This window comes from Lissotriton vulgaris, chromosome 2_1 (genome assembly GCF_964263255.1).
Source record: "Lissotriton vulgaris chromosome 2_1, aLisVul1.2, whole genome shotgun sequence".
Lineage (NCBI taxonomy): Eukaryota > Metazoa > Chordata > Amphibia > Caudata > Salamandridae > Lissotriton > Lissotriton vulgaris.
The window spans coordinates 1,956,199,883-1,957,353,315 of NC_141687.1; the positions used below are offsets into that span (position 1 = coordinate 1,956,199,883).

General features: G+C 44.8%; 2 protein-coding genes and 1 pseudogene across 4 annotated transcripts; 1 reads left to right on the forward strand and 2 right to left on the reverse strand.

Annotated features, from left to right (window-relative positions):
• Positions 1-114,282: 114,282 nt before the first annotated feature.
• On the reverse strand, positions 114,283-233,317 carry PEX11A (peroxisomal biogenesis factor 11 alpha). 2 transcript variants are annotated; one of them, XM_086958143.1, is made up of 4 exons: positions 232,981-233,317; positions 219,135-219,280; positions 150,554-150,669; positions 114,924-117,270 (listed from the first exon to the last, which is right to left on the reverse strand). In XM_086958143.1, exons 3-4 carry the CDS (start codon positions 150,648-150,650, stop codon positions 116,708-116,710), a joined length of 660 nt encoding a protein of 219 aa, XP_086814269.1. In that variant the 5' UTR covers positions 150,651-150,669; positions 219,135-219,280; positions 232,981-233,317; the 3' UTR covers positions 114,924-116,707. The 2 variants fall into 2 exon arrangements, with proteins under 2 accessions (XP_086814268.1, XP_086814269.1); XM_086958142.1 differs by lacking the exon at positions 219,135-219,280 and having other exon boundaries at positions 114,283-117,270.
• An 832-nt stretch (positions 233,318-234,149) lies between these two features.
• WDR93 (WD repeat domain 93) lies at positions 234,150-927,568 on the forward strand. 2 transcript variants are annotated; one of them, XM_086958144.1, is made up of 17 exons: positions 234,150-234,249; positions 265,346-265,725; positions 328,824-329,019; positions 335,883-335,947; positions 382,089-382,171; positions 396,462-396,600; positions 404,185-404,223; positions 449,765-449,849; positions 502,854-503,037; positions 535,188-535,258; positions 606,455-606,541; positions 618,493-618,627; positions 656,281-656,491; positions 710,267-710,327; positions 774,954-775,110; positions 854,061-854,226; positions 927,071-927,568. In XM_086958144.1, exons 2-17 carry the CDS (start codon positions 265,462-265,464, stop codon positions 927,198-927,200), a joined length of 2,073 nt encoding a protein of 690 aa, XP_086814270.1. In that variant the 5' UTR covers positions 234,150-234,249; positions 265,346-265,461; the 3' UTR covers positions 927,201-927,568. The 2 variants fall into 2 exon arrangements, with proteins under 2 accessions (XP_086814270.1, XP_086814271.1); XM_086958145.1 differs by having other exon boundaries at positions 382,089-382,167; positions 396,458-396,600.
• Positions 730,508-735,048, reverse strand: LOC147733550 (large ribosomal subunit protein eL31-like; annotated as a pseudogene).
• Positions 927,569-1,153,433: the final 225,865 nt, after the last annotated feature.

A 1,153,433-nucleotide genomic window follows, 5' to 3' on the forward strand; every position in this document is an offset into this window, starting at 1 on the left:
CTTGCAGGTGACTTCTTCCAGCTCTGTTGAACCTGCTGCTGATCAGGTAGTCTACTCCTTTACCTTTGAGTCAGGTACTGTCCTCTGTGGAGCCTTTCAAGTGTAGCTTGTGCAGTCCTTGTCAGTGCAAGCTTTCTCTGGTGCAGTCCATGGGTCCTGCAAGGCAGTCCTTATTTTTCTTTTATTCCAGGCAGTGCTCCGAGAAGCTCCCGCAGCTCTTCCATATTTATCCTCTATTCTGGGCTTGCAAGGGGGGGGCACCCTAACCAATATGGGTAAAGTTACTTCCTTCTGCTATGACCACTTGCTGTGAAGTGTGGCATATTTTTGACCCAGGATGTACTCTTTGCCAAAAACCTCTCCTTGGTGTGTGTCTGTGTAACCCAATGAAAAGGCGTGGCTACCATCTGACTACACTCCCCTTCCAGGACCTCTCCTTATCTAATTAGGAAGGCTCCCATCTGGCTGGGGATCAAGGAAGTGGCAGTTGGCCTGGGTCTTGTGACATCTGTTCTCCTGTCCTGGAAGTCTAGCTTGTCTTTCCAGCCCCCTTCCTCTCGCTGCCTTCTGCAGGAAGTAAATCTCCTCCCACCAAATAGCTGTATTCTTTCAGCCCCAGGCCTGTTCAAACTTACTCAGGGAGCAGCTTGGCTCAGGCTATAAAGGCTGGTCAATCAGAAGAGTCTGCTATGGGACTGTATTAGGTAATTTCAAGATAGAATCTTCTAAATCTACTTCCCTGTATTAGTTACCTAAAATGCAATTTTGGCAAGCTGTTAGATTGAAAATTAATTTAATACTTTGAATAATATTGCTAGCCAATTGAAAACAAAAGTTAGATTTTATTACTTTTAATAAAGCCTTCCCATGTTAGCCCAAGGGGCTAGCAGCACCATAATAGAGAAAACACCCTTGGCTGTTTTTCCTTACCAGAGCATATAAAGCATATTTTTTTGTCCCTGCTTTTCATGACAATGCACCCTACCCTTGGGGCTCCTAGAGCACACCTTAGGGGGTGACACATAAGTTATAAAAAGCTAGTTTTGGAAGTACTTTTAATTCCAAAGTTGAATTTGGACTTTTTATTGAAAACCAGCCTGCAATGCACGTCTGGCTTCAAAAGGACACCAGATACCATAGCAATGCACACTTAAGTGCCTTAACTCCAAAGGGGTCTCTAAAACTTCATGCCCTACCATATAATTAGGAATTACAGGTAGGTTGTTTTGGTCAATTAGAATTATACCAATTACCATCTTCCTTTGGAAGAAAGAGCACTGGCCCTGGTTAGCAGAGCCCAGGGCACTTTCAAAGTCAGAAATCACAAGTATCAGCCCAAAATTCATGATGATCAGCTCAAAAGGAGGACTTTCTACAGGGATGAAACTCTTCTCAAGCAGTAACCACAATCCTTGTCAGGTTGAGGTACAAATAAATCCCAAATTACCCTGAGGTCATCCCTTTAGTAGCTTGGCACAGAGCAGTCAGGCTTAACTTAGAGGCAATGTGTGAGGTATTTGTGCAACACTTCTAACAGTGGCACAGCAAAAACATACCAGACAAATGATCCCACATTGGAATATTATAGTACATTTTAACAATTAAAACAAGACCAAAATGACAAAAATCTAATCAGTAGACCCAAAGATTTAAGTAAAAATAGTGCCATAAACAATGCGCCAACTGCGGTTATCACGTCATGTCGGACTGGGACAAAGTCACAAGTTCAGGCCGACCACATTGGAGCGCGGGCCGGCTAGAAGGTCTTAGTTAGGGTCATTTTACAAGAGTGCCTTAAATACTGGTTGTGTAGAGTTATGAAGTCCAATGTGGAAGATCGGTTGCAATGCCAAAGCTATGCGAGGTCCGGGATGGATTCGAGGAGCAGCGAAGATGCGATGCGAGGTCCTGCATTATCCTCGAGGATGCTTTCAATGAGGGAAGCTTGTGATGCGAAGTCCTGCATTGAGGATGCATCGTGGGCAACTGGATCCGAAGAGACTGCAGGGCTTGCAATGTGTCGACCTATGTCTGCATCGAGGCTGCCATTGACAAGAGGTTTGGATGCATTGCGTAGAGCAGGTTCCAATGAGGCTACAGGGTCGATGCAGAGTCCTTGCAATAGAAGTATCCTCGCAGCAGAAGCGATGTGTTAGTTCTGCTTGGGGTTGCACTGAGCAGCACAGGTGATGAGTTGACTATGCTGGATCCACTGATGCAAAAGACACACAATTGATGGACGGAATGCAGAACAAATCAAAACATTCACCCCCAGTCAAGAGATCTGGGTTAAATCCATCATTCTTTTGCTCACCATTCCACCGCAGTTTAGACCTGGCCTTATGCAAATCAGTCTTGACCCTGTGCCTCATGGGAACAGTCCAGCCGGAACTGCGAAACCAGGTCCTCCCTGGACCGAAAATAAGCATCCTAGGACCGGTGTTGGGGTTTCACCCCCTCTTCAGCCAGGATAGCTTAAATCCAGTGGTACAGTGAGAATGGGAGCCACATCTGGGCATACCTGACGCACGTAGGCCGATGAAACAAAAGACACACAATTGATGGACGGAATGCCGAACAAATCAAAACATTCCCCCCCCCCCTTTCCCCCCCCCCCAGTCAAGCGATCTAGGATAAATCCATCATGATTTTGCTCACCATGCCACCCCAGTTTAGACCTGGCCATATGCAAATCAGTCTTGACCTTGTGCCTTATGGCAACAGTCTAGCCCGGACTGCTAAGCCAGGTCCTCCCTGGACCGGAAACAAGCATCATAGGACCGGTATCTGGGTTTCACCCCTCTTCAGCAAGGATAGCTTGAATCCAGTGGCACACTGAGCCCGGGACCCATGTCTGGGAATACCCAGCGCACTTAGGGTGAGGAAGCAAAAGACACACAATTGATGGACGGAATGCAGAACAAATTAAAACATTCACCCCCAGTCAAGAGATCTGGGTTACATTCATCATTCTTTTGCTCACCATGCAAACTCAGCTGAAAGCCTGAAACAGGTCCTAGGATGTTTTTTTCCAGTCCAGGGAGGACCTGGCCTGGCAGTGCGGGCTGGACTGTTCCCATTGAGCGCAGGGTCAAGACTGATTTGCATATGGCTGGGACCAAACTGGAATGGCATGGTGAGCAAAAAAAGATGGATTTAGGCCCATATCTGTGTATCGGGGTGACTGTATGACATTGTTCTGCATTCTGTCCATCAATTGTTCTTTTTGCATTTGTCACCACGAGTGGGACGGGTATGCCCAGACGTGGGTCCCGTGCTCTCCATGCCACTGGAGTCAAGCTATCCTGGCTGATGAGAGCTGAAAGCCTGAAACCGGTCCTAGGATGCTTGTTTCCAGTCTAGGGAGAACCTACCCTGGAAGTTCGGGCTGCACTGTTCCCATTGGGCGCAGGGTCAAGACTGATTTGCATATGGATGGGTCCAAACTGGAATGGCAAGGTGAGCAAAACAACGATGGATTTAGGCCAAGATATGTGTACAGGGGTGAATGTATGACATTTTTCTGCATTCTGTCCATCAATTGTTCTTTTTGCATTTGTCACCCGAGTGAGATGGGTATGCCCAGACGTGGGTCCTGTGCTTTCCATGACACTGGAGTCAAGCTATCCTGAGTGATGAGGGCTGAAAGCCCGAAACCGGTCCTAGGATGCTTGTTTGCAGTCCAGGGAGAACCTGGCCTGGAAGTTCGGACTGCACTGTTCCCATTGGGTGCAGGGTCAAGACTGATTTGCCTATGGATGGGTCCACACTGGCATGGCAAGGTGAGCAAAAAAACAATGGATTTAGGCCAAGATCCGTGTACTGGGGTGAATGTATGACATTTTTCTGCATTCTGTCCATGAATTTTTCTTTTTGCATTTGTCACCCGAGTGAGATGGGTATGCCCAGACATGGGTCCTGTGCTTTCCATGCCATTGGAGTCAAGCTATCCTGGCTGATGAGGGCTGAAAGCCCAAAACCGGTACTAGGATGCTTGTTTCCAGTCCAGGGAGGACCTGGCATGGCAGTTCAGGCTGGACTGTTCCCATTGGGTGCAGGCTCAACTCTGCTTTGCTTCGGCTGTGCCCCTGTTTCTCTTTCTATTTGCAGCCATTTTGTTGTTGTGACCACTACCGTCTCTCCTCCCCGCTCCGGCCTTCCAGCTGACCCCCCCTCCCATGGATAGAAGGCTCGCCCCATCCTAAGTAGCGTTGTGACCATCTGGGCTTGCCCCGAGACGGTCGCTCCCCACGCTCCCTGACTCAGCGCTTCTCCTCCTAGCGCCTGGTATCGTAGCCTGCTCATTCAAAAACTGTGCTCATTAGCGCTGCATTGCTGGGATATTTGCTGCCTGATAAATAATTGCCAATTGTGCTCATTTGCGCTGCATTGCTGGAATAGTATTGTTGCGTGAGAATTAATTTTTATCTGCTCATTGGTGTTAATTTATCACTGATCGCATCGCCTGCAATAGAATTTATTTGTGCCGCTTGTGATGCTACCACTGCCCAGATCTCTGCTTTGCTTCGGCTGTGCCCCTGTTTCGCTTTCTATTTGAAGCCATTTTGTTGTTGTGACCACTCCCGTCTCTCCTCCCTGCTCCCGCCTCCCAGCTGACCCCCCTCCCACGGATAGAAGGCTCGCCCCGTCCTAAGTAGCGCTGTGACCATCTGGGCTTGCCCCCGAGACGGTCGCTCCCCACACTCCCTGACTCAGCGCTTCTCCTCCTAGCGCCTGGTATCGTAGCCTGCTCATTCAAAAATTGTGCTCATTAGCGCTGCATTGCTGGGATATTTGCTGCCTGATAAACAATTGCCAATTGTGCTCATTTGCGCTGCATTGCTGGAATAGTATTGTTGCGTGAGAATTAATTTTTATCTGCTCATTGGTGTTAATTTATCACTGATCGCATCGCCTGCAATAGAATTTATTTGTGCCGCTTGTGACGCTACCACTGCCCAGATCTCTGCTTTGCTTCGGCTGTGCCCCTGTTTCGCTTTCTATTTGCAGCCATTTTGTTGTTGTGACCACTCCCGTCTCTCCTCCCCGCTCCCACCTCCCAGCTGACCCCCCTCGCCCCCGCCCCTCCACTATCCATTTATGACAGATGCTTTTCCGCGCAGCGTTTACGTGCAGCGGTCACGCCCCATGTGCGCCAAAGGTGCACCAAAGGTAAGCCTGTCTACGCCCGTCCGCGCCTGGCCTGCGCCCAGCGCCAGACCCCTTGGCCCCCGCAAACCGCACTCCTCCCGCATAACGCATGATGCCGCCACCCTCTTAACCCTTAACCCCGGACACAAACCACAATGCTGCAAGTAGGCCCCAGGACACACCCATGGTTCCTTCGCCTGCCACTCCTGCAAGTTCGCCTGCATCAAGACCCACACCAAATCCACTTCCTCCAAACACAGCTCCGACTCTAACCACCTGAAGTGCATCCTGCTTAACACCCGCTCGGTCCATAGACACGCCACTGAACTCTGGGACCTACTCGACACTGCGTCACCGGACATCGCCTTCCTCACAGAAACCTGGATGAACGCATCATCAGCACCCGACATCGCCATAGCCATCCCGGACGCTTACAAGATCATCCGAAAAGACCGCACCAACCACACAGGAGGAGGCATCGCCATCGTCCATAAGAACACCATCAAAATCAAGACCAGCTCCGACGATAACCTTGCAACCGCCGAACACCTCCACTTCCAGATCCACACCGACCCCAGGACCACACTTAGAGGCACCCTCATCTACAGACCACCAGGAACGCGTAAACAATTCAGCGAAGACATCACTGACTTCACCAGCCCACATGCCCTCCCCTCCGAGAACTACATTCTACTGGGAGACTTCAACTTCCACCTAGAAAAGAAAAACGACAGCAACACTACCACCCTTCTGGACAACCTGGCCAATCTTGGACTCAAACATCTTGTTGACACCCCACCCATGTAGCCGGACATACGCTCGACTCTGTCTTCCCCTCCTGCAAACACATCTCCTTCGATCATACCACAGCTCTCCATTGGACGGACCACAGCTGTGTTCACTTCAGCTACAAAACTACCACGATTCACAACCCCCCACAACCTATTCCTCGAAGAAACTGGAACAAAATCACCACCGACCAACTCCTCACATCGCTCAACCAAAACCCTCCCGCCCTCTCATCGGACCCAAACGAAGCTGCCACCAAACTCAAACAATGGATCACTCACAGCGTTGACAAATTAGCACCCTTGAAAAACCACCAGATCAAACAAGGTAGCAAAAAGCCCCCCTGGTTCAACGATGACCTTAAGAAATCCAAGAAACTATGCCGTATTCTCAAAAAAACATGGAGAAAAAACCCAACCACTGACAACCTGACCACCTTCAAGGCAGCCACCCGCAAACACCACCAATTGATCCGATCCACCAAAAAATCAGCATTCAAGGATCGACTCAACAACAACGCCCATAACAGCAAGGAACTTTTCAACACCGTCAAAGAATTTACCAACCCAACCGCAGCTTCAAACGACATTACTCCCTCCCAAGACCTCTGCGACTCGTTATCCTCTTTCTTCTACAACAAAATCGCCGACATACATAACAGCTTTAAGAACATTTCCAAAGAACAGTCCACTCCACCCACCTCCGAACCCGAACCGCTCTCTAACAACCTTAGCACCTGGAACACAATCACCACTGAAGACACCATCCGCCTAATGAACTCCATCCATTCAGGTTCGCCAACCGACCCCTGTCCCCACCACATCTTCAACAAAGCAGACTCCATCATCGCACCCCATCTCCGTGATGTCATCAACTGCTCCTTCAACTCCGCTACCTTCCCAGAAAGCTGGAAACACGCCGAACTCAGCGCCCTCCTGAAGAAACCCACAGCAGACCCCTCTGAACTCAAGAACTGCCGGCCCATTTCCCTCCTCCCATTCCCTGCCAAAGTCATTGAGAAAGCCGTCAATAGCCAGCTCGCCGCCTTCCTTTAATCCAACAACTCCCTCGACTCCTCACAGTCCGGCTTTCGAGCCAAACACAGCAGCGAAACCGCCCTCATTGCAGCGACAGACGACATCCGAACGCTACTGGACAACGGAGAAACAGTTGCCCTCATCCTACTCGACCTCTCCGCCGCCTTCAACACAGTCCGTCATAGCACCCTTATGCAACACCTCAGCAACGTCGGAATACAAGGAAAAGCCTTGGACTGGATCATCTCGTTCCTCGCCGGAAGAACCCAGAGAGTCCGCCTCCCCCCATTCAAATCAGAGGCCACCGAAATCATCTCGGGAGTACCACAAGGATCATCACTCAGTCCCACCCTCTTCAACATTTACATGAGTCCCCTCGCATCCATCGCGCGACAACACAACCTCAACATCATCTCCTACGCTGACGACACCCAGCTGATCCTTTCCCTCACCAAAGACCCTAACACCGCCAAAACCAATCTTCATGAAGGCATGAAAGAAGTAGCGGAATGGATGAAAAACAGCCGCCTAAAACTTAACTCAGACAAAACGGAAGTTCTCATCCTAGGATCTTCCCCCTCTGCCTGGGACGACTCATGGTGGCCATCGACCCAGAGCACAGCACCCATACCCACAGACCACGCACGTAACCTAGGCTTCATCCTAGACTCCTCCCTCTCGATGACCAGACAAGTTAACGCCGTCTCATCCTCTTGCTTCAACGTACTTCGTATGCTCAAAAAAATCTTCCGTTGGATCCCCACCGAAACAAGAAAGACGGTCACCCACGCTCTGGTCACTAGCCGACTGGACTATGGAAACACCCTCTACGCCGGAACCACGGCCAAATTACAGAAAAAACTCCAACGCATCCAAAATGCATCAGCCAGACTCATATTGGACATTCCTCGCCAAGCTTACATTACCGGCCACCTGAAAGACCTCCACTGGCTGCCCGTCAACAAGAGAATAACGTTCCGTCTCCTCACCCACGCACACAAAGCCCTCTACAAACTAGGACCCGAATGCCTCAACACACGACTGTCCTTCTACATACCCACCCGCCAACTAAGATCCTCCAATCAAGCGCTCGCCGCAGTTCCGCGCATCCACAGATCCACCATGGGAGGAAGATCCTTCTCCTACCTGGCGGCCAAGACATGGAATTCTCTCCCCACTCACCTCCGCCTCACACAGAACCACATTTCCGTCAGAAAGGAACTTAAAACCTGGCTATTCGATAAATAATGCACCCCCTCCCACAAGCGCCTTGAGACCCTCTGGGTGAGTAGTGCGCTATACAAATTCCTGAACTTGAAATTGAACTTATTTGCATATGGCTGGGTCCAAACTGAACTGGCATGGTGAGCAAAAAACACAATGGATTTAGGCCCAGATCTCTGGACTGGGGTGAATGTATGACATTGTTCTGCATTCTGTCCATCAATTGTTCATTTTGCATTTGTCACCCGAGTGGGAGCAGTATGCCCAGACGTGGGTCCCGTGCTCTCCATGCCACTTGAGTCAAGTTATCCTGGCTGCCGGTCCTAGGATGCTTGTTTCCAGTCCAAGGAGGACCTTGCATTGCAGTTCGGGCTGGACTGTTCCCATTGGGTGCAGGGTCAAGACTGATTTGCATATGGCTTGGTCCAAACTGGAATGGCATGGTGAGCAAAAAAACAATGGATTTAGGCCCATATCTGTGTGCTTGGGTGAATGTATGACATTGTTCTGCCTTCTGTCCATCAATTGTTCTTTTTGCATGGATCCACAGATGGGCTGCCCCATTTCTAAGGGTCCAGGACTTGGGCGGCACCAATTGACAGGGTAGGACTCACAGTTGCAGAGTCCAAGTTCTTGTTGCAAGAGACTAGCCCTTTGAGTTACTCTGGTGGTCCTGGATTCAGGTTATAGGTAAGGTCCTTCTAATCCCAGAAAAAAGGACAGCAGGCAGAAAATCAGCATAGCAGGCAGAAGTCCTTCAGGGCAGCAATTCAGCAGAGTGGTAGTCCTTTCAGCAGCACATCAGTTCTTCTTCCTGGCAGAGTCTTCCACAGGTCCGGAAGTACACTGAAGGTTTGGGGTCTGAGGTCCAATAGTTATACTTGGTTCCCACTTTGAAGTAGGAGAAGATTGTAGAGGTTTCCACTCCCAGAGGTGCTTGGAATTTCCTGCCTCCCTGCCCTGAGCCCCAGATTGTCTGGGGTCACAATAGACTACTGTCAAACTCCTTTGTGAAAGTGCTCAGACAGGGCGTTTGTGATGTGCAAGTGTGTTAGGTGATAGCTCCTTAACTCAGAGTGGCCCATACTGCCAACACCCTTCTTCCATTTGTCTCACTGTCTGGGAGCAATACACAAAGACCCACTGCCAGCGACACCTAGTCATGTTAACCAGGACCAGGCTGCAGGCACTAAATGAGTAGGACAAGAATATTGCACCTTTCTAAAAGTGGCATTTTCAGCTTTGTGAATAAAGACCCATCTTTAGCACTAAATAGAGCTTTTACTTATCCTTCTTTAGACACCAAACCTGAGTTGTCTACCTGCTCTCAATTGTAATTTACAGCTTCTTAAGTGTAATAAGGTCCCTCCAATGTAGTCCTATGGGAGAGGTAGGTCTTGCAGTAGTGAAAAACGACTTTAGGAGTATTTCACTATCAAGACATGTAAAACTTAAAAGTACATGCCCAACCTTTTAAATATACTGCACCCTGCCCTCAGGGCTGTGTAGGGATTAACTTAATGGTGACTTAGATGTATTAAAAAGGAAGGCTTAGCAAAAGGTGTATTTTGCTGGGTCGAAATGGCAGTTTAAAACTGCATACCAAAGCCGCAATTGCAGGCCTAAGTCAGGTTTAATGAGCTACTTAAGTGGGTGGCACAATGAGTACAGCAGGCCCACTAGTAGCATTTAATTTACAAGCCCTGGGAACATGTAGTACCACTTTAGTAGGGATGTGCAAGTAAATTAAATATGTCAATTGGATGTAAGCCATTCTACAGTTTTTGGAGGAGAGAGCACAAGCACTTTAACACCGGTTAGCCATGGTAAAGTGCACAGAGTCTTAAAGGTCAACAAAAAAGGGTTCACGGGATATCTGTCACGTTTGACAGAGCAGCCCATACGCCAAACTCTAAATCAGGCCCTCAGTGCTCAAAAAAATTCTAAAAGTAAAAAAAAGTGGCATAATTAATATGTAAACGAGAAATCAAATGCTCTTACTGTACTCTATACAAAAGTTCAAAGTATGTTACATAATCAGGAGATTCAGTCTAGAACCTAAGGTTGTCAACGTTTTAACTTCAAATGTCTGGAATTGGATGAGTTTACAATCAGGACTGTAGTTTGAACAAATAGCCACCATTCATGACGCCACCCAAAAGGGTCATCAGTTCAAGGCAATAAGAATGAGAAAACGAATCCATTATTATAAAATTAGACAATAAGTGACAATTGCTTTCCCTGAAGCAGAATTTGCTTGGGCTGCTAGAGACAAACTGGATAAAAGGGTCTAATAGGTTCTAGTAGGTCACATCGCAAAGGTCGTTCTAATGAACATTAATTGGTCAGGTTGCTTTTAATGACCACCAGTGATTGGCTACATACACAGTTATTGTGGATTGCACGTATTAGCAGATCACCATGATTATGTTTTCATTCCTAACCGGGAAACTTTTTTATTACAAGTAGTCGCTGCTGTGGTTATTTTTCCCCTGTGCTGGAAATTGCCATTTTGCTGGTGTCATGACGAGCTCAGCTCGTCATCAGCACAGCTCAACTGTGCCTCATGACGAGCTGAGCTCGTCATGAGCATGGAAGGGGTTAAAGGAACTAGTGCTGCTTAAAAAAGGTTGCTCTTTTGGATAGATATTGGGGGCAGTTAGTGGTCTCCTGGACTACTGCCTACTCTACTGAGGCTCTCCGCTTGATTCACCTTCCCTGCTGCGAATCAGTTACAACCTCAACTGGGGGGGGGCGGTCAATAGCTCATCAATGCATTGTGACAGCAACGGCAGTCACAAACCTTTAACACATTCCTCTCTGAACAGGAAATCGGAGGGGGGGGCGTCCCTTTCAAGATCCCTCCTTTTACGATTAGTAATGCATTTCAAAAGCCCTTTTCTGAATCAGAAAGAATATTGTGACTCTTCAAAGGGCTTTGTGGATTCTGAAAATCCCTCATGCAGTCGCAAACCCTGTGATTTTGAGAATCGTGGGGTTTGCAAATGCATAAAGGCTTTGTATATCTGGGATAATGTACTTTGTGGCTTACCTTGATGAAACTGTAAGATTCATTATCTGCCTCTGCAACCATTTTTGTCCCTCTACTTCCTTGGCAGAAATGTATGATTCCAGCAGATGGACTCACAATTTCATGAACAGGGCAATTACTCAGTTGCCTACTTTGTTACTTTTTTTAAGACAGCAGTGATTAACCGTTAGCCATTCATGCTAGCTTTCCATATATTCCTTATGAGTATCTATTTGTTATTTCATTACATTGCAGTTTAATGGTATCAGTTTCATACTGTCAGTTGTATCTGCATGTTTCCTTAGTCTCATGCAGCCAGATTACTACTTGCTTACCTTTTGTTCTCAAGTTCTCCATCTAGTCAGAGGTTTATTTTTCCCTATCCAGTTACGTTTCTTGATTGGCCATTGTCTACATGACTCCCACTTGCATCTGTCAAAGCTGTATCTACCAGGAACTGCATCTCTGTTAGAAATGGGGGTCTCTAGTTGGCAATGGCTTGCAACTTTGTCCAGGTGGGGACCCATCCTTCTAGTCAGAATAAGGGGGATACACTCCTAAAATAACCTGTGCTCTCCCCCGTGAAAGCTCGGCAGGAGCAGTGAGGCTTACCTCAGGGCCAGTGTGTAAAACATTTGCACATAACCAACAGTAGTACACTGAAAACACTACAAAAGGACACCACACCTGTTTTAGAAAAATATTTAATATTTTATCTGTGCAAACAAGTCCAAAAACGAAATAAATCCACCATACAGTTCTCAGAAATTGCAATAATCTAAAATACTTAAAATATAGTTCCTTTAAGTCGATAGCTCCGTCCGGGACTATTACGGTGTCGTGAACAACATATCCAAGCAGTTCTGGCTGACCGCGGAATCGCGGGCCAACTATGGTGTTGGAAATACTCACAAAACAGTACCTTTTAGAAATGCAGGGCATCACCGACCTCTCGCTGAACCCCGAAGAGCCAGTGTCCACAGGCGTTGGTTTCGTAGGTTGGTGTAGGAGTTGGCGGGCCATTGAAGTCACATGCATTGCAGATTGAACTCTTCGCCACTGAAGTCTTGAGCGCCGGCGTCGCCGTTGAGGAAGCTCTGTCTTCAGCTGACAAACTGGAATCCATGGCACCGGCGCCAGTAGGCCAAGGCTGCAGTGTGGTGCGGGATTAGGGTGGTGAGTCGTGTAACTTATGAGCGGTGCCCCTGAGTCACGGTACAAGCAGTGGCATCGATTTTAGCGTGGAGCATCATCGTCAGTGATACCAGGGCGGCGGAGTGAAGCAAGGAGGTGCGGAGTGCGGTGCCCACAGGTCACGGTGGATGAAGCAGCTCGGTGGCGGCGCCAGATGGCGTCGTGGGTGAGACCAGGGTAGCGGTGCCCTCTGCGGTGCCTACAGGACATGGAATCTGCAGCAGCATCATTGACCGCGTTGGTTTTCTTTTTCTTCTGTTGTACCACAAAATACAAAGTCCATAGTGCTGGTAGCAGATGAATTTGAAGTCTTTGCTGTTCCTGCAACTTCTTGTAAAGGGGGCACGCTCTACCTCAAGTCCTTGGAGAAACTCACACAAAGAAGTTGCAGAAAATGTAGTCCAGTCCTTTCACTGCCCAAGACAGAAACAGCCACTGCAGGACAACACCTCAAAGCACACAGCAAATTGGTAGTTTCTCATCACCGCTTCTCCAGCTCTTCTTCTTGGCAGTCATCTTAGTCCCTAAAGAGTTTTAAAGTTCTGGGCTCTGGGCCCCAATATTTATACTTAAAATTCCTTTGTTCTCTTGTGCCAGAAAGTGTTGGAGCTCAGCAAAAACCAGGTGTGTCCTTTCTGGCCCAGCTTCCCGGCAGGAGGTGGAGACAGCATTTCCCAAGGAAGACCAGGCCCATTCAAGTGCAAGGAAATCTCCTTCCACTACTCTAAATGCAGCCCAGGTCTATTCAGCCCATCCCAGGTCTATTCTTACTCATCCGAGAGAGGCAGGCCACATCTCATCCCCCCCCACCCCCCAGTGGCTGTCTGAAGAGAATGCACATCCCCAGCTCCTGTCACCCCAAATCCAGACAGTCAATCCACAAACCAGCAGAGGCACACAGGATGGCTAAGCAAGAAAACACCTACTTTCTAAAAGTGGTATTTTCAAAAACACATTATAAAAATCATCTTTACTAAAAGATGCATTTTCATATTCTGAGTTCAGGCATACTACACTCCATCTTTCCATCTTGTCCCAATGAGAAGGTATTCTTGTAGGATGTTACAAAGTATTCCAGATTCTATCCTAAGGGACGGATAGCCTTTCAAAATGCACTGTATTTCACTATCTGTATATGTCACTCACACCAGTGCATGTCCTACATTTCACATACACTGCACTCTACAAATAGGGGTATTTTGGGCCTACCTTAGAGGTGACTCACATACAATGAAAGGGAAGGTTAGGGTTTGGCAAGTCGGTGTACTTGCTAAGTCGACATGGCAGTAACAAACTGCATGAAGACACTGCAGTGGCAGGTCTGAGAACCCTTTACAGGCCTGCCTGTGTGTTTGGCACAACTAATGCTGCAGGCCCAATAGCAGCATTTGATTTACAGGCCCTGGCATACTCTGTGAACTTTACTAGGGACTTACTAGTAAATCAAATTTGCCCATCAAGAAAACACCAATCCATAACTCAATTTACAACAGGAGCACGTGCACTTTAACACTGAACAGCAGTGAGAAAGTGCGCAGAGACACTAAACCAGCAAAAACAGAGTTAAAACCGGGAGGTCAGAAAGCGAAAAGACAGGGGAAACATGCCAGGTCTAACAGCCTCTGAAAGTACAATTAGTTCATTTTCATATGGCGTTGCTTGTGTGCTAGATAGGATATTTAATTTGGGAACTCTGCCTCCAACAGAATTGTGGAGGTGGTGCCACAAAGTAAAACCCCAGGAAACATTTTAACTGTGTCACACTACAGTAACATTAAAGAAACAAGCCCAGTGCTTGGAGTTACATTCTGCCTGTTTCAACCTCATTCAATAATCTACATGGTTGGTTCTGACAATAACAGAACCAGGGGCGGATTGGCAAGGCGGGCATTCAGGAATGGGCTGAAGGGCCGGTGCCTCAGTGCCCTCTGTGGGCCGTTTTTTTCTCCCCTGTCCCAGTCCACAGAGAGTGGACTAGGAAAGGGCAGAAAAAACAAGCATTTACAATGCAACGGTTTCGCCTTCGGAAAAGTTTGAGCTATTGGCATTGTAAATGACAAACTTTTTATTTATGTGTTGGTTTTGAAAACAGATAAATAAATGGCATTCTCATTTACAATGCCAATAGCTTACTCTGTCGCAAATGCAAGACGTATTGCATTTGCACACACACACCCACACAAGAGCCCCCCACACACACACACACAAGAGCCCCCCACACACACCACACAAGAGCCCCCCTTGGTCTTGGTTGGAATCAGACCCTGGCCTTGGGAGTCACTTGATGCTTCATCTTATAGAGATGTGAACCCTGACCTTGGGGCCTGAGTCCTGGCTCTGTGAAGGAGCTGCTGCTTCACCTTGATAAGGATTTGTGCCCTGTTATTAATCAATATTCCAGACAATACATTTTAATTAAAGACAAGTATCGCATACATTAATACAAAATGCAGTGTACCCAAAATTACGTAAAAGGGAAATAAATGCAAAGATTGAACAATAATTGGAGAACAAAAGGACTACATAACAAAAGATTTATAATAATGCTGTTTGTATTACAAGTTCGATACAAAAGGGGATGATGGACAGAGCGTTTGAGCAAATCAAACACTCACCCCCCAGTCAAATGATCTGGGTTTAATCCATCACCGTTCTTTAGCTCACTCCGCCACCCCAGTTCAGACATGGCTATATGCAAATCAGTCTGACCCTGTGCCTCATGGAAACAGTCCAGCCCGAACTGCCAAGCCATGTCTTCCCTGGACTAGAAACAAGCATCCTGGGACCAGTTTCTGGCATTCCAGCCGTCCTCAACCAGGCTAGCTTGAATCCAGTGGCAAAGTGGGCAAGGGACTCACATCTGCGCATACCCTGCCAATTTAGGGCGAACAAAGCATTACAAAAGGGGATGTATTACAAGTTCAGTATGTTTTATATGTCAAACATATATACAAGGTGTATAAAGTATCATTTATATATTACAAATAGAGCAAGTATGGAAGGTCTATATCAAAGAGGCTAATGTAAGTTTATACAATTTACAAAAGCTGCAGTGGGGGCATCAGCTATCAGGCACAATGATTTTATAGTCTTAATCCTCAGTATGGTTGACAGCGTTTCGACTGAATCAAAATTCTGGGGTCATCATCAGGATAAAGATGAAGACTGAGCACAGGAATGAAAACGTAGATATAATGATTCGTCCAGCAGCGCAATTGTACTTGGTATTCTTCATGTGGGATTGTAGTGTAAAGTTCCATACAGTAGTTCAGAACATATATTGGCAGTACATTGTGGTTCAGCAGCCCCTGGGAGTTATTTTCTGAAGTGCTGTCAGTGCTGCCAAAGATGATGAAGCTTGAGACCAATCAAAGTCCATGTTTCCCACTCAAGAATTCCAAGTGGCCCTACAATTCCTGAACTACAACACAGAACTCCCTGTTCCACTCCACAGGTCTCCCTTTATCCACTACCTCCTCATTTTTGGCTGACTTTCTCTCCCTTGCCCCTTCCTACCTTCGCATAGGCCTCTTTCCTTCTACATAGTTCTCTTTTGTTCTCTTTTCTTTCGCTTGCCCCCTTTCTTTCCTTCTCTTGCTTCTTTCCTCGTCTCTCCCTTTACCTCACTCCCTCTGTCTCCTTCTCTTTCACTCGCTCCCTCCCTTCCCCGCTCCCTCCCTCTCTCTCTGCCTGGCTCCAACACCCTCCGTCTATCGGTAGTGGCGTGTGGCGCAACTCCCTTCTTCCCTTTCTAGTGTTCTGAAGACTTTTCTTCTCTCCCGCAACCAAACGTGGCTCTGAAGCCGCGTTTTGTGTAGGGGGAAACAGGCGCTTGGTTTCCCGTCCTGTCGAATGTTTGTATCCCCAACAGCTGTTAACGAAACCAGAGATAAAGAGACCCGCGTCCCTTCTTGGCTTTCAGTGTTTCTCCATCTGCCCCCGCTTCCGCCCCCCCTTCCCAGCCTACTGTGCTTTGTTCTGCTATAACACCACACCTTTCACACTGCAGGCTTAATTAAAGTGTGCCTGCAGTTTATTTTAAAACAACTAATTACCCCGTGCTACACTGCGAGTCTCCATTAACTCCTCCGAGCTAAACCACGTACGCGGCAATTACAGGCGAAAGATTACAGAGGCCGGCCTGCCACAGAACCGGCGCCATTATTAGATTACTTTTGTGGCTGCAGCTAGAGGGAGCTGGGGGAGAGCCGGGGACAGGGGAGGGAAGGGAAGAGAGGTGGGAATGCGGAAGGAGAGAGGGGAAGAGAGCCCGGGAAAGGGAAAGGAAAGGAAGAGAAGAGAGTAAGGAAACGGAAGGAGAGCCGGGAAAAGGGAAGGAAGAGAAGAGAGGTGGGAGTACGGAATGAGAGAGGGCAAGAGAACTGGGGAAGCAAGAGAAGAGAGTTGGGAAACGGAAGGCGAGCGAGCGCACAGCCCCCCAGCGCTTCCTCTCTTCAGCCGGTGTCAATACCGGGTGCGGGGTGGAAGGCGATCTCCCCCAGCTTCTGGGCCGAAGACTCACCCTCGCAGGCACGGCCCCCGTCGCAGATCCCACTGGCCTCCGCTGACGTCGAGGGTTCCCCCGGAGTCAGCCACTCACAGCGCGGCTCCCGGGGCAGATCCTGATGACGCGGCGAGGCTCCAACCAACGGCGGCGCAGCTCACGGGGACAGGCCCACTGCAGCGGCCAATCAGAGCGCGCCTCTGCCGACGAGCCTCCGAAAAGCCACCAATGCGGTCGCAGCCCCTTCGTGCCTCGGCCAAGGTGCCGAGCAGCTGCCGGTTGACCCCCGGGCGGGACGGGATACCACTATTTGTGAGGACACGGGGGGGGGGGCGGGAGAGGACGAGGGGGGCGGGCGGGAGAGGACGAGGGGGGCGGGAAAGGACACGGACGTCGGGAGGGAGGCGGGAAACGTGGGGACGGCGGGAGGAGGGACACAAGGCAGGACAGCAGCAAGCACGGCCCGGCCGGACCAGACTCGGGGGCGTTCCCGGCGTCGCGTGACGTCGCCAAAGCCAAAGAATCTCGGGAACGCCCCCGTGTCTGGTCCGGCATTGATGGACAGGCCCCTCGTCCAATGGCTAGGCTCCATTTATGGAGCTAGCCAATGGGACGGGGGGGCGTGTTCCATAGTGCTTACTGTACTCAATAGATTTCTCTGGAGGAGGAGCCTAACGGCTCCGCCCCCCAGCGAAACCTAAAAATGGCCCACGGAGGGCACGAGACAGACAGAGAAAATGAAAGCAGCCTCGCTGTGCGGCCGGACAGCGATTGTCAGCTGTGGCCTCTCCTTCACCCCTGCCCTGCCAAGCAATCAAGCTGAGGCTGGGCTGGGGAGGGGTGATTGTTTGCAAGAATCGGCCTTGCTGGGGGCCAGGTGTTTCTCAGGCCTTTGAGCCATTTTCACCACGGCCCCCCTGGGGCCCATGCAGCCCAGAAACGGTGTTAGTCTTAGCACCTCGCCCACAGCCCTTCACATTCAGGGCATAGTGGGTGAGGAAGAATGGGTCTTGCTGTGGGGGCCAGGTGATGTTTGGAATTTTTTTCTTTTATTTATTTATTATATTCAATTTTATATAGCGCAGACTTTACCCGAAGGTGTCAGAGCGCTTCACTCAAGGAGCAGCAATAATACATGAGGAGAAAAATTACAAGTGGACAAATTACAAAAGGAAACGCTACGTTACATGAATCAAAAGTGACAAGAGTGAGCAACCAAAATACATGAGGTAGCAATCGGTACATTACAGGAGGAAAAAGTGATATGTGTGCAGGTTACAAAAGCGTACAAAGTACAAGTAGAGGTATAATACTGCAATAAATGGCAGACACTCCAGCACAAGGACAAACGTTACATAGGCAATGGTGGCACTTGTGCAAGTATCTAAAGCAAACAAAAGTGAGAGGTAGCATACAGTGCGATACCAGAGAAAAGTGACGTGTGCAAGTTACAAAAGAGTACCATATACAGGTACAAGGGTAATTCTACAGTAAATGGTAAACACTCAAACTGCCAGAACACACTGGGAAGGCATTTCCCATGCACCATCTTCACCTCAGCCTCCCCCCTGGATACCTTGGATGACCCAGAAAGCTGTGCTTTGTGCTCCCCTGCCAGGACATTTTCCCAAGGCCTGGAGGGCTGATTAATTTTAACAATTGCAGGGGCCTTACCTCTGTTCATGTGCTCCTGAGCTGAAGGTCTGGGGAGGGCTAAGTAGGTTAGTAATAGCAGGGACTTTGCTGCTTTTCAGGTGCTCCTGAGGGCTGGAATAATTTTGTGACAGAAAGGGGCCTTGCTATTTTTTTTAGTTGCTCAGCATGTAGGCCATTGGCACATTTGCCCTGTGTCCTGTGCAAGAACAGTATCCTCCCACTTTCATTCCTTGTCTGTGCAAATAGTGTTTCATGAAAGGGCACGCCCCTTGAATGTGGGCCATGCCCCTTAAATATGGGCCACGCCTCTTGAATGTGGGCCACTTTTTTCGTCAGTGCCCGGGCCGAATTGTGATCCCAATCCGACCCTGAACAGAACTACATGGTTAGCAGTATTAGTTCTTAAATTGTTTATAGCTTCAGCGCGAAAATGTACCAAATGTAGCATAAATCAGCAGCAAAACTCCCCAAATGTATGCCACACCATTGCTTACCTCTTAGACCAAGAGGCAATGCACTACCCATTAGTGCCAAGAATCAGCGGGGTTATGCACTTGTCACGTAACTCAGGGCAGCCTAAGTAAACCACAATTGTAAGAGGCAGATTCACACTTACAAGAAATAGATTCTTCTTGCAATCAGGATGGTAATTTTGAACACATTCAAAATAAAATGATCCTCATAACCAGCATATGATGGATGAATTTCTTCACGCACTCCAAACTTCCAGGTTTATTCTCCTGCAGGCGCAGTAAAGGGGCTCCAGTCAGACGGATTGCCACTTTGTGGTTGACTAGGATAATTGCGCTTCCAGTGTTTTAGTCGGGGGTGACAGAAAACGACGAAGAGTGAGTCAGTCTATTCTATTCGAGCATCCCGCCTCCCACAGCAAAGGGGGGTTACTGTGGCCTCTTTTCTGGAGTAGCCAAGTGTTTGGGGGAGATGGGGCAGCTTAAAAAGGGAGAAGGCTCAGCCCCTATTACCTATCCACAAATGCCCAATAACCGGTTAGATTAGCTCATGCTAGGGGTAAGTGAAACAGTGACGACACCTTTAGTTTGAACCCCACACAATACCTGGGTCAGTGTCAATGTAGTGTTGGCAATTTATATGATGAAGACACAGGCACCCGTTATAGGCTTGGGTGTGCTTGAAAGTTTCTCAGCCCTCGTAGAATATGTACGTATGAAGCATTGCCCATATGTGTCCCCCTGATTGTTCATGTATGTATGTATGCATGCATATATATGGTATTGCAATAGCAATTGTTCACGTGTGTATGTATATGGTATTTCTAAAGCGTGAACCTATCAAAAAGGCAGCAGAATGCTGTACATGGTAAGACATACTTGAAGTCAATGAGTGATGGGAGAGGATGCAGAGTTGTTGATGGTTATATGTATCTATGTCATCACTAGCACACAAACAATAAATGCTGTTAATGGTGGGCACTTACCATGACTCACAGACCTCTGGAAAGTCAATGCAACATTAAAGACCAGGGATAGTGAATACTCATGTGCCCTGGTCATCTCTTGAAAAGGTTCGCTGTGGCACCCTGTCCCCTCTTATTCTTCACCAGGAGCATCAGCATTGAACCTGCAGAACTGTGTGCAGTAAAGTATTGCGCTCAGTCAGCTGTGCCTTTTTCCTCAAGTTGTAAAGAACATCACTTTTTAGGTCTCGGCCTAGAGATGCGCGAAGCGCGTTCTCGGCAGAGAACTATTGTAATCGTGTCAGCCGCCAAATCCGGCAAAAAGGAGACAAGAGCTGGGCACGCGCCCAGAATTCCTAATGGGAGAGGGAGTGACAAGTGCTGGCCACGCGCGGATTCAGTCGCGCGCACGCTCACGGGCGCCAGCATCCCCGCCGTGCGCCGATCACTGCTCTCTTCCTGGCCAGCATCGAGAAGTTTCGCAACGCAGTGAGGGCACTGAGAGGTAGGTGCTTGTTTAATTAGACTTTGCTATCTATTTATTGGTGTGCTGCGTTTTCTCTACAGTACTGTGCAGCGTAGTTTCTATGGTGATGTATACGCCAGAAGAAGCATTTCCTGATTTCCGGCGCAGTTTTCAATGTGTAAGTTGCTCTAATGGTGAGGCACATTTTGTGCTTGTGAAGCCAACATAAAGTACTTTCAGTGGTGTTTGTTAACTAACATAAAAAGATAAAATACACTGACGCTAGTTATGGAATTGACGAGCTGTGGTTACTACCTCCACCGAAAGCACAGAGTTGTATGCATTTTTCCATTATAGCTGGGAAACGGGTGTGTGGTGGCCCTGATGGTGTCGATGAATATTGTGTTCGGTAAATGTCTCCTAAAATTACTTTTACAGTTACCTAGCAGTCTAGCAGTGCGTCAACTGCAAGTGATTAATTATGTTTTTAGTTCATGAAACACATTTTCTGGTTTGTATAGCACTAGTGATAATCATAGCTATGGTGTTAATAACATAATGTGTATGTCATGGGACCTAATGCAAGCAAGGGTAGTAGGACGTTTAGTACCTCCACTGCCTGGGATAGAATTGCAGTACAGACATAATTGGTATGCAGTTCGCTGACCACACCAAGGACTTCAGTGTCACTGCACCTGCTGCAATATCGATTGCTTTACCCCTATTGTTTTTCTTTCTCTTCTCTCTTTCCTTCCCTCTTTCTGCTCAGTTCTCTCCTCTTGGTTCTCACTCTTTTCCTCTTCAGTCTCGCATGTCCATATCCTCTTCCTTCTCTCCCGGACATCCCTAATTGTGATGCCTTTCTTTTCCTTTCCCTTGCTATGTTCTCCTAAGTATCCTCTTCTCCATCCTGCCAACTTCTCATCTCCTTTTTATCTTTCACCTTCTCCATTCCTCACTCTTCTTAATTTTTCTTATCCTTTACAATTTCATACACAACCCAACTTTCCTAAAGGGTAAACGTTGGGCTAGACACCAGGCATCATTTGTGTTTAAAAACAATGTGAGCAGGCGGACTCTAAAAGAACTGAGGACAGTATAGGGCCGCGTTGCCTCCACCAGCCTCTTGTCCCCGGTACCACTGCGCCGGCTTTGCTACTGATACCTACACCCCGTATGGTGCTGGTTTGTCATCCACATCTTGAACCTTATAGAATTGTAATCAGAATTTCGTTTGTTAACCATCATATTCTAGACCTTTAACTGTTTGGATGGGTTGCTTTTGATGGACTTCATTGTTTCGGGTCTCTCGTTCCCTCCCGGTGTTGTTCTTTGACTACCTTCCCCTACATGGACTCTTAGATGCTTGCGGTGCATGAACCGCAGATCCCTATTCATGGGCACGTGGTTTGTGAAGCAGAAGTCTTCTCCGCCTATCAAATATTTACTCTTTTTTCCCTCCAAAGCAAAGCTTGCAAATGAGTTGACGAGTCGAAATATACAGATTTACAAAAGATTAACACTTTCAGGGTTGTACCCAAGCCTGGTTAAATCTGTCCTGTAGTGTTTGCTGTTACAAAGAACACATATTAAAATGGATTTTGCATCCTTCTTTCTAAAAATGATTTCCTTTGATAAATAAATGTTTGACTTGTGTGCCAAATCAGAACAAATGACCAAAACATAAATAAGACGCTCAACCTGATCACCGGCGGTTCCGTAATCTGGCATCTCTGCTCCAATGCCTATTGGTCCACAGAACTTGACCAACGTGATCAAGGGTGTTGTCCAGCTGAAACTCGTAGATGTGAGACACCTAGAGACACGCGAAGCGCGTTCTCTGCAGAGAACTATTGCAATCGTTTCAGCCGGAAAATGAGACAAGAGCTGGGCACGCGGCCAGCATTCTCAATGGGAGAGGGAGCGACAAGACCTGGCCATGCGCGGATTAGGTCGCGCGCACGCTCACAGCGCCAGCATCTCCACCGCGCTCTTCCTGTTTTTTTTTATTATTATTATTATTTTTCTCCGCGTACTTTTCCAGTGTGAAGATATAGACGCACTGTTTTTTTAAATAAATAATTGACAGTCCTGCGATCCTGTAGAGGAGGACTCCAGGGGGTTTGAGGTACGGTACTGCTTGGCTGAGTCGGTCCCCAGCCGCAATGGAGACCGAGCCGCTGCTCCCGCCGACCGTGGAGCGCAGCTGGTGCGCCAACCCGGACTTTGAGGCACCTGAGCGGGACGCCAAAACCAGGACTTGCTCCTACTCCTCGTCGGGCTGCTGGGTGACGTGCGTGCTGGGGCCAGGTAATGTTCTGTGCGAGTATGGTGCATATGGGTAAGGAGTTCATAGCGCCTAGTTGTGCCTAAGTTGTTCCATGGCGCTTAATGAGAGCACTTGGGATACCACACTTCCGAACTTGCAGAGTTGCCTTACCCAAGGTCTCAAGCTGTCTGCACCACGTGTGAGTAGTTTCTCCAGTATATATCTTTCTTTCATACTATTTGCATTTTTACTTTCCAAAATGTCGCATTTGTGTAATTAAGTATAAGGCACACTCTCCTAATATGTTGTGACTTTAATTCCTCTGCTGCGTCTCCTCTGCCGGCCCGTGGGCAGAGGCTCCTACTCCGAAGAAGTATTCACCCTCATCGCATCTTCAGTGGTTCTTTACTCCCGCCCTGTGAGCTCTACCACATCGCTTTACTTTCCCATGGAGCAAGAGGGGAGGAAAACGTACAAAAGGAGTAAAGTGGGGGAAGATATATGCAGAAATACATCAAAAGGGAGACATTAGGCACTGGGAAGAGTGAGTTAAAGGGGCAGGGAGTGATGATAGTGGAGTAAAGAGGCACCGAATACGCATCTTTACTTTTAGGCGGGTGGACATTTAAACACGCTCGTATGCCTCTTCACTGGCTACCCATGAAGAAACACAATGTTTCCAGGACCCTCTGCATCGCCTCCACTGCTCCACTTAATCTTATGCACATGTTTAGTTGGTGTATGCCGCAAAGAAACCTTCCCTCTGCAAAGCCAGTTTGGTGGAGACTCCTAGATTTAGGCTTTCAAGGTGGGGAGGTAGGACTTTTTTTCTTACACAACGGCTGTGAGAAGTTGGCCTGGTATGTGATGCTCACTAATTCTAGTGATCACCTTGTACCATGCCAAGCAACCCTTATGATGATTGGTTGTAAGTCAACCTTCTAGACCAGCTATCCTAGTGGTAGCGTGGACAAAGCAGTCTTAGGCTAAACTCTGAAAGGCATGTGAAGCAAGCTGTTTTACCATATACAACCCCCTTGAATACCAAATGAAAGGACACCACACAGATATATATTGAAAATATATATATATTTATTAACTACAAATATCCCCTATACTCTTTATGAGCACAGAAGCACAAGCGTTAAAACAAAACACAGTTGAAATATACAAAAGTTGCACAATATGGATGAGCCCTAGGGGCCACCTAAACCATATACTAAAAAAGTGGTATAAGAGATACCAATCGAAAAGGAAACAGGCCGAGGGCCATGGGAATTGCTGGAGCTGATCGGGACTAGCAGTGACTAAGTCGGCAAAAGGCCCGCGGGACTCGGGTGCAGTGTTTAAAGTGCACGCACTCACCAATGCAATGTCTATGGTGCGTAAAAGTTATAAAGTTAGTTAGTCAGTAACCTTCCGAGATACCTAAACGAGTGAAACTTAAGACACAGACACTAGAGGTGTGTACCAGTGTGGGAACACCGGCGTTGCTGAGTTACCTCACCCACAGGACGTGGGTGCATAGGGTCGAAGTAGTGTCGGGTTTCGTCACGCTGGCCGATGGTGCTTGGAGCTGAAGATGCTGCAGGCGGCTTGATGTGAAGAGTTCCGGTGGATCCAAGGGTGGATCTGATGTTGTGAAGACCTGAAAGCAGAGGGGACAATGTTCAAAGTCACTAGCCAGTGACTACCGTGGAACCAGATTGGAACCAGGCGATGTCGGGTGCAAACAGGTGATGAGGTGTAGCTTCTCTCTGCAGCCACGTGGACACGAAGGTCGAGGACGTCCAGGAGTCGATCTCAAGCTGTCCCATGCAGGCTTCTCACTGTTGGCGGTGTCGACAACTTGATTGGAGCAAACAGGCCTTGGCTAATGCAAGCCACGCAGGAATCGAAAAAGGCTTATCACTCGGACCAGCAAGGTCAGAGCGGATGATCCCTTTTACAGGAGCGAGGGCAGTCTGGAGCAACCAGACCTGCAGTGTAGTTTGAAGGTTTCGTCGCCAAGATGGCCGCTGACCACGTGGCAAGTGGCCGGGATGGCGCATCGAGTGGCACAATGAAAAGGGCCCCACACAGATCGTGGAGATGCTGGGGGGCTGATCTTCAGTGCAACGGCTGCTCGGTGGTGAGGCTTCTCAATCCCCAAAGCACAACGTTGAGGGTGCCTCGGATGCTGCGCAGTCAGCTTCTCGGGGGTCTTTCAATAGGTCCGGTCCCACGTCTCTCGATGCCTCCACGGGTTCCTTCTTTGCAGGGACTGTGGATCGGGTTGTGAAAAGTCTGGGAGTCTGGGTCTTGTCAGTCTCTGGGCTCGGGCTCCGGCGGGAGGCGGCGGCAAAGCAGACGTTGAGTTGCTGGATGGTGCCTGTGTTCACAGGGTGGCCACTCCTAGGCCACAAGGGAGATACTCTTCAGTCTTCTGTGCAGCAGAATGTCGAAGTCTAGTCGTCTTCTTAGTTTCAAGTTGATTCAGGATGATCTGAGGTGCTATGGCACTGCTCCCACTCTTATTCCCAATCTGAGGGGTGGATCACCTGCTAGGTCCCTCCTCTGGGTGGGACCAGGAAGGGGGGCGGTTACACCCCCTTTCCTTTGTCCAGCTCCTCGCCAGGCCTGGGTCTGGAAAGTCCCCGGACCGGTTTGGACTGGCTTATGCACGGGGACACCTTGTGTGCCCCGGGCATGTCTCAATCTATTCAGCCCTGTCCTACCCAATACACAAAATCCTGTCTGGGGTGGTGCTCGCACCTCCCAAGGCAGGAAACCCTTTGTCCAAGCCTCCCTCGCTGGAAGGACTCCCAGCAGCAGGAGGTCAGACTTGTGTCTGTGGTGGCAGCATCCATTTTGTGATGCTGAGGCACTGGTTAACTTTAACCGGGGTTAAGGCTATGTACATGTCGTGTCCCTCTAGAAGGGTGGAATGCTATCCCCGTTGACAGAACTGTTGAGGGGATAGTATTCCAAATCGTATGACACCTTACTCGACATGTTTTGATAAAGCCAAACCAAATTTAGCATATAACCGCGAGGATTATAATGCACTTAAGAGTATATGGTATGGCAATATCCCGGAATTGCTAAGGGAGTTGTTCCCGACAGCTGCAGACAGGATCAGCTCATGCTAGAGCACCATCTCACATGTAACCACGCACTCTGCCCCCAGGATTGCAGGGGCCTTCCATAGGAATGGCTTATAGGTTAACATGTGTCCAGTTAAGGTTAGATATAGGGATACTATATCTAAGCAAGAGGTGATTACACCAACTTACCCCAGCTGAGTGATCAGCCAGTTGTGTCAAATATGGAGGCCAGGCCAGGGGTGGCACAATACATGCTGCAGCCCCTGGTAGGCCTTGGAAACACCTATGCCCTGGGTACCTAGGGTACACTGTTACAGGGGCCAATAAGGTGAACCAGTTCCAATTCATAATGCACCTAGAGTGCATTGGCAGTAATTTAGAGAGAGAACAGCAGGCTGTGGGTCTGATTAGCAGGCCCACAGCCACATTAAGTCATAAACCAGTGAAGCAAAAAGCAAAAATTTGGGGTGACCATAGGATAGCAGACCCTACTCTCCTACACAACCCCCCCCCCCCCAAACACAGGGACATTAGACTAACCTTGACCAGTTGTGTCTTCATGTTCTAAGTGGAAGTACCTGGAGAGACCATCTGCGTTGCCATGGTCAGTCCCTGGGCGGTGCTCCACTGTAAAGTCAATCCCCTGTAGGGAAATGGACCACCTGAGTAGTTTGGGGTTTTCACCCTTCATCTGATTAAGCCATAAGAGGGGCGTATGATCGGTCTGAATCTTGAAGTGAGTGCCAAACAAGTATGGTCTCAACTTCTTCAGGGCCCACACCACAGCAAAGGCCTCCCTCTCAATGGCTGACCAACGTTTTTCTCTGGGGGTCAGCCTTCTGCTAATGAAAGCAATGGGCTGGTCTTGACCATCTACATTAAGCTGTGAAAGCACTGCTCCCACTCCCAACTCAGAAGCATCTGTTTGGACAATGAACTCTCTTGAGTAGTCAGGACTCTTCAGGATAGGTGCAGAGCACATGGCCTTCTTCAGGTCATCAAATGCCTTTTATTTTATTTTATTTTATTTTATTTATTTTAGCTGTTTTATAACGCGCTCCGTTACTAGCAGAGTGTCCTGGCGCGGTAGGAAAAAACAGGCATGTGGTCAGATAAAAGAGATTGAGAGTTAAACTAATAAGCAAACCTAAAAAGATGGGTTTTCAGGGCCTTCTTGAAAGGGACAAAATTCTGTATAGATCTCAAAGAAAGTGGTAAAGTATTCCAGGCGGAAGCGGCAAGAACGCCAATAGACCGACCACCAAGTCGTACCCGCTGAAAGCGCGGAACCTCCAGCAGACTCAGATCAGCCGATCAAAGAGCGCGATTGGGGACATAGCGTCTAAATCTTTTCTTCAGATACGAAGGCCCCAGCTCATTAACTGCCTTAAATGCCAATGTCAATATTTTAAAAGTGATTCGTTGAGAGACTGGTAGTCAGTGTAGTTGTTTCAGATGGATTCTAGCACTTTCCCTGCTAGGCACATCACAAAGTAGTCTCGCTGTAGCGTTTTGAATGACCTGCAAACGGGAAACCAAAAAAGCTGGAGTCCCACTGAAGAGAGAATTGGCATAGTCGAGCCGCGAGAGTATAAGAGCTCTCGCGACAGACTCTCTAGCTTCGGAAGGAAGATACGGAAAGAACTTCCTCATAGCCTTAAGAGACCCAAAGCACATGCCCGTAAGTTTCTTTATATGTGCTTCGAACCTCAGATCCTCCCCAAACCATACACCTAGGTTCTTTGCAGGGATGTTCACTGAGCAAGGTTGGGGAAAATCCACAGGCCACAGGAGTTCTCTAAAGTTTGGGGGGAATTGCCCATTTAGCAGGATTTCAGTTTTATCTTCGTTACACTTCAGTTGCGCCGCCGCTAACCAACTGAAAACTGAAGACAAGCAAGAGCGGAAGACCTTTGTGCCAAGGGCCGCACTGGGCCAGGTAAATAATAATTGCGTATCATCCGCATACGCCATAATTTTGGCCCCAAGTTGTTCTGCCAACACTATAAGCGGAGTAAGATAGACGTTAAAAAGCAGGGGGCTCAGCGTGGATCCCTGGGGTACCCCTGTCGTGAGTGGTTTGGCCAAAGAAGAGAATGGAGGAAGCCAAACCTGCTGAGATCTATCAGACAAAAAGGATCCTACCCATTTCAATGCCGGACCCACCACGACTATCTCAGCCAAACGTGCCAGAAGAAGAGAGTGCGGGACAGTATCAAACGCGGCAGAGAGGTCCAATAATATTAGCGCCGCTCTGCCGCCACTGTCCAAACACTCTCTGATGGCCTCTGAGATCTCAACGAGGGCTATCTCCGTGCTATGGGCTGCACGAAAGCCCGACTGGGCAGGGTGAAGGGCCTCTGAGGACTCAACAAAGGCGTTCAACTGGCGAAACGCAAGTTTCTCTCCAACTTTCGCCATTGCTGACAGCAGGGAAATAGGGCGATAGTTGCCCGGTGTAGTTGGATCAGCACCCACTTTTTTCAGCAGGGGAAGCAGCTTTGCCTGTTTCCATTCATCGGGAACCTTGGATGTTTTAAAGGACAGATCCATTATTTGCGTAATTTCCTTCGCCACTGATTCTGCCACTGCTGCCAACACACGAGCAGGGCAGGTATCCCCGGGAGCACCGGATCTCAGTGACTTAATCGCTCCCAGAGTGTCTTCAAATGAAGGGGGAGTGAATGTCTCCATCAAATGTGTGGGAGGGTTTTTTGACAGTTTACTGTCCACTGAACCTTTTTGGGCATCTTCTTGGATGTCAGATCATTAAGAGGAGTCACAATGGACCCATAGTTCTTAACAAACTTCCTGTAGTACCCAGTCAGGCCCAAGAAAGCTCTGACCTGAGTCTGAGTAGTTGGAGGGGACCAGTCCTTGATGGTCTGGATCTTACTCTCCAGTGGTTGAACTTGGCCTCCACCTACAAGGTGGCCCAGGTATACAACCTTACTCTGCACTATCTGGCACTTTGTTGCCTTGATAGTGAGACGTGCCTTCTGCAGAGCCTCGAGCACTTCCTTCAGGTGGACCAGGTGATCCTCCCAGGTGGAGCTGAAGACAGCAATATCATCCAGATATGCTGCGCAAAAGTCATCCAACCCAGTAAGGACTTGATTCACCAACCTTTGGAAGGTGGCAGGTGCATTTTTCAAACCAAAGGGCATCACCACAAATTGATAATGCCCACCTGGGGTAGAAAATGCCGTCTTGGCTTTAGACTCCTCAGCTAACCTGAATTGCCAGTAGCCAGCTGTCAAGTCAAATGTGCTCAAATATTTGGCAGAAGCCAACTTGTCAATGAGGTCATCTGCCCTTGGAATAGGGTGTGCATCTGTCCTGGTGACAGCATTGAGTCCTCTGTAATCCACACAGAACCTCATCTCTCTCTTGCCATCTTTGGTGTGAGGTTTGGGGACCAGAACCACTGGACTAGCCCAGGGGCTCTCTGAAGGCTCAATGACACCTAATTCCAGCATCTTTTGCACCTCAGTCTTTATACAGTCCCTGACGTGGTCAGGTTGCCTGTAAATCTTTCTTTTTACAGGAAGACTGTCACCAGTGTCCACCACATGGGTACACCAGTTAGTCTGACTGGGTGTCAAGGAGAACATATGCCTGTATGACTGCAAAACTTGTCTACAGTCATGTTGCTGATGTCCAGTGAGGCTGCCATCTAAGGCCACACCATCAACTGGGCCATTCTCAGGGTTCTGAGTGAGCAGGTCTGGGAGAGGGTCACTCTCTTCCTCCTGTCCCTCATCTGTAGCCATGAGCAAGCCCATTTCTTCCCTGTTGACATATGCCTTCAGTCTGTTGACATGGAGCACCCTGTGGGGGGCTCCTGGGAGTTCCTAGGTCCACCAAGTAGGTAACCTCTCCCTTTTTCTCAAGAATTGTATAGGGTCCAGACCATTTGTCTTGGAGTGCTGCTGGGGCCACTGGCTCCAACACCCATACCTTCTGTCCTGGCTGATACTCAATCAAGACAGCCTTTTGGTCATGCCAAGCTTTCTGTAATTCCTGGCTAGCCTCAAGGTTTTTGGATGCCTTTTCCATATACTCAGCCATCCTGGAGCGGAGACCAAGTACATAGTCCACTATGTCTTGTTTAGGCTTTTTGAGAGGTAACTCCCATCCTTCCTTCACCAGACATAGGGGTCCTCTTACAGGGTGCCTAAACAACAATTCAAAGGGGCTGAAGCCAACCCCCTTTTGAGGGACCTCTCTGTAAGCAAGCAAAAGGCAGGGTAGAAGGATGTCCCATCTCCGCCTGAGCTTTTCTGGTAATCCTTTGATCATACCCTTTAGGGTCTTGTTAAACCTTCCAACAAGCCCATTACACTGTGGATGATAAGGGGTGGTGAACTTGTAGTTGACACCACATTCCTTCCACATAGCTGTCAAGTATCCTGACATGAAGTTGGCACCTCTATCAGATACTACCTCCTTAGGAAACCCCACTCTGGAGAAAACTCCAAGTAAGGCCCTGGCCACAACAGGAGCTGTTGTGGTCCTAAGTGGAATTGCCTCTGGGTACCTGGTGGCATGGTCCACCACCACCAGTATGAATCTGTGCCCAGATGCTGTAGGGGGATCCATTGGACCTACAATATAAATCCCCACTCTTTCAAAGGGAACCCCCACCACAGGTAGTGGTATCAGGGGGGCCTTTGTGGTACTACCTGCTTTACCACTGGCTTGGCAGGTTACACATGAGCGACAAAACTCCTTGGTGTCTTCAGACATGTGAGGCCAGTGAAAGTGAGAGACAAGCCTGTCCCAAGTCTTATTCTGGCCTAGGTGTTCTGCTAAAGGAATATCATGGGCCAAGGTAAGTAGGAAGCCCCTAAATTGCAGAGGTATAACCAACCTCCTGGTTGTACCAGGCTTGGGGTCTCTACCCTCTGAATAAAGGAGTCCATCATCCCAATATACTTTATGGGCACCTTGAGCATTCCCAGCAGCCTCAGCAGCAGCCTGCTGTCTGAGGGGCTCAAGAGAAGGACAGGTTAACTGAGCCTGCCCCAAGTCTGCCCTAGAAGGTCCCCCTGTCCCCAGAAACTCAACCTGGTCAGGTTCAAGTTATTCAGAGACAGTTCCTTCAGGGGTCTTAAGACCAGCTTCCTGTGAAGGCTGATCCTCACTTGTAGGCAGTTGGGAAGGCACAGCCTTTACCCTCCTGTTCTTCTTCTTGGAAGGTGCTTGGTCTATTGTTCCAGGATCCAAGACCTGAGGTTCAGAGAGGCACTTTTTGGCCTGTGACCTGGTCACAGCAAGGACATGTGATGATATCCCTAACATCTCTGCATGAGTCCTGTACTCAACTTCTGACCATAGAGAGCTCTCCAGGTCATTGCCCAACAAACATTCAACTGGGAGATCAGCACTAACCACAACTCTTTTTAGGCCAGTTACCCCTCCCCAGGAAAAGTTAACAATTGCCACACTATGGGTAGTGGTGACATTGCTGGCATTGGTCACCAGGTAATTATCACCTGGCATGTATTGTCCAGGGTCCACAAAGTTAGGTGTCACCATAGTGACACTGGCACATGTGTCCCTGTATGCTTGAGCCACTTTGTCATTAATCAAAGGTGTCTGTCTGTATTTGCCCAGATTACTGGGACTTATGGCAGGGGTCAAATCTATGTCCCCCTCACAAATCAGAACAGCCTGTGTAAGGGTTCTGACTAGGTCAGAATCTCCTTCAGTTCCCAAGGTGATACCCACTACCCCCTTAGTTTGTGAACCAACACTGCCAGCTGTACTAGTGGGTGCAGGTGCCTTAGGGGCTGCAGTGTTGGGGGTTCCACCCTTTTTACACTCACTTGTCCAGTGAGAGGTGTTTTTACAAGTACTACACCAGGGTTTTCTTTGACCTTCTTTCTTCTTCTTCTTGGAAGTTTGGGACCCCCCCTCTGTATTAGTTTAGAGCCCTGTTGAAGACTTCTGGTCTTTAGCTTTCTGCTCCCCACCCTTCTAGTCTGTTTTCGTCTGGTCACCACCCTGGTTCTGGTTCTGGTTCTTTTGCTTAACTCTGGTTCTAACCCATTTATCTGCCCTCTTTGCCAATTCTTGGGGAGAGGTCAAATCTGAGTCAACTAAATGTTGATGCAACTGCTGGTTCTGACAATTATTTAAAATGTGTTCTCTCATAAGCAAATTGTACAATCCTTCATAGTCTGTAACCTTGCTCCCAGCAACCATCCCTCCAGAGCCTTAGTGGCACACTCAACAAATTCAGACCAGTCCTGAGTCTGTATCTTGTGGGTGTCTTTGAACATTAACCTGTACTGTTCAGTGGTTAAGCCTAACCCATCAATCAGAGCACTCTTCAGGACCAGGTAGTTTCTAGAATCCCCATCACTAACTGTGAGGAGTCTGTCTCGGCCTCTACCTTCAAAGGAGAGCCACAAGATTGCTGCCCACTGCTCCTGAGGGATCTGCTGTACTTTGCAGGCTCTCTCAAGTGCAGTCATCCATTTGTGGATATCATGCCCAGCTTTGTAGGGGGGCACAATCTTACTCAGGTTTCTGTTATCAAAAGACCTGTCTTTATCCTTGTGGATAATGCTGCCACCAGTGGGTTCTATTACCCCACTCTCTCTAGGCTGTCTTGCTCTAGCAAGTTTCTCTTGGGCCAGGGCAACTTCTAATTCTTGTCTCTGGATCCTAAGCTCAGCCTCTCTCATTTTGGCCTCATGTTCCCTTCTCTGAGGGCTAGTCATCTCCCTTCTGGAGTGACCATGAGAACCTCTAGAAGCCTGGGAGGTATTGGAGTCACCTGAGTGATTCCTCCTCCTCCTACGCTCCTGGTTAAGTCCACCTGGGTGTCTGGGCAAGGTCATCCTTGCTTCAGTCCCAAATACACTTAAGTTAGCCTGGTTAAGCCTGCTGACTAGCACCTGGCTATTTCTGCCATCATCAGAATCACTGCTCCCCCTTCTGTCTCCTCTTCTTCTTCCTCCTCCTCATCTACCTGAGGAGCTCCAGTGACTTGGTCATCCTCATCTACCAGGACTATGGGGACAGGGGTTTCAGTATTGTCATCTTCAGTGGGAGAGCCTCCCTCAGCATTCCCTGTGGGGTCTGCTTTAGAGGTCTTTAGAGTCTCAGACTGGTCTACGAGCTCTCTAAGGTGGTCTGTAGTAGGGGATGGCCCTGTCTTCAGACCACTTAAGGCACAAAGCTGCCTTAGTTCCTTAAAGGCCCGGTCCCCCCTAAAATTATGAGTGAGCTGTCTACCCTACTGTTAGAGCCTCTTATTTCCATCTGGAACGCCTCTTTACAACTAGGCCAGTTCCCTTTAGCCTGGAAGGAAGCTCTGCTTGTACCCATCTTGAAGAAAGCTGATGCCGACCCTACACAATTTAGTAATTATCGGCCTATCTCTCTGCTTCCCAAACCTGCGAAGGTTTTGGAAAAGGCAGTCCAACTACAACTAGCGGAATACCTGGAGACCAACTCTCTTCTGCATGATTCCCAGTCAGGTTTCCGTGCTGGGTTCAGCACTGAGACCGCACTGCTTGAAGTGTCAGAGACTGTGCGAGAGTGTGTGGACAAGGGCGAGGAGGCCATGTTGGTCCTCCTCGACCTGTCCGCCGCTTTCGATACGGTGTCCCATAAAATCCTCCTTGACCGTATGAAGCAGATTGGAGTTAGCGGCGTTGCCTTATCATGGCTGGGTTCCTTCCTCCAAGGACGATCACAGAGGGTTCTTCTCAGACCTTTTGAATCAGAATCCAAACCTCTTGTTCGCGGAGTCCCACAGGGTTCAGCGTTAAGCCCCCTGTTCTTCAATGTTTATTTAGCCCCGTTGGCCAAGGTAGTAGAGGCTTGTGGAGTCAGAGTGATCTCGTATGCTGATGATACTCAGCTTATATTCTCTTTCAGCGATCACTCTGACTCCAGCCTCTCCAGTTTTCGCCACTGTCTTGGTGAAATCTGCTCCTGGATGTCCACCAACCATCTGCAACTAAACACCGATAAAACGGAGGTTTTGTTTTTTAATCAAAAAATGACCATTCCACCTTCCTTATGGTGGCCTACGATTCTCAACCCTCCACCGACCCCGGTTCACTCTGCCCGCAACCTGGGGTTCATTTTCGATGATACACTATCTTGCAGCCCCCAAATCAATAAGGTCACGTCGATTTGCTATGGTAAATTAAAAATGATGAGGAAGATTTTTCCTTTTCTACCTATGGATGCACGTAGAACTGTCACCCAGGCCTTAATTATTTCCCACCTGGATTACGCGAATAGTCTATATGTAGGGGCCCCTCTGTACCAAATTGAACGTCTCCAGGTGGTGCAGAACACGGCCGCAAGATTGATTGGTAACATCCCCTACAGACATTCAATCTCAGCGTTTCGCAAAGAGCTCCATTGGTTGCCTATAGTCAATCGAATTAAGTTCAAAACGCTCATTCTCGCCTTTCGAGCGTTGAATGGAACGGGCCCAGACTATTTAAGAAAAAGACTGAGGTTGTCCTACTCAGTCAGGGATCTCCGCTCCAACAATCTGCGCCTCATGTGTGTGCCTAGATTCCGTCGCACAAGAATGGGTGGCAGAGCCTTTGCCGTCCTTGCAGCCAAATACTGGAACAGTCTACCTATTGATCTTAGATTTGCCCCATCTGAAGTGATTTTCCGTAAACGCCTGAAGACTTGGCTTTTTGTATCTGTGTAGTCTACTTCCTCTCTTCTCTGCCAATCAGTTTTTTAGCGCCGGGACACCCCCATTGGGGGTAGCCGTGCGCTTTACAAAATCCATAAATAAATAAATAAATAAATAAATAAATATAGCAAATTTGGATGGTGCCTTTGGAGGGTCACTCTCAACAGAGACATTCCCAGTGGAACCCTCTGCTCCAGACATTGCTCTAGTGTGGGTGGATATGTTGCAATCTACCTACACTGGTGTTTACCTACTAAACCTATCTAGTAGTTGTAGTCAGGGTGTGCTACTCCCTATCCTCTACAACAACTAAGTTCAGTAGAACTTAAGTATACTAGTCTTGTTTTATATGTACCTAGCAGGTACCTGTATGATCTTTCAAATGATACTCTCAAAGATTGTAATGGTAAAACAAACAGCAAGCTCAGATCCCAATCCGCTGCTCACCAATGTGAGAAGTTGGCCTGGTATGTGATGCTCACTAATTCTAGTGATCACCTTGTACCATGCCAAGCAACCCTTATGATGATTGGCTGTAAGTCAACCTTCTAGACCAGCTATCCTAGTGGTAGCGTGGACAAAGCAGTCTTAGGCTAAACTCTGAAAGGCATGTGAAGCAAGCTGTTTTACCATATACAACCCCCTTGAATACCAAATGAAAGGACACCACACAGATATATATTGAAAATATATATATATTTATTAACTACAAATATCCCCTATACTCTTTATGAGCACAGAAGCACAAGCGTTAAAACAAAACACAGTTGAAATATATAAAAGTTGCACAATATGGATGAGGCCTAGGGGCCACCTAAACCATATACTAAGAAAGTGGTATAAGAGATACCAATCGAAAAGGAAACAGGCCTAGGGCCTTGGGAATCGCTGGAGCTGATCGGGACTAGCAGTGACTAAGTCGGGAAAGGCCCGCGGGACTCGGTGCAGTGTTTAAAGTGCACGCACTCACCAATGCAATGTCTATGGTGCGTAAAAGTTATAAAGTTAGTTAGTTAGGAACCTTCCGAGTGACCTAAAGGAGTGAAACTTAAGACACAGACACTAGAGGTGTGTACCAGTGTGGGAACACCGGCGTTGCTGAGTTACCTCACCCACAGGACGCGGGTGCATAGGGTCGAAGTAGTGTCGGGTTTCGTCACGCTGGTCGATGGTGCTTGGAGCTGAAGATGCTGCAGGCGGATCGATGTGAAGAGTTCCGGTGGATACAAGGGTGGATCTGATGTTGTGAAGACCTGAAAGCAGAGGGGACAATGTTCAAAGTCACTAGCCAGTTACTACAGTGGAACCAGATTGGAACCAGGCGATGTTGGGTGCAAACAGGTGATGAGGTGTAGCTTATCTTTGCAGCCACGTGGACACAAAGAGGTTGAGGACGTCCAGGAGTCAATCACGAGCTGTCTCACACAAGCTTCTCGCTGTTGGCGGTGTTGGCAACTTGATTGGAGCAAACAGGCCTTGGCTAATGCAAGCCATGCAGGAATCAAAAAAGGCTTATCACTCGGACCAGCAAGGTCAGAGCGGGTGCTCCCTTTTACAGAAGCGAGGGCAAGTCTGGAGAAACCAGACCCGCAGTGTAGTTTGAAGGTTTCTTTGCCAAGATGGCCGCTGACCACGTGGCAAGTGGCCGGGATGGCGCGTCGAGTGGCACAATGCAAAAGGGCCCCACGCAGATCGTGGAGATGCTGGGGGCTGATCTTCGCTGCAAGGGCTGCTCGGTGGTGGGGCTTCTCTGTCCCCAAAGCACAACGTCGAGGGTGCCTCGGATGCTGTGCAGTCAGCTTCTCGGGGGTCTTTCAAGAGGTCCGGTCTCACGTCTCTCGATGCCTCCAAGGGTCCCTTCTTTGCAGGGACTGTGGATCGGGCTGTGAGAAATCTGGGAGTCTGGGTCTTGTCAGCCTCTGGGCTTGGGCTCCGGCGGGAGGCGGCGGCAAAGCAGACGTCGAGTTGCTGGATGGTGCCTGTGTTCACAGGGTGGCCACTCCTAGGCCACAAGGGAGATGCTCTTCAGTCGTCTGTGCAGCAGAATGTCGAAGTCCAGTCGTCTTCTTAGTTTCAAGATGATTCAGGATGATCTGAGGTGCTATGGCACTGCTCCCACTCTTATTCCCAATCTGAGGGGTGGATCACCTGCTAGGTCCCTCCTCTGGGTGGGACCAGGAAGGGGGTGGTTACACCCCCTTTCCTTTGTCCAGCTCCTCGCCAGGCCTGGGTCTGGAAAGTCCCAGGACCGGTTTTGATCTGGCTTATGCACGGGGACACCTTGTGTGCCCCGGGCATGTCTCAATCTATTCAGCCCTGTCCTACCCAATACACAAAATCCTGTCTGGGGTGGTGCTCGCACCTCCCAAGGCAGGAAACCCTTTTTCCAAGCCTCCCTCGCTGGAGGTCAGACTTGTGTCTGTGGTGGCAGCAACCATTTTGTGATGCTGAGGCTCTGGTTAACTTTAACCGGGGTTAAAGCTATGTACATGTCGTGTCCCTCTAGAAGGGTGGAATGCTATCCCCGTCGACAGAACTGTCGAGGGGATAGTTTTCCAAATCATATGACACCTTACTCGACATGTTTTGATAAAGCCAAACCAAAGTTAGCATATAACCGCGAGGATTATAATGCACTTAAGAGTATATGGTATGGCAATATCCCGGAACAGCTAAGGGAGTTGTTCCCGACAGCTGCAGACAGGCTCAGCTCATGCTAGAGCACCATCTCACATGTAACCACGCACTCTGCCCCCAGGATTGCAGGGGCCTTCCATAGGAATGGCTTATAGGTTAACATGTGTCCAGTTAAGGTTAGATATAGAGAAACTATATCTAAGCAAGAGGTGATTACACCAACTTACCCCAGCTGAGTGATCAGCCAGTTGTGTCAAATATGGAGGCCAGGCCAGGGGTGGCACAATACATGCTGCAGCCCCTGGTAGGCCTTGGAAACACCTATGCTCTGGGTACCTAGGGTACACTGTTACAGGGGCCAATAAGGTGAACCAGTTCCAATTCGTAATGCACCTAGAGTGCATTGGCAGTAATTTAGAGAGAGAACAGCAGGCTGTGGGTCTGATTAGCAGGCCCACAGCCTCGTTAAGTCATAAACCAGTGAAGCAAAAAGCAAAAATTTGGGGTGACCATAGGATAGCAGACCCTACTCTCCTACAACGGCCAAATTGTGGAACACCTTACCCATCCACCTGAAACTCATTGGAACTGCTCCTGTTCAGAAAGGCCCTTCAGACCTGGCTTTTAATGCCATTTATTTAACGATTAAGCTATTGGCAATGTAAATGACAATGCCATTTATTGATGATTTAAAAAAAAAATGTCATGAGCAATGCTAAAAGCTCTACCTTTAAAGATGCCGAGACCATTGCATTGTAAATGCTTGTCTTTGCTATTGGGACATCATCAATTTCTTGAAGTGGTCTTAAGGAAGTTGCTATTTGCATCACAGCCTACTATGTTGTCCAGGTTTCCAGACATGGATGCTTACCTTGACAAACGTATTCTGAGATGGTTGATATACCTTCTCTGTCATGGCAAAGCATCAGTCTGTAAAGATGAAAGCAGAGAGTCAGGGTACTTTCTGTGCACAGAGTCTATAATTGGCGCATATTGGAAAGTGAAGGTCTTTTCCAGTCCTCACATCACTGTTATTCTCGCTTGATATTTGTAGAGAGCAGTGTTGACATAAGCGGCCTGTAATGTAGAAGCTGCAGAAGAGGTAATTGATTCATGTGGTTTTATCACCTTCATAAGGCGACCTTATATAAACCGCTTTTAAGGTCAAACATCCTATTAAATCTAATCTTTCAAATTCACATTCAAAGACGTCAGTCAAGATAAGTGATTCAGCTCTGGATATTTGATGCAGTTAAGGCGCATACATTATTGTAATGTGTATAATGAGCAGAGCTTGCTTCCATTCTAATGAACTCTTACCCTTATTTTCAAGCTTGTCTGTTGATTCCACAGTCTCCATTCTGCCGAAGAGCTCAGGCTTCTCTACCTTCTCATTCTGTCTTCTCCCTGCTCAGTCTTTTTCCTCCCTCCACCCTGCCTTCAACCCTCCCACCCATTCACAGCAGGAACACATTTCTGTAGGCATGGGTCCACTATACACATTTAAACATTTTAATAAAGCATTAATCAGGAGCGTTCACTTGGCCAATGTTTTCTTGATCATTATTAGGTCGAGCCTGGGCAGTGCATGCGCTGCTCTGTGAGGCATGCTGTATTTAGAGTATCCACTTGAAACTTCGCCCACTCTCTGCTGATATTTTTCATTGGCTTGTGTCTTTGTCCTTTGTAAATACTGGCTTCTGATTCGGTAATCTAGCTTGTTAGTCCCTCCTTAGTACTGCCTGGTCTTCATTTGTAACCTCCCCATGAGGACTGGCCCTTTTACTTTGGTTGTTGTTACACTGTCCGTGTTATTTACTCTGTAATCACTATTTTCTTTAATTGGTGTTTCCCTACTGCAGACACGACGTGCTTTCCTTATATTCAGCGCGCCATGCATGCTTTTACCATCCAACCAGCTGAAACAATGGCAGCTGCTTGTTTGCAATAACCTAGGTCTCGCACTTAGGGGAGTTTGAGCTATTGGCATTGTAAATGACAATAGCTTAAACTCTCACAAATACGACACCTATTACTTTACAAATATTTTTTTGTGGGTTGATTCCAAGCACCCATGCTGCGCTTGCACTTTATAGAGGCCACACCCCTTTCTTTGGACGCGGGTCATCTAATGAAAGGGGTGTGGCTTCTATTAAGTTCAAGAGAGGCATGGAGCGATTGGAAACAAAAAATATTTAAAATTCAATGGGTCTTGCATTTGAGAGATTTTAAGCGGGTGATCTATTGCATTGTAAATGCTAGTTATGTTAGTTGATTATTACAAAATGTTTCAATTTTAGCATTAATAAATACAAATAGGCCATGCTTCACCCTATTTCATTTTAGATACAACAATTATCCGGCGGTCTGATCACACACTACATATCAAGTGCACCACTAAGGTTCCTTCGCTCTTCACAGTGCACCCTTGAACATGAATCCATGACCTTGAGGATCTCTCTGTTGTATTGTGTTAGCTCTTTCTCTCCTCCTGTTCCAACCGTCAGCACACACTACAGTTAGTCTGCTTTGCCAGAGGATGGTTGAATGGCAGAAGTCGATGATTTTGAAGATGTAGCACCTCATCGTCAAAAACACATGCACCTTGCTATTTGAAGTCGTCACACACTCTTTGCATGTTTACCACACACTAATTAGCTGGACTGATTAAATACTGTCTCCTTTTCAAGAATGTTTTAATCTACCATCATCGGGAGGGCTGTGGACTTGATTATTTAGAGAACTATTCTCAACTGACTGTGGCCATCATAAAAGTAAGTCATCAATTTTAAACATTCTTCAGCAACTTCCTTTAAATAAATACAATTTGCACACCAGCTAATTTCCCTTACATCAGGTACGACATGAACCATATTACATTTTTTACTTTATTTATTTCATTTTTCAGTATTGCTTTGTCAGTTAAATAAAGGACACATTGTACTAGATCATTCACCTCATTGAAAGCAGGCACAGATATAAACCTCAAATTACGATCCTTTCGACCCAAGTCACAGTAATCCAATGCGGTTCACGAGAAGGGTGTTCGGTTGTTACATGGTACATGTTATTTACAGCCCGATTCATCAAGCGAAATTGTGCTTGCAAAGGGCCAGATTCTGAGAATCTGGCCCTTTGCGAGTGCAATTTTTGCATTATGGATTCATCATCTCAAATGCAAAAATCACTATTAGCGAAATCGCATATTTGCGAGGAATTGGATTTAAGGAATCTCTAATAGAGATTCCTTAAATGCAATTCATCAACCAATTTGAAATTGCGAATTCGCAATATTTGGTCGCAATTTACCACGCAGTCTGACTTCGTGGTAAATTGCGAAAAAAGAGTAAAAAGCACTTTAGTGCATTTTTTTCTTTAGCATGTTACACACACATGTCCTTTGGACATGTGTGTGCGCAACACCTGTTTAAATTTGCATTTAAGGGGTGCTACTGGGTGTCCTTTGGACACCCCTGGCACCCTTTAAATCGCTATCTTATTTGCGATTAGCAAATTGCTAATCGCAAATAAGGAATACTCCCCATTCATTCCTATGGGCCTTTTGGCCCATAGGAATGAATGGGGAGTTATTCCTTATTTGCGATTAGCAATTTGATAATCGCAAATAAGGAATGTGTAGGAATCGCATTTTATTTTGAGATTCCTACATGAATCCCGTTTTGCGAGTCTGTAATAGCGATTCCTTATGAATCGCTATTAAAGACTCGCAAAACGGGTCTTTGATGAATCTGGCTGTTAGTCTTTGAAGCACTATTTTCTTTATTGAGTTTCTCTTACTGCAGGCAAGTGCTTTGCTTACATTCAGCGTGCCAAGCACTCTTTTCCTTTTAATGCAGCCTGGAATGGAGGCCACTTCTTTTCAATGCCATAGGTCTCGCATTTAAATGCGATCCCTATTGCATTGCAAATATTTTTTGATTTGTCATAAGTATTATGCCGCCACTTCATCCCCTTTGAAATCACACAAAGGCAACAATGAATAGCAGGGTTTCTCTATTGTTTTACTAAACTTTTAATTCTTGACATGTCTGCATTTTATTTTTGGAAGGCACAGAGAGCTTAGCGGAGACTTGAACCACGTTCCCAAGTTACAAAGTCCCCAGCTTTGCATGTTATGTCACATCGTCTCTCCATATATATCAATTATGTTTATGGGGGTTTATCTCCATATTCCTCAGTCACCCTCCCACCACACACCCATCCTTAACCCCTTCCTCTCTATTGTTTTCCTGAGCACTGCACCAGCATAGGGCAAGCACATTCACTTAACCCCTTCACTGCTAGGCCTTTCCCCCCACTGTGCTAAGCCTTTTTTTGTGGCTATTTGGGGTAGTTCGAGATTAAGCCCCTGTAATTTTTTGACCACATAAGGTAGCCACACCGAATTTGAGTCCTTTTCTTCCAACATCAGGAGAATTTTAATGGTACCCAGGGTGTGTTGACTCCCCTGCAGGAGAGCCCAAAATTAGCCAAAATACAGCTACATTTTGTTTTTTTTGGGGGGGGGGGGAATGGGAAAAAAGTGCAGCAGATAAAAACATCTGTTTTTTTCCCCTGCAAATGGTATCAACAAAGGGTTTGTGGTTCTGAAATCACAATCTTCCCAGTTTTCAGAGTCCAACAGACTTTTGTCAGAAAACCAAAATCTTTTACACAGTTTTGGCATTTAGCTGGGACATTGCCTATTTTTGCTATGTTTTATGCTTTCAACCTTCTTCCAGTTAAAGGTAGAAAAGGGTGTGAAAGCAATAATGGATCCTACAAAGCTATACATTTCTGAAAAGTAGACACAATTCCAAATTCTGAAAGGGGTCAATTGTGTAGAAGGAATAACTGAAGAAAAAAACAGCCAATTGTACCAATGTTTTCCCCTGTAACTTCTTCTATGTATGACAACATTTTGAAAGCAATATACTGTTACATCCGCTGGACCCTTATTGTTGTGGGGATACATTGGACTTGTAGGTTCACCAAGAACCCGGTGAACCCAGAGCCAATAACTGAGCAGCGTCTTACAATGGTTTTTTATTGTGTACAGTGTATGTGGCAATTCATTGGGGAAAATATAAATAGTGAAAAATCGGTATGAAAGACACCTATATATTTCTGAAAAGGGAACAGTAGCTATTTTCACAATGCTGAAATTGTGGGTACCCATACTAGCATGTGAATTATAGGACATTTTTCAAAGTGACTTCTTTTTTATGCATTGTCCTTACATGCAGAAATACATTGAAAGTCAATAGGTAACAGTTGCTCTACAGTTCCGTGCTACCCTAAGTCTCCTGATAAAAATGGCACCTCTGTTATGTGGGTAGGCCTAATGCTCGCAGCAGGAAACGGACAAAAACGCAACATGGACACACCACATTTTTATAGTAAAAACTGTTATGTTGTTATGTTATTTTATTTGCAAAGTGCCTAGCTGTAGATCTTGAACCTAACTCTGCCGGCACCAAAGGAAACCTAGCAAACCTATACATTTTTGAAAACTAGACACCCAGGGGAATCCAGTACGGGGTAACTTATCTGGCCCTCACCAGGTTCTGTTACCCAGAATTCCTTGCAAACCTCAAACTTTGTAAAAAAAGAAAAAACATATTTTCCTCATATTTCTGTAATGGAAAGTTCTGGAATCTGTGTAGATTCACACAATTCCACCCTCCCCACATTCCCCAAAGTCTTCTGATAAAAATGGTACCTCACTTGTGTGGGTAGGCTTAGTGCCCGCGACATGAATCGGCCCAAAACGCAACATGGACACACCACATTTTTATAGTGAAAACATTTTCCTCACATTTCTGTGATGGAAAGTTCTGAAATCTGTGTAGATTCACAAAATTCCACTCACCCAGCATTCTCCAATAAAAATGGTACCTCACTCGTGTGAATGGGCCAAGTGCCCGCGGCAGGTAAGGGCCCAAAACCTATTGTGGAGACATCACAGTTACCTATCACAAAACGACCTGGTTTTGCAACGGGGTCAACTGGAAAGGGGCGACCACTCGGTCCCCCCGAACGTATGGCAGAGTGCCTCGATCCCCCCGGGAAGCCATTTTGGGCGGGAGGCGCGTCTCGGCTGGTATGCCCGAAGCGGCGTAGCCGGGGCGCGCTTTTTCCCGCCCTAGAGTGGGCTGGCCTAGACACTGACGCGGCCGGCCACGCCCTCGGGGCAGGCAGGGGCGGGTTTACGCCCGCCCTGAAGATGGATAAAAAGGGACGCAAGACCAGAAGACATCCTCTTGTTCCTGTGCTCTGAAGCTGCACCTCCTCGCTGCACGTGAGCTCGAGACGGAACGAAGAGCCAATTTTGAGCGTTTTAATCGTTCTTGTTTGTCTTGCAGTTACTTTGTTGGAGAATGCCGAAGAAGGTGGGAAAGCGCATGACTACCGACCAGATGCTGCGTGTTCTCATGAAGGAGATGTCCGAGCTAAAGAAGCGGGTGGACAAGAATGAGGAAAGGGGTCCAAAACGTCCTTTGGCGGGAGCAGCCCCGGGAGGGAAAAACAAGAGGCCCAGGAGGGGGGCAGCGGGTGAAGACATCCCGGGTCCCAGTGCCCCGCTCGAGGCTCCAACTCCCGTGCCGGAGGAGGGGAATCCGATTCCCGTTGTGGTCACCCCCGTGTCCGAGGATGATATGCCGCCCGAGCTGGCAGCACAATTGGCAGCGTGGTTGGGTAAAGGTAACGAGGGCGCCACGGCTGTCGATGCGCAGGCGCTGATAAAGCAATTGCGTGAGAAACGGGAAGCAGCCAAGGTGCCCGTGCCGGCTGCAGTAGGGGACAAGACACCAGGGACGATTGCGACCACAGAGGCAGCGTCAGGTGCAGGTAAGCGGCCATTGCTGATCGCGAGGGATGAGTCAACACCCTCTCGGAGAGAAAAGTTGGGGCAACACGTTCCTTTGGCAATTAAGGAAAAGATTTGGGCGGGGGAGTATGTGAACATTTTTTCATTGCTTGTTGATCATTATGAGGTAGAGCATGTAAAGAGTCAGAAGGATCTCATGCATCCGAGTGTTTGGCGCGCAAAAATGGCCGCCTTTAAAGTGAATGAGAATATCGGCAATTGGGGCAATGCTTGGGGAATCTTTACATCAATCTTGGGGGAACGTAGACCTGAGTTGCTTTCCGAGTTCCCAATCTATCAATCACGAATCATGGGGTACTCGACATCGCACCAGGGTAATCATTGGTTCTGTTACGATAATCTGTTCAGAAAGGAAAAGGAGCATAATAAAAGTTTAACCTGGGATTGTTATGATGCCTTGACTTGGGATAAAATGAAGGAGTCAGGAATGTTGAAAATGCCGTTGGTGGGAAGTAATGTTGGCGAATCCTCCCGGCAATATGCGGGGACGCTCTTTCGATCAGGTACGGGTGCCGACGATCACTCGAAACCTACCGGCAATACCGGAAAAAGGGGTTTCTGCTTTAATTACAACAGAGGTAAATGTACTAGACCCCAGGGATCGTGTAAATTCAAACATGAATGTAGTGGTTGTGGGTCGTCCCATCCTGAGTCCTCGTGCAGAGCCAGAACGGGTGATAACGGGGGGAGAGGAGGTGCCAAACAGGTCTAATATAGTCCGAGGGGCGCCTTTACCCACTCCGATTGATACCCTGGCGATGATTCCTTGGCTCAGTGAATACCCGGATCGTACTTCTGCTGGGGTGCTGCGGAACGGTTTTTCGTATGGTTTCCGAATCCCGGTAGGGGACTTTCAGGGTGTGGAAAAGTGTAAAAATCAACTTTCCGTCCTGCAGCATACGACCGTAGTACAGGATAAGATCCGGAAAGAGGTGACTCGAGGTCGGGTCGCCGGCCCGTTTAGTGTACCCCCGGTCCAGAATTTTGTTTGTTCTCCCTTAGGGGTAGTCCCCAAGAAAGACCCCGGTGAGTTCCGACTGATTCATAATTTATCAGCTCCACGAGGTCTTTCCGTAAATGATGCAATCGATCCAGAAGTGTGTTCGGTGCGGTACGCATCCTTCGATGAGGTCGTAGCCATTTTGAATCGCCTGGGGCCCGGGGCGCTGATGGCGAAGTCAGATATCGAGTCAGCGTTCCGATTGCTCCCGGTACACCCAGACGACCAGCGTCTCCTAGGATTCATGTTTCAGGGTTGTTATTACATGGATAGGTGTATGCCAATGGGGTGCTCTATATCCTGTGCTTATTTCGAGAAATTCAGTAGTTTTCTACAATGGGTCTTCACAAAGAAAACAGGTTTCCAAGATGTAATGCACTACCTTGATGATTTTCTGTTTCTTGGGGCAGCCGGGGATCTTGAATGTGGCCGGGCCTTGGCCGAATTTTGTGTGTTAATGAAACAGTTTGGTGTGCCATTGGCGCCGGGTAAAACAGTGGGTCCTACGACTTGCCTCGAGTTTCTGGGGATCGAGTTGGACTCCATTGAGGGGTGTTTCCGTTTGCCAGCTGAAAAAGTGTTGAAGTTCAGGGCTGCGCTGCAAATGTGTATAAATGCATCAAAAGTTACGCTGCAACAATTACAGCAGGTGGTGGGACAGTTGAATTTTGCCTTGAGGGTAATACCAATGGCCCGCCCCTTTTCCCGTTCAATTGCCCAAGCGATGGTCGGCCTTAAAGAGGGCCATCATCGCACGAGACTATCGGCCGAGATCCGCCAGGACATGCGTATTTGGTTAGCATTTTTGGCGGACTTCAATGGTAGAATCGTCTGGAATGAACCAGCCGTGTCTTCTGAAGAGCTGGGGCTATGGACAGATTCAGCAGGGAGCATAGGTTTTGGCGCCATCTTCGGCACGAAATGGTCGGCACAAAGATGGCCGACATGGTGGCATGAGAATGGTCTGACGAGTAATATTGCTTTCCTGGAACTGTTTCCCATCTTGGTGGCCTTGAGAACATGGCCCGATGGGTTCAAAGATCACTCTGTCATATTTTGGTCTGACAATATGACCGTGGTCGAGTGCATCAATAGTCAGGCAGCACGTTGTAAACGGATTTTAAGACTGCTTAAAGAAATTGTTTTACTATGTATGCAATTGAACGTGCTATTCAGAGCAAAGCATGTTCCAGGGGTGATGAATCAGGCGGCTGACGCACTGTCTCGTTTTCAAATGCAGGCTTTTTCGGGTTTCCTCCCCTCAGCGGACCCAGAGCCGGCACCCTTTCCCGAAGCTCTCTGGTCTCTCGGTGCCCCGAACTTCGTCACCTCGTGGGAGAGAGTCTAGCACCAAGGACGAGGAAGGCATACGAAGGGGCGTTTCGGGCCTATTTAGCCTTTTTGGGGAGTGATAGAGAGAGACTTTGGGGTCACGAGGAATGGGTAGTGAATTTCCTGATGTCCTTACGTAGGGCTGGGAAATCGGTGGCTACGGCCCAGAGGCATCGTGCTGCCATTTCCTTTGTTGCCAGAGCACACGCTATCCAGGACCCAACAGCGTCTTTCGTTGTACAGAAAGCGCTGCGTGGGTGGCAACGCCTTGAGGGTCGCAGAGTAGATGAAAGGCGCCCGATAGGTTTGGATAGATTGTCCCAGTTGTTGGCCACACTCCCGGCCACATGTTCATCTCAATTTGAGGCGGTGCTGTTCCGAGCCGCTTTTACGCTGGCATTTCACGGAGCGATGCGGGTAAGCGAACTAGTTGCAAGGAACAAACTGGATGTGGCGGGGGGTTTGTGCCAGGAACACGTTCAGATCAGGGGAGAAACAATGACTGTCTCCTTTGTAAAGTCCAAGACTGATCAAGATGGGATGGGTGACTGCGTCATCATACGCAGGATTCCTGGGTCCTCCATATGTCCGGTAAAGTGTTTAGAGGATTACCTAGCACGAAGGGTGGCATCATGGGGGGGGACTTTGTTAAGACACGCTGACGCCACCCCACTGACGAAATTTCAGTTTCAGCGGGTGCTTGCGATGTCAATTGCCGCTGCGGGCTTGAACCCGGGCGAATTTGGGACCCATTCCTTTCGGATAGGGGCTGCTACGGAAGCTACAGCCAGGGGTCTTAATGTTGAGCAAGTGAAACGAGTGGGGCGTTGGTCCTCCAATTGTTATAAAAGATACGTGCGGTTGCACATGTTGTGAAGCTGTAATAATGTACTCACGCTTCTTGTTTTTGTTTGGTTTTCAGTTACGCAAGCCTACGAGGCGGGGCGGACTATCCAGTCGACCCTACACCGGGCCAGCGGTCAGACATCACCGGCTGTGAAAAAGGAGGTGTGGGTCGTGGGCCACTCATACGTGAGGCGTGCCGCAGACGTATTCAAAGCAGGTGACATGATTCACATAGCTGGGGAATACGGGTACAGGATGTCCTTCTACGGAAGGGGCGGTCTCTGTATTGACCAGTTTCAAACATTTTTCGAGGGTTTGTTAGGGCGGACAAGGTCACCGCCGTCTATAGTTATAGTGCATGTTGGGGGCAATGATTTGGTCACCCTCGGTAGACGACTACTCCTGGAGGCAATGCTTTCCACTGTAAGTTGGTTGGCGAGGAGAGTTCCGGGGTGCACGATTGCATGGTCCCATTTGATTCCACGAAAGGTGTGGCGGGGGGCTATCTCTATTCCTGCTTTGAACCATTCTGTTAGAAAGCTTAACAATAAGGTGAGTAGGTTGTTCCGTTCCAGGACATTGCATTCTATTTCTCATAGCTGTATTAATGATGACAGTATGTATTTGGGGGATGGTGTGCATTTGTCTTGGGTGGGGAATGAGTTACTCTTAGGAGACTTCTTAGCATGGTTAAAATCGTTGAAACATGACCTTTAGGTAGGAGTTGTGTGGGGGGTCCGGATAGCCGGTCAACTATCCGGCCTGTGGCGGTAAGGTCATGATCGGTGAGCACTAATTGGAAGATCCCTATGAGTGGGCGTCACCCAACACGGATGGGAGCGCTCGGGGGAGGTGGCCTTTGGCCCCTCAACGGGGAGGCGGTCCCTTCTAAGGATGGGTCGCCGAAAGAAGAGGAAAGGCGGTCAAGGCCCCTTCCTGTGTAGGAGGGGTTACAGCCCCCTCCTGGGGAATTTCCCGGGGCCAGTGACATCTGCGACGGCAGATGCGGTAAGTTGTGTGGGGTTGGGGGGAGGTCTTCGATACCTTCTAGATACCTCACACGAGTCTTCGAACGACCTTTAACTGGCGTCGAGTTGATAAGTGCCCCCGTCAAGTCAAGGGAAATTGGTAGTAGTTGCACTTGAGTACGCCTCAGTGCTGTCGCCCCTCCCAAGTGGGGGGGGTATGTCTGGTTAGGGATCTTGACACCGGTTACGACCTTGCCGTTGGCCCTTAAACGTTAGGATGTACAATTTCAATATTTCAAGTAAATGTTTTGTAGGATGTTAGTTCGGCTAGGAGAACCTCTGTATTAGAGAATCTGTTAAGGTTAGCCAAACATCGCAATGTGGTATGAAATTGTACATTAATGTTTAAATGTTTTAAATTTTTTGTTTTAATAAATACGGCCGGGAGGGTCACTCCCTCCCACTTCCAAAAACTTCAAGAACTGTTTCCGGTTTTCCTCCTTTGGGGATTGTGTTGAGAGGGGGTGGCGGGTATCTCAGCCATATGGGTTTTTGGCCTCAGAATCGGCAGCCAACTAGGGAAACCTACCAAACCCATGCATTTCTGAAAACTAGACACCTGAGGAAGTCCAGGGAGGTATGGCTTGCATGGACCCACCAAAGTTTTCCTACCCAGAATCCCCTGCAAACCACAAATTTAGCTAAAAAAAATCTATTTTTTGTGTGGGAAAGTGTAGGATCACTGGGCTGACACAAATTTCCTATCACCCAGCGTTCCCCCAGTCTCCCGATAAAAATGGTACCTCATTTGTGTGGGTGGCCGAAGTACCCACGACAGGCAAGGGCCCAAAACGTATTGAGGAGACATCAAAATTACCTATCACAAAACGACCTGGTTTTGCAAAGGGGGCGTGGGTCTCCTGGGTTTTTGGCCCGGCGCTCAGCAGCCATCTAGAGAAACTTACCAAACCCACTCATTTCTAAAAACTAGACACCCGGGGAGTCCAGGGAGGTATGGCTCCCTTGGACCCCCCCAACGTTTTCCTACCCAGAATCCCAAAAAAACCTCAAATTTAGCTGACAAAATAGCTTTTTTCTCAAATTTTTGTGTGGGATCACCGTGCCGGCACAAATGTCCAACCGCACAGTGTTCCCCTCAGTCTCCCAAGTAAAATTATACCTCACTTGTGTTTCTGTCCATTGCAGAATTGGCTAAAAACATATTTTTTAAAAATGTAGCGCTTAGAATTTGCTATGCTAAACCCTTAATCCCTATGTTTTTGGCTCTTCTCAGTCACGGGCCCATGCCCTAACACACAAGCGAGGTATGCTGTGTGGTAGGACATTTGTGCCGGCACAGTGATCCCACACAAAAATATGTGGAAAATGTGTTTTTCAGTTAAATTTGAGGTTTGCAGGGGATTCTGGGTTGAAAAATATTGGGGGATCTACGCAAGCCATACCACGCTGAAGTCCCCCAGGTGTCTAGTTTTCAGAAATGTATGGGTTTGGTAGGTTTCCCTAGATGGCTGCCGAGCCCGGGGCCAAAACCCCTGGTGACACCCCTTGCAAAACCAGGTCTTTTTCTGGTAGGTAATTTTCATGTCTCCTCAATGCGTTTTGGGCCCTTGCCTCTCGCGGTTACTTGGGTCACCCACACAGGTGAGGTAGCATTTTTATTGGGAGACTTGGATGAACATCGCATGGTGGGATATTTTTGTCAGCCCAGTGATCCCACAACTTTCCCGCACAGAAATTTGAGAAAAAAGTGCTTATTTCAGCTAAACATGAGGTTTGCAGGGGATTCTGGGTAGGAAAATGTTGAGGGTCCACGCAAGCCATACCTCACCGGACTCCCCAGGGTGTCTAGTTTTAGAAATGTGTGGGTTTGGTATGTTTCCCTAGATGGCCGCTGAGTTCAGGGCCAAAAAACGAGGTTTCCCCCCTTGCAAAACCAGGTCGTTTTATGATAGGTAATTTTGATGTCTCCACAATAAGTTTTGGGCCCTTGCCGGTGGTGGGTACTTGACCCCAAACATGTGAGGTACCACTTTTATCAGGAGACTTTGGAAAGTGCAGGGTGGGTGGAAATTTGTGGACCAATGTAAATTCCAGAACTTTCCATTCCCGGAAATGTGGGGGAAATGTGTTTGCAAGGGATTCTGGGTAACAGAAACCACACAAGTCACCCCATCCTAGATTCCCCTCGGGGTCTAGTTTTCAAAAATATATAGGTTTTCTAGGTTTCCCTCGGTACCAGCAGAGCTAAGGTTCAAAATCTACGGCTAGGCGCTTTGCCAAGAAAGGGTCAGTTTTCACTGTAAAAATGTGGTGTGTGCACGTTGCGTTTTGGGCTGTTTCCTGTCGCGGGCACTATGCCTACCCACACAAGTGAGGTATAATTTTTATCGAAAGACTTTGGGGAATGCAGGCTGGGTGGAATTTTGTGGATCAACGCAGATTCCAGATTGTGGGGAAAATGTGTTGTTTTTTTTACAAAGTTTGAGGTTTGCAAGGGATTCAGGGTGACAGAACCTGGTGCGAGCCACACAAGTCACCCCATCCTAGATTCCACTGGATGTCTAGTTTTATAAAATGTATAGGTTTGTTAGGTTTCCCACGGTGCCCGCAGAGCTAGGACTCTAAATCTACAGCTAGGCACTTTGCAAATAATGGGTCCGTTTTCACTGTAAAAAATGTGGTGTGTCCAAGTTGCGTTTTGGGTCGTTTCCTGTCACATTTAGTAGATCTGCCCAAACAAGTGAGGTACTATTTTTATCAAGAGACTTTGGGGAATGCTAGGTGAGTGGAAGTTTGTGGATCTGCGCAGATTCCAGAACTTTGCATCACAGAAATTATGAAAAGTTTGAGGTTTGCCAGGGATTCTGGGTAACAGAACCTAGTGAGAGCCACACAAGTCACCACATCCTGAATTCTCCTGGATGTCTAGTTTTAAAAATGTATAGGTTTGCTAGGTTTCCTTGGGTGCCAGCTGTGCTAGGACCACAGGTAGGCACATTCCGAAAAAAAGCCAGTGCCTATTGGGCTGTCTGCCACTCTTTGGAGGGGGGAATCAGGGGCTATTGACCCGATATGCCCTTGAAGAGGCCAGAAAGTCTTTGGCTATTTTCTTGGGGGGGGTGGGGAGGGCATTGGGATGCACATTCTGGGCAGCCCCCACCCATACATTTTAAAGCCAGCATAATCACTGGTACCTAGTGGACTTTCTGCCCCTGGGGGGGCAGATAAGGGCTATTGCCCCTATCTGCCTACCGGGGGGCAGAAAGGCTGTGGCAATTTTTTGGGGGTGGGGGCATTGGCATGCCCATTCTGGGCAGCCCCCACCCCTACGTATAAAAAAATTATTCCCCTCTCTACTGGGCTTTCTGCCCCCCAACCCCTCCCGAGTCTCTCTTTTGGGGCCCCTCCCTGCCACACCTCACAACATCCCCAAACCAGGCATAGCTTATCTCCCTCATCGGGCAATACATCTTATCAGGCTGCTCATTTGGTTTGCTCTCACATCCTCTCTCCGTTGTCCGTGGGGACAAGTATAACAATTACAAATGCTTGTGATTTCAAATATAAAATAAATATTTGTTTTTAATTTACCCGGGAGTATTCCTACAGCCTTTTTCATTTAAAAGGGCGTGCTTTGGGCCAAGAGCCTGAATGCTGTTCCTGGTGAAGTGCTCTTGGGGGGTAAGGTGGCAACTCGGTTCAGTCTTCTCGCAGGGGAGAAGTAGAAGCAGTGTTAGGTGTAGCAGTTGTGTGATTGCCATGACATCCTTACACTTCAGCTCAGTTGTGCCCATTTACCTTTTTCAGCCACTGGCCTCAACTCATAGATGACAGGAGGGATAGCCACACGGGTAGATTGGCAGAAGACTGGTATGGTAATTATTAGGGGGGTGCCCAGGGGTCTTTGCCAGAAGTTATCTGAAGGTCAGTACTCGTGCCACACTATGGGGATTGCACACAGCAGGGGAGAGGGCCTATCCAAAGGCACCGACCCTCAATTGTCACTAAATTGCACTGTCTGGCTTTCAGGGAAGACCGCTAAAACAGCCACGGGGTAAGTCAGATCATTGGTGACTGTTGCCTTTGGTTTTATTGGTTTGTTGTAAATTCTGGTGCCCAGAAGATTTAGATACTTATTGGCACATTACGGCCAGATAGGGTTGTGTCTTAGCAGGAGGGCCTGCGATTGATTTGGCTGGGTTTCACTTGGAGGGTCCAGATGTAGGCTGGTATTAACCACAGTCTTAAAACGAACTGCTGGGGTTCACTTGCAGTGGAGGGCCCTTGGCTAGGTGCACTAGTAATCGCTCGGCCTTAGTCAGGTTTATTTAGTCGTTTTTCAGGACCTAAGGTGGGGAGATCGTAGGCAGTATCTCCACGCCGGGAAGTACACAATGAGAAAGTAGTAGTGTCCCTAGTTGCCCAACTTGATATATACATTTTTTAATAGCCACCTTGGGTCCAACGAGTGCCCAATCGGGGTGACTGGGCAAGAGACAGACATTAACAGTTACTCGGCACGGTGTACTAGAAGGGAGATTGCCTAAGAAGGTCCCAACTAGCCTTAGACGCATGATGGAGACAATTAGTGACAAGCCTAAGAGGTAAGCCTGTTTTGTAGGGACGGAATGCCAAGGGAGGTAGCTTGGTCGGCCTACACAGGCAGGTGATTTCCGCAGGGGCTTAGCTAAGCTTGCGGCCAGGCAGGGGTTTGCACATCCAAGGTGATTACATTAAGGGCAAGCCCGCACCAAGTGATGGATGCTCAAGTCCATTCAAGACAGACAATAACACCTGCGCAAGAGCCAGGGAGCTAGGCAGTGGTGGTAGCTGCCAGTTAAATTGTGGGTTGCGGTGCAATAACCTGAGGAGAACGTGGGGTCAACATAATTTGGCTACAATGATTAAAGAAGGTTGTTTTGGCGGTCCGACTGCCCAAAAAGGGTCAAGTGTTTTGCGTGCATGTGTTTCCCCCTTTTATACGACAAAGACACATGGACACCCGTTTCTATGTCTCTTTTCCTAGGGCAGGTTTGTTCCTAAGATGGGAAATGGCCTTTGATATGCCTCGCCAGGACAGGGATAGCCGCTCACACGAGCTGAAGCCTGCAAGGGAGAGAAAGGTTAGAAACTTAGACGGGAAGCGCTGGGCCCAAAGCCCCAAGACAGCGGGGGGTAACAGGCTGTAGGTGTTTTTGAGAGACGGGCTAGGGCATTATAGGGCTGAAGTGGGTGACACAGTGTTGGCAGGGACACAGATGGGTCCCAGCAAATCCACTAAAAAGGATTATAACTAAACATGTGAAACACTATCTGGTAGTTGGTCATCATTACTGGTAGAAGTATCAAGGGTCACAGGTGGGTAACAGGGTCCGGGCACCTGTATGTTGGCACTTCACAATATGGTGCAGTGTCTAATGATGGACACCACACCCTTATTCCCTCAAACCTGTGTGACACCATTGCCATGGGCACAAGGGATAATTTGAAGATAACTTTGAAGTTGTCTGGTTTATGTGGCAAAGTAAGAACCAAGGATGAAGACCACAATGACCACACGGTGCAAATTAGCAACCAGTGAGGGACAGGTAAGCGTCAGTCGTCGGAAATCACCCCTGGCTCCTGTGGCAGGGAGCTTGGCAGGTGAGGCGTTGGAGCCTGCGCACAAGAAGTTCTGCGTTTTGTCTAAATTCACTGGGCAGAGGAGACTTGGCCTCATTAGACCTGGGTGCTACACGCCAAATTCACAGGGTGTGTTGAGAACGAGGGGTACATCTGCCCAGTATAAGCATGGACCGATTCTTGCTGGTTAGGGGAGAGGCCCTAGAAATAACAGGATGTAGTAGGAATGCCGGCCTTGGTGGGGGGGCCCTGGCTGCAACGGTAGCCACACCCAGGACTGTGGCGGAGTTACAGGGCAATCCAGAGGAGCACAAAAGGTGCTGTGCCTAATATCTGCAGGAAGTCTGGGCGGTGGACCCTGGGGTGTGACGGCGCCCCGATATCCTACGGGCGGTTGGAAACCTGTAAAACCGGAGGTCGCTTGAACGCTCCGCCCCTCGTGGGGGGGGGGGGGTGTGAGCAAGTGGGTGGACCAATGGTTCACCGGAAGTGGGAGTGGCTATCCTTCACTACAACCGCTAAGCAACGATTGGCTAAGGCTACGATGCAAGTTGGCCCTTCAGGTGGTAGGCCGCGAGGGACGGCTTGCCTTTGGATCGCCTGTAAAATAACCCACCATGTTGGCATATGTGTATTCTAATAAATCTGCAGCTACTTTTCTCCAACAAAAAAGTTGTCTTGTCTGTTTATTTATGCTTTATGTATGTTGCTGCAAGAGGGCTGGTGAGTGGGCCGATATTGGCACTATGCGGGCCGACGGCACGTCCCCGCAGGGGACCCTCATAAGAGGGCGGCCCCCTTAGTGCCACAAGATGGCACACGGGGCAGCCCAGTGTTCCGCGACCCCCTTTGGGTCCCGTCGTTACTTCCGGCCGTGTTGGGGGGCCGGGGAGAGTTATAAATTCCTCCCCCGCCCACCTGGCGGCCTCTTTGTCCCCTCACCCTGTCGCTGTTTCCCTCCCTACTGCATACCCGGCGCTTTCAGGGTGGGGGGAACTGTCTTCTAATCTTTTTATTTGTGTTGCAGGCGGAGTTACAGGGCGATCCAGGGGCGGAAAGGTACTCAGGGGTACCCTCTTCAGGAGAACAAAGGGTGCTGAGGCCTAATATCCCCGGGAAGTCTGGGCGGTGGACCCTGCGGTGTGACGGCACCCCGCTATCCTACGGGCGGTTAGAAACCTGTACAACCGGGGGTCGCTTGAACGCTCTGCCCCTCGTAGGGGGGGGCGTGAGCAAGAGGGTGGACCAATGGTTCACCGGAAGTGGGAGTGGCTATCCCTCACCACAACCGCTAGGCAACGACTGGCTAAGGCCACGATGCAAGTTGGCCCTTCTGTTGTATATCTATCTAGGACCCTAATTCGATATTTCCGATTCATGCCCTTATGTGGTTATAACAAATTTTATTTTAAATCTTATATATTTATTTTAAAATCTTATATAGCGCGCAGCTACCCTAGGGCATCCCGGCGCTTCAAGACAACATCGGATGGTAAAAGGAGACAGCATCGAGGCGTTATGCTGGGAACAGGAAGGTTTTAAGACCCTTGCGGAAACGCAGTGTGCAGGGCTCAGCTCGGAGTTTTAGGGGAAGCGAGTTCCAGAGCTTTGCCGTGTTAAATGAAAATCTTCTCCCACCAGTGCGGGCCTTTTTGACTCTGGGCACCATCAAGAGATGTTTTGTGTCTGACCGCAACGTTCTGCCAGCTTTGTAGGGAGTCACTAGATTTTTTAAAATAAGGGGACCTTTGCCTGCAAGAATTTTATGAGCGGTACAGAGTGCTTTAAAAGTCACTCTCTCCCGCACGGGGAGCCAATGCAGTGCCTTCAATGCTGGTTTCGCGGATTGTTTCCTCGGAATGTCCGTGAGCAGCCTTGCCGCTGCATTTTGGACCTGTTGAAGAGTCTTAAAGGTTGATTCAGGGGCGCCTAAAAAGATGGCGTTGCAATAATCGAGTCTAGATGTTATGAGACCCTGAATCAACAACTTCCTCGATGTTACCGGAAGTAGGGGGAAGATTTTCCGAGCCGACCTGAGCAGGGCATAACATACTCCTGCTGTTTTCTTGGCTTGGGTGCGGAAAGACAAGTCTGGTTCCAGCCAGACTCCAAGGCTTTTGATCGCATCCTTGGGGGCCGGGGGATCGCCCATACATCCCGGCCAACTAAGCGGCGTGAGAAGGGTAGTTTTACTCCCCAGCAGCAGTATTTCCGTTTTTGAGCCGTTTAACTTAAGGGAGGAATCTCCCATCCAAGTATGAACATCTGCCAGGCAGGAGTTCAAGATGTCAGGATTGTCAGCCAGATGTGATAAGGAAACCACTAGCTGCGTATCGTCAGCGTAGCTGACGATTTTGATGTCATATGGGGATACTACGTCCTCCAGGGGGGCCATATATACATTAAATAATGTAGGGCTCAATGACGAGCCCTGTGGCACTCCACACTGGAGGGGAATGGATTTGGATCTCTCGGGGCCATCCCACACCTGGTAGGTACGATTCGAAAGAAAAGATCTCAGCCACTGCAGGGCCGCCCCGGAGACCCCTACCTCAGCCAGCCGTCGGATCAACACCTGATGGTTCACAGTGTCGAACGCCGCGCTTAGGTCCAGGAGGATCACCGCCACTGACCCTCCTGAGTCAAGGATGCATCTTGTCTCTTCGACTACTGCCAAGAGGGCCGTGTCTGTGCCCTGCCCTGGGCGGAATCCAGTTTGTGATGGTCGAAGGCGTCCATTCGACTCCAGAAAGGCTGACAACTGCCTGTTGACCAATCGTTCAGCAACTTTGCCGAGGCCCGGCAAGAGCGAGATCGGTCTAAAATTCGCCAGATCTTTGGGGTCCAAATTGGCCTTTTTTAAAAGAGCCTTAACAACAGCCATTTTCCAAGTGGGTGGCACCACACCCTGAGCGAAAGAAGCGTTCATAAGGTCTGTTATGGGAGCTGCAATGGACGCTATTGCCTGCTTGAGAAACTTCATGGGGACCGGGTCCATGGGAGAACCACTTTTAATCGACGATAAAGTTTTGGCAACGTCGCTCACTAATACTGGACCAAAGGTGTCAATGTGGAAAGCGTTCTCTCTGGCCCGAAGTCCCACATCCTGCTTGGAAATGTCCTGAGATGGATTCGGCTGGGGCAGAGAGATTAAGATCTTCTCAATTTTTGTGTGGAAGAACTCAGCCAGTTGTGTGCTTTTTTGTTTATCATGCAACACATCCGGCTCCGGAACTTTGAGCAGTTCTTTGACCACTTTGAAACTCTCCCTGGAAGAGCTTGAAGCAGTTTTAATGCGCTCATCGAAGAATAGGGCTTTTGCGCTTCGCAGGGCGGACTTATAGCCCCTGATTGCAGCCCTATATTCTTCTCTCCTAGAAACTTCCCAATTCATCCTCCATAACCTCTCCAACCTTTTACATCCCTTCCTGAGGGTGCGAAGTTCTCCGGAGTACCACGGAGCCGAGCCAACTCGTTTGTCCCTCTTAGGAACTCTCTTTTTAGGGATTAGAGCGTCCAAAGAGGCGGAGAACCAGCTGTTGATATTGGCATCGGCCTTAACGGGATCCGATTCAGGAGGGGGAGGCGAATTTTCCAATATAGAGGTCCAGTTATCGACTGATAGTCTGGCCCAGGCTCTATCCACTAGGAAGGCCTGTTTGGTCCTTGTGGGAGGAAGGTCAATTTGCCACAAAGCTGATACCAAAAAATGGTCTGACCATGGGAGGGGGAGAGACGGCTTAGCTGTGAAGCGGGGAATGTTAGAAAACATCGGGTCAAGTAGGTGTCCCTTTTCGTGGGTGGGGCCGGTGTTAATTAAGACCAACTCGCGCTCCTGTAAGTCGCTCTGAAGGTCCTGCGCCGTATGGTCAGTGGGCTCGTTGAAGTGAAGATTGAGATCACCCAACACCATGAAGTTGGCCGTTACTGCGGCCAGGGCCGTCACTGATTCTACCAGGGAGCTCACAAAATTACCCAGTGCTCCCGGAGGCCGGTAAATCAGCAGACCCGATATTGATGTTGTCGGGGATATCCTGAGGGCGAAGTGACAACTCTCACAATCCGAGAGTTGGCCACTATACGTCCTGCAACTAAACAGGCTCCTGTATACAATGGCGAGGCCGCCCCCTCGTCCCTCTGGTCTGTCCACCTGACAGATAAGGTAGCCCGGTGGAAGAGCTTCCACGATATCCGCATCGGAACTGGGAGTTAGCCATGTTTCCGTTAGAAACAAGATATCTAATGCCAGATCCTGGATGAGTAGGTTGATTTCTATAGCATGGCGTGGGAGGGATCTACAATTCAGTAGCCCTACAACCAGGTCATTCTTCCCTTTAGTAGCGGAGTGAATCCTCTCAGCTCCCTCAGCTAGGAGGGGGGAATGGGAATGTATAGGCGGATCGGCTCTCTGAGGCAAGGCGTGCCGAAGGGCCAAGAGTTCGTCGCGCTCATAAGCGTGCCTCAGGGTAGTAGATTTTGGCAGAGTGTCACGCCCTGGGCCCGTCTGGGCCCGGACGGGCACGTCTTTGGCGGGTCTTCGGCGCGGGATCGGCGCGCTCGCTGCGCGTCAACGCTGCGCGTGTTATGCATCTGAGAGTTTTGTAGGGGCCGTGCTAGCATTCAGCAGCGCCTCCCTCCCCTCTAACCAATCCCTGTCCAGCACCGGCAAAGGAACCCGGAAGTAGGAAGCGCCCTGCACCCTCCACGTCAATCAAGCAGAGTGCTTGCGGTGGACCGGGGTAGCAGGAGCGCCAGTTAACACCACAGACAGCGAGGTACAAATACAGACGTGCTTTTAAGTCAATTTAAAAAGACAGTGTCAATGTCAAGATTCAATTTTTTAAAATAAGATCGGGCGTCGTGTAATTTAAAATCAGTACACAGCGATCAGTTTCCTCACCCCGGTCGCGCTAGGAGCTGTGGCATGCGCGTGTCTTAGGACGAGTGTCTGGATTCTCTGGGGCTTTGTAGGGGCCGCGCTAGCATTCAGCAGCGCCTCCCTCCCCTCTAACCAATCCCTGTCCAGCACCGGCAAAGGAACCCGGAAGTAGGAAGCGCCCTGCACCCTCCACGTCAATCAAGCAGAGTGCTTGCGGTGGACCGGGGTAGCAGGAGCGCCAGTTAACACCACAGACAGCGAGGTACAAATACAGACGTGCTTTTAAGTCAATTTAAAAAGACAGTGTCAATGTCAAGATTCAATTTTTTAAAATAAGATCGGGCGTCGTGTAATTTAAAATCAGTACACAGCGATCAGTTTCCTCCTTTCCTTATAAAGGCATAGGAATCATATCCATATTTAGTAATAGCCCATGCAGTCCAAAACACAGCAAGGCTACTCCCATAGACTCCTAGAATTCGCTTCCTTTGGCACTGCGTAGTACCCCAAACCTGCTTCATTTTAGGAAGAATTTGAAGACATGGCTTTTTAACTCTTCTGTTTAGGTGGTTTTTCTTTCTTTCTTTTCTATTGGGGTCTGTTTTTATCTGTTATGTTGATCAAACACTGCAAGTTGCCTGTGGAAAGCGCCGGGACACTCTTTCCGAGTAGCCGAGCGCTATAAAAATGCAATCTAACATAACATAACATAACAAAGCACAATGCGTTCTTTAAACAAACCAAGCCTCCAGCAGCCCGGGAATTCCCCCTGCTTTTGTTTTGATTTGCACAAGAACTCCTGGAGTCCAGAAAGAACTGTTAGTTCTTAGTGACGTCTTATGTCCAACCTTACGTCAAACCCGGCACCTTTCAGGTATAAATATACCAACGTTGCCTTAAGCAAACACACAGTGGTGGGGAGCAGAGCGACGTTCTACTTGCCCGGGAGCCCAGCTGTTGCTAGAGCCTAAGGAAAACGCCCCTCCATTTGACGCACTAAGAGAGATGCTGTCTTTTTCTCCAGCCGAGGAAATCCATCTCCGGTGTTCCCAAGTCACCCTCGCGGGTTGCTGGGAGATCGAGTTTTGAGAAGCGAGATACAAGACCTCCTTCATTCTATAACCAAGGTACGGAGCTGATTAAAACCTTAGAGAGAATTCTTGATTCCGATTCTTGGCAAAAACCTAACTTAACTTAAAACTGCAACTTACTTACTCCTTCCCACGTATTAGGCTTAGGTCAGGTACACTGGGGTAGGCGTATTTTAGAAGCACAAGTTGAGTTTGTTAGTCAATGTTTTATGTATGTATATACTTTATCCATTTTAAAGTATCATATGGCTAAGAAACCATATCAATGCTTTTACAGTATTATTTCATAATACTACTTTTACTGTACGCACTTTACTTTATGATAAGTATTGCAATTGTGGCAATTCATTTCTCTTGCATGAGAAAGAAGACTGCTCAATAAAATAACACCTTTTATTGAAAAAACCCGTCTCTCTATTTCTCTGCACTCTGGTGAAATTAAGCATGCACGATTGACTGAGTGAAATAGCTGTCTATTGTTTTCACACGACTCTAGAGATACACTCTTTATTCTGAGGGAGCAAAGTTGTAATGTTTATGCGGTTGTCAGAATCAGGACGGTTAACCCCTCATGAACATTTGAGAAAGTTTCTAGTGACCTCTGAGCTAGCTGGCAAAACTAATTAAGTCTAACATAGTCAGTAGAGACCTAGATGACCTCAGTCCTACGTCTACACTGCTGTTTATGTTATTCCAATGCGCAGAGTCTATTGGGAATATAGGAACTACACTACATGGCGCCCAATGTTTGGTAAGGCGATAATCTAACGCAAGACACTAAAGTAACTCAGTCGTGCCTTTCACACAGATCCCTTTTTCCCATAAAAACTCCACTAGACGTCTGGAGTGGGTGAAAGGTTAATATCCGCCGGAACTTAGTAGGATGAGAATCCTATGTATTAGTTTTTGGTTTAGTCAACGTTGAAGGATACAGTGTTCAAAATATTGTGCATCTAATCTTTGTTTCCTTAAAATGGGGGAAAGTGACGATGAAAGGGAGAAAGATAGATTAGCAGCTCAACTCCTAGCGGATGACACAACCATCCAAGAAAATGACCCGAATGCTATAATAATTCCAGTCAATATAAAAAGAACTATAACTCTTAAACTTATAGAAAAGGGACTATCACCAAGAGGTGGTACGGTACTTATTCGAGGCACATGAGTATCGGCAGACAGAGGTGTTCTATTCATGGATACATTTTCCAGCACCACACGCTGTGACAAAAGATTTCCACTATTACAAAATAGAGGAACCTCCGGATGTATACACTCCTTTCAAGGACGTTGAAATCCCACTAACTTACCAAGAGCACCTGCTCTGGTTTAATGGCGCCCTAGAACATCAAAATCACATCATCAGGCACGGTCCACTAGGTAGACCAGGAGCCACGTGGCCGGTTTTAGCCAGCTACACAACACACCCAGACATTGAAACAATATCAAGCGAAGAACTCCTAGTTAAACTAAAAGAATTAACAAAGGCATATAGAGAATTAGTTCAATTGGCAAGAGACGATATAAAGTACCTGCAGAAATTGAAGGAGACAGATATAACAGACCAACCATTTGAACTTGCCAGAATCATAGAAAAATCCTATGAAGAGCTAGGAAGAGATAGTTTGGGTGGGAAACCAATAAAACCCCAATTAACTGAAAATCCTGAAAAAAAACATTTATTAAAAATAATCTAAATACTCCAAAAAAGAGTTGGGATGGTAATAAACAATCCACTCCCAAGGAAAAACGATTCCAGTCCAGAGGAAGGTCTCCTCAACGGAGAGAAAGATCTCCTGGCCGAGGAGGCAAGTCTCTCCAAAGGGAACTCTCTGAGAAAAGATACAGCCTTAGAGATTGGGATAAATTGAGAAAACCTGATAGATATAAAGATATTGATACACGTCCCTCTTGATGTTTTCAGACTTCCTCACAGAAATCGGAAAGAAGAGGACGGTCAGAACACAAGGAAGAGCACATCAAGTCCAAAGACAAAGAACCTGCTCATCAAAGTAAAAATCACAATTTCCCAGAAAGAAGGTAGCAAGTATTAAAATTAAACATGCAGAGGATTCTGAGGACACAACTGAAAAACGAAGAGTGGGCCCTGAAAATGCTAGACAGCGCAGCAGAAGTGACCATAGCTCGCAAGATCCTGAAGAATCTTCTGGAGACAGTGGACAAGAATTAATACATTCAGGTGGAAACTGCAGACACGCGAGTTAGCGTGCCCCATAAACTATATTAAATAACATTACGTATAGAGGGAGATAAAACTAGGAAAATAAAAGGTCTCTTTTGGGAGAACCTTTCTAAAGGCTATGACATCCTGTTAGCTGAAAAAGACTGGCCACAGGAGTTTGTCAGGGAGTGCCCTCATGGCAAAGAAATGATTATGCCTGCCTTCTCAAATCATATCCCGATTCATAAAAAATACACATTCGCAAGAAAATGGGCAGTGGCCCAAGCCCGTGCATTATACAAAATTTCATGTAGGATGGGATGAGGACTCTCCTCCCCACAAAATCCAGTTAAAAAATCAACCCACTGCACAAAGGCAGTACCCAGTTAAACAAGAAGCTAAAAAGCAAGTCAGGGAGATCTTAGATCAACTTGAATATCAAGGGGTGATTGAAACATGCACCTCACAAATGAACAATCCTTTGTTTCCTGTCTCCAAGCCAGATGATTCATATTGCCTAGTTTTGGACTACAGACAAATAAACTCCTGCTGCAATACGTTTGCAGTACAAAACTCACACAGTGCAGCACTAATGAACAACATCGTGCGTAAAAATATAAAACGACATTAGATATCTCTAATGGATTCTTCTGTCAAAACATTGCACCTGAAAGCAGGTATTTGACCGCTTTCTCAATAATGGGGTTCAAGAATAGCCCAGGATTATTCTCAGCAAGGGTAACAGAGTTACTACAAATATATGATGATGAGGCATTATCCTATGTCGATGACATCTATCTTACAGACGATGACCTGGAGACTCACTTAAAAAGAGTGAACACCATAATACTTGGGTTCGCATCAGAGGGTTACAAATTCGACTTAAAAAAGTAATGAATTGCCCATCTCACAGTCATATTTTTAGGATATGAATTATCAAGTGAAGGCAAAAGCCTGGCAGACAACTTCCTAGAGAAGTGTGCAGTACTCCAAGCACCAAAGACGCTGAAAAATTTACAATCAATACTAGATTTCCTGAATTTCGGAAGAACATACATTCTAAATTATGCAGAGAGGGTTAAACCTCTCTACGAATTAATAAAACCTGATTTCAAACCAATACATTGGACTCAGAAACACACAGAAATTTTAAGATCATTACAAACAGACATGTTAGCTAAAACAAATTTGCAAACTCGCGAAAACGTACCCAACCTTGTAATCCGAGTCATCCCAGAAAGATGCAGATTCACATACTGACCTCTAATGAGGGAGAAACGGTACCTATAGCTTACAAATCACATTTGTACACTCAAGCTGAAATGAAATTCAGTTTCACAGAAAAAATTCTGACAGCGGTTCAAACTGCTGTAGCAAGAGAAATAGCCCTAGCCCAAGGCAAGAGAATAACTGTTTATACAGCAGAATCAGCCCTTGAGGCATTAACAAGTCCACGCAATCTGAATGCAGTGGCATTAGATCCAAAATGGATACAATGGCAAAATTCTCTTGCTGCAGAAGACGTGAAATACTATTTTGACCCGAAAATGAAAAAACTAGATGATCTAAAACACGAACAAGAATATCCTCTGCCAATCGAAATTCTGCCTCTCGAACAATACACCTGTGTAATCTATATGGACAGATTTGCACACCATTACGATGTAGAGAAAAAATCCTACAATGCAGCGTGCGCGATTGTTAAAGGTCGCTGGTCGCTGGCGCTCAGGTAAATTCAAACCGATGATTACCAAAACTGAATCACTCAGAAACTGTTCAGCTCTGCGAGCTGAAATAAGATCTTTAAAGATGGTGCTTGAAAATGCCGATCGCGAATTCCCCACACTGATAGTGTGCGATTCGCATTACTGCGTCAAGTCAGTACAATAGTGAAATACAGACATGGAGCATAAAACGCTTTGGGAACAAGTAGTTCTTTTGCAGAAAGAACTACAAAAGACTTACTTGATACATACACTGAGTCATCAACGTGATTGCGTTCACGTTGCAGGGAATTCATTGGCTAACAGAGCCACAGCGGGAGCGGTTCAACCGGCTTCCGTAGCCACAAACAAGTGTTCTAAAAAACAAATAGATGGAGAAACAATGCTGGTGGTAAAAGCGTAATTAAAAGGCGATTATGCAGCATTACCTCTCAACTATCCACTCAGTAATACATACATAATTGATGCAAACTCCGTTCATTTTGCTCAAATCCCTGGAGTGGGGGATAGAGTAATTCCAAAAACACGAACCGGAGAGTTTTCTTGATTGAAGACGCACACATGGGATTGGGTCTAAGGCACCAAGAGATCTTGAAATCTCTAATAGAATTACAATCAGAATACTGTTGGCCGGGGATGAGCTTGCAAATTTACAAATTTGCTATGGATTGTCCAGACTGCAACAGAGATCGCAGTTGTGAACCGGACCAGACTATTGCCAGGGCACCTTTATTAGAAAGCATCAGGTGATCTATACGCAGAAATCCAGCCGGAGGAATGCGTCCCCATAATTATTAAGACCAGATTCACTTGAAAATGTGACGCCAGAACTGTTATAAAAGATTTGCGAGTCTTTAACGGCACATACGCAATTGGCATGCTACATTATGACTAGGGTCCTAGTTTAGCTCTCGAGCTTACAAAGAGGCCATGACCAGCATGGGCATTGCATTGCGGTACTCTTCTCCCTTCCATCCTGAGGGAAATGCGGTAGTAGAAAGAAAAAAACGTGACATAAAGAAATTTATTAAGGCGAGGGTATTATGTTCGGCTGACAGGTGGGTCAAACATCTAATAAGTGTCCAACGTAGTCTTAATAACATGCCAAGAATTTCTCTAGGAGGTATCAGTCCATATGAACTTTTGTTTGGTACTAGAAGGATTAGGAGAAGTGGAGAAGTGTGGCTCAATGGTTAGAGCGGCAGACCCTGATGCAGAGGTCTAGCCCGGGACTAGGGTTTAATTCCCCGCCTCAGTGGGTCTTGGGCTAAAAAATTCCACGGACCTGATAATTCTCGCCTCTGTGCCTATTCCAATCATGGAGTCCCACTCTGGGCAATAGCTTGCTTAATCTCCACAACGGCCCCCACAACGCTAAGGATGCCTGGTCTCCACCTTGGGGGTGCCCAGGAGTGGACGCCTCACAGGGAAAGCCAGGATGGGTTCCACAGCGGTATTCGTACAAGTGCCTTGAGACCCTTGCGGGTGAGTAGTGCACTGTACAAGTATCAATTTATTATCCAGGATTTGGATCGTCAAACTTCAGTGGTAGAAGAAAAAACTTTTGATATCAAAGATAGTTTGGCTGTTTTACAGGACTTGAATGAAACAAGAAAGAGTCTAAGTAACATAACGTTTAGGCCAACAACCACTGAAGAACCACCTGTCCCAGCAAGACCTGTCTGGATTCCAAAGATTGGGGATCTAGTCAGAGAAAAAAATCGCGGTGAAGAAGGAATTTGGGCCTTCTTACAGAAAAGCAGTACCTGTCTTAGCTGTCAGCGGAACAAGATCAGTAGTACTACTGCCACTTGCAGGTAAAAAGGAAAACAGAATTGTTTCCATCAACCTGGTGAAACCACAAACATGTGGCTGATAATAAATAGCAGGCCCAGTGGACTACCAAGAAATAGCAGAAGACCAAACTTTGCTACAATCCAAGTGGTTCAAACTGAGAGACTAATCACATTCGATAAACAAGCAGTAAATAAAAAAGGAACATGCAACAAAGCCATGGAACTTGTGCCTCTTGAAACCCAAATTGCAACAATTCAAGATGATACACCAATCTACAACGATGTAGCCTCAGACTATACAAATGTAACAAAAGAAAATGCAAAGATCAATAGAAATCCGGAAGCAATCCCACCAATTCACAGAACTGCATCTGGCTACTTTATCAACTTTGATGACTTTTCCGATGATCCAAGTGAACATGGAGACAAGCCAGCAACAAAAACTTTCAAAGAAAAAATAACTGAGATTTTTCATCAACTTAAAGAAACATATCTGATTTCACCATGGATTGAATTTTGGACTGTGTTAGATGTACTTTTCCTCCTGCTTTGGCTCATCATGGTTTTATGCTTGGGTAAATTCATTGATGGAAAATATAGTACAATGGACACAGCAAGTCGGGACATCAACTTGGTCCTAAAGTCTCACAGATCCTCTCACATCGAGAAAAGAGAACTATCATCAGTGAACATCACAGCCAACCCAATACCTGGTGGTATAGCATGGGACAGAACTGACTATGAAATCTATGGCCCAGTTGAGCTCTTGAAGTATCCAGTTTAAGGTTTCCTAAGTGATTTTGTGATACCAAGTTCTTTCTCTGATGATTGGGATTTTGAAAATATTAATAGTATGATGTCAGATTTAGTAATGTCAGCTAAATTCACAGAACATGATTATTTGCAGGGTTCATCAAATTATGAAGAATTATACTGTTACAATCACTATGGTCATCACTATTTGCATAAATCTGCTCAACCTAGAAATGTCTTTACTTATAATCAATGGGAATATTGTCCAACTCCACCAAAAGGAAGTTCGAAGACATTTTATGAGAAATTTCCATACTTCTCAGGGTTTAACAACAGTGATACTAAATTGATTTATTCTGAAAAATTTTATGACAAAATGTCTACATTTGGTTTTGAATTTGGAAAAATAACATTGAAACAAAAACCATCTGGGGAACAAAAGACTGGCAGGTACAATGTCTAGAGTCATTATTTAGAGCCTGCATGATCCCAGAACAAATAATATTCCTGAATTATACCATTCAACAAACTACTTGTCTTGGTTTAGCTAAGATAAAAGACCTAAATAAAGCGTCTATTCCGAAGCCCATACCTGATAGCAATAGTACTATGAATGTGGAAATAGACGTATCCCATATTTTTCACCAAAACAGAACAAATCCTGATTGGAAAAAATTGTTGATCTGGCCCACAGACACAAATAACTGTCAAGATAGATTCCTGAACAAAAAACAGGGTTTCAAACTGACCAGGCCAGACCCAAGATATTCCCAGAGACAACATCCAGGGATAGTACAACATACAGTGTAGGGAAATTATGCCTTGGGTGGCTACAGCAATCCACACTGGCTGAAATTAAGCAACACTTGACTTTACTTAAAGAAGGTGCTGACTTGCGAGATTTCATACTCGGACCTCACAAACAGCGTCAAAAACGTTTCATAGCGGCCCGTATATACGCTGCATACAACGAAGCTTGGAAAGTAATGCAAATTGAAACAGAAGAAAAAATACGAGAAATTGATCGAAATAATTTGGAAAAATCACTTTCTGTAGTGGACAATGGGTTAACGACCCTGTCTTCCAGAATATATTCACTGGACGGTATTGCATTATCTGCCTTTGATATAATAGAGCAAGACTTGCTAATGTTACAACATGGTCAGTCCCAATTGCGTTCTATTGTACTGCGAGGCTGGACGTTGCAAAACCTACGTTCAGGCTACGTGCCATGGCGTCTAATCAACATAACGTCATTATTTTCTATCTTTAACCTTACTGATAAACAAATCCGTTTGGCACAAAAAGGAGCAGACTTTACGATTCTGAGAATTGAAAAACTTGAGAGATTACCATTGACAATGTCAGAGAGACCTGTCATTGAATGGATAATACACGGAACAATTACAATTACGATAACAACTTTCCAGTTTAAATATTGCCAAGAATATATACCAGCAGGCCAGTATGAAAAGATGGGTAAAGGATACATCAAATCAACCTGGGATTTACCTTACACACACAAATGTTATAGTGAAGGGAAAAAGGAGGTATTCCTTAGTGGTAATAATTGTAAAAAATCACTAAGCGGTACACTTCTGTGTCAAGGTATTAACTTGCATGGAGCCTGCGAAGGGTCTTCAAATAACCTTTTATGTCACCTGCAAGGCACTCCTGCAACACAGATAGAGCCATTTTTCAGACAGCTATCCAACGGCAGCTACGTTCTAATAAATGACCACAGCTGTTGTGGAATGGTGCCAGGAGAATGCTATCTTGTAACTGTTACTTCCAGGGTCGTTTGCTGTATGCAAGTATTGTATCCAAACAGCAATCCAGACATGGAGGCGGCAATATGGCCTTATGTGAATATCTCTTCTATTCGAATTGATACTTTAAGCAGAATGAAGTCTATTCTTTTACAGACTACTGTGCCTCTGACCTCGTCCAAAGAAATGTATGATCTGCAAGTTTCAAGGACAGCATCGGAGATACATACCCTTTTATTGACAAATTGCCCCATGCATTTCGTAGAAATGTTAAGTCAAATTTTAAACATGTTTGATGCCAGTGGCATCGCACATGTATTTAAGACAATTTTTTCGGGACTGTTAACACCATTTGAAACAGTTCTTGGCATCTTCCCGAATTTTGTCCATTCTCTCTTTGGCGGCCTACCTTTAATTTTGGGACTCGTAGCAGGAATTTTATTTTTGTTCCTTCTGCTCCGATATGGCAAGCCAAGCCACAGACAAAACTCAGACAACGATGGAAGGAAGGATCTTAGCAATACGCTACCGAGAAAAAATCACTAAGGTCCTTGGATTAGCCCAGCTAAGAGATCTGAGTGCAACTTGGTTTCTTTCATTCAGACCAATCTGACAGGATTGCATCTTACCTGTGCTTCGCTGTCTGCTATGCGGAGAAGAATGGAAAGGGGCGACCACTCGGTCCCCCCGAACGTATGGCGGAGTGCCTCGATCCCCCCGGGAAGCCATTTTTGGGCGGGAGGCGCGTCTCGGCTGGTATGCCCGAAGCGGCGTAGCCGGGGCGCGTCTTTTCCCGCCCTAGAGTGGGCTGGCCTAGACACCGACGTAGCCAGCCCCGCCCTAGGGGCAGGCAGGGGCGGGTTTACGCCCGCCCTGAAGACGGATAAAAGAGACGCAAGACCAGAAGACGTCCTCTTGTTCTTGTGCTCCGAAGTTGCACCTCCTCGCTACACGTGAGCTCGGGACAGAACGAAGAGCCAATTTTGAGCGTTTTGATCTTTTTCTTTGTCTTCTAGATACTTCGTCTGAGAGATGCCCAAGAAAATCGCAAAGAGAATGACGACTGAGCAGATGGTTCGGGCCCTCTGTAAGGATATGTCCGACATAAAGAAACGGTTGGCGGAGCGAGACGGGGAGGAGGGATCGGGCCAACCACCGGCTGGAGGAAGACCTAAGAGGCCGAGAAGGGTTCCAGCCGGGGGAAGTGTCCCGGCTCCCTCTGCCCCGCTCGAAGTGCCGACCCCGCTACCGATGGAGGGGAATCCAATCCCCGTTGTCATCACCCCGACATCCAACGAGGATATGCCCCCCGAGCTGGCAGCACAGCTAGCAGCGTGGTTGGGCGATAGTACTGAGGGCGCCACGGCTGCCGAGGCACAGGCGCTGATAAGAAAGCTGCGTAAGGAAAAAGAAGCAGCCAAGGTGACCGCACCGGTGGCGGTGATAGAAAAGCCGCAAGTGGTAGACGCAGCATCCGGTTCAGGTAAGCGGCCATTGCCGATCGCAAGGGACGAGTCAGCACCCTCTCGTAGAGAAAGATTGGGGCAGCATGTTCCCTTAGCAATAAAAGAAAAGATTTGGGCGGGGGAATACGTGAATATATTCTCCTTGCTTGTCGATCATTATGAGGTAGAGCATGTCAAGAGTCAGAAGGACCTAATGCATCCAAGTGTTTGGCGCGCAAAAATGGCCGCCTTTAAGGTAAATGAGAATATTGGCAACTGGGGCAATGCGTGGGGTATTTTTACATCGATTTTGGGGGAACGTAGGCCCGAGTTGCTTTCTGAGTTTCCCATTTATCAATCACGAATTATGGGTTACTCGACAGCGTATCAAGGTAACCATTGGTTCTGTTATGACAATCTGTTCAGGAAAGAAAAGGAGCATAACAAGAGTTTGACTTGGGACTGTTACGATTCTGTGACATGGGATAAAATGAAAGAATCAGGAATGTTAAAAATGCCATTGGTGGGGAGCAATGTTGTTGATTACTCCCGCCAAAATGTGGGGACGCCCTTTCGACCATGTACGAGCACCGACGATTATTCGAGACCCGCAGGCAATACAGGGAAAAAGGGTTTCTGCTTTAATTTCAACAAAGGGAAATGTACCAGGCCTCCGGGTTCGTGTAAATTCAAACATGAATGTAGCACTTGTGGGTCGTCCCATCCTGAGTCATCGTGCAGAGCCAGAACGAGTGAGAATGGGGGTAAGGGAGGCGCCAAACAGGTCTAGGATAGTCCGAGGGGCGCCTTTACCAACCCCGATTGATACCTTGGCAATGATTCCCTGGCTCAGCGAATACCCGGATCGTACTTCTGCTGGGGTGCTGCGGAACGGTTTTACACATGGTTTCCGCATCCCGGTAGGGGACTTTCAGGGTGTAGGGACGTGCAAAAATCAACTTTCCGTTTTACAACATACATCTGTAGTACAAGAGAAGATTCAGAAAGAGGTTAGCCGGGGGCGGGTCGCCGGCCCGTTTAGTGTACCCCCGGTACCGTATTTTGTCTGTTCTCCGTTAGGGGTGGTCCCCAAGAAGGACCCAGGTGAGTTTCGTTTGATCCATAATTTGTCTGCTCCACATGGTCTTTCGGTGAACGATGCAATTGATCCAGAGGTTTGTTCGGTGCGATACGCATCGTTTGATGAGGCAGTAGCCATCTTGAATCGCCTGGGGCCCGGGACGTTGATGGCGAAATCAGATATCGAGTCAGCGTTCCGGTTGCTCCCGGTACACCCAGACGACCAGCGTCTTCTGGGATTCAGGTTTCAGGGGTCATTTTACATGGATAGGTGTATGCCAATGGGATGCTCTATATCATGTGCTTATTTTGAAACATTCAGTACTTTCCTGCAATGGGTGTTCACTAAGAAAACGGGTTTCCGAAATGTAATGCACTACCTTGACGACTTTCTGTTCCTTGGCCCCGCCGGAAATACCGAATGTGCCCAGGCCTTAGCTGAATTCTGTGTGTTGATGGGTCATTTTGGCGTGCCATTGGCACCAGGTAAAACTATGGGTCCCACGACTTGCCTCGAGTTTTTGGGGATCGAGTTGGACTCTAGGGAGGGGTGTTTCCGTTTACCAGCTAGCAAAGTGTTGAAATTCAGGGCAGCCCTCCAAGTATGTTTAACTGCATCTAAGGTTACACTGCATCAGTTGCAACAATTGGTGGGGAAGTTGAACTTTGCATTGAGAGTGATCCCAATGGCCCGCCCCTTTTCCCGCTCAATCGCCCAAGCGATGGTTGGCCTAAAGGAGGGTCATCATCGCACGAGGTTATCGGCCGAGGTCCGCCAGGACATGCGTATTTGGTTAGCATTTTTGGCGGACTTCAATGGTCGAGTCGTCTGGAACAAGCCAGCCGTATCCTCTGAAGAGCTTGGGCTATGGACAGATTCAGCGGGAAGCATAGGCTTTGGCGCCATCTTCGGCACAAAATGGTCTGCACAAAGGTGGCCCCTATGGTGGCACGAGAAGGGGCTGACGAGTAATATTGCTTTCCTTGAACTGTTTCCCATTCTGGTGGCCCTGAGAACCTGGCCCGAAGGGTTCAGAGATCATTTTGTCGTGTTCTGGTCTGACAATATGACCGTCGTAGAATGCATCAATAGTCAGGCAGCCCGTTGTAAACTGATTTTGAGGCTGCTCAAAGAAATTGTACTACTGTGTATGCAACTGAACGTGATATTCAGAGCAAAACATGTCCCGGGGGTGATGAATCAGGCGGCTGATGCACTGTCTCGTTTTCACATGCAGGCTTTCTCGGGTTTCCTTCCTTCAGCGGACCCAGAGCCGGCACCCTTCCCCGAAGCTCTCTGGTCTCTCGGTGCCCCGAACTTCGTCACCTCGTGGGAGAGAGTCTAGCACCCAGGACAAGGAAGGCATATGAAGGGGCGTTTCAGGCCTATTTAGCCTTTTTGGGGACTGAGAGAGGGGGACTCTGGGGTCAGGAAGAGTGGGTTGTACATTTTCTGATGTCCTTACGTAGGGCTGGGAAATCGGTGGCTACGGCCCAAAGGCATCGTGCCGCCATTTCCTTTGTTGCCAGGGCCCATAATATCCAGGACCCGACAGCGTCTTTTGCAGTACAAAAGGCGCTGCGTGGGTGGCAACGCCTTGAGGGTCGCAGAGTAGATGTGAGACGACCGATAGGTCTGGATAGGTTGTCCCAGTTGCTGGCCACACTCCCTACCACATGCTCGTCTCCTTTCGAGACATGTTTGTTCCGGACTGCATTTACGCTGGCATTTCACGGGGCTATGAGGATAAGTGAGCTGGTTGCAAGAAACAAACAGGATGTGGCGGGGGGGTTGTGCCGGGAACACGTTCAGATCAGGGGCGATGCGATGATTGTCTCCTTTCTCAGGTCCAAGACCGACCAAGATGGGAGGGGGGACTGCACGATCATTCGCAGGACCCCCGGGTCCTCCATGTGTCCGGTACAGTGTTTAGAAGATTACCTAGCACGAAGGGTGGCATCATGGGGGGGGACATTGTTGAGGCATGCTGACGCCACCCCGCTGACGAGGTTTCAGTTTCAGCGGGTGCTTGCAATGGCCATTGCCGCAGCGGGCTTGGACCCGGGCGAATTCGGGACCCATTCCTTTCGAATAGGGGCTGCCACTGAAGCTACAGCCAGGGGTCTCAACGTAGAGCAAGTGAAACGAGTGGGGCGTTGGTCCTCCAATTGTTATAAGAGATACGTGCGATTGCACATGATGTGAAGCTGTAATCATATACTCACGCTTCTTGTCTTTTGTTTGTTTTCAGTTGCGCAAGCCTACGCGGCAGGGCGGACTATGCAGTCGACCCAACACCAGGCCAGCGGTCAGACATCACCGGCTGTGAGAAAGGAGGTGTGGGTCGTGGGCCACTCATACGTGAGACGGGCCGCAGACGTATTCAAAGCAGGTGACATGATTCACGTACCTGGGGAATACGGGTACAGAGTGTCCTTCTACGGAAGAGGCGGTCTCTGTATTGACCAGTTTCAAGCATTCTTTGAGGGTTTGTTAGGGCGGATGAGGTCACCGCCGTCCATAATCATAGTGCATTTAGGGGGCAATGATTTGGTCACCACCGGTAGACGACTTCTCCTGGAGGCTATGCTTTCCACGGTAAGTTGGTTAGCGAGGAGAGTTCCGGGGTGCATAATTGCGTGGTCTCATATGATCCCACGAAAAGTGTGGCGGGGGGCTATATCGATCCCTGCTTTGAATCATTCTGTTAGAAAATTGAATAACAAAGTGAGTAGGTTGTTCCGTTCCAAGACATTGCATTCGATCTCGCATAGTTGTATTAATGATGACAGTATGTATTTGGGGGATGGTGTGCATTTGTCAAGGGTGGGGAATGAGTTACTCATAGGAGACTTCTTAGCTTGGTTAAAAACGTTAAAACATGACCTTTAGGTAGGAGCCTTGTGGGGGGTCCGGATAGCCGGTCAACTATCCGGACCTGTGGCGGTAAGGTCATGATCGGTGAGCACTAATTAGAAGATCCCTATGAGTGGGCGTCACCCAACACGGATGGGAGCGCTCGGGAGAGGTGGCCATTGGCCCCTCAGTGGGGAGGCGGTCCCGTCTAAGGGTGGGTCGCCGGAAGTAAAGGAAAGGCGGTCAAGGCCCCTTCCTTTGTAGGAGGGGTTACAGCCCCCTCCTGGGGAATTTCCCGGGGCCAGTGTCATCTGCGACGGCAGATGCGGTAAGTTGTGTGGGGTGGGGGGAGGTCCACGATACCTTCTAGATACCTCACACGAGTCTTCGAACGACCTTTAAATGGCGTTGAGTCTTAAGTGCCCCCGTCAAGTCAAGGGAAATTGTTAGTAGTTGCACTTGAGGTAAGCCTCTGTGCTGTCGCCCCTCCCAAGTGGGAGGGGTAAGTCTGGTTAGGGATCTTGACACCGGTTATGACCTTGCCGTTGGCCCTTAAACGTTAGGATGTACAATTTCAGTATTTATAGAGAATGTTTTGTAGGATGCTAGTTCGGCTAGGAGAACCTCTGTATTAGAGAATATGTTAAGGTTAGCCAAACATCGCAATGTGTTAATGAAATTGTACATAACATGAAACGTTTAATGTTTTAATTTTGTTTTAATAAATACGGCCGGGAGGGTCACTCCCTCCCACTTCCAAAAACTTTAAGAACTGTTTCCGGTTTCCCTCCTTTTGGGGATTGTGTTGAGAGGGGGTGGCGGGTATCTCAGCCATATGGAAAGGGGCGACCACTCGGTCCCCCCGAACGTATGGCGGAGTGCCTCGATCCCCCCGGGAAGCCATTTTTGGGCGGGAGGCGCGTCTCGGCTGGTATGCCCGAAGCGGCGTAGCCGGGGCGCGTCTTTTCCCGCCCTAGAGTGGGCTGGCCTAGACACCGACGTAGCCAGCCCCGCCCTAGGGGCAGGCAGGGGCGGGTTTACGCCCGCCCTGAAGACGGATAAAAGAGACGCAAGACCAGAAGACGTCCTCTTGTTCTTGTGCTCCGAAGTTGCACCTCCTCGCTACACGTGAGCTCGGGACAGAACGAAGAGCCAATTTTGACCCACCCACCAGCCCCTGAGGACAGCCAGTTGTTTTGTAATAAAGTAAATTATAAATATGTTTTCCGTTTCGTTTACAGGCTGTGAAGGTATCAGTTTGATGTTGAGCCTAATAAAGAATGGTGAATGTCGTGTAGGTTTTTACGATTAAAAGGATTTGATATAGTGTTGTATCTTTAAGCATGCTCTTTCGGTCGTAGCGACCAATGTTTACATAGGTTTGAGTAAGAATTGTCGTATTTATTTTTTGGTAGGCGGTAAGGTCATGATCGGTGAGCACTAATTAGAAGATCCCTATGAGTGGGCGTCACCCAACACGGATGGGAGCGCTCGGGAGAGGTGGCCATTGGCCCCTCAGTGGGGAGGCGGTCCCGTCTAAGGGTGGGTCGCCGGAAGTAAAGGAAAGGCGGTCAAGGCCCCTTTCTTTGTAGGAGGGGTTACAGCCCCCTCCTGGGGAATTTCCCGGGGCCAGTGTCATCTGCGACGGCAGATGCGGTAAGTTGTGTGGGGTGGGGGGAGGTCCACGATACCTTCTAGATACCTCACACGAGTCTTCGAACGACCTTTAAATGGCGTCGAGTCTTAAGTGCCCCCGTCAAGTCAAGGGAAATTGTTAGTAGTTGCACTTGAGGTAAGCCTCTGTGCTGTCGCCCCTCCCAAGTGGGAGGGGTAAGTCTGGTTAGGGATCTTGACACCGGTTATGACCTTGCCGTTGGCCCTTAAACGTTAGGATGTACAATTTCAGTATTTATAGAGAATGTTTTGTAGGATGCTAGTTCGGCTAGGAGAACCTCTGTATTAGAGAATATGTTAAGGTTAGCCAAACATCGCAATGTGTTAATGAAATTGTACATAACATGAAACGTTTAATGTTTTAATTTTGTTTTAATAAATACGGCCGGGAGGGTCACTCCCTCCCACTTCCAAAAACTTTAAGAACTGTTTCCGGTTTCCCTCCTTTTGGGGATTGTGTTGAGAGGGGGTGGCGGGTATCTCAGCCATATGCGTGTCGGACGTCTGTCTTACACTACCATCAGCAGTACCAATGGATATCGATACTTTGCTTTGTTCAGTAACTACTCATGCAATGTGTTGTCCCCAGCGGCTACCTATTCTGATGACTGCATTTGTTGAGACTTCACCATTACGAGTAGGTGGCGGTGAAATACGAGAGGAAAGCAGCACCAAACAGGTACAACCTTCCGTGAGCATTGCTGATCCAAAGATCGATGATAGCAATCACGCTCACAACTGCACAGTTACAGCATTTTCAAACTTGGTCGAACTTTCACCTGATGTTGTAGACCAATTTTTTGCAAGCCCGTCTGATAGGATGTTCTCCCCTGAACAACGAGAATAACTTTTAAAAACAACAAGTACACAGCGTTCCCTGAACTCTGAATTCGGCCTTCTGTTTTGTTACACAAAGCTGCTGAAAACATTTGGAACTATTTTTTCCCCTGAAAGCGAAATTATTTTTCTTTCACATCTAAAATATTTACCCATTTTTCTGGCACATGGTACTCTGCTTAAAGTAGAACTATTCTTAGAGAACAGAGCTTATATTTTTAGAGACATTAGAGAAAATATTTACCTCAGCCTCTAGCACATGTACAGTATCGTATAAATATGTGATGAAATGGTCTCGACCTTCTTTTCTGAATACAGAGCCATTTCATGTGTAATTTTCGCAATTCATTCAGCTGATATATATATGCATTTTAACTGAATGATAACCCCTGCTTGAAAAAACGTACAGTACCAATACTCATTTTCGTGCATAAACCATGCACCATTTCAAAAGCAATTTATGTATTTTGGGGTGGGTTGGAAAACACACATGCATCGTATGTTTAATATTGCTTATTTTTTAGTAATGACGGACATTAATACGTGGAGTGGGTGTTGTATTTCTATCTAGGACCCTAATTCGATATTCCTGATTCATGCCCTTATGTGGTTATAACAAATAATATCCTTATAAAGGCATAGGAATCATATCCATATTTAGTAATAGCCCATGAAGTCCAAAACACGGCAAGGCTACTCCCATAGACTCCTAGAAAGCACAACGCGTTCTTTAAACAAACCAAGCCTCCAGCAGCCCGGGAATTCCCCCTGCTTTTGTTTTGATTTGCACAAGAACTCCTGGAGACCAGAAAGAACTGTTAGCTCTTAGTGACGTCTTATGTCCAACCATACGTCAAACCCGGTACCTTTCAGGTATAAATATACCAACGTTGCCTTAAGCAAACACAGGAGCAGAGCGACGTTCTACTTGCCCGGGAGCCCAGCTGTTGCTAGAGCCGAAGGAAAACGCCCCTCCCTTTGACGCACTGAGAGGGACGCTGTCTTTTTCTCCAGCCGAGGAAATCCAGCTTCGGTGGTCCCAAGTCACCCTTGCTGGTTGCTGGGAGATCGAGTCCTGAGAAGCGAGATACAAGACCTCCTTCATTCTATAACCAAGGTACGGAGCTGATTAAAACCTTAGAGAGAATTCTTGATTCCGATTCTTGGCAAAAACCTAACTTAACTTAAAACTGCAACTTACTTACTCCTTCCCACGTATTAGGCTTAGGTCAGGTACACCGGGGTAGGCGTATCTTAGAAGCACCAGTTGAGTTCGTTAGTCAATGTTTTTATGTATGTACATATTTTATCCATTTTAAAGTATCATATGGCTAAGAAACCATATCAATGCTTTTACAGTATTATTTCATAATACTACTTTTACTGTACGCACTTTACTTTATGATAAGTATTGCAATTGTGGCAATTCATTTCTCTTGCATGAGAAAGAAGACTGCTCAATAAAATAACACCTTTTATTGAAAACACCTGTCTCTCTATTTCTCTGCACTCTGGTGAAATTAAGCATGCACGATTGGCTGAGTGAAATAGCTGTCTATTGTTTTCACACGACTCTAGAGATACAGTCTTTATTCTGAGGGAGCAAAGTTGTCATGTTTATGCGGTTGTCAGAAACTAATCCCTTCTTGTCTAAATCAGGACGGTTAACCCTTTCCTGAACATTCAAGAAAGTTTCTAGTGACCTCTGAGCTAGCTGGCAAAACTAATTAAGTCTAACATAGTCAGTAGAGACCTAGATTACCTCAGTCCTACGTCTACACTGCTGTTTATGTTATTCCAATGCGCAGAGTCTATTGGGAATATAGGAACTACACTACACTTCAGGTGGTAGGCCGCGAGGGGCGGCTTGCCTTTGGATCGCCTGTCAGATAACCCACCATGTTGGCATATGTGTATGCTAATAAACCTGCAGCTACTTTTCTCCAACAAAAAAGTTGTCTTGACTGTTTATTTATGCTTCATGTATGTTGCTGCAAGAGGGCTGGTGACTGGGCCAATGTTGGCATTATGCACCCGCAGCCTCCTCTACTTCTGACCACCTCCACAAACAGCCCAGCAAGCATGCAGGGCCCAAACAGAACAGGTTTTGCTGCAGGGAGTGGGGTAGAGCTGGAGCCCCTCAGTGGCTTCTTTTGCAACTACCAATCTCAGCTATTTCGACCAAATGGCATTACTTATTTCTACCCTTTATATGCTTGATTCCAGCGGTGTGTGAAGCAGTCACTACCTGGTGTCCTGTCTGACCAACCCCTTTTCATGGAACCCCGAGTAATCTAATCACAGAGTATATTTTCCATCAGCAAACAAGGCTCTCCATGCGGTGGGAGCCAAACATCTGCGAAAGAGACTCACTTTCTACCACCCTACTCGCGCGTTGAGATCGGAATCTTTACTTCTCGCGGCTGTTCCGCGTGTGAAGAGGGCCCGCCTAGGTGGCCGCTCCTTCAGTCTTTTGGCCCCACAGATGTGGAATTCCTTACCGCTCCCTTTGCGAGGGGCGCCCAGTCTTCTTGAATTTAGGAAAGGCCTCAAAACTTGGCTGTTCTCTCAATAGCCTTGCCGGTTGCCCTGTTTCTTTTGTGGACTTTTAACTTGTTTTTATCTGTGTTGTGTTATTCTGTAACCAGTTTCACCTTACCTAAAGCGCCGGGATTCTCTTTTGAGTAACCGTTGCGCTATATTAAATAAAAAAATAACATAACATAACATAACATAACAATAGTAAGGTATTTGCAAGTACACAAATCCTCCATATGCTCTCATTCATCTTCTAAATGCTGAAAGAAGCAGTCCAGACAGCAACAAGCTGTGTGTGGTTTTTTTCATCTTTTGATTATACTTGTTTCCAAAGCAATAAATAACATGGGGGCAATCATCGCGCTTTCCTAGATGACTTGATGTTGCAGTTAATGTGTTTTTTTCTTGCTAGCGTAACTGCATCACAGGGCCTGAAATTAACCAGGAAATCAAATTGTAGTTTGGGAGGGCCATGTGGCAATCACGACCCCCAGGGACCTCTTAGGGAAGGCGAAATGACAAACGCACCCCAACATGCACTGTCAGACTCACCTGGAAGGAGCGAGGGGACGCTAAGTCCCCCTTCTGCCATTTAACGTTCTCTGGGGCACTCTGTGAGCAGTCCCTTCTAGGCTTTTTCAGATGCGGTTTCATAGGTGGCTGTTGTGCACCTTAAAGCTTTCAAAAATGGATGTGCTGGGCGGAAAATTTGGTAATTAAGCGAAAGGTACAATGCTTTCTTCTTTAACGTGGCACTCTGCTATCTTCTGTTTTGAAGCTGTTTGTTTTGAGCGTTCAAATGACGAAGATTCTTTTCTTCTGATTTACTTAATTGGGAAAATGAGCCTTCTGTTGGTGTAGTGATGTGTTGTTTATCGGCACTGCTTCTGTCGCTGTGATCTGTTCTAAGGGTGGGCGTAAAATCCGTTTCGCGAGCGAATTTGCGGATTTTCCGCGAATTCGCCATCCGCGAATCTCGCGAAATCGCGGTAAAATCCGTGAATCAGCGGGGGCGAATTTTCAGCCAAGCAAGGGTTACAGCAGCAGGTGCAAAAGTTGAACCTAATTTCTTTGTAACCTTTTACAAAAGGGTTACAAACAAATTAACTTCAACTTGGACACCTGCTGCTAATTGCTTCCTGGCGCCTCGTTGCCTACTTGCAACTATTCTCTGACCCTGCTCTGACCCTTGAAGCAGGGTCAGAGAATAGTTACAAGTAGGCAACGAGGCACCTGCCCAAGGAATTAAACCTCATCAGGAAGCACTTACAGATATAAAAAACAGGAAGAAGGGAGAGGATGGCAAATACACCCATTTTGAGTTGTCAGGAGGGGTTAAACTAAAAGAGACCTTTACAGCACAATTTTCATATGCATTTTGCTAAAAATAAAAAGCTGTATGTTCTGTAGGGGCAACTCAGGAATCTGGCCCTTCAGAGATCCGGCCTCTCTTTCTTTCTCTCGTTCTCTCTCTCCCTCTCTCTTTCCTTCTCTTTCTCTCTATCTATCTATCTATCTATCTATCTATCTATCTATCTATCTATCTATCTATCTATCTCTCTCTCCCTCTCCCATAAACGACTGCATGCGTAACTTCGCTATGCAAGCGGCTCGCGAAGACGCAAAAAGCCCCGCGAACACACAAAAAACCCAGCGAACACGCAAAAAACCCTGTGAACACACAAAAAACAAAAAATCTGCAAATTCGCGAAATTTTGCGGATCGCGAATTCGCAAATCCGCAAATTCACGGATCGCGAATTCGCAAAATTCGCCCATGCTTAATCTGTTCACACTGCACTCGCCGTTCTTAAAGGTACATACAATTCTTCTAAACCTAGTGCACGCATTGAGAGGTGCAACACCATGGCCTCATACCTCGGGGGAAGTGTGATGTTTTTTCCAAAGCCCTCATTTAGTTCTATGTAAAACTTTGCTACATCACTAATTTACTAATTTGTATACTTTGCAACTACAAGCCATATTGCTACTTGTATTAGCATTTCACCAGTACCTGAGCAGAGCTCTGCTGCCATGCTTCTGAAGGTAAGCTCACAGCATTTTTTAGCTGGCTTGCCCTTTCTTAATGGACAGTACATGTCACAAGTCTCTGCTGTATTTTTAATAGCACTGCCCCACCCGTTTTTCCAATTTCAGCACGAAGCCAAAAACGTAGCATTAAGTGACATTCTCTCACCTTCTAGACATGCACACTGTTTGATACAGCGAGGCTTCACACCACTATAAGAATCAACATATGTCGTGCAGTGCCTTGTAGTACGCTCTTCAATGTCACTTTTCTGCTGTGCATAGGATTTACAAAACATGGCCTAATACCGTTAGATAAGGGTGTGACAAACAAGAGCACTGACACCTAACATGTCAAAACATACTTATGTTACTAACGTTGTATCCCTTTCTCATGAGCAAAGAAACATATATATATATTATTGTTCACTGTTCCAGGAGTTCAACCTGTTCAATAGCTCTCTCAGTTGTAACATAAAAGGCATCTGACGGATAGTGAGACAAAGTCATTTGCCCAAGATTTGCTAATTTCTGTTCAGATGGGGAAGGCAACATTTAAACCCAGTTGTGTGCTTCGCGAGTACACAACTTGGGCAGTAAACCATATATTAACCTTGTTTTATGTCTCTATTCTCCTAATGTACACATTATTAATAGCCTTCGCCTCTTCAAACGTGGTATTTTATTATCGTATTTATATACTACCTTTTAAGACATTGAAGCAGTTTAAAAATGTGTTGCTTCAGTGTATTGCTTGCGAGTTCCAAATAGATTTTCACGAGCAGGGACTTGTGTAAGGCTAAATGAGAACAGTAGATATAACACCCAGGATAATCTGCTGCATGGCTAAATACTTTAAGGTCCTAAAGGCGAGACCGATTGCATTGCAAATGCTTGTTCGTTGGGGTGCGTCCTCTCCCACAGAGCTTCAAAACCAGCCGCTTGGCCAGCAGCAGGGCCACAGCCACAACTTTCCTACCAGATACAGGTATGTCCTTCACCCAGCCCATCAGCGACACCGGTGGTGATATAACAATGGGCAACTCTAAAATCCGTTGTATTGTAGTCACTACTTCCAACCAGAATCTTTCAATGCCTCTGCACTCCCTGGCTAAGTGGAAAAATCCAGCTTCAAACGCCACACATCTCTCAAAATTATTGTAGTTTCTCATTACCCATTTACATAGGACCCCTGGGGTGTAATACACCTGGTGTAGGAATTGGTAGTGTATTAGTCTAAGATGGCTGTTCGGTAAGAGCTCACCCATCTAGGCACACCAGTACTCACATACCAAGTCTGGAACCAGGGCTCCAAGATCCATCTCCCTAGCAAGGGATGACCATCTTGGCATCGGTGAATAGCGTGTACTTCGCATGCATTACTTCGCATGCCATTACAAAGAGGTCGTTATAACGACCGCGTTGTTAGTTTGCTTACCTTTACTACTCAAGTTGGAACAACGACTTGTGTTAGGGGGGAGAAGGTGTTGGATTTAAAATCCAACACCTTCCCTAGTGTCCACACAGACTGGAGTTGGAATAGTAAATTATACTATTTCAACATCCAGCGCCACCTAATGCAATTCGTTGTTCCGAATTGCGTAATAAAGGTATGAGAACTATCAACGCGGTCGTACTAACGACCGCGTTGTAATGCCATGCGTACTAAACGCATGATAAGTAACGAGTGCTATTCCTTGGCATCGCCTCTTGTGTCTTGTGTTTTGCCTGCCGCCACCACTTTTCTGACCTTATTTCTGCTGGTATTAGGACTCTGTGCACTTTAACATCACTAACCAGTGCTAAAAGGCTTGTGTTCTCTCGCTAAACATGGTGACACTGGTTCATCCCCAGCTTATTTTATTTACTTATAAGTCACTAGCAAAGTGGTACACCATGTACATAGGGCCTCTAAATTAAATGCTACTAGTGGGCCTTCAAGCACTGATTGTGCCACCCACTTAAGTAGTCCTTTAACCATGTCTCAGGCCTGCCACCGCAGAGCCTGTGAGTGCAGGTTTACACTGCCATGTCAACCTGGCAAAACAATTGTTTGCCAGGCTCACACCTTCCCTTTTTATACATATAAGTCACCCGTACGGTAGGCGCACCTTAATCCAGAGGGCAGGGTGCAATGTATTTAAAGGGTAGGACAAATACTTTATAGTTTTGCATGTCCTGGTAGTGAAAAACATTTAAATCGTTTTTCACTACTGCAAGGCCATAGGATAACATTGGGGTTACCTTATTACATTTTAAAAGTTGAATTCCCAATTGTGAAGAGATGGACTATTCGGGGTTGGTGTTTCTGAAATGGCAATTTAAAATTAAAACTTATGGTGAGGTCGGATTTGAAATTGCAATTCTTAAAATGCCACTTTTAGAAAGTTTGCATTTTCTTATTTTTAAGTTTAAACAAGGGTAAGAGATGCACACCTTTTTAATCACATTTTGTCCAAGTTTACACCGATTCAAACTTTATTGGCGTGCAAACTTCCTCCGCGCTTCCTCTAATTGCACTTCAATTTTACAAACCGCAAAGGAATCAACATTGGTTCCACCAAGCTGCACAGCCACGAGGCCATATGAATCCAATCAATTAAATTAAAAAAAAGAAATTTCACAGTTTTGTCCTTCCTTTTCGCCATTATAATTCACCCTTTATTCTTGACTGTTCATTCAATTCATTTTATTCATATCAATGCTGTACGTTGATGTTCACAAAGGCTCAGGAGCAAAAGATAGGTTCCGCATGACATGATTTTAATACAACAACCCAATGCATTTCGGGAAAAGATTCCCTTCGTCAGGGACATCTAAAAAATACAAACACATGTATATTTTACCCATCTTTGTCAACATAAAAATGCACACGAAATCCTTAATAAAACCAACCCTTTTGTCTTGTGACATAGTATCGCCTGTTTATAACCACAGAACTTACTTTGCGAAATTGGCCTATATGTGGTGGAAAATAATATCAATCAAATGCTTGCTAATCGGTGTGCCTTAAAGTCTTTATGAACTAGATGGGCATGTATTGTTACAAATGTGGCAGCAGGAGGTTGACTTTTTAATGACTATACCGACATGAGTTAGATAGATACATCTTGTGGTTCGACTTTACAATCAGGAGTGGCAATGTGACCAATGATGACAAATGATATATTTAATGCAGTGATGACAGATGATATGTTTGATGTGTCCTACAGCTTTCACCAAATTTGCTGCCTTTGAGGGACGCAAATGAGTGTGATCTAAAAATAGTACTAATATCTAATAGTCTATGTAATTAAAAATGTATAGCACTAAAATGTTTTTTCCCAAAATTCGCACAAACATGGTATATATGTATCTTTTTAACTATGTGATGATTTTTTGCTACAATTTTTTACTACAGGTTGTGTTTTTTATGTGGGCACTGTATGTTTTATTTTTATATTTAGTGTGTTGTCTTGTCTAGCACTTATATTGTTATTTTGTATGTTTTTAAACTTACTGCCCTGAAGAAGTCCTGGTTTCAGAACGAAACGCGTTGGCTGGCGTTTTTCCTAAAATGGATTATTAAATGAGTATTACAACCATACATCACGACTCAGCGTTTACATAAGAGGACACTAGAAAAGTTGTATAGTCTCTTACAACTGAAAGAGACCAACTTGTAGTGCGGTGCTTTTCCATATTGGACAAAAAACATGTATATTTTACCCATCTTTGTCAACATAAAAATGCACACGAAATCCTTAATAAAACCAACCCTTTTGTCTTGTGACATAGTATCGCCTGTTTATAACCACAGAACTTACTTTGCACTTATTCATGCTTACCATGACATCGATCCTGTTAGTTAAAACTCCAACTCATTTAAAACAATTTGCAGAGTTCTATCAGGTCATATTTCTATTTGCTGGCGTATTTGCTGGTGTGCCGAGGCACGTCTATCCCATTTGAATGCAAACAGAATCTATCAATAAAATCACCTCTTATGCATTTTCCACCCTCATTAACTGCCACCAGGTGGTTGATTACGTGGACCAAGAGTCTAGGCTGAACATTAATAATTGACTTTACTCCTTTCCTTTTACCCCTCCCCCTTTGTTTAAGGTTGTTTTCCGTTTCTATTGATGCAACTACATATCCCACAGTGCAATATGCTTCGTCCCTCTCAACATGATATATTATACAGACCCCAAATCTCATCAAATTGGTATTCTAACACAACTCAAAACCGCCTCATATCAACGTGTATAAAATCTCATGTGTAATTAGAACTATTCATCTTTGTAGCAATGATGATTGTGTCCTTCAATAACTTGCTTGAGGATTTTGCATGTCCGTACTAGTCCGTCATGACAGGAAACCAAACTCCTGTGCCAACCGTCATCTTTTACGTACACTTTTCCAACAACCTTTTCTTGTCATTCTTGTGTTATCTTCTTTCTTTTTTATCATGGGTGCAATCTCTCGATTCGAGATGAACATTACATACTGTTAAGTTTAAACAAGGGTGAGAGATGCACACCTTTTTAATCACATTTTGTCCATGTTTACAAGCGCGCTTCGTCTCATTGCGCTGCAATTGCACAAACCACGAAGGAACCAACATTGGCTCCACCAAGCTGCACAGCCACAAGGCTATATGAATCGTATCAGTTAAATTTAAAAAATGTTTTCAGTGTTTTGTCCTTCTTTTTCGTCATTATAATTCACCCTTTAATCTTGACTGTTCATTCAATTCATTTTATTCATATTAATGCTGTACGTTGATGTTCACAAAGGCTCAGGAGCAAAAGATAGGTTCCGCATGTCATGATTTTAATACAACAACCCAATGCATTTTGGGAAAATATTCTTTTCGTCAGGGGCATTTTGCACTTATTCACGCTCACCATGACATCGATCCTGTTATTTAAATCTCCAACTCATTTAAAACAACTTGCTGAGTTCTATCAGCTCATATTTCATTTCCTGGTGTGACGAGGCGCGTATATCCCATCTAAAGGCAATACTTAACCATTTGGAGCTGAATGCCTGTCTCTGACCACGTATGGAATGGGTGACAGTTGGGCCTTGTGCATTCCCCCTAGACAGCCACACGCAATGGGAGCTTAGTTGTAAAGCAAAATATCCGCTTCCATCATGTTTCCAGTGTGAGTTGAAGTGTGCTGACTAGGTTGTGGAAGTTCAGCAGCCAGGCAATGATGGGCCGAGGTGGCACCCCTGGTGTCGGAAGCACTGCCAGCCAACAGTGGGCTCTTTCCACTACGAACAATGCAGAGACGTTTTCCGTCCCCAGCAGCGTGGTCAGCAGGTTCTCCACTTATGCTAACATCTTCTCGATGTTTGTTATTTTTGCCACACCTAAAACCTGAAGTTATTCCTTCAGGATCTGACCTTTAGATCTTCATTTTTACTTTTGATGAGCACCAGAACTTTTTCCATGTTGAACAGCTTTTCTTTGTCCATGTGCTAGGAGTCTTTGACGTGGGAAACTCTCTGCTTCACCTCTGTCAGCTGAGTTTACTGCTTGTCTAATTGTCTGATCATTCTGTCAATTTGGCGTGCCTATTTTCTGATTTATGGACAGGAGGCTCTGTTGCATGTAATTCACAACAAAAAGGTGGGGGGTCTGAGGGGATGTTTTAAGACCTAGGAGGGTTGGCTCCCCAGTCTAAATACATATCACAAGAAAAAGAATCCTCAGGACATTAAAGAAACAATGTCCAGACGAATGACCCAGCGAAAATGGAGTGTACGTTTATTAGGACGAAATCCCTCACACACTAATGATGGCAGGCTTCATCATTGGGATTCTCCTTGTGCTGTGATTCCTAGTCATGGCACGGCACAGGCTTCACCCCCTTCACTGAGAGGGAAGAGCTCACAAATGTTTTGATTCTAACTGGGAGATATGCTAAATACCACAATAATGAGCTTGAGAGTTGGTGGGGGACTCAGTGCGAAGAAAAAATGTGTGAATGTGTGTGAAGGAGTAAAACTAGCTCCAGGGTACGTAATGTATCTTTATTAGATCGCCCCTGGGCCAGGATTCAAAACAGGGCACTAGTAGAGAATACATATACCTGCAGTTAGTGACAGAGGTGGTCAACATGTTTCAGCCTGATGACCCTCATTAGAGGTGTCATGGCTTTCGTCAGGACCAACTTGTGCTGCTGCTTGACAGTCCAAGTATTTATGAAACAATCCAGCGTTAAGTGACACAAATGATCTAATTGGATTTCAATGTAAAATGTTCAACAATACAAAGATACAAAACCAGTGATCAGAAATCCATTTTAATTTTGTTTTTGGAGAGATTCACTGGTGGTACCCATAAAATGCCAGAAACAGACCGCACCTCAACCTGGATGCAGCTCAGGGGGTCACCACTCTAAAAGTTGGTGATTCAAGTGCTCAAATCTGTAGCCAATATGGGGCTCTGTTGCATGCCCAGGAGTAGTGCTTTGTCGGCATAGTAGCTGTGTCTGTGGGCACTCCCGCTGTCTCTGTGAGTTGGCCTTAGTCCTGGCTCTGCACCCAACTGGCCCGCTTTGCCTAAAAATGCAAGCCTTTGTTGTGTTGTTTGGGGCCATTTGTTTTCCTCACGACACCCAGAGGAGTCTCGATCGCCCTGGGGTCGCAACTCTCTGAGTGATTTATGCTGCTCTGTGCATGCTATTCAGTTTGCAGTGGCCAGGCCGGGCTATCTGATGCATTGCTATGGGGCCTTAACCAACTGGTCAAGGGTGTCACTGTCCACTGCATTGTATTTCATGAAGTTCCCAGAAACATTGACAGCACTAAATACTCTCTACCTACGGGGCATGACAAGTCTCTAGGCACAAATTACTGTGGGAGCAAGTTTGGTGCTGGCTTGGTCTCCAGCTGTCGAAGTGTGGCGTTCTCCTCTTCTCATCATGTTGGTTGCCCAATCTGTCTCCCCCTCAGTGGACTTGCATCTCTCTACGCCACTTCTTGCGTGTGTTTGGGGCGGAGGTCTTGGTTCATGTTGGCGACTGCAAAAGGCCACACCTCCATTGTGCAGTCTCAACCCAGGTCCACTACGCTTGTAGTGCCCTGATCTTGCAGCTGTGACCCTGGGCAGCGTCTATCTTCACAGGGTCCACTGCTTCTCAGTGCAGTCCAGCCGGTTTGGCCCCCTAGTCTCAGTGTATCGCTTCTTCCCCAGGATCACTTCATCTCCAAGGCCTCAACCACTATGTTGTGTGCTACAAGTGCATTCGAGCTTGGCGTTCACAGATGAGGGAAGCCTTCCTCTAAACTTACCCGTTACCTCAGTGCAGGCGCGCCATTGCCCCTACAGTATCTCAGCGAACCTGCGCCACTGGCCCATCTGGACAGTGTTTCTTTGCAACTTTCGCCATCCCTCGGCCGGAGGAGCTCCACACCTATGCAGCCATGTTTGCTGCTTGTCAAGACATGCCCCCACCCAACCTACCCTATATTCTCCTTTCATACTGATATACTTGAAATCTGTGTAATTTGCATCACAACAATGTTGGCATACTTCTGCAAGAACCTATTGTGTAAATAAACCCTGGAAGAAGAAGTAACTATTTATGGCTATCATTTTAGTGCATGTATTGTTTAGAAAATAGCAAGGGGAAGGGAGAAAATGAAATTACCTTTAATTATAACCGATAATGTAATGATAAATGTCGTTTGCTATTTGCCATGCACTTTCCAAACACAATCTTGTACAGCCACATTATGTCACTAGCCCTACCTCCCCAGAAGTGCACTCTCTTTGACAAGACCTAAAAAGCACATCTGCCAAAAATGACTTGAATTCCAATTACCATGTACCTCCAATTCAGCTGCTTGGTCAACCAAAGAAGGACATACCTCGAAAGGGGTTCTTCAATTCTTAATACAGAGAATAGGTTTGACGTGAAAAAAATGAAAAATTACACAGGAACAAGAAATTCGGGTACAGGTTCCCCTGGGTATTCTTCATTTCCTTTGTATTTTCACCCGGAGACTGCCTGCTATTAGCAGCTGGTTCCTGACGACTAAAGGCACAAGATCCATGGTGTTACCCCAAATTTGGGCGATCAAATGAATAGCTCTTTCGTAAGGAGGGTCGTTGTGTATCTTATAGTTTATATTAACCATTTAAATTTACCCAAAGAAGAAAGATAAAATACCACTTTTCATTGTCTTTATTCCTTAATGGCAGCTGCATTTCAAAAGTGCAATATAACAATATAACAATATGCTCTTTTCATAATCACTACAATCTAAAATCACTCCAAGCCACATTTCTTGTATTGGATGCTACTGCAGTATGCTCAAAGTCATTTGTACGCAGGATAATCATACATAGAAACTGTAGTGCATGGGTGCTCCACCGTTTAAGTATTGCAACTAAAGCACTTATTTTTTGCTTATCAAAGGAGGGGCATGAGTGGTTATAAGGAATTTGTATTAAGACACCACCAACTACAGCTGTGCAAGGATCTCTATATCTGTACATTCCCGAGCGCCAATATACCACTATCACAATGCTCGAAGCAACTCATGTCGGTATTTTCCCCAGCACACAGCCCAACAAATAAAGCTAGCTCAAAAGCAGTAGTTTCACAAAATCCTCAAGAGAGAGTATGGCCCCTGAAATTTCATTAGGGCGACTTAAGGGTGACTTAAGAGGTAAAAAAATAATAATAATAAGGTACTACTCACAGGACAAATCCTAATGTGTCATGTCTCCTTATTTTGGAGGAAGACCATTTCCTTAAACTTTTCTGATGTTCTCGCCTCATGAGGATTTCAAAATGACGGTCTGGATGGACTATGGGCTCAAACGTAATGGAACATAAAGCACAAGTTACTTTCCTTCGGTAACAATATATCTGTAAGAAACAATAGTTAGTATTAGATTCCTTACCTTAGAATATCCCTAGGCGTCAGACTGGATCCGGAAACTTCTGCGTAGCAGTACCCTTGCGCGTCGGTAGGCGTCGTCTGCGGCTTCGTGTCCGTTGTCGGCGCTGGGATGACGTCCCTCACGCGCTGACGTCAGTTCTTATACACAGCTTTTCCGCGCCAGAAACGCAGAGCCATGATAAAAACCAACACTGGTGCCATGAAACTAGGCCCCTAAATGGAGATGACCTTAACCCTAGATATCGGTACGCAGAACGGGGAGGATGGGTGGGGCGGTAAAGAATCTAATACTAACTACTGTTTCTTACAGATATATTGTTACCGAAGGTAAGTAACTTGTGCATCTGAAAGAAACAGGTTAGTATTAGATTACTTACCTTAGAATAGATACCCAGCAATACCAACCCCGGTGGTGGGTCTGCAAACCAATGATCACACCAGAAAGTCCTGTAGGACGGAACGGCCAAAGAAGCCATCCCTCCTGACTTGGCTGACCAGGCAGTAGTGTCTTGCGAACGTGTGCAGCGAGGCTCACGTAGCTGACTGACAGATGTCCTGCAAGGGGACTCCCGGGCCCAGGGCAGTAGTAGCTGCATTGGCCGGAGTGGAATGGGCCCTCAGCCCAACAGGAGGCTCCTTCTTTTCGTTTGTGCACCGCCCGTCCAGAGCTCACGTAACCAACAAAGAGTTGGTCATCCACCCGGAACTGGCGTGTGCGATCCAAATAGAAAGAGAGCGCACGTTTTTGGTCCAGACGGTGGAGCCGCTCTTCCTCTTTAGAGGGATGCGGAGGCGGAAAGAAGGTGGGCAAGGTGATGGACTGCCCGATGTGGAAGGCCGTGACTACCTTGGGCAGTGAAGAGGGTCTTGTCCGCAACACAACCTTGTACGGATGGACAGAAAGGAAGGGAGGCTTGGATGAAAGAGCCTGGATCTCACTCACTCTCCTGGCAGAGGTGATGGCTACCAGGAAAGCAGTCTTAAGGGTAAGAAGACGGATTTTCGGCTTTTGGACCCACGGGCAAGATGGCGGTCTGCCCTTAGACCGTGTAAGCAGCATAGTGTCTGAGCTCCGCTCCGCTCCCTTTGGAAAACCGGCATACGGAAGGATTCATGGATTGCTTAATGGTTTGAACTAATGGACTGATGCTAATCGTCCTGCCTAGTACGGACGAGCCTTGCGGTTGAAATTCTGCTGGAATTGTGTGATTTGAGAGGGAAAAAGACCTTATGCTTACTTTTGAAATCTACGGTCACCCTGAGCGGTTTTCGTCTCCCTCAGCACCGGAGCCTTCACTCGGCTCTGCAGCTCTGGCTCACCCTGCCACAGCTGCTGTATATTCTTCGAACGCGGAGCTGCAGGGCGGGGCTCCGGCTCAGGGATCGAGCTCGACCACAGCGCGGCAATAGTGTTTCAGATGATGCGGTAACATTGTAGCATCAAGCCCCGCTACACACGGCGACTGCAGAACGGAAAAAGCTGAACTTGGAGGGCTTTCTTCAGTGCAATTTATTAAAGTACAGAGTGAGAAGGAAATAATTGTTCTTGACCAACGTTCATTAAAAAAAATGCCAGCAAAGTCTTCTGCGTCAGCTGCAGCAACCAGAGCAAGGGTAGCCAAGGCGGCTAGGATTTTACGCAAAGAGGCTGAGCGACAACAGCATGAACAGCATGAACAGCTAGAGGAACCTGACAGAAGAACACGCTTACTGTCTAACATGGATAAGACTAAGACACGAAGCCAACAGGCACTATTGAATTCTACAGCAAGACAGGAGCTCCATGCTGCCCGCAGGAAACTAAACTCGACTGGGGGGACAGTTCTCGATATATTTCTCAAGAAGGGACTTCCCAGCGGCTCCAACAAACAAATCTCAGTGAATGAGATCCCCACTCTGCCTCCTACTACCACCAATAACACTGATGTTGAATCAGGACAGCCAACTACAGAAATTTGTACTACTCCTGAGCTGCAACATTCTACTGTAAACATCGAAACTGTAAGTAATATCAATGAATCTATCCAGACCCCTGTCCTACATATATCTGAGGTCCTGACTAGCGCAAGCCATGCTTCAGAGCCTGCACAACAAACTATGTCTTTTTCTGGAATAGGGGGAAACATTTTGGGGGTGCAACTAGACTCAACCTCACCTTCACCAGGGACAGCTCAATCTAGCCAGGTGACCCCTAGTAGACTCTCAACTACTCTAGCTGAGTCCTCAAATACAGCTACACCCCCTATACAACAAACAGTTGTTTCAGAGGATTCAGATTTGCTAGAGGGGGGCCAAACACTGACTCAAGCAACAGCAGGGGAAGGCATATTAAAGAATCAGGCTCTTGAGGAGAAGGAGAAAGAATCTAGTGAGTTTTATTCATTCTCTGATGAAAATGGCTTAAATGTACCGGCGGAGTGGTCAGACGATACTGACTCGCTGGAGGGTCTTGAAGATTCTGAATTACAGCTTAGCTCGTATGATGAAAGTACAGATGAGCAAGATTCTAATATTAACACGATTAGAGCCAAATCTAAAACTACTACCAGAATACAGGAAAAGGGCGCCAAGGATATACAGACAGCTCCTGATCCGCCTCCGCAGCCAGCTACAACATCAAATATCCCAGCAATCTCAGAGATTTCTCATTCAGCTGTAGAGACTATTTTACAAGCCATAGCGGCTCACAGAGAAGAGGCTGCACAAGACAGTAAAAAATCAAGAGCTGCACTTAGGAAAATGCAAGGAGTAGTCAGAAAACTTTCCAAATCCTGTAACCTAATAGGTGAAAGAGTCACCGAGATGGAAGCTAGGGTTATGTCCAATGAAAAAGAAACTACGTTGAATGCTGAACGCGTTAAGCTTCAAGATGCTGAATTAGTTGATATTAAATGGAAGCTAGAGGAATTTGAAAACCGGCAACGTCGGAACAATCTCCGCATTTTAGGTGTCCCAGAGAAACTTGAAGGGGGTGACACCAGAGCATTCGTGGTTAAACTATTAGAAGATTCTATCCCTGCACTCAAAGACTAGAACTTGAATGTAGAGGTTCAACGGGCTCACCGGATGCCATTTAATATTCCAACAAAACCTGGCATATACCCTAGAGCCATTTTGGTTAATTTTGGCAATTTCTTAGTGAGACAGGATTGTAGCTGAGAAAGCTAGGCCTGATCATAAGGTACAATATAATGATTTTGCATATTTTTCCAGACCAGATTTCTGCCATGTAACGGTGGAAAGACGTTGGCAACTGAGATCTCTGATCAAACCGTTTCAAGACAAAGGTGCACAAGCATATCTTAAGAACCCCGCAAAGTTAAAAATTGTACATGGCGGTCTTACAAAATTTTTCGTTTCAGAGATCAAAGCAAAAGCGTATTTAGATCAGATTTCGTAATATGCTTATTAGAATGTGAATGAAATTGAAAAACTGTTTTGTTTAATCAATGGATTTACGCTCCTATACACGTTTAAATGATACGTCATCTGTTATTGTGTGTATTATCATTATCATGGGAGTATCTCAAGTTCTATACACCATATTGCACTGTTATTGATTATAGGTTCTCTCTATTCTTGACTTTCCCTTTATTAATCCTTCTTTCTTACCCTTTAGTTTCTTTCTTTTATTTTCATTCCTTCTTATCTAATGTTTTTTTTTCTTTGAAGCGGTTGCTCAGACACATTGCTGTAACCACATCTCTCAGACTCTGGTTGAGTCTGTTTGCCCACTGAATTGGGAGGGGGGTTCAAGAGGAAGGGGGGTTGGGTTGTTAGGGGGGGTCACCTAGGGAGGTGAAAACTAAAAAGGAAAAAAATGAACCAGCTTTCTTTGCAGAGGAAATACGTAAAAAGAGATAAAACAGTATAGTAACAGAACTAGAATATTATTTGCTTGAGGCACTGCGACAATCATTTTCTATTAATAATGGGTAGGTTAAATGTTCAGACTTGGAATGTTGGAGGTTTATTAACAGGAGATAAACGAAGACGAATGGCTGAATTGCTTAAATTAACTCCAGTAGACATACTTTGTCTTCAAGAAACGCATCTGCCATGGGATAAAAAATCATGGTTAAATATTAATGGGTACAATTTATTGGCTGTCTCCACACAGACCTCAAATATAAGGGAGGTCGCAATACTTGGGAAAAAAAATCTGGGTCTAAGTGTACGACACTTATCAGATCCCCATGGCAGATGGGCTATTTCAAAACTTGCCTGTGGTATAAACATCTGTACAGTTTATGGTTCAAATCTAGACGATTCCACAATTTTTGAAGAACTAGAGATCGAGTTGCCTACATGGCAGGGCCCGCTAATCATATGCGGAGATTATAACATCTCATTAATAGCACCGGTGTCTAATGTCCCCTCAAAATCAATATACCAAAGATGCAAACCCAGAGTATACAAAACCATCAGTAGACTTATCATTAATCTTGGATTAATAGATATGTGGCTACATAACAACCCATATGATCAAGGCTCTACCTACTTCTCTCATCCCCATCAAAAGCAGGTTCGAATTGATTACATATTTGCAACTGTAGACCTTATTCCACTCTCAACTATTAAAAAAATTCCAAGAATAATCTCAGACCATAATGCATTAATCTGTGCAATTACATTTAATCCTTTTACTACTCAACTTAGGTCTTGGTCATTTGACCGGAAACTACTTTCCAATACTGAATTTATTCTACATATTAAAAAATGGACTGAGGAGTTTTTCAACATAAATCGTTTTAGTGCTTCCAGAAATATAGTCTGGGATTCATATAAATCTGCTTTAAGAGGTGAGATCTCTAGTTTTCAACATGCAGCACGAATCAAAGCTAGAAAACTTTACGAAATAAAGTTAAAGGATTTAACGAAAGCCGAAATAGAACACACTTGTTTAATAGAACAGAACAAAGAATCCAATAATCAATGGCTTCGGGTGGCGGTCTTGAAAGCTGAGCTTAATACTGAATTAAGGCAAAAAGCTGCTCAAACTTACAGAGCTTTTAGAAAGAAGGTCTACGAGACGGGGGAAAAAATAGGTAAACAACTGGCTCTGCGTACACGTCAAAAAAATGTGTATAATAATATTACTTCTATTGTAGATGGTGGACGCACTTACGTTCAGCCTATAGATATTACTACTCAATTCCAACAGTATTATCAAAATCTATACTCCGAGGAAGGGAATAATTCTGAAAAAGATATTGACATGTTTTGGCTGGTTTTCTTAATAATACGGCAGCTACTAACCCGCTGGATGATGGGATGAGAGAAGTACTTGAAGCTGAGATTACTCTTGATGAAGTTGTAGAAGCCTTATCACTTTTATCTTCGGGCAAAGCAGCAGGCCCGGATAAATTGGCAATCAAGATTTATAAAATTCTTAGCTCCCTACTCAGCTCGGGTAGTGTTCCTAAAGCTTGGAAACAGGCGACGGTTATTCCAATTCTCAAAAAACCCGCCCTCGATCCTACCAAGCCTGAACACTACCGACCTATATCTCTTCTTCCTTGGCCAGCTAAACTGGCAGAAGCTCATGCTAATGCTATTTTATCTTCTCATTTGCAGGAAGCAAATATATTAGATATTTCCCAAAATGGGTTTCGTGCAGGCCACAGCACAGAAACTGCCCTTCTGGCTGTGGTGGAACACATCAGGCATCTGTTAGATCTGGGTCAGACGGCGGCACTGATCCTTCTGGATCTTAGTGCCGCATTCGATACTGTGTCTCACCAGATTCTGCTACATCGCCTGATGGAAGCGGGAGTCGGAGAGGTGGCACTCGAGTGGTTTCGCTCCTTTCTTAAGGATCGTGCCTTTAGGGTTTCCACTCCCCCTTTTGTTTCTGCATCTCGTCCCATACTCCAGGGTGTCCCCCAAGGGTCGGCCCTAAGCCCTACCTTGTTCAATTTATATGTTCAGCCATTAGCGGAGGTAGCCCACAGTTTTGGTCTCTCCTTAGTGTCGTACGCCGATGACACGCAGCTGGCGGTGGCACTTAATGGCGACTCCAATATGGATGCCCCCACTTTTCAGTCAGCTCTAAAAGCTGTGGCAGGCTGGATGGCGAACAATCGGCTCCAACTTAATGCCTCTAAGACCGAGGTCATTATTTTTGGTAGGGAAAGTGAATTATGGGGAGATCAGTGGTGGCCTTCTGATCTTGGCCCTGTCCCCTCCCCTGTGACAGAGGTCAGAAACCTCGGGGTGCGGTTTGACAATAAGCTTTCTTTCACCTCCCACACAAAACGTGTGGCTGGCACTTGTTTTGGTACTCTGCAGTGTCTCCGACCAATCTTTAAGTTCTTCGATGCGGAGACCAGACAGATTATTGTTCAAGCCCTGGTTCTCACCAGACTGGATTATGCTAGCTCCCTGTTTTTGGGCCTAAACCAGGCTGAGCTATCTCGCCTTCAGAGGGTTCAGAATGCGGCGGCTAGGATGCTTGTTGGCCTTCCAAAGTTTGTCTCGGCCCGTCGGACCATTCAGGATCTCCATCGGCTGCCGGTGGGGCAGAGAATTAAATTTAAAGCTCTGTGCTTAACTTTTAAAATTCTTAAAACAGCCTCCCCTCCTATCCTTGCACAAACTATCCAGCACTATGTTCCTGCCAGAGCTCTGCGCTCTGCCGGTTCTAATTTGGCTATTGTGCCACGTTTTAAAAAATCTAGGATGGGCGGTCGCTCCTTTTCAGTGTTGGCAGCATCCCTTTGGAACTCTCTGCCTGCTTCATTGCGCTCCATTCCTGAGTTGCTTCCGTTTAGGAAGGCACTTAAAACCTTCCTTTTTGTCACAATTTAGGCCCAGTTCTTCTTCACTGTTCTTCCTTACTTTCTTTTCTGTCGTGTTGTGTTATTATTCTCCAAAGCGCCGGGACACCACTTTGCTGCGGCATCCGTGCGCTATACAAAAACCATATAACATAACATAACATTTATTTCTCGGTGTACAGTATAATGGCATTCCCCCACCTTCTTGGGATGAGGCTAGCATTATAGTATTTCCTAAGAAGGGAAAATCACCCGAACAGTTGACTTCTTATCGACCCATTTCATTGATAAATTCGGACTCCAAATTATATGCCAAAGTGATGGCTCTCAGACTCAGCAAGGTCATTGGACATCTGGTTTCTCCGTGGCAGCATGGCTTTGTTCCGGGCAAGGGGACAACTGATCATGTTCGCCGTACTATCGCTTTATTCGATGCCATGTCGGTCACGGGGGATCAGATGTCTATGATCCTGCTTGACGCTGAGAAAGCCTTTGACCGTGTCTCATGGAGCTTTTTGTGGGTTGCCATGGCGCGTCTTAATTTCGGCCCCAAATTTCTTAAATCTATAAAATCTATGTATCATCAACCCAAAGCAAAAGTCTCAATTTTAGGACTGGAATCAAGTTTCATCAATATAACGAGAGGTACAAGACAAGGTTGACTTGCTCTCCTTTACTCTTCGCCCTTTATATTAATCCCCTTATCTTAAAACTAATAGAAAATAATATTATAAAGCCGATTTTATATAACCATTATGAAACCAAAGTTCTAGCATATGCTGATGACATCGCGGTATTAACATCTCACCCGATCGAAGCGCTACATGAAATCGAACTGCTCTCTCTCCAATATGGTAAATATTCGGGTTATTCTCTGAATAGGGGAAAGACCATTGTACTGTGCACAGACAATACTATATGCTCAGATATAAGAAGAGCAAAAACTGCGACATATCTTGGTGTGATTCCATTCGCCGATATAAAGACGTTAGCTAAAAACAATTTTGACCCACTAATAGATAAAATTAAGATTGACTTGGATAAGGTAAATGGTTTACATCTTTCCATTATAGGCAGAGTGAATTATTTAAAGATGAATATACTACCGAAATGTCTGTACCTCTTTCGCTCTATCCCTTTAATTATAGACTCTAAGATAATTAACTCAATTAATAAACTCACCTCCAAATTTGTGTGGCAACATGGGAAGATCAGACGATCTTTACCTTACTTATCCATTCCGCTCAACAGAGGTGGGCTTACTGCACCGAATATTATTCTGTACCATTGGGCAGCCTTTTTAAAACATTTAAAACCAATGATTCTTGAAACACCACCAGCCATGGATGCTATTAACACCACTATTCCCACAATTTATCAACTAATGCTTGGGCATGAAGCTAACGGTATGTTATTAAGAAAAACTGAAAACGCCCATTATAAGCAAATCAAGGGTGAGATTATTAAAAGTGCCTGGCTGATCTGGAATCAGATACTTAAACATATGCAGATCTGCAAACTCAACCGATATACGCCCTTATTTCATTCGACCATTACCTCTGATCTCGACTTTGAACATACAGCCAAGAAATGGTATAGCCTGGGCATAAGAACAATTAATGAGGTTTGGATAAATGGCCCACAGACTACATTTCAAGATGTTAAAACAAAATTTGGTCTCCCAGAAGGGGACTTTCTCAAATTTGCTCAACTGCATGCAAAATTAAAAGCTAAATAAGATTTAAATAATCTCCAGAAGAACGACCTAATAGAAGCATGCTACCTCGCAAAAACCAGGATAGGAACACTATACAATATTCTATTAACAAATGTTAATGATGATATCGAGAAAACAGAAACTAAATGGACAGTAAAATTAAATAATCCCGATATCGGCATAGATAAAACACTCGAAATGAGCAATAAATTATTTATGGATAGCAATTTAAGGGCACAACTGTACAAAACCATTTATGATTTATATTTTACCCCTGCCAAACTTTTTGCATGGGGTAAAAGGGAAAACGACCTATGCCCACGTTGCTCACAAGGTCCAGCGACGCTAATTCACCTGTTCAGCAGTTGCCCCGAGGTACGTCTATTAAAAAATATGATTGCCTCATTTTGAGAGAAAGTCTTTCATCATAAACTTCCAGAGTCCGATACCTTGTATGTGTTGGGATATGACAGCTCGTTAAAATTAAGTAAATCTGAACAAAGACTATTATTTATAGGTACAGCTGTACTGAGATTAATCTTGTCTGCACGGTGGAAGGATAGCCTTCCTTCTAGCTTCCAAATGTGGCTAGTTCGCTTTCTCGCAGTGTTTAATTTTGAATCTGCAATATATGTGACCAGGGGAATCGAAACAAAACTCTGTGGTAAAGAACTATGGCACTATATCCATCTGGAAAGAAGGTCTTTGTCCTAGCGGAATTGGTTAAATTAAATTGGAAGCCCTATCAGTATTTTCTGTTAATGGTTCCTCTTTCTGAATTTAAATGTAAATACTGAATGTATTGTATCTCACTGAATGTGTATTATCCTCTGTCAACGCTGGTTCTAATAAAAATTAAAAAAAAAAAAAAAAAAGGGTAAGAAGACGGAGAGGACAGTTATGAAGGGGCTCGAAGGGAGCGCACATCAGAAAAGTAAGTACAAGGTTCAAGTCCCACTGAGGCATCACGAAAGGAAAAGGGGGGAACATATGAGTGACGCCCTTTAAGAACCTATTAACAACCGAGGACTTGAACAAAGAAGGCTGATCAGATAGCCTTTAGAAGGCGGAAAGGGCAGAAAGGTAGCCCTTGATAGTGCCTAGAGCAGAGCCCTGCTGGGTAAGAGCCTTTGCTGTGCACCATGCCACAAATTTGTTCCACTTGCAGGCGTATACCGACTTTGTGGAGGGATGCCTGGCTGCCAGAATCACATCACAAACTTCAGGAGGCAAGTCAAATGGCCTCAACTATTGCCGCTCAATCTCCAAGCATGGAGGTGGAGACTGGACAGGTTTGGGTGGAGGACTGTCCCCTGCTGCTGCGACAGAAGGTCCTCCTGAAGGGGCAGAAGAATCGGGCGATCGACAGACATGCTGAGTAGCTCGGGATACCAATATCTTCGTGCCCAGTCTGGAGCCACAAGGATAACTTGGGCCCGGTTGCGTCGGATCTTCTTCAGCACTCTGGGCAGAAGTGGTATAGGCGGAAAGGCGTACAACAGACCGCAGCTCCACTCTCAACGAAAAGCGTCTCCGAGCAAGTGCCGCCTTGGAAATTCCAACGCGCAGAACTGATGACATTGCGCGTTCTCTTCTGTGGCGAATAGATCGAACCAAGGCTCCTCCCACTGCTGAAAGAGGCCTTGCGCCACGTCCGAATTCAGACGCCATTCGTGATCCATCATGTACCGACGGATGAGTTAGTCTGCCCTGGCCTTCAGGGAACCTGCCAGGTGTTAAACCTCTAGGGTCATGCCCTGATGTTCCAGCCACTGCCAGAGGCGCAGAGCCTCCTGGCATAGGGTCCACGACCCCATCCCGTTTGTTGCAGTACCACATGGCGGTGGTGTTGTCCGTAAACACCTGCACTACACCCCCCCGGACAGAGGGGAGGAATGCCTTCAGTGCAAGCCGGATCGCCCACAACTCCAGAAGGTTGATGTGGAGCCGGGACTCCGCCGGAGACCTGAGGGTTCTGATCTCCGCCTCTCCCATGCGGCCCCCCCAGCCCTGGAGGGACGCGTCCATCATAAATACGTGCTCCGGTTGGGGTAGGGAGAGAGATCTGCCGCTGACTCAATCGCGGTTCGTGAGCCACCACTGCAACTGTCTTGCAGTGCCCTCCGAGATCAAGACATGGTCGGACAAGTTGCCCTGATGCTAGGCCCACTGAAACTTCAGGTCCCACTGCACAGCCCGCATCCGCCACCTGGCGTGATGAACCAGAAGGATACACGAGGCCATCAGCCCCAGAAGCTGCAGCGTCAACCTGACAGAGACTCGGGATAACGGCTGAAAGATCGGAATCAGAGCCTGAATATCCCGAACCCATTGCTCGGGAGGATAAATCCGAAACTGCGCTGCGTCTAGAACTGCTCTGATGAAGAGGAGCTTCTGAGAGGGACACAGGTGTGACTTCGGCACATTGATGGAGAACCCCCGCAGGTGCAGGCGGTCGGCCATAGTCTGGAGGTGGCTGACGACTGTGTGGGGCGAGCCCGCCTTCAACAACCAGTCATCGAGGTAGGGGAAGACTGAAACCCCTAACCTGCGCAGATGAGCTGCGACCACCGCCATCACTTTCGTGAACACCCGTGGGGCGCTGGTAAGGCCGAAGGGGAGCACGGTAAACTGAAAGTGCTCGTGGCCTACTGTAAACCGCAGGTAACGCTGGTGGGCCGGCAGCACGGGGATATGAAAATAAGCGTCCTGCAAGTCCAACGCTACCATAAAGTCTCCTGGGTCCAGGGTAGCTAAGACCTGAGCCAATGTCAGCATCTTGAACTTCTCCTTCCGGAGGAAGCCGTTGACGTTCCGCAGGTCCAAGATAGGGCATAGGCCCCCTTTGCCCTTCTTGGGAACCAGAAAGTAGTGGGAGTAACAACCACACCCTACTTCTGGCCCAGGAATGCGCTCGATGGTGCCTTTGGCCAAGAGGGCCGTAACTTCCCCTTGTAGAAGTTGCAAGTGATCCCCCGACATGCGGTGGTACTGCGGTGGCATGGCTGGAGGGGTTGCCTTGAAGGGGAGGAAGTAGCCCCTTCGGACGATTTGCAGCACCCACTTGTCTGACGTGACAGTGCGCCAGTGGAGGTGGTTATGGCGAACCCTGCCCCCCACTGGCGTCACATGGGCCTGAAACCTCGGACTAGGAGGGTTTTGAGGCGGATGCTGCAGGGGCAGGCGTGGACTGGCCTCGCCGTTGTCCCCAAACGCCGCCACGGCGGTTTCCACGTCCGCCACCGCGCTGGACGGTAGTCTGCGGCCCATGGCTGGCAGCACGTGTGGGGGCGCCCCTGCCTTGGCCACGAAAGGAGCGAAAGGAAGCCGTTTTGCTGGCGCAGGGCCGAGAGGCCCAAGGACTTGGCCATAGCCCTGGAGTCCTTAAAGCGCTCAAGTGCATGGTCTGCCTTGTCGCCAAAGAGGCGGCGGCCATCAAACGGCATGTCCAAAAGGGTGTTTTGGACATCAGCCGAAAAGTTGGTGGACCTCAACCATGCGTGGTGACGAATCGCCACCCTCGTTGCCATCGCTCTGCCCAGTGAGTCTGTGGTATCCAGCCCACACCGGATGGAATACTGTGCCGCACCTCGACCCTCCGCAAGGGCTTGGGCGAGTGTAGTCCGGACTCCCTCCGGACATTGTGGCAGCACATCCACGACCGTGTCCCACAGAGAGTGGGTATAACGGCCCAAGAGGCACGTGGTGTTGACTGACCGCAACCCTAAACTCAAGGAGGAGAATACCCTTTTCCCGTATTACTCATACCTCTTGGATTCCCGATCGGTGGGAGCCGCCAGGAATGCGGTCTGGGAGTTAGAGGTCTGGATGACCAGGCAGGCTCTTGGGGGTGGGGTGGGTGGACAGGAAGCAAGGGTCACCCAGTGCCTAGCGGTGGCGTCTGGCCACATTCCTATTTACAAGCTGACCTGTAGCGGGCTTGGACCAAGTGCCTAGAAGAAGGTCAGACAAGGCCTCATTAAACGGCAGCAGAGGGTAGGCTGAGCTTGCCTGCGGTTTAAGGACCTCAGTGAGGAGATTATTCCTCACGGCCGCGACGGGGAGCTCGAGGCCCAAGGCCTTGGCCGCCCGCGTCAGTACCACACTATAGGCAGCCCCCTCCTCCATAGCCACGGTAGGAGGGGAGACAAAACCAGAGTCTGGCGAGGTGTCTACACCACTGGCCTCCCCTAGCTCACCTGTCCAGTCCTGATAAGACTGGCACTCCTGTGCCACCCATATTGTGAAACTCAGGACCAAAGGATGGGGCCGGGTCATAGAAGTAGAAATCTCCCATTGGCGTCGAGAGCTGCGCAGGTCTGGCGCAGGACCCGAATCGAGGGAGGGATCGGGGACGCACCGCCGGAGGCAACACCCTGGGGGCTGGCGTCGGCGAGGTCGTAAGGTCGACCGGTGACGACCCGGATCCGGAACCGGATCCTACGGGGGCCAGCGGCGCCGGGACTGAAGTCACCAGCGGCGTCGGGACCGAAGCACCCGACGGCATCTGGGCCGAAGCACCTGACCCGCTGGAGCCCCCAGTCGGGCCACGGAGCCTGACGTAGGAGTGGGCGACCTCATGGCCGTGAGGAAGGCCTCGATCTCCTCCAGCGTCGCGTCCTGCCCAGGGACTGACGGGTTTGAAGCAGGCCGCTACGCCTGCGGCTCCAGGGGAGTCACGAGGGGGGTGTCGCCCGAACCCCCTGCCGCGTCATGCCAGCGTCGGGGGGAGTCGGAAGAGCGATGACGTCTCTTCAACTTCTTGTGCTTACCTGAGGACTTCAAGACCGAGGACGACTCCCGGAGCTATGGTGGCTCCGACCCTGCGACCGTTCCTTTGACCTCCTTTCGGACCGGGACCTCGAGCGGTGCAGGGCCGACTGCCGGAACTCGAGTCGCTTGATCGTGGTCGAGGCCCAGGCAATGAAGACACCGGCGATGGGGGTCGGTAACCGACATCAGTCGGTCGCAGTCAGCGCAGGGTTTGAACCCGGACATCCATACCGGCACCGTCGGAGTCGTTAGACTTCGAAAAAGGATCAAAAATGATTGAAAAAGTTTCATCAAAAATTTACTACGGGTACTACTTTTTCCAGATCGGCGCTTGCTGACGCGGAAAAAAGAACTGACGTCAGCGCGCAAAGGCGGCGTCTAAGTACTCCGGCGACGGCATCCCGGCGCCAACGACGCCAACGACGGACGCGGAGCCACAGACGATGCCTACCGACGCGCAAGGGTACTACTACGCAAAAGTTTCCGGATCCAGTCTGACGCCTGGGGATATTCTAAGGTAAGGAATGTAATACTAACCTGTTTCTTTCAGATAGGAGGTTTGGCTAATCAGTAAGATGCCACCTCCATTCATAGCTTTAATTACACATTTGCTCCAGTTCTGGACTCTTGAGTGATAGCATAAAGCATTTTGGGCGTAGAAAACTTACTTTAACATGTCATGAGTGATGTAATAGTTATTTCACTATTCATTTTAGTGTTATTTCAACACATACCCTAAGATAAGATCTTATTACCATACCAAACAATAACTTCACTTCAACCTTTGATTTTTCAGTTGGTTTCTGTTTTTTTAATCACATTCAGCAATCTTCCCTGCTGAGCTTGGCTTTTAGCCATGCACAATGAGGGTGTATGGGGTTCAGGGGGTGTTCAATGTGCTCAACTGACCACAGGCACACAAAATCCTTGGACAATAATTCTACCCAGTAATCAAAAAGCTCCCTTGGCGTCCAAGGTTGAGCCTGTCCAGATACACTAGGTATCTGGATGAGGACTCTAAGATGAAGCATGCCACTTTGAATCCCAAACTCTCAATTGCCCCCTCCTCTACGCTCCGAGCTGACATTACCATTACCCTCTACAAAAATGGCATCATTCTGATCCAAGCCTCATCCAATAACCTCAATAAATTTGCCGATCTTTTCTCCCTGCTTAGAAACCATGTACACGACACGGATATGGTATCCAACTCCCGCACTATAGGCCCTATGTCCTACCAGTCTTCTTTGCCTACCCAGTCGCCTACGGCTTCCATCACTGTTTATCCTACCCCCCCACCATATCCACTGACCCTGGCCTGAGATCCTCCCCTACACCTCAGATCCCCTCACCTAACGCACCCCATCAACCGTGAGACTGGCTCTCCCCCAAAAACACAGTTCTCAGCTTTAACTTGCCCCTCGCCGGCCACCCATACGGGTCACCTAACCATGACAGCTTGCCCTCTAACCTTTGAATCGGCTCAAGTAAACCCTTTTCCTCTGTCACCTCCATGTGCTACCGACACTGCTCCTGAACCTTCGCACCCCGCCACTCTAGCACCCCCAGCATTTATGGATCTCAAAACTCTACACTCCAGAGCGACTAATCCAACCCAGAGCATTCATAGATCAGTTCCGGATCTTATAAACCTTCTTAGCCTCGCCAAACTCACCCTTGCTAACCTCAAAACACCCCAATCCTCCCCTCCTAAGAACGCCCTCGCCAACCTCAAGTCCTCTCAATCCTCCCCCCTAAGATCGCCAACCCTCTCATGCACCCTCTTTCGCTACCTCTAAGACATCTTCGTCAGTGCAAACATCCCTGCCTCCTATCTGAGGTAGAATTCAGAGCTCTTGCACTCACTTACAACTCCACCTCTGCCACCTCCTCTCACTCGGATCTCACGGGTGAGGAAATCCTAGCTATCCTCCAAGACCACCACCTGCCCAAGACTCCCCCTGCCCTCAAGATACGAGTCCTAAACAGCACATCTGCACAGTGCCCATCAACCCCAACAGACCAGCTACGCTTCACAACAGAAATGTGGTTAAAAGCAACCTCGCGCCTGTGCTTTTATCCGCCCTGACCCCTGACACTTCCCCAGACTCCCCACTATGGGCCTCTTAATTAATTGCCGCTCGGCAGTTAAACATGCCTCGGATATTGCTGATCTCATCCTGAATAAAAACATAGGCCTAACTATACTAACCGAATCCTGGCTCAATGAATACTCTTCCCCTTGCCTCGACTTATTAGTCCCCTCAACTACATCATTGCTAGACTAGACAGGCTCTCCAAAAAAAAGGTGGAGGCATCGCCTGCATCTACCGATCGTCCCTCTCGGTCACAGAACTCCTAGCGACTCCACTGACTCCTGCGAATACCTCGCCCTCTCCATTTCCATTTGAAACTTGCACATCTTTTACCATCCCCCTGGCTCGAACGACTCTTTCACTGACCTCCTCTTGGATAGTATCACAACCAAGATTCCCTCCATTACTAAGAAAATCTTCCTTGTTGACTTTAACCTGCATTGGAATGACCTTAAAGACCCCCACGTCAACGCTGATCAAGCCCTGTCCAAGCCTGCTCTCTGCCTACTCACTCAAAAGGGGCCACCCTGGACTGGATCATCTCTAACGAATCCGCAGTCAAACTTGTCTCCATAGACCCATGCGACTAGTCCGAACACCACACCAAGACACTGCAATCGGTGATCCCCAAGCGCTGGATCAGAGACATTAAAAACCTTGACCTTATCGAACTGGAAGCACGCTGCAATTCCGATCTCCCCCACCACCCCCCCTCGCATATTACTGCAGTCAGCGACCTCAATAATCATTACTCAGCATCCATATTGAACATCCTGGATGACCTGGCCCCTCCAAAACTAAAAAGGTCACAAAACAAAGACAGAAACCCCTGGTTCTCTGATTCCCTCATCATAGAGAGGAGATCCCTAAGACAAGCTGAAGGAATCTGGAGACAGCACCCCTCCGCTGAGCACCTTAAACTTCTCCACCAGGCAAGAAACTCATACAACAAACAAATCCTGAACTCTAAAAAAGAATACTTCAGATCGGAATTGGGGAATGCCAGGAACAGACCCCTCAAACTCTTTGAGCTGATCAAACACCAATCTAATAAACTGGCTAAATCTCAGAAAGAATCCCCTAAATCTCTAATATCCTCTGAGGAATTCTCCTCTTTCTTTACTGATAAAACCATGGCACTAGAAATTGAACTCAATACTGCTGATTACTCTCATCCCCTCTCTGACCTCCCCCCCTTCTCTGCACTACCCACACTGGCCCCACCTAAAAACCAAGCTCACTGGACCGACTACGACGAAGACTCCATCTCCAAAATCCTCTCTACTTTGAACCCCAATAACCACTTCAATGACCCTCTACCATCTAACTGCCTCACCGCAGTCACCCAAGCCATTATTCCCTGCTGAACTACAATAATCAACGCCTTACTTCAGCAGGGCTCTATCCCTTGAAAGCCAGTCAAGTCCTTCCTATCCTAAAAAAGCCATCTCTGGACCCCTCTTCCCCCGAAAACTTCAGACCTATCTCCAAAATCCCTCTGTTAGCTAAAGTGTTAAAAAATGTGTCCAACAGCAACTAGTCAGCACATCAATAACTTCCACCTATTGGATAACTTTCAATCTGGCTTCAGACCGGGGCACAGCACGGCAACCACTATGCTCCACATCGTGGATGATGCTCTCAAAGCCCTTGACCAAGGCAAAACCTGCCTTCTAATCCTCCTAGATCTATCCTCCGCCTTCGATACGGCCAACCATGATAAACTACTCGAACGTCTTAATCTCAGGATGGGGCTCAATGGCGTTATCCTAGAATGGTTTAGGTCCTTTCTACATAACCGATCTCAGAGATTCCTCATTAACGGCAACCTATCAGCTCCCACCCCAGTCACAGTCGGTGTCCCCCAAGGTTCAACCTATCACCCACCCTCTTTAACCTTTACTTAGAGCCACTCAATGAAGTTCTTCGTGCCGCCAACATCTCCTGCCACATGTACACGGACGACACCAGAATATACATCAATATTAAAACACTTGAGGAGATCCTTACCCTGAAAGAGACTCTGAAACTAACTGTCCAATGGCTTGCTGCTAACCAACTGAAACTCAATGCAAAGAAAACTGAATTCTTCCTGATCTCCCCCTCTAAAGCCAACCCTGAGATCGAGACTTGGATCAAAGCCATCACAGCCCTAAACTGCCCGCCGACCATTGTGAACTCTGCCAAATCCTTGGGCATACTCCTCAACAGTAACTTGAACATGAATGACTACATCAACTCAATGGCTAAATCAGCCAGATTCCACCTGAGCTACTTGTGGAAGCTAAAACTCTTCACAGATGCTCTAGACTTAAAAATGGTAGTCCAAGCACTAGTCATATTGAGACTGGATATGGGTGTTCCACCCTCATTGGTTTACCCAAAATTTCTCTGGCTCCTCTAAAAGCCTGCCTCAATGCGGCCGCAAGATTACTCACAGACACCAGGAAATTTGACAACATTTCTCCACGTTTGAAAGTACTAGACTGGCTCCCGATGGAGGCCAGAATACAACTGAAAATTGCCTGCATTACTCACAAGGCCCTCTACACAAACTCCCCTGCCTATCTGACGCAGAAACTGGTGATGTCTGGAAGAACTAGGAACTCCCGGTCCGCTAGAAACCTCCTGCTCCAACCTGCTCGCTTTCCGAAAAAAAGAACCTACAATAGGGCATTCTCCTGAGCAGCACCAAGAATTTGGAACTCTCTCCCGCCTGACATCCGAAAAATCCCCTCTCTATCAAGCTTCAAGAAGGAGACCAAAACCTTCCTCATGGGCAAATTCCTAGGCCAATTACATTCTTTCACGTACCAGTGTGTCTATCGAATCCATAACTATTGCCTCTTTCGCAGTACACCAACTCGCCCTGATATGTAATCGTGTGGCTTCTGTTTCTGCTTTTACTGTTCCCACTATAACTGTATCCTATGCCCCTCAGCTACCCTACCCCTCCCCAAACTTTGTATATTTCTGCACTTGAGTTTATGTTGCTTTGTTGCTATGTTACCCGTCTAACTGTGAAAAGCGCTATGATACCCTCACGGGTAAAGTGTGCGCTCTATAAAACATTAAATAAATAAGTGAGGGTCCTTTTAACATCGTAGGGTGATGCCCCCTGGATGGGTACAGGAAGATAGGCTAAGCATGCATGGATTCCCTCCTGTTGCTTCTGAATGGCTAGATGTTTGGGAAGGTGAGCAAACCCGTTATCACTTCTCACTCCTTCCTTCTTGAAATATAAGATATCGGAACATCAATAAGAATTAGTTTATGACAGTAAGAGTAAGGTATGCCCAGATTCTGAAATATATTCAGATCTAAAACTACTGCTCATCTTACGTTTCTCAAAATAAAACAAATCACATTTTAAAATATTTTAATAAACTTGTATGTGCAAAATACAATAGAGTAGTTCAAATAGTCTTACAATTAAGAAAGTTGTGCAAAAAGTATATTTTATACACTGCTTCTGTTACAAAAAAGGATTTTAATAAACATTTTAAAAAACAATTGAAAGTAAATTCAATGCTTAGCTAATAAGATTTCTTATAATGTCCATGTAATACAGATGTGCAGTAGTCACGTTGGAAATTTGAATACGAAGGTTAGTTTTCATAGGACACTCATTCACAGGTCATGGTCATCTTGCAGCAGTGTTTCCACGTTTGTGCTCATTTTAGGCCACATTCCAGCCCCGTTTTCTTATACAAACCAACCAAAACAAATAACATAGGTTTCTCTAAACGCCAGAAGTTGCCATGTAAACAGTTCGGCATCAATCAATTTTGATAAATTATCCTTAAATACAATTCAAAAAAGAAAACCCTGCTGAAGAACACAAACGTATTTTGTAATCCACACATACAAATATGCAACATAAAGTTAGGCCAGTTTTCAGTAGATTATTAAACAATCCGAATTAATTAAACCAAATGGATAAAATGTATTTATTTACAATAGCTACTTTGCAAAAATATATTTGTAAGATATGACACACAAACATTGCTGGAGGTAAAACTGTCCAGTATACACAGAAAAATCCTGAGCAGAGGTTTATTGGTTATATTCTAAGGATATTTGTGCAACTAAAGATAGCTTCCAACTTTGCCCGACTCACCAGGGCAAACTTTAAAGCCCAGGCTGTGGTGATTTCCTTCTCCATGATTTCCAGGCTGCGATATTCTAGAGACAGAAATGGAAGTGGGGCACAGCACCAGAAACCCTGAGGGAAATCCTTGGCAGGTCCCCAGACTTTGCAGGTGGTGGAAGGAGATCTGAGCAGAGGACTACTGACAAGTGGCCCTGAACCACTGCTTTCCCTGTGAGGCAACTCGTGGCAACAAGTTTCCTATTGCTGTGAAAAATCATGGAAGCTGTAATCTTTTTTTTTTCTTAAGCCTCGCATTCTTATAGCATTTAGAAAAGCTGGGTGAATTTGCACTTTCACAGATAATAAAGTAAACAAGTTACTGTAGACCAGAACATGGCAAAATATTCGCTATCTCTTCAAGAAGTTATTTGACTGCCTTATTTGATCTTACTTAATAAATCACAGAACCTCTGTTTAGGCAGGACTCTATTTGTGTCATGCGAGGGACCAGAAGCATTCAAATACACTGCTGCAGTGCAGCCCTCAGAGTGAACAGTACGTCAACCCTGCCTCAACATAGCCCATGGCACATTGAGTATTCGTGAGAAAGCAGAGCCAATAAACCAAAGGGTGATAACTGCTTGCAGTTTTACAGCAAAAGAGAATATTTCATTCTTTCACCTGTTACATGTAGGGATGGGTCTGCTGAGCTGTTGAAAAGTAAAAATTGATTCCGGATTTCAAGATTACCAATCAATTTGCAAAATCGTTCCACGCAAATTCATTATATGTCAATTTTCCACATACATATGATTCTGTTCACAAAAAAAATATTTTTACTTGTGCAGAAGACAGTTACTGTGTGGTCAGTGCTGACGACTTGCTTATTTTGAGCCTGAGTAGTATAAAGAATATTTTGAAAAATATAGTATAATTTGTAAGCAATTCAAGTAAGGTTTTTTATTACTGTAAACGGTGTTGTTAGAGGATCACCAATTTCGATTGTGTAAAAAAGATTGTATATAAAAATGCTCCATGTAAGCATGTACACAAAGCGTATGTATAAAGCAAAACATATTTTTCAAAACAGTGCCCAACGCCTTGCTTTGCACAAGTAATGACTTGTGAACAGAATTGAGTCAACATTTTTCCCTTTCAGCAGATGCCAGTGTGAAATTTGTGGCATCTTGACAAAACTACAAGATCAGGCAGTGCACTCGATTATAATGAAATAATTGTTATTTGCCATGAAAGGAGCAGTTCACCGCATTGCGGTAAGGCCCAAAGTATGCTCCATTACTCCTTTATAACTTGCCTCACATGGGCAAAACATCATCTCTTATATAATTTCCTGAAACATATTTTCAATTTGACTCTACGTTTCATATGTCGTCTTGCAACTCGAAAATATACTGCATAGTAATTCTGGATTGAAAGCAAGCTTCCATGATGAGATATTATAAAAAGTTAAAGGGACAAATCACTTAGGCCTTTTCAAACTAAAAATCAACGAGACCTCATAATTACTTATACATTGACTATGGTGAGCATCTATTTAGTAATCAATAACAATATGGTAAAAGACAGAATGTTTGGTTTGAAAATAATTAGTAACATAGGTATTGATGCTTTTTTAAATACAGTATAGATGATATATTACAGTGCCACACATTTATTCACCAAGGAGTGCAGCATTAATTTAATTATTGTACTTAATTGACTGCTGATGGCAAGGTAGCTCTGACTCCAAAGTGCTGACAGCGAACATCTGTGTGCAACTTCTGTTGCAGTTTGAATCTTAGTGGACCTACTCAGTCATTCATCCTTATTTGATAAGTAAAACTTTGAAAAGTAAAGCTAGTACAATTGGGTAGAGTAAATTTAACACTGATAAGGTTTTTGCTATGGTGCAATGTGCTGTATAATAGTTATAGAGGTTGAGAATTCAGGATAGGCTGTTGCAATTAAGCAGAGTAAATATACTTTAAGTTAGGGTGACTGTTGTACCTAGCCCTTTCTACAGAGTCACCCCAGAGGAGTGACTACAAAGGTCAGATGGCTGACCTCCTGTTTGACCTACAAACTTCCAAAGACCTCTCCTACTTCCCAGCTGACCAGACCCAAATGGACCTGACCCGGGTCCCTCTGCAGGCGTCTGCGGGAGTGAGATCTGAAACTTCAGATGCTGTCCTTCAGGTCCTGGACCTTTGGCTGGAGTCAAGAGTGTAACTGAAGGTTTCATTGGATCCGATGCAAAGATGTGGAGACTGTTGCAGGACCTCACATCAGAACATCACATAGCTCCTTATCCAGCACAATGTTTACCACCACAGAACCATGTAGCGCAGCTCCTTACAGCTCCGGATTGGCAGGTTCAGCTGATTTGATGCAGCGAGATACAAAGCCACGCATCGCAGCACCTCACAGCCCCCACACCAAGGATCCAAGTTACAACTACCAGCAGGCTACTCCTGGTGCCGTCCACGACCGATGCTCCAACGTGGTCGACCTGAACTTGTGAATGTGGCCCACTCCGGTGTAGCCAGATACAACCAGTTGGCACTTTGTGCTATTTTGCCTTGAATTTTGAAAAGTAAAAACTACGGTTCTACTGATTGAATTTGTATTGTTTTGGTGTTAATTTATTCATTGAAATGTCTTCTATTTTTCTAATTTTGTTTGGGATTAGTTTTGTGTTGCGTTTCTTTATTTAGTGGCTTTGTGGTTTACTATGACAAGCATGGTGCTTATTTCTGAAGTGCAGCTCATACACCTCTCAACTAATAACCCAATTTGTTACAAATTTCTTGCAGTGACCACCTCCTTTTAGGTCATTATGGACATGGATTCCAGTCCTGGACGTTGTGTGAGAACCTAAAGCATTTTGCTGTTTTAGTCTGGTTTCGCTTTCATCAAACTAATTAGACTAACACATATGAAAACGATGATTTGTAGAAGAAAACCTGAGGCCTGGAGAATGAGCCTGTAATGGCTTGGAGTGAGGTGGGAATCCTAGTTTCAATGCACATAATCTGTGCAACTCGTTTACTACAAAGTGACAAAACCTAAAAGCCAAAAACTGGAGTTCGACTCCAATGAAGTCCGTAAACGTTATTTAAAGAATGAAAACTCCTAAAAGTAGCCTAACATTAAACAGCAAACCAACTTTATTTACAAAAAATATTCAGAGCTTCATCCATTCGCAGCTGGTGTTGCTCCTTGAGACGCTCTGAAGATACCGTGTTAGTTTCCAAACTAACTATGGGGATTATTCTTTGGATTATGCTGTGCGAACATCTAACCACAATAATGGACTTGGACTCAAAAACATAAAGTTATTACAATGTTTGTCCATTACAAAACTATGCCCTGTGGATCTAATTACCCAGCCACGTGCAAATTTCTGTATGTCCACTAAGGTTATACAGGGATGATGTCCTGCCGTTCTCGAAGAGAAAGCGAGCTTAAAAACAGTAAAAATTGGTTTGCAGAGCATGGTCCTTCGACAGAGAAAAACTTGCTCCTTATGCATTTTTATAGGTGGATACAACATCACAAACAGGAAAGAGAAAGGGGAACATTTTTGCTAAACAATGCTGTTGATTTTGTTCCTGAGACAAAAAGGGAGGGCAGATGAACCATATTATTGCAGTAGGAGGAGACACGAACATCTGGCACAGTGTGACTCGGAGGCAGTAGCGGTGGCACGGCGGCTGTTAAAATCTACAGTTTTTAGGACTGGTTTCTCAGCCAGCTGCCAAATCATATGGCCATCAAGAAAACCAGTCAAGTTCCATGATGTCTCTTTGATTTAGAGCATTTTAAATGACTAGACTTCTGTTTTCAAATAGAGGATTCGAGTGGTGAACTGGTGCTTTGCTTTTGCTCCTGGTCCCTTTGAAACTATGAAGAAGCAAGGCTTGGACTGGTTCGACGTTAACTGTACAAGATATGGTATTTTCAGCAACTGCAAATAAGAACTATCTAATGTTGTGGACTAGCCTTGTTCAGTTTTCCAATGAGGTGACAGTGGACAATTCATACAAAAAAAACAACAACATAAAATGTTTTAGCAAACTAAGATGCAGTTAAACCGTTTGTGATTTTCCAAAACAAAACGGCCCTAGCAATTGACACAAAGAATCCGGGTCTCTCATGGTTCCGAAAGATATTATTGCAGTTCAGGTGACTTCTTGCAAACATCTGTGAGATTGGTGGTCTGGGCTCAAGAATCAGTCAAATATTGCAGGAGAAATGGAAAAGAAGTAAAGGGTTGCACTTACAGAAAACAGAATGTCATAGTTCGATCCAGTTTGTGCTCTGCCCAATCTACTCTAGATGCACAGAAATAACACTGTCCCCAGCTGCAGCATAGCTCTGTTTGCAATACTACCCACAGTCAAGTACAAGCCCCTTTGAATAGATCTATACATTTAAATAAGTGGGATGCATATGCTTTCTGAGGTTGGTCACTAGTTGTGAGATTAAAACATTTAAAGAAAAAGCTCCTACACTGAGTACAGTGATGAGAAATACTGTCTTTGCTTACTGTCAAATTTACTCCAAGAAAATCTCTGTTACACATGAGCAACAGAATATAGCCTGTTCTGCAGTATGTCATAGTGCTTGACACTGGTAATAGAATGCTAATGATTTAAACACTGTTGAATCCGGCATATATGAAACTTGAGTGACTTCCTGGCAGTTCTGTGATTCTAATGATATATGGTATAAAACATTTGGGGCACGATGAAGGTACCAAATACCGGTCGGAAACGGCCGATTTCGGCCGTTTCCGACCGGTATTTGGCCTACTGAGATGTAGGGGACCTTTTCTTGTCCGATTCGGTATTTTACCGATTCGGTAAAATTACCGAATCGCAAAAATACCGAATCAGTAATTTTACCGATTTTTTACATTTGGGATGTAGGTGGGGCTACTTTCAGTCCCACAGGCCCTTCAGATTCGGTATTTTAACACCCAATCCAATTGGGTGTTAAAATACCGAATCCAGGTGTGCATGCACATGTGTACATAAACACCTATGCCATGTGACAGACAGACATGCCCTTAGGGCATGTCTGTGTGCCACATGGCTCACATGCCTTTTTTTGGGGTGCTGGAGGGTGTCAAAGTGACACCCCCTGCACCCTTGCACAAATCGGTAATTACCGAATCGGTAATTACCGATTCGGTAATGCCCATTGATTGCTATGGGCTTCAAGGCCCATAGGAAGCAATTGGGGATACCGATTCGGTATTTACAGAATCGGTAAATACCGAATCTTACAGATTCGGTTTTTACCGAATCTGAAATACCTACATCTCCCCCCCTCTAATTTACCACTTCATAAATACCGATTCGGTATGATTCGGTATTTATGAAGTGGAAAATGTAGATTTACCTACATCGGGCCCTTGGTATGGGCCTGACTTCATCCCAGCCTTCGAGGACTTCACAAATGCCCACATTTGAGGACATTTCGGGCCCGATGTAGGTCGCCAATTACCGGTCGGTAACGGCCGAATTCGGCCGTTACCGACCGGTATTTGGGAATTGACATGCAGGCGGCATTTAATTTACAGAATCAGTATATTTACCGATTCGGTAAATTTACCGATTCTGTAAAATACCGAATCGGTAAATTTACCGAATCGGTAAATACAGATGTAGGTGGCACTGGAAACAGTGCCACAGGCCATTACCGATTTGTTATTTACCATGTAATACTATTACATGGAAAATAACCACTTCACCATGTAATACTATTACATGGTAAATAACGAATTCCAGTGTACATGCAAATCTGTGCATGTACACCTGTGCCATGTGGCACACAGACACGCCCTAAGGGCATGTATGTGTGTCACATGGCACACAAGCCTGTAACAGGGGTGCAACAGGGTGTCAAAGTGACACCTTGTCCCCCTTGTAAAATCGGTAATTCGGTAATTCCCGAATCGGTATTTGCTATTGAATCCTATGGGCTTCAAGGCCCATAGGAATCAATGGCAAATACCGATTCGGTAATTACCGAATCGGTAATTACCAAATCTTACCGATTCGGTATTTTTACCGATTTTTTTTACCTACATAGCAATTACCGAATAGTAAATACCGAATCGGTAAAATTCGGTATTTACCATTCGGTAATTTGCTATTACCTACATCTAGGCCTTCATCACTAAAACATATTATTTCATCTTACATTAGGATGTTCCTTCTACAACTGCCCACAGTACAGCATGTTAAGCTAAAGGAAAATCACGTTTTGCCATTTTAGGTGGTGCATTAGTCGATATAAGAATTGTGCTGTTACCCAACACTGTACAGTCAAAAGCTAACCAGTGTATTTATATGTATTTAGAAGCTTAGCTTAAGAACTTGGACTGGAACGCAAGTGTAATGCAAGCTCTTACCTGATTTTACAGCTCTTCAAATAAATAGTGCATTTCCAATTTCCACAAAATACAGCAATATTCAAGGGAGAGAAAAGGAAAAAGTTAAGAGGCAATAAATTGACTGATGAAGGTACCACAAAAGGGGTATGGTGTGATATAAACATTTACTGGAATATACCTTTAACTAGTTATTCTACTTGTTCTCATGACCAGTTGTGGGTAAGAGACCAGGGATACTGCATTGCATTGATTTGAAGACAAGTTCAACATACTTGAACTTGCAAACAACCTTTTGCAGTGGCCCTTGGCCATTGGACAGTGCCATCTGTTTTACCCGGAACTTCTTGTCTGATGTATTATATTATACATTACGTTTCAGCCTGCATTCTAAAATACAGTCCATATACAAGGAGGGTTGTGTTCAGCATCAAGGAATTTCAACGTTAGACAGGAAGTCCTGGCTTATAGATTGGACCTCCTTAACACTGGTTTAAACATTTTAAAAATATAGTTTTCTTCTCCCAGTGGATTGCTATCTGTTTAATCTTGGGAGACGATTCATTTAGAGGGATGCTATATATAAAAGCTCACCATCTCCCTTGAGTTATCCCATAACCAGATGAAGAGCATTGAATAAATCTGATTTACTATGTAAACTCTTTACACATTTTCAGATGTTGGAGGAAAGGGCTGTACTTTTAAAAAAAAGTTTTATATAGCGTTAACTAGACCCGAAGATATCAGGTATCAGAGCGCTTTACATGAGCACCAGTTGCATTACAGACGGACACACTAATTTTTGTTGGGCACGGGGAGGTTAAGTGATTTGTCCAGGGTCACAGGATGTTGAAGGGCTTTGCTGAGACTTGAACCCAGTTCCGTTGCTGAGACTCAAATCCGGTTCCTCAACATCAAGGTCGACCACTCTAACTGTAAGGCTACATCCTCTCCCCGACATGAGCAGCAACACAACTTAAGAGAAATGTATACTAAATCACAACAGATAAAAACTTTAAACTATTTCTGAAACTACCCAAATGTTGTTTGAGTGAACATTATAGAACAATACAAAAGACATATTACATAAGACCTCCCGGTGGGCATCAATTGATTAAATCAGTTTGGGAGACAAGCTGTTTCCCATGTATCCACATTATTACTTAGCCAAATTACTTGAATACCATTTCAAGTGTAAAAGGACACTTGCTCCCCCCCAAAAAAGTATTTTAAGCAGTTTATGACCGTGAGACTAACCTGCACTGATCTACTGATACATAGTAGTTCATAGTCCATGATCTTTTTAGAGACAAAGCCCATAAGTTGTAATTCATAAAATAAACTTGCCACTCTAAAACTTAGTTCACTTTCCTAGGCACTTTATTTCTAGTGTTAGATATTTCCTTAAATATGTCCTCTGCTCTGCTTGTGGTTTCCTTATGTTGAACTGCTAGTTGATCTTTAAATGGGGTCTTGCAAGCGTAAGAATGCCCACAACAGAAGAAATGAGACCACAAAAGCCAAGAATTCCAGGGTTTGTCTTGTAAATACCCAGTTGGTCCAAAGGGCTAAATAAATCACAGATATTCCTGGTAGTGTCCAACAGGACAGATGGATGGTTTATCAGGCTGCAGAAGAGCATCGTAAATATAGGATCAAATCCAACAACCCCAGGATGGGAAGAGTGTTGGCTAAGATGAGGATCAGTGCATTCCTCAGCATTCTTTTTGTGAGAGGATTTTTGTTCCATCCTACGAACTATCTCATACATATCTCTACCCAGGTGCAGCAGGAGAGAGAAATAATAAAACCTGGTTGCTCGATGGCGCCACTTTTCTTTGTTGATATCAGTGATGAGGCCGACACTCCTCAACCAGAGAATGCTATCACAGACGAAATAGAGGGCACGATTCAGGTTGGCAATGGTCAGGAAGACGCGAGGAATGAAGTCTGGGAGCCGAACTGTTCTCCTGGATGCGTCAAGGGCATGTACCACGTTGCCAAGTCTGAAAACTGAAAAACAAATTGAAGAATTAAAACGTGTTGCCAAAAGCACTGACTGCAACTGAGTCTTAACAATACATCAGCACACCACTGATTGCGGCACCATGAAAGGTTGAGAAAATGGAATCCTCTTGTAACTGCTTCTCTAATGCGGGGTACAGTATTGAGTTATATAAGACTCGGGGTAAAATGGAGGTAGTTGACAGATTAAACCAATTAGCTGATATAAGCTGTAAATGGATTTAGACTAAACTTTTACTTGTTATGCATGAATATACATATCTCACCAATTTCTAAAATCACTAGATCTAATGAAAATGTGGATACTATAAACGTTATATTAGCCAATATAACCTTCTGAAGCCTAATGTAAGATTTCCGTCACTTCCTATGTACTGACATTCATGCAATTCTTTTTGGTGAAAGTACTGTGCACTTGTTAACTACCACACGATGGTCTTAGGAGGTGAGAACTATGTGTTCAATATTATGCATTCATATTTATGGATAATGGTCTAGTGATTATATATACAGGGTTGAACATTCATGAAGGATTAATGTATGTGTATTTGTTCAAGAGCTTGAAGCTAAATAATCAGTAAATGTTAGTACAAGATAAATAACATCAACCTATGTTTAACAAAATCAATACTTTACAAATTCTAAAAGACAAAAAAACAATATTGCATAGTAAACCCCACAGACTAAATGATAAAAATCATTAATACATAAGCTAGAATATTTAAACATGATAGGTGAAAGATAAAAGCAGCAAAGTTACATGGGGAACAGAAGACAACAGCACCAGACTTAAATTGAACCTAACTACCTAATATGATAAAAGAGCATAAAGCCCTAAAACATTTTTTTTTACTGATAATATCGAAGCAGGTGAGAACTCCACTAAGGAACTCTTTAAAACAGTTAAGTCATAATCTACTTTTGGCAATAAAAACGTGGCTACCCCCATTCAGCAGCTGTGCAATAAAATAGCTGATTACTTTTTCACTAGGGTAAAAACGTATATTTTTGGATTTTAAAACAAAACCGAATAATACAAATTTGCCTTTAAGGACAGTAATGAAAGAGGAACACATGATTGATAAACTAACTGACTTCCCCAGGTACTAAGTGCATCTACCCCACTCACTAAAGAGAAAGTTGCTACCCTCATTACAACCACTAAGGCCCTGATTAAGAGTCTGATGGTCGGAGGACCGCCAGACTCACAGGGGCCACCGCCACACCGGCGGTCCGACAGCCCTTTTACGACTTTGATGGTTGGACCACCATTAGACAGCCACAACCGCATTCCCTGGTGGTCCCGCAGAGATCTGAGAGCCCCAATATGCTTGGTGGTGCCCTGAGTGATCAGAGCTATCATTGAGAGAGGTGACAATGCAGCCTTGAGCCTGTTGGATCTGTTGGCCGCATTTGATACAGGCGACCACTCTTCTTTGGTGAACCGTCTTGAAAGGATAGGTATTAAAGATGCAGCCCTAAAATTGATCAGGTCCTTTCTATCTAAAATGGAGCTAGTAGTGGCCTTGGAGGACTTTACCTCTGCCCCATTCATGCTTCCTTGCAGAGTCCCTTAGGGATCTTCATTAAGCGGGACCCTATTTAATGCCTACATAACTCCTCTAATTGAACAAATTCAATCATGTGGGTTCTCGGTTTCCTTGTATGATGAGGACACCCAGATAGTGGTGTTTGTCTTTTCAGCACCAGACAAAAAAGTGGACAAACAATTTAACATCTGTATGGGTAGCATTGCAAATTAAATGCAGAAGAACTGTTTGAAGCTTAACACACAAAAAACAGAGTTATTGCTAATTGGTAACAACACCTCCTATTGGAAAACCTCCTTGGTGGCCACTCAATCTTGGGCCCCCTCCACTTCCAGTGCAGAAGGCAAGAAATGTGGGGGTCACAATTGATATCAAATTACCCTTCATAGACCACTCAATGCAGATAACATCTTCCTGTATTCTCATATGAAGAATTCTAAAAAATCATTCTCCCGTTCCTCCTGTTGGAGTTAAGGAAAACAGTCATCTTGGCTTGTGTCATTTCTAAATTAGACTATTGCAATGCTTTATTTGTAGGCTCTCAAATTCGCCTTCCTGATACATTGCAGACATATAGGCAGACATTTTCATAAGTAGAAAGGGTACATGAAGTGCTGAAAGGGAACCTGACCTGAAGTGTACCAAAATGGATTAAAGTCAAAACCTCACTAAGCTCAAATCTCGCTCCTTGCCTGCTAAACACAAAAAGATCAGAACTATACAATGGCTTGCTTCCTAATTCCAGCCAGATTAACAGATCGCCAACAGACGGTGTGTCGGATATGCTACTAACATGTTCAGGGCTGTGAGGTATTGCTTGCTACTGCCAAACACCATCCTACACATCCGCTAAAGCAGTCTGAGCTCCCAAGCATGACCACAGTTTCAAAAGGATGTGTCAGGAAGCTTTTCATCTCCTGCACATAACTTTAACTGGGTTGCAATGTTTTTTTCTAGAATTGTTTAGACCACTAAAAAACAATATATATTGGTTGATGAAGGAACCACAAAATGTCTGCCCACAATGCTACCAATGTCACTGGACATAGGTTGCTGTCTTCCCCCGAAGGCGAGGACATCTTTAAAAGCTTCCTCTACTGATGCTGTTCTAATCTGATAAAATGGAAAATGTTTGTTATTTCACTGAGGTGCACAAACTTTAGGTGAGCTGCTACTACAAAAAATGTCTTGGTTCTTATTCACTTCGTATTTAAAAAATAGACCTTAGTTTTTGCACATATCTTGCTAATTTTTACCTTTGAATGTATACAACCAGGTGCTGCATGGTATACGTCGCATTCATTTTATTTTTCAGTTCATTAGTACAAACACTATGCCCAAAGAAACATATACACAATACAGCACAAATTATTGAAAATCGACGCGTCAATCTCATTTATTGTAAACAACCAGATAAAAACACTAAAAAGAACATTTGTCCATCATTCACTTTAAAAAACACCCCACTAAAAAAGCAACAGAGTAAGAGCTAAAAACCAACGTTTTTTTTAAGTGCTTTTGACTGTTTTGACTTTGGCATATGTTAGATATCTAGGTAAGATTAACTTTAAAAAGCACAATACCAGTCAGCATCGATCTCATACTTACTCAGTATCTTCGACAATCTAAGAATTTTGAAGCATGCACACATTTTGTACTCAAACCAACTTCAAAAATCACAAGCCTGCAATATAGGGGAGAATTCTGTTGCATGACAGCTAAAACTGTTAACTAGCCGCTTCTAAGCTTAAAATTCTATGTCAAGACCGGAGGTGCATATTATGCTTTGTCTTTCTTTACTAACTTCACAGCAGCCAAGACAAACTCAAAAAATCCCATCATTCCAATATGCATGTCACAGTAACACATGACACCAACAACCAATGACAGTGACCCTGTGCAGAAGCATCATATGGATGTAGGTGTGGTCCTCAGTGGAGAGCTGGGCTATAAAGAGCCCAGTAACCAGGAGGAATATTTTGAGGAACTGAAAATTCTTTTGGGTATCACATTTAGACCTTTCCGATGAAGATGCAGGACCTAGCAGCCGGCATAACCAGGGCAACAAACTTAATACTGATTTGTGTTCCGACCCAGACCAAGAGGATACAGCTCCAAGACAACAAAAGACTCGGACAAGGACTCTCAGGTAGCAAGGACTTGGCTGAGCATCATGGATGGTTTTTGCTGTAGCACGAAGAGCAGGTGAACATCACGGACAGTCAGTGTTGTAGCTTCATGTTGGCAGCCGTTATGGGCTGTCGTTGCTGTAGAGCCAAGTGCCGGACTTGCATAGCTGGTCGTCTATGGTAGTAGAGTCTTGTCGGTGGAGGAGGCTTAAAGAAGCAGGTAAAGCATTGCAGATGGTCATTGCTGTAGCGCTGAGAGCAGGTCTGGTGACGCAGGTGGTCATTGCTGTAGCTTTGCATTGTTGATCCCCACACAATGCCATTGCAGTAGCATTAAGTCCATCTCTCGCATTGCCGGCAGTCACTGGCGGTCGCTGTAACGTGAGGTCTCACCAGAGCTTTGCATTGGCTGTTGTCATGGGTTGCAGGCGAGGTTAAAAACAGATTAAGGGGTCAAGGGCAAAGTCACTGCAACCCTGAAGCTTGTTTCCATTATGGTGAGCATCTATGGCAAACTGATCAAGGTCCCTAAGTGGTGTATTGATTGGTCTTCGTTGTCATCAAGGAGATGCTACTAGACACAGCTGAACCTCTCACTAAAATCAAGGAGGTGGCTGAAGAAGCCAAAAGGTCAAGTGACAAAAACTGACTGTCAATTTCTCTTGTGTTTGGCTCAATGAGCGAGCTTTGCCTGTTGGGCAATGCCAACTATGCTCTATAAATGGAGCGCAGGTGTTCGATATTACTTAGGTTAGATCCCAAGAAGCCCTTTAACCTCAGAATCAGTACTTTTCATGCCAGAATTTCTAAGCCACACTTCTCTATAGGAAGTAGCTATGTTACCAAATGGGGAGTAATTCCCAGGGGCACTCAAATTCTGCAATTCTGCAGACAAGATTTTTTTTTTATAATTAGGTATTTGTAGAGTAATCCATCATCTGCAGCACAATATGCAGATTTTAATCCCAACATTTTTTTCTAGAGCAAACGGATCAAAAGTTACCAAAAACGTCAGAATGTGTTGGCACGCAGTGGAAGGCCCTACGAAAAGGCTAACTGGCCATCTTTCCGTTGATTATTTCTGCTTTCGGTTGCTAAACCAGTACTAATGAGCTGAAATATTTACCCAGACAATATTTCCATGTATAAAAATTACAAAACAATGAAGTAATACAATCACAAAATGTGTTGCATTAAGTTGCATAATTTGCTTTTTCTTGCCATATAATTTAGTCAACCATGGGGGGTGTGGCTTGCACGCTAGGTGGAATGGCAGACCCGGCGTGAGCTCCGCTATATTGCGGAACTTCGAATCCTTTTTCGAGCCTCTTCTCCCGTCATTTTAAGAGCGGAGTGACGGGCATCTTCGGCTAAACCTACTATTTCCTGGACTTTTGAATACCTCAATTTTACTCCAGTCTTTTGGTGAGTTCTTTGCATATTACAATGGCTAATGATATCCACTCTGCTAGATCCTCCATATCTGGTACAAAACCAAAGAGACATAAAAATGATCGGCCTTCTCCCATCTCAGAATCTGGTTTTGGACTCTATTTTAGATGAAGTCTGTGGTCTTCAACCCTTTATGTATGCGACAAATGAAAAGCTACAACAGATTGAGGAGAAATAGATTGTTATGGAAGGTAAGGTAATGGAACTGGAACAACGTATTAGTGACATACAGGATGTATCTACCAAGATTCCTCTACTCGAACAGGAAATTCACAAATTAAAACTCTACACTGAGGACCTTGAAAATCGAAATCGTAGTAACAACCTACGCCTGTATGGCTTTCCGGAAAATATCGAAGGTTCGAATATGGTATTGTTTATACAGAAATTCCTTCCAGAACTCCTAGATCTTGAAGCTTCAACAAGTCCCTTTAACATGTCATTTGAGATGTCATCAGTGATGTTACTGACCATGTCATGAATGATCTAATATGTGACATCATCAGCAGTGCATTGCGGGTGCGCGAAATATAGTTAGTCCAACTAAGATCCAAGATCCAAGTCCAAGATCATAACTGGGAGATTGTGTCTTTTCTCGACACAGAGCATTGCGATTTTTGTTAATGACTAAGGACAACAATGGCAGCTCGATTTTACTGATTACAGTTTAATTTATTGCAGTTTTATTTTTTGTTGTATCACAAGTAGGGCAGCATGCTTTCACTAAGACATGCTTCCACCTAGGGTAGACAATACATACATTTTCTGTGAATATATTCATTTGGAGATTGATCTTCTTTAATCCTCAAGCAAAATAAGTTGATTGCGCACCAAGCCGTTATTTGTGTACATACTTTTTTGCATTTGTATCGATTATATGTGTTGGGACAAGCAGGATTTACCAGCGAAGTTTTTAAATGCACAGTCTATTCTCTATTTCTATCCATGCTTTCAGGAGGGGGAGTGCTATATAAACCTAATAATTAATGGCGCCAATTAGATTGATAAAGCCTGCTGCGCAGGCGAAACGCGTCTCTCTCATGTTGCGGGGTCGTGGAGACCTGAGAAACATTAAATAAACCCTATACCTGGTGTACGTGCTCTTCTTTGTGGGAGGAGGAGTGTTCTTTTTGAAATATATATATATATATATATATATATATTTATGCACAAACACACACACACATATATATACACGTATATGTTATTCTATGCTTAACATGTACATAACTCTGCATAGTTTTTATACAAATTATTTGATTAGATACTTATGAGTCTCTTTTTTATTTATCTATCAGAATATGTAAATATTATCATAACTATTTTATCTTGAAAGTCTGAGTTTATAAATACAACGTACATCTTGATATATTATCATTATACAAGTATACCCTAACTATGTACTTATGTATCTATATCTGTATTACTTTACTCCTACTGCAGAAGAAAAAAGAACCCAAAGAAAACCTTTGACTCTCTCAAATGCACTATCCTGTCTCACGCTATACCTCCCTCAATATATCATCTACCTCCACTCTCTGACTCATTACAAATTCTACTACTAAGATCTAAAAAATAACCCCTTCTAGAATCTTCCCTCGTCTATCCCTTCTTTGACTCATCGCAAGCCGCATTTTACTACGATCTCCCTAAACCATTTCTATAGACACTTCCCTGCACCATCTCTCCTTTTACTCAACCCAAACCTCATCTTACTATTATGATCTCCTAAAAAGCACTTTCTAGAATCTTCCCTCTTCTATCTCTCCATTATCCTATTCAATGTAACTAACTGACTAAAATGTCCACCGCTCAAATTAAATCATATTTCCCTATAATAATCCACCACTAATCCTTTTTGGGTTCCAGTGTAGCGTGCTACTTGCAAAAAAGCGCTTCAACACCTCGTCAGGGGTAGTACACACTATGGGAGTCATTTGCATTGCGGGTGGATCGCCATCGCCGGTTCGGCGGAGGCGCGGTCCACCCGCCAAATGCCCCTGTTGGACCCCCCGCCATATTAGCATGGGGACGGGCACAGCGGCGGACGTAAAGACCATCCGTCGCTTTTCCACCAGTCGGATTGCCGACCGGGCGGAAAAGGGAGCTAATATGGTGGCGGTGCTATGCAGGCACCGCCATCCATATTATCATGGGCAACCTGAAAGACCTTTCCATGGCGGCGATGCCGCCATGGAAAAGCTGGCTGAGATTGCTTTGGGGGCCAGTTACGGGTCCCCGGGGAAGTGGGGGGTTGCACTTGGGGGTGGGGGGGTACCTATGGTACCCCCCTACATTGGCATACACAAGGTGGCAGGTACCATGCAGTGCCTGTCACGTTGTGCATGCCAATGCACATGTATCTCGAACATTGTGGCGGGTGCTGCTTGAAACACTGCCTGCCACAATGTTTTATATGTGGGATGCGACCGCCAGGGTGGCGGTCGCATCCTAATAGGCACAGCAGGACCGCCGCACCTCTGTCAAGCGGGCCCGCATACCATTACGGTGGCAGGCGGACTTTGTTCGCCCGCCATCGTAATTGTGCCCTCTATAAATACAACTAAAATGTATATATTGGCGGTATGTATACTTTGTCACAAGGGAGTATATATACTGCCAACAAAATGGCCCACCCTGCCAATTTAGAAGCGGCTGGACTACAGGTTTCATCCCACCAATGACTACTACTACTCCACCGGGATTAAAACCCTCAGACAGCCCTGCAGAGTAAGGGCCGTATGATGAAGACCTATAATTCCGCCAACCTGATTCAGATGGCAATGCTTCATAAACAACAACCAGCGTGGTGGTTATTTATAAATCTGGCGGTTGGTCCCTCCTTCAGGGCAACTGAGTAATTTACTACGTCACCCTGGTGGATCATCGGGCTGCTGTGAGGATTAAAATCTGGCCCCTAGACATTGCAGTCTGTTATAGTTGTCTATCTCCCTGATGCTGCACTCGGTGTGATATGTGACGGTATTGGTGTTGAGTACTACCATTCACCACTGGGTCGTAGGGACAAATATAGGGGTGCAATCAAGTTACCACCTTTGGGTACAAGCCTCTTCAAAGGTAGCAAGATGAGCAGACATGCCTTACGCAAGAAGCTGAGTAAGTGCATGGATGAGGATCAGGGGGACAGCAGTCTCTAGCCATCAGCAGGACTACAGCAACAGTAGGGCCCAGGACCCTGTCATCTGTGCACACAGTCTTCATGTCCATCTATCTGTGCACTCAATCACTCAGCTATGCATTCATCAATGTACTCATCCATCCATTCAACCATCGCACGGTCTGGAATTTACCCACTCACCAATTTGCACAACCACACATACAAAACTGCCAAATCAATGAGGAAGTACTTTCACTTGACAAAGCCAATGTTGTTATTATTATTATTAGTAGTAGTAGTAGTAGCAGTAGTAGTATCATTACTCAGGATTTTTTTTATATTTCATGCTTTGAATTTTGAGCAAGCACACACACACAATTTACAGCATTAAATACAATTAACCATTTATCTAGAAGAAGAAAATGTTTTATAACAGTATGTTTTGTTCTTCTCCTTAACCCTTGCATGTTCATGACGAGCTCAGCTCGTCATGAGCTACAGTGCTCCGGTGCTCATGACGAGCTGAGCTCGTAATGGCCTTTAGAACGCTCGCACGCTGGTCTAATTCCCCTGCTGTGCAGAACGTTCTAAAGAAACGGGTGTGGCTGTGACGAGCTCAGCTCGTCATGAGCACAGGAGCACTGTAGCTCATGACGAGCTGAGCTCGTCATGAGCATGGGGGCCCAGCACAGCGGGGGAATGTACCCAGCAGGGAAGGGGTTAAAAAGGCGATGATTTGTAAGCAAAAAGTCTAGAATATGCTATAACTATCAGGCTAAATCTCACATTACCCACCATAACTTTCCTCACCTTGCCCACTGCCTGTAGACTCCCCAGTCCACCACAAGCGTTGCGATTGATGTGGAGGGAGCCTACAGGGCTGCAGGCCATCTTCTCTTTACACACACTTCCGGGAGGAGGAGGTCAGCGTTCTAGCGCTCAGACCTTCCTCCCCTTAGAACCGGATGCTGGGGACAAGGCGCAGTGGATGCGCGCAGTGGATGCGCGCAGCGGCGCGCCGAAGGCAAGCCCGTCTGCGCCCGTCCGTGCCAGGCCGGGACCAGGAGCCACATACCCTGCCCCTCTGACTACAGCTTATACTACTAAGGAGCTTCTCTCACTGTACGCAAACTGGCCTATCACTAATAAGCTCCACAACATGCTTGTGCACAATGGAATACTGCTGTCTGAGCATCCCTCCCCGCCTCTCTCTTTAGGCCTACCTTCCCTAAACCCTCCCCCGAGCCCCAAGGCTGCACAATCTGTAATTCCCCTTCGTGGCAATAGTTCCAGTGATAACCATCTATCTATTTGGTACTTGAATACCAGATCCCTAGCTAAACATCAGCTTGAGATCTTTTACCACCTAGACTCCATGAAGCCTGACATCCTGCTCATATCTGAAACTTGGCTCACACCTGACTCCACCCCAGACATACTGGCCGCAATCCCGGATAACTATTACATTCTTCAGGCAAATAGGCCCCAGGGGAAAGCAGGCGGCGGATTTGCTGCCATTATATCTAAAAGTCACAAGGTTGCTTCTATCACGATGTCCTCCATCCCCTCAGTCGATGTCCTATTATTAAAACTCAACTCTAACAGGCTCCCTTTAACCTTTGCCCTGTTTTATATACCACCTGCTCATTCACCGAATTTTCTGCAGCTTTTCGGTAGCATGGTCGCCGAGTTGGCAATTAATCACGCCAAAACTTTGATCATAGGCGACTTCAATTATTGGCCCCTCGATCAGTGTGAAAGTTCCTACTCAAAGGACTTCACGGACCTGTTAATCGGTCTTAATTTCTCACAGCACATCAATGCAGCTACCCACATTAAGGGTCATATTTTGGACCAGGTCTGGTCCTCTAATCTGGATATCTCAAATCTCCAGATTTCCCCATGTGCCTGGTCGGACCATTTCTTCAATTCTTTTGTTCTCCCTATAACTGCCACCCCCCCCCCCAAAACCTGGTTCCCTTGACCCGCCCACAATCAGGAACTGGAGTCAGGTTGACATTCCCTCTCTCTTGCCTACTCTGTACCTAGCTCCCCTCAGACTCTTGGACCATCCCTCTCAGTGCACACCCAGGCCGAAGAAATCAATACTTGGCTGGCCAAGGCCAGGGACACCTTTGCCCCTTTGACAACTCTCAAAACCAAACGGTCACATGACGCCCAGCTCTGGTTTACTAAGGATCTAAGAGAGAGGAAACTTTTCCTCCGCCAGACCGAGCACAAGTGGAGATTGGACTACTGCCCCCATAAGAAAACGAATTTCCTCACTGCTTTAAAAGACTACAAATCCGCCATCCTTGCAGCCAAAACTGAATATTTCTCTGCAAAAATCATCAACTCGTCAAACAAAGCCACAGAAATTTTCTCCATAGTGGACGAATTAGCCAAACCGGATCGTGTATCGATTAAACCTTCTTTATCACAGTCTTTCTGTCATTCTCTTAATAGTTATTTTATTGAGAAAATCATCAAGATAAAAAACAGTATTCCCAAAACGGTCTTAATCTCCAATCTGGGTATTACACCTGGGAACCCTTCGTCCCTCTTAGAATTCCTCCTGATAACCAAGGAGGTTTTCTCTTCCCTCCTCTGTAAAGTCCGCTCTGGTTCTCCATGACACAGCTGCCCTGCCCACATCGCTCGTAAGATCTTTCTCCAACTTCCTGATCCACCAATATCCCTTTTAAATAATTCTCTTACTTCTGGGGTGGTCCCCCTCTCTTTCAAATCTGCAGCTGTCTCTCCCATCCTCAAAAAACCGGGAGCTGACCCTGAGGTACTGAGTAACTTTTGTCCCATCTCGCTGCTCCCCTTTTTGGGTAAAGTCCTGGAGGCTTTTGTTACAAACCATCTCAGCACCTTTGTGGAATCCACTCAGTTCCTAGACCCCATCAAGCGGGGTTTAGGCCTCAACACTCGACTGAGTCTATTGCCCTGGCGGTTCATGATGAACTTACAAAGGGGGCCGATCAGAACATCTCACAGGCTTTGGTGCTCCTGGATTTGTCGGTGGCGTTAGATACCGTCGACCATACCATCCTTCTCGACAGGGTTGAGAACGCCGGCATCCGGGGCACCCCACTCAGGTAGCTGACATCATTTCTCCAGGACCGCAATCAAGCAGTCCGCCTCTCCACCTTTAGCTCAGACAAAAAAAGTCTCACCTGCGGAGTCCCACAGGGTTCCACTCTCTCCCATTTATTATTTAACTTTTTGTACATTTTTCCTTTGATTTCCGAACTTCAGAAGAGACCAGTAGTCATCTTCAATTATGCAGATGACCTACAGCTCATTTTTAATATTGACTCCTCCCCTACTTCCATTGAAAACGTTCAAACCACGATGACTTTTATCAGTAGTTGGATGAGTGCGAACCAGCTCAAGCTCAATCCCGATAAGACCGAGCTGGTCCTGACAGGACCCCCAGGAAACCCTTGGAACACCAACTTTTGGCCATGCTCCCTGGGCTGTCCTCCATCTCCCGTCAACTCCGTAAAAAGTCTCGGAGTAACCATTAGCAGCAACCTGTCTATGAGGGCCCAAATCAAATCAGTAGTATCAGTTTGCATATTTCATCTACGTCGCATTAGGAAAATTAGCAGATTTCTTTCCCGAGACGCTCCTATTCAACTCATTCTGGGATTTTTCATATCTCAGATTGACTACACGAATGCATTGTATGTTGGAATACCTGCCTACCAAATGCATCAACTCCAACTTATCCAAAATCAAGCTGTTAGACTCGTTTTTGGCCAAACCAGTTCCAGTCACACCACACCTCTCCTTAGGAGCCTTCACTGGTTCCCTGTGGCCCAGCACAGCTTTTTCAAACTAGGCTGCCTGATCCACAGGGCCCTCTCCTTGCAAGGCCCTGCCTTCATCGCCTCTCGGGTTCACCGTTATGTTCCCTCTCGCGCTCTTCGATCCTCTGGCTCTAACCTATTGTCTACATGAATCTTCAGACGCAAGAAACACGGTGGCTTCAAATTTTCCTCGCAGGCTCCACTCTTTTGGAACTCACTTCCCCCAAGTCTTCGTCTTACCCCATCCAATCCCCATTTTAGGAGGGCCTTGAAGACCTTGCTCTTCTCTCAAGCCTACAGTTAACTGCCCAGCTCTTGTCGTATGCTCCCAGTGTGTCCTCCAAAGCGCCAAGAAACTGTTGGTGAACGTGCGCTGTATAAATGTATGTTATCATATCATACCTAACCAACCATTCCTTAACTTACCTACCATACATAACTGCCAAATCTGACATAACTAACGCACCCACAATAAGTACTATACTTACTAAACATATCTAGCATATATATCCACCATGTGTGACCTCTCAAACTTACCTACTCTACCTACCAAACGTATGTGCAGTACCAATGCACCGAATATACATAACCACCTCCTGTACCTACCAGCCCTGAACACACAACTAAGATACCTACTTTCCATAACTAATATAGTTAACTCCACACCTATCTACTATTCCTAAAATACCACACTTAATTACCTGTCCTACCCAAAAACCGTACCAACTACAAGTATCTGCTTAAGACAGTGTGGACTGCATCAGGACAGTTCCCATTGCAGCTTTTGGAGGGCATGCAAATATAGAAGCCATTGCATCATTAACAATTTCGTGACCGATTGGCTTTGGCAATGCTTGTTTCCCAAAAGGACCGAATTGAGACTTCAAGGTGTATGTGTGTAATGCGGTTAGCTGACAAGGAAAACCTATGGGAGGTCTGTCCGATAAGACAATAAGACCAGATCATCAGCGTAAAGCAAGAGGTTAATGTACTCATCAATAACTTTAGATGGAAACTCTCACACATGTGGTAGTACTTTATATAGACTGGCTAGTTAAAGTTCAAAGAGCAGGAGTGCAATCACTCACCTTTACTTTGAACTATGTAAGATGTCAATAATATTGGATAAAAGTGAACTTAAGGAGTTACACAAAAACTTCAGTTTTGCTCATAATCTCTGCCGGCAAAAGGAGTTGAAAGCTGCATGAAAGACTACTGTGGGTGCACAAATTGCCTGCTAAGGTGAACTTCCACAAGAGAAACGACACAACAAATAGGGGATTAGAAATACTTAGACATCGAGGCACTGGAAGAGCAAACGCCCCAAAATTCTGTTGCTGAGACAAGCAAAGATACCAAACTACATGATACTAGAGGAGGGGTGGGGGGATGAAAACCTTTTTTCCTTCCTTATAAACTTAACTACAGATGACTGAATTTTCCTTGAGTGTGCCAGCCCTGGGGAATTGTTTTATGACTAAATTTGGAAGGCCATTACAGCTTTATAGCCTGCCGTAGTGGGTTATACCGGCCACTAAAAGGCCCTCTCCAGTCGGAGAAGGCCTTTAACAAGGAAGCAGACCTTTAATGGCCAGTACAGCACTGCGGGATATAAAGCTATTGGAACATTCCATCGCAAGAGGCTAGAATGTCCTAATATAGCCTTATAGCCCGACGTAGTGGGCTATACCAGCTATTAAACGCCCGCTGCAGAGTTAAAGGCCTGAGCCGAAGGTGAGGGACTTTAACAAGGCAGCGGGACTTTAATAGCCGGTATAGCCCTGCTAAGAAGGGCTATAAGGCTATTAGAGCATTCTGCTACTAGAGGGCCGAAGGTTCTAACAAATTAAACAAAGGCTTCAGGGAGCGCGAGGGGATTGAAATCCCCTCAGGCTCCCTGAAGCCTTTGTTCACAGCCACAAAGAAGCATTGGAATGTTGGCGCTCCAGGCTTATACCAGGCATTATAAGCCCAGAGCACTCTATTGTTTTAAATGGAGGTTCCAACGTTCCAATGGTCTAATAGAGGAAACAAAAGCATTGGCGACAGAACGGCTGGAAATTCCCCTCTGCCCGAGGCCTTTGTTTCACAGCTTTTGCTCTGAATGTTCAACTGTTAATAGTGCACGCAGGCCCATGACTGTTAACTGTTGATCATTTACAGGAGTCAGCCCCTGGTTCTCCTCGGCTTTGCTAAACTAGTTTTCGTAGTTCACCTAAGCCAGGGAGTTCCAGGAGCTGAGAGCTTTCACCCCTCCCTCCTTCTGAAGCCCCAGTTAATCTGAGCTACTGAAGCAGGGAAGGGTGAAGACTCTGTGGGTCCTGCTGCACAGCCTCTGACTTTCTCTTTCCCCTGCCCAACCCATGCATTTGGGAGAGGTGGTGGAGGCAGAGTCTGTGTATTAGAACATTGTAATCAGTGGTTAATTTGTAAAAGAAATAAGTGCTGGGACTCTTGCAAGGAGTCAAATTGCACCAGCCCATTTCTCCTAACACGTGGCTTAATTCAGAGCCAAATACTAACCAGGAAGTGGGAAAGGATGTGGCATAATGGCCAGAGCAGCTGACATCAGAGTCTTGGCACAACATCCTGTGATTCAGGGCAAATCACTTACTCTGCCTGTACCTACCAAAAATTTGTGTGACCTTAAATCAGTGATTCCCAAACTGTGCGCCGCGGCTCCCTGGTGAGCCGTTAGGAGTAGCCAGGGGCGCCGCCGGCGCACGACGTGGGAAAGAGCTTGTGCCCAGGAAGAATGTAATCAGGTGAGAATGTAAGCAATTAATAAAAAATGATGCGCCTTTTGACACCCTAGGTTACCATCGGAAAGAAGGCAGCAACCAAAGCTTATTTAAATTACACACAGGGGTGATACAAATGCCACCTGTATGATCATGATGAATGGTTTGACTCAAGAGCGCACAGCCGCGGTTACTTGCTTTCGCGTTGCCTTGCCTATATTTGCAGAAATTAATGTTGATCGTTACTGCTGCTGGTGTTCAATCGTGCCTCTGGGGACCCTCTTCTCAAGAGACAAATAGGTTGATTTCAAAATACTCCTTGCTTTAAGTTACTTGTTACTTTAATCATTAATGTCAAGAAGAGGAACATGTCAAACTCGTGACCCCCAAGCAGCCCGTGTATTTCCATGCTGGCTGCTTTTCCTGCACTTTGTTCATGTGAGGAAAAACTGTACCGAATTTTACAAGTCAGAAATTTCAGTGGGCAAACTCGCTTTGGAAGTAGGCTGCATTGCAGACAGAATTAGTTTCCCAGCCCCAGTCTGCCCCTCAGCAAGGCCTGGCAGGAACCATGTAATAACCCAGTCACTGTAATAACCTTTCCTTCTCAGCCTCCGTGAAAGTTTCTCATTCTTCCCTCCGAATGTTTCTCCATGTTAGTGACAAGAAGAGGAAGGCCTCTCAAATTAAACGAGTAAGTATAATAAAACCTTTAATAAAGTATCTTGCATTGCAATTACATGGAAAAAACGCTTACTACCTCAGACAAAACATCGCAGCTCAGACTGAAACAACCTGGGCATAGGAGAGGCTGTTAAATCACATGAGACTGGGCCGCCCACGTGTGTTTTATTTCTGGGATGAGAGAAATATAGGAAACTAAAAGTGACACCAAGACTTTCAGCCTGAGAAAATAAGGGCAAGCAGGTGGAAGAAGGAATACACAAGGGTAGAACAACGTGTGAAAGAATCAAAGGGAAAGAGAAGGAAAGCAGGACAGGGCAGAGAAAGGGGATAAAAGAATGTCTGAAGAGGAAAGAAGAGGTTGAGAAACGAAAAGGCTGAGAGGATAGAAGATGTTTTAGCTTTTTCATAAATGAAAGTTTCTCAAAGCATTATTAACAGACCATAAACAGATACAGCTGGGTTTGCAACAATGCAAGCTTCCTTTAATGCACAGAACAGGCACGCCTACAGCTGCTCTTTGGCTCTTTTTAGCGTTTAAGACAGTGCATTCTGGGGCTTGTAGTTTGTCTTTTTTCACACTATGAAGAGTATAATCTCACAACTCATTGTAAGCAAGAGCTTTGTATTATTTCTCACTTAACCAGTTATAGTACTGGAAGTACTCCCAAGGTCGGGCTTACACCCCCCCCCCCCCCACCGGTAAAAAAAAGTTTCATGATGGGGAGCCACGGCCAACTGCCAATTAGGTCAAGGGAGCCACAGGTCGAAAAAGTTTGGGAACCACTGCCTTAAATGATGCTCATGAAACTATGGCACTGGTGTTGAAAATTAAGTGTCGGTGCTGAGCACCGGAAACCACTGGCTCAAATGAACCACTGATTGCAATGTTGAGAGCTGCGGCATATACCTGGACTTACAGATCGCCGCTGTTTCTTTTTATTTAACCATAGACAAGAGTTTTTCGAGTCTCCAGTGCCTTTTGGAGCTTTGCTAACAGTACATTCCAGGCATCTTTCCTGCTATTCAGTGAAAATTTGCAAGAGAGTATCAGATTCAGTTCTACCTGCATCTTAGTTAGATTCAACAGATCTCCAGTCTATACTTTCTACACATTTTAATTTGTGTGTCACATGTTAAAGAAAAAAGAATGACACACCTTAATGAGGCTTTAAATGTTAAAAGGTTGGGTCAGATATCGAAGTCAACAGACATAGTGGTAAAGGTCTACCTCGGGTATTATTTAGTTTATACTGGAGTCCAGTGGAAATAGTAAAATTACCACTGAGTAACTCAGACAAATTAAGGGGCTGTGGTAGGATACCACCTGAATCCTTTTTAATACGTTATAGGAATGTGTTACATTTGAAACCTTTTTTGGACATGTGTTTTCGACTGGCTGAGTTTAGTAATTGGTAAATGTATTCCTCCAGCACTTGTTATTGCAATATTAAATTATGCACCTGACAAATGTACCCTCGAATTTGTTTAGAATCATTGCGTTTACTGTGTTTTTTGTGGCAGCAAACAATCTGAGTTTCAGAATTCGGAAATAAATGAAAATTCTCTTGGTCGAGGATTATCTAGTTGATGTAGCGCAGTGATCTAAATACATGTTCATACGGGGTACGGAACTGAAGAATTTAAGGCATTATGAGAAAATATAGTTGGTGTCCAATGACTTTTAAGAGAACTGGTTTACGAGTGAAAGTGTTTTCATGTCAAGGTGCCATAATCTAGCCAATAATTTCCGCTGTTATCTATAGATTTTACATTGCTGATGGCAAGTCTAGTATTAGTTGTTTAGGTTGTATTCATATTACATGCTTAAACACTCTCTGGGGTTGCACTATGTTTAATAAAACCTGTTTCTTAAACAAGCATATTGATCTAAATTGTTGACTTAAGCATAAGCCACCAGGGCAAGATGGCTTCTCCATTCTTACTTATCTTAAAGCAAGGACGCTGTCTACCTGTGAAATACTTACAGGTTACTGCAAATGAAGACATACAATATTTGTTTTTTAGAGTTATTTAAAGCTTTTATTGCTTTCTTCATCACCTATAAATGCACTTGTCAGTAATCCTGCTTTCCTGAGTTGTACTCCAAATACAATGTTTAACCTATTTTAACATGCTGAATTTTAATTCAAATAAATATACTTAAACGCTTAAAAAAGTATCCACCACGATGTTTGGAACCTTTCTTGAAATTGAGGAAATAAAATGAAATATACTGTAAATCGTAATTGAAATCCAAAACGGATGAAGTGCAATACAAGAAACTGATGTACGGCACAGGTTGATTCCAGAGATACTAATCTCAACTTATTTGCGCCAAGTTTTCCATCTTCTAATATTTCTATGATAAACCCTGACTTCATCTATTCCTAGAATATACTGTAATTTAATCGAGAAACTGGCCTAAGTAAAGGGGTGTTAACAGTCCCTCCTTCCTGTCCAACACTGTATAGTTGTATATAGGTTTCACACATTTCCCTAGAAGATAATTTCCACCCTTGGGAAAAACCTATTAGTTTTCTCTACCTGTTCTTTCCAGCATCCATACGTGCTCACACATTCCTCTTAGCTGTTAGCACTGGTCAGTTTTGTCAATCAGAAAGCTGTTGGTATGACTACAGATGTACTATTCTTTGCATCACATATTATTATTATTCTATCATCACATTGCATTGCTATGGTCTATCGAGGAAGGGCAACCTTCTTCTATTGATCCATAGTTCAACAATAGGGAACCTGACACCGTTAACAGAGATTGAAGTTAGCTAACATGGGAATGCTTTATAGCTCAACCATGAAAGAAACAGCCAGGGTCTTGCTCCTCGTCCTTCAGAGATGTGCTTCATTCACAGATATGTTGAGTCAGTAGATAGAGTGATGAAAGCGGGGACATGGGTGTAACACCCATGTGTGCTGCAAAACACAAAGAAGGGTGAGGATATCCTACACACCTGAACCCTCTCTTCACTCACTGACCAGCTGGTTCCAATGTGGAAGCCTGTTTTATTTTTTTGTAGAGTGCATTCTGTTCTTATAGACTTAGCCTGTGATACTCAAGGATGATAAGGCATGCCCTGTGGAAAGTTCACAAGAAGTAATATGCCCTAAAGTTGAACTTATATCCTTTTAGCTTAAACAATGAAATATCACAAGATGCACACTTCCCATAACAAGTTGCGGTCATACTTTCTGAGCAAGGAATGTGTCAATCTATGTCCATATACAGCAAAGACCAAATGTCGAAAGTTGACTGCACAGGTATTGGTTAAAGCCCTGTCAGGAAACCTTTAATGATCCCAGCCACCAGGATATGTAGACACCATTACCTGTCGCCTTCTGCATCACGCTTGTACCACAAGTTGTTATTTCACTATGATTGGCTAGACACTTAATGCTTGTGTAATTACTGCATCAAAACTACAAAGTATTCTTAATGACAATGAAGAGATACCCTTGTTACTGTATTCTGATTGGATGTGTGTTTAACCCACCTTTTGTGATTTTCGGGCATAAAAGACCTGGTAACATTGTGTAATTTGGGCATCTTGCTATTTTAGCTTGGGCCTACTAGATCAAGTGTGTTTCTTTTATTTATCTTCCATATCAATGTTCAAGGTGCTTCGTGCAGGGGTCAGTTTAGGAGGCGCTTTTGATCGGGTCACAAAGTGCAAGTGCACAGTACAGTTAATGTCACGGTTTCAAAAGTGCACAGTGCAGCAAGGTGACAATCACAGGTTCCGCCTCTCACCGTACAAGTTACTGTATTCTAAAGGTAAGATATGATGAGGTGAGATGTGATATAACCACTGAGCTGCAGAAGGGATGGCACCTTTCCGTTGCTCAAGAGTACCTCTGGGAAAATCAAAAAAGAGTGTAACACTATCAAGATTTGAAATTACTTTGTCTTGCGTAGCCTAGCGAAAGTCAGTGCCTGAGATAGATGGCTTGATTATGACATTTGTTTCTTACTACATGCAGTTGTAACGAGTATACTAGGCACCTAAGCTCTGAGTGCCTGCATGGTCAGGTATGAATTAATTGTGAAGTATAGCGTTGTAGAAGATGGGATAGGTTGGGGAGATAGAGGACATCCAGCCATTAGTGGAGACCTGTGGTACTTTGCAGGAGTGCAAGAGTGGTGACTCTGTTTTTCTGGTGTGCTGTTGTCAGGACTCTATTCAGTCCGTTCAGAACCCTAGGTTGGAAAGAAAAGTTTTTAGATCTTAATTCTCATTTACACCTGAAACCTTGAGGTACACCTTTTGTGGATATCAACTGCAGTGCCTTGCCCTGTACTGTGATGTTGTGTCCTCAAGGTTTCAAAATAAATGCACAATATTGTGAGGGATAGCAACGATTTGGGAAGTAAAACACAAACTAGCGATACAACTGGAGTTTGATGTAGTGTATTTAAATGTAACCTCTCTGTTGCTCGCACCTCGTACAAATGTTTCAAATGTAACTTCTGTTGTGCAATGCAAAGCTTGCAAATGTGTGCAACAGTGAGATAGAATACATGTTTAAGAATGTGAATGAGTCACTTGTAGTAAATAATATTGAAAGCAGCTGAAAGTCCTGCAAAATTAGAAAGCAGATGTCTTTGCATCAGTGATCTGTAGTGCAAAATTCCAGACCTGCAAGGATGAAGATCCAGTACTGCACTTCAGGAAGAATCTGTATTGGAAGTTACAAAATAGATACTACTTAATAAAAATGTTTGAAGTTAGTTGATGTTGGAAAGTGGGTTATTAGCAGTGGTAAATGTGCACCTACCACTTGCAATAAGTCCACTAGCAATACATTAATCCCTTGCTCAGCCCTTGGTAGCTGTAACTGAGCAGTCAGGCCTAACTTAGGAGACAGGTATGAAAAGAATTAAAAAAACAATACATCAAATAAGTAAGAAACAGCATACAATAATAATCCCACACCAATTTATGAAAATTGGAAATATTTTTATGAACAAATAGACACTAAAACGACAAAAATCCAATTAGGGAACCAGGGATATGAATTTTTAAAGATTAACCACTAGATAATGTTTAAAAACCTATTGCGCCACTCTGGGACATCTGGTCATGCTTGACTGGGACAAAGGCAAAGTTTCAGGCCGACCGCGATGGAGGCCTGCTCGAATACACTAAGCGAGAGGTCCAGGACAAAATCTTACCTTCACACTTAAAAACTTTTCTGGAGCTTTTTCTTCTGATGGCCCTCACTGCTCTTCACCAGGCCAGATTTGGTGAGGATACGCCAGCTTGATTTTTAGGGAGCTCCCGATCAAATACTGGAAGTCGGAGCTCTGGAACTTTTCAGAGGAACGAACCTGAAAATGCTAACTGGGTCGTGGTTGAAAATAGCTTGCTTGACTCCCGCGGTCGGGTTGGTCACCTTATGGAGCTTTATCCAAAATGTTCAAGAGATGGTTACTGAAGTGCTCCTTGTAGGTCTAGGTGTCCAAAACAGACATCCAAAGAGATGGAATCTCCTGGGTGGCCTCTGGAAGGTTTATACAGAATTTCCACAATGCACCTGGCCAAATCCTTAAAAGTACACTTGACGCACTACAGACTGGGGACGCTTGGTGGAGCTCTGTTAACCTGTAGCTGCAAGGACTTCACTCCTAAATCTTTCTTGAAGCAAGGTACAGTCCCCAGGGCTGTGTTACCAAATTATGCAGCTGGCGCAGTCATTCAGAGTGCAGGCATTTGGGTGCAAATTCAGATTCCAGCAGGACCGTGCTTCTTTTCCTTGTATTATTGTTGCAGCAGAACTAAGAGGCTATGCACCTCTCACATATTTATTCCCAGTTTCTGGGAATTTAAGTGGGGGGCACCATTGATCAATGGGATGCAGGGTGCCACCTAGTTGCACAACCACTTTCTCCAAATTGTGGAATCTTCTTGTCCCAAAATCCATGATGGTTGAAATTTAAGCAGAGCAGTAAGAACTAACTAAACCAAGCCTCAGGGCAGCTCACTTCCATAGCTCTCCTCCCAATAACATCTTAATACTCCTTTCTTAAGCCTGCTATCTGGCTGGGGCACAGGGGAGTGGAGGTAAATAGAAGTAGCCTTCCCTGACTGTCCTGTCCACCTTTGAAGCCTCATGCTTTACAAATATGATTTAGGATTGACGATTTGTAATGTATTGTCACAACTGAAGTCACAACGTGGGAATTTAAACAATACATGAGTACCACATCCCATGTTACAGTGGACTTTCATGTCTATACTTTTTTTAGCCCAGAGGAAGTCGTGGGTCAATTCTCCCATTAGTGTGATGGAACATGTGTTGGCTTGGTAAGGCTAAGGAGTGAAAAAGTGAACAAAAGAACAATAAAGAACAGAAAAAGGAGAAGACTACTCTTAATTCTTGACTGATATCTGATATTGGTTGATATGCGTGTGCTGGGGACATCATGTATTGGTGTAACACACACACATATAGAAACTCAATGAAAACACCACAAAAATACTCCACACTGGTTTAGAACTATAGACAATAATTTAAAAAATAAATCAAGACGAAAAAAACGACAAAATTCCACTAAGTATAAGTTGCGATAAGAATTTAAAAAAAAAAAAAAGATTTCTAGTGCTTAGAAGCAATAAGCGCCAATGGGGGTATCTGGTTGCGTTGGACCAGGGCAAAGTCCACAGTTCAGGCCGACTGCAATGGAGCGCAGGCCGGAGGCATGAACTACACAGGTCCGGTGAACAGAGTACCTTGATCCTGGTCACAACAGCAAGATGTGTGGTGCAGAGGAGTGATGCGTCTATGTGGAGACTGCAATCGAGGTGATTCGCTGGTTCCAAAGACGAAGTGCCAAGACCAGATGCATTGGTTCCGAAGTGTGATGCCATGGGTTTCTTCATACACTCGAGGGGATGCTTTGATATCTCCACATTGCTGCGACGACAATGCGCGGTTCTGATGCATCAGGCTCTAAAGGCGAAGCCTTGGTGCTGAGAGCGATGTGCCAGTTCTAACCCCGCAACAGGGTCGATGCACCGGTTCTGCTACACGCAGACTGGAAATGTGGTGATTTCTCTGGTACAAGTATCTGGGTCCACTTCCAGTGAACCAGGCAAATGAGCAGGTGTAGATTCTTTGTTAGTCCGGAGTGTAAAACAACAGGAGGCAAGCCAACAAGTCCCTGGAGATCACTTTGGCTGTAAGGCAGAGTTCAGCTCTCCCTCAGCAGGGTCAGAGGGCAGCAGGGAAAGCAGATCTTCTAGATCAGTAGTCCAGCAGAGTGTGAGTCCTTGGTGCAGCACAGCAGCTCTTCTGACACCTAACCTTCCTGTGTTTTTGGGTGTCTAGAGGGAATGCACAAAGCTGTCACCCACCTAAGATGTATTGGACACAGGCTGCAGGCAACCAGAGCTGTAAGAGCAGAGAAATGTCCACTTTCTGAAAGGAGCATTTCTAAACTAGTCGTGTTAAATCCAACTTTACCAATAAAACTTTAGCTTTACTATTCCAAAGATATAAAACATGACAAAATTCCTCTTTCTAATCAGGAATTAAACTTAAACGTGTCTTAAGAAAGTCCCAATGTTAACCATTGTGAGGAATAGGCCTAACAGTAGTGAAGAATGAATGTAGCTCTTTGTCACTACTAGGACATACAAAATTTTAAAGTAAATGTCCTACCTTTTACTTCCACAGCGCCCTTCCCTATGTGCTACCTAGGACCTACCATATGGGTGATTTATGTGTAATAAAAGGGGGGTTTAATGCTTGGCAAAGGGTTTTACATGCCAAGTTGAAGTGGCAGTGGAAGTGCACAAATAGGCTCTGCAGTGGCAGGTCTGAGACAGGTTTGAAAGGCTACTTGTGTGGGAAGCACAATCAGTGCTGCAGGCCCACTAGTAGCACCTAATTTAAACGCTTGGGAATATGGTATATCACTTACAAGTAAACTAAATATGGAAATTGTATTTACACTAATATTACCATATTTAGGGGAGAAGCACATGCATTTTGGCACTAGTCAGCAGTAGTAAAGTGCTCAGAGTACTAAGGCCAACAATAAGAATCAGAAAAAAGAGGAGGTAAGCAGGTAAAAGGTTTGGAGGAAGACCACTTAATGGATGACGGGTCTAACAGAAAGGCATTCAGAAGTTTTTGAATAATTGGGATGCAGCCCAGGGGCATTCCTTAAACAGTGTTGTGGGTATTGCAGTCAGAAAATCCATTCAGTAAGGTGTTCTGGACAATTTCTTTGAAAAGTTTATTGCGTCACTGAACAGGGTACTGGTCATGTTAGCATATAGTTTGTTAGGTTTCAGGTTTGATGTAGGCAATTTAGGAATAAAATAATTTCCAAATACTCATGACCATAGAGTGGGAGTGTGTGATGGGCTGGGCAGGGAGAGGATTCTGCAGTGGTCATTACTAGTAAAGAGTGTAAATGTGTCATTTGTTGGGACAGAAATGTCGGATTTAAGGTAGTTGAGATATGAGTTTAGCGGAGATATCCCGGTTTTGTGGTTTCACCAGTGCTCTTTCACTGAGCTCTGAGTACCTGACTTCAAAGGTTTGAGAGATTTGGCCTAAACTAATAGAAGATCCAAAGAGTCAAGAAAGCAGTTGAAATGCTCCTGAACTGAATTCAGGAATGATTTGTTTCTATGGGATAGTGAACTGTATGAGGCTAACCCCCACAGATACACCGTTATTAGCAGGCAAAAAGTCCCCATATTAATGTTTGAGGATGACACGTTGATCCTTTCCAAAACACCAAGTGGTCTCCAGAGGGCACTAACAATCTTGGAAAAGTTTTGTGCTAGTCGAGGAATCGAGGTCAACGTGTCCAAAACAAAACTGATGGCCTTTAACCCCTTGCATGCTGCCACGATTCTACGCCTGTGCTGCAAAATCGTGTGTTGGCGGGTTTATGACAGCCCCCAGCCGTCATCAGCACACGAGCGCCGTAGTGCATGATGGATGGTGGCCATCATTAGCATGCAAGGGGTTAATCCACACAGGGACTTTAAGGGGGGCATTAGATTAGATAACACAGTGTTAGATCAGGTCAAGCAGTTTACATATCTAGGGGTCAATATCCAGGAGGAAATAAATTGGTCACACCAGGTCGATATAGCTTCCCTAAAACATCGACAACTGGCAGGGGTGCTACAAAAAGAATACAATACTTCCTATACTAAGATAATTAGCCCCGCTATGGAGATCTACAACTTGAAAGTCATCAGCTCTGCCTTATATGGTGCAGAACTCTGGGGTTATGAGAACTTATCTAAACTTACTATCTCAAAAAATAAGTTCCTTAGAAACATAACCAGCCTGCCCCAGAGTACCCCGACACGACCATTATTGAATGACCTTGGGACTACGTCCCCTCTTATACTGCCGTAGACTCTGGTCTTCTCCAGAACTCGCATAGTATAGGGCTGGCTTCCAAGATGTAATAAGGGTGGATTCATTGCACCAAATACAATGGCTTAGACAACTTAGAACAACCCTAACAAACATGGGCATGAGTTCTCACAAAAATGTCTTGAAAGTCAAATATTGGGAAATGGCCCAGACCAACATAGTGAGAAGCTGTGAGACCTCTACCCTTACAGGGCTTTTCCTGGATTGTAAACCGACTCCGGGGCTAGAGCAATATTGGGACTTCATCACAAAACCCTTCGAGCTGAACTTATATTTCCAGTTCAGGGTGGGCACCCTGCCCCTAAGAGTGTTTACTAGCAAATGGTCTATACCTAGAAATGACATGTGTCCGTTGTGTGGGTTTGGAAAAGAGTCATCTGCCCATGTATTGTTCGAATGCATTGGGTATAAAGCTCCTCGCCGTGCCTGTTTGACTCCCATTTGCAAGCTCTTAGGAACAAGAAGGGCGCATGAGGCGGAAACAATCTTAAGAAGTGACCCCACTGAAGCAACCGCTATAGCCATGGCTAAAAATCTGGGGTGGGTGTAGGCGATAAGAGCAAGGTCCCTTGACGAGCTTTCTGTCCATTAGCGTTTTCTTCAGGTTTATATGCATTTTTTGTATACCCATCTGCTTCCCTCATACTTAGTTGGTATTATTGGTAGCAAGTACTGTAGTATGTTTATAAAGTTTTTAGTATATTAACTTTTAACAAAATTTTAGCTTTGTAAATAGATTTTTGGTTTTTATATTTCCCATAAGTAAGGGGCTATGTATTGAATTCGACTAGAGTGTATATATGTTTTGTTCATAGATATCATGCGAAATGTATGTTTGTGCTTTTATGACCTTTTATGCCGAATAAAGCTTTTTGTAATTAGATTTGTTTCTGGTAATTGGAGCAGTGGCGTAGATAGGGAGGGGGCCTGGGGGGGGCGGTCCGCCCCAGGCGGCACCATTTTTGAGGCGGCCACGCGGCACTGGAGGCCCGTTGCGGCCGCGGCGGCCTTTATAATTTATTTGGGAACGTCACGAACGAAGTTGAACACAGTCAGTGTCCCAAATAAATTATTACGGCGGCTGCAACGGGCCTCCAGTGCCGAAGCCGCCCAGACAGTAAAAGTGCACTGTGCAAAGCCATGCTCGCCTCCAGCCTGCACTCCTTCAGCACAGTGCACACAAACGCGGGACTTACTTTTGGGAATTTAATTGCAAGTCCCGCGTTTGCACTGTGCCTGCCTGCTGCAGTTACCGAAAGCAGATCAGGAGCGCAGGCTGCAGCGCGGCCTTAGCCTAAGTCCCGCCCGTTTGATATAACCTTCTGCTGCACACATTTGCTGGGAGCATCAACAAAATGGAAATTCTGTTACTTTGCCACTGCTGTAGAGTGACACTTCAGATGCCTTCGTTTCCCTTTGTACGGGCTGCTGGAATAATCACAAAAACTACATTGGCAGGAGATTAGAAAAACACAGAAGAGGAGAAATCACATTTCATCATCTGAAGCAGTGGAACTATTAAGAGGAATAAGCTGCCATTTTACAACCTGATTACGTGCTTTTTTCGGACGAACAGGAATAGAGATAGGGGTCAAAATGGACAGGGTGCTCTCCTCTAATAAGAGTTTGTCAATCTCGTTTTTCTATTTATTGCCAGTGGTATGATTTACTCCCATGTTTACTTCATTTTTTAAACAGAGGCGCCACGTTAGTGACGTCCTCCTAGTTGTCCTCCATTTCTTGCTCCAAGTCCAGCCAGGGTCGTCAATCAGTTGTAGCGTGCGCAACGCGCGCTACCAATGATGGCCCTGTAATGGACATTTTTGGCCAGCCCTCGCCTTGCAATCAGAACGTAGCAGTGACGCGTTACGCGCTCACCGCTACGCTCTAGTCGTGTCCAGGAGTCAATTCTGGCCTGGGGCGCCGACAGGCAGTGCTGAGTGCTTTAACTTGTAGGCACAGTGTGACAGGGAGCTTTCAGACTCAGACAATTGAAAGAAGAGGTGAGAGAAACATACCTACATTGTTTTAGGTTTAGATTGTAAATATATCAACTAAAAATTCTAAGATAAGCATCAATATTTCATCGTGCAAAGAGCTGCCAGCCCAGGCCTGCAGTGCGTCATTGCACAGACTCCATGCATTGCGTCCTTGACTTTCCTTTGTTGTTAGGTGTGTTACTGGGAACCTATAGAAAAGAGACTGTCGGATAAACCATTTTATGTCATAAGTTAATATAAATGATTATTTTTTTGTTTTTGGTTTCTGTTTTATTTTCTTTATGGTTTTGTAAAGGGGAAAGTAGGTTGGGTATTCTAGTGGAGGTGAGAGGTAATAAGGGGATTTAATGTGAAGGAACAGAAAGTGACAGCAGTCTTTGAATTGAGGCAATTGCAGTAGTGGCTGTGCCCTACCTGTTGTACGTTGTATGGAAAAAAAAGCAACCTTGAAGCTTGCCTGGAGACCAGTGCATGTTTCTGAAAGGCAACAGTGTTGAGCAGCCATGCATATGGTGCCACAAATAGAATAGATACTATCCATTTACTCAATACAGTGAAGTACAAAAACATGCACCACAAATCTTACCTACACATTTTCCACACAAATATAGATGAGTGATTTCTGTTGGACTAGATGGGCATGTTCAGGAGAGGTCCTTTTAGGCATTGTTTTTGTAAAAATGCCTGAACCTATATGCACTATAATTGCTACCACTCCTGTCATTCACCTCTTTTTTTATATGATCTTTATTAATTTTGACAAAGTGACAACATTAGCATTGGCATGACGATACAATCCAACATTGACATTGCAAAATGACAGTGATTTGAATGACTCCTGTCATTCACCTCTTAACCTGGGAATAGGAGGCTGGGCCTGTCCTCAGTCAGCTGGAGGTGAACGTTTTGAGTATATTGAAATCAGCAAAGCTTAGCTCTGCTGATAAACAGCACAGTAAATACTGACCACGTTCAGTTGTTTTACAGATTTTTTAGTTCACTGTAGGAAAACATATGGCTGGCCAGATTGAGTTAAGCGGGAAGCATTGCCCAGCTTTTTCACGCCATGCAGAGGACCTCTGATCCAACATCTTGGCACTAAAGGTCAGGAATGTGCTGGGGCATTTGGGTCTTATATACAACCTTTTAGGGATTCATAAGGGTTGCCTGCAGTACTCCGGAAAATGTATGACCGTCATGGGTGACATTGAGTATTCCAATGCATATAATGTAGCAAAGTGGGAACTCACTCACTCTTGCCTTTGGCATAATCAAATGTAAATGCATGCCCTGGGTGTTAAACTACCCATAAGGGGTAGGGAACACCTGTCTCTCGGACATCTTTCAAGTGCTCACAGTCCTTTTTCCCCAGCATCCCCACCCCCCCAAGGGGCGGCAATCTGAGGGATAGCCCCGGGCGCCTCAAGCTCTAGCTACGCCCCTGAATTGGAGATGAAGATGCTGTATACTTGCCATGTTGTTATCTGCATCTAAGTAGTACAGTCTTTCTATGTGTAATGTAACATTGGAAGAGGACAACATTTCCACAATCTGAATTAGAACCCTCAGAGATAGAGTCCTTCCTACGCACTGCACAGGTTTGCATCTTTACCCATTTCAGTTTCTCTCTGTACAACCTCTCAAATGACTTGCTGCAATCGATCATAAAAATCAGAAAATGAGTTAGCTAGGACAGCAATAATTTTGATGTATTTAAATTCAAAACATTCACAACTGGGAGAGTTCCATTACTATTTGTTTGGATACCAAGACCCTTCCCCTAGCCTTAAACAACATGTTTTTAAGTAATCCAGCATTCTCCCCTCAACTACAGCCAGTCTGCCCTCAACCTTGGTGAAGTACCAGGGCCAGCAGCTGGATGAAGGTGAAATAAGTAAACATCCATTATTTCTCTTCAACACAAATTGCAAGCAATCTTAGCATTGCAGCTGAATTATAACGATGAGATAACAGTACCTCAGAGCAGGTCTAGCCAATCAGGTCCATGATTATACAGTATATCTTTGGAAGTGGACACCTTCCATCTTTAAATGGCAGCAGTAGACCTACCTCTTCCGCCATTTTACTTAACATGTTCCTGAAGCTGCAAAGTAGCCGCTTTTCCAAGGATCTTAAAAAGCTCTGGAATATTAAAAATGTGGCAATAGCTGGAGGAGTCTAACACTTTCATACCGGTTTATTTTAGAAGTAGAGTAACCCATGGCACAGTTAAGAAAGATTGTAATTTTTTTCACATGAACCATTTGCAATATCTTAGACGCATACAGGTAGTCCTTTGCAACATTCTTTAATGGACATAGAAAGTCAAGGTTCATTCAAGGTTGCCACACTAAAACCTAAAAGCATATGATGCTCACTAACAAAGGGAGAATTTACCACTGATCCAGACCTCCCATTACAGATCGGAATCCCATCTCCACAACTTATGACTACATATTTTAGTCGTTATCACAAGAGGAGCCAACGGATATTTGCACTTTTTGCAGGGTCACCCTGGTTTTCTTTTCTTCTTTCTTTTTTTTGTTTTTGTTGCTGAATCCGTGTTTTGCTACCTATAGAAATGTGAACGTAACCCCTGCTAACCAGAGGTAAAGTGCTTAAGCTCCTCATTTGAACATGATGAAATTGGTATACACGGGATTGGCATATTTAACTTATCTATATGTCCCTAGTATTTGGTACCAAGGTGAACCCAGGGCCTGTAAATTAAATGTTAAAAGTGGACTGCAGCACCCACTGTGCCACCCACCACAGTGAGAATGTACACATGATTGCATGCCTGCAGCCAGTAGCCTGGCTGTACAGGGTTTAACTCCAAATCCAACCAGTCAAAATAACCCCAATGGCCGGCTTAAACCTTTCTTTTGAACATTTATAAGTATCCCCTAATTTGGCCTTACTGTCCATAAAGGCATGGTGCAAGTTATTTAACATTAAGACATGTGAATGTTTAATATTAAACATGTCATTACAGTGAAAACATCATAAAATCCATATTCACTGTAGCAGGGTTTGCTGTTCCACAGAAAAACATTGGGAGATAATATTAAAATTAAATAATGCTACTTCCGCCAAGGAAACCACTATAAATGTAATTCTTGGGCTTCTAAAATATTTAAATTCATTGGTAAACTCAGATTTGTAATAAATATTTTAGTACAAACCACTTTTAGAAGGTTGTCACTTTCCTGCCTGGAGCCTGTAAGGCATTCCAACTGCTACCTTGCAGCAGAGGGCTCCCCTGTGGGGAGGTGTGAACTGCTTCTACGACAGGGACAAAGGTCCTTGGATGTGGAAAGGTGTTGTGGGTTTGGCAAAGACTTTTGGTTTGCTATCAGTACTATCACCTGGCTGGGCCTGACCCCTCTGTTTTCTTCCTAGTCAGGCTGGCGCCAATCTCAGTCGGCAAGTGTGCTGCCTCAGAACTGGCTTAGAGTGACCACAGGTGAGGGGTGCCCATTTCCATAGCAACGCCTCTGGGCAGGATCTGACCAGGGGAAGAAAGACTCTACCATCTTGGATTTTGAGAGAGAGGGTGACTGTGGAATAGGTTACAGTAAACCCTGGAGGAATTTATGCTTAAACAGGTAGGGTTCTACGAGGGAACATTTACTCCATTGGTTAGGGAGTGATCAGAAGTTTCCCTTATCCACAGACTGGCACTGTGCATACATGTGGCATTTCCAGTAGCATCCTCAGAGTACTCTCTTGACTTGTGGAAGAACAGAAGAGTACTGGACTTGCTACCTGTGTTCTGAGAAGAGCCAAGAAGATCGGGCCTGCTTTACCTCTTGCACCTAGGACAAAGAAGTGCACTCCATTCGTCATGCGCCCGGCCTCCTGTTTGAGCTACAGGGACACCAGTTGCATGAGGCCTTGTTTCTGCATTTGCAGCGGACTAGTTCCAACTGGATCTGCCCTGGATCCTGCTTGATTGAGTCTTGACCCGTGGGTGCCACCCACAAGGTCCAGGACCCCTGGCCAGTGTCAAAGTGTAGTCCTCCTAACAAATCCTGAAACCTGAGACTTAGAAACTTTTTGCCAACTTTGTGCTCTGAGAACCAGCGGAGGACCGGGTCCAACCTGTCAAGCCAAACCAGCGAAGGTGTGTTGCCACTGGGCTAATGATCCCAGTAGCTCCTGCTTTGCTCTTCTCCGCACCATCTCATCTGATCCAGCTGGACCCTGTGGAGGAGGCTTCGGACTGCATGGGTCCCTCTTGACTTGCCCCGTTGGAAGAATCTGAGCTCCAAAACAAAATGATTTTGAAGGTAGAACTTCCAACTGGGTGGAATCTGATTTCGGCATCGGATACGCACTCCATTGTGGTCTGCCTCAACTTGCAACAGATGACCGCAGTTTGCTTTTCATGCTTTCTGGAGCTATGTCTGGCTTTAAACTTTAAAAATTCATAACTCCGGAATTACTGATTGGATTTTTGTCGTTTTGGTGTGATTTTATTTATTTAAATATTATTAAAATATTCTCTATTTTAAAAAAAAGATATATATTTTTTGGTATTGTGTTTCTACTTGATTGCTAGTTGAGAAGTACTGCATACATACTTTACATGTTGCCTCTAAGTTAACCTAGTCTGCACTGTGCCATTGCTATCAAAGGGTTGAGATTAGGATTAGTCACCCTACCAAGGACTGCCCTTATGAATTTGGTTGGGTTCTTACCCTTCTCAAGTTATAACCCATTCTCTTGCAGGAAACTATAAGATTATCTGAATTCCTCTTGGATGGCACTTCTTGTTTATCCTTTCCACATCCAGAAGTGATACTGTAGCTTTTTTCTGGACTGCTTATGACTGACTGACCAGCAATTACCCTGTACATTATTGTTTACATCCACTATGACTCAAACAAAACTGCTCCAGAATGCTGCTCTGCTAGGCTAGACCCGAATATGAACAAACATTTTAGCCACAGACATTCTCATTCTACCACCCACAGTCCTTTTCTTTTCTACAACACAGACAAAAACTATAAACATTCCTCATTAAACACAACTTATTACCTGCTCACTGGGGGTCAAATCAATAATTCCCATTGGAACTACTACACAAATAAATATTAAAGAGAGTACTTGTAGCAAACCAAAAGTCTTTGCCAAACTCACAACTAAAGGAAATATGTATAACGGGGTTTTAAACATTAACCTCCTTTTAAAATGGACCAAGCCCATTTAACTATTTGGAAAAGGTTTTACAACCTGTTAAACTAGTTTAGGAAACCAAACCACATCAGTATTTAGAAAGTGGGTGTTTAGGGCATCCTTTCCAAATATTGATTCCTTAAGGTATCTATATAATAATGCTGATATTTTAATGTTACTCCTACACCTCAAAGAAGGTGGTAACTCATTGTGAATGGTTAAAAAACATTTTTTAGGAGTAGACAGTAAGAAAATGAAAAAGACATTTATAGAGTGCATGGGGGCTAAGCCAGATTGCATTTAGATCAAGGGGAGAGTGATTGCCTAGAATCATGATTTCACTTTTTTCCCTGTTAAACTTCAGGAAGGATTCATTCATCTAGCTAGCAATTTCTTCCAAGCATGGACGCAGTGGTCCATTGGACCAATGCTTACGCATAAAAAATGTTTGTAAAAGTTTAATTACATTTTTTTTTTTAATGCATCCCGTTTTTGTTTTAGGTAAATGGGCAGCAGTTCAAAAAAAATAAAACACAAGATTGCTTTATTGAAACCAAATCACAGACATGGTGGTCTGTTGACCCCAGTCGTCTGCCATCCCTGTGCCTGTAGCCAATTCTAGTGGGCTGCAGTTTGCCACCTACAACATGCATATTAATGGGTAGGTGATTTTGAGGTAGGTTGGATTCCAACCCACAACGAATGGTGATTTTGCGAATCGACCTATTAGATTAGTACAAAGATCGGCTTGCAAAAGCAGAATCGATTCAGTAGAAGTAAGTGCACAATTTGCAACCACTTATACCAATTCGATTTTAGTACATGATGCCCTAAATATCTAAAATGACAAGGCTTTGTACCGCACTTCAAAAATACGTGCTAAGTGCTGATTTTGTACAGGGCCAAATCTATTTATTTGCTTTCCCTTTTCATTTAACATTTTTGTGAATTTGTACAAATACAAAAAATGCCTTTTTTCAATCGCCACTAGCTTAGATTGGAAAAACTCTTCTTTGAATAGGACTCCATGACAACCACCCAAGTCTATACACATTTATCATACTAAGAGAGACTATGTGGGCAAACATTTATATTGAAGAGCAAATATACAAAGGAGAACTAAATCTAAAAATAAAAACACAAGGCGAGGCAGAAGAATTAGTACTTACGTTTACGTCCGGAGCTTATCTTAGATTCCATCTGTTTGAGCTTCATTACCACCTTCTGTTTGTCATTTTTATTCTCTAATAAATACCTAAGCAACATACATGCATACTGAGTGGCTCTGAAATGGAAAATGAGGAAGACAATGGTTTATATGGAGGGCAAAATGGAAAAAGGCAAAGCAAATCAATTGTGCTTTTCGGCAGCACCGCTAGGTTTAGCAGCTTTCCGCACCTTTAATTATTGTTTTAGTTGGCTCCAAACAAGCAACCTTTCAGCTAAACCGTTGACAAACAAGATCAACTGAGTAAGCCTGCTGGCTATATGACTTCTACATAGAAAATGAATATCTGACACTGCAAAATGTTCGGTGCGTAAGATTCTTACACAGAGACTCTACCACTACCACCAAAGGAAAACCGAAATTGCTAGCAGGTGACATGAGAGTGTGCAGTAAGCAAAGATGTCGCCAAGAAGAGAGAGAAAACCAGATAGGCAGCTGGGAACCTGAATTAAAGATGGGGTGGGTTTGAAAGATACAAATATAGACAGATAAACCTTAGAATTATTGGCTGTTAAATAGAGGAAAGGTAGGGCGAGAGCGGAACCACTGAACAGCAAAGATAGGCTACAATCCAGGAGCAAAAGTACCTTATGCGTTCCATTTGTTTTATGGAGCTCTTGCTATTTTAGTACAGGGCATAAAGTTAACACAACAGCGCGTTTTTGACCCCTAGAACGTATTCACAGCGTCAAAGGGTTACTTAAAAATGGCATGTTTTGTCATTTCATTTTCTTAATCCCATTTCATTAAACAATTGTTTATACTACATTACCTTAGTATTTTAACTTTTGCACCAATTAAAGTATATTCTTTGAATACAATAGCAAACTATGATAAGTGTCAATACCAATGTATTAGATTTCAGGTGGTGTGTACTGTGTTAGCCAACAGCATCACAAAAAAATGCAATAGGACACATGGTTCATTGCATTCAAATGCCATGCTAGTATCTTTGAAACGATGGAGCACCTAAGACAGTCACTCACCTACAAGCGTGAGGTCCCTTATATATGTTACTGCAAGGAGCAGTTTGTTTAATTTTACAGATGTACTTTAGGGTCATGTGGACAGTAAGCGATTAGTTGTAATGCTGCATTATGACCTGGAATATTAAGGTGGAACCTTGGAAGGAATGCTCTGGGGTGTTCCAGACGTTGCCAGTTGCTTACTTGCTGAGGATGGCAGACTTGTGTATATTCAATCTCTTTACACATTCCTATTGGAGATGCCTCTATATTTCACTGGCAAGGAGGATTGGCTTTTTGCAGGCCCTCCATCCAACATGAAAAACTCCTGTTATTCCACAGCGTTGTCATGGATTGGCAGTGGGTTGCCCCCGCCATGACGAGTTGCTCAACGAAAACAAGCACAACAAGTGTCCATGCTGAACAACCTATTACCATTCGCTGCATCCAAGATCAACCAAGCTTCGGATCTCCGGAGTCAGAGAAGCGCCAATTTTTTATTTTGATCGGCCACAAAATCTTCTCACTGCGGAGAATTGTGTAGGTGAAGCTCGACTACGCAGTGAAAGGTGGCATGCTGATGTGCCATGATTATCAATTTAATGACTGTATGCCATGAAGCTGCGGCCATATAATTGCAATGTCAATTGACAGCTTGCTGTGCGGTGAATGCTAGAGGCTCGAGTAGCGGTATACTTGACTGCAGCGCAAGCCAGTGTAACAGTGTAGAGATTGATATTCTTTACAGGAGATACATACTAGATTTGAAATTGAAATCATAACATGTACCTTACACACATTGATGAAAAACATCATAGAAACAGAGAAAACGTTGAATTATCAGCACAGTAAAAATGTGTTTGATTAGCTAGATGCAGTAGTATTAATCAAATAATAACAAGATGTTATAAAGATTAATGAGAATGCATCAACTGCAGTGGGCATTAGATAGGTATGCGGAGCTCAATTGACAGTCACCCACAAGTATTTCTAGGTGTAGGCATTTAAATCCCATGGTGCTCTCAAAACGAGGGAAGAGATGACCTACTCCCCCAAAATTAGTCTAGTTCTAAGATTAGACAAACCAATATTTTCAGTCAGAGGCACTCAAAAATATCTCAGCATTTACTGTAAACAACAGTGTATGCAATAAAGAGAAGAACGTTTTTTGAAGATATTGATTTATTGTCCGACCTCATCTTTTTTTGACAACCTTTTGAGCTTTAGCCAACACGTATTACGTCGTATAGGCGCAGTCTCCCCACCACTTTCTCAAGGCTTTTGTGTTATTGGCTTCTTGTAGGACATCCTTATAATCAGCTGCGCTTGCAGCGCCTAATAAGATATATAGTGTATTTTGCCATCCTGTATCCCAAATGTGGTGTGCTTAACGCTGTTTCTTCAATAGTCACAAAAAAAGGGGAGCAAACTTGCCTAAGGGGCCACTCTCTGACATACCCATAAACATATTTACAGTGCCTAGTGGGCTTTCTGTCTTCCAGGGGCAGATCAGGGGGGAAAAACAACTGCCTCCCAGGGGGGCATAAAGACTGTCCCTTTTATTTTGGGTGAGGGGGGGGGGTGGAGGAGAGGCATTGGTATGCCCATTGTGGACAGCTCCCACCCCTCTTTTATATAAAAAAAACACAATCATCCCTGGTGCCTAGTGGCCTTTCGTCTCCCCTTCCCGGGGAAGCAGATCGGGGGCAATAACACCATCAGCCTCCGGGAGAGGGGGGGGGGGGCAGAAAGACAGTCCCTTTTGAATTTTGGGGTGGGGACTTAGGTATTCCCATTTTCAGCAGCCATGAATCAAAGAGAGGGGGACTAGGAGCCAGATTAAGGTCCAGTAGCCGTGCTCCTCACGATAATTGGCAGGTCTAATCAGTGTGGGTACTTGTTCCTAGGTGAGGAGGGTATAGAAAATGTTAAAGAAAAGGTGTGGTTGGAATATATGGTTCCAGGGGGATCTTCCTTATTTGGAAGTGTTGCCTTCACACACCCTTTTGGGTGTCATGCTCATCATCAGGAGTTTTGCTCCTCTTGGGTCTGGCGCTGCAGTGACCTAAGGGCCCAGCGAGAGAGCTCTTTGTCAGAGATCTTTACTTGTATCAGACGTGATGGTGCATGCAGGTGTGTGGGGTATGATGTGTAAGGTGGAGAGTGTAATCTTAAAATTACCTAAAGGAAGTCACATTTTATTCAGAGACCCTTCGGTAAGGTTAAAAACTAAGATGCAGTAGTGTCCGCAAGGTTATGATACACCACTACTCAGTGAGTGTGTTATAATGAAGTATTGTGGTTTCACTATTCAGGTCGACATGTTTCACCCTATGTTGGTCTAGTACTGAATCCCTAGCGTTTCTTCAGGACCAAAAATTATGTTCTCTACCCCTGAATTAGGGTGCGTATCTAGAGTCTTATTATACTCAATCCCTAGTAGTGATATAGTAGACCCTCTGCTTCTATGTCATTCTCACCCCAGTACGAATCTATAAATCAACCATTACTCATGGGCCATAATGTGCCCTAGGTCAAGGCAGGGGACTGCAAGATTATTGCGGTTTAGTTCCATGCGCGGTCAGAAGTCCATCACCTACCCCTCATTCTGCCTGCCACCACCCCTTTCATAACAAATAAAACACCCATCCCTGATGCCTAGTGGGGTTATACCCCCAGGAAGGGAAGATCGGGGGCAATAGCCCCCATGTGAACCCCAGGGAGCAAAAAGACGGTGGCACATGTTTGGGAGGGATGGGGGCATTATAGTGCCCATTTAGGGCAGCCCCCACCCCAAAGTATTAAAGAAAAAAGAATTCCTGGTATCTAATGTGCCTTCACCCCCGCTGAGGGGCAGATTAAGGGCTACTGCCCCCATCTCCCTCTAGGGGGGCAGAAAGACTGAATACAGGCCATATAGCAATGGGGGAGCAAAGGCCCTTGCCCAAGGGGCCGCTGCCCTATCCCTGGTGTCTAGTGGTGGAACCCTGCATGGGGAAAGCCCACGAGGGAAGGGTACCACTGGAAAGGGGAGATTTTCCCCTTTCCAATGATACCTCTCTTGTGTGTTTTGGTGCTCAGGGGGCTGAAATAGCCCCACGAGCACTGAAGCAGTGAAACTGAAACAAGCAGATCGGACCATTTCAGCTTCACTTTAAATGCAATGACGTCGGCGCACCATACGCGATCGTTATTACATTGAAAAAAAAAGACCTCAAGAGTTTGGGGAAGCTCTTTCCCACCTCCCAAGGTAAAAAAAAAATGAAAAAAGAAACTCCCTCTGCTGTTTTCTGCAGAGGGATTAGGCAGTGGTGTACCTTGGATATAACCGTTAAGTCCATGGCACCGAAGAGGTTAAGTGTTCACGAACACTACGGACACAAATAATAAACACTACCGACTACCCTCTTGCAGGAGGCATGTGATCATTAATCTTGCAGGGCATTAATGGCAGTCAAGTAGTTTTTGCGATTATTAGCAGCTTGCAATCATTCTTAACTTTCTTAACTGCATTGTTGTGTTATTGTGCTTACTGCAGGATTGTGCCAATGTTCATGACCATCTATTGATTGCAAGCAGTAGTTAGTGTGAACAGCCTGGGGCCTCGGTATTACTACAAAGTTGTGCTGAAGTCATTGTTCATTGTTTATTGTGTTTTGGACTTCCTACCATTTTAGTTACTATTTGTACCGTAAATATCCTTCTGAATTATTCTTAAAGTGTAGTATACTCACAACGCTGGCTAGATATTGACTTCTTCAACCATGGTACTTGAGTCTTACAGTACCCAAATTCACCATGTACTACATTTTCTAAGCAAGACCGCGACTGCTTGTTGTCCTGGAGAGCCTGAGAGGCTTATTGAAGCTTATATCCCACCACATAAGAAGTGTTGTATGCCATTGAGAAACACCATAACAATTGTATCTAACAGAATTTGCTACCGGGAGACTGACAGATTCCAACTACAACACACAGAACATGTCAAAATGTTCACTCAAGCTTTTCAATGCAACCGAATATGCTCAGAAATAACAGCTCTGACTTCTCAGGCTATAAACCCTGGAAGTAACCAAATAGTTGTGGACAACCAAAATCATGGAGCAAGAAGGATCACTAAGAACAATCTATCATCATACAGAGCAAAAAAGACCAAAGATTGGTTTCCCACTGGTGGTCGCGCAAAATGCAGTCAGCCTACAATACACAGCCAAGGTTTGTATCCTATTCTGTAACAAAAAGAAATGGTAGCGAGATAAAGTCCCCTTTAGTCCCCTCCTGCCGTGTGACAACCACCCAGCCTCAAAGGAATTATTATAAGAGGCATGTCACTTGCCCAATTCATGAAGAATAGGATGATGTTATCCAAAAACAAGAGGTGTCTTACCTTCCAGCACATCCACACCCCTGATAAAATAACCAGATGCAGTGCAGGATTATAAAAACACACAGCAGATTTGCATGAGCCTCAAACAATGTGGTTTACTTGATCATGTGAGTTTAATGCCTCAACAGCAGCTTTTACATAAGGGAAATTGGCCAAGGATTACACAAGTGAATGAATCATCACCGCGTTGAGAAACCAAGTGGGTGAAACACAGCTTCCATGATCTACGTACATAAAGGTAACTTCAAGAAAGGAAGGGGCAGGAAGACTCAGGAACTTTGCTGCCTGACTATGAGGGGAAGATTGAACAGGTATTGCAGCCTAATGTGTAACTACCTGTACTGCAACAGAGGTGATGTTTTTCAGGAAGGGGCCGCCTCCAGCACCAGATATCTTGTGGCCGATAGAAATGGGACCACCCACTACTTCTGCAGCTACTATACAAAATCAAAGAGTAGATGATTCTTCTCTAGTGCTAGATTTTAGTAGTTGCTATAAACAATGTTTTTATCAAGAAAAGTAGTAAAAATGGTTCTGTAACTACTGAAAACTGAAAGACCTAAGCAAGTTATTTCAGTAAGAGGATTCCTGAAGCAATCTTTTTTTTTTTATTGATCGTAGAAAACATACATGAAGCAGACAAATTTGCTGACTCTCCAATCACATATAATAAATAGACAATAAGTATAACAAATGTCATAATCCATTAGTACATAATGAATATGATACACAAAATATACTGAGAAGCAAAGAAGATAAAACCTATTGCATATTGAGTCTCACATTTAAAATGTTCAAAAAAGAAAGCGCAAATTCATATCCCATTTTACATGATTTCCAATACCAGCATTCTAAACAACAAATCTGTGATAACATATGACCACTAGCTTGATGACCTGTATGATTACAGTCTTCACCTGGAGATTCCCCATAGATAAGTCACATAGTATCATTTATGTGCGTGGTTGCAACATAGCCCTCTCATGTCATCCCAAATATCTGCACCATCCCTCTCCTCTTCACGTAGGCCTCCTCAAATTTGTAAGTCTTCTCCATCTTGTGTAACCACTGGGCCATTGTAGGTATTTTCTGAGATCTCCAATTCTGTAAAATTAAAGATCTGGATACTGCTGTGGCTAGGGAAACTAAAAATTGCACATATAATGAGAGCTGATCAACTACGTAAGAGAAATCGAATAGCTCCAACGATGCACATGGAAAGATATCTACTGACACACATTTACTAATAAACCTACAAACCACTTCCCAAAAGTATTGTAATCTCAGACAAGTGAAAAATATATGTGTCCAATCCCCTGCCTCTGGCAGATTACATCTAAAACAATAATTCGGTAACATAGGAAACCATTTATGGAGCCTGGAGGGAGTGTAGTAATCCACCCATCTAGAAAGGAAGGACATTCTTTGAAAATTGGCCGCCCTCAATGCCCTGTGGACAACCTCACAGACTCGTAGCCATTCCGGTCTACTGAACCAACAGTTAGTTTCCTGAGCGAAATTTGGGAGCATTATTTCAATAAGGTTCTTATTCTTCTCCTGAAGTTGTAACTTATACCAATGGCCAATGCCTGATAATTGTGACTCAAAGGCAGCTTTTAAACTTACTCTAGCTCTCTCGCTGATTCCTCTGAAGTTAGTCCGGAGAAAGCATGAAAATCTACCTAAAGCTTAGCCAGAGATCACAGCTCTGTGCTTCAAATTGTGTTACAAAAGCCTCCCACGTCATCTGATTAGTACCATTATAAAAGTCGCCCAATTTACAAAAACCCAACTGAAATGCACCCCCTTTTGTAGGAGTTTAAGGCCCCATACCTCACAGTCCTAAAGAGAGGAATATGCATGACATGATGGAATATTAGAATTTTTATTGAATCGCTGGATACGGCTTAATATTATATTCATAACCTTGTATCTTGTTCTTTTTGGTAGCTTTGCAGTGTGTAAGAATGCTGGTAACTTAATAGCACTCTCCCTTAACATAAGATTAAATAGAAAATGATCAAACTTCGAAATAGGGGCCAGAAGCCGAGTTGCTAAGTAATGCAGCTTGTTAATAAGTAGCTAACTGAGGTACTGCAAGGCCTCCATGTTCTACATCCAATTGTAAAATAGATAGCTTAATTTGAGATTTTTTTCTAAGCCCAGATAAACTCCCGAAACACCTTCACAACTTCATTAAAGTACAAGATTGGAATCTTTAAGAGAATATTTAAGAATAAAAACAACAACAAAGGGAAAATCGACATTTTTATCAGAGAGACTCAACCAATTATTGACAGGGGCAATAGTGCCCAGCTTTCTAACAGACTTTTTATTTTGTGAAGTGTTCTACCTTAATTCAGGTGCAAGAGTTGAAGGAAGTTCACTGTCACATACTGGTTCAGATATCTAATAGGTTTGATAGGCAAAAATGTCACATCTTCCGTCAGCTCAATTCCTGGTGCATTAAATAGAAGATGCTCTGTTTTAGATTGATTGACTCTATAACCCTTTAATTATGTAAAAGCCTGGATTTCTCCCAATGCTCTCTGAATGTTTGATTTCTCTGGGTTCAAGTACAAGGTCAAACCATCAGCAAACAACTTTATTTTGGCAATTTCTAATAGGGGGGCTTGGATTAGTATGTTGGAACGGATTTTTAGCGCTATTACTACATCTCCAGTCTCCTCAGAATTCGTAATTATTTTTGCGATGGCTCCCCTATAAATTCTCTCTAGCATCTCAATCAGATGGCGAAGAAAGCCAAACTCTCCCAAAATAAAGAAGAGGGCCTGCCAATCAACCGGGTCAAATGCTTTTTCTGCTTCCATCATTAAAATGGCTGCAGCCTCCTTACTGGCAGAAAAATTGTTGATGGCTTGAATCAGATAGAAAGTATTTGCAGCCATAGATCTCCCAGGCAAAAACCCTGTTTGATCTGCATGTACCAAGCAATGCGCGCATCCCGCCATTCTGTTTGCCAAGATTTTGATGAGAAGCTTCTTATTCAGTGATAACATCTTGGATTTTTATTGTCCTTATCCTTCTTTAAAATTGGGATCATGACTTGTTCCTTAAATCTGTCTGAGACCACCATTTCGTGCTCGAGCACTAATAATCTTTTCACTCTATTCTATGCACGTTACTAGTTGGTAACCCCGCTTTCTGCTTTTCATAAACTTGTGTTTGTATATATTGTATAATGATGAGGAATTTTATAAAATAAATGGTAGAGTTTCTTTTCCTCTACTTTTAAGACCTTTACAAGAAAATTGTGTGGTTTGGACATCTGAATATTTTTGGGCTATTTGTTTTCTCTTCTTTTTTCTTCATGACAGGATTCAATCGCATGTGGAATGAAAACTGAGTTGAATTGTGTAACAAAGTACTAATAAGCGTATTTGGAGCTAGCTTCTAAGACCATTTTTTTACTGTAACACTTGATACCCAGGTCCTAGGACTTTTGTTGGGTTACCCCATATATAATAACGGTTTATCATTCACCAGGCACGTAGTACTAGGATTTCTAATTTGTGGAAAAGACTGCTTGCTCTGTTGGATTTTTGTGGACCAGGCTAAAAATTTCCCGATATGCTGGCTTTCCTCATACGCCTTTTGACGAGGAGCTTTACTTCCAGCAATTTCCTCGAGCATAAAAAAACTTTTCAGCTCCTCCTTTGCCCTTAATAGTTCCTGCTGAAGTACCACTTCCTCCGGTTCCCTAGTTAACCTCCCTGAAAGTTCTCTCCGCACCACCGCCTCCTGGAATCCAGCAATATTAAGTTTCCTTAACTTGTGAAGATTAGCCCTGCATGCCACCACCCGTCCCCTAAACGTGGCCTTAAAAGCCTCCCACCCCATAAAACCTGGTGCCGTATTCAGGTTTTCCTTGAAAAACCACCCTATAAAATCACAGGTTCCATCAATCCATTTTTGATCTAATAACAGTGCTTTATCAAAATGCCACCTGTTACTTTTTCTCCTGGGGGCGGGCAAGTGTACTATCAAGGATACCAAAGAGTGATCCGAGAATGGGTTAGAGAGAATCAAGGATTCAGCCCTTTGGATTTCTTCTTGATAAGTAATCTGTTAACGACAGGATACTGTTTTATATCTCGCTGACTAACACGCAAACTCAGTGGCGCCTACATGATCTACCCACCATGGGTCCAATAAGGCGAAATCTTCTTTAATAATTTTTAAGAGTCGGTCTGTTTTAGGTTTTAATTGCTTTTTTCCCTTGTTGGAGGTATCAAAACGTAAATCTTGTATGAAGTTAAAATCTCTCCCCATAATTATAAACCCATGCACATTCACCAGCAGGTCAAATACCTGTTCCAGGGCCGCACAGTTGTCACCTATTGGTCCATAATAATTAAGCAGAACGACAGCTGTTACACTAAGACTTCTATCCACAACCATCTAACTGCCTCATCCTGAATCACCTTACCCACCTCCCAATCCAACTCCGAAGATGAAAGAATACCCACCCCTTGCACTGCCGCCTTGGGCGAGGCAATGTTTGCTTGGGCATATTTCTTGGGGAGAGTAAAGTTGGGGGAGTTAGATTTATGATGCGTCTCCTGCAAAAAAATCACCTGAGAGGAGTAAGATTCTAGCCATTTTAACATTGCTCCTCTTTTTTGTGCGCTCAAAAAGCCATTCAAATTACATGAAATTACCTTCAACAATTGTATCATTCCTTACATTCCAAACATTGCACTTTACAAAAAAGTCTAGGCAATCTTAAGAGCATCATATGAAATCCATCTTTAAAGAATCGCAGATACCAACAATACAATATTCTTTTTATTTAAAATTGCGATAAAATGCCACCTTTGCTTCAAGATACATGCAATTTAGCCACAGTCCAATCAACTTGGGGCCTGATGTACTGTTGCAACGTGTGACCAGTATTTTTGTGACCAGTAAATGTTTTTATGAACAAACCTAGGTACCATTAGTTTGGTTCAGATAAAATGAAATCAGATTGCGTCACAATCTGACCTATGTTGAGATTCATAAATATGATAGCAATGTACACCCTGATGTATGTGTGCATAGCAGCGGCAGTACCAATAAATGCAATATCGATATACGCTGTAATCTATGCACGCCCAATGAGGTCAATACCATTAATTGCAATGCCAAAGCACGCTGTAACCTAACAATGCACACTGATGTCAATGTCAATAAATCCAATGTCGATGTACACAGTAACGTATGCCTGCATAATGACATCAATCACAGTGAATTCAATGTTGATGTACGATGTAACAACTGTACGTGTAATAATGAGAAAATCGGTAAACATGATATCAATGATCAGCATGTGCACAAGCTCATATCATTGCTGTCGGATATATGCGAGATGACCTCTACATCAACCCCAAGTCAGAAATACTTGGCCTGACAGGTCCTGCGACCCGAACACAAGCCTACCAATGTACAGGTCACAGGTGGCATACACTTAGCCCAAAGAAAAACGCGCACCCAGGGAAAACATTGACCAATCCCACAGATAGGTAGTCACACCACAAACAGGCCCCAGGAGATTGGCCCCAAGAAAACAAGGTTGGCTAAATGCACGCATTCCCTAAATATGATAATGTGAGATGCCACAAATAGTTAGGAACACTTAGCCAATCAGGACACGACATGAACACTGCACGAGGTGATCACGCGCTCGCCATACTGGGCATCTGGATACACACACACTGGCCCACACTAGCTCACCCCGAGGTCGAGAGCCATCTGTGTCCTCTTATCAGATGTTTTTTCTTGTTATTTATGACTATGACGTTTTTCAAGGAATTGCAAAGTGTTTTATTATACCCACAATATATATATATATATGTGTGTGGCCGAAACTTCGGTACATTGAGAAGGTCTTCAGACGTGCCTCTGTCGATACTCTCCTGGCTGCTGCTTTTAATTAAACAAACCTGTTTCTCTTTTGCCAAACTCCTCTTGTCTTTTCATTCATTTAGTCAAAATCATATTCGAGCAACATCTGATTATTATCCAATAGGAAGGTTGCAAATTGCACCTCAATCGATTGAGGTCAGTCTCAGGAAGACCACCTCGTCTGTGATTTTCACAGACATGGAAAAAGGTTTCCTTCATTGAAAAACATATACAAAAACCTTTTTTCCTTTTAATGCAGACTATTTTCCTTAAGGAAAACAGGGCTGCATTCAAATAAATTATTTGATTGTTTTAAGCTTGTTTAAGAGTTGTCAGCAATCCTGTAGCCCACTAAAATACTCTTCAACAAAATGTGTTTTACATTTACCCACTAAAATACTCTTCAACAAAATGTGTTTAACATTTACCAAGGGGAAGGGTCCTCAAGTGTCCCCTCCCCTTTGTTAATAGGTAACTACCTCCTTAGAGGTGTGGGTAGATTGTCAATGATTTGTGACTGGATTTCGGTCACAAAACATTGACACATATGGCACAGATTAAGTAGGAACGCCTACAACATGCCCCATCCCGATACCGAATCAGCATCTATTCGTAATAACATATTAGGAGTTAAGAAAATAAGTATGACTAGTAAAATGAGAGTCAAGCATAGGAAAAAGCATTTTAACTTTTGAAAATGCTGAATGTTAACGTCTGTGACTATTAAAATGCTAGTACATCCTATCCAAAATGTTGATGTTGCAGAAACTAGTATTGATCAATAAAGCAGAGTCTCCACGATTGAACTATCACTCAGGCTCAATCATAGTCCTTAATTTAGCAATCTTCTACTAAAATTAAATTAACTCAGAGACTCACGGAATTCCTAGGAGACAGAACATACAGGGATTTTGCTATTGGCTGAAATGGCTAGCTTTCTGCATATTTTCAATAATTCTTAATTAGAAATTGCAGTTCAACACAGGCAGTATCATGATTAAGTTTAGTAAACAAATATCCATTTTTTTTTAGGAAAGAATTAATTTACACTGCACTTTATTAGATTTAAGTATTCTTTTCCACCACTTTCTTTCTAATGCCACATTTACTCTAGACCAATTTAATCACTAGAGGACAAAGAACGAGATCTCTTTTTTCCGAAGCGGACTTTCTTTATTCTTACTAGTGTAAGACTATCTTATTTCAACTTAATTCAAAATACTAGTGGGATAACAAATTAGGAGCTCTAGTCTGCACATTTATACAAGTACTTGTAGGTACATATTTAAGACAGTAACTCCATCGTATTGATACAGTACGTCTAGCTATTACCTAGACTTTAAGGAATAAGGGGAGAGGCCTGCACACACGGTCCAATATTAAACAAATTATTTTGGATAGAACGTTTTCTTATATTTTACAGGACTCATAGAGTAGAACTAAAACTTAGAGCATCATAAGTTGTATGTATGTATATGCTATCTCCATAGTGTGAACCTAGCCAAAAGACAGCAGAGCGATGCTGTACCTCATCAGACAAGCATAAAGTCAATGAGTAATAGGAATAGAAGCTAGATTGTGGGTGGTTAATGAAATATGATATTCAGTGTTCTTTAAAGAGGAGAGTCTTCAATTATTTCCTAAATTGGAGCAGCCCTCACAGATACAGGGATATTGTTCCACATCCTGGGTGCATTTAAGGAAAAGGCCTGTTGACTTCTTTTTTTCTTTTTTTACACTTCTTAGTTTGCAGTCAGTTGGTGCACTGGCTGCGAGTGTGCTGAGGATCACCAATGATTGATGAGCTGATCAGCAAGATAAGCAGAGGTGCTGGTCACAAGGGATTTGTAAATGATGGAGCTGCTTTTGAAAATGGTGTGGGCAGGCAAGGGGAGACAATAGAGTTTCCATCAAGATACACACTGCGATTCCATTACAACGCGGTCGGTACAAAGACTGCATTGTTACCACGCAAAGCCATTACTACGCAAGTCATTACATCAACTTGCAGTAGATGGCGCGCTGACATTAGGAGTAGTATAGTTTACTATTCCAACACCTTCCCTACTTTTACGTAGGTTGGAGTTGTACTAGTAAATTATACATTTCTAATGTCAGCACGCTTTCTACTGCAAGTCGATGTAATGACTTGTGTAGTAATGGCATTGTGTGGTAAGAACGCAGTCGTTCCAACAATTGCGTTGGAATGCCACGCGATTTGATGACTCGCGTTGTAACAAGTCATATTCATGAGCAGAGCACCAAGGGCTCCATGTAAAGGTTGAAGCTGGAAAGAGACAAAGTGGAACCTTGGGGGGCGCCACAGGTGATAAGGATCTTTTATGACTCGGAGGTGTGCATGTAAACAAACTGGTGAAGGTTGCAAATATAGGTGGAGAATCAGTAGAGGACATTGATAGTAAACCACATTTGAGAATGCAGAGTGCATATGAGGATGGGAGGGTTGACTGTGTCGAAGGCAGTTCAGAGATCCAGCACTACAGGCAGCAGGGGTCACCTTCATCTGAGGTCAAGAGAACATGGTCTACATTGTGTAAAGTAATGGTCTTTTTTCTGCAGAGTTATCTGAAGCCAGACTAGTAGTCTTAGAGGCGATGGTAAGCATTGATATGATCTTGGAATTGAACATAGAATGGTAGATGAGTGATGGGTCGGTAGTTGGTGAAGTTATCGGGTATAGTATAGGTTCCTTTGGGAGAGGGAGGATCTGGCCTGTTTTGAAAATTTCTGGGAAGATGCCTTGAGTGGTGAAGGCATTTTCAATGGTAATTAGAGATATGGGAGAATTTCCAAGAGAGAGCTTTATCGAAGGATGATGGAAAGAAATCATCTTCATAACAAGTGGTTTGAGGGCGTTGAGTATTTGTATTTGTATTTTTGGCATTTATAAAGCGCGTAGCTACCCGAAGGCGCCCCAGCGCTGAAGGAGTACGAAGGGCGAAATGAGGGGAAGTCTATGTGAACAGACAGGTCTTCAGTTGTTTGCGGAATTTAAGATGGTCATGTTCACTCTGTAGGTGTAGTGGGAGGGCGTTCCATAGTTTGGAGACGTTGAGTGAAAAGAGCCTACCTCCCCTTCTGGCCTTTTTTATTCTGGGAGTACCGAGATATAGGGGAGTCGTAGCTTTGAATGCCAACCATTGCGGGATGCTTCAGGAAAGGTTGGGTGTCCTGTTGCATCATGGTACTTTTTTCACTGAAGAAGAGGTTAGTGGCATTGTACTTTTCTGTGGAGTGAGGAATACGTGGGTTTTGAACAAACTTTTTCAAAGCCTCAATGGCACAATGCCTCAAGAAGTGATCTTTGATCACTAAAAGTACATACATGATTTCTACATCTGAATTAACCTGTTGCAATGAAAATCTATCCATCTATAGCCTGCTCTATACAGAAACCTTTCCTTTTCATAATCTTTACCATCTTGAGTTCCATTGACCAGTGTTCAAGTGGTATGAAGCACTAAACAAAGACTAATGTGAATTATGTGGCTAATTTTTAAGGAAAGATAACATTCTACTGTATTTGTTAGAAAGTGGATTAATAAATGAAGTAGATGGTAGTCTTCTTCAAGTAATAATGCCACTATTCCTTATTAGGTCCGGTTAGGTCTCGATAATTTAAACCGGAGTTCAATCCAGGCTTGACTTAGGAGAATTGCTCAGAGCATTTCACAACAGTTAAAAAGCATAACAAACAACACAATAAATATCCCACTCCAGTTTATAAACATAGATAAAATTTCAATGAGCAAATAGACACTAGAATGACAACAAGCATTGGCATAGCCAATAGGTATCTCCTGTTTAGTCATGCAGCATATTATCCTGGGTCTCTTGCTTCCCTCAACGAATAGCATCTGCTACCATGCATGCCAAAACTATGCATAGCTTAACAACGCAGTCAATACCATGACTGTGTGGTTACCGCGAGTTTCATTACAATGCAAGTCATTACAACTACTTCCTTTAGGGATGCACTGGACTTTGAAATATTTTAAATTACTATTCCAACTCCAGTTGGTGTATTAGTAAGAAAGGTGTTGGACATAAAATGCAACACCAGTCCAACACCGCATTCCCTAAAACAAGTTGTTGTAATGACTTGCGTTGTAACGGAACTCATGGTAACATTGCAGTCCTGCTACTGACTGCGTTGTAAAGACACTAGGATTTAATGCCTGTGTTATAATAGAAGTTTCACTCCCTCAACTAACTCATGCTGGATGATGCAGGCAGATAGAAACATGTAATATCAAATGACGCTAAAAGGGTTGGAATTTACCTATGAAAGGTTGCCTACTTTCAATAATTATTGTTCGTGATAGCACGGGCCAGGTTGAAGGACTGCACTGTTTACTGACATCTCATAATGAGGCACCATCATGTTAATGTGTCAGAAAATGGAAAAAAAGAACTTATGCTCATTGGGATGTTGCAAAAACTTTCTTTAGCATCTAGGAGGAGCAGAGCCCGGCAGAATCTCACAGTCCAAGCGGGCTCAGAATGCAAAATGCCCACCATAAAGCATAACGCACAGATGGCACTTCTCATGACACCAGCTGTGCAGCACATGATGTTTGTGTAAAGATTGGTGCTGGAAGCAAAGACGACAGGGGAAGCAAAAAAATTGAACAAAATGCCTGGAAAACAGGTTCAAGTCTCGGCATCGGCTCAATAGCCCGTGATTCTGGGCAAAGCACTTAAACTCACTCTGCTTTAAAACATGAATGTGACCATGTGTAATGTAACCACTGTTCAAGTGTAGCACTCGAATCTCCTTGGTCGAGTTTGCGCTATATAAAACTGAAAAAAAACTGAAGTGTTAAAGTGAGATTCTCTAATCAAGATACAGCACCCTGCAAATCCAAATTATTGACAAATGTGTTTTTAGACATGCTTTAACTAAATACAAAACCGTTATGATTCAGTCAGCATTGACAGTGTCATGGCGCTGTTTTGAAATATGCACTGCTGTGGAATATTGTAAAATAGCTAGGTTGGGGCACATGCTGATGAACACATGGCAAACATGAGCAGGAAACAAAGGATGAGCATGCAGCAATGTGGGAGGAAGTTGGAGAGACGAATGCTGCAATACACTGCTCCGACTATGGGGACATATCCGCACAGAGACGCAGAACTGATCCAGGGGGCCGGCCAGTTCAAAACACTGATAAGAACGATTCACGGGAAATCAAAGGTCAATTGGGGTACGAAAAGGCAAAAAAAAACAAAAAGCAGGATCCAGCTTAGCCAATCCTGCTTTTAGAAACGCGGTGTATATGCCTTTCAAAGGTAGACGCTTGTTTTCAAAAAGTGAGCTCAATGTACTAAAAATTCAGAAATCGCCCTAATCTGTTCTAGTCTGGGACACATCTTCAGGTAAAGTGAAAACCTATGACGAGTATACTACTATCACCATTAATAGCATATTTTCATCCACATACTGCCTCATCCCTGCTTATAACAACATTAATTTCCTGCAAAAATATATTTAAAGTCAATCCACGTATTGTGAATGCATTTGTATTTAAATGCATTTTACAACAAACAAGCATGTCAATGGGTTGGGCTACTATAAGTCCGATCCCTATATTTATCCCAGAACGGACTGGGCACCAACGGCCAAAGCAGCACAAACACACTTATAATAGCCTGTAGTAGTGTTCCTTAAAAACCTGAGGTTAAATCCCATACTTGCAAAGCTAAATGCAAATCTACAAGACCAAGAATGCAATGTGCTGCTACCCACAAGATCAGGACTGGTATAAGGTGCCACCTAATGCCAATTACCCACTTGGCAGCTAACCTCAGGTTGTGCTGTGGGTTAATGATGGGTGTATTGATCAATCAATCAATCAATCAATCAATAAATCAATCACTCCATTTGTAAAGCGCGCTACATACCTGTGAGGGTCTCAAGGCGCTGGGGGAAGGGGGGCCCTACTGATCGAAGAGCCAGGTTTTGAGGAGTCTTCTGAAGGCCAGCAGGTCCTGAGTCTGTCGTAAGCTGGTGGGAAGAGCGTTCCAGGTCTTGGCGGAGAGGTAGGAGAAGGATCTGCCGCCGCCGGTGGTTTTCCGGATACGAGGAACTGTGGCGAGGGCGAGGTTGGCTGAGCGGAGGCTTCGAGTGGAGGTGTGGAAGCTGAGTCGGTTGTTGAGGTATGTAGGTCCGGCGTTGTGTAGGGCTTTGTGTGCATGGGTGAGGAGTTTGAAGGTGATCCTCTTGTTGAAGGGGAGCCAGTGCAGGCCTCTCAGGTGGGGTGTGATGTGGCTGCGTCGGGGAACGTCGAGAATCAGGCGTGCCGAGGCGTTCTAGATTCGTTGTAGTCGTCTCAGGAGCTTGGTTGTTGTTCCTGAGTAGAGGGCATTGCCGTAGTCGAGTCTGCTGGTCATGAGGGCCTGGGTGATGGTTTTTCTCGTGTCGGGAGGGATCCATTTGAAGATCCTGCGGAGCATGCGGAGGTTGTTGAAGCAGGACGCAGCGTTGTCTTGTCTGGTCATGGAGAGGGTGAAATCAATGATGACCCCCGGGTTGCGTGAGTGGTCTGTGGGTTCCGGGGCTGTGCCTAGCGATGTGGGCCACCAAGAGTCGTCCCAGGCTGATGGGGCGGTTCCGAGAATGAGGACCTCCGTCTTGTCTGAATTCAGCTTCAGTCTGCTGTCTTTCATCCAGTCGGCTACGGCCTTCATTCCTCTGTGGAGGTTGGCTTTGGCAGTCTTCGGTGAGGGATATGATCAGCTGGGTGTCATCGGCGTAGGAGATGATGTTGAGGTTATGTTGTCGTGCGACGTGGGCGAGCGGTGCCATGTAGATATTGAATAGCGTCGGGCTGAGGGAGGATCCCTGTGGGACGCCGCAGATGATCTCCGTGGATTTCGAGCAGAAGGGTGGGAGGCGGACGCTCTGGTTTCTGCCGGAGAGAAAGGGTGTGGTCCAGGCCAGGGCCTTCTCTTGAATTCCGGCGTCATGGAGGCGTGCTGATAGGGTGCGGTAACAGACTGTGTCAAAGGCTGCTGATAGGTCCAGGAGGATGAGGGCGGCTGTTTCTCCTTTGTCCATCAGGATCCTGATGTCGTCAGTGACGGCGATGAGGGCGGTCTCGGTGCTGTAGCTGCTGTGAAAACCGGATTGGGAAGGGTCCAGGATGTTGTTGTCTTCGAGGTAGCGTATTAGCTGTTTGTTGACAATCTTCTCTGTCACTTTTGCCGGGAACGGGAGCAGGGAGATGGGCCGGAAGTTCTTGAGGTCCTTCGGGTACGCCTTGGGCTTCTTCAGCAGGGCGTTGATCTCGGCGTGCTTCCAGCCTTCCGGGAAGGTTGCTGTCTCAAAGGAATTGTTGATTGTTTTCCGGAGGTGGGGCGCGATGGTTGTGCTGGCTTTGTTGAAGATGTGGTGAGGGCAAGGGTCAGATGGGGATCCGGAGGGGATGGAGTTCATGGTTTTGATGGTGTCTTCGTCGCTGACGTTGGACCAGGCGGTCAGGCGGCTGGTGCAGGTGGTGGTCGCAGGGGTGGTGGATTCGGTGGTGGGTGCGGGGTGTCGGAGTTGAAGCTGTCGTGGATGTCTGAGATCTTGCGGTGAAAGAAGGCGGCCAAGGAGTCTCACAGGTCTTGTGATGGTGGGATGTCGTTGGTGTTGGAGCTGGGGTTGGAGAGTTCTTTCACAATGCTGAAGAGCTCTTTGGTGTTGTGTGCGTTGTTGTCTAAGCGGTCCTTGAAGGCGGTCCTCTTAGCGGCCCTGAGGAGTTGGTGGTGTCTGCGGGTGGCGCTCTTGTGGGATGTGTGGCTGTCAGATGTTTGGTCGTGGAGCCATTTCTTCTCCAGCTTCCGAAAGGTGCGCTTGGAGGTCAGGAGGTCTTCGGTGAACCAGGCGGCTTTCTTGTTGGTGTGGTTAGTCGTGGAGGTCTTGAGAGGGGTGAGGGTGTTGGCGCAGTCGTTGATCCATTGTTTGAGGTTGGTCGTGGTGGTGTCTGGGTCGGTGGGGTCGGCGGGTGGTTTCAGGGCGAGGGTGGTAGTCAGTTGGTCCTTGGTGACCTTGCCCCAGCAGCGGCGTGGCAGGTGTTCGGTGCGGTGGTGTGTGGTGGATTTCCTGAAGGTGAAGTGGACGCATCTGTGGTCGGTCCAGTGGGGTTTGGTGGTGTGGTTGAAGGAGACGTGGGGGCTTGTGGAGAAGATGGGGTCCAGCGTGTGTCCAGCTGCGTGGGTGGGTGTTTTCACGAGCTGTTTGAGTCCGAGGTTCTCGATCAGGGCGGTGGAGTTGGCGTCGTTGTTGTTCTCGAGGTGGAAGTTCAGGTCCCGAGGAGGATGTAGTCCGTGGAGGCGAGGGTGTGGGTGCTGACGAGGTTGGCAATGGTTTTGCTTAACTGTGGTCGTGGTCCGGGAGGTCTGTAGATGAATGTTCCTCTGAGGGTGGTGTTGGGGTCAGTATGGATCTGGAAGTGCATGTGCTTGGCGGTGGTGAGGGTGTCGTCGGTGTTGATCGAGACTCTGAGGGTGTCTTTGTGGACGATGGCCATTCCCCCTCCCACTCCGTTGGTGCAGTCTCTGCGGGAGATCTTGTAGCCTTCTGGGATGGCTATGGCGATGTCTGGTGCTGAGGTGGTGTTCAGCCATGTCTCCATCAGGAAGGCGATGTCGGGGGCGGTGGAGTCTAGGAGGTCCCAGAGTTCGATGGCGTGTTTGCGGGCGGAGCGGGTGTTGAAGAGGATGCAGCGGAGGTGGTTGGGTTCTCTGGTAGGTGGATTGGTGGGCTTGATGCTGGTGAATCTGCAGTAATGGCAGGCGAATGGCCCTTGGGTGTGCTTCGGGGTGGCCCGGTAGCAGGGTTGGTCTCGTCCGGTGTTGAGTCCGTGGAGGGTGCTGGAGTCGTAGTGCAGTCTGGCGTTGCGGGGGGCACGGGGTCCAGTGGTTCTGGCGCTGGGTGCAGTCCAGGCGCGGACTGGCGCAGACGGGCTTGCCTTCATCACGCCAGCGCTGCACGGTCTCCATAGGAGGCGAAGTGGGAGGGAGGAGCAGCTGCGAGGCGGGAGCAGTGCGGCCAATGGGCGAGGGCAAGGGGTACAGAAGAGAAAAGAGGGCTGGGCCACGGGGGAGCAGCATCGGGGAGCGGGGTTGGCACAGAGGGCAGGGACGTAAAAAAGGAGCGCCTCAAAATACAGTAGAGACAGTAAACAAGCTACAATTACTAAAACAATAACACAGTTGGGGAAGGAAAAAAGGTTGGCACACAGAGGGGACAAAAACAGTTACCAGGGCACACCAGCGGCGAACCCTTGGCAGCGGCGGCACAGTGGGGAAGGCTCGTTCACTCAGGAAGAGTTGTGCGGTGTGGGTAGTGACCTGGGGTCAGGTCACACTCACGTTCGCCGCGCGGTCTCCTTAAGAGGGCAAGTGGGAGGGAGGAGCAGCTGGTAGGTAGGAGCGGGGCGGCCAATGGGCGAGGGCAAAGGGTACAAAAAAGAAAAGGAGGCGGCCGGGGGGAGCAGCGGCGGGAAGCGGGGGAGCAGCGGCGGGAAGTGGGGATGGCACAGAGGGCAGGGACACAAAAAAGGAGCGCCTCAAAATACAGTAGAGACAGTAAACAAGCTACAATTACAAAAACAATAACACAGTTGGGGAAGGAAAAAAAATTGGCACAGCAGAGGGGACAGAAACAGTTACCGGGGCCCACCAGCGGCGAACACTCGGCAGAGGCGGCACAGTGAGGAAGGCTCGATCACTCGGGAAGAGCCGTGCGGCGTGGGGAGTGAACTGGGGTCAGGTCACACTCACCTTTGCCGCGCGGTTTCCTTAAGAGGCCAAGTGGGAGGGAGGAGCAGCTGGGAGGCGGGAGCGGGGCGGCCAATGGGCGAGGGCAAGGGGTACAGAAAAGAAAAGGGGGCGGCCGCGGGGGAGCAGCCGCGGGAAGCGGAGATGGCACAGAGGGCAGGGACACAAAAAAGAAGCGCCTCAAAATACAGTAGAGGCAGTAAACAAGCTACAATTACTCAAATAATAACACAGTTGCGGAAGGAAAAAAGGTTGGCACAACAGAGGGGACAGAAACAGTTACCGGGGCACACCAGCGGCGAACCCTCAGTAGCGGCGGCACAGTGGGGAAGGCTCGATCACTTAGGAAGAGCCGTGCGGAGTGACCTGGGGTCAGGTCACACTCACCTTCGCGGGGGAGCAGCGGCGGGAAGCGGAGATGGCACAGAGGGCAGGGACACAAAAAAGGAGCGCCTCAAAATACAGTAGAGACAGTAAACAAGCTACAATTACTAAAACAATAACATAGTTGGGGAAGGAAAAAAGGTTGGCACAGCAGAGGGGAAAGAAACAGTTACCAGGGCACACCAGCGGCGAGCACTCGGCAGAGGCGGCACAGTGGGGAAGGCTCGATCACTCAGGAAGAGTTGTGCGGTGTGGGTAGTGACCTGGGGTCAGGTCACACTCATGTTCGCCGCGCGGTCTCCTTAGAAGGCCAAGTGGGAGGGAGGAGCAGCTGGGAGGCGGGAGCAGGGTGGCCAATGGGCGAGGGCAAGGGGTACAGAAGAGGAAAGGGACGGGCCGCGGGGGAGCGGGGTTGGCACAGAGGGCAGGGACGCAAAAAAGGAGCGCCTCAAAATACAGTAGAGACAGTAAACAAGCTACAATTACTAAAACAATAACACAGTTGGGGAAGGAAAAAAGGTTGGCACACAGAGGGGACAAAAACAGTTACCAGGGCACACCAGCGGCGAACCCTTGGCAGCGGCGGCACAGTGGGGAAGGCTCGTTCACTCAGGAAGAGTTGTGCGGTGTGGGTAGTGACCTGGGGTCAGGTCACACTCACGTTCGCCGCGCGGTCTCCTTAGGAGGCCAAGTGGGAGGGAGGAGCAGCTGGGAGGCGGGAGCAGGGTGGCCAATGGGCGAGGGCAAGGGGTACAGAAGAGGAAAGGGACGGGCCGCGGGGGAGCGGGGTTGGCACAGAGGGCAGGGACGCAAAAAAGGAGCGCCTCAAAATATAGTAGAGACAGTAAACAAGCTACAATTACAAAAACAATAACACAGTTGGGGAAGGAAAAAAAATTGGCACAGCAGAGGGGACAGAAAAAGTTACCGGGGCACACCAGCAGCGAACACTCGGCAGAGGCGGCACAGTGAGGAAGGCTCGATCACTCGGGAAGAGCCGTGCGGCGTGGGGAGTGAACTGGGGTCAGGTCACACTCACCTTTGTCGCGCGGTTTCCTTAAGAGGCCAAGTGGGAGGGAGGAGCAGCTGGGAGGCGGGAGCGGGGCGGCCAATGGGCGAGGGCAAGGGGTACAGAAAAGAAAAGGGGGCGGCCGCGGGGGAGCAGCCGCGGGAAGCGGAGATGGCACAGAGGGCAGGGACACAAAAAAGAAGCGCCTCAAAATACAGTAGAGGCAGTAAACAAGCTACAATTACTCAAATAATAACACAGTTGCGGAAGGAAAAAAGGTTGGCACAACAGAGGGGACAGAAACAGTTACCGGGGCACACCAGCGGCGAACCCTCAATAGCGGCGGCACAGTGGGGAAGGCTCGATCACTTAGGAAGAGCCGTGCGGAGTGACCTGGGGTCAGGTCACACTCACCTTCGCGGGGGAGCAGCGGCGGGAAGCGGAGATGGCACAGAGGGCAGGGACGCAAAAAAGGAGCGCCTCAAAATACAGTAGAGACAGTAAACAAGCTACAATTACTAAAACAATAACATAGTTGGGGAAGGAAAAAAGGTTGGCACAGCAGAGGGGACAGAAACAGTTACCAGGGCACACCAGCGGCGAACACTCGGCAGAGGCGGCACAGTGGGGAAGGCTCGATCACTCGGGAAGAGCCGTGCGGCGTGGGGAGTGAACTGGGGTCAGGTCACACTCACGTTCGCCGCGCGGTCTCCTTAGGAGGCCAAGTGGGAGGGAGGAGCAGCTGGGAGGCGGGAGCAGGGTGGCCAATGGGCGAGGGCAAGGGGTACAGAAGAGGAAAGGGACGGGCCGCGGGGGAGCGGGGTTGGCACAGAGGGCAGGGACGCAAAAAAGGAGCGCCTCAAAATACAGTAGAGACAGTAAACAAGCTACAATTACTAAAACAATAACACAGTTGGGGAAGGAAAAAAGGTTGGCACAGCAGAGGGGACAGAAACAGTTACCGGGGCACACCAGCGGCGAACCCTCAGTAGCGGCGGCACAGTGGGGAAGGCTCGATCACTTAGGAAGAGCCGTGCGGCATGGGGAGTGACCTGGGGTCAGGTCACACTCACCTTCGCTGTGCGGTCTCCTTAAGAGGGCAAGTGGGAGGGAGGAGCAGCTGGTAGGTAGGAGCGGGGCGGCCAATGGGCGAGGGCAAAGGGTACAAAAAAGAAAAGGAGGCGGCCGGGGGGAGCAGCGGCGGGAAGCGGGGATGGCACAGAGGGCAGGGACACAAAAAAGGAGCGCCTCAAAATACAGTAGAGACAGTAAACAAGCTACAATTACAAAAACAATAACACAGTTGGGGAAGGAAATAAAATTGGCACAGCAGAGGGGACAGAAACAGTTACCGGGGCACACCAGCGGCGAACACTCGGCAGAGGCGGCACAGTGAGGAAGGCTCGATCACTCGGGAAGAGCCGTGCGGCGTGGGGAGTGAACTGGGGTCAGGTCACACTCACCTTTGCCGTGCGGTTTCCTTAAGAGGCCAAGTGGGAGGGAGGAGCAGCTGGGAGGCGGGAGCGGGGCGGCCAATGGGCGAGGGCAAGGGGTACAGAGAAGAAAAGGGGGCGGCCGCGGGGGAGCAGCCGCGGGAAGCGGAGATGGCACAGAGGGCAGGGACACAAAAAAGAAGCGCCTCAAAATACAGTAGAGGCAGTAAACAAGCTACAATTACTCAAATAATAACAGTTGCGGAAGGAAAAAAGGTTGGCACAACAGAGGGGACAGAAACAGTTACCCGGGCACACCAGCGGCGAACCCTCAGTAGCGGCGGCACAGTGGGGAAGGCTCGATCACTTAGGAAGAGCCGTGCGGCGTGGGGAGTGACCTGGGGTCAGGTCACACTCACCTTCGCGGGGGAGCAGCGGCGGGAAGCGGAGATGGCACAGAGGGCAGGGACGCAAAAAAGGAGCGCCTCAAAATACAGTAGAGACAGTAAACAAGCTACAATTACTAAATCAATAACATAGTTGGGGAAGGAAAAAAGGTTGGCACAGCAGAGGGGACAGAAACAGTTACCAGGGCACACCAGCGGCGAACACTCGGCAGAGGCGGCACAGTGGGGAAGGCTCGATCACTCGGAAAGGGCTGTGCGGCGTAGGGAGTGACCTGGGGTCAGGTCACCTTGATGTGCATTTGGGCTGTGATACAAATGTAGTGGCATTAAGAGCCCTATAGGATAGCACAGAGCGTACTCCCTTTCAGTGTGTGATGTCACAGTGTAAGACCCCCACCTCATTATGTTGTGAACGCCCACCCCCTGCTTGTCGCCAGATGTTCGAAGCGAAGATGAGGAGACAATTGTTTGTTGAAATTTTTTCAGTGTTTTCAAGTGATTTCAATACCTTATAAAAACAGTGGTTATCAGTGATTACACATTTTCGCAGCATTAAAATAACAGAAAGAGTGTTTTTCCGGTGTTTATGGAAAGTGTTGCTTTTATTATTGCTTGCTTTCTGCACTGATTGTGCATGGTATATAGAAAGTCTACGTACACTGTATATGAGTTCCCAAAAACTTTTTGCAAATCAAATTTATTACAGTACACCATACAATACTTCTTCAGTGAGTATGTGCACTTGAGAAGGCAACGCCAAAATAGCCAGTACACAATTTGCTAACTCTGGCCACTGACATAGCTTTCCATGCCAATACTGGTGCACTTGAAGATTGCGATTCTCTGGGCAGGTTCTGCAACATTTACGTTGAACTGGGCACTTAGGCCCTCAGAGTTATTGAAGCAGTCAAAAATGAAGCACCACTTTTGAAACTACGGAGAAAATTCCCCTTAATGGAAGGGATCTAGAACTTGTAAGAATACCACAGTGAGGTTTTATTGACTTCAAATGCCATGGTTGGAGAAGGGACATTTCTATGCATCATTGAAAGCCATTTCTCAGACATTGTTAAATAATAATTTCTGAATTGCTCTTCAACATTGCTTTGCTCACCAAGTGGCAAGCACTCTAACAAGGAACATTTTGCATATCCAAAGTCACTAAAAGTGTCACCTAGCCTACTCTCAAGAAGATGTTTCAAAGATACACCAATTATGCCGAACACTTGACAGACAAGGGTGTTTTCAAACTCTAGTTTTTTTTATTATGACCACTACAGCAGTTACGTTTCCCTGTAAAAATGTAGGAATGTCCTATTTTTCACATCACTATCAGAACAAGCTTTATTCGATTTTTCTATATAAAATCATAAAAGCAAACAACAAAAAAGTTAAAAGCACCATTTTTTGTTAAAAATACATTTCATATCACAAGTAATGATCAGTACAATACATCAAGAATTCAAATTCATCGTGGAGTTTCCGAAAGATATACCTCTATACATTTTTAGATCAGAATAGTTTTTCTAGCTTTCACAATACTTTTAAAAAACAGGCAATTGTATTTGTAAAACACTCATTATCTAAAAATTGCAAAACTAGAAACGCTGGTTGACATTGTGTCCATCCCCCTAATCTTAAAATTGGTCAAATCCACCTCTTTATTTGTGTTAAATAAAACCATATGAATTGATGATTGCTGGGACTGATTATCACATGGGCAACTGCATAGCTCGTTCGACCACTTGTTTGTTTCAGGGAAACTTATCAGGCGATGGAAAATCCTAAATCTGAAAAGAGTCAGTACAAATCTGTCATACCCGCTCAAAGTATACTGTAAATACACCTTTATGGTAAAAGAGGTTCAAATCAATTGATGCGATTATACTGATGGTTTGCTTGTTTCTAGCGTAAACCTATTTGCCTCCAGGTGTGTCATACAGATTCTCTTGAACTCTTTCCTGGAGACAGAATTTATGGAGTCTGGAAATTATAGTTCTCTGGGTGACCGAGATCATGGATACATTTTTTTATATATCTTAACCATGGAATCTCGGTGGCCCGATCCGATTTCATACTATTGCGGAGGATATCGGGGTTGAGGTCAGTTCTAGGGGAGATCCAGATCCTATGCCACAAAAGAGCGGGTTGGGTTTTAATGATTATTTTAAAAATAAATTTCTTTATTAAGTTTTCTCTAACACGGAAGCTCACATTCAGAACAATATGAATACATTTCGTCCACATGACTTGGCAGTTCGGGCTGGACTGTTCCCATGAGGCACAGGGTCAGGACTGATTTGAATATGGCCATGTCTGAACTGGGGTGGCTTGGTGAGCAAAATAACGATGGATTAAACCCAGCTCTGTGACTGGGGGTGAATGTTTTGCCATTGTGCAACATTCCGCCCATCATCTTGTGTGTTTTGCTGTTCACCCTATGTGGGAAGGGTATGTCCAGACGTGGGTCCCGTGCGCACTAAGCCACTGGAGTCAAGCTATCCTAGCTGAAGATGGCTGATAGCCAGACACCGGTCCTAGGATGCTTGATTCCGATCCAGGGAAGGCATGGCTTGGCAGTTCGGGCTGGACTGTTCCCATGAGGCACAGGGTCAAGACTGATTTGCATATGGCCATGTCTGAACTGGAGTGGCTTGGTGAGCAAAATAACGATGGATTAAACCCAGATCTGTGACTGGGGCTGAATGTTTTGCCATTGTGCAACATTCCGTCCATCATCTTGTGTGTTTTACATTTCGTCCACCTCAGCCGAGGTGGGGAACATCACAATTCAAATATATGTTAGCATTAATATCTGGGTTCACAACCATAGAGCATCCGCTATCTTCCACAGCATCTTTTGGTGTACCCTTTTGTATGCATAAACAACCCAACTATAGGAAACTATCTCCCTATCCCAACACCCCCCCTCCCCTGAACTTACCCCTCCTCTGCCGGGACTATGTAACTCAAGGTCCATGTATCAAAGTAATCATGTGGGGTCATCCTGAGTTTCCACCCCCTGTCCTGGGGGCTCTCCCTCCACGGAGGGCGTCATATCTGTGCTGTCTATGGTGGCCTGGGAGGTCTGTCCCGTAATCTCCTGCATCATCGCTCCCCATGCCATTAACACCTCGGGAAATTTGCCATCCCTCCTGGTGCACCTACTGTGCCCCTCCTCTGCTAGGGCCCACTCCCGAAGATCCGTCCTCCATTTCCCCAGTTGCGGTCCCTGCTGAGTTAACCAGTGGATCGCAATTCGCCTCTTGGCTATAACTAGACCCAGGATCAGGAACCGCCTGCTTATCTTGCATTTCGGGTCTCGAGGAATCAAGCCCAGAAGACAAGCGCATGGATCCAAATCTATTGTCCATCCCGTTATACCGGTCAGATCCCCGAGAACCGCCCTCCAATACGTCTGGATCGTTGGGCACGTCCATACCATAGCAACATATGGGGCAGTGAGGGTCTCTGGAGCCATCAATGGCGTGCAGTCTCTTAAGTGAGAGGTACGTCATATGTATTATGTTATACTGGATTTGCTTAAAGTGATTGCTAACCGACACCTTCCGCACACTCCTGTGTATCTTTTCCCAATCTCGCGTCGTGACCTGCTGCCATTTTCTTCTATTTTTTCGGGGGGCGCCCTATAAAAGGTGAGTAACACACTTTCGCCCTCCCGCCACAGCAATCATAGTGACAAGGGTTCGGGCGTGCCCCGGGGCCTCCGGAAATGTGGGCCATATTTGCTGTGCTGTTGCCGCTATTTTGGCATATTGCAAGAACTGCCCTGCTCCCAGCTCAAAGGCGGTCACAGCTTTCTGATAAGTGATAAATTTATCGTCCGGGTAGAGGTCCGACAACATCAGGCAGCCCCCTGCCTTCCAGGCCTCTGTCGACATCACCTGGTCAATATGAGCAAAGTGCGGCATCTGCCAGAACTCCGCCTCTGAGGCAAACGGTCTTCCCTGAATTATTCTATGGACCACTTGATTCCAAATTGCTGTCCCAAGTCGCACCAAGGGCGGACCGAGCACCGTGAGCCCCCCAGCCCGCCATAGCAGTGCCCCGAGCTGTTGGTCCCCGTACATACCTGCCAGCAGGGACCTCTCCCAGGAGGGATCCGCATCCAACCAGGCTATGGCATGTTGCAATTGCGATGCAAAGTAATAAAGCTCCAAGTCTGGGATCTCCAAACCGCCCATACCCCAACTACGTTTCATGACTTCTAAGCTAACCCAGCATCGTTTTCCATTCCATAGTAGTTGGACCAGCAGTGTATCCATTCCCTGAATACCCGGTGCAGAGTTTCAAAGAAGGAGCCTTGCATAGTATAGAGACATCGGGGCAGGATCACCATCTTTATCAGTGCAATTTTTCCCATCAAGGAAAGGTTAAGAGTGTTCCAGAAGGTAATACTACCATGTAGCCCCCGGATTATCCTCCCCATGTTGCATTGATAAAACTCTGCCTCAGACCGAGCAACCCATATCCCTAGGTATCGGACCGTGACCTCTGCCCATGGAAGCTCCAGCACCGGTCGTTGGTCCTCCCCCAATCGACCTCCGTTCCAAGCGCATAGAGCTGAGACTTTGTTCTGTTAATATAAAGCCCGGAGGCATCAGCGAATTGGGCCAGCGCTGTTATCAATGTCGGCAATGACTGGGTCGGTCGCCTAAGGTAGATTAGCTTGTCGTCGGCGTACATTGACACCACATGCTCCGAGTCCCCCACAAGTATCCCCTTTCCTACCAGTATCTTGCGCAGATGACCAGCCAATGGCTCCATTGCCAAGGCAAATAGCAAGGGGGAGAGCGGACAACCCTGCCGCGTCCCCCTTGCTTTAGAAAATGAATCTGACATGAATGGGCCTGTACGGACCCTTGCCTGCGGACGAGCGTATAATAGTTTAATCCAGTTGACAAACCCCTCCCCCGGGCCCATTTTAAGCAGAACCTGCCATAAATAATCCTATCTGATCGAATCGAACGCCTGTTCGATATCGAGGAACACCAAGGAGCTCCGGTGAGCCCATCCCTCCAAAAGATTGCATAATGTGCGCCAGGGGTGGATATTCCGTAATGTATTTCTGCCCAGTATAAACCTGGACTGGTCGTAGTTGACCAGCGGCCAAAGGTAGGGGAGGAGCCTGGAGGCCAACCCCTAGCTGATAATTTTAAGATCAACATTCAGCAGACAGATGGGCCTATATGAGCCGAGGAGGGGGATCCTTCCCAGGTTTGGGGATCATCACGATTAGTGCTTCCCTCATGGAGTCCGGGAGCATGCTGCATTTCCAGCCTCCACTGAGATCTCAAGTAGTTTGGGGACCAGCACTTCGCCGAACTCCTTATAGAGCTTTGCGGCTATACCATCCATTCCCGGGGACTTCGCCGTCTTTAAGTGGGAGATAGCCGCCCTTATTTCCTCCGCAGTAAAGGGGCCCCCCCAGAGCTTCCTGACTGTCCGCGTCTATACTAGGCAGATCCACCTCTGTCAGGTAGGCCTCCACAGCCTCAAGGGTCATGGGTGACTGTGTCTCAGAATATATTTTACTTAAGTGAGCCAAGAATACGTTATTTATTTTATCTTGGGCATACACCATCTGTCCTAAGTCGTTTTGTAGTGCCAGGATTGGGTGAGGTTGAGTCTCCGCCCTTATCAGGTGCGCCAGCAGCACCCTGCCATATCCCCTTCGATATACCAGCGACGCCTACTCGCAGTTCTGATATATTTACAGAGGGAGTTCTATAAGTCCCCAATCTGCCGCGGCATGCCCTCCCATTCAGCCGAACTCTCTATTCTTGGGAAGTTCCCTTTCCAATGCCGCCAATTGTTCCTCCTGCCATCCCAGATCACGCTCCAACACTTTTTTAACCCCGACATCCGTGGACATACAGATCCCCCACCACCTTCATTGCATCCCACTCAGTCGCCCTCGTGCTAGAGGAGCCCCAGTTGACCTCCATATAACCATTCAGCCCCTTCGATATGGCGTCCTTATAGATTGGGTCACCGAAGGCTTCAACATTTAGCCTCCAGAGAGGTAACTTAGATCACGGTGGGGCCAGCGAATAAGCAATTTGGAGCGGGGAATGATCAGCCAAATAACGGGTCTTTTGAATGAAGGAGTAATCTAATCTACTATAAGTATTGGCAGCAGGTGTGTGACAAGAGTACACTCTACGACTAGGGTTACGATGGCGCCACACGTCACGTTAGATCACGGTGGGGCCAGCGAATAAGCAATTTGGAGCGGGGAATGATCAGCCAAATAACGGGCTAGGTATTGCGCCTCCGCTACCGGTTATATCACCGTCTTTTGAATGAAGGAGTAATCTAATCTACTATAAGTATTGGCAGCAGGTGTGTGACAAGAGTACACTCTACGACTAGGGTTACGATGGCGCCACACGTCCAGTAAGCCACAATTATGAAGCATTTGGCTCATCGCTTCTCTGACTCTAGGCTTGGCTTCCAATTTTGGGGGGAATCAGTCAAGCTCACAATCCAGGGCACAATTAAAATCGCCTGCCACTACCAATTCTGTATCCGGGCCCAAGTCCAGCTGTCCCATAAGTAGACTCTAAAACCCACCATCACCACTATTCGGGGCATAAACATTTACAAGGCATATACTGCATCCATCTAGTGTCCCCTCTACCACCACAAACCTCCCATCAGGATCCTGTTTAACCTGCCCAGGCTTAAAGGGGACTCCTGGTGCCATCTAGATAAGCGCTCCCCTAGCAAACCCAGAGTAGGAAGTAGCAAACAACTGTCCCCTCCACCTGCGCTGGAAGAATGTAAGACAGTCTCCCCATAGGAGGGTTTCCTGGAGTAGAGCTATACTGACCCCATAGCGTCTAAGGTACGAGGCCACTCGAATCCGTTTCACCTTGGTATTGAGCCCTCGAACATTACATGTAATCAGTTTGTAATTCTGGTTATCCCCTGGCATGAATGTACAATTGTCGGTATCACAGTCCCCTGCCCGTGGCGTGGAGAACCCCCTATAGTGCCATAGCTTGCCCCCATAAGAGGATGACGTCTTTGATCTCCTGTGTGCCAACATAGACCAGACCAGGCAGCAACCCCAACAAACTACTAGCTGGAAACCCCAACTTCCCCCACCCACAGGCGGTAGCCCTTCATTCTCGCAACCAGTCCTGGTTTGAGGACTCGGAACCTCACCCCAAAGCTCCACCCACCACCTAGAATACTCTTCTCAATGTGAACTAATGAATACAACCCCGTTTACCCAACCAAGTCCGTTTAAACCTCCCTCCCCCCTTGACTCCGTAAATCAGCCGACTGACTGGCACCATGCAGACCCGCCCGACCGAGGTCTAGCCAGTCTGCCTCGGAGCACCACAGCCGGCGAACCGAACCAGCAGATAGGCGAAATAGTGTGCCCTCCTTCAACCAGTATCAACCCCCCCTGCCGGCCATCAGGCTCAAAACCCGTACGCATGAGTTCCTTGGTAAAGTCAAATGCCCCATGGGTCAAACCCAGTACTCACAGTGCCCGTGACTAAACATCTCCCAAATTTAGCATCCGGCCCCCCCGCTCACTCGTTTCCAGAGGCCTCTCCAGCCGGGCCAGTGGCACCATCCACTTCTGACTGTGTTTCCTGTACCAGACAGAGCGGAGAGAACTGGTTCTGCGTCGGGATCGCCTCTTGCTTCGTAAGGAGAGTGCCATCTGGCCCCACCACGATGCGTACCCCGTCCACCCGGTCCCGCCACTGCTGTCCGTCTTCCCTACGTTGCTGGTTCCTCTGGCGATTGCTTCGGTGTCTCTGCTCCTGCCATCCCTGGTTCTGGTCCGGTCTGGCCAGGCCCAGTGTGTCCATCCAATCTGCGGCCTCCGACGGGGTCCCAAAGAAGTGAACTTCATCTGCGTATTGCACACGGAGCTGAGCCGGTAACATCAGGCTGTATTTTATATTGTGGCTACGCATCCGGCGTTTGACGCTCAAGAAGTCATTCGGCAGGTCTTGCACTTTTTAGTATAGTCGGGATATATGTGAATGTCTTGATTCTCAAATCTAGGCGGGCCGTTGGCACTAATGTGCTGTAAGGTCATGTCCCGGTCCCTGAAATTGAACATCCGGGCTATCAAGGCTCTCGACGGGGATCCCGGTTTCGGTGGCGGCACCAGCGATCTATGTGCCCATTCCATCACAAACATTTTGGACAATCTAAGGTGGGGGAACGCTCTGCCAATCCAGTCTTCCAGAAATAGGTCTGCTGCCGGCCCCTCCGCCTTTTCAGGAAATCCCAAAAAGTGGAGATTGTTCCTTCGAGAGAGTCCTTATGCGTCTTCCGCCATCTCTTCTAGCCGGGCCGCATGGTCCTAGAGCACCGTCACCGTCTCCTGCAGCTGCCTGACCTCCGTCTGCAGAGTGTTTAGATCTCCTTCCGTAACAGTAACCCTGTCTGCCACCTTCCTGAGATCCAGACGCAGGTGATTGATGTTGATGGCCATCCCATCCATTCTGGTTTCTAACCCCACTCTGGAGTCTCGGATTGCTTCTAATATGTCAGCTTTATCTCGAGTCTTGGTGAGCCCTCAGCTCCATGTTTGCATGGGGGTGGTCTGTCGCAGCCAGCTCTGGGACCGTGTATTGTACGATTTTGTTCGTTTGGGCTGAAGGACCGGGTTTTTCTAAGACCCAGCGGTGCCAGGGATAACACCTAAAACCTTCGTGGGTAACCTGTTCCGGCGTACAAATGACAGAGACACGGGACACTTCCTTCGGCGTCAAAGATTCGAGGTTTATAACTGCAGGGAACACAGAAGTCACGGGAAGTACAACACGTGTAGGTTCGAGGAGTCTGCTTCAACTTGTATCTGTGGATCGCTCCTCTTATACAGTTTTCGTGCATAGGATAGCATGGTACACAAAGGTTTACAACTTGGTTCCCATCTGTTATGGCTGTCTTTTTGCCAGCTCTCTGGAGAAGGAGAATGATGGAGAGTGACTCCAGCCTATCACCCTCATAGCATAGGGATTAGGCCGATAGACAGGGACCCTGTCTTACAGATATAAGGGCATTTTCGTGCCATTTCCCTTAGAGTAAGGCTTATGAATTTAAGTGAGGGGTTAGATATATAAGTATTAGTCATGATTTACTCATTTGCTAACATGCCGATCTGTTTCTCATGGAGCTATGCATATTATGGGCTCCGTAGGCCTTAAGCGAGACAGACTCCATTTTGCTTTCTGCCTGGTAGCTCGAGAAGGCTTTCTAGGTTAAGAGTGATGTTTTAGTTTCAAGCTGTTGTTCGCTTGGAGAGAACCGGTTCAGGCTGACCCTTATCGAAGGAATGTATTTTTCTCCACTCCGAAGACACAACTTCAGGCCGGCCGGCTGGGAAAGTGTCCTTGGTACGGGGAGGTACAAGAATTTGGTGGGCGGCAGGTTACTGGCCGTGAATTTCCATGAAGGAACGGGCTTTGATATTAGCGAAGGTGTTAGTCTTTTAGTCAGTCAGTCCGTAGGCGGCATCTAGCCGTTAGCATCTCTACCATTATTCATTTTCATGGTGGACAAGTCGCCATCTTTGAAGTCGGAGAAAGATTTAAGACCGAAACTCTCTGAAAATAGACTGAACGAGAAGTGGCGCGGAGCGCACTAATGCAGAGAGAGAGAGAGAGACGGTAGCTAATTAACAGCAAGGTTCCGAGGTCCTGAGGGAGAGCAGACGAGTTTGAGCCTAGCGGTGCAGACGTGTACTTGTGACGGCTGAGGGTGACTGCAAGGCGAGCCAGGACCCAGAGACGAGACAGGAGCCTAGATGACTGCCGAGTCCCGATTTCCCATTAACCAGGTGAAGTCCGACCGATTCTTATAGTATGTGCACCCTAACTTTTATCTTTTATTCCCTTTGCAAATGTAATGCTGCATAGTAATGTGATTTATGTTTATTGTCAATAAATACCCTAATTCATATAGAATTATCGTGTACCTGGTGCTTGTGTTCGATCTTGGTAAATGGCACTCCTAGTTGAGCATTGTTTAGACGAACGGATGAGAAATCCCGATCAGACAAATAGTAACCAAATAAAGAGGGAGTGAGTGGACCTTTGATGTTATGAGCACGGAGTACATTATACAATCTGAATCCATATCCAAAGTTATTATTTTAGTTTTATCCTAAGTAGACTGTTGAGATATCATCCCAATAATGTTTCATAGGAATGTGGTCGTCGTTGATATGCGGCGTTAATGAGAGCGACGGGAGGGACACCGCCGTGTAAATCCACCAGATTGTGGCATAAGACTAAATGAGAGCGTCAGGGGGGATACTGACGTTTAGGTTTCGCAGGATCGCGAACGCTTTGGAAAAGGGAGCATTGGGTTCTGCAGGCCCGTGTGTAGACACGCCGGATTGTGTGTCAGATCTGCCCTGGGGTAGAACGGTCTGGGTCAGAGTGACCGCGAGGCCAACCGATGTGAATAAGATATTGTAGAAAATCCATATATGTATATTGTTATTCCCCATTCTTAGGTGCAATCTGTATATTTATCTGTATAGCTACTTATTGTGAATACGATCTAAGAAGGGAAGGTGAGTACGTTTTGGCTGGGTCACAGGGGCCCCTGGGGGCTGATCCCATCTAGACAGAAAATCCAGCCATTACATCTGGCGTCACGAACTGTTTACGAAGCCTGTGTGCATTGTGTTGTTTTAATCTAGTTGGTTTGCGCTCGGCTTGTACGTATAAAATTTTGTTTATAATTGTGTATATAATTTTTTGCGTGTGATTATGTTTCCGAAAAAATCATCGTCGGTTTTTAAATTACCGATTCAGATTCCTGGCTGGGAGTCTACGCCTTACGAGGCCTTAGCCCGTGAGTGGGCTGATTCTACTGGTTTGAGTGAAAATTGGTCTTCATGCTTGGAGCAGGCGGAGCCTGCCGATGTGATCTCGTGCTTACAGAAAGCGCCAATAGTGAAGGGCGATGAACTTCCTATTTTAGGACGCAGAGGGTGGATTATTCTTAATGCATACAGAATATTGCATGAGAAGTTTGTTCAACTACAGAAACAATTTAAAGATACGGAAGGACAGTGTGTTGAGTTGCAAAATGCGCATACTCTTTTGCGTTGTCAAAATAAACTGCTTGCCGATAAACTTGAAACATATCAGACCATTGCCGAAAGAGCTGCGGTCCGTATTGCACGATATAAGTATAAACATCGTCGTGGATGTGTGTCTTCACGCAAAGTGCGTATGCTTGTAGCAAAAGCTGGAATGGATTGGAACCCCGATGAGTGGGACGGTAATATCTGGGATTCTCATACTTCTGACTCCTCGGCAGAGGAGGGTGACAAGCGCGAGGCTTCTCGCTCCGGACGTGATTGTAAATCTGCTTCATGCATTGATTTGACTCCCGATTGTGACCGTGCTCGTTCTTCCCGTGCGGATGACGTGGCTTGCCCTGATTGTTCTGTTAAATCTAAGATGCGGGCTTCCTCGGAAGCTCTTCCCGCAGTTTCTGCTCACCCGATCTTTCGACGGAAATTACAACAAGCCCCTGGTAATCCGGGTGGTATCCCTCTTGACTGTATTGAAGATTTTACTCAGCAGGAGATTAGTGACATCCTGCAACGATTTAAACAACGGCCTGGTGAGGCCTTGCTTACCTGGATGGTGCGTCTTTATGAGCTTGGCGCTTCCGGTATTATGCTCGATGCTGTTGATTGCTTACGATTTTGCTCTTTGAGTTCTGATTCTACTATTCAGGACCATTTTCGGAATTTTAATGGTAATGTCCAAACTTCTTTGCTCCAGCTTGCGTCTGATGGCTGTAATCATAAATATCCAACAGAGTCTGATTGGCCCTCTGATGAAAAGCCGTGGTACACTCTGCGCGATGCGTCGCAACGTTTAAAGGAAGAAGTCATGAAAACGTGTATCTTTCTTAGTACTGCTGACAGGTTATTGGATGGTTTGTTAACATCTTCCGTGCGTAACCGCATTATACGTACTTCTCCTGTTGCTTACAAGCAGGTCATGATGACATTATTGATTAACCAAACTGGCAATCCTTTGTCTGCTGTGCTTGAGTCTGTTCGTCAGCTTGGTGAGCTGGGTGAATGGTTTAAACCTGAAAGACAATCCCGACCTGAGGGTCGTACTGGTGGGGACTATAAGTTCTCTAGACGTGACATGTTTCTTGCTCTCATTGCTGATGGTGTCAAAAGGGAAGAGATCGATGGTGAACCTAATAATATCCTATGGGATATGTTTCGTAAGCGTAGTTTGGATCGGAAGGAAGGTGCCCGTCGTGTGCGAAAGAATGATTATGATCGTGGTTCGGATGACAGTGGTGATGAGAGACGACGTGTGAATTTTGATCGCCGTGATGATCGGCGCCAAGAACATGGTGATTCCCCCCGTCGTAGTGATGGGAGGGGGAGAGAGGATGATCATGAAAGGGGAAGAGATGATCGTGGTTCTAACAGACGTAGAGATGCAAGGAGTTTTTCCCCTGATGTACGAAGGAGGGAGGATCGTAACAGACTCTCTGACCGTAACTCACAACTTTTTGAACCTGACACTAATCCGTTTCGTACTGGAGACGGATATGAACAAGAAATTCTGATACCGAAGAAAACTGAAAACATTTACCCTGATCTGTCTTGGTTGACGGAACGCAGGAAAAATGACTAGGAAATAGGTCAAGCTCCGGTACGCAGGTGGGCCCACAGAGATTACAGACCATATGTAGATATTGAGATTTTTTGGAAACATCGTAATATTCAAAGGGCCCGAGCGTTAGTTGATACTGGGGCGGAGGCCACTTTAATTCATGGCAAGTCAAGAAAATTTCATGGACAGTCTTTCACAATTACCGGGTTGGGTGGTAAGGAAACACCCGCAGTTCAAACTGCACTTGAAATTAAAATTGGTAGGATTCCTCGTAGAGAATACTCTGTGTTGGTTGTGCCACTTTTGGAATACATTATTGGAATTGACATCTTGAAAGGTATGACCTTGCATTTGGATGATGGTTACTATCAGTTTGGTACTAGGCAGTACATTTCGACCAGACCCGTACGGGTTGGCCGTTTACGCATGCCGCCTATTAAGATCCCTTTAGCAACGAAAGTGATTTCTCAGAAACAATATCGCATCCCAGGTGGTCATGAAGAAATTACAGCTACGATTCAGGATTTGGTTGACGCAGGAGTCATTACTCCGGTCACATCCGCTTGGAATAATCCTGTTTGGCCCGTGCGCAAAAGTGACAACTCTTGGCGCATGACTGTTGATTATCGAGAATTGAATAAACATACTCCTAAATTGACTGTGGCAGTGCCTGACATTGTTACACTGATTGAGAGAATTCAAAAGCATCCTGGTACATGGTATGCTTCTATCGATATTGCTAATGCATTCTTTTCGATTCCAATTGCCCCCGAATGCCAAGAACAATTCAGTTTTACATGGAATGGACGTCAAATGACGTTCCGGAGTCTTCCTCAAGGCTATGTACATAGCCCTACGATCTGTCACCGGCTGGTGGCGGAACATTTATCTGAAGTGCCTACGATTCCACAAGTTCAGATTTGTCATTATATTGACGACATTTTGATTCAAGGTGAAACGCAAGACCAGGTACAATCTCATTTAGATCAGATTATTGACTGTTTGCGAGCAAAAGGTTGGGAAATCAATCCTGACAAATTACAAACTCCATCCCAAGCTGTAAAATTTTTAGGAATTAACTGGCATGAGGGTCACAGAGAGGTGATCCCACAAGTTAAACGTAAAATACTTGATTTTGCTGTTCCCAGAAATAGGAAAGAGGCGCAATCCTTCATTGGGTTGTTTGGATTTTGGCGTCAACATATTCCACATTTGAGTCAAATCTTGGCTCCACTGTATCGAGTCACTCGTAAAAAGAATGCGTTTGAGTGGGGTGAACCTCAACAGACTGCTTTTGATTTGGCTAAAGAAGCTATTCAGTATGCTTTGGATTTGTGGCCCGTGAGTGAAGGTAATGTGGATTTGAATGTGTCCGTGGAAGGTCTGTATGCCAATTGGAGTTTGTGGCAAAAGCAAGGCAGACAAAAAGTGCCATTAGGTTTTTGGACCAAAAAGTTACCAGAGGCTGGTGAGCGTTACTCACCTTTTGAAAAACAGTTGCTTGCTTGTTATTGGGCTCTGGTGGATACCGAGCAATTGACTTTAGGCCATGCTGTGATTTTGAGGCCTGAGATTCCCATCATGCAGTGGGTTTTGAGTTCACCGAAGTCCCATCGAATTGGACATGCTCAGGAGGCTAGTGTGATTAAATGGAAATGGTACATTCAGGACAGGGCACGTGTGGGTCCGAAAGGTGTGGCGGTTTTACATGAGCGAGTGGCGCAGGCGCCCTCCAATGAGGCTGAAAGTGAGTGTTCGGTTCCCGTAGTGCAGGAGTCTCCCGTGAAGTGGGGTAAATCATTTGATGATCTGTCCGCGGAGGATAGAAAACATGTGTGGTTTACGGATGGTTCTGCGAAGTTCATTGGTGACAAGAGACATTGGAAAGCTGTCTCCTATAACCCGATTACTCAGAAATTATTGAGTACAACTGGAGACGGTAAGAGTAGTCAATATGCTGAACTCTATGCGATTTACCAAGTTTTGAAACAGGAGTTACCAGGTACATGTCATATTTTCACTGATTCTTGGTCCACTGCAAATGGACTGGCGGTGTGGTTGCCTACATGGCACTCGCACAATTGGGAATTGCACTCCAAAGAGTTGTGGGGTAAAGAATTGTGGCAAGAAATTTGGGAACTGCTTCCGCAGAGTACTGTAACAATCTTTCACGTGGATGCTCATACTCCAATCGACTCCCTTGACAAATTTTTCCATAACATTGCAGATGAACAGTCTAAAATTTCTGAGGCAGTGGTTGATATGCAAGATTCTGATTTGGCGGGATTGGCGAAATGGGCCCATCAGAAAGCAGGACATTTTGGAGAGAAAGCCACTAACAGGTGGGCTGCTGATAGAGGAATTCATATTCCCTTTTCTTTAATTAAAGATGCCATTCTACATTGTCCCATTTGTCAGCATTCTAGAAAGAAAGAGGTGCCTCAAATTGTTCGAGGCCACTTACATCGAGGTAAATTGCCCGCCCAAATTTGGCAGATTGATTATATTGGTCCGCTTCCCATGAGCAGAAATTGTCAATACATTTGTACAGTGGTTGATACTTATAGTGGCCTTTTGGTCGCTTTCCCTTGCAAGAATGCTACCCAAGTGAATACAATTAAAACCCTGGAACTAATTATTTTATATTATGGTATCCCATTCCAAATTCAATCAGACAATGCATCCCACTTTCGTGGAAGATTGGTGCAGGAATTCTGTATGGAGAACAATATTGATTGGGTGTTTCATATTCCATATTATCCACAAGCTTCAGGACTGATTGAGAGAATGAATTGCTTGTTGAAAGAACAGTTGCGCAAGTTGACTGATGATCGTTACAGCCAGTGGAGAGATGTCCTACTTCAAGCTTTACTTATTTTAAATAATCGTCCCTTGTTACATGCTGAATCTCCTTTGATGCGTTTGTTTCCTCCACATGTTGATGCGAAACCTAATTCTGTTGGAACTACTGTCACATATTGGGAAATTACCCCCGGTGCTATGGCTCCATGTAGAGCAACCCCTGGTTCCGCAGGCCTTGACCTGCATGCTTTAAATGATGCACACTTCCCAGGAAAAGATCGAATCATTGTTGAAACTGGCATTGGTGTCTCTATACCTGCCGGTAGTTTTGGATTAATTGCCCCTAGATCTGGCCTGGCCCTAAAAGGTGTTCAAGTACTTGGAGGAGTGATCGACAGCGATTATCAGGGAGAGATTAAGGTTCTCTTGCTTAATAGCAGTGAGACGGATTTGTTGATCAAAAAGTCTGACCGTGTTGCTCAGTTATTGATTATGCCTGTCTTCAGTGGTGAGATCAAAAAAGGCTCTGCCCCAACGTTGCTAACTGTGCGAGGACAAAAAGGCTTCGGTTCATCTGATCTTCCTGGAGCTAAAATATGGGTGCAATCGCCTAAAAATCCCCCTGAACAGGCTGATATTATTGCGACCGGTCATGACAACACCGTGTTGGTGATGAAGCCAGGGCAAGATGGCTGGGAGGCTGTCCCAGCTGATAAATGTTACTTACGAGAATGATTAAGGCCTGTGTTTGTATTCTTTTAGATCATTCTCTGGACTGCTGCTGCAGGATGTGTCGGCGTTGGACTCCTTTTGGCCTGCTACGCCGGGAGAGGAGAGGATCTACCGACGCCGAGTGATGGGATAACAAGAGCTGCGCGATCTGCGTGGCGGTCATCGTCTAATTTTTGGATCACACTCGCTAAACGAGTGACGAACTCTCCGCATTTTTGCCTTACCCCCATGAAATCTGTCACTGACATTCTATCGACCTGTTTGGTTGCTGTTCCTGCATCTACTGAAACTCTACACCATATATTTAATGTATCCAATGCCCGACCTAATGTTATTCTGGGCGACTTCTTGGCCCATGAATTTTGTCCTTCATGTACTCTTCTTCCAGACCAGGATGTCCTTATTGATTCCAGAATTACTACTTTTAATATTACCCCTGGTGACCTTTGTTTCATGATGACCTGTAATCCTAAGGCCATCTCTGAATGTCTGCGGTTGAAACTCCAAGCCGCTACTACTTTTTCGTTCAATGTCGTTACCAGCTGGATGGCTCTTTTCTTGCGGGAATTCATCTTGGCCCTATATTCCTGCGAATATTTCTGGTGGCCCATGTGCCATCACTAGATTAAGTTTGCTAATGTTCTCTTCACATCCTCCTTCCCATTCCCGTATTGTTCGAGATTCCATGTCATTGCATGAAGATTGTGATTCCTCTGTTCATCTTTATTCCAGATCAGAATATCTTGGTTTAGCTTTTTCTATTATTGGTGTTCCTGCATTGGCCGTTTATAATGCCAAAACAATCGGCAAGATGGCCTGCTGGATGGTCAAATCGATCAACCATACTTCTACTGTTTTGTCAGATTTATTATTAGATTCCCAAGGTGAACGTAGAGCTATTTTGCAGAATCGTGCTGCTATTGATTATTTGTTGCTGAAACACGGGCATGAATGCTCTGAATTTGAAGGTCTGTGCTGTTTTAATTTATCTGACCATTCTAAAGATATCCAATCCCATATTAATAAACTCCACGACTTGACTGCAGAAATTAGAGAACACATAGATCAGGGTTTCTTTAACTGGCTTTTTAATTGGCTCCCTGACATGCATTTTTTACGACAAATTTTGGGAGGGGTTATTATTATTGTCTGCATCCTTATAGCGATTTGCTGCTTTATTCAGTGTATCCCTTCCCTGCTACAATTTTTTAGACTTACGAAGAGTCGTAGATCAGTTAGTTTTGTTTCATATTATTCGTCTACTGACGTTAGTTCCATTTAGTTATTGGTAAATAGACTGGAGTCAAGGGGTGTAATGTTATGGCTGTCTTTTTGCCAGCTCTCTGGAGAAGGAGAATGATGGAGAGTGACTCCAGCCTATCACCCTCATAGCATAGGGATTAGGCCGATAGACAGGGACCCTGTCTTACAGATATAAGGGCATTTTCGTGCCATTTCCCTTAGAGTAAGGCTTATGAATTTAAGTGAGGGGTTAGATATATAAGTATTAGTCATGATTTACTCATTTGCTAACATGCCGATCTGTTTCTCATGGAGCTATGCATATTATGGGCTCCGTAGGCCTTAAGCGAGACAGACTCCATTTTGCTTTCTGCCTGGTAGCTCGAGAAGGCTTTCTAGGTTAAGAGTGATGTTTTAGTTTCAAGCTGTTGTTCGCTTGGAGAGAACCGGTTCAGGCTGACCCTTATCGAAGGAATGTATTTTTCTCCACTCCGAAGACACAACTTCAGGACGGCCGGCTGGGAAAGTGTCCTTGGTACGGGGAGGTACAAGAATTTGGTGGGCGGCAGGTTACTGGCCGTGAATTTCCATGAAGGAACGGGCTTTGATATTAGCGAAGGTGTTAGTCTTTTAGTCAGTCAGTCCGTAGGCGGCATCTAGCCGTTAGCATCTCTACCATTATTCATTTTCATGGTGGACAAGTCGCCATCTTTGAAGTCGGAGAAAGATTTAAGACCGAAACTCTCTGAAAATAGACTGAACGAGAAGTGGCGCGGAGCGCACTAATGCAGAGAGAGAGAGAGAGACGGTAGCTAATTAACAGCAAGGTTCCGAGGTCCTGAGGGAGAGCAGACGAGTTTGAGCCTAGCGGTGCAGACGTGTACTTGTGACGGCTGAGGGTGACTGCAAGGCGAGCCAGGACCCAGAGACGAGACAGGAGCCTAGATGACTGCCGAGTCCCGATTTCCCATTAACCAGGTGAAGTCCGACCGATTCTTATAGTATGTGCACCCTAACTTTTATCTTTTATTCCCTTTGCAAATGTAATGCTGCATAGTAATGTGATTTATGTTTATTGTCAATAAATACCCTAATTCATATAGAATTATCGTGTACCTGGTGCTTGTGTTCGATCTTGGTAAATGGCACTCCTAGTTGAGCATTGTTTAGACGAACGGATGAGAAATCCCGATCAGACAAATAGTAACCAAATAAAGAGGGAGTGAGTGGACCTTTGATGTTATGAGCACGGAGTACATTATACAATCTGAATCCATATCCAAAGTTATTATTTTAGTTTTATCCTAAGTAGACTGTTGAGATATCATCCCAATAATGTTTCATAGGAATGTGGTCGTCGTTGATATGCGGCGTTAATGAGAGCGACGGGAGGGACACCGCCGTGTAAATCCACCAGATTGTGGCATAAGACTAAATGAGAGCGTCAGGGGGGATACTGACGTTTAGGTTTCGCAGGATCGCGAACGCTTTGGAAAAGGGAGCATTGGGTTCTGCAGGCCCGTGTGTAGACACGCCGGATTGTGTGTCAGATCTGCCCTGGGGTAGAACGGTCTGGGTCAGAGTGACCGCGAGGCCAACCGATGTGAATAAGATATTGTAGAAAATCCATATATGTATATTGTTATTCCCCATTCTTAGGTGCAATCTGTATATTTATCTGTATAGCTACTTATTGTGAATACGATCTAAGAAGGGAAGGTGAGTACGTTTTGGCTGGGTCACAGGGGCCCCTGGGGGCTGATCCCATCTAGACAGAAAATCCAGCCATTACACCATCGTAAAGACCATAAGGGGTCGCTTTCATGTATTCAGGGCCCGGAACATAAGTACAGTAACGTTTGGTAGTCCCCAACTGTAAAAGTACATCTTCCCACCATTAGTACATTCCAATCAGCAGTAAACAAGCAGAGGAAGAGACAGAAACAGGTGCAGAGGAAGACAAGAACAGTGAGCAGATCGAAAAGGGTGTAAAAGGGGAGGTATCAGGAAACACGAGATGCAGGCATCAAAAGGGGACGTGCCTAATGAATGCACAACTGAGACAATAGACCGGCACGGCAAGATGAGTCTCGAGCGGGGCCATCTGCCTTACAGTATCATCCCCTCATCATAAAGACACCTTCAAAGGAAACGTGTCTTCCGCAAGAGTCTGGGAATCCCAGGGTCGCGAGGCGGACTGCGTCCGTTCGCTGGCTACTTGAGGGCAAGAAACAAAATGGATGCCGTATCTAAGATGGAACCCGTGGGTTCAGAAGAAGAAACCCACAAAACAAACGAACGGTTTAGGCTAGCACAGCGAAAACGCGTACACCCAATAAACTCGTCATTTGCGGTTCATAGATACCAGACTCGATCATATTCGTGCGAGTCAAAAAACACCACTTACAATTGTCACGGAACCTCAGACGCTCCTTTTGCCCTCATGTAGGCAAGCACTAGTCGGAATCATAATCGATCTCGATATTCATCAGACCATCCAGATGCTGCTGCAACATAATTCTATCCATCAGTGCTTCCTTGGTAACAGGTGGCCGCCTTATACACGTCGTAGCACAAAGGCCACATAAGGCAGGACCACACTGCACACAAAGACAACATGTGAACAGGAATGCTACAACAGCCCCAATGATCATCAGAATTTTCCAACCCCAAGTCGACATTAGACCCCAAAACCATCCGAGTAGCGTCCAATCCCCTACGTCCACGTGTATGGACTCAGAGATCTTATGCAACTTCGAGATGGCTTGATAGACAGTCGGAGCGTTGTCAGGAATGAAAATACAACAGCTCGAATGGATCACCTTACATACTCCACCTCGATCTGCTAAAACAACGTCTAAAACCATACGATTTTGTAACGTCATAAGCCTATCCGCCTGAAGCTCTGCTGTGATATTACCAAGGGCACTGGCAGTGATATTAGCTGTCGATTCCACCACTCGAGTCAACTGTCTTTATTATTATTATTGGGCATTTATTAAGCGCCTGGTTACGCCACTGGCGTGTCCCCGCGCTATGACAAGTGAAGTGGCTGTCCCCCCTCCTCCCACACAAGCTATCTGCTAAAAAGGTGCATTTTGAGTTTTTTTCTAAACTGGACTTCGGAAGGTTCGAATCGAAGTTCCAGCGGGGGATTGTTCCAGCACTTAGGAGCAAGGTATCTGAAGGATCTACCTCCCATACGAGCTTTGAATATTCTTGGGAATTTTAACAGCCCGGTTTGAGAAGATCGAAGACTGCGTGCAGGCTCATAGTGCGAAACAAGGCTCTGGAGCGGAAGAGGTGCTTTGCCGCTCAGGATGCGATGACATGTGGTAAGGGCCTTAAACTCCACTCTCCTCTCAATGGGGAGCCAATGGAGGGCCCGTAGAGCTGGTTTGGCGGAAGACCTCCTAGGGAGTCTGAGAACCAGCCGCGCTGCAGCATTTTGAAGGACCTGCAGGCGGCCCATGACCCTACCTGTGGCCCCCAAATAGAGCAGGTTCCCATAATCAAGTCGGGAGGTGACCAGGGCATGCACCAGCGTCTTTCGAGCGGAGATGGGAAGCAGATCTAGCACTTTCCTGAGAGCTCTCAGAACACTGAAGCATATCCCCGCCACCCGACCGACCTGTGGGCCAAAGGTGAGATCCTTATCCAGCCACACGCCAAGGTTTCTGGCCTCTCGGCAGGGAGCAGGAACCTCCCCCAGGCAGGGTGGCCACCACGCCGATGACCACGCAGACGGCACACCCCGCACCACGAGCACCTCGGTCTTGCTACCGTTCAGCTTTAAACAGTTAGCGGACATCCAGGCAGCAAGGTCTTTCATGCAATTCCTGAAGATGTCTGCTGCAAGGCCGGGCGCACGCGATAGGGAGATGACCAACTGCGTGTCATCGGCGTAGGACACCAGGCGAAGACCATGTCCATCCACGATGGCCGCCAGGGGGGAGACGTAGATGTTAAATAGGGTTGGGCTCAGGGACGAACCCTGAGGTACGCCCTGGCCCAACTCAATCTCCCTGGAGTAGCAGTCACCCAATCTAACTTGAAAGCACCTATCAGACAGGAAGGACTTGATCCAGCCATGCGCAGCTCCTGTCACCCCTCCTCCATTCAGACACTGTAGCAAGGTGGAATGTGCTACAGTGTCGAATGCTGCGCTTAAGTCAAGCAGGATCAATGCCACCGTATGGCCCTCGTCCACTCCCTGTCTAAGTGCTTCCACCGCCACGAGAAGAGCAGACTCCGTCGAGTGACGGGGGCGGAAGCCAAATTGCGAGTCGTGGAGTAGCGAAGCCGTCTCCACGAACTGCATAAGCTGTATGTTGGCTATTTTTTCCGCCACCTTCGCCATATAGGGCAGGAGGGAAATGGGACGGAGGTTGTCCAATTTTTCAAAGCTAACATTGGTCTTCTTTTGCAAAGGAAGTACCACTGCCTGCTTCCAAGCCTTCGGAACCACCTGAGACTCAAAGGAGGTGTCCAGTAGCTGACGCACATAGGGCTCTAGTACTGGCAAGCTGTCCTTTAGCCGACTAGGAGTGGTCGGATCTCTGGGGGAACCGGATTTTATAGATCCACAGATACGGAGAAGTTCCGTAGTGGAAGGAGTAACAAAAGTGGTTAGTCGTTGCTCCCCTCTCAATCTGGAGGATTCCGAGGGGTAAGAGCCACTGTCTGTCCTCTGGGGGAAGGAGTTATAGATGTTGGTGACCTTTGTTGCGAAGAACTCAGCAATTCGGTTGCAGCCCTCCGTGGTGCAGAGTTTCTTAGGCACCACGGCGGGTTTTCCTATCGCAATAGACTTATAAATAGAGAAAAGCTCCTTGGTGGACTGCTCTGCTTCCTCTATCTTATTGCAGTAGTACAATGATTTGGCCTTCCTAATCATCGTGTGATAGGCACGTCTGCAGTCAATGTAAACAGTTTTGGCCTGAGTAGAATAGGCAATCCTCCATTGCCTTTCGGCACGTTTACAACTGTCTCAGGTTCCTACTATTGACCATAGGTCCCCAAAACGGAAAGAAACCCTTGAAAAAGTCTCCTGCCTCTTGACCGGCAGTGTCCTCTTTGCTAATCACGCCCCTCACAACTCTGGTCTTGTGATAATCTGCGGCAACCGTAAAGGTTGGTGGCAACAAGTTTGCAATATAACAGGTGCCCGCGAAGTCAAGGGGCAACCATGTATACGCACGGTCTTAGCAGACAAAGTACGTACCCTTGGCAGTCAGAAGAACAGGGAAAGAGAGCATTGGTAGGACATACGTCTCAGAGCAAGCACTCTCCCCAAGGTGAGCTCTCGGGCTTCGGCCACGAACTTTTAGACAGAAATTACCAAGGTGGGGTACGATCCATATTGGAGACGAGCTTCTAAGCTGTCTATCGCCCACAAGCACACTATATTCAGCCTCACTCAGATCCCTATAGGCTCGCACCTCTTCTTCTGGGATGAGCGATGGTTCATAGATATCCCTATCTAAGTCAGCAATCGCTATCGCCAAAGACTTATGGTACGGACCGGGACCAAAGTGTGGAGAACGTGGCTCTCGATTGGGGTAAGAATCTAGTGCGCTTCGAAACATTGTTTGGAATGCTCGAGCTGAACCCTGGGAACTGTAAGGAAGGACCAGATACGGAATTCCCCTATCAGTGGTATGTGGCATTAACCCACACACCCAACAATTGGTAGTGTTCATCACCAACTGATGCTGATGAAGGAGCTGAACGAAGGAATTGTTCATAAATTCCGCACGTCTAACCTGCTCGTGTTGGGGTAAGATGTGAAAGGAATGAGGAGAAACAGTGGAGGTAAGTTTAGGTTCAGAAAAAGGGGTAGGTGAGGCAGAAGGCGAGAATAACTGTATCATGTAATACACCCCACCCACCAATAACAAAGAAACAGTTAAGAACAGAAAGAACACCTGGAACATGAAGCATTTTGTATGTGCAATTTTCCGCAATTCGAATCTTTGGGATTGAGTCTTTTCCCATTCCGACAGCTTCGAGAAAGCCATCCTCTAAAACCGTCCGCTACGTTCTTGACGCACTTCGTTCTGTGTAGCAGTAGTCAATCCCGAGGAGTTCCTAGGAATCGACGGTCTCCAACCTAGTGTCAAGACCTACTAACCAGAAGGAAGTACCCGCGCGGCCCTACGGTCCACCCGGATGTAAGGTATCTTTAATTTACAAATATGTACAAAATCTCCTAGCTGTGGAAACAAAACACATATATTGAAAAAACTCAAAAATTACAAAAATCACAATTATACGAATGTATTCAGGCTGAATGGTGACAATGGAGTAACGTGAATGTCAGGGGAGAAAGCGAAAATATTTATTAGTCTCTGATATTAGATCGAAGAAAATATCGGCTTCTCCCAGGACGTGTCTTCTCCCAGGACGTGTCTGGTCGTCAAACAGCTGATCCAATGATGAGACAGAGTTCTGCTGATCAGTCAATTGTTCAGATCTTGAGTTTTGTGGTGACAAATGTTCAACAATGTCGTTCTGCGGCACTGAGGTCTCTCCGACAGGCTGAGCGTCACTAAAAGGAACGAAAGTCGGTGCAGTTTCTGCCTCAGACGAGGCAATGCCAATGCCCTTTCTCACCCACGAGTCTGCTGGTAAAGGTATAGGTACCTTCTTGGTATGGGTGGCATGCACCCAATTCTTGCGTCCTTCCAAACGAACAGCAGTCTTCGTGGCAAGGAGCGCTTGGTAGGGTCCGGTAAAACGAGGTTCAAGGTTGCGTTTCCTGGCGAAATTCCTCGTCACCACCCAGTCTCCGGGCTGGAGCTGGTGGCCTGGACCCTCCGTCTGCGTCGGCAGTGCTTCAAAGACCTGTTGGTGAATTAACCTCAGTTTAGCAGTCAGATCATGAAGATAATCGATCAACATTGGGTACTCAAGATCAGAAAACACGCTGGGTCTAGGGACCCCCGAAACATTGGCAGGGCGGCCGAACACAATCTCATAGGGACTAAGCCCTACTCGGGAGTGTACAGTCGCCCTAGTTGACAGAAGAGCTAGAGGCAAAGCGTCAGGCCACGAAAGACCAGTCGTAGCCTGAATCTTCGCTAACTTCAATTTAAGGGTTCCATTATACCCTTCAACCAAACCTGCTGACTGGGGATGATTGGCGCTGTGGAATTTCTGTGTAATTCCAAGGCCCTTACACACACTCTTCATCACACTTCCCACAAACTCACTTCCGTTATCAGACCATACAATCCGTGGCATTCCATACCGAGGAAAGTATTCCTTCAGTAGGATCTTTGCAGTGGACAGAGCAGTGTTATCTTTGAGAGGGTAGGCTTCGATCCATCGGGAGAATGCGCAGACCACAACTAAAACGTACTTCAGGTTATTGCATCGCTCCATATGGATGAAGTCTAGCTGGATCACCTCAAAGGGACATGAAGGGGGAGCAAAATGGCCAGGGGGTGTAGGAGTTCCCTTACCAGGATTGTACATCATACATATCATACAATTCTTAACCAATCTCTCAGCACACTTAGCAATACCATCATTCTTCCATACAGGGGACAACAACTTGCAAATACCTTTCGCACTAATATGTGCCAAGCCGTGTGCCATCGTCACAACAGCTAGTACATACGCATCCGGCAACATCCACCTCTTATTTTCCGACAAATCGATCCAACAACCATTCGCATCCAGCTTTCCCGTGCTTTCTTTCCACTTTGTCTTTTCAGTCTCGGTGGCCTTGTTCTGAATCGCTTTCACACTCTCGATAGTGTCCTCACACATACCAGTGTCTGGAGGCCACCTTACCGAACTGGTCACATACATTTTAGTGCTAAGGTTCCGGGCAGTCTCTTTAGCAATCTCATCAGCAAACGCATTGCCACGACCAACATCATCTGTCACCTTACGGTGTGCACTACATTTAATAATCGCCACCTGCTCAGGCAATGTAAGTGCATCCAAAAGATCATTCACAAGCTGTCCATGCTGAATCTTCGTGCCATGCGATGTCATAAAACCTCTCTCTCTCCACAAACGTCCAAAACTATGCGCAACACCGAATGCATACTGGCTGTCCGTAAACACATTCACCCGTTTACCTTTCGATAACACGCATGCTCTAGTCAAAGCAATCAGCTCTGCCGCCTGAGCAGAATTTTGATTCAATCTCGCAGTCTCCACAACCGTACTCAATGTCACCACAGCAAACGCAGTCGTCACATCACCATTCGGCAACTTAAAACATGAACCATCCACAAACAAGGTACCATCAGGGTCTTCCAAAGGAGTGTTTTTCAGGTCCACATGACCTTTTGTTTCTTCCTCAGTACGTAAATAGCAGTCATGAGGTGCTGCTTCGTCTGATTCCATACTGATTGGCAACAGAGTCGCCGGATTCAGGACATTACAACGTTTTATTTGAATATGACTTGCCAAAAGCGTCAACTCATACCCAGACAACCTTGCGCTCGTCAGGTGTTGGGTTTTAGTACGATTCAAAAGAGTGTCAACTGCATGCGGAACCATCACCGTAAGCATATTATCCATGACCAATCCTGCAGATTGTCGGATAGACACCGCAGCTGCCGCTGTTGCTCTCAAACAACTCGGCAATGCTCTAGCTACTGGGTCCAAGGTCGAGGAAAAATATGCACATGGACGTTGCTTACCGCCGAATTGTTGCGTCAAAACACTCAACGCACAACCTTCTCTCTCGTGAACGTATAGTGTAAACGGCTTACTGTAGTCAGGAGTACCTAACACAGGGGCCGAACACAACGCATCACGCAGTTCAGAAAAACTTTTCTGACATTCGTCCGTCCATGGTAAAGGAGTTGGAACATCCTTGCACGTGAGGGCTACCAATGGTTTTGCTAGCAATGAAAAATTTGGGATCCATTGCCTGCAGTATGACGTGATACCTAAAAAGGCACGCACATCTCTCTGAGTTGTTGGCACAGTCATTCGAGCAATCGCTGCAATTCTCTCTGGGGTCAACCGTCTTCCCTCCTTTGACAATAAGTGACCTAGATAGGTTACTTCTTGACAACAATATTGCAACTTAGAAGGCGACACCTTGTGATGTAAGTCACAAAGATGCTGGAACAACGACACCGTAGCAGTTTTGCAAATGTCCTGAGTATCCGCAGCCACCAATAAGTCATCGACATATCGGATCAAGGCCGCACCGGCCGGCAACACAAACGCATCAAGTTGGCCCTTCAAGGCTTGGCTGTATATCGATGGACTCTCACAGTAGCCCTGAGGGGCGCGTTTAAACCTAAAGCTGCGGCCACCAAGAGAGAAACCGAAAAGGTCCCTACTCTCCTCAGCGATCGGAATGCTGAAGAAAGCATTCTTCAGATCGATCACCGAGAACCAAGATGCAGAGGCTGGAATCAGAGTCAGTAGAGCCGTGATGTCAGGCACCACAGGGAACTGAGGAATCACAATTTTATTCACCTCCCGTAAATCGATGACAAAACGATAAACAGGGGGCTTTGATGGATCAGTGCACTTTAGAATAGGCAGCACAGGGCTATTGCACACGTTTCCCCGAGTCTCCTCAATAACATCTTTCTCAATCAAATCGTAGATGATCGCTAACAGCGCTCGCTCTCCATCAAGGGAGATACGATACTGGGGAATACGTGGCAATCGCACATTAGATTTCAAATGAACAACATAAGGGGAGATATCAAGCAGGCCCACGTCATTGGGACCCGTTGCCCACAAAGATGCAGGAAGAGAATTCAATTCCGGTGGAAGCTTATCGAGGGACAAGTACATAGGAGAGATGACTCTCTCACCCAAAGTAAGCTTTACTCCCGCAGGAGAACAATACAAAGTCGCATATAGTCGTTTCAGCAAATCCAACCCCAAAAGATTTTCACCACAACCAGTAGTCAAAATCAAAGGAGCTTTCAGCTCACGTGGCCTAATTGTAAGGGGCAAAGGGAGCGAAACCGGATTGCTAACAGGGGCGCCAAAGAATCCAATGGAAACATTTGTTAAGCCAGACAAAGGTGCGCCAGGGAGTTTCGAATGCATGATGGAACTTTTCGCTGCACCAGTGTCCAACAGAAAAGGCTCAACGACGCCCGAGGTGGCAACTGCGACGTAAGGCCCTCTCTGATCAACCGGAACTGATACTACTCCCTCTCCTTGTCTATGGCTGTCCTAGTAATTACCGTCGTCAGCGTCCTGATCGACGTAATAATCGTCCACATTGTACTGCGCAGATCTTCCATGCGACGATCCATGCTGATCGAAACAATTATTAGAATCAGAAGAATTGTTACAACGACCATTTTGAGCACCGCGACCTCTACCACGTGTGGCCTGTTGAGGACCACTACGACCTCCTCTAGATGAATTACCACTGTTTCGATCACGCAAAACAGGACAATCGAATTTCAAATGACCCTCACCCCTACAATAGGCACACTGATTGTATCCCAATGTAGATCTCTGCGAAGAGGAGTCATTGCGTGATTGCGACCTATTCGACTGAGACTGCGATCGATTCCGCTGTTGCGAGTCATTCTGATTCGAACGTGGAGGATACGCTTGCTGCAACAACACCTTAGTTTTGAGTTCTTTTGTCTTTTTATCGGCACGATCATTTTCCTCTTTCTCTCCATTCTCATAATATTGGGCCGTGGCCAATATTTGAGCAGACGTGGAAACAGCCCACGCACTTTCTGAATTTCGTAATTTGTTGCTTGGGTCCGGCAACAAATTTGAGACAAACTTGTCCACAAACAATCGCTGACCTCCCTCGGTACCCATATCTTGACCACTATGATCAATGAATGCCTCCTCAAATCTCGTAAAGAAATCAGAGACACTCTCATCCTTCTTTTGCTTGCAAGCGGACAGTTTGTCCCAATTTACCTTCATAGCTGGCATAAGCGTTTTCATAAGAGTAATAATTCTCTGGGGCAAAGCGTAATTAGCTGTTCAGGCTTGGCCCCACCAACTTGTCGTGTATCCGCCGCTACAAGAGCAGCCCAATCACCACCTAAATCTGCTACATGATTTTCCTGACGAATTTTCGCCCAAACCGGTTGCGGAACTACGTTACCAAACAACATGTCGATGTCAGCAAGATTCATTATCGTAGCGTCTACTAACTGAGATAATTCTTTATAATACCCTGCAGGATTTTTGCGAGGGTCAGGCAAAGATTGCTTCACCTGCAAAACTTCCGATTGTTTTAATGGGAGGTGTATCCACACTCTCTGGAAATGTGGCAGGATCGGTGGAGCAGCACCAGGGTTACCTGGCATCCACACTGGTGGAACTTCGCGCATGGGATACTGACCAGGCGCTGCTAGCGGTTCCTCAATGTCTTCTAAAAACAATGCCCGAGGCATTATAGAATGACGAAAAGACAACAACTGCTCAACAGCACGTCGAACATTGCTACCCACCAGTATTCCGCTCGCAAACTGAAGCTGAAGATTAGTCAGAGCAGTCAATGCATCCTCAGTCGCATCAGCTGATATTTGATCCCGTAAAAGTTTGCACATTTTCTCAAACACGAACCTCTGTGTTGGTTCATTGAATTGAGAAAACGTATCAAGCACTATACGTGGAGGATTCCTAAGGGGGTATCTAATCCAACCCATCGCCATGTTATACAGCGAGTCACGTTCCCTACTACCGGGAAGCTGACTTCGCCTTTGAGGACCATCAGAACCAGCGGACTCAAGAACGGGTCCGAGAGAATTAAAGAAGTTAGCAGCAACAGAAGGGGTACGACGTCAAACAGATAGAGAAGAAGAGTAACACAACGGGGTAACAAGAGAAGTGTCAGGAATAGAAGAGACAGCAGGAGTAACCAGAACAGTAGGAGCAGCGGAAACAGGAGTATGAGGAAGTACGAGCGGGGGAGCAGTAGGGACGGAAGCAGGTAGAGGAGCAGGGACAGGTTGAAGAACAGGAACAGGTTGGGGTACAGGAACAGGAGCAGGTGGAGGAACAGGGACAGGGGGAACCACAGGAACTGCGGTACCCTGTGCATACGGAGGTGGTGACTTCAAGAGATAGGACAACAAAGGGTCCTCTACCGCTTCCTCTTCCTTCTTATCCGTACCCGTCGGTAAAGCGGGGTAACACTTGTCCACTGACATGCGCTGTAACCTATCAAAAACTTCCTTTTCCTTCTCCTCCTTATCTCGTTGGAACTGCTCTGCGTTTCTTACCGTTGTAACAATACCTTCTCTCTTATTACGTTTAATCTGTTTGATTTCTCTCTGCTTGGCTTCTTTACGCCACAACCGAAAGGAATCAAACATGGCCAGCCTTGCTTTTCTTTGGAACAATTTAGCTTCAAGGTTATCTAAAATCGGGGTCTCAAAACTACCATGAGGTGGCCAACTAAGGACACCGTCTTTTTTAGTGTAACGAACCCAACACTCATTAAATGTAATTGGACCCAAACCGTGTCGACTGTACAACTCGTAAGTTGGAGTTCCAACCGGAGGTATCGGACACGAGTCCTCCAGTCGGGAATCCGCACCACAACTTCGAAAACAACTAAACAAAGTACTACGGCCAGGCATCATGCACACTAACCGAGTTTCACAAACGTCAAGGGTTATAGGATTTACAATGTCCCTGCAAAGAGCAAAAACCCTCGGTTTTTGGCGACTGCAGACGTCAAATAGTACAACTAAGAACAAAATACCAAGAACCACAAATGCAATGGAACCATGCAACAACTAAGCACCCACAACAACAAAGGACTCTGGGAGCGACCCACAAATACTTAACTCAAAGATCGATGGCGTCACCAGGAAGGCCCGTCAATCGTCTCGCTGTACCAAGGTCTACGCCAGGCGCCAAAACAGGTCTACAGTCAGGGCAGCAGTCCGTCGCAGCCGTCAGGAGGCGGGAATCTTCGCGGGAAAAGTCATTGGGCCACTTGTTTCGACAACAGGATCGATGAAGCGGGGTGCACCTTCCCTCGGAGATTTCACACGAAGTTCCTCACGATCGTCGGGCTTTGGACCGGTACCACTGATGTAGCCCCACGTGGGCGCCAACTGAAGGACCGGGTTTTTCTAAGACCCAGCGGTGCCAGGGATAACACCTAAAACCTTCGTGGGTAACCTGTTCCGGCGTACAAATGACAGAGACACGGGACACTTCCTTCGGCGTCAAAGATTCGAGGTTTATTACTGCAGGGAACACAGAAGTCACGGGAAGTACAACACGTGTAGGTTCGAGGAGTCTGCTTCAACTTGTATCTGTGGATCGCTCCTCTTATACAGTTTTCGTGCATAGGATAGCATGGTACACAAAGGTTTACAACTTGGTTCCCATCGTAAAGACCATAAGGGGTCGCTTTCATGTATTCAGGGCCCGGAACATAAGTACAGTAACGTTTGGTAGTCCCCAACTGTAAAAGTACATCTTCCCACCATTAGTACATTCCAATCAGCAGTAAACAAGCCGAGGAAGAGACAGAAACAGGTGCAGAGGAAGACAAGAACAGTGAGCAGATCGAAAAGGGTGTAAAAGGGGAGGTATCAGGAAACACGAGATGCAGGCATCAAAAGGGGACGTGCCTAATGAATGCACAACTGAGACAATAGACCGGCACGACAAGATGAGCCTCGAGCGGGGCCATCTGCCTTACAGTATCATCCCCTCATCATAAAGACATCTTCAAAGGAAACGTGTCTTCCGCAAGAGTCTGGGAATCCCAGGGTCGCGAGGCGGACTGCGTCCGTTCGCTGGCTACTTGAGGGCAAGAAACAAAATGGATGCCGTATCTAAGATGGAACCCGTGGGTTCAGACGAAGAAACCCACGAAACAAACGAACGGTTTAGGCTAGCACAGCAAAAACGCGTACACCCACTAAACTCATTTGCGGTTCATAGATACCAGACTCGATCATATTCGTGCGAGTCAAAAAACACCACTTACAATTGTCACGGAACCTCAGGGCGCCTCTTAGGGGTCGGTCCTTCCCCATTATCAGCGAGGCCGTCCTAGGGAAAGGTGCAGTGGCCTAGTCTAGTCTAGGAAAGTGATTCCGTCTGACAGTCCACCTCCCCTCAGGGGCTGCAGCGTTGTCTGTGTCAAGCAGGCCCCTCTTCCGCCGCACAAAGCAGATACCTGGCTGTCCGTCACTTTCCTCCAGCTTCTTCCCCGGGTGCGGTACCCCAACGAGCCAGGCCTTTCGCCCAATCGCAAAATGAATGCCACCTGCCAGCTCCCACACTCTAGGGGGTAACTTTAATCGGAGGGGGGGACCCACTGGGGTACGTCCCCAGGTCCCCGGCGCTATGCACCACTGACTAGCCCCCAGGCAATCGTCCAGTCTCATTCCCGACCCACCTGCTGGAGTGCAGGTAGGCCTCACCTCGCATCCTCAGCCTCCGTTAAGGCCTATCTCTGGCCTCCCAATTCAGTCATGTAAAGGATCCAAGGGGGCAAGGCAGTCACTGGGCGTGTGGGGCTTCACACCGCTGCAACCAGGATCTATAGGCAGCCTCCCGGTTGGGCTTTAATGATATCCGAAATATACGAAACACCCAATTCTGTATGGCAGTTGTAAGTTGGGGTACTGCCAGGGACTGCCAAAAGAGATCTTAAAAAGGCTTTTCGACCTGCTGGATAAGTTGGGTATTTCGGAAACCCCACACACCAGCCCCATAAGTGGGTATGCTAACACATTCTACTTGATAAATTTGCATAGCTTGTGGACCTTCTGCCCAGCTTCTTTGCAAAGTTGGCCAGAGCTGCCGTAGATTTCATAAAAAGTAGGCTCCTTCTTTTACCTGCCCAAAACCACGCCCCCATGTAGTCAAATAAGATTCCTAGATATGGGAAAGTATGGTTACTTCCACCTTACTGTCCCCTATAAACAAACTCCTACTGTTAGAAATACCCTTCCCACACTTAGAGACCCCTGGGTGATAAGCGCTATATAAATCCAATATACAATACTTCATGATGTAGGTTTTTGAAACATTGAGTCTCAGACCCAGATTGTCCATGCACACGGTGTAAGTTAGAAGTGCCTTTTGACGACCCAGTTGCATCCGGGCCATCAGCACTGCATAGTCTGTGTACAAAAGGTTGGCTATAGGGAGTTTATTTATTTGCGGCATATCATTAGTCTTTGCTACCATCGCTTGTTCCAGGCCATTTGTATACAATGTAAATAAAAACGGTGCCAGGACACAGACCTGTCTAACCCCCCTTTCCACGCTAAACGGTGCAGTGCATTCCCCCAGGGTTCCAAAGCGGACCCTTGCTGTTGTTCCACAATACAACTGCCTCAAAAACTGGATCTATGGGGGGTCCACCCCATATCTGTTAAAACGCCCCAAAGTTTGCCGTGTATGACACAGTCAAATGCAGCTGCAAGGTTGGCAAATGCTAGATAGTCTACCTTTTTGGGTCTGCCGATATTTCCCTATCAAGATGTTAAGATGAAGGCCTTGCTTCATAGTACCCAGCCCCTATCTAAAACCAAATTATACATCTGACAGAATGTTTTCTCTTCTGCCCAGTCTTGGAGCCGATTTAGGACGATTCACCCTGCTACCTTTACCAAAGAATCCAACAAGGAAATTGGGCGATAGCAAGTTTGATTATGCCAGTTGCCCTTCTTGAATATGGGAACTGTTATTGACTCTGAACATGTCTTAATGAATCTAGCCAAGCAACAAGCATGCAAAACTTACATCAGTAATGGGGCCCAAAGTGTCAAGTTTGATTTAAAGAAGTCAATTGGCACACCATCTGGGCCGGGAGCCTTACCGACCTTACTCGCATTAATTGCACTAATGACATCGTCAATAGTAAAGAAAAGATCAATTTGAGACCAAAGATCCTCACATTTCTTGCCTTTGGCATCATCACTCAGGAAAAATTCTGTAAACGTTTGCCACATAGATACTATTGCATTCACATCCCCTTGGACTGAGAACCATCAGCTTCGTGACACAGCTGGGATGACTCTTTCTTTGATGCCACACAAATCACAAAATGAGAAATATTTGCGTTTTAGTACCCGTGCATTACAAAACAGTGCACCAGAATGGACTAAAAAGTTAATAGAATTCTTCATTAACTCTGAAGATTGTTAAGTTGCTTTAAGCATACCATCTAACAAGTGGCAAGAATCTCTTACAGGGAAACACTTCAGCTCAGGTATCGATTTCGTCAGGTCATCACACAACTTTTCATATACGTAGCTGAATCACTGCAAATACAAACAATATCACTCCAATCTTTGTTGAACTTGGAAAAAAACTTATAGCAGCAGCATTCCAAGTGAAACTGCGCTCCATGTTTTCCTAAAGTCTGGTGTCAAGTTTTCACCACCATCCCATAAGCTTGGTGATAGCACTCTTTTCACATATACTTGTCACAATACCTTGCATTGAATTTTGAAGCCTGAGGTGTTGGCAATTCACCTACTATCAATACAGACTCACTAGAAACTGAGGGCTGATATATCAAGAGTTTTACACATTTTCTGTGAGTAAACATGATGGTACATATTGGGAAAGATTCTTATGAAACCAGTCATATTACCTATCAGTGAAAAACTCAAAAACAGCCAACATATCATATACAATATTGATATTTCCCGATTTCTACAGTTTAAAAAATAATTAAACAAGACATAAAACATCGTTCTGAAGACCAAAGGCCACAAAACCAAAAAAAGAAAAGGGATGAAGAAACAATATTTTAGTGGCCTCCCTAAACAAAGCTCAAGCAGAATAATGTTAGCCCAGTCTTTCTTGCTGCTAGCTTGTATAACAAAGTTATATTGTATTGGCCCATTCAGGAAGAAAAAAAAATGACTCTTTCACTTTTCTTTTCCTTTCTTTGAATGGCATTTATTTTGTGATTGTGATGTGTTTTTTCAGTGTTTATATTCTTATACTGGTGAAGGCTATTTCCCTTTTGGTGGGGTTTTATCAAATATTATAGGTGTAAACCTAAAACCGGACAGCACAAATATAATATGAAAAACAATTGGTCCTAGACTGACTTTAGGGAAAAACGCGAAATGAGGAAAATTCTATCATATGGGGGTTGCCTAGTTGGTCAACCGCTAGAAATGAATACTAATAAAAATACAATTTGTTTGACAAATTCATACCCTGAATGGAAGGAGAAAAAATATATACAAATACCAAATGTGTATACAGACTACGCCCACAATTTTCTGTTGAATGAATTCATTTTTTATATTTTCACAATTCTTTATCTAATCCACTATCGCGCAGTTCTTTTCAATGATTCATTTGACTTTTTCACAGACTATTCACCGCTTGGGAATAGGGACCTGGGACGCCCCTCCTTGGCACAAGGATTAGGTCAGTACCTACACCCACTTTCCCACACTCCTCCACGTTTGGAGTTTGCGCCATTCATTTTAGATTTACTTCCTAGGTTGCTCCTCCTCCCCTCTGTCCTGAAGAAGACCCACAAGCAGAGGCTATAAGTTACCCTCTCCACACAAGTCAGGTCGAAACATCAATATATTCCCCTAAGCAAGGGCCTGTACCACTTTTGACCATGCTTCAACAAAAATAGTGGACGACGTAGGGTGTAATCGGGTGCACTCTGAGGGTTTTTATCAATTAATATTATTTGAGTTGCACTCCTACCAGCTACTAGGGCACCGTCCAACCCCAAATTATCCCAATAAGTACTCAAAGAATGAGCTGGGAGTGCTAAGTTTTCTCAAGAAAGTACAATTATTTAATCACAATTGACACAACAAAATCAATGATTAAGCAACACTTCATCAAGAAAGCAATATAATTCTTGTATTCCAAGTAAATTTCTTTGTATTGCCAGCAGCCGACGAGTTTCGTCCTAAAGGTAGGACATCATCAGGGCTGCAAATACAAACACAAAATGCATATACATGAGTCAAATAACAAATATTATTGTTTCTGTAGAAAGATCAAACAATTATTTTACATTTTGTTTTTACAACACCTTCCTACCGGGTGCCAATGGGGTAACAACATTACACAACCGTTCTTATAGCATTTGCTCATAAACTCAGAGATTCTGCAGGAACTATATAAACAAAAACATCTGTGCATTTGTTTTATTACATATATTAGACATACCGGGATAGTATGGGCAACCTGTTCGAAATTTGGCTCTAATGGCAAGTATAATGTCATGTGGGTTACATTCACTAATGTTCAACTCTATTAGGTTCTCTTAAAAATGGCAAATATGATGCCATGTGCGCAACATTTCAGGAATAATCGAGCTCACCTTGAAAATTACTATTTCGACGCTTCAAAATCTGCAATATTTCTATGCCTTGAGTCTAGGGGGCTCCCAACATAAGTCACGCACCTTCATCGATCTGAAAGTGTGATACCATATTTAGATTAGAAATAGAAAAAAGGTTCAGTCAATCTAAATCTATCATGTTCCTGGCTCCTAATAATTGTATAAACATGTTCTTTCAAAAGGAGATTTCCAATTGTAAAACCCCTTATTCGAATACATTCTCCACTGTCTTTTGTTCCATGCCCAGTAGTTTTATGTCAACTCATATAGCCCGTGCCGCATTATAGTATTCTTTGACATTTGCATCGCTGTCGCTGGATTCTATATCAACATAAGTAAATGTACCTTTAAGTCAATCAGCTAATAGAATCCACACCGGATCTGCCCCTTCTTTCAACGTTTCAATTCCTCAAGTAAACTTCTCCAATTATCTCACCTATTGTGATGTAAGCAGACCGTACTTTAGACTCATCGTGCATTCAAACATGAGGAGTCTAACATCCATGCAACATCTACTCTATAAGAAAAATATATAACGCTGATAATCACTCACCCAAAATAAGGTTTCTAGTAAGTGAATATTTTGACAATTCTCATTTCAGACCTCATTACTTCACTGCACAAGGCACAATCTACAGAGGTAGAGAAAGATAAGCACGTCGCACTATTAATATCATCTGACTTAATTCTGTCTAGTTAATGCGTTCCTCGTTTGCTATGCACTTACCGACGCACTGGGAGCCTCATTTTACTCCAACTCCGCCCGGGTTCGATAAATCCCGATAGCAGTCATCCAAAAACTCCCGAGCACTATAAGGAGCCCCGTATCCAATCACGACCCGCTAAATTTCCCGGGCAAACTTAAACAAGACACACCTGTGTACTCCCACTAGTTTCCACCAAGGTCCGACACCTCTATTATATCCGGGCTGCTCCCGGCGACTTCCGTTAAGCGCACACCCTACCTACTATTCCAACTACAGCTTTCAACGTGGTCCATCTACGGATAACATCCGGTGTACGCCCATTCGTTTCCGTTGTCAACAACATGCCGAGATCGAGCCAATGTTATGAACACAATTTTGTAAAAAGCAACGTCATTCGCTGTTTTGATATGTATGTTCCTATCTGATTGGGCCCTGGTCTTACTACCATTCATGTTTACCTTTCAGGATTCCGAAAGGTAAACGAAGACACAAATATTATAAAGCCTTCTGTCTGTCGGATTCGTAACTCCCAATCCCCACCTCTAACATGTTGAGATTCTTTCTGTATCCCTTGAAATTTAAAGTTTTTATTGGAACTGTGTTCCTTTTCCATGTGTACATATAGTGGGGATTTTACATCACCATTAATGATCGCCCGCCTATGTTCTTGTATCCTAGTTTTAAGGGGCCTCTTAGTACTCCCTATGTATACTTTCGTACAACTACATAAAATGGCATAAATGACTCCTGTACTGTTACAATTTATAAATTCATTGATCCAGAATTGTCTATTGCTATTGTATTTAAAAGTTTTGGTTTTATTCATGCCATGTGCACATGTTATGCAAGAACCACAGACGTAAAAACCTTTAGGCTGTGGTGGAAACCAGTCCTGTGTCATTACAGTCACCGGACGAATGAAATTAGCAAAAATCTTGTCTTTAATCGTTGGGCATTTTTTGAAAATTAATCGTGGTTTGTCATCCAACTCAGTCGCCAAACCTGGCACACCTTTAAGTAATGCCCAATTTCTGCTTAAGGCTTGTCTAATCTTGTCTTTTTGTATGCAATATGTCGTAACAAAACAGAAAGTATCTCAACATGTTAGTGGTGGAGATTGGGAGTTACGAATCCGACAGACAGAAGCACGATGGATAATTAAATGCAGAACTATGAAACATGGTCTTAATATCGACTCTGAGTTACATCATTTTTTGGCATAATCTGATATATCATGCAAATTAGTTGAGTTTCAATGTAAATATTGATGAAATAATTTTAAAATGCATTATCAACATGTACTAAGCTCTGTACACATACTGGGATAAATATTAGGCAACCGGTTGTATATACAAAGCATACTTATTATTAAGGTAATACTATTTCTTTTGACCCGCTAATAATCCGAATCATTAATGTAAGGTCGGATCCATTATCAACATTAAAAGGATCGATTTATTTGAACGCAATCTATTCGATGCGGCTTAGTATAATATATGTCATTCATCACATAAACTACGTGGCTTTATAATATTCGTGTCTTCGTTTACCTTTCGGAATCCTGAAAGGTAAACATGAATGGTAGTAAGACCAGGGCCCAATCAGATAGGGACATACATATCAAAACAGCGAATGACATGCTTTTTACAAAATTGTGTTCATAACATTGACGCGATCTCGGCATGTTGTTGACAACGGAAACGAATGGGCGTACACTGGATGTTATCCATAGACGGACCACGTTGAAAGCTGTAGTTGGAATAGTAGGTAGGGTGTGCGCTTAACGGAAGTCGCCGGGAGCAGACCGGATATAATAGAGGTGTCGGACCTTGGTGGAAACTAGTGGGAGTACACAGGTGTGTCTTGTTTAAGTTTGTCCGGGAAGTTTAGCGGGTCGTGATTGGATACGGAGCTCCTTACAGTGCGCAGGAGTTTTTGGATGACTGCTATCGGGACCCCCCCTGTAGATTGTGCCTTGTGCAGTGAAGAAATGAGGTCTGAAATGAGAATTGTCAAAATATTCAATTACTAGAAACCTTATTTTGGGTGAGTGATTATCAGCGTTATATATTTTTCTTATAGAGTAGATGTTGCATAGATGTTAGATTCCTCGTGTTTGAATGCACAATGAGTCTAAAGTACGGTCTGCTTACATCACAATAGGTGAGATATGAGGCTCCCAGTGCGTTGGTAAGTGCATAGCAAACGAGGAACGCATTAACTAGACAGAATTAAGTCAGATGATATTAATAGTGGGACGTGCTTATCTTTCTCTACCTCTGTATATTGTGCCTTGTGCAGTGAAGAAATGAGGTCTGAAATGAGAATTGTCAAAATATTCACTTACTAGAAACCTTATTTTGGGTGAGTGATTATCAGCGTTATATATTTTTCTTATAGAGTAGATGTTGCATAGATGTTAGATTCCTCGTGTTTGAATGCACAATGAGTCTAAAGTACGGTCTGCTTACATCACAATAGGTGAGATAATTGGAGAAGTTTACTTGAAGAATTTAAACGTTGAAAGAAGGGGCAGATCCGGTGTGGATTCTATTAGCTGATTGACTTAAAGGTACATTTACTTATGTTGATATAGAATCCAGCAACAGCGATGCAAATGTCAAAGAATACTATAATGCGGCACGGGCTACATGAGTTGATATAAAACTACTGGGCATGGAACAAAAGACAGTGGAGAATGTATTCGAATAAGGGGTTTCACAATTGGAAATCTCCTTTTGAAAGAACATGTTTATACAATTATTAGGAGCCAGGAACATGATAGATTTAGATTGACTGAACCTTTTTTCTATTTCTAATCTAAATATGGTATCACACTTTCAGATCGACGAAGGTGCGTGACTTATGTTGGGAGCCCCCTAGATTCAAGGCATAGAAATATTGCAGATTTTGAAGCGTCGAAATAGCAATTTTCAAGGTGAGCTCGATTATTCCAGAAATGTTGCGCACATGGCATCATATTTGCCATTTTTAAGAGAACCTAATAGAGTTGAATATTAGTGAATGTAACCCACATGACATTATACTTGCCATTCGAGCCAAATTTCGAACAGGTTGCCCATACTATCCCGGTATGTCTAATATATGTAATAAAACATATGCACAGACGTTTTTGTTTATATAGTTCCCGCAGAATCTCTGAGTTTATGAGCAAATGCTATAAGAACGTTTTTGTAATAATGTTACCCCATTGGCACCAGGTTGGAAGGTGTTGTAAAAACAAAATGTAAAATAATTGTTTGATCTTTCTACAGAAACAATAATATTTGTTATTTGACTCATGTATATGCATTTTGTGTTTGTATTTGCAACTCTGATGACGTCCTACCTTTAGGACGAAACGCGTCGGCTGCTGGCAATACGAAGAAATTTACTTGAATACAAGAATTATATTGCTTTCTTGATGAAGTGTTGCTTAGTCATTGATTTTGTTGTGTCAATTGTGATTAAATAATCGTACTTTCTTGAGAAAACTTAGCACTCCCAGCTCATTCTTTGACCACTTTAGACCATCCCTGCCCTATCATCGAATGTTGGATTTATGCACATATAAAACAATGAAAATGTACTTTAAAAAATTATATTGTGGACAGGTCATATTGTACTGGTTCTTCTCTATAACCAGCATCAACCTGAAATAAGAAATATCTTGATACTTTAAAGCTTGTGATTTTCACCCTTTTCCTCTTAACACGAGCACTACTTCCCCCAACTTTTTTGTCTCAAATTTGTGTGGTAATGTCTTTAACGTTTTACTTGCTTTCAATTTTGAAAATATAAAGAAATTAATTAATTCAACAGAAAATTGTGGGAGTAGTTTGTATACACGTTGTGTATTTTTATATATTTTGTATACTTTCAAGGGTGTGAATTTGTCAAATAATTTGTGTTTCATTAGTATTCATTGCTAGCGGTTGACCAACTAGGCAACCCCCATATGATAGAATTTACCTCATTTCGTGTTTTTCCCTAAAGTCAGTCTAGGACCAATTGTTTTTCAAATTGATTTAAACAATACCGCATGCCCGCCAACTTGAAGCACAATCTCAGAGTATGAGGAGCGGTGGGGTCTCGTGCCAATCAATTAATCTCCCAGTGCCTACCAATATGTGACCTTGGTTAACGTAACTGGTGCTCATGTGAAGCCCACCAGTACCTTCGGGTCCGGTTCGCACTATATAAAACGACAAAAAACGATTTAAAAAAAACATGCCTGACCTGCAATTGTCAGATGGGAGGACGGAAGAGGGAAGAGAGGCCATCACATCCTGTACTGTGTGAGGGTCAACAAAAAATGCTTTCTGAGTGAAATTGCCGGAAAGAGAGCTAAACACACGAAGGAGTGACTTTAACAGAAATACACCAATAAAAAGGCAGCATTTCTGAATGCCACAGATAGTAACCAATGGCAATCAGTGGGTATGCCAAACGCAACAGAAGAGATTGTGGTAAGTGGGTAGTTATATGCTGTTCCTTTAAAAGTATTTAGAATGTTGTTTCTGTAGAATCCAATTATTCAATGGTTCTGTTCTACCCTGTGTGAAGCCGTTGTACTGCTTATTCCTGCTGTGCAGTTGTCTCTTGCCGTGGGCCCCTGTACTATTGATTCATGCACTAATTAAACGTCTTTCAGACCAGCGACGACTCCATGAGTGTTTTAATCCAACCCTTCCACATTTTTGTATCATGTCGGCCTCGAATTCCTGACGTGCTGTGTTCTCAGGAAAACAACGGAAGGAGCCCACCGGCTGTCACCCTACCCCACGCTCGTTGAGAGAAAATGGGGATATTTGCTGATTTACTACGGCCTTCCCTGGAGGTGGGTCACCCGTTTTTATTGCGCACCTAACATTGCCTATCCATCTTGCTTGGTTGCCATTGGCCGTGCGAGCCAACATATTTGAAAGTCAGTTGTCCTCGCGCTCCTCCTGCCAGTGCTCGCATTCACCATTCCAAGAAGAATTCTCAATGAGGGTTCCACCTTTCCTGCCAGATCTTCCTCTTCGGTACGTTTCTACGGCGCTCAGCTCTTCCTGTGCAGCACAAAGAATTCTGGCAAGTGTCATGACGTCGGACGCACGGTGGCCATCTTAGGTCGCATAAAGTTTTCTACGAACGTCATTCTCCTCAACAGCCAGTTGTTTTTCTGCGATACCCGGATTGATGATTTGCATACCTTGGACCTTGTCATTATCTCTACTGGCCTTCATTCTTCAGTGCGACACTCACATCGGCGATTCACACACCGTTTCTTTTCTCTTCATTTTGAGGCTGTTTCTCAGTGTGAAACCGGCATGGTGATTCACACACCTTCTCCTCTAGTTTGTTTTTCAGAGGGATTCTCTCAAAGACCATTCTACATATTTTAACCTGGTAATACATCTTGGAGGTAGTATTTATTTATTTCTTTTTTCTTTATCAATAATTTATTTTTTGTGATTTTGCTCCATATACTTTATTGGTGTTCTTGGAGTTACGTTCTTACTGATAAGAGACTGCAACACGGACAGCAGTCAAGGAGTTATTCAACCAGCACCGTTCTTGCAGAGAGCAGGAAAACCAGACTTGGGTGCTCAGAGTGGCTAAGGGATTTTGAGAACTATCTATCAGCTATTGACGCTGATGGCTATTCTCCTTCAAGGAAATTAGCTTTACTTATAAACCACTTGGGGGTAGCTGGACGTAACGTTTTTGATAATCTTCTGTGTTTTCCTGCCCCAACATCAGAGGATACTCCCTGGAATGTGTTTATTGAGGCTAAAGAACTCATGAGAAAGCATTACTCCGATGCTTCTAGTGTTGTTTTGGAGAGGTTAAATTTTGCAATGTGTAAGCAATCTAGTGAAGAATCAGTTAAAGACTATGTTGCAACTTTAAGGGTATTAGCCAAAAAAAAATTATTTGGCGCCAGTGTTGACACTTATATTAGGGATCAGTTTGTTTTCTATTGTTTTTCAATAAAAATTCAAGAGTGTCTGCTGGCTTCTCGCAATCCCACTTTAGCAAAAACTACAGAAATGACCTAGAGTATTGAAAGATCAATGTCCTGCTATTGCAAAAAGAGTATTCGTTGTTGTAAACTCGATCACTTTCATGTTGTGTGCAGGGGAGCATTCAAATGGCAAAACAACTCTTAGTAGAGTAAAAGTCTCCAATATTTGCTTGGATAGTCCTGAGTTTGATGTGCAAGAGTGCACCTCTAAATTTGCTAATGTTTTACTCACTGTTGACATTCCTGATTCAAATGCTTGTGCTCAGAAGCAAATTAAATGGCCGTTAATGGGTGTGGGAACTTTATTTTAGTTTTGGCTGATTCTGGAACCTGAGTTACTATTCCTGGGATCGAGCTTTTTACAAGTTTTGGGCAGAGGATAACCCTCTTATAGCTCCTGATATCAGTCCCAAAGCATTTTGGGAACAGGACATTGACCAAAGTTTATGTGGCAGTCAACGGAAGAGATATTGTTGGTTGGAAATATCTTGCGTGCTGTTGGGAATCATATTATGTCAAGGGCAGGATCCTCCAATCATTTTAGGAACTCTTCCTACTAACATGTTATCATTAGAACAAGAATGTGCAGTAGATAAAATAGTTGTTTTATCCAGAAGTTTTCAAGAATTCTGTAGGATCTGTAAAGGGTTTTGAGCATGGTATAAAGCTCAAGAAGAACGCTGTACCTAATTGTGCATAAAGTTAGACTGGTACCACTTAGCATTGGAGATTATCTGAAATTGTTATTGTCAACCTTACAATCCTAAGGGATTATTTCACCAATTTATGCCTCAGAGTTTATTTCTCCAGTAGTTCTGACCAAGAAAAAGACTGGGGGTCTCAGGCTATGTGTAAATTGAAATATTTGTGTTGATTGTCACCCTCTTCCCCACATCCAAGAGATGATAGCTCACATTGGTAAACCTAAGTATTTTTCAACAATTGACTTCCATTGTGCCTACCACCAGATTCAACTTTCTAAAGATTCTAAAACTCTCACTGCATTTGTGACACCTTTTGGTGCCTTTAAGTATTTGAGATTACCATTTGGTATTGCCTCTGCAGCAAGCGTTTTCAAAAAGTTAATGGAAAGTTTGTTTGGTGAAATCCGCCAGGTGCAAGCTTTCTAATATGACATATTGATTCATACAGAGATCAAAGATGAGCACTTGCAAGTCTTGGATAAAGTTTTAAACATTTTACAAGAAAAGGGCATGACTGTCAAAGCTAGTAAATGAAAGCTGCTTGTAAGAGAGGTGGAATATCTCGGACATCTCATTTCTAGTGGAGGAATTAACCTAAATTTTGCAAAGTTGAAGCAAAATGAAATGCTCCACCTCCTGTAGACAAAGATGCATTAAGCTCATTTCTTGGCCTATGCGAGTACTATGCCAGATTTGTTCCTGGATATGCTCATTTAGTCCAACCCTTAAGATGTCTTATTAAAAAAGGGAATTAAATTCTTATGGAATGATACCATACATGAGGTTTTTGAGAAATTGAAACAACTGGTAATTAACGCACCTGCATTGCATCCATATGTACCTAATTGGAATTCATTTATAACAGTGGATGCCAGTCAAAAGGGTCTTGGTGCTGTTTTCGGACAATGGGTGGATGGTAAAGAGAACACTATAGCTTTTGCTTCACGTGCTTTAACTTCTGCTGAGTGCAGTTATTGAACTATTGAAAGGGAGGCCCTTGCCATTGTTTGGGCAGTTTAAAAATTCAAAACATACATTTGGGGCATTCATTGTGAGATCTTTACTGATCACAAACCTTTAGTTTTTCTGTTGTCTGGCAATAGGTTAGGAAAGTCTTCTGCATGCCTAGTGAGATTATTATCCAAATTACAAGAATGTAATCTCGTGGTCAAATACATTCAATCCAAGCAGATTGTCTTTCTCGCATCCCTCTTCCTGATTCTAGTGAGGAAGAGGATGATTTTCACAAAGATTGTGTTGTGGGACTGGTGGATGCAGTTTCCACTTGCAATGGAAGTATAACACAAGAGAAATGGTCCAATGCCATGGTGCAAGATGAGACACAAGTCTGACCTCCTGCTGCTGGGAGTCCTTCCAGCAAGGAGAGCTTGGACAAAGGGTTTCCTGTCAAGGGCGGTGTTCGCATCGTCCCAGACAGGGTTTGTGTATTCTGGGTAGGTAGGGCTTTGCAAGAAGGTGACTGCGGAGTGACACCCCGGTGCTCACTACGCATCTGCCGGCTAGAACCAGTTCCAGGGGCGCGCTGCCCCTGACCTGGGGAAAGTCCAGCAGGGGAAGAGGGGTGTAACTACCCCCCTTCCTGGTCCCACCCTTAGGGCAGGACCTAGTCATGTACCCACCCCTTTCTTTAGGATAAAGGCCGGAGCGGGGACCCTTCCAAATCAGATCATCTTTGAATCAAGAATACTTTCTACGAAAGGACTTAGAGACTCTTCTCAAGATTTCTCCCTTGTGGCTAAGGAGTAGTCACCCTGCATCCGCAGGCACCATCTAAGAACTCTGCGGTTTGCTGCAAGTCCTTCCTCAAGGATCCGACGGCCCAGCTCGACGAGAACCGGCTTCCCTGGCACCTCTGACCTCTACCCACGTCTTCAGCTCAGCTGAGATCTGTGGGTGCGACGAGACCTCGAGGGACCGGCCATCATCAAAACCTGCACGCTTTCTTAATCAGCACGACCATCGAAGCAATTCTCTGGTGAGTGCTCTGGGGTCCGAGAAGCCCCGACCCTGAGTAGCTCCAGCACCGAAGTGCAGTCTCCCAGCATCTCCACGATCTGCGTGGGGCCCTTCTGCTCGCTGCTCAGCACTTCGTCTGGTCACTAGCCGCTGGCTTGTGCCCTTCTTTGACGACATCCGACAACCAACGCTGCTGGTCTGGTTGCTCCAGACCGGCCCTTGCTCCCTTTTTAGAGAGGAGCACCCCGGACCCTCCTGGTCCACTCCAGACGCCATCTTAGGCCCACCACGTGGCCCTGAGATCTGCCAAGGCTTGTTGCCCCAATCCTGGGCCCAGCGACGCCGACAGCATCAACCTTCGTGGGACAGCTCGCACCTCCATCCTGGTCGCCGACAACGCCTCCTGGTCCGGAGACTGCAGAGCCTAGCGTCGCCCACTCACCTAGTCGAGGTGACGGCCATCCGGTGCCTTCCTGGTACCCTCTGACTACTGGCTAGTAGTACGAACTTGGTCCCCTCTGCTTTCAGGTATCAACGAACACTGATCCAGGCTTGGATCTCTACGAACTATTCATCACTGGACGCCGGCCAGCAACTCCTTTTCTTCCGGCTCCTGGCTCGTCAGCGAAGACCCCCGACGCCTGTAAGACTTGTGCAGCCGCAGCCCTCGTGGCTAGGTAACTTCGGCATTTCGGTGCCTGCATAGCCTCCTTACTCTAGGGTCCCGAGTCCCTCGCTTCCGACTTGCCTTATCGGGTCCGCCCAAGACCACTAAACTTTCCGTGCCCTCGGGCACTTGTTTTAATTGTGCACTTGAAGTATTTTCTAAGAGCTTTGGTTCTGTGCTTAGTACCCTGTCCTCATAAAGAGTACAGGGCTGTTGTGATTCTAATAAATATACTGTTTATTTTCATAACACTTGTGTGGTGTCCTTTCACTTGGTGTTCAAGGGGTATGTGATGGTATAACAGCTGGCTTAACACGCCCTCTAGAGTTTAGCCCGAAGACTGCTCGTATCCACGCTACTAGGATAGCTGGTCTAAGGTTGACTTACAACCAATCACCATAAGGGTCGTTTGGAACGATACATAGTGGTCGCTAGAATAGCGAACGCTGCATATCGGGCCAACTTCGCACATTGGTGAGCAGCGGGTGGGATTTGAGCTTGCTGTTGTTTTACCACGCGTATCCTAAGAATATCTTGTGAAAGATCACATAAGTACTCCAGGTACATATAACTTAGCTTAGAATACTCTGAGTTCTACTGAACCAGCTGTTGTAGCTCCTCAAGGCTTAGCACACCTTGGCTACAACTCTTAGCAAGGGATCAGTAGGTAAACCCATAGTGTAGGTAGGTGCATCACTTACACCACATTAGAAGCAGCATGTCGGACAAAGGAGGAAACTCTGAGTCTCCCCTTGTGTCAGTCGACCCTCCACAGGTCACCTCCAGATATGCTGCACTTAGCTTCCACGAGATGAGACAGATCTGTACATCTCGGAAGTTAAAACAGGGTGCAAACCCTACCATTCCGTTTCTGATTGGTCTCTTGGAGACTTATGATGCTAGGAGGGCGGGTAACACCGACCCTTCTCATCCAGAAATGGAGATGCCTCCCCTCGAGGGAACCCGAGGTGACCCTGACCTTATCCATCTCTCCGCCGAGGATGAAGAGGAGGACGAGGAACCAGAGACATCTGGGGACGAGGCAGACAAAGGTCCAGTCATAGTTAGTCAGCTAACTCAGGACAACTTAAGCCGGCACGAGATTGGTACTAGGGGACCCCTGGGCCCTCTCTCGGGCCAGCTTAACATTGGGAACGGACGAGTTAGGTCTCTGTCGAGAGGCTCTAACAGATCCGCTCGAACCAATGGCTCTCGAGGTTCTGCTCGAAGAGGGATGACATCACCTCAGAGGAGAATGTATGAAGCAAAGGAGAGGGAAGTCAATCTGCGGATCGAGAGGGAAGAACTTGCCCTAGCCAAAGAGAGACTCGCCTTTGCTCGAGAGCAAGAGTTGAGTGGGACAATTCCCACTGGTGGCAGCATTCCCCCACGGGAACCCAGGAGTTTAGACACTAAGCACCTGAATAAGATAGTGCCCCCTTTAAGCAAGGGGACGACATCCACAAATGGATTACTGCTTTGGAGCGGGCCTGCACTGTACAGTGCATACCCCAGAGACAGTGGGCAGCTATCTTGTGGCTCTCCTTTGACGGTAAAGGTAGAGATAAGCTCCTCACTACTAGAGTCGAGGACGCTAACAATTACCAGATCCTGAAGAACACACTGATTGATGGGTTCGGCCTAACCACTGAGCAGTACAGGTTGCTGTTCAGGGATACCCAGAAAACTCAGTCTCAGGACTGGTCTGATTTCGTTGATTGTGCCACTAAGGCTTTGGAGGGCTGGTTGCTGGGCAGTAAGGTTACTGATTACACAGGATTGTATAATTTGATCATGCGAGAACAGATTTTAAACAATTGTCAGAACCAGTTGTTGCATCAGCACCTTGTCGACTCGGATCTGACCTCTCCCCAAGAATTGGGAATGAAGGAAGACAGATGGGTCAGAACAAGGGTTAAGCAAAACCAGGGCCAGAACCAGGGTGGTCAGAAGAAAGCAGACCAGAAGGGTAAAGATTCGAAAGGGGAACAAACTGACCAGAAGTCTTCGACAGGTCCCCAACAACCCACAGAGGGGGGGTGGGTCAGGCTTCCCAGGAAAAGAAGAATCAAGAAGGCCAATCGAAAAGGTGGTGCCAATACTGTAAAAGTAAAACTCACTGGTTTAGTGAGTGCACCAAGAAAGGAGGGCAGGCTCCTGCTACTGCAGCCCCTAAGGCACCTGTGCCCCCTAGTACAGCCAGCAGTAGTAGTGCGCCTCCCAAGGGACTATTTGGGTTAACCTTGGGTCCTGAGGGGTGTGACAGCCTAGCTGGTACACTCACTCAGGCTGTCCTTGTCTGTACAGGGGATGTGGATATATCCCCTGATGTCAGTCCCAATACTTTGGGCAAATACCGACAGACGCCTTTAATAAATGGCAGAATGGCTCAGGCCTATAGGGACACTTGTGCCAGCGTCACCATGGTGACGCCTAACTTTGTGGACCCTGGACAGATCATGCCAGGTACAGATTTCCTGGTGACCAATGCCAGCAACGTCACTACCAGTCATAGTATGGCGATTGTTGCTTTCTCCTGGGGAGGGGTAAATGGCCAGAAAAAGGTTGTTGTTAGTTCAGACCTCCCAGTGGATTGTTTGTTGGGCAATGATTTGGAGTCATCACAATGGTCAGAAGTGGAGCAACGGACTCACATGGAGATGTTAGGCTTGCCAGCACACGCGTTTGCTGTGATCAGGTCACAGGTCAGACAATGCCCCACTGAACAGGTGCTGGATCCTGGAACAACGGACCAGACACCACCCAAGAAGAAGAGCAGTCGGGTTAAGGCTTCGCCTTCCCCCTTGCCCCAGGTCGAGGATCAGGTCTCAGAGGAGGCTGACCTCCAGGAATTGCGGGAAACTGAACCTAAAGAACTCGAACTTGATCAAGTTGAGTTTCTGGGCTCAGGGGGACCCACACGCGAGGACCTGGGGAAGGACCAGTTAGACTGCCCTTCTCTTGAACCCCTCAGACAGCAGGCTGCTGCTGAGGCTGCTGGGAACGCCACAGGTACCCACAAGGTATACTGGGAAGATGGACTCCTGTACACTGAGGCAAGAGACCCCAAGCCTGGCATGACCAGGAGGCTGGTCGTCCCCTTGTCTCAGCGTGGTTTCCTCCTTACCTTGGCCCACGAGATTCCCTTAGCAGGACACTTAGGCCAGACGAAGACGTGGGACAGGCTTGTCTCACACTTTCACTGGCCTCACATGAACGAAGATACCAAGGAGTTTTGCCGCTCCTGTGTCACTTGCCAAGCCAGTGGTAAGTCAGGTGGCACGACAAAGGCCCCCCCTTATACCAATGCCTGTGGTGGGGGTGCCCTTTGAACGGGTGGGGATTGACATCGTCGGTCCCATGGAACCACCAACAGCATCAGGGCACAAGTTTATACTGGTGGTAGTGGATCATGCCACCAGGTATCCTGAAGCTATTCCCCTTAGGACCACTACAGCGCCTGTTGTGGCAAGAGCCCTAGTTGGAGTATTCTCCAGAGTGGGCTTCCCTAAGGAGGTCGTCTCCGACAGAGGTGCAAACTTTATGTCGAGCTACTTAACTGCTATGTGGAAGGAATGTGGTGTCAACTACAAGTTCACTACGCCCTATCATCCGCAATGCAATGGGCTTGTTGAGAGATTCAACAGGACCCTGAAAGGGATGATTCATGGACTACCTGAAAAGCTTCGGCGTAGATGGGACGTCCTGATCCCCTGCCTTTTATTCGCTTACAGAGAAGTCCCACAGAAGGGGGTTGGCTACAGCCCTTTTGAACTTTTGTACGGGCATCCTGTAAGAGGACCCCTGTGTTTGGTGAAGGAAGGATGGGAGAGACCTCTCAAAAAGCCTTCAACCAACATAGTGGACTATGTGCTTGGTCTCCGCTCGCGGATGGCTGAATACATGGAGAAGGCATCCGAAAACCTTAAGGCCAGCCAAGAACTCCAAAAAGCTTGGCATGACCAAAAGGCTGTCTTGACTGTTTACCAGCCCGGACAGAAGGTGTGGGTGTTGGAGCCAGTGGCCCCAGCAGCACTCAAGGACAAGTGGTCCGGGCCCTACACCATCCTGGAGAAAAAGGGAGAGGTCACCTACCTGGTAGACCTGGGAACTCCCCGGAGCCTCCACAGGGTGCTCCATGTCAACAGGCTCAAGGCATATGTCGACAGGAAGGACATGAGTTTGCTCATGGCCATAGATGAGGGACAGGAGGAGGAGAGTGACCCTCCCCCCGACCTGCTCACTCAGAATCCTGACGATGGATCGGTAGATGGTGTTGTCTTTTGTGGCAGCCTCTCCGAACATCAACAGGAGGATTGTAAACAGGTTCTTCAATCCTTCCGGCATATGTTCTCTCTAACACCCAGTCAGACTAATTGGTGCACCCATGAGGTTGACACTGGTGACAGCTTGCCCGTCAAGAGTAAAATCTACCGGCAGCCTGATCACGTTAGAGTCTGCATCAAGAGTGAAGTGCAGAAAATGTTGGAGCTGGGAGTCATTGAACCCTCGGATAGCCCTTGGGCTAGTCCCGTAGTTCTAGTGCCGAAACCTCACACCCCGGGCGGTAAGAAAGAGATGAGGTTCTGCGTAGACTACAGGGGTCTCAATGCAGTCACTAAGACTGACGCCCACCCAATACCAAGGGCAGACGAGCTTATCGATAGATTGGCTTCGGCCAACTACTTAAGTACGTTTGACCCGACAGCTGGGTATTGGCAAATCAGGTTAGCTGAGGACGCCAAGCCTAAGACCGCATTTTCTACCCCTGGTGGGCATTATCAGTTCGTGGTGATGCCCTTTGGTTTGAAAAATGCACCTGCCACCTTCCAACGGTTGGTGAATCACGTTCTCACCGGGCTGGATGACTTCTGTGCGGCGTATCTTGACGATATTGCTGTCTTTAGCTCCACCTGGGAGGATCACCTGGTCCACCTGCGGAAAGTGTTAGAGGCTCTGCAAGCAGCAGGTCTCACTATCAAGGCTACTAAGTGCCAGATAGGGCAGACACAGGTTGTATACTTGGGCCACCTCGTCGGTGGAGGCCAAGTTCAACCACTGGAGAGCAAGATACAGTCAATCAGGGACTGGGCTCCTCCAACCACCCAGACTCAGGTTCGAGCTTTCTTGGGCCTGACTGGTTACTACCGGAAGTTTGTCAGGAATTACGGATCGATTGTGACTCCGCTCAATGAACTGACGAGTAAAAAAATGCCAAAAAAGGTTCAGTGGACAGCGAGCTGTCAAAAAGCATTCGATGACCTAAAACAGGCCATGTGCACGGCACCTATCCTCAAGAGTCCAGACTACTCCAAACCATTCATTGTCCAAACAGATGCTTCTGAGTTGGGTGTGGGAGCTGTTCTATCTCAACTGAATTTTGATGGTAATGACCAGCCCATTGCTTTTATAAGCAGACGGCTGACCCCCAGAGAGAAAAATTGGTCAGCTATAGAGAGGGAGGCCTTCGCTGTGGTGTGGGCCCTGAAGAAACTGAGGCCATACTTGTTTGGCACTCATTTCAAGATTCAGACCGACCATAAGCCCCTCCTATGGCTAAATCAGATGAAGGGTGAAAACCCCAAACTGCTTAGGTGGTCCATTTCCCTACAGGGGATGGACTTCACAGTGGAGCATAGACCTGGCACTGATCATGGCAATGCAGATGGGCTCTCCAGGTATTTCCACTTAGAACAAGAAGACTCACCTGGTCAAGGTTAGCTTATTGTCCCAACGTTTGGGGGGGGTCATGTAGGAGAGTAGGGTCTGCAATCCTATGATCACCCGGACTTTTTGCTTTTGTTTCACTGGTTTACGACTTTCTCGGGCTGTGGGCCTGCCAATCAGACCCACAGCCTAGCTGTTCTCTCGCTAAATTGATGTGTACCTTAGGTGCATTACCCAATTGGAACTGGGCCACCCTGTCAGACCCTGTAACTCAGGGCATCGGTGTACCCAGGGCCTACCAGGGGCTGAAGCATGTATTATGCCACCCCTGGATGGCCATCTAAATCTGACACAACTGGCTGCACGACAGCTGGGGCCACGTGGCGTACTCGCCCGTTGCTGTAGGTGTAGTATCCCTATACCTAACCTTAAAATGGACACCCGAGTTCCTCTCAGTCACTCCTATGGCAGGCCTTGACAATCCTGAAGGCAGAGTGCATGGAACCGTGTGAATTGGGCTCTGGCACGAGCCGAGCCCGGTTGCAGCTTGCGGAACCAAGACCCAATGGCTGTTCCATGATAACGCGTATCATATCGGTAACTTCGGTATCGCGTTATCAAGACATGTCGAGTAAGGTGTCATACGAATCGGGATGCTGCCCCCTCATCAATACTGGCGACGAGGTTAGCATTCCGCCCTTCTAGAGGGACACGACATGTGCGTAACTGTGAACCCCGGTTAAAGTTAACTGAAGCCTCAGCTCCACAAAATGGACGCTGCCACCACAGACACAAGTCTGACCTCCTGCTGCTGGGAGTCCTTCCAGCGAGGAGAGCTTGGACAAAGGGTTTCCTGTCAAGGGCGGTGTTCGCACCGTCCCAGATAGGGTTTGTGTATTCTGGGTAGGTAGGGCTTTGCAAGAAGGTGACTGCGGAGTGGCACCCCGGTGCTCACTACGCATCTGCCGGCTAGAACCAGTTCCAGGGGCGCGCAGCCCCTGACCTGGGGAAAGTCCAGCAGGGGGAGAGGGGTGTAACTACCCCCCTTCCTGGTCCCACCCTTAGGGCAGGACCTAGTCATGTACCCACCCCTTTCTTTAGGATAAAGGCCGGAGCGGGGACCCTTCCAAATCAGATCATCTTTGAATCAAGAATACTTTCTACGAAAGGACTTTGAGACTCTTCTCAAGATTTCTCCCTTGTGGCTAAGGAGTAGTCACCCTGCATCCGCAGGCACCATCTAAGAACTCTGCGGTTTGCTGCAAGTCCTTCCTCAAAGATCCGACGGCCCAGCTCGACGAGAACCGGCTTCCCTGGCACCTCTGACCTCTACCCACGTCGTCAGCTCAGCTGAGATCTGTGGGTGCGACGAGACCTCGAGGGACCGGCCATCATCAAAACCGGCACGCTTTCTTAATCAGCACGACCATCGAAGCAATTCTCTGGTGAGTGCTCTGGGGTCCGAGAAGCCCCGACCCTGAGTAGCTCCAGCACCGAAGTGCAGTCTCCCAGCATCTCCACGATCTGCGTGGGGCCCTTCTGCTCGCTGCTCAGCACGTCGTCTGGTCACTAGCCGCTGGCTTGTGCCCTTCTTTGACGACATCCGACAACCAACGCTGCTGGTCTGGTTGCTCCAGACCGGCCCTTGCTCCCTTTTTAGAGAGGAGCACCCCGGACCCTCCTGGTCCACTCCAGACGCCATCTTAGGCCCACCACGTGGCCCTGAGATCTGCCAAGGCTTGTTGCCCCAATCCTGGGCCCAGCGACGCCGACAGCATCAACCTTCGTGGGACAGCTCGCACCTCCATCCTGGTCGCCGACAACGCCTCCTGGTCCGTGAGACTGCAGAGCCTAGCGTCGCCCACTCACCTAGTCGAGGTGCCTTCCTGGTACCCTCTGACTACTGGCTAGTAGTACGAACTTGGTCCCCTCTGCTTTCAGGTATCAACGAACACTGATCCAGGCTTGGATCTCTACGAACTATTCATCACTGGACGCCGGCCAGCAACTCCTTTTCTTCCGGCTCCTGGCTCGTCAGCGAAGACCCCCGACGCCTGTAAGACTTGTGCAGCCGCAGCCCTCGTGGCTAGGTAACTTCGGCATTTCGGTGCCTGCATAGCCTCCTTACTCTAGGGTCCCGAGTCCCTCGCTTCCGACTTGCCTTATCGGGTCCGCATTTTCTAAGAGCTTTGATTCTGTGCTTAGTACCCTGTCCTCATAAAGAGTACAGGGCTGTTGTGATTCTAATAAATATACTGTTTATTTTCATAACACTTGTGTGGTGTCCTTTCACTTGGTGTTCAAGGGGTATGTGATGGTATAACAGCTGGCTTAACACGCCCTCTAGAGTTTAGCCCGAAGACTGCTCGTATCCACGCTACTAGGATAGCTGGTCTAAGGTTGACTTACAACCAATCACCATAAGGGTCGTTTGAAACGGTATGTTACACCTACAACGCAACTTTTACGTAGCATTCCGTTACAACGCAGATTTTACAACGCGGGATCCATTACATCGGATGTCATTACAATGCATGGCATTACATCGCAGATGCTATTACAACGCATACTATTACATCGTAAGTATTGGTAAGTATTTAATTTTTTTAAATTTTATTTAATATTATTTAATTGATTTAATTATTATTAATAATAAAAAAAAATATTTTTGTTTTTAAATATTATAAATTAAATATATTAATTTAAGTGATTTTTTAAATAAGTATGAGTATAGGAGTATATGTTTTGGGGTACTGAGGTATATGTTTTGGGGTGTTTGGGTATTTATAGGTTTTAGGGCAGGGTTTGGGTTTTGGGGTACAGGGGTGTTTTTAGGTTTTAGGGCAGGATTTGGGTTTTGGGGTACAGGGGTGTTTTTAGGTTTTAGGGCAGGATTTGGGTTTTGGGGTACAGGGGTGTTTTTAGGTTTTAGGGCAGGGTTTGGGTTTTGGGGTACAGGGGTGTTTTTAGGTTTTAGGGTAGGGTTTGGGTTTTGGGGTACAGGGGTGTTTTTAGGTTTTAGGGTAGGGTTTGGGTTTTGGGGTACAGGGGTGTTTTTAGGTTTTAGGGTAGGGTTTGGGTTTTGGGGTACAGGGGTGTTTTTAGGTTTTAGGGCAGGGTTTGGGTTTTGGGGTACAGGGGTGTTTTTAGGTTTTAGCGTAGGGTTTGGGTTTTGGGGTACAGGGGTGTTTTTAGGTTTTAGGGTAGGGTTTGGGTTTTGGGGTACAGGGGTGTTTTTAGGTTTCAGGGTAGGGTTTGGGTTTTGGGGTAGAGGGGTGTTTTTAGATTTTAGGGCAGGGTTTGGGTTTTGGGGTAGAGGGGTGTTTTTAGGTTTTAGGGCAGGGTTTGGGTTTTGGGGTACAGGGGTGTTTTTAGGTTTTAGGGTAGGGTTTGGGTTTTGGGGTACAAGGGTGTTTTTAGGTTTTAGGGCAGGGTTTGGGTTTAGGGATAATTAAATTATATTTACCATTTTAAAATATATTTAATAAATTAAATTAATTATTTTACATTAATTACATTTTTTAATTAAATTAATTATTTAAATAAATTAATATTTTTAATTTAATTTCATTTCATTATAAAAAATATGTACATTAAACTAATTACTTTTTTTTAATTAAATTAATTACAATTTTTAATAAAATTACATTTATTAAATAGATATTATTTTATTAAATTAATGACAATTTTTAAATGTCTTTTAATTAAATTATTTAAAAAAAATTAATTACAATAAACTAAATAACATTTTTAAAAAAAGGTATACTTACCTATACTTACGATGTAATGCCATGCGTTGTAATAGCATCTGCGATGTAATGCCATGCATTGTATTGACATCCGTTGTAATGGATCCCGCGTTGTAAAATCTGCGATGTAACGGAATGCGTTGTAACACAACGCGTTGTACTGACACCAATCCGTTTGAAACGATACATAGTGGTCGCTAGAATACCGAACGCTGCATATCGGGCCAACTTCTCACAGTGCCCCGGTCTACATAAAACCAATGTGGCAGAACCATTCTTCCCTGGTGCAGGGTCCTGGGCACATCCATGAGGAGTGTCTTAGGGAAATGATACCCCCAACCTCCTCCAACCAGTTCTGGAACAGGTTTTCGCCTCCCTGGGATTGGTACCACTCTGGCAACAAGGACAATGGCAGGGGCAAGCCTATGTGTGAATTACAACTCTCTTTGACAGGGATGCCCCTTTGAAGCCTGTGCATTTGGTGGGCACAACCCCCAGGCTATCCTGTCAGGAAGAGGTCATACCTCCTCCCAGCCAGAGCCCTTTTGTTCCACTTCCTGTGAGCCATTCACACCTCCTTGCAAGAGGCCAGCTGGCTGCCAAGTGATAGCTGGATATTAACTCCGAAAAGGCTAGAAGTTATTTAGACAGAAAAATACCAACTCTATAAAAGTGACATTTGTATTTAAAATACAACAGGGCATTAGACTGGATTTAGAATTACTATTAATGTGAGTGCTTTGTTCTAGCTATTTCTAAAATGAAGTTGTACATTTGTGGGTGTTAAAGTGTTTTTCTATGGGAGAGCCAGCCTTGCCATAGTGAAAAACAAATTTGGAGATTTTTCGCTGCTGGGACATGTAGAACGTAATTATACAACTTATTAAACACCATGCACCCTGCCCTGTGGGCATTTAGGGCCTACCTTAAGGGTGACAACTATTAAAAAGGTAGGTTTAGGCCGGTCAGAAGGTTTACTTGGCCAGGTCGAATTTGCATTTTTAAAACCACACAAAAAGGCTGCAGGGGTAGGCCTGAAGACATGCCTGCATTGTCACTTTTCTGGCTTGTAGAGGCCGCCGCTCCCCCCCGAAGGGGGGGGGGGGGGAGGGGGGAGGCTCAGGGGCCGGCGCCATAACCCACGCCGAGCCCCAGTGGGAGAACCAGTTCTGGGCGCCCAAAAGCAGGAAGTGATGCACACCACCCCTCACAGGAGCACCACGGTCGCGCCATAAAACCCCGGCCAATGGGGGGGCCTCGCTAGGTACAAACCCCCTAATGGGGGAACAGCACATGGGTGGTGGGAAGAGCGAGGTGGGGGATATAAGCATCCGCTCCCCCAGATAGCTCCTAACTTCGTGGAGCGGGGAAGCGGCGCACCTTCATTTTCTGGACCCACACCTAGGAACCAGCAAATGTCGCAGTGCTGGACAGCAACACAAGCGTTGGGGGAAATTGGTACAATGGTGGGCTAAGGAGACACACCGACAGGGCGGTGTGTAGTAAGTAGGCCACTCATTTTGGGATGCCGCACGGCAGGGTGAGGTGGCCGGGACAAGGAGGGGAGTAGCAAACGGAGACGGCACTCGCGGCCCAGACCCAGCCAGACAGCAGGGCACAAAAAGGTAGCGAGTTGGGGGCCTAACTCCTTGGAGAAGCTACCCCTCCCTAAACGCAGAGGGCGTAGGTGACCCAAATGGTGGTCCCAGAAGTAACACGACAAAGAGGACTATCAAGGACTAACAAAAGAACTGTTTTTTTGGAGTGGCATTTACGAACTGAATGTACCACAATATGATCTGCACAGTATGATGATGACATGTATGATTTATGACCCACAATATGATCTGCACATTATGATAATGACATGTATGATTTATGACCCATGCATGATTTCTGACCCAAAGATGGCAGTTCGCAAATGATACAATGTGACCAAGGTTTATGCTAACGATGACCAGAAGAACCAGTCTGTGTATAATCCTAATAAAACTGCGGCCAACAACAACCACAACAACTACAACTCCCTGTTGGCTAATTTTATTGGGATACCAGGGCGATGGTTTTGGGGAAGTTATTTCCCACGGTATGGGCACAGTGCGGGGGTTATGCAAAACAGGTTGTGCAGTCCACTAGTGACATTTAATTTACATATCCTGGGTACACTGGGTCCCATATACTAGGGATTTACATTTAAGTTAAATGTGCCAATCAGGGTTTCAAACCAATTTGATAAGTTTTTAAGGGACATGCACTGAGGCCTGGTTAGCAGGATCCAAGTGTACACAGTGTTAACATCAACATATCAAAAAAAATGAGCGTGACGATGCAAAACCAGCCATTTTATTACAGTATTATTTTGCACTTACATATCATGTTATACTACTGACGAGATCCTATAGACTCATGGCTTTATTGAAGTTTTTGTTTTGTAGAAAATTAGCTCAAATCCTAATTATATAACTAGCCTTATACTTACATAGTCATTAAGTCGTACCATTCGTCCAAAATGTTTGTAGAGAGAGAAAATTACGAGTTACCTAGTGATTTGTATGTACTGTAAGAATGACGTTTTTCTTAGACAGAATAAGAAAACATAACATTTTGATTAAAAAATTGAAAACATTAAAGTGAGCGCATAAAAAAGAAATAATGCCGTTGGGAAAAATGGTTGGTTTTCAATGTACACATACATTCTTAGATCGGGCGTTCTACCAGCGGTTGCAATTTTCATGGATCAAATTACGATGTTGCCTTTAGTTCTTTCATTTTAGAGCCGTTATCTACAAACGTTTCGTCTACTTGATTTTTAAACCCCAGAGTAATAAACATAGGAAAAGTACCCTGCAAAAATGACTGACCTGAAGATCCTGTCCCTGCCTTGGCTTTGATTAGTTAAAGTGATATAGGACTCCATGGCGAACACCAAATCGAGCACGGACGACACTAGGGATCTGCAGCTCTAGCCGAGACAGAAACCAGAAATAAAAATATCTTTGGATCTGCACGAGAAATATTACAGATCCGCGTTGCAGCATTGACTCAGTCACTCTTTGCCCCCAGGACCCAGGTAATAGTGCTAACATGCCAAATCTAGAGCAGCAAAATGCCTCAGCCTGACAGGTGCTCTCATAAACATCGACAGAGGACAAATAGGAACTGCCCTTAAAACCAGCAGAAGAAAACGCCATCTCCAAAGGATAAAAAGCTAATGTCCAAATGTGGCGTAACAGTCAGAGCTGCTGTCCATGGTCCCGGTTTGAGTGTCGGCGTCGGCTCAACATCCAGTGACTCTAGGAAAATAATTTAATCCTCCCCGTGCCCACCAATAAATGGATGTATCCTTGTGTGACGTAAATGGTGCTTCTATAAAGCGCTCCAATACCTTCGGGTCGAGTTCGCGCAGTATAAAACTAGAAAAAAAATCATACGGAAAACACGCTAATTCTGGTTCGGGGTCCCTATAAAATACCATCATAGTGTGCTCGTCCTCCAACATCATGGCGTCCATTACTAGATGTCTCAATTCAAATTAGCGCTCTAGTTGTATAGCAGAACTCTGCTGCTCAAGAAAGAAGGTAGCATCCTGTTGACTAGTCGTAAGCGAACTTGACGGCCATGTTGAAATAGCTGTGCTTTCAAGTCGTGAATCAGAGATGCTCTGCAGGTTAACCCAATAACCATATTTTCCGAGTAGTTAACATCTACTTAAAAACCGCATATTACGTTTTGTAGAAATGACAGTTTTGCGAGAAAACATATAGACGTGTCAATTTAATTTTACATAGCTATTATATTTTGCTTATAAAGGTAATTGGTTTCATGACTTTTCAAGAACTTTTTAAGATAGCACAACAAAACGAGGCGCTATCAGAACCCTCGCCTGTGTAAAACCCGACCGGCTTGTACCCGGCGAATGAGGTTTAATAACAATACTGCTATTTTCATTCCCGTTATGGCTGCGTTATCGAAAACACCTTGAGTGATATATCGGTCTCTTTTTTTTACATGTAAAGGTTAGGCTATACGAGAGCCATACTACTCTGCAAATAACCATCGTATTCTGATAAAAGAAAACGACTTCCGGTAACTGTCACCATAGTAACTTGACAACAATCAGACAGACACTGGTGAGTCGCTGAATCGAAGTGAAGTAATATAAATCTCTTCGAAGAATCTTGTTCTGTGTGTTCGTGAGTGGGATATTATGGTAATGTTGTGTTGGTTCACACACTGTCCCAATTTCACAGGTTCAGTCCATGGTTTTCCGTCGATTATTGCGACCCTGTCTCCCTTTTCCCGTTTCGTTAACCATTTTCAATGTATTTCGCACCATCCCCGAGATATTTGCGCCAACGTTTAATTTTAGACTTTCGCTGGAATAGATAGATAGTTAAACCCACAGGTTTGCCGTTCGTATTAGCAATCAGGGCGGGCTAGCCAAGAGTAGGACCCAGCTCTGTTCCCAGACGATTGAACGATTCACGACTCAGTTTAAGCTGGTCAGTAGAATTCGTCTAATATGCCCCGGTGTCATGTGACTACATCCAGCATAGCTGCCAAGTTTCCCAGGTCCAAGCGTGATTATTTAGGGCAGAACCGTTTTTAAGTCGAAGGTTTCCAGTGCAGCTGTCTGGTTTGCTAACATCATCTTGGCGACAGTCGGAAAGCATCGATGGGAATGCATTCTACACTGGCCTTACCATTGGCTTTGTAACCCACATTTGCTTGAGTTCGATTTGCTGGCTTTATTTGTTTTCAGGCCGTCCAGCTTGAGTTTGTCTTTTCCCTTGCTCAAACTCTATGTACTATATTCTTCCACCAGTACTGAATTTCTGTAAACATGCCTTTAAATCTTGGTCCTATCTTTGTCACATTTGCTGTGCATTCAAAGACAGAGGTCAAATGCCAGGCTCTGTCTTCCAGAGAGCCTAGTGTTTACTTTTATTTCCCTGACCTCAAAGAGAGAGGAATTATGGACAATGCTGCTGAGTAGGTACCTCCTCACGTGAGAGACCTAGTTCCCACGCAGGCTACAACCCCCTCGCTGCGAAGAAGGAGCCCAGGGCCAGTGCCAGGCATGGACAGTGTAGGAGCAACCCGGGACCCCACACTCAGCCCATGAACTTGGGGCCCCACACCAGTGACACAGGTTCTTTAATCATTATTATTACAGCCCCTATGTAGAATAATATAGCTACTTTAAACCGAGCTGCTTTTACAACGATCATCACTTGTGAGAATGTTTGTCCTACTTTGGTCAACAGGCTCTAGTGTAAAGGTTCCTGAGCCTACATTCTATGTATACAAAACATTGTGCTTCCGGGTGCAGCAGGCAAAGGTGTAAGGCTCACACCCAAGAAGAATTTTTACCGGAAAATAATTTGAGATGAAGGTACTCACTTTAGTTTTATTGACTATGCTGCTAAACTTGTACAGTGTTCCTCATTGTCAATCCTAGTAAAGTAGGGCCCAATAGAGGCATTGTTACCCCATAGATTGCTAAACTACAAATCTAAGAGCAAATCCTTCACTACAAATCTAAGAGCAAATCCTTCACGTGTCTTGCATAGTGAGCACCAACAACTCCTTTCAGAATGATCGCTTCTAGCAGCGATCTTAAGTATGAGCTGGCAAGATGGTTTCTGTTCAGTCATATGCAATATACTACAGTGTATAGAGAAAGTTTTTCTGTAAAAAGGTTTAATACCCAGCTCTAAATACAAGGGGTTAAGCTTGCACTGGGACCGAGTATTAGCAGAGAGCATAAAAAGTTGTTATTTATTACCGGTAATAGTTCTGCTTTAGCTTAACACAAATCTCAGCGCCTTACAATGATGCCACAACTACTTTTTGTCATTATACTTGGAAAATTACACTAACTGTTGGCTGCCAAATTTGTTTACAAACCCAAAACTTCGTCAGAGAATTATTTAAGTGTAATTGCAGCTTTTTAGGTCTTGCCTGCAACAGCACAAGGGGCTTTGATCCCTCCCATTACTTACCATGTATGGGCTTCATTGTCACTCTCGTTTGCTGCCTTCTAATTGGAGAGTGCAAGTCTGCTTCACTTCATAGTTATTCTGCTGAAGCACGTGTGGAAATCTGAAATAATTTCCGTTAGCATAAGCTGAAGCCATTTTGATTGTGGCATCCATTTTGTTAGCTATGCAATTCTTCTGTCTTCACTGTTGCTTGCCCTTCTATTCTGCTTGAGTCATCAGCTTTAGTTATCTCCTTCTGTACTGGGCCAAATTAATGTATGTGCTGAGCAAAGGCCTGTAGCTGCTGAAATGCACCTGGTTAAAGATGTAACTGTCAACTATTTTCTGCTGTTGTATACAGTTCTGTTCCCCCTCCCACTTTGCTGACTAAGTGATCTCCCATCTGCCCATATTTGTCGGTAACTATTCCTGTGTAGGCCTGTACCTTCTATTTGTAACTACTTGCTTACTCTGCAACAAAGTGTGTATATAAGTCCCATGGTCTGTGTATTCAATGTACTACCTTCTGGAACACTTGAGGGTGTTGTATGGACGTGGCCCCACTCATGAGTGATTAATAAACTTGTTATTTGAATTCCAGCTTCAGTGCCAATCTCTTTTTGTTGGTCTACGGACCCGTGGACAGAGAAGGGTGACCCCTGCACCTGTGTGTGCATTAAAAAAGCACATTTCCTCACACAGACCAAGTGCTGATTGCTTTTTCTGAACCGGGCTCCTTCAGCTGCTGGCACTGTGATTGAGGGACTATGTTTTTCTTGTCTTTCTTCTTTCTCTGTAGTCCTTATCCATGTTGCTTTCCCCCACCTCCTTCGTTCGTATTGCTTCTTCCCCAACTGACCCCACCCCTTTCTGTGTTGCTTATTAATACCCTGGCCGTGTTGCTCATTCCCCTTCCAACCTCCTGCCATGTTGCTTATTCCTGCCCACGCCACACCCTTTTTGCTTATTCCATTCCCCTTCCTTCCCCATCCGTGATGCTTCCACCCCGTCTGTGGTGCTTATTCCCATCCTACTCCCCATCCGTGTTGCCTATTCCCTTCCCACACCATCCATGTTTTGTATATTCCCCTCCTACCCTGTCCATGTTGCTTATTCCCCTTCCAATGTCCTGTCTGTGTTGCTTATTCTCCTCACACCTCCTAGACATGTTTCTTATTTGCCTCCCACTCCCTCGTTGCCTCTGTTGCCTATTCTCCACCCCAACTTCCCTAAGGGGGAAAAAGTGATATGACATGGCCAGTACTGCTGCTTTATAGTGCTTTAAAACATTTTTTATTACTTTCCTGTTTCCTACCACTGTTGTTTAATTCCTACTTATCTTAGGATCTGCGCATTGTTTAGACAACATAAACTAAGGGCTTGGTGCCTAGACTGGTTCTAGACGCCCCGCAGAATATATTGGCCTATAGACCAGCTAGCTCACAGTGCCACAGTAGCATCCCTAACCTACCAAGGAGCAAACAGTTTCTGGCAACCACGGAACATGACAATCTTGATCACTCAGGGATCGTGGAAACAGCCCAGAATCTTTTGCTTAGTCACTTGTGCTTACCTTCTCTCAGAGAAGTATACAGAATATACAGTGGGACGTTTCCAATATATTTATTGAACCAATGTTAGTTATTCTTGTATAAAATATATGTGCTGCAATGATTAAGAGACAGAAGCAAATAAAGGAGATTACAAGCACAAAAGAGTAAACAGGTGACACATTTCTACATTATTGCTGAAGCACTGAGTATATGAGTATATGCCGGTATATATGTAATGTGGTAATCTAACATACTCCTACGATGAGGACCCTACTTTGAGTGTAGAGCCAAGAATCCCCACTATGGACTATCCAACCCCATTACCTGATGGGAGCAAGTGAAGGACCCCATCTTCGTCTTGAGTTGGACACCCCTCACGGAATGGTGATTTCTCTCCATGCAGGGACCTTCGGTGTCAGCAGAAGTTCCTCCTCTACCAATCGATCGGGATGCCTATTATTTATAATAACAAGTAGCATTTACAATGTGCGCACTAGATTAGTGATGTTATTGATATGTAGATAGCGCTGTCGCCACGTGGATGAAAATAGGACTTTTGTACCTGGTGTATAGAGAGGCCTAGTACATGAGGTTCAAGGCATCATGATAATGTGCGAAGCTGAGTGTAGGTCATTTACTGGAAAACGGTGGCTGTAGAGGGTGGCAGCCTCTACATGATCTTTGTTGTCATTTGTTGTCTGCAGTCGGCATTCGAGTGTATAAACAAAGTCGTTTCAGAGAAACTAATCCAACTTTGTTGTGCATGCAAATGTATACAAAAGTTCACAGCTGAAATGTTATTTTCTTGGACAATGTAAGGAAAAAACTGTCTCGCTACATGGGGCAAACTCAGGAATATAACACCACCCACCCTCCTGTTGTCAACCCCACCGATTGGAAAAGCCAATTTGTTGCCCATAAGTGAGACCTGTTGGCGTTGCCAAAGCTTGTTCTGCATGAGAGTGCCAGTCAAGGTTACGCTGAAACCAAATACCTCAGTAATCAAAGATGCTCACTGTCTTGAGTAGCAGCCTGTTCGCACAGAAGGTACTTCTAAGGGGAAGAGCAGATTTCCTAAGTATGTCTTTTGTTATTGAAACATTGATAGCTCCTGTTCCCTGCAGAAGCTAACACTTTTACCAATCAGCTAAGGACTTACTTCACAATCCGCAAGTGGGCTTCTGCCCCTCCTATAGTACGGAGTATTCCCTGTTGCTTGCCTCCGAAGCCATCCGCCAAATCTTTGACAGGGGCGATAACGCAGCACTGCTTATGTTGGACCTCAGTGCAGCTTTCAACTCCATGTTCCACAAACTCTTAATGGAACATCTGTGGAGATGCGGTGTTGGCCAGAAAGCTCTATAGTGGGTTGCCTCTTTCCGACACGAATACACCTTTCAGGTGGTTCAAAAACTTTTCTACTCTCAGGTTTTCCCGCTGCAGCAGGGAGTGCCCCAGAGCTCAACCCTATTTAATCTATACATGTGCCCCGTCTGAGATCAGCGAGCACAACAGCTTTAACGTTATATCGTATGCCAATGATACTCAGCTGATCATCACCCTGTCACAGAATTCTTGTTGAGGACAAGCCTGATAGAGGTCGCTCAGTAGAAGGATCACAACTGTCTTAAACTGAATGCATGTAAGACGGAGGTCCTCATTCTAGGCAAACAATCCTCTTATCTGGTCCTCTGCATGGTGGCCAGACTCTCTTGGTCCTTTACCTCCACTTAAGCCCAGGGTTAAGAACCTAGGTTCACATTTGACTGTCAAATCGCAGGCTTGGCAGAGAAATGTTTTGGAATTTCGAAAACCCTTAAAAAATCCTTTGTTTTATGCCTGAATCTTCCCCAAAAAAACAGTAGTCCATCTGGTTACATCCAGGCTGGACTACTTTAATGTTACTGTATTTAGGATTGTCACAATCCCTCCTGATGATACTTCAGCATGTGCAGAAGTTGGCGGCCCGCCTTCTGTTGAATCTCTCCAGATGGGCACCCTGGGGGACTGCGCTTTTGTAAGCTGCTTTGGTTTCCTCTGAAGAAGAGACTTTTCCTTAAAGCCATGTGCTGTTGTTACAGGGCTTTTACGAACAAGGGTCCTCACTGTCTGCAACTCTTTATCAAGCTGTACTTTTTTGCAAGGATCCTCAGATCCTCGCGGGCCATGCTGGCATGTGTCCTCACAGTAAAGAGAGTATGCGTGGGAGGCAGCTCCTTCAGCTTCTTAGCCTCAAAACTAAGGAACTCTCGTCCTCTTAGAATATGACAGGCTCAGACGGAATTACTGTTCTGTAAAAATAAAAAAAACTGGTTATTCTGCTTCGACTGATTCTACAATTTATCTGCCGTGCATAAGACCTCTGGGAGCTGGACTGTTGGCACTGACACACTTCATCTGCAGTAGGTATGTGCTACACAAATTACACTATTATTGTTATTACCTAGTTTCGGCATATAGTTTTTTCTTGCTTAGTATTTTCTTGTAACCTTTCCTTAATTTTATTTGAGAGTAGAATTCAAGCTAGATTAGGGTCTGTTCGTTGTATATAAAGGGTAGTTTTTAATGTCAGAGACAGTATGACATATAATACACTTAGTAACCATGATCTATTTAGACTATTGGATGAGTGAGCATCTAGGAAAAGATCTATGAAACCAAAGAGTAGTTTATCCAGAGAATTGCTAGCCTCCGACAAGCTTGTTTTAGTCTAGGGTGCCCTTTCAACAGGAAATTCAGGTTTTTCAATAATAAAGGCAACTGCTAATAGATTAAGGAGCAATCCAGATTGCCCTATTGCCACAGGGGCAGAGCCGTGTTGGTTTCATGTACTTTGATCTTCTGATTTAGAGTTGCACATATCCAAGGTGGAGTGATGTTTTCTGGCTTCATGTATAATTTAGATTTTTGGTTTAGAAACCCTTGCCTAATGAGAAGTTTGGATTATTTCCCCATTTTCCTCATATTTGTATGAGCAATGATCTCCTGCCCTTCTGTGTGTGTGTTGTTGTCATATGTTGTTTTTCCCTTTTGTGCAAATATGGGGCAAAAGTCAGAGCCCTACAAATTGCCCCGTGCCATCAGATTAGGGAGTTTCTAAACGGAACATTGTCCAATTTAGCACATACTTCACAATCTACTTTTCATGCTTTCACCAATTTTCATTATACTGCTTGATTCTGTAGCATGCCCTTGACCTCTTAGCTTGTCACATTGCTTGGTATCAGATTCAGTATTCTTTGTATAATGGTCTTTAGAGGTGAGATCATTTGAATGCTATTTATGTTATGTTATGTTAATGGGGGTCTTATAGAGCGCTCGGCTCCTCGCGCAGAGTGTCCCGGCGCTATACAGATCTGTAGAGGTATGGCCAAGAAAAACACAGGATAACTACTGTCCAAACAGCCAAGTCTTGAGCCCCTTCCTAAAGGACAACAGGTTGTCTAATTTCCTGAGGGAAAGGGGTAGTTTGTTCCAAAGTTGTGAGAGGCGGATCGTAAAGATCTAGAAGGAAAATAGAACCGCACTCTTCTCCTTAAGTAGACAGCGCCGGTGCCGTGCAGAGATTTAAAGGCTGTGATAAGAATCTTGAAATAAATGCGTTTACGCACCGGCAGCCAGTGAAGTGAATTCAGAAGAGCCGAGGTGTGAGCCCTATGGCTAAGGCCAAAAATGGCCCTTGCCGCCGAATTCTGTATAGATTGGAGGCGTGTAAGGAGATATTCCGGGAGGCCTAAATAAAGTATGTTGGCGTAGTCCAGCCTAGAGCCGATCAGCGCCTGTACCGTAATCCTCCTGTGAGCATGAGAAAGAAAGGGAAGAAATTTCCTGAGAGTTCGTAGAAGGCCAAAACACTGGCCGACTACACTAAGAATCTGGGATTTAAGGGTTAGACCATTATCAATTTTTACACCTACATTTTTCGCCATAGAAGTAGCAGATGATGGAGGGTACATATCGGTAGGCCACCACGATTTCCAGTGGGCATCAGGGGAACAGCCAAAGAAAAGAATCTCTGACTTATCAGAGTTGCATCTTAGCTGGTTCAGTTGGAACCATGAAAAAAAATCAAGGCAGCTCCTGATGGTATCACCGGCAAAGTCTGTGTTCTTATCGCAGGTAAAAAGAAGCTGCGTATCGTCGGCGTAGGATACAATCCGGGCTCCATGAGATTCCACCAGATCAGCCAAGGGAGACAAATAAATATTAAAAAGAGTGGGGCTCAACACCAAACCCTGTGGGACTCCCACATCCAGCGTAGGAACTGGAGCAGAGAAAGGGGGGGCCCAAATCGATTGTTGGCGACCAGATAAGAAAGACTCAAACTAGTTGAATACCGTCCCTCTCAGACCAATCTCCTGTAGTCTTGAAAGAAGACGGCTGTGAGGGACGGTATCAAAGGCCGCAGAGAGATCGAGTAGAACCAACATCGCCTTCCCTCCATTGTCCAGAACCTCTTTTATTGACTCTGTAACTTCCAATAATGCAGTCTCTGTGCTTAAGTTCGAGTGAAACCCGGATTGAGTGTGATGGAGAATATCTCGGGTTTCAAGGAAGTTCGAGAGAGTTGAGTGGACATGTTTTTCCACTATTTTAGCAAAGGCAGGGAGTAGCGAAATCGGTCTGTAATTAGAGTGTACGAGGGGGTCCAAATTAGGTTTTTCAATAACGGAAGGATGTGCGCCATTTTCCATGGACTGGGGACAATGCCGGTTTCAAGAGAGACATTGAGGACCGGATTGATGATGGGATTGATAATATGTGCCATCTTGGTCAAGAATTTTGCGGAGCAAGGATCTGACGGAGAACCGGACTTTAATTTAGATAATGGATCCAGTGACATTTGTGGGGATAAAGGAGGAAAAAGTGAGAGCGTATGGCTCTCCGGAAGGGAATGAATCATGGAGAAATTTGAGCCAAAATCTCTTACAGAATCAGTTGCGCGAAAGAAGCCTGAATACTTGTGATCTTATTAGCAAAAAAACTAGCCAGTTGTTTGATCCATAGCTCTGTAGGTGAGAATTTAGAAATTAAAGAAGCAGGGGAGGTGAATTCCTTGACTATTGTAAAAATGTCTTTGCTTATATTAGCTGCAGATTCAATTCTTTTAGAGAAGTGAGACTTTTTCTCCATGACAATAGCCTTATGATATCCTTTGATAAGTTCCTTATATATCTCTTTTGATGGGACAACGTAGCTTTTGTGCCACGTTCTTTTGGCTTTCTTACAGAGCCTTCTGCTCTCATGGAGCGCTGGGGTGAACCAAGGTGCCGAAGCACGGGAGTTTCTTTTAGACTGGGTAGAGAGGGGCTCTATATCTTCTAGACGCTGTGTGAGCCAAGACTGGAAAAGAACTAAATCGCTAGCCAGCTCGCCAGTGAGCTGGCAAGGGTGCATAGCAAAAGATTGCTCCAGCATGTCAGCCGTGACACGATGATAGGGACGAGAGGCCGTAGACTGCAAACCTGCGCCGACACTGGCCGCTTTAGAAATACGTAAAATGTAAAAATTCAACAAATAATGACCGGTCCAAGTCAGGGGTAGGAGAAGGGAAGAGATAATGGGAATTGAAGAAAAAATTTGATCAAGGATATGTCTTTTATTGTGAGTAGCTGAGAAAATATAAGGAGACAAACCGAATGGACTAGTCACGTCCTGAAGTTTCATGGTATCAGTTGCGTCTGCATCATCCATATGGATGTTAAAATCCCCTAAAAGTAGACAGTGCTTAAACTTCATGATTAATGGGGAAATGGCAGTATGAAGTTCATCATAGAAGGAGCTAGAATGGCCAGGTGGTCTGTACAGCAGCAAACCAGCACATGAGTGATGAGGGGAAAAAGACAGACAAAAACTAAGTGACTCCACCCCAGGGATATCCTCCGTCATGACAACTGAACAAGAGTAGCGCCTATCCACCACAATTGCAACTCCCCCTCCCCTACCCATAGCTCAGTCTTTCCTCACCATATAGTAATTTAGAGGAAGAGCATTAGATATATCCGGGCTTGAAGAATCACCGAGCCAGGTCTTTGTTAGAAAGAGGCACGCAGGCTTAGACTCGGTTAGTAGATTAAAAAGATCTAGGGCATGTTTACCCAGGGACCGTGTATTGAGTAGCATGCAGAAGTAGTTATTTTGATGGTTTCCCATGTTCGTCACCAAGTCAGAGGGGTCTGCGGAGCACGCAATGTCCTTAGTAGCTGATATGTTCTGAAATATCCAGACGCAACTTGCGCAGCGTGAAAAGTCCTTGGGGTTAATAGGGAGCACGAGACAATCGCATCCCATATTTCCCCTCAAGCTTTTTAGAAAGCTGGATACATATCTATGCATGATACCTGACATTTGGACTTGAGATCCATCTGTAGGGCTGGACCCTGGCGCCTCCGGGACACGGACGGGCGCAGACAGGCTTACCTTTGGCGCACCTTCGGCGCGCCCGCTGCACTCGTCCGCTGCACGTCCTCAGAGGCATTCTGATTAAATAGGGAAGAGGAGGTGAGTCAGAGAGGGCTAAAGACTAGCGTGCTGACCTTAGTTCCACCCAAGATGGCGGCCGCGCTGCAAGCAGCGTGGAAACCAAAGTGCAGAGTCAGGTAGGGCTACAAAATACTCGCTGTAGTGTCAGCGCACAAAGATATTGAGGCAGTAGCTTTTTGTGACACACTGTCCCCCAAAGTAAAAATTTAAACAGTAGTTGCAAAACACACTGTCACAGAACACATTAAAAATAATTCCAGCTCGCAAGCGTTTTTAAACTAATTGGCACATGTGTTCCCGGCTGAGCCTCAGGAACGGATCCGGAAGCGGCGCTTAGAAACCCGGTCTTTTATGGTCAGAGGGCGCTAAAGACTAGCGTGCTGACCTTAGTTCCACCCAAGATGGCGGTCGCGCTGCAAGCAGTGTGGAAACCAAAGTGCAGAGTCAGGTAGGGCTGCAAAACACTTGTTGTAGTGTCAGCGCACAAAGAGATTGAGGCAGTAGCTTTTTGTGACACAGTGACCCCCAAAGTAAAAATTTAAACAGTAGTTGCAAATCACACTGTCACAGAACACATTAAAAATAATTCCAGCTCGCAAGTGTTTTTAAACTATTTGGCGCGCGTGTTCCCGGCTGAGCCTCAGGAACAAATCTGGAAGAAGAACCTGAAAAAACTCCCAACATCTATTTTGAGTAGGGGGTAAAGTTATCAGTCTAAATTGCAGTTTTAGCTTCGAGCAAAATGGGTACGTCATCAGCTTGAGTTGTGCTATTTACTAGCATAGATTGATTTAGGACATATAGTCTTGTGGACAACAATGATGAGATGTGATCTGATCCACTGAATGACTTATTGAAGAAAGACTGTATTGATTTCAGAATTCTTTGGAGCAACTGCATATTTTCTAAGATGACAGTGTCATGGTGTACCAAAGTACAGGATACATTTGTAGTACCTTTATTTCCTATTAAAACACTGAGGAAATCAAAGTCTGAGGAGATAATATCCACAGTTGGATTTTTAAGTCTTCTCTTTGATTTAGCTCTATTGCCAGCTACTCCGTTGATTTGATGATGTGGGGCTGGGGTCTTAGCAAGATTGTTACACTGGGAAGGGAGGAATCATACACAGATACGAGCTTGCTAGGGGAGTGGTCCCAATGTATTTGTTTGGAGGATTATTTGGTAAAGGCCCATTTGGTGGGTTCACAGAATACACTGTTAGAGCTTTAGATGCGCCTTTGGCCTCCGCTACCCCTTGTTTAGGATACCCTGGCCTTCATCAAGGATAACTACCCCTACTTGGCAGCTTTAGTTAGAGAGACCAACATCTTACCATAACCCTTTAGTGTCTTCTTAGTACTAATATCCTAAAGCATAATTAATAAATTGTATAATTTATGAATTGCCCGACTCAGTGCTTCTCTTGAAAAAATAGAAGTACTTTAATAGCACAATAAAGTGAAATTTTGCACATAGTAATGGGGTTTAGCTACAGGCTGTAACCAATTTCAATAGTTCCCACATCCACCACAGAGTCCCATGGCAATGGCGACAGTTCCTGCTCGCTACAGCTGACTGCAGCGCTCAAACTACTACAGTGACCTTAGCAGTGAAGTAAAACTCTTGGGTGCAAATCAGCATAGATGCAAGTTCGCTGCTTGGCTTATGCAAGAAATCACTAAATGCAGGGACGTGTAGGTCATCATACTTCATATCTTTAAAAAGAGTTTGCATTGGCAGTTCTAGCTCAAGACATAGTCTCTCAATCTCTCAACATGACCTTGTGCTTACCTGTTCATGAGAATGTTGCTTGGTGCTGCGTTTGTTGAGGTGGACCCTGTGCACTGACACTGGTGATGTTTCTGTCCGTGGGCACATATTCGCAACGGTGACCCGCCTCTCTTATTTTGTTTCTGAAACAAGCAGCCCAGCAAGCATTTGCCAGCGGTTGCCTATCTTTGGCATTTGCAAACTCCAGGCCATCGGGGGTGTTAGTTCGGTGATGATGATATCTATGTCGCAACACAGCAGCAGTGGTAGAACACGTTCCTTGGGTTGCTCAGAAATGCTGGATGGCAAGCTGGTACTTAGTGGGTTGTTGTCATTCACGCAGTTCGCCCTATGAACCATGCAGGAAGTGTGAGTGACCTCTGTTAGCTCAGGTTGGTGATGGTCACACTCCCAAACACAAATCAGCCTCTTCTACACCAGGGCAAGATGTTACCCTTGATGAGAAGGCAGGCATGAAGTCTTCTAGATGATAGCTGTTAGACCTGGGGGTCTCCAGTTGACTGAGGTAGGTACCTTAGTCCAAATAGGGACCCTTGCTTCTAGTCAGGGAAACCCCTGCTCACCATCCGGTAGCTTGGCACGAGCAGCCATGCTTATCTCCAAGGCAATGTGTAAAGTATTTGTAACCACACTCCAAGTAACACAGTGATAACACCACAAATGGACACCACACTGATTTAGGACAATAGCAGTATCTTTATCAAGAAGAAATACGATGAGACCAAACGATAAAAATATCAAGCATATGCGTATTCATAATGTTTCACGGGGCTGATTATTAGGCCAACAAACACTTGTAGGTTTCTGCGGTATTAATAAGCAGTTCACGATGATCTAATGCAGTCCCAATGCAATGCTATGCAGTTCGTAATGTTGAAATAAGACAGTCCTGAATGCAAGTACTAATGCAGTTCGTAACACAGTAACGCAGGAGCTATCCTTTTGTGGTAGCAACACAGCCCTCTTCACATCCAAGGGGCTACTCTTCCCCAACATAAAATTCATTCAGGCCAGCCTGTTGTTGTCTCCCTACTCCTCCCGGGGGTCAGGACACCTCCCAGACCCTGTGTCATCCATACCCAGGCAGTCAATACACAACCAGGCAGAGGCACTCAGCATGGGTTACGACAAGAAAACAGCCACTTCTAAAAGCATGGTTTCTAAACACACAATTCAAAATCCATCTTCACAAAAAGATGTGTTATTAAATTCTGAGGTCATGCACACTAAACTCCATCTCTCCATCTTATGACTATGGGAAGATATGCTGGAAACATGTGACACAGCATTCCCCATTCTGTCCTATGGGCAAGATGGCAACAGTGAAAAATTTTTTGTCAGGATTTCACTGTCAGGACATGGTAGACACCTCAGTACATGTCCTACCTTTCACACACACTGCACCCTGCCCAGGGGGGTACCTTGGGCCTACTATAGGGGTGTCTGGTGTACATAAAAAGGGAAGGGTAAGGCCTGGCAAGTGGGTGCACTTGTCAGAACAATAAGGCAGTTAAACTGAGCGCAGGCACTGTAGTGGCAGGCCTGAGATCTCTTTTTAGGGCTACGTTTGTGGGTGGCACAACTAGTGCTGCAGGCCCACCAGTATCATTTGCATTACCAGCCCTGGCACACATATTGCACTTTAATAGGGACTTTACTAGTAAGACAAACATACCAATTATGGACAACCAATTACCATAACACTTTATACAGGGAGCACTTGGACTTTGACACTGATCAGCAGTGGCAAAGTGCCCAAAGCATCTAAGTCAGAAACAGCATGCCAGAAAAAGGGCTAGGAGGAAGGCAAAACATTTAAGGAACTTTAGCCAAAAAGGGCCAAGTTCAACAATAGCCATAGCCACATGTTCTCCAGTAAGTTGCACAGACTACAGATGACATCCCCTTACCTCTGGGAGGTCATACAGACACCAGCCCTGGATCACAACAGCTCTTAGAGGACAATGAAGTACACTCCCTTCCTTGGACGAAAAGAACATGGAAATAGAACAAAGTGTGGTGGTCTGGGTCCCACCTTTATACTCCTTTTCCAGACAGGGGATGTCCCCTTGGGAACAGCCCATCTCAAACTGCCAGGTGATGCCCCCTCTTGAAGCGAACACATGCATCCCCAGACTGGATGTGGCCATGTTAGGCTCCATCAGGAAGGTCTAGCTTATATCCCATAGCACAATAAGCAAGGGACCCATGTCTCTGCATACCCTTGTCCACCTCATCCTCAAAAGGTATTGGGAGCAAAGCTTGCAAAAAGTCCAACCACTGGCAATCACTCAGGGTAACATTCCAACTATCGCTTTTCACCCACTGATGTGCTCTAGGCAAAGGCCCACCTTATGCAAATCAGTGCTGTCCTTGCGCCTCATGGGCACCCTGAAGTGACGGGTCTAAGTAGGCCGAAACCGGTCTGGGGTTTCTTGTGCTCCCTTCTGGAGGAGACCTTGCCTGGCAGCTCGGGATGGACTGTTCAGGAAGAAAATTCCAATATTCATGTAGACATGTTCTTTATAGCAATATTGTCAGTTTACTTTTTAAACTATGTGGAGATAATTACAGTGTGGGCCACTTGGAGCATATCAGGAATAATTCAGTTACAAACCTCAAAACTGAATAAACCGTTTATTTCCAGGTAAAGCAACCCCAACATTTACACTTTCAGAATAGGCATATTTTAATGGACAGTGGTACACATATTATCAAAGGCCTTACTTGTTTCATGGTATAATTTTTGCTGTTTATCTCTAGGAATCTAACTGAATTCCTCACCACTGTTCCACATTGAAAAATAAAAAGAGAAATTAACAGCATAACCAAATGCATTAGTGACGGGCTCGAAAAACAATCAAAATTTCAATTACACATGCCTATTTAGAGTTTTACTTTAAATAGATACACTATCAAAACAGTTGTGGAAATATAGCATAAAACAACAGTAAAAACACAAAAAAACACAGCCAGGGCATTTGTTTAGCGCAACTTCCCCAGTGTTGGACAAAATAGGTATAGCATCTGTCAAGGCAATACAGTTCCCTACACTTCCCTACAGAAAGTTGTCATGGCTAGGGCATTATTTGTAATTACAAGGTTCTCTTGTGAAGGCAAAAATAATTGAAACTGCTTTTTTAATTTGAAAATTATGCCTTTGCTTTGGATGAAGCAATACAAGATATAGTTTTTAGTTGTTTAAAACAAATGAGAAAGGAAAAAATGGCACACATATTACCGAATGATGTGCCCTGTATATATATGAAATTCAGATGGAATGATTTTGGTTGGACGTTAGAGTTGATTACTGGAAAAAGAATCCCTCTTTCTTGAGGAAACCAGACCATGGTGAACGCCGCTGTGTGTGTTTACTATGCGCTTCCCTTTTCATACCTTAATCCATCTCTCACAGCCAAGCCTTTCCATGCTTGAATCTAGGCTATCGTTCAAGTTTGTGTGACACATACAAGTAGGAATTAGATCTATTACCCCTCGCTGTTTTAAAATTATGGGCTCCCCTTCCTGATCTAGAGTGCTGTCCGCCATCATCTCTGTCTGTCTCCTCCCTGAAGGAGGTAACTTCTCTCCAATACAGATGGAACAAGCATTTACAATGCAATGGTTTCGCCTTTGGAAAAGTTTGAGCTATTGGCATTGTAAATGACAAAATTTGTATTTATGTGTTGGTTTTGAAAACAGATAAATAAATGGCATTGTCATTTACATTGCCATTAGCTTAATCTCTCGCAAATGTGAGACCTATAGCATTTCATTTCGCTGCCTGTGCAAGAAAAGTGTGGGGTGCAGGACGAGATACAACAGGATGCTTGAATCCAGTGGGGTGGTGAACACTGGTCAGGGCTGAGGTGCATTGACGGAGCTGTGTGCAGTGGTGAGCACTGGTCAGGGCTGAGGTGCACTGACTGAGCTGTGTGCAGTGGTGAGCGCTTGATGCTTGTGGTCAGGTCTGAGGTGCACTGACAGCTGTGTGCAGTGGTGAGCACTGGTCAGGGCTAAGGTGCATAGACAGAGCTGTGTGCAGGGGTGAGCACTGGTCAAGGCTGAGGTGCACTGACAGCGCTCTCTGTTTTAAACACAGGCCACTACCTGAAAAACATGGCTACAAAAGACGACTTATGCTTTTCCCAAAAGGTGGTATTGACAGACCGGGGTTGAAACATTACAGCCACCTGCTGCTGATAAGTATCACGTGACCAAGGGCCACCAGGATGCAGTGCTAAGTGAAAGATGTTTGTTTACCAGTACTGTGCATTCTGGGAGTTATGGTCCTGCTGACTTCGGGTTGACCAATGGAGCCACTGAAAGAAAAACACGGATCGTGAGCATCCCGCCCTTGGTGACATGGAGTTACTTTATTGCTTTGCCCGTCAGGGGAGGAGGGTCGTGTGTGTGGGGGGGGTTGAGGGGGAGGGGAGTATCTAACCCAGCTGCAATCCATCTCTCACCCCCGAGTGTGTGAAACTGGCAAATAAACAATAGACTGCCCGCCGAGACGTGATTGGACCCTCGGAGCTGGCGGCTGCCCTGCACAACCCCGGGCACGTGAAGCAGGAGCCCCGTACAGCACAGTCCACATGGCAGCGCTTTGACACCCGCACTCTTCCCCCCGGAGCCCCGTGTGCCCAGCCCTTATGCCTCCCGTGTGGAGGGAGTGGCCCTTTGCCCTGGGCCAGGCCTGGGAAGGAGCCAGTCCTGAGCCACCCTAGCTGCTTGTACCTGCCCACTGTGAGTGTGCGGCGGTTCGGCGCCCGCTGCAGACATCTGCGGTCAGCAGGTCACCGCAGGTCACACTTCAGGATCCATGCAGGGCCAATTACCAGCCCTCATCCTTCCGGGGTTGGTCTCTTAAGCACCATCGCTCTGGGCCATAGTAACGCCTGTGGATTTTGGGAGTTATGGTCCTGCTGACTTGGGGTTGACCAATGGATCCAATGAAAGAAAAGCCCGGATCTGGTGCATCCCGCCCTTGCTGACCTGGAGTTACTTTATTGCTTTGCCCCTTAGGGGAGGAGGGCAGTGTGTGTGCGCGTGTGTGGGGAGGGGAGTATCTAACCCAGCTGCAATCCATCTCTCACCCCTGAGTGTGTGAAACTAGCAAAGAAATAACAGACTGCCCGCCGAGACGTGATGGACCCTTGGAGCCGGTGTGGTCTGTCCTTAATTGTCCCAGGAAATGGAGGAATGACCACTTCCATGGAGATCGACCCGCCCGCCCCATGTCCATGAAAAAATGGCGGCTGCATTGCAGAGAAAAAATAAAAAATAAACAACCGCCCACCGCCCCATGACGATCGCAAAGCAGTGGGATGAGTAAAAATCGCCGGAACGCCCACGAATCTGCTCCGGCAATGACGGACAGATCTCTCTTCCAATGGCTAGCCTCCATTTATGGAGCTAGCCAATGGAAGAGAAGGCGGGACAAAGCCCCACACTGGTAAAAACATAAGATTCCGCCTGCGCGAACGCTGCTGCGCAGCGGACGCCAGGCGAAACCTAACAACGTGTGCTACCTCAACTGTCCCAACGGAAGCGAAACATTATTAGTTTGCAACCCTCACAATACAGTGATGTGTTACAGGTCAGTTCAAGAATGAAAATATGACTTAATATGGCCACCCATCCTTTTGGGAATGGGTCAGATTTCAAGAAAAAGTTTACCAGCAATGTGCATATTGAAAAAAGGTGTCGTTTGGGAACTTTTACAACATAAGCAGCGATAGACGTAAAACACACATAAAGGGCGTGTCAATCTGTCATTGTAAATGGAGCCTGTAGACCGCTTTAGAATAGTTGGATCTGTCCTCCAAAGATAGGCGTTTCCCTCTTGGAGTTCATTACCCCAACAACAGAACCCTCTAACACCCCCACACTCCCCCCTCACCCGGCGTCCAATTCTGAGAACATTGGGAATATTTGGGTCTTGACCTTACGTTCAAAGTAGCATAAACTGCATCCGACTTCATGCTTCAACATTCTTAATCAGATATGTAATCTTCACACGACTTAAAAAAAAAAAAAGCATTCAACTCATTAATGTTTGTTCCAGCATTTAGTTAGAGGTTAACAAGTATTTTAAATGAGTGAAGGCATGCACAGGCTGATCAGTCTTTCCCAGGTCCATCGCTTCATTTAAAGTTTATGCTAAGCTTATCAAACATGCAAGTCGTTGATAAACACCAAGCGCCTAGTTAAGTAACAATTTCACAAGTTAAGGCGCTGAAAGGCAGAACACCGTCTCTATCAAATGGTTTAAATCCTGTATAAAACGGGAAGAACATATCTAGGGAAAAAGAGTGCCGTTTGAGTTAGATTTTCTAACCAGTCTATCAAGACTGGGACTTCAAGGGACATTTTTTTTTTTGTAAATCTTTGAACATATGTTTTTTACAGGCTGAGTTAAATTAATCATAAGCAAGTCGGGAACCCTGATCTGATCAGTTTTCGAGGACAGGGATTAGCATACATTTTTAAAGGTGACAAATATCTGACACGAAAGGCAGCGTCATCTCTCAGGTGCCGCACAAAGTGCAGCATGCAGCGTTTCCTCGCTATGCAGCAGTGAAATATATAGGAAGGAAAAAACCGAGGCAGGGCTATGGCGGCGGCTGCTGCATCGACTCGAAAAAGTGCTAGCAACGCGGGATAAACACCAAGCGCATAGTTAAGTAACAATTTCACAAGATAAGGCGCTGAAAGGCAGTACACTGTCTCTATCAAATGGTTTAAATCCTGTATAAAACGGGAAGAACATATCTAGGGAAAAAGAGTGCCGTTTGAGTTAGATTTTCTACGCAATCTATTAAGACTGGGACTTCAAAGGACATTTAAAAAATTTTTTTGAACATATGTTTTTTACAGGCTGAGTTAATTAAATCATAAGCAAGTCGGGACACCTGATCCGATTAGTTTTCGAGGACAGGGATTAGCATACATTTTTAAAGGTGACAATTATCTGACACGAAAGGCAGCGTCATCTCTCAGGTGCCGCACAAAGTGCAGCATGCACCGTTTCCTCGCTATGCAGCAGTTAAAATATATAGGAAGGAAAAAACGAGGCAGGGCTCTGGCGGCGGCTGCTGCATCGACTCGAAAAAGCGCTAGCAACGCGTGAACGCACTGCGCTGCATAACCTGAGCACAGAAACGGCCCCGTTTAAAAAACCTAGCATTTCGGAAGGAACGTGTTCTGTCTCGATCCAAAATGCACTGTGCGTTATTTGGGCATATTTAGGGGGTGAAATAAAGCGTCGCCACAGCTGACGGAGGCGCATAATGACGACTCGTGAACAGACAGCAATGCACCTACCTCTGGATTCCGGCGAGCAGTGTAGAAGCGGCAGTCAAAGTTGGCACGGGTGTGCCCAGCATGGATACCTTAAACAGAAAAGAGACAGCCGGTCAGAGGGGCAGCAAGGTGAATATAGGAACAGACTGTGCACGAGCAATGAAAATACGCACTGACGACGGGAGCCCACGAAAAAATGGCGGCTGCATTACCGAGAAAAAATAAATAAATAAACAACCGCCCACCACCGCATGACGATCGCAAAGGGGCGAGATGAACAAAAATCGCCGGAACGCCCACGAATCTGCTCCGGCAGTGACGGACAGATCTCTCTTCCAATGGCTAGCCTTCATTTATGGAGCTAGCCAATGGAAGAGAAGGCGGGACAAAGCCCCACACTGGTAAAAACATAAGATTCCGCCTGCGCGAACGCTGCTGCGCAGCGGACGCCAGGCGAAACCTAAAAACCATGAAGTGGTTCAAGAAGACTTTGAATTTTTAATGACTGCTACTGGTGCTGCTAGTGTTGACGAAAGCTGGTGTCTTCTAACTCTTCTAGTACTCCAGTGCAAAGGCATTTTATTCACATCGCAGCACCTTCCCTACTCCTGAATAGATCCCATCTGATCAAAATGTCTAAAATATTTAGTCACCTGTATGTTACGCAATCTCAATCGTTCAACAAAATCTTGTACAGACAACACCCTCTGCATAAAGAAAATGTTGAGGTGCACTTGAAAAACGTTTATTATTGTTTTTTTTGTAATGTGTTCAAGAAATACAGCATAATGCCAAGCAGTGCTGTGTACATTAGGCGGTGCACATTATCTGTGCAATAATGCACTTGAAAAATGTAAGTTCAGTTCACATAATCATATTTTATAATGTGAACCATCCCAGACATCATTTTTTTTTAAGAAACAGATTTTATTGAATTCTGAGCGTACCAGATGGGCGGAGCCCAACAAGAAAAGTTCAAAGAAAGTGCATAAAATAATGTCTCTGGGTACATATAAACCCCGCCCCAATAGTCTGCAGAACATCAGACCGAGAAAAACATGAAACCCCTCAAAACCCCTAAGGCGCACAGTACATACTTAGGAAACATTGCATGTAGAAGCCAAGGAAATTCCCAGCCACGTCCTACTGACATCAATACACTAAACAGGTAAGTTATTCACCACCAATTGTTCAATGGGATCACAAGCTGCACTGCGACATTGTAGGCAAATCTCTGAGCGCCGCCCACTGAGACCAAATCTTTCCATGCTTCTGAGGACACCCTCTCGCCTGAAACACCACAATCTCCGCAGACATGCACCTGTCCAGTGCCCTTTTTCAGTTAGTGATGCTGGGTGGGGATGCGTTCTTCCAATGCTGCGCTATGTCGCGCTTAGCTATGGTGAGGCCCAAAAATAAGAGGTGTCTCTTGTACCGGCTACCCCCAATGTACTCCCTGCTATGTAAGAGCGCCAGTCTGGGGTCCAACGGAATATCCCACGCCAGGACACGACCTAAGCAAGACCAGAATCGTTGAATCGCCCACAGACCCACACCATATGTAAAAACGACCCCTCGTCCGCACTGCAGCAAAGACAGATCGGGGACTGGATTGCTTCCATTTTCCAAAGTGTAAGACAAGTGTAATATACCCTGTGAAGGTATTTAAACTGGATTAGTCTATATCTGGTAGATATGGCGGCATACCGAGGGCTAGCCAACGCCTCGGCCCAATTGTCATCCGTTAGGGCCGGCAGATCAGCGGCCCACACCTCCCGGGTTTTGTGGATAGTGGTCTTGGAATGTGTATTGAGCGTCTGGTAAATTTGCCGAAGTTTGTGAGCCTCAAGATCCCCAATCAGTAGGCGGCCCTCCAGCGGGTGGAACTCTGGTAAAGACTCTAACTGCCGAATATGGGAGGTCAAGGCATGATAGAGCTGAAGATAGCGATGAAACTGCGATTTGTGAAGGTCAAAATCAGATTGCTGCCTTTGAAAGAATTTAAGAGTGGTCCCCTGCATGATGTCCCCTGGCGTAGATATACAGATGAGGTCCAACCTACGGAATCCCGCGAGCAACGAAACCGGCTGTAAATGAGTACCCTGCCAGAGGGGAGTGGCTTACCCCAGCTGCCCGTGGACCAAACCACCCGCCTCCATGTCTAGATGACTATCTGACAAGCCGAAGGGAGTGCAACAAGTGAAGTGCTGCTATATAAAAAATGGGGCAAGAGGGTACCCGCCATGGCAATCTGTTCCAAGACGTAGGCCGGGACAGTCTGGGATCTGTACCACCACTTGTTAATCAACAGGAGGTGAGAGGCAGAGTAGTACAAGCGAACGTCTGCAGCTGCGATACCCCCGCAATGCGTGGACTGTGTACACATTGAGAACGCCATGCAAACTGCGCCCCCCTGCCAAAGGAATCAATTCAAAAGTGCGTTGAGTTGGGTGAACCACGACAGGGGATTGGGTGTGGTTAATTCTGAAGCCTATAGAGTAAGCATGGTAGGGACACCATCTTAAAAATCGCAGATCTGCCGTACACCGATAGGATTCAGAAAAGGGGGTGGTGATGAACAGAGTGTCTGAATTAAGCAGACCACTCTTACCCAGTCCAAAGATCAGGGCTTGATCCATCACCGTTTTTTAGCTCACTGCACCATCCCAGCTCAGAACCTGGCTATATGCAAATTAGTCTGTCCCTGGCCCAGTGCATCATGGGAACAGGGCAGACCAAACTACCAAGCCAATTCTTATACTGGGAAGGAAACAAGCTACCGGGGACCGGTTTCTGGCATTTCAGCCGTCTTCGGCCCGGCTTGCTTGAATCCTGATGGTGCAATGAGCAAGGGACTCACATCTGAGTATACCCTCCCACACATAGTGTGGACAAAATCGATTTTGGAAAAGGGGGTGGTGATGGACAGAGTTTCTGAATGATGCCCTGTTCCCATGATGCACTGGGCCAGGGACAGACTAATTTGCATAGAGTCCCTTGCTCACTGCTCCATCAGGATTCAAGCAAACCGGGCCGACGACGGCTGAAATGCCAGAAACCGGTCCCCGGAAGCTTGTCTCCTTTCTGGTGAAGAATTGGCTTGGTAGTTTGGTCTGCCCTGTTCCCATGATGCACTGGGCCAGGGACAGACTAATTTGCATATAGCCAGGTTCTGAGCTGGGATGGGGCAGTGAGCTAAATAACGGTGATGGATCAAGCCCTGATCTTTGGACTGGGTAAGAGTGGTCTGCTTAATTCAGACACTCTGTTCATCACCACCCCCTTTTCTGAATCGTTTTTGGCCACTATAGGTGTGGCAGGGTATACTCAGACATGAGTCCCTTGCTCACTGCTCCATCAGGATTCAAGCAAGCCGGGCCGACGACGGCTGAAATGCCAGAAACCGGTCCCCGGAAGCTTGTCTCCTTTCTGGTGAAGAATTGGCTTGGTAGTTTGGTCTGCCCTGTTCCCATGATGCACTGGGCCAGGGACAGACTAATTTGCATATAGCCAGGTTCTGAGCTGGGATGGGGCAGTGAGCTAAATAACGGTGATGGATCAAACCCTGATCTTTGGACTGGGTAAGAGTGGTCTGCTTAATTCAGACACTCTGTTCATCACCACCCCCTTTTCTGAATCGTTTTTGGCCACTATAGGTGTGGCAGGGTATACTCAGACATGAGTCCCTTGCTCACTGCTCCATCAGGATTCAAGCAAGCCGGGCCGACGACGGCTGAAATGCCAGAAACCGGTCCCCGGAAGCTTGTCTCCTTTCTGGTGAAGAATTGGCTTGGTAGTTTGGTCTGCCCTGTTCCCATGATGCACTGGGCCAGGGACAGACTAATTTGCATATAGCCAGGTTCTGAACTGGGATGGGGCAATGAGCTAAATAACGGTGATGGATCAAGCCCTGATCTTTGGACTGGGTAAGAGTGGTCTGCTTAATTCAGACACTCTGTTCATCATCACCCCCTTTTCTGAATCGTTTTTGGCCACTATAGGTGTGGCAGGGTATACTCAGACATGAGTCCCTTGCTCACTGCTCCATCAGGATTCAAGCAAGCCGGGCCGACGACGGCTGAAATGCCAGAAACCGGTCCCCGGAAGCTTGTCTCCTTTCTGGTGAAGAATTGGCTTGGTAGTTTGGTCTGCCCTGTTCCCGTGATGCACTGGGCCAGGGACAGACTAACTTGCATATAGCCAGGTTCTGAGCTAGGATGGGGCAGTGAGCTAAATAACGGTGATGGATCAAACCCTGATCTTTGGACTGGGTAAGAGTGGTCTGCTTAATTCAGACACTCTGTTCATCACCACCCCCTTTTCTGAATCGTTTTTGGCCACTATAGGTGTGGCAGGGTATACTCAGACATGAGTCCCTTGCTCACTGCTCCATCAGGATTCAAGCAAGCCGGGCCGACGACGGCTGAAATGCCAGAAACCGGTCCCCGGAAGCTTGTCTCCTTTCTGGTGAAGAATTGGCTTGGTAGTTTGGTCTGCCCTGTTCCCATGATGCACTGGGCCAGGGACAGACTACTTTGCATATAGCCAGGTTCTGAGCTGGGATGGGGCAGTGAGCTAAATAACGGTGATGGATCAAACCCTGATCTTTGGACTGGGTAAGAGAGGTCTGCTTAATTCAGACACTCTGTTCATCACCACCCCCTTTTCTGAATCGTTTTTGGCCACTATAGGTGTGGCAGGGTATACTCAGACATGAGTCCCTTGCTCACTGCTCCATCAGGATTCAAGCAAGCCGGTCCAACGACGGCTGAAATGCCAGAAACCGGTCCCCGGAAGCTTGTCTCCTTTCTGGTGAAGAATTGGCTTGGTAGTTTGGTCTGCCCTGTTCCCATGATGCACTGGGCCAGGGACAGACTAATTTGCATATAGCCAGGTTCTGAGCTGGGATGGGGCAATGAGCTAAATAACGGTGATGGATCAAGCCCTGATCTTTGGACTGGGTAAGAGTGGTCTGCTTAATTCAGACACTCTGTTCATCACCACCCCCTTTTCTGAATCGTTTTTTGCCACTATAGGTGTGGCAGGGTATACTCAGACATGAGTCCCTTGCTCACTGCTCCATCAGGATTCAAGCAAGCCGGGCCGACGACGGCTGAAATGCCAGAAACCGGTCCCCGGAAGCTTTTCTCCTTTCTGGTGAAGAATTGGCTTGGTAGTTTGGTCTGCCCTGTTCCCATGATGCACTGGGCCAGGGACAGACTAATTTGCATATAGCCAGGTTCTGAGCTGGGATGGGGCAGTGAGCTAAATAACGGTGATGGATCAAACCCTGATCTTTGGACTGGGTAAGAGTGGTCTGCTTAATTCAGACACTCTGTTCATCACTACCCCCTTTTCTGAATCGTTTTTGGCCACTATAGGTGTGGCAGGGTATACTCAGACATGAGTCCCTTGCTCACTGCTCCATCAGGATTCAAGCAAGCCGGGCAGACGACGGCTGAAATGCCAGAAACCGGTCCCCGGAAGCTTGTCTCCTTTCTGGTGAAGAATTGGCTTGGTAGTTTGGTCTGCCCTGTTCCCATGATGCACTGGGCCAGGGACAGACTAATTTGCATATAGCCAGGTTCTGAGCTGGGATGGGGCAGTGAGCTAAATAACGGTGATGGATCAAGCCCTGATCTTTGGACTGGGTAAGAGTGGTCTGCTTAATTCAGACACTCTGTTCATCACCACCCCCTTTTCTGAATCGTTTTTGGCCACTATAGGTGTGGCAGGGTATACTCAGACATGAGTCCCTTGCTCACTGCTCCATCAGGATTCAAGCAAGCCGGGCCGACGACGGCTGAAATGCCAGAAACTGGTCCCCGGAAGCTTGTCTCCTTTCTGGTGAAGAATTGGCTTGGTAGTTTGGTCTGCCCTGTTCCCATGATGCACTGGGCCAGGGACAGACTAATTTGCATATAGCCAGGTTCTGAGCTGGGATGGGGCAGTGAGCTAAATAACGGTGATGGATCAAGCCCTGATCTTTGGACTGGGTAAGAGTGGTCTGCTTAATTCAGACACTCTGTTCATCACCACCCCCTTTTCTGAATCGTTTTTGGCCACTATAGATGTGGCAGGGTATACTCAGACATGAGTCCCTTGCTCACTGCTCCATCAGGATTCAAGCAAGCCGGGCCGACGACGGCTGAAATGCCAGAAACCGGTCCCCGGAAGCTTGTCTCCTTTCTGGTGAAGAATTGGCTTGGTAGTTTGGTCTGCCCTGTTCCCATGATGCACTGGGCCAGGGACAGACTAATTTGCATATAGCCAGGTTCTGAGCTGGGATGGGGCAGTGAGCTAAATAACGGTGATGGATCAAGCCCTGATCTTTGGACTGGGTAAGAGTGGTCTGCTTAATTCAGACACTCTGTTCATCACCACCCCCTTTTCTGAATCGTACACCGATAGGGGTAGTTGGGACCAAATTGTCGGGCAGGAGTAGGGGAGCAATGTTGTGCGTCCAGGCAACGGTGGGACACCGCAAGATATAGACCCCTAGGTAATTGAAGCCTGTTTCTGCGATAATCAACTCCGAAACCCAGGCCTGGCTCCTCTGATTGCCGTGAATAGGAAACAGTGTCGATTTTGACGGATCGACGAAGAGACCAGATGTCTCCCCAAAGATACAGAGAACTTGGAGGACACAGGGACCGACGCCTATGGGTCGGACATGAAGAACAGGGCGTCATCTGCGTTAAGTGAAATTCTGTCGGAAGGCTCTTGTGACCAGTCTAGTCCCCTAATTAGGGGTCTCTGCGCACCCATGCAGCCAGAGGCACTATTGCCAAGGCGAACAGGACTAGAGATGAGGGGCATCCTTGGCGTGTACCCCTACGGATGGGAAAGGGGGCTGAGCAGCATCCAGCCGCACGAACTGAGGCGGTGAGGTCCGTGGATATCAGCTTTGCAGACGCTATGAACCGTGGACCCAGATTAACGGCCTCCAGGAGTTTATAAAGGTAAGTCCAGCTCAGCGAGTCTAACGCCTTGTAAATATCAGCCAGTGGCACCGCCGCGGAACGACCCAGCCTGGAGACCCCCGCGATAGCATTGTGGGCTCGCCTGATATTGTGTCTGTTGGAGCGCTGTGGCATAAAGCCTGACTGATCTGGGTGTACCAGGTCTTGAATACCGGTACGAAGGAGGTCGGCCAAAACTTTCTCCAGAAGCTTGAGTTCGAAATTCAACAGTGAAATGGGACCCAAGGAGCCTGGGTCCTCTAGGGGGCAACCCAGTTTAAGGAAAACAATAATTTCAGCGTGCCGTCAGTAAGATGGCAGAATGCTCTGTTCCCGGGCTTCGTACAGTACCCCAAGTAAGTGGGAACCCAGGGTCACCATGTATGGGCACAGAAAGTCGCAGGGTAACCCGTTCGGACCCGAAGCCTGGCCCGGAATGAATATTACCCTTCGCCTCCTGCAGGTCGTCTGTCGTGATAGGGTCATCCAGAAGATCACGTACTTCATCAGACAACCAGCGAGGGGGGATGTCAGAGAGGAATTTGTCTATAAAGGGCTCAGCTATCACCTCTCACTCCTCGTACAGAGTGGCGTAGAAGGAAGCAAAGGCTTGGACCATGGCCCCCGGGGAGGTACACATAGGGCCGTCCGGGTCCTTCAAAAGGGGAACCTGCACCGGGGTTGACCGGACCTGGCACAGCCTGTGGAGCATTTGACTGGACTTGTTGCCCCATTGATAAATTATGTGCTGGGTCGCCAGCCACACCTTTTTAGCGCTGTCAGTATGGAGCTGGTGGAGCTGCTGTTGAACATGTAAGAGATTCCAGCGAGAACTGGGGTCAGAGCCCTCCAGCATTTGGGACTGCACTCGGCCCTGGTGGTCCTCCAGTTCCCTCACCTGGGCTAAGCGCTGCCGTTTTACCCCTGTATGAAAACTAATGTCTGCCCCCCTAATTGTTGATTTAAGAGCCGCCCATATGGTGATACGCGACGTATAGGTGCACACGTTGAGCCCAAGGTAATAAGCAATAGCACGATGCAGGGTCTCCTGATAATTGGCGTCCCAGAGAAGCCATGGGGACATACGCCACGGGCTCCAGTAGGTTCGGAGGCGCAATTTGAGTTGGACAGGCGAGTAATCGGAGAGGCCTCTTGGCAGAAGGGAGGTGTGTGCAACTCTGTGTGTATATAGCTGAGTGGAAGGAAAATATAATCGAGATGTGAGAGTGTTGGGTGGACCTGCCGATTCATAGGAGAACCCTGACTCGGTGGGGTGAAATGCATGCCAAGAATCAGGCCAACCCAGTGTATGTGCGAGTACGTTCAGTTTGGAAATGGGCAGGGTCTATCGAGCGGTACAGCACGCCATCTGTCATGCGGAGCCATAGTGTCGTTCCAGTCTCCACCCAGTATTGTCAGGCTACCAGGAAGGTCCCACCAGAGCTGTGTGATTTTGTCTAGGAATGTTTGTCCCAGTGGGGGAGGGGCATAAACGCTCCCAAGTGTTATCTGTTTGCTGGCCACTATGCCTGAAACTACGGTGAAGTGCCCGCCCGGGTCTAGCCACTGGTGTGTAATGTGGTTCGGTACTCGGTGGTGGATAAGAATTGCTGTGCCCCATGCGCTCCTCGTCAAGCCTGAGTGATAGAGAGTGGTGAACCCAAACCTAGTAAGACACTGGGCTTTATTACCGAGGAGATGAGTCTTCCGCAGCAATAGAATTTTGGTGGAATAACGCATCGCCAAGCGCAGTACTGCGCCCCGTTTGTTCTTATTTAATAGTCCTCATACATTCCAGGAAAAAATATGAAGTTCTTCCAGTGCATAGTTACCTGTATTGTGTGTCATTCCCCCAAATGAAAGTGTATGTCAGTTGGAGCAGAAGCTGTGGCATAGTTTGTGACTGTGTGTTTGGTGCGCAGAACATAAAACTAACAATGTAAAACCCAACAACCCCTAATCCCCACCCTCCCCACCCCCTTACTTCCAATTGCGGTGGAATCGTGTCTCAGGCCCCTAACGTGACGACCCAAGCAGTTCCCCCAATGGAGCCCACCCAACCCAACATTACCCAAAGTGTCAAAGGCCTTGGAACCTCCGACATCACCTAGAACCAATGCACATGACCCCAGAGCATTAAGTTCCAACACACTCCAAACGGCCACAGCATTAAACCTAGAAAGTGGCGGGAACTGCTTCACTGAGCGGTTTCAGACTGGCCATGGGCTTGCCAGTTTGATCAAGATCTGTGCCACCTGTTTGATGTGTCTCCGCATTGCCGGCCGCTCCTATGGGAACCCTGCGAGGAGTCAGAGTCCAGCGGCGGCGGTTAGTGCGGTTTGAGGCTTTGCCTCTCGTCTGTCCAGGCGAATACCTCCTCCGGAGAGTCAAAGAAGTAGGTCTTGGCGTTAAAGATCACTTTCATTCTGGCGGGGAATAGTAATGCATAGGATAAGTTCAGCTCCCGGAGCCGTCGCTTGGCCGCAACAAAGGATTGGCTCTGCTGCTGCCCCAGACTGGTATAATCGGGGAAGACCAAGATTATATGAGAATTAAATGTCAGTTTGTCCTTGTGGAGCCGAGCAAAGTGAAGGATGGCATCGCCATCGGCGTAATTGAAGAGCCGGGCGATCACGGGCCTTAGGTGCTCCCCGGGAGGCGGCTTCTTAGTCAAGGCACAGTGAGCCCTCTCAATCACAAAACAGGGGGACATGGTGACAGCAGCGCTTTGAGCCAACCAGAGAGGAAGAGGTCCATGGATGCGCCCTCGCAACCCTCTGAAAAGCCCACCAGTCGGATGTTGTTCCGCCGCACTCTACCTTATGCATCCTCGGCCCGCGAGGCCAGGTTCCTCTTGACCATGGTGAGTTCTCCGCCTCCGTGATCCGATCCACAGCTTTCCGAAGATTCTAGCAGAGGAACAACACCTCAGATCTTACCGCCCGATCTGGGCCTTGAGCACAGTCCGCGATTGATTGATTGCTGCAAGCAGAGTTGCATTGCATGGGGACAGGCCCTCGGCAACCTCCTTCCCCAAGGGCACGGTGGTTTAATGGTCCGTTGTGTTCTGTTTGAGGGCAGCCGCCCCATGTTTTCTTTGCCCATTATGAAGAGGAGAGGTAGGCAAAGTTGTGAAACAAAAACTGAGAACAAGGGCAAGTACGTCGAACAGAACGAAGCTCTCCTCTGCTGCGTTGTCAGCACGTATCAGACGGAGGGACTCCTCAGTGCCAGATCCACTCAGCCATGGGCAGTGACTCAGACGAAACCAAGGCAGGTCGCCATGCCGGGCCTCACGGAATCGGACCCTTCCGACAGCAAGCCGCAACAGGCCTAGCCCAGCCGCTTATGCCACCAAGGAGGGACAGCCAAGTAGGCCCCCTACAGGGACCAGACTCGCCGGCCCCCGACCCAGTCCTCCTCCAGGCCCACTGCTACCAGGATCCCCAATAGCAGGCCTACCAAGGTTACCCCATATCTCAGATTGTCGTTGACTGAGCTAGAGCGACAGCAAACTATGAGAGCGAGGGGCACCAAGTAATGTCCAAGGCGACGCGGCGCACCCACTGGGGCCCGCTTCTTGCAGGCCCTCTGTGCCTCCAGGGGTACTTCAGGTCCTCAGTTAGCAACACAGAGGGAGACCCCGGTAAATCTTTTTGCCCAGGATGGACGGGCCCCAGGGTCAGCACATGTGTCCACAGTTGTTCTCTTCCCCTTATGTGAGGTTAACTTCTGCCTGAGAGAGCCCAGGCCCCCAGCGCCACCACATCCACGCTGAGGCAGGCCGGCCCGACTCCCCCAGGACCGATGCTGCAGCTATCCGAATGACTTCCCCACTGGTCGCTCCGGGGCCCAGTCGAGCAAATGCCACCTATGCCAGCATTGCACACATGGCATAGGGCGCCGTGGGGTCCCGGCCAACGATCGGTTCAAAGATGGAGACAGGCTGGGGGATCAATGACACCGCGCTCAAGGCCCTCTCCAGGGGCAATGACCCCCAAGACCCTCAGCCCCAGCCGGGCACCACGCTGGTACGGAGGACTCCCAGAGGCCCAGGGACACTGCCTCAGCACCTCGTGGCAGATTGAAGGAGGGGGAGAGGCGCCACAGGGAAGGCCAGGACCCGGTAGCCAACCCTGACCGCCGGCCGCCCCCCCCCGTCCCGAGATCCTACCGTCACCACAAACTGCAATCCCAGGAGATTGATGACGATCTGCGGGCAGGACCCCCATGTCAGGATTCGTCAATCACCGACCTCTGCTCCGCAGTGTGCGTAGCGCGTCCCGTGCTCGACCGCCATCTCCACCAGGCTGCAAACGCGTCAGCTCTGGGCCCAGGCAATCGCCGCTCACGGCTCACCTCCGCCGAAGTCAAGCTGCAGAGGGGGCACCGATGTCCGCCCTGATCACTCCAGGATTCCTGCTGTGTCTGGGGTCAGGATTAGTGGCAGATGGTGGTTAGAACGGGCTCAGGCTAGCAGAGCTCTACTGAAGCATGTCCGCCATATGAGGCTCCCAAGCCACGCCCCCCCAGACATCATTTTTAAAGATTTAACATACTGATGGATTTAATTAGTGGAAATTCTAACTATTATGCTTCTTCTTATTCCAGCATGTAAACTTTCTATCTGTAACTGAATACAGAGGTAAAAAATGTCAACTTTTATTTAGTAGCAAGTCATGGTGCCTATTTGCTATACATTGGGTTGGAACGCTCAGCGTCCTTTGCCTACTTACTAATTCACCCCTACTCCTGTGTGGGTTCTGGAGTAGTGTGCTTTTTGCCTAAGAAGCGCTTCAACACCCCATCAGGGTTAGGAAGAGCTAAATAAATGCAAACCTTTTTCCCTCATCTATCCCTCCACTATCCTTCTCAATCCAAATAACTGAGTAACATATCTACCACTCATATTACTTTCATATTTCACTATACTCATTCACCACTAATCCTTTATAGGTTCCAGAGTAGCGTGCTACTCTCCGAAAAAGCACTTCGATGCCTCATTAGGGGTAGTAAGCGCTATATAAATGCAATTGCAATAAAATTACAATACTTTACACTGACTTAAAATAAATAAATTAGGACAAAAATCTGATGAAACTTTAACTAACACAAACACTCTTTTTTGTTGTTATTTCAAAGGTTTTTCAGACTTTAAAGAGGATTACACTTGGGAACCTGTTGAATAATCCCATCGTACTGAAGTAAGATCTCCCCAGAACATCAACGCCACACACTTAACTTTGGAAGTTGGAAGAATGCCTGTATACCTCAGGAAAGACCCTTTGCAAATCCCAGACCCTTCTGAAACTAACTGGAGTAGAGACGACGAAGATGACTACTATCTCATGGACCCAGAACAAGCACATGATCGCTTGCCTCAGCCTTTTAGGATGATTGGGAGACTCGTAGAAGAGGTTTTGGAAGAAGCATGGGAGATTGTCAAAAGAAGTGAGGAAATCAGAGAGGCTGAGAAAATGGGTGCAAAACAGGCGGTGTACCAACCGTCAACTGAAATGCAGGTAACGTACTAGTTGACTTATTAAGCAATCACGACTGAAGTGTTTCTATAGCCTATATTGTAACATGATTATATTTAATTGTGCAGCATTCATCATAACAATTCATGAAAATATACTAAATTGTTAAAAAGCATATTAATATATTTATAATATATAATATATTTATTGTAACCATTCAGTTTACTTATACCAGCGTTCAAGTAAAGGAAAGCATCTACCTTCTATCGGCTAGTAAACATACTATTGATATGAGACTCTGGACAGTGCTAATATTTCAGAAACGAGAGAGATGCAATACAGAAGAAAAAACATTATATGACAAATCAGGTTTTTATGTGAGAATAATTTGTGGAACTGTCTCTCCTTAAAAAGATTTCAAACCTAGTCTTGTGATTTGGCATTTGAAAAGGTTTGAATTTGGAGCTTGTTTAATTTTCTATATAGAGAATCGGGATTGATTTGAGCCTTAAGTCACTGAGCTATATATCAGAGGAATCCTATGAACGTAAATATGTCTACACACAATTGACGAAGGCATTTTTTTTCACTTAATTGAAGCTGTTGACATACAACAGTGCCAAGACTATCAGCACTGCTGCAATTGATTACTATTAACTGATGGAACCTCCCACCCCCTATTCTGATACAGAATGACAATTCCCCATTGCTCCCTAACCCTTTACACGTCTTAAACATCTGACTACTCCTTCTCCTTTCCTGGAGTAGATTCTTTGAAATCCTATTCACTGGGCAGGGAGTAGGTGTCTTTGGCACTATTTAATGTCTACACTGGCACTTATGAATGATCGTGTGTTTGTTCAAGGCTTCAATCAGTCTCGGGCGAGTTTGAAGTACCTTTGCATTGGATGTACGGCTTTACGACGCGCACTTTTACAACGCGTGTCGTTATAATGCGGTTTTTTCAACGCAAGTCGTTACCATGACTTGCGTTGGAGGGGGTGCGGACTTAGGAATTTTTTAATTTACTATTCCAACACCAACCTACGTACAGTAGGGAAGGTGTTGGATAGTAAATTAAAACATTCCTTGTCCTGCAGCGCCTTCCAGCGCAAGTCGTGGTAACGACTTGCGTTGAAAAGACCGCATTGTAACGGCATGACGGTGTAACAGCCAAGTCGTAAAGGCTGTTCCCCTTTGCATTGTCATACCAGCTCTTTCTATATTCTGGGTGTGTGCTACTTTGTTCTTTCATTGATGGTGTGGGAAAAGGTCTTCATATTCTTTGTTCGGTCCTTCCGTTTTGAAGTGATGGATGGTTTTTCCCAATTCTATTCCTTCACTATACTAACAACATTGACGTTGCTATGTGATAGGTTGGTTAGCATCTTTTGGGCTGTATAGTTCATCATTCTCTTATATTATTCTGTTCCCAATAGTCATAACATTTTGCAAGTGTCCTGTTGAGTTGGTAAGTTTTTGGCATCCAAACATTTGACTTTGTGGCACATTTATTGCTGGCACTAGCTTGTTGCTTGGTGACTCGTGCTCCTCCCTAACCAAGGGGGTAAAAGTTTCCAGGGGCAACCCCATGGTCATCATTTAGGAGTCTTCAGGAGTCGCACCTGTGGCCCCTGGCTTGGCCCTGGCGATCCCAGGCACTGTGCTTGCGACCCCTGGCCTCGGAGGTGGCAAAATCTGTGCCAAGAACACAGGGGCGTCTCCGTAAGACTTAATTTCTGTCTGTTTGTTATTATACTAATAATCTGTTATTCACTTTTAGTGTAATAAACAATGTAACACACTTTTGCTGGCATGGGATAATCGGTGGCAGATATGGTAAGTAAAAATGGTCTTAAATGTATGTTTTGTGCATGCTTGCGTGTTGAGAGTGTGTTTATGTGAGAGAGAGTGTATGGGTGAGCATGCATGTCTGTATGTGTAAGCCTGTGCAGGGATGTGGAATTCCTATAGCACAACGCCGGGGATATATTGTTTGGGGTCAAGGGCAACAAGTTTTCATGTGTGTTCTGTCCTTGGGACAAGTAGGCAGCACAAACCCTTTGGCTTCCAGTTTGCAGTACCACATTATAGATCAGGGAAGGTCACTGTCTTTAACCACATGGCTGCTGCGGGGATTTTTGCGCTGTGCTGTGGTAGTTTGGTCTGCCCTGTTCCCATGATGCACTGGGCCAGGGACAGACTAATTTGCATGTAGCCAGGTTCTGAGCTGGGAGGGTGCAGTGAGCTAAAAAACGGTAATGGATCAAGCCCTGATCTGTTGACTGGGTAGGAGTGTTCTGCTTAATTCAGATACTCTGTCGATCACGACCCCCTTTTCTGAATCATTTTGTCCACCATAAGCATGGAAGGGCATACTCAGACAGGAGTCCCTTGCTCACTGCACCATCAGGATTCAAGCAAGCCTGGCCGAAGACGGCTGTAATGCCAGAAACCGGTCCCCGGAAGCCTGTTTCCTTTCCAGTATAAGAATTGGCTTGGTAGTTTGGTCTGCCCTGTTCCCATGATGCACTGGGCCAGGGACAGACTAATTTGCATGTAGCCAGGTTCTGAGCTGGGATGGTGCAGTGAGCTAAAAAACGGTGATGGATCAAGCCCTGATCTGTTGACTGTGTAGGAGTGTTCTGCTTAATTCAGATACTCTGTCCATCACCACCCCCTTTTCTGACTCGTTTTGTCCACCATAAGCGTGGAAGGGTATACTCAGACATGAGTCCCTTGCTCACTGCACCATCAGGATTCAAGCAAGCCGGGCCGAAGACGGCTGTAATGCCAGAAACCCGTCCCCGGAAGCTTGTTTCCTTTCCAGTATAAGAATTAGCTTGGTAGTTTGGTCTGCCCTGTTCCCATGATGCACTGGGTCAGGGACAGACTAATTTGCATGTAGCCAGGTTCTGAGCTGGTATGGTGCAGTGAGCTAAAAAACGGTGATGGATCAAGCCCTGATCTGTTGACTGGGTCGGAGTGTTCTGCTTAATTCAGCTACTCTGTCCATCACCACCCCCTTTTCTGAATCGTTTTGTCCACCATAAGCGTGGAAGGGTATACACAGACATGAGTCCCTTGCTCACTGCACCATCAGGATTCAAGCAAGCCGGGCCGAAGACGGCTGTAATGCCAGAAACCGGTCCCCGGAAGCTTGTTTCCTTTCCAGTATTAGAATTGGCTTGGTAGTTTGGTCTGCCCTGTTCCCATGATGCACTGGGCCAGGGACAGACTAATTTGCATGTAGCCAGGTTCTGAGCTGGGATGGTGCAGTGAGCAAAAAAACGGTGATGGATCAAGCCCTGATTTGTTGACTGGGTAGGAGTGTTCTGCTTAATTCAGATACTCTGTCCATCACCACCCCCTTTTCTGAATCGTTTTGTCCACCATAAGCGTGGAAGGGTATACTCAGACATGAGTCCCTTGCTCACTGCACCATCAGGATTCAAGCAAGCCGGGCCAAAGACGGCTGTAATGCCAATAACCGGTCCCCGGAAGCGTGTTTCCTTTCCAGTATAAGAATTGGCTTGGTAGTTTGGTCTGCCCTGTTCCCATGATGCACTGGGCCAGGGACAGACTAATTTGCATGTAGCCAGGTTCTGAGCTGGGATGGTGCAGTGAGCTAAAAAACGGTGATGGATCAAGCCCTGATCTGTTGACTGGGTAGGAGTGTTCTGCTTAATTCAGATACTCTGTCCATCACCACCCCCTTTTCTGAATCGTTTTGTCCACCATAAGTGTGGAAGGGTATACTCAGACATGAGTTCCTTGCTCACTGCACCATCAAGATTCAAGCAAGCTGGGCCGAAGACGGCTGTAATGCCAGAAACCGGTCCCCGGAAGCTTGTTTCCTTTCCAGTATAAGAATTGGCTTGGTAGTTTGGTCTGCCCTGTTCCCATGATGCACTGGGCCAGGGACAGACTAATTTGCATGTAGCCAGGTTCTGAGCTGGGATGGTGCAGTGAGCTAAAAAACGGTGATGGATCAAGCCCTGATCTGTTTACTGGGTAGGAGTGTTCTGCTTAATTCAGATACTCTGTCCATCACCACCCCCTTTTCTGAATCGTTTTGTCCACCATAAGCGTGGAAGGGTATACTCAGACATGAGTCCCTTGCTCACAGCACCATCAGGATTCAAGCAAGCTGGGCCGAATACGGCTGTAATGCCATAAACCGGTCCCCAGAAGCTTGTTTCCTTTCCAGTATAAGAATTGGCTTGGTAGTTTGGTCTGCCCTGTTCCCATGATGCACTGGGCCAGGGACAGACTAATTTGCATGTAGCCAGGTTCTGAGCTGGGATGGTGCAGTGAGCTAAAAAACGGTGATGGATCAAGCCCTGATCTGTTGACTGGGTAGTAGTGTTCTGCTTAATTCAGATACTCTGCCCATCACCACCCCCTTTTCTGAATCGTTTTGTCCACCATAAGCGTGGAAGGGTATACTCAGACATGAGTCCCTTGCTCACTGCACCATCAGGATTCAAGCAAGCCGGGCCGAAGACGGCTGTAATGCCAGAAACCGGTCCCCGGAAGCTTGTTTCCTTTCCAGTATAAGAATTGGCTTGGTAGTTTGGTCTGCCCTGTTCCCATGATGCACTGGGCCAGGGACAGACTAATTTGCATGTAGCCAGGTTCTGAGCTGGTATGGTGCAGTGAGCTAAAAAACGGTGATGGATCAAGCCCTGATCTGTTGACTGGGTCGGAGTGTTCTGCTTAATTCAGCTACTCTGTCCATCACCACCCCCTTTTCTGAATCGTTTTGTCCACCATAAGCGTGGAAGGGTATACACAGACATGAGTCCCTTGCTCACTGCACCATCAGGATTCAAGCAAGCCGGGCCGAAGACGGCTGTAATGCCAGAAACCGGTCCCCGGAAGCTTGTTTCCTTTCCAGTATAAGAATTGGCTTGGTAGTTTGGTCTGCCCTGTTCCCATGATGCACTGGGCCAGGGACAGACTAATTTGCATGTAGCCAGGTTCTGAGCTGGGATGGTGCAGTGAGCTAAAAAACGGTGATGGATCAAGCCCTGATCTGTTTACTGGGTAGGAGTGTTCTGTCCATCACCACCCCCTTTTCTGAATCCTAAGATATTGGAGTGCTTTGGAAAAGTGGCAGTTACATTATACAAGGTCAGGTTAAATTTTCTTGTTTTTAGATGTGTGGAGATTAAGTGATGCTGACACTGTCCCTTTTTAGGTCTCGCCTGCCAATGCGCTTGTGCATTGCTGGCGAGATTATAGTAAGGGAGAAAGAACAGTCTGCCAAAACGGCGGATTATACACAGTTCATGTGAGACAGGCGCATGCACGAGGCCAGCCACTTCACACCACCATTTGTCTGTGCCTCGCATCAGACTTCAAAGGCTGCCGCTCCCTCCCCCCAATCATACTTCAAAGGCTGCCGCTCCCCTGCCCCAGCGTGCACATCGCACACCATCACTCTCCTACTTCCCTCCCACTTCCCACGGCCACTCTTCCCATTCACGCGCTCTGCAGGTCACCATTTGCCAGCATGTGGCTGCTAGCACTTTCATCCACTCCCCCTCTCCTACTTTCCCTCCCACCTCCTAAACAGCATTGAGCCGCGAAGACTTGTTTTTATTGCATTTCGCGGCCGCACTTCAGCCTATGTTGGGTATTTCAATGCGGCGCCGATTTTACAAGAAGTGCGATGCTTTAATATTATTTGCAGCCTGACCCCGTCACAACACTACAGCTCGCCCCACCACTCTCTTTCGCTCCGAGGTTGCTGCTCAATGTTCCTTCCATTTGAAAAAACAGCAGCAACTGCGTACGTGAGCGATATGATGAACCTTCTTTGCAGTATTCTGGAAATGTATAATGTGCCCAGGCTCACAGGATGTTCAACCACGCCAAGATTCAACCATCACTCCCCTGCTCCAAAGTCTGCAGGTCCGAGCCTCGGGCCCCCCGGTATAACCTGCCATATCTGCTCTGGTCTTCCGTAACAACCTTGCGTTCCTACACTCCACTTAGTACTGCACCCCTCTTAAAATGTACCTTCGGCATCCCCCCTTGCTGCTTCCATTCCGGTCCAAAGAACTCACGCATTGTTTTACATATCAGAGATACTTCAGACGTAATAGCCACATGCCTCCCAACATTTGCTTCCTGTCCTTTTGGCGAGTCTTACAATGTCGTCTCTGTCAGCAGCTTTTGTCAGGGCAAGATTAACGCCCTAAAGCAAAGTCTTCTCTCCTTTTTGCCACATGCAGTCACTTTTATCACACCAGAAATTTCTTCTTATCAACTGCTCCATCTACTTCACACTCACTTTAACATACAGTTTTAAACACAAGTTAAAGATGCCCTCTGACCTTTCCTTTCACTCACTCTTACACACACCCTTTGATCCTCACAGTAGAATGCTCGCACCCACTTCACAATCAACTAAACCTCAACACACCATCTTTAGCTCACCTACGTATTTTACACAAGCCAACTGCTATACTTTTGTTATTCAAATTAGGGTCCCCTTTTTCATTACCTGTTCATGTACTTAAATGGGACAGAACAAGTTTTTGCAAACATTTCTTGAGCCAAAGCCTTACCTATACATCGCCAAAGCTGGAAGCTTCAATACTTCTGTTGCTAACATATACCGTAAAACGTAAATTACTATAAAATACAAAGCTACATCTAGTACTTTAGCCGTATTCATGCTTGCTTCAATACATTTTAAAATAAACCAAAACATGCTCTTTTTGCTAGAATTTATTATGCAGCTTTTAAAAAGCATTGCTATTATACCAAACACTTTTCGGAGCACAGTATATTATTGCTTATATTATCACGCTTGCCTAATAGTTGCTCAGCACCACTAGTAAAATGATGACGTATGGTTTTATAGGATTATGTGTAGCTGGATGTCCGGCGTTTTCTCTTATATGTTTATGAGTACCTACATGTTCTGTTTTTAACTTTCCAATTCACGCTTATTATTGTGGGCTTTTTTACAGCCAAAATGGTAACACAGCAACACATGTATGGAAACAGAAAAGTACACTTTTACCGATGTTAATTTGCTTTATTAATTGGGGTATTTAATGTTGTTATGCATGGGAGTTTCACATTGCCGTGCCTTTAATATTTATTTTCCGGGCCAATAGCAATTTGGCGCTGGAGTTCTGGACTTTTTGGTTCCGTCCAGAGGTGTCAGGGAACAACACCCGAAGACCCCGGAGTTCCACCTGTCTTGGTGCACAAATAAACAGAAACACGGGCTTCTCGATGGTGGCGTCAAAGACCAAAGGTTTATTACTGCAGGGATACAGAAGTCACAGAAACTACGCATGGGCAGTGTCTAGGAGCCTGTTCGATTTGTACAAAGAGGGTTGTTCCTTATATACTAAAATTTGAGCTTGAAGCAAATTCTTTACATGTAATACATTCCCAGAACCTTTGTGTCCTAAACAATAAATATTTGGCGTTACACAGGAACCGTCGATAATATCTGATGCCAAACATTACGAAGAGGGGTTCCCACTAGTTCATCACAATCCCTTGTCAATATTGCATTCAAGAGCCGGACCGCCTCATCGTAAATTTCGTTACCTCCCCCTAATAAAGATTCAGAAAGAAAGGAACGGAGCCAGGTGTGGAAGATAGGAAAGTAGGATAAGGGATGTTTGTGGGTTGTAAATGGGCAAGGCTACCGGCTTCGGCCGCCTAATCGTGATCAGGCCAACGGACACGAGAACCAGTTCAGCAGGACTGGCCTCGGGCAGAGGAGGCAGCCTTTGTCGAGTCATGCAGCTACAGCGTGTTCTGGTCTAAGTTGCACGTGTCACTAGAGAGGTGAATCTCCGGCTAAGGCTACGTGTCCTTAATTGAAATGAAGTGATCAGAGGTTATTGCGTATGTGAGGGCAAGAAACACAAAATGGCCGCCATGATCTAAGATGGATGCCATGGGTAGATCAGAAATGTGTTTGTTACAGGAGTACTCTTGCTCGTAGCGTAGCGAAAACACCAGGATATGCTAAACGGATCATTTGCGGTTCGCTGATACCAATATTATGTATTTCCGACAATATTGAAAACACGGGTTCAAATCGTCACGGAACCTCAGACCCTCCTTTTGCCCTTACATAGGCAATTACTCAGTCTATGTCAGAGTCTAATTCTATGCTCATCAGGTCAGTGACATGTTGTTGTATCATCATCCTTTCTCGCGCCTTTTCTCCAAACGCAGGTGGTTTCCTAAAACAGGTTGCAGCACAAAGACTACACAGAGCTGGACCACACTGGATAATCAGGCAGCATGAGAATATGAATACTAAGATGACACCAATGACCATCAAAACCTTCCATCCCCACGCTGATATCAGAGTCCAAAACCACTCCATGAAGGACCAGTTTCCCTTGTCTACGTGTATAGAGTCGGAAATCTTGTGTAGCTTAGAGATCGCCTCATAGACTGTTGGAGCATTATTGGGAATAAAGACACAGCAGCTCGATTGGATCATTCTGCATACCCCACCTCGATCTGCAAGTATTACGTCTAGAACCATACGGTTCTGCAACGTCATGAGTCTATCCGCCTGAAGCTCAACTGTCAAATTGCTAAGGGCACCAGCAGTTTCGGTAATAGTAGATTCAACTACCCGTGTTAGCTGACGTATGTTTCTACTATTGGCCATAGGCCCCCAGAACGGAAGGAAGCCTTTGAAGAAGTCTCCAGCTTCCTGACCAGCGGTGTCTTCCTTGCTGAAAACACCTCTTGCTACTCTGGTCTTGTGATAATCAGATGAAGCAGTGTATGTTGGAGGCAATAGTCGAGCAATATAACATGATCCTGAAAAGTCAGCAGGCAATCATGTATACGCTCTGTCTTGACAGATGAAGTAGGTACCCCTAGCAGTAAGAAAAGCAGGGGAAGAGTTAGACGGAAACACATAAGTCTCGACGCACTCACTCCTCCCTAGCTGAGCTCTCGGATTTCTCCCATTTCCTTGCAAACAGACCTGACCTCGGTGAGGTACGAGCCAGATTGGAGTGGAGCTTTTCCGTTTGCTTTCTCCCAAACTAAGGCGATACTCTGAAGAGTTCCAACTCAAATATACTCGTAATTCGTCTCTAGGGTAAGATGGAGTATTATTGACGTCCTTGATCATGTCAATAATTCCCTGGACTAAAGCTTTGTTGGCAGAGTTATATTTAGTGGAACGTGGTGGACGTGGAGGATAGGTTTCAAGGGCATAAGCAAAGATGGTTTGAAGGGCCTGAAATGATCCATTATAGCTGAAAGGCAAAACCAGATAGGGAATACCTTTATCCATAGTGTGGGGTATCAAGCCACACACCCAGCAGTCTGTAGTGTTAACTACCAGTTGGTGTTGGTGCAAGAGCTGTACAAAAGTGTTATTGATAAATTCTGAGCGTCGAGCTTGCTCATGTTCAGGAAACGAGTGAAAAGAGTGTATAGAAGAAACAGTAGAGGTAGCAGGATCAAGGGGAGGTACTGTAGTTACTGGCATAAAAATCAAACTCATACCAAAGACGATTCCACCCACCAACGTTATCAAAACAATCAAAAATGTAATGGCACATTGCATCAGAAAGCATTTGCTGTGAAGAATTCTGTAAAGTCTATTTCTGAGAACATAGATCACATTTTCTCGTTGCAGCCCAGGAAGCTCCATCTTCTACAATCCGCTCGCGACCACTGATGATGTGTACGTAGATGAAAATGCCTCTATCAGCCCTGGGAGTTCCCAGAACTAACAGAAAGATCGACCTTGTGTCTGACCCCCGCAGATTCAACTAGGCACACAGCCACGACCCTACGGCTACCCAGACGGCAAGGCAATTATTAAAAACAATAAAATAATAGCAAACTTCCTGGCTGAAGGCAAAAGTTCAAAATTTCAAATATCACAATAGGCAGTTTCCTGCTTTATTTGTCCATATTACGAGATCGTAAGTTGTATTTTAGTTTTGCAGGAACCGTTTGATCGGAAAATAATGTATCCTTAGTAGCTGTCGCAGTGTTCAGGTTCGCAGATGACTGAGTTTTTTCTGATGTAGAGGACAAATGTTCAGAGTTCAAAGGAGTCTTTTCAGGAGGAGAGTCAGAGTTCGGAGTGTCAGTTACCAATTCGGCATCGCTGAAAGGGATAAACTTGGGTGTTTGCTCGCATTCAGAGGCACCAATTCCCTTCTTCACCCAGTCGTCGTAAGGAAGTGGCAAAGGTACACGTTTGACATGAGTTGCGTGTATCCAGTGCTTACGTCCAGCCACACGAACGGCAGTTCTCGTTGCAAGCAGCACCTGGAAGGGGCCGACAAACTTGGGTTGAAGGTTCTTTGTCCTCGCGAAATTTCGGACCACAACGTGGTCGCCGGGTTTCAGCTGATGACCTGGATTCTCCGGAGGCTTTGGCAATGCTTCGAAAACCTGTTGGTGAATAAGACTCAATTTAGCAGTCAAGTCGTAAAGGTAATCGATCAACATAGGATATTCTAGAGAACAAAACTCTTTCGGCCTAGGCACTCCCCAAACATTCGCAGGGCGACCAAAAACTATTTCGTAAGGACTAAGCCCTACCCTAGAATGCACAGTCGCTCTCGTCGATAACAAAGCCAAAGGTAGTGCGTCTGGCCAGGATAAACCCGTGGATGCCTGTATTTTAGCAAGTTTTAGTTTGAGGGTGCCATTGTAACCCTCAACTAAACCAGCAGACTGGGGATGGTTTGCACTGTGAAATTTCTGTTTGATGCCCAAACCGGCACACACACTCTGCATAACTTTCCCTATAAACTCACTTCCGTTATCTGACCATACAATCCGTGGCATTCCATACCTAGGGAAATATTCTTTGAGAAGAATTTTGGCAGTTGATAGGGCAGTATTGTCCTTTAGTGGATATGCTTCGATCCATCTGGAGAATGCACAGACTACCACCAGGACGTATTTCAGATTATTACAGCGATCCATGTGTATGAAATCTAGCTGAATTACCTCAAAGGGGCAGGAAGGAGGAGCGAAGTGACCAGCAGGAGTTGGGGTTCCCTTGCCAGGATTATGCATCAGGCATACCATACAATTTTTCACCACTCTCTCTGCACATTTACTGATCCCATCATTCTTCCAGACCGGAGCTAACATCTTACAGATTCCTTTAGAACTTATATGCGCTACTCCATGCGCCATTGTCACCACTGCAAGCACATACGCATCAGGCAACATCCAACGCTGTTGCTCCGACAAATCAATCCAACACCCACTCGAATCCAACTTACCCGTACTTTCTTTCCATGCACGTTTTTCCTCCTCAGTTGCCTCTTTCTGAATCTCTTTCACACTTTCCACTGTATCCTCACACATTCCAGACTCGGAAATCCATCTTGCAGATGTTGCAACATACATTCTACTCATCATATTCCTAGCTGTCTGTTTAGCGGTCTCATCAGCAAAAGCATTCCCACGACCAACATCATCCGTGATTGCTTTATGAGCACTGCATTTCACAATCGCAACTGCAGTCGGTAAGGTTAGAGATTACAACAAGTCGTTAACTAACTGACCATGTTGAATCTTAGTCCCATGGGACGTAATGAAACCTCTTTCTTTCCACAAACGGCCAAAACTATGGGCCACGCCAAATGCGTACTGACTATCTGTAAACACATTCACTCTCTTTTCCTTAGCTAAGACACACGCTCTTGTTAGAGCTATTAATTCCGCAGCTTGGGCAGAATTCTGACTCACTCTTGCAGTCTCCACAATCGTACTCAAAGTCGTTACCGCATAGGCAGCAGTCACATCACCATTTTCCAATTTAAAACATGACCCATCAACATACAACGTGCCATCTGGATCTGACAATGGGGTGTCTTTTAAATCAATTCGTCCTTTTGTCTCTTCCTCAGTTCTAAAACAGCAATCATGGGGCTCGGAATCACTCGACTCTTGATTAGCCGGCAACAATGTTGCTGGATTCAATACATTGCATCTTTTGATCTGAATATGACTCGCTAGCAGTGTCAGCTCGTAGCCAGATAATCTCGCACTGGTAAGGTGTTGTGTCTTGGTTCTGTTCATGAGTGTATCCACAGCATGAGGAACCATGACCACTAGCATATTGTTCATCACCAAACCAGCAGATTGTCGAATGGAAGCCGCAGCTGCCGCTGTAGCTCTCAAACAACTAGGCAACGCTCTAGCTACCGGATCTAATGTTGATGAAAAATACGCACAAGGGCGTTGTTTATCACCAAATTTCTGTGTCAGAACACTCAACGCGCAGCCTTCTCTCTCGTGAACATAGAGCGTGAATGGCTTGCTGTAGTCGGGTGTACCCAATACAGGAGCTGAACACAATGCTTTTCGTAACTCAGAAAAACTCTCCTGACATTCAGCAGACCATGGCACCGGGCTCGGAACATTTTTCCCAGTCAAAGCTACCAACGGTTTTGCTAAAAGAGAAAAATTTGGGATCCACTGTCTACAGTAAGAGGTAATACCTAAAAAGGCACGTACTTCTCTCTGCGTGCGAGGAACACTCATCTGTGTAATTGCTTTTATTCTCTCTGGGGTCAACTTCCTTCCCTCCTTTGACAAGAGATGACCTAGGTAGGTCACTTCTTGGCAGCAATATTGCATTTTCGAAGGTGATACCTTGTGATTCAAATTGGACAAATGATGCAATAACGAAATCGTAGCTGCTTTGCAAGTTTCCATGTCATCGGCAGCCACTAGAAGATCGTCTACATACTGCACTAGGGCAGAACCTGGAGGAAGTACAAAGGAATCTAACTGACTTTTTAATGCCTGACTGTAAATGGATGGGCTCTCACAATAGCCTTGTGGAGCGCGTTTAAATCTGAAGCTTCGACCTCCTAGACAGCAGCCGAAAATATCTCTGCTTTCCTCGGCTATCGGAATGCTGAAAAAGGCATTTTTCAAGTCGATGACTGAAAACCATGTGGCTGTAGCAGGAATCAATGTTAACAAGGCAGTAATATCTGGAACTACAGGGAACTGCGGTACCACAATCTTATTAACTTCTCTGAGATCAATGACAAACCTATACACTGGAGGCTTTGTAGGATCAGTTCTTTTCAAAATCGGTAATACAGGACTGTTACAGACATTTCCTCTAGTTTCTTCAACCACACCTTTCTTAATCAAATCTTGTACAATCAATAAAAGTGCACGTTCACCTTCACTAGATATTTTGTATTGAGGAATTCGTGGGAATTTTACATTTGCTTTCAAAGTGACTACATATGGTGGTATTTCCAAAAGGCCTACATTGTTAGGACCAGTCGCCCAAAGAGTATCAGGGAGTGAACGCAGCTCTGGCGGGAGTACATCCATTGACAAATACATCGGAGAGGTGATTCTTTTACCCAACGTAAGCTGTACTCCTTCCGGAGAACAGTACAATGTCGCATATAGTCGTTTTAATAAGTCTAAACCAAGCAGATTTTCATTACAACCTGTCGTCAAAATCAGGGGTGCTTTCAATTGACACGGTCCAACAGAAATAGACAAAGGACCAGATATGGGGTTGTAAACAGGGGCGCCTGAAAAACCTACAGAAACATTTGTTAAGCCGGACAAAGGTGCGCCAGGGAGTTTCGCATGAATGATAGAACTTTTTGCTGCACTAGTATCCAACAGAAACGGTTCGACTACACCTGATGTTGCTACTGCGACATAAGGCCCACTCTGATCCACTGGAACTGATACTACTCCCTCTCTCTGTCCATGGCTGTCCTAGTACCCATTTTGCTGAAATCCCTCATCATTTTCACAATAATCTTCAACATGATACTGTTGAGATCTATTTTGTTGGGCAGACTGTCCATTTCGTTGATCAAAGTGATTGGAAGGGCGGTCATTCGTCTGTGGAGGCATAGCACCAGGCGCGGTGCGTCCATTGGGGCGTAGGGGCGAAGCCCTACTAAGCCCCATGGACCCACCACGTCGTCACTAGAAGCCAAACACAATTATTTTAAAAAATCGCGCTATCTGCCAGCCGGGAAACCGGGAGACACCCGACCTTCCCGCAGTGCGAAAGGGGGGTGGGGTGGGGGGGGGGAGGATCGGGCTGCTGCAGCTGCGCAAGTGTATGTTTGGGCACAAACATGCCCGCGCATGCGCAGATCGTTTTCTTGTGAATTCCCCCTTAGAGAGAGGACCAGGGGGCGGGCCGCAGCCCCCGGGGTTACACAGGGCGACTGGGCGAGGAGTCATGGTGCCCCCCCAGCCAATCCTGGCGCAGGATTGGCTGGTCACTACATAGCCCTGTTACATAACCCCGGACGGATAGCACGGCCGACTTTGGTGATGGGAAACCAGGTTCGAGCCTCTTATCGAACCATAAAAATGTATACATGACTTACACTGGTGTTAAATAAATAGATATTTTAAAAAACAAATAAAAATGATGTTCCGACTAAGGTGTGAAATTGGTGTCGAATAAATACATGTTTTTAAAAACAATTAATATTAATCATGTATCATTGGTGCTGGAGTACAAGGTTCGAGACTGGTATTAAACACTGACAAGCTGTGTGCAAGTTATAGGGTCATAAAATACATGAATGATGGATGGATGCAGGATGAATGATGGGTGGATGAATGGATGGGTGGATGCATGAATGAATGATGGATGCAGGATGGATGCAGGATGGGTGGATGAATGAATGATGGATGCAGGATGGATGCAGGGTGGATGGATGGGTGCATGAATGAATGATGGATGGATGGATGGGTGGATGCAGGAATGGATGCAGGAATGGATGGATGATGGATGGATGGATGGATGGATGGATGGGTGGATGGATGCATGAATGAATGAATGATGGATGCTGGATGGGTGGATGGATGGATGGGTGGATGAATGAATGATGGATGCAGGATGGATGGGTGGATGGATGGATGGGTGCATGAATGAATGATGGATGGATGGGTGCATGAATGATGGATGCAGGATGGGTGGACACATGAATGGATGAATGATGGGTGGATGAATGGATGGGTGGATGCATGAATGAATGATGGATGCAGGATGGGTGGATGAATGAATGATGGGTGCAGGATGGATGCAGAGTGGATGGATGGGTGCATGAATGAATGATGATGCTGGATGGATGGATGGATGGATGCATGAATGGATGCAGGAATGGATGCAGGAATGGATGATGGATGGGTGGATGGATGGATGCATGAATGATGGATGGATGCTGGATGGGTGGATGGGTGGATGGATGGATGGATGGGTGGATGAATGAATGATGGATGCAGGATGGATGGATGGATGGATGGGTGCATGAATGAATGATGGATGCAGGATGGATGGATGGGTGGACACATGAATGGATGCAGGATGGATGATGGATGGGTGGAAGGGTGGATGGATGGGTGGATGGATGGATGCATAAATGAATGATGGATGGATGGATGCAGGATGGATGGGTGGATGGATGGATGGGTGGATGCATGAATGAATGATGGATGCAGGATGGATGGGTGGATGGATGGATGGATGGGTGGATGCATGAATGAATGATGGATGCAGGATGGATGGATGGGTGAATGCATGAATGAATGATGGATGCTGGATGGATGGGTGGATGCATGAATGAATGATGGATGCAGGATGGATGCAGAATTGGTGGATGGATGGATGGGTGGGTGGATGGATGGATGGATGGGTGGATGCATGAATGATGTATGGATGGATGCAAGGTGGTTCGGGCTCGCTCGCTCGCTGTGCTCGCTCGCTGCGGTGCAATATGCAAATTAGTTTACGCCCCACCACTTTCAAATGTCACCAGCCGCCCCTGCATAGCACCTCGTCCTCGACCTCTAGAATTTTGCACAAAACCACCACGACCTCTCTGAGCTGCTGCTGCATTATTTTGCGCTAGGACTGGACACTCATTTTTATAATGACCTTCTTTCTTACAATACGCGCACTGATTCCACTGATATTGTGGTCTCGGTGAACTATAATCTGTTCTTTGATACGATCCTTGCTGCGTATTAGTCTGATTCATGCGAGGCGGATACGCCTGCTGCAGAAGAACTTTAGTCTTTAAGTCTTTCGTCTTTTTATCTGATTTCTCTTTCTCTTCTTTATCCCTATTTTCATAATACTGTGCAGTTGCAAGTATTTGCGCAGTTGTAGAGACAGCCCACGCACTCTCGGAATCTTTTAATTTATTGCATAGCTCAGGTAACAAATTATGTACAAATTTATCGACAAACAGTCTCTGTCCTCCCTCTGTGCACATATCCTGACCACTATGATCTACAAAAGTCTCTTCGAACCTCGTGAAAAAGTCGGAGACACTTTCGTCTTTCTTCTGCCTGCATGCGGACAGCTTGTCCCAATTAACACGCAATGCGGGCATCAGAGTCTTCATTAAGTCGATTATCCTACCTGGAAGATTAGCAATTAGAGGTTCGGGTTTGGAACCACCTATTTGCTGGCCGTCTGCTGCAATGATAGCTGCCCAATCACCACCTAGGGCAACTGGATGATTCTCTTTACGTATCTTAGCCCAAATTGGTTGCGGAACTACATTGCCAAATAACATGTCAATGTCCGCTAGATTCATTACACAGGCCTCAACTGTTTGCGCTAATTCCTTATAGTATCCAGCAGGATTCTTACGCGGGTCTGGCAAGGCCTGCTTTACTGCTAACACTTCGGCTCGCTTCCACGGAATGTGTATCCACACTCTCTGGAATTGCGCTGGAGCGGCTGGAATACCATTAATAGCATCAGCTTGCACAGCTTCGCGCCAAATTGGAGGAACCTCTCTCATTGGATATTGGCGATTCAGCTTCATACTACTTTTCTCTAAATCTCTCGGTGAACGAAGTGATGGATCATTTCTGTAACTTAAAATCAATTCCATCGCTTCTTTTATATTTTGACCTACTATCATTCCTGCAGCAAACTCTTTCTGAACCTTAATTAATTCTTCTAAATTCGATTCAGAGTCATCTTCTTCTAATTCCTCACGTAAAAGAGAGCACATCTCGTCAAAAACATATCGTTGCGTTGGTTCATTCCATTGCATAAATGTATCTAGTACATCTCTCGTGCTATATCTCCTACTTTTCGAAATCCATCTGAGAGCCGTGGAATCTAATATTCCCCGTTCCTCAGTACTTGGAAGCTGACTACGTCTTTGTACAGAGTCAGAAGTAGGAGTCTTAATTAAAGTTTTATAGAAAGGAGACAGAATGCTAGAGACAGAATCAGTGATTCTTCGACGAACAGAAAGTGGAGTCAACATACTGGCAGATGCAGAGAACACAGTAGCAGTTGGAACAGATAGCGGGACAGTAGGAGTATCAAGGAAGATAGCTTGTGAAACAGTAGGTGTAAGTGATACAGGTATAGGTAAAGAAGTCGGCAACCCAGGAAGAGGAGGTGCCGTAGGAACATTCACATTGACCACAGGAGGTACAGGAGCTTGATTCTGAGGGGCAGGAGCAGGAATACCAGGTTGTCCAGCAACCGGCAATTGAACATTCGGTACAGGTGGAGCCGTAGCACCTTGTGCATACGGTGGAGGTGACCGTAACAAGTAAGACAACAGAGGATCGTTTTCGGGGTCCTCCAGTATCTTAGTTGTTTTCGATGGCAAGGCAGGATAGCACTTGTCAATCGCTAAATTATGCTCTCTAATGGCCACCTCTATGGCTTTCTCAGACTCGTTGACTTGCAGCTGCTTAGCCGCTTGTTCTAAAGTCAACTCTTGCTCTTTCTGTTCTTTCTGCAACCTTTTAATCTCTCTCTGTTTAGATTCTTTTCGCCAGTAACGGAAAGAATCAAACATTGCCGGCCGGGCTTTCTTCCTAAACAATTTCGCTTCTAAATTATCAAGGATTTCGGGTTCAAAACTACCATGCAGTGGCCAACTAAGGACACCGTCCTTTTCAGTGTATCGGACCCAAACCTCATTATAAGATATGGGACCCACACCATGCCTACAGTAAAGATCATACAGGGGAGTCCCAATCGGAGGAACCAGACATGAGTCCTCCAATCGTGAATCACTGTTGCAACCAAAACAAGACAACATACAATTTCTCCGACTTACCATTTTGCAATCCGGAACACAGAACGAACAAAACAAGAAACAAATATGTGCACCTGAACCAAGAACTTAGGCCTACCAAAAACGAACTGATGTATCGATACCCAAACCAAACCAAATAGATTATCGTAACCAGAACAACCAGTGATAATCTTACGAGACCAAACCAAACCAAGAACCAAAAAGGATTTTAACAACCCTCACGAAATAACCAGCTAGCAACCACTAAATACTTAACTGAGGCACTGAAGACGTCACCAAGGAGAAACCCGTCTCGTTTCGCCGTACTAAGGACTGCACCTCGGGTCCAAGACAGGGCGACGGTCAAGGCAACGGCCCACTGCAGCCGTCCTGAACGGGAACCCTCGTGGAAGAGAACGTCGGGCCACTTTTGCGATATGCCGGGATCGATGAAGTGGGGCGCCTCCCTCAGGAATCTTCACACGAAGCTTCTGGAACTCTTCAGGCTTTTGGACCGGTACCGAATGACGTCGCCCCACATTGGGCGCCAATTGGAGTTCTGGACTTTTTGGTTCCGTCCAGAGGTGTCAGGGAACAACACCCGAAGACCCCGGAGTTCCACCTGTCTTGGTGCACAAATAAACAGAAACACGGGCTTCTCGATGGTGGCGTCAAAGACCAAAGGTTTATTACTGCAGGGATACAGAAGTCACAGAAACTACGCATGGGCAGTGTCTAGGAGCCTGTTCGATTTGTACAAAGAGGGTTGCTCCTTATATACTAAAATTTGAGCTTGAGGCAAATTCTTTACATGTAATACATTCCCAGAACCTTTGTGTCCTAAACAATAAATATTTGGCGTTACACAGGAACCGTCGATAATATCTGATGCCAAACATTACGAAGAGGGGTTCCCACTAGTTCATCACAATCCCTTGTCAATATTGCATTCAAGAGCCGGACCGCCTCATCGTAAATTTCGTTACCTCCCCCTAATAAAGATTCAGAAAGAAAGGAACGGAGCCAGGTGTGGAAGATAGGAAAGTAGGATAAGGGATGTTTGTGGGTTGTAAATGGGCAAGGCTACCGGCTTCGGCCGCCTAATCGTGATCAGGCCAACGGACACGAGAACCAGTTCAGCAGGACTGGCCTCGGGCAGAGGAGGCAGCCTTTGTCGAGTCATGCAGCTACAGCGTGTTCTGGTCTAAGGTGCACGTGTCACTAGAGAGGTGAATCTCCGGCTAAGGCTACGTGTCCTTAATTGAAATGAAGTGATCAGAGGTTATTGCGTATGTGAGGGCAAGAAACACAAAATGGCCGCCATGATCTAAGATGGATGCCATGGGTAGATCAGAAATGTGTTTGTTACAGGAGTACTCTTGCTCGTAGCGTAGCGAAAACACCAGGTTATGCTAAATGGATCATTTGCGGTTCGCTGATACCAATATTATGTATTTCCGACAATATTGAAAACACGGGTTCAAATCGTCACGGAACCTCAGAGCACTTAGCTGCACGTACAGGTCTGGGTTTTATGTTACAAACCTGCACCTTTATTGTGAGCTTTTTATGGTGGGCCTCAACAGTAGCAAAACACAGGCGGTACAGAAATGGAAAGGTCGGCTTTCACATTAGGTGAATTTCTTTTATTATTTTTTTTTTATTGGTATCCCAACCAGAGGCAGGATCCAGTCAGGAAGCATGCCGCCCATCTGCCGTCAATCCGCCCTCCTCTGCTCGGTGCAATTATAAGCGACAGTGAGGAGACGGCGGGCCGTGTCCCGAACAGACAAGCAAAGAACTCCTTGCTCCTTATGGCACACGTGCCCATTTATGACTCTATGTTAAATATAATGTACTGTTTTAATTGTCTCTTCCACCGGATGTGGCCCAGAGGCCAGAGCTGCCGACTTTGGAGCTGTGAAATATTTTCGAGTCTCTGATTTTGGGCAAATCACTTAATCTCCCTCTGCCTACCAAAAAATGAATGTCTCCTTGCATAATTTAAGTGGTGCTCATTTAAAGTGCTCCAATACCTTCGGGTTGATTTTGCGCTGTAAAAAAATGTAAAGATTTTTTTTTAGCACAGAATTTACGTAAGTATCCGTTACCTCGAGCGCCCTACCTAGCACTCCCATTTATAGTTGATTCCAAGTACACAGGTTATATATTTTTCCAGTCCTAGGCTTTCATTGCACTAATTACTCCTTTCTGCGAGTGTCACTTCGGCTTCACTTAAACTGAACCAATCGGACTAATGCTTCTAATTATAATACTAGCTTCTTAAAGGAAAGGCCATGACTGAAAACATGGTATCCTGGTCTAACAACCATACCTCTCTATCCACCATGGCCCTTTCATTTAATATGCAACCATATAGAAGGTCAAATGTCCTCTACCCCCGTTACCGCACCTATAGCAATTATGTGTTTGGTGACAATCGATATTAGTCGGAGAAAAACATATTCCAGCATTGGAAAGCCTGTGCCTTTATAGTTATCAATTGAGAACAGGCGGGTAAGATGCAAATTACTGGCAGAATCTATCAAGGGTGCACTCAATGCAACATACACTTCAAATACCACTCAGTGCCACATAATTACACGCCACATAATTACACTGCACTCAATGCGATATACACTCCAAAGCCCACTCAGATCCACATAATTACATGCCACATAATTACACAGTACTCAATGCAACATACACTCCAAAGCCCACTCAGTGCCACATAATTAAAAGCCACATAATTACACTGCACTCAATGCAACATACACTCCAAATACCACGCAGTGCCACATAATTACATGCCACATAACTACACTGCACTCAATGCAACATACACTCCAAATACCACTCAGTGCCACATAATTACTCGTCACATAGTTACACTGCACTCAATGCAACATACACTCCAAATAGCACTCAGTGCCACATAATTACACTGCACTGAATGCAACATACACTACAAACAATACCACTCAGTGCCACATAATTACACGCCACACAATTACACTCTACTGAATACAACATACACTCCTCATAATACCACTCAGTGCCACATAATTACACGCCACATAATTACACTGCACTCAATGCAACATACACTCCAAATACCACCCAGTGCCACATAATTACATGCCACATAATTACACTGCACTCAATGCAACATACACTCCAAATACCACTCAGTGCCACATAATTACACACCACCTAATTACACTGCACTCAATGCAACATACACTCAAAACAATACCACTCAGTGCCACATAATTACCCGCCACACAATTAAACTCTACTGAATACAGCATACACTCCTCATAATACCACTCAGTGCCACATAATTACACGCAATATAATTACACTGCACTCAATGCAACATACACTCCAAATGCCACCCAGTGCCACATAATTACATGCCACACAATTACACTCTACTGAATACAACATAACCTCCCCATAATATCACTCAGTGCCACATAATTATATGCAACATAATTACACTGCACTCAATGCAACATACACTCCAAATACCACTCAGTGCCAGATAATTACACGCCACACAATTACACTCTACTGAATACAGCATACACTCCTCATAATACCACTCAGTGCCACATAATTACACGCAATATAATTACACTCTACTCAAATCAACATAAATACACTCCACATAATACCACACAGTGCCACATAATTATATGCTACACAATTACACTGCACTCAATGCAACATACACTCCAAATACCACTCAGTGCCAGATAATTACACGCCACACAATTACACTCTACTGAATACAACATAACCTCCCCATAATATCACTCAATGCCACATAATTATATGCAACATAATTACACTGCACTCAATGCAACATACACTCCAAATGCCACCCAGTGCCACATAATTACATGCCACATAATTACACTGCACTCAATGCAACATACACTCCAAATACCACTCAGTGCCACATAATTACATGCCACATAATTACACTGCACTCAATGCAACATACACTCCAAATACCACTCAGGGCCAGATAATTACACACCACATAATTACACTCTACTGATTGCAACACACTCCACACAATACCACTCAGTGCCACATAAGTATATGCTACATAAATACAATACACTCAATGCAACATACACTCCAAACAATACCACTTAGTGCCATATATTTATATGCTACATAATTACACTGCACTCAATGCAACATACACTCCAAATACCACTCAGTGCCACATAATTACACGCCACAAAATTACACTCTAATGAATACAACGTACACTCTCCTTATTACAACTCAGTGCCACATAATTACACGCCACATAATTACACTCTTCTCAATGCAACGTAAATACACTCCACATAATACCACTCAGTGCCATATAATTACACACCTCATACTTACGCTCTACTCAATGCAACATAAATACACTTTATCTATCTGTCTATCTATCGCCCTCACTCTGTCTATCTATCGCACTCTCTATCTATCGCCATCACTCTATCTATCGATCGCCCTCAATCTATCTATCTGTCTATCGCCCTCACTCTATCTATCACCCTCACTCTATCTATCGCCCTCCCTCTATCAATCTATCGCCCTCCCTTTATCTATCTATCGCCCTCACTATATCTATCTATCGCATCACCACAGCATCACTCAGCACAACCACAGCATCACTCAGGGGCAGCACAACATCACTATGCGCTACCACAGCATCACTGAACACCACAGCATCACTCGTCGCCACCACAACATCACTCAGCGCCACCACAACATCACTCAGCGCCACTACTGCGTCAATCTATGCAACCATTCAACAACAACTCGTTCAAATATGTTCTCTCAATGTTTCAAGCTTTATTAAAAATGTCACAAAAAGATGTTAATATTTCACTTCTGTTCTTGGATGAACTTGGATGATTCTAAAATGAACATAATCTTCACAAAAGTTATTTACAAAAGCTATTGCCATTATAAATTACAATAACTTTTATTTAAGTATTAATTATTAAAAAAATTAAGCCATTTTTATTTGTAATATCAATACATCTAAGTCACGTAAATACAACACATATTGCACTATTGGCATGGTAAATGACAAAGCTATTAATTTCGCTATTTTCAAAACCAACACATAAATAAAAAATGTGTCATTTACAATACCAATAGCTCAAACGTTCCTAACGCGAGACCTATTGCATTGCAAATGTTTGTTATTCATTGCTGCCGGGAAACCAATAGTAGTAGAGTGGTTCTAAAAGTTGAGTTTATAATTAACCAAAAGCATCCAGAAACTCTTTATTCTCAATGGTTGCTTTTGTAAACAGTTAAAAACTGAGAAGAACTGATACGGTAAAAATTATCCTCATAGTTCATTAATGGGTTGACATGTTTCTTGCTGCATGTGCCCACTGTGGAATTAATGACAATTCATCAGGACCATACAATAGAGCCCAATCTCTTGAGGTGGGCACCCCAAGCATGTGGTAGTAGGACCTACCAAAGGTGTTTGTAATAAGGTATGTCACCTCTATTATCTTCCTGTATCGGGAAGTAGATTATTAAAGGAGAATTGTAAAAAATAGAGACAATCAAGTTTAAGAAATAGTGTATATGTGTTGTTTAAAATACAGTATATGTGTTGTAGTGCATAAACACACCATTACATGCATAAACGGTGTCATTGAAGGCATTTTGCTTCACAGCACACTCCATGCCATGACAGATGCAAAATCATCAGTCCGCATTTGCCGGTGGGAAGATGTAAGGAAATAGCTCTTTTTGGATGGTCACCCCCAAATTCTGGACAAATGTGGCTGGTTTTTTCGCTCAGAGTGTACTGAGGCCTGGTAACCAGACTTTAGTGCCAGGGCCCAGACCCTTCAACGTGTATGTTTGATTGGCCTCCAGGCTAGGCTAACTTACTTCTGAACCCCTAGTATATTGTAGCATGAGTACCCAGGGCTTGAAAGGTAGAGTGTTTCCTCAGGGACTGCAGCGCTGGTGCTATCCTGAAGGAGACAAGGCAAAACATGGCTCCCAGTCTGCCGCTGCAGATTGGAAGGGCAGTTTCAAACTGCAATCTCAAGTTTGCCAGTTTAAGCTATGGCAAAGCCAATCCTCTCTTTTTAATGTTTGTAGGTCACCCCTACATCAGGCCTATTGAGTCATAAGGTAGTTTGCAACATATTCTAAAAGTAGAACATGTGTTTAACATGTTCTATCAGCAAGAACTCGAAATTGTTGTTTTTGCTGTGAGAGATATTGGTAGCCTCATTGGTGAGCTCAGAGTTACACACTGACATCTCAGCTGCGCTAACTTCTGAATTTGTCTACCAAAGTTGGTACTTAAAGGTATCAAACCTTGATGCCTAATTCGATATTAATGTAGCTTGTTGCTATATGCAACTTTTAGAAAGTTGCTACTCTGTTGCCCAAGTTTTCTAGTGGCCATTTACTGTGGCTGTCCACGCGATAGCCTTTGCCGACCTGGGAGGGTCATGTAAATGGCTCCCAGGACAATAGAGGCCTGCCATTGAAGGAGTTGTTTCTCCATGTGGTGTCTTTGAAGGAGGAGGTATTAGCCCAGAAGGCGAGCTTCAAAGGGGAAGCCGCCGTTGAAGTACAAATGGTAACCACCCTTGAGAGGAGCTGCTATTTTGTTCAAGTAGACATGTTGGCACAACTCATTTTCCTATGTGCATGTTGCACACAGGTAGCCACACCTCTAGGGCAAACTACTGAGCTCTTGAGGACAAGATAGGGTTCTGTCAACTTGAGAGTAGGCACAATGGAGTCTTCTGAGATAGCTAGATGCCACACGTCACAGGAGGTTGTCATCAGGAGCATGGAGACCTAGTATCCCATTGGCTAGTGATGGCGACCTCCCCCAAGGGCACTTTCTGGAATTAAAAAGGTCACGCCTGGCACCTAGACCATAGATCTTGCTTGACTGGAAAAAGAGGACCGAACAATGTCTGCCCTTTTGACTCTGGAACCGGCAAATAAGAGGCTGCACCAAAGTTGGACTGCACCTGCTGCTCCTTGGGTTAGCAGAGGAAAAGACAGTACCTGCTGTGTCCTGCTGACTGAGAAATGCTCTCCCGAGCCCAGCTTGAAGGAGAGACTCCAAGAGTCAGTTGGCTAACCTCTTGTTCAAATAACTGGGCCACAAAAGCTGAAAAAAGTCTGCTAGGGTGAGCCCAGACTGCCGGATCGCCGCTCCTCACGACCGTGCAGCCCAAGAGACCAGGTCTCCAGCTGCCCAGGGTTGAGATAAGGTTTAACAAACAAAACCTGACTGGCCCTAAAGGGTATGATACACCCTATTTCCTCACAAAAGACCATACTAATGATTGTTGATTCCTAAAAATGAAAAGCTAACCCAGGCAAAATTTTGATTAGGCCTCATGAGATGTCATGGGGAAAGACTTCTAACCCATACTATAGGGAAGAGTTTGTGAAAATACATACATAAACCAAAAGATATTTCCGACCTCGGTGGGAGGAAATCCGCCTACTGACATGTCTATTACTTACAGATTTGCCAATAAAATCTCAGCGGCCCACCTATATGCCTCAATGTTCCTGAAATTGGGAGGCAAGGATTCATCAGCTCATTTATAATGAATGGGCTCATCCAGTAAGGAATGCATCCTTGCGTGTGTATGATCATATGATGGGCACTCAAAGGAGCATTGGCCATAGGTCCGTTAGACCATAAAATACTGGTGCCATATTGGGATCCTTTGGTCTTTCTTCACACCAAGCCATGTTGTTCTGTGGATGACACAAGAGGTGCTGCAATCCAGAGGTGGCATGTAAATTCCAGGCTCTTAGGAATTGTTTTGTTGTTTGACTGGGATGTGAGTCCTGTTCAAGTAGCAAACAGAATCCTAGTCAGGGTAAGGCACATGCAAACCCCAAATTTCCTGTGCTCACCCTCTGGTAGATTGGCACAGAGCAGTCAAACTTAACTTGAAGGCAATGTATAAAGTAGTTGTGCAACACTTCAAACAGTAAAAACAGTGAAAACACCACACAAGAAGATACCGCACTAGGTTTAGAATAATAGAGTAGATGTTCATAAAACAACAAGATTAAAACAACAAAAGTCCAATCAGGAAAACCAGAGATATTGATTTTTAAATATTTAGGTTGAAAGAGTGTAAAAAAGCACAAATTGCCAAAAATGCATATCTGGTCGTGCCGTACCTCGACAATGTAACAAGTTCAGGCCACCGCGATGGAGTATGTGCCGGCACAGGAACCAAGTTAGGCCCTGCTGAACAAAGTACCTTAAATCCTGGTTGCATAGTTTTGCTTGGATCTGAGTCATGGAAGCGTCACGCAGCCGTAGTGATCCGTCAGTTCCGAGATATAGGGAGGCTGCAGTGTGAGGTCCTGTTGCATCGTCGTCAGGTTCCCCTCGACAGGGCTTGTGGTGCGAAGTCCGGACGTCGAGAATGCGGCATTCACCAGAGGCAGTGCATTGGTTGTGATGAGCTGCATGACTGCGATGCAGAGGCCGGCGTCGTTATTGAGTTGCTGTGGCTGAGAGATGCTTGGACCTGGGTCAGAGATGCTCAGCACTGGCGGTGATGCGTTGGTTCCAAAGATGAGAGGGTGATGGGGACCTTCTGCGCTGGGCCCAATCCATGCAAAAGTGGTGATGCATAATTTCTGCTAGAGGGAGCGCCGCTCAGCCGAGGAGATTCGTCTGTTAGGCTAGAGGATGCATCCCTCAGCAGAGAAGATGCGTTGGTTGTGCTGGAAGCACCTTTAGGCCCACTTTCAAGGGTCCAGAATTGGAGTGGCACTTCCTGTCAGGGTAGACTCACAGGTGGCAGAGTCCAGGTGCAGATGCAAGGTTGTTGGAAGCCTGTATTGCCCCTGAGGCTTCAGATCAGAAGGCCAGCCAACTAGCCCTTGGAGGTACTCTGTTCCGGGTTCATGTTTTGTTTTGTTCCTGCATCCCACATTCCATAGAATTTGTAGCCTCTTTGTGGAGATCAGGGGCAGCAGCACTGATTCATGAGCTCATGTTGCCCCTCTTCCTTATAGATTAATGACATGAGATTCACAGAGCGGCAGTGGCATTGATGCATGAGTTCTTGGTTCCCCCCTCATTTCTGGATTAGCAAGGTAGGAACAATAAGGGAACTGCAGCGTTTTTCTGTTGATTTAAAAACTTTTTTTTTTTTGGCACCAGCTATTGCACACAAGAGTATATATGCAATTTTAAATCCAGATGCTCCTGGATATACTATTCCCCTACCCACACATTAGGGTGAGGTGGCCCGAACTTCCCCTGGACATGCTCGCCTGTTGTACTCTCTGGTACTGCCTCGCCCATTGATCCACCCTTATTGTTGCTGAGTCTGTAATGAGTATGACATTTTCTTTGGGGGTTGTGCCTGATCCCACCTCTTGGCCTCGTCCCTCTTTGCTACAATAAATACCAACATGCAAATTATAATTGCGTCTGGGAAGGTCCACATCTTTGGGGATATACAAATTAACTAGATGGGAAGTCCTAGGGACATTCTCTACCAACACTGCTTCCAGTTCTCCAATGTCTCCTCAGTATTCCTGCACCTTGGGCCAGCTCTAATGTGAGTGCAGGGGTGTTCTTTCTCCTGTGACACATTGTAAGCAATTGAGGTAGGATGCCCTTGCCATTTTTAACAAATTGGTCCTATGGTACTATGCTCGATGCAGGTTATTACACTGTATCAGACTCAACATGGTCTTAATGGCGACTACCCTAGAGTGCACCTCTGCCGCCTCCCAATCAATGTCTTTAAAGACCCCCAGATCTGCCTCACATCTATCTCATAGACCTTTCAGGCCTTTGGGGGTATTGTTTATTATAACCTGGTATAACTGGGATATCAGCTTAAACATCATCTCACCCCCCATCACCTTGCTTTCCAGTGGGCCGTGTTCAGGATATTGTGCCCTGAGAGTGTGGGCCAGCTAGAGATCTTTGAATTTTTGGGTAGATGCAACATTGTGTTTTTGCTGCATACCCTCATATCACTTTACCTGCCCCTGTCCATTATGTGTCCCAAGGTTTCTAACCAATCCGTTCCCATTATCACAAACCTGTCAGTTTGCCTACTTTTAATGCTGTCTCCTTCCATAATAGTTTTGCTAAGGTAGGTGTCTCCTACCAATCCAAAGCCTTTGTCACATTGTCTAAAGTGTTTAGGGTTGCTTGAGTCGGAGTAAGCAGGTTTGTCCTATTTTTTCTCCCATATACATAGTTGGTGCATGTTCACGGCATCATCTCAGCTCATTCTATTCTGAATGCCTGTCAATCGCCCTTCATTATTAATTTGAGTTGCCCGTTTATGTAGTAGGGCCTTATGCCTGGGAGTGCAAGGCCCCCTTTAAGACCCAATGGTACTGCGTTTTTAAGGCTATTCTTGGGGTGCTTCCATCCCAAAGCAGGCTGTGCAGTGGCTTCAGTGGCTTATCTATTTTCTTAAAGTTGGCCTCTTGCATTGGGAAGGGGTTATTTTGCAACACATTGAGCAGTTTTGGCAGTGTATTAATTTTGATAAATATGCTGCCTGGCCCAGAAGCAAAATTGGAAATTTGCATCATTGCGCCATGTCTTCCCGGAATTCCGCAACTACTTTGTCCAGGTTAAGCCCCAGAAACCTTCTTAACCCATTGTTATATCAATTCCTTTTTAAAAAAATTTTTTTTATTGATTTTTTATTGACAGCACAAGCAAACTTGCATTTCAAAAATATTACAACGATAGTAAAAATAAAAAAAAGAAAGTTAAGGTACATGAATTCCTTGAAAGCTTAATCAAAATAAAAGATAGGCAAAAAAAATCTGCAGTATAAGAAGAAAAGAATACATCAGGAGCTATTCACAAATCGTAAATAGGGAACAAATTGCCCCAAATTTTATCAACTTTCTTCAAAGAACCAATCCCTCGAGTTTTTGCAGTTGAAAGTTCCATATCATATATCTCGTTTACCAGTAGCCACCATTCGGCTACCACTGGTGGTTTATCAGAAATCCAAGCCCTAGCAATTATCAATCTTGCACAAGAAATTAGAATAAACATTAGGTCCTTATAAGTAACAGTGTTTGGTTGTATTCCCAAAATTATCATCTCGGCGGATATTTTACCAGAAAACAATTTGTACAGTTTAAACACTTTTTCTATTTCATCCCATAATGTTTGTAGAGCAGGGCATGAAAAAATTATGTGTACTATATCTGCTGCTACTAGGTCGCATTTTGGGCATATTGTGCGTTCGGGTAATGAATTGTTCCCTGACCATTTAGAGAAGTGAAGCGGCGTATAGTATAGCTGGCATACAGTCTTGTAGGATTGAAGTTTTAAACTAGAAGAATTAGTTAAAAAGTTACTCTTATAAAAAAAAGTGGAGATATTATTTGAAGAGATGGGAAGTCCTAAAGTAGTTGTCCACTTCTGTGCGATTTTAGCACAGTCATCAGGTTTAGATAGACAGAGACATTTGTACCCCAAGCTAATTAATTCGCTGTTTGTTTCCCCGTAAATGTAAGTCCTTATTTCGGAGTCTAAAATTTCCCTTAGTTTCATTTTATTCATGAAGAAGTCACGTATCTGTGTGTATTTAAAGAGAGCATTTACAGGTAGTTTGTAAAGTGTTCTTAAGGTGTCAAATGTTAAAAAGCCTGATGATCCGTATAAATCGGAGAGGTGGTTTATACCGTGATTAGCCTATACTCTAGCTATCGAATCACTAAAAATTTCAGGTAAGCCCGGATTATACCATATGCTTAAATTTGGGTGGAAGAGCGTAGTTTTATTAATATCCATAATAGTATACCAAATATGTACTATATCTTTCGCGGTCTTGAACTTCACTCGTTTGAAATAGTTTGGGTCGTTGCTTCTAGCTAAAAATTGTACAGAATTTGCGCCTAACATGAACTGGTGATAAAAATAAGGATAGTTAGAAGAAAAAAGGCTGCGTATCCGACCCAGGAAAGAAGCGTAAAAATAAAATTTAAATTCGGGGAAATCTAGGCCACCTTTAGTAGCAGTCAATTTGAGAAGAGACAGAGCTCTGCAATTTTTCTTATAGCCCCATATTTAGCTTCCTAGAATACTATCCAGTTTTTTTAAAAATAGGTTGTTGACGTATAGCGGGATGGACCTGAACAAATACAAAAATTTTGGCAAAATATTCATTTTTATAAGGTTGATTCGTCCTATTAAATTTAAGGGAACCTTATGCCATTTTGTGAGGGTCCTTATTGTCTCATTCAATAGAGTATCGTAGTTTAGGGTCATAATTTCTTTTAAGTTGGATGTTATTTTAATGCCCAAGTAGTTTGCAGTGTGGCAAACCCCCAAAACTGGAGCCGGTAGCTTATGGTTAACAACGATTTGGGTTTTGTTTAAATTTAGTTTGTACCCCGAGACCAAGCCGAAATCATTAGCTTCCTTGATGATCCCAGCTATGGCTTTAGGCACATCGGTAGTATAGATTGCAAGATCGTCTGCGTAAGCAGTGATTTTGAGGGAGTTATTGCCATGCGTGAATGGAATAATGAGTTCTTGGGTCAGTATTGAGTTGATAAAAGGCTCCATTGTGAGAGCAAACAAGAGGGGCGACAAGGGGCACCCTTGACGTGTGCCTCTTAAAACCGGGAAACTATTGGAGATTAAATTAGCATAACCTATTTTTGCATTAGGTGAGTCGTACAGGGCTTGCATGCTGGTAAGAAACCGTTTCCCAAAGCCCATCCTCCTTAGTAAAACCCAAAGATAATCCCACCCCACTCGATCAAAGGCTTTTTCTGCATCTAATAGCACCATACCGAGTGGAGAGGTGTTAGTATTGGAAACGTCGAATGCAGTAATGGCAGTGTTGATATGTGCTGTTGTGTCTCTACCCATCACAAAGCCGTGCTGGTGTTGGCTAACTAATTTAGGCATTAGCGGGGCTAATCTCATAGCTAGTAGTTTTGAATAAACCTTGGCGTCAGCGTTTATCAGGGAGATGGGCCGGTAAGATCCACACTCCACAGGTGATTTACCCTTCTTTAAAAAAAAGATTATTTTAGTGGTTTTCCAGGATTTAGGGATTTTGCCTGAGTTTCCAATTTGGTTGATCATTAAGCAAAGTGTAGGTAGAAGTTCCTCGCTGCAGCATTTATAAATTTCCATTGGAAGTGTATCATCCCCAGTGGATTTCCCCTGTGGGAGAGAAGAAATAGCCATTTGTATTTCAGATAGTGAAAAGTGTCCTTCAAGTTGTTCCATCAGGACAAGTTCCCTATCTAGTGGCCAGTTCTTAGTTAAGTATCTTTGCATGTTCTCTTCTGTAGGGGTAATTTCAGGTGTGTATAGTTTGCTGTAGTATGTTACAAACTGTTGTAGTATCTGTTCTGGTTGATTGTAGCTAATCCCATCCGCCCCGGTAATGTTTTTTATCGTAGAATTAGCCCTGTCTTCAGCAACTTTATAAGCTATAATTTTGCCAACTCTATCGCCACTTTCGTATTGAGATTGTTTGTATTTGTGTAGTTTCAAACTCGCTTTTCCTCTTAAAAAAGTTTTAATTTTAGAGCGAAGGGTGGTTAGTTTTAATTCCAATAAAGGTTTATTTTTCGAAATACGCCCCCCTGAGTTCTCTTGTATAATAGCCTCAGCCAGGTATTCTTCCAGTGCACGTATTCTAGAGGTCATTTCCAAAGTCTCATCTTTTCGTTCTTTGTTTTGCCTCATAATAAATTGCTGTGCGAACCCTCTGATACTCGCTTTGCATGCATCCCATACGTAGATAAGGTGTGCTGAGTCTAAATTAAGTTCTAAGAATTCTTTAATATGTTTCTTCAATTGAGAAACAAAGAAAGTATCTATTAGCAGGTACCTTGGAAAAGAAAATAGCCTGGCAGCCGGTTTAGGAGATAGTACGTTAAACCGTAGTATGATGGGGTTATGGTCCGACGTTACTTTTGGGCAGATCTCCATTTTACTGCCCTCTAGAACCTGTCTGTCGTCCAGGCCATATCAATGCGGGAACACATTTGGTGAGGGGCAGAATACTATGTATAACCAGCAAGTGTCGGGTGTAAGTTCCTCCATACATCTTTTAAGTTATGAATGCGCGATAGCTCTAAAATAGCTGCCCTGGTTTTACGCATACGCTGTGATGGATTCGTCTTGGTAGTGTCCCTTTTGTAGTTCATTACGCAGTTAAAGTCTCCCATCATTATTATGTCTCCTTCCCAATCTAAAAGTTCAATATTGAGACGATCAAAAACCCCCGCATCGTCAGTGTTTGATCCATACAAGGCACATAGTACATATTTTACATTCATTAAGTTAAATTGTGCTAGTGCCCATCGACCGGCTTTATCAGCAGCAGTTCTAAGTAGTTCTATCTTCAAAGTTTTCTTTTTGAGTATAGCAACACCCCTTATTAGTACATTCAAATAAGTACAAGTAATCAGTTCATATCCCCCTTGCTCCATCATCTTACGATCCTGAAATCGAATATGAGTCTCGTTTAAGAGGGCAAAGTGAGGGTTATACATCTTCAGTTCTTCGAAGACTAACTGTCTTTTAATTCTATTGTTGAGACCGGAGACGTTCCATGCTAGACAGTTTATTTGATACATTTATCCGTTTTTAACCTTTGTAAGCAGTGCCTGTTACATTTATTATTCAGGTCTATACATGTAATTGTGCTTGTGCTGTCATTTTCACCCTTGTTACCCCTACCCGTTCCCCCCTCTTCCCTCTCCCCTTGAGCTTCTCTCCCGGCTCTAGAGGTCCCACCCCAAGTACCTACCCGGAAGCCTCCCTCTATCTTCTACTGCCGTTGAAAGGGCAGCTCATCTGAGAGGTCTCCCCGCAATCTCCCCCTCCATATTAAACTTATGTACCAGACCTCAGCCCATCCCCAACCCCTGTCCCTTTTTTAATAGATAAAAGTGGTCATTCATAACTTTCAGATTCTAGTTTTCTTTGGAGTTAACTACCTAGATTTGAGTAGCCATTTTTGCCAAAAGTTGCTCTGCGTCTTTAACATTATTAAGAAAATGAGTGTGCCCTGCTTTTATAACTTTGAGACGTGCAGGTTCCGGAAGATATACTGTAGCACCCCTAGACTTGAAAGGATCTATCAGTTTCCGCAGCACCCATCTCTTGTCCATAGTAGCCTTGCTAAGGTCTGATTTAGCAAAGAAAGTTATATTGTCGCAAGTCACCGGTGTATTCTGTCTTGCTTTCAAGGAAATTGCCTGTCTTAGTAGGTAGTTGCCGAAATAAACCAGAATTGGTCGCGGGTATTTGCTCTCTTTATTCTTGGAAACAATCGTCAATCTGTGTACCCGTTGAAGTTGGCAATCCCAGTCCCAGTCGCCCAGGTCTGGGAATGCATTTTGAAAAAGTCGGATCAGGTAGGCCCTTGCGTCAGAGCCTTCAGTCCCTTCAGGGATTCAAAAAATTATCAGATTCTGGGGCCTCTGACGGTTCTCAAGATCCTCGACCTTGTTCTTCAAGGTCTGTATGTCTTCCTTATGTTCTGAGGTGGAGGCGGTGTTAGTGGCCAGTGTTTCCTCGACGTCAACTACTCTCTGCTGTAGTTCTTCAATATTTTTGGTAACTCCACTTAGCTTGTTAGTGACTTCCTGTAGGCAGTTATGTATCTTACAATTGTCTTCCTTTAGTTGGCGAAAGTGTAGTTGAGACTCTTCGTGATGGACCATTAATGTTTTTAAGATTAAATCCAGAGATGAAGATGTAGTCTCAGTTTGAGAGGTGGTAGGAGAGAATGTGAGAGATGTGACAGGAGATTTAGTGGGTGTAGCCAAAGTAGCTGGTATGACCGGTATTACAGTTGTCTGGTTGCTAGAACTTGTATTAAGCGCGGGCGCTACAGGTGTGGTGTCCATCAATGCCATAGTAACATGAGCTGATTTGGAAATTGAGTTTAGAGCTATTTCTGAGCTTAGCAAAGCCCCTTGGCGAGGAGGGGTGTCAAAAGTATTGTCTTGTATGTTGTCGGTTTCTATGGGATAGTCTCCTGGTAGTGTAATAGACAGCTTTTGAGGACCCCCTTTGACCTGCATCCACTTAAGCAAGGGGCTCTGATCTTTAATTATATTCCCTCCTATAATCCCTCCTATAGCGCCTGTAGCAGTTGTGAGTAGATTTGTAAGCAATGTTGCTGTTACTTTGCTCTTCCTTTTCCCTTCCCCTTTCTTTTAGAAACAGTAGAGTTCTCTTTTCTTGTTTGGGCTCGGGCATTCTCAGTTCGCCTGCCGGTCCCTTCTTCCATTCCCTCCATCACATCCTTTCCTTCAATATATTCCTCATACTCTTCGTCGCTAAACATAAGTTCTTGTATTGAATTATCCTCAGTGCTCCCTGTATCGTTATCGGTTTTGGAATTTTTATGTTCTATAGTTATAATAGATGATGGTGCCAATATCTGTGCAGATGGATGCACATGAGCCGGTTCAAGATTTGGCAGAGTGGTTGTGGGAGGCGTGTCGGTTTGTAAAGGCACGTTGGTATCGGGTACATCAGTGTCGGCGTAAGTACTCCGCTCTAATTCAGCTCCCCCGTTGGTGACATCAGTGACCCGAAGGGGTCCAGTTGTAATGTTCAGCTTAGATTGCGTAAGTTGAGCGGGTTGCGCAGGTATTACCTTGTTTGGGTTACTCTCCGCTGTTGAGCTGCAATCTGGCTCTCCCCCTGACGGTATATCATGATTTAGCCCCCCTTGTTGGGTAGCCTTGCCATTGATTTTGCCAGTCTTTTTGGACTTATTATTGTCCTTATCTGCAGATATATCTTCTTCTTTTGTTTTAGTTTTTGATTTGGAGAGACTCTCTTTCTCTTTTACATTCAAAGTAGTAGGGGGGAGGTTAAACAGTAGTTTTCCAGCTTGGGGCTCCTGTTGATTAAGGCAAGATGCATGTGCCACTACTGCAGGTGAGATGGGTCTGAGCGTTTGTGCTCTTCCTTCTTCTGTTCCTCTCCTTGACTCCTCTGATCCCTTCAGGGGAGTACCTTTCATCAGAGCTTTATTCTGCCTTGTGATTTTTGGAGCCATGAGAGCCATAAATAGTGTGTGCAAAGTCAGTTTGTAGAGTCCGTTTAGCAGTCAACCCGGACCTCGTTGAGAGTCCTTTTGCTCCTTTGCTCCTTTGCTCCTTGCTGGTGCTGGTGCTAATACTGGCGCAGAAGCTAGTGCAAGAACTAGCGCCAGTGCTGTTACCGTTATCAGTGCAGGTGCAGGGTGAAGGTGAGGCTGAGTGAGGTTAGAGTGGTTAGAATGGTTAGATTGAACAATACTGCGTTCTTTGAAATCAGTCCTTGAGTCCTTGAGTCCTTGAGTCAGTTGGATCGCTTGACTCGCGAGAACACAGATCTCTGCTGCAGTAGCTTGTAACCAATCGATATCCAATTACCAGTAACCCACCGGTAGCCAACCGGTAACCAGTGTCCCCCTGATATACACTGACGGTTTTTAAGCAGTTTAGATAATTTAGATAATTGTTTTTTTCTTTTTCAAATCTCTTCAGGAGCTTATTGACAAACACAGAGGCTCAGAGCTGTAGCTTTAAACATATTTAAACCTGCATCATATAACGCTCAGAGCACCCCCTGCAGCAATACTATTTCTCTGCTCCTCACCTCGCTTTCAGTTTTAGAGCCCGACTTCAGTCTCAACCTCAGTAACTCAGTTCTCGATCTGGCACGCCAACTTCTCAGATCTGTAATTCCTCTATCTCGCCGCAGCCGGTTGCAATAAGCTGAAAAAGCTGCAGCAGCCGCAGCCCGTTACCTGGAGTCAGCAGCCCGCAGTCCGCCCTGCCGAGCGCAGCTGAGATGAGCAGGAGCGTCAGTTACGGTAATTACGGTAACTGTAGCAGGTAGCAGTAGCTGACGCCAAGCGGAGCAGAACGCTGTAAAGAACGTCAGAAGAACCCCCGAGCAGGATCCCGGTAAGCTGGAGACTCGCTGGGTCGTTCAATCGCTGCATCGCTGAGCTCCTTGGGCGGCCGTTATTTTGCTTCGCATCGCATCAGTCGGGTCGGGTGGAGTAGGTATGAGGTTAATCACACGGGAGGGAGGGAGATCGATTTGCGGGAGGACCTCACAGCGGCGGCTTCAGTCCGCCATCTTGGAAATCAATTCCTAGATTCTTTGACTAGCATCAGTCATAATTATGGTCTGATTCATAGTATTGAAAGGCTTCAGCAGTATGGCATGTGCAACTTCCTTCTTGATTTGCTTGAACTCCTTCCACATACCATACACCATGTGAATCTGGAATTCTTTTTCAAAAGACGGTTCATATTGAACGTCTTCTCTGCACAATTGGGAACAGATCTTGGTTAAAATTCAGTTAAGATCGTAACTGATTCTTATTTTCAGGTGGACAAAACTCTTCTATGGCCTTCACTGAACTGGTTTTTGGTTCAATACCATTAGCAGATAATTTGTACCCTAAATTTTCTGTAGTGGGAGTGTTCATTTCAAACTTTTCAGGACTCGATGTTACACCCTTGCTCCTTAATATTGATAATACCTGATGCAATCTTTTGTCGTGCTGTTTATGATTGTCCCCGTATGCCAACACATCGTCCTCAAAGGGTTTTACACCAACCATGTTCTTGAAAATGCTCTCCATTGTTCTTTGAATACAGCAGATGCTAAAGCCAATCCAAAGGGCATGCGTTTAAATTGAAATGACCCTTCCGGAGTAATGAAGGCCGTATAGTAACTAGACTCCGGGTGCAGATTAATTTGGTGATATGCCGATGTCATATCCAGCAAACTAAACATCTTACCACCCTTGAGCGTGGACATTGATATTTGGTAAGGGGTACTGATCCACTCATGTGCTCATTCAGATCACGCAAGTCAACACACATACAAAGAGAACCATTGACCCTGCAGGCCAAAACAGGCGCAACCCAATCAGAAGTCTCAACGGGTTCTATCACATAATTCTTGCACAATTTGTCAAGTTCCTTCTTCAACTCCTTTATTGACTCTTATCTTGTGCATGAACCCCTAAACCAATCTAGCTGCTCTTTGAAAACCTCAGGATATGACACTTCCCAAACATTTTTCTTAATCACTAGTAGTTATACATAATCCTTCTTAAATATGACTTGATCAGGATTATTGGGGTTCAATCGAATGCACAAATTCCCTTGGTTGTACCATCCTAAAAGACACATATCATCCCTTACTACATACACAATTCCTTGTTTTATGTTATTCCTGAAGCTTAATTCCGCATCAAATTCTCCGAATACTTCAATGGGTTTACTCCCATAATACACTGGACGGATATTAGAACTCTAATCAAATTTCTTGTTCACAAAATAGTTATTTTCACTTCCTTTCACTCATAAAAGGAAATGGAGACTCTTAGTCCACCATTACTCTGAATTGCACCCCATTTTTGTTCAATAAACAGAAAGGTGTTTTAGTTCCTTTTAATGTCACACCACATACCTGCTACTTGTGTGAATTCAAATTTGTCTCTGTAATGCTAAAGGCTTCCTCTTCTTCACTAGACAATGTCTCCCACTCATTGGGCTTGTTAGGTTCGATTCTATGTGCCTTGCCTGTAGACGTAGATGCTCTGCCAGATAACCGGCACACCCTTGCAAAATTACCATTGTTCATTCATTTCGTGCATGATCTATCTACTGCCGACACACTTTTGCATTACCAAGGTGAGATGTTCTTCCACACCTGTAACATTCTAATAGCTTTTTATAACGGCCAACACGTTCTGCGGTTGTGACTGTAACTTGGCATCAGATACAGACATCTGTTCCATGTATGACGTAGTGCTCTCTATTCCAGTTGCTATTTATAAGGCTTTTTTGATGTTCAGCTGGGTGTCGACAATAAAGTTTCTTTCACTTTTTTGTTGGTAGTCTTTTCCACTAACTGGTCTCTAATCGCCTCCTCCTCAAAGGCTATGTACTCACAAGACAAAGCTAGAATCCTTAAAGCATCCACATAACTTGACGCCGATTCACCCGCTACTTGTACTCTCTTGTGGAACTTATGTCTTTCTAAAGTAACATTAGTGCATGCTTTGAATCGCTCATCCACCAATTTAATGGCAGAAGCATATTCATCCGCTGCACCATCTCCTTCACCATCCGTCACTAATACTACTTCTTTGGCAATGTGTTTTAGAATTTTGCGACCTTCAGTACCCAAACAGTGTTTTTATATAGTACACTTCTTTTTATGTGTAAACGACTCCCCATCAAGAGCATCAAGATACGCTTTGAAGCCCTCCTTCCACTGCTCCCAATCCATCTCGGGTAACAATGGATTTGGTGAAAATGCAAGAGGTGGTGCAGTTGACTGTTGCATGGAGGTAGGGAAATGTTTAGCACTTGTAAAAACGGCGAAATATGCTGTTCAAGTAAAAATTCAGCTATAAAAAGATAGTGTGCTAATCAGCATTACAAAGTTTGCAAGGCACAAGTTGTTACTAGGTGTGCGTACCACCGCTTGATTCACACTGCTGCACTATAATTGCTCTATATTAAATGTCAAGTGTGCGTATCAAAGATGGCGTACCACACCCTACATGTATGCCCATAAAAAATTGCACTAAGCAATAAAGTGCTTTCACTATGGAGTGCACTGACTATAGCGCAGTGTGCACATCACTGAAAATGCGCTGTAATGCTCACTATATTTGCTGTGATACTTTTCCCCCAAAATTATTTTTTTTGTTTAAAATGATGTAGGGCCAGGTGTGCGCGTCACTGTCAACAATGCATAACAATGTATATGGTGTGCGTATCACCGCTTGACACAGGCGTCAAGTTACCTGCGGCTGCAGAAGAAATCCGGAATGGTGTGCGTTTCACCTAAAGTGTGCACATACAATTGCAGTTGGTACTGCCAGGTGTAAGCGGCCCAATTAAAGATGGCTTCTATTTATGCGTGGAGGCACACGCTTAGGACAGGCAGCACATTAGAACGCCACCAGCACACAGCAGTAGTCAGCGCACAAAGACTGGAGAAGTATAACTTTATTCTTCAACAGCAGTCCATGAAACAGATGTCTCTCCATCTGCACAATTTGGCTTACCGCCCTCCTCGTTCCTTCCATTCCAGAACCTCCTTCCTCTCACATTCCACAGCGAACTCTTAATGGCAGCACATAATTAACCCTACATTACATCCCAGCAGGAGTCTCTATTCATGTAGTCTAATGCGGGCTTGAATGTGTCCCAGTGCGCTGGTGTTTTATGTGGTATATCCCTCATAATCTTTAGTCAAAGATTTTCAGTCTTCGATCTCAACAATCTAAGCAGGGACTGATTGCTCGCAGGGGCTGTCTGCTATGGAGACAGAGCTATTCAATCAATTATTTCTTTCTTTATTCGACCATCCGAAGAAAGGTCATAAAGGATACACATAATGACAAACGACAATAAAATCAAACACATAGAAGAAATTACAACCACATTACCATTTGAAATAAATAAAACTATAGGCAAAGACAATAATTTGATCATAGCTAAAGTGGCAGTGCAACTAAACTGGATCTATAAATAGCAGCGAGTATTAGCCAATATCATAATAAAATCAGTCTTATAAAAAGTAGTGAAAAAGTTAGCAGCAATAATAAGCATTTTAGCAGCAATATAAATACAGTAAAAACAGGAGCTACTAAAGTGCATTGGTATTAAAACAACATGCTCCTTCTCTTTGCTAAAGTGCACTTCAAAATGTTTGTGACAGTGAAGCAGACATCAGTCAAGTTGCAGGAGAAAATACAGGATCACTTTGCACTTAAAGAATTTATATCTGCGCAAAAGTGGTAATAACAATTTCCTAGTAAATAGAAGATAAATAAAATGTAAAATGGTTTGGCTCGAATGTTCATCTCAAGGGAAAATACTAATAGATTCATTCGAATACCTGCCCAATGGGAAACATATCAACCAGCGAAATGACCCCAACCTAAATCTAGTCAGCAATTTCCTTTCGTAGATATTAGTTACATATAAAAGATACGGAGCAATTGAGGGAGGTACTTAAATAAGGCAGTAATCTCTGACAGTGGGTTTGGATACTTCTGACAATTCTCTAGAGGATTCTTTGTGCTTTCGGAAGCTATCCATAACCCTCTTTTTGTCCCCTTTGCCAATTGGTTCTGGGTGCTCGAACAGTGAAGCACAACCTAGTTCCGTAAGGCAGGTTTTAATATATTGGAGCCAGGGAATAAAAAGGCCACGGGTACAACTTAGACAGTCTCTAATAATTGCCAGATTAAAATCAGCTTCTTCATTTGCCCAAACAGAACACCAGGTGGCTAGAGGGGCTGCATTGTTAGTATCTTGGATGTAATCAAGGTCTAACTCCAAATTGAGGGAAAAGTGCGGCGATGAGGGGGGACTCCTAAAACTCTATGACAGAATCTATTCTCCTCAATCTGCATAGCGAGCACATCCCTGCATCCCCAAATACCCATGCCATATGTTAAAATTTGTATACATTTGCGATTATAAATCCCTAAAATTGGTGCAATGGGCTTTTTACCTATGGTACAAGAGAAAGAGTGGTCCCAACAGCATGCTTGTATCTTGTTATTCTTTTTTTATGCAAATGTTCCACGTGCAACCTTCATCGAATTCCAAGCATAGATAAGGAAAGGAACTGACCTTCTCCAACTTTTTGCTCTCTATGTCCAAGCTGCAGGATTTAGTGTGTTTGGTGCCACATATCCTTGTAAAGGTTTTCTTGTTGTTTGGCTCCAAACCAAGTTCCTTCATAAAACTAACATAGCTGTCAATGAGTTTTTGTAAGCCATTTGCAGTCCTCGTCCGCGTAAAGCAGCACTGGCACACCCTTTTTCTCCATTTTCGGGACATCAGCCCCAGCCAAAGCTCAAATGTTCTCCAAATTGTTAGTATAAAGGAGAAATAGGATTAGGGCAAGGACGCAACATTGGTGCACCCAGCGCTTGATGCTAAACAACTCTGAACATTCCCCTGCCTTTCCATACCTCACTGCGGTGGAAAGATCATGAGGGAGGAGCCTCAGAAAGGTTACCAGACCCGTGTTGACTCAGATATTTACAAAGATATCCCACAACTTAGAGCATGAAACATAGTCAAACGCACTGGTCAGATCCATAAATGCCAGATGAGTGGAAGCGCCCTTCGCGTATTTATATTTATCCAAAATAAGATGGAGATTGAGGCACTGTTCGATTGTGCCGAGCCCCTTCCTAAACCCATACTGACTGGCGGCCAAGATATGGCTGGCGTTAATCCAGTCCAATAGGCGGTCTAGCACAACTCTCCTAATTACTTTGACGGAGGAATCCAAAAGGAAAATCAGACAATAGCATTTGGGAATAAGAATATGTGCAAAGGTTATTTTTAAGAAAATAAAACTAATTTTCGTTAACTTGAAACTGGCTGTTCCTTCCGTTGTTGTGAACGCGTGATTGGCGTTGTGTGTTTTAAACTCGGCTGTATGTTTGAAGAGTTCTTTAACTGTGATTGGCATGACACATCAGACAGAAAGACTAAAGGTGGGGCAGTTTGTGTATCTTAGTAGAAAGAGAAGTATTTTTGATGAAAGTATTCATGACACGAACAGACGCACAGATAAAACAAGCATTGGCATAGCCAATAGGTCTCGTCTTTGGGACTTATACGTTTTTAGCCATGCAACAGTTGCTGTTGTTGCACCAAGGATATTGTTCTGCATTACTAAATACTTATAAGGTCCCAAATGCAAAATGCTTATTATAGACAGGGCACTTTGAAAGATGAACTCCACAATTTTGGCACTCCCTCACTACGAACTGAGTTAAAAACTGCAGTGAGCACCGGGGTCCAGAATACTGGGTCTTCCTTGAATAGATCTAATGGAATTCCATCTGGCCGTAGAGCCTTCTTACCTTTTCATGTTGCCGATTGCTTTACGGAGTTCCCCTTTTTTAAAAACAAGATTTAGATACACTGAATTCAACTGTACAGGACTATTCCTACAAGCAGTCCGGTTTGAACTCCAGCCCCCAGGCAGCCCGGGGAAACCGCCACAGCCGCGTCATCGATTTCGTGCCAGGAGGTGCTTACTGACAGCACAGGAGCCCCGCTGAGTGGGGCTCTTTCCTACCAGCAGCCCAGTTTGAACTCCAGTCCCCAGGCAGCCCGGGGAAACGGCCGCAGCCGCGTCATCGATTTCGCACCAGGAGGCGCTTATTGATAGCACAGGAGCCCCGCTACGCAGGCCGGGCGCCGGCCACACCTTGGCGAAGCCCGGGCCAAGGGCTGGCTCGTCCTTGCCCATCACTGACTGGATAAGGCCAGGCTGGGCGACCCCTCTGATATTTTGGCCAATATTTACTGAAAGGTACTGTTTGCCTGTCTGACCCCAAAGTACTGTATGCTGTTATTTGCTTTTATTTTACAGGTTTATGGTAGTATGGATGGTAGTATGGTGATTGTGGCAATTAAGCTGTGTTTCACTACTAGTATATGTGGGACACATCCACCTCTGTGCAATTAATTGCTGGTCTTTTTTATATGGACTTTCTTGGCTATTATTTTCTAATATCCGGACCCCCTATCTTCCTTTCAGTTTGATATAGGTGCTTGGTATTTAGGTAGCCATGGGCCAACGCAAAGCAGGTAATGCCCTGATAGTAACCGCAAGGGGCCGGTCAACTATTGACTCCATTTTGGTGAGGGCAGTTGATGTGATCTCCCAGAAGATAGATATCGTGCAACAACTGCTCTCTATAGGGGGAGAGCCTGGGAGTGTGTCTCCTAGGGATGCCACAGCCATACCCCCATTAATAAGATTCCAACTACGGAGGTTATTGGCCCTAGAGTCACAGATAGCTATGCAGCCTCTGTAACTAATGAGGCTATTCAACCCCTCAGTACCAGCACCTCTCTTTGTAATCCCCCTACCCCGAAAAGGAAAAGGAAATGCAAAAAGATCACAGCCCATACTAGCACAGAGGCTGGGAGCATATCATGCGATTTGGGGAATTCACAATGGGCCTCACTACTGGCAGAGATTTCCACTATACTAGAAGTCCTGATAGCACCATTACTAGAAAAGTTAGAGACTTTGTCTACCGTAGTTAAACAGATTAAGACACTCTACTCTACCATGCCGCCATCCAATTGAGGATGAATCCGATAGGGCTGATAGGACACTAGCTCCATCCACAACACTAACAACTAACTCATTAAGGGATACCATAATGAGTATAAGTACTCATACAATTAAGTCAGGGAATACAGGCACTTTACCTGAAGCTACCCTCAGGGATCACACTGGATTACCTGTACCTAATTCTCAAACACAGACCCTACCCCGGTTAACTAATGCTGCTGCCATGCATTCAGTACATAGTGAAAGCAAACAAGCCATGCTATTAGCAGAGAATAGTACTGCTAATACAACGGAAACCAATGTTGTAGATGCCAAGATCACTATTAAATTACCCCCAGGTGATGGAGATTGTATTATAATTAATTTTAGGAAACCTAGGTGTGCTAAGGGTGTCCTTATGGGGGAGGTACGTCATGCCCAATTGGATCATAACATGTCACTTCAGCCTCTGGGTTTCTTTTACAGGCACCTACAGTCCTCTATACCTAATACAATTAGATCAGGCCCACTAGTTTACTACCCTGTTCAAACATACCCCCCATCCCAGTCACTGATGGTTTCTAATAGATATCAGGTATTGACTGACCTTCTGGATATTGATTGACATGAAATGGGGCATATGTCAATCGACCGAAACATACCGCCATCATCTTACCTCCCCCTCCATCGTCTCCTTGTAAGGGCGTAGTAGATCTTACACATTTAGTAACTGCCCAGCCAATTTTGTACTACCAAGTAGCAGTGGTCAACGGATGGCTGGTGGGTACAGAATTGCGACTTGGAATATAGGGGGTTAAGCTAAAAAATGGGGTACCCCAGAATGGATGGAGTTTAAAGGCTACTCGGATATATTGTGCATCCAAGAAACCTGGTGTATTGAGCCTGTTTATTTCGAGGGCTTCACAACACATTGGTTGGAGGCTGAGCCAGAGCCAAAAGGGGGCTTATGATTTTATTATGAAATGAACTCCCTGTATGTCTAAAGAGGAAAATTTCAATTGGCCCCCACTAAATAATCAAGTGGTTGACATTTAGGGGAGGTCAGGAAATGGTTCTGGTCAACTTCTATAATAATGTTTTCAATAATACCCGGGAGAGGGTAGCTCTATCTTTAGAAGGAGGTGTGGAGACCCTTGTCCAGTCTATTACAAATAGCTTTATACCACTATGGCTCGGAAATTTTAACACTCACACATTCCCTCATTCTGCTATACGGGTATGTGGGTTGACCGATGAAGCTGGGCTTGGTTACTCACATTTTCCTCATAATGAATATGGTAACTTATTAAATTATATGATCACTAAGTTCGATGTACAATTACTAGAAAATGCCCCAGATAGTGATGGTAATCATATCCCAACCTTCATTGGGAGAAACTCCACATCTGTAATTGAGCACATTTTAATTTCAGCTAACGCATGTGAATGGTGCAACCCACCAAGGGTTGTTTGTCCGGGTACGAGTGACCATAATTGTGTAATCTTGTCAGTTTTATTCTGGGACAGGCCTACTGCTATTATACCTAGCTGTGTTACTGACATCACCCCATTCAGACCCAACAGGATCCGTATTAAGTGGAATGGAGTGGATGTCTGTATTAAAGTCCATAACTTCATTATGTGTTGCTTGGAAGACGTGGTTACCCCATATCAGATACTTTTTAACTATACTGGCATTGTCACTATAATTGATGCCCTTCTGACTCGCCCTATTAAATCTGGTCCAACTAAACGCAAAGGCTGGTTTGACCATGCCTGTACTACTGTCACTAGGGACCTGAAATTGGCTCGCGGTAAATGACATAGGGACACGTTATTGATCAAATCCCTGAGGCATGGTTGAAACTGTCCCAAGCAGCGGACACAGGGGACTGTAAACTCTTCTGTGATACAGTTAATTCCCCTTTTTTAAAGGATGATTCCTTTTCGGAGTTGCTGTCACATGTCGCTTGTGACGCATGGGTTGCCCACTTTATTGGTATTTTTAGCCCAGCCATGGCACCAACTGTAACCATTAAAAATGAGAAACAATTGTTAAATTCACTTGCGTCTCTAAAAATTACGTTACAAGAAGGGTTGGGGGCTCTGAAAGAAAGCAAATACAGTAAAGCCCCAGGACCGGACGGGGTTCCCGCAGATGTTTTTAAATATAATGCTGAGTTATGGGCACCAATTTTAAAAAAGGTTTTTAATACGGCTACGGAGACAAAAATTCCGCCGACATAGGGCACATTTATTATAGTTCCTATTTTTAAGAAGGGCATCAAGTCAGACTCTAAAAATTACAGACCTATATCACTCTTAGACTCATCAGTGAAAGTGGTAAGAAAAGTCTTGTTCAAAAGACTGGAAGAATGGGCATGGGAATACTCTATACTTTCACCTGCCCAGTTTGGCATCAGGAAAGCCAGGGGTACCATAAAGCAAAGTGTGAACCTTGATCTACTCATAGGCAAACATACCTGTGCCAAAGGCGGCAGATTATACCTCTGCTTTGCTGACTTGAGCAGGGCCTTTGATTTAGTAGATCATACCATTCTCTGGTCCACTTTGCTTGTTATGGGGGGCACCTAGGCCTATCGTCTATTTCTTGGCCAGACTACACGAGGATTTAACAAGTAAAGTTCGGTATGGCCCCAGGAGGGAATGCACTGACACCTTTGCAGTTAAGAAAGACATTCGGCAAGGCTGTGTATTAGCGCCTCTGTTGTTTTCTTTATTTATTAATGGGGTAGATGAGACCTTACAAGCAGTGCCTTCCGATGCCCCCCATGTGGCTGGGCACCCCGTACCTGTGCTTTAATATGCCGATGACGCTGTTCTGCTTGCCAGGACTCCAGTGGGACTGCATAGCTTAATGGATGGCTTTAGAGATTTTATCACTGCTAGAAAATTAATTATTAATAAAAGCAAAACTTATACTATGGCTTGTAGGCCACAGAACAAACAAAAACAGAATATTATATATGGATAAATTGTCCTTGACCCAGGTTGATACTTTCTGTTACCTGGGCATTAACTTTTAAGGTAATGGGGCGTGGACTCGCAAAATTACTAATGTCAGGAGCAAAATGGCCAGAAGCACCCTTGGTATTTTTAGGTTTTCTGCAAAGTTGGGATCCAGGTCTGTTAAGGAGATGACAACAATATATAGGGCAAGGGTTTTATTGATTGCAACATTTGGGGCCAGTATTTGGGGTTATCATGACAGCTGTACATTGCAGACCGAGGAAAATGATTTCATCAAACGCCTCCTCAGCTTACCCCCCTCGGCTTTTTCAGAGATTATACACAAATAAGTGGGGCTACAGTATTTCACAGATATAGTTGCACCTCGCCCAATATTGCTCAGGCACTCCATATGGTCTAAGGAGGAAACTAATTTTACTAAATCAATCATTTTAAATTGTTTTACTCTGGATAATGCCATGAACATCCCTTGGCTAAGTTATATTGGTTCACAGTACAGCAAATGATTTAGGATCTCAGTATGGACTAATCCCCTCCAGGTATCATTAATAAGGAAGTTATTCATTAAAGACATTTTTATGAACAACAGGAGGGATACTCGGCTTGTCTGCAAACACAGGAAACCAAGTATAACATTTTATTTAACACTTAACTCTAACGTAGGCTATCAAGATTATTTAATATATATTCCCAATCTTATGCATCGTTTTGTATAAGTTAGATTTAGATTGGGAATTGTCCACCATTTAGTGGCTTTTTCTAACATGAAAATGTGCCTTTCAGCCACAAACCCCTGCCCATGTGATGGACTGAGCAGTCAGAGCACTGTGCAGTTTATGCTGTTGTGCTGGTTTTATTCAGGTTTGAGACATTTTTACTCAAAACCACTTTTGATGGTAGCGGTTCACAATTTGCTGCAATAAAATATCTGTCCGAACTCAACGACGCCAGGGTTTGTCTTAACGTGGCACTTTTTATTGTAAACGCTTTTAATGTAAGGAAAAGTATTATTGTATCAATATAGTGACGACCCTCTGAAGTCTTTTATGAATTTGTGTTGCCTTTTTTTATTACATTATATGTGTCTTAATTGTGATTAATTTTGGTCCCATGTCACAGATCATGCGCCATCTGGTCCGTCTTACTTGATCTTTCTATATGTAATGCATTTAGTAATAATGTATGTGATCAATTTTGTACCTATGTTGTACAACAGATGTTATCTGTTTTTAGTTTCGATGTATGTATACTTATATGGTTGTTTTATGCATATCGAATTAAGTTTTCTAATCGAATTGAACTGTACAGGAGCATTAAAAGCACTAAGATCAGTAAAATAGAGACCGGCATAATGTGTCACACACATCTCAGCTGATATATGGACGGTTACTTTATCGGCTGGTAGGGTGGGAGATAAGACTGACTGTACTGCTTTCCAGAAGGCTTGGGGATCTTTAGAGCGACAAGCACTTACTATTGATTCCCATTTCTCCTCCTTCAGAGCTAACTTTCTTTTTTTAGTAGGAAGCTTATACAATTTCCTGCTTTCGTTAATCACAGTCTGGTCTCTAGGATTTTGCTTTAAAGCTCTACGTAAGGTATCATTAGCTTCCCTGCAAGCATTGTCAAACCATAAATGAGTCTGTTGATGTGACTGAGTGTTGGGTCTTGAGAGTAGAATTTTGATCTTATCTAATAAAGTTAAAAAACTGGAGAAGATACAGGCTGGAACACGTGGGATGACATTGCAGCTATGCACCAGGGCAGAGCTAATAGGTATCACCTGGAACATTATGCTGTTCATGTTCGCTGTACGCCATACCACCCTAAGCCTGCATCCTTAGTAGATAATACCTGGGTAGGTGGAGGCTTGGGCTTTTGTCCCATATATGGTAGCACTATCTTTGCAGAGATAGGGTTATGATTGCTGTAGGGACCACACAGTCCTTAATAAGGGGAACTATGCTCCAGGTGACAAATATATAGTCAATAGTGCTTCGTGCCCCTCGTCCTATAAAGGTAGGAATATGTTGGTCAGTAAATTTGGGAACCTTATTAATCATACCCCGTTCTAGCAAATAAGAATAAGACCCACACCCTAGCATCCAACACGTTATGATCCTACTCATGGGAAATTGGATCAAAGGTATTTGGGGAAAAGGCTGAAGGATGCCCTAATTAGGCATTAAAATCCCCCACCACCAGCAGCTTAAGGGGGCAATCCACACAAGCCTCTCTCTCTCCACAAGCATGTCAATTAGCACAAATAGGCCCTGAAAGTCACCTTTGGGTGTAAAGTTGTTATTATAAAAATTTACCAAACGCTTCCCTGTTCCTGGAATAACTGTACAATCAGACCAGCAATTTCCACTTTGAACCAGGCCGACAATCCCCCTTTAGCTCTTTCCGCTGTAGAGGGAGTAGCAGTCAAGCTAAAACCTGTAAACCCATCAAATACTATGTCCTGCTCTCCCAAGTTTCTTGCATAAAAACTACATCATAAGTCATAATGAAGGATCGCCATTCCTACAGTAAAATCTTTGAAGCTACACCAGCAATATTCCAGCTTAAACTTTTCAAGAGTCATAACATCGAGACACTTAATTTATGCCCACCATTTGATTTGCCCATTTTGCAAACTGTAGCAAAAAATCGCTCCTTTCAGCTTCCTATACAAAATTTTTCCCAAATGTTTAACTTTAGGAATAATCAGACCGGGTTATTTTCCTGAGTTCTGCTTTTTCCTCTGTGACGCTGCTCCTCCGTGAGCTTCGTCCGCCCAGCAGTTGTCCTGACAACCGCAAACACAAAAACCCACGTGACCGTAGCGTCAGACGTAGCGTCAGCGGGTTCCGCCCCTGAGCTTCGCCCTGATTGGTCCGCCGGGAGCCTCTGATTGGAGCCACGCCTAGTCAAGAAGTAGCGAAGAGTTTACTTCTCGGCGTTGCTACCACATCGGAACACTCCACGGGGCATTCACGAGTAAGAACCAAGTAGGTTTGTACGCCAGACGAGCAGAAGCCGCAAGTAAGTGCCCTGTGATTAGACGTAAGACGCATACTATACGTCTCTGACCTAAATGCATCTAAGAGAGGCGACATTTTAATTGGATGCGCGCCTTTCATTTTTCGCAATTTACAGGTGACGGATACTTGCCGTCTTGGACAACTCGATGCCCATGAAGTGCTAATTACCGCTTCAAGTGTAAGCAATACAACAACTCTGTGTATTATGTTTTCAACAAATAACGACCAGCTTTTCTGCGGCACAAGTCTATAGTTGCCGTTCACTTCCAGTAGTGCCTGGGCGTGTTGTGACGCCGCACTAGTAGTGGCGATTGCTCTCCCACACCTTCCCCTCCCTTTTCACGTGTCCCAACAACTAGTATACGAACTAGATGCTGGACTGGGTATGTAGCGCGCTATATAAATTTACTGACTTAACTTGACCTGACTGTCTTGTACCATAGACCGACCACGGGTACGACCTGATATATTAGGTGTTTTACTACCACCTGAGTTCTGGTGAACCCACCTAGCACATTATTTGTTAAGTGTGTACCCTTGTATTGTCCTCCCCAGTACGTAAACCCAACCCTTTTGTTTTTCTTTTACAGGTTTTTCTCCTGACCCAGGAAGAAACACATTTTTACACCAGATCATAATTTGTGGTCTGTATTTGAACGAGGGTTGGACGCGCCTTAGCGTGTGCGGACCACCCCGTTCAAGACACACGGTCCTGACGAAAACCAAAAATTTTTAACAGATGGTTGAAACATGTAGACCTACTTTTAACTAATTCACATAGCACACTTCGCTATTTTTAGAATTATCACACTTCTCGAGACACCAAAGCCTTCCTAAATAGGCACTGGTGCCACATATATTTTTAATAGGGATCAAGCACTCAAGAATAAAGTCTTGGTGTGAGTAGTCTTGGCCCCTTTTTAACACACGTATCACAATTATCTTTTGCACATATAAAAAAACAAAGAAACGCGCTCCACTGTAACCAGGTGTCGCAGCACACCCTATGGGCATTCGGCCTATGGGGTGGGACCCCAATGATGAAGCATGTCACCAACCAGGTTGGTGAGTGAGGGGTCTTCTCTAAGGACTACAACTGTCCTGTAAAGGGTTGGGGCAATTTTTGCCAACCAGAGCCTTAAGCTCCAGATACAGAAGAAATTTCTTCTGTGTACTTTTCGCCTATAGGGGGTACTCCTCCATTGTTGTTTAAAAAAAAAAAAAAAATGTTCCATATTGCTCCCTGTAAGCCTGGGCGCATGTTTGTCAGTACAACGACGTACGGGGCAGATGCAGGAGGAAGGTCTGTCATAGGTGAAGTGGCCTGGTTTGGGGCACGGGCTGCCCATTGGTGACTGGTTGGGTTACTGGTAAATGGTCGTGTGGATGTAAAATAACCTCGCTCTGAGCCGGGATAGTAGAGGTGAAATCCGAAACCAGATACTGGGTACAAGTGGAAGTCCTGGGATCCTGAGTCTTTGTCAAATTGGATTCAATTTTTGCTAAACGTTCAAGAATGCGACGTAACTTGGAATCCAAGAGGTCACCTAGGCACTTGCTCAGGCCACACCAGGTATTCTCATTAACCTCAACCAATCCGCTAACAAATCTCTATCTACAGCCTTATTACGTGAAGAGATTTTGCTAATTGTGGCAGAATTTCTATGCTTAGTGGATTTAACAGTTTTCCTCCTCCGCTGAGCTCTTGGACCACTCTCCCCTTTGGAATCACAAAACTGGTCTCTGCCGTCTATGCTGGTTGCACCAGACACTGGCCCCCTCCTGTTACAACGCCCCCTGCAGACTGGATCATCACCCACATTTTGGATCTGTGTTACAGAGCAAACTTCGCTCCTTAGTGCCCCAATTGGGCATTTTTCCACTGGTACTGGTACATTCTGTGATGGTAGCAGATCACAACATCTTTGGTCAATGAGTGGAGGAGTGATCTCTTCAGTTGTAAGGGAAAGGCGACGCTTTACCAACCGTATCTCATTTGAGACCTTGTCCATGGCTTGGGTTAGGTAATTATCAATAGTTGATCGGGTGCAGGAGGGGAGGTATCATACTGGAGACACTTAAAGCACCCTTTCTCTTACCCATTTTAAGGGCCTAACCCAAACAATTAATGTATACTAAACACAAAAATAAGGTATACATAGTGGGCAGATGTTCTTTAAACCAGGCAGACAAGACCAGCCACTGCTCTCATAGCATCTGTAAAAAATAGAAAACTCTGTATCTTGGGTCGTAGTCCATTGTGGCAACCGAAGGAATCTACTGCAGTCCTTAGGAAGTTGGCCCGGCCCAGCGCATCCTTATATGGGCTTTGCTTTGGCGCAGCCCAGGCACGCCTGTGCATGTCCAGTGCTGCGGGAGCCCTTGAAGGATTTTATTGCGCCTCCTTACGCTACACACGACATCCACCGTGAACTGGACCCAAATGATGCTGGATGTCGTGGTCCTTGTCTCCTGCCCCCTCGGCTTCCGGCACAGAGCAAGAGCAACACTGGCAACAGGCGTCCTGCACTGCGGGAGTCCACAAAGAATTTTATCACGCCTCCTGGCGCCACAGATGACGTCCGCGGCGAACTGGCCGCAAAGGAGGCTGGATGTCGTGGTCCTTGTCTCCTGCCCCCTCGGCTCACAGCACAGAGCAAGAGCAGCACTGGCAACGGGCGACAGAGCTATTCATATCACAATTTAACTTCGATGAGCTCAAGGTAGTTACAGTGGTCAGGTGATTGCAACCCAGCAACTTTCTTTTTATGGACCTAGTACATTGTTGGGGCTCAATTATCCTCCCTGTTGAAGGTACCTTTCCAAGGTGGGGTCTGTTCTGGGGTAGAGGGCGTTCTTCTTTGATCCTCTAACAATTTGAAACAATCATAGCCCTTTCCGCAAAAGTAGCAGTCCTCTGAGAGAGGCAAGACACTATCTAATAGGGTTCTCTCCCAGTCTTATAAGCTTCTCTGGCCTGGTTTTTATGTTTGTGGTCAGCAGAGGCGTCCCCCAAAGCTCAATGCTCTCCGCTCAACTTTATATATGGAACCCCTCACCTCCCTATTCAAAAAAGCCAACATCCCCTTTCACCTATATGCAGACGATACCCAGATGTATCTGGAAACCTCCTCCATTGAAGACATTGAGAGACTCAATGACACTCTTACAAAAGTCCAAGATTGGCTATCAATAAACCACCTCAAATCGTGGAATGGCTAAAAGTAATCTCATACCAGCCAACTCTGTAAAATCATTTGGAATCACCCTAGACCGACATGGCCAAACACATCAAGAACTCCGCTAAGAGTGACTTCCTCAATCGGAAGCCACTCAACAAAATAAAACCCTTCATCCCGACAGAGGACCGCAAACAAGTCACTCAATCACTGGTGATATTTAGACTCGACTATGCAAATGCAATCCTCACCGGATGTCCCTGTGGGTTAATATATATCGGTAAAACTGATAGAAAGATGAAGACTCGCTTAACAGAACACAAAAGCCGAATCATAAATAAGAACACTACCTCAAGCTACACATTGGGAAGAAGCCCGACATACTATAGCACAGGTCAAATTTCAAATAATAGAACAGACACCTCCACGAGAAGGGATTGACAACTCCAAATTACTATTACAAAGATAAGTTTACTGGATTAAAAGAGTTAACACCCTCATGCCTTTCGGACTGTACGACAAATTCGAAATGTCATGTTTCTTATAAACACCACAAAATACACTGACTTACACCATTGCTTAATTGATAAACTACAATATCTGTACTAGACAGCATAGAGTTTCATAATAGATATGACAGCTTATAGGTGAGGAATTTTTTTTAACCAAGAGTAATGCCATGTTTAAACAATTTATAGCCTATGAATTTGTCTATAATTTGTAGAGAGCATAATAAACCCCTTGCAGTTGAAAGTTGTCAAAATATGTAATGACCAATGTGAAATTACAAACAAGAACATATGATGTATAACTACAAAGATGATTACGCTGGAAGATCTCGAAATAACTTCTATTATTGGGAATACTATGGTTCATGTGAAACAAAGATATAGACCATGTATAACAGAAATGATGTGTTTACTTTTAAGCCTCATAATGAACCTCTAGAATTAAAAATATCTTGATGCATTAATCATCCAATAAGAACTTTAGTACGCTCTCATGAGGAACATCACTTTATTTTAGGAACATCTATTAGAAAGTTGGTCTGTAGTGGAACTCACTTAGAATCGAGTTGCACTGATATGCACTATTGATTTTTGCTAAACATTAGGGCTAATCGATTAGATCTTCAGCATTTTTGGTTTTATAAATTGAGCAGAGATATCTTTGTACAAACACAATTTACCCTTTAATATTTGTGAAAATACAGATTTTCATTGCTTCATTATACCTGATACCATTGTGTACAATGAGTATCCATTCTAATATGTCGCCTGCGATCGTCGCGCTGACATTTACAAAATCTCGCCAGTGTATGCGATTTAGTATACATGGAAGTAGAGTGCTATGAGAGATCGAACGAGTCGACATTGCGACTGGGAGGAATTGGATAATTAATCGGGAAACTGGCGCTTCAGTTGAAGACACTATTGTGGTAAGAAGCGTTATGAAAATCGGGCGTTTGAAGAATAGACAGCTCCGGTGTATATATGATCGGTCATTGTGATTCTTTATACTCTTTGCAGCCTTAGCAGAGTATGTAGTTAATAAACAGGAGTCTAATGAAACAGAGGATCTGTTGTTGACGGTAAGCAAAATGTGTAGTTAGAGCTGAACGCGTTCACAATTACGGAGACAACTAGAGTAATTGCACTTCGTTGTTTATACAATTCACAGCAAGAAGTTGTCATCGGTCTTTTAGAATTCGTGAAGGCACGAAACTTCAAACAGTAAGAAGATATGGGCAGTCATGCACATTATCTTTATAACGTCACATATAGAATGATTTAGGTGAGGGCCAAAGGTAATGATGATCATGAAGATTAAGAAGATTGGTTGGTTCCTTCTGTGCTTGAGTAATACTAAGGTTATGAGCTAAACGATAAAGGTCTGCATCATGAACGCATTCTAATATAACAACCATGAGTTGCTCTTTAGAGGATAGGTGATAATAGCTAACGCAGAGTCCACAGCTGCTCAGCTAATGGTGTATATAAAGTACATTGAAAGAGTTTTCACCAATCGTTCTTAACCCCTTGTGTGCTCATGACGAGCTGAGCTCGTCATGGCACACAGTGCTCAGGTGCTCCCCCTGGTGCAAGCACCAGAGGGATCCCCTTTTCTCCCCCAAAGCCTCGGGAGCTGAGGAAGAGCTTCCCCAGCTCCGGAGGCCACTCCCAGGTTTCCCTGAAATGACGATCAGCGTGCACGCCGCGCTGACGTCATTTCAGTGAAACCGAAACTGAAAGGAGCCAAGAGGCACATTTCAGTTTCAGTTTCTACGTGCTCAGGGGGCTATCTCAGCCCCCTGAGCACGTAGAAACTCAGGAGAGGTATCATTGGAAAGGGGAGAATCTCTGGTGGATCCCTGCTTGGGGTTCGTCCCAGAAGGGTTATCTCCAAGCAGGGATCCACCCACTAGGCACCTTGGGCAAGAGCCTTTGCTCCCCCCATGTAAATATTGGCATAATTAGTCTTTCTACCTCCCCTGGGGGGTAGATGGGGGCAGTAGCCCCCAATCTGCCCCCGGGGGTTTGAAAGCCCACTAGACACCAGGGATTTTTTACAGGCTATTTATTAGGCATGGGGGCTGCCTAGAACAGGCATGCCAATGCCCCCACCCTGTGGCCACAACATTACAGTCTTTCTGCCCCCCCCCTGGGGGCAGATGGGACAGTAGCCCCCAATCTGCCCCCCTGGGGTGGGGGGCAGAAAGCCCAGTAAACGCCATGGATTTTGTTTATTCACCATTTTTTTAGGGTGGGGGCTGCCCCAAACGGGCCGCCAATGCCCCCACCCCTGCCACCATTACAGCCTTTCTACCCACCTGTGGGGCAGATAGGGGCAGTAGCCCCCAATCTGCTCCACCCGGGGCGGCAGAAAGCCCACTAAACACCAGGGAGATTTTATGGGATATTTATTAAGGGTGGGGGCTGACCAAAATGGGCATGCTGATGCCCCACCCCCGGCCACAAAATGACAGTGTTTCTGCCCCCCTGGGGGGCAGGTGGGGCAGTAGAAAGGGTAGAAAGACCACTTAACCCCAGGGATCTTTTTTTGCATTATTTTTTTTAGGGTGGGCGCCGCCCGAAACGGGCACGCCAATTCCCCCACCCCGCCACCATTACAGCCTTTCTGCCCTCCCCTGGGGAGCAGATGGGGGCAGTAGCCCCAAATCTGCCCCCCCGGGGTGGTAAAAAGCACACTAGGCGCCAGGGTTATTTTGTTGCAAATCTGAATTAGGGTGGAGGCTGCCCAAAATGGGCATGCCCCACCCCCTCCGCCCCGTAAATTACAGCCTTCCTGCCCCCCTAGACGCCAGGGATTGTTTTGTGCAAATTTTTATTAGGGTGGGGGCATCGGCATGCCTGATTTTGGCAACTCCCACCCTAATTAAAATTTGCTTTAAAAAATCCCTGCATCTAGTAGGCTTTCTGCTCCCCATGTGTGGCAGATGGAGGCATTAGGCCCCAATCTGCACCCCGGGGGGGGGGGGGCAAAAAGCCCACTAGTTGCCAGGGATTTTTTTAGGCAAATGTGAATTAGGGTGGGGGCTGCCCAAAACAGACATGCCCATGCCCCCTCCCCCACAAAAATTACATTCTGGGCAGATGGGGCAGTCGCGGGTACTTGGGCCTCCCACACAAGTGAGGCACCATTGTAATCGGGAGACCTGGGGGAATGCTGGGTGGTAGGAACTTTGTGTGAGCACAGTGATGCCACACTTTCCCACACAAAAATGTCTGAAAAAAGTGAATTTTTCAGCTAAAATTGAGGTTTGCACAGAATTCTGGGTAAGGAAAGGTTGGGGGATCCATGCAAGCCATATTTCCCTGGAAGCGCCCTGATGTCTACTTTTCAGAAATGTTTGGGCTTGGTAGGTTTCCCGAGGTGCCAGCAGAGCTAGGGTTCACAAACTACTGCTAGGCACTTTGCCAAAAAAGGGTAATTTTTCACTGCGAAATTGAGGTATGACCACGTTGCGTTTTGCACCGTTTCCTGTCGCAGGCACTAGTCCGACCCACTCAAGTGAGGTACCATTGTTTTGTGAAGACTTTGAGTAAAGCGGGGTGAGTGGAAATTTGTGGATCCACCCAGATTCCAGAAGTTTACACCACAGAAATGTGGGGAAAATTTGTTTTTTGGGCAATTTTTTAGGTTTGCAAGTGATTCTGGGTAACAGAACCTGGTGGGAGGCAGTCAAGTCACCCCATACTGGATTCCCCTAGGTGTCTAGTTTTCATAAATGTATAGGTTTGCAAAGTTTCCCTAGGTGCCAGCAGAGCTAGGGTTCAAAAACTACAGCTAGGCACTTTGCAAAAATAGGGTCATTTTTCACTGCGAAATTGAAGTATGACCATGTTGCTTTTTTCACCCTTTCCTGTTGCAGGCACCAGGCCGACCCACACAAGTGAGGTTCCATTTTTCTTGGAAGACTTTGAGGAACGTGGGGTGGGTGGAAATTTGTAGATCCACGCAGATTCCAGAACTTTCCACCACAGTAATATGGGGAAAATGTGTTTTTAAAAAAGAAAAATTAATTTAGGTTTGCAAGGGATTCTGGGTAATAGAACCTGGTGAGAGGCAGTCACGTCACCCCATCCGGGATTCCCCTGGGAGTCTAGTTTTCTAAAATGTGTAGGTTTGCTAGGTTTCCCAGGGTGCCGGCCGAGCTAGGGTTAAAAAACTACAGCTAGGCACTTTGCCAAAAAAGGGTAATTTTTCACTTCGAAATTGAGGTGAGACCATGTTGTATTTTGCACCGTTTCCTGTTGCGGGCACTAGGCCGACCCACACAAGTGAGGTACCATTTTTCTTGTAAGACTTTGGTGGGTGGAAATTTGTCGATCCACGAAGATTCCAGAACTTTCACCACAGAAATGTGGGGAAAATGAGGTTTTTTTTTTACAATATTTTAGGTTTGCAAGGGATTCTGAGTAACAGAACCTGGTGGGAGGCAGTCAAGTCACCCCATCCTGGATTTCCCTGGGTGTCTAGTTTTCAAAAATGTATAGGTTTTCTAGGTTTCCCTTGATGCCGGCAGAACTAGGGTTCAAAAACTACAGCTAGGCACTTTGCCAACTAAGGGTAATTTTTCACTGTGAAATCGAGGTGAGACCACGTTGCGTTTTGTGCCGTTTCCTGTCGCGGGCACTAGGCTGACCCACACAATTGAGGTGCCATTTTTCTTGGAAGACTTTGGGGAACGCGGGGTGTGTGGAAATTTGTGGATCCACGCAGATTCCAGAACTTTCCACCTCAGAAATGTGGGGTAAATGTGTTTTTTTGGATAATATTTTAGGTTTGCAAGGCATTCTGGGTAACAGAACCTGGTGGGAGGCAGTCAAATCACCCCATCCTGGATCCCCCTGGGTGTCTAGTTTTCTAAAATGTATGAGTTTGCTAGGTTTCCCTAAGTCCCGCAGAGCTAGGGTTCAAAAACTAAAGCTAGGCACTTTGCCAAAAAAGGGTCATTTTTCACTGCGAAATTGAGGTGTGACCACGGTTAATGTTGCGCCGTTTCCTGTTGCGGGCACTAGGCCGACCCACACAAGTGAGCTACCATTTTTCTTGTAAGACTTTGGTGGGTGGAAATTTGTGGATCCACGAAGATTCCAGAACTTTCCACCACAGAAATGTGGGGAAAATGAGTTTTTTTTTTTTACAATATTTTAGGTTTGCAAGGGATTCTGAGTAACAAAACCTGGTGGGAGGCAGTCAAGGCAACCCATCCTGGATTTCCCTGGGTGTCTAGTTTTCAAAAATGTATAGGTTTTCTAGGTTTCCCTTGATGCCGGCAGAACTAGGGTTCAAAAACTATAGCTAGACACTTCACAAAAAAAGGGGAAATTTTCATTGTGAAAATGTGGTGTGTTCACGTTGGGTTTTGAGCCATTTCCTGTCATGGGCACTATGCCTACACACACAAGTGAGGTACCATTTTTATCGGGAGACTCTGGATAATTCATATTTGTAAAGCCACTGTTATTACCTATTGATTTATGATGCATTTCTGCCTTCCAAATGAAAGACATTATGTAAAAGAGAAGTCATTTTGAAAAATTACCTATAATTCTCATGCTAGTATGAGTATTCCCAATTTCGAAAATGTGCAAATATGTACTGTTTCTAAACTCTATAATTTGTTTCCATTTCAGAAATACATAGGTGTCTTTCATACCGATTTTTCCATGTATACATTTTCCCACAATAATTGCTATATTCCTGTACATAATAAAAAGCCATTGGAAATTGCTGCTCAGTTTTTGACTCTGGGTTCGTCTGGTTTGACCGGTTCTTGGTGAACCTACAACTCATATATATCCCCACAACCAGGAAGGTCCGACGGTATATTGCTTTCAAAGAGCTGTCATAATTACAAGAAGTTACAGGTGAAAACGTTGACACAAAAGACGGTTTTTCTCAACTAATTTTCAATATTTACAATATTTAACTGTTAGTTTCTATGAACCTTGATGAATCTACACAAATGACCCCTTGCTGAAGTCATAATCTTGTCTACTTTACTAAAATGTATAGCTTGCCAGTATCCATTATTGCTTTCATACTCATTTTTACCATTAACTGGAAGGAGGTTGAAAGCACAAAAAATAGCAAAAATAGGCTATGTCCCAGAAAAATGCCAAAACTGTGTAAATAATATTGGTTTTCTGACAAAAGTCTGTCATTCCCTAAATGCTGGGAAATGGTGACTTCAGCCCCACAGACCCTTTTTTGATAACATTTGCAGGGAAAAACCTAGACGCTTTCATTTGTAGCCCGTTTTTCCCATTTTTCCGAAAAACCCAACATTTTGCTGTATTTTGGCTAATTTCTGAGGCCCCGCCAAGGGAATCCACAAACCCTGGGTACCTTTAGAATCCCCATGAAGTTGGAAGAAAAGGACGCAACATTGGTGTGGATACCTTATGTGGTCAAAAAGTTACAGGGGCCTAAGTGCGCACTACCCCAAATAGCCAAAAAAAGCCTTAGCACAGGAGGGGAAAATGCCTAGCAGTGAAGGGGTTAAAGTGATACTTACAGTTTCACACTTTAAAAAAAAGTCAAATGATAAATGAAAGTGCTTTGTAAAATTAAGATATTTGATTGTTTAATATGCTTGAACATTGATACCACAAAATGCAAAAAATTGCTATTATATATATTTTTTTACAGGTCATTGGACCCTAATGAAGGGACAGGTCATCCCGAAATTCATTGGGCTGTGACACAACTGGATTTTGTTTTCCCTTTTTTGTAATGCATGTATAATTATAATGTAATGACTTGACATGATTGTTAAACCAATGGAAATATTATTTTTTATGATGATTAAATGAAATATATGGATTTTAAAAACCAATGATGAATTTGAGTAATTGAAATTAAATCAGATTAGAGAGTAGTATTTATCCCCAAATGCTGTGCACTAGTGAGTCCAGGTGGCCCAAGAGGTCCTTGGCCCCCTTTTGGTGTTCCTGAACCGATAGCCATCGCTGAAGCGCATAAACCAGCACTCAGCAGCTCCCCGACACTTTGTCACTAAGACCTACCTCCTCCAAGCTCCCGCTCCCCTCCTCATTCCCCACTCCCTGAAAGTGGTTCAGCCCAAGACAACGTACACTCATTGAAGTTTCTCAGGACTTCCATGCCTTAATGTTGCACTGCACGCTGGGACTTCCGAACTAACATGTATACATATGCCTTATTATGTGATTCTTGCACTATAACTGTTGTAAAGCGCTCCGATACCCTCGGGTCTGCCCAGCACTATATAAACCTCCTCAAATAAAAATAAAATTAAAAAAGTGATGCTCTGAACGGGTTGGTGATGCATTACTACTGTTTGCGTGTATATCTTTTTTACAGGTTTTTGGATCGTACCAAAGATATACCAGTAGAGTCTTTCCTCCTAGGCTAAGGAACAGGATAAGGCAGAGGGTGAGGAAGTAATGACTTGATAATTTACCAGGGATCTTCATCACTCTAGTTCGCCTTTCCTCAGCTCTGTATTTTCATTCCTGTCATCTCACCCAGAGGTCTTTCATCTGTGGTCTTAAGGCATTGGCTTGGTATATGCACTGTCCTGTCAATGTAGGATGCCATTATGGATCCAGTAGAGGGCATCATGCTGTAAAGGAGGTCAAAGTTGGATATTTTTAGGAACCTCTACTCATGGCGCAAGTACAACTGCCAGTAAGTAATTAAAAGATTTTTCATCGAGAGCTCAGAGACATATGCCCACAGTAGGAGGAAGATAAACTTTCTGTTGACCAGGGGAATGTGCAACATCATAAAAAAACTATTATTGACATTAGGAGGTGAGTCAGACTGAGTGAGGTGATTGGTGTTAACTGGAACGAAGGGAAGAAGGAGTGTGATTGAACATATTAACTAGAGAACATCAATAGAGATAAGTTAAGGACTTGCTTCTAACACCAGAGTATGACAATTACAAAAGATTGAAAGACCACTGAAGCTAGAAATGAGGCTGACATTTGCATAATCTGGAAATACAACTGGAAAGGGCGTAGAAGAGACTTTCAATTCTGACGGCGAGACTGTGGTTAAAAGTATGCTATTTAAATCATCTAAAGGAAACTCCTTTGATATAAATATGTGAATCGCCGCCGGCAATAGTTCTAATTTTAAGAATGCAGCATATGCCCTGATTTACCAACATGACTTCTTACCCAGTTTCCTAACGTTTGCAGGAAGTGTGCCTCTTACGGCTAGATTCCTTGAGGAGCATTGTTTCAGTAAGAGATTAGTGTTCATATTTCATCATTGTGTTAAGTGCCCCTTGCTCATGCTTATCGATGGAACATCAGGGCTCGAGTTGGGGGTACATGCGGGTGGACGGCGTCCACCCACTCTTTTCACAGGTTGGACGCCGTCCACGCCAGAAGTTGAGCCCCACTCTAAAATATGTTGAACTCGTCCCGATTCATTCAGCAGCGCCTGCTCGTTATCTGCTTTCCTTCTGAGCAGCAATGATCAGAAGGAGAGGGGGATTTTGTCTTTTAAAACTCCAGCTGGGCCATAACAAAGGCCGAATTTAAGGGCTCATTTGGCCTTCTTTGTCTAAGTACTCAGGCTGGGGGCTGCCTATAGCCTAGTTGTAAATACAGAGGAATGGAAACAAAAGCATCAGCCTGTTAACACTTCAAAGGCGCATAAGATGCACAATTTTGACTTTGTTCGGACCCCCATATATAATAGATATTAATGTACTGTAAGAATGTCAGATGCGTTACTCTGTCCCGGTGTAAAATAAGAATTTAAATACCAGTATATTTGTCTTTATGTTTTACAGCGCAATTCATCCCAATGTAGGGTGCCAGATCACTTTACAGCAAACATACATATTAAATTGTCAATAAATTACGCAAGTTTGTAAATCATTGTACATGATGTGTTACATAAGACAGTGAGGGTTAGTGGGTGTAGGAATCACATATCATCCTTCATAGCTCACTGTGCTATGCTAGAAGGATTACAATGCAACTGCATGTAGCAAAAGGGTCTCTGTGTTCAAAGCAGTAACCTACTTACCTATCACCATAAAATAACATTTGCCAACTGCATGTTACATGATGTGCTTTGCAGGAGGGGCATTTACACTGTATGCTGCTTTAAGTCAAAACTAGGACTAGACAAAAACAGATCTTTCCATCAAATGTGCTAACCACCAGGCAACTAAAGCAATCACATCAACATGGAAATGTGCTGCACATGGAATATTATGCCTGGCTGGGTAGGCTGGCAGCAGAGTTAGTTTGTCAATCTTTGGGTAAAGGAACCTGTCATGCGCCATGATGTCACTTCCTGTGATGTCACTTCCTGCGATTTCCTTTCCTGCAATGCAACATGCCGTTATGTCACTTCCTGTGATACTACCTAACTTGGAGAGTCCCCCCCACTTCTTGTTTTAGGACTTGTGCCCTGTAGAGCATGGTAGAGCAGCAAATAGTTTTTAATGTATTCTCATTATGGAATTGGATACCATCTGTGCCTGCTTGTCTAGGAAGCTAGTTACATATCCATGACATGGTGGACAACGGATATTTTCCACTAATATTTTGGAGCAATTTCGGCGTGAGTCGTTTAGAACCACGCAACATAAAATGGTGTTTGCTCACTTGTAAAAGTCCCTCTATGTTTTTGTTCATCATAAGTTTAACCAGGTTATCACTGACACTAGAGAAGCTGATATTTGTTTTAAGACTGACTACTTGCGCATAACCAATTGACCAGATGCCAACACAGAGGTGCCAGTTCTAAACATATGATTAATTTCTGTTTGCTCATGTTTGCTGTTATATATGCATCTCATATATATTGTATTGTGTATAATTTTCATGGCTTCATACGCGATGCGTGTATAATGTACCTTATTCCAACAAATTTCTTCTGGGTGGGTCCTTGTAATCACCGACTCATAACTCCACACGTGCTGACCTATGTAACCTTTGTACCTTCTTACATGTAGTTTAATATAACTTTTGCCACTGTGTAACATGAACTGAACTGTGTTAGTACCTAGCACTATGATGCAAGCGCGCCCAGAAACAATTACCCTGTGTAGCGAACAGTAAACACAAGCTATATTGGCCTTGTAAGTAAGACACCAAACTAACCACATACATTTGCAATTGAGTGTAGATTTAAATGCCACTGTTTAATCTTTACACTCTGTTTTATTCAATAGCTGTCGGGCAAAGTGAGCTGTGTTGCAGCAGGTGGAAGTTGCGTCTTTGTTGGACTCTCTGTAGGGGTGGCAGTCTTCAGCGTACCTGATTACGCATGGATTTGTGGATGGGAAACCGCCAGTATTGAAATTTGTACCATCCATGCCACTTACCTGGGAAACCAGTCTGTCGTTCTTGACACGGTTGATGACATGGGTAATTTTAAATAACTTTTTTCAGAAATTTGGGCAATGGGTCTTTTGGAATCGTATGTTTTGTCAGACACTAATTAAGAACATAAATGTAACTTAAAGTTAAATTCAATGATACACTGTACCAAGTGATGAATTTAGATAATTTATAAGTTAGAATGAAAGTAATATTTTTTTAAGATGGGTCTGAATTGTTTTTGAACATTGTGTATGTATTATGATGTTTTCTCTTGTAAAACAGTTTTTAAATATTGCTGTAAGGTTTTTTAACAACTAAAAACAAAAAATAAAGTTCCTCTATTTGTGTTGATTATAATATTTAAGGAGGTTATTTTTCACTTAACTGAATGCAAGATTATTGTTGGAAGGTCATTACTCTGTGTTAAGCCCTAATAAAAACTGGAGATTACTGAAACTATATTTTTTCCACTACTTCAAGTACTTCGATGTGGAGTACCTTTGCAAGGTGTTCCTCAGTGTAGAAGAATGCAGAGAACTGAAAGACTTTAAAAATGGATGGACACTCCTAATATCAGTTCAAAGTTCAGACACATAGATATCCAGAAATATTGCTAAAATCAGACGAAATGGAAAATGGCAAAGGACAATGTGAATTCATAACACATGAATCAATATCTAACACAATTACAATAAAAAGATACTCCCAGAAATCCTATTTGAAATGCACCTTTTCTGCGTGGTCCTTTTGATGGACCTTATATTTTTACCTGCTTTAAAACTGTGTGCTCCTGCTAACCAGGAATTAAACATGTGTGTGCTCCCCTCTTTTAAATAATTGCACTTCTGTATATCGACATAAAGAGTATCATGGTACTAGAATATTGCGGACAGAATATTGACGGCCAAAAGTTCGGTAATGTGCATATAGGAAGGTGAAAATTCCTAGTCGTAACTCCACATCTGAGTAACTTAAAGATATATAAATCCATGTAGGTACATAAATGTGAAGTTTGGTATAGAAAAACTAGACATACTTATATTTAGTGGCCTCAATATTGTGACTTCGCTATTTAGTATGCACATTCTTTAAAAACATATTAATTGGATTATTCTCAATTGGCACATTTACCTTGCCTAAAAGTCTCTAGAATATGGTGGCCTGGCAATAATGCCTGGCATACTGTGAGTCTCAAAATGCCTCCCTCGTGTTCCTGGGTGCGCTAGAAGTGTGGTTAATTGAAACTTAAAAGGCTAAGTCGTAGGTTAAAATCTTTGACTGATATGAACCTGGTTGATGTATCCGACTCTTGCTCCATCACCCTCAGCCTGAAATTGTACGCAACCATAGACTATCTTACTATTATTGGAACTTATGTGCTTTTTGACACTGTTTTGCCGTAATATTTGAAAACTCATATCTCCAGTTCTCCCAATGACATTTTTCTAATTTTGGTGTCATTTTGTTTATTATATATTAGACTATTTTTCAAATTTGGTTTGGTATATTTTGTTTCCATTTGCCATTTTGACTTTATTACTGTTTGGTACTGTACACATTGCCCTTAATTAAGCTTGTCTGCTTTGTATCACAGCTACCATAGGATTGAGCTAAGGTTGATTTAGTAACTTTGAGAGTTCACCTGGACAATAGTTTGCTATTATTCTTTAAGTGGAAAGCCACCCACCCTAAATAATAAACCATTTAGAATCCCCTCTGCCTGCCCTATTATTTTCAGCATCTATTCATCTGTTTTCTCAATTGGGCGAGCCCCACCCATGTCCCAGACAGGAGGAGGTTATTCCTGGTTTAGATGCTAAGGGGTCTCTAAACGTTATTGATTTGACAATGCACTCTCAGAATGCCACATCAACTGTGCCAAGGCTTCAGCAGACCCCTAAAATATTATCTTCTCTCCATCTTATTTCCTGGACTATTGTTGGGATTCAGACTAAAATGGATGATGGGGACTGGGGGTTGTTTATTTAAAAATTTGATTAATGTGTTTTTGAAGAGATTTTGGAACTTTCTAAAGTCCATAGGCAGGGCTTCTTAACCCATAGCATTGCAGCGCAAGGGGCATATTATATGGTCTAAAATATCGCTTGAATATGTTATTAGGAAAATCAACATTGATTCCTGTGATTTATTATTTCTAAGTTTGACTACTAAGTCTGGGACGTCGTATTTGCTAATTAATATTTATAATAGGGCAATATCTTTTTCTACATCTTTCCCAGACCTTAAGAATTTTGAATGCATATTTGCTATATTTTAACTCCAGCCATAATGAAATTATTGCAGGAGATTATAATTTATATTTTGAACCATATATCCCCTTTCTGGAACTAATTAAGGAATAAGATGATTGTGCTGGGATACCCTCTCTCAGTGTCCATAGGAAATCATCTAAAATGAGTCTGGCTGCTCTCCAGATAATTGACAGAATGGTCACTTTCGGCTTCAGGCCTGTTAATTGTCGTTTCCGTTCAGACTTGGCTGTTGAGCCTACGTTTACAAGGGTCAATTGTTAAAGCCATATTGATTTTATTTTTTAGGTGTACGGGCATGGCATGAAATGAAAGACATGGCAGCATAGACCACAATGAAAGTGACAAAGACAAGAAAATGGGAATCAAAGCATAAGGTGCCAGCACTAGTCTTAAAGTCCCTATCAATTTTAATGAAGAAAAAGGTGCAAACAACGGGCTGGAAGCACAATTCCCTATACTCCCTCAAATTATAGGCTGATTCAAAGAACCTAACCTTCAACAATTTAATAGCACATGATAGCCCAGCACACTTTAAACACAACTTATAACAATCTTGGAAAATGGTTCAAAAAGGATCTAGTTCCACGAGCAAGTCGATGTTCAATTTTCAGTTTATTCTTTATTATTCATTCTATAAAAACTTTTGAAAGCATCACTTTTGGAACCTTCAATGCCTTTCGTCCCAACCAGGGACTTCTTCAGGGCTTGAAAAGTGAATATAGGCTATTTAGGTTGACAATTTCTTATTATTTCATAACTGGTAATTATTAGATCTCAGAGAAAGGAGTATTCTATTTGGTAACCTTTTAATTATTCGCAACTGATGATTATATGATCTCACTTTAGAGCCTTTCTTTGTGTATTAGGCATAATTTTAGCAGATGGAAAGTCTGTTTTACGAAGCAGTGCCCCGGATATAATAGTTCGGGTCCCGCAAAGAAAATCCTCGGTCGTGTCCGCTTCACAGAGTTCACCATGAAATGAAAGACATGGCAGCATAGACCACCATGAAAGTGATCATTTTCCCATTTTTTTATACTGGGCTAAATCACCGATAGGGAATAAGGATGGCCTGATCCCCACGTTATATCTAGTCCTATGTTTATATGTAACAATAAACGTAAAGTGAAATGGGAGGTACATTGTATCTGGTAATTATAGGATTGTATTACATCAACTCCAATATTTTGAGCATCACGACTTGTCTCCTATCCAGACCATGACAGTACTTGAAAATCTTTATCTAAAGATAGGTCATTTGTTTGTGAAAGATTGTAAAAGTGGAAGGGGTCCTTGGCAAATGAGGGTGAATTAGTGGTTTAATGATTCATGTAGGACTGCTAAGAAGGACCTGATAACTGTCCTAAAGAGCAATCAATGAGCATTGATCACTGAAGCCCGAGGGACGTACTCCAGGGCTATCAAAACTAGTAAGGCCCATTGGGAGGCTGGTATATGGGATAATCTACTAGAAACAGTAAGGCATAAAGTTAACATAGAGATAACAAGAACGTTTGCCATTTGGTTTCACATAGTGGGTGTCAAAATCTCAAGCGCCCCAACTGCTATTTGCCCCTGAAGTCTGGGTGAATCACTTCTCAACATTTTACGGGGAAATACATTTTCATCAGAGTTCCTAACAGCTCGCACTATAGAACTAAGTGGTAATGAGGTAAAGCCATTTTCTCTGAAAGAAACCTTTTAGATGCAATCCAGGCTTATAAGCCCAGCAAAGCCCCTGTCTTGGATAGAATTCTTGCAGACTTATTCCGTAGTGAACCCCAGATATGTTGCCCCTATATAAACTCCGTGCCAAATGCTTTGATGGTTGAAGCTCCAATTCTGAGTTCTTGGAAAGACGCAGTAATAAGAAGGGAGACAAATCTATACCTGGAAATTACAGACCCATAAGTCTGATTGACAAGATACAAAAAGTCTATAGTATGCAAATCTTGTCCAGACTATGAGACTGGATATCCAAAGCCAAGATGCTATCCCATTTTCAAGCGGGATTAAAATCAAACATAAGTACAATAGATCAGGTTGTGCGGTTCCTGTCTTTCAAGTGGATGACAGTTGACACTGAGAACGAGTTGATGTATGTTGCCTCAGTGGACCTTTGAGCCGCGTTCGATCTTTTCTCCAGGACAAAAGTTAGGGAGGTTTCATTCAAGATCGGGATCCCAGGGGAACTATTATCATAATTCAGGCTTCATATACGGAAAGATTTGGAAGGGTTAAGTGGGGCCCACCTCGGCAACTGACAGAGAACATCCCAAAAAGGAGAGGAGTGAGGCAGGGGTATGTTTTTGCCTCCACACTTTTTCCTTTGTATATAAATGGTTGCATCCCTTACCTTTTAATCACTGTAAATGACTCCCTAAAGGTGAAAGATTACACAATACCATTGCTTCTCTTTGCAGAAGACACCCTGCTTATATTGAAAACTCCTCGTGGTCTGTCCATTCTTTTGGATACATTTAACACTTATTGTTTAGAAAAGGGCTTGGAAATCAACAGTAATAAAACACAATAAATTGTCTTTGGTGCCCAGATGAAGATCACCAAAAGCAAAGTATTTTTAGGGAGTGAGACGTTGGATAAGGTTGATGAGTTCAACTATTTGGAGCTAGAATAGAAGATTCTCATAGATGGGATGCTGAGGTAGAGAAAAGTGTTTTGTCCTTAAAAGAAAGAGCAGGGTCCATTATTAGGTTTGCCAATAGGTAATTTACTTGTGGCATTTCTCCCACCCATTGAGGTATATAGGAACCAAGCCTTTGGGGGAGCCTTGTATGGGACAGACTTGTGGGGCCATTGTAACCTTGGCGCACTCGAAAAAGCAGAAAATGCCTGTATAAAAAACTTTCTGGCACTCCCTACTAGTGCCCCTATGCTCCCTATTAGATTAGATTAAAATCTTAGACCTATTTCTTCTATTGCTAAAGTGAGACCTATTTTGTATTGGATAAGGCTTTGGGCTAATGAGGATTTAGGGCCCTATAGGGATTGTATTAGAGTTATTTTAGGTGATCACCATGTTGGGAAGAAACCTTGGCTTGTTCATATAAAAACGTGGTTATTTAAGTTGGGGTTAGTAGTTGTTTTTTGGTTGCAGCCCACTGGGATAAACTGAAAAAGTCATTTTGGGAGTTTGGGCCTCATTATGATGGTGGCCACCATAACGGTAATGGGACGGCTGCCATACGTGCGGCGGTCCCACCGGCCCAATTAGGATGCACCCGTCATACTGGTGGCTCATCCTGGCCTTTTTCCATTGCAGACGGAGCTGCTGGCAGGGAACTGTAGTTGGGTACTATGGATACCCCCCAAGTGCACCTCCTCACCCTGTCCCCCAAAGCCAATCCCCGTCAGCCTTCCCATGGCGGCATCGCCGCCGTGGAAAGGCCTTTAGACCACCCACATCATAATTTGGCTGGCGGTGCCTGCTAGACACCGCCACCATATGAGTGGCCCAGCTGCGCCCGGCCGGCAATTGCAACGATTGCCGACCAGCGGAAAAGCGGCAGACGGACTTTGCGTGCGCTGCGATACCCACCGCCATCATAATATGGCAAGGGGATTTCACATGAGGATGGCGTAACGAACGCCACCAATCGTTACGCCATCCTAATGAGCCCATTTGTTCTTTGAGGTAAGATTTTTGCAACATCCCAACGCACCCTGGTAGATGCCTTCTGGTTGTTTGTGTGTGTTTGAGTACATGTCTTATTTGAATATGGTGATATATCCCCCTACACATGCACTTTATTTAAAATTTAGATTTGATACTGGCTACATTTACTTGCTGCTGGACGAAAAAGGGAGACACATGTACTGTGTGCAAGATGGGCAGTTTGGTTGATGAGAACATTGAGCATGTGTTATTTTTATATAAGGCTTATGCTAAACCCCAATCACGTTGGCTCATCTCTCTTTGCAAACTTATTAGATTTAAGGACCGTCACATAGTTCTTATGATATGTAAAACCAACACCAGAGACTGTATGGTGTACTCAATTTCGAGATATTTGTCAGCAGCATGGCATATTAGGTCGAAGGTACCTTTTAATACTTAGAATTACCTTTTGCATATTTGTGATCCCGTGAGGTTATTGTATTTATGATAGTCCTTGATCTGATCTTTTTTGATACTACATTTTTAACTCTTTAAAATGATTTCATCTATTTTTATGATTGTTCCCTTTAAGTAAGGATGTTTCATTTTAAGAACGTTCATCATAATATTTATGGTCTTAAAAATATGATGTTCCTTGGTTGTTGAACTGTAATTGTTACATTAGCTTGCCAATTAATGATAAACGTTACTTTATAAAAATGAATTTGTACTTTCTTTGTATTTATTTCAAATGTTTTATAGTGTACCTTTTATGGTTCTATGGAGCCGAAATAAATAAAGCATTATGAATAATCTAATTTCTTACATGGTGTTTTTGTGGTCAGTGCCATATTGCTTTTAAAGTTCACAATAGTACAGGAAATATGAATTGCATGATCATGTTCAAATGAACATAAAATTACCATTTATAGACTAAAGCTTACTATGCTGTTCGAACGTTTGGTTTGAAAATATATGCCACCTTAGTTTCTTCTAACTCCTTATTTCTCTTTTAGGAGTCGTTCGACTGTTTTATTTTTACAAGGATGCTCTTCACTTAATTAAAGCTTTGAATGAAACGGTAAGCTTTATCTCAGCTTGTTGTACTGGCCCTTAAAGGTAAGTTGCCTAATAGTGGCCTTATTTGATTAGGGTTTACAGCTTCATTATGGTTATGTTTTGATTTCTTACATCCAGATGCTTAAAAGGGAACTCCCAAGAATAAAAGAAAAATGATTTCTTATGTACAAGACCTTGTATATATACAGGACTTTGAATACATACCAGATATTAATGTTGTTAATCTGGGTTCAGAGTAGACATATTCCCTGACTCTGAAGATCCTGAGACCCCTCATTAATGTAACATTGCACTGCCTGTTCATTCCTTGGAGGACACCCACTTACTCCTCTACTGTCATCAAACATCACTATACCACTTTGGATAGACCCCAGCTTTATGTATATCATCCTTGTTCAGGCTCCAATAGGAAACACTCTTTTCTAAACGATTTAAGCCTCAACACTGAGGTGTAGCTCGATTCCTGTGGCACAGAGACTGCGGAACCCAGGTCTGGGTATACCTGTGGCACTTAGGGATTCTACTGCAACAAATTATTAAGTAATGGAAGGAATGCTTGAATTGAGAGAATTTCAGCCACCACCATCCCTTGGGCTGCATTGTAGTCCACTGCTTTTTGCACACCATGCCAATCCAGACAAGGAGCAGCCATGTGCTAGTCAGTCTTGGCCCTGCTTCAACAAGAAATTACATAGTCTTTCTATAATTACACTTTGTAGTGTGATGCATCATCCTGTTAAAAATGTTCTAAATGGTAAAACTTCCTGAACGAACAGATTCTTTCTTGTGAAACATTGTTTTTTATATATATTTTTAAAACTCTTTCACATAGGTATTGGGCCTGATTGAACAGAAAAGGAGGAGAACAATGATGGCATTTTTACAATAATGGATAGTGATTAACTATAACCGACTAAAAACATTAAACCATTAATTGGAATGATGATTGGACTCATGGCGATTCCCTCCGAAACTTTGCTGTCTGTCATTTGATTATGGACGCAAACATAATGCAACTAGGGTGAATTTGGATACATGATTCTTTGTCTGATGATGTTTGTAGCCCACAGGGGCATGGTTAGCTTGATGTGAATCTTACAGCGAAGCCATACAATTGAGGATGGCAATTAAAACATGGGTGTATATTATAGACATAATTTCAAGGATGGCTGTTTTCCCATTGCGGTGTAATTAATGCCCCTATGTTGTGTTCTGGTGATGTTGGATGGCCATTATCAATTTGTCTGTGGAATGAGAAAGTTCGGCCTGTTTTGAGGAACAGAATCTTGTCCTCGTCACAGTAAACTTTCAAATGAAGGAATCTGTTCGTTCAGACTTTTTTTTACACATTTAGCACATTTTGTAACAGAATGACTGATCATGCTACAAATTGTGATTATAAAAGTACTGTGTAATTTCTTCAATGTATTCCTCATAGGGTGATAACTATAGTACTGAAAACTAGTGGCTCCATTTACATAGTCATCTGTAGCACGCACGGGGAATGGAATTATGAGATCAATTGATAAACAATGAGCACAATCATGAGAGATTGCCTACAAAACATTATTCGGTAAAAGTAAGACTTAATGATACATGAAAATGAGATGTTTAGTCTTACCTCTGTTACCATGGTTTGGAATAGACATCGCTGAGAAAGGTTTCAGATTGCTATGTGTGACATTTCCATAAATTCAGTGTAATCATGAGTGACATGTCGACAACTGTGAGGGATACTTTCTCGCGAGCAAAATCAACAAAGACAATTGAAACATATAAATATCAGAAGTAACACCCATTGGAGCAACAAGAAACTCTAAAAAGATCTTAGTACTGCTGAAAAGCACTAATATTTCAAAAAGACTTAGCTCAGTCACCTTTGGGACCTTATATATATATGTAGCACTTTAGCCTGGGTGCTGAAACATCTACTGGTCTTTAACATGGAGGGAAATTAAGCACCAAACTGTGTCACGCCAGGTATGGGAACACATGGAGGGAAATATTGCGTTTCAGCAGGAAATGGTATAGTCCAATGCTCTGTTTTTAATATAAAATCATGGACTTTGGTGGTCATAGCACAGAAAATACAAGATTTGAAAAAAATATTATTGTCTACTGGTGCTCGTCGAAGACTATTTCTATGGACTGGAATCTAGAGAATGCTAAAGTGATTCTGGTATTTTACTGACCTCTGCTGGTCGTTATCTATCAAGAAAGTTAAATAGAGGCAGTTGCAAGAAAAATTAAAAAAAGAAAGTCCCTCAGCTGAAAGCAATTCTGGTATTTTACTGACCTCTACTGGTCGTTTTCTATCAAGACAGGTAAATAGAGGCAGTTGAACACACAGAAAGGAATTCTGGTATTTTACTGACCTCTACTGGTTGTTTTCTATCAAGACAGCTAAATAGAGGCAGTTGAACCCCCAAAAAAGTCCCTAAGCGGAAGCAGACAAGTCCTAGGGCTGATCTCCAGAGCCCACAAAGTACATACACATGTAAGTATATACTAAAGTATATACAAGAAGTCTCGAAAGCTCGACCTAAAAATGATCATTAATAGCTGAGTGAGCGACCGCCACAGGGTGGGTGCACCACAGCGCACACTACATGCAAGTTCACACTTCAGTTCAGTAACATTTGCAATGCACCACATTGGCTTTCAGTCTGGAGTCAGCCCCGTCCCGTGTACTACCTTTTGTTCTGTGGTACGTAAACAATAAAAAGAGGTAAAAACATTATTTCCATTAACTCCTTCCATGCCACGGCGCTCCGGTGCTCATGACGAGCTCAGCTCCTCATGAGCCGTGGAACGCTCGCATGCAGGGAAAATTCCCCTGCTGTGCTGAGCTTTCCACGGGAACGGTTGTGGTCACAGGAGCGCCGTGCATGAGCATGCGGGCGCCGTGCGCGCCCCCTCCCCCCCAGCACACCTGGAAAATACCCCCCGCAGCGAAGGGGTTAAAATCTCTCCGCAGATAGATGTTTATTTACATTTCAGCACGCTGTAATCAGAAAATTAAGGTTTGACAGTGGCCAATAGTGTAGTGTAGTTCCTATATTCCCAATAGGCTCTGCGCATTAGAATAACATAAACAGCAGTGTAGACGTAGGACTGAGGTCATCTAGGTCTCTACTGACTGTGTTAGACTTAATTAGTTTTTGCCAGCTAGCTCAGAGGTCTCTAGAAACTTTCTCGAATGAATAGGGAGGGGTTAACTTCCCTGATTTAGACAAGAAGGGATTAGCTTCTGACAACCATATAACATGCCAACTTTGCTCCTCCAGAATAAGGAGTGTATCTCCAGAGTCGTGTGAAAACAATAGACAGTTATTTCACTCAGTCAATCGTGCATGCTTAATTTCACCAGGTTGCAGAGAAATAGAGAGATGGGCGTTTTCAATAAAAGGTGTTATTTTATTGAGCAGTCTTCTTTCTCATGCAAGAGAAATGAATTGCCACAATTGCAATACTTATCATGAAGTAAAGTGCGTACAGTAAAAGGAGTATTATGAAATAATACTGTAAAAGCATTGATATGGTTTCTTAGCCATTTGATACTTTAAAATGGATAAAATATTTACATACATAAAAACATTGACTAACAAACTCAACTGGTGCTTCTAAGATACGCCTACCCCGGTTTACCTGACCTAAACCTAATACGTGGGAAGGAGTAAGTAAGTTGCAGCTTTAAGTTAAGTTGGGTTTTTGCCAAGAATCTGAATCAAGAATTCTCTTTAACGTTTGAATCAGCTCCATACCTTGGTTATAGAATGAAGGAGGTCTTGTATCTCGTTTCTCAGGACTCGATCTCCCAGTAACCCGCAAAGGTGACTGGAAACACCGGAGCTGGATTTCTCTGCGTGAGAAAAGGCAGCTTCTCCAGTGTGTCAAAGGGGAGGGACGGCTCCGCACCACCGTGTGTTTGCTTAAGGCAAGTGTTGGTATATTTATACCAGGAAGGTGCCGTGTTTGACGTAAGGTTGGACATAAGACGTCAATAAAAGATGTCACTAAGAACTGACTGTTCCTTTAGTGCTCGCAGGAGTTCAATGACAAATCAAAACAAAGTTATGGGGAATTCCCAGGTTGCTGAAGGTTTGGTGTGTCGAAAGAACTCGTTGTGATCTCTAGGAATCTAAGGAAATAGCCTTGCCGTATTTGGGCTGCGTGGGCTATTACTGAATATGGGCAAGATTCGTATGTCTTTATTAGGACATGATATATCATAACCGCATGAAGGCATGAATTAGGACTATTTAATTAGGGTCCTAGATACATTCACAACACGCACTCCACATATAATGTCCTTCATTACTAAATACTAAGCAATATATAAACATATAGGTATGCATGTGTTTTCCAACCCACCCCAAAATACAATAAATGCATTTGAAATGGTATAGATACACGAAATGAGTATTAAACTGTACGCTTTCAAGCAGAGTTATCATTCAGGAAATGCAAATATGAATATACGCTGAATGAATTCCAAAAATTACATTTTTGAAATGGCTCTGAATACAGAAAAAAAAAGTCGAGACCATTTCATCACAAAGTTATATAACATAGTACATATGCTAGAGGCTGATTCAAAATATTGTCTTAGAGTCTCTAAAAATAGAACTTCTGTTCTCTAAGAACAGTTCTACTTTAAGCAGAGTTCCATGTACCAAAAAATTGTAAATATTTTGGAAATTAGGGGAAAATAATTTTGTTCTCGGGAAGGTAGAAAAAAAAAATAGTGTCACTGTCTTTTTGGAGTTCTGTTTACCAAAAACTGAAGGCCAAATTCAGAGTTCAGGGAACGCTGTGAGCTCGGTTTTTCAAATATTATTCTCGTTGTTAGGGGAGAACATTACTTCTGATAGGCCGGTAAAAAATTTGTCTACAACAGTAGGTGAAAGTTGGGCCAACTCCGAAAAGGTGGAAATAGGGCATATGTGGCAATATTGGTGCTCGTTTTTGGTTTTTCAGTATCATATAGTCTGCTCCTTTCTTTGCCAAACTGATTTGTTTATCAGTAAGGTTAAAGATAGAAAACAATGACGTTGTGTTGATTAAACTCCATGGCACCTAGCCTGAACGCAGCTTTTGTAACATCCAACCTATCTGTACAATAGAACGTAATTGGGACTGGCCATGTTGTAAAATTAGCATGTCCTGCTCTATTATATCAATAGCAGATGATACAATGCTGTCCAGTGAATAGATTCTGGAGGACAGAGTCGTTAACCCATTGTCCACTACAGAAAATGATTTCTCCAAATTGATACCGTCAATTTCCCGCATTTTTTCCGCAGTTTCAATTTGTTTCAATTTCCAAGCTTCATTGTAAGCTGCGTATATACCAGCGTATATGAAACGTTTTTGACGCTGTTTGCGAGGTCCCATTATGAAATCTCGCAAGTCAGCACCTTCTTTAAGTAAAGTTAAGTGTTGCTTTATTTCGGGAAGTGTGGATTTCTGTAGCCACTCAAGGCATAGTTTTCCTACACTATATGTTGTTACTATCCCTGGATGTTGTCTCTGGAAATATCTAGGGTCTGGCCTGGTCTGTTTGAACCCTTGTATTTTGTTCAGGAATCTATTTTGACAGTTATTTGTGTCTATGGGCCAGATCAACCATTTTTTCCAATCAGGATTTGTTCTGTTCTGTTTAAAAATATGGGACACGTCTAACCCCTCATCTGTAGTGGTACTTCTATCAGGCATAGGTTTTGGTATAGACGGGTTGTTTAAATCTTTTATCTTGGCTAAGCCAAAACAGGTTGTTTGCTGAATTGTGTCATTCAGGAAGAATATTTGTTCTGGGATCATGCAGGCTAGAGATAATGCTTCTAGACCTTGTACCTGCCATTCTTTTGTTCCCCAAATGGTTTTTGTTTCAATGTTGTTTTTCCAAAACTCAAAACTAAATGTTCACATTTCGTCATAAACATTTTCAGAATAAATCAATTTAGTATTTGTCAGCATGTTTTTCATTCCTGTCTTATTTAACACCTTGAAATAAAACATTTCTGGATCAGTGTGATTAAACCCTGAAAAGTATGGGAATTTTTCATAAAACGTTTTAGAACTGCCTATTGGTGGATTTGGACAATGTTCCCACTGATTATAAGTAAAAACATTTCTAGGATTCGCCGACTTATGCAGATACTGATGACCATAGTGGTCGAAAGTGATTAGTCTTTCAGTTTGAACCTCTTAGATTGTAGCAAGATTTGGTCTTCTGCTGTTTCGTGGGAGTCCACTGGGCCTACTACTTATTATTGGCCACATGATTGTGGCTTCACCAGGTCGATGGAAACAACTCTGTTTTCCTTTTTACCAGCAAGTGGCGGTAGTACTACTGATCTTGTTCCGCTGACAGCTAAGACAGGTACTGCTTTTCTGTAAGAAGGCCCACATTCCTTCTTCACCGCGATCTTTTCTCTGACCAGAACCCCAATCTTTGGAATCCAGAGAGGTCTTGCTGGGACAGGTGGTTCTTCAGTGGTTGTTGGCTTAGACTTTATGTTACTTAGACTTTTTCTTGTTTCATTCAAGTCCTGTAAAACAGCCACATAATCTTTGATATCACAGGTTTTTTCTTCTACCACTGAAGTATGACTATCTAAGTCCTGGATTTTCATTCTAGTGCCGCACAATAGTTCGTATGGAGTGAAACCTTTTAGAGAATTTCTTGGCAGATTGTTAAGACTACGTTGGACACTTGTTAGATGTTTGACCCACCCATCACCCGAACCTAATACCCTCGCCGTTATAGATTGCTTTATGTCACGGTTTATTCTTTCCACAACCGCATTTCCCTCAGGATGGAAGGGAGAAGAGTACCACAATGCAAGGCCCATGCTGCTCATGGCCTCTTTGTAAGCTCAAGAGCTAAACGCAGGACCCTGATCAGAATGTAGCATGCCAATTGCGTATGTGCTGATAAAGACTCGCAAATCTTTTATAACAGTTCTGGCGTCAGCCGAGCGCTGGGGCCACATCTTTAGTGAATCCTAGTCTTAATAATTATGGGACCGCATTTGTCCAGTCGGACATCTGCGCATAGATAGCCTGATGCTGTCTAATAGTGGTGTCTGGGCTGGTGCCTTGTCCGGTTCACAACTGCGATCTCTGTTGCAGTCCTCACAATTTATAGCAAAATTGTAAATTTCTTCGCTCATCCCCAGCCACCAGTATTGTGATTGTAATTCTATGAGAGATTTCAAGATCTCTTGGTGCCTCAGACCCAATTCCATGTGTGCTTCTTGTATCAAGAAGATTCTCCGGTTCGTGTTTGGAATTATTCTATCCCCCACTTCAGGGATTCGAGCAAACGGAACGGAGTTTGCATCAATTATGTATGTATTTTTGAGTGGATAGTTGAGAGGTAATGCCGCATAGTCGCCTTTTAATGAGGCTTTTACTGCCAGCATGGTTTCTCCATCTATTTGTTTTTCTGAACGCTTTTTAGTGGCTTCGGAAGCCGGTTGACCAGCCGCCGCTGTGGCTCTATCAGCCAATGAATTCCCTGCAACGTGAACGCCATCACGTCGATAACTCAGTGTGTGTATCACATGAGTCTTTTGTAGTTCTTTCTGCAAAAGAACTACTTGTTCCCAAAGTTTTTTATGCTTTATTGTGACACCTTTGTAACCGTTTTGAATCCAAGTCTGCAGGTTCTTATTGTAAGATTGGACACAGTAATGTGAATCGCACACTATTAGTGTGGGGAATTCACGATCGGCATTTTCAAGCGCCATCTTTAGGGATCTTATTTCAGCTCGCTGAGCTGTACAGTTTCTGAATGATTCTGTTTTAGTGACCATTGGTCTGAATTTACCTAAGCGCCAACGACTTTTAACAATCGCGCACGCGTTGTTGTAAATTTGCTTTTTCACAACAAAATGTTGTGCAAATCTGTCTGTGTAGATTACACAGGTGTATTGTTCTAGAGGCAGTATTTCGGTCGGCAGAGGATATTCATATTCGAATTCCAGATTTTCTAGCTTTTTCATATTCGGATCAAAATAGTGTTTCACGTCTTCTGCAGCAAGAGAATTTTCCCATTGTATCCATTTCGGATCTAATGCCACAGCATTTAGATTGCGTGGGCTTCTCAATGCCTCAATGGCTGATTCTGCTGTAAAAACCGTTATCCTCTTGCCTTGGGCTAGGGCTCTTTCTCTTGCTACAGCAGTTTGAACCGCTGTCAGAATTTTTTCTGTCGAGCAGAATTTCATTTCAGCTTGAGTATACAAATGTGATTTGTAAGCTATTGGTACCGTTTCTCCCTCATTAGAGGTCAGGTATGTGAATCCGCATCTTCCTGGGATGACTCGGATTACCAGATTGCGTTCGTTTGCGCGTATTTGCAGTTTGGTTTTAGTTAACATGTCTGTCTGTAATGATCTCAAAATTTCTGTGTGTTTTTGAGTCCAATTATTTGGTTTGAAGTCAGGTTTTATTAATTCGTAGAGAGGTTTAACCCTCTCTGCATAATTTAGAATGTATGTTCTTCCGAAATCCAGGAAACCTAGTATTGATTGTAAATTCTTCAGCGTTTTAGGTGCTTGGAGTACTGCACATTTCTCGAGGAAATTGTCTGCTAGGCTTTTGCCTTCACTTGATAATTCATATCCTAAAAATAGGACAGTTAGATGGGCTATTCTTGACTTTTTAAAGTTGAATTTGTAACCTTCGAGTGCAAACCCAAGTATTATGGTGTTCACTCTTTTCAAGTGAGTCTCCAGGTCATCGTCTGTAAGATAGAGGTCATCGACATAGGACAATGCCTCGTCATCATACATTTGTAGTAATTCTGTTACCCTTGCTGAGAATAATCCTGGGCTATTCTTGAATCCCTGTGGGAGTCAGCAAAATTGTTTTTGTGACCCCGTTATTGAGAAAGCGGTCAAATACCTGCTTTCAGGTGCAATGTTTTGACAGAAGAATTCATTAGAGATATCTAATGTTGTTTTATATTTATTGCGCACAATGTTATTCATAAGTGCTGCACTGTGAGAGTTTTGGACTGCAAAAGTTTTACAGTAGGAGTTTAAATGTCTGTAGTCCAAAACTAGACGATATGAATCGTCTGGCTTGGAGACAGGAAACAAAGGATTGTACATTTGTGAGGTGCATGTTTCAATCACCCCCTGATATTCAAGTTCATCTAAGATCTCCCTGACTTGCTTTTTAGCTTCTTGTTTTACTGGGTCCTGCCTTTGTGCAGTAGGTTGTTTTTTTTTGGGGTGAGGAGAGTCCTCATCCCATCCTACATGATTTTTATATAAAGCAGGAGCTTGGGCCACTGCCCATTTTCTTGCAAGTGTGTATTTTTTATGAATCGGGATATGATTTGAGAAGGCAGGCATAATCAGTTCTTCGCCATGAGGGCACTCCCTGACAAACTCTGGTGGGCAGTCTTTTTCAGCTAACAGGATGTCATAGCCTTTAGAAAGATTCTCCCAAAAGAGACCTTTTATTTTCCTAGTTTTATCTCCCTCTATAGGTAATGTTATTTCATATAGTTTATGGGGCACGCTAACTTGCGTGTCTGCAGTTTCCACCTGAATGTATTCATTCGTGTCCACTGTCTCCAGAAGATTCATCAGGTTCTTGCGAGCTATGGTCACTCCTGCTGCGCTGTCTAGCATTGTCTGGGCCCACTCTCCGTTTTTCAGTTGTGTCCTCAGGATTCTCGGCATGTTTAATTTTAATACTTGCTACCTTCTTTCTGTGAAATTGTGATTTTTTACTTTGATAAGCAGGTTCTTTGTCTTTGGACTTGACGTGCTCTTCCTTGTGTTCTGACCGTCCTCTTCTTTCCGATTTCTGTGAGGAAATCTGAAAAGATCGAGAGGGACGTGTATCAATATCTTGATATCTTTCAGGTTTTCTTAATTTATCCCTATCTCTAAGGCAGGACTCGAAAAATCATTTAATTTTTACTAGACCTGCAGGTCTAGTAACCTAAAATATGTATTCGACCTAACTGAAATGCACTTGACCTCAGTTTCTGGAAGGAGCAAATGTGACAAGTTAACAAGATCTATAGGCATTTTTTTTAGTGCGCTTTCACTTTGTGAGCAATAAAGATGCCTTTAAATCTTGCTATCTTGTCACATTTCCTCTGCTTTCGGAGCAAGAAGTCAAAAGTCAGTTTTTCTTACTCACCAGAAAGGGCGAGTAGGACCCAAAAATAGCTCACCCTAATTGAATCAGGCTCGCAAATGCGAGCGGGCGAGTGGATTTTTCGACCCCTGCTCTAAGGTTATATCTTTTTTCAGAGTGCTCCCTTTGGGGAGACTTGTCTCCTCCTCCTGGAGATTTATTTCTACGTTGGGGAGACCTTCCTCTGGACTGAAATTGTTTTTCTCGAGGAGTAGTTTGTTTATTACCCTCCTATTTCTTCTTTTGAGAATTGATATTTTTTTTTAATAAAGGTTTTTTCAGGATTTTCAATTGGTTGGGTTTTTACTCGTTTACCACCCAAACTATCTCTGCCTAATCCTTCATAGCATTTTCAATTATTTTAGCAAGCTCAAAAGGTTGGTCTGTTATATCTGTTTCCTTCAATTTTTGTCGGATTGCCACACATGCTGCTTCTCCTTTTATGTTGGCTAATAATATAGCCGAGACCTGCTTGAAGTCTTTCAGTAATTTCATACCCAGAGTTAAAGCAGGTTCTGGACCGTATTTGTTTTGAATCTGTCTTAGTACATCTGGTATAACTGCCATTGACGGAACACCATGTGTTTTTGTGTAGATAGAAGCAAAGACCGTGCCCCAAGTGTCACAGTCCTCCACATGTGGTGCGATCCCCATCAGGAGACAGATAGTCAGAATTCTGTGCTTTTCGTGAGGGGTACAATCAGGAAAAACGGACTCTATCTGAGTGATTTTTTGAGCTAACCAAAAAGGAATTTGTTCCCGTTTTGCAGGTGTTTTCCCAAGACATGATTGAATATTCTGTGGTTATTTGTATTCCCCTGATGAGGGGTGTTTTGAGGAATTTTAATTGCAGGTTGGACTATTGAAGTCCGCATGACATATTGGACCAATTGTCTATGTATTTTAATTAGTTGTTTTAACTGAACTAAAAGTTCTCTGTCTGACATTTCTTCAATGTCTGGGTGAGGTGTGTAGCTAGCTAGAACCGGCCACGTGGCTCCTGGTCTACCTAGTGGACCGAGCCTGGTGATGTGATTTTGATGTTTTAGGGCGCCATTAAATAAGAGCAGGTGCTCTTGGTATGTTAGTGGAATTTCAATTTCCTCGAAAGGAGAGTATTCCTCTGGAGATTCTGCTACTTTATAGTAGTGGAACTCACGTGTCACAGTATGTGCTGCTGGAAAAGTTATCCAGGAATAGAATACCTCTGTCTGCCGATACTCATGTGCCCCTACCACAAATACAACTGTACCACCTCTTGGTGATACCCCATTTTCTATAAGTTTTTTAGTTATGGTTTTTCTTATATTGGCCGGAATGAGTATTGCATCCGGGTCGTTATCTTCATTAAACCCTGAAAGGTCGACACCCGGTTGATTCGCATTTAATGCGGCTTCATCGGTGTCGTTATTGTCGCCGTGATTTGACATTGTTTAATGAAAGTTTCTTGCAGAGCAAGTTTTGAGGAAACAAAGATTAGGTGCACAATATTTTGGAACACTGTATCCTTTAACGTTGACCGTAAACTAATACATAGGATTCTCATCCTACTAAGTTTCGGCGGATATTAACCTTTCACCCACTCCAGACGTCTATTGGAGTTTTTACGAGAGAAAGGGGTCTGTGTGAAAAGCACGACTGAGTTACTCTAGTATCTTGCGTTAGATTATCGCCTTACCAAACTTTGGGCGCCATGTAGTGTAGTTCCTATATTCCCAATAGGCTCTGTGCATTGAAATAACATAAACAGCAGTGTAGACGTAGGACTGAGGTCATCTAGGTCTCTACTGACTATGTTAGACTTAATTAGTTTTTGCCAGCTAGCTCAGAGGTCACTAGAAACTTTCTCGAATGAATAGGGAGGGGTTAACTTCCCTGATTTAGACAAGTTCAAGTTCAAGTTCAGGTATTTGTATAGCGCACTGCTCACCCAGAGGGTCACAAGGCGCTTGGGTAAGGGGTTCATTATTTGTCGAAAAGACAGGTTTTAAGTTCTTTTCTGAAGAAGATGTGGTTTTGAGTAAGGCGGAGGTGAGTGGGGAGTGAGTTCCAGGTCTTGGCGGCAAGGAAGGAGAAGGATCTGCCACCCATGTTGGATTTATGGATGCGCGGGACAGCGGCGAGGGCTTGATTGGACGATCTTAGTTGGCGGTGGGTTTGTAGAAGGACAGTCGAGTGTTGAGGCATTCGGGTCCTAGATTGTAGAGGGCCTTGTGTGCGTGGGTGAGAAGGCGGAATGTAATTCTTTTGTTGACGGGAAGCCAGTGGAGGTCTTTTAGGTGTCCGGTGATGTGATTTTGGCGAGGGATGTCTAATATTAGTCTCGCTGATGCGTTTTGGATGTGTTGGAGTTTTTTCAGTGATTTTGCTGTTATTCCGGCGTATAGTGTGTTACCATAATCCAGTCGACTCGTGACCAGTGCGTGGGTGACAGTCTTTCTTGTCTCGAGGGGGATCCAACGGAAGATCTTTTAGAGAATGCGGAGTAAGTTGAAGCAGGAGGATGAGACTGCGTTGACTTGTCTGGACATTGAAAGAGAGGAGTCTAGGATGAAGCCAAGGTTACGTGCATGGTCTGTGGGTGTGGGTGCTGTGCCCAGAGCGGAATGCCACCAAGAATCGTCCCAGGCTGAGGGGGAGGATCCTAGGATGAGCACCTCCGTTTTGTCTGAGTTGAGTTTTAGGCGGCTAAGTTTCATCCATTCGGCTACTTCTTTCATGCCTTCTTGAAGATTGGTTTTGGCGGTGTTAGGGACTTTGGTGAGGGAGAAGATTAGCTGGGTGTCGTCTGCGTAAGAAATGATGTTAAGGTTGTGTTGACGCGTGATGGAGGCAAGTGGTCTCATGTAGACGTTGAAGAGGGTGGGACTGAGTGAAGATCCTTGTGGTACTCCGCAGATGACTTCGGTGGCCTCTGATTTGAAGGGGGAAGGCGGACTCGCTGGGTTCTTCCAGCGAGGAATGAGGTGATCCAGTCCAAGGCTTTTCCATGTATTCCGATGTTGCTGAGGCGTTGTATAAGGGTGCTGTGGCAGACTGTGTCGAAAGCGGCGGAGAGGTCGAGTAGAATGAGGGCCACTGTTTCACCGTTGTCCAGTAGTGTTCGGATGTCGTCAGTCGCTGCAATGAGGGCGGTTTCGGTGCTGTGTTTGGCTCGAAATCCGGATTGAGATGGATCGAGGGAGTTGTTGGATTCAAGGAAGGCGGCGAGTTGGTTGTTGATGGCTTTCTCGATGACTTTGGCCGGGAATGGGAGGAGGGATATGGGTCGGTAGTTTTTAAGGTCAGAGGGGTCTGCTGTGGGTTTCTTTAGAAGGGCGCTGAGTTCGGCGTGTTTCCAGCTTTCTGGAAAGGTGGCAGAGTTGAACGAGCAGTTGATAACATCACGGAGATGGGGTGCGATGATGGAGTCAGCTTTGTTGAAGATGTGGTGGGGGCAGGGGTCAGTTGGCGAGCCAGAGTGGATGGAGTTCATTAGGCGGATGGTGTCTTCAGTGGTGATTGGGTTCCAGGCGGTAAGGTTGTTAGTTGGCGGAGTGGGATCTGATGGGGGTGGGGGGGGTTGATTGCTGGGAGTATTTTCAAGCTGTTGTGGATGTCAGCAATTTTGTTGTAGAAGAAGGAAGATAACGCATCAGCAGAGGTCTTGGGAGGGAGTGATGTCGTTGGATGCTGCGGTGGGGTTGGTGAATTCTTTGACCATGTTGAAAAGTTCCTTGCTGTTGTGAGTGTTGTTGTCGATACAATCCTTGAATGCTGATTTCTTGGTGGATCGAATCAGTTGGTGGTGTTTGCGGGTGGCTGCTTTGAGGGTGGACATGTTGTCGGTGGTTGGGTTTTTTCTCCATGTTTTCTCCAGGGTGCGGCATAGCTTCTTGGATTTTTTAAGGTCATCATTGAACCAGGGAGCCTTTTTGCTGGCTGATTTGAACTGGTGTTTTTTCAGGGGTGCTAATTCGTCAGCACTGTGGGTGATCCATTGCTTGAGATTGGTGGCCGCTTGGTTTGGGTCCCAATGAGAGGGTTGGAGGGTTATGGTTTAGTGATGTGAGGAGTTGGTCGGAGGTGATTTTGTTCCAGTTTCTCCGAGGAATAGGTTGTGGGCGGTTGTGGGTCAGGGTGGTGTTGTAGCTGAAGTGAACACAACTGTGGTCCGTCCAGTGGAGAGCTGTGGTGCGATCGAAGGAGATGTGCTTGCAGGAGGTGAAGATAGGGTCGAGCGTGTGTCCGGCTACATGGGTGGGGGTGTCAACAAGTTGTTTGAGTCCGAGATTGGCCAGGTTGCCCAGAAGGGTGGTGGTGTTGCTGTCGTGTTTGTTTTCAAGGTGGTAGTTGAAGTCTCCTAAAAGAATGTAGTTCTCGGAGGCGAGGGCATGTGGGCTGACGAAGTCGGTGATGTCATCGCTGAATTGACTGCGGGTACCTGGAGGCCTGTAGATGAGGGTGCCTCTAAGTGTGGTCCTAGGGTCGGTGTGAATCTGAAAGTGGAGATGTTCGGCGGTTGCAAAAATATCAGTAGAGCTGGTCGTGATTTTGATGGTGTTCTTATGGATGATGGCGATGCCTCCTCCTGTTTGATTGGTGCGGTCTTTACGGGTAATCTTGTAAGCGTCCGGTATGGCTATGGCGATGTCGGGTGCTGATGATGTGTTCATCCATGTTTCAGAGATGAAGGCGATGTCCGGTGACGCAGTGTCGAGAAGGTCCCAGAGTTCTGTTGCGTGTTTGTGGACCGAGCGGGTGTTGAGCAGAAGGGGTTAGCTTCTGACAACCATATAACATGACAACTTTGCTCCCCAAAATAAGGAGTGTATCTCCAGAGTCGTGTGAAAACAATAGACAGCTATTTCACTCAGTCAATCGTGCATGCTTAATTTCACCAGGGTGCAGAGAAATAGAGAGACAGGCGTTTTCAATAAAAGGTGTTATTTTATTGAGCAGTCTTCTTTCTCATGCAAGAGAAACGAATTGCCACAATTGCAATACTTATCATGAAGTTAGGTGGTACAGTAAAAGGAGTATTATGAAATAATACTGTAAAAGCATTGATATGGTTGCTTAGCCATATGATACTTTAAAATGGATAAAATATTTACATACATAAAAACATTGACTAACAAACTCAACTGGATACGCCTACCCCGGTGTACCTGACCTAAGCCTTATACGTGGGAAGGAGTAAGTAAGTTGCAGCTTTAAGTTAAGTGGGTTTTGCCAAGAATCTGAATCAAGAATTCTCTTTAAGGTTTGAATCATCTCCGTACCTTGGTTATAGAGTGAAGGAGGTCTTGTATCTCGTTTCTCAGGACTTGATCTCCCAGTAACCTGCAAAGGTGACTGGAAACACCAGAGCTGGATTTCTCGGCGTGAGAAAAGGCAGCTTCTCCAGTGTGTCAAAGGGGAGGGACGGCTTCCTTCGGCTTTCGCATCAGCTGGGCTTCGGATAAGTAGATAGCCGCTCTGCTCCACACCACTGTGTGTTTGCTTAAGGCAAGTGTTGGTATATTTATACCTGGAAGGTGCCGTGTTTGACGTAAGGTTGGACATAAGACGTCAATAAAAGATGTCACTAAGACTGTTCCTTTAGTGCTCGCAGGAGTTCAGTGACAAATCAAAACAAAGTTATGGGGAATTCCCAGGTTGCTGAAGGTTTGTTGTGTCGAAAGAACTCGTTGTGCTCTCTAGGAATCTAAGGAAGTAGCCTTGCCGTATTTGGGCTGCGTGGGCTATTACTGAATATGGGCAAGATTCGTATGTCTTCATTAGGACATGATTTATCATAACCGCATGAAGACGTGAATCAGGAATATTTAATTAGGGTCCTAGATGCATTCACAACAATAGATGGTGTTGTGGATGTAACTTTGCTATCATTGGATTGAAACAGATGTGAATGTATTTCTCCGTGAAATCTGTAGAGCGGCAATGTATGGGAAGCACCTTGTGCGGGTGGCTTAGCACCTAATATTGGTAATAAAATCAGAAGAGCAAAATGATCCACACAGAGCTGAGTGAGCCTGGGCCGTCACAAAATTCCTGTGGACGCACCAACAGAGGTAGTCCGATCCGGTTGTATATTCACCTCACATGCCGATCCTGCCTCTGTGATGAGACTGTGCGACCACCTCTCTGCGACCAATGATTGTGCATACTGGCGTCGCGCTCCGCATGCATAGGCAGCAATTCCTGTGGCACAGCAGGAAACACTTGCTTGTGTCTGCATGTCAGCGCCAGTAGTGTGAGGTGCTATAAATGTGTGACTTTGTGTTTTAGTGCAGTGTATCACGCTAAGATGCGTTAGCCTCACTCCTGATGCACAGTACTTGGCAGGGCTGGATCGAGAGTGAAACCAGTATAGATCACGTAATATTTTTATAATGCTCATATCACGTGTTGAATTTTCGCATTTTGAACACCATGATTATGATGTATGCTTTATAGATTTGTAAACCTCCCTTTGTATGCTGAATGTCCTTCTTTGGTATTTTACGGGAAGCTTTAGACCTATTTCTACCACCATGTTTGTGATAGACATTGAGATCTACAAGGATTATGGAATGTATTTTAAAATCTTTACATCAAACGAAGAAATATTTTCAGAATGGTGTAATAACGTAACATTTTTTTTTTAAACTTGGAAACAACCAGTGTTTATTAAACATCCTGGTTCTTCGAGTATACACTGTAATGATGAATCTGCTTTCACGTTCGATTATGGGTGTATCTCAGTGACTATGATGGAAATGACAAACTTGGTAGTGAGCAAGGCAAGTGGACCAGAACGAGTGGAACGTTCGTTAACTTGGAGGAATAAAGTACTGAATTGGAACGGGTTGTATGCCTGCCTTTTTAGGGTTCGCCCCTCATGATGCACTGCGCAGCAGTGCTCGCTCAGGCGAGCCGTTTTGTAGGGGTTTTCAAAATGGACCTGGAAATTCCACACGCTCGTGCGTGTTCAATTCCTATGGTCTATTTTGATTGGGCTTTGTATGCGTGTTGTTTTTTAACAGAACACGCATTAGGCCATAGGCGGTCGCGTAGCTCCACCCATGGCCTATTGGTGTCTGTTACGCGCACCAAAGCCCATACGTTTTCAATTATTGTGCCCATACACAGGAGCGATAATTGAAAACATATGGTTCGCTTTTTTTACAATAGCGATCGCGAAAGTGATTGCTTTCAGCGCTGCTTGTTTGGAATTTACCGGGGCTCCCACCATACATCTTCCCCCACCCCATCAGATAGATTGATACCAGTTTGTACATGTTCGTATACCTGATTGTACTGATGGTAAACATAGATTTGAATACATGTATGTATTCCTGTGAAGGTGCAGACAAGTTTGTTTGTATGTGCATATAGTAAAATACAAGACTAACGCATCTACATAAGAATGCGCATTTGCGTGCGATGCATATGTGACTGTATACGAATGTACAAGGGTGTGTGCTTGTGCATGTTTGACTCTGTGCGTGTGCCCATAGACTGTGGACGGTCGTGTGACGGGTGTGTCACGCAGCGCCTCCCTCGCGTGGCGGAGGCTGTATACGCGGTGCCTGCCGTGTTCACTAGGCCTGGGCGATATATTCCGTTCCGCTCTCGGAATTTGCAGAATTTGGGTAATTTCGCGTTCCACAGAGAACGCAAAATTGTAAGTTCCGCGACTTCGCACATTTTTTGATTGCTCGGGTTCTCAGAGGTAGTCCGATCCGGTTGTATATTCACCTCACATGCCGATCCTGCCTCTGTGATGAGACTGTGCGACCACCTCTCTGCGACCAATGATTGTGCATACTAGCGTCGCGCTCCGCATGCATAGGCAGCAATTCCTGTGGCACAGCAGGAAACAGCAAACTAAAAAGAAACATAACTGCCGCAACCTGCACTCAACAGAGAGAGTGTCAGTCTGGGAAATGGACATGCAATTTGTTGCAGTATATGACACCATGTCACATGATTGCTGCAGCGGACACCTGGGGCTGGGTCTTGCAGTAGCTTTGATAGTTGCTGCCAGTGTAGCTGTCTGAGCCCCCACCACCCCTGAGTCGACGCATGAAAGGTTACTTTTCTGTCCCAGTGTGCAGTACTAGTGCTGCAATCGCACACTCTGCAAAAGCAGTGTGTGGTGCTCATCATGAAGTGCTTGGCCAGTGCTCTCACTTGCTTGTGTCTGCATGTCAGCGCCGGTTGTGTGAGGTGCTATAAATGTGTGACTTTGTGTTTTAGTGCAGTGTATCACGCTAAGATGTGTTAGCCTCACTCCTGATGCACAGTACTTGGCAGGGCTGGATCGAGAGTGAAACCAGTATAGATCACGTTATAATTTTATAATGCTCATATCATGTGTTGAATTTTCGCATTTTGAACACCATGATTATGATGTATGCTTTATAAATTTGTAAACCTCCCTTTGTATGCTGAATGTCCTTCTTTGGTATTGTACTGGAAGCTTTAGACCTATTTCTACCACCATGTTTGTGATAGACATTGAGATCTACAAGGATTATGGAATGTATTTTAAAATCTTTACATCAAACGAAGAAATATTTTCAGAATGGTGTAATAACGTAACATTTTTTTCTTGAAACTTGGAAACAACCAGTGTTTATTAAACATCCTGGTTCTTCGATTATACACTGTAATGATGAATCTGTTTTCACGTTCGATTATGGGTGTATCCCAGTGACTATGATGGAAATGACAGACTTGGTAGTGAGCAAGGCAAGTGGACCAGAACGCGTGGAACGTTCGTTAACTTGGAGGAATAAAGTACTGAATTGGAACGGGTTGTATGCCTGCCTTTTTAGGGTTCGCCGCCCGTGATGCACTGCGCAGCAGTGCTCGCTCAGGCGAGCCGTTTTGTAGGGGTTTTCAAAATGGACCTGGAAATTCCACACGCTCGTGCGTGTTCAATTCCTATGGTCTATTTTGATTGGGCTTTGTATGCGTGTTGTTTTTTAACAGAACACGCATTAGGCCATAGGCGGTCGCGTAGCTCCACCCATGGCCTATTGGTGTCTGTTACGCGCACCAAAGCCCATACGTTTTCAATTATTTTGCCCATACACAGGAGCGATAATTGAAAACATATGGTTCGCTTTTTTACAATAGCGATCGCGAAAGTGATTGCTTTCAGTGCTGCTTGTTTGGAATTCACCGGGGCTCCCACCATACATCTTCCCCCACCCCATCAGATAGATTGATACCAGTTTGTGCATGTTCGTATACCTGATTGTACTGATGGTAAACATAGATTTGAATACATGTATGTATTCCTGTGAAGGTGCAGACAAGTTTGTTTGTATGTGCATATAGTAAAATACAAGACTAACGCATCTACATAAGAATGCGCATTTGCTTGCGATGCATATGTGACTGTATACGAATGTACAAGGGTGTGTGCTTGTGCATGTTTGACTCTGTGCGTGTGCCCATAGACTGTGGACGGTCGTGTGACGGGTGTGTCACGCAGCGCCTCCCTCGCGTGGCGGAGGCTGTATACGCGGTGCCTGCCGTGTTCACTAGGCCTGGGCGATATATTCTGTTCCGCTCTCGGAATTTGCAGAATTTGGGTAATTTCACGTTCCACAGAGAACGCAAAATTGTAAGTTCTGCGACTTCGCACATTTTTTGATTGCTCTGGTTCTCAAAATGCGTGTTTGCTAGATATTTCCCCCCAAGCAAGCAAACAGCAATTGCGAACAGGAAAAAAGCATAGCGAACAAGCAATTCCGTGTGTTTGCAGAATTTCTGCGTGTTCGCAGAGATTTTTTACCGTTTTGCGGACATTTGCGTTAAGCGATTACGCAAATTCTGCCCACCCCTAGTTTTCAATGAATGTCAGGCTGGAGACGCCTCACAATACCACTCTGAGCCCAGGTGTGCAGGGGCCCATGGAGCTACCCATGGGCACTTACCTCACAGGTCAGGCTAGCAGCGAAGACGGCGTCTCGGCGGGCAGCACTCCCAGGTCTAGCGCTTTGTGCACCTTCATCCGCCGCAGGTTCTTCCTTGAGGCGCCCTGGTGTCTCGGCTTTAACTCACTCTTAATCGCCTGGTCCCTCGGGGAGCTCTGCTGGGGGCACACCAGCTTGGAGGTCTTAACCCCCTTCATCCTTTGCGAGTATGAATGGATGGGTCTCGCCGCACGTGATTACCTCCTCTGAACTTTATTCATAAAATGTGTGGCACCTGGTATGTCTTTGCTGTGGACTTACTTCGGCATCCGTGTGCAGGTTTAATTTAACGCTTTTAGCATTTGGGTTCTCTTGATTCCAAACACTCCCAATCTGCTAGCGAAGGGAGCTGAAGTACAGAAAAATTAAAGTGAATTGACCAAGATCAAATGGCGTGCTATTGGGGAAGCAGAGATTAGAAGTGATTGTCTTATTCTGCAATCGATGTCTCACTCTCAACCCCTAGCGCACCTTCGCATCTCTAAGGCTGGAACGTGTTCCTTGGCATTACCAAAATCCATGTACACAAAACAGCTCAATCTAGGTGCCAGGAGCCCCCCTCCCAGCTGCTACTGAAGTTATCCTCCCCAGCAGGATGATGGGTGCGTTGAGCCCCCATGTCACCGAAGAAAAGGACCCCCTCCTTGTGGAAGACTAGGAGCTTGTGGTCTGTTACTAGAGTGCACGCCTAGGACTCAAGTCTGCTACTTCCCACTGCCCAAGCGCCCTAATGCCCGCTGGAAGAGCGAGGCGCACAGGAGATGCGTCCGTGGAGCTCGACAGCGAGGAATGAAACGTGCGAGGATGCTGCCGTGGTCCCTTCAGGTGCGATGGGTAGGGTTTGTGTGACAGCAGCGCGCTGCTGCCGCCTGTGCGTGGAACCTGGGGCTCCCAGAGCTATGCCTTCTGCAGCCTCTGCGTAGTGTCTTCAGGCAGACCAGTGAGGTGCGCAGACCTCAGGGGTCCCCTGGGGCTTGGTGTGAGAGTGGTGACCCCCAGATCTCCTGTCTTCTACAGCATCTGCATACTAGTCCAGTGTGAGGTGTGCAGACCTGGGGTCCCCTGGAGGCTGGTGTGAGAGATAGGTGACTCCCAGACCCTTCTACTGCCTCAGTGTAGTGTCTTCAGGCAGTGTAGGCTGATGAGAGAGGTGACCTCCAGAACTTCTGCCTTCTACAGCCTCTGCATAGTGTCTTCAGGCAGTCCAGTGAGGTGTGTAGACATCTGTGTTCCTCTGGAGGCTGGTGAGAGATAAGTGGCTCCCAGATCCTTCTACAGCCTCTGTATAGTGTCTTCTGACAGTCCAGTGTGAGGGTCGCATACCTGGGGGTCCCCTGGAGGCTGGTGTGAGAGAGAGGTGACTCCCAGATCCTTTTACAGCCTCTGCATAGTGTGTTCTGGCAGTCCAGATTGAGGGGCGCAGACCTGGGGGTCCCCTGGTTTTCTACAGTACTTCCAGATGTATTCATGGTATGATTATTGAGATGTGGGGTAAGTTCTTGTGAGTGACACTTCATTTGGAAATATATGTATGTATATAATCAATGGACTAACTATAACTTGCACTCCTGTCATCCACTGCTTATCATCGTACATATTACATTACTCATTACATGTTAAAGGGCATCATTAATGACATCATTAATGACCTCGCTGAAGGCATCATCCATGATACTGCTATGCACATTACTCCATAAACCTTTGTCATTTTAAAATAGCAAGTTGTTAGTAACTGGCCTACAATCTTACAGAACTTTGAATTACTGTGTGTACTTAGGTATGTGTGTAAAGAATAGAAATATTGTACCCATAGAGCCAAGTCTTGTTCAGTGTGCTAAAAGTTATGTAGTGCACAGTTTACCTACCAGGAAAGCTCCCAGTGCAAGCAGTACTCATGTTAACAAGGGTAGAGACTGAGTTCAACTGGTGCGGGCTGCAGAGGCACATTGTAAACAGGTTTTGGCTGAAATCAAAAACTTCTTGTAAAAAATGTGAGAACATTTAAAGCTTATGTGTACAATAGATTATCCTAACATGAAAGTTGGGACCCCCTCTAATGTTACTTTAATGGTCGGGGAAAGAGGGGAAAAGCAAAAAAACTAACAAGAGATAAGTTCCCCCTTGACCTCAGAAATTTACAATGGTATATATCCAACACTGTGACTCTAATACTTTAGTACAATAGGGCAAACAACAAGAAACTTTTTTTTTTTTTTACTTCAATTCCTAAATAAAACCTGTCCGATTACACCTACTATGTATGGTCTTCCAAAGACCCACAAAAATGAAACCAACCCTCCCCTACGTCCCATCGTATCTACAATCGGATCTAATACCGAACCGTTATCAAAATACGTAGACACCTTTTTATGCCCCCTCACCCAGAAATATGAGTCTTTTGTGAAAGACACAGGTGATATGATTAACAAAATTGAGGGCCTGGCTTTTGACCCCAACTTAGACATTCTGGTAACGCTTGACATTGAGGCGTTATACACTAACATACCTCAATGTCAAGCGTTACAGGCAGTCTCTGAATTACTGCAGAGATATCCCCAAAACAGACCGGATGAATTCATCATTCAATGCCTAGAAATTGTACTCATGAACAATTTTTTTGAATTTGATGGCACCCTCTTTAAACAAGTAAAGGGTACAAGTATGGGTGCTTCTTGTGCGCCTTCGGTGGCGAATACCTACATGGGCGAGTGGGAGATAAAAAATATCTTTAATCCCATTGCCCCTTTTTTCGAGAACGTCTCTGTTTGGAGACGTTTCATCGATGATATCTTCTTTATATGGCATGGTGAACTCACAGAACTACAAGAATTCATTCTCTGGCTTAATGCCAGTGACGGAAATCTTAAATTTACCTCTAACTTTAGCCATGATAAAGTTGAATACTTGGATATAACAATAGAAGGTAAAGATGGAGAACTAATGGTAAGCCTTTTTCGCAAACCAACGGCTAAGAATACCATTTTGCAATTTGAAAGTTTTCATCCTCATTGCCAGAAGGATTCTATCCCTTTCGGAGAATTTCTTCGCATTCGGCGAAATTGCACCTCCCTTTCGAATTATGACTATCACAGTAAACAGCTAAGTAGAAGACTAATAGAAAGAGGATATCCCCATCGTTTAGTCCGCCAAGCTTTCAAAAGGGCGAGATTCTATGATCGAGACGCCCTACTAAAAAACAAAAGAATCAAGAGCCAGGACAAAATTGTGTGTGTCATAAATCACTCCACACTCAATTATAAAATCAAAAATATTATCAACAAAAACTGGAAAATACTGGAAGTTGAAGGTGAAACAAACTTAGAAAAACCATTGGTGACATATCGGCGCAACCAAAATCTCAGAGATCGTTTGGTCCACACAAGGAACAAAACGGTCACAATAGAGAAACAAATGACCCTGACAAGTGGGGACACGATTCGTGGCAACCACAAATGTGGCAATTGCCATGCGTGTGATGCTGCAATCATAGGTAACTCTCTGTCCCACAATGACAAAACTATCATTCTTAGGTCATTCACAAACTGTCGCAGTAAAAACATCATATACTATATTGTATGTCCTTGCGGATTACCATATATAGGAGAGACTGGACGGGAATTTAGGCTAAGATTCAGCGAGCACAAATCCTCGGTGCGAACCAACAAATTGACATCACCGCTAACTCAACATTGTATGGATCATAACCACAATGAGTTAGAACTTAAGTGGTGTATCTTGGAGAAAATCCAATGTAAGAAAGGAGAATCACCAGAGATAACAAGGAAAAAACGAGAATGTTTCTGGATTTTTTATTTTGACAGTGTCAAAAGAGGCCTAAATGAAAATATCTCGTGGTATGTGACACAATAATCTCTGATATTTCAACTCATGGAAAAGATATTATCTTCCGTATATTGCGTTACTTTCCAACTATATCACCGTGCCTATATTTATACACATGCCCAACATACTTATATACTAAGATGGGCTTATTTCTCTCCTTTCTAGGGGCCATTGCCTATAAAATACAAGTTCTGCGATGATGATAATGTTTGGTAAAAACTGACACGTTTTTTGCAAATATGTGTCCTTGTCCTATGCATGCCCGTATGTCAAATAAACTCTATTTCCCTGTTTCCCCTCCTAAATATGGGCATCTGACAAAATTACGGAAGCATTGATGTCACACTCTTAGCTCTCTCAGCAATCCATGATACAAGTTTTTGGACACATTAAACCGGCAGCCCATTTCATCACCACTTACAAATGGCCGCCAACGTTTTTATTTACGTGATCCCAACAAATCTTTTTGAACTCACACACCGGTCGGGTCCATTGTGTATCATACTGTGAGATCTTATGTAGAGATTCCGAAACTTGGTTCAGTCAGAAAATAGGTTAGAATACATCTCTCAGCAATATTATCCTTATACCACTGAGAAATGGCCGCCGTGTTTTCCCGATCACGTGTCCGCCAATAACTCGTTTACCGGTTGGCCTGTCAAATCTGTGTCATCTGATTGGGTAATTTGAGCATCAGGCGCCAAAATTTCGTATATATATCACACACATCAGACCCTAATTTGTAGGCGTCCTTGGCAGCGGAAGTAGGAAGGTCGGGACCGGACGACAGTGGACCCAAAGTAAGTACCAAGCGCAACGTAGTTAGGAGCTCACATGTTAGAGTACAGCAAACAACTATGCTTTAATTTTGACAAGGGAACCTCTTCCTCTTCTTTTCACTTGTCCCTAGAACATTTAAACAAAGTCTCCCTGAAACTTGCAAAGGAGGAGCCCTGCCTCGCATCGCTGGTGTCTCCTCAGCATCGAATACCGTTCCCAAGTGTTAGACTTAGGAAAAAAGGTAAATCTGACTATGTTCCCAATACCTCTATACATATATAGCACTAACAAAATTAGATTCTTGTACTCTAAATTTTTTTACATCCTCACAGACTTTGATCGGTTCCACTAAAACAACATTACGAACATTAGCGCTTGCATCCATCAAAAGAATAATCCTACAATCCAAGTCCCAGAGTTTGGGATAATAAGGTCAGTAATACAGAGATTCCGCTAGTTTAGCATCCATACTTAGCACTAGCTAATATGTGTCTTTTTCTTAGTGCACCTGTTTTTGTGATCCTTACAGTCAATAGCCGGATCCAAAATAAACCCAAAAAACAAGCCTTTGCACATACAAGAGGACAAAAAGACAATTTCTGATAAGATAGGTAAGCTACTGGCTCACAATCTCTTAATAAACTTCGTCTACATATATATACCAGCAGAGAATATTGATAGTATCTGTCCTTACTTTCACTTAGGCTTTTCTACAAATATAAAGGCCTGACGACCTTTGCTGCTAACCTAATAAGGAATCCACTTCTATGCTGCTAATCTGATAAGGAATCCTCCTCTCCAAATAAAAGGTAGCTAGGTGGTGACATTAGTTATAACAGTGTCACTCAGTTATGTGCCTAACAGCAATCCTAGTTACAACTTTCAAATCGTTGGCTTCTTTATAACCTTGTTACAAAAAATTCTTTCTTACAAAATATGCTTCCAAAACTGTAAGATATTCTATAAGTCTATAGTTCTGTGTTTACTATGAAAGTTATGTGAATGTTATGCCTTCAGTCTGGACCATGTCTAACCACAAGAGAATTAGAGCAACTAAAATAAACACTGCACAAAGCAATATGTTTTCATGTACATAGGGCAGCGTAACTGAGGATAATGATAAGAAGTAAAGGAATAAATAAAACAATGTATGTTGTTTTTCTTTTCAGATATCTAATTATGCAGGGGCCATAGAAATATTGTTTTTGTCTGAGTATTCTGCAATACAGGTCCTGAGGAAGGCGGTCCAACTGCCGAAACGCGTCGACCTTGCGTATCAATTGCACGTCCATCTGCGATCCCTCAGACGCAGAATCCAAGAATGAATGTAGCATGTATGATGAATAAGGAATGGTTGTTTTTGTGAGAGTGTTGATTGTTTTGTATATTGTTTCCCTGCATAAAACTAGTTTTTTATAGATGAGATTACAAAATGATATGTTCTACATTATGTGTTTTTTTGATAAAGTATACGAATTAATGTGATAAATCGATATATGGAAAAACTATTTTTGTACTAAGAAATACAACTAAAAAGATAAAAAATAAAATGACAAAGTTTTAAAAAAAAATTTTCTTGTTGTTTGCCCTATTGTACTAAAGTATTAGAGTCACAGTGTTGGATATATACCATTGTAAATTTCTGAGGTCAAGGGGGAACTTATCTCTTGTTAGTTTTTTTACAATAGATTATCCACCTGTGGATGGCTGGGCAATCCCCATGTTAAGTAGTTATCATACAGAGCTATAGACCATTTCTATATAAACTGGGGTTTTTACATTGTAAATATTAATTTAACAATCTTTACTGAATATTGTGAGGGACACTCTTGTTGAGTAGCTGTGTGCTAAATGTCTTCATTCATATGCATTGTTAAAGAATATACAACGTATGGGTAGCCCACTAAGACATGGTTTAACTCACAGTGTGTTTGTAAGCGTGATTTTAAGGTTGTTCACTACTCTGCGTATTTCAGAAATGCGTGTAATGTATTTTAACAAAATGTGGAGGATTGTCCATAGAGCATGGCGGAGCATATCTTCTCAGCGTCTAATCCTTAGATATGAAGCTCTTGACTTAAAATTGTGGTCCAGGTAATTTGTTCAACAGGATGGTCATATTAAGGTAAACAATTAACAAGCACTTTTGTTTGGAGGGTATTTAAGGCTTAATAAGTTGGTGACACCATTAATAAAACATTTTGGACCTTATCGCAGTTTCAAAAACTGACAGACTATTTATAATGGACCCTCGACAGAGCAGTTGGTAGCTTCTCTGCTCACATCTCTTAACTGAAAATTGCTTTTTTGCACACAACTTTTGTGATCTCTGTGGTGATATTGTTTTAAATGTTTTTAGGGCATTTTTAAAACTGTTGTAACGTGTTGTGGAGAAATTTAACTTTTGACTCTCTGGGGCTTGCGGGATTCGATCCCGGTTTCTAGACCCGACACTCACTGGCCGCCATTTTCCTGAGGGGTGCGGTCTAGTGGTTGAACTAGGAGAGATAAAAAGGGACGCTGCGCGAGCGCCCCCTACAGAGCAGTTGGTAGCTTCTCTGCTCACGTCTCTCAACTGAAAAACGCTTTTTTGTTCAAAACTTGTGGGATTCGATCCCGGTTTCTAGACCCGACACTCCCTGGCCGACATTTTTTCTAGTGGTGCGGTCTAGTGGTTGAACCAAAGGCTTCGCTAAGGCAAAGCCCGTCTGTGCCCGTTAGCGTCCCGGATGCTCCCGGTGCCCGAAATGCTGCTGGTAACCAGGTAATGCTTGTTCATATAACCATCGATTAAACTACGGCAGGGATAGCCTATTAAAGATAGGTAGGGTTGCGAGTTGCCGCTCCAACTTTACCCTTTCAGTAAACAAAGACTGTGTCTCCTGCAATAATTGTAACTGGAACGTCTATCCCCAATCTGACGCATGTTCTATTATAAGAGGAAGGAGACTCCGCCGTGTACACTCACCCCTATAAGAATGTTGTGATAGGTGACAATCTGAAGGCAGTTCTTTTGAATATGACATCCATAAAAAACACGAGTTCCAGCTCTTTGACCCCCTCATTGAGATTAAGCCAGACATTATGTTTGTCACCGAGACATGGCTTAATGAGGGCTCCAACCCGACCATCGCTAATGCGATCCCTCTGGGGTATATGATAATTAGAAAGGATAGACCAGGCGGTAGGGGCTATTATACATAAGAACTCCCTCTCTTGCCTACCATTACCCAATGCAGAGTTAGAGGGGGCTGAGGGCCTCTGTTTCTATCTGATGGTTTCTGCTCACCAGTCAATTGTAGGTGTGGTAATCTACCGAACACTAGGGCTGGCAGGGCGATTTCTGGAGTCCCTTGGCCATGCTATCTCCCCTATTCCGTCCAAATACAGCCAGTGTTTGGTTCTTGGGGATTTTAACATACATTTAGACCAATTGGCTGACCCAGAGTCTGTGAAGCTGTGTGAATCCCTTAGCATCTTCAACCTGAATCCCTACGTCTCGCTCCCCACTCACGAAAAGGGCCATATCCTGGACCAGCCTTTTCAACAACTGGGATTGATACAGACATTCCCCTTCCTATTTTCTGGTCTGATCATTTCCTGCTCACTTCTAAGGTACAAAAGGGGGTGGCGATGGACGGAGCATCTGAACCAATCAAACACTCGCACCCAGTCAACAGATCTGGGTTTAATCCATCACCGTTCTTTAGCCCACTCTGCCACCCCAGTTCAGACATGGCCATATGCAAATCAGTCTGACCCTGTGCCTCATAGGAACAGTCCAACCCGAACTGCCAAGCCATGCCTTCCCTGGACCGCAAACAAGCTTCCTAGGACCGGTTTCTGGCATCACAGCCATCTTCAGCCAGGCTTGCTTGAACCCAGTGACAAAGTGAGCAAGGGACTCACGTCTGAGCATACCCTGCAAACCTATGGCGAACAAAGCGGTACGGAGCATCTGAACCAATCAAACACTCGCACCCAGTTCATTGGATGATGACACGCCATGAGTGATGTAATAAGTGAGGTCATAAGCAGAGCATGGTGAGGGTGCAAGGTATAGTTAGCTCACTGAAAAATAGCTGGTGAATTTCAGTGGTTTTTCATTTTTTAAACATAAGCTCTAGTTTACTTTCAACATCTAAATATGTCACTTAAATCTCTGTGTTCTTTCAGTGAATTTCTGTTTTTTTGCATCCTACCTAAAAATAACATCACTTTAACCTTTGTTTTCTTTAGTAAAGTTCTGCTTTTTTTATCGTAGTCTAGATTTAGCATATTCAGCACCTTCCATTGATTGCCAATCTCCATATACATTGCCTACAGCCATCTACAGTAGGAGTTGGGCGGTGATACTTGGTCCAAAATTAGTGAAATAGGGGTATAATAAATTACAGCACAGGAGGAACACCAAACAGGCCATACTACTACTCGGTTTCCTCCAACTGCCATTCCACCCACGAACATTCTGCCCCAGAAACTTAATGACATAGTGAACAATCTATTACATAGTAAATGAAACCCTGTTAAAGTAATCATAACATACAGCTTGTAGGTGCTTTCACATCCTGCTTGTACCAATAAAGTACTGGCCAGGTTGTCCTTCATAGAGCACCTGATTGCACAAGGTGCATGTAACCTCTCGAGCATTCATGTTTTTCCAGGCCTAGTTAGTTGTGTTGCTGCATTTGTTGGTAGCAGCACAATGATGTCATCATCCTATGATGTTCTACCCGTAGAAGGGATTGTGGATGGTGTGGTAGGTAGCTTTTGTTCTGAAGTTTCTTATGAAGGCATAATGGACTTCAATTCAATTTTATTTTATGATTTAGAACTCTAATGGAGATCCTCATAAAAATAATATTTTTTTAAAACTACAGGGAACAATCAACTATTCCGGCGTACAGTTTTTCGAAAGGAAAGGTTTAGCACATTCCTTTACATTCAGAAGGAAAAAGTGACGTCATGCAAAGTGCTATCATAGATTCAACATATATTTTATCTGCAGATTAATGCCACGCAAATTGTCAATACAAATATAAAAAAGTTGAAAAAAATATTACATCGAAAGAAATTCCAATACCTCATGTCTATTACCTCACAAGCACAGCTTAGGGAAAGAGGACATTTTACCCAAAATACTGATAATACATCTGCACAGTGTCTTTTCTCACAAACTTTATATAACTATTAATATTACTAGCTTGCGGTATCGCCTTACACATACAGTGTTTTATATGACCATGTTCTCCACAACAGCTAGAATTATTTATTTTTTTGCTTACCTAAATAGGGTTATAGTTGTACAATCTCCATATTTTGATGTCCTAAAAAACAACTGACCCTCCCTCCCAGGCTTGAGCCCCTCTTCTGGAAAGACAGACTCTTACTCTTCGTGATATTAGTTTTTAAGTAATGTTCTTCTGCATAAAGTTCTATTGCGCCAAGGTGTCTTTGGAGCCCAACAGAAGTTAAATCCATGGAAACAACATTGTCTGCATACAGGAGACAGCATATATTCATATTGCCAACTTACGGAAAATCCCCATTTACCATTCGTACCCGCAGTGGGATATCATCAATATATAATGAAAACCACAAGGAGGCCAACAGGCAGCCTTGTTTCAGCCTATTATGCACCAAACATTTTGTGATAAACCATGATTCCCACCCTTCAACACTTGACTTCAAGTTGACTTATGAAGTGCAATTACTAACGTCAACAAATGAGAGGGCATGCCCAATTGAAACAGCTTTCTCCATAGAATCCCACAGTCAACTCTATTGAACGCCATGGAGAAGTTGATAAAGGACGTGTCCACAGACATTCTCTATGACTGGGGATGCTTTTCTACGATTTCCTGAGGTACTGCAATGTTATCTAAAGTACTCCAGTTCCCACTTCTGACTTGTAATATACTTTTGGCAAAAAGTTTGCCTACTGTGTCTGGTAACAATATTTGTCCATAGCTTACAAGAGACCATTTTGGACCTTTTTTGTATGAAGTGATAATAAGGCTACTTTTCCAGAACAAGGGGATATTTCCTGAAAAATAGCAATAATCAAATAATTGATGCAAAAAAGCTACCCAGAGTGTATCAGCCTGTTTAATATTTGAAATTGGGATTTCATCGGGCCCATTGCACCTGATGCACTAGCGCTTCCTGATAAACCCCACGATCTCCAGAGCTGAAGGAGGCCCATATCATTCATACAGTTCTGCATCTACGCTTAGATCAAATTGGTCACTGACACTTTGATTATTAGCGTAAAGATTGGAAATATAATTTGTCCAGTCAGCTTCAGAGATGGACATTGCTTGAATGCTCACTTTGTAATCCGAATACAGTGCTGCTAGACGCCTGTACTTTCTGAGATAATTTGAAGTTGCAGCTTCTCTTAAATTTGTCAGTTTATTTACAGTTTCCCTTCTTTGATCTTTGGGCGTCAATCTAGTTCTTTTTCATTTATCAATAGATTTCACTTTGTTTAAAGATAGAAAAGAGAGCGAATGTTACCTTACCAGGTGATTTATTTCCTGATTTACCGTCTTTAAGTTCCTAGTGACTTTTTTCTGTGATATAGGATTACTACCTTTACTCGCCTGAAAATAAATGTTCATAGCAAATTATTGGATCACCACGAGCTTTCACCTCTATACCCTTAATACCCTCCAATAGTTTAGAGCTTAAGGCCTTTATACTGCTGGAGGACCTGAAGGTGTACCTGTTGGATTTATTAAATCCTCAGGACCGCCCCATCGCTCCTGGAATTCAGGAAAGGACACAATACCTGGCTGACTAATCACCACAAAGTAGTTAGCTACTTCAGTGTCTTGAAACCCTCACAAGCGATTTGCCGCGCTCAATAAATCCCTGATTAATTGATTGATTGATTAAACACAACAATCACTCCTCAATTGATTCCATGGCTTTGAGTCCTGCATTGTTAATTCGACCTTCGTACTCAAAACTCAATCATCACTTGGAGCACATGGCTGGACATCTTTATTAGAACAAGCCCCATACATCTGATACGAAGCAATAATTTAATAGATCAAGGACAGGCCATAAGGAGAAAGAAAAATGAATGACGCAGGCATGTCATTTGGGATTCGCCCATTCAGAAATACAAATTCTAACTCCAGCAATAAAAAACCCCACCTGTCAGTCCTCCTTTGGGGGGGGAAGCTCAAGCTTTATCATTTTCCAAATTTGCTAAGGACAAACATGCAGAGTTGGATATTTTTGCATTCTGGTCACCTACAATTATTAACATAGGGCAATCTTCCGAAATACTAATATCACGGATAAACATGCAGATTGAACGTACTAGATAATCAGAATTTTTGACCTGCTGGCTATATGTTAGCCATCAGAAAAAAGAGGAACACCCTGAACCTTTATTTGTAGCCAGTTTTAGTTTTAGACACAGGCATAAATTGGACGGGTAGATAAACAACTCATGATTCCAGTTGACACTTTTCTTTTTTCAAAATTGCTATTCCTCTACTTGCATTCCCCTTGGAGGCATGTTCTATCTCACAAGCGAAAACATAAAAATGTTTGTACTTAAACTCAGCTCAGGCCCACATTGCCAGCATACTTATTATTGCTGGATTTAAGGACTCTAGAGAATTCAGTGTTGCATTGTGTTTGCCCAAACCTGCCAGTTTCCAATGTATAATTGTTTTAAGTGAGCTACCTTCATTACTCCATCAGTTCTGGACGAATGTAGTTCAAAGTTCCCATCACCCAACTTAATTTTGCTAGCACGTCCCCCTGCTATAATGCCTCAATACGATGCTAGACAGGCTCTAAGTTTTTTTATAACTTCGCCTCCCTGGCCTATTGATACTATGACATTGTTGGGTTTTCCTTACATCATGACCTTATCAAGCCCCAGGGACAACAATTTCCTATTCCTATTCTGACTTCACTGGATTTACATCAATACCCCTCTTAAGGAAGTAATCACAGTGCTGCGTTATTAGATTTAAAATAGTCATTGACCCAAAGGTAATGCTTGTGCTGGGCACAGGGCCCTAGGAATTTATATGTATATTTTCAATATCACTGCTTTTCATTAACTTCAGAGCCTCAATTTTCGAAAGAGAATGCAAAATCTATTAACATGATACATTTCTTGCCATTCAGGAAAAAGCTTAAAATCATCCTGTCTACTGAGGCATTCGGCTAAATCCACTCAGTGCGTTGACTACACTTGGGACCAATGGACCTCGTTCCACGCTACCAGCGCCTAGAGACCTATGGTGATTGACGCTCTACAAATATAAACTAACAATAACAATGATCAAACAATAAAACCAAGTCCAACAGAATCGTTTTAAGATCAAATCCCAGATGATCAGTAGTTGAGATACATGAGACATTCCAGAAGCTGATCGATGCCCTCATCGACAAAACATTTGCCCCATGATTTAATAGACCTGAATCCTAGAATCTTTCCAGGCTGATGCGCCTTGTTGGACTATGCCCACAGTATTTGGGACCTTATTACCAGTGTTTCACATTGAATATTCTCATGCTCCAGCCATACTTTGCGACCCACTTCTTGACTAACTAGTGCATCAACAGGATCTAAACATTTCAGGTTATCCCCAACACCAGGCTGCACATTCGAAGTAAAACCCACAACATTAGAAGGTGCTAAACCATTATTTGACTGTGACTTTGAACTTTTCTGGATGTCGATAGACAGTTTAGCCATGTCCACCTCAGGCTTAGCATTGGATTTTAACTGTGAACAATGTGAGATGCCACAATCTGAATATTAGCCAGTGCAGGCAGGGGTGTACGCAACTATGCATTCTCAATTTTCTTCGCTTTTTTTTTTGTAATGCGACTTTTCTTCTTACTTCTCCCTTTATTTTTCTTGTCTTTTTGAGTTACAATCCATACTTTGATCACCCTTTGGAAAATCAATAGTATCCATTAGTGTAGCTGGACACTTTACAGATGCAATTAACTTCGGCCCTTTCCCAAAGATTGTAAACCACTCTGCTTCTGATGGCTGTAAAGGTGCCTCTTGCTTTGGCTCTTCAAATAATGATTTTAAACAGTTTACTTGCTCCCGAATTGATTTCGAGTTATTAGAGTCTGCCCTGCTTAAGAAGCCCACTACCATACTTGGTTTGCCCACTTGAACAGCGGCATTATTAACCTCACTTTTAACATAATTAACTATTGATTTTGACTCCTTGATGATTTGTGGGAGCGTTCTAGTGACTCTTGGGAGAGTTAGGTTTTAAACCCCTATTAGTATGGAAGACAACATATTGAATATATCGCCCAAATTTGGCACTAATTTTTCCAAGTTAGATAAAACTTTCTCAATAAAAAACGAATACCTCTTAAGGCATCCCTTCCTCACTAAGGGGCTTCGGTTTCCACTGTAAACTGGAACAGCTGAAGGGTTTGCAATCCATAGAATCACCTGTGGTAGGAGTGCTAATAAATACAATAGGTAAAGCGGGCCGACTCTATGAGCATAAAACTGTGTACGGGGATTTAAGCTAATATTTGTCGCCAACAGACCTCTCCTAGCAAGCTTTATATCTGGCAATGTAAAATCCTCCATCTTGCTTGGGTCGGACAGGGCCACCTCCAGATGAAAGGAAGAACTTATGGAAGCTATTACACCAGAGCTACCCCCAGATCTTTTTCTTGGGCACTATCCTGGTGTAGCACCAGTGATTTCAAAGCAAGGGCAGATTCCATCAATCCCGCCAGCTTTTCCTCCTTTTAGGCTGGTATTAGTTAAGAAACAGAAAGGGGGTATCGTCACTCCTGTTATTGACCATTAGCTATCGATGACATAATCATGTCCATACTCAAATCCAAGTGAGGATTTAACTGGCCTGAAGGCCTAACGAGAACTAAGGCAGAATCAATAACTTCTTTGACTTCTTTATTGGACTTAGCAAAGAAATCTGAAATTGCTGAATACGATTTAAAATGTAGCAATTGAGATATTTTATTGTGAGTAAATGAGTTTTTACTTCCATTGAATAATCTGACACAATAGTACACCTAGTGCGCAACTTCTTCATTATTATCTTATCCACAGCACCCAAGGAGAGCTGTTAGGGCCTGCACTCATTTTGTCCTCTGTCAAAAGGCACAGTGTTCATTCATCCGTGTCTGAGGACGCACTTCATATTTTTGTGATCGGTCCTTATGATGCGGCAAGGAAGTCCTAGCTGGGGAGGCCGATTTAGCCGCAGGCTTTGACGAGACAAAGCAGAAGAAGGTAGGGGGAGGCTAAGCAGAGTGCAAGCCGCACCAGAACCTAGTCTGGCCGCCTCTGTGCATGCAACCCTCTACCCTATAGTGCCATGCCTACTGTGCTGCAGCCTAGCCTCTTCACTGCGTGAGGTGCCTGCCACGCGGTGCAGGGATTAACAGGAGCTCCCATTTCTCCATGGGAGCTTGTGTTGCATCTGGTTTCCAACCGCATCACAAGCTCCCATAGAGAAATAGAGAAATGGGAGCTTGCAACCACACCATGTGCAGTCACATTGTAGTTGCGGTGTCAGGACTGCAGACCAGATGTTTAAAAAAATGCTGTTTTTTTTTGCTTTGAAGAGGTCATTGTTTTCAAGTTTGAGCCCATGGTTTTCCTGACATGCCCAAATACCTACACAGTTTTGTAGTTTTTCTTGAAATGTCCAAAAAATTGTATAGCTATGTCAATGACTTATAATAATAAACTATATCTGATTAGTTTGTGCGACTGTATTCATGTAATTTAATTTAATTCCACTCCCACTTCCTGCATTAGGCATATGGATATCACTTGGTTCACACTTGGTTCTCACTTTGTGCTACCTGCCTTTTTTTTAGTTTGGACATTCATCTTTTTGGTAGAGTTTATACAAAAAATAATTTATATAAGACTAGACCGTCCTGAACCTCAGGTCCCTTAAAGAAGTGGAGGAGCGAAGCAGAGGCACCATGGAATCCATATTATCGGAGTTCTCAGAATTCTACCCGGCAAGAAGAGGCAAGAAAGCCATGCACAAAATATATGACAAGGAATTCAGCTGAGGAACAGGGAAAATGTACTCAGATAGTTCCATGATGCATTTTTATGCATGGCATTCCTGGCAGTTCAGTGCTGCAAAAAGAAGGCAGGAAGAGCAGAGGGCAGTTACATCTTCCACTGCCCTACAGCACGTGCTGGCTCCAGGAGACACGTTTCCCTTGGATGTTCTTGCAGCCCAGCAGCAGGACTGTAATCCTTGCCTGCCCAGAACTGATCTTTTGTATGGGCTCTTGCAAAGTAATATCTGTTGGTGTGCTGAGTGGCACCGCTTGGAAGAACCGAGTGGTAGCCAGTGCTTAATTTGTAAAAAACTTAAGTGCCGGGGCTCTCATCAAGATGCAACTGCAGCCTGTGCCACGCCATTGCTCCTGCGGCACTGCCAATAACCGCACCACCGCAGCTACTAACCATATCACACTCCTTCAAATGTGACAATTCAGACTATTTCACACCCCTTTAGCTATAAGAATGGCTTGGATGACAGACTTAATCATTTTAATTGTTTACAAAATTAATAAATAATATTTATTGTGCCACCATGTGGCAGACTATCATAAGCATGAGCAAAACAGGGAGAGACCCCACTGGCCAAAAGACAGGTTACCACTGGTAAGTATTAAGAGAGAACTCTTTTGGACATGCACAGAAATCTACCCATAACCAAGTATACAATCAACCAAGTTCATCACCAAATATATTCCACAGACGAGATGCTAGAAGACGATTGATCGACATGCGGTTATCTGTTTTGGTGTGAAGCCCTTGTGCCATTTTTGGAATACAGTAACGGATACCATACATTAAGCTCCGTTTTGAATTTCCTTTGAAAGTCTGACCTACAGTGATATATATGTGTATACACACGAACCAACTGAGGATTATACTCACCGATAATGTGAAGTAACGGTGGATTTCAACAGACCACGTGTAAATTTTAAAATCATTTTGGAAGGATCGGTTATGTAACCATCACCCCCTTTTCATACACGATTAGCGGTGAATCTAATTTTAAACCTGTTGAGAGAGAGACAAGCTTTATACATGTCCTGATGAAGGTGGTACTTCAATAATTCACTAGCATGTAAACTCGTCAACGCCTGCACTTTTACGTTGGGTTATATCCAGGAACAGCCTCATGTCTAATGCAACTAATGAGTGAATAGACTGATGGTGTTTATGTATTTGATTCCTGTTGGGAAATACCTTTGTCTGATTAATTTAAGCATTTCACATATATTTCTTTGTCTCTCATGATGTTTTTGAAGGCTTTTTAATGTGTAAATTTATGTATTTCTCAATTGCCATTTTAAATTATTTTTAATTAACCATGATTGTTATACATTTGAGCGCTTTATCTTTGTGTAATATATGGTTGCTTTTTGGGTTCAGATTTGTGTTTTTATCCATGTGGATGTATTTGTATGTGTTATATAACAGTGTGCATTTGGTAATGAACTTGGTTGATTGTATACTTGGTTATAGATAGATTTCTGTGCATGTCCAAGAAAGATCTATCTCACTTGATACTAGACTGTCATAAGCACTAGTGTTGACATTTAAGTGCTGGTGCAGAGCACCGGAAACCACAGGCTCAAATTAAGCAGTGGTGGTAGTCCATCAGGCAAGTTGAAGCAAGTGATTTAAAAAATATATATATATTTTGTTATTTCTATTCCCAAGTTCAGATGCTTTTCTGTTTTTTTTCTTTAATCCACAAATTGAAAAGTTACAAAAACAATAAAAAAAATGTTTAAAAAAGATCAAAAAAGTTTGTTTTTTAAGAACTTCCTTTGTTGGTCAAACAATAGATAACTACATGATGCTGTTTGTCATGCCTGTCCCTAACTGCCAAAGTGTGTTATTATGGACCTGCATCTCAAAAAAATAATGTTAGGTTTGCAAAAAGGAGTTGCAATATTTGTACACATTTTTTCGCAAATCCAGTTATATTTTGTGAACTCAACCTACTTGGTTCACAAAATACAGATTTGTAGTTGCTCGCAATCCTACCTTCCTCATGAATATTCATGAGGGGCCAGATGTACAACTTGCCAATTAGCGAGTCGCAAATGCAACGCAATTTGCGACTCGCTAATTGGAATGCACAACAATGTCTCAGACACTGGTAACGGTTCCTAATGGGGTCACAAATTGCATGCTTCATTAATATTAATGAGGCAGGCGCAATTTGCGACCCCATTAGGAATGGCTAGCACTCATTGGGATGGTGGCCTGCTGGGGTCAGCAGACCACCATGTCTGTGACACTTTTTTTAATAACGCAGTATTTTTTTAAATGCATCCTGTTTTCCTTAAAGGAAAATGGGATGCATTTAAAAAAGAAAAATTTTAATTTTCACTTTCATTTCTTTACGAGCAGGCAGTGGTCTCTGGGACCACTGCCTGCTCTTAAAAAACATATTTTCCCACATACTCACAAAAGGGAAGGGGTCCCCTGTTGACCCCTTCCCCTTTGTGAGTGGTTTACCACCTACTTTAAGTAGGTGGTCAACTGTGAGTGTTTCGCGACCGCAAATGCGGTTGCAAAACATTAGTGCTTAGTATATTGACACACTATTAGAAAGGGATGCCCCTTCCTAATAGCCAGCGTCACAAATGCCACTTTGCGAGTCGGTGACTCGTTAAAATAGCATTTGTACATGCTATTACCCTTTTTTTGCATCCGCAAACAGGAGGATCTCCTGTTTTCAGACGCAAAAATGGGTCGTACATCTGGCCTGAGATATATTGCAAATTGCAACCTTCTATGATTTACTCTCATCACACAGATGGTTCAGTAGACCACCATATTTCTGATCACTTGTACCCACCCTGCTTCTTGAGGAGCTGTCAAGCCCTGGTGTGCAATTTTGAAAACTTTTTTCCGTAGCTGGGATTTGATATAGGGCACACTAATGTTTCCCATTGTTAACGTATGCTCAGTTGCAGAGATAAAGCACTTTCTAATTTTTAAGTGCAATGACATTTATATAATTTGGTTATTCAATTTTTTTAAACTTATATTATTCTAGTGTAATTTTCAATTTATTTGGTTTTCCCTTGAGATTATCTTTCCTTCAAACATGTTTTGTTTTTATTTTTAATGTATTTGTCTTTCCTTAACCCCTTGCATGCTGATGACGAACCCCAGCCGTCATGCACTACGGTGCTCGTGTGCTGATGACGGCTGGGGTTCGTCATGGCCCGCCCCTGTTCATTTGTTTACAGCACAGGGGCGGAAACGGGCCAGCAGTGAAGGGGTTAATGTTGGTTTTGCATGATTGGATTTCCTCCAATGTGTTTTCTCAGTTTTCGTTTTTTCATTAATTTCCATGCATCACGTCCAGTGTTTTCCATCATAGGTTTCCCACAGGTTATATCAAGCCTTTTCTATCCTGGTATTTTGCATTCAATGTTCAAAAGCCAGTATCTGATGGGGAGAGATCATCTTCTAAACTTTATTACTTTGTTACTGTCAAAACATTTGAGGCCCTACAAAAGAGCAGTGGTGTCGTTGATTTCCTAGGCTCTACACAGAATGCCTAAAGAGTCCTGCTTCCCCAGGTCTTTTCACATATTAATTTGAACTTCTAGGAACACAAGGCAGTTTGTGACTTTATTAATCTCTTAGGGCTTGATTAGGATAGCGGTGGGATCGCCACCGCCAGGCTGTTGCTCCCGGACCCACAGACATCAGCCCCTGCATGTCTGCCCGGCGCATTACGATGTGGCGGGCGGAGGTATCTAGCGGAGGGACCGTCCGCTGCGGTTTCCACAGGCTCAAGGAGCTTGTCGGACCGTAGGAGGGACAGTAATCCCTACAATAGGGGCGGTGCTTGCTCAGGCACCGCCGTAGGGATTACAATGTCCATTTCCACCTGCCCTTTCATGGCAGTTAACCCGCACCTATGGTGCCCCTCTAAGCATCCCTTCACCATGTGGCAGACAAAGCAGAGTGCATGCTACACAGTGCAGGGATGTTTTAAATGTGTTTTATTTTTTTATTGCTGCATGTGCTGCAGCCTGCTGATTTTGATTCAGCCAGTCAGAATTGAAACTGACCGCTCATTTAGGCTGGCTTCCGATGGGCTCAAGGAGCACGTTTGCCAGCCGGAACCGGCCCGTAATCCAAATAGACGGCAGTTTACGCCATCCGGATTACAATGAACGGTTTCGGCAGGTTTTCCATGCCGGCCTTTCCGACATGGAAACCCTGGTGGAAAGCATGCATGTCCGGTTGGTGGGCGAGGGGGTACCTTGAGATGCTGCCATAAGGTGCAGGGATTAACACCACCTCACATTTGCCTATGGGAGCATATACTATGGCAGGTTTACGGCTGTATCACATGCTCCCATTGGGCAATGTCGGAATGCGACCAAACAGTGTTCAGTCGCATCATAATAAGGTTGGTCGGTCCCGTTTCCGAGATGGTGGCATCTGCCTGACATCGTAATAGACCCCATAGAGGTATTGTAAATCTCCACCTGTCCATCATTATGATTTTTAATTTAAATTAAGAGTTGTGTTTCCCAGTACTTCTTCAGGAAATTCTTGCTTCTAGGACAAAGCAGATGCTATATCTTCTGCATGTGCTCTTGCGTGATTGTAAGAAGTTTAGGTTTACTGGTACTTATTAGAAAAAGTGTCTAAATCAGCATCAGAGCTTAGAAAAACATGACATCATTCTCATTTAGCATTTGGAATATCCTTATGCAGTCACTATTTTACTGTTTAGACTTGTGCACTTAACATGTTTTGTGCCTGTAAAGAAAGTAGAACTCACTTGATAAACTCCGAGATCCAAAGATACTTTTGAGTTTATATCTATGTGGATTAAATCAATTCTGTATTAATATGCTTGTTTTTAATACCTTGAAGTAGGGTTATAAACTCCAAACTGGGGATAAAGTCACTGACTGGCAGTTAGGAAGTTTGATTTCTGAAAAAGAAGTTTTTAACAAGTTATTTGACAAACATAATAATGATGGTGCATTTCCAGTTTATGATGTTGTCTATATGCTCTGTGGTTGCTGCGGGTAATAATAAAGGGTTGATATACATTGATTTATTTGTTCTCTTGTTTTTTCTTTGTCTTTTTTGTGTATATGTGTGTTCAGCCTTTTGTGATTTTTATTAATTATTATTCATGCTGTATTAATAATATGAATCCTGTTTGATGACTACTGCTATAACATTCAAACAGCCCTGAAGAAGCGTGATTCTGAACACAGCGTAACATGTGTTGGTTGTTAAGGATACTATATTTGTTCTTTCCAAGAACAGGAACTGTCCAATATGATTGTGCTTTGTGATGAATTCAGCTTTGAGACGAGAAAAGCATTAAATGTGAATTTTATAATCAACGGTGATGTGCAATTCTCTTTTGGAGGAAAAAAACATGTTGGTTGCTAGCAATTTTCTATTCATTTAATGAAGATTAGTATGAAATAATTTGCTAATCTGTGTTATTTCCAGTGTCAGGGATATTATTGTTCTAATAGTATGTTGCTCTCCACTACAAGAATCACCTTGAGCTATATTAGTTGTAGTTAATGTTGAGGTTTTTTGGGCTTCCTGTTATCATTATTTACTTTGTTGGACCGACCCTCTCTGCAGGGTCACCCCCGAATCTTTTGCCTTTACCCTTTTTCATTTTTGCTGAATATTTTTTTTGTTGGCCTTAGGACTCTGTGCACTTTACCACTGCTAGCCAATGCTAATTTGCTTGTGTTCTCGTCTCTAAACATGGTTAAATTGGCCAACACCCAAATGGCATAATTCAGTTACTTATAAGTTGCTAGTAAAGTAGTACTACATGTAAACCAGGGTCTACTAGTGGGCGTGAAGCACTTGTAGTGCTACCTCTTTAAGTAGCTTTGCACACCTGTCTCAGGCCTCTCATTGCAGCCTGTCTGCGCAGTTTAAAACTGCTATTTCGACCTGGCAAAGTAAACCTTTTCCCAGGGTGTTAGCTCCCTTTTTAGGTCTCGTCTGACGAAAGCAGTGCATACGCTACTCTAGCCATGGAGAGGGCCCTTTGGAATCAATTCAGCCAAAGCTGAATTCTCGCACATCCAAATGGACAAAGATGGCTGCTCTCGCCATCGCAAAGCGAAACATGCATGTGTAGAGACAAAAAAACGCACGTGCATGTGGACAGCCCAACGCCATCTTTGTGCACGCGCGTGCATTTTTTGGTCCCTACGCATGCGTGCTTTCGCTTTCCCAGACAGGCTGAAGGGCCCGGCGGCAGTGCTGAGGAATCCGCTGCAGCCTCAGGAGCTGGCGCGAGGCTTCCCCCAGTATTGCTTGTTCTATATGTAATGCACCGTAAACCTGACTGCAAGAAAGCAATCAACAAGCTAACAACTGCTCTAATTATAAACACTAGACCGCGCGTGTTGGATGAAAGCAGCCTCATGTGTAGGTAAGCCATTTACTGTGTGTTTCTTTGGTGGCTCCCCTAGGAGGAGCAATTGCCACTTCTGCGAGAGGCATAGATTTCTGCGCGCAGTATTTGGTTTGTAACTTCTGCCTCTCAGCCTGTCGTTCTCACTCCCTTGAAACTACCGCCACCCTCACGCTGGTTATCTACACCCCAACGCTCCCATTTAAAGGCAACAAAATTAGAATGCCTTGGTTGGTCACCAACTTCACGAGGCCATGTCAGAGGCAACCGTGGTGAGTGGCGTTCCCATAGACATGAGGTTCTCTGGAAATATGATATGCTTCACTTAAAATTGCTTGTTATAACAAGAAAAATTAGCTTCATCTTCTGAACTGGCTATTAATACGTTGTACTTTGCCATATTCCTCTACTTGCCTTTCTTTTATTTTTTTATGTTTCAATTCTTTATTGTATTTTTCAGAAAGTTATACATGTAGCGTATACAAAAAGTGTTTTTAAAATAGTTCAGCGATCTTTATGCCACTTGCCGTTGCTCGACAACCTGCCTTTTGTTTCACATTTGTTTTCTTTGAGAGCAGTTGAAACTTAATTTCAACAATCATTTGCAATGAAATAGGTCTCACAGTTGCGAGAGTTTCAGCTATTGGCATTGTAAATAACAATGCCTTTTATTTATGTTTTTAAAAATAAAAAATAATAAAAGGCATTATTATTTGCAATGTCAATAGCTCAAACTCGCGTAAATGCGAGACCTATTGCGTTACAAATGCTTTTTAATACGTATCAGGAATCCCTAGGATAGGCCTTGAACAGCCCAGAAGGCAAGGTGCACTGTATTTACAAAGTACGACATGTTCTTTTAAGTTTTACATGTCTTGCTAGTGAAAAACTCTTAAATTAGTTTCTCACTGTTGCAGGGCCTACCTCTCCCATAGGATAACATTTGCATTACCTTATTACATTTAATACGGCTATCGTCCAAATGGGAACATGCACAGTTCATGTTTTTGAAATTGTAATAAGAAATACTCTTTTATGGTAAATTCAGATTTTAGATTACAGTTTTTAAAATGCCACTTTTAAGAAAGTTTGAAAACCTAAGGAGTTAGGCCCATATGGACATGTGGATAGGCTGGACCCTATTTAGATAAGAAAAACACAAAAATGCCTAACCACCATCATTTGTACACAAAATTCAAAAGGTCAAAAACACTGCTTGTCTAATTCGACCAAGTATTTGTATTTATACAACTTGCTTATATCTGTTTTAAATTTTTTAAAGGAAACATTTTATCAGCAAATAAGACACCTGTACATCCACATATTTACACTAATATACAATGGAATTTACAAACAAATGATGACATTACAAGAAAACTTTAAATCAAATGAGTATCAACATCCTACATAAAACACAAGACCATTAGACAAGACCACACATCATGTAGTCATGTGCCTTGAAAAATAACACTTCAATCAATACAAAATCAAAGGAGTTAAGTCAATAAATAACGACTATTTGGACCAGCATTTGCTGGTTTAGTACTTTGAATGACCAAAAGTCCTCCTTATTAAATGCCAGAGTGTTTCGATTCCACGACAAAGTTCCTGGGATCTCTTCAGGGCGTTGTCATTGTATCAGATCATTTCAGAAGGAATGGGAGTTGAGGCATTCATTCTATTGCTTCCACAAGCTTTGTCACTTGGAAGTGCAACCTTTTAAGTCTTCCTTGTCTATTTCATGATTGCCTATGATCTGTATGGTCTTGTCAAATGGTCTTGTGTTTTATGGAGGATGTTGCATGCCTTTAAATATTTAAGGATCACACTAAAAGAGCAGCTCGACTGGCACACCCACATTGACAGAGAAATGGTGAAAATGCATTGAGGCACTCAATTACGCCCTATTTCCCTAGCACTTCAAATTTACAACCATCAGGCAATAGGAGCAGCTCCATGTGGTGCAGAGCAATGGGGCCATGGGGATGTGACTGCCCAGGTGAAAACCGATGACTGCACCAACTGACAGGTCTCCCTATGAGTACTCCCTGGCTCCTTCTCAGGCTAGAATTAGGTCTCAGACAAATATCTGATGGGATTGGAGTGAGACATTTCCTGTATTGAAGATTGATCTAGGCCACCCCTGAGTTATGCTATTAAAAACAGGGCCTATAAGAAGTTCTCCGAACCTCGGGATCAGATAACATACCCTAGATTAAGTATGTAGAAGAGACACTCATAATGATAGGGAATGTAAGATTATGGGCCGCCCCCAGGGAGGCCTGTGTGACCATTGAACTATTCATTAAGAATAATTACTTGCAGTACAAAAAGAGAATCCTGCTGGGGCAGTCTACAGTAGGTTTTCTAAGTGACTCCTTTGTTATGATGAAGGATGAATTTAAAGAACAGTTTTTAGATGAGATTGAACCTGTAGCTGCCAGGGAGCTTTTTTTTCAGTTTCAATATGGGACCCTCCCACTTCTATCATTTACGGCTAAGTGGGCGAAAAAATTAAGGAGAGTAGATTGGCTGTGCCCTTGCTGTAGAGTGTCCATGGAAACAGTTGAGGACGCCTTATTTGTCTGTCCACCATATGTGAGTGGCAGGAAAAAATGTATTACACCAGTGTGCCGAAACTTAGGTGATGGGGAACATAAGGAGATATTAAGAATTTTGAAATCTAATACCAGGCAATGCATAGCCTTTGCAGTCTCTTGGTATTTGGTCTTGGTGTGGGGAATAAGGCAGGAGCGTTTACACTAGACATTTTATTTTATTAAAGATGATATATTTTATTAGAATGAGGGAAGAAACCAAGATTCTAACAGTCTTATTATGATATCTACACAAATCCTATATTTGTCATAATGAAATTAAACATTTAATATATGTATTTTATCGAAAATATTAATTGTATTTCTGCTTTATTAGTTGTACAGAATTGATCAATTTAGGCTGTGTTATTACTTTGTACAATTGTGGCAACTTGCCAAAATAAAGATTTTATGCATTGATTTTGCTTTTGCTTTGGTATAAAACTCACACTACTGGTTGTTATACACAGTGGGGCCACTAAAAAATAAAAAAAATACGAATACGTAAACTGGTAGTTCCCATACTCATAATTGCCTTTGTGAATCAGCCTCAGCAATGTCCAGCTCCCTTTAATTAAATGTGCAGAGAGCAGCAGTGGCCGGCACAGGTAAACACGGTGGGGCGGGGGGAGAGCGGAAGGAAGTTGACAGACAATAGAATATGTATAATTAAATAAATAAATAACACCTATTCTGTCATCTGTCGGCTCCCCCCAAACTCCTGCTGCACCCTGCCCAGCCCCACCGTTCTTAACTGTGCCGGCCACTGCTGACAGGGAGGTCACTGTGCTTTCTATATACTCGAATTATATATGGATATTCCACAAATATTTCTAATGTGCTGCCATTTAAGATGTTTTGGCAACAATGCACAAAGACTTTAAAGGGAATGTGAAGCAATACTATGGGAGTAATACTTCCCACATTCATAAATGCATTTATGAATCGTCCCTAGTGTTGGCCATTGATAAGCAGGAAGGTCCACTTGCAAGATAACTGACCGAGGTATCACAAGATTTTATGTGGGAACTCCATTCTATGGTTATTGTTGCAGCATTGTTCAGTGGTTGGGCTATTCGAACAGCATTAGCTATTATTTTGGAGTTGGTGGAGACCTTGTTAAAGTTTCCGAAAGCCATTAGGGGACAATGGTGTGTTGTTTCTGCTCCACATACGCTACTTTCGGGCACATAGTGACGACATGGCCTCTTTGATTCACATATCATTGGACACAAGTCTTCATTGTGCAAAAAGTGTGCAGTGTATTTTGTTTGGTATATATTTTGCCGAGTGTAACCATAATGTGTTCTTATGTACAGGATGATATAAGCAAGAGGACTATTTGCACAAATGTCCAGATCTCTGAAGGAGGAGATTATGCAGGAGTCCATCTGGAAGGCAAGTTTTGAAAAGACTAATCGAATTCAAGTAAAAATTAGGTCCTTTATTCACCGCATTTTTTAAAAGACAGCCTTGCAACTTTTGCAGTTCTTGTTAACTGTGTCTACATAGAACAGTCTGCTTTCCTACGCTTTATACATTCCAAGTTTGACCAGAGTCCAAGCCCAATGCTCAGAGAGTAAAACACCTCCTCTCTTCTGTTTACGTGAGGAAAATACAAATAAGGACAAGCGAAAGCTGAGATTGAGAAAATGCTAGTAATGCTATAAAACATTGAATTATAGATAATTGCCTGTAATTAAGGGTTGTTATTTACCGAGGGTCCTTTTTTTTTACTGCACATTGATGGCCTGATTACGATGTCGGGCAGACTTATGTCTGCCCTACACCGTTGTGGTCTCGGGACTGACTGAACTCTGGCTGGCGGTCCCGACACCCGGATTACAATGTGACCACACATGGTACGGTTGCATACTCCCCTTTGTCTATGGGAGCTTGTGCTACGGCCTTAACCCGGCTGTAGAATCTGTTCATCCTTGCACCGTGTGGCAAGCATCTCAAGGTGCCTGCCACACGGTGCAGGGAATAACAGTGGGGCACCATATTTTATTTAAAAGATTTATAGAGCGCGCAGCTACCAAACAGGGTTTTCCTGCACTGAGAGCAGAGCCAATGAGAGTGGAGCTCAGTTGGTCATTAGGTCCGACTAAACAGAAAGGTCTTTAGCTTTTTTTGGAAAATGAGGGGCAAGATGGCGGCCGCAACTGTGGCCGTGTGAGGTGCTGTTCCTGTGCTCCCGTTCGGCTTCCCTACCTACCTCAGGTGTCCACACACTGGCTTTTCATCTGACCGCATCGGATTTCAGGCGCTCCGTATCCGCGCTCCATGGTGTGCGAGGCGGTAATTCTACGCTGCTGATTGTGGTCCGTGGGAGCCGGTTTCGCCCGGAGGTGAAGGTGAAGGCGGAGGTGATCAGGTCGCGGCCCCTGGACCGACCCGCAGTGTGCTCCAGCAGTCACCAACACAGACGCCACACAGCGGATCATAAAACGGCACTTACTTGCAAGCTGTGTCAAACGGGTACGGGAGGAAATATAAGAGCCTTGTATTATTGCATTACTTTACTCTTTACCCCGCCGATACTGAAGCTCCACGCTTTCTTTTTTGTTTTTTTGGTTTTTTTTCTCTCTCGATCCCGAGATTGAGACGTACATTGCTTGTTCTCTTAAAACTCCGCAGACTTTCCTAAAGTGTCTTCCTGACTATAAATTGTACTGGACTGGCGAGGGAAAAAAAAGGACATAATACTGCTTTACAACAGACGACGCTGAGAGTCAGCGAAAACAAGTAAGCTAGTCTGGTGCATTCTGGGACCAGTAGTTTTTTTTTTCATCTAAAGCGTCTCATTATCTAACAAAAGTACTGTTGCTTAAGGGAGTGGCATATCAGAGATTTGGCAACAAGTTTAAGGAGGGAACACTTTGCTTTGATTTGCTTTGATTTAACGCTTAGCTATAAAATGGCGCCAAAGGGAAGGGGCTCTGCCAGGAACAAGGGAGTGGCAGCAGTTGAAATGCCAGTTGGGGCATTAGCGTCTAGAGAACTGAATCTGGCTTCTACAAGTGCTACAAGTGCTACTAGCATTGATCCTAAGGCTAAGGGGAGTGCTACAAAGATTAAGACTGGAGGGGCCACCAGCAAGCAAGTGGAGAGTACAGCGCCTGAAGATGCAGTGCTAGCCTCAGGTAACCAATCATTGGCGGCGCAAGGTGCCTTAGGAGACATTCAAAGTCAATATCGCGACTCAGCGGCACACCAGCCTCTGGTTCAAGAGACACCTATCAAACAGAAGATGGTTGCAGCTATATTTGATAAAAGGCGAACGGTGAAGACCAAAGAGACCACAGTGGCTGCAGCAGTGCCACCAAACAAAACAAATGATCCTCTGCAGAAAGAATCTGAAACGATGCTAGATTCAGTTTACGAAACTGTCGAACTGGAATCTGATACAAAATTCTATTCTATGTCAGATTTAACGAATTTGTCAGATAAGGAGCATGAGTTAGATAGCTCCAGTAATCTGGGGGACTGGGGGGACTTACCAGATGACTTTGAAGGAGAAGAGCTTGACCAGCCTGACCGGTCAGCCTCACCGACTACAGTGAAGAAAATAACTGATTCTACGGATGGAGTACAGCAAGATCGAATCCAGCAGGTTACGCAGTTGAACCTGGAGGAGGAGCTGAAAGAGGAGCTGGAAGAGGGCTCAATTACCCTCTGCTTAATCTATAAGACTATCATGGCTCATCGAACCGAGACAAAATCTGAAGGCTTACGCACACAAGGAGCAGTAAGGAAACTACAGAACACCGTGAGACGGCTGGTCAAAACTTGTGCTGAAGTAACCACGCGGGTGGTTGAAGTTGAAGAGAGAGTCTCATCGGTCGAAGATACACTAGTGAAGCAACAGAGGGTTGTGGAGTCCCTACAAAGATCTGAGTCCGACGTCGAATGGAAGCTTACTGACCTCGAGAATCGGGCACGCCGTAAAAACCTGCGGGTGCTAGAATTGAAGAATCGAAGGAGGGAGCAGACCCACGCAAATTTGTTGTACAGCTATTCAAGCAAGCTTTTCCCGAATTAACTGCCTGGAACTGGGATGTTGAAATAATCCGTGCTCATAGATTCCCTTTTGTGTTGAGAAATCGGGGCAAGGAAGGTCAAAGTGGTCAGAATCTCTACCCAAGGGCTATTCTAATTTGCCTGAATAACTACTTGCTACGTGAGGCCATATATGACTTAGCAAGGCCGGAGAAGAAAAGAGCCGCCATGGGTTGTGAGTTTTTTGTTCGCCCAGACTTTTGCCCAATGACTGTCAAAGAACGTTGGCAAATGCGAAAATTAATTGCTCCTTTTCAAGAAGCAGGAGCACAGGTTTTCTTGCTTAATCCTTCTAAGTTAAAAGTTATTGTGAATGGGAAAGCGAGGTTCTTGACATCGTGCAATTAAGCACGGGATTACTTAAAGGAGATAGCTGAGCATACTAAAAGATAGATATTACATTATATAGTGATCACCTTGTTCTGAGGGAATTTTCTGTGTTGAGTGGGCCTGATTTGCCAGCAGAGTGGTTCACCGCTTCTTTTTTTTTTTTTTCTCATGTTTATAAGTGCCTATCTTTTTTCCAGTGAACTCTGCTTCTAAACTTTGTTATGCAATTGTTTAGTTTTGACGTAATGGGGTACCTTGGAATTTCCATCTCTATGACTAAGACATTAGGTTGGATACAGAGGTTGATCGCAATGATCAGGCTATGAAGGCTATGAAGGTTAATAGCCTATAACTGTGTGGTGGGTTTCCACTTGGTCTTGACTCTGGAAAACCCATTTTCTTTTTTTGTGGTACCTAAAACTATTTGGGAATTCTTAGATAAGGAAATATGGTGTAAGGAGCAGAGGGGAAAAGGAATGGCACAGGTGTCGGTAGGGAGGCTGCCGGGGGGGGGCACGGTTATAGCATCTCAACATCACTGAGGACTTCGTCCTTAAGCCTCACTTTGGGTGGTGGGGGTGTGGGGGGGGAAGAAATGGGGGTGGGGGGGAGGAGGGCCCAAGGGGGGGAGGGGACTGGGGGAAAAAAACAAAAAAAGTGTTTGCTTGCATTGCAGAAATGGTATTACAGCTTGAGTATATGCACATCATGTTCTGGCTTTTGATTATTTCTTATTCTGATGGGGCAGGATAAATTGGTTGTTTGTACATGGAATGTATGCGGCCTTAATGATGGGAAAAAGCGAGCTCTCTTTGCTAAAATTGTTCATTTGATGCGGACAGATATCTTTTGTATACAGGAAACGCATGTACCATGGGGGAAGCGGGATCTTCTCAGATTGGCTGGCTATGAGCTTCTTATTTGCTCCAAACAGACTTCTATGATTAGAGGGGTCGCTATATTTATGAAACGGGGATTAGGTTCCTGTAAAAGGACATTGGGGGACAGAATGGGCAGGTGGACCATAGCTGAAGTCTGTATATCTGGTAAACTATTAACGATTTGCAATGTTTATGGGTCGAATTTAGATGATCCGGAGGTGGTGCAACAGCTAGATGTGGAATTGGCAGCTTGGCCTACTCCACTCTTAGTATGTGGGGATATGAATATTAATGCTCTAAGTGACTTCGATTTAGCTACAGATTCAAAATATGTGGGTAGAAAGCCAAAAGTGTTCAAAGCGCTTCAGTCCTTCCTCCAGGAGCATGGTTTGGTTGACCTATGGTACTTGCATAATAGAATAGAAGATGGGTTCACATATCATTCTATTCCCCATAACAAAAATGTTAGGCTAGACTATGTTTTTCTTACAGAGCAGATGGCAATTGCTTCTACTATTTCCTGTTTCCCACGACTTATATCAGATCATAACCCATTAATAGCAGAGTGTGGATGGCCTCGAACTAGGAAACCCCCTAGAGAGTGGACGTTCGAAAGAAAGTTGTTTTATGATGACGAATATCGGGTCCATATTAAAAAGTGGATAGCACAGTTCCTAGGGATAAATATTGGGTCGGCATCTGATCAAATAGTATGGGACACACTGAAGGCTGGACTACGGGGGGAGACTAAAAGCTTCACCTCATATAGATGGAAGTCTGAGCAAGAGCAGATGCGTAGGCGTGTCGAGGAGTTAAGAGAGGCAGAGATTCAACTAACTCTGAATATCAAGAATGGTAATGAAACCCAGCTGAGTCAACAAAAAGTAGCAATTTTGAAAGCCCAACTATTAGAGTCATTTGGAAAAGAACTAGCTTTGAAGTACTTACAATATCGTACAGAGATGTTTGAGTTTGGGGAGAATTCTGGTAGGGTCTAAGCTAAGAGACTCCGCCAGCGTACTATACAGAGTCAGGTAGTAAAAATCCAGGATCAACATGGAATAATATATGATACCCAAGAGGAAGTTAATAGAGTCTTCCTGGATTTTTACTCCTCCTTGTATACGGAAGATAGGGAGGATATTCCTGGGTTGGATGCTGAGAGGGCTATGGAGGAGTTCTTTAATGGTGTTGAGACAGTTAAAATTTCCCAAGAACAGGCTGAAGTTTTGGGTTCCCCTATCCAAATGGAAGAATTGGAGTTAGCGGTTAAATCTTTAGCTAATGGTAAGGCCTGCGGCCCAGATGCTGTCCCATTGGAATTTTATAAAATTTACTTTGATGATATTAAACTGTTTTTTCTCGAGGTCCTTAGAGCAGCGCAGAAGGGCATAGTGCCGGAATCATGGCAAAATACAACTATAGTTCTGTTCAAGAAAAAAGGGAAACCAGAGCTGCTCCCGGCATCATTTAGGCCGATATCATTAATCAATGGAGATTCGAAAGTTTATTCTAAAATCCTGGCTTGTCGACTGGCGCAAGTGATCACTCCATTGGTCTCCATGTTTCAGCATGGATTCATTCCGGGCAGAGACACAGCGGACCATGTTAGGCGCTCCATTGCATTGTTAGACTGGGCTCATGTTCCAAAATCGCCCCTCGGGTTGATCCTGTTGGACGCCGAGAAGGCGTTCGACAGGGTCTCTTGGAGGTTTTTATGGGCAGTACTTAGATGGAAGGGGTTTCCAGATGGATTTATACATGCAGTTTCTGCTATGTATCTTTCCCCAAGGGCCCAACTTCGCATTTCAGGGCAACAGACTAGTTTTTTTTCTATCACTAGGGGCACAAGGCAGGGGTGTCCTTGTTCACCCCTGTTGTTCGCCCTATATATAGATCCGTTTCTTTCTAAGATCCTGGCTAATCAGGCTATAGTCCCAATTAGGGCTGGTGACATCTCTTATAACCTGTTAGCTTATGTAGACAACATAGTTGTGATAACATCTGACGTCCAATCTGCATTTCTGGCATTGAAGGAATTAGCCAAACAATTTGGAGCAGTGTCGGGCTATAAGCTTAATGTTTCAAAAACGCAGGTGGTTCAGACTCCCGATATGCCTATATCCGATGCCCCAGTGGTTCCCGAAGCTATGCACTTAGGGGTGCGGATAAGTTCTACAGTTGACAGGATTCCGGAACTAAATATCCTTCCAATGATAGAAGCAGTCAACACCAAACTGGAGAGACTTGACAACCTACATCTATCTTTATATGGCCGCTGTAGTGTCCTGAAAATGATAGTCCTCCCGAAATTTTTATATTTGTTTAGAACCGTTCCTTTGTTATTTCCTCAAAACAGCTTGGTTAAGGCAGAGAGGGTTTGTTGTAGGTTTTTGTGGGGATATAGACGACCATGAGGAGCAGCTAAGTGGATGTATCTTCCTCGAGATCGAGGGGGCTGGGCGGTCCCCAGCCTAGTTATCTATTATTGGGCAGCAATGTTACAAACTATGGGAGTGTTGATTTGTGGCGATAGGGCGCATGTACCTATATCCAACCAACCTTCTATATATGAGATAGGGCTAGGTGAAGCTGCTAAGGGTATACTTTTGGAAATTTTGGAGCCTAGCTACTACAAAAGGACACGCTTCAAAGTATTGATTGCTGCGTGCTCTATCTGGCGGAAGATTAGGAAGAAATTAGATATTCCGAATTTGAATTTTTATACGCCATTTAAAAGTAGTAGAGTGTTTCCTAGTATATTTCAAGACCATGTAATGTTTGGCTGGCGAAGGAAATGTAAATGTAAATGTACATGTATTTATATAGCGCAAATCGCCCACATCGCAGGCATCTATGCGCTTGCTTAGGGAACCCGTCCTGGTATTCCCCTGTGAGATAGGCGTGTGGCTATACGCTCTCTTGTCAATCTCTCCCTAGAGACTGGGGTCGTTCCCATCAGCTGGAAGCAGGCGGTGGTGTCTCCGATTATTAAAAAGAAATCTCTTGACCCGTCTAAGCCGGAAAGCTACCGTCCCATCTCGCTGCTGCCCTGGCCAGCTAAGTTGACAGAGGCCCATGTCAATCTGGCCCTGTCTGAACACTTAGCCCGGTCCAATGCCCTCGATCCCACACAGAATGGCTTCCGTGCTGGCCACAGCACGGAGACTGCCCTTCTGGTGATGGTGGAACATCTCCGTGCAAGGCTGGATGCTGGACAGACTTCGGCGCTGATCTTGTTAGATCTCAGCGCCGCATTCGATACTGTATCGCACAGCATCCTCCTTGGGCGGCTCGAGGAGACTGGTATCGGCGGCCAGGCGCTGCAATGGTTCCGCTCCTTCCTAGACAACCGCTCCTTCTGTGTTGCCATCCCTCCCTTCAAGTCCAGGTTCCAGCCTCTGGCCATGGGGGTTCCGCAGGGATCCTCGCTGAGCCCCACGCTGTTCAATCTCTATGTGAGACCGCTGGCTGATGTCGCAAGGCAGTGGGGCCTAACCATGGTCTCATATGCCGACGACACACAGCTGGCGGTTACTCTCAGCGGGGATGCGGAACAGGATGCCCCCAGGTTTCAGTCCGGACTGAAGGCGGTGGCCAGCTGGCTGACAGGTAACTGTCTCCAGCTTAATGCCACAAAAACAGAGGTGATGGTTGTCGGGAAGGGAGTGGAGCTCTGGGGCGATCAGTGGTGGCCTTCGGAGCTTGGCCCCACTCCGACCCCAGTGTCGGAGGTGAAGAACCTTGGGGTCTGGCTAGACGCTGGTCTCACATTTATAGGGCACACCAAAAAAATCGCAGCCTGTTGCTTCGGTCTCCTAAGAGGGTTAAGGCCGGTGCTTAAGTTCTTCGACGCCCCGACCAGACAGCTTGTGGTCCAGGCAACCATCATCTCTTGTCTGGACTACGCCAGCTCTTTGCTGGCGGGGGCTAACCAGGCTGAGTTAACACGTCTGCAGCGGGTGCAGAACGCCGCGGCGAGAGCCATTGTTGGACTTCCTAAGTTCTCCCCGGTGTCTCATGTCATCCGCTCCCTGCACTGGCTCCCGGTTAGGAAGCGTATTCTCTTCAAGGTCCTGTGTCTGACCTTCAAAATCCTTAGAGGCATAGGCCCTGAGATCTTGGCCAACTCTATTTCTTTCTATGTCCCTACCCGCAACCTTCGATCGCAAGGTCAGGCCCTTGCTGTTGTCCCCAGATTTAGGCTCAGCAGGATGGGGGGCCGTTCCTTCAGGGTGAGAGCTGCGTCTATCTGGAACACCCTCCCTGTTGAAATTGGGCTGATAGAGGACTTGCTGTCGTTTCGTAGAGCCATAAAAACTTTCCTATTTTAGCCCCCCTGTTTTAGCACTTTTTTGTAGCATTTCGCCATGTTGTGTTATGACTGCTCCGTGTCTCTGCGCCGGGATGCTCCTTCGCTGGAGTCGCTGTGCGCATAATAAATTGTTATAACATAACATAACAGATACCCCGGCAGGGTATCCACAAGGTGAAAGCCAGGCATCCCGCTGCGAGGGGCCGTTGTGGAGATTAAGCAAGCTATTGCCCAGAGTCGCAGAGTGTGAACCCGTGAGTCGAGTAGGCACCGGAGTGAGAATTATGGAGTCCGTAGAATTATTGAGCCCAACCCCCGTCGGGGCGGGGAATTGAACCCTGGTCCAGGGCCGATTGGGAGTCTATATGCTGGGCGACTTGGTAGAAGATGGGCAAATCTTAGTATACAGTGATATAAGGAACAAATATAATCTACCCCCACGCGATTTCTTTAAATATTTACAAATACAAAGCTTTGTGCACAAACAACTGAAGACCTCATCAGCTATACTTGATAAGTAACAATTATAGAGATGATTCTGAAAAGAAGTAGAATAGGGGCACTTTATCAATATATAGTGTCAACTTTTCCGGACGACTTATTAGTACAAAGTGCCAAGTGGGAAACCAAATTAGGTCGGACAGGTATTGACTTAGCCCTGGTAATGGAATTAGCTAGTAAGGTCATCGCATCTGGTTCAATAAAGACACAAAGCTATATGGCCATGCTAGACCTGTACTATACACCAATGAAGATCGCAAAATGGGGTGCTAGTAAGGGCACCACTTGTGCTCGCTGCCATTCATCGACTGCAGACATAATACATATGTTCTATGCCTGCCCCGTACTTGCAGGGTTTTTTGATGATATTGAGCATTTTATCAATTCCATACTTAAGATAAGCTGTGTAGTGACTCCTGCATTAGTAATATTCGGGGTCGATGTGGGCAATAGCTTAGCTGGTACCCATTCATTCTACAAATTAGCCTTGCTATTCATTGCTATGTCCCAGGCACGTCTGTGTATCACCTCTCAGTGGTTATCTGCTGAAGCCCCGACTTTTGCACAATGGCGAGCAAGACTGCTAGCCCTCCATCGGCTAGAATTTTCTGTGTTTTCGGGCAAAGGGGGGAGGAGCCGGTTATTGGCAACTAGAATCTGGGCACCGGTGGCTGAATGGGCTGGCTAAAGATGTATTGCGTTACTGGGTATTGATTGATGTGTGTCTTTTTCCTTTAGGAATATTGTTTATCCCCTTGTCGATATCTAATTTTTATGTTCTAAAACCGCCACTTTAGTGCTTATCATCTGACCATTTATATGGATGTGCAAAGCTATCTTTCAGTAATGTTTCTTTTTTTTTCACTTTATGTCTAAAACCTACTCTGCAATGTGTATTGTAATGTGTTTCTTTTTTTTCCGTTTAATAAAAAAAAATTAAAAAAAAAAAAAGAATTATAGATAATTGCCTGTAATTAAGGGTTGTTATTTACCGAGGGCCCTTTTTTTTACTGCACATTGATGGCCTAATTACGATGTCGGGCAGACTTATGTCTGCCCTACACCGTTGTGGTCTCGGGACTGACTGAACTCTGGCTGGCGGTCCCGACACCCCAATTACAATGTGACCACACATGGTACGGTTGCATACTCCCATTTGTCTATGGGAGCTTGTGCTACGGCCTTAACCCGGCTGTAGAATCTGTTCATCCTTGCACCGTGTGGCAAGCATCTCAAGGTGCCTGCCACACGGTGCAGGGAATAACAGTGGGGCACCATATTTTATTTAAAAGATTTATAGCGCGCGCAGCTACCAAACAGGGTTTTCCTGCACTGAGAGCAGAGCCAATGAGAGTGGAGCTCAGTTGGCCATTAGGTCCGACTAAACAGAAAGGTCTTTAGCTTTTTTTGGAAAATGAGGGGAGGTTGACAATTACTAAGATCGAGCGAGAGGGAATTCCATAGTTTATGTCCCAGGAAGGAAAACAAGCGGCCTCCCATGTGAGCCAAACGTACTCTAGGGACAGAGAAAAGAGAGGGATTGGCTGATCTTAGGTTGCGAGAGGGTTGATAAGGCTTGAAAAGATTGAGCATGTGCATGAGGGCCCGGCCGTGTGGAGCTCGAAACATATAACAGAGGGCCTTAAACTCAATACGCTTGCTGACCTTGAGCCAATGAAGTTGATGGAGCAGACGGGAATTGGAGGCGAGCCGATGCAACTTAAAAAGTAGGCGGCTGCTGCTTTCTGAATAAGCTGAAGACGTTGAACAGAGGTCTTGTCCACACCAAGATACAGCACATTACCGTAATCAAGCCTAGAGATCACCAGGGCCTGCAGGACAGTCCTCTAAGCAGCTGGTGGAATTAGCCAAATAATTTTCTTTAACCTCTTGAGGACCGCAAAGCAGGCCGAGGTGACTCCTGAGATCTGGGCAGTGAGAGAAAGCTTTCTATCATTGTAAAAACCCAGGTTCTTAACCTTAGGAACCGGGGCGGTCTCCCTAAAGCTCAGGATTGTTCCCCAGGATGAGAACCTCGGTCTTAGAGCCATTCAGCCTCAAGGCACCATAGGTGCTCCCTCGGACCCCAACCAGAGGTCGCAGGATAAAGGAGGCCCTGCTAGGGGCCCCCAATGTCGGCTTTCCAACCCTCATCGTAATGAAGGCCTAAATGTTATACTTGGTGTCCTGCCACTGACTGCAAAGGCAATCTGGTGATTCCTCCTCACACAAATTGCAAACGAAACAGGCACCCTCCCACTTTCACTCCACTTCAACATTATGCTCCCTTTTCAAAATATTTTTAACAATGAAGTAACTGGCGTCCTGCCACTTAGTCCTACCACTTTCAGCATCACCTTCACCTCTCTTGTCCAAATATCAAAAGTGAAAATACCTAGCATCCTACCACACACACCCAGCACACTTTGTGCCATACCTCTCCATCAATCCCTCAAACTAGCACTCTCAAGTAGAGAGCCACTGCTGCGCTTACAGTAGGTCAATGAGTGACGATACCAGCACGGACAACAGTTCCTTGTCAGCACGGATCTGTACAGGTCTGTGGCTAACAGAGAAAATGATGGTTAGCAGCACCACTTACCATTCACATTATCTGCCATCTAAGAGAGGCATGAGATGGTGAGCGAGATACTTTCCTCGCATTTTTGGAGACCTAGATGAGGATTGGTAAAGACCAGGGAGGTGAGCACTTTCCAGTGAAGTCATACTAGTTGAAATTAACTTTTTGCTCCACTGCTGTGATGTCAACAGTGAATAACCAGATTTTGAATCTGGTATTCATGATAATGGTTTCAAGTGGAAGTCCTACATAGCAAGAAGATGAACCACAAACAAAAAACGGTGGAATTGAATAGGATAGAGGAGACATTTTGGAGCTGATAACGATGGTGGTCGGAAAGCCTCCGACCGCTAGTCAGAAGCTGTCTGACAGCGGTCGGCGACTTTCCGACCGACACGGTCGGTTTGTTGTCTGATCGTCCGAAAAGAAAGTCGCCGGTCTGAATTTAAACCGGCCAGTCATTCTGACGAGGTCCCGTAATCCCCTATGGATGGCGTTTCTGCCGTCTGGATTACGATGACGGTTTCAGGCAGCCTTTCCTGCTGGCCTTTCTGATACGGAAAGGCTATGAAAAAGTGACTTTGGAGGCCCCTAGCATGGCCCCCTTCACCCTGCGGCCTACGGTTGGTGAACGAGGGGTTTCCTTGAGTACCCTCCTGTAAATCCCTGCACTCTTTGGTAAGTACCATAGGGTGGCTGCCGCAGGGTGCAGGGTTATACACACACACCTTCATTACCCTATGGGAGCCTGTATTAGGGCCGGTTGTCGGCCGTAACATAAGCTTCCATAGAAAAAAGAGAGTCTTTGAGACTGAGAGTCCCAAGGCCGCAGCGGTGTTGGTCGGAGGCAACTCCAACCGACATTGTGATAAGCCCCATTAGTGACTGAAGTCCAACAGCATTCAGAATGTCATTGAATTCTGTCACAGTTATTTGAAGGAAACATTTAAGGTATGTTTTTGCAACTTTGACCTACTATCACATGCACCATCCTTTTACTTTGAGTATGCAATGTCATGATGCTTACTAACGCCATCTTCCACTGTTCTTCACCACTGCATTTCCACTAATGCCTACTCACTCCTCTCATGTCACGGTTAACCACCATAGTCTGTTTCAGAAAGGGGTGCGCCAGGATGTGTTGCTGGGCAACTAATTAACAAACCTTGGTAAAGCCAATAGGCCAACCTTTAATGTGCCACTGCAATTAAATGAGGGCATTCACAAATGCTGTTTTCATGCATTGCATACTTCTGTTTCTCACTTTAAAGCCTGCCTTATTGACTTTACCTGTGCAGGGAGGAAAGTAGCACAGGACCAGCTTTCTGTATATAATACAAATAGGAGATAAAGAATTGAATGTGACAAAACAGTCTGATGACTGAGTATTCTTTTAATTTTTAAATAGTATTTATACATTCCAATGAATGCATTTTCTGGAAGACTGAATGATACACCAAACAGCCAATAGCATCAGATGAGAGAGTATTACTCCTCTGGTTGAAGCCTATATATTTTAAAAACTGGTAATGATAGGTCTTTCAAGCAGTTTTACCATCAAGCCAGGCCTAAAAAGCGGATTTGGAATGACTTGTGAGCTGAGCTGGAATTGGCTACCCAGGTTTCGGTCAATAAGGGGCCTTGACAACATTTCACTGTGAAGCAATGACAGATATGTTAGAACTTGCGCTTGAGGATCTGTGGCATTCACTGTGCTGGAAACGGAGTTGCCTTATGGAACTTTTTTTGCAGACGGTACACACATGGCATAATTCATAGGAGTTTATTTGGGGTTGGTGGACGCGAATATCCCCAAGATCTTTCTTTATCATCAGCAAGGCGTTTTAGTGAGTCAAAAGGGTAGACAGTTCATCTGTTATTTAATCACTCCATTCGGTTTTACTTTGCAATAAGAAGGAAGCTACATAGGTAGTCTTTAAGGATCTTTGCAAAACATAGTCCCTCCATTCCCTTATTCATTTTCCACAGGGGAAGGGGTCAGAGAGAGGGCTACGGCCCAACTCCTTAGCTTTGGTTTGCCCAACCCTTTTTTTTGTTTTTTAACCCTTTCTGTTCCATTTTTTTTGTTCTCCGTTTTTTAGGTTTGATTTTGTTTGTTTGCCTACTCCCACCCCCTCCCCCCCCCTAACACTATCTAAGGATCTGTACTGTCTCTGTACTTCTTTTTTGCTCCCTGCTCTAGCTTTTGTTGGCTTTTTTCTTTCATGTATGAGTCACTTGAATAAAGAGACTGGACTACTACACTTTGGCCTTTATTATGAGTGGTCTGGTAAAATACTCATTATTTCCCTTCCGATGAATTACTGACACTCGAGTAATTCTGGGAAGGGGCAATAACGTGAATTACATTTTTTGGGACATAACTTGGAAATCTGTAATTCTGCACCGATTCTCACATGGTTTGCCTTGATGTTTCACATGGAGATGTTGACTGCATTTGGCATCCGAAATCCCTGTGTGAAAAAACACAAACTTGCAATCAATTGGGTCTGGTAACTCATGTTACTGAGTCCACTGGAATTTACCGGCTACTCTTAACGAGGGCCTTCGACTATTGTCAAACCCTCTGGATATGTTCGTTGTTTTACTTACATCCTTTTGGGTATATTTCTATGCAAGTAGAAATTCTATAAATATACATTTTTTATTTTTATCTATTGGGTTTGGTACCAGATTCAGTGAAATCTGAAAAAATCCCTGAGTGTGGCAAAAATCTTTTTTTTCATAATAAAGTGTTTCGCAGGTATTTCTTGACTTATGAACCAAAGTCCTGAGCGATTTCATTTCAATGTTATAAGCAGCCAGACATCAGTTTCTTTTTCACTTCAACTGATTTGCTCAATATTGCTAGTCATTGCTACACTTACAATTGAGAATATGATTCGGATGTCCTTCTGCTTGATGTAAGCCATGAAAATGAACAATTTTCCACTCCGTTTTTCTGAGATCTTAATTCTTCTTGTTTCAATCTCACTGGGTCGTGGTAACCAAACCCAGGCAGTGGAGAGTCTTGCGTGGAGATTTATCGACTCCCCAAGGATTCCTGGTTAAAGGAGCTGGAACGTTCAAAGGCAACATCAGGAGCTGGATCCACCCCAGGAGCAGCAACGCTTCCCTTGAAACCAGGAATGCCCACTGAGGTACATTTTGGTTATTCAATATGTCGTTTAAAAATAACTCAAGAACTTCTATAATGGTATATGTTGCCAGGATTTCCTAGAGGAGTGTAGTCGTACCACCCATGTACGCCCATGCCTAAGAACACACGCTTGCTGGGGTGCGTCTTGGTAGATTATATATTCATTTTTCACTGCACAGATATGCTTACAGCAAAGAATTATAAATAAAAGGGTGACACACAGCTTTCCATTTTAAGCATACCACAGGGCACAAGTTTAGGGTAGACGGTGTCTATCCACTCTTTTCACAGGGTGGGCGCTCTCCACCCTGCCATGAAGTTGAATATGCTGAACTCGTCCTGGTGTAATTTTCAGGCATCAGGAGTCATTCAACAGCACCTTCACATTGTCTGTTTTAGTTCCGAGCAACAACGTGCAGGCCATGGTGTTCCCTGTTTTAAATTCCAACAGGGCCCAAAACAAACGCCATTTAAGGGGCTATTCGGTCTCCTTTTTTTGGAGTATCCTGGCTCGGAGTTATCAGGAGTCTCACACCTAGATGCAAAAGCAATGGAGGGGGAGACACAGGCCCACAGCTTATTATTACTTCACAATTACTTAAGAATGGCATGCTTTTGACTTTTTTCAGTGCATTGTTAGAATGTCAGATGTGTTGGTCTGTCCCAGTGTTTACACAAATAATTTACCATAATTTTGTTTTATTTCTTTTATAGCGCTACTCATCCCATTGCATGGTTCCAGAGCGCTTTACATCACAAGTACACATTATACATTGACCATAAACCATACGTGTGTAAATCAATGTACAGGATGTGTTACATAAGACAGGGAGGGTCACAGGTGTAGGAGTCACATAACCTTCATAGCTCACTGTGCTGTATTAGAAGGATTACAATTTATGAACTGCAAGTAACAAAAGGATCTCTGTGTTAAAAGCAGTAACCCACTTACCCAGTTACATAAAATAAAATCTACATGTTACATTATTTGCTTCACTGGAGAAACATTAACCCTCTATGCTACTTTGATTCAAAACTGGGACTAGACAAAACACAGATCACTCCAGCAAATAAGTTAACCTTCAGAGTTATCTCACCATTATAATTATTCACTGAAATTTACTGGACATTAAAAAAAAAGCGGGTCCCTTAACCTCATAAAATATTTCAAAATGCAGACTTTGTAACCAATTAAGCAGAACAGATGTATTGCCATGTTTATCCTTGTTTCCAATTTCTTTGTGGCAGAGTTAAAAAAAAATGTATAAATTGAGGCCCAGATTTCGCATCTCATTTGTTAAATATTGTGATGTACTCAAATGTACTCATGATAGACCTGCTAAACATATGTGTAATGTCGTGTTAGAAATGGGGGTCTCTAGTTGGCAGAGGTAGGTACCTTTGTCCAGGTAGGGATCCTTCTTCCTAGTTAGGGTAAGGGAGATACACTTCTACAATAACCCCTGCTCACCCCTTTGGTAACTTGACATGAGCAGATAGGCTTATCTCAGAGGCAGTGTGTAAAGCATTTGTGAACACATAGAGTAAAACAGCGAAAACACTACAAAGAGACACCACACCAGTTTAGAAAAATAAGCTAAACTTTATATAAAACAACAAGACCAAAAATGATAAAAATCCAAAATACAATACTTGTACAAATAGTTACTGTGCAAACTAACCTTTAATTTGTAGGAAAAATGTGAAAACACAGTTCCTCTGACTTGGTAGCTCCGTTTGGAGCTACAGCGAAACTGAACATTACAGAGTCTAACAATTCCAGCCAATCGCGTCTGAACAGGTTAGCTAAAGTGTCGACAGATTCAGAAGCAGTACCTTTCTTGTTGCTGCCAACGCGCGGATGGGAGTCGGTTGGGGCAACCGTCGCAGTAGCGATGTGAGATGGAAGCGTTGCAGCGTGCAGTGTCCTCACGGCTCAGTGCAGGCAACAACTTATTGACAGAGTTGGTGAGACCAAGGCTTGCATTGCAGGGTGAGCTGGTGCTCGATGTGGTGCTGGCAGGTCACGGTGCGCCGACTAGGCCGGATGATGTTTGAGTCGGGAAGTGACGGAGTTGGTGACGTCTGCGCCTCGTGTAGTGAAGCGGTGTATAGTGCGGTGCCCACAGGACGCGGTGCAAGCAGCGGCTCGTTGACGGAGTCGGTGAGACCAGGGTTGCATGGCGAAGCGAGGCGGTGCTCTCTGCTGTGCCTTTAGGACACGGAGTCTGCAACGGACTTGGTGACAGAGTCGGCTGCTCTTTTCTTCTGTGCCGACTGGAACCAGCGGAACCAGAGACGATGCCCAGAAGCATAGTGAGGTCTTTGCTGTTCCTGAGATCTCTTTAACAGGGGACAAGCTCCAATTCAAGCCCTTGGAGATACTTTCTCAAGCACGATGCACATACAGTTCCTCTCCTTGGCAGAAACAGCCACAGCAGGCCAACCCCAGATAGCAGAAAGCAAAGGGGCTGTACTACTCCTCCAGTTTCTCCAGCTCATCTCCTTGGCATAGGTTCCTTTTGAAGTCCCAAAAGTGTAGGATGATGAAAGCACAGTCCTAAACTTTCCCTGCCCAAGACAGAAGCAACCACTGCAGGCCAACCCCAACAGCACACAGCACAGGGCAGTACTGCTCTTTCAGCATTCCCGGTTCTTATTCCTGGCAGGTTCTTTAGTGCAGCAGTAATCTAAAGTTCAGGGTTCTGGGCCCCACTTTTTTCCTTTATGGCAGAGAAGCTCTTTGCCCAGCCAAAACCAGTTCTGTCCTCTCTGGTTCAGCTGCCCGGCAGGAGGTGGAGACAACATTGTGTAAGGCTGACCGGGCCCATGCAGGTGCAAGGGAAATCTCCTCCCACCTCTCTAAATGCAGACCGGGCCTATTCAGGTGCTAGTGAGAACTCCTCCCCTACACTGAATGCAGCCTAGGTCCATTCAGCCCAGCCCTGACTCATTCAGGAAAGGCAGGACACACATCAATCCCCCCCTGTGGCTGTCTGAGAGAATGCATCTCCCTGGCCCCTGTCACTCCAAAGCCAGACAGTCAATATACAAACCAGCAGAGCTACACAGGATGGCTAAGCAAGAAAATACCCACCTTCTAAAAGTGGTATTTTCAAACACACAATCTAAAAATCATCTTTACTAAAAGATGCATTTTTATATTACGAGTTCAGGCATATTAAACTCCATCTTTCTATCTTGTCCCAATGCGAAGTTATATTTATAGGATGTAATATTTATAGGATGTAATAAATAAACTCCCATCCTATCCTTTGGGCCAGATAGTCTTTCAATAGTGAAAAAAGAAATTGGCAGTATTTCACTATCAGGACATGCCACACAAGCCAACCAGGACATGTCCTACCGCTCACAAACTCTGCGCCCTGCCCACAGTGGTACCTTAGGCCTACCTTAGGGGTGTCTTACATGTAAGAAAAGGGAAGGTTAGGGCCTGGCAAGTAGGTGCACTTGCCAGGTTAACATGACAGTACCAAACTGCGCAGACACTGCAGTGGCAGGTCTGAGCTACATTTACAGGCTGCTTATGTGGGTGGCACAATCAGTGCTGCAGGCCCACTAGCAGCATTTGATTTACAGGCCCTGGGCACACACAGTGCCCTGTACGAAGGGCTAACTATATGGCAATCATGGAATCATCAATCCATAACAACAATTGACAGGGAGAGCATATGCACTTTAGCACTGATCAGCAGTGGTATAGTATCCAGAGTCATAAAACCACCAACAACAGGTCAGAAAAAATACAGGAGGATGTTGCTATGTTTAAAGGGTAGTATGAAAGATCTCTTGTTGTCCTTTCCTCTGCTTCTCTGTTTACTATTTTAATTTTCTCAAGGCCTGTCTCTTTTCATACTGTTCCGGTTGGTTGGTGTGTCTGGAGTAGTTCTTGGGTTTATCTGTGTATTCTCTTTTTCATGAGAAAGTACATAAGAGAGGACAACAGGGGGATGGTGACACTCAACAAGATGGACCATCCAGAATTTGGGAGCTCACCCAGACCGGAATGGAAGACGAAGGCAGGGAGCCAAATGAAGTCAAGGGTAGATTCATCAATGAATCTATATAAATAAATATAGGAAGTGGTTAACAACATGAAAATACATTAGGATACATATAACAAACCAACAATATTTATGGAAAAAAGAAGAGGGGAAACAAGACATAACATCCTCAAATCGGAAGCCTTAAAACCAAAGAAAATCGAGAAAACATTTTAATAAAACTAGTTAAGGAACATCAAAACAGAATCAAAACCGCAATAAACAGGTATATGCTGAACAGACAGCAAAAATCCTGTAAGAAAGAAGAAGGTTAGACAATCAACCATTGGAAGAAGTAGAAGTATCCATGTGACTATTGGTTTGAATATGAATAATGTTGCTGAGTTCTGCAGGATCTTGAAAGGTCCTTGTTTGATTATGGTAAGTAACTTTGAAAATGCATGGTTGGAATAAACCAAATCTAGCTCCCAGAGTGCGCAAAAGACCACGAAGATTCAAAAATGTGTTTCGTCGAGCCGCAGTAGCATTGGATACATCTTGAGATAAAAATACCTAGCCAGGAAATTTGACGTTTAGATCTAGCTGCAGATAGAACTGAAAGGAGATTGGTAAATTAAAAAAAAAAGAATGATGACACCTCATGGTTTAGTTGAAGAAGATAAACGAGGACCAAGCCTGTGGGCTCTTTGAATGGTGAGGGAAGTTGACGCTGGCATTTCCAAGAGTTTTGGAAGAAAAGAGGTGAAGAAAGTTATGGGATCGTCACCTTCCAAAGCTTCCAGTAGTCCGTATATGCGTAGATTATTCCTCCTATTCCTGTTTTATAAGTTCTCAGTATGTTGTTGGAGAGCAAGAACCAATTTTTCCAAAGAGGCAATGCGTTGTGAATTAACTTGTATTTCTGAAGCTTGCTGCGCCATAGATGATACTCTATTATCCATAGTAGACCACTTCTCCTCAAGAAACTGCATTTTACTGTTGGTTTCTTCTACAAACGGGCGCAAAGCGCGAATCTCCTCTAAAATTAGTTCCATAGATATAGACGATGATGGTTTGTCAGGAGAAGGAGGATCTTGTTTTAGACGTTTAGAAGACGTATTAGGTGGAGAAGATTTATTGGAAGTGGATTGCATCGAGGAAGAACGATTAGAGGATACACCTGACATTTGATCGGCGTGAGATGAGGGGTCTGACGCTGAGGACAATGAAGATGTTGCTGAAGAGACGCCTTTGAAAGGAACAAAAACAAACTTTGGATTGCGTAACTTGCTCATATATATCAACCTTCAGTGCATAGAGTGTGCAAAACAAATATGATGAAGGCTAACAATATAAGGAGATATTATTAGGTCAGGGAAGTTTGTTTATAGAAAAACAAATGCGCCAATATAAGAAAGTCAATGAAAGGAGCAGTGAAAATGTAACATCCAGAAGGCAAACTGTTTTTCAAGCAAGGCAAAATAATTCAAAGCTATTCACGGCAGGGGGCCTGTCCTGTTACAATCCCTCATTTCCCCATATTTCCCCAGGAGGTCCCTCAGGTCATCATCTGACTTCCTCATGAGCTCAACGAGGATGAAAAGAGCCCGATGGGGAGGCAGATCATTTTCCCACTTGGCCAGAAAACTCTGGAACGCAATGTCCACGGAATTGAGACTCCTAAAGGACATACACAGCTTCAGGAAGAATATCAAAACCTGGCTCTTCCCATGAGTGCTCCTCCACAACACTCCGTCCTCCTCTCTGCAGCACTGGAAAGCCCTTGGGCAGCTATCCGCTTTACAAATCACATAAACATATGTTTTTGTGTTGATATATGGTTAGGCAAACGTGCCACTGTGAGGAACTATAGATGGATGTGCGCAGTAAGGAAGAGTAATGGCCCGATTACGATACCTGGTGGTCGGACCGCTGGCCGATATTGCATCGCTCAGGAGACCACTGAGAATCATGTGGCGGTGCAACCGCTGTATTTCGATTTTACCTCCCGGCTGGTGGTCAGAAGTGATTGGTACCATGGTGGGGGCATGCTGTGGCCACAGGAATATTCTACAGCAGATGCCTCTGCTGTTGAGTGCTTTCAGCACGTGTGTCCACCGTGTGCCATGCACCATTTCGTGCATGGCACACGGTGCTCACACAACAATGCTCAGGTAGGGAGACACTACATGTGCCCCAGGCACATGTTGCCACAGGCTGCAATGCCTGGGGGCCTGTTGGGGGCCCCCTCATTTCCTTCCGACAACCTTTTCATGGCTAGGCCAGGCCAGCTTTTCCAACCGCCGCACAGTCAGGACCTATGATCCTGGGAGAGGTGACGCCTTTATGTCATACAGCTGTGGGTCCAACCGCCAGTAACGTTATACAGTGGTCAGACCGAAGGGCTGTCCTAATGTGGTTCGACCGACATAATGATCAGGCCCTAAGTATTTAATAGACCTGACATGTTGTTGAGGCGGGATCCTAATACAATGGTATGGCTTGAAGCTAATCACAGTTTCTTTAAATACAAGGATTTTTTGGGCCCCATTTGGAAGCAATTTGTTAATATCCTATGCATAGCCTTCAAATCCCTGCATGGTAAGGGACCAAGTCGGCTACCCCACTACATTAGACAATACATTCCTCCGTGATCCCTCAGGTCAGCCGCCAGTGGTAATTTAGTTACCCCGAGGTTCAAAAAGGTGAGATGGGACGGCAGGAGCTTTGTTCCTACCACAGTCAAGATCTGGAATTCTCTTCCCTTAACTCTCTAGAGAGAATCACACCTGGTCAGGTTTAGGAGAGGCCTGAAAACCTGACTATTCAGCCACTAGCTCATGCCCTCTTTGTTCATTGGAAAGGTAGTGCCTAGACACCACAGGGTATTAGTAACGCTTTATAAATTATCATTTCATTTCATCCTGGACTCTCTACTTTGTTAATGCATATCCAGAAATCTGTTTAGCAGCCACACCAGTCTGTCAGTTTTCTATTGACACCAAAAGGCCTATACTGTAGTTGGGAGGGCTAAAATGGAGGCCAAGACAACTAACACGTTTCAGAACATGTATCCTCTTCAAGGTAGGCCTCTGACACTATTGTTGTATTGTGCGTCAATGTCTGTTCGATTGATTTAATATTGAATCACTGAAAGTATCCACAGAAGTCATTATTACACTTAAACTCGTAGCTGTTTCAAGGAGACCTTCCCTGCTAACATGGAATGGAAATGGTAGGTTCCACCCATCAGAGCTAATTTTAGAGGTATTTAAGCTGCAATGTTTTTCTATTTTGAATCTGCCAGTTCAGTTCAACCCTTTCCATGAAGTGACAGCTTAACTCTCAAAGCCGTAGTAGACCATGTCTCCTGGCAGACATTTAAAGGCTCTATATAGACTCAAACATGCTCTAGTTGACTTCCAGCAATAGAAGGCGACTAGCAGAGCTGCTGTTCTGTAAGTGGAAGGTGGAGCGTGAGTGCTAGAAGTTGCGATGCATACCCTTAGTAGAAATAAAGATTGCTGTGCTTGCAGTTAGCTCCTTAGTGAGAAGTCTTATGTTTTTTCTTTCACCTACAGACATTGCCGGGAGCACAAGAAACAGAGGTCCCCGAAATGGTAACTTTTCTTTCACAGTAGGCATGAATAATGTATTTAATGATGTGCTTGTGAGTGCTGAAATCATATCCAGAGTTGCATTCTTTGCTGGCTTTATTTAAAATACACTTTAAATTTACTATGCTTGTCAATGTTTCGAGAAGTGTATGCTTGTTTTGGCGAATAATGTGCTAATATTCAAACTGTGTTTTATGCAACAATGTGTATTATAAATCAAATTTAAGGAAATTAAAAACATTCATTCTAAATTATACTCTGACCTGACTCTGACCTGACCTGCCTCTGGTCGGTGACGTTCGCTCCACCCGCCGCGCAGCTCTCCTGAAGTGTGCCCGGTCTCCCTGCCTGCTGTTTCTGCCCGCTTTCTTTGCTTGTTGCTTCTCTTGTTCCCGTTCTTGCCCGGTCTCCATGCCTGCCGTTTCTGCTGCCGTCTTCACGCCCTCCCCGCTCCCTGCCTCTGCTCCCCTGCGGCCCGCCCCCCTTTTGCCTTCTCTACCTGTTCCCCTCCCCGCGTCACCCCGCTCCCGCCTCCCAGCTGCTCCTCCCTCCCTCCGGACTCTTAAGAACTGGTAGCGCGACGGGGAGCTGTGACCTGACCTGACTCTGGTCGGTGACGGTCGCTTCACCCGCCGCGCAGCTCTCCTGAAGTGTGCCCGGTCTCCATGCCTGCCGTTTCTGCCCGCTTTCATTGCTTGTTGCTTCTCTTGTTCCCGTTCTTGCCCGGTCTCCCTTCCTGCTGTTTCTTCCGCCGTCTTCTCGCCCTCCCCGCTCCCTGCCGCTGCTCCCCTGCGGCCAGCCCCCCCTTTTGCCTTCTCTACCTGTTCCCCTCCCCGCGCCACCCCGCTCCCGCCTCCCAGCTGCTCCTCTCTCCCACTCCGCCCCTCCCACTACGCCATTTATGGCGGAGTTCACACGTACGCGCAGCGGGCGCGCCAAAGGCAAGCCCGTCAACACCTGGACCGCGCCCAGCGCCAGACCCCCTGGCCCCCGCAGGTGCCACCCCACCCGCCGGACGTATGACTCCGCCACCCTCAGCGCACTCAACACCGGCGGCCTTTCCTGGCTGCCACCGAGCCACCCCAGGACACACCCACGGACCCTTCACCTGCCAATCCTGCAAGTTCGCCTGCATCCGGACCTGCAACTCACCCGCACCCGCCAAGCCGAGCACCAACAGCAACCACCTGAAGTGCGTCCTGCTCAACACCCGCTCCGTCCACAGACACGCCGTGGAACTATGGAACCTGCTCGACACCACTTCTCCAGATGTCGCCTTTCTCTGGAGACCTGGATGAACGCCTCCTCAGCACCAGACATCGCCATAGCCATCCCGGACTGATACAAGTTCATCCGGAGGGACCGCGTCAACCAGGCTGGAGGAGGCATCGCCATCGTCCACAAGAACACCATCCGCATCACGACCAACTCCGACAACACCCTCACAGCCGCCGAACATCTCCACTTCCAGATACACACCGACCCCAAGACCACACTCAGAGGCACCCTCATCTACAGACCCCAAGGACCCCGCACACAATTCAGCGAAGACATCACAGACTTTATCAGCCCACATGCCCTCCCCTCCGCTGACTACATCCTCCTAGGGGACCTCAAGTTCCACCTGGAGAACAACAACGACAACAAAACCACCACCCTGCTGGACAACCTCGCCAACCTCGGACTCAAGCAACTGGCGAACACCCCCACCCACTACGCCGGACACACGCTTGACCCAATCTTCTCCTCCAGCAAACACATCTCCTTCAGCCACTCCACCGGACGCCACTGGACAGACCACAGCTGCGTCCACTTCAGCTTCAGAAAGACCATGACTCACCACTTCCCGCAACAGGTTCCCCGCAGGAACTGGAACAAGATCACCACCGACCAGCTCACCACATCACTGAACCAGAACCCTCCCGCCAGATCAACGGACCCAAACCAAGCAGCCCTCAACCTCGCACAGTGGATCACCAACTGCGCCGACGACCTCGCACCCCTGAAAACCCATCCCAACAGGCCCGGAAGCAAGAAATCCCCGTGGTTCAACGACGACCTCAAGAACTCCAAGAACAACTGCCGCACCCTCGAGAAAGCCTGGCGAAAGAACCCAACCACAAACAACATGACCGCCCTCAAGCACCCCACCCGCAAACGCCACCAGCTGATCCACACCACCAAGAAGTCAGCATTCAAGGAATGACTAGACAACAACGCACACAACAGCAAGGAGCTCTTCAGCATCGCCAAAGAGCTCTCCAACCCCAGCGCCGGAAACAACAACATCACTCCCTCACAAGACCTCTGCGACTCACTCGCCACGTTCTTCCACAACAAGATCGCAGACATACACAACAGCTTCGGCGATCAGTCCACGCACCCAACCACAGAAGAAATGCCCCCCACCACCACCCTCTGCGCCTGAACCCCAGTCAACACCGAAGACACCATCCACACGATGAACAGCATCCACTCCGGTTCGCCGACCGACCCGTGCCCCCACCACGTCTTCAACAAGGCCGACTCCGTCATCACACCCCAACTACGGGACATCATCAACTGCTCCTTCAACACCGACACCTTCCCGGAGAGCTGGAAGCATGCCGAACTCAGCGCCCTCCTGAAGAAACCATCAGCAGAGCCCACTGACCTCAAGAACTACCGCCCCATCTCGCTCCTCCCGTTTCCTGCCAAAGTCATCGAGAAGACCGTCAACAGACAGCTTGCCGCCTTCCTCGAGACGAATGGATCCCTCGACCACTCACAGTCCGGATTTTGAGCCAACCACAGCACCGAAACCGCCCTCATCGCAGCCACTGACGACATCCGAACCCTGCTCGACAACGGGGAAACAGCGGCCCTCATCCTCCTGGACCTCTCCGCAGCATTCGATACTGTCTGCCACCGCACCCTAGTACAACACCTCAGCAACGTCGGAATCCAAGAGAAGGCGCTGGAGTGGATCATCTCGTTCCTCGCCGGAAGAACCTAGAGAGTCCGCCTCCCCCCATTCAGATCCGCGGCCACGAAGTCATCTGCGGCGTACCACAAGGATCATCACTCAGCCCCACCCTCTTCAATGTCTACATGAGCCCCCTCGCAGCCATCGCACACCAACACAACCTCAACATCATCTCCTACGCCGACGACACCCAGCTGATCCTCTCCCTCACCAACGACCCCGCCACCGCCAGAACCAACCTACACGAAGGGATGAAAGAAGTAGCCGAGTGGATGAAGAACAGCCGCTTGAAACTGAACTCAGACAAGACGGTAGTCCTCATCCTTGGATCATCACCATCTCTCTGGGACGACTCCTGGTGGCCTCCGGCCCTAGGCAGCGCACCCAAACCAACGGACCACGCGCGCAACCTGAGCTTCATCCTGGACTCCTCCCTATCGATGACCAGACAAGTCAACGCCGTCTCGTCATCGTGTTTCAACATCCTACGCATGCTCCGAAAGATATTCCGATGGATCCCCACCGAGACCAGAAAGACGGTCATCCAGGCACTTGTCACCAGCCGACTGGATTACGGAAACACCCTCTACACCGGAACCAGAGCCAAACTGCAGAAAAGACTCCAACGCATCCAGAACGCCTCCGCACGACTCATCCTGGACATCCCCCGTCACAACCACATCTCCGGACACCTGAAAGACCTGCACTGGCTCCCCGTCAACAAAAGAATCACGTTCCGCCTCCTCACCCACGCACACAAAGCCCTCCACGACCTAGGCCACAGGTACCTCAACAACCGCCTGACCTTCTACACTCCCACCCGCCTTCTAAGATCGACCAGCTACGCCCTCGCCGCCGTTCCACGCATTTGAAGAGCCACCATGGGAGGAAGATCCTTCTCCTACCTGGCAGCCAAGACCTGGAATTCCCTCCCCATCCACCTTCGTGTTACCCAAGACAACCTCTCCTTCAGGAAGCAACTCAAGACCTGGCTGTTCGAGCAGTAGCGGACCCCCCATCCCCAAGCGTCTTGATACCCTCCGGGTGAGTAGCGCACTATACAAATTTCTTGATTGATTGATTGATTTTGTAATATTTTGCACTACAGAGTAGGTTTAACAAGACATATATAAAGAGACAAAATGAAGTACGATTTGGAACAGTGGAATTTTTACCTTATATGGTTCTCTGTTTGAAATCTTTATTTTAACATAGTGAGACGAATTCATTGGTAGATGCTTACATCATGAATGGGCCTGCAATGGGTGAGCTTGTTTCATGTGCTGATTAATGGTCTAAAAGCACCATTGCCATCATGAAATCTTTTTTAGTTTTAAAACAGACCTAAAAGAATTATGAAATACTGTTTTTAACGTTTTTAATTGTTTAGGGATCCTAAATATCCTTGAAATGAATTCAGCACTGTGAATTAGGGGAAATAATTCCCTTTTTGACCTCTTTTCTATGGAATATGAACTTTCACAACCACTGCCAAACATTCAATATGATGGCTCACCCAAAATGTATATATTTATTATATTGTATTATGTCATCAATGATGCCATTTAACATGTCATGGTGATGTAATATGTGAAGTTAAAAGCAGTGCATGGCAGGGCACAAGTTATAGGTATATATAACTATAACTATATATCACAGACCCTTCTTCCACAACTCATTACTTGGTGGCACAAACTTACTCGTAGCCAATAGGATGGTTCAAAAAGGTAATACATTTATTGTTGAGCACCAACTATTAGTTGTTAGTGCAAACAAAAAGATTGACACTATTAAATCAGCCGATGCATTTCGGCTCCATGCCTTCAACTGGACCTCACTAACTTTTATGGTGGGCATTATTATATCACATAGTCCCTTCTCCATTTCATTGGCACCACAAGCACTAGAACTTTCAACATTACATGTCTGAGTTACATTTCAGGCTCCTTCCGCCCTTCATTTTCACTCATATGGCCTTTTCATTTCCAATAATTATACAATAAACACTGCCTTCTTTAAAAGATACATTTGAATCTCAATCCATCTCGTTTCTCATTCGTTTGCCCAACACATTAAAAGGCGATGTTTTCAAAGTTATACTATCCCCCTTTATCGAGTTAATGCCTTTTCTAATGTACACATCTTGCGCTTATTTCCCGATTTAGGTCACATGATTATATCTTAACAAAGTAAAATTCCCATTGCACATATCTCAAATTAACATTTCCACTAGTTTTCCATATATCCTTGCACATATATGACCAATAAAATAAGTATACTTGTTTCCATAAGTATTTCTTAAATGCAATCACTTAAAGTCAATGTATGTACTCAAGTTTGAAGTGACATGTGCCAATATTCCAGATAAAATGTAATCACTTATATTAAATAGGTGTACTCAAATTAAAGTAATGTGGCAATAATCTGCATATGTTAAATGTGTGTACTTAAATTAAAGTGACATGTACCAATGTTCCTGGTGCATGATGGACATTTCATGCTAAGATATATATTCCCCAATATCCAAGGCAGATATGTTAAATTTACACAGTAAATGACATATATTGCACAGTTCCCAATTCAATATACAAATTTCAGATCAAATCGGGGACTCTAGAGCATATATTGTAGGCATAAGTCATCCTCTAAGATCTCAATGACCTTGCTTCTAAAGTGATAATGCGTACGTGCAATATATTATATTTCAAAAAGACACATGCTGCTACGGTTTCTTCCTTTTGGAATTCAGTTTGGAAGGTTTGCTTGTCAATTTTTAAGTTTAACAATGCTTTATCTTTTATGCATGTTTTTGTAGGATCCCTTTCGCCTGATATTGATATAACCTCATCTGAATCTAAATTGTTTGACCTTTTTATTGCTCTAGCCCTTAAGGTTATTCTATTGTCATGGAAAGATGATTCCAAAATATCTTTATTCATGTGGTGGAACTTTATTTGTGATGAACATAGAATTGCTGCTGTATCCTCTTCTTCCATTTCTCAAAAAATAAAATCTGATCTTCCATGGCTCCCCTTTGCTTCCTATCTTTCCTCCGCTACTCTATCTCACTGACTTTTATCTACCTTTTCCTCTTCTCTTCTTTCTTCTTCCTCTTTTCTCCTCTCTCTTCTTTCTTTCCTTTCTTTCCTTCTTCCTTTCTCTCCTTTTATCTTATTCTCCCCTTCCTCTGCATCTCCCTTTTTGCTGTATTTAATCATATAATATTATGCCTGATTGTATCTCCCTATTCCTGTTCATATATTTCCATTTTTTGGCATGTACCTTGTTCTATTTGCAAAAATTTCCTATAAAAATGTATTAAACAAAAAAAAAAGACATATGTTGGTATTCGAGAGATCTAATGGACTATATTCAGCCAGCTAATGGACAGTCCAACCAAGCACATATATTATAGGCATATTTTATTCCCCAATATCTCATTGACTCTCGGTCTAAAGTGCTAATGCTTATACGCAATTAACTTGTTTCAAAAAGGGCTTCTACCAGTGTTTAAAAAGATCCAACAAAAATCTGTAGCCATATAGTGGAGCCACTAATCAGTAACGGTTCATGGTCACAGAGTACACCATACTTGTCTTTGTTTAGTCATACTGATGTTATTCCACATGTTAAGTGTAATACATCAGGAACATTATATTAACAATGCCACTGGTCTTAAAGTGCTAATGCATATTTGCAGTGTTAGACTTGGCATCCTTGGCGTGGTTTGCTCTGACTTTTTGCCTCTACCTCCTGCATTTTTGAATGTGTGATGGTTTTAGTTTTTGCTGGCTTATGCCTTAGATGCTTTGGGCACTTTGCCACTGCTGATCAGTGTCAAAGTTCAAGTGCTCCTGGTGTAAATTGTAATTATGATTGGTTATCCATGATTGTCATATTTGATTAACTGTTAAGTCCCTGGTAAAGTGCTCTGAATTTGCCAGGGCATGTAAATCAAATGCTATAAATGGCTTGCAGCACTGGTTGTGCCACCACATATGTAGCCCTGTAATTGTGTTTCTGATAGATATATCTGCTAGTGGATTCCTCACCTTGTGAATATCCCCTTTGCGTCAGCAACATTCGGAAATTCATTTTGTAGCTTTGCGCCGACGTGGACGACGTCATAGAGGCACGGCATCGCTCGCGACTCCGCTGACGTCACCAACACCATAATAGGCCCACGCCGGCGTGATGATATCAGTTCCCTTTTTTCCACGTTGTCGACGCTAACGGTTTTGGGGAATCTCTGTAGCTGTTGGTAACTTTGTTACTGTTTTCTCGATTTTCCTGCTTCTTTGTGTCTCTAGCGATGTCGACTTAGAAGACCAGGTTCAAGCCTTGTAGAGAGTGCGGCAAGATGATGTCAATCACGGACCCGCACGAGGATTGTATCTGGTGCCTGAGTTCGGACCATGATGTCGACGGCTGCTCTTTGTGTAGAAAAATGAACCCGAAGACGCTTCGTGAGAGGGAGACCAAGCTTCTGATGGCGAAGTTGAGAGGTAGTAAAGAAAAGAAGTCTTCGAGATCACGTTCGAGAAGGGCGAGGTCGAAGTCGAGGTCAAGGTCCTGTACGGCATCGCCTTCGAAGTCTCCATCTGATCATGCTTTGAAGTCGAAGAAAAAACATAAGAAACGAAGGCATGGGTCTCGATATCACTCCGGTAAGGATTCGGACTCGAGACCGAAGTCGTCTAAGAGGAAGCATGGTTAGGATTTTGTGTCTCCATCGCCGGAAGTCTTGGATCCAGAAGGTGAGGCTTCGCCTTTGGAGTCGCGAGCTCATTCACCGACTCCGGTTCCAAATCCATCTCCGGTGCCGTCCCCGGATCGAGAGGATGAAGAGGTCCCTTTGCATGAGGGTTCAATGCCTTTGGAAGAAGAGGCGAATCCGGAGCCTCTAAAGGGTCAGTCTGAGGGTTCTCACCCTCCTTTCTCGGCCCCAAGTGAAGACCCTTCGGCATTTTTAAATGCTATCTATGGTGTATTTTCCAAAGCATGGTACCCCTCTGGTGCACCTTCAGGTCCAATGGGTCCTCTGGCTTTTAATTTAGGAGTTCCCCACTCCTATTCTCCAGCTCCATTTATGCCTTTCAGGCCGGCTCCGATGCCGCCTTGGAAGTACTCGGCTCCGCTGAGGTCGTCAACGCTGATACCGACGTCGCCTGCCCGAGTCGACCTCGTGAACAGCGCCCTGGGCCTTCGGATTCGATCCCGACGTCGATCCCGGCTCCGTTGGAGTCGTTCACGGATCCGAAGGCGTGGCTGTTGAAGGAGAGATCTAGGAGGGATGCTCAGCGCCTCTTGGAAGAACAAAGATATAGGGAGGCTGAGGGTGAGATGGAGGAAGGTGAGCTTCAAGATGATTGTTTTGAAGATCTAGCAGATGCTAGTGGTCTGGAGCTTTCTCCTGAATGGGAGCTGCCATCTGTATCTGATGCCCTATCAAAGGATGTTAAGCCATGCCACATGGTCATGAGGAAGGCTGCAGAACTTTTGAATTTAACTTTGCCTACGGTTGAATTTAAATCTAATCTTCTGACTGAGGTTCTCCATTCCCCAAGTTCTGTAATTGAGCCGTTGCTTCCTTTTAACTGAACCTGTTTTGGGGGTTTGGAACAAGCCTCTAACAGCTCCTGCAGTGTCTAAAAGTGTTGCAAGGAGGTATAGAGTTGCACCTGGGGACCCTGAATTTTTAACGTCACATTCTTTGCCTGAAAGTCTTGTTATTCAGGCAGCCTGTTCTAAAAAGACTGTGGGTGCATTTCCTCAATTGCCTGGGGATAAGGATGCCAAGAAACAGGACCAGACTGCAAAGAAGTCCTTCTTTTCATCAAGTATGGCTTTAAAGTCAACCAATGCCACTTGCATTATACATTCATGCCCTTATGGATTTGCTACGTCTGTTGGCTCCTAAAATTCCTGATGACAACAGGAAGGATTTTGAGGAAGTGTTGACTGATGCACAGGCGGCTGCACGCCAGGTGATCCAGAGTGGGCTGGACACTGCTGATTCGGTTGCTCGCATCATGAGAACCGCTGTTGCCTTTAGGAGAGCTGCCTGGCTGAAGTCATCGGACTTTTCGGCAGACGTTCAGGCCGCATTATTGGATCTGCCTTTTGACGATGTTGGACTTTTTGGAAAAAAAGCTGACACAGCCTCAGAGAGATTTCAGGACAGTAGGGCTACCACCAAATCTTTGGGGCTGCAGACCAGGGGTTCATCTACCAAAAGGTATAGAGGATTTGGACGTTCTTCCTTTCGCCCATACCGGCAAGGTCAACAGCAGCAGCAGCAAAATCCCCTGTACAGGTCTTACAGGGGTAAGCTAAGAGCTCATCCTCGAGGACGTCAGGCCTCCTCCTCCTCCGCCTCTTTCAACCCCCAGCCACAGAAAAGCAGCCCTAGATCTGCCATTCAGGATCATGCGGGTCCTGTAGGGGGTCGGCTTACCTATTTTCTACGGGATTGGGAATCGGTTACATCAAATCTTTGGGTTCTCAATCTCATAGAAAATGGGTATGCTCTTCCCTTTCGGGAATTCCCTCCAAATTACCCTCCTCGCCAAGGTTTTTGCACGGAGGAACACCTGTTACTCCTGCAGGAGGAAGTCCAGACACTGTTAAGAAAGGGTGCAATAGAGTTGGTTCCAGAGCAGGAAAGGGGTCAGGGATGCTACTCCTGGTATTTCCTGATACCCAAGAAGGATGGCAGGTTTCGTCCAATCCTGCATCTCAGGATCTTGAACCTTTACCTGAAACAGGAGAAGTTCAAGATGCTCACCCTTGCACAGGTTTTTCAGGCGGCGATGGAAGAAGACTGGATGGTGTCAATAGACTTGCAGGATGCATATTTTCACATCCCTATCCTGCAGTCGCACTGGAAGTATCTCCGTTTTACGGTGGGTTCACAGCACTACCAGTTTGTGGTCCTACCATTTGGTCTTACTACTGCGCCTCGAGTTTTCACCAAGGTGATGGCTGTGGTAGCGGGACATCTCAGAAGATCGGGGATACCGGTATTCCCGTATCTGGATGATTGGCTGATCAAAGCCGAATCCCCAGAGATAGTGCTCCATCATCTGCAAGAAACAACTCAGTTGTTACACAGGTTGGGTTTTTCGATAAATGTACCCAAATCTCACCTGGTGCCCTCCCAGCGCAGCCTGTTCATAGGTGCGGTACTGGACACAACTGTGTGTTGTGCATTCCCTCCACCTCAAAGGATTCGCGACAAACAGGAGTTGATTCCTTTATTTCACAATGGAGTGGTCGTTCCAGTCCTTAAGGTCCTTCGCCTGCTCGGTCTGATGTCTTCCTGCATTCTGTTGGTCAACCATGCACGCTGGGGCATGAGGGCGCTCCAGTGGTGCCTCCGCAGGCAGTGGTATCAGCACAATGGAGATCTCAGGGAGTCTGTGAAGTTCTCCAGAGAAACTGCGGCGGATCTGACTTAGTGGGGAGTGGAAGGCAACCTGTCTCAAGGAAAGCCTTTTCAACTGCCTCCATCGGTGGCCACAGTGATAACGGATGCATCCACTCTAGGGTGGGGTGCTCATCTGGGGGATCTGGAGGTCAAGGGTCTTTGGTCTCCAGAGGAAAGGTTGCTTCACATCAACCTTCTGGAATTGCGGGCGATACGTTTGGCACTCAAGGCTTTCCTTCCTTTCGCGGTCGGTCGGTTCAAGTCCTGATGGACAACACCACCGCGATGTGGTATGTCAACAAGCAGGGAGGAGTAGGGTCGCAGTGTCTCTGCAGAGAGGCTCTGCGTCTCTGGTCCTGGGTTCAGGACCATCAGATTTGACAGACCTGAAACACACTCCGCAGGCAGTCACGCCGGAAGCGTTTTAGAACCTTTTTTAAAATGTATTGTATTGCTCATAATCTCTTCTGTGTTGTACATGATACTAGTCTCTTAGCTCACCTTAAACAGCCGAGACCGCTCCTTAGCGCCGGCTGCAACGAACGGGCAGACAGACGCCATTCGGTGACTTCTTGGGCCACGCCCACCTCACAGGCCACGCCCCCTTTTACCCGCGATCGCTTAAAAGCGCCAAACAATCGAGCGCCACACAGACCTGAAACACACTCCGCAGGCAGTCACGCCGGGAGCGTTTTAGAACCTTTTTTAAAATGTATTGTATTGCTCATAATCTCTTCTGTGTTGTACATGATACTAGCCTCTTAGCTCACCTTAAACAGCCGAGACCGCTCCTTAGCGCCGGCTGCAACGAACGGGCAGACAGACGCCATTCGGCGACTTCTTGGGCCACGCCCACCTCGCAGGCCACGCCCCCTTTTACCCGCGATCGCTTAAAAGCGCCAAACAATCGAGCGCCACACAGACCTGAAACACACTCCGCAGGCAGTCACGCCGGGAGCGTTTTAGAACCTTTTTTTAAAATTTATTGTATTGCTCATAATCTCTTCTGTGTTGTACATGATACTAGCCTCTTAGCTCACCTTAAACAGCCGAGACAGCTCCTTAGCGCCGGCTGCAACGAACGGGCAGACAGACGCCATTCGGCGACTTCTTGGGCCACGCCCACCTCGCAGGCCACGCCCCCTTTACTGCCTACATCATGTGCTGTCACCGGAAGCGCAGCGGACGAGCGCAGCGGGAGCGCCGAAGGCGCGCCGAAGGCGCACCTAAGGCAAGCCCGTCTGCGCCCGTCATCGCCAGACCATCGCCTCTCGCCAGTTCCCCTGGCCTTTCCAGATCATACCCACTTATACGGTATGACGGTAGGGAACTCCTACATTTGAACCCTACCCAAAGATGTTCTGAAGCTACTGGCATCTTTGGTCTCACGCAACTCAACTGCAACCGTTGCCATTTCTCCACCAACACGCCCACTCGCGTGTGGGGTGACCGTCTCAATACAACAACCCCACCGCTGACGATACTACAACTCAACTGCAGATCCCTTACTAAACACCACCTTGAGGTTAATACGCTTCTTCAGGAGGAAAACCCTGACGTCCTGTTTCTATGCGAAACATGGCTTCGAGACGGCATAACTACCATCCCTAACCTAACGCTCCCAGACGAGTTTCACCTGGTCACCATTAACCGTGAGTCCCGTGGCGGCGGCATTGCAATTATCTATAAAAGGCACCTGACCTGCTCTTTTACTAAAGAGCCTCTCCTAGACTGTGAATGCGCCCAATTTAAAATCAGCGTGACTCCTCAATTTACGCTATCCGGCCTATACATATATCGCCCACCAGGCCAGGCCACTAGGTTTATTGACGCCCTCCTAGAAACGGCCACAGCACTCTCTACCAAATCCGCCAACTTCACCATTCTGGGTGATCTCAACCTGCACTTTGATGCGACTAGTGACCATACAATCACTAACCTTCTTGCAGACCTCTCGGCATTACAACTTAATTCTTTAGTCCATGCTTCTACCCACATAGCAGGCCATACCCTAGATCCGATTTTTACTAACATCCAGGAGGCAGTTACAGAAACCCCCACCCCGATGGGATGGACGGACCACCACCTTGTTAAACTGATGGTTCCGACACCACAACGTCAGTATAAAACCGAATCCAACCAGCGTTTAAAAAGACCTTGGCACAAACTCTCCCCCCCTGCTCTTCATGAAACCCTTGGAGAGTTCCAATACGAAGCTAACCAGGAGATAGACGCGACCTACGCCTCGTTCACTACATGGATTAGCAATGGCCTCGATACTCTCATTCCGGCTAAACTGACCAAAGGACGTAATACACCCTCCAATCCGTGGTATGATGATACCCTTAAATCAACGCGTAAGGAGTGTAAAAAAGCCGAGCGCCAATGGAGAAAAAATTATGACAACCAGGATAAGGCAAACTATCTAACCAGGCTTAAAATCTATCATAAAGCCATCAGATCTTCCCGCGCTTCTTTTTATGCCAACAAAATTAGCTCCAACCCGAATCCTACTAAAATTATCTTCAAATTAGTTAAAGAACTCCAAAACCCTAGGGCGCCCCCACCGAAAATTTCTTCCAACGAACAATGTGAGCAGCTTGCAACATATTTCGTTGAAAAGGTCCAAAAAATCTACGCGACCTTTCCGCAGATCCCTCCTCCCCTTGGAGTACCTAAGACCCCAGCTTCCAACTTCACTCCTCTCTCCAAAATTTCTGCCATCACTGCTGATGACCTGACCAAACTATGTAAGAAAGTGAAGTCTGGCTCCCCAGCTGACCCCATGAGTCCCTCTCATTTCCTGGACTCGATTGATTTTTTTCTATCCCCCATGCTGAATATCCTCAACCTTTCTTTCACCTCTGGATCTGTACCCATAGCGTGGAAGCAAGCATGGGTATCACCGATAATTAAAAAACCTACCCTTGACCCTTCCAAACCGGAAAATTTCCGGCCAATATCCCTCCTCCCCTGGATTTCCAAGATAGCTGAGGCCCATGTCAATGGTATCCTCTCGAAACATGTGGATCATCACGGAATACTGGACCCTTCCCAAAATGGTTTCCGCGCAGGCCATAGCACTGATTCTGCCCTACTGGCCACCACAGAACATCTCCGGACGATTTTAGACTCCGGTCAAAGTGCTGCGCTGATCCTCCTAGATCTCAGCGCAGCCTTTGACACGGTATCCCATGACATCCTTCTGAAACGTCTGGAGATGGCCGGTGTGACTGGTCTCGCTCTTGCTTGGTTTCAATCCTTTCTTAAGGATAGATCCTTCAAGGTGTCGGCCCCTCCATTTCTCTCTAAATCCCATCCCATAGCTCAAGGTGTCCCCCAGGGTTCAGCGTTGAGCCCATCCCTCTTTAATCTATACGTCCAGCCACTTACTGACGTGGCAAAAGAGTGGGGGCTCACGCTGGTCTCATACGCCGACGACACCCAGCTGGTTGTCACCCTCTCGGAAAGCCCGTCCACCGCGGCATCCAAGTTTAAAGAGGGCATGGCAGCAGTGGCACAATGGATGACGGACAATTACCTCCAACTTAACGCCGGAAAAACCGAGGTGCTCCTCCTTGGCCGAAACACCAGCCTATGGAACGAGCACTGGTGGCCGTCATCCCTGGGCGCCACTCCACTCCCTAAAAATTGTGTTAAAAATCTGGGAGTCTGGATGGATGCCAACCTTAGTTTCCAGTCCCACACCAAAAAGGTGGCAGCCACCTGCATAGGTCTCTTAAGGAACCTCAGGCCTAGTCTTGGGCTTTTCGACTCTAAAGCTCGCCAGCTGATTATCCAGGCTACCATCTTATCACGCCTGGACTACGCTAACGTCCTCCTTCTGGGAGCAAACAAAGTGGAAACAGCTAGGTTCCAACGTATCCAGAATGCGGCGGCCAGAACGCTGGTTGGTCTCCCGCGTAGATGCTCAGCCAGAGCTACCATCCGTAAGCTCCACTGGCTGCCCGTGGAACACCGAGTTAAATTTAAGGCTCTTACCACGATCTTTAAGATCGTCAAACTAGGAAATCCCCCTCTGCTGCGGAACCTGGCCCGACCTTATGTCCCTGGTCGTGCACTTCGTTCTTCCAACCAACTTCTTCTGACCGTCCCTAGGATCAGGCTCTGCCGAACTGGAGGCCGCTCCTTTAGCGTCCTTGGTTCCAAACTATGGAACGATCTCCCCCTCAGCATTCGTTCCATAGATTGCCTCTCAGCCTTCCGTAAAGCTATCAAGACCTATCTTTTCCCTGCTCTCTAGACCCCCTTTTCCCCCCCTCCCCTTCTTTTTTTCTGCCCTACAGGTGCGTTTCTGTCTCACAGCGCCGGTACGCCCCATTGCTGGGGTAGCTGTTGCGCTTCACCAAACCTAGAAATAGAAATAGAAATCTGGCCGGGGTTCTGAACGTGCGTGCAGGCAGTCTGAGCCGGCAGTTCTCGGCCGACCACGAGTGGAGGTTTCATACGGAGGTGGTTCGTCACGTCTTTCGGACGTGGGGGACTCCTCAGGTGGACCTGTTTGCCACTCGCGAGAATGCTAACTGCCCGTCATTCTGCAGCCTCCAGTATCCAATGCAGGGAGCCTTGGGGGACGCGTTTCAGTTGAGTTGGGACTCACGGCTCCTTTACGTGTTTCCTCCCATACCCTTGATTCCTCGGGTTATGAGGAAGATTCGCCAAGACCGGGCCCAAGTTATATTGGTCGCCCCGGATTGGCCACGAAGGGTATGGTACTCAGAACTTCTCCACCTCTCCTCGTGCCCGCCGCGTGACTCCACTAAATCTATCTATTCGTACAGATGGTCTAAAATTGTCTCTTGGTGTGGAGAGAAATCTGTTGACCCTTTGAAGGCTCGTTTGTCTGATATATTACAGTTTGCTCTTTCTGTGGCGCAGCAAGGTTTTTCTGTGGCTACAGTCAAGGGTTATCTTTCGGCATTGTCGGCATTTCTCTGTTTGCCGGATCAGCCGTCTCTATTCAAATCTCCTGTGGTTTTAAGGTTTCTGAAGGGTCTCACTAATAAATTCCCTCCTACTCCCTTTATTGTGCCTCAATGGGACTTAAATCTTGTCTTAACCTACTTGATGGGTTTTCCCTTTGAACCCTTGCACAAGTATCCTATGAGACTTTTGTCTTTTAAGACGGTCTTCCTGGTCGCAATTACCTCGGCAAGGAGGGTAAGTGAGCTTCAAGCTCTTAGTTCAAAGCCCCCATTCTTCACCAATTATGCTGAACGAATGGTTCTTAAGACCAGAGCTGCTTTTCTGCCTAAGGTGGTAACTCCCTTCCATCTAGGACAGTCTTTACCCTTCCTACCTCCTATCCTCCCCCTCACCCTTCCAAGGAGGAGGAGAGACTACACCGTCTGGACCCTAAGAGGGTGGTGAGCTTTTTTCTCGATAGGACTAAAGACTATCATGTGGATGACCAGCTCTATGTTGGATTTGCTGGCAGCAAGAAAGGAAGAGTGGTGGACAAGTTCACTCTTTCAAGATGGATTATTCTATGCATCAAGATCTGCTACTCCTTGGCGGGTAAGGACCCTCCAGAGGGTATAAGAGCTCACTCTACTAGAGCAAAGTCATCAACATCTGCTTTGTCTAGAGATGTACCTGTTGAGGACATTTGTAGGGTGGCTACTTGGGCCTCCCTCCACACTTTTGCGAAGCATTACTGCTTGGATGCTGAGGTGAGGAGGGACGGTCACTTTGCACGCTCTGTCCTCCAGGATTTTCTGGTATAGGAGAGTGGATACCCTCCTCCGGGAGTGGGGACTGCTGTGGGACTCTATTCACAAGGTGAGGAATCCACTGGCAGATGTATCTATCAGAAGAACAAGTTACTTACCTTCGGTAATGCTTTTTCTGGTAGATACAGTATCTGCCTGTGGATTCCTCATTGACCCACCCGCCTCCCCGTTGTCCACTCTTCTATACCTGAGTTAATGTAATGTAATGTAAATATATTTTATTGTCAAGGAAATGTTTTCTTTCAATTGCTTTCCTGCATTTGCTTCACACTGTGTGTGTTATCTTGACATTTGTGTACTTTGTATACTGTGTATATGTCTACTGTCATTGGTCCGTCCGTGTGCCTCGAAGGCACGGAAAAAAGGGCGGAACTGATGTCATCACACCGGCGTGGGCCTATTATGGTGTCGGTGACGTCAGTGGAGTCGCGTGCAATGCCGTGCCTCTATGACGTCGTCCACGTCGGTGCGAAGCTACAAAAAGAATTTCCGAATGTTGCTGACGCAAGTGGGATATTCACAAGGTGAGGAATCCACAGGCAGATGCTGTATCTACCAGAAAAAGCGTTACCGAAGGTAAGTAACTTGTTTGTCAGATCTGCCACTGTAGTATCTGCATTTAACAATTGTAAACTGCCATGTAGACCTGGCAATTGTACCGACTAACCTTCATTTTCTTACATGTAAGGCACCCCTCTGGTAGGGCTAAGGTACCCCCATAAGCAGGGTGCAGTGTATGTTAAAGGCAGGACATGTACTGGTGTGTTTTGCATGTTCTGATAGTGAAATACTGTGTATTTCGTTTTCAGTATTGAAAGGCTGTCTGTCCCTTAACTTAACATGGGAGCTGCACTGTAACATTGTGCAAGTGTAACTTTCCATTGGGTTAAGAAGGAGAAAGGGATTTTAGTCTCTAAGAACTCAACATTTAAAAACACATCTTTTAGCAAAAGTGTTTTTTAAATTGTGTGTTTAAAAATGCCACTTTTACAAAGTAGGCATTTTCTTGGTTAAACATTTTATGTACTTCTGCCTGTTTGTGTATTCACTGTCTGGTTTTGAAGTGACAGAAGCTTGGGATGTGCATTCACAATGGACAGTCACAAGGGGGGGTTGAGAAGTGTCCTGTTTTGCCTGGATGACTCATAGAAGGGCTGAATTGACTTGGTCTGCATTTAGAGTAGTGGTAGGAGTTTCACTTGCACCTGAATAGTCTGAGTCTCCTTTGCACAGTACTGTCACCACCACCTGTAGGAAAGCTGGGCAGGGGAGGACAGAACTGCTTTGGACTGGGCTCAGAGACCCTTGCCACAAAGAGAAAACAGAGAAAATGTGGTATAAGTATTGGACTTTAAACCCCAGAGAATTAGATCACTTCTGGATTCAAGAGGAACTTCTACCAAGGAGAAGAGCTGGAGAGCTTTAAGGAGGAGTACTGTCCCTTTGCTGTGTTGTTTTGCTGTGTTGGCCTGCGTTTGCTGCTTCTGCCAAAGAGAGGACTCATACTGGAACTTTGCTGTGAACCTGCATGAGAAGAATCTCCAAGGGCTTGTGTGTGCTTGCCTCCTGTTCCGAAGTCTGAGGGGCACAAAGACTTCACCTGAAACCCACTGGCCTGCACTTGGACTCCTCTGTGGACTCATGTATTTAAAAGGGCACTGATTCCAGTTCCTTGGCCCTGAGAATTGTATGGTCAGTGCTGCAAAGCAAGAACAAATGCAAAAAGAACAAACAGAACAATTGATGGACTGAATGCAGAGCAATGTCATACATTCACCCCAGTACAGAGATCTGGACCTAAATCCATAGTTTCTTTGCTCAACATGCCATTCCAGTTTGGACCCAGCCATTTGCAAATCAGTCTTGACCCTGTGCCCATCGGGGTGACAAATGCAAAAAGAACAACAACTCTGACGCTGTCATCGCCATTAACGCCGCAACCTGCACCGAGGCTGGAGGCACCGAATGTGAAGTGCACGACTCACCGACCCGTTTGCACCGCTGCTGCGATCCCTTTCAAGACCTGCAGTTATTGACCTTTCCGACACCAGCACTCGCACAGAGCTGATAACCGACCAGGGTGACTTCACAAACCATTCAATGTTGCATTGCCTCACTGGAACCGGCGTCTCATCGCCGATGCCTCCCCTGTCCTGGACTCAACGCCTCGCTTTCTTATGGACCCAACATCTCTCCTCCCCTTGTGGCATGAAGGAGCAGGCTTCACCTCGGCCATTAACGCCTCACCTCCACGATGCCGTTCATCACCTGTTTATTTCAGTTCCAAGGTACTGTTGTTTAGGGGGTCCATGTGATTTAATTCCCAACCTGCACACCCTGCAGTCAGCGACATACTTTGGATTTGTGCTTGTCACAACATCGTAATAGCCCCAGGTGGAGCTATCTGTTTCTACAGTTCTATTTTTTACATCCTTCCCCAATTTGGACTTGTGAGGCCTGACTAGGGCTTTTTACATGTATGTAATGTTTTATGTACAGTACTGTTTCTATTTGGGAACTAGTACTGTGTATGTCTTTGTAATGTGTGCCTACTCAATCCCTACATGTAATTGAATAGCGTGTCACATCGGCTACTTTTCATCGTGCGACATGACAACGCAATGTTGCTTCTCGAGGCTTGAGTACTGGTGCAGGAAGTCTGACAGAGCCGATAGAAAGTCTCCTCTCAGCTTTAACAATCTCTTATGAGATTGCTCCCACCGCTTTTGCCAAAAAATAGTCAATAGTAGCCCTCATGTCACTATTAAGATGGTCTGTGTGAGCAACCATTCGCTTCTCCATAGTAGGTATATACAGTAAATTCCTGCAAATAGAATATTATATTTAGTCTTTGCCCTAATGCAGTGTTCCCACAAGTTACAGGCTACCAAGATTACACTAACCGGCAACGTCACTGTAGTAAATTCTTCGCAGTGTGCACCGTGAGTAATGTGACCCTCGCGCTGTTGCTGCCTCGTAGATGACCATCCATAGGGTAGGCCCAGCCTGGCCATGGACGGGTGCAGAAGGTCCCGCCCTTGGCCCAGGCTTCACCCTGGCGCTTCCCGCGCAGCGGGAGAGAGGAACAGCTTTAAAGCGCATAGAATCAGCATTTGCGGCGCCTGCCGCCCTGACTGGTGGGGGCTATTGTCCCCTGGTAAGGTGCTGTTTGCTGTGAAGGGGCTGAGGAGTATATTCAGTGCTTTCCTAAAGCTCAAGTGCTTAGAGTTTCTGCCATAGATGGGTTGGAGGGATGTTCCATTTCTTGACAGCTCACATTTCTAAACTACTCACTCAACTCTTTTTCACACAGCGAGGGAGAATCACTGTAGCTGTGGACCAAAATTGCCTGGTGGTATATTAGTTTTGAATTTTAGCTTGAAGATGGGTAGGACACAGCTGAAGCTGGGAATACCGAGGACCTGAATCAAAATATTTTATCTATCCAAAGGTATTTAGGATGGATTGTAAAAGGAGAGGCATGTGCTTGTCTCTGAAATACAAGGATGACGTAAATAACTGTTTTGAACCAAATGTAGCCTCACTATTGTTCCCCTCTAAGCGGAAATAAGCAGCGCTTCACTGTAAACTGATCTCAGTATAACCATTATTTAAATCTCACCTTTCTGCCGATCAAGAGTTAATAGTGGACAGAGAACATGTACGAACAGCTCAGTTTTAGTTATAAATACTGGTTCTGGGGAAAGTGTTTTTAAAGGCATATTGCATTAGGAACAATCATTCATCAATACTAATGAGCATGTTAGAACTATTCTAGTTGATATAATTGCAAATGCTGTAATTCACTTGGCATATCAGGGATGTGGGATTGTATCTAAAAATGTACTTGCTGACTGGGCTAAATGCTTCAGGGATCTACTTGTCTTAAAAAAAAAAAAGAAAAACGTTTGTTCCATTTTGGTGCCACCCACACATCATGCACCCATCCATCATCCATCCACCCATCCATCCATCCATCCATCATGCATCCATCCATCCACCAATCCATCCATCCATCCATTCATCCATCCATCATCCATCATGCACCCATCCATCCACCCATCCATCATTCATCCATCCATCATGCACCCATCCATCCATCCATCCATCCATCATGCATCCACCCATCCATCCATCCATCATCCATCATCCATCATGCACCCATCCATCCACCCATCCATCATTCATCCTTCCATCATGCACCCATCCACCCATCCATCCATCATGCATCCACCCATCCATCATCCATCCATCCATCCATCTATCCACCCATCCATCCAATCTATCCACCCATCCATCCATCATCCATTAATCCATCATGCACCCATCCACCACCCACACATCATGCATCCAGGCACCCATACATCCACCACCAACCTCTTGGCACACAATAATTTGACGCAGATTGTTTTTTTATTTCACCACATGTTTGGCCATAAGTCCATCCATCCATCCATCCATCATGCACCCATCAATCCACCCATCCATCAGGCATCCATTCATTCATATATTCCATCATTCATCCATCCACCCATATATCATCCATCCATCCATCCTACCCATCCATCCATCCATCCATCCATCCACCCATCCATCCATCCATCCATCCATCCATCCACCCACCCATCCATCCATCCATCCACCCATCCATCCATCCACCCATCATCCATCCATTCATCATGCACCCATCCACCACCCAGACATCATGCATCCATGCACCCATACATCCACCACCAACCTCTTGGCACACAATAATTTGACGCAGATTGTTTTTTATTTCACCGCATTTTAGACCATAAGTTTTCAAAGCCTCGTGCTTTTTTTTTTTCACCGCATGTTAGGTCATAAGTAGCCTCGTGTTTTTTTTTTTTATTTCCCCGCATGTTAGGCCATAACTTTTCCAGGCCTCGATAACGATTTGTGCTTTTTTTTTATTTCACCGCATGTTAGGCCATAACTTTTCCAAGTTTTGCTTGTGTTTTGTTCGTGCTTGTATAACGATTTTCATGCCGTACCATCGCCGGATCGCTGTAGTCGCATGCGATGTTAATGGGATCGCGCCATGGTCGCATGCGTAGTGAATGCATGCGATGCAAACGATCCTGCGATGTAAAAGTCGCGGTGCGATGCCACCGCAATGTGCTGACATCAATGTAATGGGTGTTTCCCCCCAGATGTCTGCGCTGCTGCCCGAGCTCTATTCTTCTCCTTGAACCCTGCTCTGCTCTTTGAACCCAGGATGTCCTGAAGTGAATCTAAGGGCTAGATGGCTGGCCTCTTGATCAGAGCCACAGTGGAAGAAAAGGCACCAACCATCTTGACCCCACAGCTGTGCCCTGTCTGCGTGAGTTCTGACCTTCTGTTCCTGAGTGAGTCTGCCTCTCCAGTCCTGATCCTTGAGAGCGTTCAAAACTTGGGAGTAAAAACATTTTCAGCCAAAAAATGCCCTGAGAATCAAGAGAAGACTTTATTTATTTATAGAAGATCTACGTATAACTCCACTTTAACCTTTTTTTCCGAGCGAATTTCAATGTTTTTTTACGCAAGTATACATCTTACTTCCTTAATTACGTATACCTTCACTTTTCTTTGTTTTTGAACGTAAAGTAGTATCTTATTATGATACGTCTATGCACTCACACACACACACACCACGCCCCCACATGCACTCACGCATGCGTACACACACCCCTCCCCCTTCACATACCTACCTTTACTGTGTCTGAAACTGAAAGGACAGAGTGAATGCCATTTATGATGAATTTTCCATGACATCCTCATTATTTTTGCAGCTCTCAGCAGGCTTTTCACAGTCTTTCTGCTTTTGAATCATATGCGTGATTTCATATGAGCACCTTCTTAGATGTAGACCGACAATTATTAAACCTAAAAGACGATGCAGAATACAAGCATAGTGTCTGTGAACCCTGGTCAAAAAGGAAGATCATCCTGGAGTGATTCTGAAGTCATTGGATGACTTCTCCTGCAATTATCTGGGTACGTCATCCCAAACCATCCTGAAGTCTGCCCACAGGGGCGAAAATTTAAATGGGATGACTCTTACTGTAATCACAAAAACTATTCTAGGATGGTGTTCTGATGACTCTTACTGTAATCACAAAAACTATTCTAGGATGGTGTTCTGATGACTCTTACTGTAATCACAAAAACTATTCTAGGATGGTGTTCTGATGACTTCCACTGGCAGGGAGTGATTACCTTTTACAACTCCACGAATACTAACTGACAACTTTAGGATGAGTGTGAATTACTCCAGGATGGGCTCCAGACAATTTAAGGATGATTGTGGATTATTCCTGGATGATCCTATTACCGCTTTAGGATGGGAGTGGATTACTCTGGAATGATCCAATGATAATTTCAGGATGAGTGTGGATTACTCCAGGATGATTTAATGATAACTCAAAAATTAGCATGGATTATTTAGGATTACACTTTAGAAATTCCATGTTACAAGCACATTAGCCGATTGCCAGTATTCCCTTGCAGGGTCCCACTATTACTTTAGGAATATGGATTTGCTGGTAGGGAAATATTTAGAGGATCACCTCCTCAATGTACCTTCCTGTCAAAAACAGGGCTCTTGGGTGCAATATGCCTTCTTTATACAATACCATGAATTATTTGCAATGCCATGAGTTCTAAACTAAGGCCTAGATTTACAAAAGTGTCACTTAACGCAGCATAACACCCAAATTTGCTGCGTTGCATCACAGGGAGAGAGCAGGAAAGTGCCATGTCTAACCCTCTCCCTTGCACCACTGCCCCATTAGGCTGTCGAGCACCATGCACAAGCATTTGCACTATGGTGCAAAGGTGTCTGCGAGAGTCTAGCTTAGGTTCTTTACCGGAAGGGCCCCCTTGCAGTACAAAAAATACTATTCCTAGAAAAACCTGAAAACTTTTCCCATGTGGATGAGTGTTGTTACAAATACCAATTTGCTCTGGTTTATAAATGCTGGATAGATTGTATGTCAAGTCCGCATTATAAAACTTAAGCAAACCAAAAACAATACTTCCATAAATCCGTGCCCAATTATAACATCAATATTCTCCTACTCTGGAAAGATTATTTTTTAAACTCTACTGTGAGATGGGGGCACTGTACAAAATAAATCTTAGATTCCTTTTGGCTAGCTTTGTGCTGTAGCAATACCACATGCATACAAAAGTAGTGGCTTCAACAATGTTATACTTTTCATTCAGATAAGATTAACAACTTGTGCAGCTACTCCCATATTCCCGAATCACTGGGACTTGCTTGCCTTACTTTGAGCTACAGAGCATTATATGAAGCTGTTTAATGTGGTGACCAGTGGCAAAAGACTGAAAAAAGTAGGTTAAATGAAAAAGCATCAATGGGGGTTGTGTTAACATGTAATTTTATTGATCGAAAACACACCTTTGGCCCCATAGGAGCCAGGAAACTGAACAAGAGTACATAGAGAAAGTCCAGGACACTGTTCAAGAGGGGAAGAAATGCCAGAATACTACAAAAAGAACAAAAAGGCTTAATGAAAGGCAGCAACTTCAATGTTTGTTTTTAGATTCAGAGTTTTCTTTAGTCCTCTTCCAGTATTGCAAATCTTTATAGCCAGCTTCCTTCCAATAGTTCTGTTGTCCAGTGATGGCCATCCTTCATCCCTGCACATAGACTTCATAGAGTCTGGAGGAAAAAAGAAATTAACATACATCAGTATCATGTTAACACCACTATTTTAGGTTTTTAATAAGACTGGGCTGCCTTTAAAATGTTCCAATCCTTTTATTTCATATAGTGTGCCCGATGAGATATGGTTACAAGGGTTCATAAGTTAAACATTAAGGTTACTTGGTCAAAGAGGAAATGGTGAGAGCAAGGCATTGACAAAGAGGTGGGCAGGAGGTAAAGAAAGAAGACTTGCCTGTCTAAGTGAAGAAACTGCCACTGTTCACCAGACGCTGTCACGCTTCCTCTGCAAACAGAAAGCAATCAATACTAGATTTCATTTACAAAACCATCATGGAGGCAGCCACGTTGAGCCTGAGCTCTATTTACAGTATTCTTATTTGGAAAACAGTCTAAAAAATTGCCATACTGACCAGAAATCCAAATAGGAGCTTACAACCAAATGCTAGGAACAGGGCAACTGATCTAATTATTGGGAGAGCTGAAATTAAATCCAAACTCAAGGCTATGTGCCAGATTTGCATGTCATTTGTAGCGCAAATTCTCAATGAGTAACAACCCCTCCCGAATTGCTCTTTTGCAGACTGCTGTTAGTTAAGTGTGAAGGTGTCTGTGTACAATAACATGATCCAGGACCACATATGCAAACATATTTTAACACTGTATGCATATTCATGTATTTTCATAGTCCTAAATCAATCAGAGTGGAAATTGTGCCAGTTGTGGCTGGGTGTGGTTCTGCTTGGGCAACAGAATCCCCCTATACTAGTTGACAAGTGCAAACAGAGCCACGAGGCCATGCCTAGTAATAGCAAAGCAAGGCAAATTTGCCCCATGGCACTGTTTACCGCCATGGGGAATGGGGCACTGACCACATATCTTAATGGACTCATGATTATTAGGAACAGGGAACTCTGTTCTCCAGACCATGGACAATGGATATATAATGTCAGGTCACCTGTTGCTATTTCTTTTTTCAGGCTGTAAGTTGCTTAGTCTAAATGGCTGAGAAAACTTGGAAAAACTAGGGGTTGACTATATATTAGCACATGGACATTGTTTATGCCACGGTAGCATGAGAAAGGTAATATCGCTGCAAGGGTTCAAACATTTTTGTAAGACTGAATCTCAATGCACAGCCACAGTTGCAGTGGCTTTCACATGGCCAAGTGATGGTGCAGGTCAGAAATAGACGTCTAAGACATTCAGAGACAGGAGAGAGATATCCTGTGTGTTCTTTTCCAGCTTGAGGAAGTGAGAAGTTTGGCAGTTGACTGATTCAATGTTGTCCCTATACAGTTGCATGACTGAGGCACCAATCCCCTTCACCACCACTCATTCAAACAAATATGCCTCTGGAAATACTATCAGGGCAGATTGACAGCTTTCCAGGAGACCAGTGATCTATCTGTTCCATAACTATCAAAGCATTTCAAATTTGTTAAACAGGGATCCATTCTACATTCTTTCAGCATCTAAAACAGGTAATATTAAAGATGGCTATAATCTACGACACAAAAGCTGGTTCACAAAAAATAAGGCCCTAAACACCCAGCATAAGTCAGAACAAGGCTCAAGGAGAGCAGGGTGCGGCCATTGTCAGTCAAGCCCGCTCCTATTGCAGACAGGGAGCTGGGTGGGGTCTGAAGTGTGGATAAATTGATTGGTCCGTGACAAGAACGTGGTTCGCATTCAGTTACAGATCTGCCTAGCATTTCCCGCACTCCCTTTGTGTTGTCTACTTACCTGCTCGGGTCCTGTTGTCCCGCATTCGGGAATTCGTGGTACCTTGATTGGACGTCCCGGACATGTTACGGCTCCTTTATCCAGTATTGGGGTATCTTTCATAGATTCACATGCCTGAATCATTCCCCGTCGTCGAGGCGGGAGTCCCACGGTAAATTATATATATATAGCAGTGCCTAAAAACCATTAGTAGTAGGCTAAAAAAGGATATAGGCCCAACTAGGCCCAAAACTTAGCAGCCTATCTACCTCATTATGTAAAAAGAACTGAAAATGTAGCCTCAGCCAATCAGCTAACCTCACCCTCTAGAACCTTCCCAGCCCAGGCAGTTCTCCTTAGATTTTCACCGCACTTCGTGTGTAAGGGAGTCTCCCTAGTGCCTACTCAGTTTTCTTCAGAAATTTCTTCAATTCTTTCAAGATGTCGGAAAAGAAGGCTTTATTCAAGGCCTGTGCTTCATGCTTCAAGAAGAGAGTTCATGTGGACGACGAGCACTCGGACTGTATTTATTGTTTGCATCCTTCACATGTTGTGAAGGATTGCAGGATATGTCGAACCTTCCCTCCTAAGACCAGAAGGGATAGAGAGGCGAGAGTTCTTTTGTGGCTGAAGTCGTCTGTCAGAGATGACGAGGACAGAGCCTCTACTTCAAGTAAGAGAGCCAGTTCCAAAGAGAGGTGTTCCCCTGAGAGATTGAAAAAACCTAAGTTCTCTCATAAACCCTCTGAATCCACAAGGAGTGCTGCGTCAACAGAGTCTTCTACTGTGAGTACAGTCCGCACTAAAGCTGTCACTTTAGTGTCTTCTCTCACTGTTACCACTTATTCTACGTCTTCTACTTCTTCAAATACTGTTACCACCTCAGCAATTACTTCTCCTGTGATGTCCGTCATGGCTTCTTCTTCTGAGACAAGATCGTCAAAGAAAAGCGCGTCGTCGACGAGTCTACCGTCGACGGCCAAATCACCATCTTTGAAGCGTTCGTCATCGCTTCCGTCGACGCTCTCGTCGACGGCTCCCCCGTCGACGAAGACTTCCACTATCCCGTCGACGAAGACCCAGTCGACGAAGATCCCGTCGACGAAGACCCCGTCGACGGAGGGCCCGTCGACGAAGGGCCCGTCGACGAAGACCCCGTCGACGACAGGCCCGTCGACGACAAACACGTCGACGAAGGTTACAGCTCCGTCGACGACTAGCTCGACGACGAGGAGTCCGTCGACGGATCCGTCTACTAGGACGCCTTCCAAGAAGTCTTCTTCCATGATTACAATACCTGTGACGATACCGTCGACGACAATATCGGCAACTCACACATCTGTCTCACTTTTGCCATCGACAGCAGCGCTGGCATCTTTGAATGTGCCGTCTACGTATTTATTGCCCACATCTCCGGTTGGGGTGCAGTATACCCATTTTCAGATGAAATCTTTTCAGAGACAGAGTTACTCTCATTTGTCTCCCCTCTTGCCTTCGCATATCTTGGAAAATTACGTGGAGGCAGATTCGGATAATGAAGAGGATGATGATGATCCTTTTGGAGTGGCCCATCACCCTTCCCAGTTGCACATAAAATATCAAGAGGATGAGGATGATGATAAGGTTCATTACTATCAGGAAAATTTAGCTACTCCTTATCATCAGGAGCATCAACACACAGAAGACACGACTCATCTTCCGTCTGTTCTAGTACAGGATTTGCAGGCCATGCTGGCCGATTATCGTCAGAGGTTTCCACCAACTCTGCCTACTCCAAATACTGTGCCAGAGGACATGCCAGTAAATCCACCGCCACATCCTTCACACTCTCCAAGGCAGGATGTTGACCCCGGGACTGGAGGTCAGGATGTTGACATCTCATCTCCAGATGAGGATGAAAGGGAGGATGGGGAACTTCCGGATTCCACGCCTACGGAACCATGGAATGATTACGTCATTCCTATGCCCTCTCCTAATCTGCCAAAACCTTCAGATTCTCCGCCAGAAGACATAGGAGGTTTTCATAACATCATGCACCGGGCAGCTGCTCGATTTGCAATCACAGTTTCGGTTGAACAATCCGACTGTTTTCTTCATGATTTCAAAGAAGGGTATAGAAGGGTGTCCAGATCTATCCCTATCATTGACTATATCTGGAAAGAAGGGATTGATATTATGAAGACGCCAGCTTCCATCCCGGCGGTTCTTCCAAGAGTCGACAAGAAGTACCGAGCACCACCGGACACTCCTTCATGTTTGATTGGTCATCCGCGTCCTGACTCAGTGATTTCACAAGCGGCTCAACAACGATCCAAAAATCCGGTTGCACCACTTTCAACGCCTCCAGACAAAGAGGGCAGGAGATTGGATGCAATTGGAAAGAAGTTCTCGGCTAATGCCGCTGCTACTGTCAAGATTGCTAATTCTTTGGCAATTTTAGCACGGTACGACAGACAAATGTGGTCAGATCTGTCGGAGTTCATCAATTTGGTTCCCGATGACCGTGTTGAAGAGGTCAGGAAGGTTGTCTTGGAAGGCGAGCGGGCAGCTTCTGAGATTATCGATTGCGCCCTCGATGTATCTAATACAGCCTTTAGACAATTGGCCGGAGCGGCAGTTCTCAGACGGCAAGGATGGCTCAAGGCGACTTCTTTCAGACCTGAGGTCCAGACCAAAATACTGGACATGGCCTATAATGGCGAGTTATTGTTTGGCAAGCACATAGATGAAGCATTGCTTGCGATAAAAACGGATACTGATACGGCCAAATCGCTTGGTGCACTACAGTATAAGCGAGGTTTTTTCAGAGGAGCAAGAGGCCGTGGGTTTTCATCAAGAGGACATTATCAAAATCAACAAAACCGCCAGTATCAACCTCAAAATAAGCCGTACTACCAGCAGTCCTATCGGCAGTCATCGTCAGCGGGTTTCTCTCGTCAAGGAGGGAAACGACGTTCTAACTACCAGGGACGAGATTCAAATAAACGCCAGTGAGTTTTGCCGGACACCATCCTCCCTTCCCTCCCTCCCCGTGGGCGCCAAGATTTCCGCCTTTTATCAACAATGGCGGAAGATAACTTCAGATCAGTGGGTTCTGGACATAGTCAAACACGGACACACTCTGGAGTTCTTGCAGAAACCTCCAACATTACCGCCCAGGGGTCCCTCCCCTCCTCGTCTTCATTTGTTATACATGGAAGCCATGAAAATGCTGCACAAAAATGCGATAGAGAAAGTCCCAACATCCCAGAAAAATCAGGGGTTTTATTCTCGCTTCTTCCTTGTGGAAAAGGTTTCAGGAGAGTGGCGTCCAATTCTGGATCTACGAAACTTAAACAAATATCTGAAAAAGCAGAGTTTCCGCATGGTGACACTCACGGATGTCCTCAATTGCCTCATGGAGGGAGATTTCATGGCTTCCCTGGATATGGAAGACGCTTACTTCCACATTCCAATTCATCCAAACCACCGCAAGTATCTGAGATTCACAGTGGCTGGTGTCCATTTTCAATTCAAGGTGCTCCCTTTCGGCCTGAAGTCTGCACCAAGAATCTTTACCAAGACTCTAGTCCCAGTTGCAGCTGCGTTGAGGTCACAGGGAATCCAAGTGTTCCCGTACCTCGACGATTGGTTAATAAAGAGTCCGACGAGAACTTCAACAAGGCAATCGGTCAAGAGTGCTCTGTCAATGTTCTCGAATCTGGGTTTGACCCTCAACGCCAAAAAATCTCAACTTCAACCCAAACAAATTCTGACGTTCCTGGGAGCAGTACTAGACACTTCTCAGTGCAAGGCCTTCTTAACCCAAATTCGTCAGGACAAGATCACAAAGCTGGCAAGTCAAATACGGTCAAAAAAGTCTCTTTCGGTCCGACAGTTTGTTTCCCTGCTAGGGATGTGTTCCTCCGCACTCCATCTGGTTCCACTGGCTCGACTCAGAATGAGGCCTCTCCAGGAGGAATTGCATCGACAGTGGCGGCAGATAGACGGATCTTTCGAGGACCGTATCAAGGTCACACCCAAGATAAAACAAGCTCTTCTGTGGTGGGCGACAAAGAACAATTTGTCTCCGGGGCTCACTTTTCTTCAGACTCTACCGGAATTTACTCTAACGACAGATGCCTCCATGGAGGGTTGGGGAGGTCATCTCCAGGACCTTCAGGTGCAGGGACGGTGGTCCCATCAGTACAAGCACAAACACATCAACTGCCTCGAGTTGAGGGCAATTTTCCTGTCCTTGCGAGCCTTCCTGCCAAGAATTGCAGGCTCTGCAGTACTGGTGCGCACGGACAACACCACCAGCATGTTTTACGTAAACAAGCAAGGGGGCACAAAATCTCTGGCCCTGTCTCTTCAAGCGCAGGAAATGTGGGAATGGTTGCTCCACCACAAAATTTCCCTCAGAGCGGAACATGTTCAGGGAATTCAGAATTCTCTGGCCGACGATCTCAGCAGATCGTTCACAGGATGTCACGAGTGGGAACTCGAACAACGCCAAGTGGAAACAATTTTCCAGCTCTGGGGCACACCAACGCTGGACCTGTTTGCCACGCAACAGAACAGCAAATGCATATACTTTGCCAGCAGGTTCCACCAGCAAGGATCGAGAGGAAATGCCCTGTTGATGAGGTGGACCGGAATCTTTGCATATGCCTTCCCACCGATTCCTCTCATCCCAAAGGTTCTACAGAAAATGAAGAGAGAGCGTTGCTCTCTAATCCTAATTGCTCCTCGCTGGCCGAGACAGTATTGGTTCCAGGAGCTTCTGATACTCTCCCATCACCCTCCACTGCGCCTCAAACCGACGCTTTCAATGCTAACAAGAGAGGAAGGACAAATACTTCATCCAGATCCTCAGTCGCTACACTTGCACGCCTGGCTCCTGATTTCTTAGAGTTTAAGGACCTAGAGATTTCTCCGGACTGTAGAGCTGTTCTATCTCAGGCTCGTGCACAGTCTACCATCAGAACCTATCGCTTCAAATGGAAGAGATTCTGTTTATGGTGCGGAGAGCATGACGTCCATCCACTACAGGCTCCTCCAGAGCAGATTCTGCCTTATCTGCTGTCTCTAGCCAGATCAGGTCTCGCTTTTTCTTCTATCAAAGTTCACCTTGCTGCCATATCCAGATTCAGGAAGAGTTACAACAAACCATCTTTGTGTTCTTCTTCTTTAATTAAACAGTTCCTTAAAGGATTGTTTCGAGTTTTCCCTCCAGTGCGGCCTCCTCCTCCTGAGTGGGATCTCAATATTGTGTTCTCAGTTGCTGAAAAGGCCTTTTGAACCAATTCATAAATCGGAACTTAAATTCTTGACTTGGAAAGTGGCTATTCTGTTAGCCCTCACTTCAACCCGGAGAGTAAGTGAGATACAAGCGTTCACTATATCAGAACCTTTCCTACATTTTTCAAAAGATTGTGTGACACTTAGAACTCATCCTAAGTTTATTCCAAAAGTTCCGACCCAGTTTCACATCAACCAACCGGTGAAACTCAAGACTTTCTTTCCAGACCCCAAGACTCCAGCTGAAAGGATGCTGCATTCCTTGGATGTCCAAAGATGCCTCAAATTCTATTTACAAAAGACAAAAGATTTACGCAAATCTACCCAACTGTTTGTGGCTTATGGACAAGCTACACGTGGTCAGGCAGTGACGAAGGCAACTATAGCCAGATGGCTTTCCTCTGTCATCGTCTTCTGTCATGAGAAAGCGAACAAGCCCCTGACAAGAACGGTTAAGGCGCATTCCACCAGGATGTCAGCGTCTACAGCCCTATTTGCAGGGGTGTCCCTGGAAAACATCTGCCGTGCTGCTACATGGAAAAGTGTGCATACTTTTACGAAGCACTATTGCCTGCAGCCGGTACTACATGGAGATACGTCAGTGGGAGAAGCAGTGTTGCAGCATCTTCTTCACTGAGGTCAGACTGTTATGGTTTTCTTTTTTTTCTATTGCTACATGTTTACTAATATACTGTTTTAATGTTCTATATATAGATACATATTATATGAAGGTATTGTCATGATTTTGCATATGTATTGAGATATGTTATTGCTCTAGTACCTTCCAGGTTGTGTGGGGATATATGGTTTGGATTGTCTCCCACCTTCCTCTACCGACAGTTATGGTTGTTACTGCTTGCTACTCTGATTCAGGCATGTGAATCTATGAAAGATACCCCAATACTGGATAAGAAAACAAGTTACTTACCTGTAACTACAGTTATCCAGTATTGGTATCTTTCATAGATTCACATGCACCCACCCTCCTCCCCGGCTAGGCAGTTCTTATATAGGATACTACTTCTCACTTGTGCTGGGAAAATCTGAGGAGAACTGCCTGGGCTGGGAAGGTTCTAGAGGGTGAGGTTAGCTGATTGGCTGAGGCTACATTTTCAGTTCTTTTTACATAATGAGGTAGATAGGCTGCTAAGTTTTGGGCCTATATCCTTTTTTAGCCTACTACTAATGGTTTTTAGGCACTGCTATATATATATAATTTACCGTGGGACTCCCGCCTCGACGACGGGGAATGATTCAGGCATGTGAATCTATGAAAGATACCAATACTGGATAACTGTAGTTACAGGTAAGTAACTTGTTTTCTTACGCGGCTCTGCCTCTTACAGGTCGTTGATCTCTTCTTCCGGATTCCTGTCCACATCCATGTTCCCTTGCCAGAGGTACCGGCTTGTGTAACTCTGTTTCTTCGCGCCAGTTTCTTCTGCCTCTCGTCCTGTAAAGAATACAATGAGAGAAGAAAGATATATTTAACCAAAGAATCCTCGTCTATCAGGTATATGGTAGGATGATGATGTTATATATGGTTAGAATATCATAGTTACTTATCTGATTTATCTGATAAACGCACAGCGGAAAAACGGTTATTCTTTTGTGTTCCGTATTTAACATGGGCTGGAAATAAAGAAAATAGATGCAAGTTTGTTTCCTGATTTCTTAAGGAGAAGCTATATTCTTATCTGACCCAGCACCTTTGTGTAGATTTTTCATATTACATCCTATCTAGGAAAATATGATTTTTGCCTAGTATTAACTAGGATGTATATTTTGGGGGTCTAATTGATGGCTACAGTGGCATTTGCTAAGGTTAGTTTTTTTTGCAATTATACATATAACTTCTTTTACCATAAGGTGAATAACTAAGCTTACAAAAAAAGGGCCACTGCCCATTCTGCAGAATCAGGCAAACAAAGATGTGGGCTCTCAGCCATGCTGCATAACCAGGCTAAGAAAAAGCTAGTTGAGTTACAGAAGGACAGCATCACAATACAAAGGTTTACATTTTGCTTGTATACACCCTTTTTCCAATATAAAAATAATTATTTGGGCCACTGCCCGGATTGGCCTCTCCTCTCGTGCAACTTAAAAAGGTAATTTTTTTCCTTTCGCTTTATAAACATAATTAACTGTGCACTGCCACAGCAAATGTCAGTTTTAACTATGCAACAGCTGAAATGCTTGTTTTAATGGTTGCACTGATTTACCTAATGTGTGCTTGAGAAAGGCATGGTCTCTGGACAATGACTCTCCCAGAAGCCAGGGTGGGCGTGTCATGCTGTGTGGCATCTCAATCCTACCCATCCGTTGCAGCTTGCCGGCTGCTGTGGAGGAAAGAAAGGGCTTGGAAAGAAGGAGGCTGTTTCTGAGCTACTGCTGCATTACTTTACTACACATGGATTGGCAAATGCCGTCCAAACAAGAAGGATGGCATTGTGAAGAGGGCAGAAAGCAACAAAATTTAACCTAAGCAATGATGGAGAAAAGACGACTGCTCTAGGGGCTGTGTGCGCTTGTATGGTGGGGGAGGGCTTTGTAATGCGAAGCAGAAGGGGAATCAAAACTGGCAGAAGCAGCGACTGGAGAAAAGCATGAATAAAGATACATACAACATTTCTTACACAAAGGCTATAAGGAAGGCAAGCCTTAGTACACTGGTGCTCCTGAGTTTTCAAAGGAAGTGAGGCATCAGCTGTGGGAACAAGACAGGAGGCGGCAAAGAAGTCCAACGCTGAAATAAACCAATTGTAGGCAGGAATAAAGTGGTTGTATCGATTACAGAAGGTCTTGCTTGCAGCAACACTTGCGCGCTGCCAAAACTCAACCTAAAAATGCATATTTATTAACCATATGAAATAAAAACAAACACTTTAGAAAAATACATACAAATGATTTACATTACGTAGAAATATATTGCAGGATTTCCCAAAACCATTGAAGATAACCAGTGTGTCGATTTTGCGGGGGTTTGTCACATATTGAGGGTCAGTATGGTGGCTGCCCCTCCAAGGCCTCTTTTTCTTGCCTCAATGTGCTCTGTGGTGCCCACCGTACAGGTGTCAGGGAAGTGTTTTCCATTTCTCCATCTATCCCTTTATATCTGAACAATTTATCTTTTACAGCCATTTGGTGGGACGCAGGGGATCAGGGTAGAGTGGAATGGAGTAGGTAGATTTAGAGTAGCGTGGAGTGGACTGGGGTAGCATAGAGTAGGGTAGATTGGTTTAGAGTGGAGTGGGATTCAGTGGATTAAATTGTAGTCTGGTAGCGTGATTTAGAATGTAGTGGGGTAGACAGTAGTGGTGTAGAGTGGGCTAAATGGAGGAAAAGGTGGAACGGGGTACATTGGGGTATATTAGAGTTGAGTGAAGTGAGATATACTGGGGTAGATTGGGGAAGAGTGGGGTGGATTGGAGTGAGACTGGAGTGGTGTTGAGTGGGCTAACTTGGGTGAACAGTGGGGTACATTTAGGGGGCTAGATTTGAGTAGAGTGGTGTACAGTGGAGAGAGGTAGATCTGGGAGGATTGGGGTAGATCGGAGTGGATAGAGTGGAGTGTGGTATATTGGCGGTAGAATGGAATGGGGTACATTAGGGAAGAGTGGGGTTCTTGGGGTGAGGTGAATTGGGTGGATTAGAGTAGGGTAGATTGGAGTGGAAAGGGGTAGAGTGGAGCAGGATATACTGGGGTAGAGGAGATGAAGTGGGATAGGGTAGGGTGGAGTAAAGAGGAGTAGAGTAGATTAGGCTAGATTCAGGAAAAAACCAAGTTACAACAAGCACCCTCTTAGAAGTCCGATGTCAAGAAAATTTTCCTAACACATTGGTTATTTCATAATTTTTTTCACCAGTTTCAACCATGAGTTCATAAGTGGTAAAGCAACTTCAAAATATGGATCCAAAACCGTGGGTTGTTCTTCAAAAATCTTTATTTTAAGCACATTAAAAGTTTTCCAGCTGCTGCACCAGTGCTCACCAGTCAGGAACAGCGTCCACTCTGCGGACAAACATGTCTGGAAATTGAGTGCCTTGGATGCCACCCTAATTTCAGTATTATGTGGGCGCTTGCAGAAAAAGAGAGAGGCTCATGGCCTGCCATGGTTCAAGATGAAAGGGGCGACTATGAAGCGGTTGCCGTGATGATGAAGGGAAACGCACGAAAGTGTGCGAAGAGCTCTGAAGAATTCTTCTGACTTTTTACACTGGTCCCCGAGCAGAGAGAAAATATAAACAAGTGGAAGAGGACAGTCCTGGGGGGGGATCCATGGGAGTCAACAATTAGGAAAAAGATAATACATCATACTCTGCCCACATACTGTCTTGTTTTCTGTCCTGCACACATTTCTCCATGCATCCCGTCAATAACACATAAATAAAACAAATTATTTGTTGAGGCGATAATAATTATTCTAACTTTGATATTCAAAGTAGCATATGAACACACAGTGATGAAGTATGCTCTGTTCTGCTACACAAATCTATTGATAAACTTTTTTTAACATTGGCTAGTGGGAAAACTTACCCACGCAGCAACGTGGGCAGTAGTGACGCTGGAATGCTGATAAGAGTTTTAGACCCACCACAGGCAGCCTTTTCCCTACACAACACAGGGCCAGGGCTGAAGCAGGGGTGCATGGAGCGTAGCTGCGCCGCTTCCCCCTCGCATCTCACGGTGCACTGGTCAGAGGAGCACCCACGTAGTCACAAGCATGGGCTACAAATGCAGACCGCTCATCATATCATTGCAACTTTCCCACATAATTCCCAGCTATTAAGTGTTTTGCCCAGAATCACAGGATGGGGATCCGACGCTAGGACTCGAACCCCAGCCCCCAATTTCAAAGTCTGCACTGAGGCCATGCCAAAGATTAGGTATGGCGATTAAAAATCTCACCTTCAATCTCTACGACACAAGCTTTTTATTTAAAGAGAGTGTGATCGGAGCCTGTAGCGTTGATATTGTGAAGCGAGCTCAGACACACTGCCTCAATAGGAAGTTGCCTGTGGCGTCCCAAAAGTCCAGATATTATGGGATCCTATAATACCCTCTAAGAAAAGTTCCCACTCTTGGTAAAGTTGTGAGAAGCGGAATCCTACCTCCAGCTCACTCACATAAAGCACAGCATAGCGCCGCATCTTAAAGAAAGGCAGGTTCAAATAAAAGCGCGGCAAAGTACTCCAAAGTGGAGGAGAGGTGAGTAATCACACCCACCTCACTTCCACGTCTCACCCGAACCCCCGTCCCCTCGAAAAAAATACCAAAGAAATAAGAGCACTTTTCTTCATTCCCGGTGCAGTCCGATCCGTGTGCACACACTCCGGTGCAGCACCGTTTTTAGTCTCCTCACTCGGCCACAGACTAGAACAACTCGGCTTCCGCTTCCGTTTCAACCAGGGACGGCTGCGGCATGGTAGCTACTGGATCCTACCAAAAGTAGCCCAAAGGTAGCCTGTAGTGCTACTGCGAGGCAGGAGGGGCTGGGGAAATTGATGCAAGTAAGAAATGAAAGCGGATGGAGACAGGGGTCGACTTTGAAGCTGGGGACTGTGTCTGAGTGGATTGTGACGGTGACACAAGCCCAGAATGATGTGTCAAGGTGTATCTATCAATTATTTGAAAGGCAGTGAGCATGCCATCTTTCAGCGTCATACTCAAGGTTGCTGCCTCTGAAACGAGCACACAGAGAGAAGTACTGCAGTTCGTGGTTGTCGTCCTACTGTGTGAACTGACACTGTGCTGTCAAAGCAAATCTAGTTGTACCAATGGGGAAATGCAAACGTTTCAGCAATCTGCGTGAAGCTTGGCCCGAGAGGAGAAATGTGGCCAAGTTTGTATGTGGCGCAGAAAGACCTATGTTCTAGTCTTAGCTTCCCAGTTCACATCAACACTGTGATCTTGGGAAAGAAAATACATCGTCATGCAGCTCATGCACAATATGATCTGTCCAAATGTAATACTTTAGTAAAGCTGGGTTTGTCTGCATAGGTACCCCATTTAAAACATCCCATAAGAGCGGAATTAGGCAGTAGGTGCATATAGACCACATGTGGATTATTTAAAAGACCTTTATTCAACATAGCAATAAAAACGTTTTACCATAGTAATAGGCCATTTTATAGTATAAAAATATCCCCTGCAAATTTTTTTTTTTAAAACAAACCTAGTTTGCTGTTCCAAAGCAAGGATTGTTGTTTACAAATTATAAGCAACCCCAACGCTGCCCTGTACTTATTACTACCAATGATAACATGTATGCTAAAATGTAATCTGCCGAAAAACGGAAGACAGTGTGTGTCAGGGTATGCTGATGACATAACCCGTTCCAGAAAGCAGCTACTCTGTCACTTAGCGTCACAATGTAAAATAAATTCATACTGGCTATTCATGGTCTGTCCCTGTGCTAACGGCAGTAAGCCATGGCGATAAGTGAGGGCGACATCAAAACGTCCATTCAAATAACATATTCCCTAAATAAGTGATGTATTAGGTTATCCATGAAATAAGTAGTTTATTCATTCATTCATTTACAGGGTCTTCACACAGCATGTGAAGGTACAACAGCAAGGGAGACATACTTCAAGCCCTCATCCTGTTTTGTTGCGTGAAGATTACCCCTGCATCAAGGCATCTGTGACACTTAAAAATTTGCAAACATTTGTGACAAGAATTTTCAATTCTATTAAGGACTAGGAGGCGAGGATTATGCTTAGTCTCATTTCTTTACTGACATATAGCAGCCAATCACATTACAGTAAAGAAAAAACAGAAACAGGGCAACCATAGAGTACCCCACAGTATATAAACAGTCTCAGAGGTAACCACTTCCTCTTTCTTTGTCCAAAATCCAGTATGAAGAACCAATTAACATCAGAAAACCAAGGAGAACATCATCCAATAGGGCCAAAATCCGAACGAGGCGGCGGAGGAACTTCCAGAAGCCACAGAAACAGAAGCAGGCCAACGAGGAGTAGAAACTCGCAGCATAACGTCCACAAGGGCGGAGACGGAGGAGCCTCACTTGGGGTCAGAGCCTGAAAAGAGACACAAAGCCGTAATACACATCCTGTGTAATCATGAGCAAATAAGGGTGGGTAGAGAAAAAATCATTGCATTCATCACATATCAGTAGGCAATAACTATGAAGCAGTGCATAGTAACAATACAATCTATATATGCATAGAAAAACGGGTGGGATAATCCTCGCCTCCTAGTCCTTAATAGAATTGAAAATTCTTGTCACGAATGTTTGCAAATTTTTAATTCTATGTCAGGACAGGAGGCTCCGATTATGCTTGTTCAAAGCTGAGCCACCACTACAGAAGCAACACTATCGATGGGTTTAAAATAAAAAGTCTTAAACACAGAAGCAGATGACCAATCTGCAGCCTTCATGATATCAAACAGAGTAACACCCATGGAATAGGCTTTAGACGCCATCGCTCCCCGTGCAGAGTGTGCGCCAAACACAGAAACATCAATTCCAGCTTCAGACATAAGTCCCCGCACCCAGCGCGCCAAGGTAGCTGGAGAAACAGGGCGAAAAGGCTTTTGTAATGCAATAAAGAGCGGACCTTGCATGTCTGAGCGCAAAGAAGCGGTACTCACCTCATAATCTTTCAGGCACTGAACCACACAAAGATTGGGGTGAGAAGGAAAAGAAGGATAAGAAATAGAAGGCGTATTAGATTTGGTACGTCTGGAGAGACGAAAGGAAACTCCTTCAGGAGTAAAACTGCGACCCGCCAGGTCCAAAGCGTGTACGTCCGACACGCGCTTACAGGAGACCAAACATAACAACATGGTTAACTTTGCAGATAGTTGCTTGCGAGATAAGGAGGTATTGGGAGGCCAAGCCTCCAAAAATCTGAGTACAACCGAAACATCCCACAAGGTAACATACTTAGGAGTGGGAGGTTTTGCGAAACGCACACCTTTAAGTAACCTGGAAACAAAAGGGTGTTCACCCGCTGGTTTCCCATCTATGTGGGCATGACCCGCCGAAATCGCCGACCGAAAACCGTTGATAGTCGAATAAGCCAGACCAGAGGTGGCTAAGGAGGCCAAGAAATTAACAATCATGCTGATATCTGCTGAAACGGGATCAACTTGGAGTTGTGAACACCAATCACACCAACGCTTCCAAGACCCCTTATACCGTTTGTGAGTATTGGGAGCCCATGCTACACTAAGGAGCTTGGAAGCGTCGCTTGAAAGGCCTGGGAGCGACCAGCGATCCCCGAGATCCTCCACGCGAGAAGCGGGAGGGAGCCTGAGAGGATCAGGGGATGAGGATCCCCGAGAGGGTCCAACAGGAGATTCCACAAAGGGGGAAGGAGAAATGGTGGAGCCGAACACATTTCTAGAAGGACCGGAAACCACGCTTGAGCCCTCCAGAGAGGGGCAATCAGAATCAGATCCGTCTGAAATCGTTTGGAGTAGGCCAATACCCTGGGAATCATCAGAAATGGAGGGAAGGCATAACAGAGGGTCGATGGCCACTGCTGGAGAAAGGCATCCGTGGCCAGAGCCTGAGGGTCCGGCCTCCAACTGTAAAAATGCGGAAGTTGCGCATTGAGGCGTGAGGCAAAGAGATCTAGTTGGCAAGGACCCCAACGCCGATGGAGAGCACGGAAGACCCGAGGATGCAGCCTCCAATCGCTGTAATCCCGGAGATGTCTGGAGTGCCAGTCCGCTATCTGATTGTGGCATCCCGGAAGGTACTCCGCAATAACAGTGATCTTCTTCTGCAGACAGAAGTGCCAAAAATCTTTGGCAATCTCCGCCAGGATTCTGGACCTGGTCCCGCCTAGTTTGTTGACATAGCGGACTGCTGATATATTGTCCATCCGGAGAAGGACACAACAACTGGTTTGCAGAGGGGAAAAACATTTGATCGCAAAGGAACCCGCTAGAAGTTCCAGACAGTTGATATGCAGTGTCAATTCCTGAGGGGACCAACGACCCCCCGTCGAGACCGAGCCGCAACGGGCTCCCCAGCCCCACCGACTGGCATCGGACTCTATCACTAGATCCGGAGACACACCGAAGAGGGCTCGGCCGTTCCAGGCCTCCATGTGGTCCAACCACCACTGCATCTCCCACCGGACCTCCTCCGTAAGAGGAATCTGATCTGAATATCCGAGGCCTTTCCGGAGATGAAGAATTTTCAGGCGCTGCATTGCCCTGTAATGCAGGGGACCCGGAAAAATCGCCTGGATGGAAGATGCCAGCAGACCGACTACACGTGCCAACGACCTCAACGACACAGTCGGTCTGGAAATAACAGATGTCAACTCTCTCTTGATATAACGCATCTTTTGGTTGGGCAAGAGAAGCTGACAAGTTACCGAGTCGATCTGAAAACCCAGGAAATCTATCCGCTGGGAAGGAACCAAAACCGATTTCTGAACATTGATCAGAAACCCCAGAGATTGTAAAAGAGTGATGGACAATTCCAGATGTTGAATAAGTTTGAGCGGACACTCCGCCAGAAGGAGAATATCGTCCAGGTAAATAATCAACCGGACACCCAGAGACCGAAGATGTTCCACAACTGGTCGCAACAGTTTCGTGAAGCACCATGGTGCCGACGAAAGACCGAACGGGAGAACCTGATACTCGTACCAGACTCCCTGCCAGAGAAACTGGAGAAAACGGCGATGTGGTTTGTAAATCGGAACCGAGAGATATGCATCTTTGAGGTCCAGCCGGACCATCCAATCCTTCTCTCGAAGGAGATCTCTCAAGAGATGGATTCCCTCCATCTTGAAATGTCGGTATACGACTTCCCCGTTGAACTCTTTCAGGTTGAGAACAAGGCGAGCACCGCCCCCCTTTTTCTCGACCAGAAAGACAGAGCTGGCAAACCCCTTTGGATGACGGGTGGTTGGAATCACCGCCCCTTTCTTGAGAAGAGAGTCTATCTCCTCGGAAAGACAAACCTGATCCTGAAGAGAAAAATGCAGACAAGGAGGGGGACAAGTCTGATGCATTGGGTGATAGAATTCTATTCTGAACCCCTGAACAGTTTGTAGCACCCAAGCATCGGCGGAGAGCATGCGCCAATTCTGCAGAAAAAACTGAATGCGACCCCCCAACATCACATCGCATGCAGGAATCAGTCTCACCTGTAGAGTGGGAATCCTGGTATTGTCCCTGATGACCACCGGAACGTCCCTTGCCGTACTGGCCTTTTCCTTTTCTGGAAGGATAAAAGTTGGCTCTCGAAGAATAACCTGCGTCGTAGGAGCCTCTGTGTTGAGAGGAATTGCCTCTCTGGGACTGACTGGCAGAACCACGGCCGAACGAGCGTCCCCTACCTCGTCCGGCCTTTCCAAAAACCGGACGCATGGCTCGCCGCAAGGAGGCCTGCGCCTTGTCGATGCCACTGAAGGTTGACACAAAGCGCGTGAGTTCCTTAAGAAAAGGCTGGCCAAACAGGAGGCCGTCCGCCTCAGGGCCCGACTCAGAAGAGGCCAGTTCAGATAGTCTAGGGTCAAGCTTTAATAAGATGGACCTGCGACGTTCCGCAGATATCGCACAATTCGCATTACCCAGCTGGCAAATCGCCCGTTGCGCCCATTCAATCATTTCCTTAGGGTTCACAAGGGCAGAAGCTTCCTGGGCCCTGTAACCGAGGTCCAAAATTTTAGTGAGAGGCCCAAGGACGTCCAACATCTTATCCTGACAGGACCGCCAAGATCTATCCAGGCCCTTCTTTGGGTCCTTGGCATACTTTTTCAAATAGGTGACCATCATGGGGTCAACTTCAGGGGTCTCAGATAAATGGGCAGACAAATCTGGCCTCGGGCATTCCGAGCGCAGCCTGGCACGAACCGAAGCCTCAAAAGGCTGACGGATATGTGCCTCAATGTAGGCAGCTACAGCCGGAGAAGGCCCCCATGAAGAAGAGTTGGGGTGAACAATGTCGGCGGGCTCGAAATTGAGCACCGGAGGACGCTCAGGAGCGTCCACAAAATGCTCCTTACAGACCCGTTTTTTAGGTGGAGGAGAAACATGGTCTGAAGATGCGGAGGACAACACATTGTCTGAATCAGCCTCATGAAGACCGGCAGTTGAGGGAGGCGCAGCTGCCAAACTTTTTGCCAGACGCTGAAAGTCAGCCTTGTGAGGGTTAACCGGCGACTTCGCCGTCTTCTTGGAAGCAGGCAACCAGCCCTGCTGTTGAGCATAGAGACTCAGGTGACGTTTCAAAGGGTTAATAGCACGTACTAGTGCCTTGTTAACGGACTGTTGAACACCCTTATCTAATTGTTCAACTAAGTCCTGTTCCAAGGAGCCTTCCTCCTCATCAGCATAGTAGTAGTCGTCTTCCACGTCATCAAAATATTCAGCCATTCTACACCAAGGTAGAGGTAAAAGCCCACAAGACGACTAGAAATATGGAGTGTTGGAAACACCAGTCAAGGGGGAGTGTAGAACCCCAAAGCAGGCTTAAACGCAGGAAAAACCTGCCTTGGTAGCAATTAGAACGTGGAGGGAGCCAGAGCCTGCACTAAACAACACTCTAGGCAGAGCCTATGCCAATAAAAACACTACCAAAGTCCTAAAAGACCTCAGCGTCGGACGGGGTTAACTGCACTGACAGGCCGTGGGCAAACGTCAACAAACGCCGTCGTTAAACCAGCTGAAGAGAAAACAGCCGGAAATGGGACAGCGCGCATGCGCGACTGTCGCCTGCCAGTGAAAACCGTCGAAGAGCGCTCGCGCTCACAAAACAAACGGAACCCCTGCTCCCGCTCCACAAGCAGCGCGCGAGCAGCTAGGAAGCGCTCGGCGACTTAACGGAGGTGAGACACACGCTCCGGTAAACAAATAAAGTGCACGCTGAAAGCGGCGAAAAGACGCGACTAAACAACAACGGAGCCAAGCCCCAGACGCGCGACACACAGCGCAATGTCAAAGCACAAAGCGGCAATAATCCACAAGGCACAATAACAGTAGAACGCCAAGCAATGAAATATCAAGTAAGTAAGAAAATGCACTTAACTGGCTGCGGAGCAGCAAAGAAAGAGGAAGTGGTTACCTCTGAGACTGTTTATATACTGTGGGGTACTCTATGGTTGCCCTGTTTCTGTTTTTTCTTTACTGTAATGTGATTGGCTGCTATGTGTCAGTAAAGAAATGAGACTAAGCATAATCGGAGCCTCCTGTCCTGACATAGAATTAATGCAGCGCACAGAAGTCCAAACGCAGGGCAATATCCGGAGTTGACGCTGAGTACTCCACAAGCCGTAGTTTTGGGGTTCTTGTTCTGCTTACGAGGGGTTAAACCAGCTGCAGTACAAATAACTAGGTCCATATCGCCAGAACCGCATGTTTTAAGGCTTGGGCTTTAATCTGACAGCCTACTGCATTTTGGGAGTTAGCGTTTCGGCGCTGTAGTATAGATGCATTGAATTAAAGCACCTGACAGCAATCATCTGAACACACGAGAAAGGAGAACAAAACTGTGCAAGACCAGTTAATTTTTTATTTAATCTCATCATACATGATTAAATTAATTTTCAACCTCTAGGTATCCTTTCGTGACCGCTTAGAGCAAATCCATCCGTTTGTGGCCATTAATATATGTTTACGACGACTTTGTGAATCCGTTCCCGTACTTTTAGCATGTGATTTTCTGTGACCAGTCATTTTCTTCAAGTGCACAAATCCAATTGTTGTGTGCAATTGAAGTGAAATAGGACTGCAGCTCCCAGAAGGCACTCTTTTGCCAAATGTAAGCTGAGAAAGGAAACATGGCTTCCTGCAGAGATGCATTCAGGGCAGTGCCTCGATTCTTCATCTCATGTGACCTCATTGGTGGAAGGCTACATGTACAGCAACCGCAGCGTTGTTTCCGTGTGCATCAAAGCTAACTTGGCCCGGCGCAGTGAAAGTCTCGGCTGAGCCATGTGACGTGCTGTGTGATACTCCCCTGTTTCTCCGTTTATGACCGCGACTGTGCACTCAAAGCTGGTGGAATCTGTTTGTATTTGTATTAAAACAGTAAATTCGGGTCAGTCAGGGGCACTTGTGATAGGATGTACATGGATTGGCACTGTATAACTGGGCGCCCGAAATTTCATGCTTAATGAAATTTTACCTAGGCTCCGGTGACCATGAACACGGTGGCTGCTAAGTGAGTGCTTGCCTCCGTCCAGTTCCCACATAGAAACACCGAAATATCACCACGTCTGGTAATATATATTGCTGCTTTGTGGACGGGATCAGCAGAGAGGCCAGGACCTGACGAGCATGGAACCATAACTCACCCCGCCCCTTCTCTGGTAGTGCTCACTGTATTGGCAGAGTGCAAAGGAAGGTTTCTCCTCTTTTGAGGAATTTATTTTCTAGTGAATAGTAGGCGCTGTACAGAAGATTCATTCACCTGTTCATACGAATCGCTTAAAAATAAAAGCCATTTCTTTTTTTAACGTCAGCTGGGCCTCTCTGAGCTGTCAGGCGGTATAAAGCAGCGCCTATGCCAAGCCACCTGCCAGCACGGTACACCACATGAAAAGGAAGAGATTTCTAAAAATTGTGCCAACGCCGTGCCTGGAAATGCGAGGTTGATTTAACCGGGACAAGAGTCCCATGCTGAGGTGTATAAATTGTTTCTACAGCGAGGAAGTGTACCTTCCCATGAACAGAGGACAGTAAAGTTGAACTATTATTGCTCAGTATTGGGCCATGCTTATTATGCAGGTAAAAATAGATACCTTGATTTAACACACTACTCGCAATACATCCCTATTGCAAGAATAACGGCAAGTGACTTATGCCTGAGATTGTCTTGTGATACGGGGAGAGAGAACCATTTCAAAACTAACTGCCTCGTTTTAGAAGCTCTGCATAAACACATGGGTAACAGTCCAGCCTAATGTTTAGTGCAGTGCAAGAAATAAATAAACTAAAATGTTGGACGTGTACCTGAACCAATCAACAAATTATTCTAAAGTTATTATGAACCAGTCTTTTTAAATAAAAGACTGTGATGCTAGTCAAATAATCCGGCAGTCCTTTTCAAACAATCCAAAAACCACCAGTAGCCATGCATCTTGTGAAGTAATCAGGCAGTCAGTTTCACGTCATCTTCAAATCATCAGGAACAGTCACACCTTGTGAAGTCATCGGATAATGATTTTCAAGTCATCTTCAAATCATCGGGCTCAAGTTTCTAAACTCTGCTGATGACTTTAAGAGCTTGATGACGGCTAACAACACGAAAATGACTTCTAGAGTAGTTAGATGATCATCCAATGAGACTGGGATGGATTCTAAAGTAATCCTGTTTGACCTGGGAATAGAGCATCTTCCTTTCAGAAGCTCCTTGAAATAGGTTTTTAAATCCTCGGCTCTCTCCAAAAGTTAAGTAAAGAGAAGTTAGTAAACTCAAGCTATTTGGCACACGCCATGAACTGTCATATAGTTTTGTGATTTGATTTGTCAAGATAACATTGTGTGTACAATGCACTATGGGGATATTGCAGATCCATTTAAAAAACATTGATTCTTAATGCCCAAAGAACCAGTAACTTTGGGCATTAAGTTGGATATTAGCTCAGCGAGAAATACTACTGTCTTTTTCACCTACATAGACCGATCTCAGTCTTTCTTATAGGCACTTAAATCTAACTTCAATCGTAATGATTTATCTTGTTTTTCCTTTTCTTTGCAGGTGACGTCAGCTCCCAGTGTAGATGACATTAAACTGTCCGCGCCAGTGCTCATAATGAAAATTAAACCACCCAGACCAGTCTCCGGTAAACCTTTTTGCTGTGTTTCTCATTGTGGTTCTTATTATGCACAGCAGGCCAGGGTCGCATTGGGATCACAGTTAGGCCCGGGCACTCTCAAAAAGGTGGCCTACGTTGTCTGATCATCCCTTTAATAGATGACTATCTGGTTAGTCTCACTGGAATCCGGGCGGTTATTTTTAGTTGTAGTTCCGTATAGTGTGAACTCGGCCCAAAGTAATTGGAGCAATGTACATGAGCACCAGTTACATTACACAAGATCAAATTCATTTTCATTTCCGGTATAGAGATTAAGTAATTTGCCCAGAATCACAGGATGTTGAGCTGACGCTGGGACTCAAACCTAGTTTCAACGTCTGCAACTCTGACCATGGCACAATTTTATGCAACCCTCCCTCTCCCCCAACAAGTCACAACACTTGGCTGCAACGTAGGCCACTTCTCTTACTCTCCCACTCCCCAGCCCAATTTAGCCTCAGGGGATTTACACTGCAAGGGAGGTGTCAAAAGCACATTGCTGCTGCTCAAATGGGTGGGTGGGGGGGGGGAGGTGTAGGTGAGAAATGCCCGATAAAATCTGCCCCCCTGTGAGGCCCCTGCATACAACCCACCCTCCCTGCACCCGCCATGGCCTAAAAGTGATGATGACCCGGTGGGGGATAACACTGCTACAGAAAGGGCACACGAGTCATGGCGCCAGGGTGAGAATGCCCCAAGGGCAAATGCAACACCTGGCCTCCAGCCTCAATTTACAGCACGGCTGGGGAGTGATCATGATACCATCGCGCCAAATTAAGATGGCCTGGCGGGGGCTGGGAAAGAAAGTCCGTCTCTTGAGCTGGTTTGCAGGGGCCCCAAAAAACGGACCACAGGTAACCCTGGGGCTCCGGCCCATTGATCAATGCCCGATTGCCCCCTTCCCAATCCGAGCCTGCAGCAGAGCTTACACCATCGATAAGCTCAGTGTTGCACTTCTGCAGACATAGAATAAGGTGCAGACTGGCTGTTTGACAGACAGCGGAAGTGGGTTGCTGCTTCATCGTAAAGTCAAAGCTGAGAATATTGCTCAGTCATCGCACTTATATATGGGTGGTGTGAGTGTTAGTGCAGTACAGCCGGTGCATAATTGGAGCCGATAGTTGTAGGTAAGGCCCATTTTTTGGGGAACCGGTACTTATTTTTCCTCAACAGACTTTGATACAGAGCAAGAGACAGAAAGCACAAAACGTGGAAAGAAGGAAGAAAAGAAAGATAGAAAAACAGTGGCAAAGAGAGAAGGCAGAGATACGTAACAACCTGCAAATGTGAGATAATGAGGCAGAGAGTGTCTGTTGGTGGATTGAAGAGGTATGAGGTGGAATCAAAACTATGCAGGCTTGGTACTTGGTACCCTGTCCTTCGATAGAACCAGCTGCAGGCTTCTGAGCAAATGTTGGACCCTAGCAAGTACAGTCTACATGATAGTCTCTTAACTGGCATGGCACAAATACCTGGACCTGTGCTGAAGGAGACTTTATGAGAAAGACATTGAAAGTGAGTGGTTTAAATGAACAAAAATGGCTGTATGTACAGACCAGATAACTGACTAAAGTGAACTCATTGAAACACCTGGTGGGTGTGGCACTTGAGTTGTGAACTTCGCTCCCACCTACCATTGGAGGTCTCACTTCATAGGCACTTGCAGTAGTAGGGGTGTGGGGTAGTGGATGCTGCATCACCCTCAAAATAAACATGCTGGAGTTCAGAAGTTAAATGAGCAATAAAGACACCTTTAAATGTTATCTTGTTATATTGTTCACATATATAACTCTGTCTTAAATATTTATTTATTTATTTTGGATTTGTAAGGCGTCCCAGCACAACCAGAGACCAAAGACAGGAGCCTGAAGGTGTAGCAGGGTGATTAGACAGCAGAAGTAGGGAAATGCCAGGTCTTTAAGGCTTTTTGAAATGCTAGATGATTCGGAATAGCTCTAATGTAAATTGATACTTGTATAGCACACTACTCACCCGCAAGGGTCTCAAGGCGCTTGTACGAATACCGCTGTGGAACCCGTCCTGGCTTTCCCTGTGATGTGTCTACTCCTGGGCACCCCCAGGGTGAAGGCCAGGCATCCTTAGCGTTGTGGGGGCCGGTGTGGAGATTAAGCAAGCTATTGCCCAGAGTTGCAGAGTGGGGCTCTATGATTGGAATAGGCACGAGGCGAGAATTATCAGGTCCGTGGAATTTTGAGCCCAAGACCCGCCGAGGCGGGGAATTGAACCCTGGTCCTGGGCTAGACCTCTGCATCAGGGTCTGCCGCTCTAACCATTGAGCCACACTTCTCCACTAATAGGAACCGGGAACGAGTTCCAAAGTTTCGCCGCCAGATAGCAGAACAAACGCCCCCCAGCCCTCACTCTCCAGACTCGAGGAGTGCAGACCAGCGCTAAGTCGGCAGATCTCAGCAGACGCCCAGGCACATAGGGCTCCAAAAGTGAGATCGCCCCAATGGAGTCTGGCGAGTCAAGATCTTATGAGATATGCACAGCGCCATGAACTGAATGCTCTGTTCGACAGGCAACCAGTGGAGTTTAGGTAGCACATGCGCCACTGAGCAAGATCTACGCAGTGCATTCAGAATCCGGGCGAATTGCTGCCTGCTTATTCTTTTAACATGGAGATTGGTGTTTTCTTTCCCTAACTGTAAAGTGAGACGATTTTGTAATGTAACCATCTTACTGAGTGTGAAAGAAAAAGCTCCAGGATGTTAAATATTTTTCTAACACTCAATAAAACGTGAACTGTACAAGAATAGCATTTAATAAAGTGCAAATGAAGTATTTTCTTTTGTAATTTAGAAGTGTGATGAAAAGTTTATTTCAATAAGATCAGAAAACTAAACTTGGTGCTGCACAAATGATAAATATTCACTGAAACCCGATTTCCACGCATTATCTTTTATGCACTTTATTAATATCTGCAAATTTAGTAGCCATTCCAATGGAAGTTGTGCTTTTTGTAAATGAAATGGCGCTACCACACCATGGTTTGGCAATATCTTTGTGATGGTGTGCTTCCAAATGTATCCCTCGCTATATACCATAGCCATACCACTCTCCTGAATTGGCATTTTTCGCAATCCCTATGACTTCAGTGACGTAACACTGATGCCAGCAACCCCCCTCTGAAAATAGTTTGTTTAAAAAAAAAATCTTTTTATTGTTTTGTGCTGCTCAGTAAACAACTTGGTTGATACATTGTACATTTCAAATATCTGAGTCATACATTGGTTACAGGTAGATGGGCTGGCGTGAGTTGTACTCGAAATAACAGCTGAAAACGTAGCTAATAAATATCCCCCCACCCCGTTCCCTACAAACTTCGGAATACCCTGCAGGGGCCCCATACTTTCTCCCATTTCTGTGGGCACCCCCTAGACTGACAGTCTGCTCTGGCTCTGCTTGTTGACACCAGTCTAGGCCGGTATTCCAGTCTGATACCTTGGGGGATTGGATTGCTCCCCAGTGCTTCGCTATGTTGCGCTTAGCGACTACGCCGGCCAGAGTCAACCATAGTCTCGTATATCTAGGCCATTCCTCATTTCCTGAAATCATTAAAAGGAACCATTTGGGTTCCAGCGGGACTCCTGCCCCCACCACCCTGGCCATAGTATCCCTTATTTCAGACCAATACCTTCGTATCCTCGGACATTTCCACAGTATATGCAGGAAGGTCCCCTCTTGTCCGCAGCCTCTCTGGCAAAGTCCACACTGAAAATTGTTCTAGCACGCCTGTCTCTCTTCTGTGAATGAAACCACTCCCTCCATTTTAACATGTTTAACATATGCTGAACGCTCCATACGTGGGACTGGGCTTTAGTTTAAAAGTACTAAAGAAAGGGGCTCCTCCAATGGGGCGGAGGAGCATCGCCCCACTGCTTTCTCCCACTGCAAGAAGCAGAAACATAAATTGGTAATACCTACCATTTTCTGTTTCTGTTTCTTGCACTGCGAGAAAGCAGAAGGGTTTAGTTGGGGACGGGTGGGAGGGCGGGACTGCTCTAGGGCAGGGGTGGAGTGACTTGCCCACTGCTGAGGGCGCTGACTGTTTGGTCGGCCCTCTGGGGCTGCCACAACCAGTCATGCACACTCTGCCCTTTCTCCATGTAGCCTAGATGGGGAAAATGGCCTCCCCATAGGCGCCTGCTTGAGCACCGTCTGGACCAATCACAACGCTGCCATTGCAGCATTGCGATTGGCTTAGGGAAGGGGGGAAGCTGCCTGCTTCCTGTGGCTGCCAGAGGCAGGACAGCAGGAGAGCAGGTCAGAAGCAGAGACGACACGAGACCCGGAAAGGTATTTTATTTTTTAAATTAACCTCCTTCTGCGTGCCCCCCTCCTGCGTGACCTGCGTGCAATCCCACGTGCAATGCTCCATGCAATCCCCCATGCAATCCCCCTGTGCAAACCCCCCGCCCCTACTCCCCCATTTACGAGTCATGCCGGCCGCGACTGAGTAAAGGCAATTGAGAGTGCATATTTGGCAGAGGTCAGATACGATTTAGTATCCTGAGTGTGCCTCCCTATATTCATATTCAGGGCATTGCAGGGTGTGGCAAAGTAAAGTAAAATCTTTCTTTAAAAGCTGTCCCGACACATTCACAAGGAAAAGAAAAAGGCTACGTTTCGCGCTGATCCAAATAGAACATATCAGTGAATCTTATATGCTACAGTATGAGAGCCAGTTTTGTGCTCACACCACTGGATATATTGTTTCTGTTTACATGCATTACTGTGGGGCTGTCGCCAGTTGTCGACTTTTTGGAGCAGAGAATGAGAAATTCTGGAGAACTCTAAGCTGTCCTTGGCGTGTTCCTGATTGGAAAGCTGCAGTGCGACTAACTTAAAGCTTTGGGTCGTATAAAGAAGTAGAGAGTAGGGCAGGCACCAGTGTACTTTACTTCGAATGTGCACATCTCTGTCAGAGAGGAGTGACCACGTTCCAAAAATAGCCAGGTTTGCAGAAGGGTTAGGTTTTAAGTCTATACATTTACATTGCTGATGTCCGGTAGCCAGCAATGCAAACCTAAGGGCTCAGAATCTTTTTGCTGTCACATTTATGCATGATAGTGCATGCCAGAAGTTCGGCCATCTTCCCTCTCACTGAGGTCTAGTGGTTGTCGAGGCACATGTTATTTAATGTGCACGCCACTGCGGATGCACAGTGGATCGAGATAATCTTGCAGGCAGCTAGTGCTGCCAAACCTTTGCATTGTGTTATTGTTTTTATGGCTATTACCAGATTGTTTTAAGACTATTTTTAGAATCTTTACTTTTGGGACATATTAGGGTTTGTGTGAGATAACTATAATTGCTTACGTTGAGGCATATGACTATGATGACAGAACGGCTCTCAGAATTTTTAAGGAGGTCAGTCTGCAACAGTCACGCCAAGCTATCCTCTCCTGTATGTCAGGTTCCCCTTTTTTGACCCGTGCCCTCCAAAGGTACTAGATACTACATGCCATTATTGACATCATTTCTCCAAGCATTCATAAAATAATTAACTCATCACTCACGTGAGCAGTACCACCAAGTTCGAAAATCGCAGCAGTCAAACCCCTTAAAAAACAATTATCTGACCCTACTATCCTTTCAAACCCACATCCAATCTCCCGTTTACCTTGCCTCAGTAAAATCGCTGAAAAACTAGTTGACACCCAATCGACCTCCTTCTTAGAAGAGGCTAATATTCTGCACTCAAGTCAGTCAGGCTTTAGGCCCATGCCTTCCACGGAATCAGCACTACTACACACCACTGAAACGCTTAAATTCACTTTAGATGAAGGTAAAAATGTGGTGTGGATTCTGTTAGATCTGTCAGCTGCATTTGGCATCTTGAGAGACCTGCTCAAATCATATGGCATCTCTCACATTGCCCTTGCTTGTCTGAAATCTTATCTATATAACAGAAAACCAATAGTCACCCCCAGCCACTATCAATCAGCGGAAAAACCCTCGCTGTCTGGGGTCCCGCAGGCCTCTGCCTTGAGCCCAACTTTGTTTAACATCTATATGGCCCCCCTGCTAGACCTGATATCATCGTTTAACATTGAAACAATCTCCTATGCAGATTATACTCCGTTAATTCTAGTACTAGACCAAGATTCCACCAATGCAGAGCAGAATTTCCAATGCTGCCCTACTGCTGTCCTTGACTGGATGCAATCCAACCACCTGAAATGCAACACCCAAAAAACCGACATCATGTTGCAGCTAGTGGTGGCCAAATGATATTCCCCCTCCGCCAAATATAGTGAATGTAGTGAGGAATTTGGGAGTAAAATTTTACACCTCATTATCCTTTCATCAACAATTAAAATCTCTTTAAAAGTTTTTGGATTTATTACCTGGTGTGGCTAGAAAGGCAGTTGCAGTGGCTCTGATCACGTCTAGACTACACTACTGTAACAGCCTATACGCAGGAGCCAATAAATCTGTCTTTAACCCCTTGCATGCTGATGACATAACGGTTCCGTCATCAGCGACGCATGAGCTGTGCTGATGACGGAACCGTTCCGTCATGACTCCGCCCGCGCAAGGCGGAGTCAGCATGGGCGGGGAATTCCCGCCGCACGCAAGGGGTTAAGAAACGACAGATAGTTCAACATGCCGCAGCTCGCCTTGTTCTAAAACTACCTCGAGGCCTCAGCAGCCTTAAAATCTTTAAACAGGCTGCCCATACATAAAAGAATTCTCTTCAAGATCCTGGTTATCACTTACAGAGCCTTTAGATCACCAGGACCCAGTATCTTAGGGCCAGAGTTAAACCATATGTGGCACAGCGCCTCTTAAGATCCTCATCAGCAAATCTCCTCACACCACCCAGCTTCAATCTCATTTCTAAAGGGGGGAAATCAGTGGCAGTCCTAAGGACCAAAGCCTGAAACTCCCCACCCGTCCATCTCTGGTTCTGTCAGACAGAATCTGTCTTAATGAAATCCCTGAAAACTTAGATTTTTGGAGCCTCAGACACTTTAGTTTTCTCCCTCATCTGATCTGGTAAAATATCCCGCTGCCCGCTCTCTACACTCATTATATTGATCAATGCATTGTTAGAGCCCTACTCTCTCCTTCGTGCTAAGAAATTGAATGCTTCTAACCATTTGCCAGTCAGCCTTAAACAGAGTGGGTTGAGAGGGTTACAGTAGTGTATACAAAACACTCTGTAGTAATCACACCAGGCCAGGTAAGTATGAGAACGACTACTCTGTTGACTGTTCATCTCCACAGCTTCCAGGAACTGACAAGATCCTGGAATTCAAAGCATAGCATTCCATTGTCATGGCAATGACATCATTAGAATGCAGCATGCGTGGACAGCAAGCTACAGAGAAACTACTACAACATCTCCTCTCTTTCCATAGATACACAAAAGAAAATAAAATCAAGAAAAATAATATTAATGAAATATACCAACATCTAGAAGAAAAAAGTAAGAACATAAAACATAAGTGATATAAAACTAAGAACATGAGAGATAAATGTAAGAGTTACAGCAGGGCACTCGTCCTACCACTTCAAAGATTTAAATGTTTTGGCGGGACACTCGTCCTACCAGTCCTCTGTGGAGGAACATATGTCAAATCAACATGAAAATCAGACTTCTTTGGGAACGATTGGTCATGAAGAATGTTGCTTGTCTCCAAACCCATTTGCAGAACAACCTTCACAGGAATCTTATAAATCCTAGAAAGATTCCACCAATTGTTTCCATTGACTCTCCTGGCAAAGCTAGAGACAGCATCCACTTTAACAGGGGAACCAAACTTTGACAGACCCTTTGGGACATTGACAGGGGACTTACTTCTGAACCAATCTCCCACAGAAACTGAGGACTCAAAGTTGGTCACCTCTTGATCAAAATGTTGTTTCGGAAGGGTGTCCCCCTGTGTCTCTTGGCACTTAGAAACCAAACCCCACTTTTTCATCCAAGCAGGACACATGTGAAAAGAAGCTTGTCTACCCCGAAGTAAAGCAAATGGACTTGAACCAGTGATTAGACAGCTTCCTTGATGTCAACTCTGGATGAAACAGCCCACTGAACACACTCAACCAACATGTGGTTGTTGCGCTCAATGAAACCATTAGCCTGTGGGTGATATAATGCCACACCGTGGTGGGCTATACCACACAGGGACAGAAAGACCTACATTTCCCCGTAGGTAAACTGTACCCCATTATCGGATACGATTTCTTTGGGGATACCCTGTCTTGCAAACAAACTTTGAAGAAATTTGATAACCTCCTGTGAATTAGGATCTGTCATGAAACAAACCTCCCACTACTTGCTGAAATAGTCAGCAACTACAAGAGTGAACTTGTACTTGTTCCCCAAAGCATTAAAAGGTCCCACAAAGTCAATGGCCAATTTCAACCACCGACCTTCAGGTGCCTCGATCTGTTGTATTGGGGGAGAAACAATTTTGACAACCTTATCACTGGTGGAACAAGTTAGACACATCTCCACAACATCATTTATTTGACGGTCGATGGAAGGCCACCAATACACACTGCAAATCCTTTTTTTAGTGTTCGTCTGCTGAAGGTGTCCTTCATGGCCAAACTCGATGATCTGACCTCTGAGACATTCAGGAGGAACAAAGTTATACCCACGCATGATTATGTCTCCACCCTCCAAAGTAAGCTCATCCGCGACCTTGGTGAAGGCATGTAGATCACCATCTAGGTGCTTTTCCTTTGGCCAACCAGCAACAATAAACTCCTTGATTCTCTTAAGCAGAGTGAAGAAAATGAGTTTTCACTAGGTCCTAATAATTCCTCCATTTGGGGCCTCCTTTCCAGATGGGGATAGGGGATCCTCATCTTTTTTGCCTTGGGAAATAGCAGTCATCATCTCATGCTGCCTGTGTATCCAGTGCTTGCCTATGCTGTGTGCTATGTGCACACAGGCCCTTAAAACTTCCCCGGTCAGTACACGTGACACCAACGTAAGGATAATGCTTCAACAAGAGATTGGCGACCTAATGCAGATAGACATTTCATGAGAACATGTTTTGCCACTCAATGGCAAAAGGAGGGTCTGAAGAAAATGAGTTTTCACTAGGTCCTATTAATTCCTCCATTCCTTGCCATCTCGTGACAAAACCTGCCTACAGCCTCCATTTCTGCTGACGTTAAAAAATGTCACATTCTTTGCAGTTAGCCAATTCCTCAAAAGAAAGCCATGAGATCCCTACGCCCAGTGTAAACAAGCTTGTTTTTCATCTTCTGCTCCCTGCTTGTTAAACATCCTTGACACCGTGATCAGGTTATCTGGACAATGGTCTGAATGCAAAGCCTTGATCAAGCTGATTGAACAATAGTCTGAACACCGCCTTGATCAGGTAATCAACTACAAACACCGCCCTGATTGAACAATGGACTGAATGCCAAAGAGTGGTGTAAAAAATGTATTTAGCTATGGAGTAAAGCAGCAGCCTCCTGGGTTTTGTCTCAGACTAGCTTGGGACTCTGTTCCATAGCCCGGGCTATTGTAATAAAGGTGGTTCTCTCTGCAGACAAAGGTTTCCAGGTCCACTTTATTATATAAGGAGGGTAAGAGTAGACTTGGGTTATTCCCGCACCGCCAAGCCCCCAATCCTCCTTGAGGTGGGCTTTTCTTGGTTCTACAAATGGCGCCTGAACAGGAACACCACGGAAACGTAGGTCTGACCCGGTGATCGTGAGGGGGCCCGTGGTGGAAGTCTGACGGAGATACTCTACCTGAGGGACCATTTTTTGAGTCCGGTAGACCAGAAGTCTTGCACACAGTATTCCCCATAATGTTCTGGGCCACCTGACTGCGTCCCGCTGGTGCCCCCTTTAGTGCGGTCTCTGTCTGAATCTGGACTCGTGCCTCCGTCTGCAGAAGAGAACAACATTTTCAGGTAAGGGTGGACTGATCATCCACCACTTGTGCTCTGTTGTCTGTCTATATTGACTTTTGCAAAAGCCAAGCCAGTGAGGTGAGTGTTTTTCTCCCACTGTTGTCTGCCTGAAGTAAAAATATGCCAGTCAGTAGTAAGTTCCGAAAGTTATGTTGTTGCGTATGTACCGAGGACTTCCTTCTGGAGGCAGCCTGCCCGCTTCCTCCAGAAGGAACTCCAAGTCATGAGATGTATGTTAAATATGGGCCATCTGCTATCATGTTATCTTCCTTATGGGTAAAATATACGAAACGAAGCAATATTGAATTACTTTGGCCACAGTTTGGCTCCTTTGATCTCCAGGCCCTTTCGAGCCTGGAGGAGCAGCTGCTCCGCAGACGGTCTCGTCAAGCCATGTTTGATGCCACCGCGTTGTGGAGGAAAGAAATAGATTAAAAAAATGGAAAAAAAAGCAAGCGTTGAATAAAAAGAAAAAGAGGATGTCTATGGCTGATCATGCGAAAGTGCATTTAGAAAATAAGGGTCAGGAAGGGGTTGAAATGGCAGATAGGCATCATATGGCTAAGACGACAAAATGTTATCCTGCTCGTTCTCCCAGGGACCTTGAGGTTGAAGGAGAAGAGGGGGACTCATTGTTGAATGCTATTCTTGAAGATCCACCTCCTGCCTATGCTCCGGCTCCTATGTATCCCGCTCCTCCTCAAAATGTTCCTAACGCTCCACCTCCACCAGTGGGGGTTCAGGGTGCCCCACGCATTGTACCACTGCCTGATCCTTTGACTCCCGTCACCCTGCCAGCACCCCTCCCACCCACAGTTCATACCGCCCCACATTTTGACCCAACCAGACCATACATTCCCGTCTGCTTGATAATCAGTCTATTGGTACCCCTGTTGGTGACTCTTATACCTCTCCGGACCAAACGAGATGGTCTTACCTTACGCCCAATACCCTGTTTGGATTTGGAGTCTTTAAGGTCTGCTGGACTCGTTTGGGTTAGTAAAAGGGACTGCGAAAACAATGTGCATTTTGGGTAAACAATGGTAATATTTAAGGCGTTAAAGATATGTGGTCGACGTTTAGACAATGGACCGTCATACAACAAACAGACATGGCTGAGTATATGTGCACACTTATAATAAAAAGATAAGAAGCATTGTTCATAGATACTCCTCGGGGATTGATTGATTTAAAACTAACTATTGCCAAGGGTCATGTTCAGGGAGATGATATGCATGAAGCTCTTGTTACCGTGTTTACGTTCAGAGACACAACAGCTTTTCCACCATCTCCGAATGACAAAGCTATGCCTATGAGAGAGACAGCTCCTGTCTTTATCCCTGCAGTGCTCGCCAATAACCAGGGTGTTGGAGGAGCCCCAACCCACTGGCGTAGGATGTGGGTGCATGTCCCATGGAAAAGAACGGTTGTTCTTCAATTGAAATCCCAATTACCAGACACCCGTAAGAATCCAGCTCTTTACTATCAGGAATTAGGTCCGATTGTTTCCTCTGGTAGTACCACCCGACATATGGGACAAAATACGCCATGCTAACCATAATGATGCTTTACATGGTGACTGGCCGACTTTGAAAGGATGGAGAATGACAGAGAGGGAGGGACTAAGCCTGATCCGGCTATTCTGGCTTTCCCAGGCCATCTGTTGCAACTCACGAATACCCTTTTGCCCGAAATAGCTGTTAATTGGGATAACATAAATGCATGTAAACAACGTAAAGATGAGTCTGTTGCTGATTTTTTCACCCGCTTCGAAACTGAGTACAAAAGTCACAGTGGATTGGACCCTAGAGCCCCTGGCTCGGGCTCAGTGTTTATTGATAAATTTGTATCTGATTTATTAACCGATCTCTCGGCCCGCCTTAAGAAGGTCCTTGCCATGGCCCAATATCATGAGAATAGCGAGAATGAAGATAAAGACAAAGAGGTTAGGAAGAACAAGGACCTTAAAATGAAAGTTTTGCTTCAACAAGCTTACCCACCCCGGGGATAAAATGCTAGAGGCCAAGGTCCGCCTTCGGCCCAGTTCCAGAGGCTGCCCCAGCGCCCCCTTCAGTCTCCTTTACAGAAGTCCATCAGTTTTGCAGGTCCTTTTGATAAAGACCAGTGTGCCTACTGTAAGGCTTATGGCCACTGGGTTAGTGAATGCCCGGTATTAGCCCAGATTATTCTGTCAGGAAAAACTAGGCCCCAAACACAAAGGGAAGGAAATATGGGACATCCTAGGCAGAGGCGTGCACCAGATCCTAATGTTCAACCCTGTATTGGTCCGCCCCAGGGTACAGTTAACAGATTTGACAACGGGTATGAGGCCACTAGGACGTACTTTAACGATGATTATGATGAGACCGATGAGGCAGGTTTCTACCAGCCATAGGAAAGCCAGGAAAGGGGTAATGCAAGAGTGCCGATTCCTGTGGATCCGCCAAGTCCTTATGTCCGGATGTCAGTTGCAGGGGATAAAAAGAAGTTTCTCCTAGACACCGGGGCTACTAGATCCTCTGTTGCGCACACCTTGATACTGGAGGCACCCCTTTCTGGCTCTCTCAATGTCTCCGTGGGTTTTTCTGGGGTCCCTGTCACCAACCCATCTCTAAGCTTCTCCCGCTGGATCTCGGTCCAGCTCATATGGATGCTCCTTTGATTCTCACGACTGGATGTAGTGAAAATTTGCTGGGTATGGATTTGTTAAAGGCCTTACATGCTACCATTTCTTGTAGTCCTGATGGCGTGTCCCTTACCATATCACCAGATTCCTCTGCCACTATGTTCCTCTCTGGAACCCTCCCTCCCGTTTTGCAGGCCTTACCCCATCACTTTGGGCCACTTCTGACACTGATGTAGGCCTTCTCGACATTTCTCTGCATACTGTCCGTATCCAGCAAGGTGCCCAACTGCCCCGGCTTCGACAGTATCGCCTTCCCCAGGAAGGTGAGGCTGCCCTATTATCTATATTATCAGATCTCGTGAAGACGGGAGTAGTTGAGGAGACATGTGGTAATGAGTGTAACAGCCCAATTATTCCAGTTCTTAAAAAAATGTATTGATCCCTCTCACGCAGCCCCCAAAATCTATCGGTTTGTCATCGATCTGTGGGCTCACAGTATCCCCTTGTTCCCGATATCACAGCCTTCTTGACCATGGTCCCAGCGACCGCCACTCATTTTTCTGGTATTGACCTAAAGAATGCGTATTTCTGCATTCCCATATATCCGGACAGTAGACATCTTTTTGGTTTCTTCCTTGGAGGGCAGAGTTTCCGGTTCTGCCGCACCCCCCAAGGATACTGAATAAACTCAAAATAATTTCAAAATAAATTATATGCTGCAGTGAGTTGAGATATGTTCACTTATACTCAACTCAATATTTACAATTGGGAGGTCGCAGACATGAAAAAATGTATATATATGAGATTACCGTAATCCCAATATCCATCTACGAATTCTCTTCCCATCTGATTTTAAAGTAACAATTTCGGTATTATAAACGGACCCTAAAATCAAACATCCCACTGCAGCATATAATTTATTTTTAAATTATTTTGAGTTTATTCAGTATTTGATTAAGACTTCACGTATGAAGTGGGGCAACTTTAAAAATATAATAGACTGGTGATTTAGTAGATATCTAGTAGAGGAACTCATTTGGGGCTCTTTTGGGTATAAGCCCATGTTTCTTGGGTGATTTACGGATGGACTGTTGGAGAGCAAATACTTGTGTGAAGTTAGTCGAATAGACGCTTCTCTTTTTACTGACATTTATCTGGTGATGGCTTACTTGAGACATGCACACTTATTCGGGTTGTATGTTTTTATTGGTTTTGCTGGTTCCATTCTAACTTTCACGGGTTCCTTTAAACTATACAGCTTTTAGTTAGACCATGTGTTATTTCAGAACTTACATATATGTTTATTTGCATTATGGTTTGCAGCCCTGATGAAGTCAATGTGTACAAATTAACACGACGAAACACGTGTTGGCTGCTTTTTTCTGATGACTGCTGTTTATGGATAACTTTGAACCTTGAAGAAAAGGAACTATCAAGAGAATAAACCATCCATGATTGAAAGGACCTGAGTTGCTGATCATTATCTGGATTACTGACCTGTGACTGTGTCAATTTATAACTCACATTTATATTCTGGACTTTGAATATTTTGTTTGAATTTAATTTGAGTGCTTGGGGAGAATTGTTGATTGTAAGGACCTACTTAGTAGGTTGTGGTGGGTGTTGGTAGCCACACCTCTCCTCCTGAAGGACCAGAAGAATATTGGAATATTGCTAATTATCCTTACTTTGCTGAGCGCCCTATTACCTGGGTTACCGTTTCTTTGCTAAAATTAGCACAAACCCAAAAAGGAAGAAACTTGTTCTTTTAAAGTGGGGCAAGTAGCATTAGAAATAGCCTTGATGAGACCTTCTCTTGGCACAATACCATCTCCTGAAATACGATGTCTCAGATATTCAATGGAATCAACACCAAAAACACATTTAAGTTTGTTATCAACAATGCCTTGACTTTCTAACCTTCCCAAATCCTCAGCCACATTTCTGTCATGCGACTCCTTGTTCTTTCCAGCCACCAAAATATCATCCTGAAAAACAACAGTATCCATGACACCCTCTAAAATCTTTTCAATGACACTCTGGAAAATTGAGGCTGCCGAGGCTAACCCGAAAGGCATCCTCGTAAACTGCAAAGTACCAACTGGTGATACAAAACAGTCATATGCTTACAAGCTGGATCAAGTTCATCCTGATGGTATGCGGATACTAGATCAATCTTGGAGAATAACTTTCTAAAATTACAACGGAAGAATATTCATGCCCAAGATGTAAATATCCAGCAGCAGATGATGGACATATGTTTGTTGAATGACCAGGAATAGCTAATTACTGGAGGCAGGTGTGCGGGTTTCTTGAAGAAGTTTTGTCAATACCAATAATTTACAGTCCTAGATTCGTTTTATTTGGCCTCCCATACGATTATGATATAAAAAGTTGCACCTTACAGTTTATTTTCTACGTAGTTGTCATTGCTAGGAGGGAGATTTACAAGGAGTGGAAATCGGAAAACTCTCCAAAGTTCGCGGATTGTTTAAGAAATATTATGGCAGTGAGCCGTTTAGTGGAGGGCTAATTTCTATTAAGCTTTGGTTTGCACTAAATGCATGGTGTGAGAAATGATACCCATAAGTCCAATGATTATGCCAGAGGTTAAGTGGTCCTATCCTCCCAAAGTGGCAAGTAACATCGTGAATGGGAGTTGGATTGGAATTGACCTACCTCTGGGCAATCTCCAATGGCTATCCACAAACATAAGGGCAGGAAAGGTTGGTTTGTGTCAGTGGCCTGGAGTAAGCTCATCTAGAGTTAACAGCTACTGGTGGCATGTATGAGGACGCAAAAAAAATCAAAACAAAAATCTTGGAGAATAACACAGCACCAGCGAATTTTGAGAGTATGTCATCAATACGGGGAAGAGGGTGAGAATCCACTCAAATCTCCCTGTTGAGACTGCACAGGTAAATGCAGACCCTAAGAGTACCATTCTTCTTGCGCGCAACCATCAAGGGAGATAACCAGAGAGAACCAGAGTGAGGACTCAATCGGTTCAATAACTCCAGACTCACACATTTTCTTAAGTTCCAATGAAAGATTATCCCTGATACTAAAAGGTACATTGTATAATTTATGTTTGATCGGGAAAGCGCCTTATTTGACTTTGATTAAATGTTTGAACCTCTTAACACAACCAAGCTTGTCACGAAAGACATTGGGGTACTTCATGGACCAGGAAACAAAACTCTCCCCTTCAATTTGTTCACCCACTACCGACACCTGTTCGGAAGTACCAGGCCTAAGAGTCATGCCAAACAACCCCTGGTGGGACCAACCCAGAATGTTGAGCCCCTTTTTAGCCATGTACACCTTCCCTTGGATATGCCTATCCTTAAAAACTAGAGAAGTCACAAAGAACCCTGTCAGATCAATTTTCCTCCCTTCATAAGAGACATGACTTCTATCAGGAGGATTAAGAGGCCTATTTCCCCAAGTGTTCTCAAACAACTCTTCTGTGAACATGGTCATTTGTGCCCCTGAATCCACCAATAGGTGTAGACATTTCCCATCAACCAACACATCTACAATGGGATCAACATAATCTTCAGATTCATCATTGACAACTACTACAAAATCAGTAAGAGAACTAATAACTTCCGATACAGAATCACTCTTGGGTTCCTCGGAATACACAACATTTATACTCCTTCGGAAACCACACATTTTGGCAAAATGACCTTGCTTCCCACATTTGCGACAAGACACACTCTTTGCCGGACATATCTTTGAATTTGGAAAATGCTATGGAAAACCACACTTATTACATACATTCTTTGAGTAAGAACCCTTCTTCTCAATCCTAGTGGAGAGAAATCTGTTCCCTCTTTGTTCAGATTGTGTTTTAGTTTTGTCTATCTGACTTTTTTCACCCTTATCTTTATGATCCTTCACTACAGCCAAAACACTCTTTTCAGTTTTTAGTTCTTTAGATGCTTTTTGAGAAAGCTCAATACGTTTGACAATAGAAATTGTCTCATCCAAAGGGGGATTCTTTAAAGTTAGTAATTTCTCTTGAACTTTCTTCTCCCAACAATCTACAACAATTTGGTCACGAGTAAGTTGAGAAGTAAAATGTTCAAATTCACATTCCGAAGCGAGAATGCACAAGGCAGCAACATAAGACACAATGCTTTCCTCACACTCTTGCTTCCTAGTAAAAAACATGTGCCTAGCAACAACTATGCTGCTCTCTACATCGAACTGTTTTTCCTACATGCCCACAGCTTGATCAAATACATTCAATTCCTCTTCACCCAGAACAGCAACTAAGGGAGAAAGATGTTCTAAAACAGCTTGACCCTCGAACCCCAAATTGTGCTCTAGAATAAAACACTCCCTTTCAGCGCTGAACCTCGAACCCCCTATAGCACCTAAATATTTTCTAAAGGCTCTATACCACACTTTCCATGTGACAGGCGGGTCACCTGGAAGCTGTAAAAAAGGAGGAGGAGGTTGCACATTCTGCGTATTGAGCTCAAAATGAAAATATAAATACACTTGAAAAGAGATATGTCTGCCAGGTAAAAGAGATATGTCATCCAGGTACCTGTGAAGTAAAACACAACTAACACAAGAAGCAAAAATGATCACAATTAGAAATAGTCTACCTGCTACTTAACAAAAAAATATTGGGTAATTAATGCATAAGACTTCACAGCTTTGAAATAGAACCCTCATTTTGTTCACTAAAAAAAATGTGAACTCCAAACAGTTAATAAAAAACAGTCACTGTTGTGCCTCTTTCCCATTAACAGAACGCAGCACTGCAACGAATATAGTCCCATATATATTGCTGTACATCCAATGAGTAAGAACAAATCATTCACAAGTCTCAACGCTCTTAATGAAACCTGAAATGGTTAATCTCCAGTTAAAAGAAAACAAACACTCAAGTCTGGAGAGCGCACACAGACTTGCCGGGGAAATGAGGAGACTTGCCGGGGAAATGAGCAGACTTGTTAGTAAATGAACGAAGAACTCTCACTCAGATGCGTTGCGTCATTTGCCTTTTCTCCAAAGAAACGCTCTCTGCCTTCTTCTTCCGCTACCTAGAAAAATCAGTCACTCCAGTTAATCTCCAGTTAAAAGAAAACAAACACTCAAGTCTGGAGAGCGCACACAAACTTGCCGGGGAAATGAGGAGACTTGCCGGGGAAATGAGCAGACTTGTTAGTAAATGAACGAAGAACTCTCACTCAGATGTGTTGCGTCATTTGCCTTTTCTCCAAAGAAACGCACTCTGCCTTCTTCTTCCGCTACCTAGAAAAATCAGTCACTGAGATGTGTAACCTGCTAAGGACACACCCTCAGACACGTCACTTCCTTTCTGTTCACCGTCACCTTGGAAACGTCTGGTGACGCACTTCCTTTTTGTTTACAGTCACCTTGGAAACTTCCAGTGATGCGCTTGCGCAACACACTGCTTTCCAGCTTCCTGATAAATAAACGATGCAAAACTCAGCAGATGCGTCACAAGCTGTCACCCTGGAAACCTGAGATGATGCGCTACAAGAACGCACTGCTCGTCACAACTTCTAGTTCCCCAGGAAACAAAGCAAAGTGTTGAGTGAACACGGAAGACGGAAGCTTCTGCTGACGTTTCGTTTGTCTCCACTGTCTCCTAGAAGAACATTCTAAGACATCATCACTTGGGGAAAACCTTGTCAGGTAAAGGTTCTCTCCTCCAGTGAATTCCAACAGTCAAAACACCACAAGTATGAGGGAAGACACACAATGACTTCTCTCCTTTGCAACACACTGAACTAGAAACTGAGTTCCAAAATTGCAGCACCACCATACCTGTACTACTTTTCCAATGTTGTCTGACATAGTAGTACAATCCAAAACAAATGAGATGAAAGGGAATCTCACTGCCAACATCCAGGATAAGTGGCTCTGCGCAGTGCCATCACAGCGCTGAGACAAATGAAGACCCACGAAGACTGGAAACACAGGAAAAAATGCTGGAAACGCAGGAAACAACACTGCACACGTGGGTGGAGAGAGGAACAGTCTACCTCATCGCCAAATTTGTAGTAATCACACCAGGCCAGGTAAGTATGAGAACGACTACTTTTTTAACTGTTCATCTCCACAGCTTCCAGGACTGACAAGCTCCTGGTATTCAAAGCATAGCATTCCATTGTCATGATAATGACATCATTAGAATACAGCATGAATGGACAGCAAGCTACAGAGAAACTACTACACACTCACAAACCCAAACTACCAAGAATGGCACTTTCTCCTCCTGTGCTTGATTTTAAATATTTACTTTTCTGAAAAGGTGCACCAGGAAATATGAAGATGCAGCCAAGTCTTGCTACTCTTGCAAGAATGGGTTATAGGACCATTGGGGTCTGAGGGAGATTACATGTGGACCATTTCATTAGAGTTCGGCAATAGTTCTGCAAAATAAGCCACTGTTTCCTGGCACCTTTCCAGACCCATACTGCATTCCAGGTCAGTTGCTGTGATGCCAAACCTTGCTCTGTTCCTACCTTAACCATGCTTGCACCTGGACATTAGGGGCTTTGCACTGGGCTGATAGTTAATGGGGAAGATAGGGATTGTGCATCTTGGAAGGTGATATTACCTTAAGGCTCATTCTTTCACAGAATGGAATGCAGTGAACCCCCAATACAAAATGCTGCACTCGTGTAGGGCCATAGTAGAATTCATCTCTTGAGAACCTGGAGAAGGATTCCTGTTCTTTGTCAGAGGCCTGGATGGATAAAAATCCCAGTATTTAATCTTGACATTTAATACACATTACTTAGCGTCCATTTCTGTAAAACCACACTGTGTGCCCAGCCACACGAAGGATTTCAAATGAACACCTCTAAGCCTCCTCTTGCTTCTCTCGATTGGCTCTTCATTTGGGTATCATCCTTCCCGTTTGTTTCATACTTTCAAGCTCAACCATGACATGAAACACAGAAAAGACATTTTAGGCTTCTTAAAATAACACAATACTCACACCAGGAGTCTAAAAAAGGAGTCTTCACGAGTGGGTGCCAAACTCCTTTTTCACCTTCAGACTGCTTGATGTAAGCGAATGTACTGAGGTTTAAATATTTAGGACTCATTATTCTTGAGCTTAGTTCATGCAGGACACATGCTTCATTGTTCCTGAATTATGGAATGTCAGCATATTGTTATCTGAAGGTTTAGTGAAACCCTCCTGAACTGACAGCTCAGTTGTGTCATTCTGTATCCATGCCATAAACTGAATTTCTTACACTAAGGAGTTAGGTCCTTGGCCATGAAGTCGGCTGGACCATCTATAAATTGTATACGAAAATAATTGCCAACTTCACCTTACTTGACACCTCCCAATTGAGGAAAACAAACCAAAATTACTATATGGTCTGTTTGGTATATTTACTTAATACCTTTTTGTTTTTTTATTTCATTATATTCACAACGTTTTAGGTACAAAAAAGACACTTAGATACATTCAACAATTTCAACATAAAATTTCAAAACAGATTACATTCCACATTAGATATATAAACACCACATAAATTGACATTACATATATAAACACCGTATTTACTTTTGATCAACAATTAGACTCACATATATGATCTCTAACTAAACAAAGGACAAAGTAAACATTTAAATACTAATATTTAACAAACAGCAAATTAATGCATTTCAATTTATCAAAGTCATTAAATGTACTGCAAATGAATGCATTCCTGATTCAAAAGCCGAGGCGTTTCAAACCCATTCCTGTCACTTTATGGGTTCTCATCAGGGCTCTGTCTCTTTTATTTATCTACAGGATATATGTAAAAAAAAAGAGAATGGAATTCTATTTTAGTATTTGGGTATATTTCTTGTCAATCACCTCTCTACCACTCGCCAAATGACAAAACCTGTACCTGAATCGTGTGATCAATATTCACTTTCTAGATCGTGTGTTTCTTTATCTATAATATAAAGTATCATTGTCAGGGTTTTTATTTAAGAGCTCGGGAACTCGTTTGCAAAAGCATTGCAGCACAGCCTACCTTGTATGATCTCTTTCCTCGTGTTTGCACCCTTATCGTTTTTGTATTTCGTGATATATTCAACTACTGTGAATAAAATGGAAACATTTTATTTAGTGTGAGTTTTCCATTGGGTGTGTTTATCTACTTATCCTCCCATAAAGGCGGTTTGAAAAGCATACCTTGTTTTACTTCAGCACCTTCATGCGCGGGGTGCTGCACGTCTCGGTTTTATTTTATGCAATAAAAGGGATGATCCTCGTATTCCTACAAGTTAATCAAAGACAAACAGGGGAGAATTCTGTCACCCGTGTGAACTCATTTTATAAGTATGTTTCTAAATTGTTTCTCGATTAGTTAGGCATACCTGCTTTCTTTAGGAGCGCGGTCCCGCGCTATATTTTACGTGCGTCTTGTTTTACTTCGCAACTGCACTGTTCGCCTCCATCACTGGTCCCTGTGATTACACGGAGACATGAATTAAGTATCTGATAAATGTAACTTAGTGTCTATTCGCATCAATGTATCATGCGTCTTACCTCCTAGTCGCGTATGCCGAGTATGAATCCGCTATGTCCATTGACATCGCGGCCATCTTGTAACGTGTTATTTAAATATGTGCATGCTTTCAGTGGATGGGGGCCATCTTGGAACGGGTTAGTTGTAAGCTACCAAGTTTGCTAGTGTGTTGTATAGATGAAGCCACCGTTTATCGTTTAGTATTCCGATGGTTACCCATTACTATTAAAGGCTCCCTACTTTTCAGTGCACACATATCAGTCTACAGTAGTTCGTTTTTCAGATTAGTTCGTTGATCAGACATTCATTATAGTCGCGAAACCTCGGACAATGTATTCAGTCCGGTTAAAGCGCTATTAAATTTCAAAATCAGATAGGCTTCTTTGTGCAGAAGTAGCTTTTCTGAGTCTTTTAGCTGATTTACGGTGTACAAGACCGACCATTTAAAATCTGTCTCCCCATGCTGCTTATCAATAAAGTGTTCAACCATAGGGGCTGATAACACCTTGTTTTTAATGCGTGACCTATGCTGTGTTATTCTCACATTTCTTTGCTGGTTAGTCTTCCCTATGTAAATTTTTGGACAAGGGCATGTGACTACGTACAAAACATTTTTTGTTTGACAATTGGAAAAACCATCATGTTTCCATTTGGTGTTATTATGTTCGAATTCCTTCCCCTCAATCGTGTTAGCACAGGACACACAGTTTCCACACTTGTGGTGTCCTGCAATAGGTTTTAACCCCCATTTAGATAGTAGGCCGCTTTTAGGTTTAGGCAAAGTAATTTCAGCACGGACTACGGTTTGGCCAATACTTTTGTTCTTTTTATATGCGAATAATGGACAAGGGAAGGGGCATTCCAAGTTCTCTAGGAGATGGCAATTTTTTAGAACCATTTGTCTGATCTTATGGGTGTCGGGGCCGAATGTCGTCACACAGACTAGTCGATTCAGTTCCTGTTTTCCTTTAACTTCCAATAGGCATTCGCGTGGTGTACAGCGAGCCCTCTTGTAAGAATGTTTTAACATTTTGCGTGGATAGCCTCTGTTCTGCATTTCTCCACAGAATGTTTCTGCATAATGGTCATACACTCCAATTTGCGTACAATTCCTCCTGATTCGGAGTAGCTGACCATAAGGCAGATTAGCCTTCAGGCTCCTGGGGTGAGAACTACGATGATGAAGTATTGTATTTTTGTCAGTTTTCTTCTTATAAAGTGATGATTGCAGGCAGCCGTCAACACATATAATTTGTACATCCAAAAAAGTCATTTTTGTATCACTTGACTCTATAGAAAATGTTATGTCTGGGTGCCTCGAGTTGAGCCATTCATTGAACTTCATCAACTCTGTGTGGCTCCCCTGCCACAGGAGCCACACATCGTCGATATAGCGCAGCCACTGAATTATGTGTCCCATGTGTGGATTATCATTATCCACAAACTTCCTTTCGTATTCGGCCATGAATAATACGGCCATTTCTGGGGCATAAGGACATCCCAAAGCTGTACCTTTTGTCTGCATAAAGAACTTGTCATCAAATTTAAAATAGTTTTTTTTCAAGGCGATTTCTGCTAGGTTAAGAATAAATTGTGTGGGGACTCTATGCGGTCTTTCTTGAGCATCTAAATAGAGCTCCATCACTTCTACCGCTTCCTCCTGGGGAATCTGAGTATATAAGGATGTAACGTCCATGGTTACCATCAGTTGATTTATCGGATTGAACGAGGTTCCTTCCACCTTGTTTAAAAAATCAACAGTGTCTCTTAAATATGACTTAACCTGATTTACTAAGGGTTTAAAAAAGAAGTCCACATATTTAGCTAGTGGTTCTAAGCATGAGTCACATCCGGACACGATTGGAAGTCCCGGGGGCTCATTTAAATTTTTATGAATTTTTGGGAAGAAATAAAGGAGGGGGGTCCTCAGGAATTTCTTCTCCAAGTACTCCCCCCTCCTTTAGTCCTACAAAACCACTTTCCATACCTTTTTGAATGATTGGTGCTATGGTGCCTTGTGTCTCTTTTGTGGGATCTTCATTAAGCTGCCTATACCACATTTGGTTATTTATTTGTGAAAAAGCTTCAGCTAGGTATTTATCCCTTGGCCAGATGACAACCGCTCCACCCTTGTCAGCCTGTTTTAGCACAATCGAGGTATCATGTTTTAGATTTTTTAATGCAGTTCTTTGTCCCTTCGTGATGTTTTGTTGAATATATTTTCTACCTTTTTCTAGTTTATTTATTGAGGACAGCATGAGTTGCTCAAAAGCAAGTACCTGTTTGGGTATATTTTGATTTGGTACAAAGGTTGATCGATTTCGCAAGCCAGTGGTTTCAATCCCTATGCTAGGTGGTTGGTTGGCAAAAAAGACCTTAAGTCTTATTTTGTGGCAAAACTCAATGGTTTCAAGCTTAATTTTAGTAAAGTCTGTCTGTTGGATTGGGACAAATTTTAGTCCAAGATTTAGGACAGACTCCTCCTCTCTCGTTATTTCTCTAGATGACAGATTGACTATAGTTGAGGGAACTTTTACGATTTGTAAACGTTTTTCCTTGTCCTCATTTGCCACGGAGTCTTGAATCTGGCTTTTGGTTGCTGTCCTTTCTCTAAAAAAGAAACCTGTTTTTATTGGAATTAGCCCGAGAGTCAGTTCCTGATCCAGATGAATCGGACAATGACGTCTCTGAAAATGTCTTAAATCTATTTTTAGATCTACCTTGATAGTTATATAGAGCACCCCTTGAGTCAGCTTGTGTATAACATTCGTCCTTCAAGAAAGGGTATGCCTTCTCGAGTGAAAACAATTTTGAGTCTCTCTCTTATTGTGGGGTTTTACTTGTGATTGTAATATCTTTAAAAGAGAGGATTTCCTTCTCTATCTTTTCCAGCACTGCTTTTGTATCCGTTATCACCTCGCTGTTTTTAATTGCTTGTGATAGCTCTTCTATTTCCTGGAGTTCTTTTGCACAGAGCCTTTGAGCTGTCTCTATCGTATGGACCATAAGGTCTCTGCTACATTTGGTGTTTATGCAGCTAAATCCCTTTCTATACTCAACATCTTCTGTGAATATGACTGGTATATTTATAACCTGGAGTCCCCAGGGTATCGTTCCTCCCCTTAAATGTTTCAACAGGAAGTGTCCGTGGAGCTCAGTACGGATATGTTTTTTACTCAGTCTAATCAGTCTATCTGATTCGTTTTGCTGTTGTGCGCTGGTACTTAGTTTCACATTCGCGAATGGATCGGAGGCAATTAGATTCTGTATGTGATTTTCGGTAAATGACAAAGTGTCTTTTTCAGCCATTACACGGAAGGGACAGGTTGCCCCTTCTCTAATTACTTATCTATCTAGTTCTGGACTAGATTATGTCCTCCTGGCACTCTCGTGGGAGTTCTCCCGCACTATCGTTTCTTACACTAAGGAGTTAGGTCCTTGGCCATGAAGTCGGCTGGACCATCTATAAATTGTATACGAAAATAATTGCCAACTTCACCTTACTTGACACCTCCCATTTGAGGAAAACAAACTAAAATTACTATATGGTCAGTTTGGTATATTTACTTAATACCTTTTTGTTTTTTTTATTTCATTATATTCGCAAAGTTTTAGGTACAAAAAAGACACTTAAATACATTCAACAATTTCAACATAAAATTTCAAAACAGATTACATTCCACATTAGATATATAAACACCACATAAATTGACATTACATATATAAACACCGTATTTACTTTTGATCAACAATTAGACTCACATATATGATCTCTAACTAAACAAAGGACAAAGTAAACATTTAAATACTAATATTTAACAAACAGCAAATTAATGCATTTCAATTTATCAAAGTCATTAAATGTACTGCAAATGAATGCATTCCTGATTCAAAAGCCGACGCGTTTCAAAACCATTCCTGTTACTTTATGGGTTCTCACCAGGGCTCTGTCTATTTTATTTATCTACAGGATATATGTAAAAAAAGAAAGAATGGAATTCTATTTTAGTATTTGGGTATATTTCTTGTCAATCACCTCTCCACCATTCGCCAAATGACAAAACCTGTACGTGAATCGTTGCTGGTCATGTGCTCTATTATTCACTTTCTAGATCGTGAGTTTCTTTATCTATCATATAAAGTATCATTGTCAGGGTTTTTATTTAAGAGCTCGGGAACTCGTTTGCAAAAGCATTGCTGCACAGCCTACCTTGTATGATCTCTTTCCTCGTGTTTGCACCCTTATTGTTTTTGTATTTCGTGATATATTCAACTACTGTGAATAAAATGGAAACATTTTATTTAGTATGAGTTTTCCATTGGGTTTGTTTATCTACTTATCCTCCCATAAAGGCGGTTTGAAAAGCATACTGCGTTATACTTCAGCGCCTTCATGCGCAGGGTGCTGCACGTCTCGGTTTTATTTCATGCAATAGAAGGGATGATCCTCGTATTCCTACAAGTTAATCAAAGACAAACGGGGGAGAATTCTGTCACCCGTCTGAACTCATTTTATAAGTATGTTTCCAAATTGTTTCTCGATTAGTTAGGCATACCTGCTTTCTTTAGGAGCGCGGTCCCGCGTTATATTTTACGTGCGTCTTGTTTTACTTTGCAACTGCACTGTTCGCCTCCATCACTGGTCCCTGTGATTACACGGAGACATGAATTAAGTATCTGATAAATGTAACTTAGTGTCTATTCGCATCAATGTATCATGCGTCTTACCTCCTAGTCGCGTATGCCGAGTATGAATCCGCTATGTCCATTGACATCGCGGCCATCTTGTAACATGTTATTTAAATATGTGCGTGCTTTCAGTGGATGGGGGCCATCTTTGAACGGGTTAGTTGTAAGCTACCAAGTTTGCTAGTGTGTTGTATAGATGAAGCCACCGTTTATCGTTTAGTATTCCGATGGTTACCCATTACTATTAAAGGCTCCCTACTTTTCAGTGCACACATATCAGTCTACAGTAGTTAGTTTTTCAGATTAGTTCGTTGATCAGACATTCATTATAGTCGCGAAACCTCGGACAATGTATTCAGTCCGGTTAAAGCGCTATTAAATTTCAAAATCAGATAGGCTTCTTTGTGCAGAAGTAGCTTTTCTGAGTCTTTTAGCTGATTTACGGTGTACAAGACCGACCATTTAAAATCTGTCTCCCCATGCTGCTTATCAATAAAGTGTTCAACCATAGGGGCTGATATCACCTTGTTTTTAATGCGTGACCTATGCTGTGTTATTCTCACATTTATTTGCTGGTTAGTCTTCCCTATGTAAATTTTTGGACAAGGGCATGTGACTACGTACAAAAAATTTTTTGTTTGACAATTGGAAAAACCATCATGTTTCCATTTGGTGTTATTATGTTCGAATTCCTTCCCCTCAATCGTGTTAGCACAGGACACACAGTTTCCACACTTGTGGTGTCCTGCAATAGGTTTTAACCCCCATTTAGATAGTAGGTCGCTTTTAGGTTTAGGCAAAGTAATTTCAGCACGGACTACGGTTTGGCCAATACTTTTGTTCTTTTTATATGCGAATAATGGACAAGGGAAGGGGCATTCCAAGTTCTCTAGGACTTGCCAATTTTTTAAAACCATTTGTCTGATCTTATGGGTGTCGGGCCGAACGTCGTCACACAGACTAGTCGATTCAGTTCCTGTTTTCCTTTAACTTCCAATAGGCATTCACGTGGTGTACAGCGAGCCCTCTTGTAAGAATGTTTTAACATTTTGCGTGGATAGCCTCTGTTCTGCATTTCTCCACAGAATGTTTCTGCATAATGGTCATACACTCCAATTTGCGTACAATTCCTCCTGATTCGGAGTAGCTGACCATAAGGCAGATTAGCCTTCAGGCTCCTGGGGTGAGCACTACGATGATGAAGTATTGTATTTTTGTCAGTTTTCTTCTTATATAGTGATGATTGCAGGCAGCCGTCAACACATATAATTTGTACATCCAAAAAAGTCATTTTTGTATCACTTGACTCTATAGAAAATTTTATGTCTGGGTGCCTCGAGTTGAGCCATTCATTGAACTGCATCAACGCTGTGTGGCTCCCCTGCCACAGGAGCCACACATCGTCGATATAGCGCAGCCACTGAATTATGTGTCCCATGTGTGGATTATCATTAACCACAAACTTCCTTTCGTATTCGGCCATGAATAATACGGCCATTTCTGGGGCATAAGGACATCCCAAAGCTGTACCTTTTGTCTGCATAAAGAACTTGTCATCAAACTTAAAATAGTTTTTTTAAGGCGATTTCTGCTAGGTTAAGAATAAATTGAGTGGTCTTTCTGGAGCATCTAAATAGAGCTCCATCACTTCTACCGCTTCCTCCTGGGGAATCTGAGTATATAAGGATGTAACGTCCATGGTTACCATCAGTTGATTTATCGGATTGAACGAGGTTCCTTCCACCTTGTTTAAAAAATCAACAGTGTCTCTTAAATATGACTTAACCTGATTTACTAAGGGTTTAAAAAAGAAGTCCACATATTTAGCTAGTGGTTCTAAGCATGAGTCACATCCGGACACGATTGGAAGTCCCGGGGGCTCATTTAAATTTTTATGAATTTTTGGGAAGAAATAAAGGAGGGGGGTCCTCAGGAATTTCTTCTCCAAGTACTCCCCCCTCCTTTAGTCCTACAAAACCACTTTCCATACCTTTTTGAATGATTGGTGCTATGGTGCCTTGTGTCTCTTTTGTGGGATCTTCATTAAGCTGCCTATACCACATTTGGTTATTTATTTGTGAAAAAGCTTCAGCTAGGTATTTATCCCTTGGCCAGATGACAACCGCTCCACCCTTGTCAGCCTGTTTTAGCACAATCGAGGTATCATGTTTTAGATTTTTTAATGCAGTTCTTTGTCCCTTCGTGATGTTTTGTTGAATATATTTTCTACCTTTTTCTAGTTTATTTATTGAGGACAGCATGAGTTGCTCAAAAGCAAGTACCTGTTTGGGTATATTTTGATTTGGTACAAAGGTTGATCGATTTCGCAAGCCAGTGGTTTCAATCCCTATGCTAGGTGGTTGGTTGGCAAAAAAGACCTTAAGTCTTATTTTGTGGCAAAACTCAATGGTTTCAAGCTTAATTTTAGTAAAGTCTGTCTGTTGGATTGGGACAAATTTTAGTCCAAGATTTAGGACAGACTCCTCCTCTCTCGTTAATTCTCTAGATGACAGATTGACTATAGTTGAGGGAACTTTTACGATTTGTAAACGTTTTTCCTTGTCCTCATTTGCCACGGAGTCTTGAATCTGGCTTTTGGTTGCTGTCCTTTCTCTAAAAAAGAAACCTGTTTTTATTGGAATTACCCCGAGAGTCAGTTCCTGATCCAGATGAATCGGACAATGACGTCTCTGAAAATGTCTTAAATCTATTTTTAGATCTACCTTGATAGTTATATAGAGCACCCCTTGAGTCAGCTTGTGTATAACATTCGTCCTTCAAGAAAGGGTATGCCTTCTCGAGTGAAAACAATTTTGAGTCTCTCTCCTATTGTGGGGTTTTACTTGTGATTGTAATATCTTTAAAAGAGAGGATTTCCTTCTCTATCTTTTCCAGCACTGCTTTTGTATCCGTTATCACCTCGCTGTTTTTAATTGCTTGTGATAGCTCTTCTATTTCCTGGAGTTCTTTTGCACAGAGCCTTTGAGCTGTCTCTATCGTATGGACCATAAGGTCTCTGCTACATTTGGTGTTTATGCAGCTAAATCCCTTTCTATACTCAACATCTTCTGTGAATATGACTGGTATATTTATAACCTGGAGTCCCCAGGGTATCGTTCCTCCCCTTAAATGTTTCAACAGGAAGTGTCCGTGGAGCTCAGTACGGATATGTTTTTTACTCAGTCTAATCAGTCTATCTGATTCGTTTTGCTGTTGTGCGCTGGTACTTAGTTTCACATTCGCGAATGGATCGGAGGCAATTAGATTCTGTATGTGATTTTCGGTAAATGACAAAGTGTCTTTTTCAGCCATTACACGGAAGGGACAGGTTGCCCCTTCTCTAATTACTTATCTATCTAGTTCTGGACTAGATTATGTCCTCCTGGCACTCTCGTGGGAGTTCTCCCGCACTATCGTTTCTTACACTAAGGAGTTAGGTCCTTGGCCATGAAGTCGGCTGGACCATCTATAAATTGTATACGAAAATAATTGCCAACTTCACCTTACTTGACACCTCCCATTTGAGGAAAACAAACTAAAATTACTATATGGTCAGTTTGGTATATTTACTTAATACCTTTTTGTTTTTTTTATTTCATTATATTCGCAAAGTTTTAGGTACAAAAAAGACACTTAAATACATTCAACAATTTCAACATAAAATTTCAAAACAGATTACATTCCACATTAGATATATAAACACCACATAAATTGACATTACATATATAAACACCGTATTTACTTTTGATCAACAATTAGACTCACATATATGATCTCTAACTAAACAAAGGACAAAGTAAACATTTAAATACTAATATTTAACAAACAGCAAATTAATGCATTTCAATTTATCAAAGTCATTAAATGTACTGCAAATGAATGCATTCCTGATTCAAAAGCCGACGCGTTTCAAACCCATTCCTGTTACTTTATGGGTTCTCACCAGGGCTCTGTCTATTTTATTTATCTACAGGATATATGTAAAAAAAGAAAGAATGGAATTCTATTTTAGTATTTGGGTATATTTCTTGTCAATCACCTCTCCACCATTCGCCAAATGACAAAACCTGTACGTGAATCGTTGCTGGTCATGTGCTCTATTATTCACTTTCTAGATCGTGAGTTTCTTTATCTATCATATAAAGTATCATTGTCAGGGTTTTTATTTAAGAGCTCGGGAACTCGTTTGCAAAAGCATTGCTGCACAGCCTACCTTGTATGATCTCTTTCCTCGTGTTTGCACCCTTATTGTTTTTGTATTTCGTGATATATTCAACTACTGTGAATAAAATGGAAACATTTTATTTAGTATGAGTTTTCCATTGGGTTTGTTTATCTACTTATCCTCCCATAAAGGCGGTTTGAAAAGCATACTGCGTTATACTTCAGCGCCTTCATGCGCAGGGTGCTGCACGTCTCGGTTTTATTTCATGCAATAGAAGGGATGATCCTCGTATTCCTACAAGTTAATCAAAGACAAACGGGGGAGAATTCTGTCACCCGTCTGAACTCATTTTATAAGTATGTTTCCAAATTGTTTCTCGATTAGTTAGGCATACCTGCTTTCTTTAGGAGCGCGGTCCCGCGTTATATTTTACGTGCGTCTTGTTTTACTTTGCAACTGCACTGTTCGCCTCCATCACTGGTCCCTGTGATTACACGGAGACATGAATTAAGTATCTGATAAATGTAACTTAGTGTCTATTCGCATCAATGTATCATGCGTCTTACCTCCTAGTCGCGTATGCCGAGTATGAATCCGCTATGTCCATTGACATCGCGGCCATCTTGTAGCATGTTATTTAAATATGTGCGTGCTTTCAGTGGATGGGGGCCATCTTTGAACGGGTTAGTTGTAAGCTACCAAGTTTGCTAGTGTGTTGTATAGATGAAGCCACCGTTTATCGTTTAGTATTCCGATGGTTACCCATTACTATTAAAGGCTCCCTACTTTTCAGTGCACACATATCAGTCTACAGTAGTTAGTTTTTCAGATTAGTTCGTTGATCAGACATTCATTATAGTCGCGAAACCTCGGACAATGTATTCAGTCCGGTTAAAGCGCTATTAAATTTCAAAATCAGATAGGCTTCTTTGTGCAGAAGTAGCTTTTCTGAGTCTTTTAGCTGATTTACGGTGTACAAGACCGACCATTTAAAATCTGTCTCCCCATGCTGCTTATCAATAAAGTGTTCAACCATAGGGGCTGATATCACCTTGTTTTTAATGCGTGACCTATGCTGTGTTATTCTCACATTTATTTGCTGGTTAGTCTTCCCTATGTAAATTTTTGGACAAGGGCATGTGACTACGTACAAAAAATTTTTTGTTTGACAATTGGAAAAACCATCATGTTTCCATTTGGTGTTATTATGTTCGAATTCCTTCCCCTCAATCGTGTTAGCACAGGACACACAGTTTCCACACTTGTGGTGTCCTGCAATAGGTTTTAACCCCCATTTAGATAGTAGGTCGCTTTTAGGTTTAGGCAAAGTAATTTCAGCACGGACTACGGTTTGGCCAATACTTTTGTTCTTTTTATATGCGAATAATGGACAAGGGAAGGGGCATTCCAAGTTCTCTAGGACTTGCCAATTTTTTAAAACCATTTGTCTGATCTTATGGGTGTCGGGCCGAACGTCGTCACACAGACTAGTCGATTCAGTTCCTGTTTTCCTTTAACTTCCAATAGGCATTCACGTGGTGTACAGCGAGCCCTCTTGTAAGAATGTTTTAACATTTTGCGTGGATAGCCTCTGTTCTGCATTTCTCCACAGAATGTTTCTGCATAATGGTCATACACTCCAATTTGCGTACAATTCCTCCTGATTCGGAGTAGCTGACCATAAGGCAGATTAGCCTTCAGGCTCCTGGGGTGAGCACTACGATGATGAAGTATTGTATTTTTGTCAGTTTTCTTCTTATATAGTGATGATTGCAGGCAGCCGTCAACACATATAATTTGTACATCCAAAAAAGTCATTTTTGTATCACTTGACTCTATAGAAAATTTTATGTCTGGGTGCCTCGAGTTGAGCCATTCATTGAACTGCATCAACGCTGTGTGGCTCCCCTGCCACAGGAGCCACACATCGTCGATATAGCGCAGCCACTGAATTATGTGTCCCATGTGTGGATTATCATTAACCACAAACTTCCTTTCGTATTCGGCCATGAATAATACGGCCATTTCTGGGGCATAAGGACATCCCAAAGCTGTACCTTTTGTCTGCATAAAGAACTTGTCATCAAACTTAAAATAGTTTTTTTAAGGCGATTTCTGCTAGGTTAAGAATAAATTGAGTGGTCTTTCTCGAGCATCTAAATAGAGCTCCATCACTTCTAGCGCTTCCTCCTGGGGAATCTGAGTATATAAGGACGTAACGTCCATGGTTACCATCAGTTGATTTATCGGATTGAACGAGGTTCCTTCCACCTTGTTTAAAAAATCAACAGTGTCTCTTAAATATGACTTAACCTGATTTACGAAGGGTTTAAAAAAGAAGTCCACATATTTAGCTAGTGGTTCTAAGCATGAGTCACATTCGGACACGATTGGAAGTCCCGGGGGCTCGTTTAAATTTTTATGAATTTTTGGGAAGAAATAAAGGAGGGGGGTCCTCAGGAATTTCTTCTCCCCCCCTCCTTTAGTCCTACAAAACCACTTTCCATACCTTTTTGAATGATTGGTGCTATGGTGCCTTGTATCTCTTTTGTGGGATCTTCATTAAGCTGCCTATACCACATTTGGTTATTTATTTGTGAAAAAGCTTCAGCTAGGTATTTATCCCTTGGCCAGATGACAACCGCTCCGCCCTTGTCAGCCTGTTTTAGCACAATCAAGGTATCATGTTTTAGATTTTTTAATGCAGTTCTTTGTCCCTTCGTGATGTTTTGTTGAATATATTTTCTACCTTTTTCTAGTTTATTTATTGAGGACAGCATGATTTGCTCAAAAGCAAGTACCTGTATGGGTATATTTTGATTTGGTACAAAGGTTGATCGATTTCGCAAGCCAGTGGTTTCAATCCCTATGCTAGGTGGTTGGTTGGCAAAAAAGACCTTAAGTCTTATTTTGTGGCAAAACTCCATGGTTTCAAGCTTAATTTTAGTAAAATCTGTCTGTTGGATTGGGACAAATTTTAGTCCAAGATTTAGGACAGACTCCTCCTCTCTCGTTAATTCTCTAGATGACAGATTGACTATAGTTGAGGGAACTTTTACGATTTGTAAACGTTTTTCCTTGTCCTCATTTGCCACGGAGTCTTGAATCTTGCTTTTGGTTGCTGTCCTTTCTCTAAAAAAGAAACCTGTTTTTTATTGGAATTACCCCGAGAGTCAGTTCCTGATCCAGATGAATCGGACAATGACCTCTCTGAAAATGTCTTAAATCTATTTTTAGATCTACCTTGATAGTTATATAGAGCACCCCTTGAGTCAGCTTGTGTATAACATTCGTCCTTCAAGAAAGGGTATGCCTTCTCGAGTGAAAACAATTTAGAGTCTCTCTCCTATTGTGGGGTCTTACTTGTGATTGTAATATCTTTAAGAGAGAGCATTTCCTTCTCTATCTTTTCCAGCACTGCTTTTGTATCCGTTATCACCTCGCTGTTTTTAATTGCTTGTGATAGCTCTTCTATTTCCTGGAGTTCTTTTGCACAGAGCCTTTGAGCTGTCTCTATCGTATGGACCATAAGGTCTCTGCTACATTTGGTGTTTATGCAGCTAAATCCCTTTCTATACTCAACATCTTCTGTGAATATGACTGGTATATTTATAACCTGGAGTCCCCAGGGTATCGTTCCTCCCCTTAAATGTTTCAACAGGATGTGTCCGTGGAGCTCAGTACGGATATGTTTTTTACTCAGTCTAATCAGTCTATCTGATTCGTTTTGCTGTTGTGCGCTGGTACTTAGTTTCACATTCGCGAATGGATCGGAGGCAATTAGATTCTATGTCAGAACCGGAGGCTTCAGATTATGCTATATCTTCCTTCGCTTTATTAACATAAAGACTCCACAGCAGCTTTGGAAAAGATATAATAAGAACAAAAATGCTTTAAACATAAAGCATTAACGTAATGTTCAACAAAAAGAAACAACAACTCCCAAGAGTCTCTTGCGTAACAATAGTCCATAGTCCTTTTACTCTGTCCATCATCACTATATAACCGGACTTCTCATCATCTTCCCCCTCTTTCTTCGCTGCTCCCGCAGCCAGATAAGTGCTTTTCTATTTGTTGCCTTTTCATTGTGATTGATTGTCTTGTGTACGATCTTTGGGGGGACTCCTTGCATGGTTTATTTCCTTACAGAGTCCCCAGTTGCGGGAACGTTCTTCGTTCCTACGCGACTTTATTCCCACTTGTGTGCGGTGTGTACATAGACCGCAAGGGGGCGGCCTGTCGTTTCGCCGACCCGCCGGCGCGCCTCCGCAGTGCGAGGAGCCACGCCGTAGGGTCTGCTTGCGCGGGGGCCGATCCTCGCGTACCCCTCTGACACCTGGTGATCCGGGTCAGTACTTTTGCCCACTTTTTGACGCCCTCTGGGGTCTGTATGGCGGTTCTGACCGCGTGAATCGCCTTCGGGCGAGATCTGTGCACCTCTTTACCCGTGTGTGGCCTAGCGCGCTTGAGGGGTACGTAGACCCGGTCCCGGCGAGGAGGGTCTGCGCGCTTGGGGGTTGGTGCAGCCCACCTGCCACGTCAGCTGGCCCAAAACGTGATCGCAGCCGCTTGGCCTGCCCACATTCGAGAACTTTCTCGGTTGCCGCCCTCTTGGGTGCCCCGCATTTGCCCTTGGTTCCGAGATGGAAGGGGAATACGATGAGGAAGCCTGCCCCTATCTGCAGGATGATGAGTTCTATCAGGCGGTAGACAACTCCATCTATCGTTGCGTGACGGAGGTGGTAGGGCCCATGGAGGACCGCCTTTCCGCCCGCATCGTGGAGGAGTGCGCGAAGCTGGCAGCGGCGCAGGTGCCTCCGTCCCCGGAACTCCCGGGGACGTCCGGCGGGTTGCCACCCGCACCGAAGAGACCTCGTGGGGAGGGACCTTCATCAGAGGCCCAAGGCGTGCACAGGGGCGCTTTCGAGCGGCTTCGTGACGCCTTCCTGGCCAAGGCGACGGCGGTGCCCCCTGCACCCTTGGTGGATCCTGGCACTTCAGGCGACGTGTCTACGGCGCCCGCCTCCCCGATCTACGACTCTCCGGACTCAGATGACGACGGGGAGTCGACCCGTTCTTGGCTTCCGACACCTTCAGCGAAGGAGATGCCCCGAGACGAGTCGGGCATGCTGGACATGTCCACCCCCGATCCGCGGCCTGGGCCCCGGGGGAGACGGTGGCGAAGTTTGTCGCGGGCAGGCTGTGCAAGCCCCTAGAAAAGGAGGCGAGGGGTTGCCTGCGTGGGGAATGCCCTCGGCCTACCCTGGAAGGGAAAGTGGCCATGACACCAGAGTTGGACCCCAAGATGGCCACCTTCCTGGCGAAATTCATGAAGGACCCCAGGAAGGGGATCGACCGGTCCTGGCGGGCTTGCCAGGACAAGTTGTTGGATGCGGTCGGGCCCGCCACGAAGATCCTCGATATGGCGGAGGAGGCTCGAGTGAATGGCACTGCCATTTCACCGGAGGTGCTCTCCAACTGGGCCCAGAGGGTGATCGTATTTTTGGCCAACTGTGCCCTGTCCACGGAGAGGCGGCGTTCGCTCCTTATCAAGCTGGATCCGAAGCTGGGGGACCTGGCCTCGTCGGAGGCAGGTGCCGTGGCTCAGGGTGGCCTCTTCGGTGAGCCTTTCATCCGCGAGCTGGGAAAGTTCGTGAATACGTTCACGTCGCTGGACAAGGCTCAGTCCAGCATCAAGAAGGTCTTCCACCAGCGTTTTTCTGGAGGGTCCGGTCGCGGCAGGGGCCGCGCGATCGGCCGTGGTCAGCAGACCAACAGCCGAGGACAAGGCTCCGGAAGAGGTCAGTACCAGACCTCAGCCAACTACACCAACTTCTACCCCACGAGGGGACAGCGCTATGGTGGCAGAGGGTTCAAGAAGAACTCCGGACAAGGAAATGCCCCCGGTAAGTGTACTTTGCTTGGATCAAGTTCCGATTGGGGGGCGGCTGGCAAGCTTTTACGGGGAGTGGGAATTGCTCACTGCCGACGCTTGGGTTTTGCAAACTGTAAGAGGTTTCCATATCGAGTTTTACGACCAGCCAACTCAGGCGAGGCCCCCGCGCCCGATGGTTTTTTCAGAATCCGACGCGCGATTGATAGACGAAGAGGTCTCAGACTTGCTGCGCAAGGGAGCCATCCGTCTATCAACGCGCCACCCACATGGGTTCCTCAGCAACGTCTTCCTAGTGGACAAGACGGATGGGGGCAAGAGGCCGGTGATCAATCTCAAAGAGTTCAATGGGTGGTTGGTCTACTGTCACTTCAAGATGGAGGGGATCCACCTCCTTCGAGACGTGCTCCTCCCTCGGGATTGGATGGTACGACTGGATCTCAAGGATGCCTACTTGGTCGTTCCCATCGACCCCCCTCATCGTCGTTTCCTACAATTCCTGTGGGACGACAAGGTGTTCGAATTCACCGCCCCGCCGTTCGGTCTTTCTTCGGCCCCGTGGTGCTTCACGAAGGTCCTCCTCCCGGTGGTGGAGTTTCTCAGAAGTCAGGGGGTCCGGATGCTTGTATACTTAGACGACATCCTCCTCATGGGGCAGTGCCCGGAGGTGTTGGCGGGCCAGCTGCGTCAAGCTGTCGGCCTGCTTCAGAGACTAGGGTTCGTCATCAACGGCTCCAAGTCGGTTTTGGTTCCCACTCAGCAGATCACCTTTTTGGGTTTCGTGGTGGACTCGGTACAGGCGGTCTTGAGCCTGCCGGGTCGGGAGGTCGCGAAGATTCGACACCTGCTTCGGCAGACGATCGCAAGAGAGCGTACGTCACTGCGTCATATCGCCAAGGTGGTGGGCCTTCTCTCGTCCTCCATCCAGGCAATTTTCCCGGGCCCGCTGCACTACAGGGCTCTGCAACGCTTGAAGGCGCAGCATCTGCGCCGGGGGATGTGTTACGACCAGTGGGTTCCCCTCACGGACGAAGTGAAGGAGGAAATGTCATGGTGGCTGTCTCACATGGAGGCATGGAATGGGCGAGCGATCTTCGGTTCGGCTCCGGACCTGATCATAGAGTCCGACGCCAGCAGGTCGGGCTGGGGCGCCCGGTGCGGGGATTTTTCCACCGGCGGCGCCTGGTCGTCAGAAGAACAACAATTGCATATCAATTGTTTGGAGCTCCTTGCGGGCTCCTTCGCAGTTCGCTGTTGGACCAAAGACTCGGTCAAGGCTTGTGTCCTGTTACGGATGGACAATATTTTGGCGGTTCGGTATGTGAACCACCTAGGAGGTCCTCGTTCCCGCGCCTTGGCGGATTTAGCGAAGGATTTCTGGGATTATTGCCTGTCTCGTCACATTGCGGTGACGGCGGAGTATCTGCCAGGCCAGTGCAATCAGGTAGCCGATTGGCACTCTCGACATCTCAGGGACGCCAGCCAGTGGAAACTGGATCCGGAAGTCTTCCGGTGGCTACACTCCCTTTGGGGTCCCTTCTCGGTGGACCTCTTTGCGTCCCGTCTCGACCACCAGCTGCCGCGGTTTTACAGCTGGAGGCCGGACCCTCTAGCGGAGGCCACGGACGCGTTCTTGCAGGATTGGAGTCGGGAACAGCCGTTCGCGTTTCCCCCGTTCTCCATGATGATGCGAACGGCGGCTCAATTACGCCGCCAGGGTGCGGAACTGGTGTTGGTTACACCGCTGTGGAGGTCTCAAGTATGGTTTCCGGTTCTTCTGGAACTTTCTTGGGATTTTCCAATCCTACTCCCCCTGTTTCCTCTGCTCCTGACGAACCCGGATCAGGAACCTCACCCTCTCGTCGTGCAGAACACTCTCCGCCTCGTGGCGTGGAGGCTCTCAGGAGACGCTGGGCGCTCCCGGGCCTTTCGGGGTCGGCTGAGCACTTGCTCTCCAAAGCATGGGCCGACAGTACGACGAAGCGTTACAGATCCGCTTGGCTTAAGTGGATGCGTTGGTGTTTACGAAGGGATCTGGATCCCGTGGTCGCAGGCCTTGTTCCCGTGCTGAATTTCCTGGCGCATTTGGCCGACAAGGGTCTAGCGTATAGGACGATCAATGCTATCCGGTCGGCGATTTCTGCGGGCCATGATAACATCGATGGCCACCCGGTAGGGGAACATCCTTTTGTGTGTCGGCTTCTGCGGGCTGTTCGCCTCGCACTGCCGCCAGAACCCAGGTACTCCGTCCTTTGGGACGTCAATTTGGTTCTGAATTTGTTCCTGTCGTGGCCAGCCAATTCTTATCTGTCTCTTAAGGAGCTGTCGGCGAAGTTAGCCAAGGTGTTATGTCTGGTTTCTTGTAGGCGCGTCTCGGACGTGCGCGCGCTGGATGTCTCTGCACGCATTTTTTCACCGGATGGGGTTACTTTCACCGTGGGCCGGCGTACTAAGACGTCGTCGCGTTCCATTTCTTATCCAGCCTTTACTGACACTCCTAAGTTGTGTGTCGTGCAATGCCTCAAAGCATATGAGGACCTGACCTTGGATCTGTGCCCTCCGGGCGAGCGTCAGTTGTTGATTGCCCTGCGGAAGCCACACAAAGCTGTCTCCTCCCCTACTATTGCTCGGTGGGTGCGATGGGTCATGCAAGAAGCAGGCATCAATACTTCTCTCTTTGGAGCACACTCCGCCAGGGAGGCCATGGCCTCTAAGGCATTCTCGGTGGGTGCTCGTCTGGAGGACCTCATGCGCGCGGCGGATTGGTCCTCGGATTCCACCTTCAAGAGGTTTTATTTTAAGCCGGTGGTGGATTTGGCTCAGTTGGTGGTAAGTAAGCTTTAAACTAGCATAATCTGAAGCCTCCGGTCCTGACATAGAATCGAAATTTGCCTAGCTTACGTAACGGTAAGTTTCAATTCTATTAAGGACACGGAGGCGAGGATTATCCTACCCGGGCCACAGTGGTGTCTCTACCCACCCGTATGGCAGTAAGTAAAGCGTTTTCCTTTACATTGTCAGTACTGTGTTAATCACTGAATGCTCCTCGCCTTGTTGTCGCATTCCTGGGCCACCTCGCTGACGCTGTTCCTTTTTTGACAGGCAACGACGGTGCTAAGCAGGACCAATGAGGCTCAAGCGTGATCTGCGCGAAGAAAGAGGAGGAAGATGATGAGAAGTCCGGTTATATAGTGATGATGGACAGAGTAAAAGGACTATGGACTATTGTTACGCAAGAGACTCTTGGGAGTTGTTGTTTATTTTTGTTGAACATTACGTTAATGCTTTATGTTTAAAGCATTTTTGTTCTTATTATATCTTTTCCTAAGCTGCTGTGGAGTCTTTATGTTAATAAAGCGAAGGAAGATATAGTATAATCCTCGCCTCCGTGTCCTTAATAGAATTGAAACTTACCGTTACGTAAGCTAGGCAAATTTCGATTCTGTATGTGACTTTCGGTAAATGACAAAGTGTCTTTTTCAGCCATTACACGGAAGGGACAGGTTGCCCCTTCTCTAATTACTTATCTATCTAGTTCTGGACTAGATTATGTCCTCCTGGCACTCTCGTGGGAGTTCTCCCGCAATATTGTTTCTTACACTAAGGAGTTAGGTCCTTGGCCATGAAGTCGGCTGGACCATCTATAAGTTGTATACGAAAATAATTGCCAACTTCACCTTACTTGACACCTCCCAATTGAGGAAAACAAACCAAAATTACTATATGGTCAGTTTGGTATATTTACTTAATACCTTTTTGTTTTTTTTATTTCATTATATTCGCAAAGTTTTAGGGTCAAAAAAGACACTTAGATACATTCAACAATTTCAACATAAAATTTCAAAACAGATTACATTCCACATTAGATATATAAACACCACATAAATTGACATTACATATATAAACACCGTATTTACTTTTGATCAACAATTAGACTCACATATATGATCTCTAACTAAACAAAGGACAAAGTAAACATTTAAATACTAATATTTAACAAACAGCAAATTAATGCATTTCAATTTATCAAAGTCATTAAATGTACTGCAAATGAATGCATTCCTGATTCAAAAGCCGACGCGTTTCAAACCCATTCCTGTTACTTTATGGGTTCTCACCAGGGCTCTGTCTCTTTTATTTATCTACAGGATATATGTAAAAAAAGAGAGAATGGAATTCTTTTTTAGTATTTGGGTATATTTCTTGTCAATCACCTCTCTACCATTCACCAAATGACAAAACCTGTACCTGAATCGTTGCTGGTCGTGTGCTCTAGTATTCACTTTCTAGATCGTGTGTTTCTTTATCTATAATATAAAGTATCATTGTCAGGGTTTTTATTTAAGAGCTCGGGAACTCGTTTGCAAAAGCATTGCTGCACAGCCTACCTTGTATGATCTCTTTCCTCGTGTTTGCACCCTTATCGTTTTTGTATTTCGTGATATATTCAACTACTGTGAATAAAATGGAAACATTTTATTTAGTATGAGTTTTCCATTGGGTTTGTTTATCTACTTATCCTCCCATAAAGGCGGTTTGAAAAGCATACCTCGTTTTACTTCAGCGCCTTCATGCGCGGGGTGCTGCACGTCTCGGTTTTATTTTATGCAATAGAAGGGATGATCCTCGTATTCCTAAAAGTTAATCAAAGACAAACGGGGGAGAATTCTGTCACCCGTCTGAATGTTTCCAAATTGTTTCTCGATTAGTTAGGCATACCTGCTTTCTTAAGGAGCGCGGTCCCGCTCTATATTTTACGTGAGTCTTGTTTTACTTCGCAACTCCACTGTTCGCCTCCATCACTGGTCCCTGTGATTACACGGAGACATGAATTAAGTATCTGATAAATGTAACTTAGTGTCTATTCGCATCAATGTATCATGCGTCTTACCTCCTAGTCTCGTATGCCGAGTATGAATCCGCTATGTCCTTTGACATCGCGGCCATCTTGTAACATGTTGTTTAAATATGTGCGTGCTTTCAGTGGATGGGGGCCATCTTGGAACGGGTTAGTTGTAAGCTACCAAGTTTGCTAGTGTGTTGTATAGATGAAGCCACCGTTTATCGTTTAGTATTCCGATAGTTACCCATTACTATTAAAGGCTCCCTACTTTTCAGTGCACATATATCAGTCTACAGTAGTTAGTTTTTCAGATTAGTTCGTTGATCAGACATTCATTATAGTCGCGAAACCTCGGACAATATATTCAGTCTGGTTAAAGCGCTATGAAATTTCAAAACCAGATAGGCTCCTTTGTGCAGAAGTAGCTTTTCTGAGTCTTTTAGCTGATTTACGGTGTACAAGACCGACCATTTAAAATCTATCTCCCCATGCTGCTTATCAATAAAGTGTTCAACCATAGGGGCTGATATCACCTTGTTTTTAATGCGTGAGCTATGCTGTGGTATTCTCACATTTATTTTCTGGTTAGTCTTCGCTATGTAAATTTTTGGACAAGGGCATGTGACTACGTACACAACATTTTTTGTTCGACAATTGGAAAAACCATCATGTTTCCATTTGGTGTTATTATGTTCGAATTCCTTCCCCTCAATCGTGTTAGCACAGGACACACAGTTTCCACACTTGTGGTGTCCTGCAATAGGTTTTAACCCCCATTTAGATAGTAGGTCGCTTTTAGGTTTAGGCAAAGCAATTTCAGCACGGACTACGGTTTGGCCAATGCTTTTGTTCTTTTTATATGCGAACAATGGACGAGGGAAGGGGCATTCCAAGTTCTCTAGGAGATGCCAATTTTTTATACCATTTGTCTGATCTTATGGGTGTCGGGACCGAACGTCGTCACACAGACTAGTCGATTCAGTTCCTGTTTTTCTTTAACTTCCAATAGGCATTTGCGCGTTGTACAGCGAGCCCTCTTGTAAGAATGTTTTAACATTTTGCGTGGATAGCCTCTGTTCTGCATTTCTCCACAGAATGTTTCTGCATAATGGTCATACTCTCCAATTTGCGTACAATTCCTCCTGATTCGGAGTAGCTGACCATAAGGCAGGTTAGCCTTCAGGCTCCTGGGGTGAGCACTACGATGATGAAGTATCGTATTTTTGTCAGTTTTCTTCTTATATAGTGATGATTGTGGAATACCATTATCCACAAACTTCCTTTCGTATTCGGCCATGAATAATACGGCCATTTCTGGGGGATAAGGACATCCCAAAGCTGTACCTTTTGTCTGCATAAAGAACTTGTCATCAAATTTAAAATAGGTTTTTTTCAAGGTGATTTTAGCTAGGTTAAGAATAAATTGAGTGGGGACTCTATGCGGTCTTTCTCGAGCATCTAATTAGAGCTCCATCACTTCTACCGCTTCCTCCTGGGGAATCTGAGTATATAAGGACGTAACGTCCATGGTTACCATCAGTTGATTTATCGGATCGAACGAGGTTCCTTCCACCTTGTTTAAAAAATCAACAGTGAAATATGACTTAACCTGATTTACAATGGGTTTTAAAAAGAAGTCCACATATTTAGCTAGTGGTTCTAAGCATGAGTCACATCCGGACACGATTGGATGTCCCCGGGGCTCGTTTAAATTTTTATGAATTTTTGGGTGGAAATAATGAAGGGGGGTCCCTGGGAATTTCTTCACCAAGTACTCCCCCTCCTTTAGTCCACCAAAACCACTTTCCATACCTTTTTGAATGATTGGTGCTATGGTGCCTTGTATCTCTTTTGTGGGATCTTCATTAAGCTTCCTATACCACATTTGGTTATTTATTTGTGAAAAAGCTTCAGCTAGGTATTTATCCCTTGGCCAGATGACAACCGCTCCGCCCTTGTCGGCCTGTTTTAGCACAATCGAGGTATCATCTTTTAGCTTTTTTAATGCAGTTCTTTGTCCCTTCGTGATGTTTTGTTGAATATATTTTCTACCTTTTTCTAGTTTATTTATTGAGGACAGCATGATTTGCTCAAAAGCAAGTACCTGTTTGGGTATATTTTGATTTCGTACAAAGGTTGATCGATTTCGCAAGCCAGTGGTTTCAATCCCTATGCTAGGTGGTTGGTTGGCAAAAAAGACCTTAAGTCTTATTTTGTGGCAAAACTCAATGGTTTCAAGCTTAATTTGAGTAAAGTCTGTCTGTTGGCTTGGGACAAATTTTAGTCCAAGATTTAGGACAGACTCCTCCTCTCTCGTTAATTCTCTAGATGACAGATTGACTATAGTTGAGGGAACTTTTACGATTTGTAAAAGTTTTTCCTTGTCCTCATTTCCCACGAAGTCTTGAATCTTGCTTTTGGTTGCTGTCCTTTCTCTAAAAAAGAAACCTGTTTTTTATTGGATTTACCCCGAGAGTCAGTTCCTGAGCCAGATGAATCGGACAATGACGTCTCTGAAAATGTCTTAAATCTATTTTTAGATCTACCTTGATAGTTATATAGAGCACCCCTTGAGTCAGCCTAAGTATAAAATTCGTCCTTCAAGAAAGGGTATGCCTTCTCGAGTGAAAACAATTTTGAGTCTCTCTCGTATTGTGCGGTTTTACTTGTGATTGTAATATCTTTAAAAGAGAGGATTTCCTTCTCTATCTTTTCAAGCACTGCTTTTGTATCCGTTATCACTGCGCTGTTTTTAATTGCTTGTGATAGCTCTTCTATTTCCTGGAGTTCTTTTGCACAGAGCCTTTGAGCTGTCTCTATCGTATGGACCATAAGGTCTCTGCTACATTTGGTGTTTATGCAGCTAAATCCCTTTCTATACTCAACATCTTCTGTGAATATGACTGGTATATTTTTAACCTGGAGTCCCCAGGGTATCGTTCCTCCCCTTAAATGTTTCAACAGGAAGTGTCCATGGAGCTTAGTACGGATATGTTTTTTACTCAGTCTAATCAGTCTATCTGGTTCATTTTGCCGTTGTGCGCTGGTACTTAGTTTCACATTTGCGAATGGATCGGAGGCAATTAGATTCTGTATGTGACTTTCGGTAAATGACAAAGTGTCTTTTTCAGCCATTACACGGAAGGGACACGTTGCCCCTTCTCTAATTACTTATCTATCTAGTTCTGGACTAGATTATGTCCTCTTGGCACTCTCGCTGGAGTTCTCCTGCACTATAGTTTCTTACACTAAGGAGTTAGGTCCTTGGCCATGAAATCAGCTGGACCATCTATAAATTGTATACGAAAATAATTGCCAACTTCACCTTACCAACTGATGGTAACCATGGACGTTACGTCCTTATATACTCAGATTCCCCAGGAAGGAAGCGCTAGAAGTGATGGAGCTCTATTTAGATGCTTGAGAAAGACCGCATAGAGTCCCCACTCAATTTATTCTTAACCTAGAAGAAATCGCCTTGAAAAAAAAACGATTTTAAATTTGCCGACAAGTTCTTTATGCAGACAAAAGGTACAGCCATGGGATGTCCTTATGCCCCAGACTATAATGAATGTCTGATCAACGAACTAATCTGAAAAACTAACTACTGTAGACTGATATGTGTGCACTGAAAAGTAGGGAGCCTTTAATAGTAATGGGTAACCATCGGAATACTAAACGATAAACGGTGGCTTCATCTATACAACCCACTAGCAAACTTGGTAGCTTACAACTAACCCGTTCCAAGATGGCCCCCATCCATTGAAAGCACGCACATATTTAAATAACACATTACAAGATGGCCGCGATGTCAATGGACATAGCGGAGTCATACTCGGCATACGCGACTAGGAGGTAAGACGCATGATACATTGATGCGAATAGACACTAAGTTACATTTATCAGATACATAATTCATGTCTCCGTGTAATCACAGGGACCAGTGATGGAGGCGAACAGTGCAGTTGCGAAGTAAAACAAGACGCACGTAAAATATAGCGCGGGACCGCGCTCCTAAAGAAAGCAGGTATGCCTAACTAATCGAGAAACAATTTGGAAACATACTTATAAAATGAGTTCAGACGGGTGACAGAATTCTCCCCCGTTTGTCTTTGATTAACTTGTAGGAATACGAGGATCATCCCTTCTATTGCATAAAATAAAACCGGGACGTGCAGCACCCTGCGCATGAAGGCGCTGAAGTAAAACGAGGTATGCTTTTCAAACCGCCTTTATGGGAGGATAAGTAGATAAACAAACCCAATGGAAAACTCATACTAAATAAAATGTTTCCATTTTATTCACAGTAGTTGAATATATCACGAAATACAAAAACGATAAGGGTGCAAACACGAGGAAAGAGATCATACAAGGTAGGCTGTGCAGCAATGCTTTTGCAAACGAGTTCCCGAGCTCCTAAATAAAAACCCTGACAATTATACTTTATATTATAGATAAAGAAACTCACGATCTAGAAAGTGAATAATAGAGCACACGACCAGCAACGATTCAGGTACAGGTTTTGTCATTTGGCGAATGGTAGAGAGGTGATTGACAAGAAATATACCCAAATACTAAAATAGAATTCCATTCCCTCCTTTTGTACATATATCCTGTAGATAAATAAAAGAGACAGAGCCCTGGTGAGAACCCATAAAGTAACAGGAATGGGTTTGAAACGCGTCGGCTTTTGAATCAGGAATGCATTCATTTGCAGTACATTTATTGACTTTGATAAATTGAAATGCATTAATTTGCTGTTTGTTAAATATTAGTATTTAAATGTTTACTTTGTCCTTTGTTTAGTTAGAGATCATATATGTGAGTCTAATTGTTGATCAAAAGTAAATACGGTGTTTATATATGTAATGTCAATTTATGTGGTGTTTATATATCTAATGTGGAATGTAATCTGTTATGAAATTTTATGTTGAAATTGTTGAATGTATTTAAGTGTCTTTTTTGTACCTAAAACTTTGCGAATATAATGAAATAAAAAAAACAAAAAGGTATTAAGTAAATATACCAAACTGACCATATAGTAATTTTTGTTTGTTTTCCTCAATTGGGAGGTGTCAAGTAAGGTGAAGTTGGCAATTATTTTCGTATACAATTTATAGATGGTCCAGCCGACTTCATGGCCAAGGACCTAACTCCTTAGTGTAAGAAACGATAGTGCGGGAGAACTCCCACGAGAGTGCCAGGAGGACATAATCTAGTCCAGAACTAGATAGATAAGTAATTAGAGAAGGGGCAACCTGTCCCTTCCGTGTAATGGCTGAAAAAGACACTTTGTCATTTACCGAAAGTCACATACAGATTCTAATTGCCTCCGATCCATTCGAGAATGTGAAACTAAGTACCAGCGCACAACAGCAAAACGAATCAGATAGACTGATTAGACTGAGTAAAAAACATATCCGTACTGAGCTCCACGGACACTTCCTGTTGAAACATTTAAGGGGAGGAACGATACCCTGGGGACTCCAGGTTATAAATATACCAGTCATATTCACAGAAGATGTTGAATATAGAAAGGGATTTAGCTGCATAAACACCAAATGTAGCAGAGACCTTATGGTCCATGCGATAGAGACAGCTCAAAGGCTCTGTGCAAAAGAACTCCAGGAAATAGAAGAGCTATCACAAGCAATTAAAAACAGCGAGGTGATAACGGATACAAAAGTAGTGCTTGAAAAGATAGAGAAGGAAATCCTCTCTTTTAAAGATATTACAATCACAAGTAAAACCCCACAATACGAGAGAGACTCAAAATTGTTTTCACTCGAGAAGGCATACCCTTTCTTGAAGGACGAATGTTATACACAAGCTGACTCAAGGGGTGCTCTATATAACTATCAAGGTAGATCTAAAAATAGATTTAAGACATTTTCAGAGACGTCATTGTCCGATTCATCTGGATCAGGAACTGACTCTCGGGGTAATTCCAATAAAAAACAAGTTTCTTTTTTAGAGAAAGGACAGCAACCAAAAGCAAGATTCAAGACACCGTGGGAAATGAGGACAAGGAAAAACCTTTACAAATCGTAAAAGTTCCCTCAACTATAGTCAATCTGTCATCTAGAGAATTAACGAGAGAGGAGGAGTCTGTCCTAAATCTTGGACTAAAATTTGTCCCAAGCCAACAGACAGACTTTACTAAAATAAGCTTGAAACCGTTGAGTTTTGCCACAAAATAAGACTTAAGGTCTTTTTTGCCAACCTACCACCTAGCATAGGGATTGAAACCACTGGCTTGCGAAATCAATCAACCTTTGTACCAAATCAAAATATACCCAAACAGGTACTTGCTTTTGAGCAAATCATGCTGTCCTCAATAAATAAACTAAAAAAAGGTAGAAAATATATTCAACAAAACATCACGAAGGGACAAAGAACTGCATTAAAAAATCTAAAACATGATACCTCGATTGTGCTAAAACAGGCTGACAAGGGCGGAGCGGTTGTCATCTGGCCAAGGGATAAAAACCTAGCTGAAGCTTTTTCACAAATAAATAGCCAAAAGTGGTATAGGCAGCTTAATGAAGATCCCACAAAAGAGATACAAGGCACCATAGCACCAATCATTCAAAAAGGTATGGAAAGTCGTTTTGTAGGACTAAAGGAGGGGGGAGTACTTGGTGAAGAAGTTCCAGAGGACCCCCCTCCTTTATTTCCTCCCAAAAATTCATAAAAATTTAAACGAGCCCCCGGGACGTCCAATCCTGTCCGGATTTGACTCACTAGCTAAATATGTGGACTTCTTTTTAAAACCCTTCGTAAATCAGGTTAAGTCATATTTAAGAGACACTGGTGATTTTTTAAACAAGGTGGAAAGAACCTCGTTCGATCCGATAAATCAACTGATGGTAACCATGGACGTTACGTCCTTATATACTCAGATTCCCCAGGAGGAAGTGCTAGAAGCGATGGAGCTCCATTTAAATGCTCGAGAAAGACTGCAATGAGTCCCCACTCAATTTATTCTTAACCTAGCAGAAATCGCCTTGAAAAAAAACTATTTTAAATTTGCCGACAAGTTCTTTATGCAGACAAAAGGTACAGCTATGGGATGTCCTTATGCCCCAGAAATGGCCGTATTATTCATGGCCAAATACAAAAGGAAGTTTGTGGATAATGATAATCCACACATGGGACACATAATTCAGTGGCTGCGCTATATCGACGATGTGTGGCTCCTGTGGCAGGGGAGCCACACAGAGTTGATGCAGTTCCATGAATGGCTCAACTCGAGGCACCCAGACATAACATTTTCTATAGAGTCAAGTGATACAAGAATGACTTTTTTGGATGTACAAATTATATGTGTTGACGGCTGCCTGCAATCATCACTATATAAGAAGAAAACTGACAAAAATACGATACTTCATCATCGTAGTGCTCACCCCAGGAGCCTGAAGGCTAATCTGCCTTATGGTCAGCTACTCAGAATCAGGAGGAATTGTACACAAATTGGAGAGTATGACCATTATGCAGAAACATTCTGTGGAAAAATGCAGAACAGAGGCTATCCATGCAAAATGTTAAAACATTCTTACAAGAGGGCTCGCTGTACACCGCGCGAATGCCTATTGGAAGTTAAAGAAAAACAGGAACTAAATCGACTAGTCTGTGTGACGACGTTCGGTCCTGACACCCATAAGATCAGACAAATGGTTTTAAAAAATTGGCATCTCCTAGAGAACTTGGAATGCCCCTTCCCTCGTCCATTGTTCGCATATAAAAAGAACAAAAGCATTGGCCAAACCGTAGTCCGTGCTGAAATTGCTTTGCCTAAACCTAAAAGCGACCTACTATATAAATGGGGGTAAAAACCTATTGCAGGACACCACAAGTGTGGAAACTGTGTGTCCTGTGCTAACACGATTGAGGGGAAGGAATTCGAACATAATAACACCAAATGGAAACATGATCGTTTTTCCAATTGTCGAACAAAAAATGTTGTGTACGTAGTCACATGCCCTTGTCCAAAGATTTACATAGGCAAGACTAACCAGCAAATAAATGTGAGAATAACAGAGCATAGGTCACGCATTAAAAACAAGGTGATATCAGCCCCTATGGTTGAACACTTTTTTGATAAGCAGCATGGGGAGACAGATTTTAAATGGTTGGTCTTGTACACCCCGTAAATCAGCTAAAAGACTCAGAAAAGCTACTTCTGCACAAAGAAGCCTATCTGATTTTGAAATTTAATAGCGCTTTAACCGGACTGAATACATTGTCCGAGGTTTTGCGACTATAATGAATGTCTGATCAACGAACTAATCTGAAAAACTAACTACTGTAGACTGATATATGTGCTCTGAAAAGTAGGGAGCCTTTAATAGTAATGGGTAACCATCGGAATACTAAACGATAAACGGTGGCTTCATCTATACAACACACTAGCAAACTTGGTAGCTTACAACTAACCCGTTCCAAGATGGCCCCCATCCACTGAAAGCACGCACATATTTAAATAACACGTTACAAGATGGCTGCGATGTCAATGGACATAGCGGGATCATACTCGGCATACGCGACTAGGAGGTAAGATGCGTGATACATTGATGCGAATAGACACTAAGTTACATTTGTCAGATACTTAATTCATGTCTCCGTGTAATCACAGGGACCAGTGATGGAGGCGAACAGTGCAGTTGCGAAGTAAAACAAGACGCACGTAAAATATAGCGCGGGACCGCGCTCCTAAAGAAAGCCGGTATGCCTAACTAATCGAGAAACAATTTGGAAACATACTTATAAAATGAGTTCAGACGGGTGACAGAATTCTCCCCCGTTTGTCTTTGATTAACTTGTAGGAATACGAGGATCCTCCCTTCTATTGCATAAAATAAAACCGACACGTGCAGCACCTCGCGCATGAAGGCGCTGAAGTAAAACGAGGTATGCTTTTCAATCCGCCTTTATGGGAGGATAAGTAGATAAACAAACCCAATGGAAAACTCATACTAAATAAAATGTTTCCATTTTATTCACAGTAGTTGGATATATCACAAAATAAAAAAACGATAAGGGTGCAAACAAGAGGAAAGAGATCATACAAGGTAGGCTGTGCAGCAATGCTTTTGCAAACGAGTTCCAGAGCTCTTAAATAAAAACCCTGACAATGATACTTTATATTATAGATAAAGAAACACACGATCTAGAAAGTGAATACTAGAGCACACGACCAGCAACGATTCAGGTGCAGGTTTTGTCATTTGGCGAATGGTAGAGAGGTGATTGACAAGAAATATACCCAAATACTAAAATAGAATACCATTCTCTCTTTTTTTACATATATCCTGTAGATAAATAAAAGAGACAGAGCCCTGATGAGAACCCATAAAGTGACAGGAATGGGTTTGAAACGCGTCGGCTTTTGAATCAGGAATGCATTCATTTGCAGTACATTTAATGACTTTGATAAATTGAAATGCGTTAATTTGCTGTTTGTTAAATATTAGTATTCAAATGTGTACTTTGTCCTTTGTTTAGTTAGAGATCATATATGTGAGTCTAATTGTTGATCAAAAGTAAATACGGTGTTTATATATATAATGTCAATTCATGTGGTGTTTATATATCTAATGTGGAATGTAATCTGTTTTGAACTTTTATGTTGAAATTGTTGAATGTATCTAAGTGTTTTTTTTGTACCTAAAACTTTGCGAATATAATGAAATAAAAAAACAAAAAGGTATTAAGTAAATATATCAAACAGACCATATAGTAATTTTGGTTTGTTTTCCTCAATTGGGAGGTGTCAAGTAAGGTGAAGTTGGCAATTATTTTCGTATACAATAAACTGAATTTCGACATATTGATGCCTTACACTGCAGCTGTCTTGCTTCTTCCATGACTGCTGTGGGCATCTTCTACATTATATGAGTTCGCTTCTGTGAGCATTAGCAATCATTTCAGCTTTCTCAAAGACGTCACTTTAGGGCTCTTTTATGCCCCAGCCAGGCCATATTTGGCCTACTTCCCTCCTATGAGAACCTAGTTTGCCAAAGAGACGCCCAGGCTTGCAGGATAATTTGGTATGGATTCAGCCACTCAAAGGATGGATGGGTAATACACACATTAACAAGGCTCAAAATGATGCCATAGCAAATTCAGTTTTCTTCAATTGTTTGGGGCACATAAGACTGAGCCATCAGTACTGCAAACCCGCTGTTGGAGCTCACAGATGAATTATAATATTTCCAACCCTGTATTAGAGACAATCTAATGGACTTAGTTATTTGTTTCCATTAGTGAGAGTAACACAGTATCTCGGCCAGACTGACACACAGAGGTCAGTCTGGCCGAGATACTATTCTTCCATTTGAAGCATAGGTTCTTGTGATGTTTACCACTTAGAAGACGAACCAAGTCCAAATTAAATATACCCATCAAATGATGGGTTTTCTAACCTATAATCCTTAGGTTCTTGTTTGCAGAGAAAAAAATGATCATTGGTGTTCTACGCTACATAATTTGATTGTTTTCCTGAAATCTGAATACAGATATATATTGTTTTAGGTTTTGTGGTTGAGTATGGCTGCAGAAGCGCTATATATTTCTTAAAAGTATGGAAAATTCACTTAGCAGCCTTTCATTTCCCATTGGGTTAAATATTGCATCTCCCTTTTCCACGATATCCAATGATTTCCAATGAATGGGAATAAATACCTACTCCATCAAATCAAAGGCATGTGTTTATTTATTTCTCACATGGGTAGATTAGATTAGATTAGATTAAAATACTTATAAAGGACATGGCTGCCTTGGCAAAGAGGCGTCCTAGCACTGAAAGCCAGACTAAGCTGAAGATAAGACAGTGGGAAATATACTTGGGAAGGGACAGGGAAGAGGACAGAGGGAATTAGACCTGGGAAAAAAACCAAGTCTTCACAAGACATCTAAAAGCCTGATGGTCAGGGTTGCTGCGGATGTGAAGGGGGAGAGAGGTCCAGAGAGTGGGGGCCAGGCGTCTAAAGGAGCGACCGCCAGATCTGGCTCTACGTATGTGAGGGATACATGCAAGAGTCTGGTTCGCCGAAATGTAGGGCACATGGGGGGGGGCTGTACAGGGTGCAAAGATCACCTAGGATGTCTGGAGCACTTCTTGTCAGTATCTTATGCGTGATGCAGAGCGTCTTGAAGAAAATATGCTGTTCAAGGGGTAGCCAGTGCAGGCGGCGGAGAAGATTAGAAGCATGACTGAATTTAGGAAGGGCAAAAATAGCACTTGCTGCCGCATTCTGGACCCGCTGCAATTTATTAACCACAAAATTATTGGGACCGAGCAGAAGCACATTGCAGTAGTCCAGACGAGCCAGTATAGAAGCTTGAATGATCAGTTGGTGTGTTTGAGCATCAAAGAGGCCCAAAATCGATCAGAGGCCACGCAATAGTCCAAAACATTTGCCGGCCACTGATTTGGCATGTGTTTCAAAGTTGAGGTTTTTATCAACTAAGAAACCTAGATTTTTCACCGCAGGTTTGGGATCAGGGTGATCACCAAGTGCCCGGGGCCACCAATCATTCCTCCAGAAATTAGACTCTTTGCCAACCAGGAGAATCTCTGATTTGGTAGAATTGAATTGCAGAAAGTTAGCTGTCATCAATTCTGCAATTGCCGAGATGTTTTCTTTAAATTTTATTTTGTCGAGCTTGGGATCATTGGACAGGGCAATCACCAGTTGGGTGTCGTCAGCGTATGACACCAGGGAGATTCCTCGTACTTTGGCCATCCGTGCCAAAGGGCTCATATATATATATATATTGAAGAGCGTAGGGCTCAATGCAGTGCCCTGAGTACACTCACTTTGGTCCTAAAACATCCTGAGACCATTACTCTCTAAATGCAAGCTCAAGATCAGGTGCCTGGTTTGACTAGGCAGTTTATTTGTGATCTCTTCACTGATACCTGAAGTGGTCAAACGTAGATCCAGCCGTTTTGGATCTTGAAAGTACTCTTACAACAGGACATGGCTTTGTGAACCAAGCCTGGTATGTTTAAAACATGGAAGGGAACTAGTGTATTAAGAGTGGTGGTTAATAAAGGAACTTTTACAGATGCATACTTTGTGACTCAGCCACAAACATTAATTAATATGCATTGGGGTTTTTATCACAGGAAAAATAGAAATGTAACAAAATAAGCTCCAGGCAAACAATGAGATGTTAAAGAAAACATTGGAAACCATTTTATTTCAAGTATGCAGAACCGTGTTAGGAAATAAAATACTGTAGGGTTAAGATTATATTTTGAAACCAAGTTTTATGTGTGGATCCTCTAATGATATGCTGCTGTTGTTTATATATTCTCTAACAGGAAGCTCCTTTAAAAGTCCACAGGACGCTTTGCAGAAGTCTGATGACTACAGTGTGATTGGTTCTGGGCAAAATCATGTGATCAGTGCTCACCAGTGGGAACAGCAAGAGGCGATATTTTGCCATGAATTCAGAAATTATATTGAAAAGGAAAATCTTGAAATGCAACAAGGCGTCAAACCCAGGTACTGAAGCAGGGATTGCTAAACCGCCCATGGTTTGTTTTTACCAAAACAATACTTTGTATTTTGGTAAAGGTGTGTTTTTAATTTCATAACTATAGAAGGTTGTCTGAAAATCTCCATTTCGTTAGCCATGGAGTCAAAGTAAATATTACAAATTCAATAGTAACAAAAATAGCAATTTCTACATGTTTTGGATGAGTTTGTAACATACTCAAGTTCAATTAAAAGTATATTGTGTGTTTCTTTCTCACGATTTTGTCTTTACTAAGAGCTGATTTAAATAATTCAGCCCATGCATAGTTTGCATATTTGGACTAGTGAATTTAATAGGATCAGATGTCTCCTCTCGTTGAAAGGAATTAATAAGTGCTGACACCTTGGTAAAAATTGGTCTGTTTTTTCTTAGGCGTTAACATTATAAAACGTTATAATTAACATGCTAGGTTGCAGTGAATAACTCCCTATATCTATAGTAAAATCCCTTTTGCGGTTGCATAGTACTACGGTAAATTAAATGCATTTGAAACACATTTTGTACACCTATGAATATTGAAGGAGGAATTAATCTCCATCTTATTAGAGTCTATATGCAGAGGCAGATATGACTGAAATACATCTCCTCCAGTAAAACAGTGACCTGATGCCGGTCCTCTTACTATTTTGACTGGATTCATGAAGAAAGGAACATCTAAGAATGACAAGAAAGAAAAATAGTAATTTAAAACAATTGAAATTAGCAAACGTAAATCAACTTTTTCAGATCAATAAATATCAACCTAAATAGACTAATAATAATAAAAATATGGTTAAAATTAAAATAACATTTTTTTCCTCCGTTTATCTTTTGTGCCCCGAGAATATTTTCCCGTGGAGGCCCTCGAGGTCTCTACTGGTCACTACTTTCACCTCAGTGCAACACTCTGCCAGCCACAGCAAGCAAGCAATCCCTTTCAAAGTTTTGTTTACATTCTGAAATTCTCCTTTGGCTGCCCTGCCTTCCACCTGAAGCCTAACTCATGCTGTCTCCCCTTGGCCGACAGATCTATGGTACGCCATTGCTCTGGGAGCCTCAGTGGACTTTGTGAGATTGGAGCAGTACCCTTAAGAACAGTAAGAAAAGCCGCGGGGGCCTGCGGGAAGTGCGCTGAGAGAAAGACAGGATTTGAGGATGTCTTTGCCATTTGATGAATGCAGTCCTTGGGCATAGAATCACGGCACAAGTCCTAAAAAACATAAGTGGGGGGACGCTGACGTCACAACAGGAAGTGTCGTCAGGAAAGGTGGCTTGCACCATCAGACTCATTGCCTCCCCTCGCTCCCTCCTTAGATGTGATTGCGTCAGAGAAGCCAGCGCGTTAGCAGCGTTCTGAATGAGCTCCGATCTCGCCTCAGAGAGGCCAAAGAGTGGATGTGGGGCTCCATTTGCTCCAGTTATCCAGCTCCCGGTAAAATAAGTGGAGGGACGTCGTCCACCTGCGTGTTACCCCGACTCAAGCCCTGCATAGAAGACTGTACTGTGCATAGGATATGTTCTCTAAAATATTCCCCCTTCCCTCTTTCCATTCCCCCCTCAAGTGGAGAAGTGTGGCTCACTGGTTAGAAGCGGCAGACCCTGAAGCAGAGGTCGGCCCGGGACCAGCGTTCAATTCCCGACACGGCAGGGTCTTGGGTCAATGTCCGCGGCCTCGATAATTCTCACCTAGGTGCCTATGCTAACCATGGGTCCCACTCTGCAACTCTGGGCAATAGCTTGCTTAATCTCCACAACGGCCCTAGCAGCGCCGGGGATGCCTGGCTTCACCTTGGGGGTGCACTCTCACAGGGAAAGCCAGGACGGGTTCCCCAGCGGTATACAGCGCCAGGATGCCACGTGATAGGGTAACAGTGCGCTCTACAAGTATACATACATTTACATTCCGACCTCTTTTCCTCTTCCTGGACATCTAGTGGAGATATTCTCCAGCGTATGAGGTAACAACGAAATATGAACTAGGTCCGTCGGGGTTGAAACTACATTTTTCATACGATGGCAGGGCCTGGGTCTGTGACTGATGTCTCATGCATACGAAGGCTGTACCTGTATGTTTAACGGTACATCTGGCTGTCGATGGCATTTCATGGTATGGTATATTGTTTTGCTTCTAATGTTAAAAAAAAAAATCCCAAGTCATACATGCAAAATACTTATTTACCAGCGGACAAACTCAATACAATAGATTTTCAAAACATAATATTTGTAAATATTTGAAACTAATTTCGAAATCCACAAAACAGAGTAGAAAAATACTAAGAAAAAAAAGGTCAACGGCCCGCAGTGACTCCCATCTCGACGACAGGGAATGAGCCAGACATGGTACTAGGTTAGTGGCAGCCCCTTCAACCACTTTCAAAGCAGATGCTGCTATCTCCATCTATAATAATGAGATAGTATTCATACAAGCTGCCATTTAGGGTCTTTTGATGTAATTTTTCACATTATCAAAAACTCCATCTCTAACCAGGTTCCAGACACTCCTACGTATGGGCTTTGCGACCCACCCTCGTCTTTGTCCCTCCAAACAACCCCCTCTGGTAACTTCACCCCGTCACTCTCCCCCTATCCTCCTCCAATGCTTTCAGCCCCCCTCTTTTGCCCATCTCGCCTTCATGGCGGTGGGACATGGGTTCTCGATGGGTGAGTGGTATCACCCGGAATGAGGTCATACAGAACATCCCCTCCTCACCACACCATACCTCCACTCACCTTGCTTTAGCCCTGCCCTAACTGACCCTGCGGTCTATCCTTCCTGCCCCTGGGCTAGAGAGATATCTTTCCTGAAGCCTGATTCCCCTCCCAGGCTTTGTAATGATCCCTCTGAAACTCAAACATGAATGACCTGATCTCCTTCAGCAAGAACACCATGTTGCCTCCTACTTACATGTCCGAGGTACAGGGCCTCACATAACCTTACAACAGCTCTTTACTGAGTATTTTAGACTCTGTTGTCCCCTTACAACTAAAAAAAACCCTCTAAAGATTCCGAACCTTGGTTCAACGAGAGCTTAAATTCAGAGAGACACAATTTTAGACTGGCTGAACAATCTTGGAGAGGAGCCCCGTCCCCGGAACACCTCCTGCTCCTAAGATCTAGAAGAAGCTACTACAGTAAACATATCAGAAAGGCAAAATCTAACTTCTTCAGAAGCCAACTAGATAATGCAAGAAACAAACCCAAAAAACTTTTTAAACTGATCAAACTCCCATCCAACTATCTTCCCACCCTTCCGCCATCTCAGGTGCCTATGCTGCCAGCCTGTGAAGTGTTTGCCTCTTTCATCCTTGGAAAGGCTATTAAGATTGAAAATAAACTACGAGCTCTACAAGTCAAACAGCCAACTTTCCTATGCCCGACTAATCCGACTTCCCCGCCTCCACCTCATCCTCTCCCTGCTAGTGTTCCCCCACCCAAAAATATCTCCTGCTGGAACCAACTCACTCCACCTTAGCCTCTAGCTGACATAGGTCTCTCATCCAAAAATAACACCTGCTGGAGAAATTCACTCCCTATGATGAATTCTCTATTCTCAACTTGCTTTCTACTCTGAAACCCTCTAACTACTTCAGTGACCCTCTGCCTTCTAGTTTCTTCAATTAGATGAAAGGGGCCATAGTCCCCCTCTGGACCAAAATAGTAAATGCATCTCTTCGTCAAGGTGTGATTCCTGACTGTCTGAAGGCAGGGGAGGTTTTGCCCATACTAAAAAATCCCACGGCGGACCAAGAGGACCTTAATAACTTTCGTCCTATCACTAGCATTCCAACTCTTGCAAAGCTCCTTGAGAAATGTGTTCTTGTCCAACATTGTAACCACGTTGATCATGTCCATCTTTTAGATCAATTCCAATCGGGTTTTCGCCAGGGCCACAGTACTGAAACAGCTATTACTCATATAGTCGATGACGCCCTAAAAAAGATGGATTGGAATGAAGCTTGCCTTTTAATCCTCCTTGACTTATCTTCAGCGTTTGATATGGTCAAGCATAATAGCCTCCTGGACTTACTGGAACAGAGGACTTACTGGAACTGGCCCTGTATTAAACTGGTTTGCCTCCTTTCTTATCAACAGAACACAAAGATTTAAAGTCAATCATCCCCTTTTTAACTCCCTGCCATCCATTCTTGGGCTCCCTCAGGGATCTGCACTCTCTTCCACGCTCTTCAACTTGTTCATGGAGCCTCTTACGGATTTACTTCATTCATCCAACATTCACTATCACATGTTGGCCGATGATAACCAACTTTACCTGAAAAGCTCTTCCCCAGACAACATCAGATCACTCAACTCAACCCTTCTCGAAAGTCAACACTGGCTGGCTTCCCAACATCTTAAGCTCAACTCCTCCAAAACGGAATTCATCCTGATAGCACCAACCAAACAGACTGCCATCATCGCTGAGTACTTGAACCACCTAACAGCTCTCAACTGTACCCCACACATCATTGACTCTGCTAGGTCTCCGGGAATTATACTTGACAAGTCATTGAGCATGCAGGAACAAATTAGCTCAGCCACCAAAGGTGCAAAACTCCCATTGAGTATTCTAAGAAAGATAAAACCCTTCCTCCCCCTGGACGATTTCAAGTTTGCGGTTCAATCACTAGTAATGTCCAGGCTAGACTATGGCTGCACAACACTGTGGGCTACCCAGATACAAGTTGGCTCTGCTCAGGGCTTCCCTGAACTCAGCGTCAAGGCTCAACACAGGTTCCAGAAGAAATAGCCACATCTCGCCGCTACTAAAATCCTTAAACTGGTTGCCTTTGGAGGCTAGGATTCATCTCAAGATGGTGTGCATGACTCACAAGGCCCTTCACTTTGACACCCCTCTGTACCTAGACCAAAAATTGGAGCTCTCTGGTGGGAGCTGATCTTCTAGGAGTTCCAGCACTCTGCTGCTGAAACCTCAAAAATTCCAGAAAAAGAAAACTTATAATCAGGTGTTCTCAGATATCACCCCGAGAATCAGGAACTCCTTTCCTCCGCACATCAGACTGATTCCCTCTACTGCTTCATTAAAAAAGAACTGAAAGCCCTATGGTTGAATGCCCTTGTTTGACGGCACCTACCGTCAGGAGGGGATCCTTTGTTTTTGACTATGTCTACGATGTTGGTTTGTGCTCTACCCCTCTATTTGTCTGTTGAACATATATGCTATATTATTTCCTCTTGCCTGAGCATATTTTTCTGCTCCTCTATCTTCTCCATTACTTTGCTTATCATTGTTATTTTTAGGTCTCGGCCTGGCATGGGCTGCGCACTTGCGCAGTCTCGCTGGCGAGATTTAATGAATTTTAGAGGCTTTCAGTATCGGGGTTTTAAGCCTGCCCCTCGTTCCCATTGGCCGGCGTCACCGTTTATGCTAAACAGTGGCCAGCCATTGGGAAAGAGCATTCTGTGACGTAGACTTTTCTCATTTTGAGACGGCCAACTTGGACAGGCTCGCCTGAATTCCTTTTGGCGTAACAGGTTTCATATCTTTATCGGGCCCTGTTGGCCCCGTAAAGATAAGAAACCTTTTATGCCAAAAGGAAGTCAGACGAGCTCTTCCAAGTGGGCCGTCTCAAAAAGAGAAAAGTCTCTGTCATAACCGCGGCTGCCTGGTGAGCGCTTGTCTCTGTCTCTCACCCAGAAGCAAAACTTTGCACAGGCGTGTAAAATCCAGCTCACCTCAATGCAAATATCCTGCATTTTCCATACTGTTCCCGATCTTCACAACTAAGGGGCACTGAAATGTGAGCGACAGTAATTTAGCCAGGATCACACAAGTTGATATCTTGTGAGCTGGGATTAGAACGCGTTAGTTAGTTTCACTGTGCTTCTCTTAATGTCTAAAGCGCATCTGTGACATTGGTCTGACTCTGCAAACCCCCTTGCTCTGCAGTGCAGTATTGGTGCACCCCGCCACCTCATTAGCGGGTTTTAGGGTGAACACGTCACAGGGTAGAAACCTTTCAATTTTGCTGAATGTTTCTGCCCACGGCACTCGGAACTGTTGTGTGTCTGTGTTTTTTTAAACACACGTAGTGTACGACGCACTATTCCAACCAGCACGACAAAGACACACTGCTCACTCCGCCCCCCCCTCACCACAGCACCCACAGAAAGCAGGGTTTCAGCTCACATAGGTCTTAAAAAAAATTCTTCCTAATCAGGTGTCATGGAGACTTATTCGGAGTGTCACGTGTTTTACCTCCAGAGCATTTAGCAAGAAGAGGTATGTGGTAGGGGTGCAGTAGGGAGGGGCACAGAGCGGGTTTTTTTAGTTATTTATTTAATGCATTTTTATATAGCTTGGACTTTACCCGAAGCTCCCCTCAATGCAAAGACCCTTTATTTTCCATACTGTTCCCGATCTTCACAGCTAAGGGGCACTGAAATGTAAGTGACAGTAATTTAGCCAGTATCACACAAGTTGATCTCTTGTGAGCTGGGATTAGAACGCGCCAGCTGGTTTCACAGTGCATCTCTTAAAGCTTCAAGCGCATCTGTGACATTGGTCTGACTCTGCAAACCCCCTCGCTCTGCAGTGCAGGTTTGGTGCACCCCGCCTCCTCATTCGAGGGTTTTGGGGTGAACACATCACAGGGTAGAGACCTTTCAATTTTGCTGAATGTTTCCGTCCACGGCACTGGGGACTGTTGTGTGTCTGTGTCTTTTTTTAAACACACGTAGTGTAAGATGCACCATTCCCACCAGCCCGGCAAAGACACACTGCTAACTTCGCCCCTCCCCTCACCACAGCACCCACAGCACCAGGGTTTCTGCTCATCTAGGTCTTTAAAAAAAATCTTCCTAATCGGGTGTCATGGAGAATTATGAGGAGTGTCACATGTTTTACCTCCAGAGCATTTAGCAAGAAGGGGTATGTGGTAGGGGTGAAGTGGGGAGGGGCTCAGAGCGGGTTTTTTTAGTTATTGATTTAATGAATTTTTATATAGCTTGGACTTTACCCGAAGGTGTCAGAGTGCTGTACAATAGAACCAGTTACGTTACATGAGAAAAATGGTACAAAATAGAACATTACAAAAATAAACAGGAGACTAAAAGAGGTAGGGTAAAATCATAGAGGCAATAAAACAATATCAAGCACAGCAGCAATCAAGGGTGGGCATTAAACAAGAAAAAATTACAAATTTACAATGATGAATTACCTTCGTAGAGGGGTCTGAGACTGAGGGTATTAGTTCTGAAAGTGTCTTTAGAAGAGAAGATACTTTAAGGTCAGCTTTGTTAGTCCTCTCATACCCCAACAGCAGAGCCCTCACAGAGATGTCTTGCCACAGCTGTCAGTGCTGAATTCGTATGGAATGGGTACCTGGTTTGTATAGCGCCATCTGCCGCTGGTGTGACTACATGGTGATCTCTTGGGCTCAGTGCCTTTAACCTGCGGTTCTTGGTTTCCATCACATGGTTCTGTATTTTTGGTTGGTTGTGTGTGGTTAGGAAGGGTTTCTATTAGAAGTGATTGTGTATTGTTTATCGTTTGTGTGTGGTTAGTATATGTTTCCATCAAGCAGTTGTGTACTGTTGGTTGGTTGACGGTGTGTGGTTAGTATGGATTTGTCCGAAGTGGTTGTGTATTGTGTGTGGTGAGTATGAGTTTGTATCAATCAGTTGTGTATTTTTTAGTTTGTTGGTTGTGTGTGGTTGGTCTAGGTTTCCTTCAAGCAGTGGTTTATTGTTGGTTGTGTGTAGTTAGTATGGGTTGGTTCCTTGTGTGTGGTTAGTATGACTTTTCATAAGGCAATTGTTTTGTTGGTTGGTTGTGTGTGGTCGGTATGGGTTTCTATCAGGTGATTGTGTATTGTTTGTTGCTTGTGCGTGGTCTGTGTGTTTTTCTATCATATGATTGTACATTGTTGGTTGTGTGTTTTTAGTATGGGTTTCAATCGGATGATTGTGTTTTGTTGGTTTCTTGTGTGTTGTTATTATGGGTTTCTATCAGGTGGTGGTGCATTGTTGGTTGATTGTGTGTGGTCAGTATGGGTTTCAATCAGGCGGTTGTGAATTGTTGTTTACTTGTGTGTTAGTATGGATTTTTAACAAGCAGTTGTGAAATGTTGGTTGATTTTGTGTTGTTAGTATGGATTTATATCAGGTGGTTGTGTGTGATTAGTGTTGGTTTCCATCAGGCAGTTGTGCATTGTTGGTTGTGTGTGGTCAGTATGGGTTTCTATCAGGTGATTGTGTATTTTGTTTGCTTGTAAGGGGTTAGTATTGATTTCTATCACAGGGTTGTGCATTGTTGGTTGCTTGTGTGTGGTCAGTAGCACTCACTTTTTGAGCAGTAGCGCCCCCCTTCCCCCCCCCCCCCCCTTTTCTCAGCGCCTTGAGACCCTCGCGGGTGAGTAGCATGCTCTATAAATGCTTTGATTGATTGATTGATTGATTGATTGATTATGGGTTTCTATCAGGCGGTTGTGCGTTGTTGGTTGCTTGTGGGTGGTCAGTATGGGTTTCTATCAGGTTATTGTTTATTGTTGGTTACTTGTGTGTTGTTAGTATGGGTTTCTATCACGTGGTTGTGCATTGTTGGTTGCTTGTGGGTGGTCATTATGGGTTTCTATCAGATGATTGTGTATTATGTTGCTTGTGTGTGGTTAGTAGATAATGGCGCTTTAGAATCCCTTGTCCAATCATGGCTTGTGATGGTTAATGTAAAGGCAAGTTTGACCCAGATAAAACCCTTTTCAGTGACTTGTGTACTGATGAGTGTTATGGATTTCAAGGGTGAGGTTGTCAGTCAGATCTATTGAGACATGTATTGGGTTGTTTTGGTTTACCCTTTCTACCATTGGCTTTCTTCGACCAGTCTCTTTCAGTTATTGGCTTGAGACATTGTCAGTCATGTTTTTGGCTCATCCCAGTGGAACAGTCTAATCTCACCTAATGCTATTGGCTGTTTGGCTGTATCATTCCACCTCTACTTGTGCTTGCAGTGAATTGTATGGTGGTTTGTTTATATAAACCGGCCTCGCTAACTTGTCTTTACATTAAAACAGGATAGTCTGAAATCTGCAGGTCACTACCACTTTTGGTGGTGCTGCGGCGGACCGCGCCCCGCACCTCCGCCACCCGCCAGATTACAACTTAAAAGAGGTCGACGTGGTGGTTCCTGCTGCAGTTCCTCTTTCAAAGGCGGCGGCGGTTGCTTTGAAAACGGCACCTCAGTGGGAATGCTCAAATGGTTCCTGTAATGTCCATGCCGTGCGGGAACTAGTGTGCATGCATACAGGTGAGCATATGTTGTCAGCCCTGTGTGCACTCACATGGGATGAGGCTCCAGGTGGCCCTGCAGGGCCCCTTTGTTTCCTCCCCACCGCGTTTTTCATGCTTGTAGATCCGCCTAGAAACCATGGCAGGGAAGAAACTCATGCTTGGAGGGACCAGGCGGACCCGGCAGCCCCAGGACTGCTGCGCCACTTCCAGACAATGTCAGTCCGAAAACCCAAGTCATAAAGGGGTGATAGGACGGCGGTGCAGTGGTGGCTGGATGGCCATCACCATACATCCACGAGTCTTGCGGCCCTCGGACCGCTAGACGCATAATTTGGGCCTTTAGTGCTGGATGCGAAGGTAAATGGATCAATGTGTTGATGAGGCGCTGTGTTGCTAACTGCAGCTCCTTAGGACTGTCTGCTTAGAAAACACTGATGAACAATGCATTTGAAACACTGTTTAGGAAGGTCCATGGTAGGGGGTCTTGGACTGCGGAGCATCAGCTGTTTTAAGATTCATTTCCAGCTTGTGCTTTGAGGCTGGCTGGTAATTGGGAGACTTCCAGGCCAGTGGGGCTGGGACGGAGTCAGCCATATACAACCATAGATGCCAGATCACTGCAGTTCAACCATGCACCTCTTTTCCAGTCTCATGAGTTTCTTATACAAACCATTAATGCAAGCCATGAATATGAATCTGAAACCAGCAGGACACATCTACCAGAATGCACTGAATTGTTAAGTGATTCTGCAAAGAGGTCTGCGAAGAGTGGTGACCTGCCCATTTCTGCACTGTTTAATCCATAACCCCAGGGCGCCTTCTAGTGCTCCGAAGCAGCATACTGGTGCTACATCGAGATCATAAATAAAATATATTTAAGCTTCAAAAGACAATTCGCCTTGTGGTTTTCCCCATCTGTGTGTGTTGGACTACGCTGACCCTTCCCTGCATTAATGACGATAATAAACAGCATATTACACTCTGCACATCTGCAGGTATGGTTTACACCATCTGTGCTTTAGTTCTGAAGACTGGTATGTAACCCTGCTTGGGGCACAAGGAGTTAAATCCCTGCTATGAGATCCAATGACAGTAACAAGCTTTGGGTGTAGGACGCCACAGTACCTGTTAACTGGTGGAAAGACAATAAGCATTGTTTTTTCAAGCAGTTCTTCTGCTGTGCGTTAGGAATACCACACCTATTTTAACTAGCATGACACTAATATTTGTACTGCAGGTTTGATTGCCGCTGAACACCAAACAGTGGTTTCAACCACCTGCTTCCGTATTCCACGTAAATACCTTCATTTCTGTGAAATCTACGTTTTGTCCAGTGCGAGGCCTCACCTCAGCCTGCTTTACTTCCCTCTCACTCATTGGCCTCCGAGCAGTGCACGGCAGCCCTTTAAACAATGATGGGACCGAGCCAGCCTTTTAAACCTGATCCACGGTCCAATCAGCATTCTGCTCATGACCTGGAAACAAAGCAGGAACGGACCAATTGTAACCACCTATTTTGAGCTCCGCTTCAAAGCTCTCACACTTAGCCACTGAATGTGCTTTTATCAAAGAAAAGTGTGCTGTTTCTAAAACTGAACCTTCTCAACTATATATTTCAATATGAGTCTCTCCTTTTCACTACAGGCAATAGAACACTATGTTCAAGTATGCCATGTGCTAGACCATTGCCTTTTTAGGTGTCGCCTGTGTGGGCTGCGCATATGCGCAGTATTGCTGGCAAGATTTTATGTTTTTGAGGGCTTTCATGTATCGGGCTTTAAGCCCCGCCCCTCTTTATCTTTGGCCGGCGTCACCGTTTATGCTAAACGGTGGCCAGCCATTGGGAAAGAGCTTTTGGTGACGTGGACTTTTTTCTCTTTCAGACGGCCCACTTGGACGGGCTCCTCTGATTTACGTTGGTCGCAAAAGGATTCTTATCTTTATTGGGCCATGTGTTTCAAACACATGGCCCCATAAAGACAAGAAATCCTCTGCAACGCGGTCCTCTTTCGCTTTCAGGACAGCGCTCTAGGAGTGATGTGGAGGTTGGAGGGCAGAACAGCCCCCTCCTCCTTTGGCATTTTGAGGGAACAGGGACATCCTGTGCCTAGTATACTGTTTCACAGCAGACTCCAGCCCCTTTTGACCCTGCGCAGCCGTGCCTCTCCCCTGACCGTCGTCTCTTTCACGCAAGTCACAGTGTCTCTTCGAGACACGGTGTCTCTTCCGTCGTGGTGTCTCTGCCCGTCACAGTGTCTCTTCCCGTCACGGTGTCTCTTCCCGTCACGGTGTCTCTTCCCGCACGGTGTCTCTTCCCGCCCGTCTCTCCTGTCTCCGTGTTAGGAATCTGTTGTTGAAGTAAGAGCTTTGACTCGTTAAATCCTCATTAATCATGCGTGTGTGATGCACATATTAGAATTCCCTTGATGCAGCTCTGTGTTGTCTGACAATTAACTAATGCAATTCAGGCACGCTTTGTACCAAAGAGATTGATCAAAACGGGATGCCATTTGTTTTACTGCACCCGCCCCAGTTCCGAGGGCGTTGCTATGTTTCAGTAGGAGGTTGAAAATAGCTCAAATGCTAATCAAAAGTGTCTCCCGAGCCCCCCTTACATAGGCAGCGTGAAGGCAGATGTCGTCTATAATATGCTCAGCATACAGTGCTGTTGATCGCAGTGTAGCTGCTAATCATCACGCACTTGTTTTTATGTGCAGTTTTATATAGCGCAAAGTCGACCCAAAGGTATTGGAGCACTTTTCAGCGTGCGAGGTAATGAAGGTATAATACAGCAGGAGGAGGCTGTCTCCTCTCGCTGCTCAAGCCTTGTCGTGGGACAAACCTGCAATTAATGTGTGTGAGGCTGTGTGTGTGTGTGTGTGTGTGTGTGTGTGTGTATGAGACTGTGTGCGTGTGTGAGACTGAGTGTGTTTGAGACTGTGTGTGTGTATGTGAGACACTGTGTGTGTGTGAGTCTGTTTGTGTGTGAAGCTGTGTGTGTGTGAGACACAGTGTGAGTGTGTGAGACACTGTGTGTGTGTGTCAGACACTGTGTGAGTGTGTGAGACACTGTGTGTGTTTGAGGCACTGTGTGTGTTTGAGGCACTGTGTGTGTGAGAGACTGTGTTTGTGAGGTACTGTGTGTGTGGGATACTGTGTGTGAGACACTGTAAGACACTGTGTGTGTGTGAGACACTGTGTGTGTGACTGTGTGTGTGAGACAATGTGTGTGAGACACTGTGTGAGACTGTGTGTGTGAGACACTGTGTATGTGTGAGACACTGTGTCAGACTGTGTGTGTGAGACGTGTGTGTGTGAGACACTGTGTGTGTTTGAGGCACTGTGTGTGTGAGACACTGTGTGTGAAACACTGTGACACACACTATGTGTGAGACACTGTGTGTGTGTGATACACTGTGTGTGTGAGATACTCTACTCAATCTCCACTACTCTCTACTACTCACTCTCTACTATTCACTCTCTACTACTCTCTACTACTCACTCTCTACTCACTCTCTACTACTATCTACTACTCACTCTCTACTCACTCTACTACGCTCAACTACTCACTCTCTACTACTCTACTATTCTCTACTATTCTCTACTACTCACTCTCTACTCACTCTACTATCTACTACTCACTATCTACTCACTCTAGTACTCTATTACTCCCTCTCTACTACTCTCTACTACTCATTTTCAACTACTCTACTATCTACTCATTCTCTACTGCTCACTCTACTACTCTCTTCTCACTCTCTAATACTCACTTTCTACTACTCACTCTCTACTACTCTGTACTGCTCACTCTCTACTACTCAGTCTCCACTACTCTCTACTACTCACTCTATACTAATCTACTCTCTTCTACTCACTCTCTACTACTCACTCTCCACTACTCACTTACTACTCACTCTCCACTCTCCCTCTACTCACTCTCTACTACTCACTCTCTACTAGTCACTCTACTACTCACTCTCTACTACTCTTGTTGTAAATGAATCTAGGACCCTAGTGTAATTTTCCCGATTCATGCCCTTTTATAGGTATCAATTGCCCGATCCTTATATAGGCATAGAAATCATTACCATACTTGGACTGAGCCTATACAGCCCAAATACGGCATGGCTACTTCCACTAAGTTCCAAGAATCAACAACGATTTCTTAGAGAAACCCGCCTTCAGCAGCTAGGGACTTCCCCTCGCCTGAATACTAATTTATCTAGGAAATCATGGAGTTTTCACAGAACAGGGTCTTTGAGTGACGTTATTAAGTCCAATCATACGTCAAACTCGGCACCCTCAAAGTATAAATATGCCTACATTTACCCAGACAAACACACGGTGGTTTGGACCAGATCGACTAACTACTTGCCCGACGCCCTGCAGCAGCAAGTGCCGAAGGAAGCAGACCCTCCAGCTGACGCACTGAGAGACGCTGTCTTTTCTCCTGCCGAGAAATCCAGCTCCAGTGTTTCCAGGCTACTCTTGCGGGTTGCTGGGAAATCGAGTCCTGAGAGAGAGATACAAGACCTCCTTCATTCTAAACCAAGGTACGGAGCTGATTAGACCCTTAGAGAATTCTTGGATAGATCCTTGGCAGAGAAATACTAAACTTGAGCTACTCCTCACTTATTTCTTCCCTTGTACAAGACTTAGGTTAGGTACACCGGGCTAGGCGTATTTTAGAAGCACCAGTTGAGTACTTTTAGTCATTATTTTATTACTGTATGTATTTTATATGTTTAGGCAACATATGGCTTAGAAACCAATTCAGGCTTTTACAGTACTACTTTATAATACTTTTCGTATTATATGCCCTGTACTTTATAACCAGTATTACGATTGTAGCAGTACATATCTTATGCTTGAGAAAGAAGACTGTTCAATAAATACTTTTTATTGAAAACGCCTGTCTCTCTATTTTCTCAGCACCTCTGGTGAAACGAAGAATGCACGATTGACTGAGTAAAATAGCTATGTATTGTTTCCGTGACTCTAGAGATTGATTTCATATTCTTGGGAAACAAAGTTGTCATGTTTATGCGGTTGTCAGATAATAATCCCTTCTTGTTTATTCGAGAAAGTTTCTAGTGACCTCTGAGCTAGCTTGCACTCACAATTAAGTTTAATATATACGCTAGAGACCTAGTCGACCTCAGTCCTACGTCTAAACTATAGTATATGTTATTCCAATGCGCAGAGCCTATTGGTAATATAGGAACTACACTACACTCTCTACTACTCACTCTCTACTACTCTCTACTACTCTCTACTACTCTCTACTATTCTCTACTACTCACTCTACTACTCACTCTCTACTACTCACTCTCTACTACTCACTCTCTACTACTTCACTCTCTACTACTCACTCTCCACTATTCATTCTCTACTCACTCTCTACTACTCACTCTCTACTGCTCACTCTCTACTACTCACTCTCTACTACTCTACTCTCTACTCATTCTCTACTACTCACTCTCCACTACTCACACTTTACTACTCTCTACTACTTACTCTCTACTACTCTACTACTCACTCTCTACTAATCGCTACTCACTCTACTCACTCTACTCACTTTCTACTGACTCTCTACTACTCACTATCTACTACTCACTCTTCTACTCACTCTTCTACTCACTCTCTACTACTCTCTACTACTTATCCTCTACTACTCACTTTCTACTATTCTCTAGTACTCTCTACTACTCTCTACTCATTCTCCACTACTCACTCTCTACTATGCTACTCTCTACTACTCACTCTCTACTATTCACTCTCTACTACTCTCTACTACTCACTCTCTACTACTCTCTACTCACTTTCTACTTACTCTCTACTCACTCTCTACTACTCACTCTCTACTACTCACTCTCTACTACTCACTCTTCTACTCACTCTCTACTACTCTCTACTACTCATCCTATACTACTCACTCTCTTCTATTCTCTACTACTCTCTACTACTCACTCTACTACTCACTCTCTACACTGTGAGACACTGTGTGTGAGACACTGGGTGTTTGAGACACTGTGTGTGTGACACTGAGTGATACACTGTGTGTGTGAGACTATGTGTGAGACTGTGTGAAACTCTCTGTGTGTGAAACGGTGTGTGTGTGTGAGATTGTATGACTGTGTGTGAGGCACTGTGTGTGAGGCACTGTGTGTGAGACACTGTGTGTGAGACACTGTGTGTGTGAGAGGCACTGTGTGTGTGAGAGGCACTGTGTGTGTAAGACACTGTGTGAAACACTGTGTGTGTGTGAGACACTGTGTGTGTGTGAGACACTGTGTGTGTGAGACAGGGTGTGAGACACTGTGTGAGACTGTGTGAAACACTTTGTGAGACTGTGTGTGTGAGACACTGTGAGAATGTGTGTGAGAGACACTGTGTGTGTGTGTGAGGCACTGTGTGTGTGAGACGCTGTGTGTGTGTGAGGCACTGTGTGTGTGAGACACTGTGTGTGTGACACTGACACACACTGTGTGTGACACTTTGTGTGTGAGATACTCTATACTCATTCTCTACTCACTCTCTACTACTCACTCTCTACTACTCACTCGCTACTACTCACTCTACTACTCACGGACTACTACTCACTATCTACTCATTCTCTACTACTCTCTACTACTCACTCTCTATTACTCTCTACTACTCTTTACTCACTCTCTACTACTCACTCTACTACTATCTACTACTCACTCTCTATTTACTCACTCTCTACTCACTCTCTACTTCTCACTCTCTACTACTCGCTACTACTCACTCTCTACTACTCTCTACTACTATCTCTCTATTCACTCTCTACTACTCACTCTCTCCTACTCTCTACTATTCTTTAATCACTCTCTACTTCTCTACTCTCTACTACTCACTCTCTACTACTCATTCTCTACTAGTCACTCTCTACTACTCACTCTCTACTACTCACTTACTACTCACTCTCTACTCACTCTCTACTACTCAGTCTCTACTACTCTCTACTCACTCTCTACTCACTCTACTACTCACTCTCCACTACTCTACTCTCTACTACTCACTCTCGACTACTCTACACTCTACTCATTCTCTACTACTCACTCTCTACTCTCTACTACTCATTCTCTACGCATTCTCTTCTCTCTACTACTCACTCTCTACTACTCTACTACTCACTCTCTACTACTCTCTAGTACTCACTCTCTACTACTCTACTCTCTACTCATTCTCTACTACTCACTCTCCACTACTCTCTACTCACTCTTGACTACTCACTCTCTACTACTCACTCTCTACTACTCACTCTCTTCTACTCACTTACTACTCACTCTCTACTACTCACTCTCTACTGCTCATTCTCTACTACTCACTCTCTATTACTCTTTACTACTCTCAACGACTCACTCGCTACTACTCTCTACTATGCTCTACTCTTCACTCTCTACTGCTCTCTACTACTCACTCTTCTACTCACTCTCTACTACTCACTGTCTTCTACTCACTGTCTACTACTCTCTACTACTCACACTCTATTACCCTCTACTACCCTCTACTACTCACTCTCTACTACTCACTCTCTACTACTCTACTCTACTCATTCTCAACTACTTATTCTCTACTACTCACTCTCTACTACTCTCTATTACTCACTCTCTACTACTCACTATACTACTCACTCTCTACTACTTTCTATTACTCACTCTCTACTACTCTCTATTACTCACTCTATACTACTCATTTTCTACTACTCTCTACCTACTACTCTCTACTACTCTCTACCACTCTCTACCTACTACTCTCTGCTCCTGTACTCTCTACTCACTCTCTACTATTCACTATCTACTACTCACTCTCTACTTACTCTCTACTCACTGTACTACTCTCTACTACTCACTCTCTACTCACTCTACTACCCACTCTACTACTCACTCGCCTATTCACTCTACTATTTACTCTCTACTACTCTCTACTCACTCTCTATTACTCACTCTCTACTACTCACTCTCTACTACTCTCTACTACTCACTCTACTACTCACTCTCTACTACTCACTCTACTCTCTACTACCCACTCTCTACTCTCTACTACTCACTCTGTACTCTCTACCTTTCTGCTGCTTACCTTAGTTAGTGGGTGGCAAATTAACCAGGGTACACAAAGGCATAAAATTAACCACTTAGACACAGTTCAGCCCCGTAAGGCTGTAGCATGATATAGATCGGCATCAAAGAGTATTACTCATCGGAATTTTTGACACAACACCTAAGTCAGGGATTTTGAGTTCGAGTCCCATCTGAGGTGCCCTTTTAAATAAAAAATTGTTGGTGGGCAACATAATCCACTTAGGTTACCAGACTGAAAAGGCAGTAGCAGCCAGATTCATCAAACCAAAATCCGCTCGCAAAGGGCCAGATCCTTAGAAACTGGCCGTTTGCGAGCGGTATTTTTGCATTTGGGATGCCTCATCCCAAATGCAAAAATCACAATTTTAGAAATTGCGACATTGTGATTATTTGCATTTAAGGAATCTCAATTTGAGATTCCTTAAATGCAATGCATGAACTATTTCAAAATTGCGAATTAACAATCTGGGGCCGCTATTTACCGCAAAGCCTAACTACATGGTAAATAGCAAATTCTTAGAAAAATGCACTTTAGTGCATTTTACTAAGTTGTATGTTACACACACACATGTCCTTGGGACATGTGTGTGCGCAACACCAGTGTACATTACCATTTCAGGGGTGCAACAGGGTGTCCTTTGGACACCCTGGCACCCTTGAAATTGCTTCCTTATTTGCGATTCGCTAATTCCTAATCGCAAATAAGGAATTACTCCCCATTCATTCCTATGGGCCTTTAGGCCCATAGGAATGAATGGGAAAGCCATTCCTTATTTGCAATTAGCAATTAGTGAATTGCAAATAAGGAAGCAGTAGAAATCGCAAAAAATATTGCGATTTCTACATGCATCCCGTTTTCCGAGTCTGTAATAGCGATTCCTTAAAATTCGCTATAAAGGACTCGCAAAACATGACTTTGGTGAATCTGGGGGTTAGTGTCTTCTTAACAAGAAATACCTACTATTAAGGTTTTTTTATTATTACATCAAATATACGGCTAACGCTCTGATATCACCATCAAAACGACCGCATGTAGGATCTAAGCGAGTCGAGGGGTGTGCTTCAAACCAAAGGGGTAACGTGCACTGATTCGCACACAAAAATCCCTTTTTAGTGCGAGTCAAGTACAACTAATAAACCGAGCATTTGGCCATAAAATAAGGGAAACACAACCCGGGTAATGCATAGGAACAGTTTATTCCACCACACGCCAAGATGGCGACCATAGAATTTGTCAGAGAGCCTGTATGTGACAGACATAGTCCCTCTACCATCTTTATACTTCTGTGTATGTAATGGACATTGTGTTTGTGTACACGCTGTTTGAACAAGCCACCACGGTGGCGAAACGCGTCACGGTGGTTTATGACTGAAAATAAACCCCCACTTTGATTGCACCCAGCTCGTGATTACTGATGTCAGGACGATTCTGAGAGCGTGAGAGGTATTTCGTTTCTGAATGATGTTGCTCACCGGTTTCTCCGCCGGACTCGCACCACCCCGTAGATTGGGAGCACTTAATGGAGCTTCTTGTTTGGAGGTATATATATAATATATATATATATATATATATATATATATATATATATATATATATATATATATATATATATATATATATATATATATATATATTACCTACTGGCGTTCGCCAGTAGGTATATATAGTTAGGATAAATTCCCTATGGGACTTTTGAAAATTCTATGTCTAATAACTTTGGCGTTTGTGCATGGAATCGGCTGAAATTTTCAGGAAAATGGCACATTTTGTTTCTGAGCAGCTCCTGAAAATTTGGTGGGGTTTCGTCAAGGGGGGGCTGAGAAAAAAGGGGGGTCCCAAAACGCGTTTTTTGCATTGAGTTTTCCATAGGGCGGTTGGACTCACTTTTAGCTCGAACGGCTGAATGGATTTGCACGAAACTTGGCAAAATTGTAGGGACTGTTAGCCCGATGTGCCTTTGCTAGGTCTCAATATATGTGCTCCAGTAGTTTTTGAGAAATTAACGTTCAAACCAAGATATATATCTGTAACAGCGCTCTGGGCAGCGATCCGGTCCGCTTACTTTTCGCTTATCGGAACTTTGCGCGCAGAAAGCTGATTGGCTCTCCGGTGTCTGTCAACATTCTAAACAGTCCGGAGCGGACGCCATCTTGTCTCTCGGTAGGATCGAGAGAGAAGAAGAGGTGGAAAACGAAGGGGGAATTTAATGAAAGGGGGCAAGGTATCCCCCTCTTGACCTCCTAGGAATGTTGTTGGGGTTATTAAAGGGTCCCGTGGGGAAAATAAAAAAAAAATGATTTTTCACGGTAGAAGCGCGGCCGCGAACTGGTAGCGAAACGGGAATTCGCCATTTTGTGCTTCGTAAATTAAATTACTACTTATAAGTGGGTACGGGAGACGTATCCTAATCCCCTATGTTTCCTGAGGGTGGGTGAGGAGGCTGATATATGTTGATACATCTCTTCCAGCGGCTGTGCGTGAGCTTTTTTTTTTTTTTGCTGCGTGACAGTCCGGAGCGGCCGCCATCTTGTCTCTCGGTAGGATCGAGAGAGAAGAAAAGGTGAAAAACTAAGGGGGAATTTAATGAAAGGGGGCAAGGTATCCCCCTCTTGACCCCCTAGGAATGTTGTTGGGGTTATTAAAGGGTCCCGTGGGGAAAATAAAAAAAAAATGATTTTTCACGGTAGAAGCGCTTCACGGGCCGCGAACTGGGCCGCAAACTGGTAGCGAAACGGGAATTCGCCATTTTGTGCTTCGTTAATTAAAGTACTAGGTATAAGGGGGTGCGGGAGACATATCCTAATCCCCTATGTTTCCTGAGGGTGGCTGAGGAGGCTGATATATGTTGATATATCTCTTCCAGCGGCTGCGCCATCTTGCCTTTTTTCGAATGCCACAATTTTGTCGTGCACGGCAGCCATTTTAGATGCCAGGCTGGTCCCAGGCTATCACCTACCCCTGCGGATGTAGTTTATGGCCCCAGCTGTAGAGAATTCAGACATGCCAATTCTCCTGATTCAGGCGTGTGAGTACTGATTTCAGTGCTAGTCTCCCGCCTCCCGATTTCTGCAAGCAAAAACCCGGGGGCATATTACTAACAACTAGCGATAATTTTTGTCTATAACTTGTTTAGAGACAAAAATTATCGCCGCACATCGGCGATTTTTATCGCAGATAAACCTTGCTATTATCGCAGAAAAGTCAGCGATATTCATGTATTATCGACCTAATGCTCTTAGCCATGTTATCCACCTCCCATTGGATAACATGGCTAAGACCTGCTCAGGGCAGGTGTTAGCTTTTGGAGATATTCGCGCTTAGTGCGAATATCTCCAAAAGTTGGTAATAGAAGGTAGCGATGTTAGGGACTGTTTCCAGTCGCTAACATCTTGGCACGCCACTTTGCATGTCATTAGTGATAAGTATCACTGACATGCAAAGCCGGGCCCAAGATGGTCGCTATCTCCTTTTAGGTGTCACTAACTGGTGTTAGCGACAGCTTGATAATAGGGAAATAATTTTATCTCCGCTTTCATGGTTTTTAAAGCCAAAAAAGCGGAGATAAACCCCCTTGATAATATGCCCCACGATTCCTTGGGGGTTTCAGCTGATAGGGCTTGGTATTGTGTTACATGGTAATTTTTCCATGAAACGTCAGAGGGTCGATGTAGGGGTTCTAGAAGAGGTGATAAACCATTTAAGCCTCATGAACAAGCGCATGGTCTTTTAAAGATTTCTGAAGTACTCGGGGCGGCGGTGTGTGTGTGCCCTCTTTCAGGAGCGGGCGGGGGGGCACTGCCAGCAACTTGCCAGGTCAGGTAGTGTTCAACACGTGCATCACCCTTTCTCTGCTTGCTATTGCGCTCCATGCTTCGGAAAGGTAAGAAAAAGAACGTGCATTTGAGTTTGAAATGTCCGATCCTGCAGCAGCACACTTCCAAAGCCCACACATGACAATAACCCGATTCAAGGCCCCATTCACCCGTTTTTCAAAAAATAGATAACACTCCAACAAAGTAAGGTTATAAAACTTTATTAACTTTTAACGATAATGAACAGAACAAAAACTAAAAACATTTAAACATTTATTAACACAAAAAGCAACAATGGTTAGAAGCTGTCTTTTGTGCGAATAGTCCCAAGGCAGCACAACGTGCAGAGTTCTGGACGGCACCCAGGTGATGTCGCCTGGGTGCCGCACTGGTTTAGGGATCCTACAATGCTGCTCCGAAAATTGGCGTGGGGCGTCCCGGGTGGGAGGCCTCGTCAGTAGCGGTCTGTTGTGCGAATAGTCCCAAGGCAGCACAACGTGCAGAGTTCTGGACGGCACCCAGGTGATGTCGCCTGGGTGCCGCACTGGTTTAGGGATCCTACAATGCAGCACAGAAAAACAGCGTGGGGCGTCCCGGGTGGTGCGGGGGGAGGCCTCGTCAGTAGCGGTCTGTGTCCAGTGTCACATGGCTGACACAACATGTACGACAGGCACCCAGGTGATGTCCAGTAAACTGCCGCACTGGTTTTGGTATCCTACAATGCTGCTCCGAAAATTGGCGTGCGGCGGCCCGGGGGGGGGGGGGGGAGGCGGCGTGAACGGGCCTCCCCAGGTGGCGGCCATTCAGCTGTTTACCGCCCGCTCTTGCGACTACAGCGTCTCGCTCACCATGTAGTTGAGTTGTTCCCACTCTTGCGGTGCAGCGATAGGCGGCTGCCACATGACTCTTAAAATGGCGGACGGCTCTTCGGTTTTGGGCCTGGTCCACTGAAATGGCCCTGGGACACCTTGGAAGTCGGATGCTTGCCTGCTAGGGCTTGGGCTCCATTCTCGAAAAGCGTCCCCTCAGCCGTGAAGATTGTATAAAAGTCTTGGGGGCTCCCGACTCCCGCAGGCTTTCGGTGGGGAGCGGCTGCCATGATTGCTCGCGGAATGACCACGACGGAGCCACGAGATGGTGGTGCTCTCATGCTGACGCCAGCTTCAGTCTGAATGATCCAGAAACAAGGTGGGGCTTTCATCGTTTGGGAAAAAAAAATGTTCTAAACCAATGAAAAGTGTTATTTTTAGGTCATATGACCAAGCCTTCCATCTTTAGGAAACCAAAAGTAAAATGAACCAATGAAAAGTTTTATAAACAAGTCACATGACCTGTTATGCGACATAGGGCTACAAAAAGCGTAGAAAATCCGTTGGCACGTGAGGCGGCGTCAGTAGCGGACCGATGTGCGAATAGGCCGAAGGCAGCACAACGCGCCGAGATCCGGATGGCACCGAGGTGGTGTCCAGCAAATTGCCGCACTGGTGTGGCCATCCTACAATGCTGCGCCGAAAGACGGCGTGTCCAGCTGAATTGCGGTCACTGTTGCGGTACAGTGACTCGAACGCGCCGAGATCCGGATGGCGCCGAGGTGGTGTCCAGCAAATTGCCGTACTGGTGTGGCCATCCTACAATGCTGCGCCGAAAGACGGCGTGTTCAGCTGAGTTCCGGTCACTCTTCCGGCACAGTGACTCGAACGCGCTGAGATCCGGATGGCACCGAGGTGGTGTCCAGCAAGTGGCTGCACTGGTGTGGCCATCCTACAATGCTGCGCCGGAAGTCGGCGTGGGGTGCCCCGTTGGCTTATGAGGTGATGTCAGTAGTGGACTGATGTGTGAATAGGTCGGAACCAGCACAAGGCGCCAAGATCCGAATGGCAAGTCCTGGATGTTGAGTGCCTCAGTTGAGATTTCTGAGCAGTGCTTGTAGAACTGTCTGAAGCTTATTTGCACCTGCTGCAGCTTCACTAGGTCCGGCGGAACTTGTTGCCTTTTCCTTTCTGCTTCTTTTCCTACAATGCGTTTCTTCTGAAGACACGACCAGGTCCCTGAATGTGTGCAGGGGGACGCTATTGAATGAATGAACGCGCCGAGATCTGGATGGCACCGAGGTGGTGTCCATCAAATTGCCGCACTGGTGTGTCCATCCTACAATGCTGCGCCGAAAGTCGGCGTGGGGTGCCCCGTTGGTTTATGAGGTGATGTCAGTAGCGGACCGATGTGTGAATAGGTCGGAACCAGCACAAGGCGCCCTGCACTGTTGAGCCTTTTTCAATGTCTGTTTTTTGTTCTTTCCCTTCCATCAAAAACAAAACAAAAATACAAGGCGCCAAGATCCGAATGGCAAGTCCTGGATGTTGAGTGCCTCAGTTGAGAGTTCTGAGCAGTGCTTGTAAGACTGTCTGAAGCTTATTTGCACCTGCTGCAGCTTCACTAGGTCCGGCGGAACTTTTTTCCTTTTCCTTTCTGCTTCTTTTCCTACAATGCGTTTCATCTGAAGACACGACCAGGTCCCTGAATGTGTGCAGGGGGACGCTATTGATTGAATGAAAATGGCGGCTTGACACAAAGCTGACTCAAGCGTTACTGTTGGTGCTATACAGACAAAAATTGGTTTTCAGTTTGTACATTTTTCAGTTTTTTTTTTCCATCCAAGTCTGATTGAGAGTTTGTAGAAAAATGGCTTCAGATTTTCCACATACTACTCTTCAACATTCTTCCTAAATGTAACAATGTGAAACTCACTAGGAGAACGGCTGTTTCTGTTTCCTTTCAAAATGCTGCCACCAATATTTTCTGAATGGAAGACATCATCTTGTAACATAAAGGGCCGAAAGGGGTTCTGGTCTGGCCGATGGTTGGTGGAGACATTTTGACTATATCTTGGACCTGCCCGGCCTCGCCCAAAATGGCGCCGGTATAAATGGGACTCGTAACTCTTTGCCCGCAAATGTATATCTAGAAAATGTTATTGTAAGTGGCCCTGTCGTATTTTAATTACAAAATGTACGTCCACCGATACCGCAACTGTTAGACACCTTTGTTCTTGTCACCTAATGGCCCGCTCGTTACGTTCTTCTACAGTGTAAATGTCTCCTCATCATATACGATTTGAGTTTGCTCCGTGGCCGGCCCACGTGGTTATAGGCCCGTATTTGTATACTGACATTTTCACAATAAAGGTTTTTAAAACAAAACACGGTAGTAGTATTTTCATTTGTAAAGTTTTTACTTTTAGTGACTGTTTTCGAATCAGTAAAAGGCAAGTGAAATAAAGCAGTCCAATTACATGACGGATAAAAGGTATAATATGTAGGAACGCAGTAAAGATAAATGGTCAAGGGCAGTTGTGTTTTTCATGTCTGCAACATAAAGTGATCGATAAGAATCTGATAATCAGGCGTATCGGCGACTAAGACAGCAGGCCGAATCTCTTTTACTCAACGGCTCCGTCATGGAAGGAAGAAACGCCCTTTTTCTCGAAAAAGGAATATATTTTACTTGCCAGACAGTTGTAAATTTTCCGGGAAAGTACATTAGCCTGGAATATTATAACATATGTTTGAAAAAAAAATATTGTTCGAAAATAATAAAAAGCGTAATTTTTAGGTCATATGACCAAGCTTTTCATCATTAAATTAACAAAAGTAAAATGAACCAATGAAAAGTTTTATTAACAAGTCACATGACCTGTTATGCTTACGTTACGCGCTGCGCGCCGCGCCTCGGATCACTTCCGGGTGCGCTAACGCGGCGTGTCATAAAACGCATTACGCGACAACGTAGGTCAAGAATATAGTCTAAATGTCTCCACCAACCAGCGTTCAGAACACAACCCCTTTCAGCAGTCCAAAAAGTTCTGTTAAATGACAACAGAGGGGACAGGCAACAAGAACCATCAGTCAAAGAGGGGAGGGCAAGTTCTTCTCTTCCGGGTCATGTTGGGGCGCTACCGGAACTGATCGAATTGGTAGTCTACAGTGTTTCTGGATGTTTCAGACTAAAGCTGGCGTCAGCATGAGACCACTACCATCTCGTAGCTCCGTCGTGGCCATTCCACGAGCAATCATGGCAGCCGCTCCCCACCAGAAGCCTGCGGGAGTCGGAGGCCCCCAAGACTTTTGTAGAATCTTCACGGCTGAGGGGACGCTTTTCGAGAATGGGATCCAAGCCCTAGCAGACAAGCGTCCGAGTTCCAAGGTGTCCCAGGGCCATTTTAGTGGACCAGGCCCAAAACCGAAGAGCCGGCCGCCATTTTGAGAGTCCTGTGGCAGCCGCCTATCGCTGCACCGCTAGAGCGGGCGCATCTCAACTACATGGTGAGCGAGACGCTGTAGTCGCAAGAGCGGGCGGAAAACAGCTGAATGGCGGAAGAGGCACAGTGTAGCAAAAGCGGGCGGAATGGCAACTAAAACGATAAAGGGGCGCCTCACTACAGCTTGTCTTCAGGTCAAACGGATTGTGGGACAAGGTCCAGAATTGAAGAGTCATCAAAAGGCAAAAAGTACCGCCGGACCCCGGGAGCCGGCCGCCTATGTCGGGGGCGATCTCAGGCTACACCAGTGCTATAAGACTTGGGGAGGGTGTCGGAGCCAAGCGTCTTCTACGAGTCCATGGCCATCACAGCGCCCCTCAGGGGCCTCCGTCAAGCTGTTTAGGAAGGTAACATATCATATTGTTTTCTAATGCAGTCAGGTCCACAAACGACACTCACTTACTTTGAGAATAGTGAAGCTGCAGTAGGAGGAAATAAGCTTCAGACAGTGTTACAAGCGCTGCTCAGAACTCTTAACTATGGCACCCAACATCCAGAACTTATGCTATTTGAGAATGGTAGTGACATCGAAGCATCTCGGGGACCAAAACCATTAACGTACTTTCACGTATGAAAATCTTACTTGGGGAGGGGGCAGGAGCGAAGCGCCCCCTCCCAGTCAGCGCCACCACACCGTATGTTGAAAATCTGAAGCCATCGTTCTACAAAGTCAACCAAACTTGGATTGAAAAATCTAGAAAAATGTACAAACTGAAAACCAGTTTTGGTCTGCATAGCATCAGTAACAACGCTTGAGTCAGCTTTGTGTCAAGCCGCCATTTTGATTCAACAAAGCACAGGCATTGAAAAAGGCTGAAATTCAGAACTCTAAACTATGGCACCCAACATCCAGGAGCTTGCTATCCGGATCTTGGAGCCTTGTGCTGTTTTCGATCTATTCACACATCGGTCCACTACTGACATCATCTTATAAACCAACGTTATGTAAATAGTTTTTTAATAAAATGTTTTACCCTATTTCTTTGCTGGTGTGTTGTCTATATTTTTAATATTTGCATAGGGTTTGTCATTATTTTGTGCGGGATGGGTGATGGAGCCGAGCTGTCTTGCAGCCCTCATGGTGTGGAGCTCAGTTCATCTCACTATTTTCGTATTTCTCAAGAAGGGTTGTTCCTAATATTTCTATTTTAGCGAGGTCAAAAAGAGATCCAATTAGTGGCCTACTGATTTTGCTCGATTACTTTTATTTTTTTACACGATTTTTCACTATCTGCAAAGACTAAACAGAGTATTGCGACTTTGTGCTTGTTTGTAAATAGAGAATGATCCAAAGAGAACCAATTCTAAAACAGTAAATGCTTGGACAACAATCAATCAAATGGAGAGACAAGGAGGTACGACGGATTACAACGGGGGTAAAGGCCTGCGTTAACTACCCTTCTGTATCTGCAAAGAGAGAGTACTAACAAAGGCAAAAGAGGGGAGGGGGGGGGGGGGCAGCGTTCAAAGCACATCAGCGTGCATAAATACGAAAATGTTTTTATCTATCACGTACTTGACATTTTAAAGCTTTTCATATTTGCTATTAAAAAACCAATGAAATTCACAGAAAAAACCATAGGTTATAGTGGATATATAGTTAGGAATTTGCATTTACAAAACCTTGAAAATTCAATGAAAAAACCATAGGTTATAGGCCATATATAGTTAGGAATTAGCATTTACAAAACCTTATTTTACTCGCATAAAACCATTGAAATTCCATATATAGTTAGCTAACTATAAGCGCTAACTATATATCGCGCACCCGCAATCCACTGCTGATGATGTCACATATTACATCATTCATGACATGGTCAGTGACATCACTGATGACATCACTGATGACATCTCAAATGACATCACTGATGACAACTCAAATGATATCAATGATGACATCTCAAATGACATCACTGATGACAACTCAAATGACATCACTGATGACATCTCATTTGTCATCACTGATCACATCACTCATGTGATAATACAATGAACCTCTTCAGACTCTAATATAACCTTACATACACTCAGTATAAACAGACACTCACAGACTGTCACTCATCCATGGACTTACTCACACACCTAGTCAGTCATGCAAAGAATCAATCACACCTCCATTTCCTCAACTATACAGTTATACACATCTTACTTATTCAAACATATAATAACACATATTTACTCTCTTATATAATCCCTGATACAAGCTCACAGTGATCGATACAGCCACTCACACATTCACTGGCTCTTATGTTCAGTTATTTATATATCTCAACTCTCACATGTATTGTGTTTTACATACGTACTTACTTGCACATGTAGCAATGAGAAATCCATTCACTCACCAACACACCCATGCACAGTCAACCGCTCATATAGCTGTTTCCACATGCACTCTTGAACTCATACTCCTAGTGAATCAACTGCTTACACATCTATGCACAGAGTCACGCACCTCCCAGCCACCCACACACACACTCAGCCTCCCATTCAAATATTTGGGCAACCAATCAATAACCCATATGGCTACTCTTATAGCTACTGATCAACACATGCAGCAGCTTACACAACAACAAACATACTGATGCACGAATTAAGACAGTTTAGTCACTAACCCATGTACTCAGTGAGACACATTTAATCACTCACTCATACAGGCAGTCATGCACCTACTAAATTCTTCATCCAGACACTTATACATCCACTCATTCTTCAATATGTGAAACATATTTTAACTTTACAGAAACATACAGTCACTGGATGTTGTAATCAGTGATGTCATCAGTGATGTCACTGACCATGTCATGAATGATGTAATATGTGACATCATCAGCAGTGGATTGCGGGTGCGCGATATATAGTTAGCGCTTATAGTTAGCTAACTATATATGGAATTTCAATGGTTTTATGCGAGTAAAATAAGGTTTTGTAAATGCTAATTCCTAACTATATATGGCCTATAACCTATGGTTTTTTCATTGAATATATATATATATATATATATTCACTGAAAAAACCATAGGTTATAGACCATATATAGTTAGGAATTAGCATTTACAAAACCTTGAAAATTCACTGAAAAAACCATCGGTTATAGACCATATATAGTTAGGAATTAGCATTTACAAAACCTTATTTTACTCACACAAAACCATTGAAATTCGCATATATAGTTAGTTGCACTAACTATATATCGCGCACCCGCAATCCACTGCTGATCATGTCACATATTACATCATTCATGACATGGTCAGTGACATCCCTGATGACATCTCAAATGACATCACTGATGACATCACTGATGACATCACTGATGACATCTCAAATGACATCACTGATGACATCTCAAATGACATCACTGATGACATCACTGATGGCATCACTGATGACATCTCAAATGACATCACTGATGACATCACTGATGACATCTCATTTGACATTACTGATCACATCACTGATGACATCATTCATGTGATAATACGATGAACCTCTTCAGACTCTAATATAACCTTAGATACACTCAGTGTAAACAGACACTCACAGACTGTCACTCATCCATGGAGTTACTCACACACCTAGTCAGTCATGCAAGAATCAATCACACCTCCATTTCCTCAACTATACAGTTATACACACCTTACTTATTCAAACATATACTAACACATATTTACTCTCTTATACAATCCCTGATACAAGTTCACAATGATCCATACAGCCACTCACACATTCACTGGCTCTTATGCACAGTTATTTATATATGTCAACTCTCACATGTACTGTGTTTTACATATGTACTTACCTTGACATGTAGCACTGAGATATCCATTCACTCACCAATACACTCATGCACACAGTCAACCGCCCATACAGCTGTTTCCACATGCACTTTTGAACCCATACATCTAGTGAATCAACTGCTCACACATCTATGCACAGAGTCATACACCTCCCAGCCACCCACACACACACTCAGTCTCCTATACAAATACTTGGGCAACCAATCAATAACCCATATAGTTACTCATATAGCTACTGATCAACACATGCAGCGGTTTACAGAACAACAGATATAATGATGCACAAATTAAAACAGTTTAGTCACTAACCCATGCACTCAGTGAGACACATTTAATCACTCACTCATACAGTCAGTCATGCACCTACTAAATCCTTCATCCAGACACTTATACATCCACTCATTCTTCAATATGTAAGACATATTTTAACTTTACAGAAACATACAGTCACTGGATGTTGTCATCAGTGATGTCATCAGTGATGTCATTTGAGATGTCATCAGTGATGTCACTGACCATGTCATGAATGATGTAATATGTGACATGATCAGCAGTGGATTGCGGGTGCGCGATATATAGTTAGTGCAACTAACTATATATGCGAATTTCAATGGTTTTGTGTGAGTAAAATAAGGTTTTGTAAATGCTAATTCCTAACTATATATGGTCTATAACCTATGGTTTTTTTCAGTGAATTTTCAAGGTTTTGTAAATGCTAATTCCTAACTATATATGGTCTATAACCTATGGTTTTTTCAGTTAATTTCAATGGTTTTTTAATAGCAAATATCAAAAGCTGTAAAATGTATTCTTCTTTTAAAGGAAAAATATATTTTATATGTATTTAATATAATTTTCTTATGTATATAAATTTTTTGAGGGAACAAATTTATCAACTATCATGCTGAAGAAGAGTGTGGGGGAAAAAAACAAAGAGGAGGACTAAGAGGAAAGAACAATCAGTTCAAAAATACAATTGCTTTAAAGCATGAAGTGCTTTTCCACACATTTACTTTTAAATAACCCATATTAGAACATACAAAATATCTACAGAGGAGACGGTGTACATTGAATTTTAGACTCTTCATTGGTACCTACATGTTGGTACTTACATCACCCACACAACACAACAGCTCTATTCAGAGCTACCCTACCTCAAAGCACTCTAAAATATTATTTTACTATTTCCCTTGGTTTTCCCCTTGTTACGCATTCCGGAACGCTACCCGGTGCGCGGACCGGGCGCTAACCGTACGAATTTTTTTTTTACATATATGGGCCTCCTCAGCCACCCTCAGAAAACCTAGGGGGTCAGGATATGTCTCCCGTGCCCCCTTATACCCATTCCCAACGTTGTTTATCCTCCATCTTGTGACTAAATTCGTCCGAAACACAAGATGGCGGACTCCCGTTACGCTACCGGTGAGCTACCCGGTTCCCGTACCGGGTAGCGCTTCCACCGCGAAAAATCGAAAAAAAAATTATTTTATTTTTCTGCCCCGCAGGGCCCTTTAATAGCCCCCACATCAATCCTAGGGGGTCAGGAGGGGTCTACCTTGCCCCCTTTCATTCATTTCCCCCTTCGTTTATTTCCACCTCTTGTCTCTCGATCCTACCGAGAGACAAGATGGCGGCCGCTCCGGACTGTTTAGAATGTTGAGAGTCACCGGAGAGCCAATCCGCTTCTCCTCGCGAAGTTCCGTTACGCGTCTGGTACGCGAACCGGGGCGCTAACCGGGACGCTGTCACAGATATATATATTTTTTTGAACGTTCATTTCTTAATCCACTGGAGCACATATCTTGAGACCTAGCAAAGGCACATCGGGCAAACAGTCTCTACAATTTTGCCAAGTTTCATAGAAATCCATTCAGCCGTTCGAGCTAAAAGTGAGTCCAACCGTCCTATGGAAAACTCAATGTTAAAAACACGTTTTGGGACCCCCTTTTTTCTTGGCCCCCGCTTGACGAAACCCCCCCAAACTTTCAGGGGACGCTCCGAAACAAAATGTGCCATTTTCCTGAAAATTTCAGCCAATTCCGTCCATCAACGCCAAAGTTATTCAACATAGAATTTTCAGAAATCCCTATTCAAAAAAATCCTAACTATATATACCTACTGGCGATATACATTTTTACATATGTATGTGCATGTATATACATGCATATATAAACATATATATACACATCTGCATATCTATATAAATACAAATATAAATGCATGCATACATATACATATATGTATACATATGTATGTTATGTACATGAACGTTTGAAAGACATCGCTAAAAGCAAAGCTAAAAAGCCACCTAATTACAAACCGAATTGCCTTAACTTAAACGAGGGCGAGACCTTTTGCATTACTTGCAACGCTGTTTGCACTTCTGTACAACTGTAAAGCGCTCTGATACCCACTTGGGTCATGCCCGCGCTATAAAAAAACGTTATATAAATAAATAAATGTGAATCTGTGAAAGGTACCAATACTGGATAACCGTAGTTACAGGTAAGTAACTTATTTTCTTCTTGTAGGTCAGTAGAAGCTCTGCGCAGAAAAAGAGAACATAGAAGAAGAAGAATATTTATGGAGATATACTTTGCATTAGTGAACGGCTGCTTCGTATGCTCCTATGGAATCTAGTTGAAATAGTCCAGTATACTGAGGAACTGAGATTTACAATGTTATAGGCGCCTGTAATTTTATTGCAGTCATTTTTATCCAGGGTGCATGGAGCTCAAAACCCGCATGATAGTGAGATAATAGAGACATTAGAAACATGTACCCGAAATGTGATTTGTGCATGCACATTCATATACATTTTCATTTTGTCTGTTACATTTTTCTTTCTGTATTTATTTCTCAGCCGAGGATCGTTTCATTTTCTTCTGCCTTGTAAAGTGTTACAGACCGGAGGCGACAGCAAAGTTCCAGCAGGTGAGCAGGAAACCGTTTTGAGCTTCTTATTTGGACTGACTGTGTGGCAGTCTTTTTAAAGACCAATAATAAGGTAGAATTAATTTCCTTTTGTAATCCTTATGCTGTTCTATATTTTCTGGTGGAAACGTATTGTGATATTAGCAGTTTCTATTATCAGGTCATATATTTTTGTTTTCCATGTTATACATAAGAGGTTATGATATTGCTTTAACCCATAAAACTCTATTTTCTGCTTCATTTTTCTGTCTGATATGTTTTTAACTAGACTGCTTTATCAGCGATTCAGCAGTCCAAATATACATCTCCAATATCCAAAACACGCCACCCATTGGATCTCACAGGGAATATTGAGTAAGACACTACATAGAAAACCCGGAGACAAAATACGCTATTACAGTACGAATGTTTCTGTCTCATAATCCTGCACAACGGCCTCCCATTTTGCCAGTTTTTATGGCCTAACTTGAGAGCATAACGATTATGTGAGAATCACAAAGCGAGGGGCTTTGGGTCTATCCACATGTTGGGAGTCAGGGGTACATGTTTTGAGTGGGAGAAGTTGGTTGTGTTCTTCCACAAAAAAAGTGTTTTTATCATTTGGTTTGTTTATCCGGATGCCTGATCTTCGACTTTTTTAAGGGGCACACACATGACGCTTCAATGCTGTTAAAGTATCGTAGATAACTAGATCATTTATGGTGTTTGTCGTTCTCTGACAACACAACACAGGGAAGACGAGCATCCATGATAAATGTATCGCAGTACCAGCAGCACCCCTTCCATCATTAACTTTAGATTTCAGAGTTCAGATTTGTGTTTGAGAGGCCAACGATAATCGATATGGATTTTAAGTCTGGCTTGCCAGTGCATCTGGTGTTCAAACGGATTGGTGTCGTTACAACGCAGGCTATTACAACGCCTGCTGTTACAACACGGTTTTTACATCGCATACCACTACAACGCATAGTGCTTTTAAGCGCTGGATAGTGATTTATTTAATTTACTATTCCAACTCCAGCCCCCGTGGATAGTAGGGAAGGTGTTGGATAGTAAATTAAATATATTCCCTATCCTAGAGCGCCCCCCAGCGCAATGCGTTGTAATGGTTTGCATTGTAATGGTTGCGTTGTAATGGTAGTGCGTTGTAATAAATGCGTTGTAAGTGATGTTTCCCGTTCAAATATATGTGATCAACAAATAAGAGCTTTCAGAGTACTACTGAGAGAGAGGCCTTTTATTCATCCACATTTTGGTTCTCCTGAGTATAGGATTCGATTGGGCCTACCATATGTTATGCTCCGTCTTCCCCTATATCTCCCCTAATATTTGGAACGACCTCCCTCACCACATCAGAGCCTCATCATGGCTTCTTGATTCCTGCGAGAAGCTGAAGACTTAGCTCTTCGAGTAACCTCACCAAAGAGGTAGCTGACTAACCCACTTGAAATGCCCCTGGATACCATCATGAGAGATTAGTGCGCTATACAAAAAAACATAACAACATAACTTAATATTTAAGTCTGAATTGTTATTACTCCTTCTTAAATCCTACCAATAGGTAGTATGTTGCATGTAATCTCAATGATTACCGTAGTAGGCAAGAGTTCTGGCGTATGCCATCCACTAACAAACCCTGGTGGTTTGACTGCAGTTATTTTGTTTAGGTGCTATTGAGTGGGGTTGCATATTGTTTTTCAGAATGTATTTTTCTACATATTTGTACGTTTATAACTGTATGCTTGATGGTTGCCAGTTTATGTGCACTTTAATAGACCAGTGCTGGGTCAGGTAAAAGTCAATGGTAAAGGGTAAAACCATGGTCAGTTCAATGGGAAAAGTCATGCCACATTTCAGAGGTTTAATCTATTTATTATGAAACATTATAGCAAAGCCAGTAGGCCTAACCTACTTATTGTGAAACGCATGTGTTAACAACACAGACTTTTAAGGATGAACTGTTATTAAACTGTGCTAAAGTCTATAGGCTGGGATTTTGATACATGGAATTTACAGAGTACCTTAGTCGGCACAGGAGTTGGTACTGGTGATTCACCTGAAAAATGGCAGTGATAGAAGATAAGCACTTCAGTAATCATTGTTAGACTGTCTTTGGAGAGATAATATTTTGCTCTGTCAATTGTAATTTTGTATACATGTGTACTTTCATTACTGTATGCTGGATGGTTACCTTGTAGTAAGCTTTTGCTCAGTATAGTAGGGTTGAGTTGATTTTGGTGACATACAAATGATTCTATAGGCCTGATTGTTTAATATGAAAAGTTATGATAAAGGCAGTAGGCCTGGTACAGAGATTGTGAAAAACATATGTTAACATCAGTAGACATTAAGGGCAGATTATTATTACTCTAAATTAAAGCATACAGATAGTTTATTTTATTGCATGGAATCTCACAGACTAATTTAGTAGGCAAGAATTTTGGTTTTGGTTACCACCTCTGACAAACCATGGGTATCGAATATGTGCATTGTGAGAATCATTGTTAAGCTGTGTTAGAAGAGACAGAATTTTGCCATGCTAACTGTAGTTCTATAGCTATGGTGTTATGTGTACCACCCAGAACCGAACAACACAATTGTGGATACTGTGTGGCATGTCGTTACACTTTTAATAGTTTCACCCACAACAACATAAAACAATACCTTGTTTTCAAATTGTAACTCAACCCATGTGGGTTACAACATATACAGCTAGATTCATCATTCTGCCGTTTTGCGAGTCCTTAATAGCGATTATTAAGGAATCGCTATTAAGGACTTGCAAAACGGGATCCATGTAGGAATCGCTAAATAAATTGCGATTCCTATACATTCCTTATTTGCGATTGGCAAATTGCTAATCACAAATAAGGAATAACTCCCAATTCATTCCTATGGGCCTGAGCTGATTGATGTGGGTCAAACCACCCATCCCATGAAGGCAAGACTATACCAAAATTGGAAAATGCTTTGGTGCAGGGGTACTTCTGCACCATTTATGGTCCATTTTCTGGAACAGGGTCTCACTGAAGAGGAAGTTTGTTGACATGCGATTGAGGCGGTACCTAAACCACTGAGGGGAAGTGACCTACAAAGACTTGAATGCAAGTGGCTGTAATTCATTCAAGAAATAATAGAATACCGTGGAAGAATGCTATTACATTGTCAAAGACTTATTTATGTGAGACATCCAACTCTTTACAGGACTGAATATCATGTTAAGAACGGTGTAACATCATCAGAGACTAATTTGATTTGGGTTTTTCACACAATACTGAACCTGGATCACCCCTCCTTATACTAAATTTCAAGCTGTTTATGTGATTGTAAATATGTCAATATGTTTTCCCTTATTGGGTGGCAATTTTTCCATATGTATGCCTAAATACTTTTTGTTTATTTGACTGTAATGGTATCAATGTAATATTTGTGTAGGTGTTTCCTTCTTCTTCAATAAATCATACCTTAAACTCAGACCAGGCCATATAGGGTCCTTGTAAACAGTGCAGAAAGCATACCCTTTTTCTATTTTGTACTTGATCTACTTTGTAAAGATCTTTCCATACATTTTGACTTTTTTGCCTCTTTGCCTGTAATTGTATCTATGAAACCAACTTCTGAGTATTTAACTCCATTTACAATAGGCAAATAATTAGATCTTCATCTCTAAATTCAACTTTGAACCTATGCCAACCTATACAGATTGATTGTAAACAATAAAGAGAAAACATTCTTACTCCACCTTGACGTCGATCCACATAAATGTGTTCCGTCAGACATTGTCGGTCAGCCATTCTAATTAATCCTGGATGCTACCCGCGTCATTAGCTTTTCATGCCTGACAGTGATGGTTGTACAGCACGCAGCAAACAGCAGCGTCTTGGGACCATGCTGTGTTTTACACCTGAGCTCTGGGTTCCCGACTCCCATCAGACCACAGCTAGAGGCCTTCCACCATCTGCATGTTACTGGATAGTGACGGTGATACTGTTATCCATCCCCTTGGCATACTGTACAACAATGTGCCCTAAACTTGGGCCTTAAGACAGTGTTAAGCTATCTCTTAATGGCCTCACTTGTTGATCCTACAGCTGATAGCATCATTTCTGGCTGCACCGGATGATTGATTTCTGGATCAGGGGCCTAGGTAAATCACAACGCAATCATTATCACGGTAATCATCATCATCATCATCATCATCAGACTTTATTAGCATTTTTCAATGCATAAAAGTTTTAACAAAGAAGATAAATAAGAAAACATACATTGTACTACCAGATCTTGTTAAAATCTATATATATAAAAATGAAAGTATGTCTGTATGTCCTTTATGCATTACTACACCATTCATCCGATCGCCATGAAACTTTGGGAAGTTGTTGAGTACACTCCCGCGAAGGTTTCTGGCAAAACATAAAAAATAAAAATAAATTGTTAAAAGTTGATGAGTACACTCCCGCGAAAGTTTCTGTCAAAAAAAAAGAAAGACAAATTTGTTAAATACCGGCCCCCAGGGCCCTCATAATCTTTCCAACACTGAACGTTTACAGTTTACGGTGCGACTTGCTTTTGCAATGACCATCAACAAAGAACAAGGACAATCGCTGCAAGTGTGTGGACTAGATTTGGAGAATCCGTCCTTCTCACATGGACAACTGTATGTGGCCAGCTCACGCGTGGGAAACCCTTCTGATTTATTCGTGTACGCACCAGACGGAAAAACAAAAAATACTGTGTATCCACAAGCACTCGAATAAATAAACAGAATTAAAACAAGACTTTAAATGTTTTCCATATTAAAATGAATACGTTTCAATAAACATGACGCAATGTAAATTGAATGTTGTCATAACAAGTTTCCTTAAATTTCCTTTCTTCTGAGATCGCACCAACGCGCGACGGGTAAGCTAGTATCATATAAAATGGTACAGAAAAAAAGCTCATCTGAATCCACATACTACAACCCTTCACGATCAAAGTCCATCATTAATCGCAATAAAACCACTCAAATAAAATTTGATTGCTCCATTCATAAAATCAAATAGGGCCTCCACATTCGTTAACTCTTCATAAAATAGATACGTCTGAATAGATAAAGATAAAACTAGAGTTACAACCAGATCATGTTTAAAATATCATTAAACGCCCGCATCACATATCCTTTAGCAATCGCCTACGTTTTAATTCAGCCCTTAAAGATGACTCTACCACAAAGCACACATAATGGTCAACTAACTGTTGAATATAATAAAGCGCTAGACGTCATTGTATAAAATTATATTTTTGGGAGAAGGGGCACAATATAAGTTTTCCTTTGAAGCAAATAAAAAGTAAAAAAAAATAAAAGATGCAAATTATTGTGCGCAGACCTTCCGTCACTGGGACAAGGGGCCAAAGGACTTACCGTATGGGTATTAGCCGGGAAACCATGCATAAGGGAATCATCTTTAAACTAAACCGTCACAGTCTGCAAGACATGATGACTATCTTATCTTACTAACTATATCCTGCCCTTACCCTAATTAATCACTTTACTTTGACAATAGATATCAACTTATCAATAAGCTTAACTAATATTGTGAGTATAAAGATATTTCTCACCATAGTTGTACACCTGTGTGGTATCAGCACTGACAGGAGCTATCTACTTTTTTTGCAGCTTGCCTTAGTCTCTAGGTGAGTTATGAGTTATTCTTTGATTAAATGAGTAAAGGATTCTTCTGCACTAGTTTTGCGCTACTGTGATACTTTTATAACAGCCTCACGCCGACTACTTTATTTTCATTTTGGATAGTTCTCCAATCAGTTGTTTTTTATTTCCTTTTATATGAGGCCACGAGTTTTTTATCCACATTGTTCACTCTCCTCGGTGGTGAGAGACTCCCCATATACAGGTTAACATTAAAGTCTTGTTTCTCAGCGGTGTGAATCTTTCCAAGCACTCTCTTTTTCGACATCTCGCAAAATATACTGACAATTTCCCTGTCTACCTCGTGATGGGATGAGGCCTGTCTATGTCCGTAAATTGTTTCAATCCTCTCGGTGAGAGAAAACTGACTTCCCACATACACCAGCCTACAAGGCCCAAATATTATCTTTCACCCTGAGTTCTCACATGTCATTTTATGATCCCACAACAATTCATATTGATGCCTCACCTCCTAATATTATATCTTGCCTTTGACTAAATAAGAAGCACTTGAGATGTGTGTGTTTATGCACTTAGGGCTGGTTTTAGGGCGGTGTGATCGGTGCAGCCACACCGGGCTCTAACTTTGGTGGGGGATAGAAAATTTAAAAATAACTTTTGGTTTTGAAAACTCATAAACTTCCTTGTTCGTCCAGCAGTTTCAGGCAGCAATAAAAATGTCAATCTAAATAATGATCCTACTGGGGAGAGATTGGAATTTTATTTAGTGGCAGTTTTTGCTCATCAAAAAGCAGCGTGGATGGCTAATGTGCTTGCTGCAAAGAGCGCGTACTATGTAGATCACAGAACTGAGGGTGAGTGAACTATGAGTAGCACTATAAAAATGGAATGCATGCCACAGAGAGGTTATGGAGAGATGAGGAGCACTGTTGAAGAGTGGGAATGAAGGAGTTCATGCTGAAGGAGGTTATGGGGGGCGCCAAGAAAGGCTTTCGCACCGGCGCCACCAGCATAAAAGCTGGACCTTCTTGTAATTACAGACCGCATGCCAACCGCAAAGCTGAGAGCTATAGCCCACTTGACTTCATTCATCTGTGACTGTCTGGACCTTGCATGTCAAATAGGACAAAAGAACAGCTGCAAGGTACCTTCTTGAAGCCACAGCTAGAATGATCTTAAATTGAGTTCCAAACCCATGGGGAACCATAGTGTTTATTGAGCAGCCATTCAACAGAGACCCACATACTGTGCTGATATTCTGTAAAACAAAGAGCTCGACCTTTCAAGTGGCGATACGGGATAGCTTGTAATCCTGACCTAAAAACGTAAAAACACATCTCCTTTCCAACACTGGCTCTCTCACATTCCTTTGGGATAGGCACTGTAGAACATCCACTACTTGCTACTGTCCTGCTGCATCACTTCAGCCACGATAATGTGTCTGCCCATGGTCCACTAAATGAACCCTTGCCACCTGTACTAGTCTTCTGGTACTTGAGACCTCCATCCAGGCATTTGCAAACTCCACTTGCATTCCCTCACATGCGTTGCACTAATCTCCTTGAGATAGTGATTGCACTACTTTCTGAAGCTTAGCCTGCCTTGTGTAATGTAACCGACGGTACTCATGTAAAGTGCTCCAGTACCTTCAGGTTGAGGTTGTGCTATATAAAACAGCATAGAAAGAAGACAAAAATCCTCTCTCTCAGAAACTATCCTTTTCACACAGTTCTCTCCATACCCTTACACACCCCACTATATGTCTCTGGCTGGTCTTACTGCCAGTGGCATGTAATTCTATTTTTCCTCCAGCACAAACTATCTCACATTAGAACCACTGAATGCACTTCTCACTAGCTTACCTCATCCTCCCTCAACCGCCTATGAAAGCCTTACTTACTGAAATTCAGATCGGGTATTACATCTGGCTTTTGGCAGTGCCAGTTAAGGATGTGGTTGGAGCAAATAGAGTAAGTGGGTGGAGCCATTGGAGGAAGTGGGTGGAGCCGGGGACATGGGTAAGGCCTCCTAAAAATATTTGAGCACCTACACTTAATATTTTACAAATTACGGACTGCCAAGAGGCATGGATAGGGGGAGGGGCTGGTGGGAAATGTCCTTTGGAGGGGTGGAACATAAGCTGCAAGGCAGGTGAAGAGAGTGTGAATGAGGGAGTAAACTTCCTCAATCTGCCAAAGTAGAACTAGAGCCTAAGGTGTTGGACTTCTGACAATAAGCTTTAGGTCTAACAAAGTGCCTCATAAATGTGCGCTGTTGTTTATACAAATAACCACAACAGAGAGATACAGGGTCACAGGGATATTTTAAAGACCTGCCCAGGTTCCCATCCCCATTTACTAGAATCACAACAACTGATAGAACCGGGGGTCTAAAATCGACCAGATTGCCAACTAACTTCAAGCACTCCACACAGTGAGTCAAACTAAGGAAGTCTCAACCGAACACCAGAAAGGAGAAACAAAAGGCAAAACTAAGAAAGGATAATCATTGAGATCCTAGAGCAAATGTTTGGATTCCCATCAATATTGTCATAGTGATCAGTCTTATCATTTGGTCATTCACCCATAGGGATGTGTGTCCCTTGATCATAGAGACTGTCTTCCATCCATAGGAAATTGGCTCAATTGGATCAAACCAAATTCGCAAAAAAAGGGGAACCTATATTCCTGATTCTTAGACCACAAGGGAATACAGTGCAGTGCAAAAACAGAAAGTGGTGATTAAAATAGGGTGATGAGGGGTGAAAAGAGAGATTTTTATTATGTAAGTAACCTCACCCGTAAGCTAAAAACAGAACAGTGCAAGGGGCAGTTTCAACAAATAACTGTAATACGTAAGGCCAACATGTTTCAGCCACTAGGGGAGCTATTACCCTCGGCTTTCTTCAGGGCCTCTGCTCTTAAACTTTGCTACTGCAAAAGACAGTGTACAGAAAACATATAAAAACAAAAAGTGTCATAATCAGTGGTTGGAACAAATACAACCTACAACTATCGATCCTCCGCTTCAAAGGATGCAGATGGCATCCGTCTTAACCGGGGACTGGACCCCACCTCACCTGGACCTAGCTCAGGATATAGAGGCCCCACTCTGTCCGTCGTTGCCCAAGGCTATGCATCTCAATTTAAGATCATTCTAGCTGTGGCTTCAAGAAGGTGCCTTGCAGCTGATCTTTTGTCCTATTTGACATGCAAGGTCCAGACTATATAATAGTAAAAAATAATATCCAGAATGCAGTTGTTATATATTAATATATTAATACAAAAGCTATAAATATGCTTTTCTGGGTAGTGGTAAGTACATCAGTAAACGTAACAGGACGTAATATCAGCAACTTGTTTTTTATATAGCTCTAACTGTCACACATTTGCCATTACTAAGCGGTGTAAATAGGAGATGCTACAAATATTCGATGTAAGACACTCATAGGAATAGAAAGCTTAGCTCATGAAAACGCGAATGTAATTAAGTTTTAAACTTCAACAGTTTTTTTAAAAAGTATAAATCTTGAAATTGCCGAACTTGCATTTTACAACAACACTTCTACACGTGAGTGGATTGAATGACTTTCAAGGAAAATAATAACCAAGTGCCAGAAGATGGCAGCAACAGCCTACACAAGTTAATGCTAGGCACTCAACCAAAGTAACAGCATCTGTAGTTTTGCATAAGCTTTTCTTAGCAACGAGTGAAACCGAAAGCATAGCTAATACATCATCATCATCATTTGACTTTATTTCGGATGAAAAAAAACATATAAGTACACATAGCCGCATAAGTTTAAAAACATGGGAGACTAAAACAATTCAAATAGCAACATTAACCTAGAATTAAATGTCCAAAAACCAGGAAGCTTGGCAGGGCCTTCCGGCAAAACCCTGTTATCTAGCAGCTGTTGTTAAACAAAAGTATAAAAGTCACTTAAAACCACTTAAATGGGGCCATATGTCTGACTAAACTTAAAGTGCCCGATGACTTCGGGTATTATTGATACCTCTTTTTCTGAGAAGCCATATAGAATTTAGGTAGGTGGCAGCCAAGTAAACAACACAGATCCTAGTATCTGCCCTACGTATTCTTAGGGCATGATGCCTATCCTCAAGCCTGAGAAGGCGGCACAGAGGCGGCACAGAGGGATGATCCAGCGGGCACGCCGTTTTAGTGTATGCGCCACAGAAGGACAGTGGGTGCTCCTCGTTCTCCACTGACCGACATCACAGGCCAAAGATTGGCAAAGTTAACATCGCTCCTCCACGAATAGTCAAAAGAAGCAGTTGGTAAAATCCCCAATGTAAATTAAATATAAAGGGACCTAGACTATAGTCCCTAAAATCTTCAAAATACACATTTAAAAGACAGGTACTGGTCCTAGGCTGCCCGAGGCAACGGCAGACATTTTAGAGGCAAGGGCAACATTCCAGTAGTTATTTTTAATGAGACCGCGGGAGCTGCTGGTCTTTGCTGTTGCTTGGAGACAGAATTCAGACAATCCTAACTCAACCAGCCGTGATATTAAATATTGACTTAATATTGTTTATTAACTGAGATACACTGCTAAATAGCTCTGGGGAAAGATAAGTTTTGCTGCTGTTTATATAGCATGAAAAATGCATATGTGGAGGATGGATGCCCAGGGGGTGGTTTTATGACGTACTAAGGTGTGTGTTTGCTAGTCCAGTAACAAGCATTTACAATGCAATAGGTCTCACATTTGTTAAAGCTGGAGCTATTGGCATTGAAAATGACAATATTTTTTACTTGTGCATTTTTATTTGCAGTAGAGTAATTATATTTGCATAGTGCTAGTGGTATTTATATGAGCTGGCGACGCTTGAGAACGAGGTGATCGGCAATAAAAAGATTGAGACTAAAGGAGGGACAGTGTGACAAGTAGAGCGAAGAGACTGGTATGAAGTACTGGTGGGAGAGCCCTATAGAGAGACCGAATGAATGAGATAGAGAGACTGAAAGGCTGGGATGAAAAGAGGGAGCCTCTGGTGAAAGGAGGGACAGAATGATGAGGGGAGAGAAAGCTAGTGAAGTTAGAGGGTAGTGGCATTAGAAAACAGTTAAAGGTTCAGGTGAAAGGAGGAGTCCACTAAGAAGCCGAAAGCCTGCGGTGTAAGGAGGGACAGTGTAAGAAGGTGAAAGGAGGAACAAAATGACACGGCGAGCGGAGAGACAGCCTGTGGAGAGTTTCTGGTGAAAGGGGGGACAGGATGACGAGGGGAGAGATAGCCTGTCAAGTGCCAGAGGGGAGTGTTATTGGAAGTTAGTGAAAGTCTGAGGTGAAAGGAGGAGTCCACTAATAAACTAAGAGCCTCTGGTAAAGAGGAGGGACAGTGAGACGATGTGAAAGTAGTGCGAGTGTGACAGCAAGAGTGGAGGGACAGCAATTAAGTAGTGGTAATGTTTTTATTTTTGTTTGCAGTGGAGCTTTTTTTTAAAGTAAATTATAGTTAAAGCTGTATTGAGGCTGTAAAAAGTGATCGGCGCTCAGGAGATGGCGGGAAGGGAAGTAAGTGGCTCAGGGTGGGGAGATGAGAGGCTGGAGCAGGAGAGCAAGTGAACAGCGGGGGTTAGGGGGGGGGGGGGGGGGTGATTTTGGTACGGGAGAACAACCAGCTGCTGGCCCAGCAGTTCTGGAAAAGCAAATTAATTGGTTTGCCAGTATGAAATAAAGGAAAGTAAATACGTTGTGAAAGCTACTCCGTCTGTGTCTGTAAACTTAATTGGGTACGAGCGGTGGAGTAGTAACTACCCTTGACTAGGAGTAAGTGTACACTTCGGGTAAACTGCAATACACTTCACACAGGCCAAAGCAAAATCATGGTATGTTCCATCCATGCATACGGGTTTCAGAGTCCATCTAATGTTTAAAATAATTCAGTAGTTAAAACTGTAGCATGCCTCAAATTGGCCAAGGCAAATGTGCACATAGGCACCAGTTTGTGCGAAAATCAGACAAGGCTTAATACGACGCGCCGTACGCAGTAATCACTCGGGACACTGATCGTGTGTACATAAAGGTACTTCTTTATTTCTGCTTCTCGTCAGACCGTCAGGGCACGTCTGTCCTCGTCCTCTTCCTACTGCATAATGCCCTTTCCTGTCCCTCGACAGGAAGTGGTGTCCGGTGACCTGGTCACCACCCTGTGACCCACAGGGTCCTAGCGTCCAGCGTCTGCTGTCGTCTGTCTTGGTCATCACATCATCCAGTTACTTGACAGGTGTGACATTGTGACACTTCTTCCTCGACCATGCTGTCTAGTCCTGGGAACCACACTCTTTCTCTCAGCATCTTCTTTGTCGCTACTATTCCTCTATGTGACTCATGTGCTATCTTGATTGTTCTCTTCCGTAGTCGAAGTGGTATTACAATCCTTGAGCCTCTCATCAGGACTCCGTTCTCTGTCTCCGACAATTCTTCGCCTATCTTTTTGAACGCCAACAGTTCTTCTTTGTCAACTCCTTCTTCTGTGACGGTGTTGCTATTGATGTGTCTCCATCTCTGTAGCCTCACTATCGTTCCTATTGTCTTCATTGTCACATCTCTTTTTGTCTCTTGCTCCAGTTCTTCACTTGTTATTGACGCTGGAGTGTTTTGTTTCACAATGAAGTTTAGGTATTCTTCTGCCATGGTGGTACCATTACTCCGATATGGCAGCGGGTGTCGCGACATGTAGTCGGCTGGGTTTTGATCTTTGCCTGGTTTGTGTATTATCTTGAAGTTATAGTCCATCAGCCTTATTCCCCACGTTTCTATTCTCGGTGGTATTTTCGCTTTTGGGTTGCCATAGATAGTCACTAGCGCTTGGTGGTCTGTCACTATTGTGAACGGCTTTCCATATATGAACATGTGGTAGTGCTCACATGCCCATACTACCGCCAAGCTCTCCTTTTCTGGTTGAGAGTAGGCTCTCTCAACATCGGACAGGCTTTTGCTTCCATATGCTACTATTTGTCGAGGTGAATCTTTCCCAGGTTTGTGTTGTGCTAGTATTGCGCCCAGACCTACCGGGCTGGCGTCTACTGTTAGTTCTGTGCATAGGTTCGGGTCGAAGTGCGCTAAGTGGTCGACTGCTGTCACTGATGCTCTTATCTCTTCAAACGCTTTTGTGCACTCTGTGGTCCATTCGAATGGGTGTCCTTGTTTTATCAGTTCTCTCTATGGAGTGCTCACCGTTGCGAAGTCTTTTATGTACCTCGCGCAGTAGCTGGCAAGGCCAAGAAACGAGCGCACGTCGGCGACATCTTTTGGTTCACTCATTTTTTCGAGCGTGTCTATCTTACTCTTATCAGGCCTCATTCCTTTTCGTGAGAATATGTGTCCAAAAAACACTAGTTCTTCTCTTCCCAGCTCGCATTTCTTCTCGTTTACTGTCAGGCCCACCTCTACTAACCATGAGCATACTTCTCTCAGTGCCGTGTCATGCTCCCCGTCTGACTTCCCAAAGACCAGAATGTCATCGCTGTAGTTTAGACTGTTCGTTATCGGTCTAATTATCTGCCTGATCGTTTCTTGGAATATTTCTGCTGCTGAAGATATTCCAAAGCTCAGCCTTTTGTAACGAAACAGTCCGAGGTGCGTTGAGAAGGTTGTTATGTATCTGGATTGCTCATCTAGCTCCAATTGATGATATCCCTTGCACAGGTCTAGTTTGGAAAATTTTCTCATTCCTGTCAGGCAGCTTATCATGTCGTCCAGATGTGGCCCTGGGTGCCTTTCTCTTTCGATGGCTGTGTTCGGTATTCTCATGTCCACGCAGATCCTTATCTGCGTAGTGTCTTTCTTTGGTACAGCGTCGTATACACGACAGCATGGTAGACCATCTTGCAGCACAACGATCAAGACAAGCATTAGATAAATCACAGGCTCACACCTAACTCTTACAAGGACAAGTTAGCCACGCACTGGTATCAATAAATGACATTTGTGACACATGTGCGGGATATTAAGAGGGTGTAATACATGAAATGTATTTCTCCGTTAACCTGCAATTGAGTGAAATGACGTTTAAAAGGGAGAAAGGTAAAAGCACATCATTTCCGAGATATAATTGGGAGCGCAGTCATGTATAACATACCACTCTGCAGCCAATATAAAAGCAGTGCAAACAGCCCACCTGATAGCCAGAGCAATAAAGCTTATGTGGAGAGCACCGTGGAGCTCCTTATAGGGGGTACCACAGAGAACACTCACGTAAGCAAGTGCCCTGGAGCACAGTCCATTGAGGCCATCAATTCAGCGTCTCGAGCTGTCAGATCTCAGAGTCAGGAGACCGTATCCTCCTCCTCACTAACATTCTTCGTGACAAAAGTGCAAAGAAATGCGCCAACCGCCCACATTACTTTGTGGCAGGGCGCCCCGCTATCTTCCTCAAACAAAGCTGACTGGACAGAAGAGGGCGTCACACACCACAGCAACATCACATTATGCACCGTGGAAGCCAGAGGCGCCTTCTAAAAAACTAACATCCATACGTAATTTGCGGAGGTAGGAGGCACCCAGTCATGTTTACCTGTCAGTCACGCACATCTCATCTGTATCATATCTGCCGTCACATACTCCCAGGGCTCGAGTCGGGGCACCACGCAGGTGGACGGCGTCCCCCCACTTATTTTACTGGGAGTTCGATAACTGGAGCAAATGAAACCACACATTCACTTTTTGGCCACTCTGGAACGAGATCGGAGCTCATTCAGAACGCTGCCGAATGAATTACAGCCTCCTTCTAACGAGAGACCTACACAGAGAGTCATCGGCACAGCTGATTGATCATGCTAATTCGATTCCAGCACGATCTATTTAATTGCCGCCATTGAAAGGTTCAGCCCTGCTGTGCTGCGTAAACATGCAAAAAACGTTGTATAAATGTGCAGTTACTTGTGACAGGTAATTGTAGTGTCCTGCCTGGCATATAGAGACACGGACACACCGTGTAGGTGGGAGCTTCTTTATTGTACTTCCTTTGTCGTCCTGGTACATCAGCTAACTGCCGACCCTGGTCCCTTGCTCCTCCCTATCCACCCGCCCTCGTCCTCCCTCGGGCAGGTCCTAGTGACCCATGTGTGTGCACCCATCATTACATCTTCCCCCTCTGTAAACATATAGAAAAAACACAGCAATCTGTCTTCACCCTTTGCTTTCACGTCGCTGAAGATCGCCACTTAAAGTTCTTCAATGAGGCGAGGCGATTTTCTTATGGTCCGTCTGGGACGCGACTGAGGATCAGGGATGTCTCGCTCGTGCTCATCGGTAGTCTCCATCAATGCACGACTGCGGCTGAGAGGTGTCTCTGGTTCCCTTTTCTCAACTCGCGGTTCAGTCAGTAGTTCTTTGACATTAGGGCGGCACTTCTTAAAGTGCGTCACATTCCTGGTGACTCGTCTTCCGTCGGTTTCCGCGGTGATCATAGTTCCTTTCAGTTGCACCACTTTCAGCGGAGTCTCATGATATTTGCAGTCAGTCTTTCGGTGTTGTTCCTGCCGCACCAACACCCAGTCTCCTTCCCGAATTTCAGCGTGAGAGGCATGTCGACTTTCATCCGCATAGCCCTTCATTTTTTTTTTCTTCAGCTTGTCCACGGCCGCAATCTCCTCATGGTCAGAATCGGGATACTGTTCACTCGCCAAGACACTCATCATGGGTAATCTGGTGCGCACTGATCGGCATAGCATGAGGGTGGCCGGACATTTGCCTGTGGTGGAGTGGGGCGTGTTTCAGTAGGCCCGTAGTAATTCATTCAGCGCTGTCTGGATGCTCTTTCGAGTGAGCTCCGCCTTCTGAATGGCTTTCTTGACCGTGGCCATGAAGCGTTCAACCATTCCGTTCGCCTGCGGCCATAGTGGTGTGATTTTCCAGTGTTTAAAGTTTAGGTGTTGAGCAAACTTGGCGAAGTCGTGGCTGTTGAATGGGGGCCCATTTTCAGATTTTACCACTTTAGGAATGCCCCACGCAGCAAAGACTTCATCTAGAATTGGTATGGCGCTGGAGGCTTTTGTGGATGTGCACAGTTGTGCAATGGGGAATATGGAATATTTGTCCATGATGACCAGGACATATTGGCCCGATTTGAATGGCCCAAAGAAATCAATGGCAATGTGTAGCAGACACCCTCCGGCAGTGGAGACATTTGCAGCGGTGCAGGGGGATCTGGACGTCTCACTAGCTGACATTGTGGGCAATCCTTCAGTGTTGTTTCCATCATTAGATCCAGTGTTGGAAACCAGACTCTCTCGCGGAGTGCTCTTTTCGTGGCTACTATGCCCCAGTGTCCTTCATGTGCTAGATATATGACCCCTTGTCTTAGCTGTTGTGGGATCACAATTCGAGTGTCTCTTAGGATGGGACCATTTGTTGCTATTGACAGTTCATCATGGACGTGTTTGAACGCTGACATCTCTTGGTCGTTTTGTCCCTTGTTTTCGGAATGTCGCCAGCTATTGGTCTGTATCCGGCGTTTCACTTCTTGTAGGGTGACGTCTGACTGTGTCGCCTCACAGATTGCTTCCAGCGGAACAGCAGGAGGTCTGGCCTGATCTACCACAAAGTGGATGTATTTGTCCGCAATCGATTGTTCGGATTTGCTGGTCCTGGTGGAGTGTCTGGACATGTAGTCGGCAGGGTTTGCAGCTTTCCCTGGCTTGTGTATAATTGTGTAGGTGTATTCTTGTAGCCTGAGGCTCCATCTCTCTATTCGTTGCAGTATTTTGGCTCGAGGGTTTCCGAAAATTGTGATCAGAGCTTGATGATCAGTGATCAAGGTGAAATGCTTTCCGAAGATGAAGATGTGGAAATGTTCACAGGCCCACACGACGGCTAAACTTTCCTTTTCTGGCTGGGAGTATGCCCTCTCCGTGTCTGTTAGACTCCTACTGGCATATGCTACAATGTGCTGTGTAGTTCCGTAGTTTGAGGGTGAGGTTCGGTGGTTCAAAACTCGTTCAATAAAGGTCGTCGGAAATAGACGATTTTGGTGTCAGCGGACCGCAAATCACGAGTGCGGTATGTACGAGTGTTTTCGCATTAATCGATCAATGAGAACACTATGTATTTAGGGACTTCGTTTTAACTTACGGGTTCCATTTTGTGAACGGCAGCCATTTTGTGTGGTTGCCCTCACATAGGCCGATGACTACGGCCAAACGAGTCTTTGGGACACGTACACCTTAACTGACTTCTGAATGACCTGGCCGAACTGACTCCCTTGCCCGAGGCTGACCTCGCTGAGCCAGTTCCTTGTTAAGCAGCTGGTCAGATAAAGTTCAAAGAGCAGGACGTGCCGAAGTTTACAGCACACTGCACCCACCTTTCTATCTTGCTTCCAATCTGTTTCTGCTCCTTCCTTTACGACATAATCACTGATTTGGGTTGAGGTTTTATGATGGGTTTGTCCGGCCTGATCGAACAAGAAATTGGAAAGTGCTTGGTCATTTCTGGTGGGCTGGACAACGGAAAGTGGGATTGTCGTCATGCGATATGTTTGAAATGTCACCCCGTGATTGGCTAGTTTGTATGTAACCGATGCCAACTTTGGAATGTGATTTTTGGCATAAAAGACCATGCTCCGCTCATTGAATTTGTGCAGTCTCTAGCGAACCACCCGAGTTGTGCTTCGTAGATCTCTGTTCCTGGTTGCAGCCAATAAACTTTGGTCTTTGACATCATCGAGAAGCGTCCCGTGTCTCTGTTTGCCGAGGCAGGGGAACTCGAAGGCATCAGGCGTTTTCCCTGGCGCCTCTAGGTTCTAAAACCTGGTCCTTCAGTTGGCGCCCAACGTTGGCGACTTCAGCGGTACTGGTCTAAGCCTGAAGATCAAGGAGAGCTTTGTGTGAAAAATTCTGGAGGAAGGCCAGCCACTTCATCGACCCCTGTATGTCGTCGTGGTTCGAAAGTCTTTGCTGCGAGGTTCCCCGCTTTCTGATGGCTACGAAGGACTGCCGCCCTGACTGTCGCCCTGTATTGGAGCAGTAGACGATTTGTAGAGCGAGACCATTGACGGGTCTTCTGGTGACGCCATCGACATTTCAGTTAAGTATGAGTGGAGCGTCTCACAGTCCTTAGTTTGTTTTGGTATCCTTTAGTGGATCGCTTTGATTTGGTGCCTGCAGGCCCCAAAGCCAAGGGACTCGTGTATTCACAAGACTATCGTTTTCAGATTTCCCTTGTAGTTTGAAGCTAGACTAGTGAGCGAAGATGCCTGGTCTTAAGAGGCTTGGAAAGATATTTGGTTGTGGTTGTTCTAAGGATTCCCAGTTAGAGGATTTGTGTCCGGTTCCTCCGATTGGAACTCCTACATATGATCACTATGTGAAGCATGGTGTAGGCCCTATTAGTTATAATGACATCTGGGTAAAATATACGAAGAATGACGGTGTCCTACAGTGGCCCAGTTATGGTGGTTTTGAAACTGAGATTTTAGATAATCTCGAAGTTAAACTGTTCAAAAAGAAAGCCCGGCCGGCAATGTTTGACTCTTTTCGCATATGGCGCAAAGAAGCCAAACAGAAAGAAATTAAATTAGCGAAGAAGACTAAACTAGAACGAGGTTTGTCAATGGTGCAAGCTGCTATAGCGTATAGGGATAATGAGGAAGAGCAAGAGACCGAACAGATGCTCAGGGTTAGGAAGTTAGCAGTAGATAAATGCTATCCAGTTTTGCCGCTTAAAGAGCAGGAAGAAAAGAAAGATCTTGCGAAAGATCCTTTAATGTCGCATTTACTTAGTTCGCCACCCCCTTATGCACAAGAAGCTACAGCACCGCCACTACCAGTTGTAGTTCCACAACCTCCGGTTGTAGTGCCACCTGCAATTCCTCCACAGCCAGCTCCTCTTCCGTTGGCTACTGTTCCTTTGGCGCAGCCTCCTCAGGGGCCGCCAACTTTGCTTCCTTCTTCGTCTGCTACTCCTACGCCTATCTAAAATACTCCTTCTGTTCCGACTTTGGATTCTTCTACTATTGTTCCGTCTTCTCTTATTCTTTCATCTTCTCCTTCTACTAGACAGAGAATGACTGCTGCTTTTTCTGGTTTCCTTTCTCCTTTGTTGGGACAATTGGGTATGTCCCCTGCTAGTGAGCATAGACAATCACGTAGTCAGTTGCCTGATACAGATGAACCTACAGTTTTGGATCATTTGGCACATAAATGGATTACGTACGCTTCACAGTATGAACTTGAGGGTGTTATGGATGTCTTCCTTCAATGGGAAGCACCAAAGCAACGGTACGTCTTTGAGATGATGTGTGGGTTCCTTCATGAACAATGGGTTGAAGAAGTAGGTAAAGCTCCTGTTGTACCGAATACGTTCTGAATTTGCGAAAGGGACCGTTGTGGGTCCTCGTGATGTCGGGAGAGCAGTTGCGACTATCTTGTTGTTTCGTAGTGACACTCCTTCCGAGCGATTGTTCGAGTCTGATTCGTTAGTTAGGAGAGCAGCGCGTCAATATCCGATGTGTGAGGTTCCTCCAGTTTGGAGACCTCCTGATGCAACTGCTAATCCACCTGTTGCTGGACACTTTCAGCGAGTTTGGGTACATGTTCCTTGGAAGCGTGTTAAAGTTTTGGCAACTAAGCAGTCTTTGCCTGATCCGCGCAAAAATCCAGCAGGATATTATAAAGAGCTGACTCAGACTGGGGGTTCGTGCATCATGAATTTGGCAGATATAGATATGTTGTTTGGAAATGTTGTCCCACAGCCTATTTGGAGTACGATTCGACATACGGATCATGACCAAGAATTGGGTGATACATGGGTTAATCTTCGTGCTGCGAATGATAGACAAGTTGGAGGTGCTAAGCCTGAAGATATCATTACTCAACTCCCTGGTAGGATTATTAATTATATGAAGACTTTGATGCCTGAAGTGCGTGTTAATTGGGACAAGTTGTCTGCGTGTAAGCAGAAGAAAGGTGAGACAGTGTCCGACTTTTTTACACGGTTTGAAGAGACCTTTGTAGATTATAGTGGTCAGGATATGGCTACTGAGGGTGGTCAGTGTTTGTTCGTCGGCACATAATCTGCTTCCCGAATTATGCACTAAGCTGAAAGATTCTGAGAGTGCTTGGGCTGTTTCCACGTCAGCGCAGATTTTAGCTACGGCCCAGTACTATGAAAATAGGCACAAAGATGAGTTAGAGAAAGCGGATAAGAAGACTACGGAATTGAAGACTAAAGTTCTCCTACAACAAGCTTATCCACCCCGTACTAATAGTCAACGCGATTATCAACAGAACCAGCAATGTTCGAGAAACTCGCAAAGAAACGAGTCTTCTCAACAGCGTTTTCCGTATGGGCGTAATCAGTGTGCGTATTGTAAAGAAGAGGGCCATTTCAAGAATAGTTGTCCGGTTTTGTTACAGCGCACGAATGGTGCTTCTGGTGTAAGAGGTCGAGGTGCCCAACAAGCGCCTAGAGGTAGAGGTCGAGGACAAAATGGATGTTCCTTGCCTCCACAGAACTCAATGAATAGTTTCGATCAGCAGCAAGGTTCGTCTGGTAGGACAGCACAGTACTATACGGATGATTACTATGTCAAAGGTGAGGAAGTGGATGCTAATGATTGTTAGGACAGCCATAGACAAAGAGAGGGAGTTGTTTCAGTTCCAGTAGATCAGAGTGGACCTTAGGTTGAAGTGATTGCATCAGGTATGTCAGAGCCTTTTCTGTTAGACACTGGTGCTACAAAGAGTTCTATAATACACTCTAAACTCCCTGGCGCACCTTTGTCTGGCTTTGAGAACGTTTCTGTAGGTTTTTCTGGCGCCCCGGTTACAAATCCGATTTCTGCTCCGTTGTCTCTTTCTGTTGGACCTCGTAAATTTGAAGCACCCCTCATTTTGACGACAGGTTGCGGTGAGAACTTGTTGGGATTGGATTTATTGAAGAGATTGTATGCGATGTTGTATTGTTCTCCGTCAGGAGTACATCTTACGTTGGGTGAGAGAGTGATCTCTCCGATGTACATATCGAAAGACAGACTTCCACCTGAATTGTCTTCTTTACCCGATTCATTGTGGGCTGTTGGTCCGAACGATGTAGGTCTTTTAGAGATTCCTCCATATGTTGTGACACTAAAGTCGAATGCTAAGTTACCGCGCATTCCACAGTACCGTATCTCGAGTCATGGTGAGCGAGCACTTTTGGCGATTATTTATGATCTGATCGAAAAGGGTGTGATTGAGGAAACGAGAGGTAATGTGTGCAATAGTCCCGTTTTGCCTGTTCTGAAGAGAACTGATTCTTCACAGCCTCCTGTATATAGGTTTGTGATCGATCTTCGTGAAGTGAACAAGATTGTTGTTCCACAGTTTCCTGTTGTGCTTGATATTACTGCTTTGTTGACTCTGATTCCGGCTACAGCCACATGGTTTTCAGTGATTGACTTGAAGAATGCTTTCTTCAGCATCCCGATTGCCGTGGAAAATAGAGATATCTTTGGATTCTCTTTAGGAGGACGAAGTTTCCGCTTTAAGCGAACTACTCAAGGCTATTGCGAGAGTCCATCGATCTATAGCCAAGCTTTAAAAACACAACTTGATCTGTTGGTTTTTCCTGATGCTGCTGCCCTTATTCAATATGTTGACGATTTGTTAGTTGCTGCTGACAATGAAGAGATTTGTAGAGAAGCCACTTTGTCGTTGTTACGCCACTTGTCTGATTTTCATCACAAAGTTTCTCTCTCCAAGTTGCAATATTGTTGACAAGAAGTAACCTACTTAGGTCACCTCTTATCGAAGGAGGGAAGGAAATTGACCCCAGAGAGAATTCAAGCTATTGCGAAAATAAGTGTTCCTACAACACAGAGAGAAGTACGTGTGTTTTTGGGTATTACGTCGTACTGTAGACAGTGGATCCCTAATTTTTCTTTGCTAGCGAAGCCTTTGATAGCTCTTACTGTCAAGGATACTCCAAATCCTATTCCTTGGACTGATGAATGTCAGAAGAGCTTTTCCGAATTACGCAATGCGTTGTATTCGGCTCCTGTGTTGGGTACTCCCGACTACAGTAAGCCTTTCACATTGTATGTCCACGAGAGAGAGGGATGTGCATTGTCAGTGTTGACTCAGCAGTTTGGGGATAAGCAATTTCCATGTGCGTATTTTTGTCGACTTTAGATCCGGTAGCTAGAGCGTTGCCGAGTTGCTTGAGAGTTACGGCGGCAGCGGCTGTTTCAATTCGACAGTCTGCTGGTTTGGTTATGGACAACACGTTAGTCGTAATGGTTCCACATGCAGTGGATACCTTGTTGAACCGTACGAAGACACAGCACTTAACTAGTGCTCGGTTGTCGGGTTACGAGTTGACCTTGTTAGCGAGTCATGTGCACATTAAACGATGCAACATGTTGAATCCAGCCACGTTGTTGCCGATTTCAGCTGAAACAGATAATGATATTGAAGAACAGCATGATTGTTTTCTGAGAACTGAGGAAGAAACGAAAGGGAGAATAGACCTTAGGGATACTCCTCTTCCAGAGTGTGATGGTACTTTGTGGGTTGATGGTTCGTGCTTTAAGTTGCCGAATGGTGATACGACTGCGGCATATGCTGTTACGACTTTGCATACGATTGTTGAAGCTGCACGTATCCCACATAATTCAGCGCAGGCAGCAGAATTGATTGCATTAACGAGAGCATGTGTGTTGGCGAAAGGAAAACGTGTGAATGTGAATACTGATAGCCAGTATGCGTTTGGTGTGGCTCATAGCTTTGGACGTTTGTGGCGTGAACGTGGGTTTTTGACTTCGCATGGAACGAAGATTCAGCATGGGCAGTTGGTGAATGAACTTCTTGAATCACTTACTTTGCCATTGCAAGTAGCGATTGTGAAATGTAGTGCCCATAAGAAAGTTACGGATGATGTTGGTCGCGGAAATGCGTTTGCGGATGAAGTTGCAAAAGAAACTGCGAGAAATGTGATGAGCCGAATGTATGTTGCAGGACCGGCGAGATGGGTTCCAGAGAAAAGTATGTGTGAAGATACGATTGAGAGTGTGAAATCCATCCAAGCTGAAGCTACAGAGAAGGAGTTGAATGAATGGAGAGAAAGTAAGGGTAGATTGGACTAGAATGGTTGTTGGACTGATTTGTCCGAGCATCAAAGATGGTTGTTGCCTGACGCGTATGTGCTTCCAGTTGTTACAATGGATCATGGGATGGCACATATCAGCGTGAAAGGGATTTGTAAGTTGTTGGCTCCGGTTTGGCAGAATGTGGGAATTCCCAAATGAGCAGAGAATTTGGTTAAGAACTGTATGGTGTGTTTGATGTACAATCCTGGTAAGGGAACTCTAACACCAGCTGGTCATTTTGCTCCTCCTACGTATCCGTTCGAGACTTTGCAGCTAGATTTCATCCACACGGAGAGGTGCAACAACCTGAAATATGTTTTGGTGGTTGTTTGCTCCTTTTCTAGATGGGTGGAAGCTTATCCTTTGAAGGACAATACTGCCTTGTCCACAGTGAAATCCCTAATCAAAGAATTTTTTCCAAGATTCGGTTTGCCGAGAATTATCTGGAGTGACAATGGGAGTGAATTTGTGGGTCAAGTAATGAAGAGAGTATGTGAGGGATTAGGAATCCGGCAGAAGTTCCACACTGCAAATCACCCCCAATCAGCTGGCTTAGTCGAGTGCTATAACGGCACTCTAAAGTTAAAGTTGGCCAAAATCCAAGCGAGCACTGGTTTACAATGGCCAGATGCTTTGCCTTTAGCGCTCTTGTCCACAAGAATGACTGTGCATTCGCGAATGGGTTTAAGTCCGTATGAGGTTGTGTTTGGTCGCCTGGCGAATATTTGGGGCGTACCAAGACCAACAAAGTTTAGTGACCTCGAGTATCCTGTGTTGCTTGATTACTTGCACGAACTAATGGTTAAACTGCGTGTTTTACACCAATAGGTTTATGAGAGTCTGCCACAGGCTTCTGAAGATCCAGGCCACGCCATTGAACCCGGCCATTGGGTCTTCATTAGAAACTTCCAGCAGAACAAGAATAATGTCAAGTCAAGTCATAAAATTTATATAGCGCACTACATACCCAGAGGGTTTCAAGGCGCTTAGGAAGGGGAGGAGGATTATTTGTCAAAAATCCACGTTTTAAGCTGTTTTCTGAACGCTAGGTGATTCTGGGTGAGGCGAAGGTAAGCGGGGAGTGAGTTCCATGTTTTGGCAGCCAGGTATGAGAAGGATCTGCCTCCCATGGTGGTCTTGTTGATGCGAGGTACAGTGGCGAAGGCTTGGCTGGAAGAGCGAAGTTGGCGGGAGGGGGTGTAGAAGGACAGTCGAGAGTTGAGGCAGTCTGGTCCGATGTCGTAGAGTGATTTGTGTGCGTGGGTAAGCAGTCGGAAAGTAATCCTCTTATTGACGGGTAGCCAGTGGAGGTCTTTAAGGTGACCAGAGATGTGTTCGTAGCGTGGGATGTCTAATATGAGCCTGGCTGAGGCGTTTTGGATTTGTTGTAGTTTCTTCTGGAGTTTAGCGGTGGTACCTGCGTAGAGGGTGTTTCCGTAGTCCAGTCGGCTCGTGACTAGAGCGTGGGTGACTGTTTTCCTTGTTTCGGTGGGGATCCAGCGAAATGTTTTTCTGAGCATGCGAAGAATGTTAAAGCAGGAAGAGGATACGGCGCTGACTTGTCTGTTCATTGAGAGTGAAGAATCCAGGATGACGCCAAGGTTCCTTGCGTGGTCTGTCGGGATGGGTGCATTTCCGAGGGCTTCCGGCCACCAGGAGTCGTCCCATGCAGAGGGGGATTTACCTAAGATGAGGACTTCTGTTTTGTCTGAGTTCAGTTTCAGACGGCTTTGTTTCATCCATTCGGCGACTTCTTTCATTCCTTCGTGTAGGTTAGTCTTGGCGGTGCTGGGGTCATTGGTGAGAGAAAGATTCAGTTGAGTGTCATCCGCATAAGAGATGATGTTGAGGTTGTGTTGGCGTGCGATGGCCGCGAGGGGGCTCATGTATACGTTGAAGAGGGTGGGACTGAGTGAGGATCCTTGTGGTACGCCGCAGATGATTTCAGAGGCCTCGGACTTGAATGGTGGGAGGCGGACTCTCTGGGTTCTTCCGGTGAGGAACGAGGTGATCCATTCCATTGCCTTTCCTTGGATTCCGATGTTTCTGAGGCGTTGTAAAAGGGTGCTGTGGCAGACTGTGTCGAAGGCTGCAGAGAGGTCGAGGAGGATGAGGGCGACTGTGTCTCCATTGTCCAGTAGAGTTCGAATGTCGTCTGTTGCTGCGATGAGGGCGGTCTCAGTGCTGTGTTTTGCTCGGAAGCCGGACTGTGAGGAGTCGAGGGATTTGTTGGTTTCGAGGAATGCGGCGAGCTGGTTGTTGACAGCTTTCTCGATGACTTTGGCCGGGAATGGAAGAAGCGAGATGGGGCGGTAGTTTTTGAGTTCGGTGGGGTCTGCTGTTGGTTTTTTCAGAAGGGCGGTGAGTTCAGCGTGTTTCCAGTCTTCTGGGAAGGTAGCGGAGTTGAAGGAGCAGTTGATGACGTCTCGGAGGTGCGGAGCTATGACGGAGTCTGCTTTGTTGAAGATGTGGTGAGGGCATGGGTCTGTGGGGGATCCAGAGTGGATGGAATTCATCAGGCGGATGGTGTCCTCAGTGGAGATTGGGTTCCAGGAGTTAAGGGTGTTTACGGGGGGAAGATGGTCAGCAGATGGTAGGGTGGGTTGGCTTCCGGGTTGGATGTCAAAGCTGTTGTGGATGTCAGCAATCTTGTTGTGGAAAAAAGAGGCTAGGGAGTCGCAGAGGGTTTGAGAGGGGGTGACGTCGTTGGAGTTGGCCGAGGGGTTGGAAAATTCCTTGACGATGTTGAAAAGTTCCTTGCTGTTGTGGGCGTTGTTGTCAAGTCGATCCTTGAATGCTGTTTTCTTGGCTTTTCGGATCAGTTGGTGGTGAGTACGGATGGCGCTTTTGAAGGCGTCCTTGTTGCTGGTGGATGGGTCTTTTTTCCAGGCCTTTTCAAGGGAGCGGCACAGTTTCTTGGACTTCTTGAGGTCATCGTTGAACCATGAGGCCTTCTTGATGCCAAGTTTGTGTTGACGTTTTTTCAGTGGTGCTAAGGTGTCGGCGGTGTTGGATAACCAAAGGGTGAGGTTGGAGGCGGCTTCGTTGGCGTTAGAAGAGGGGGCTGGGGAGGTTTGAAGGAGCGATGTGGAGATCTGCTCCGTGGTGATTTTGTTCCAGTTTCTTTGTAGAGTTGGTTGGAGGTGGATGATGGGTTTCGGCTTGTTGTAGGTGAAGTGAACGCAGCTGTGGTCAGTCCAGAGGAGATCCGTAGTGTGGCTGAAGGAGACATGATTGCTGGAGGTGAAGATGGGGTCGAGTGTGTGACCTGCGATGTGGGTGGGGGAAGTGACCAGTTGTTTAAGTCCGAGGTTGGCTAGGTTGTCCAAGAGGGCGGCGGTGTTGCGGTCGTTGATCTTTTCAAGGTGGAAGTTGAGGTCTCCCAGAAGGATGTAGTCTTTGGAGGGGAGCGCGTGTGGGGTGATGAAGTCCGTGATGTCTTCACTGAATTTTGCGCGGGGTCCTGGTGGTCTGTAGAGGAGGGTGCCTCTGAGTGTGGTCTTGGGGTCGATGTGGATCTGGAAGTGAAGGTGTTCGGAGTTGGCGAGGTTGGCGTCAGAGCTGGTTGAGATGCGGATTGATTTCTTATGGACGATAGCGATTCCACCTCCTGTATGGTCGGTGCGGTCCTTGCGTGTGATCTTATAGTCGTCAGGGATAGCGATGGCGATGTCAGGGGCGGAGGAAGCGTTCATCCATGTTTCCGTTAGGAAGGCGACGTCAGGAGAGATGGTGTCTAGTAGGTTCCAAAGGTCAATGGCGTGCCTGTGGACCGAGCGGGTGTTGAGAAGGATGCATTCTAGGTGGTTGGGGTCGGGAATCTGTGTTGTGGTCGTAGCGGAGATGTTGTCGGTGCCGCTAAATTTGCAGGAGAGGCAGGAGAACGGTCCATGGGTGCGTCCAGGAGCGGCTTGGACGCAGTTGGGGGCGCGACCGGGGTCAAGGGCTAGGAGGGTGGCGGCATCGTAGGTAACGCGGGGGGGCTGGGCAGCGCGAGGGGCAGGGGGGCTGGCGCTGGGCGCGGTCCAGGCGCGGACGGGCGTAGATGGGCTTACCTTTGGCGCACCTTCGGCGTGTCCGAAGAGCGTGGGGACATTGGCCATAAATGGATGTTGGAGGGGGCGGAGCGTGGGAGGGGCAGCAGCTGGGAGGCGGTGGCGGGAGGAGGGGCGGACCAGGGGAAAACAAGCAACAAAATGGAGGGTCAAAGGCTAATGGAGCCAGGGGCAGCAAATACACTACAGCGCCGAGTGTGCAGGACAAATGCGAGTGAATACACAAGCCTCAAGGTAGCACAATCAGTCAATTCAGCCAGCCTCAGCAAGGTCGCGCTATCAATTAATTATTTAAATAGTGAAATGCGGCGCTGCGCGAGCAAAGCGCTTCTAGGCTGCGAGGGTCAGACAAATATGTAAATACAGCTGGAAATGCACACAACGATACCGCCAGGAGATAGAGCGAGGCAGCTGCAGTTCAGCTGGAGCGTGGGGGAGCAACCGGTCTGGAGGAAGGTCCAGGCGATTACAATCTGCTCGGGGGAGAGGAAGGGTAGAGATCGTGGGTGGGAGGGGCAGCAGCTGGGAGGCGGTGGCGGGAGGAGGGGCGGACCAGGGGAAAACAAGCAACAAAATGGAGGGTCAAAGGCTAATGGAGCCAGGGGCAGCAAATACACTACAGCGCCGAGTGTGCAGGACAAATGCGAGTGAATACACAAGCCTCAAGGTAGCACAATCAGTCAATTCAGCCAGCCTCAGCAAGGTCGCGCTATCAATTAATTATTTAAATAGTGAAATGCGGCGCTGCGCGAGCAAAGCGCTTCTAGGCTGCGAGGGTCAGACAAATATGTAAATACAGCTGGAAATGCACACAACGATACCGCCAGGAGATAGAGCGAGGCAGCTGCAGTTCAGCTGGAGCGTGGGGGAGCAACCGGTCTGTCCGTTAGACAGGACCACATCTAGTTCTCCTGTCTACACGTTCTGCAGTTCGAGTGCAAGGCAAGAAACACTGGATCCACGGCGTATACTGCAAGCGGGCACCATTACCCTTACCGTACGACCGGTGGGTCCAGGAATGACTCCCAGACTCTGAAAAAGAAACTGTGCCACGATTTTTGCCATTCAGCGATGCCTGTCTGATTGGAACAAACTCTGAGAAAGAAAGTGACGATCTCTTGCAAGAAGCTGTGCCTCCTTTGAATCGATTGAACACTACTGAGCCTGAACTCTTGTTCAAAGATCAGACATTGCCTGGAAAAGATCGTTATAATTTGCGACCAAGAGTCGTGGGACAAATAAAATAAATGAAGTTTTTATGATTTTTCTGTTTGCAGGTTAACTCTCCACCGAGGATCCACTCATTTTTGTTTTTCGAACCACCATCCGGGTTCAGCTATAGGGTCGCGGTTGATAAGTCTTTGGAGTGCAAGCCTGAGACAATAGGTCGAAGGTTCTGGTTGGCCTAAGGGAGTTGCCCTGGGTTGACAGAGGCATTCCTTAGCATAGAACACCCTACCATCGCGAGCAGCATATTTAGTTAGGATGGATTTCTTCGAGTTGGAGAGACCTGTAAGGACAATGAATTTCAAGAATAATATATGCAAGCTAATCACACAGAAAAGATTTTTAATACTATGTTTGTTTTTGCTATTGAGTTTAATGATATTTTTAATTGGTTATGTGACATTCTCTTTTAAAGTGACGTTTATTCCCACTGTGCAACCTACACCTACACTTACCATTTCTTCTCATTCTTTTCACCCTTTGCCTGAACATGAGGTAGTTAGATGACTGGAATTTGCCAATAATTCCTTTATTCAACTTCTGCACCAACACCAGTTAGGCATGAACACAACGAATTGTTGGATTTGTGGTCTAATGCCCCATACGACCGATAAAGAATTCCGTACTTGGTTTTGCCTTTTAGCTTAAATGGTTCTATTTGGGCTTATAGGACGATGTTTATCTATGCCCATAGCGTCTATCCCCAACTTTCAGTGAAAGACAACCCAAAGAATAGTGCTCTGGTCAAGGGTATAGTCGATATGATTAGAGGGATTAGTTCGTATGAAACTATTCCGAGAGATGAGACACAATCATACATTGGTTGGAATGTTACTGGATATGGAGTAAGTCTGAGTGTTAACCAGCGAGCGGAAAGTTCTCCACCAATTTGGATAGTGCCCCATCAGGGTCGCTATTGTCTGCAGGGTAATGGCAAGAATCCGAGAGCTCAGCTAGGGAAGAGCATTTGTACCGACACTTATGTATTTACGTCTCAGTCTTCCCCAGCATTTCTAGCCGCTAAGGGTACTTATTTTGTCTGCTACGTTAAAGCATATACTTGGTTGCCCCCTGACTTTTAGGGCACATGTTTTGTTTCCTTCCTGTTGCCTCCCACTTTTACAGCTGCGGCAGATTACCATAAGATGAGAGTTGCTAGAGGTGTTTCCAGTCAGGAAGACACTGCAGCGCAAGAGTTGGGGGATTTCTTTAGGGTTTTCGGCAGTTCTGGGGACCGATGGCTAACAGCAGGAATATTCGCCAGTTGACAAGAGTTGTTGAGTCCACCATAGTCGAAACTGCCGGTGCCCTTAGTAACTTGACTGCTGAGCTTCAGTCGAATAGACTTATGACACTTCAGAATAGAGTTGCTCTTGATGTCATACTAGCAGACAGAGGTGGAGTATGTAAACGGATTCAATCAAGCTGCTGCGTTTTCATTCCAGACAACGCTCCGACAGTCTTCCAGGCCATTTCCAAGCTACATAAGATCTCTGATTCTGTCCATTTGGATAAAGGAGATTGGTCGTTGATGGGATGGTTATGGGGATTGATATCCACATGGGGATGGAAGATTCTGATGGTCATTGGGATGGTTTTAGCTATCCTTTTCCTGTTCTGTCTCTGTGTACAGTGTGCTCCTGCTATTTGTGGCCTCTGTGCTACTTCGTGTGCAAGGAGACCTGTCTAGAGAGAGGTACTAAGTACTAGGATGATGCTACAGCAACATATCGATGATCTGATGATGATAGATCCAGATTCAGATTGACGTGAGTTTGTTGCCTATGTAAGGGCAAAAGGAGGGTCTGTAGTTCCGTAGTTTGCGGGTGAGGTTCGGTGGTTCCGAACCAGTTCAATAAAGGTCGTTGGAAATTGACGATTTTGGTGTCAGCGGACCGCAAATCACGAGTGCGGTATGTACGAGTGTTTTCCCATTAATCGATCAATGAGAACACTATGTATTTCGCGATTTCGTTTGAACCTTCGGGTTCCATTTTGTGAACGGCAGCCATTTTGTGTGGTTGCCCTCACATAGGCCGATGACTACGGCCAAACGAGTCTTTGGGACACGTACACCTTAACTGACTTCTGAATGACCTGGCCGAACTGACTCCCTTGCCCGAGGCTGACCTCGCTGAGCCAGTTCCTTGTTAAGCAGCTGGTCAGATAAAGATCAAAGAGCAGGACGTGCCGAAGTTTACAGCACACTGCACCCACCTTTCTATCTTGCTTCCAATCTGTTTCTGCTCCTTCCTTTACGACATAATCACTGATTTGGGTTGAGGTTTTATGATGGGTTTGTCCGGCCTGATCGAACAAGAAATTGGAAAGTGCTTGGTCATTTCTGGTGGGCTGGACAACGGAAAGTGGGATTATCGTCATGCGATATGTTTGAAATGTCACCCCGTGATTGGCTAGTTTGTATGTAACCGATGCCAACTTTGGAATGTGATTTTTGGCATAAAAGAACATGCTCCGCTCATTGAATTTGTGCAGTCTCTAGCGAACCACCCGAGTTGTGCTTCGTAGATCTCTGTTCCTGGTTGCAGCCAATAAACTTTGGTCTTTGAAGTCATCAAGAAGCATCCTGTGTCTCTGTTTGCCGAGGCAGGGGAACTCGAAGGCATCGGGCGTTTTCCCTGGCGCCGCTAGGTTCTAAAACCTGGTCCTTCAGCTGTTGATCTTCATCTCTGTCATACTGTGCTAAAATGGCCCCTAGCCCTACGGGGCTGCCATCCACTGTTATTTCTGTCTTCTTTTTTGGATTGAAGTAAGCCATGTTTTCAACAGACTCCTTAGCTTCCTTGATCTCTCTGAACGCCCGTTCACATTGAGTGGATCACTGAAACGGCTGCCCCTGTTTGGTGAGCGTTCTCAGGGGGTGACTTATTGTGGCGTAGTCTTGTATGTATCTGGAGCAGTAGCTGGCCATGCCCAGGAACGAGCGCAGGTCACCAACATCACATGGGCTCTGTGTGTCATTTAGCGCTGCTACCTTTTCGGGGTCCGGTTTCATGCCACTTCCAGAGAAGACGTGGCCGAAGAATTTCAGCGTTGGCTTATGAAATTCACACTTGTCCTGATTGAGCGTGAGGTTGGCTTCCGTCAGTGCATGACCGACCCGATCTAACGCTGTGTCATGTTCTTGAGTGGTTGCTCCATATACCAGGATGTCATCACTATAGTTCAGTACATGGGAAACATGATGAATTGTTCTCGTGATTGCTTCTTGAAAGATTTCCGCTGCTGAGGACACCCCAAAACTGAGTCTTTTGTACCTGAACAGCCCTAGATGTGTTGAGAATGTCATTATATATCGGGACTGCTCATGTAACTCCAGTTGGTGATATCCTTTGTTAAGGTCCAAGTTTGAAAATATTTTGGCTCCATTGAGTGACGTGATCATGTCACTGAAGTGGGGGCCTGGGTAATTCTCCCTCTCTATCGCTGTGTTGGGTGCTCTCATGTCCACGCATAGACGGACTCGGTCTGTCTCTCCTTTCTTTGGAACCACTACGACCGGGGAGACCCATGGTGTTGGTCCATCAGTTCTCTCTATGTCAGCCTCGAGTAAGTCTTGGAGCTCCTTTTCTACGGCTTCCTGCAGATGAAACGGGATTTTTCGGTGATGTTGTGCCACTGGTGTGATTTGCTCGTTGATGTGCAGTCTGATTTGGCAGTTTCTCATCTTCCCGAGACCTTGAAAGGGCTTAGGGAACTTCTGAGTGATTTCCGGTTTGTCATCCACTTTGTACTGTATGTCCACCAACTTTAGTCGTTCTGCGGTGGGCGGGCTTAGTAAGCAGTCTGCCTCAGGTCAATCGATGACGAGAATGTAGGCTTGTATCGTCCGATCTTGATATGATAGATCGGTCGAGAACTTCCCAAGACAGGGGAGTGGTTTCTTTAACATCCACGTATATACTCCCACGTGGGTGTTGACCAATTTGGAAGGTGGCCTCATTCTTTGATATTCCGCCACAGGTAGGTAGTTTAGTGACGCCCCACTGTCCAGCACAAACTTGTTGTGATGAGAACCAATTCTGATGTCTAGCTGTGGATACTCTTTTAGATGATCAGGATCCGCTACAAAACATATATATTCGTCACGGTCTTGTGAGATGAGTAATTGGGATTGTAGTGTAGTTCCTAGTTTCCCACTAGGCCCTGCGCATTGGAATAACATAAACAGTAGTATCGACGTGGACCTGCGGATATTCCAGGCCTCCACTGACTATGCTAAACTTAATTGGGTTGTGTTACCAACTAGCTCAGAGGTCACTGGAAACTTTCTTCTCTGCATAGGAAGTGATCAGCTTCCTTGGCACAGACAAGAAGGGATTCAGCTTTCCAACAACCGTGCAACATGACAACTTTGCTCCTCAGATCTGAGGTAATATAAATTTTATGGTCATGTTGTGTTCCCTAGCGAGTACCCCACCGACTCCATGTACGAGTTAAAGGTGCATGTAACTTCCCTCCTGTATCAGCTATGAAGACGCAAATACATTTGCGTCCAACGTTAACTTGTCCTCTTTCAGACCCACCATGAATGGGTTTGATGGTCCGTTCCTAAGTATGCTATGCCAACGTCTTTTTGAAGTGTACTCCTACGTTTTTCAGCTTGGCTGAAAGTAGGCCCTGAATCTCTGCCATCGAGCCTCTTTTTCTGGCTTCTGACTGCGAGGGCCTCTGCCCAAGCAGCCCCCGTACCCGTGAACTCTGACTTACTTCTAGCGCGGCCCTCCGTGCTCAGCTCAGCCTGCTGCCTGCCAAGATTGACTATAACCTTCGAGTTATCTGTTTTCCTCCCCGAAGATACATTCCAGCCTGCTAGCTTCAGTAAACATCCCTCCCCAGCTACAGGGCTAAAGGGCCGACCTGTCTTTCTGCAAGTAATTCATAGCCTCTGTTGCCATGCTTCCATGGAAGGCCCCATGCCCCCACGCTTCTCATACAGACATTCAGGCGCTTATACACGCACTCACAGCAAGTATAGAATAGCTTCTGCTCTAGAGACCTTTCTGCCCAGATAGCTTAGTTCCTAAACATCAGATATCAGATATGATAGAAGCACAAGTTGATCTGACATGCCAGACTTCTGTCTCTTTCCGTCAGTGTAAATGTCAAGTCCCCTGCACCCCGTCTATCACACGTCATGCAGCTGCGCGCGCATCCAAGCTCCCGATTTCTGCTGACATTGCAACATTCTGTTAGCACCACCCCTTGGTGCCACCCACTTGCGTCACCTATCAGTGACGTTTCTAGCACACACCCTAGTTCACGCCTAGTTTACGCCTCTTGATGATGTACTAGCACCACGTGTATACTGTTATCTTGTCTTCTCTCAGCTGTTACGCCTCTTACATTGAACACTATGATGTAAATCAAGTATATAAGCTATGTATTGTCAATAAACGAGAGCGCGCTCATCTATCCCTTCTGACACCCTGTGTGGTGGTCAGAACATGATATCCTGATTCCTTTATGAGGAATAAAACCCTTAGAAACTCTTACACCACGGACTCTGTTTTCCTTCATTTCGATTGAGTTATTATTGATTAAGTACTTACCTGCATAGAAATTAAGAGAGTAAATTAATTATTTACATCATTTTGGCGCCCGAACAGGGACCCCTCCCCCACCTCACGCGCCGGAAGGTGCGTTGCAATCCGTGTCCCCTGCCATCAGTTAGACGGACAACACGTGTACTGGCAGGATTTCCTGCATCCCCCTCTGACACACGGAGGTGACGAAGACTGCGATCAGTGCCCAGACGAGGCGGTGAGGAGTGCGGAGGATCCCGACCAGAGCCCAGCCGAAGGAAGCAAGGTCCGAGGTGTGAAGAGGCCCACCAGTTTTCCGAAGTTTTCCGAAGTTTTCCGAAGTTCCGAGTCGAGTCCAGTCGAGTTTTCCGAGGCCTTCTGTTTTCCGTGCTTCCCGGTGAGTACCATTGCTGGGTCGTATCTAGACGGGTTTGGGTACGCAAGTCCGGTCTGCACTGTTTTTAGGCAGTGTATCTGTACTGTTTAGCAGTATATAAAGTATTCCGAATTTCTGCACTGTTACAGCAGTGTATCTGTATCGTTGAGCGGTACATTCAGAGTAAGGGGAAATCAGCTATGTCTTTAAATGTTTCATGTAATTAATGTCGTGGTATGAATGTGATTGTTTTTGTGGATTATTGTGTTTTTGTATAAATAGTTACAGTTGACATTAAGTATCAAGGATCAAGCATTCCAGTATCAAGTAGGCACAATGCCGTTTTTCAACAAATTAAAGCAGATAGGAACTAGGAAAGGGATGTTAGAGGAAGAGATTCCGATCCCCCCTAGGGATACTCCAGGTAATTTCATGTATAATAAGCATGGCATAGACGCCATCTTGTATCTAGAGTTATGGACAGATTATACCAAGCACCTAGAGGAAAGATACCGATGGCCAGTTAACGGAACATGGGATGCCGAGTGCATCATAAAAGTAGAAGAAATATTACGGAAAAAGAAAGCTAGACAATCTCAGAAAGACGCCATAGAATTTTGGCGTAAGGAATCACGTAAGCGTGCTGATAGAACACTCCGTAGAGAAGACAGGCTTAAAGAATCAGAAAAGGCCCAAGAAAACGAATTAGTTACTGAGGGAATTCGAGTAAAAGTAGAACAAATAGATCGTATCCTAAATGGCAAAGTGAACAACATGTATCTTTTGGCCGATGGTACCCCTGACGCCATTTCAGAAATACCGAAAAATTTGCCGTCACCATTAGTTCCAACTAAAGTAATACATAAGACTACTAAAGACATATTCCTAAATTCATATCTCGAAGATGTAGCGCCAGCTTACACCAATCTGCCTGTTCGTGCCCTGCCTACTGACAGGGCCGGGGGTGGTACTGCCCCCCAAGATCACTCTCAGCCGACACCGAAAAAGACTAGTCCCGTTCCGCCAGCTCCGCCACTTCCCTCACCTAAAACTGATCTGCCGAAACCACTTCAATCAGATCCTACTAAAAGACAAATTCAGATACTGACTACACACAGAGATAATGCCCAAGCTTCCGCTTCAGGAGGTGCGACCGCGGGTCTACAGACCCCGCCACCGACTCACAGATTAAATCTCAGAGGTCTGCAGAGTCCTCTTACGCACAGATCCCCCCGTTCTTCTAATTCATCCCGTCTTGATGCACTAAAAGAAAATATGTCAGTTTGTAGATATGATCCAGAACCCGGACAGGACGACTTAATGGTATTAGCGTCTTTACGGTTAAGATCTGCTACTGATAGTTTGTTATGTTACGCAGGAATGAAGGAGCACCTAGATAGAATATATGAGTTCGTTCAAACGGGAAAGGACCCCGACAGTATTAAGGATGCCCTGGAGAAACAGAAAGTTACCATGCAAGCACTGATACTACGATTTTTCATAAATTGTCTAATAAGAGAACGAGACAGGCCCGGAACAGAGCAGAGTGAATTAGATGCATTGAACAAGTGGGGTCAAAATATAGCCGATGGAAAACATGACAGACAAAATTGCATAGAGGCCATGTATAAAAGGATTAAGAAAGCAGTGATAGCAGTACACGAGAAAGAGAAAGAAAAGGCTCCCTCCGAGGAGGAAGAAGAATCTGAAGAACCAGAACCAACTACAAGCACTATAGCATATGTAGGTAGGGGAAACTACCTTAGGAAAGGTGTCCGTCCGGAAAGCAAGAGAGTTTTCTTCTCTGCCTTAACGAATCCGAATTCTGCTGAACATCAGTTCCAGGAAACTGATAAACGGCTTCGAGATCGAGTTGGGTACCATGTACTCAATTCTATGGATGAACAAGAATTAGCCCGATCAGCGGTATCATGGGCCGAAAATGCAGACATATATAATGATGACACCGTAGCACAGACATTTCTGAACCTCTCCCCCGACGAACAGAAATTAGCAGGGGTATATATGATTCAGCACCTTCTCATTAAGTACAGAAAACATTATTCCGATCCAGGTCCCTTACATGAGACACTAGAAGCACTACTGATGGATAGATGGAGAGGCTTAAGCACTAAATTAGTTCAAATAATTCTAGAACAACGACGCAGATATGACACCTTTGTAAGTCCTGAATATGTTCCCGCCCCACCTCCAGAAAGGAAAATGTACCATATGCAGTGCGGGGGTGGTATTGAAAGTCAGAACCCCTTGCGAGAAGTGCACCCTGTTATGGGTGAGGATAAAATTTTGAAACGCGTGTATGTACACACGCCTCTAACTAAATTAGAACTGTTAGAAATGAAGAAATTAGTACCGTGCCATGATAAAGACCCTGCAGGTTTTCATAGAGAGCTCAAAGACATGTTACTGATGGGGGACTACACATATGATGATATCATGAAAATGTTGAAAGTATTATTGCCTACGGGTATATTCGAGAAATTAAAGGAAAAGGACTGGGAGGTGGGAGACGCAAAGATTGCCTGGGCAGAAATAGAGGATGAAGAAAAGAAACGGGTTCCAGGGTTAGGCCTTGGGGACAAAACTAAAGCATTACCAGGTTTAATAGTACAGGTCCTGCCCAGATTATTGACAACTAGAAAGGAGGATTGGGATGCAATCTCGTCCTGTAAACAGAAACATGATGAAGATACTAGCGACTTTTATTCAAGATTCGAGAAATGTTTTATTATCAATAGTGGCCTCCAGCCAAGTAGCGAGTCGTACCCACATCTTTTTGTATCAAAGTTAGTCGAGAATTCCCTACCGTTAGTTAAAAATAGAGTGTATAAAGTCGAGAGTACATGGCAAGCAAATACGCCATCCCAGATGTTACAAATGTTACAATATCACCAGAATAGAATTAGGGAAGAACAAGATCAGGAACAGAAGCGCATGAAAGACACGAAAATGAAAATGTTAGTAGCCCAGACGGTCCCATCCGACAGTCACAGGAAAGGTACGACCCAGACAAGTCACGCTGCAGCTCCTGTTAAAGGGACATGCAATTATTGCAAGCAGCCAGGTCACTACGTTCACGAATGTGCAGTTCTGAAACATGACATAGCGACAGGTAAAACTAAAGAGAGACCGCATCCGCCTAGACAAGACCATAACCAGCATCAGTCTACCCCGAATACACAGCCCATGCATGCATCCGCACAGACAGCACAGACCGTAGCAGTACCACAGCCACAGCCCATTGCTGCAACTCAGCAAGTCTCACAACAGATGTACCAGTATGCCCAGTCTGCTTACCCCGAATATTCCCGATATACATGAAACAGCCTAGAGAGGGAAGGTGGCTTGCCTCTTATCGAGATTCCTGTAGATCAAGAAGGTCCTTATGTACACAGTCAGGTATTGGGGAAAGATAGAAAGTTTTTAATTGACACAGGGGCAAGTCGCACTACAATAAGTCATGACGAAGTTCCAGGGGCACCCCTCTCAGGCTCACAAAATGTTTCCCTTGGTTTTTCAGGACAACCTATTGTAAATGAAGTATCAGAACCAGTTCCCCTGGCTGTGGGTCCATTATCACGCGTTACAGACCTGTTACTAACAAAATCATGTCCGGAAAATCTGTTAGGAATTAAAACACTGAAGGCTCTAGGAGCTATAATATGCTGCTCCCCGGAGGGAGTTAGACTCTTTCTGCGGGATTTCAAGGGTCATTACGTCCTTCGTGAGTTTGACGTCAGATTGAAAAATGTACCTGATTACTTGTGGGCTAAAGGCCCAACTGATGTAGGATGTATGCACATTACACCATACCGCGTTACCCTCAAGGCAGGTGTTGTATTACCCAGAATCAGACAATACAAGTTACCACCCGATGCTGTAGCGGCTTTACTGAAAATCATTGAAGAGCTCATTGCCCAAGGAGTGGTCGTCGAGACCGACTCCAATATCTGTAATTCACCCATCATTCCGATTCTTAAACGTACTGATCCCAATGCACCGCCAGTATATCGGCTGGTGATTGACCTTCGAGAATTAAATAAATGCATTATCCCACAGTATCCTGTGGTCCCCGATATATCATCTCTATTGACTGCTATTGATTCAGAAGCGACGTTCTTTACTGTAATTGATCTCAAGAACGCCTTCTTCAGCGTGCCTATTGATCCCGAGAGCCAATATCTCTTCGGATTCTGTTTAAATGGACGCAGTTTCAAATTTTCGCGCGCACCTCAAGGATTTACAGAAAGCCCCAGCATCTATAGTCAAGCACTGAAAAGACAACTAGATTGTATTCAAATGCCAGTTAACACCGCTTTACTACAATACGTCGATGATCTGCTGATCACCGCACGAAGTGAGCCCGAATGTGAAAAAGCATCACTGACAGTTTTACATTTCCTGGCCGACAAGGGACACAAGGTGTCTCCTTCAAAGCTACAATTCTGTGCTCAGCAAGTTGTGTACTTGGGTCACTTACTGTCCAAAGTGGGGAGACAGCTCACTCCCGATCGCATTCAGTTAATTGTGAACATGCCGCAACCCAAGACACAAAAGGAAGTGCGGGCCTTCATAGGCCTCACCTCGTACTGCAGACAATGGATTCCCCAGTATGCATTCTTAGCTAAACCACTCATCCAGTTAACGACACAGGAGGCAGCGACTTCGACTGTCCTCCCTTGGACTCAGGAACACACACAAGCTTTTGAAGAATTAAAGAAAGTTTTATGCCAAGCACCAGTTTTAGCGACACCATGTTACAGCAAACCGTTTACACTTTTTGTTACAGAACGTGATGGTACAGCGTTGTCTGTCCTCACTCAAGACCAAGCAGGTTCACATAAGCCTTGTGCTTATTTTTCTAGTACATTGGATTCAGTAGCTCAAGCACTCCCTGCGTGCTTAAAGTCAGTAGCAGCAACAGCGTTAGCAATAAGACAAAGTGATTCAATTGTTTTAGGTCATCAGTTAACAGTTCAAGTACCACATTCTGTAGAGGTTTTGTTAAACAGAACCCAGACTCAACACTTAACTATAGCACGACTGACAGGTTATGAATTAACACTATTCCAGCCACACATAGAAATCAGACGTTGCAGCATCCTGAACCCCGCAACACTGTTACCTACAGTTATGACAGATCCAGCTCCGCATGATTGTATAGAAATAATTAATGCAGTAACTAAGCCTAGACGAGACTTAACAGATGTCCCATTGACAAATCCAGACCTGACACTTTATGTGGACGGTTCATGCATGAGAACAAGTACAGGAGAATTAGTGGCCGCGTACGCCGTGACCACTGAAACTGAAATTAAAGAAACACATCGTATTGACACCCTGTCTGCTCAAGCAGCAGAGCTCATCGCTCTGACCCGAGCTTGTATTCTAGCCAAGAACAGAAATGTTAACATATACACAGATTCCCGCTATGCCTTCGGAGTTGTACACGACTTCGGAGTCCTCTGGCAAGAACGAGGTTTTCTGACTTCTCATGGGGCCAAGATACAACATGGCCCCCTCATTCAAGCACTGTTAGAAGCAATACATTTGCCCTCGGGCATATCAGTCATGAAGTGTAAGGCACATACTAAAGTCACAGATTCTGTTTCCCAGGGTAACGACCTGGCAGACCAGACAGCAAAACATACAGCACTGACTCACACCCAGACTACTGATGTGACAAAGACAATAGTACAAACACAGTGTATGACAGTTAGAAATCCCGCCCTAGACGTAATTGACATCCAGACACATGCTACTCCAGAGGAAATAAAGAAATGGACTGAACTAGGAGGGATTCAGACAGATCAAGGTTGGGTGACGAAGGGAAAATCTATATGGTTTCTCCCCGACTCAATGGTTCAAGTCATGATAAATACAGCACATAGTCCTGCCCATCTTGGAGAGAAAGCCATGTTAGACAGTTTACAGAATCTCTGGTACAACAAACACTTACGAGCAGCAGCAAAACAGAAAGTGCGTACTTGCATGATCTGTTGTCAGTTCAATCCAGGTAAAGGCGTCCCTGTTGAGCAAGGTGGATTCCATCCTCCCGATCACCCTTTTGAAGTCCTCCAGATGGATTATATCCAGATGAATAGCTGTAGAGGATTTAAGTATGTCCTTGTAATTGTTTGTGCTCTGTCCCGCTGGACCGAAGCATACCCAGTCCCAGACTACACTGCTCCGACCACTGCCAGACAGTTGGTTCGTGAATTCTTCCCACGGTACGGTTTGCCCCGTGTCGTGTACTCAGATAACGGACAGCCGTTCTCGTCCGAGTTGATGAAACAAGTTTCCCTCTTGCTAGGATATCAGTGGAGGTTCCACTGTGTCCGACATCCCGAAGCAGCTGGCCTTGTAGAAAGGCATAATCAGACACTAAAGATCCGTCTTGCCAAGATCTGTCAGGAAAAAGGGGTCGACTGGATAGTCGCCCTGCCCGTGGCACTATTCTACATGAGAATGGTCGCCCACTCAAGATCAGGGCTATCCCCGTACGAAGTGGTCTTTGGCAGACCACCGAATATGTGGGGGACGCCCGTTCCGAAAAAGATCACTGATATTGATTGTAACATGTTGACAGATTACCTTGCCTCCTTGATGTCTGCACTCCAATCATGTCGTTCACAGGTTGCCGCAGCCTTCCCTGACAACACCGATGTAAAGGCGCATGAGGTCCGCCCAGGTGACCTGGTAGTCGTCCGGAATTTCGACCGGAAAAGTCCGCTGGAGCCCCGCTGGAAGTCTCCAAAGACCGTTCTGCTTACCACCAGGACCGCCGTGAAAATCGAGGGGAGAAAGGGGTGGGTCCACACGAGTCACATCAAGCTATGCAATGAACTAAAAAACGGACTGAAACAGGACTCTGACTCGTCCACCCCCACCAAAGACTGTGTTGAAGCACAAGACGTTACTGTGCCTAAAAGAGAAAAGACTCCTCAAGAACTTTACCGAATGAAGCTTCGATCTAGCAAGTCAGACAGTTTAATTGTTTAAGTCCTCCCCTAGGTGAATCGGTTAAATAGTTTCTGACATGTATCCCCTAGATCGAGTTAGAGAGAGAGAGGAAAAGAGAAGAACATATTGCAAATCACTTCGTAGTCACTGCATAGTGACACTAATAATCATGTTTATTCTGAGCATTCTAATTATTATTGCCAGCATTCTGCTTCCTATGTACTGGCCTATTTTCAGGCGTGAACAATCTGCTTACAATGTCTCTGCTGAACACTCTTTTAGTGAACTTCCTGCACATGAACTCTCTTACAGACTTGCGCTGCGCAACAATACATTCATTAGTATGTTACACCATTCCCATCAGACAAGTAATGCTACAGACTGTTGGATATGTGGTCGACTCCCTCCCTACCAGAATTACAAGGGAGCTCTGCCCCTCTTTCCGTACCCATTCACTCACAATGGCTCCTGTGGAGCATGGTTTAAAATAATTAATTCTTTAGATCCTGATATTGCTGTTTTCGATGGGGGCTGGGTTTGGGGAAACTTGAACTTAGTCCTGCTCAACGTCTGTTATCCTGATAAAGAAGGACTTCCCACTCGAATAGGAACTGATCTAGAAAATGAAGTATATGGATTAGGTAATTACACAATTAGCCTCATGATCCTCACTGTTGAATCTGAAACTGCTCCAGTTTTGCCCCATATGTTAGTGTTACCAGTCACAGGTGAATTATGTGTTAGCAAGAAAGGTTCAGTACACGTAGGTCATAGTAAATGCACTACTGTGGTCGAGTTCAATGACCATGGTAAATCGTCTTTTAAAGCTACCAGTCATTCCTATTTTGTTTGTGGTCATACCGCATACATACGTTTGCCCCCAGATTGGGATGGTACCTGTTACATTGCATTCCTTCTGCCACCTGTTTTTCTAGCTCCTCCTGATTACCATAGAAATACGAATCTAGCACCGAATAGACACAAAAGAGATATTCCCCTTGTCGACTACACAGAAACGGCATGGGAACAGTACACTGATTTCAATAAAGGATTCTTTTTCTTCCTAGGACCTGTCCAAAACAGTAAATTAATACGCAGATTAACGAGAACACTTGAAGCAGTAGTGAACGAAACTGCCTCCGCTCTAGGTAACTTAACAGAGGAGCAGTCTGCTATACGGACTGTTGTCCTTCAAAACCGTCTTGTGATTGACGTCATCTTGGCAGATAGAGGTGGAGCCTGTAAGGTCATCGGGTCAAGTTGCTGTGTTTTCATTCCACAAAACGCACCATCTGTCTATCAAGCCATCACCCGTTTACATAAAATTGCAAATCAGATACATCAGAATCCAGGCACCTGGACTTGGTCCGGTTGGTTCTGGACTATGTTAACAGCTTGGGGATGGAAGATCTTATCCTTTCTAGGCATTGGCCTTGTTATAGTATTCAGTTGTTGCCTATGCCTGCAGTGTGGGCCAGCGATATGTGGACTGTGTGCCACATCCTGCATTGAGCATTCCAGTTGTCTCTCAAACAGTCAAAGAAAGAAAGACGAACATATAATGTTACAAGAACAAACTGATCGATTTATGAGGATCGATATATCATGAAGGGTCCGTAGGGAACAAGGAGGGAATGAGGTAATATAAATTTTATGGTCATGTTGTGTTCCCTAGCGAGTACCCCACCGACTCCATGTACGAGTTAAAGGTGCATGTAACTTCCCTCCTGTATCAGCTATGAAGACGCAAATACATTTGCGTCCAACGTTAACTTGTCCTCTTTCAGACCCACCATGAATGGGTTTGATGGTCCGTTCCTAAGTATGCTATGCCAACGTCTTTTTGAAGTGTACTCCTACGTTTTTCAGCTTGGCTGAAAGTAGGCCCTGAATCTCTGCCATCGAGCCTCTTTTTCTGGCTTCTGACTGCGAGGGCCTCTGCCCAAGCAGCCCCCGTACCCGTGAACTCTGACTTACTTCTAGCGCGGCCCTCCGTGCTCAGCTCAGCCTGCTGCCTGCCAAGATTGACTATAACCTTCGAGTTATCTGTTTTCCTCCCCGAAGATACATTCCAGCCTGCTAGCTTCAGTAAACATCCCTCCCCAGCTACAGGGCTAAAGGGCCGACCTGTCTTTCTGCAAGTAATTCATAGCCTCTGTTGCCATGCTTCCATGGAAGGCCCCATGCCCCCACGCTTCTCATACAGACATTCAGGCGCTTATACACGCACTCACAGCAAGTATAGAATAGCTTCTGCTCTAGAGACCTTTCTGCCCAGATAGCTTAGTTCCTAAACATCAGATATCAGATATGATAGAAGCACAAGTTGATCTGACATGCCAGACTTCTGTCTCTTTCCGTCAGTGTAAATGTCAAGTCCCCTGCACCCCGTCTATCACACGTCATGCAGCTGCGCGCGCATCCAAGCTCCCGATTTCTGCTGACATTGCAACATTCTGTTAGCACCACCCCTTGGTGCCACCCACTTGCGTCACCTATCAGTGACGTTTCTAGCACACACCCTAGTTCACGCCTAGTTTACGCCTCTTGATGATGTACTAGCACCACGTGTATACTGTTATCTTGTCTTCTCTCAGCTGTTACGCCTCTTACATTGAACACTATGATGTAAATCAAGTATATAAGCTATGTATTGTCAATAAACGAGAGCGCGCTCATCTATCCCTTCTGACACCCTGTGTGGTGGTCAGAACATGATATCCTGATTCCTTTATGAGGAATAAAACCCTTAGAAACTCTTACACCACGGACTCTGTTTTCCTTCATTTCGATTGAGTTATTATTGATTAAGTACTTACCTGCATAGAAATTAAGAGAGTAAATTAATTATTTACATCAGATCAAGAGTCAATCTCTAGGGTCGTGTGAAACAATAGACATGTATTTCACTCAGTCAGTCTAGTGCAGTTTACTTTCACGAGATGTAGAGAATAGAGAGACGGGCGTTTGTCAATAAAGGGTTAACATTTATTGAACAGTCTTTCTTCTCGTACAAGAGAAATGTATTGCCACAATTGCAATAATTGTTATTATAAAAAGTACGTACAGTAGGATAAGTATTGCGAAATAGAACTGTAAAAGCATTGATATGGTTTCTTAGCCATACAATGGTTTAAAAGTAATAAAACATATATACACTCATATATACATTAGGCTAACATACTCAACTGGTGCTTCTAACTAAGCCTACCCCAGTGTGCCTGACCTAAGCCTAACACGTGAAAGGGGAGTAAGTAAGTAGCTTTAAGTTAAGTTGGTTTTGCCAAGGTTTGTTTCAAGAATTCTCGTCTAAGGGTTTAGTCAACACCATACCTCTGAATAGAATGATGGAGGATTGGTATCTCCTTCAGGGGTCTCTCGATATCCCAGTCACCCGCGAGGGTAAACCGGAAACGCCGTGGCTGGATTTCTCTGCACGAGAAAGGCAGCGGCTTTTCTTCAGCGCGTCGAGGAAGGAGGGGGGACAGCGTCCGCGGGCAGCTGGAATCTGCTGGATGTCTTCGCAGAGGACGGCTGTTCAGCTCCTTAAGCGTACTGCACCATAGTTCGCGCTTTAGCAGCGATAATGGTATAAGCAGCTTCACCACCACAGGATAGCAGGCTGCAGCGACAGAGTGCTAGATTTACCAACACGGGGTCTTGCAGGCAGCCAGCGTCAGCAACAGTAGCTTGCAGCTCACATTGCTTAAGGCAACGTTGGTAATATTTAGACCTGACAGGTGCCGGGTTTGACGCAAGTTTGCTGGACATAAGACGTCAATTAAAGATGTCACTAGGAAGTGATAGTTATCAGTTGCTCATTAGAGTTCCATTACTAATCAAAACACAGCAAGCGGGGATTTCCAGGTTTGCTGAGTTTTTATCTTGTTGAAGAACTCGGAGTGTTATCTAGGAATATCAGATAGTGACTACTGCTCTGTCATTGCACTAATTGGTCGCAAAGGAAGTGGCAGAGAGAACTATGCTGGAATGTGGCTCTGTTCGTGTGAGGCCAGAGATGACTTTTCAGAAAATCGCACTTGAACGGTTATGCCAATATAGGGAATAAATGGATTTATAGCCGAATAGGGGCATAAGGTCACAGTATCGATCAGGAACCTAGATAAACACGCAACACCCACTCCACGGGTTAATGTCCATCAAAATTACTAAAACTAAAGCAATTAGATGTATGTGTAACATTGCCCACCCCAAAATACATAAATGCATTCGAAATAGGCGTACTTGTAATACATGAATTTTAGGTACTGTACGTTTTTTAAAGCATAGTAATCATTCAAAAAATTATTGCATATGAAATCAAATGAACGATTATGCAAAAGGAATTACACATGAAGTATCTCTGACAGAAGAAAAGCGAGATAAATCATCACATAAAAATGCATTGTAACAACATGTGTGCTAGAGGCTGGTGTAATGTTGTTATGTCTCTAGATGTGTTTAGAAATAGAAGTGTGAAGCTTCTGTTCTCTAAGAATAGTTTTTACGTTAAGCAAAGAATTGTTCGTGCCAAAAAGGGGTCAATATTAAAAAAAATTGTCCAATTCAAAGAAAATAGATTTCCAAAGCTCTTGGCAGTTTTTGTTGATCAAAACTGAAGGCCGAATTCAGAGTTCATGGGAACGCTGTGTGTCGGAAAGCTTCTAAAAAGTTATTGTTTCTCTATGGGTGAGAACATCGTATCAGACAGGCTCTCAAAGAATTGGTCTACAAAATCAGGTGATAGTTCAACCAAATTAGATAGCGCTGTAACTTGGCAGGTGTGAGAATGATTGCTGTCATCATAGTCGGGACCAGCAATGCTCACAGAACGTTGTACCTGGATGATGTTGCTTTTGTCACTCGCTCCACTGTTACCACTTGGCTGTAGTACAGGAGTCTCCACGAATGCCGTCATCAGGATTGGTAGCCGCTGGGGACAACACAATGCGTGAGCCGTTATTGGACTGAGCAAAGTATCGACGTCCATTGGTACTGCTGATGGAAGTGAAAGACAGATGTCCAACACGCATTCATCGCCGCAAAGCATACACCGTAGCACAGGTAAAATGCAATTTTGCCATATCGGTCTGAATGAAAGGAACCAGGTCATGTTTAGATCTCTCAGCCTGGCCAATCCAAGGACGTTAGTTATCCTGTCCCGGTAGCGCATTGCTAGGATTGTCTCTTCCATTCCCATGGGAGCTATGTCTGAGCCGAGGCTTGCCATAACGAAGCAGGAGGGTCAAAAATAGAATCCCTGCGACGAGTCCCAAAAATAATGGTATGCCGCCAAAAATGGAGTGCACAAAATTAGGAAAGATTCCCAAAATTGCCTGGAAGGATGTTAGCAGTCCCGTTAAGACTGTCTTAAATATGCCTGGGATGCTTGTTGCACTAGACATGTTAAGGAGTTGGCTGAACATTTCTACGAAATGCACGGGGCAATTTGTTGATAAAAGGTCATGAACTTCAGTAGCTGTCCTTGCAACTAGAAGATCATACGTCTCTTTAGATGACGTTATAGGCACTGTTGTCTGTAAAAGTACAGATTTCATTTTGCTTAATGTATCAATTCGTATAGAATAGAGATTCAGACGAGGCCAGATGGGAGTCACTGTGTCTGGAGGCCCACTCGGAAACAATGCTTGCATACAGCATTTGACCATGGATGTTACTTCTACTAGATAACTTTTCCCTGGCACGAGGCCACAACATCTGTGATCCGTTCTAAGAATGTAACTCCCGTTCGCGAGTTGCATAAAGAAGGGCTCTATCTGAGTTGCAAGTGTGACTAGCTGGTGGCATGAAAGGTTGTTTGAATTTCCATCACATGCTCCGTGTAAATTAATACCCTGACACAAAAGTATACCGCTTAGTGAATGTTTACAGTTCTCACCACTAAGAAATACATTTTTGTCACTGTCACTATAGCAAGAATGAGTGTATGGTAATTTCCATTCGGATTTTACATATCCTTTACCCAATTGTTCATATTGGCCAGCAGGTATGTACTCAAGGCACTTTTTAAATCGGAAAGTTGTTATCGGAATTGTGATAATTCCGTGTATTATCCATTCAATGACAGGACTCTCTGACATTGTCAATGGTAATCTCTCGAGTTTTTCGATGCTCAGGATTGTATAGTCTGCTCCTTTCTGTGCCAAACTGATCTGTTTATCAGTAAGGTTAAAACTGGAAAATAATGACGTTGTGTTGATTAAACGCCTAGGCACATAGCCTGAACGAAGATTTTGCAGCGTCCAGCCTAATTCTATAATAGAGCGTAATTGAGACTGGCCATGTTGTAACATTAGCAAATCTCTGTCTATCACATCAAAGGCAGAGGATACAATATTGTCCAACGAATATATTCTGGAAGACAGAGTCATTAACCCATTGTCTACTACAGAAAGTGATTTTTCCAAATGAATACGATCAATTTCTCGTATTTTTTCAGCAGTTTCAATTTGCTTTACTTTCCAAGCCTCGTTGTAAGCAGCATAGATACTGGTCGCTATGAAACGCTTTTGACGCTGTTTGTGTGGTCCAAGAATGAAATCGCGCAAATCAGCACCATCTTTTAGTAAAGACAAGTGTTGCTTAATTTCAGCCAGTGTGGACGAGGTTAGCCATTCAAGGCAGAGTTTCCCTACACTGTATGTTGTTATAATCCCTGGATGTTGTCTCTGGGAGTATCTAGAGTCTAATCTGGTCATTTTCAAACCCTGTGTTTTATTCAGGAATCTATCTTGACAGCTATTTGTGTCTGTAGGCCAGATTAACCACTTTTTCCAATCAGGATGTGTTCTGTTGAAAAGTAAAATTTGTGACACGTCTAACTCAATATCTGTGGTTGTATTCTCAGGTATTAGCTTCGGAATAGACGGTGTTTTAAGGTCTTTGATCTTAGCTAGGCCAAGACAAGATGTTTGGTGTATTGTGTCATTTAAAAATAACATTTGTTCAGGTATCATGCAGGTTCTAAATAGTGCTTCTATGCCTTGCACCTGCCAATCTTTTGTACCCCAAATTGTTTTCGTTTCAATATTATTTTTCCAATAATCAAAACCAAATGTCATCATTTTGTCATAAAATGCTTCTGAATATATCAATTTAGAATTTGTCAGCATTGTTTTCATTCCTGTTTTATCTAACAGTTTGTAATAAAACGTTTCTGCATCACTGGTGTTAAACCCTGAGAAGAATTTGAATTTCTCAAAAAATGCTTTAGAACTGCTTTTAGGTGGTGTAGAACAATGTTCCCATTGATTATACATAAAAACATTTCTAGGCTGTGCGGATTTATGCAGGTAATGATCCCCATAGTGGGTGTAACAGAATAACTGCTCATAACTAGATGAACCTTGTAAATAAACATGATCTGTGAATCTAGCTGACATTACTAAATCAGACATCATGTCATTAATACTGTTAAAGTCCCAATCATCAGAGAATGTACTAGGTGTCACAAAGTCACTTAAGGAAACCTTTAGTTGATGAGGATACTTCAGGATTTCGACTGGACCATATATCTCATAGTCTGTTTTCTCCCATACTACCCCACCAGGTATTGGAATTGCTGTGACATTTACTGTTGACAGTTCTCTTTTCTTCACGTGGGATGATCTGTGTGGTTTCAGGACTAGGTTGATGTTCTGACTTGCTGTGTCCATTGTAATATATTTTCCTTCAATGAATTTTCCCAAACACAGTACCATGATGAGCCAAAGCAGGAGGAAAAATACACCTAGACCGAACCAGAACTCTAGCCAAGGGGAAATTAGGTAGATTTCCTTCAGTTGATGAAAGAGTTCTGCTGCTTTTTCTTTAAAAGTCTTTTTTGTTTCTGGCATCACTTCGGGCCGTTTAAATCTTCAGAGAAGTTGTCGAAGTTGATGAAATAACCAGAGGCAGTTCTGTCAATTGATGGGATTGTTCTTTCAATCTGTCTCTCGGTAGCACTTTCTGATGCCACATCATTGTAGACTGGTGTTGTTTCTTGACGAACTGTTTCAATCTGTGTTTCAAGAGGCACGAGTTCCATGGCATTATTGCATAGTCCTTCATTGTGCACTGCAGGCTGATCGAATGTGATGAGTCTTTCAGTTTGAACCTCTTGGATTGTTGCAAGTTTGGGTATTCTGTTGTTTCTTGGGAGTCCACTGGGCCTACTGTTGATTATAGGCCACATGCTTGTGGTTTTACCAGATCGATAGACACGACTCTGTTCTCCTTTTTACCAGCAAGGGGCGGTAGCACAACTGATCTTGTTCCGGTGACTGCCAAGACAGGTACTGCTTTTCTGTAAGAAGGCCCAAATTCCTTCTTAACCGCGATCTTTTCTCTGACTAGATCCCCAATCTTTGGAATCCAGACAGGCCTTGCTGGGGCTGTTGCGGGTGGTGCCTCGTCAGTGGTACTTGGCTGTTGCTTTAACTTTATGTTGCTTAAGGATTTTCTTGTTTCATTCAGTTCCTGTAAAACAGCCAAACGATCTTTGATGTCAAAGTCTGTTGTTTTTTCTTGTACCACTAACATCTGACTATCGAGGTCCTGAACTCGCATTCTAATTCCGAACAATAGTTCGTATGGGCTGAAACCTTTTAGAGAATTTCTTGGCATGTTGTTAAGACTAGTCTGGACACTTATTAAATGTTTGACCCACCCAGCGCCTGAACCTAATACCTTCGCTGTTATAGATTGCTTTATGTCACGGTTTTTTCTTTCTACCACACTATTCCCTTCCGGGGTATGACGGACAAGAATACCGCAACCCAATTCCCATGCTAGCCATGGCCTCCTTATAAGCTCGAGAGCTAAAAGCAGGACCCTGGTCAGAATGGAACGTGGTAATTGCGTATGTGCCGATAAAGACTCGCAAATCTTTTATAACCGTTCTAGCGTCAGCCGAGCGCTGGAGGCCTCATTTTTTAAGTGCTTTTCGTCTTAACTGTTAATAGGACGCAGGATGGGGTGTAGGCAGCGTTACGCTCTTTCTGACTGGTAGCCGGTAGCAAGGTTCGCTACTGCGATCCCTATTACAGTTTTCACAGTTGTTTGCATATATTTGGTGTTCTACACTCATTCCCGGCCACCAGAATACTGATTGTAATTCAGTCAGTGATTCCTTGATCTCTCTGTGCCTAGGACCCAAACCCATATGTGCGTCTGCTATTAAAAATATTCTCCTGTTCGTGTTTGGAATTACTCTGTCCCCCACTCCAGGGATTCGAGCAAAAGGAACGGAGTTTGCATCTATTACGTATGCATAATTGAGTGGATAATTTACGGGCAGTGCTGCACAGTCGCCTTTTATGGTCGTTTTTACTGCCAGCATGGTTTCCCCGTCTATGTATTTATCTGTACGCTTTTTTGTGGCTACTGAAGCCGGTTTAGTTGCTTCCGCTGTGGCTGTATTAGCCAATGAATTCCCTGCAACGTGAACGCCATCACGTCGAAGACTCTGTGCGTGAATCACGTGAGTCTTTTGTAGTTCTTTGTGTAAAAGAGCTACCTGTTTCCATAGCAATTTATGCTTTATTGCGGCACCTGTGTCATCTTTGTAGTCGTTTTCGATCCAACTCTGCAGTTTGTTATTGTAAGAGTTGACGCAAAAATGAGAATCACACACTATAAGTGTTGGGAATTCACGTTCTGCATTTTCGAGCGCCATCTTTAAACATCTTATTTCAGTTCTTTGAACCGAACAGTTTCTTACAGATTCAGTTTTTGTTACTTTCGGTCTGAATTTACCGCACAGCCAACGACCTTTAATGATCGCACATGCTGCATCGTAGGATTTTCTTTCTACGTTGAAATGCTGTACAGAGCTATCTGTATAGATTATACAGGCATATTGTGGGAGAGGCAAAATTTCGATTGGCAGAGGATATTCTTCTTCATATTCTAAATCATTCAGTTCTTCGAATTGCGGGGCGAAATAGTATTTCACGTCTTCCGCTCCTAGAGAATCTACGCACTGTATCCATTTCGGATCCAGTGACACTGTAGGCAGGTTTACTGGGCTGAATAGCGCCTCGAAGGCGGATTCCGCTGTAAGGATATTAATCCGTTTGCCGTGTGCTAGTTCTCGTTCATTTGCTAATGCGATTTGCACTGCTTTCACAGTTCTTTCTGTGTGACTGAATGTTTTTTCTGCTTGTGTGTACAAGTGAGATTTAATTGAAATTGGTACCTTTTCTCCCTCATTAGAGGTCAGGTACGTGAATCTGCATCTTCCTGGGATGACTCGGATTACAAGATCACGTGTGTTGTCACGTGTATCTAATTTTGTTTTTGTTAACATGTCTGTTTGCAGTGATCTCAAAATTTCTGTGTGGTTTTGAGTCCAATTGATTTGTTTAAAATCAGGTTTAATTAGTTCGTAGAGAGGTTTAACCCTCTCTGCGTAATTTAGAATGTAAGTTCTTCCGAAATTCAGAAAACCTAGTACGGATTGTAAATTCTTCAGCGTTTTTGGAGCTTGGAGTACAGCGCACTTCTCTAAGAAGTTGTCCGCTAGGCTTTTCCCTTCACTTGATAACTCGTACCCTAAAAATAGTACTGTCAGCTGGGCAATTCGAGACTTTTTAAAGTTGAATTTGTAACCCTCTGCTGCGAACCCAAGTATAATGGTGTTCACTCTTTTCAAGTGAGTATCCAAGTCGTCGTCTGTGAGATAAATATCATCTACGTAAGATAATGCTTCATCATCATAGATTTGTAGTAACTCTGTTACCCTAGCTGAGAATAGTCCTGGGCTGTTCTTGAACCCCTGTGGGAGTCGACAGAATTTTTTCTGCGACCCAAATGCAGAGAAAGCGGTCAAATATCTGCTTTCTGGTGCAATGTTTTGACAAAAGAAACCATTAGAAATGTCTAATGTCGTTTTATATTTTTTCCTAACTATGTTATTCATTAGGGCTGCACTATGCGAGTTTTGTACTGCAAAGGTTTTGCAACATGTATTAAGGTGTCTGTAGTCCAAAACTAGACGATATGAATTGTCTGGCTTGGAGACAGGAAACAAAGGATTGTTCATTTGAGAGGTGCATGTTTCAATCACCCCCTGGTACTCAAGTTGATCTAAGATCTCCCTGACCTGTTTTTTAGCTTCTTGCTTTATGGGATACTGCCTTTGGGCAGTTGGTTCACTTTTTAATTGGATTTTGTGAGGAGGTGAATCCTCATCCCATCCTACATGATTTTTATATAATGCAGGTGCCTGGGCTACTGCCCATTTCCTTGCATATGTATATTTTTTATGAATCGGAATGTGATTCGAGAAGGCAGGCATAATCACTTCTTCGCCACGAGGGCACTCCCTGACAAACTCTGGGGGCCAATCTTTTTCAGCTAACAGAATATCAAAGCCTTTTGAGAGCTTATCCCAAAATAGACCCTTAATTTTCCTAGTCTTATCACCCTCTATACGCAATGTTATTTCGTATATTTTATGGGGCTCGCTAAGTCTGGCGTCGGCAGTTTCAACTTGAATGTATTCATTCGTGTCCACTGTCTCCAGATGACTCATCAAGATTTTGCGCGCTATACTGATTTCTGCTGCACTGTCCAACATTGTCAATGCCCACTCCCCGTTTTTCAACTGTGTCCTCAGTATTCTCGGCACGGTTGATTACTCTAATACTGGCTACCTTCTTTTTCTGAAATTGAGATTTTTTATTTTGAGCAGGTTCCTTGTCTTTGGACTTGGTGTGCTCTCCTTGGTCTGACCGTCCAATTCTTTCCGAATTCTGTGGAAGAGATCGAGAGGGACGTGTATCAATACTTTGATTTCTGTCAGGTTTTTTCAGATTATCCCTATTTCTAAGGTTATATCTTTTCTCAGAGGGCTCCCGCTGGGGAGACTGGCGTTCTCGAGTCGGAGTTCTTTCCCTCCGTCGAGGAGACCTTTCTCTGGACTGGAAAACTTTTTCCTTGGGAGTGGATTGTTTATTTCCATCCCAGCTCTTTTTAGGAGTATTTCAATTATTTTTAATAAATAATTTTTCAGGATTTTCGAGCAGTTGGGGCTTTACTGGTTTCCCACCCAAGCTGTCTCTACCTAATTCTTCATAGCATTTTTCTATGATTTTTGCAAGCTCAACAGGATCTTTTATATCTGTTTCCTTCAACTTCTGGCGGATCGCCACAGATGCTGCTTCTCCTTTAATGTTGGCTAATAATATAGCCGTGACCTGCTTGAAGTCTTTCAGTAATTTCATACCTAGATTTAAAGCGGGCTCTGGACCGAATTCATTTTGAATCTGTTTTAGCACTTCTGGTATTACCGCCATAGACGGAACACCGTGTGTTTTTGTGTAAATGGAAACAAAGACTGTACCCCAAGTGTCGCAGTCCTCCACGTGTGGTGCGATTCCCATAGGAAGGCAGATGGTCAAGATTCTGTGTTTCTCAATAGGGGTAGTATCAGGAAATACTGCCTCTATTTGAGTGATTTTCTGGGCTAACCAGAAAGGAATTTGTTCCCGTTTTACGGGTGTTTTACCAAGACATGACTGTATGTTCTGTGGTGTAATTTTATTTGTGTTCCCCTGATGAGGGGTCAGCTGTGGTACATTAACAGCTGGCTGGACTGTTGCAGTCCGCATTACATATTGGACTAATTGCCTATGTATTTTTATTAATGTGTTTAGCTGTACTAACAGCTCTTCTCTAGACATTTTTACAATGTCAGGATGTGGTGTGTAGCTGGCTAGAACCGGCCACGTGGCTCCTGGTCTACCTAGTGGACCGAGCCTGGTAATGTGATCAGTATGTTTTAGGGCGCCATTAAACCAGAGCAGGTGCTCTTGAAATTTAAGTGGAATTTCAATCTCCTCGAAAGGAGCGTACTCTTCCGGAGGTTTCTCTATTTTGTAATAGTGAAACTCTTTTGTTCTAGCGTTTACCGCTGGAAAGTTTATCCATGAATAGAATACCTCTGTCTGTCGATACTCGTGAGCCTCTATCACGAAAATTACTGTACCACCTTGAGGTGTCAGTCCGTTTTCTATAAGTTTTAACGTTATAGATCTTCTTAAGTGGACCGGGATGATAATAGCATCCGGGTCTGTGTATTCGGGACCTTGCTGAGTCGCATCTGCTGCGGCCCCAGAGGTTCCGTTTTCTGGCATTGTAAAAATGCGAGGTTTGCAGAGTAGGTCTCCAAGGAGACAAAGATTAGGTGCACAATATTTTGGAACACTGTATCCTTCAACGTTGAATAAACCAGAGCTTTACATAGGAATCTCTTCCTACTAAGGTCGGGCGGATTTTAACCTTTCACCCACTCCAGACGTCTATTGGAGTATTTACGGGAGAAAGGGGTGTGAAATATGCACGACTGAGTTACTCTAAAAGTCTTGCGTTAGTTTATCGCCTTACCAAACGTTAGGGCGCCATGTAGTGTAGTTCCTAGTTTCCCACTAGGCCCTGAGCATTGGAATAACATAAACAGTAGTATCGACGTGGAACTGCGGATATTCCAGGCCTCCACTGACTATGCTAAACTTAATTGGGTTGTGTTACCAACTAGCTCAGAGGTCACTGGAAACTTTCTTCTCTGCATAGGAAGTGATCAGCTTCCTTGGCACAGACAAGAAGGGATTCAGCTTTCCAACAACCGTGCAACATGACAACTTTGCTCCTCAGATCAAGAGTCAATCTCTAGGGTCGTGTGAAACAATAGACATGTATTTCACTCAGTCAGTCTAGTGCAGTTTACTTTCACGAGATGTAGAGAATAGAGAGACGGGCGTTTGTCAATAAAGGGTTAACATTTATTGAACAGTCTTTCTTCTCGTACAAGAGAAATGTATTGCCACAATTGCAATAATTGTTATTATAAAAAGTACGTACAGTAGGATAAGTATTGCGAAATAGAACTGTAAAAGCATTGATATGGTTTCTTAGCCATACAATGGTTTAAAAGTAATAAAACATATATACAGTCATATATACATTAGGCTAACATACTCAACTGGTGCTTCTAACTAAGCCTACCCCAGTGTGCCTGACCTAAGCCTAACATGTGAAAGGGGAGTAAGTAAGTAGCTTTAAGTTAAGTTGGTTTTGCCAAGGTTTGTTTCAAGAATTCTCGTCTAAGGGTTTAGTCAACACCATACCTCTGAATAGAATGATGGAGGATTGGTATCTCCTTCAGGGGTCTCTCGATATCCCAGTCACCCGCGAGGGTAAACCGGAAACGCCGTGGCTGGATTTCTCTGCACGAGAAAGGCAGCGGCTTTTCTTCAGCGCGTCGAGGAAGGAGGGGGGACAGCGTCCGCGGGCAGCTGGAATCTGCTGGATGTCTTCGCAGAGGACGGCTGTTCAGCTCCTTAAGCGTACTGCACCATAGTTCGCGCTTTAGCGGCGATAATGGTATCAGCAGCTTCACCACCACAGGATAGCAGGCTGCAGCGACAGAGTGCTAGATTTACCAACACGGGGTCTTGCAGGCAGCCAGCATCAGCAACAGTAGCTTGCAGCTCACATTGCTTAAGGCAACGTTGGTAATATTTATACCTGACAGGTGCCGGGTTTGACGCAAGTTTGCTGGACATAAGACGTCAATTAAAGATGTCACTAGGAAGTGATAGTTATCAGTTGCTCATTAGAGTTCCATTACTAATCAAAACACAGCAAGCGGGGATTTCCAGGTTTGCTGAGTTTTTATCTTGTTGAAGAACTCAGAGTGTTATCTAGGAATATCAGATAGTGACTACTGCTCTGTCATTGCACTAATTGGTCGCAAAGGAAGTGGCAGAGAGAACTATGCTGGAATGTGGCTCTGTTCGTGTGAGATATGAATGGGGTAGGGTGCTGCACTCGTGTTAGATGCTGTGGTTTAATCCTATATGACGGTATGTGTGCTGTACCAGATTAGTGCCTGCCAACTGGTATTAGAACAAAGAATATGGCCTAGTGTCAAAAGTCACTAGGACTCTAGTACGCACTACTATGAAATGAATTTTGAAAGATTTATATCATTTAGTTTATTTTAAACCTTTTTTCTCAAAATCATCAAACATGTAATTTTCTCATAATTCTCATCAATTAGTGTTTTATGACACAAATTGTACAAACATCAAACAAATGAATAAATTGTAGGCAACGAAGGCAATATTTTGTCAATATACAGATTCACTGTTAGACAATAACCAAGGAAAATACAAAAGAAAAAAGAAAAAACCCAATGCATTTCGGGGCAATTGCCCCTTCGTCGGGGGTCTAGTGAATAAATGTTGAGGTGTAACCTGTATGTGGTTGTTCCTATTTTGCCAAACAATTTCTGCCTTTTAATCAAGTTTACATCTGTATGTGGAGCTTTTAAGCATACAGAAAACCTGCGTGTTTACATGTTGGTGTCTCAATCACGCAAAAGGTTTTCTCGACGAAGCGTACAGAATTTTGGTGTTAACTCATCACGGTAGCAACATCATCTAGAAAACCGGCTGTTCGTGTGAGGCCAGAGATGACTTTTCAGAAAATCGCACTTGAACGGTTATGCCAATATAGGGAATAAATGGATTTATAGCCGAATAGGGGCATAAGGTCACAGTATCGATCAGGAACCTAGATAAACACGCAACAGGATCTTAACTCTCTTGATGACGATCGTCGAAATCGATATGTTCGGCAGGAGTAACAGCTGGATTGTGACGACCCTGTGGATGAGTCTCATCTATCCTGTACTGCTCTGACATGGTGACGACTGCTTGAGGGACGATATTGCCGGGCATGTTCTCGTTGATCATTCTTGTGCGACGTCCCACACATGCTTTCGAAATGGTTGTCTCTATCAAACTTCCGACATCGTTGGCCTAGTGCTGGGCATGCGTCTGCATGTGGGAAATCGTAGCCGCATCTTTACCACTTCAGTTGTCTTTCTGATCTTTTCTTGATGCGACTTGCGCTTCTGCGTCGGCGACTTGAAGGGTGGTATTGCTTCTTGGATCTGGAGAAGGGCGCTTGAGGTGGGGATCATCCGTGCACTTGTCGAGACTGCATCCTGAATGCCTGTTCACGTTTCTCGCTTCTCCCGGCTTCCATCTTCTTCGCATGCTCGTCGGCTTGATCATCGACTCTTGTCATTTCCTCAATCTCCTCTAGCGGGTAACTTTTCTTGAGCAGTTTGCGTCTCAAGTGCTCTGAAAGACAGCCTTCTATAATTCTCAATCGGAGGGCATCCTCAGTGGAGAAATTATCAAAGTCACAGTATCTTGCTAATCGTCTCAGACGTGTGACGAATACACCCATTTGCTCACCATTCTCTTGTAAGGCCAGGTTGAATGTATATCCCTCATAATCGACATTCTTTTTGTGCAGGAACTTGCGGTTGAGTCCTTCACAGACTTTATCATATGAACCAGCGGACTCAGCAGGCAACTCTTTTATGATTTGTCCAACTTCTTTGCCTACAAGATTCTTGAGAACAATCAATTGCTGTCCAACATGAGTTACCTGAGACCCTTTCATGAAGTTGGTGAAGTCTTCTAGTCATTCTTGCCACCGCAAGCCCATACCCCTGCCAGATTCAAGAGTGAGGGGCTCTGGAGGGCGTAGGAACGAGACTCCCAATACACTCATGGGGACGGGGTCAGCCATCGCGTGATCCCGTTATATCGAAACGTGTTGACAAAATCCTTTCTGTCAATTCTTTGATTGTATTTGCTACTGCTTGCACTCGCCAGTGCTTGTTTACCTGTTCATTGCACTCACCAGTGCTTGTTTATTATGTTTCTTGCACTTGCCAGTGTTTGTTTATTTGTTTCGTTGCACTCGCCAGTGCTTGTTTACTTTGCTACTTGCACTCGCCAGTGCTTGTTTACTTGTTCATTGCACTCGCCAGTGCTTGTTTATTTGTTTCGTTGCACACGCCAGTGCTTGTTTACTTTACTTCTTGCACTCACTGTGCTTGTTTGCTTGTTCTTTGCACTCACCAGTGCTTGTTTATTCTTGAGCACCGTGCATTTATCAGTGCTTGCTGGCTTTCAGGCTCTCTGCCTGACTTCAAGATGGCCGCCGAAGATCCCTGACAGGGGATTGGACAAAGCCGTCTGACTTCAAAGTGGCCACCGCGAGAATCTCGTGTACATCGAGATTTGGCCTTCTACCGGAGACTCAAATGCTTTTATTGCCGCTCTCTCTCACTCACCGATCATCGGTGTCAGCCAGCACTCTCTTCGAAGGAGCACCATGTGAGGCAGCTTTTCTTTGGGCTCCCGGCGAGCAGGAATGCTGCAGGCTCTAGCCCCCAGGACGTGCTACACGCAGTGCGAGCTCCAGGCAGGTGAACACACCGCCGGATGGCTGGGGTGGGCTTCCATCGCGTGAGGACACTCGTGCCGTGACTCGGCCGCCACGTGGTCACCGGCCCCACAATGCTAGATGCCTCTCCACTTCCAGGGACGTGCACCGAGTTAGCCGTCCTCCTCACGTACAGGTTCTTTGTACCTTTGTCGCCAAATGTAGTGTCCTGCTTGGCATATAGAGACACGGACATACGGTGTAGGTGGGAGCTTCTTTATTGTACTTCCTTCGTCGTCCTGGTACATCGGCTAACTGCCGTTCCTGGTCCCTGGCTCCTCCCTATCCGCCCGCCCTCGTCCTCCCTCTGGCAGGTCCTAGTGCCCCATGTGTGTGCACCCATCATTACAGTAATTAATTGACATTTGAGGCGTAAAACACTCCAGGAAAGGCACGGAACTCACAGACGTCAGGGAATATTTATTTCAGCAGTATGGATGCGAGACAATGTGCCCACGAGGCATCATCCAGACAGGGTATTGGACACTCATGCTGTGGTGATTGACAGGTACGTGGCGCTTGAGGAGTGCTAGTAGAGGGCACCATGCTTCGTTTCCCAAGGGCAGGGGGTGGCTAGTGGCCGATGTCGGTCTAGAGAGCAGGAAAAACAGGCCCGGGAAGGGGCAGTGAGCAAAGACTGAAGCAAGGAAAGCAAAGGGATCCATAGGCCCCACACTGCAGTGAGAGGGAGGATGTACACAGTGAAGAAGCGATGGATGGAGAGCAAACAGGATGCACCCGAAGTTGTGGCACGCCAGAAACAGGAACAAGCAGCATACGCTCCCCGCCTGTGGTGTTAGTGTAGGAAGCAGGACTTAGACGAAGTGGGAGGTTAAGGTATTTATTCCAAGTAAAGTTACAGGTATAAGTTAAGGAGAAAGAAGGAACCCCACCAGGAGCAGTATGTTACTTGCTCAGCCCAGTTATCAACTGACTCCTAGAGTCCAGTTCCTAGCATTCCATGACATCATATCAATGATAACATTCCACAGGATAACTAGACTGGCATAGGAGAGATGCCAGACATGACACATCTTCCCCTTTATGATGGAATCGAAAATGCAAAGCATAACTGCAACAAAATGAACATAGATAGGCGAAGAAGAAAGAATATAGTAAGAAACTCAAAGGAAGAGTATAGATGGAAGAAGACATAAATGGAAGAATAAAGACGGAACAACAAGAATAAGAAGAGAAGACAATAAAAGTATGTAGAATATAATGGAAAGAATAGAAAAGGTTATAAGTATACAGAATATAATGGAAAGAATAGAAAAGGTTATAAGTATACAGAATATAATGGAAAGAATAGAAAAGGTCAAAAGTATTTAGAATATAATGGAAAGAATTGAAAATCAAAGAAGTGAAAAGAGACACATCTTCTCTTTCAAGGACAAAAGAGAAGTACTCAAAACGTTCAAGGTTATAGTAAAACACACCAATTGGCCAGACTGGTATGAAGACATGAACCCACGAACGGAAGACAATGGAAAAAAACACAAAAAGGATTATAAGAAAAGTATCTAAAACAGGAGAAAACACAAGAATCTCCCGGAAAGTAAACATAAAGAAAGGTGAAAATTGCACCGAACAGGAATACGAACAATTAGAAGGAGAGAAATAAAAAACAATGCCATTACAATTCTAGACAGACATTACTAGAAAGAAACCCTTGCGCAAGGTAAAATAGAAACTGGCAGAACATTTAAAAAAAAATAAAAATATTCAGAATTGTTGAAGAAAATTTATACAGGACTTTAGAAAAGAATAACAAGGAGAAGCTACATGTACATACTGATGTCAGTAACAAGGTATGAAACACGAAAAGTGCTACACATGAACATCCACTCACATAAAAGAGAAATGGAAATTACATCAAATAGTATAAGCAGTACTCAACTACCAACTGCTACATCAAGAAGAATAAGCAGTAATTTTTAACATTACTCAAACTGCAAAAATTACTAAAGAACATCCACTCACCTAAAAGAGATATGGAAACCACAACCTGAAGTTTAAGCAGTATATTTTAAACATTTCCTAAACTGCATATTTTAAACATTTCCTAAACTGCAAAAATTACTCAAGAACATCCACTCACATAAAAGAGATATGGAATTGCATCACAAAGTTAAGCAGTACCTAACCTACAAATGATACTCATGAACATCCACTCACCTAACAGAGATATGGAAATTACATCACGTATTTGAACAGTCAAGGAAAATAGTGTATAATTAATTAAGTTAAAATAATAGAACATGAGCAAGGAATGACAAGCAGAGCTGTAATCAAGTCTCATGAAAACAATAAATTAAAATAAATAAAGTAGACACCGTAGTCATGGAATAAGACAGCAGCTCTGTAAACATCTCCATGGAAATATGTGTAGTAAGTAAACAGTACCTTCTCATGAAGATCGTTAAGAAAGGTAGTTCTCTGTGCCTATCACTCTGATGAAAAATGCAGGAAAGCATTTTGAAAAGACAAACAAAGCGTGCCTATCGCTGTTGTAAATTTGATGAAAAATGCAGGAAAGCATTTTGAAAAGACAAACAAAGCGTGCCTATCGCTGTTGTAAATACTTAAAAATAGAAACCAAATTTATTTCATAGCGTGCCTATCGCCGTTAAAAATACTGAAATGCGACAGGCAAATTTATGCAAGAGCGTGCCTATCGCTGAAAAGAGAAACTGAAGAGTTATGACTTAATACGTAATGATGAGCTAATGAAAGCTGACGAGAAAGCTGACGATAGGTGTCAATCAACATGGCAGCACGTCGACGTGAAAGATGCCGGACGGCTCTCGGCAGGAAGATGCTCCTGACATCGAGGTACGGCTGCGGTGATGCTGCAGGAAATCGTCACAGAAGCAAGAAGGACGACACAGGTAAGGACTGCACGCGCTGTTTAAATGCGTGCAGTGAGCTCGTGACAAGTTTGAAAGAGTGATGGCAGTTATAAACTGCCATAGGGAAATTACGATATGTGGGAAATAACAATAAAAATGTACTCACAGCCAATGCCAAAATACATCCGTCCTCTTTTCTTCACCATATCAAACATGGATAACAATTTAAAAGAATGTTGGCAGACAAACACGGAGAGTTGTGTCAAGTCCGAGGTTGTTGTAGACATAAACACGGGGAAATCTTCTCGCACTTTGCAGGCTGACACTTTTTACGTCGTGTGAATGATGCCAAAGCAGGTCAAAGGAGGTACCTTGAAGGGCAGGAAAAGCGGCTGTCTCACGAAGCAGCTGACTAACTGTAGTGCAGAATGATGAACGATGCCAGGTCACGTAGTTCAGAAGTAAAACTGCTCACAGTTATTTTCCAATTAAAATCGGCTTTAAATCCATGAACTGGTTTCAGTGGCAGAAATAAATCAAACAACTCCTGGCACATGGAAGTAGAATTCTCCAACTCGTAGGAAAGTTACAATATGAAGGTTTTAAGCAGAAATAAAGTGCGAACTGACACAAAACTTAAGCGAAGACTGGCACTTAAAGCATGTGGGCGACAGTAAGAGTGGTCACTGGTGGGGCTCGCAGGGTGCCAATATGCTTAAGAATTATTAGATTGAAGAAAAGGAAGTTCAATACCTTGAAGTTGCTTTAATCTGAGAAGTCCTTGGAGTAGTAAGTAGAAATTCACCAGAAACGTCGCCAAACTTGTAGTGTTGGTGTAGGAAGCAGGACTTAGACGAAGTGGGAGGTTAAGGTATTTATTCCAAGTAAAGTTACAGGTATAAGTTAAGGAGGAAGAAGGAACCCCACCAGGAGCAGTATGTTACTTGCTCAGCCCAGTTATCAACTGACTCCTAGAGTCCAGTTCCTAGCATTCCATGACATCATATCAATGATAACATTCCACAGGATAACTAGACTGGCATAGGAGAGATGCCAGACATGACACCGCCCCTCTCGCACACGGACTCCTGCCGCAGCCTTGCGCATGCGCCTTAAAGCGGAGAAAATGACTACCGCAGTTAAACAAAATAGTTAATGCTGCTGCCATGCAGAAATGCCGAGACAAAGAAAGTGTGCCGATAGTGGACGAAAACTGTAGTTAGTGACCGCTGCTTCCGTACTACACAGAAATTAGTTTGCCATCAACAGCCAGTGAAAAAACAGGTAACAACATTCAGCAAATGGCAAGCGGCAGGAGAAACTACCGGCCGCTTGCCAACACGTAGAGATTACTTAAAACCTCCCCTATGCGAGACCTTAAAAAGGCGAGTTGGTACTTCTATTTTATAGCACCGCACAGATTATTAATGTATTTACCTGATGCGAGAGTGCTGAGAATAATACTGTACAGGGCATCGTCTCAGTGCATTTAAAAAGTAAATGGCACTTTTTCTGAGCTTTCTAGGACATACTTAATGTCTGTTGCTCACTGTCATTTTCCACATGCATATACTGTGAGCTTTTGAATAATTTTGTTATTCGGATATATAATGTGAATGGCTGCCCTCGAAGAGAGATCTTTCCAGCAGCAGCTAATTTATGCAGCACGAAAAAGCGCCCATGTCTCAGCAACTTAGAAAAGCCAGGTCTTAAGCTGCTTCCTGAAACTAAGATAATTAGTATTGATTCCCAGGTTGGTCTGTAGTTTATTCCATAGGCGAAGACCCAGAAAAGGGAAAGAACTTCCTCCTTGCCTGGCTGAATTAGAATGCGGTATCACAGCCAGATTATGGTCCGATCTTGTCATGGGTGGTAAGGCTGAAGCAACGAAGTGAGGATCGGTGCCCTCTGCACCCAGGTTGTTAACAGCAAGATGAGTCACCCATATAAAGTCTTAAATTGAATTTGCTTCTCCACAGGGAGCCAGTGCAGATTACGACGTTGATTTGATACTGAGTGGATTCTTGGTAGGTAACATACTAGTCTTGCAGCATCGTTTGGAATAAACTACTGTTATTTCTAACATACTTAGTGCAGCCCAGGTTGAAGATGTTGCAATAAGCTATACCCTGTTCAATGGTCCTCTGAACCGGAGGAGAGATGAAGCCTAAGATTTTCTTAAGACTTCTCAACAAATCAAAACTACATGATTTCATCGCTTTTATTTGTGGTTCAAAAGACAACTTGTTGTCAACATAGACTTCCAAATTCTTGGCAGTTGGTTTATGAGCTGGAGGCTGACCCAGAACCTCAGGCCAACAGAGAGGGCCTCACCTCAGACAATGTTTGCCATGGCTAAAACCTCTGTTTTTCTAGTAGTTAGCTTCAGACAGTTCCAGTTCATCCACTGCTCCATTGCATTCATACAGTTCCTGAGGTGAGAGGGCCCCATTTCCTTAGATGTTGACAATGACATAATCAATTGAGTGTCATTAGTATATGACACCAATGGCAGACCAAAGATTCTATAACACCCGCAACATAGATGTTATAAAGCGAAGAGCTTAATACAAAAACTTGGGGGACTCCAAACTCCAGCTGGCGCTTAGTACAGGAGAACGGTGGGGATATCACTTGGATGGAAAGGCTATTAAAAAAAGACGTAAGTCAGGCAAGAGCATTGCCCTGAATCCCAATCTCACTCAGTCTTTTAAACAAACCTTATAGGATGCTATGTCACAAGCAGATATTAGGTCTAATAAAACCAAAACCACTGACCCTCCCAAGTCCACAGTCTGGCGAAGCTCCTCTGTTACCTTGAACAATGCAGTCTCAGTACTGTGCGCTAGCCAAAAGCCAGTTGAGATGGGTGCAGTAAATGATGTTCCTCCAGATACTTCACCATTAGATTACTAATGCATTTCTCCAAAACATTTGCCATAGATGTGAAAGAGAAATTGGCTGATATGTTTCAGATAGCGTGTGGTCTAAAGTATTTTTTTCAGTAAATGGATCACCTTAGCATGTTTTCAGCAGATTGGACCACTGCGGTTGAAATGGAGAGATTTAGAAGTCTTGGAAAAATCTAAAGAAAAAAACAAAAACTGCCATTTTTAAAGTGTACCAAGCCTTACTGGGTCACATGGCAAACCAGATTTTACCTTTGAGGCACTAGTTTGAAGGCCCTCTAAATCCAAAGGTCAAACTCTTCTAAGCCTGGATGGATGGGAGCTTCTGTTTCAGTTGAGATGGATTAAGGTTAGCTTCATCACCGGGAATATTAGAGTAGATGTCTTTGACTTTTTTTTTTTTTTACATAGCAGTCTGCAAGCATGCAACTTTAGTTCCCTTTATCAACTTTGAACAATAGCAAAAATGTATTTTGCTGAGTTAGCACAGAAGTTACAATTCGCCTTTTTAATTATTTTTGATCGATTTTAATAGCGGCTGAATAAACCTTTTTAGCATTAGTCATATGTTTATCCGCATGTTCGTTCTAGCACTTTACAGCTTTTCTTTTACTCAACTAAATGATTGTTATACCAAAGGGCAGATGCAATCCATGAATGGAAGCTCGTCACTCAGTCTTCTACATTAGCCTCGGCCAGCAGTATATTTAGTTGAAGTTGGTTTCCTATAGTGTATACCATTGTTTACTTACAGACGCTCTACACCTCATGTGCTGAGAGGCGGACTCCACCACTATGGCTCGAATAGTTATTTGGAGCTCCTTGCTGAGTGTAGATGAAAACATACATCTCACAGGTGTATAATACACCAAGCAGCAGGAGCAGCAGCCCGACAGAATCTGACTTCTGGCATAGCAAGGTGTTCAGCGTGGTGAAAGACAGGGCCTCTTAGGCTTAGGGTCTATGGCCCACCCCCTCTTTACTCAGACCCTAATTCAACTGCATGGAGAAGATATGGAGAAATACCTCCGTAGCCTGAAAAGTTTTCAGCATACTTGCTCTCAAGTTTTAAGAAAAAGATCCTTCTCTCACCTGTTGTCCTTGGTATATGCCCTTAGTAGCTATGCATCCTGGTGCAGTTAATGTTCTGTGGATTACCTGCACTATTGAGACATGCATCTTCGGTGCTTGCCACGGGCCTATTGCATAAAGACTTAGCCCAATGAGAAGAAATCATTTCTGGGTTTCCTTGTTGCCTTATGCAGCTGGGACTTCAGTGTGTACTCTGCCGGTTCCCTCGGTTTGAGTAGGCGAGACTGGATGCTGTAGTGTTGCCGCTTGGCTGTGGGTTGCAGGAACCATCAGTGGTTGTTGTGGATGGTGTGTTGGGGCTAAGAAGGAGGGCATGCTTGGGGTTAGAACCTTTTTCTGGTTTTCGATGAAGGATTACAAATGGAGAGGTACTTTGCATCGCCAGTTTGTTATGGATTTTGATGGCTATCCCAGTACGCACCCTTTTTGCAACCTTGCTTTAATATTGTATTCCCTAGCTTGTGTGCTGGGGACCTAGGTAGGTTCTCTGTGTCTTCTAGAGAACTTTAGTTGCTTTCTTCTCTCTGTTCTTCTCCTTCCGCTTCTCCCGGGAAACAGGCTGTTTGCAAGTTGCTTCTTCTTCCTTCCTATGGCTGAGCTCACAGAGTACTAGAGGTGTATACCACTGCATTACTACTCATCTGCCATGACTACCCTGACAACTCCTTCCTTCCCACAATGATGCTGCCTGCCTATGAGGACCGTACCTGTTCCTGCACCACAGCTGATACTTCACCCTTTTGGCAAATCTACTCCTTTCCTCCACGTTAGTCCTCCATGGGAGGTATTTTAACATTGTGACTCGAGGGAATGCATGGAGGTTTGGGACTAACTTCGAAATCTAAGACATATCCTTTCTTCTTCTCACAGCCCCCTTCTGGTGTATACAAACTCAAATAAATAAGGGAATACTGCTGTGGCATTCCTATTAATCTAGAAGTAATTTCTATAGCTCACATCACATTTTACATTTTTTGTTGAGTGTTTCTTAGCGGATTGTGTATGTTCAGGCATGGAGCCTAGAGACCCAGCTGCATGTCGCTCATGAGGACTAATGACGGTGAAATGTGTCCAGGGTTGATTGTTTTCTTAAGCAAGGGGCATGTAGCCCTGGATTTAAGCACAGGTATTCCAAGTGGGTTAGGACGGGTATGAAACATATTCCCATCGTCTCTTGTTGTCTTGCTCTGTGCAGGAACTTGCCCCCTTGGGTGTCTGCCACAATTTAGATTGCTAGAGCCTCTCTGCTGCATTTGATACTGTACATCAACTGCTGCTTCTCCTGAAACTGTGGCAGGGGTAGAGGGATTCATACAGGCGTGCTTTAGATCCCTTATGTCTGATCATTCGACACGCATTAGGCTCAGTTCATTTCTCTCAGTCTGAATTGCATTGGACTTCAGGATTCCCTAGTGCAGCATTCACCTTGTCTATTCCATGCCCGCCCGTGTCCTCTAATAAACAACATTCTCTGCAGTGTCTTACCATATTTTTCTCTGTAATGCCTTATGTGACTTGGTTCTGTAAAATATGGAATGTTTATTGGAGTATGCATCTCTTGCTGCGGTGGATTTCCAAACATTGTTTTCTAAAGCTGTATTCTGACAGCAATGGTGGCGCCAGTTTCTTCATGAGCTATTTTACCTCCTGTAGGCATCGTGCCTGCGAATTTGTGACATGTGTCATTATTCATGACACTACATATGGGTGATGGGTGGGACCTACCTTCAATCAACTCTGACAGGAAAACCGTCTGCTTGAGGGCTCACCTCTCGCGTACTGAGCACCATCTAAGGGTCCAGGTGCTGTACACTCACCAGAGCTGGATCGCAGCTTGACAGCCGCATCTATATTATGTGATTCCTTACTAAACTAGTAAATGACAGCCAAGCAGCAAGAAAATGGCTGCTGAACAATACGTCACACTATCTGATGACAAGCTGTGGTAGCCATATTGTAAATACTGCCTGTTCTGGTTCAGTCTTTGTTGGTTAGCACTCGTCTTATTGCATGTTCACTAATTTGCTGGCAAATTTCAGTGGCCATATTTCAGCTTCTAGCATTTTCTGGGTCTATGCTCCATTCTTGATTGTTTGTCAACGTGGCCACATTGGCATATGATTCAATGCAGCTGTGTTAAGGCAGTTCCCTTTCATTTAGCACCTCGCAATTTGCGACACATTGCGAGTCACAAATTGCGAGGTGCTAAATGAAATGTCCAACATTGTGTTTACACTGTTCTGTGATTCCCAATGCGGTAGCAAATTGCGAGGCGAGGATCATTAATGTTAATGAGCCTCTCGCAATTTGCGAGCCCATTCTGAATGCCAGCCTTCCAGGGTTGGTGGCATGCTGAGCTCAACACACCACCAATCAATATAGCAACTTTTTTTTATATGCTGACCAATTTCCTTAAAGGAAAACGGGACGCATTTAAAAAAAAAAAAAAAGGAAACGTTTTTGTTTAATTTTTTAAGTGCAGGCAGTAGTCCCTGGGACCTCTGCCTGCCCTATTTCACATGCTTTTGCAAAGGGGAAGGGGTCCCCTGGTGACCCCTTCCATTTGCAAATGCATTACCACCTACTTGAAGTAGGTGGTAATTGCAAGTGTTTGAGACAGTAATTGCGGTTGCAAAACATTAGTACATTGTTTAGAGACTCGCTATTTGGAAGGGAACGCTCCTTCCAAATAGCGAGTCGCAAAACCTATTTAGCGAGTAGGAAAAAATTGTGACTCGCTAAATAGGCTTCGTATATGACCCAATATGTTTTTGCATGAGCAAACGGGTCCGCAAACCAGTTTGCGCATGCAAAAACGGGTCGTACATCTGGCCCATTATTCACGGTCAACGGTATCATATGGACAGTCTTTCATGCTGGGACCTTGCTAATGGTTGCCTTCACAAACTCTTGCTATACAAAGAAATTCACGGAGATTATTCACTTTAGTGTTGACGCATAGCCCACCATCCTCAGCAGCGAAGTTATTCTATGCCGCTCAGGTGTATCCATAAAATTGTATCTGCTGTTATTCTTTGATTTTATTTCCTCTTTCGCTCAGTTTCTGAACAACTGCAAAATCCTATTTGTGGTCTGACTTGCACTTTTATCTTCCTTTGTCTTTAGGTTCCAGTTCAAGCATATTTTTTTTCCTTCTGCAAAATGCCTTCAACACGAAGCATTTATCCATCAAATCATCAAATCTTTTTGTTAAAATGCCCTGGCAGACTTATTCTGAAATGGCAGCAGGGACTGAGATTTCATGAGAATTATTTATTGCTAATGCCTGAGAAAAATATGACACTGAGGGGTAAAAGGCCTTATTGCTAACTTGTTTGGGAGGAGTTGGGCAAAAAGTCTTTAGTAACCTATTGGAGGCTTGTAATATCACCATGCGCGCTAGCGGAATTCCGCTCGCACGCTGGGTTTTGCGGAAACGCACTTTACGTGACGAGCTGGGCTCGTCATCAGCGTGCGAGGAGGCTACGCCATGACGAGCCCAGCTCGTCATCAGCATCGAAGAGGATATAGTGCATTTACTTGTTTCTTACATAAACGTACCTCTGTATCCATCTTGAGTATGTTTGAAGGTGCACCGTGGTGATAGAACCTGGTGTGGTGATCTTACTGTTCATTACTGTCAGTTGCATCTGACACTGGCTGATGGATGGATGGGATCATTTATACTGCATTAAACTTATTCTACATTTCAACTACTTGGAACCTCTTTATCATAATTTTTACCTGAATTTTACAAGGCTGAACCAGGTCAAGCAGATTTTAAGTGATAGAATGACTACAGCGAGTCAATCACCTGGCTAGTATAGCAACGTCTTGGCAAGATGTAAGTTTTCTCCAGGAAACAAGAAAAGGTACTAAACAATAGAGTAGCGCAAAGTAGCTCTTCACATATTAGTTTTAACATCTATGTTTGAGTATCATAAAGTAACCTAATAGATCAATTCATATTTAGTTGGTTTTCAAACACAATTCATAGATTACTTGCTTGTCCCAGTCTTTTGTCAGAAAGAACATTTAAGATTGGAGGAGGTCTAATTATGCTGTAGTCTAGACAATGGAGTTTCTGAAGATAGTTGGCTGTGGAATTCAAGCCTGTGTATACGTCATCTAAGCATAGTGGCTGCTTAACACTCAATTATGCATTGGTTGTACCTAAACAGGTTGTGGAGTGTGGCCCATCCGAACCTAATGTGCCTGGTATTCTAGGTGAGAGTAACCCAAATATGGATTCTTATGATGATGATAGTGGTATGAGTGCATAGGAACAAGGAGAATGTGATTCGTGTTATTTGTTGTTTGGTAGTGAGAGGAGGAGTAATACATCCAGCCAGAGAAGACCAGCTTGCACCAAAGAAATGATAGGATTTTGTAAAGTGCTAATTATTTCCTTCTGTTTTGTTTTGTTTTGTATTATTAGAGGGAAGGTGTGTTGTTTTGATCTTGACAGTTCGCCTTACATATATGAAATCATGTTTTTGGTTTGTTTGTTTGAGCATGCATCAGTTACTGCCGTGGGATTGCAACCGGGGAGCTCTTTAGTTGAATCCTGACAGCAGGAGTGGTTCTGCTTCATTAGTGAGCTCTCTTACCGCCATTAAAGTTTCTTGCTGTGACCTTGTAGTTTACGTCATTATTCTTGACACTACACGTCTCCCTTTCCAGCACTAAGTTGACCCTATTTCTGTAAATATTGCTTTTCACTAGTCTCTTTTGATGAATATTGTCCACCTTTTTCACAAATAAAACAGTCGTGCCTGGGAACTTTGTTGAACCTAATGTTAATTAATTGTATTTCTCTTCAATTAGTGATCACAATAAAATGATCATCATAATCCAAAAACTTGAGTTTGGTTAGCTGTTTCCTTGAGAAGGTGATCCACCTATATAATGCTAGGAGAGAGGTGCTATGCTTGAACGTGGAGAGCAGGATAGAACTGAAAATCCTGTGCCCGGTGCTCAGTAGGATCAACAGTGCTATTTGCCTCTCTAATGATACCTCTCTGGCCTCTGTGGTTATGTTGCAGGTGATAGTGTCCTCTGTACCCAGTTAGTTTGAATATAGGGGGTGCTCTTTTTAAGTGTTCATTCATGAGATCAGGCTCTGGTCAGAGTTACCGCCATTCAAAAGACGTGTTCCTATGGAAGGGATCTGCATGGCAGCCACTTTGTGTATTCCCCACACCTTGGTAAGCTCATTGTGGCCTGGTTATGCTGTGAGAAGCCTTTGGTTAACCAATGCCATTTTGATTCCATTTACTATCCACTCTTACTTAAGTTTTTTGAGTTGTCCAAAGATACAATTAAGCATGTAACTGCAGGTTACCGCTGTGCTCTGGGACTATCAGTGCATCTGCATTAAGTGATCTGCCCTGCTCTGTCTCACTGATCAAGATTGCTTTTAAACAGATGCCTCTGGTGCAGTTCCTAGCAGAGAGCGACGTCTCATGCATGGCTGATGGAACAGGAGTGCAGACGTCACTGTGTATAGCAGCTTGTATTTCGTGGTCTATGAACATGAGCCTGAAATGTACAGCCGGCTTATATCTGATGAAGAGTTTCTCTCCTATCGGAACGATTTTCACGATATGATTTGTTGGTACATTAAAGGGTTTCTTTCTGAAGTATTCTAAGAATATGGGATCTTGTGGGGGTTTTAGGACTCGGTGGGGGACGGCTGGAGGAAGATGCTCTGTCTGTCCGGAGGTTGTTAAGCCGTTTTCTCAGTCGCAATAAATGGTTTGTGTAAAGGAAAACGTTACACAAAACGTGGGTAAGTTCAGTGATGGCACTGTAGAGGCAACGCTCTGGGCGGTGAGGCAGGGCAGGGGTAGGGCTACATGGGGGCCCACAGCGTTACCTCTGCGAGCTGCCACTGCATCTGCCAGTGAATTTCAGGCTGTGTCAAATCCAAAGGACCCAGCTAAGGAAAATCATCATCATAAAATGTGCTTGTTGTAAATCAAACTAGCACAGTCTTTTATCCATCACAGTAGCTCTTGAACCAATTTTACTGTGCGTTTTGAAATACAGCAACGCTCACCTTACCCCTTACCTCATTTTCTCTTTATTTTAAAGATGTACCAAACTCAATTTGTGTTCACTGGAACGGGGACCAGAACATCTCTATGTATTCACTGCCCAGATCTGGCCGGGAGAAAACTGGTATAGTATTTGCAAGATATATTTCCTCTGTTTGTTTACTCTGTATAATATGCATTAGATTAGCGCCATATTTACAGATAACAGCCTCTTTCTATTCAGTGCATGCTTTTCGATCTCCAATTGTCACGAGTTTGTTAACTACCTCAAGAAAAAAGAATAGACGCAAGACAATAGTTTCTTTTTGATGATTTTTCCTGCAATTTGTATTTTTCTTCTGACCATTTTTATGTTTATTTCATTTGGCATTATCATTTTTATTTTTATTTCCTCTGGCATTGATTTAGTTTCTATTTTCAACATTTTAACTTTTTTTGTGTCACTGACAAAATATTTTTTTTTCTATGTACAGAATGAAATTTGAGATTATAGGTGGACACCATGAACCTTTCCACCTTTCTGTTTGATTACGAAATAACTGGTGTCAGGTTTACAGACCAAATATATCAACTTGTCATTTGGGCCATTTCCCTGAAAGTTTAAGGCTTGCTACTTGCGTCGTCCCTTCATGATAAAATAGATGCTGAGGATGGTCTGGTTAGTTAAAGCCATTCTCAGTTTGAAAAGATCAATCATTCATCTTATGCAGAGTCTGTTAAGTACTGCCTTGGAAGGATGAATCATTAGAGTTGAAGCTCTGTGAGTCTCTTGCCCTTGTCTTGTGGGCGGAGCGTCTCTCTTTTTTGTAAAACACAATTTTTATATTAATGTTTTGTACATTGCAAGTTCTACTTTGACAAAGTACATCAACGTGCCCTAGAAATATACAGATTTACACGTGCATTGATTTTACAGGTGTTAGTGAAGTTACCACAAAATACCAGTCAACAACTCAAAGTAAAGTATTTACCAGATCTTTTCTACTACTCCATTTTGATATGCTTAGGTTGAACTTGAATCTAAAGCTTTTGTGTGAGGCATGATAGAAAGGCTTCTGACACATGGTCAGATATCGAAGCTTTCTGTGTGGAGCACTTTAAACTGGCAAACTCCTTTGGGTCAGAGCCAACTCCATCTGTTCATTTGAAACCCCTTAGTGAACCAGGGTTGTTGGACTTGGCCCTTTTTGGCTAAAGTTCCCTAAACTTTTTCATTTCCCCTTAGACCTTTTTTCTGACATGGTGTTGCTAACTTAGATGCTTTGGGCACTTTGCCACTGCTGATCAGTGTCGTTGTGCAAGTGCTCCCTGTGTAAAGTGTAATGATAATTGGTTGTCCATGATTGGTATGTTTCCCAGTAATGCCAAAAAGAACCTAAGAAACAATGTTCCAACAGGTTTCACTTCAAAAGACAATTAAACATGCATGCAAACTGCATTACATAGGCAAGAAACAAGGAGACTCAATAGAGATGTTTCAAGGCTGTTAATCGCCAAAGTTGCATCAAACGGAATTGCACACGGGCATACAGTTAAGGCAGCACTGTATAGAAGGAATCTTATGACAACCCGAAGGCATTTGGTAGTGATATATACAAGTGAATAAAGGTGACGACGCAAGTGAACAAAGTGAACAGCGTGAACGGCGCGAAGTGAACAATGATGAGAATATATACAACAGGTAACAAATATCAACATTAGCATTCATTATTTGTCATTTTCATTTATATATAAGCCAAGCAGAGGAATTGCGCCAAACAATTGCGCTGTGGTGTCAACAACGTTTCGACCCTCGGTACTTGGGGTCGTTTTCAGGACAGGGTTGTCAATTCAGTGGTGTGCTGCGGGGGAGATTAATAGAAATGAGGGCAGGGGGCGGGTTGAGGTTGGGCATAGGCGAGAAGTGATATGTGACTTAGGGGAGGGCTGACTAGCAGGTGGGTGAATAAAAGTGAAGATCCTGACAAGGGATCAGTGGGGGTGCACATTAAATGGTCATTGGTCGTTAAGGGGCGAGGTTGGGTGAATAAGGGTGAGCTGGGAACTATAATGTCAAGTGCATTAATGGGGTTCGAGGGGGGCGCGTGCTTAGGCTAACCAGCATTAAAGACAGAATGTCCAATTGTGCTTAAGGTAGGGAGAGCGAGTGTGGAGGACAGGAGGCCATGCACGGTAACGCAATGCCAACCTGGGGGGGCATCATACAGGAGGAGACCTGGTGAGTGGGCCGGAGGCACAGCGTGTCCTGTTGGTGCTGGAAGAAAATGGAGCGGGTATTAAGAGGTGGCGGGGGGGAGGGGGAAGGGGGGAAAAAGGGAAATGCCACGACAAGTAAAAATTTACGTAAAATACTAACATGGTTAGGGGGTTCAGTTCGGATCTGCGTTTGTCGCTCCGAAAGAAAAGGCGAGTGTGGCACCTAAGATGGAAAAGGGACAAATACTGAGCTCAGCACATCGATTACTATTTGGGGGGAGCTCGGGACCAGTGTGAAAAGGAGTCCTACCTGTATGAGATAAGGAGAGTCCAGGAGAAAGGGAGGGGTGGTGGTCCTGTCCAGTCGGAGCAGCGCCTGGAGAGAGAGGAGGAGAGGCTGATCAGATCGCGCCAGCGGGGTTGGAGATTACATTGGTGACCTCCGGAGCAGATCAGGGCAGGGTAGTACCTGACTGAATCCTGGCGACTGGCTGTGGGCTGAATCACCGGTCCGGGACACGGCAGGCAGGAACCTCAGCGCGGGACAACGGCACCGGCGTAAGAAAGTGAACTGCTGGTGTAGACGATGATAGGTCGCAGGGTCACGGTGACGTGAGCGGGATGGGGCGGAGAAGGGCCATGAGTTAAAGGGAAAGTATACTCGGAGGAAAGCTTTATTGCGGGCTGAACAAGAACAAGATTTATCAACAGTGTGATCACATTAATAGAATACCTGGTGGAATGTATCAATGTAACACGTGCCATAACAATAGACAAGAGATGTAAAAATCACAGAGATGCGATTCATAGAGCCAATTGGGATTACAAAAATGAGGTAACATTCAACAGGCATGACGGGATACACATAGAAATAGATAAGTCTATGTGTGGAGACCATGAGGTGTCACTACATGGGGTCCAAATAGAGTTAGAGATCTAGGGCAATCAGTGAAGATAGCTGTAAGGGTCTTAGGTAGCCAACAGTACCATAGGAGGTGGAGGATAATTCATGGGATTCAGATCTTAGCTATGTGGTGACTGTACTGTTCCACTCATCAAGTGTGTTTAGACCACGGTTGACAGAGTCCACAAGCGCAATCCATTTGCACTCAGCTCTGTTCAACAGGTTCGTGATGTTGCCCCCCTCTGATTGGTAGTACACGTTTCTCAATGACTTGCCAGCGTAGGTCTATGTCACGATGCTGGTGGTCAATGAAGTGTGTAACCAGGGGTGCGGTCAGGGTTTTACAGTTTATGCTGCTCTTATGCTGTATAATGCGCTGCTTGACCATTTAAGTGGTCTGGCCAATATACAGCAAGTCGCAAGGGCAGCAAATTGCGTAAATCACATTCTGCGTCCTGCAGTTGGTATGATTTTTCAATTTGTGAACTTTGCCATTGTAGATAAACTCCTTTGTATTGGATGTAAGGTCGCAGACGCTGCAGTTTTGGCATTTGTAAATGGCGCAAGGACTACTTTCGCGAAGTAGATATACTGGTGAATAAATTGATACACAGAGGATACCCACGCCGTTTGGTTACCAGAGCTAAAAAACGGGCTTGGTACAACCATCGAGAGCACCTCCTCACTACCAACACCAAGAAAACCATGATCAGGATCACGTTTGTATCTACGTTCAGCCCAGACAGCAACAGGATAAGCAAAATAATTTGGAAGAAATGGCCTCTCTCACGCTGTCACGAACAGTTTCAAGATCCACCCTTGTTCTCATACCAACGTGGCAACAACCTAGCCAACCACTTGGTACACGCCATCACCTGGCCAAGCCCACAGTAAGACAAACACACCATCACTGCCGCGTGGGTTCTGGAACCAGTTATCGGACACTTCAAACATACCCTTTAAACACTTCAACACATATCAAAGGGGCAACTCTGGATACGATCATCTCTAAAAACAAGAGGGTCTCTTTGAGATCGATTTCTTCCATTGACTGGTCTGACCATCACCTCATACTGTTTAATATTGACTCACTTGTCACAAACCATCCTATACAACATGATAAACCTAAGCACTAGACCAGGAACATCACAGGGGTACAGAGCAGGAATATCGCCGCAAAAATATCGCCTAACATAAATATCGCCGCAAAAATATCTACAGGAAGAAATATCGATGACAAAAATATCGTCTGACCAAAATATCGACAGACAGGTAAGTAATATCGTTAACATTAATATAGTTGTAATAAATATCGTTTACAAAAACATAGTTTATAATAATATCGTTTTTTAAATAATTATAAGTAATGTAGTGTTTTTAATGATTATTTTTAGTCAAAGTACTATTTTTAGTAGTATATTATTATTTAATAATGTATTTTCAGTTGAATTTAGTATTATTAGTTCCGTAGCTGGTTGTGGGTTTATAGGGGAGTAGGGTGGGAAGTAATTTAAATATAATGAAATAATACATTAATTAATGTTTTAAATGAATATAAATAGTGTAATAAATAATAGTTAATTAATTTCAATTAGTTAATTGAATAATAATTATGTAATTAATTGTGTTAATTTTTAAATTATTTTTAGGTGTGTGTACAGGATTTTTTTAGTGAAAATGTTTTTAGGTAAAGGGGTATTTTTAGGGTTCAGGGTCAGTTTTCAGTTTTTGGGTAAAGGGGTATTTTTAGGGTTCAGGGTCAGTTTTCAGTTTTTGGGTAAAGGGGTATTTTTAGGGTTCAGGGTCAGTTTTCAGTTTTTGGGTAAAGGGGTATTTTTAGGGTTCAGGGTCAGTTTTCAGTTTGTGGGTAAAGGGGTATTTTTAGGGTTCAGGGTCAGTTTTCAGTTTTTGGGTAAAGGGGTATTTTTAGGGTTCAGGGTCAGTTTTCAGTTTTTGGGTAAAGGGGTATTTTTAGGGTTCAGGGTCAGTTTTCAGTTTTTGGGTAAAGGGGTATTTTTAGGGTTCAGGGTCAGTTTTCAGTTTTTGGGTAAAGGGGTATTTTTAGGGTTCAGGGTCAGTTTTTAGTTTTTGGGTAAAGGGGTATTTTTTGGGTTCAGGGTCAGTTTTCAGTTTTTGGGTAAAGGGGTTTTTAAATATAATGAAATAATAGATTAATTAATGTTTTAAATAAATATAAATAGTGTAATAAATAATAGTTAATTAATTTTAATTAGTTAATTGAATAATAATTATGTCATTAATTATGTTAATTTTTTAATTAATTTTAGGTGTGTGTACAGGATTTTTTTAGTGAAAATGTTTTTGGGTAAAGGGGTATTTTTAGGGTTCAGGGTCTGTTTTGGGTTTTTGGGTAAAGGGGTATTTTAATTATATATATGTATTATTGTTGTTATATAAAGTAATGTGTAAAATTAATTTATATGTCCACATTTATTAAGTTTATAATTAAAAAGTGTAGTAAATTTGTTTGAAATAGTTAAAAAATAAAAGTAATGTAATGTATTTTGTTAATAGTACTTATATTTATTTATTATTTAATGTAATATTAATTATTTTAAAAAGTCGCTATTTTTTACATCTATATTAATTACAACGATATTTTGGAGTCGATATTTATGTACTTACCTGTTTAAGTATAGGGTGTCGATATTTTTGTAAACGATATTTTTGCAACGATATTTATGTCAGCTATATTTTTGTTATCGATATTTTAACACCCTACCCATCACAGGAGTCCCCATAACCGAACTGGAATCCAGGATTCATCCCATCTACTACCCCATCCCGCTATTATGACGGCCGATGCCCTCACAGCCCACTTTAATTCCACAATGACAGAGGTATTAGATCAAGTAGCACCACTCAACCTCAAACATTTGAGATCTATCAAATCTAAATCTTGGTTCATCGTGGATCTTAAAAACAAAAGAGGACAACTCAGACAATCAGAAAGAACTTGGAGACTAAACCCATCAATTCTTAACCTAGCGCAACTTAGATCAACGCGGTTGGCATATAAAAAACACATTTTTAGAGAAAAGTTTTATGATTCAAGCTTCTGTTAGCTCAGCCGGGGTACTTAGAATGTTAGAACATTAGTGCATGATTTAAGAATTTGTTAGTCCACTGAGTTTTTACTTTGGTGACGGCCCCTAACTCACATAAGAGGCCATCTCCACTGTAAGCACCGTTGACATGCATTAATGTTCTAAGATTTGTTATTAGTTATTTGAATATAGCCAGTAAGACCAGCCTGTATTTTTATTTTCAGCACTCTGTCTATCCAGTTCCACACTACAACGCTGCCTGCTTCTACACCTGGGGAAGAGTGGTGGCCACTCTATGATTTATTCCCCTCACTTTTGGGGAACAATTTCTTGTGAGTGAGTTACTATTTATTCCTCCGGGAGTTGTTGTCTAGAAGTGTTGGGAACAGCATCTTCGCTCCTGTGGAACCTCACTTGGATTAGGCTGGGATTTAGGTTTCAGTCCCAACAAAAAAGCCACTTTCTTTCGCAGCCAACTCGACCATGCGAAGAATAGACCTAGAGAATTCTTTAAAATGTTCAAAAGTCAAACAAACGGCACATCCCCACAAGAAATAAAATCCAACATGGATCGATGCATAGAAATCGCCAGCTTCTTCATAGATAAAGTCACAAAAATTTAACAATCCTTCATCCAAACCTCGTATCTTCCCTCCCTTACAACTTGCCCCACTTTAGCCACCCTTGACCAAACAGCGAAATCATACCACGGACAACCAGGCCTGCTTCCAACTGAAAAATGACGCTAATTGGTCGAACTTTGAACTCATGTCGGAAATCGAAGACTTCAATATAATTGCAAGCTTAAAGCCTACTTCCCACACTATGGACCCCGTCCCATCCACAATAGTAAAAAAACTCAACCACATCATAATCGCTTTCTGGACAAAAATCAACAACTCCTCTCTTACTTCAAGTTGTGTCCCAAACTCCCTTCAGCTAGGACAAATAACACCAATAATCAAGAAACCAGGGGCCGACCCCAACAAGCGCAACAACCTCAGACCTATCTCCATCCTTCCGTTCCTAGCTAAAACATTGGAGAAGTGCGTTCTCCAACAACTTAACAAACATATTGATGACTTCAACCTCCCAACACCTTTCAGTCGGGTTTCAGAAAAGGTTGTAGCAACGAAACAGCGATGCTCAATATTGCAGACGATATCCACAGAGCCTTAGATGAAGGTGAAGCCTGTCTCCTCATCCTTATTGACTTATCAGCAGCATTTGACACAATCAACCATCAAGCTTTACTGGAGACTCTGAAGAGGCACTCTGGCATTAATGACACAGTAATTGAATGGTTCACTTACTTTCTTCAGCACAGTTCGCAACAGATTAAAATCAACTCCTACCTCTCTGTAACAACACGAGCCAAACTTGGAGTCCCGCAGGATCAATCCTCTCACCATCCCTCTTCAATCTCTACATGGAACCTCTTGCAATTGTTCTGAAACAAGCAGGGGTTCAATACCATCTATATGCAGATGACACACAAATATACTACAAAATCAGATCACCCAGTGACGTCCGACACCTCAATGTTACGCTAACCAAGATCCAAACCTGGTTTAACGCAAACCGAAAAGTAACCACCGGCTAATTCAAGACTGGCTCAAGGAGCTTGCTGCTCTAAACTGCTCCCTTGCCCTATCCAACTTGGTAAAGTCACTAGGCATTACTCCGGATAAGAACTTGTCAATGAAGGACCACATCAAGAACTCTGCAAAAAGTGCGCTTTACTCCCTAAAACACCTCAAGAAAATTAAACCTTTCATTCTTCAAGATGATCTCAAGACAATCGTACAATCTGTAGTCCTTTCTAAACTGGACTATGGAAACGCCATCCTAACAGTGGGACCAAAAGCTCACCTAGACCCACTAAGGCCAATCCTTAACATGGCAGCTTGACTCATAACTGGTGTAAAAAGATTTGAACACACCTTACCAACCCTCAACGCGCTCAAATGGCTTCTCATAGAAGGTAGATGTATTTACAAACTGGCCTTCATCATACACCAGGCCCTTCACTCCAAATCCCCCAACTACCTAACAGCAAACTAGTAAAAGCAGGACAATCCAGAACTCTGAGAAGGACCAACTCACTTCTTCTCATCCCTCCGAAACTGAAAAAGCAAACAACCCAGTGCCGGTCCTTCTCTGGCGCAACGTACCCAGAATGTGGAATGCACTCCCTATTGACTTCAGATGCAACCGCTCCTTTTCTTGCTTCAAAAAGAACCTGAAAATCCTTCTCCTCAACCAATACTTTACCGACCGAGTCAACCAACATAGGCATCAATAACCTAATGGACTTCCCCCTCACGCTGAACTTCAAGGATGGTGATTATCTGACTGTGTCAACCGCCTGCGTCTTTCTCCCCCCACTGGATACATACGTTTTTTGTCTTCACTTATGCATCCTCATGTCCTGTGATGTTATGCAATTATTCTTTCCTTTGTGTATGTAAAGTCCTGTTATACCCACGGGTCTAGCTAGCGCTATATAAAACTTTATAAATAAATAAAAGAAAAAAATATTTTGACTTGGTCTAGTGCAACCAGATATCCATAGGTAGCACGTTGTGCTTTTTTGACACTATTTTCAATGAAGTCTTTAAATGTGCATATCCCCATTTCTACTGATTAGATTTCTGTAGTTTTTGTCTTGTTTTATTTATTAAAATAACTTTTTCTTTTGTAACCTGGTGTGTTTAGCTTTTATATGGTGTTTTTCACTTTATAACAGTTCAAATTTTCCACAAATATTGTACACATTGTCTCTATGTTAAGCCTGACTGCTCTGAGCCAAGCTACTAGAGGGTTGAACATAGTTTAATTTTGGGTTGGCTTGTGCCTCAACCTGACGAAGATTGTGGTTGTTGCTTGACCAGGGTTCATACCTCACTCAACCCAAAAACCAATTTCTTTCAGTTAAGTTGGAAATTTGCAGCTTACGATCTGGCAGACCATCCATGGCTAGCCTTCCACATTATTTTTTCACTGAATCAACTTCTGTCTCCATGATAGAAGATGGTTGGGGAAAACATTAGTGAAAACAGGTTCTACATCTGATAGTTCAATAACGGGATTCTTGCTACAAACGAACCCTCAGAGTGGGTTTTTTCTTTGCAAGATGCATTGGGAGTTTTATCTCAGTACATGGAGGATGTTTTTATACTTTTCATATCTGCGACCATCATGGTGTACCTGGCATCCAGACTTAAAAGAATAGCATACATTATGTTGGAAGGCTTGCCCTAAATAAGATAGGGCTTCAGATTCATGTTCCTCAGTGCCTGCTTGGCAGTGAGGGCTTTCCTGAAGGTGGAGGTGGCAGCAAATCTGCTGGCAGGAAAACTGCCCTCCATAAACTCTAAATTAGGTGGGGAACGCAAGACGTGGGCAGACTTAACAACCTCACATTTCCCCAGCTCTAAATGAGTGCCTTGCAGCCTGATTCATGAAAGACCCGTTTTGCGACTCTTTAATAGCGATTCATAAGGAATCGCTATTACAGGCTCGCAAAACGGGATTCATGTAGGAATCGCAAAAAAAATGCGATTCCTACACATTCCTTATTTGCGATTAGCAAATTGCTAATCACAAATAAGGAATAACTCCCCATTCATTCCTATGGGCCAAAAGGCCCATAGGAATGAATGGGGAGTATTCCTTATTTGGATTAGCAATTAGCTAATCGCAAATAAGATAGCGATTTAAAGGGTGCCAGGGGTGTCCAAAGGACACCCTGTAGCACCCCTTAAAAGAAAATTTGAACAGGTGTTGCGCACACACATGTCCAAAGGACATGTGTGTGTGCAACATGCAACTTAGAAAAATGCTTTTAAAAGCATTTTTCTGAGTTTTCGCTATTTACCACGAGGTTTGACCTCGCGGTAAATAGCGGCACGAAATTGCGAATTCGCAATTTTAAAATGGATGATGAATTGCATTTAAGGAATCTCAAATAGAGATTCCTTAAATGTAATTCCTCGCAAATTTGCGAAATCGCTATTAGCGATTTTTGCATTTGGGATGATGAATCCCAAATGCAAAAATCGCACTCGCAAAGGGCCAGATTCTCAGAATCTGGCCCTTTGCGAGCGCAAATGAGCTTGATGAATCAGGCTGCTAGTCTCAGAATCAGAACGGCAAACCAATTTTCACTCTCAACACTCTAAGTTCAGTCATTTGTTAGTGGGGAAGGTGGGGAGCACATTCTCCTGCCCAAAATACCAGTGGGGCTCTTACCGAATTAAATGGTGGAAGGGTTATGCTGAACAGAAGCTGGATTCTGCCGAGTAGTTAGTCTTGTCAAAATGCTAAAGCACTTAAAAATGTGCCCAAAAAGATGGACTTACTAACTGGCACATTCATTTTGTTTTGCTGCTGTACATCCAGTCTCAGATCAGCCTGAGATTCCCGCATGGATTCTCAACAGTACTAACAAGACTATCCTAGATGATGCAAATAGTTTAGCAATATTTTTGATATCTCAAAATAGTTGCCTTTTTTTATTTTACATATAGGGTAAATATAGCGTGTAGCAAGTCACCTTTTCAGCAAGGTCACCCCAGTTTTTCTTTTGCTTTTTTCTGCACCCTAATGTTGATAGTATTAGGACTCTGTACATTGAAACGCTGCTGTTCAGTGTCACAGTGCGCCCCTAAGCTGGTATTGGTAATATTGGTTTATATTAATGAGTCATACGTAGGATGAGCGTTGAACACCCACAATCTAGGGTGCCTAACATATGTAATCTGGTGCTTTATTTATTTAAAAATTGTGTTCTCACTGTGGATGTAGTTTCTGACATTGTGTATGTGAAAGTAAAGGAAGAGTGTAAATCTGTGTTGTTACCAACCCAGCGTTTTTGTTTTTAGTTATCTCTGGTGATACTATCATTTTGATCATTTCCAAAATTGAGGAAAGTCATCTTGGCGAAATCAGGCTGGCAAATTCGCATACTAGAGAAATGCCAAAATGATGCAATGCATTGACACAAAAATAGTAAGTTTTTGTGTAAAAGGCAGATGTCATCAAGAGAAAGGTAACACGGTAACAGGGGAGGGGAAATAGGAAAACATTGATGGGGGAGGGCAAAAAGTACTAAAGTAACATTAAAAGTAGGAAGAAAGAGGGAGGGTATGAAACGGATGGGTAGTAAAGAAAGGGAAAGAGTTGAGAGTTGGAAGCGGGGAATCTCTTCTAAACAATTATTTATTCAAAAATGTTTTTCTGCAACCTGTTTTTTTCAAACTGGAAAAAATCACTAATAGAGAACCATTTTTTAAAAATGGTTCAATGAGAAAAGTGCATCAAAACCACTTACAACCCTCATGTCTGTGCACGTACAAACATTTTAATCTTTTACAAATGTATATTAAGTGAAAATATGTGACTAATCAGCACAAAATATGTTTTATAAATCGTAATACCTTCTGAATAGATGCATGTTGATAAATTTAAAATAACTTTTCTTTTTGTATTTATAAAAATCTCTATCTCTTTTTGTAGGAACAAATGGTTTCTAGTTAATTATCATTCTTAATATCGAAATTTATGTTAAAGGGTAACAATATCTAACTGCGATGTTATACTAAGAACAATATTAATAGGATCAAATATACTATTAACATTGGTTTCCAGGATACTGGAAGCCACACTCGTATGTCCACCAACTCATCGGTGTACGAAGCATGAGTTTCAGCCATGTTGAATGCCCACAGCAAGTGTGGGTTAATCCTTAGGTTTGGAGACGGACCTTTATAGGTAATTCCAGATGAGCTCCATACTAATTTGTATCATGGCAAATTGTAGCATGTGATCAGGAAGGTTTGCTCTGTGTTAGTGTTGTCGCTTTGGCCTGGAAGGAGCTGATAATAAAACACTTTTCCATTTCAGATGCAGAACCGAAGCCTGATCTTGTGTGGCCTTGTGCATCGCCCATCGCATGCTCAGCTGTCTCGTCCTGCTCTGGTTACCTAGCCCTGGGCTTTGAAGATGGAGCCATTACAGTATGGGAAATTAAGTATTCAGGTGACTTTTTTTTATCGGTACTATTGTTTTCTGAACACCCAACCCAAACGGCTTTACAACATCATGGGATCACCTGCTTGAATGAAAGTCTGAGGAATGGATTTTTTTCCACTCCTGGTTGTTTTTTTTAAGTTTAGTGGCATACATAACAACTTTATCTAAATACTGAAAAAGATGATTTATTTTAATACACTTTAAAAGAACACATATTTCAACAGATTGCGTGCCGATTCCAATCTCGCTCGGAGGGGCTCCGAACACGATCCGGTCGGAAAAAGTACGAGACATACACGTGTTCTCCGCCCGACTCTTACAGCTGTGCGAGCGAGCGAGTACAATGTGAGCAACGCGAAATTCACCGACTGAATCGTTTCCGGGTCCGAACCTCTCTGTACGTCTCGTCCGTAACCAAACCGTGCCGTGCAATGGAGATGATTTCCGACCGAGCCAGTACGATGCACGCAACAGACAGCCCAATCGACACAGGGGTCTCCCAAACACAGGCATGTACGGTGCGGATGACACCAACGCGTACCCACTGTAGGGGGATCCCTTGTGCGAGACATCCCCATTCAGTCAATGGGAGCCCATGTACGTGTCGTATGACACCGGCTCCCATTGACTTCTACAGGAGTCCGACCGAATCGAGTACGGCAGCATGCTTCCGCATCATACTCGTTCAGTCGGACTGCAGGGGTCCGGCTCAGTTGGAGAACACTACGGATCCGACTCGGTCAGAGAGATTTCCGACCCGGATCGGAATCGGGCCCATAGTGTTCTGCATATTGTGCTTCATTGGTAAAAATATAACTCCCCAGAGCACTCTTCAGGAGGCCAATCCCGCTTTCACTGCCCCTTGCCCTTGCCAACATTGCCAATTACTGTAATAACACAACTACTAACCATCACACAACTACAAGTGTGACAATTCTGACTATACCAGGCCTCCAAAACTATAAGAATGGCTTTGGTGGCAGGTATTACTCATCATTAATTTATACTGAATTAAATGAGAGAAACACAACGTCCATTTGGCAGACTGGCATAAGTCCCGATTTTGACAGTTAAGCATCAGTACCGAGCACTAGAAACCACCGGCTCAAATTAAGCACTGCAGTGGCAAAGCTATTCGTCATCTTCTTTTCTCTGTCTTCTTCTCTTGTTGAACATTTTGGAGTTGATGTTTTGTAAGAAAACGTCCACTTGTTTGTTATTATACATACACACAAAAACTTTCAAACACCACCTAAATATGTAATAATGATTTCTTCTTAATATGTAAAAGGATAATTAAAATGCGGAGCCTCTTAAGCTACTGTATCAGAGTTCCAGTGTTTGCATTATATTAAGAGTAAGATGTGTATTTGTTTAATTTAATTATTTTGACCTCTTAGGAGAACATATAGTAGCGATTCAAAAGGCATTTATGAGAAGCATGCCTGCTTCCTGTAATACTTCACATTCTCAAAAATGCCTTGGTGAATCTGCCACGTAAACTGAAAACATGAAAAGACGTTAGAATTGGACAGTCAATGGTTTTAGATTAAATCACATTTTACAAAGGTATTTTTTCAAGCTAAAACATTCTGAAGTAGACTGTGCTTTATCAATTTTTTTTTTATGTTTTATTTTTTTACTTTTTAGTTAGACCTCTTTATATCTACCCAACCAAAAACAGATTTAGATTGTACTCTGCGGCAATGAGGCGTCAATATAATGAGAGCAATAATATATTAAAATAAAATCACGCAGAGTATGTTGAAGCAGAACAGTGCAAATATGACGTAACTCAGGGAATCAAAAATCTTGGGGTAATTAACTCAGAAAGAAAAATAATTTTTATAAAAAAACAACAGAAACTAACATGTATGCAATAGAGATTAGGACAATGAACAGACTTTAAAATAATTTAAATATAGGTTGAGGTTCGAAAAAGATATGGGTGTAGGGCGGTGAGCAGCCTTTACAACGTGGGCATTACCACGCGCTTTCATTACTACGCTGCTTTTACAACGCAAGTTTTTACAACGACTTGCGCTGGAGGGCGTTGTTGGATAGGGAATAGTTAAATTTTCTATTCCAACCCTTCCCTACTGTAACATGGGCTGGAGTTGGAATAGAAAATTAAACTATTCCACTATCCAGAGCTTATTAACAACTTGCATTGTAAAAACAGCGTTGTAATGGCACGCGTGGTAATAGCCCGCGTTGTAGTGTCATACAACCGTGTAGGGCAGTAGGGGAGGAATCCTCCTGCTAAATAAATACATTAAAAACATAGGAAAGGAACAAATAATTGAAAGTTAAATGGATAAATTGGGCAAAGGTAGAGGGAAAAGGGGGACAGAGTGAGTCACTCGTGGAAATACAGGCAATTATTCAGATAAATTAAAAAAATGGAGATTACTGAAAATTCCCAGATTTGAATGAAAATCTAATTAAAAACATAGGTCTGCAACATGAATACCTTCAAGATTAATTACTCGAGATGAATCTTGAAGTTATTATTGACCCCAAAATTAATTCATGAAACCTGTTTAAATGTATATAGGCAATATGGACAAATGAATAGAATACTGTTAAAAAGACGAAGGGGTAGAAAATCCAAGTTATGAATGAAAATCAAAACTGAGTTAGTCAGAGTGTCCTCTATTTTTCTCTCCTCCCAAGCATTTCAAATGTGATGTTCTGTAGGGCCTGATGCATTTTTCTTCAATTGTTATTGTTGGACTTGACCCCCAAACCTTTTGGCTTCACGCCTCTGGTTTTCTGTATTTCGTTTTTGTTGACATTAAGACTCTGTGCACTTTACCACTGCTAGCCAGTTCGAAAATGCTTGTGCTCTCTCCCTAAAACATGGTATAATTTGCTTACACCTGATTAGCTTATTTATTTTACTTATAAATCCCTAGTATATGGTACCACTGCGCCTCTGGCCTGGTCGCCCCCCCTGCCTACCTGCTGCCCGCTGCCTACCTGTTTTCTCTGCCGCTGCCCCAGCCGCCGCAGGGCCGCCCTCCAAGCCTCTGCCTCCTGCTTCTACCGCCGCTGCCCCAGCCGCCGCAGGGCCGCCCTCCAAGCCTCTGCCTACCAGTTTCTACCGCCGCTGCCCCAGCCGCCGCAGGGCCGCCCACCAAGCCCGACATCCTTTTTCCCGCCGCTGCCAGCCCGCGGCCCCGCCCCCCGCCAGCCGATTGGTCTGCCCGCTCCCGCCTCCCCGCAGACCCTCCCTACCGGCTCCCTTCTTAAAGGGGACCCAGACTCTTCCAAGGGAGCGACCACTGCGCCTCTGGCCTGGTCGCCCCCCCTGCCTACCTGCTGCCCGCTGCCTACCTGTTTTCTCTGCCGCTGCCCCAGCCTCCGCAGGGCCGCCCTCCAAGCCTCTGCCTCCTGCTTCTACCGCCGCTGCCCCAGCCGCCGCAGGGCCGCCCTCCAAGCCTCTGCCTACCAGTTTCTACCGTCGCTGCCCCAGCCGCCGCAGGGCCGCCCACCAAGCCCGACATCCTTTTTCCCGCCGCTGCCAGCCCGCGGCACCGCCCCCCCGCCAGCCGATTGGTCTGCCCGCTCCCGCCTCCCCACAGACCCTCCCTACCGGCTCCCTTCTTAAAGGGGACCCAGACTCTTCCAAGGGAGCGACCACTGCGCCTCTGGCCTGGTCGCCCCCCCTGCCTACCTGCTGCCCGCTGCCTACCTGTTTTCTCTGCCGCTGCCCCAGCCGCCGCAGGGCCGCTCTCCAAGCCTCAGCGTCCTGCTTCTACCGCCGCTGCCCCAGCCGCCGCAGGGCCGCCCTCCAAGCCTCTGCCTACCAGTTTCTACCACCGCTGCCCCAGCCGCCGCAGGGCCGCCCACCAATCCCGACATCATTTTTCCCGCCGCTGCCAGCCCGCGGCCCCGCCCCCCGCCAGCCGATTGGTCTGCCCGCTCCCACCTCCCCGCAGACCCTCGCTACCGGCTCCCTTCTTATGACGCCCCCGGAGCGACCGCGCAGCGGACGCGCGCAGCGGGAGCGCCGATTGTGCGCCGAAGGTGTGCCAAAGGTAAGCCCGTCTGCGCCCGTCCGCGCCTGGACCGCGCCCAGTGCCAGGACCCCTGGGCCCCGCAGACACCAGCCCACCCGCCGGGCCTACGACGCCGCCACCCTCAACGCACTCAACACCGGCCGAATCCCGGGATGCTACCGAGCCACCCCAAGACGAACCCACGGACCCTTCAGCTGCCACTCCTGCAAGTTCACCTGCATCCGGACCTGTCCCGCACCAACACCCGCCAAGCCGAACATCAGCAGCAACCACCTGAAGTGCATCCTCCTCAACACCCGCTCCGTCCACAGACACGCCATCGAACTCTGGAACCTCCTCGACACCACAGCCCCTGACGTCGCCTTCCTCACGGAAACCTGGATGAACGACTCCTCAGTGCCCGACATCGCCATCGCCATCCCAGAGGGCTACAAGATCACCCGAAGAGACCGCGACAACCAGACTGGAGGAGGCATCGCCATCATCTACAGGGACACCATCCGCATCAAGACCAACACCGACGACACCCTGACAACCGCCGAACACCTGCACTTCCAGATCCACACGGACCCCAAAACCACCCTCAGAGGCACCCTGATCTACCGACCCCCGGGACCACGCACACAATTCAGCGAGGACATCGCCGACTTCATCAGCCCGCATGCCCTCCCCTCCGCCGACTACATCCTCCTGGGGGACATCAATTTCCACCTGGAGAACAACAACGACCGCAACACCATCACCCTGCTCGACAACCTCGCCAACCTCGGTCTCAAGCAGCTGGTGTCCACCCCCACCCACCTCGCGGGACACACACTCGACGCCGTCTTCTCATCCAGCAAAGACATCGCCTTCAGCCACGCCACCAGACTCCACTGGACGGACCACAGCTGCGTCCACTTCACCTTCAAAAGAACGACGATCCACCACCACCAGCAACAGGTTGCTCGAAGAAGCTGGAACAAGATCACAGCCGACCAGCTCGCCGCTTCCCTGAGCCAGCACCCTCCCGCCGGCTCAGCGAACCCCAGCCAGGCCGCCGACAACCTCACGAAGTGGATCAGCAACTGCGCGGACGAACTCGCCCCACTGAGGACCCCGCCCAGGAGACCCGGCAGCAAGAAGGCCCCATGGTTCACCGACGAACTCAAGAGCTCCAAGAAGAACTGCCGAGCCCTCGAGAAAGCCTGGAGAAGGGAACCAACTCCGGACAACATGACCACCCTCAAGCTTGCCACCCGGAAGCACCACCAACTGATCCGCGCCACCAAGAAAACGGCATTCAAGGACCGGCGGACAACAACGCACACAACTGCAAGGAACTCTTCAACATCGTGAAAGAGCTCTCTAACCCCAACGCCGGAAACAACGACATCACCCCATCACAAGACCTCTGCAACTCCCTCGCCTCCTACTTCCACAACAAGATCGCAGACATACACAACAGCTTCAGCACTCAACCGACGCACGCCACGACCGAACCACCGCCCCCCACTACCACCCTCCGCGCCTGGACTCCGATCAGCACCGAAGACACCGTCCACATGATGAACTCCCTCCACTCCGGATCTCCAACCGACCCCTGCCCTCACCACGTCTTCAACAAGGCCGACGCTGTCATCGCACCCCACCTGCGGGACATCATCAACACCTCCTTCGACACCGCCACCTTCCTGGAGAGCTGGAAGCACGCCGAACTCAGTGCCCTACTCAAGAAACCTACAGCGGACCCCACCGAACTCAAGAATTACTGCCCCATCTCGCTCCTCCCGTTTCCAGCCAAAGTCATCGAGAAGACCGCCAACAAACAGCTGGCTGCCTTCCTCGAGATGAATGGATCCCTCGACCCCTCACAGTCTGGCTTCCGAGCCAACCACAGCACCGAGACTGCCCTCATCGCTGCCACTGATGACATCCGAGCCCTGATGGACAACGGAGAAACAGCGGCCCTCATCCTCCTAGACCTCTCTGCGGCATTCGACACTGTCTGCCACCGCACCCTAGTGCAGCGCCTCAGCAACGTCGGAATCCAGGAGAAGGCACTGGAATGGATCATCTCCTTCCTCGACGGAAGAACACAGAGAGTCCGTCAACCACCGTACAAGTCAGAGGCCACCGAAGTCATCTGCGGCGTCCCTCAAGGATCCTCGCTGAGCCCCACCCTCTTCAACGTCTACATGCAGCCATCGCACACCAACACAACCTCAACATCATCTCCTACGCTGACGACACCCAGCTGATTCTCTCCCTCACCAACGACCCCGCCAGAGCCAACCTTCACGAAGGGATGAAAGACGTAGCCGAGTGGATGACAACTAGCCGCCTGAAACTGAACTCAGACAAGACGGAAGTCCTCATCCTGGGCTCCGCGCCCTCCGCCCGGGACGACTCCTGGTGGCCCCCCGCCCTGGGCACCACACCCAAACCGACAGACCACGCACGCAACCTGGGCTTCATCCTGGACTCCTCCCTCTCAATGACCAGACAAGTCAACGCCGTCTCCGCGTCCTGTTTTAACATCCTGCGCATGCTACGGAAGATCTTCCGGTGGATCCCCACTGAGACCAGGAAGACGGTCACCCAGGCCCTCGTCACCAGCCGACTGGACTACGGCAACGCCCTCTACGCCGGAACCATCGCCAAGCTCCAGAAGAGACTCCAGCGGATCCAGAACGCCTCAGCCAGACTCATCCTCGACATCCCCCGACGCTGCCACATCTCCGGACATCTAAGAGACCTGCACTGGCTCCCCGTCAACAAGAGAATCACCTTCCGTCTCCTCACCCACGCACACAAAGCCCTACACGACCAAGGCCCGAGCTACCTCAACAACCGCCTCAACTTCTACGCTCCCAAACGCCACCTCCGATCGACCAACCACGCCCTCGCCGCCGTCCCCCGCATCCGAAGAGCGACAACAGGAGGAAGGTCCTTCTCCTACCTGGCCGCCAAGACCTGGAACTCCCTCCCGACCGACCTGCGCCTGACCCAAGACCACCTCTCCTTCAGGAAGAAGCTCAAGACCTGGCTGTTCCAGCAGTAGCAGCACCCCCCCCCCAAGCGCCTTGATACCCTCCGGGTAAGTAGTGCGCTCTACAAATGTCTTTGATTGATTGATTGATACTACATGTATGCAGGGCCTGTAAATTATTTGTTTCTATCGAGCCTGCAGCACGCATTGTTCCACATACTTAAATGGAACTTTCAACCATGTCCCACGCCTGCCATTGCAGCCTGTAGTGCAGTTTTAAACTACCAATTCAAAGTGGCAAAATAAGTCTTTTGCCAGGCTTAAATCTTCCTTTTTAATGCATATTATCACTCCTAAGGTAGCCTGAACAGCCCATAGGGCAAGGTACGTTGTATTTAAAAAGTAGGATCTGCATTTTTACATTCTACATATCCTGGTAAATTAGTTTTTCCCTACTCTAAGGCTTATCTCTCCCACTGGAAAACATTGAGGTACCATATTTATTAAGTGCTAACTTTTGATTGGGAACAGATAGGAATGTCAAGTATGGATTCAAACAAATTGTATTCTAATAGCCCCTTTAATAGGAAAGTCACAATTCTGAATTTGCCATTTTTAGAAAGTTGAAAGGAAATGAACCCAGATGTGTATCCAGGAATACCTAGTGCACTAGACACGAGTCACTATAAAGTGTACACAAGATTGTCAAAATAATTATTTGTAATGCTCAATGTCTCTAGCCCTTTTGGTGCTCATGGCGAGCTCAGCTCGTCATAACCACACCCATTTTTATTATGGCCCTGCACAGGAGAGGAATAAGACCAGCAGCGATGGTGCTAGTTATAGACAACAATTAACGATAAATCCAAAATTGTAATTGAAGTCTTCAAACATAAAGTTGATTGAGATCTGCTCTTTTTCTTAGTCGTTGGAGATGACGATGTAATTCAGGGTTGCAAACAATACAGCTTGTAATCAGCATGAAAAGCCCGCATACAAAACAAACTTCACATGTCCCAATGCATTTCGGGCTTTTGAATAAGCCCTTCGTCATGGGAATCTGCAATATATCAATGATCTTTTATCAATACAAAGTATGAAATGACAAGAAGTTCTAAAATACCATTAATAGAAACACCACAGCTCACTGGAGGGCAGGAGAAAAGGGAAACAATAGTTATAGCTCCTGCAATACCATGGTGTTGACTTGTTAAGTATGCAAACGAAAAACAAGACATGTGCTGAGATGAAATGTGAAAATCAACTAAAGCACAAGACTACCACTGCCCGTGAATAGAAAGACAACGTGAATAAAAACGCCGTGATTGAAAGACGCTGTGGTGGAAAAACTATGAATGAATGTAAATGAATCACAGCGTACCTCTAACGCTCGAGTGAACACACTCGAAGTGAAAATGGAGGTCGACAAGAGACCTAAAGAAAACCTGAAAAAGAACCAAAATGTGGATAGGCTGGTATTGGAGAAATAAAAATGGTGGGAAGCAATGACCGAACACCGATGCTTACCACTTAAAGTCCTAATCAAGAGAGTAAACACCCAAAAAATATGCATAACTGGAGTGAGTACTGTGCCATAAAGTGTCATAGAAGCGTGGTGACGTGCGCACAGTTAACAAAACTCACCCGAAACTCCGAAGACGCCAACACATACTGTCATACAGAAGACGCCGTCTCCATCAAGTGAGCCCATGCGTCATCTCCATTTAAACGAGAAAATGGTAGCAATGGAAATAGGACTAGAGGAACAGTGTCTCTACTGTGACGAAAATCAATGTTAACCCTTTCGATGCTAGTGACGGAACGGTTCCGTCACGAGCGCCGGTTGGGCTGTGCTTATGACGGAACCGTTCCGTCATGACCACGCCCATTATTTAGAACCTTCAGCACAGCGCGAAAATTCGCGCAGTTCTGTAGGTGTTAAAAATAGAGCGCAAACACACATACACACACACACTGCGAAGCGGGAGATGCCGGCTCAAAAGGATGAGCCCATGCGTCATCTCCGTGGGAGTGTGCATTAGTAGCAATGAAAGTCAAAATACTGCTGCGTGTACAACCAAAAAAACTAAAAGAAACCGGAAACAAACGCTTCAAGAGCGAAACAAGCATGAGAGTGAGGTGCACAACTTAAAAGATAAAAGGGAAAAAATAAAGTGAAAAAGACAAGGCCAGTGTAAGTGAGCTTCAAAAATGATTCAAACAGTCACATGTGAACATCCAATAGTGACAGAGAAAATAAAAGACACAGAATCAACAAGAATGATCAATATTACAATGGTCACCATGAATGTTCAATATTATAATGGATGCAGCATATGACAAGTGAAACACCTAATCTAGTACATATATGAAAACCTATCTGTCATTTACTGGTGCAAGCAACAAAGGAACAAAGGCACCAAATGCAGAGAATATTTATAAGAAACACAATAATTCAAATTTGTCATTAAGCCCTTTCGGCGACATTGTTTCCATAAACCATATCCAATGAGACTCACGTTGAGATAAAATTCTGGATATATCTCTGTCTGGCCGATTGTCAACCATCTCAAAAACACTAAATCTTAACTGTGAATTTGTGTGTTTTCTAGCCAGCCAATGTTGGGCTAATGGTGAACTGATGGTCTTATTTCTAGTTTTGCTTTTATGTTCAGTGATACGGGTTTGAAGAACTCTCTCTGTTTTCCCCACATCATGTAAATCACATGGACATTTAATTATGTAGATGACGTGATGGCTATTACAGTTTGCATAGAAATTTAGAAAAATCTTTTTGCCTGAACGGGGGTGTGGCAAACTTTTTCTTATAATCACATTATTGCAATGCGAACAGTTCATACACCTCAACATCCCTTTATAGGGAACTTGAACATTGGCTACGGGTTTGCTCAAGATTTCTTTCAAGTTGCGTGAACTCTTGTATGCGAATAACGGTAGATTAGAAAACATACCTATAAAATCTGGTTCAGATTGAAGCAAATCACATCGTTGCAAAATGCTCTTTTTGATGGAGTTGGAATGAGTAGAGTATGTAGAAACAAACACCTCTCTGGCAAGGCCAGGATGTTTTATTGTCTTTTTCAGCAGATGATTACGGTGTAATGCGAGTGATCTGGTTTCAGCCCGATTCACTATTATTTAGGGCTAACCTCTACTCAAAAACTTCTCTTTGAAGTCTTGAATGGTCTGCAAGCATAACTCCGAATCCGAAGTTATAGGCCTAATTCTCGTGAATTGAGAAAAAGGGAGATGGAGTTTCAAAGACCAGGGGTGGAAACTATGATAAAACAAAGCATTGTTGCGGTCAGTAGGTTTTTTAAAAACACTGGTCTCCATAGTTGTGCCTGAAAGTTTAAGCAAAACGTCCAGATAAGCTATATTCTGTGATTCAATCTGAAAAGTGAACTGAATCCGGGGATTGATGTCATTAAGCTTCAAGATCTGGGATTCTAACTCACTTTGTGACCCATGCCAAATGCTTAGTATATTGTCAATAAAACGATGATATAAGATCAACTTTGATGTCCAAAAATTATCGGAAAGAATGTGCTCTGTCTCAAATTTTACCATTAAAATATTCGCATAGTTGGGGGCTCCCGAAAAGCCCATAGACCTGCCATTGGCTTGAAGGAAGAACTGATCTTTCTACTGAAAGTAGCTATGGAAAAGACAGAAGTTGAGATGTTCAAGAAGAAACACTTTATTAGCCCTTAAGTTGTCCTGTCTCAATAAAGCCCATTCAATGGCTTCAATGCCTTCAAGATGTGGAATGGACGTATACAATGACACCACGTCTATTGTACACAGCCACGTTTCTCCAGTCTCAGGGTTGTTAATGTCTTGGAGAATATTCAACAAATGTGTGGTGTCTTGTAAATACGACGGCTACTTTGGACCATGGGGTGAAGGAAAACATCAAGCTAACGACCCAATTGATCATGTATGGATCCACACCCGGATACTATAGGTCTCAACAGGGGGTCTACCACATTTTTGTGTATCTTGGGAAGCATATAAAGCCCCGGTCCCCGAGGAAAGTGGGTGAATAGAAACTCTCTAGTTTTAGAGTTGATCCATTTCATTTCAACAGTGTGTAAAAGAATAGTATCCAAAAGAGCTAAAAAAGAGTCAGTTGGACCCTCAGATAATGGTAGGTAAGTGGAAGTGTCCTGCAACATCTGTTCAATTTTATTGTCATAGAGCTTACGATTCATGACCACTAAAGCTCCACCTTTGTCTGCTTTAGTGAAATGTAAAGGGCGATTGGACTGCAAAGATTTCAATGCCAGTCTTTTTTTTTTTGGACAGGTTAGGAATAACAGAAGTTTCAGATGTTAATTTTGCCAAATCTTGTTTAACAAAAGTTACAAAGGAATCAATGATCTTATGAGAAATGGGAGAAACAAAGGTGCTGCGTGGCTTGAATTAAAGATATTCATCATCCTGTGTGGTCTCAGGTTGAGTGACCATGGTTGAAAAAAGTATCTTAAACGTAATTTCCTAGTAAATTTGTATGGGGCAATCTGAGAATCTAAACTTTTAGCTCGATGAGTTGGTACTAATGAACAGCCCTTGTTCAGAACTGTGATTTAATTGTCAGTTAATTTCCTTGAGGAAATGTTAACCAATAATGTTTCTTTCTCCGAAGTGATGTCCCTGATTTTGCTGAATCCGTGCCCTCGGGTTTGGTTGGTTCTACTACCACCTAAGTTGGAGGTTGGTTTGCGGTGGGGCTGGTCTCTAAAAAAGAGACCTTAGTTGTACTAGGGCCAGCAGTAGATATATCACTAGTGAGCAGTTGGCTTATAGAAGACACCGGTGGACGTGATAACTGAGTGTTGATCACAGAAGCTAAATTTTCTTCCGATGAAGTTGTGCCTGGTTTATTCCAGCTCAGATTTTGGGCATAAACCTCTGCCCTCTGAGGACTGCCATGCTTCTAGTAGGAGACTGCCGTTCTGCTTGAGGCCTGCTTGTTTATCAGAGCACCTCTCTGATGCTTGAGGCTTTCCTTGCTACTTGAAGGAGAAAGGGCCATCTCCTTGAACCCAGGAGTACCATAGTGGTTCCAAGGGTTCATTGGCTTACCTCCTGTTTGATGTACAGGCACATAACAACCTCCAGAGACATTGAACCCAACACCTGGTCTCTGCTGGAGTGAGTCCTAACCCCCAACCGGTGCCCCCAAGTCCTCGATCCTTGGAAGTAGTGTTAGAGATGCTGCTTCTGCCTAACCCTAAAAGTTGGGATTTAGAAAGATTTGAACCAAAAAGTGCCACAAAAACCGACAGAAGATGGGACCAACATGCAATCCGATCCACTCAGAGTGTATTGCTGGTCAGCCTACCTTCCCGGTGCATAACTCTGCTATATTCTTCTCCTCAGCAACAAATCCTGTGCAGCCCGACCTCCGAGCAATGGTATCTGGCCTCCTGGAGCCCTCTTCAGCTACTGCCTCCTGCTTCATCCCGCTACATGTGTTTTGACTTAGCACAAAGTTGTCTAAATCTGAAAGTAAAAACCTTCACTAGGCTCAACTGAAACATGCTCTCCATCTACAACAACCAACTTGGTGGCCTGGAAAACGGCTTCTCCCTCTCTAAGCTTTTTTCTGTCATCAACAGCTTCACAGAGACCTCCTCCAGTGCTCTCGGCGACAACGATTCCTCCTCTAACACACCCTGCAGTCTTGCTCCCCTGAACTCTACCTTCTCCTGGACTGTTCTTCAAAATGCCTTTTAACTCTTACAGTAAGCCAAGACCTTGTCCAATCCACCATGTGCATCTGAGCCACAGTTGGCCTTAACTTTTGACTTTGCCCCTCTTGTGCGACCAGATACACGCAGTTGGTGCTTTGATCTTTTCGGCACTATTTTTGATTAACAACTTTTTTAAATGTATAACTCTAGTTCTACTGAAAGTATTTAATTAGTTTTTGTGTCATTTTATTTGTTACAATTTCTCTATTTTGGTAAATTGTGAGGGATTTTTCTTGTTGTGTGTTTTCTCTTTTTTTCTGTTTGTGTGCTGCATAAATACTTAACACCATCCCTCTAAGTTAAGCCTAACTGCTTTTTAGGGCTCAGGCCTACGTCACACTGCGTAGCAGTGTAGGCAGAGCCTAAGAGCCCTTATGTGAGGGTCTTTGAAAAGCTACCTAACAGATTCCTGGGTGCTCGTGATTTTTCATCCTTCTTTTTGCCAGCTGCATGGCAATTGGGCTTCGCATGGGTGTATTTTTACAAGAGAGCACACAATAGGCCACAGGCGTTAGAGTTGCTCCGCCTAGTGCATATTCCCTGCGGACACGCGCAGCAGAAGGGCATATTTCTTCAATTACCAGCTGTCAGGGCCCGCGGTAATTGAAGACAGATGCTGGGCGCAAGTTTCTTTTTTTAAAAATCCATTTCACGGAGTTCTCCCTGGCAGCGCCTCTTCTCTGTGAACAGCGATTCACAAAAGAACTGTCCGCTTACATGCTTCATCTCTCAATATTTTGTGCGCAGACCAACTAAAATTACTAGTTCAACGGGACAATGTACTGTGTGGCGTATTGTTAGCCACCATTCAAAAGGATATGCATTCTGTCTGGAAAGAAACAGATTTGAACGCGAGTGCCCAAGAAGTCTTCCGTTCAAATACAATTATTGCAATAAAGGAAACCAAGGCCTGGAACAAGCCGTGCTACACCGTGGTCTGCAGCAAGTAGCAGGACTTGAAGCTGTTTGAGACGGCAGACAAGAACAGGAGCTCTTACTAATCAGCTGGAAACTGGGGACCTTTGACTGCGAGAGAACATTCATCATTCGCAGCCTCAGCCAGGCATCCCTTAACGCTCCCACAATCAGGGCCGGACTAGGAACAGAAACCGGCCCTGGCAAACTGCTCAGCTGCCCCCCTTGGGGTGAGGGGGAGTGCAGCCTAGCAGTTTGCGAGGGCCGGTTTCGGACGATTTTGTTACCAGGGGCCGAAATCGCCGACCCCCGGTAACAAAAACGGCCCCCCAGGGGCCCGAAACCAGCCCCCACCCTAGCGGCCTACCGGGGAAACACCTGGTGCCCGCTATGGCCAGTCCAGCCCTCCCCACAATGCCTGCACCTCCTTTGCAAGCAGGCGCCTTCAATAAAAGAACCCACGGTGCCTTAGCACGGGAGAAAGACATAATGAGATTAATTCCGCACATTTACAAGAAACCATTACTGCGCATCGTGAACTCGCGGCCCAGCTGCATTCCGCGGTCTTAACGGCATGCACGCAGACAATTGAAACGAGGATGATAATGTATTTACTGCACATCGCTCCATTACAGGAGCTGTCTCTCAAAGGCAGACCATGTGTCCTCAAGAATATGTTCTGCGTCCGCGCTCGTTCGATTTAATGTTCTCCTTCACGCGACGTCGCTTACGTCATCAGCTTAGCTTTTCATTCATTATATCTGCACGTTGACCTCTGCTCTACAGCCCTGTTCACGGATTATTTTATTGCTGGCTTTTTTCAATCTTCTTTTCATTATCTCATTTCAAAGCACTGCCCTTCCGTCTCCCGAAATGCCAAGCGCAGTTAACACTCCTAAGGACAGGGAACCTAGAGGGGAAACGGTGCGGCTGGTGCGCGAGGGGAGAGGGCCTTACAGCAAGCAGTACCTTGTTAATAGTAGGGTGCAGGCATGCTTAGAACAACTCAACAGGCAAAGAAGCATAATTGAAACAGGTCTTTCAGCTGAACATAGACTGATTAACCGCGGCAGTCATGCTCTGAGAGAGAAACGATAACAAGGGAAACCTAATTTGCATACTCAACACATGACTGAACTGCAATTCCACAAGGAAAAAACATCTTTAATTAACAAAATGAATGACAGTGAGTGCAGAGTGACAGTGAGTGCGAGTGACAGTGAGTGCAGAGTGAGTGCGAGAGCGACAGTGAGTGCAGAGTGAGTGTGAGTGCAGACTGAGTGCAGAGTGAGTGTGTGCAGAGTGAGTGCGAGAGCGACAGTGAGTGCAGAGTGAGTGCGAGAGTGACAGTGAGTGCAGAGTAAGTGCAAGAGTGATAGTCAGTGCAGAGTGAGTGCGAGAGTGACAGTGAGTACAGAGTGAGTTCGAGAGTGACAGTGAGTGCAGAGTGACAGTGAGTGCAGAGTGAGTGCAGAGTGACAGTGAGTGCAGAGTGAGTGCGAGAGTGACAGTGAATGCAGAGTGAGTGCGAGAGTGACAGTAAGTGCAGAGGGAGTGACAGTGTGTGCAGAGTGAGTGCGAGAGTGGCAGTGAGTGCAGAGTGAAGGCAGAGTGAGTGCGAGAGTGACTGAGTGAGTGCCAGAGTGACAGTGGGTGCAGAGTGAGTGCCAGAGTGACAGTGAGTGCAGAGTGACAGTGAGTGCAGAGTGACAGTGAGTGCAGAGTAGGTGCAGTGTGAGTGCAGAGTGAGTGCAGAGTGACTGTGAGTGCAGAGTGAGTGCGAGAGTAACAGTGAGTGCAGAGTGAGTGCGAGAGTGACAGTGAGTGCAGAGTCACAGTGAGTGCAGAGTGAGTGCAGAGGGACAGTGAGTGCAGAGTGACTGCAGAGTGACAGTGAGTGCAGAGTGAGTGCCAGAGTGACTGTGAGTGCCAGAGTGACTGTGAGTGCAGAGTGACTGTGAGTGCCAGAGTGACTGAGAGTGCAGAGTGACTGTGAGTGCAGAGTGAGTGCCAGAGTGACTGTGAGTGCATAGTGAGTGCAGAGTGAGAGTGAGTGCAAAGTGAGAGTGAGTGCAGAGAGAGCAGGATATGCTTGTGCGCTTACACGGTGCACTGACACACAGGAGCTATAACAAGGAACAGCTGAACACATGTCTTGGGAGCTTCATGGAGGCAGCTGGCCCTCTGTGAGGGGAGCAGCAAGGAGGGGACGCCCCAACCAATCAAGCGCAACTACTCACAACCTACTGTACGATTACAACAGAGGTCAAAGGGCAGAGCTAGGTCTTTTCGCATTACGTAGGGTGAGCAGTGTGTGAGCGTGCAGGGTGAACAGTGTGTGAGCGCGCAGGCTGAGTAGTGTGTGAGTATGCAGGGTGAACAGTGTGTGAGTATGTGAGTATGCAGTTTGAGCAGTGTGTGAGCGTGCAGGGTTAACAGTGTGTGAGTGTGTAGGGTGAGCATTGTGAGTGTGTAGGGTGAGCATTGTGAGTGTGTAGGGTGAGCAGTGTGTGAGTGTGTAGAGTGAGCAGTGTGTGCAGGGTGAGCAGTCTGAGTGTGCGGTGAACAGTGTGAGTGTGTACGGTGAACAGTGTGTGAGTGTGCAGGGTGAACATTGGGTGAGTGTGTAGGGTGAACAGTGTGTGAGTGTGCAGGGTACGAAAACTCGAACTAAGTCCACCTCACACACACACATAAGACCACAGACATAAGACCACACACATAAGACCACACACATAAGACCCCGCACATAAGACCCCACACACTCACCACCACACACTCACCATTGCACACTCAGTGCAAACTTACACACACTCACCACCACACACTCACCACCACACACAACCACACACGCAACCACACACGCAAGCACACACAACCACACCGTCAGTGCAAACTTTCACCAGACACAGACACCATAAATCGTCTGTGCAGGCTTCCACCAGGCACACACACCATCAGACGTCAGTGCATGCTTTCACCAGGCACACACACCACCAGCCGTCAGTGCACGCTTTCACCAGGCACACACACCACCAGCCATCAGTGCACACTTTAACCAGGCACACACAACACCAGCCGTCAGTGCACGCTTTTGCCAGGTACACACACCACCAGTCGTCAGTGCACGCTTCCACCAGGCACACACACCTCCAGCCGGTAGTGCACGCTTCCACCAGGCACACACACCTCCAGCCGGCAGTGCACGCTTCCACCAGGCACACACACCACCAGCGATCAGTGCATACATCAATTGTTAACTCATCCACAATTAACTATTGTAGCAATCGCAGTATGGTGCACTTTACTTTTAAACATATTCATCTAAAGCGCAGCATGCCACTATTGCTACAATTCCAATCCAACCCACATAATTCCACTACACACCACATGCATACACTCCATAACACATGGCTAAAAGACATTGCCATTTACAATGCCATTAGCTCTCACTCAAATCCGAGACCTACTGCATTTCCAATGCTTGTTTACCAAGCTACCAGAGGGTTAAGCACATGTTAATTTGGTAACTTTTGTGGCTCACCCTGACAAGGATTCTGGTTTTTGTCTGAGTGGGTTTCCACTCCACTCAACTAATAACCCAATTTCTTATTCTTATAATGTACTATCAGCCCGTCCCGACGTTGTCTGGGTATGAATTGCTGCCGGCAAGTAGCATATTGTTTTGTAGGATTTCGTTTTGATAGCATTTCTTATCTGTGACAAGCCTGTGAAATGCTCAGATTCACAGTGCACTGCTGATGCACTTAAGAGTGCGCCTTCAGTAGTGTGTGAACTCGAGTTTCCCTACTTTATTTTTCCTTGCAATATTATATAGTGCAAACTCGACAACATGGCATGAGCACAATTTACATTACAAAAGAACACATTCATTTGCGGTTGGCACTGGGAGACAAAGCGATTTGCCTGGAATCACAGGATGTTGAGCTGATGCCGAGATTCAAACGCATGTCCCCAGCTCTAAAGTTCCCAATTCTAGAACTTGTGGCAGGAGGTGTGTCTAAAAGTGTATGTCGGTGCTGGCCATCAATGAGAGAGTCCTGTGCATTTTTCAAATTGCTGGAGATGTGGGCTGCCGTGCCACCAATGTACTTACCGGGGGAGGGTAAACACCCATTATTCTGCAACTTTCTTTCCGCATACCATCACTCCGCATACTTTCATTATGAAAGTACCATGACTCCGCAATGCCATTATAACGCATGGCATTACATTTTATATGCTTTTACCACGCATACATTTACAACGAAATTCATTGTAAATGCATGAATGGTAAAAGCATGTTTTTTTTAAAGTTTGGATAAGGTAAGTATGGGTATAGGGGTATATGTTTTGGGGTACTGAGGTATATGTTTTGGGATGTTTGGGTAGTTTAAGGGGTCAGATATAGTTTTGGGTTATGGGGTACAGGGGTAGTTTTAGGGTTTAGGGATAGGTGTGGGTTTTGGGGTACAGGGGTATTTTTAGGGTTCAGGGCTAGGTTTGGGTTTTGGGGTATAGGGGTATTTTTAGGGTTCAGGGGTAGGTTTGGGTTTTGGGGTACAGGGGTATTTTAAGGGTTCAGGGCTAGGTTTGGCTTTTGGGGTGCAGGGGTATTTTAGGGTTCAGTGCTAGGTTGGGTTTTGGGGTACAGGGGTATTTTTAGGGTTCAGGGGTAGGTTTGGGTTTTGGGGTACAGGGGTATTAAGGGTTCAGGGCAAGTTTTGTTTTTTGGGATACAGGGGTATTTTAGGGTTCAGGGGTAGGTTGGGGTTTTGGGGTACATTGGTATTTTTAGGGTTCAGGGCTAGGTTTGGGTTTTGGGATACAGGGGTATTTTTAGGGTTCATGTTTGGGTTTTGAGGTACCGGGTATTTATAGGGTTCAGGGCTAGGTCTGGGTTTTGGGGTACAGGGGTATTCTTATGGTTTAGGGATAGGTTTGGGTTTTGGGGTACAGGGTATATTTATAGGGTTAAGATGGGTTAGTGTTTAAGGGTGTTGGGGTATTTTAAGGAGTAAGGGTGGGTTATGATTATGGGGTGCAGGGGTATTTAAAGGGAGCAGGATGGGATTAGCACACGATATGAGACATGGCATGAAGGGTGGAACGTACCACACGCCCCCAGCGTTTGTCACGCCCCCAGCACACGCCCACAGCACAGCGCAGACACGCCCACAAGAGACTACTTTGCTGGCACGGTTCTTTTACCTTTTAAATGTATATGGTGGGCGTCTGCATAGCTTATGTCCTTCTGCTGCAACTGGCCTTTCCAACGCTGTATTGGGTGTTGTGATTGGTGCTGTGGTTCCTGAGATTACCCGCCTCAAAGGTTTGGGCTCTCTCTTTATTATATCAGTATGGATTGTTTGTCATAATTTTGCGATTTTGGTGTGAAATTCTCTATTTGGGCTGATGACACAGGATCAAATTGCATTAGTCAGAAAAGAGGGAAAGCCTAAAATGGACTGTTGTGGTTTTGATGCTGAAAATAGATTCTGTGGGAAAAAAATCCCCATCCACTGGATTACATTTCTTATGAAATATTTAGCAAAACCACAGTTATCCCTGGGAGCCCTCCAATGCTTAATTTGTTATTTAATAAGTGCTAGTGCCAAAAGCTCTGCTAAGAAGCCCAAGGCTGGTGCTATTTAATATCAGTGCTCTGAATACCAAGACTGCTGGTCATAAAAGCACCTCATGAAGGTTTAATTGACTACCAGACACTCCCTGTCACTTTGTCTCACTCTTGCAGATTCCTGCTTTCTCCCTTTGTGATAGTTTTTCCGTCTTTCTCTTTCTCCATCTTTCCACCTTGTGTGTTTTTCCCTTTTTTGCTCTGGGTAAATGTATGATGAAGACAAATTAGTACTAGTCCCCAAAAATGAGTACTAGTGAACCCCACTTGCAACCACCGGCTCACATTAAGCATGGGAGCCCCCATCAAACAGCATGTCCCAAACACACTGATGATTATGTTCTTATATATTTCCAAGAGCCTACCTGTGTTCATACACAGCCATTCAGTGCCTTACCACTGCCAAATGATTATGCAATCAACAGTGGTGTAACAGTTGCTGATCATGCAGTAATCACACTAGCTCAGACGTCATTGGTGGATCAGAAATTAGGCAGCCTACATTCAGCATAGCAATTACATGTTTTCCACATACAGGGCCAGATATATCAACAAAATATTTTGCCATTCCCTTATTGCGAATCTCTGCGATTCACAATTATTGAATCGCAAAACAGCATGCATGAAAGTGTGTAGTATACTTTCTGGGATTCCTAAGGGGTCGCAAATGACCTACCTCATAAATATTAATGAGGTAGGACGCAGTTTGCGACCCCCTAGGAATCGAAAAAATTACAGGGATGGTGGCCTGCTAAAACCAACAGACCACTATGTCTGTGATTGTTTTTAAATGAAACAATCCTTTTTTTTTTGTAAAGCAGCCTGTTTTCCTTAAAGGAAAACGAGATGCTTTACAAAAAAAAAAAGTATTCTTTTACATTTTTTAAGAGCAGGCAGTGGACCACTGCCTGCTCTTAAAAAATGCATTTACAAACATTCACAAAGGGGAAGGGGTCGATTGGGGACCCCTACCCATTTGCGAATGGGTTACCACCTACTTGAAGAAGGTGGTAAAATGCGAATGTTTTTCGACTGCATTCACAGTCACAAAACATTCATGCAAACCGTTAGGATTCGTCATTCGAAAGGGACGCCCTAAACACACTCCTTCCAAATAGCGAATGCAAACCCATTTTGCGATTCAGTAACAGGTTACCAAATCACAAAATTAGGTTTGATGCATTGCAAAACCATTTTTTGCGATCCTAAACGGCCCAGTTCTGCAGATCGGCCTGTTTGTGAGGAGAAAAATACTTGATGCATCTGGCCCAATGTTACTCCATTGCATTTATGGGCATGTCTCCATCTCCATTTGGATCATACTCTAGTAAAGGCTTTCGTATCTCTTGTCCAAGTCATAACTTTGCTTACCGGAAAGGCCTGTTCTGCTAAACCGCCAACCATCTGCTTCCCCAATTCTCATGGCAAGAACTGTTGTTCCAATCCAGTCTCCTCCTGCATCAATCCTTAAACAGCTATTTGATGCTTTCAAGTAAAGCAACATTTTCCAGTCCTCGCTGTACATCACATCTGCTCCTCCTCAGCACGCACCCATGCTCTTGGGCCTTCTGTTTAGCTAGAGCTATCATTTTTCACCTCCACACCTGGCATATTTACATCTTTACCCAGTGCCCTGACCTGCTTGTTAAATGTCTTAGGTTCCTTATGGTTCAGGCGTCATCGTTGGACTCCCCCCACACCCAAGTAACTAAGGATAATACGACAGCCAAAATAGCACCTCGCAAATTGCGAGTCTTTTGCGACTCGCAATTAGCGAGTCGCAAAAGTTGAAGAGGGTGGTAATTTGCGAGTGTTTTGCACCTGCAATTGCAGACACAAAACATTTTTACATTGGGTTGCGCTCGCTATTAGGAAGGGAATGCCCCTTCCTAATAGCGACTCGCAAAACGCTAATTTGCGAGTCGCAAAAGTTGCTACTCGTAGAATAGGGTTTGTATATTCCCCATGCTTTTTTTGCATGCGCAAACGGGTTCGCCATTTACGCATGCAAAAATAGTGGTACATCTGGCCCTAAGATGGTTTAGCAGGGTTAACCTAAGGCTACATCTGGTGAGAAGTATCTTTCCTTTCCTTAGCTTCCATCAAAAAGCATTGTCTCTGCTGGCAGTGTAGCTATCAAGATTCAGTTATTTTAAAAAGCGGCTTTTCTGGTCTCCTCTTCTTTTCAGTTCAGCTGTTTCCAGAGATTAAATAACACAGCTGCAAGATCACGTCTTCAGCTGTTACGCTGGGGCATGACCCTCCTTACTTTCCTCTCATTATCGGTGAGATAGTGTGTTCTGTTTAATGCCTTTAAAGAACAATCCAGAACATAGGGCTCTGTATTTTGTGAATAAGTCCTCCTAGCAGAGTCACTCATAAGCTTTTTGTCCTCCTCAAAGGGTTTTGGTAATATTTTTTTAATACAAGAGCACCTGATTAATAGAGTCCATTTTCAGTGCGTCCAATAAAATCTGACAGAGCCTCCCACTTGAAATAAAATATATGGGGGATCACCTCATTTTTAGAAGGATTCTGAAAACTTTTCTTCTCCCAAAAGGAGTTGCTGTAATATTCTTTGGTGCCAAGTGGTTTCATGGTGGGTGAAAAATTTCCCTTTTCAAATCATTTCAACATTAGATTTGCAATAGGTTTGAATTTTTTTGTGTTACCCTAAGTATCATTAGATGCCAATTAACAAGGACCTGAGTTTGACATTACATGAACTTCATTAGAAATTTTAGGCAAGCTATACTTTGTAAATTGCGGCAAAATGTATTTTCCCCTCTCTTTGCTATACTAGCTAGAATGTTACAATCACCATTTGCTCTTCACTTAGTAAAGAAGATGCCCACAACTGTGAACATTTTCCAAAAGGTTACTATTAATTAATCAGGGGGGTTTATAAAGTGTGCTCCTCACCTGTGTGGGTCTCAAGACGCTGGGGGTGGGGGTGGGGAGGGAGGGATTGGCAGCTCCGGCTCAGTTGAAGAGCAAGGACTTATGGTCATTCCTGAGGACGTGCAGATTCGGGGAGCGTCTGATGCTGACTGCGAGCTCATTCCAGGTCTTGGCTACGATGTAGGAGAAAGCCCTTTCTCCTGCTCTGCTTCTGCAGATGCTGTGGATCTCTGCTAGGGCGAGGTCGGCTGATCGGAGATTTCTTTTGGGTGCATGGAAGCAGACTCTTTCGTTGAGGTATTTGGGTCCAGTGTTGAGGAGGGATTTGTAGGTTTGGGTGAGAAGCTTGAAGGCTATTCTCTTCTCGACGGGATGCCAGTGTAGGTCGCAAAGATGTTGAGTCATGTGTTTGTGCTGAGGGGTCCCGAGGATGAGTCTTGCCCCGGCATTCTGTATGGTTTGGAGCTTGTGTAGAAGGGTCCTGTTGATACCGGCGCAGAGGGCGTTTCCGTAGTCCAGTCTGCTGGTTATGAGTGCGTGGGTGACGTTTTTTCTGTGCTCCAGGGGGGTCTATTTGAAGGTCTTATGGAGGATGCTGAGGCAGTTGTAGCTGGTGGAGGCGAGGGCATTGATCTGGCGGGTCAAGGTGAAGGAGGAGTCAAGGATGATGCCAAGGTTTCGAGCGTGGACTGTTGGGAGGTGGGAGGGCTCCCGAGGGCGGAGTGCCACCATGTGTTGTCCCAGGATGAGGACCTCTGTTTTCTCTGTGTTGAGCTTTAAGCAGCTGTCCTTCATCCAGGCTGCAACGTCCCTCATTCCTTCCTGGAAGCTGAGCTTGGTGTCTTCGGGATCCTTCGTGAGGGAAAGGATGAGCTGGGTGGCATCGGCGTAAGATACTATATTGAGCCCATGCTGTCCGGCGATGGCGGCGAGGGGGCCCATGTAGATGTTGAACAGCGTGGGGCTGAGCGATGATCCCTGTGGTACTCCGCAGTTGATCTCTCTCTCGGTTTGGAGATGAAAGGGGGAAGTCTGGTCTTCTGGGTTCTGCCGGAGAGAAAGGATGGGATCCAGTTGATTGCGGTTCCTTGTATCCCAGTGTTGTGTAGTCTGGCTGCGAGGGTGTGAGACGGTGTTGAAAGCCGTGGAGAGGTCCAGTAGGATGAGGGCTGCAGTGTGTCCCTGGTCGAGCAGCATGCAAATGTTATCAGTGGCGGCGAGGAGGGCAGTCTCGGTGCTGTGGTTGCTGCGGAATCTGGACTGGGAGGCGTCTAGGATGGAGTTCTCTTCCATGAATGCGGTCAGCTGGGCGTTTACGAGTCTCTCTGTGACTTTGGCGTTGAAGGGGAGCAGAGAGATAGGGCTGTAGTTCTTCAGGTCCGTTGGGTTGGCCGTGGGTTTCTTAAGGAGGGGCTTGACTTCGGCCCGCTTCCAGTTGTAGGGGAAGATGCCAGATTGGAGGGAGGCGTTGATGGTCCGTCCTAGTTCGGTTGTGATGCCCTCTGGTAGATGTGTGATGGGCAGGGGTTCGTGGGGGCTTCAGACCGGGTTTTCATCATGGTCGTGGTGATGAGTTCCACCATGTTAGGAGTCCAGGTGGTGATGGTCGGCTGGTGGTAGGCGGAGGGGAAGGGGTGGTGAACAGCATCTGGTTGCTGAAGTGGTCATAGAGTGCCTTGATCTTCTGATGGAAGTATGCGCTGAGCGTGTTGCATAGTTCCTGGAATGGTGTGATGTCCCTGTCCTCGCTGGGGGGTTTGGTGAATTCCTGTAAGACGTTGAAGAGCTCCTTGGCATTGGTTGCATTGGTGTCGATTTTGCTCTTGATGAAGGTCTGTTTGGTGTCCCTTATGAGCTGGTGGTACTCTTTGAGGGCGCTCCTGTGTTTGTTTAGGTCTTCTTTGTTTTTTCTGGCTTCGCCATTTTTTCTCAAGATGTCTGCAGGTGTGCCTGCCCGCTTGGAGTTCGTTGGTGAACCAGGCGGCCTTCAGGGAGCGTTGTTTGGCAGGGTGGCGGAGGGGGGCGATCTTGTTGGCGCATCTAGAGATCTATTGGTGGAGTTCTTTGGCTGCGTGTTGGCATCGGTTGTGGTGATGGGGGGGTCTAGGAGGAGGGTGGGGTTGAGGAGTTCCTCTGTGATTTTGCTCCAGTTCCTTCGTGGCGGGCGGAGAGCCGGTTTGGGTGCAGTGGTGGTGTTGAAGGTGAAATGTACGCAGTGGTGGTCGGTCCAGGGGGCTGTGTGGTTTGGCTTAAGTGGACGTTCGGTCCTCCTGTGAAGATGCGGTCGAGATTGTGTCCTGCTCTGTGTGTGGAGGTGTTGACGAGCTGCTTCAGTCCGAAGTCGGAGAGGTTGTTCAGGAGGGTGGTGGAGTAAAGGCCGCTGCGGTTGTCGAGGTGGAAATGTAGGTCGCTGAGTACGATGTAGTCCGTGGAGTTGATGGCGTGGGGTTCGACGAGGTCGGTGATTCCTGTTGTGGCTGGGGAGTGGGGTCCCGGGGTCTGTAGGTGAGGGTGCTGTGTAGCATGGTCTTCGGGGAGGTCTGGAACTGGAATTGGAGGTGTTCTATATTGGAGTGTGTGTCACTTGTGCTGGAGGTGGAGAGTCGGAGGGAGTTCTTGTGTGCGATGGCGAGTCCTCCTCCTGGGCTGTGTGGGCGGTCCTTCCTCTGGAACATGTAACCTTTGGGGATTGCAATGGCAATGTCAGGGCCGGAGGTGGTGCTGGTCCAGGTTTTCGTGAAGACAGCGACGTCGGGTGCATGGGTGTCTATTAGGTCCCAGACCTCCCCCCGTGTCTATAGAGGGAGCGCACATTGAGGAGGATGCACTTCAGGGCTATAGTGGCGCAGGTGTCCAGTGAACCTGCGGCGGACGTGGGGGTGCTGTAGGTGGTGCAGGAGCATTGGCAGTGTCTGCAGGAGAAAGGTCCGTGGGTGGTGGTTGGTGAGGAGCTCTGGCAGTCAGTGTGTCTCCCGGGGTTGAGAGCGAGGAGGCTGGCGGCATCGTATCGGCGGGGCCCTGGAGAGCCAGGGTTCCAGGCGCTGGCTGCGGTCGGGTCGCAGATGGGCTTGCCTTCGGCGTACCACCGATGCAACCCCGCAACGGTTTGCATTATGTAGGGGAGGAGAGGGGAGGGACCCTCAGCTGAGAGGTGGGAAATGGGCAAGGGCAGGGGGAGGGGCCGTGGGTCAGCAGCGCAGGAAACCGGGAAAAAGGAACGAGAGATGGGCAGTGAACACAGCGAACAGAATAGCAGTAAAACACAGCGACAGGGCACAATACAACAACAATGAGAAATTAAATGACAATAATTAAGAATGAAAAGACAAAATGAGAACACTATGATGACAAAATGAGGACAATGAACAATACTCAGATCAATTACCACGTCGTGGCAGGCAGGGGAACAGCAGCCTAGAACACCCAGGCAGGGGGCACAGCGGCGGTGACGGAGCACCGGAGCTGACGGGGAGAGTGCAGGCCTTTGACTGAGGTCAAGGTCTTTTACAATTGTACAAAAATCTTTACATCTTAATATTACCTACACACTCAAAATTTGAACTATTTTCCCAATAGACTGTCTTGATTTTATTACTGATTTGGTGGTGGAAGCAAGTTAAATACCATGACCACCCAAATTAACTTTAAGAGCTGCAAATGCCCATTCTCCTGCGATAGCAAATCTTCCCTTAGAGGGTCCTGTCCTTCTAATAAATACTTTTACCTCTTGCTTTTTTCTGTTCTCAACCTATGGTTTCGCTACCACCAAGAGGCAGGACCTTAAACTGGTTTTATAATGGTTTTATAGGAAATTACCATTTTTGTGTGGTGTACCCCTAGATTTTTAGCATTACTTTTTTGCTGGCTGTAGAACTCTGTGCACTATACCCCTACTATCAAGCAGTAAAGTGCCTGTGTTCCCCCTTTCAACATGGTTGAACTGACTGAACCTTAATTGGCATTTGCAACATACCTATACTCTCTAGTACATGTCGAGGCGGACCCAGGGCCTGTAAGCTAAATGCCACTAGTAGACTACAGCACCTATTGCTCCCAGAGCAGAGACAAAGGCATGTGGAGGGTGTTTTTGTTCCTCTGGCAGAATGACCTTTTGGGCAGTGACCAGGAACTTAGTTTACTTCAATTGGCCTCCCTATCACAGGCAGATGTCAGATGAAACCTGGACAGGCCCCTTCTTTTTGTTTCCCTAGTCAGAGAGGAAACAATCCCGGAGGGAGGTGAGGTGCCCCCAGAACTGTTTTGGATTGACCACAATGGAGGGGGGCTGCTTATTTCCCTGACCACACCTCTGTGGTGGGCACGCAAGCTCTGTACAAGGGGAGAAGGGGTTCATCATCTTGAATTTAGGTAGAGAGAAGGCACTGTGGGATTGTTTGCAATAGCGCACACAGAAAATGCTGCAAATGTTGGTAGGAAAACCCTTGGGAACATGGTACAAGTGGACTTTTCTGAATATTACCAACTGACCAGTTCCAACTGAACCAGACCAGACCTGGACCCTTCTGATAGGCTCTGCTGGTGTGAGTGCTGACCCACAAGTGCTGTTCCTGAGGTCCTGGAAACCTAGGCCTTAGAAACCTTTTGGGTCTGGAATAATAAGCCTCCCCGTAATGCTTATAAAAAAATTAAAAATTCCCAAATGCCAAGCTGGTTTTTCCCTACCTGATTTCTTTCTGTATCATAAGGCATTTATCCTAAAACAAAGCTCGTTATGGTTTAATATTTCCCCTATTGTTAATCCCCCTATCTGGTTTCATATTGAGACATCCCTTGTAAAACCTTTTCCTTTATTGTCCTTGTTAACCATGTCTCCTATATCTACGATTGTACATTCTTCCTCCATAATCAAATCATCGAGATTAATATTTAATGATTTAGACTCCAATTTTGAATCCCCTTTAGTTTCTACGGTGCATTTGCCCCTATGGCATAGTGCCTTAATCAAATTAAATAGGAATATCTCTTTTTGGTCTTCCTGGATTGATAAAGGTATTTTTTATCTTGGAGATGTTTTCTTGGATGATGCATTTATTCCATTTAATCAACTCCAATCGAAATTCAATCTGCCGGGGGGCGCTAGAGGGCGCACTGCGGAATGGCCGCACTGTCGTGAGGCTCCCGCTGCCCGGAGCTATTATCCGCCTAGGTATCCTGATTACCATCGCTGCGCCCTGAACTGACCCCACGGATCGGTTGGGATATCGGCTGTCCACCCACGGTCCAACTCCTGAGCCATTCGAGGGTTGCTGGCCGAAGCTACGAGGATCCCAAGTTTCTCCGACTCGCGCTCTGGAAGTCTGATGCCCTCTTGCCCGGCATCACTGTTCATGCCAGTCCGGGGCTCTGCACGTGGGGTGTAGGCCTAGCTCCGCCCTTCTCCGCCAGGCCCGTTCGCTGGTCGGGCGAGACGCTTGGCTTTTCCTTGTTGTCGGACTTATCTCTCGGCTTTCCCATCTGCCTGCCCAGATACCATCGCTTACGGAGGAGCAACGGATCTTCTACTTGGATTCTGAGGGTTTGCCCCCTTGGGCTAGGAGCGAAGACGGCCATTTCTCGTCGTTGGGAGTGGCGGGGCGTGCTTGCCTGCTCGTGCCCCCACGATTCGAGCTGCTTTCTACTTGGCCGGGTCCCTTGTCCGACCTAGATCCTGACTCCCATTTGCCTCGATCCCCTACTGCACCACCGTTATGGGGAAGCCGGACACTAAACAGTCCAAATATTCCTTTGACTCTGGAGGGGCCAGGCGTGGGACGCGTTTGCTCCAGGAAGCTGGGACTTCGCGGTCCCCCCCCCCGAATGTCGCTGAGAGTGTCCCGCACCCACCACCACCGGACTTTACCCAAATGATGCAGGAGATGAGGCAGGGGTTCGCCACTATAGTGGACAAAGTGGACAAGATATCGTCGCGCATGGATGCGGTCGTTCAGAAATTGGATGTGCATGAGGAGCGCTTGACGGCGGCGGAACAGCGCATTTCGGACCATGATGACACGGCGGCCACCCATACCACCCAACTGGCGAGAATGGACAATATCTTGCGTGTCATTGCCGCTAAGAACGAAGAGTTGGAAGCGAGGAGTAGGCGCAACAACGTGCGCATTGTAGGTGTCCCGGAGTCCACGAATGTGGGCAAAATGGAGACTTATGTGGAGAGGCTACTGGTGGGCGCCATTGGGACGGAAGTTTTCTCGTCCCAGTTCATCGTTGAGAGAGCGCATCGGACATTGGGACCTCGCCCGGCCTCTGGGGCTGCACCGCGTCCCATCATTGCGCGCCTTTTGAATTATCGTGATCGAGACGCTGCTCTTCAGGCTGCCCGCACTAACAGGGCTCTCTCCTTCGAAGGGGTGTCTTTCACCATGTACCCCGACTTCACACCGATGGTGCAGGACCAGCGTCGGAAGTTCTTGGGGGTGAAAAGGAAGCTTCGGGATCTCCAAGTGGACTACGCCTTGCTTTATCCGGCTAAACTTAGAGTGACGCATCAGGCTAAACAACATTTTTTCACCAACCCACAGCATGCTGAGGACTTTGCGAAGCGCCTCCAGCGCGAGCGAGCTGCTGCGGATCGGGGTGACGATCGAGATCCGGAGGGTGAACATTCGGCGGCTGAGGAGGAGGTCGCCTGATTCTGGTGACTTTGGACTTTGTCTTTTTTCTTCCCGTTTTTTGAAGTACTGTGGACGTGTATCTTTTGTATTGAGTCCTGCTGGCTTCCTTCTCAGCATTTGCGGCCTAGCTATCGTCCGTTTTTGTTTTTTGCTGATGCGTGGGTCATGTCTGTATGGTGATGAATGAGTGCGTTTTGCTATTTTTGAGGGGTCGGTATGGCACCGCAGGATGGTGATATTTGGTGTCGCGCTCTGGGCACCCACCCCCCCGCGCTGTGCCTGGGGCCGCCTGATACTTGTTGGCGCGGACACTGGCGTGGCGTGAGGGAGTGGCGTCGTGCACCTCTGGAAGGTTCCCCGGAGGGTGTGCCCCATGTTTACCTTTTGTTTGGATTCTAGTCCTCTGTTGGTTGACTGGATGTGTGTTGGGGGATGGGGGGGGGGGGTGTGCGTGGCCTGATAGTTGGGGTGGTGTCAGGTGGGTGGATGGGGTGGGGATGAAGCTGTCCATGTCTGTTTGCCTGGGACTTCTGGTTCGCTTTGGGAGCTGCTGCTGTTGTTTGAGTGCACGGAAATGTCGTGGCGCCCGCTATCCAGGCTGTTCCACTTTTCTATCTGGCGAGACTGGTCCTGGGAGCCGTGCTCCCGTCCATTTTGGGCCCGAGTGCAACGGCCGCCATTTTAGGCTGCCACGTGACGGGGCGCACTCTGCGAGCGTAGCACGTGTGCGAGTTGTGGGCCGAGTGGGATGGCTTGGCGGCGTGCGGCGCGCAGTCTGTCCTGTGTGCTTGCTGCATGGATGGGTCGGCTGGGGGGGAGTTGTTGTGTTCTTGTTTGGTTGGTTCGGAGATGACTGGGAAATGTGTGGAGTGTATGTGGGGGTCTGTCCGTGCCCTGGGGCGTGGACCTATCGCTGGCTGTTGCTGGTAGTTGGATGCCCTGTATTTGTCTACTGGGTCCCGTGGGGCCCTGAATCTGTGTGATGTCGACTGCTGTTGTAGATCGGATCTCGATTTTGTCCTGGAATGTACGGGGCCTTAATGATGCCAGGAAGTGTCGTAGTGTGATCCAGTATTTGGACAGGCATGCTATTCATGTTGCTTTTCTCCAGGAGACGCATCTGCGCCCCGCTCCCTCCCCCACTTTTGGCGGGAGGTGGGCTGCGGCCAGGGGGTTTGCTTCCTATTCTTCCTATGCTCGTGGGGTTGTCATCCTTGTTAAAAGATCGCTTGCATTTCAGGAACTTGGATCTGTGGGGGACCCTGAGGGGCGCTATGTGCTGCTGTGGGGACGGCTTGGGCAGAACACTGTACTGTTTGTTAATTGCTATGCTCCTAATGTTGATACGCCAATCTTTTTTGTCACTCTGTGGGGTCATGTCCTTGCTGTGGATGCTACTCACATTGTGTGGGGGGGTGACTTTAATTTTGCATTTCAGGCCCAGTTGGACAGATCGGAGGGTAGCCCTCAGTACAATGTACAAGCTAGAGAAGTGTTGCGGGGGATAGTGGAGGAGGCTGGGATGGTTGACAGCTGGAGGTACACCCACCCTGCCACCAAGGAGGGCACTCATTACACCACACATGCTCGCTCATGGGCGAGACTGGACTATGTGTTTCTCTCTAGAGGGTTGATGTCTGGCCTGAGGGAGGCTACACATCTGGCTCGGACGTATTCTGATCACTGTCCGGTGAAGGTTGATTTATCCGTCCCCGGGTTGCATAGGCCGCGCCCACCTTGGCGTTTGTTTCCGACTGCTTTGCTTGACCCGGTGTTCAAGGAGGAACTCGGTGTGGAGGTGGAGGCGTTCTTCCCTAGAAACAAGGGCTCTGTGGACAGCATTGAGGTCATTTGGGAGGCATTCAAGGTTACGATCCGGGGTGTCACTATTTCTAAAAGTTGTGGAGTACTCCGTCTGATTGTTCGGACCCTTGAGGGCTTGGAGGCTGATTTGCGAGACTTGGAGCGCAGGATGCAGGTTGATTCGGACCCCGCTCTTCTGGCACAGTTCCGCACTAAGCTCTCCGAATACGAGGAGGAGGCTGCTCGAGAGACTAAGCATAGGGGGAAATACTGGACGTCGAGGCGATACTGCGAGGGGGAGCGACCCGGTAAGGTCCTCGCCGCCCTTATTAGGCATCCAAGGCATGGGTCGGACGTGTTGGAATTGGTGTCTCCGGATGGCACTCGCTGTCGAGACACTTCGGAGATTCAGCGCACTTTTATTGATCACTATGCACACCTTTACACGACACAGCAGACGGGTGAGACTCGATACGGCGGCTTCCTCGATGAGTTGGCGCTTTGTTGGTTATCGGATGGTCATCGGGAGTTCTTAGGCAGGCCCCTAGAGGTGGAGGAGGTCAGGAATGCCTTCATGTCTCTTTCTAATGGGAAGGCCGCCGGGCTGGATGGCCTTCCTGCTGAATTTTATAAGTGTTATGTGGACACCATGGCCCCTGTGCTCCGTGAGGTGTTTGAGGAGTCTCTGGAGGAGGGTCGTCTACCGGGCTCCATGCGGGAGGTCGCCATCACGTCGCTGCTCAAGCCAGGTAAGGATCCACTGGATGTGGGCTCCTACAGGCCCCTCTCATTGCTCAACTGCGATGTTAAAATTCTCGCGAAGGTCTTGGCGGTGAGACTAGCCGAACTCATGCCCGTTATCGTGTTGCCTGATCAGTCGGGATTTGTGCCCGGCCGCGCTACCTCTCACAATCTTCGCACTTTGTTTTCGCTTGTGTCGACCATTGATCCCACTGTCCCGGTTGCCGCTATCTTTCTTGATGCCACTAAGGCGTTTGACTCTGTTGAGTGGGGCTACCTTATTGATGTGCTTTGTCGGATGGGTTTCCCCAGGATTTTCATTTCTTGGGTTAAGCTTTTATATACTGATCCGATGGCGAGGGTAGTAGTGAATGGGGTGCTATCCCCCTCGTTCCCTCTCACGAGAGGGACCCGACAGGGTTGCCCCCTCTCACCCCTCTTGTTTGCTATCGCCATTGAGCCGCTAGCCTGTAGGATTCGTCAGTTTCATCAGCAGAGTGCCTTTAATTGTCTTCGGCGGCAGGTCGGCATTTCTTTATACGCCGATGATGTCACACTCTATGTCAAGGACCCTGAGAACAACCTTAATTCGCTCCTGCGGGAGCTGGTCGCTTTTGGAGGTGTCTCCGGGGTTCATATCAACTGGCGGAAATCTCAATTTTTCCCCCTTACCGCTGCGGTGGCCAGGTTTCCCCTTGACTACCCTCTGGAATGGTGTGACTCGGAGTTGCGATATCTCGGTATTGTCATATCCTTGGACAGGGGAGACGCGGTTCAGCTCAACTATGGTGTGGCCATTACTAAACTGGCGGATGATGTCACCAGGTGGATGTCTTTGCCTCTCTCCATTGCCGGTAGGGCGTCTCTTATCAAGATGGTAGTTCTGCCCCGCTTTCTTTATCTCTTTCAAAACCTCCCATATCATCCTGGTGCTTATTTCTTTCGTAGACTTCGTTCCGAGCTCCTGCGTTTGTTCTGGGCGGGCAAGCAGCCACGGGTGGCCTGGGCCACCCTTACGTTGCCTTATGCTGATGGCGGTTTCGACGTTCCTGACTTTGAACTTTATTATCTCAGCGCTCAGGCGCATTATGCCTATCACTGGATGCGCCCCACGCCGTTCATGCCCCAGATTGCTGCTGAGCATTGGGTCGCCCACCCGCTCCCACTGGAGGGGATGGTTTTGGGCAAGGTGTCAGATGTGGAAACGCCTCGCACGACGGTGACGTGCACGGTGGATGCTTGGAAGCGGGTGGCTCATTTGCTAGGCGTTTCCTTTCTCTACTCGCCGGCCTTGCCTCTGTCTTATCATCCGGATTTGTCGCTGTTGTTGGAGACGGGGTTTCAGCGAATGTGCAAGCGGCTGGGTATCCTCACGTGGGGCGACTTGTTTCATGAAGGTGCCTTCCGTACGCAGGCTCATTTCTTCGGTGCGGCTGCTTGCTCCCCTCTAGACCTGTTCTACTTTGTCCGCCTGCGGCAGGGCATGCGTGCTCTGCTACCAGACTACCCTTCGGAGCCTGGGGTTACCCTCCCCCTCCACGTGCTGTTGGTTTCAGATGGGCGACACCTGGTGTCGAAATTATACGGGGCTATTCGCCGACAGCGATCGGTCCCGGCCAATCGGGTGCGCGAGCAGTGGGTTGCCGAATTGGGTACTCCTATTACAGACGAGCAGTGGAAATACTGTTGCGGGCTCACGGCCAATGTTTCTTCTAGTTGTCGCCTTAAAATCATCCATTACAAGTTTGTTCAGAGGTACTATTATACCCCGGCGAGGAAACTTCGGTTCCATTTGGCGGAGGATGGCAGGTGTGCTAGGTGTCGGGCGGAAGGCGCTGACTTTTTGCATTTGGCTTGGAGCTGTGCGGGGGTATTGGAATATTGGACTCAGGTTCATGAAGCCCTGCAGGTTATGGCGGAGGATGGGGTGGCGTTTGACCCCTTAGTGATGTTACTTGGCTTCTCTAAGGACGTACCTGCCTCTCACCGTAGATTTGTTGACGTGGCCCTGCTGCTGGCTAGGCGTAGGGTTGCTTGTTGCTGGGGTCGTGGTAGGGTGCCGCGCTTTCAGGACTGGGTGACTGACCTCATTTACTGTCAGGATCAATACAATATCTATTCTGACTTGATGCCTGTTCGATGCAGACCAAAGGACTTTTGGAGTCCGCTCCAGGTGTACCTCCTGACCAGGGCTGTGCGGGACTCTGATTCTGAACCTGGGGACCGCGAGGGGATAGGTTGATGACAACATGATAGGCTGGGATTTTACACAACACCTGCTGTTCTTCCGATATCGGGGGGGGGGGGGCTGACTGTCTCCTTTTCCTGCGACCTATTGGGGGGTTGAAGTCTCCCGTACGACTGGTATATTACTGGGAATTCAGATTGTATCCCTGTGCGGCACCTTTATTTCCTGTGTTCCTCATATTTGAGTCCTCTCTGGCTCACGTGATCTCCGCTAATGTAATGTGTTCATACTGCATTATCTTATTGGCTCGCCTGCCCATGCTGGATCATTGTATTCTAACTTCTACTGTACATTTCGCTATTGCTCCTTGTATTGACTGGTGCCCTGCCCTGTACTTCCTTGTATCTCCTTGTTTATTTTTTTTTTTGTTCTCTTGGCTCTGACGTACCACTGTAATGGCCATATGTGACTGTCTGTTTTGTATGTACACTTCCCTTGAACCTGCTTGTCTCCAAATAAAGGTTTAAAAAAAAAAAAAAATCTATTGATCAAAAAAAAAAAAAAAAAAAAAAAAAAGAAATTCAATCTGCCTTCATCAGATTTGTTAAAATATCAATTTCTTTTTAATTCTATTTTAGATTCCTTCCCAAATGGTATTCCTTCTAAAATGACAGCTGATTTTTTGGTTTATGTTAATACTGTTTCTTTGTCCTCTAAAGCGGTGTCTGTATTTTATAAGAAACTTATCATATCCTTAGGTTCCAATGTTGATACAATTTCCACTTTTTGGAATAATTAGTTATTTTTATCTCTGTCAAATGATTCATGGTCATTAATTTGGACTCATTGTATTTCTGGGTGTTTACCAGTGTCAATTTATCAAACTAATGCTTTTATTTTATTTAATTCCTTATGGACTCCATTGCGTTTTTTTTAAAGCTAAATTGTTACCATCTAACATATGTTGGCATTGTAATCTGCATCCTGGTTCTTTACGTCACATGTTATTTGATTGTCCTACTATTAGGAAATTTTGGTCTGAAGTATGGAGTGTAATATTGAAAATTTTACCTATTTCTGATTTACCATCTTATAATTTAGTCATATGTAAATCTGTTGCTTTGAGTGTGCCCCTTGACGATAATGAAGCAAAATTATTTAATTTTTTGGTTTCGGCTGCGTTAAAATCCGTCACTTTTTGTTGGAAGGATGCTACTTCTCTTTCAGTCCATGCTTGGTGGTCTTGGATTATCTTTACAAGAAGAGGTGCTCAATTATCATTACAAAGTGTTCGTCATAATTCTTCACATTTTCAATCTTTCTGGTCTCCTATAGATTCGTATGTACAGTTATGATTCTTGTTTTCTTATTGATAATATCTTATTGGTAACTCTATTTATCTAAGTTATTATGCTATGAAATGTATATTTCCCTTTCCCTTCTATCCCTCCCCTTCCTTCCCCTTCTCCCCCCTTCTTAAGTTCTCCTTTGATTGACAATATTATATTGCGATATATTTTATTGATGACTGTATTTTTATGATTGTTCTCATTCGCTTCTTTGTAATTTAATGAATTATTTCTTCACTTTTCTGTATGTATTTCTGTACTTCTCCATTGTCAATAAATTCAATAAAATCTTACTGAACTAAAAAAAAAAAGAAACCTTTTGGGTCAGAGGACCGGGACTTATCAGCCCAAGCCGATCTGACTAAGGTGAATTGTTGCTGGGCTGAAGAATTGCATTCCTCTAGCACTGAGGTTGTTTGTGAATCTTCTTCAGGGACTACAGTATCTGGCCTCGTGGAGCCTTCTTCAGCTGCAGCCGGTAGCCTTGCCCTGCAGGAAGAACCCGAGCTCCAAAGAAAAGTGACAAAGTGCAAATAAAGAAATCTTGACCATTTGATAGTGGCAAAAGTTTCCTACCCATGAGGGATCCCCACTGGGTTGCAAAACTCGAATTTCTCCCGCTTCAGAGCTTTCGTTCCAGAAAAGAACAGCTTCACCAGGACTGAGTCCAATGGCTGTGTGACCTCATGGAGGAAGATTTTGGGCTTCAGGTCGGGTCGAACCTGGTCCCGTGCTCCATCGCTGTCGCCCGCCAAATTGCGCCCAGGTCCTGGTGTAACGCAACCAGTTGATCACGATTTGCCCTTAAAGCTTTTGGTGCTATTTTTTAATAAAACTTAAAAAAAATCATATTTCTGCTTACCCTAATTGGGTGTTTGCCATTTTGGTGTCATTTTATTCATTACCGTAGTATACATTTTCGAATTCTGTTTGGAATTTTTCATATGTTGTGTTTTTGATTTTATTACTGTTATTGACTATATAAATACTTTACACTTTGCCTGTAAGTTAAGCCTGTTAGCTCTGTTCAATATCTACTAGAGAGTTGAGCTCAGATTAATTATGGGGCTTTAATAGTTCACCTTGACAATGATTGTGCTTGTTACCGGAGGGAGGTCGTCTTCTCCTCAACTAACAATCAAATTCCCTACAGGTCTTGAAGAGATTTGCATGCTGGTTCTCTTTACACATGCGTACTTCATACATGGTACAGTTGATCCCTTCAGTGCTTAATTTGTGCCTGTGATTTCTGGGGCTCGGCACCGGCACTTCATTGTCAGGACCGATATAGTGACAGTCCACCACATGAAGGTACTGTCTTTTTAATTTGGAGATGAGCACATCTGTGTTTTAAAGTCAATATACAGTGTAAATTAATAATACCGGCCTCTCGTGCCATTATTATAGTTTTGTGTGACCTGAAATAGCCAGAATTGTCACACTTTTAGGAGTGTGATGGTTGGGTGTTATGTTGGTACTGCCATTGCCAGCGCTGGCAGAGTATGGGTGGTGCAGGCTGCAGTGGCTTTCTTTAAAGAGCCCTGCCACTTAATTTTTTACAAATTAAGCGCTGGATCCCTGCATTTATGTGTATTCTCAATAGTTCCCCATTTTTCGCCAGATGGTGCCTATCAGATTTGCTTCTCTCACACTTGGCGATTTCCTCACCATGGCAGTATCTAGTTAGATTTGTTTTCCTTTTATTTTTAGATCTACCTTTTGATTTTCTTTTCTTCTTATGCTGCAGCGATTTGGATGCAAGCCATGTCGTCATGCCATTGGCCGCTTGTAGAAATTGTCTAGCATAACAATTTCTTGTCATGCTTGGGGAATCGTCATCTGGTGCACATCTGCACTGTGTGTGCAACGTTTGGTACGAGGTCTCTGAAAAGACAGTACATTTCAACATCAGGAATAATAGTTCTAAAACATATTCATTTCACTCTGCCTACTTTATGACATTTTCGATCTCTACAAAGGTGACTATTACTCACTACTTTTAAATATGTATATAGGTCAGCAAGGTAAAAGCAAGGAATGATTATTACTGTTTTGTCCATCGGCTATTAGTTTTCCCACCAAACCCATTTGATATTTGATATCTGTCTTCCAGTGGTTGCATTTTATGATTTTTTTCTTTTACATCTACTAATTTTTTCAAAGTTTTATTTATATCTTTCGTTTCTTGCATTTTTATTAGTTACCCACTACAGCACATTACGTGTTCATATACATAGAAACCGTTTGAGCATCACCTATGTGTATGCATACATGAATCTGTGATTATATTAATGTGGCAAACACCTGGCTGGGGATTTAACAGAGCGTTGCTCAGCACTCACCTGTTTTCTGCCCTGCTTCAGTGCAAACTGAGTGTTTTTTAAAGCTGTAATTTTCAGGAAATATCCAGCAGCACTAAGAATCCTAATGTGTTTAAACAGCTTGTGAATGGCAGATACCTTTCTATTAGTGCAAACATATTATGCATTGACACTATTAATCGTTCCACAAAAATTAAAGTGCAATTAATACCACTACCCAAAAAGCGTTTGCCTCAGGAACTTGCATTAAGCTGAATTGTTATACACCGAGGATATCGCTGGGAATAGATTGAAAGGGAACATTTTTAAATTAATATTTAGATTGAGTTTCTAAAGTCAATCTTTCTTTTATACACACGGTACTCTTGTCTGATTGATGTCATCCACCTTCCCAGGATCTCCTGTGGCCATACTGGCGCTTCCGGAAGAAAGTACCACCCAGAGCATTTCGTTTTTGGAAAATTCTGCACCGGTGGAACGACTTCCGGTTGACTGCTTTCCCACCAGCCTCCGAGTCCAGATCCTGGCATGGTGTTCAAATGGTTCACTTTATTTGATTACTGCAGCTGCAGGCAAAGAAACCAACGTGATCACACTAAAGGAAAGGTAAGGCCATACAAGATGAAGTATTCCTAACCGTTCGTATTGGCTTGTTTGCTCCATGTTTTTTTACAGACAATCTCAAGCGTGGGTGTGTCCTCCGTTAAGGACGAGGAGCGTCGCCCCACTAACCAAATTGCTCCCAGATATGGAAAAATAAAATGGTAATAACGTTCATTTATAACCATTTTATTTTTCAAAACCCCGTTCCAGGCCAATTGGCAGGACGGGGGCGGGGCTTCCTGGTTTCAGCTGCGCAACAGAAAACAGTGATGGGCAGGGCACTCTAGGTTTAAAGTGCACAAGTCTTTTTGGCTGGCTGTCTTGCGACGGCCACCCAGAAATGCACACTTTAAACCTCTTTAACCCTGCTGTCTAAGACAGCTGGGTTAGAGATAGCATAGTGCTCCAGTATCAACGGGAGCGAAGGAGGCTGCTCTATCCAGTCCTGGCACTTCTTTCATGCTGCATGAAAGCAGCGCCAGGATTGGTTACTGAAGTTTCCTGGTCCCGCCTTTGAGGTTGCCTGGAGAAGACCCGAGGGAGATGGACGTCGCGTCAGGATTGAAGGTAAGTCTAAATATTTTTCTCATTTATTCATAAATTCTATTTTTTTCCTCCCGCCTCACCACCCTCCTTATATGCTAGCTGCCACTGATCTCAAATCAAATAGATGTCAGTAGTCCTAGTGAAATCATGGCAAATCCAGATTATTTGCTCTTGTTGATGCTTTTGAGTGAGGTGCAGTTTCAGTTCTGTGGCTAACTGAGTTTGGCTCTCACCAGGAGGCCACTGCAGCTAGCACCACCCATTGCCCCTGCCATGCTCCCAATGATAGTAACAGCACAACTACTAACCATCACCCTCCTGCAAGTGGGACAATTCCTACTTTTCCAGGCCCCCAAAGCTGTAAGAATGGCTTTGGCTTGGACGGCAGGTAATAGTTATTTTTAATGTATATTTGTTAGAAACGGGTAGCGTGGTGCAGAGCGGGCGGGCCAAACTCCAGGGGAAATGTGTAAAGCATCCGCGCAGCAAACACAGGCGACACACCAGGCACACCACAAAAAGACTCCACACCAGGTTGCATGAAAAATAACTTGTGTATTTATAAAACACATTAGAATGCAGAACCCAGGTGCATATCTTCCGTGCCAGCCGGGACCGGGTAGCCATTCACAGCAGACTATTTACAAGGCAGGGCCAATCGGGCCGCTGCCCGGACCATCACAAACACACAGGAAGAATAAATGTAGAGTCCATCAGCATTAGGACACATCAGCATCAGACCGGAAAGGAAAACATGCTTGCAGGCCATGAGGCTTCCCCTTATGCATAAAGACGTCGTCAGACATTGGGGAAAAAGCATTAACATTGAATGCAAAACCATCAGTAGTCAACCTTAGGGGGAAAACATTGTCAGAAACATAGAGCATTAGGCCGGGACATCTGCAGTAGGCCTAGACCTGTGAACATCACATTAAACATGCACATGACCATAAGCATAGATACAACATTAGGCAGAACTCCAAAGATGTAAGTCTGCGAGGGAAAACATCATTAGCATAATGCCGTAGGCCTGATGTATAAAGCAGCTCTTACATAACATTAGGCCCACATCCTGAGCCTGGAACATAAAACATGTGAACATAGGGAATAGAAACACATTTAGCTTAGAGGCCCTACTTCCAATAAGCATGAATCACATTATGCATAACACCTTAACACAGGCATAACCTTAGCACTGCATAACATGATCTGGGGTGTAATCCTATTAGCATCAATCACCCTTGCATTTGGCAGAGGAGGCAACATCAACCCCCTACAGGCACATTATGCATACAAAAAGGCTGTAAGTATATTAACAGCAGGGCATCACACCTAACATTAGCAGGGCACACATGGAAATGCCCAAAACAATCGCCCCCGTTGGTACAGGTTAGTTCCTGGCGCCACTGCACCTAGGGAGCCCCTCTCAGGGACTCTGGAAGTAGAAAATGCCCAATGTTGCAGGGGACCTCAGCCGCGGTGCCGCTGGACAAATAGAGCCTCAAGGGCCCAAACTAACACGTTGGAGCCCTCCCCCCCTCTGGGGCTCAGCACTTGAAAATGCCCCCCCCCCCTGGGAAAATGGTGCTGGCTCGGGTGCTCTGAAAATATTCTTGCCTCCAATAAAGTTGCAGTAGGCTGCAACTGCGGTGCAGCTGTACAGCTTCTCAACACTGGCCCAGCTGGAGCCCTACTCTGGAGAAGGGATGTAAGGCAGCTGCCCACTGCCACCCGGGGCAGCTGCCTGGCAAGTCCAGCAATGGCGGTGCTGCCCCTTTCTGGGCTCCCGGGGGCCTTAGGCACCGACAGTGTGCCTCTGCCAGCCCCCGCCCGACAGTCGGACCACACCGCCCCACTCACCGGCAGTCCTCTGCCTCTGGTCTCCTCCAGCGGGTCCTCAGGCAGCTCTGTTCCTCTCGCTGGTGGGAGGCGGCTCCTCTCAATGGGACTCTTCTCATGCTGGGCTGGTGCTGCGGGGCTCTCCTCTCCCACACGGGAGCCCTGCCTTCCTCGTGGCACGCCTCCAGGGTTCATCCGGGCCCCCTCCTGGGACCCGGGACTTTGATGTGGAGCCCGCGAGGCTCCAGACGGCTTTCCCCCAGGCCGGGGAAGGCATAAGTGGAGCCCGCGAGGCTCCCACTCGGCAGGCCCCACCCATAGGGAGGAGCGGGTGCCTGTCTTTCGTCTCCTGCTATTCAAAGCTCTCTCCCCTGCTGCGAAGTGCGCTGTAGGCTCCCGCCTTCGTTTTAAACAAAGTGGAGTACACCCACGGGTTGGGCACCCGCTTTCACCGGCAGTATGCAGGGTAGGCTCCCGCGAATAAAATGTGTGCACAGCGGGGTAGGCACCCGCTAATGGTGTAGACGCGACTCTCTCCTTTTTTCTTGCCCGGACTGCGGTGATGATTCTTTTCTCGGCGATAATATGCGGGGCGGGCTCCTGCTAGTTTGAATAAACACCAGTGCAGCACAGCGGCGGAGGCTCCCAATACCGGGGAAGTTGAAATATAGCGCTTAGAGAGAACAGCGCTGCAGGCCTCAGCTCCTCTTCCCCTTACACCTTGAATATAGCGCTTACGATGTGCTCGGACCCATCGGCTTCAGGGCCAGCAGATGGTGCACCTCTTCTGGTAATCACACAAAGGGTCCCACCAGGTGCTAGAGTGTAGGCGGAGCAGCACAGGCACTTCAACTATGGAAATATAGTGCTCTTGCAGCGCTGCCGGTGTCAGCTCCTCACCTCCTGAGCAGTAAGATAAAGTGCTCTTCTTTTCCAGGTGCTAGCCAGCAGGCAGGGCACAGATGTAGCGCTCACGAAGTGCTAGGTAGGAGAGCCTCTGGCACTACTGGGCAGGAACAGCGGTCAGTGGCACTCATCAGTACAGGGCCGCAGTTCTTAGAACAGTCATCTTCTTTAATGTGGCACTCCTCCTGGTACAGCAGTCTTTACTCCAGCAGCGGGTTCTCACTGGCCCTGTGGACAGCAGAGGGGGAAGAGATGGGCACAGGGGCCAGCACACAGGCCCATGTGGCGGTACCTCCTGGCAGAGTGTCCCCTTTCATTCAGGTCCACGCTCAGTCTGAGCACATGGCATTCCAGCTCCGCTATTTATAGACCCCTCACCCCACCTACCAGAAAGGGCTAGAACCTTCTAGAGGGCTCCTGGCAGTTCCAGTCCCAACTGTCACTGTGGTGGAGGCGTAGGGCACCCTGTCACTTAGAAACACTTCAAACACTAGACCGCCAACCCACCTCAGTCAGGCGGCACATGTGCAGACAGGAATGGCATCCTTTTTAAAAGTGACATTTTACAAAGGTGCATTTCTACAATGGTGGAAATACAGGTGCGTACACCATTGCACAACATTTATTATTTTCAGTTCAGACACACCTTGTCAATAAAAAGTCTAGGGGGAAAAGCGAAAAAAAATTGGACTCTAAGGGCCAAGTCCAACAATATTGAATTAATAATTGACTGTTGGTGTAGCTATCACAGACATCGTCACCTAGTGGCAGGCTGTCACAAGCTCCGGTGTTGACAATTAAGTGCAGGTTCTGAGCACTGGAAAAACGGGCTCAAATTAAGCACTGCTCACTAAGCATAAAAACTGATGGATGGAATCCTTTAAATAATCTCACTCACTCGTAACTATCAAAAAGGCATGAAGACTAAGGACAGCCAATATCTAGGATATGATTTGGACAGAAGGCACACTGAATAATTGAAATGCCTGCAGTGCAGCTTCAGCTGAGTCTTGGCAGAGCAAATCTGTCTAGCTGTGAAAAGCATGGAGCCAATTCCTCTGTGGTTGGAATCCCAGGACATGCATATTTGCAGGCCTCTGAGCATTCTCAATGTCTCCACTTTCTAATCATCTGAAAGAGGACTACCATCTAAAATCTCAACATTCTTCCTGGATTGAGCAAATTCTTTAAATGGCTGATTCTGTGTTTATGATCTACGCTCATATTTGTTCTCCACTGGCTTTGTTGCTGGAAAGTTAATAATAAAAGTCCTCCACATTTTTCTTCAAGGGTTCTACTATGTACTTTACATTTTCTATCCTTTAATGAACTAATTTCATAGAGACTGATCAGCATTCCCAATACTCCATGCTGCTTCCAGGGCTGACGATCTCTCACTTTTCCTCCCTCATGTACGACTGTCGTTGATAGGGTTCATCTGGTTAACACAAATTCTACACCAGTGTATCAACTTTTGCTTGTACATTCATTTCAAATTCAGTGGTAGCAATCAGGAGTTATACGGACTCAGGGGTGTGCACCTCACCTGTAATAAACAGAATAGGCCACTGTGCTTCTCAGAATTCAGATGACATCATGCCTGATGCAGCAGAAATGTCTGCTCTGTCTCCAACAGTACTGCATGTCTGTCTGTGTTAAAGCCACACCCTAGTGCTAAACCATTTCACTTCAGCTGTGGAAATATTTTTTTTTTGTGAGCATTAAGTTTTGCAATGTGGGAAGTGGTGTGGGTTAAGATATCTGCATGTTCGGACTTTCCCAGGTGTATCGCTGTACAGAGAGGGGAGGTACCAGTAATATAGACAGTTTAATTTAAAAAAAATGCGCCAGGGTCCACAACCATCCTACAGCTCTTATAAATTTAGGAAAGGCTTATGTGTGAGCCCAGCAACTAACTTTCACCTGCACAGGTTAAAAGCCCTCTTCCGTTCTTACTTCCACTTTCATGCAGAAGTCCTACCAAGTACCACACATCAGGGGTTAGACTACTGTATTTTAGTGCTGATGTCCGTATCACCCCACTAAAATGCATTAGTCATGCATTATAGCACACCTGGGACCACCCGCAAAGAGGCACGCTAACGTCACTCATCTGCCTAATAAATAACAACCTTTCACCAAACTAAAATTGGGTTTGCTCTGCAGCCTCCTACCTCTGACAAATTAAAAATTAATTATCTCACTCTGTTATAAAATGACAAATCATCACACAGGGCTAGTGGTCTCAGTGTTTACAGTCCAGCATGCCACCCTAGGCAAGTCGGAGTTTGTACTCTTAAGTGTAATAGATAGCACTGGACCACATGGTCTCTGGCCAAGTAACGTGGTGAGAGTGGAACAAAACAACACAAAGCCGTGGACTGTCCTCACAGGCGGAGGGGCCACAAACCCCCCTCACCTTTTTCAAGACAAGGAGAGTGTCTGTCAGGCTGAGCAATAGTCAGTCTGACAGGAAATCTTCTTGTGCAGGTCAGGCAGCCAGGAACTATGTGCATCATGCTCCTGTTTGCCTAAGCTCATCTTTACCAGACTGAAGATGTCACACCTCCTGTGGGCTTGACCTCTTCTGCCTAGCAAAAGCACATCAAGCCCCCCCCCTCCCCCATAATAAGGGGAAGCATCGCTTATAGCCTTGGATCTAGACACTTCAGGTTTAAGCCCTGAAGTACCGAGGGTCTATCAGTGACTCCTAGTCACAGAGTTGGGTGGGGTCAGCAACTCTCATTGACACCCCCTTCAGATACACTTCTCTCAGCTGTCTCCTTCCTCCAACTAGCGGGCTGCATGCTGCATATGTGCATCATAATAATGCAATTCAAGCTGCTTCACTTCCAGACCACCATCCTCATATCTTTGGGTCAGGGTAGCCAAGGTCATCCTGCTTTTCTTTCCGGCCCAGAAAAGGGAATTAAGAATTATATCTACCTGCCTGAACACTCTTGTGGACAGAGACCAAAGGGAATTCTTTATGACGTGCAGGCAGTGCGAGAGAAGCATAATTCTGGAAATAGCTATCCTTCCCATAAGTGACAGCGGCAGTGTCTTCCATCAGGCAATCGACGCATGCAGTGAGCCCATTCCCCTCTCCATGTTGAGATGCAGCTGATTTGCCCAGGAGTGCACAGCCATGATTCCCAAGTAGCAGAAGTGATCCAGGTCCCAATGCAAGCCAATGTCAGGCAGGCGCTCCACAGGAATCCCCATCAACGCAGCGAGAGGGAATATCAGGGACTTATTGCGGTTGATGTGCATCCCATACAGGGCCCCTAAGTCATCTATCAGTTGTAGCAGAATCCCCACGGAGTCACAAGGAACCTGAGGTAAAACGGAGAGTTGTCTTTATGTAGCAATAGAATATGGTGCACCTCAATTCAATGCCCCAGTCATGCAGCTCCTGCTGAGTCCAAACCGACAGGGGCTCCTTCGCTAAAGCAAATAGGAGTGAGGGCAGAGGGCAACTCTGTCACGTCCCTCTGCCCAGTACCTGGCTGTCAGAACAGCACTGTCCCACCTGCACCCTAGCACTAGGCTCGGTGTAAAGGAGCTTAATTCAACCCTGAAACTGGGGCCCAAACCCCATGGCAATCCATCGATAATAATTAAATTAAACACAGACTGATGGGCCATGTTAAAAATGAATAAAGACGATTTAATTTAAAGTTCTATTTAAGGGTCATTGTGGGGCATTTGCAAAATCTTAAGACATGAGAATATGGCCAATATTGTTATCTGGAACATTGGAAGCCCTAACTGCAATACATTAAAGGTTTGCTGTTTTGCCTCACATTGTTTTTTGTGCTAATCGTTCTCGACAAAGTGTCACTCAAAATGTTGTAAATGTCTCTCATGCACAGTGAAAAGACGAATGTCACTCTTTTGCATGCTGAAATCTTGGCATGTATAAGACAGTTCCATCTGCCCGTTGCTCAATTATTATTTCCTTTATTAGGTTTCGCCTCCACGAAAATTAATTATAATTAATATAAATCTTAAAGGAGATTACATCCTGTCCTTGCTTTTTATTGGTTGGTGTGCTTGCCACTTACTTTCCCTCCATTTCTATTGGCTGTAGGATACTATTTCCTGTTGTTCCTCGTGTGTTTCTCTTATCTGTCTACCGTGGCCGTGGCCCAAGTAGTGTTTTCATCCTTTTTGCTGGAACTCTTTTAAACATGTCAGCACCTTTGTCTGGGACACCAGTGTTCACAATGCACACTCACCTGTCCTCCTGGGGCTGAAGCAGGGACACACTTTAGTGCTCCCTTTTGCTTGCAAACCAAGCAGGGCACTCACCAGTCCCCCCAGACGGAAGCAGGGACCCACTCTAGCGCTCCCATCACCAGTTTCCCACGGGTAGAAGCAGGGACCCAGTCTAGTGCTCCCTTCACTGTGAATCGACTTTAGTGCAGTCAGGCATGCTGCAAGTCTGTATCTGTGCTTCTAAAACAGCTCACTTCTGCATTTTCCAAGAGCTTTAAATAACTGGTGTTATCAGAGACTTTTTCACTTACTCTTGACCAGGTAAGGAATCCCATTAAATCATAAAGTCTTGTGCGAAAGCAAATTCAGGTGTTGGTGAGCAAACGTGGGAAACAACTAAACAACAAACAACAGTTAGTGAATATGTATCTTAACATTCATGGTGTGGTTGAATTTGTGATATGCATCAAAAGTGATGAGCAAACACAAAGTATGTTATGTGGTGGTTTGACTTATTCAAGCTAGGCTTTCTTTCAGATACTAATACTAATTATGCAGAGTGCTTTTAAGATGTCAAGCAAGTTATGACGTTTATCCTCTTCCCAAATATTTCAATTTGTATCTATCTATGCTGCGCTTGAGTCACTTAAGCATGGTTTTTGAATATGTGCAGATGTGTCTGTCATTTAAAAAGAAATCTTGCAGAGGTCTATATTTCTCCAACTCTGATCAAGCACAATTTCCACAGGCATACAGTTAAAAATGACCAAACTTTTTACGGTGCATGGCACTCTTATCACACAGGGTGATTTTTAGATTGCTTGGTACACTGCACCCCACCTTCCTAGATCGATACAATGAAACCCATTGACTTTTGTAACAATAAACGTCATGAATTTGGTGCCATGATGACACAGAGGGTGAACGTGCACTTTACAAATACCAGTTGTCTCAAGGTATATGTGGGTAAACCTAAATATTACACCTACATAAAGCTTTTGGACTCCGGCAACTTGATCAAAGGCTCCAGAAAGAATGAAACACAGCTTTCACAAAGAGAGGGTTCATGTTCACAAACATTAGGGCAGTCTTAACCCATTTGTATACAGATTTGAACGTTGTGAGTTGAAACAGTACAGGCATTGCGTATTTCAGCATAATTAAAATATAACCAAATTTAGCCAAAATAATATATGTACTGAAGTTTGAGCTTTGTACAGCACTTCTCCTGGCTCTATGGTTACTACAGAGCACCGTAAAGGTCATAGGATTGAGCAGAGAATGCCTCCTAATGCGGGCCATAGCGACTACACAGGGTGCATCACTAACTACAATCAAGGGCCAGTCAAAATAACTTCGTGCCTGATGTATCAAAGGGTTTTTACCCATTCACTGTACAAGGAAAATGTGTTAGTAACTATGGGCTTCTGTTGGACCTGGCCCCCTCTGCAGGGTCACCCTCAAACCTTTTGCCTTCCTCTTCCTGTTTTTTGCTGAATTCGTTTTGCTGGCCTTAGGACTCTGTGTCTTTGTGCTTTTCAACTCTCTCTACACATTATCTCACTGCCCTTGTAATTAGCTCTCACCTCTTCTTGTATAATGTGTATTTTCGCAACTCGTATCTTTTCCTTTGTAATTATGTGCTCCTTATCTCCTTGTGCCACTGCCCTTGAGATCTGTTGATTGCCGGCCATCTTCAAAGCTTTCTCTTTGGTGTCGTGCTTGTTGTTTATTTGCATTGGGCCCGTTTCTCTGCTGTTGATTTCTTTCTATGCCCCCTAGTCAGCAATCCTGAACAAGCATTTACAATGCAACGGTCTCGCCTTTGCAAAGTTAGAGCTATTGGCATTGTAAATAACAAATTTGTAATTTATGTGTTGGTTTTGAAAACAGATAAATAAATGGTTTGTCATTTACAATGCTAATAGCTTAATCTCTTGCAAATGCGAGACCTTTTGCATTTGCACCCACACACACACAGAGCCACACACACAGAGCAACACACACAAACACACATAGATGTGGTGGATGTGGATCTGATGGATGTGGTGGTGGTGGATGTGGATGTGGGGGTGGTGGATGTGGTGGGGGTGGATGTGGTGGTGAATGTGGTGGAAGTGATGGTGGATATGGTGGTGGTGGATGTGGTGGTGGATGTGGTGGTGGTGGTGGATGTGGTGAATGTGGTGGTGAATGTAGTGGTGATGGTGGATGTGGTGGTGGATGTGGAGGTGGATGTGGTGGTGGTGGTGGATGTGGTGGTGGTGGTGGAGGATGTGGTGGAGGATGTGGTGGTAGTAGTGGATGGGGTGGTGGCGTATGTGGTGGTGGATGTGGTGGTGGTGGTGGTGGTGAATGTGGTGGTGGATGTGGTGGTGGATCTGGTGGTGGCGGTGGATGTGGTGGTGGATGTGATGGTGGTGGATGTGATGGTGGTGGATGTGATGGTGGATGTGGTGGTGGATGTGGCCCTGTCCTTATCTGGTTCTGGTCTGAGACCAGAACCAGATAAGGACAGGGCCACATCCACCACCAAATATTACACTGGTAAAAAATGTGTCATTTTTTACCAGTGTAATATTTGGTCGGTTATGGGCTCACTAGGTGTTTTTGTTATGTTTACCACATCATGGCTTATACTGAAAAGACTAGCCTGTGTTAAACGCAATGTCGATAAACAAAGCCGGGCTTCGGTGAGCTGCATTCTGCTTTCATTAATTTTAATCCATGCACTTCACACTCTCTAGTTGTTGTTTGTGGTGTTTAACTTCATCAGTTCGTGCGCGTGGTGCACCCTCCGGCTAACCAAAGAAGCACATCCAGCCTCGAGGCACGCGCCCGGTCCTGCTATCAGTCGGACTTCAGTTACCCGCATCTTCTGGCCTGACCCTCGTCTCACCCCTCATCAGTGTGTCAGTGTGCACAGCCCCCGCCTGGCCGCCCTTGCCGCTGGGGTTCTGTTTAGGGCCCTGTTCTGTTGACTGGTTCTGACCCGCCACCCTCTTGTAAATAAGCCAGCCTGCTCTCGGGGACACTGTTAGCGCTTCTTAAAAGTAACCTGTTACCTACAGTTCTCTGTATGCATGGGCTCTGCTCAGCTTGGAATGCTGAAGCCGCTCGCTGAATGTCACACATGACCCCGGGGAGGGGCTGGTGAGGCTGACAGGGTGGGCTAGCTGCACGGGGGAGGGTCCTGCCTTTTCTAGGTCCGGCCTCATTCCCACACGTCAAGAATCTTCTTTCATCTGATAACACACTGTAGTATGAACGCACACGCAGAGAGAACCCAAACAAGGCTTTACTGAGACATCTTCATACAAGGATGTACCCAGCTTCGCGAACCATGAGCAACTTCACCTCTGACCCCGCCATTCCATTACTTATATATGCAAAATTAGTAAACACTCCATAAGTGCCCTTGACTCTGTTCACAGGCTATTAATTCTTCTTAAAGGAAACATACTAATAAGTGACTAAACTAATACTACACATCACCTTTCCTTAACAAGCTTCCTTTGTTGAGTGACAACTGCGCTTGCCATGAGACAGCCTTTTGTCTTTAAGCTCCGTCCTTTTCAGACTGGGGGGCGTGTTTTTGACTGAGAAAGTCACTAGGTAGAAAGAAACTAAAAAACACGCCCCCCCAATCCGAAAAGACGGGGCTTAGATCGAAAAGAGAACGTCACTGAGACCTCTTCTCCAATAGCTGGCTGCCGTTTAGGAGGCCAGCCAATGGAGAAGTGGGGCGGGGTTAACCTCGCTACTCAAAGACATTAAATCTCGCGAGCTCGAGTGCGCATGAGCGCACCCGACGCCACGCGAGACCTAAAAAGTAGAGTAAGAATGTACAAGAACCTCCTGTTTTGGCAAAACACTTCTAAAAACATGATCTTGCCCCCATCTTTGTAATGGTGTAGTAAATGTCTGAACCAATGTCTGCTCCGTGTCTTCTATGATTCTCTCAATGACTTTCATGTTCTCAGCACTGCAGGGAAAGAAAGTAGGAGGGACTTGTTTGTGTTTACATGGTTTCTTTGGTAACTCAACTGGCAAGACGGCTTATATTGAACAACTGCTCAACAAGCTAAAACTTACAGCAAAACAAAAACGTATTATTTATCACATAGGCGAAACCTATTGTGCTTACCAATGCCTGTTAAATTATGTGCCTTGATAAAAAGAGTCTCAGCGCATATGTTCATCAAAAGGTGTGATTCTTTAAGCCCCTCATAGGTTGACAGCCTAGCTCTCCCTCCACTGTGACTCTTCTTGTTTGGAAATAGTCAGAATGTTTTCCATCTGATGAAAATGTGTACCTTCCATGCTACATGAGGCAGTGCTTTGGATGTTATCTTGGGAAACCTATTTAGATATGTGCAGATATTTAGGTAACTATTCTAAACTTCTTTGGAAACTCTATGCAGTAGTGGTAATACCCTGAAAGGACTCAGGATACCAGACACAGTAGTGATAGCCTACACGAAAGCACATGCACACACCTCCGACCCATCCACATGCACACTCTCTCACACCCACCCACCCACCCACTCACAAGCGCACACACATACTCCCACAATTCACAAGCACAAACAAATGCACACACCTATTCACAGCACTCATACATTCATATGTTAACATATGCATCCAACATTCAGTAAGGACTTACCTGTCGCTGAAGTTACATCGGGTAGCAGGAGGGAGAGGCAGAGTCCTCAGTGGTTCCTGAAGGCTTTGGGGAAGGAAGCGACAGCTGGAAGATCCCTCCACCTTCTCTCATTGGCTGACCTTGTCATGGGTCAGCCAATAAGAGGCAGACCTTTCCTACCTCGTCACATAGTGTGATGGGAGTCAGTGAGAGTTGCTGACACCACCCCACCACAAAAAGTGGCAAGGCATCACTGATTGACACTTAGCCCTGGACATATCAGGACTTAAAATTGAAGCGCCTAACTCTGATCTTTTGTGACACACCCCCTTTTCAATGTAAATGTAAATGTTGTAGTGCTCATAGGGGCATGGCTTGCAGCCGAGCATGGCGGCAGTGTAGAAAGAGAGCTCCGCGAGTAATGCGGCCCTCTCCATCAATCCGATCATAAATCCGGTAATTTTTAGTCCTCAAACGGAGGATCCCGAGGCCCAGGACCGGGCAGACCCAGCGACAGAAGATCCGGCGTGAATCCGAGACCGGGTGATAGCAGCGCAAGCCGCGTCCGGTAGAGGCCTGAGTGACGGCGGAAAGCCCTGAGCTCCATTAGCCTGGGAGGCCGGGCGGAAGTGCTTGCTGCCCAGATAGACTATACCGAAGCTACCCTCGCTGTGTCGCTGGAAGGCCGTAACGATAAATCGTAGCAGCGGAGCTCATATGAGTCTGGTGAGCTAGCGGAGGGTCTGCAAGCTGAGCAAACGCCTGAAGGGGCACGGAGATGGCACGATCGCCGTGAGACACGGCCAGACCTCGGACATTACATTTGTCCGCTGTGGTGCGCTTGAGAACGGCGCCACCGGCAGCGGCGTGAGTTCCGTAGTAATAGCTGCCACAATACATAGAGGCTCTGGGGGCACTTACAAGGCGGTGAGGCGGTGGCTGCAAAGAGCGGTGGACCGGCATAATATAGGGGCTTATGCAAAGCTGTGGCTCGGCCTCAGGGAGGTGAGGAATCCCCGCTTCACCTCTCCTAAGGGGCAACCAACTCCGAATATCCCAGTATAAGCCCCCCCGCTGAAGCTGAGACAGATGGAGTGGTACCGTCTCCTCGACTGAAGGCTTTCGCTAGCGACACCGCCCATGAGGTACGATCTGCACACCGCAAAACTGCAGGGAGCGTGGGGAGGCTTAAAACGCTCTGTGACACTCAGGGGGCGAGAATTGGAGCAGCATGGACTGAGCTATATCCACGTAAGACCTGTGAGGAGTTTAGCCCCCCCCCCGTGATCCTGCACCTTCAAAGCTGGTGAACCACTCGGGTAGCCGTGAAATGCTGCGGGTGGAAACATGGCGGGCAAGGGCACTAAGGGCAGCTCCGCACAGAATCGCCTGGACCAATTCGCCTACGATAAACGCAACTCACCCCAGGCGGAGTCCAGGACATCCGCTGAGAAGCTAGCAGAAGGAGATGGGGGCAAAAAAGTGACGCTTGAGGATGTGATGAAAGCACTAACACAGGTGCAGCCCACAGTAGGGTCAATTTCTACAGAGGTCACGTTAATACGCGCTGACCTCCACAAAATGTCCGAACGTGTACAAGGGATTGAGGTGGTTACGAAATCTTTGGTGGAAGACGTATCAGAGCTACAGACAGCAATGGAGCGTGTTGTGGCCGAAAACAAATCGCTGAAAGAAAAACTGGACGACCAGGAAGGCCGCTCGAGGCGGAATAATGTCAGAATTCTTGGGGTTCCGGAATCCGAAGGCATGAGAGCGACTGACCTGTATGTGGCAGACTTGATCAAAATGAAGCTTCAGCCTAAAAGCCTTTCTACATTCTTCTCAATCGAGAGGGCGCACAGAGTTCCGGGAGGGTGGCCGAAACCTGGGGCACCGCCGAGTCCTGGCAAGGCTCTTCATCTTCCGCGACAGGGACGCAATCCTTCAGGCGGCGAGGGTGTCACCTCCTATCAAGATTCAGAACTCATCACTCTCATTCTTCCCAGACTATACAGCGGAGGTCGCCCGTCGCCGGAGAACCTTCCTAGATGTAAATATGGGAGTTGAGGGCAAGGGAGATACCATACTCAATGTTGTTCCCCGCCAGGTTGCGGGTGGTAGCGGGCACCAAAACCTAGTTCTTCGACACACCGGACATGGCCCAAGAATGGTTGGAGGGCTGGAGAAAGATCGATCAGCCTCGCCGCTCGAACAGACAACGTCAAGGTGAGCGGACTGGAGAACATTCGGATTCACAACTGTCAGGCCTAGAAGAGGCAGAACGCTCACCGGAGCGGGAGGACGTTGGCGACAACACTGGAACAAGGAGATAATCACCCGGCACCCACTTGAGTACTAACTCGAGCGGGTCTTGATTTACGGACTGCCACTGGACACTGGGCTAAAGGCCTCCGAAGAGGGTATGAGGGGCTGACGACTCTGGGGGGGTCTTTCACCCCAACAAGCAAGTATTTTGTATGAAAGTTGGGTAAAGCACTCTGCTAAGTTGGGGGGGCCGGCGGTTCAATGTCCGTATTGCAGGGAGGCAGGGAGGGAGAGTTCAGAGAGGGGGAAGTTCTTGTTATGCATGCTACACAGGAAGGGGCATGGTTTGTTGAAAAGTTGACTCAAGGTGTATTGATAGGGCATGATTACAATGATACAAGGGTGACGTGGCGGGGTGGGATGGTCCATATGCGCCACCGCTAGAGCCACACTCGCGTACCTACAACTTGCTCCAGGATGGCACACGACACACGGGGTGATGACTTAGTAGGGGGGACCCAAGAGGCACAGGTTGCGACGCTGCAGATACTGATGTGGAATGTTAGGGGCCAAAATTAAAAGGGGGCTCGTCCTACAGAGCATAAAGCGACTGGGTCCGGCGCTGGTTCTCTTGCAGGAGACACATCTCACTGGCACAGCATGTAAGGCATTAGATAGACGGGGCTACCACATGGCAGTGCACTCGGAGTTTACCTCTGGGTCGCGAGGGACTGGTATATTGGTGCGGAAATCTTCCCCGTTCATACTTAAAGCTGCCAAAATAGACGACCAAGGCCGCTTCGCGGCAGTTCAGGGACAGTGGGAGGGCAGACCGCTGAACATAGTATCTGTTTACATTCCCCCAGCGCTCCACGCTATCGCTCTTCCGGCGCTAGGGAAGTTCCTCCTGGAGCTTCCAGAGGGCGACCTTATCCTTGGGGGAGATTTCAATGCAGTGACACACGAAACGCATGATAGGTACCCGGTGAGGTCGCAGATAGCTGGGCCCTCGCGATTCCACGACTTCCTGGAGGCGCAGGGGCTGACAGACGTATGGAAACACATGCACCCCACAGCACAGCAGTACACCTACTATTTGGCTGCACACAGTAGTCTGTCACGCATCGACTACTTCCTAACCCTAGGCGACAGTCACCTCACTATTGATGATGTACAGATCTGACCCAGGGGCATATCTGACCACTCCCCGATCGTTCTGACTTTATCTTTTCAGGAGAAGACCCATAGGAGAATATATCTGATTTATCCAGGTTACCTGCAGGTCCCGAAAATTAGGAAAGATTTAAAGAAAGCAACATGGTATTATTTCACTGAAAACGCGGCATCAGTGGAGTCTCCGTCGATTCTATAGGAGACATACAAAACAGTTTTGAGAGGGCAGGCTTTAGCATCGATAGCGGGACACAAGCGTACACAGACAAGAGCTGACAGAACTAGAGTTAGCGTTACACACGGCGAATACAGCTCACATGGCGAACCCCACACCGGACACGCTCCATGCACTTCAGTTATGCCAACAGCAACACGTTGACCTCCTGAAGCATTGGACCATTGACAATATAGAGGCGACGTCACATAGGGTTTATGATATAGGGGACAAGGCTGGTAAGATGCTGGCCTGGCTGGATAAGAGGAGGGGTGGTAGTAAGGGTATATTGCAGTTGAGCACAGCGGACGGAACACTTCTCAAAACGGCCGGAAGATATAGTCGGCGAATTAGCGGACCACTTTCAGACGGTGTAAAACCCGAACGATGTTGTGACAATGGAGGCGGCTTTGGCCTCCCCCCACAACGTCCCGACGCGGACACTCTCGTCTGAGGCAATGGAAGAACTATAAGCCGATCTGACAACTGAAGAAATACAACTGCCCATCAAAGCCGTACAATCTGGCAAGGCTCTGGGACCCAACGGGATCCCCATCGAGTGGTACAAGACGATGTCGGAGACACTGAGCGCGCCGCTGCTAGCCATGTACTTAGAAAGTCAAGATCATACTATACTCCCCTTAGACCAGGGGTCTCCAAACCGGTCCTGGAGGGCCGGATCCATTCCACATTTTATGGATATCCCCATTGAGATACATGTAGTAATTTTAAAAATCTGGCATGCATCTGGCCCTCCTAGACCGGTTTGGAGACCCCTGCCTTAGACCAATGCACAGCGACAATAATAGCGATCCTGAAACCAGGGAAACCAGCGACAGCATGTACATCTTACCGCCCAATCTCGCTCTTAAATGCGGAAGCCAAGATTCTGGCGAAACTTTTGGCTACCAGACTGACACCCCACCTCGCGCAGCTGATACATCCAGATCAATCTAGCTTCATGCCACAAAGGAGTACTGCGTTAAACCTTCGCCAGTTACACGGCGTGCTACCACGGGCGCAGCGGTTGCGGGAGCCGGCGGCACTATTGTCCCTGGATGGTAGAATGCATTCGATATGGTCGAATGACAATATTTGTTCGCAGTGCTCGCCCACATGGGATTCGGTCCCAAATTCATATCGTGGATACAACTCTTATATTCTAGCTCGGTGGTGCATGTAACTGCGAACGGTCACATCTCGCGCACAATGCCTCTGGCCAGAGGGACGCGCCAGGGCTGCCCGTTGTCGCCCCTGCTGTTTGCCCTGGTACTGGAGCCGTTGGCAGCTTTAATTAGGTCTACTCCGCTGGTCAGGGGGATAGATTGGGGGAACGGCTGGGAAGACAGAGTCTCCCTTTATGCAGACGATATGCTGGTGTATTTGATAGAACCAGAAAAGGGAATTCCGGAACTCCTGCTGCTCTGCGATAACCACGGGAAGGTGTCCGGCTACACAGTTAATTGGACAAAATCAATACTTTATGTATTGCACGGCCCGGCGCCAAGCCTTCCCCCGGCCTGCCCACTGGAGATGGCGGATGCCTCATTTAAATATCTAGGGTTATATATCACCCGGAACGCTACTGACTTTTACGAACAAAATCTAAAGCCTCCGCTGGAACGACTACGGCGCGACGTGCACCATTGGAAGTCCCTGCCCCTGACGCTGCTAGGGAGAGCAGCGCTATTCAAAATGATGGCGATGCTGCGCTTCCTATATGTGCTTGAAAATTCTCCATACTTAGTGCCGCCACGCTATTTCCAACAAGTAACGGCCTTAGTGACAGTTCTGCTTTGGGGAGACCGCCCGGCTCGAATTGCACATGTAAAGCTCAAAAGGAGCTGGTACGAGGGGGGAATAGCTCTGCCCAATCTACAGATGTACTATTGGGCGACGCAACTTAAAATCATTACCTACTGGTTGCATGTCCCCCAGGACGATCCTGCCTATCGGGCGGATAGAATACAGTTAGGCACCCATAGCTTGCTGGCGGCACTGTACCATAAGGGATTGGCGAAGAAACTCACTGGCCCTACAAAACACACGGTGGCGCTGTGGTATCAGGCACTGATGACACTGAAATGGGGAGGCGTCATCGCGAAACTCACACCTCTATGGGACACTAAGACGCTGGGCCATCTGCGGCAGAGTAAGGGCTTCACACAGTGGGACACTATCGGTATTTCCACGGTGAGGGACATGTGGGCTAACGGGGAGGTGGTCCCTTTTCCCCAGCTCCAGCAACACTATGATCTGGGACCCAATGAGACCTACCGTTATGTGCAAATTAGACATGCATTACTCACAGCAATACCAGAGGGCACAGAGGTCCCCGAAGCCTCACTGTTAGAGGACCGCCTGCTAACTGACTTCATGCAACAGAGCGCCACCTCCCTTACATATCGTAAGCTCGTAAACAACCTTCCAGACCCCACGGGCAAACTGAGAGAGACATGGGTGAATGAATTGGGAGATATGGATGAAACGGATTGGAATGCAGCACTGGCGTCCCCGAAAGAGGCAGGCATTTCGACCAGGTTCAGGCTAGTACAGCTTAAGATACTACATCGAATATATTGCACAAGGACCACTCTGCACAAGCTTCACAGGGCACAACACCCCTTCTGTCTCCGGGGCTGTGGGGAGGAGGGCACTTTCTATCATACAATCTGGGAAAGCCCGATTATAATTGATTACTGGAGGCAGGTAATGCGCACCATATCTCAGGCGTTGGAGGTATCCCTTCCCCTGGGCCCCCGTACATGTTTACTGAATGTGTGGGACCCCAATGTCCTTACGCGCCAGGGTCAGCTATGGGCGACTGTAGGCATGATGGTAGCAAAGAGGGACATAGCACAGAAATGGGGGGCGGCAGACTCGCCTACTTTAACACAATGGTGCAGGAATATGGACGCACTGATGGTGACGGAAAGAGCGGGATATAAGGCGCGGGCAAACCCTCGTAAGTGGAACAAAATATGGACGCCCTCGAACGGCTATTGAGGGGACTTATGTGACCCATTGATAGAAGATGACATTGGCCGTTCTGACGATGAGGAGGAGGAGGAACTGAGGTAATCCCAATCATTGATAGGAGCAGGGGGGGGATTGATTATGGCGCGAGAGCTCAATGACTAGATGGGGCGCCCAAAGTGACCAATGAGCGAGAGGCACGAACAGCTGCTACGTTTACTTTGGAAATGTTTGTACCAACCTAGCACGCACGTTGCCATACTTGATTGAAGAATCTGTACCTATCACTATTGAGTCCTTCTGTTCTGTTAGGGTTTTTATAAAATGTAAAAGCAAGACGTCACTGGATTCGAGTAAGCGAATACAATACAATGGTTGTATCTGAATATTATGATGCCGCCGAACCTGACGTTGTCGGCTGAAAGGCTGTGTAAGTTGCCATGATTTGAAAATGCTATGGTGCCGCAGCCGGCCTCAGGGTTGTAGGCTCATTGCCATGGATTACTTTACTGACAATAAGGGTCTTGCAACAAAAAACCCAAAAAAATGTTGTAGTGCTTATATAGCGCACAATCACCCCAAGGGGTATCATGGCGCTGTACATATACCGTTCTGGAATCCCTCCGGGTCTTTCCATGTGAAGTGCCCACTCCTGGGCCCACCAAGGTGAGGCCAGGCATCCTGGCGCTGTTGGGGCCGTTGTGGAGATTAAGCAAGCTATTGCCCAGATTTGCAGCATGGGACCCATTATTAGAATAGGCACCGAGGCGAGAATTGTCAGGTCCAGGGACATTTAGCCCAAGACCCGCCTAAGGCGGGAATTGAACCCTGGTCCGGGCCAGACCACTGCATCAGGGTCTGCCGCTCTAACCATTGAGCCACACTTCTCCACTTTCAAGAGGGGAAAGACCTCATGGGGTTGTGCTTGGCTGAAGAGGTCTTGCCCTGAGGGCTGTGAAATCTTCAGCCTGGCAATTTGGCTCAGATTCTGCTCGGAACAGAACTATGTTTGGAACCATAGAGCATCATCATGTAGGGAATGAGTCTCCATAATACGTCAGCAACTATGACCCTCTATCCAGTTAGCTATAGTGCCTCACTTGCCCTCCTAACCTTCCAGAGAGGCAAGTGAATTTGCACCCCAGAACACAATACTTTCTTCTCTCTCAGAGATCGTGGTAACAGGACACACCCTTTCGCTCTCTCACTCGTACTTGTCCTCAATAAGAAAAACAAGAGACATGAAGAAAATGTATAATATTTATTTAAACTATCATGCTCTAATAAGCAGGATTATAGCCACATTTTTTTTACAGAGTTTTATATAGCGCAAGCTTGATCCATGGGTATTGGGTATTGGGTATTACAGCGCTTTACACGAATGCATACCAAAAATATGGTTAAAATGGTCACGCAAGCACATTAAAAGCCAGGTCACAGTATAAGATAAATTAGCCTAAACCCTCCCCCCCCGCCTACTGAAGTTAGATGATTATATATGAAAGCTCTCTGGGATGAGTGGCGGACCCCATACCTTGGCATACAAGAATAGATGTTCTACATCTCAGCTGACGCAGTAATCTTGCTCAAGGACCTTCGCTCAGTGTGTTCACGGACAGTATCTGCATTCTCTTATAATGTATAAACTAAATCCCAGAAAAAGAAACATATGCAGGTTCTGTGTGAAAATACATTGTGGGACAAAAGCAAACGTGTTTATGTAGTAACGTGTGCAAATGAAAATGAGGCCTACAATGTGCACAGCTAGGCTAACATAGGGAAAACGACAATGGGCCTTGCAGGAAGCACATAACCACTGGGCACTTAGCACATGTACAGTGCCTTGTTGCCTGACCCGACCATAAATAGTGTCTGTAAGACTGACCTTTGATCAGCCTGTCAGACACTGTTTATTCTTTGCAAAAGTGACAGGGCACCTACGAGAACCAGAACGGGCTAGACAGGATCTGCCATCAGTGTCTCGGGAGAGAGGGTTAGAGAGGCCTGGCCAAGTTTTACAATTACATAATAATAAGGGCATACAATGTTGGAACTATGCACCATATAAACTATTTGCTTTGCTTTGCAGGGTGCGGCACTTTTCCGGTGCCGACGACCTGGGCTGTGCAACAATTGTTTAATGATGCCGCTTATAACCTTTGTTATTCTGCATTTCATAAGTATAAAACTGCCTGTGTTTCGTAAAGTGAAAAGTAAAATGGCCATTCACAATAAGAAAATAAAATGAGTTTTACATGGGGTGTTGCTTGGGTAAAGAAAATCAGTTATAACCATTAAAAATAACCAATGACAAAACTAGTAAAGGTGGTGGATATATATGAGCGTACGTTATGTATGTTAGGCGCTTAGTGAATGGGTGAGTAGATGGTACTTTATTGACAGTTTAACATACCTATAGTAAATCTACTGAGGCTTTCTAGTTGGTTAAGAAAGGTATATGTAAGCAATAATCTTATGATGGTGCTCACTGGGTAGGAGATGATATCAATTGCTCGTTTAAAACTCACACACCAGTGAAAACAAGGAAAATAGAACGCAGGTGGCTTCTGTAGTGACATTCTGTTCTTACATAAAGATATAACACATTACATTTCCTTTGCAATCCAATAAATCAACAGAAAAAATACAAATAGGTGAATACAAACATCAAAGAAAATACAGAAAACACATTGGTACTTAAAACTTCCCAAAAGTGCATATGAAATAGTTGATTGCATATATATACTTTCTCAACCAGCTGGGAGGACGTCTGCGTCCACTACCATCTCTTAAACCCATTCTTTTTTCAACAACTTGCTGCGCCGTGACCATGCCACTCCTTCGCCTGAAAGCTGCGGCACTTCACCTGCACCTGAAGTGGCATTTCTGGCGCTAATATGCCTACCAGAGATCGTCTCCCTATCAGTCATAAGCACTAAGGCACTACATCCCTCACTGCTACTGGCAGTTTGTGTGGAGTAACCCCCTCTTTGATATAAGGCTACTCTCCTTCAGTTCCAGCACTGACCATTCTCCAATTCAACCCAGACACCCACTTGTACCCTGAGTGGTTCTTTTAACTTGGAAAAAGCACTAATCGACCTTCCCGGTTTAACCTTTAGCCACTCACCATTTTCCAACCATTGCTAATACAACTTCCACTCCTATGTTTCTTGGAAGAAATCCTCAACCAAAGAGGAAACATCTCCAAGTTCGAATCCTGACCCTTATCAACAGAAATGGACTCTTGTTGAAATTCTCTATGATCGTAGAGCTGTGTGCCCAGACCATATCCCTCGATAAAGCCTCAAAATCCAATCCTATCAGGGACTTTGGCAAGGGCTGGTGGCAGGGAAGATGTAGTAAACAGAATATTGGGTACAGAGATGCCCAAGATCACACAGAGAATCAGCAGAGAAAAGGGGTTAAATGGGCGAACTCTTCACTAGGTAACAAGAAGTTAAAACTCATAAAGAACAGGCACTCAAGAGCTAATTCCAATCAGATAAACCTAACATCCTGAACTTTCAAGACATACATATAACATTAACAACAAGGGGAATGCAGGATAAAGCACTCGAGAGTGCCACATGTTAATTTTGAAGCTCAATAAGTTTCTCACCCACAATTGTTACTACAGATACCTACATATAGAAGATACATGCAAAGGCATCGTATGTGAAGCTGGTACCTTTGAAATATTATAAAAGTAACATAAAGACAATGCTTACAGTGGTAGAGAAGTACCACCTAGGTTGTCTGCTGTGCCCATGAATCCCAGCAATCACATAGGGGCAAACAAGGCTGTAACAGCAAGGGTTGGAAACTACATTCACGGCCAAGACAGACAAGCAGCTAGAGAGGCGTGCTTAAGAAGAAAGAAGAGAAAACAAATAGAGTGCAAGACAGAGAGCAAGGAAACAGGGACATTGGAAGCTAAGGCAGGAGGGAAAAGGAGGTAGCAAGTTAGAGACTGTAAGTAAAGTAAAGGTAAAGAAAGGTCAGACCGGGAAAAAGGTAACTACAGAAAGAGTGACTGTTCAAGGATCAAGGATGTACTAAAATAGTGTTAGCTCAGGAATCAAAAATCAAGACGCACTGAAGGCAGTGCCAGCTCAAGGACCAAGGATAAGCTAATGCTGAGGAACCTTCTGAAGACAAGAGTTAGCAAAAGCCCTGGTACTCGAAAACAGTTGGATCACTCTAAAAGAAAAAACACTACATAACCAATGCTAGCCTGGAGGAAACTGGGGATTAAAAGAGCTCCCTATGATCATATGCCTTTGGTGTGAGCAGGCTAGCACCTGCCATCCACAGGTATGCTGAATTCCTTCTCCCATACTTACATACTTACATCTCGAAGGAGCATAGCATTGGACAGGGAGTGCCGCAGGGCTCGTCCCTTAGCCCTACCCTGTTCAATGTCTATGTCCGCCCGTTAGCGGAGGTGGCCAGAAGGAATGGAATGGCTTTGGTATCATATGCAGATGATACCCAGTTGGTGGTGGCTTTGAATAACAACAGTGGTCTGGAAGCCCATCACTTTAAACAGACACTCATTGACATCACCAACTGGATGACGGCGAATTTTCTCCAATTAAACGCCGGTAAAACCGAGATTCTCCTCTTGGGAAAAAATACCGCATCCTGGGGAGATAATTGGTGGCCTGACATTCTGGGCCTACCCCCCAAGCCAAAAGACTGTGTCAAAAATCTAGGTGTCTGGGTCGATTCGGCTCTAAAATACACCATCCACACCAAGAAAGTGGCCGCCACGTGCTTCGGCATTTTACGCAACATCAGGCCCATCCTGAAGTTCTTTGACTGCCGCACCCGCCAGCTCATCGTCCAGGCGACGATCCTTTCTAGACTGGACTATGCCAGTTCTCTCCTTTTGGGAGCGAACCTGGCCGAAACCACCAGACTGCAGAGAGTCCAGAACGCGGCTGCCAGGGCTTTGGTCGGCCTCCCTCGCCACTCTTCAGTCTCAGGAACCTTAAGAAAACTGCATTGGCTCCCGGTGGGAAAAAGGATCCAGTTCAAGGCTCTATGTTTAGCCTTCAAGATCCTCAAAACCGCCTCTCCCCCACTGCTGAGTCCCCTCTTGTCTGAGTACACACCTAGCAGATCTCTCCGCTCAGAGGGACAACATCTAGCGATCATTCCCCACACTAGACTTGCCAGAGTTGGTGGACGATCTTTCAGCCTCCTTGCTGCCAAGCTATGGAACAGCCTGCCTGTAACCATACGGGGGATGCATGATCTCTTAGCCTTTAGAAAGGCCATCAAAACCCATCTTTTCCAATAATCTGTTTTCTTTGTGCACCTTCATTCTGCACTCTGGTCAGCTCGCAGCGTCGGGACGCCCCTTGGCTGGGGCAGCCGCGCGCTATACAAATTTCCATAACATAACATAACATAACATACTTGGCCTGCAGGGATTGAGATGATGCAGTAAGCAGGACATTCTAGGTATTGCAGTTTTTAGTGAGGAAAGCAAACTGGCTTCCAGAAAACCAGGCATGGATTTAGAATGAATTGGAATTTCAGAATAGTGTCTCAGCAGCTGGAAGTCAGTAAATGGATGCAGTGGAAGGTCCAGAAGCTTATTCAAATACTCGAAAGTCTCAGAGGTGGGTCTTGTGGTCAAGAAAGCACAGGGAGGGATTCAAGACAGCATGCCTCCTCCCACAGCTGGCTCACAGTATCTGAAAATTAAACTAGAGCCTTTGCTACTTTAAAATAAGCCCTTTTTCACCGCAGTTGCAGTCTGGGGTACCAGCGAACTATTGGCAAAATATGATGCGCTGGAATGTAGCATTGCAGGGTGTGGACTAACAGCAGTATGGGAGGAAAGTACTCTGGTTCAGGAGGCAGGTTTTAATGTAGACTTGAAGGATCCAAATCCAGGAATGGAGGCTATGGAGCTTGAATCAAACGTGTATAAAATTCAGATGATGACAAGCTGGAGCACCACTCCGAAAATGAAGGCAGATTGATTGTAGGCTCAAAAGCGGATAGCAGATTGGTAGAAGGCCCAGAAGTCAGTGGCAGGTGATGGAAGAGAAAGGAGCTAAAAGGAAGCAGACTTGAAGTTTTGGCCCTGGAGGTAGACATGCTGGAGACTCAAATGCAGGAGACCCTCAAAGCAAATATGTGGTAGTCTGTGGAGGTTTGCATGCTGAGTGTTCCATCTCTGAGGGCACATGGACTAGAGACTCTGGCTTTGAAGTTGGAGATGACTGAGGTGTAGACGGCAGACGAGATGGAGACTCCGGTCAGAAGACTATCCGGCTGGAGGCTCTTGCTCTAAAGGCCGTCAGGCTGGAGGCTTAGGCTCTGAATCCAGGCAGGCTGGAGGCTCAGACCCCGAGGGCAGGTATGCTGGAGTCTCACACCCTAAAGGCAGACAGGCTGGAGAATCAAACTTTGAAGACAGACAGACTGAGGGCTCTGGCTTTTAAGACTTCAGGAAAGCAGAGGAGCCTTTAGACTCTGCAAGGAGTCATGCTGATGATAGAGGGACGCAAGATTGACAGACTCTGGACCATACGCCCTGGAGGTTTGCACTCTGAGTATTCTGTCTCTGAAAGCAGCCAAACTAGACTTCCTGGTTCTGAAGATGTAGATGCTGCAGGCATAGAAGGAAGGCAGGCTGGAAGCTCTGGCTGTAAAGGCTGGGAGGCTCAGACTCTGAATAAATTCAACCTGACTGCTCAGAATGTGAAGACCGGCAGGCTGATGGCTCAGACTGAATGCGTGAATGCATGCTTGCTGCAGGCTTAGAAAGTGAAGGCAGGTTGGCTGATTGCCCTGGCACTGGAGACAGCAGTGCAGCTGAGGAGTCTGAAGATCCTGCAAGGAGACATGCTGAAGACAGATGGGCATAAGGTTGACAGACTTAATTCAGAGTTCTTAGATGGTGGACTTCTAGTTGTCAGTAGGAAAATCTTCACAGTTGCTTGGCACTATACAAACACATAAACTTCTTCTACCGGGTGGCTGATAATAGTGCTAATCTTAGAGTCTCTAATTAAAAGACTTTCCTTACGATTTGGTAGTTCACATGTCTTAGTCAGAAAAATTAGGTTAGAGATTATTTAGTCATCAGAGATCTTTCCATTTTCCCTGCATTTCTACGTGGAACAGATTGATCAGAGCATAGAGTTGTTATATTTCCTGATGTTTCCATATGTGGCATGCTAGGAAAGAGAGTTCAAACAGTGAGTCAGGATTGTATTCCTTCTTAGTCAGGAGATTTGTTTCAGAAACAGCAATTAGATCAGGAGCACGGTCCAAGTCAGTAGATATTGTCAGATCGCTGATTACATGGGGCACTGGTTCAGGACTTGTCTGTAGATCAATGGCATGATTTGTGTATGTTACCTTGGGGAGGACTGACCTCTCTACTAGGAGCAGAAAGTAAAGAAATGATCTGATAGAGACTTCTAGCTGCAGATTCCTTTCCTTAGAATATTTCCCAGGCATCAGACTGGATCTCAAAACTTTAGTTCAGCAGCACACCTGCGCCCCTGTAGGTGGCGCTGTTCAGCTCAGCACCACGGCGGTGGTGTCGTTTGTGCCGGGAGTGACAGTCAGTACACATCCGGGAAGAGCTACCCCAGTCTATTTTGACTGACCCTTTTTTAAACTTTTTGTCGAGACTTTGTCTTCTGGTGTGTTAGAATGTCTGCCAGGCAGGCTAGTTTTAAACTGTGTGGCACCTGTAGCGGACAGATGTCTTTGAGATAGCCATATTCTGTGTGCCTCTGGTGTTTGGAGCGCAACCACGATGCCAAGACCTGCGTCATCTGCAGCGCCATCCACCCCAAGGCCTTGCGGGAGCGGTCCCTCAAGCTCCTCATCGCTGGATGCGCGACACCACGGCACTCAAGGTCTTGGTCGGTAGGGAGGTCTCGAGATTGTTTGTGGAACCACTCCAAGCACTCGTTATCGCAGTCAAAGTAGTCAGGGGACTCTGGTAAGTCTCACAGGCATAAGAAGAGCAAGAAGTTGAAGAGATCTCCAACTTTACCACGTTTGCTGAAGACATCTGACAAGACGAGGGTGCATTCGAGGCATAGCTCTCTGGTGGAGCCTGCACCTGGACCGTCTCTGTGCCTCCCACAGTTTCTGCCACCCCGGCCCAGTTATGAGAATTCTGTGAGGCCATGCTCCTCATATTTGTTGTCCCTTGCCCTCTTGAGCACCTTCAAGCCCCAGAGGCTTGGGAGGGCACCCCACTAGTTCTCCACCGGCAGGTCCATCGCCAGTCAAGCTCATGGGATCCAGTGATAATAGTAGTGCTCGAATCACTGTGACCTTCCCCTGTGCCTGCTCTAATGGTGATGCCTCAGCACTGACTATGCCCCACAATGGCGCCTTCCCCATGGTCATTACCGACTGTGACATGGAGCCAGATAGGGTTTGTCCAATGCTGGCACCGACAGGGGGAAGACTCCTTGTATCAGAGCCAATGCCTTGGTCTTTTGATATAACAAGCTGCCAGTACTGCACTATTCTTTAACCAATTGTGTGATGGGCAATGAATCAAACCTCTGCCCTCACAAAACCTTTTTTTCCATTTTTTTTCCATTTTAATTAATCAAAACTCTTTATTCAGACCCATTTATGTCAATTTTTTCAAAGTTACATTTTTTTTAAATAGAACTCCTCCATATTAGAAACAAAACACCTTCAAATACTCTAAATTCTCTTTTGGGAGCCCATTTGGAATGAACTTCACAATCACTCCATAAAATACATACTTTATACACAACATACACACTGTGACAGAATCATACGCCTATTAAACTGGTCATCACTACCATGCATCCATTCTTACGCCATCCATACAAAAGCCCGCCCTGTGGAACCACAACAAAACCCTTTTCTTTACAAGGCGAGGCACACTGAATGAAATATTTTCATCAAAATACAAGACATAACTTAGAGTAGAAGGCCATCAGCAGCATTAAACACAATTCAAATTTTACACCAGAATCAATCAATTTTGATTGGCCTAAAAAACTACACGGTCTACGCGTTTCGAATCCCCCATGGTATAGGGATTCTCCTCAATACCAAAGATTTCTTATTAACCAGTCAAGGAAGAATCATGTAACTATCTATCAAATTTGATTTTTGATGAGATCATTGCATTGTCTCTCAATAAACTCTCCAAGTGTATATCAGGTAGTTCCTGTGTGTGCCACGTATTCCCAACCAAGAATAAATCGTCTCCGTGGCTCAGGTCTTTGAAACTGATCCAAGCCTGACTTACTCACGCGGGGCTCCAGATTAGGTTTCACAGGTAATGAATCCCCGATCTGCATGCTGCAAATTTGCGTGCAGATCGGGGACTAACACAGGAATGAGCTGATATACACTTGGAGAGTTTATTGAGAGACAATGCAATGATCTCATCAAAAATCTAATTTGAGAGATAGATACATGATTCTTCCTTGACTGTTTGATAAGAAATCTTTGGTCCTGAGGAGAATCCCCATACCATGGGGGATTCGAAACGTGTATACCATGTCGTTATTTAGGCCAATCAAAATTGATTGATTCTGGTGTAAAATTTGGATTGTGTTTAATGCAGCTGATGGCCTCGTACTCTAAGTTATGTCTTGTATTTTGATAAAAATATTTAATTCAGTGTGCCTCGCTGTGTAAAGAAAAGGGTTTTGTTTAGGTACCCCTGGGCGGGCTTTTGTATGGATGGTGTAAGAATGGATGCATGGATGTAATGACCAGTGTAATAGGCGTATGATTCTGTTACAGTGTATATGTTGGGTATAAAGTATGTATTTTGGAGAGTGATTATGAAATTCATTCCAAATGGGCTCCCAAAAGAGAATTTAGAGTATTTGAAGGTGTTTTGTTTCTAATATGGAGGAGTTCTATTTAAAAAAAAAAATGTAACTTTGAAAAAATTGACATAAATGGGTCTGAATCAAGTTTTTTGATTAATTGAAACGGAAAAAGTGGTTATGTGAGGGCAGAGGTTTGATTAATTGCCCATCAAACAAGTGGTTAAAGAAATGTGCAGAACTGGCAGCTTGTTGTGTTTACTGATATTGTGGTGTGGCCTTGCTGCGCATAAGCCAAACCATGTGATGTTTATCCTTGGTCTTTTGATAGGCCTGAACTTGGGGGCCAATGGGAGGGGTCTGAGGGAGACACTGAGGACAACTGGTATGCAGAATTGGCAGATGTCAGTGGTTTGGACACCTCCATAGACACTGGCTTGGTCTTTCCCCCTACCATGGCCATGGAGGAGGGTACCTCATTTGCTGTGATGGTGAGGAGTATGGCTGAGGTTGTGGACCTTCAGTTAACTTCAGTGGCAATCCAGACGAACGTCTTGACAGAAGAGCTTCAGTTAGAACTTACCCCATCCGAACCTCAACTCCCTTTGAATGAAGCACTTACAGATATCCTTCTAGGGGCCTGGTCCAATCTCTGCCGAGGTGCTGCTGTGAAAATGACAGTTGCCTGCCACCAACGCTCTGCTCCAGGGGATCCCAATTTCCTCATCTATCACCCCAACCAGAAGAGCTTTGTAGTCCAGGCCTTCACGCACAGAGTTAACCATTGTACTCCACCAGAGAGGGATTCCAAGAAGCTAGGACACCTCCGGTAAGAGGGCTTTCTCTTCCGCCAGCCTAGCATTGCGGTCAGTGAACACTACATGCCTTTGGGGCCGATATACCACACAATTTGGGATTCAGTTGTTGCCTACAGTCTTGGGGGAGGCCCAAGCCATATTGTCGCAGGCATTTTCAGATGGCAAAAAATGCAGCAAAGTTCACCAGCAGATGTTGATTGGACACCACCGACTCACTGGGCAGAGCGATTTCATCGTTAGTGGTATTGAGACGCCACACCTGGCTGAGAACCACTGGCATTTTAGGGGATGCCCTTTTCATGGACATGCCCTTTGATGGCACTTGTCTCATCTGAGATAAGTCAGACTCCTTGCTGGAGCACGTCAAGAACTGTAGGGCTATGGCCAGGTCCTTGGGCCTGTTCATGCCCCTCAGCAAACCAGTCTGATTTTCGTCCCTTTCGTGGCCATTGAAGTAGGGCGTTGTTGCTAGTCCAGCTACTTCCTAGTGCCCAAAAATGACAGAAGCCTACATCCTATCCACAACCTGCACCTTCTCAACTTCCTCCTGAAGAAAGAGAAGTTCAAAATGCTCACTCTTGCTCATGTTCTGTCTGCCCTAGATCTGGGAGACTGAATGGTTGGGTTGTACTTCCAGGACTCATACTTCCACATTCCCGTCCTGCCTACCCACAGTCGCTATCTGCGGTACACAGTTGGCCAAGACCATTTTCAGTTCACTCTGGCCCCATTTGTTCTTAGCATCACCCCTTGGGTGTTCTCCAAGGTGATGGCAGTCTTTGCAGCACATCTGTGGAGTTCAGGGATTACAGTCTTCCCTACCTCGATGATTGGCTGTTGGAGGCGGTCTTACTCTAGGCTGTTGTCTCCCACCTCCAGACTATGGTGAGCCACCTGCACTCACTGGGGTTCACTATAAACATGTTGAAGTGACACCTGACTCCCTCTTAGACACTTCATTTCATCGGAGCTGTTCTGGACACTGTTCAGTTCTGGGCCTATCCTACCAAACGCAGAGTCCAAGATATTCAGGCTATGATACTGATGTTTCTGCTTTTAATCTGGGTTTCAGTGAGACTGACTGTGAGGCTGCCGGACCATATGGCCTCATGCATCCTGCTAGTAACTCATGCCTATTGGCATATGCAGGTTCTGCAGTGGGACCTGAAGTTCCAGTGTGGGCAATGTCAGGTAAACCTCTTCGACATGTTCAGTTTTCAGAAGGGTACTGCAAAAGACCTGCAGTGGTGGCTAACAAACCTTGATCTGGTCAACAACAGACCCCTCTCCATTCCTCAACCAGTATATACTGTAGTGACAGATGTGTCACTGCTTGTTTGAGGTGACCAGATGGGAGAGGTGGAGATCAGAGGCCTCTGGTCTCTGGCAGAATCCAGACTCCACATCAATCTTCTGGCACTTTGGGCAATCCGACTGGCATTGAAGTCCTTCCTTCTTCAACAAAGGGGAAGGCTGTGGACATGGACAACACCACCCCCATGTAGTACTGCAACAAACAGTGGGGGTGGAGTCGCAGCACCTTTGTCAGAGGCGTTGCGCCTCTGGATGTAGCTGGAACAAAGGGCATATCCCTAGTGGTTCAACACCTGGCGACTCTCTGAACACCAGAGCGGACAAACTTAGCCTTTGATACCTAGACGATGATGAATGACATCTCCGTCTGGAGGTGGAGCAAGGCCTCTTTCAAGAGTAAGGAGATCTTGCCGAGAACGAGCAATGTCAGCAGTTTTATGCGGAAGAGTATCTAAGGCAGATCTTGATCGGAGATGCTTTTCGTCTAGATTGGATCTCTCGCCTCCTGTATGCCTTTCTGCCTGTACCACTCCTGCCCAGAGTACAAGGAACAACCAGGCCCAAGTCATCCTTGTGGCACCTGATTGAGTGGAGAGTTTTTGGTACCCAGAACTCCTGAGCATGCGCATTAGTTCTAAGGCTGCCTCTTCAGGCAAAACTCTTGTTGCTGCAACAGGGCAGGGTGATGCACCCGATCCTGCAAACACTCCGCCTTCATGTGTGAAAATTGGGCGGCGATAGTTGGGAGCTTTTGAACTTCCACCCAAAGTCTGCAAAGTTATTCTGGCAGCCAGGCTTTGATCCACCAAGATCGTATATGCCTGCAGTTGCGACAAGTTTGTGGCATGGAGTGCAGAGAACAACGTTGATTCCATATTTGCACCTCATTCACAAGTTCTCTTGTTTAGTCTTTCTTTGGACCAGCAGTACTCTGCAATGGGCACTAGTAAAGGTTACCCCTCTGCCTTTTTGTAGTTGCCAAGCTCCTTGTTCAAGCCGCCTATTGTAAACAGGGTTTTGAAAGGTCTTAAACATGTTGCAAACAACGCCCTTTGTTTTGCCTCAGTGGGACCTCTACGTGGTACTGACATTTCTAATGTGTGCTCCCTTTGAGCTGCTACACAATTACCCACTCAAACTCCTCAACATCAAGACGGTATTCCGGCACTAACATCCACTAGGAGGGTCAGTGACTTGCAGGCACTTTCTGCTAACCTCTTCCATATGTCTTGTTCTATCTAGACAAGCTGGTCCTTTGGACTTGAGTATCCTTCTTGCCGAAGATTGTAACTCAATTCTATGTTGGCCAGTCTATCACTCTGCCTTTCTTTTATGCCCCAAGAGGAGGCAAGACTACACTACCTGGACACAAAAAGAACTTTGTTGTTCTACCTTGATCGTACCAAAGAGTTACGGATGGACAATCAACTCATCATAGTATATGTCGGGGCCAAGAAGGGGAGGCGGTGCAGAAACATACCATCTCATGATGGATAGTATCCTACATCAAACTTTGCTATACATTGGCCAAGAAGAAACCCCTGGAGGGCTTGGGTACTCATTCTACCAAAGCCAAAACTGTGACCACTGAATTAGTCCCTGTTCTATACATCTGTCAGGAAGCAACTTGGCAATCACTGCACACATTCTGCACTACAGCATAGACAGTCAGGTCCTTCATGATGGGCACTTTGCCCCTTTGGTCCTGCAGGATTTTCTGGTATAATCCACCTCCCAGCCTCACCTCTGGGGAGGTATTGCTTGGGTATCTACTCTAAAGTAAGTAATCTGCGGCTAGAAGTCTCTATCAGATGAATAAGTTACTTACCTTCTGTAATGCGTTATCTGGGAGAGACTGTCTACCTGCAGATTCCTTACCAACCCTCCCATTATCCCCTCTCTGCAAATTGATTATAGTGAAAGGGTTATCCCTCTGTAAGAGCCCTAAACATGTACACCGTGGTCAGTGTTCTTCTGGTTTCCGGCTTTTGAGTTTAGAAAGTTGTAAAGAGAAACTGACATCAGTGCTCTGGGGTGGTGCCTATATAGACACGGATCTATGACAGAATTTCGACTACAAAAATATCGACCTACAAGAATATCGAGTCAACAATATCGAGGGCAAAAATATCGACATCCTATCTACAACATGGTAAGTACAAAAATATCGAAAAAATAATATCGTTGTAAAAAATATCGATGTTAAAAATATCGATTTTTTTTAATATATATAAATGTAAAAGTAAGTATATAACACTAATAAATAAAATATACATATTTAAAAGTATCTAATAATGTTTAAAATTAATAAATAAAACATATATATTAATAATACATTAATTAAATATATACAGTAAAGATATAATATATATGTACTGAACAATAAGTATTAATAATTAATTTACAAATTTCTAAATTAATGAAATATATTCTAATTTACTAATACATGTACAAACATAAAACAATAACATACATAAAATGTAAGTAATATAAAAAATAAAATAAACATGTGATATTTTAACAATTAATTATATAAAACGTTGGATAGCGTAAGGGTAAAAATTACTATTCCTACTCCAGAGAGTGGAACAGTAGGGAAAGCGTTTGATAGCGTAGGGATAAAATTACTATTCCCACTCCAGAGAGTGCAACAGTCGAGAAAACTGACCCTGAACCCAAAAACCACCCCTTTACCCACAAACTGAAAACTGACCCTGAACCCTAAAAATACCCCTTTACCCAAAAACTGAAAACTGACCCTGAACCCTAAAAATACCCCTTTACCCGAAAACTGACCCTGAACCCTAAAAATACCCCTTTACCCAAGAACTGAAAACTGACCCTGAACCCTAAAAATACCCCTTTACCCAAAAACTGAAAACTGACCCTGAACCCTAAAAATACCGCTTTACCCAAAAACTGAAAACTGACCCTGAACCCTAAAAATACCCCTTTACCCAAGAACTGAAAACTGACCCTGAACCCTAAAAATACCCCTTTACCCAAAAACTGAAAACTGACCCTGAACCCTAAAAATACCCCTTTACCCATGAACTGAAAACTGACCCTGAACCCTAAAAATACCCCTTTACCCATGAACTGAAAACTGACCCTGAACCCTAAAAATACCCCTTTACCCATGAACTGAAAACTGACCCTGAACCCTAAAAATACCCCTTTACCCAAAAACTGAAAACTGACCCTGAACCCTAAAAATACCCCTTTACCCATGAACTGAAAACTGACCCTGAACCCTAAAAATACCCCTTTACCCATGAACTGAAAACTGACCCTGAACACTAAAAATACCCCTTTACCGATGAACTGAAAACTGACCCTGAACCCTAAAAATACCCCTTTACCCAAAAACTGAAAACTGACCCTGAACCCTAAAAATACCCCTTTACCCATGAACTGAAAACTGACCCTGAACACTAAAAATACCCCTTTACCCATGAACTGAAAACTGACCCTGAACCCTAAAAATACCCCTTTACCCAAAAACTGAAAACTGACCCTGAACCCTAAAAATACCCCTTTACCCAAAAACTGAAAACTGACCCTAAACACTCAAAATACCCCTTTACCCAAAAACCCAAAAATGACCCTGAACCCTAAAAATATTCCTTAACCCAAAGTTAAATAATATTATTTAATTAGCAATTAATAATTAATTAACAATAACAATAAAGTAAATATATTAGCACATAAGCTGTAATTAATATAATTTAATAATTAATATCATTTTTCCCCAATTAATTAATTAACAGTAACTAAAAATTATATATATAAATAAATTGCTCTAATAATGTAATTAACTAACTAATATTATTTAATTACCAATTAATTACTAATTTAAAATATGTACAAAATTATATTAATTAATTAACTAATTAATATTAATTATTTGCAAATTAATTAGTTATAAATATTTAAAAACATATATTAATTAATTAATTATTATTAAATTACTCCCCACCCTATTCCCCTATAAACCCACATCCCGCTACAGAAAATATATATCAATTAATCAATTAATTATTTCCCAATTAATCAATATTAATTAGCAAATAATTATAATTAATTAATTAATCCTACTAATTATTAATCAATTTACCATAATTAAATTACTTCCCACCCTATTCCCCTATAAACCCACAACCCGCTCCGGTACTAAAACATCAAATTTCCTTATAAATTTCTATATTATTATAGAAAATGTATACACATATAATAGTAATTATTTTAAATACTTAAATTAAACATATAACACATACATAATAAAAAACTATAAAATAATACAAATATCGATATTAGTGTCATCGAAATTATTAACATCGATATATATGCTATCGATATTACTAACTTCGATATTACTTACATCGATATTAAGTATTTCGATATTACTTACCTTGGGTCGATATTCTGTCCTACGATATTCTTGCCTTCGATATTATGCTCCTTCGATATTTCAGACTCGATATTATGGTAGGTCGATATTTCCAACTCGATATTTTGACTGTCTACCATAGACACAGTGCATGGCACTTCCGGTGTGGAGGATGCCTCGTGGGGCTTAATTACGCCACCTACTGGCACGCTGGGGTACTCTCAACAAAAGTTTCAGGATCCATTTTAAGGACTGATGACTATTCTACGATAAGGAATCTACAGCTAGATAAAGTCTCTACCAGATAAGGCATTACAGAAGGTAAGTAGCTTACAGCCTGATTCATGAAAACCGAATTCTGCGATTTACAGCGAATCGCAATTTAGAAATCGCAGATCGGCATTCATCAAAATTAGAGAGAAAATGAAGCGATTCGCACGCGGCCGCAAAAAGCGTTTGCGATTTTCTAAAATCGCAGAAAAATCGCTATTTCCGTCAACATCCGTGTAGGAATTGCGATATCGCTAATTGCGATATCGCTAATTGCAAGATCGCTAAATGCGATCTCGCAAAATCGCGAGATCGCAAAAACGGGAAGTCGCATTTAGAGCACAGTGATGACATCACAACCAGGAAGCAGCCAGTTCCCACCCCGTTCAGTGAGGCTGATCTCGAGGCAGCATCTCACTGAGCTCCTTCCAGGACACCTCCAAACTTGAAAATCCTTTACTTTTGTTACTGCAGCAATGGCAGAGGATGCTGCACCAGGGCCCAGCGACACCGGGCGCAAGCGGAAGCTCACATTTTCTGAGCAGGAGTTGGAGCACCTGATTGACGGAGTGGTTGATAACCACCCAAAACTTTTTGGAAAGGACTCCAGGAGGGTGCCTGTGGCGGAGAAACGCAGAATCTGGCTTGGGATAGCCGCAAAAGTCAACTCTGTGGGCGTGGCACACAGGTCGCTGGAGGAGCTGAAAAAGAGGTGGTACGACCTCTGAGGTCGTGCCAAGGAGAGGGTGGCAGAGAGGCTGGGCGAGACCCTGGCTACTGGAGGCGGACATCCTACAGTCCCTCCCAACACCCCCTTGGAGGACCACGTGGAGGACACTCTTGAGCCAGAGGCGTGCATAGGGGTCATCAATCTGGACTCATCCCGCCCCACCCAAGACAGCCAAGGTAAGTGGCATGCGACTGCGACCCTGTCCCCTAACAATGGCCATGACCCTATAGCCTCCCATAATCATCCCAAGTCATGTAATCCATGCACATTAGGTCATGCCCAAAAGCATTGTGGAACATGTAGTCTGCCCACAATGTACAAGAACCCCAATGCAGCCAGACATGTCCCAATGTACGCTATGCCACAGCCAGTCAGGGAATGTCATCCAGCATGCATGTAGCAACTGCACGTGTGACAGATACATGCAATTAATGTACGTTCACTTCCCCTCACAGGTGGCGCTGACAACAGCAGTGACAGGCTGCTCATTGACGAGGCACCAGAGGATGCAGAGGAGGTGCCAACAGCGACACATCCTGCACCATCAGGCGCAGCACCTATCCCCGCAGCCAGGCCAACACCATCTGCGCCAGCACCATTAGGCGCTGCACCTATGAAAACCACAACTCCACCACCAGCTGGACCCTCTACATCTGGTGCAGCTACTGCGGTGACAGTGCGCACACCCACTGTGGCCAGCCAGCACAGCAGGCATGGCAGGGCTCGCCAGCAGAACACAGCACGCAGCGGCAGGAGGGGGGTGGCTGTGCGCGTGCCAGGCCTGAGCATAGAGCGCCGGATGCTACGCATCCACCAACTGCAGGCACGACGGCAAGGGGCGATCCAACTGCAGCTCCACAACATTGGCCGCAATGTGGCAAATGTGGCCGACAGGATAGACCGCATGACGACAGCCATGGAGGCCAACACTGCTGCGCTCATATCGCAACGCAACACCGACCGCCGCCGCCATCGGCAGCTACTTACGCGGCTGTCAGCCTACACCCGCTCAAACTATGTAATTGGGAATGCAACCTCCCAGCTCTCACGACAGTCCCTGGCGCAGCAGCAGCAGATGATCCAATGCTGCAAGGATGTGGCACGAGTGTTGGAGCAGGTCACCACTGCCGTACTGGCACTCCATCCTACGGGGCCAGGCAATGTCGGGGGGGACGACACCAGTGAGGGCACCTCCAGTGTCAGCAGCATGTCTGCCTCACAGGTTGGCGTGTTACGCCGCAGCACCAGGCCCACTGCAGGGTCACGTGCCGTCCCACAGGAAGAGCCAGAGAGGCGATTGGGTGCTGCGCGCCGGAGGCGCACTTGAGTTTCATGTTTATTGGCTGGGACATGCTGATCATACAAGCATGTCCTGTGTTTTGTTTGGACCAGTATGGCGCAATACTGCTTGCATTTAAAGAATAGAAACATAACATTATTATTGTGCCTTCAACAATAATATTTATTCTAGCATCATACATCGGCCTCCTGTCATTATTTCCATTGGCATGCAATTGTGATTTGTTGGGTGAGGGGAGTGGGTGCACTAGAAACTGTTTATTGTGATGTGGTTGCGGCGTCTGTGTCCTTCAGCTGGGTTCTCCCCGCGTGCATGACACACGTGTGCAGGTGGCCGGTCGTCCCCTTCCGACTCACTGCCAGAGATCTCTACAGGTATCCGGCGCTTGGTAGCAATTTTGTGTAGTATTGCACACACAGCCACAATGCGGCAGCACACATCAGGACTGTAGTACATGGCCCCACCAGTCTTGTGCAGTATGCGGAATCTGCTCTTCAGTAGCCCAAATGTCCTCTCAATGCAATTCCTTGTGCGTATGTGTGCTACATTGTTACGCCGTTGCTGTGGTGTAGCAGGGTTGAGGTATGGGGTGAGGAGGTATTCACGGAGGGCGTAGCCACTGTTACCTGAATGAGAGGAGCAGAGGGTGAGTGCCTGTGCAGCGCAGCTACTTCATCGCAGTGTATCATTGTGGGCAAAGTGTACTTACCAAGTAGGTGTCCTTCACCAAAGTCTCCCCTGGCCAGTCGTGTGTGGAGGCCGCAGTGCCGAAATATGAAGGAGTCATTTGTACTCCCCGGGTACTGTGCCACTATGTCCGTGATGTATGTCTTAGCATTGCAGACCATCTGGATGTTGAGGGAGTGGTAGGACTTGCAATTGCGGTACATGTACTCCGTTGCAGATGGTGGGCAGATGTGGATGTGGGTACAGTCAATGCATCCTATCACATGTGGAAAATGAGCAACATTGTAGAATTGATGCTTGGTCTCATCCAAATCCTGTTGGCTGGTGGGAAATTTGATGTGGTGGTGTAGCTGGGTCAGCATTGCGTCAAGGAAACTCCATAGGCAGCGGGACATGGTGGGCTGGGATATCCCCCCAGCAGCCGCAAGTATCCCTTGGAAGCTCCCGGAGGCCAGGAGGTGCAGGCTACACAATACCTGGACATGTGTGGGCACGGCATTGGTCCGCCTTGTTGGGTGCTGCATCAGGGGTCAAGGTCCTGAATTAGCTTGATGATCATTGACCCATTCAGGGGGTACTTTGCGTATATTTGCTCTCTGGTTTGGCCCAGCAGGGTGACCCGCTGGCGGAATATCCTGTCCTGGATTCTGCGTCTCCTCCGTGCTGCTCGCTGTAGCCTTCGCCGCCTGACCACCATGTAGAGTCCTGGCATTCTGAGACTCCTTATGCTGATGCTGCATCTCCTTAAGTGTGTTTGGTCAGGCCTGCACCTGTTACTGATTGGGCAACGGATTTTCAAATTTTTTTGTACAATGGCTTTGATGGTTACCACCTGCTTTGAGTTGTCCTTAAATTGCGCCTCGCAAACTGCGATTTTGTTTTTTTTCGCTATTTGCGATTTTTCATGATTACCGATTGCCATTGTATTGCGAAATCGCTATTTTGTTCGCAGAATCCGTGGTTTATCGCAAATTCCGAATCGCTAATGGTCTACTGCCGGCATTCTGCGAATCTTTTAGCGATTTCGCTATTCTGTGTTTGCGATTTCGCAATTTTCGTGGTGAATACCGATTTTGAAAATTGCGCTCGCAATAGCATGTTTGCAGCTATTGCGAGCGCAATTTTGCTTCATGAATCAATCCTTTGTATTTTGCCTGGCATTAGGTTCCCTAAAGAGTTGAAGACACATCTCAGCACTAGAAAACACAACAGCAGAGGAGTTACAAAATGCAGGATTCAATCTAATACTTTCATTAACCGCACTTTGAGACAAGGCACCATGACTGTTCTCAGTGGCATTTTGATGTACATCCAAAGCATTGTTGACACCAACATTTAACCAGCTCTGAGATAACGGCAAAAAAGAGTACAAGGTTACATTCTCCTTTTGTAAAGAGACTAGTGCAGTTGCATAACTTTTGCTTGTACAGGGGTTTTAGATTCCCACTTTAACTCTGGGTTCTAGTATTTTAACTGGGTCTGAAATGTTTTATTTTCTTGCTGTAACTCCAGATTTTAGATGTATTTATTTCCTGTGCAGACTGTACATCTGTGCCTTCAAGGGCTGTGGTAGGCATGTTTTCTAAGCATTCTTTTCTCTCTTTTGCTAAATCGATTGTTGTTTGCATTGAAAACAGTTTTAAACATAGTCTCCTTAGTAATAAAGATTATGATCTTTACAGGGTTACAGGAATGGACTACATCATTAAATGAAAACATAGTTTGTGTAGTGCATCTGATCTTTCTTTTATCTGTTGTGCTGTTGAATATTTTATTTTATAACCATCTCCAGCAGATGAGTGTGCATCAGAACTCCTGTTCACCAAGCACAGCAAGGTTTCATTCTCCTTTTGCAATGCTGACACAGTTATCGAATCTAGATCAGAACAGTAGATTAAGTCAGGTTCTGGCACAGAGGTGTTTGAGAGGGATCGAACAAAATATTCGGAATGTAAATGTCAATTTTTCCTTTGCAGATTCTTTGTTTTAGGACTAGGGATAACAAACTTCAATCTAAAAAAAGACACTAAGGGCCATATTTATCAACATTCCGTTTTGCGATTCCTAAGTAGCGATTTTTAAGGAATCGCTATTTAGAAATCTCAAAATGGTATGTATGTAGAAAATCGCTTCTTTTTAGCGATTCCTTAAAATTCCATAATTGCGATTAGCAAATTGCTAATCGCAATTAAGGAATAATTTCCCATTCATGTCTATGGGCCAGGAGGCCCATAGGAATGAAGGGGAAATTGCGAATCGCAATTCGCTAATTGCAAATTGTGAATATTTTCAAGGGTGCAGGGGTGTCTCAAGAACACCCTGCTGCACCCCTGAAAATGACATGTGTGCGCATATGGCGCACATACATGCCCTAAGGGCATGTATGAGCGTCACATGGCACCTTCTGATTTTTAAGAAAATGCTTTTTTAAAGGAATTCGCAACTTACCACCAACTAGAAGTTTGTGGTAATTTGCGATTCCTTAATGGCATTTTGGAAAGTTTTTTTCCTTGATACAGCCTTATTTTGCACCAAAAATGTTTCATACATACCATTTAGCGAAAATAGGTTCGCAAACGCCGGAATTCTGCGTATTTCGGTGTTTGCGAACCCATTTTGCCTTGATACATATGGCCCTAAATGCCTTTCATTGTTGGATGCCTGCGAGCTACCTTTTCCAAACAGAAGTGACGCACTGATGCCTTTCTTTCTTAGATTTTTCATTATGATGCACTCAATACAATTCACATTCACAACATTTCAAACAGAGAAAAATTGCAGCTAACTGAATGCAAAATAAACCTAACAATGATAATAGAATGGTGGGTTGGTCATTCTGTCATTAACTTTGGAAGGACTGGTGGCAGGATAGACATAGTAAACAAAATATTGGGCACAGAGCTGTCCAAGATCACAAAGGGAGTCAGCAGAGTACAGGGATCCAAAGGGAGATCTCTGTGCAAGGTAACAAGAAGTCAAAGCTCGGAAAGAACAGGCACTCAAAAGGCCATTCGGCATTTAGAAAATCTAAAACACAGGACATGCAAGACATACATATAGCAACATTAACAACTACTAATACAGATACTGAAATTACATACCCACATATAGAATGAAAATGCAAAGGCAGGGTCAATGGAGCTGACACTCACTGTGAAGTTATGAAAGTAACACAAAGAAAATACTCAGATTGGGCGAGAACTGCAACCTATATTGTGAGCTGTGCCTTCGAATCCTGCGCTTGGCAGTAACAGCATGGGAGGAGAACTAAATCCACAGCCACAACAGACAAGGAGCTAAAGAGGAGTGCGTAACCGAAAGAAGAGAAATCAAAGATAAAAATTGGCAGAAAGCAAGTAAAAAACCACTCAAGAAAACTGTAAGCTAAGGAAAATAAGGTAGCAAACTAGAAACAGGAACTAAGGCAAGACAGGCCGAGACTTGGAAAAGGGATCTACAGAAAAGGTGAATGTTCAAAGATCAAGTATGCACCACAATAGTGCTAGCTCGGAAATCAAGGAAACAATGCAGGCAGTGCTAGTTCAAGCTAAGGCTCAGGAATATTCTGGAAATAATTGTTAGCAAAAGTTCAAGAACATGAGAGTTAGCTAAACAGGAACATTGCCATAATGACCAGCACTGGACTGAAGGATGTTTACTGTGATCACATGCCTCAAGTGTAAGCAGGTTTGCACCTCCCAGCAACATGTGTGCTGAATTCCACCACCCATCCTTGCCCTGCAAGAGTAGGGCTGATGGAGTGAACATAGAATTTGTAGGCATTGGCATTTTTAGAAAGAAAATCAGACTGGTTTCCACAAAACCCTGCAGGGATCTAGAATTAACTGGAATTTCACAATAGTGTCTAAGAGGCTGAAAGTCATTATATGGATATAGTGGACAGTCTCGAAGCTTTATTACACACTGTAAAGTCCTGCTGGCAGGCCCCCTGCTGTTGGGTATGAGAGTGTAGGCAGCGAACTGTGACAATCCTTACCTTCACTCCTGTCTCCATATTGCTTCTAATCAACCTATTAATTTGTTCCACTAGCCCATTTCATGAGAGCTATAGAAGGTGGTCTTAAGATGTTTTATACCACAACTCTTCCAAAAAGATTTCATCTCCACGAAGTTAACTGAGTACCATTGCCTGTGACAAGAATGGAGGGTAAACATTTGCTATATTAAATATGCTTCAGGATCTTGATGGTAGACTGCATGATTATGGGTCTCATAAACTCCACTTCAATCCACTTGAATCATGTATCAACCCCTACCATCATATATCTCAGATGTTCTGGTGAAGACCATAAGGCCATATATAATCAAGGCAAACGTTCTTTCACAGTCCAACAGGACTTTCTATGTGCAGAGTAGTGGCTGCAAACCCCCTGCTTTCATACATTTCTCACTTTCCTTACAAATTGAAAAATTCATAGTCCACTTATGGGCTTCAGCATCTTGTCCAGAGAACCACATTTCTTTTTTAGTTATTTACTTATCAATGTTTGCCCTAAATGACCCTCATGAAACTACATAACATCTTTGGATCCAGGGCTTGGTGAGAGATAAAGCTATCCTGATACATTATCACAGACTAACTATCATCTCACCTAAGATATTGAAGAATTGCCTGACAAAAAAAACACATGTGAGAATGTGGGTTGTTGTTTGAGGGAGGGTACTCAAGAAACAGCCACAATCTTTGTCAGGGTGACCTCAAAAGTCACTAAATTAACCTTTGCTTAACCCTCCGGTAGCTTGGCACAAAAGCAGTCGGGTATTTATGCAGCATGTAAACAGTAATACCATGAACACAACACTAGAAAGATCCCACACCAATTTAGAAAAATAGAGTAAATTGTAATACAATATTTGATGCTAAAATGCAAACAGCAGAACTGGAGTTATGAATTTTAAAGTTTAAATTGAAAATAGAGCCTAAAAGATCACAGAGCCAACTGCAGACATATAGTTGTGCAAGACCGGGGCAAAGTCGAACGTTATGGCTGACCACAATGGACGATAGTTCGGACAAGAAGTGGATTGGGCCCTGAATTTAGAACAAAAGTGTCTGAAAAGGTACAGTTCAGCAGGGAAAGGCAGCTAGAAGATTTCTACATTTGGAATTAATCTCTTTTATGGCTCTTCGTAGCCGAATACCCCATCTACGGGGAGCCGTTGAACAAGTTTTGTTGCTGCGGAGAAGAACATAGTGAGAGCAGGTACTAAGTCAGGCTAAGTTGTGGTGCACCTTGGGCAAGTTGGCGCGCAGGTAGGTCCTGGCCTCCCCTTGGTTCTCAGAGCACCTTTTGACTTTCATTTTTGGGATTTGGGCTATATGTGCACTTTTAACACCACTTCCAAGGGTCCAGGACCGAAGGGGCAGCACTTGGAAAGTCGGGGCTCATTCATGCTTGGTCCAGGTGTGGATTTAATGTGGTTGGAGCCTTTTCTCTCCCTGAGGCTCTGATCAGGAGGATAGCCAACTAGCCATTGGAGTCACTCTTAAATTCCTGGGTTGAAGCAGAAAAGCAGGTCTCAAGCATCAGGACAGAGCTCTGAGGCCACAGGGCAGGCTTTCTGCAGGAGGGCAGTCCTCTTGGTGAAGTACACAGCAGGCAATAGGCAGCAGGGAAGTCCTCTGAGAGTGCTCTGCAGGTTCAGAAATGAACTGAATAGTGGGTCTGATGATACACACTAGGCCACAATCTATAAAAGAACCAACACAATCTTCTCTCTGGGCAGCTGCTGTCCCTTACCACACAATCAAAGAAGATTAAACTGGTCAAAAATCTTTCTTTGTTTTTGTGACCTTATGGTAACAACCAGGCAAGCAAGCCAAACGGATCCTTCACTCTGTTTATTCCACCACACACAAATAAGCATCCGCGACCAGTTTTGACGGCAGCATCCTCTGTCTTCTGACACACGTACCATGCCGGAGGATTCACAATGTACACCTTGTTGTATCATGGCCCACGGATATGTACATAAACACTGACTACTTATTATGGTCACTCCCACGTTCACACATTTCACTTTAACATGTAATTACACCAGAGGCCTTTGCCATCAGTCCAACATGGCTGGGTACTTTGGATATAGAAGATGGGGAATAGCCTTTACGACGCGGCTGTTACACCGCCGTGCCGTTACAACGTGGTCTTTTCAACGCAAGATGTTACCAGGACTTGCGCTGGAGGGCGCTGCAGGACAAGGAATTTTTTAATTTACTATCCAACACCTTCCCTACTGTACGTAGGCTGGTGTTGGAATAGTAAATTAAAAAATTCCTAAGTCCGCACCCCCTCCAACGCAAGTCGTAGTAACGACTTGCGTTGAAAAAACCGAGTTGTAACGGCACGCGTTGTAAAAGTACGTGTCGTAAAGCCGTACATCCATAGAAGATTATCATCAAACTGTGATCATCCAGTGTGTTTATAAGTCTGACTATACTTAGCTATAATCACGGCTGCTAAACCTGTATGGTGCATAACTTCCATTCCCTCAAGTTCTAATCACTGTACACTAACAAGTATGTGTGCTCTTTTGTGGCTGCAGTATCTCCAGTCCTTTGGTACCACCCATACTAATTATGACTCTATCCTAAAAAAACTGGGAAACACTATTAATCAGTTAAAGAACTAGAGGGAGAAATGTATGATTATACTCCACTTCAACGTTGCCACCTCATATGCATGGTGCATAACTTCCCAAGAATCTCAGTGGTGATGCTGTCAAAAGCAACACTCCCCTAACATTCTTCCTAGACCCGGGTGAGCAGAGGGATGGGGTAGGTGAATCTAAGAGGGAGCTCTGCTGACTACTGGGTAATGCGATCTATAGACACTGCGTGGATATTGGGAGCCACCATTGACTGCCTCAATCTTCTAACGCTACTCTTCCTATCGAGAGATAACTCGCTCCTTCCCCCCTAACCTCTTACCCTGTCCCCATGCCCTTTCGCCCTATCTTTTTGCAGCCTTCACAGACTGCATGTTCCTTGCTCTGACCGAAGGGGCTTAGCTGAATGCGGCTCTGGTATTGTTATGTTAATCAGGTCTCCAGCACCTTGAGACCCTCATGCGTGAGTAGCACGCTTCACAATTCCCTGATCGATTGAATAAAACACCTCACTGATCACCCCACCTAGGACACACTCGCACTCATCAGACGGCAACCTAAACTAAAAAGATCTCTGTCAAAGTGACCCTTCGTAGACCTTTAGGGCATGTCAACGACGAGGAGCACCCGCCTGATGAAGCATGACATCCCTGGAGATGCGTGAGGGCAACAAGAAACAGTCTTGTTGACTGTCCCCCTACTGACCTTTCCACACTTTCTTCTTAGTGACAGTGGCCCCCAGCCTTGATTTGTCTAATGTTTTTGAGCACTGGCACTGGACCTTTATTTTCTCCCAGTGCCCCCCTTTTCTTATTTTTTAAGACTAGTCCTAAGATTATGCCTGGTGCCATCTCTGAAGTGGAAGACATTTTTGGACTTTTCTCCCCACAGAAGTGTCTGGAATGTCTTGTCTCCCCACCCTGGTATCAGGTTATCTCAAATCACAAAAGCCTAATGTTAAGATCTTTGTGTGTGATCTGAGGCAGTGTCTTGAAGTGCAAGTGGAGCTATGAACATCTCCGCCCCCACCCCCCCCCCCCCCCCCTCCATTCTGCCAGCATGGCCCATCCTGCCAACACCCAGGCCCTCTCTTGTGTGGACGTCTGAGAGGAATACACAAAGGCCAACTGCCAACTATACCTTGTCATGTGACCCAGGAAACAGGCTACAGACACCAAATGGTTAGGACAAGAAAATGACAATTTTCTAAAAGTGTTATTTTCAGAGTTGTGATTTATTTTATATGAATTTTATGCCTCACAGTAGTGATAATACGAAATTGAGAGTTTTTTTACTACCAAGACATGTAAAACTTAAAAGTCCATGTCCAAATCACCCTGTCCTATGGGCTACCTAGGGTCTACCATAGGGGGAACATATATGCAATTTAAGGGGAGTTTAAGGCTTGGCAAGAAGGTTATATTGCCAAGTCAAATTAGCATTTAGGCTGCAATGGGAGGCCTGATACTTGTTTTAAGGGGCTACTTCAGAGGGTGGCAGAATAAGTACTGCTAAAGGCCTTCTGGTACTCCCCCTGCTGTGCCATCTCTTCCTGAAGTCCTCAATACATAGATGACCCTCTGCACTTACCTCTTCAGGGCCAAGGGAAGCTGTTTACTGTTTCCTTTTGCTGGGGCTGTCATGCTTGGGGTGCTGTTACTTTGCCTCTACATCCTTTGGTTCACCTCTTGTACTGTGTAAGCCTCCCCCACCAAGTCTTGCAAGCTATCTTGAGAAGCCAGCCTGCTCTCTCTGTTCAGCAGTGTTTCTCTTGCAGTGACCAACATTGCTTTGTGTAAAGTCGGATGTTGGTGCATTGCCGGCCTAGTTCCTCGACAAGGCTGTACCCACTCATAAAATGGCCTCTTTAGGTCTTGCCTAGCATTGCAGCGCATGCGCAGCTCACTTCGCGATGGACGCAGTATATAATATAGCGTGGAAGCTCTGTGTACGCTGCGCCCACTCTCCGCCCATCTCTTGTATTGGCTTAGGTCCTAAATACAGCCTTCCCATTGATTTTAGGCTTGTTAGTCCCTCCTTCTAATGGCCATGTCGTCATTTGTGTCCTTCCGTGGCTACTGGCCCCTTTACTGTCAACACTATTTTGTTCATGTGCCTCCTCCATCCTCTCCCACATTCCGTGAGTTCTTGAGAAAGTAAATGTAAATGTAAATGTATTTGAGCTTATATAGCGCACAGCTACCCACAAAGGGTTTCCCGGCGCTTGCTTAGGGAACCCGTCTTGGTATTCCCCTGTGAGATAACCCCGGCAGGGTATCCACAAGGTGAAAGCCAGGCATCCCGCCGCGAGGGGCCGTTGTGGAGACTAAGCAAGCTATTGCCCAGAGTCGCAGAGTGTGAACCCGTGAGTCGAGAAGGCACCGGAGCGAGAATTATCGAGTCCGTGGAATTTTTGAGCCCAAGACCCGCCGAGGCGGGGAATTAAACCCTGGTCCAGGGCCGATCTCAGATTCCGGGTCTGCCGCCTCTAACCCCTGAGCCACACTTCTCCACGAAAGCCCCCTGCCCGCAATCCTGTTTGTGCTTTTTTGCCCACCCGCACTCCTGTTTTAAATGCAATAGGACTCGTGTAAATGCAAGTTCTATTGCATGCAAATGCTTGCTTTTAAAGTAGTGCCCCAAAAGTCAGGCAACAGTTGCCTGGTTGTGGGCGAGGCTCAATCGGGAAAGAGGACAGTAAATGGAAGTCAGGCGTCTGGTTGTGGGTAGGGCACATTGTAGCAAGGAAAAAATGTGGCAAGAAGGCTTGACCTGCAGGGACTCTGCTTGAAGTCCAGCCGCCGGAGGCCTGGTACAGGCCCAGAAACTTCATGGGCACCGTGAAACCACCCCCATAATGAGTAGGCGCCAAGAAAGAGGGCGGAAAAGCCAGCCCAGGCCGTCTACTACAGAGGGCCAGACCATGGCACGGCTGCCAGTGCCAGCGCTGTTGCCCCGACCGAGGAGGGCAAAAAGTGAGCCTGTACTGGTGAAGAAAGGAGGCGCCTCAGGCAAGTAAGAGGTCGCAGAGACCAGCCTGGAGAAGAGGAGGGCTCCCGCCAGGCAGTGGCAGTGCAGGTGCATCCCTCCTTTTTGCTTACACATACCGGGGGCATTGTAAAAAGGTCTCCTACGTATTTGGTGCACATCTGCGCCGCATGGCCATGGGCAGCTACTTAGTTGCTTGTTTTTCTTTCGCATGCGCACATCACTTATGGGATGCCCAGGAATGTGCACAGCAGAGTTGACTGCTGTTATTATGGGGACTGGGTGGTGGCCGGGTAATGGGGCTGCTCCGGGGCCATCGCTGCTGCTATGTCTCCCTTTACCAACAATGGTATAATCTGCCCCTCCAGAGGGCACTGCTGCTAGCACATCTCGGGAGCAGGGCTGGCGTCTCTCCTGGCCCTGACCAGTCTTTCTTGGCCCAGCAGCATCTACCTATCAATGGCTGCCTTAGGCGCCTCCCCCGCACACAGTCCATGATGCACCCCTGGTGAGAAACATACACAGGCTTCCTTTCTGCTAAGGCTCAATGTCTTGCCATAAACGTACAGAGCAGAGTCCCTGCTCTGAGAAGTGTTTCTTTCTATGTGGGGGCGCCACATTGATCAGCCTCCACCAGGGCTCGAATCGGGGTACCACACGGGTGGACGGCGTCCCGCCACTTATTTTACCAGGTGAACGCCGTCCCCCCTGCAAAACAGCTGGACTTCACTCTTTGGCCTCTCTGGGACGAGATCGTAGCTCACAGCACACTGCTCACGCGCTGATTTCTCAGATGCAATCGCATCTAAGGGGTCTGCGAGGGGAGGCAATGAGCACGATGGTGCAAGCCACTTTTCGTGATGTCACTTCCTGTCATGACGTCACTTCCGGTGACAGCGTCCCCCCACTTCTTTTTTTAGGACTTGTGCCCTGGCCTCCACATCTGTAAAGGGTACCTGTCTATAGTGCCGTTTACCATCACTGGTGAGTAGCGCTTGGAGCATGTGCCTCACAGGTTTGCTTGTGAACTCCGAGGGCATGCTGCGGTGATGCACTCCCAGCACACTGGTCGTCCAGTGTGTACACTGCCGTTGCCGCCCTCAGATTGGTTGCTTTACTACCTTGCGTTGGTCACTTTCAAAAGTTCAGAAGCCACTGTTCACAAAGTGCAACATACTTGCCAAGTGTCAGTTGCAGTTCTAGGTGTTCATTCTTTTGAATTACTAGTAGTTAGATTACTACTTATAGTTTAGACTAAAAATGAATGGGTGAAAGTGTGGGAGCAGAGTTCCTCCACATCAAAAGCCTCAAAAGCTGGTGATAATGTCATATAATAGGGACATGCCTATTTATTTCCACAAATTTACACAGACTTTTTTGTAGGCTCCTTTTTTTACACATTTAATTAAAACGTATCAATAATTTAATGTATTTGTCTTCAACCAACTCCTAACAGCTCAAATACAACGTTCACTTATCTAGTGCCCGTCCCATGATCACTGCCACACAGTCCATAGCTAGGCTACTTTGCAGTAATGTATGATAATGTTCTGCATGGCGAAATGCTTATAAGGTCCCAAAGGCGAGGCCGATTGCTTTGCAAATGCTTGTTTTGCTACCGGTATTGCTTAATTTGATTAGTGGGTGGAGAGTGCCTAGTGACTGCATCCGCTCAGTCCACCATCTCGGCTCCTCCTATCGCAAAGCATTTTTTTAAAATGAATTTCTTCTTCATGCTCATAAATTAAATGCCTGGAGTTGGTGCTAAAGACATATTAAAATGAGCTACAGATTGCAGACTCAACTCGGCATATAAGAGCATTAGTGAAATCTGTGCTTAATTTGAGCCGGTGGTTTCCGATGCTCGGCACTTGCACTAAATTGTCAACTCCAGCGCTTGGGACAGCCTGCCACAAGGGGGCGGTGTCTAGTTAATTTAGAGATGACCACAACAACAGTTCATTATTAATTCAATATACCCTAAAAATGACTATTACCTGCTGCCCAAGCAATACTTATAGCTTTGGTGGCGGAAATAGTCCAATTGATCACACTGGTAGGAGTGTGATGGTCATTAGTTATATTGGTTCTGTCATTGGCAGTGCTGGCAGGGGCAATGTGTGGTGCAAACTGCAGTGAACTACCGACGAGAGCCCTGGCACTTATGTTTTTTTTTTAAATTAAGCATTGAGTGAAATGAGCCTTCAACCAACTCCTTAAACCGACCCTGCCTTTTCCTGTAGTAGTTGGTGCACTAGTAAAATTTAACCTGGACTGAACTTGAAAACGCTGATAAAAGGAGGTGAAAAAATACAGGTTATCTTTGTCACTGTCACTGATGATGCAGTGCTTCTAATACAAATTAACCCATCTTCCAAAAACTTACCATCAATGCAAGCAAGACAGAGTTCATAATTATGAACAAAAAACTAATGGAAGAAAACATTTCAAGTTAATTAAAGCTCTTTGGAGTAAGTTGCTGATTTTGATTATCCAGGCATGTGTTTCCATCGCAACCTGCTATGGGTCAAGCAAAGGAAAAAAGTCCCCCCCGTGAGTCGGAACGTGGGAGCTGCGCTGCGATACGGGAATAACTTCGGTGATGTATAAAATGAAAGGAGTAGCTTTGACCGTGTGTGGGGCAGATATCCGGTGCTTCAAAAAGGCAACAGAGCTCATGAATATTGCAAATCTCTTCATAAGAAGTGTGCTGCAGCTAGGCCCAGGCACGCGCATGACCTCTCTGTTCTGAACTGAGTCTAAATAGCACAGACTTGCTTATCCAGCTAAAATCCGTTCCGTGCTGGACTAGCTCTGGGAAAATTCCGCAGCAAAACCTTATTAAAAAAGCTCTATAAAAGTAGAATGTCTGCACCACATCAAATATATTTTAACCCGCACACGGAACAGTACCGAATCTGGCACAAGCAGAGGAACGCAGAACCAAAAATAAGGGTTATCAAGTTGAAGATAAAAACCAAAGTTCCAATCTAGGCGTGGAGGCAGCAAAGGCCAGGCCAACATAAGAACCAGTCCAACATATATCCCAAACCGACTACCGAGGCAGGATTACAGAAGAGGACCCAAGAAAGGGCACACGGCCCAGAGCCCAAACAGAAGCAAGGCAAAGCCTACGTATCCCAGCTACAACAGGATGGGAGGAGGGGAACTCCATGAAGGTAACAAATGCTCCAAGGAACCAGGAACATCCAGCCACCACCAAACAAAATCCATAGTCACAAATAAGCACAGTCGGGAGGTAGGGGTATAGGACAGTAAAGCTTGAGCAAGAGACTGAACGCAACGTCTGTCACACGCATGGCCAAACCCAACAAGCAGCCAGGCAATAGTGCCATAGCATATCCCTAACATGCTCAGCAGGGAAGCGTGGGCACAAGAAAATTAAAGGTCTAAGAGTTTGTTCGAAGGGTGTCCCACAACGCCAGACTAAAATGTACAAAGTTACTCCCACCTTACTCCTGCATGTATCGCCCATATGTATGAATGTGCGGATCAATAAGTCCCCACTGTCAATTCCCACAGGCAGGATTTTCCATGTGTGGCAGTGCCTGGTTGTCTCATTGTACGGGGGGTAGGTGCTTGAGATCACTAGTGAATTGGTTGGGAAAACGCTACTGTTGGACTCTTCATTATGCCAGTAGGGCTTAATGCCCAGACCGAAGGGATTCACATAGTTTTGGCTAAATGACAAATACCAATGACATGGAAGTCCGAAAGAGTGCCAGAATTGAACCAGAGACTGGGTGATGTGCTGAGATTGGTGAAAGCAGAAGAACTTGTGCTTGCTACTCGGAAGATGACCGAAAGTGGCAGACAGGCGACTATGCACTAAGAGGTGAATATGCTGGCACTCAAAGCCAAATCTGATGTGCACTACCGATCAATCCTAGGTTTTTTTGTTCCATGAATAGAGCTGATTCACCTGGATGACACTGCCCTGTATGCCCCACCTGTGGCTCAGGCAAAACTAGGCACTACAACACTTCAGTATACACTAACATCCGTAAACGACTGTTTGGCTTGATGGGCCAGGGCGACGGGAAATGGATAGGTTCAAGTAGACATGCATCTGATGACACAAGAGAAGTGACTCGGAAGGAAGGCCTATTGGCATTTAGTTTGGTTCATTGTTTGTTTAGCAAGGAGCCCCTTGTGGCTGCACAGTTGTTGTCCCGGTTAATGATTAAGAATATTGTCAATTATACCTGTATGAAACACCTAGAAGTATGCTACTATTGTTCATACCCTAGACATTCTGTACTCTGTATGCAATTACTGAGTTGAACCCCCTTCCCCAAAGATGTTGGATTAATGTTGTACCAGCCAGCAGTACCCCAAGGGAAATGGCCAGACCAACACCAAAGGTGGAACTAGCTCCAAACAGGCAAGGGTCAGAGTGTAGGGTGGAGCCAGAGTAAACCAGCACATCCCACGAACGTCCAATGACAGCCACCAACAATCCTTGTTGGGAGGCAAAGCACACCAAAACAAAAGAGGTAGCCCACAAACAAGGGGAAAAACGACCGGAGCTCCAAGTCAATCATGGCTAATGAAGGAGAAGCAACCCTGCCCCTGGGAACAAGGGAGATCCTCAGGCAGCCACAAAGATCCTAGACCAGATAGCCACATGGAACTACAGTGTCACACAACCTGGCACACACTCAAAACCCTGGAGCGAGCAACTCCAGGCAAAGTGATAGTGAAAAAGAGGGCACTAACCAAAGTGCAAGCTTTTAACACCCAACCTCATCAGCCTATTGTCCGTTTGACCAAACGAACAAGAGTCTAGACAGTAAGCAGGCCGTACATCAAACCAGAAAAAGTGTGAAACAGAGAACCCAATCAAGGTGGGGACAATGGAAGAGGGGAGCCTATCCCAACAAAGTCCAGTAGGGAGGACCAAAACTGACAAACTAGCTCTGGTTTTCCTAGGACAATTCAGGCAGATGCTGTAGAGGGAGGGCTTCACTTCCTACAGCCGAGAGCACCAAAAAGTGGATCTGCTGAGACATTGCATCCAGGATTCAACTCCAGGTCAGAAACCTGCGCCGAAGAGGGGGATGGAATCTAAGCTACTGTGGTAATCCACACACCATTAGCTGACTCACACAGCACAACCCAGACTAAAAGAGCAACAAACCTGTGCACCGTGAGAGAAGCACTGAGAGCACTACAGAAAACCAAAACAGTCATACTACAGTCTGAGGTAGTGGGAGGTAAACCCATCAATGCACCCAGAGAGAAGACAACACACCTACAAATGCCCAACCCCCCACAGGCCTCTCTTCTACATTGTGAAGCGTGAGTCTTAGGCAAGACATTGTGCGGGAAACAGCAGTGCAGAGCAGCAAGTTAAACTCCAGGTACCATCTCTGCCCACCTCCCATCAGAACAGGGTGGGTGGCAAGGTAACCCATAAGGACACCGAAGTACGGTCTAGCCACACTCCCATGGAGCCATGGGGACATCAAAACAGGAAAAGAGAAGGAGAAGTGGCACGCCTTCAACTCAGTAAGCCTAGCCCCAGAAGTGGTCCTTCGTGTCACACACACAGACCAAGGTCTGCAGAAACCCCGTAATAGCCTAGCCTATGCTTCATGTATGCCGAGACCTATGTATGGCCCGTTAGCAGAGAGAGGAGGATCGGAAAGATTTTGCTTTAGCCAGGTCAGATTGTGCCGGGGGTGGAGGAATTGGCAAACCTCGTTTACTAAGGACTGATACAAGAAAGTAGAGAGGAGGTAGTAATACAAAGTATTGTAATATTTTCTATTTAAAGTGGTGGATCTAGCCTTTCAATTAATATGAATGCATCCATTCACTTTCTATTTCAAAAGGTAGCTACTCCTACAAGAAGTCCTTGAGAGCACACCCATTCTCTCTCTCGCCCTCCTTTTCTCCTAGTTAGCAATATGAAAAATTACAATTTCTGTGTGCACTTTTATTTCATTGTTTTACCGCATTACTAAAGACAACACATTCTTGAAAATAGTTCTGACTGTTATTTCTTTTTTTGCTCTTATGTTTTTCAAGATCAGAAAATGGCGGTGATCGGATCAGCGCAGTTCTGCCAGTTTCCATTCTGCCCGGTGCTGTAAGTGTTAAACAGTCAGTTTTAATAACTCATTAATCATGTCATTAGGTATCTCACTAAATTCTTTAAAATTCTGAAGAAGTTTATTAGGAAAAAAGAATTACAACAATGTGCAGAATATAAAAACAATGAAGGCAGTCGGTTCATATACTATGTATAAAGTGGGTTTAGAAAATAAACTGCGTATAAACATAACAAGTAAGAAATGCAAATACAGTCAAAAATAATGATAACATCAGCTATAGTGTACAAAAGAAGGTATACATAGAAATATAAATTAACACAAAGGAAGTCATAGAGGTTTAGTAACTTCTTGCTGCAGAGATCTAGGGGGTGTAGAGCATTTAGCACTAGCATCAATGAATAAAATGACTGGAGCCCATAAATCAGAACGTTTGGATGCCAAATGTGATGGATATACAACTGTAGTGTCTAGCCTATGATTATAACGGACCGCATACCACCATTCTTGATATGAAAGCTTAGTGAAATCCTTCCAGTTTCTCGTTATTTACTGGAAGGCTACTGCTATAAAGAGGTCAATTATTTTGACATTAAAATCGGAATGTTCCCAGATGGAAGATAAGCTACCTAAAAAAATATGCAATGTAAAAAATGGATGAGTGGACTGAAAAATCAAGTTTAGTTGAGTCCACACCTTTTCCTAAAAAGGGCGAAAAAATTTGCAATTAAAGAGTAAATGGAATAAATCAGCATGTTGGGCCAAGCAAGACCAACATTCATGTGAAACATCAGAGTGAAATGAGTGGGGGGTAGGAGGTGAGAATAGAAGTCTAATATAGATAAAGAAGAGCGTTTGCGTCGTGTTTGCAGCCCTGGAGGATTTCCTAAGCTTAAGCCAAATTTTATCCCTGACGTCAACATTCCAGGAGGTGTCAAAATCCTTTTCCCACAATAATTTTGTCTGAGTTTGTTTCTTGGTGTGGAAGAGGTATGTAAAAAATTGTAAATGGTAGAAGCTTTAGAGTGAGTAAGCAACAGAGAATGTAGTTTAGCAGTATGAGCAGAATCGAGAGAACTTTTTAAAGGAGGTGGTCGAAAAGGCAGGGAAGCAGATTGGATAGCTTGTGTTAGGAGGGAGTATTTAGAGCAAAAAGATGAAGGGAAATCAAAGACAACACGAGCTTGTGCAAAGGGCAGAATTAAATCCGATTATATAATTGATTGACCCAAATCAGCCCACGTTGCCTCCAGGTTTTCCAATAGAAAGGTTTATTGTTAATTAGGATGTGTAGATTGTGCCATATGGGAGAATTAAGAAAAGATGGCGAAGGTGTAGATGGGATAAGTTTAGAAGTAAGTTTAAGTATAGGAGTGGAAATGGATTGTGGGTGCGTGTAAAGGATAGGTATTCCTGAAAGGAGAAAGGAGACATGAAAGACAGTTCTAATGTAGTCCAGAGAGGGCAGTGTGCAGAAGTATCAGAGAGCCATCGTGACAATTGAGTTAGCATGAAAGATTTATGATAAAGAGAGAAGTCTGGGAAGTTCGTCCCACCTTCCGATTTTGGATGAATTAATTTACAAATAGACATGCGTGATTTCTTATGTCCCCATAAAAAAGAGGATAAGATAAAGTGAATTTTCCTAAAATGTTTGAGAGGGATAGACAATGGAATATTTGAAATTGTATATAAGACCATGGGAGAGAGCATCATATTTATGTTATCCAAACGACCCCACCATGATAGGTATAGTGGATGCCACTTTGACGTTAAAGAAGATATTCTTTGTATACAATTATCCATGTAACGCGATACTGTCCCCGCTACGGTTGCGGTAAAATGCAGACCTAAATATTTAATGAATTGAGGACTCCATGAAAAGCCTGAAATAGCTAAATCAGCACTAAAAGTATATTTTGTCAAGGGCAGAATTTCACACTTGTCTTTATTCAATTTATAGCCAGAAACACAAAGGATTGTACCTCTTCTAAAAAGCAGGAAGAGAAGTTTGGGGCTGCGACAATAATAAAAGCACATTGTCAGCATAAGCCGCCATTTTAATATTGGAATCATTAAAAGTAAAACCATGAATGTTATAATTTTGACGAATCCGGAGTAGGAAAGGCTCCAGGGCAATATTGAAAAGAAAAGGAGACAGGGGACAATCCTGTCTAACACCTCTAGCGATATCGAAGTAGGAGGAAATTCCACCATTCGCTGTGCCAGCTGCCCTAGGATTGGAATATAAAATAGAAATGAGACCCAAAATGTTTGGACCGAATCCAAACCACTGAAGTGTACGAAAAATGTATAGCCATTCAACTCTATGAAACGCTTTTTCAGCATCCAAAGCGATGGCTGCTAGAGGATGAGACATGTGTGAGGCTTTGGATAAAATATCAAAGAATAGGCGTGTGTTTTCTGCAAGAAGCCTGACAGAAAAAGGAGAGAGTTTTCCCTAATTAACCCAGAAAGGACCGGGAAATACCGTGACAAAAAGAAAATTCCTTTCTGTGTATTGCAACTTAGATCATAAGTGTAAATTGTCAACAATGACACCTTTCTTAAAGCAATTGTATCCCCAACTAGTCATATACTTGTACATAAGTCAAATCATAACATAAAATATATCAAAAGCATATTTATTAAAAAAAAGTTTCATAGGTAGACTTTATATAAACATTTTCTTACACATAAAAAATCATACATATATCTTCTTAAGTCACAGTAAATGATACTTGGTACATAAATATACAATAATCAATTAAAAAACAGTTTTGACGACGCGTTTCGGTGCTTCGATGATTTGGACACCTTCCTCAGGACTTATATTAGAAACATCTTCTTTCTAAAAAAATTAACATTTATTAGTATACAGTATATGGGGATTTTTAAATTTTTACTTCAAAACTCATACGGTGTCAAGAACACAATTAATCCATTTATCTTACATTTATAGCAATTTTTATTTTGCGGTACCAGTGTTGATCCGGGAGTTGAGGTAACAATAGATGATCCCCTGCAACTCTGCTTTATCGTCACGGATCTGTATATACAATGACGTTGTTTTTTTAAATCTTATTAGATCATTTTAAAAGTAGAGAATATTAGCAGCAGGACTACAAACGTTATTACTTACTTTGTATTTTCTCTAAGGCCATGCGAGTCAATGGATAAACTCCACGGAAGTTTGTATTTATGGTTTGTGCTGGTTGTTAAGACAGTCCCACTCCTTTGTTTCTAAGGGGTTTGTTGCGATCGTCTTTCCTCTTTTTAATTTGAGGTGATCCTTACCATCTGGATAAACAGTAGGAAAAGTTTTATTCAGTGGGGGCGCTGTATATATATTGATAACATATATACTTCTGCCTTGCAGACCTTTTACATGAATATTATATTTGGTACTGATACACTTATTCGTTAGTTTCAAAATAAAATAAAATAAAATAAAAGGAGCACATTCTTTCCCTCCCATTGTGTTTTAACTTTATTTTTTCAACAAATGATCCAGCACACACATCAATGTATTAGGAATCTGTACAATAATAATCATTGAACACAAGTCAAAAGAGCTAAAAGAGTTCAGTAGCAGAGTCTTCAGATTTTTTTTGAAGTTTAATCTTTATTTATTGCTTCAATCCTGTAGCCAGCGCGTTTCGTCCTCCACGGACTTCTTCAGGGCTACAAACAATATATATACATATACACACAATTAAAATATGTACAATTAATACAGTACAAAACATTATTTTCCACATTACAATTACTGACAACATCTTAAAAGGAACTACAACCTAATTCAAATAGTGGTTTCTTAAAAATTGTGCTAAACCCTGTTGAGTTCCAATTTCTTACATCTCTGCTATTTACACAATCTTTATACATATTTACAGATTTACAAGGGACACATATAAAAAGCATTGATGTGCACTCAAACTCTGCTACTTGCTTCATTGTATAACCTAGATAGTCAAAACAGAGGTGGGCCTGTCAAGACTCTGCTACTGAACTCTTTTAGCTCTTTTGACTTGTGTTCAATGATTATTATTGTACAGATTCCTAATACATTGATGTGTGTGCTGGATCATTTGTTGAAAAAATTGTTTGCTAGTACAAGTTTCTTGTTTGGGGAGATCTAGGGAAAAGAATCTCCGATCCGTGGCACCATACAAAATAACTAGGCAGTATACAGGATAGGTGCAATTGTGCTTAAACCCCTTTTCCCATTTTTTCCCAATGTGTTTTAACTTTATGTATATTTAGATACATCCTGTATCTGCACTGTGTTTTGCGTTTTTAAGTGGAGACATACTGGTCAAGAGCATGCACTCAGGGTTACTGTTAGCTCACTAGATCTCCTTTTTTTTAAAATTACAAGCGAGCAGGCAAGCTTCTCATGTAAGCAGAACTCCGGTCTATTTAACTAGCTAGATCCCCTTTTAAATTATAAGCGAGCTAGCGAGAAGTACTCGTTTTATCGGAACTCCGGTCCATATAACCAGCCCACTATCGTCGTTAAAGCACAGGCTACTCTTACCTTAATAGACGACAAACGCACCGCCTGCCCGGTCTCCCTGGTATCCAGTGTCAGAATGAACACTGCACCGGGTTGTCTCTATATATACACACGTTGATTATAGTTAATTAAGAGATGGTCGGCGCCTTTGTTCAATTAAGACGTCCTTGCCCGCAGAAAAGTGTGCACCATGTTTGTAGTTTTTTGAAGACGTTGTCGTACACAGTAGAGAACGTACTGGTTCGGACAGTTTCAAGTTTTGAATTATCGTGTTTACCCTCAGTATTCGAAGTATATACATATTTATAGGGTCGTAATTGGAATGACCGTACCTATTTCATTTTATTTTTAAACATTATCGAGTGGTGGCCATTATTACATATACCGACTCTCCCGTAATGAATTACAAGAAAATATATTTTAAGCGAATTGCTTTTTCTTAAAACTCATTCATTCGACTTTCTTGTATTCAGCTATATTGTTTATATCCATTTCGAGTATATTAGTGCAATCGTGCACTAAATATATTTTTCGTAACTCCGGAGGCATGTCCGCCATTTTAGTAGTTTGCTCATGATTTATTTATTTATTTATTTTTTTAATCCTCATTTCCTCATTTGCCAACTCGCCACCCAGTTTACTAACTGTTCCACCTGCTGGGTTTTTTGTATCTCATACGCTAGTATATCGAGGAAGAGACATCGGGCTCACCTCCACAGAGTCTGGCCAGCATATTATCCAAGCCCTTGATGCCATTTGACCCATCCGGTAGGCCCGTCTGATCCTCATTCCTTGAGCCTGAGTGTCAACCCAAATACTAGCGAGATAGGCGTGGGGCTTAATCATAGGATTGATGTTGTTTTGTTCAATAAGCAATTCAAAATTTCCCACATACCAATCACCCAAAACGTAAAAGAAACGGTACCCAAAATGCTAGTTTTTTGCTGGTGCGATTCAACATATCTAATTTAGCTGTATATCTCATAGACTTTATCCAGTCCAAAACATTTGGAGAGAGGGGGAGAGACCCACAACTTACAAAGTTCTGTACGTGCCAGTAGTATAGAATAAAAAATGAATTTCACATTGTCATTAATTCTATCTTCCTCTAGGTCATTTCTCCCAGTAATTATAAGTTCGGGGCTTACCTCTATTTGCAGGTTCAGAGCTTGAGATAGACAGTTACTCACATCTTGCCAAAAGCCTCTTATCTCTGAGCAAAAGACAAACATATGGAGGTCATCGGCGTTGGGGGTCTTACATTTTGCGCACTCCACCACTCCACTTGATTTAAGTTTCATCAATCTGCGCGGAGTCCAGTAGGCCATGTGGGTTGTGAACAGAAGGTTTCTCCTTAAATTCGCAGGTTTAACCACTCTGTATAGTATAGCCATAGATACTTGCCATTGGTTTTCTGTTGCTATCTTTGGCAAGCTTTGCTCCCACAGGACCTCTGGAAGTAAGAAGGGGCCATCTTCCATCTCCAACATTGTCCAATACCACAAGGCCACCTCCTTCTTAAAAGACCCCTCCATCGCCAGTTTTGCCTCAAAGTCGTTCTGCATTCCAATTTGAATTTCGAAGCCCTTCGCCCAGCTCTGAATCTGTAAGTATTTATACCTTGAGAAGACTTGCCCCCACCTTTGTTGGCATTCACTCCATGCCAACAAATTCCCCTCCTGAAACAGGTCATTCCATCTCCGAACTGAACCCTCTCTCTTTAATGGAATTGCCAATAAATCCTTTGTCCAAGGCGGAGAACCTGGTGAGTCCCATATTGGAGCCATACAACTCAAATATGGTATCTTTAAGAATTTCCTAATCTTGTACCACATCTCCGCCAAATCATATAGAACTTTCAACCTAACCTTTTTAAAAAACGTAGGATCTGAGAACCCAAGTCTGTATAACCACCATTCTTTAACATCACACCAAATAAATCTCCTTTTGGTGACTGAAAGCAGGTACCCAATAGCATCCTACAATTTTTCAATCCAAAAGCCCATGCATAAATTTGCAAGTCCGGGGCAGCTAATCCTCCTTTACAAAGCCTCCTTCTTATTTTTTTCCACAAAAGTCGTGACCCCTTTGATGCCCAAATAAAAGAAGCTATCTCGCTCTGGAGCTTGGCTAACCACTCCTTTCGAAATCCAAGCGGATTAACCTCAAACAGAAAGGTTACCTTTGGCAAGATCATCATCTTCACTAAATTGGTTCTGCCATATAACAACAAAGGTAAATTCATCCATCCTTTAAGCATGGCCGAAACTTCTTGTTTAACTCTAAAGAAATTTGTTTTCGTTAAATCCGCAATATTATGAGTAACCCTCACCCCCAGGTATCTCATATCCGCCTTAGTGACTAACCCCTCTATAGGCAAGTTCCAAGCCATAATCTCGTTTTTTTCCAGGTTGATCTTGTAACCAGAGACAGCTCCAAAGTCCTTAGTGATACCTGTCAGGGCATCCAAAGAGCCATGCAAATTTGAGGAGAAAATAACAATATCATCTGCATAGAGGCCTATTTGTTTTTACCAATTTGCCACCCCAAAAAGCGGAATCCTGTTTGAGCTCCTTATTCTGCAAGCTAGTGGTTCTATATATAAATTAAACAGTAGTGGAGACAGAGGACACCCTTGTCTCGTATCGCGTATAATTTGCACAGGTGGAGTTAATAATCTATTAACCAGAACCCTGGATGTCGGAGAGTCATAGAGAGAAAAGATAGAGTCAGTAAATCTCTTTCCCAAATTAAGATGTTGAAAAAGAGTTTTTAAGAAAACAAAATTAACTCGATCAAAAGCCTTGGCGGCATCTAAAGCTATTACCGCCAAGGGAAGATCGTTTGTGACTGCCATATCTATAATACCAATAAGAGCAAAAGTTAGTTCTTTTAGATATCGACCCCTAATGAAGCCTTTTTGATCTTGGTCTATCAGCGTAGGAATGACTAAACTTAACCTATCAGCGAGAATCTTTGTGAAGAACTTATAATCACAGTTAAGGAGTGATATAGGTCTATACGAATCTAACGATCTAGGGGATTTGCCAAGTTTAAGTAGCAAAGAAATAATAGCCTCATTCCATGTACTTGTTATAGCTGCTCCACCCATAAAGATTTGATTAAATAAGTTACACAATACCGGAGCCAATTCTTCTACTAGGGTCTTATAGACTTCAGAAGGGAGGCCATCTGGTCCTGATGCCTTCCCCCTTTTACTCTCCTTAATGACCTTGACCACCTCTTCTATCGTTATGTCGTTATTTAGCAAACACCTTCAGATCCTCAGCAAGGGGCTCCACCTCCAGCAGCCATCCCTCTATCTCCTCTAGCCTCGGGTGTAAATCCTCCCTATATATATCCTCAAAAAAAGTGTGGAAGGCTTCTGCTATCCCTTTACTATCAGTAATCAGAGACCCCGTAACTGAAGTCTTAACCCCCTTAATTTGATTCCGAAGCATGTCCTTTTTAGCTTTCCAAGCTAACAGTTTACTACACCCTTCACCATAGGAGAAATGCGCTAGCTGACTAGCCTCCCATTTTTCCTTAACTCTTTGTGATAATACAGTTGTTAATTCTAGCTTTAACTCAAACAGCTTGTTCTTTACCTCCTCCTCACCCAGTGTTCCCCCCCCTGAACCTACACCTGCCTCCTCCCATGTGCGAATTTCCGTCTCCAAATCCAAAACTTTCCTCCGGTATAATCTTCTCCTCTTGGCGCCCTGTGCTCCCAACCTCCCTCTCAAAAAAGCCTTACAGGTGTCCCAAACAACTTCCACTTTAGCCGAACCCTCATTAACCTAAAAAAATGCTTGTATCTAACTCCTCAAGATACCTGCATATTCCATATCTAAGAGGACTGTCTGATCCAGCCTCCAAGTTGCAGTCGAACCCTCGGCTCCTAGTATTACCTTCAAGGCCACAGCCGAATGGTCAGAGAGGTGCGCCCCCAGATGTTCCACTTCCACAACCTCATCCTCCAATCTTACATCAACCAAAAAATAGTCTATACGGGACTTATGGTTATATTTCTTATTATGGAAAGTGTACCCTACCTTCTGCCCTGCTTTTATTCTCCAAATATCACAAAGACCCTGCTGAGCGGCAAGAAGTTTTATCCTAGCTGCCATCTTGCTATTTACTACTGCCCTGCTATTCTTTGACCTATCTAATTTATGATCTAACACAACATTAAAATCTCCCGCCAGGATTATTTTACCAGAGAAATCCAGCAGTTCTGCAGCTAACTCATCCAAAGGGGTTTCATCATCTACATTTGGCCCATAATAACCAACCACTACTAGCTGTTCCCCGGCCACCCTCAATTTCACTATTGCCCATCTTCCACTCTTATCCGCCACCTTATCTTCCATAGAGATATTAACCCCCTTTCTAACCAATATTGCAACACCTTTTGTCACTATCTCTTGAGGAGTATAGAAAGCATTAGCAATCCACCGCTGAGAAGAAAAGATATCCTTACTCTCACTTGCAGACAAGTGTGTGTCCTGTAAAATTATCACATGTGCTGGGGAATCTTCAAGATACTTCAAAATCAGCTGCCTCCTAGACTTCACTCGCAAACCATTCACATTCCATGTAAGGAACCTTAGTTCCACAGGCTTAACCCCATTCATCCCTGCTATCCCATCTTTTCCTTAGACTGGTGACGCGAATGCTCCTGAGGATGTTTTTTTGTTTTTCTCCCACCCCACCCCACCCTCTCCTCCCCCTCCCAACCCCAACCCCCAAACCCCCTCCCTCCCTCAACCAAAATCTAACCCCTCCCCTTGAAAAACCCAACCAAGACATCCATGGCCAATAAGCCCATTGGATGCCCTCGAGTGGCGGTGCATCATCACCAACTAAATTTTTAGTATATCATCAGTGCTGAGCTCGCTATTTTCCTTGGCACTGCTCCAAAAAATCATCCACCTCCTCAGTACTCCGAAATGTAAACATTTTATTCTGCAACATAACTTTAAAAAAAAAAGCTGGAAACTTCAATTGAACTGTGGCCCCTAATGCTCTAAGCGGTTCCATGCGCGTACCCAACTCCCATTGTCTATTTGCTGTAGCAGGAGATAGGTCTGATCTGATATCTACAGAGATTCTATCTATTGTTATACTTTTCCTTTTTAGAGCCAATGCTAAGATCTTTTCCTTCAAGTTGTAGGTCAAAAAATTAACCAGGATCTTCCTAGGTTTGGAGCGGTTCGGGTTCAACCGGAAGGGATCTCGGTGAATCCTCTGTATATCTTTAAGAACAATTTCTTCTGACTCTTCCAGCTCTAACTCTGTTTTTAACAAGTGTGCTATATAAGTCTTGATATCCGTCCCCTCCTTTCCTTCGGGTAATTTTAAAATTTTCAGATTATTCCTCCTCTGCATATTTTCTAGCCTTTCAACCCTATCTTCTATCTCACATTCTCTAGACTTAATAGCAACAATCTCCTTGTGGTTATCAAAGACCCTCTCCCGCATCACTTTTATTTCTGACTCCAGGACTTCTGTGCGGGCACTCAGAATATCAAACTTAGTCTCAAGTTGGCTGCAAGAGGCTCTAATACTCTCCTGATTTTTCTTTGAGTCTTCAAAACTTCTATTCGATGCCTCAAACCCCTCATGGATATCCTTCTCCAGCTTCCTGAGAAGCGCCACTACCGAGAGATCCGAGGTATCAAGTTCAGGATCCACATGCCTCTTCTCTAAATCTGTGTGGATTAAATCAACACTCCCTCCCGCTACCTCACCCTGTGAGCTTGCTCCGACAGTTAATCCCACACTTAACTGCGGTGGGATATCAATTCTATCCGCTGCTGAGACAACGCTTGACTGTATTAACATATCCAGGTTGTCCGTACCAGCTACTTTTACCAGCTCTCCTTCATCCTCCATAGTGAAGACCTGAAATATATTGGGAGTTGTATGTCGTGACCAGTCTTGAGCTGCAATATTCTCTAAGTTATTTACTAAACTAAAATCCTCTTCTGAATCTAGTTGGGATTTTAGCTGATTATTTTGAGTGCCTTGCTGTTTTAAACCAGAATTTTTTGAACAGGTTTAAAGAAAGTAGTGAGGGAAGGTGTCGTTACTAACTGTTGATTAAGCCTCTTTTTCCAGCTCCTTTTTTTAACTGGCTCCACCCAATTCTCCTCTCCCCTGTCCACCACCTTCTGCGGATTGTTCAGCTTATCTGAGGAGATCCCCAACTCTACTTTCTTAATGCTTCTTGACGGGTACCGGGATGGCTCTACACTATTTGCTACTTTATTCTTCCCACTACCTGCTTTCTGTTCCACCTCGAGCTCCTTTTCAGCTGCCCCGACTTGCCTGCCAACTTCCTAGTGTCAGCTAACTTTGTCAGCTAACTTAAGTGACAGCCCTTCCAGGGATTCCACACCTTTCCCTCGCCCACCCACTCCTCTCGGAGAAGACCTGGCCACAGCTCGCCGACCTCTATTCTGCTCTAATGCTGCTCTTCTCCAAGTAGCAGTCCGTGTAGATGTTACAGGGCGCTGCGCGCTTTCGTCTTCATCCAGCTCCTCCCAAAGCTGTGCAGATCCCTCAGCCTCCGCCATGCGACACAGAGCAGAGAGTCTGAACCACTGGATCACAATAGCAATAACAAATATGAGATACGTACTAAACAGCAGGGAGAGAAAAGTGAGAACCCAGTCACATCCCTTCTTCCACTACCTACTGGTTGGTGCCCAATTGCTCACCCCTCCGTCACAGTACTTCTTTAGAGAAACGCTATAGTCACAGAATGGACCATATCCAGATTATCAAACAGTGTGCTCCGTATGTCCATACCTCCTCCCAGTGCCTCCAGTACTTCAGATACCTCCAAGCAAGTCCTCCGCCACCGCGGAAAATCCAGTAACCAGGCAGCTACAACAGCTACTCTTGTCTTTCCAAGCCCCCGTTCCAAGGGTAACGTTTCTGTGTGCTGTGGCTGTTTTTCTAAACAATGGCCGTTATCCGCCTGCCACAACCAGCAACTAGCCGGGCAAGAAAACAACACAGCTTGTAGAGCCGAGCCGTGTCGAGCAGCTCACAGCTCTTCCTCTCCTCGGGACCTCTGCAGAGGCTGCCGGTGCTCGGCGGCAGATCAAACAAACAAGCACGATAGCGTGGTGACTGAGCCGAAACCGAGCCCCAGGCGAAACCACTGCTGCCCGACACTCGACAGGCTGTCCGCAACCGCGTCGGCCAAATGCACCAAACAGCTCACCGTCCCTGCCTCCTAGCGGGAGCAATGTATGGCGGCCAGACAAACAAGCTATCGGAGCCGCAGCCGCCGCCGAGCCTCAGCAGGCTGTTAAGCCTCCAACAGGACACAGAAGCCGCTCAGCAGCACCAAGGTAAGAATTAAAAAAAAAAAACTACCACCACCAAACGCCCAGCACTTTCAGCAGCACCGCCACTTTCATGATTGATAGAAGCTACATTTGTTCCTTGCACTTTTACTGTTTATACAGAATAGACAGAGGACGCTCCCGTGGTGGATATTTGTAATTTTTAAATAATCCGCTCAATTTGTATATATTTGAGGGTGTATTTAAAGAGATCAAAACCGGGGGGCTTGTTAAAAACGGGCCATATGTTATGCATGTTTCTGAAAAAACGATTAATTTGTTATGTTTAAGCAATACCTATACCCACGTAAACCGGAGCGTCCTGTACACAGATTGTGGCAAATCAGCCAATGCACTAAAACAATGTTATTCCTCTACTACAATTCCCACATTATACATATACTTTTTTCCATGCAAATACAGTTTCTAAGGAATGATTTATGGACACAAAAACACAAACTTCAGCTCTTTTTAAAATAAACTAAGTGCATAGAATTATTAATTTTCACCGCAAAATTATTTACCATCAGACAATAGCATATCTGGGCATCCCATCCCTAAACTCACATACAGATGTCTACCTATTAATTTCATGGTACAGATGTTAGACCTGATAATTAGGTTCTATATCTAGAGAGTCTGTCTCTATATAACTAGATTTACCTAAAGAGCCTTCCTTTAACAAAACCAGATTGTTCAGTGCCCTGCAAATCAGGCATGAGAGATTCTAATCGCAATGCTAGAACTTTTGAATTTTTTTTATAATCAATGTTAATTAGGGATATGGGTCGATAATTTTTACAATATTGGGGATCTTTACCATCTTTAGGGATAAGGCAAACAATAGTGTCAGAAAAAGAACCAGCAGAAGCACCAGGCTGCAAAAAAGAAAGTATAAGGGCATGCAATTTGGGGATCAATAAGGGTGCAAAGTGAGAAAATAATTCTACATTGAGACCGTCTGGACCAGGAGCCTTATCCATTTTGAGGATTTTTAGGACAGCGTGAAATTCCTTCTGTGTAATATCAAATTCTAGACAGGAAAGATCTGGACGTGCCTCAGGTGGATAATGAATTTTGGATAAGAACTGGGATGTAGAGTGATCAGAAGAAAGGGTTTCAGAGGAGTATAATGTTTTATAAAATTGAAGGAATTCATTTAAGGTCTCATCATCCTTGAATTTTAATGAGTTGTCAGTTCCAAAAATAGACTCTATGTTGAGCTTGTTTCGTTTAACTTTTAAATAATTAGCTAACAATTTTCCAGCTTTATTTTGGCCACCGTAGAATTTTGCACTAGATTTAAGTAGGTAATTTGAGGCACTGTTAGTGGTTTCTTTATTAAATTGAAATTTAAACTTTAGGAGGTCTGATAAGCAATCTTTAGATTTGGAAGAGTAATAGGAGTGTTCCAATTTTTTGATCTTGGGTAATAAAGCATTTGTGACCTGCTGAGCTTTCTTACGTTTGTTGGAGACAAAACGAATAATAAAGTCCCTAGCTGAAGCTTTGAAAGCATCCCAGATTACCTGAAAGGACATACCGTCTGTTTGATTAATGGCGAAATATTCATGAAAAAAATAAGTAAAAGATGATGTGAATATGGAGTCCAGAAGAAGGGCATTATGCCATTTAAGAGGTAGGTTGGGCTTATGTGAAATATCAAGGTGTATGATTACAGGGGTATGATCAGAAATCAATATAGAACCAATATCTGCCTTTTTCAATGACTGAGAAATATTGTGAGAGACAAAGATGTAATCTAAGCGGGATTGAGTATGATGTACAGGTGAGTAAAAGGAGTATTCTCTTAGGGTAGGGTTGCAGAGTCTCCAAGCATCTATGAGATTGTGTTGTTTAATGGTATGTATGAATGATTTGTGAGATTTATGAGGTGTGAAAGGAGCTGGAGAATTTCGATTTAAAAAGGCGTCCAGGATTTCATTACAGTCACCAGCAAGGATAAAATTGTCATCATAACATTGCGCAATTTGCTGAGCTAATGAAGTCCAAAAAGAAGGGTCACCAATTGTGGGTGCATATATGTTCAATAAGGAGACCGGGACATTATCAATTATGAATTTAACACGAACCCACATGCCCACCTTTGTACAGTGAGATAGGATCTAAATGGAAAGGGACTTGCGAAAAAGAATAATTACTCCATTATGTTTGCCATCACCTGGAGAAAAAAGAACATCACCTACCCATGCCCTTTTGAGTTTCACAGATTCATCACTAGTCAAATGAGATTCTTGTAAGCAAACAACATCTGCTCCCAGTTTAGTCAAATGTGTCAGAACCCTGTGACGCTTAATAGGTGAATGTAAACTTCTGACATTCCCAGAAATAAGTTTTAAAGGCATAAATTAAGGTTGTAGAAGTACAAAAAATTCCAATAAGAATGACATGTGAAATCAAAGAAAATACAAGCAATATCAAACCAACTGCACAAAAAGTAAGAGAACTGAACTAGAAAGGAGAAGCAATAGAGAAAGTAAACAAAGCGAAAATGTAACCTCTGTAAGAGAAAGGAAGATTGCAGGGTATAAAGAGGAAATGAGGAGGACCAAAGAGAGAAGAAAATGTGCAAAAAGAGAAAGAAGAAAGAGAGCATGAAAAAAATAAAGAATAATGAAGAAAGAAAATTTACATACAATCCAAGACATACGAGGGATGGAGGGATGGAAGGCCACACGGAACAATGACGTGTCCAGGACCCACAAGGGGAGGCGGAGGGAAGGGCAGAATGAACATACTCTAACATAGGGAGGAGAAGACATGCAACCGAAACCTGTGAAGAAAGAAAAAATGATTAGATATATTGTAAACAATAGCAACGTAAGTTAACTGCTGCATACATTTTAAGAAACAGCAATTGGATCAAAAACCAGAAGATAAAACATGAGAATACTGTAACCAGAAACAGAGTCTGAACTTAACCTAGCTGGAACTAAATGATGATGTAGTCTCCATTGTGTCAATGTGGAGAGAGTACAGGAAGCACTTCAACTTAATTGGATCCTCATAGGTGATAGTTTTATTATTGAATGTCACTTTAAACAAGCAAGGGTGAAAAAGACCATATTTTGCACCTAATGAGCTTAATTGCGGCCGCAATGCTAAAAACTCTTTGCGTCGATCAGCCGTCGGTTTGGCGTAATCCTGGGAAAAGAACAGAGAATTTCCTGACTAGATTATACGATTCATTGCCCTAGCTGCTGATAGAATCTTTAAGAGGTCAGTATATTCTAAAAAGTACAAGATCACTCCTCTCGGTTTGTGTGGCGACAAAGAAGATGTTTGTCGCATCGGTGGACCTAATCTGTGAGCTCTCTGTATATTCAACATGGTGCCCTCAGGTAGCTTAAGGAGCGTTGGAAGAAAGGATTTAAAGAAGGTGGGCGGATCCGAACCTTCTGTCTCTTAAGGAGGACCATAAATTTGAAGGTTATTCCGTCTATTTCTATTTTCCAACTGTTCAACTTGTTTGTGAAGAATGGAGACCTGTGAACAAAGGGATTCTGCTTCAGAAGTAGATGCAGATAAAGAGCCAAAGTTCTGCTCTAGCGTGTTGACTCGTTGATCCATTGCTGACCATTTGTCAGAGAGCATCTGAAGCATGGATTTGGTCTCTTCCATGAACAGACGTAGAGCTCTAATCTCCTCTAGTATTAGATCCATTGTGACAGAAGCAGTCTGTTTAGGTGGAGAGGGGGGATCTTTTTTCAATATTTTTGTAGAGGCTTTGGAAACAGTAGAGACTGTTGCAATCTGTGAAGGCAATGCACCTTTGGGCGAAGAAACAACTGAATCCTCCATGGATAAACAATTATAGGGTGAGCTGAGATGAATCAAACACATCCGAGGTGAAGGTGTAGACAACTGTAAATTTTTAGATGACCTGCCCATAGACCTGAGAAAAGCAGTCCAAAGACATAGAGTAGCAGTGTGTAGAAGAAGCAATTCCACATTAAGAGCAAAAATAACGGGAACCCAACCCTGGGGTAAATTGCCCTATTACTGTAAGCGCAGCAATATTAACATTAAGAATATGTAGTAGAGAGTAATAAATACAACCAATACATTTAGTATAAGTAACTTAGGGCCATATGTAGGTGGCAAAATACCGGTCGGTAACGGCCGATTTCGGCCGTTACCGACTGGTATTCGTAATTCCAGATGTAGGGGGCCAGAAAATTACCGATTCTGTATATTTACCGAATCGGTAAAGTACCGATTCGGTAAATGTACAGAATCTGAAATTTGGGATGTAGGTGGCACTGGAAACAGTGCCACAGGCCCTTAGAAATTCGTTATTTACCATGAAATACAATGGCATGGTAAATAACGAATTTCTGTGTACATGCACATCTGTGCATGTACACCTGTGCCATGTGGCACACATACATGCCCTAAGGGCATGTATGTGTGTCACATTGCACACAAGCCAAAATCAGGGGTGCAACAGGGTGTCAAAGTGACACCCTGTCCCCCTTGACAAATCGGTAAAATTACCGAATCGGTATTTACCGATTCGGTAATTGCCATTGATTCCTATGGGCCTCAAGGCCCATAGGAATCAATGGCAATTACCGAATCGGTAAATACCGATTCGGTAATTACCACATATTACTGATTCGGTAATATTTACAGAATGATTACCTACATGGCATTTACCGAATTGTAAATACCGAATCGGTAAAATTCGGTATTTACGATTCGGTAAATGCCATTTACCTACATATGGCCCTTAATGAGTAAACATACATTAAGCTAAAAGTCGTCACATCAATGGAGTAAAACATTAAAAGAATTCAGTCAGACTCTCAGAGAAAAAATAATTCCAGTCTCGAACTCGTGGTATATGCAGAGTTTCATGGAGAGCCTTAATAGAAAGTCAAAAATGGAGGAAAACTGAGGAAAATAGAAATAAAGTGGCAAATTACCACAATACTGAACGAGAAAACGGTGCAGCAGCAAGCAGCTCTATTCGTAGGGTGCACAAAATGGTGGGGTTTCCATGTGCAGCTGGTCGCGCTGTGAGGAAATTAAATATGGAAAAGAAAAGCATCCAGCAATCCATAGGGCATATTAAAAGTGCACCTACAGCATTGTGAGGGCATCCAAAGTCAGCAGGAGAAGGAGGAACCAGAGCTTATATTCAAACGTTGCGTAGAGCTCTGTCAGCGATGAGAAAGAGGACAAATGGCGGACGCGAGCTCAACGGAGATGCGTCCCCGTTCAGTAGGCTCAAAATACCTGCTATTGGTTTCAAAGAGCGACAAAAAATGGATCCTCCAAGTCCAGGGATATTTGCACAGCACCTCTCACATCATGAGGCGGGTGCGTGCGCGATGATGCCGAGAAAACGTCGCCTGTACCTCCGCCGCCGCGGGACAGTCACAGGAGCAACGCCATTCCTCTTTGGCGAAAGCCACGCCCCCACATCTCACTAAATTCTTGACAAAAACAATTGACACGCAAGGATGTCTTGCTTTAACAAACGGATGTCTTCTTTTAGCAAGCAGAATTCTACCATGTTTGATGTCTGTAACTTTACCGAGATACACATCTATACTGGACAAACGTTCACTACTGTCTCCGCCTGGCACGTGATATTTATGTCTTTCCTAGAGGGTCCATATGATGAGGTATCTTTGTATTATCCCAAAGAAAGGACCCCAGTTGACAACTTAATGCAGGCCATTCTTTGCACAAGATCCCATAGGCTCCAGCTGAGGAGCAAAGAGCACCAGCTTCAAGAGCTGGGTTGCTGCAAACCGTGAAGCAGCTTCTCTGGGCAACATTTTCTTAATTCATTAAGGTTTTCAGAGGGAAAACGGACGCATCTACCAGGTGCAGGGTGGACTGGAAAGAATTTCAATTACGCTGGAGTAACTGATGTAAATTTGGTAATCACGCGTTACTCCTTGACTAGGAATTACTGATAATATTGCGATTACCCCAGCTTGTTTAAGAGTAATTTGGGGTAACAAACCCTACACTAGAGCTCATGCTCACCATTCGTGTTCTGCTGCATTTAGGGTCATTTCTTGTGCATAATGCACCCTTAAGTACATTTTGGACACTAGGGTGCACTTTGTGCTAAGGATCTAGGGCTAGATGTAGGCAATTCCCATTTACAGACTCTTAAATACCGAATTTTATCGATTCGGTATTTAAGAGTCTGTAAATGGGAAGGGGGCATATTTAGGTAATTTTAAAATCTGAATTACCGAATCTGTAAAATTCGGTATTTACCGATAAAGTAAATACAGAATCGGTATTTCCCATTGATTCCTATGGGCTTTGAAGCCCATAGGAATCAATGGGAAATACCGATTCTATATTTACAGAATCGGTAAATACCGAATCCTGCAAGGGTGCCGGGGGTGTCACTTTGACACCCTCTAGCACCCTAGGTACAGGCTTGTGTGCAATGTGACCCACATACATGTTCTAAGGGCATGTCTGTGTGTCACATTGCACAGGTGTGCATGCACAGATGTGCATGTACACCTGAATTCGGTATTTTACCACCCAATAGGATTGTGTGGTAAAATACCGACTCTTAAGGGCCTGTGGCACTGTAAACTGTGCCACCTACATTTGTAATTACAGAATCGGTATATTTACCGATTCGGTAATTTACCGAATCGGTAATTTTACCGAATCGGTAAATATACCGATTCTGTATTTTTGAGCCCCCTACATCTGGAAACCCTAATACCGGTCGGAAACAACCGAAATCAGCCGTTTCCGACCGGTATTAGGGCTCCTACATCTGGCCCCCAGTGCCAAATGCCAGGAGTAAGTTGGGGGAAATTGTACCCCATTAGCTCGCTATTCACTTTCTGTTGCATTTAGCACTATTTCTTAGTGAAAAATGTAACCTTCTGTCCATTTTGGACATGAGGGTGCACTGTGCACTAAGAAAATAGAATGCTGCCTTTTCTGGAAGTATGTGTGCTTCTGTCATTGCTTTATTTGCCTTGTCTTTTAGAAAGTTTTGGTGTTGCTGCCTGCACGTAGCAGCCATTATTCCAGTTGCTTATGTACGGTATTTCCATGACTTTAGTGTACTTGTGAGTGACATTTTGCTACCAAATGTGTGACACTTTCTCACGAGTAAAACCAATCAATTAACCATGTAAAGAGCTGAAATATCGTACATTTGTGAACATCGCATACTTAATGTGCATTACTTCAGTGGGAGCACCCACATGGGCTCCCCACTGAAACAGGGGTGAATGTGCGAGCGTGCCAGTTTATGAAGTTGGAAATGGCGTGTGTTCACAATGTACGTTCTCAGCGTTTATCATACGTATGAAAAAGGTATTTTGAATACTTGTTATACCCTGTCAGAGATCAGAGTAAATCGGTACAACTTTAGTAGCAAACAGGATGTGGGAGCACACCGCTGACCTCTCAGGCAAGGTTCGCCCCTGGCATTCTGGTAAATGCAGTCTCTTTTAGCTCGCTCCAATATTTTCGAGTATTTCGCCAAGGTTGGCGCAGATAGTGCTGATCACTAGACACGTGTTTCTGGTTTATTAACCGTCATCAATAGAGAATACAGTCTTGTATTTTGGGGTTTGCTAGCAGTTGAAGCCTACAATACTACCTTCATAAATTAATTGCTAAAGTCAGCAGTGAAAGGGGATTGTGTTTTGCTGACGTGGGAGAATAAATGACAACAAAGCTCCCCAGAAACCTCCCATTCAATTAGAAAAGGCTAGGATAATTTCATGTTGTGACACTTCAGAACAAGCATCGAAATGAATTAAACAGAATTTTCAAGTTATGATCAGTATTTCAATGCTACACTTCCCTCTTTGCAACAGCTCTCGAATACTTTTAAAGCAGCATAATAAACACAGCTCCACTGGTTAACTAAGCACCAATGGGCTCCCAGGAGGGGTATGCATGCAGATGACCTTGACCTCCTGAATGACAATTATTTTGAAGAAACAACTTGTGGCTGGACCTAGTGCCAAACCCTGAGCTCTAAACAACTACAGAGCGGGTCTGTCAGAGCGGCTCCTGGTGTGCGCTGCACCAGGGGTCTTTCATAGCTAATTTCAGTACGGACACTTCATCACAATAAAGACAAAATTACTGCAACATTATTTCCAGTAGTTTCAACCTCCCACACTGGAATTGATGCTTCCGCTACCGTCCATCAGGCACTCATGGCCCTCAGAGAAGTACATCTGTTGGAAGGTCTCTTAAAGAGATGAAGTTCAGTACTCTACTGAACTTCTTCGCTTTGACTCACGTCACTTACTGTGCAAAGGTGATGCCACACAGATTTTTATTTCAACACAGGATAACTTCAGTTTTCATCAACATTGATTGTCTGGAGACCTTTAAATGTGGTGACTGGTACATAAGTGACCAGTGTGTATAGCGTATTGGGCGAATGTTTATCCTCATTGTGTTTTCCTGGATGGGCACACACGTATGCGTAATGGAACATTCCTGAGTCCTTTAGCCCAAACTGTTTTGTTCAGTCTGGTGTCTATGCGCACATCTGGAGTTCCCATTTCCCTAACTGCAAATTTACAGATTGCTTTCAGAGCACGAGGTGCATGTCACTTGAAGCCAACTCCACAGATTTGTTTGTGGATATTGATGGTGTATTTGCTAGTTAACACCTCATTCATGGCAGATGTACCTTTTTTCTTCTCCCCCCCCTTTCTTAGCAAGAGCCATATCGAAGCAGAGTCAATGACCCCACAGCGATGTGACTGGTGGTGCAGTATGGCTGAGGCATTACCATTGAGCTGTGCTCATTAGAATTGTAGGCTGCAGAGGTCTGCTGCTGACTGGCCTGCAGCAAGCTGAGCACCGAGATCCTGTGTGAGGAGCCTTTGTCAGTAAACAGCAGGCTAGGCAATGGCTGGGTATTACTTTTGTGCTCAGTGGCGGCCACCAAAATAAAGAGGCGATGGGCCAGCTGAAGGGGAAGTGGGGGGAACCCGCGTTGGGGGGTTAATAAAAACAAAATATAAAAGACACACTTACCTGGAGCCCCTGTCCGCCTCCTGCATAGTGCTCGGCCTTCCCCTTCCTGGTCCCAGCAAGCACTGGGGCCGCGTCACAGAGTCCCTGCAATCCGGCGCTTCTCTTATGGGAGAGCAGCACAGGGATTGGTATGAGCAGGTTGGAGAGACGCTCAGCTCAGACCAGGGTGTATGTGGGGGTTTCTCCAGCCCGACTGTTCAATACAGCCGGGCTGCAGAAACCTAAGTGCGCATGTGTGTTTTGGTCAGCCTGAGACGGCCGGCCTAACACATATGCGCACTTAGGTAGTACACATAGCACTCCTCCCCATTGCCTGCCCTTCATAGCGCAAGCTGGCTCAGAGCCGACAATTGAAAAGTAAAACAATGTTGGGTGACACTCCTCTGCCATTGCGAAGGAGCCACCGCTGTTTTTGCTGCAGCAGAGACTCCTATGGTGTAGCAGGGTTTCCGTTCTCCCACAGAACTGTGCACAGAGATCTAGAACCTGGGTGAGTTAGGGTGACCCAAAACTCACCTTAGTTTCAGAAATCCCCTTACCAAGCTAGCTACAGTGTCTCATCGGTAGTAATAACTTCCCAATGACTTAGACAATCCAGAACATGAACTTAGGGTACCTCAGGTATCGTGGAACACATGAACACTCTTTCGTTATATAATCATTACAAACCGAAACTGGGAGGCAAAGAACACACATGCAAGTTTGAAATGTTTATTTTTCAATGCAAAGTTCTCAAACGCAGTATCTTATATAATATCAACATACATATTATAAAAATCAGAGTTAGCAGCATAGTCACTAGTCCATAGTAAGCGAACGGTGATAGCATATTATAATGCAAAATCTATAGAAATCTGTATCACCTATATTTCGCGCACCCTATTTAGCATATTATATTATATCTAAGAAGGTCTCATTTGGGTTCTAGCAGGGCGGGCCCATACCTCTAAATTTCAGTAGGAATAGATCACATCAACAGCTACCAGCTCTCTGCATGCGAAGCATCAAGTGTGTATAATTTATTCCCTGTAACTCTATCTTAAACCCGCGTAGAGCCCAATGTTGGCAGCAACATTATTTATGTTATGTCTAATGTGGTGCGAGGATCAGGCTTTCAGCAACCTTGTGTTAGGTTATTCTTAGAGGGTGCAGTTCTCAGTGTGCAGACAGTTGTACCAAGCATGACTGATATCAGAGCAATAACATATTATTCTCAAATAAATCACATCTTTTGTCTAGGTTGAAAGCTACGATAACAATTAGGTGTTGTGTGCAAACTGAAGCCGAAGGAAAATATGTCGTTTAAACATTTAATAAACTCATGCTAACTTAACACAATATATAGAAACACAGTAACCATATGACACCCCCCAATGATCCGAGGACGGTTAAAAAAGGGAGAAAATATAAGCCAATACTATATGAGAGGCAACACATGAAAGCAGAGTTCAACAATATTGAGCCAAGCTAAATGTATATAAGTATTTAATCACAAAAATATGTATGAATGCCTATAGTGGCCACACAAAAATATAAAAATTCGAACTTAAGGCCGACTACAAGTTCATAGGCCTAGAACAAATGAAAGTCGAATGTTCGTAATAAAAAATGCACCATTCAGAATTACTAAAAAGTCACGTGCCATAATAATGAAAGTCTTCATAGTCACTCATGGGTCGAATGAATATGCAAAATAGGTAGCTACAGCTTCCAACATGAAATCACTGTCATCATCCGAAAACAGTTCAGCCATCCAATTAAGCAATGGGAAAGAACATACGTGCTCCTCCAGCACCGAATCCTCTAGCAACATCAGAGGACAACTCAGTGGGTTCTCGAGAACGCTATGTGCCAGAAAGTCATGCGCCGCTGCGGATATGTCCCACTGACCCATTAGTCCATGCATCGCTGCCACTGCCATAACCCTTTCGCCAGAACAAACCAACTTGTGAGCAACTACGGGGCCATTAGCTGATCAAAATCGACGTCAGGAGAAGTCGGTAAGCAGAGACACAAATCAATGGCCCAGTCGAAATCACAGCTCAGGCAATGTAAATGTAAATGTATGTAAATGTATAGGCATTTATATAGCGCACTACTTACCCGGAGGGTCCCAAGGCGCTTCGACCGCTGCGAAACCCTTCCTGGCTTCCCTGAGAGATTGTCCCTTAATGGGTATCTCCAGGGTGAGACCAGGCATCCCCGGCGGTCTGGTGGGGCCGTTAGTGAAGATGAGGCAAGCTAATGCCCAGAGTTGCCGAGTGTGATCGCTGATCAGAGTGGGCACCGAGGCGAGAGCATTATCGAGTCCGCTGACCCTGGTCCAGAAACCTGCCGCGCCGGGAATCGAACCCTGGTCCCAGGCCGTCCTCTGCTCTCGGGTCTGCCGCCTCTAACCAGTAATGAAACACAGGCTGGACACATGTGAAAAAGGACTCTAATTTTTCAATGTGTAACATAGAAAATGATGCATCTCGCATGGAAAGCATGCGCTGCTTGTCAGTCAAATTAAATGGGGCAAATAGTGATGTGACGTTCATATAACTCCAAGGCACTCGACCAGCCTTCAGAGTCTGTAGTGTCCAGGCAAACTGCATTACAGAACGCAATTGATTTTGACCATGATACAATACGGACACTTCATCATGTACAATGTCAACCACAGAAGACACAATATTGTTCAACGTGTAAATTCGGGAAGAAAGCGTGTTAATAGTGTTATCTACAACTGCAAGCACTTTTTCTAAATTTGCTTGATCGATTGCCCTCAGGCGCTTAGCAGCCTCAATTTGAGAAACTTTCCAAATTTCATTGTAAATTGCATAAATCCATCGTTTTGATCTACCTTTAGCTGGGCCTTTTATAAAATCGTTCAAATCCACATTTTTAGTTAATTGAGACAGATGTAGTTTAACTGCAGCCAATGTGGAATGTTGTAACCAATTCTGACACAGTTTCCCACAGAATAAGTTGTGACAGTATAATCTTCCTCAAAACGAGGATCAGGTCTGACGTCTGTGAACCCTTCAGCCGAACCCAGAAAACGGCGTTGGCAAGAATCAGCACTCCTATGCCCCATCAGCCAACCCTTGGAATCCAAACTGGAAACGTTAAAGGATGAATTGTGCAATAGAGATTGCAACTCATGAATGGACAATTCAGTATAATTACCCCAACCTAAATATTCCTCTAAATCAGGGATGATTGGTGTATTTAATTTTTTAGCAGTAGCCAATCCAAAGCATGTTGTTTGGAAAATGGATGAATTTAGAAACAACATGTGATTCGGGATGAGACATGCACGGTGCAAAGCCTCAGTGCCTTGTACCTGCCAATCTTTGGTACCCCAAACCGATTTAAGGTCAATTGTTCCTTTCCAAAACTCGTAGCCATCTACAGCTAATCTGTCTAGAAAGGACTTCGAATACAGCAATTTTGTATCGGTAAGTCTAACTTTGGACATGGACTTTTGTGTCATTTTGAAATAAAATGACTCAGGATTTGATTGATTAAAATCTGTGAAATAAGTGTATTTTTTCAGAAACGTACTGAAGCTGCCTCCTAATGGAGCAGGGCAATGTTCCCATTGTGTATAATTTACAGCAACCCTCCTAGAATTTGTCTTATGCAAAAAATGATTACCATAATGTTGAAAATAAAACAAATCACCATAATTAATAGAATCTAAATACAGATCCTCAGCATCGAAGGCAGCATAGTATTTCAAATCAGAAAACAATGCATCTACAGCCTGAATATCCCAATCATCAGAACGTATATTTTGTTTAATCACATCTCCCATGTTTACTCTAAGCACATTCGGAACATTAATCACTTCAGTGGGCCCATGTATTTGAAATCTAACCGCATCCCACACAATCCCATCAAGGACAGGCCAAGCAGTAATGTTGACTGTATTCAAGTTTCGTTTCAGTGTATGTGCTGAATGTGAAGAGGAAAGAGGGGCCAATGTTCCATTTAGGTACCGAATCCCTGTTCTTTCTTTAATGTAGTGACCATCGATCAGGCGGAAAAAATAAAACACAAAACCAATTGACATAAAAAGGTAAAATGAAAATAGGATCAACCAAATGTATGTCCAAGGGGGAATTAAAAAATGCTTTTTAAACAACGTGGCATATTTTGCAATAGTTGAGGGTTTCTTTGAAAGTTCCGAAACAGAGTCAAAAGAGAATCTGGACTGGTCGGCCAAACGGGTCTGTAAATCAGGCATCGATAAATCAGCAGGGTAGGTGTAGTTCAGCTCATCAATGTTAGTAACAGGAATAGTATTTAATAAAGGACTGGATATGGCAGGCATCTCGAGGGACACCTCCTGTTCTGCACCAGAAGTTATTGCTAGCACAGAGTGCCTCACCATGGAAGGACAGGATACAGCCGGTGTCATGCTATGAAGAATCGGCCACCCTGTGTGTCTTGACATTGTCAATAGAAATAAATCTTTTTTCCTTACGACCTGGAAGTGGTGGTAAAACGACTGTTCTTGTGCCCTTCACTTCAAGAACTCGAACCGGTGCTCGATATGAGGGACCAAACTCTTTCTTGTTATCGATCTTCTCCCGAACCAGTTCTCCAACTTGGGGTAGCCAGCCAACTACCGGGATCTGCAACGCATCATCCGATGGGGAGGGCAAATGTTCCTTTGCTAGGCTGCCTCTGGTCTTTTGTAGATCCTGTAAAACATTGCAATGTTCATCTACGTCAAAGACCGAGGCCTGGGCCTTGCAGTCTAAACCATTGAGGTCAGGGACGTACATCTTGATACCGAAGAGCATTTCGTACGGGGTCCGCCCACCCAGAGACCTTCTAGGGAGATTATTAAGCGCACGCTGCACGCCATTGAGGTGGGCTAACCAGTTTCTGCCAGTGCCTATAACTCGAGCTGTCAAAGATTGCTTTAAGTCACGGTTCATTCGTTCCACTACACTGTTACCCTCGGGCCTGTACGGACTTGAAAACTTGACTTGGACCCCCAACGAAACCATAGCATCCTTATACGCCTTAGAGGCGAAAGCCGGACCCTGATCCGAATGGAAGGTACCACAGGCAAAAATCCCTATTAAGACTCGCAAATCCTTGATGACAGTTCGTGAATCAGCGCTCCGATGTGGCCATACCCACACAAAGCGTGTGCATGAATCAACTGCTACCAAGATGTACTTGTATGCAGTATCAGCAGAAAATGGACCGCAGTGATCCAAATAAACGCATCCAAGCGGTTTATTAGAGATGTACAACTGTGTCTGAGGCGGACGCGCAGCAGTTGAAGGTTTAATCTGCTGGCAAATGTCACATTGAAGGACATAATCGCGCGTCTGTTTGTACAGTCCCCGCCACCAGAACCTTTGTTGTAGCTGAGTTACAGTGGCTGAGACGCCCGCATGCGCAGACGCCACACCTTCATGAGCCGCTGTAATCAAAGCAGCCCTGCGATCCGAGTTGGGAACTAGACGTTCGCCAACATCAGGAATTTTCACATAAGGAACCTTATCGGGACTTAAGTGGTATGTGTATTTAGAAGGGAACCCCACAGGATATTTACCTCCCTTCTCGGTTGCAGCAACAGCTGCCAAGATGTCATCATCTATTTTGCTTTTGGACCTCGTGACTGCTGCAACTAAGTATTTCGATACCGCTGACTTCGCTGCTTCATCAGCAAGCGAATTACCAACAGCGTGGACCCCCACACGCTGATGGCCGAGAGTATGAATCACAAACACGAGTGGCAACTTCTCTTTAAGTTCCGCCACTTGGACCCAGATCATTTTATGTTTTATTGTGCTACCTTTGGAATCAAGAAATTCATTCTGAATCCAAAAGAACAAGTTCTCATTGTAAGACTGGACACAGTAGTAAGAGTCACTTACAATCAAAGTCGTCACACTAGGATCTGCGTACTCCAATGCAAGCATCAGAGCACGAAGCTCCGCTAATTGTGCGGTGCAGTCCCCAAGCGTCAGCGTGTGCACGACACTGGACTTGAACTCATCGTTCACCATGGCACCGACCACAATGGCGCTAGCGGATACGTAGGCATGTTTAGAGCCATGCGCAACCTGCGCCGAACCATCAGTGTAAATAATACAATGGAAATCCTCCAACGGCCGCATTGCTAAAGGTGCAGGATGAACAAATTCATACTGTAAAAACTCCTGCGACCGTAAAGTGGCGTCAAAAATAAACGTGACATCATGGGATGTCAAGGATGCAGCCCACTGAATCCACCTAGGGTGCAAAGCTTTGGAATTAGGTACACTGGCTTTCGTAACTGTCTCCAAGGCAGGACACGGGGTAACAACCAACATGCGTTTTCCTTGTGACAGGGCACGTTCTTTAAGAATTGCCATCTGTACAGCAGTTAAAACTTTCTCCACAGTGGAAAAACGCAATTCAGCCGAAGTGTACAAGTGTGACTTGTAAGCAATAGGTACTGTATCTCCTTCATTAAAAGTCAGGTACGTGAAACCCACCGCCCCAGGGATAATTCTTATCACCAGGTTGGTTTGGTTATCACGAGTCTGTAAGTATTCAGAAGCGAGCAAATCAGCCTGCAAAGACTGCAGAATAGCTGAATGCTCAGGCAGCCAGCATGATTTGGAGAAAGATGGTTGTATCAAAGCATACCAAGGCTTGATACGCTGGGCATATTCCGGAATGTAAGTTCTCCCGAAATTCAAAAAACCCAGCAAAGATTGTAATTTTTTCAGTGTTGTCGGAGAGCGCAACTGTGCGCATTTCTCCAGGAAGTGAGGTGCTAACCCCTTTCCCTCGTTGTTAAGCTCGTAGCCGAGAAACAACACTGTGTACTCTGCAATGTGCGACTTTGCAAAGTTAAACTTGTAACCTATGTCAGCAAAGTTACAAATTATGCTATTCACTCGACACAGATGCTCCCAAAGACCGTCGTCTGTCAGATAAATGTCATCCAAAAATCAAAAGGGTAGGGAGGAGGAATAAATGTCCATTTATTTCCCCGGGTAGGTATAATGGTAATCAAGTGGGTGAAAATGGACACTTGTAACAATTCTTAACCATTGGATAGAATTACTATGGTATCCTCAAAAACTCAATGTGTGTTGGTATTGCGGTATATCTCTTTCATCCGCCCCTACATTGTAGTTTTGGCAGTTATCATAGGATACCATGGAATGTGCTGGGTGCCTGCCTCATCCAGAGGCTCCTCTGGTCTAGATTGCAGTGTCCAGAGATGAAAAATGTGCCCCCATTAGAAATAGGGTAAGTGCAAAAGAAAAAGGAAAAAGGAAATAAGATCGACGCCAGAAAACTTTAATAAATTGGTGAAGATCTAATGTTAAAAATTAATTCGGTACTTGTACTAGATCGAGTAACTGGATCTAGAAGTGTGGCTTTCCAAAAAGTGTCGACATGTTTCAGCCCCCTATGGCTCAACGGAGTCTATGGGGCTTTCATCAGGACTCACAAACAAACAAAACATAAATTGGTTACTCACACAATTCGTGTAGTAGTGTATGGGTTGATTATAGGAGGGTATTCATTGACCACCCAATTTCTTTAAACCTGTAAAAGAAATAGGCATGAACATTCTACACATGGAATACTATCATTGTGTCTTAGAGAAGGAGGGGGGGGGGGCTCCATAGTTAACTGTAGTCTAATCTTCTGGGTTACTGTATATTAACATAGTTTTATCATGTATATTAACATGGTGGCAGAGAACCTAGTCAGGCAGAGGAAAAAGCAGCTATGGCGAAGGGAATCTAGGCAGCGACAACTGTGTAAGTTGATACATACACTCATGGGTGAGTGTAGATGTTAATTAGTAAAGGCTTAAGAACGTGTATAAATTACTTCTCAAAATACGACCCCTGAGTTTCAGCGCCCGTGAGGCAAGTACGTCCGTGACTGGATGCCAAAGGGTGCGTGGTGCATAGGCGCCGGGACTCATGTTTTGCTGAAACTAGCTGAGCGCAGAGATAAACCAATCGTGTCATTAACGGGTTTGTAAAGAAAAAAGTAAATAAGAACCTGTCTGAGTCTTACCCAAGGACGTCAAATTAGAGACTTCGTCAGGGGACCACATAGCTGAAAGAGGGTGAAGAAAGAAGGCATCAGAATCTCCTTACCGCTAGTCAGGGGAATACCTCACTCTGTAACAGACGCCGCCATTACCCGCTTGTGTGGGCGATATCTCCGCTTGTGCTGACTCTGCCCCCGGATACGGAGCAGACGTCAGCGAGTGTTTTTATGTGATCGAATTGAACGATGTAACTTTATTAAGAGCGGTTGATACGGGAAATGGGAATACCGCTGAGAGGGGATACCTATAGGAGCAGTATAACTTCTGGTCCCGAACAGAGGAGCAATATCTTTGTTGTTACTATATGAATGTTAAAAGCGGTCTGGGCGGAGAACGGTCTGGAATGGATTCCTTTAGGAGCAATGTAAATATTATTAACATAATATTGTCATCGGGTCCCAGACAGGGAGGAATTATCCTAGCTAAAAAATAGTGTGGATAATATCCAACACTGCAAATTAAGGGTAGCATAGTAAGAATAGAACAGACATTTAAGTGAATGGCTACATCTAGATGTTATAACGCTCATTCGGGTTGCCCTTTTGGAATACAGTCAGGAATTCTTGAAAGTGTCTTGGTAAGATTTAATGGACTGCAAACTGATGCCAGGGGACATTGTCGTTCAGACCCACAACATTGGTTTTCAAACGGTCCACCCATCTTTGTTCTTTCTCGTAGAGCTTTTTTTCAGCATTTTGAGTCTTTTCAGTGAGCATTTCAATCAGAGTCCATCGTATGTCATCACAGGAATGTCCAGCCTCTATGAAATGTGCACAGAGTTTTGTAGTTGTCTTTTTTAGCCTGATATTACTCCTGTGTTCTCCTATTCTTGTTTTGACCTTTCTACATGTCATCCCTATATATAGTTTTTTACAGGGACAGCTTGCCATGTATATAACATGGGAGGAGCTACAATTAGTGTGTTGTTTCTGGGTCCATAGGAGAGTCTCTGAGAGTTGTAACTGTTTAGAAGTAGTGGTGTATTTACAGGCTGTACAATTACCACAGGGGTAATGTCCACTTACAGGTGTCATAGTGACATTTCTGGTTGTCTCTAGGATTTGTAAGTTTCTCGGGCGTGTATGGACCAGGGTGTCTCGTAGGTTTTTTGTTCTTCTGTTTGCGAACCGAGATTTCGGCCAATCAAATTTCCCGATGTTAAGGATTTTCCAGTTTTTGTTCACCAGTTTTTGGACCTCATATGTAGAGGGGCAAAATGTTGTCACACATGTCATTAGGTCTGGTGTAGGATCTTTTGGATGAATTTGTAGGAGGCATTCCCTGGGTTGATTATTGGCACGTTTCATACATTTGCGAATGGTGGCTGGTGTATAGTCTCTCTGTCTTAGCTTGCTGCTGAGTTCTATTGCTTGGGCCCTGTAGTCTTCAGTTTTGGTGCAATTTCTTTTAATTCTTAAAAACTGACTGTATGGCAAATTGTCTCTTAAAGGTTTGGGGTGATGGCTTTTGTAGGAAAGTAAGCTATTTTTAGCAGTTGGTTTGGTGTATGTCTTTGTTTTCAGTTGATTATTTTCAGCAAAGATTGTGAGATCCAAGAAGTCTATGGTCGAGCTGTTGGCCGTGTATGTGAATTTGAGCCAGGGGTCACGTTCATTAAGCCAATTGATGAACAGTTTTAAATCATGTTTGATATCCCAAATGAGGAGGATATCATCAATATATCTCTTCCAGTATAAAATACTGGAAGAGTACGGATTGCCTTCATTGAGTACATGTTGGTGCTCAAAATGGCTTACATACAATCCTGCCACCGAAGGGGCAAAAGCACTGCCCATGGAAGTTCCATGATTTTGTAAATATAGAACTCCATTGTATTCAAAAAAGTTTTCTTTGAGGGCTAATTGGCAGCACGGTAAGATGAAATGTCTGGGTGTATGGTAATTCCAATCTTCATTGTAAAGGACATCTTCCAACATCTGTAGGGTGTCATCCTGCGGTAGGCTCGTATAGAGCGACTCTACGTCAAGACCCACTAGGAGCATCGTATTCTGGTCAAATGGTGTGTCTTTGATTTGTACCAGTAGGTCTCTCGTATCTTTGAGGTAAGTAGGCGTCTTTTGGACGAGAGGTTTAAGATATTCGTCTGCAAATTTTGAAAGAGGTTCGAGTAGTGATCCTATTCCTGCTACTATCGGACGTCCTGGGGGGTGGTGATTTATTTTTGTGTGTCTTCGGTAGGGAATAGAAATAGGGAATCTTGGGTTCCTTTGCACATAGGTAGTCAGCTTCTTTTGCTGTAATCCACCTGTTGGTTTCTGCCTCATGGATCATCATAGAGATGGTGTTCTTGAGTCTTTCAGTAGGATCCACAGTTATCTGCCTGTAAAATTTGGTGTCTGAAAGGAGGGAGAGGCATTGTGAGTTGTAACCCTCTTTACTGAGGATGACAATTCCTCCCCCCTTATCAGCGGGTTTGATGACTATATCCTCATTGGACTCCAGAGTCTTGAGTGCTTGACGTTCTTTGTTACTCAGATTTTGGAAGGGAAGTCTCTTCTTTTCTGTCATTGCGTCTACGCCTTTTAGAAGAGCTTGCTCAAAAGTACGGATTTCCGGTGGAATGCTTCCTGCTGGTGGGTTAAAGGTGGATTTTCTTTTTAAGTTGGTGTCTCCTTCTGGCGGTGAGGGTAATTTATCCGAAAAAAATGCTTTGAGTTTCAAAATGCGGCAAAATTCTGCTAGTTCACATTTAAGTCTGAAGTTATCAACTGGCGGTGTAGGGACGAATCCTAATCCTTTGTTCAGGACTTTCTTCTGGTCTTCTGTCAACTTTATATTAGCGAGGTTCATTATTAGTGAGTGTTGTTCTTGCTCGTCCTCGGTTGGGCAGATGACATGCTCCTTGTCTGCACGTTTCTTTGTTGGTCCTGCCAGGCTAAGGTTTTCTTTTTCCCTCTGGATTGATTTCGGCCCCTGCCTAAAAAAGGCGGTTGTTGTTGTGGTTCGGTTTGTTGTCCTAGTTGTTGTTCATTTCCTAGTTGTGGCATTTGTTGCATGCCATAATTATATGGGGTCATCCATCCGCCATACGATGGCATGTATGGTTGGAAGTGCGGCATGTTCATGTTTGGGTAATCAGGGGTGGGGAATTCCTATCTCCCGACGCCCGAGACATCTAGATTTCTTAGGAGGGCAAGAGGTTTTAATTTGTATTTTGTCCAAAGGACAAGTAGACAGTTTTATGGTAATCCGATACACAGCTGTTCAACTCTGTAGGTCACAGCCAGTTAATTAGATGCTCTGAGCAGTTTATTGGCAGTGAAAGGGTGAATGCAAAAGCTGGGGCCTGCACTTTAATTTCCCCAGAACAGAACAACAAAATAATAAAGCAGAGCTCGAAGTTGGAAATCGCTCGTGCTCTTGTAGCTTCCAGGCCCCATGTAAGAGGCTGCCTTATCTGCCTCTTGGCCCCTTGTTCTGACTTGAACTGTATGACCCCTGCCTTGTATTCTCTGCTCAACTCCTGGCCTCATCTTTAACTCACTTTGCTTTCCCTTCTCATGCACCCCCTCCTTTGCACTTTGCCATTTCTGTACACCTTATGTTACACCCGGTGCCTGAACCTGCTCACCCCACCCCACCCCCCTTAGCCGCCCTCTCTAACATCTCTGACCCACTCCCCTTGGCCTCTCATATCTTAAACATCGAGGGCTTACATTAAAGCTCATTAGTTTCCCCATGGGCTTTCATGCAGGCCTAAGGCCACCCCCAATTCTGTCCTTGCACTAGGCCTCTCATGTCACTTTGTGCCTGCACCAGGGGCATTGTGAACACACTGCTGTAGAAACTACAGCAGCTGTGAACTTTTTGATGGGCCTCTTCAGTTTGCTGGTCCGCAGACAAAGGCCCATAATGGACTTGAAAGGGTGGGTGAGTGAGCGAAAGGGTGGATGAATAGATGCATGTATGAATGAGTGAAAGGGTGGATATACAGATGCATGGATGAATACGTGCAAGAGTGGATGATAGATGCATAAATTAATGAGTGAAAGGGTGACTTGATAGATGCATGTATGAATAACTGAAAGGGTGGATGTATAAATGCATGGATGAATACGTGCAAAAGTGGATGATAGATGCATGGATGAATGAGTGAAAGGCTGGATGGATGGATGAGTGGAGAGTAAGGGTGGATTTTTAGATCCATAAATGGATGAATGAGTGAAAGGGTGGATGGATAGGTGCATGGATGAATGAGTGGATGGATAGGTGCATGTATGAATACGTGAAAGGGTAGATGTATAGATGCAAGGATGAATACGTGCAAGAGTGGATGATAGATGCATACATTAATGAGTGAAAGGGTGAATCGATGGATGCATGGATGAATGAGTGAAACGCTGGATGGATAGATGGATGGATGAATGAGTGCAGTGAAAGGGTGACTGGATAGATGGATGAATGAGTGGATGGATGTAAGGATGGATGTGTGAGAATGGGAGGATAAGAGCAAGGGTGAATGAAGGGATGGGTGAGTGGATGGATAGGTTGAAAGTGGATTGATGAGTGACAGGATGGACGACTTACTGAAAGGGTGGATTAATGGGTGAGAGAGTAGATGAATTGATAGCTGACTGGGGGAGGGATGGATGGGTGGGTGGCTGGATGGAAGGGTTGACGGATGGCTTGGTGGGTGGAGAGTTGAGTGTAAAGGTGGATGGAGGGATTAGTGAAAGGGTGGATGGATATATGAGCGAAACGGAAGATGGGTGGGGTGGATGGATGGAGGGGTGAGTGAAAGGATGATGAATAGGAGTGAAAAGGAAGATGTGTGGGGTGAAAGGATGGATGGATTAGCAAAAGGATGGATGAATGAAAGGAAGGCGGGATGGATCCGTTGGATCGATAGGTTTGGAGATGGTAGGATAGGCTTTAGCAGCTACAGTAGAGGTGGTGGAGCTCTTGATGGGCCTCTTCTGTCTGCAGCTCGGCAGACAAAGACTTGTAATTAATTTGAAAGGATGAATGGATGAGTGAGTAGAAGTGTGGCTGGCTAGATGGATGGATGGATGGATGAATGAGTGACCGGGATGGTGGATGGACAAAGGATGTTATAATGAAGGAAAGGGTGAATGAGTGGATGGGTTACATGGTGTAAGAATTAGAGAGCGAAAGGATGGATGAATGTAAAGGATAAATGGATGGATTGATGGATGGGTCGAAGGGTGGGTGGAAGGATGAGTGAAATGGAGGGTGGATATATGAAGTGAATGGAAGGGTATATAGATGGAGTGAAAGGGAGGGTGTATGTATGAGCGAAAGGATGGATGGATGGTTGAAATGGGTAGGTTTGGATATGGATGAGTGGATCGAGAGACAGATGAACAGATGGATGAACAGATTGGTGAAAGGTAATGGATAAAAGAATGAATGGGTGCCAATGTAAAGGTGAAATGCTAGATATCAGTGGGTGAAAGGATGAATGGATAGATACTTAGATGGAAGAGGCAAGAGAGCTATTGTGGAGAGGATTCCAATTACTTTTTTTCGCTTGCTTGGTGTCATAAGAACTTTGAATCAACGTGGGGGGTATTTAAATGTTTTGGTTACTCACTTGGCCTACATTGTGCTCCTTTCTCTACCTTGGGATTATCAGGTAGGCGTGGTGCTGTTTGCCAGCGAGTTCTTACTTGACAGCTAGTATTTGGTCTCATAAAGGCCACATTGCCATAGAAATTCCCGGCACTGAACAAAACTACTTTGTAAAAGAGCAGAATGTGGTCACACACAATGAAGCCAGCTCACAGATAGGAAGAGATAGCATTTCAATAAAAACAAAAGGTCTTGATTAACTCAAATTTCATTAGGGGCTCAAATGTTAAAGTCACGAAAGTGCACCCATGATATATGTCCTTGTATTAAAGGAGATTTACGTTTTTCATGAATTCACATGAATTTCCTTAAGTAGACCAGGAAACCGTAGTCCTAGAAAATATTTGTGAATTGCATCTTAGCATGAGCAAATATGAATATGCCCCAGCGGAAATCTGTTGAGTGTTTACAAGTTCACTTTTTCTCCAACCACATTTTTCCCAGCCCTGGAAGAAACTTTACTTCTGCCGTTGTCAGGGGTAAATTTCCGACCTTTCTCAGTATGGGAAAAGGTTAGAGAAGAGCTGGTGAAAACCTCCAAAATTCAAATCCTTCTATAGTATTAGCCTGACATAACCAGAGAGGCTATTATCAGAGCTCTTCTACAAAGAGATTGCAGCCATATTTGACGGTGCACTACATGGCACCAAAGGGACAAGTGGATTTTGTTACAGGACAAGTAGATTTATGAAGCTACTTGTCCCATGGACAAGTACATATTTCAATAAATTCCACACCCCTGGTAATACGGTCTTTGCCATCTGTTGCCCCTCCTGGGTCTTTGATATCGGTTGTTGTTCCCCCCTCTTCTGGGGGTGTAGTCTTCGGTGCTACTAACTGAGGTGTTGGAAGAGGTTCTCCCCAGGGATTCAGTATCTGATCCCAGATCAATGGTGTTGTAATCTTCTCTGGTATAAGGATGCATCTTTTCCTGACTGAATTTTTTGAGATCTTTTCCAAGTTTCTGTAACTTGCTTTGCATAATAAATTCTTTGGTCTCTTCCATTTCTTTAGTTAATTCTTCCAATTTCTTTTTGTGGGTTAATGGATTGATACCCTTTTTGAGTTCGTTTTCTAAGGCTTGGATTTCTAATAACAATGCTTCTGACAGTCTTTTTGCTGTTTTAATAATGAGCACTAGATAGTCCAAGGTACACTTCCATGAAATGGAAGACCAGTCTTTGCGGAAAGCCAAGTCATGTAAGAAAATTCGTGGGGCATTGTTGACCCAAAGGCCCCGTGGGGCTGTTTTGTGTCGGAGATATTTGGTCATGATGATGCCGTGAATGGCTGTATGTATCTGTTCTCTTTTCTTTTCAGAGAGCGAATCCCAATTGTCCGTTTGTGCCAGTGCTTCAGTGAGTTCTGAGTTTTGAAGAAGTGGTTGCGCTGCTAGTATTTCGTCGATATCGCTTTCACCAAAACTTAATCCAACATTGCCTTCCATGGTTACACTCCACAGGTTCTAGGTGTTGACAATGTATAACTCTTTGACAGAGAGAGCTACCGCAGCTGTCCGCTGCTTAGTATTCCAAAAATCAAAAGGGTAGGGAGGAGGAATAAATGTCCATTTATTTCCCCGGGTAGGTATAATGGTAATCAAGTGGGTGAAAATGGACACTTGTAACAATTCTTAACCATTGGATAGAATTACTATGGTATCCTCAAAAACTCAATGTGTGTTGGTAATGCGGTATATCTCTTTCATCCGCCCCTACATTGTAGTTTTGGCAGTTATCATAGGATACCATAGAATGTGCTGGGTGCCTGCCTCATCCAGAGGCTCCTCTGGTCTAGATTGCAGTGTCCAGAGATGAAAAATGTGCCCCCATTAGAAATAGGGTAAGTGCAAAAGAAAAAGGAAAAAGAGGTAAAATAAGATCGACGCCAGAAAACTTTAATAAATTGGTGAAGATCTAATGTTAAAAATTAATTCGGTACTTGTACTAGATCGAGTAACTGGATCTAGAAGTGTGGCTTTCCAAAAAGTGTTGACATGTTTCAGCCCCCTATGGCTCAACGGAGTCTATGGGGCTTTCGTCAGGACTCACAAACAAACAAAACATAAATTGGTTACTCACACAATTCGTGTAGTAGTGTATGGGTTGATTATAAGAGGGTATTCATTGACAACTCAATTTCTTTAAACCTGTAAAAGAAATAGGCATGAACATTCTACACATGGAATACTATCATTGTGTCTTAGAAAAGGAGGGGGGGGCTCCAGAGTTAGCTGTAGTCTAATCTTCTGGGTTACTGTATATTAACATAGTTTTATCATGTATATTAACATGGTGGCAGAGAACCTAGTCAGGCAGAGGAAAAAGCAGCTATGGCGAAGGGAATCTAGGCAGCGACAACTGTGTAAGTTGATATATACACTCATACCCTCCAAAAGAGAGACAATGCGGGCGGAGAATACTCCAGGACTATTCTTATAGCCCATTGGGAGACGCCGAAACATTTTTTGCACACCGCCGCATGTGAAACTGGTCCATTGGGAACTTAGACCGTCTAATCTATGTGCATAAAAACCATTGGAAATGTCGAGCGTGGTTTTAAAACGTTTACGCTCAAGACTATTCACTAAAGCAGAGCCATGAGTATTCTGTACTGCGCAGTTACGGCAATGCGAGTTTAAATGCCTATAATCCAAAACCAAACGATATGAGCCGTCCGGCATGTTTACAGTAAAAAGGGGGTTATTCATCGGTGACACACACGTTTCAATTACACCTTGATATTCCAATTGTTCAAGGATAGCCGCGACTGAAGCTTTGGCTTCACGCCGTATGGGATATTGAGGTTGAGGCTGCGGCTGAGACCGTAACGGAATCTCGTGGCTTGGAGACAATTTATCCCAGCCACACTGATTGCGGTACACAGCCGGCGCAAGCGCCAGAGCCCATTCTTCTGCAAAATGCAGCGCTTCCACTCTCAATACAGTGTGCGCGAAACTGGGGAGGATCACCTCCTCCCCTCGCGGAACTGCGAGAACAAAAGGTGGGGGCCAGTCAGCCTCCGAAAGCAAAATGTCATACGTAGACGAGAGATTTTCCCAAAACACCCCTTTTACTGTTCGCTGCATGTCACCTTCTATTAACAGGACAATTTCAAAAAGACGTTCAGGGGGAGCAACATGCGTATCCGCAGTCTCAATTACAACATAAGTGTCAGTCGCTGTCACCTTCAACAGTGGACGGAGGGCCTCTCTCACTATGGTAATCTCTGCCGCGCTGTCCAGCAAGGTCAGAGCCCACGTCAGATTCCGAAGCCGCGTTCTCACTATCTGGGGCATATCGATGCGCTGTCAGGGCGGCGGCTTTCTTCGTGGCAAACTGTGGTCTCTTGGGCGTAGCGCCTTCCTGCTGCTCTCCACCGTTACGTGGGCGGGGCTGACCACGTCCTTGCTGGCCACCCCGGCCCCTGCCGCCCCCTCCACCACCGGTTGACGGAGCCGATGAGTCCCGAAAGGAACGAGGAGAGCGTTGGTCAGAAGCCTGAAACCTTTCAGGTGACTTAATCATCGCGCGATCGCGCAAATCATAAACCCGATCCGACTGCGCAGGCAACGGAGACGCAGGAGCAGAAACCTGTGTTTGCTGTTGTTGCTTACCCTGATTCTGCTTTTTAGGCCAATTTAGTTTTTTGGACTTAGATTGACCACTAGTATCCGAAGACTGACCCTGGGGCTGCTTTTTCTCCTTGTCAGGAAAAGCTTTAAGCCCCTTCGCATTGCGGCCAACCGTTTTATAAGCAGCCACAATAATCCTTGCCAACCAACGGGGTCTCTCGGCCTCGGGAACTAGCGCCAATGCGTTAGCAACCTGAAAGTTCACTGCATCCCCCTTGACATTCGCAAGGATCAGATCGCAAACTACATCAAAGGTGCCACACAGGCGCATACCCAATTCAACCGCCGACTCCGGTCTGTGTTCATCCTGAACACGTTTAAGGACCGCACCCAGATTGGTCACAGACGGGGTACCATAGCACCTCGAATAGACCGCTGCAAAAGTCTTACCCCAGGTCTCACAGTCAACAAGTTCAGGTGCCAAATCTTTCGGTAAACTCAGTGTAAGAATCCTGTGCTTATCACCAGGACTCGTGTTGGGAAACACAGCCTCCAGCTGGCCGAATTTCTCAGCAAGCCAGAACGGAAAATCATCCTTGTCCTGGGGCTTTTTGCCCATCACCGAATTCACCATGACAGGATTGATTTTCAAACCAGCCTGTTCTGCACGAAGCTGTGCACCCCTAGGTGCTATGTCCTGAACATTACGGCTAGTGTAATGAACAAGCGCTCTAATCACTTCCACTGCGACTTCATGAAGCCGCCGCAGATCAGCCACGTTACAAGTGGCGCGATTAGGGTGAGGAGTGAATCCAGCCAAAGCGGGCCATGGTGTGCCCGGAATGGACAAAGGACCTAACCTCGGAGCGGTTAAAGCGTGTTGGTAGGGCGCCACCAAACCAAACTCCATGCTGCCAAGCATCAATAGGAACTTCCAGTGCCCTGTACGGAGCATACGCAACCGGTACAGCTGAAGCAGTGTATGAATGAAACACTCCAGAATTAGCGTCCACCGCCGGAAATGTCACCCACGAATAAAACAGTTTGTACGGGTAAGCATGTTCCGCACTCACCACCAGAACCACAGCCAAGCCGTCCACAGGGACATTATATGCCCGTAAATGGTCACGCACCGCAATGCGACTATGCTGCGGGATGTCCACAGCTTGTGCCATGTCAGCACAGGAAAGTTAAAAACAAAGACTACTTTGTAGCACAACTGGGTAGTAATTCAAGGAAACCGTTTTTAGATAGATTCAAGCTTGAAAAGACCTATTTCAAAAATAGGTAGGTTTTTCCGACACCACCGTTTTCCGGAAACGGGAATGAAGGGGTTAAGGTTTGAATGATATACTACTCGAGTGTCATGATATAAGGCCAACATTGTATGGGCGCCATGTAGCAGGGTTTCCGTTCTCCCACAGAACTGTGCACAGAGATCTAGAACCTGGGTGAGTTAGGGTACCCAAAACTCACCTTAGTTTCAGAAATCCCCTTACCAAGCTAGCTACAGTGTCTCATCGGTAGTAATAACTTCCCAATGACTTAGACAATCCAGAACATGAACTTAGGGTACCTCAGGTATCGTGGAACACATGAACACTCTTTCGTTATATAATCATTACAAACCGAAACTGGGAGGCAAAGAACACACGTGCAAGTTTGAAATGTTTATTTTTCAATGCAAAGTTCTCAAACGCAGTATCTTATATAATATCAACATACATATTATAAAAATCAGAGTTAGCAGCATAGTCACTAGTCCATAGTAAGCGAACAGTGATAGCATATTATAATGCAAAATCTATAGAAATCTGTATAACCTATATTTCGCGCACCCTATTTAGCATATTATATTATATCTAAGAAGGTCTCATTTGGGTTCTAGCAGGGCGGGCCCATACCTCTAAATTTCAGTAGGAGTAGATCACATCAACAGCTACCAGCTCTCTGCATGCGAAGCATCAAGTGTGTATAATTTATTCCCTGTAACTCTATCTTAAACCCGCGTAGAGCCCAATGTTGGCAGCAACATTATTTGTGTTATGTCTAATGTGGTGCGAGGATCAGGCTTTCAGCAACCTTGTGTTAGGTTATTCTTAGAGGGTGCAGTTCTCAGTGTGCAGACACTTGTACCAAGCACGACTGATATCAGAGCAATAACATATTATTCTCAAATAAATCACATCTTTCGTCTAGGTTGAAAGCTACAATAACAATTAGGTGTCGTGTGCAAACTTAAGCCGAAGGAAAATATGTCGTTTAAACATTTAATAAACTCATGCTAACTTAACACAATATATAGAAACTCAGTAACCATATGACAATGGCTGTTGTGAACATGATGCTGAGACAGACCACTAGGACAGGTCGCCTGCCCAGTGAGACTGGGGCTAGCTGGGTGGGGATGGGATTGATTGATCTGAATCCAAGGCCAAGTTTTACTTGTCAGTATTACTGTAGTAAACATCACAGACACGTACTAAAATGCGTGACAGTACTGACAGTGATACTGTGATGCAGTTTTGTCAGACAGCAGGCACTGGGCAGCAGTAGCAGCACAAAAGCAGGCAGAGTAAGCCAATTTTTGGCTTGGCAGTTCGTTCTGGACTGTTCTCATGAGGCACAGGGTCAGACTGATTTGCATATGGTCATGTCTGAACTGGGGTGGTGGAGTGAGCTAAAGAATGATGATGGATTAAACCCAGATCAGTTGACTGGGGGTGAATGTTTGATTTGTCCAACACTCGGTCCATCATCCCCTTTGGTATCGCTTTGTTTGCCCTAAGTTGGCAGGGTATGCCCAGACGTGGGTCCCTTGCTCACTTTGCCACTGGATTCAAGCTAGCCTGGCTGATGACAGCTGATAAGCAAGAAACCGGTCCCAGGATGCTTGTGTTCCGTCCAGGGAAGACATGGCTTGGCAGTTCGTGCTGGACTGTTACCATGAGGCACAGGGTCAGACTGATTTGCATATGGCCATGTCTGAACTGGGGTGCTGACGTGAGCTAAAGAATGATGATGGATTAAACCCAGATCAGTTGCCTGGGGGTGAGTGTTTGATTTGCTTCAATGCTCCGTCCATCATCCCCATCGGTATCGCTTTGTTCGCCCTAAGTTGGCAGGGTATGCCCAGACATGGGTCCCCTTGCTCACTTTGCAACTGAATTCAAGCTAGCCTGGGCAGATGACGGCCGATTAGCCAGAAACCGGTCCCAGGATGCTTGTGTCTGGTCCAGGGACGACATGGCTTGGCAGTTCGTGCTGGACTGTTACCATGAGGCACAGAGTCAGACTGATTTGCATATGGCCATGTCTGAACTGGGGTGCTGGAGTGAGCTAAAGAATGATGATGGATCAAACCCAGATCAGTTGACTGGGGGTGAGTATTTGATTTGCTCCAACGCTCCGTCCATCATCCCCTTTGGTATCATAATGTATAACTAAGGCATTTTAGTTCAGTGATGTGGACACCCGCAATACAATGAGTTAGTCTGACCCCGGACGCGTAGTACTTGGGCAGGACCGCCCGCATTGAAATGCAACTTACTAGCATAAAGACCTGTGGGAATTAAACAAGCTTCATAAGTGTTTTGCATATTGCTTGACTGTTTTCCTGCGACGGGCTGCCTGACTTCCGTTTACTTGTGCCTGACTTGCAGCAGCTGCTTATAACTTCACAGCTGGCTGGAATATCCCGCCTCCCTTCTTGTCTCTTTTTATGAGCGAGTGTCTCACATCCTCGGACTGCTTCATGTTTTTTCAGCAACACGGACACCCTTGCTGTGACAGAGTTTGTTTTGCCTGATATTTGGCTACCATGTTCAACTTTTCCAGGTGTTAGCAGTTTTAAATTCGGAATATACTTCAAATGGATTTGCATAAATTCTAGGTGCTGTTTGTAAGCATGTGAAACGTTGTGTGTGGTGTTGCTTTAGCTGCCTTATGGTGCTTCACTGGTAGCACGTATACTTTCAGACTGAAATATTCAGTTTTGGGATCATGGCAGTAAGCACTGATGGCAGTTCCTATTTATTAGAGGCCACATCAACTTACAGGTACATGCATCAAAGGATTTTGCAATCGCAAACGGTGCGAATCGCAAAAATCGGCCGTTTGCGATCGCAAAATCCTCTTTTGGAGTGCATGGAGGTTCAAGGCCCTCGCAATTTAAGAATTCGCAAATATTTGCGAATTTTCAAATTGCGATTGCATTTAAGGAATCGCATTTTACGATTCCTTAAATGCAATGCAAGAAACATTTAAAAATTGCGATTTGGCAATTAAGGGGAGCAAATTACCATGAGGTTGGACCTCATGGTAATTTGCGAAAAATCTTAAAAATACAATTTTGTGCATTTTTCTAACTGTCATGTTGTGCACACACATGCCCTTAGGGCATGTGTGTGCACAACCTATGTGCATAGATTGATTTCAGGGGTGCAACTGTCATATGGTTACTGCGTTTCTATATATTGTGTTAAGTTAGCATGAGTTTATTAAATGTTTAAACAACATATTTTCCTTCGGCTTCAGTTTGCACACGACACCTAATTGTTATTGTAGCTTTCAACCTAGACGAAAGATGTGATTTATTTGAGAATAATATGTTATTGCTCTGATATCAGTAGTGCCTGGTACAACTGTCTGCACACTGAGAACTGCACCCTCTAAGAATAACCTAACACAAGGTTGCTGAAAACCTGATCCTCGCACTACATTAGACATAACACAAATAATGTTGCTGCCAACATTTGGGCTCTACGCGGGTTTAAGATAGAGTTACAGGGAATGAAGAACACACTTGATGCTTCGCATGCAGAGAGCTGGTAGCTGTTGATGTGATCTACTCCTACTGAGAATTAGAGGTATGGGCCCGCCCTGCTAGAACCCAAACGAGACCTTCTTAGATATAATATAATATGCTAATTAGGGTGCGCGAAATATAGGTGATACAGAATTCTATAGATTTTGCATCATAACATGCTATCACCTTTTGCTTATTATGGATTAGTGATTATGCTGCTAACTCTGGTTTTTATAATATGTATGTTGATATTATATAAGATACTGCGTTTGAGAACTTTGCATTGAAAAATAAACATTTCAAACTTGCACGTGTGTTCTTTGCCTCCAAGTTTCGGTTTGTAATGATTATATAACGAAAGAGTGTTCATGTGTTCCACGATACCTGAGGTACCCTAAGTTCATGTTCTGGATTGTCTAAGTCATTGGTAAGTTATTACTACCGATGAGACACTGTAGATAGCTTGGTAAGGGGATTTCTGAAACTAAGGTGAGTTTTGGGTCACCCTAACTCACCCAGGATCTAGATCTCTGTGCACAGTTCTGTGGGAGAACGGAAACCCTGCTACATGGCGCCCAACGTTGTTGGCCTTATATCATGACACTCGAGTAGTATATCATTCAATCCGTAACACCTTCATTCCCGTTTCCGGAAAACGGTGGTGTTGGACAAACCTACCTATTTTTAAAATTGGTCTTTTCAAGCTTGATTCTTTCTAAAACGGTTTCTTTGAATTACTACCCAGTTGTGCTACAAAGTAGTCTTTGTTTTTTCATCTTCCGGTGCCATCATGGCACAAGCCGTGGACATCCCGCAGCATAGTCGCATTGCGGTGCGAGACCACTTGCGGGCTTATAATGTCCCTGTGGATGGCTTGGCTGTTGTTCTGGTGGTGAGTGCGGAACATGCTTACCCGTACGAACTGTTTTATTCGTGGGTGACATTTCCGGCAGTGGACGCTAATTCCGGAGTGTTCCATTCATACACTGCTTCCGCTGTACCGGTTGCGTATGCTCCGTACAGGGCACTGGAAGTTCCTATTGATGCTTGGCAGCATGGAGTTTGGTTTGGTGGCGCCCTACTACACGCTTTAACCGCTCCGAGGTTAGGTCCTTTGTCCATTCCGGGCACACCTTGGCCCGCTTTGGCTGGATTCACTCCTCACCGTAATCGCGCCACTTGTAACGTGGCAGATCTGCGGCGGCTTCATGAAGTCGCAGTGGAAGTGATTAGAGCGCTTGTTCAATACACTAGCCGTAATGTTCAAGACGTAGCCCCTAGGGGTGCACAGCTTCGTGCAGAACAGGCTGGCTTGAAAATCAATCCTGTCATGGTGAATTCCGTGATGGGCAAAAAGCCCCAGGACAAGGATGATTTTCCGTTCTGGCTGGCTGAGAAATTCGGCCAGCTGGAAGCTGTGTTTCCCAACACGAGTCCTGGTGATAAGCACAGGATTCTTACACTAAGTTTACCGAAAGATTTGGCACCTGACCTTGTTGACTGTGAGACCTGGGGTAGGACTTTTGCAGCGGTCTATTCGAGGTGCTCTGGTACCACGTCTGTGACCAATCTGGGTGCGGTCCTTAAACGTGTTCAGGACGAACACGGACCGGAGTCGGCGGTCGAATTGGGTATGCGCCTGTGTGGCACCTTTGATATAGTTTGCGATCTGATCCTTGCGAATGTCAAGGGGGATGCAGTGAACTTTCAGGTTGCTAACGCATTGGCGTTGGTTCCCGAGGCCGAGAGACCCCGTAGGTTGGCAAGGATTATTGTGGCTGCTTATAAAACGGTTGGCCGCAATGCGAAGGGGCTTAAAGTTTTTCCTGATAAGGAGAAAAAGCCCCAGGGTCAGTCTTCGGATACTAGTGGTCAACAAAAGTCCAGAAAACAAAATTGGCCTAAAAAGCAGAATCAGGGTAAGCAACAACAACAACAAACACAGGTTTCTGCTCCTGCGTCTCCGTTGCCTGCGCAGTCAGCTCCGGTTTATGACTTGCGCGATCGCGCGATGATTAAGTCACCTGAAAGGTTTCAGGCTTCTGACCAACGCTCTCCTCGTTCCTTTCAGGACTCTTCGGCTCCGTCAACCGGTGGTGGAGGGGGCGGCAGGGGCTGGGGTGGCCAGCAAGGACGTGGTCAGCTCCACCCACGAGCCGGTGGAGATCAGCAGGAAGGCGCTAAGCCGAAGAGACCACAGTTTGCAACGAAGAAAGTCGCTGCCCTGACCGCGCATCGATATGCCCCAGATAGTGAGAACGCGGCTTCGGAATCTGACGTGGGCTCTGACCTTGCTGGACAGCGCAGCAGAGATTACCATAGTGAGAGAGGCCCTCCGTCCACTGTTGAAGGTGACAGCGACTGACACTTATGTTGTGATTGAAACTGCTGATACGCATGTTGCTCCCCCTGAACGTCTTTTTGAAATTGTCCTGTTAATTGAAGGTGACATGCAGCGGACTGTAAAAGGGGTATTTTGTGAAAATCTCTCGTCTACGTATGACATTTTGCTTTCGGAGGCTGACTGGCCCCCACCTTTTGTTCTCGCAGCTCCGCGAGGGGAGGAGGTGATCCTCCCCAGTTTCGCGCACACTGTATCGAGAGTGGAAGCGCTGCATTTTGCAGAAGAGTGGGCTATGGCGCTTGCGCCGGCTGTGTATCGCAATCAGTGTGGCTGGGATAAATTATCTCCAAGCCACGAGATTCCGTTGCGGTCTCAGCCGCAGCCTCAACCTCAATATCCCATACGGCGTGAAGCCAAAGCTTCAGTCGCGGCTATCCTTGAACAATTGGAATATCAAGGTGTAATTGAAACGTGTGTGTCACCGATGAATAACCCCCTTTTTACTGTAAACAAGCCGGACGGCTCATATCGTTTGGTTTTGGATTATAGGCATTTAAACTCGCATTGCCGTAACTGCGCAGTACAGAATACTCATGGCTCTGCTTTAGTGAATAGTCTTGAGCGTAAACGGTTCAAAACCACGCTTGACATTTCCAATGGTTTTTATGCCCACAGATTAGATGGTCTAAGTTCCCAATGGACCAGTTTTACATGCGGCGGTGTGCAAAAAATGTTTCGGCGTCTCCCAATGGGCTATAAGAATAGTCCTCGGGTATTCTCCGCCCGCATTGTCTCTCTTCTTGAGGGCATCGACCCAGTTGCTTGTTCGTATGTGGATGACATTTATCTCACAAACGACGATCTTTGGGAGCATCTGTGTCGTGTAAATAGCATAATTTGTAACTTTGCAGACATAGGTTACAAGTTTAACTTTGCAAAGTCGCACATTGCAGAGTACACAGTGTTGTTTCTAGGCTACGAGCTAAACAACGAGGGAAAGGGGTTAGCACCTCACTTCCTGGAGAAATGCGCACAGCTGCGCTCTCCGACAACACTGAAAAAATTACAATCTTTACTGGGCTTTTTGAATTTCGGGAGGACTTACATTCCGGAATATGCCCAGCGTATCAAGCCTTTGTATGCTTTGATACAACCATCTTTTTCCAAATCATGCTGGCTGCCTGAGCATTCAGCCATTCTGCAGTCTTTGCAGGCTGATCTGCTCGCTTCTGAATACTTACAGACTCGTGATAACCAGACCAACCTGGTGGTAAGAATTATCCCTGGGGCGGTGGGTTTCACGTACCTGACTTTTAATGAGGGAGATACAGTACCTATTGCTTACAAGTCACACTTGTACACTTCGGCTGAATTGCGTTTTTCCACTGTGGAGAAAGTTTTAACTGCTGTACAGATGGCAATTCTTAAGGAACGTGCCCTGTCACAAGGAAAACGCATGTTGGTTGTTACCCCGTGTCCGGCCTTAGAGGGGGTTACGAAAGCCAGTTTACCTAATTCCAAAGCTTTGCACCCTAGGTGGATTCAGTGGGCTGCATCCTTGACGTCCCAGGATGTCACGTTTATTTTTGACGCCACTTTACGGTCGCAGGAGTACTTACAGTATGAATTTGTTCATCCTGCTCCTTTAGCAATGCGGCCGTTGGAGGATTTCCATTGCATCATTTACACTGATGGTTCGGCGCAGGTTGCGCATGGCTCTAAACATGCCTACGTTTCCGCTTGCGCAATTGTGGTCGGTGCCATGGTGAACGATGAGTTCAAGTCCAGTGTCGTGCACACGCAGACGCTTGGGGACTGCACCGCACAATTAGCAGAGCTTCGTGCTCTGATGCTTGCATTGGAGTACGCAGATCCTAGTGTGACGACTTTGATCGTAAGTGATTCTTACTACTGTGTCCAGTCTTACAATGAGAACTTGTTCTTTTGGATTCAGAATGAATTTCGTGATTCCAAAGGTAGCACAATAAAACATAAAATGATCTGGGTCAGAGTGGCGGAACTTAAAGAAAAGTTGCCACTCGTGTTTGTGATTCATACTCTCGGCCATCAGCGCGTGGGGGTCCACGCTGTTGGTAATTCGCTTGCTGATGAAGCAGCGAAGTCAGCGGTATCGAAATACTTAGTTGCAGCAGTCACGAGGTCCAAAAGCAAAATAGATAATGACATCTTGGCAGCTGTTGCTGCAACCGAGAAGGGAGGTAAATATCCTGCGGGGTTCCCTTCTAAATACACATACCACTTAAGTCCCGATAAGGTTCCTTATGTGAAAACTCCTGATGTTGGCGAACGTCTAGTTCCCAACTCGGATCGCAGAACTGCTTTGATTACAGCGGCTCATGAAGGTGTGGCGTCTGCGCATGCGGGCGTCTCAGCCACGGTAACTCAGCTACAACAGAGATTCTGGTGGAGGGGACTGTACAAACAGACGCGCGATTATGTCCTTCAATGTGACATTTACCAGCAGATTAAACCTTCAACTGCTGCGCGTCCGCCTCAGACACAGTTGTACATCTCTAATAAACCGCTTGGATGCGTTTATTTGGATCACTGCGGTCCTTTTTCTTCTGATACAGCATACAAATACATCTTAGTAGCAGTTGATTCATGCACACGCTTTGTGTGGGTATGGCCACATCGGAGCGCTGATTCACGGACTGTCATTAAGGATTTGCGAGTCTTTGTGGGAATTTTTGCCTGTGGTACCTTCCATTCGGATCAGGGTCCGGCTTTCGCCTCTAAGGCGTATAAGGATGCTATGGTTTCGTTGGGGGTCCAAGTCAAGTTTTCGAGTCCCTACAGGCCCGAGGGCAATAGTGTAGTTGAACGAATGAACCTCGACTTAAAGCAATCTTTGACAGCTCGAGTTATAGGCACTGGCAGAAACTGGCTGACCCACCTCAATGGCGTGCAGCGTGCGCTTAATAATCTCCCTAGAAGGTCTCTGGGTGGGCGGACCCCGTACGAAATGCTCTTTGGTATCAAGATGTACGTCCCTGACCTCGATGGTTTAGACTGCAAGGCCCAAGCCTCGGCCTTTGACGTAGATGAACATTGCAATGTTTTACAGGATCTACAAAAGACCAGAGACAGTCTAGCAAAGGAACATTTGCCCTCCACATCGGATGATGCGTTGCAGATCCCGGTAGTTGGCTGGCTACCCCAAGTTGGAGAACTGGTTCGAGAGAAGATCGATAACAAGAAAGAGTTTGGTCCCTCATATCGAGCACCGGTTCGGGTTCTTTGAGTGAAGGGCACAAGAACAGTCATTTTACCACCACTTCCAGGTCGTAAGGAAAAGAGATTTATTTCTATTGACAATGTCAAGACACACAGGGTGGCCGATTCTTCATAGCATGACACCGGCTGTATCCTGTCCTTCCATGGTGAGGCACTCTGTGCTAGCAATAACTTCTGGTGCAGAACAGGAGGTGTCCCTCGAGATGCCTGCCATATCCAGTCCTTTATTGAATACTATTCCTGTTACTAACATTGATGAGCTGAACTACACTTATCCTGCTGATTTATCGATGCCTGATTTACAGACCCGTTTGGCCGACCAGTCCAGATTCTCTTTTGACTCTGTTTCGGAACTTTCAAAGAAACCCTCAACTATCGCAAAATATGCCAAGTTATTTAAAAAACATTTTTTGATTCCCCCATGGACATACATTTGGTTGATCCTATTTTCAGTTTACCTTTTTATGTCAATTGGTTTAGTGTTTTATTTTTTCCGCCTGATCGATGGGCACTACGTTAAAGAAAGAACAGGAATTCGGTACCTAAATGGAACATTGGCCCCTCTTTCCTCTTCACATTCAGCGCACAGACTGAAACGAAACTTAAATACAGTCAACATTACTGCTTGGCCTGTCCTTGATGGGATTGTGTGGGATGCGGTTAGATTTCAGATACATGGGCCCACTGAAGTGATTAATGTTCCGAATGTGCTTAGAGTAAACATGGGAGATGTGATTAAACAAAATATACGTTCTGATGATTGGGATATTCAGGCCGTAGAAGCATTATTCTCTGATTTGAAATACTATGCTGCCTTCGATGCTGAGGATCTGTATTTGGATTCTATTAATTATGGTGATTTGTTTTGTTTTCAACATTATGGTAATCATTTTTTGCATAAGACAAATTCCAGGAGGGTTGCTGTAAATTATACACAATGGGAACATTGCCCTGCTCCTTTAGGAGGCAGCTCCAGTACGTTTCTGAAAAAATACACTTATTTCACAGACTTTAATCAGTCAAATCCTGAGTCATTTTTTTTCAAAATGACACAAATGTCCATGTCCAAAGTTAGACTTTCCGATACAAAATTGCTGTATTCGAAGTCCTTTCTAGACAGGTTGGCTGTAGATGGCTACGAGTTTTGGAAAGGAACAATTGACCTTAAATCGGTTTGGGGTACCAAAGATTGGCAGGTACAAGGCACTGAGGCTTTGCACCGTGCATGTCTCATCCCGAATCACATGTTGTTTTTAAATTCTTCCATTTTCCAAACAACATGCTTTGGATTGGCTACTTCAAAAAAATTAAATACACCAACCATCCCAGATTTAGAGGAATATTCAGGTTGGGGTAATTATACTGAACTGTCCATTCATGAGTTGCAAGCTCTATTGCAAAATTCTTCCTTTAACGTTTCTAGTTTGGATTCCAAGGGTTGGCTGATGTGGCATAGAAGTGCTGATTCTTGCCAACGTCGTTTTCTGGTTTTGGCTGAAGGGTTCACAGAAGTCAGACCTGATCCCCGTTTTGAAGAAGATTATACTGTCACAACTTATTCTGTGGGGAAGCTGTGTCAGAATTGGTTACAACATTCCACGTTAGCTGCAGTTAAACTACATCTGTCACAATTAACTGAAAATGTGGATTTGAACGATTTTATAAAAGGCCCAGCTAAAGGTAGATCTAAACGATGGATTTATGCGATTTACAATGACATTTGGAAAGTTTCTCAAATTGAGGCTGCTAAGCGCCTGAGAGCAATTGATCAAGCAAATTTAGAAAAAGTGCTTGCAGTTGTCGATAACAGTATCAACACGCTTTCTTCCCGAATTTACACGTTGAACAATATTGTATCTTCCGTTGTTGACATTGTACATGATGAAGTGTCCGTGTTATATCATGGTCAAAATCAATTGCGTTCTGTAATGCAGTTTGCTTGGACACTACAGACTCTGAAGTCTGGTTGAGTGCCTTGGAGTTATATGAACGTCTCATCACTATTTGCCCCATTTAATTTGACTGAAAAACAGCGCATGCTTTCAATGAGAGATGCATCATTTTCTATGTTACACATTGAAAAATTAGAATCCTTGCCCTTTTCTGTGGCTGAGGTGACTGCTGCTACATGGCTTATCCATGGTATTATTACCTTACCTTTTGCTCTGTATAAATTTACAAATTGTATGAAATATATAGCTATAGGGCGATATGAACCATTAGGCAGTGCTTTCCTCCATGAGACATGGTCTTTACCATACACATACAGATGCCTAAAGGAAGGGAATGAAGTGAATCTGAATGGTGAAGAATGTACACAGTCGCCTGACCGCTCACTAATATGCAGACACATCCAGTTGCATGGTTCTTGTAATCAGGACAAGCCTAATTTAGCCTGTGTTTTGAAAGGGACACCGGTTCCTGCAATAGTTCCCACATTCACTTTATTATCCAACTGTAGTTATTTACTTTTAAATAACGAAATGTGTTGTGGGTTAATGGTCGGTATCGCATATGTGGTTACTGTATCAGAACGTGTGGTTTGTTGCAAGAATGTGTTCTATCCACCCACGCATGGGAATTCAGATGTTTCAATTTGGCCACGAATACCAACCTTGAGAACGGAGTTCAATGGTTTGAGCCGTATAAGAGCCCTATTGTCTCAGAAACAAGTGGCCCTGAGCTCTGCCCGCGAAACTTATGTCCTTCACATAGCTAACACACGCACAGAGGTGCAGGCACTTTTAAATACTGATTTGCCGTTTCATTTCTCCGAGCTGGTTCATCAAATCTTCAATGCCTCCTCCACAACCGATCTGGCACATTTTTTTAAATTGGTTAGCAGTGGTCTCGTGACTACGTTTGAAAAAGTATTTGGTATTATCCCTGCGTTCTTTCATTCTATATTCGCAAGCTTGTTTGGCGGATTTCCTGTTTTGCTGGCTTTGGCGGCAGGCGTTCTGGTGATATTTTGCTTTATAAAACATGGATGCCCATCCTGCGCAAGGAAACGCTCAGCCACTACTGATGCAGTTTCGCAACCGGATGCTTGATTACTATGGCTCCTTGCCGCTTGCGACTTTAAGCACGGCTTTTGGATTATCGTTCCGATTTTCCTATTTCACATGTGTCCAGCCTGTGTTTCATTGCCTGAGCTGTGATTTCGACTGGGCCATTGATTTGTGTCTCTGCTTACCGACTTCTCCTGACGTCGATTTTGATCAGCTAATGAGCCCCGTAGTTGCTCACGAGTTGGTTTGTTCTGGCGAAAGGGTTATGGCTGTGGCAGCGATGCATGGACTAATGGGTCAGTGGGACATATCCGCAGCAGCGCATGACTTTCTGGCGCATAGCATTCTCGAGAACCCACTGAGTTGTCCTCTGATGTTGCTAGAGGATTCAGTGCTGGAGGAGCACGTTTGTTCTTTCCCATTGCTTAATTGGATGGCTGAACTGTTTTCGGATGATGACAGTGATTTCATGTTGGAAGCTGTAGCTACCTATTTTGCATATTCATTCAACCCATGAGTGACTTTGAAGACTTTCGTTTTTATGGCACGTGACTTTTTAGTAATTCTGAATGGTGCCTTTTTTATTACGAACATTCGACTTTCATTTGTTCTAGGCCTATGTACTTGGAGTTGGCCTTAATTTCGAAATTTTATATTTTTGTGTGGCCACTATAGGCATTCATACATTTTTTATTATTGAACAATATATACATTTACATACATTTAGCTTGGCTCAATATTGTTGAACTCTGCTTTCATGTTTGGCCTCTCATATAGTATTGGCTTATATTTTCTTCCATTTTTAACCGTCCTCGAATCATTGGGGGGGTGTCATATGGTTACTGCGTTTCAATATATTGTGTTAAGTTAGCATGAGTTTATTAAATGTTTAAACAACATATTTTCCTTTCGGCTTCAGTTTGCACACGACACCTAATTGTTATTGTAGCTTTCAACCTAGACAAAAGATGTGATTTATTTGAGAATAATATGTTATTGCTCTGATATCAGTAGTGCCTGGTACTGCACACTGAGAACTGCACCCTCTAAGAATAACCTAACATAAGGTTGCTGAAAACCTGATCCTCGCACTACATTAGACATAACACAAATAATGTTGCTGCCAACATTTGGGCTCTACGCGGGTTTAAGATAGAGTTACAGGGAATGAAGAACACATTTGATGCTTCGCATGCAGAGAGCTGGTAGCTGTTGATGTGATCTACTCCTACTGAGAATTAGAGGTATGGGCCCGCCCTGCTAGAACCCAAACGAGACCTTCTTAGATATAATATAATATGCTAATTAGGGTGCGCGAAATATAGGTGATACAGAATTCTATAGAGTTTGCATCATAACATGCTATCACCTTTTGCTTATTATGGATTAGTGATTATGCTGCTAACTCTGGTTTTTATAATATGTATGTTGATATATAAGATACTGCGTTTGAGAACTTTGCATTGAAAAATAAACATTTCAACCTTGCACGTGTGTTCTTTGCCTCCAAGTTTCGGTTTGTAATGATTATATAACGAAAGAGTGTTCATGTGTTCCACGATACCTGAGGTACCCTAAGTTCATGTTCTGGATTGTCTAAGTCATTGGTAAGTTATTACTACCGATGAGACACTGTAGCTAGCTTGGTAAGGGGATTTCTGAAACTAAGGTGAGTTTTGGGTCACCCTAACTCACCCAGGTTCTAGATCTCTGTGCACAGTTCTGTGGGAGAACGGAAACCCTGCTACACAACAGGGTGTCCTTTGGACACCCCTGCACCCTTGAAATCTCAATCTCAATTTGCGATTAGCTAATTGCGATTCGCAAATTGAGATTGTCTTCCCATTCATTCCTATGGGCCTTTTGGCTCATAGGAATCAATGGGAAGGGATTCCTTAATTGCGATTCGCAAAGTGTGAATCGCAATTAAGGAATTACAAGGAATCGCTAAATAAATTGCGATTTTTTTAATGCATTGGCGTTTGCGATTCCTTAATTGCGATTCCTTAATTTTCGCAATTAAGGAATCGCAAACGGCCGCAATGATGCATGTACCTGTGCGAGCCTGGCCTCCCATTGTCTAGCCTGCTTTCTCTCTGGCAGTGCCATGGATATCAATAGCTCAGCAGGTGCCGAGGAAGTGAGTGAGACACTCTGAAGGCTGCTCCCCCATCAGACTCCACTGACTGTCTTTTAGTACCTGTCAGGAATGTATTTTCCTTGCATGCGTAGTACAGTAGGTCCCACTGGAACTAGGGCTCAGAAGTGGGAAGAGGCCACTGTGGCACAATTGAGGCTGTCTTTCACTTGCCTGGTAGAAGGGCTCGTGTTCCTGGCTTGCATTAGAGCCCATCAAACCCTTGTTATGTCATTGTGGCTTGATTACTGAACATGCATGTGAAGAGGGCCCCAGTTAGGCTAGTCAGTTGCTGGACGGCAGAGTTGGAGAGACTCTGGAGGATGGGCTCCGTTGATGAAGCTAACTGCAAATAAACCACATTGTGGATGAGTTACCTTTGGATTTGCTTTATTAGCCTCAACGCTATCAATAACATATTTGGGGGCGAGATGGTTTTTGTTTTTTTCTGAGTGAAAGGAGCCCACTGAAAGCAGTTCCTGGGCAGCGCTAGAAGATCGTCATTGTGGAATTTGTCTAGCTGCCCAAAGCAGGATTCTGTCTGCTGTATTCGGTGAACGCGTACACCAAAAAAGATCCGGAATTTCATTTATTGGTGCCTGTTACTGTATCTGTGTTGACGCCAGTTAAGAATCCGCCACACCGTGATTTAGTCAATCAGCGCGCAGCATTCCGCTGACCCATCATTCAGGCTTGGGTCTCTGTCGTTGGTGACATGCCTGTTTGGAGAACGTTCCGTACTCGTCAGTACGTGTGTACTGTGCTTGCTGCTATACTGTGAAACAGCTGTTCTGACACAGAGGCATCAAGTGCTCTTTGAAACTGGGCATATTAATTGTATTTCTGCAAATCGTGGCTGATGTTGGCACCTTACTGTATCTGAGTCTGTAACTCTGAAGCTATTCTCTTGACTATTATTCTTGTTAATTGGGCATTTGGCAACTAACTATGACTGCTGGGAGGTGGCGGTGAAAATGTGAGGCAACCGCCACATTATTTAGACATTCCCAGTATATCCATTTTAGAATAGAAACATTGGGTATGGGTTTTCAAGAACTACTTGGTGGCTACATGGAGTCGGATATAGCCCTGTAAGGAAATTGGCGATTTTGTGCAATTAATTGTTTGGGAACCAAAGGGCAAAAACGTTTTGACAACCTACCGGAAATTCAAGTTCCTGGAAAGGATGTTGGGGATGCTGCTGGATGGTACTATGTGTAGAGGCAGAAAAAAGACTAGCACAACACTTTTCCGAACAACCAAGTGTTGTTTCAGAATGATTTAATATTTATTCTAGGAAACAGTCTCCTAAGGAAAATATTGATCAGTATGTTTGTGCCCATAGAATTTCAGCCAGCATTTGTTGTTTTGAGAGTGCTAGGGACCAGTACTTGAGAGATCAAAGAGTATTGAATTGCTATTCTAAAAAAGCGCGATAGCATCTACTCTATTGCACTAATCCAACATTTGGGGAAATAGTCAGAATTGCTAAGGATATTGAGCGATCTGCTCTTTCGGTAAAAGTGTTAGCTGGTGCGTCTGGTGGTAAGTCTTGCATTGTGGGTGATACCAGTGTGAGGAAAATTAAGCCCATAAGGCTGACAGATGAATAAATTCCAAACTGCAGGGTCGCACCGTCCTGGGCTCTGCCAGTTTACCAAAATTGAGGCGCTTTCAAGTGAGGACATACGCCACTGGTGCACACTCCCCCTGATTTTTACAGTGAGAAACCGATTGCACTGCCAGCACATGGAGTAATGGTTAATGGCTGGTGTTGGGACACTAGAAGGAATTTATTCTTGGTTATGGGTACAGCCTAGCCATGGATTCCCCAAAGGGCATACCGTGGCATATTGTGGGACAACGCTGGGAGACTCCTCCTGCCGACCTTGCTGGGCGGGCTCCTTGCTGCCCTGGTGCCTCTGGACTGGTAGTTTGTGCAAAAGAACATCTTCCTTGGGGTGGCCTGGCCTGCCCATTCCTCGCCCGCCTGGGCCTTGGTGGATGGTCCACCCTTGTTTCACCCCCACCTGTTTGGCGACCCAACTGGGACTTCAGGAAGGCTCTAGGTGTGCCAGGAGTACCAACCTTTGTTAGTGCTTACCCACCATGATAGCAAAGGATAAAGACACTAAACACCCGCGACTGGGCAATATGTACCGTTATACTAAAGTTGTTTGCCCCCAGATGGACACCGGGGAGGGTGCTCAACCCCCTAACAATGCCATATTGCTTCAAATGATTCAATACTCACAGTTTTGGTGGGTTCGGAGGTAACGCTCTTTGCGCCAGGACTTTCACAAAGTCTTATAAAGAGTAACAGAGGAGAGACTCGAATTTCCGAGGTGGGAGATGCAGTGCGAGACTTAGAGAAAGGAATTGTGGAGCTTCAGAGCACTAACAAAGATATACTATGGTGACAGGACGATTCAGAAAAAAGAGCATGTAGGAATAACCTTCACTTCGTGCTTTTTCCAGGGGGTGTAGAGGGAGCCAACGTACCAGCTTTCTTGGCAGGCTGGCTAAAGGATACTATTCCACCAGAACGCTTTTAAGCCTGATTTGTAATCCCACCGGGCATAGACTACAAAACCATCCCGGGGGCATAACCGAAGCACATCATAGCAAAGTTTTTCAACTTCCTAGCCCAGTATATGAAACTGAGGGAGGTGTGCCAAAAGGGCAAAATCAGATATGATATTCTAAGATTATGATATTTCCAGACTATAGTTGATTCTATGAAAGTTAAACTGAGGGACCTCCAGCTGCAGTATATGTTACTGTTTTCTGCAAAGTTGAAGGTTATGTATCTGTAAAGCCCATTTCTTCCAATCACTGGAAAAGGCGGGAGCAGCGATTGAGGAGCGGTCAGTGGTGGGTCCTTGTAGAGAACCAAGGCTACACCTCCGGACCCCAGGGAGTGGCTATCCTAATTTAAAAGTCCCCTTCTTTTGAAGTGTGTGGAGCTGGATGGACCTTCAAGGATGCTTTGTAGGAGTCACTGGGATGTAGGGCAGGCACGACATTACCCTGATATTCCTTTATGCACCACCCCGACTTCTGGCCCCAATCTCGGCTAAAGTGGCGGATATACTCCTGGATACGTCCTTGTCACTAAATGTGGTGGGGAGTGACTTCAGTGATGTAATGCATACATCACTGGACTACTCTGGGGTTAGCGGGGGACCGACGGGCACCACCCCGTTTTGGCGCTTTGCTAGCAGTTTCGGTCTTAATGACTTATGGCGCCATCAACACCCTCAAGACAGACAATATTCCTATTTTTAAGGGTCTCATGGAGTGTATTCCAGACTGGATTACATGTTTGTACCACGGGGTGAGGTAGGAGAAATTGGGAATGCGAAAAATCTCGATAGGGGCCTGTCTGACCACTCCCCTGTCCTGATATGACTGGGAGCAAGGTGGTATGTAGGCCTAATGCCTAGGACCTTGGATGAAAAGATCCTGCGGGGTATACCAGCAGTAACCGAAGTCTTCTTTTCAGAAAACTAATATTCAGTTGCTTCCAGGGTTATACTATGGGAGGCTTATAAAATGGTGCTGAGTCATAGTGCTCAATACCGGATTGACTGAGGGAAAAAAAGAAGGGAATTGAGAAACTAGAATTCCTCAAACAACAGATACTTTGCCTCGAGAAGCAGGCCATTGAAAAGCCAGACAGTGTGGTCGACAGACAGCTCAAAGTACTGAGACAGGAATATCGTGACCTAGCAAGAGATTCTGCCAGGAAACAGAGACTGGCATCTTTGCATCGACTCTATAGAGTCAAAGACAAAGTTGGACAACTTATTACCTGACTTAGCAAGAAAGAGCTACAGGCAAAATGGGTGCAGAAAATTACCAACGACGCAGGAGTGACTACGGACGAACACATTGCAAATGCATTTACAGAGTATTATATTAATTTTTTTGTGGCTCGCCCACACAGGAGCCCCACAGAAATATAATACTACCTTGTGGCCATACCGACCCCAAAATTGAGAGAAGAGGAGACCAAGGGGTTAGAGAATGATTTAGGGTTAACAGAAATACAAGAGGCAGTCTCTAATCTACGCCTAGGTAGGACCCTGGGACAAAACGGTATCCCCAGCGTAATTATATAAACGTTGCATAGATCTACTGGGCCCTCACATACTGGGTTTATAACAGGATGCATATAAAGAGGGTACTGTTCCCCTGGACGTTCAGATTTCGACATCCACAATTACGGTCATCTCCCTGCCCAATCAAAAACTGAGGTCAAGATTCTAGCAACAGTTCTGGCCAGACGCCTCTTAAAACACATCCCCTCCCTTATTCACAATGACCAGTCTGGGTTTATGCCGGGCCTTGCCACCCTGCTGAACCTACGTAGAACACACAACTGGCTCATGAGAGTGAAGGACCGTGACGCACACACAAATTTCTGACATTGGACACGGAAAAAGCTTTCGATGCAGTACATTGGCCACTCCTGGACTGTACGCTCACTAAATTCGAGGTGTGACCTAAATTTCAGAGATGTTTAACATTATTATATGACAAACCAATAGCGTAGGTGAAAGTAAATGGTAAAGCATTGTCAGGCTTCCTAATTGGTTGCGGAACATGACAGGGATGCCCTCTTTCCCCACTCCTTTTTGCACTCACTATGAAGTCCATGGCCTGCACTATCTGTGCGCATCCCAGGATTCAATGCTTTCAAATTACTCCAGGAGAGGGTATGAAGGAGAAGATATCCCTCTATGCAGATGACATTCTCCTCTATGTGACGGACCATACTTCTACTTTTTCACAAAATAGAGAAATATGGGAGTCACTCTGGGTGCGTCTTGCTTTCCAGGGTTTCTTTTCATTCTCATCTTTCCATGAGCTTTATCTATTTTTTACCAGGCTCTCTGTTTATCACTGGCTCAGTTTTTCAACTGTCGTATATCTATTTTTATTCTTTCTGCACTATTATGTCTGAAGCGTGTGTGCCATATATATGCCAAAGAGGCTTAACAATCCATTTTTTTGAAGTATGTGGTATACGCAATGAAGGGTGTGGATTAAAATTTGTAAATAAAAATCCGTGCTTTACTGAGGATGTCACTTGATTAATATCCAGGTGCATCCAGGCCCATTATCCTACAAAGGGCGTATGCCTAAAACAAGACACACTTATTGAATTTTCCAATGCTTGTTAGCAGTATCATATAAATAAGTAACAAACATGTTAATGAATAACTAAACTTGAGAATGTTTTATTCTATAAGGTGAAGTTGTCTTCAGAGTACTCACTCACTCCCATTCTCTCATTCCCAGCACTTTCTTTATCTATCTCTTACTATGTCAGACACTTAAACCATGTTCCTCTCCACACATCTCTCTGAAATCCTCCATCCGAATATCTCACACATCATCAGTTTCCTCTTCAGTGCAATCTATTCTCTCTCTCTCCTTCTGCACATACTTCCTGTCATCTCCTCTAGTTCTCCACCCCCCAACACAATATTATTTGCCATTACACCTGACGTTTGTCCAAGACATTCAATGCAGAAACTGTATTTAACTGACAAAGAGAAAATATACCCCAACAAAAAATAGTCCTATTATTTTTAGTTGCCAGTTTACACATTTGGGAGGTTGGGATAATCCTTGCCTCTGTTTCTTTAATAGAATTAAACTTCATGTCACAATTGCTAGGAAAATTTAATTCTATGACAGGACTGGAGACGAGTATTTTGCTGGTTCAAACCTTTCTTACCCCCAGGGATGCCACGTCTGTGACTGGTTTGAAGTAAAACCTTTTAAACATAAACTCAGAGAACCAGTCCGCAACATTAAAAATATCCTCAAGCCTGGCGCCCAGAGCTAAGGCCTTAGAAGCCATGGCATCTCTGGCTAAGTGTGCACCAAAAGATTTGGTATCAATTCCGACCTCCTGAAATGAAATGAATGAAATGAAATGAAATTGGATTTGTAAAGCGCATGGCTGCCCGTAAGCGTCCCAGCGCTGCCTGACAAATAACAGAAACTCAAAAAAGAACAGGAGTTGTTAAAGAATTTTAGGGAAGAGAAAAAATTTGAGAAGCTTTCGAAATTTGAGGAGGGATGGTTCAGTGCGAATGTGCCTCGGGAGGACGTCCCAGTTTTTTGCCGCATTTACAGAAAAGCGGCGGCCTCCCGTGCGGGCTTTTCTAACTCTGGGAACTATGACCAAATTTTCAAGATCCGATCGGAGGGCACGCGGAGGTCTGTATGTACAAATCAGGCTCCTTAGTGCCTGGGGGCCTTTGCCTTGGAGTGCTTTATGGACCATACAGGATGATTTGAAAGATATTCGCTCGCGTACTGGGAGCCAATGGAGGGCTCTCAGCAATGGTTTGGCGGATGCTCTTCTTGGGGCGCCCATAAGCATCCTGGCAGCAGCATTTTGCACCCGTTGTAAGGTGTTAATGGTGGCATCTGGAGCTGCCAGGAGCAGCGCATTACTATAGTCCAGTCTGGACAAAATCAGTCCCGGGATCAATAATTTCCTGGACTGGAAGGGTAACAGCGGGAGGACTTTCCGCACTGTTCGGAGCAAACCGAAGCATACGCCTGCCACTTTCTGGGCATGCGACCTAAAGGTTAGTTCAGGCTCGAACCATACCCCCAGGCTTATGATTTTTTCTTTCGGTGGGGGCACTTCACCCATACAGGGCGGCCAAAATGCTTTGGGCAGGGAAGTAAATTGGTGGCCCAGGATCAGAATCTCGGTTTTTGCTCCGTTCAATTTGAGCTTAGAATTAGTCATCCAGGAAAAGATTCCGGAGAGACACGCCGAGAGGTTGTCTGAGCATCCCACTTGTTGCATCAACGAGACGACTAATTGGGTGTCATCTGCGTAGGTGACGCATTTAATCCCGAACGGGGCTACTACCGCCTCCAGTGGGGCCATGTATACATTAAACAGGGTAGGGCTCAGTGATGAGCCCTGGGGAACTCCACACTGGAGGGGAGTAGATTTGGACATAACGCCATTTTCCCAGATCCTGAATGCTCGTTTGTCCAAAAAGGATTCCAGCCATTCCAGGGCCGTTCCTGCGAACCCTAGCCTTGCAAGACGGTGGACTAGTATTTTGTGGTCCACCGTATCAAATGCAGCGCTTAGATCCAGGAGGATCAGAACTGCCGATCCCCCTGAATCTAAGATGCACCTCGCCTCCTCAGCCACAACTATAAGGGCTGTGTCGGTGCCCTGTCCTGTGCGAAAGCCCGTTTGCGAACCACTTAACAAGCCATTACTTTCTAAAAACCCCGAGAGCTGCTGATTGACAATTTTTTCTGCGATTTTTCCCAGACCGGGTAGCATCGAGATCGGGCGAAGGTTGGCTAGGTCAGCAGTATCAAGGCCCGTTTTTTTTAGGAGTGTCTTGATTCTAGCTTGCTTCCAACTAGGTGGAACCACCCCTTTGGTAAAGGAGGCGTTTAATAATTCCGTTGCGAGGATGGCAATGGTATCTGCTGCTTCTTTGAGAATATACATGGGTGCTGGATCGGATGGAGAGCCACTCTTCACCGCAGAGAGCGTGTTACGGAAGTCATCCATAAGAGATGCATCTATTGGGCATCCAGCCGGGGTGCATTAATCGGGACCAAGAAGGCTTCATCACCTGCAATGGGGATAGTCTGTGGTAGGCTATCAAGTATTCGTTGTACCTTGGTATCAAAGTACTCTGCTAGCAGGTCACACCTAGCTTCGGTGCATTCCTGGTTGATGGTTGGAGTAGATGTTTTAAGCAATTGCTTTACAATTTTGAAGGTCTCCTTAGAGGAGTTGGCAGACGTATTGATTTTATCCTCAAAATAGGACGCCTGGGTTTTCTGCCGTGCCGCTTTGTAAAGTCTTAAAGCCGCCTGATAGGAGGCTTTACTGTTAGCTGCCCAATCCTTCCTCCAGATACGTTCCAGCTTTTTGCAGCTTTTCCTAAGATCTCTCAGTTCGGTAGTGTACCATGGCGATTTAAAAGTACTACTTTTTTTTGTGATATTTTTTAGGGGCAGTACTACATTCAGGGAATCGTTAAGCCAGTTCTGAAAGTTTAAATCTGCTTATTGAGGATCTGATTCTGCCACAGGGGCCATTTGTTCCAGGGCATGAGTCCATTCTTCCACTGATAATTTTGACCATGCTCTCTGTAATATACGAGGGCGGGGAGCACTTCTTTCTTCTATGGAAATTTTCCAAGAGAAAGGGACCAGAAAATGGTCGGACCATGGCAGTGGCAGTGGGGATTTAACCATAAGCTGGTTATTGTTGGAAAAAATGGGATCTAGCAGATGTCCCTTAATATGTGTAGTTTCTGTGTTTAAGAGTGTTATTTCAAGTGCTTTGAGGTCTGTACTGAGGTCAGAGGCCGCCTTGTCACTGGGATCATCGAAATGCAAGTTCAAGTCTCCCAAAACCAAAAAATTGGGTGACTGGGCTGCCGTCCCTAGTATAGTTTCCAGTAGGGATCCTGCAAACTGTTTTATGTAACCTGGCGGGCGATAGATAAGGAATACGGTCATGGAGTTAGTGGGGGAGATTTGGATATGAAAACGGGCACTTTCGGTATCTAGGATGCCACCATCTTCAATTCTGCAGGTATAGGTATCTTTGTAGATTATAGCAAGGCCTCCTCCCTTCCCTTGTTCCCTATGCTGGCACTGAATGTAAAAACCGCTTGGAAGAGCAGTGTTAATATCAAATTCTGAGTTTGAGTGTAGCCACGTCTCGGTAAGGAAGAGCAGATCCAGGTTGTTATCTTCGATTAATAAACTAATCTCAACTGCATGTTTTGGTAAAGATCTGCAATTCAATAGTGCCATCCCTATATCTCTACAGGCCTCCTTATCATTATTCTTGACAAGCTTGGGGTCCGGACAGTTTTTGCATCGGAAAAATTGCTCATCGAAGCAGTCCATCTGGGGGCACCACAGGCCTTTCTTGTCTTGTAATAGCAAGAGTTCTTCCCTAGAGTAGGTTATATGTCGCATATTGTCGGCCGGCATAGTGGCTAGCCCTAGGTCCGGTCAGGCCCGTACGGGCCCAGACGGGCTTGCCTCTGGCGCGCCTCCGGCGCGCCATAGGCGCGCCCGCTGCGCGGACGGGAAGTGGCTTTCATTTTATAGGGCCCGGGCCGTAATTCGCCCGAGCGCTAGAGTGCGAACCCTGCCTTTTCCCCCAAGATGGCGACCCAAATCGTCGCCCCCGGGAAGGCTGTCTGTGAGTGTGAAGAGCCCCAAAATCGGCCCTTGGTGTGCTCGTGGATAGTTGTGTCTCGAGCCCCCAGCAATAACAAGTGGGTGAGTGTCACAGATCAAATTACACAATTTAGCAAGTTTAAAACGAGGTTTTGTGCAAAAGAGCGAATACAATTAAAATAACAATTTTAAAAGGCAAACTCCCGGCTTCTGCCTCAGGAGCGTTCTGTTAGGAGCAGGTTCTCAGAATCAGGTGAAATTACCCAGTTTTTGTAGGGCCCAGGCCGTAATTCGCTGGAGCGCGAACCCTGCCTTTTCCCCCAAGATGGCGGCCCAAATCGTCGCCCCCGGGAAGAATGTCTGTGAGTGTGAAGAGCCCCATAATCGGCCCTCGGTGTGCTTGTGGATAGTTGTGTCTCGAGCCCCCAACAATAACAAGTGGGTGAGTGCCACAGATCAAATTACACAATTTAGCAAGTTTAAAACGAGGTTTTGTGCAAAAGAGCGAATATAATTAAAATAACAATTTTAAAAGGCAAACTCCCGGCTTCCACCTCAGGAGCGTTCTGTTAGGAGCAGGATGCAGGATGCAGGAGCATTATTCTCCTGCATAATCAATTGCACCCATCTGGCTATCTATGTAGACATTTATACACATAGAGATGATGACTGGGCAAGCCATCATGCCAGTAGGAGACCAATCTAAAAGGCCAACTTCTAGTTCACTTCTAGATGAAATTAAAATGTTCATTTTCTTAATGCAAGGGGTGGCAAATATGATCAGTATGCTGTGTATTTTCTATGATTTTAAGAAAAAGCCATATAGTTGTATTAGGCCATAGCAGGTCTTCGTGTGAGAAGAAGCCATACTAGACATGAAGGCCACACAGCTTGATCCCATCCTGATGAAGGATAATAATTGAAAGTGCATACATCCATGAAAGATGCCATCACTGGAGCATTGTTGTCACAGATAAGTGACTGCCTCACCCTTGTGGCTAGAGAAAAACACTAGAAGATTTCAAATTAAAACATTAAGGGTGTTAATCTTTAAAAATGCAAGCTATTGGTCTTCGCATTGACAGCATCTCAGAAATACGAGAGCCAAAGATATTAAGTTTCATGCGGATTTATTGATCATCCCACTAGGATCCTGCCAACATTTAAAAAATATTTACTAGAATATATTATAGTTGGTGGTTGTTGTTGTTTTTAAAGGATATAGAATATTTTCTTAATTCTCTCATGGCATCCACTGTTTCACTGCTCCATCCCATAAATATGTTTACTATTCCATCACATGCAGCAATTCCTACAAAGATCTGACAAGTAGTAAACAACTATAAAGGATGATTTTCTTTAATTGTCGGATGCTATTGGATGTGTAAAAATAAAAGATGTGTTGTGAGAAAATATGACTGTCTGCCTGTGAGCCCCGAGATAAGTAGGGTATTTGTCGCTCTATGTCAGTAAGACTAGTATTTCTTGTTATTCATACTCCTTAAGCGAATTGCTTGTACAGTACATAATCGACCAGGAAACGGAAACAAGCCGTCAAATGTGTACTAATAATCAGAGATAAAGCTTCTCTCTGTGTTTTCCTAGGAATTCAGGACTGAGGGACCAATGTTTGTCAAACATTTGCTTTTAAAATCCTCCCCAGGGATTGAATTGACATTTCAGCTGGGCCCTGATTGTTTGTCTGTTTTCTTTTTAGGCTGTTCTGTTTTTCCGCAGTGGTGCTGTGGAATTGATGAATTGTGCTGAGCGAGAGGTAGTCTGCCGATTTGTTGCTCCCCCTGCGTACACAATAGCCTCTCCATGGCAACCGGTGTTTACTCTGGATAAAGAAAATGCATGTTTGATGTTCACAGGTAAAGTTTAAGTTCATTCAATTATATTGAATTGTCATAGTAATTTTGTCAAAGAGCTGTGCATTGTTGCATACGTGATATACACAGTTTGGTTAGCAAAAGTAAAACTAAATAAAAAATAGTCATAATGAAGAAGAAAAGTGATAGCTCAACTGAGTAAATGATGGTGAAGATGAAAAGGCGGTGGTTGGGGAAAGAGCAAATAGAATGAAGTGGGGTTATTTCAGAGTTTAGCAGAGATCACAAAAAACAATGAAAATGAGGTCGAGAACACACGTGGCACAGAAAAACTAATTGGATCTGAGTAGATGAGCAGTGACCAAACACAAATGGGGATTTTACTGGTCTTCTAAAGCTTCTACCAGTAGGTTATACAAAGGAAGTAACTGTGAGCACAGAAGTGAGTTAAAAGTCTTAGGAAACTGATCTAACTGACCAAAGCAGGAAAGCATTGATAAAAACAATCATTCGCATAGCCAATAGGTCTCGCTTTTGGGACCTTATAAGTATTTACTTATGCAGCACAATATCCTTGGTACACCAACATCACTGTTGCATTGCTAAACACTTATAAGATCCCAAAGGCGAGACCTATTGGCTAAGCTAATGCTTGTTTCTGTTTCCTTCCTGATTTCAGAAGTGGCAAGCAATGCAAATGACATCCTAGCTATGAGTTAAGACTCATCATTAATACCTATGATAGCATTCTCATCACTTAGGAGGTTTGAAAGCAATGAAATTAAATACAGTAATCATGTAATCAGCTGCATAATTCAATATTCTATTACCACCTGATGGAGAAATTAAATGCTGGATGGAAACATATGATTGGATGCAGAGCCGGCCTTTGCTCAGAGCATGCCCTCGGCAAAATCCAAATTGGCGTTGTCCCATTCACCCTCTTCCCCTGTCTAAGTACAAAATGCGAGTGATAGGGGCATTTTCCCTACCACTAGCATTTTGCACTAAGACAGTGGAAGAGGAAGGAAAAACATGAGAAGAAAAGCAGTCAAAAGGCAGACAAGGGCACTAGCAGCCTGCTGAAAAAGTTTTTTTTTTTAGTTCCAACTATTTTATTGGCATTTAAAAGCAATATACAGGCATTCAAATGTTACATTGTCCTTGCAAGAGTTAGAAAGAAAAAATACCACAATACATAAGTAATAGAAGGAAGATCTGCAGTGATCATCATGAGAGTTAGCAAACAGTTTTAGGGTATACAATATAGATCCACCTACATCGAGATTATATTTATTACCTCTGTGAATAATCAACCTTGGGGAAGTAAGTTTCCCTAAGACAAATACACTTTTCTTTGAAGCCAGGTCAGAAGAAGACTGCTGCAGGCACCATCTGCGCCCCTCTAATGGAAGGCGCACTGGGCATGGGCCCAGCTTACACATGCTGATTGGATTTAGCATCAAATAAAGCAATTGGTTTCGAAATAGTTAAAGAAAGAAAAAAACATAAAAAGCCATGTGACCATGTTGACTTATCTTTGTGTTTTATTGATGTGTTTGAGGTGACGCGTTACTTGCTGTAACTGACTTCCTCCTGGACCTTTGCCTTCCTATGGATGTTATTTTTAGTTTTGAGACCACATGAATGTTGTACTTGCCTTTAAAATATTTCAATTTTGCTTGCATCTTGGTTTTTGGTCGTATTACATTCTTTGAGTCCAGATTCGCTAATGAAATTAAATGTGAGAATAGACGTCCAGAAGCTTATATTGCGTTACGAAAATATTAGCAAGAAAACATGGCGGGGGCCATTAGCAGCAATGTAGGATTGCTTAAAACAAGTGTTGCGAAACCTGAGCCCATCACCCCCCCAAACACTCTGTTAAAGCCAGGTTGGACTATATGCTCATTAATAGCTGCAGATCACATCTCAGGTGTAATAACATTCATCAGTACAAACTGTAATCTAAAAATTGAAACAATCGGAAAGAAATGTTGTTGCATCTCACTTAGTAAAATATCACTCTTCATTTTCATCTCACCGTTGGCTCAAACATGATTGAGGGCTTGCTGTTTTGATACATTGCGACCACTGAAATGTCTTGAATGGCTGCGTTCACTTTGCAAGGGAGGTGTAAAACCGGTATTACTACTTTCAATATATGTTGATTTTATTTTCAATGCATTATAAAGATACATATCTAAATGGCACTGTGGTAACATAGCATACATCAAAATAAAAACGTCTACTATCCTAAAACCCACTCACATTATATTTTACTGTAGTGTACCACAGAAGAGAGCCTCTAGCGAAAAACAGAGTTGCGCTGGTGGGAAGACCGTATATTCAAGATTACACAATACAACCCTAACATAGGGGAGGTTTTCATTATTAATAACTTTAATTCATTATAACGCTTCAGAGTGCTCCTCTGCTGTAAATATATTTTTTTAGCATTTCCCAATTGAATCGCAGTCAGTATTGCCCCCTCAGAAGGAAGAAAGGGAGAGGTGACCTGCCTGAGATATGAAGTCATTACTTGCATTTAACAGCAGCTGTGAGCCTTGCGAAAGATGGTAAGGGGGTTTCTGTTGTATAGCAAATTAGTACACAGCTAGAGTTTCAAACAGGCTTATTGGTCAAAGTTATAATTTGTCTCATCTTTAGTAAAATAAATTGTTGAGTCTATCAGCTGGGAATCTGCTGGCGTGTAATTCCACACGGGTGCCAATAAGGTTTACCCAAAAGAAGCCCTCTGGTAAAGTTTGAGAAAATGAAGAAACTTTTGTTGCTGAGAGAGAAAGGGAGGGAGAGAGAGATAGAGAGAGAGAGGGAATGGGCAGAGAGAGATAAGAGAGAAGTAGAGACTAGGAGATGGAAAGAGACAGTGGTGACCGAGATGGACAGCGAGGGGGAACTAGGAAGAGAATAAATGATGGAAACAAAGAGAAAGAGGGAGTAGAGGGGAGAGGAGAAAGAGAGAGAAAGCCTGTGTATGAAAGCGAAAAGTTATAGATTGAAAGAGAAAGGAGCTAGAGGAAAATTGAAAACAAATGTGTGAGAGAGAGAATACAAATAGAGAGTAGAAGAGAAGAGAGAGAGGAATTCCACTGGTGATCAAAGTCCTTCACATACCTGAGGCTGGGAGGCAGGCTCCCAGTGGAATTGGAGGAACCTAGAAAACATGACCTACATCTGCAGCCGAATTTAAATAAACAAGATATACCACCCGCTGAGAAACTCAAACACCGACATTTAGGATCAGGCCCCTGCTGAACATTTGCTGAGGGTGCAGAATCCAAAGACCACCGAAAATAGGTTCAGCCATCAGTCTACAGATGGAGAGAGGGCGATGCAGAAAGCAGGCAAGACCTGTTTTTTGTTGTTGTTGAAAACGAGAAGCACTACATTACCTCATACACTGCCCTGACTATGTGAAAAATAAGCAAGGCCTATGGGTAATACTCCTACAAATCACTGATTCTTATCAAGGTTCGGACCTTGCCGACATTGGAGGTTGGAAAGGCCGCAGAGTTTGAGCTGAGGCAACACTGACAAATAATGTGTCATGGCGATAAAGCATTATTGAAGTGAGGAATAGCGCATCTGAGGGGAAGAGATAGAAAATCAAGGCGTAGGAAACTGATAGGTGGGCAGACCAAGCTTTCGAGGAAGAGGGCATGAATGAAGAATCAGAACCAGGAAGTGATGGAGAGAAGAGAATGAGAACTATTGAGAAAGAGTGAGAAGCGGAAATAGCTGACAAATGAGTGACTGCAGGTGAAAAATGAGAGGCATAAGTATAAAGAGGAGTCGTCATGGAGAGAGCTATGGGGTCAGACGCAAAGAAAGATGCAGAATAAGGGAATTTCGAGATAGCATGTCAGACAGAGAGAAACAAGATAAAGCTGGCAGAGAAAGCCACGCTAGCGAAAATGCGAGGGCGCAGACAGAAAATCATAAACAAGCACGCGCTAAAAGAAAATAAAATAGCATGCGAGTGGTGCGCGCGCGTGACGGCAAAAGTAAAGTGAAAGCAGGCTGGCGAGTGGTGTACGATGTGTAGGCACCATGACGAGAGAGGAAAGCCAGATTGCGCCTCTGCTCGAACCACACGCTCTATGCCAGCCAAAAGGCTGTGGTAGGACTTTTAAAAGCCCACACACTAAATGTCTCGCAGAGCACAGCATGCGAGACCTAACAAGTTTAAATAGTTATAAAAACTTCATCTGGACAGACCCAGATTGCCTACCATCCCTAGTTGAAGAAGAACAGACCGAATCATACTCAAATTAAGTTCACAGTAAGTTAAAATCACGATTTCTTGCATAAGCTAATATGACTAGAGCAAAGTGGGAAAATGAAGGTGGTCTCTTCAGACATAAGAACACATCGAAAAGAAGACGCCCTTGCAAGAGAAAATGTGCGCAATACAAACTTACCTGCCAGGGCACTGAAAGCGTGATGAATTTCTCTGCATTGTTGGTTGTATATCAGAACCATGAATTCCCTAACCATGCATGCCTAAACAACGCGGTCTTAATACCGACTGTGTCTTAACCATTCATTCCTTTACCACTCATGCCTGTACCACGTAATTTTGTGGTAAAGGCACGAATGGGAAAGGGGTATGGGTGGCTAAGGTCCAAATACCCCTACCCCCTCCAACCCCCCACACTGTACCCCTGCCCTGAGGCCTAAAACGCTGTCCCTTTACCTTATCCAGCCCAGCCCTGAATCAGCTCTAGAAACTGCCCGCCCTCCCCTAAGCCCTAAAAACTACCCCAACCCTCCCCTACCTCACAAAACTACCCTCAAGCCACCAACCAGCCCCACATACCTCACCTCAGATCTCTCCCCACGAGTTCTTCCTGCATCCGTCCAATGCAGCCAGCTAGACCGCACACTGCCTTAACCACTCACATGAGTGGTTAAGGCATATCCATGGTTAAGACAGGTGGGGTTTAGCTTGCGGAGTCTGAACACTTGTGGTTTAGACCGCAGTGTTCCGACTGTTTCCCCAGAAAATTCACAGCCAATTCTCTATTTTTGTCCATGGTAAATTAACACTAGAACGACGATGCTCATGAATGAAATAAAGTCCTCCTGTTTAAAAGGTTAGCAAATGTTGTTACATCTAAAAGACAACCTGTGTTCCATTTTCAATGGAGCACAGCTAGGAGCATGAAAAATAAACAAGAACTCACTGATAGATGATAAATGTAATGGCAGATGTGATACGTGAAAACTCTGAATTATACTTTTCTACTAAAATGCACAAGCCCCCTCTGTCACTGAGAGTCCAAGCACTTACAGACTCATGAGCCCTTATTGCATAAGTACTTTCCCACAGTCACAGCTATCTGAAAGAAACATGTTAATGATGGATTCCATACCTTAGAATTACCCCCGGGCCTCAGACTGGATCCGGAAAGTTTTCGTCAGCAGTACCCCTGCACGTCGGAAGGTGGCGTAGTGCGGCTCGGCATTAGTCGTTGGCTTTGTGGTCGCCAAGATGACGTTGCGGCAGCTACTTAGATGCTGCCCTCGCGCGCTGACGTCAGTTCTTTCTTTTTCCGCACCAGCATGCGCAGATCCTGAGTGAACAGTACCCCCAGTCACTTTTTGACTGGGTTTTTTCGAGGCCTTTTGTCTCTATTTTTCGAGTCCCGGCTTCAAGACCTGCGGGGACTGTCATTGCATGATGTCGGGGATGGACCTACACTGCGTGTGTCTTTACTGCCTGGAGCGCGACCACAACCTCAAGTCGTGCTCCGACTGCCGTTCCATGGCGCCCAAGGCTTTGCGGGAGTGGTCCCAAAAGTTGCTTGAAGTCCAGCAGTCGGCTCCGAACCACTCAAGGTCCCGGTCTCAGGGGAGGTCGAGGGACCAGTCGCTCGACGCCGATTCGGACACCGATGGAGGATTTCCATCCCTATGTCCGGCATCTTTATTTTCAGTCAGTTTATCACCCTTTCGGAGGAAGGGGAGAAATGGGAGTGGTCTGAGGATCCTCTCACAGCACAATATGAGTTTGACCCGGACTGGGCTGAGGGGTTGGGGGATGCCAGTGGTCTTGATACCTCTCTTGACCTTGGCATGCTGTCTCCTCCTACTGTGGCTACAGAGGAGGGTGCAAGTTATGTAGTGGTGTTGCATAGGGCGGCCCAGGCCCTTCACCTCGAGCTCCCTATGGTGGCCATCAGGACTAACCTCCTGACAGAAGTGCTTCAACCGGCAGCTACCTCTTTGAAGCCACTGCCGCCTTTTAACGATGCACTTTTGGATGTTCTTTTGGGCACCTGGTCCAGGCCCCACACAAGGGCACCTGTGTATAGGAACGTGGCCCGACGCCATTGCCCGGGCCCGGGCGACCCCATTTTCCTTACCCAACATCCCACCCCTGAGATGTTGGTTGTCTAAGCCTCTGCATCCCCGAGCGCATTCCCTTCCACACCACCGGACACGGAATCCAAGAAACTGGAGCAATTTGGTAAGAAGATTTTTTCTTCTGCCAGTTCAGGGCTGCGGTCTGTGAACACCCCATGGCTCTTTGGCCGTTATTCCCACTCTGTGTGGGATACGGTGGCGTGCGTGCTGCCTCAATGTCCGGAGGAGACCGGGACAGTGCTCTCAAGCTCTTGCTGAAGGGAGGTATGCAGCCAAGTTCACTATTTGTTTTGGCCTTGACACCCCTGACTCGCTGGGCATGGCGATTTCCACGACGGTGGCGCTCCGTCGCCACGTCTGGCTGAGAACAACTGTTTTTTCTGGGGATGTCCAGAACACTTTGATGGACATGCCCTTTGATGGCTGTCGCCTTTTCGGCAACAAAGCAGATAGTGCGTTGGAGCTCTTTAAGGACTTGCGGGCTACGGCCAAATCCCTGGGCCTTTCCTCCACGTGCCCTCCTCCGCCTTTGGCTTTTTGCTCCTTTTGTGGCCACCGAAGGGTGCCTGACATGTTTGTTTTAGAGTCACAGGCCTGTGCAGCAACAGTCTCAGCGCGGACGTGGGACCCGCCGAACCGGTTCAGGGGGCCAGAGGGCGGGTCAGTCCACCTACACCCAAGCCACCACTTCCTCCAAACCTTCCTGGTCCTGTTTTTCAGGCCCATCAAACGCCAGTGTGTGGCAGGATTTGCCAACACCTCCCCCACTGGCGGATCATCTCTTTGGACAGGTGGGATTTACAAATAGTCCAAAGGGGGTACTCCCTCCCCTTGGAGACTACCCCTCCAGCCATGCCACCCAAGTACCACCACATGTCGGGGGTCACTTGGCACTTGTTCAACAGGAAGTTGCTTCCCTCTTGGCTAAAGGGGCCATTGAGCTCGTTCCTGTGCCAGAAGTAGGACGTGGTTGTTACTCCCACTACTGTCTGGTGCCCAAGAAGGCCTGCGTCCTATCAGGGACGTTAATCGCTTCCTCCGGAAGGAGAAGTTCTAGATGTTAACTCTGTCTCAGGTCTTGTCTGCCCTCAACCCTGGAAACTGGTTGGTAGCGTTGGACCTGCAGGACGCATATTTCCACATTCCCGTTCTACTGGCCCACCGGCGTTACATGCGGTTTACGGTAGGCCACGAGCACTTTCAGTTTACCATGCTCCCCTTTAGTCTTACCATTGCCCCTCCAGACTACAGCTGACCTCCTGCACTTGCTGGTGTTCTCCATCAGTGTGCCGAAGTAGCACCTGATACCCTCTCAGAAGCTCCTCTTCATCGGAGCGGTTCTGGATACCACACACTTTCGGGTCTATCCTCTCGAACGTCGAGTCCAGGATATTAATGCTCTGATTCCGATCTTTCAGCCTCTATCCTGGGTTTCGGTCAGGATGACCCTGAGGCTGCTGGGCATCATGGCCTCTTGCATCCTCTGGTCGATCATGCCAGATGGCATATGTGGGTTCTGCAGTGGGACCTGACGTTCCAGTGGGTGCAGCATCAGGGGAACCTGTCCGATTACATCCAGATCTCGGAGGACACTGCACAACAATTGCATTGGTGGCTCACAAACCTGCATTGGGTCAATGGCAGATCCCTATCCCTTTCCCAACCGGTGCACACAGTGGTGACGGATGCGTTTCTCCTGGGATGGGGTGGCCTCATGGGAGAGGCGGAGATCAGAGACCTCTGGTCTCCGGCGGAGTCCAGGCTCATCAACCTGTTGGAACTTCGGGCGATCCTACTTGCACTGAAGACATTCCTTCCCTCTGTCAAGTGGAGAGTAGTGCAGATGTTCACAGACAACACCACCGCCATGTGGTACTGCAACAAACAGGGCGGGGTGGGGTCGTGAACCCTATGTCAGGAGACCCTGCGCCTCTGAACATGGCTGGAACATCAGGGCATTTCCCTGGTAGTTCAACACCTGGCAGGTTCACTGAATGCCAGGGCAGACGAACTCAGCCGCAGGTGCATGATGGATCACAATTGGCATCTTCACTCGGAGGTGGCGCAGGGTCTCTTTCAACAGTGGGGAAAGCCTTGGTTAGATCTATTCGCCACCGAAGAGAACGCGCAATGTCAACAGTTCTGCGCGATGGAATTTCCAAGGCAGCACCCGCAAGGCGACGCTTTTCATCGCAAGTGGAGTTGCGGTCTGTTTTATGCTTTTCCGCCTATACCACTTCTTCCCACAGTGCTGAAGAAAATCAGGTGCAACTGGGCCCAAGTCATTCTTGTGGCTCCGGACTGGGCCTAGAAGAGTTTGGTATCCCGAGCTAATCAGTATGACCACCGATCCCCCGATACGACTGCCTCTTTGGGAGGATCTTCTGTTGCAGCAGCAGGGGACGGTCCTCCACCCGAACCTGTCCAGTCTTCACCTTCCTGCGTTGAGATTGAGTGGGGGCAGTTGATTCCTTTCGACTTGCCTCCTGAAGTCTGTGATGTCATTCTGGTAGCCAGGCGTCCCTCCACTAAGTTGGTGTACGCCTGCAGGTGGAACAAGTTTGTGGCATGGTGCACAGCAAAGGCTGTGGATCCCCTTTCTGCCCCTCTTTCAGAAGTCCTTCTGTTCCTTCTTTCTTTGGCCCAGCAGGGTTCTGCTCTGGGCACTATCAAGGGCTACCTTTCTGCTGTATCAGCCTCTTTTAGGTTTCCTGATCAGCCCTCTCTTTTCTAAATAGATTCATCAAAGGCATTACTCATCTTTTCCCTCCTATTCCCTTCGTAATGCCACTGTGGGACTTGAACCTGGTTCTCACATATTTAATGTGCGCTCCCTTTGAGCCACTTCACAACCATCCTCTTTGTCTGTTATCTTTGAAGACTGCCTCCTTGGTTGCCATCACCTCTGCTAGGAGAGTGAGTGAGCTCCAGGCTCTTTCTTGCAAACCTCCTTTTCTGTCTGGTCATCCGGACAAGGTTGTACACAGAACACGCCCATTCTTTCTGCCAAAGGTTGTCACTGCTTTCACATCGGGCAGACCATTACTTTGCCCACCTTCTTCTGCCTTCGCATCCTTCCAGAGAGGAAGGTAGGCTCCACGGTTTGGACCCAAAACATGCGATCTCATTTTACCTGAATCGCACACAACACTTCTGGGTGGATGACCAGCTCTTTGTTGGCTACGTAGGCGCCAAGAAAGGTTGGGCCGTACACAAATGGACTATCTCCCGGTCTCTTGCGTCTTAAAACCTGTTATTCTCTGGCGAAAAAAGAGCCTCCTGTGGGGCTTCGCTCCCATTCCACCAGGGCAACGGCTGCCACTACCGCATTGAGACATGGTGCCCCTTACAAGACATCTGTCAGGCAGCTACGGGGGCCTCGTTGCACACTTTTACTAAGAACTATTGCCTGGACAGCCAAGTCGGGAGAGACAGCTTCTTTGGCCGTTCTGTTCTCCGGGACTTCCTGGTGTGATTTTGGTTCGCAGACCCACCACAGAGGTTGGTATTGCTGGGATATCTATTCTAAGGTAAGGAATCTATCACTAACGTGTTTCTTTCAGATAAACAAGTTACATACCTTCGATTTCCGATATATATGTAAGAAACATTAGTTAATGATAGATTCCTTACCGCCACACCCATCCTCCCCGTTCTGCGAACTGATTGCTAGCGTTAAGGTCATCCCTTTCAGGGCCTACGTTTCAATGCACCAGTGGTCAGTATCTTGCATGCCTCTGCGTTCCTGGCGTGGAAAGTCGTGTACAGAACTGACGTCAGCGCACAAGGGTGGCGTCTAAGTAGCTGCTGCGATGTCATCTCGGCGACCAGGACGCCAACGACGGACGCGGAGGCGCCCGTCGTCACCTTACGACGCGCAGGGTTATTGTGGAAAAAGGTAGGGCTAGGACCTTCCTCAAGATTTGCCCGGCGCTAACCGCCCTTGTACCATTCAAATTACCAAGCAAATGAGGCAGGCGCCGGAGACCAGAAGGCAGGAAACAGAAGTTTTATTCCGACGGAGCAGAACACATCAGATCAGACAACAAGGTATCGTCTCGAGGTGCTCTAACAGCCTCTCGGAGGCCTGGCCTCTTATACACTGGTTTATGGCATGTGACCTTTCTTTATTACAATCAGAACTTTGTAAAGCAAGGAAAAGACATCCCCGTAATCCTCGTGTCAATCCCACCCCCGTATACCTTCACAATAGAGGTCCTCAACCTGCTGATAAGAGGAGGGGGTCATCACGTAGCTGAGTGTTCCGTCGAGTCTTAGGATGTGCGCCTGATCATATCACAGGGGGGGGTGGGGAGGCCTGGATCAATAGAGGGTCCTTTGAAGGAGAGCGACCTCATACAATAAGGGGCAGTAAATGATATCTCTCGGCTTAGGAAATGGCCTCGGACCTGCGTGGACAGCTGGACACGGGGTGAGGGGTCATCAAAGGAGTGGTATTCATGCCGTGTGGACAGACCAGTGCGGAGGGAAGGTTTATCAACAGAGGGGCATTCATGGGAGGAGAGGAGGTGTTGGTCAGGCGCTGGCGTGACTCCCAAGGACAGGGTCATGCAGAAGGGTTATGCTCATAAGGGGGGGGGGGGAGGGGGAGCCAGGGTGCGCGGAGGATGCTTGCTGGGTCAGAGGGGCGCGCTGGCGATCGATCGTGGACAGGGAGACCGTGATATCTAAAATGGCTGTCGTGCACGTAGTGCATAGGTGACCTAAAATGGCTGCCGTGCACGTAGTACATAGGTGACAAGCTGGCGCAGATGATGTTCAGATCGCAAACTAAAATTCCACAGTCCTCCCTTTTAACATGTCTCGCCAACTTGTCAGTTTGGATTTATCCCCTTAAGGCCACGTATTTCTACTTCATAGAGGGGGCTCATGTGCTCATTTCGGAAGTCCAAAGTCTTTGGGCACATACAGTTAGAAACAAGGCCGCACAAAGGGGGCAGACATTGGATACCTAAGCAACACCCACATAATATCACAAGAGGTATCAGCACGAAGGAAAACAATCTCCAGCCCCAATTCTTCAGAGTGTCCCAAAACCAGCTCCCGAGCGACCATCCTTCTTGTTCTTGGTGAACCTCCGAGGAAAGTCTGTGGAGGTGCTCAATGGCTTTGTAGACTGAAGGCGAGTTGTCTGGCACGTAGGTGCAGCAGCTGGATCCGATGATGCGGCATGCTCCTCCTCGGTCGGCTAGGACCACGTCTAGGACAAGACGATTTTGAAGGGTCACAAGGCGGACCGCCTGAAGCTCCGCAGTGTTGTTGGCGAGGATGCCAGCCGTGATGTTGATCGTTGTTTCTACTGCCTGGGTCAGGTGTCGGATAGCACGGCTGTTTGCCATTGGGCCCCACAGAGGAACAAGTCCCTTTGCGGCATCCAGGAACTGTGCTCCGGTGGAGTCGGCTTGTCCAAGGTCGTCTGCACGCCTCTGCCGGTGATGGTTGGCAGGGGCTACATATGTGGGTGGAAGAACGAAGGCAATGTAACAGATACCCTTCCAACCCTTCGGGAGCCAGGTGTAAGCCTTGGTGCCGCACACAAAGTACATGTTCGGAGAAGCAACAAAGGAAGGGGGGTCAGCTGAGTCCAATGTTCTGGTGATTCGGCAGGCGCTGTGACCCACCAGCTGTGTTCCATGGCCTTCGAGACACACGAGACCTGTGACATTGATAACAGACAGGGCCACAGTCAGAGTGGCGGTAGTTTGTTTTTGCAGATGAGAAAAGGTGGTTCTGGCTGGATTGTGGAGCACCTGTACTTCGACTCGTTCTTTGGCTGGAATGTCTTTGAGGAAGGTGGCGCCTGCGAGCGCGGGACACAGGGCAGCAGGGGTCTTTCCGGTTTTGTTCAGCCAGAACCCAGAGTAGAAGTGTGACACTGTCCGGCTGGAGGTGGCGTTGTCCTTGTGGCTCTCTTGCATGAGGATCAACCAGGCGAGGCAAGAGCCGTGAACTGAGAAGGGTGAAGGGATGAAGGGGATGGAGTGTCCTGTGGCATGCGGGAGCAACCCGCAAATCCAGCAGTTTGTAGCATTTGCAGCAAGGTTGTGTTGGTGCAACAGTTGCACGAAGGAATTGTTCCAGAATTTCCTGCGCCTTTCTTGGAGCTGAGGCGACAGGGAGATTAGGTGATGCTCTTTCAGGGGTGTCGGTTGTGCCGTAGGTAGTAGTGCCTTGTGGGCCGGTGTGCTTTCCTCCAGAATCCAGAAGGAGGTCATGAGGAGGAGGCAGAAGAGGAAGACAATGAAGAGTGCGATTGTCTTTGATTTGTGCAAGTTGTCAGTCTTTGGATTTCTATACTGGGTATTTCCTGTTGCTTCCATCATCTTCTTATCTGGCGCTTCCATCATCTTCTTATCTGGCGCTTCCATCACCTTCAAGGGGCTCGGTAGTGGGCAGAACCACAGACTTCGTTTAGCTTCTCTCCCGGTAACCCTTGATTGTGTTCAGGTCACCGTTCTGAGATTTAACTTAGTCCGTGGCCTACTTAGCCGAAACTCCCTCCTTTCGTCGCAGGAAATACCCTTCTCTGGATGGCACAGTGGGATCAGAGAATTTTGCAAGTTCGAGTGCCTCAGTATCGGGATAACAGTCCAATATTGGTCGGTCTTTGCTCAGGAGCTCTTCTTGGGCGCTGACGTTTTCTGTCGTGGCCAGGTTTGCAGAGACCTTCCGGCAATGATGCGCGTGCAGCCAGTGCTTCTTCCCCTCCACTCGAAGCGCCGTTCGGGTGGTAATCAGCACTTGCCAGGGGCCCGTCCACCGCGGCTCCAGACTCTTGGTCCGCTGGAAATTTCGTATCAACACGAAATCTCCCGGTTGGATGTCGTGGCCGGGGCCCCTGGAGGCATCGGGGATGGCCTGCTGCACCTGTTGATGAATGACAGACAACGTTTTAGTTAACTTGCACAAATAATCAGATAGTAGGACGTCTGGGACGTCATGAATGGAGGTCGGTTTGGGAGCAGTCCAGAGATTCATCGGTCGCCCAAACACGACCTCGTAGGGGGTCAAATGGTGCTTGGTGGGAGTGGAGCGCATCGATAACAAGGCCAGTGGGAGGGCATCCGGCCAGTTAAGTCCAGTGGTGGCCACTATTTTTGACAATTTCAGCTTCAGTGTGGCATTATGGCGTTCCACCAGACCGGCGGATTGGGGGTGGAAGTCCGCATGAAACCTTTGCTTCACCCCCAACCCTTTTAGGATTAGTTGGATAACCTCAGCTATGAAGTGGGGGCCATTGTCGCTCCATAAAATTCGACAAAGGCCATAGCGAGGGAAGAATTCTTTCAGTAGTACTTTGGCAGTAGTCATGGCAGTGTTGTCACGGGTTGGATAGGCTTCTACCCATTTGCTGAAGGCACACACGATGACTAGTACATACTTCAGGCTTTGGCATCTCTCTAGTTGGATGTAGTCCATCTGAAGGACCTCAAAGGGGTGATTGGGGGTCCCAAACCCTACCCGGGGTACTACAGTTCCTTTCCCGGGGTTGTGTTGCAGACAGATAAGGCACTGCTGAACTAGGCGTCTGGCGGAGTCAGGGATTTTGTCATTGTGCCAGACTTTGGAAATGAGTTCGATCATGAGTGCAGATCCTATGTGTGCGGGGGAATGTGCCATCGTCAGTATGGGAATCAGGTATGAGTCGGGTAGCAACCATCTGTTTGCATCCTTCGTTCGCCAGCAGCCCTCTTCATCCTTCAAACCCACTCTTGCCCACTTGGTCAGCTCGTGAGGGGTGCTGGCCGACTGTATGTCTCTGATCATTACCCTTGTGTCACTCCATGTTTCTGCTTGTGACCTGGTCACATACATGCGTGTCACCGTCCTATTCTCAGCAGTGGTTCGTGCAGTAACGTCGGCTAATGCATTCCCTTGTCCGACTAAGTCTGTCACCCTTTTGTGTGCCTGACATTTGATCACCGCTAATCGTTTGGGGAGGAGAACTGCTTCGATCAGAGCGGAAACTAGGTCTCCGTGGAGGATTGGGGTGCCGTGGGACGTCAGGAATCCCCTCTCCCTCCACAGGAGCCCAAAATGGTGGACCACTCCGAAGGCATACTGGCTGTCCGTATATACGTTCGCAGTGGTCCCTGCGGCTATGATGCATGCTCGTGTGAGGGCTATCAGCTCTGCTGCCTGGGCAGATCGTTGTGTGATGCAGGCTGTCTCGACTACTGTTCGGGCAGCTGAAGTGGTGCCATCTGGGAGTTTGATGCATGAGCCGTCTACCCATAGCTCTCCATCGGGGTCAGTAAAAGCAGTGTCTCGGAGGTCAACCCTACTCCTAGTTTGTTCGTCCGTGAGGGTCACACAGTCGTGGGTGGGAGGAATGTCAGGGTCATTTTGAGGCAGGGGCAGTAATGTGGCAGGATTCAAAGTCGTGCATCTCTTTAGTGTGATGTGGGGTGCAAGCAGAGTCAACTCGTACCCTGTCAGTCGTGCGCTAGTCAGGTGTTGGGTCTTTGTCTGGTTCAAAAGGGTGTCAACTGCATGGGGTACTAACACAGTGAGGGAGTTTGAAAGTACAATTCCTTCGCTCTGGCGGATAGAGACAGCAGCGGCAGCTACCGCTCGAAGGCAGGCAGGTAAAGCTCTGGCTACAGGATCAAGAGTGGCGGAGAAGTAGGCACAAGGGCGCTGCTTAGGACCAATTGATTGAGTTAGGACAGACAATGCGCATCCCTCCCTTTCGTGGGTGAAGAGGGAGAAGGGTTTGGAGTAGTCCGGCGTTCCGAGGACGGGTGCTGAGCAGAGTGCGTCCCGTAATTCCTTAAAGGAGGCTTGACACTCAGTGGTCCAAGGAAGCGGGGAGGGGACATCTTTGGTCAGCAGGGCAAGTAATGGTTTCACAATGAGGCTGTAATTAGGCAACCACTGTCTGCAAAAAGAGGTTAGGCCAACCAAAGAGCGGACCTGCTTTTGTGTTCTTCGGATGGGGGTGTCTAGGATGGTTTGGATTCGGTCGGGTGTAAGTTTCCTCCCTTCTTTGGACAGAAGATGGCCTAGGTAAGTCACTTGTGGCTGGCAGAACTGTAACTTCTTTTTGGAGACTTTATGGCCATTTTCTGCAAGAAAGTGTAGGAGTTGGACGGTGGCTGTCGTTGCAAGCGGGGTGGTGTCGGCCGCCAAAAGGATATCGTCAACATATTGGATCAACACCACTCCATCTGGTAGTTGGAAGGCATCTAGCTGCCTTTTGAGGGCCTGGCTGTAAATGCTGGGACTTTCAGTGTACCCCTGGGGAGCTCTACAAAATCGGTACGAGCGGGATTTTAACGTGAAGCCGAAGAGATAACGGCTGTCTGGATGGATGGGGATAGAGAAAAACGCGTTCTTAAGGTCGATAACAGTGAAGGTGGTGCCAGTGGACGGGATGAGGGTCAAAATGGTGGTGATATCAGAGACTACAGGATATTGGGGTACAACCACTTTGTTAATCTCTCGTAAGTCGATGATGAAGCGGTACGCTTTCTCATCTCCTTCACCTTGCTTCTTAACAATAGGTAGGATTGGGCTGTTGCAGACGTTGCTAACCACCTCTTCAACCACTCCTGCATCTACCAGAGACTGAATGATCGCTACCAGTGCCTTCTCACCCTCTGGCGATCTCCGATATTGCCGGAGCTTCGGGAGCATAGCGTCCTGTCGTACAGTTATGTGAATAGGATCAATCATCATTCGCCCCACATCAGAGTCATTTTTGGCCCACAGGTACGGAGGCAGGGTGTCAAGCAGGGACAGGTCAGCGTCAGTTATGGAGCACATGTGTCGTGGGGGACGGGATCTGGGCATGTCTGGGTTGTCGTACAGGATGACTCGTATTCCATCTGGGGAACACCTAATGGTAGCTCGAAAATGTTTCAGTAAGTCAATGCCCATAATGGCGTCAGGGGAGTTGGAGGAGAGCAGAAATGTCACGTCAGTGGTGTTGTTTTCTAGGTCAAAGGTAATAGGTACGGACAGGGGGTTAGTGGAGGGCGTTCCATCGAAACCTATCGACGTTATGTGTGAGCCAGACAAGGGTGCCCTTGGAATCAGTCGTTTTGATAACACACTACGTGTCGCCCCAGTGTCTACCAAGAATGGAGACTCTGTACCCAGGACCTTAGCGGTGACATAAGGACCTTGCTGGTCAACACAGAGCTCGACTGGATCCCTCCCTTGCCCCTGGCAGTCCTATGCAAAGTCGGGGGTATTTTCGCCTTCGGACAGCTGATATTGGTTTTGTCGGGGACGGTCAAATGTGTTCAGTCTCCCTGATCTGTCATTGTTGGGGTCATTGGTGTGCCCTCGTCCTTGTACTTTATTTCTTGGCCCTCCTGCCACATCCCTGGAGTCCCTATTTCTATTCATCTCTAGTAGAACCGGACACTGGGATTTCCAATGGCCGAACCCTTTGCAGAAGGCGCATTGGTCATTGCTAATGTCTCTACGTCCAGTGTGGGGTGCTGGGGTGTGATCTTTAGGAGGTAGATCTCTGGGGGTGGTTGATTGGTAGTTCCCCCTTTGGTGTTCCCGTCCTATCGCTATACCCTGTTTCTGGGCTATCATTACCCTTTCCTTTAAATCTTTCTTCTTTTTCTCGGACGCCCTATCATTCTCATTCTTTTGGTGCTCGTAATACTGAGCCATCTGAAGGATAGCTGCGGGTTTGGAGGCCCCCCAACTACTCTCGCTCGTCTGCAGCTTTTGGGAGACTTCTTGTGTTAGGCCCTTTACGTAATTTTGTACAAACAGGTGTTGTCCGGTTGCGGTGGTCATGTCTTGGCCACTGTAGTCGGAGAACACTGTCTCGAATCGGGAGAAGTATTCTGACACATCTTCCTGGGGTTTCTGTCGACAGGCCGTGACTATCGACCAGTTTACCTTTCTTTCCGGGACCAGTGTTTTCAATTTCTGAACTAGTTTATCTGGGAGTTCCAGTATGTCTTTTACTGGTTTCCTTCCAGGCTCTCTTTGTCCATCTAGTTTACCGAGTTGGTCCCAGGTATGTCCAAACAGATCCGTGTGGTCAGCCTTCCGGATTTGCTTCCACACGTCAGCTGGCAGGCATAACCCAAAGAACAAGTCAATGTCTGCTAAAGTCATTATTGTCGAACCCAAGGCTGTGCCTAATTCGGTATAAAATGCCGTCGGGTTCTTTCTTAAATCGGGCAGGGTTTGTTTGAAGGTTAGGATATCTTGCCGGTCCCATGGTTGGTAAACCCAATTGTACACAACCCTCCCTTTTGCATTTTCATTATTAATATCATCGCTTGTTCCCTGGCCCCGTGGCGGGATCCAGTAAGGGGCCGCTTCTCTGATGGGCATCATAGTATTGGCTACTTCTACCGAGGTCGTTTCAGGGACTGTAGCCTTGGTTTCTGGTTTTTGTTCCGTGAGGTGGCGGAAGACCTCAAGCATCTGCATGAAGAGCTCCGTCGCCTCACGTTCAGTCCCATCTCCAACATCAATTTTCCTATACAGCGTTGTTAGTTTAGCAGGACCCTTACTCTGATACCTATCTTCATATGCGTTCAGGGTGTAGTAGCTGAATCGCAAGATGAAATGCCGTCTGTGGCTGTCGGCATGTGAATTATATACGCTCATTGCATAATCTTCGCTCTCCCTTCGTTCTACTAATGTCTTTGCTATTTTGTCGATCCCATCCCGCTCATCTTTGCTCAACCTAGTTAGCCTAGCTGGTGATTGTTTGCTAGCCTCGGGATCGTCTGACGAAGTTGTTAATGTGGCTGGTGCAGAGGCCGTGAGGGCTGGTGCACCAGCGCTAGGGTCACTTTCACTCACACTCGGGGCTCGCAGGCTTTGTTGGCTGGGGGCATATGGAGGGGGCATGTAGATGATTGGGGGACCTAGCAGTAACTCATCGTTTGCCCGTTGTTTGGAGGGCAATTCAGGGTAGAGTGCAGAGGGGGTCCTAACAGGACATTGGCCTGTCGACCCTGATTCTTGGTTTTGTGTAGCTTCCTTTCTTTCTTTTATTTCCTCTTCTAGTTGCTTTGCGGCTAGGTGGGCTGCCTTTCGTAATTCTTTCCCTATTTTTGCTTCTTCTCTTTTCTTTCATTGTTCCGCTTCTTTGCGCCACATGCCGATACTGTCGAGCATGGTGGGCGTGGTCTTATTCTTCTGGAGCGCTATTTCTAATGTTCTTATTTTATTTTCATTAAAGGAACCTATCAGTGGCCACTGACTTTCAGGGTTCTTTTTTGTATATTTATGCCATAGTTTAGTGTAAGCTATAGCGACTAGTCCATACTTAGTGAACATGTCCTTATTAGGGGTGCCCTCCAGTGGAGCTGGATGGTTCATCTCTAATAAGCGGTCCGGGCTAAACAGGCTACCAACCAGTGGGGAGAAGATAGGCATGACGGATTACAACGGGGACAAAAGTCTGCACTACCTATCTTATCACGGCGGGCAAAGACTAGACAGAATATTTCTATTCTCCGTTGTTTGCCGGCGGTGAATACCTCAAACGAACCAATACCGAACAATCGGTCAATCAAAAACAATTCAGTGGGGAGAATAAGTGGGCACGAAAAGTTATCGTTACCCACTCTTTCTCTACCTGCAAAGAGAGACCTTGTTCTTCCCTGTTTGCGGACAAAGAATCTCCAGACAATAATCCACGAACGACAGTTCGGGAAACAGTGGGGGAGAAAGATAGGCACGACGGATTACAACGGGGACAAAAGTCTGCGTTACCTATCCTTCACTGTTTGCAAAGAGAGAGCCTGTTTTTTCTCCGTTTGCAGACAGCGAATCTCCAGAGGTTTCAACAAAGCGTAATACTAGTATTATCCAAACAAAACAATTTTCTCAGTTCGTCGTGTTTACACGACCTTACCCGGACCGCATGGACGGTTTCCTGTCCTCTGGACCCAGCGCCCGATCGTCCTCTCTCCTTCGTGATGCCCGTGGCACTCCTGATGGTTCCCAGTCAGGACCGTAGATCACTCGAGAGAGGTCTGTTCAGAACTAGTGAAGGTCGGATGATCGGCTGTCAGACGAGGGTCTATCGGACACGAGCTCTTCCCGATCGTTGCAGTCGTTCACTCTGTCATCGGGACCTCTCCCACTGGATCCACGTGTCGCTGATGGGCCCCACGCTTTGGGACGCCAATTGTGGAAAAAGGTAGGGCTAGGACCTTTCTCAAGATTTGCCCGGCGCTAACCGCCCTTGTACCATTCAAATTACCAAGCAAATGAGGCAGGCGCCGGAGACCAGAAGGCAGGAAACAGAAGTTTTATTCCGACGGAGCAGAACACATCAGATCAGACAACAAGGTATCGTCTCGAGGTGCTCTAACAGCCTCTCGGAGGCCTGGCCTCTTATACACTGGTTTATGGCATGTGACCTTTCTTTATTACAATCAGAACTTTGTAAAGCAAGGAAAAGACATCCCCGTAATCCTCGTGTCAATCCCACCCCCATATACCTTCACAATAGAGGTCCTCAACCTGCTGATAAGAGGAGGGGGTCATCACGTAGCTGAGTGTTCCGTCGAGTCTTAGGATGTGCGCCAGATCATATCACAGGGGGGGGTGGGGAGGCCTGGATCAATAGAGGGTCCTTTGAAGGAGAGCGACCTCATACAATAAGGGGCAGTAAATGATATCTCTCGGCTTAGGAAATGGCCTCGGACCTGCGTGGACAGCTGGACACGGGGTGAGGGGTCATCAAAGGAGTGGTATTCATGCCGTGTGGACAGACCAGTGCGGAGGGAAGGTTTATCAACAGAGGGGCATTCATGGGAGGAGAGGAGGTGTTGGTCAGGCGCTGGCGTGACTCCCAAGGACAGGGTCATGCAGAAGGGTTATGCTCATAAGGGGGGGGGAAGGGGGAGCCAGGGTGCGCGGTGGATGCTTGCTGGGTCAGAGGGGCGCGCTGGCGATCGATCGTGGACAGGGAGACCGTGATATCTAAAATGGCTGTCGTGCACGTAGTGCATAGGTGACCTAAAATGGCTGCCGTGCACGTAGTACATAGGTGACAAGCTGGCGCAGATGATGTTCAGATCGCAAACTAAAATTCCACATACTGCTGACGAAAACTTTCCGGATTCAGTCTGATGCCTGGGGGTAATTCTAAGGTAAGGAATCTATCACTAACTAATGTTTCTTACAGATATATCATTACGGAAGGTAAGCAACTTGTTCTTCTCTGCACCTTCAACTCGAGGGTGGTTGTGAATGCTGCTCCCCTGACAGTTATCTTTTAGGAATTATTTGAAAGGAATAGTTATTAAGTAATGTCTAGACATCCTTAAAACCTTCCCCTGCCCGTCCCTTTCTCTGTTATTGCTTTTATTGTTCACTTCTATTTTTAATGATAGCATTTATTGTTTTTATGATTATAGTTATGGCCTACGCTGAACAAAATGAAATCAAGGTGATAATAAGAAAGTTCTACAAAAATCCTCGCTTTGAAAATGAAACTTTAGCATTTTTGAATACTGCAGTATTTTATAAAGTTTAAAAACACAATTTTTCCCACCCTTTCATCCACAGAGCCTTCCTCCTTCTCCCCTCTCTTTGCTACCGATCCCTCTTTTCAGTCCTTTACTTTTGTCTGCAGAGGCCATAACAGCTGAGCACTTACTAAAGTCTGAATTTGAGTGAGGCGCCAAATACTTCCCTAAGCTTTTCGGAAATAGGGAGAGAGAGGAAGAGAATGATGTTGTGGGAGACAGAGAGTAGGAACAAATATCCTTGCTGAGCTGAGGATGAAATGAGCACCCCCACTCTAGAAAAGCTGGTCTGCTGCTGACCTTAGTACTCAGAAGCCGATTCCAGCAATTATATGCCACCTTGACCACAAAAACAAATTCTTCATAACCATTGCTCCATCAACACACAGGCAGATCGCACCCTCGGCAAAGCAGGAAACGAGGGCATCCCCCATCCAAATGCACTGTCTCCTGCTCGAAAGGGTCCCACCTCCCTGAAGAATTAAAAAACCAGCCGAGAAACAGCTTGGAGTATTTGTTCATCATATTAACATCCTTACTCTGGCATTTCTCCATGGATCATATAACCACTTACTTTCATTCAAGGAGAAACTGGGGCCCCAGTAAACGCCACATTGAGGCAAAGGTGCTTCGATTCAGAGAACACTTTTCGGTGTATCTCTTCAACATAAAACACGTTCCTGTTCAGGCCCTCTAATGCCAGGGATTTTGAAGCTCCAGAGCTTTTTCTGGCCCCAGCCATCCCTGGTGAAATGTTCGAAGAGTGGCCGGGGAAACGCCGCAGACCTCCAGAGTCAGTGATTGTGTTGGTAGTCCAACAGAGATCTTCTCATTTTACTTTGCTGCTGTTCCATCATACAAGCAAAAATCGTTTATTTTTTTAATGTTATCACATTATTGACATGTAACAATCAGTTACATTAGATCTTCATAATTCAGCAAACAATGATAGCAGTAGACATATGTGTCACATCAACATATTTGATACATCACCTATATTAGTTATTTTATTGTAATTGCATTTATATAGCGCTTACTACCCCTCACGAGGCGTCAAAGTGCTTATACTGAATAATCAACAGCCCCGATGACAATACAGAGGCAATAGCGTGCAAGACGTGTCTATAATACACTGGATTATTCAATTAAGAGCAGAGGTAAACAATCCCATATCCAACATATTGGCATCATCAAAAGAAAGAGTGGAGTGGTGTGGCTCACTGGTTAGAGGCGGCAGACCCGGAAGCAGAGAACGGCCCGGGACCAGGGTTCAATTCCCAACGCGGCAGGGTCGTGGACCGAGGTCAGCGGACTCGATAATTCTCGCCTCGGTGCCTACTCTAACCAGGGATCACACTCAGCAACTCTGGGCATTAGCTTGCCTCATCTCTACAGCGGCCCCCCACATACACCGGGGATGCCTGGTTTCACCTTGGAGATACCCAGTAGGGACCATCTCACAGGGAAAGCCAGGACGGGTTCCCCTGCGGTCTACAGCGCGGAGATACCCATGTGGGGTGATTCAGGCGCTTTACAAGACATCATTACATTACAAAGAGATCACTATCTAAATGTTAAGTAAAGCGTGCATTCCTCTGTCTTCAATGCATAAAACCCTATAACTGCACTTTCGTTTTCAGGAGTATGCATTGTTAGGGTGCCTCGTCATCCCAAGACTGTGGCATATGTCTCGGTCCTCTCAATACACAGTGCTGCTTTTCGCATCATTTAAGTCTGGCAATCTGAGCTTTAGCCGTCAGAAGCATTAACACTGCCGTCTCATAATCAATCTGGCTATATCAGAGGCATAATCAAGTAATAGCGTCGTAGTGGGAGGTGGTTTACTACAATCTACTGTTGTTGCAAAGCTTTACTTGAGCCATTCTATATATTTTAAAAAGCCACCCTAAGTGAAACAAGTCCTCACGGCCCTTATGCCTGTATTACAAGTATGACTTAGCGTTGGGTCAATCCTAGGTGAAGATACCGGCGTGTCGTATACAAAGTGTGTATGCATTATGGGGCACATGCATAAGTGTTGCATTTTAGGATTACCAAATAGCGATTTTTAATAAATCTCTATTTGGTAAGCGCAAAATTCAATGCAATAAAATAGGCAGCAAATAGTGATTCTCTAATTGTAATTGCTTAAGGGTCATATGTATAAAAAATGTGATTTATGATTCTCAAATAGCAATTGTTTGCTAATCGCTAATTGAGAATCGCAAAACGCGATGTAAATAATTTTTTGCAAAAAAATAGCTATTCCTTAAAATCCCAACACAAAAAGCGATTTACAAAATTTTGATTTCTTATTAGCAAATTCTCTATTAAGAAATCGCAAATTTAGCGTATCTGCAATTCAGGTGCAGCTGGATGACATCACACCTAGGAAGTGTGACTGCCCATGCTGTTCCTGATTGCCTGATGCTGTGTCAGAGGCTGGAAGGAGAAGCACACCACGCTGAACTGCAACACCACAAATACACAATGGATCCACAGGAGAAGGATAAGGAGGCAGCTGGCAGGAAAAGAAAACACAAATTCAGTGAGAAGGAGCAGCAGGTACTTATTGAGGAGATGGTCAAGACCCATAAAGTGCTTTTTGGCAAGAACCCCCTGCTTGTCCCTGAGTCTCAAAAGCGCAAAATATGGCTGGACATACAGGCTAAGGTGAATGCCATAGGTGTCACATAGCTCTCCAATGGTGAACTACACAAGCGCTGCTATGACATGCTCTCAAGGTCTAAGGATAAGGTTGCCACCAGGCTTGCGGAGGCGAAGAAAACTGGTGGTGGTACATCCACAGAGCCTGAATACACATCCCTTGAGGAGTTGGTGGAGTTCATCCTACAGCCTGAAAGCATCAGTGGGGGGTTGCAGATATTGACAGCTCCGACACTCCCAACACCAGACAAGGTAAGATGCATGTTAAGTCAGCCCAGACAGATTCCCCCCTTAATAACACACTCAGGAATGCCCCAATTAAGAAGTAACAATGCAGCTCCATTCCACATTTTTCAGCTCACCCAGCAATGCATCATGGGAGATGTAGTCACACACATAACACAGTTGAGCAATGACACACAGCAATGTATCAGCAGGTGACACAAAATAGTAAAGCCAAAATTGTAACACTAAAAAAGAAGACTTGTTGGGCAGAATGCAGAAAATTGTCACACATTCACCCCAGTACAGAGATCTGGGCCGAAAGCCATAGTGTTTTTGCTCACCTTGCCATTCCAGTTTGGACCCAGCCGTATGCAAATAAGTTTGACCCTGAGCCCAATGTGAACAATCCAGCCCGAACTGACAGGCCAGGTCCTCTCTGAACTGAAAACAAGCATCCCAGGACCGGTTTCGGGCTTTCAGCACTCATCAGCCAGGATAGCTTGACTCCAGTGTCATGGAGAGCACGGGACCCACGTCTGGGCATACCGTCTCACTTGGAGTGACAAATACAAAAAGAACAATTGATGGACATAACGCAGAACAATGTCATACATCCACCCCAGTACAGAAATCTGGACCTAAATCCATCTTTTTTTACTCACCATGTCATTCCAGTTTGGACCCAACCATGTGCAAATCAGTCTTGGCCCGAGCCCAATGGGAACAGTCCAGCCGAACTGCCAGGCCAGGTTTTCCCTGGACTGGAAACCAGCATCCTAGGACCGGTTTTGATCTTTCAGCCCTTATCAACCAGGATAGCTTGACTCTAGTGGCATGGAGAGCATGGGACCCACGTCTGAGCATACCCGTCGCACTCGCGGTGACAAATGCAAAAAGAACAATTGATGGACAGAACACAGAACAATGTCATGCATCCACCCCAGTACAGAGATTTGGACCGAAGTACATCCATTTTTGCTCACCATGTCATTCCAGTTTGGAACCAACCACATGCAAATCATTATTGAACCTGAGCTTAATGGGAACAGTCCAGCCCGAACTGCCAGGCCAGGTTTTCCCTGGCCTGGAAACAAGCATCCTAGGACAGGTTTCAGGATTTCAGCCCTCATCAGTCAGGATAGATTGACTCCAGTGGCATGGAGAGCACTGGATTCACGTCTGCGCATACCCTGTCCACTCGGGATGATAAATGGAAAAAGAACAATTGATAGACAGAATGCAGAACAATGTCATACATTCACCCCAGTACAGAGATCAAGGCCTAAATCCATCATTTTTTTGCTCACCATGCCATTCCAGTTTGGATCCAGCCATATGCAAATCAGTCTTGACCCTGAGCCCAATTGGAACAGTCCAGCCCGAACAGCCAGGCCAGGTTCTCCCTGGACTGGAAACAAGCCTCCTAGAATCTGTTTCGGGCTTTCAGCCCTCATCAGCCAGGATAGCTTGACTCCAGTGGCATGGAGAGCACAAGGCCCACGTCTGGGCATACCCGTCCTATTCGTGGTGAAAAATGCAAAAAGAACAATTGATGGACAGAACGCAGAACAATGTCATACAGCCACCCAAGTACAGAGATCTGGACCTAAATGCATTGTTTTTTTGCTTACCATGTCATTCCAGTTTGGATCCAGCCATATGCAAATCAGCCTTGACCCCAAACCCAATGAGAATAGTCCAGTCCGAGCTGCTAGGCCAGGTCCTCCCTGGACTGGAAACAAGCATCCTAGGACCGGTTTTGGTCTTTCAGTCCTTATCAGCCAGGATAACTTGACTCCATTGTCATGGTGAGTATGGGTCCTATGCCTGGGCATATCCGTCCCACTCAGGGTTACATATGCAAAAAGAACAATTGATGGGCAGAATGCAGAACAATGTCATACATTCACCCCAGTACTGAGATCTGGGCCTACATCCATCATTATTTTGCTCACCATGCCATTCCAGTTTGGACCCAGCCATACGCAAATCAGTCTTGACCCTGAGCCCAATGGGAACAGTCCAGGGCAAACTGCCAGGCCATTTCCTCCCTGGACTGGAAACAAGTATCCTAGGGCCGGTTTCTGGCTTTCCGCCATCATCAGCCAGGATAGCTTGACTCCAGTGGCATGGAGAGCACGGGACCCACGTCTGGGCTTACCCGTCCCACTCAGGTTGACAAATGCAAAAAGAAAAATTGATAGACAGAATGCCATTCCAGTTTGGACCCAGCCATATGCAAATCAGTCTTGACCCTAAGCCCAATGTGAACAGTCAGCCCAAACTTCCAGGCCAGGTCCTCCATGGACTGGAAACAAGCATCCTAGGACCGGTTTCGGGCTTTCAGCCCTCATTAGCCAGGATAGCTTAAATCCAGTGGCATGGAGAGCAGAGGACCCACGCCTGGGCATACCCGTCCTACTCGGGGAGACAAATACAAAAAGAACAATTGATAGACAGAATGCAGAACAATGTCATGCATTCACTCCAGTACAGAGATCTGGGTCTAAATCCATAGTTTTTTTGCTCACCATGCCATTCCAGTTTGGACCCAGCCATATGCAAATCAGTCTTAACCCTGAGCCCAATGGGAACAGTCCAGCCTGAACTGCCAGGCCAGGTCCTCTCAGGTCTGGAAACAAGCATCCTAGGACTGATTTCGGGCTTTCAGCCCTCATCAGCCAGGATAGCTTGACTCCCTTGACATGGAGAGCACAGGACCATGTCTGGGCATACCCGTCCCACTCGGGGTGACAAATGCAAAAAGAAAAGAACAATTGATGGACAGAATGCAGAACAATAGCCTACATTCACCCCAGTACAGAACTCTGTGCCTAAATCCATAATTGTTTTGCTCACCATGCCATTCCAGTTTGGACCCAGCCATATGCAAATCAGTCTTGACCCTGAGCCCAATGGGAACAAGCCAGCCCAACTGCCAGGCCATGTCCTCCCTGGACTGGAAACAAGCATCCTAGGACAGGTTTCGGGCTTTCAGCCCTCATCAGCCAGGATAGCTTGACTCCAGTGGCATGGAGAGCACAGGACCCATGTCTGGGCATACCCATCCCACTCAGGGTGACATATGCAAAAAGAACAATTGATGGACAGAATGCAGAACAATTTTATACATTCACCCCAGTACAGAGATATAGACTTAGGTAACCAAAATGCAAAATACATTTATTCTGTGAACAATGGAAAGCAGGACACACAAGTAGTGCTTTTGCATTGACAGTTGAACCTGAAACACTGGCTGACAACTCCGAAGCCGTGGAGGCATCACAGACACAGGACTAGGCCGGGGGAGAGGACACAGATCAGACAACACTGCCAACACCTGTCCTAAGAAGACACCGTCACATTGTGCCTCCACTCCCGGTGTTGGAGGGAGAACCCGAAGGCACATCCAGAGCAAGAACAGCATGCATGGCAGGATGCACCGTAGGGATGACAATTGCAGGAGACGCAAGCCAAGGGCATAAACCAGCACAGACGCAGGAGATGATCCTTCCTTATTTTCTGGCCAGGAAGGCACAATGGTGAAGGACCAGCGTCTGCAAGCCCAAAGCATGAAATCAATATACAGGCAGCTGTTGTCTGTTAATCATATTCTTATATACATGAAGGAGGGCATCAGAGAGCTCAATAACAAAGTTTAAGAGGGTAATAAGGCCTATGCAGACAATATTAGGGAAATGATTGGAGCAATCAAAGAGCTCTGTGCCACAATGCAAAGGGACAATGCATCCAGATGCAGCAGAAAACTACGTCTGTTCACCCGTCTGGATCTATATAGCAAGGCTGTCAACCATTTGTCAAATGCTACTTCGGTATTGTAATGACGCACAGTGACGATGCAGATAGAAATGGCACACTGCAGCCAGGATGTTGCCAGTGGTTTGGTGCAGGTCACCAATGCAGTTGACCAGCTGCAGACAGCTAACATAGGTGGCACAGGTCTCCTGGGGGCAGGGGACAGTGAGGAGCTGTCCAGCCGAAACAGCATCACCCCACCAATTACAGAACCCAGACAGCAGTGTGAGGCAGGAAACACCAACAGATGCCTCCAGGGAGAGCAGTCAGCGCCCTGAGCATGCAACTGTAGGACGTGCACGGAGGAAATAAACTGAGTTGCTAAAGCTGAATGCTAATGGGTGAAGTAACCCATGGCATATGAACATTTGTAAATCCATTATTCATGCTCTGTGTACATGGCATGTGCAACAGCAAGTGCCACACATAAAGTGTGTTTGTAGGCTGTGTGAATGCAATTTACCTGATGCTAAGGTACATTAAAACACAGTCATTCTCAAATCATTATTTGTTTTGTGTCATCATTACTCAACTAGAAATAGTTGTGTGTTATTTCATCATGTCTCTGTCGGCCCTCAGCTGTTCCTACACCACCTACTGGTCTGCAACTTGGACCTGGTACTTCATCCTCCTCTGATTCTGTATCTGTGAGTTCCACTGGTATGCCTTTTCTTGTCGCAATATTGTGCAGCATTGCACAAGTCGCCACAGTCTTGCGTCAGATCTTTTGGCCATATTGTAGTGCTCCTCCACTTTTGTGCAGGCAGCGGAACCTGCTCTTCAGTATACCAAATGTCCGCTCGATTACACAGCGCGTTGACTTGTGTGTGCGATTGTATCTTCACTCTCTTGGATAAGCCTGATTGAGGTACGGTGTGAGGATGAATTTGTGCACTGCATATTCACTGTCACCTACAGGATGAAAGACATATGGTTAAACACTGTCCTCTCACTTCAGCTCTTAACTGTGTATAAGAGTGCTTGACATGCATTTACCTAGCAGGTGTCCCTCGCCAAATTCACCCCAGTGAGATGTGTGAATATCCCACTGTGTCTCAAAATGAAGGATTTGTGTGTACTGCCAGTGTATTTTGCCACTATATCAGTTATGATATATTTTGCGTTGCAGATGACCTGTATGTTGATTGAATGGAATGATTTCTGGTTTCTGAATACGTACTCATTGGCTGAGGGGGAGAGGGCTACATGGGTTCCATCTATGCAACCAATGGCATGGGGAAATTGGGTAATCTGGTAGAATTCCAGTTAGCTTTGCTACAATGCCTGTTGTGTGGCAGGGAATATGATGTATCCTCTGTACCATTGCATCCAGGAATGCATGGAAGAAGTGCAACAGGGAACTCTGGGAGACCCCTCCTGCTGTCGCTGTCACCCCCAGTAAGCTCCCTGACACCAGTAAGTGCAGTGAACACAGGGCCTGCACATGTGGTGGAATTGTTTGGGTCCTGCGGGTTGGGTGTCAAGCCTAGGTTGTAGATTAGTAATCAAGTCTAAAATAGTAGCTGAGTCCAGCCTATACTTCTCATGTATCGCTTTCTCCGTCTGCTGGAACAGAGAGATGCACACTCTGAAGGCCCGTTCCTGTCTCCTCCTTCTCTGTGCTGCAGCTTGAATCCGCATCCTCCTGGTTATCACATACAGCACTGTTATTGTGGAAGTCCCAGTTGCATTGTGGGCCTGTTTAAATATGTTGTGCCTGGTTACCACCTGGCTTGAGTTGGTGGTAAAAATCAGGTGCAAAATTGCAGATTTTGAGGATTCTCAATTTGCGATTTTTTGATACATTGGTTTGCGAGTTTGCTTTTAGCGACGTGGGTTTTTGCGAAAATTGCGTGACGGTATTTGCGAATTACAAATGATTATTTGCAGAATGTGGGTCTCACAAAATAGGTATTTGCTATTTTAGCAAATATCTATTTTGCGCTGCAAAACACTGTCATACATGGAAGAAGGCTATTTTGCGATCGCAAACATTGTTTTTTTGCGATTCGTAGTGTTTGCGACCTCTAATTACCTTGATACATCTGGCCCAAAGAATCGCAATTATGAAATCGCTTTTTGCAATTGCATCTCCATTCTTTCCTATGGGCCTCAATGCCCATAGGTGAGAATGGTCTTGCATTACCTAAAGTGTGATTACCTAATTGGTAATCGCAAATTAGGTAATGCAAAGGCAAGGGGGCCCGGGGGCCTAAGGCCCCCTTGAGGCACCCCTAAAAAAATAAAATTGCACATTTAAGGCACACACATGCCCAGGGACATGTGTGCTCCACACGACACTTTCAAAAATGCAGTTTTGTGCATTTTTCAAAATTTGCACATGGTTAACATCAACTTCAAGTTGATGTTAATTAGTGTTTCTTAAATTGCGGTTACCTGAATTGTGAATTAAAAAAATCTTTCTTGCATTAGAAAAGGCAATTTTGCGATCCACAAACGGCCGATTTTTGAGAATTGCACTGTTTGCGATCGGAAAATAGCTTGATGAATGTGCCCCTAAAAGTGTAATAGACTGTGTTTCCAGTACATAGACATTATCCCTGTCTGGGCACAAAAATACTGCCATCTTTCCTTAGTGAGTGCCTCCCCCATGTCCAGTTCTCACCTATTAATCACCGGGACAGTGGCAATAGTGTGTGAATCATGTATCATAGGGTATAGTTTGGAGAGGCATCCTGTGGCTCCATTAGCAGGTTTCATTTTTGCTAAAGGAGTGCACCTTGGGGGTTCATCAGGAAAATTTGCGCAGTATGGCATAGCCCGAATCATACATTTATCCAGAGAACTGAGGGCCCCTTCTTTATGGAGTTGTGCAAGCAATGTGACGAAAGGGACTTTCTCAGTGGAAAGGAGAGTTTATTGAACTCCAGCTACCACTCTCCAGGCAGCAAGGTCAGCGGCTTTGCTACCCCACTATGACAGGTCCATATAGAATTCTGTTGTGTTGGGCTTTTACATACTTGCAACATAGAGGAATTCAATATAGTTTAAACTTTGGAGTGCTTGTTTCTGGCCATATTCTACACACAGCTTAGGATGGGTATCTGATTTCTTTGAGGAACTGTTCAGCCTTGTTGGACTGAAACCTGACGTTGATCTGGACGTTTTGAATATACAGACCCTTATCAAGATATTGTGTTTGGGTCCCATTGTGTTATGTCTAACGTCCTCGGGAACGGTTTGAAGATTATGTTCCACCTCTCAATCTAGCCAATGTCTGAACTGCCGTAATGGCACAGCACATTGAAAGGATTAAGTGAGGGACGTTGTGGGGAAGGGGGTTTTGGGAAAGGGGAAGGAAAGGAAGGGGAAAGCAGGGAGGGAGACTTGGAAAACACAAAGAGAACAAATCTCATGAATACCTATTCTAATAACGCACTCTGCATACATTAAAACCTCAAGCAACACCTATGCCAATCTAAATACCTGTAAAGCAAAATAACACTTCCAGGGATAGGTAGGTGATGGTAGAGGATGGGATAGAGATGTTGCTGCAGTATTACAAAGTCAACAGGGATATGTAATCTCAATACATAAATGCATACATGACGGCATAGCAACAAAAATTGGAGGAAGTAAGAACATACCCCTAGCTCACTCCTTAAACGCTTCACAAGGATCGAGAGTAGAAGGCTACCACTCCTGATCAATCCCTGTTAATAAAAGGAGCCAGAGACAGTAGGGTTAAACACCATGCACATTATACCACATCCATCATCACCATAAACGATAATGCATAAGAAGTTGCCCCTGTATTCATCACACATGGGGACAATATGTGATTGTGGTAAGATCCTTGAAATATCTTTCCATGAAGTCAAGAGCACTCTGCTCCTACCTCTTAGTTATCAAAGTAAAGAAAGACAACATGTGGTACGCAAAAGGTATCCGTGGATTTCACTCATCAACCTCACCGTCGGTCGACAATACCGACCGGGTCAAATCCTGAAGCTCTGAAGCATTTCCCCAAGGATCCTTGCAAACGCGTGTATAGCAGAAAGCTAACACGAACCAAATCATAATAGAAATACTGCGGCAATGGAATCCTGGTGTAAGCACCCTTACCGCACCCACAGCGTACAGCAACAGCAAGCAACAGCTCGGACCTGAGGAATTCCCGACACCGAGCTCTGCAAGTCTTCAACCTTATGTTTCCTTGGACAAGTCTCACGAGAACCGCAAAGGAGCATGGGATAGGTAGTTCACCGCGTCTTGCAGGGAAATGTAGTCGTTTCTGCGGCGCGATCGCGACACATTGTTATGATCAGGCCCTTCAACATAGCAGCTAAAGCATACACTCGGAATGCCATGGCTTACAAAAAAACAAAGAGTACACCAAACAACCGTTGCATCCTATGCCAAACTACTAAGTGTTAAACAGGTATTACATACAGAAACCATTTGCCTTTCTGGTGTCGCATTGTTATGAATTTGTGGGGGCTAAGTCACATTAAAATTAAATAGTTTTATAAACACAATTATTTGATAGCCTTGTTTTTAAAATTATAATTGAAGTTATTTGAAAGAGAGAGAAATACTGTCTTCAGCTTAGCAATGTTACATGATTTATTTTGTTGAACCTTTCAGTGGTGGTTGGTGATTCACAAAAAGGTGAGTCGGCATAAATAAAATTAAACAAGATATGAATAAGCATTTACATTTTTAAATATATAAAAAAACTTTTTAGCCTGCAGCTCACCCTCTGTGTTCTCAGGCCGGCTCCCGACTCCTCCAATGCAGGTGTCGCAGCTCCTTATCTAATCCAGACACTGCTCTCATGCTGCATGGGAGAAGTGTCTAGATTGGCTGGAGCACGCTGCTTCTGCATTCCGAAGAGCACCGAAGGGCCTGTGCCTGATATCCAACACAGCTCTCTATGACAGCCGTGACAGGTTGAAGAGGTTAAATTACGCATGTCTCTTTGGCCGTAAAAATGTAGCCGACCAAACCGACATGTGCAATTCACACTGAAAGGGCCACTCGCCATTGCAGCCAATCAGCAGCAATGACACACTGGCCTCAGCCTGCCCTCTCCGGGAGAAAGACGGAAATTTTTCCAGCTTTCTGCAGCTGTGTGAAGAGGGGGATGGCGCTCCTCCGCTCCCGTGGAGGAACCGCCGCTAGTACAATTCTGTCTCTTTGCACTTCATTCTGGAACTTGGGAGCCACCAGATCAAGGTGGCACTGTCCTTCCTATTGAGGCTGGGACCTATCTACCCCCATTTCTTGCAAATATTTTATTTTAAAGTTGATAGCCTTTTCAAATCATCATTGAAGTTATTTGAAAGAGACAGAAATACTGTCTTTAGCTAGGCAATGTTTAAAAAATATATTTGAAAACTGTTTATTTAAAAACAAAAAACAAAAACTGTAATGTAGGTATGCTCTGTCTTCATCAATTTTATACAGATTGCCTTTATGGAGAACGAAGATTACAATTAGGGAACGTTTCTCCAAAAGTTAACTCTTCCTATTCATTTTACCAAACTCATGCCTTCTTTGCCATTAAAACAGATAAATCGAAGACACACTTGAGTGTCACAAGACCAGTGAGTGGGTAAATCCTCTCTAACACTACAAAGCTGAAGGGGCAGATTGCTGATGCTCAAATAGGATTTTTAACAACATGCCTGTAGGGAATCGAGTTTTTGATTGAGGAGGTGAAAACCCATATGAAGAAACAACAACAATCCTTGTCAGGGTGAAACTCAAAAGTCAATAAATTAAACGGTAATTAACCCTATGGTAGTTTGACGCAAAAGGAGTAAGAGGCAATGTGTAAAGTATTTGTGCAACACTCAAATAGCAATACATTTAAAACAGAACACAAGAAAAATCCCACACCAGTTTAGAAAAAAGGGTAACATTTAATAAATAATGTAAGGCCAAAATTACAGAAATCCTGTCAGTAGAACCAGAGATGTGCAATTTCAAAGTTTTAGGTAAGTATTAGCACCTAAAATCACAAAGATCCACAAACTGTCATCTGGTTGTGCTACACTGGGGGAAAGACACACGTTCTGGCCAACAATGATGGAGCAACAGCAGGGTACAATGACGAGGTTAGTCCTGCTGAAAGAGTTACTTTCTCAAAGTCCAGCACGTAGAGTCGAGTTTGTGGTGGGTAAGACCTCAAGGAGCACGTTGCGTAGGGTCGTCGCTGTGGTGCGAAGAGCAGGCCAAGCATTGCAGGCTGTCGCTAGGGGTTGCTGTAGTGTTGAGTTCAGTTCACCGGAGCTTAGTGACGGTGGTCGTCAAGGGCAGCAAGATTTCGGCACATACGGGCTTGTTCGCATTTGCGAAGAGCTCCAAAACTTCAGGATATTTCCCTTTTGTTTAGAGGAGTGCACTCTGATGCCAACAAAGGGTTTAATATCTGGGAAGGCACCTTATGGGGATAAATAACTCAATCTAGCAGAGGCCAGCAGGGGGCAGCCAGGTCTCATTGCAGGCATGATTATTGGAGCGCAAACACACTCTAGCACTGGTTAGAAGTGGAGTGCACAGAGTCTGAATGTTGACAACAACAAAATTCTGCAAAAGGGGGTGAGTAGGCAAATTGTTTGGGGGAAGATCACCCTAATCGCTGTCAGGTCTAACAATGCCCAGCTGTGCATTTTACCATATTGATTATTAAAAGGACTAATCAAATATTCCAATATTGCACAATCTGTCAGAGTACCGTAGAGCAAAATGTTCATGTGTGTGCCTATAAAAACAGTTTGTCAGGTATATGAACACTGGATGTGATTTAGACACATATTTATGCCTCAGTGGAAGTGGTGTGGGCAGCGGCCAGGGTGCCTGATTCCGGGCCACGGGTTTCACGGTTTGATCCCCTGTGCCAGGTACAGGTTAGCCCAGCACCATGTGACTCTGGGCAATAGCTCGCTTAATCTTCGCGACGTCCCCCTGTGCCGATACACCTCTCAGGAGGTAGCTGGTATTTCGTTTGTATGCAAAATACCCTTCAATGCTTCTTTACTAGTTCAGTCCAAATTGTCGGTGTTGCTAATATTAGACTGTTAAATTAACCAGCAGTGTTTGAGTTGTACCACTCACTTATAAGTACACGAGAGTACTTCTCAGAATGCCAACTGGTTTCCGGTGAACATTAATGCTCAAAAAGGCAGTGCTGTTCTGGTGACAGGAGACAGGCCACTGTGAACATAGTGGTTGATGTTGCCAAAACTGCTGCTCAGGTTACTTGTTATTTAGGTTCATAACCCAGACAGAGGTACCCACTAGGTTACATTACTGCTAAGATACCAGTGTTTCCATTGCCCAGTATAAACAGAGGTTTGTAACAATCCACTCCCACATCTGAAGCGTTGGCAATACATTTGTTTTGAGAGCTGTGCCAAAGATTCATCAAAGATCACACACGTTCAGAAGAAAAGAAGCATTCCATGAGCTGATGGGCAGTTCGGTATAGAATACTGCAGCTAGTCTATAACTGAGTAGTCGCACTGCCTGGGCTGCTCTGGTATCTACCTACTCATGGTGGCTTGAAGTAGCATTTCGTGCGCTGACTGCTGACCGAGGGACTGCAGAAATCTGCGCAGAACAATGGATGTCAAACTCGAGCTTCATTTTTAATTACCAAATGAATGGCATTGCTTTCAGGAAAGGGGCATGCCTAAGCAATTTAACCCACCCTTGCCAAGATAGTGCTCTGTCCATAGGATGTTATTGGAGATTTCCAAAGCAAGATGGTGCAGAATAATTTCCTGCGATGTCAGTCTCTGTTTTAATCACATAAAAAGAGGCAATGTCTAGTGAAGGATGCTCACAAAGTATTTTTTCATTTATTCTTTATGGTGTTCTTCACTCCCTGGCTACTACTTTTGTTGCTGATTATGTTTCTAACAGCTGAAACTATTACTGGATTCTACACCTGGATTTTTTGTTTGGCTCTTCAGTATTAAGCTTCAACTTCAATGAAGAGCCGTAAGTGTGCTAATGAGGTTATTTCACCTTTGTGCATTTTTCCTCATAACTGCAACCCTCCTAAGGAGATACCTATCATGTATAATATTCAGTGCAAACTGACACTGTGGCTGCTGACACTAAGGCTACTCGGACGAATCATTCTTACCTTGAACAATTAAACAGTGTACACAGCATATGTCTTCAGAGTTCCGTCCTTGACAGATGTGGAGGTTTGTAAAGTACCAGTGCCATGTCAAACACTCTTACCAGTATCCCCATTCCCCTTGTATAAACAGCACTATTCTCATGACTGTATCCACATCATGCATTTATGTAAAGCACCATTCTCATGTCAGAAACAATATATCCTTGTATAAAGCCCCATTTTAATACAATCACCAGTGCCAACGTACCACCAAGCCCACCCATCTTGCTCACCCACTCACCTTCCTACTCACTGGGATCTAGGTTATAACAGGTACCAGAGACTGCTGGGCTGGTAATGCATACAGTTGGTACTTTCAGGAGTTGTCCATCTACGAGAAGCTAACAAGGATTCAACACTTCCTTCTTATGTTTTCACTTCTGTGTGGATGGAGTATGTACCTTCTCCTCTGGCCTCATCTTCCATTCACTCCTGAAGAAGCCTTCTATGGGTCAAAGCATGCTGATGCGTTGTAGAACAAGCTACTGGTAAAAGGGTGATGCTTTGACTAGGGAGAGTCAATGGCCATTTAACTGTGTGTGGGCCTTAGCAGGAGTCAATAGCTAAATAGGGCAATTGGGCACTTTCTGGCGAGTCCCGGCCACCTAGAGCTCTAACATAAGAAAGTACAGAATGCAGAGTACAAATAATCCCAGCTGGACATCATAATCTCCGAAATTAAACTGTAAACATTAGTGTCGACAAAAAGTGCAAACTTGACCTAATTCTTTCTGCTTTGCGAGTCGAAGCTCTGATAGTCCTGATAGTTACCGCTGTAAAAAATAGTTGTCCAGAGATTTACAATTTTGATTTGTGTTTTTGAATCATTAGAGAAGTAATTTAGCTTAGGTAGACTTTGCTAATCCGGTCTGAAATTTTCTGGATGACATTTTTAAAAGTGGCGAAAGTGTTCCATGGATGATGTAATTTTTTAGGAACCATGAGACCTATATTCTTTATGTTGGTGTCAGAACATAGGTTTTGGGGGCCAAGTAGTTTTATAGAGACAGTAAATAAGTCCTCTGAGCAACCCTTTTGTAATGATGTTTTAGCCTTCATATTGACAATGTATTTTGGTAATGTTTTTGTTTCAAATTTTCTGTTAATTCAAATTCGTAAACATGAGTGACACAGGTGGTAGCAGAGGATCTTTATCTTCTGACAGAGTGTTGTAGTTAACCACAAAATCTGAGGACTCCTTCAAAAAAATATTTTTTTGTCATATGTTAAACTAATCCAAAAGAAAATCTAACATCTACTGTGGCTGCACAGAAGAGAGTACGAAATGCTGCAGAAATATGGCAAGACGAAGTTCACAAAAGATTGAAACTGATGGGTGAAGAGGATCAAATATTTTATAATTGTAGCAACAAGTGCTACAAGTCGTATACAATGGAAAAAAGCCTGGAAAGAATTGTCAAAAATAGCAGAAACCAGTGTATCGCAACAAGAATCTGAGTCATCTGAGAAAGCGATGACAACCAAACCCAATGCACATCCACAAAGAACATCGATGGCTACCCCTTATCCATCTACAACTACTGATCACAAAGCAAAGAATCTTCAATGTGTTATCTGTGGTTTAGCCAGAACAAGGGCAAAAGTGATTGACAAAAGAACAAAGTACAGAGTATGTCAACCGGCATACACTTTTTTACCTGCAGCTAGTTTCTTCCAAGATGAAGTGTTCAGCATAGTAGCTGATCTAAACAGCGAGGTGAATGTATTTGCAGTGGATTTATATGTCCACTTGAACTGCATGTGTGCCCACATTCGAAAACACAAATGTACAAGGAAAGGTCATATCCTGGACTTAATATTCGCGGATCCACTATGGGTTTCAGTAGAGGATATTAAGTGCCAGTATTGGACAGACCACTTCTTGGTCATGTTTTCTCTCTGGCTGGAGGACCACACCTCACGGGAGGCCGGACTATCCCAAGCCAAACTAGAGAGACCTTGGTCCAGAATTCTTAAAACCTCCCCTCTGCCGAACATTTTAGGCAAGGACTTTAAGCTTGGTAATACAGCTGAGGAGAGCTACTCTCGCTTCTGCCAGTCCATCTCGAGTTCACTGGTAAGCTGGCACCCCTTCGGAAATCACGGGGTAGGGTGAACCGAGCCAGTCCTTGGTATACGAGCGAACTTCGCCAGCTCAAACTCGACTGCAAACGTGCAGAAAGGGCGTGGAGGAAACAATACTTAGATTCGGAGAAAATTGTGTTCCGGTCCGCCATACAAAAATACAAGGCTCAGATCAAGGTGGCTAAAGCGTCCTATCTTGAATCCACCTTGAATCATGCCCCTAACAAGGCTCAGGCACTTTTTAAAATTGTCAGAGACCTCGCCCACCCCACGTGTGTGGCCAGTTCTGTCCCTTCATCGCAAGCTCTCTGTGATTCTATTGCCGAGGCCTTTGAGGAGAAAATCCGCAGAATCCTGGAGGGTCTGCAGGATCCAGTTGATTCTTCCACTGGTTTGGGAGCTCCGGAGGCGATGGCCAGTCGACCCCTGCAGGGGGTTTCTCACCTCTGTTTGGAAGCTCTGGCCTCACCTGCCAGTCGACCCCGACCAGAGGATCAGGCGCTCAACTTGGGAGCTCCGGCGATTGAGGCCAGTCGACCCCAGCTGAGTAGCTTTCCCCTCTCCCCTGTGGACCAGGTCCTCAGTCTGGAAGCTCCGGTAAGCGAGACCAGTCGACCCCAGCTGAGTAGCTCTCCCCCGCCCTCCCTGGTCCGGGCCCTCAGTCTGGGAGCTCCGGCGACTGAGGCCAGTCGACCCCAGCTGAGTAGTTCTTCTCTGCCGTCCTTGGACCAGGCTTTCAGCTTGGGAGCTCCGGCATTGGAGGCCAGTCGACCCCATCTGAGTAGCTTCTCCTCGCCCCTTTCGGACCAGGCCCTCAGTCTGGGAGCTCCGGCGTCTGAGGCCAGTCGACCCCAGCTGAGCAGCCTTTCCTTGCCCTCCTTGGACCAGGCTTCCAGTTTGGGAGCTCCGGCGATTGAGGCCAGTCGACCCCAACTGAGTAGTTTTCCTCTGCCTTCCTTGGAGGAGTTTGGCAGCCTAGCCCTTACGATCTCATCTGGCTCGCCTCTTGACCCTCTTCCGCCAAAACTCTGGAGGTTGTTTCAGGAGGAACTTTTCCAGCCTCTACATTCCATCTGCTGTCAGTCGTTTGAAACAGGGATTGTACCGGGTTGTTGGAAGAAGGCAGTGGTATCCCCGCTTCTAAAAAAACCTACGCTTGACCCTGCCTGTCTTTCCAATTACCGGCCAATTTCCCTGCTTCCTTTTCCAGTTAAAATCATGGAAAAGTTGGTCACCCGCACTCTATCCGGCTTCTTAGAAGGGAACACCTGGCTGGATGAGACGCAATTTGGCTTCCGCCCAGCTCATGGGACGGAATCCGCGTTAGTGACCGTGTTCGACAATCTGCGGGCGCGAGTCGACAGTGGTCGGGCGGCCTTTCTGGTGCTGCTCGACATGTCGGCCGCGTTCGACACGGTCAGCCATCCGACCTTGATAGCGAGGCTGGAAGAGTGTGGGGTCAAAGACAAGGCGAGGGACTGGTTAATTTCCTATCTGGATAATCGTCAACAACGGGTGTCGCTCCCTCCCTTCAGTTCAGAGGAGCGGAGAGTGGGACAAGGAGTACCTCAGGGCTCAGCCATCAGCCCTATACTCTTTAATATCTACCTCCGCCCTCTAGTCCAGCTTATTAAATCGTTTGGGATCTCTGCATTTAATTATGCAGATGATACCCAGCTGGTCTTTTCACTGGAGGGACAGGATGCGGTCCCACTGGAGACTTTTCATCGGTGCATGCAGGCCACAGCGGACTGGCTCCGCTTGAACTCGTTACAGTTCAATGGTACTAAAACTGAGGTGCTGCACTGCTCCAGCGACCGAATCCCCAGGGACCTCCCAAATGATTTTTGGCCCCCGTCCTTTTCAGAGACAGTGTCAGCCACACACTCGGCGCGTAATCTGGGGGTCATCTTTGGGCCTAACTTGCAGCTGGATTTGCACGTAAACAAGACCACCTCAACGTGCATGATGCTCATCCGTATGCTGCGCAAGGTCCTACCTCTCCTCCCTGAGCAAGCCAGATCCGAAGTAGTGCGGAGTACCATCTAAGTCGACTCGACTACTGCAACGCACTACTATTGGATGCCCCTGCAACACTACTGGGCAAGCTTCAAAGGGTACAAAATCTGGCGGCCAAACTCGCCCTCTCCCGCCCCTACTACAGCTCATCTACAGCAGCGCTTCAGGAACTCCACTGGCTGCCGGTCCACCTTCGCGTTCGCTACAAAGCAGCGTGTATTGTGTTTAGAGCTATTCATGGCTTGGGACCAATCCCATTGCGGAGAATGTTTGCTTGGTATCTCCCATCTCGAGCCTTACGCTCCTCGTCATCCAAGCTGTTCGTAGTCCCGCGCTTCCAGAGAGTGAGGATGGGTGGCCGATCGTTCAGAGTAGCGGCGGCCAAACTCTGGAACTCCCTGCCATTATCCCTTAGGAGTCTTGAGGCTCTTTCAGCCTTTAGAAAGGCGCTGAAAACCTACCTCTTCCCGAGGATAGGCTAGCTGCTGAAGTTGCTGGATCAGGGTTCAAAGCGCCAGGATGCCCTTGGTGGTGACAGGCTGCGCTCTATAAGTATACCACAATACAATACAATACAATGAGCTCCCATCAGTAACGTTACCGCCAGCCTCCACCTACATTTGCACTCTTTGAAAAAGCAAATGAAGTTTTAAAGCCACTCTTGATTACTGGCTAAGGTTTACATTCACTGAGATCAGAGAAATAATGGTCAACATTGATGAAACTGTATTGATCCATAATAATTAAATTAAGATTTTTCTGGTGAGAATGTTTAATGACAGAATTAGTTTTTGTCAGCCTAACAAAAAGAACGAGCCACTTATGGTGCTCTCAGCTGATTTGACTTCTTCCAAAATAAGATCAAAGGATGCAGTAAATTCAGAAGGAAACAGTTTAAGAATCGTCCTGAAAAATATAGATTTTGGACTTAAGGTCAAATTTTGTGATGCCCCGGAGCTCCACAAGAATGCCTGATGTTGTCTTAACATTTTGTACATCATTATTTAATATCAGCAAAGCAAAACTAAACAAGCAAACTAAAGGTCTTGATTTTGAAACAGAAGCCAACAACATTGATAAAGGCTTTGAAGATATAAGCGAAGAAGTAGAAGACAATCCCATGAACAGATAAGCTTATGCTGTGCAAATGTAAAGTGTTTTCCAAATCATGATTTATTAATTACAACATGCCAAAAAGAAAACTCTGCTACACATGATGACTGGCCCACACAATCGACGAAAAGTGCAAAAGTAGAGAGCTAATCACTGCAATGAATCAGATTGGTGTATCAACAAGTTATAATTAAATAGTACACAGCAGGAACTTGTAAGCAGCTCATGCTGTCGACTATTGTGAAATAGACAGCACACCACTTCCAAGTCACTTTACCAGGAAAGGATTTACAATTGCTGCTCTTGATAAATTTGAATTTGAAGACAGCTCTTCTTTGTCTGGAACATCCAGCACACATGACACTGCCATGGTGCTTTTTCAAGACTGTACCAATGAAGTAGCTGCTGGAAAACACTCCATGCCAACTGTAGCCATAAACAAATGAAGCTGGAAACTTATAACCCAACTACCTTGCAAATATGTGTAAGATCACTACAAACCATCAACACATCCCAGTCTACGAGAAAGTTTCAAAGTGCCTGAGGACATGAATCTTCTACCTCATGCTGCAGTCCGCAAAGCTGATTTAACAGAATTTATCATATTGCTTATTCAGTGTGGACTGAGGATAAAGAAATGCCAGTTCCTCCATGGGCTGCAATTCATGCTCTGATCTCTCAGACTACGGTTCCATGGAAGAAGGTTTCATTTTTACCAGTAATACCATCTCCCGTCACATACTATGCAACCGTATACACTGCTCTAAACAATTTCCGAAATGTGCATGCTCAGCTTCAAGACCAGCCTATCCTGCCAATTTTCTGCGAGGAAGGTGTTTTCCGTATTGTAGTTTACATTTTTATGAGCAATCCAGTAGCATTTGATGATCTTTATCCAATGATGAGCGTTTTCTACATGACAAAAGTTTCATTTTCGGTATACAAGAAGTTATCTCAGTGGATGTGGCGTAGATGAAGCACATATTGAGGCTGAAATCTTTGGAAGCAAAACTGTCCAGTCAGTATTGAGCAGAACTCATTATGTTAATTCGTTACAAGGTATGCTCATCATATCTGAGGCTTTAGGAACATTGCGTTGGAATGTTTTCTGGAACAAGAATTACAAATTAGGTTTTGCATATCTTATCTATAAAGTGAGCGAGGCACAGCGTGCACTTCAATAGAAAGACAATGCAAAGCCAGGCAATGTTCAATACAGTCAGTTCAAAATCAGAAAACCTGAAAACTAAGTTTGTGGAGTTTGTCAAAGAATGTGAAGAAAAATCTTTTTTTTTTTTAAACACATTTTTATTGAGTCAGCAGACACAGTATCCACATTTCCGATAAGATAAGTACAATAAAAGCTGGTCAGTATTATAGCATCCAACCTGGTGACTCCTTTTACCATGGAGCGACAGTTACAATATCATAGCATAAATCAGTTTTCTTGCCGTATCTGTGCCCAGTATGTGCTACATGGGGGGCTAGCACGCTGGGTTCCTCTGGTAATCCAGGGGTGATCGACCTTATTCCCTGTCTTAATCTGATGTACAAAAACACGTCCAGCGCCGTCCTCTGTGTGTCTCACAACATCTGGTCAAGGGTACGTAATCGGCCTTCTACTTACAAGTCCCCCCAATGAACAATTTGGGCCCGGCTTTTGAATTTATGAAAAACCGTTTCCTGCAGCAGTGGCATTGCCGGATGGTAGACTAGGGGTAGCAATGGCGAATATAGAAAAGGCACATCCAGCATGCAGCTGATTCTACGCCAGGCGGTTATCGTGCACACCAAGTCATCAGGCCGTCTATCTTTGTCCCTTATCGGGAGGTAGAGCGCCCTCTCCAATGGTACAGGCTGTGCCAGCCAATGTTCAGCTGCTACTTACGGCATATATTTTGGTTGCTTCACCCAAAACCATGCATAGTGGGCTTGCGCCGCAGCAAAATACAACTCAAAATCTGGTATTCCAAATCCTCCTTTCGCGTACGGGTGTGTCATCACCTCTCACTTTAATCTAGCTTGTTTGCCCCCCCCCCCCCCCACACTAAACGTATCATCTCCGACTTAATCGTCTTAAAGAAATGCCCGCCCGGATAATAGCGTATGTTTAAAAATAAATAAAGCAGTTGAGGGAGTACCACCATTTTTATCAATAATGCCTGCCCGCCATGGATAGAGGTAATGCCACCCATTGTGTAAGGGTCTCTGTAATACGGGGCATAGCCGTCCCATAGTTCATCCTCATGAGCGCATCCCTATCTCTAGTGATTCTAATCCCTAGATATTTCAGGTCATCATCACACCACTCCAGGGGATAGTCCATCGAGAAGCGCCCTGTAGCCTCAGTAAGCGGAAAACAACTGGACTTCCCCCAATTTATTTGGACCCCTGAGAGTCTTCCAAACACTATAAACTCCCATAGTACCGGGTTTAGGTTGTGCTGTGGATCACGTACATATAGGGTAATATCGTCTGCATTGAATTGAATATTAATTTATATAGCGCGATTGCTGCCCAATGGGCGTCCAAGCGCTGCGCATGTAGACAGAGCTGGGCAGTGCCGAAGAGGTTAGAACTCGGTGGACCTTGTAAACAGAAGGGTCTTCAGTTGTTTATGGAAGGAGAGCAGGTTCGAGTTGGGCTGGAGTTGTAAAGGAAGTGAGTTCCACAACTTCGAGGCGTTCAGAGAGAACATCCTGCCTCCGGTCCTAGCTCTCCTAACTTTAGGTACCACAGCCAAGAAGGCCTCCGCAGAGCGAAGATTTCTACTTGGGTGGTAGTGGGTGACTAAGTTGTCATTGATTGCTGGGCCTGTCTTCCAGAAGGCCCGGTGGGCAATGCATAGTGCCTTGAATGTATAGAATGCAAAGAGGGATATTAGTATCTGATGCTGATAACACCTTAGGGCCCTATCCTTGTGATGTTGGCGTATTTTCGCTGCAAGCGGTTCTACAGCAATGGCAAACAATAATGGTGAAAGAGGACACCCCTGCTGAGTCCGCCTCGTTATACTGAAAGTTCGTGAAGTATGGCCGTTAATAAGAACCTTCGCTACTGGCATGGTGTACAGTAATTTAATCCATGACAAAAACAATGGCGGGAACCCCATTCTCAGCATCACCTCAAATATATAATCCCACTCAATAGAGTCGAATGCCTTAGTGGCGTCTAAAAAAATCGCAGCTAGGGGGAGGTCCGGAGACACATTGTTCAATACAGCAGAGAGCGTCCTGAGATTGTGGGACGTAGCCCTTCCAGGCACAAATCCTGATTGGTCTGGCAGTATCAGGTTTGCCATCAATAGGTTTAGCCTCGTTGCGATAAGTTTGGCCAATATCTTAACATCACAGTTAAGTAGCGAAACTGGTCTATACAAATCACAAAGTTCAGGCTCCTGCCCTGGCTTTAAAAGCAACAGTATGACAGCTTCCCTCATTGAGGGAGGTAAATGTCCCACCTCTAGCGCGTCCTCGTACACTTCCCTGAGAATAGGAGCCATCAAATCAATGTACGTTTTATAGAACTAGGCAGGTATTCCGTCTGTGGCCGTTGCTTTGCCCTACTGAAAACTCATAATGGCCTCCCTCACCTCATCCTGTTCAAATGGCGCACACAGAAAGGCCCTCTGGCCATCGCTAAGCCAGCCCAGCGCAACATCCCGAAGAAAATCATCTAACTCCAGGCCCCGCCTTTTCGTAGTATAGAGCGTGCTATAATGGTCCACTCGTGTCTCGGCACACTATCCCCTCTGAATCCGTCACTTCTGTTATGTATCCAGAGCAGCGGGGTCTCCTTACTTTTTGCGCCAGTGTCTTGCCAGGCCCATCACCTTCTCCATAATTCCTAGCTACCCAGTATTTCCCTTTAAACCTTGTTTCCCTTAGCGCTTCTTCCATGTAAGCTTCTCCCTAAGCAATATTTTTAGTTTCTGAAAATAGACACTTTGAAACTTTTCTGGTGAGAACCAGACATTGGATTCCTATGGAAGGAAATACAAGTTACTGGTAAGTACGGTTAGAATTACTTTTCAGGGTCAGTTCTGGGCTAAAAGATGCAGCACTGGGTTCTCTCCTGATAACAGGTGAGTGAATCGGAATTTGTTGTTCGGATGATTTTCGGTGAATATTTTAAATTTCCAAAACTCCACACTTAGAAGAATTTCCAAGTGAAACTAGTCAATGTTAGCCTATGGAAGGAAATTCAAATTACTGGTAAGTATGGTTAGAATTACTTTTCAGGATCAGTACTGGGCTCAAAGATGCAGCGCTGAGGTCTCTTCTGATAACAGGTGGGTAAATCGGAATTCGTAGTTCTGCTGATTTTATAGGAATATTTTAAAGTTCCAAAACTCCACACTTTCCAAATAAAACCAGTCAATGTTACCCTATCGAAGGAAATTCACTTAGCAGGTAAGTAGTGTTATTGTTACTTTTTCTTACTCAGTGGTGGATCCTGGATCCAGCACTGGTGCATTCCTGTAAACAGTTGAAAGAATGCGTTTAAGTAATACAGGTGATTTTTTAGGAATATTTTTCGTTTCTGAAAGTAGACACTTGGAAACTTTTCTGGTGAAAACCAGACAATGGATTCCTATGGAAGGAAATACAAGTTACTGGTAACTATGGTTAGAATTACTTTTCAGGCTCAGTACTGAGCTCAAAGTTGCAGCACTGCGGTCACTCCTGATAACAGGTGAGTACATCGGAATTCGTAGTTCTGCTGATTTTATAGGAATATTTTAAAGTTCCAAAACTCCACAATTAGAAGAACATCGAAGGAAAATCAGTCAATGTTAGCCTATGGAAGGAAATTCTAGTTACTGGTAAGTACGGTTAGAATTACTTTTCATGATCAGTACTCAGCTCAAAGATGCAGCACTGAGGTCTCTCCTGATAACAGGTGAGTGCATCGGAATTCGTAGTTCGGCTGATTTCAGAGGAATATTTTAAAGTTCTAAAACTCCACAATTAGAAGAATTTCCAAGTGAAAGCAGTCAATGTTAGGCTATGGAAGGAATTTTAAGTAACAGGTAAGTACGGTTAAAATACTTTTCAGGATCAATACTGGGCTCAAAGTTGCAGGACTAAGGTCTCTCCTGATAACAGGTGAGTAAATCGGAATCCTTAGTTCAACTGATTTTAGAGGAATATTTGCACAGTGGTGAAGGAAGGGGGTGGGGCCTGATCCAGCGCTCCTACTAAAATTCGGCATAAATGATATCACTATCTACCACCAAACTTACCAATCAATACCAGGCCCATAAGAATAACAGAGCAGCTGAATCATGAGGCGAATGGATCTGATATGTTGTTTAAACTATCTACAATAAACAAGACCAGCTTGTCATTTTAAAAGTTTATTCAAACATATTCAAGAAAACTTAGGTTTTGGAACTTTATTAAGCAAGCATTAGAAAAGTCATAAGAAAGTTTTATTCAGCATTTATAAAGAGAGCTTAATTCAAGAAAATATTATTCATTAGCAGAAATAAGTGAAAAAGAGCATTTCCAAACCCTAACTAACTCTCTGTCTCTACCCTCATCGCCTGAAAACAAAGTCTTTTAAAGTCAGCTTTCCTTACGTGTATTCATCGAACAGCAGAACACGTCCCTCTGGAATCAAGAAGCGTAAGCCAAAAATCTGCTCCTAGAGCCTATTCTTATACACTAAAACTATGGCTAAACTAACTAATTTCAAATACCATCAGCTGAATTCTGGCTCCCCATTGGCTGAACCACCTCACGCCACAGTAAACTGTGACATCTTCCACCTCAAGTCCAGGCTTTTACTCAAAGCCATTGTTCATGCACAGAATCCTGGCAGCACTTCCTTAGGCTGCTACATTTTGTAGCAAAGATTGTTCATGTAGTGCACAAAAATGCCGCGACTCACATCCTGGCCTTGAGCCTGTCCGTTCTGAGCTTCTCGTGGCACATTAGCAAACCTCTCCACAGAGTGCCTTTTGCAGTTCTTTTCAAACCTTTTCACAATAAAAGTTTATAGGCTTCTCATCCTTTTCAAAATAAGTTTTTCTCATGTGGCTTTTCATCAGCAGGCCTCTTTTCAGAAAGCATCACTTTTCTGCGCCACTTTTGCTTGCGTCACTGCGCCACTTTTAGCTCGCGTCACTTTTTCAGAAAACTATTATTTAAACAAACACAAAACAATAATTAATTCAGGAAATGAAAGTCATTCGGTTTCCAACCTACATAGCTAATGTTAACCCATTAGTATAAGTCACCTAGCAGAAGCACACAAATAAAGCAGCACATTTACCCCTAGATGCATCAACGTTGTCATTTGCGATTCCTTAATTGCGAAAAATAAGGAATCGCAATTAAGGATTCGCAAATGGCAATGCATCATTAAATTCGCAATTTTATTGGAATTCGGTAAAAATCGCAATTTTTACCGAATTCCAATAAAATTGCGAGTTCCAAATAGCGAATCCGATATTCCCATTCATTCCTATGGGCTGAAATGCCCTTAGGAATGAATGGGAATTGCGAATTCGCAATTTCAATTCGGAATGCATCAAAGCCTTTCAAGGGTCGAGAGGGGGGTCCAAAGGACCCCCCCCTGCACTCATGAAATGGACATTTACATGTGAGTTACATACACACATGTCCTAAGGACATGTGTGCCTGTAACGTACACGTTTAAAAAATGCATTTTCATGCGTTTTTAAACATTTTTGCAAATTACCACGAAGTTCAACTTCGTGGTAATTTGCATTTGCAATTTTGGAAATCGCAAAAGTTTTGGGGATGATGCATTGCTGTTAAGGAATCGCAAATGTGCGATTCCTTAACAGCAATCGCATTTTTTGGAACTCGCAAAAAAAGCGATTTCCAAAAAATGCTTGATGCATCCCAGTAACCAATTTAGGAAGTGCAAAAGGCCGATTTATGCGAATCGCACCGTTTGCACTTCCTAAAAAGGTTGATGCATCTGGGCATTAATATCTACCATTCTTCATAGAGTCCAGGTGGATTCTTCATATATCTGAAAGAGTAAAAAGATAGACAAACACAACATGGATAAACAGACACAACATAGACAAACACATAAGCACGCATAATATGCCATTAATTAATCAGCCGCATTAATGTTGACAAAGTCAATAGGACAGACAAAACAACATTAGTTATGAATTATAAAACAAACTTGCAAATGCAACACATAGCACCTAATGTTAATCCCGCTTGTAGTGTCATGGAAATCTTACTCTAGGTTGGTTTAGTTATATCAAGTCATGCAAATACTCATTAATATATTAATTCAAGTTATGAAAGTATGACATCACGAGCTAGAATAAAATCATTTCTAAAGCTCGCTCCATCAACTCCCTCATCTGGTGATTTCAAAATCACCAAATAAAATCCAAAAATTTTACTTCAAATTTTTATCTATTGAACATGTTTCAGGCTTACTCAGGATTAGTACTTAAACTCTAATTTCATCTATATTTCTGCAATTCTCATAATTAGTATTGAGTCTTACATCCTACTAATTCTATATCCTTTACCCTTTCTTTATTCAGCTAAGTTGGATCCTTTCCACCTTCGAATCCGCAACCCCCAATGAATTTAGGTATCTACATTTTGAATTGCATAGCTACATTTTGAATTGCACCAACACAACAAATATCAATCTGAGTATTATAAAACAAAACAAAATATAAAAAGTAAATTTTGAAAAATTAGTATATAGTATATACCCCCTCTTTTTTTTTTCTCGAATTCTAAAACATGTTTTCTTCGACCTTGCGTCTTACATAAAAGTGTTTTCAGCTAACACAATTTCTTCGACCTTGTGTCACCCTAACATAATTTCTTCAGCCTTATGCCAAAAATAAACCTCAACTTAAAGAAAACTAAACCTAGTCATTGTGACCATTTTTTTAAAGTCCACCTGACTGCTAGTGCGCTCCTCAACTATTGGAGGGATAGTTATGTAGGCCCATTCTGGAGACTTGTATTTTACATTTGGTCTCAATGGTCTTTTGCTTTTTTTGGTAATCATTTCAATTTTCTCTCCAGCTTGCTCTTTTTTGTCTGAATCACTCCTCTGACTTGACACTTCGAATTTGAACTTTAAATCTTTAGGCCAGACATCACCTTTTCTCAAGAGTTTCTTCTTAGGCTTGCTTTCAATATATTCAGCTCTCCAAGCCCTTCCTCTGAATTTTCTTATTTCAGACTCTTCATCACTCCCGTCTGTATCATTTTCTGAGACTTTAAATCTGTACCTAGGAACTTCTTTACTCGGCAGCTTCACTCCGTTAGGAACAACATCCTTACAGCTGGTACTTGGTAATTCTTCCTCTTCTTCAGGGATCACCTTCAGCTTCCCAGTTTCAGAATTCTTCCTCGTGCACACAGAGCTACTTCTTTGCCTTTCAATACTCTCCTGGATTAAATTTCTGTCTTGCTCAGAATGTTTTGCTCCTAAATCCCTTTCTGCTTCAGAATCTTCTATTTCTTCTTGAGATTCTTTTTCTAGCAGATTTTCATCATTTTCTGAATCTAGAATCACAATCTCTAGATCTTCTTCATTCAATGTTTCATTCACATTGACATCATCATCCAGATGTCGACCACCTTGTCGATCTTCAAGATCTGGATTTTCTTCAGGATTTTCTTCTGAGTCTGAATCAGTTGCAGTGTCTTCACTATCTTCATCAGGGCTATCAGGTTCAGGTACACAAAGGGTATGATTTGCATGCACCCACCTTTTCAGACCCCTGCACTTCACAGAATTTGTTGTGCCTGAAATCACTTGCCTTGCTTTCTGCCACCTGGGTACCAAACAGTTCTTCCTCCGATGAACCTTTGTCCTGACCAAGTCTCCTGGCAATAGATCATGAGCCTGCTCCTTTTCCACATCTGTTCCCAACTGATGGAATACATAAACTGTATCATTCTTTCTTGTTGGAAAAGCTTCTACCCATTTTGAAAATAAACAAATGATGACTAGGACATATCTCAGTATGTTATGTTGGGGCATTTCAAAAAGATCTATTTGAATATTTGTAAATGAACCACCCTCCCGGCCTATGGTTCCCAAACTCTCAATTGGACCATAGTACATCCGTGCCATGTCAGCAATCATGCAATTGGGCATAACAGGTCTGACATCTTTGTAAACCCAAATTTCATCTTCCTCTTGCTCTCTGAAACCTTCTTTGAGCCATGTGTTTTTCTCCTCATCATGTGCCTCATCTTGTAATTGTTTTAATTCTTGCCATGTCTGATTTGCAAAGATTAGTATGAGGATGCTTGAAACATGTTCATTGAATTTTTCCCCATTGATTGCAACCCACTCCTGAGCACAAAACTTAACAATGGTACCTGCGTGCTCATTGCCTTTTGAGACATGATAATTTTTCTCTCCATTTGCAGCACATTTTATCACTGCTATTTTGTCAAGAAACTCAATTTCTTTGTTGAAATCTGGCATGCCCAGAACAGGAGCTTCACTCAAACTCTTTTTAAATTGCTCAATGGCTTCAAGCTCAATTTCTGTCAGGACAATTTGGTGTTTTACATCTGCTTCTGTCATTCTTTGCAATAGCCTCATAATTACTGAGAAACCATTAATCCATTGGCAACAGTAACCAACGATGCCTAGGAACATTCTCACCTGTTTTTGTGTCTTTGGGGATTCCATTGACTGAATCATTTTAATTCTCTCAATAGTTACCTGTCTGGGAATACTCTCTTGGAACCTGAAAGCAAAAATTATTTGACTCTCTGGGTTCATTGGGACCCAATACAACTCAGCATCATGTGGTATCTGACAAAGGATCTCTACTGGTTTGGGCACAATAGGACAACAAGGGATAACTATCTCTTTAACCTTTCTCAGGTCCTGTACTATTCTGTACGTTTCATCTGGCTTTCTAATACCCATATCTTGTGAGTTACAAAGACTGTTCTCAATCTCTTTTAGGACACTCTGCCTAACAAATTTTTCAATAACAGGATTAACTCCTTCAATTGTTTCTGACTTCATCTTGTACTGTGGAACATTAGAAAATTAGTTTCCCTGCTTGTTTGCAATTTTAACTGGATCAGGTCTGTCTTCCTGGTCTCCACTGAATCCTGTATCTGTATTGTATTGATGCTTATTAACATAATTTGGAAATGGCGGCGGAGGTATCTCATTCTGCTGAATCACCACCTGTCGCTGAATTTGTAGCTGTTTATTCAGCAGCTGCTGCTGCTCATTTATCTCATTCTGCATCTGTGGATTTTTACACTCTCCTACAAAAGCTAAAGTCGCTTTTTCCTTCTCCTTTTTCTTCGTCCGTTTTGTTTTCCATTTACTCAGATTACCCCATTTTCTCAAAGCCCAAATGAAATCTTTTATATGGGCAGGGGCAATCCTACTTGTATTGTTCAAGCCTTCAATGTCCTCATCATCCTGTAATCTTTTTAATCTGTCTGTACTGATTGTATCATTTATTAATTCTTCTAAATCATTTTTAAATTTTGCAACATCCAGTAATTTGTTCTCATCAGGCTGTGTCAGGTCAATCAGGTCAACGTCAGAGTCCTCACTAACTGAAGCTAGAGTCATCACTCTCTCTTGCTGATTTGGGATCATTATTAGCTCATTTTCAGGTACATTAGAATAAAGTTTTTCAGCAAACTTTTGAATTTCACAATTCAATGGGACCGTTAAAGCTGTGAGACTAGTTTAATCTTTTTTAAGCACTGAGAGATCAGGTCCAATTACCACAGGAACTGTCACTGCTTCCATGTCTGACGTTAACTGCTCAATTAAATCATTTGTAGAATTTACATGATGTTATGTTAATTGATTTTTTGAGCGCACAGCTGCCCCAGCGAAGGGGCGTCCCGGCGCTATATCTGAAAGGTAACATAACTAACAAAAGCAGACAAAGTAGGGAGATTTTAATAAGGCAGGGGGAAAAGATAAGTTTTAACAGCTTTCCTGAAAGCAAAAAGGTCTTCTAAAGAGCGAATGTAGACAGGAAGCGTGTTACACAGTTTGGAGGCTAGCACCGTAAACGATCGGCCGCCTAATCTATATTTTTGGAAACGTGGAACAAGTGCTAGATTCTGGCCGGCAGAACGGAGGCTGCGTGAAGGGGTGTACAAAGTCAGGAGGTGCTGGAGGATGGTAGGGGTGTCAGTTTTAAGAATTTTAAACGCAAAACAAAGAGTCTTGAATTCTATGCGTCTAATTACTGGTAGCCAGTGCAATTTAGAAATTGTACTGCGGGCAGAGCAGAAGCGCGGCAAGCCCACCAGGGCCCTGGCTGCCGCATTATGCACCCGTTGGAGTCGCAGGACTTCCGCCTGGTTGGCGCCCAAAAACAGTGAGCTCGCGTAATCGAGCCTCGATGGTACGCTAGGTTGAATCACCATCTGGCGTGTAGGAGCATCAAAAAATTTGAGAATAGGCCTCAAACCACGCAGAATGCCAAAGCACATGGATGCCACCTTCTTAGTATGACACGAGAAGGTTAGTTTGGAGTCCAACCAGACGCCAAGATTTTTAAGTTCGAAAACAGGTTTTGGAGGAGGTCCCAGCTCCTTAGGCCACCAGCTCGCACCCCACAGATCAGGATGTTTCCCTAGTACCATCACCTCGGTTTTGAGGGCGTTGAGCTGTAAACAGTTGGCTGTGAGCCAACTAGCAACAGCCCTCAAGCCATCCGCAAAGTTTGATGCCAGTTGGTCAGAGTCCCCGTTTAGAGCCACCGCCAACTGGGTATCATCGGCGTATGATACCATTGTGAGACCGCAACTCTTCGTAACCTCCGCCAAAGGTTGAACGTATAGGTTGAAGAGAGTGGGGCTCAACGCCGAACCCTGCGGGACTCCTTGGGTGATGGCATGAGACTTAGATCTAAACGGTGGTACTACTACCTGAAAGGATCGTTCCGAGAGATACGATTGAAACCAATCCAGCGCCTTGCCAGATATGCCTGCCTCACCAAGCCTTCGAATAAGAATGGTGTGGGATACAGTGTCAAAGGCGGCACTGAGGTCTAAAAGGACCAGTGCCGCCGTTTGACCTGCATCTAGTACAGAGCGGAGATGTTCAACCATATATAGGAGTGCCATCTCTGTACTATGTCCAGGTCTAAAACCATTCTGTGTAGGATCCAGTAGGTGTGCAGAGGCCAGGTGTTTTGTTAAGATGTTATTCACATGGGCCTCTGTGATCTTTGTCACCCATGGAAGGAGGGAGATAGGTCGATAACTCTCCGGCTTCAACGGATCCAATCCAGGCTTCTTTATGATGGGCATGACACAGGCAGCCTTCCAACTAGGTGGGACTGACCCGGTGGTGAGGGATAGCTCCACCAGATGTCGAATAGGAGGGAGGCAAAAGGACGCCGAGTCCAAGAACTGGGCTGGTCTCAAAGGGTCATCCGGTGAGCCAGACTTGACCTTAGCCGCTAGGAGACTAAACTCCTGTTCCGATGGTATGGGAAGTGAGGCCAAGCACTGAGAAGTACGCAATGTTAAAGTCGTACTGTCAGGATCAACTTTGGGAAAGGAGCAATAGATGGCTCTTACTTTTTCCACAAAGAAGCTGGCTAACGACTCACAGTGAGCAAGGGAACAGATCTCCGTAATAGGAAGTCTGTTCACTGTGAGTTCCTTCAAGACTTTAAAAACCAGTTTGGACGGATTGGAACTCGCCTGGAACTCCCTAGCATAGTAATCAGCTCGGGCCAGGCAGACAGCTCTATGGTATATCTTTACCTTAGCCAGGTAGCATGCTTTTAAATCTTTGTCATAGTTCTTCCTCCAAGCTCTTTCGGCTTGTCGGCAAGTAGCTTTAGTGCACCTAAGTGCCTCCGAGTACCAGTGATTAGGCTGGGAAGATCGATTTCTACTCCAGCTGGCCGGGATTAGTATATCGAGCGCTTGAACAATCCAAGCGCGAAAGATGTTGTACCCAGTTACGACGTCATCTGTAAAAGCCAGAGGTGTAGTGGCCAAAAGACGGTGGAAGTCCTCCAGTTTGAGCTTTTTCCAGGGTCTGCTGAAAGATGTTTTATCGGGCTTCCCAGTAGTACGTGTTACCATTGTGATAAGAAGCTCAATGAGGTGGTGATCGCTCCATCCCATGGGTCTAGGGGGAGAAACCTTGGCCAATTGGAGATTTGTAAAGACCGGGCCAAGAATATGACCACCCTCATGGGTCGGATGACGGACCAGTTGGGATAGCTGTACTGCTTCAAGATCGTCCAGCAGACCTCTAACCACTGGTAACTCCATGGCATCAAAGTGTATGTTAAGATCGCCGATGATGGTAATGTTGGAGGAGAGCAGAGATAGAGAGCTAACCAGCTCAGGAAGGGCTTTCCTGAAGGCACAATCACTCCCTGGAGGGCAGTATATCAGAAGACCTGACAATATTTGAGTCTGACCAATGCTGATGGAAAAATGAGCACACTCAGCACCAACCAAGTCCATAGGCTTCCAGGTGCAGGTGTAGCAAGTTTTAAAAGCCACAGCTATGCCTCCACCTCTCCCCTTGCGATTTAATGTATGGATTGCGTATCCCGGGGGAAGGGCCAGATTGATAATGGCTGTATCCTCATCGCCTAGCCAGGTCTCCGTTATAAAGAAGACATCAGGGCCTTCTAACGAGATAAGCTCGTAAATATCTCGATGATGTTTCGACAGGGATCTTAATGACCAGGAATATTAATTCCAGAAGTACAAGGCATCTTACCATACCTTTCTGTTGTGACACCTTGAGAAGGAGTCTGGGCTGGGACTCTATTAATCTGAACTGGGACTCTTGGCGTTACATTAATCAGTTCTGGGGATTTGCTTGAATTTCTGTCCTGATCTGTATTTACAACATAATTTTTACAATGATCAATTAATTCTTCTCTGACAGGTTTATTATTTACATTCGCTGATTTGGGAGTCGATTCTTCATCTAAAATTATTTCAACAACCCTTTTAACATGTTTGAATACATTTTTCATTTTCTGATAGCAGAAAAACATTTTCTTCTTCTTTTGATAATTTTTATCCATGTTTAAAATTAATCAAAATAATTACAGCAGAAAAACATTTTCTTCTTCTTTTGATAATTTTTATCCATGTTTAAAATTAATCAAAATAATTACAATAGGTAAATGTGTTCCCTTAATTGGCCTTATAACGTTTGCTGATCAATTAATTAATTAATTTAACAATATCAGGTGTTGAAAAACCTTGTAACCTGGTCAATTTATTATATCTCCTAATTTACCTGCATCACTATTTTTAATAAACCTGGAAAGAAAAACATGAATTTGCAAAAACAGCAATATAAAGTATTTATTTTGCAATAACAAAACACCTAAATGTAATTAAATATGTTTAAAATGTATTTTATTTGCACTTACACACCTTTCTGCAACAGTACTTATAAAAAAGAAAGCTTAATGTCTTTTTTCTTTTATTTATTAATGTGACACTGCTGCAAAACTTCAGACCACTCCCTGCAATATGCAGCTTGAAAATCTGCCTTCCTCCACCTCACCACTACTGCACTTGGCTTAGCTGCCCACCAACACTCATTCCAATATCTGCAGCCCTTTAAAAGCCTCCACAGCCCTTCAATGCCCTCACAAACATCACCAGACACCAGCGCAACCACAGCGCTTCGCCTCTGCAAACCGAGATGTCAACAAAACTCTGCCCGTGTTTCCCCAATCAGCATTGACACCTCGAAGCCCCAACCAATCCGGTTGCGACTTCTCTATGACGCTGGGGCGTCCCCAGCCAACTAGGGCACAGCTCTTCTCCTCGACCAATCAGGTCGCAGCTCCTCCTGTGACACTGCGGCACTTAGCCAAATCAGCACGCGGCTCCTCAACGACGCGACGGAAGCAATCTCATACACACAAAGGCCTTGCCCAATGAGAGCGCAGTCACTCCAGACCCTCGCCCAATCAGAGCGCGGCTCTGGGTATGACGCGACGGCGTCTCCACCAATGGCAGCGCGGCGGCTGTGACGTACACAGCCGCTGCGGCCTCTAGCTTCTCCCACTCGCTCCTCACTCGGCAAACAGCCCCTCCCTTACAAAATGTATTAATCTCACAGTAGCGCGGTTGTAATGAAGAAAGAAACCATATCGGGGACACTTTAAAATTAGGAAGAATTCATTCAGATGTCACGCGTTGCCGAAAGTAATTTAAAACGGGAACATTTATTTTGTAACCAAAGCGGATATCTATTTCTATATTTGAATGTGTTCTATATTAGGAATTTGTTCATGCAGACAGTTAATCTACTGTCCTTTAATATGCAATAAACTAGAGGACACTTTCTCGGCAGGCAGTGGTGACGCGCATTAGCCAATTAGAGCGCAACACAGAAACGCTGTCAGCGAATTACAGCGCAGCTTTACACGACGCCTCAGCCAATCAGAGCGCGGCGGCTATGACGTAGACAGCCGCTGCAGCTCCAAGCTCTCCCTTTCCTTTTTCACTCACAAAATCGGCCCCTCCTTCACAAGTTCGATTGGGACACTTCTGAATACAATTTAAATAGCGCGCAATACTTTTAAGTGTATTTAAATAGCGCGGAGCTCTTTACAATGCTTTTACTTTACCCTGAAGACTTTAAAACGCTTTACAATCACCTTTTTAACAAATTAATAACTACACATAACGAACCATTTGCCTGCTTCTCTAATAAAGAGATAGTTTTATACATTCATTCAAGTATTCTCAGCGTGGAATAGACAACGCTATTCTCACAGAATAGTCTCAATCGCCAATAGAGCAATTCTTACCCTACCCTTCTAACAGATAATAACTAATCGTGTCTCTAATTGAATGCAGATACATTTAGCAATTCAAAATTTAACCCAATTGATATTACAAATCATTCACGCACTTTCAAACAGAAAACCCTGATCATACACACACGAATTCTTGGCAGGACATGAACCAACCACAGAAATCGTCAAACGTTAATAAGAATAAACGACGCTATCTTACCCTTCACTCAAGCTTAGATAAATCCTATTACTCTTTTCACAGAGAGTTTTAAAACAGGCTCACCAGGTCCCTATGCTCAATGCTACGATTTCATAGGCAATCCTCACTATACATTTAACCTGTCAATCTAATGTCCCTAAACTTGTGTTGTACGTCCACAACACGTGATATATTCTATACCACGATTTTGAAGCAGAACAAATGCACTGTGTAACTTTTCTAGTCACACTACTCTTGCCATGGCAAACCAGGAATTTTTTAGCTGACTGTGTGACCAATGGGTCATTGGTCACATCCCCAACAGGCACTCTGTATTGGTTCCTCAACAATGAAGACTCCACTATAGATCCTTCGTTACTTTCTTTTATTTTTTATACTTTTTTTCTGTTTTTTATCATCACAGTAGTTTTTCATGCTTTCTTTTCATTCATTTTACTACATAATCCTCCTTTTACAAGCTCCAATGCATTTTGGACATTGATTGTCCTTCCTCAGGGAGCAAAAACTGTTGAGAATGCAAACATAACCATAATCATTACCCCACAAAATTGTATGCATTTGAACATAAACCACATCATCGTTAATTATATTTCAAACCAAGCTGTCTGTGTTGTGTGCCCATGCCCGTGAGTATTTGTGAATATTTGTGCTCGAAAAATATGCGCGGTGCTTATCCGTTCCGAAATGAACACAAAAAGTAAATGTGCTTCACTTACGTATGGTTCGGGGATTATCAAGCGGTTTCTGTATAAAAGAATTTACACGCATTAATTTGGTGTCTTTGTTGCTAGGTTATGACATTTGAAAACACGATAATACGAAAACGCGACACATTCTCTGCCCCTATTGGGCTGTGGCTAACCCACCTGGATTCTGTATATGTTCTGAACCACAAAGTTATGGTTCCGTGTGACTCCGACGGTGCATCCGTCTCCTGGCGCCAGGACCCTGGTAGCGTCAGTATCGTACTGAGCGTTACTTCCGTGTTAACGTAATGCGACCGTAGAGAGTGAGAAAATACTCAAAGCCATTCTGGAACTAATTGTAGAACTGATTTAAAAGGATAGAGACTGCGATTCGTCAAAACCTGAAAGTTCCTATGAAAATTCGATGTAGTTATATGATTGTGCGTTGTGAAGTGAATGTTTGTCCTCAACATATGTCTTATGGTATATGTGTAGTTCTCAATAGTGACATTGATGATATTAACACAGTTCAACCATCATTTTTAACCAAGTATATGGGCCGAGATGCCCCTGCCAAATTATAGGTCATGAAATCAAATTATAGGTAGCATGCAAGTTCAACCCGCTCGTTGAGGCCATTTGGCTTCAAGGACCCCAACTTATAAATCCAATGGTTTTCCCTTTGCAATAGGAATTGGCTATTGCTTCACGTTTCTGCACCACTTCAAGTACCAAAAATTTCAATTGGGAAATATTATGGTGTGCTTCCATGAAGTGGCAGGCCACCACGGATTTGTTGTTCCTCGTTCGAATGCTTGACTTGTGTTCCACAATTCGTGTTTTGAGTTTTCTCTAAGTCTTTTCAATGTATACCTTTCCGCAGGGACATTTTAACAAATAGATCACATTCGAAGTGTCACATGTTGGCGTGACTTTCAGTTTAATGTTTTGTCCCCTCATGGGATGGGATATGGTGTTGCTGATAATAATGTTATTGCAGTTGCTGCAATTGTAGCAAGGTTGTGTACCTCTGTGTTGTGTTTCCTCAGATCTTTCTTCTTTCAATATATCTCCCAATTTTTTTCCCCTGGTGTAAGCAAATAATGGGGTTGAAGCAAAAATGTTGTTGAAATCTGGTTCCAAATTTAACACCATATCCCATCCCATGAGGGGACAAAACATTAAACTGAAAGTCACGGCATCATGTGACACTTCGAATGTGATCTATTTGTTAAAATGTCCCTGCGGAAAGGTATACATTGGAAAGACTGAGAGAAAACTCAAAACACGAATTGTGGAACACAAGTCAAGCATTCGAACGAGGAACAACAAATCCGTGGTGGCCTGCCACTTCATGAAAGCACACCATAATATTTCCCAATTTAAATTTTTGGTACTTGAATTGGTGCAGAAACGTGAAGGAAGGAACAATAGCCAATTCCTATTGCAAAGGGAAAACCATTGGATTTATAAGTTGGGGTCCTTTCATGACCTATAATTTGGCAGGGGCATCTCGGCCCATATACTTGGTTAAAAATGGTGGTTGAACTGTGTTAATATCATCAATGTCACCATTGAGAACTACACATATACCATAAGACATATGTTGAGGACAAACATTCACTTCACAACACACAATCATATAACTACATCGAATTTTCATAGGAACTTTCAGGTTTTGACGAATCGCAGTCTCTATCCTTTTAAATCAGTTCTACAATTAGTTCCAGAATGGCTTTTTATTTATATTTTCCTGAACAATTATTCATTTCTTCGAATATTTTCCCATATATTTGGTAACGTTTTCATTAACGTTTTCATTAACGTTTTGAAGCAACATCCCGAACGCATTTAACATAGGAGTCTGTCATCAAGACTCCAAGTGTGAGTATTTTCTCACTCTCTACGGTCGCAGTACGTAAACACGGAAGTAACGCTCAGTACGATACTGACGCTACCAGGGTCCTGGCGCCAGGAGACGGATGCAGCGTCTGAGTCACACGGAACCATAACTTTGTGGTTCAGAACATATACAGAATCCAGGTGGGTTAGCGACAGCCCAATAGGGGCAGAGAATGTGTCGCGTTTTCGTATTATCGTGTTTTCAAATGTCATAACCTAGCAACAAAGACACCAAATTAATGCGTGTAAACTCTTTTATACAGAAACCGCTTGATAATCCCCGAACCATACGTAAGTGAAGCACATTTAATTTTTGTGTTCATTTCGGAACGGATAAGCACTGCGCACATTTTTCGAGCACAAATATTCACAAATACTCACGGGCATGGGCACACAACACAGACAGCATGGTTTGAAATATAATTAACGATGATGTGGTTTATGTTCAAATGCATACAATTTTGTGGGGTAATGATTATGGTTATGTTTGCATTTTCAACAGTTTTTGCTCCCTGAGGAAGGACAATCAATGTCCGAAATGCATTGGAGCTTGTAAAAGGAGGATTATGTAGTAAAATGAATGAAAAGAAAGCATGAAAAACTACTGTGATGATAAAAAACAGAACAAAAGTATAACAAATAAAAGAAAGTAACAAAGGATCTATAGTGGAGTCTTCATTGTTGAGGAACCAATACAGAGTGCCTGTTGGGGATGTGACCAATGACCCATTGGTCACACAGTCAGCTAGTGGATAGAGGACGCCTGTAGACGGAGGGCGTCACCCGACAGTTGCACCTCAAATTCAAAAATAACACTTCAACACAAGAAATTGTTAGAAATTGAAGCTGTGCATCGATCCCATCCTTTAAACCAGGAATTTTTCACACTGCTGGAAAAACCCTTACAACTACATATAACAATCTGACAAAATCAAAAACTCAACATATGTTAAACATTGATCCTATGTATATACCAGCATATATGTATCATGTATGTCAAAAACAACATATAACCGTACAAATGCTACCAAAAACTGATCCAGCGCTCCTACTAAAACTCTGCATAAATGATATCACTATCTACCACCAAACTTACCAATCAATACCAGGCCCATAAGAATAACAGAGCAGCTGAATCATGAGGCGAATGGATCTGATATGTTGTTTAAACTATCTACAATAAACAAGACCAGCTTGTCATTTTAAAAGTTTATTCAAACATATTCAAGAAAACTTAGGTTTTGGAACTTTATTAAGCAAGCATTAGAAAAAGTCATAAGAAAGTTTTATTCAGCATTTATAAAGAGAGCTTAATTCAAGAAAATATTATTCATTAGCAGAAATAAGTGAAAAAGAGCATTTCCAAACCCTAACTAACTCTCTGTCTCTACCCTCATCGCCTGAAAACAACGTCTTTTAAAGTCAGCTTTCCTTACGTGTATTCATCGAACAGCAGAACACGTCCCTCTGGAATCAAGAAGCGTAAGCCAAAAATCTGCTCCTAGAGCCTATTCTTATACCCTAAAACTATGGCTAAACTAACTAATTTCACATACCATCAGCTGAATTCTGGCTCCCCATTGGCTGAACCACCTCACGCCACAGTAAACTGTGACATCTTCCACCTCAAGTCCAGGCTTTTACACAAAGCCATTGTTCATGCACAGAGTCCTGGCAGCACTTCCTTAGGCTGCTACATTTTGTAGCAAAGATTGTTCATGTAGTGCACAAAAATGCCGCGACTCACATCCTGGCCTTGAGCCTGTCCGTTCTGAGCTTCTCGTGGCACATTAGCAAACCTCTCCACAGAGTGCCTTTTGCAGTTCTTTTCAAACCTTTTCACAATAAAAGTTTATAGGCGTCTCATCCTTTTCGAAATAAGTTTTTCTCATGTGGCTTTTCATCAGCAGGCCTCTTTTCAGAAAGCATCACTTTTCTGCCACTTTTGATTGCGTCACTGCGCCACTTTTAGCTCGCGTCAATTTTTCAGAAAACTATTATTTAAACAAACACAAAACAATAATTAATTCAGGAAATGAAAATCATTCTGTTTCCAACCTACATAGCTAATGTTAACCCATTAGTATAAGTCACCTAGCAGAAGCACCCAAATAAAGCAGCACATTTAATATCTACCATTCTTCATAGAGTCCAGCTGGATTCTTCATATATCTGAAAGAGTAAAAAGATAGACAAACACAACATGGATAAACAGACACAACATAGACAAACACATAAGCACGCATAATAAAAGCACATGCCATTAATTAATCAGCCGCATTAATGTTCACAAAGTCAATAGGACAGACAAAACAACATTAGTTATGAATTATAAAACAATCTTGCAAATGCAACATATAGCACATAATGTTAATCCCGCGTGTAGTGTCATGGAAATCTTACTCTAGGTTGGTTTAGTTATATCAAGTCATGCAAATACTCATTAATATAGTAATTCAAGTTATGAAAGTATGACATCACGAGCTAGAATAAAATCATTTCTAAAGCTCGCTCCATCAGGCCTGAGTTGATATGTGTGCAAAAACACCCTGTGGCGTGTTTTAAGTTGGGGAATTAATTCCTCTTCAATCCTGAGGTCCCCTGGGGGCCAACTAGTCCACCGGGTACCTCCAGTATGCGCCAGGGAGCTGCGTTGCAGAGAGGTGTTCAGAGGCCACGCCCCTTTTTACAACACTCTGCAACGAAGCTCCGTGGCGCTTACTGGAGGTACCTACTGGCGGTCGCCATTAGATAGTTATAGTTAGGACCTAGTTTCCATAGGAAATCCACAACATTCTATTTGAAATAACTTTTGGGCCGGTGGACGAATCTCCGCGAATTTCTCCACAAAAATGGCATGCTCCACTCCGCTCCTTCCCTGAAAGTTTGGGTGTGATTCGTCAAGTGGGGGGCAGAGAAAAAAGGGGGGTCCCAAAACGTGTTTTCCCCATGCAATTTTCCATAGGGACCTTTAGCCAGGGCTACAGCCCGAACAGCTGAAAGGAATGACACCAAATTTGACAGAGGGGTAGAGTTCGGTTCACAGATTGTGCTTTCTGTTAAATGGTGTAAATCCGTTCAGTAGTTCCTGAGAAAATCAAAAGTAAAATCATAGTGATATCTAGAGATGAAGTAAGGTACTCTGTACTCTACTCTGTACCTTCCTGAGCACAAGCTGCATGGTCATTTGCTGTCAACTGTCAACACTCCAAACCAGGAAGTGTTGGCAGCCATCTTGTGCCTCGGTAGAACCGAGGCACAAGAAAGCAGTGAAACAAATGTGCAAAACACGCAAAGGGGGCAGGGTAGAAACACCCTGACCCCCTAGGGCTGCTCAGGGTGTCCCACAAGGACCCCCATGGCCCCACCAAATTATTATTATTTTAATCGAGGGGTACTAAGTACAGTACTCTGTACTGTACTCTGTACCTTTCTCGAGCACGAGCTGCATGGTCATTGACTGTCAACTGTCTGTCAACACTCCAAACCAGGTAGTTTTGGCAGCCATCTTGTGCCTCGGTAAAACCGAGGCACAAGAAAGCAGTGAAACAAACATGCAAAACACGCAAAGGGTGTAGGGTAGAAACACCCTGATCCCCTAGGCCTGCTCAGGGGGTCCCACAAGGACCCGCAAGGCCCAACATTTTATTTTTTTTAAAATAAAAAAATCGCGGGGTACGAAGTACCGTACTCTGTACTGTACTCTATACCTTCCCGAGCGCATACTGGAGGTTCCTGGTGGGCTAGTTGGCCCCCAGGGACCTTCAGTATGCAAGGGTAATTAGTTCCCCCTCTGCAAACGCACCAGGGGGCTGCGTTGCAGAGAGGTGTAAAAAGGGGTGTGGCCTCATTACACCTCTCTGCAATGCAGCCCCCTGGGGCATACTGGAGGTTCCTGGTGGGCTAGTTGGCCCCCAGGGACCCCCAGTATGCAAAGGGAATTAGTTCCCCCTCTGCAAACGCGCCAGGGGGCTGCGTTGCAGAGAGGTGTAAAAAGCAGCGTGGCCTCATTACAACTCTCTGCAATGCAGCCCCCTGGCGCATACTAGAGGTTCCTGGTGGGCTAGTTGGCTCCCAGAGACCCCCAGTATTCAAGGGGAATTAGTTCCCCCTCTGCAAACGCGCCAAGGGGCTGCGTTGCAGAGAGGTGTAAAAAGGGTCTTGGCCTCATTACACCTCTCTGCAAGGCAGGCCCCTGGCGCATACTGGAGGTTCCTGATGGGCTAGTTGGCCCCCAGGGACCTCCAGTATGCAAGGGGAATTAGTTCCCCCTCTGCAAACGCGCCCGGGTGCTGCGTTGCAGAGAGGTGTAATGAGGCCACGCCCCCTTTTACACCTCTCTGCAACGCAGCACCCTGGCGCATACTGGAGGTTCCAGGTAGGCTAGTTGGCCCCCAGGGACCCCAGTATGCAAGGGGACTTAATCCCCCAACTTAGAACACGCTACAGGGTGCGTTTGCACAGTGGTGAAGGTAGGGGGCGGGGCTTGAGGTGATGTGAGTGCAAACATGCCCTGTGACGCGTTTTAAATTGGGGAATTAATTCCTTTTCAATCCAGAGGTCCTTGAGGGGGCAACTAGTGTGGAGTTTTGGGACTTTAAAACATTCCTCTAAAATCAGCGGAACTACGTATTCCGATTTACTCACCTGTTATCAGGAGAGACCTCAGTGCTGCATCTTTCAGCCCACTACTGATCCTGAAAAGTAATACTAATCGTAGTTACAGTAACTTGAATTTCCTTCCATAGGCTAACATTGACTGGTTTCACTTGAAAAAAATTTTAAGTGTGGAGTTTTGGAACTTAAAAAGATTCCTCAAAAATCAGTCGAACTACGAATTCCGATTTGCTCACCTGTTATCACGAGATACCTCAGTGCTGCATCTTTCAGCTTACTACTATTCCTGAAAAGTAAATTTAACTGTACTTACCAGTAACTTGAATTTTCTTCCATAGGATATCATTGCCTGCAATATAAAATATATATAAATTAAAAAAATATTAAATAAAAAAATATATTAGAATTTCAATATTCTTAAAAAAAATCTAATTTTTATTAAAAATATGTAATGTAATTTAAAAAATAAAATATCTAAAAGTAAATACTTTAAAACAATGTAGTAAATAAGTATAAAAAATATAACAATTCAAACATTTAAAAATTATCATATACAAAACCTTTGAAATTCACTGGAAAAAACATAGGTTTCAGCCATGTTATAGTTAGGAATTAGCTTTTAAAAAACCTCTGAAATTTACTGAAAAAACCATAGGTTTCACACATGTTATAGTTAGCTGGACATTTCACTCATACCAAACCATTGAAATTTCCCCGTTATAGTTTGTTCAGCTAACTATAACTTGCGTGCCCGCAATGCACTGCTGATGACGTCGCATATTACATCACTCATGGCATGGTCAGTAATATCACTCATGACATCACTGATGACATCTCAAATTACATCACTGATGACATTACTGATGATATCATCCAGTGAATGTGTGTCTTTCTGAAAAATAAATATTTTTTATATATGTATATCTCAAGGTCGATGTAATGATAAATGGGTAAATAAGTGCCTAAATGGCTGTTTTTTTTGTAAAATTGATTGTATAACTGACTTATTAAATATATCTGAATACATGGGTTAGCGAGTAATGTTTAAATATGTAAATATCTGTATCAGTCTCTCAGTTTGTGTATAAGTGACTGCATGGGTTGGTGAGTAGCTACACGAGTGTCTATATGGGCTATTAGATGTTTTTTTTGAGTATAAGTATGAGTGTCTGAGTGTATGGTTCGGTGGGGGGTATTACTTAGTGCATAGATGCATGAATGAGTGACTCACTGTATGTGTTGAAGACAGCATGTGTGCAGGACTGTATGGGTGAATGAGTGTGTGTATGGGTGTGTTAGTGAGTGAATTACTGTCTCAATTGTGTCTTTATGAGTAACTACATATGTTTTAAAGTTGTATATGTTAGTATTGATGCATATACGTGAGTATATGTAAGAGTGAGAGACTGGAAAAGTTCCTGTATAAATAAGTATGTGTTTCTATAAGTGATTGTTTAAAAGAGTAAGTATGTGTAGGTTTCTGTACAAGTAAGTGTAGTGATGTGTGTATAACTGTATATGCAAGTAGATTGATGTTAGATTCTTTATTAACATGAGTGACTATGTGTGTCAGTAACTCTGAATGAGTGGCAATGTGTAACAGGATGTATAGGTGTATGTTTACATATGATGATTGAGTACATGTATGAGTGACTATATAGAACTGTTGGTGAATGAGTGGATGTGTTTGTAGATCTTGGAATTACTGACTAGATTGTTGTAACTGGTATTGGTATGTCAATGTTTTTGAAAATGTTAGTTTCTATTTTTGAATGTATGTATCAAAGGGTATATTAGGATGAGAGGAGGTCTGCCACTCTAGCACAAGGATGATGTCATCAGTGATGTCATGTGAGATGTCATCAGTGATATCATGAGTGATGTCACTGACCATTTCCTGAGTGATGTAATATGTGACGTCATCGGCAGTGCATTGCGGGCGAGCGAGTTATAGTTAGCTGAACTAACTATAACGGGGGAATTTCTATGGTTTTGTACAAGTGAAATGTCCAGCTAACTATAACTCCCCTCTGAAACCTATGGTTTTTATCAGTGAATTTCTAAGGTTTATTAAATGCTAATTCCTAACTATAACGTGCATGAAACCTATGGTTTTTTCAGTGAATTTCAAAGGATTTTTAAATGCTAATTTCTAAGTATGCCTACAGAGATAGGTCATGTGAAGAAAGAAGAAAAAAGGCACAGAAAGAAAAAAAAGAAATGCAGAAAGAAGAAACAGAAGTTAACAAAGACGAAGAAAAGTGCAGGAAGAAGGAAAATGTGCAGAACGAACAAACAGAGGAGCAGAAAGAAGCCTTGTTGCAAAATCCTCCTGTTCCCTCAACTTTTTCAGACGGGTACTGGTGGTAACTGACTCTGACTAACCAGTCCTAGAGCCAGTGCTATGTTAAAAGACATTTAGAATACAGTAAAACACCTACATACACTAGGGAACACTATGCGTTGGGGTCTCCCTGTGATTAGCATGACCTTCTCTGTAAGCCCCTAGTATAAAATGGGGCAGGAGGATTAAAACTACCTCTTAAAAGGGCGTGTTTGCACACGTCGCCTCAGGCCCCGTCCCCTCCCCTCATTACTGTGCAAAAACGCTCTGTGGCCATTTTAAGTTGGGAGATTAAGTCCCCTTGAATCCTGAAGGTTCAAGGGTCCAACTAGCCCACTAGGTTCCTACAGTAAGCACCACAGAGCTGTGTTGCAGAGAGATATAAAAAGAGGCACGGCCTAGTCCACCTCTCTACAACACAGCGCAGTGGCCCTTACTGGAAGCACCTGGTGAGCTAGTTGTCCCCCAGGGACCCTCAGGATTGAAGGGGCGTTTTCACAATGGTGAAGGAAGGGGGCGTGTCCTGAGGTGACATGTCTGCAAACACGCCCTGTGGCGCATTTTAAGTTTCAGAAATAATTCCTCCTCAATCCTGAGAGTCCCTGGGGGCCAACTAGCCCACCAGGTACCTCCAGTATGCGCCACAGAACTGCGTTGCATAGAGGTGCTCGGAGGCCATGCCCCTTTTTACAACACTCTGCAACGCAGCTCCGTGCTGCTAACTGGAGGTACCTGGTGGGCTAGTTGGCCCCCAGGGACCCTCGGATCGAAGAGGAATTAATTCCCCAACTTAAACCATGCCACAGGGTGTGTTTACACACATGTCAACTCAGGCCCGCCCCCTCCCTTCACCACTGTGCAAACGCACCCCATGGCACGTTTTAAGTTGGGGGATTAAGAGAGAGCAGGTTTCCCTGCTCTCTCTTTCAAAATTCAAACCAAGTTTGCTATGACAGGGCGGGAAACGCGAGGCTCCTGCCCTGCCATAGCAAACTACAGTGTCCCGGGGGTGGGCACCCCGGGACACTGCAGGAGCTGGCCCTAGGGAGTGGCGGTCCCCAGGGCCATCAAGGGCTCCAGTAGGTGGGCCGTGCAGCCCCCCTCCTAACATGTAACATGATACTTTCTGCGAATGGCTCAATCAATCCCTAGATATGCTCATTCCGGCCAAGTGGAGTAAGACCAGATCGAGTCCTTCAAGCCCTTGGTACGATGAATCCCTTAAAGCCCTTAAAGTCTCCTGTAAAAAAGCAGAACGCGCTTGGCGTAAAACGTATGATACTGACCTCAAGGCGGCCTATAGGGCTTGCACTAGAGTGTATCATCGGGCCATATGTGCTGCTAGGGCTGCTTTTTACGCTCAGGAGATTAAGAATAGTACTAACCCCTCTAAGGTCATCTTCAGTGTGTGTAAGGACCTTACAAGCAAGAGGACGGACATTGCTACTATTGAGCTCTCCTTGGCACACTGCGAGGATCTAGCCTCGTTTTTTGTTGAAAAGGTGGAGGCCATCTACAGGTCATTTTCTCAGCTTCCCATCAGGGAGGAAATGTCTACATCTATGGCTCTTAAACCATTGCTAACCATTCCCAGTCCGACCTGGGATGAGTTCTTAGCTTTGACAACAAAAGTCAAATCCGGTTCTCCGGATGATCCCTTGCGACCCGCTCAATTCCGGGAACTTGCTGAATGTTGCTATCCTGCCCTACACGATCTCATCAATCTGTCCTTTAGTTCGGGCAGTGTTCCCAAGGCCTGGAAACAGGCGATGGTCATTCCGATCCTTAAAAAACCTACCCTCGATCCGACTAAGCCAGAACACTACCGGCCCATTTCCCTTCTTCCTTGGCCAGCCAAGCTAGCGGAAGCACATGCTAACCGTATTCTATCTGCTCACTTGCAAGAAATGAATCTACTGGACATTTCCCAGAACGGATTCCGTGCAGGTCATAGCACCGAAACAGCTCTCTTGGCTGTGGTGGAACATATTAGGAAGATGTTGGATCAGGGTCAGACGGCGGCACTGATCCTTTTGGATCTCAGTGCCGCCTTTGACACGGTGTCCCATCAGATTTTATTACATCGTCTGATGGAGGCTGGAGTCGGAGAGACGGCACTCGAGTGGTTTCGCTCTTTTCTTAAGGATCGAGGTTTCAAAGTGTCCACTCCTCCTTTTGTTTCTGCTTCACGTCCTATTCTTCAGGGTGTTCCCCAAGGTTCGGCTCTCAGCCCCACTTTATTTAATTTATATGTTCAGCCTTTGGCGGAGGTAGCCCACAGTTTTGGTCTTTCCTTAGTGTCATACGCCGATGACACGCAGCTGGCGGTGGCACTAAATGGCGACTCCAACATGGACGCCCCCACCTTCCAGTCAGCGTTAAAAGCTGTTTCTGGCTGGATGGCGGACAACCGGCTTCAACTAAATGCCTCTAAGACCGAGGTCATTATTTTCGGTAAGGAAAGTGGTCTATGGGGAGATCAATGGTGGCCTACTGATCTTGGCCCTGTCCCTACCCCTGTGAGTGAAGTCAGAAACCTCGGGGTGTGGTTTGATGACAAGCTCTCATTTATCTCCCATACCAAACGCGTGGCTGGCGTATGTTTTGGTACTTTGCATTGTCTGAGACCCATTTTTAAATTTTTTGATGCTGAGACAAGACAGATTATGGTCCAGGCTCTGGTTCTTACCAGACTGGACTATGCCAATTCTCTGTTTTTGGGTTTAAATCAGGCCGAACTGTCCCGTCTTCAGAGGGTTCAGAATGCGGCTGCTAGGATGCTTGTCGGCCTCCCGAAATTTGTCTCAGCTCGCCAAACTATCCGGAATCTTCATTGGCTTCCGATTGAGCAAAGAGTTAAGTTTAAAGCCCTCTGCTTAACTTTTAAAATTCTTAAACTAGCCTCTCCCCCGATTCTTTCACAGACTATTCTGCACTATGTTACTGCTAGAGCTCTTCGCTCTGCTGGATTGAACCTCGCCACAGTGCCCCGCTTTAAACGGGCTAGAATGGGTGGTCGCTCGTTCTCAGTGCTGGCGGCTGCCCTTTGGAACACTCTTCCAGCTCCACTTCGTTCAATCCCAGACCTGTTTCTTTTTAGGAAGACCTTGAAGACCTTCCTCTTCTCCACAGTCTTGTCTGTTTTCCTGTCTTTGCCTTCTCATTCGTGTTGTGTTATTCAGACCTCCAAGCGCCGGGACGCCTCTTAGCTGCGGCATCCGTGCGCTATATAAAAAATTAATAACATAACATAACATAACATAAAAAGCCCCGGGGGTGGTGGTCCCTGGGGCTGGGGGCTCCGTCACGAACCCCCCAATTTTTTTAATTTAGTGCCCTGGGGAGGTGGCGGTCCCCGGGGCGTGTGGGGACGGTTAAAGCTCCCCCCACACAGGTTTTAAAAATAAATAAATAAATAGAAGCCCTGTGGGTGGTGGTCACCGGGGCTGCGGGGTGCCATGAACCCCCCGCAAATGTGTTTAGTAAGCCCCAGGGGGTGGCGGTCCCGGGGCTTGGGGGGGCCTTTGAGCCCCCCACCCACTCACTTTCGAAGCCCTAGGGGGTGTCGGTACCCGGGGCTTGGGGGGTCTTTGAGCCGCCTAACCATTTATATTAGAAGCCCCGGGGTTGCGGTCCCCGGGGCTGGGGGGCCTTTGAGCCCCCGTGGGACTCCCTGAGCAAGCGAAAGGGGTCAGGGTGTTTCTACCCTGCCCCCTTTTGAGTTTTGCATGTTTTTTCTTGTGTTTTCTGAGGCACAAGATGGCTGTAAACACTTCCTGATTTGGAGTGTTGACAGCCAATTAGCATACAGCTTGTGCTCGGCAGGGTGCGCGGATCCTCTGCGGCCATAGATATGTAAGTGATTTTACTTTTGATTTTCTCAGGAACCACTGAACGGATTTACAACATTTAACCAAAAGGCATGACTGAACCAAGGGCTACCTTTTTGCCAAATTTTGTGTAATTCCGTTCAGCAGTACGGGCTGTAGCTGCGGCTAAAGGTTCCTATGGGAAATTGCATGGGGAAAACACGTTTTGGGAACCTCCTTTTTTCTCAGCCCTCACTTGACGAATCACCGCAAGACTTTCAGGATAGGAGCGGACCGGATGACCCCATGAGTTTTGAAAATTTCCCGAAGATTTGTCAATCAGCGCCAAAGTTATTGCAAATAGAATGTTGCGGATTTCCTCTGGAAAATAGGTCCTAACTATAACTAACTACTGGCAACTGCCAGTAGGAAATATATATATATATATATATATATATATATATATATATATATTGCACAAACTCTTCCTCCATAACAAAAGAAGCAGGAGCCTCGAGGGGTCAGGTAAGGCGGGTTTATTCAGCAAAAAGGGCAACTTGGTGGCGGCAAATGCATTTCGGCAAAAACGCCTTTCTCAATACCCTACACCAAAGTCCTTCATGAGTCTAATGTCCGCTGCCTCTTAAGTACATCTAGGCGTGGACCGCTCCTCCCCCTGCTACTTGTCGAGCCCACCTGCAGCAGTCCAATAACATCCAAGGACTACAGCTCCCAGCAAGCCATATGTTTAGAGCAAGTCGGGCTGGTGAAGTGGGGAAGATGTGGAGTATAGTCTCCACCGCGGCCACAGGGCAGACGGAGACCGGGCTTGTATTGTCCCAATGCCGAGCAATCCGTCCTCCTGTCCCCTCGTAACACCACAGCCCCACGCACAGATTTCCATCCACAGGGGTCAAGGGTGCACTGCACAATGTCCACACGAGGCAGGTGCCTCACTGCTAACAGTCCCTTGTGCGCGAAGCGAGAACTGGGCTGTCCTTACCAGGAAAATGAAGGCTCCGAGGAGCGTGTGCCAGCAATTGCCCAGTTCCTCGATTGTGGCGGAGCTCCAGAACTGTGCCGCCGGCAGGCCCAGGAAACTATTGCACAAACTCTTCCTCCATAACAAAAGAAGCAGGAGCCTCGAGGGGTCAGGTAAGGCGGGTTTATTCAGCAAAAAGGGCAACTTGGTGGCGGCAAATGCATTTCGGCAAAAACGCCTTTCTCAATACCCTACACCAAAGTCCTTCATGAGTCTAATGTCCGCTGCCTCTTAAGTACATCTAGGCGTGGACCGCTCCTCCCCCTGCTACTTGTCGAGCCCACCTGCAGCAGTCCAATAACATCCAAGGACTACAGCTCCCAGCAAGCCATATGTTTAGAGCAAGTCGGGCTGGTGAAGTGGGGAAGATGTGGAGTATAGTCTCCACCGCGGCCACAGGGCAGACGGAGACCGGGCTTGTATTGTCCCAATGCCGAGCAATCCGTCCTCCTGTCCCCTCGTAACACCACAGCCCCACGCACAGATTTCCATCCACAGGGGTCAAGGGTGCACTGCACAATGTCCACACGAGGCAGGTGCCTCACTGCTAACAGTCCCTTGTGCGCGAAGCGAGAACTGGGCTGTCCTTACCAGGAAAATGAAGGCTCCGAGGAGCGTGTGCCAGCAATTGCCCAGTTCCTCGATTGTGGCGGAGCTCCAGAACTGTGCCGCCGGCAGGCCCAGGAAACTATTGCACAAACTCTTCCTCCATAACAAAAGAAGCAGGAGCCTCGAGGGGTCAGGTAAGGCGGGTTTATTCAGCAAAAAGGGCAACTTGGTGGCGGCAAATGCATTTCGGCAAAAACGCCTTTCTCAATACCCTACACCAAAGTCCTTCATGAGTCTAATGTCCGCTGCCTCTTAAGTACATCTAGGCGTGGACCGCTCCTCCCCCTGCTACTTGTCGAGCCCACCTGCAGCAGTCCAATAACATCCAAGGACTACAGCTCCCAGCAAGCCATATGTTTAGAGCAAGTCGGGCTGGTGAAGTGGGGAAGATGTGGAGTATAGATATATATATATATCTTTCATAGTTTCGCGTAGAGACCCCCTTTTTTTAGTTATTCCTTACCACCCAATACCTCTACCAACCCTAAACCCTAAAAGTATCCTTTCCACTCAATACCATTACCCACTCCTAAATCCTTAAAACACCCATACTATCTGAAACCCTGATCTACCTCAAACCCTAAAAAAGCCTTTACCACCCTATACTCATTGACATATCTCTAAAACACCCTTACCACCCTAAACCCCTATCCATCCTTAAACCTCCTACTCAGCAATAAACCTAAAACCACTCCCCGACTCCAAACCTAAAACCTTAAGAGTGTGTGTGTGTGTGTTTGTTTGTAAACACACACACACACAAACATTTATACCTGCCGTAAATAGACTTTCCATGCGTGGTAAAGACATATGCCTGGTAAACATTTGTGTAGTAATAAATGCTTGGCGAAAGCACTGTGTGGAAATTTCTGCGTTGTAAAGGTTGTTTCCCAAAGAATTACATCATCACAGCAGGCTACCTATGAGTCAAATGGAAATAGCGAGTACTTCACATGAAACATATTTAGAAATTTTGCTGGACAAGAAAGCCCAAGTTCTGTTTCCTTTTCATTAGTATAGTGCTTTGTACTTCAAAAGCCAACATCTTTACACTATTAATTTGTAACTGATATCCATGATATACAAATTGTGCATTTGTGGAGCACGATTACAGCTGTTAGCTTTCCAGCTATGTTGACGGCAGCCAGGGTTTTTTTGCTTTCAGCAGAAGAGCCGCAAGCAAATTGAATGTGTTTTTAAAATCATTTGTATAACATTTGTTACAACCATACAGGTACTCATCAACTACTCATCCCCTTAAAGAACAAGCATCTGCAATGCAATAGGTCTTGCATTTACAAGAGTTTAAGCTATTGTCATCTACAATGGCAGTAGCTCAAACTCTTGTTAATGTGAGACCTATTTAACTTCAAAGAAGCTCCCACCATCGTCCGGGGCTGCCTAAAAGTGAAAGCGCGCATGGTGCGCTGAATGTAAGGAAAGCATGTCATGCCTGCACTAGTAGAAACTCATTAAAGAAAATAGTACTTACAGACTAAATAGAACATACTGTGTCGCAACAGAAGTAAAAGGGCCAGTCGCCATGGGAGGTTACAAATGAAGACAAGGCTGTACTAAGGAGGGCTAACAAGCCTATTAACAAATCAGAAGCCAAAATTTACGAAGGACAATGACACAAGCCAAAGACAAATATGGGCGGAGACTGGACGGGACTACAAGTACATACTCCAATACAGCATGCTTCGCGGAGCAGTGCATGTGGTGTCCAGGCTCAACCTAAAATCTGCTCAATGAATGTCATATTTCCTATATTCACGTAGTCGGGCCCAATTCTGTGGCCTTTGCAGCTTGTCTAAGTTTAACAACAGCACCCCCAAAATAATTATACTGGAGTTCAGAAGGGGAATGAACTATAAAGATGCCTTTAAAGTTTGATTTTTCCTTGTCACAGAAGTCAAATGTTGGGCTCTGTCTTCTGACAAATTGTTGTATATGCTTTTAACAAGGAGACTGGTGTTTACTTTTCTTTCTCTGTCTACCCAGGCCCAGCTCTCCCATGCTGCTGCACTGTTCTGCTTCCTTCCTGTTTTTTTGAGGGGTTTCTCCTGCTTTTGCCTCGTTTTTATTGTTTTCTTCTTCCTTTCCCCCATTTTTCTGAGTGCTTTATCTTGCTTTTGTCTAGTTTTCACTGCTTCTCCTTGTTTTTTCCCTCATTTTCCGCTTTCAACCGTTTTCCCACCTAGCCTCGCCCACCGACTCCCACCGCCCCTCCCTTCTCCCAGGACCTACTTATTGGAGGCCGCAGCGTGACACCATTGAGCAGGCACCAGGACCACCTCTCCCATGTTGCTGCACCGCTCTGATTCCTCCCTGTTTTTCTGAGTGTTTTATCCTTATTTTGTCTCATGTTTGACTTTTTTCTCCCTTCTCTATCACGTTTTCACGAGTGCTTTCTCATGCTGTGCCTCGTTTTTCACTGCTTTTTGTATGAAGCAGCTAGCAACTGCAGCTCCCTGAGACCCTCACGGGTGATTTTCTGCACTTGATTGATTAAGAGGATTTGATGTGAATTATATGACAAAGTGGGTGTGAAAGGAAAGGCTGTAGGATGTTATTTTTTTCTGTAACACAATAAAATTTGAACTGAACAAAATATTTCAAAATATGTCCGCAGTTAGGAAAGCACAAATCAAGGGCTTCCTATTGGAATGCTAAACTGTAATGGAAACAATATTTAATAGTGTTAAAATAAATCACAACACTTTACTTGGTGATGTTAAAAATTAGAAATATCCAGTACCATCCAGTAACGAGTCCAATTTCTCACCAGAGAGCCTCCAAACTAAAAATAAGGCAAAATGGGACACATTTGAACTATACGACCAGGAAAAGATCGCCAGAACGCTGGCGGAACTTAGACCGAACAACCGCTTTCAAGACCCATTACCAGGAAAGTGTGTAAGAGAAATCAGCCACACTCTAGTTCCGATCTGGACCGAGATAATAAACGCCTCACTTGCACAAGGAACCCTCCCTGACTGTCTAAAAACAGGGCAGGTGATGCCCATCCTCAAAAAACCGACAGCTGATGCTACAGACCCGAACAACTATCGACCAGTGACCAACATCCCTCTACTGGCTAAACTCATTGAGAAATGCGTGCAGGGCCAACTAAGTCAACACATCGCTAAATTCTCGCTACTGGATGATTGCCAATCAGGTTTCAGAACAGGGCACAGTACCGAAACTGCGATCCTGCACATTGTCGATGACGCCCTACAAGCCCTAGACCGAAATCAATCTTGCCTACTGATCCTCCTAGACCTATCATCAGCATTTGATACGGTAAAGCACGAAGTGCTTATGACCAGACTACAAGACAGGATGGGTTTGTCTGGAAACGTGCTGAAATGGTTCAATTCTTTCCTACAGAACAGGACTCAGCGATTCCTGGTTAACCAAGCAAACTCTTCCCCGAGCCCCAACGCTATAGGGGTCCCACAAGGCTCTACGCTATCCCCAGATCTATTCAACTTATATGTAGAACCTCTCACGGAGATCCTTCAAAAATCACAGGTATCCTATCATATGTATGCGGACGACACGCAATTATACATAAAGATCGCCTCCCTTGAGGACATTGACCTAATGAACAAGACACTAAAGAGTGCTTTGCGATGGTTAACAATGAACCATCTGAAACTAAACGCCCAGAAAACTGAATTCCTGCTAATCTCACCGACAAGGAGCCAATCTGAAGTTATAGAGTGGACTAAATTGGTGACAGCGCTAAACTGCACCCCGACCCTAGTTAACTCAGCCAAATCACTAGGAATTACACTAGATAAGAACCTCGACATGAAAAACCATATTAACTCAATGGCCAAGAGCGCCCGCTTCCACTTGAATTACTTAAGAAAACTGAAACCCTTTATCACTGAGACAGATCTAAAACTGGCTATCCAATCACTAGTCATCTCGAGGATCGAATACGGCTGCACCACATTAACGGGCCTGCCAAAAACATCCACAGCACCACTAAAAGCCTGCCTCAACGCAGCGGCGAGACTCATTACGGGAACGAAGAAATTCGATCACATATCTCCTCACCTGAAAGCACTAAACTGGCTACCTTACGAGGCCAGAATTCAAATGAAGATGGCCTGTATTACGCACAAAGCGGTTCACTACAACACAACCAGATACCTAGCCAAGAAACTTACGATCTCAGGAGGTAACAGAACAACTAGAAGCGCAAGAGATTTGCTATTACGGCCAGCCTTTTTCCACAAGAAAAAGACCTACAACCGAGCATTCTCCGGAGCTGCCCCCAGAATCTGGAACTCACTCCCTCCAAACATCAGGAAGATTCAAAATACAGTAACATTCAAACGAGAACTGAAGAGCCACTGGATGAGTAAATACCCTACTTAGAGAAACCTAAGGATCACTGGGATGATCAATTACGATAACTGAGGGCCGCCCTCTTCATGGAAAATTGGAAGATCATCATCGGACAATGAACTGATGCCGTGCGCAAGCCGAGGCTTGACACATCACTGCTACCTCATATATGTGTGAACTTTAACTATATCTCACAGTCATACTATATAACTTCTATCTCACTTGATTTATTTATCCATATATGTGGAACCTTAACTATTTATCACAATCATTATATATAACTTCTACCGCACTTGATTTATTTATACTTATTATCCTTGATATGCACTGGAAAGCCTTATAACCCTACCTCAACGAGCATGGTTTGTTACCATGACACAAGCCAAGCCTTGCTCGCCATATAATGCTAATTGCACAGTCATTATGAATATATATATTTATTCTCGACCATACAGTATATTGCCTTCTACCTCACTATTCTCTTCTTGTTAGTATTGCTTTTATTATCTTTATATGTAATTCTTTCCTTGTTAAGCGCTCTGATACCCACGGGTCTTGTCCGCGCTATACAAAACACTATAAATAAATAAATAAATAAATTCACTGAAACCCGATTTCCACAAATGTGTGCATTGTATAGATTTTATAAGTAAAATTACATGTCTTTGTACATTTAGGGGCCTTGTAATAAATTAAAGTGCTCCACACCATGTTTTGGTAATATATTTGCAAATCCTATGTTTTGTTAATATACTTACAACAGTGTTCTCCAAAATGCAACACCAGCTCCATACCAGACCCTTACCACTGCTATAATGGGGAGTCTAATTTGCTACAATTTGTTACACTTTTTCTATGCATGATGCTTGACTTTTTTCACAATCCCTATGACTTCAGTGAGGTAACCTGATCGCAGCACGCCCACTCTAAAGATTGTACAGGACCACTGGTTAAAGCTATAGGTCTGCTTCAGCAGACTCTGTCACAACTTTGGTCTCTGTATCTTTTCTCAGCCTGTATGCCTGTAGGGGAACCCAGATGTCTTTCAGTCTAGATTTAGGGAGCATGAGATCCCTGAATGTGTCCAATACCTCCCTACCGTACACCATGTTGAATAGCCAATCTGACGGTTTGGGTGTGGGGGCCTCGACTGCACTGTAGCGCCACACTTTGTTTTGCTAAGACTGTGGCTATGGTGGGAGTTCTTTGACATATCTTGAAAGTTTTCTTTAGTATATTTTCAAGATGGCCTTCATGTTTCATGACATAACACAGCACTATTGGAATGTAGCAGCCATCTTGCAAATATAGAAAATGTTTTCAAGACTGCTGCCGCATTGCATTGTGTCATGTCACACAATGTGGTGCCCACCCTGAAATTATATGAAATTAAATTTTCAAGATGGTTAGCTATTACTCTTGGCTTTGTCAATGCCTACACAATATTAAAAGCTTCCATCATTGACAAACCCAATAGCCGGCAGTGGCAAGTGGTAGGGGAGGGGAGGGAAAGACAAGAGAAGAAGCAAATGAGTCAGGAGAAGTGTAGAAAGGAACAGAGAGCCTGACATCAAGCCACAACAGTGCTTGGTATAAGAGACATAGAGGAAAACCGAGAAGGGAGGCTGTTGGAAATCTTTCTAAAAATAAAAAAAGCTACAAAAAAGGGTCTGGACATGGGGAGTGGGAAGGCAGAGACTGGAGGACCATGAGGAAAGAGAGATACAGAGTGCTGGCATGCTTAATGAGCACAGAGCAAGGAGCAGAACATGCACTCTCATGGAGTGTTAAATGAAAATTAATAGACAAAAAACAGAAGAAATGTTAGATTAATGGTCAGCAATGGAAAAAAACTGCACAACCATATAAACGCCTGGGTAAAGAAGAAATGCCCCATGGGTGGAATAAACACAAGAACAAAGAGAAGATGGGCAACAGAGCCATTCAATCATAACCACAGAGCTAACTCAAAATCCACTCTATGTAGAATAATATGCAGTCCTGTCTGCGACAGACAGATGAAGCTGACTGTTGCGAGACATCCATAAAATACGTTACAATGTTAAGGAGATTCTATTACAAATCTGTCATATTCACTAACAAGATACTGCTTTCTTACTTGCAGAAGCATTTTTTTCAAATGTAGTTGTGTTAGAGCAACTCCTAGTCCATCACCAGAAAACTCATTGCATAATTCACTTCATCGATTATTGCCAGGTTTCCTCATAATGTAAGAATTGTATATGTGATTTATATATATTTCAAATATAAATTCCAGATGTATTTGTTGTTATTACAAAAGCAAACCATACAATCTCCCTTGTAATATCAAACAGTCATTCCTCCATTATGTGATCAGAAAAAGGAATAGCCTACTACATGGAATGGCATTGAAAAGTATAGTTGTTAGTTAGCCATATCTTTAATTAGTTTAAGGAATAATGGACATGCATTACTTCATTATATTTTGTCCTGCAGACTGCAAATGTTGTCCAATTTAAGCTTCACTTTTAGAATTTGTAATACATTAATCCATTATTTGTATTATCAAGATCCAGTCTGCCATATCAAATTTTGAATCCATTCAAAAATTCTTAATTTGAGTGACTGAAGGCGATTCTATATATTCCTTTCTTTCTGTCGCAGGTGACGAGAGAGTAAGCAAAGACGAGACTGCTGCCTGCGCACTTTTTGTTTTCAGTTTCGATTCTTACCCATTCATGGATTCTTACCAAGAGAAACGAGAATTAACACAGATGCCTCCACCGATTTTACCGTGGGGAAAAAGATGTCAGATGCTCTTACAAAGCAGGTGAGGTAGTTGTTTTTCCAAGAAACCCAAAACTATAATGGAGAATATAGATGGATTAATGCAAATTGAAATCACACCCTCTAAGAAAGCGAAGTAGATAACCAATGCCACCTAATGAAACAAGCCCTGGAAATGCAACTGGCCTCGCATTTGCTTGAGTTAAAGCTATTGGCATTGTAAATGGCAACGTATTTTACCCATATATGCATGTGATGTGTAGTGGAATTATGTGGGTTGAATTTGAATGAATTGTGCAATTGTGTGGAGTGGAATTTTGCGTTGTGGAATGGATTTGTGTAGTGAAAATATGTGGTATGGTGTCCAGTGAAATTATGTGGCTAGTAATTATGTGGTGTTGAGTGTATTGGAGGTGTGTGAAGTGGAATTGTGTGTTGTGGAGTGGAGTTATGTGAAATGGTATTTTGTGTAGTGGAGTGTTATGTAGTGTAATTCAATTATGTGGTGTGTTGTTGCAAAATGCCAATTTTCATAACCCTCTGACCCAGCTTTGAAAGAGGTTTCATATTTAATAACAATTGTTCAGAAGGTAGGGGATGTCGAGCTTGCTCCGCTCCCAGTCGCCAGTGCACGAAAGAGGGAGCGAGACAGGAACAAAAGAGGCTGAGGAAGACGGAAGAGTGCTTCACGTTCTAGTTGACACGTGTGTGTTTCCCGTCCTACCTCGCTTCAGTTACCTGACTTCCTTCCGGGTGGCTCTGACGTCCATTCGAGTTCTCTCGCCGGAATCCTGTTCCTTGCCTCTGAATTCTTCAGCTGGGAGTAATCCCTATCATCCCTAGCCATTTTGTTCAATTTCCTTTGCTTGATAAAGCGTTGGTGATTGGAAATTTGCTCATTAAGGATAACGTAATTCTTGTCTGTTAGTTCTTTCAAATTCAAACTTTTAATTTCATCCTCCAAGGCCTGAATTTCCTCTCTCAACTTAAGACATTTTTTATCCGAATGTTCAATTAAGATTCTCATCATGACAAAAGATGAATTTTCTAAATTTTGCTCTCAATCTTTAAGTAGTTCTAACTCCAAGTCATCAAATGTAGGAAAGGTTAGGATCCTGAGTCCACGCTGTATTTTTTATTATCTAAATAGCTTTTTAATGTCACTCCGTCTCACCACTTGTAGAGCTCTGCCTTCTTAACGGGTTCCAATCTCAAGAATTTTGCTTTTAAGCCTTCAGTCATAGGAGTAGTGCTGGTACCACTTTTACTTGACCTATCTGTTGTGAATAGATCCTTTGCCAGCTCTTCTCTTCCATCATCAAAATTCATAGTTAAATAAGTTTATTTCCTAGGGCAAACGGTGTGCTATTAACCCTTCAAAATTTGACAAAAACACACTGAAATGGCAGTAAGGGATTTGTCTGTTGCACCACCCAACTATACACAAAAAGTATTTTTTGGTGAATATGACCACAAATGCTGCCCACCTCACTAGTCCACTGCCACAGGACTAAACAATTATGAACAAACCAAGGAGCACACAGAGAGGAAGCAATAAAAATACATTATACAATGCTTAAATACATCCAAAGAGACACATGTCCTTCTTTTGATATGAAAAAAGTCCTTCTTTTTATTATCGTTATGTCCTGTTGATAAAAAGATGTACAGAACGACAGCCAATGTCTTAATAAATGAAGACCAAGGAAACAGCCAACTTGTTTTGCCCGTAGGCTTCTTCAGGGCTAATCTTCAAGGTAAGAGCAGCTGGACTGGTTTCCACTTGAGTAAAAAATCAAGAACGTATCTGCTAGTTATAGAGACGATAAGGATGAAGCGTGAGATCACAGGGAAGAAGCTTCCAGTTAGTTTGTTATACCCTGATACTTTCTAAATTCCCGTTAATGTTCCACTATTTCTCAAGCATATCAGCATTTCAGGCATATTATTTGGTAGGTACCTCGGCACAAATTTTGCGCAAAATTTGTGCTGAGGATCCGGTGAGTCGTGGTACTGCGGACCGCACAGGGATGTTCTGAGCCATACTGGACCTGCGGGAGGGGTACATCTCATAGTACCTACCAAATATTATGCCTGAAATGCTGGTATGCTTTTGAAATAGTGGAACATTAACGGGAATTTAAAAAGTATCATCGGGGCATAACAAACTGGAAGCTTCTTCCCTGTGATCTCACGCTTCATCCTTATCGTCTCTATTACTAGCAGATACGTTCTTGATTAGTTACTCAAGTGGAAACCAGTCCAGCTGCTCTTACCTTGAAGATTAGCCCTGAAGAAGCCTACGGGCGAAACGCGTTGGCTGTTTCCTTGGTCTTCATTTATTAAGAATATTGGCTGTCGTTCTGTACATCTTTTTATCAACAGGACATAACGGTAATAAAAAGAAGGACTTTTTTTCATATCAAAAGAAGGACACGTGTCTCTCTGGATGTATTTAAGCATTGTATAATGTATTTTTATTGCTGCCTCTCTGTGTGCTCTTTGGCTTGCCTCTGAATTCGCCCGATGCAGTGGGGGCCTTCAAACCCTGTTCTTCTCTGCTGATTTCACCTGACACCGTGGGGGTCTTCAAATCCCGAACAAATCTTGAAGGAAGCCATTGAGAGAACCACCGCAACATCCCGCAATGATGCTCTTCAGAGCAGCCATAAGAGCAACCAACAGAGGATGGTCCTAGTATCGAGATACTCAACAGTGAGTAACATCTACAAAAGCACCATATTAAAACACTGGCGCATCCTGGCATCTGAACCGGATTTTGGAGATCTTTTCAAGGAACCCCCAATTTGTGCATACACTCGCCCCAGAAATATCAAAGAAATTCTATCTGGCACTAATCTTGATACCATTCCTGTCAAACACACCGGTACACGACCCTGTCACCATTGCAACAATTGCAATAACATCATCAAAGGAAACCACATCAATCACCCCATGAGAGGTTACGACATCAAATTAAAAGTGGACGCCACTTGCGACTCTTCTAACCTTATCTACCTGCTTAAATGCCCTTGCGGCAAAATATATGTGGGCAAAACCAGCAGGAAAATAAAGATTAGACTCAATGAACACAAGTCGAATATCCACACAAAAAACACCAAGTCTAACTTAGCAATTCATTTCAACGAAGCCAACCACAACGTGGCCTAATTGAAGTACTTGGTCCTAGAAACCGTTCCCAGAATCGAAGGAAGAGACAATGATAAGTTTCTCTTGCAGAGAGAAACTTCATGGATATACAGACTTCAAGCCCAGAAACCGTGGGGTCTCAATGACCGGACTGAATTAAGCTGTTTTTTATGATGCCCTTCTGGCACTACATTGATGCTATATACTTTGCCTCTGCTGATTGTACTCTAAGCATGCGGATTGTTATCTTTACTTTTTCTTGCACTTTCTTTTAGTCCCCTTTCCAAGATGGCGGCCGCCATCACAACCTCTCAATCCCCCACTCAAACCCAATAGTCCTTTGTTTGTTTTGGTTCACGCTAGCTTTGAATTGTCGAACTCCGCGTCAACTCCGCGTAGTTCCAGACTGCTGAACCAACTATCCACATGCAAGCGCTGACACCGGCTGCTGTAAGTTGCTTTCCGCCTTAGCCGACACTCCAGTCCCATGGCGTTTACCCCGCTTGGCATTAACGCGATCTTTATTTCTTTCTCCCTTTCAGCCACCAACCCTTAAAATGAAGTCCATCTTGTAAGCCTCGCTTTTTGAGGTTTGTTTTGTTATTGTTGTCACAGTCCCCCACGTTCTTCTTTTCATCCTCGTTTTCAACTGGTCATTCCCATACGCACTATTTCACTATTCCTTTCTTTCACCCGGTCGTTTAACTTCCTCGACTACTTTCCAGTTCAGTCTCCAACCACTATTTCCTTCTTCACCCTAAACACGTGTAATCTTTTTCACCCTTATCACATTTGATAATTTCATACGCTCTTCACCAAGATGTCACAGAGGACAGCATGCGGTTGTACCACTAAGTCACTTATGCATTTCTCGCAAGCTCTATTGACACGCATTACGTATGCCTACTATGCAACTTTATTGATTAGGGTTTGTTCATATCTTTTGTTACAGTGCTCCTTGATAAAGGACTTGGTTAGTCCGAAATGCATCGGAGCGAACCCAATGTTGATTAAAACCAATGATTTGATGATCACATTGAAAAGGAAAAATGAAACCTTAAAAATGAACATCTTCAAATAAATTGTTGAAACGTTATTCCTTGAACTTTTCTATTTGAACTTTTTTGGGGATCTACACCCAGAACCTGAACAAGTGTGCCCATCTCAGGGATGCGCCTACACTCCTGTAGCGCACTTTACTTCTTGGTCTTCAAATCGTCCCATAATTATGGAGTTTCTCCGACCCGGCGGGTGCCTTCAAAGTCTTCCTTATTACGGCGGTTCACCCGACACCACAGGCCTTTAAGAACCTTCCCTATTTATGGCTGTTCGATTGACGCTGCAGTGGCCTTCATATGTTTTCCTGATAAAAAAACAACATAAGAAATTGATCACAAAGAATCAATTGTCTTCTAAGTGGCAACATTTATTTTACTATGCATGAATCATACATGGTACTTATCGGAGACAATCTCCTCGGTGTATCGTCATTCTGTTCCCTTGCTGACATTGCTTGATGGCTATAAGAAAGAAAGATATATATTTATTTAGTCACCAGAGGTTGAAGGAGCTGAACTATATTCTTAGTAATTAGCCCTACACATGTTTGTGTATATTTTTTGTAATACGTATTATCCTTTCTGGGAGAATATGTTTTTTGGTTTTCTCCTGGTTTTATTGGATATGAATAAGTTAGGGCCTACTTGGATTCAACGCTGAACCTCTTTTAGGTTAGTATAATGTGTACCTTTTTTATTACTGCATCTTGTTTTCCTAAGTAGTAGCTCCTAATTTCAAATATCTTCCATATAGATATATACCACTGACCCTATTTGCTATCAACGATATACCTAGGTGAAAGAGGGGGTTTTACTGGTAGTTATCCTATTCCGTCATTAATTGGGCCTCAGTGTTGTTTTCATCCTAAATGCTCATGGTAATACATAAAGCCTTATCTCTAGTCCAAGAATCACATAAGGACCATCCAACAAAAATATCCATACCTGGTGCGTGTTTATGCTGTGTCTTCCCTTCTCCCTTTGCTTGTTTTGTTTCCCTTCTTTCCCCAAATCTACTGTGTTAGCTTTGACACTGTTGGGCTGAAATTGGTGTGTGTGTGGGAAGTTGGGACCTATATTCAGAACTTGAATCTCGCCCCTGTGGAAACAACAGCTGAGAATTACAGGCGATGCCTAGGAACTGACTTTGCCTTCTGCAGAGGTCTAACATTTTGGCAGAAATATTGCAGTCCACTACTGGTTCTGTGGAGGCGTTGTTCCTATTTATTGAGTCTCTCTTTAACCCTGTGGGCCTGATTCACAAATAGCCTCCGCTGTGGTGGCAGAGACTCTGCAACCGTGGAAGAATCTGCACACTTGGAACTCCGCACTCGTGGTGGGATCTTCACACCTCAGTTTCTCATTGAGAATGTCCCAATACAATTGCTGGAGCTCTTTGTGAATCTGGCCTTATATTAACACTATTTAGGCAAAGGTTTAATTTTATTAGCATAGTTTTAAGACCATAACACTGCAATCAGCAATAGAAAGGTGGACAGTTAGCTTTTGCAAAGAGCCTTCCACTGAGTGGCAAAATGCATAGCAGCAGGTTTATTGACTTAGAAACATTTTTTTGTTTAAGTCTTTCAATTATGCAGCAGATGATGGATTATGTGGCAAGTACTCCAAATCTATATCTATGCAGAAATCACCTAATTCCAGTGGCCCTGATTAAGGTCTCATACCTTTAGCCAGGCGTCTCCTGCACCATCATTTCACAGACAGTGTCAGAATACAGTGGGTATTCTAGGCTGTGCAGTCCCAACAACATCAGCTGCCTTAGCCCATCCAGCTGTCACAACAGATGTATTGATTCTTTCAAGGCAGAGGAGTATCATCAGTAGTGTCAGTTCTCACAGTCCTCTGTGGGCTTTGCTAAATCCAAACTCTGCTGACTGCCAACCTCACAACATCATCTTTCAGTGGGTAGATGGGTCTCCCATTTTTTTACTCAGTAGGAAGTTACCGCAATGGGTGGTTGGTGATCCAGCTGCTTCACTGGTTGCTGCCACCATTTCTTAAGAGCATGTTCATGCCTTGAGCCTTAAAGCGCAGGTCTATGTCTTAATGGAACAAGCAGCCATATGGGAGGTACCCCCTGAAGAGGGGGAACAGACCTTTAGTACTATTACCTCTTGGTCCACAAGAGGTTCAGAGACCCAAGCCATATTCTGGATCTCCAAATTCTGAGCCTGCTCATCTGGTAGGAAAAGTTAAAGATGCTGTCCCTGAGTGTGGTCCTGATGACCTTGAACTCAGGAGATTGGTTGGTGTTCAGGGATTCCTGAACATCTACCTTCACCTTCCAATTCTTCCTGCTCACAAACTCTTCTTGAAGTTTAATGGAGGAGTCATACCTCTGTCAATTTGCTGTGTACCTGTTTGGACTGACAAAAGCCCCGACCATCTTTGCAAAAGTGTTGGTGGTCAAGGTAGCTTTGCTGCAGAGATTAGGAGTCCATGTACTTAGGTACTTGGATGGCTAGCTGATGAAGGGAACATCTTGAGCAGGTGATGACTCTTCTCCATGATGTGTACCTAACCTTCAACATCAAGAAGTCTTACCTCACTCCCTCAAATATGCAGTGCTCAACACAATCTTTATCAGTGCTTTTCTCTTTTCCTCAGAGGATCATAGATATTCATTGATACTCAGACAATAATTCTGGTGTGTATGGCTAAATAGTAAATGTCGGCTCGGGAAGACGCCCTCATGGCCTTGTGCATCCTGTTGGTGCCTTATGGCATATGGCAGATGAGAGCCCTAAGCAGTGTCTGAAGAGGCAATGACTGCAACAACAAGGAACCTCTTGGCTCAGGCACACCTGGATCACCACCAGGGATGGACCCCTCCAACATTTTGATGGTCACTCATTCCATCTCGGCAGCTTGATGATGCAAGACTGTTAGACCTGGCATCCTTGGCGTGGTTTTCCCCCCTACCTTTTTGTCTTCAACCCTCTTGTTATGCTGACTTTGTTTGTGCTGGCTTTAGGACTCTGCACAGTTTCCCAATGCTAACCATTGCTAAAATGCTTCTGCTCTCCCTTTAAAACATGGAGAGAAGTGGTTTATGCCCAATTGACGTATTTAATTTACTTATGAGTCTCTAATCAAGTAGTACTACATGTACCCAGGACCCTTAACTGAAATGCTAATAGGTGGGCCTGCAGCACTGGTTCTTCCACCCACTTAACCAGTACTTTAAATATGTATCAGGTCTACCTTTGCAGCATGTTTGTTCAGTTCTTGAACTGCAATTTCAACCTGACAAATTAAACCTTTTGCCAGGCCCAAACCTTCCTTTTTATTACATGTACGCCACCCCTAAGGTAGGATCTTGACAGGCCAGAGTGCAGGGTGCAGTTTATTTAATTAGTGGGACATGTTCTTTTTAGTTGTGCATTTCCTGGTAGTGAAACACTCTTAAATTTATTTTTTACTACTCCAGGGCCTACCTCTCCCATAGGCTGACATTGGAGTTGCCTCATCATATCTAATAAGTGAGGCAACAAGTTCACGTTTGGTGCCTTTGTAATTGTAATGAAAAATCCTCAATCATAGTGAAGTCAGATTTCAAATTACAATTTTGAAAATGTCACTTTTAGAAAGTTTGCATTTTTCTGCCTTAGCCATTTAATGCCTGTCCCTGGGTCATATGACTGGGTGTAGTTAACAGTTGCGCTTTGTGTATTCCTCCTACACAGCCACACACAAAAGATAGCTTAGATGTGGCTGGATGGGCCATCACTCGCAGGATGGGAGGGCAGAGCTGGGCACAGCTCTGCTTACATTTGAATAAGCTGTGTACTGCCTCCACACAAAGGGCTGAATACTCCCTGTGATTGGTCTGGAGCCAGGACAGGGTAGGCAGGATGTCCTCTGGCCTGGGTGAAAATGACTTGGCCTGCATCTGTTGAACCTGTAACCCCAGAGTGACTACAAGGGCTGGTTGGCCTCCTGACTAGAGCCTCAGGGGCAGAAGATTCCAGCAACCTTGATTCCAGCACCTAACTCTGCCATAAGTGAGTTAACGATGCCAAGTGGTGCCACCTCAGTCCTGGACCCCTGGAAGTGGGCCAAAACGTGCTCTACTAGTGCATATGTGGACCCAGCATAACCAATACATCTCCTCTGATGCACGCACAATCCTGCCAGAACTGATGCAGCGTCTCTGCTGCGAGAGTTCTCCAGTGCAGGGACTCCGCATCGACCTTGCCCCCGCATCTGAACTGCAACGGTGCGAAGCTTCACCTATGCAGGCTATCCATTGCAAAATCTCTCATCAATAGCAGCCTTAACAATGATGCAAGTTCTCACATCGCAGCTCTTTGGAACCAACAAATCACCTCAACTGCACGACACATCCTCAATGCCGGATTTCGCATTGCAGGCCCTTGTCAATTGGATCCTAGCCAATAACGCAGGACCACATATCCCAGCTGTACAGCTCCTCAGCTCCTAAGAAACCGACGTATCTCCCTGGCTCTGCAGGTTATCCTCGATGCAGGACTACGCAACACTCCGCAACCAGGATCCAAGGTACTCTTGTTCAGCTGGCCTAACTGGGCCCCTGTAGCCTGCTTGCGCTCCATCGTAGTTGAGTAGAACTTGTGATTTTGTCCCGGTCCGGTAAGACCAAATATCCTCAGTTGGATCTATGTGTTCTTTGGTGCTATTTTCACAGACATTTTTAAATTACATATATTTGGTTCACCTGATTGGATTTTTATAGTTTTGGTAATGATTTGGTTTTTAAAATGTGCTCTATTCGTCTAAATTGGTGTGAAATTTTTCTTGTGTTATTTTTTCACTTTATCAAAACTAACACAAATGCCAACTCCATAAAAATACACAAGGGTATATCTCCGACTAGTCTGCAGGGGAAAAAATTTGCATACTTATTTAAAGAACATAGTTTCATGAGTTAGACATTTTCAAAAAGTAATTTATTGAGAAAATAGTCTCCAATTTTTTCATATAGTATTTCATTCTTATCATTTAACAAAGATTCCTCAAACAACAAAATATTTTATATCCCAAATGCTATAGCATATCCCAAATCAAAACTGGCAAAGGGAGTTTAAACTGGCCAGTCATTCCGGCTGGCTTCCGACCTGAGCCCATCGGCCAGTCGGAATCCGCCACATAATCCCTTACGTATGGCGTTTCTGCCGTTGGAATTATGATGTTGATTTCCAACAGACTTCCCAGACTTTCCGACATGGAAAGCCTATCGGAAAGCGACTTAGGGGTCCACTAACAGGCCCCCCATCCCTGAGCAGTCTCCGGTTGGGGGTCTGAGTGGGGCACTAAATTCCAGAACCATGACACTGCCCACAGCACAAGCTCCCATAGAGAAATGGTCAGTTTGCAACCGCACCATGTGCAGTCGCATAATAATATGGTGTTCAGAACTGCTGACCTATTGGTGGTCGGTTCCCACACTGAAACAGCGTCGGGAGGACTCAAGTCCACCTGACATCTTAATTAGGGCGTTAGTGTTTCATATGCGGACAATTTATGACAGGATTCCCATCACTCCACTCAGGTTAAAATGTCACACTCATACTGCTAGCTCCAATACTACATTCACACTATCACCTTCATACCAAAACAAATAAAAAAATATAACTCAGTAGCCCACCAATACATGACGTGATATATTCTTCAATAGATCCAGTAGTGTACGTAGGAACATATAATTGCCCAACTAAACAGCGAGGATCGATCACTGTATCACTTAACATATATTTATTTGTAGATCATTTGTGTAACTAGTAGATATATTTTTCCATTTTAGATGCAAGCCCTGGTTTGAATCCAGGTTTTGATTGGGCTGCACTTCACAAAATTACAAACATTAAAAACACAAAACCTATCTGAATATGCTACTCTGTCTTAGGTAGAAAGCATTCTTTGGAAACACTATTTAATGGTCAGACTGAGCTGCTCAGTGGATGCTCGGCGATTAGAGTTTGATATGGCTGGCCTACTATTCCTTGAATATGGTCAGATTCTTCAGATGTGGTTGAATGGTGAAGTTTCCAGAAAGCGCCTTGCTTATGAGGAACGGAGGAACGTATCCTACGACATAATTCCATTTTTATCAGGCAATAACAAAATGTGACTACTATGGGTAGACTTGAATTCATGAGACCATGGAATGGCTAAAGGCTTGATTTACATTTCGGAGGAGAGGGTACTCTAATCACAATGGCAAATAATCCTCCAATGGCAGAACATAGTAAGGGCTGATTGAGGTTTGACCATATATCCCAACTCCGCCCCCTATTTTAGAGAGACAAATACATAGCTAACATTGACTGTCCGGAGCAAGTGAAAACTTTTAAATCCGCCCGTGCCATAGGACAAAACTCCTATGCCAAAGGAACATTGCTTTTTTTATTTTCAAAAAAGGTAAAATAAAAGAAATCATAGTAAGTTTGCCGTACAGCTCTGTCATGTTGGCGGACTTAAAAACTTATAATGAACTGAAATTAGCCTCTGTGATGCTAAAGATATCTGCTCGGCCAGCAAACGCTCAAAATTTGGCAGGTGGGGACTCCATTGCCCTAACCGAGTAAAACCCTATCCGCCAAGTATAAATAAGGGCCTAAGACTTCTTTGAGGAAATTAATAAAAAATAATTAAAATTCATATCTGATTTCCTAATTTTAATTATTGTTTGAGAATAAACAGAATGGAATTATTATGTAGATTTTTTACCCAATCATGGTCTGCAATTCTATCTTAAACCGAATCTTGACCTCTAAATTTGTCATTACTATGTTCATTTTAAAACTTGAGGCCTACAAATTATGGACTAATCTCCCTTCTTCATCTCTGGGAACCACAGTCTTTGTTCTTGGCATATCCAAGATTGGATGCATGTTCTTTATGTCTGCCCTGGTTTAACCCTTTAACGTCAACAATATGTTACTCCCAATTTAGCACACACAATCAATCCTGCTATCGACTTATTACATTTTTATGTCATTTTTATCTACTAAAAATGTTATTGTATTTATGTGGAATATACCATTTGGTAAATAAATAACATACACGGATCACCTCCCAGTCTATTATATACTTACCATGCCACCTCACACGGGAACCATCAATATGCAAATTAGCCTCGCTCAAGTTGAAGAAAAGTGGAGTTCCTTTATCTTACCCTATGCTTGATCTCTCTGATGGCTCTGGCTGCTCCGTAGTGCTGGGACAATTTTCAGAGTTGGGTGGTTTACCACTAATGTGAGCTGGTAGGCCGTTTTCATCCGCTAGACAGCTAATGAGGAGAGTGGCCCTTGTTTCCCCCTTGACCGTCACCTACCCAGCAAGACATTGGGCACAGTTCCTCATAGTCTCCCCGCTAATACTCCTTCCCCCCCCTCCTACGAATTCGTAAATCATTGTTTATGTGTACTGTATTTTACTATGCTCTTCTATCTGATGTAATTCTTAATGCAACGATCCTAAGTGTAAAGCGCTCTGATACCCTCTTGAGTCTGGCTCGCGCTGTATAAAACTTTATAAATACAATTAAATAAATAAATGAATAAGTAATTTTACCTTCAGTGCCATGTAACCAAAGAGCATTTCCAGGAGCTCTGTTAAGAACATTTCTGCTGCTGCCTCTTTTAAAAAAACTGGGAGAAGTTAGTTTTTAAACATTGCCTTTTTGCAGTATCACACACTCCTGTTTTTGTGAGTGAATGAATGAATGAATGCACCGGGGCGGCTCTTCTGTGAGAGGGTAGAAGCATTCCCCCACTGCCAAAAATGCCCCAGGAAAGCTCCAGTGATGAAAAATAAAATGGTGATGAAGTTCAATTAAATTCAATTCAATATCTTTATTCAGAAAGTTTACCCTTCCATAATAGTACATACATATAAAACAGTCACCATTACATCAACACAAGTGCATTGACGTATTATTATAAATCAGATAAAACATGTCTATATATAACACCATGAACTAAAAATAGCAGCAGTTTGTTATAATAGTAAAGTGCCACGTGCCCTCACAGCATGTCTTAAAAATTAGCCTACATGTAAACATGTTTCAGTATCAGACAGTTGCAAAATTGATGAGAACATTGCTCCACTCTGTCTGAAATCGCGAGATCTCCTTTTAAAAAGTAGAAGCAAGAATAACTTTGTACACAATTCATAACATTTACAAAACAGTAACAAATGTATCATGGTTTGGCCTGATTTATTGTTCCACGGGAAAGAATAGCAGCAAGATTCGGTTCGTACCCAGAAGGAAAACACAATAAATATTAACCGTATCAACATAAAACCTAAATAGCAGGGAGCGCTCCCATCTCCCACAAGCTGTTCTAAATAAATGGGTGGTAGCACAGAGATACTCTGGCACAAATATACAGTTATCAGTGGTTTACCTACTGCACTATTAAAACGATTTTCATGTGCTAGGTTATAAAAAGTTGAGGCGACTTACCTTTTGTTAAAGGTAGGGCATAGTCTCTCGTTGTAAAAGCTTGCTCCATACCAATTTTCCCAAATTCCGATTTAATATATGCCAACCACGGAATTCAAAGGCCATTATCACAGGAGATGCAGTTATTTATTAAATATCTTGTGAGCAATGCCTGGTTATTGCTCCAAATGGATGATCAAATTAACAATGGCCTCACTATAATAACATAAGATATGTATAACAGATTTAATTCTTTATGGCAGATGAAGTGGGGGAAGAGAGAGGTACACCCAACAGGCGCAGGCAGAGCCTGTTTTTCTCTGATTGTATGGTTATGCAATTTGCATCCCCACAAATGGTGGAACCATAGGTAGCAATTGGAACGCATTGAGACTTATATATTTGTAACATTGCTTTCAACTGCCCCCTGCCACAGTGTTGGGGAAGGGAGAGCGTTTTTGTGAATGAATGAATAAATGAATGAATGCACAGGGACAGCTCTTCTGTGAGAGCGGAGGAACATCTCCCCACTGCAAAAAATGCCCCAGGAAAGCCCCAGTGATGAAAAATAAAATGGAAATAAAGTTAAGTTATTACTGTTTTATTTTTCATCCACCCTTCCTGAACCAAGTGTCAGGACGGGGCAGGGTGACTGCTGCACTGCTGCTGAGTGGCAGCAGTGAGCTGTGCACTAAAGTTTAAAGTGTGGATGTCTTTTTGGCCAGCCGTCTTGGGAAGGCCAGCCAGATATATGCATTTTTCTAACCAAGCTGTCTTAAGACAGCAGGGTTAGAGCAAGCTAAAGCCTCCAGTGCCTTCTGGAGCGCCGAGAGAGGCTGCTCCCTCCAATCCTGGAGCTGTTCTCATACTGGTGAGACAGCATCAGGATTGGTTAGCGGAATTTGCTGGAGACAGAGCAGAATACGGAGGGAGTGAGGAGGCCGACGGATATCGTTCAGCAAGCAACGTAAGTGGTTATTTCTTTTCATTTACACTTACCACTCACCTTTCATGCATGCATGCACCGATCACACATTTGCGCGCCACCCCCCCACTCTGACCACTTACCAGCCGCCGCTATGAATGCCCACTGATACCCGAGGTGGGATCCTGGCTCGAGAGGGAATATGATCATATATGAGACTGAAGAGTCAAGATGAAAAGCGAGAAATTTAATGAGTGCTGAAAAAGCCATGTCTTAAACACTTTTCAGAAGAGAACCACAGTGGGAGATTTCCTAATGCAAAGTGAAAGAGAGTTCTAGGTTTTGCCAACAATGTAGGAGAGGCAACAGCCTTCTAATCATAGGAACTTGAGTGAACAGGTTAGCACAAGAATGAAAAGAGCAGAGAGAACACAGTGCTTAACTTTACAATTGATATAGGCAGGAATCTGCTGATGGAAACTTTTTTGGGTTAGACATAGGTTCTTCAAACTAATAAATGCTAAACTTGCAAAGATGGCGCTGCAGAATTACATGAAGGGATATTGAGGATAACGTGTGCAGCTGTATTCAGTGTTGTCTGGAAATATTGAAGTAGGTATTCCAGGAGGCCCAAATATAGTGAGTTGGCATAATCAAGTCTTCCTGGAATGGACCTTGGATGGCATGTTTGCGAGAAGCTACGGGCAGAAAAGAGTGTATTTTCTTAAGCATGTGAAGAAAAAGGAGACAGACACATAAAGTCGGGTTATTCTGAGTTTTGAAGGATGTCAGGATCAAAGTAGATTCCAAAGCTTTTCCCGATAGCGATGACATGCTAAGACATCCTATTTTAAGAGGCAACCATGCAGAAGACCAGATGTCAGGTTGACAACCGAAGAGAAGAAACTAAATTTTGTCACACCAAGTAGGTATTTTTTAAAATGTGTACCGTGGCATCAGTTCATGGTTAATAACATGAACCTTTTTAGGGTCGAGCCTACAAGAGCATGCGCTAGTGCATGCGTCATCTCTCTTGCGATACATTCTTGCTTGCAGAAAAGGGTTTGGAGACCGCCCGTGGTTTGCCATTTATTGGCTTGCATGACACTCTTCTTTACAGCAAAGAGTATTAGCTGTGCACTGCTGAGGTTCAATGGTAGGTAAACCAAATGTATCGTGCTCCTTGGAATACTCCCCGCCCGGAAGTATAATGTGAAACTGCGCAAGATAGCACCGACACAGTCTGTGTGGGTGTCTCCTAGGGCACTGATTTGGGTGCTGGGAACATCCAGCCAACGTTTTGTCAATAAAGTTTTTTTCAAAATAAAGTTTTCCTTGAAACAGGTTTCTTGTGTGCTTTCAGAGTATTTTATTCATACTTCTATCAAGATGCACTGTTTGATGAATCTCTCAAAACTATTCAATTCTTCAAATGATCAGTCACAACAATCCTTCCAATGCATTTCGGCACATTGCCTTCATCAGGGAAGTCTGTAATGTAAAATGTATATCTGTAACACCTCTATATCACACAGGTATATTTATAATCAACAAAAATAGTTACTCGACACATTTAATAATGACCACGTACATGTAACTGTTACATGCCTATTGTAATTAATCTACAACAAGTGAGAAATCAATAGCTCGTTCGGTAAATCATTGAATCACAGTTGTCCAAAAAATAATAAGAATATAGTGGATACTCGGCATTTCGTCAGTGAAACGGAAACAAATGATATATATATCTTAAACATGCAAATGATTATTACGATAATATGCTGATAGTGTCCGCCAAGTGACAACTAATATATAATGTGAAACTTGTGTTAACTACAACAGTGCCACATTAAATAAAGTCTATCCCAGTTTTAGGTGGCTCAAAGATATAGTTGCCTTCCATTAGTACAATTCTTACCGTGTGCGATTCAAGGCTGCTTCCTAGAACGGAGCCGCCGCCGTTGTCAAACACGCGGAGAAACTGGCGTGTGACGTATGAGGTGAACAAGAGGCGTGGTATTAGTAAGAACGTATATACCGAGCGGGTTTGAACATAAACAAATAATCTTAAAGGGACCTCACTGGATACCTCAAATGACGAGCATTGAGTGTGTTATAGCATGTCAAATGTACATAAGCTAATAAAAATCTCCTAATGCCATGCTGCAAATAAACATTAAATAACATTCATTAAGTGAACTATAGCTAGAAAATAAATCTATACATATAAATGATTACAAATGTGAAAATCAATAAATGTAAAGTAAATATCATGAAAGTCAGCGAATAGTCTGCCAAAGTCTAAGTGCTAGATCCTCATAAATAGCACCCAAATTCCGTCCGTTCATTCATTCCCCTTGGTTTAAGGGTCTGTAGGCAGTATATCCATATGGCTGAGATACCCGCCACCCCCTCTCAACACAATCCCCAAGAATGGGAATCCGGAAACAGTTCTGAACTTTTGGAAGGCGGGAGGGAGTTACCCTCCCGGCCGTATTTATTAAAAATATGAAACAAAATTAAAACATTAAAATAACAGTTTCATATCATGTACAATTTCATTTCCACATTACGATGTTTTGGCTAACCTTAACACATTTCTAATACAAAGGTTCTCCTAGCCGATACTAACATCCTTACAATTGCATTTTCAAATTGAAATTGTACATCCTAACGTTAAGGGCCAACGGCAAGGTCGTAACCGGTGTCAGATCCCTAAACCAGAACTCCCCCCTCACTTGTGAGGGGCGGCCGCACAGAGGACTGCACCTCATGTGCACATACCAATTTCCCTTGTCTTGACGGGGGCCCCTGTTAACTCGACGCCATCTTAATGGTCGTCCGAGGACTCGTGTGAGGTGTCTAGAAGGTAGCGTAGACCCCCCTCCCCACCCCACACAACTTACCACATCTGCCGTCGCAGATGTCCTGGCCCCGGGAAATTCCCAGGAGGGGCCCGTAGCCCCTCCTATCCAGGGAGGGGCCTTGACCGCCTTCCCTTTCCTTTCGGCGTCCCATCCTTAGAAGGGACCGCCTCCCCGTTGAAGGGCCAATGGCCACCTCCCCCTGGGCGCTCCCATCCGTAATGGGTGACGCCCCCCCCTAGGGATCTTCCAATTACTGCTCACCGATCATGACCTTACCGCCCGACCAAACAATAAATACGACAAACTAATTACTAAAGAGGGAAAAGACAATTATACCTTAAGCAATTCAAAGTATGAACTCTCTAAAACATCACTGATCAACTCTGATGCAACTACTTATATTTAATAAAGCATACTGTAAAGAAATATCCACTTTATTGCAAACCGAATCACAAACTTTATTCAGAACAACCTGTAAGAAAAACAACTACCACGTCGAATGACTTTATTTCAAAAACAACTTGCTGTCCTCAGGGGCTGGTGGGTGGGTCAAAATTGGCTCTTCGTTCCGTCTCGAGCTCACGTGCAGCGGGGAGGTGCAGCTTCAGAGCACAGGAACAAGAGGATGCTTCCTTGGCTTGTCGCTCCTTTTATCCTTCTTCGGGCGGGCGTAAACCCGCCTCCACCCGCCTCCGGGGGCGTGGCTGGCGGCTTCAGTGTCTAGGACAACCCACTCTTGGGCGGGAAAAAGCGCGCCCCGGCTACGCCGCTTTGGGCATACCAGCCGAGACTCGCCTCCCGCCCAAGATGTCTTCCCGGGGGGGTCGGGGCACTCCACCATACGTTCGGGGGGACCGAGTGGTCGCCCCTTTCCATATGGCTGAGATACCCGCCACCCCCTCTCAACACAATCCCCAAGAATGGGAATCCGTAAACAGTTCTGAACTTTTGGAAGGCGGGAGGGAGTTACCCTCCCGGCCGTATTTATTAAAAATATGAAACAAAATTAAAACATTAAAATAACAGTTTCATATCATGTACAATTTCATTTCCACATTACGATGTTTTGGCTAACCTTAACACATTTCTAATACAAAGGTTCTCCTAGCCGATACTAACATCCTTACAAATGCATTTTCAAATTGAAATTGTACATCCTAACGTTAAGGGCCAACGGCAAGGTCGTAACCGGTGTCAGATCCCTAAACCAGAACTCCCCCCTCACTTGTGAGGGGCGGCCGCACAGAGGACTGCACCTCATGTGCACATACCAATTTCCCTTGTCTTGACGGGGGCCCCTGTTAACTCGACGCCATCTTAATGGTCGTCCGAGGACTCGTGTGAGGTGTCTAGAAGGTAGCGTAGACCCCCCTCCCCACCCCACACAACTTACCACATCTGCCGTCGCAGATGTCCTAGCCCCGGGAAATTCCCAGGAGGGGCCCGTAGCCCCTCCTATCCAGGGAGGGGCCTTGACCGCCTTCCCTTTCCTTTTGGCGTCCCATCCTTAGAAGGGACCGCCTCCCCGTTGAGGGGCCAATGGCCACCTCCCCCCGGGCGCTCCCATCCGTAATGGGTGACGCCCCCCGCTAGGGATCTTCCAATTACTGCTCACCGATTATGACCTTACCGCCACAGGCCGGATAGTTGACCGGCTATCCGGACACCCCACACAACTCCTACCTAAAGGTCATGCTGTAAACTCTTTAACCAGGCTAGGAGGTCTCCTATGAGTAAAGAATTCCCCACCCGAGACAAATGGACCCCATCTTCTAGATACATATGGTCTCCCCTGATACATCCATGAGGAATCGAATGCAATGTACTTGTACGGAACAGTCTACCAAGCTTGTTATTTACTTTCTTCACCGAATGATTTATAGCAGACACAGAATTAGCCCCCCGCCACACCTTTCGTGGAATCATATGGGACCATGCAATCGTGCACCCCGGAACCCTTCTCGCCAACCAACTTACAGTGGACAATATCAACTCGAGAAGTACCCGTCGACCAGTGGTCACCAAATCATTGCCCCCAAGATGCACTATGATTATAGCTGGCGGTGACCTTGTCCGCCCTAACAAACCCTCCATCAAAGTTTGAAACTGGTCAATACAGAGCCCGCCCCTTCCGTAGAAGGTCACCCTGTACCCGTATTCCCCAGCCATGTGAATCATGTCACCTGCTTTGAATACGTCCGCGGCACGCCTCACGTATGAGTGGCCCACGACCCACACCACTCTTTCCTCAGCCGGTGATCTTTGACCGCTGGTACCCAGGTGTCGGGTCGACTGCACAGTCCGCCCCGCCTCGTAAGCTTGCGACACTGTAAACCAAACAAAAACAAGAAGCGTGAGTACATGATATCAGCTTCACAACATGTGCAACCGCACATACCTTTTGTAACAATTCGAGGACCAACGCCCCAACTGTTTCACTTTTTCCACACTCAGACCCCTGGCTGTAGCCTCTGTAGCAGCCCCTATCCGGAAGGAGTGGGTCCCAAACTCACCCGGGTTCAAGCCCGCGGCCGAAACTGCCATTGCAAGCACCCGCTGGAACTGAAACCTCGTCAGTGGGGTGGCATCAGCATGTCTCAGCAAGGTCCCCCCCCATGATGCGGCCCTCTGCGCCAAATACTCCTCAACGCATGCAACAGGGCACATGGGAGATCCGGGAATCCGCTGGACTATTACACTGTCCCCGATCGCACCCTGATCGGTCTTGGACCTGGCAAACGAGACAATCATCGTCTCCCCCTTAACTTGAATGTGCTCTCGGCACAGTCCACCCCCCGTATCCTGCTTGTTCTTCCCTACCAGTTCGCTTACCCGCATAGCCCCATGGAATGCTAATGCAAAAGCGGCCCGGAATAACACTGTCTCTGAATGAGATGAACATGTCGCAGGGAGTATGGACAGTAAGAGGGCCAACCTTTCCAGACCTATCGGGTGCCTTTCATCTACTCTGCGACCCTCAAGGCGTTGCCACCCACGCAGCGCTTTCTGTACTACAAAAGACGCCGTGGGGTCCTGGATACCATGAGCCCGTGCCATAAAGGAAATGGCGGCCCGATGCCTCTGGGCCGTAGCTACCGATTTGCCTGCCTGATGTAAAGACAGCAAACATTTTAAGACATACTCTTCTTGGCCCCAAAGCTCCCCCCTAGCAGAACCCAAAAAGGACCAATAGGAACGGAACGCCCCTTCATATGCCTTCCTTGTCCTGGGTGCTAAACTCTCTCCCACGAGGTTTTGTAGTTCGGGGCACCGAGAGACCAGAGAGCTTCGGGAAATGGTGCCGCCACCGGGTCCGCTGTGGGCAGAAAACCCCAGAAGGCTTGCATACGGAAACGAGAAAGCGCATCAGCAGCCTGATTCAGCACCCCTGGCACATGTCTTGCCCTAAAGAGCACGTTCAATTGCATACATAGTAAGACAATTTCTTTGAGCAATCTCAGAATCCATTTGCATCGTGCTGCCTGACTATTGATACACTCAACCACGGTCATGTTATCAGACCAGAACACCACAGAGTGATCCCGAAACCCCTCAGGCCATGTTTTCAAGGCCACCAGAATAGGGAACAGTTCGAGGAAAGCGATATTACCTGTAAGCCCACACTCGTGCCACCATGACGGCCATGTCTGAGCTGACCAGTGATTACCAAATATGGCGCCAAAGCCTATACTCCCTGCTGAGTCTGTCCACAACCCCAACTCCTCGGAGGACACCGCCGGCTTATTCCAGACAACCCGACCATTGAAATCCGCCAGGAATGCCAACCAAATGCGCATGTCCTGGCGAATCTCTGCCGAGAGCCTCGTGCGGTGGTGCCCCTCTTTAAGACCGACCATGGCTTGTGCAATCGAGCGGGAAAAAGGGCGCGCCATTGGTATCACTCTAAGGGCAAAATTCAACTGACCCACAGCCTGCTGTAATTGATGCAAATTTACCTTATTCTCGCGAATACATGTTTCAAGCGAGGCCCTGAATTTCATTACCTTTTCTTTGGGCAACCGGAAGCAACCCTCTTCGGAATCGAGCTCTATTCCAAGAAACTCGAGCGAAGTAGATGGCCCCACAGTCTTACCTGGCGCCAATGGCACACCAAACTGACTCATCAGACCACAAAATTCATTTAAAGCTTGTGCACATTCCGGGTCCCCGGCTGCCCCCAGGAACAGAAAATCGTCAAGATAATGCATAACATGCTGAAACCCCGTCATTCTTGTGAATGTCCATTGCAGAAAACTACTGAATTTCTCAAAATACGCACAAGATATGGAGCATCCCATTGGCATACATTTATCCATGTAATAGCGACCCTGAAACATGAAACCAAGGAGACGCTGATCGTCTGGGTGTACCGGGAGCAACCGGAACGCTGACTCGATGTCTGACTTGGCCATCAGCGCTCCGGGCCCCAGGCGATTCAACATGGCGACGGCCTCATCGAAAGATGCGTACCGCACCGAACAAACTTCCGGGTCAATCGCATCGTTCACCGAAAGACCTCTCGGGGCTGACAAGTTGTGTATCAATCTAAACTCACCCAGGTCCTTCTTGGGGACCACTCCCAAGGGTGAACAAACGAATTTAGCAACTGGTGGCATGTCAAATGGTCCAGCAACCCGACCCCGGGTCACCTCCTTCCCAATCTTTGCTTGTACCACCGCCGTATTCTGCAGGACCGACAGTTGGTTCCTACACTGTGCTTTACCCTGAAAATTCCCCACTGGGATGCGGAAACCATATGAAAAACCGTCTCGCAACACCCCAGCGGAGACATGATCCGGGTATTTATTGAGCCAAGGAATCATTGCCATGGTATCAACCGGGGTAGGTAGAGGTGCCCCTCGGACTATTTCAGACCTGTTTGGCGCTTCCCCTACTTCCGTTATCACCCGTTTTGGCTCTGCACATGGTCTCGGGATGCGAGGACTGTCCACACCCCCCACATTCGTGCCTAAACTTGCATGACCCCTGGGGCCTTGTACACTTTCCCCTGTTAAAACTCCAGCAGACCCCTTTTTTACCTGTATTGCCATTCGACCTTGAATGGTGCTCGTTACCTGATCCCGCCCGAAAGGGCGCCCCAGATGAGTGGCGGGAAAACTCGCCCCCGCTCCCCCCCAACAATGGCGCCTTTGCCATACCTGATTTCTTCATTTTTTGCCAGGAAATGGAATCGTAACAATCCCACGTCAGAGATGTGTTGAACTCCTTGGCCTTACGAAAATTATTATCATAACAAAACCACTGATTACCCTCATATGTCTGAGAAAACTCCATAATACGTGTCTGGTACACGGGTAATTCGGCCAACAGTTCAGGCCTCCGTTCCCCCATAATTGCAGTGAATATCCCAAACGCTCTGCCCCAATTACCTATCGTTTCATCGACTCTGAAAGCGGCCATCTTGGCGCGCCAAACACTCGGGTGCAGAAACTCCTTTTGAATTTTCACATGCTCAATCTCATAATGATCAGTTAATAAAGAAAACATGTTTATATATTTCTCAGCCCATATCCTCTCTTTGATTTCCATCGGAATATGCTGAGCAACTTTCTCCCTTCTCGAGGGTACTGACCCCTCCCCCGCAATCGGCAATAGCTGCTTACCTGAACCGGAAGCTGTGACCGTAGTCGCTGCCGAACTCATGCCCGCTGCGGGTTGTCCTACTGGAGCCTGCGGGGGAACAAAAGGACATGGTGCCTTTGCAGCCTCTCTTGATTGCCGCAACTGCCTCATTACTGCCCTGGCGTCATCTGCCGTTGCCCCCTCACTCTCTTTCCCCAACCATGCTGCCAACTGTGCAGCCAGCTCGGGAGGCATATCCTCCCCATTCACTGGGGTGACTACAACAGGAATTGGTCGCCCTTCGTTCGGGACCGGGATCGGCGCCTCAGTCGGTGTATCAGGGTGCGCCGGCGGCGCATCGGGAACCAGGGCCTCTCCCCCAGTTGCTCCCCTCTTGGCCCTTCTACCTCTCCCGTTAGGGACTACTCCCGGCAATGCTGGTCCGACGACTCGCTTAGGGCCCTCTACACCGTTCATTGCCGCCATCTGTTTCTTCACCTCGGCCATGTCTTTCACGAGCATGCAGAGCATCTGATCGGTACCGACCCGCTTTCCGACCTTCTTGCCCGGCATTGTCCAACGCTGATTCTCTGAAAGAACAAAGACAAAATTAAAACGCTCAAAATTGGCTCTTCGTTCCGTCTCGAGCTCACGTGCAGCGGGGAGGTGCAGCTTCAGAGCACAGGAACAAGAGGATGCTTCCTTGGCTTGTCGCTCCTTTTATCCTTCTTCGGGCGGGCGTAAACCCGCCTCCACCCGCCTCCGGGGGCGTGGCTGGCGGCTTCAGTGTCTAGGACAACCCACTCTTGGGCGGGAAAAAGCGCGCCCCGGCTACGCCGCTTTGGGCATACCAGCCGAGACTCGCCTCCCGCCCAAGATGGCTTCCCGGGGGGGTCGGGGCACTCCACCATACGTTCAGGGGGACCGAGTGGTCGCCCCTTTCCAATAGTTTTCTCGCATCAGCAACATTTTTTTGTTATCTCTGTCAGAGCTTTTTTCCACCACTTCTAGAATGCATGCTTTTAGTTGACTTATTTGGTGATGTGCCTCGTTGAAGTGTGTAGCTACCACCGATTTGGGTGCTTTTATCCTGATGTTACTCTTGTGTTGTTTGATCTTACTTTCAATTTGCGCTCCGTCTGACCTATATAAGCTTTCCCACAAGGACATTTAAGCATGTATATTATGTTGGTAGTATCATAAGTGGCGTTTACATTTAGGTTTATTTTATGCCCTTTCTTTGGATGGTTGATGCTCTTGCCTTCAATGATGTTATTACAATTGCTGCCATTTCTACAAGGAATTGTGCCCTTGAATTTCACTTTTTGTCTTGTGTCCGGGACATGTTTTATGATTTCTCCTAAATTTTTTGCTCTGTTGTATGCGAAGACAGGCATTTCCGCAAATATATTATGAAAGTCTGGTTCTGCCTGAAGTAAAACCCAATGTTTTTTGATTATCTTTTTGAATAGAGGACTCATGCTGGAAAATTTGCTGACACAAGTGATTTTCATTTCCTTGTCAACTTTCGTGGCTGTCAAAAGTGTACTTCTTTCTTTTAGTTGTACTCTTTCCATGGCTGATTTGAGAATAGACTCCGGATAGCCTCTGTCTCTGAAACGTTGTACCATTTTTAGTGATTGCATCTTGAATTCCTCTGTGTCTGAGACAATTCTTTTGATACGCAATAGCTGTGAGTATGGTAAGTGGTGTTTCAATGGTGATGGATGGAAACTCTGGTAAGTTAACAGGTTATTGCGGTCTGTCTTTTTGGTATGTAGGGTTGCCATGAACTTGTTATTCTTTTTCATGATGGTAACATCCAGATAGTTAATTGTATCATCTTGGATCTCATACGTGAATTGTAAACGTTCATCTACCTCATTCAATCGTTTGATGTTTGTGGTCAATTCTTCCTTAGATCCTTTCCATAAAATGAATATATCGTCTATATACCTCAAGAATAGACGCAAGTTGTTTTTCCATTGGCTGTTTTGCAAGATATGTTTATTTTCGAATTGATGCATGAAAATATTGGCATACGAAAGCGCTGCCGAATTGCCCATGGATGTTCCTGACTTCTGAAGATACCACTGGTTTTCTCACTTCAAGTAGCTGTGCATGAGAGTGAAGTTAAGAAGTTCCATGAGAAACACTTTCATCGATTCTTCATAGTTCATTTGTAACAGTGCTTCTTCCAGCCTTATATACCTCTATACCACACCATCTTGGTAGAGAAGCAGTGGAAGACGATATATTCATTTTATGGAAAGGATCTAAGGATGAATTGACCACAAACATCAAACGATTGAATGAGGTAGATGAACGTTTACAATTCACGTATGAGATCCAAGATGATACAATTAACTATCTGGATGTTACCATCATGAAAAAGAATAACAAGTTCATGACAACCGTACATACCAAAAAGACAGACCGCAATAACCTGTTAACTTACCAGAGTTTCCATCCATCACCAATGAAACACCACTTACCATACTCACAGCTATTGTGTATCAAAAGAATTGTCTCAGACACAGAGGAATTCAAGATGCAATCACTAAAAATGGTACAACGTTTCAGAGACAGAGGCTATCCGGAGTCTATTCTCAAATCAGCCATGGAAAGAGTACAGCTAAAAGAAAGAAGTACACTTTTGACAGCCACGAAAGTTGACAAGGAAATGAAAATCACTTGTGTCAGCAAATTTTCAACCACGAGTCCTCTATTCAAAAAGATTATCAAAAAACATTGGGGTTTACTTCAGGCAGAACCAGACTTTCATAATATATTTGCAGAAATGCCTGTCTTCGCATACAACAGAGCAAGAAATTTAGGAGAAAACATGTCCCGGACACAAGACCAAAAGTGAAATTCAAGGGCACAATTCCTTGTAGAAATTGCAGCAATTGTAATAACATCATTGAAGGCAAGAGCATCGACCATCCAATGAAAGGACATAAAATAAACCTAAATGTAAACGCCACTTGTGATACTACCAACATAATATACATGCTTAAATGTCCTTGTGGGAAAGCTTATATACGTCAGATGGAGCCGAAATTGAAAGTAAGATTAAAGGAACACAAGAGTAACATCAGGACAAAAGCACCCAAATCGGTGGGAGCTACACACTTCAACGAGGCACATCACCAAATAAGTCAACTAAAAGCATGCATTCTAGAAGGGGTGGAAAAAAACTCTGACAGAGATAACAAAAAAATGTTGCTGATGCGAGAAAACTATTGGATATACTGTCTACAGACCCTTAAACCAAGGGGAATGAATGAACGGACGGAATTTGGGTGCTATTTATGAGGATCTAGCACATAGACTTTGGCAGACTATTCGCTGACTTTCATGATATTTACTTTACATTTATTGATTTTGACATTTGTAATCATTTATATGTATAGAATTATTTTCTAGCTATAGTTCACTTAATGAATGTTATTTAATGTTTATTTGCAGCATGGCATTAGGAGATTTTGATTAGCTTACGTACATTTGACATGCTATAACACACTCAATGCTCGTCATTTGAGGTATCCAGTGAGGTCCCTTTAAGATTATTTGTTTATGTTCAAACCCGCTCGGTATATACGTTCTTGCTAATACCACGCCTCTTGTTCACCTCATACGTCACACGCCGGTTTCTCCGCGTGTTTGACAATGGCGGCGGCTCCGTTCTAGGAAGCAGCCTTGAATCGCACACGGTAAGAATTGTACTAATGGAAGGCAACTACATCTTTGAGCCACCTAAAACTGGATAGACTTTATTTAATGCGGCACTCTTGTAGCTAATGCAAGTTTCACATTATATATTAGTTGTCACTTGGCGGACAATATCAGCATATTATCGTAATAATCATTTGTATGTTTAAGATATATATATCATTTGTTTCCGTTTCACTGACGAAATGCCGAGTATCCACTATATTCTTATTATTTTTTGGACAACTGTGATTCAATGATTTACCGAACGAGCTATTGATTTCTCACTTGTTGTAGATTAATTACAATAGGCATGTAACAGTTACATGTACGTGGTCATTATTAAATGTGTCGAGTAACTATTTTTGTTGATTATAAATATACCTGTGTGATATAGAGGAGGTACAGATATACATTTTACATTACAGACTTCCCTGATGAAGGCAATGTGCCGAAATGCATTGGAAGGATTGTTGTGACTGATTATTTGAAGAATTGAATAGTTTTGAGAGATTCATCAAACAGTGCATCTTGATAGAAGTATGAATAAAATACTCTGAAAGCACACAAGAAAACTGTTTCAAGGATAACTTTATTTTGAAAAAAACTTTATTGACAAAACGTTGGCCGGATGTTCCCAGCACCCAAATCAGTGCCCTAGGAGACACCCACACAGACTGTGTCGGTGCTATCTTGCGCACTCTTCTTTACAGCCTCATAATAAATCAAGGCAAGACTAACATAATTTCTGTTTCTCTCTGTGGAGCAGGGACCAAACACTGAATGATTCAATTTAATTAGTGCCTGTCCAATGCTCCCGATGTAACTGAGGTACTATTTTGTTCTTTTCAACTTTTAGTGCCCTGCAAACAGAAGGCGTATGACTGGCAAAAACGTGCCCAGTAGGACAAACCACATAGTAAAGATGTATTTTCTATATTTAACTTTCTCTTATTTTGCCAAGTATTCTTTTCTCACTTTGCACTCAAGTTTTCTTTTGTTTCTAATTGAGGATGCTGTTCTCAAAAGATGAGAATTATGCTATTGCAAAGTGACATTGTTTCTTTCTTATGTGTATTTCAGAAATTATGCTTGAACACATAATTGTGCAGCAAATCCTAGTCCACCCCACTCCAGTCTCCCCAACTCCAGTCCACCCCACCTAACCCCACACCAATCCAATCCACTTAACCCAGTCCACACCACTCAAATCGAAACCATGCACCCAAATCCAAACCACTCCAATACACCACACTTCAAGCCTCCATACCCACCCAATCCATAACAATTTGCTCCACTCCAATGTTTCCCACTACAATCCTACACCATCTGTCGCACTTCAATCCAGAACAATCTGCCCCACTCCAATCCAAAACCATATGTCCCGCTCTAATCCAAAACAATCTGCCCCACTGTAATCCAAAACAATCTGCCTGACTGAATCCAAAACAATCTGTCCCACTCCAATCCAAAAAATCTGCCCCACTCCAATCTGCCTCACTCCAATCCACAACAATCTGCCCACTCCGATCTACCCCAATGCATCCCACTCCAATCTGCCCCACTCCACTCAAATCAATGCCACTCCAATCTGCCCCATCCAAAACAATCTGCCCCACTCCAGTCTGCCCTCTCAAATCCGCCCCAACACAATACAAAAGAATCTGCCCTACTCTAATCCACCCCACTTCTGCCCCATTCCAATCCAAAACAATCTGCTCACCACAATCCTCCCACTTCAATCTGCCCCACTCCAATCCAAAACAAACTGCCCATCTCCAACTCACACCAATCCACTCACTCATTCACAATTCACCCCATTCCAATCACCCACGATCCACCCCTCTCCACTCCAATCCAATCCACCCCACACAAATTCAATCCTACTCAATCCAGCCCAATTCAATCTACCCCACTCCAATCCTATCCACCTCACCCCAATACAGTCCACCATACTCCCTCCCTAATCCACACCACACCAGCCCAGTTTAATCCAACACAATCCACCCCACTCCAATCCAAAACAATCTGCCCCACTCCAATCTGCCCCACACCATTTTGCCCCACACCAATCTGTCCCACTCCAGTCCAAACAACTCTGCCCCACTCCCAACCCAAACAGTCCGTCCTACTCTCCCACTCCAAGCCAAAACAGTCCGTCCTACTTCAATCTGCCCCACTCCAATCCAAAACAATGTTTCTCACTCCAACCAGCCCCACCCCAATCCAAAAAAATCTGCCCCACTCCAAACTGGCCCACTCCAATCCAAAACAATCTGCCCCACTTTAATCAGCCCCATTCAAATCCACCTCACCCCAATCCAATACAATCCACCCCATTCCTATCCAATTCAGTCAAATCCAATCTACCCCACTCAAATCCACCGCACCACATCCCACTCCAATCCACTCACCCCAATCCAATCCACCCCAACCAATCCAGTTCACCCCTCCCCAGTTCTATCAACCTCAATCCATTCCACCCCACTGCAATTCAATTTACTCCACTCCAGTCCATCTCACCCATGTCAACCTAATCCACCACACTCTAAATCACCCCACTCCATTCCACCTCACTCCAGCCCACCCTACTCCAATCCAATCCACCCCATTCTACTTAAATCCACTCTACCCCAATTCTATTCAACTCGCCCCAGTCCACCCCTCAATCCAATCCATACAGCCCATCACATTTCAATCCACCCCAGTCCAATCCAATCCACACCACTTGAATCCACTCCAATCCGCTCCCCTCCCCTTCAGCCCACCCCCTCCATTCCACCCTATTTCACCCCACCCCAAACCACCCTACTCTAATCTAATCCACCCCACCCCACACCAGTTTAATCCACCCGCTCTAATCCAATCCAGCTCACCCAATTTCAGTCCAGCCCACTCTAATCCAATCCACCCCAGTCTACTCAATCCAACTCACTCTACCCCAATCCAGTGCACCCCAATCTACCTCAGTCTAATCCACCTCACTACCTCAATCCACTTCAACCCACTCCACCCTATTGCACGCCACACCACTCTATTCCACTCTACTCTACGCCACTCCACTCCACTCCACTCTACAACACTGCACTCTGACACTGCACTCCATAACACTCTGCCGCTAAACTACTGAACTCTACTCCCCTAGATTCAGCTCTATGACACTCTGTGCCCCCTACTCCACTCTACGACAATCGACTCTAACAAATCCAGACTATGACTGTCTACTCTCCCATTCCACTCTAGGACATTCCATGCCACTAACTTTAGATATGGTGAACAGCAGCCCCACTTGTGTACCACATGGCAAAACAACATTGCCAAAGCCAATAGCTCTTCTGTAGGCGAGATCTATTGGCTTTGCCAGTCCTCGTTTTTTTTTTGTTTCCTTCTTCCTCAATTGAGCTTTTTCCTAAAACATAAAGACTGTTGTGACATTATTACTTTCAAACATTTTATTAGCAATAACAAATGGATATTTGCACGTTCCTCATTGTAATTACACAACGTGCAATTCCTAACATAAGATTCTTTATTCACCTGGAGAGTCCAGTTTTAGAATGGCGTTCTGACACACAATACAGACATGCAGAAAGGATTGCATATTTGTTCGTTGCTATCAGACGTGAAACAAATCTATTATAATAAAAAGTGTCATTCAGGTGAACCCCTTATGAAATGAATTTTTTTTTCTCCATTGTTGATGGTGGTGAATCATGCATCAATTCAAATGTTTTGAATCATTTTACAATGCCAGGTGCCTCGCTTCTACATACCTGTGCGATTTCATTATGTGTCCGTCTTAGCAACTGTGTAGCCGTGCTTTAATGAGGAGAGACAGATTTCCTTTTTCTTTCCCTACCCTTGTTCCTCCTGATGGCTCTGGCTACTTCATGGTGCTGTGCTTGTTTCAGAGTTGGGTTGTTGGCCTCTAACCTCCCCTCACTAAAGGCACAGGGGTTATGAAAAATTTAACTTCTACTTAACCCTTTAAGTGCTGCGGCTGTCCCTTCCTCCAGTCGAGAGCCCCTTCCTTTCATGGTTTCACTTGACCACCCACCTGTCCCCAGACCTTTTTAGGTCTCGCTGAGCCAGTGCATGCTCTGCTCGGCGAGACATAGTGTGTGGCTCCAGAAAATGCTACCACACGCTTTTGCTTGTGGCGCCCTAGAGTTTGCTGTTACGCGCACAAGCACACGCCCTCGCTCTGCCTCTTCAATGCTTGCTATGCCTCTCCTTCCTCTTTTCTTAAGGCTGTAACGCAAAGAGGCTCGAGAATACTTCTGAGGGGGGCAGGGGACAACATGTGGTTGCTTTTGTGAACGATCGGGGACGGGCAGAGAAGGAAAAGGATCTGTCTCTTCTTTACTGCCCAGAGAAGACACAGACAATGTCCTCTTCTTTTCTGTGCTGGCAGCTGACCCCCCCTCTTCCTATTATTACTTCTCTTTCTGTCTTGCTCCTCACTTACTGAAAACCTTGACTTGAAGAAACGGTTCATAACCTCTCTTCCCTTCTTTCATTTAGTTGCTTCCTTGTGAAATGGATCAAAAAAAGAACAAGCATTGGCATAGCCAATAGGTCTCGCTTTTGGGACCTTATAATTATTTAGTTATGCAGCACATTATCCTTGGTGCATCAACATCAACTGTTGCATGGCTAAACACTTATAAGGTCCCAAAGGCGAGACCTATTGACTATGCCAATGCTTGTTTTTTTCTGGGGGCCAATCAATGCCTAAGGTGGGGGGAACTAGACAGATGTAAGTATCATCCCGAACCTACAATGGAACCTTTCTAGTTCTGGCCCAACCTCAAAAGGAGAGAAGGGGGAGGGGTGAAGAATATGCCGAAGATGGATTATACACCATAAAAAGAGTTATCAGACACAGGGGATACTTCTTCCCCAGACACCTAATCTTAAGAAATTGTCTCAAAGCAATACCCAACAGGCGGCATTCAGAAGTGCAAATCAGACAAGAAAATCATGCAAAACTGGCTAGGCAAATGAGTTAATGCTCCTCTCCTGAGAAGCCATACGTTTGTCCTTGGCAAACACATGCTCTGTAAATCCCAAGTCAGCCTTGACATGTTCAGCTGGTCGAATCGTTGTCTTTTTACCGAGCGAGCAGAACATCAAGACCAGTCAAGGGGCATTGCAGGGAGAGCTTTTAGACTGTCTGTGGCAGATTGAAATACTGAGGCAAGTTTGTAAGGAAAAAGGGTCGGTGTCCCGGGAGATTAGTTCCATTTGGGGACAAGTTGTCTACATGATTTACAGCAGGCTGCCAGAAACGGATGCAAAAACCAAATGGAATCTGTATTACACCCACCCATCTCTGAAGCTAAATGGAGCTAAAAATTACACACATCTATTAAAAAGCGCGTGTTGAAAATACTGCTTTGATCAGAAACATTAACATTTAATTTCCATTAGGAGAAAAGACTTTTAAATATTAGAAATTATACAATGTTTTCTAGGGATATAGATTTAAATAAAACTTTTTATGGCCCTTAAAGGAAAAAATATTTCTAATCTGACTTTCTGGATGTCAGCAGTGGAGGTTTTTCCCGTTACGATGCTCTAAAGGAGTGACTGATCATGGTCTCCCTACAAATTAAAAAATAACGAACCCACCTCCACGCAGCAAGACGTTTGAACGGATTAACCTTGAAAAAGTCTCCATGAGACGAAACACGTGTCGGCAGTGCAAGCTGGAAATACCTTTAATGTATATGAAATAAAAAATTTGAAGTCTAACATCTGGTCTTGATCCGTATTTTGAAAGTCTACTTCCTGCAAATAAACTCTAACTTTGGAACTTGTGAATGACAATAATAATCATTTGGAATACTACATAATTTTAAGAGTGCTTGATAGACCTGTTTTTCTTTTAGGTTCTTGGTATTAGCAATCCTTGCTAGTTTGACACCCCTGGTGGTGGGTGTATAACAGGATAACAGTGCACCTCATACTAATATTTGTATACAATCTACATTACACGTATACGTGCCTTAAGAACTGTATTACCCGTATGTGCGGACGTTTTCACTGTCAGAGAAACACTACCACCACATATCCTCATAGCATCTCTGGAATTTATCGCCCTGGTAGCGCGTTATTAACAACAAATTTCTCCAGGGCGATAAAAATTCCAGAGATAGCAAGGTTATCGCCGTTTTGCAGTGAAGATCGCTGGTTTTCCAGCAGTGTTCCCTGCAAAACGGCAATAACCTTGCTGATACGACCCACAGGGTTGTATCAGCATAATCCATCCCAATGTTAGGGATAGGTAAGTCTGCATTTTATCAGAATTTAGTTTGCAGGTGGGGAAGTGCACCATTCCTAGATGTATTGCAATAACTGGTTGATGGGTGGATTGGAAAACGAAATGTGTACCTCTGTGTTTATGGATGTGGTCTTTTTAAACCATACTGTTTACGTTTATTAAGGATATAAGCAATGGACATTGAAACGGTTCCTTTCAGGGCCCTGTAGTCGTGTCATTAACTTTTCAGGTAAAACCATTCGCCGAATTTCTGAATAGTGAGTGAGAGATCGTTAAGGTAACCATGTTGTTTCTGTTTATATTTCACATGCTTCACTTATTCTTGAACTTCCTATGTGTGTTTGCATTTTCTTTTTTATTCAGGCAGTATATTACTCTTATCAAATGCATAATTTGAATTGTCATATCCTGGTGTTTATAGCAGGGCACAATTGGGTTGTAGCTGAAGGCAGTGTGAGTTTTTCGCAGTGGGCAGTATGGTGTTCAGTGGAGGAGAGGGTGTGGCACTATGGCCAGAGCTGTTGAATTTGGAACCGGGGAGCTGGGTTCAGCCTTCATGACCAGTCCCCCAGACCACTCTCCTGAGGGAGCACATTCCCATGCTGGACCTTTGAAAGTTCACTATTCCTTAGAAGCCCAGGTGTCTTAGCACCAGCAGGTGGACCTTTGCAGTGGCAAGTGTGGGTTAACCTTTAAGGCCTGTCCACCACAATGCATTCTGCTATTCACCTCCAGCCTTGCGTTCAGGCCTACGAAGCAGCACACCCTAGAGTAACAGTGATCCAGTCACTGTGAACTGAGGTCACATAACCTTGAGCAGGTTAGGGTGGTGCGTACAGTGTGACCGCACTGGGTACCTATTTCGGGTGGGTGCGTAGTGTTTGCAAGAATTTTATGGTTTTTAAAAAACTTGCTGCCTCCTTCCTGGCCTCCAGCAACTTTCAGCAACAATAAAAATGTAATGATAACTTCGGTGATTAATGTTTTTCATAGAGGGAGATCGGGGTTTGGTCTAGTGGAAGGGTTGATTCCTGGAAAGGTGGCACAGAGGTTTAATGTGCCTGCTGCAAAGAGCATGTACCATGCGGATCATAAAGTGCACAGAATGTTAACTAGGTTAGTAGGTTACTGCTTGTGTCAGAGAGATCCTTTTGTTACTTGCAGTTTATAAGTTAAAATCCTAACATAGAACAGTGAACTATTAAACTATACTGCCAACTAGTATGGTTGTCATGTGGCTTCTACACCTTTTAGTCCTTTGTCTTATGTAACATTTCCTATACAGTGATTTACACACGTATAAATTATTGTCTCTGTGTAGTGTCCAAGTCGTAGGAGATCTTTGGGGGCACCAACAAACATTGTTGCACAGGGCGCCACCAGCACTAAAGCCGGCCCTGCCTTCGAGGTCAGTCTACCTCACCCATTGGTACCTCCATTGGCCTTGTTTCAGCAGTAGTAGCTGCAACTCACCAAGGATTGGCAATGCAGGATTTCAACACACACCAAACTGTGGGCTAGATGTAGGTAATCACAAATTACTGAGTCTTAAATACAGAATTTTACCAATTCGGTATTTAAGAATCGGTAATTGTGATGTAGGAAATAATTTGGTAAATTTTACCGATTCTGTAAGATTCCTTATTACCGAATCGGTAATACTGATTCGGTAATAAGGAATCACCTCCCCATTCATTCCAATGGGCCTGGAGGTCCATAGGAATGAATAGGAAGCCATTCAATATTACTGATTAGATAAATACCGAATCGGTAATGGGGGGAGCATATTCAAGGGTGGCAGGGTGTCACATTGACACCCTGTTGCACCCCTGAATGGTGCATGTATGCACATGTGGCGCACATACATGCCCTAAGGGCATGTATGTCTGCCACATGAATAGCGCAAAATTGCTTTTTAAAAGGTATTTGGTATTTTGAGCTCGTCATCAGCATCGAAAGGGTTAAGTCTCTGAAAAGAATCTGCCTCATTAGTATCAGTATAACATACAAATGGAGCAGTGAGAAAGGTGATCATTCAACCTTGGCAAAGTGCCGTCCACTTTGCAGCAACTCAAGTCACGTTTTTTAGTAACCTTTTATTCCGTTTGAGCTACACAAATGATTAGTTAAAACTGCAAGCTTATGCAGTGGATGATGTATTATGTGACAAATATGGCAGAGCCATAATTATATAGAAAACATTTGCAAACTAAGATATTTTGCCATTCATGTTTGAGCTGCTCTTGTGGAAGAAGGGAGGAAAAGTGCTAATAGGGAGAAACTGCATGGCTTGGAGACAAATGGCTTGTGATTCCACTTTTAAGCGTATTTGGGACATTGTGTGATTGCAAATATATTCCACTTTGTGAATGTATTTAAATGGCAATAACTCCTATTAAACCTTAAATAATCAAGTGTATCAATTCTTTGAATTAAATAACACAATAAGCTGTAACTGGTCGGTGAAATGCCAAACAAATACTAAAAATTGGGATGTTTGGCACATTCTGGCCACATGTCTGACTCCGCCCACTGATCCAAAGCTTGGGTTTTCCCCGCCATCTGAGTCTCCGCCCACAGTTCCCCTACTTTTTTTCACCCACTTCGACCACTGGGTACAATCATGGACTTGAAACAGTGCAGCAAGGAGATGTATATCTACTCTGGGTGGTGAGGAATTGTAAACTCCGGAAGTTTAACTCTTCATCACCTTGGGATTGCGCTCTCTTGTTCGCATTCTGTCACTCTCGTTTTCCTCTCTCTCTCTTTCTCTCCCCCCTTCCTTCACTGCCTCTCTCCCTCATTCTAGTCCTCTCCTCTTTCTCATTTTCTCATCCTTTCTTTATCTCGCACTTTCTCTCTCCATCCCTGTATCCTCTCCCCGTGTCTCTTTTTTTGCTCTCTGTGGCATTGTCTGTCTAAAGCACACACTCGTCTTTCTCCGTTTATCTGTTTCCTCCACCCACCCCTCAACTCTTGCCTTTTCTTCCCTATCAAGTACTGTTTGGACAACGCAAGAAAAATATGGTATCTTTCTTTAAGGTGTTAAGAATATCATATAATTTACATCCAGAAAGTCAGATTACAAATATTTTTTCCTTTAAGGGCAATAAAAAGTTGTATTTAAATCTATATCCCTAGAAAACATTATAATTTCTAATATTGAAAAGTATTTTCTTCTAATGAAAATTAAATATGAATGTTTCTGATCAAAGCATGTATTTTCAACACGCGCTTTTTAATCGATGTGTGTAATTTTTAGCTCCATTTAGCTTCAGAGCCGTGTGGGTGCAATACAGATTCCATATGCTTTTCTCATCCGTTTCTGGCATCCTGCTGTAAATCGTGTAGACAACTTTTCCCCAAATGGAGCTAACCACCGACCCTTATTCCTTACAAACTTGCCACAGACAGTCTCAAAGCTCTCCCTGCAATTCTGCTTGTTCGGTAAAAAGACAGCGGTTCGAACAGCTAAACATGTCAAGCCTGGCTCGGGAACTACAGGTCATGAAGTATCCCCTGTGTCCCTATAACTCTTTTTATGGTGTATAATCCATCTTCTGCAAATTCTTCACCCCTCCCCCTTCTCTCCTTTTGAGGTTTGGCCAGTACTAGAAAGGTTGTATTGTAGGTTCGGATTGATACTTACATCTGTCTATGTTCCCCCTCCTTAGGCTTTGGTTGGCTGCCAGGAAAAACAAGCATTGGCATAGTCAATAGGTCTCGCCTTTGGGACCTTATAAGTGTTTAGCGATGCAAAAGTTGATGTTGATGCACCAAGGATATTATGCTGCATAACTAAATACTTTAAAAGTCCTGAAAGCAAGACCTTTTGGCTATGCCAATGCTTGTTTTTGATAACCACGTAGAAAGTTTTTTTTGCTCCACCCACACGTTAAGTGCAGGATCTTATTTGCTCCCCAAAAAATTTCAATGGTCCTCCAATATTTCAGCATATAAACCGTGCTTGACCGCCTCACTGGATCCAGCCTGCACCCTCTCATACGCCTCTTTTTTCCAATATTCCAAAGGTCCTCTGATAACTCAGTATGCAAACTGCGCTACCCTTCTTCTCCTGCGGCAGAGTGTCACCACCTCGCTGGGTCAGTTAGTCTTGTTTTGTTGTGTGCCAAGTAGTTGTGTTTTCTGTGCTTTCAGATTTGCAGGCCGCACTGTTATATCCTGCTTTCCTTTATTTGCTTACTATTTACGCATGCAGCCTCGCTCTGCATACTTTTGCACTCCCGCTGTACATATGTGCATACTTCCAGTTATTCCTGTGCGAGCCTGTACTGTAAGATTGTTTGTGTTAGGGAGGAGCCAAGATGGCGATCGGAGCAGACCTGTAGGCTCCCGGCTCCCTCAGCCTGCTGCCGCCGCACCGTGATCCTGGCATAAATCCTGCTGCAATTCACTACTCGATGAAGTGCGGCGCGGCGCTGATTCCAGCGATGCGTTCCTGGTCTCTCGACCTGCCCGGCGGCCGGAGATAGCCGCGGTACTGCATGTTGCCCGGGCGCCCGCCTGCACAATAGCCCATTGCCGTTTCCCGGAGACCTGATGGCGGCCGCGAGCCCCGATCGGCGCTGACGACCGGAGCGCCGGTGGGGTCCTCATGATGCACTGTCTGTGCTGCGACGCTTGCGGAGATTGCTGAAGGAGGCCAGGAGCGAGCGCTCGTTGCGCTGAGACACCACATCACCACGGATCCTTTGTCTGGGGCAGGCACGATCGGAGAGTGTTGCACGGCCATGTTTGGTAGCCCATGCTTGCCTGGCCCCACGCCTCGCTACCCCCCCCATGGTACGGGGCGCCTCTCCTCGATGTGTGCCTCACTGGTGCTGTACTTTGTAGTGCTCTAGCCCCGCAATGGACGCTCGCCTGTGCCACGATTATCCCGGGAATTTCCCCGGACTTTCGACATGATGGCTTTGTTTGCGGCTCTGAAGCGTGGGGGAGAACGCCCGTCCCTGTCACTGACCTGTGTGGCCCCGCCTGTGACGGGTTCCGCTTCCAGAATGCCTCCCTTGGGAAATGAGAGCCGGGGGCTTCAGCCTGCATTTTCTCTCAAAATCCTCCTGCTTGCCCTGCATGACCTCCGCGCTGAAGTGCGCCAAGGCTTCCAAGTGCTGCGAGAGAAGCTGGACGACATGGCGTCGTCGCTGCGACGGGACAGCACTGTGCTGACCTCGCCAAACCTACCCTCATCTCCGCTTGCGCTTCATGGTGATACAGCGCTTCCTCCTGCCAACCGGACAGAGGTGTCCGCTCCTGCATTTACTGATGCCCGAGATTGTCCGCCTGCTGCCTCTATCTGGGATACCTTGTTTCTCCTTCCACCGGAGAGTGCAACATTGTTGAAATATTCATCGCAAGTGCCTTGGGACGTGTCTAAGACGTTACCGACCTCATCACCTGCCCCTGGGTTGTGCCCTCTGGCTTTGTATTCGAAGAACTCGAACGCTCTGCAGGCTCCTGGGGAACTCACTACTACAGTTGATGGAGTTATTGTTGGCCCCCGACGGCCATTTTGTGCTCCTGCGACACTCTCATTCTCTCTGCGGCCATATTGTCTCACCGCTTCGCTGTGGCTCTGCCTGGTGGGATTCCGACGTTCGGGGCAGGGTTGATGACTCTTCCATTATTGGCACGGACTGTCTGCCTGGTTGTGACCCCGGACTGAAACACTTGTTGATGTATTGATTTTATACTCAGTGTGATTTCCACCTATTTCATACTGTACTTCCTGTTGTGCGCGCTGGCCTCTCCCTTCACTACAAGTCGCAAGTATTGTGTACTATCCTTCTTTTTGGTTCCTCTTAATGGGGCGACTGTTGTTTTGTGGGCGGGTGGCTAAGGGACAGAAGTTGCGATTGAAGGCTGCTGACCCTGTATTGACTAGCCGGGGGGGATCCGGACCGGAACGCTAATATGACGTAGGGTCTGTAGATGGCTGGGAGTCCGGGAGTTCTGGTATTGTAAGGGCTCCTCCCCGCTTCCTTCTTCCTGGGAGTGGTAGAACGGCTCGTTCCTTTCTTTCTCCCTATATTCAAGAGTTTAAATATTTCGTTTCCTGTTCCTTTCTCTTCTCCTTTGCTGCATTTTTCTTGCTTTATCTCACCTTTTTCTTCCACCTCTTTCTTCTCTCGCTGTATTTCGGGTTTATGGGGCGACAGACACTCTGCTAGGGGGGGGTAGGCCATAGCCTCTGCATGTGTGTAGGGTGGGGGGTTACATTTTATTTGTTGTTAGTTTCTATGGGACCTGTTTTTTCCTTTTTTTTTTTATGTTTTCTCTTTCTTGGCCCGTGTTCAGGCGTATTGGGTTAAGGGTGGCGGAGTAGATATGGCCAGGTAGTTGGGATTGCTACCCTGTAACGTGAATATTGTGTGGCCATCCTGCCCGGTGGGGACTGCTTGTTGAGACGTTGATTGTGCGAAGCGTAGCTCCTGTTATGTCCCACCTGCATGGTCCTTGCTTTACTTTATCATTTTATGACTACGGAACAATACGGCCTGAATTTAATAGTTGTGCAAAAAAAACTTGAAAACTTAACCTTAATTACTCCTGTGCCATGGTCTTACGGCAATTTCCAGTCTGATTCCTGATTAATAGCCGATATGCTGCAGTATTACTATGTCACCGTATTGCTTGCTTTGGTGCTACATGAGAGTCCGTGGCCGGCCGGAAGGTTGTGGGCCCGTATTTGTACTGTACTTCGTGCACAATAAAGGTTTTCAAAAATGTAAAAAAAAAAAAAAAAGATTGTTTGTGTTAGTTTTGCACTTGCATTCTACTTATCAATCTAAAAGCAAACAGGTTGAAGCTAAAAGTTAATGAAATCGAACGCATTTTGCTAGGTCACTTATCTTCATCTTAAATAAAACCTTTTATCACTAAAACTAAGTTCGAAGTCTCCTTTCCCATCCAGGGCACAGCATTTTTGGTGAGGCATTGGCTTTCACCTTTATCTACATTCTTGCTGCGTAGTTAAGTGCTAGCTGATCTGACAATGGATCACGCGTTGATTATACAACAATTATGAGGGATCTTGACTGTCCACGATTTTAGAAAGCACTGTAGGCAGTGTCATGCTTTCTGACGGTGTAGGCTCGATAGTCATAAATCCAAAGTCGTTCAATCAATTTCCCTCACTGCTGTGGGATGTCCCACCAGTGCAGCCACAGCGAGTGCCCATTCTCTTCCATCTTGAGCGTGGTGTGGTGCTTGGCGAGTTTCGCTGTGTCCCTTGAAAGGGGGCGTTTGGCCTCACTAGTGTGAGGATTGGACACAAGTCGCACCGGGGTGTGTGAACATCACAGGTGTCCAGCCAGTTCAACGCCTCCTTGGGAGTGTCAATCAATGTGAGTTGTCCATCAAAGGGGACCCGCAGTCTGGTCGGCAACAATAGGGCATAAGCAATGGACAGTCCCCATAGCAATTTCTTCAGTGCAAGAAAGAATGCTCTTTGTTGTTGTACAGCTGCTGTGTAGTAAGGGAATATAGAAACTTTTGCATTCTCCACCTTGAAGGGGTCCATATTGCTGGCCTGTCAAAGTAGGAAATCTCAAACGCTGGCCACAACTGGTCATGAAAGGGTGTCTATTGGTGGAGGGTGGGCTGGCACCCAAGTCGCTCGTTCGAGGTCATAAAAGTTTGAGTGGCTTTCAGGGGCCACCACCTCCTGCAATCAATCCACTAGGAAGGTGACCATGGATCCTCCTTTGATATTTTTGGGTAGCCCAACCAGCCAACCGTTTTTGTCTGGCCCTGCCCTGCTGATCTTCAATTCTGGCCTCGTGGGTTTTACATGAACAGCCATGCTGGTAAGTTGATGACAAGTGCTACCTCAGCATTGGTGGTTTCAGCTGCGTGCACCCAGCCTGCAATTTTGCAGTGATCTTCTCGCAGTATGCTAAGGTCAGCCACCAACAAGTTGATTTTGGTTTTCAGGGCTTCTATGGTGGAGCCAATAGCTGCCAGGATAACACCCTATGGTGCAGAGAGGGATCGGCAAAGCAGTAACAGTGGAGGGACAGCCACCAATATATGATCCTGACAAAATTATTCACCCAGCATGGCCCAGTAGAGGTGGAGAAGCCAGCTGTGGTTAGATGGTACTCATGTGGCCTCAGGCATAATCAGAGAATTACTGCCAGGTCTTGGGGGAAATAGCCCAGAGTTGCAACAGAGGAGTGGGGGGACACCCACCAGTTGTCCTGTAGGTCCTACCCTGCACCGCACCTTGGCAGTGTCCCCTGTGTGGTTGAACAGAGTTTGAATACTAGGAGTAATGTGCAGCACTCAACAGCCAGTGTCTGCCTCGAGAATGTGCAGTTGTCAGGTCTGGTGGTCTCAGGTCCAGGTAGGCAGATGGAGGAGAGGTGCGCTAAGTGCTGAGGTGCCTTCACCCGGGAGCCATAAGGCCACCACCCCGCCCTTTGGGCCGCCTCCAATCTGTCATTGGTACTCACTGTGGCTGTAGTTCCCTGCAAGACAATGGAGGGAAGGTCCTGCATGCTCATCCCACTCAGTGTAGTAGTTCTTGCCACCGTTGCTGTCTCTGAGTTGGCACAGTGGGGCACTATCTTTGTTGTGTAATGGGGCCACTATCCCTGATGACCGGGGCAGGAACATGGTTCTCAGGTCAGGTACCTCCTCCACGGGCATAATATGACACCCAGTGTGCTGAGGGGTGGCTCAGGCAAGGCATCAATGTGAGTGTCCCTGCAAGATATGGTGGGCTCTGTCCCCCTTGCCAAGACCCCGAGAAATGTTCAATTGGTAATAGCAAATGTTCTCCCTTTCTGTATTGCCACACTTCTCTTAGTAAAAAATGTTTCCTCTATGTGTGGCTGAGCCTGCCTCCAATTACAGAGAAGGCCCTAAAATGTTATGTTATGTTATGTTTTATGTTAATGGCATTTATTCTGCGAGCAGCTGCTCCAGCGAAGGAGCGTCCCGGCGCCTGACAAGGAGGCCACACAACATAACTGAAAGAAATAAGCGTTTAAGAAGGAACAGACTACGGGAACAAAAAACTCTTGACCGCTCTACGGAAAGAAAGCAGGTCGCCAAGGGTCCGGATTTCAAATGGAAGGGCATTCCATAACACAGCCGCCCGCACCCGAAAGGAGCGTCCTCCAGCTCGGCTGCGTTTGAAACGAGGAACTGCAGCTAGTTCGCGATCCGAAGAGCGAAGAGAGCGCCCAGGAATGTAGAAACACAGAAGATTGTGAAGTATCTGAGCAGAGGGACCCTTTAAGATCTTAAAAGACATACACAACACTTTAAAATGAATCCGCTGCCTGATAGGCAGCCAATGGAGAGCACGCAGGGTGTGAGAGACAGAACAAGCCCTAGGAAGGCCTACTACTGCTCTGGCGGCTGCATTTTGCACTCGCTGGAGGCGGGTGAGCTTGGCCTGATTTAACCCTATGAAAAGGGAGCTGGCATAGTCCAGCCGAGACAACACCGTCGCCTGAACTACAAGTTGACGGGTCGCAGCGTCAAAGAATTTGAGTGCAGGTCTCAAGTTGCGCAGAATGCCGAAGCAGCAGGCCGCAGTTCTTTTAGTATGGCCAACAAAACTAAGAGTAGGGTCCAACCATACCCCCAGATTTTTAATCTCCGAAACCGGAGTAGGGGTGGGGCCCAACTCAGGGGGCCACCAAGTGTCGCGCCAAACTTTCGTCTGTTTGCCAAAGACCATAATCTCTGTCTTTTTGGCATTCAGTTGGAGACAGTTGGACGTCATCCAACTGGCCACCGCCCGCAGTCCATCTCAGAATCTTGGGGCTTCCGCCCCGGAATCCCCGCTGATCGTGACCGTAGCTGAGTATCATCCGCGTATGACACCATGGTCATACCGCAGTGCTTTACAACCTCAGCCAGCGGCCTCACGTATAGGTTGAACAACGTGGGACTCAGCGAGGACCCCTGCGGGACCCCAAGCGTCAGAGGATGGAATTTGGACTGATGGGGCGGGGCAGCCACACAGAAAGAGCGATACGCCAGAAACGATCGGAACCACTGCAATGCAGTGCCGGTCACACCTGCCTCCTCAAGGCGTTGCAGGAGGATCCCATGCGAGACGGTGTCGAAGGCGGCGCTCAGGTCTAATAAAACAAGCGCCGCAGTTTGACCCGCATCGAGCACCGCCCGCAGATGCTCAACCATAAACAGGAGTGCTGTCTCCGTGCTGTGGCCAGTTCGAAAGCCGTTCTGTGTATCGTCCAGAACGTTAGTGCGCGAGAGATGGTCAGAGAGGGCGGTGTTAACATGCGCCTCTGCGACTTTGGCTGGCCACGGGAGAAGCGAGATCGGCCTATAATTCTCTGGTTTACTAGGGTCGAGAGATGGCTTCTTCAAAAGGGCATTACTACTGCCTGCTTCCATTTTGAAGGTACCAGGCCAGACGAGAGCGAGATGTTAATCAGGTCGCAGACTGGGGTAGCGGGTGTCAAGTCTCTAAAAATTGCTGGCTTGAGCGGGTCAGCCGGAGACCCCGACTTAAACCGAAGAGCTAGAGTCTTAAAAATCTCCGGTGTGAGACAAGGGAAAGAATCTAACACCACCTGTCTGGGGGGATAAAGCAGCCCGACACCGGTAGGTGCAGCCGTGGGAAAAGCTCTATAGATGGAATGGACCTTCTCCAAGAAGAAGGCCGCCAGCGTTTCACATTGAGTGTTGGAACCAATGACGTCGGCGGAGGGCTTTTTAGCAACAAGATCCTTGAGAGCTTTAAAAATGGTTTTGGATGGATTCGGACTGTTGCGGAATTCCAGGGCATAGAATGCAGCCCGGGCTCTGCAGACCGCTCGGTGATAAGACTTAACGGTAGCCATATAAAAGGCTTTTTTGCTGTTGTCATACGTTTTCCGCCATTCTCTCTCCGCACGTCTGCAAGAGCTTTTCAACGCACGCAGTGTACCATTATACCAGGGACTTGGGTCTCGCGGTCCACACCTACTCGCAGTCATTGGAATTAGGGAATTAAGGGCTCTGGTTACCCATTCGCAAAAATGGTCGTAACCAGATTCCACATTCTCCGCAGGGCCCAGTGGGTCCTCAGAGAGAAGACGATGGAAGTCTTCCAGTTTTAATTTACTCCAATGACGTCTGGGCAAGACTCGCGTCGAGGGTTTAAAGGGAGGCTCTGGCAGTGGGCATTGGATAGTCACCAACGAGTGATCTGTCCAAGACAAAGGAAGAGGGGAGGCCACTTTTACCTCAGCTAAATTCGAGAAGAAGGGGTCCAGAATATGACCACCAACATGGGTGGGGTCCGAGACCAGTTGGAGCAAGACTTTGTCTTTGAAATACTCACTGTATGGGTAACAGTAATATCAGGCCCAGGCTCGTCCAACAACCAGGCAAAGCTATCGAAGCCAGAGATTGCTGAAAACTAAGCTACCAGTGGATTCCAGGGATGTGTGACTTGCTTGGGTCCTACAACTTTTTCTTACCCAGAATTCCCTTTGAATGTCAAACTTGGACTAAGATCATGAGTCAGTATTTCTTCCACCCGGGGAGGCTGAATGAAGAGGTTAACACACACTTCTGTTCCAGCGGATTTATCAAAACTGCACCCAAAGTAATTTCCCTTTGTATGTCATGTAGATGGGGGTAATATAGGCTCCAGGGGGCAAGAAAGACCTTTGGGCTTTTTTTGATGGGGAAAGACCCAATGCCTAGAGAAGCCAGTCCCTACCACATAAAAAAAAAACTTTCTCTGATGTTTAGTTGGCTTCCAATCTGGCACTTCGTCAGGGATACAGGGGGTGGGGAGGAGGCAGATAGACTGTTTGGGCTTTAATGGGTTGAGTATAAGAAACCCTGGTGTATTAGTGGGCTTTCTGATCTGCCCCTTCCACAGGAGACCTATTTGGTGGTAAACTCTTTAATCAGCCTCCAGTAGGGGCCAACAGGAGACTTTTGGGGGCTCTAGGAGTGTGTTTGCACCCTGGTGCCAAGGCGGACTGGACTGCACAACGTTTATTTTTACTTCTTCTAGAAAACCCTGCTGTGCGCGGGTTTTCTGCCCCCTGTTCGTGGGAGGGAAGATTGGGTCAATACCCCAATCCGAAATCTGCCCTCAAAGGCAGAATGAATGTTGGCCCTTTAGTGGAGGGGCTCTAGCTGATAAAAAGCTTCTGGCTTCTGCACCCCAGTCAGACATTTTTTTAATGTTTTCTTAGGCAAAAGAAAACCCAAACAATGTGTGTCTCTTTGCTATGATAGCTCTTTGACAGAGAAGCATTGGGAGATGAAGGAGATGTATAAATCTAAATTAGGAAGTGGTGATCGAAAGGGTTTGGATGAGGAACAGTCCTAGTCTATCACCTTCCAATCCCCACCTGCTGGTTCATTTCCATGGTAAGGGAAAAGGTGGGAAGAGTTATGTTCCTCCTTCCGCCCTATCTCCTCGCCTCCCTGCCTCCACCAACAGAAAACAGTGACTTGAACTGGTAGAAATTGCTTGGGACGTGGCTTGGGGAACAAAGCTTTCCTTAGGCCATCCTGTGAACCATCCACCAGCTTAATCTTTGGATGGACCTCGGAGGGACCAGAGAATCTCTCCCAGGCTCATCCAATGTGTGTGACATCACATACATATTAATAAGGTGGCCCAGAAGAGAGCACTGGGACACCTCATTAGGGAGTTTACCACTGCCCAGAAAGGGTCGGGCAATGGCAAACTCCTTCTCCTACTTTCACGTACTAAAGGTGGATGTCCACCGTAGTGGGGTGGTAGGGGGGAGGGTACACAAACAAAGGGCTCCTGGGCCCCATAGGGGCATCCTTTTATGACATATGTGAGTTAGTAATGCATCGAAAGGGTTGCTCGTGCTGTGGTTAAATGAGCTAACTGCATACATTGCACAATCCGCACATTATCTCAAAAAGTAGGAAAAAAACAAATTCTACATGTCAAAAGATGGCATTGCATACAATACACTGTACAAATATGAAGTTTAAAAATAACACATTGATGCTCACGTAGAGCACAGTGCTAAATTAGTATGGAAAACCAGACAGTGGAAATAACACACCCTCTCAGTATTAGTTGCCAATGTTACATTTTTGTGGTGCAGAAATGAGGCACAACGTGGCAACACCTTTATCACCATTGGTACTTTTAGCTTGTAGTAGGAGGCATTTTTTGCATGCTGAGATGGTGTTTTTACCTGGTCACTTATGTGGCAAAAATGCATCATTCAAGCAGGTCCACCAGTAATTATATGACACATTCAATCATTATTAAGTGAGGATATGGGGTTTCTGTGAATGTTGTCAGATAATCCAAATAAGTGATAATGCGTATGATTGAAGACAACTGTCATCATGTGCCAATAGAGTAATGGACCTGCCTGCTGTATAAAAAAAAATGTGGGCCCTATTCACAAAGGCAAACTGAGTCGAAAGTCTAACTTTACGACTTTCTGTATTCACAAAGGGCATTTATGAGTAGACTTTTTTTTCGGTTAAACTTAAGTCTTGGTCAAATGTTTAACTGAGACCAAAAATCTAACTTTACTACTTGTAAATGTTATGTTATGTTATGTTATAAATCCTTTTATTGCGCGCTCTATTACTCAGGAGTATCCTGGCGCGATGAGTACAAGATAACAAGGCGGGGCCACTAACACACCGGAGAAAGAGATTTACAGAGTAATATTAAACAGGTATGTTTTAAGTCCCTTCTTGAACTGCGAAAGTGAGGAGGCAGTGCGAAGAGCCAGAGGAAGGACATTCCATACTCTAGCAGCCTTAACAGAGATGGATTTGCCTCCAGTTCTGGCAAGCTTAAATTTAGGCTGGACCATCTGACAGAGGTTAGCCGAGCGGAGAGCCCGTTTAGGAACATGAAGAACAAATCTATTCCGCAGGTATACTGGGCCTTGCTGATTGATAGCCCGATATGCCAGGACCAGGACTTTAAACAGAATACGATTGGCAATAGGCAACCAATGAAGGCTGCGCAGATGTTCGCGAACACTAGTTCTCCTGGGTAGTTGAAACATCAACCTGACTGCCGAGTTTTGAATAACCTGGAGTCGACGGACCATGTAGTCAGGTAGGCCACTGAAGAGTGCATTTGCATAATCTAAGCGTGATAAAATCAGCGCTCTAAGCACGGTCTCTCTAGCTTTGCCGGGAATGAGGGGAAAAAATCTTCTGAGAGCCTTTAGAGTGGCATAACAGGTACCGGTTAGTTTCTTAATATGCTCCCCGAACTTTAAATCCTGTCCGAACCAGACACCTAAGTTCTTTACAGGGGCACCTGATGAGCTCGGACAGGGTAGGTCGGAGGGCCAAATTTGTTCCCTGAAATTATCCGGAAAAGATCCATAGAGGAGGATCTCCGTCTTCTCCTCGTTACATTTAAGCTGGGCCGTTGCCAGCCAGCGAAAAACCTGCGACAGGCAACTCTGAACGATCAAGGGGTCTAGATGATTTTTTTTTGGCCAGGTGAAGAGCAGCTGGGTATCATCAGCATAAGCCATTATTTTGGCACCCAGCTGCTCAGCTAAATAGACCAAAGGGGTCACATAAACATTAAAAAGCAGGGGGCTTAAGGTAGACCCCTGCGGGACTCCTGTGGTAAGTTCCTTAGCCTTAGATGCATAAGGGGGGACCCACACTTGCTGTGATCTATCTTTCAGAAATGAGGTCAACCAACCCAAAGCGCTGCCAGAAACACCGACAGCACCCAATCTGGCCAGAAGCAACGAATGGGGCACCGTATCGAAGGCGGCAGAGAGGTCTAGTAAGATCAGAGCCGCCCTGCCGCCTCCATCCAGGCACTCCCGAATAGCCTCTGAAACCTCAATTAATGCTGTTTCGGTGCTGTAGGCCGCTCTGAACCCCGATTGAGCAGGGTGGAGCGCATGAGAAGACTCAATAAACCCTTCAAGTTGTCTAAAAACGATCTTTTCGCATGTCTTAGCCAACGCTGGCAAAAGAGATATGGGCCGATAGCTAGAGGGCATAGTCGGGTCTAGGCCAGATTTCTTCAGTAATGGGAGGAGCTTGGCTTGCTTCCAACTCAGAGGCACAGAGGCCGAGCAAAGAGATGCCCTTTGTTAATACCAAAAGTCGTAAAGTTATACTTTCGTCTCAGTTTACCTTTATCAATAGGGCCCATTGATCCTTGGATTTGCAATTGTTTATGTTTTTAATAAAAATAGCATATAATGAAAATGGAGAGTTAGTACTTCAAAGTGGACCTAGCTTTGTATACGTAAAATAAAGTAAACCTAGATTGATCCATCTAAAATCTTTATTCCCACCACTCTTCAGGATTAGGCGTCAATGTGACTCATCTCATGTTGCTGGGATATTTGTATTAACTTTTAAAGCTTAATTTGTAAATAAGACATACACCTTTATTTGCAAGTGTGTTAGAAAGTTATTGACCTGCTGTAGTCTTCTGATTTTATATGCGTGTCAATGAGTTCATGTTACAACATATCAACACTTTACAGTAAGAGATGATAGATCATGGGTATCCAAGTTAAATTGATCAGCAAGAGTTTGCAGGGAGAAAAGCTTGACATTTGGCAGGCTGTTTTTGAAAATCATAGTAAATGCTAACAGAGGAAAAGCACTTTATGGGTCCCTTTAATGTTCTTACCCTGAACACTTCATATTATATCAGGCCCCTGCAGGAAGCCTTTTTCCACCACCACTTTGATCACTACCTGGTCATGAAATATTGTAGCCACAGCAATCGAGCAGAACACTTAAAATTCCTTAGATCAGTTCCTGGAAAAGCAACGTGTTTACCGTCTTGTAGATGTTACATTTCACACATTGTGACTAGTCCATAACTATATCATTAACCCTGTTCTAAAAATGGGAACACAATCTGTGACTTGATTTTAAGCCATCTTTTTGTATGTATTCTTCATTTCACACAGCAGCACCCATGGCAGCACTACAGAAAACTGAGTATGCACCTCTAATGTAACTATCTGTGTGCCCAACCCCCTTCATGCAGACTCTACATTTGAAAGAGTTGCGTAACCTTGTTCTGTGCAATATTCCTTGAAATCTTACTGGTGACATAATGCCAATATCCTGGTGTGAATTTTTTTTTCTATTTGCTCACCCCCATTTATGGGGACTGATGCTCCTGGATTTTAACTCTGCACACTCGGGCACTGATGTACCCTGTACATGGTAAAATTGGTAACCGCCCAATTGGCATTTTTACATTTCCAGTAGAGATGTAGTATAAAGAAGTTGCATGGAAGCTAAATGTCACCTGTGGCCTGAAGCACCTGTTGTGTTATCTGTTAGGCTGACGAGAAAAACTTATCTTCAGGTCTAAATGAGCAGCCTGACTGCTGCAACTTTTAAACACATGCAAAAGAAACAATTGATGGACGGAATGCTGGACAATCCAAACATTCAACCCCGGTCACAAGGATCTGGGTTTAATCCATCATTCTTTGAAACTAGCCATAAGATGCTTGTTTCCACTCCAGGGAGGACCTGGCTTGGCAGCTCAGGCTGGATCAAGACTGATCGGGTCCAAACTGGAATGTCATGGTGAGCAAAAAAACTATGGATTTAGGCCCAGATCTCTGTACTGGGGTGAATGTATGGCATTGTTCTTCATTCTGTCCATCAATTGTTCTTTTTGCATTTGTCACCCCTAATGGTTCGGGTACGCCCAGATGTGGTTCCCGTGCTCTCCATGCCACTGGAGTCAAGCTATCCTGGCTGATGAGGGCAAAACCGGTCCTAGGATGCTTGTTTCCAGTCCAAGGAGGACCTGGCTTGGCAGTTTGGGCTGGACTGTTCCCATTGGGTGCAGGGTCAAGACTAATTTGCATATGACTGGGTCCAAACTGGAATGGCATGGTGAGCAAAAAAACAATGGATTTAGGCCCAGATCTCTGTACCGGGGTGAATGTATGACATTGTTCTGCATTCTGTCCATCAATTGTTCTTTTTGCAACTTTTAAACATTCATGCAGGCCCATCAAAATAACCTATTTGACAAGAGGGAAACCTACTTTTAAATATTAAGCAAATCGCACCTAAGAAGAATTTGCAGCCTGCAAGGTAAGGTGACTAGCATTTGACAGTGTAACTTGTAAGAATTTAAGGTTGGAAAATTCCTACTGTGATTAGCCCTGAAAACATATTTTCACTGTAGGGGACTTCAGTTGTTTCTGTGCGAAAATGTAAAAGTGCAAATAAAATGATTTGTTTGTAACTGCTTTAGAATAAGCTAGTGAGTCCATTCAACAATTCATTTAATATTTATTAAAAACTCCAGTTCAGTGATCAAGTTGAACCTTTGATAAATATGCAGGAGATTTAACTTTTAGACACAAAATATACTTTTTATGCTTGAAGCTCCAGTGGGTTAATCAGAACTAGCCTGCCTGCCTTTGATGAGTTGTGAAAAACAACTCTCACAGCAGATACCATGGCTTGGGCTCAGCATGATGACCTGGGTGAGGTATGTGACCCAGCTAATCTCATTATGGCAGCTAAAGAAGGTAACATGAGAGGGACTAGTGTGAAGTCAGTTTCTTTATGGTTTTGTGATAAGTGAGAGAAGAGAGGAGCCTCTGATCCCAAAATATACCACGCCTAGTGGAATATGTAAATGTAAATGTAAATGTGGGTGTACTTGTAAAGCGCACTGTGACTCCAAGGAGTATCCTGGCGCTGAAGACCGCTGGGGAACCCGTCCTGGTTTTCCCTGTGAGATGGTCCCTTTCTGGGTATCTCCAAGGTGAAGCCAGGCATCCCCAGCGTCTATGGGGGGCTGTTGTAGAGATGAGGCAAGCTTAATGCCCAGAGTTGCCGAGTGTGTTCCCTAGTTAGAGTAGGCACCGAGGCGAGAATTATCGAGGCCGTTTGACCCTGGTCCACGACCCTGCCGCATCGGGAATTGAACCCTGGTCCCGGGCCGTTCTCTGCTTACGGGTCTGCCGCCTCTAACCAGTGAGCAACACCACTAAGCTATGGAAGGGAAGCATGCCCCAAAACCAGTTTTATGTGGACAGGTAGGAGAGGATTGTTCATTTTGCTAGACACCCCCCTCAGTTGGGACCATACGCCTCTGTCAGAAGGATAAAGGTTTTTCCACATTGACTTTCCCTGTGAATGGTGCACTGTGGAATAGGTTGCAGTAAAGAAAACAAGCTGTGCTGAAAAAGGAGTAAAGATTTATCTCTAGGTACATTTTACCCATTGGCTAGGGACTGTACATGAGTCACCTCCACCCACTTCCTAGTGTCTAGTGAACTAGCACCTCCCCCTCCATCTGGACCTGTGGAAAATATAAAGAGGAAAACACCTGCTGTCAATGAACTATAGGGAGCCCTGAATGGCTGGATCTGCTCCCACTCATACCAGGAACTTAGAAGTATACTCCAAGGGTCAGTTGGATGACTGTGGACTATTGGGACATCAAAGAAGCTGCAAGAAGCCTTTTCCTGGAGTGGCCAGTTGACATGGGGCAAGTAGACCTTGAAGGACTGTGCTGTTGGCCACTGCTGGAGTGCGTCCAGTCTCTGAGTTCCTTGGAGCCTTTGATGTCATCAAGAGGAACCACCTCAAAAAGATGAAACATTTGGAACTTGGAAAGGCTTTGACCGCCAAAGGACTAAGGCTATCTTCTCTGGGCTTTTTGCTGCTTACAAGAAGCCGTCTGAGGACCTTCACATCTAAGGTGTGCCAGGCAACCTGCCTGGCTACAGCTTCCAGACTTGCCCACCTGGAGGTTTTCAAGCTGAAAAAAGATACTAAGGGTTTGTTGTTAGTTGTAACACTACTCCTTTACAATGGGCAAAATAATGGTCTGTCGCCAGATTTAGGAGCAGGTGGACCTTTGGTGTAACTACTATGGAGACTACTCCGTTTCCATCTTGGTTAAGTCCCTTCTGACTCCCGGACGGATTAAGGGCTGTTGACGGCTGACCTCTGTCTGCCCAACTAATTTAGATGAGCTTACATACAGGTCAGTATTCACTGCAAGGAAACCATGGCCGTAGGGGGCAGTGAAAACTGCGTAAATGCTTTCCTCACCATGGGAAAGAACTCCCAATAGCAAGGTGAGATTTTTTTTTTTAATTTTGAAAATAGATTTAAAAAATTGACTGATGGCTCCATCATGTTGGTGGAATTGTGCATCAAATTTAAATAAACATTGGTAGGAACTGTTTAACAATGCTTTTAAAATAACCTATAGCTTGGTGGTCATTTATAAATTTGGCGGGTATAGTGCTATCGGCCTGGCAGGGTTTAAGTCCTCGCCAGGCCGACGAACCATGCTCCGGCCACGAAAACTTAAATCAGGCCCTAAGTTACAATGTAGAAATATTGAGCAGGCAAAGGCCGACAAGAGGGTTGTGGCAGACACGAAATTAGAGTTTTAAGAGAAAACCAATGGACTTAGTAATACCTTGGCCAGTTGGTTTCAGACTGCAAGAGGCTTTTTTCAGATACAACCTTGATAAAGTAGAGGACCTTCTTAAGAGTTTTGTGTACACGAGGCTCTACATAAACTGGCACATGTCCTGTTCACCACATTTAAAGTGCTTTATTGCCTATGGCACTTGCAGTGGGGTGGACAGGATATCCGCAATATTTTGAACTAGTCTCCCACTCACAAAAGTCTAAATAAGATAGAAGTCAAAGGGTAACTTTTTTTGACCAGCCTCCAGTACTAGGCTTACCCGGCCTTGGTTGAGGCACCCTCAATTTATGCCTAGGTTCAAGTTTTCAGCACCCATAGATGCTATGATTTAAAAATTAGTATCTCCTGCTCCCTTTATTGGACTTTTCCTATTACTTTTTTCTTGGTTTTTAGAAATTATTTGTGGGACTTTTATTTTGCATCGCCTAGACTGTTTGGTACTGTTAGATACTTTACATACAAGTTAAACCTGTCTGCTATGACGTACTACTCATTTTGTAACACTATAGCACTCTGACCAGCTTCGACCCTTACCACTGCATCTTAAATCAATCAATCAATCATTTGTAAAGCGCACTACATACCCGTGAGGGTCTCAAGGCGCTGGGGGGGAGGGGGCGCTACTGATCGAACAGCCAGGTCTTGAGTATCCTCATGAAGGTCAGCAGGGGGCGGGTCTGTCGTAGGCTCAGTGGGAGGGTGTTCCATGTCTTGGCGGCGAGGTGGGAGAAGGATCTCTCACCGGTGGTTGTTCTTCGGATGCGCGTGACAGTGGCGAGTGAGAGATCAGAGGACTGTAGCTGGCGGTTGGGGATGTAGAAGGAGAGCCGTCTGTTGTGGTAGGATGGGCCGGTCTTGTGGAGTGGAGTGCTTCTATCCCAGGTTTCCATGAATGGTGCTACAGTTTTCTCTCAGTGACTTTTCAGCATTTGTTGACAAACACGCAGTCCGGCCTTCACTTGATGCCAAGGGATTGTCTAGGTATACCATTCTAGCCCTTTGATGAGGGAGATCCTGCATACCATTATCATTATGGAAGCACTAAAGAGCACTAGTACAAGCCAAAGACTCTTTAGTGCTCCTGGCACCAAGATATTTTCCATTTTGTATCCATCAACTGCAACATACACAAATATGATAAATGGATGCCACCATGACATCAATAGATGTCTCTATGAGCCTGAAATCAAAAGTTAACAATACTGAACTTCTGTCCTCTGCAATAAACCTAAAACCCCAGCAAGACACATCCCAATAAAAACAATCCATAAACATAAAACCCTCCTCATACAACAACTACAATTCTTGTCAGGGCGAACCATAAAAAACACAAAATTAACCTGTGTTTAATCTTCTAATAGCCTGGCACAAAAGCAGCCAAGCTTAACTTAAAGTTTTTTGTTAAGTATTTATTCAGCAGACAAACACAACACAATAAAAATCCCAGACGAATTGAGAAACATAGTCTATATTTTAATAAATTAAATGAGACCAAAGAAGCAAACATCCAATCCGTAGAACTGGAGATATTCAATGTTTACGGTTTAAGTAAAATTAGCACCAAGAAGCAGAAAGCGCTAACTGGTTATTTGTTTGCGCTAGAGCAGGACAGAACAAAGTCACAAGTTCAGGCAGACTGCGAGGTAGGGCGGGCTAAATACAGGGACACTCTGAAAATTGTAACTTTTCAGTCTGTCATGCAGAGTTCAAAACTTTAGTATTTCACAGAAAGAACTCAAGTGATGCCATTTAAGGGTCCAGGACTTGGGGAGGAACCTGTTGGGGATCAGAAACTCGCTCCAGCAGAGGCCAGAAAGGCTCAGGCAGGTCCAACTACAGGTTCAGACAGGGCCAGTTGCAGCATGTCAGCTGAGCAGTTGCAGGGAGGCCTCTTTAGCTTGTTGTGTCCCTGTAACAAGATGTCAACCAACTCGCCAACTACCCCTTGGAGCCACTTAGATTAGCCTGGGATGAAGTAAGCAGGTTCAGTCTTCCTTCTCGGAGAGCAGGGCAGTCCTCTGGTCAGTAAGACAGGCTTCAAGCAGCATGGCAGTTGTCTGGTAGCAGCAGGGCAGACTTCTGAAGTACAAGGCTGGCCTTCTGTGGGTCCTCCACAGGTTCAGGAGTGAACTGAAAGTTGTTCTGAGGGTCCATTAATTATACCTGGTGCCAGACTTTGAAGTGCGAGAAACATCTGAAGGCAGCTTTTGAAGTGTAAGGGGAGCAGTGAATAGCGCTTCCCCTCTCATCCTGGCAGGATGGCCCTCAACCAGCTACACCTAGTTCCTATTATTCATTGTGTGGGTCTAATACACATTCCTGATGGAGGAGCAATTAACAGCCTGAAACACCTGAAAAGCCTCAGAAAGTTTAGGGCAGGTAAATACCAACTTTAAAAAAAATGGCTTTCAGGACCATAAGATGGTGTACCTCGGCGGTATGGGCACACTAAGGCCCACCCTTACCAGAGGACGTGAAAGTTAAAAGCAGGTGTGGAAAAATGTAAGTGCAAAAAACAAACCATAAGTGGTGGGATACCTTCAATTTTGAGGTACCTGTACAGTCTGGAAGAAAAAGACATACATACAAAAAAGACAAACAACACAAAGTTAGTGCGATCCATCTCAAGGGTTTTCTGCAGCGAGAAATTTCTGTGTGGACGTGCTTAGGACTAGTAAAAAAGTGGTCTTTGTGCCATAAACGGTATTTTAGTGCAAGAAACCGCTGCTCTAAAGGTAGAACCAGCGTACAAACATGCACTATGTCATGACTCCTTTACTTCGAGTCTAATCCAGATTTCGCCATTCTTTAATATCCCTTTACAGGGTGTGCCATTGTCGCCTCCACCCCCTCCCGAGACCTATGGGGTGTGGATCTTGTAAATCACAAGTGAGAATCCTATCCAGTATTCGTCAGTAATAATATTTTCTTTGACGTTTTCCAACATCACCATTTGCCCCATATTAGGGCATTTTGATCGCCTAACCACGAGTGATGTAATATAGGCCGATCTGTCCAACGGCCATTTCTGCGTGACATAGAGCATGTTTCTACGCTGGTCCTACCTTTAGAGCAGCGTTGTCTTGCACTAAAATACCGTTTATGGCACAAAGACCACTTTTTTACTAGTCCTAAGCACGTCCACACAGAGATTTCTCGCTGCAGAAAACCCTTGAGATGGATCGTACTAACTATGTGTTGTTTGTCTTTTTTGTATGTATGTCTTTTCCTTCCAGACTGTACAGGTACCTCAAAATTGAAGGTATCCCACCACTTATGGTTTGTTTTTTGCTCTTAAATTTTTCCACACCTGCTTTTAACTTTCACGTCCTCTGGTAAGGGTGAGCCTTAGTGTGCCCATACCGCCGAGGTACACCATCTTACGGTCCTGATGAAAGCCCAGTAAATGACACATAGGACAGAAACATGTTGACCCCACTTTAAGAGGAAACAACCAAGTCATTAACTGGTACGTTTCCCACCCATATTTTATCCATGGCAGACTGACCATTGAATAAACCTTTTGTATGGTACAGTTTTTGACATTTTTAATCCACATTTCTTTTTGACACCTTTGCCACGAAGAACCAGCTCCTCAGTAATCTGGCGTTGTAGCACATCAGGGAGGCACTCGGCTTCTCCTGGTGGGCCAGATGATGAAGCATGTCACCACCCAGGGTGGTGAGTGAGGGCTTCCTAAAAAATCCCCACTGATTTCCAGGGTGATTCTTCTTTCTCTGTGTGTAGTGCTCATACACTTTTTCCTCGACACTCTTTTGTTGTTTACCAAAAAAGGTTTATTTTGCCAGGTCAAATTGGCAGTTTAAAACTGCATTACACGCTGCAACTGCTGGCCTGAGACATGTTTCCAAATGCTATTTTTACTGGATGTCTCGAGTGTTGCTGCACACTTGCAGCATTAAATGTACAGGCCAGGATACCTGTGGTATCATATACCAGGAACGTACATGTAAATCAATTGTACTAATCATGTGCCAGCTAATTGTACCATGTTTTAGCGGATACACTTTAGAACTGGTTAGGCAGTGGCAAAGTGCACAGAGGCCTAAAATCACACACAAACAGATTCAGAAAACAGAAGGGGTGAACGCAAAAGGTTTGAGGATGACCCTGTAGGGAGGTCAAAGTCCAACAGAACCATTTTGAACTGACCTTTAAAAAACTCTTCTTGAGCCTGAAAAAACACAATATAGAGTATTATTAAAAAAATCCCTAAACATACCTCCTGTTTTCCAGTGGCTAATGCTGTGCCACCAAAATCCTTCATCAGACTCCCAACCTCTCACTGTCATTCCTTACCATTGCTTACTGGTAATTTGTTACCATCAGTCAGCCTCCCCTTTCTCTGGTGTCTTCACTCTCAGCTCCCCAACACACCACGTCATCAGTCCAACTCCACTGTTTCTTATTATATTGGCAAACACATCAAAGGTCATCCATGGCCCAGCTGAACTTCAGAATAAGAGCTGAGTTCACCCCACTTTGAGTACCGATCCCTCACTTTAAATTTGATCTCATAAACACCCACTCATCATGCAGTACTCACATCACATCCATGGCCTTATGTATGATTCTTACATGGCTTCATAGAGAAATGATATGGATGTAATACAATCACTACTCTCATCAATAACCTTCAAGAGGCCGACAGAACCATCTTGAAAATCACAGTGTGAGAGATGATGAGGGGTGGCACAAGCCTATGTGGCTTCATTTTCATACATAGAATTTCCAGACATAACGTCATGATTCTTTTAGTGCTTAGTTTCCCTAATCTTTATCAATACAAAACCCTCTTTCATTTCATTTCAGCAGCACCCTACCATGCATTGGTTACAAGCCAACACCTTCTTTGATGAGGTCCATGCAATGACACTTCACAAACAATATCTTGATCATAGAAGACTTCAGGTTGTTGGTTGACAAGCCAGATTTTAAACATAAATCGACAGCATGGAGGCTGTTAGCTTCTACAAGACAGTAAGCTGTCCCGCTCATATAGCTTTGCATTTGCTGGCTCGTGTGTCCACAAAGAACCTTGAAACCCCAGGCATCATGGTTTAGCTGCATGCATGGTCAAGTCCACTGCATCAACTCCATTAATTTGTCAACATAAACTTGCAAACCTCCCACCCACAACTCTCCTTATTCTCATCAGGTACTTAAAATACAGAGCACTGAAAGGTTTGAGCCTTAAAATCATCCAACTCATAACAACCAACAGTATGAATTACTGGGCAACCACTACCTCAACATATTTTCTGCTTAGACATCTTAACAACTGCCAAAGCTAGAAAACCCAAGCTAGGACTCAAATCCATTAACATGTTGTTCAGAGGTGAATTTGTTCTGCATACATTTTCCAACTGCAACTTGGAATGGCAATAGCATAAGTCACAGACAGAATAGGACAAAATCCATCAAAAGATTAAAAAAACAACCAAAAATGATGCTTCACCAAATACCTGAATGTTTCTTCTAGCTAGGCAAAGGACATCTTAAGTATCTGTCAGTAATTGTTCAGTGCAGCCTCCCTAAAAAGTAACCCTTGTATGTCTCACTAAAACTGCAAACATCATCATGATGTTTTCGAAGAAAACATTTCTGGAGTCCTCAGCTGTATCTTCAACACCCCTTAAATAGGTTTTTACCCTTCCATTTCCCCTTGCCATTAGAAATCACATTGACCTCATTCATACCTTTAAAAAACACTGGGTTCTAATCCTGATCTTAAGACAAAAGCATTCATCTCTCCTATTGGCTCAAGCTTAGCCGCATGCTTCAAAAAATGATTCCCCCTCATGAATTTTTTAACTATGGGCAATGCATCTTTCATTTCTGGCTTCACTTCTAACCCTCTAAACATACTATCATCACTCTCCAAGCCGCATCTTGGAATTAAAAAATTGGCTGATCATAGGATGTTGGTAAACCTAGACATTTCCTAATCTCCCAATTCTCAGCAAAGTCATAGGGAGATGACGAGTCAACTTAAAGAGTATGTGGTAAAAAGCCACCCTTCCCCAGACCATACGTCCGGATTTTCACATACAAAGGGTCCCAAAACTGCATTTTTTCCTTGACTAAGGACAAATACAAAGCTCTCATGCTCCTTGACCTTTTTACTGATAATGGCATTATTGACCTTGTAATACTATAGGAAAGGCTAGAACACTGGGTGTGCATATTTAAATCTGCTTTGCAGTGGATCCAATTGTTACTTTGTAACCAAAGCCAAAAAGTTACATTCATCCCAATCAAGTAGCTCACATGCATGATGTCTTGCAATATTCCCCAAGGATCATCCTTCTCTTGCCTGCTGTTCATCATTCACCTACGTTTCCTGGCACATCATCCTAAGCAGTTCCGGATGAATTTGCAAATGTAAGATGATGTCAAGAACTTTCACTTTCTCTTGGACCTTATCCAGAATATATAGCCAGCATGATGATGTCCCTGGACCATGTGTTCCACTGGTTGAATAGAGAGCATCCAGTGCATTAATGCAATTTAATCTCCCATTATGGTAATGGGAAATTATGAGCCGGATTGACTTCCACCAGTCCTTAGAACCTCTCCTCCAGCATTACTGAAAGTAAGGAATCTGAGGATATTTTTTAGTGCTGAACTTTCATTTGTTTTGCAAATCAATGCTGCATCAAAGGTTCTGAACCTGCATTCCTCCACAGTTAAAATAAACGTGGTCCACTTATACAGACCAACCACAAATCAAGATGACAAAATCCTGCACACACATTCAGTATTCTAATATCATGTACTCTTTTCTCCCCAGTATACCAATTGCCAAGCTACTTAGATTTCTGTACCAGGCAGTCTAAACCTACATACATGGAACAACAGAAAACCCATCCATTAAGCACTCCATTGACTTCCAGTCGATGTTAGGGGTCAAATGTAAGTTTTGAGCACTGTTCATAAAGCATACTGGTGCAATGGTACAGAATACCTACAGAAATTGACACCTCACTGTTTCCCAACTAGACACCTCTACTCATTGTCTGCCCATATGATTAACTGACTGAAATAACTACCTACAAGTCTGCAGTAGCAAATAAGATACACCAAATCACTAGTGCACTGCATCAAAGGAAGCTCTAAGAGCTGCAGGTATCTTCTCGATCATCAAGAATTTCACCTCGCCTTTAGCCACTGTCGACAACATCGCTGCCTCCCAACAACTCTCCGACACCCTAAAATTGCAAACATCTACAGTAACTGCGCACCCCAACCCAAACCAGGAGAACTCATCACGAACCTACCTACCATCAAGCAAGTCTGCCACCTGACAAATGGACCACCTGCACCAGAAACGATACAGTGGCAATCATACGGACCAACCACTTAGTGGCCCAATAGGCAAATCCCCTCCTACATCTAAAACCTAGCAACAACAACACCACCCTGGCCCACATTATCAACACCTTCATCACGTCTGCCCTCCTCAAGAAGCCCACAGCTGACCCATACCAACTGAGCAACTTGCAACCCGTTTCCGTACTCCATTATCCAGCCAAAGTGTTTGAGAAGGCCATCAGTTAACTACTTACAGCCCACCTCGAATTTCACCGTCTTCTAGACAGCACTCAATCAGGATTAAGAAAGAACCACACCACTGAACATCTCTTCTCTGGGCACCAACAACGTTTGAATCGTTCTAGACTGAGGGGAAACAGTGGCCCTCATCCTGCTCGACTTCTCCATAGTCTTCAACACTGTCTCCCACAACACCCTCATCAGAAGACTCCACAAGATTGCCATATAAGAATATTTTTCTTCGTCAAAGTAAGAACCCAAAGGTTCAGGCTGCTACCTTTCACATCAGAGACCAAGAAACTGGGTTCCACAGGGATCGCCCTTCAGCCACACCCTTTTAAACATATACATGACGCTGCTCGCCAATATTATCTGATCACATGACATCACCGTCATCTCCTACCCCAATGACACCAAGCTCATCCTCTCCCTGACGAACAATACAACCACCACCAGAACCAACTTCACCAACTGTACGACCATGGTTGCCGAATGAATGTGAACCAATTGCCTGAAACTCAACTCCGAGAAGACAGAAGCACTGGTCTTCAGCAACAAGACCTCCCTAGGCGAGTCCACCTGATGGCCATCGGAGCTTGGACCAACACCCACAGACCACACAAGAACGCTAGGGATCATTCAAGAGAGCAAGCTCAACATAATCGCTCAAGTCAATGCAGTGTGCACCACCTACTTCCACATCCTATATATGTTTCACAAGCTCTTCACATTGTTGCCTCAGAACACCAGAAGGACTGTCACACACGCATCCATCACCAGCAGGCAGAACTAGAGCAACACTCTCTATTCCAGAATATCCAAATAACTCCTACACAGACTCCAGACCTTCCAGAACACAGCTGTGAGACTCGTTCTTGACCTCCCACGCCGCACCCATGTCACACTGCACCTCGGGAAGCTTCACTGGCTCCACAAGCACCGCCAATTTAAACTTCTCACACACACAAAAAAAGCCCTACACAGCACAAGATCAAAATACCTGAACGCTACATACACTTTCACCAACCCTCCAGACAACTACACTCTACCTCACTCTGACTCTCACATACTTCCTGCAAAATCAAACCTGGAGGTCGCTCATTCTCCTACAGTGCATTCTTGACATGGAACAACCTCCCTCAACACATCAGAGTCTCCTCCTCGCTACTCGAGCTCCACAAAAATCGGAAGACTGCGCTCTATTTATAGGTACCTTAGGGACCACACATCTACATGACTGCCCAAGGCCTGGATACCCTCTTGGTGATTACTGTACTATACAAAACAACATAGTATAACAATCTTTTAAGAGGATGAATAACAATGGTATACCCTCAGGGGTATAGGTGCAATACTTCATAAAACACTTCATTATAACTTTAGATTTGAACCCTACAACAAGTGCTTCAGGCAGCTCTTGAAAACGTAAATATTTGTATTCTTTTTTTATCTGTCCTCAATATTGATCCGGAGATGTAACTGAAGAATATATCAGACATGATTTTCATGCTGCATAATGAAACTCCATCTTCCCTTAATTAGGATATGTTTTGTCTTCACTGTTCGTGTACGAAAGTAATCGAAGGGCAGTCCGGCTAAGACGGAGGAGCATTCGCCCCACTGCCTTGAAGCCGTAAAAGAAAGGAAATAAGCAGGGAAGGAGTGGTAGCACCTTCCTAAGTGCACAATGACGATTTGGCCAACCCTCTCTGGCTGGCCAAACAGTCATGCCCCCTTTCCCTGTTCTCCATGCAGGCTACACTGCAAAGTCCATGGAGAACATGCCGAGGCCCCCAGTCCCTGGCTGTGCGCTGAACCACTGCGCTGAGACCAATCACAACACTGCATTACAGCTTTGTGATTGGTGAGTGGAGCCTGGGTGCTTACTGATCACAACATGGCATTGCAGCATTGCAATTGGTCAGGCGAGCCTGGCTGCCTGCTTCCTTGTTTCATTCCCGATGGGAGGAGAGACAACGGAGAGACATGTTGTAAGATATATTTTTTTCTTTTTTTTAAATATCCCCTTACCCACCCCACCCTCTCTCCCCCCCAGCCTCACCAACCCCAATCCATGTCGGCCCGTACTGTCAAAGAGTGACAAATAACCATTATAAATAGGTTTCCAACCAGGTCACGTTGCAAAAACAGCTGTGCTACACGTAGTCATTGACACCCTCAGCATCTTTGGAGATGGCGAGTCTGGCGTCATTGACCTTCTTGATCTCTTTGTGGTAATAATATTGATGATAGCATACTCCTAGGCATCCTGCAGATGAAGACAGGAATGAAGGACGTGCTGCTAAAGTAGTTCAAGCCATATCAGTCAAACAAGAAAATAGAAGTACGTATTTATAACCCTCCTCACCCAACTTTGGTGTACCACGAGGATCTACCTTAACTCCCTTGCTGTTTATCATACACATTGAACCGCTAGAAGATCTAGTAAACAATCTTGAGATTGATCTTCATCAGTATGCTGATACACAGCTTTATCTTTGAATATACTCAAATTAACATATATTTTTTCTTGCAAATGGTCTAGAATAAATCAAAAACTGGATGATGAGACACAAACTCAGACCACACTCGGACAAAACTGAATCCCTGCTGCTTTCTCAATTATATGATATGTTGTTGGCAAAAGGCTGACTTAACAATGCTCAACCCCCTAGAATACAAGAACATTGTCAAAAAATCCAAATCAAAGAGGCTCTTTATCAAATGACTGTGATTAGAAAAATTAAACATGTAATTCCCAAAAGCGGCTTAAAACTGGGTAAACAGAATTGAGTGTCGACGGATTAGCTCCACCAATGTGGTCATGAATGCCACCATAAGATTGGCGGCTGGAACTCTCAGAAGGGAGGGAACATATCATTTCAGTGCTCAACGATCTTCAGTGAGTCCCTCTTGAACAAAGATGTGCATTTAAACTTCCTAGCATTGCATTCAGGATTTAGACTAAAACTATGCAGAGAAAATGGATATCTCTGGTGGCACCCGAACTTGCTGAGGCAAAAAAACACTATTTCCCCTAAAACAATGAAGCTACAGATCCTCAAAAGCCTCAGAAGCCACCCCATCAATCTGAAGCTTGTTACCAATTGCTAAGGAAAAGCTCACAACCTGAACGTTTTAAAAAATTAAATCCAAACTTTTCTGATTGTAAATTCACCAATGCCGTAAGTCAAATACAGAGACCAACCATGTAACCGCCACTCTAACGTTAAAATGTTCGACTATTGATGTTAGGGATTTGCCTTCTATTGTTGTTTGTTATTCGTGCCCCTTTTCTTTCGAGGCCTGATCTGCACAGTTTAAAAAGCTACACAAATAATGAAATAATTGAACAAATGAATTCATTGTGCAAGTAAAACATTACACTATTGGACTATTGTGAATGTTTCTGTCAAGTGAAAATTTGTTTTTTATCTATCAGTTGAGTGTGCATTTACAGATTAGTTCTTCCTAGCACCACAGAAGTGAGCAAATTTGCACCTATGAGGCATGGCATGGTCGAATGTATCTCCTTAGTACATAGAGCGGGATGGTGATGTTGCTCTGGATATTGATAAAATTAGAAGAAGAGTGTAGGAAAATACCAGGAATGCTCTGATTAGTTTAAGCTGACCTTGCAGTTGAGCCTGAAGTAGGGCTGGGGGCAAGAATGCTTAACTCCAGACGTGTTCATAAAGGAGAAGGGGTTTTCTTGTTGCTATGCAAGTAAAGGAAAGTAGCTGAAGGGCATCTGGTACTGTAACATGGCTCTGGAAGGACAGAGGGCATGCAACTTAGTTCAAAATGGAGGTGAGGTAGTGTGGTGGGGTCTAGAACACCAGGAGGTAAGCGAAGTAAACTTCCACTAAAATAAAAAAATATTCAGAAAGGGTAAATATGCATAACAGAAGTTCAAAGAATTTATAATTAGGCAACCTCAGGCCTAGTCAGTGTTCAAACAATCTGCGTTTGAGTTTTTTTCATTGCATTGTGATAAATGGGTGTATTGAGGGTGATGTTTTGTACATAATTAGGCTTTCCTGATTTCAATTTATATTTTTGGTAAATTCTGGTGGTTTTTTCAGTGTTTTCAAGTGATTTCTATAGCTTAAAAAAACAGTGGTTCTCAGTGGTTACATATTTTCACGCCATTCAAAATAACAGAAACATTGTATTTCCGGTGTTTATGGAACATTTTGCTTTTATTATTGTTTGCTTTCTGCACTGATAGTGCATGGTATATAGAGAGTATACGTACAGTGTATATGAGTTCCAAATACATTTAAAAAAAATCAAACTTATTGTAGTACACCATACAATACTTTTTCAGTGAGTCTTTGGTCATTTGCGCTTGCTCTTTCTTTTCCATGGAAACTTTTATCTGTGAAAAGGCCCTCTTAACCTTGACACTTGAGACGGGCAACTTTTGCTAACTGGCCACTGACACAGCTTTCCATCCCAATACGGGTGCACCTGAAGATTGCAAATATCTGGGAGAGGTTCTGCAACATACGTATTGAACTGGGTGCATATGCCCTCAGAGTTATTGTCAAAAATGAAGTAGAACTTTTGAAACTCCAGAGAAAATTCCCCTTTACGGAAGGGATTTATAACTTGTGCAGAGTACCACAGTGAGGCTTCATTGACTTCAAATGCCATGGTTGGTGAAGGGACATTCCTATGCATCATTGCATGCATTTCTCATACATTATAAAATAAATGTTCCTAATTGCGCCTCAACATTTCTTTGCTTGCCAAGTGGCAAGCACGCTAACATGCAACATGTTGCAGTTCCAAAGTCACATAAGTGTTGCCCAGCCTACTCTCATGGAGATGTTTCACATCTACCCCAATAACACTTGGTAGACAAGGGTGTTTTCAGACTCTAGTTTTTTATTACTTCCACTACAGCAGTCAGGTTTTTCTGTAAAAATCTAAGAATGCAGTAGAGTCTATTTTTTTTCACACCACTATCAATATGCGACCAAAGATCCTCACATTTCTTGCCTTTAGGATCATCACTCAGCAAACATTCTGTAAATGGTTGCCACATGGATTATATAGCATTCACGGCCACTAGATTTGAGAACCATCAGCTAAGTGACACAGTTGCTTTCTTTGATGCCACACAAATCACAAAATGAAAAATATTTGCATTTTAGTTCCCACGCATAACAAAACAGTGCACCAGAATGGAATAAAAAGTCAGTAGCATTCTTCATTAACTTTGAAGATTGTAAAGATTGTTTCAGGGTACCATCTAACAAGTGGTGGGGATCTCTTATAGGGAAGCACTTCAGCTCAGGTATCGATTTTGACAGTTCATCGCACTACTTTTTCATATACGTAGCTGAATCACTGCAAATACAAACAATATCCCTCTCATCTTTGTTGAACTTGGTAAAAACTTTTTGCAGCAGCATTCCAAGTGACACTGCATTCCATGTTTTCCAAATGTCTGGTGTCATTTTATCTCCACTATCCCAGATACTTAGTGGCAGCTCTCTTTTCACATATACCTGTCACTACACCTTGCATTGAATGTTTAAAGCCTGGGGTGTTTGACAATTCTATATATCAATACAGACTCACTAGAAAATGTGGCTGATATATCAAGGGTTTATCTGTGGGTAAATGTGATGGTGCATATTGGGAAAGATTCTTATGAAACCCAGACATTTTAACTATCAGTGATAAAAATCAAATGTAGCCAAAAAGTCAAATATGATTTTTAATAGTTCCTGATTCTCTACAGTTTATAAAATAATTAAACAAGACCTAAAACATGCTTTTAAACCCTGTATCTCAGGACCAAAGACCACAAAAACACAAAAGGAAGAAACAATATTGGTCCCTTCAGGAAAAAATAAAAATGACTAATTCACTCTCCTTTCCCTTCCTTTGAATGGCCTTCAGTTTGTGGTTTTGCAGATGTTTTTTTCAGTGTTTATATGTTCACACTGATATATTACGTGATTGTCTTCCACGATTCGCCTTGCACTTCTCCTTAGTTGGAAAAAAATGGAAGACAAACCCAGATATGGTGCACATTTTAGGTGTTTATTTCCAGTGAGCCACCAATGCTGATATATATATCCAAGCACAGTTCTCCACTAATATATATATTACGTGATCGTCTTCCACGATCTGTCGTACGGCAGCACAAACTCCTCGGACACCATCATCCGTAAGGTACAAATTGTTTTTCTTTATTATTCTGATCCGTCACCAATCCATGTGTTCCCAACGGGTAACAATAATTTAAAATGCAATAAAACAGCAAGTTACATCAATCTCCCAGGTTGACACGTTTCGGCTACTACCTTCTACTGGGCCTATTGTTACATCATCGTAACTCATACCTCCTCCTTATCTAGTGTCCTTCTACAATTGCCATGCCCAGTTAACCACAGGTGCACAGACTTCATTCCTCTTGTACTTCAATCTAACCTCCATTTTTTATGAAATACTCGACCATTTGTTCCTTTATCCCCGAGTTAGTCAAATCTTATGGTTCCACAAATTATTTAGAATTGTGTTGTGTCAAACAGTGTATAATCCCCAATAGAAATTATAACCATATGCACTACCTTATGAATGAGACTTCAATTCAATACTGATGTTGTTACTCTCTTATCATTCAATCCCTATTTTACAACTTTACTAATCCCAGTATTGCACATATAATACAATAAGGTGCTATTTTCAGTTCCCAATATTGCACAGGCATTATTGTAATAGTAAAGTACCATTTACAAAGTGCTAGTGCTTTGATTGGGTCAATGAGTTCTTCATTAATAAAGTGACTAGTGCTAAAGTGCCCTAAGGTACTCTGTCCACTATTCATACTCATATCCCACCGTCTTCTGTCTATGTATTTTTCATTATTCTCCTTCCCAATTATTCTGTTGCACATGATGATTTTACCCTCCATAAAGTGCTGGCTGCATTTCTATCTCTTCTTCTCATTTTACACTATTCTTCCTATCTTGTCGATCCATTGCGCCCGATGACTTGGCTGTTAATAAGGTGCAAAGTGCTGAAAATATTCATTTAATCCATTGGTTTATCCCTCTAAAAAATCTCATTTTTAAACCAGATAATCTGCCTCACAATAAAGTGAAATGACTGCTCAAAATGGTCATTTAACCCATTGATCCCTCTAAAGAGTCTCCATCCTAGACCCCTTGAGATATAAAAACTTTTTCCTAAGTATCCAATTCAAAATACATCTCCTCCTCCAAACCATCTGAATATGTGTTAAAATTGAAAGATTGTTGTCCCTTCAAAACTCATCTACTAAACGATTCATCAAATGACATTTATAAGTACAAGTGTTAACACCCAACTCCTGTTCCCTTTTCAGACCCTCACACCCACATTACAAAAATCTTTTGCGGATGGCATGAGGGCAGTGTCGGACTGGATGGCCTCAAATTGCCTCCAGTGCAATGTAGGCAAGACAGAGCTCATGCTGTTCGGAGAGGCCACTCTCCTGTGGTCTCCAGAATGGTGGCCCTCGGATCTTGGACCTACACCTAACCCGAAACAGTCTGTAAAAAACCTCGGAGTGCGGTTAGATCAGGCACTATTGTTGAAAGAACATACAAGTCAAGTTGCTGGATCCTGTTTCCGTGTCATCGGACTCTTACACCGAGTTTTTCCATTCCTGCCTGACAACTACAGGAAGACACTTGTTCAGACCCTAGTGATCAGTAGACTTGACTACTGTAATGGCCTGTACATCTCGACCAATGAGGAACAACTAAATAGACTACAAGTAGTGGAGAATACTGTGGCGAGACTTGTTCTCAATGCCCAGCCTAGGACCCCATCATGTCTCCTTTTGACCAAACTTCACTGGCTGCCGATTAGGCAACGTGTCAAATTTAAAATCTGCTGCACCATACATAGGTGTTTGTTTGGTACTGGCCCCAAATATCTGATCGAAAAATTCAACCTCTACCGCCCAGGACGCTCCTTGCGTTCCAGTAGTCAGCAACTACTCCAGGTTCCTAGAGTCAGGAGAGCTAGACAAGGAGGTCGAGCCCTCTTTTATAAAGGCCCCATTCTTTGGAACTCACTCCCTCCCACTCTGAAACAAACCACTAACTTTCAGTCTTTCAGGAAGTCTCTAAAAACCCATTTATTTTCTACATCCTAAAAGATCAGCCACTCCACAGCGTAAACATTTTGATTGGGCCTTTCTGGTAGAAGCACAAGCGCGGAGATACCCCTACGGGGGTCGAGTCCTGCGCTATAAAAGAATATAAATAAATAAAATAAATAAACAATATTTCATATCAAATTTCTCATCCTTTAGTCCATTTACTCCTCTCCATTTCTACTCATTCGTTTGTTTGGTGTAGTATGAGGGGTCATTTTATGTGGGAATGCAGTGATTCTTTAAAGATGGACATACAATTCTGCATCAGTGTTATGTCCCATCAGGGACTCGGTATGAGCAACTTTGTTTCTTTCCTTCTCAATTCCCTCTCCCTGTTACCTCCTCTCGAATGTTTAGGTATATGTTTCAAACCAAAGAAACCAAACCCTGCCAGGGAGAGATTATGTTCTCTTTCAAAGTGGCTGGCCATAGAGTAACTCTTGTCACCGTTCCTCATTACTCGAACGTGTTATAAGATTCTTATTTTCAATTTACTAATAGTGCTTCCCTTATAACACTTGTTGCAACCAAATTTCAGTCCGTAAACCACAAATTCTGTTTCACATGTTATTTTTTCTTTTACTTTCATTTCTTTTTTCTGTCTCCTGCTAGCAGGACCCTGGAGCATTGAGCTCTCCCTTTTTGGGTGTTTTGTGTAATTTTTGACACTTTTGAAGTGTTAGAGTGTGTTCACTCAACGAATCTTTGCTTCTTCTTCACTGTACTGGAGTTTTAGGGTGATTTTGTCAAATATGCCTGCCTTATTTGAGAAATGCCCAGAGTGTGCCAGGAAGAAGGCAAGATCTGATCCACACAAGGTGTGTATCCTGTGTCTCCCTACTTCTCATGTTCCTGGGACCTGTGAGATCTGCCTGCAGTTTTCCAGTAGGACCCTGAAACCCAGAGAGAAGATCAGGCTCCAAGGACTGTAGCAAAGAAAGCAGCATGGTCATGGTCAAGGTGGGTCTGGGCAGGAAGGGGTTTCTTGCGCTGCCCGTGCTGCAGCCTCTGGGGGGCTCCCCAGTAAGAAGAAGGCCAGAAAACGCCACCGGTCTCCATCGGCGTCGATAGCCTCGACGTTGGTGTCGAGAGGAATGACCACGGTCTGCTCCCTGTCTCCCCAGGGCTCTGGGGCGAAGCGATGTCAACGTTCGACGTCGAGGGGATTGACGTTGAGACCCCCGACGAGGTCGATGTCGACGTCGAGGGCTGCTTCATCGGCGAGCCATCATCGACGTCAAGAGGGGTCAAGGCGTCACCGGCGTTTAACATCGACTCGATGTTCGACGTTGAGAAGGAGATCGGTGTCCAGAAGAAGAAGTTCATTGATGTTGAGAAGGCGATCATCGACGTTCAAGGCGATCATCGACGTCTAGAAGACATTCGTCGGCATCGAGACAGTGATCATCGACGTTGAGAAGACGTTCGTCGACGTCAAGATGGCGATCTTCAACGTTGAGACGGAGGTCATCGACGTCAAAAAGACGCTCAGCGTCAAGGAGGAAGGCATCGTCGTCCAGGAGGCGTTCCAAGGCCAGGACTTAGTCCTCGGTGTCCACAAGGCCACGGTCGCGGCGGCGCCGTCATTCGGCAGGCGATCTGGCTGTTAGCCAGAAAGCTCACGATAATGGCAACTCATTTGCCAGGTGTGCAGAATGTTCAGGCGGACGCACTCAGCAGGTTGCTTCACAAAAACCACAAGTGGGTCATAAACGACCAGGTGCTCGACAACGTCTTTGCCATGTGGGGCACTCCAGAAGAGGATCTATTCGCCACCGCCGAAAACAGCAAATGCCGCGACTTGGCGCGAGGTATTACCAACCGGGGACTTTGGGGAACACGTTATGGATCAGCTGGTCGAACAGCTTTCTGTATGCTTTTCCTTCCATTCCCCTGATTCCGGCGGTGCTCATCAAGCTGGCCAGATCCCGTGAGCGGATGATCCTCATTGCGCCGGAATGGCCCAGACAGTGGTGGTTCATGGACCTGCTTCACCGGTCGATCCTACCTCATCGGCGGCTGCCGTGTCGGCCGGGCCTTCTCACGAAGTTCGGGGGGCAGATGGTGCACCCCAACCTCTCTTGAGTTTGGCGGTATGGCTCCTGAGATAGTGCAATATGGCCACATGAATTTTCCTGAGGCTTGCATGGACATATTGAAGGAGGCTAAGAGGCCATTTACTAGGACCTCTTATGCTTACAAGTGGAAGAGATTCTGCATCTGGTGCATGTCTAAGATCTATGATCCGACGACCTGCAAGGAGGATGTTATCCTTCCATACCTTCTGCATCTAGCTCAGTGTGGCCTTAATTTCCATTCAGGTTCATCTGGCTGGATTGACTGCTTACAGAAAATGCCCTCCGCAGACATCCTTCTTCCAGATTCCTGTGATTAAGGATTTTTTGGAAGGGTTGAAGAAGGTGTTCCCTCCTGTTCAGCTTCCTTCACCTTTATGGGAACTGAATGTGGTGCTGTCCAGGCTGATGAAGGAGCCTTTCGAACCCATTCATAAGGCTTCACTGCAGCACCTGTCTTGGAAGGCAGCGTTCCTCGTGGCCATTACATCGGCCCGCAGGGTGAGTGAAATTCAGGCATTGTGTTGCCAGGAACCTTACACTGTATTTCATGCTGCTAAGGTTGTAATGCGTACTCACCCTAAGTTCCGTCCCAAGGTGATTTCTGATTTTCATGTTAATCAGACTATAACTTTACCAAAATTTTTCCAGAATGCTTCCATTCCAGCGGAACGTTCTCTTCATTCCCTGGATGTCAGAAGGGTGTAAAATTCTATCTGGATAAGACCAAGGATATTCATAGATCCGACCAATTGTTTGTCAACTATGGGTCGGTTAGGACTGGCCTGGCTACTTCGAAACAGTCCATCTCTAGGTGGATTGTGTCATGTATCCAGCTCTGTTATCAGAAAGCGAATAAGACCTTAGCGGGTAAGCCTAAGGCTCATTCTACCAGGGGCAAAGCAGCTACAACAACTTTGCTTCGAAATGTTCCCATTGCAGAGATCTGTAGGGCGGCCACTTGGAAGTCGGTCCACACCTCTGCTAAGCATTACTGTCTGGACTCTGATGCCAGGGCAAATGCTCAGGTTGGGCAGGCTTCGCTGCGAAATTTGTTCGCACAATAGTGGTGTTGTCTTTTTCTCCACCGCCAGGTTGTTTTTGGATGGGCTTGCCATTCTATTCACTCGATTATGACTATACACAGAGTTCCCCTACTCCAGAAGGAGTAGTTCTTACCTGTAACTCCAGTTCTGTAGTAGAGGTATCTCTGTTATAGTCATAAGCGCCCGCCCTCCTCCCCGGTGGAGAAAATGGTACTGTGATGTATACTATAGGCCTTGCTTTATGCACCTTCAAAAAGAACTGAAAGTAAAAGGAAGGGGCTGTGCATGCTGGGATACCGAGGGTCTCTAGAGAGTTCCTTAGAAGGCACAGTATCCTTTTTCCAGACACATAATGGCAGCCTAAGGAGGCTTGTCTGTCCATCCCTTCCTCTCTATCATTCCAAGGATTTGGTGAGGGGAGGAAAGTTTCTCTATGAGTGAAACTTGACAAATTGTATTAAATGTGTTATTTGTGTTATATCCTTGGCATTTCTAGTTGAAGTACTGGACAGTGTAGCCTTGTAGGTACAGGCTGCATTATTGTCTTTACTTTTCTCTTAAGTGTCTATGCAGGGCTGCAATGAAGACAGCTTAAGAGATTATTTTTGATTGCTCCGGGGTCCACGCACATGGGCGGGACTATTCACTAGATTATGACTATAACAGAGATACCCCTACTACAGAACTGGAGTTACAGGTAAGAAACTACTCCTTGTTGCTTTCCTGTGAATGGTGGAAGTTAACTTGTTCCTTTCAACATCCAAGTTAATGTCCGAAAACTCACTGTGTGTTTTACTAGTTGATGCCATAAACCGAATGGTCACATCATTATCATTGAGTTTTTGGATAAAGTCCTCCAGCATTGACAATTTCCCATCCCACAATATGAATAGGTCATTAATTAAACAGCACCAGAGTATGACTTTCTCCATGTAGATTGTATTATTTTCGGCCCAGGCCACCTCCTTCTCCCACCACCCCATGAACAGGTTTGTGTAGGTGGGGGCGTAGGAGGTGCCTAAGGACATGCCCTGCAATTGGATGTAAGACTGTCCATGAAAAGTAAACACATTGTGCGTTAGACCATATTCCAAAATCTCAATCACCATTTGTGTGTGTTCCAAAGACTCGATAGGTCTGTCTCTTAAAAAATATTCCCATGCCATACTTGTGGTTGATTGAGGTATACACATAGATCTATAGTCAACACAAAATACTCAGATTCCATGATATTCCATCCAGTTTTTGTAAAAGGTATGTTGATTCTCTAAAATAAGAAGGTATGCCTGTTATGTATGGTTGTAAAAATAGGTCTAAAAAGCATGAACAGTTCTCCAATAGTGAGCCAACCGAGCTTCCATTTTCTTGAGGACTTTCTACAAAAAAATAAAATGTTGCTACCTTAACCTGTTTAGTTTTAAGGTAAGTATATTCTGACCATTCTAGCACGTTATATTCCTGCCATATGTAGAGTTTCAAATGGAACTCTCTTTCCCTGTCTCTCATGGGCTTTTATTGAAGGCGTTGATAGTGAGCTGTAATATGGAATTGTTGTGTTGCCTATTTTAGATATAAAAACAAGACACTTGAAAATAGCGATATAAATCACAATTGGGAAGGGGAAAAAGGAAAAGCAGACCTCAACTTAATGGTAGAGTGCCTAGATTGACTCGGCTTTCCCCTACTTCATTCATACCCACCGGGATCCCTTCTGCATCTACACGTTCGCTTGATACTCCGCTGATCTTAAATAACCCTCGATCATTCCTATCTTTGTTAGAGCACTACCCTTAACTGTATGACCATTGTCCTGATGATGACCTGCAATCATTCAGGTTGAAACGCCGTCGACTAACCAGCCTAGAACTCAGGCACTGCTGTGGTCAATCTATTTACCTGAATATCTTATAGAAAGACACTGTATATAACTTGCAATTAAGACAACTTTAACCTTATTTTTCACCGTTCATGCTGTCCTTCACACCCTTGTATCATTGCGCCACCCACTCTCACTTACACGCCCAGTGCTTCCCCTGTGTGTTATGGTAATTATATAATTATGTATTTTAGTGCCTCTTAACTACTTATGACATTATAGTTTATTTCACTTCCCTCTACCATTACGTTGTGGTCTCCTTTCCCTTCTTCCCCTTCCCAATTGTGATTTATATAGCTATTTTCAATTGTCTTGTTTTTTAATATTGTCCAGTTGAGAGACTGTTTTTTGCTATAAAGTTCGCCCAGCCTAATCTGGGTTAACAGGCTTTACTCCTGTTATTGATACTCTTTTAGATATAAGTTCTGATCCATAAATACAATATCCCCCCCTTATCAGATGGTTTTGATAGATGGATAGATAGATATAGAGATAGATATAGATATATTGATATATAGATATATAAATTGATAGATATAGATATATAGATAGGTATAGATATATAGGTTAATAGATATAGATATATAGCTAGATATATAGATATATATATATAAATATATATATGTTACATAAAATTGACTTGATTTCCTCTTTATTTTCACCCAGATTGCAGAACTTGGCTGAGACAAGCACACAACAACAAGACTGTTGGCAACAGCTTCAAAAGCATGCAGTGAAAGTACATAGGATCAACAAGGAGAAACAAAAGGCGAGATTGTGCCCATTGGCCATTTAAAAATATCTGAAGAGATAACGACTCAACGAAATCAAACACAAGGGGATTCAATCATTTCAGAATTCCCAATGAAGTGTAACACCACTTCATCAGGGTAGCCGGAGACTGTTAGTTAAAAAAAAGTTCAAAGGGATCAGGTCGGGACTGGTTTAAGTAATCCTAAACTTATAGAAATGACCGCCCTCTATCGTAGACCTCTTATGAAGGAAGAGTGGTCAAGCAGTCATTTAAGAACATTAGCGTACATTTTTGTAGAAGGGTGCCTGTCCTTTAATAATAAGACTATAAGTTTCCATCCAGGCATTTTAATTCTGAAATGTGTGTGAAAGAATGCAGAAATAACAAATAAATATATGTATTTCACTATTCATTGTCTTATATTCCTTTGTTGGTACCTCCCAAAGTGCTTTGAAGCCGCATTCAGAGTTTTGCATAAAACCTTTAACTGTGTTCAGGTTTTGGTATACCATTTCTAAGACTTTGATTTCCTATATTACCGTTGTTACTTTTTCAACAATTGGACCTGTGAAAACTTGGGCTGTGAGTTGACGGGGTGAAACCGTACTAAAGCAATAGCCCCAATCCTTGCCAGGGTGAACCACAAGAGGCCACTAAATTAACTTGTGCTTAACTCTCTGGTAGAATGGCAGAAAAGCATTCCTGCTTAACTTGTAGGCAACTTGTAAAGTATATATGAAACAGGTAAACAGTAATAAAGGGAACATACAACACAAGAAAAATTCCAAATCAATATAAACAAATACAGTACATTTTAATAAATAATTTGAGACCAAAACGGCAAAAAGCCAATCACTAAAATGGAGTTATGAATTTTTAAAGTTGAAAATGAAACCAGAACCTAAAAGATGAAAGCATCAACCGCGGACATCTAGTCACACGGGACTGGGGGAGAGTTGAAAGTTATGGCCGACTGTGATGGAGCGCTTTTCATATACATTGAATTGGATTGGGTCCGGTCTCTGCTTACTTTCTGACTTAGAAGAAAAATGTCAGAGAAGATAAAGTTCAGCAGGGAAAGGCAGTTGGTGGTGTCCAGTTAGGAGGCGTTTGAGTTGGGAAGCCAATGAACGAAGTCGGGGTGAAGATTCCTTCGTTCAAACGTAGTTGTGTTTTTGGAAGTCAAAAATGTCCAGTGGGGGGGAAGCTGAAGGCTGTAGCCAATGAGGGCTCCACAATGCCGGATACCCTTTCTGTGAGGAGTGACTGAACAGGATTTTCTGTCTCGGTCGGCCTGAGCTAGTAGCGGGAGCTGCTACTAGCTCAGGCCGACCGAGGATGCACCTTGGATGGAATGACAAGCATGTAGGTCCTGGTCTCAAAGCACTTTTTATCCAAAACATTTTGGTCCCATGTTTCGAATTTAGGCTATCTGGGCACCATTAGCACCACTTCCAAGGGTCCTTGACTTTAGAGGCACCACTTGGAGGGTCACGACTCACACAGGCAGGTTCCAGGTGCGGGTTCATTGAAACTTTCTCTGTCCCTGAGATTCTGATCGGAGGCCAGCCAACTAGCCTATGGAGTCACTTCTGGAAGGAGAAGAGCTGTGCCCAAGCAGCAGGATAGACCTCTGGAGTTCATAGTAGACTACAGGCAGCAGAGCAGTCATTGGTGCAGCAAAGCAGTCCCTCTGAAGTACACAGAGGGTCACAGCTCTGAGAGTCCTTGCTTAGTTCCAGGAGTGAACTTAAGAGTGGGACTGAGGGTTCTATTTTTATAATTGGTGCCTTCTTTGAAGTGGGAGAAACATCTGGAGGCTACTTCCTCACAGAAGTGTCTGGAATTTGCTGCCTCCCTGCCCTGGCTACAGGCACAAAATGCTAGTATAAAGTTCTTTGTGTGAGAGCAGAGCTCAACTTTTTTTTGTTGTAAATCTTTTTATTGAAAATAAAACAAACATGGCAATATACACGATACAATAAGATATCAGTCCGAGTGTGGAAGGAGGAATAAAAGTGCCATACAATAAGGTGCTCAAGGCATATTAGGGGATGGGGGCAGGGGAGAGAGGAATCCAAATTGATTATATCTTGTACACTACGAGGAATGGCAGGTCAGGGGGAAAGTGGAACTTCAGGGACATCCATAAGAGGAGGAGTGCAAATATCTCCACGGTAAGTGTTCCAAGGACCCCATACCTTACCCCATTTCCTGGGCTGCCCCTTGCTACATAGACTGTTTTCACCCTGAACATGCACCAGTCCATATTTTCCATCCAAGCCTCGACCGTGGGTGACCTTTGGGAACCCCACAACTGCGCTGTATCCCTTTTTGCCACCATATTTCCCAGGGTTGCCCACTGCGTCTGTGCAGCATTATAGTCAGTTGGTTCCCAAACATTCAGGAGACAACGTCTAGCCTCAGGCAGCAGATCAATACCAGTGCCTCCCTCATCTTATTGTGTATCCCAGTCCAAAAAGCAGCTACTGCAGAACATTCCCAAATTATATGTAGAAACGTCCCAAGCAGCCCACAGCCACGTTTGCAGAGACCATCTACTGAGTAACCCATTCTAATCAAGCATGGGCCAGTCACATAGACTCTATGTAGGATTTTCAATTGCACAAACCGGAGACAGGCCGGAATCGCGACCTCCTTGGGAGAAGAGATCGCAGACTACCAATCCTCATCGTCTAATTCAAGACCGTCACGGGTCCATATGTCCCGGAGGCATACCAACAGGTCAGTCCTACCATTGATCAGCTTTTTGTAGATCAAAGAGATAGTACTATCTGGCACATATCCATCCAGTATTCTATCCTCAAGTGGAGAGGACTCCAGAATATCTACACTCTCAGTAAAAACCGAATGCAAGGCATGATGGACCTGAGCATATCGAAAATATTCCCTGTCACTCAGGTTGAACTCGCCCTTCAATTCCTCAAAGGTTTTAAACTTGCCTTTTACCCATAGATCACCCACCTTATTGACACAGATCATATCCCATTTCTCAAATCCTTTCGCTTTCCACAAGTTACCCAGCTTCTCGGAAGCAAAAAGCGGGGTCGCACGGGTCAGTCGATCCCTCCATCCCATAGCATTGTTAGCGCAGTGCCAAACCCGAACCTCAATCTTTGTGGGTCCAGAAAGCTTCCCTCTATCCAATCTAGAATAAAGAGCTCTATAATAATCGCCCCCCGGCAACTGCCACTTGTCCATGGCAAACGCAGGGTTCAATCCGGGACCATACATGCCATGATTAATGGCCCCCAATTGAGACGCCCAGTAATACCGTTTGATGTCAGGGAGAGCGATGCCACCGTCATACCATGGAAGCGTCAACTTGGCGAGGGCGACACGCGAACGCCCATCCCAGAACAACTTCCTCTGGAGACCCTCAATAGTCCGAAAATAACTCGCGGGGTAGAAAGCGTGGTAGCAACATCATCTTAAAGAGTGCCGCACGGCCGAGCGGCAAGAGCGGCAGCTTACGCCAGCGCACCAAGTCCAGCTTCAGTTGGGTTAGCGGTGGGAGCAAATTCTGTTCATATCGGGCATCCCGGTTCAACGATACGTAAACCCCGAGATACCTAAAACCTGTTTGTGTGACCTGGATGGGACAATCACGTGGCAGAAGAGGGACATCTCCCGAGAGGACGTATAAGTAAGACTTAGTCCAATTAATGACCAGACCTGAGTTCCTGCCAAAGGAGGTGAGGACATCGAACAAAACCACTAATGACTTCCGGGGCGAAGTCAGGTACAACAATATATCGTCCGCGTAAAGCGAAATACGATCCTCGATGTCCGGGGCCCACCGGATACCCTTCATCGAAGGTTCCCATCTAATCGAGGCAGCAAAGGGCTCAAGAGCAAGAGCAAATAAGAGCGGAGATAATGGACAACCCTGTCTTGTGCCCCTTCCGAGAACGAAGGGCTTAGAGACCCGAACATTCACCACCACCTGCACCAACAGGTCCTCATAAATTAAACTGACCCAGCCAATAAAGTCAGGACCAAATCCAAACTTGGCAAGTACAGCCCACAAATACGGCCACTCCACCGTATCAAAAGCCATTGTGGCATCCAAAGAAGCCAAGATGGCCGGCTCACGCAATGACGAAGTCCTCACGAGAACACCATGCAAACGTCGCAAATTCAGGGTCGTATTCCGATGCGGGATGAAACCGGACTGGTCCAGATGAATCAAATCACCAATCACCTTTATTACATGATTGGCCAATACCTTAGCAAGGATCTTGGGTTCCGCATTAAGGAGTGATATAGGCCTATAGGAGGCGCAGCGGTCCCTTGGTTTCCCTTCCTTATGAATCACCACAATGGTCGCAAGACGCTGATCACGGGGAAGGGAGCCACTATCTTGCAATTCCAGGAACATGTCACGAAGATATGGTGCGATTTTATCAGGGCGTAGTTTATAAAGTTCAATGGGGAGACCATTAGGGCCCATCGCCTTCCCCGAACGAATAGAGCGAATAGCGAGAGCCACCTCGTCCACAGTTATTACGGCATCTAGCAACTCTCTATCAGAATCAGATAAGCCGGGCAATGCAATGTCGCGCAACAATAAATGGGAGTCTTCTTCCGGCCTATCAGATACGGGGGAATATACTTCCCGGAGATGTTCTGCAAAACTCTGGACGATCTCCTCGGGTTCAGTCACACGCAAACCATTCATTTTCTCAATCACAGGAACCACACGACTAGCCCTCTCTTTTTTATCTAACCATGCTATCAGCTTGCCAGCTTTATCCCTGACATCATACAATCGACCCTGCTGCTCCCTCCCCATAACTTTTGCGGCATCCGTCACCAACGCCCTATAGCCAAGCTGTTTAAGACGCATAACATCTATCCTCTCACGGGTGTCGCCCAATTCCAGATCACGCTCCAGCTCGGTGATCTCTGTCTCGAGTCTAACTACCTCCTCGTTTCTACTCTTCTTCGAACCAGTAATCAATGATAACGCCTGACCTCTGATGACCATCTTAAAAGCCTCACAGAGCGATACTGCAGAGGAGACCGATCCCAAATTCTCAATAAAATACAGGTCAAGAGATTTGACCAACTCCGCACAGGTCTTAGGGTTACGGAGATACCACGTATTAATTGGGGATATCCGCCCCTCCGACCCAACACGCACGTCTAGCCGAATCCACAGTGGAGAGTGGTCGGAAATCCCCCGCGCCAGATGTCGCACCTCAGTCACGGAGGGGGCATGTGCAGCCGGCACCAAAAGGTAATCAATCCTGGAAAGACTACCGTGTGCACCCGAGTGGAAAGTGTATTGATTATGGGCTGGGTGTAACAATCTCCAAGAGTCCACCAACCCCAGTGTGTCTATAAAGCCACTAAGCCAAGTCTGTGACCCAGTAGGTCCCTGGGTGGGTGCCGATCCTCCCTGCCAGAGACAACCGAGTTAAAATCTCCGCCCATGACCAGAATACCCTCAGGAAGTCCCAATACTATTCGCCCCAGGTCAACAAAAGTGGTCGACTGTAGACCCGGGGGGACGTAAACCGAGATCAAGGATATAGTTCTACCTTCCCACCGTCCAGTAAGAGCTACTTAGCGCCCCCTATCATCCAGGTCTGTTGCAACTATTTCTAAGGGGAGAGAATTCCTAACTAGGATACCCACCCCTCTGGATCTAGAAGTGAACCCCGCATGGGCAACCATGTGATACCCTCTCCGGTTCATGGCGCGACAAGTATTACCGATCAAATGCGTTTCTTGCAACAATACCACATCAGGAGACAATCGCTTCAACAGCTGTAACACATTCACATTCTAACTCATTAGTCTCAATCCCCTACCCCCCATCCCAAAAGTGAAAGCAGATGCACCTCCCCTCGGAAATCAACATCCAACTCAAATGATAAAACCATACGTTGCCTTGCATTGAACCAAAACACACCCACTGGAACATCCCCCCACCCTCAAACCAGAAACCCGTTACAACTTCCACCATCCTGCACCCCTGCGTAAGACTAAATATCCACCCCAACTTGCAGTGTGCCTGTCGCCCTAATATCAATCAAGTCTACAAAAAGAAACCCCCGAGGAGGAAGAGAGTCAACCCATCGCCCCGCCACTTCCGGGTAAGACTCATGAAATCATACAGCAAAAGTCATCGAACCATAGTCAGGGTGATCAGTAAAGTTCAGGGGCTGGATGCCATGTTCCTATTCCTGCTCTGTCGGGACGCCTTCCGCTCCTCCAGAATGTTCCTCCCGGCCACGTTGGTGTGACAAAGTGTTGAGCCATTCTCCTGCCATCTGGAAATAACATTGCGTATTTCAGTTCCATCTCCCTCAGTCGTCGTTTTACGCCCAGAAATCCAAGTCTTTGCTTTTGGACTGTCTGTGTAAAATTCGGGTAGAAACTTACAGTGGTATTTTCATATTTCGTAGGCCCACTCATCCATGAGGCCTGCAGGATAGCGTCTCTATCCCGGAAGTTAAAAATTCTGGCGATGAGAGGTCTCGGCGGGGCACCCACCTTCGGTTTACCACCCGGTACTCTGTGAGCTTGTTCAACTGCGAAGAAATTGCCCAGACCCTTAGGAGCAAGGTGTTTGGTGATAAGATCTTCCACAAACAGATCAGCTGCCGGATCTTCTGACTTTTCCGGGACTCCAATAATGCGTACGTTGTTACGTCGGGCCCTACCTTCAAAGTCCTCCAACCGGCACGCAAAAAGATCATTCGAAGTCTGTAGGTTGCAGACCTCCGTCTGCAAGTCGGATACATCACCCGTTAGGCTGGAAGTTTTCAGATCTAAAGATTTGACCTTTTCATTGGTTTTTGATAAATCCGTACGGATCTAATTCACATCGATCGAAACAGTGTCCAGCTAATGGGCGAGAGTCTCAAATTGTTGGCCGATGGACGCCTTCATCCCATCTAGGGCACCCATGACGTCTTGTAAAGTCAATTCTGCCGATGAGGACAGGTCCTCTTTAGTACCATCGAGTGATCTGCTCAGTCCACCAGGGGATCCTTTAGAGTGGGCATACCAATCCATATTGTTTGCTTGGGTGTAGCCACCTCGCCGAGTGGCCTTGGATCTTTGCTTGTCGCCATCAGGTTTGGTCGCCATTACAGACAAGAAGGCCTTCCAAAGTGGCGTATCTCGAGAGGAAGTGGCTGCAGTCAAAGCATCAGCGGCAACCAAAGGACTCAGTCTGTCCGGGCCCAGTATACGCCGTCAGGATATCGCCTTATGATCGCCAAGTCATCAAAAGGCTTCTGCTGGTAGTAGGCTCTCTCTCAGATAGGGTCAGACTGGAGCCTCGAAAACAAAAGTGAAAGTACAGATCTATGGTTCCTCAGGCCGCTGTTGTTCAACTACCGCCCGGGCACCATACCAACTCGAGCTCCGGGCATCTCCGAGTGGCAGGCCGCAATATTCAAATCGTTGTAATTCCGGTTCCCGAAGTCTGATTCAAATTTGGACAACGGTGTCTGCCTCAGCCATGGTTCGTCTTCAATAGCCCGTCAATGTAATCAGGATAATTTTCAGGATAGATGCGGGAGGTTGCGAGGGTCTCGGAGCCCTGTGCTCACGCGGCCATCTTGGTTGCGCGCGAAGCTCCTCCAGAGCTCAACTTTTTGATGTTTAAATGGGCCTGTGCCCAGCTCCGCCCTCCAAACTGCCAGAGATGCCGTATTTAGGCAAAACTAATCACTCTATTGTGTGGTGGTCTTGAAGGTATATACAAAGGCCAACTGCCACTCAAACCTAGACATTTGACTCAGGAACAGGCGACAGGCACCAAGTGGTTAAGACAAGAAAATGCCAAATTTTTAGGTCTCGCATAGGCAGCAAGTAATCTCTATGTATTGGCAAGCGGCCGGAAGTTTCTCCTGCCGCTTGCCATTTGCTGAATGTTGGCATAGCTCCTGTTAGCTGTATTTTTAGTGGCTGTTGATGTCAAACTGACTTCCGTGTAGTCCGGAAGCAGCGGCCACTAACTACAGTTTTTGTCTGCCAAATTGCACCTTTTTTATGTGTAGCGCATCTCTGCCTGATGTAAATATGGCAGCGGCGCATGCGCAAGGCTGCGGCAGGAGCCGGTGTGGGCGAGAGGCAGGCAGCGCATGCTGCTTGTTACTTTTTTTTATTAATTTTTATTTCGTGTGCGCAGTGGATTTTCATTGTAAATTTTTTTTTTGTGTGAGCGGTGGCTTTTCATTGGACATGGCATGACATGCTCTCCCAAGCTGCGCTCGTCCACTTGCGTGACTTGCTGCTTGCACTCACCATGGCTTTGACTAGCCACGTGGGAGTCCTGTGTGCTTGGAGAAGCTGCCACAGCCCTTGCTTTTAGCGTGTAACCCACTGCCGATGCTCACCATGGACATAAGAGTTCCATCGGATTAGGAGCATGGGCATGTGTTGAAAGAGCCTTTAACTGTTCAAACATATATATTACACACACTTCAATAAATCAACATGTGTCATTCACAGAGCGGCTGTCACTGCATAAATATGAGTTGCACACACAGTGGCTGCGCTGCCTCTGTCCTTCACTGGTTTTTTAAGATAGCACGCACACTCAGAGTGACTATTTCTGCTTTTGGATGTTGCTACCCTTCACTGAGCGGCTGTCTCTGCCCTTGGCTATTACTGCCCTTCTGTGGCCACCTGCCCTTACTCTTTGCTTGAGGTTTAGTGTCTGCAAATCAAAGCACCACTTATCTGTATCATGGTGGTAACATACGGTCCATTCCTACACATGGAGAGGTACAGGCCGCTTGGCTGGCTCCACGCTGTCAATAATATGTTGTTATCACAGGGTCCTCAAACTCAAAACTGTAGTAATTCTTTTTATTGGAGATACAGTTTTCCATGCGTGGTGCTCCCACTTCCAACCAGGGGTGACTGCCACTGCCTGGAACTTACAAGAATCCCCAGGAGATGCAAATACATGTTTGAAATGGAAGGTACACAGCTTGTGGGCAGCGCATGCTGCTTGTTTTACATGGTGCCGTGTTTGCCCACACCTAACATGGCAGTTCGGCGATCGGTGGCTGTAAGCATGCACACTCAAGTAGCGTCCGACACGCTAAAGGCTAGTACAACCAATGTCTTTAATTGCTGCGTTTAGCTCCAGTAAAAGTCAGGGGGTGCGTGGCTGCTGAGTTTACATTCATCGACCCGCACCAGAAATTGTGGCACCAGCCCGGCGGGGCTGCCGTCTAGGTTTGTGAAACACTGCTGTGTTTTGCCTTGTGTCATTACCTTCTTTGAAGCTTACGGGCTTTAAAGCTCCCTTCGCCCGTTTGCTTTATTAATGGTATGGAAACTTTTCCTTTTTATCTTTCAAGACAGGTCTGCGCGCCCTGAGAGAGGCAGGCTGCCTTTTTAACCTGGAATATGGATGGGGCTCAGCCTCGCAGGGCAGGCTGAGCTCCATCCGTCAGACTGACCACATAAGCCTGTGTATTGCAGTTGGCAGACAGGCGCAAATTTCTAAGCCATGGGTCACAGCCATTAATGTTATAAGAACCCTCAACCATTCCCCTTCCTCAGCCTTGCTTTCCTGCAGTTTAAACGTAGTTAAAAGGTGAAAAATAACAGTACTGAAATAAATTGTATTTTCCAATCAATCTGTTCCGTAACCAAGCTCAGACATCACTCTCTAAAAATTCATCCTATCTTTCCCACTTGTTTTAGCCTCTAAATCAGTTTACCTATAGCTCCGCCCCCACCTTTTCTCTGCATCTTGCCACTGATCTCTGGCTCTAGTTTCTGTGAATTCCCGTTCTGCTTTTTTTTTTATTACACCTTTTATTTTCCTTCCTCCTCCTGTTCAACTGGCTTGTCCGGACTCCAAGTCTCAATTTTCCTAGTGTTCCACTAACTCAATGCTCCCTCCACCTCTCCATTTCTCCTCCTCACAGCACCTTTTCTCCCCATCTCTGCTTCACAGTGCTAAATTAAGAACCACATGTGTAATACGAGCTCTAAACTGTAGCAAGCTGTGCGAGAGCCTCGAACACCTCATGGGAATTTGGGGAGCGTGCCCCTCCTGCTGACAATTTATGTTTAAAAACCAGGCTCAATGTTGCATCTCGAACACATTTTCCCCATTATATTGGCTTCTAAGTTATCTATTTAGAAACACAATCTCTTCCAAAGTTGAATTCATGAACTAGCTCTGTACTTTTAGGATGTGACACACGAGCAGTTTACATAACCAACATCAAAAGCTATTAGCATTGTAAATGGCAATGCTTTTTATCTATTTGTTTTGAAAATCAACACATACGTAAAAGGTTTGTTATATACAATGCCAGTAGCTCAAAGTTTTGCAAATGCGCGACCTATTGCATTGCAATTGTTTGATAAAAGTAAGAGAACAAATGATGGACGGAATGCTGAACAATGCAAACATTCACCCCCAGTATAAGCATTTAATTTACAGGCCCTGAGTATATGGTATACCACCATACTAGAGGCGTATAAGTAAATTAAATATGCAGTCAGGTGTACGTCAATTTTACCATGTTCTAGGGAGAAAGCACAAGCACTTTAGCACTGGTTTGCAGTAGTAAACTGCACTGAGTCTTAAGGCCAGCAAAAATGAATTTAGAAAAATAGGAGGGTGAAGGCAAAATGTTTGAGGATGACCCTTCTGAGAGAGAAAGTCCAACAGGCCATAATGTATTAGTGAACGCCTTCAATATAGTATTGATATAACTACAAATTAAACAAATAATTCTAATTGTAGTATGAGGGTCAATGCGAGTGCAAAGCTACTAACGAAAATGCATACAAGAACTTCTTGATATATAAAATAAGAATCACCATTGATAAAAAAAGGGTCACTTGTGGAAAACAGATTATTGTTGTCCTTTCCATCTAGTCACCTACCTTGAAACTTGGTAGTGAAATTTAAAGAAACCATTTACAGTAGTTTGCCGAGAGCCACCTTCCCTTCTCAGTTGATCAACATCTTTTTTTGGCCAGGATCGAACTCCCTCATGATTTGACAGGATTAGGAATGTGTATGAAGCTAACAACCTGTAACAAGACACAGAAACAAGTCACGGACAAGTGCTCAGACATTGTGTTTATGAAGGAGAAAATACAGAGGAACAGACGTGCATAGGCGTTCTGGGTGCATTGCAGTCGTCTTAGGAGCTTGCCCGGCGTTCCTGCATGAAAAGGCCTTTCCGTACTCCAGCCTGCTGGTGACGAGGGCCTGGGTGTCTGTTCACGTTTCGGTGGGGATCCACTTGAAGATCCTGCAAAGCATTCGGAGGGTGTTGAAGCAGGATGAGGAGAAGGCGTTGACCTGCTTAGTCATGGAAAGGGTGGAGTCGAGGATGACCCCCTAGGTTGCGTGCGTGGCCGGTGGGTGTCAGGGCTGTTCCTAGTGTTGTCGGTCACCAGGAGTCGTCCCAGGCTGAAGGGGTGGAGCCAAGTATGAGGACCTCCATCTTGTCCGAGTTCAGCTTCAGTCGGCTGTTCCGCATCCATTCGGCGATGGCCTTCTTTCCTTCGTGGAGGTTGCTTTTGTCTGTGTGAGGGTCTTTGGTGATGGAGAGGATCAGCTGGGTGTCGTCGGTGTAGGAGATGATGTTGAGGTCATGCTGTCGGCGACGTGGGCGAAGGGTGCCATGTAGATGTTGAACAGCGTCGGGCTGAGGAAAGAGCCCTGGGGTACGCAGCAGATGATCTCGGTGGCATTGGATTGGAAGGGGAGAGGCGGATACTCTGAGTTCTGCCGGAGTGGAAGGATATGGTCCAGTCCAGGTCCTTCTCTTGGATCCGTGCGTCGTGTAGGCGTGTTCGTAGTGTGCAGTGGCAGACCGTGTCGAAGGCGGCTGACAGGTCCAGGAGGATGAGTACCGCTGTTTCTCCGTTGTCAAGCAGGGTCCTAATGTCATCGGTGGCGGCAATGAGGGCGGTTTTGGTGCTGTGGTTGCTGCAGAACCCGTGCTGGGATGGGTCCAGGATGCTGTTCTCCTCGAGGTAGCGGGTCAGTTGTTTGTTGATGATTTTCTCGGTGACCTTCGCCGAGAACGGGAGCAGGGAGATGGTTCGGAAGTGGCCTCACTAAATATACTCTGGATTCTCGGTGTGATTTGCATTCGGAGCCCATTACAACAGTGACCACCAATGTCCAGGCTGCTTCAGACAGGATGTGTCATCTTTGCTGCAAACACAAGTAGCAAAGCATTAGCATTTACTCCGTAGCTGGGCCCCTTTGCTTCTTATGAAAAGACTTTGTGCCATTCCGAACTTACAAAAACGGTAACCACCCTATTTGCTGCTCTAGAAAACTGCAGAACGTGTACCATTTGCCTAGCCCTGCCAGTCCCTGAGTCTCATCTACACATCACCCACCTGTTAATCACTCCAAATTACTGAGTCTCCCTATATTGCGTTACCTTCATTTTAGGGATATTGTAATTTCCATTCTTTACTTCAGAGCCTACTGCCATGCATGAAGACAAATTAACATGTATATTAACATATATTTTGTAATTATCTTTTTGTTCCTATATTCAAGGCGACTTGAACTGATGCATGTTGCTCATATCTTAATATTAGCGATATGTAGTCTGCTCCAAGGAGATTTCCATATTGCACTTCAAGGATGGTCGAGATACTGTAGACATGGTAGTGCGGTCAATGGAAACAGTGGTGGTCTTCGGCAGACACTCTTGGAAGAGGTCAGCCAGGCTTTCAGGTAATATTCAAACACAGATTGATTGGCAGAAGGTAGGCATTTCACAGAAAGAAAATAAACAAAACAGGGTTACAGCTAACACACTAGGTTTGACGTTGCCAGCTCTTGAGTTCCATCAGAAGAATAAATAATTACGGTAGTCAACTCAACAGAGCTGTACAACAACCCCTACTACCACAATTCTTCAAACCTGTACATCAGCCACACCAACTCTGCCACGAGTTTTCGGCATCACCACAACATCAGTCTCAATAGAAGAGACAGCCGCGACCTTTGCAGGTAAGAGTGGTGGGGCCTGGTGGAGGGAATTTCGATGGACGATGATGAGGGAAAATTAAATAAATAATACATTTTCCCTCGTTGTCTGTAATATTTTGCCCTCCTCCCCACACCCAGCCCCATCACTCTTACCTGAACACAGGCTGCAGCTGAGACGAGAGTAGACTCTATCACCTGCTACACTGCTCCAAAATTGCTTAAGTCTTGATTCAGAACATTTACATTCTGCATGATTTGGCTCACATAATTTAATTGGAAATGTAAATAGATCTCCACAGACAGCAGAGGTCTTCAGATTTTAGCAATTCATTTGGCTGTACTGTTTGGATCACATTTCCCCTCCCTGCCTTCAGTGCGCTTCTCCCCAACCAACATCTTGACAGCAGAGGTCAAATCCTTTCAAAAGCAGTAAAAGTAAGGGGCATAGCATTCTATCCAGGATGCTTCCATATTCAAAACAAGCAGTGGCATAGGCAATAGGTCTCGCCTTTGGAATCTAATAAGTGTTTAGCTATACAGGATATTATCCTGGGTGGTGCCCACCGGGAATTGTTGAGCTATACAACAAATAAACACACTGATGGACATATGCATACAAATGTGCTCAATCTCACTACTCATGATGACATATTTTATCTCCATATTAATAATCCCCACCCTTGCTTAATGTTTCCTTCTATGCTATTCATGTGTGATGGAAGGGATACCTAATAAATAAATGCTTGCAAGTACAAAAAACAGAGGGAAACCTGGGGGACGAGGGGGATACAAAAGCAGAATGAATGAACAATGAATTTGCAATTCTGAGGCCACACATAAGAATATCAGTAGATTATAGCGTGTATTAATGTTAGTCAGCAAGCCTGACTGAAGGGGAATGAACTACCTTGGGCATAGAAGGTGTGAGTATGCAGTGAAGAAGAATATCTTATGCCTTTGACCTATGAAGGAGCAATAATAAATTTAATGAGACTTGGCACTGTGTATTGGAATCTGTCAAACGTGTCTGTTACTGTCTCCTGCCGCTTAACGCTTTAGAATTACCAATGATTGTGAATTTATATCAGAAAACAAAGCAGATCCATGCCCACCAAGAATGAAATATTAGCTTATATTTTCTTCTTTAGCAGGTCAGTACCATGTTTGTAGGTCATAGCTATCACAATGCCCAATAGTTGTAAGTTGTTTTCAACAATACTGGTTCCAAAATAGCTGTGTTTTTTTGGGGTCTATTTGGGAAGCTATACACAAGACAGAGGAGCATAACTCCATCTTATTTGGTGGAGTTGCTTAGTGGAGCTACTATACCCTCCAATTTTTACCAAAAATCCTTAGCTGGCACTTTGAAAGGACTTCTGTCTCAATTCTTTCCAAAGTACAGAAACCGCCCTATTGGTGGTATCAGAAATTCCAAACCAAGGCAGCAGTGCAGCTCTGATCCTATTATGCCTAACTGCTCCTTTTGACACTGTCTCTCCCTCACCTATGATTACTAATCTTTTTCATCTTGGTATTTGTAAGCAAACACTTAAATGGCTTGTCTCTTTCCTTTCTAACAATTGCAAACAAAGCTCACTTCCTCAGTTTCGCTCATCCCCAGTTCCCATCACCTGCAAAGTTCACCAAGGTTCATCTTAAAACGACTTCAGATTGTGCAGAATCAGGCAGCAAGACTCATGTGTAAACAATCTAAATGGCAGTCAGCTAGACCGGGACTGTCAAAGCTCCACTGGTTACCAATGGCTCAAAGGGTTGCCTTTAAGACGGGATGCTTAGTTTTTAAGGCTCTGCATGGCAACAGCCCCGGATTTGTTAATAACATGATCACAAAATATGAACCCCCGCGTAATTTACGCTCTGCCCACCTCCACCTGGTAACAATCCCGTCATTCAAACGGAAACGACAAGGAGGAAGCGGCTTCTCCTATCTGGCCTCCACTTTCTGGAATTCCCTTCCCCTGTCACTTAGGAGCTGTGACAATCTCCTGGTCTTCAAGAAAGCCCTGAAGACTTGGTTGTTTGAGCAAGCCTATGCCTAGGAATTTTGGGCTACTTCCCTCAGTCTCAGCGCCATTAAACCTATAGGTGTACGTGCGCTCTATAAGTGGTTATTAACATAACATAATATAACATATATAAGAAACGTGCTCCTCCAGCGGGACAGGCCATGTCAGATTATCTATAATAACAACAACGAGAGAGAGAGGGAAAGGACACTCTCGGTCCCCCACGAAGTAGTAATAAACAACAAAAGAGTGCCCACTGAAGGGTACAGGTGTCCAGCACAGAGACAAGGAAAGTTTGAATCTACCTTCGTAGGAATTTCCCAGGGATTCTTTTTAAGCCCTCACTCACCACCCTGGGTGGTGACATGCTTCATCATTGGGCCCACCGGGAGAGACCGAATGTCTCCCTGGTGTGCTGCGACGCCAGGTTACTGCGGAGCGGGGTTTTTTTGTGTGACAGAATGTGAAAGAGTGAGTAATATTAAAAAATACCGGCAGCACTTACCACATAAAAAAACTTTATTCCGTGGTTGGCTGGGTATTAGTTAAAAAGTATGTGATGGGAAATCTACCAACTATTGTGTTGGGTGTTTTCCCCTCAAGGTTTACAATGGGGTCAACATGTTTCTGCCCTTTAAGTGTACATGTGTTACTGGGCATTCGTCAGGACCATGTAAATGTGTACCTCGGCGGTATAGGCACGCTGAGGCCTACCCTGACCAGAGGACGTGAAAGTTAAAAGACTGACTATGTGTCAAAAAAGGGTGCAAAAAGAACAAACCAAAAAAGGTGGGTTCGAGCTAAAGTGTGCGAACCTGTGGTCTGAAAAAGATTGACAAACACACATGAAAAGACAAAACGTAAAGGTTACTGGGTGGACTGGAGCGTCTTTCTGCTACAACTGTATCTGCAGCTCTGTGCTTGGAGTAAGGATGAGAAGCGTGCCCACGGTGAATTAGTTAATTAGTATGTTACCGCCTGAGATGGTGGAGACCAGGCTGTCACGGGGCATTCAGCTAAACAGCACAAAGAACGGTCGCAACACAAGCAGACGTACCATTCGTGCTAAGACGATCAATGCGCCCAGAAAATTGGGCTAGTGACTATGTTGGACCCTAGTGGTTCAACCAGTGTCTACAGATTAAAAAGAGTAAAAAGATAAAAATGGCAAATTTCTCACTTGTGTGTTAAAAGATCCACACCTCATGGGTCTCGGGAGGGGGGTGGTGGCGACAGTGGCACACCCTAAAGGAGTGAAAGGACACACTTTTTTTAGCGATCTGAGCGGTACTTAGGATACTTAGCTTAATGATAGGCAGAGCCTGATGGTATGAGCAGGGATCCTTACGCCCGCAACGCCAAACACCCGCTTGGCACCTAGCGCTCTCCTCGAACCGGACCCCGTGGATGGGTGTTCGGGAGGTGAATGGCATATAAATACTCTGTCCTAGGTAAAGCGCGCGAAATTGGGCGTTGCTACCCCGGGGAGGGGGGTGTGTCTAAGGGTGGGGGGTGCCCAATCGCAAAGCCGTCCGAGAACGAGTCTTGGAATACAAGCCCTCGTGTTGCTATGGTGACCGATTGGACGCGTGTGTGTCAGAAGGCCTGATGGTTAGAACGTAAACCCACGAACATTAGTGTTATCATGGTTAGTTTGGATGTCTAACACGGGTCAGGAGTGGGTGGGCTCTGAGCACGCGTCAAAGGGGGAGGGGGAGAAACTCTCTGAGACATAGAGAGTCAGAACTTATAGCATCAGGACGGTAAATGTGGATATGTGTAATGCACCCAGATACGCGGCAGATTATTTTTTCAGAACAGATGACCATGGGATCTGGTCGTTTAACCCATTAATGTGGGTGCCCAACCTATAAACCCATCGTTGCTCTTTCTCGAAGAGAATGTTGGTAGTATTTCTCTCCGTGGTTACTTGCTCAATTATTGTCCATCTGAGGTCATTGGGCGTGTGGTATTGCCGCAGGAAATGTTCGCTCATTTTGGTCGCAGATTTATGACACCTTATGTTACTGCGATGCTCGCAGATTCTTTGTCTGATTTTCCGTGTTGTCATCCCGATGTACTTTTTGGAACAGGGACATGTTATCATATAAACGACGTTAGTCGAATTACAATTTGTGTGATTCTTCTGTGTCCATGTTCTCCCTGGTTCAAGGGACAGTTCCTTAGTGTGCGTGGTGAGGTGACAGACACTGCAATTGGCACATGGGAAGTGCCCTGTCACGGGTGGCAGACCCCACGCTTCAGTGATGGATCTTGTACCGGAAGTGGAGATATCGACCATCGGGCGTGTGTGGACCAAAGAGTCTTTAAGGCTAGTGCCTTTCTTAAAAGAGAATAATGGTTTTTCCCAGTTTCTTTTATTGCTGTTTATGATTCTCCAGTGTTTGTTGACAGATTTTTTCATCGCGTCTGAGATGGTGCTGTATGTTGTTACGCACGTTAAAGGTATTTCAGTTGGAGCTCTGATATTCTCTTCCAGTAAGGCCTCTCGTGGTTGGTTCCTGGCGCGTTTGTTCCCTTTTTCCAGGATCTTTTTTGGGTAGCCACGGTTTTGTAGTTTCTTGGTCAAATCGGCGGCCTGGGATTTGTAATCTTTGATGTCCGTACAATTTCTCCGTATACGGAGATATTGCCCATATGGCAGATTTTCTCTCAGCGGTCTTGGGTGAAAGCTCGAGAAATCTAGGAGATTATTTTTAGCCGTTGGTTTGTAGTGGGTAGTAGTTTTCAAGGTGGTTCCACTCACAGAGATGTTGACATCAAGGAATACCACTCTCTCTTTGCTGTAGTTGTTGGTAAACTTCAGAAATGGGTCTCTGGTGTTTATCCAGGTCAAGAAAGTTTTTAGGATGTCTTCATCACCTTTCCAAATTAAGAGTATATCATCAATATACCTTTTCCATAAGGTAATTGATGGGAGGAAAGGGTTGTCTGCTGGCAGGATGTGTTTTACCTCGAAGTCATAGACGTACAATCCAGCTATGGACGGAGCAAACGTGCTGCCCATCGATGTTCCGGTACTTTGTAAATAGAGCTCCCCCTGATATTCGAAATAATTTTCTTTAAGTGCCATTGTGGCACACTGGACTAGAAAATCCTTGGGGGTAACATAATCCCATTCAATCGAATCTAGGGCTCTCTCCATGACCCTTAAGGTCTCGTCTTGAGGGATGCTCGTATAGAGACTTTCAATGTCTAGTGTGACAAGGATGATTGAATTTTCCGAAAAGGTCACTTGGCCTAGCAGTTGTAGGAGGTTTTTCGTGTCTTTAAGATATGTTGTAGTGTTCTGTACCAGTGGTTTTAGGTAGAAATCACAAAATGTCGAGAGTGGTTCGAGGACAGAACCGATTCCGGAGACAATAGGTCTTCCAGGCGGAGGATTGATGTTTTTGTGAGTTTTTGGGAGGGTATAAAAATACGGCACAATACTGCCGCTGCCAGTGAGAAATGCTGCTTCATTTTTTGAAACCTGGCCATTCTCTTCTGCTTCTTTAACGAGATTGGAAATACGTTCTTTTAATTCTGATGTCGGGTCTGCAGTTAACCGTTTGTAGTTGACTGTGTTGTCCAGAAGGGTGCGACAGGCTTTGTCATAGTCAGTGGTGTTTTGTATCACTATCCCTCCTCCTTTGTCGGCTGGTTTTATAGTGATACTTTTGTCTTTTTTCAATTGTTCTAGCGCTTGGAATTCTGCTCCTGAGAAGTTTCGGAATGTGGTCGGTAGTAGTAGAGATTCCATATCATTAAAGACCGCCTGTTCGAAAGCTGTTATTTCTGCTGGGATGCTGTGAGGCGGTGGTACAAAGGTCGACTTCAACCTGAAGTTGGTATCATAAGGTGGAGGTTCAGTTTCAGTTTCTTTCCTTGCTTCAAAAAAGGCTTTGAGCTTGAGCTTGCGAAAAAACTCAGCTAACTCACAATGGAGTTTAAACTTATCCGGTCTCGCGGTGGGGACAAAACCCAAACCTCTTTCTAAGACTCTCTCTTCCACTTGACTGAGAGGTCTGTCGGATAAGTTGGTAATTAGACTCCTTGACCACTGGTGCTCGGTGTCACTGTTTTGCTTCGCGTGTTGTCGCCCACTCGGTCCTCGGTTTGCCAGGTTACTCGTTGGTTCTGGTTGTTGTGGTTGTTGCCTCTTCTCCTTCCCCTTCCCCTCCCGCCTCTCTCTAAAAAAGGCATCTGTTGTTGATGGTGTTGGGGGTAGTGGGGCTGCATGTAAGGGTTCCATCCCATTAGGGGAAATGGAGCATGCTGTGGGAACATGAAGGGGGGTGGGCCGTTCCCTGGTGGTCCAAACTGTGCCCAGCCAGGAGGTGGGTTATGAAAATTCGCCCTTCCCCTACCGCCTCTACGTCCTCTCTGTTTGTTTGAATGGTTGCTTGAATTGCTGCTGTTGGAGGAATCGCTGTCAGTGTCATCTGACTTATTGGAATCCCTCCGAGGTGGTGTGTAATCAGGTTCCGAGTAGGGGTAAACAGTCTTGAATTCAAATTTCTTCAATGATATGGAATCTCTACTACTACCGACCACATTCCGAAACTTCTCAGGAGCAGAATTCCAAGCGCTAGAACAATTGAAAAAAGACAAAAGTATCACTATAAAACCAGCCGACAAAGGAGGAGGGATAGTGATACAAAACACCACTGACTATGACAAAGCCTGTCGCACCCTTCTGGACAACACAGTCAACTACAAACGGTTAACTGCAGACCCGACATCAGAATTAAAAGAACGTATTTCCAATCTCGTTAAAGAAGCAGAAGAGAATGGCCAGGTTTCAAAAAATGAAGCAGCATTTCTCACTGGCAGCGGCAGTATTGTGCCGTATTTTTATACCCTCCCAAAAACTCACAAAAACATCAATCCTCCGCCTGGAAGACCTATTGTCTCCGGAATCGGTTCTGTCCTCGAACCACTCTCGACATTTTGTGATTTCTACCTAAAACCACTGGTACAGAACACTACAACATATCTTAAAGACACGAAAAACCTCCTACAACTGCTAGGCCAAGTGACCTTTTCGGAAAATTCAATCATCCTTGTCACACTAGACATTGAAAGTCTCTATACGAGCATCCCTCAAGACGAGACCTTAAGGGTCATGGAGAGAGCCCTAGATTCGATTGAATGGGATTATGTTACCCCCAAGGATTTTCTAGTCCAGTGTGCCACAATGGCACTTAAAGAAAATTATTTCGAATATCAGGGGGAGCTCTATTTACAAAGTACCGGAACATCGATGGGCAGCACGTTTGCTCCGTCCATAGCTGGATTGTACGTCTATGACTTCGAGGTAAAACACATCCTGCCAGCAGACAACCCTTTCCTCCCATCAATTACCTTATGGAAAAGGTATATTGATGATATACTCTTAATTTGGAAAGGTGATGAAGACATCCTAAAAACTTTCTTGACCTGGATAAACACCAGAGACCCATTTCTGAAGTTTACCAACAACTACAGCAAAGAGAGAGTGGTATTCCTTGATGTCAACATCTCTGTGAGTGGAACCACCTTGAAAACTACTACCCACTACAAACCAACGGCTAAAAATAATCTCCTAGATTTCTCGAGCTTTCACCCAAGACCGCTGAGAGAAAATCTGCCATATGGGCAATATCTCCGTATACGGAGAAATTGTACGGACATCAAAGATTACAAATCCCAGGCCGCCGATTTGACCAAGAAACTACAAAACCGTGGCTACCCAAAAAAGATCCTGGAAAAAGGGAACAAACGCGCCAGGAACCAACCACGAGAGGCCTTACTGGAAGAGAATATCAGAGCTCCAACTGAAATACCTTTAACGTGCGTAACAACATACAGCACCATCTCAGACGCGATGAAAAAATCTGTCAACAAACACTGGAGAATCATAAACAGCAATAAAAGAAACTGGGAAAAACCATTATTCTCTTTTAAGAAAGGCACTAGCCTTAAAGACTCTTTGGTCCACACACGCCCGATGGTCGATATCTCCACTTCCGGTACAAGATCCATCACTGAAGCGTGGGGTCTGCCACCCGTGACAGGGCACTTCCCATGTGCCAATTGCAGTGTCTGTCACCTCACCACGCACACTAAGGAACTGTCCCTTGAACCAGGGAGAACATGGACACAGAAGAATCACACAAATTGTAATTTGACTAACGTCGTTTATATGATAACATGTCCCTGTTCCAAAAAGTACATCGGGATGACAACACGGAAAATCAGACAAAGAATCTGCGAGCATCGCAGTAACATAAGGTGTCATAAATCTGCGACCAAAATGAGCGAACATTTTCTGCGGCAATACCACACGCCCAATGACCTCAGATGGACAATAATTGAGCAAGTAACCACGGAGAGAAATACTACCAACATTCTCTTCGAGAAAGAGCAACGATGGGTTTATAGGTTGGGCACCCACATTAATGGGTTAAACGACCAGATCCCATGGTCATCTGTTCTGAAAAAATAATCTGCCGCGTATCTGGGTGCATTACACATATCCACATTTACCGTCCTGATGCTATAAGTTCTGACTCTCTATGTCTCAGAGAGTTTCTCCCCCTCCCCCTTTGACGCGTGCTCAGAGCCCACCCACTCCTGACCCGTGTTAGACATCCAAACTAACCATGATAACACTAATGTTCGTGGGTTTACGTTCTAACCATCAGGCCTTCTGACACACACGCGTCCAATCGGTCACCATAGCAACACGAGGGCTTGTATTCCAAGACTCGTTCTCGGACGGCTTTGCGATTGGGCACCCCCCACCCTTAGACACACCCCCCTCCCCGGGGTAGCAACGCCCAATTTCGCGCGCTTTACCTAGGACAGAGTATTTATATGCCATTCACCTCCCGAACACCCATCCACGGGGTCCGGTTCGAGGAGAGCGCTAGGTGCCAAGCGGGTGTTTGGCGTTGCGGGCGTAAGGATCCCTGCTCATACCATCAGGCTCTGCCTATCATTAAGCTAAGTATCCTAAGTACCGCTCAGATCGCTAAAAAAAGTGTGTCCTTTCACTCCTTTAGGGTGTGCCACTGTCGCCACCACCCCCCTCCCGAGACCCATGAGGTGTGGATCTTTTAACACACAAGTGAGAAATTTGCCATTTTTATCTTTTTACTCTTTTTAATCTGTAGACACTGGTTGAACCACTAGGGTCCAACATAGTCACTAGCCCAATTTTCTGGGCGCATTGATCGTCTTAGCACGAATGGTACGTCTGCTTGTGTTGCGACCGTTCTTTGTGCTGTTTAGCTGAATGCCCCGTGACAGCCTGGTCTCCACCATCTCAGGCGGTAACATACTAATTAACTAATTCACCGTGGGCACGCTTCTCATCCTTACTCCAAGCACAGAGCTGCAGATACAGTTGTAGCAGAAAGACGCTCCAGTCCACCCAGTAACCTTTACGTTTTGTCTTTTCATGTGTGTTTGTCAATCTTTTTCAGACCACAGGTTCGCACACTTTAGCTCGAACCCACCTTTTTTGGTTTGTTCTTTTTGCACCCTTTTTTGACACATAGTCAGTCTTTTAACTTTCACGTCCTCTGGTCAGGGTAGGCCTTAGCGTGCCTATACCGCCGAGGTACACATTTACATGGTCCTGACGAATGCCCAGTAACACATGTACACTTAAAGGGCAGAAACATGTTGACCCCATTGTAAACCTTGAGGGGAAAACACCCAACACAATAGTTGGTAGATTTCCCATCACATACTTTTTAACTAATACCCAGCCAACCACGGAATAAAGTTTTTTTATGTGGTAAGTGCTGCCGGTATTTTTTAATATTACTCACTCTTTCACATTCTGTCACACAAAAAAACCCCGCTCCGCAGTAACCTGGCGTCGCAGCACACCAGGGAGACATTCGGTCTCTCCCGGTGGGCCCAATGATGAAGCATGTCACCACCCAGGGTGGTGAGTGAGGGCTTAAAAAGAATCCCTGGGAAATTCCTACGAAGGTAGATTCAAACTTTCCTTGTCTCTGTGCTGGACACCTGTACCCTTCAGTGGGCACACATGTCAGATTATCTACAAAAGATTGCCATGGTTTGGTTGGAGGATGGACAGCGTAAGTTTCTAGCCTCCCCGATAGATGAGGCAGAAATTAAGCTTGCGATAGGAGACCTGGCCGGTAGCCAGGCTCCTGGCTCCCATGGCCTAAGCCGGGAATTGTATAAAGCTTATCAACACGAGCTAGCCCCAAGACTACTTGAAGTATACAATGAGGCGTTAAAAAACGTATCTCTTCCCCCAACTATGCACAAAGCTATTGTAACACTATTGCTTAAACCTGTGAAATAGTTGCGTCAATGCCCGTCTTATAGACCATTGTCATTACTCAACCATGACTATAAAATCCTTACCAAAATATTAGCTACATACTTACCACTGTTTGTAGATACCTCGCTATGCCCTTTTCAAGCTGCTTTTATCCCTGGATGATCTACCTCATTTAATCTCCGGGCCATACTTTCAGTCATGAATCAAATCGAACCTACTTTGCCTGCGGTGGCTGCTCTTGACGCCGTGAAGGCTTTTGATTCGTAAGAATAGCCCTTTTATATGATGTGATGCAAAAACTGGGTGTCCCTATTGGTTTTCTAAATTTGGTGCGATTGCTACATTCCAGCCCGGTCGCACGGCTAAAACTTAATGGGGAAATCACGGCTCAATTTCCCTTGTCGCGGGGCACCAGACAGAGGTGCCCTATCTCACCTCTCATATTTATACTGGCCATGGACCCCGTTGCACATCATATTCAGGAGCGGCATCTCCATCTTAGCTTACAATTTCATATGGGCCCCCTTTTTGCTTCGTTTTATGCTGACAATGTTATGCTATGTGTCCGGAAACTGGCGGAGAATCTACCCCCACTCTTACACGAAGTGGTCCGATTTGGAGTGTATTCAGGATTAGTTATTAATTAGACTAAGTCAGAAATGTTTCCATTAACCCCTTGAAGTGGTGTTCAGAAGCCCCCAAATACCTAGGTATTTGTTTTGCATAGTAGCGCTTCAGAGGTGGTTCGCCTTAATTACGGACTTGCAATTGACCGCCTCACTCTACAGGTAGAAAAGTGGATTAACCTTCCCTTTATATGGCCTGTTGAATTGCCATAGTGAACAGGGGGGTTTTACCACGTTTTCTATACTTCTTTCTGAATATCTCCATTGCCTTAACTATGAAATTCTTTGACACCCTCCGATCTTTGCTTATTCGTTTGGTCTGGGCAGGCAAGCAGCCTCCTATCTGTTGGAGCACCTTGATATTTCCCTACGAGCGGTGGGTTTTTGGGGTCCCTGATTTTTACTTATACTACATGGTGGCCCAAATCCAGTTTACATATTACTGCTATCACCCTGATGCCTGACTTCAATACCTAAGGCCTGACAGTTCGCAAGTCTTTCCCAAATCGTTATCTGCTTTACTACCACAGGGACTACCTCGTTGCCCCACAGAGATCCAAACGATACTGATAACATGCTGGCCATGGACCAAACCGAGGCGGAACCTGCAGAAGGAATCCATGTACTCAGGACACATGCCATTGGCGGACAATCCGTGGCTTCCACCCTTCACTGAAACTCTTATTAAAAGCATATTAACTAAATATGAGCTTCATAAAATTGGCGACTTGTTTATGGACTCACAACCGTGTACGACAGCTGAGCTCCTCTCTCACGGGGATGCTACTTATAGGGATAGTTTCACTCTTCATAGGGTTTGTGGATCTCTGCTTGGCGCCCTACCGGATGCCTCGGCGGAGCCAGAGGAGTTTCCTCCCCTTGCATGCATTATCACTTCGCCAGATAGTACCCATTTAGTTTCTCGCTCATATCACCTATCATTATCTCTACACCCTATAGCTGCGGCCAAGGTGAGAGCCGCTTGGGAACGAGATCTCGATATATCTATAATTGATACTATGTTGCACTTTTGTTGTGCACAAACACGATATCTCCAATAATCATCACCACAAGCTCTGACATTATAAATATATACAAAGAGTATATGTGACCCCAGTATTGGTCGCAAAGATGGATCCCAGCTTATCACATGCATGTGTTAGGTCATAGTCATAGTCAAAATCTTTATTCGGTTATCCATACAAAAACAACCATAAAAGCACAATTTAATAAAAACACAAATAAAATCAGATATCTAAAAGCCACATATACAGAGTTTACAATCAGATACAGCAATAAAAACAGTTCTGAGCATTTAACCCTCCATGCTATTTCTAAATTTTATGGCCAATTTTAAAAAACCTATTACAAATAAAGTGCATTCGTGAGTTAGCAGCTGTAAATAACAAAGTGCAGGTCTAACCTGGTTAAAATTCAATTTTTTAAGAAGAGGCTTAAGATAAAACCTCCGAGGTGTATCATAAAAGGGACAAATAAATAAAAAGTGCACCAGATCCTGCGGAGACACGTTGTCGCAGCCGCAGGGTGGTAGCACTTGACCTCGGTGGCTGCCTTTTGGAACAGATAGCAATAGGTGGAAGAAGTCCAGACGAAACCTAGTTAACGAAAAACGATCATAGCCCAACATCGGCCAGGACAAATAGGGTTCCATACTTGGTGTGGAGTTCAGAACAACGTAATTCCGGACACTGCATTTATTTAGTTCCACCTCCTCACGGTACAAATGCTGTGAGAGGGAAAAAAAATTCCTCACAAACTCTACATCAGCTGTAATAATAGAGTTGGGGTTTACAAAGAGCTCTGGGTGCCCCAATCTGGAGAAGCAAACCTTTAGATATTTTAACCACAGGATTTTAAGCATATTATCCCAGCATAAGGCTTCTCTCAGGAGTTGGGGATTTAAAGGCAGGTCTTTATTTAGCCAACATTTTAGCCAGCAAATTAGTGGTCGTAGTGCTATGGTATCGCTTAGAAAGGGAGTGCCTAATTCTTCATGCACTATAAAGCTGGCAGTTCCCCTGGTGACCCCCAGCAGCTGTTTCAGAAAATTGTTTTCTGCCACTACAAGATCATTAACTGCCGTGTGCCCCCATAACTCACTTCCATAACAGCCTATCGCCACGCTCTTTGCCTGGTAAATTTTTATCAGCGCAGCAATTCGGCGTTTGCCCATTTTCCTGGCAAAGATAAAAATGGCTGCATTTGCCCGAGTCATCTTCCTCCTTTTCCTCTTGACTGCAGGGCCCCATTTCAGCTGATTGTCAAACAAGACACCCAGATATGAAACAATTTTTGTTGTAGGAATCTTCTCCCCGTTAACATGAAATGAGAACGTCTTCTTGTATCCTTTCACCACATTCATTACAAAAGATTTTGTGTTGTTAATGGCAAGATCTCGGGATTTCATAAAACTATAAAAGGTGTCAAGTAGAGATTGAAGCCCTTTTGCGGTCCTAGCCAACAAAACGGCATCATCCGCATATAGTAAAACAGGTAACCCTTTGCGCCCAACATAGGGGTAGTCTGCACCTGTATTTAAAAGATTCTCCTCCAGATTATTAATATATAAATTAAAAAGAAACGGGGCCAAGATACAGCCCTGTCTGGCACCCCGGTGTACTCCAAAGTCCCTAGTTACCTTTAGATCCTGGGAGTACCGTACATTGGCCCGGGTGTCCTGATGTAAATCCGCCAATAAATTAACAAGGTTTTGCTCCACGCCCATGTTGCCCAAGGCCTCCCAAAGCTTAGCCCGGTTAACACAGTTGAAGGCGGAGGAGAGGTCCATAAAGGCCATGTGAATTGTACCCTGACGCGCCAAAGTATATTTTCCCAGGACCATATACAAGTTGAGGCACTGTGAAATGGTGGAGTGGCCTGGCCAGAAGCCATATTGAATCGGGGAGATTATATTGTGCTCTTCCGCCCAGGCTGTTAATCTATTCAGGTTTACACCACCCGCTACTTTGACCACAGAGTCAATTAAAGATTTTGGTCTGTAACAGGACGTGCTGTTACGGTCCCCTTTTTTAAAAACTGGGACTATCGTGGAAACCCCCCACGACCTTGGGCATCCGTGATCAGCGGCTGCATTAAGCGCAGCGGTAAGAACAGGCGCCTACAGCGATGCCCATGATTTGAAGAGGTCTGGGGGCAGGCCGTCGGGCCCTGGGGATTTGTTACTTGATAAGCCCTTGATTCCCTTTTCACGCTCACGAATGGAAAGCACAGAGGGATAACTCCTAAAACACCTTTTTTAGATACTGGCTGTGGCATGTTACTATTAAAAATAGATCTAAAGTGAGAAACCCACTCTTCTTCTGTTATATTGGTGCCCACAGTGGAATCGCCTGATGATTCAAACAGGAGTTTATTTATAATTTCCCACAATTCGCACTATTTCCAAGAATTTTGGGGTCTAACAGATTTTCGCAGAAGGAGGCTTTCACTTCTGTTTTACGTCTGACCAAAGCCTTTTTATAGCTAAGGCGTGACACCTGGATTCGTAACAGATCCCTAGGTCTGGCCTTTAGAGTCGCCTTTAAATCACGACTTGCCTTAGAGCAAGAGTGATCAAACCACTTTGGGTCGCTACGAACCAACCTGAATAGTGTACGGTTAACATTGCCCCAACTTTCGTAACAATACCATCAAAAGCTGAGAGAATCTCCTGGGCTGAGGGTACTGGGGACACACAAAGTGACAACTCGGCATCACACGTGTTATTAATCTTATCATACAGTTGGTCCGAGTTCACCAGTGCCCACTTTAGACGTCGTTTACCGTTCGTACATTTTAAAGCCCCACCGTCTATTCTCTTCTCTCGTAGTTTTAGGATCTTTCCTCCCAGTTGAATACAAACTGCGTTGTGATCACTAAGTTGGTTCTCTTGAATTTTAAAACCTGATATAGAGGAGCCGAGGACACTGGAGAGAAGTATATGGTCAATATAGGATCCCCCCGTATTACCTTTGTATGTGGGTACTTCATGAAGGGTACGGTCATCTACCAGAAACATAGCTGAGGTTAGGTGAAATTCGTTCAAGAATTCGTTCAGCAAGTTGCCCCGGCGAGTGTAATCAAAGTGAAAGCCTCTTAGTCTGTGACAACCAAGTAAGCCGGTTGCAGTATTTGCTGGGTTCCCACAGGGATGTACATTAAGGTCCCCTGCAATAAGGATGTGAGGTGAGAGGCTCTCCAAGTTATTCCTGAGAAAATTACCTAGGTCAGCAAGCCTACAATCCCCTTTTTGGTTTACAGCGTTATAGAAATGAATCAAAGTTAATGGTTCTTTCCCGCTTTTAACCATCAATACTTGAATATCATTATTACAAAAGAAATACTTTTTAACAGTACATGTTAGTGCTAAATCGATATACACAGCCAATCCCCCTTTAGCTCTGCCGCTCCTTGACGGCTCGGCTGGTACAAAGAAGCTTTTATACCCTTCTATGAATACATTGTTCCCTACCAACCATGTCTCTTGCAGGCATATCACTGAAAAAGATCTTATAAAAGCTAACCAAGTCGGGTCATTGATTTTACCCGCTAAACCAGCAATTTTCCATGAGATTACGTTATAACTCAAGACCGACAATTCTACTGGGTCCGGAGCTCGATCCCCTATAGCTTTCCTTAGTGGAGCAACAGGACTATCTTCGATACTATCCCCTACGACTATTTTCAAACAGAATCATTATTCCGCTCACTTATTAACACTTGAGTAGGTTCACAGGTTTGTACGGGAGAGATATTAACTGGGCCTTTGTAATTCGTAAATTCATTATCTGCCATCAATTGCTCTGGTTGTTTCTCAGTCTTATCTGCTTCGCCAGAGATATCAACTAACAGTAGTTTTGAACTGACCCTTTGGGTAAGAACGGAGCGCAAAGCTACCTGCGCCTGTTCCCTGTTTGCAACGCTATTTTGTAGTTCTAGGGAATTATCGATTGCTGATGTCGGGGTCTTTACACAGAGTCAATCCACTCCCTCAAGGCCTTCCTGTAAGTGAAAGACATCAAATCGGTTGTAAATAGGTACCCTATATTGGTTGTCGTAATAATCATGATACCTACTTTCTTGTGTGTAATTAGGACGCATATTGCCTTGAGCTATAAATTGGTTGTTATGGCGATCGTAATACCTACTCTCGTGTGTGTAATTTGAAAACATATCTCTTTGGGCCATGAGGGGCGGTGGATAGAAATAACTAAGATCTACTGTTTGGATCCTGCTTTCTAAATCACCTTCTCTCCAACCACTAATATAATTTACTACACGCCTGTCTTTAAAATTTATGATAATACAATCACCTTCCTTATTCCTTTTTCCTCTGTCCCACCCAGTTTAATCTTCTGACATGGAGTATTTGGCCGTTTAGAGATGAGGGAATGGGCCTATGTCTGGTTAGCCAATGACTAACCTTGTTTTTTAGTTCATGATAATTTTCCATCTTCCCCTCTCCTAGAATTGGTACTCCTATCATGACCACAATAAAGGGGTGGGATTCGGGTGGTAAATCAATGTGTGTAATCTTATTGGCTGGCCTTGATCTTTTGGGTTGCTCCTGCTGGCTATTACTATTATTATTATTCAGACTCTCAGCTGCCCACTCGCTCTCATCCCTCCCTTTTGTGATTTCCGATCCTACATCTCTAGACTGAGCACTAAGAGGAGCCGTCTCATATCTACTCCCACCTGTGTTCTTTTGAGAGTCCTTTGATGGTTCCTTATACCCTTTATCTAATAATATCGGTGGTTGTAGCTGTTTGACCATCTTGTGTATGCCTGATGCAGCATCTGGGATCTTCTTGTTATTTAAAGGGTTCACTGGCTTATCGTTTGTTTTATGGTGGATCTGTGTTTGAGGAGTTTTAACAAAGTTCATCAGGATTTCATTATTCTGCTGTTGAACTCCATCTATCTTCCCCAGTTTCCCCCTATCGATTTTACTCTTTCATACAAGGGGACCATACGAGACTTCATTAGATGTTCCATTCTTGACATAAGGGTCTCCACACAAGTGTTGTTAGCACTTGCCTGGTTAGTCAAATCAATGTCAACAATGTCATGGCCTGTGGTTCCCTGGGTAGCTATTGACTGTATTTGGTCTACAGGTATAATAGTTTGTGCTGCCCTGTTAATGATCCTCTGTGCGGGGCTCACATTTCTCCCCTGTCTAGATCTAGATTTGTGCTTCACGACTTTCAATATTGCCCTACGTTTATTTGTGACACTCACCCATCTTCTGGAAGTCGATTTACCTGTGTTCCCTCTCCCTCGCGTGCTGTTATTTGTGGAGATCGCTTTATCAGATGGAATACTAACTTCATTAGTAATACAGGCATCCGTCCCTTCTGCTCCATCTAACTCTATAGTAAGTATGGGAGGTTCTGCATTTATTTGCATATTAGGGGTCAATGGCAACCTGCTTTCCTGGTTAGCGAAATCAGGAGGAGGGGTTTTGTATGCTAGAATTAGCTGGTTATTCTCTTTATCGGGAAAACCTGAAAATGATGATTCCATAAGGAAAGAATCCTGTGAGTACGCCGTGATGTAAGAAGTATTTTATGTTCGTGTTTGTGCCCTGAATTGGCTGAATGGAAAAAAAACATGCTTGGGGGTAATGAAAGGCGCCTCTCCGTGCTCTCTATCGCGTTAACAACAACTCCTATGGTCTTTTGGAGCATTCTGTCAATAGCGGTGAGACTTGGGAGTGGTGTGGTGACTTGTGGCTTTTTTCTAGAAGTAGACCGAGTCGACATTGGTGTACTTTTAGTCTTACTCATAAATTTTTACCTTGGTGCAGCTATGAATGTACTATACTACACGATACCCCACTTAACACTAATTATCATAAAGAGTACATCGACTTGCTTTTGTAAACAAATAAAAGGAAAGAGAGATACCTATAGCAGGTGCTTAAGCATAAACAAATGTGTGGGGTAAAAGTCACCTAAGACACAGTTCCAAGAGACGTGAAGACTAAGGGGGGTGGCCCAGTCCAGTCTCCGTCAGGCCCCGGAGGGCCACAGAGGGCCCGCCCTTTGCCCGTGCTTTGCCCGGCGCAGACCCAAGCGCGATCCCGCGTAGTAGAGGGAGCGCCGGTAATTTATGCGCCTCTGGGCGCGTTGGTCAGCGTCAGTATGCGGGACTGCCCCGCAAGGACTCCTAGGGCGTGTAGTCCCCCCACTCTGCGGCCATTTGCAGATGGAATGAGCGGCGGCGGGGGAGACTGTCCAGCGGCAAGCAAGTGTGTCCCAAGTTGAGGGCAGCGCAGCAAGGTGGTCCCAGTGTCAGCACAGGAAGCCTAAATAAGTTTAGCAGCGTCTCCCACTCGGCTCTGGGAGCGCCGGTAATTTATACGCCTCCGGGCGCGTTGGTCAGCGCCAGTGTGCGGGACTGCCCTTCAAGGAGTCCTGGGGCGTGTAGTCCCCCGCTCTGCTGCCACTTGCAGATGGAATGAGCGGCGGCGGGGTGGACTGTCCAGCGGCAAGCAAGTGTGTCCCAAGTTGAGGGCAGCGCAGCAAGGTGGTCCCGGTGTCAGCACAGGAAACCTAAATAAGTTTAGCAGCGTGTGTTAGGTGTACTGCCCCTGATTTCCTGCACCTAGCGTGGAATTGTGGGCCGGTGCGGGCATAGTGGGAGGACTTCTTTTGGCATATATCCCTTATGGTGGAAGAGACTATACGACCCAGACTGCTGTTGGCGCTACTTGGGTATGTTCAACCTCATAAATAAGGTTCACTGTGATAGCCTTGCTCACTGCAAAACGACAGGTAACTCTACATTGGGGTGGATCATGTGTACCGACTCCGAGATATGATTCACTGCAACACCATGAGTGACATATATGCTACACTACTACCACCTACCTCGCGCCCTCGAGATATTTGACAACCACTAAAGACCTACTTAACCGCACATCCCTCAGAGGGCGACTGAAGAATGCTCACAGAGGATCTTATATAGACATATCACACTGGGAGATCGAAATATGATAATACTTAGCGCATAATAGTAGACACTGTTAAAAAATATCAGATTTTACCGACATTGAAGGAGCTACCAGAACCAGACTCATTTGATGATACATACGGTGTACACAATTATTTACTCAGCTGTAAATTGCTTCTTGTACCTTGTTCACTGTTGGGGTATGGCTGATTTTGATATAACTGCATTCTACTGTGTGGAAATGCAACATTGTATAATGCAATATCAATGTGACTGTTTGCTTTGTTGTCTTTGTCTTTACAACTCTCAAATAAAGAAAAAAAATAAAAAATAAACATGAGGACATATTCATGTTTTGAACCACAGGATGTTGAGCTGACGTGAAACTCGAACCTGCATTCTCAATGCAAGAGTCGGCTGCTCTAGCCTTACGCCACAACCTCTGCTGCATGAACGGAAGCATTTTCAATATTATATAAAACAAAGTAATAGCTGTTACTTATTTATCTGTTGCAACGTACCACCATTGACAAAGCCAATAGTTCTGGCTTGTTGTAGGTGTAATAGAACTTGTTGTATTATATATCTGATGAATGACAATAGCAAAATACCAATAGGGTGGCACACTATGCTAAGTACAGATGTTTACCATAAGTGTTCTAAGCCACACCCTTAATTACATCGGCCATGCTCCTATGAGAGACCACCCAGTTTTTTTATCCCACTTAAAGCTCTGGCTTTGGTTATTTTGTGTCTAAGGGGAGGCAAACAAATTGCGTTGAACTTGTTGGTAAAATCTTACATTACTGACTCCAGTAAAAACGTTGAGGAGTGTAGTGTTGCAGAACGTGCATGGGGGTAACAGGCACACCCATCCACGCATTTGCCCCTGACAACTAACCAACACATGGATATGCAGCACTTTTGCTCACATTAGTAAATGGGCCTAGTGTGAAATATGTAATAGACAACAACGTTTACCTTGAGAGACAGCTGTGAGCCTCTGCCAAAACATCCTAGCTATACTGTAATTCATTTTAATAAGTTGCTTTCGTTGTCGTGAGCAGCTGTGGATTCTAAACCCTCAAGCCGAGTGCCCCAGACAGAAGAGGCCCTCACAACTTGCGAAAGTCCAGTGAAAGCCGCTGGGAGTGAGAGTGCAGAAGTCGGCCCGTTAACAGCTTTAGCGGTGCGTCCAGTGACTATCCGTGCTGCCACCTTTTCTCTCTCGTGTTTCAAACCGACCCAGCCAGACACAAATAATAGCACAAGAGCCACACAGCATGCAATGCCTTTTAAAAGGACACCGCTGACTTCAATGAAAATTCTAAAATTAAAGGCCATGCTAAAGTAACAGTGAGTAAGTGCAAAACATAAAACCAGAGTCAACCCTGTAAATGTCACGATGGTGTTGCACAACGGTGTGTCATCTTAAAATACCAATAAAACACCTAGTTTACTCGCAACTGCAATATAATACAAGCTCGCTCCGGTGTGGTGTAGAACTGTTTGAAACGTGATCACTGCTGCGGCCCGCCTATAGGTGTGACTATATATGATACATGAGTCTCTCATTGAGAAAAATGACACTGACGTCAGTGCTGACGTGGCTTACATTAGAAAACAAAGCATGCAAGCAGTGCATGCATGGGTACTCCCTCCCGGGGCAAAACTCGATGGGAGTTAACTTCATACAAAAGGTGGGACTTAAATCAACTTTTAGCCGTTTGCAGGCTACCATTTTTTAATGACAGACAAAAATCAATCCAAAGTGGTGGGAGGAGTTAGATCCCACAAAGTACATACAACAGAAGTCAAGTCAAGTCAAGTCAGATAATTTATATAGCGCACTACTTACCCAGAGGGTCTCAAGGCGCTTAGAAATGGGAGGAGGATTACTTGTCAAATATCCACGTTTTAAGTTGCTTTCTGAATGCTAGGTGGTTCTGGGTGAGGCGAAGGTAAGCGGGGAGTGAGTTCCATGTTTTAGCAGCCAGGTATGAGAAGGATCTGCCTCCCACGGTGGTCTTGTTGATGCGAGGTACAGTGGCGAGGGCTTGGCTGGAAGAGCGAAGTTTGCGGGAGGGGGTGTAGAAGGATAGTCGTGAGTTGAGGCATTCTGTTCCGATGTCGTAGAGTGATTTGTGTGCGTGGGTTAGCAGTCGGAAGGTGATTCTCTTATTGACGGGTAGCCAGTGGAGGCCTTTCAGGTGACCAGAGATGTGTTCGTTGCGCGGGATGTCTAATATGATCCTGGCTGAAGCGTTTTGGATTCGTTGGAGTTTCTTCTGGAGTTTAGCGGACGTACCTGCGTAGAGGGTATTTCCGTAGCCCAGTCGGCTCGTGACTGGAGCATGGGTGACTGTTTTCCTTGTTTCGGTGGGGATCCAGCGAAATGTTTTTCTGAGCATGCGAAGAATGTTGAAGCAGGATGAGGAAACGGCGCTGACTTGTCTGTTCATTGAGAGTGAAGAATCCAGGATGACGCCTAGGTTCCGTGCGTGGTCTGTCGGGATGGGTGCTTTTCCAAGGGCTTCCGGCCACCAAGAGTCGTCCCATGCAGAGGGGGATGTACCTAAGATGAGGACTTCTGTTTTGTCTGAGTTCAGTTTCAGACGGCTTTGTTTCATCCATTCGGCAACTTCTTTCATTCCTTCGTGTAGGTTAGTTTTGGCGGTGCTAGGGTCATTGGTGAGAGAAAGGATCAGTTGAGTGTCATCCGCGTAAGAGATGATGTTGAGGTTGTGTTGGCGGGCGATGGCCGCGAGGGGGCTCATGTAAACGTTGAAGAGGGTGGGGCTGAGTGAGGATCCTTGAGGTACGCCACAGATGACTTCAGTGGCCTCGGACTTGAATGGTGGGAGGCGGACTCTCTGGGTTCTTCCGGTGAGGAACGAGGTGATCCATTCAAGTGCTTTTCCTTGTATTCCGATGTTATTGAGGCGTTGTAACAGGGTGCTGTGGCAAACTGTGTTGAATGCTGCCGAGAGGTCGAGGAGGATGAGGGCGACTGTGTCTCCATTGTCCAATAGAGTTCGAATGTCGTCTGTTGCTGCGATGAGGGCGGTCTCAGTGCTGTGTTTTGCTCGGAAGCCGGATTGTGAGGGGTCGAGGGATTTGTTGGCTTCGAGGAAAGCGGCGAGCTGGTTGTTGACGGCTTTCTCGATGACTTTGGCCGGGAATGGAAGGAGCGAAATGGGGCGGTAATTTTTGAGTTCGGTGGGGTCCGCTGTGGGTTTTTTCAGAAGGGCGGTGAGTTCAGCGTGTTTCCAGCTTTCCGGGAAGGTGGCGGAGTTGAAGGAGCAGTTGATGACGTCTCGGAGGTGCGGTGCTATGACGGAGTCTGCTTTGTTGAGGATGTGATGAGGACATGGGTCTGTGGGGGAACCTGAGTGGATGGAATTCATCAGGCGGATTGTGTCCTCAGTAGAGATTGGGTTCCAGTCGTTGAGGGTGTTCACGGGGGGAGAGTGTTCAGCAAATGGTTGGGTGGGTTGGTCTCCGGGTTGGTTGTCGAAGCTGTTGTGGATGTCTGCAATCTTGTTGTGGAAGAATGAGGCTAGGGAGTCGCAGAGGGCTTGAGAGGGGGTGATGTCGTTGGAGTTGGCTGAGGGGTTGAAAAATTCCTTGACGATGTTGAAAAGTTCATTGCTGTTGTGGGCGTTGTTGTCAAGTCGATCCTTGAATGCTGTTTTCTTGGCCTTTCGGATTAGTTGGTGGTGAGTGCGGGTGGCGTTTTTGAAGGCGTCCTTGGTGCTAGTGGTTGGGTCTTTTTTCCAGGCCTTTTCAAGGGAGCGGCAGAGTTACTTGGACTTCTTAAGATCATCGTTGAACCATGAGGCCTTCTTGCTGCCAGGTTTGCTTTGACGTATTTTCAGTGGTGCTAAGGTGTCGGCGGTGTTGGATAGCCATAGGGAGAGGTTGGCGGCGGCTTGGTTTGGGTTAGAAGAGTGGGCTGGGGTGTTTAGAAGGAGCGAAGCGGAGATCTGGTCGGTGGTGATCTTGTTCCAGTTTCTTTGCAGAGTTGGTTGGAGGTGGTTAGTGGGTTTTGGCTTGTTGTAGGTGAAGTGAACGCAGCTGTGGTCAGTCCAGAGGAGATCCGTAGTGTGGCTGAAGGAGACATGATTGCTGGAGGTGAAGATGGGGTCGAGTGTGTGACCTGCGATGTGGGTGGGGGAAGTGACTAGTTGTTTAAGTCCGAGGTTGGCGAGGTTGTCCAAGAGGGTGGTGGTGTTGCGGTCGTTGATCTTTTCGAGGTGAAAGTTGAGGTCTCCCAGAAGGATGTAGTCTTTGGAGGGGAGCGCGTGTGGAGTGATGAAGTCCGTGATGTCTTCACTGAATTTTGCGCGGGGTCCTGGTGGTCTGTAGAGGAGGGTGCCTCTGAGTGTGGTCTTGGGGTCGATGTGTATTTGGAAGTGAAGGTGTTCGGAGTTGGCGAGGTTGGTGTCAGAGCTGGTTGAGATGCGGATTGATTTCTTATGGACGATGGCGATGCCTCCTCCTGTGTGGCTGGTACGGTCCTTGCGTGTGATCTTATAATCTTCAGGGATGGCAATGGTGATGTCTGGGGCGGAGGAAGCGTTCATCCATGTTTCCGTTAGGAAGGCGACGTCTGGAGAGATGGTGTCTAGTAGGTTCCATAGGTCAATGGCGTGCCTGTGCACCGAGCGGGTGTTGAGAAGGATGCATTGTAGGTGGTTGGGGTCGGGAATCTGTGGTGTGGTCGTAGCGGAGATGTTGACGGTGCCGCTGAATTTGCAGGAGTAGTAGGAGAAAGGTCCATGGGTGTGTCCAGGAGCGGCTTGGACGCAGTTGGGGGCGCGACCGGGGTTGAGGGCTAGGAGGGTGGCGGCATCGTAGGTGATGCGGGAGGGCTGGGCAGCGCGAGGGGCAGGGGGTCTGGCGCTGGGCGCGGGCCAGGCGCGGACGGGCGTAGACGGGCTTACCTTTGGCGCACCTTCGGCGCGGATTGGGCGCGGTCCCTGCGCGTGGACGCTGCGCGCGGGAACTACTGTCATATATGGAGAGAGGAGGGGGAGGGGCGAGGGCGACTCAGCTGGGAGGAGGGGCGGGCACACGAGGACAACAACAAGCAAAATGGAGGCGGAGGGGGGAGCAAACTAGAGGTGAACGCGCTGGCAGACTTTCAATAGCGCTATAACATACACAGAGCGCAAATTAAACAAAGCGTTAAAGCAGCACACAGTAAGCAAAATTGAATGGCAATATAGAGGAGAAGCAAAGGAGGCAATGCAGCGTTACGATACCAGATACACTGGGAGCGACCACTCAGCTCTGGCGAGAGGAGCGAGTCACGGCGCTTACAGGGAGAGGAGCGCTATTTCAGCTCAGTGGGAGGGCGACTCAGCTGGGAGGCGGGGCGGGCACACGAGGACAACAACAAGCAAAATGGAGGCGGAGGGGGGAGCAAACTAGAGGTGAACGCGCTGGCAGACTTTCAATAGCGCTATAACATACACAGAGCGCAAATTAAACAAAGCGTTAAAGCAGCACACAGTAAGCAAAATTGAATGGAAATATAGAGGAGAAGCAAAGGAGGCAATGCAGCGTTACGATACCAGATACACTGGGAGCGACCACTCAGCTCTGGCGAGAGGAGCGAGTCACGGCGCTTACAGGGAGAGGAGCGCTATTTCAGCTCAGTGGGAGGGCGACTCAGCTGGGAGGCGGGGCGGGCACACGAGGACAACAACAAGCAAAATGGAGGCGGAGGGGGGAGCAAACTAGAGGTGAACGCGCTGGCAGACTTTCAATAGCGCTATAACATACACAGAGCGCAAATTAAACAAAGCGTTAAAGCAGCACACAGTAAGCAAAATTGAATGGCAATATAGAGGAGAAGCAAAGGAGGCAATGCAGCGTTACGATACCAGATACACTGGGAGCGACCACTCAGCTCTGGCGAGAGGAGCGAGTCACGGCGCTTACAGGGAGAGGAGCGCTATTTCAGCTCAGTGGGAGGGCGACTCAGCTAGGAGGCGGGGCGGGCACACGAGGACAACAACAAGCAAAATGGAGGCGGAGGGGGGAGCAAACTAGAGGTGAACGCGCTGGCAGACTTTCAATAGCGCTATAACATACACAGAGCGCAAATTAAACAAAGCGTTAAAGCAGCACACAGTAAGCAAAATTGAATGGCAATATAGAGGAGAAGCAAAGGAGGCAATGCAGCGTTACGATACCAGATACACTGGGAGCGACCACTCAGCTCTGGCGAGAGGAGCGAGTCACGGCGCTTACAGGGAGAGGAGTGCTATTTCAGCTCAGTGGGAGGGCGACTCAGCTGGGAGGCGGGGCGGGCACACGAGGACAACAACAAGCAAAATGGAGGCGGAGGGGGGAGCAAACTAGAGGTGAACGCGCTGGCAGACTTTCAATAGTGCTATAACATACACAGAGCGCAAATTAAACAAAGCGTTAAAGCAGCACACAGTAAGCAAAATTGAATGGCAATATAGAGGAGAAGCAAAGGAGGCAATGCAGCGTTACGATACCAGATACACTGGGAGCGACCACTCAGCTCTGGCGAGAGGAGCGAGTCACAGCGCTTACAGGGAGAGGAGCGCTATTTCAGCTCAGTGGGAGGGCGACTCAGCTGGGAGGCGGGGCGGGCACACAAGGACAACAACAAGCAAAATGGAGGCGGAGGGGGGAGCAAACTAGAGGTGAACGCACTGGCAGACTTTCAATAGCGCTATAACATACACAGAGCGCAAATTAAACAAAGCGTTAAAGCAGCACACAGTAAGCAAAATTGAATGGCAATATAGAGGAGAAGCAAAGGAGGCAATGCAGCGTTACGATACCAGATACACTGGGAGCGACCACTCAGCTCTGGCGAGAGGAACAAATCGCCTGACAGCTTGCGCTGTCTAGGCTCAATCTAAAAAGGGAGAGCTTTGAGACACATTGCAGACCTATGATTCCTTCACAAATCCCTCAAGAAAAGGGAACCCCAAGGAAGTATCATTGCTGCAGGTGTTGCAAGCTTCTCATGAAGCCAATTTGTTAGTGTCTTTTTTCCACTGTCTTATCATGGCATGGCACTTACTCTTCCTCATGTTTATGATAGATGGGGAGCATTTTGGATCTGCAGTGCTACTTTGGGCTTTTTGTAGCCCCCAGTGTCTTTACAAAAGTTTTGGCAGTAGTGATATCGCACATACATCACCAAGGAATATATCTTTATCTATACCTAGAACATTGGCTATTAAAAGAGAATTACCCTTAATAGTGTCTTAGCATATAGATACTACTGGTAAACGTTTGAGATATCTCGAATACTCAGTCAGTTTTTATTTTCATAGACACAGAATCTATACTTCATCAAAGCAATCGTTGACATGAAGAAGGTTCACACCTTTCCACGTAAGGAGAGAATGGACCGTATTCAGATGATAATGACCCATTTTCAAACATTCTTCTAAAGTTGGTGTGATTTGCATTGTGCCTTCTGGGGTTAATTTCATCATGCATTTTCCTGATGCCCCCCGCTTGCTTAAATTTGAAACTTGGGCAATGGCAATGGGTTCCCTAAATGCTTTGGATTCCGTTTTATGGGCAGCCAGAGGATGTGGTCAGGATTTTCTAATCTCTTCTAAGCAAACTGCAATGGGAAATGTATTCCCAAAAGGGGAGCCAATCAGAACTTTGAGTACTCAGATCACTGTAATGTTAGATGTTTTTTACTAGTTTGGAACTCTCACTACAACAACACAAACATCTCACTCCCCTGGATCTGGGCGCATTGAAATTAGACATCTGAAAACTAATTTCAAGATTGCAAGGCAAGTAGAGTTAAACTCTAACAGACAATATCTGTACAGTAGGGGTTGCCTTAAAGTCTCTACTTAAAGGGGTGATAAGGTTGTGGTAGGAGGTCAAAAAGGAATTATTCAGCAGTTCATAGTGTGCCTACCGGGTGCAAGTCGCCACCCCCCCACATAAAAGACATGAAGCAGGTTGTTGTCGTTCACCGCGTAGTCTTTTATTCATCTTAAAGCAGTGTTATGTCTTTAATGCTTTATTCATCTTGATTAAGGTAGATCTTTAAATACTTCGCTTATCAACATCACAGGATTCAATATAAATCTCAGTTATAAATTGTCATTAACTGCAACCCCCTGTCCAAGGGGCCTTTTTCTTGACCTTCGGGCTGTGCCAGCAGGCCACAACCAAAATAGCCTGCTTTCCTTAAGTTGACCACTCTCCGGTCAACAGAGCCGCAGGTAAATCAATCTGCCACCACTTGTGACAACCACACCGGGCTCAGTTATAAATTGTCATTAACTGCAACCCCCTGTCCAAGGGGCCTTTTTCTTGACCTTCGGGCTGTGCCAGCAGGCCACAACAAAAATAGCCTGCTCTCCTTAAGTTGACCGCTCTCCGGTCAACAGAGCCGCAGGTAAATGAATCTGCCACCAATTGTGACACCCATACCGGGGTATACCCCCTCCAATGTTTATAACTCTACACACCGGCCTCTTGGGGTAGGGCAGGAAAAGCCAGGACCACCAGCAGGTCAGTCCCCGCTCTCGCCAGCCCAGAGCCCCTCAATGAATGCTTGCCCTTTCCATGGGCAGCCAATCCATACCAAACAGGAAGTCCACACCCTTTTCTTGGCTGGGACCCCTCCACAGGGCGAGTAGCTTACTGGCGGACTCGCCCTCCCCCCGACCTACCAGCCTTCTCAGTTGGCAGCACACACCTGCTCATGTATGCCTGGGGACCCTGGTGCCTGCGGATCAACTCCCGCTCTTACCCAAATACTTGAAAATTCTCAGCTGATGGCATACTGGGCCACCCATCAGCACTTCCCATATGCTGCTGTTAATTCTTTTCGATCCTTTCAGTCATACTCGAGCACTGAATCTATCTCTTTAGGTAGTAATAGTTCAATAATAACTCTTATTGTCCCAGTGAGAATCATATACTCCTGAGATACTGTTTGCTCCTTAACGCAACTAGAGATGGGTCTAGGGAGGCTGTTACCCCACAGAAGTACTCATACAAGGAACCGTAATTACCTTGTGAGTCAAGTAAAAACTTTCTAGCGACCCTAACTACTTTATTAGGACTGCTGGAAGGCATAAAGGTGATGAGAGTGGTGTGCCTTCCCAAATGAAATTTCCCAGGAGTATATTCATGGTGATGACATAGCCATGAAATTCCACAGTTATGATCGAGATTTAGTATGAACACCACACGTCCATACTATATACTAGGAGCAAACATGTATTGTCTGGCAATGTAGATCATCCCGGCGTAGGGATTGCATTAAGAAAGGACGGCCCTGACCTAACACATACATTAAATATTTTGGAGCTTTTTGCTGTCAATCCATGTAAACCTAAGCACTTATGTCCTACGTTCGTAGTACATAGGCCTATTGCTCTATAAGAGGTTGATGCCTGCCTTCTGGATGCCTTAAAGGCGTTAAAAGGAACATATATGCCTGGCACCGAGGTTTATTTTGCTGGAGATAGATGGCAAGGTAAGACTGCACAACAGGTTGTGGTGCCGGCTTGAGATATGTTCAAATTATGCTATTTCAGGGAGTGGCACCATGATAGCTGCCGCCAGCTTGACGCATATAGAAAGCAAGTCCCGAGTTCATGTTGAACCATGTTGAACCACGTAAAAGGGACTAATAAGTATAACAGGGACCCTCACGTGTCTGCCAATTTTCTGTTTCAAGGGATATGATTTCCAAAGAAATCGGGCGTGGAGTTGAACATCTCAAGCAATAACTCGTTCCGGCTATCCGATCTAACAGAATAATATACTGCATTGCCATACCCAACTTGAAACTGGGAAACCATTGAGACCCTTCACTTGTTCAGTGATTGCTTACCCATTTGTAATGAATCGGATAGCCGTGGGCCTATGGGTACTTACTGTGGATACGGCAAACGAAAGCATATTTATCATTAGGAAATTTGTTGTAAAAAAGTGTACCGATCGCCTAGTTGTGAAAGCCTTGTTTTCGTACCTCTTGCTTATCCTCGTTGCTTTATCTGCTTTCTTCCCTTGATACACGAATGTATAAATTAAAAAACAGCCATGGTACTAGCTGCTGCTACAGGTGACGAGCGACCCAACGGGGACCTCGCTGACATGTTAACGTTACAACACTTAATAAGTGGGGTCTGGTCGCCCATGTGGGGAACAGGCAGGAAGCAAGACTTTTACTCAAAGCAAGTATACAATGATTAACATGGCGAAGGTGCGTGTCCTACACCCACACTACTACTATTAATGGATTTATAACTATTAGTGTTACTGTCCTGGCAATTCTAAGGACTGTAAATAACAGAGACTGATAGTACCCAATTAAGATATAACTTGGTTACTTGCTTTAATTGGACTTGCAAGGATGTGAACCCATGTCTTGCAGATGTCCGAAGTGAGCGGCAATCATGCAAGCACAAAACATTTCTAAAGCGCACATTTCCCTGGACAGCAGTGGGGCATCATTTTACAAGCACACCTTCTTACACGTAGTAAGGACCCGATCCTACACATCAGGTCTGTCCTCATGGCCACCGTGAGAAGGGGCCTCCCCGAGGCAGCACCGACGCATGGGAGATGCACTGTTCATCCGCTCGCGCAGCCCACGTGCACTTTCACTTCAGCCACTGTAGACCACAAATTTCGGATGCAGCGGCCCGCCGACACCCACACCGAGAGTTTGATTCACCCAGGCAGGCGCGATTCACTTTCTCTGGATTCCCAGTCTGCACTGTGTGCATATCGACTTTAGGGGATTTTATGCCTACCCCTGGGCCCCCTTCTGGATGCAGAGTTCCATGTCCAGGGGATACTAGAAACCCCCTTTCATCACGAGAGGAACCAAACCATCACACTGGTCCTCACCTTAAATACACGTTTCACAGCATTAAACCAGTCCGCACACTGAATGTTTTTAATTAGAAACCCAGGACTCGGTTAAGGTATCACGCAGGAAGTGTGGCCACATGGAAACTGTATGGGGACCGTGCACAGAGACGTTTTAAGGCATGGACAAAGTGGGCTCTGGCCTAGGGCCCCAACCTTTCAGCCCCCCCCCCCCCTGAAAAAGCCGCTCTGTTCTGCAGCGATTGGTCTAATTACCTTGAATGATTCTTAAACAGATTATTAAATACCATTTTCCTTTCATTTTATTTTTAAATGTGGGTGATATATAAGAGTCTATTACAAATGTATTCCCAAAATGGGAGCCAATCAGAACTTTGAGTACTCAGATCACTGTAATGTTAGATGTTTTTTATTAGTTTGGAACTCTCACTACAACAACACAAACATCTCACTCCCCTGGATCTGGGCGCATTGAAATTAGACATCTGAAAACTAATTTCAAGATTGCAAGGCAACTAGAGTTAAACTCTAACAGACAATATCTGTACAGTAGGGGTTGCCTTAAAGTCTCTACTTAAAGGGGTGATAAGGTTGTGGAAGGAGGTCAAAAAGGAATTATTCAGCAGTTCATTTTGTTGGTTACCTAAATACAAGAGTGGTTGAGGTTAGTGGGCAAACTTTGATATTCCAGGAATGGGAAATTCTACTTGTTGTAGTGTTTGCTTCTGACATCCACAGAAAAAGCCACTACTATTGTTTCATATAATTTCCTTGATTGGGAGGATTCTTGGGTGATGACAATCCAGCAGTAATTGAACTTTGTTATCAATGATACAGAAGGCAGTACAAACCATCTGTCAGCAAAGAGTCCACACACTCAGAAAAGTGTCCACAGCCAGTCTGGCACCTGTAGAAAGACTCACATTGGGAATTTAAGGGATCTATCGTAAAAACAATTACTGAAATTAAGCATTCTGTTCATCTCACCAATTCTGCTGATATTCTTTGGTCACCCTTACCTAGCAATGGGCCAAGTTCAAAATTTTATGTCTTGTACACAAGGCCCTCCACATTCAAGTGTCATTCTTTCTGTTAAACCAAAAGACACAACACTGGCTTGCAATATACTAAAATAAATATCCACAAGGTGAGATACAAATGGCTTAGCGCAGAGTGCTATGCATACACGGCTCCCCTTGCTGAAGTTTGTCTTTACACTCTTTCCCCTCAAAATAGATCTACTGAGTTCCATGAGATAGCTAAAAAAATCAGTTTCAAGAGACACTTGGTCCACATCACAATGAATACAATGCACTTAAGACTCCACTCGAATTTTAATATATTTAATTCAACTTGATTCCATTCACATTTCATTATAGCCCCTCCCTTCCCTGAAATGTGTTTTGAAGAGGTATCCAGACTATGCCACTTTTACATGAAAACAGACAATTAAAATAACCTACATAAAATAAGAAGTTCTGTGGGTCCTATTTTGTGGTAAGGATACTACAAAGAAAAATAATCTACAACGGTAATACAGTATTCATCAGAACCAACATTAACAAAGATGTGTGGATTTGGTTTTTCCCCCATGACGAATGGCTACCTGCATCATTGCTCTACGTGAATTCCGGTTCACGCCAGTTCACTTCTCTATTTAACTCTGCTACCATTGATCACTCGCTGTCATTGCACCCAGCTGCTACAGGAGAGACGCATAGCGGCTGTACGCGTCGTCCAAAGATTCATTCCTAAGGTGAGCACTTCTGCCAGGGTTAGATTAAATAATGTTCCCTTGTTACAGTAAATATCCTTGAAGCCCCAGACTCGGATGCCGACCTCGAATCTTATTATTTAAACAGACGGGTCACTTACATGCCGCATAGTATGTTGTTACATTAGTAAAGAGATATTAGAGACAGCCTTCCAACCAACACTTATTCTTGAACTTTACATTAACTGTTTGCGTATTTAATCGCTAGCTGGATACCCATACCTCCTACTGTGGCACCAACCTCTTAATCATTCATTGCATGTTCCTTCTTTATTAAACAAAGAAGGTTTTTACCGATATGCCGCTCAATCTGTTTTATCATTGGGCTATTGAGTAAGGAACCTGTCTAGTAAATAGAGCAGTTTTGAGCTGACCATATTTGTGCAGGAATAGGAAGTAGAGGGCCATCGCGCTTCGCATGATTAAATATTAAAGGCAAGGATGAGCTTATCTTTTACATTGAGTGATTTTGTGAACCTAGACAGATGCAGTTACTACATGCATCCTTCTAAATACCATTCACGCTTTCTTTAGGACAACTTCGGCCAGGACACATCCAGTTCCCGCCCACAAAAGCAACGTCTTTGCCCCTTCGCATACACTGTGAAGATTTTCTTCGGGTAAGGACCTGTTTTCTTTCATTAATAAATAATACACTTCTTCTATCATAGCCCATATTGACGGACATCGGTTCCCCACAGCGAACTCCTCCATGTAGCGCCATCAGCTAACACCTCTGTTCTGCCTCATTGGTCAGCGCCAGTCCCTCCCTCGTCTTCCCTCTTTCCTCACACTGAGGTAAGCATTTTCAATGTCCACTCAACACATCGCCAGTAACCATGTTAAGTATCTGCATCTCATCACTTCTCTTTCTTCTCACCTCTGTAGTACCCAGCTGGGTCCAAGTTGAGTATCTTTTCCTTTTTTCACTTGACCAGTGTTCACACTTTATCCACGTGGCTGCGCGTACATACTGTTTTGTTCCAGGTATTGTTCTGTATATGGCCTTCTGTTTATTTATTTATTTTAGAAAAACCACCCCATTAGACTAAAGCTTATGTCACTCTCCTTTTGAATTCACAGATGTCCCTATACCATTAGGTCCTGAAGAGACCCTATATTGTTTGAAGGGTCGAAACGCCGTTGACTTTGAAGAAAACAAAACATTATACCAGCAATAATTATATTTTACAGTGTTGGAAGAAACTGTTGAAAATATTAATGATCGTTTTTCAAGAATAATAGAAACCACGTTGTAACTGTCGTCGCATTTATTTTTTAGGTTCCAATTTTGCACTGGGGACACTATGCACCAATCCTTTTGTACATAAAATATTGTTTTTTTCAAATAATTGCTATATGAAAAAAAGTTATGAAAAAACACAAGGGCAATGTACTCGGCTACCTCTTTGTCTGAAATCCGCTTGACCCAAACACATTGCCATTGTGCATTTCAATTACCCATGTAACCGACTAATGTTTCCACAAGAACGGTTGTTTCTTGATATATAATATGTACCCTGGTTCTCTGTGAGTAGGGTCTTCCCTTGTGCTTGTTGAGCAGGGTTGTTTTCAGACAGAGTAACTAAGTTGCTTCAAAATTTGGATGATGAGGAATTGTCCTATGTGGATGATATTTATCTAACGGATGATGACCTAGAGGAGCAATTGAACAGAGTGAAAACCATCATTTTGGGATTTGCATCTGACGGCTACAAATTCAACTTTTAAAAAATCAAAAACTGGCCACCTTAGTGTCCGGTTTTTAGGATATGAGCTTTCAAGTGATGGGAAAAGCCTGGCAGACAATTTTTTAGAAAAATGTGCGCTGCTCCAACCTTCAAAATCATAAAAAAAATTACAATCAACCCTAGGATTCCTAAACTTTGTTACATCATATATTTTGGATTATGCAGAAAGAGTAAAACCTTTCTACGATTTAATAAAACTTGACTTTTCTGTTAGACAATGGGCACAGGAACACACAGATATCCTTAGTTCCCTACAAGCTGACATGATAGCTTCCAAACACTTACAGACACATGTAAACGTACGCAACCTGGTGATCCGAATAGTTGCGGGTCAATTAGGGTACACCTAGCTAACATATATTGAAGGTGAAACAGTACCAATAGCATATAAATCACATTTGTATAAAAAATGCTGAGATGCGTTTGGCATCTACAGAAAAGATTCTGACTGCAGTACTAACTGCTGTAGTAAGAGAAAGAGCATTGGCTCAAGGGAAACAAACAATGGTAGTGCCTCAAGTTCCAGCTTTAGAGGCTGCAACAAAGGCAAGTGTTCCTAACGCTAAAGCCTTACATCCTAGATGGATACAATGGGTGAATTCTCTCACTGCAACAGATGTAGACTACAGGTACAACCCAAATCTAAAGACACAAGCATTTCTGCAATACAAACAAGAATATCCTCTACCCATGGAAATAATGCCGCTAGATCAGAAGGGAAATATATAATTTACACTGACTTTTCTGCTCAACCGGCCATAGGAAGTAAGCAACACTATAGCGCGGCATGCGCAATCATTAAAGGTCACATGCGGGATGGAAAGTTCCACCCAAGATGAACAAAAATCGCAATCTCTAGGAGACTGCACATCACAGCTGGCAGAGTTAAAAGCCTTAAATCTAACTCACGCATCCATATTAAAGCTCCTTTATGGATTAATTCTGCCTTTCGGGTTGGAGGTCGCACTCTGTCCTGGCCCATATGGCAGGAAGCTGGTATTCAGACAATAGATCAGTTGTTTCACAATAACACTCTTAAATCTTTTTCTCAACTCTGTGAGGAATTCCATCTGCCATCCACTCAATCCTGTAAATACACTCAGCTCCAGCAAGCTTTCACGAAACATTTAGGTCCCCCGCCTGATTTGATATCTGTATCTCCTCTTTTGTCCTATCTACAGTTGTGGGGGAATCTTAAAGGTGTGATTTCTGGTCTTTATAAAACTTTCTTGCATTCTCTATTTTCACAACCCCTCTCACAAGCTCTCCAGTTGAAATGGCAATCTCGCCTCTTGGTTACATATTCCAATACTCAATGGGACCAAATATTGGAAGGGTTACATAAGGGAATTCGTGAAGCCCGTCTTAAATTTTGTGTTTTTAAAATTCTACACGAATGGCACTGGTCTCCAGTCAAGTTAGACCATGCTAAGTTAATATCCCATACTTTGTGATGGAGGTGTTCAGCCTCTGATTGTGATATTACGCATATTGTTTGTGAATGCTCTCATACGACACCTTTTTGGCTTTTTGTACGGAAGACGTTGGTCACTACTATGTCACTCCCTCTACCCCTTACCTCTCTGAATATTATCTTGCATGATTTTCGTAACCTTCCAAAGCTTTCTAAACCACAAACTCGTCTTTTCCATACGGCTCTGGCCACGGCAAAAATTTGCATACTACGGCACTGGAAATCTCCTCTGCACCCTTCGCAGGAGGAGTGGTTGGTGGCGATGATGCAAACAGCTCTACATGAACGTACAATTTATAATTTGCAGGATCAAGCTTCCATTTTTCTCCAGGTGTGGTCCCCTTTTCTGGAAGCCTCTGTACATGATGAGTCTGGCTCCACTCCTCCTTCTCCTCTAATTGTTCCACCTTCCTAATCCTATTCTTTTGAGTTCTTCCTCTCGTATTGCTCAGCTTTACATTTTCTTCCCTTACCTCTTTTTATGTAAATTTGTGTTGCTCTGGGATTTTTATCTATTCTTTTCTTTTCTTTTTCTCTTCTTTTTCCTCTTTCTTTACTATTTTCTTCTTTTTCTGTTCTATTCTTCTTTCCTTTCCTTCATTCTTATTTCATCTTGCACTTATTTTATAATCTTTTCATTATCATTGCATTTAGGATTACGGAATATACGTTATCCTTATGTTCTCATATTTATTATATTCTGTGTAATGCTTCTCTTCATTTGTACCATTTTTTACTTACCGAAGATTTTACTCTGTATCATTATTTCCATCTGTACTTTTGTCTTCAAATTTCTAATAAAAAATTTCAACACAAAAAGCCTTGCTACTTGCACTAGAAAATATGGATTGAGAATTCCCCACACTAATTGTGTGTGATTCATTTTCCTGTGTACCGTCATATAATGAATATTTGCAGCACTGGGTTCAGAACGGGTTCAAAGATGCAAAAGGGGGCACAATTAAGCACAAAATGCATTGGGAACAGGTAGTGGAGTTGAAAACCGAACTACCAAGATCTCACGTGACACATACATTGAGTCATCAGCGTGATGGTGTTCACGTTAAAGGAAATTAATTGGCTGATAAAACCGCAAAGGGTGATGTACGCATGGCTTCCATAGCTGCAATCACTTGTTCAAAAACGAGAATAGACAGTGAGATTGTGGTGGCTGTCATTGCTTCATGCAAAAACAGCAAAGCAGTACCAAAAAGGTTTCCACTCAAGCACTCCTACAAGTTAAATGCCAATAATATTCCATTTACTTGGATTCCTGGAGTGGGAGATAGAGTAATTCTAAACATGGATCGTAGGTTACGTTTAATTCTAGCAGCACATGAAGGGGTAGATTCTGCACATGCAGGAGTTAAGGTGACTGTTTCTTTATTGAAAGAACGCTATTGGTGGCCTGGGTTAATAGAGCAGACTAAAGACTATGTCTTGAAATGCGACATCTGCCAGCAGATGAAAGGTTCCACCGTAACAACTCCAGCACAGACACAATTATTAATATCTGACAAACCACTAGTGTGTGTTTACTTGGACCACCGCAGCCCCGTACAAAGAGATGGGCTTACAGCTGTATCATGGTTGCAGAGGATTCCTCCTCAAGATTCCTATGGGTGTGGCCCCAACTCTAGGCTGACGCTTGAACTGTTATAAAAGATTTGCATTCTTTATAGGGACATACGCAATAGGCACATTCAATTCTGACCATGGCCCTGCGTTTAGCTCTCGAGCTTACAAGGAGGCCATGTGAGGATTAGGTGAAGCTTGCAGTACTTTGTATGGATGACAGTGAGCATCGAATAACAGGCCACGAAGTTCTCTTGGGGGGGTCACTCCATAAGAGGTCCTATGTGGGACAAGAATGTGGGTACCTGATCTTGATTGTGAAGGCACAGTGGCAGATGAAAAGCCTTTTGACATTCATGATCGTTTGGCTGTTTTACATGATCTGAATGAATCCAGGACACAACAAAGTAATGTCCACATAAAGCAGACTGGGGAAGTCAAATCAATCACAGCAAGACCTGTCTGGATCCCAAAAGTCGGGGATCTGGTAAGAGAGAAAATAGCAGACAAGAAAGAATATGGGCCGTCATACAGAAACCCTGTACAGGTCCTATCAGTTGAAGGAACAAGAACTGTACTTCTACCGCCTCTTGCTGGAAAAAAGGAGAAAAGATTTGTCTCAATGGACCTAATCAAACCACACTATGTGGCCGATACTGAGTAGTAGGCCATGTGGACTCCAAAGTAGCAGACACCCTCCTCTCGCTACAATTCAAGAAGTGCAAACGGAAAGACTCATCACGTTCGAAGAGTCCCCTGCACGGAATGATGGACTATGCAACAATGCTATGGAAATCGTTCCCCTTGAACCTGAAGTTCATATTCAGAATCAAAATGAAAGACAAATTTCAATTCGACCAAATACAGATCTCTATATTAACATTCCTCAACAAGAACAAACTACGATCCTGAAGCAATACCAACTATTGATCAAACTGCTTATGGCTACTTCATAAACTTTGATACTTTTTCTATGGATACAAGTGAACCTGAAACAATACCAGCCCAACAATCACGGAATCAGCAAGTTAAACACTTTCTGAACCTTCTTAAAAAACTTACCTGGTATCAAATTGGGTAAAACTATGGGTAATTACCAGGATACTTTTCTTTCTTTTCTGGTTAGGCTTAGTAATAGTTGTGTTTGCATGCTTGTTATTGGAAAATACCTTTGACAAAGCTCTGCACCCCAAAAAGTGAATTTAATTTTATAACCACATCAATCCTCTCATCGAGAACAAAGAGACTTGTCATCATTGAACATTACAGCAGTTCCTATACCTGATGGTGTAGTTTGGGACAAGGTTGATTTCGAGATATTTGGTCCGACTGAATTTTTAAGAATTCCTCAAGTATTTAATATATCATTGAGTGATATCATTACCTCGAGTACATTTTCCAATGATTAGGACTTTGAGGCTGTAAATAATATGTTGTCTAACTTGGAAAAACCTACTGCATTTTCTAATAGTACTACTAATGTGTGTGGTGTGCGACTGAAAGTCCTGAGGCGGAAGCCGGGACTGGGAATATTAATCTGCTGACTGATTTGTAAAATAGCCACAATCGTTTTTTAATTAGCACTTGCACTTTGAAATATTTTAGTGAAACTTCGCTCACCCGATCGATTTTTTTCAGAGACTGCCTAAATACCGCTGGGCTGTAGCGGGGTACTCTCCATTCCCAAGGACCCATTTCTGCCCGGATTACATTGCCAAATCGCCCCACCGCAGCCGAGTAGGTGCTGCTTGGTGTACCACCATTTTGGGTGAGGAGCAGGAGCAGGGCAAGCAGTTTAGTGCTTTGCCCCTCCCGCCCTCACGAGCATAAAAGGCCATAGAACCATACCCTCACTGACTAGTAGTGTGTGTGGTGTGCGACTGAAAGTCCTGAGGCGGAAGCCGGGACTCGGAATATTAATCTGCTGACTGATTTGTAAAATAGCCGCAATCGTTTTTTAATTAGCACTTGCACTTTTAAATATTTTAGTGAAACTTTGCTCACCCGATCGATTTTCTTCGGAGACTGCCTAAATACCGCTGGGCTGTAGCGGGGTACTCTCCCTTCCCAAGGACCCATTTCTGCCCGGATTACATTGCCAAATCACCCTACCGCAGCCGAGTAGGTGCTGCTTGGGGTACCGCCATTTTGGGTCAGGAGCAGGACCAGGGCAAGCAGTCTAGTGCTTCGCTCCTCCCGCCCTCACGAACATAAAAGGCCATAGAACCATACCCTCGCTGACTACCAGTGTGTGTGGTGTGCGACTGAAAGTCCTGAGGCGGAAGCCGGGACTCGAATATTAATCTGCTGACTGATTTGTAAAATAGCCACAATCGTTTTTTAATTAGCACTTGCACTTTGAAATATTTTAGTGAAACTTCGCTCACCCGATCGATTTTCTTCGGAGACTGCCTAAATACCGCTGGGCTGTAGCGGGGTACTCTCCCTTCCCAAGGACCCATTTCTGCCTGGATTACATTGCCAAATCGCCCCACCGCAGCAGAGTCGGTGCTGCTTGGGGTACCGCCATTTTGGGTGAGGAGCAGGGCAAGCAGTCTAGTGCTTTGCCCCTCCCGCCCTCACGTCTTCGCCTGCATAAAATGACATACTTACCCAGGAGGAGTAGGGGGCGCCAGCGGAAACCGAAGGCGCGCCAAAGGCAAACCCATCTGCGCCCGTCCGCGACGGGCCGGGACCAGGGGCCACAACCCCTGACCAAAATCCATCCCTTACTTATAGCTCTATGTCCCTACTACAGCTGTGAGGCCTCGCCCCCACTCCCTGTCTTGCCACATGGAACCCCACCACAAAACACTTTGCTTGCCAATTCTGTGCATACTGGTCCTCTCCTCAGACCTCAGGAAAGACGTACCATATGCTCCTTGTAAACTGCAGATCCCTCTCTAAGCACTCCCTAGAGATCTCCCTACTCCTATCCAATAAGGAACCAGATGCACTGTTCCTCACGGAAACATGGCTTCATACAGACTCGGATCTCGATATTATCCAAGCACTCCCCAAAGGATACCAGATACTTCAAGCAGACCACCCAATTGAAAGAGGCGGCGGTATAGCCATTATATATAAAAACTGCTACAACTGTCGCATCTCTCCTAATCATTTGCCTAATTGTGAAAACCTCTCTTTCTCACTAGACCTTTCCCCCACATGCACCTTTTCAGGGACTCTCATTTACCAACCTCCCGGCACTCCAGGTAACTTCATCAATAATCTGCCATCCTCCATAGCCAGCGGAGTCTGTAGTCTACCCAATTACACCTTGCTGGGTGATCTAAACGTCCATTTGGACGACTCCTCGGACCCCGCAGCCACTAAACTATTAAATAGTCTTGAGGCACTAGAGCTCTCCCAGCGAGTTCTGGAACCCACCCATTCCAAAGGACACCTCCTAGATCCCATTTTTAGCAACTGCACCCATTTTACAGCCGAGTCACCCATTCCTCTCCCCTGGTCCGATCACTTTTTGATCCCATTCACCTGGTCACCGTTAATGTCACATCCTACTTCAATGCCGGTAACCCACAGGGCCCGCAAGTGGTCAAAACTTAGCCATACACAGTGGACAACCGCTCTAGAAGCCTCCACTCCAGCATATAATTCTGATCCCATAGTTAATAATGACAATTTTAATAAATGGATCACCCAATCATTGGACAGCATCCTCCCAATCACAGATCTTGCACCTAAACATAGTCCAAGAAATGCACCTTGGTACTCCCAAGATCTACGTAACATGAAGAAAGAATGTAAAAAACTGGAAAGGAAATGGCGCATCGATTACGCACAAATAAATAAAAATGCATATCGATCTTCTATAAAAACTTTATAAAAATAACATAAAGATCGCTCAATCCACCTTTTATGAAAACAAAATAAACGCAGCAGTGTCAAAACCCAAAGAGATTTACTGAATTGCGAAAACCCTCCTGAAAATACCGGATAAATCGCCAGATCCTCACAGTGCTCAGACCCGCTGTAATGAGCAAGCAGAATTTTTCCACAACAAAATAGCCACAATATACTCATCTTTCTTACATGTCCCCACCACCCCAGCAGCCCCAACGGAGATAGTTCCACTTCCCTCGTTCTCCCTGGAGACTTTTCCAACATTGGAACCTACCACCCTTGAAACCATCATGCTCCAGGTGAAGTTTGGATCTCCTAGCAACCCAGCCCCAGCTCAGTCCTGAGGACAGTCATTCCTTCCATCCTGCCTACCATCTCGAACCTGATTAACACCTCCTTATCTTCAGGCACTGTTCCACCAATCTGGAAGCAGGCAACAGTGAGAGCCCTTCCAAAAAAAAAGCCAATCTAGACCAGAGGAATCCAGGAAACTATCCGATCTCTTTACTACCCTGGATAAGTAAAATCGCGGAGAAACATGTAAATAACACTCTTACAGAATTCCTAGAAATTAACAACTTACTGGACATGTCACAGACGGGGTTTCGTCCCATTCATGGGACAGAAACCGCGCTATTGGCTGTGACAGAAAGAGCTAGAATGATTACTGACCAGGGCGGCACTGCGGCCATTATTTTATTGGACCTCAGTGCCACCTTCGACACAGTAAATCACGACATCCTTTTACAGAGGATCTCTGATCTAGGAATTAGTTCCAGGGCAAGGCATGGATTCAATCCTTTCTGTCCGACCGTTCTTTCCGAGTCTGCGAGGGTAATGTCACATCGCCCAGTAAACCTCTCAGTTGTGGGGTTCCTCAGGGCTCCTCCCTGAGCCCCACACTGTATAATATATACATGCGCCCCCTTGCTGAGATCATCCGCCCTTTTGGTGTCCAAACAATATCATACGCTGATGACACCCAGCTGGTGGTAACACTGAATCACCCCTCAACCCAGCCAAGTGATCTAAAGGGCTGCATGGAAGCCGTCTGTGCTTGGATGACCCAGTCATATTTAAAGTTAAATGGAGACAAGACTGAGCTAATGATACTAGATAATTCCCCAGTAAAATCCATCGACTCCATCTGGCCACCCTCATTGGGCTCTGCCCCCGAACCTAAAGACACCATTAAAAGCCTGGGAATCTGGATGGATAAAACACTTACATTCAACTACCAGGCAGTAAAACTGTCTGCTACCTGCCTAGGTATCCTCAGGCTTACCCGTAAAATCCTTCCACTCCTCCCTCTAAAAGCAAAACAGATCATGATCCAGGGCCTTATTCTCTCTCTGCTTGATTTTGGGAACGCCCTCTACCTTGGAGCACCTCAAACAACCCTAAAAAAAACTCCAGGTAATTCAAAATTGCGCCGCACGCACTCTCCTGGGCATCCCTTGCCGCAATCAGTGAAAACTGAACTTAAGGATCTCCACTGGCTACCCATTAGGGAAAGAATCGAGTTCAAAAGCCTGTGTATTGCCCACCATTCTTTTTGGAGGAAAGGAGCAGCTCTAAATCACACCCTGGTCAATCCATACATTCCCACCAGACAGCTTAGGTCGGCACATGCCTTCCGAGTGAGCAACCCCGGGATTCAAAGAGCGAGATGCGGAGGGCGAACCTTCTCTGTGAATTCAGCCAGACTTTGGAACTCCCTTCCCCTCTCACTCCGCTCAGAGCCCAATCTTCTTCCCTTTCAGAAAAAATTGAAAACTCTCCTGTTCAGTAGATAAACCCAGTTTCTTCCTCATACACACTTGCTTATCATTAGCGCTAGGACGCCTGCAGGTAGCTATCGCGCTCTATAAAAACTTATTTCAATTCAATTCAATTCAATTCAATTTCAATAGTGAAACATTGGAAAGCACATCAGATTTCAAAACAATGCATTGTTATCAAGACTATAGTCATCACTTTCTGCATACATCTGCTAATCCTAGAAATGTGTTCTTATACCACCAGTAAGAACATTGTCCAACACAGCCGTAAGGCATTTCAAAAACATTTATATATTTTTCAGAATTTACTATGTCTGACCCAGCATCATATTATTATAACGTCCCACCAACATCGGCACACAAACATTTGATTACAAACACCAAACAGATTTACTCTGCTTCCTTTATTACCCAGTTGTTTGAAGAAGGTTTCTACTGATGGAAAGACACCATGAACCTAAAATAAGTCTGGGGTATTAGAGAATGACATGTTCAGGGAACTGAAGCTTTGTTTAGAGCATGCCTTTTCCCTCAACAGATCATGTTTTTGAATGAGACAGTGTAATAGACATCTTGCCTTGGACTAGCCAAGAACAAGGACTTAAAAACAACTCGCTGCCAACTCCATCACACACCGAGAGTAAGAGATTACAGTAGATGACATTATACAATACAACAGATCAGACCCCGATTGGAAGAAATGATTGATTTGGCCGACAGACACCAATAGTTGTCAGGCGATATTCATGGGTAAAACCGAAGGGTTCAGTATCCATAGGGCAGATCCACGGTATGTACAGGAAGGGATCTATGACAGAATTTCGACAGACAGAATTTCGACCTACACAAATATCGGCGTAATTATATCGATAGCAAAAATATCGACGCCCTATGTACAACATGGTAAGTACCAAAATATCGAAAAATTAATATCGATGTTAAAAATATCGTTGTTAAATATATCAATTTTTTTGAAATTTAAAATAACATAAAAAAACTGTAAATAATACTTATTAATTACTTAAACATATTTAAATATATGTAATAATTGTTAAAAAAATAATAATACATATTTAATAAAAAAATAAAATGATAAATCATATATAATATATAATTACTTAACAATAATTACTATTCCCACTCCAGTGGGTGCAACAGTAGGGAAAACTGACCCTGAACACTAAAAATACCCCTTTACCCAAAAACCTAAAACTGACCCTGAACCCTAAAAATACCCCTTTACCCATAAACTGAAAACTGACCCTGAACCCTAAAAATACCCCTTTACCAAAGAACTGAAAACTGACCCTGAACCCTAAAAATACCCCTTTACCAAAGAACTGAAAACTGACCCTGAACCCAAAAAAATACCCCTTTACCCAAAAACTGAAAACTGACCCTGAACCCTAAAAATACCCCTTTACCCAAAAACAGAAAACTGACCCTGAACCCTAAAAATACCCCTTTACCCAAAAACTGAAAACTGACCCTGAACCCTAAAAATACCCCTTTACCCAAAAACTGAAAACTGACCCTGAACCCTAAAAATACCCCTTTACCAAAGAACTGAAAACTGACCCTGAACCCTAAAAATACCCCTTTACCCAAAAACTGAAAACTGACCCTGAACCCTAAAAATACCCCTTTACCCAAAAACTGAAAACTGACCCTGAACCCTAAAAATACCCCTTTACCCAAAAACTGAAAACTGACCCTGAACACTAAAAATACCCCTTTACCCAAAAACTGAAAACTGACCCTGAACGCTAAAAATACCCCTTTACCAAAGAACTGAAAACTGACCCTGAACCCTAAAAATACCCCTTTACCAAAGAACTGAAAACTGACCCCGAACCCTAAAAATACCCCTTTACCCAAAAACTGAAAACTGACCCTGAACCCTAAAAATACCCCTTTACCCAAAAACTGAAAACTGACCCTGAACCCTAAAAATACCCCTTTACCCAAAAACTGAAAACTGACCCTGAACCCTAAAAATACCCCTTTACCCAAAATTAATTAATATTACAAATAAATTACTTCCCACCCTATTCCCCTATAAACCCACAACCCGCTCCAGTAGTAAAACATATAATTTAGTTAAAAATATACATAAATTATCAATTAATTAATCAATTAATCAATTAAAAGAAATCATTGCCAATTAATATTTAATTGCAAAATAAATTAATCATTGAAAAATAATTATTTAATTACAAATAAATTACTTCCCAGAAGCTGAGATCGGCCGTGGACCAGGGTTCGATTCCCCGCCTCGGCGGGTCTCGGGCTCAAAAATTCCACAGAGTCGACAATTCTCGCTCTGGTGCCTACTCGACTCACGGGGTCACACTCTGCGACTCTGGGCAATAGCTTGCTTAATCTCCAGTACGGCCTCTCGCGGCGGGATGCCTGGCTTTCACCTTGTGGATACCCGGCCGGGGTATCTCACAGGGGAATACCAGGACGGGTTCCCTAAGCAAGCGCCTTGAGGCCCCTGGGTTAAAGTGCGCTATATAAATCGAAACACATTTACATTTACATTTACATTTACATATTCCCCTATAAACCCACAACCCGCTGTGGTAGTAAAACATATTATTTACTTTTATATATTTTTAAATTATAAAAACATATTAAACACATATTATAACAATTAATTTAAATACTTAACTAATATTTCTAACACATATTAGTAAATCGAAATTACTTACATCGATATATATGCTATCGATATTAGTGATTTCGATATTACTTACCTTAGGGTCGATATTCTGGCCATCGATATTCTGGACATCGATATTCTGTCCCATCGATATTAGCAACTCGATATAAGTGTAGGTCGAAATTAAAAACTCGATATTTTGACTGTTTACCTACAGGAAGAACATCAAGGCCAAGTGACATCCTACAGTGTTGAAAAGTTGTGCCTTAATTGGCTAAAAACCTCAACACTCACAAAGTTGAAACAACACTTATCCTTACTGACACAGGATGTGGATCTCAGGGATTTTTTACTAGGTCCTAGGAAATCACGTCAGAAATATTTAATTTATGCTATCTCCAATGAAATATGGAAAATATCCCAACAAGAGGCAGCAAAGAGGTATTACGTGCAATAGACCACATTAATCTAGAAAAATCTCTAGCAGTGGTAGACAGCGGGTTAACTATATTGACTTCTAGGATATATTCCTTTGGCAACATTGTATCTTCTGCGATAGACATACTAGAACAAGATTTGGTCATATTACAATACGGGCAATCTCAATTACCCTTCACAGAATGGCTAATCCCTGACCACATAACTCTATTGGTCACTACTTTTCAGTTTCAGTATTGGCTTGAACAAAAGCAGACAGGAAGATATGAAGAAATGAGTAAGGAATACATTGAGGAATCATGGGTATTAGTATAAGCAGAATGATAGCCATGCTTTTACAGAAGCCTGTGCCCTTAACCTCCACTCGAGAGACTTTTGATCTCCAGATCGCTAGGTCTTGGGCAGAGATACAGGCGCTTATCCATACAAACTGCCCTTTCCATTTTGCAGAAATGGTAAATCGTATCTTTAACATGTCTGATACGACAGGCATAGTCCACCTTTTTAAGAACATAGGTTCTGGACTTCTGGCACCTTTCAGACAGTACTTGGAGCTATACCAAACTTCATACACACCGTATTCGGAAGAATCTTTGGAGGACTTCCGCTCATCTTGTTTCTAGTAGCAGGTATCCTGATTGTTTTCCATGTGCCACGAAATGGACTTCCCAGTTACAAGGAGATGGAAAAAGCAGCTGAATGGATATGCTGGCCCCATTAATCCCTATTATTATTATTATTATTTCCCTAACTTTTACCTCTCCTCTTATCCGCCGCACTACAATATATAAGTCCTCTAATTATGGGAGATAGAGTAGAAGTGCCGGACTGCCAAACTCCGTCGATCTATGAAATTATTATGGGCGAGAAAGCGAAGGGTAGCTTTCTCAAGGTTGTAGAGCCTAGTTACCACAAAAAAACAAAGTATAAGACATTGAAGGCAGCCTTTGGAGTGTGGCAAAAAGTTTGAAAGCATTTAACTCTACCTAAATTAAACTCTTATACCCCCTTAATATCAACAGGTCTTCTACCAGACATTTTCTGTGACCTAACGATGTATAGGTGGGCGCAGAAAGGACTACAGTATTTCGGAGATTTATTTAGTAATGGTCAAATTGTTTCATTTCAGGAATTAATGAACAACTTTTCTTTAGTAAGAAATGGCTTTTTTAAATTTCTTCAACTTCGAAGCTTCCTACAGAGTCACCTATCAACTTCCACAGCTAAAATGACAAAAATTCCATTGTTAGAACTTTTGCAGAAAAAGCCTTGTATAGGAACTCTTTATTTAAGCCTGATTCAGGAATGTGGGGATGATCTGGGACAATGCCAGTTGAAATGGGCTAATAACCTAGGCATACCTGATATCGATATCTTGCTCTCTATTAAAGTTGCCTCAGACTGTCTGATCATAGGGATGATGAAATCCCAACATTTTATGTGTATACATAATCTTTACTATACTCCAAGTAAAGTTGTCAAGTGGAGCACGACAACGGGAACGAACTGCAGTCGCTGTGGGCTATTTGCAGCTGATGAATTACATATGTTTTTTTCTTGCCCTAAACTCAGCACGTTTTTTCAACAAATTGAAAATTTAGTTTCTGTTGTTCTTAAATGCGAGATTAAAATAACTGCTGAACTGGTGTTATTGGGCATTGACCATACCTCTATCAGGTTAAAACCAATTTCTTATTTTTTATTTATATGTATGGCTGCAGTTAGGTCCTGCATTACTAAGGAATGGATTAGTCCGGATCCTCCTTCATTCTTTGCTTGGCGCGAAAAACTATTGTTTATGTATAACATCGAATCTGCTATTTATAAGTTAAAGGGGGTTAAAAGAAGATCTTTGGGGGAGAAAATTTGGGCACCAATTGCCGAATGGATTTAATTAATTATGCTGCTTGAATTATATATATTTTATAAATTCTTCTGTATTTAATGTGGATATATTTTTATTTGTGTAACTTTGTACTGCTGTATTTCCTTGCAATAAAACAATAAAATTAAAAAAAAAAACCTTTTACCTCTCCTCGGAATAATTTTGCATGTTTATTTTTTTCATACTGTATCCTTTTTTTTCAACTCCCTGTCCATCTACCGTTTGTTAAATTCTTGCTATACCTTCATTAGCCTTTTTTCTATATTTCAGTAACTGAAATCACCTGTCTGTACATCCCTGTAGCTTTCTTTTGCCTTGTTAGTAAGCTTTCCCTCTCCTCTTATATATTTTGTTGACTGGTAAGGTAAGACTGAAACAACCGATTTTAGATTCTCTACCGAGAAGATTGCAGACACAAGTAGGCTACTTTTTTCTGTTCATGTTTGTTGAGTTCTCTTTTTTTTGCTCATGCTAAAACAGTAAAACGAGAGAGTGGCCATGGTCATAGTGGACCCCCAACATTGTGTTATCTTATCATTCATTTTATGCCAGCTGTCTCCATGACAGTGCAGCATGGCATTAAAGTAGGTTGCGGTCCCATTGCATTTGACTAATTTATTCCACCCCTTCATTGCATATCTATGACACAGAGTCATCCTAGTCCAACCCCTCCAATACGAAAAGGCTTTGGTTGGCTTGACTACCTGGCTTTTCAAACATGGTCAAGTAACAAAATGCCCAAAGTCATATTTTTGATAGAAGATACTGCTAACTGAACTGTAGTGATGTATTGTGGTTGTATTTTGTTCAAAAGAAATAGTAAGGGTAGGCGTATCTGGCATTTAAAATGTGTAAGGTTTTTTCTATCTGCATAGACCATCAGTGCCGGGGTCAGAGGCAGAGCCACTGCGCTAGACGTGACAGTGGAAGTGGATGGAGGGAGAAGTACCAGCGGTTGCAGGGGGGCAGTGGTAAGTGACATTGCTTGCTTCTTTAAAAAAAATCTTAGTGTACTCGCTGTATTTGTTAAGCGAGGCAGATATGTATCCCTCCCATTGTCATTCATCTCCTCCCTTCCTATGCCATTTCCCCACCCATGACCTAACTGCAGCATGGTTCAATCTGGCACTGCAGTGTTGGCTCTGCAATGTGCATCTGCTTCAGTTAATGCAACATTTACAAAGTTTTCAATGCACTTCAAACCCAAAACAAGGTGTATAACCCTCCCAGTGCCCACCCAGTCACCTCCTAATACTTCAGTCCTTTATTCTTCTCTAAGTTATGTCCCAGCCTACCAAAACAATTGAAAAATCAATTCTTGGAATGTTCCACATTTCTTTGGTCAAATGATTTATGTACATAGTTCATGGCTTCGATAATGGATTTATGTCTGTTCACATTTTTCCCTTTTGAGTTATGACATTCGTCAACTTCACTGACTAACTAAGCTAAAACTTACCACATGATAATCAATTACCACCCACTATTCTATAGCAAAACCTCTACCTACCCAGCCTAATCCCTCTAGATTACCCTGTAGTAGAGTAAATTAAGTTTCCTTTTCTTACTTCCAATCGAATGTATTTGTTCAAAATAATTTGTGGTGGGGAGTGAGGCCTGGGAGTAAAGTGGAACTAAGAGCCTGATTTCGAGTTTTGGGGATGGGATACTCTGTGAAGAACTTGCCAAATAAAATCTGTATCCTGTTCCTTTCCCTGCATTGCATTGCATTGGTTTTCCCACCATCTACTTACCGCAGACAAGATATTCACATTTGTTACGTGATATTTAGTATCATGATTCATCTGAAGCTTTGGAGTCAGATTAGAATTTAAAGGCATTTGGAAAAGAGCAGGGCAATTAGAATTAAAGTAATATAATTGTTCATTATAGCTAGCCCAGTTGAAGACTGCAGAGAGTAGCAAAGTATCCGACTAGCTAGCATGCCTCCATTAATTTAGCACAACAAGAATACTTGTACTGCATAGTGCATAATGCCGTACTCATTAATGAGAAGTCATTTATTTTCATTTTTACACACAAAGGGCATCATTAGGATGGCGGGCGGACTTTGTCTGCCCGCCATCCTGTCGTACCTGACATTGGTGTGGGGGTCCTGTGGGTGGCATTAGGATGCGCCCGCCAAACTGGCAGGCGCATCCTGCATTCTTGACATTGTGGTGGGCAGTGCTCTGAGCACCGCCCGCCACAATGCCAAAAAGGCATGTCGTGCAGTTCCATGCACAACGTGGCAGGCACAGTTCGGTGCCTGCCATGTTGTGCATGGAACAGGAGGGGGGTACCATAGTTACCCCCCTTGTGCACCCCCCACCCCAAGATTCCCTGGGGGCCTGAAGGGAACTGCATGCCTTTCCGTGGCGGCTAATATGGATGGCGGTGTCTCCCAAATACTGCCACCATGTTAACAGCTTTTCCGCCCGGTTGACTCTTCGACCAGGCAGAAAACCTGCGGACAGTCTTTCCATCCGCCGGGTTCCCATGTGGTGGGGTGAAATTTACATGCGGGCAGTCGATTTTGGCGGGCAGATCGCTACCACCATACTAGCAGTGGCGATCCACCCACTATCTTAATGACCCCCAAAGTGTTTGTTTAGTTCCTTTTAGTAGGAATTTCTTTAAAAGAAAGAAAATCACTTTGTTTTTCTTATTTAGTGGTATTCCGGCTTAATTCCTTGCAACCAGTCAGTGCTTTTATGTGAGGCATGTGTTTGGAAAAAATGGCCCAGTGATTCCTAATTACATCATGTTAGAACCGGCTGTCTCTAGTTGGCAGAGGTATACACTTCTGACAAATAGGGACACTCCTTTTCTAGTCAGGGCAAGGGGATCACACCCTTCGATAACCCCTGCTCACCCCCTTGGTAGCTTGCCAGAGCAGAACAGGCTTATCTCAGAGGCTGTGCGTTAAGCAATTATGACCACATACAGTAATACAGTGAATACACTACAAATGGACACGACACCGTAGTATTATAAAAATAAGTATTTTTTATATAAGACTTAGCACAAGACCAAATAACGGCAAAACTGTACACAATCGGAATAAATACGTTTAGGAAGGAAAAAGGATAGTTCAGAGGTAGTTTCTTCTTTAGCACAAGAGTCTTTTATATCAAGCAAATCTTCTTCTTGGAGACACAGTTCTTAGCAACAGGGTAACTCACACGGGAGCTACACAACGCTGGGGCAAAGATAATCCACAGGTTCGGCGTCGACCGCGAGGAGCGCTGCGTCGGGCCTGGAGTCACACGGACCCCCAACAACACAGTACCTTAGGAAAATGAAGCACACGATGATCAGCGGCGTCGAGCAATCCGGCGACGCGTCTTCGGTGTCGATCAGGCCACAGCAGGCGTTGTCGATGATGCAGTTGCACAGAGTGAGCAGCGCTCACGGCGTCGAAGGGCACACGGTTGATGCGATCAGCAGCGGGGCAGACACGAGGTCCTCTGGAGTTAGAGCCGTACTCCTACTCACTGGCGTTGCTGCTGGCGTCGGTTGGGCCCAGCGTCCGATCGTCGTGGTCGCTGGTTCTTTCAGAGGTGCTGGATTCACACTTCCAGCGGATAGCACTTTTTAGCAGGTGAAGTCTTTTAGCCCTGTGACTTCGGCAGGAGACTGGCACTCTTCCAGTCCTTGGAGATTTTCTTAGCAAGCGTGAGAGTACACACAAAGTTCCTCTCTCCTGGTTCCTTGGCAAAAATAAAGAAGCACTGCAGGATTCCCCCAACAACAGCACACTGGCAGAAGGGGTAAGCAGTCCTTTAGATCAGCAGGCTTCTTGTCCTTGGTTACAGGGTTCCTTGTCAGAAGTGATCTGATTTCCTAGTTCAGGGGTCCTCCTCTTATACCCCTTTTCGTCTTTGATCCCTTTGTCTATGCCGGGGATTTCCCAACATCCTGGGTCTGTGGTGGGTGGAGCTAGGCAGTAGCACCTGGCCTATTCATTGAGCCGGGCCGGGTCCTCAGACGCCCCGCAGGAGGTGGAGCCAGCATTGACACTGGCAGGAGCAGAGCTATCGCCCTCCTGGCAGGAGGTGGGGCTAGGATCGTCCATGGCAGGTACAGAGCCATCAGTCGCTCGGCAGGAGGTGGAGCCAGCATTGTATCAGGCAAGGCAGGCTATCAACAACTACTCTCCCCCTAATCTCAACGTAATGTCCCACTCATCCCACACTGACTCATCCAGACCTCTTGGAGCCACCCAGCTCCTGTCACACACACGCAAGACCAGCAGAGACCAGATATGGTTAGACAAGAAAATAGACACTTTCTAAAAGTGCTATTTTCGAACCCAGAGTCCAAAGACCATCCACACCAGCGGATGCGTAATTAAACCCCGAGTTCAGGGATACCAAACTCGACATTGCACCATGCTCCCCGAGCCAGCTAGGATTATAGCGTTAATAATCCCGGCGGCCCATTCTATCCAACGGAGAGCAGGCTACCTCGCAATAGTGAAGCCCTAAAATGGCGGCACTTCACTATCAGGACATGCCAACTTGGTCAGGCTTGTCCTACCTTACACTTACAATGCACCCTGCCCATGGGCCTACCATAGGGGTGACTAACATGAAGTTAAGGGAAGGTTGGAGGGGCTGGCAAGTAGGTATACCTGCGCAGCCGACGTGACAGTGCAGGACTGCACGTGGGTCTCGCAATGACCGACCCGTAGACTTTCGTTTACAAGGCCGCTCCTGTGGGTGGCACAACACGTGCTGCAAGCCCACGAGCGGCATTTGTATTTACAAGCCCCGGCACTCCTGGTGCACTAGACTAGGGACTGACAGTAAACCAAATAAGCCAAACATGGATACAATAGATACATCATTTTAACAGAGGGAGCACTTGCGCTATGGCACTGATCAGCAGTGACACGGCGCCCAAAGCATATACCAGCAAAACATCGTAAAACAGTAGAGGCAAACAGAAAAATGGAGGAGAGACTCAAGCCAATGATGTCAGGTCTAACACGTGTCCCCTCCAGCTGAAATGTGGGGAGAACTACCCTTAACCTAGGGAGTCCTCATCACTAAGGCGGAAAAATCTGGACAGACCATCAGCATTGGCGTGATCTGTACCAGGGCGGTGTTCCACCGTAAAGTCCATCCCCTGTAGAGCAATGGACCACCTCAACAGTTTTGGATTCTCACCCCTCATTTGCATTAACCATCTGAGGGGCCTGTGGTCTGTCTGAACCCGGAAGTGAGTCCCAAACAGGTAGGGTCTTAGCTTCTTCAGCGCCCAGACCACAGCAAAGGCTTCTCTCTCTATTGCACTCCACCTCGTTTCCCTGGGAAGTAACCTCCTACTGATGAAGGCTACAGGCAAGTCTCGGCCCTCTTCATTCACCTGAGCTAGAACAGCCCCCACGCCATGCTCTGAAGCGTCCGTCTGAACAATGAATTCTTTCGAAAAGTCGGGTGCTTGGAGTATAGGTGCTGTGCACATTGCAGTTTTCAGGGTGTCAAAGGCCGTTTGACAGGCATCAGTCCAGATCACGTTTCGTGGCTGCTTCCTGGAAGTCAGCGAAGTCAAGGGGTGCACAATGTTACCGTAATCCTTGACAAACCTCCTGTAATAACCCGTGAGTCCTAAGAAGGCTCTCACCTGTGTTTGGGTTTTGGGCGGCGCCCAAGCCAGGATGGTATCAATCTTGGGTTGCAGGGGGGCCACCTTACCGCTCCCTACTTGGTGCCCCAAGTACACCACAGAACCCTGCCCAATCTGGCACTTACTGGCCTTGATTGTGAGGCCTGCTCCGCGCAGGGCCAACAACACTTCCTGGAGGTGGCGCAAGTGTTCCTTCCAGCTGGCGCTGAACACTGCGATGTCGTCCAGGTAGGCGGCGCTGAATTCCTCCAGTCCAGCCAAGACCTGGTTGACCAACCTCTGGAAGGTGGCGGGGGCATTCTTCATCCCAAAGGGCATCACCCGGAACTGGTATAGCCCATCTGGTGTGGAGAATGCTGACCTCTCTTTTGCCCCATAAGTCAAGGCGATCTGCCAGTACCCAGACGTTAAGTCAAACGTACTAAGGTACCGGGCAGCCCCCAACCGATCGATGAGCTCATCAGCTCTGGGGATGGGGTGCGCGTCAGTCTTCGTGACCGAATTGAGTCCTCGGTAATCCACGCAGAACCGGAGTTCTGGTGAAGCACCAGGCGCTGCAGCCTTCGGGACCAAGACCACTGGGCTGGCCCAAGGACTGCTAGAGGACTCAATCACCCCCAACGCGAACATTTTGGAGACCTCCTCCTTAATGTACGCTCGGACCTTGTCAGTCACCCTGTAAGCCTTGTGCTTCACAGGAGGGCTGTCTCTGGTGTCAACGTCGTGGACACACCAATGCGTGACACCCGGAACCAAGGAAAACAGATCCGGGAATTGTCCCAACAGGTGGCGACAATCCTGTTTCTGCTCAAGGGTCAGTGTGTCAGAGAGGACCACACCATCCACTGACCCGTCTTGCTCTTTAGCATACAGGAGGTCAGGAAGAGGCTCACTCTCCTCCTCCGTTCCATCATCTGTAGCTAAGAGCATGCCCACTTCGGACCTTTCTAAGTGGGGCTTCAAACGGTTGACATGCAGGACCCGCAAGGGGTTCCTGGGAGATTTCAAGTCCACCAAGTAGGTGACATCGCTCTTCTTCTCCACAACCTTAAACGGTCCAGTCCACCTGTCCTTGAGCGCACAAGGTTCCACAGGGGACATGACCCACACTTCCTGACCAGGCTGAAGCTCTACCAGAGTGGCATTCCGGTCGTACCATCGCTTCATCTCCACATGGCTGGCCTCCAGATTTGCCTGAGCAAGTTCTCTGAAGCGCCGAGTCTGGTTCCGAAAGGCCAGCATGTAGCTGTATACATCCTGGGGAGGTTTCCTGGGAGATTGCTCCCAGCCTTCCTTGACCAGACTCAAAGGTCCTCTTACCGGGTGACCGTATAAGAGCTCGAAGGGACTGAACCCTAGAGCCTTCTGCTGCACCTCACGGTAAGCAAACAACAGGCATGGCAAGAGGACGTCCCATTTCCGCCTCATTGGTTCTTCAAGACCCATAATCATGCCTTTCAGGGTCCGGTTGAATCTCTCAACCAGCCCGTTTCCTTGAGGGTGGTAAGGAGTGGTGAACTTGTAGGTTACCCCACACTCCTTCCACAGAGACTTCATATAGTTCGAAATGAAGTTGGTGCCTCGGTTGGACACCACCTCTCTGGGGAACCCCATCCGGGAGAAAACACCCGTCAGTGCCCGTCCCACCACGGGGGCCGTCACTGTCCTGAGAGGGATGGCTTCCGGGTACCTTGTGGCATGGTCCACCAAGACCAGGATGAACCTGTTGCCCAGGGCTGTCTTGGGGTCCAGGGGCCCAACAATGTCAATACCCACCCGGTCAAAGGGGGTGCTGACCACCGGAAAAGGTTGGAGGGGAGCCTTCTGCTTCCTTCCGCTTTTCCCACTTGCCTGGCAAGTGCGACAAGTCTTGCAATGGATGTCTACATCCCTACGCATCTGAGGCCAATAAAAATGGGTGACAAGCCTGTCATAGGTCTTGTCCTGCCCCAGATGTCCAGCTAACGGTACGTCATGAGCCAAACCCAGTAGGAAGGCTCTGAAGCGCTGGGGTACCACCAGCACACGGGCTGACCCAGGCTCAGCAGCCTTAGGCTCGCTATACAGGAGGTCGTTCTCCCAGTACACAAAATGTGACCCTGACTGATCACCTGAGGATTGGGCTGAGGCCTGCTGCCTCATGCCCACAAGAGAAGGGCACTCTTTCTGTTCCGCACAGAATTCCTCCCTGGAGGGACCACCATCCTGCTGCCAGTGGGTCAGCTCGGGCAGATCTCCCAGTTCGGCAATTTGTTCCCCGGTGGGCTCCAGGGCATCCCCCTCAGGGTCTACCTCCTTCTGGACCACGGGAACAACGGGGGCCAGTTTCCCGCGCCTCCTGCCTCTTCTCTTCACAGCTGGGTCCTGGGCCGTACTTTCAGGCTCCGGGACCCCATCAACACCCTTACTTGCTGTCATGGAACGAGTGGTTGCACACACCCACTCTGGCACACCCAACATTTTCAAGTGCGCCGCTCTCTCCACCTTAGCCCAAGGGGAGTCTTCCAAATCATTGCCCAGGAGACAGTCGACAGGCATGGCGGGCCTCACAGCAACCTGAAGAGTACCTGAAACTCCCCCCCATTCAAAGGAAACCTGAGCCACCTCACACTCTTTCTGGGAGTTATCGGCAGCTATCACGGGGTAGAATGCGTGGGGAACCACCTGCTCTCTGGACACCAAGTGACACTTGACAGCTGTCACACTCGCTCCGGTGTCTCTGAGGGCTTCCACTCTATGGCCATTAATGGTCACCCACTGCCTATATTTACTAGTGTTACTAGGCAGAGGGGGTGGAGGGACCATTTGCATGTCTCCTAGCGAGACCAGGGACATTTCTGCCGGACCCCTCCCACCATGGACAACCATCTCCTCCCCTCCCAAGGCTACACTTGCCAACTGACGAGGGGGTGCACGCGGCGGTGCATTCGAATCCTTCTTGGGACACTGGGGGTCATAAAACCGGTGTCCCACCTGCCCACAACCGTAGCAGGTTAGGGGGCCCCTATGAACAGGTTTACCCGTCGGGGCCCCTGACTTCTTCTCAGGGGGAGGCTGGGAACCCTTCCCTTGGTTCCCTTGGGGATTACTTTGGGGCCCTTTCTGAGACTCCTTCTGTTTACCCTTGTCCCCCCCACTCTTCTGCTGGGGACCCTGCCCACCTTTGGCTGAGTCTCCCACTGGACCCTTGTGGACCTTGGTACTGACCCAGCGGTCCGCCTCCTCAGCAAGTTTTCTAGGGTTAGATATCTTGCTATCAATCAGGTGCTGGCGCAGCTCTGGAAAACAGTTATTAGACAAGTGCTCCCACGCAAACAAATTATAGAGAGCTTCATAACTTTCCACTTTGCTGCCCTTTACCCAACCATCCATGGCTCTGCAAAAATAAGACACATATTCAGCCCACGTCGTACCAGGCAACTTCTTACATTCTCTAAAAGCTTGTTTGTACTGCTCGGGGGTTAAACCATATCGCAACATTAAAGCATCTTTCATATGAGCATACAACATCCTATCCCCAACAGGCATGTCTAACAGGGTATCTCTTCCCTCATTCACAAAGCGACCCCACAACCCCGCTCCCCAATTCTTCTCAGGGACCTGGTGGGCCAACAATGCTAACTCATATGCTTTAAACCATTGACCAATATCTTCATTCTTATTGTAATCTTTGATCACATCTTTCGGGAAGTAAAACTTACTTTCTGCAGGCTCGGATGGAATGCTGCCACCAGAGGGATTCAACTCTAACTTTTTAGCTTGGATATCCAGTTCCCTCAACCTGGCTTCACGCTCCAAAGCTAACTTCTCTCGTTCAAACTCCAACTTTTTGATCTCTAAATCAGCTCCCCTTCTACCTCTTGCATTTTCTAACTCCAACTGCCCATTTATCTTTAGCCTTGCCATCTCCATGTTGTAAGCTCGCTCTTTCGCCCTTTCTTCTCTTTCTTCAGGGGAAAGACCTTTGGAGGAAACACTGCTTCCGGGAGAGGGCACAGGTCCATTCACTGGCACCTCCTCATCCCCTTCCTCTGTGGGTACCACCACCACATCAGAGGGATTTCTGGATTCCCACCAGGCCTGTAAGGCTTTATAAAAATCATCTTTTCTCGAGAGGCCGGTGGTAGGAACTTCAAACTGGTTGCAAAAGTGTTTCAGCTCATCTTTCTTGTATCTTTTTAGCTTACTCCTCTCGAACTCTTCAATAACAACGATAGCAGGGGCAGTGACTCCGTTGTCACTCATGATGAAACTGGCAGTGTTCAGAAAATCAAGTTTCAGAAAAGCGGAGAACAAAAATAGGATCCTTCCGAATCAGATTGTGACTGCGTTATGGTCTGCTTTCACTACGTAGCGCACACTAATCACTGTACATGGGTCATAAATGCAAAGTCCAAATCCCACCGCTGCCACCAATGTTAGAACCGGCTGTCTCTAGTTGGCAGAGGTATACACTTCTGACAAATAGGGACACTCCTTTTCTAGTCAGGGCAAGGGGATCACACCCTTCGATAACCCCTGCTCACCCCCTTGGTAGCTTGGCAGAGCAGAACAGGCTTATCTCAGAGGCTGTGCGTTAAGCAATTATGACCACATACAGTAATACAGTGAATACACTACAAATGGACACGACACCGTAGTATTATAAAAATAAGTATTTTTTATATAAGACTTAGCACAAGACCAAATAACGGCAAAACTGTACACAATCGGAATAAATACGTTTAGGAAGGAAAAAGGATAGTTCAGAGGTAGTTTCTTCTTTAGCACAAGAGTCTTTTATATCAAGCAAATCTTCTTCTTGGAGACACAGTTCTTAGCAACAGGGTAACTCACACGGGAGCTACACAACGCTGGGGCAAAGATAATCCACAGGTTCGGCGTCGACCGCGAGGAGCGCTGCGTCGGGCCTGGAGTCACACGGACCCCCAACAACACAGTACCTTAGGAAAATGAAGCACATGATGATCAGCGGCGTCGAGCAATCCGGCGACGCGTCTTCGGTGTCGATCAGGCCACAGCAGGCGTTGTCGATGATGCATGTTGCACAGAGTGAGCAGCGCTCACGGCGTCGAAGGGCACACGGTTGATGCGATCAGCAGCGGGGCAGACACGAGGTCCTCTGGAGTTAGAGCCGTACTCCTACTCACTGGCGTTGCTGCTGGCGTCGGTTGGGCCCAGCGTCCGATCGTCGTGGTCGCTGGTTCTTTCAGAGGTGCTGGATTCACACTTCCAGCGGATAGCACTTTTTAGCAGGTGAAGTCTTTTAGCCCTGTGACTTCGGCAGGAGACTGGCACTCTTCCAGTCCTTGGAGATTTTCTTAGCAAGCGTGAGAGTACACACAAAGTTCCTCTCTCCTGGTTCCTTGGCAAAAATAAAGAAGCACTGCAGGATTCCCCCAACAACAGCACACTGGCAGAAGGGGTAAGCAGTCTTTTAGATCAGCAGGCTTCTTGTCCTTGGTTACAGGGTTCCTTGTCAGAAGTGATCTGATTTCCTAGTTCAGGGGTCCTCCTCTTATACCCCTTTTCGTCTTTGATCCCTTTGTCTATGCCGGGGATTTCCTAACATCCTGGGTCTGTGGTGGGTGGAGCTAGGCAGTAGCACCTGGCCTATTCATTGAGCCGGGCCGGGTCCTCAGACGCCCCGCAGGAGGTGGAGCCAGCATTGACACTGGCAGGAGCAGAGCTATCGCCCTCCTGGCAGGAGGTGGGGCTAGGATCGTCCAGGGCAGGTACAGAGCCATCAGTCGCTCGGCAGGAGGTGGAGCCAGCATTGTATCAGGCAAGGCAGGCTATCAACAACTACTCTCCCCCTACTCTCAACGTAATGTCCCACTCATCCCACACTGACTCATCCAGACCTCTTGGAGCCACCCAGCTCCTGTCACACACACGCAAGACCAGCAGAGACCAGATATGGTTAGACAAGAAAATAGACACTTTCTAAAAGTGCTATTTTCGAACCCAGAGTCCAAAGACCATCCACACCAGCGGATGCGTAATTAAACCCCGAGTTCAGGGATACCAAACTCGACATTGCACCATGCTCCCCGAGCCAGCTAGGATTATAGCGTTAATAATCCCGGCGGCCCATTCTATCCAACGGAGAGCAGGCTACCTCGCAATAGTGAAGCCCTAAGATGGCGGCACTTCACTATCAGGACATGCCAACTTGGTCAGGCTTGTCCTACCTTACACTTACAATGCACCCTGCCCATGGGCCTACCATAGGGGTGACTAACATGAAGTTAAGGGAAGGTTGGAGGGGCTGGCAAGTAGGTATACCTGCGTAGCCGACGTGACAGTGCAGGACTGCACGTGGGTCTCGCAATGACCGACCCGTAGACATTCGTTTACAAGGCCGCTCCTGTGGGTGGCACAACACGTGCTGCAAGCCCACGAGCGGCATTTGTATTTACAAGCCCCGGCACTCCTGGTGCACTAGACTAGGGACTGACAGTAAACCAAATAAGCCAAACATGGATACAATAGATACATCATTTTAACAGAGGGAGCACTTGCGCTATGGCACTGATCAGCAGTGACACGGCGCCCAAAGCATATACCAGCAAAACATCGTAAAACAGTAGAGGCAAACAGAAAAATGGAGGAGAGACTCAAGCCAATGATGTCAGGTCTAACACATCATATTCTAGTGGCCCTAGAGGGGCCTCAATGTACTGCTACAGTGCCACTATATAACAAGTGTTTGTACAGAGAATAGTTACGATTTGTCTTTTTTTTTCTTTCCTGTTATAACTACTCCTGCTGTTCCACCCCCACGTATTCGGCAGGAGATAGCAGGCCGGCTGGGATGGCAGAGAATTGAGACCATCCAGGCAGAATACTGTTGGCTAGTAGCTCTGGAGGAGGAGGAGGAGGGGGATGCTGAGGAGGCTGAGGAGGCTGAGGAGGCATCTGCCATGGGCCCCAGTTCCTCCAGGCAGCCGCCACAACATCACCTGTGCTGCTGACAGCTGGAAGACCCCTGAACCACAATTGTTGTCCCCCTCCAACCCAGACCGCATCCAACACCGCATGCTGCATGAGTGGGAGCAGCTGCACCAGCAGATGGCAAGCCTCCACAGGAAGTGGAAAGACTCCTGACCAGCATCGATGATGCCCCCCCTACTGAAGCCCTTTATTTTATTTTTTTAGGTGGGAGGGACTTTTGTTGTGGGTGGAGAGGGTGGGAATTGGGAAGGGACTGGGACTTTGGCATTTGGACTCGTTTTCTTTAGCCATTCTTTGGACATTGGTTGGGGATGGGTGATTTGTTTGGGGGGAGGGGTGGGCCTGTTGTGGAAGGAGAGGGTGGATTTAAATGTTATTCCTATTGTTGAACAGGAAAATAAGAATAAGTAAAGGGAAAAAATATTCATATACTTTATGCCTGAAATAGTTTTACCTTTACTTTCCACTGCTGCATTTTCGTGCAACATGTTTTTTTTATCTCCTTCTCAAAGTGTATACCATTTAGGTATAGTAAGTTATACCCTTGTCCTACTACCCTCTGTAACTGTATTGACCATTAGGGGGTATGCTGCCATTGCCTATACTGCCTACAACAACCTAGATAAACAAGAACTTACTTATCAGCAGTAGATGTTAGCTACTTACTAACTAAATTAATTCATTTCTCTCCATAATTCTCTTACCTGAATGGATGAAGCAATGGATGCTACCTCTCACAATCTTCCAAAACCTTACACCAGGGTTTCCATAGGTGCCTTCTTAATGATGGCGGTACTAGTAACAGGCTAGTGCGTTAACAACTAAGGCATTACAAGAGAGGTCCTTCTCTCACCTAGGTGAACTCCAACTATAAGATTAATCAAAAGGATTATCTATCACAGGCAACTAGATTGAAAGAAAACACAGAGTTAGTGGTTAATATTTATATCATGGCTTTAGAAAGACTGAGACAAGACTACCACCATGATACAACAAACACCAGATATTATGACAAACATTTGCAATAGTAGCATCTTCTGAGCAGCGGGAAGCTAGTATTTAATTAAAACAAAACTTACAAAATCCTCGGGTCAGTTGAAGTGGACTCAGAGTCAGGAGTGGACAATGTTAAGCGTTTATGCAATAAACGGCCTGAATGATTATGTTGGCAAATGATGTTCTATATCTAAAATATGGATCCATTTTAGGCATGGATGGGTAAGTGGGGCTGGTTTGGCCTATTGCACAGGTAATAGTAGATCAAGCAATTAATTGGTGTCACTTTCACCAAATCCGCCCCACCAAGTGCGTGATCCATTTATGGTATAAATTAAGTCACCCCTCAATAAATCACACAGCCGGGGGAAGATGGTTAGGGGTTTGATAAGTGTATGGGAAAGGGGAGTTAGAGAAAGGTATGACAAAGACAAACACTACACAACAACACTATTTATCAGGGTGATGAGCCCCACATTATCATCAATCTGTTGTGGTAGGAAATGAAGAAATTAGAAAGTTCACTTAAATACATCACAAACAGTCCTTTGGCCACAGAGACCTAAATTATATCTAAATGTTCTTTCATTTAGTTTTGAAAAATAAAAAATATGGACGAGTGAACCAAAACAGTTAAAAAAAAGTATGATTGTTAAAAGAAAACTGACAGTATATACAAGTGGCTAGTTGGGCGGTACATCTGCATTCTTCGTGGAATGTCCATCTTGGGTACCTGTCTGAACCGGTCCAGTAAGGCAAGCAAGAGTACTGTGCGCTTTCGCCTTTCATGCAGGACAAGAGAAGGCCGGTGGATTGTAAAACAGAAACAATATTGTAGAGTCAAGGAGAAGGCCAGAAGGTAAGCTTTATGAGGAGTCTACCAAGACTCAGAGGCAGAACAAGAGCATAGGCTGCTGCAATCATTCATTTTACGACTGATGTACAATAGATCAACTGAGAAGTAAGAACAATTTACAACCAATTAGGGACAACCAGCTGCATGTACTGGACAATCCCATAAATGTAATTGTAACATTCAGTCAAGTGCATACATCATGTGATGATGATGTGGCATCGCCAGTCTAGCTCCAGTTAAAGCAACTGCCCCCTGACCACATCAACTTAAGAGGAGTTTTATTTTTGAGCCTTCACACTTACTCAGGAGCATTCCTCAAATCAAAGCACCTCTCTCTAGTCTACAGAGCTGAGGAGACCTCAGAGCCATCATCATAATTGTTTCCCTTAAGTCAATAACTTGCTTCTGCCTATTGAGGCCGTCCCTCCCTGAGCCCTTCCATTCTCTACCTGAATCCAAGTAACAAATCAGTCCTTCTCTGTCCCGAGTACACTGCTGTTCAAGAACAAGAAGAGAAACAGAATTTGAGTTTTTTACTAGATTTGTGTTTGTAAACTAAAGTGACTGGTCTGGTCTCTGAAGAACCAGAGAAAAGGAGTAAGCCCGGCAAGTAAATCTCACTAAGTGTGAAAGGCCGGTCATCTTCAGGAACAAGTATCACCCATCAGACCGCACACATTACGAATTGTCAAAATCAAGTTTGGAAATCAGTTGAACTCCCTCACTGTCTGCCACGAGCAACACATTGGAATTCATCACTCTTGTCAGAAGGTAAGCATGGGACGGAGGCAGGCATTGTCTCCAATGGCCTCAAAGGGAATGGGGAGGCTTCTACACTGCACACTGGTCCAACTCCAATCCAGCCACACATGTACATAAAAAATGGTGGGGCTGCATAAGTCAGGCACAAACTAAATATATGATGTCCCTCTAGTTATATCTATTTTTTTTTTGCAAAGCAATAAGCAGTTCAGCGATAAATAAGTAAAAAGTTTGATGGTGGCCTACTCATTCAGGGAAGTAGAGTTTGTCCTGAAACTCAGGTGGTTCCCCCAGAAGTTGGTCAGCTAACATACTTGTGTCTGACCAATCACTGTCACCCTCCTCCTCCTTCTGTGGTATTTCAGAAACAGTGTAATTGTGTGGTATGAAGTGTTGTTTCATTTTGATCATGGTCAATCTCTCAATGTTTTGACGCAAGAGACTAGTATTTTTCACTATGACAACTTTGCCAGCTGCACTGAATACATGTTCAGTAGACGCCCTGGCTGCCGGACAAGCCAGATACTTTATTGCCAGTCTGCTGAGCTCTAGCCTTAGGCTCGTCTTCCCATGCCAATAGACTAATGGGTTTTGATTCCTCTAGACCTCTTTTTGGTCATCCAGAAAGTCTTGGAACATTCTTTGAATTGTCATTGGTGCTCCCACTTGCTCGACCTCTTTTGCCTTTGCCTCGGCACTTGACTTTAGCCCTGCCACTTGAAACTAAGCCAGTGCAGAGGTTGGGTCTGATTATTCTGTTCCTGCAGTTGTTACTGGGGTTCTTGTTGCTGGCATTGGCAGCTCTGAGACAACATCACCGCCTTTTTGGAAAGTTCAAGGCTGCATCTCAGAACTTCTGCCAGGGCGCTGATTTACAGCTGTTTATCTTCAAGGTCTCTAGCTTGATCAAACATCCACGTCTTGTATAGTGAAACGTCCATTTCAGAAAAAGGAATGAAAGTGTACAGTATATTTTTGTACCATTGATCAAGAATTGTGGCCCAGATATACCCTTTAATCAACATTATGTCTTTTTGCAGCCTTGGATTAACAACCAAGCATAGTATTACTCACTCAACCAAGCGATGCACTTCTCCATTGTTGTCCACTCCTGCAAACCTTTGCAACACCTTTTTACCTGGTCCTATAGCAGATACAACAATGGATAGCTTGGCTCATCATGCTGTTATACTTGCTGACTTCCCGGGTGAAGGCCTCAAAAGAAAGTAGCATTGGTGTCAGGCATTTGACTAGGCGGCTTCATTTGTCCATCTACATGGTCAAGCTTTTCCAAGTTGCATTCCCTCCTCTTTGAATAACATAGTTATTGATCGCTTTGTACTGCTCAGACATTGCAACATGTAATAGGTCGAGTTCTAACATGTTGACATCTCCTGCATGAAGGCTTTAAGTGGTATTCTATTAACCTGCTGAATGATCCTTAACTGCTTTGGGATTCGAAAGAATGACTAAAATGAGTGCAGATTCTCCGGCAGGTGGTCAGTATGTAGCTGACTATAGTTTCATATTTGAGAAAGTCCTTCACAATCAAGTCAATCCAATGCACCAAATACAAGACCCAGAAATAGCCACCATCTGCCATGGCCTCAACTAGATTACTGCAATTGCCCATGGCTTCAATTCAAATTCTAAGACCTGTGGGTCACAGCCATTCCAGCACCTTGCTGTTAAAATCTTCCAAAATGTTTTCAGATGTATGATATTTTACCGTAGCAAACATAACTACTTTTGCATGCCGGCAAATGCCCTTAAACGTTTCTTAAGCACTGAGACCTGTAGATAGCTGTTGCCTAACCCCAACAAAAGAGATCCAGTGTACAGTGATGCATATGCAATCAATGGCTTGACACCTGGCCCACATATCCTTAGTCTAGTTGATAGTGTGAACAGCACTCCGCTGCAAAGCTTGTCCAACCAGTTGTAGGACATCATGATAGAGCAGTGGAACAGCAACTCTTGTTAAATAGGTGCTGCTGGGAACCTTCCATTTCAGGCACATGACCTCCACAAATTCTAAAAATCCCACTCCTTCCTCAAAAGAAAATGCCAACATTTTAGCCAGCTTCCTGTTGTACACAATTGCTGTTAGGTGGTTGCTTTGATAGGGACCCTTCTGCCTAAATCTGTTTATAATAGTAGCTTCCATTTTTTTATTTTGTGGTTCCACTTACACAGATGACTGCAGAGAGAACCAGGTGGTGGTAGACTCAAATTGAGCCTCGAAGTAATCACTGTATGCAGCAATGTCTTCATCTGACTCTTGTGCCATTTCAAGGTTGCTGAGGTGGGTGATACTTGTGCACTACTGGGGGCAGGGCTGCTTTGCGTAGAACTGTCAGCCTCGCCTTCCCCCTCACCTTCACTTTCCACCATGATAAGAGCTGATTTTCATCTCTCATTACCACCTGCTGCAATTTTTATAAAATGCACGCCCCATCGAATTGGGTGATGTTTCATTTGGGTTGTTTTGCCTCCAGTACCATAGTGTGAACAAGGGCTACTCCGATTAACACTTGTGTGGCAAATGGAGCATATTCCAATGTTATTTTATCCTCCTGCTTGCTGGTCATAAAGAAGTCCCAAACTGGGGAGGAGAACTTTCTCAGTGTGCCACTGCCAATACATGAAGAAGAACTGCAGGTAGCTAGGTAGGTGTGTTGTCAATTGCCCCTCTGGTGAGGTAGTGGTCGATGCAGGTCCCAGAGGGGGCCTTACAATATGGAAGCTGGGATTGGTGTTGGTGGTGGTACCAGTGCCACATTCTTAAGAGAATGTTGAATAGGAGAGATAATGTTGGTGTTCTCCAAGCCAATTTTTATAACCAAGGCTGGCTTGTCATCCTACTCCCCTTTCATAATTGTATGGCTTTTAGGAAATGTTCTTTTCCCTTGTATGTTGGAGTACCCTTCCTTTTTTCTTGCTGGAGATCTGGAAGTCAATGGTTCAACAACAGGTACACCTTGCTCAGCAGGAAGCTCAACCTACTGTTCTGCTCCTACTTGAGAAAGATGTACTATTAGTAACTGTGGCTCCTGTTTTCCACTTTGCTCAGTTTTCTGCGACGATTGGGTACTAGTTTGTGGCTAGGACAAATCCAATTCAGACTCACTGACAAGGACTTGGGCTTGAGAGTGGCGCCGTTGTTGATGCGGGAGTGCCTCTCCCAGCTTGCTACGCAGAGGACAGTGCGGTAGGCACAAAAAGTTTCCTGAAAAAGGAGGAGGGTGACAAGAGGCATGGCTAGCAGGGCTAAGATGGCAGACTCTATCTAGAGGGGCTCTGTACGTCTACTCGATCATGCAGCATCCTTGTTGCCAGCCAGCATCAAACTCCTCTCCAAGCACCATCCACCTCCCTAGATGACTGGGAGTAGACAACAATGCTCCTTCAATAGATTGGTGGATCGGAACAAGGGAGGGCCAAGCTACGGCCTACACCCAAGTCGGAAGCCCCGGAAAAGGAGTGTGGCACAGATGCCAGCAGGCAGCGCTGCGCACCACTGCCTCATGGTCTTCTGCGGATCACCACCTGACTGCTGAGGCACTCTAATTTACTGTGTATTCTTGCTTGAGTTGGGGAATATTGTGGTGAAGTGCTGGACCCGAGCCAACTAGATACGGGGACCCGCCTTCGGATATGTGCAGTGCTGTGGTCCCTGGTGACTAACCAGTGCACAACAGTGTCACTTCCTGATGACCCCACACCTCATGGCCACAGGTGAGCAAGGAGAGAGTTGCTCAGCAGCTGTATTGGTGACCCCCACCCCCAAAGTGCAGTGACTGAGCGGAGCCCGGGGGCCAGATTGGGCCTAGGCTTGTCGATAATTGTGATGCCCTGTGGGGTTCGAGAGAGGACTGAGGTGTAAAGATCGGTGAATGCCTTTGTGTATTAACCTGACTAATGAGACTGCATTGCAGGGGAGCGAGGTGCTGAGCACTGCGGTCAGGAGGCACTCCCCAATGATGAGGCAGACTGTGGTGGGGCTTTGGGGTCATGTCTGGCTCAAGCGGAGCTGTATCTATTAAAATGGACCTGGCATTACACTGCTACTTGTACAACATGTTGAGCAGCCTCAAGACCACAAGTGAGTGAGGGAAGAGCTGGGGATGCGGTGACGGAGGCCCGATCGGCACAGGGTGCACACATGGCACCCTGATGGGCTTGAGAGGTGGGCTGAGAGTGTGGGGATAAGTGGATGCACATATGAGTGGCCCTAATTGATGATGCCATGTCACAGTGAGGGGATATGCAGCACACTATAGAAATAAGGTGAGCTCCCTTGCTGTACTAGCATGCGTGGCACTGTGGCTGCAAACCGCTGCACAGGGAATAGTTGAGCTCCGAGGGTCAGATCGGCCCCAGACTCACACCGCCAGGCAACGGGAAACTGGCTGCCAGAGGCAGCAGGACTTGTGGGCCGGCTCTGGCCTACTTCCTGCTACTGGCTGCGATCACATGCCAGACAACCCAACATCTTCCTAAGGTGGTAGCACAGTGCCATATTCCAGAGTGCTGGTTTGCTCAACTGTGCCATTTTTCCCTCTCCTTAGCACTATTAGAGTGCACTGAACATTGTCCTGGCTGTGAAACCTCACACCCCCTCATTGGCACGTGAGCAGCAGGAACATATGGGGGGTTATTGACATGGGTCTTGACTAAACCCATTTGTATATTGCACTATACAGATACCTGACAGCCCCCTTCCCTGTCTAGTTTTACTGATCACAAGTGTGTTGTTGACATTCTTGCTTTGTTGCCTCTTCCTGAACAGGTGCAGATTTTGTACCTGATATTAGGCTCATCTCTCCCCCATACATCAGTAACTGGGACCCCTTCCACTGCAGCCACGCTGTCTTACACACACATCGATGTATTGACTCAGGGCGCACTAAAATGGGTGCATAGAAGAAACAGTGATCCACATAAATGGAATATATCTGATAATTTGCTTTCCATTACCCCCCTAATTTTTTTTAAAGCGCCATTGAGACAGCGCGCTGACGTTACTGGATGGAGCAGGGATGGCCACAAACCACAACTCCATTCAACCTAGTCTTTCAACTGATACTCGTTGTAGCTGAGAAGCCCAATGGACGCCAAGGTCCTGTGTGGTAGCTGTTGCATTGACCCGGATCTGCTTCATGTCGAGGACAAGCATAGCCTGCTACCATCGGCAGACTCCCCAAGTTACAAAGCACTGCTCTTTTTTGTCAGAAAGAAGTACGTTGCTGGCGCGGACAGGAGGTGAGTTGCTGAGGCCCCCCCCCCCCAATATAGCGCACCAGCGCTGTACTACACAATATACCTGAACTGTGAAGTCAACAGACACTACGATACGCTATGGGGCCACTGCACTCAGCAAATCAGAGCACACCTTCATGCTTTTCGATGGCTCCTGGTACATCAGATGGGGATGTCTCATAACCGGAGGCCCCAGGTCTTTCAGCAGCAATGGAAAGCAAGTATGACCCCCTGCTGGCAGCCATAGAGTGCAATTTAAACTAATCTTTGTTATAAAAAATATAAAAAATTGAGTTAAAATTATAATTTTGTTAAAGAAATTTAAATTTAAGAAAAATATATATTTATTTTGGTAAAAACGTTTTTTGCTTTTTTTAAGTAGAATTTTTATTTATTTGGCAGTTGGAGTAATGATTTAATATGGTTTATTATACAGGACTTTCCCTGAGTTTGCTTGTATTTTAAGTTAGAATAGTAATTTATTGTGGTTTATTATCCAGCACTTTCCCTGAGTTTAGTTCGTTTTTGAGTTGGAATAGTAATTTGTAATGTTTTTATTATCCAGCACTTTCCCTGAGTTTATTTTCTTTTGGAGTTGGAACAGTAATACATTTGGTGTTTTATGCAGCACTTTCCCTGAGTTTGTTTGGTTTTGGAATAATCATTTATTTAGTTTAATATCCAGCACTTTCACTGAGTTTCTTTGGTTTGGAGTTGGTATAGTAATTTATTATGTTTTATTATACAACACTCATCCCAGAGTTTATTGGGTTTTGGAGTTGGAATGGTAATTTAATTTGGTTTCTTATCTAGCACTTTCCCTGAGTTTAGTTGGTTTTGGAGTTTCGAATAGTAATTTATTATGTTTTATTATCCAGCACTTTCCCTGAGTTTATTTTGTCTTGGAGTTGGAACAGTAATTTAATTTAGTTTTTTATCCAGTACTTTCCCTGAGTTTTGTTGGATTTGGAGTGGGAATAGTAATTTATTATGGTGTATTATCCAGCACTTTCTCTGAGTTTTGTTGATTTTGGAGTGGGAATAGTAATTTATTATGGTTTATTATCCAGCACTTTGCCTGAGTTAAGTTGGTTTTGGAGTTGGAATAGTAATTTAATTTGATTTGGTTTATTATCTAGCACTTTCGCTGAATTAAGTTAGTTTTGGAGTTGGAATAGTAATTTAATATGGTTTATTATCCAGCACTTTCCATGAGTTTATTTGTATTTGGAGTTGGAATAGTAATTTATTATGGTTTGTTATCCAGCACTTTCCCAGAGCTTTGTTGGCTTTGGAGTTGGAATAGTAATTTATTATGGTTTATTATTCAGCATTTGTTCTGAGTTTAGTTGGTTTTGGAGTTAGAAATAATACATTTGTATTGTTCATTAGTTTTTTTATTGTTTGTATGAACATTTAAATAAGAAAGGAGATGTATGTTAGTTATTATTGTAAACATTTGTATTTGTTAATTTGTTTTTTTTGTTGTACACTTTATTTGTTATCATTTGGTTTTGTTATACATTTTTTCACAATTTTCAAAACATGAATCAGGTATTTTCATGTTGTTCAAAATGAATTATAAAGTATAATATACTTATAACATGTAGAATTGGAAAATTAACAATATTTTTTTACATACATATTTTTTTTAACATTTTACAATTTTTTTAAAGTATAGTCATGTAGTAGTAAAGGTAATTTATTTTGTTGTTTATATATTATAAACAATTTGATTGTTTATTTGTTATCAGAAAAAGTAAACATGTGTATTCATTTTTTTGTATATTTTATTATTTAGTATATTGAATATTATTTTTATTAAAATAATATTTAATATATTAAATAATTTACACATTGTCTACCAAATATATATTTTCACATATATTTTTTTATAACTTTTTTTGTAAATTTACAGTACATGAAATAAACTTACATTTCAATATATATTAAATATTACATTTTTAGATTTTTTATAATATAATATTCATTATATATTTCAAAATGTTATGTATATTTTTGAATCATTTATAAAAAAATACAATAAATAATGATATACATATTTTATATTGCATTTTTGAAATATTTCTATATTCTTTTCTATGGTGAGTAAGTCTTTTTTTCATTTTAATTACTCAGCCTTTTTTTTCTACCTTCCTTACTTTTCTATCTATCTATTTCTTTTTTTAGAACCTTTTGGAAGAAGGAACCTCGTGGTTGGGAGCTGAGTTTTATCGCATAAAGTAAGTTTGATTTAATTTAATTTAAAGGTATTTTTAGGGTAGGGCCAAGGTAGTAGTAGTGTAATTATATTTGTTAGAACATTCTTTTTTCATTACTGGTGTAGTTAAGTGTTGTTTGGTAGTTAAGTGTTCTATGTGTTTGACGTAGTGTTGGATAGGAGTAGAGTGCTATCTATCGTTAGTTATCAGTTGTTTAACTCTGTTTCTTGTGTTTATTGTTAATAATTGTTGGTTTGTACATGTTATTGTGGGTGGGTGTTCTGTGCAGATTTTCCGGATTGTAAATGGATGGTAGTGTTGTCACATTTTTTTTTATAAAAAAAGGAACATTTATTTTGTTTAGTTAAAACAAGTAATTTTACATTTCCTTTTATTTTTTGGGTTTGTTGGAGCGTTTTTTTAAAAGCTATGTTTTGGGTTTTCAAGGGTTTCATTATTGAGAGAAATACGTCATTGGAGCCTTCTTTCTACAGTTGTATTTTTGCATTTTTTGGGGGGTTATCTTTCTGACTGTTTTTGTTTTTAAATTTTTCTTCTATGGATTTATTGGATTTCCAGGATTGTCTACTGCTACATAACTGAAAGTTATTTTTTATTATTGTCGGTGGGAAATGTTCTTTGTTACATTGATTTATTTGTTTCTTTTTTATTTTAATAAGTATATTATGTCATATATATTTGTGTTATTTCAAAATTTTACCTGACTTACGGACTGGAGTCCATCCGCCATTGTCTCGGGGAGTGGGACCGCCCACCTACAAGGCAGTGGTCCCTCAGGGGGTATTAGGATGTTCACATTTCCCTGCACTACGTGGCAGGCACCATGTGGTGCCTGCCACATGGTGCAGGGAAATGTTGGGGAGCTCCATATGTACCCCCGACCCCAGGAAGAAAGACCCCAGGGTGAAGAGGGGCCCGATGTCCATCCACGCCAACCTTTTCTTGGTGGGGGAACCGCCATGGAAAGGCTGGCGGGTATTGACATTATGATCAGACCACCGCTGCCATTCCGGGCATTCTGTCAGAACCAGGGCGGTCAGTCTTTCCGACCACCACGTTTCCGCCCACCGTAGGAATCTGGCGGGCGGAACCCACAGTATAATGGCAGTGAACCCCTCACCAGCATCCTGCTGGTGGCAGGTTCACTGCCAACATAATCAGCCCCATAGAATAGTATAGATGTACTTTATAACGTCTTCTTGAGAATTAAGTCGTTATTGCCAACATGTACGATATATACAGTAATAATTTTCAACACTGTGTTGGAGCTAGTTCATTTACTTACAAGTATCCTTACGAAATGACTAGGCTAAGATGACGGCCCTTTTGAACCGCCAGTTGTGGTAAACAACGTTCGGCATAGAATAGGATAGATGTACTTTATAACGTCTTCTTGAGAATTAAGTCGTTATTGCCAACATGTACGATATATACAGTAAAAATGTTCAACACTGTGTTGGAGCTAGTTCATTTACTTACAAGTATCCTTACGAAAGGACTAGGCTAAGATGGCGGCCCTTTTGACCCGCCAGTTGTGGTAAACAACGTTCGGCATATCGTCCGACACACGTGACTCACGTGGTTTCACATTTAAATCCAAAGGCGGGCGGGCCGCTTTTTTACTATCGGATAGGATAACGCGCCTGGATATCGAGACGCAGCTTTGGGGATTACGTGATCGCCCCAATAGGTACGTGTCAAGGAGGATTATCATCCCTTGGAATGGGGACTTTATAAGGTCTCACTCTATTTGTGTCCATGCTCATATAAGTATCGTTTGAACACTAGATGTGCTAACGCGTTATTTGACCTGTAACAACATGGGTCGTTTATATAGCGGTTGCACGCACGCATCATAAACAATCCCGTCGGGCAACTATAGGTTCACCTGCTTATCTTTAGCTCAGCTTTTGTAAACTAACAGGAGGGCAGCAGTATATGGTTCGTCACATATATACAGTATCACTCGCATATATGTTTGAAATCATTTGCCATGACTTTAATATAGTCTGATTAGCATAACATAGATGGAGTGTCCAAGGTATATTCAAGTATATATAAAATAAGAGACATGCAAACAAGGGTAAATACTCAATGACTGTCACATACATTTAAATTTCTATAGGCAACTGCCAAAAGGTGATATCTACCTGGGCCTTGAAAAAGAATAAGAGGTGGGACCATTTGACTGCGCTGAACATTTTTTCACACATACAAGGTAGGCATAACTAATGTGGATGTCTGATGTAAATAGAAACATTCCCTTAGTCGGAGAATGCCTTGGACCTATATGCAAAAGCAGTACCTTTATAGATATGTATATGCGCGATCGGGGACTAAATTCTCCCTTATGTCTCATTTCCTCTCGCATCATAGGTTACTATCTTGTCCTATACTAAACAAGCAAGTTAGACTCTCACTTGGAAACTCGTGGAAATATTTAAATGTATGGGCCCACCGTAGAAGGATAACCCAATATAGAAAACGTGAAAAAATATTGGACAAGGAATTCGTTTTGGAAATACCCCACGCCTTGAAATATCGATTGCGGTAGGAATAATGTTTGTTTACTTAACTGTTTTATTTTTTATTTCGATTATGCGATACGTCAACAACTGTTGATAAATACATTATATAATAATATGCTGACTCGCAATACATGGACTGTGGAGTTAAATTGGATTGTGGTTATAAACTATCTCGACAAATGGTTGCCAATGTCCTCGGGGTTCTTTTAAAAGAGGTAACACATCATATTCGATTTGTTGTTTACATCAAATATCGGTTAAGACTTCTTTAAATATACACACCATTGGGCCTAATTTTACATACATTTTTGGTCATTACCTCTATTCTCGGTTTCTTTTGCGAACCTGTGAGGGGTGGGACACACCTTCATGGAACTATATATGGAACTAGGTGTGATAGCAGGGGCAGAGCTGCTTAATGTCAAAGAATTTTTGAGGAATATGTGATATTTTAATGGAGAATGTATTGAACATTAAGTTATGGAGACAATGTCTTGATTATTCTTTTTAGCTTAGGCGTACAAATGATGACATACTTACAATAATTTTGGGAAGGTCTTCTCTCTTTCAACCATCTTAGCACTATTATATTCCGTGATTAATCAACAGTTCGGATACTATTTGACTTAATTCCTGGTTATGTTGACATATGATGTGCGGGATGGTTCCCACAGCTTGCACTATTGGAATTTGAAATATAAAATGGCGCTGATAGATGTGATTACGATAAAAAACAAAAAAAAATGTTATTGCTAGAAGATATTAAACTATTTAAAGGGTACTTACTACAAAAAGGCTGCCACATTGATAGGTTGGCCAATAGTATGTAATACGAATATGCAGGCATTTTGCACATAAACCAAAAACAAGATGTTATATGATGCTTAAAATCATCAAATGCTGCATTATTTATATTTGTATGTGGGCACTGTTTTGTTGTAACTTTTCATACACTTATTTATATATGTATGTGTACATGTTGTCTTTTGTGGCGCTTATAGTGTTTTTGTATGTCCCTTTTTGTAACTTACAGCCCTGAAGAAGTTCTGGTGACAGAACGAAACGCGTTGGCTGGTGTCTATAAATGGATTATTAAAAGAACATTGAACTTTATTAATCACGATTCAGCGTCTTTATAAGAGGACAGTTCAACGACCTATTAATCTCCTATGATCAGTGGAGACTCACTTTCGCAGCGGTGCTTTTTCATCTATGATAAAAATAATCAGCCCCATAGTTATAATTATTAATTTAAAAAAGAGTAGAAGTATGTTTTTTAAATGCGTGGACATTTTATAATGATTATGGTGTTACGCATTGTTTTTGTTTTTTCTTTTTAGTATAGATTTAGCTATCATGTCTAGGTATTCTAGACCTTTGGTGTTTGCAAATAATCTAGTTTTATGTTGTTGGTATTCATACATCCTTTTTTTTGTTTACTTAGTTTAGGGCCGATTTTAGTTAGGGATTGCTCTAGCCTTAGCTCTTGATTGCTTTGTTCTTTTTTGATAGCTTCTATAAGTTTGTGTAGGGGTTGTTGTCCTCCTCCTATTGTCACTTGGGAGCCCTCCTTCCACCACGTTGTTGGTTTTAGCTTTTTGAGCTAGAGTGCTGTCCTAGACGTTCCACCAGGGTATTTGGAACTTGGGTTGTCTGCGGTGCCCTGATCTATGTAGCCTTCCCGCCCAAGTGTCTTCCAAATAGTCTAGGCTGGGAGTTAGTTTAGTTTGCTTGATAGAAGGGGCTTTCCAGAAGGTTATAATGATTTGCTATTTCAGTTGCTGGTAAATTTTTATTTGGTAGGCAAAGTTATTATTGGTGGTGTAATATATACTTAAAGTAGATTTTTGTAGGTGTCTCCAGATACTTTGGTTAAGGTAGTAGTAGCAACCTTGCCTTGCAGTGTGTGGGTATATTTTTAAAATTGATTGAATAATTGATTGTTCATAATCAATGATAATTTTTCGTGGAAAGTAGCTGTCAGTGTATTGCTGTAATATTGTTAGGAGCTCTATGTATGTGGTGTTTTGTTAGGTCGAGCAAAGCTCTGCTGTCGCCAGCGAGCTCTATTGTTAGGGAATTGTCTTGGAAGTGGGACAGGAGATGGGCACGCGCAGAGCTTTCAGCAATTTCAGCAGGTGTACGCGCATGTACAGCTACGCGCCATGCACATCTCCTGTCCCCCTTCCTTCAAGCCAGCATGCACTTTCACTTTCTGTTATTTCTTATAAGAAAATTCTTGCCCCATCGTTGGAGCGGCCGCAACGGCAGGTCTGCCCAGGAAATAAATCTCTACACTCTGCCTTCATCAGCACAAGCATTACACTAATGGAGAATCCCCCACTCATCCGGTCTATGGGGGGAATCCTCCTCAGCAGCTGGCTGCGGCGCTTTTCTGGAGCACTCCAGCTCCTCTGCCAGCACGACGCGGGGCTCTCCCTTTAGGCATGGGAGCACTGCAGTGCCATCAGCTGGTCGTGGGACCCAGGACTTCAGCTCCCGCACTTTGCTTTGGCGCCGGGGCTCCCTCTTCCCCACGAAAGTTAGAAATGGTGCACATGCGCGGGCAGCCCCCGGACTCCCAGGTCTCCTCCCAGCCAGGATACTGAGCTGCTTTCTGTTTCGCTTCTTATCTCCCTGCCTCAGCTTGTTGAATCTGTTATACACTTTAAATGACCAACCCAGAAATCGCAAAATGTTCTACTTATCCGGATCTTGAACTTGGTAGTTTTAGCAGATGAGGGAAGCACCTTCTGGCGGCAGACCAACTGCTTTTGCTTTTATACGCAGTGTGCAGCAGCATGCATCTAAGGGGAGTTGGAACCCAGACTGATGCCCTGTCCAATCCTCACAGACCCCCACCCAAGAGCGAGGCCCCTGAGGTCCCGGGCTGTCTCACCCTACTTGGCAGGCCCGTGTTTAAGAGCGCTCTCAGGCCCCTGGGGTCACAGGCTGTCTCACCCTACTCGGCAGGCCTGCGTTTAAGAGATCTCTCGGGCCCCGGGGGTCACGGGCTGTCTCACCCTACTCAGCAGGGCCGTGTTTAAAAGCTCTCTCGGGCCCCTGGGGTCACGGGCTGTCTCACCCTACTGGGCAGGCCCGCGTTTAAGAGCTCTCTCGGGCCCCTGGGGTTACGGGCTGTCTCACCCTACTCGGCAGGCCCGCGTTTAAGAGCTCTCTCGGGCCCCTGGGGTCACGGGCTGTCTCACCCTACTCGGCAGGCCGGCCTTTAGGAGCTCTCTCGGGCCCCTGGGGTCACGGGCTGTCTCACCCTGCAGTTCTCAGCAGGCCGGTGCCCAAAAACTCTCTCAGGGCCCCTGAGAGGCCGGGCTGTCTCACCCCCGACCGAGACCTCGGGGGGCCCGCGTCCAAGATCGCTCTCAGGGCTGCTGGTGCTTAGCGCATGTTTCCGTGCTCTCGGAGCTGGAGAAAGCATTTCTTTAATAGGGAATGTAACGAGGCTGCTTGCTAATGACCCGCGTTCATGGTCACTGGCGGCTGCTCTAATTTATAAAGCACCAAGAGCCTGCGCGGGCCTTTGACATCCCAAAAAATCCAGCTCCAGCTTGCGGATGCGAGTGATGAACGGCCCCGCCACAGAGCTGCCCGTTTACTCTCGCTTCTATTCAGTTTGAAGAGATTGCCGGTCTGCAAATTGTGACTGCACACAGAAAGGCCAGAGAAACTTTCAAAAATAATATGCCAAAGCTACCAAGGAGAGGAGCTCGCAGGGGAAGCGTGGAATGTGTCTTCATGCGAGGAATTAATGCATTTTCCTACAGTTCAAATGGTTAGGGATTACAACTAAGCATGGGCGAATTTTGCGAATTCGCAATTCGCAAATTTGCGGATTTGCGAACTGGCAATCCTCAAAATTCGCGAATTTGCAGATTTTTTTATTTTTGCGTGTTCGCAAGGCGCTTTGCGTGTTCGCGGGTGTTCGCGAGGCGCTTTGCAATTTCGCGGGCGGGGTTTTGCCTGCTTAATCACTGCCACCCTCTTGTTTTTTATGCCCATCTGCCCTCTGTACCACACGTTTCTGTGCCCTTCTGCCCTCTGCCCCACTCATTTTTTGTCCCCTTCTGCCCTCTGTCCCACTTTTGTGCCCTTCTGCCCTCAGCCCCACTTAGAATGGCGTCGGCAAGCTGCCAGCGCCATTCTAAAAAAGCTAGAAATAGCTTCAACAGGAAGCACTAATAGATAAAGTAAAGCAGGTGCTCCAGTTGAAGGTCAAATTAAGTTACACAAACATTAATCAACCCAAGTTTGGGGTGATTAATGATTGTGTAACTGAATTTGAGCAGCACCTGCTTTTTTTATCTATTAAAGCTTCCTGTTGAAGCTGAGTTTTGTAACTATTTTAGAATGGCTCTGGCAGCTTGTCGGCGCCGTTCTAAAAGGGTTACAAAAGTCAGCTTGAACTTTTGTCCCAATCCGTTCCGCTCCCGGATTTTGCAGCAAATTCGCTGATCTCGCGGATTGCGAATTTACCGAAAATCCGCGAAATCAGCGAGCGGAACGGATTTTCCGCCCATGCTTAATTACAACCCCTCCTCCACAGAAATGTCCCTGCAGGAGCCGAGCCGGGCCAGTGTGTCTCCTTTTCATTCTGAGATTTCGAATTTCTCTGCAAAATCCCTTGTGTGCAGAACAACATTTCATTTAAAACGCTCCCTGGGGAGTATTTGCATTCCTGTCTTAGTAAAATGCTCAGCGACTTAATGATTGGGTCTCTATTGCATCCCTCTTCGCCGCCCTGATGCATGCCCCACGGCTCCTCTTTTGGACCAGAATCTCAGAAGATAGTTGTATTTTAGGAGGCAATACATACATACAAGCAATGTAATTGCACTGCCCATTCCGCTGTCTTCCTTTTTTTAAATGACTGCCCTCGTAGAAACAATAGCGGAATTGTTCGCTCATTTGAAAATCTTTTAGGCATGGGTTTGTGTTGATTTTGTTTCAGTACAGAAGCTGAGCCTCACGAATGAAGTGCCACAGGCAGGCGCTTATCTATTTTTACAAGCCATTGATTATTGATTTATTATATCATTTGTAAGTATTGTTGTTTTACTGTTACGTGTACTACCGCGCCCTGCCCAGCATCTATTCTATAACAAGGCCTCTATGCAGTAGGAGCAGAAGCTGTGTCTATAAGCTCTTGGGGTTAGGCCCTGTGCCTTTAGTCAATAGGCGTAGAAGGTGTCTGTCGGCACTTTACCAAAAGCTGTGCCTCTAAGCACTAAGAGCGGTAGCAGTGTTTGTAAGCACTAGCTACAGAAACCTGCACTTCCGGAGTAAGGTAAGCGTGCAGCGGTGTCCGTGGTGCAGCTTATCAACTAGAGCTCTGCCTTAGAAGTGCCGGCTTCGTTTCCAGCCCTTCTGTGGTGTCTTCCATTCGAGGGGAACCCCCTCTCCTGAGGTCGAAGCTGGATGTAAGACTAGCCACAGAGGACGGTAACTCTATCCCTCACTTGTGACAGGCAGACAGCGCTGTATAACAACATCCTGCCCTCTAAAACAGAGCACAGACCGTAGCAACCAAAGTTCAAACACAGCTTATTCCATGACTCAGCTACATACCCATGCAATAACATAGCAACCAATATTACAGCTAAAGGACACAAACAACCACACACACACACACACATGCAACCACACACAACACACACACAACCATGCACACACACACATCCACACAACCACACAACCACACCCACACACACACACAACTACTATTACATACACAACCACACCCAAGCACACACACAAGCACACACAAAAACACACACACACAACCACACACACACAACCACATATACACACAACCACACACACAACTACACACACACAACAACTATATACAAAATATATTAAAAAAACAATTGCAATGCAATAGGTCTTATAATACTGAATCTTTGAGCCAACCCAACACACACAACCACACACACACACAACACACACAGACCACCACACACACAACCACAAAAACAACACACACAACCACACACAACAACACACACACAACTCACACACACAACCATACACACAACCACAACCACACACAACCCCGCACACAACCACACACAACCACACACACACAACCACACCATCAGTGCACACTTGCATCAAGCACGGACATCATCAGTCATCAGTGCACGCTTTCACCGGGCACAAACACCACCAGCCGTCAGTGTACGATTTCACCAGACACAAACACTACCAGCCGTTAGTGCACACTCCCACCAGGCACACATCACCAGACGTCAGTGCGTTTTTTCACCAGGCACACACATACACCAGCCGTCAGTGCGCGTTTTCACTAGGCACACACACCACCAGCCATCAGTGCATGCTTTCACCAGGCACACACACACCACCAGCTGACAGTGCACGCTTTCACCAGGCACACACACACCACCAGCCGTCAGTGCACGTTTTCATCAGGCACACACACACCACCAGCTGTCAGTGCACACTTTCACCAGTCCGAGGATGCTTGATTCCGGTCCAGGGAAGACTTGGTTTGGCAGTTTGGGCTGGACTGTTCCCATGAGGCACAGGGTCAAGACTGATTTTCATATGGCTATGTCTGAACTGGGGTGATGAGCAAAATAACGATGGATTAAACCCTGATCTGTGACTGGGGGTGAATGTTTTGCCATTGTGCAACATTCCATCCATCATCTTGTGTGTTTTGCTGTTCACCCTATGTGGGAAGGGTATGCCCAGACGTGGGTCCCGTGCTCACTAAGCCACTGGAGTCAAGCTATCCTGGCTGAATATGGCTGATAGCCAGAAACCGGTCCTAGGATGCTTGATTCCGGTCCAGGGAAGACATGGCTTGGCAGTTCGGGCTGGACTGTTCCCATGAGGAACAGGGGTAAGACTGATTTGCATATGGCTATGTCTGAACTGGGGTGGCTTTATGAGCAACATAATGATGGATTAAACCCATATCTGTGACTGGGGTGAATGTTTTGCCATTGTGCAACATTCCGTCCATCTTCTTGTGTGTTTTGATGTTCACCTTACGTGGAAAGGGTATGCCCAGACGTGGGTCCTGTGCTCACTAAGCCACTGGAGTCAAGCTATCCTGACTGAAGGCGGCTGATAGTCAGAAACTGGTCCTAGGATGCTTGATTCCAGTCCAGAGAAGACATGGCTTGGCAGTTCCGGCTGGACTGTTCTCATGAAGCACAGGGTCAAGACTGATTTGCAAATGGCTATGTCTGTACTGGGGTAGCTTGGTGAGCAAAATAACAATGGATTAAACCCAGATCTGTGATTGAAGGTGAATGTTTTGCCATTGTGCAACATTCAGTCCATCATCTTGTGTGTTTTGCTGTTCACCCTATGTGGGAAGGGTATGCCAGGACATGGGTCCAGTGCTCACTAAGCCACTGGAGTCAAGCTATCCTGGCTGAAGACGGCTGATAGTCAGAAACCGGTCCTAGGATGCTTGATTCCGGTCCAGGGAAGACATGGCTTGGCAGTTCGGGCTGGACTGTTCCCATGAGGCACAGGGTGAAGACTGATTTGCATATGGCTATGTCTGAACTGGGGAGGCTTTATGAGCAAAATAACAACGGATTAAACCCATATCTGTGACTGGGGGTGAATGTTTTGCCATTGTGCAACATCCCGTCCACCATTTTGTGTGTTTTGCTGTTCACCCTATGTGGGAAGGGTATGCCCAGACGTGGGTCCCGTGCTCACTAAGCCACTGGAGTCAAGCTATCCTAGCCGAAGACGGCTGATAGCCAGAAACCGGTACTAGGATGCTTGATTCCGGTCCAGGGAAGACATGGCTTGGCAGTTCGGCCTGGACTGTTCCCATAAAGCACAGGGTCAAGACTGATTTGCATATGGCTATGTCTGAACTGGGGTAGCTTGGTGAGCAAAATAACGATGGATTAAACCCAGATCTGTGACTGGGGTGAATGTTTTGCCATTGTGCAACATTCCATCCATCATCTTGTGTGTTTTGCTGTTCAGCCTATGTGGGAAGGGTATGCCCAGACGTGGGTCCAGTGTTCACTAAGCCACTGGAGTCAAGCAATCCTGGCTGAAGACGGCTGATAGCCAGAAACCGGTCCTAGGATGCTTGATTCCGGTCCAGGGAAGACATGGCTTGGCAGTTCAGCTGGACTGTTCCCATGAGGCACAGGGTCAAGACTGATTTGCATATGGCTTTGTCTGAACTGGGGTAGCTTGTTGAGCAAAATAACGATGGATTAAACCCAGACCTGTGACTGCGGTGAATGTTTTGCCATTGTGCAACATTCCGTGCATCATCTTGTGTGTTTTGCTGTTCACCCTATGTGGGAAGGGTATGCCCAGACGTGGGTCCCGTGCTCACTAAGCCACTGGAGTCAAGCTATCCTGGCTGAAGACGGCTGATAGCCAGAAACCGGCCCTAGGATGCTTGATTCTGGTCCAGGGAAGAGATGGCTTGGCAGTTTAGGCTGGACTGTTCCCATGAGGCACGGGGTCAAGACTGATTTGCATATGGCTATGTCTGAACTGGGGTGGCTTGGTGAGCAAAATAACGATGGATTAAACCCAGATCTGTGACTGGGGTGAATGTTTTGCCATTGTGCAACATTCCGTCCATCATCTTGTGTGTTTTGCTGTTCACCCTATGTGGGAAGGGTATGCCCAGACGTGGTTCCCGTGCTCCCTAAGCCACTGGAGTCAAGCTATCCTGGCTGAAGATGGCTGATCACCAGAAACCGGTCCTAGGATGCTTGATTCCGTTACAGGGAAGACTTGGCTTGGCAGTTCAGGCTGGACTGTTCCCAGGAGGCACAGGGTCAAGATTGATTTGCATGTGGCTATGTCTGAACTGGGGTGGCTTGGTGAGCAAAATAACAATGGATTAAACCCAGATCTGTGACTGGGGGTGAATGTTTTGCCGTTGTGCAACATTCCATTAATCATCTTGTGCGTTTTGCTTTCCAAATTAGGATAGCGGGCGGTTTGCTGGCAGTCGGGAGGTCCGTCCTCCACGGGGTTGCCACATGCCATAGTAGAGCCAGAAAGCATACCTAGAATGGTGGCGGTGCCTTGCAGGCACCTTCCGCCATATTAGGATGCTTCATCCCTGCCAGCCGTAGATGGCGGTTCAACTGTCATTCACAGGCTGGCGGGTATCGCATTTGGGGGCCTGTTGTGGGCCCCCATGTGTTGGCGGGAGGGAGGGTTTGCACTGGGAGTTCCCCTACCTCTCCCTGCACCTGGTGGCAGGCACCTTATTGAACATTGCGGCATGTTCTGCACCCAGCAGCACCCGCCACAATGTTATAGATACTCGATGCGACCACCACAGTGGCGGTCATATCGTAATCTCATGGGCAGGACGGACTCCATACAGGCAGCTGGTCCCAAGCCCCGCAAAGATGGCGGTCGGACAAAAGTCCGACTGCCATTGTAATAACTACCAAAGGTTTGTGCTTACCTTTATTGTGGGATATTTGGAATAGTTTTAGGTGTAGTTTTTTTCTTTTCTGTTTTCTCTCTCTAAAAGGTTCGCTCTTCCTGTGTGGTTGTCTGTTATGTGATAAGTTTTATTTTAGTTATTTGATTGTTTTTATAGTAGTTATAGTTTTCTATTGGATTGTGTTTTACATTTATTGGTCGAGATAGCTTTTTTGAATTTTTTAGCTGTTACATTTTAATTTGTTTAATGTTTATTATGTTTGTTTATTGTTTGTTTTTATTTTGTTGATTGTTATTATTTAATTTTATATGTAAATACATGTTTTTTACATGTATGACATATTTTTATGATTGTTAATTTTTGTTATTTGTGATATTTTTTAATGTTGTATTGTTTGTTTATTTTTAGTTTTTGTTTGTTTAATTTATTTGTTTTATTAGATATTATTTTGGATATAGTCTATATGTATTTTATTGATGTTTGTGTTGTATATATTGTTTATATCAACTTTTTGATGTGTTTAATTTTATTTTAATGTTATCAACATTTTTCTGTTCTATATTTTTGTCGATATTTTTGTAATTGAGATTGTTTTAGAATGTATTCTTTTATCAATGTTAGTGTCATTTCTATTTGGAGTATTAAGTGTCAGTATTTTTGTTTATGATATTGTTTACTCGATAATTTTGTAGTTCGATGTTATCAGAGTCAATGTTGTATCAGTGATCCGCAGATCATCACATGCTTGCTGAAGACTTGACGGAGTGGACTGTGGCTGAACTGCAGCCCACAACCCAATACATGAAATCTTCCTTTAAGACACTAAGGGGCCCATTAGGATGGCGGGCGGACTTTGTCCTCCCGCCATCCTGACATAAAACGGGACCACCCGCCATAAGGGCGGCGGTCCAGTGGGTGCCATTAGGATGCGCCCAGCACACTGGCGGGTGCATCCCGCATTTTTAACATTGGCGGGTGGTCCCGTTTTACGTCGGGATGGTGGGCGGACAAAGTCTGACCGCCATCCTAATGGGCCCCTAAGTGTCTTAAAGGAAGATTTCATGTATTGGGTTGTGGGCTGCAGTTCAGCCACAGTCCACTCCGTCAAGCACCGCCCGCCCGCCGCAATGCTAAAAATTCCTATTGTGCACTTCATTGCACTACATGACAGGCACCGCGTGGTGCCTGTCACGTTGTACAGAGAAGTTCAGGGGGGTACCATATGTACCCCTCCATGTGCACACCCCACCCCCCCAGAGGTCCCAAAGGGCCCGCGACGGGCCCCCACAAGATATTCCTGCATGCCTTTCCGTGAAAGCATGTCCCCGCACACACCCTAATATGGATGCCGGTGTCTAACAGACACCGTCCCCATAGGAAACCCTTTTCCGCCGGTCAACTCCTTGACCGGGCGGAAAAGCGGCGGACCGTCTTTCCGTCCTCCGCGGTCCCCACAGCCATAGTAATATGGCGGGGCAAATGGGTTGCGGGCGGGGAAGGATGTCGGGCGGATTGCCACCACCCGCATGGCGCTGGCGATCCACTCGACATCCTAATGGGGCCCAAACAGACTGTGTACGTACACTGGAGCAAAGAGCTGATGACACAGATCGAAGGTCCAGGAGGAATACTATCCGGATAGTAGGACTACTAGAGGAAACAAATGGCCAAGATGATTTGACACATATTGAAGGCTGGATACGAGACCTGCTACCTCTGCAAACTCTGTCACAATATTTCTCCATTGAGCATGCATATCGGGTGCCAGACCGTCCCCTACCTGGTTCCTATCAAAGGCCTGTGGTGCTCAGGGTGCTGCATTTCCGTGATAGAGACTCTATTCTACGTGAAACTAGAAAAATCTCGGAAGTGTCAATAGGGAACTCGCACATTATGTTTTTTCAAGATTACACAGTTGCAGTCCAATGTCAACAGAGCACATTCCTCACAGTAAAACAATGTCTCTGGGAGCTAGCCTTGAAATATGCCATCCTCTTCCCAGTGCGTCTTCTTGTGGTTGTAGGTGGTGAAACACACTTCTTTGACTGCCCGGGAGAGGCCGGTCCCTAATTGAAGTCCTGCAGCCTCCATGCTGCTCGACCATAGCAATCAGGTGCTAACATGAACCGCACCACTTACTGGGGCTGACCCGCAAGTGCTGCCCAAATTACAGCAAACTTCAGACCCCAAGGCTGCACCAAACCTGGATCAGATGATCACAGAGCATCGTCGAGCATTGGAACATGCAGCTGCACTCATGGAAATATCACAGCACTCAAGCTCTGAAGCTGAATTGCTCCACTCCGCCAGTGATGACAATTCTACTACCACCCGACTCTCCAAATTAGACTCAGTTCATCCTCAAGATGTGACTCCGGAAACGTCCCCAACATCATCTAATGCTCTTATCACTATAATTAGTTTTCCTCAATCCTGCAATATGCTAATGATTAAAAATGCATGATATGATCAAATCTCCATAGGTACTGATGGTGTTCTTACATTCATGGTTGATATGTCCTTTTAAGGAAATATACGGAAACATTATGTATGCAAGCCTGCGCTCGATCTTGGCAATCTGCACTACGCTGGATGAAGTTGGCACGTTAGTAATTGTTAATGTTTGCATATCTAGTGCTTTAAATGGGCCAGTACTGAGTACCAGCACTTTTTATTTTTACCAAGCAGAGTACCGGCATTTCTCCACTGTCAAGGAGAGTACTGGTACTCCGGTTCTGACTGATAACGTGGGCACTGGACTGGTGCCCGAAGGCCAGCTAAGTGAGGGTTTTTTAGCAGCATGTTGGACTTTGCCGTCTGTCTGTTTTATTCAGTTTTGGCAACTGGCAAGCTTCCTGATGGGGTCTGTACGGCGAATTGGAGGACTAACGCTGGGTTGTCTTGTTAGTGTTTCTTGGGGAGGAACGCAGGTAGAAAGGGCGATTTTCACCCATTTGCCTCCCAGTGGGGTGTGATTGTCTTTCTCCTCTCTCACTTGGCCTGCAAATCTCCCCCCTTCCCGCCCGCCTGCTGGGACATTGAGTCCATGATGGGCGGGGATGAGGACGGTGGTAGACTCCCCGGTGCCCAGGTGAGGGGGGAGGAGGTCAACTGACCTTTCCTTTGGAGGACAATATTTTACTTCCCCTGACCTCGACCCTGCTGGGCTCTGCACGCACTCTGGACCCTGCTGAGAACACTGCAAGCTCTCCGGCCGCGGGCCTTTTGTTGAGAGAAAAGGTGGGAGAATGGGGGTGAATGAAGGTGAAGGGGAAGGAGCAGAGAGTACGGAAATATAGAGAGGCTGAAGGGGTAAGCGCAGATAGAGATATGTAAGAGATCTAGACAGGTTACAGAAAGAGGTGGAAAGACGCTGAGACGCCGGTTAGAAATAGAAAGAGTGATGGTTGAGAGACTGATAGGATACAATAGGGGACAGAATTAGCCTCAAACGGGGGAGAGGTGGGTGTGGGAGGGTTCGTGAGGTTTGAGATGTGAAGACTATATGTTTGAGAGGAACAGATTTGGGACGCATTTGAAAAGAAATGTGAGGAATGCTTGTTTGTGTGCGTGAACTCTTGAATATATAAGAATTGCGCCAGATGCAAGCAAGTAGGAACATTAGAATTATTATATTAAGAAGCTGTAAATATTACAAAACAAGGAAACGTGAGCATGTGGCGTTTGGACATTTTGTTTAGATTGATACATTTCTCACATATTTTGTTCTGTCCCACAACCGATGAAAGTGGCAGAGTCTCTCTTGCCCTAGAGCACATTCATTATTAGCCTCAAAGTGCTAAAAGTACTGTTGATGGCTTGGCACATTCAGGCTTTTAGGTATTAATCTGCACATATGTAAAGATTGAGACCACTATCCAGGAAATGCAAGGGCAAAATGAATACTCAATGGAAGTGTTTTTGTATCATGTCTCACTCCACCTCTAACCACGCCCACTAGCCACGCCCCCTAGCTCAATTTAATGTGTACCTGCACTTATTTTTTCCCATTTAAACCACTGTATATATCTAGGGGGTTTATACAACACTAACGTCCCCTCCCTATATCCAACCCCCATTCCCCCCCCCCCCCCTGACAACCACGCTAGCTAGTGGACACCTGCATATTATGTCCTGGTTTTGACAGATACTTGGTTGGTGCTCTGCTCCTCTGGTAATCAAAGGTCCGTTTTATATTGAACTGTTCAGCAGGTTAAGTATTCGTATGCTACTCGGCCCCCTCACAATCTCTCACCACTGTGCGCAATAACAGATTCTCTTATGTAAACAAAAATTTAGCTCCATGACGCTACACCACCAGTTACTCCACCTCTTTACAGCAAAATGGGGAACATATAGATACTGGCATGGAATGTGAGCGCCATCCACGCCTCTGCACGCTGCTATGCTATCTACCCTTATCTGAAAGGCCACTCTGTACAAAAAGCGCTACTGCAGGAGTCGCATTTGACATGTTCAGAGGCAGCTAATCTCCAGCGCCAGTGGCATGGGAAGGTCTTTGCCACAGATTTTTTTCTCATATGCTCCCTGGGCGATGATTTGGGTCAAACCGGGGGTACCGTTTATAACACAGGAATTGGTAACAGACCCTGAGGGTAGATATATGGTTGTCTTGGGTAGATTAGATGGTCGGAGGGTACTAATTGGTAGCATCAATCCCCCAAATACAGATTAAATAATATACCTAAACACTCTTTCTGGGGTTCTTTCGAAAAGGAATGGGATACTGTGGTTACTGGTAGGAGATTTTATTTGTGTGCTTGATGTCAACCTAGACCGATCGTTCCCCTACTACCTCACACTACTGCGTCATCTAATCAGACCCTCCAGGATTTTGTGATTTCGCGATTTTTTGCAAAATCGGCACTTCTGTAAAAATGCCGCGATTTTTACAAAAGTGCCCGCGAAATCGGCACTTTTGTAAAAAATCGCGTCATTTTTACATAAGTGCCCGCGAAAATGAATCAATGCAGGGAAAAGTTGGAGAAAACAGTGCACATGTGGCGTTCCTGGAAAGATCAGAATGCATACATTATGCATTAAACACATCTTTTTTATTTGATGAGCAGTAGAAATAAACTGAAGCAAAATGCTCTGTTAATCAAGAAGTAAGCACCAGGAATAAAGAATGCACGGAGCCCTTTCGCATCATACTCCTGTCTGCCAAGTGATCTCTTCTACACCCTAATGGCTCCTTCACCACGATAGGCGATGAGCTTCCTGTGACCACGCCTGCTAGTGTGTTGAAAGTTCTGTTTTTTTTTATTTCTATTACAAGAGGGGCGAGGACGTTCACTAAATCCGAGTTTCGATTTGACTACTTTTTCGTTTTTCAGATTAGTTGTTAGGGCAGAATATTTCTGGGTAATTATTTAGTGCTTATTTGTTAGAAACAAAGTTGTATTTATTTATCTAATGTATTTTAAGGGGGGCTTTTTCTTGGTTTTCCAGATTACGTAGGTTGGAGGAGTGCTGTGCACAGAACACGATAAAAGGGGAGCAAGGACTGTTCTGGTGGCTGACGGGAGGGCATGAACATGCGAGCTATTAGAAAAAAGAAACTAGTGAAGTTACTGATCAGGGTCTATACTGTATTACACAAAAACAAGATAAACCCTAGGTATCCAAGGGACCTGCAGTAAGCACTATTACAGAACAGAAGCGGTCCCTACGGAGGTGGGAATAACAACAAGTATCAGACAATCCAATTAAATCAAAACAATATTTTTAATATGTAGTGATCCATTAATAAATAAAACTGCAAAAAAAGTACTGTAGTGGGATGTGAGTTTTGAAAGGTGTGATCATCACAAAAAATTTAATGTAAGCCTGAGTAACTGTCACTCAAAAGAGTGATGTCTATCAATAAATAAATCAAACGCATGAAGTGAGCCCCCTCTGTAGTCTGCAATGGTTCTCGAGAGGCGGAGATATAAACGGCGCAGAATATTGCTAAATACTGGAAGGCTTATAAGTAAAAGTACGCCTGTCAGGATAAAATCCAAAATTGCAGGACAATGTCAGGCGTACTGGGGCTGGGGCTAACACACGGGCCAATCTGAAACATATCTGTATTGATAACCTATACAAATGAGAACCGGATCTCGAATGTACTCAACTGTAGCCTGCAAATTTACAATTTAGAGACCGGGTGGGAAGGCAGGTGGTCCCAGAAGAGTAAATCACACCTTAAATATACCAAATTATTAGCTGATTTGTTTACTTGCTTTCACTAAAGTGTCTAGACAATGCCCTGATCAGTGACCGCATACTGTGGAAAATGGGCAATGTATTAGCAGTGATTTGCTATTACAAAAGATGAAAATAGATGATTATGAGTAAAATAAAGTGCCGCAAAAATGCCGCTAAATTTCCTTATTTGTGCCGCAAAATTTCCATATTTGTGCTGCTAAATTTACTAATCCATGCCGCTATATCCTGGGGGTCTATATGAGAGCACTTACCAGCTGGCTACAAAATTGGGGTCTCACTGATTTTTGGTGAATGCCTAATTCAAACGTGTATTCCTTCTACCACACTCCCTTCATGTCAGGATAGACAGACTGGTGGGCACATCTTAACTCACAGTATGCATCACAAGCATTCATTACCTGGGTCACAACTATTTGGACCATAACCCAAAATATTTACAGCTTGTGTGGGATACGGACACTTCTCCGGTTCCCACTTGGTGACTGCAGCCAGCAGCCCTAGCAGACCCTCCTTTATCCATATCTGCGGGCATGGCCATTGAGGAATATTTTGATTCTCATGATGCCACCACAGATGCGCTTTCAATGGAATGGGATGTATTTATAGTGACATTACGCAGCGTGTGTCTGCGCTGGAGATGGCCTGCTTATATATTTCAGAGTCATCTCCTCTATCCCTGTAGACATTGTGTGCACACTTCATCAGGTTACTGCTCTTTTGAGGCCTGCGGGTCAATCAGAACAAATCTTGTGCATTCCCGTTTATCTACACTATGCCTACCTCGCACTTTACCATTGGTACAACTCCACTCACTTGGCAGCCCACTATGTTTCGGTTTATGGGGATACAGATCTACCATTCCCCAGTGGACCTCTTTGACGGTAATTTGGGTTGAGCTGTCACGTTACTGAGGACCCAGTTGGCTTTTTGGAAAAAGCTTCCCTTGTCGGTAACTGGCCAACTGGCATTACCCAATGGGGTTGCGCTCCCTCGTTTCCTGTATTATTTTGTGAACCTGCCCCTACATAAACATGCTTCCCATTTCCACTCTTTTGACAGTGTGATCAGACATTTTATCTGGAACGCCTCCAGATGTCGAGTAGCATTGGCAAAGCTATATCAATCTAAAAATCGTGGTGGCCTTGAAGAACCAAACTTTTAGCAATACTATCTGGTGCCAAAGCTTCAATGGGTGGCACAGTGGCTCTCCCCTTTGCAACAGTTAGACACAGCCACGCTGCTGCCAGTCTGGAGTACTTCTAGTAGTCACACAGTTCTTTCACCCCTGTGCTCGAGCCCATTGCCACAGCCTGCACCACTGCTGATTGCTTATCGCTGCTATCAGAGGAGCCTTTACCTCATCTGTCAGACTCACCCTTATGGCACAGTGCTGGCTCTATTAGGCATGCCATGCAGAACACAGTACACCACCAGAGCCTAATTGACCGAATGGGAGGCTGCGGGTATCCACACAATGGGCTATCTTTATGGGGATGGTACACTTTATCCCATGACACTCTGGTGGAGGAAGAGGGAGTCCCTGTGGGACAATTTTTACTGCATGCACACATTTAGGGGCACTGGGGCAAATCTGGGGAGCCACCTGTAAACCATACAATACAATACTTGCATGTCCTAGGTCGAGGCAAGCACCTGGTACGCTGGCTAGAGGAGTCCCTACACTCACATACAGCACCACTGTCTCTCACATCGCTGCACAGCAGGTGGGAGGTGGACGTGGCCGGACTTTATGCTGATAACAAATGGAATGCAGTGTTGGAGAACCCGATCAATGTCCCCCGAAATGACTGAGCCCGGCTGATTCAACTACATGTTATACATAGAGAATATCATACCCCGATCAAATAAATAGATATTTCAGGTGTGCTGATGCCGCATGACCTCGCTGCCAGCTGACAAATGCAGACCTCCTACACAGGCTTTGGGCCTTCCCCTGGTTACAACACTGCTGGCAGTAAATAGTAAATGACTTGAAGCAGTGCACCGACAGAACTCTTATGGTTACCTGGGAGATATGCATTTTAGGGTTATATCGCAGGGGCAAAAAATGCAAAGTCACATCTAGATTTATTGAATTATGCTTCTATTGGCCAAAAGTCGAATTACCCACAGATAGAATTCATCTGACCTCCCCATATCACAGCCTGTCTGCGATCATTTACTAATTGCTTGCCAGCAGAAAGCACCGCTCTACATACAGAAGACAATTTGGAACTCCGGAAATACCCTGTTGCTACGTATTGGGATGCTCTAATGACAGACTTACACACTAAAGTACCTGCTGGCTCCATAGCCCACAGCGTCCATTCTGAGAGAGGTGCTGGAACAGGGGAGGGGGACTGGGATGCACCCCCGACTCTGAGGAACTCATTTAGGACAACACTAATATCTGTCTTCTACCCTGCACTGATATTTAACCACTTCGCTGGTAGGCCTTTTCCCCCCTCTGTGCTAGGCCTTTTCCCCCCTCTGTGCTAAGCCTTTTTTTGGCTATTTGGGGTAGTTTGCGTTTAGGCCCCTGTAACTTTTTGACCACATAAGGTATCCACGCCAAATTTGCATCCTTTTTTTCAATGTAATGGGGATTCTAAAGGTACCCAGGTTTGTGGATTCCCATAGAGAGGATCCAGAAATTAGCCAAAATACAGCAACATTTAGTTTTTTTGGGGAGAAATGGGAAAAAAGGGCTACAGATGAAATTTTCATTTTTTTTTCACTGCAAATGGTATAAAAACAAGCATTTACAATGCAACGGTTTCGCCTTTGGAAAAGTTTGAGCTATTGGCATTGTAAATGACAACATTTGTATTTATGTGTTGGTTTTGAAAACAGATAAATAAATGGCATTGTCATTTACATTGCAAATAGCTTTAACATTTCCAAAGGCGAAACCGTTGCATTGTAAATGCTTGTTTAAAGTTGCAATAAAAAAAAAAGTTTTTGATGGAAGTTTCAAACTATATAAGTAGCATTAGAAATTGAGTACAACAGCAAGTATGTGAATAGACACAAGACGGACACATTTACAAAGGCATTTTAAGAACAGTAGCTAAATTTACATTATGTAAAGTGAAAGGGAAAACAGAGAAAGGGTGGGTATGGGGGGTGGGAAGAAGAAATCGTAACACAATCACACAGCAAGCAGCGGAAGGACACTAATCAAGATGAATCAATCTGTGCTCCACAGAAAAAAAAGAGTAAGTGACGCCCAGTAACTGCTGGCCAGTTAGTAGGCAAAGAAAAGTGACAATGATTCCTACGAACGATAAGCAATGAGCTGGCTCCAATCCATTTATTTTAAACAAAACCACTCTCGTTGGACAGCACATGTGCTGTCGGCGGGCGAGACCCAATGAGACACGACTCATTGGATTGGTGGAAGCAAATGCCCTCTATCAATGGTTTAAATGTGCTGGTTCTCAACACCGAAGAGGTGTATTTCCTAATAGTCACATGGATCAGTTATACCTACATCAAGCTTCACTGCCAAAAAGAACTCCTTCCACTTGCAACTCCTCCAGTGGGCCTTTACATATCCTTATTCAGAGGATTGCTTTGGTACCTGGCAATAACGAAGTTCTGATTTCATCATTTTAACTGTATGTGGGGCTCGAAAACAAAACTGTCAAGACCAAACAGTTCAAACCTGTTACTCCGGTCATTTGCGTACTAAAGTCAGACTAAACGTCTATGGTCATTATTTCCCTAGACTAGCTCCCAAAGGCTAACAACTTACAAACAAGACGCTGACTGCTAGCACACACGATCTTACAAACATCCGACTACGTCAAGAACGTTCCCTGTCCTCACCAGCTCACCAGACGCTGTATATCTGCCTCCGTGAATACAATCCCTCTCCTGAAGATGTCAAACGTGCAAATGTGGGAGAGCATCGACATCAACAGGCTTATCAATCTAGATGCCCGTTTAACTGCATATCTGCTCTAAATTGGACATCAAGTAACTCAAAGCAGTGAAGTCTAACATTATGCTGTCTCTACTGCTGCCAAAGCATCTGGCTCTCCCGGGCCAGCCATTTAAACTCCTTCTTAGCCTGCAAAAGCCTTCAGTAGAAGCAACGGGTGACACTGACATTTTTTTTTTTAACTGCATCATCTTGCCAGTTTGTTTAACTACCGCCCACTGACATATCAAAGTGTCATTTTATTTCCACGTCAACAAAGACAAAGTAGTCTCTCTGCAATTCGCAACTCCTCCAAATAAAGTGAACAGTATCCCTTTCCCTTCGCTCACGGCTTGCACATTGCTGACAGTGCCATCTCCTTGACTGGAGCTCTTTTCCTAACCTCAGCTTGCGCCAAATACCCCTATGTCTGTTTCTATAGTCACGTATAGAGCCATCGACACCCAGGCACGCCCTTAGTTAAACCAAGAAACTCCGCTCGTTCTGCCCGCGTGCTTTCTGAATTCCAAGTCGTTTGCATGAGGGATGCAACGGGAGGGAAAGTCTTTCCTTTTGGGCTTTTAGGGCAAGTAGCTCTCTACCCATACACATGTTTACATGCAATTACTACTCAACTGCCAGGGAAATACACTACACCGTGACTCGCCAGGCGCTACAAGCACTCTGCCACCAGTAGGGTCCTCGGCAAAGTGCCATAAAGGCTATCAGAGATATCAAAAGCATCAACTATGTTGTCAGCTATTAAGAAAACTCTTAGTAGAAACATAGTACGTATAAATACTCTGCAAAGGCTTGGTGGTTTGAGTAAACCAAGATTCGTGCTAGTACCATTTTCGAAAATAAACGAAAAACATTTCTTAGTGAGATGCTGTTGCAACTATACAAATATCAATATTTAAAATAAACTGCAACTTAATTCACACTCATCGGAAATGATGTATTTATTATGAAGTTTGTGTAGCTATATTTAGAGAATGACAGCAACTAGCAAACATCACACTGAGTTTTCACTGAAAATACTATTTTTTCTCGGTGAACAAAAGATTTTCAGCTGAACGATTACTGCATGACAACTGAATCATGTGTAACTAAATAGCTCCTCTTACACCGGTAAAAAAACAACTTTGGGCGCAGCTAAGAGGGAAATTAATCGTAGAAGCACTGAAATGGACCCAAGCATACCTGCGCAGGTAAAGTGGTACTTTTGCCACAATGATTAAATGTTTTGCTTTCGAGTGAGATCTAATGGCACTGCGTTCGAGCGAGATATAATGGCACTGTGCAGTTTTGGCTAGCAGCTGCCCTAGCACAGACATGTAGCCCTGACACAAAAGTGAAGCCAGTGAACGGAGGGTCTGCAGCTGGCGATGAAGCCAAAAGCACCAAGTCCCTCCCCACCAGTCCTCGCCCGCTGTTGGACCCGGCTGGAAGGAACCGCAGCAAACAAGGGGCTGGCAGGCTCAGCTTTGGGAGAAGCTGCCCCAGTGTGCAAGCACAGCCCTAGATCCTATTCCACAACAAAAACAATACAAAAGTCACGCACCTCTATGAAAGGGTCCATCCTACCGGCAGATTCGGATTCTTCTTCTCTCGGGATCTAGCGCTACGACGCACACAATCACACTATCTTTTCTCCAACACAGAACATTTGAATTTCAGTGCCGTCGCTATGAGCGCATGCGCACCAGATGTCTCTCCATGGGGTAGGGACGTGCGGCTCTCGCTGTCACTCGGCGGAAGTGACCGCCCAGAGCGGGTGTGTCGTTCGTCGTTCCAGGAAAGAAACTACTACAGAGCCCGGAAGTATGGAAGACCCGGAAACGTCCGTTTTTTATTTCACGCTGTTCCTTCAGTGCCCGTCTTGTCATTCGCTTTCGTAGTGTAGGATCAGAACGTGCGATTTTTATTGCACAATGCCTGTTCAATTAATACGCCGTTTTATCAATCACTGAATATATTTCGAATATATTTCAACACATCCGATTTATAAAAAAAAAAAAAACATTTTGAACACAAAGTTATAGGTAGGTACTCGTGGAGAGAGATAGCTAATGCACCATCATGGAGTGCTTAAAAACAATGAAAAAAACAAGTCAGGTCCCGGGCCGCGCTGTGATTGGCTGACGTCACGGGGGTGTCCCGGGCCGGCAGCCAATCACAGCGCGGCCCGGGAATGACGTCACGGGGGTGTCCCGGGCCGGCAGCCAATCGCAGCGCGGCCCGGGACAAAGGGGCGGGGCTTAAAAAAAGCACCAGAAACGCCCCCGAATTGCGTTTTCAAGAGAAAGCGCGATTGACAGCCTCTGTCTCCCAATGGCTAGCCTCCATTTATGGAGCTAGCCAATGAGAGGCAGAGGCGGTGCCGACATCCATACTGAAGACAAAAGTTTTCGATCTGGGAGGGGCACTTCGTGCCCTCACCAGGTCGAAACCTAAAAAGGCACTGAGACTCGTGGAGCCGAAGACCATCTAGGTCACGGAGAAATAAGTGGTGCAATAAAAAATGAGCGGAGGCCGACAGGATGAAGCATCCCATGGTCGATTAGGAAAAAGCAGAGGACCTAGGGGCAAGAAAAGGTGCTGTAAAGAAACCTGTGGTGTGCTGAGTCCTATTATGGCACCCCTAGTTGATGAACCAGTGTAATAAACTTCAGAGGCCCTCCGAAACAACTCCGAGGATGGCAAAAAGAGAGCACCTAGGGTCAGGAAACCAGTGAGTCGACGTTCACAGTCCTTCTGCTCATAGTATGTGTCAAGCTTCCTAAGCGAGGAACCCGCAGCCATCGAAATAGTGACAAAAGCACACTAGAAAAGTCAGTGCAAGGCCCTATGGCACACATGCGGTCTGAAGGTTCACTGAAAATAAAATAAGGCAAAGCTAACAAAAATGCACCCCAAAATATATTCACAATAGAGAAGCTGGTAAGGAGCCCTAAGAATTATGATATCCACAGCAGCTACCCAGTTTTGTACTGTTCAAAAATGTCTGTCTTGGGGCCTTCAAGCCCGCAAATCCCACAAGTCTAAGCAAAGGACAGGACTTTCTAGTACTACATTCACGTCCTTTCTTATTGACCATGCCTTGTGTCCACAATACTTAATCTAGTCACAATGCAAGCACAAACAAGAGGCCTGTGTTGACACAATAAATGATAGTGAAGAACAGCAGATGTCCACCTATGTTTTTACATCAAATACAGGTGGTGGTGGAAGAACTGATGCTGAAACTGTTCAGCCAGAAGCCCTTGAGATGGAGCTAAAGATGTACAACCGGGTACATGATTCACTGGGAGAAAAAAAAAGAGGACAGAGAAGTGTAACAATGCGTTTGGAATGACAGGCTTGTTTTGGGGTAGACATTAATTAAATTGACAGGATTGTTTATTCAATAATCAACTTTTTTGCACTAAATGTAACTTAAGTATACCGCATCTGCATTATTTTTTACGAATGGAACTACACCGTGTCTAACTGAATTCTTTGACTGCCCTGTACTAAAGATTCCAATAAAGTATTCAAGAGAAATATATATATAGATTGTTTTGCCCACTTGTTCTGCAACGCTGGAGAAGGCATACAAAGTTGTAGGTACCCTCTGACCAACCGTAGCTACATGCAGTGTTATGCCCAGCAGTGCTGTCGGATACCATACAGTAGAAGAGTATTTCACTTGGATATGTTAAATAAATGGAGGCCCTTACTGGGTCGTCTGGTAAAGTTTTTATCCGCGGCAATGACAGATGCGCTACAGTGCATGCTTTGTGAGTTTTTCTTCACAAGTAAAAGACAACGGGGCCGGGGCCAGGGCTGCGTGGCACCTTTGTGCCACCTATTTCAAAGCAGTAAAAGAGCACACGCTGCTGGCATGACGCCACTGTTAGCTAGATATATTGTTGGTGTTAAACAGTCTGTGGACGACTAAGTCCGTAAGATGGTTTCGGTGATACGGAAGTCTAACGGGTTCAGCGGGAAATTGTGTAACGGCTATTTACGGGTTAATAAACGGTTCGGCACGTTTTACCTGTGATTCTCCTAAGCCATCCTGCAAGAAGTATCAGGTTACTGCCGTTATAAGCTTCTGCTTACGCAACGCGAGAGATACGAGAGAGCTCTCCAAAAACCCCAATCACGTGGCTGAATCACAGCAATGTATAATAATGTATCGCCTACATTAGCAATAAGGCTACAAGCAGCCGCGTTCCACTGCACAGCACCCCTCCCTTTCCTGCATTTGAAAGCTGAATGGGATGTACTCACCGGGTCTTGGGCGCTACTATGCTATTTACGCTGCAATCTGGAGTCCTCTCGGGAGAAGGCTTCGGGAGGATGGATAAAGCCCGCTGCTATTAATACCACGCAGAGCCGGTGGCATGCTGGACCGCAGCCTCCCTCCCGGGCTCGGAGCAGGGGGCTGGGCGGTGCACTGCCTGCAGATCCCGGCCGCGCGCTGCGGGCTGTGGGAGCCTCGCGTTCTCTCGGCGCCCCTGCGCCAAGGTGCAACTTGGGACGGGCGCGCGTGGCCAGAGCTGCGTGCCGGCGACCTACAGCTCCGAGGGGATGAGAGACATTTCCATTAGGGAGGCGCGCCACGTGATTTGCGGGAACAGAAAAGGACAGGTTGAAAGCGCTAGTACCAGACACGGAGACAGGCCCCCCTGCTCCGCGCGCTAGAGCGACGGTCCTGTCTCACTGTGAGGAACCCGACCTCTCTATGACCAGGCTCATAACGCATACAAGAGGTCGGGAAGAAGAGATTTGGGTCAAAACAACTGTGCACAGCAGGAATCTCAAATCAACATAACATTAGCAACTTCTCGGAGCTTGCAGTGAATTTAGAACAGAAAGGCTAACTACATGTACCAGAATGCAAAGAAAAATCCTAAACGGTGAATGGAGAGCAGCACCGGCTTTCAGTTTAAATAAGAGGCATGCAGCGGACTTAATGAAGAAGGGGTTTTCAGTCGCACTATGTGATCCAAACATGCACCAATCCTTTTATTTTCCCGTTATTTTCTCCATCATGGAGTGCTTAAAAACAATGAAAAAAACAAGTCAGGTCCCGGGCCGCGCTGTGATTGGCTGACGTCACGGGGGTGTCCCGGGCCGGCAGCCAATCACAGCGCGGCCCGGGAATGACGTCACGGGGGTGTCCTGGGCCGGCAGCCAATCGCAGCGCGGCCCGGGACAAAGGGGCGGGGCTTAAAAAAAGCACCAGAAACGCCCCCGAAGCGCGTTTTCTGGAGAAAGCGCGATTGACAGCCTCTGTCTCCCAATGGCTAGCCTCCATTTATGGAGCTAGCCAATGATAGACAGAGGCGGTCCAAACATCCCTACTGTAGACAATAGTTTTCGATCTGGGAGGGGCTTTGCCCCTCGCCAGGCCAAAACCTAAAAAGGGGTTGTGGTACTGAAATCACCAGTTTCACAGCTTTCAAGGACAAGCAGACTTTTGTCAGAAAACTAACATTTTTTACACAGTTTTGGCATTTTTCTGGGACATAACTTATTTTTGGCATTTTTTGTGTTTTCAATCTCTTTCCAGTTAATGGTAGAAATCGTTATGAAAGCAATAATGTATCCTGGAAAGCTATACATTTTAGAAAAGTGGACAAAATTCTGAATTCAGGAATGGGCCTTTGTGTAGATCCTTCAAGGTTTCGTTAAAGATGTTAACCATTGAATATAGGAAAAATTGAAAATTAGTTGATAAAAGCAGCCATTTGTGTCAACGTTTTCACCTGTAACTTCTTCTAATTATGACAGCTGTTTGAATCCAATAAACAGTTACATCCGCAGTACCTTTCTGGTTGTGGGGATATATAGGACTTGTAGGTTCACCAAGAACCCGACGAACCCAGAGCCAATAACTGAGCAGCGTCTTATCATACACAACGAAGGGGGAGGAGCGATGACAGTTAGGGCAATCACAGTGATTTAAGAACTTGAGACATTACCAGAACGAGAACAAATTGTGTGATCTGTAAGTGCTAAGGGAGGGGGTAGGGGGGAGATTGAAGAAGTTCTAATAAGGAGAAGGATAAAAAGGTCAAAAGGAAAATTGCAACGTTTGATATTTACGTACATGACACTGAACGTATACACTGTATTACTGATAATATGCTGAATACATGTCTGTAATTGTGACTTTAATGCAAGAATAAAAACAATTAAAAAAAAAAAAACTGAGCAGCGTCTTGCAAGGGTTTTTTATTATGTGCCGGGTATATAGCAATGAATTTGGGAAAATATGTACATGGAAAATCAGTATGGAAGACACCTATGTATTTCTGAAATTGGAACAAAATATAGAGTTTAGAAACAGTAGATATTTGCACATTTCTTTGGTTTAGAAGTCAGAAATGCAACAAAAGTCAATAGGTAGTAACAGTTGCTCTACAATTCTGTATTACCCCAAGTCTTCCTATAAAAATGGTACCTCACTTGTGTGGATAGGCCTAGTGCCCGCAACAGGAAATGGCTCAAAACCTAACGTGGACACACTTTATTTTTACAGTAAAAACGGACCCTTTTTTTGTAAAGTGCCTAGCTTTAGATTTTGAACCTTAGCTCTGCCGACACCTAGTGAACAATAGCAAACCTATACATTTTTTAAAAATAGACACCTTGGGTAATCCAGGATGGAGTGACTTAACTGGCTCTCACCAGGTTCTATTACCCAGAATCCCTTGCCAACCTCAAAATTTGATTCAAAAAATGCATTTTCTTCACATTTCTGTGGTGGAAAGTTCTGGAATCTGTGTGAATACACAAAATTCGACCCACGCGTTCCCTAAAGTCTTCTGAGAACAATGGTACCTCACTGGTGTAGGAAGGCCTAGGGCCCGCCACAGGAAACAGCCCAAAACGCAACATAGACAGACCACATTTTCACAGTGAAAACTGACCCTTTTTTTGCAAACTGCCTAGCTCTAGATTTTGAACCCTAACTCTGCCAGCACCTAGGGAAACCTATACCTTTTTTAAAGCTAGACACCCAGGGGAATCCAGGATGGAGTGACTTGACTGGCTCTTACCAGGTTCTGTTATGCAGAATCCCTTGCAAACCTAAAAATGTGTCCTAAAAACACATTTTCCTCATATTTCTATGGTGAAAAGTTCTGAAATCTGTGCGGATCCACAACATTTCACTCACCCTTCGTTTCCCAAATGGTACCTCACTTGTGTGGGTAGGCTTAGGGTCCGCGACAGGAAATGGCCCAAAACGTAACGTCGACACACCACATTTTCACAATGAAAACTGACCCTTTTTTTGCAAAGTTTCTAGCTCTAGATTTTGAACCGTAACTCTGCCAGCACCTATGGAAACCTAGCAAACCTATATATTATTTTCAACTAGACACCCAGGGAATCCAGGATGGGATAACTTGTCTGGCTCCCACCAGGTTTTGTTACCCAGAATCCCTTACAAACCTCAGAATTTGTATAAAATAAATACATTTTCAATACATTTCTGTGGTGGAAAGTTCTGGAATCTGTGTAGATCCACAAAATTCCACCCACCACGCATTCCCCAAAGTCTTCTGAGAAAAATGGTACCTCACTTGTGTGCGTAGGCTTAGTGCCTGTGACAGGAAATGGCCCAAAACACAACGTGGACACACCACATTTCAGTGAAAACCGGCCTTTTTTTGCAAAGTGCCTAGCTGTAGATTTTGAACCCTACCTCTGCCGGCACCTAGGGAAACCTAGCAAACCTATACATTTTTGAAGACTAGACACCCAGAGGAATCCAGCATAGGATGACTTGTTTGGCTTACTCAGAATCCCTTTCAAACCTTAGAATTTGTATAAAAAACACATTTTTCAGACATTTCTGTAGTGGAAAGTTCTGGAATCTGTGTAGATTCACAAAATTCCACCCTCCCCACATTTCCCAATGTCTTCTGAGAAAAATGGTACCTCACTTGTGTGGGTAGGCCTAGTGCCAGAGACAGGAAAGGGCCCAAAAGGCAACGTGGACACCCCGCATTTTCACAGTGAAAACTAATCCTTATTTTTGCAAAGTGCCTTGCTGTAGATTTTGAACCCTATCTCTGCCAGTACCTTGAGAAACCAAGCAAACCTATACATTTTTTAGAACTAGACACCCAGGGGAATCCAAAGATGGGGTGAATTGACTGGCTTCCGCCAGGTTCTATTACCCAGAATCTCTTGCAAACCTCAAAACTTGTAAAAAAACACACATTTTCTTCATATTTCTGTGGTGGAAAGTTCTGTAATCTGTGGGGATCCAAAGATTATGCCTTCCGCGCATTCCCCATTGTCTTCTGAGAACAATGGTACCTCACTTGTGTGGGTAGGCCTAGTGCCAGTGACAGGAAACGGCTCAAAACGCAACATGGACTCCCCACATTTTCACAGTGTAAACTGGGTATACACCTGTTACAACGCAACTTTTACAACTACCTACCATTACAACGCAACTTTTACAACGCATACCATTACAACGCATTGCGCTGGGGGGCGCTCTAGGATAGGGAATAAGTTTAATTTACTATCCAACACCTTCCCTAGTGTCCACGGGGACTGGATTTGGAATAGTATATTATACTTACCACTATCCAGCACCTCTAAGCGCTATGCGTTGTAATGGTATGCGTTGTAATGGTCGCGTTGTAATGGTAGGTAGTTGTAATGGTATGCGTTGTAACGTCATACATCCTGTAAACTGACCCTTTTTTTGCAAAGTTTCTAGCTCTAGATTTTGAACCCTAACTCTGCCAGCACCTATGGAAACCTAGCAAACCTATATATTATTTTCAACTAGACACCCAGGGAATCCAGGATGGGATGACTTGTCCGGCTCCCACCAGGTTCTGTTACCCAGAATCCCTTACAAACCTTAGAATTTGTAAAAAAACAAACATTTTCCTCACATTTCTGTGGTGGAAAGTTCTGGAATCTGCATAGATCCAAAAATTTTCACCCACCCCTCATTCCTCAAATCCTGCCGAGACATATAGTAAACCACTTGTGTGGGTAGGCTTAGGGCCCGTGACAGGAAATGGCCCAAAACGTAACATGGACACACCCCGTTTTCACAGTAAAAACAGACCATTTTTTTGCAAAGTTTCTAGCTCTAGATTTTGAACCCTAACTCTGCCAGCACCTAGGGAAACCTAGCAAACCTATACATTTTTTAAACTAGACACCCAGGTTAATTTAGCATGGAGTGACTTGACTGGCTCTCACCAGGTTCTGTTACCCAGAATCCCCTGCGAACCTCAAAATGTGTCAAAACAACCATGTTTCCTCACATTTCCGTGCTGGAAAGTTCTGGAATATGCGTGGATCCACAAATTTCCACCCATTACGCATTCCCCAAAGTCTTCAGAGAAAAATGGTACCTCACTTGTGTGCGTAAGGCTTAGTGCCTTTGACAGGAAATGGCCCAAAACACAACGTGGACACACCACATTTTCACAGTGAAAACCGACCTTTTTTTGCAAAGTGCCTAGCTGTAGATTTTTAACTCTACCTCTGCCGCCAACTAGGGAAACCTAGCAAACCTATACATTTTTGAAGACTAGACACCCAGGGAAATCCAGGATAGGATGACGTGTCTGGCTTTCACCAGGTTCTGTTACCCAGAATCCCTTGCAAACCTCAGAATTTGTATAAAGTAAACACATTTTCAATACATTTCTGTGGTGGAAAGTTCTGGAATCTGTGTAGACCCACATAATTCCACCCTCTCCACATTTCCCAATGTCTTCTGAGATAAATGGCACCTCACTTGTGTGGGTAGGCCTAGTGCCAGCGACAGGAATTTGCCCAAAACGCAACGTGGACACCCCACATTTTCACAGTGAAAACGAATCCTTTTTTTAAAAAAGTGCCTAGTTGTAGATTTTGAACCCTAGCTCTGCCAGTACCTTGAGAAACCTAGCAAACCTATGCATTTTTAAAAACTAGACACCCAGGGGGGTCCAAGGATGAGATGAATTGACTGGCTTCCAGCAGGTTCTATTACCCAGAATCCCTTGCAAACCTCAACATTTGTAAAATAAAAACAAATTTTCTTCACATTTCTATGGTGGAACGTTCTGTAATCTGCGTGGATCCAAAGATTCCACCCTCTCCCCATTCCCCATTTTTCTTCTGAGAAAAATGGTACCTCACTTGTGTGGGTAGGCCTGATGCCAGCGACAGGAAACGACCCAAAACGCAACGTGGACACCCCACATTTTCACAGTGAAAACTGACCCTTTTTTGCAAAGTGCCTAGCTGTATATTTTATACCCTAACTCTGCCAGCACCTAGGGAAACCTACCAAACCAATATTTTTAAAAGCTAGACACCCAGGGGAATCCAGGATAGCATGACTTGTCTGGCTTTTACCAGGTTCTGTTACCCAGAATCCCTTGCAAACCTCAGAATTTGTATAAAATAAACACATTTTCAATACATTTCTGTGGTGGACAGTTCTGGAATCTGTGTAGACCCACATAATTCCACCCTCTCCGCACTTCCCAATGTCTTCTGAGATAAATGGCACCTCACTTGTGTGGGTAGGCCTAGTGCCAGCGACAGGAAATTGCCCAAAACGCAACGTGGACACCCCACATTTTCACAGTGAAAACGAATCCTTTTTTTTTAAAAGTGCCTAGCTGTAGATTTTGAACCCTAGCTCTGCCAGTACCCTGAGAAACCTAGCAAACCTATGCATTTTGGAAAACTAGACACCCAGGGGGGTCCAAGGATGAGGTGAATTGACTGGCTTCCAGCAGGTTCCATTACCCAGAATCCCTTGCAAACCTCAAAATTTGTAAAATAAAAACAAATTTTCTTCACATTTCTATGGTGGAACGTTCTGTAATCTGCGTGGATCCAAAGATTCCACCCACTCCCCATTCCCCATTTTTCTTCTAAGAAAAATGGTACCTCACTTGTGTGGGTAGGCCTAGTGCCAGCAACAGGAAACGACCCAAAACGCAACGTGGACACCCCACATTTTCACAGTGAAAACTGACCCTTTTTGCAAAGTGCCTAGCTGTATATTTTATACCCTAACTCTGCCAGCACCTAGGGAAACCTACCAAACCAATATTTTTAAAAGCTAGACACCCAGGGGTGACTTAACTGGCTCTCACCAGGTTCTGTTACCCAGAATCTCTTGCAAACCTCAACATTTGTTAAAACAAACACATTTTCCTCACATTTCTGTGGTGGAAAGTTCTGGAATCTGTGTGGATCCACAAAATTCCACCCACCTAGCATTCCCCAAAGCCTTCTGAGAAAAAGGATATCTCCCTCGTGTGGTTAGGCCTAGTGCCCACAATAGGAAGTGGCCCAAAACCCAATTTGTACACACCACATTTTCACAGTGAAGTCTGACCATTTTTTTTTTGCAAAGGGCTTAGCTGTAGGTTTTGAACCCTAGCTCTGCGGGCACCCAGAGAAACCTAGTAAACCTATACATTTTTTTTAAACTAGACACCAAGGGTAATCCATGATGGGATGACTTGACTGGCTGTCACCAGGTTCTGTTACCCAGAATCCCTTGCAAACCTCAACATTTGTAAAAAAAAACACATTTTCCGCACATTTCTGTGGTGGAAAGTTCTGGAATCTGCGTGGATTCACAAATTCCACCCACCTTGCATTCCCCAGAGCCTTCTGAGAAAAATTAAATCTCACTTGTGTGGTTAAGCCTAGTGCCCGCAACAGGAAGTGGTCCAAAACGCAACATGGACACACCAAATTTTCACATTAAAGTCTGACCATTTTTTTTTTGCAAAGGGCTTAGCTGTAGGTTTTGAACCCTAGCTCTGCGGGCACCCAGAGAAACCTAGTAAACCTATACATTTTTTTTAAACTAGACACCAAGGGTAATCCATGATGGGATGACTTGACTGGCTGTCACCAGGTTCTGTTACCCAGAATCCCTTGCAAACCTCAACATTTGTAAAAAAAAACACATTTTCCGCACATTTCTGTGGTGGAAAGTTCTGGAATCTGCGTGGATTCACAAATTCCACCCACCTTGCATTCCCCAGAGCCTTCTGAGAAAAATTAAATCTCACTTGTGTGGTTAAGCCTAGTGCCCGCAACAGGAAGTGGTCCAAAACGCAACATGGACACACCAAATTTTCACAGTAAAGACTGACCAATTTTTTGCAAAGTGCTTAGCTGTAGGTTTTGAACCCTAGCTCTGCCGGCACCCAGGGAAACCTAGCAAAGCTATGCATTTTTTAAAACAAGACACCCAGGGAAATTCAGGATGGGTGACTTGTCTGGCTCTCACCAGGTTCTGTTACCCAGAATCCCTTGCAAACCTCAATATTTGCCCCAAAAACACATATTCCTCACATTTCTGTGATGGAAAGTTCTGGAATCTATGTGGATCCACAAAATTCCACCCACCCCATATTCCCCAAAGTATTCTGAGAAAAATGGTACCTCATTTGTGTGGGTAGGCATAGTGGCAGCAACAGGAAAAGGCCCAAATCATACAGTGGAGACTTCAAAATTACCTATAACAAAACCACTTGGTTTTGGGGGGCACCTGTTTTTTTGGCCCGGTCTTGCCGCAATGTAGGGAAACCGACAAGACTGACAGATTTCTGCAAACTAGACACCTGGGGAGTCCAATGAGGTATGGCTTGCGGGGATCCAACAATGTTGCCCTATCCAGAATCCCCTGCAAACCTCAAATCTAACTGAAAAAAAACATTTTCCAGATATTTTTGTGTGGAATCACTGTGCCGGCACAATTGTCCTACCCGTCAGAGTTCTGCATAGTGTCTCGAGTAAAATTATACCTCACTTGTGTGGGAGTCCAATGCAGAATTGGCTAAAATTATATTTATCAAAAAATGTAGCGCTTAGAATTCTCGGTGCTATAACCTTAATCCCTATGTTTTGGGCTCTTCCCAGTCACAAGACCTTGCCCCACCCACACAAGTGAGGTATCATTTTACCCACACATTTTTGTAAAACTAGACACTCAGGGGAGTCCAGCTAAGTATAGCTTGCGAGGGTCCCCCAACGTTTTCCTACACAGAATCCCCAGCAAACCTCAAATTTAGCTGAAAAAATTACTTCTTTTCTCAACTTTCTGTGTGGGAAAGTTCTGGAATCTACGTGGCTCCACAAATTTCCTACCACCCAGCGTTCCCCCATATCTCCGCATAAGGGAAAGCGTAGACCAGCGGGTGGCCTCATGGTCTGGATTAAAATAGAACTGGACTGGGTGGTCACACGCCACAACGTGGAGTGTAATGATATACTCTACCTCTCGTCAAGAGGAAGGGAGGAGGGTAGTAGGCTTGACCTTTTCAATGTTTACGCTAGAGGGGCACCTGGAGATTCTTCCTCCTTGACCTTAACAGCTCTGGACTCCGCCTTAGCTAATTGCCCCTCTTCAGCAAAAATCCTCGTGGGGGGTGATTTTAATTGTACGTTTGAACCCCTCCTCGGAGATGACCCCTTGGGCATTGAAGAGGAGGATTCAAAATGGTCTATCCCAATTTTATCCCTGCACCCCATTAGGAAATGGTCAGCTAGGGCTATTCAAATCAATGCACTGACTAGGGACCACAAGCTAAGAGCCCTTAACGGCAGGACTATATCCGATCAGGCAGGGGCACTGACCTTCAATAGACTTACAGGGCCGTCCCGAATTGACTACATCCTAATGGATATTAGTTTTTGGGCAGACCTTATTGATATGGAGGTCTTTCCAAGTCAGGATAGTGACCACAATCCCCTGTGTTGCAAGTTTAAATGGGGTACCTTTAAAGACAGGCGGGCGAATGTCACCTTAAAAACATCTAAAGAGATTATCCCATATAACAACAATCGCAGACTGAAATGGGATAAGGCTAATCTTAAGGAGGAGGATTTAGGAATCATCAAATCTCTGGTAGAGGGCTTGTCTTCTGATTTGGAGGTCTGGGTCGGTGAAAACCGGATTAATAGTCCCCAATACCCCTCCCTTGACTCAGTCTATAAAGCCACAATAGATCATGTTGGTCAATTTTTTATCTCGAAAGGGAAAAGTAACAGGGGTACTGTTACACCCCCCACTCTTAATAAACCGTGGTATACAGATCTGTGTAAGGGCAAAAGAAAAAACCTGACAAAAGCCCTGATTTCGGGGGATCCTTTGCTGGTTAGAGCGGCCAGGAAGGATTACCTGAAAACATTATCACTGGCCAAACGGGAGTGGGAGGAACAGCATTGGCAGGACCTCTCCAATGCTGTGAGCAATAGGAACCCGAACCTTTTTTGGGATCTGATCAATAGAACTAGACAGAGGAAATCGCAACCATTGGCTGCACACATAACTAGTCAGCAATGGTTTGCTCATTTCTCATCCCTATATGGAGGTATGGAGGAAACAGCTAGCCCTGGGGCAGATAGTCTGTGTGAGGGGGATTTCTTAGAGGATGACGCCCTTCTATTTACGACCATAGAGGTAGTGATGGCGATCAGACACCTAACCCCTAAGAAAGCAGCCGGGCAGGATGGGATTCCTGGAGATCTGTTGATAGCGGAGCCACAGGCTTGGGCCAAATTAATTGCCACATTAATGAATTTGATCACGAGGGGTCATCAGGTACCAGATTCTTGGAAAGGGGCTGAGGTATTTACTGTGTTTAAGAAGGGGGCAAGAGATGACCCTGCGAACTACAGACCTATCAGTTTGATAGATATAATTCAGAAAGTGGTCGGCAGGGTCATCATTTCAAGAGTAGGAGATTGGATGGAGGAGGCCAGTATTCTCTCCCACTTACAAGCGGGTTTTAGAAGGAAGGTAGGCACGATGGACCAGGTCTTTCGCTTTTTTGCTATCTATTGGAAGGCAGTTACCATCAAGAAAGGCAGTTTATACATGGCCTTCATAGATCTCAAGACGGCGTTTGACCTGGTCCCCCGTGCAAAATTATGGGAGATACTAGGAGAGATGGGATTTTCCAGTGGTCTTCTGAACCTAATCGTAAAACTCCACGAGGGGAATTACGCGAGGGTTAGATGGGGATCCCAGGGACAACTAACAGATAGGGTCCCCGTGCGGAGAGGAGTACGCCAGGGCTGTGTTATGGCTCCGACCCTTTTCTCCCTATTTGTAAATGGAGTGGTGGACCATCTGAAGGGGGAGGAGGCGGATGCCCCATCCCTGGCGGGGGAAAGAATCCCCACTTTACTCTTCGCCGATGACACCTTATTAATCTCCAAATCCCCAGTGGGCCTGCAAAAACTCTTGAATCGGTTTAGCTCCTTCTGTACCATCCGAGGCTTGACCATCAATACATCGAAAACCAAATTGATGGCACTCTCCCCCTCTAAAAGATTTAAAAATAATTTCCTGCTCAATGGTGTTCCTTTGGAGTTGGTTGAGTCTTTTGACTATCTTGGTGTCCGGATAAACAGTCGCATGACCTGGAAGGACCACTTGTCCAAAATGTTACTCAGTCACCAAAGAGTATCTGGGGTGACGTTGAGGGAGCTCCGTGAATCAAGTAGTAAACCAGTCTCCCCAGCCATGGCCATCTACGAGGGTCAGATTCTTCCTGCGGCATTATATGGCTCCGAACTTTGGGGGTTCGAAAACGTTTCAGATCTGTCGACAGCGGAAAACAAATTTTTAAGGAAGGTGGTGGCTCTTCCTGCTTCCACCCCACTGATTCCCCTGAGACTAGATCTGGGCAGAAGAGCACTAAAGGACTTGGTAAGGCTACGCCCGTTGCTCTTCTGGTCTCGTTTAAGAAGAACTGAGGAGCTTGTAAAATATGCTGAAGGGTTGGACGATCTTCTTTTACTGGACACGGGTAAAAAAATAGGATGGTTAAACAAATTGAAAGACCTGGCTCTCAACTTGGGACTAAGAGAGGCATGGGAGTCACAATCGCCGCCACCCAAGGATGTGATCAAAAAACTATATTGGGACTGGGTACAGAGTAATGCTCTGAGGGTTACGAATGGGGGCTCACTCACGGACCAATTTTTGTTATTTAAATGTGTGAGAAAATTGGAACCCTTCCTCGACCTGATAACCAAACCGTTAGATCGAGCGCTATACTTAAAATTGCGATATGGGACGCTTCCGGTGCATGACTTCACGGTGAGGTGGTCAAACTCTGGTGCCCCCTTGCGTTCATGCCCTGGCTGTGTGGCACCAAAGGAGTCAGTGGCTCATTTGTTTTTTGCCTGCCCAGCCTATAAAGGGGCGCGGAAATTTTGGCTGAAACCTGTCTGCAGGGAATTGGGGTTGAGGTGCCATAGCCAGGCACTACGTGTACTTTCTACGGACTCCTCATCTTCCATTATGATTTGCGGGGTGGCAAAATTCCTGGGTAGTGCGTGGATGACGCGTTCCCGTTTACTGAAATTGCATTTGGGGGGTCCTACAGGCTGATGCTGTATCCGTTGTTATCAAACTAGTGACTGGGGTGCACATCTTTCTTTTATTTGTATTTTACAATTTTATTGGAAATTTGGAAATGTATATTGTATATGTATTCTTTTATGGTGATCAATTTGCCGAATAAAGATATTCAAGCACCATATCTCCCAATAAAAATGATACCTTACCCGTGTGGGTGGGTCAAGTACCCGCACCATGCAAGGGCCCAAAATGCATTGAGGAGACATCAAAAATTCTGAAAACTAGACACCTAGGGGAGTCCAGAGAGGTATGGCACGCGTGGATCCCCCAATGTTTTACTACCCAGAATGCCCTGCAAACCTCAAATTTAGCTGGAAAAAAACATTTTCCATACGTGTTTTGGTGGAAACACCATGCTGACACAAATGTCCTACCCCACAGCGTTCCCCTCAGTCTCTCGAGTAAAACGATACCTCACTTGTGTGGATGGGGCAAGGGTCTGAGACTGGGAAGATCCCAAAACATAGAGATTATGGGTATAGCACAATTCTAAGCACTGCTTTTAAAAAATATATTTTTTTTTAGCCAATTCTGCAATGGACACTCAGGCATCATTTTGCTTGGGACGCTAAGTACAACGCTGTGGGGTAGGAAATTTGGGCCGGCACGGTGATTCCACACATAAACATGTGGAAAATGTGTTTTTTTCAGCTAAATTAGAAGTTTGCAGGGGATTCTAGGTAAGGAAACTTTGAGAGATCCATGCAAGCCATACCTCATTAGACTCCTCAGGGTGTCTAGTTTTTAGAAATGTATGGGTTTGGTAGATTTCCCTAGATGGTGGTGAGCCAGGGGGCAAAAAACTAGGTGCCCCCCCAAAACCAGGTAGTTTTGTGATAGGTAATTTTGAAGTCTCCACAGTACGATTTGGGCCTATTGCAGCCACTAGTCCTACCCACACAAGTGAGGTACCATTTTTATCAGGAGACCTGGAGGAACGCTGGGTTTTAGGAAATTTGTCAGCCCGGTGATCCTACAACTTTCCCACACAGAAATGTGAGAAAAAATTGATTTTTTCAACCAGATTTGAGGTTTGCAGGGGATTCTAGGTAAGGAAATGTTGGTAGACAGACGCAAACCATACCTTGCTGAACTCCCCAGGGTGTCTAGTTTTCAGGAATGTGTGGGTTTGGTATGATTCCCTAGATGGCCGCCGAGCCCGGGGCCAAAACCTCATGGGACCAACTTAGCAAAACCAGGTTGTTTTGTGGTAGGTTTTTTTGATGTCTCCTCAATAAGTTTTGGGTCCTTGTCTGTCGCGGGTACTTGACCCATCCATGCAAGTGATTTACCATGTTTATTGGGAGACCTGGGGGAATGCGAGGTAAAAGGAAATTTGTGGATCTATGCAGATACCTAAACTTTCCCACACAGAAATTTGAGAAAAAGTTGATTTTTTTAGATAAATTTGAGGTTTGCAGGGGATTATGGTTAGGAAAACATTGGGGGGTCTATGGAGGCTATACCTTACTGGACTCCCCCAGGTGTCTAATTTTCAGAAATGTGTGGGTTTGGTAGGTTTCACAAGATGGCCGCCGAGCCCGGGGCCAAAAACTCTTGGGCCCCCCTTGCAAAACCAGGTTGTTTTTGTGATAGGTAATTTTGATGTCTCCTCAATAAGTTTTGGGCCCTTGTCTATTGCGGGTACTTCACCCACCCACACAAGTGAGGTACCGTTGGTCTCAGAAGCGTTTAGGGAATGCGGAGTGGGTGGAATTTTGTGGATCCACGCAGATTCCAGAACTTTCCACCACAGAAATGTGAGGAAAATGTGATTTTCTTTTTTACACATTTTGAGGTTTGCAAGGGTTTAAGGGTAACAGAACCTGGTGAGAACCAGACAAGTCACCTCATCCTGGAGTCCCCTGGTTATCTAGTTTTCAAAAATGGATAGGTTTGCTAGGTTTCCCTAGGTGCCGGCAGTGCTAGGGTTCAAAATCCACAGCTATGCACTTTGCAAAAAAAGGGTCAGTTTTCACTGTAAAAATGTGGTGTGTCCACGTTGCGTTTTGGGCTGTTTCCTGTCGCTGGAACTAGGCCTACCCACACAAGTGAGGTACAATTTTTCTTGGAAGACTTTGAGCAATGCGGGAGGGTGGAATTTTGTGGATCTACGGATATTCCAGAACTTTACACCACAGAAATGTGAAAAAAATATGGGTTTTTCTTTTACAAATTCTGAGGTTTGCAAGGGATTCTGGGTAACAGAACCTGGTGAGAGCCAGACAAGTAACCCCATCCTGGATTCCCCTGAGTGACTACTGTTTTTGTAATGTATAGGTATGATAGGTTTCCCTAGGTGTTCACAGAGCTAGGGTTTCAAACCTACAGCTAAGCACTTTGCAAAGAAAGGGTCTGTTTTCACTTTGAAAATGTGGTGTGTCCACGTTGGCTTTGGACCATTTCCTTTCACGAGCACTAGACCTACACACACAAGTGAGGTATCATTGTTCCCGGAAGACTTTGAGGAATGCGTGGTGGATTGAATATTGTGGATCCACTCAGACTCCAGAACTTTTCAGCACAGAAATGTGAGGAAAATGTGTTTTTTTAAATCAAATGTTGTGGTTTGCAAGGGATTCTGGGTAACAGAGCCTGGTGAGAGCCAGACACGTCATCCCATTCTGGATTCCCCTGGGTGTCCAGTTTTAAAAAATGTATAGGTTTGCTAGGTTTCTAAAGAGCTAGGGTTCAAAATTGACAGCTAGGCACTTTGCAGAAAAAGGTTCCCTTTTCCTTCTGAAAATGTGTTGTGTCCACATCGCATTGTGGGCCATTTCCTATTGTGGGCACTAGGTCTACGCACAGAAGTGAGGTGCCATTTTTATCTGAAGACTTTGGGGAATATGTGGTGGCTGGAATTTTGTGGATGCAGGCAGATCCCAGATCTTTCCATCACAGAAATGTAAGGGAAAGATGTTTTTTTTAAAATTAAGTTTGAGGTTTGCAAGGGATTCTGGGTAACAGAGCCTGGTGAGGCACACAAGTCAACCCATCCTGGATTTCCCTTGGTGTTTAGTTTTCAAACATTTACAGGTTTGCTAGGTTTCTCTATGTGCCGGCTGTGCTAGGGCCCAAAATCCACAGGTAGGCACATTGCTAATAACAAGGCTGTGCCTAGTGAGCTTTTTGCCACCCGGGAGGGGAAATCGGGATGGGGGTTTGCCCTGATATGTGCCCCCAAGGGGGCAGAAAAACTGTTGTTATTCAATTGGGGGGTGGGGGCAATGATATGCCCATTCTGCGCAGCCCCCACCCATGCATAAAAAAGCCAGCATAGTGTTCTCTCTGACGCCCCCTGGGGGGCAGATCAGTGGCTATTGCCCCTATCTGCCTCTGGGGGGGCAGAAAGACTGTGTCAATTTTTTGGGGGGTGGGGGCATTGGCACACCCACTCTGGGCAGCCCTTCCCCCTACTTATATATATTTTTTAAAACCCTGGTGTCTTGTAGGGCAGATCAGGGACTACTGCCCCATCTGCCTCCTGGGGGGCAGAAAGATTTTGGATTTATTTTGGGGGTTGGGAGCATTGGCATGCCCATTCTGGGCAGCCCCCACCTCGATCTTTGGATAAAAAATCTCTGGTGTCCTGTGGGCTTTCAGCGCCCCCTCTGAGGGCAGATAAGGAGCTTTTGCCCCATCTTCCTCCCAGGGTGGGTGAAAGACTGTACCATTTTTTGACGTGGGGCATTGGTATGCCTTTTCTGGGCATCCCACACCCCTACGTATAAACAAAAATACAAAGAAACCCAGGTGCCTGGTGGGCTTTCTGCCACCACCCAGGGGAAGATTAGGGGATATTGCCCCAATCTGCTTCCTGGGAGAGGCAGAATGTCTTTCGCATTCTTTGGGGGGCAGAGTGGGGGCATTGGGATGCCCATTCCGGGTAGCCCCCTCCGCTGGCCTATAGAAAAATATTCCCTTGTCTAGGGTACTTATGCCCCCCCGGGGGTGCAGATTGGGGGACAATGCGCCCATCTGCTCCCCAGAGGGGGGGGGGGGGCAGAAAGACTGTGCCCAAAATGTATGAGAGGAGCAAAGGCCCTTGCCCAAGGGGCCACTTTCCCCTCCCTGGTGCTAGTGGGTGCATCCATGCTTGAGGATCGCCCTCATCGTGTGATCCCCAAGCAGGGATCCACTAATGAAGGGTACCATTGGAAAGGGGAGATTCTCTCCTTTTGTGAAAGATACCCCTCCCATCTATTTCGGTACTTGGGTGCTGAGATAGCCCCACAAGCACCAAAACTGTGAAACTGAAACCAAGTTTCAGTTTTGTTTTCATTGCAGTGATGACAGTGAGCCATGCGCGCGATAATCATTGCAAGGAAATCATAAAATAGGGTTGGGGAATTTGGAGAAGCTCTTCACTACCTCCCCAGGCAAAAAAAGGGAAATCCCTCTGCTGTTTGCAGCAGAGGGATTTTCTGAGCATATGCTCATAACGGAATGGTTCCGTCATGAGCACAGGAGCACTAGTGCTCATGACGGAACCATTCCGTCATGAGCATCAAAAGGGTTAATAGTTTGGCATTTATTGACATTATTCTGCACAATACCTATGATCTTTTATATTAATCATACCACCAATGTATGTAACATGACTCTGTTTATCTATCTATAAAAAAAGCAATAAAACAGATTTAAACAAAAAAGGAGGAGTGCGATGAGCCAGTGGTGGCAATCAGCTCCTTCTCATCCTCACTGGCCACTTTCATGGCAGTAGTTTTCTGGAGGACTCATGTCACATGTTGTGATCACGTCACTTGATACAGGCCTTCTGTCTGGCAGTGTTAGGGTGAATGTCTCTTGTGCAATTTAAAGCAAACAGGCAAGAAAAACATTTAGTGAAACATGGCATTTTTGGAGTTTGAATTATTCATAGTACAGACAATGTAATTTAGTGTGGTTACTTATTATCCTAAATATTTATCCGTCCCAAAGTCAAACCATGCCTCCATAATATTTAATTTTAAATCAGTATAACTACATACAGATGTAACTGTTTGCCTTAGTGCTTCTAAGGGAGACAGCTGTTGCAGTCAGGAAGGTGTAGGGGCAAATGAAACAATCCTTAGAAAAATATTGATGTGTGCACTATGCATGTAAGGCAGGCAGGGGGTCCCAGTGAAAATAGAATAATCCTTAAAAACGGAATGCTGGTGTGCGCCAATGGCAGGCCAGGCAGTCCAGGAGGAAATCGAATAATCCTTAAAAAATGAATGCTGCAGTTTTCACCGATGGCAGGTTGAGGATCCAGGCGGAAGGAATAATCCTTCAAAAACTAATGCTGGTGTGCAGTGCACCTATTGCAGGCAATAGGGTCCAGGGGAAATGGAATACAATTAAATACTGGTGTGTGTGTACCTACGACTGGAAGGGGTCCAGTGGAAAATAGAACAATCCTTAAAAAATAAATGCTGGTGTGTGGCTGCATGCATATGGTAGGGAGTGGGCCCACGTGTCCAGGGGAAAAAGAAAAATGAATAATGACGATCCTTAAGAAATTAATGCTGGTGTGTGGCAGGTGCCTATGGCAGGCAGGGGGGTAGATGGAGGGAAAATGTAAAAAGAAAAAATGTAAATGTAGAAAAAAAGAAGACAAATGTGTACTAGGGGACTATCAGAAACCCATTGGGAGCCAAAGAGGTGCATATACTACACTGATCCTCAAGCATAATATTAAACTGATATAGCAAAAGTAAAACAAATGAACAAAAACAAAAAGGCAGAGCCCTTTCCATTAAATCTACCTAGAAAATGACTTTGCAAACTGAAAAAAATGATTTACACAGTGGCAGACTGCAAAAAATGGTTACCGGCTACATTGTAAAACGACAACAAGAAGTAAGGAGGCATGGCCCCAACAAAGAACACATGCAGGCTTATTGATTGAACACATTTGCTGTCTTCGTAGAATTATCCCTGGCCTCATAGTCAAACAACAACAGAAGCAGGGAAGAATAGCCTCAACAAAAAAAATCACATGCAGGCCAATGGCAAATAGGAGCACACTAGCTGACCACACAAAATGATCACCGGCCACATTTTCAAGCAATGACATCAGGCAAGGAGGCAGGGCCACAACAAAGAACACATGCAGGAATATGGCAAAAGCACACTGGGTGGCTACATATAATGGTCACCGGCCACATGGTCAAACAACAACACCAGCAAGCATGGAGGCATGGCCCCAAAAAAGAATACATGCAGGCTATGGCAAAAACCCACATTGATGGCTTCACAAAATGCTCTCCAGCCACATGGCATGGAGAACAAAGACAAATGGTGGCCTATTGCAAACACACACACACACACACAGCCACACACACACACAAGACACACAAAGGAGGCATGGTAACACTGAAGAAAACACTACCAGTAATTCCGCAATGCCAAATGGAACATTGAGTGATCTATAACATTTTTACAAATTCCTCCCAAGGCATCAAATATTACCCCAGCACTACACTTTTTACAGAAAAAAAACATGAAACACAAAAAAAAACATTTTCAATTCAATCAAATGCCATACCTACCTTAAATGATGTTTTAAAACAACATTTACCCCACAAAAAGTTGCTTCCTGTACCCATGACTAATACTGGGCCTAGTGCCTGGATGTCCCGTGGGTAGACTAAGCCATATAGTAAAATAAATGGATATTCCAAATGTAAGAAACATGGGGAAAATGTACTGAACTGATTTTTTAAATGTGACGTGCAATGGGAAGATTTTTAATTGCAATACAGGAGTCGTTGAAGGAATTGGTTAAATAATTTAAAAGGGGCGGGGTAGAAATGTGATGTTACCCATATTTGGGAATACCTCTGGCTCTTGTTATTTATGGTGTATGTACAAATGTATACCTAACGTATAACTGATTCCTTCCCCTTGCTGATGATGAATTAGGTACTCCCTATGATATGCTAAATAAAAATATAATAAACGAACGAACGAACTGAGCAAACTTTTCCCCTTACAAAAGATAAAAAAATAAATGCAGAAAAGCATAAGTAGGACCCTACAAAAAATGCAGGCCGGACACCACAACCAAATAAAAAAATTGAACAAAAGTGCAAATAAATACTGGCTCATGCCCACTATCTATCAAACAAACAGCATCCTTATATAAAAGCTTTTGAACTTACTTGTGATATGACAAAACAGCGTCCTTAAATCCATTGGTGTATGTGCAGCAGACAAAGGGAATGATCGTTCCACCTTGAAATCCAAATAAAAAGTGACCCGGAGATGGACAAAGCACTGGAAGTTGGAGTCTGTGGGGCACTTCCTTCTCATTTAAAAAAATAAGTGAATAAAGAAAATGCTTCTCGCACTAAAAACAACCGGAACGGTCCTTTGGAGTAAGTTATGAACTAGAAAACATATTTTCAAGTAGATTTAGCTCCTTCTAGTGTAGACAATCTGCTCAAGATGCAGCTGCAGCCGCTTACGAGCATCACAAATATGGTGTCAGAAGGTGCTGTGGCAACCAAAAACCGCGCTAGCTCCCAGCAAATCTCTCCTGCTAGCCACCAGCAAATCTCTTTAGTTCGCCAGCATGCGCTAAAAAACGCTGGCATACGCCAACAGAAAAATAATTCCAGCACGCACCAGATGGAGGAATGTAGCAGGAACTCCATTATACATATGTGGCGCTGAGTTCCCAAATCCTGCCAACTCCGCAAGTGGAATTATATTTCCATCCAAGCCTGTTTAAAACATGACTCCAGCCTGCCACTGCAGCCTAGGTACCTGGCACAAGAAATGTTCTTGCAAACCCAACAAGATGATGGACGAAGTCCCAACATTTTTCAACCACTCACCCCTAGTCAAGATATCTGGGTTGAATTCATCATTCTTTTGCTCACCAAGCCACCCCAGTTTGGACCCGGCTATATGCAAATCAGTCTTGACCCTGCTCATCATGGGAACTGTCCAGCCTGAACTGCCGGGCTGGGCTCAATCAAAAAGAAGGCAGCGAGATCGGTTGTGGAGTCCACACTCCTCATTGCATTCGAAATCTTCGGGATGTTCAGCAAAGCACAAGAAAAAGTCAAAGAAGTATAGACGTTCTTTGAATTAACCGCATTCCTCGGCTAATGCGACGTGGGATACCAGATCATTGTCGCTCTAGGCTTCCATCCCCAGAGCCTCTTTTCAAGATGACTCCATGCCTCCCCACTTTCCTGGGAGCCTGAGTGCTTCCTGCTCAATTTTGAAAGTTCTATGAGGCTTTGCACCTCATCTTTGGGCAGTCCAGTTCCGCTGGTGCACTTTCTGGCCCTGCAGAATCATTTGGGGCCCTAAGGTCTTTGACTCTGGTGGCTCTGGCTCCGGAGCGCCCTGTTGATCCTTTATCATGTCTGGACCGATATTGGTTGTTCCACTTTGACCTTCTCCGACCTTGAACCCTGCAGCGACGATTCCAACCCCGACCGTTCCCTCTGTCAAGGTCAACACCATTCTTGTCCCTGTCTTGGACACTAAGCCGGACTGGCTTTGAGGTGGACGTTTGTCCTTGTGTTTGCCCCTAGTGTCAATTTGGTACTGGGACCCTTTAATAGACCACCTCAAAAACCCCATGGACTGGTGGATGGACCTGGGGGAGGCCAGTGGGTTGGCTTTCTCTCCCTACTGTGGATACAGAGTCAGGGGCATCCTACACAATGGTGGTGAGGAGGGCAGCCAAGGTTCTTGGCCTCAAGCTCACTTCAGTGGCAGTCAGGACTGCCCTCCTGACAGAGGTGCTTCAGCCTGTGGCTTCTACCTCCGAACCTCTTTTGCCATTTAGTGAGTCCCTCACTGATGTCCTTCTGGGCACGTTGTTGAGGCCCAGCACAGGGCTCCTGTGGAAAGGGCAATCACTTGTCGCCTCGGCCGACTCTGGGTGACCAAGCATTCCTTACGCAACATCCTTCCCCTGAGAGCTTGGTTGTCCAAGCCTCATCTTCCAAAGGCTATTCCCTTCTGCTGCCCTAATAGGGAATCCATGAAGCTGAACCATCTGGGAAGAGAATGTTTTTTTCCTCCAGCTTGGCATTGCAGTCAGTGATACTGATTGCCATTTAGGCCATTACCCCCATACCATCTGGGATACGCTTGTTCTGGTGCTGTCTCAGGGCCCAGAGAAGGCCCAGGCTGTTCTCTCCTAGGCAGTTGCGGATGGGAGCGACTCAGCAAAATTCACCATTTGTTGTGGACTGGGCACCACAGATTCACTGGGCAGAACGGTTACCTCGTCTGTAGCATTATGATGCTATGCCTGGTTGAGAGCGTAGGGCTTTTTAGCAAGAAGGCAGACTCTACGCTTAATCACTTCAAGGACTCTGAGGCTACAGCCAGATCCTTGGGCCTCATGGCTTTAGTGCACCCTCGTCATGTCTGTCTTTCATTCCTTTCATGGTCACGCCCTGTCCAGCCCAGCCACTGAGTCAGGCAAGATGTCCAGCCTCTGCATCGCCACAGACATGCGACCCAGTAGCCTCGTGGGTCAGCGAGCCAGCAGTCCGGCAAACCCATCCTCCCCCGTCTGCAAATGCCTCCAAAACCTCCTAATCTGGTGTTTCAGGCCCATCATTGGCCAGTCAGAGGCAGAATTCGCCTTCACCTCCTCTGCTGGCAGTCCATCATGTCAGTCAGGTGGTTTCTGAAGATAGTCCAAAGGGGCTACTCACTCCCCTTTGAGACTATACCTCCCTCAATGCCACCCTCCTACAGCCGTATATTGGAAAATCATTTGGCTCTTCTCTGCCAGGATGTTACAGCTCTCTTGGCCTACGGTGCCATAGAGAGGGTCCCTGTGCTGGAAGTAGGATATGTTTGATATTACATCTACTTTATGGTGCCCACATTGGAGAAATGCCTGCATCCTATCGTAGACCATGGGAACCTCAACTTCTTCCTTTGGAAGGAGATGTTCAAAATGCTCTCTTTGGCCCAGGTACTTTCTGCCCTAGACACAGGAGACTTGATGGTAGCGTTGGAGTTGCAGGACGCCTATTTCCCTATCCCTATCCTCCCTGCCCACAGACGTTACTTATGGGTCATTTTGGGCCATGAGCATTTTCAGTTCACAGCGCTCCCCTTTGGCCTTACCAGTGTCTCTTGGGTGTTCAAGAAAGTGATGGCAGTGGTCGCAGCTCATCTGCCGGATCAGGGGTACCAGTCTTCCCCTATCTCGACGACTGACTGTTGAAGGCAGGCTTGCCCCAGGCTGTTGTCTCCCACCTCCAGACTATTGTGGAACACCTGCACTCGCTAGGGTTCATCACTATCAACGTGCCAAAGTCACACCTGACTCCCTCTAAGATGCTCCCTTTCATCTGAGCGATTCTAGACACAGTGCAGTTTTGGGCCTATCCTCCCGAGCAGCGAGTCCGGGATATTTCAGCTATGATACTGATTTGTCAGCCACTATCCTGGATTTCAGAGCTTATGACTCTGAGGCTGCTGGGCCTCATGGCCTCCTGCATCTTGCTGGTGGATCTTGCCAGATGGCATATGGAGTGGTGTGGCTCACTGGTTAGAGGCGGCAGAACCGGAAGCAGAGGACGGCCCGGGACCAGGGTTCAATTCCCGACGCGGCAGGGTCGTGAACCAGGGTCAGTGGACTCGATAATTCTCGCCTCGGTGCCTACTCTAACCAGGGATCACACTCGGCAACTCTGGGCATTAGCTTTCCTCATCTCCACAACGACCCCCCACAGACGCCAGGGATGCCTGGTTTCACCTTGGAGATACCCAGGAGGGAACATCTCAAAGGGAAAGCCAGGACGGGTTCCCCAGCGGTCTATAGCGCCAGGACACCTCCGGGTAGCAGTGCGCTTTACAAGACACACACATTTACATTTACATTTACATTTACATATGCAGGCCTCTTGCATCCTGCTGGCGGACCAATGCCAGATGGCATATGCAGACTCTAAAGTTCCTGTGGGAGCAGCATCAGGGGAATATTTCCGATCACACCCAGATCTCAGAGGATACTGCGCAGCAACTGCAGTGGTAGCTGATGAACCAAGATAGGGTCAGAGGCAGATCCCTCTACCTTCCCCAACCAGATCTGATGGTGGTGAAAAATGCGTCACTCTTGGGATGGGGCGGCCACTTGGGAGAGGTGGAGATAAGTCTCCGGCGGAATCTGGTCTTTATATTAACCTTTTAGAGCTCTGGGCACTAAAAGCATTCCTTCCCTCTCTCAAAGGGAAATTAGTGCTGGTGTTCATAGACAACACCACTGCCATGTGGTACTGCAACAAACAAGGCGGGGTGGGATCATCAAATCTTTGTCAGGAGGCTCTCCGCATCTGGGCATGGCTGGGATATCAGGGCATATCACCGGTGGTTCACCACCTGGCAGGTACTCTGAATGCCAGAGCAGACAAACTCAGCAGTCGGTGCCTGGATGATCATGAATGGTGTCTCCTTTTCGGAGGTGGCGCAAAGTCTCTTTCAGCAGTGGGGAGAGCCTTGGTTAGAACTGTTTACCTCTGAAGAGAACGTTTAATATCGGCAGTATTGCATGTTGAAGTTTCCAAGGTCTGCAATGCTTTTTGTCGTGAGTGGGGCTGTGGTCTCCTGTACGCCTTTTCACCGATACCGCTTTTTCCCTGAGGGCTTATGAAGATCGAGCACAACCGGGCCCAAGTCATTCTTATGGCTCTGGATTGGGCATGAAGAGTTTGAAATTCTTTTTTATAAGGAACAAAGGTCACTTAGCGTATTTAAGATTCAAATTGATGCAGTATAGGTACACAATGGAAGCTATACGAAAAACAAGTTTCCAGACCCAGCCGGGAAAGGAGTTTATTTTCTGGAGGCAATATCCAATCTTACAATATAAACAGTATAACTTGACACAAGCCTGTGCCGTACAAACCAGAAGGAAAAAGCAAGGATAGCGTAAAAGTGAAAGAGGTGTCTTTCAGGCAAAGGAAAAGGAGCAAGGACAGGGTACTGTAAAGAGTTAAAAATTAATCACAGTATCGCCTGGAGTTGGGTGTACACAATCACAATTGAAAATAATACAAGTGTAACCCCACTCATGGGTGTCGACGTTTCGATCCCTTAGCTCAACTAAATACATGGGATCATCATCAGGACTTTTGTAATAGACAAAAACATGCCTGAATGTAGTCAATAACGCCTGTTAGGAGAAAAGGAAAAGAGCAGAAATTTTTCAGAGACGTAAGAGAGTTTTTTTTGCATAAATGCCAACTTATGTAACACTTTCTCAGTAAGTGACCACGTGCACAGTGTTTGTGCCCTACTTAAAATCAACAATATTTACATATTCCTCGGATTCGCAGTGTCATGCGTGAAATATTACGTCAAAAATGCTGTGTAGTGAGGGTGCTTAGTCTCGGGGAGGAAGGAAATATATCGTGGAGTGAAAAGTGCCAGTCTGAAGTGACTAAGGGTGGTGCAACTAGGGAGTGCCCTGCCGGTTCAGTAATAAAAACGGGGATGGTCATACCTCAATGAGGTGAAGAACATAATCTCTAATGGTTAACGGTCCTTCTCTTCAAAATATGGTACTGGCTCTGCAATAGGAGCAAAGCATATAAGGGAATTAAGGTCGGAGTACCAGGAGGGTCATGGACGTGGTAAGGAGTAGGAAAGAAATGAACCTACCACGTAGATACACGTGATGGAGAGCATTAAAGGGGGTCCGGTGGAAAGTTCCTGCGTTATCAGGTCCCTCGAGGTCCGTTTTCAACTGCGGAGGGTAGCAGCTCTGAAAACAAAGTTACACTTAGCTCGATCGTGAGGAAAATGGAGGACGCTTCCCACCCAGGGGTTAGGAATTAAGTTAACATACCTTAGTTCACTCTGTATGTGAACACGGAAAAGTTTTAACGATGCAGGCAGCGATGGCCGTGCATGTCGGAAGCCAACAATGTGGCGTTAGGGACGCTGTAAAGAGACAAGTGGAAACAGAACAGCGCATCACTAAGATGTCGAGCCGGTGACCGGGTAGGCAGCGAAGCCAACAATAATCACTCACCACGTCTTGATGCGGGCGCGTCTCTCGTGGGCTGCTCGGTCGGTGCCTGATGCTTAGCAACGGTCACAGTGTGGGGGCGGACTGGATAAAGCCTCGCCGGTCACGTGACTGGGGTTGCGAGCGTCATGACTGTAGGAAAAGGCGGGGGCCATCTTGGAGTGGATGGTGGTGCTTGCGCCGTGGGGGAGTGCTCGGAATTACCTTAAGTGCCAGGAGTGAAACATTGACAGTTTGTGACAAAAAGTGAATTCTAGATTTTTAAATATCAGAACAGAAACCAGGTGACGATATAATTGCAATACTTCTTATTTTTCATACTAGATTTTTAAATATTTAAATATTTAAATACCAGAACAGAAACCAGGTGCCAATATAATTACCATACTCCTTATTTTTCATAATTCATGTGTGAATCCAAAGAAGTATTTCTTTGTGGTAACAATCTCTTAAAGAGTCCCAGATTGTTAAATGTACACAGTTATACCAGTTTGTCATCGAGGTAATTTAGTTCAATCAAAGCAAAGTAGTCCAGTCCTCGCTCCGGTTGAGTCCTTTTTGGATGGTGTTGAACTGAATGATTGATTTCAGTTCCTCACGATTCAGTATCTGTTGTAGGTTGCCACCTCTCTGGGGTAATTTGATGGCCTTCAGAACCGTCCAACGGAGATCGTCTGCCGTGTGGTTCAAGTGGCCAAAATGTTCAACCAGGGGTGCGTTGGGGGTTCCACATCTTATGCGACTACGATGCTGACTTATTCTTGTTTTTACTTTTTGTGTAGTCTGGCCTACATACATCAAGGGGCAAGGACATAAAATCGCATAGATAACATTGTGACTGTTACAGTTTGTGAAGTCCCTCATGTCAACCGTGATGTTATTGTGACTAAACGTGCGCCCCTCTAGTGCCAGATTGCATACAATACATTGTCCACATTTCACGTGGCCCCTCAGTGGGGGTAGGCCCCAGTTTGACTCAATTGTGTTCATAGAGGGTGGTGCCGGTAGGGCTGCTCGAACAAGGTGGTCTTTTATATTCCTACTTTTTTTGAAAGCAAATAATGGTCTGTCAAAAGTTAGCTGGCCCGCGTTTAAGGTTGGCCAGTGTCTTAAAATTGTTTTACGGATTTTATTCGAGATAGGTGAGAAAGTCGTGACACACGCTATTCTTTCTGTACTTGGCCTGGTCTTGGGTTGGAGCAAAGCCTCCCTGGGGCAATACCAGGCCCGCTTGGACGCGTTCCTTACTATTCTGCTTGGATAGCCTCGTGCCTTTAGTTTGGAGCATAAGACCCCTGCCTCCCTAAAGTAATCAATTTTTGAGGAGCAATTGCGTCTGATGCGCAGGAACTGTGAATAGGGGAGTGAGTCCTTAAGGGCCTTAGGGTGGTTGCTATCGTACCTCAGAAGAGTATTACGCTCAGTGGGTTTTCTATAGAGGCGAGTGAGAAGCTCACCCGACTCATGGTAGATCAAAAGATCTAGGAATGGTAGTTTGAAATTCTGACCTTCTGAGAATGGCCATCGATCATGCGATCAGACTATTACTTGAGGAGGATCTTCTGTTACAGCAAGGGGCGGTTCTTCACCGAAACCTGTCCAATCTCCACCTCCTTTCATGGAGATTGAGCAGTGGCAGTTTACAGCTTTTGACCTTCCACTTAAAGTTTGGGATGTCATCTTGGTGTCCAGGCGTCCCTCCACTAAAATGGTATACGCCTGTAGATGGAGCAAATTTGTGCCATGGGGCACAGCAAAGGCTGTTGATCCCCTCTCCGCCCCTCTTTCGGAGGTTCTATTGTACATACTTCCTTTGGCCCAGCAGGGTTCTGCTTTGGGCACCCTTGAAGGTAATCAGCCTTCTTTGTTCAAATCTCCCATTGTTAACAGGTTTCTCATGGGTCTGACACACTTGTTTCCTCCATCTACTTTCATAATAGCCAGATGGGATTTAAATGTGGTCTTGTCTTTTCTTATGTGTGCTCCCTTCAAGCCTCTCTAAAATTGCCCTCTCAGGCTTCTAACCCTGAAGACTGCTTTCCTTATTGCCATCACCTTTGCTTTCAGAGTTAGCGAGCTTCAGGCTCTATCATCCAAGCCTCCCTATCTGTCTGTCCATTCACGTAAAGTGGTGCTTTGAACAAAAGCTTTGCTCCTCAAGTGGTCATGCCCTTTCATTTGGGACAATCCATTACCCTGCCCACCTTTTACCCACCACCACATACCTCCAAGGAACAGGCGAGACTCCATCGCCTGGACCCAAAATGTGCATTGTCTTTCTATCTTGATCGTACCAAAGACTTCATGGTGAATGATCAACTCTTTATTGGCAAAAAAATCCGCAAGTTCGCAGAAATTTGCGAATTTTGCGTACCGCGAATTCGCTTTCGCACGAATTTGCATACCACGAATTTGCAAATTTCACCCATACTTAGTACAGGTCAGGAGGGGTGTCTCCCATTCGTCTCAGTGCCCGGGAGTGCAGGCACAGCGCCTTCAGGAATGCGCTTATCGCACCCAAAGCCAGATGCGACCTTGAGTCCCAGGACAGGGGAAGAATAGCATGTATTCAGCTGTCTCCAGCAAATCATCTAAGCTAGGGCCTGACAGCCATTGGAAGGTAGCACGTGATCACTGTTCATGCCTAATGCAGACAAGAAAAGATGGCGTCTGTATAGTTTTCAGCCTACTCGATGGAAACAGAGCACACACACGGCATATACCCTTCCTAACTCAGCTAAAGAGGTTATAGATTACATTCTATGCATACCTGGATACTAGGAATATATAGATACATCATGCTAACACAATATACATATACAACCCATACCACTAACATAGGGGAAATCAGAGTTTCATCCCTCAAGCTGTTGCTAACAGTCCATTAACCGGGTTGGCCCATCAGGAAGAAGTCATCAAGGTAGTGTTTTACCGACTCCTTGCATGTCTGTCATGAGAAAACCCATTGCAAAAGGAACTGAAAACCTTGAACAATGCACAGGATATAGAACAGCCCATTGATAGTGCTTGGTCCACAAATATTTGCCCATCAAACTGTATACCGAGCCACTGACGCTATCATTCCCTTCATGCTTATCTATAATCTGCTCCAAGCGTGAGCGCTACAGTAATGCCTTTGCTCCCACCCTTCCCTCGTCCCTCCTCTCTCTTTCCTCGGTGTGTGATGAGAACAGCGCATTAAAAGCTGTGCTTCTGCAGCGTAGAGGCCCAAAGACACCCCACCCCTGTACTCGCAATTGAATGGCTGCTGACAGCGCTGTTGTGAGTTCTAGTCTGGTTTCCAGGAGAGGAGCGGGGTCGCGTGACACAAACACTGCCGAGCCTGCTGAATGGGGCAGTGAGGGATAGAGAGGCAGGAAGTTGCTGCAAGGCACCAACCCACCGAGCTTCTCCTACCAGGAAACTTTTACTAACTCCGGCACTTTATTCTGCCCTCGTCATCCCCGTGCAACAGACCCAGGCCGGGTCCGATGGTGAGTTAGTAGCACCTTGTTTAGATTATGCCTTGGGTGTGAGTATTTTCGATGATGATGGCCCTGTCTCTGAGGTGGAAATTGAATGTCTGTGCACAGTGCATCTGGAAATCTCAAGGCTTGTATTTAGAAAAACACTGAGAACTTATTCAGTGTGGGCTCGTAACGTGTAACAGTACTTTCTGATGTTAAAATGTGTCTGATGTTTGCTGAGAACAAGTAGGCCACAGGGTTCAGAACAATTGTTTTCCTCTAAGATCGTTTGCTGTTTATCAAATGATTTGTTTTATTTGAGGTCTCTTTCAAAGTCTAAGCAGGAATATTAGTTCCTTGCTCCCCAAACTGCTGTGTGGCTGTCATTTTAATTAAATTAAACTGAATGTTTCTCAATGGCAGATATAATTTAGGTCTCCCTATCCCACATCTTAGTCATGAGCAGTATTACTGGAAGGAGCCTCCCCCCCACCATGATTCCATCCCATCCCTGGCTAGCATTCTTTCACTGCTTGACTGAATAGCTTGCATGAGGCTGTTTTTCTTTGCATTCTGGTATTTTTATTCCTGCATTTAAATGTAAAAAAGACTTCAAGTACAATAATACAATGAAAAACCATATCAGATAGGTTATTTCCCTGCTATGAGATAATGAAAGAGTTTCTACTTACTTTGGCCGGAGTTTTAAATCTAAATTTACATATGACTATGTCAATGCAAGATCACCACGCAGTCCAGTTGTACTCAATGATCCAGTAGAATATATGCAGGAATTAGAGCCAATGGGAGGCAGGGCAGTGACTCCTTGCTTGGGGTGTTTCTCAGGGCTGGGAAGGGACGTTGTGTGGCATGAAATTACCTCCCCATTTACTTGGTGGCCCTGCCATTCTTGAACAAGTATTGGCATAGCCAATAGGCCTTGCCTTTGGGACCTTATAAGTGTTTAGCCATGCAACAGTTGATGTTGTTGCACCAGGATATTGTGCTGCATAACTAAATACTTATACGGTCCCAAAAGCGAGACCTATTGGCTATTCGAATGCTTGTTATAACTGCCGGTGCTCAGCACTGACAGAATTCGGCCCACTTAAAACCCTGGTTATCCGCTCTGTATGCCCAGCACTGACAGGCCCTGGTCCCGTTTATCTGTGGCGTTTGATTTCACCAGTTTGTCCTGCCAGAAATCTTCCTTCTCCCCATCACCACCTGGCCCAGGTTCTGAGGTTCATCGAAGTATGTATAATGGGCAGGCAGTGAAACGAATTTGGCCTTTCTGGATTTTCCTCAAATCATGTAGTCCAGCTGTTTTAATGCATTTTCTGTAGAGATTTAGGTTTACTTCATTCTATTCAGATTGTGTTAACTCAGCTGTTTATCTGTACCTGGTGGATCAAATAATTACTCTTTAGTTTGATGGTAACATTCACTGTTGAACTAGAACATAGCTTAAAGACGCTGACAAAGCCATTAGCTCTGGCTAAACACTTATAAAGACCCAAAAGCAAGATCGATTTGGCTATACCAGTGCTTGTTTGTCATTGGGCTCATCAGCATGAGGTCAACTTTTAGAAGAGACAGACGGGTCTTCAGCTGTATCCCTCGAGGCACAACTAGGAATATTTCACCGCAAGCGAACCACTTCTTCATCGCTGTCATTCCATAATCACTCTCATCACCTCCGGTACAAGGTGGTCGAACCTGTCACACTTCCGCAGTAGGGCGCATAATGCCAGAATGTGAATCATATTGCCCGTGTACTGGAAACAACTGCTCTTTTTGGCAGCATTCAAAATGTTGGTTCGTGATTAGGCAAAACAATGCTAGGGCCTCACTCTTACCTTGTGTGATATGACCACACTTTCCTGATGGAAAGAAGATGAGTGCTAAAACTTCTTGTAGAAAGCGTTGCAATAATGACCCCATGTCTGTCCCATTCAATTTCTCAAGAAGCCCCAAGACATGAAAGCTGTCCCTCTTACTCATGTCACCTAGGTCAGTACCCTTACTATAAAATTCCAAATGTCTCCGTGCCAATCGTGGGCTGCCGCTATTTGTTCCTAATTTTCAACTAGTTCATCATGATGCATTGAAACCATTTTTTGTTTCGTTCTTTTAAAAAGAAGCTGTCACATTGCTTGTATTAGATGAGACAAGACTAGAAGTCAATAAAAGGGAAACGAGGTTGGTAAAAGCTACATCATTGTTGTCCCATGTGTCATGCAGAGCAACATTATACATTTGCTTATGGAGTTTGTGCAGCGTCAGTTGCGCCATAAACAGTATTATCTTGTGTGCACCACTAAAGGTTCTAAATGGCCTGTCTTGCCTGATCGATTCCTAATCCAAGGGGATTTTCTGTGCTATGTCAACTAACATGATGTCTGTATCACTTTCCAACAAAGCTGTTTCGTGAGAAGGTTCTTCTAGATATAACAGGAACAGGCTCGTTGTAGTGACCTTCAAGGATAGATGAGCCTGTCAAGTACTTACTTGATGCCTACGGAGACGTCACTGCTGACGTGAAGGAAACTTACTACTGTATACCAGTTTCTAGGTACATGGTCAGCTACTTTTTATATTATCTGTCCCTATTAATTTATCCATTTACATAGGAAAGTCATCCTTGAACTTTTAGTCGTGATTTACTTTCATTGAAGTGACATTAAAATGATGTTTTCAAATGGTTCTATGACACTACAACGCATGTCTTTGCCATGCAATGCCTTAACCACGCAATGCCTTTTCCACGGATGTCATTACCATGCATATAACTTTACCACACATGCCCTTACAATGCAAGGTAAGTATATATAAGGTAAGTGAAATCCCTACTTTTTGGAGAAAAAATGTGAAATGTGTATATATAAATATATATATATATATATATATATATATACACACACATACACACACACACACACACATATATATATAAATATATGTATATATATATAATACCTACTGGCTTTCGCCAGTAGGTAGTTATAGTTAGGACCTCGTTTCTATTCAAAAACCGTTTTTTCTTTTGCCAATATCTTTAGTGCCAGTTGACGAATCTTCGTGAAATTTTCAAAACTAATGGCGCAGACCAGTTAGCTCCTGTGTTGAAAGTTTCAGGGTGATTTATCAAGTGGGTGCTAAGAAAAAAGGGGGGTCCTAAAGCTCATTTTCCCTATGTTAGTTTCCATTGTAATTTTGAAACAGTTACAGCCTGAACTGCTGAACGGAATTATACCAAATTTGGCAAAAAGGTAAGTCTTGGTCTTGAAAGCGTGCTTTTTTTTTACATGGTGTAAATCTGTCCAGTAGTTTCTAAGAAATTAAAAAATACAAAATTATCAATATCTGGGTGGAGCCTAACCACACATCTCATCGTGAGATCTGATTGGCTGTCAGCACTTCATCCTGGAATTGCTGGCAGCCATTTTGGGACCAACATACATGATAGCACCCCATTGAAATGCATTGTAGTGAATAGAAGGTTTTGAGGGTTGATATATACACATAATAGATACTTATTCATACATATCTTGACAGTTCCGCAGAGATTGCGTAAACATGGCAGCATGACTCATCTTCCCTCTGAAGACTGGAAATGGAGGCTTCATAGATGGTGGCAGGACCAGCATCTGGCAGTCGGGTGCATGCATGCAGGCACTGCTGCCACAGAGAGGCACTGCCCTGTCTAGAGGCTGGCACAGGACAGGCTCTGACGCAAGATCGTTTGCCCCAGCTCCTGCCCTCTCCCACCAATGGTCCAGGCTGTGCAGGATACAAACAACGACACAAAAGTTTCAAAGCCTTATCCGGCCCCATGAAGACACGTCTGAAAGGCTCAACAAGGGTGCCCGGTCCCTGACCCCTCACCTGATGGCGGCTGCACGGACCCCGGCGGGTCATGTCTGCTCTGCTGGTTGAGGCGGCCACTTCTGCAGCCAGAGGGCGGGAGGAAACTGGGCGGTGCTGCCCGGGGAGTTGGAGCCACACCAGTGTCAGCAGAGGTCAGGGAGGCTGCAGACTGCACAGCGCTGCCTTCACCTGCTGCAGCCCCACCCACCCCCTGTGCAGTATCAGTTCCCACTCCAGGGTTTGACTCTCCCTCCTCCTGCAACACAGCCCTGCCCCTCGCTGGGACAGCCTTACTGTCCACCTTCCCCAAAGCTCTCGCTCCAGGACAGCCCTGCCCCTTGCTGGGACAGCTCTTGTGTCCACCTACCACAGCCCTCGCTCCAGGACTGCCCTGCCCCTTGCTGGGACAGCTCTTCTATCTTCCTGCACCGTAGCCCTCGCCCCAGGACAGCCCTACCCCTTGCTGGGAATGCTCTTCTGTCCACCTGCACCACAGCCCTCACTCCAGGACAGCCATGCCCACTCCCTCCATGTTTCCTCGGCCTATTCCTGGTACTGAGCCTACCACCTCCGTAACATTTCTGCCCACTTCCAGAGCAGTCTTGCCCATGCACACATCCGTGTTGCTTCTCAAGCTAGCCTTGCCATTTCTGCAGTGCAATCCTCCCCATCAGAGGGCAGCCCAAGGAGCTATCCAAAGAGTAGCATTGCCCACCGCTAGGGCAGCCTGCGCAACACACCTCCCCCATCTTTGCCCAGTTTCAGAACACAGTGACGCAACATAAAATGATGGGATCACTCCCACCCCTTCACGGTATGTGATACCCCCCAGTCAATATCTTACAAATATTCATTTTGCTTTGGCACAATGGGATCCACAACTAGACCTCCCCTACCCCCACTTACAGGGGTATCAGGGTCCTGTGTTGTGCCCTTTCCCACTACACGACTTATATGCGTAACACAACTGCCTACACCAGGGCACCCCTGCCCCTGTGTTTCCCTTCCTGTATCTAGTTTGCTGTAAAAACAGACCCACAGCCACCTCAACCCCACCAACCTTTGGCTGTCAGTAGCTACCCCACAGCAGGCTCCACCTGCCACCAGAGCAGAGGCAGCAGCTTTGAAGTACAGCCCGCTTGGTGAGCTTGGCAAGTTACAGGGGGACAGGTGCGTCACACCCGCCAACCGAGGCCCCCTCCACGGGGAGCAGCCAGAAGGGCTGGGGAGATGTCTCCAGGTCAACGGAGTAAACTCCTATGGTTATCTGATGGCATTTTGCAAAGAATGCTATTCTTTTCAAACACACAGAGGCGTTTCATATTTAAGGAAGAGTGAGCATCGTTAAAAACAAGCACTGGCAATATCAGAAGGTCTGGGATGTTTATAATTTGCAAAGCCAACCAAGCCGTGGGTCATCAGGGGTACTATTTATTAGACAAAAGCCTCTCAAAACATGTAACACAACTTGGCAATATGAGCTCTTATAGTTTAAGTGAAAATTAACAATGTGTTGGTGCACGCTTCTAAAGCTTCGGCGATGTGTTTTGTATGTGATTAATAAAGCAGAAAACCTGCGTAAGTTATTGATATAACCTGAGTGTAGGTAAGTAATTCATGCTTTGCCCTGTTGAAAAGTTTGATATAAATTGTATTTTATGTGAAGGGAAATATATTGGTTTAAAAGGAAACAGAATCTCACAATTTTGATGTCTACAGGTGGGTAATTTTGCACATTTCTGGGAAAGGAAGACACCAAACATTATTTTGCATTTGCAACGTATACCCATAAACCACGCATGACAAAATCAACGTGCGTTTCTTAGAATTTGCGCCCCTATGGTGTGCTGTTCAGGTGGTACTCTGAATTTTGTGGCAACATTTTTGAAGCATTTCTATAGGTAAGACTGCCTGAGAAAATCCTGTTCAGGACTTTCTGAAGGCTACGTGGGAGCTTTTCCCTTTTTTTCTTCTTTCATTGGTTTCTATTTTCTGATGGAGTATGGAAGTCATTTGGTGCAAGAGCAACCATTTTTATACGATTTTACGCGGGACACCGAGGGAGCAGTAAATGCTAAGCCTGAAACCTCTATTCCGCGATTCCTAACATTACCCTCAGATAGATATTAGACGCGCTGCGGTGGTGGTCATGGTGTCTGTTAAAAGGATCACAGCTCCTGCAGGGTTTTTTGACGTTTAGGGATGCCAGTCTCTCATGCTGTTCGTCCCTCAAACTTCTTCTATGACAATAATACTTTTCATGCCAAATTCTCTGAAGCCTGAAAAACGTAACTTTGAAGTATGGATATAGATTATATACACACAGATAGGTTACAGATTACCTCTGGACGAGGTCTGGCAGTTAATATGAAGATAATGGAAATGCCTGTGCTGTTTTTGTGGTTGCTGTGCTGAAGTCAAGGGGCGTGCTGTGTCAATATCTGCACCAGACCACAGAGACGGCAAACTATGATGTCATCTTAACCTCTGGCAATACTTTACACAAAACTAAGTCTCTGTCTGCACACCTGTTCCCTCTTTCTGCACCCCTTTTGCCTGTTTTTGCAACTCTCTTGCCTCCTTCTGCACCTCACTTGCCTCTATGTGCACCTCTGTTGCTTCTTTGTGGAGTAGTGTGGCTCACTGGTTAGAGGCGGCAGACCCGTAAGCTGAGAACGGCCTGGGACCAGGGTTCAATTCCCGACGCGGCAGGGTCGTGGACCAGAGTCAAACGGACTCGATAATTCTCGCCTCGGTGCCTACTCTAACCAGGGAACACACTCAGCAACTCTGGGCATTAAGCTTGCCTCATCTCTACAACTGCCCCCCACAGACGCCGGGGATGCCTGGTTTCACCTTGGAGATACCCAGAAAGGGACCATCTCACAGGGAAAACCAGGACGGGTTTCCCAGCGGTCTTCAGTGCAAGGATACTCCTTGGAGTCACAGTGCGCTTTACAAGTACACCCACATTTACATTCTTTCTGCACCTCTCTTGCAAATTTCTGCACCCCTCTTGTCTCTTTCTGCACCCCTTTTACCTGTTTATCGACCTCTCTTGCTTTTGTCTGCACCTCAGTTCCCTCTTTCTGTACTTCTTTTGCCTGTTTCTGCAACTCTCTTGTTTCTGCAGTTCTCTTGCCTCCTTCTGCACCTCTGGTGCTTCATTCTGCACTTCCCATGCTTCTTTCTGCACCTGTGTTGCTTCATTCTGCACCTCTCTTGCTTCTTTCTACACCTCTGTTGCTTCTTTTAGCAATTCTCTTGATTCTTTCTGCACTTCTGTTGCCTGTTTCTGCACCTCTCTTGCTCTTTTCTACATCTTTCTTGCCTCTTTCCGCACCTCACTTGCTTCTTTCTGCACCCTTGTTGCCTCTTTCTGTAGCCCTCTTCCTTCTTTATACAACTCTCTTGCCTCTTTGTACACCTCTCTTTCTTCTTTCTGCACAACTCTTGCCTCTTTCTGTACCTCTGTTGCTTCTTTCTGCACTTCTCTTGCCTCTTTCTGTACCCTTCGTGCCTCTTTCAGCACTGCTGTTGCTTCTTTCTGCACTTCTCTTTCTTCTTTCTGCACCCCACATGACTCCTTCTACACACCTGTTGCTTCTTTCTGCACTTCTCTTGGTTCTTTCTGATTCCCTCTTGCATCTTTGAGCAGCTCTTCTGCTTCTAGCTTCTATCTGCACTTCTCTCTCCTCTTTCTGCACCCCCCTTGCCACTTTCTGCACCTCTGTTCCTTCTTGCTGCACTCCTATTGCCTCTTTCTGCACCTCTCTTGCTTCTTGCTCCACCTCACCTGCCTCTTTCATCATTTATCTTGCTTTTTTCTGCAGATCTCTTGCCTCTTTCTGCACCTCACATACCTCTTCCAGCATCTCTGATGTATTTTTCTGCAGATCTCTTGCCTCTTTCTGCACCCCTCTTTTTTCTTTCTGCATCTCTCTTGCCTCTTTATGTACCCCTGTTCCCTCTGTTTGCACCTTTCCCGCCTGTTTCTGCACCTCTATTGCCTCTTTCTGCACTTCTGTTGCCTGTTTCTGCACCTCTCTTGCTCTTTTCTACATCTTTCTTGCCTCTTCCTGCACCTCTCCTGCTTCTTTCTGCACCTCACGTGCCTCTTTCAGCACGTCTGTTGCTTTTTCTGCAGATCTCTTGCCTCTTTCTGTACCCCTCTTTTCTCTTTCTGTACCTCCCTTGCCTCTTTCTGCAGCCCTGTTCCCTCTTTCTGCACATTTCCTGCCTGTTTCTACACCTCTATTGCCTCTTTCTGTATCACTTTCTCACGTTCTGCACCTTTCCTGCCTGATTCTGTACCTCTCTTGCCTCTTTCTGTACCTCTCCTGTCTCTTTCTGTACCCCTCTTGCCTCTTTATGTACACCTACCTTACTCTGCACCTCTCTTGCCTCTTTTTGTACCTCTGTTGGTTCTTTTTGCACTGCTCTTGCTTCTTTCTGCACCTCTCTTGCCTCTTTCTGCACTTCTCTTGCTTGTTTCTGCACCTCTGTTGTATCTTTCTGCACCTCTGTTGCCTCTTTCTGTACTTCACTTGCTTCTTTCTGTACTTCTCATGCCTCTTTCGCACCTCTGTTGCTTCTTTCTGCACCCCTCTTGCCTCTTTCTGCACCCCTCTTCCCTTCTTGTGAAATTCTCTTGCCTCTTTCTACATATCTCTTCCTTCTTTCTGCATAACTCGTGCCTCTTTCTGCACTTGTCTTGCTTGTTTCTGCACCTCTGTTGCTTCTTTCTCCACTTCTCATGCCTCTTTCTGCACCGTTCGTGCCTCTTTCAGCACCTCTGTTGCTTCTTTCTGCACTCCTCTTACTTCTTTCTGCACTGCTCGTGCCTCTTTGTGCACTGCTCGTGCCTCTTTCTGAAACCTTCTTGCCTCTTTCAGCACCTCTTTTGCTTCTTTCTGCACTTCTCTCCCCTCTTTCTGTACCCTTCTTGCCTCTCTTTTTCTGCAGATCTCTTGCCTCTTTCTGCACCCCTCTTTTTTCTTTCTGCATCTCTCTTGCCTCTTTATGTACCCCTGTTCCCTCTGTTTGCACCTTTCCCGCCTGTTTCTGCACCTCTATTGCCTCTTTCTGTACCACTGTTGACTGTTTCTGCACTTCTCTTGGCCTTTCTGCATCCTTTGCACCTCTTTCAACACATCTGTTACTTTGTGCACTCTTCTTCCTTCTTCATGCACCTCTCCTGCTTCTTTCTGCACCTCAGGTGCCTCTTTCAGCACCTCTGTTGCTTTTTCTGCAGATCTCTTGCCTCTTTCTGTACCCCTCTTTTCTCTTTCTGTGCCTCTCTTGCCTCTTTCTGCAGCCCTGTTCCCTCTTTCTGCACATTTCCTGCCTGTTTCTACACCTCTATTGCCTCTTTCTGTATCACTTTCTCACGTTCTGCACCTTTCCTGCCTGATTCTGTACCTCTCTTGCCTCTTTCTGTACCTCTCCTGTCTCTTTCTGTACCCCTCTTGCCTCTTTGTGTACACCTACCTTACTCTGCACCCCTCTGCACCTCTCTTGCCTCTTTTTGTACCTCTGTTGGTTCTTTCTGCACTGCTCTTGCTTCTTTCTGCACCTCTCTTGCCTCTTTCTGCACTTCTCTTGCTTGTTTCTGCACCTCTGTTGTATCTTTCTGCACCTCTGTTGCCTCTTTCTGTACTTCACCTGCTTCTTTCTGTACTTCTCATGCCTCTTTCGCACCTCTGTTGCTTCTTTCTGCACCCCCCTTGCCTCTTTCTGCACCCTCTTCCCTTCTTGTGAAATTCTCTTGCCTCTTTCTACATATCTCTTCCCTCTTTCTGCATAACTCTTGCCTCTTTCTGCACTTGTCTTGCTTGTTTCTGCACCTCTGTTGCTTCTTTCTGCACTTCTCATGCCTCTTTCTGCACCCTTCGTGCCTCTTTCAGCACCTCTGTTGCTTCTTTCTGCACTTCTCTTACTTCTTTCTGCACTGCTCGTGCCTCTTTCTGCACTGCTCGTGCCTCTTTCTGAAACCTTCTTGCCTCTTTGAGCACCTCTTTTGCTTCTTTCTGCACTTCTCTCCCCTCTTTCTGTACCCTTCTTGCCTCTTTTTGCACCTCTGTTGGTTCTTTCCGCACTGCTCTTGCTTCTTTCTATACCTATTTTGCTTCTTTCAGCCACTCTCTTGCCTCTTACTGCAATTCTCTTGCTTGTTTCTGTACCTCGCTTGCGTTGTTCTGCACTTCACTTGCTTCTCTTGCCTCTTTTGGTAACCCTTTGCCTCTTTCTGTGCCCCTCTTCCTTCTTTGTGCAACTCTCTTGCCTCTTTCTACACCTCTCTTCCCTCTTTTTGCACCACTCTGGCCTCTTTCTGTACCACTGTTGCTTCTTTCTGCAGTTCTCTTGCCTCTTTCGGCACCCTTCATGCTTCTTTCAGCATCTCTGTTGCTTCTTTCAGCATTTCTTTTCCTTCTTTTTGCACCCCTTGTGCCTCCTTCTGCACCTCTGTTGCTTCTTTCTGCACTTCTCTTGGTTCTTTCTGCACTGCTCTTGCCACTTTCTGCATCCCCTCTTTGAGTACCTCTTTTGCTTCTTTCTGTACTTCTCTCTCCTATTCCTGCACCACTCTTGCCTCTTTCTTCACCTCCCTTGTTTCTTTCTGCACCTCACTTGCCTCTTTCAGCGCCTCTATTGCAATTTTTCTGCAGATCTCATGCTTCTTTCTGCACCCCTCTTTTCTTTTTTTTCTGCACCTCTCTTGCCTCTTTCTGTACCCCTGCTCCCTCTCTCAGCACCTTTCCTGCTTGTTTCTGTACCTCTCCTGCTTCTTTCTGCACTTCTATTGCCTCTTCCTGCATCTCTCTTGCCTCTTTCAGCAACTCTGTTGCTTTTTTCTGCAGATCTCTTGCCTCTTTCTGCACCCTTCTTTTTTCTTTCTGTACCTCTCTTGCCTCTTTCTGTACACCTGTTCCCTCTTTCTGTACCTTTCCTGTTTGTTTCTCTACCTCTCTTACTTCTTTCTGTACCACAGTTTTCTCTTTCAGCACTTCTCTTGCTATGTCTGCACCCTTTGCACCTCTTTAAGCACCTATGTTACTTGTTTCTGCATTCTCGTCCTTCTTGCTACACCCCTTCTGCACCTCTCTTGCCTCTTTGTGTACCCCTCTTACCTTTTTCTGCACCCTCTTGCCTCTGTTTGCACCTTTGTTGTTTTTTTCTGCACTGCTCTTGCTTCTTAGTTCACCCCTCTTGCCTCTTTCTCCACCTCTGTTACTTCTTTCTGCACTTCTATTGTCTCTTTCTGCACCTCTCTTGCTTCTTTCAGCACCTCTGTTGCTTTTTTCTGCAGATCTCTTGCCTCTTTCTACACCTCTGTTGCTAATTTTTGCACTTCTTTTGCTTCTTTCTATACATTTGCTGTCTGTTTCTGCACCTCTCTTGCCTCTTTCTGTACCTCTGTTGCCTCTTTTGCATTTCTCCTGCTTTTTCAGCACCCTTTTTTCCTCTTTCATCACCTCTGTTACTTCTTCCTGCACTTCTCTTCCTTCTTTCTGCACCCCTCCTGCCTCTTTCTGTACCTCTCTTGCATCTTTGTGTACTCTTTCTACCTTTTTCGGCATCCTTCTAGCCTCTTTTTGCACCTCTGTTGGCTCTTTCTGCACTGCTCTTGCTCATTTCAGCACTTCTCTTGCCTCTTTCTGTACTTCTCTTGCCTGTTTCTGAACCTCTCTTGCCTCTTTCTGCACCTTTCTTGCATCTTTCTACACCCCTGTTGCCTCTTTCGGCACTTTACTTGCTTCTTTCTGCACCTCTTGTGCCTTTGTCGGCACCTCTGTTGCTTCTTTCTGTACTTCTGTTTCCTATTTCCGAACCTCTGACTTAGAGGTAGTTTTAATCCCCCTGCCCTAGTATGTACTGGGGCCTTGCAGGGGAGGTCATGTCAATCATAGGGGTACCCAAAACCATAGTGTGCCCTAGTGTATTTAGGCATTTTCTTTGTATTCTAAGTGTCTTACAGCATAGCATTGGCTCCGGGCCTGGTTAGTCAGAGTCAGTTATTACTAGTACCAGTCAGCAAAACGTTAAGGGCACTGGATGACTTTGCAAAAAGGCCTCTTGTTGCGCCTCTGTTGGTTCTTTCTGCATATCTTATGCTTCTTTCTGCACTTTTCTTTATCTTTCTGGACTTCTTTTGCCTCTTTCTGCATTTCTCTTGCTTATTTATGTGTCTTTCTTCCTCTTTCTGAACATGTCCTACCTCTGTAGGCTTAGTTGGAAATTAGCATTTAAAAAACCTTTGAAATTCACTGAAAAAACCACAGGTTTCAGGGACGTTATCGTTAGAAATTACCATTTAAAAAACCTTAGAAATTCACTGAAAAAAACACAGGTTATAGGGACTTTATAGTTAGAAATTAGCATTTAAAAACCTTTGAAATTCACTGAAAAAACCACACGTTTCAGGGATGTTCTAGTTAGAAATAATCATTTTAAAAAACTTAGAAATTCACTGGAAAAAACACAGGTTTCAGGGACGTTATAGTTAGTTGGACATTTCACTCGTACAAAACCAGAGAAATTCAACTGTTAGAGTTAGTTGGGCTAACTATAACTTGTGACCCAGAAATGCACTACTGATGACGTCACATATTACATCATTCATGACATGGTCAGTAATATCACTGCTGACATCATTGATGACATCTCAAATGACATCATTGATTACAGCATCCAGTGACGGCCACACTTCTTTGGTTTTGTACGAATTAAATGTCCAACTAACTATAACTTACCTGAAACTGGTAGTTTTTCTAGTGGAATTCTAAGGTTTTTTAAATGCCAATTTCTAACTATAACGTCCCTGAAATCTGTGTTTTTTTCAGTGAATATACATATATATATATATATATATATATATATATATATATATATATATATATATATATATATATATATATATATATATATTCGAACACAATCTGACTATCCACGTCAGAAAAACGGCAAGCACACTGGAATCCGGTATGAATATTTTAATTTTGCAAACCCCCCTCACCCCAGATAAACGCGTTTCGCTATGAAAAGCTTCGTCAGTGTCAGTTAGTGCTCTAATTACAAAGCCATTTAAAAGCCCGCCAGCTGCTCATTTTTACAACAACATAGAAAATGGACAAAATGTACAAAGAATTGCGGCGGCCATCTTATAGTGTACTTATCAACACACATTTCTATTACTTTTAAATGGCTAAGACTATAAAGTAGCCGGAACTCTTGTTCTACAGTTTCTACTACCCCTGTCTTAAAGGATTTCAAAGATGAACCCACATCTCCTCATCATTATTCAGGCCCCAAGGTGTTGTTGTTTTGAGGTCAATAATGTATTTTGACTCCAAGATTCGAAGTGTCTTTTCTCTGTTACCGCCTCTTTCTGCTTTTGCAACTTGGTCCATGCAATAGAAGCTGAGCAGATCCCTGTTACTTTGGTGGTATATGGCAAAATGTTGAGCGACCGGATAATTCTTATCCTTATTTGTAATAGCTCGCATGTGCTCTAAAATCCTCAGCTTAGTGGCGTTTATAGTGCTGCCTATATATCTTTTCTTGCATGGGCACTCGAGGCAATAGATCGTATGGTCAGAGTTACAATTGAGAAGATGTTTGATTTTTCTGTGGGGTCTGTCTTCACCTGTTCTGCCTGGGAATTCTAGAACTTTTCTGCTATTTTTGCAGGCTTTGCACCTTAGACAAGGAAAAAATCCCTTTGTTTTAGTTAGAGGTGCAGGTGAAGGTTTTGAAATGAAATGGCTATGTACAAGGTGATCTGATAGTGATTGACAACGGCGATACGTAATTAAGGGCTTGTCTGTCAGCTCTTTTTTCAAGATATTGTCCGTGGTCAAGATGTGCCAGTTTTTTTGAAAACTCCGTACTAGGTCACACGATTTGTTATTATATGTGGTGATCATTCTCACATTGTTGTCTTGTTGGGGTTTATTTTTGACTATTAGGAGATCCCTCCTATTTATAGACAATGATTTCTCAACTGCTTCTTTGAAAAGGTTGCTAGAATAGCCCCTATTTTTGAAACGTGTTCCTGCCTCAATTTTAGCTTTTAAGAAATCATCTTCAGATGAACAGTTTCTTTTTAGTCGTAGGAGTTCCCCATATGGAACGTTTTTTACAAGGCTCCTAGGATGGTAACTCGCTGCATGTAATACGGCATTACCTGCTGTAGGTTTCCTATAAAGTCTTGTGTGTAGTCTTTCATTGTGTACAAAAACCTCCAAATCAAGATAAAACACATTAGTGGTACTTATCGTGCTCGTAAATTTCAAATTCCACTGGTTTTCATTAAGGGCCATAATATATGCCTCAGCCGAGGATTGATCGCCCGCCACACTATAAAAAGGTCATCTATGTACCTGGTCCATAACAACAAATTGTCATTCCACATTTCGTTGGTTCCTCCCCATGCCTCGTGCTTCTCCCACCAGCCAACAAAAAGATTTGCGTAGCTAGGGGAAAAGCACGAGCCCATGGAAGTCCCCCTTATTTGTTTGTATATTTGTCCTGCGAAAAGAAACATATTATTGTATAAGCAGAAACGTATCATGCTAAGAATCATGCTACTATGTGTCCGATATTTTTCTGTTTCCTATCCAGGAACCACTTGGTAGCTGGTAGACCATGTTCACTACACGTATATAGATTTGTTACGTCCAGCGTGATTAGAAGCATGTCCGGTTCCCAAGAGAAAAAATATATATATATATATATATATATATATATATATATATATATATATATATATATATATATATATATATATATATATATATATATAATATATATATATATATATATATATATATATATATATATATATATATATACACATAAACACATAAAACAATTGCATTTTTTACTGGACAGAGACTCCTAAAAGCCTACCACATTTTTTTTATTCTAATAAAAAAATTAATTTTGGGGAGGCCCAAAAAACTCCTTTTTTTGAAACCTCACCATCCTATTTCTTTACCCACTTCTAAATCCTCAAAACACCCTTATTCTAAAAATACACCTATACCCTGTCCTTCTGGGACCCCCTGAGAAGGGCTAGGGGGTCAGGGGGTCTCTACCCTGCCCCCTTTTCGCGTTTTCCACTCTTGTTTTGTGCTCTCTTATGCCTCACTTCTCCTGAGAAAACAAGATGGCTGCTCAGGTGGTCCCAGAAGGATAATAACATATATAAACGTTATCCGCTAATAGAATTAGCATTTACAAAACCTTTGAACTTTATTGAAAAAAATATAGGTTTCATGCCTGATATAGTTAGGAATTAGCATTTAAAAAAACATTGAAATTGCTCCTATATAGTTAGTTGTACTAACCTTTAGCACGCATCTTTTAACACGCACTACCATTACCACGCATCTGTTACAACGCATACCATTACAACGCATAGTGTTTTGAGGCGATCTGACTTAGGGAATGGCTAGTGAATAGGTTAATTTACTATCCAATAACCTTCCCTAGTGTCCACGGGGACTGTTGTTGGAATAGTAAATTAAACAATTCACTATCCAGCACCCAAAGCGCTATGCGTTGTAAAGGTATTGCGTTGTAAAAAATGCGTGGTAATGGTATGCGTGGTAAAAGTGTGCATGCTAACATCATACATCCAGGGGATAGCCCAGGCGTGTCTACGTTTGGCAAGGAGGTTTTTATCAATAATGAGGGAGCTCATTCTGACACATTTCTTAACTGTGCTTTTAAACACTGACGCGCTGGGGTTGAGGTCCCATAGGTCGCCCGCTGAGAGTTCTAGGATGGAATCTTTAAAAATGCGACCGTACAAGCCCCCTGGGTTTTTCTCGGTGATATCTAGCCAAACTAGTGACTCCAATGAGCCTGCGTCAGCTTGTCTCCGTTTATTGCAAAAATTTAAAAACGTGCCAGTGCTAGAGACTTCAAAATTTAGTAGGCCCAGTTCTAGCCTAATCTGGGAAGCAGAGGCACTTTTGGGCAAGCGGAGGACCTTTTTGTAGATTTTAGTGACGTGTTGGTTTAGAATCTTATTTAATTTACCCTTAAAAGTCTCAATACCATATGATAGTGTCGGACTAATTTTTGCTCTCATTACCTCAAGTAAAGGTGTAAGACTTGGGCCGGCCAACTTTTTTGAGAGCTTTGAGAGGGTCACCTGTAAGGTCACAGCTTTAACTGATATCTCCTTACGTTGTTTCGCAAAATTGCCCCTTAAGTCAAGATTAACCCCTAGGTATTTGTATGTGCTTCCTACTGCAATACTCATGTTGTTATACAACCATCCTCCCCCGGCTTTTCTTTTTTTACCAAAGGTAACCACTTGGGTTTTCTTTAGGTTAACCTCTAGTTGATTTACAGTGGTGTAATTGTATAGTTTAGCCAGGAGCCTTTGTAAACCTACTCTTGTGAGACTAAAAAGCACTAGGTCGTCAGCTTAGAGCAGGTTGCTTATGGGAACTCCACCCATCTTTGGTGGGTGACTGTTGATTTCTAGGGCTGTCGGCAAATCAGCTATAAACAGATTAAAGAGAAGCGGGTCCAGCACACAGCTCTGCTTGACACCCCTGGTTGTCATGATTTTCCGGGAGAGATGTGTGCCGGACCCCAACTTCACCTGAACCCATGTATCTGAGTGTAACTGAATGATTTCCTCCAGGAGTTTTCGTGGGATTCCCCATTTCTTTAACTTTTCCCATAATGCTGCCCTGGGGTCCCGGTCGATGGCGGCTTTAAAATCAACGAAGCAACATAAAACAGCCCTGGATGTGGCACAAACTTTGTCAACAATTATGGCCAATGTTAATAAGTTGGTCATGGACCCGGATTTAGCAGTGAAGCCTGTTTGAGTCATTGGGATCAAGTTGTTCACGTCCACCCATGCTCTCAACTCATTCAGAAGAATGCCAGCATAATGCTCAGCCTCAATGTCCAAGAGAGCAATTAGTCTGTAGTTATTTGGGGATGAATGGGAACCTGATTTATAAATTGGGTGGATTATTGCCCCACGCCAAGAATCTGGTATGATTGAGGTTCTGAGGGAGTAGTTAAAAAGGTTGGTTAGATGACCCGACTAAAATGTTATATTTGATTTAAATAAATTCTGTGGTAGGCCATTGGGGCCCGGGGCTCCATCCGATCTAGCTTTTAACAATACTGTAGAGACTCTTTCTTGAGTGATATGGAGATCGTCGGTGCAAGGGTCCAAGCAACCAGTGGACCTACTCCAGCTGTTGCTCGTACCTATTTGCATCAGCCTGGGAGCACATGCATCTGTAAGTGCTATTCCTTCTGGGGACTTAAAGTGCTCTGCCAGAAAAGTGAACCAGCTGGCTTCTTGAATGTTAGCTGACCCAGAGCTGGACTTGCTGGAGTTTTGGCGATTAATTAAGGCCCAGAATTTTCTTGCATTGCAATTTTTACTTTCCCATAGTAATTTGCACCAGAATTCATTTTGTTGGAGTTGCTTTTCTTTCTGTACTGCCTGCCTAAACAAGTTTTGTGCAGATTTATATGCCTTAAGGTGCTCGTTATCATCCGGAGATTTCATTAGAGACTGCAGGGCGCTGTTCCTAGATGTCTTCAGTGCCCTTGTTTCTCGTGAGATTGAGTGCTGGCGACTGGCCGAGTCCATTTGATAGTGCTGTTTGGTTGGGAAAAGAGATATCAGTTGTACGCAAAGCGTGGACCATGCAGCAGCTGGAGAAAACCCTGGGTCAGAACAGTCTAAAATAAAAGCCAGGCTTGCCTCCGTGACGATGGGTAATATGTCATCGCTCCATCTTAGGCGTTTCAAATTGTCACAGTACGTTCCTGTGAATGTGTTTGGAGCGGTTTTGTTGAACTCTGGCTTTATTTTAAGGATTACGGACTGAGGTCGGTGGTCGCTTTCAGTTCGCGGGTGGATACTAAAATTGCCCAGATGTTTCAGCAAAGCCGAATTGCAGATGGTATAATCTAAATAGGAATGCTTGCGGCCATTCGTCCAATACCAATTTGGAGGAGTATCATTTTTGGATCTTCCATTCATTACCAGGAATCCTGCACTGTGGAGTTGCAGCACACAAAGTTCTCCCAGACCACAGTAGCCTTGGTTTGGTGGTTTGGACTGTTCTTGTACATCTTCAAATGAAAATAGGGTTAGCCCATCACAATATTCTGTATTACCTTGGAATAGATTGGTGTTGAAGTCCCCTGTGATTATGCAGTCTGCGTGGGGTTGATCCCCAGACAGGGCCCGCACGATTTTCATTAGACGAGTTAGATGGCTCTTTTTTGTGCGGGTACTGGGATTGATGTAAATATTAAGCAACAGGAGTGGGCGTTGTTTGCTCCACGAGTAGATTTTGACACCCAGTAGCCAGTCTTCGTCGAAATTTAAAGACACAATCGGGCCTTTTAGATTGTTGGAGACATAGATCGACAGGCCCCCTTTGGGGTGGCCAAAGAGACGGTCTCTAATTGCTGGTTTCCAAAATTCAATGAAGCCTGTCACTGGAGAGTTGTGGGTGGCCCATGTTTCTTGAAGTGCTATTACTGTGTGCCCAAATATAAAAGAGTCTGTATCCAAGTTAGTGTTTTTGTTATGGAGACCGCAGATGTTCCATGAGCACAAAGTAAATGAGGAATCTCGGCCCAAAATTGGGGGCTTTACGAGTGACACAGCTTGGAATGTCGGTTGGACCGAGGCCTTACAGTTTGAGTTTAAAGGAATAAGTTCTCGGGGTCAGGCCATTTTGTTGCACGACAGGGCTGCTGGGAGCCACCCCCAGTCTTGCGTTTTGTCCAGGATGACGTTTTTCATCTGGGAATTAGGTTCCCCTCCGTTATCCCCAGGGCGTTTCTTAAGATGGAATAGGGCCTAGTTTTGGCTCCTGATTATGTAGTTTCGGGTTTTTTCAAGGTGTCCTGATGATTAAGTAGCTGTAGAGGATAGCCTGGGGGGTTATGGGAGTAGATTTTAATGCCCCATTCTCGAATGATCGCCCTATGTTCAGTGAATGCTTGCGCCCAGGTTGCTGATTTAAGTGACACCAGGGTTACCTCAGAGGGTTGAGTGCCTCGTGGTGGCAGAAATTCAACAGACTCGATGTCTTCTGATGTGAACGCCTCATAGCCCGGTACTCCGTTCGCTAGTTTTATTATATTTGACCTGTTAAGGGTGTCATGTCGACCCTTTGAGATGTATTATGGGGCAAAGAGTATTTTAGCACCCTGTATGTTACCTTTAAATCCCTTACTGCTAGGACTTGTATTGGGGTGAGGAGTTTTTACGGTTGAAGAGCCTGCGTCTGGGCCCAGTCGAGACTGAAGAGGATTTAGTAGGCCTCTGCTCGATGTCTGAATGTTTAAAGATGAAGTTGATTTGTTGTTATGGACTTCTGTTACAGTGCTGGGCCCAATAATTGGGTTTGCCTCGTTTAATTTATTGTGTTGGATTATTTTTACAAAACTGGGACTAATAATTGAGTTAGCCTGCCGAGGTGAACTAAAAGTGGGGGCAGATTGAGGTTGTGTTATCATGGCTTTAGTCATTGGTTGGATTGGGTCACTAGAGTTGGCTCTTAGTGGATCGGTAAGAGGTTGAGTCTCATTTACTACTGCGTCTGCAGGTGTAATGATGCAATCCTGTCTACAGTCCAAGGTTTGTTGACAGACACTTGGGTTTGGATCGTCCTTAAGTGTGGTTTTACTGAAAATTACTGCCCTGAGTGTTAATTGAGGGGCGCTTTGGGCTTTTTTGTTACTAGCGTTTGCAAATAGCAGAAATAATTTGGGGGGGTCATTTGCGCTGGTGTTTGCGCTCCCTCTTGCTAATATGGGGGGGATGGAACAGGGAGTCTGTCCAGCGTGGAAATAGTGGCTGGGCTGGCAGACGCCGTTGTCCTATTGGCACTGGTGGGTTCCGAGTCCCCATTTGGTGGGTCAGTGCTTATGGCAGAGGGCGGGGGCAACACTACTGTGGGAGAGGGGCCCCTGAAGCAGTGAGGGGACTCTCGATGAACAGTTGCTGCCACCCCACTCGGCTGTGGCGTAGCCGTTGAGCCGTGCAGAGGGTTGAGTGGTTCAGGGATCGTAGTTGAAGACTTTTGATTTGGCTGGGGGATACATTCAGATCGGTTGCCTCCCTTCAATTGCTTAACCTCGCTTATGACGGTATATAAAAAAGTCGGAAGCAAGGATAGCGAATCGATAATAGGGGAGCAGCAGCAGATTGACTGGACTAATTTAGAGGATGATTGTGCTCCTATAATTAGATTGTTTAATTTGTCCAATTTATTATCGATCCCTGCTGTGAACAGTGCTAACATGCTCAGCAGGTCAACCTGGATGTCCAGTTTGTCCGAGTGATAATTTAGAGCAGTAACTGTTGATTGAAAAGTGAGTAGTAATTGGGGCCAAATACTCGATTTTGTAAGGGCATCTGACTGCGACTCTGTTTTTGATGTTAAGTTGGGCGAATTCTGGGGATTCTTAAAAAAAAAGGACAGGTTCGCTAACAGTTGATCGTTGGTGTCAATTTTTTGGGGAGGTTTTGGGGGGCTATTATTTCCACTGGTGATGCGCAAGAGTATTGTTGTTGGAGAATTGTCGAGTATACAATTCCCTCAGGGGGACTTGGGGCATGGGGAATGGGGGAACTGAACAAATCAAAGTTAGATACAGGAACCTTTTGTGCATGTGTTTGTGCAAAAATTAAATGAGAATGTGATGCTGAGGGGCCCTCGCTAGGCACTCCATGGGTTTGTGGTAAAAGGACTGAGGGCTTCACTGATTGCTGAGGTTGCCATGCTTGGGGGCTTTAGTTGAGGGTTAAAGTCAAAGGAGGCGGTTGACTGGGGCAAACCTCTTGCTCAGGGGGATCGAATTGGGGCAAAAGCTGTCTTGGAGCAAGTTGGCGACTTGGTAATACATTTTGAAAGTCTCTCCCCGTGCATGTCAAGGATGGTGATTGACTAAGGCAAGCCTCTTGCTTGCGGATGTCTTGTTGGAGGGGAGGCTGACTTGGAGCTGGTTGGAAACTTGATGGTGAATTTTGGGAGGCTCTCCGAGACTGGTCCTCCGGGAAGATGTTCTGGGCAGAGGGTGGGGAGCCAAAAATGTACATGTCCATGACCGGAGTAGGTTTGTTGATCGATGGTGACGGCAGTTGGGGCAGAAACGTATTTAGATCTGCAGCTCGCTCGCTCAGACAAGGCTTATTTAACCCTGGAGATTGAAGAGGAGAGGTCAACTTGGCCCCACCCAGTGCTTTTTTAAAGAAGTCCAGAAGGGTGAGGGATTTTACGCCGTTCGAGGATGAGACAAATAAGGGGACCACACCCATGTTATTTGAATATTGTCCTTTGTTTTGTAGGGATTTGATGGCCTTCAGTGAGGCCTTGGCGGACTGTGGAACACACAGGAGGGTGCTCCGCAGCTATTTCCGAATGCTTAAGTTTCTTCCATTTTATTACTGGCGGAGGTTTTCTTGAATTCCCTGATCTCATCCTCTTAATGTTTGAGGTGTTGTTCGAGGGGCTATTCAAGCCAGTAAAGATATAGGCTTGAATGGGAGGAGACGTCTTGCAAACTCTCTCTATGTTGCCGGCAGTGTTTAATCAGGTTTGTATGGTTGTGGTTACTTGTTGTAGTTTCATTTGCTTGATGTTTTGCTAAATTGCAAAACCCGGGGTGGTCACTCCAAGACGGACTGCTAGTCTTAACTTGTCTTGGGGCTGTGTTGTCCTGAACATAACCAGCCAACCAGGTTGCGTGACCAGAATTTAAGCATGTGGCACCCCCCGCACACTTGGTCCCTGCCCCGTCCCCCACCTGCTGGCACCTGTCTGATGGTCCCTGTTGCCCCCGTGCCTCGGCCCACCCTGGTCACCTCTCCCCTTCCGGTGCAGCCCCACTACCAGGAAGGTCGCACGATGGGGGATAAAGGGCTGCTGCGGCCCGGCTGCGAGTGGGAGTGGTACCAACAGTGGTGGAAGCAGGCTAAGAGTGTGGGGGGGGGGGCAGGGGGAGCAGGACAAGGACTGGGAGGACTTTTGCGAGCGGAGAGCCTAGGCGAATGGGCGGCAGGTGGAGCAGGAGATGGGGGCGGGGGAGAGCGGGAGCAGGGGCAGGACAGAGCAGAAACAAGGAACGGTGGCCCAAAACAACCATGCTTAGGTCGAACGCTGAGGTGCGGTTGCTGAGTGAAGCACAACTCAGGAGCCTGCGCTTTCACCTCCGCCTCCAGGGTGTCCTTGCTTGTCGTTTCCTTGTCCTCTTCCTCGGCCGGTAGCAGTGCCAACATCGGTAGCAGCAGGCACAATGATTGTGCAGTGGCGGCTCTCAGCGGCTCTCAGCACACCCACACCACGGGCCCGACCTCCGCGCCCCTCGTAGGGCTTGCGATGCTCACACTGGGACTGTTTTGGCCCGCTTGCACAGAGATAGCCTGTGCCTCCGACCCGTTCAGAACTGCTCGCCGCCGCACCCCGCTCGACTCAACTCGGCAGCTACCTCGCCCACTTGCGTCGCGTCACACGCTCTCACCGTCGGAAATCCACAATCAGTGTCCGCGGCCAATCTACACACAAAGAGAATGCACTCCACCAGACTTACCTGATAAGTGAATTTCCTCCCATAGGATAACATTGGTGATTCTATTTGAAAAAGTGTCTGTCAACTTTTAAAATACATTAATATTCCTTAAAAATCACTACTGTAACCAAAACGTTTTTACTCAACTGTTTACAGGAGATATCCCAGGACTGAATCTAGGATCTAGTCTTGTGTTTAGAAAAGTATTCCAAAAAGTAACTAATTGCATTTAACTAGAAATTCACATTGAGCTCAATGTTGCATTGTGTCTGAACTTGTTTTGCGCATTACAACAACTGTAACTACTGTACTTAAAATTCTTTTGCCTATTTGCAAAGTATTTAAACTAAAGTAATTCATTCTGAGAAAGTATATTTTGTAATGTTATGTATAATGTAATTATAATGTAATTTAAAAAATAAAATATCTAAAAATAAATAGTTTAACAAAATGTAGTAAATCAGTATCAAAAAAATAAATATAAGAATTAATACATTTGAAAATTGAAATTTGCAAAACCTTTGAAATTTACTGAAAAAAAAAGGTTTCAGACATGTTTTAGTTAGGAATTAGCATTTAAAAAACCTTAGAAATTCACTGAAAAAACCATAGGTTTTAGGGGTGTTATAGTTATAGTTAGACATTTCACTCGTACAAAACTATTGAAATTCCCCAGTTATAGTTAGTTGTACTAACTGTGGCTCGCGCGCCCCCAATCCACTGCTGATGATGTCACATATTACATTATTCATGACATGGTCAGTGACATCACTGATGACATCACTGATGACATCCCACATGACATCACTGATGACATCACTGTTGACATCATCCATGTGACAATCTGATACATCTTATCATATACTAGTATGAGTGGTGGGATCACCACCTCCCCGAGGCTTTGCACTCAAAGGGAGGGGGCCATGCGGTCTCCCTCCTGGAGCCATTGGTGGCCCTGGGGACTGCCACCCCCCAGGGCCGGCTCCTGCAGTGTCCCGGGGTGCCCACCCCCAGGACACTGCTTTTTGCTATGACAGGGCGGGAGCATTCCCGAAAAAGGGGCAGTTATTTGGTTCTGAATAGAAAGTTTTGAAAGGGTCTGTCAAGCGAGGACTGAGAAAAGGGGGGCGTCAAAAATAGGGTTTCATGCAATTTCCCATAAGGATTTTGCACATGACTGTAGCCCAAACTACTGAATGGAATAATGCCAAATTTGGCACAGAGGAAGCTGTTGTTCTGTTGGTAGAGGTACCCTTACCCCATGGGTGTATTAAAGGAGTGTGAGAGGGACCAATGTTAGGAACAAAATTGAGTTATATCTGGGGGGGTTTCCACTTCTGGAATCTGTGGATCCCCGCGAGGCTCAGCGTGGCCCTCAGTGGAAATCTGCACTGGATATGCAAATCTTGACACACTTTGGAAATAAAAAACTTTCAGACACCCACACACAATACTCTCAACTCTATTTACAGACCCAAACAGGCAGTCACTCACCCACTCACAGATCTACACAGACACACAACCACTCACAGAGCCATAAAAACATTCACACAACCACTCAGACACTCACACACCCACTCGGAGACTCACACACAGGAACTCCCACACCCACTCACAGACCCACTCACATGCTTACAGACTCACTCATAGACTCATACAAGCATTTATAGACCCACACAGGAACTCACACACCCACTGACAGGAACTCACACACCCACCATAGTGTGACTAATACACCCACTCACAGACTCATTCAGGCATTCACACACCTAGTGACCGACCCATACTCTTAGATTGTACTTGGATGCCTATCTCTTTGATACCTTTACACTGGCTGTGTTGTGCCCACGAGGCCCTGGTACCAGCGACAGGATGGTGAGAAAAGATAATCGCCAACCGAAGCTATCGTTGAAGCTACAAAAAAAGTTCGAAACCTAATCCAGCAAGTGCCGAGAAGGCCACTGGTGAAATGGCGGGAAGAAGTGACGCAACCTCGGACTTGGATATGCTACAGCTTCTGCAAGAAATGAGACAGGGGTTCGCCACAGTGGTTGATAAAGCAGATAGAATGTCCTCCAGAATGGACGCCATAGTCCACAAAGTAGACCAGCATGAAGAGAGACTTGCGGAAACCGAAAGGCGTATCTCGGACAACGATAACACCACTGCAAGACACACGACACAACTAGCACGTATGGATAACCTGCTTCGCACTATAGCTGCGAAGAATGAGGACTTGGAAGCTCGCAGTCGACGTAATAATGTAGTGTAGTTCCTATTTTCCCAATAGGTCCTGCGCATTGGGATAACATAAACAGTAGTATAGACGTAGAAGTGCGGATCTTCCATGTCTCCACGGACTATGCTAAACTTAATTGGGTTTGTTACCAACTAGCTCAGAGGTCACTGGAAACTTTCTTGACTGAATAGGAAGTGATCAGCTTTCCTGGTACAGACAAGAAGGGATTCAGTTTTCCAACAACCGCATAAACATGACAACTTTGCTCCTTAGAATAAGATTCAATCTCTAGAGTTGTGTGAAACAATAGACAGTTATTTTACTCAGTCAGTTTTGTGCAGATTACTTTCACCAATATGCAGAGAATGGAGAGACGGGCGTTTTCAATAAAAGGTATTATTTATTGAACAGTCTTTCTTCTCGTGCAAGAGAAATGAATTGCCACAATTGCAAGACTAGTTATTATAAAAAGTGCGTACAGTAAAATGAGTATTGCGAAATAATTACTGTAAAAGCATTGATATGGTTTCTTAGCCATACAATGGTTTAAAATGAATAAAACATATATATTCATATATACATTTAGCTAACGTACTCAACTGGTGCTTCTAACTACGCCTACCCCAGTGTACCTGACCTAAGCCTAATACTTGGGAGGGAGTAAGTAAGTAGCAGTTTAAGTTAAGTTGGTTTTGCCAAGGTTTGCTTCAAGAATTCTCTCTAAGGGTTTAGTCAACACCATACCTCTGGAATAGAATGTTGGAGGTCTTGTATCTCCTTCCAGGACTCGATATTTCAGTCACTCGCAAGAGTAGGCTGGAAACGCCGGGGCTGGATTTCTCGGCAGGAGAAAAGACAGCGTCTCTCTCAGCGCGTCGAGGAAGAGGAGGGGCAGCGTCCGTGGGCAGCTTGCATCTGCTGGGCTCTGAAGGGGACAGCTGTTCTGCTCCTATGTTCACCACACCATCGCTATCATCGATGTCGTTGAGACAGCAGTAGCGGCAGTAGTAACATCAGCGTTTGCTTAAGGCAACGTTGGTAATATTTATACCTGAAAGGTGCCTGGTTTGACGTAAGTTTTTGGACATAAGACGTCAATAAAGATGTCACTAGGAAGTGATCGTCTCTCAGTGCTCATTAGAGTTCTATTACTAATCAAAACATAGCAAGCGGGGTTTTCCCAGGTTGATGAGTTTTATCTTGTTGAAGAACTCGGAGTGTAATCTAGGAATCTTAGATAGTGGCTTCTGCTGTGTCATTTGCTCTAACGAGCTGCAGAGGAAGCTGCAGAGGAAGAGATTCTGAAATGTGGCTCTGATCGTGTTAGGCCAGAGACGAGTTTCTGAAATATCACTCTTGATCGTTTATGCCATTATAGGGGAATAAATGGATTATAGCCGTATAGGGGCATAAGGTCACAGTATTGATCGGGGTCCTAGATTAGAACGCGACATCCACTCCACAAATTTATGTCCATCAATTTACTAAAACTATAGCAAAAGATGCATGTGTAGCATTACCCTCCCCAAAATACATATTTGCATTTGAAAATGGCGTATTTGAAATACATGGAATGTACTGTATGTCTTTAAGCATAGAAATCATTCAAAATTATAGCATATGCAATCAGTGAACGATTTTGCAAAAAATTACACATGAAATATCTCTTAATACAGAAAAGAAGTGCAAGATAATTTCATCCATATGAATGCATTGCTGTAAAATGTGCTAGAGGCTGATGTAAAGTTATTATGTCTCTAGATTTACCTAAAAATAGAAGCTTCTGTTCTTTATGAATAGGTCTACTTTAAGCAAAGAATTTCGTGCCAGAAAAGGTAAATATTTTTTAAAAGTGTTCAATTAAAAAAAATTCTTGTTGAACGGGGGAATAGAGTTCCAACGCTTTTCAGCAGTTTTTGTTGATCAAAACTGAAGGCCGAATTCAGAGTTCATGGGATCGCTGTGTGTCGGAATGCTTTTCTAAATTATTGTTTCTGTTCGGGGGAGAACATCATATCAGACAGCCTCTCAAAGAATTGGTCTACAAAATCAGGTGACAGTTCGACCAAGTTCGATAACGCTGTAACTTGGCAGGTGTGAGAATGATTGCTATCATCAAAGTCTGGATCAGCAATGCTCACAGAAGGTCGTACCTGGGTGATGTTGCTTTTATTTCTCGCTCCACTGTCACCACCTAGTCGTAGCACAGGAGTCTCAACGAATGCCGACATCAGGATTGGTAGCCACTGGGGACAACACAATGCGTGAGCCGTTATACGACTTAGCAAAGTATCGATATCCATTGGTACTGCTGATGGAAGTGCAAGACAGATGTCCAACACGCACTCATCTCCGCATAGCATACATCGAAGCACAGGTAAGATGCAGGTCTGCCATATCGGTCTGAATGGAAGAAACCAGGTCATGTTCAGATCTCTCAGCCTGGCCAATCCAAGGACTCTAGTTATTCTGTCCCGGTAGCGTATTGCTAGGATCGTTTCTTCCATCCTTGTAGGAGTCATGTCTGAGTTTTGGCTTGCCATATCGGAGCAGGAGGGTCAAAAATAAAATGCCTGCTACAAGTCCCAAAAATAGGGGTATGACGCTAAAGACTGAATGGACAAAATTAGGAATGATTCCTAGAATTGCTTTGAATGGTGTTAACAGTCCCGTAAAAATCGTCTTAAATATGCCTGGGATGCCTGTGGCACTAGACATGTTAAGGAGTTGGCTTAGCATTTCTGTGAAATGCAAGGGGCAATTTGTTGATAAAAGGTCATGAATCTCAGATGTTGTCCTTGCAACTTGGAGTTCATACGTCTCTTTTGATGACGTGATGGGCACTGTTGTCTGCAAAAGCACAGACTTCATTCTGCTTAAAGTATCAATTCGTATAGAAGAGAAATTCAAACGAGGCCAAATGGGAGTCTCAGTGTCTCCAGGGCCGTTTGGAAACAATGCTTGCATACAGCATTTGACCATGGAAGTTACGTGTACGAGATATGCTTTCCCTGGCAAAAGGCCACAACAGCTGCAATCCGTTTTTAGAATGTAACTCCCATTCGAGAGTTGCTTAAAGAAAGGCTCTATCTGTGTTGCAGGTGTGACATGTTGGTGGCATGAAAGATTGTTTGAATTACCTTCACAGGCTCCGTGTAAATTAATACACTGGCACAAAAGTATACCGCTTAGTGAATATTTACAGTTTTCACCACTAAGAAATACATTTCTGTTGCTGTCACTATAGCATGTGTGTGTGTATGGTAACTTCCATGTTGACTTAATGTATCCTTTACCTAATCGTTCATACTGGCCAGTAGGTATGTATTCAAGGCTATTTTTAAATCGGAAAGTTGTTATCGGAATTGTGATAATCCCGTGTATTATCCATTCAATGACAGGACTTTCTGACATTGTCAAAGGTAATCTCTCAAGTTTTTCGATGCTCAGGATTGTATAGTCTGCTCCTTTCTGTGCCAAGCTGATTTGTTTATCAGTAAGGTTAAAGATGGAAAACAATGACATTGTGTTGATTAAACGCCAAGGCACATAGCCTGAACGAAGATTTTGCAGCGTCCAGCCTAACTGTACAATAGAACGCAATTGTGACTGCCCATGGTGTAACATTAGCAAGTCTTTGTCTATTATATCTATGGCAGATGATACAATATTGTCCAACGAATATATTCTGGAGGACAGAGTCATTAACCCATTGTCCACAACAGAAAGTGATTTTTCCAAATTAATACGATCAATTTCTCGTAATTTTTCAGCTGTTTCAATTTGTGTGACTTTCCAAGCCTCGTTGTATGCCGCATAGATGCTGGCCGCTATGAAACGCTTTTGACGCTGTTTGCGTGGTTCCATAATAAAATCGCGCAAATCAGCACCATCTTTAAGTAAAGGTAAGTGTTGCTTAATTTCAGCCAGTGTGGATGATTCTAGCCATTCAAGGCACAGCTCCCCTACACTGTATGTTGTTACTATCCCTGGATGTTGTATCTGGGAGTATCTAGGGTCTTGTCTGGTCATTGTTAACCCCTGTGTTTTATTCAGGAATCTATCTTGACAGTTGTTTGTGTCAGTAGGCCAGATTAACCACTTTTTCAAAATCAGGATGTGTTCTGTTTAAATGTAAAATTTTAGATACGTCTATCTCAATATCTGTTGTTGCATTATCAGGTATTGGCTTTGGAATAGATGGTTTGTTAAGGTCTTTGATCTTAGCTAGGCCAAGACAGGTTGTTTGTTGAATTGTTTCATTTAAGAACATTATTTGCTCTGGGGTCATGCAGGCTCGAAATAATGCTTCTATGCCTTGTACCTGCCAATCTTTTGTACCCCAGATTGTTTTTGTTTCAATGTTATTTTTCCAATAATCAAAACCAAATGTCATCATTTTTTCATAAAATGCTTCTGAATATATCAATTTAGTATTTGTCAGCATTGTTTTCAATCCTGTTTTATCTAACAGTTTATACTAAAACGTTTCTGCATCACTGGTGTTAAACCCTGAGAAGTGCTGGAATTTCTCATAGAATGTTTTAGAACTGCTTTTAGGTGGTGTAGCACAATGTTCCCATTGGTTATACTTAAAAACATTTCTAGGCTGTGCAGATTTATGCAAGTAATGATCACCATAGTGTGTGTAGCAAAACATCTGTTCATAACTAGACGAACCTTGTAAATAATCATGTTCTGTGAATCTTGCTGACATTACTAAATCAGACATCATATTATTAATACTTTCAAAGTCCCAATCATCAGAGAATGTACTAGGTTTTACAAAGTCACTTAATGAAACCTTAAATTGATGAGGATACTTCAGGATTTCGACCGGACCATATATTTCATAGTCAGTTTTTGTCCCATACTACCCCGCCGGGTATTGGAATGGCTGTGACATTTACTGTTGACAGTTCTCTTTTCTTCACGTGGGATGATATGTGTGGTTTGAGGACCAAGTTGATGTTCTGACTTGCTGTGTCCATTGAATTGTAATAAACCTTCCTAAAATTAAAACTAAAATTAGGCATAGTAGGAGCATGAATACCCCTGAAATAATCCAATGCTCAATCAATGGTGCACCCAGATATACTTCTTTGATTTGTTAAAAGAGTTCTGTTGCTTTTTCTTTAAAAGTTTTTTTTGTTTCTGGCATCACTTCAGGGTTGCTTTGATCCTCAGAAAAGTTATCGAAGTTGATGAAGTAGCCAGAGGCAGTTCTGTCAATTGTTGGGATTGTTCTTTCAATTTGTCTTTCGGTAGCACATTCTGATGCCACATCATTGTAGACTGGTGTTTCTTGACAAACTGTTTCAATCTGTGTTTCAAGAGGCACAAGTTCCATGGCATTATTGCATAGTCCCTCTCTGTGCACTGCTGGCTTATCGAATGTGATTAGTCTTTCAGTTTGAACCTCTTGGATTGTTGCAAGTTTGGGTATTCTGTTGTTTCTCGGGAGTCCACTGGGCCTACTGTTGATTATAGGCCACATGCTTGTGGTTTTACCAGGTCGATTGATACAACTCTGTTCTCCTTTTTACCAGCAAGGGGCGGTAGTACTACTGATCTTGTTCCGTTGATTGCTAAGACAGGTACTGCTTTTCTGTAAGAAGGCCCAAATTCCTTCTTCACCGCTATTTTTTCTCTGACTAGATCCCCAATCTTTGGAATCCAGACAGGCCTTGCTGGGGCTGGTGGAACCTCGTCAGTGGTAGCTGGCTGTTGCTTTAACTTTATGTTGCTTAAGGATTTTCTTGTTTCGTTCAAGTCCTGTAAAACACCCAAACGATCTTTGATGTCAAAGTCTGTTTTCTTATCTTCTACCACTGATACCTGACTATCTAAGTCCTGAATTCGCATTCTAGTTCCGAACAATAGCTCGTATGGGCTGAAACCTTTTAGAGAATTTCTTGGCAAGTTGTTTAGGCTTAACTGGACACTTATTAAATGTTTGACCCACCCAGCACCTGAACCTAATACCTTCGCTGTTATATATTGCTTTATGTCCCGGTTTTTTCTTTCTACCACACTTACTCCCTTCGGGGTGTGACGGACAAGAATACCGCAAGCCAACGCCCATGCTGCCCATGGCCTCCTTATAAGCTCGAGAGCTGAAAGCAGGACCCTGGTCAGAATGGAACGTGGTAATTGCGTATGTGCCGATAAAGACTCGCAGATCTTTTATAACCGCTCTGGCGTCAGCCGAGCACTGGGGCCACATTTTTTTAAGTGGATTTAGCCTTAAATTATTAATAGGACGCTGGATGGCATGTAGACAGCGTTACGCTGTTTCTGATTGGTAGCCGGGCAACAGACTGGACCAGTTCACTACTGCAATCCCTGTCACAGTTGGGACAGTTCTTTACATATATTTGATGTTGCACGCTCATTCCCGGCCACCAGTATACTGATTGTAATTCAGTCAGATATTCCTTGATCTTTTTGTGCCTAGGACCCAATCCCATGTGTGCGTCTGCTGTTAAAAATATTCTCCTGTTCATGTTTGGAATTACTCTATCCCCCACTTCAGGGATTCGAGCAAAAGGAACGGAGTTTGCATCAATTACGTATGCATAATTGAGTGGATAGTTCATGGGTAGTGCTGCACAGTCGCCTTTTACGGACGTTTTTACTGCCAGCATGGTTTCCCCGTCTATGTGTTTTTCTGAACGCCTTTTTGTGGCTACGGAAGCCGGTTTAGTTGCTTCCGCTGTGGCTGTAATAGCCAATGAATTCCCTGCAACGTGAACGCCATCACGTTGATGACTCAGAGTGTGTATCACGTGAATCTTTTGTAGTTCTTTCTGTAAAAGAGCTACTTGTTTCCAAAGCATTTTATGCTTGATTGTGGCACCTGTGTCATCTTTATAATCATTTTCAATCCAGCTCTGTAAGTTGTTATTGTAAGAGTTGACGCAAAAATGCGAATCGCACATGATTAGTGTCGGGAATTCACGTTCTGCATTTTCAAGCGCCATCTTTAAAGATCTGATTTCAGCTCTCTGAGCCGAACAGTTTCTCACTGATTCAGTTTTTGTTATTTTCGGTCTGAATTTACCGCACAGCCAACGACCTTTAACAATCGCACAGGCTGCATCGTAGGATTTGTTTTCTACGTTGAAATGCTGTACGAATCTATCTGTATAGATTATACAGGCGTACTGTGGGAGAGGCAGAAGTTTGATTGGCAGAGGATATTCTTCTTCATAAGTCAAATCATTCAGTTTTTCGAATTGCGGGGCGAAATAGTATTTCACATCTTCTGCTCCAAGAGAATCTACACACTGTATTCATTTCAGATCCAGTGACACTGTAGGCAGGTTTACTGGGCTGAATAGCGCCTCGAAGGCGGATTCCGCTGTGAGGATATTGATCCTTTTGCCATGTGCTAGTTCTCGTTCATTCGCTAATGCAGTTTCTACTGCTTTCACAGTATTTTCTGTTGGACTGAATGTTTTTTCCGCTTGTGTGTACAAGTGAGATTTAATTGAAATTGGTACCTTTTCTCCCTCATTAGAGGTCAGGTACGTGAATCCGCATCTTTCTGGGATGACTCGGATTACAAGATTGCGTGTGTTGTCACGTGTATCTAATTTTGTTTTTGCTAACATGTCTGTTTGCAGTGATCTCAAAATTGCTGTGTGTTTTTGAGTCCAAGTGATTGGTTTAAAATCAGGTTTAATTAGTTCGTAGAGAGGTTTAACCCTCACTGCGTAATTTAGAATGTAAGTTCTACCGAAATTCAGGAAGCCTAGAATTGATTGTAAGTTCTTCAGCGTTTTTGGTGCTTGGAGTACAGCGCACTTCTCTAAGGAGTTGTCCGCTAGAATTTTTCCTTCACTTGATAATTCGTATCCTAAAAATAATGCTGTCAGATGGGCAATTCTTGACTTTTTAAAGTTGAATTTGTAACCCTCTGCTGCGAACCCAAGTATAATGGTGTTCACTCTTTTCAAGTGAGTCTCCAAGTCGTCGTCTGTGAGATAGATATCATCTACGTAAGATAATGCCTCATCATCATATATTTGTAGTAACTCTGTTACTCTGGCTGAAAATAGTCCTGGGCTGTTCTTGAATCCCTGTGGGAGCCTACAGAACTTTTTCTGAGACCCCATTACTGAGAAAGCGGTCAAGTATCTGCTTTCCGGTGCAATGTTTTGACAAAAGAAACCATTATATATTTGTCTAATGTTGTTTTATATTTTTTCCTAACTATGTTATTCATTAGTGCAGCACTATGCGAATTTTGTACTGCAAAAGTTTTGCAACATGCGTTAAGGTGTCTGTAGTCCAAAACTAGACAATATGAATTGTCTGGTTTGGAGACAGGAAACAAAGGATTGTTCATTTGAGAGGTGCATGTTTAAATCACTCCCTGGTATTCAAGTTGATCTAAAATCTCCCTGACTTGTTTTTTAGCTTCTTGCTTAATGGGATACTGCCTTTGTGCAGTCGGTTGACTTTTTAACTGGGTTTTGTGAGGAGGAGAGTCCTCATCCCATCCTACATGATTTTTATATAATGCTGGTGCCTGGGCTACTGCCCATTTCCTTGCAGAAGTATATTTTTTGTGAATCGGAATGTGATTCGAGAAGGCAAGCATAATCATTTCTTCGCCACGAGGGCACTCCCTGACAAACTCTGGGGGCCAATCTTTTTCAGCTAACAGAATATCATAGCCTTTTGAGAGTTTATCCCAAAATAGACCCCTTATTTTCCTAGTCTTCTTCTTATGGGGCTCGCTAACTCTGGTGTCAGCAGTTTCAACCTGAATGTATTCATTCGTGTCCACTGTCTCCAGATGACTCATCAGGATCTTGCGGGCTATAGTGATTTCTGCTGCACTGTCTAACATTGTCTCTGCCCACTCCCCGTTTTTCAACTGTGTCCTCAGTATTCTCGGCATGTTCGATTACTCTAATACTGGCTACCTTCTTTTTTGGAAATTGTAACTTTTTACTTTGAGCAGGTTCCTTGTCTTTGGACTTGGTGTGCTCTCCTGGGTCTGACCGTCCTCTTCTTTCCGATTTCTGCGAAAAAGATCGAGAGGGACGTGTATCAATACTTTGATATCTATCAGGCTTCTTCAAATTATCCCTATTTCTAAGGTTATATCTTTTCTCTAAGGGCTCCCCCTGGGGAGACTGGTGTTCTCGAGTCGGAGTTCTTTCCCTCCGTCGAGGAGACCTTCCTCTGGACTGGAAAACTTTTTCCTTGGGAGTGGATTGTTTATTTCCATCCCAGCTCTTTTTAGGAGTGTTTGAATTATTTTTAATAAATAATGTTACTAACTCTCTATATGCCTTTGTTAATTCTCTTATTTTAACTAAGAGTTCTTCACTTGACATTTTATCAATGTCCGGATGTGATGTGTAGCTGGCTAGAACCGGCCACGTTGCTCCTGGTCTGCCTAGTGGACCGAGCCTTGTTATATGATCATTGTGTTTTAGGGCGCCTTTAAACCAGAGCAGGTGCTCTTGGAATTTAAATGGGATTTCAATCTCCTCGAAAGGAGCGTACTCTTCCTGTGGATCCCCTATTTTGTAATAGTGGAACTCGTGTGTTGCGGCGTTTGCCGCTGGAAATTTTATCCAAGAATAGAATACCTCTGTCTGCCGATATTCGTGTGCCTCTATCACGAAGACGACTGTGCCATCTTGTGTGGTCAGTCCATTTTCTATAGGTTTTGACGTTATAGATTTTCTTAAATGTGCCGGGATTATTATTCCACCCGGTTCAGTAGTCCCGTCGGGACCCTGCTGAGTCGCATCTACTGCGGCATCAGTTCCGTTGTTTTCTACTGACATTTTATAAATGCAGGTTTTGCAGAGCAGGTCTCCAAGGAGACAAAGATTAGGTGCACAATATTTTGGAACACTGTATCCTTCAACGTTGAATAAACCAGAGCTTTACATAGGAATCTCTTCCTACTAAGTTCGGGCGGATTTTAACCTTTCACCCACTCCAGACGTCTACTGGAGTATACGGTAGAAAGGGGTCTGTGTGAAAAATGCACGACTGAGTTACTCTAACGTCTTGCGTTAGTTTTATCGCCTTACCAAACGTTGTGCGCCATGTAGTGTAGTTCCTATTTTCCCAATAGGCCCTGCGCATTGGAATAACATAAACAGTAGTATAGACGTAGAAGTGCGGATCTTCCAGGTCTCCACTGACTATGCTAACCTTAATTGGGTTTGTTACCAACTAGCTCAGAGGTCACTGGAAACTTTCTTGACTGAATAGGAAGTGATCAGCTTCCCTGGTACAGACAAGAAGGGATTCAGTTTTCCAACAACCGCATAAACATGACAACATTGCTCCTTAGAATAAGAGTCAATCTCTAGAGTCGTGTGAAACAATAGACAGTTATTTTACTCAGTCAGTTTTGTGCAGATTACTTTCACCAATATGCAGAGAATGGAGAGACGGGCGTTTTCAATAAAAGGTATTATTTATTGAACAGTCTTTCTTCTCGTGCAAGAGAAATGAATTGCCACAATTGCAAGACTAGTTATTATAAAAAGTGCGTACAGTAAAATGAGTATTGCGAAATAATACTGTAAAAGCATTGATATGGTTTCTTAGCCATACAATGGTTTAAAATTAATAAAACATATATATTCATATATACATTTAGCTAACATACTCAACTGGTGCTTCTAACTATGCCTACCCCAGTGTACCTGACCTAAGCCTAATACTTGGGAGGGAGTAAGTAAGTAGCAGTTTAAGTTAAGTTGGTTTTGCCAAGGTTTGCCTCAAGAATTCTCTTCAAGGGTTTAGTCAACACCATACCTCTGGAATAGAATGTTGGAGGTCTTGTATCTCCTTCCAGGACTCGATATCCCAGTCACTCGCAAGAGTAGGCTGGAAACGCCGGAGCTGGATTTCTCAGCAGGAGAAAAGACAGCGTCTCTCTCAGCGCGTCGAGGAAGAGGAGGGGCAGCGTCCGTGGGCAGCTTGCATCTGCTGGGCTCTGAAGGGGACAGCTGTTCTGCTCCTATGTTCACCACACCATCGCTATCATCGATGTCGTTGAGACAGCAGTAGCGGCAGTAGTAACATCAGTGTTTGCTTAAGGCAACGTTGGTAATATTTATACCTGAAAGGTGCCTGGCTTGACGTAAGTTTTTGGACATAAGACGTCAATAAAGATGTCACTAGGAAGTGATCGTCTCTCAGTGCTCATTAGAGTTCTATTACTAATCAAAACATAGCAAGCGGGGTTTTCCCAGGTTGCTGAGTTTTATCTTGTTGAAGAACTCGGAGTGTAATCTAGGAATCTTAGATAGTGGCTTCTGCTGTGTCATTTGCTCTAATGAGCTGCAGAGGAAGCTGCAGAGGAAGAGATTCTGAAATGTGGCTTTGATCGTGTTAGGCCAGAGACGAGTTTCTGAAATATCACTCTTGATCGTTTATGCCATTATAGGGGAATAAATGGATTATAGCCGTATAGGGGCATAAGGCCACAGTATTGATCGGGGTCCTAGATTAGAACGCAACAATAATATACGTGTCACAGGAGTACCAGAATCCACAAACACAGGCCGGATGGAAGATTACATAGAGAAATTACTCCTGACTTCCATTGGTGCTGAGGCCTTTTCTGGGCAGTTTATTGTTGAGCAGGCGCGTAGGTCCCTAGGGCCTATACCGAAACCCGGGACCACGCCAAGGCCTATCATTGCGAGACTGCTAAATTACAGGGACCGCGATGTGGCACTGAGGGCAGCGCGTACCAAACAACACTTGACATATAACGGAGTGACATTCTCGATTTTCCCGGATTTTACTCCTCTGGTACAAGAAGAAAGGTGCAAGTTCCTAGGCATTAAAAAGAAACTGCGCGAATCTCAAGTCGATTATGCGCTGCTATACCCTGCACGACTGCGAGTGACGCACCAAGGGAAGCAACGTTTCTTTACAAATCCGCAACATGTAGAGGACTTTTGTAAATGATCGTGATCCTTACAAGAGGGGTGATGCGCGAGAAACAGATGAGGAAGCTTGATATGGAGGTCTCATTGCCTGAGCTGCTTCTTAGTCACACCTGATAGCGGACACGAACTAATGCAGAGCGGAGAGGTGGGGGACTATACAAAGAGGACTTGCTGAGGAATTCGTGATGTACCCAGTGGTAATGTATTCCAGGACCCACTGTCCCTCCTCTGGCGTGGCCAAGGGTCAGGACAGGTTTGGGGTCTGAGGAGGAGATAGTGGTTGTGTTGCACTCTAGTAGTTCCCCCAACGGGGAAACCCCAATGTCGAAATGTGTCACTCGGGGTCTGTTGCATAATGTTTGGGGGGTAGGGGGGCTGTTGGTAGGGATTGAGGGGAGGGGGTGGGATACTATTTCTGGCAAGTTGGGGATGCTTCAGTGGGAGGGGGGTAGACAGCGGACTGGATGGAGGGTGGTGGTAGGGGATGTTTGTTCATCACTGAATGTACCTATGGACACTGTACATGAATTTGATAGATGGGCAGAGGATGTCGTTGCGCAGTCTGGATGGTCCCATTTGCATATTGATGTAACTTTTTGGTACGGAGCAAATCGCAACTAAAACTCTAGGGGTCTTGTCCTAGAATGTCAGGGGTATTAATAATGCTCGTAAATGCAGGCAGGAACTGTCGTATCTGGATCGACATAAGGCACAAGTGGTATTATTGCAGGAAACACACATCTCTAAGCAGACGAATCCCTCCTTTGCTAGCAGATGGGCTGTTCACAGATATTTCTCATCGTACTCTTCTTATGCTAGGGGTGTTGCAATATTGATCAAAAAAGCTGTTCCATTCACACCCTTTGGTCATCAGGCCGATGCAGAAGGACGTTATGTGATTGTGTGGGGGAGGCTGGGTGATAGCACGGTAACCATTGTCGTATGCTACGCTCCCAACACTGATACCCCAGATTTTTTCACGCTACTATGGGGTAAAATCCTTAATATTGGTTCTACAGACATAATTTAGGGTGTGGACTTCAATGTGGCGTTAACTCCTACGTTGGATAGGGCGGACGGGATGCCACAGTACCATCCAAAGGCGAGAGAAGCCCTAAAGGTTGTCATAGAGGAAGGTTCCTTGGTAGATGTTTGGAGACATAAACATCCGACACAGCTGGAGGGCACACACTTTATGTCATACACAGGCACATGGGCGCGTCTGGACTACTTTCTCTTGAACCAGGGGTTGGCGGCCGGGGCGACAGCTACGGTGCACCTTGCTCGCACTTATTCTGATCATTGTCCTGTGTGGGTCACACTGACAGTACCTGGATTTGACTGCCCTAGGCCGCCCTGGCGGCTCCAACCCTTGGTTTTGCTTGATGCAGCCTTTAGGAAAGAACTGCGTACAGACATACAGGATTTCTTCCCACGCAACAAGGATACTGTGGATAGTGTGGGGTAGTTTGGGAGGCTTTTAAAGTTACGGTGCGTGGATGGTGTATAGCGAAAGGGTTCGGTGTGCTACAAGATATTCAACGCACTCTTAAAAGGTTGGAGGGAGACCTAAAAGACTTAGAGAAGAAAATGCGGAGAGGGGACGAGGGTGAGGTGCATGCCGAGTTCCGGACTAAATTGTCAGAATTTGAGGAGGAAGCAAACCGGGAATTGAAATTCCGAAACAAGTATTGGGTCGCCCGTAAATATGGGGAGGGTGAGCGACCGGGAAAGGCTTTGGCTGGTATCATAAGGGACACACGGGGCTCCAGCACTATACTTGAACTTACTGACACTAATGGGGAGATTTGTGGAGATAATGCACGTATTATGGAAACACTTGTTGAGCACTATCAGAGCTTATACACTTCACGAGGGTTTGGTAGTGGAGATTTCGATGGCTTTCTCTGTAACGTGGCCTTGTGCTGGCTAAGTGATGTGCACAGGTGGTTTTTGAGTGTTCTACTGGAGGTAGATGAGATTAGGGAAACGATTATGTCCTTGAGCAATGGGAAGGCACCGGGACTGGACGGTATACCGGCTGAATTCTACAAATGTTATATAGATATTATGGCCCGGTGATGCGCGAAGTGTTTGAAGATTCCTTTGAAATGGGCATTTTGCCACAGTCTATGCGGGAGGTGGTGATCATTTCTCTCCTGCAACCAGGTAAAACTCCCAAGGAATGTGATTCCTACCTCCTCTGGTCTCTGCTAAATTGCGATGCTAAGATACTGGCCAAAGTATTGGCTACAAGGCTGTCCTTGCTGATGACTCAAATAGTGTTGCCAGATCAGTCAGGGTTCGTCCCATCCAGAGCAACCAGTCACAACCTCCGGACCCTCTTGTCTCTCACGCAGACTGTAGCACCGGAATTCCCAGTAGCTGCTGTCTTTTTGGATGCCTCTAAGGCGTGGAGTGGCATTACCTCTTTACCGTGCTGCACAAAATGGGCTTTCCACATGTGTTTATAGCATGGGTCCAACCATTATATAATAAGACTACTGCGAAAGTCCTGGTTAATGGCAGGCTCTCGACTGCAGTCTCTATATCCAGAGGCACTCGTCAGGGGTGCCCGCTTTCCCCCCTCCTTTTCGCTATTGCGATAGAGCCTCAGGCTTGCAGGACACGGCAATTGCATAGCGATAGTGCCTTCCGTTGTCTTCAAAGACAGATATCGATCTCGCTCTGTGCGGACGACGTGACACTATATGTCACCGATCTGCAGAAAAGATTAAACGCCCTGTTGAGGGAATTCTTGGTCTTTGGCGGGTTGTCGAGCATTACAATAAACTGGAGCAAGTCGCAGATCTTCCCACCCACACCAGCAGTGTCTGAATTCCCATTAGATTATCCTATTGAATGGTGCCATTCCGATCTCAAATACCTAGGGATCCGAGTATCGAGAGACAAGGATGAGATGTTACGGAATAAATATGGCAGGGCTGTGATGAAATTAGCGGACACCGTTACCCGGTGGATAGCACTGCCGCTCTCTATGGCAGGCAGAGTCTCGCTGATTAAAATGGTTGTACTGCCTAGGTTTCTATATTTCTTCCTTAATATACCGTATTATCCTGGGGCTTTCTTTTTCAAAACGCTAAAATCGGAATTGATCAGACTAGTCTGGGGGGGAAACAGCCGAGACTGCGATGGGATGTTATGACACAGCCGTATAACAAAGGGGCTTCTATATTCCAGATTTCGAAGTATATTACCTGAATGCTCAGGCACACTACCTCTATCATTGGATGCGGCCGACAAAGTATATGCCCCAGATAGCGGTTGAGGACTGGATTGTGCAGCCACTACCCTTTCAGTGGGATCGTTCATGGACCTGCCACGGTCCTGGAGACACCACCAACCATGGTGTCATGCACCATTGATGCCTGGCAGCGGATGGTGCATAAATTACAGCTCCCCGTGCTGTACGCACCGCGGCTGCCCCTGACGTATCACTCACAGTGTCCGTTATACAGGAAACTGGCTTCAAAAAACTATGCAAGCGTCTCCGCCTGGCAACGTGGGGAGACTTGTTTGTAAATGGAAAATTTCGCACTCAGGAACAATTCTTTCGTGATACCGCACAGAGCCCTCTAGACCTTTTTTATTATGTACGGCTGCGGGAGGGTATGAAGGCCCTCCTATCTGACTATCCCCGGGAGCGGGAAGCTACACCACCGCTAAAAGTTTTATTAGGTAGCACTGACGGCAAGCATCTGGTGTCAGGCATGTATAACAGCTTCCGTAATCATGCCCCAATCTTTCAGAGCTCGTCCAGACGACATTGGAATACGGTCCTAGGACAGGACATTACAGATGACCAGTGGGAATACTGCTGCGAGATGACGGGATGCATTACATCCAGTAGTAGATTCAAGATCATACATTACAAATTTCTACATAGAACTTACTACACGCCTGTCAGGAAATATAGATTACGGCTCTCAGACACAGACTGTTGCGAACGTTGCAAATGTCCGGGCGCAGGATTTTATCACCTGGCTTGGGACTGTCCACAGATAGCGCTATACTGGGAAATGGTGTATACCGCATTGGAGAGTATGTTGTAAATGAGGTTTGAGAAAAGTCCACTCATTATGCTTCTAGGTTACACAGCACATATACCCAGGAGTGGCAGGAAATTCATGGACACTGCGTTATTGCTGGCTAAACGGAAAATCGCTTGCAGGTGGGGGAAGGGAAGGGCTCCTAAATTTAAGGATTGGTTAGAGGATATGACGTATTGTCTGGAGCAGATCGGCATATATGCGGACACACAACCAATGTCCTTTAGACCAAAAGACATATGGGGACCTTTACGAGAGTATTTACTTCAACAGGAGCACACTGATACAGGGGGGGAGGGTGGGGAGAGTGGGGTCGCGGCTTCTTCTGATTGCCACTGAGGTGTGCAGGGTTTCTGCACCCGGAGTTTCCGAATGCAAACAGATGCAGGGTTATGATTCATGAGGTTTAGATGCTAACATGAGATGGATAAAACCCCTATATAATCTGTGCCACAGAATGTATGATGTATCAGGGTCCAGGAATATGTCTAGACTGCTGATGATGTTGACAAGATGCCGAAATATTTACTAGATCATATCACTGCTCAAGTCATGAAAGCTTAACAGATGAGGTACTGTGATCTCTATATGCTCGTTGTGCTGCCATTTTGTAATGTATTTGATTGAAAAATGAAAAATAAAGTGTTAAAAAAATTAAAAAAATCATAAAAAATAAAAAAGAAAAAATATATATATATATATATATAAATTTAGGTTCACAGCTGTTTTCAGGACTCGGACGTAAAAATAGGTGAATATAATGAGTTTGAAGAAAAACTTATGTCCTGGGTTGTTTTTAAGAAGGAAATCACACTGTGGTCCTGGATGATGATAGAGATGGAAGACGTCAAATTCATTCTCCCGGCAGACCTGTGGGGAAGATGCTTGCCTGTGTCTACACTGGAAGATCAATGGCAAATATCTATGTTTACTCTATATAAAATAGTAAAACCTGCACACCTGAGAAGGAAAAAAAAAAAAAATATATATATATATATATATATATATATATATACATTCAGGTTCACAGCTGTTTTCAGGACACGGACGTAAAAATAGGTGAATATAATGAGTTTGAAGAAACACTTATGTCCTGGGTTGTTTTTAAGAAGGAAATCACACTGTGGTCCTGGATGATGATAGAGATGGAAGACGTCAAATTCAATCTCCCGGCAGACCTGTGGGGAAGATGCTTGCCGGTGTCTACACTGGAAGATCAATGGCAAATATCTATGTTTACTCTATATAAAATAGTAAAACCTGCACACCTGAGAAGGAATCATCTTTTCACCATTCACAGGGCCTATTGGACTCCCAAAAGGTTATCTAAGTTCGGGAAAGGAGGTGATATCATGTGTCCAAAATGCAGCAGTAAGAAGATCTTCATATGTTTCTTAACTGCCAAAAGATTCAGCCATTCTGGAGGCCGTGAGTAAAGCTCTGTCAAATTCCTTGAAGTTACAAATCAAGGTAAGCGTTTTACTAGTTATTTTTTGGAGCTTCGGACCCGCAAATCTTTTATGCTATCTTTTTGGCCTGTAGAGAAATCTGTAAGCAGTGGCTGTCACAGGTTCCACCTAGGTATGAGGACTAGTTAATTTCTGTGAGGAACGTGGCTAATTTGTACATTGCAGATAAAGGACAAAGAAGATATGAATTTTGGATATCCCTTCTGAGTTGGTGGGAGCAACCATTACATTCACTACATTCTGCAGATCAGAGGTCCAATTATTAAGCCCTTCTTCGCCTCGGCCGATACCGTTTCTCTAAGGTGGCAGGTTTGTGTAGAGATGGTGTGTTTGGGGAGAAAGATTGTGGGAATCACAACTCAAGGGCGACAATAAGTGAATCCACCTCTTGTACCTCCTTCAGCATATGAGTTTCGGACATTTCGGTTGGTAAACCAAGTGAAATGGTTTGAAAGAGACAAATGAGGCCAAAAAAGCACCACAAAACTCACAACCGACAAACATTTTTTAAATGAAAACACATAAAATGTAATTAACTTCCTACACTTTACGCCTATAATCCCAATAACCCTTTACCCAAAATTATACTGTAATAAAATGTATCACACAATTAAAAAACGTTTTGAAAAAAAATAACTAATGGTATTTAACAATAATTATAAAGGAAGTAAAATTAATTTACTCCCCACCCTTCACCTGTATAAACCCAAAACCCACACCCTAATAAAATTAAACAATTACAATAATTAATTATCAATTAATTCATCAGTTTTAATTATCAACTACTCATTAATTAAAAATAAATTACTACCCACCCTTATCCCCTAAAAAGCTCAAAACCCACACCTAACATCAATTACACAATTACCATAATTAATTGTCAAGTAATTAATTTATATTAATTAACAACAAATTATTAATAATTACAAATAAATTACTTCCCAACCTTCACTCCTATAAACCCCACAACCCGCACCTAAAATGTACCCCAAAGATTTAAAACACAATTAACATTATAAAATCTCAATTAAAAAATATTAATAACTATATACATATTCATTAATAATTATAATTAAATTACTTCCCACCCTATTTCCCTAACCCTCAACCCACTACAAAACTAAAAAAATGAAATTAAAATAAAATTAATAACTTCTAAACATTTAGCACATATATTAAAAAACAAACAATACTTATGCAAAAAATACATCACATACATTTAAAATATATACTAAAATACATCACACTAATTAAAAAATGTATATTTTAAACAACTATATTTATGCAAACGATATTGACTTCTATATTTTTAAAATCAATATTTCTCACCCCGAAGTCGATATTCTTGACCACGATATTCTTACTGTTGATATTTCTGTGTCACAATGTTTAAAACTCGATGTTAGAGTAATTTGACATTTAAAACTCAAATTCAAATTCAAATTCCTTCATTCGGTTTCCAAAATTTCATAGAAAACCATAAAAGTACACTAAAAACACATACAATCAATATATTTAAATCATCACATTACAATGTTCCAAAAATATTTGAAAATTGGCGACATTAAAATACAATAAAACTATCTAGACAGATAAGTTGTAAAACAGTGCTAGGTTGTTAAGAAAATGTGACCAGCCATGGGTTTAACCAAGGTTTGATCGATGGTTAACACAAAACTTTAGGAAACTTCAGGAAACAGGCAGTATTTTTTGCATAAGTTTCTGCTTCCAGAAATCGGTGGACCAGAAAGTAGTCCCAACTTTTTTAAAATTGGTATAATGCAATATTTTCTAGGCTCTTTGTAAAATTTACAAAATAAAACTATATGAATCAGAGATTGAAAAGATACATCGTCACAGGGACAGACAGAGAGGTTCTTAGACCAATCATTCGGTTCTGGAAAAGTCACCAAACAATGAAAGATATTAAACCTAAAACCGGTCAGTAGGAATTTCTCATAGGAGTTCAGTTCATAAGTTAGATAGGGCTGCATTGTAAAGGTGGTCTGGATAGATAAAATGTGCTGTACTGAGGATTTTCAGACCTCGCTAGTTAGTCGTAGCTGCTCTAAATGTGACATACATAGCTTTTTAAATTATTTTCTTGATATCTCAGATATAGTTAACGGGGAATAGTAATATTTTTCCAGGCCTAGGTCATAAAATAATTTTTTAACATAAGCAAGCCAACTAATCTTATGCACATTTTCAAGCAAAAGGCAATCGCGCCGAAGGCTCCGGGATAATTCACTCTGTGCGGACGACCAGACACGGTGCCATAAGAGTATTGGTTGGAGTTTAATAGTGTCTGCTATGTATACCATCCCCAATTCTAAATGGCAACAGTAGGTTGAGGAGCTCTGTGGGACAGCAAGCAGATGTCTCAAAAAGCTATTCTTGACTTTCTGAAGGGTGTCCACGTTTCCGACCCCAAACCCCAGCTCCGTAGCATGCTATGCTAACGCATTTCGCTTGATATATCTTAATGATTTCAGTTGGTGGCCTTTTACCTAGCCTTTGTGCGAATGCTACAAGGGTAGTAGTTGCCGTGAGAAATAATAATTTTCTTGCCTCGATGGCCTGTTTCCATGAAGACTAATTGTCTATTAAAATCCCTTGGTAGGGATAAGTGTTTGTTCTGCCCAACTTAATACTGTCAAAAAAAATGTCCCTTATTTTCTCGGATCTTATTCCTGAGTGCATTACAAAGGTTTTTTTTAATATTGATTCTAAGATCCATGCTAGCCATAAAACTGCGGTATCTTTCTACGACTCGTTGGAGCTCCAGTGGAGTTCTGGCTAAAATCACGGCATCATCGGCGTAAAGGAGGTCCAGTATTGACCGAGAGCCAATAAAGGGCAGGTCCTGACCCCCTTCCAGCATAGCTGTATCCAACCCGTTGGTATACAAGGTAAAAAGGAAAGGGGCCAGGACACAGCCCTGCCTGACCCCTCTCTCCACTCCAAATGATGCCGTGGGTTCTCCCCTCAGACCATACCTTACTCTTGCCGTTGCGCCAGAGTAGAGTTTGCGAAGAAAGTTCACCAGGGGCAAGTCAACATCCATTTTCAAGAGGATCAACCATAATTTAGAATGACTTACACAGTCGAAGGCTGAGGTCAAATCGACGTAAGCCGTGTGTAAGTGCCCACCCTTTTCTCCAACGTATTTCCCCATTAAAAGAGACAGATTAAGGGCTTGCTCCACGGTGCCTAATCCCTCTCTAAACCCAAACTGCAAGTCAGAGATTATATTGTGATTGTCTGCCCAGCTCTGGAGACGTTCCAGAAGAATACGACCAGCCACCTTGCCAAGAGAGTCTAGGAGGGAAATAGGGTGATAGCACGATGGGCTGTGGCGATCGCCCTTTTTAAAAAATAGGGACAAGAATTGAAGCTGACCATGATTCAACTAATCCTACAGCACAGGCAGCTTCAAATACATTTGTTAGAATAGAGGACCACAGTTCCAAATTGTGTTTAAAAAGATTAACAGAACCCCAACCGGCCCGGTACTTTCCCACCCTTGCTAGCTAGTAAGGAATTTACCACTTCCAGGTACGTGAATATAAGTGGAATTGGATAGACTGTATGCGTTGAAGATGATGCTCGCCCAACTATTTTAGTTTGCTCTGAATATTTCATTTAAAACGTAATATTTCGACTGAATACCAAGCGTCTGTATGGGCACAATTGTTCCTATATCTGTTCTGTGAGTCTATCTGTCTGAGGTAAAACTAATCTGGGAACTTCAATTTTGCCTACCGGGGACTTCAATTTTGCCTACCTGCAGGTCGAGTGAGGACTGGTTTGTTGCTGCTGCCTGGGTGTTGTCCATCAAAGCCCACATCTCGCGGCTTCTCTCGTGAGCTGGGTCTGAGGAGGAGGGGCTGAGGCATTGTCTTCTGCATTGGACTGTGTGGCTGGTGCAGCAGGGCTGCGAGCGGAGTGTTCAGGGACTCCATCTCCCAGGAGCCCCTGACAGCTTGATCCCTAACACCGGGCCGCTCTCCCTGCTTGCCCTGCCCACCACCCACTCCTTCAAAAATCTACGTTTCCAAGCCCTCCCTGGGACTTCAATTTTGCCTACCTGCCGGTCGAGTGAGGACTTGTTTGTTGCTGCTGCCTGGGTGTTGTCCATCAAAGCCCACAACTCTCCGGACCCGCTTCGCGGGTCCCGCTTCGCGGCTCCTCTCGTGAGCTGGGTCTGAGGAGGAGGGGCTGAGGCATTGTGTTCTGCATTGGACTGTGTGGCTGGTGCAGCAGGGCTGCGAGCGGAATGTTCAGGGACTCCATCTCCCAGGAGCCCCTGACAGCCTGATCCCTAACACCTGGGCCGCTCTGCCTGCTTGCCCCGCCCACCACCTGTCACCTCCTCCTATATCCTACAGGCCATAATCTCCACTGCGCTGGAGCGCGCGGGAGCGTCCCGGGAGAAGCCCGAGACAAGGGCGGGACCGTCTGTGGCCGTCCGTGGTCGGGCGAGGTTGGGCCACCCCCATGGATCTGTTGTATCATAACACTTTATTTTTGGTTTAATTAATCATGTCTCTACGCTCTGGTAAGTTACAAACTGTTCAGTTGCAGACGTCCAAGGGGGTGGTATCTGGGCCCTTGGACGCCTTCATCACTAGGGCTACAGGCATACCAGAAAAAGAGATAGCTATGGTTGAAAAAAGGCTCTCAATTGATCTAGTTAGTGGGAAACGTTCTTCATTAGGCTTAATTGCTACAATACCAAGTCCCGAGGCACCGGCACCGAGTGCTAGTCATCACTTGGTCATAGCACTGGTGGTTGTGCACTGTGAGGAGGGAGGGGCTTGTCCCTGATCTCCCCAGATATTGATACAAACCCCGGTAATTCACACAGTAGTGGGGCTGAGGATAGTGTGCTTCTGGCTAGTCAATCTCTGCCGGACTCATCCTTCGACGAGGTTCCCATGAGAAACTCTTTGCGCAAGAGGAAAAGATGTAAGAGACGCAAGAGGGGTGGTGTCACCAAGACCCCAAAAATAAATGGCTTACCCATTCCAACCATTACTCCCGAAGTAACTACGAATCCACTCCCTGCTTTGGTTATGAATGATTCCCTGCGTCCTCCCAACATCCCTTTTGGGTCCTCAGATCCCTGTCCCACGTGTCTTACTAGTGATGATGGCTTGTTGGGTAAAATAGAAGCTTTATTCATATCCCTTTTACTGCCCGTTCTGGAAAGAGCTAGATTGATGACCACAAAATTGGATGCTCTCGAGAATCTAGTTAATATCAACACTGGGCTTTTAAAAAAATTAACCAATCCTCAAAGGACTCTGGCGAATCATATCCGCTCTAGTAATCTTAAATCAAGGGGAACAGTGGCTACAGGTGAATTATTTTCCATAGCATCTGCTAAGCCAGCACCCATGACGCCAGCCTTGAATAAACCTGAAGGGACGGGGGTAGGGGGAAGAATTGTAAATAATGACATTACACCCATAGTGGCCACGACTTCACAGGTCCCAAAGAAGGCTTGCACTAAATCGAGTACCTCTAAGCCGCTTGTGGTTAAGTCAGCCCAAACCCAAGCGAGGGGCGACTCGAACACATCCATACAACCCAAAATAAGTAATGGAGTTTTGGGGAGCAGAATTACCAATCTCTCCATTCCCCCCGCGAAGGTCAACAAACGGGGACCCCCCCGCTTAGACTCACCAGTTGAAGCCAACCCATACACGATTGTCCTAACAGGTGTCGCACCCATCAGGGAGGGCCAAACTGAACACTATCGGGATCTTAAAAATAAAGTCGTATTTTTGCTAAACAAACATCGCCACACCCTCTTCCACAGTTATATTGAATGTGAGAAGAGTTGACTGGGTAGGCCACTCCACTAAGGACTTAGAAGGGGACTGTATCATCATATCCTTTAAGGACCCTTGGGTAGTGGATTCTATACGCAGGGAAGCGAGATTTGGTAGGCTGGGTGATGTGCAGACAGTAGGTCTCGGGTACTTCTATCCCAAACTATCTTATGAGTACCCCCCAACCATATGATTCCAAGAAGACTATTCAGAGGATTCGAAGCAGATAGAATCCCCTCTACCCCGTACTATCCCATATTGTTTAACCACTTCGAATCCCTGTCTGGTCTGGAGGGTATCGACTGACTCTACCCTGTGGCTGGGAGTGGGAGTGTTTCAAGCAAATATTTTGGTAGGGCTAATGAAGTCTGTAGCATGGCAGCGATTGGGGGGCAAGGTACCCAGGATTTTGAGATGGGGACAGCACCCATTTTTAATATGAATGTTACTCTGGAGGTGGATCCTCAATCCAGCAAGTGTGACTTTTTGGGAGTGGTTCAATGTGCTCAGAATGACACCGTACCCCCCAGTCAGGCTGTGTCGCTCAAACTAGCCTCATGGAATATAGCGGGGTTAAAGGGGCGCATGGGTTCAGAGGATTGGGTAGACTTTATTGACACCTTTGACATTTTATTGTTTCAAGAGAGTTGGGCTCCCGATCCAATCCACAGGGTTGGGTTTTTAAATTTCTTCAAAGCAGCAGTAAAGGGTCATAAAGGTAGAGCCTCAGGAGGCTTAGTTATCTGGGTCAAACAGTCTATTGGCTATAGACCAGTGGAAATTGTAGTGGATTACCCGGATCTCTTGGGAATTAAATTATGCAAGGAAAATTGTCAAGAGGTCGTAGTTATTAACGTCTATGCCCGAGGGCGCCCCGGGGGGCGTTGTCCAGCCATATTAAACGTATTAGATGCTTACCTTGAAGGGATAGGGAGAGATAAGTTCCTCCTCTTAGCAGGGGATCTTAACTGCACTTTTGAACCTTTGCTCAGTGCGGGGGAGGACCTGGGGTTGGAGGAAAACATCGTGTGGAATATCCCGATGCTGTCCCTGAATAATATCAAAAGGGCCACAGAGGCGGCCATACATTGGGCGGGGTTGTGTCTGGATTGGCATCTGCGAGCAGCCAATGGGCGTACGGCCTCTGATAAGGCCGGCAAACCCACTTTTGACAATGGGGTTAGCAAAAGCAGAATAGACTATATTTTGTTAAAAATGGAATACTGGTCTCTTCTGGTCGACATGGAAGTCATGGTTCGCCCAGAAAGCGATCATAATCCATTGTCCCTTAGCTTAAGACTCCCAAATGTCCCCGATGGGTCTAAATCCACTGCATACCTAACGGGTGATGCCATCTTGACTAATGACAGAAGAAGGCTCAAATGGTCCAGGGTTGTCGAGAATCCCTCCATCCTAGACGATATAACCGAGGTAGCTTGGTCGACCCTGAGCGACATCTTGAAACTACCCTCCACCACGGCTGCCATTGACCCGATCTGTGACCTTCATGAACAGTGTTTTAACAAACTTAAGGCCCTTTTAACCCTTCCATTAACTCAAGGAAAGGCGAAGGCATAGGGTTGTCGAGAAAAATGGTACAATAAAACCTGCAGAGTCACACATAGCGAATTAATTAAAGCAGTTTAATCCAGGATCACAAGCGATATAAAAGAGGCACGCTTAAGGTACAAAAAAGTACAGTGGGTGGTGAAAAAAGAGTGGGATGAACGCCATTGGTCTGACCTTTTAGAGGCCTGTAGCTCCCCTAATCAAGTTAAATTTTGGGAAATAGTGAAGTGGGGCAGGAACCCCGAATCACAAATTCCTGTTAATCATGTGTCTGTGGAAGCATGGGTCGAATTTTATTTTAGCCAGTTTTTAGATCCAGATTTGGAATCTTGTAATGGCCAAGTCAAGTGGGAAACTTCCATCCACACTCATAAAGAAGTGCTAACTTTTACCTCCTTAGAAACCGAGTCTGCACTTCGTCTGGTTCAGTGTGGGAAAGCACCAGGGATGGATTCCATCCCGGCCGATCTATTTAAAACTAACCTTCATCTCTGGGTTCCCTACATAACCTTGATAGCCAATGCCATTGCTAAGGGGGCACGGATCCCAGTGTCCTGGAAGGGGGCGGAAATTCTCCCCATTTTTAAAAAAGGGGATCGATCGGTCCCGGGCAATTATCGCCCTATAAGCCTAATTGATTCCCTATAAAAAATCATTGCCAGGATGGTCCTTGCCAGAGTCCAGGGTTGGATAGAGATGGAAAGTATCCTTTCCCCACAACAGGCCGGCTTTAGATCAGGCACCAGCACCATCGACCAGTTCTTCAGATTTACCCTGATTTACTGGAAGGTGGTCCTGTTGGGCGGCGGACCCATTTATGCCGCCTTTGTAGATCTAAAGTCGGCCTTCGACCTTGTGCCTAGGGCCAAACTGTGGGCTGTCCTGAAAAACCTGGGACTGCCGCCGGAATTGCTCGACCTGGTAGTAAGACTACACGAGGGCAACTTTGCCAGGGTGAGGTGGGGAGGCCAAGGGCAGGTGACGGATTGCTTCCCCGTAACTTGAGGCGTCCGTCAGGGTTGTGTGTTTGCACCCACGCTCTTTTTGTTGTTTATTGACCAGGTGGTGAAGTTCTTTGCTGACACTCCCACTGATGCTCACTCACTGAGTGGGACTAAATTCCCCATGCTCATCTTCGCCCATGACACCTTGCTCCTCTCAAAGACCCGTAGTGACCTGCAAACCGCATTAAACAGATTCGACGAGTTTTGCAAGGCCAACTACATGAGAATAAATGTGAGCAAAACCAAATTTATGGTCTTAACTAAAAGCCGCCCCATTAAAAGTTCAGTGAGCATGAATGGCAAAAGTCTTGAACAAGTAGAGGTCATGACCTATCTAGGAGTAACCCTGGATCACCGCCTTAACTAGAAACCACAGGTTGACACACTTCATCTACGATTTGCACGCCTCCCCCTTTTGTCTCCTGTAGGAGCAAAAAAGGTCTCTAACAAAAGGGTTAAACCTGCTCTTAGGATCTATGAAACGAAGGTCAGCTCTGCTATCTTATACTGGGCTGATTTATGGGGGTATATGGACCTATCATCTTTGGTAAAAGTCCAAAATAAATTTATGCATAAACTGGTAGGACTTCCCCAATCTGCCCCGACCAAACCACTCTGTCTGGACTTGGGTTGTAAACCTATCAATGAGATGGCTCGATACCGGTTAGTAGCTCTGTGGAGATGCATTTGGACGTCCCCAGATTTAAGCCTCTTTGCCAGGGAATTAGAGGAAGTAAGATCAGCCTGGGGGTCCAGTAGTATACCCTGGCTGCGTGAAGTTAAACTAATCTTGGAAGACATGGGTTGTAACCAGCTGTGGTCCTCCCCAGGGTCCACTATCTTTCCCTCCAAGCAAGACTTCAAAGCACTATATTGGGCCTTCGTTCGACGAGAGTCTGTTATTAGCTCAGATGCTACTAGCCTAACAGGTAGATTCCTGTCTCACAAACTGGATCCCTCCTATGAGATTTATTGGGACGTCATTACTAAGTCACTTGATAAAAAACTGTACCACCAGTTTCGAGTTGAGTCTCTGCCTTTAAGGTCTTTTACCAAGAAGTGGTCCCCCCCTTCAACTGATTCCTGCCCATGGTGTACTCTCCACAAGGAGAGTGCTGGTAATTTTTTATTTGCATGCCCTGCCTATCACGCACCAAGAAACAAATGGATTAGGCCTATTTGCCGCCAGCTTAAAGTTCGAGGGAGTGCTGAGGCCTTGTGGGCGTTACGTACCACCACCTCAGAAGTGGTAGTCGTAGGTGTTGCCAAATACCTGGGGTGGGCTTGGGTTATAAGAGCCAGACATTTGCAGGCATCTTGATCTTATTTTTTTTTAAATGGTTTTAAACTATGAGGCCTTTATTATACTGTTTAATTCTTTATTAACGATGAAATGTTCTATGTATTTATGATGATCTTAACTTATTTCTTTCTATCGTATGTTTAATACTCCTTTGCTATAAGATGTCTTTTATGATATAAAAATCGCAATAAAGACTTTAAAACCTGAAACCTGTAAAACTAATCTGACTTTGTACCATGTATAAGACGGACCATGCATTCTCTGAGGATTAGTTCCCAGAGGATTAGTTCTTTCTATCTTTCGGTAGTTAGGAAATGAAATATTTTGGAAGAGCACATGGGTTGTCATGAAAGGAGATTTGCCTTTCCTGAACTCAGATTGCACTCTTCCTCATGCTCATAACTCCTTTCCCGCCTTAGCCAATCTCATTTCCAAACTGCCCTAAGAATGCCATGTTGAAGGGAGTAATAAAGAAGGGTTTTCCAGGTGGTACCTTTTAAGTATCTAAGGCAGGATCATAAACCTTTTCTTCTTATCTGTTTATGGTGAGTGATATCCCACAGTTTTGATGGAGAATTGGGGGTAGTTGAATTTCTGACTAGTGGGTGTCACTGGGGTTGTTGACTCACTCGAATTTAATGTACTACTAGTATCTGAGAGAAACTTCTAACTGCTTATTCCTTACATTCAAAATATCCACAGGTGTCAGACTAGATCCGGAATATTTGTTGTGAGCAGTACCCCTGCGCGCTGGTAGGTGACATCTTTTGGATCTGCAAGGTGTTGTTGGCATTGTCTGTGCCAACAGTGACACGTGTGGCACCTATATAGGCGCTACTCCAGTGCTCTGACGTCAGTTCTTTTCTTTCCATGACAGTCAGCGCAGATCCGGATAAGATCTACCTCCAGTCACTTTTGACTGATTGCTTTTTGAACTTTTGTCGAGGACTTTTTGAGACATTGTCTCCTGGTGAGGCAGGGTCGTCCAAGCAGAAGGCTGATTTTAAGCCACATGCACCTGCCACCAACAAATGTTGGTGATTGACCCACACCTCGTCTGGCACTGGTCCCACAAGTGCGATCACAATGCCAAGGCCTGCTTTGATTGTCTCGGCATGCACTCCAAGGCCTTGAGGCAGTGCTTCCTTAAGTTCCTTGACGCTCGATGTATGACGTCACAGCAGTCTCAATCGCAGGTGAGAGGAAGGTCCTGGAATTGGTTGCGTAGCCACTTCAAGCTCTAGTCATCGCACTCAAAGTAGTGCTACCATTTGGGTATGTCCCACCAGCATAAGAGGAACAAGGAGGCAAAGAGGACTTCAACTTTGCCCCATCCATGAAAGTCATTTAAAATGACAAGGGAGCATGAGCATTCGAGGCTTGACTTTGTGGATGAGCCTGCGCCTAGACCATCTCTGTTCCACCCTGAGTTTCTAGAAGCCGCAGAGACCCCAGTCCAACTCAACAATTTTGTAATGGCCCATCCCTGCTGAAGCGCCTTTGTGCCACACAGGTTCGAAAAAGACCCCTACTGGTCTCCCTCTGCCAGGTATAACACTGGCACAAGTCCGACCCCTTGGAACCATGGCTGGATCTGGACTGGTGCCAGTTGTGCCATCTTGACCTTCCCCGGCACCAGACCCACTTCTGACATCCCCGGCACAGCTGGTGCGCACCGATGGTGCCATCCCCATTCACATCCCTGATTCCAACATAGAGCCGGATGGGTACTGTCCGACGTCAATTTCAGCACCAACTGAAGGCAATCCATCCAGGCCGGAGACTATGCTGTTGTGCTTTTAATTTGACACAATAGGACACACCTAAACCTTGCACTCCTGAAAGGAGGCAAATGCACTGCTGCCCCTTTAAATAATACTTGTAAAACAACACTCCCAAAAGACAAGGCAAGAAAACAAGACCAAGCACTCTCTTAAGGCGAGACAAGAAAACAAATTCAGTGCATTTAAAGTGACACACACGATTATTAATTCAATATTTTGGAAAGGAAGGAAAAATATATCGGTTGATGCAGACTCTCAAATATCAAGTAACTTAAGCAAAAAATCAGAATAACGTAGTATATATACATGTAGCGAAGAAACTTAAAAATTATATACACAAGTAAGTAATATCTCACCGATCGTTCACTCAACATCCTTACCAACTCAAGCTGGGGAGCCTGTTGACAGCCAGGCATGTACTCTTGACCGGGGCTCAAGTTCCGAACTTTTGTGATGACACATCTGCCCCTAAAATGAGCTCCAATTCGTCTGTCAACATTCACTGGCTTTCATACCTTTTACTCAACGTGAGGCGAAAGTTCTAGAAACCTCACTCGCTTTATTCTGTTGCAAAAAACTGAGCTGGCCATACTGGTCTGTGTCAAGGGCAAGACAGAAGCTGGCCAGGCTCCTGTATTTTGACCCTGAGACAGAGCTGTACGTTCCACACATTCCCTGAAAGGTACCAAGCAAGCATCCCACACAACATGTTCCAGTTCACACTGATCGGTGAAGAGCGAAAAAAAGTGAAGACAAAAATCATCTCCTCCCCACTTTGTAGCTATGTGCGAGCACAGAAAATGGATCCTGTTACACAAGATGGAGTCAGCACAGAAAATTGAGCCACTTATGTAAAATGGAGCCAATGGTCAATATATAATTCTTAATATAACTCAATCCACCCTTTGATCATTGGCTTTCAGACTGGGTACAACAACATAACGATATCAAGATACATATTGCTAATATTATCCCACCTAAAACAGACCAAATTTTAAACAATCTGGCAAACACCCAAACAACCAATCCCACCATCCTTTTTCTACATCCTGCTTGACATCTTTAGCTAACTTGTGTAAAGCTTCAATGTGGGACTGAATTGATTTGGATGATCTGAAAGTAGCATATACCCTCAAAGTCTGAACATGTGTGATAATGTTTCAGGAGTAAATAATCGATTGTAAGATAGCGTTTCTTGCCCCCCGCACATCTGATAATAATTATGCTAAAGCAACTGATGTATGAATAATATTTTTTTCTCCATCAAACATGCTAATTCATCAACTGCCCTAGAATTATAAATGGTTAGGCATAGAATTACAACTACTGAAGCAGCTAAACTGATATATTCACACCTAACAAAGAAATGAACTTCAGAATCACAATGTTCACTGAGTTGAACAGCTTCCCTTGTATTCTGGGCATGTGATGATGGATTTAATGAGAACATCATGAGGTGTAATCTAGTACAGGCACATGGTCCATCTCTGATATTTTCTGGAATATATGTGTATGTAACATCACCACAAGATAATAACCACCATACAGGCAATTTAACATGCCTGAAATGAACAGCGCTGTAAAAACACGGGTTGACCCAATAGGTCGCTGGGACCTGGGTGAATAAGTGATGCAAACAAAGTGGTCCAGGATACTAAAACAAATAAACCATAAATGAAAAAACACTTGAATAAATTAAAAGAGAATATAACAGCATTGTTTTTAATAACAAAGTGTACCTTAAAAATTATTCATAAAATACATCAATAATTGATCACAATTAGTGCCCCTAATGAGATGGAAAGGGAAGGGTAGTGGTTGGAAAGTGAAGGGACTAGATGAATAATGAGACAATGGTCACTTGACCTCAATAAAACATAACTATTAGTTAATTAACACAAACTAAAAATCACAATTCATAAATTGATTAAACAAACTCATGCCTCTGAAGAGCAAAATCACAAATGATAAATCGGGAAAGAGGCTGAAGATAGGAAGCAGTGTCGACGTTTCAACCCAAATTGATGCAGGCATACAGTGGAACCTTGCTAGAGGGTCTTCATCGGGACAAGGACGAGAAAGGGGCAAAAGATCTGCATAGAAAATTAATAGATCGATATTAATAATGGTCATATTGATCCATGTTAATCAGTCGCTTCTATACCTTCTAGAAGCTGGACCCCTCTCGGTGGCTGTCTTTATCATCGACCTCAATGAACCCAGACCCCCCTTTAAAGTCCAGCGATTTCAACGTGTCAGGTATGCGATAACTTTCCCTTACCTGACTATAGCACAAACACAACTGTGGCCAAACTCGTGCGTCTACTACTAAGCATGTAATTCTTAATGCTTTATAGAATACGGTCGGGTCCATTACTGGAGAGATTAACCACATAGGAACCCCTCTGGGCCTGCAGCTCCATTAAGATTTTCAGGTAGGCGAATGATGAATTGCTGCCTGTCTTGACAAACTCCTTTAATCTAATAGTCAGTGACCCCAATTCTGATAATCTACCCCTTGTAGGATCCTGATTCATGCAGCAGATTCTCCTTCTACCTCCGACTATGTTCCTTTGAGAAGGTAATAAGTCTAATGTGCCCTCTGCCAGTATTTGCTGCCATTTAACACCAATTGTTGATAACAAATCTGGTCACGTTCTTGACAGATATATTGCACGATAACGAATTTCTCGTGTTTTGCTGTTCCACCTGCGATACTCCATCTCCAGAGAGTTCTTTGTTAAATCTTTAAGAGACCTTGATTTACTTTTATAACAACTGCAAGGTTCTACTATGTTTTCAGTCACTGTATTGAGATCTTCGAATTCATTTTGATACCATACGTATTAGTAACAGCAACCTTAAGATGACATTTGGTACAGTTCGTTTATTTAATTAGGATGGGGTCATGATATCACCCCTCTGTGGTGTCTAACCAATCATCGGTTGATACCCGGTGTCCTCCAAATGTATGTATTCCTTTTTGCCCTGGTTTCAATGATTGTGTTTCCATGGTAATTGTTCCCTCTCTGGCCATTTATAACTATTTTATGATTACCATGGACCAATATGACCATTATTTATATTCATCTATTAATTTTCTATGCAGATCTTTTGCCCCCTTTCTCGTCTTGGTCCTGATGAAGACCCTCTAGCAAGGTTCCATGTAGGCCTGCCTTAATTTGGGTCAAAACATCGACACTCCTTCCTATCTTCAGCCTCTTTCCCGATTTATCATTTGTGATTTTGCTCTTCGGAGGCATGAGTTTGTTTAATCAATTTATGAATTGTGATTTTTAGTTTGTGTTAATTAACTAATAGTTATGTTGCGAATCTGGCTGAAACCACCAGATTGCAGAGAGTCCAGAATGCGGCAGCCAGGGCTCTGGTTGGTCTCCCTCGCCATTCATCGGTATCTGGAGCCTTGAAAAAACTGCATTGGCTCCCGGTGGGAAAAAGGATCCAGTTCAAGGCTTTATGTTTAGCCTTCAAAATCCTTAAAACAGCTTCTCCCCCCATGCTGCGCCCCCTCCTGTCTGAATACACACCTAGAAGATCGCTCCGCTCAGAAGGGCAACATCTTGCGACCATCCCTCGCACTAGACTGGCCAGAGTAGGCGGACGTTCCTTCAGTTTCCTGGCTGCCAAGCTATGGAATAGTCTGCCCGAAGCCATCCGGGGTATTCAGGACCTCTTAGCCTTTAGAAAGGCCGTCAAAACTCATCTTTTTCAATAATTTGTCACTTTTCTGTGCTAACTTCTCTCTGCATTCTGTCTGCTCGCAGCGCCGGGACGCCACTTGGCTGGGGCAGCCGTGCGCTATATAAATCTCCATAACATTAACATTAACATTAACATTAACATTGAGGTCAAGTGATCAATGTCTCATTATTCATCCAGTCCCTTCACTTTCCAACCACTACCCTTCCTTTTCCATCTCATTAGGGGCACTAATTGTGATCAATTATTGATGTATTTTATGAATAATTTTTAAGGTGCACGTTGTGATTAAAAACAATGTTGTTATATTCTCTTTGAATTTATTCAAGTGTTTTTTCATTTAGGGTTCATTTGTTTTAGTATCTGGGACAACTTTGTTTGCATCACTTATTCACCCAGGTCCCAGCGCCTTATTGGTTCAACCCGTGTTTTCACAGCACTTCCTGTACAGGTTCCCATCCTGTGAGGTTTCTATTTGAGATTAACAGATTAACTCTCATTTTATTATGGTCGAGAGGGAATTACTTTCATGTTCTGAGGAATACATCACCCAACTGATAGGCGACCCTGCCAAGACCTTTCTTCCCTCCAATGTGCCCACGATCGATTTTACACTGAAGGATAAAATAGCCCGCTTGGAAAGGTTGGAGAAGAAACTAATTCGAACAAGGTGGCATGGCCACTTGTTCACTCGCTATCTCCAAGAAAATATAATCCCAGTGGGCCTTCAGATTAAAATCGAACCGGCCATCTTTGTTGAGGTCCCGAAGTTTAAAGAAGGTTTTAGCTACGTGGCCAACAACTGCTCCCGGCACTGGATGGTGCTGGGGGTTGAGACTGCAGGTGAACAAGTACAGTCTATATCCAAAGAGATTGCAGCCCTTAAAGCAGAGATTAATGGGGACAAAGCACCGACTAATGCCAAAGAGGCCCTTACAACACTGGAAGCTACTCTCAAAGACTTTGAGCTAACAAAACAGAATAATAAGAAACTTGAGAAGCTGGCTCGTGACCTGCGGTTCTACGATAAGAAGAAGACTTATCCCTATTTACAGGTGGACTACTACCGTCAGGATACCCAAGGCCGATTTACCAACAGGGGATCGGGACAATCACGTGGTAAACGTAATTATAAGACCTTCTCCGATTCTTCCTACAGCTCGGAAGGGGAATTTGAACAGTCGGGACCCAGCCATCCCCATACTGGACAAGATTACAATTACCAACCTCGCCAACAATCTTTTTTAGAACAGGGTCAGGAACAATGGCAACCCCCCAGGAACCGAGGCAACAACTGGTCCTGAGGTTACCAACGGGGCCAACAGTCGGACACCAGAGCTGGGAAGGAGGTCGCGGCAGACCCCAGAAGAGATATCAACCTGCCGCAATGTATACCGTTGGTGAGTCCACCATCCAACCCGGTAGTGAACATCTCTAACTATCAGCTCTCTGACGACGAGCTCAGTGTACTTGGAAAAGGCCTTTCCTATGTACCAACTGATATCTCTGATCAATTCACCATCAGGTCCGAACTTTTCAAGTTCTTCAGGAAAGTCCGCCTGAGGTACTTCTTTCGGAATAAAGCACCATTCCATAGCCAATCACACACTGGCTTGCGAATTCCTTCCACCTTTGTCCCACCATCAAACACCATGTCGCACAAAATTCTAACATACGAAGCGGTGGTATTGCGTGATGTTAACCAAACCTTGGAAAAGCACCGCTACCACACATTCAACATCAGTAAAAATGAAAAGATTGCCCTTCAATCCCTTGGGAAGAACCGCAAGATCATAATCAAACCAGCGGACAAAGGTGGCGCCATCGTGGTCCAGGATACCACAAATTACAAAAAAGAAATTTACAAACAACGCGAAGATGGCATCAGCTATAAGAAACTTAATATCGATCCATCGCTGGCCCTAGCCTCTGACATCTTGTCCTTGACCAGAATGGGGCTTGATGAAGGGTTCCTTACCGAACTGGAATTTAACTACCTCAATCAGCAGACCCCTAGACTACCGACAATATATACTCTCCTGAAAATTCACAAGAATTTGGAAGAACCACCGGGAAGACCCATTGTATTGGGTTGTGGGTCTATGCTGGAACCCCTGGGTCGGTATATTGACTTCTTTGTAAAATCCTTAGCTGTGGCGACTCCCACCTATCTCCGCGACACAATGCACACTATAAACATCGTGGGCGGATTGCCTTTTGATGCCGAAAAACAGATCTTGGTTACTTGTGACATCACTACACTGTATACGAGCATCCCGCAGGAGGAGGCTTTGACAGTTATGACACGCTATTTAAATCAGAGGATTGCCCCAACACCTGTACCAACTGAATTCATAGTATCACTCTTGAGGCTGGCTATGATGCACAACTTCTTCATGTTCCAAGACCATTTCTACTTGCAAACCAAAGGCGTGGCGATGGGGGCTACATTTGCCCCTGATCTGGCCATTTTATTTATGGCTGCCTTTGAAGAGGATACCATTCTCAATGACCGGAACCCATTCAAAGACCATCTTTGTTTATGGGCCCGGTACATAGATAATATCATTTTCATCTGGAATGGTGATGAAACGCAGTTGCTGGCCTTTCAGGCATGGCTAGATTTGCAATCCAGAGACATTAAATTCACCTTCAAATCAGATGTAGCACAGGTTGACTTTCTGGATCTCACTGTTTACAACAAAGATCGCATCCTGCAAACAACTCTCTTTCGTAAGCCAACTGAGCGTAATTCGCTCCTTCAGTATGAGAGTCACCATCCTAGGTCCCTTAGGGATACCTTGCCCATTGGGCAATTCCTGCGACTTCGCAGGAACTGTTCGGATAAGACACATAATATGGAGCAAGCTGAAGACATTATGACCAGACTAATACAGAGGGGGTACCCTCGACGCCGTGTCAAAAGGGCCAAAAAACGAGCCTGGCACAATCCGAGGGAGTGCCTGCTACAACCCAAACAGAACACTGACCTCCAGAACAACCGGATGGTTTGTGTTACCACCTTTTCAACGGAAAGCAATAGGGTAAAGAAAATTATAAATAAATATTGGCCGCTGATATCGGCTACCCAGCCCTACCAGTGTATGCATTCAAAAGGGGCAAAAGCATCAGGGACCATGTTGTCCGATCCTTCCTCCCCCCGGTGGAACCCAGAACTGTGTTATCACTTTGGAATCTTCCACCGGTGACAGGCCACCATAGATGCACCAAGTGCAAAGCTTGCAATAATTCGATTCAGACAAAGGTATTCGAGTATAAGGAACACAAGATCCCTTTAAAATCACACACGAACAGTAACTCTTCCAATGTTATCTATGCCATCATTTGTGAATGTGACCTAATCTATATAGGCCAAACCCAACAAAAGGCAAAAGTTAGGATCTTGCAACACACCAGCAGGATCAGGTGTGAGGTAGTAGGAGCTCCACTAGTAGACCATTTCAAAACTGAAAAACACTGACCAGACAATTTTAAGTGGGTTATCTTGGAGAAAGTCACACTGGGTCCTAGAGGTGGCAGTATCCCCAATATTCTCAACATCCGGGAAGCCAAATGGATGTTCTTGTTTGATTCTGTAAAGTCAGGACTTAATGAAACAGAAAGTACCTTTGCCCAAATGGCAAATTTATAACATTTATTACTGTGTATATCCAGGTTTCAGAGTATATAGTTAATTGTTGATGCTGACCTTTGTAACCACACAGCTTTTACCATTGTGCCGGATAGGTACGCCGATTGTTGGTTATCTGGATTTCTCAGTTGTACTGTGTACATGCAACCAAGTAATGGGAATGTGGTCTCTGCTTGCCTTCGTGACTGACATGGTAGTCAAACATTCAATGAGGGGACGGCCTTTACCATCTTGCATGATAGGTACGCCGTCTGGTGCTCCTTTCTTTGGGCATCTGGAAGCTCATAATGGATTATGATTATCAGTGATATTAGTTATCAATGTATCGACTTTCCAAATGTAATCCTTGTTCCCCGACCTATGTGTACACTTTCTCTTTCATGTGTATTAATCTGGGGTGACTTCATCTTATATACTTTGCTAATTCAATTTTGGTTGGAATCTGTGATATTGCAAACATTGGTACCAATATGTATGTAGACAGACCTTTTTTGTAGTCTGTCACATTTCACCCTTAATTGAATATTTATGAAGCAAACCATTCTCTATGCCCAATTTTATTGACCGATATACTATGAATATAATCGAGTGTCCTATATGCAACACCGCTCTGGGTACTATCGCGATCGATATTGCTCTCAATGCACCGGCTATATATAACAATAACGCTGGATGGCCCATATTTGACGCATCTCGGTATAATTAACATTTTTCCGAGTATTCCTATATGTTGCATATGAGTGTAAATAAACCCCTTTAGATCGTTATATCAATGATTTATTCTGAAATGCATCAGACTGCCCATTGTAAGCCAGCCTCGGGCAGTCTGTTTTCCGTTTCTATTGAAATATGCGGTCACGTGATCGGAACTCTTACCTAGGAAGTCAATATCCCTTTCACTCAAACGCCGATCGCTGACAAACTTGGATGAACAGAACCCCCGTGTAAGCCTGTAAATTACTCCAGAAGGTATGCATGCCCAAACTTTACTCCAAATAGTAATATCTTTGTTCTAACGTTACGCGAGTAAATTATCCGTCGGTCTTTTGTATTTTCAGACTCCTGACCAACTTATGCAGCCGCTATTTTCTTACTACAATACGCTAACATAAGACCCTTGTGACAGCCCGAGAATTTTTAAAGGTATGCTATCTATGACTTTGCTATGTGGTAAAAAAATTTAAAAAAAAGTATTGGCCATTATCTGTGTAAATAATTCAATACAGTTGCTTCTATACCTTCTAGAAGCTGGACCCCTCTCAATGGCTCTCTTTATCATCGACCTCAACGAACCCAGACCCCCCTTTAAAGTCCAGCGATTTCAACGTGTCAGGTATGCGATAACTTTTCCTTACCTAACTATAGCACAAACAAAACTGTGGCCAAACTCGTGCGACTACTACTAAACATGTAATTCTTAATGCTTTATAGAATACGGTCGGGTCCATTACTGGAGAGATTAACCACATAGGATCCCCTCGGGGCCTGCAGCTCCATTAAGATTTTCAGGTAGGCTAATGCTGAATTACTGCCTGTTTTGACAAATTCCTTTAATCTAATAATCAGTGACCCCAATTCTGATAATCTACCCCTTGTAGGATCCTGATTCATGCGGCGGATTCTCCTTCTACCTCCGACTATGTTCTTTTGAGAAGGGAATAAGTCTAATGTGCCCTCTGCCAGTATTTGCTGCCATTTAACACCAATTGTTGATAACAAATCTGGTCACGTTCTTGACAGATATATTGCACGATAACGAATTTCTCGTGTTTTGCTGTTCCACCTGCGATACTCCATCTCCAGAGAGTTCTTTGTTAAATCTTTAAGAGACCTTGATTTACTTTTATAACAACTGCAAGGTTCTACTATGTTTTCAGTCACTCTATTGAGATCTTCGAATTCATTTTGATACCATACGTATTAGTAACAGCAACCTTAAGATGACATTTGGTACAGTTCGTTTATTTAATTAGGATGGGGTCATGATATCACCCCTCTGTGGTGTCTAACCAATCATCGGTTGATACCTGGTGTCCTCCAAATGTATGTATTTCTTTTTGCCCTGGTTTCAATGATTGTGTTTCCACAGTAATTGTTCCCTCTCTGGCCATTTATAACTATTTTATGATTAACATGGATCAATATGACCCTTATTAATATTGATCTATTAATTTTCTATGCAGATCTATTGCCCCCTTTCTCGTCCTTGTCCTGATGAAGACCCTCTAGCAAGGTTCCACTGTATGCCTGCCTTAATTTGGGTCAAAACATCGACACTCCTTCCTATCTTCAGCCTCTTTCCCGATTTATCATTTGTGATTTTGCTCTTCAGAGGCATGAGTTTGTTTAATCAATTTATGAATTGTGATTTTTAGTTTGTGATGGATTGGTCCTGATCCGCCACGGTGAAGTTCCACGCCGCCACGTAGCACCTGGGCTTTCTGTTCCTTGCTCCTCCCCCTCACTCTGCTCCATGAGAATGATGGCGCTGGTGGTGTTCTGTTGGCGTTCCTGATGTGCTCACGGTGTTCGCGTTGTTTGCGGTGTAGCGGGGCTTGCTGACAAGTCTAAAAAAGACATTTTATCATCGCTAAGGAGATAAAGAGATAAGGAGAGATATACGCAGCGTGTGAAATGCGCTGTGAAGCGCTGTAAAGTTTGGATGATTCGAGGCTCCATTCAGCCGAGGATGCAGTGATTTGACGACTGACCTACTCAGCTGTGGTAATCACGAATAACTGGGGGTCTTGTCGGTGATTGAAATCGTTTTGCTCCGCCGCTTCAGCCATGTAGTTTAGCGTTGAAGCCGCTGTGTGGGCAAAACTACAAGTCCCAGCATTCCCGAAGACCTGGCTCTTTTTGGAGTTTACTGGACCAATTCTGTTTTTGGCTGAGGATTGAAGGTCAGAGATCTCGAGGTGAGAATACATCACCTTGTTATACTTATTTCGGCGCAGCAGGAATTGGTTCTGATTTTGGGCAAGCAATTGACGGCCAGGGCCAGGGCGATAATACGACGTCAGCCATTGAAAGATAAATCAGAAAAAGCTAAGCGGGAAGGATCAGCTACGGAGAAAGAAAACTCTTCTGTCGAAAAATTCGGAAAGCTCTGGAGAGGGTGAGGACAATCTCCCGGGTGACAACCCGATACAGGTTCACCAACAGGGGCCTAGTAACTCTATCACTAGTGAAGGGAAGGAGTATTAGAGTTGCCCGTGGGTGGAATGGATATGGCTTTGTCCGGCTTAGCAGTGAAATCGTCGGAATTGGTTCAATGTGGGAATCGGATCCACAGGTATCTACAGAAGTCTCGACAGTCTGCACTCCTAAGGTCTCTAAACAATTTCCGTTATTTGAGCGAAAGGGCGCAGTGCACATTTCTGCTAATACAGCCGGGACTCGGGCAATCCTACCAGGGGCACCAACCTCTTTAATTCCTCCAACAGTTACCCCTCCCTTGAAAGATTTTGGAACTCCAGACTTAACACGTCGACTAGTGATTTAGTCAATTTAATAGACCCTCCCTCTTTAGACATAAAAACTGCCTTATTGAGTGATAATGAAGCCTCCACTTCTCCTACCAGTACTTCTATGGTTGCCCCCCCAGCCGCCTCTAATACCCTGCCACAATCTAATCCAGATTCTATTGGCGACACTATGGCACATACAATGGCACAGAGTCCGATTTTGGAGATGGACGCTAAGACTACTGGGGATTTTCAAATTTCAGTGAAAGATATGTTAAATCTGATTCTGGGGGAAATAAGAGAGATGAAGCAATTCCAAAAGGCTGAATTGGCAGTAATTGGCAAGCATCTGGATAAAATTGAAGATTCAATGGCTTCTTTTCCAATTCGATTTCAAGAATCTGAGACCAAAATTTCAGGGTTGGAGGACAATATGACTATTGTACAGAAAGAGATGTCTAGTGTATCCAAATCTTCGAAAGCCTTTGAATTGAAATTGGATGAGTTAGAAAATTATAATAGAGGTCGAACCTTCGAGTAGTGGGCGTACCAGAGAATATTGAAGGCTCGGATATGCAATGGATTACTTCTTTCTTTTCTCGAGAAGTAATCTCTGAGTTTAAGGGAGACTTAACAATTACACGTGTGCATCGAGTTCCAGCTCGTCCATTTCCTAATTCTCCGTTTCCCCGGACAATTATTGTTAACTTTGCTGATGTCCATGTCAAAGAAACAATCCTATCACAGGCCTTTAAGCAAAGACAATTTCATGCCAATCCAACTACTAAATGTCGGATTTTTTCCGATATGTCGGCTGCCGCTGCCAGACGGAGAAAAGACTTTGTAAAGATTTTGCAATTATGGATAAGGGCGTGCAAGCCTCGATGGCACAGCAGGCAAAGTTAAAAGTATTGATCAAAGGCAAATTCTACTTGTTCACTGATATTGATGAGGCACGTGAGATGCTTAACCAGCTGGCGCAGGGTTAGGCCCAAATTAGATATTGGATGTAACCAGATATGATTGTGGGGGGAGGGGTAGGTGAGGAACAGGGGGGTCATGGGGTCAGGGGCGCAACAACAAGGCGCCTCCATTAGAGGGGTTAGTGTCAGGTGGCCAGCGTGGGGAGGATGTGAAGGTGTAGTACAGGGCCACGGGGCTAGGTGCTGGAAGGGAGCACCTGAGGAGGGGAGTGGGGTGGGTGGGAGAAAAAATGAAAAATTGAAGTTCTTGTTGGATTGCGATCGAAAAATAAGTTGGCAAGAAGTTTGTTTCAATGATTTATCAATGATTTATATAGATGTCTATTGGGGGCTTAGAGTAATTTCCTTCAATGTTAATGGGCTGAATAATCGGAAAAAAATGCGAGCTATCGAGCTATGGATTAAGTCAGAGTGACCAGCTGTTGTAATGTTGCAAGAAACTCATATTGTAGCAGCTAAACTTAATTCCTTTTCTATGTTTAAAACCTGGTCACCATATAGAGGGTTTTCATGCGCTCAAGAATCTAAAAGCAGGGTCGCTCTTTTTTTAAATCAGAATCTAGATGCAGAAATTATCCAATTTGAAGATGGAGGGGCAGGGCGGTGGTGTTGGGTCATGTGTTTAATAAAAGATAGGAAGAGACCGATCACTTTTGTTAGCTTTTATGCCCCAGTGGAAGATCGTGCCCCAATCTATGATGAGTTATTTCAATCATTGCTGCTAGTTAGGGGGGATATAGTGATAGGTGGGGATTTTAATATCCTTATGGATATAAAATTAGATTCCACTGGTGCTTCGAGGAAACAATCTAAACCAAAATCAAGAAGGTCTATTATGCAGAAAATATCTTTATTAAATCTCTGTGACCCATGGCGATTAAAATTTCCACAGAGAAAAGAATTTACTTGTTGGTCAGGGAGACATAGATCCTCTTCTCGTTTGGATTTTTTTCTGACATCTAGGTTATTAAAATTTTCTTATCAAAAATTGTTGCACAATGGATTCTCAGACCACGCAATGTTGCTAATTGAATTTGAAGTAGGGGAAGAAATTAAGTCTTCTAAAGGATGGATATTTAATAAAATGTATCTACAGGATAGTAACTGGGTCTCCTTTTTAAAAATCGAAATTGTCGAGTTTATTACTCGCAATTTAGACACGGCCCCACTGCATATTGTTTGGTACTCATTAAAAGCCTTTATTCGCAGTATCGTAATCAGTAAAGACGCAGAAAAATGGCATACTATTAAACATACTAAGACTCTACTTTATCAAAAAATCCATTCACTTACTTTGCTTTGACAATCTAATACTTCACGTGATGTACAAAAAAAATTAAATGAGGCCAAACGTGAACTTAATACGTATTTTTTCACACAGAGTGAACAACAATTTTTTACGGATTTATGGGGGGTGGTTTTTCTGGTAAACTCCTCGCATGGCAGGCAAAAGAGCAAGCTGCCGCAAATTTGATCCACTCGCTAAAGTGCCCGGTCACTCAAGTAGAAGTATCACAGTCGGATGCCATTGGCACTATTATGTTGTCCCATTATAAACAGATTTATAGCCAACAGCAAAAAATAGATCATTCTAGGCTCTCAAATTTTTTAACCAGATATGATATGCCCTCTTTATCCCAGGTAGATAGTGATTCAATGATGCGCTTATTTTCTAAATCAGAATTAATGCTTAAGAATTTACCAATTGGTAAAGCTTGTGGTCCGGACGACTTCCCAGCTGAATTTTTTAAGATTTTCTTTAGTGTTTTTTCTGATTTATTACTACAATTATTTAATTATATGTTAATGGGTGGCCAAGTTTCAGACTCCTTTGGGGAGGGGACAGTTGTTAGTTTTCCGAAGAAAGGTAAAGATTCAAAAGACCCTAACTCATACAGGCCTATCACATTACTTAATACTGATTATAAGATCCTCACTAAATTACTATCAATACGTTTTAATTCCATTGCAACGGATATTATCCATTCAGATCAGAACGGTTTTGTGGCAGGCCGGCAGTTAGTTACCAATACACACTTTCTAATGGAGGCTTTAGATTATTTTCAGATAAAAAAAATCCCGGCTTTAATTTTATTATTAGATGCAGAGAAAGCTTTTGATTTAGTGGTGTAGACAACTTTATTTTCTATTTTAAAGCACTTCGGAATCCCTTCACAAATTATTAGTTTAATTCAAGATTTATACACGGGTGCCAGAGCCAACATAATTATTAATTCTGTTATGATGGGCACAGTGTCGGTCCAACGGGGCACCAGGTAGGGCTGCCCCTTATTCCCTATTCTTTTTGCTTTTTTTATTGAACCACTAGCCACAGCAATTCGTGAATCTGTAAATATCCCTCCACCGATTGTTTCTATGGCAAAAATTAAAGGGAGGTTATCGAATTAATAAAAAAAGACGGAAATACTAGTTTGCGGTGGGGGGAGGTGGATTTACACGATGATTTAGTTGGATGCATTAATTCAAGACCGAAAAGGTATTTAGGGTTTATGTTTCCACTTCGATTTCCGATTTAGTTATGTTGAATTTTGATCCACTTTTACGGAAGTTACAATCTTTGTTTACTAGATGGGATTCTTTGCCATTTACTATTTTGGGACGGGTGGCACTTATAAAGAAGTCTATACTTCCACTATTTAATTTTTTATTTTCAGCTATTCCGTGTTTTTTGCCTAGTAGTATTTTTTCAAAAGTAGAATCATTATTCTCAGGGTTTATATGGGCAAAAAACGCCCCAGGATAGCAATGAAGACACTTTATGCGGACACCGATTTGGGAGGCTTATCCGTACCTAACCTTAGAGATTATTATAGTGCATATTTCGCCCAATATTTAGAACGATTTACATTCGCAATGCAGAGTCCAAAAGTATTGATTAATTTCTTTTTTGATCAAATTTGTCAAGAGGCTCAGACGCCAGTTCCTTTGCAGATCCCTAAATCACCAAAACTCAGTCGGTACAAGATGATGTATTGGTTTTTTAAACGTCGTGACGTTTTTCTTAAAAGGTATTCTCTCCCACAGTTTAATTCTAGAACTCCCCTAAGGAATGCTCTCATTTTCATGGGAATGAAAATTGGAGCAGATACTGTTTTGCAATGGGAACGGGCTGGGTTTCACACCCTTTCAGATTTTTTAAGGGAAGGGGTTTGGTTGTTACCAGGAGAGATGCAGCAATTAATTTCAGGGATTTTTTTGTTATTAGGTTCCTATGTTTCGATTTTCAAAACACTGGAACAAGTTGAGCCAAGAATTATTGGTTCTCCTTGCCAGTTACGGGATGATTTGTTTTTGATCCCCCAGATGAGGAAGCCAGGGGTATGGAAACGTTGTCTAGCTCAACATATTGAGGTAGATCTTAGTACGAAAGCCATCAAAAAATGGCAAGAACAAGAGAATCATGTTCTTACTATTAATACCTGGAAAAGTATGAATAAGCTGAATTTTAGTGTTCTTCGAGGATCTAATTGGAGGAGAATGTTATTTTTTAGTAAATGGCTCCTATATCGTACTCCTGCTGCCATCTCTAAAATGTATGTTAATACTAGTGCCATTTGTTTTAGATGTCAGCAATATACTCCTGCTAATTGGTCTCACACTATAGCTCATTGTGTTAAAATTGTGCCATTTTGGAACGAGATTTTCGAATATTTTTCAAAAGTAGTGTGGGATCCAGATTACTTACAACGTTAAATTAATACTGTATGGATATGATTCTGATCTTGGATTGTTAGAACAGGTGGTTAAACTATTATTTATTGTAATGGCAGTAGCAAGGTCACCCGTGATTCAGAATTGGAAATTAACACAAGCTCCTTCGTTTAATACCTGGCTTCAAAAAATGAGAAATGTTAGAACGAGTGAATTTCGATATGCACAGTGAATTGGTGGGACAAGGAAATTTGAAAAAATGTGTAAATTGTATTTTGAGTAATATTGGACTTTTGTATTCTGTAAATTATGTTGTTCTGTATACTTACTTTTTGGTTGCCAATGTATGTTGTTTTCATTTTATATACTGAAATTATAATACGAGAACTTCAATAATAAATTTTTTTTTCTTCTAAAAAGGGATTTTTAGTTTGTGTTAATGAACTAATAGTTATGTTTTATTGAGGTCAAGTGACCATTGTCTCATTATTTATCCAGTCCCGTCACTTTTCAACCACTACCCTTCCCTTTCCATCTCATTAGGGGCACTAATTGCGATCAATTATTGATGTATTTTATGAATAATTTTTAAGGTACACTTTGTGATTAAAAACAATGTTGTTATATTCTCTTTGAATTTATTCAAGTGTTTTTTTCATTTATGAAATGAACAGCAGCAGATACTACATTTTTACATGTCATATTTTTATGCATATTTTTACATGTACTCTCATTTTGATATTTGCATAAGATTTGTTGTTCCCACATCATCTGCGATTCAGTTCCTTTGAGTCATATTTGAGCACATTTACCAACGGTAATTGGGTCACAGGTCAAATTATAACAAATGTCGCCTTCAGTGAGATTGTACGTTATCACTGTTGTTAGATTATTCCAAGTATCATCAGTAGTTTCTGGACAAAACGGCAAAACTCTTTAGGTGAGTTCTCACATCATTTTTTTCCACTGCCCCGTCTGCATTTGTGACATTGAATGACTGCAGCAGGACATTGACGGGGGTAGGTATATCCCCTAGGCACGTGGAAATAATATCCATGGTGCTTTTCATGTTTGTCATGCAAAAGTGTGACCTGTTGAGGACTGTCTGTGCAAGATAGGACCACATGTTGTCAGGTCAAGTCAGCAATGCTGTCAATCTGCGCCACTTTGGAGTAAGGGCCTCCCGGTCCCTCCCTGCCCCACTCGAACATGACCAAAAACACACCAGCCAGCTCAAGCAGAGCACAGACACGCCATGTTGTGTTCTAAAAGAACAGAGAACAAACAGGTATTATTCTTTCTTGCAAGTAACATGTTCCCACTTTTCCTGCCCTGGTTTCATGACTAACAGGTCGTTGTTCTTTCCTGTTGCAATAACCTCTGCCTCTTCTGGGGTACTATTTGGAGATTCAACCCACACCTTAGACCCTTGATTCTAGTCAGTCGAGCCAAACCCTACTTCCACCTCATGGTGATAAGGGCTGGGGCAGTCCCCTTCTTCACTGCCTGCTATCCGGGCATGGTCTCTATTTGACCGACTCTGTCTCCAATTTGTATCCTCAAATTAGCATCTCCACTGTTCAGTTGGATAACCTTGATTTGACCTTGATAGTCTGCATCAATGACCCCTCCCAGCATTTGAATGGCTTTTAGAGCCAATCCAGAGCGAGGGGCAATCAAACCAAAGTGCTCCGGTGGAATCTTGATTCCCACTCCTGTCTCAATGAGTGCTATATCTCTTGGCTTGAGTCTGTACAGTTTCACATCATGTAAATAAAGACCTGTAGCCTCTGGTGTCACCTGGTACAGAGCCAAAGCTCTAGGAGCTGTCTCCCTGTAGAGGATTGTATTAGTGGCTACATGGGGCTGAATCTGCAAGGCTGAGGTTAGCATCCACATCAGAGGGGTTTCTGCATTTGCTAAGGGTCTTTTGCGCAACATTTGTACTGCTTCATTCAAATGATCTCTCCACTTTTTCAATGACCCATCAGACAACTTTCTAAATTGATCTTTCAACAATCCATTCACCCTTTCAATAAGACCCACAGCCTGCGGGTAATAGGGAATGTGAAAGACCCACTCAATGTTGTGTTGTGCACAATAATCCTGCACTAATTTGCCTTTAAAATGAGAATCATTGTCACTTTAAATCTGCAGTGGAATTCCATAGTACAAAATCAACAAGTCTAACGTTTTCAATTTTACATGGCAATGCTATCAAATATCCAGTGTATGTGTCCAGAGCCGTGCGCACATATTGACATCCTCGACTAGTTGACAAGGGCCCAATGTAATCAATCTGCCAAGTCTGTGCTGGTAATTTTCCTCTACCGAGCTGGCCTCTCACTATCTGTTGGACTGCTCTATGTTGGGCATGCTGACAAATAGGACATTGTAATATTGCAGTTTTGATCAGATCTAGGGGAATATGTATCCCTCTATTCTATGCACACCTACTAGGAATTTTCTCTCTAAAGTGTCCGCACTTCAGATCTGCCCATTTTTCAATCTCAATCATGTCAGAATCTTGCGTTGCCACCTTGCCCTCTGAAAGTTTAGCTTTTTCATCTGTGTGGGAATTAAACCAGCGGTCAAGTGAGATTGATGGAACAGTGAGCATCTACATGATACACGGTAACTGTGCTTTGTGGCAACATGGCTTTGGTCTCTTTCCAAAGTTCCTTACCCCACACTTCCTTTGAATGTATCATCCAGTTATGGGCATGCCACGTGGAAAGCCAAGTGGCTAACCCATTGGCAGTGAACCACGTGTCAGTGTATATATGACATTTTCCTGGCAATTTCTTGTTTCAAAGCCTGATACACAGAAATTTGGGCCAGATGTGTGACCAACTTTAGCATGCACAAACAGGTTAGTGACCGATCTGTGAATGCTAAAATTGGAATGGCCATGAACGAACACAATTTTGTGAGTTGTAAATGAATTGCAACTTGCAAAAAAGTGTTTAGAGACTCGATATTTGGAAGGGGCGTTCCCTTACAAATAGTGACTCTTTAACCTCTGTATGAATGTTTTGCGACCGCAATTGCGGTCACAAAACACTTAGAGGGTGGTAATGGAGTTGCAAATGGTAAGGGGTCCTGAGGGGACCCCTTCCCCTTTGTTATAGGCTCTAAAAATATTTTTTAAGGGCAGACAGTGGTCCCAGGGACCACTACCCGGACTTAAAAAATGAAACAAAAATGTTTCATTTTTTTTTAACCCCTTAGGTGCTGCGCATGTTCGGCGGCCGATGGCACCACTGCCTCTATAGTGCTGCCGTCGGCCGTTGAACGTTCGAACCTCACCTGCGCAATGGAACATCCAGCACTGGAGCTGGACGTTCCATAGCAGCTATGAGGTTAATGCATCCCGTTTTAGTTTAAGGAAAACAGGCTGCATTAAAAAAAACTGCTTTATTTAAAAGCAGTCCCAGACATGGTGGTTTGCTGAGCCCAGCATGCCACCATACCTGGGAGGGCCTGCCATTCCCAATGGGCTCGCAAATTGCGAGAGACTCATTAATATTCATGAGCCTCACAATTTGCGACCCCATTGGGAATCACAACTGTTGTACATCCAGTTTTACAACTTGCAAACTGCGAGTTGAAATTGCGATGCAATTTGCGAGTTGCAAAATTGCTGGTCGTACATCTGGCCCATAGTTCTGTGAACTGGCTACTCTTTCCCTCTCCTGTAGTGGTGAACAAATTCTTGGTCACAGGATTGTATGACACCACTTTCCAGTGCTTTGTAACCCCTACATACCTGGCTGAACAATTAGTAAACCACACATGCTTCCTGTCTTCTAAAGACAATTCTTCAAATGACCTACCTCACTACTCAGAGGATTCTTGTATCTCAAGTACATCATGCAGCACCTCTGTATCTCCCATTGGGGCTTGTGCCACCTGCTCATTCAACACTGCAGTGCCTTTGGGACTACTCGACCCTGTCCTGTTTTGCCATTTCTATTCAATTATGCTGGCTTACTGCGCATGTCCTATTCTGTAAGTCTTGGGGGCACTCATCATTCATTGCATTATAGGAATGTCAGGTCTCAAAATCACATTGTGCCCCAGGGTCGAATGCTCAGTATCTACCAGGGCCCAATAACATGCAAGCAAATGCTCTCAAGTATCTGGCAATTTCTTTGTTCAAAATCCTAAAGGAACCCTCATTTTTCCTTGCTTCTGCCACAGACTCCAATTAGCATACAGTCCTTGCACTGTCACATTCAGCTCAACATCCCCCTCCTGCACGGGCCACAAATCTAAAGCACGCTGTATAGCTTCTTTTGCGGATTCAAATGCAATTTGCTGCTGCTCGCCCCATTCAAATGCATTTTTATTGCGCATTACTTTGTACAAAGGTGCCACAATCTGACTCAAGTGAGGGATATGCTGCCTCCAAAAATCAAACAATGCAATGAACCTCTCGGCTTCCTTCCTATTTCATGGCACAGCAAATTCTTTGATCTTTTGTCTCACCTGTGGCACCACCTCTCTGTGTCCCTGATGCCATTGAATGCCCAAAAACTTCACACTTTGAGAGGGTCCTTGTACCTTTGTGGGATTTATCTCCCACCCTTTACTCCGCAAATGTTCCACAATCCTGTCCAACTGAATCTGCACTTGCTCTTGTGTCTCTCCCTGTATCATCAGATCATCATTGTAATGGCAAAGCTGTACTCCAGGAATACCTGGTACCTCATCAAAATGCTCCGCCACCAGACAGTGACAGATAGTAGGACTGTGCAAGTACCTCATAGGTAATTTACTGAATGTATACTGCCTACCATTCAATGCGAACAAGAATTGCTCTTGGTTCTCGGGGCTATTGGTATTGAAAAGAAAGAATTGGCAATATCAATAGTCGCAAACCAAGTCCCAGAATGCTTCTGTATTTTCTCAATTAAGGTAACAGTATCTGGGACAACGGCAGTCAAAGGAGGTGTGTGCTTGTTCAATTTGATGTAACAAACTGTCATACGCCAACTATTGTCGCTCTTGCACACAGGTCACCCAGACTTATTCCAGGCGGTAGTGATTGAAGTCACCACCCTTGCCTCTATCATGTATTGTATGGTTGCACTAATCTCCTCATGCCCTCCTGGAATTCTGTACTGTTTCAAAATAATTATATTAGTAGCCTGGGACACCTTCTTTGGAGGAATCTTCAAGTGACCTACCCTTAAGGCGCCAATTGAAATGTACCTTTTTGATCCAAATTGATAGTACCCATCCTCCAAATACACATTCATTCCCTTAAAGATATCAATTCCAATAATATGTTCAGAGAGGGGCACAATCAATACAGTACACTCTCTTTTTGATATTCTCCCTTTTTTAGTTTGGACCTTTGTCTGCACAGCTGATGTCTCTTTTCCGCCTAAGCCTGTGATTGTGAAATACTACCCTTTAAACGTATTAAGATTTCCATATAACAAAGTGGCCCCCGCTCCGGTGTCTACTAGGACTCGGGCCTTATGAACAATACAATGTTTCCAATCCATTTCTATTTCAACATAAGGTTTATTGTCTTTGCAAGCCCATCTCTGCACCGGAGCTTGACCTATTTCCTAATCTGCTTTCAATCTGTCAACCCTTGCCCAGGTCAAATTCGGGTATAACCTGTCATACTCATGAGGGAACTCCTCCTCCCTCCAGTCATCACTGCGCCATTCACTTTCTGGATCTCTCCCCTCCTTCATTTCCAAATGAGCAGTTCTCTCACCCTCGTTTTCCTCTTCATCCACCTCTTTCTCTGACTCACTTGCATTTTATTCTGCTTACTCACTTTCCTTCCTCAGTCTTTTTTGTCCAACCCTCTTTTCCGATACATATCTAACAGACTCCTAGTCTCTATTTCATCTATCTTCTCTTTTTTCACTCCATTCCTCAACAACGCCATAAACATATCTCTCCTAGTCGGCCTGTTTTTGTCTGTACATACGTGTCTCTGATCAGGCGGCTCTTTCAGTCTTTACCCAGTCCCCCAACTCTCCCAACCCACAAACTGCCTTAATTACCTGCGCCAAATTATTACCAATCTGGTTAATAGCAAAGTCATCATCACCTGTTTGTAAGCAGGGGGAACTATACAGATTATTTTTTTTCGCACTGACACTGTCAACAGTCCATCCATCAACTTATGTGCATTTTCCAAAAAAATAGCAGTTTTGATCACTTCCTCCTTAAGCCTTTGTATAGCATCTCTCAACATATACCAATGTCAATCATTCACTGACCAGTCTGACTCTGTCTGCTATTTATGATTGCATCCGACCACTGCCAATTATAATAGGTGTGTATGATTATTGCCCCTGTAATTCCTAAGCTGCTCCTGCACTGTAGGATCAGTACTGAGTGTGCAGAATGTCACTGCATCTCTGTGATCCAACATTACCTCAGAGGCTCTCACGGCAAAGAACCTTACCATCCATGCAAGCAGAGATTCTCCGGGTCTTTGTCTGAATCTGTCTAAAATGTTATTAATCTCCTGCTGAGTAAAATCCTCCATAGAATCCATTGCAGCCCCCGTGGAAACTTTGGACCACTCTGTATTTTCCTACGATGTATGGCTGCGCCTGAACCACTTTACGTTCTTCCGACTCACCCTGATTGCTGGCTTGATCTCCAGAGTCTGAAATCTCTGAAAAATCCCAAACATTCCCATCCTACGTTTCTGGGTCCCAGTCAATACCTACCTTTGTGATAGCTAAGTGCACTTTTCTCTTGTTAACCCTTCCTCTCCTTTTCTTCTATTTATATTGTGTGATACGTACTGCAGCCTTTTCCACCACAGTCTAGTAAGTTTCTAACTTAACTTGTAATAGCTTGTTCTGACAAGTTAACATCGTCGAGGTATTTTTGGCTTCAATGAACTGTTTGTCAATATTTTTCATATTCTCGCTGCAGCTGAACACATTATTCATTGCTTTTATGATACGCACATAAGAGGATCCAGCCTCTTTGCCTAAATGTGCTAAGCTCTTTCCCTTTCTTAACAGGCACTTTTTGCAAGCACGTAACCACTTGTGCTGGCTCAGCGTCAGATAAACACACATTCCAATTTTCACTTAGCCAAGTGCAATGACCCACTCATCGGCAACCATACCATAGGGGACTAGCTCCCACCCAGGTATTTTAATTGGTATTTGGGAATCTCCCTTCGTTTTCTGGAGAAAAAAAATTTCAAATTTTTCGTATCCTGCAAGTGACGGCAAAATGCTGTGCTTTTAACTTGACACAATTGGACACACCTAAACCCTGCACTCCCGAAACGATGCAAATGCACTGCTGCACTCTTTTAAGGCGAGGCAAAAAATAATAATTAAGGTGCATTTAAAGTGACACACACACGTTTACTGATTCAATATTTTGGAAAGGAAGGCAAAATATATTGGTTGATGCAGACTCCCAAATATCAAGTAACTTGAGCACAAAACCAGAATAACATGTAGTAAATAAACATGTAGCAAGGAGCAAAGAAACTTAAAAATTATATAACATCTCACTGATCATTCACTCGACTTCCTTGCTAACTCAAGCTGGGGAGGCCGATGACAGCCAGGCATGGACTCTTGGCCGGGACACAAGTTTCGTTCTTTTGTGACGACACGTCTATCCCACTTATGAGCTCCAAATAGTTTGTCAATATTCTCCGGCTTTAATACCTTTTACTCAATGGGAGGCGAAGGTTCTAGAAACCTCACCCCCTTTCTTCTGTTGCAAAAAATTAGCTGGTTGTACTGGTCTGTGTCAAGGTCAATACAGAAGCTGGTCAGTCTCCTGTATTTTGACTACCAAACAGAGCTGTACATTCTGCACATTCCGTTAAAAGTACCAGGCAGGCATTCCAAACAATATGCTCCAGTTCACTCTGATCAGTGAGGAGCGAAAACAAGTGAATTACATGCTCTTCCTACTTTGCAGCTATGTGTGAGCACAGAAAATTGAGTCTGTTACACAAGATGGAGTCAGCACAGAAAATTGAGTCAATTAAGCAAAATGGAGCCAATGGTCAATATATCATTCTTAATATCACTACATATGCCCTATTGCTATGTGTCGGACGTGGGTATGAATGGGAGGGGCACTGAACCCTGAAGAATACCAACCCTTAGATGTTACCAAGGACTGTGTAAGGATTTGGCAGATGCCGGTGGACTGGACACTTCCCCAAATGCAGACTTGGTCTCTCCTTCTACTGTGCCCTACAGAGGAGAGCGCCTCATTTGCTATGTTGGTGAGGAGGGCAACCGAGGCTCTCGACCTTCAGCTTTCTTCATGGCTTTCAAGATGAACGTCTTGATGGAGGTGCTTCACCTGGAAGTTACCCTGCTGTACTGCTTCACCCTTTTAATGAAGCCCTCACGGACATCCTACTCGGGCCTGGTCCACGTCCTGCACAGGATCTCCAGTGAATAGGACAATTGTCCGCTGCCATTGCGCCACCCCAGGGGATCAACTTCTTCACCCAACACTCCACCGCAGAGAGCTTGATGATCCAAGCCTCCACTTCTGAGATAAATCCTGGTGCATGCCCTACCACTCCATCAGACAGGGAATCCAAGAGGCTGGATACCTTTAAAAATATGTTTACCTCTGCCAGTCTAGCACTGAGGTGGGTGAACACCATGTACCTTTTGAGATTATACTCCCACTAGCACTGACACTATGTTGTGCAGGTGCTGCCTATTGTCTCGGAGGAGGCCTGAGCCATACTCTGCAAAGCTATTGCTGACAGGAGGGACACAGCTAAGTTCATCAAATGCTGTGGACTGGTTATTACCAACTCACTAGGATTAGCAGTTTCATTGTCAGTGGCCCTTAGGCACCATGTCTGGTTGAGAACCACTGGCTTTTTGGGGGATGTCCAGGCCTTTCTCATGGACATGCCCTTTGATTGCTCCCGTCTCTTCAGTGACAAGGCAGACTCATCACTTGAGTGGTTCAAGGACAGCAGAGCCATAACCAGATTCTTGGTCTTTTCTCTGGTCATCATCCACCCCAGTCTGCCTTTGCTTCTTTCATGGCTACGAAAGAGGCGTCCACCTATGTCTCTACCTACCCAGCTACCACTGCACACAAGCTTCCCAGCCCCTGCTTGGCTGAGGACATGTTACCCACAGACCTGCTGGGTCAGGTACCCAGATATTGGACCAGTCCACCACCCCGCCAACTGCCGCAGCCTCCAAGCCCCTTTAGTTTGCCCTTTGACCATCATGGGTACTAAGTAGGAGACAGTATACAGCATCACCTGCATCACTGGATGTCGATAACATCCATCTGCTGGGTTCTGCAGATTGTCCGAAGGTGCTACTCTATCTACTTTATGACTAACCCTTCGCCTATGCCACCCACTTATGAACGACTGACAGAGGACCATATCTTCCTACTCCATCAGGGAGTGATGGCTCTCTTGGTCACGGGAGCCATAGAAAGGGTGCAGGCATCAGAAGTGGGTCATGGTTGTTATCCCTTCTACTTTTAGGTGCCCTAGAAGGACAAAGGCCTTCCTCCTATGCTAGACCTGCGCTCTCTCAATTTCTTCTTGAAAATGGAGAAATATAAAAAATGCTCACGCCCTCTCTGCCCTGGACCTCGGAGACTGGATGGTAGCGTTGGACTTGCACATCCCCATCCTGCCTGTCTAGATACAACACCTGCGGTTCACGGTAGATCACAAGCACTTTCAGTCCTCTATGCTCCCCTTTGGCCCTACAAGTGCTCCCCTGATGTTCACCAAAGTGATGTCAGTGGTTGCAGCTCATCAGCGGAAATCAGGGGTGTCAGTCTTCCCCTATCTCAACACCTGACTGTTGAAGGCAAGCTCATTCCAGGCAGTAGGCTCCCACCTCCAGACCATGGCGGACCTCCGGCACTCGCTGGTGTTCACTATCAACGTGCCCAAGTCACATCTGATCCATTTTCAGATGCTTCCTTTCATTGGACCCGTTCTGGACACAGTGCGGTTTTGGGCTTATCCTCCAGAATGGTTAATCCAGGATGTTTAGGCTACGATGCTGATGTTTCATCCTCTATCCTGTATTTTGATGAGACTGACTCTGAGGCTCATGACCTCTTTCATCCTAGTTGCGACACATGCACTCTGAATTTTTCATGCATTGCAGTGGGACCTGAAGTTCCAGTGGGCGCAGCATCAGGGAAATCTCTCCTACATGGTCCAGACCCCAGAGGGCACTGCAAAACATCTGCAGTGGTGGTTAACAAACTGTGGTTGGGTCAGCGGCAGACACCTCTCCTTTCCTCAACCAGACCTGACAGTAGTGATGGATGTGTCACTCTTTGGCTAGGGTAGCCATCTAGGAGTGGTGGAAATCAGAGGCCTCTGGTCCCTGACAGAATCGGGACTCCACATCAGTCTGTTGGAGCTCTGCGCTATCCGACTGGTATTGAAAGCCTTTCTGCCCTACTACCCTCCATCAAGTGAAGGCTAACGCCAGGGCCGGACTGGGAACCAAAACAAATCCTGGCAAAGTGCTTGGCCGGCCTCCGCCCAGGCACCCCAAAGGGGAAATGCCTTGTGCCTGCTACAGCCAGTCTAGCCCTGACTAGGTCAGCTGTCCTCCGATCAAGCTGCCCCTGCTAGAGGAACTTCTGTTGCAGCAGCAGGGAAAGGTTCTCTACCTTAACCTGTCAACGTTCCACCTTCATGCATGGAGATTGAGTGGCAGCATTTGAAACTCCCTGCATGAAGTCTAGAATGTTATCTTGGTAGCTCAGCATCCCTCCATCATAACGGTATATGCCTGCCATTGGAGCAAGTTTGTGGCATGGTGTACAACCAAACAGGTTGACCCTTTATCTGCACCCCTTTCCCAAGTTCTTCTGTTTATGCTTACCCTGGCCCAGAAGGGCTCTGCATTGGGCACATTGAAGGGTTATTTGTCTGTAATCTTCACCTTGCTGCAGCTGAAATATCAGCATTCCCTTTTCAAGTCCCCTACTGTAAATAGGTTCCTTAAAGGTTTGCAGCGCTTATATCCTTCAGCTTCCTCTGTAATTCCTCAATGGGCCCGTAATTTGATTCTTACCCTGCTAATGTGTGCTCCTTTTTAGCCGCTTCATTATTGCCCTCTTAGGCTTCTCACCACCAAGACAACATTTCTGGTGGAAATAATATATATACAGAGGGTCAGTGGACTACAGCCATTGTTATCTTAGCCTCCATACATCTCCTTTTCCCAGACATCCAGCCGCGGTACTCTGCTGTCTGCTCAGAAGTGCACAACTGAAGCGGTACCTGCATATTGCATGCCCCGTGGGGCCCTTGACCTCAAGGAGACTGCCGGCCTGTGAAAAGCGGTTGCTGCTGCTTCACCTTGCGGTAGCTCGCTCGCACGGCAACCCGGGACGTAAGTTGTGCAAAGTCACCCGGCATGAGTAATGAGCCTGCATTGCCCCCAGTCACCTCATTCCGAGACCCACAGCAGTGGCAGTAACCTCCTGCCCCGCGGTACCGTACTATGTGATCCTTAATCCTGTGGCCCGCGGGGGTGGACAGCGCGTTGGAGAAGTGCGCAGCGCCACCTAGCTGCTGATTCACGGCAACAGCCAATTGCAGTAACACAGGACAGAAAAAGAAAAAATATCTCCAGCATCATCCTGCACTGTGCCTGCCTGAACCACAAGGCCCTACAGCGTGAAGGAAAGCTGTTGTGGTCCGAGACAACCGAGCATGCCCGCCGCATCAAGAACTCGGCCGGGCCTCCTGGAAATTGCCTGAAGCAGCATCTAGTGGCAACTCGTGACACTGCAGCCACCAAGTAACACATAAAGGAAGCAGCCCTAATAAGTAAGATGGGTCTGCAAGCAACATGCCGTCCTTAGGATGGAGACCCAGCATAGCCTCTCTCACTTTGGTTTTGCATCCCTGCCAACAGTAGGTAGCATTCCCTCCCAGTAAATGGGAGTGGCAGAACATGGAACCTGCTAAAGCCTAAAGAAAGGTGACTGCAGCGCCACCTAAAGGACATGTGCTGCCAGGACTTATGCAAAAGGAGCAAAGGCAGCATTGCCAGCTGCACACTGACCTGCCTGAAAAAGATGTCAGCTACAGGAGCCCAGCAGCTACACTGAGTCCGAGGAAGACACAAAGGGAACGACTTTGGCAAACCCACACACAGCATGACACCCTGGCGGTCTAAGAGTATCTGGTGGCCGCATCCCCGCCCAACGTAGCAAAATTTAGACCGAAGGAGTAGCCCAGTGGCACTGAGTCAGTGTTTGCAGATCTAGGAGAGGTTCCCGGCTCACGTCTCTGCATAGAACAGTCAAGAACCAGAGGGTCCCATGCCAAGTACAAAACTTGAACTGTAAACATACTATATGGTCAAGCACACACCCCCGGAGGCCTCCTGTCATGGCAGTAAGTACAGCAGAGATACTAAACCTCAGCAAAGAGCATTAAGTAGCCCAAAGCTGCCCCAGCCAAGTAGCAAAGTGAAGGAGAAAGGGTGCTGCATGCCCCCAGTGGTGAATGGGCACCACTACAAGCCACATAACGGGCACACCAAGAGCTTGAAAATACCTTTCTAGCGTTCCACCTCCGTTTACACCCCACACTGCACACCCACCCATCACAGGCGTCACCGGTCCGGCGACTCTGCTAATAAAAGGTGCCGGGTGAACGTGCCCTGGGCCAGTTAACAGTACCCTACTACATTGTCCGCAAGTATGTGGGTCTAGCGCCCACTACATTACACTAAACATCTCCAATGGGAAAAAAACAACTATAAAGTCTTTTTAAAAAATCGAAGAGCCCATCAGATGGCGCTAGGCTCTCAGGGTGCTCAGAGAGCTTGGGTTTCTTCTGAAGGCTCAGGCTCCTATTAGAGATCTGAACCACTAAGGTCAGACTCTGCATCTGTGAAATCAAGCCTTGTCTGTTCTTGAGATAGCTCTGCAATCCAAGGTGTCAAATCTGGCTGATGCAGTTCAAACCCAGACAGTGGGAAACAAAACTCGAAACTTCAGCCCCCCACCTCCCCACACGCAAGGTATGTTGATGATGCCCCTTCTGCCTTGTTCCCTTGCTTCAAAACCCAATATCTACACTAGTCATTTGCAGCAAATGGAAAAGGAAAAATTTATTAAACAATATAGAAATCAATACAAAATAAATATATTATTGTTTGAATGATTTACACCACCAGAGAGATGATGCCTTTATTTCCTTAATTTCATTGAAAGCAGAAAGCAAAAAAATGACGTGTGTCCTTCTGTAACGAAACTGGTTCTCATGTAAAGCGCTCTGATTCCCAATGTCTCGGGTCTAGTTCGCGCTATATACAACTCTAAAAAGAAAACAATAATAAAAAAGCCAGAAACTATAAGCTTGAATGTTTACATTGAATATTATTCTATTGACTAAAACAGCTATGTCTTTAGCTGCAAAATTATATCTGAATATATTTTCATTCTCTACGGACCATAATCACCTGTTTTGAAACACAGGCAGATACTTTTTATTCTTCAGTTCTTACTCACTCAAATTCAGCAAAGCAAATATAATAGATTTCCACACTTAAACGAATTGTAAGATCCTGGGCAACCCACTTCTACTAGAATTTTAAGCTGGAGGGTGTACGCACCCAATCACTCCTTTTACCAGCAGTGCCTTCCCTATAAAATGTCTCCCATTCCCTCTTGTTGTGATAAGAAAGCCTTTGGCTAAAGGAAAGTTATCTGAAAAACTTCAAAAAAACTATTTTCCAAGTTTCAGGATGAATCTTGAACGCTTTTCCGCTGACATAGGAGAACAATTGAATCTTCCTAGTTCTACAGAGCAACTGTGCTACTGTGAACTACCATTAGGTTTCCGGACTGCTTTAAGTGGTCATACATTTATTCCCTGAATGTGTGTCTCAGATACTTCAGAGGACTCATCTGATAATTCAGACCCAGGAGAGGGAGGCAGTAATTCAAGAAGAGGAGGTGGAGGTGCCCAAGGTAATTTTTTATCCAGAGGCCAGTCAGGTACCCCGCAGAGAGGAAGGGCCAAAAAACCTCGGAGATGGTTCAACGCTCCAGGAGAGTGGAAGACTCGCAACAACTTTTACCAGTGGTAATACCCACGACACAAAATATGACTGAAATACTACCAATTTTCAATTTATCCAACCACACTCTACAACATTCTGAATTAGAACTCCTAAAGAAAGGGCTTTCATTTGTCCCCAAGGTGCGCCCAAACTATATGGAATTACAAACAGAATTACTTAGATTCTTTAGACTCATTCGGCTGAAAGCATTCTTTCAACTGCATCCCTCGCCAGAGTCTAATCGTATCACACCTTTCTGCCCCCCGTCTACTTTCTTACCAACAGCAAGTATGATTCCGCCAGAAATCATCACTTTCGAGAAACTTATTCTCAAAGATCTCGACATACAAGAAAAGAAGAGATTATTCATCCCTTATAATATTCCTAAAAGTGAGAAAGAGGCAATAAGCTCACTCAAATCCAATACTGATGTAATCATCAAAAGTGCGGATAAGGGCGGAGGAATCGTTCTGCAAAATATTGACTCTTATAAAGACGAAATCAACCGCCAGTTGAATAACAGGGAACACTACTTAAGACTTGGTCGCAATCCAACCACTGAGATCCAAACATTGATCAAAAAGATCACCTCTGATGCCAGAAACGAGGGGTTTCTTAGCAAAAAGGAATATAACTTCCTCAATGTTAAATGCCCTCGACTCCCAGTCATCTATACCCTTCCAAAAGTTCATAAGAACATTGAGAACCCGCCAGGCCGACCAATAGTATCGGCCTGTGGATCAATTTTGGAACCACTGGGTTCCTACGTGGATTTTTTTATTAAGGACTTCGTGCCTTCCACGTGCTGTTATGTCCGTGACAGCATGGAAATGATCAATCTTGTCGAACATTACCCTTTTGACCCCAATCATCAAACACTCTGTACGCTTGATGTAGAGTCGCTCTATACCAACATACCTCAGGGAGCGGCTCTACGAGTCATTGAGAAAACCTTAGACTCCAGGCCACGGCCCCACAGAGTACCAACACTGTTCATATTACAACTACTTGAACTGTGTCTCACAAAAAACTTTTTTGTCTTTGATGGTATATTTTTCCAGCAGATCAAAGGTACATCGATGGGAGCTATTTTTGCTCCCCATCTAGCCATTTTGTATATGGATGCACTGGAGACGGGCACAATCCTATCAGATACAAACCCATTTAGAGCCAGCATTGGTATCTGGCGACGGTATATAGATGACATTTTCCTGATTGGGAATTCAGATGAAAGGATTTTAAATTCCTTCTTGCATTGGTTGAATAATAACTGCGACAATCTGCAATTTACTCTCTCTAATCATAAAACAGAGATACCATTCTTGGACCTAACAATCTATCATGAGGCAGGCGAACTACTAACTCGCCTCTATAGGAAACCAACCGAACGTAACACCTTACTCAGATATGATAGTAATCATCCTAGAGCCCTTAAAGACTCACTCCCTTATTCACAGTTCCTCCACATCAGGCGGAACTGTTCATCAAAATCTGACTACTTTAGGGAGGCAGGTACTTTGTGTTCAAAGCTTAAAGCTCGAGGTTACCCAAGTAGACTAGTCAGAAACGCCTCAAAAAGAGCGTGGTACTGTCCCCGTGAGGCCCTCTTGGAACCAAAGACTAGGGAGAGATCAGATAGGATTGCCTGTGTTACTACTTTTTCTCCAATTTCCAATAAACTTTGCAAAACAATCTTGCGACATTGGCCAACCTTAAATTCAGGACAGCTAACACTGGAAAAACCCCTATTTGCATTAAAAAAAAGTAAAAACATAAAAGACCACCTTGTCCGGGCTGCTCTACCAGCACCACCTCCAAATAACACAATTGAGTCCAATTGGGGTCTACCACCATTGAGAGGGCATGTTAAATGTGGACAATGTATTGTATGCGGCTTGACACTTGAGGGGCGCACTTTTAGTCACAACAATGTCACAATCCACATGAAAGATTTCACTAATTGCAATAGTTGCAATGTAATTTATGCGGTTCTTTGCCCCTGCCCCCGGATGTATGTGGGGCAAACAACACAAAAAATAAAGACAAGGATAAGCCAGCATTGGAGCCGCATCAGATGTGGGACCCTAAATGCCCCCCTGGTAGAACACTATGCCAGTATGAACCACACAGCAGACGACCTGAAATGGACTATCTTGAAATCCGTCAAATTGCCACAGAGAGGTGGTAATCTGCAGCAACTCCTGAACCGGGAAGAACTGAAATCCATCATACAATTTAATACTATTCATACAGGTCTTAATCGGAGTGAGGATTGGACCACACTACTATGAATGAACTATATCGCCACAGAACTGATACTCCCACCCAGGAGAGGGAGATGTCTTTTTGAACAATATTTTTTAAATACTTTTAAGAGACGATTTCCCCAAATGAATGAAAACAGCTAAGAAGACTAATACAGCTGTATGAGTAGACAAAGATGCTGTAACCAACATATGGGGCTAAGTTAATTATAATGTTAATATGTATTGTGTGACCAGTCACCTTTCACTTGTTTAAGCATGCCATCACCGCCGACATATTCACGACCCCTACACCTGAATCACTATCCTTCCCTAAAAGTGTACCAGCATAGTGACAGGGTGGCTGGACACTTCGTAGGTACCCACTCCAAGATGGCGGCCATTGCTGCTTAATCCACCTCGGCTCTTTTTTTAATCATTTTTTTTAATCACCTTTCAAAGATGGCTCCCGGAGTGGGAACCACGTGACTTGTAAGCCTGTCCACAAACAACTCCCCCGAGCTCGCAAGAGGGAACCGGCATCTTGATCGAGGATCCCCTGCAGACGTGAGTCGTATCTCCGATTCGGTAAGCTAGCTCAACTTAGAAACCCCGCGTGTGCTTGGCCTGACTCTGAGCCGCACACTGACCCGCTTTCATTAATTAATTACAGCGCCCCAGCCCCACATCGATGGAGCGACGCATGCACGGCCATTGAAGCCCTACTGCAGCAGTCCCGTTTACTATTTACCGAATTGAGGTATTAAGGTAGGTCTCTTACTGCGCTGTAACTATCACTGCAGACCAAACCCATTTGAGCAAATTACTTATTATGGTTTCATTGTTAATTACTTTTAGTGCGCGAAGCCAGAAGCAACGGGTTACCGGTTTTTTCAATAAAGTTAAAACCCTCATTTTTCTCGGATCCCCACAAGGACCACTATGGTTTTCTAACCCTGGGTATGAAGTTACTTATTTACGTATTTTTCCACACACCCGAGTGCTTATTATACCACCGGGCTCATGACTGACGGTGTGTCTGATTATGTCTTAGCTTGACCTCACGCCAGAAACGAGTTCCCAATAGGTTACCTGAAGGTCTGCAAAATTCAGACGTGCAACAAACCTCTCAACTGAGAGGCTCTACTGAGATTTTCTGCACGTATCAAACCTCAACAACAGAGGTAGGAATAATATCTACCCCCTTACCCTTTCCAACGCTCAGGTCCCCCTAGCAATAGAGAACTATTCACTTAAACATTACTCACCATCACGGTCACCATGAGCCACAGTTATGGTTATTGTCTAAACCCCGTTACACCATCACGATCTAGCATGAGCCAAGTCATTCACTGTCATCACACAGTCCATATCGCAATATACCACGCATGGCACTGCGATTTCGAATGTGTTAAAAGCAGTACTTGTTGTGTTATTACTTGGCACTTTCACCCTGCACAAATCACACACTGCGATTCCGGATGTGGTACAAAGACGACAGACATGCGATAATTACTCTTGAGTTGTACTCTTTTTAAAAAACTTTTATTTTCTTTGTTTCTCCTAACAGGCTTTTACTTTCAGGCATATGTATTCTAAGTCCTGATGATGATCCCATTCAATTAACTGAGCAATAGGGATCGAACGTCGACACCCATGAGTGGGCATACATTTACGATATTAACAATAAGATTGTGTATGTTCCACTCCAGGTGATACTGTTATCACTCGCAGAATTTCCTTACAGTGCCCTGTTCTGCTCCTTTCCTTTGCCTGAAAAAACACCCCTTTCACTCTACTCTCATTCCTTCTTTCCTTCTTGGTACGGCACAGGCTTGTGTCATGCTATTTTTGTAAATAATATAATGTGTATTTGACATTGTTTCCTTGGAATAAATTCCTTGCCCGGCTGGGCAAGGAGACCATAACGTATAGTTTTCCATTGTGTTCTATACTGTATTGTGATGACTTTGAATGAGCTAGGAACCTCTGTTCCCTATAACCCCTTTAGCATGGGGACATGCTCTCCCCCACTTAACGGGCCAACAAACTTTCTGCTACCCCAGGAAATGGATATTTGTATTCACCCCCAATCTGCTCCCCAGGTGGACAGAATGCCTACTGAACACCAGGCATTTCAAAACAGAGACAAAACAAACAAAAGAACGGTGTGCCCTACCCTGGCATCCAGCCTTTACCCCTCACCAGAAGGGGCAATAGTGTCTTTCTGCCCCCCCTGGGGGTAGGTAGGATCTTTGTACCAATTGAGGAGATTACCCCAAATATGCCCCCCTTGGTTTAGAAAGTCCACCTGACGCCAGGGATTTTGCCTTTGAGGCAAAAGAAAGTAGTGCATGTGTTGCACTTTTGCATTTGGAACACCTCCACCCCCAAAAATGGAACACGCCAGTATTTTTATACCCCCCAACCTGGGGCAGACAGGCGGGTTGGCCTAATTTGCCCCTGGGAGGCATAGTTTTTATATATGGACCAGCAGAGTGTGGTTAACTCCCAATATCTTCCCACTAGCAGTAATGAATGGCTGCACTTGCTGGGTTTGGGTAGGTTGTCAGCCTTGGAAAACCTTGCCTCTTTCAGTAGGTCTCTTGCCTCTTTGTGCACCTCTCCTACCCCTTTTTACACCCCTTTTGCCTCTTTTTACACCTCTCTGAACTGCTCTTGCTTCTTTCTGCACCTCACTTGCCTCTTTCTGCATCTCACTTGCTTTTTTCTGTACCACTCTTGCCTCTTTCAGCACCTGTTTTGCTTCTTTCTGCACCTTGTAGTTAGAGTTAGTTTTAATATCCCTGCCCATTCATATACTAGGGCCATACGGGGGTACCCCAACCCATAGTGTACCCTAGTGTATGTAGGTATTTACATTGTATTCTAAGTGTCTTTCAGCATAGCACTGGCTCCATGCCTGGTTGGTCAGAGTCAGTTATCACCAGTACTCGTCAGAATAAAGTTGGGGGCACAGGATGACTTTGCAACAAGGCTTCTTTCTGCTCCTCAGTTTGTTCTTTG

Bases quoted from the DNA above. Each gene is read 5' to 3' on its own strand.
- PEX11A (XM_086958142.1), bottom strand. From the start codon at position 233,036: ATGGAGTCCTATATCACTTTAACTAATCAAAGCCAAGGCAGGGACAGG. The intron at 150,670-232,980 runs GTCAGTCATTTT...TTTCCATTTCAG, and splicing joins GGCAGGGACAGGATCTTCAG to AGCCACTCAGTATGCATGTA. The intron at 117,271-150,553 runs GTAAGTACTAAT...TTTGTTTTTCAG, and splicing joins GATAAGCTCCGGACGTAAAC to TTTTCAGACTTGGCAACGTG.
- WDR93 (XM_086958144.1), top strand. From the start codon at position 265,462: ATGCCTGTATACCTCAGGAAAGACCCTTTGCAAATCCCAGACCCTTCT. The intron at 396,601-404,184 runs GTACATTTTGGT...TTTCACCTACAG, and splicing joins AACCAGGAATGCCCACTGAG to ACATTGCCGGGAGCACAAGA. The intron at 404,224-449,764 runs GTAACTTTTCTT...TTTTCTTTGCAG, and splicing joins AAACAGAGGTCCCCGAAATG to GTGACGTCAGCTCCCAGTGT.